The sequence below is a fragment of the Trichomonas vaginalis genome, chromosome III (genome assembly GCF_026262505.1).
Source record: "Trichomonas vaginalis G3 chromosome III, whole genome shotgun sequence".
NCBI lineage: Eukaryota > Parabasalia > Trichomonadida > Trichomonadidae > Trichomonas > Trichomonas vaginalis.
Window position 1 is genome coordinate 5997216 of NC_067205.1, and position 1042245 is coordinate 7039460.

The window sequence follows — 1042245 nt, forward strand, 5'->3', positions numbered from 1 at the left end:
TCTGCTTCACATTTTCCTAACGAAAGTAATGAAAGTGTTAGATTAAATGGATCTGTTTTCATTTGATCTGTATTAATTGTACCAGGATGAGGCGCATCATCAAAGCCTATAGTTAAACTATCTCCGGTGCAGTCAATAATGTAAATTGTACTATCATGATTTGCATAAAAAACAGTAGAAACATTGTTTTCAAAGAAAATACATTCTGAAATATTAATATCAGTGGCTTCAATATTTGAAGACGCATAAAGGAAATATGAATCACATGAATTGTTTTTGAAGTTTGATCTTTTGATAAACGAATGAGGTGTAGTTTCGTGATACAAGCAAGCATTTTCTTGATTATTATTCGAAATGAAACAACAAAAACTAATATTAAAATAACATAGTTGTATATGATAACCTGATTTTTTGTTACATCTTGTTTGCGTGATGTTTAAAGAGGTAAGACTCATTGTCTCATCACTATGGTATAAACTACAAGATCCGGTGTTGTTTTGGCCACATTGAGAGAGAGAACTTAAATTTATTATATGTTTTGACAAAGATGAATGTGAATGCAATCCAGATCCTGTTGAACAACATTCATTAGAACAAAAACGGTCTTGGACAAAGAAACCACTTGCCCCAAAGTAGATGACTCCGCCATATTCCACATTATGTGAAATATTAGTGAATGTACATATCGAATGTAGGAATTTAACGTTACCATGCCGGAAATCAATAACAATATCCGAAAAATCTTTGAAAATTGAAGAAAGTAAGAAAAAATTTAATGAATTGAGTTGGTCATCAGAAAAATATGGTTTTGTGTTATTTTCGATGCGTGTATAATTTTCTGCAGGTGGCCCATAATATTCTTCCCATATGTCTTTTGGAACACTAGCTTTATTGAAAGCTAGTTTTTATAAATATTTTGGAGGAAATAAAAAAGAAACTTTATTTTGTCAATTTTCACTTTTCAATGAAATTTGAGGGTAAAGCAATTCAGAGTGGAATCCACTTTTATATTTGAACTAATGGAAATAGAATGCATATCCTATAAAACATATACATACTAAAGGATATGATTAGGCAGAGAATATTTAGCGACAAAAAAATTATAAAATCATGATATCATTAAAAAACATTTTTAAAGATAGCCCTCTAGTGCATCAGTATCAACTTGTGGCTGGTATTCAGCTTCATCTTCGCTATTTTCTTTAGTCGTGCTATCCTTGAAAGCGAAGAATCCGTAAATTCCACCAAGTAAAGCAATACTTGCAAAGAGGACAAATGATCCTAACTCTCCCATGGCATTATTCAACGGACCATAGGCAAAAATGGTTCCGAAAGATAAAAGCCAGTTAATTGTAGAATTTAATGATGCAGCCAAGCCAGAGAATGCAGAAGGGACCATTTGAGGTGCAAGATACCATGGCATTGGGCCAATTGCCAATCCGAATGCAAGTTGATAAAGGAATATCATAACTAATGCAATAAATGGATTCCATTTGAGCTTCATATTCACGCCATATATTGCTAATGTTGCACATGTGAATATTCCAGACAATAACCACATTATTCTTCTTCCAAGTTTATCAACAAGAGCTGCTGAAGCAAAAATAGATATTAATTGGCCGGCCATAATTATTGAACCTGCAATTCCTGGCTTTATCGGTACTTTTGCATCAATCAGAAGTGAATTGAGATTTGTAAGAATGGCATTCGGTGCTGTTAGTTGCTGAACAACAATAGCAGATAAAGCAACAGCAAATACTTTAATAGTCTTCATTTGGCAAAAACTTTCGCGAATTGTGTTTTGTCCTTCTTCTTTAAACATTTGAGGTGAGTTAGTTTCGGGAACAAACCAAATTAAACAACTTTGAATAAAGCATGGGACCATTCCAACAATATTCAGAATCCATGGCTTGAAGAAGTCGCTAGCAATGAACATAATCATGATACTCATGATTATACCTTCTGCATTGAAAGATCCGTAAAATCCTTTTTGTTCTGGTGGAGCAATTTCGCTTAAATATAAAGGAGATAGTGATGATGATGCTCCTAAGCTAATTCCAAGTAAACCTCGAGCTATGATTCCTACCCAAAATCTTTTTTCTGAGATAAGGAAAAGTAATCCCCATGAAATCATTGTAAAAATTGCAATAATGAAAGCTACAATCTTTCTTCCTACGAATTTGAATAGAAATGTATTAACATATGTACCGAAGCATGCCGTGAGTGATGAAATTGCATTGAAAGCTATTGCATGAAGTGGCGAAATATTCCAAATTGACGTGTAGTAAGGAAGAACTGGTGATGGATAAGAAATAATGAAACCAAAGTTAAACGACGTTAACATGATTATAAATGCAAAGAGAAGTTCCTTTCGGCAACACCCCATTTCGATTTTAAATCTTTCTGAATTCAGTTTATTCAAATTTTGAATAAAGGTACATTCACTAGGCGATAACAGTAAAATGGGATGAAAATAGGATAAATAGCATCCCTATATAGTGCCTAACAATATTTATACGGGCCAAAAAAATTTGGCTAGAGATTTGGCGAGTTATAAAACTTAGAAAATTGAGAGGGATTTTTATTTTTGAATTTTTTTTGGAAAGTTAAAATTGCGATTAAAAATCGATTTCCAGGAGAACTAAGCATCTCATCATATATTTAAATCGATAAAAATATTAAATAATAGTTGAATAGTATAACAACATGAAATTATGGCTGAATCTACAGAAAAAATGAACATATTTGACATTTTTGAAAATTCATACGTTAGATGGTGACAGACTCATAAACTCTACTTTAGCTAAGATTGATATATGGTTTCAACAACACATGGTTAAAATCGTAAAAATATTTTAGATTTCAAAAAGATATATATGGTAATATAATGGAACAAAGTCAACAAATAGCATGTTAAATATGTTATAATTAACTTTTTATTAGATCCAATAGTAGATATCGAATGGTTTCCAGCTTTATGGTTAAATATTTTCTTTTCGAGCTTCTCTTTAACTGTTGTATTAAGGTTGTAAATTTTTGATGCTAGAAACTATGGAATCTTCTTTGCTGCTGCATTTTTCTTGAGAGTTCTTGCAATTTCGAATAGATCTGCGCATTGTATGAAATGGAGGCTTTAAAATATCTTGAAAACAGAATAGGACTGCTTTTCCAAAGGAATGCTTACTTGTAAATCAGAGAGTTTCAAAATTGACAGCAAGATTATCATCATAACTTTCGATTTTGCTGCGAAAAAGGAAGACAAGTAATTAACAAATCATTTACTGTTGTTCATCAAAAGAAGAAAACTTTGATAACAACTAATGATGATAAAATCAAGCTATCTTTTAATATTTTAAATTGATAAGACATTCAAAATATTTGAATGGTTTAAAATATTTTCTTTTAATTTCTATAAGATATTATCATGATTATATAATAAAATTTAAATTTTATTCAAAAAGGCAATATTTCAAACTTTTAATTTCAAAAATCTTAATTCTGCAATAAGTGTATTTAATTGTAGCAAATTTAATGATCCTTCGTCATGCTTAGCAATTTGGAACTCATAAATTAATGATTTCTTCAAGTAAAATTCTGCATTTTTCAAAAGTCAATAATTCTCTAGTAACTTTTCTTCAAACCCTAACCATTATATTATATGTATAATGGAGAATAATTGCAAAGAAAGATAGCCGAATTTACTGGGTAGTTCTTGTGATGCGAAATAATTGCAAATTAACACCTAGTTTTAACAGCATCAATCTCTTTTTGCTCTCATTTAAATGCATTTGCACACTTTAATTTTGAAATATAAGAGTTTTGGAAATTATCAAATTTATCTGCTCAAATACTATAGATCTTCATAAGTGTTAATAGAATCATTAGCCTTACATATAGTGTTTAATATAATGATGCACATTATACTGGGATTCATTCCTTATTCATCTAGTTATTATAAGATTTACAACCCCATGAAAATTTAAAATTTTGTCAAAAATAGTGAATGTACCTTTTTTTGAATATTGATTAATTTTGATTATTCACCAAGAATATGATGAGAATCGAAAATGTTTTTTATTTATTGGCCGATAGAAATTGAATGAATAACCCGATACAATTTTATTCAATTTTTGAGAAGAGGTAGAAATTACCGATAGTATCGCTAAAATAAATACGGTAAGCACATCATGAAATTATGAAATTTATTTTTATCTATTACAAACACAAGATATATATCGATATATAAAGATTTCATGAGAAATCTAAAATCAAAATAAAAAAAATTAGTTTTCAAATTCGTTTTCATCAGAGAAATCATCAATAAGAGTAGTCTGAAATATGTCATCTTCTGGATGTAGCGATGTGTCAATGGATTGCTTATTGTATCTCTTAGGAATGAAAGGAAGACAAATAAACATGACAAAAAACAAAAGTAAGAGAGCTGGTGAAACAAAGAAAATCAAAATTTGAACTATTATAGAGAATAGCGATGAGCTCGTGATGAAATCAATGCTGTAATATGATTGATGGCACTCAAGTTTTGGATCTTCTCCAATAAGTGGAAATGTTTTCTCAATACCTTTTTCTGCTGATATGGATGCAAGATGTGTGAACTGACAATCAGTGAATTGTTGTTCTTTCACTTTAAGATCTCGATTCAAGTAAAAACCAGATGATTTTTGAGACATGTAATGGAGAAAAACGTTATTTCCTGGTTCGTAGTCACATTGTGATGTATTACATGTGATAATTTCTTTACCATCTTGTTTTTCTAATTCGATTGTTCCTTCGCCTTGAAGAAATCCGTATTTAAGGTGTGAATTATAGCTATCTGATGCAATGAACAAACAAATATCTGTTTTCTGTGAAATAGATTGAACTGAGAGCTCAAATTGTTTTTCATTACTGACAATGTATGAATTAAGATAACATGCAGTTTTAGGAATCATCCATATGTTAACACTGACTGTCAATGATGGATCTTTAACTTCAATATCGACTGTATTATCAAGTGTTATAAAACCATAAGTTATTTTGTTGAATTTGTCAATCGTCAATGATTTAACATTGTTTGTTAGCTTAATTGAGATTAAATTTCGAATATTTTCTGAAAACAAGGCAACAATCATTTGATTATCTTTGCTCATTAGAGTTAATTTTGAATTTTCAGTTAGATTGACTGATCTGAATCTTTCACCAACAACTGTAATGTCTTTTGATACTATAAAACTCAGAAGAAGATGAAAGAGAAGCATTATTAAAAAAAATATTTTACATATTAGGGGGGATACACTATTTTGAATCAGAACGATTATTGTTCACGAAACCTTAGATTTCAAACGGTTATCTCTTTCAATTGAAATTAAAAATGAACTGCAAAAGTCTTATTTTTAGAAAATTATTAATATTTACAGGTATAATAATTATTTTCCAAAAGAAAAAACGATGATGGAATTTTTCAATCACTATCAAAATATAAATAAATGAATGATCTAGATTCTTCCGTTTTATTATATGATTCTAGCTATAATTCAACAGCAGAGTCAAAAGATCAATGGTATGAAACATTTCCATTCATTTCAACAATATTTGGAGCAACATTTTCACTCATTTTAATCGTTGTTTTCTTTACATCAGCAAAACCATGGAACACCACTACTATATTGTATATGAATGATATTCACCTCGATTGGCTTTATTCAGACACCGGTAGTTACAAAGAAAAAGTTTGCCATACTTCTGGAATTTCGAATATTTCAAGGCCTTTCGGAATATACGGATGTGATGCACCTGCCGAACTATTTCATTCTACAGTAAAAGCAATGAAAGAAAACTTCGCGAATGCAGATATGATTATTTTAGGCGGAGATTACGTTACTTACACAATAGACGCAGATGTATTCGAAGTGAAAAACACTACAAAGTACATTTATGATTATGTTAGAAAGGAATTTCCAGATACTCCTATATATTCTTTGCTTGGAAATGCGGAATACGCTCCAGACTACGGATATTACCATAACTCAACACTATTATACAAGGAATATGCAAATATATTACATATACCTAAAGATCAAATCAAAAGCTACAATAAATGCGCAAATTATTACATTGATTTGCCAAAACAAAATCAAAGACTTATTTTTGTTAACACAGTTATTTACAACAAGTGGCATAATTACACAAATCCTGATACAGGCGAAACAATTCATCCGGAAGATCCATGTGACCAATTTTCTTGGGCGGAAAAGATTTTAGAAGATGGAGAAAAGAAAGGCCTCAAGAATGCTTTGATTATGCATGTTCCTTCTGCTATTTCGTTTTATGATTACAATGAAAATTGGAATTTGGATTATGCTGACAAATTCTTTAATATAATTAAGAAGCGTCCACCAGCATTCATGCTTTGCGGACATACACACGTTGATTTGATGCTTCCTATGTTTAATAAGCAAAATAATACAGATTTCATTTCTTTGTCATCAGTTTCAATATCACCACAGCACTACAATAATCCAGGATTCAGAGTTTACGAGATTTCCAAAGGAAAATTGGTTGATTATACCCAATATGTTGCAGATATCAGTTATCCTGTCAAAGAATTGAAGTGGTACCCAGAATATACATTTTCTGATGTTTACAAGACAAATGATATGAGTTTAACTTCGATTTTGAACGCAATTAAGTATATCCGCTCGAATCCTTATGTTTTAGGCATGTATTCCGAATATAAACAAGGCCAAGGAAGTAGCGAGAAGCCATTCTTTAATTGTTTGCTTTCCTGCTCAACATCAAATCAGGTTCGACAATGTGTCGATTCTACTGGTGTTAGAAATGCAAGGGAAGCACTAAATACTCTATATTCTTTCATTGATAGATATTAACAAATAAATTTTTAGTAGTACAATTTATCTTTATGTTTTTTTCTTAATTAACATAATAAACTATTATTTCTAAAGTCACACATCACATTTCAATATATAACGTACCTTAATTCTTTATCAATACAATAAATAATTTTCATATCTCATAAAAATCTAAGCTTTGAAAAAATGGTTAACGTAATATTTAAATCTCGCTAAAAATACAAACAAAAACAATATTTATTTAATGACAACAACACGAAGAGAATTAAACCTTCGATCAAAGACGTCTCTTGAAAGAATATTTTTCTCGGAGTTGAACTCTCTATTACAGGAAGTATCAAACTCTTTGAGGAACTCTTGTCTGTCCTGGTAGTCGCGTATATCACGATTTCGTAATAAATTTCTTGTAGAAACAATGGCTGACTTTCGAAGGGACGACATCTTCTCTTTGTAAGGAGAATTTCTTTGAACATTAGAGTATTTCTTTGTCATTTCTTTCTCTTTCATCTTTTCAAATTCTTGATCGTGCTTAGATCGTGTAAGATAATCAACCTGCTCGGGCATTTCCTTAGGGGAAACTACAACTACAGGAGATTGAATTGTCGAGTTTGGAACTCGAACGTTATTTGTTGTGGGCATTAGCTTTTGTACAGGCTTTGGTAGGTTTTGAGGTTTACCTTTATAGAGAGAAAGGAAAGCTGGGGACTCTTTATATGGACTTTGTTCGATATTTGCCTTCGAATAAACAAAAAGGTTCTTTTTGCGAGATGTTGTTGCAGAAAAACCATCTAATGAGCAGGACAGCTTCGTTCTAAAAGAAAGTTTATCATGGTTTTCTATTGCAGTTGATGGGCGACGTGGAGTTTCCATACAATAGAAAATTGATAAAATTCAATAAGCAACAGCTTCATGTTTTTTTTACATAATATTATTATATGTTATTATAAATGGAATAATATACTTTACATCTGTTAATTCAATTGTGCTGAACTTTTCTTTACATTTTAAATTTATTGCAGTCTATTATGATATTCTCATTATTTAACAAGATATCCTTTTGAATGAGTTCTCAATTATGGGACGGCTTGAGTAAATTTCACAATTCTATCATTTTTTACATTCAAACAGTTAATTAAATTAGAGACGCTTATTTGCATTTATATTAACAAGACAAAAAATTGAATGATGCTGAGCATTTTACATTCACATACATTGGATTCTCGGACAATGATATTTTTATCATGTATTGCAGATTTTTAAGAGCTTTTTATTGATCTTGGATGAATCTCCCATCAAAATTCATGTTTATGCAAACTACATCATTTTACATATCCCTAGTCCAAACAATACAATGCTATTTCTTTGTTTTTTAATAAAAATTATTGAAAATCGCTTGATTGCTTGTTGGAAAGATATAAAATAGCACAATCAGCAAGTCAATACAACAAAAGATGGTTGTGTATTTATATCCAACTAATAGTTTTATTAAATATCTGCTATTGACTTTTTGTATTTCTGATTCTTTTGTAAATTTCTGACAGACCTTTTCGAAAATGATCCTCTGGAAAAATTGCATATCATCGATGTTGCAATAGATGGGTCATCAAATGATTTTTTTATATAATTTACAGATTTTTAAGGAAAACAAACACAACTATACTTAATCACTCTGAGTGGTAAAATGTCTTGGCAAAATAAGATACATTTTTTGAATTGAAAACGGTTTGAATAAAATCAAACCGTTGATGTTTTCAATCATGTTTATTTTGATATGCAGTAGGAATCAATTTTGCTGCAAAGTAATAAAAGGAATTCAAATTTTTGATTATGTCATAATGAAATTGATAACAAGAGTATTCGTAAGGAATGTTCTATTACCTTGTGACATTTTAAATAGTCAATTTATAAAATGTGACACACTATTTCAAATTTTGAATTTTCAACTTTTTAATTGAATGATACTCCTTTTAGCCTTTTTTTGGCCAAGATTTAAGAGAGATGATAGCAAACACAATGCGAGTATGGACAAATCTTATCAGAAAAGGACACTTTATAGTTCAACGCAGTTTGAAAAAATTCGAATAACATTAGATTTTCAATATTTCGACGGAACTTCATCAGATCCTCTTATGTGCAAAAATATTGGCGATAGTATTACATGGCACGATGGAAATTATCAATGTACTGTAGAAGATATTCCGAATTCTACAAAAATTGAAGCATTTAAAGGTACAATGAACAATGTTAAAGATTATCTAGAGCGGTTTCTTAAAGTTATACATTACTCCGACCCAATTTTGTTAAAATCAGATTCTACAAGAGAGAAATCAATCGTTGAAGGTACAAATATTTCTAACACAGATCTTTATTTAGTATTCTTTTTACGGCCATTTGGAGATAATCCATTTACTTCACTGTCGATTTCAAAAAAAGATGAAACTTACAATCGGGCCGTTCAAGCAAACATTTATATGCAACAAAGCGATTTACCTGATATTGTTCAAAGTGAAGATTCAGAACCTAATGGTGAATTTTATAGTATTTTATCATTTATTCTGAGGTATACTGCGATTTCGGATCAATTTATATATAAATTTCATCCGAAATATAATTCAAATCCATATACTTCAATAGTTTGCAATCTAACTAAGTATGGGAAGAAGTTTTCAATTCTTACAACTCCTCATGCACATCATTTTGCAATCAAGAACTACGGAAATTCAACATTTTATGGAGACGACAATAATTGTCCAAGTGGAATTGTAATTGAAGATAGCGGCAATGCAGCAGGAGGCGCACCAGAATCAACAATATATTACTCTGATATTAGCAATTCAGATAGCACAAATAATAAAAATGGACAATTTAAGCGTGTGAGTGATGTAACAATGGCGTTCCTTTTAGATAGTGGAAACTATGAAGTCAATTGGTCAATGGGACAACCGATGATATGGGGAAACAAAGATTCGATTAATGGAAAATTTATGAAAGGATGGCCATTGTCACCACCACAGACAACATTGCCTGATAACTACTTCTTCAATCCAAATACACCACAAAATACAGCAGGATATGTAGGGATGCGTTAAACACGCCATTTGACCGGGCGTACATTTTTTTTGTTCGCCCAAAAATTTCGCCATTTGAGAAATTCAAAAATTAAAAATAAAATTTTAATCTTGATTTTTTTATTTTCGTGATTTTTTTGAAACTTACATAAGCGATGAAATACTTTTTTTAAGTAATCGTTTATTATATATAAATACATCTTAATAAATTTAATTCCTTAAGGTAGAGCGTGTTCAAATTTAAAATCTCATACAATATTTTCTTAATGGCGTATTTTTCTGAGGTCGCCCAAATAAAGGCGAATTCAAAATTGAGAACTCCAAGGCGTATGGCGAGTATTCAAAATGTACGCCACTTACAAAATATTGAATGTGGATTATCAATTTTTTGGCGTGTTCAATTTCAAATTTTGATATTTATGTTTATTTTATTCAGTATAATGCTAAGAATTAAAATATAAAATTCATAGAATTTTTTCTTTGAAAATATTTTACATTTTTATTAGACCACTCCTAGACTAGTCATCAAGTTATCCTCAGATCATCCTCAGACTACTCCTTATCAGATTACTCATCATCCTCAGACTACTCCTTAGACCCCTCCTCATCAGACTACTCATCAGATCTTCCTCATAAGACTCCTCCTCAGATCTTCCTCCTGAGACTACTCTTCAGACTACTCCTTAGAGTCCTCCTCATCAGACTAGTCCTCAGACTACTCCTGAAACTACTCCTCAGATTATCCGCAGACTCCTCCTCAGATTATCCTCAAACTACTCAGACTACTCCTCAAACTCCTCAGATTATCATCAAACTCCTCAAACTACTCCTCGGTCTAATCCTCAGACTCCTCCTCAGATTATCCTCAGATTATCACTTTACATATATATATCGATAACTAAATAATTACTTATTATACTTTCTTTATTTTTTTTTAATTTTAAAATAATATTAATATATCTTTCTACGTTTAATGATGAAAAGAGAAAGAGGAGTAAAAAGAGGAAAGAGAAAAGAAAGAGAGAGAGAGAGAAAAAAAGGACGGCGATAATTTTGTATTGTTTTGTTATTCGGCCGAATGGCGGCTACTTCGTACCCGCCATTCGGCCTCAAAAATGGCGTATTATTCTATTTTTAAACGGTCATGGCGTAAAACCGTCGCATCCCTAGGATATGATTTCAACACATGGGGATCACCAAGTATACATATGATTGATTGCAACAATCCAACAACGAATGCGGATTCACGTTATTGCAACAATCCAGGTTATTACAATCCAAATGGATATAATATATCAGGAATTTATGAATCATTTGATTATCAACCATTGAAATATCCAAAATTTATTTGTCCTCGAGGCAAAGCAGCGATCCAAGGATTAACATATTATATTGATGATATATGTGCAAGTTATCAATGCAACGAATACACAAGTTTCTATCTCGATGTTATTACAGATACGACAACAAATTCAACAAAACAATTAACATGTTCATCAAAAGGACAAACATTCACATTCAAGAGAAATTATTCAGAAAACATATATTTAATGAGGACAGTTACATGTCCATCACCAGAACAATTCTGCAGAACTAGAGAACTACTAGATCAACATTTTATGAGTGATCCATTTTCAGGTGTAATCTTTCCAACACCGAGACCAACACCAGAACAAACACCAAGACCAACTCCAAAACCAACACCTCAACCAACACCAATTTTTGATTCAATTCCTGAATTCCAACCAATACGAATTGTGAACGACAATCGATTCTTTAATGGTACATATCCAGATCCACAATCATGTACATCCGTTGGACAAGTTGTTACATGGCATAACAACAATCTAACATGCACAGAAGAGGATATAATGAAACCAGAACAAATTTCTGCATATCAAGAAACAATCGCTAATGTCAAAGCATATTTATAACAAATTCTTAGAGTCAAACCACTTCCAGATAGATATATATACTATTCAGACAAGCATTCCCTTGCAATGAAAGACAAGAATATTATTGCACGGAATTGCGATTTATATATAGTTTGGATGACACACCCTTATCCAGATCCCAGTTCAATTTCTTCTACAAGAGATAGTTATTATTTTGATACAAAATATTATGAAGTTAATCAAATGACGATTATTCTAAATCCAAGACAAATACCAATTCATGCCTCACAAGTAAATACTCAAAATGATTTATTCTTTAATTATCTAATGGCAGCCATTTTAACTGGTATTGTTCCTTCAGACCATTTTCATCTTAAGTTATCAACTGATTATTTTCCAAATCCAATTTGTACTTTAACAAAAGATGGAATTCAATTTAGAGTTCTTATAACACCTTATGCGCATCATCATGGAAAGAATTTCTTTGGACAAGAATGGTTTGTTGGAGATGACAAAACATGTCCATCAGGTATTATTTTACATCCAACATACATGAGACCAAATACTGCTTTTTATCCTGAAGATTTATCAGTTAGTACAAATATTCAAGAAGAAAATGTCCCATTCTTAAGATTTACTGAAGTAACAATGGCATTTTTACTTGATTCAGGAAATTATGAAGTTGATTGGAGATATGGAAAACCTCCAATTTTCGGAAACAAAGATTTCATCAGTGGAGAATATATTCCAAATTGGCCATTAGGACCTCCAATTTCAACACTTCCAAAATATTATTTCAAGCGTCCGAATGTCACATTGGACGGTGGATCTTTTACATTTAAAACATGGGGCAAATTTTATAAATACTTAGGGAATTGTACAAGCAGTTCTATATCATCTAATTACCCTGAATATTGTTCTCATCAAAACTATTATAATCCTTACAATTACCAGGAATTTGGCCCATCTTATATGAATTATGCAATAATTAAAGGGATATCATCTTTATGTCCAGATGGAACAGCAACAATTCCGCGATTAACATTTTACACAAATGATGATTGTGCAGTATATTCTTGTTCTGACGATTATAGTTCATTCACTTTGGATGTGTTAGTTAATCAAAAAACAAATCAATATACATCGTTTCAATGCACTTACGAAGAACAGACTCATACATTTGATAAAACATATGAAGATGGAGCAATTGCAACAAGAACGCTTGTTTGTCCACCAACAGAAGCATTCTGTAGAACATTAGAAAGATATGATAAACTTTATCAAAAAAATCCTTTTCAAAATGTTATATTCCCAACACCGACACCATTCGTTACTCCAATGATAACAGCAACGGAAACACCAGTTTTGACACCAGCAAATACAACAGTACTTACACCAAAGATCACACCAAAAATTACACCAAGAGTAACTGTATTTAATACACCATTTCACACTGCACAAATAACTCCATTCAAGACTCCTTGTTTAACACCCGGTATTGAATCAGCTGCAAGGAAAGTATATCGTGAGAAGAAAATTATGATATTTTCAAGTTTTTCAGTTTCATATTCCTTATAATCAAAACAATGAATACCATCATGATTTCAATAAATCAATTAAAATCGGGTACTCATTTTTTAAACAAAAAAGGGCACTTGAGTATATTGTTTCTGCTTCATCTGATCATTGAAATGGAATCGATCCACATGATTAGTTTGAAGCTATGATATACTAGTAACTGAAGAATATCAATATTGCAAAATCCAATTATTCGATGTTCAACTCATCATATCTTGCATTAAAGTTGATACCTTTATTTTTTCGAAATATTACAACTGTATCAACCTTACGTTTTACCAATGATAACCAAAGTACTATTTTGGTATAATAAATTTAAAAAGATATTAAAACAACAGATTGACAAATCATTCTGATATAGTATTATACATACTATCACGCTTAACTTCTATTTGATAATGAGATCCAATGTTGCTTGTTCTGGTGTAATATTTTCTATTGGGAATTTTCTTGTTATCAAAAAATAATTTTAATATTTGTTTATTTCATTACATACAATAAAATTTTAAAAACTCTATTTCTTCACAAGAAAATTTTTTTCCTTCATATGAAGAAACATTTTGTTCTCCATTTGATGCTGAGTCTAAATCTCGATTTTTGATTTTTCTTCTTTCCAAATTTCTTTTTTCCAAATTAGAAGTTTAATTCAAATTTTCAATAGTTTATATATAGGGTGTCCAAAGGTGCGTTTAGCACAGCGCTCTATATGAGACTATTAAAGGAGATATATGCTGATTATAAATATATAATAAAAAATATGAATATATGTATATGATGAGTATGTTGTATTTTGGCGCCATGCCGGGATATAAAATGAATTTTGAGACAAGAGGCGGTTTCGCGGGAAATTTTGGCGGGATTTTTTTCATTTTTTTAATGAATCATAAAGAAAACATCCTCGCTCTTGCAAAAAAATGCAAAGACTGTAAAAAAATCTACGAGACATTGGTAAAATGCTTCGGTATGGATGCTCCTAGCTATTCCACTGTAACGTATCATGTTAGGATGTATCACTTCATGAACAAAAAGGCGCCCATCATAAAAATTGACAAAAAATCGCCGGATCAAAGAAAAATCAAAGCAATTCTTCAAGCGCTAGATGAAGACCCAAGAGCATCACTCAGAAGGATAGAGGAGATGACAAAGATACCACGTACAACAGTCAGTTATTATCTGCACAATTATTTGAACTACAAACTAGCGTATACACGTTGGGTTCCGCACAACCTTAATTCAGTTCAAAAAAATCTAGAGTTCAATCTTCGAAAGAGCTCCTCTCTATATTGGGTGCGTATCAATCCAAGAAGTTTCGCTTTTTAGTAACAGGGGACGAGTCTTGGTTTCAATATGCAACAGAAGCCAAAATCATGTGGATCCCGAAGGATGAAAATCCGCAAACATTCCTGAAGAAAAAAATTGACACACCAATGATGATGTTGTCGGTTTTTTGGGGCGTGAATGGCATCATCGCAATTGATATTCTTCAAAAACCTAATACGATGAATGCTCAGTATCTAATTGACAATGTTCTTACTCAAATTATCAATTCTGATGAGTTTGAGAAATCCAAACAACAAAAACAAAAGTTTGCAATTCATTTTGATAATTCAAGAGTTCACAAAAGTCATAAGGTAATGAATTACTTGGTGGAAAACAATGTCAAAGTTGTTCCAAACCCAATTTATTCACCTGATATTGCACCCTCTGACTTTTATTTATTCGGCACGCTAAAAAAGAGAGCTGAAGGACGCGAATTCGCGAGTCCAGATGATCTTGAAAATTTTGTAAGAGAGCAATTTGAGCAATTTTCTCATGATGATTTAAAGCGTGTCTTTCAAGCCTGGATCGATCGCTGCGAACGCGTGATTGAATCCAATGGTGATTATATTTAAATAAACTTTATATATATGTAACTTGTTTATTTCTATTCGCAGTATTCAGGTTTGTGCTAAACACACCTTTGGACACCCTATATTTTCTCAAACCGTCTTAGATTTTCTCACTTTTTAGGGATTTTCTCTCAAAATATACAAAAATAGTAATACCAATACATGTGTCTAATATACTTTAAAACCATCGTGATAAAATTCAAAAACGAAGAGTTCTTCTCTCCAAATTTTTTTCAAAATCAAAAAAATGAGATAAAAAAATACGTTTGGAAAATTCATTTTTAGCATTTTAGGAATTTTCTCACTTTTCTTCCAAATTGACATCCTTAGCTTTAGCGATTTATAACACAATAAATATTGTTTGTTCCGCTCTAAATTTTAAATTTTCGAATTTTTAACCTTATTTTTTCTAGAAAAAACTTTATCATTTTGTTGAAAATTGCTTAGGCTTTTTCTAAAATGAAAAAATTTGGAGAGATTCACCAAGGAGAACTTCATTCTAGGTGACCAAAGCAATTGCTATCAGCCAAAAAAGCCTCGAAAATTTTAAATATTTTCATCAATCACTTAAAATCGATTGCTTGCAGTCGATGTTATCATATATTATTAAATTCAAATATATTTGAACATACCACAAATAGTTTTGGAACTTATCAAAATTTCGCGCAATTTAACAATACTCCAACTCTCACACACAGTTCCCATTACCACAGTCTCATTTTAAGAAGAAATGATTAACAAAATCTAAGATCTAACGATTTATAAATCATTCCTTTATTTCTGCAATAAATAACATGCAAATTTACTAAAATAATAAAACCTTATGTTATACTTGACATAATTAACAAATTTACAAGCAATAATGAATAATTCTATTGTTTATATTGCTATTTAAATAGGCAATATATATATTTCGATAAAAAATATTCATTTCCCCGAACTGCCATGTAATAAAAGATATATTTTAATAAATAAATATTTCATTTATCATACTTAGAGGCAAAAGTAAATCTCCAGAGAAATTCTTCAAGTATGCCCTCACCATTTCTAGCCTGAGAAAATGACTCATATTTATTGTATAGATAGAATAGATAAAATCTCCGAATCTCCGGAGAAATCTCATATTCATGAAATTCTTTCATATTCATGAATTAATTATATATTATAATATTATGCATAGTGTAAGTCATGTATTTACCATTAGATTTGTTCAAATTCATATTTCCCATACATGCTACTAATATCAGATGATATTTTATAATGTATCCGTGCAAATATCACAAATATATTCAAAATTAATGGGAAAACGGCAATAATTTTAAATAATTAAAAATACTTAGAAAGGGGTAAAAATCAAAAATCCGGCGGGGTTGATAAAAATTCATAAAAATCGCCAAATCCGGAAATTCGTGGCGGCGATTCTTTTTATTTTGGAGATTATGGACAAGCTTATTTTAGGTTGCTCCAAAAATCCGTTAAAAATAAAGACGATAACAGTATTGAAACCATTAATTGTTAAAGGTTTGTTTTGCAGACAAGAAATAAGAATCGCATGGGATTTGTAAATTTTAATTATATGAAATTGATTTAGACAATCGCGGTTAACAATAGAACAGTCTGCAAACAAATAGTATGGAAATCATTAACAATATGCAAAATCTAGAATGGATTGATGTTTATTGTAAATTTTATTCAATTACGGTAAATTTTGGAATTTTACGTGCTAAAATATATTGCAATCTAGGATTTGTAGTATTTGATACTAAAATAACGAATATTTTTTCTTGTTTTCTCGCATAATTTTAATATGATTGTAAAAAATTATGAGTTACGATCCTGAAAATCAATAATTTAACACCTCTCGACGAACCCTTTTAAATGGACACAAGTCAATTTTTTTGAGTTTTCGAGGGTATTTTACCAAGGCTGAAAATGAAAAAATCGGGAGGATTACGTCCTCTCAATTTAGGTCGGTCAACCCTTAATATCTCGATGAATATTGGATTAAAATTGAATTTGCCCATACCAATATATCTGATACAATATCCTTAAGTTTTACTAAAAAGAATTTTTTAAAATCCCTGCAGATTCGGGGATTTTTAAATTTTTTGATTTTTTTCGAAAATTTTTTCGGAAAAAAAATATTTTCAGAAGGGCCTTAAGGGTGCACCCGTATGTACGTTTATTTGAGAGGAGGAGGATTACCCTCTCAATTTTGAGGGATTCGTTAGTTTATTTTCTCGATGAATATGCAATAAAATTTGATTTTTACTTTATCAATATACTTCATATAATATACACATGTTCATGTAAAAACTTTTTTCCAAAATCCTCAGGAATTAAGGGATTTTTGAATTTTAAGAATTTTTTTCGAATTTTTTCGAAAAAAAAATATTTTCAGAACAGCCTTAACGGCTAAGATTTAGGAACAATGTTAAGTATCAAAAAGAAAGGAGGTCTGATATAGACAACATATATCGTTGAAGGTTGAAAAAATCTCTAATATTTGAGCCCAAAATTTCAAATTTTAATTTTTTGAAAAAAGAGGCCACCCGTATGTACGTTTATTTGAGAGGAGGAGGATTATATTTTTGAAAGGATGAAACATTATGAATATGTTAATTATGTTACATATTAAGTTCTGTCAAAATGTAAGCTATTGAATTTTTTGAGAGGGAAATAATCATCGAGGAAGTAAAAAGTGACGCTTTAGGAAATATTATTAGAAATATGATAATAAATATATTTGGAAAAAATATGTTTTTTTCAAAAATTGAAATGTTCATAGAATATTTTGAAATATGTAGGGAATTGAATTTGGTAATATATGATAAACAGGATTTTTAAATTTCAAGGAAAAATAGCTTTTGTGAATACTTTTGAGAACTCTTCTCAAAGATCATGATTCAAATATATTAAAGAGCCAAAATATTAGAGATGAGTTCATAATCAAAATTTTACATTTTAATTATTTAGAAAAACGTATTAACCTCAATAAAAAATATCTCAAAGATTAATAGTTAATTTAGGGTTTCCTAGCTATCTAGAGGGAATTGTTCCTTATGATGTATATATTTATAATGTATGCATCATAAGGAACAATTCCCTCGCTGAAGTGAGAAAACTTGTTCGCAATCATTTCGCATTGCGAACAAGTTTTCCCACTTTTAATAAGGAACTAAAGGCTATGAGGCACTGATTATATATTAGTGCCTCATAGCCTTTAGTTCCCTGTAGAAAAGATCGAAATTTTATTCTGATTTTAACTGATCTATATTTCGCTTGCGTTATTTGAATCTTTTCTTTTGCATATGTCATTCCTTTCACTTTTCGAATTTCATTTGCCTGCATGCTTTCTCGTTTTGGTTGAAAATCAACTCAATCTTAAAATGAACTTCTTCATTCTTTACAATAAATTCAATTTTTTTCGAGATATATCTTTATCTACCCCTATGTGAGCTGCATATTCTTTCTCGCTAAATTCTTTTGATTCTTTAGAGCTAAAAATCAAGTTTAATAAAAATAATGTTTATTCATAATTTTGAAAACCAAATTCAAATTTGAATGAGAATTTTTGAAAAAATATAGAATATTTCAATAGTTTGGAATCTCTTCAACTTCCCACTGCTTATTAACACATTTTTTCCAGAGCGGTTTATCATCCTTGGTCCATTTCTTAAATTTGTTGTAAACCTCTCTTGGAGTGTATGGTCGAACTCCAATTTTTGGATGAGCGCCATGTGGCATGTCATTGTATTTTTGCCTGAATTCTTCCAATTCCTGATTGATGCTCTCAAATTCTGAAGACTTTGGAGCATTTTTGTCCAGTGATGGCCAGAGGCGTTCAATTTTGCCATTTTGACGTGGCATGTATGGAGCTGATTTTCTGATTTGAATGTCATAAGTACTCAAAAATTTTGTGAACTCTCCCTCATTTTCTTTACCGTTATCTGACCAGAAACAGAAAGGTGCTCCATATTTTTGAACTGTTGCAATTGCCACTTTTGAAGTTTCTGTTGAACTTTTGTTACGAAGCAATTTCAATGCTAACAAATAACGACTTTTGTCATCAATTATTCCATAAACCGGTAAAGTTTCTGGTTCTTTCAAAAAATGAATATCCACATGCCAGATTGTATTTGGAAGAATTGCTTCATAATCCACATAATATGCTTTTGGATTACTTTTATCTTTTTCTTTGTAAATTCCCAGAAATTTTGCTGCCTTAATAACTGCATTGTAACTGATTTGAAATTGTTTTGGATTCATATTGAGAGTCCAATACAATTTTTGAACCCCACATTTGTAATTTTCATAAGAATTCTGAACCTTCAAAATTAATTCTGGAGTTAATTCCTCTTGTGGAGGACCACTTTTAATTTTTGGTGTACCACCGATTTCTTTGAATGCTTTTTTGAGAGTATTTCTTGAAATTTGTTTGAAAATTGTAACATTTTGATAAGAATATGGAACTTTTTTCAAAACTGTTGCGTAAGTTAACTCACCACTTTCAAGTTTTTCATACATATATCTTACCCATTCATTTGGAATACGAGGTCTCGAGTTTTCGTTCATTTTTTTTACTTTACAAAACTGTTTATTTTTCAGAATTTTTAAATTTGAAAAAATCCATTCTATATCTGATAAATAATATATTATTTTTCAATCAAAATATTTTGATTATCATCTCAAAAGTGTTCTCAAAACCTAGTTTTTCTTATTTTGGATAATCTTAATATTTATATTATTATAAACTAATTGAACACCATATGTTTTTGTATACTTTTACAAAAAAATTGATAGATTTGTGATACTTTCCCCGACGATAGAATTGAATAGCTTACATTTTGACAGAACTTAATATGGAACAGAATTATGCAAAATATGATTAAATAATTATCAATTTCAAGTTAAATTTTAATTTTGATAAATAATTTAAATTTCAAAATATCAAGTTCAGTTCGACTATGTATGTAGTAATTCCTCAATAAAGTGCCAAAACCCTATTAAAATATATGAACATTTTCAACATTTTAATGTTTTTATTTAAAAATTTGATGGAATATGAGCTTCAAACAATTATTATGTAAATAAAAATAATTAAATATATGTATTTATTCGTATTACAACCGTAGTAAGTCGATTCTTCCTTTCTTCTACTGAGGTTTGAATTTGATTTCGAATTGTAAAGAGATTCAAAGGGAAAATACTAGCGGATAAAAACTACCTCCATGAAAGGGTCATAATGGACTCAAGTTGTATTTTTTGATATTTTTTGCTTTTCGAGCCTAAATAGGTAGCCAAGATAATGCCTAAAAATAAGGTTCTAAATTCTGAAGTTTACATGATCCTCTCGTGTGCACCCTTAACGGCTAAGTTTTATGTTTAATGTTGAGTATCAAAAAGAATGGGCATCTGATATAGCCATCATATATCCCAGAAGCAAATAAAAATTCTGACTTTTTAAGCATAAAAAATGAAATTTTAGAGGGTGTCCAACCAAAGATTTAACGATGATTTTGGCTCCAAATTTGGTATATGATATGGGGATGGTGTCTAGGTCAATACTATTGTATTCACTAGTAATATAAAATGTTCAATTTTGAGATATAAAATTATATGAGGAAAAAAATTTATTTTTTTGAAAATATTTGAAAAATTTAAAGAAATGTAATAGTAAAAGAAGAAAATTAAAAAAGTAAATAATGAATATGGGAGATTTTTATGGAAATGTTAGAATTATATAATTTGCGATTTGGTCAATTAAAGCAAAATGAGTAATTTAGCATGATGATGGATTTTAGAAGGGGGAAACACAAATTAAAATCTAATAGGAACGTCAATATGAAATATAGAAATAAAATATGTGGTGTAACGGAACGGTTTTTGCACCTACAAAGAGAGGTATCAGGTTCAAATCTCATCTAATTATTTTTTTCTCCCACTTTTGATTGTTTGATATATCAAGAAAATTAACAAATATATATATGAATTAATGAATAATTAAAGAATTAGAATGATTTTAAAAATATTAGAATAATCATGGATAAATCAATCTCAGATTTAAGATATTTGACAAATAATATAAAATATTGAAGATTCTTATGTCGGTATTTAGCATTCATTGTACAAAAAAGATGTAAATCAAGTGGATCCTTTGATGATCTTAAAAGATTTTGTTTGAGAGTATTTGAGATATGATACAATAGATTTCATTGAGAACATCAGTGTAAAAGTAAGATAGGGATAGAAAATATAATGGTTAATACAATATTATTATATTAAAAAAATGAAGTTCAGAAATTTGAAAGAAAATAGTATTTTATGCAAATAAGTAGTTCAAAATTTGTCATTGTGGGAGACATTGCCAATGCATGTCTCCCGGAATGGCATAATATTTTGCAATCAGAGTGTGATTGCAAAACTTTGACCGACAAGAGTGTGTTATGCACTCTTGTCGGTCGAAATGTGTCATTCTGGGAGACATTGCCATTAAATCAGTTTTCTAATATCATGTCATATTGGTAACATCACATATATCTCTTAGAATATTACTTCAACTCATATTTTTTTATTGATTATATTTAGTTAGTTCTGCATTCTATTACTATAGATGTTCGATAAATATATCAATAGTTAAAATCAAAATATATGCCAAACTTTGAATCTATTGAAAATTACATTTCGATATCTTTTTTCAAGCTTAATTTTATGTATTATCTTAAAATACATTTATCAACATTATGGATATTTTGAATTCAAAATATGACGCAGCATTACACAACTAATATTGAGATTCACAATTCATTTTCATGATTCTTTCATATCTACATCAATAACTTAGTGTACCCATATAGATACACAAAAATAAATTAAATTTTGCATTTTTGATTCTCAGCTTAACTTCTATAAATGCCACCAAAACATTTAATTTCTACCAAGAAATAATATATTAGTAATTAAGCATTTATTACCAATGTTACTCACATCATATTAATTCTTATTCCTAATTTTTTAAATAAATGACTGGAATCATAAATCCTATGTACCCATATCAACATGTTAAAATTTCAAAGTCTGAAACTTAGTAATCACTGTGTTTCATGAAATCAGATAATCTCTAAGATTTCTTAAATCTTGTATCATACTGGCCAATTATGATTCATAATGATTCTTCATCATGTCAGCATTCTAATTGTAGCTTTATTATGCCAATTGGCATAAATTAAGAGCGCTTTTAGGTGATATTTTAGATACCTGGGTATGTACTGAGATTGGGACAAAGTTGCAATTCGGCACTTTTTGTAAAAAAATGGGGTCATACTCATAATGAATAGAGACTTATAGCCAAGTCTTGATATCATGCAGGGAGAATATACATTGATAAGCAATTATATTTTATAGTAGTAGTATTCAGAAATTCTTACAATTTACAATACAATTTTCAAAAATGGATAAAGACTTATAGCCAAGTCTTGATATCATGCAGGGAGACTCTCTACAAATACAAAAATTGATTATCATAAGGAAATACAAATTTATCAATTTTCATGTGAAAATTACATAAATTTGTTCTCCAATAAATAGCAATAATACTTTGAATGTTATATTAAGTAATATAGCTTCAGGTAAATAAGCTTACACTTCAAAAATATACTGTTTATTCATTAATTTTAAAAAAAGTCCAAATTATCTAATCTTGCTTACTCTTCCTTTAAACTTCTTTGTGCCAAATTTAATATTGTCTTCAAAGATGGAATAAGGACATTAGGTTCAATCCTTCGGCTTTCGACAATTTCCAAAATGTGTTGAATTAATTTCAAACATTCATCGTGTTTTGAAGCTCTTTGCTCAACAATCTGATTACCTGCCCTTGTAAGAATTCTTACTGCTCTATCTTCATTCAAAACATTAGCGACTTGAACCTTAATAATCGCATTTGGAATCACAACAGTGATGAGAGTTATGACGATATAAAAAAATATTTTATTATACTCATTCGAAATTAAAAATAATAAAATTTATATATATTAATTTCATTAAATCAAGGTTAAAAATCTCACCGGAAAAATAACCTCAGTGTGATAAATTTATCACCGGAAAAATTTACAATAAGGTTAATACCGAAAATATCGAAAAATAAACATTTAAGGTTAATTTAAGAGTATGCACTTTTGTCACCTACTCTAATTTAAATGAAGAAGTAATTTAAAACGATTTTATTTATGATCAAATTTTATATATATTTTTTGGATCAAATCCATTTTAATAGAATTTATATACTATTCATCTATTAGTAAACACTACCGTATATTATTTTTTAGGCTATCTTATTTTTTGAAATTTTATTCAAATCTTTGGTCGCAAGAAGAATTGCATGATAAATGAAAACATTTAATCAAAGTCAATTTTATTTTTCATATTCAAATGGACTGAGTGTTAACATTTAACATTTTTTGCTAATTGTCGTCAAAAATTAGGCGTAAAGCAAAAATTGATATTTCATATGGTTTTATGATAGATAAGCATTATATTCCAACTCATTATATTCGTAAATTTTGAGGTTTATCCTTCGCTTTTAAGATCATTGAATTTGATTTTTATATAAAATAGTTATATATTAGAAAATAATATGAGTTTATGTGATATTATTTTTCAGAAGATTTCATTCTATATGCCTATGAAAAGTACTCTCAAAACTAACTTTTTCCTAATTATAATTAAATCTAGAATATTGTATTATGCTTAGTATTATTTCATTTTTCTCATTCAATTTAGAATTTACAAATGTCAAAAAATTGAGAGCTGTCACTTTTGATGAATTTCTGTTTATTACAATTCAATATCTCACCTTCAGTTGTCGTTATTTACAATAAATATAATAATTTGAAAAAATCATCGTTCAATTTTTTGATTCAAAAAATCATCATTTTTATTTTATTATTTTATCAGATATTTAATGCAAATTATAATTCTTATTATAATTTTATAAATCAGTATTTTTCGAATTTATTCAAATTACGAAAAGAAAAATATACAAATCCAGCTCGAGCATAATGCTGATATGCATTCGCATGTATTTACCGTTTAAACTTTTCTCTACTTCCTCTGAATATGAAGAAAAACTCAAAAAGGTAAAATTCATTTTAAGGTTATTTTGGTTGGACACCCTCTGAAATGTTATTTTTTTGCAAAAAACAGGCCACCCGGATGTACGTTTATTTGAGAGGAGGAGGATTAAATTTTTGAAAGCACTAAAATTTGTAGATATGCTAGTTATATAATAATATGCATTATTTTAAAAAATAAAAATTAAAGCACGTTAAAATCTTTTTTGATGAATTTTTACAAAAGCTACTCAGGATAATGCAAGATATGAGTAGTTAAACATAAATTTCAAATCAGATTTTACTTATAATAAATATTTTAAATTTCCGAAAATTAAGTTCAGATCGACTCTATACGTAGTAAATACTAAATAAGGTGCCAAAAACCTATTAAACAGTATCAAAACTATCAAGATTGTAATGTTTTTGAAGAAAAATTTATAGAATTATGGACTTCAAACAGATATTATGTAAATAAAAATAATATAATGAATTTATTTATTCGTATAATAGCAGTAATAAGTCGATTATTCACTTCTACTTCTGAGATTTGAATTTAATTTCGACAGAAAAAGAGATTCAAGAGGAAAATACTAGGGGATACAAACAGCCACCATGACAGGATTATTATGGAGCCAAGTTGTATTTTTTGATATTTTTAGAGTTTTCCTACCTATTTAGGTACCAAGTTATTGCTTAAAAATTAAGGTTCTAAATTCTGAAGTTTACATAATCCTCCCTTAACATACTAAACATATTTAATTGAATGAGATTATGCCATTTCCATTAAAAACATGTCCTTATAAATGGTCTGATCGGATATAGTTTTTACATTGAAAAATTGTGAGAATATGAAATTAGTTGATACATTAATTTTGCAACAAGATTACTTCATCTTAACAAAATAGGATCAGGGAGATAAATTTTCAACACAATGGTTTTCACAGTAATCAAAAATTGACAGCTATAACAATTGATATATTATGCTTACAGCTCTATTTCCCACATCAATTTAAAAATAAATCTGACAAATTTTAATAATCATTTATGACTAAAAATATTTGCTTATGTGATTTATGATAATAATATTAGTTTATGACAATTTTCTATTATCAATTTTATGAACAACTGTTCCCAACCCTTCAAAAATTGAGAGGGAGTTCATTTTTGAATTTTTGAACTTTTTAATTGAATGATTCTCCTTATATTCTTATTCTGGCCAAAATTTAAGAGAGAGGATAAAGGTTTCAATGCCAATATCGACAAATCTTATCATAAAAGAACACTTTATAGTTCAACAAATTTTGAAAAAATTCGAATATCATTAGATTTTCAATATTTCGACGGAACATCATCAGACCCTCTTAAATGTAAAAATATTGGTGATAGTATTACCTGGGATGACAGATTTGTTCAATGTATTAAAGATGATATTCCGAATTCTACAAAAATTGAAGCATTTAAAGGTACAATGAATAATGTTAAAGATTATTTAGAACGTTTTCTTAAAGTCATACATTATTCAGATCCAATTTCTTTAAAATCAGATCCAACAAGAGAGAAATCAATTGTAGAAGGCACAAATATTTCTAACACAGATATTTATTTAGTATTCTTTTTACGCCCATTTGGAGATGATTCATTCTCTTCAATATCACATATAACAAAAGATGATACTTATAATCGAAACATTCAAACAAATGTTTATATGAAACAAAGTAGTTTACCTGATATTGTTCAAAACGAGAATTCTGAACCGAACGGAGAATTTTATAGGACTCTATCATTCATTTTGAGGTATATAGCGATTTCAGAGAATTATATCAATAAATTCCATCCGAAATATGATCCGACACCTTATACTTCAATAATTTGTAACCTGACAAAGTATGGAAAGAGATTTTCAATCCTTACAACTCCTCATGCACATCATTTTGCAAAAAAGAACTATGGAAATTCAACATTTTATGGAGATGACAATAATTGTCCAAGTGGAATTGTAATAGAAGATTACGGAACAGCTGCAGGCGATTTGCCCAAATCAACAATATATTATACAGATACTAGTAATTACATGTCTATGCATAATGATTATGGACGATTTAGGCGAGTGAGTGATGTAACAATGGCGTTCCTTTTAGATAGTGGAAATTATGAAGTCAATTGGTCAATGGGACAACCGATGATATGGGGAAACAAAGATTCGATTGATGGAAAATTTATGAAAGGATGGCCATTGTCACCACCACAGACAACACTACCTGATAACTACTTCTTCAATCCAAATACACCACAAAACACAGCAGGATATGATTTCAATACATGGGGATCACCGAGTACACAAACGATTGACTGCAACAATCCAACAACGAATGCGGATTCACTTTACTGCAACAATCCAGGTTATTACAATCCATATGGATATAATAAATCAGGAACTTATGAATCATTTGATTATCAACCACTGAAATATCCATCATTTATTTGTCCACGAGGCAAAGCAGCGGTCCAAGGATTAACATATTATAGTGATGACACATGTGCAAGTTATCAATGCAACGAATACACAAGTTTCTATCTCGATGTTATTACAGATACAACAACAAATTCAACAAAACAATTAACATGTTCATCAAAAGGACAAACATTCACATTCAAGAGAAATTATTCAGAAAACATATATTTAATGAGGACAGTTACATGTCCATCACCAGAACAATTCTGCAGAACAAGAGAACTACTAGATCAACACTTCACTAGTGATCCATTTTCAGGTGTAATCTTTCCGACACCGAGACCAACACCAGAACAAACACCAAGACCAACTCCAAAACCAACACCCCAACCAACACCAATTTTTGATTCAATTCCTGAATTCCAACCAATACGAATTGTGAATGACAATCGATTCTTTAATGGTACATATCCAGATCCACAATCATGCACATCTGTTGGACAAGTTGTTACATGGGATAACAACAATCTAACATGCACAGAAGAGGATATAATGAAACCAGAACAAATTTCTGCATATCAAGAAACAATCGCTAATGTCAAAGCATATTTAGAACAATTTCTTAGAGTCAAAACACTTCCAGATAGATATATATACTATTCAGACAAGTATTCACTTGCTTTAAAAGGTAAAAACATATATGCACGTAATTGTGATTTACATATAGTTTGGTTGACACATCCTTATCCAAATCCTAATTCAGTGTCTTGGGCAACAGATTGCTACTATTATGATTCCAAATATTATGTGGTTCATCAAATGTCTGGAATTTTGAATCCAAGAAAAATACCAACAATTGCATCACAAAGAAATACACAAAATGATTACTTCTTTAATATCATTTTGTCAGTTATTTTAGGAGGCATTACAACTTCAGATCATTTTCACATTAAGTTATCATCTGATTATTTTCCAAATCCAATATGTACATTAACAAAAAATGGAATTCAATTTAGAGTTCTTATTACACCATATGCGCACCATCATGGAAAAAATTTCTTCGGACAAGAATGGTTTGTTGGAGATGACAAAACATGTCCATCAGGTATTATTTTACATCCAACATACATGAGACCAAATACTGCTTTTTATCCTGAGGATTTATCAGTTGGTAAATATCTACAAGAAGAAAATGTCCCATTCTTAAGATTTACTGAAGTAACAATGGCATTTTTACTCGATTCAGGAAATTATGAAGTCGATTGGAGATATGGAAAACCTCCAATTTTTGGAAACAAAGATTTCATCAGTGGAGAATATATTCCAAATTGGCCATTAGGACCTCCAATTTCAACACTTCCAAAATATTATTTCAAGCGTCCGAATGTCACTTTAGATGGTGGATCATTTACATTTAAATCATGGGGAAATCCATATTCAATTAAAGGAAATTGTTCAAGTAGTTCTATTTCATCTAATTATCCTGAATATTGTTCAAATCAAAACTATTATAATCCTTACAATTATCAAGAATTTGGAGAAGAATATATGAATTATGCATTAGTTAAAGGGCAATCATATTATTGTCCAGATGGAACAGCAACAATTCCAGGATTAACATATTACACAAATGATGATTGTGCAGTATATTCATGCTCTGATGATTATAGTTCATTCACATTGAATGTACACTCAAATCATAAAACAAATGAATATATAACAATAAATTGTTCTTATGAAGAACAGATACATACATTTAGCAGAACAAATTCATATGGCGGCACAAGTACAAGAACACTTGTTTGTCCACCACCAGAGGCATTTTGTAGAACAGTGAAAGGATATGATAAACTATATCAAAAAAATCCTTTCCAAAATGTTTTATTCCCAACACCAACACCATTTGCAACACCAAGGATAACAGCCAAAGAAACACCAGTCTTGACACCAGCACTTACACCAAAGATCACACCAGCCCTGACTCCATTCAAAACAGGATCAACAACCCCACGAATAACACCTCATAAAACCATGTTTAATACTCCAATGATAACTGCAAAAGAAACTCCTAAACTTACTCCAGTTCAAACTGCACAATCTACTCCTCATTTTACCCCCTGTATTACTCCTAATGCCTTAACTGCAAAGAAGAAAGTATATGATGATCGAAGTATATTAATTTATTTGAGTATTGCAATATATTAATATTATAATTATATTTCATTTAATTTAGTTTTGAATTAAAAATTCACTTAAGGATACCCTTACATTGCGTAGTTAGAAAGAGAATATGATATTGTCATGATTGCTAAAGTTTTAGGCTCCAGAAATGAATATACATCAAACTGAAACAATTGATAAATTGAATGAACTTTTGAGAGGTTCTCAAATAAAAAAAATTATCTAATTTTTTACAATATTACTATTATTTTATCCACATATGTATATATAGTAATTTGAGAAAACTTTTAGGAAAAAATAAGTTTAATAAAAATCTGAATTTTACTTGTTGTGGGATTGTTATTAATTGACACTCCAGACGTATTACTAATAGTTATGCGTATGCAATTAAAGTATTTCTGATGGACAAAATGTGAGATTTATATCAGATAATTCATTTCTACTATTAAGTTATTCATTTATGAGTTTGCACTTATTCGCACTAAATAAATAACTATTAAAAATTGTTTTAATTAATTGACACCATATAATAGAGTGAATTTTGTTTGATCAAACAACAATAGATGATAGATATAAAGCCAAGAAACTTGCTATTAATATGCTCTACTTGCTATTTCAATGTAAGTATGATATTTTCTAAATGTTTCGTTCAGATAACTTAGATATATTAGTCAAAATTTGAAATTTTAATAGCACATATATTAAAAATAATTATTATTCATAAAAGATTAATGAAATAGTAAAAAAATCAATCAAATTATAAAAATACAACATTTAGAAGAATTCTTATTATCCTTCAAAAAGTCAGTATTTCTGCTGTAATTTTCTACAACATTGTAGTTATTGCACTTTGTCTATGGATTTGTATATATGTTATATATAAATTATATATCTAAACTGCCCATAAGTGCAATTTTTATATAATTTGTTTATTTCTTTGACAATTTCATATGAAATATGCTTTTTTAAGCGTATCAAAGCTGTGTTCTTAATGTGCATGGATATATCAAGAAAAATGTCGAAAAAAAATGTGAATTCACAAATTCACTGAATTTTCACCGTTTTTTTGAATTTTGCTACAGCACTAATATTAAATAATACTAAAATCTTCTGTCTTTGTAAAAGAATAAATTCTGACAAAAAGTGCTCGTTTAAATTTAATGATCATCTGTATGACTAAGTGGTAAAAAGTGTTTATGACCAAAAAGGGTTACATGCTTAGTCTATTTTTCTGACAGGATACTCTAGATTTACATGATCTCTATTTCATATCTCCGTTTTTAGATTCTTCGACAGATTTTATGATAGAAAACCAAGATTAACAAATTTCCGGCATGTTAATGAAGAAATCTGCAGCTACCCTCAATATTATTTCAATAATCAGTATCGTTTCTCTTACAATTTATTTTTTTCTCAATAATTTAACAAGAAATAACAATACACACTTGGTTTTACGTATAAAAGCTAAGTGTCGAACTTAATCAACTTTACTTACTTAGCAAATGAATATTTTTGTGGTTGCGAGTTCTGAATGCTGAAGTTTTAGATTTCTCTATAAATGATATCATTGCACTTACAATGTTGTTCCAGCCTATCGCATAAATCATAGAAAATCCAAAAAAAAAATAATATAAAGAAAATTCATGTCATGAAGTTCAAAAAATACCGTGTAACATTAAAATTTGTTATGCATAATACATTTTAGCTATTATTGATTTTTTTTAATTTTCGAGAAATTGAATGGTGAGTCCGATAGAGAAATTTTTAAAAATCCTAGTCCCTCATAGAAGTAATTTCCCTCGTCTCCCATACTTCCAAATGTATGCATATGACATAAACTTTTATGCATTACACAAATGGCCAATAATATCTATAGAGTAAAAAATTAGAAATTTAATTTTTTTATATGATAGTTATATTTCAGATTTGCGAGCGTAACTTTTTTCTCCATGGCATACTTGTTTTAAGAGCAAATGATCAAAATCGTCCTTCAATTATTGAAGGAGCTGATATCTTTTGAAAATTGAATTGAAAGGGTATTCAATTTTCAAATTTCCTCTCAATTTTGGAAACATATCAACTCTATGAATTAACAATTATGTGCCTTCACAGTTTATCAGTCATATAAGGTGCTTATAAAGAAAAAAGTTACGCTCGCAAAATATGTTTTTATATAGATTTCACATAAAATAATTATGTAATTTCTAAAAAGAATATTTTTGTTCTTGAATATTAAAGTGTATTGTAGTTTAAAAAGTTTTAAATATGTTGCTAAAATTTCAGGTTTATAGCTCATGTCTAGCATGACTTCTTCGTATGCGCAAAAAATCTGACACGTAAGGGTATCCTTAAGTTATGGTACCACAATTTTTTGCATATCTATATTTTCAAAGTATCAAACAAGAGCTCTTATAAAATATGGTGTTTCAAAGCTAGCTCAATCCATGAAACAGAATTATTTTGTAGTTAAAATTATGTATTTAATTTTGGAAATTGTTCCTTTGCATATTAGAAGTTTATTTAGCTAATGATTAAAAAAGAACTGCAATAATTTTTCTAAGGCCGATAATAAAAATTTTTTAAACGTACATTTTAGCCAGAACACATTTCATATGCGAAAAAAGAACTCTTTGAGTGCTGTATCACCAATTGAAGTAATGAACAATCTTAAATCGGATGACGAAACATTGCAGCTCTGGGCAATTGATCAATTACCTCTCCAAAGAATGATTGGAGGACAAAAAGAAAATGCTGACGCTTTTGAGTATATTAATGCAATCATTTTATCCAAAGATGATAACTTTCATCATGCTGTACAACAAGCAATCATTCGCGAACTCAAGAAAAGAGCATTAACTTCAAATGACAGAATTCGTGTACTACTTCCATTTTTGATTAAAATGTCCAGATCTACTGGTGTCACTATATGGAATGAATTACTACGAGAGCTATGCAAGAATTTTCATGATCCGATTCAACAATCTCTCGCTTTTGATCAGGTCAGTCCGATTTTCTTACTTGACCATTCAACATTTGGCATTGCATGCGCTATTTACATGACAACCGGACTTTGTGAAGCTGGGGCAATTATGCCTACCGATCTTATTAACAATCTTGTTCAGCAACCAATAGTTCTTCAACAATTCCTCCAGACATTCTTAACATCCTTAATATCAACTCAATCTGAGGCATTCGTTGACCAGATTCTTAAGAAGATTATTCATTCTCCCATAGCTCATTCGGTTTTGATTAATGCAGCAATAAATCTTGAAATCATACCACCAATTTTACAGCGCCAAATCACAGATACGCTTAAAGCTCCTTCACATACTCATGATTTGGCTGCAATAATTGCCAAAAACTGCACAACAATAATTCACAAAGGATTTGCTAAACCAAAGCTTTTGTTGCAAATCGTTTGGAAGGCAAAAATCTTTTCTCCAAAATATTATGACATCATTTCAAATTTCTATATGACATTTATTAAGGAAATGACTCCGAAGGATGCTGTACTATTCTATAAGAAGATTGTTGACAGCAAATCTCCATATTCAATCAAATTATCAAAATTAGTTATTGATGTCAACAATACACAGCAATGCTGTGATATCATTGTTCCTCTCTTATGCAATGTAGAGTCATTTGTCCGTTTCGAAGAATGGTGTGATGCTGTTGCTCATGTAATTAATAAAGTTAATTCAGAATATGCAACAACATTAACAGAATGCATAATTGAAAGATGCAGATTCGAAATAAACGAAGGTCATGTTGCTTCCTTCCCTCTTCTCCCTCCAAAAGAAATTGATGCAATGGAAAACTTCCAGAGACCATCAAAAGTTCCAATTCAAATCTGCAGTTGGAGGCAAATTGCAGGAATGCTAAGTTTATTATCAAATTCCCCTTGCGCTCATATTGTTGCAAAGAATGGAATTGAATTAATTAAACTTGCATTGAAGAAGCACACATTCCCATTGATAGACTCAATTGTTGATATTCTTGACTCAATAAGATCTCATAACGAAGAAATTTTGATACTTTATCAAGATATTTTCAATGGAAACTCATATTCAAAGCTTTTCTTCCTGAAATTGCTTCAGAAGTCAATACATCTCTTCAAAGAAGCCGATATCAAGAATGTGATCTATCCAATGATTGTTCAGATTTTTAATTCAGATCAGCCACCAAATGTTATTTGCACAGCTATTAAAACGCTTTCTGTTTTCTTGAAGCTTGGACAAAACTCACTTTCTTTGATACTCACCAAAGAATTGATCGATTCTATCAACGAATTGTCATCTTATGAAGACAAAGGTATCATAGAAACACTGAAAGAATGCAAGAAAGACATAGAAAAGCTCGTTTCCAACTACAGACCACCAGCTCCGAAGACAAGAAAGAAGAGATCTTCTTCCATCAGAAGAGGTGCAGAAAACATGGATCCAAACTCGATTTCTAACGGACCTTCGAAGAAACAGAGAACATCACTTCTTAATTCAGGAAGTAAACACAAATTCTCAATTGTTAGACCAGCAAGATCAATATCCCTATCAAAGAAAACAGCAAATATGATTCAGGACATGGACTTTTAAATAATATTGCATTGTTTTTTTCTTGTTTATAAACGATTTTTATTTTTCAATAATGCATATAACATTTTAGAATATATAAAATCAATTTATCTGTTATTAAAGCTAATTTAGAATCATAAATATCAAAAAACAATGGCGATGATTGTACAATAGTCTAATCCTAATTTAAGAGTATAATTACTAGAGTTCCAATTAATATTTATCATTCAGCTCAAATTTAGTTTATAGAATATAAAAAATAAACTTTTATCTTCTACAATTCAATAGAGAGATAAGAGATAATTTGCTTTTAAGATTAGAAAGACGAATAACTAATGATTGATCATCAATAACATTGATACATCTGATGCAATGATGAGGAATGCCGGATCTAGTTAGCATGATTAAGAATGATCTAAGATGATTATCAATTTGAAGACATTCTTGTAACGAATGACATTCCTCAAATGAGAACTCATAAACAGAAGAAACACTCATTGGGAAGTTGATTGTTTTGAGATTTGAGCAATTGAAGAAAGCATATCGATTGATCTGTCTAACTGAGTCATAGTTGATAAATACAGATTCAAGATTGTATGAACACATGAATGAAGCCTCACCGATTATTCGACTGCTAATTTCAAAATGCTTATCTCGGGACATTGGAGCATATGCAATAATAGTTTCAAAGTTTTTATCATCTTCAATTCTATATATTGTGTTACTTATGCATTTATATTTTTCCGATATGAAAGTAGATAAACATTTTAACTTCGGGCAACAAACAAATGCGCCTTCTGAGATATAGTCTATTTCATAACTTCCAAAAACGACTGTAATCAGTTCCGAACAATTATAAAATGCATGATATTCAATTTTTCTGACATGTTCGTCAATGAAAATAAACTTAATGCTAGAATTTTCAAAAGCATGTGAAGCAATTCTTTCAACTGGGAACACTAATACAGATTCCTCATCGCCAATAAAATCATATATGATTCTACGATTTTTGTCCATTACAAATTTGTATACAATTACTCGGCTTTCATTTTCATTATTTGGAATTATTCCGTAAGCAGATGGACCCCAAGGAAACTTCGATTTAAATTTAAATTTTTGATTGAATTTAAACCTGTAATTATGAGTTAATGGCTCCAATTTAACACTCGAACCTTCAAAAATTAATGTCAAAGCATAATGATTTTTAAAAATATTTGTTGGGAATAGTATATCTGTTACATTACTTGGTATTGTAAAATTATATGAATTCATATTTCCACACATTCCAACCTTGATATCGTAATTAAGTCTCATAAACTCATTAGTACAAATATAATTAATATCACAATAAAATGCATTTTCATCAATTCTAGAAAAGAATGAATGAATGTTCAAACATTGAATAGAGCATGAATAGAAACAATATGTATATAAATAGGGCATTAAATATCCATTATTAAATGTGACATTTTTTAATGATATTATATTACTAAATGCATATGATGCAATAATATAGTTTTGTGCCGGAAATGTTAGATTTTCAAGATTTGAATTATAAAATGCATATGATTCAACAATTTTTAACTGGCAATTTATGTCGAAAAACAATTTCGTTAGATTTAAGCAGTTAGCAAAAGCATATTCTGATATTTTTTCCACAGAAGCTGGAATAGAGACATATTCTAAACCGGTATTAGAAAAAGAATGGCTTCCAATTATTTTAAGTTCGCTGTTATTTGGAAAAATAACTTCTTTCAACAAGCTATAGTGCAAAAATCTGCTTTCTGGAATTTCATTGATTTTTATAGGAATTTTAATTATTAAATAAGATGGTGTGTAAAAATTCAGATTAGAATATTGACTATAATCAGAAAGATGAATTGTTGTATTTTGATCAAATGCATCCTGACTAAAACTTATTACTAAATCTGGGAGATAAATGTCATTTAAATTTGTGCCTTTAAAAGCATTTGAATTTATTGTTGTTAATTTTGATAATGGAGAGAATTCTACATTTTCTAGATTTGTACAATTTGCAAATGCATACGATTTGATTAATGAAACATTTTGTGGAATTGTAATTCTTACCATTTTACACATATAATACGAATAATCTCCAATAATTTTAACACTATCATTGATAAAACATTCAGCCTTATATGAAGGAAAATGTAAAACTTCTAAAAAATCTTTGGAATAGATAACGGAATTAACCATAGTGAAGTATTTATTTTCTGGATCAAGATCAAAACTTATTTCATTTGAATTTTGAAATAATGTATAATCAAGTGCCTTAATGTTTTTCGGAATTACAAAATTCCGAATTGAAGTCCCTTTGATAATATCTTTCTCAATGATTTCTAACTCACAATTTGGAGAAAATGAGATATTATTTAAGAAATGACATTTGAAAAATGCATTCTTTTTGATTGTTTTTAATGAAGATGGAATCATAATTGATGATATGTTTGATTCTGCAAATGCAAATTCACCAATTTCTTTTAATTTGCTATTCGCCGCGAAGGTAACAGAAGTTAAAATCTCAGATGAAAATGCATAGCTTCCTATTTTTATTACAGAAGAAGGAATATTAATTGAAACAATGTTTGACTTATAAAATGAATTATTTCCTATTATTTCAAGCTGTGAGCTATCATGAAAAGAAAAACTAGGTTTCTCATAATAATTCATATTTTCATAATAATTCTGATAGTTAAAATCATCTTGAAAGATTAATAATGATGATGGAAGGGATATTTCCAAAATTTTTGTCTTGATGAACGCACTTGGACTTAATTTAGTCAAGTGAACATTTGATTGAAATTCAATTTTTTCAAGATTTACACATTGATAAAAAGAAAAATCATCAATTTCAGTTAATGAGCTTGGTATTGTGAAATTTGTAATTTGAATGTTTTCAAATGCTTTCTCCTCGATTATGCTCAAACGAGAATTGCTCAAAATATTAATGTATCGAAGTTTTTTGCAATTAGAAAATGCATATTTTTTAATTCTTGTAACAGATAATGGAATTTCAATCGACAATATATCAGTGTTTTTTAACAAATAATCACTAATATTTTCAAGTTGGATATTGAGGAAATCAATGGTATTAAGCATCTGGCAATTATAAAATGCGTGACTACCTATATATGTAACAGATGAAGGAATATTAATTGATATAAGTTGTGAGCTAGAAAAAGCATAAGCTCCAATGTATGAAAGATTTGAATAAAAATGTATAAATTTAAGAAAAGAATATGAGAATGTAAAATCTTCAATGAGAGAAACATTAGGATATATGTCAATTGATTCAATCTTTGAATAATAAAATGCATATTTGCCGACAGTTTTTACCGAATTAGGAATGTTAATATTTTTGAAATTTGTATTACCAAATGCATAATCTCCAATGGATTCTAAATTCGAATCTTCTGAAATTATAATACTTGTTAATGTAGATTTATAAAAAGCATAGTTGCCAATGGATACAACAGATGGTGGTATTGAAATAGTATTCATTTTTGTCATATTAAATGCATAGTCACCTATCATCATTAATTGTGAATTTGATTCAAAAATTATCATTTCAATTGAAGACTCAATAAATGCAGCATCATCAATAATTGTAACTGTAGATGGAATTAATATACTTTTTATATTTGATTTAGAAAATGCTTCTTTGCTTATGATTGTTACATTTGGAAATGTAAATGAACAATATGAAATTCCTGCAAAAGTTTTAGTACCAATTTCTTTATATTGGGAATTATTCGAAAATGAGATGCTATCCAAATTTAAGTGATAAAAAGCATATTCACCAATTTGTTTAACAGTATTTGGTATTTCTATTGATTTTAATTGGGTTTTTGAAAATGCAAAACTCCCAATTTCACTCAAATAACAATCACTAGGGAAAACCATTTGCTTTAAATTTGAAAGTTCAAAAGAGCTATTTCCAATCGAAACCAATAGTCTAGGAACTATGATTGACGAAATATTGGTACAATAGAATGCATGATTAGATATATTTATAAGTTGACTATTGTCCACGAAAATGATATCAGATAACGAACGACATTCAGAAAAAGCATTTTCCCCAATGCATTTTACAGTAGATGGAATACTTATGGCAGTCATTTTACATGAATGAAATGCGTAAGATCCAATAAATTCTAATTTTCTGTTTTCTTCAAATGTTACATTCACTAAAAAAACACAGTTTGAAAATGCATAAGTATCGATAGTTTTTATAGCAGATGGAATTTTGATTGTAGTTAAGCTTGAGCCTATGAATAAATAACTATTAATAATGTCTAATTTACTATCACCAAGAAAATCAATATTACTCAACTTATAACAATAGGAAAATGCATATTGTCCAATCGTTTTAACCGAAGATAGAATCATGATTGATATAATATTTGTAGCTTCGAAGGCATGATCACCAATTTCTTGTAACTCACAATTTTCTGAAAAAATTATATTGACCAATTTCCGACAGTTGCAGAATGCATTCCTACCTATTATTTTAACAGTAGATGGAATATTAATTGAAACTAACTGTGTATTATCAAATGCGTGATCTCTGATTTCTTCTAATTGGCAAACTTCACAAAAAATGATATTAGAAAATTCCATACATTCACTGAATGCATTTTTACCTATAATTTTTATTGACAATGGAATAGAAATATTTGAAATTTTGCAATTTTTGAAAGCATTTTCAGGGATTTCAGATATACAGGATCCTTCTTCGAATTTAATAGTTCTCAAATAATAACTATTAAAAGCCATTGTTCCTATTATATTTACACTCTTTGGTATGAAGAAATCAGTTATCATTGTATTAGCAAATGCATTTGATCCTATTTCTTGTAGTTGACTATTTTCTTCAAATTCCACTACTTTTACTTGGCAATTGCAAAATGCTTCATCATGAATTTTTGTAACATTTTTTGGGATTAAGATTTGATCAAAATTTGAATTACTAAAAACTGCTTTACCAATTTCTTTTACATAGGATGGAATTGTATAATTAGTGCGTTGAGACAATTTAATAATTACACATTGATTATGCTTTGAATATAAATAAATATCATCTGAATAATAAAAATTATTTAACGGTGATGTTCTAATTTTTATGTTTTTTCTGAAATCAAAAGAAGATTCATTCAAATAACTTACATATCGAGGAATGAAAACCACCAACAATTTGCAATAAACAAATGATCGATATCCAATATATTTCAGATTACATTCTTCAGATATTATAATATTGCATAACAAAGCACATTTATAAAATGCAAAATCATCAATTTTTATAATACTATTAGGTATTTCGATATCAGAAATAAAGTAAGTGCTAAATGAATATTTGCCAATATGAATGATTTGACTGTTTTCTTGAAATTTAACATATGAAAGAAAATTTATATTTGGAGGATTAGTCAATTCATCAATAAAAAATGCATTATCATGAATGAATCTAATTTGAGATGGTATTTCAATAACTGTAAAACCACTAAATATCGGATGAATCTCTTTAAATACCTCATTTTCAGGGAATGCAAAATTTTTCAAGTAGGTTTGATAAAATGAATATGGCTCTATAGTTGATAAATGTAATAACAAGGATAGATTTAATTCAAATAATTCCTCACATTTAGCGAAAGAATATTCTTCAATTATCTCAAGCATTGAATCATCTGGAAAAATAATTGATTCAATTGAAGATTGATAAAATGCAAATCTTTTTATTGTCCTAACAGTTGATGGAATTACTATTGATTTAACTTTTGATCCAAAAAAGGATGAATCACATATTTCTTCCAATCCATTAGTTAAAGTAACATTTCGTTCATTAGGACATATCCCAATAATTTTTTTTGATCTGTTGAATAGAAACATTTTCCAATTTTAATAAAATTTTTATTAGAATTATCTAAAGTTATATCTTCAATAAATATACAATTTGAGAAAGCACTCATACGAAAATCAGTTACTTTCGAGTTAATATGAAATGATGTTAATTTGGAATAGCTGAACAAATGCCCTGGAATTTTTGTTACGTTTATGTCTGGTGGGATTTTTACATCTCTCAATTTATAACATCCATTGAATGCTGATGCTCCAATTATTGATAAAGATTTCGGAAGTATTAATTCTTCTATTCTCGACTCTTCAAATGCTGATTCTTTGATTTGCTTGAGATGTATACAATTGCCTAAATTTAGTACTTTTATACCACATCTATAAAAAGCTTGATAACCTATTTCTTCTAAGTTGGGACATTTTTCAAATTCAAATTCATTGGCATGCTCATAATATTCCCCAAATGCTTTATCGCAAATAGTTTTTAATTTGGAAGTATTTTTGAATCTAACAATTAGAGAATATCTAAATTCCATATAATTATCGAAAACAACATTACTACCTATGATTTCACAATCCTCATCAATATCTATTATTGCTGTTGAACCTTCTACGTGATTTAGTCCAACAGCAAAAAGTTTCTTACCTTCATCTGTATCTTGATAATAATAATCATGTATCAAAATAATTGTTAAAAGTATTATTGTGATCAATTTAACAAGTTATTCGCACTAGATCTCTCTTTGGAATTTAACACCCAAAGATTTTTACATCATTAAGATGTTAATTTTAAATAAAAACACACATTTTTTTAAAATAAGTTTACATTCAAATTTTACAGTTGTTTTGATCCGCTTTTGTTATTTGATAATTCTTATCATTATTCATGGAAAAACTAATATGAAAATCAAAATAAATCACAGATATCATTAAATATCAATTGAACTGTGATCCTACCTGAATAATGTTCTCAAATTTTTGAGAACCAGATGAATTTTTGTTGTGCATGAAAAATAGCGTGACTTCACTTTTGACAAAAAGTGACAGTATTTCTGATGGTTTTGTCATTTATTTGTCAGATTTATAAATGGATAATCATGCTGTAAATCAGATATTAATTAAAAATATTTAAGATTTATGTTCGAATTGAAAAGCAAAATGATATTTTTTTAATTGAAAAACGTTAATATCTGATATTTTGAAGTTTTTAATATTTGTTAGTATCTTAAATTATTGAATGCATACGTTTTTTATGTTCTCAATTTTAAAAAAAATTGTGAAGAATTTAGTTTTTTGGAGATGGATGTTTAATATTTGTGAGTGAGAATGCAAGCAGGAGTTTGGTACTTTAAGGCTAGGTTGAGATAGATTTCCCATTATATTATCTGTGAATATATTGTTTGAAAATTCAAGATATAAAAATATATTATCAAAAAATTTTATATTTTTAAATACAATAGGGTGGAAATATAGTACGATGAGATAGCAATGATATATTTTATAGGGTGTCCAAAGGTGTGTTTAGCACAAACCTGAATACTGCGAATAGAAATAAACAAGTTACATATATATAAAGTTTATTTAAATATAATCACCATTGGATTCAATCACGCGTTCGCAGCGATCGATCCAGGCTTGAAAGACACGCTTTAAATCATCATGAGAAAATTGCTCAAATTGCTCTCTTACAAAATTTTCAAGATCATCTGGACTCGCGAATTCGCGTCCTTCAGCTCTCTTTTTTAGCGTGCCGAATAAATAAAAGTCAGAGGGTGCAATATCAGGTGAATAAATTGGGTTTGGAACAACTTTGACATTGTTTTCCACCAAGTAATTCATTACCTTATGACTTTTGTGAACTCTTGAATTATCAAAATGAATTGCAAACTTTTGTTTTTGTTGTTTGGATTTCTCAAACTCATCAGAATTGATAATTTGAGTAAGAACATTGTCAATTAGATACTGAGCATTCATCGTATTAGGTTTTTGAAGAATATCAATTGCGATGATGCCATTCACGCCCCAAAAAACCGACAACATCATCATTGGTGTGTCAATTTTTTTCTTCGGGAATGTTTGCGGATTTTCATCCTTCGGGATCCACATGATTTTGGCTTCTGTTGCATATTGAAACCAAGACTCGTCCCCTGTTACTAAAAAGCGAAACTTCTTGGATTGATACGCACCCAATATAGAGAGGAGCTCTTTCGAAGATTGGACTCTAGATTTTTTTTGAACTGAATTAAGGTTGTGCGGAACCCAACGTGTATACGCTAGTTTGTAGTTCAAATAATTGTGCAGATAATAACTGACTGTTGTACGTGGTATCTTTGTCATCTCCTCTATCCTTCTGAGTGATGCTCTTGGGTCTTCATCTAGCGCTTGAAGAATTGCTTTGATTTTTCTTTGATCCGGCGATTTTTTGTCAATTTTTATGATGGGCGCCTTTTTGTTCATGAAGTGATACATCCTAACATGATACGTTACAGTGGAATAGCTAAGAGCATCCATACCGAAGCATTTTACCAATGTCTCGTAGATTTTTTTACAGTCTTTGCATTTTTTGCAAGAGCGAGGATGTTTTCTTTATGATTCATTAAAAAATGAAAAAAATCCCGCCAAAATTTCCCGCGAAACCGCCTCTTGTCTCAAAATTCATTTTATATCCCGGCATGGCGCCAAAATACAACATACTCATCATATACATATATTCATATTTTTTATTATATATTTATAATCAGCATATATCTCCTTTAATAGTCTCATATAGAGCGCTGTGCTAAACGCACCTTTGGACACCCTATATAATGGGAGGTAATCTGAAGATAAGTAGCAAATTTTATGCGATTTTGATTGGGAGTTGGAGGGTGTGAGTACTATAGCATGTAATAGTATCTCACACCCTCCAATTCTTCCTATGGCGCCGAAAAATTTTTGGTGAAATGCGACGACATTTCACCAAAAATTTTCGGCGCCATATAGAGAACTATAGTCTGCGAGGTACTGATTCTATCTATGTACCTCGCAGACCATAGTTCTCAGCCAAAATGTCAAAAATTTCGGAAATTCGAAATAATTTTTTTTGAGAAAAAATTAACCGTTTAACATAATATTTATAATATTGCTTATTCAATTAGACGGATTAAAAATTATATGTTTTCTTTTTATTTTTTCAATTAAATTATTAGCTGACTCGAATTTGTATAAGTTTTTTAAAATAGATATCAAAAATTAAATATAAAAAAGAAAACAATTAAGAATATTAAAGTAAATTCTTTATTAAGAAACAATAAAATGAAAATATAAAACTTTATATGATTTGAGTGGATATTGAGAGTAATTTGTGAGTGTGCTTCAGCCGCATATGTAAGATTGTTCGGATTTAATTAAAAATTGTAAATTTTTTGTCTTTATATCAAACTATTCGACAAAACTTTGTATGATTTGAGTGGATATTGTGAGTAATTTGTGAGCGTGCTTCGGCTGCATCCGCTAATTCCTTCTTCATTCTTAACATTCTTTGTTTTATTTAGAACTATATTATCTTATTTCTAAAAATAATACTGAATTTAAAAAAAATCCAAATGTAATAAATGTAAGTGTTTATTCCTTAACTTCCTTTTTGTGATTTTTTGAATTTTCTTGTTTTTGAAATTATTTGTTAATCTCTAAGATTTTTTTCGAAGCCTGGTTCAGCGCAGAGATCTTTTGTCCATTTGGGGCCTCTTTCCCAGGCCTCAAATGGAGTCAATTTCTCCCCAAAGAGTTTGAATAATGCGGAGTGTTTCCATACCCTATTATACTGGGAAACAACATTGGGGATGAACTCAAAGACGTTCACTCCAGGGTTTGTCTTGAAAAGAGTCTCCCAACTCCTTTCAATTTTTCCATTTTCCTCTGGAGAGTACGGATGAGTTTTGAAATGTTTTATATTGAATTCTTGGCAAACCGCTTCAAAATCTTTTCCAATGAATTCTGTTCCATTATCTGTGAGAATTCCATGTGGAACTAATTTGACTAAATCAATTGCGTGACGAAATACTCTGGCAGTATTTTTCATTTCTTTTGTATCGAAAACATCCCAGCAAATAATGTATCTGCTTCTGTCATCAAGAAATGAAATTAAATATTGAAGGTTACCGTTATCGTCCTTCAGAAATTTCAAATCAGTATGCCACAATTGATTAACATATTGAGCAACGTATTCATGTGGATGTTCGTCGATTTTCTGATGCCTGTGAAATGTAAACAAATGTTGTTGATTGAAAATTTTGAAAGCATCGTTGAATGTAAATCTTTCGACTTTTTCGAAATATGATTCTTTGATCCTTTTGTATCCAATGTCATATTGTGCTTTAATTTCCAAAATTTTGTATACATCTTCCTCAAAAGTTTTTTCTTTGGTCTTCCTCTTTCTTTTATTGGATAGCCGAGTAGTACGAAAATTTTTTTTCAAACGTTCTTTTCCTATTGAAAGTGTTTTTGCCGTATCTTCGAGAGTTACATTTGGATTATTAATGTATTCTTGATATTTTTCTTCAATTACGTTGAGAACCTGATCGGCGGGAACGGTTGGGAGTTGAAAAGTTTTAAGATCTTCTGGGTTTTCGAGACGAACCAAGATGTCTTCCATTTTTTAATTTGTAATTTTTTCAATTTTTCAAAAGATAATTTAAAAATACTAGTAGGGATGCGTTAAACACGCCATTTGACCGGGCGTACATTTTTTTTGTTCGCCCAAAAATTTCGCCATTTGAGAAATTCAAAAATTAAAAATAAAATTTTAATCTTGATTTTTTTATTTTCGTGATTTTTTTGAAACTTACATAAGTGATGAAATACTTTTTTTAAGTAATCGTTTATTATATATAAATATATCTTAATAAATTTAATTCCTTAAGGTAGAGCGTGTTCAAATTTAAAATCTCATACAATATTTTCTTAATGGCGTATTTTTCTGAGGTCGCCCAAATAAAGGCGAATTCAAAATTGAGAACTCCAAGGCGTATGGCGAGTATTCAAAAAGTACGCCACTTACAAAATATTGAATGTGGATTATCAATTTTTTGGCGTGGTCAATTTCAAATTTTGATATTTATTTTTATTTTATTCAGTATAATGCTAAGAATTAAAATATAAAATTCATAGAATTTTTTCTTTGAAAATATTTTACATTTTTATTAGACCACTCCTAGACTAGTCATCAGGTTATCCTCAGATCATCCTCAGACTACTCCTTATCAGATTACTCATCATCCTCAGACTACTCCTTAGACCCCTCCTCATCAGACTACTCCTCAGATCTTCCTCATAAGACTCCTCCTCAGATCTTCCTCCTGAGACTACTCTTCAGACTACTCCTTAGAGTCCTCCTCATCAGACTAGTCCTGAGCTAGTCCTCAGACTACTCCTGAAACTATCTCAGATTATCCGCAGACTCCTCCTCAGATTATCCTCAAACTACTCCTCAGTCTAATCCTCAGACTCCTCCTCAGATTATCCTCAAACTACTCCTCAGTCTAATCCTCAATCTAATCCTCAGACTCCTCCTCAGATTATGCTCAGATTATCCTCAAACTCCTCAGATTATACTCAAACTCCCCAGACTACTCCTCAAACTCCTCAGATTATACTCAAACTCCCCAGACTACTCCTCAAACTCCTCAAATTATCCTCAGACAAATCCTGAAACTACTCCTCAGACAACTCCTCAGATTATCCTCAAACTCCTCAGATTATCCTCAAACTCCTCAGACTACTCCTCAAACTCCTCAGACTCCTCCTCAGATTATCCTCAGATTATCACTTTACATATATATATCGATAACTAAATAATTACTTATTATACTTTCTTTATTTTTTTAATTTTAAAATAATATTAATATATCTTTCTACGTTTAATGATGAAAAGAGAAAGAGGAGTAAAAAGAGGAAAGAGAAAAGAAAGAGAGAGAGAAAAAAAAAGAGAAAGAAAGAAAAAAAAGGACGGCGATAATTTTGTATTGTTTTGTTATTCGGCCGAATGGCGGGTACGAAGTAGCCGCCATTCGGCCCCAAAAATGGCGTATTATTCTATTTTTAAACGGTCATGGCGTAAAACCGTCGCATCCCTAAATACTAGTTATTTGATAAAATTTGTTTATTTTAAATAAAACAATTTTTTTGAAAAAATTATATTAATGATTTGAAGGCAAAAGCCAAAAACTTAATAGATAAAACACTCTTTCTATATAGATCAACTTCTATTATTAAATTTATAAAAATGGAGAGATTTTGCAAATTATTTTCTAATATATTATATTTATAATCATTTTATTTATCCCATTAAAAATTGTGAACCCAGAACATCTTCCCTTCAAAGTTCCAAGCATCAACACACATTCTCACTCACAAATTTTTAAAACTCATTGCCAAAAATCTAAAAAACTCACAATTTTTTTTAAATTGATAACCCTCAAAACGTTTCCAATCAATAATTTGAGAGTCTATATGATAATGTAAAAGTTAAAACATTCAAGTATTTAAGTATTTCTTTAAAATATTAAGTTTTTTATTTTTCCAATAAAATTCTAATATCAAATATTTTTATTTAACGATTAATTTTATTTATATTTTTATAGTTTTTTTTAAGAAAAAATATTGTTAGGGCTTTATGGATTTTCAATTAATATACAAGATAATTCATGAATGTATATATTTCCAAGTTTTTAAGGATGCAACACTTTACATTTGTAAACTGTCAAAAATGAAGTCACGCTATTTTTCATGCATTACATTAATCGTTTATGTTAAACATTAGTATATACACAAATAAAAAAATAAATTTAAAATTTTTTTGAGTTAATTTATTTTTAAGTTTATTTTTTTTTTAATTTTTTTTATTTTGAGTAGTGAAAAAAATTACGATGATAAAAAAATAAATAAAAAAATCTTAAAGTTTATTTTTTAAAGTTTATTTTTAAATTTTTTTTATTTTGTAAATGTCAAAAATTTTAACGTTAATTTTTAAGTTTATTTTTTAAAAAATATTTTTTTTATTTTGAATAGTGAAAAAAATCTATGATAAAAAAATAAATAAATAAATTTAAAGTTAATTTTTTAAAGTTTATTTTTTAAAAAATATTTTTTTATTTTGGGGTGCTAAAAATTTATGATAAAAAAATAAATTAAATAAAAAAAATCTAAAGTTAATTTTTTAAAGTTTATTTTTTAAAAAATATTTTTTTTATTTATGTAGTGTAAAAATTTACGATGAAAAAAAATTGTTATATACGAAAACGATAAAACAGTCTGACAGAAAAGTGACAACTTTACGTGTCAAAAGTAGAAAAGTGACATTTATTCATAATATTAAAATGAATCATCATAATCTTCTTCATAAGGGTCTTCATAATCTTCTTGATATTCTTCTTCATAATTTACTTCGTATTCTTCTTCTTCATTACTATCTTCTTCTATTTCAACCGGATTCGCCTTATTTTCTTCTTCTTCAACTTCCTCGCCTTCTTTTTCCTATTCATCTTCTTCGATTCCTTGGAGCTCTGGCATCTCATTGGCCATAAGTGAACCGGGAAGAAAATCTTGAGAGACTCCATCCACAATCCATTTTGCCGGCATTCCCCTCTTCCAAATTGGAAGTTTCTTCCACATTTCAGATGGGCTATAGTGAATTTGTTTTCCATTCACATAATGAGTTGGTAATGCTAGATGAGGTTTAGCATTATAGTACTCAACCCATTGTTGAATCTTTGCCCATGACAACTCTCTGCTCTCTATGTTAGGCCACAAGCGCTCGATTTTCCCATTTTGGTATGGGCAATGGGGGACAATATATACATTATTGATCCCCCGAACCCTCATAGCCTTTAGGAACTCGCCTTTATTCTCGCCGCCATTATCGGACCAAATTGTATGTGGTGGTCCATAACGGGCTATTGCTCTCTTAATTACTTTCACTGTTTGGCTAGCATGTTTTGACGAAAGATGCTGCCATTCTATGATGAGCCTTGTGCAGTCATCAATCACAGCATAAAGAATCTGACTTCTCTTTTTGCCAAGAGAGTGGATATCAACGTGCCATATTTGGTTAGGAAAGGCAGCTAAGTATCTTGTCTTTCCTTTTGGCCGATAGGGTCCCCTTGGACGTGCCAAGCCTAGCTCTCTAAAAGCTCTTTCTACCATATGTCTTGAGGGCGGATGTGGAAGAGGGTTTGTAAGATATTTAATGTTCCTCAGCTCAGATGGAAATGATAATGGAGACTCTTCAATCATAAGTCCGGAAGGAATTGTGGAAGAAATTTGATTCAGGGGCTTAAAACGTTCAATAGCGGAGAACCATGCTTGGGTAGGCGTTAGCTGTGGAACAATACCCGTCTTCATGTCCAAAAATGCCTCAAAATGAGATTTGGCATATTCGATATCTTTATTTATTTGGTTATAGGCGGAGATTATTCCAAGATGGCCATGCTGCTCAATTAGGTTTCTAATAGTTACCTTAAGATCTTTTGGTACATTAACTTTGGGTCTCCCGCGCTTAAGGGGAATAGACACAGATGGGTGAGGCTGAAGCTGAGTATTGGCAGAGAGTTGTTGCTGTGCCAAGGTGTTGGCAGAGAGTTGTTGCTGTGCCGAAGTATTGGCAGATAGCTGGCGCTGAAGAGGGGTGTTGGCAGAGAGCTGGCGTTGAAGATGAGTGTTGGCAGAGAGCTGGCGTTGTGTCTGGGTGTTGGCAGAGAGCTGGAGTTGTGTCTGGGTGTTGGCAGAGAGTTGTTGCTGTGGAAGAGAGTTGGCAGAGAGCTGGCGTTGTGGCGGGGTGTTGGCAGAAAGTGGGCTTTATAGAGGAGCGTTGGCTGTTGAGAGCTGTTGCTGTGGAACAGAGTTGGTAGTGCTGGCTGATGAAAGCTGGCGTTGTAGAGGAGTGCTGGCTGATGAGGGTTCTTCCTGTATACGAGAGTCGTTTGAACTTTGTAATATCAAATAATCGGTAAGGAGAGTGTCATATCTGTGTTTCAAAATGGATGAACACTCGTAGAGTCGATTATTATATTTAATGTAGAAAGTAGTAAACTCTTGAAGTTTGTATGTATGATGTAAGTACTCTTCAATAGTAATTAGTCTATTACATAAGAGAGCTTTGTAAAATGTTATCTTGTTAATTGATGAACGAATAGTGTTGTTGACTAATGGAACATTTGTGAGAACAATGGCTAACGGTGTGCGCCTTTGAATCTGTGCTAGAGCTGTTTCAAGCCAAGCTGAATCAACTAAGGTGTACAAATTCATTTTAAACAAATTTGAAATGAAATAATTTGTGAGAATTTGAGAATAATTTAATTATTTCAGAAGTCTATATTGAAAAAATATTCTTAACAAAATTAATTTAAATGGTTCAGAAAATAAAAAATTAAAATTAATGGAAAAAACATGATTAGGAATAATTAACAATAATAAATATCATGGTTTTGGATTATTTAAACAGCTATAAAAGAACGAATTTTACAAGTTACGATAAAAAAATTATTGAAAAATAATGAAGAGGATAAGGATTTGAATCGAAAATTAAAAGGATGATTATGTGTCAAATTAAATTAAAATAAAAATTTTAGAAGATTTAGACAAGAAATAGTGCAAAGAATTAGAATTAACATAAAAATCGAAAATTTAATAAAGGAGAGATAAAATTATTGTAGTATTCAATTGAAAAATTTTATAAAATAAGGAATATTGGTAAACAAATAAGTTTCATCTAAAAAAAGGAAAATAAAAATATAAAAATTGAAATAAAAACAGAAATATAAAATATTTTTAAAATGCAAAAAAGTTTCATACTAATCGTTTTTGTATAATATTTATCATTGAAAGATTATTGAAAGATATTTTGAAAGAAATCGAAAGAGTTAAGAAATATTGAGAAGAAGGACAATTGAATGAATTTTTGGCCGATTGTGCTATGCAAAGTTGATGATAATTGCAGGAAATTTTGAGATTTTCGAGGTTTTGGAGGGTGTGAGTACTATTATATGTAATAGTATCTCACACCCTCCAATTCATCCTATGGCGTCGAGAAAATTTTGGTGAAATGTCGTCGCATTTCACCAAAATTTCTCGGCGCCATATAGAGAACTATAGTCTGCGAGGTACTGATTCTATCTATGTACCTCGCAGACCCTAGTTCTCAGCCAAAATGGCTAAAAATTGCTCGCAATTGTTTGCCATGTAAACTGTCACTTTTTGAGGAGATTTGACATTCTGTCAAATCTCCTTTTTTCGTATATAAGATGCACATATACCAATATTTTGTAAAAATTAAATATTATCTATTTTTAAAATTTTCGAATTTGACTATATTATCGTTTTAAACATGATATATACTAACTTTACTATTTGATATATGATAAATAATGATATTTTCTCGTAAACGAAAAAGAGGATTTGACGCAGTCAAATCCTCTCTCTCAAAAAGTGGACTTTACATGGCAAATTTCAAATGCATGTAAGGTCCACTTTGATCAGTTTCAGGATGGAATTGGAGGCCATGAGGTACTGACATTGCATCAGTATCTCATAGCCTCCAATCCCTTCAAAAAATGGGAGAAACTTTGGTCGAATAATTTAACATTCGGCCAAAGTTCTCCCATAATTAATGAGAATGAAAGGGTAAGAGGCATATAGGGTCACTATATACCTCTTACCCTTTCATTTTCATTTGGAGGTCAACAAACCCGGAGTTAATTGCAAACAATTAACTCCAAATTTGTTTATGTTAAGGAAGGAATTGGAGGGTAAGAGGTACATAGTATGAATATGTACCTCTTACCCTGCAATTCCTTCTAGAAAGTTCCAAAACTTTGGGTTAATTGCAAACTATTAACCCAAAGTTTTGGAACTTTCAAGTGGAGATGGAAGGCTTTGGGGTATACATTAATATAATATACCTCAAAGCCTTCCATCTCCACTACAAATGGGAGAAACTTTGTCCGAATAGTTTAACATTCGGACAAAGTTTCTCCCATCTTTCAATGTAATTGCTACCTGTGAGGTACTGACTTGAAGTCAGTGCTTCACAGTAGCAATATCCAAAATTTAAAAACATTTTATCAGTTCGTTAGAGAACTAGAGCCTCCTAGGTACTGAACCAGAATTAGTGCCTAGGGGACTCTAGTGATCTATATAAATCTGAGAAACTTTGAGGAAATTGTTCGACATTTCCTCAAAGTTTCTCAGCAATTTAGCGAGGAATGTTCGTTATCGTGTAGATAATATAATATATACATGATAACAAACATTCCCCGCTAAAAGATGTAAAATCTTATAAGAAATAATTGCAAAAGAATAACAAATTGCAACAAATTTTATATGAAACTGAACCTTATGAGGTAGTGATTCAAGATCACCGCCTCATAAGATTCAGTTTCAATCTCAAGTATCTCAAAAGTAAGGCTCTATTTTTTGCCATGTAAAGTGTTACTTTTCTGTCAAACCGTTTTTATTGTTTTCGTTTACAACAATTTTAAAAATTGAAAATTTGGATTTTTAAATTCACAAAGTATATAGTATAGTAAATTCATAAATGAGTATAATGCGCCCAATTATAACAATTTTCAATCATTTGATAATTCTATGACTATGGATTTTTGTACTTCTAATTAAAATAATGTCACTTTTTAATATATTGAGTTTAAGGTTTAAATTTAATTTAAAAAATCGATTTGTTTATACATATTGGAAATGAATTTTTTGATAATATCTTTTGTATATTAATACATTATGACTTATACTATGTCACCATAATATAAGTTCAAATTTTTATCATGCACATCAATATAAAATTGTAATTCAAAAAACACCTACTTCTATCGTCAAAAATCCTCTCAATTTGAAAAAATACATCAAAAATATCAAATTTGCAAACCTAATTCTTCGAAATACCGAAGAAGGTAGAATACACAAATAGTGTCCATAGAAACTATATAATTTTCTTTACAAATTGTCGAAGGGGAACTGAGAGTTTTTTCTTATACGTTGAATTATAAATCAAATTATTGAATAGATTTTTGGAAAATTGAATACTCAATTATCGAAAAACCGTTTTGACAAAAAGTGATTAATACAATATTGTTGCCTATATTAAGTAATTATTGTAATAAACAGAAATTCATCAAAAGTGACAGCTCTCAATTTTTTGACATTTGTAAATTCTAAATTGAATGAGAAAAATGAAATAATACTAAGCATAATACAATATTCTAGATTTAATTATAATTAGGAAAAAGTTAGTTTTGAGAGTACTTTTCATAGGCATATAGAATGAAATCTTCTGAAAAATAATATCACATAAACTCGTATTATTTTCTAATATATAACTATTTTATATAAAAATCAAATTCAATGATCTTAAAAGCGAAGGATAAACCTCACAATTTCCGAATATAATGAGTGGGAATATAATGCTTATCTATCATAAAACCATATGAAATATCAATTTTTGCTTTACGCCTAATTTTTGACGACAATTAGCAAAAAATGTTAAATGTTAACACTCAGTCCATTTGAATATGAAAAATAAAATTGACTTTGATTAAATGTTTTCATTTATCATGCAATTCTTCTTGCGACCAAAGATTTGAATCAAATTTCAAAAAATAAGATAGCCTAAAAATAATATACGGTAGTGTTTACTAATAGATGAATAGTATATAAATTCTATTAAAATGGATTTGATCCAAAAAAATATATAAAATTTGATCATAAATAAAATCGTTTTAAATTACTTCTTCATTTAAATTATAACAATTATTTTTGGTTTTATATTTTTTGGATCAAATCCATTTTAATAGAATTTATATACTATTCATCTATTAGTAAACACTACCGTATATTATTTTTAGGCTATCTTATTTTTTGAAATTTGATTCAAATCTTTGGTCGCAAGAAGAATTGCATGATAAATGAAAACATTTAATCAAAGTCAATTTTATTTTTCATATTCAAATGGACTGAGTGTTAACATTTAACATTTTTTGCTAATTGTCGTCAAAAATTAGGCGTAAAGCAAAAATTGATATTTCATATGGTTTTATGATAGATAAGCATTATATTCCCACTCATTATATTCGGAAATTGTGAGGTTTATCCTTCGCTTTTAAGATCATTGAATTTGATTTTTATATAAAATAGTTATATATTAGAAAATAATACGAGTGAGTGGGGGACAAACTCGCCCATTGTCACTTTTTCATTAACCTTAAACTTGTAATTTTCATTATTTTTAATTAACCTTATTTCTTTCCCAATTCCTGATTTATTTTATTCACTTACTATTAAAAGTCACATTTTAATAAAATATAATAATCTATTTATAGCATTTTTTACTATACTGTAATAAAAAATTAATTATAATAAATTAAATGTTTATTAAATCAAATGTTTTCTTTGCAATAATATTTTTAATGTTGAGTAAACAATGTTGAGAAACGGGTATTGATTGCATGAAGGCGTTTAGAAAACTTTTTTAAAGCATCTGTAGATTGTTGAAACATTTCCGGAATGATCCCACTATCAAATGGGATATTAAGATCTTTGAAACACCTTAATTGTGCGTAAACACGGTCTTGATTTGATTCAAAATATCTTGTTAAATAAGATCTATAAAAATATGATGTAATTTGTTGTGATTTGTTTGGAAAAGGGGCAGAATGATTGTGGGTGTTAATACATTTTCGTATGTGGTACTTGTCATCGGGAAGTGTATCAACAAGGAAGCGACATGGACAATTCGGCCACTTACAATTAAATTGGATTTGATTTCTTTCTTTCCTAGTTTTATATGAATAACTACAACCTGCTTGGATTTCTTGTTGCACTCCATACTTAAGCAACTCGATATATGTGAGTTCGTGATCTTGGATCTGCATTAAAATGAAATGATTTGAAAGAATAAAGAATTTTGAATATATTGGTCTTATTTTGATAAGCTTGGTCGTGTTTTGAATAGCTTGGCCATCTAATTCAATTATGATCTTTGAAAATTAGGTGAAATAAAACTAAACATAAATGTAAAACTAGGGATATGAAATTTTGGTTGTACACCACTTGTATGTGCCGGATACCATTGTGTCAATTTTTTTCTGAAATTAACTTTAAAAGTACTAAGTAAGATCATGAGATATAGCAATATATGTTTAAACTAACTTATATTTTGGTTGTACACCACTTGTATGTGCCGGATACCATTGTGTCAAATTTTTTCTGAAATTAACTTTAAAAGTACTAAGTAAGATCATTTATTTTTGCATAATATAATGCCAATATGGTTTCTTTTGATTTTATTTCATTTATAAGCAAATCAGATTTACCCAAAAACTCCACTCCATAAGCGTTCATTTGCTAAATTAAAAAGTGACAATGGGCTAGTCTGTCCCTTTCTCAATACGAGTTTATGTGATATTATTTTTCAGAAGATTTTGTGTTCTTCTTCAAAATTTTATTTTTTTATTAAAAAGAATCTTTACAAAATATACATTTACTTTAATTAATATTTAAAAACGTGCTCTATCAAAAGTTCCAAAAATTCAATATTTTAGCTTTTCTGAGGTGTCACTTTTGATGAATTTCTGTTTACAACATTATCATATATGATTTTTATTATCATATCAATTAATCGTGCATGAAGTTATTCTCGACGCAAAAATGGTTTTTTATAGGGGTCTTGCAAACCTAATTCTTCTTTCATGTATTTTTTAAAAGCAAACTCACTATATCAAAATAAACTTTAGTTGCATTCTAACAATTTGTCGAAGGGGAACTGAGAGTTTTTTCTTTATTATCAAGATATGACAAAAATGTTAATATACAATTTTTTAATATTCGACGAGGGGGGCACAAACTTGCCCAGTGAGGTGAAGTGAAAAGTGACAGGTTTACATGTCAGAAATGTAAAGGGTCAGATTTGAAACAAAGAATGGATTAATTTATTATTATATGATAGAGAGATTTGGTAAGTTACTATCAAATTTGTAAGTAAGGGAAAAAAAAGTAAGAAAGAAAAAATTTTTAAAAAATAAAAAGCCACTCGCTTCGCTCGCGGTTGACAAAAAGAACAAATTCGAAAAATAATTGTATGAAATTACGAAACTAAGCCGCGAGCGAAGCGAGTGGCTTAAGAAAAGAACAGATTCGAAAAAAGATTGTATGAAATTACGAAACTAAGCCACTCGCTTCGCTCGCGGCTTAAGAAAAGAACAGATTCGAAAAAAGATTGTATGAAATTACGAAACTAAGCCACTCGCTTCGCTCGCGGCTTAAGAAAAGAACAGATTCGAAAAAAGATTGTATGAAATTACGAAACTAAGCCACTCGCTTCGCTCGCGGCTTAAGAAAAGAACAGATTCGAAAAAGATTGTATGAAATTACGAAACTAAGCCGCTCGCTTCGCTCGCGGCTTAAGTAAACATCATATTTCAGATTATCGATACTAAATTTTTTTTATTTTATTACATTTTTTTAAAGCTTCTTAACTTAAATCATGGAATGTCTCAAAGACAAAAGTAGCATACAGCATGTAAAGCTAAAGAAAGATAATCATAATTAATACCTTAATTTTTAATATTACGCATTTTTAGGTGCAAAATTTAAAAACATTCTAATACAATAGAGCAGTTTCCAAAAGTAGCATACAGCATGCAAAGCTAAAGAAAGATAATCATAATTAATACCTTTAAAGTTTAAAATCTTGATTTTTTTTAAAATCAAATATTTATAACTTTAATACATACAGCTTAAACCTTATACTTGTTTTCTCTTGTGAGAAAGCAATCTTACAAAGCTAACAATCCTAAAAAATAAAGAATTAAAATTTAATAATTTAATCTAAAATTAAAATCAAAATTAAATAAAATGAGTTCTTTGTAATAATACTTTCAAGGTAGGATATATTTTAGTGGGATCTATTGAGTCATCACTAACAGCATTGAGCAATCTATTGAGCATTGAAATACTCTCGATTTTTCTTTGTCTTTTTACATCAATTTCTGCGTTAGTTGCTTTTTCCATGATCCTAATGACACGGTCATCTGCTGGATTTTGATCAATTTTGAGTTTGATAACGAAAGATGGTATCACTTTTGTATAAATTTCTATAATAACATCATCAATTCTGAGATTTTTTCGATCAGGAAAATAGTCATGTTTGAGTGTTCTAAAATGAGCTTCGGCAATATTGTTAGTTGCGTAGCCTTCACGCCTGTCACGAGCAATCCATCTTGATATGTTGTAACGCCATTGTCTGTTAAAGTATTGAGATGCTGTTGGATCTGTGTCGAGCAACTCCAGAACTTGATCATAGGCAGCATTTGCTTCTTCCTCATGTTCTGCATCTAATTTGAAGACTAATCCTTCATCAAATTATAGAATTGTTCAAATTTTTTCTTGAGAAGAAAACTTATTTGATTTGCGAAGAATTGCACGAAGAACATGTACTCCGCACCAAAGTATTTGAGCTTGTGGAATGCTTTCTTCTATTGCTTGAGCTATCTGTGGAGCACAGTCCATGCTAATGTATTCTGGCTCAATTGTTACCCATCTGAGATAGGCGCACACGCAAACTTGAATGTTTTGATAAGTGTCTGGTTGACAAAAGAAATATAAAAAAGGGAAAATGTGAAAATCTTTGATTTTGCCAGTAAATGCATACAATGAAATGTTTGATCGCAACAATTTATAGGTGCTGTCTATATGAAATGTCTTGATACTATGCGCATAAGCTTAGTTAGTATACATATCATGTGTACGGAGGCACTGCGTTCCAACGTACCCATTATATGTGAATTTGACACTTTACGAAACCGTTAACGTATATTTTACAACACAAACGACAACACTAACTTAACCTTAAATATTTACAAAGCCACCAACCACTTCACCTCACTAATGTAAAAATAAACGTTCTCACTTACAAAAGTATTGCAACTCCTCCCATTGCTGTGCTTCACATAACAGCTCATAATCTTCTGACTCACTTTCTTCTTCATATAGGTCAAAATCACTGTCAAAATAAATGTTAGTAAGTTTTGACAAAGCTAATGAAACACGTTTACCGTTTGTATCGTATGCTTGTATAAACTTTCCATTCTTCATTCCTTCATAAACGCTCAAACTAACTTTACCCTTTCTCCCTCGTATCTGATAGAATGTATTTTCACGAGGAACGAAGAACAAATTCTTGAACTCATGACCGTTGTAGTTTGTTATCTCAATAGTTTTCGTCATTTATATAAAAATAAAATAAAAAATTAATGATATCACCACCCTCACACGTATGAAAACATAGCGCAAAAATAAATTTAGGTGAAGTGGTGAGATCTCACCTGTTTTTTCACCTGTTTTTTCACCCACTTGAATTCATTGTTTTATAACTCTCTTCCTTTCTCCAACTCTTCTAACTTCTTCCTAAGTTCAGCAATGTTGTCCTCATGAAGTTTAATCTTCCTTAATATACCTTCTTTATCTAATGGTTGCTTTATCTTTCTAAACTGAACTCTACCATCCTTCATAGTATGAATGTAAAAACCTTCCGGAATAGTTCCTGATTTAATGTATTCTACCAAAAACTTTTGTTTCATTGCTTCAGTGACTTTATTTGTCATTTCAATCAAATAAAAATTTTAATATTAAATAAAAATAACGTTATTTTTTCAGTAAGGAAACGCAGGAGTTTTACGATTTATTTGAGGAGTAGGTTCTGGTTTAAATGTTGGAGTCGGTTTAGGAGTTGACTTTTGAACAGGAGTTTGTACTTCCATAGGTTCAGGAGTCATTGAAGGTTTTGCTTGTGAAGGTGTCGGAGTTTGTTTAACTTCAGCTACTTCAGTATTATTTACAACATTTGCTTTATTTCTTTTCAACATCATAACTGCTCCTGCTGTAGCTAGCAAACCTAGTGGGAGACCATATCTTATATAAGGACTTGACCAAATGCTATTTTTGACAGGAGCTGGTGGAACACCTAACCTTGGTGAGACTGCTCTTTGCCATTGTGCAGCTCGTAAGAAATATTCAATAGGTGTTCCATAATCGTTTGGTAAAGTTTGTTTCATAGATGGTGAAGGTTCACGAGAGCTTGATGAAGAACTCATTTATAAGCTTTAAAAATAAACGTTCATCCTTTATTCCTCACTGTCGTCGTGCTAAGTTATAGTCATCTAATCTTATTATGGGGATGCCATTAGCACGCACCTGAATGGCAAAGCAACAATCCCTCATAAATCCAATAAGTGGCTTTGGTACATTTTCAGTTGCTAGTTCAATAGGTCCTTTAACAGACAATTTGTATGTTATTGGAGCAGTAGATGTTTGACCTTGCTGGAAGCAAAAGTCCACTTCTGTTGGAAAACCACATAAGAAATGTGTGTTGTCATAGCTATCCCATTTATGTTCCACACTACCATCATCCACCAATGACCTCATAACATCTTCATTAAATCCTATCATATCATTGTTTGTATTGCAAGCGTTCGCAACCATTTCATAAAATACAGGTCCATATGATTTTTCGGTTCTGCAGGCATATTTCCATAAGCTCCCATGGAAAGCTGAAGATATTTAAACTTAGGGTTCTCAAAATTAACATAATAGTTGTCTTTCTTCTAAATAGTGCCCAAATACTTTTAACATTAATAGGCGTATAAGCTGCTGTAAATGTTGCACTTGAACTATCTGTATTCTTTGAGAATGAACCGTCCATAGGAATCCAATCCATAACTTTAACAGGAAAACATAAAGCCTCGTTTGTATAATGTTCTACAAGTTCTGTATAAATGTTAGGGTCTAAAGAGAATGACTTTGGATGAATGAAACATTCATTAAAATCCATCTTTGTTCGAAATAGTTGCTGGGTTACAGTTGTAATAGTAACTGTTCCACTAGCTTCTACTGCCTTCGTTATCATAGTGAATGGTTCATTCCATGGAACAAATTTATTTGTCGGTGGATTTGAATCTGAAGCAAATGCAACTTTAAGAGTTGGATTGAAAGCAATGATATCATTTACAGATATAGATGTGCATTGTAAGGCGTCGCTACTGAACTTTACTTTAAGCTGAATGTTTCCTGCAAAAGCTGGAATAAATCGAATAGCTTCTAATGGAAGGAATCTTCTAACAGGAATTCTTAAACGAAGCTTAAAATCAAATGATTTTCCTGCTGTAATTGGACCACTAACAATTTGTCCTGTTCTGCATGTTCCCGAATGACTCCATACATCTTCATGTCGAGTCTTTGAGAAAACATCTACTTTCTTTATTTGTTCGGTAGTTTGTGAGTTTGAAGTTATATATGCTTCTTCTCTTGCGTTGTCTTGAGAATATACGATACGACCATTTGCAAGGATTTGATATCCAGCAACTGCATAGAAAGCGTCATCGAAACCAATCCAAAATCCTGGTGGGTTTGTTTTATTGGAACCTGAACCAATTTCTTTATCTACAATAAATTGACCTTCCATTTTATACGTAATGAATGTATTGTAAAGGTCCAACATATTTTCACCAGGAGGTGAGAGATTGAATGTTACCCATGTGTTATCTTTAGCAGTTCCAGGTTGTGATGGAATCTTTGCGTCAGAATATTTTCTATTAGTGTCACCAATTTGAACTGCATTGTCTATGATATCGAAATATGAGCGAATCTGATGAATATGCTCTGCTGGAGTAAATTCGTTTAACTGTTCGTTCTGCATGTATTTACTTCGGATAAAAATATCTATTTACTTCATTATTCTCACTCTTCTTCTTGGCATTCGTGGTGGAAGTTGTTTCTTGACATTTTCAATGAACTGTACATTCTCTTTTGTCTCAACTTCTTTCACTGGCGGGTCAGGGTTCTTTGACTCGGTTTGTTTTTCAATGAAATTCACAAACTTTGCAATAAGCTCTTGGTTCGTTATTGAAAGTACATCTGGCTTCTTTTCTTCTTGTTCTATTGACTTTTCAGTTTGAATAGAAGGCTTAACATGGGCTTCGTGGACTTCACCCTTGCCATACACCTTAATGTTGTCGCTTTCTGCATTCGCTAATGGAACCTTTCTTTTTCTTACGTATATTTTACCATCTTTACTCTGACTTACGTAATAGAAAGGATGTTGTATTCCTCTGGCGTCATTTAATATAATAGACTCTCGTCTGATTTTGACAAGCTCATTTTACATCGGTTAAAGTTTTAATTTTGTTTTTTATCTGCAGTCAAATGACTCAGACAAGCCCTACGGACAAGACCCAAGGGGTCATAGATGTTGAAGCATTGAAGAAAGAAATTCGTGAGCAAATTTTATCCGAACTGAAGGAACAAAAACAAGAACAAAAGCCAGAGAGACCAAAGAGAAAACTTAGTGAAAAACAACTTGCTGCATTAGCTGCTGGAAGACAAAAGAACCCACGTTTGCTGGCGAAGAAAGCTAGAGAAGAAGCTGAAGCAAAAGCTAAAGAAGCTGAAGCAAAGAAAGAGTAAATGGTTTATTTTTATCCGAATTAAATGTATAGACAAATACCTTTATCTGTTGCGTTCAGTAGTGAAAACCCTGACGTCAAAATAAAGGAACAGAGTAACGTTTAAGTTTCCAACAGACTGGATTGTGAACATAAATGAAGAGAAGTACATTGGCATAACATCTATGTATATAACACGTGCTTTCAGAAAGGTTGACTTTATACTTCAAGTCGAGATAGAAAATGACGAACAGTCTTTAAGCGCCCAAAACATTCACATATACAAATACTTTAAAGACGATACAACATTGTTGCAATGTATGATTTCATTTAATGAGATGTTCGAGAAAAAGTTCAACATTGAAGTACAAACTTTACAGCCTTTACGTGAGTTTCTTGCACAACTGAAGGAAGAAGGTAGTCGGCCACAACTTATAGACTTTCATTATGAATTTAATGAAAATGAAGATGGAACTCATGACTGTCAATTCATTGTATTCTCACCATTCAATGAAGTAGCTAAAAAGAAAAAAAATCCATTACGTATAAGATTTCAAATCTCTGAACCAAATGATGACTTCAAAAATGTTTTCAATTATTATGCAATGCTTCCGAGGAAAAATGAATTTTCAAAGATTGTAACACCTGGCATTTGGGATAGAAAGCAAGCTATATTATATTCAAACTTAAGTAAGGGAGTTGAAAATGAGTTCATTGGTCATACAAGAACTTCACCACTGCCAAATCCTAAGTATTACAAGCTTACTGGCTTCAATCGTGAGTTTTGGATAGACATGTTCTCCACTCATGACCATAAAGCACCTGTTTTGCTACCTCCAGACCATAAGGACTGTCTCTACATTGAAGCACAACTCTTAAACTCTACCATCGCAGTATTGTAAATGACCTCATGGGCTTCGCCCTTGCCGCTAGCGGCTTATTTTTATCACGAATGACCTCATTGCTGACAAAAATAAATGACCTCAGAACTTCAACTTACGAATAAAGCTTGTTTTAGTCGTTATTGAGAAGTTAAACTTTCGCAAATGCAGGTAGCAGACTTACATAAGTCAAATCCAATCTCTTGACCGTCATAAAGTGCTTTGTAAAGTTTCATTAAACTGAACTCAGAGTCTTTGTCAAATTTTCCTTGCGGAACCATTAAACCTTTATCTTCATCATAGAAACACTGAACAGAGTCAGGAAACATTTCATTAGCGGTTAAAGCAATAACATCTTGCTTCACGCCTTTCATTCTGCAGTGAAATGCAACTTCATTTAAATCATTCGTGAGTAAGTCTATGTAAGTCTTCTTTCCACAAAATATTGACTTGTATGCTAAACTTTGTTTTCCAGGTGTGATTTCTGCAAAGTCGCTATGAAATTGACCAAGGTTTTTACCAATGAGAACTCTTCCATAACGTTTCTCAAACTCTTCAGCTAAACGAGGGATATCTTCATTGTAGAGATGCATACTGTCGGTATCGCTATAAAAGATGTCCATTCCTAAGTCCTCAGCAGTACAGAATACTTCACACATTATTCTCTTCGACATAGACAGAATGTTAACACCAAGTGGACAGAAGTTAAAGTGTCTGCAAATACTTTTCGTTAGCTTGAAAATAGTTTTATCTGAACCATCCAAACCTTCGAACTTCACTATATGGTTGTAGTTTCTGATGGCATATCTTATAGCATCTTTGTCATTTACTATGGTTATTTTTGACTCAATAGGAGATAGAATAGTTTTGCCATAAATACTGTTCAGAATGAGCTTTATATTTTCTTGCAAAGGATTTCCTTCTTTCTTATACTTTAACCTTAACTCAAACAACTTCTTTACTTCATCTCTTATTCTAATATCTCTGTTTCCATCGTAATAGTATCCTTGCAACACTTCACATTTGACACCTTGATATTTTATGAGGTCTTGTAATGTTATATGGTCAACATACATGAGACAGCAAGTGTTTGAACTTCTGGGAACATTAAGTTCTGGATTTAGTTCAGGGTCACAAACTATTAAAGGAAAGTGTCTATGTATTCCAATCTCTGTTATCTTAATGAGAACAAAGAAGCCAGACATAAACTTTTCACCAATGGGTTCCTTTTGGTCGTCATCAAATAAATGTCTCATGAGATACTCTGTGCTTAACATTTCTTTCTTCATAACCTTTGGAATACCTTCTAAAGTATAAAGTCTTGCTATAGCGGATGGATATAATGAAACAGCGTCGAAATCAGCAATGAGTTTCTTTTCGCTCTTTTGTTTAATGTTATCTGACAACATACATCTTCCACCTTGAATACAGCGTGAAATAAATTCTCTTGGTTTATTTGAGAGGTCATATAAATTTCCATTCGGGAAGTACACTCTGTTCTCAAACAATTTGTTAGCAATAGAACAAATACTAACGTAGTCATAAACGTTTAAATCAAATTCTTTCAATATGTCATTGCGGAACTTAACAAAACCTTCTCTTAAAATTCTTACATCTTGTTTGCAATAAAATGTGCTATACTTTTCTAAGTCGAAGTGGTTCTCATCTATTCTGCAACCTTTGATGGAATCTATGTTCTTCATGAACGTATCTGCATCCTTGACAAACTTACATGCTTCAGAAATGACACCAGTTCTGTTGTCATTTGCTAACAAAACACTGCTGTAGTAGTTATATGGAAATACTTCTTTCGGTCCTGTTTGTAAGTTAAACATAGCAGGAAATAGTTTAAGTTTCTTATTTATAACACTGTAAGAGTCTTTTATAATAATTGCCCTTCCTTTATATAAGCCAGTTATTTGCATTGTTCGTGAACCTTTAATGATGGGAGTTCCTTTCACTTCTGTCATGTGTCTTAAGATGAAGTTTATATCATAACTGAGGTTATGGAAATATATTAAACTCTTGTCAGGAAGTCGTTCCAAAAATTCTGTTGCACAGTTCTGACCCCAAATGCTTTCACTCACTGAACCATCTTCACTGTCGTAACATATGTTAAAAGCTTTATGAAAGCCGTCTGTGCTGCACTCAAAGTCAGCAAAGAAAACGTGCTCAGGAATGAACTTGCACTTATTTTTATTTACTTCTTTTGACTCTGCTTTCTTCTTCAGTTGTACACAATACTTTGGAGCATATGTCAAATCTTTAAATGGTGCAAGGTTCTGTTTATATAAGTCAGTCGTATATGTGAAAAGTTCTCCATAAGAAATAGGTTCGAAATATTTGCACTCCCACAATGTTTTCATAACATCCCATAGCGGTGTAGTTCTATCATAACGAACTACATATTTGTTCTCTCTCTTTGTATATATTTTCATCTGTTTTTCAATGTTCATTCCACCACAAGCTTTGAGAATTTCTATATAGTTGCGAATGAAATATGTTGTCATTGGTAATCTTTCGTTTAGCATGTAGTGGTCTTCAACAAGAAGTAAGTCAATAGTTCTAACAGTTTCACATTCTTTTGGTATGTATCTCTTTATTTCATTATGTCTTGAGTCATTGAAATAACCAATGGTAACATTAAATGCTATACCTGTTGAATCGGAAATTTCTTGTACTTTACTTTGAGGAAAGTCTCTAACACGAATGACTTCTCTCATGTGGTCAATAGTTTCTTCATCTACTCCAGCCTGAATGCAAGCATAAACGAAACAATTGTCTTCTGTCATAAGTGCTGCAGTTCTTTTGTTCAGTTCATTGAAGATTTGGTAGCGTTCAAGATTTATAGGTAATGTGCAAAGATACTTCCAGAACTGACCGCTTCTCTTCTTATAAAACTTCTTTTCACCATTATCTTTCCAAAAGCTTTCTATAAGTGCTGGGTTTCCTGTTTGCTTAAGAGCTTCCAAAATGGCTTTCTGGTCATTTGTCAGTGTGCTTTCATCTCTATATGGTCTCTTTTTTGGTTTGCCTTTCTTTACATCTGACATCGTTAAGCCTTCATATTCTGTTAAATCATACATCTTTATTTCGGTAAGATTCTTTATGTTTGTCAAGAAGAAGTCATAGTGCATTTCAACAATACCTGCAGCATTTGCTTCTATCTCTGATATAAAGTTCTCCTTCAAGAGCTGATGTAGTAGTGTTCCAATATTATTGAGGTTTAACGTAGAACATTCATACTTTCCACCAAGTTTATGACATACCATCCATCTTTGTTGTGAGTTTATTTTAATTTTCTCTAAGAGTCTCATGAAAACCTTACCGAAATGTTTGTGTAAGTAGTCTCTGTTTGGTTCATCTAAAGCTTCGATGTTAAAGTCAATGAGTCTATTGCCTGACTTCACATTTCTCTTCCTATTCTCTTCATCTTTCTTTAACCATCTCTCACCTTCTTTTGGTTTGTCGTCAATGGAACGAATGACATCGTTAGCTTTGCGAACTTGTTCTATAGCGCTCTTAAACATCTCTCTTCTCTGTTGTTTCAGTGTGTCGTCTCTTCTTCTTGTTTCACCAACGTTTGCATTTGTTATGTCAAACATCTCTTGACGAACATCATGTGAAAGAGCTTTACGAGTATGACCAACGTTTGCATTTGTTATGTCAAACATCTCTTGACGAACATCATGAAAGAGCTTTACGAGTATGACCAACGTTTGCATTTGTTATGTCAAACATCTCTTGACGAACATCATGTGAAAGAGCTTTACGAGTATGACCAACGTTCGCATTTGTTATGTCAAACATCTCTTGACGAACATCATGAGGTATTGAACGTCTATGATATAAGTCAATAGCAACGTCATTTAAAGGAAAAGTTTTGTTATTAATGAACTCATGAATTCTATCATAACTTATTGCACCATTATAGTCTTTAATGAAGTCAGTGAGTGCTTTTTTGTTTGTTGCGTAATGCTTTGCAACATCTATATTAGCTTCTGTAAGAAGTTGTTTTATTTCCGAGTGTTCTAACTTAGACAACTTCCGATACATCTTTAGTAGGAAATAAAAAAAATATTTTTGAAAAAATTAGATTAGATTTTTTTAAGTTATTTTTCAAAATAATTTAATATTTTTATTTTAATGAAACACATGCAAGATTGCAAGTTCTTTTCATACAATGCTCTCGCTAATGCCATCAAGAATGAGTTCAATAATGCTTCAAAGTTAATGTTATCTTTAACAAGAAGTTTGTGAAAGAATCTAAGTTTGGTCAGTATGTCAGACCATTAGCTATCGTCATTGACCGCAAACGTTATACTTCACAAGAGTTAGCAGTAGTTTTGAAACAAAAGAGTTTCTTCGTGAATGTCAAAGATACTCATTATACTGTCATAAAGAACTCTAACATTGACTTCTTCAGTATTGCTATGAATCTTTCCGAACAGAAAGAATATAAGAAGGGTGAAACAAATGTGAAATATTATCCTTCATCTCTGAAGACAATAACGAACAAAGATGTTATACAGAAATTCTTACCAAAGGTTGAAGAAGCTTCAATTGACATTGACGAAGGAAGTGAAATGGTTGAAGAAATTGACCCTGAAGCTATTTAAGCAAAAATATATTTTTGGTTAGTCTTCATATGGATATTTTACAACAATTCCCCAATGTATAAACTTTTCATACGCTTTTTCATAAGCTTTATATACCTTCAGAAATTTTGCATAATCTTTAGAAGCATTTAGATATTGTTTAAATGCTTTGTATGTCTTCATAAATTTTGCATAATCTTTTACATGCTGTTCGTTCTCCTCTTCTGTCATGAGTTCCGAATATTCTAAATTCATGTTCTTTCATATGAGATAAAATTTTATAAAAAAAATAAAATTAGCTTAGATTTTCATTCTTCCTCTTTGAAGTTATCGAAATACTCTGTTATTTTTTCCTTTAACAATGGTAAGTCTTCTTTGAATGTAAGTATTGTACAACCTTTGATGTTATAGTGTGTTTGAGGAAGAGTATTTTTGACAATTTCCTTTATTTGCTCATTCGGTGTCATTGAAATCGGTAAGTTTTCACGATAGAACCAGTTTCTGTCAGATTTGTAAATCTTAGCAAGGTCATAAAAGCTTTTGTTGTTTCTTCTGACTAAATGCAACATAACCATATCTCTGTCTTCTTCATTTTCCATCTCTTCAGTATAAATCATATACTTATAGTTCTTTTCCTTTCCTTTTGGTACTGAACGCGGTATTCTTTTCTGTATGCTTTTGTCTTTGGATTCAATGACTTCATCTTTTGCTTGAAGTTTCTTTTCCATCTGTTCGCGTTCTTGTCTGTGAATTTCGTCAAGAAGTTTACAGACATACCAAGCATAACGAGGCGAAGCCCACATTGCAACAGCATTTACAAGAAGTCTATGTACATAATATCCTCTTAAATTTATTGGCAAATTTTTACGATTTTCATGTGTTTTATGCATGGCCGATAAAAGTCGGTCTAGAGAAATTTCACTGTTTTCATGAGTTTTAGGCGACCCTGAAGGAAGTCGGTCTCGCTGTTCTTCACTGTTTTCAGAAAAAAGTCGGTCTCGCTGTGCTTCACTCAAAAGTTCTTGTGTGCTTTGGTTTTTGAACCAATCGTCTGCGTGTTTAGTGTCTGGAGCAAAACATGCAGTCAAAATACTTTGCATTTGGTACATATCGTCTTTGACCGAACGAATGAGACGGAGTTGTTTGTTATACTGTATGTACTCATATTCTTCATTTATGGCTTCATGAACGATAGCAATTGTTGTGTTCTCTGATGTTGTCATTACTGTCTTTACATACAAAATAAAAAAATAAATAAAAATAAAATTAGCGTTATTTTTTCTGAGATAAACACTATTTCTTCACAACATTAAATTTTATCCTGTATGAAATGACTTTAAAAAGATTATTGACTGACTTCGAATACTATCTCATTGACGCACTGACAGACCCTCAAAACTGTGTTGAAAGTTCTTTAAGCTTTAAGATTGAAGGTACGACGCATTTTGTCTTCACTTACGTATTGAAAGAATATGACCGTTATCATAACGAAGTGAATCAAACACTAATAAAATTTGTAGATAAAAAATTGGTTAACAATGAATATTTTAAACGTGAAGACCCAAACACTGCTGGAGATGATGAAGAATACAGACAAGCTATTGAAAAAAATAACGCAAGATTAGATGCAATAGAAAAGAATTTTAATGAATGTCTTACAAACACGTATGAATATCTTATGCGGTGGGAAGCTAGATGGAAATAAATTTACGTCAAATATGCAATTTATAAAATCTTATGTCGACAGGCTACGTAGCACAGTGGTCTAAGGTGGTGTTATGGAGGGGTCAGAGTCTGTGGTTCGAACCGCGACAGCGCCGTATTTTCTTATTTTCTTTGTTTGTCTTGTTTGTCGTGAATAAAAAGTGTCATAAAAGTGCTCTATCTTCCACGGGAATAAATAAAAAATTTACTTTATTTCTTCTTTATTTCTTTGTTCCCGTGGAAGAAGGGTTTTGCTGTTTTTTCTCAGCCGAAATCAATGATTTTTTCATTTTTGGAATCCTTAGCGAATGAGGAATCTTTTCTCTCGTGGAAGCTTTGAACAAAAATATAATTTAGGTGAAGAGGTGAGATCTCACCTGTTTTTTCACCTCTTTTTTCACCCCTTGAACTTTTTATAACATTCGGTCATAACTTCATCAATTTCATTTAAATCACGATTTAAAAACTCATTGACTTCATCTTCAACCGTGTCATCTTGTAATAAGAATATTTTCTTTAGTTTCATGTCAACATCCCGAACAGCACAAAGGATAAAATCATATTCATTTCTTCCGTTAAACATACTTTTTCTTTCTCGTTCATCGTTAAATAAATTATTGAAAATATAAACAGCGGTGTAAAAGTTATGTACTGTGTTAAATGTTGAAGCTTCACCTATTTTAGATTTTAGGATTCTTTTAGTAAGTAAATTGTTATCGTTCTTTCTCTTTTCCTTATCGTTCATGTCGAATCTGTCGAACCACATATCCTGTATTTCATCGAATTTACGAACTATAGAATCCGTCATTTCCCTGGTTAATGAGGGGTAATCATTATTAATTTTTTCATATAATTTGTCCATATGATTTTCATCGACGTTTCCGGAAAGCATTTAATTAAAGCAAAAATATATTTTAGGTGAAGAGGTGAGATCTCACCTGTTTTTTCACCTCTTTTTTCACCCCAGTTTTTTCACAAGCGTTTTACATGAATTGTACGATGTATATTTGAAATCCTAAACAATTTCGTAGCTTCTATTTCTTCTGTCAGTATGTCAAAAGTTTTAACAATACCGAAGGTTTCTTTATACTTCTTCTTGACGTCAGATAGAAGGAAATCTTCTGCTGTTGGATAGTTTTTGTTCAGAAATTCTAACATGTTCATTTTATCTTCTGCTGGCTTTTCTGCTTCTTTCTTTAAGTCTGCATAGTCGTTTCTCATTCTTTCTATCTCTTTGACTGAGTAGTTATATTTCCTAATTGCTGCCTTACATTTTGAACATTGCGGGTTCATTTTTGCGTTATACATTGAAATAAAACCAGCTAAAACAACTAAGGCGTCAATTGCTCTCTTCATCTCAAACATAGCGGGTCTTATTTGTTTGTTCCATACTTTGCCTCTTCTATCTTTATCTCTTATTTCCCAAACACATTTTGCAACTAATGAAACAAAGTTATCGTAGGTCTTAAACTCCTCAGATTTATATATGTCAGAAATGTTTTTATATACCATGTCGCAATCTTTGTCCATAACCTTATGGTTGCAATGAAAACCAAGGAATTCATAATTTACTTTACGTATGAACTTCTTTATTTCTACTGAGTCAGTTGCTTTGACTTCTATTTCGTCGAATTCAGGAATAGTGAGTTTTTGTTGTTGGATTTCAGGCAATTTGGGTAAATGGTCAATAATGTCCTGCATTTCATAAAGATATTCTTCATTTTCTTCATCTTTCGCACTACAGTCTAAATTACTTGTTAAAAGTTCTTGCTTTATCTTCTGGATTTTTGTTTCGAAAGTATATGAAGAAGGAATGAAGTTTTTCATCTCTACTAACATTGACGTAGGATTCATGACTAACGAGTTTGGTGCTGTTGTTGTGGACAGAGTCCCGCCGTTCGCGGCTTGAATTGTTGTTGTGCCGATTGTTGAAATCATATCTTTTACAAAATAAAAAAATAAAAAAATAAAACTAACTTTATTTTTTCTATCTTAAGGAAATTCATGAAAATTCACGAGACCCAAAGGGTCTGAGCCGCTAAGCGGTGAGGGTGAAAAAACAGGTGAGATCTCACCTCTTCACCTAAATTATATTTTTTGGTGAATTCAATAAAAATAAATGGTTCATTTACTCACAATATTTTTTTACAAAACGACCCCAAACTTTTAACTTCTTTTCAGCTTCAAATGCTATCTTAGCGAGTTCATATTCTCTAAATTCTCTCTTTAAATCTTCTGTTCCCATTGGTCTAGTTCGTATGGAGAATCTCTATAACCATAATATATCTCACGTTCATGTTCTAATTGTTTTTCAACTACATTTTTCCAACTTTTCTTCGAACAAAGGTTTAGCATTCTCCACTGTATCTTCGAGTTTCTTCTTCATCTAACTTCTCATGAACTTTCCTTGTCTATGGAGTCCATAATATCTTTGACATATAAATGCATACTTTACAGAGCACCATTCAGCAACAAAATGAACGAGGTCAGCATGTATGTAAATACCTTTGAATTCATTCATAACGCCCTTAGTAAGCTCATAAAATGCTTGTTTTGAGGTTGAGCCACTTTTGGCTCGACCGTATTCTTTCAACCAAAACTCAAGAATTTCCTGCATTTTAGCACTATTGAGAAATCTGTTTAAATGGTTTAACTTTCTGCTTCTCTCTTGCCATCTTTGTTGCATTAATGTAACCATCCTTGTCTCTACGTAAGACTTCAATACCGTTATAAGTGCCTTTTGTGAATGTTTCACCATTAGATTTGTTCGTGAATGTTTTTGCTTCGACTGACATTATTGTCTTTACATACAAAATAAAAAATAAAAATAATTTTAAAACTAACTTTATTTTTTCTATCTTAAGGAAATTCATGAAAATTCACGAGACCCAAAGGGTCTGAGCCGCTAAGCGGTGAGGGTGAGAAAACAGGTGAAAAAACAGGTGAGATCTCACCTCTTCACCTAAATTATATTTTTGGTGTAAATTTATGACAAAAATAAATGGTACCATTAATGATATCATGACTGTTCTCATTCATGTCTGATTTACATCTAATGAAAAAGTTTAGAAGAATTTTCTTATTCTTTCTGGCATATTTTTGTCTTTCCAGTACTCCCGCTCTAATGGTCCCAGATGTGTTGGCTTCGACTCTCTCAAGTTCTTAGATGGTATAACATCTTCAACGCCTCCTTCATATCTTACTTTATAAGTGTCATCGTTTGTGTTATAGCCAAGTATTTCAATAACCACTCCTCGCTTTGCTTCGTCAATGGTTTCAGCAAGTTTGCCATTACTACTTTCGACTAATTTATGTCGAGGATAAAACGCAATAGAGTCGTCGGCAGCTTTTATAAGATATCCATTACCTTGCGTAGAGTCTACAATATAATAATTTCGACTTAACCTTAAGCGTTTCTTTGTCAACGGTTTGTCGTCAAGAACTACACGAACTTTTGTACCAGGAATGAGGGTAAATTGTGTTGAATTTCTGATATTTTGTGTTTGGCTTCGTTTCTTTTGTATATACTTTTCTTCTTGTTGTTGTGTCATTGAATTTGGTGTATGTCCTGTTGTAGAATGTGTTGAGGAATTATAATACTTCGAGAAAATGTTTCATTGTTTCTTCGGTAAAGTCTCGCTCTTGTTTAAATCTCTGAGAGTCCTTATGAAGCGGTTTATGATGCCGAGTATGTTATGGTTATGGTCTTCAGTAGTGTAGTGAGTTATGTTATGCTTAATGAGAAATTCTGTGATTTCATTGCTGAGGTATGCACTGTCTTGGTCTGATGTTAAAGTACTTGGGTTATGTTCTGCTACAAAAGTAAAACTCTTAACACTTCACGAGTTCCTTTATTTTTCATTGGATATGCATATGCTTTACGAGTGTTAACATTTATGAAGATGAGGAATGGTTTATGTCCTCCTTTTCTGCTTTGAATGAGAGTGTCAAATTGGTATGCGTCAGGAGCGTTGGAGTAAATTGGTAAAAAGTAGTCGTAAGGGTTTATTTTTGTTTGATGTACAACATTTTTGTCAAGAACCTTTTCACTTCAAGCTCTGTTAGTAAATCCCGCTCTTTGCAGCTTCATTGAACTTCTTAAATGACCTCCATGGATGTTGTTCGAATACTTCTTTCAAGCTCATTTATGTAAAGTTAAAGAGTTTAACCAACTCGTATCCAAGCGTGCATTGTTATATAAGGAGGCATATAATCTTTTCCATTACCTGCTGGGTCTGTAATACCAGCTACAACATGTGTATGATTTCCTGCGGTTCCACAGAAATACCTGTGGCTTGAATCTACTGGTCAGTTGAAATATTATCTACATTCCCTGTCTATCCGAACCCGCTGCAAGATTTGTATAACCTCTTTTTGTTATTGAATGTGAATGGTTTCCTTCCACAGATGTTCTTCCACTGAACCTATGCATATGTGAAGGAAGGTTTTCATACCTATTTTCTTTGAACCTCCCATCTTCATTGACTGCGTATTAGTGTAGAATGGAAAACTGTCAACTATTTCATACCATCTACCACCAAATAAAGTGTTTGGATTTATTGGATTCATAGACGTATAAACAGCTCCTATAGGATATATTAAATCATATATGCTCATAACTCTATAAACATATCTAAAGAACTTATGTCATTAAATACCATTTGAATGTATCTCCCGGATGAAATGTTGCATTTGTTCCACTTTTATAATGTAATGTTAGTTCAATAGAATTATCCAAGAAAAATTCAAAAGTATCTGGTTGAAGACCTCTAACAAATTCAAATGGAGTTGCTGGTTCACCATTTATAATTTCTGTTGTAAATGTCATTGTATCTGGTTTCGAAAATTTCTTTGTTAGTTCTGCATCCACATAAGTTTTATCTGCTTTCTTATCTAACATTGTTGGTAGTTCATGTGCTTCAAAGTTTCTGGCATGACTTTCAATGTTCCTGCAACTCTTATCTAAACTGTTAAGAGTATCTTTTACGCTTGTACTTGGATTTTCTAATGTGCACTTGAACCAAGGTCAAGTTCAATATTATGTCGTCTGCTCTAACAGTAGTGAAGGATTTATGTGTATGGTTCTTGTCAGCTTTACTGTCTAATGTAGCTTGAAGTTCATTTATATCGGAGATGTTGTGTTTATGAGATTTCAAAACTTTGTTCGTTGCTTCGAGTTCAACTTTGTCAGCTTTACGTTTAAATAGCATCTTCAAACGTTATTTTTGCCTTAACTCTCAAAGTAAATCTTGGTTCAACTAATACCCGTTAACATTGAAAGTAGAGGCATAAATTTCACCGGTATAACCAAATGCTTCTGGTGCTTTAGCTACATCATACTGTAAGCAGTACAGCTTATGTCATAACCTTTAGCACGAATGTATTTATATCTTTTCATTAACATTTTTTGTCTTCGCTTCATCACTTCGTGTTAAATATCCATGATAGTCCGTTATAATCTGTTCATCTGAACTTATATAATGAACATGGTTCTTGTCCGCTTTACTATTTAATGTAGCTTGAAGTTCATTTATATCGGAGATGTTGTGTTTATGAGATTTCAAAACTTTGTTCATTGCGTCAAGTTCATTTTTGTCCGCTTTACTATTTAATGTAGCTTGAAGTTCATTTATATCGGAGATATTGTGTTTATGTTCTTTATCTGCTTTTCGGTAATTTCTCTTCTATCTCATTTATTTCAAGTTCATGCCTACCACCACCTCCCGAAGAAGTATTTTTCTTCAGCTCTTGAAGAACGTCCACTTCGCCATCTTTAGTGTCAATAATGAGACTTTGTGTTAAAACCTTTCCTGTCTTAATGGATGTTTGTAAAACTTCTTCTTCACCGTGTTCGGGGTCATGGTCGTCATCATATCTTGTGAAATCAGAGATGTTGTCATACATTAAGCATATCTGTCTCAAAAAGTTCTGCTATTTGAAACTGGAACGAAAGATATACAGAACTTTCATCATCTCCTAAAGTCAAGTCTGCTTTCTTAAGTATTTCTTGAATGTATGCAATGAGAACAGAGTACCTTGAAAATATTCGAACAATATTTCATTAGCTGTTGGTTTTGGTGGTTCTTCTGGAGTTTCTGTTGTTTTCAGTTCCTTCTGTAGGTTTGTTGGAGTTTCTGCATCTCTTGACTTCAATGCTCTTGCTCTCAAAGACCTAAATGTTAGAGCACCAGGTTTTACAAAGGACTTTATAAATGCTTTAATAGTTCCTGGTAAGTTATTGTTAGCATTAAGTAAGTTCCTTATGCTTCCATCATGTACATCCATAGCACTATGTAAAAAATCTATACTTTTCTTGTAGTCAGCAATAGACTGACTGTGATTTTTTAAAGATTTGTCAATACCTTTAAGCCAATCTTCATGCATGTCTGATACTGAGCCAAGAATATCATTTGCTTCCTTTAGTGTATTTTGTGCTTCTCGTAAAGTATCCAATCCCGTACGTGCATTGTTTGCTATACGTCTTACAGTATCTATTTGACTCCTTGTTTCTTGCATCCAACCAGATAAAGTTTTAATAGTATCCGAACCATTTGAAATGAAGTTCAAAGCATTTTTAACGTCATTTAAAACTTCTTCACCAAGTACCGCCCATATCTTTCCGATTTGGTATTGAAGAACTCCATATGAAGCAGCTGTTAAACCAGTATTTATAAGGTCCCATATCCATGATTTAGCAGTTTTTCCATCCTTTCCATCCTTTCCATCCAAACCGTTTTCGCCTTGAGGTCCTTGTATTCCTTGTATTCCTTGAGGTCCTTGAGGTCCGGTGTCACCCTTCTCTCCTTTCAGTTCATCTTTATGTTCGTTATAATATTCTAATGTCATAAGGTGTACATCATTACTGCTACCAGCAACGCCGAGAATTTGTTTCTCATTCATGACTAAATTCTTTAGGCATTTAATGTTGTCGTCAAATCGAAAGCTCTTTAACAATTCAATGAGAACATTTAATACTTTCACTAATGAGGCATCTACTGTAGAATTTATATATTGCACCGTTCCATCATTTATAATAGGAACTTTGCTTGTTGTAATGAATGGGTCATAAGTGTTAAAAGTATCGAAATCAATGACTTTTTTAGTTTTTCCATCGTCAATGACTAAATCATTGCCTTCAATGGTTAAAGTTGAGTTTTCGTTTACTAGTTCATGTGCTCTTCTTGCTTCATTTGTTTCATACGCATATGCAGCAATAGTCATATTTTAATGAGAATAAAATGTTGTTCTATTTGCAAAGTACAGACCCAAACGAATATGGAACAGTAAAGCTTCAAACAAACTTAGGTCTACAGAATGAAGCACTTGCTTTCAGAGTTGTTGACTTCAATACTATCGCAACTTTTGTCATAACAGATGAAACAGATTTCATGAAGTTTGAAATAGATGGAAAGAAGCACGAAATAAGATTTCACAATAATGTAGAATATAAGATGGAAACATTAGCTGGAGTGTTAAATGCTCTCATAAATACTACAATAAACAAGGATAACGAAGAAAACTTAATGAATGTTAAACTTATTGCAGGAGTTTTGAAGTTCAGTTATGCAAAGGAGTTTAAGATAACACGAATGAGTCATAGAGTTCAATTGCTTCTGGGAGCATACCATATATGACATTTCCTTTGAAAAGTGTTGACAAAACGATTGAGATGAAATCTGTTCCATACGTATGTTATGGTAATTGTTTATACATTGAGTCAAAAATAGCTAATGTCACAGGTATTTCAGGAGTTAATAGTAAAGGTTCAGTAGAATATAAATCTTTCTGTTATGCAGTCAATTCAATGTTCATTCCAAACGTTCCTGTCATAGCAACTCATTTAGGTAAATGGGTTCGCATTAGTCCTCATAATTTGAAAGACATGCAATTCAGACTTGTTGACTTTCAAGGCGAGCCTGTAGAACTGAAGGCACCAGTGCGAATGACTGTTGAAGTTGACTTTTTAGAAAATATTAAATGCAACAGCTTACAAGAGAACTCAGAGCTAAAAATATAAAGTATGAATGTTATGTATTAGGTCATGAACTTTGGTTATTGCTGTTTGATGAAACAAATGAGTTAGTTATGTCAGTCAAGAGAACAGAAAAAGGCGTCAAAGGCGCCGAGCGCAAAGCGCTATATTGTGTTAGTGAAAACTGCACCAAGTCAATAAGATTAGGTTTGCATTATGAAGATGAGTTCGATACTGTTGAAGAAGTTTTGGACAGATATTACAAATTGCTTTAATTTACTAAAACATATTTCAAGCAAAGTTTATATTCTGTTGAAAGTTTTGTATACTCGTTCGAATATTTATACTTAAACTCAACTCCTGTAGTTCCTGGTGTTTCAATGATGCGGATGTTACCTATTTTCATGAATGGTGGCGTTTGACCACAGCATTCGATTTCAGGGTCGAGATAGTCAATGACACATTGCTTTCCTGTTATTCGTGAGATAACATTTTCAAGGTCCTCCTTTGTTAGAATTATTTGGTTCTTGCTTATAAGATTTGTCAAAAGCTTCTTATCGTCTTTGAGTAAAATTGTTTGGTATAACTGAAGAAGGTAATGGTCTACGTTATCTGAAGGATTTGTTTGAACATTTATGTAAGGATTGTCGTTGGCTTCTCTTGAAAGAATTTGGTCCAGTGGTGGATACTCTAACTTAACATCTGATGTAGCGTTAGCGTTTGAAGCTGAGTTTAAATTCACGGATTTCAGTTCTGGTTCTGGTTCTTTCAAACACTCCGAACTATAGTTCTTTATGACAATATTGTTTGTCGTTCGTGAGTCAACATTTGATGTTGGTTCAATTGGAACATTAACGGCACCAGCTAAGATGGATTTGCTTCTCATTTCATATAGAATAAAAACCTTTTATATGTATGAAATGAACAATACACTCGACAAGGGTTTGAATGTAAAGCTAACGAATGAAAATATTGTTGAATTCACTGAGACAGGAGCTGTGTATAAAGATGTAGAACTACTGAACAAAAGAGCTAAGGGAAGAAGCAGGAACATGAACAAAGGGTGGAAGCCTATAAAAATTTATGTCAATGATGGCTCAGGAGGTTCAAACATAAAGTATGCAGAAAGTTATAGAGTTTATGCTCTCAAAGGTGAAAAGCCTTCATTTAAGAACAGCTATTCTAACACATATCCTCAAAAGTTAACAGATGGAGAAGTGGATGATATGAATGACAGCAAAAATATTAACAGAAATGGCGACAGAGATGCATGGAATTTGTTTACCATCAGTCAATTGAAGGTTAAACTTTAAAACAATGTTGGTCGTTCCCATGGAATATTTTTGACTTTAATGGTATTAGTCATGATATGAATCTCAAGGTATGAACGAGGAGAGATGAGAGACTTATATGCTTCCCAAATTTCTTCAAAAGGTAATGTTATACCTGACTGTTTCCAAATGAGTTCAATATCATAACGTGAGAAACCTTGAAAGATAACGAAGTCAGTTATGAGACGTTTTATGTTTAAAGCTAAAAACCTCCATGTTTGCATAAGTATTGCTACAGTTAAATGGTAATGTCTGACTTTAGTAATGATATTAGCTAATGGTGAGTCTGGTTTTGACACTAAACCTTTTCCGGCGAAGTCGTCGCAAACTAACAAAGTATTTGAAGGATATTTTTTGAAGGGGTATTTTGAAAGTTTTGATAGAATGTAGTTTGTAAGTCGTTTCATATCGTAAACTCCTGAGTATTGACGTAAGTGGTGTTTGTCAATAATTCTTTCCATCTCCTCAGAAGTCTTTTGCATTCCTGACTGTATAAATTCAACGATGGCATAATATTTTCTCTTACGTCGAATGTAACGTTGAAGAAATTCAATGAGTTCACTGTCTGGAACTTTAACGACAGAGGCTTGAACTTTTGACATAAATGTTTTCGCTGTTGAATCCATAGAGTCTGAAGTTGCTGATATAATGATTTGGTCATAGTAAGAGTCGTTTCCTAAACGCTCTGTTATGAGTATATGACGAATTAAATTAAATGTCTTACCTGAACCCATCTTTCCACAATAGAAATACACACCATTTGAACAGAACTCATAATCTTTACTGAAAGGAAGAATAAGAGAAGAGTTAAGTTTGTCTGTAGTTTCATTCATGTCTTCATCTACGTCATGTATTAAATGCTTCATTTTATCTCCATTAAAAATGCAAGTCAGAAATATTCAGAACATAGCACCGAGTCTAACTGACAAGAGTATAAAGATATACTATGAACACGTTATGATGAAACCAACCAAAATTCAAGAAAGTCAGTATACTTATGAATATCCAAGGCACTGGGTAGAGTATGTAGGAGGTGAGAAAGCTATTGAAATCAGACAGGTTCGAAGTATTCCAGCAGGAAGAACAATATTATTGAAGAACTTTAATGTTTTGAGATATAATGATGAAACAAAGAAGCAAGATAGTTTTCCTGTTGCTGTGTATGTGAACCTAGACACAGGAGATGACATGAAAGTTTTTAACACAAAGCTTCAAATGGTAGTGAGAGAACAACTGACTGTGGAAGGACATCCATTACCTTCAGAAGTTACCATAGTATATAATTTTGAAACAAACTCAATAGATTTTAAAGTCATCTCTGCAAAGAAGTCAGGTTTTACATTTAATGAAGCAGATGTATATTCGAATGAAAACTTCAAAGCTATTGCATGGTTAGATAATGACGATTGCTTTAAGAAAATATTTAAATTCAGTGACTCAAAGATGTCAATAGATGACCTTCGTGGAATGTTACCATCGACGTTTACAGTTGAAGGCTCAGCAGGATTGCTTACAAGATTGTCAATTGGTGGTATTTGGTCTCGTGAGAACATTGTTATAAAATCCAGTATAAGTGAATTTGCTGAAGAATCTATATTATGTCTTTCAAACTACATGTATTCGCCACCGAAGCATTATAGTATAACAAACTTTGTCAGTAAGTTTAACATAAGACTTGTCGAACCTTCTTCAATGAAAGATGTTGTGCTACCTAAAGATGGAAAGGATGGACTCATTATTGAGATGATTTTAATAGCATATTAAATGAGCTTGTTCTTGAAGGTCATTCATGATGAAATAACTGTTGTAGAAGATGTTAGCAATTGTTCAGACATTTTGAAGCGTATAGATGATATAAGAAATAAGTTAGATAGACCGCAAAGCGGTGAGGGCGAAGCCCGTGAGAACGCTTATGTTTCATTGACTTTCTCCAGTAACGAGAACTTTTATGAGATAATATTGAAGAGAGATGATTTTAATATGGTGTAAATGGTAGCTTGGGCAGTTTTAGGCGCAATGGGAACAAAAGCATTAGCATTTGGAGCAAAAGCACTTGGAGCTTATGACGCAGTAAATAAAATGAGTGGAGGAAGGGTTTCGAAGACATTAGATGCAAATAAAGGGAAGATTGGAGGCTGGGTTGCAAAGAAGTTAAGATTAAATAAAATAGGGCTCATAAATAAAGCATCCAATTTGGTTGCGACTGAGTCAGAAAATGCTTTAGGAAAGGACGACGAGTTTGCAAAACACGCAAAAGACTTTAATGACCAGATGAAAGGTGAAACAATGCATTTAAATAGAGTCGATGGAACTCTTCCTCCACCAGTAGTTCTTCCGTATGGTCCCTATGGAATGTATGGAAACCCTTATGAACGACCATTTGACCCATTGACTGGTGGAAGTAACTGGTATCATTACGGACGAAGAAGAAAGACAGTCAAGTTGGAGACAGACGTGAAGAAAGCAACTAAAAAAAAATATAAAACCAAAAATAATTGTTATAATTTAAATGAAGAAGTAATTTAAAACGATTTTATTTATGATCAAATTTTATATATTTTTTTGGATCAAATCCATTTTAATAGAATTTATATACTATTCATCTATTAGTAAACACTACCGTATATTATTTTTTAAGCTATCTTATTTTTTGAACTTTTATTCAAATCTTTGGTCGCAAGAAGAATTGCATGATAAATAAAAACATTTAATCAAAGTCAATTTTATTTTTCATATTCAAATGGACTGAGTGTTAACATTTAACATTTTTTGCTAATTGTCGTCAAAAATTAGGCGTAAAGCAAAAATTGATATTTCATATGGTTTTATGATAGATAAGCATTATATTCCCACTCATTATATTCGTAAATTTTGAGGTTTATCCTTCGCTTTTAAGATCATTGATTTTGATTTTTATATAAAATAGTTATATATTAGAAAATAATATGAGTTTATGTGATATTATTTTTCAGAAGATTTTGTGTTCTTCTTCAAAATTTTATTTTTTTATTAAAAAGAATCTTTACAAAATATACATTTACTTTAATTAATATTTAAAAACGTGCTCTATCAAAAGTTCCAAAAATTCAATATTTTAGCTTTTCTGAGGTGTCACTTTTGATGAATTTCTGTTTATAACATCACTAATATGCTATAAAATGTCGTGGGCTTTTTTGATAATAAATAGTTTTACCGGTCAAAGTTGAAATTTGTCAAAATACCGAATTCTCAGATAAGATGAACTATAATGGTAATACTCAGTTTAAATATACTATACTATAGTGTATTACATAATGATATTATATACTTAAATAAAAGTATCAAAAACTCATATTGGTGGAGATATTAAAACTTTTAAAATTGAGAGGGTGGGACCGGAGCCTTAATAGGGGGCTCCAATCCAAGGTCAACAAGTGATGGCCAGGTTAAAACTGATGGAAGCGGGGGAAAACAGAACGAAGGTGGCAAGATGGGTCCTTCTTCAAAGGGCGGATGGTGGAATACAGCCACCTCAAGCTATGGAAAATTTGAAAAGGGAGGTGATGCATTAGGCGATAATCTTTGTGCTGGACTGGTGGTGGAGGTTGGTATGGAGGTGGATCAGGCAATTATCTTAATGGAGCTGGTGGTGGAGGTTCTGGATTTATTTTAACTCTTGATTCTTTTTCTTACGTTCCACCTGGATGTCTCCTTGATCAAAATTACTTCATGACAAATTGCACTTTACGATCTGGAAACGAACAATTTATATCGCCAACAGGACAAGTTGTGACAGGAAATCAAGGAAACGGTTTTATTAGAATTACTAAATTATCTAATTTTACGCAAAATGTTAAATATCAAATAATATAGGGTGTCCAAAGGTGCGTTTAGCACAGCGCTCTATATGAGACTATTAAAGGAGATATATGCTGATTATAAATATATAATAAAAAATATGAATATATGTATATGATGAGTATGTTGTATTTTGGCGCCATGCCGGGATATAAAATGAATTTTGAGACAAGAGGCGGTTTCGCGGGAAATTTTGGCGGGATTTTTTTCATTTTTTTAATGAATCATAAAGAAAACATCCTCGCTCTTGCAAAAAAATGCAAAGACTGTAAAAAAATCTACGAGACATTGGTAAAATGCTTCGGTATGGATGCTCCTAGCTATTCCACTGTAACGTATCATGTTAGGATGTATCACTTCATGAACAAAAAGGCGCCCATCATAAAAATTGACAAAAAATCGCCGGATCAAAGAAAAATCAAAGCAATTCTTCAAGCGCTAGATGACGACCCAAGAGCATCACTCAGAAGGATAGAGGAGATGACAAAGATACCACGTACAACAGTCAGTTATTATCTGCACAATTATTTGAACTACAAACTAGCGTATACACGTTGGGTTCCGCACAACCTTAATTCAGTTCAAAAAAAAATCTAGAGTCCAATCTTCGAAAGAGCTCCTCTCTATATTGGGTGCGTATCAATCCAAGAAGTTTCGCTTTTTAGTAACAGGGGACGAGTCTTGGTTTCAATATGCAACAGAAGCCAAAATCATGTGGATCCCGAAGGATGAAAATCCGCAAACATTCCCGAAGAAAAAATTGACACACCAATGATGATGTTGTCGGTTTTTTGGGGCGTGAATGGCATCATCGCAATTGATATTCTTCAAAAACCTAATACGATGAATGCTCAGTATCTAATTGACAATGTTCTTACTCAAATTATCAATTCTGATGAGTTTGAGAAATCCAAACAACAAAAACAAAAGTTTGCAATTCATTTTGATAATTCAAGAGTTCACAAAAGTCATAAGGTAATGAATTACTTGGTGGAAAACAATGTCAAAGTTGTTCCAAACCCAATTTATTCACCTGATATTGCACCCTCTGACTTTTATTTATTCGGCACGCTAAAAAAGAGAGCTGAAGGACGCGAATTCGCGAGTCCAGATGATCTTGAAAATTTTGTAAGAGAGCAATTTGAGCAATTTTCTCATGATGATTTAAAGCGTGTCTTTCAAGCCTGGATCGATCGCTGCGAACGCGTGATTGAATCCGATGGTGATTATATTTAAATAAACTTTATATATATGTAACTTGTTTATTTCTATTCGCAGTATTCAGGTTTGTGCTAAACACACCTTTGGACACCCTATATCATGCTATATTTTTAATTCCTATTTTTTAATGTTTATATCTCCTTTGACAGTTTTTGAGATTTCTGATTCTTTTTAAATTGTAAAACCATCATTTTCTAACCTAATGATGCTTATCCTTTCCGATCAATTATGTTAAGAAATTTACATAGATAGATCATTCATATTGCGCAATTTTGCCAAAAATGTGACACTGATAATTGAAGTTGAATACTGTTATAAAAAATAATGCAAACATTGGATCTTCAGAGTTGATTCAAACTTGGGTTTTCTTACAAGTGCAAAAAATGCGCAAAAACGATTATTTTACATTCAAACTGCGCAATATTTGAGCGTTTAAAAATCTATCCGCGTAAAGTAGTCAAAAGATGTAAGCGTTTTTTTTTCAAATGCGCAAAATATGCGCAGATTCAATTTTAAATAATCTTTTTTGCGCATTTTTTCCACCCCCATGTAAAACCCCAAAACTTCAGAATTTTTTACGGGTAGTATTGTACTTTTTTATCGATATCCGCTGAACATTTTTTGAAGTTCAAACATATTTATTTTTTAATTTGATGTCAAAAAATTAAGATAATGTCAGAAAGTCGTAAATTCACCCTTAACATTCTTTTTATTCATTTCTAGCATAACAATATAAAATATAATATATGAATAAGATATTGTAAATCATATGGATTATTCACGTTAGAACATATTTCATAAAATGGAAATTTCTTTAATACCCTAAAATCGAGGAATTGTATCCAAAGATCCACTTGGGTTACGCCTTTATAAATGGTGCCAGTGTGACCACAATATGGTCCTGGAATTTGATTATTCGAAATTGGCCAATAAGTATTAATCATACCATTGAAAGCATGTGTTGCATCCTTAGTTGATTCTGGACAATCATCATTAATAAAATGAATTGAAACATCTTTTGCTTGATTTGCATATAATGGAAAGTTTGATTGATTAAAATAATAATAATCGTGAGGTAATTCTTTCTCATAACGAAGTAAAATGTTGTATTTCGAGTTAATTTTGAATGTTGAATCAATAAATCCCATGACACTAATGTTGTAAACGAAAACAATAAAAACGGTTTGACAGAAAAGTAACACTTTACATGGCAAAAAATAGAGCCTTACTTTTGAGATACTTGAGATTGAAACTGAATCTTATGAGGCGGTGATCTTGAATCACTACCTCATAAGGTTCAGTTTCATATAAAATTTGTTGCAATTTGTTATTCTTTTGCAATTATTTCTTATAAGATTTTACATCTTTTAGCGGGGAATGTTTGTTATCATGTATATATTATAAATATCTACACGATAACGAACATTCCTCGCTAAATTGCTGAGAAACTTTGAGGAAATGTCGAACAATTTCCTCAAAGTTTCTCAGATTTATATAGATCACTAGAGTCCCCTAGGCACTAATTCTGGTTCAGTACCTAGGAGGCTCTAGTTCTCTAACGAACTGATAAAATGTTTTTAAATTTTTGGATATTGCTACCTGTGAAGCACTGACTTCAAGTCAGTACCTCACAGGTAGCAATTACATTGAAAGATGGGAGAAACTTTGTCCGAATGTTAAACTATTCGGACAAAGTTTCTCCCATTTGTAGTGGAGATGGAAGGCTTTGAGGTATATTATATTAATGTATACCCCAAAGCCTTCCATCTCCACTTGAAAGTTCCAAAACTTTGGGTTAATAGTTTGCAATTAACCCAAAGTTTGGACACTTTCTAGAAGGAATTGGAGGGTAAGAGATATACATTCATATGGTATATCTCTTACCCTCCAATTCCGTCTTAAAATGGGAGAAACTTTGTCCGAATGTTAAACTATTCGGACAAAGTTTCTCCCATTTTTGAAGGAATTGGAGGCTATGAGATACTGATGCAATGTCAGTAACTCATGGCTTCCAATTCCTTCCTAAAACTCATAAAAGTGGACATTACATGCATATAAAATTTGACATGTAAAGTCCACTTTTTGTGAGCGGGGATTTGACGGAGTCAAATCCCCTTTTTCGTTTACGAGACTAAAGATGTTTTTAGATTTTGTGTAGACAAGTTGTTGAAATGCAACTTCTTTATCCTTAGAAAAAAATGTACTGCCACTGATGTCATGATGAAAGATCCTAACCCATAGAAATCCATCAATATTTAAGATATCATAATTATGATATCTATAAATATGCGATAAAACTTATTAGAAATAATATTTGAATTTTGTCAATATTTTTTTATCCAACATTGGTGCAATGTCACGATATGGATAAAATGCACACATTTGCACACATTTTGACACTTTTCTGACAAGCATCATTCAAATTTGAAGAAAAACCTCTAAATTTCATTCAAATTTCTGTCAAAATGTGTGCAAAATTGAAATAGGCACACATTTTGACATACGATTATTTATATACGTTATTTTAATGGTTTCAGAGAAATCTTCGTTACACATTATTGAAGATTACTCAATATTTAAGTGAATGACTCACTACCACCTGTTTAGAAAAATGGTAGCAAAAAATCCAAATGTCACATATATTATTTCTTATTTCATACAAATAAACTTACAATTATAACCTCAACTTGTTTGCAAAGCAGAAACTCAATATAAGCAATCGATCAGTAGTGTATTTAAAAGTCGAATTTAAATTTAAAAATTTATAATCTTATTTCGGAACCAAATAGTATAAATTTAGGACAAAAAGCTACGTGGTGTTGATAACAACTATTAAAATTCAAATATTACTACCATGAACAATACAATGGCTCATATTGATAATTGATAAACGTGCATATAAATTGCATATATCATCAATGTCATTAAGTAAAATACATGTATATAAATAGATTAGAAATATTTTTCGGTTAGAATTAAAATCTATGTAATAAAAAATAAGTTATAAAAATAAATACTGAATTTTTATTTGTAATATAAACTGCTACAATATGCTAGTGTGTACAAATGTATTTGTCGTATTGATTTGAAAGATCTTCAACGTATCATGCTGAACCGTTGGGAAAAATTGAATACCCGAGGTTCAGCATACATATAAAAATGAAAGACTTAGAGCCTAGGGTTAAGCAGGAAGATAGAGGGTACATATGAGATTATCCTCAGTAACTCTCAGGCAAATCTGAGTTTTTGGTCAGATATATAAGATTATTGTGAACGAAAAATTATCTAATATAGGCCTAATTGTCATGTGCGCATATAGACATATGTATATATTATATGTTTCTTGTGTTATTATAGGTTAAATCCATAGTTTGATATGTGAGATAAATTATATCTTAACACAGAAATCGTTTTTTTATATTATCACAGTAGATCTGAGGGGTACTATATGAGTTATAATATATATTATTAGGAATAAGTATATAGATCCAAAATAATGGGAATGCATAATTTATGGCGAACTCAAAACATTTATTTTTATATTATGAGGTTATAAAATTGTTTTATTATATTATATGTGCTCTGTGCTATTGAAATGTGCTTAAAATGATTCTGCACGCGCAATCACAAAGCAAAACTTCGTAGCGAGCAACAGTTTGTGCAAGGACAGGGAATTTATATTTTTATCCTTACATAAACTTATAATGTGGTTAAAATGTTCGGTTTGCTCTCACTTTTGTTCCGCAATGTGACATCGTGAACAAAGTTTCCGATCTGAGTGCATATATGCAGGGTCTTTTCATGGCACCCTGCATACATGTACTCAGATCGGGAATATTGCCACTTTTGTTCCACGATGTGACATCGTGAACAAAGTTTCCGATCTGAGTGCATATATGCAGGGTCTTTCCATGGCACCCTGCATACATGTACTCAGATAAGAAATTTTGCTTAATTGTTTGACATGAATGTCACATTCGAAAATCGTTTCTCGAAAGGAGTTTACAATTACAATATATTGTCCTATTGTATTGTAATTGTAAACTCCTTTCGAGAAAAGCTTTCACTTTGTGGCACGAATGTCACATTCGAAAATCGTTTCTCGAAAGGAGTTTACAATTACAATATATTGTCCTATTGTATTGTAATTGTAAACTCCTTAGTTCGATTCCTTCATTTTATTAAATTATAAATATACAATTCTTTCTAATCTTCCTTTTTCATAATTCATTTCTCATTTAAATTCTAAATAATCTAACTCTACTAATCTAGATTTTTTCTAATATCAATTTTTCATATACAAACTCTTATTTTTTCTTTCAAAATTCCATTTTCCAATATTTTTTGAAAATTTTACATAATTTTATATATATTTTATTCTATTATTATTACATAATAATATTATACATATTAATTGTTTTAATTTTTGAATGCATACGATAATTTTTAATTCAATTTTTAAACGAATGTTTTGATGGGACGAGCTTACTGCTCATAGGCTCATCCCATCAAAACATTCCATTCAAAACTCTGGCCTTCATCGAGGCCAGAGCCAACAATTCATCCCCTCAGAGCCAAGTTCCTCGACGGTCGTCCTCATTAGGCCTGATCCGAGAGGAACTTGGCTTTGAACGAAAATCACAAGCTCTGGCCTCAGGAAAAGCCAGAGCTTCGCAAACAATCCTCGGGGCCGGCTTCCTCAAAGACCGCCCTGATTCGGGGCGGCCGGAGAGGAATCCAGTCCCGAGAGAACGTCCATACGAAGCTCTGGCCTTTTCCGAGGCCAGAGCTTGTAAATACAATCCGCAGGGCCGAGTTTGAGGGAGATCGTCCACATCATTGGCGATCTCCTCTCTTCTCGGCCCTGAAAGACATGCAAATACAGGCTCTGGCCATAGCAAAGGCCAGGGCATGGCTTACATTCCCCAGGGCCGGCTTTCCCAAATGCCGCCCTTATCCCGGGCGGCAGGAGTGGAATCCGGCCCTGGGAAGTAGAAAATACGAAGCTCTGGCCCAAGCAAAGGCCAGAGCCTGCAAAATTCATCCTCAGGGCCGAGTTCTGCGATGATCGTCGATCATGTCGACGGTCTCGCAGGAACTCGGCCCTGAAAGACATACAAATACAGGCTCTGGCCCAAGCAAAGGCCAGAGCCTCGCTTACAATCAAATTTGCCGAATCTCAGGAGATCGTTCAAATCACGGACGGTTTTCCCTGAGATTCGGCAAAATAAGTCAAATTACAGTTCTAGAAAGACTAGAAGGGGGCCCTGACCTTGAGAAAGGACCCCCTTCCCGGTCTTTCTGGCGAACTTTGGTTCGCATTGCGAGTGTCTGCTGCGAATCCGGGGCTGAGCAGCAGACACTCGCAATCATATGTCGCGGCAAGTGCACCTGTGGTGCCAGAATGCACTTGCCGCGACAATTGCGAAATGCAAAGATGATGCCGGAAGGAGCGGCAATACTGGCAAAAGCCACTCCTTCCGACACCAGAAAGACTAGAAGGGGCCCTGACCTTGAGAAAGGACCCCCTTCTCGGCCTTTTTTGTTAAATTTAAGATTATTTCAATTGCAAAATTATTTCAAAATTCATAATGGATAGTACCATACGAAGGTGCAAGTCATAGCAATGGTGCACCATCAATATGAGCCCCATTGCTATGACTTCACCTCGGGATAACCTCGATGGGAGGAAAAGTGGAGCAATTCGAAACATTGCTCCACTATACAAGTTCTTGTAAGGATAGGTATATAGTTACCACATCCTTACAAGAACTATTCCTCGCTTCGAGGTTTTGTCTTGTGATTGTGTGTGCTGTGCCATCCAATGGACAAACGGATAGCACAGCACACACATACTAGGCATGATAACCCTTCCTATGAATTAGGACGCGATAGCCCTGACCTCACCCCGGGATAACTTGCATTTGTACTCATATCCCGATCAATAACATAATTTATATCAAGACACACCTACCACTACATAATATAGCATTATATCAACACAATAATAATATATAATGTTAAAAACACACAAATTGATGATATTCATAATATAAATTGGGACCAAAGATCTATATTGAGACCTAACTATTATCAAACCTTTATATATAGGAAACATACATTGCACCTATAGAATATTGAATGAAAATTAGATGGTTCTAAAATTCGATATCTGATGCTGACCCAAGGTGGTCCTCATTCCTATATATGTTCATCTATACCTAATGTCCTAATATTCATCCATATACATGTTGGGTCTATCTCCATCAGAAGGGTCCATGCTGAAGTGTGGGTATTCAATTTCCACCCAACGGTTCAGCACGCCTCAAATAAGTATTTTGTAAAGTTTTCGTTTGATTTTCAAGCTTGTTGGAGAAAAATAATGAAAATAATTATTTATTTAAGCAATTTACACTAAAAATTTTTATGGAAATTGCAGTTCTAGCAATGTCTTAGAATTTAATTGTCATTTAAAGTGTGAAATGCATTGATTTGCTAGTGAATGTAAATCGGGAATACAAAATTAATATAAATGAACGAAAAATCTTCTAAGAACATCCTAAAATCAATCACCCTTTGAGTGGCTTTCATAATATATCTAGATGATAAACCAGAAATTGAACCAGCATATGGGTCCCATTAGGATAAATTGTAAACTATTCAAAAATAGTTTACAAAATTAATTTAGGTAATAATAAAATTTTTAATTGAGATAAATTAAAAAAAATCTTAGGAGAATGTTATGGATTTTCTTCATTGAACCATTCGATAAATGAGCATCTTTGCGAGCCATTTGTGTTCGAGAGTCTTGTACCATAAAGGTGGCATCTCAGCAGTTGAGCATCCCTTCAATGCATTGATATCTGTTGATGGAACAGAGTATGCGACTTCATCATTGATCATGATCCAATATGCACTTTTTTGCAAAAAGACCACGTAATGAAAATTGCAATAGGCAACAATTGCAATCAATTGATATCTTTGCCTTTCGACTGTTGGGAGTGTCAACTTTTTCGGGAAGTCAAAGATGACTTGATGAATCGAATCATTCTGCCACTCTCTCTGAATGTCGAAAGTCAAGAATTGTGGCCATGATGTGTTCCTTGTAGTTGACAAATGATATTGAATGGCATGATCGAGATCTGGTTCTCCAATTCTGGTGTGAATCGAGTAGCAATTTGTTTGTTCGTTGGCACTATCACGGTAAGTGATTCGGAAGAGTTGACCGATTCCTGGTATTTGCTCTGCGAGATCTGTGATCAATCTTGTCATCGTGTCATCACAATCTTGTGCCTCATATGTTGAGTTACCAAGTAATGTGGCAAGTTCATGGGGAACGAAGACTAATCCTTTGGACTTCAATGAATTCAAATTTGTAAAGATACTTGACATCTCTGTTACGATGGGAGAGGACTGATTGGCAACCTTCAAAACTTCTGTTCTCACTTCGGATATGTAGAACAGAACCTGTAAACATACGTTCAAATGACACGTATTTCCCATATTATGAAGACCAACAATACCACCTTTAATTGGGTAAAGGTAGTTCGCCTCTTGTGATGACTGTATGATATCGACAGCTTGATGAGCGACAGCAATGATGTTCCGCTTTGATGGTTTCATGGAGGGTGCAACAACAGCAGCGACGGTATCGCTTGAAGGAAGAACCTTTGTTGGTGTAAAATCTTCGAAAAGGAGTAACTCTTCATTATCATTCAGGGGTGATCCATCAATGTTATAATTTGTCAAACCGACTAAACCTGATATGATCAGAGGAAGTGATGTGCGCTCACCTCGAAAACCATTTTTCATGCAGGACCAGCATGACTTGAAACGTGCAAAGAAACGCTCGACAATCTGCCTGTCTTGGGCAATGGCGTTGTTGCGTTCAACGTCTGCTTCTTCGTGGCTTCTCTTCATCACCACGGCAGTAAGGTGATATTTCTGGATTCCAATATAGCCCCGGTCGGCAAGTACAGGATATTGGTAATCATCAAATCCTCGCTTTACTGTCAAAAAATCCGAGACTTTTGACAAATCGAAAATCTTCTTGTCATGGACTGCAGCCATAAACTCAACGTTTTGATGTATGGCTTTTCCATCTGGTGACACGAGGACTTGGAGCTTAATACCGTTGCAGTGGTTTTTTTCATCCCAACTATAAAGCCTCTCTTCCTTTACCGAAGGAATGTTGAAAGGAATTGTAGTGCTGTCTACAGCTGCAACAGCATCAGGGAAGTTTGTAAATTTGTTCTTCATTGAAGTTAACGGTGGACAGTGATTGGGAAGAAAATAGCTCGCAAAGATTGGAAATGCAACATTGGTAGTTCTTGTAACTAATTTGGAATAGCATGACTGGGAAATATGTAGCAACGGACATAATGCTGAATAGGGCAAGTATGTGCAGTAATATGTGAGCGTGAGGAAGAGAGACTCGATTGTTGAAAATTTGACCTTCCTTCCTCTTCTGGCCCTTCCACAGTTGGATTCAATAATGTCAGCGAGGTATTCCAACTGTTCATATGTGAAGTTGCACAATGATCGGAGCTGGAGCTTTGGATGCATCCTGATGAATATTGAAATCGAGAACCTGGGCATTGGATTGGTCAATGTCATCTCTTTTGCCTCTTCTTCATTTAATGGCTCTTCATCTGTGTCGGAATTCTCAGGTGTAACAGTAACAACAATGTTCGCCCTTCTGGATTCTTTTATCTTGGTGATGATATCTTCATCGCATGGTTCATCCATGTTGATAAATGAAGTGATTAAAAGATATAAAAATCTTATCAAATTTGAAATAGAGTTCAAAATTAATAAATAATGAAACCCAATCAATTTAATCATATCTAGATATCCTAATATATATCATTTTAAACTTGAAATTAAGAAACTGTGAAGAATTAAAAAACGTTTAAAATCTTTCATACAATTTAATCATATCTATATATTCTAGTATATATCATTTTAAACTCGAAATTAAGAAACTGTGAAGAATTAAAAAAAACGTTTAAAATCTTTTAATAGAAATAGTTTATTTAAAAAATAAAAGTTTAACTGGTGCATAAGTAAAAATTAGATTCTCGAACTTATTATTATTTTTGATTGAAATATTAAAATAGTATTCCAATCAAAAGTAATAATAAGTTCGAGAATCGTAATTTTAGAACTTTTTAACATTCTTCACGCCTGTAAAATATTCCATAATTACAGATTTTATTAATTACTACTTTTTTAGATACATTCTAAAGCTGGCGAAGCAACGCTAAAGTGATGATTAACAGTGAATCACTGCGACGACCCAACATAATATATTGAGATTAATTTTCTAGGTACGGTTGAAATGGCGGAGACCTTCTGGCTGTGCCTCAGAGCCCCTAAAATATTTCAAAAGAAATATTTCTACCATTTCGTCGAAAGATTAATCTCTGACTATGTCCGAGATAGCATCACTCAGGCGAAAGTATTACGCCGAGAATACCGATAGAAGTTTCTATCTAGTATAAGCGCCAGTATTTAGAAGAAAACATCTAAAAAATGAACTATTTGTTCCATTCAATTATCAATTTTTTTTGTGAAAAAAAGAAATTTTGAAATTATACTTATAATATTGTTAGCATATATAAAATAAACATTTTGGGAAAAATTATAAAATTTTCCAAAATTTACAATCGAAAATTTTCCCAAATATCCATCAACATTTTTCCCAAAAAATTTCACAGGAAGGTTTGCCAAAGCGGAACCCAACTAATATGTTCAATTCATGAAAATTTTATTTTAATTTACTAGGTTTATATAAACTTTTGAACCTTTTATTGTTGCATGCTAAGTTCGGTCAACGATAGAAATTGAGTGGAAATTAATCGTCGAGGAAGTACGATTATGTAAAGTAAAAAAATGTTGTGGGATTTTTAATATTATATATTATTTTATAATAAATTTTTTTGAGTCATTTTAAGAAGCACATATAATTTTTTGCATTTAAAAATTAAAGTAGTGTCAAACGAATTTATCACTTAATTTAATACTCAGATTTCTTAAAATTAATGAAAAAAAGGTTTTCTGAGAACTTTTGAGAATGGTTTTCAAATTCCATTATTGAAAATATATAGGTATTGTATGAAATTCAAACTCTATATTTATTAAAATTCTAAATTTTAATAAAATAACTTTTCAGAGGAATATGATTTTGAATGGTTGATTAATAAGTATAAAAATGTCTACGATTTTAAGGAGGGAATTGCTCCTTATGAGGTATACATCATAACTATATACCTCATAAGGAACAATTCCCTCTTGATAGCTGGGAAACTTTCTCTGAATAACTTATCATTTGGAGAAAGTTCCCCAGCTATCTATTAGGAACTAAAGGCTATGAGGCACTAATATATAATCAGTGCCTCATAGCCTTTAGTTTCCTATTAAAAACGAGAAAACTTGTTCGAAATGATAAACAATTTCGAACAAGTTTTCTCATTTTAAGGAGGGAATTGTTCCTTATGAGGTATACATCATAACTATATACCTCATAAGGAACAATTCCCTCTTGATATCCTGGATATTTTTGAATATATTTTTTAATTAAAGTTCTCAAAAGTATTATCAAGGGTGATTTTTTAAAAATATCTCCAATTAATTAACTAATTAAAAGTATTATATTTTTAAAATTAAATAGTTTTTCAATTTTTTTGAAGGAATTGAGATACTTCCCACGACAATAAAATTGAGAGGTTTACATTATGACTGATCTTAGCATGCAACATTATAATGTCTATAGCAACTCAAATCAATTGCAATTCATTAATTTATTTGTTTGAGACAAATCATTAATTTATTGATTTTTTTGAAACAAAAAAAGGACATAGGAACTATTCAATTTGTTTGTAATCCTTTTTTATCCACACTTGCTGAAAAAATAAAAAAAATTAATTGTTATATAAAATATCTTTGTATTTTGATTACATATTCTATATGTGGTATTCCGCAAATCATATTTCATATTCCAATAAAAGGCACTTAATGTGCATTTTCTAATTCAATTAGATTTGCACATTAAGTGCCTTATTATTATAATAACTTTAATATGGAATAAGTCGAGTTTATTCCAATATACGAGCTTATGCTCATATGTCGGGTTAAAATCTGGCGTTTGGCAACGTCGCAAAACACCAATATGCTAATTCCTAAAAATTTTTTATGAAAAAATTCTTTATTCGCAAAAGGTATAGTATTTGCTCATGTACGAACATATGCGAGAAATTCCCAATATTTATACAAAGCTAATATTTGAGCTATCTTCATATATTGTTGTGAATAAAAAAAATTGAATACTTTACTGGCTGGGCAAATTTGTCGCCGCCACGATATTTTGAAATTTAAATTATTTATCAAAATTAAAATTTAACTTGAAATTTATAATTATTTAGTCATATTTTGCATAATTCTAAGTAGATTTTGTAAAAAATCAAGAAAGAAAAATTTTAACGTGCTTTATTTTTTCTTTTTATAATAATACATATTTTTATATAATTAACATATTCATAATGTTTCACCCTTTCAAAAATATAATCCTCCTCCTCTCAAATAAACGTACATACGGGTGGCCTCTTTTTTCAAAAAATTAAAATTTGAAATTTTGGGCTCAAATATTAGAGATTTTTTCAACCTTCAACGATATATGTTATCTATATCAGACCTCCTTTCTTTTTGATACTTAACATTGTTCCTAAATCTTAGCCGTTAAGGCTGTTCTGAAAATATTTTTTTTTCGAAAAAATTCAAAAAAAATTCTTAAAATTCAAAAATCCCTTAATTCCCGAGGATTTTGGAAAAAAGTTTTTACATGAACATGTGTATATTATATGAAGTATATTGATAAGGTAAAAATCAAATTTTATTGCATATTCATCGAGAAAATAAACTAACGAATCCCTCAAAATTGAGAGGGTAATCCTCCTCCTCTCAAATAAACGTACATACGGGTGCACCCTTAACTTTTCTTACCATGACCTCCAAGGTCTAAGCACATTACAATTTCTGTTGTTTTTACGTTTTTCTTATAATATATTTTATTTTGATAATTAAATGCTAAAGGCATGCATATTATATTTTAAACATGCATTTTACTAAACTCTGATAATATTAAACAAATCTAAATACCAGATCGTTATATTTTGAAATTATATTTATATTATTATATAAAAATGCCATTGCTTAATGATACACTTCAAATTGGATAGAATTTACAGAAAACTATCTATCAACAATCTGAATTACAATTAAAATAGATATTTATGATGGAAATCATAATTTTAACTTTTTATTCTTTTTAAAACAAAAACATACATAATTTATTAATAAAAATCTTGGATGAAGATGAATTCATAGTAACAAGCCTAAAATAAAAGTAATTAATGAAATTCACACATAATTTGTTTTATTTTAATTCATTTTCATTATCTAATACTTATATTTTGCACTATTATACAAATGAATACTACTTATATCATTAAAAGAAGAGTATTCTATATCCTGCATGAATATGCATTTGACTGGAATCAATATATTGGTAAGTGCAATAGTTAACACCCAAAATTAAAAGAAAAATATATGTATAATAAGATTCAATGCAGTGTTCTTCAATGACACCAAAATATAGACAGAATGTATCTGATTCAATGACTAATAAATAAAAACATATGTATTTAATGATATAGATACATTGGCATAATAATACATTATCATGCTGCAAAAGGAAAATCCCGAATACTTAATTCATTATACAGAAACAAGAATTTTATATTCCAAATTTTTCTATCGTCCTTTACTGATCTACTTTCCGTATTTTTACGACGATAGAAAAAAAATCCGTAAACCCCCTAGAATATTCATAAAATAACGAGAAAAATAACTCATTGAAAGAGAGATTGCACAACAAATATAAAGAGATATTGCACAGTGACTTAGAATAAATCTGACATAGAATATGAATAATTAATGAATTAATAAAAAAATAATAGTTTTATATAAGAAACAAACAAATGAGTAATATTTATTTAAATATAAATAGTTAAACATAAAGAGATAGTCCAGTGCAAAAAAGACATGTGCCGTTAATGCAGCAGCGCTTGCAGCAATGACGTGAACATGATTGACATTGTTCTGATGAAATAGAGCCGCAGATAGGACATCGTGTTAATAGTTCGTGACGAAAATGTGGTGAAACAACACCAATAGATGTCCATAATGTAACATTAAGATCGGAGTCACCAGATGTAAAACATGTGTTGCTTCCGTGGATTTGAAGAGAAACGATTTTATGTTGGTGAGGACTTTCTAATTCTTTAAGGGTGCACCCGTATGTACGTTTATTTGAGAGGAGGAGGATTACCCTCTCAATTTTGAGGGATTCGTTAGTTTATTTTCTCGATGAATATGCAATAAAATTTGATTTTTACCTTATCAATATACTTCATATAATATACACATGTTCATGTAAAAACTTTTTTCCAAAATCCTCGGGAATTAAGGGATTTTTGAATTTTAAGAATTTTTTTTGAATTTTTTCGAAAAAAAAATATTTTCAGAACAGCCTTAACGGCTAAGATTTAGGAACAATGTTAAGTATCAAAAAGAAAGGAGGTCTGATATAGATAACATATATCGTTGAAGGTTGAAAAAATCTCTAATATTTGAGCCCAAAATTTCAAATTTTAATTTTTTTGAAAAAAGAGGCCACCCGTATGTACGTTTATTTGAGAGGAGGAGGATTATATTTTTGAAAGGGTGAAACATTATGAATATGTTAATTATATAAAAATATGTATTATTATAAAAAGAAAAAATAAAGCACGTTAAAATTTTTCTTTCTTGATTTTTTACAAAATCTACTTAGAATTATGCAAAATATGACTAAATAATTATAAATTTCAAGTTAAATTTTAATTTTGATAAATAATTTAAATTTCAAAATATCAAGTTCAGTTCGACTATGTATGTAGTAATTCCTCAATAAAGTGCCAAAACCCTATTAAAATATATGAACATTTTCAACATTTTAATGTTTTTATTTAAAAATTTGATGGAATATGAGCTTCAAACAATTATTATGTAAATAAAAATAATTAAATATATGTATTTATTCGTATTACAACCGTAGTAAGTCGATTCTTCCTTTCTTCTACTGAGGTTTGAATTTGATTTCGAATTGTAAAGAGATTCAAAGGGAAAATACTAGCGGATAAAAACTACCTCCATGAAAGGGTCATAATGGACTCAAGTTGTATTTTTTGATATTTTTTGCTTTTCGAGCCTAAATAGGTAGCCAAGATAATGCCTAAAATAAGGTTCTAAATTCTGAAGTTTACATGATCCTCTCGTGTGCACCCTTAATTTCGATGAATGAATAATCGGCGCAATATGATGTTAAAATAATATTGTCATTAACAAAACCAACTAATGAATAGCGAATAGATTCAGAATTAGATAATCGAAAAACACTAAGTGATGATGTCTTAGATTTATTGAATTCACGATGGGCGAGTGAACTACCATTGATACTATACAAATAAAGAGACATGTCCGTCAAAACCCAGACAAGACCACTAGATTCATCAAATTTGGATGTAACAATGTTTTCAGAAAGATCAACTTTACGGTGGATTGTTCCTGAAAATGCATCCCAAATAACAAATGTGGATGAATATGATGTAACAACAATACAATCATATCCACAAATGTCTGAAATAGGTTTAGATGGTAATGAAATGGCGGACAATGATGAAATCTCGGTAGGAATACCAAATTCGTATTTGATTCGGAATGAACGTGATAAACAAAATGCATAATCAACAACTAACAACAGGCCGTTCTCAGAAAGTGAAAAGCCAGTGCTGTAAACAAATGTTGGTGATGTACGTCGGAAAACAACATTACCACTGCGAATAGATGTAACAATGATAGACATGGATGAAATGTCAAGTTGGAAAATCAAATCACGTGAACATTGAAGACGATGACTCATTAATGGTGATGATCGGATACTTTCACCATCAAAGATGACGTGCTTAGCTTTAAGAGACATGACTTGTGGAGTGATGATGTTGTGGATATTACAAATTGACTTCTTGTGCGAACTTGTTACTTTAAGTTTAGCACTAAATGAAACAAATTCTGAATTTTGGAATTTCTTCAATGAATTACAAAATGAAAAAATGTGTTTAGAGTTCTTCTCGGATTCAAGTTTCTCGTTGATATGTGATGATGTCTTCATACCATATTTGAGAAGTTCTGGAATAGACATGAACAATGGACTGATACATTCTTTAGTAGGGATGCGACGGTTTTACGCCATGACCGTTTAAAAATAGAATAATACGCCATTCGGCCGAATAACAAAACAATACAAAATTATCGCCGTCCATTTTTTTTCTTTCTTTCTTTCTCTTTTTTTTCTCTCTCTTTCTTTTCTCTTTCCTCTTTTTACTCCTCTTTCTCTTTTCATCATTAAACGTAGAAAGATATATTAATATTATTTTAAAATTAAAAAAAATAAAGAAAGTATAATACGTAATTATTTAGTTTATACATGGCACGGCGGACGCAAAAAGTGACAAAATAGAATACCTATGGTGGCAAGACAAAGGAAACATTTTTGTAAGGCAAACATTATATCAAATACCTTTACTTTGTAATAAGAAATATAATTATCACGAAATTACAAATAAATATTGTTTAATATAATTAATAGCAAAATTGTTTTTTATTATTTCCCTTAAGACCTTACTTATTAAGTATACGTATAACAAGCTTGTACTGCATGTATTAGTTAATAGAACAAAAGAAAATGAGCTCAAATGAAAAAAAATTTCATGCTATTTTGGAAATATGCATATTCGAAGTATGAGAGTTGTAAACACTGAGAATTTTAAGCTTTGGTTGATGATGTTATATTTTTGTCTGCTTCAAGAACTTTCACCATTTCAGTTATACCAACTTTCTTTGCTTTATGAAAATATTTAGGTTCAGCAAAGACTGCTATTCTATAACATTTTCCATTGTTTGTGTAAAGAACTATTCTGTCAATGTATTTGTATTGTTTGTGAGTATAAACTTTGTTCTGCTTCAATTCAATAAGATATCCGAATACGTCCATCTTTTTATTCTAAGTAAAATGTCATTTCCGAAAAATAGAAGCGTAAGTGTTTCAAAAGGTTTAATGGCGGTGGCAGATGTGAAGTTAAATTCACCAACTCAAACAAACAGTCAAAGTGTTATTGTCAATGTCAAAGACAGAGATGTTGAAATGGGGAAACCATACGAAGACGAAGATGGTATAACAATTGTTCCTGTAAAAGAACCAACATATCCTGAAGTTAGCAGAGACTTAAGTTCTGTTGCAGATATTCGAAACGACTACCAACAACTGAAAGACAAACTTCAAACTCAGGAGAAGATTTGTCAAGCTTTAAGTATAATGTTAAACTTGGTCGAACACAACCCTGTAAAAGTGAACTCATATGTCATTGCACCTCATGAAGTTTTGAAAGAACTATTGAAACTTTTGACAGAGGCAGACGATATAAACATCAAAGAAATAGAACCCGACATTAGTTGCTGTGGTGTTTCATATAATGTCATTGACAAGATATACGTTATGAAAGGAGGTGAAACGTTGAACTTAAAATATAGTTTCCCAGACGATATAAAAATATTTGACGACCACAACATTTCATTAAAATTTATTTGCTAAGTAAATGGCAGAAGACATAATGGTTTATACTATTACGACTAAAAACCCTGAGTCATATAATTCTATAACAACAAACTTACAAAGTCCTCAAGGACGATATTGTAAACTAACCTTAAACACAATGACGACTAAAGCTGTTTTGCTCTTTTGACACCAGAAGACTTTATTGTTGTGAATGGTAAAAAATACTCCTTTGAAGATACTTACTCAGATATACCACCAACAGGTTTTGTTGACTTATTTAATACTTTAAGTACGGGTGTAACATGTGCTGCAACTAGAGCAGGTTTCATTATGTTTGGATGTCCGACTGAGTTTACTATAAACGATATGAGCTATAATACAAAACTTATTTCTGGTTTTTACTACCAACAGTTTCCTATAACAGGAAAAGGTGTCATACAAGGAATGTCTATTCCATTGACATTAAGCACACCAATCTTATATATTGTTTCAAACTTAGGTTCAAAGTGTTATTCGAATGTCGACAGAAACTATTATGACCAAAAGATACTTATGCGTATAAACAATACTTTCTCTGCTGGTTTGCCTATTGTTCATTCGAATGCAGAATTTTCAACCTTAGTGAACTCAAACACTTTGGCAAGTATAACGTTGACATTAGTTGACGCAAACTTTGTTCTCTGTAAAACTTTTATGTCCTATGTATTTGTCAATGACGGCAGAAAGTTTCGAATTGGAAGATGCAACTGGTGAAAGTATTGTATTACAAGAACAACTTCAACAACAAATAGCTCAAGAACAACAAATGCAACAAATGGAACAACAAAGTCAAGAATAAAAAAAATATTTTTTTTATTTTTATAAAAATGTACAGAATAGATGTTTCAGATTTTTATGACTTCCAAGCATTCAGAAATATGTGTCCATTTAGAGACTATAACAAGCAGTCGAGAATTTGAAACGTTTAGTCATTTATGTCGACTCTGCCCCAGAATGTTATGTCATGAAAGAATGGGATGTTGTCTTTAACAAACCAAGAGCAACAATAGTGTCTGAACAAGAATGTAGACAGAAACTTAAGAAAATAAAAGTTGGACAAGTTGGAATGAAGATGTTAGATGCTTGGGATATCTTATTGTCAAAGTTAGAAGATTTTTCAGTTCGAGGTATAAAGTTCTATACACCTTCTCCAAACTTCTATTCTATCTTCACTGGATATAAATATGAACAAGTAGAATGGAAAGAAAATATTATAGAAGCTTGGTTAGACCATGTCAAAGAAATTATATGCAATGGAAACGAAAAGGTTTATGAGTATATCTTATGTTGGTTTGCAAATATCTTACAACATCCAAGTGCTAAAAATGAAACTGCTCTCATTATAATTGGAAAACAAGGAACAGGTAAGAACACATTCTTTACAGATATCTTATGCAAACTGTTAGAAGGTTATTCGAATCCGAATATGACAAACTTAGAAAACATCTGTGGCAAGTTTAACTCCTCAATAGAGAATATGAAACTTATAGTTTGCAATGAACTTCAAAGTATAGATACAACAAAAGTTTTGAACTCAGATGCTTTGAAGAGTCTTATAACAGACAAAGTTGGAGTTGTTGAAAGAAAGTATAAAGACCAAAGAGTTTGTGAAAATGTTGCAAACTTCATTATGGTTTCAAACAATGTGTTCCGATGAAGTTAGAAAGTTCTGACAGAAGATATGTAGTTGTCAGAACGTCAGATTCTCATATGCAAGATACAGAATATTTTGACGACTTAGCAGAAACTTTGACATCTGACTTTTACAACCACTTGTTCTCATATTTCATGACATTAGATATTTCTAAGTTCAATCCAAGACAAATTCCACATACCGAAGAGAGACAAACATTGTTAGAAGCAAACAAGAGTGTATATGAACTGTTCATAGATGAAACTGACTTTGAGTGTTTAGATGAAAGGTCATTGTACGATTCGTATAAACAATATTGTCAAGAATATGGTTATATGGCAGCTTCTAAACGTACATTCTTGGCAAATGTCAAAAGTCTTTTAGATGTTCAGAATGGTGTATATACAAAGAAAAATTTTTCTGAGTAAATTTTAAAAAAATATTTTTTTATCCGATAGAAAAGATGACGAAATTCATCTCAGTAAATAAGTACATGACAGAAGTCAAAGATAAGTTAGCTCCATTCGCATATTTGAATGTTTACTTCTACAATTTTGAAAAGTCTACATTTGACAAAATTTGGAACATTGTACCAGTTAAGTTTGCTGTTGTTAGAAAAAGTGGTGCAACTTTTGAAGACTTATACATTGACGGTATGTTGACAGTCAAAGAAAATTTTGACAGAAAGTTCTCAAAACTCGAAGAAGGTAAAGCATACAAACTTGTTATACCTTATGAACCAAAGAAAGCAGACGACTATGAATTATTGAGTCTAAATAGTTGAAGTTCAAGGTAAGTTGGGTAAAAAGATTTTAGAGTCTAAGCCAGTGTTTACTCCTAAAGAGGAAGAGAACATTGACATTGACCCAGAAATGTTCTAAAAATAAAATTTTATTTTTACATGTCAAATTTCTTTTTCTCTGGAACTGGTTCAGGTTCTTTCTTCTCTTCTTCTACTTTCTTTTCTTTCTTTTCTCTCTTCTTCTTTTCTGGTGGAGTTATGTCAAATTTGGCGCAACCATATTTATGTAAAAGTTCTTTGTCCTTTAATAGCTCATCTATTCTGTTTTCTATTTCATCTTCAAGAACAGCGCATGTGTCTTCTTTGCATTCTAAGAACTTTTGTTGGACTTCATCTTTCCAATCGGCGTCATCTCTGTCAACAAGTCTGTCATTGACAAATTTTAAGACTGCTCTTTAATGTTTTATGGTTCTTGTCATATTCCCAGAAACAGAACTTTAGAACAAATTCACCTTTCTTGTTTACACTATGTAAGATTTTATGGTCGACAGATGTTTTGCTGTCAAAAAGTTTGTCTCGAATATAGATAGCGAAATCGCTAGACATTTTCTAAAAGATAAAAATTTTAATTTTTCTAAAAATATGTTAGAAAAAAAGTTTGCTGACATTGACAAGAAATTTGAGAATGTTTTAAACAAGAACAAGGTGAAGTTAGAAAATGCTCAGATAAAGCCTATACATGAAAAGTTCTTATTTGCTCAGAATGGTATAACAGGTCTAATTGCACCACCTGGGTCGGGTAAGACTTTCACTTATCTTAAAATGGCTGCACAACAACAAGAACTAGATGAGAAGAACCCATTCTATGAGTTAGTTGTTTTTGTTCGACTTCTGGTCAATTTGACCAAACCGTCAATTCGTTCAAAGATATTATAAAGAAGTCTAAGTTAGTATGTATAAAGGATACTGAGTTGTTAGATTGGATAAAGAAGTACCAAAGAAGAGTTTTGAAGTATAATGCTATAAATGAGTATATAAATTCTAAGTTTAAAGACCCAAATGAGGAAATGCAGAGAATATTAGAGAAGAAACACTTCAGAAACAAACAGAAAGAGATAGAATACATTTCGAAGAAATTGCAATCTTACGATTGGAAGACTACCCTCATAGATGTCTTCTTATCTTAGATGATTTCGCCTCTCATCCTTTGTTAAAGAATAGAGAACAAGACATGTGTCGAATTCTTAAGAAGCTCAGACACTTTAACATCTCAGTTGTCATTTGTGTACAGACAGCAAAGAGTTTAAGTAAGGATGTTAAAAGAATACTTACTGACATAATACTTTTCCCCGGATTGTCCGAAGACGATTTCATGGAACTTATGAAAGAGTCCATGGCAGGTAAGTTTGACAGACATGAACTATGGGAGAAGTACAAAGTCATACAAGACCCTCATACTTCTTTCAGAATTCATATCTACGCAAACAAAGTTCAAATTGTAAAAAGTCAAGCTTGAAAAATAAAGAGTGCATCTACCCTACTTGTTTGAAGTTGTCAAAATACTCTGTTATTTTTTCTTTCAGTAGCGGTAAGTCTTCTTTGAAGGTAAGTATTGTACAACCTTTCATATCATAGTATGTTTGAGGTAACGTATCTTGAACTATTTGTTTCACATCTTCATTCGGTGTCATTGAAATCGGTAAGTTTTCGCGATAGAACCAATTTCTGTCAGATTTGTAAATCTTAGCAAGGTCGTAAAAGCTTTTGTTGTTTCTTCTGACTAAATGCAACATAACCATATCTTTATCTTCTTCATTTTCCATCTCTTCAGTATAAATCATATACTTATAGTTCTTTTCCTTTCCTTTTGGTACCGAACGTGGTATTCTTTTCTGAATGCTTTTGTCTTTTGCTTCAAGCTTGTTTCCCATCTCTTCACGTTCTTGTCTATGAATTTCGTCAAGAAGTCTGTAAATATACCAAGCATAACGAGCTGAAGCCCACATTGCAACAGCATTTACAAGAAGTCTATGTACATAATATCCTCTCAAAACGTTTGGCAATTTTTCACGATTTTCATAGAGTTTTGGCGACTGGGGTTTTTCTCCCACTCGAGTTTTTGCGACTACGAGAAATCCCGTAGTCGAATTTTCAGCTTCATTTAATAGTTCAATAATGCTTTGGTTCCTAAACCAGTCTTGTGGTTTCTTATTGTCGGGTGCAAAACATGCTGTCAAAATACTTTGCATTTGGTACATATCGTCTTTGACTGAACGAATGAGACGGAGTTGTTTGTTAAACTGTATGTACTCGTATTCTTCATTTATAGCTTCATGGACTATAACTGTTGTTGTGTTCTCTGTTGTTGACATATCTGTCTTTACATACAAAATAAAAAAATAAATAAAAATAAAACTAACTTTATTTTTTCTATCTTAAGGAAATTCATGATTTTTGTGCTGAATTCAATAAAAATATATTTTAGGTGAAGCCCACATTGCAACAGCATTTACAAGAAGTCTATGTACATAATATCCTTTCAAACCAGGAGCCAAATTCTTGCGATTTTCGTACGGAATCTCTTCCCTCGGTTTTCCGAGGGAAGCAATCATATGAGGAAATTCATGATTTTTGTGCTGAATTCAATAAAAATAATGTTTAGGTGAAGAGGTGAGATTTCACCTCTTTTTTCACCTTTTTTTTCACCCCAGTTATTTTATAAACGTTTCACATGGTAAACGTTATTTTTTAAATTTTGTGAAAACTCAACGGTTTGACACATGCCCTAAAATTATTTTACTCAGAATTTTGTTGCTGAATTCAATAAAAATAATGTTTAGGTGAAGAGGTGAGATCTCACCCGTTTTCTCACCTGTTTTTTTCACCTCAAGAATACATGAATTGTACGATGTATATTTGAAATCCTAAACAATTTCGTAGCTTCTATTTCTTCTTTTAGTACATCGAATGTTTTAACGATACCGAAAGTTTCTTTATACTTCTTCTTGACGTCAGATAGAAGGAAATCTTCTGCTGTTGGATAGTTTTTGTTCAGAAATTCTAACATGTTCATTTTACTTCTACCGGCTTCTCTGCTTCTTTCTTTAGTCTGCATAGTCGTTTCTCATTCTTTCTATCTCTTTGACGGAGTAGTTATATCTCTCTCATTGCCGCTTTACATTTAGAACATTGCGGGTTCATTTTTGCGTTATATTCTGAAACCTTACCTGCTAAAACAACCAAGGCGTCAATGGTTTTCTTTAAATCTGAAGCAGTTTGTTTTATCTGTTCATTCCATACCTTACCTCTTCTGTCTTTATCTCTTATCTGCCATACACATTTTGCAGCTAATGAAACAAAGTTGTCGTATGTCTTAAACTCCCAGATTTATATATGTCAGAGATGTTCTTATATATACCATGTCGCAATCTTTGTCCATAACTTTATGGTTGCAATGAAAACCAAGGAATTCATAATTTACCTTTCGTATGAACTTCTTTATTTCTACTGAGTCAGTTGCTTTGACTTCAATTTCGTCGAATTCAGGAATAGTTAGTTTTTGCTGCTGAATTTCAGGTAGTTTAGGCAAATGGTCGATGAGGTCCTCCATTTCATAAAGATACTGTTCATTTGTTTCATCTTTCGCACTACAGTCTAAATTACTTGTTAAAAGTTCCTGCTTTATCTTCTGGATTTCTGTTTCAAAAGTATATGAAGAAGGAATGAAGCTTTTCATTTCTACTAACATAGATGTTGGATTCATGACTAACGAGTTTGGTGCTGTTGTTTTGAATTGTTGTTGTGCCGATTGTTGACATTTCTGTTTCTTTATACAAAATAAAAAATAAATAAAAATAAAACTAACTTTATTTTTTCTATCTTAAGGAAATTCATGAAAATTCAAGAGGGTGAAAAAACAGGTGAAAAAAGAGGTGAAATCTCACCTCTTCACCTAAATTATATTTTTGCTGAATTCAGCAACAAAATGAACGAGGTCAGGATGTATGTAAATACCTTTGAATTCATTCATAACACCCTTTGTAAGCTCATAAAATGCTTGTTTTGAGGTCGAGCCACTTTTGGCTCCACCGTATTCTTTCAACCAAAACTCAAGAATTTCCTGCATGAATTTTGTATAAAAAGCAACCGTCTGAATTCCGGCGGTTGCTATATTCTTCACAAAATGCCTTATAATACTCTTCCAGGACTTATTTTCCAACAACTTTCTAAAGTCTTTCCTAAACTGACTGACTGACTGACTGACTGACAGCACAAAGTGGCTTAACGAAAACATTAATATATAAAATTCATGAAAATTCAAGAGGGTGAAAAAAACAGGTGAAAAAAGAGGTGAAATCTCACCTCTTCACCTAAATTATATTTTTGGTCCGGGAACAACTTTCTCTCAATTGGAGCTGTAGCATACTCTTTGCGTAAGCGGTTCAGACCTTCTTCGAAGTCTTGGTCTCTCTTGGACTGAGATTGGAATTGCTGGGGTGGAGCTTGCTGGAACATCCAAGGGTTGGGGCAGTAAGGCATAGGCTGAGGAGGGTAGTTCGGGAAGCCTTGTGGTGGGTAGTAACCTTGAGGTGGAAATTGGTAGTAATTCGGAGGTACTTGCTGGAACTGAGGTGCAGGGGCTGGTGCTTTAGGTTCCTCTGGTTTGGGAATGGACTCGGTTGGTGGTACGTCGGACATTGTCTTGAAACAGTGCAAGTCTTGTTCTGAAGCAGTGCAAGTCTTGTTCTGAAACAGTACAAATATTGTTCTGAAGCAGTGCAAGTCTTGTTCTGAAACAGTACAAATATTGTTCTGAAGCAGTGCAAGTCTTGTTCTGAAACAGTACAAGTATTGTTCTGAAACAGTACAAGTATTGTTCTGAAAAAGTACAAGTATTGTTCTGAAAAAGTACAAGTATTGTTCTGAAACAGAAAAATTTTCTCACAAATTGAGAGCTTTTACGGGAAATTTGTTCTGAAAAAGTTCAAGTCTTGTTCTGAAAAAGTTCAAGTCTTGTTCTGAAACAGTACAAGTATTGTTCTGAAAAAGTACAAGACTAGTTCTGAAACAGTACAAGTATTGTTCTGAAAAAGTACAAGACTAGTTCTGAAACAGAACAATGGACAACATCGAGCCATTAGATGAGGCAATTTAACTTATAGAGATAAATGAAGTTGTTAAGCAGTACTTGGGCAAGGACAAAGCCAACAAGTCCCTCGGCTTCTGGTTGTCTGGAAGAGGTGCGCTGAAAATCGAAATTGAAACCGGAATTCCAATTCAAATACCAGAAAACACTCCTGTAGACGACATAAAGGAGATGAAGAAAGAAGCTCTTCTCAAGTTCTTTGCCAAGCGTCCTTGGATACAACTTCCAAACAGAGAGAGTCCAATTCCACGAATTATACAAATTCTCAGAGCACTGTCCACTTCTCGGGTCAGCCGTTCTACATAACCTCAGAAGGCGACATCCAACCAGTTCAGTAAACATCTCATTTTAACTCACTTTTTTTATGTTTTTGTGAAAGTGTCAAAAATAAATTGTTTTCATGAGTTTTCTACGATGTTAGAAAAAATGTTATTTTCTAATATCTTCACATTCAATACTTTTTCAGCACTTTTCCGTAGTTATATATGAAAGACAATTCGAGGATAAAAGTCATAGTACAATGGAATAATATGTTGCACACCATTTGTTGTGAACCAAACTTGAAAGTCAAGAAAACTGTTACTAGATGGTTCGTAGAATTTAGAAGCAAAGTCATAAAAGTCCTTATCAATACATAGAAAACTATTGTTGCTTGAACTGAAACTTGCATGACACATAACATTTTGAGGTCAAACACGTTTCTATAAACTGTCAATCTGCTGGTGGAAGTATAAATTGAAATGGACCATCTGGTGGTAATTGGTTCGTTCTGGTTTAGTAACCGAAGAAATTGGTGCCAAGAACGTTTGTCTACTTCCCAAAATAAAAACTCTGTATCTCTTGGAGGGTTAATTTCATCTTTTGAAATGAAACGGTGGAGTTCATCTTGTCATATTCTAGTTTCAGATAGTATGTTCCATTTAGTAAAGAGTCGTATTTTTTTTGAATTCCCAATAATATTTGTTTCATTTGAGTTTGAAAGTCATTTAGAGTTTTCTCAAGACTTTCGTCTGAACGAACTGTAAAGATTCTCATTTCGTCAAATTTGTCTATTAGACCATCAGAACCTTTATACTGCCCATGAAAATATACTGCGAACATAAATGCGTTAGTTCTATTTGAAAACAAAACTCTTTAAATCCTATTGCCTTTGCATCTGAAGGACTTTGAAGCAACGAATTGGATAGTCAAACCTGTATGCTCGGGATGAAATTTCTTCATCTGAAATAGTCCTACCAGCATTTGTAAAGATATAGTCTAACGGTTTTGTATCTGCTACTTTTGTTCTTTGTTTTTCAACCTGAAGCATTTAATATATGTAAAAATATATTGTTTTAAAATGGTATGCCATTTCATATTTCTCATCTAACAAACAAGTTTCCCAACGGTCTTCTCCAACAAACTCAGCGTACAGTTCAAATAAAATTTAAAAATGTCACTTTTTAAAAAATAAATTTTTTATTTCATGCAATGTTTTATTTCTGTGCCGTCTTCAAGTATGCCCCAATACTTACGCTTGGAGAGGACATGAACTTCGGAAAATACCTTATCTAGCTTAAAACAGCCCATCTTTTCACCGACCATTCCCATTTCAATGAGTTTGTTATAGCCTTCTTCGTTCGTCATGAGTGCGTCAATGTTCTCATAGTAAACCTTCACTTTGGATTTGACTTCGGAGAAGAATTTGTTGTAGTTGTCAAGTACTGCCTTTGCGAACTGAGGGTAAGACCAATGTTCGACAATAGGTTTTAATGTGGTTACTAAGCCACTTTGACCTTGAGTGAATTCGTACTTCAAAACAAAAGGAGAAAACCTTTCAACAAAGTTGTCGACCTTCTCATAATGTTTACTCTTCATCTCTTGAGGTTTCTTAATGGAATATCCCCATGTCGAATTCATAAGCAATTTGAGTGTCATTGTAAGTTTGGGGTTTGAAGCTTTCCTAATATCATACAGTTGTTGTATGACTTTTTCCAACTGTATAGTTCCTTCCCGGGAACTCACCATCTTCGTTTGGAATTCCAGTCGGAATATATTGGACAAACCTCATGTATGCAGCGTTAAGGTCGACATAGTATATCTTTTCATCTGAGTCGAACTTGTCGCAACCAATTGGTCCAGTTTGTGGAAATTCAAGTGAGTCTCTTATCTTCTGAGAAACTTCTCCTGTTATCTCATAAACATCGTCGAAGCAACCTGTTTCATAAAAACCTTCTGACCTAACTCAGATGCTCTCCAATACAATTTGACGTCAATTGGATGTCTCAATGGAAGTTTGTTTTAGCATCTTGAAGTTCTTTCAACCTCATTGGAAGTTCTTCTGGTTCAGGTTGGTATCCGAACATACCAACTCCTTGTGGAACTGTGTACTTCTTTTGTACTAGAACTTTGTCTGGAACAACTTTTGGTCTTGCTAACAATGAAAAGTTTGTTTCGTCTTTTGGTACAAAAGTTTCTGTCAGCTTGTCATCTGGAATTGGTTCCAACAAACCTTTCTCGAAAAGAATGTTTACAGCTTCTGACAATGTTGCACTTACTTTTACCAAAAGAATGGGTTTGTAAGACTTTCGTTCAACATGAAGTGGTTGTGGACAATTACAATCTTCAACCATGGTAAGTCTTTGTCAACAACATAGTCGTCATGTGAAGAACCTTTAGCTGTAGGTATGTTGACTCGGATATTGACATTTGCCAACGGTGCAATTTTTGCCAATTGACCTCTGAGAATGTACCTTGTCTTCACACATGACTCAAGATACTTCATCTTCTCATCTGTAACAAGACCAGAGTTCTGAGACATGTAAGAATGCAAGGTTCGTTGACAATTGTTTCAATTGAATTGTAAATTCCATACCTTGTCAAGTCAATGTCAGACTTATTTATGAACGGGAAGTATCCAGCAGTTGTTCTGACTGCTTGAGGGTTAGGTTGGTACCATTCGAACTTGACACTTGCAATTCCTTCAATTGCATTCAAAATGTCTGAGTCGGAGTCAACCATTTGTTCTCTCTTTGTAGTCTTGAAAGCGTCAAGAAGTTTTGCGGCTGTTTGTTCATTGCCATGTGCATAGTAAATGTGACCATCCAAATCTGTTATGGTCAATTCTGAGATTGTGTCCTTTCTTATTTCCGTCTTGTATGGCAGCAAGTACACCCATGAAGCTTCTTTGTTCTTTCCTTCGTCAAAGTTTACTGTAAAGGTTCGACCAGATGTAATTTGACTTCTAACTTCACGATACTTTTCATATGCATATCTTGTTCTTTCCATGGGAGCATGTGCGTCTTCACCTTTTCCTTTTTTCCTTCTCAAGGATGCAATTGTTCGTCATGTTTCCAGTAGAATCTGGCAAAGCCGTCGTGTCCTTCAACTTGAGGTTCACTAACATCGAAAGGCATGTCCATAAGACGTTCTTCTTCTAACCTCTCTAGTCTGTTTGGATAATTGGCACGTGCTGTTTCCAAATCCATTTCGTAGCGAAGACCAGACAATTTGTCATAGACTTTTATGGGTCTTCCCTTCCTATATTTAAAATTCTTCGAAACTCTCCAACCATATCTTTGCAATCTGCTTTTATTCTAGCAGACTTTCTATCCATTCTATATGGGGGCATTTTTATAAAAATAAAAAAATATTTTTTTCTTTACTTTACATAACCGCCTGCTGCCATAAGTCTTTGACGCCAACCCATACCAGCTAATGAAGGTTGACTTGGTTTAGTTTGGAAACTAAACTTTGGTTTTGGTTTATCTTCAGTTTTTTGGTTTTTCTTCTTCTATCGGTTTTTCGTCACTTTTCGGTTCCTCTGACTTTACTTCACTTGCAGGAACAGTTGTGTCGTCAACATCTTCATAAATATCATATGCCATTTGTTTTTGTTTTCCTTTCAACTTTTTTGTGTTTGTTGTAAAGTTTAGAATATTTCGACTCTAAGTCAATGAGATGTTCTATAATGAACTGTTGGTCAGTGAAGTAAACTTTTCCATCTGTTGTCTCGAAAGCTCCTTCAGACTTCAATATTTTATTTGTGAGAGTCTGTTTCTTTTTTGAGATACTAGCCGTTCCATTTCTATGAAAAGTGACTTTATAGTTGGGGTTTGTATTTCCAGACCTGGCACTTTCTATTATTGAATTTTTTCTCTTCATCTGTAAGTTCTTTGACAGGTTTGACAATGGTTCTGAACTTTTTGTTTGTGGTGTCAAATCTACCGTTTCAACTTCTTCGGTCATTTCATCTCAGTAAAAAATTTGAGTTTGGTTTGTTTTCAACTGGTTGTTTAGGTTTTTTAAGTCGGTCTAAAACTTCCTGAGGTATAGGAAGAACTTTACAAACCGTGGTGTAAAAGGTGGTCTTCCATGACTTATTCTGTTTAAAGCTGCATTGTTCATTTCATCTCAGTAAAAATTTTAGTTTGGTTTGTTTCAACTGGTTGTTTAGGTTTTTTAAGTCGGTCTAAAACTTCCTGAGGTATAGGAAGAACTTTACAAACACGTGGTGTAAATGCTGGAAGCCGACAAATCCATCTTGAACTCATTTGTCTCAATGCTGCATTGTTCATTTCATCTCAATAAAAAACTTTACATTCCCCACGTTTGAGGCGGTTGAGGTTGGTTATTGTTTACCCACTGTTGTGCATGGTTATATCCTCTGTTAAAGAATCTTTCACCTTGGTCCATTATAGTGTCCTGCTTGGTTATAGTAGTCATTTGCTTTGTTATAATAGTTTCCTGCTTGTCTTCCTACATTGTCCATCCATCCTTGAACTTTTCCTCTTGTTTCAGGATTTGGAATAAGATTTGTTGCATCTCGTGCTACATCCCAACCTTTCTGTACAGTTTGTATAATAGGTTGTGCTTTCTCTTTCAGTATACCTAATGTACTCAAAATCTTCTTTCCAATTCCAAATGCACCTCTGGCTATTGTTCCCACTGCGGGTAAAAATCTAGATGCAACTCCTGCTAATGCGCCAAATAAACCCATTTCTTATAGGGTAAAAAAATGACGAATCCAAACAAGGACCCCTATGTTTCTAAAGCGACAAAGAAAGCACTCATGATAAAAATCTTTAGTTCAACACCAAATGCTTGGTTTATGGATATCTTGGAAAACATTCCGAGAGTTAGAACAGATGGACCTCCATACTGGTTAATATTTTTGGTCAAAACACAAGATACTGTGAAGCCATACCATTATGGTCCAAAAATATTTTAGATGTGAAAACTGCTTTGACAATATTCGTTGACAAATACCATCCAACAAAACTGACATCTGACTGTAAAAGTTCTTTCAAATCAGATGATGTAAAAAACTATCTGCGTTCAAAAAATGTAAACCAATATTTCATTGTCGACCAAAACCATTCTGCTCTTGGTGTCATTGACGGATGTATAAAAATGTTAAGAGACTTAAACCAACCACAAGGTGGTGAAGCAAATGAAATGTCATATGACGACAAGTATAGACACTTCTCCATGGCAAAGATGAGACAATTTTAAATATTTACAATAACCGTAAACAAAAAGGTTTGGGAAACCACTCCCCCGAAGAAATGAAAAACAACCCTGACTTAGAGAAAGACTATATATTTAATAATTTAGTCAAAAGAGACAAACAAGAAAGAATGCCGGGCTTCAAACTTCAGAAAGGTGACAAAGTAAAAATAGAAATACCTAAACGCGACCCATATGAAAATACTATTGACTATGACAACAATGGGAACCCGACAGGTACTCACATTCGTGTTCGTAAAAATAGAAGAAAGTATACAAGAGAATATTATGAAGTTTTAGGCAAACATGGCAAAATGTACACACTGCAAGCAGAAGATAAAACTACTATTGCCAGACCTCGTTTCAAACTTGTCAAAGTTCAAGGTGGTATACTTTCAAAAGACAGTTCCTAACAAATATAAGACAACTCCTGACGAATATGCTAAAGAAGTTGAAAATGACGACTAAGCAATTCTATACCATGCGTAAACTGTCATGTAAGGTGCATGTATTCTTTACTTTGTCCCGTTGTTTGCGTATATCCTGAAACGAAATGTGTATGGTTTCCTTCTCCCTGAGTGTCACTCCAGTAACAATTTATAGCAAACTTAACCTCGTCTTTAACATCATATCCTTTACCTTTTGTCATTCCTGACCAATCCCAATATCTATGCTTATGCCAACCTGCTTGAGATGTACTTAAATCTATGTAGTGACTGTGTGCAGGTAAATTTTCACCTGAAATCGTTTTACTTCCACCTGTTTCCTTTGAAGAGTTTGCACAATACAAAAACCTGTCGACTATTTGTTCCCATGCACCAACACCAAACATTACTTGAGGACCTCTTGCTTCCATAGATGTATAAATAGAACCTACTGGGTTCATTAAATCAAACATATGAGATATTATAGGATTGTCTCTTTTGAACTTAAAATATAGTGCAACTATTTCAGGTTTCTTCTGGTTTGTGTCAGAATATTTTTTATAATATAATCTTATGTTTTCAGGGTAGGTAAAATCTTGACTATAATATTTATTTCTGTCATCTGTATAATAATATACTATTCTCGTTTTTTCTATTGCATTATATCTTTTATATCTATAATAATCTAAATATAATGTTAGCTTTTGTTCATCTACATGTGGTGTTCTGTCGTCATCTCCATAGTCATAATAATGTGGTGCTGGAGCTGGGTCAGGCAATGTCATATCTGCCATTTCATAAACTCTTAAATATTTCTTTTGTTCGTCTCCATATAAGTTTAAGTAGCAGTTGTTGTCTAATGGAACTTTAACTTGTGTACCATCATTCTTTTTATAGCTTACATACATTTCATTGTTATTTTTCGGAATGAGTTTATACCGTGTACCATTTTCTAAGGACTGTACCAACTGCCATCTAAAATATTTATTTTCTTCATTGACAGAAAAGTCACCAACAATAGTTTCAATATTTTTTGTTCCTATCAAACTTTGGTATATTTCATTGACATATGTTTTATCTGCTTTATTTTCAAGGCTAACGTTTAAGTCTGTTATTTCAGAAGATGTATGTGTATGTCCAACGTCACTTTTCCTGTTTAAGGTTTCTTGTAAGTTTGTAATATTTGCAATGGTATGTGTATGTCCAACGTCACTTTTCCTGTTTAAGGTTTCTTGTAAGTTTGTAATATCAGATATAGAATGTGTATGTCCAACGTCACTTTTCCTGTTTAAGGTTTCTTGTAAGTTTGTAATATCAGATATAGAATGTGTATGAGTCTTATCTGCTTTTGTCTCTAATGTTTCCTTAAGACTTGGTATTTGGTTAATATAATGTATATGAGTCTTTTTAGAATATTCGTTTTCAGCTCTTGTCACTTCACTTGACATTTTATTGTCAACATATGTTTTGTCTGCTAGTTCAGGATGAGTATGTTCTTTTGTTGCATAAGCATTGTTAGCTCTTTCTTCTTCTTTTGCTATTGCATCGTCTACATATTCTTTGTCAGCTTTGTTGTCAACATCTGCTTTCAAAAGAAGTTCATTTATAGGTTTCTCGTTTAAAGTTCCTTTTGTTGGATTTATACAGACAGTATGGTTCTTATTGTCTTGAAACAGAAACTCATCTGTCATTGGGTTTAATGTCAGTTTAAGTTTCCATCCTTCAATGACTCAGATATCTTAGAATAGTTTGAAAAGTTTGTTGTGTTCTTATTTAGAGCTTGCATAATGAGTTGTCGGTTGTGTTGTATTTCTCTCATAGACGCTGTTTCATTTGACATTTTTATTATAGATAAAATATGCTTCCAATAGAAAAAGAAAATTCTAGAGTTGCTACAACTAAACCATTAGATGAACTTTTTACTAATGTCGGTCAAAAGTTTGAGACAGATACCGTAAAGCATGAAGGCTATCGTTTTGACTACCCATTAAGATGGTTAAGAGACCCATCCGTCACAAAAGCTATTGGCTTTCGTAGAATGAAGTTCATTTCAGAAGCCATACATGGTTTCCCATTTACGGTCGGTTTTGAAGTTCGATACTATAACAAAGAAAAACGTATGTATGAGAAATTTGAACAGGGAAAACTTTTACAAGTTAGTTTGCTTATAAATTTAGAAACAACTCTTCAAGCTTTTCAAGAAAAAATAAACGATATCTATATTGAATATGCAAACCAGTATAACATTGACGAAGGAGAATACCATCTCGATATTATTTATGACAGGAAAAATGCAACTGTTAAAATCAATAAAATAGAAGACCTTGGAGAAAACGTTTATATTTCTACAAAATATAACAACTTGGCATGGTATAGATTTATGAGGATGTTAAATCAGCCTGCAGCATATCCAGTACACCCGGACTATTATGAAGTCGAAAACCCTAATGGAACATATGAAAATATTTTCGACCAAGATGCTATTATTGTTCATGCTTCATTTTCTGGCGCCCAAAACTCTTTCTTATGCTTGGCAAATGACTTTTACGAAAAACCTACAAAGTTATACGAACCACCAAGTGGAAGTATTTCAGACTTTCAAGTATGGTTTACTACAGATGGAAGAAAAAGAATAATTCCATTATACCATGCGTTTTACTTAGAACTTAGTTTCATATACAACTACTATCGAACGGTAAAAATATAATTTTTTAATACGGTTGAGGTGTTGGATTTGGTTGCCAACTAGACTGTGGTGCAGGTTCAGGCTGTTGTATAACAGGAGCTTGTTCTTCTGGTTCAGGGTCTTTAGGTATAATACCAACAAACTGACCTACTCTTTTACCAATATTTTTGACACCGTTCCAAATTCCTTTTCCGACAGATTTTATTCCATTCCATATACCTCTTCCAACTCTTCTGAAGAAGTTTCCAATACTACTGAAGAAACCCATTTTACTAGTAGTAAAAATCAAATGTCCGCCTAGTCTCTTACGTTTCCTGTTGAGTTCCATAGCATTCTTTAACTGGAGCTCATACATTCTGTTTCTCCTCTGGTAGAAAACATATTCTGGGTCAACTCCTGTGTTCGCGTCATCTGCATAAAGTTGTTTATATCCCACTTCAGGGTTTGTATAAAACTCTTTCCATCTCATATTTGCATACCATGGTGGCAAACCTAACGCAGCGTCATTTGACATGGCAGTTTGCATTTGTACATCTGTTGGCACTTGACCATAGTTTGCCATTGCAGTTTGTATTCTAACTTCATTTGGAATATTCTCTGGGTTTGGTTGTCCAGGTTGCTGTGCATTCGCTAAGTTCTGTGCGTCCATTTAATATTAGATAAAAATATCTCTTACGAGTACATATGCTGAACATTTGCAGGCATTGGTTCATCTTCATATTCTCTGTACTTTTCTGCCACGTCAAATAAATAAATGACACAATGGAAAAAACCTAAAACAAGTAGTCCTATTTCAAACCACATTTACTTACTAATAAAATTTCTTTATTGTGACACTTTCTCCGGTTTATAGGACCTCTCTCATATTCTATCTTGTCATATATAAACTCATAGTCATGTATGTCCTCTAACCATCTCATAATGGTTTCCAAACCACTTTTATCGGATGTAAAGTAAAAGCATGGATGGTTATGTATAACGTCTAAAGTTTCTAAAGAGTCTCTCAAAGTCCAGTCTACTTGGTATTGAAAATCCCATGTGTTATAGAACGGCGGGTCCACTATAAAGAAAACATTTTCCTTGTCTTTATATTTTTCATACAACTCTGTCCAATAACATCTCACAAACTCTATACCCTCAATATATTTTTCTATGTTCTCTTTGAAAACATTTGTATAGTTAAGATATAAAACTTTTGACATAAGTGTTTCAATGTCATGAACTCTTATAGAACCACTATATAATAGTCTAGCAGATATACTATCCCAGTCTATATATTCTGCTTTTTTCAAAACCTCTCTCACAATATTTTTCTTATCTAATGGTATACGTTCCATCTTACCTATAGGTATCTTTTCTTTTAACTCTTTCAATATATTGTTTGTGTCTGGTATATGTTTGAGACGGTCCATATAGTTGTCGAAGTCATTGCATATAATCTTTGAGTCTGGGAATATTGTATGACATAAATGGGATATATAGAAACTTCCACCGAACAAATCTACAAATGTTAGACCATTCGGTAGTTTCTTAAGTTCTCTCAATATAATATCTTTACATCTACTCTTATTTCCAAAGAACGGTAACGGCGGTTTTGTAAAATTCATTTATATATAATAATAAAAATGTTTTTACCCAAAAAGTGACAGAAAAGTGACAAAACATGAAAACATATATAATTTGTGAAAAGTGACACATTATATAATGTTTTCGACCCAGAAGACTAACAATTTTCCGAATAAAAACTTCATTTATACCAAACATCTTCGGGGCTAGAGGGCGCAACGCGCCTGGAAGCCCCACTACCTTTTTTTATTCTTATTATTCTACCTTATTTATTTATGATATTCATTGATGTCAAAATAAAGTCAAGTTGAAATTTTTATGTAATTTCAATGTGACAAAAAATGGTTTTAATTCTCAATGTTATATTATCATATCCTAAGGATGTCGTTTTGTCCCCCCGGGGGTTGATTGCGTCCCCCAAGTGGGGGACGCTGGGGAACAAAAATTGAGAAGCTTTGTTTGATGAAGTCAGAGTCTATTTGTAAAGTGTCAAAATAATTATTGATTACTGAAGTTCAAATATTATAATATATACAGCACCTCGTTAATATTTAAAATACATTTATCTAGTTTTTGTTGAATTTTCTTGCATTTTCAGAGAATTGATATTTAATTTTTCTTAAATTTTAGCTCTATGAGCTTTGTAATGACATGATTTTGATTTTTGTTAAAGGTAATATATTAATCATTAATAAAATCAGGAAAATAAATTTCCACCAATCCCCCAATCCCCCATGGGGGACGCGGCCAAATATACATTCAATTTTGAATGTCCCCCAGTCCCCCATGGGGGATTGGGGAACAAAAAGTGACGCTCTATGAAGAGTCGATGAAAGGCCAGGAAGGGGCTCTGTTGTTTCTATTCCAGAATTCAAACCCAATTTACTGTTATTGGTGCTTTCAGCCTGAATATTTACAAAATTTAATTTTTGAATCAGATGAAAAACTAAAGCGAATAGTAAATATCAGTATACATTATTAAGATTTATAAAAACAATACATAATTAATGCATAAATTATAAATTGCATTTTTCAAAATTGGCTTAGATATATCATTTTCATTAAAATATGAACAGCCTAAGTCATGATTAAAGAGTTATACATTTATATTTTTGACACTTTACAAATCATTTTTGACGCTTTACATGTTCCCCAGAGTTCGAAAATTATTTGGTCGAGTCCCCAAATGTCCCCCAAGCGACATCCTTACATATCCATAAAAATCATAGAAAGATATATCGAAACCAAGGTGAAAAGTGCGAGTATCAAACAGCTTACAGTGCGCCCTTTATATGAATTTTGAATGAGTTAGCTAATTCATGATAATAATTTTCCCGCAAAAAATGTCATGAATTTGATATAATTGGTCATGAATATTTGAGATTGAAATCAAATACGATTATATTTTTCGAATAATCGTAATAGAATTTTAATAATATATTTAAAGAGTTATGTGTTTAAGGGTGTAATTATTATTTTATGATATTCTTTCACATTTCCTAACAACAGTTTTATTTTATGTGTCTCTTCAGATCTGTATTGGACATTTTGAGTGAATGTCAGAAAGTGGTAAGTAATCCTTTAAAATTAGCTTATACCATAAACAATATTTTGAAAGTTGCCGGATATTCTTTGTTCAGACAAAAAAGATGAAATGAAGAATATTTGGTAAATTCTGATTTGGTGATGATAAATTATATGAGGAATATAACAATATTTCTTCAAACTGTAAAAGAAATGTTTATTAAATTACAAGATAAAAGAGAAAAATTAATATATTTTGGTTTTTCATCAATATCTGAAATATGATTTTCTTTTCCAATGATGAAGTACTTACAATAATCATTGTTAGATAATGATTTTATTAAGTTTATGATTTCAACTGATCCTGCTGTTGTTGGATTTTCTACATCAATGAAACAATTATCAACTATGATTGTGCTTCCAGTTTCTGCATAGAAATAATTCTGAGAAATGTTGTTATTTGATAAACAACAACATTTTAAAAATAGTAGTACATCCGATGTATAAATTAAAACGTAATCAGTAATATTTTGGAAATTTGTTGATTCGAAACTAATTATTGATCTTGATGATGAATAAAGAAAAGCAGGGGGAAAACTAGTTTGAGTATTATGTTTATTATCAAAAAATATTGAAAATAAAACTTTTGATTCTGATTTAAAATCTAGAAATCCAAAAATACTTCTTCCATAAACTTTTGCATGAGAAATATTTGAATTTGAAAAATTAATTTTTCCGTTATGTAGGTAAATATTATACCATCCGATGAAACTTTCTCTTCCACTTTTAGTGATTGAAGATGAAAGAATTTTGTTTTGGAATGAATCTTTGTCTGAAACATATGATAAACAATAAACTCCAGAATAATTTAATGTTAATTTGGAAGAGTCACTTATTATTCGATCTTGGACACATTCACCTTCACTGGAGAAGTATAAACATCCTCCATTTCCTGAATTACTACAATTTGTGAATTTGGTGGTGTCAATTAAGAGTTTGGTTGTTTCTTGAGATGTATCAAAACGTATGGCACCACTTGTAATATGGTCATCAAATATGCAGTTGCTGACGTAGTAATTTTGATCTCCTTCAGAAAGTTTTTCTTCTTTTTCTTCCCAATTTGCTTTGGGAGGGTTTTCTAAATAATAATCAGTCCAGCCGCAATGTAAATTGATTGTTTATAACAAGCATTTGGCACTAAAATATTATTTTTGATTATTTATCGTTCCGATCAAAACGATAAATTAAAAATTGAATAATGTCAATTTTTTTGGTATTTTTTTGATAAAAATTCCTAAATAAAACAATTTTCTGGCATTTATCATTTTTGATGACTGATTGATGTGATGACCATCAATAAGGCAATATATTGTCGCCTTCATTACAAGTAAATTTGATGATTCCTTTCATAAATTATTTTGATTTATCGAATTTGAGTTACAAAGTGTAAAGCATTGTCTATTCAATGTATATAGCATCTTTTATAACTATGTGAAGAACAATCATGTCTTATTTGTCATTTTTCCTTCTTAAATTAGGCAAAATCGCAACCGAATTTTTAAATCTCGATCGCAAAGAAAAATTTCGATTTTTTATAAAATCGCGAACTTCTGAAAAATTGCGAACAGAAAAAAATCGCGATTGTTTTTGAAATCGCGTTTTATTAGAAGTACGCGATTTTATAAAAAATCGAAATTAGATTAAAATATAGCGTCTAAAACCAAATTGCGAACAAGTTATGTATTGATTAAGAAAAATATATTTAAGATGAAGAATTGCTTGCTATGATGTACTGATTCATGATCAGTACATCATAGCAAGCAATTCTTTACATGAAGTTCGAAAACTTGGGTGCAATCAGATCTGATTGCACCCAAGTTTTCGAACTTTGTATAGGGAATTAAAGGGTGAGAGATATATAGTCTATCTATATATCTCTCACCCTTTAATTCCACCTCTGTAAGCGATAAAATTTTATCAAATATTTTATACTACGAGAAATTATGGCTTTGTTTCATAGACGTATTGAATTTACCGATTGTGTTAAAATGAGATCGCTTAATCTTTAAATTTATTAAGTTAATCAAATTTTTGATTAAACGCAACGATGTTTTGTGAAATCAAAACGATAAATATTCAATGCAAACGCACCTGAGCTATGTTCCTTTATTGCAGCCATTAAACATTTGTCTGGCTCACAATTTGAGAGCACTTCACCTAAATAATGCTATAATGAAAATTGAATTAATAAAAATCGTTTCTTCAAATAATCTTCACAAATATATTATCATTATGTGAATTTTTACTTATAAAATTAAATACATATTTAGTTTCTAGTATTTTTTTTTCTATTGTCATTCAAAATATAGCTACAAAACGAAGAACCATAATTTTGATAAACACTAAATGATAATATGATTTATAATATAAATAAAATATTTTCAAGTCCAATAAATCAAAATTGATATTTTAAAAAAAAACTAATTAAGAATTCAGTGATAATTTTATCAAATATTACAAGACAATATGATTTATAAGCAGAATAAAATGTGAATTATATCAATATGACACTTTTAACCTTTTTTAATCCGAAAAATCCAAAATACAATTTATACATATATTTAAGCAATATAATTATATATGTGATGATAGATCTCCATGATCAGAGTTTCGAGTTTTATTGAGTATTCATTGGACATCAAAGTTGAATCAAAGCAGCAAAAGTGAAATTTTCCGAGGAAATTTTGATGTAGCGAATTTTTTGTGTGAGCATTAATAGATCGAAATCACAAGAGAATATAATACCTCGCTACATATACTATTATATTATCATGTGAAATAAGAATGTTGAATCAATATCAACTGAGATATAATAGTATATAAAAAGTATTTTTATCATAGCTAAAAAAGAGATTTTTCACATGACAAAATTCTCAATGGAGAAAAACCATCTATATCCTACATATAACGTATAACGCATTGTTTTATACTTAAACACTTCTCTATGGATATATCTTGCGTAACATATATCTATCAGACTCGCTCATTTATTAAGCTATTAATAAAAATAGTATTCCATGAAAATCGTTTTTCCATTATATTATCCGTGAAGTGCGGTGTAAACTTCACAATTCTCCGCTTCGGACGGAAAGAATTGTGTAGCCACACACACTTGTCATGCATAATTGTGTATTAAGCAAAACGAAAGCATTCACGATACAAATCTGTTAATTATGAATACTTTGATTTGACATTGAATATCTCATATCGAGATTTGAGATATCAAAAGCAAATTTTGATTTTTTATTATACAATTTATATTTGTAGTCTAATTATTATAGATATCATCAAAATATTGTGAAAGCACAATTTTTGGACCAGAAATTTTATAAAATATTCAATAGCTCAATTTTTCGAAAGTATTAGATAGCTATTATATTTGACATTGAATGCAAATATACTGTATGTGATTTTTATGAATATTTGTATTAGATAATTTGCGATCTGAAAAAAAAAATTGAATTTACTAATATTTGTTCTATTTATATAATATACTCGGGCATTATATTATGATTAGAATACAATTGCTAAAATCGAGTCTAATATTTTAGAATATTTTTTTAAGATATTTGGGATTGAGTATTCATACTATGTGATTTTCATAACCAATGAATGTGCCCTACAGTATAAGTAAAAATAAGAATAATTTTTTTCAATTTGATATCTTTTTTTAAAAAAGTGTGATTTTCACAAAAAAAGTGTTATAGTAGTAGGATTATAGTCCATACAATACTATTGTAATCTCTTTTCTCGAATTTAATTTTTCAATTAGCAATTCGAGAAAAAAAATATTACTTAAAGGACGACTTATCACTCCGAAAAAGACCAAAATTAAGGACGTGATTTTTTTGAAAGTTCGCGATTTTTCAAAAAGTCGCAATTTTTTCACGAATCGCGATTTTTTAAAAAAATCGAAATTTATCGTTCAAATCGCGATTTATTAATAAATCGCGAAAAAATTCTGTTCGCGATTTTTAAAAAATCGCGATTTAAGCTAAAAATCACAATTTATCATCAAAATCTAGATTTAAAAATTCGGTTGCGATTTTGCCTATTAAATACTTCAAGTTAACATGAGCAAATTTCATCATTAATGACAATCAAATATTCATATTCTATTTATGTTTATTATTTGTCAGCGTGCAATTTCTCATACTATCTGTTATTATCTCTCATTTTATCATTATTTTTATAAAAATATATGTTTCGATTGTAAAAATCTAAATTATTACAACATTTGAGTTTCATTAAAAAGATTGATCGATTATGATACTTTGAATATATTATAAGTTCATAATTAATCTCTCTTTAATAAAATATTCATAAAATAATGAGAAAAATAACTCATTGAAAGAGAGATTGCATAACATATATAAAGAGATATTGTGTAGTGACTTAGAATAAAACTTAAGTAGAATATGAATAAATGAATTAATAAAAAATAATATTTTTATATAAGAAACAAACAAATGAGTAAAATTTATTAATATATAAATAGTTAAACATAAAGAGATAATCCAGTGCAAAAAAGACATGTGCCGTTAATGCAGCAGCGCTTGCAGCAATGACGTGAACATGATTGACATTGTTCTGATGAAATAGAGCCGCAGATAGGACATCGTGTTAATAGTTCGTGACGAAAATGTGGTGAAAGAACACCAATAGATGTCCATAATGTAACATTAAGATCGGAATCACTAGATGTAAAACATGTGTTGCTGCCGTGGATTTGAAGAGAAACGATTTTATGTTGATGAGGACTTTCTAATTCTTTAATTTCGATGAATGAATAATCGGCGCGATATGATGTTAAAATAATATTGCCATTAACAAAACCAACTAATGAATAGCGGATAGATTCAGAATTAGATAATCGAAAAACACTAAGTGATGATGTCTTAGATTTATTGAATTCACGATGGGCGAGATGACTGCCATTGATACTATACAAATAAAGTGAAATCTCGGTCAAAACCCAGACAAGACCACTAGATTCATCAAATTTGGATGTAACAATGTTTTCTGAAAGATCAACTTTACAGTGGATTGTTCCTGAAAATGCATCCCAAATAACAAATGTGGATGAATATGATGTAACAACAATACAATCATAGCCACATATGTCTGAAATAGGTTTAGATGGTAATGAAATGGCGGACAATGATGAAATCTCGGTAGGAATACCAAATTCGTATTTGATTCGGAATGAACGTGATAAACAAAATGCATAATCAACAACTAACAACAGGCCGTTCTCAGAAAGTGAAAAGCCAGTGCTGTAAACAAATGTTGGTGATGTGCGTCGGAAAACAACATTACCATTGCGAATAGATGTAACAATGATAGACATGGATGAAATGTCAAGTTGGAAAATCAAATCACGTGAACATTGAAGACGATGACTCATTAATGGTGATGATCGGATACTTTCACCATCAAAGATGACGTGCTTAGCTTTAAGAGACATGACTTGTGGAGTGATGATGTTGTGGATATTACAAATTGACTTCTTGTGCGAACTTGTTACTTTAAGTTTAGCACTAAATGAAACAAATTCTGAATTTTGGAATTTCTTCAATGAATTACAAAATGAAAAAATGTGTTTAGAGTTCTTCTCGGATTCAAGTTTCTCGTTGATATGTGATGATGTCTTCATACCAGATTTGAGAAGTTCCGGAATAGACATAAACAATGGACTGATACATTCTTTAGAAATAGTAGGAATTTTATCGATGTCATAAAATGTTGGATGCTTGATTTTCTTCTTTTTCTTCAATGAAAAAATGTCGGGAGTAGAATTACGTCGAAATATTTCTGCTTTCTTCGTGTTTTGAATAGTTTGTGGAACAATTGATTTTGAAAATGTGACTGTCGCTCTGCTTGTTGCAACTGGTGTCTTATGAAATGACAAACTAAGAATTTCTTCTGAAAATGATAAACGTGGGAAAACTGGTTGATCGTCACAATTAACAAAGAATCGACCACTTAATGCATTGTAGATCAATAGTGTGTCTGTTGCGGTGATCAACCCATTTGCGAACTTTTGGAGTGATTCTTCAATAGATTTAACACGATGAATGAATGGGAAAGGAGGAAGTGAATCTAAACACTTTTCGCTGATCTTACTGAAAAATGGACTGATTTCATCTGAATTCTGTTTACAAAATGTTAAAATAAAACTACCACATTCGAAGCCCCAAAAATATATTTTTGTTCATTCTTATGAACATAAATTAATTGTGAGTATTTGACGCTGATGACAATTCGACCAGCAAAAATGGATGTACTGCCCCAGTCACCTTGGATAGATTCGTTGATAAGATTCTTCATTTCATCATGACCTAAATCTTGAAGAATCATTTTATCATGTTGAAGTTCTGAAAATGTGACAACATCAAATGATGTTTCGAAGAAAAAAACGGAACAATGCAATTTCTGTGAAAAACGTGATAATTCGGTATTAAACTTATATAGCAAATTACCTTCGTTGTTGTGGATCTTCAAGAATAAATCGGTAATGTCGTTTCGATGTGTTGCAACTGCTTGCTTGCTGTAATAATCGTATTCGATTTCACAACGACTGAAATATGATGGGGATAACAAACGAGGGGGATAAAATGGAAATGAACGGGGACAAAGCGTGAAATAAATTGGACTGTAATCATCAATAGAACTCTTCTGGTCTTTGATTTCTGTCGAAAAACTCATCCATGATACCATTTCTTCTAAAACAATGAACTCTGAATTTAATGAACTCAAAACTTCACTCATCAACAATTCGTAAACATGTTTGTGAAAATTTGAGATTTCGCGACTCTTATGATATTCAAGACTGATTAATGGAAAGTTCTTACAAACAAAATCTTTGACATTAATAGATGAAATAACTAGACTGATTTCGATACTTTTCTGTTTGTAAAATGGTTCGAAATATGTGATGTCGCCTTTGCGTGCAAGAGAAAGAATATCACTTTCAACTTTGTTTGAGATCTTGTCAAAGAAAAGAGATGTGTTTGTATGAGATAATAATAAAATGTAAATCCATGAATAAAGTGATTTAGAATTATCAACTAAAATAGAAAATGCTTTCATGCATGAAATAATGTGACTAACAATCAATGGAACTTTGTCTTCTGATAAATGACTGAATAAATTAATCAATAAACAGTCTGTAACTGATGAAATAGAATTAATGATTTCATTATTTCCTAAAAGCAAATTAATAAATGTCAAGATGCGTAAAAAGATGTCTGTTTCGAAGCCTTCTAAATAATTAGAATTAGATAAGAATAGAAGAGATGTGAACAAATTAATGATTTGTTGTGTCTTCGGTGGATTTGTCAAGATATAGTTCAAAACATTGATAGTGAAGAATTTGATCAATGGATCATTTCTGATTTTAGAAACTGAAACAAATGAAAGAATGAAACTACAAATAAAACTTGGATTTGATAATATCAAAAAGTTGTTAATGAAATTAGAAAACTGTGTAATTTGATAAAAGTTGATATTATTGTTTTTGATATCAATAAGTTTATCAAAATATTCGATACCATTGATGTCAACTGTTTCTATCCTATATGATTTTTCTAAGACTTTGTCAATATTAATCCAGATTTTTTCATCAACTTCAATGTGAATATTTTCTGAATTACTTTTAAGAAATTTGAATTTGGTACGATCTTTCAAATAAATAATATTTAAACATAAACTCAACCATGTAGAAAGACAGATAACAAAATTCTGATTTTCACTTAATATATTGATCTTTTTCAACATAAATAATGAAAGATCATTGACGTATTTCTCTAATTGAGTGTTACCAGACCAACAGCTAATTGTACCAAAACTAATCAAAACAATGCCTAAATTATAAATATCTGGATGATGAGATTGGTCTAAAATAACAACGATATCTTTCCAAACACTGTCTGAAACAAAGCATTCAGAAACAACTTTTTGCATGATGCGTGTGGGTAAAACATAATCATTATCATATGAATTCAAGAGAGACATCAAATGAATGATTTTGATCTTCAATTCGGTGGAAACAACTAAACAAATTTCAACAAAAAAATCAAATGGACAGATAGAAAGAACAATATCATATGTGAATTTATCAATGAATTCTGTGAGTGCATTAATAATATTAGACTTCATTTCATCAGAACCAATACGTAATAAACAGTTAAGATATGGTTTCAACAATGGAACTTTATTGATATTTTTTAAGATTGCAATGATCATTTTACATAAGCCTTGGTTGTCCATGATTTTCTTAGTCAAGAAGATTTCGAAATTGGCAACAGATCGAAAATCATTTTCATTGAATTGTTCGAAAATACTTTCAACAAGGATGTCGTTGTTAACATTATCCCACATCTTCTTGTGAAGAAGAATGCTTGTCAATGCTGATTCTGATTTAGAATTCTTGGATAATGAAACTAAAAATTCTAAAAACAAATTTTTCGAAATAAATTTGTGTGAATTAGAAATAGAACCAATTAAGATCTAATAAAATGGTTCTGATTCATAATGTGTAATCTCTTGGATATTTAACAATATACGAAAAACTGAACTGAACTCTTTCTCATTATGTGAATTATGAAAACTTTCTAATAGTTTTCGTTGTGGAAAATTAGACAAAAACAACATAGGAAAGCCGAAATATGGAACTAAAACACAATTCGATGGAATATAAACATCAAAATTACCTTTCTCAAGTGAAATTGGCGTGATAATTGTTTCATCTTCATATAATGAAATAACACAACTTGCTGATGAATTAAAAAAATTCTGTGAAAATCTTAAGACTTGTTTTAAAAAATCGAATTGCAGATCCTAAAAATATTAAATCTTTCATAGCTGCACAAAATCGACAAAATGTCAAATTAGATCTCTTAGCCTTTAAATGGAATGTGAAAACAACTCAAGTTACATTCAATGCCAATGATGAACTCTAATTTTGTGTTTTTTGAACAATATCTAATTAGAATAAAGCATTTGCTCTCTTAATCTCATTCTGTTGATCATGTTTATGATTTATTTATTAAATTGAATAAAAATAAAGATGAGAAAGGTAATGCAAAGTAATGATATTTGTAACTAGGACAATCAAGGAGATAGATTTGGGTGATTCGAATGAAACCATCGCCTGAATGGCCCGTTTCGTTACCACCAAGAGGATTTGGCATATTACTTGTGCCATCAATCATGACGGTGTGATAAAATTGGATTCCACTGTAATGAATTGATGGATCAAATGATTCTGAAAACTTCAGATTTTCTTCTGATTCTGATGATTCTAAAACGGAAATACAACCTTTATGGCCACTGATGAAGGAACTCCCTCCACCTGAACCACAATTTCCTGGTAAATATGAGTTTCCACCGCCAAAATAGCCCCCGCCACCTCCTGCATTGCCATCCGGTGTATGACCATCATATCGTCGAGATTCATTTCCGGCACCGAAACCAAATCTTCCTTTAATACCTCCTTCGCCGCCTGATATTTGCGTACCACCTCGGCCATAGTTGCCAGTGCTATTATAGCCAATCAATCCACCACCAGGACCACCCATTTCGTAACAACCGTCACTTGATCCAGCGCCCGATGAAACAATAATTCGACTTTTAAGACCGGAAAAGTCGCCATAATCACCTGGAAGAAGTCGGATATCAGATGAGCCACCACCTGATATTTGGCCTGGACCTCCTCCACCATATGATGGAAAAGAGGCATTTTTATAAGCTTGTGATCCTACGTGTAGGTAAAGTTTAATGGAATGACGGAATACAACATAGCCGCTTACGTATGCACTCCTGATTGGGTTAGATAAAACTATATCGTTTCCTGAACCTCCCCATAATTCAAAAAGATAATTTCCTCGTTTGAGGAAAACTTCGTAAGGAGTTGAATGAGAAGCATTGATACCTTTATATTTATATAATGTGGATGTATTTCTCAATTATGAGTCGAATAATAAAATACTTTGTAGAAGTAAAAAAAATTAAAATTGACAGTCAAATAATTTTCAATGAAATAACCTTTTAATCAGTTCACAGAAATTTAATTGACGTCTGATTTATTTTGAAATGTTTTATGAATTATTTTTGAACTTTCAGCGACTATTCTTATTATTCTACCTTATTTATTTATGATATTCATTGATGTCAAAATAAAGTCAAGTTGAAATTTTTATGTAATTTCAATGTGACAAAAAAATGGTTTTAATTCTCAATGTTATATTATCATATCCTAAGGATGTCGTTTTGTCCCCCCGGGGGTTGATTGCGTCCCCCAAGTGGGGGACGCTGGGGAACAAAAATTGAGAAGCTTTGTTTGATGAAGTCAGAGTCTATTTGTAAAGTGTCAAAATAATTATTGATTACTGAAGTTCAAATATTATAATATATACAGCACCTCGTTAATATTTAAAATACATTTATCTAGTTTTTGTTGAATTTTCTTGCATTTTCAGAGAATTGATATTTAATTTTTCTTAAATTTTAGCTCTATGAGCTTTGTAATGACATGATTTTGATTTTTGTTAAAGGTAATATATTAATCATTAATAAAATCAGGAAAATAAATTTCCACCAATCCCCCAATCCCCCATGGGGGACGCGGCCAAATATACATTCAATTTTGAATGTCCCCCAGTCCCCCATGGGGGATTGGGGAACAAAAAGTGACGCTCTATGAAGAGTCGATGAAAGGCCAGGAAGGGGCTCTGTTGTTTCTATTCCAGAATTCAAACCCAATTTACTGTTATTGGTGCTTTCAGCCTGAATATTTACAAAATTTAATTTTTGAATCAGATGAAAAACTAAAGCGAATAGTAAATATCAGTATACATTATTAAGATTTATAAAAACAATACATAATTAATGCATAAATTATAAATTGCATTTTTCAAAATTGGCTTAGATATATCATTTTCATTAAAATATGAACAGCCTAAAAAAAGGTAGTGGGGCTTTCAGGCGCGTTGCGCCCTCTAGCCCATAAAAAATTTCTGAGGACGAGCCAGCCGGTGACTTTTTTGTAGAGCACTCAAAATAGTATAACTTTGTCCGGACAAGTAAGGGTCTATCATCGCTACAGGAAAAGTTACAGGCGTTCCAAGGAAGTATACTTTGAGAAGCCTTTTTCCCCTTATAGAATGAGATAGGACGGTTATTTTACAAAACTGACAACACTTTGACCGAGTAGTTTTTTGTGCTGAACAAAAAGTGTCATATAAACATCTGTCAAAAACCGCTTTTTAACTTCACTTAAAATGCCACGTAAGCTACGTAAGAATATACGTAAGAGGAAGGGAGCATTGAAACATCCAATAGTAAAACTGACACCACAACAACAGTTGCAACAACAAATGATGAATGACCCCACTATGTTGCAACAAATGTCAAGCAACCCTATGCTTTTAAACCGAGTTATTGGTGCACAGAGTGGAGGTTTAAGAGCGGCACTTTTAGCGAAAATGGCAGGCTATGGTGGAGCTGCAGACGGAACAGCTTATAACCCTCAAAGTCAAATGAATTTGAGTTCACTCAAAAATCAAATAACAGATGTCAAAAAGTCAAACATAGACATACAGAAACAAATAAATGAAAACGAAAAGAAACTAGAATATGACAGACAGACAAAGAAACTAAATGAGTTAAACGTAGAGAAAAAGAAGAAAGAAGAACAACTGAAAGAACTAAGTACAGAGGAATATGCGAAAAAAGTGTCAGAAAAAGCAGCGGAAGTAGCAAAAATGGAACAAGATGTTATAAATTTGAAAAACCATACTACTCAATATAAAGTACTGAAAGATGAAGAGATAAAACAAAAAGCCATGAAGACATATATGGATAGCGATGAGTATAAAAAAGAAGTTGAAGCAAATGTAAAGGCAGAAAAACTTTTACAGTTGCAAAACCAAACCGTACAGTATGAAAACTTAGCACAAGAAAGTAAAAATAACGACGCAGCCATGCAAAAGGCAATGAAAAGCGCAGAATATATAAAAGCTAATAATGACTGGTTAGATGCCCAAGCCAACACTAAAGCAGCCCAAATTATAGGGTCAATAAGGACAAAAATACAAGCGGATGAAGACAGTTCAAATGAAGCTTTAATGAATGCTGACTTTAAGAATGCCTTCGAAGCTCTTCATAGTAAGGTGAAACTAGTGAACGACTTCTCATCTGGAAAGAAACTGAAGTCTGAAGGTTTCGACAAAGAGTTAAGAGAAGTAGCACAAAATATGACGAAAATAACAGATGCAGCAACGAGACAGGCAGCTCAAAGTGCCTATGACGCCGTTAGAGCAGCTGTTGTGGAAAGTCAAGAAAAAGAGTTACAACAGACCAAAACAGACCTAGTAAATGCTTTCTTAAAAATGAAAAGTCAGGTAGGACATTATGCTGCAGATGGAACATATGTGCCAGCTGGTGGAACTTATATACCACCAAACCCTCCAAGAGAAGCACCTGCACCAGGACTACCTAAAACATTTACATCGTCACATGGACACAGACACAGGCATGCACAACAACAACAACCAACAGTTCAAAATCCAACACAGCAACCAACAGTTCAAAATCCAACACAGCAACCAACAGTTCAAAACCCTGCACAACAACAACCACAAACAGAGCAAGGACATAAAAGAAGTAGAGAAAAAGGAAACCAAGAATTCTTAAAAATGCTTAAGGAAGATTATGGTTACCCAGATACTCTTGACTTTAGTGACAGATATAAAGAAGCTATTAGAAAGTTCAAGGAAGGAAATACTGACCCGAACCTATTTAGCTTTATGGTTCAGCATAAAATCGGATATAATCTCAAACCTGGAAAATACAAGCTCGCAAAGGGATATGATTTAATAGCATATCATCCAAATGACATGAATGAATTTACTCCGAGATATTTGATGTCAGAGCTAAATGATAATTCAACTCTCTTCATGAAACGCGTAAAAAATAGAGACGGAACGAAAGAAGAAAGGGTTATGAGTCCGGATGACTTAGATAGGGAACTTGTTAAAAACGGTCTCGGAATATATGAAATGCCAGCAGATGAGGTACAAGAAACTCAACAGGAAGAAGTTCAGATACAACCAGACATGGAAGAAATAGTTCAGCAACAACAGCTAGAAGAGCCTGAAGGAAACGAACAAGTCCCTCCTTTTGAAACTAACTTCACAGAACTAGATGAAGATTTGGAACAGCCGAAAAATCTTGACCCTCAACAAGAGTATGAGGTGAATATGGAATCTTTCCAAGAGTCTAAGAAAAATTCGGCTGACATAGTAGAAGAATATCGAAAAATGTTCACCGACATACAAAAGACTCCAACATCAGATGAAAATATTCAGCATAGAATGGAAGTACTGAAAGAAAATGTACGCAAATACAATAATCCTTTTTACTTACAACCATATAACGTTCAATCTTTGGCTGAACTCGGTGAAAATAAAAGGTTTAATTTCAACAAAACATATAGAAATGAAACATTGTTTAAAGTTCATTCAGAACCTAACCAATATGGAAACAAACCTACTTTTGTTTCTGCAGACTATGGAACTACAATGAGATGGGGTCATAAAGCTAATCCGGATAGGTGGTTCATAAACTTACAACCTCAATTCCAAGAAGTTGTAGACGCAATGGAAGTGAATGGTGAACCAGATATAACGGGTATTTTCAGCGCGGCTTTAATGCCATTGAAAGATATGAAACATGCAGATATTTTGGACCAGTATGAAATGAACATGGCTGAGGGAAATATAACACCTGACGTTCTAGAACATTTATCTCAAAGAACTACACAGAACCATAGAGATGGTATATTTGGTGAAGAGTTTAGAAAGAAAGTTAGGGAGAGAGAAGGAAGAGAACCTATTGTACATGACCTTGCAAACGAAAGTTTGCAAAATGTCATAAAAACTTACTTTGCAGACAATGAACTGAGAAGGGATGAATATTTAAGAAAACTCAAATGGACAGTACCAAGTGAAATGTTAGTATTGAAAAACATGTTCCATGACAAAATAAAACTAACTACAGAAATAAATGACGCAAGACTGAAACGTTGGGTAAAAGCTTTCCCATTCACAAAAGATATTATTGGTTACATGGAAAGAAAACCAGAATGGCTACAAAAACATATATTTGAAAACGAGCTTATTCCATATGGACAACCTCTGTTTGAAGAGCTTGAACCGGAAACTCAGGAAAGAGTCATGCAAACAATAAGCGACGACTCAAATACAAACTATGACAAAATCTTTCTAGGATATAGGTTACCTGAGAGGGGCGACCAGAGCCCAAAGGCAAAAAGGACATGGGAAATTTACAACATACTAGGTGAACATAAGGCAAAGATGCTACAACTTGAAGCAGAGGGCAAGTTACCAAAAGCGACACCAAAGAAGAAGAGAAGAGTAGAACAAAGTGAAAGTAGTGAAGAAGTAACTTCATCTAGTGAAAGTAGTGGCAATGAAGGAAAAAGAAGAGTTAAAAACTCAGTCAGGAAGAAAGTAAAGCTTGGTCCGAGTGGGTTCTATTATGACATATAAATCCAACTATTCTATATTTTTACCCATATGAAATGTACGCCGCTCAGAATATAACGCCAACAGTTTTGGATGCCATGAACGGAAATGTTTCCGAATGGTATAACGAATGCGACAATGCCATTAGAAGGTCAGAAATAGTTCCTGGAACTTACGAATATACAACTGCTGTTTCTTATGGAAACGTAGGTGAGTTTGGAGAAGGTTCTTCAACAACAGTAGATATTGCTTGCGACAGGTTTCATATTATTTCTATTGACAACTCATTCTTATACGTGGAACAAGACATTGAAATAAAACCTTCTGCCAAGTTGTCTGACAAGAAAGGTTGGAATGGAATTTTCTATGTCGGATACCAATATGCTCCAGAAGTTTTCATGGGATATAAGATATATTCTAACTCTGACTTAGTTCAAACAGTAACATGGGCAAACTATGAATGGTTCGCTTTGAGAAACTCAGTACAACCACAAGCTAGAGAACAAACAGACCAGTATGCCACCATTGAGAAAATAAGAAGACTTGACCCTAACGTTCCAGGAGTTTATGTTAACCTTTCTGGACAAACTGCAGCAGCAGTAACCAAAGTAAAACTGAAACTTAGAGTTCCTTTGTCATCTTTCCTCATCTTCAGGTTTTTAAGATACTTGCCAAACTGGGCAGGAAAAATTTCTATCGAACTTACTCCAAGCAAAAATAACTTAGTCATTGCACCAACACAAGACCCATTCACTATTACAGACGTAAAGGGAACAAATCAAACGTCATTCGCCGAATTTTGCAAAGACAAAGTTGACTTAGACTTTGGTTTCTCAAACTTCAACAATGAAGTAAACTATTATTTCAATGCTGCTGGAACTGCTTGGGACCCAGTTAAGTTCACATGCGAAAAATTTGAATGCAAGAGAATAGAAAGCAGACTTGCAGTCTATATGTTGGACCCAGATATTTCAAATGCTTTAGCTGCCAAATATATTGCAGTTCCACTTATGTTCCCTATACACCAAATATCTGTCAAAGACTTTGCAGGTGAAGTTGGAAACCAAAATCCAGGAGCCGCAGGTGCAAGAACAGATATTGCTTTAACAACTGCAATGAAACATGCAGATACTATGTTTGTACTATTCAGACGAACTATAAATGACTATTCTTGTTTCTACAACCCTGGTATTAAATATCATATAAACATAGATGGCAAATATTATCCAAGAGAAGAATATTCTACAGTTGAGGATATGAGGTCATACAACCTGACATTAGATGCTATGAACTTTAACAACAACTTCACAACAACCATTAACCCTGAAATGCAAAGTTCTATTATGCCATATGTGAAAGTATGGACTCATACAGGAGGTCAAAAAACTCAATATACAAATGGAGACCGTTCAAACTTTTGGCTTGGCATTCCATTTGCTGACTCAGAAGACTTTATTGGTGGTATTTCAACTGTTGGTACAGTTCAAATACAATATACTGGTGACAGAAACGGTCCAGATGAATTGAGAGCAAAGAAGTTTACAAAACCAATAGCACTTTTCACGGAAGATGCTCTTTTGAAGATTCGTTCGATGAAACCTGCTGGGGCTCCTCAGATTGGCATAACGACAGCTTCCATCGAGCAGATTTTGGCAGCAGGTCAGTAAGTTGTTCTTGAACTGACTTCTCTCCGTCAAATATTGACAGTACGCCAGTTTTGACATAATACTGTAAGATAAACTTACCTTTAGAAATATATGTAAGTTTTGAAGTTATATTTTTGTCTGCTTCAAGAACTTTCACCATTTCAGTTATACCAACTTTCTTTGCTTTATGAAAATATTTAGGTTCAGCAAAGACTGCTATTCTATAACATTTTCCATTGTTTGTGTAAAGAACTATTCTGTCAATGTATTTGTATTGTTTGTGAGTATAAACTTTGTTCTGCTTCAATTCAATAAGATATCCGAATACGTCCATCTTTTTATTCTAAGTAAAATGTCATTTCCGAAAAATAGAAGCGTAAGTGTTTCAAAAGGTTTAATGGCGGTGGCAGATGTGAAGTTAAATTCACCAACTCAAACAAACAGTCAAAGTGTTGTTGTCAATGTTAAAGACAGAGATGTTGAAGTGGGGAAACCATACGAAGACGAAGATGGTATAACAATTGTTCCTGTAAAAGAACCAACATATCCTGAAGTTAACAGAGACTTAAGTTCTGTTGCAGATATTCGAAACGACTACCAACAACTTAAAGACAAACTTCAAACTTAGGAGAAGATTTGTCAAGCTTTAAGTATAATGTTAAACTTGGTCGAACACAACCCTGTAAAAGTGAACTCATATGTCATTGCACCTCATGAAGTTTTGAAAGAACTATTGAAACTTTTGACAGAGGCAGACGATATAAACATCAAAGAAATAGAACCCGACATTGGTTGCTGTGGTGTTTCATATAATGTCATTGACAAGATATACGTTATGAAGGGAGGTGAAACGTTGAACTTAAAATATAGTTTCCCAGACGTCATAAAAATATTTGACGACCATAACATTTCTTTGAAGTTTGTTTGCTAAGTAAATGGCAGAAAACATACTTCTGTATACTATAACAACAAAGAACCATGAGTCATATAACTCTATAACTACATATCTTCAAAGTCCTCAAGGAAGATATTGTAAACTAACCTTAAACACAATGACGACTAAAGCATGTTTTGCTCTTTTGACTCCAGATGACTATATTGTTTTAAATGGTATGAAATACTATTGGGAAGATACATATTCTGAAATACCACCAGGTGGTTTTGTAGACCTGTTTAACCAACTTTTTCCAGATAAAAATATTTTAAGTTCTATAACACATGCGGGAACTATAAACTTTACTGGAACTTTTCCTTTCATTTTAAATGACATGAGTTATAATGCAAAACTTATTTCAGGGTTTTACAACCAAACATTTCCTATAGAAGCAGAATGGAATAATGGATATTATATTGTAAAAGGTTTGTCTGTTCCGTTGACTTTAAGTACACCTATTTTATATATTGTTTCAAACTTAGGTTCAAAGTGTTATTCGAATGTCGACAGAAACTATTATGACCAAAAGATACTTATGCGTATAAACAATACTTTCTCTGCTGGTTTGCCTATTGTTCATTCGAATGCAGAGTTTTCAGCTTTAGTAAACTCAAACACTTTAGCAAACATAAACTTAACCTTAGTTGACGCAAACTTTGTTCCCGTAAAACTTTTATGTCCTATGTATATTTCTATGACAGCAGAAAGTATAGAATTGGAAGATGCAACCGGTGAAGGTATTGTATTACAAGACCAAATGCCTCAAACTCAGCAACAAATGCAAGAAATACCTCCTGAGATGCAACAAGAAATGGTTCAAGAATAAAAAATTTATTTTTTTTATTTTTATAAAAATGTACAGAATAGATGTTTCAGATTTTTATGACTTCCAAGCATTCAGAAATATGTGTCCATTTCGAGACTATAACAAAGCAGTCGAGAATTTGAAACGTTTAGTCATTTATGTCGACTCTGCCCCAGAATGTTATGTTATGAAAGAATGGGATGTTGTCTTTAACAAACCAAGAGCAACAATAGTGTCTGAACAAGAATGTAGACAGAAACTTAAGAAAATAAAAGTCGTACAAGTTGGCATGAAGATGTTAGATGCTTGGGATATCTTATTGTCAAAACTTGAAGATTTTTCAGTTCGAGGTATAAAGTTCTATACACCATCTCCAAACTTCTATTCTATCTTCACTGGATATAAATACGAACAAGTAGAATGGAAAGAAAATATTATAGAAGCTTGGTTAGACCATGTCAAAGAAATTATATGTAATGGAAACGAAAGAGTCTATGAGTATATCTTATGTTGGTTTGCAAATATCTTACAACATCCAAGTGCTAAAAATGAAACTGCTCTCATTATAATTGGAAAACAAGGAACAGGTAAGAATACTTTCTTTACAGATATTTTGTGCAAACTGTTAGAAGGTTATTCGAATCCGAATATGACAAACTTAGAAAACATCTGCGGTAAATTTAACTCCCCAATAGAGAATATGAAACTTATAGTTTGCAATGAACTTCAAAGTATAGATACAACAAAAGTTTTGAACTCAGATGCTTTGAAGAGTCTTATAACAGACAAAGTTGGAGTTGTTGAAAGAAAGTATAAAGACCAAAGAGTTTGTGAAAATGTTGCAAACTTCATTATGGTTTCAAACAATGCTGTTCCGATGAAGTTAGAAAGTTCTGACAGAAGATATGTAGTTGTCAGAACGTCAGATTCTCATATGCAAGATACAGAATATTTTGACGACTTAGCAGAAACTTTGACATCTGACTTTTACAACCACTTGTTCTCATATTTCATGACATTAGATATTTCTAAGTTCAATCCAAGACAAATTCCACATACCGAAGAGAGACAAACATTGTTAGAAGCAAACAAGAGTGTATATGAACTGTTCATAGATGAAACTGACTTTGTGTCATTAGATGAAAAGTCTTTATATGATGAATATAAACAATATTGTCAAGAATATGGTTATATGGCAGCTTCTAAACGTACATTCTTGGCAAATGTCAAAAGTCTTTTAGATGTTCAGAATGGTGTATATACAAAGAAAATTTTTTCTGAGTAAATTTTAAAAAAATATTTTTTTATCAGATAGAAAAGATGACGAAATATATTTCAGTAAACAAGTACATGTCAGGACTTAAAGAAGAACTAGACCCATTCACATATTTGAATGTTTACTTCTACCATTTTGAAAAGTCTACATTTGACAAAATTTGGAACATTGCACCAGTTAAGTTTGCTGTTGTTAGAAAAAGTGGTGCAACTTTTGAAGACTTATACATTGATGGTTTGTTAACAGTCAAAGAAAGTTTTGATAGAAGGTTCTCAAACCTTAAAGAAGGCAAAGCATACAAACTTGTTATACCTTATGAACCAAAGAAGACAGACGACTATGAATATTATGAGTCTAAAGTTGTAGAAGTTCAAGGTAAATTGGGTAAAAAGCTATTAGAGTCTAAGCCAGTGTTTACTCCTAAAGAGGAAGAGAACATTGACATTGACCCAGAAATGTTCTAAAAATAAAATTTTATTTTTACATGTCAAATTTCTTTTTCTCTGGAACTGGTTCAGGTTCTTTCTTCTCTTCTACTTTTTTCTCTTTCTTTTCTTTCTTCTTCTTCTCTGGTGGAGATATGTCAAATTTCTCAGAACCATATCTATGTAAAAGTTCTTTGTCCTTTAATAGCTCATCTATTCTGTTTTCTATTTCATCTTCAAGAACAGCGCATGTGTCTTCTTTGCATTCTAAGAACTTTTGTTGGACTTCATCTTTCCAATCGGCGTCATCTCTGTCAACAAGTCTGTCATTGACAAATTTTAAGACTGTTCTTTGTAATGTTTTATGGTTCTTGTCATATTCCCAGAAACAGAACTTTAGAACAAATTCACCTTTCTTGTTTACACTATGTAAGATTTTATGGTCGACAGATGTTTTGCTGTCAAAAAGTTTGTCTCGAATATAGATAGCGAAATCGCTAGACATTTTCTAAAAGATAAAAATTTTAATTTTTCTAAAAATATGTTAGAAAAAAAGTTTGATGACATTGACAAAAAATTTGAGAATGTTTTAAACAAGAACAAGAGGAAGTTAGAAAATGCTCAGATAAAGCCTATACATGAAAAGTTCTTATTTGCTCAGAATGGTATAACAGGTCTAATTGCACCACCTGGGTCGGGTAAGACTTTCACTTATCTTAAAATGGCTGCACAGCAACAAGAACTAGATGAGAAGAACCCATTCTATGAGTTGGTTGTTATTTGTTCGACTTCTGGTCAATTTGACCAAACCGTCAATTCGTTCAAAGATATTATAAAGAAGTCTAAGTTAGTATGTATAAAGGATACTGAGTTGTTAGATTGGATAAAGAAGTACCAAAGAAGAGTTTTGAAGTATAATGCTATAAATGAGTATGTTAATTCGAAGTTTAAAGAACCTAATGAGGAAATGCAGAGAATATTAGACAAACACCACTTCAGAAACAAACAGAAAGAGATAGAATACATTTCGAAGAAATTGCAATCTTACGATTGGAAGACTTACCCTCATAGATGTCTTCTTATCTTAGAGGATTTCGCCTCTCATCCTTTGTTAAAGAACAGAGAACAAGATATGTGTCGAATTCTTAAGAAGCTCAGACACTTTAACATCTCAGTTGTCATTTGTGTACAGACAGCAAAGAGTTTAAGTAAGGATGTTAAAAGAATACTTACTGACATAATACTTTTCCCCGGATTGTCCGAAGACGATTTCATGGAACTTATGAAAGAGTCCATGGCAGGTAAGTTTGACAGACATGAACTATGGGAGAAGTACAAAGTCATACAAGACCCTCATACTTCTTTCAGAATTCATATCTACGCAAACAAAGTTCAAATTGTGTAAATGGTCAAGCTTGAAAAATAAAGAGTTCATCTACCCTACTTGTTTGAAGTTGTCAAAATACTCTGTTATTTTTTCTTTCTGTAATGTTAAGTCTTCTTTGAATGTAAGTATTGTACAACCTTTAATATCACAGTGTGTTTGAGGTAACGTATCTTGAACTATCTGTTTAACATCTTCACTAGGTGTCATTGAAATCGGTAAGTTTTCGCGATAGAACCAATTTCTGTCAGATTTGTTAATCTTAGCAAGGTCGTAAAAGCTCTTGTTGTTTCTTCTGACTAAATGCAACATAACCATGTCACTGTCTTCTTCTTTCTCCAACTCTTCAGTATAAATCATATACTTATAACTCTTTTCCTTTCCTTTTGGTACCGAACGTGGTATTCTTTTCTGTATGCTTTTGTCTTTTGCTTCAATGACTTCATCTTTTGCATGAAGTTTCTTTTCCATCTCTTCGCGTTCTTGTCTGTGAAGTTCGTCAAGAAGTTTACAAACATACCATGAATAGCGAGCTGAAGCCCATTGTGCCACATTATTTACGAGAAGTCTATGAACATAATATCCTCTCAAACCGTTTGGCAATTTTTCACGGTTTTCATAGAGTTTTGGCGACTGGGGTTTTTTACCTACTCGCTGTTCTTCACTGTTTTCAGAAAAAAGTATGTCTCGCTGTGCTTCTCTTAAGAGTTCAATGGTGCTTTGGTTCCTAAACCAGTCTTTAGGAAGCTTAGTATCTGGAGCATAACATGCTGTCAAAATACTTTGCATTTGGTACATATCGTCTTTGACTGAACGAATGAGACGGAGTTGTTTGTTAAACTGAACCCACTCATATTCTTCATTTATAGCTTCATGGACTATAACTGTTGTTGTGTTCTCTGTTGTTGACATATCTGTCTTTACATACAAAATAAAAAAATAAATAAAAATAAAACTAACTTTATTTTTTCTATCTTAAGGAAATTCATGATTTTTGTGCTGAATTCAATAAAAATATATTTTAGGGTAGATGGTTAGATCTAACCCGATATCTACCCTCTTTTCTACCCCAGTTATTTTATAAACGTTTCACATGATATACGTTATTTTTTAAATTTTGTGAAAACTCAACGGTTTGACACATGCCCTAAAAATTATTTTACTCAGAATTTTGTTGCTGAATTCAATAAAAATATATTTTAGGTGAAGAGGTGAGATTTCACCTCTTTTTTCACCTAATTTTTCACCTCTTTTTTCACAAGCGTTTTACATGAATTGTACGATGTATATTTGAAATCCTAAACAATTTCGTAGCTTCAATTTCTTCTTTTAGTACATCGAATGTTTTAACGATACCGAAAGTTTCTTTATACTTCTTCTTGACGTCAGATAGAAGGAAATCTTCTGCTGTTGGATAGTTTTTGTTCAGAAATTCTAACATGTTCATTTTATCTTCTACCGGCTTCTCTGCTTCTTTCTTTAAGTCTGCATAGTCGTTTCTCATTCTTTCTATCTCTTTGACGGAGTAGTTATATCTCCTCATTGCCGCTTTACATTTAGAACATTGCGGGTTCATTTTTGCGTTATATTCTGAAACCTTACCTGCTAAAACAACCAAGGCGTCAATGGTTTTCTTTAAATCTGAAGCAGTTGGTTTTATCTGTTCATTCCCTACCTTACCTCTTCTATCTTTATCTCTTATCTGCCATACACATTTTGCAGCTAATGAAACAAAGTTGTCGTATGTCTTAAACTCCCCAGATTTATATATGTCAGAGATGTTCTTATATACCATGTCGCAATCTTTGTCCATAACTTTATGGTTGCAATGATATCCTAGAAACTCATAATTTACCTTTTGTATGAACTTCTTTATTTCTACTGAGTCAGTTGCTTTGACTTCAATTTCGTCGAATTCAGGAATAGTTAGTTTTTGCTGCTGAATTTCAGGTAGTTTAGGCAAATGGTCGATGAGGTCCTCCATTTCATAAAGATACTGTTTCATTTGTTTCATCTTTCGCACTACAGTCTAAATTACTTGTTAAAAGTTCCTGCTTTATTCTTTGTATTTCTGTTTCGAAAGTAAATGAAGAAGGAATGAAGCTTTTCATTTCTACTAACATAGATGTTGGATTCATGACTAACGAGTTTGGTGCTGTTGTTTGAATTGTTGTTGTGCCGATTGTTGAAATCATATCTTTTATACAAAATAAAAAAATAAATAAAAATAAAACTAACTTTATTTTTTCTATCTTAAGGAAATTCATGAAAATTCAAGAGGGTGAAAAAACAGGTGAAAAAAGAGGTGAAATCTCACCTCTTCACCTTAATTATATTTTTTGGTCCGGGAACAACTTTCTCTCAATTGGAGCTGTAGCATACTCTTTGCGTAAGCGGTTCAGACCTTCTTCGAAGTCTTGATCTCTCTTGGACTGAGATTGGAATTTGAATTGGGGTGGAGCTTGCTGGAACAACCAAGGATTAGGAAAGTAAGGCATAGGCTGAGGAGGGTAGTTCGGGAAGCCTTGTGGTGGGTAGTAACCTTGAGGTGGAAATTGGTAGTAATTTGGAGGTACTTGCTGGAACTGAGGTTGCTGTGGTTGCTGCTGGAGTTCTGCAGCTTTCGGTTCTTCTGGCTTTGGAAGGCATTCAGGAAGAGGAACGTCAGTCATCCGTTTGTGTCCTGTCGGAAGGAAAAACATTCTCTGAAGTTCGACCAAAAAGTTCTCAATTTTCGAAAATTTGAATGGTTTACGGACGGACAACTGGAAGAGTTCTTCCTGTCGTCGGGAAAAATTTTTCCCTTTGTCCGGAAAATTTTTTCCGGTTGTCGGGAAAATATTTTCCTGTCGGATGGAAGAACTTGGAATGCAAGAAAGACTTGACGAGGCAATTTACCTCATTGAACTTAACGACTGCGTAAAAGACTACTTGCGCAAGGTCATGAAGCCCAAGGTCAAGTTTACCACTATTTCTGGAAGGTCTACACTTCAGCTCGAGACTTCGACTGGAATTCCAATTCAAATACCAGACGGGACAGCCTACGATGGCATAAAGGACGCCAAAAGAGAAGCTCTTGTTAAGTTCCTAAACAAACGTCCTTGGATAAAAATACCAATCAAGGAGAACCCCCTACCCCATATGAAATTGGCAATTCAGTCTCTCCTTCACTTCTATGGTCAACCATTCTTTATAACTACAGAAGGCGACATTCAGCCAGTTCAGTAAACATCTCATTTTAACTCACTTTTTTATGTTTTTTGTGAAAGTGTCAAAAATAAATTGTTTTCATGAGTTTTCTACGATGTGAGAAAAAATGTTATTTTCTAATATCTTCACATTCAATACTTTTTCAGCACTTTTCCGTAGTTATATATGAAAGACAATTCGAGATAAAAGTCATAGTACAATGGAATAATATGTTGCACACCATTTGTTGTGAACCAAACTTGAAAGTCAGAGAAACTTTTACTAGGTGGTTCGTAGAATTTAGAAGCAAAGTCATAAAGGTCCTTACCAATACATAGAAAACTATTGTTGCTTGAACTGAAACTTGCATGACACATAACATTTTGAGGGTCAAACACGTTTCTATAAACCATCAAATCTGCTGGTGGAAGTATAAATTTAAATGGACCATCTGGTGGTAATGGTTCGTTCTGGTTTAGTAACCGAAGAAATTGTGCCCAAGAACGTTTGTCTACTTCCCAAAATAAAAACTCTGTATCTCTTGGAGGGTTAATTTCAATCTTTTGAAATGAAACGGTGGAGTTCATCTTGTCATATTCTAGTTTCAGATAGTATGTTCCATTTAGTAAAGAGTCGTATTTTTCTTGAAATTCCCAATAATATTTGTTCATTTGAGTTTGAAAGTCATCTAGAGTTTTCTCAAGACTTTCGTCTGAACGAACTGTAAAGATTCTCATTTCGTCAAATTTGTCTATTAGACCATCAGGACCTTCATACTGCCCATGAAAATATACTGCGAACATAAATGCGTTAGTTCTATTTGAAAACAAAACTCTTCTAAATCCTATTGCCTTTGCATCTGAAGGACTTTGAAGCCAACGAATTGGATAGTCAAACCTGTATGCTCGGGATGAAATTTCTTCATCTGAAATAGTCCTACCAGCATTTGTAAAGATATAATCTAACGGTTTTGTATCTGCTACTTTTGTTCTTTGTTTTTCAACCTGAAGCATTTAATATATGTAAAAATATATTGTTTTAAAATGGTATGCCATTTCATATTTCTCATCTAACAAACAAGTTTCCCAACGGTCTTCTCCAACAAACTCAGCGTACATTTCAAATAAAATAAAAAATGTCACTTTTTAAAAAATAATTTTTATTTCATGCAATGTTTTATTTCTGTGCCGTCTTCAAGTATGCCCCAATATTTCCTTTTCGATATTACATGAACTTCGGAAAATACCTTATCTAGCTTAAAAACAGCCCATCTTTTCACCGACTAAACCCATTTCAATGAGTTTGTTATAGCCTTCTTCGTTCGTCATGAGTGCGTCAATGTTCTCATAGTAAACCTTCACTTTGGATTTGACTTCGGAGAAGAATTTGTTGTAGTTGTCAAGTACTGCCTTTGCGAACTGAGGTAAGACCAATGTTCGACAATAGGTTTTAATGTGGTTACTAAGCCACTTTGACCTTGAGTGAATTCGTACTTCAAAACAAAGGAGAAAACCTTTCAACAAAGTTGTCGACCTTCTCATAATGTTTACTCTTCATCTCTTGAGGTTTCTTAATGGAATATCCCCATGTCGAATTCATAAGCAATTTGAGTGTCATTGTAAGTTTGGGGTTTGAAGCTTTCCTAATATCATACAGTTGTTGTATGACTTTTCCAACTGTATAGTTCCTTCCCGGGAACTCACCATCTTCGTTTGGAATTCCAGTCGGAATATATTGGACAAACCTCATGTATGCAGCGTTAAGGTCGACATAGTATATCTTTTTGTTTGAGTCGAACTTGTGGCAACCAATTGGTCCAGTTTGTGGAAATTCAAGTGAGTCTCTTATCTTCTGAGAAACTTCTCCTGTTATCTCATAAACATCGTCGAAGCAACCTGTTTCATATAAAACCTTCTGACCTAACTCAGATGCTCTCCAATACAATTTGACGTCAATTGGATGTCTCAATGGAAGTTTATTTATAGCATCTTGAAGTTCTTGCAACCTCATTGGAAGTTCTTCTGGTTCAGGTTGGTATCCGAACATACCACTCCTTGTGGAACTGTGTACTTCTTTTGTACTAGAACTTTGTCTGGAAAACTTTTGGTCTTGCTAACAATAAAAAGTTTGTTTCGTCTTTTGGTACAAAAGTTTCTGTCAGCTTGTCATCTGGAATTGGTTCCAACAAACCTTTCTCGAAAAGAATGTTTACAGCTCTGACAATGTTGCACTTACTTTTACCAAAGAATGGGTTTGTAAGACTTTCGTTCAACATGAAGTGGTTGTGGACAATTACAATCTTCAACCATGGTAAGTCTTTGTCAACAATAGTCGTCATGTGAAGAACCTTTAGCTGTAGGTATGCTGACTCGGATATTGACATTTGCCAACGGTGCAATTTTTGCCAATTGACCTCTGAGAATGTACCTTGTCTTCACACATGACTCAGGATACTTCATCTTCTCATCTGTAACAAGACCAGAGTTCCTGAGACATGTAAGAATGCAAGGTACGTTGACAATTGTTTCAATTGAATTGTAAATTCCATACCTTGTCAAGTCAATGTCAGACTTATTTATAAACGGGAAGTATCCAGCATGTTGTCTGACTGCTTGAGGGTTAGGTTGGTACCATTCGAACTTGACACTTGCAATTCCTTCAATTGCATTCAAAATGTCTGAGTCGGAGTCAACCATTTGTTCTCTCTTTGTAGTCTTGAAAGCGTCAAGAAGTTTTGCGGCTGTTTGTTCATTGCCATGTGCATAGTAAATGTGACCATCCAAATCTGTTATGTCAATCTGAGATTGTGTCCTTTCTTATTTCCGTCTTTGAATTGCAGCAAGTACACCCATGAAGCCTTCTTTGTTCTTTCCTTCGTCAAAGTTTACTGTAAAGGTTCGACCAGATGTAATTGACTTCTAACTTCACGATACTTTTCATATGCATATCTTGTTCTTTCCATGGGAGCATGTGCGTCTTCACCTTTTCCTTTTTTCCTTCTCAAAGGATGCAATTGTTCGTCATGTTTCCAGTAGAATCTGGCAAAGCCGTCGTGTCCTTCAACTTGAGGTTCACTAACATCGAAAGGCATGTCCATAAGACGTTCTTCTTCTAACCTCTCTAGTCTGTTTGGATAATTGGCACGTGCTGTTTCCAAATCCATTTCGTAGCGAAGACCAGACAATTTGTCATAGACTTTTATGGGTCTTCCCTTCCTATATTATAAAATTCTTCGAAACTCTCCAACCATATCTTTGTAAACTCTGCTTTTATTCTAGCAGACTTTCTATCCATTCTATATGGGGGCATTTTTATAAAAATAAAAAAATATTTTTTTTCTTTACTTTACATAACCGCCTGCTGCCATAAGTCTTTGACGCCAACCCATACCAGCTAATGAAGGTTGACTTGGTTTAGTTTGGAAACTAAACTTTGGTTTTTGGTTTATCTTCAGTTTTTGGTTTTTCTTCTTCTATCGGTTTTTCGTCACTTTTCGTTCCTCTGACTTTACTTCACTTGCAGGAACAGTTGTGTCGTCAACATTTCATAAATATCATATGCCATTTGTTTTTGTTTTCCTTTCAACTTTTTGTGTTTGTTGTAAAGTTTAGAATATTTCGACTCTAAGTCAATGAGATGTTCTATAATGAACTGTTGGTCAGTGAAGTAAAACTTTTCCATCTGTTGTCTCGAAAGCTCCTTCAAACTTCAATATTTTATTTGTGAGAGTCTGTTTCTTTTTGAGATACTAGCCGTTCCATTTCTATGAAAAGTGACTTTATAGTTAGGTTTGTATTTCCAGACCTGGCACTTTCTATTATTGAATTTTTCTCTTCATCTGTAAGTTCTTTGGACAGGTTTTGACAATGGTTCTGAACTTTTGTTTGTGGTGTCAAATCTACCGTTTCAACTTCTTCGGCCATTTTCATCTCAGTAAAAAATTTTAGTTTGGTTTGTTTTCAACTGGTTGTTGTTGTGGAGGTGGGATGGTTCCTTTAATAATATCATTCAGTTTCACATGCTGAGCCTGACTATATGGTATCGGTTTAAATGCTGGAAGCCGACAAATCCATCTTGAACTCATTTGTCTCAATGCTGCATTGTTCATTTCATCTCAATAAAAAACTTTACATTCCCCACGTTTGAGGTGGTTGAGGTTGGTTATTGTTTACCCACTGTTGTGCATGGTTATATCCTCTGTTAAAGAATCTTTCACCTTGGTCCATATAGTGTCCTGCTTGGTTATAGTAGTCATTTGCTTTGTTATAATAGTTTCCTGCTTGTCTTCCTACATTGTCCATCCATCCTTGAACTTTTCCTCTTGTTTCAGGATTTGGAATAAGATTTCTTGCATCTCGTGCTACATCCCAACCTTTCTGAGTTAGTATACATATCAAGGGTACAGAGGCACTGCGTTCCACCGTACCCATTATATGTGAATTTGACACTTTACAAAACCGTTAACGTATATTTTACAACACAAACGACAACACTAACTTAACCTTAAATATTTACAAAGCCACCAACCACTTCACCTCACTAATGTAAAAATAAACGTTCTCACTTACAAAAGTATTGCAACTCCTCCCATTGCTGTGCTTCACATAACAGCTCATAATCTTCTGACTCACTTTCTTCTTCATATAGGTCAAAATCACTGTCAAAATAAATGTTAGTAAGTTTTGACAAAGCTAATGAAACACGTTTACCGTTTGTATCTATTGCTTTTATATATCTCCCATTATGTTTGTTGTCATAAACGCTCAAACTAACTTTACCCTTTCTCCCTCGTATCTGATAGAATGTATTTTCACGAGGAACGAAGAACAAATTCTTGAACTCATGACCGTTGTAGTTTGTTATCTCAATAGTTTTCGTCATTTATATAAAAATAAAATAAAAAATAAACTTAAAAATTAATGATATCACCACCCTCACACGTATGAAAACATAGCACAAAAATATATTTAGGTGAAGTGGTGAGATCTCACCTCTTTTTTCACCTGTTTTTTCACCCTGTTGAATTCATTGCTTTATAACTCTCTTCCTTTCTCCAACTCTTCTAACTTCTTCCTAAGTTTAGCAATGTTGTCCTCATGAAGTTTAATCTTTCTCAAAATTCCTTCTTTATCTAATGGTTGCTTTATCTTTCTAAACTGAACTCTACCATCCTTCATAGTATGAATGTAAAAACCTTCTGGAATAGTTCCTGATTTAATGTATTCTACCAAAAACTTTTGTTTCATTGCTTCAGTGACTTTAGTCGTCATTTCAATCAAATAAAAATTTTAATATTAAATAAAAATAACGTTATTTTTTCAGTAAGGAAACGCAGGAGTTTTACGATTTATTTGAGGAGTAGGTTCTGGTTTAAATGTTGGAGTCGGTTTAGGAGTTGACTTTTGAACAGGAGTTTGTACTTCCATAGGTTCAGGAGTCATTGAAGGTTTTGCTTGTGAAGGTGTTGGAGTTTGTTTAACTTCAGCTACTTCAGTATTATTTACAACATTTGCTTTATTTCTTTTCAACATCATAACTGCTCCTGCTGTAGCTAGCAAACCTAGTGGGAGACCATATCTTATATAAGGACTTTACCAAATGCTATTTTGACAGGAGCTGGTGGAACACCTAACCTTGGTGAGACTGCTCTTTGCCATTGTGCAGCTCGTAAGAAATATTCAATAGGTGCTCCATAATCGTTTGGTAAAGTTTGTTTCACAGATGGTGAAGGTTCACGAGAGCTTGATGAAGAACTCATTTATAAGCTTTAAAAATAAACGTTCATCCTTTATTCCTCACCGTCGTCCGTAGCTAAGTTATAGTCATCTAATCTTATTATTGGGATTCCATTAGCACGCACCTGAATGGCAAAGCAACAATCCCTCATAAATCCAATAAGTGGCTTTGGTACGTTTTCAGTTGCTAGTTCAATAGGTCCTTTAACAGACAATTTGTATGTTATTGGAGCAGTAGATGTTTGACCTTGCTGGAAGCAAAAGTCCACTTCAGTTGGAAAACCACATAAGAAATGTGTGTTGTCATAGCTATCCCATTTATGTTCCACACTACCATCATCCACCAATGACCTCATAACATCTTCATTAAATCCTATCATATCATTGTTTGTATTGCAGGCGTTCGCAACCATTTCATAAAATACAGGTCCATATGATTTTTCGGGTTCTGCAGGCATATTTCCATAAGCTTCCATGGAAAGCTGAAGATATTTAAACTTAGGGTTCTCAAAATTAACATAATAGTTGTCTTTCTTTCTAAATAGTGCCCAAATACTTTTAACATTAATAGGCGTATAAGCTGCTGTAAATGTTGCACTTGAACTATCTGTATTCTTTGAGAATGAACCGTCCATAGGAATCCAATCCATAACTTTAACAGGAAAACATAAAGCCTCGTTTGTATAATGTTCTACAAGTTCTGTATAAATGTTAGGGTCTAAAGAGAATGACTTTGGATGAATGAAACATTCATTAAAATACATCTTTGTTCGAAATAGTTGCTGGTTTACAGTTGTAATAGTAACTGTTCCACTAGCTTCTACTGACTTCGTTATCATAGTGAATGGTTCATTCCATGGAACAAATTTATTTGTCGGTGGATTTGAATCTGAAGCAAATGCAACTTTAAGAGTTGGATTGAAAGCAATGATATCATTTACAGATATAGATGTGCATTGTAAGGCGTCGCTACTGAACTTTACTTTAAGCTGAATGTTTCCTGCAAAAGCTGGAATAAATCGAATAGCTTCTAATGGAAGGAATCTTCTAACAGGAATTCTTAAACGAAGCTTAAAATCAAATGATTTTCCTGCTGTAATTGGACCACTAACAATTTGTCCTGTTCTGCATGTTCCCGAATGACTCCATACATCTTCATGTCGAGTCTTTGAGAAAACATCTACTTTCTTTATTTGTTCGGTAGTTTGTGAGTTTGAAGTTATATATGCTTCTTCTCTTGCGTTGTCTTGAGAATATACGATACGACCATTTGCAAGGATTTGATATCCAGCAACTGCATAGAAAGCGTCATCGAAACCAATCCAAAATCCTGGTGGGTTTGTTTTATTGGAACCTGAACCAATTTCTTTATCTACAATAAATTGACCTTCCATTTTATACGTAATGAATGTATTGTAAAGGTCCAACATATTTTCACCAGGAGGTGAGAGATTGAATGTTACCCATGTGTTATCTTTAGCAGTTCCAGGTTGTGATGGAATCTTTGCGTCAGAATATTTTCTATTAGTGTCACCAATTTGAACTGCATTGTCTATGATATCGAAATATGAGCGAATCTGATGAATATGCTCTGCTGGAGTAAATTCGTTTAACTGTTCGTTCTGCATGTATTTACTTCAGATAAAAATATCTATTTACTTCATTATTCTCACTCTTCTTCTTGGCATTCGTGGTGGAAGTTGTTTCTTGACATTTTCAATGAACTGTACATTCTCTTTTGTCTCAACTTCTTTCACTGGTGGGTCAGGATTCTTTGACTCGGTTTGTTTTTCAATGAAATTCACGAACTTTGCAATAAGCTCTTGGTTCGTTATTGAAAGTACATCTGGCTTCTTTTCTTCTTGTTCTATTGACTTTTCAGTTTGAATAGAAGGTTTTATATGGGCTTCGTGGACTTCACCCTTGCCATACACCTTAATGTTGTCGCTCTCTGCATTCGCTAATGGAACCTTTCTTTTTCTTACGTATATTTTACCATCTTTACTCTGACTTACGTAATAGAAAGGATGTTGTATTCCTCTTGCGTCATTTAATATAATAGACTCTCGCTCTGATTTTGACAAGCTCATTTTACATCGGTTAAAGTTTTAATTTTGTTTTTTATCTGCAGTCAAATGACTCAGACAAGCCCTACGGACAAGACCCAAGGGGTCATAGATGTTGAAGCATTGAAGAAAGAAATTCGTGAGCAAATTTTATCCGAACTGAAGGAACAAAAACAAGAACAAAAGCCAGAGAGACCAAAGAGAAAACTTAGTGAAAAACAACTTGCTGCATTAGCTGCTGGAAGACAAAAGAACCACGTTTGCTGGCGAAGAAAGCTAGAGAAGAAGCTGAAGCAAAAGCTAAAGAAGCTGAAGCAAAGAAAGAGTAAATGGTTTATTTTTATCCGAATTAAATGTATAGACAAATACCTTTATCTGTTGCGTTCAGTAGTGAAAACCCTGACGTCAAAATAAAGGGGAACAGAGTAACGTTTAAGTTTCCAACAGACTGGATTGTGAACATAAATGAAGAGAAGTACATTGGCATAACATCTATGTATATAACACGTGCTTTCAGAAAGGTTGACTTTATACTTCAAGTCGAGATAGAAAATGACGAACAGTCTTTAAGCGCCCAAAACATTCACATATACAAATACTTTAAAGACGATACAACATTGTTGCAATGTATGATTTCATTTAATGAGATGTTCGAGAAAAAGTTCAACATTGAAGTACAAACTTTACAGCCTTTACGTGAGTTTCTTGCACAACTGAAAGAAGAAGGTAGTCAGCCACAACTTATAGACTTTCATTATGAATTTAATGAAAATGAAGATGGAACTCATGACTGTCAGTTTGTTGTATTCTCACCATTCAATGAAGTCGCTAAAGAGAAAGAAAAATCCATTACGTATAAGATTTCAAATCTCTGAACCAAGTGATGATTTCAAGAATGTTTTCAATTATGATGCAATGCTTCCGAGGAAAAATGAATTTTCAAAGATTGTAACACCTGGTATTTGGGATAGAAAGCAAGCTATATTATATTCAAACTTAAGTAAGGAGTTGAAAATGAGTTCATTGGTCATACAAGAACTTCACCACTTCCTAACCCTAAATACTATAATTAACTGGCTTCAGTCGTGAGTTTTGGATAGACATGTTTCTCCACTCATGACCATAAAGCACCTGTTTTGCTACCTCCAGACCATAAGGACTGTCTCTACATTGAAGCACAACTCTTAAACTCTACCATCGCAGTATTGTAAATGACCACATGGGCTTATTTTTATCACGAATGACCTCATTGCTGACAAAAATAAATGACCTCAGAACTTCAACTTACGAATAAAGCTTGTTTTAGTCGTTATTGAGAAGTTAAACTTTCTTCAAAGCAAGGTTGACATGAACTTACATAAGTCAAATCCAATCTCTTGACCGTCATAAAGTGCTTTGTAAAGTTTCATTAAACTGAACTCAGAGTCTTTGTCATATGTTCCTTGCGGAACCATTAAACCTTTATCTTCATCATAGAAACACTGAACAGAGTCAGGAAACATTTCATTAGCGGTTAAAGCAATAACATCTTGCTTCACGCCTTTCATTCTGCAGTGAAATGCAACTTCATTTAAATCGTTAGTGAGTAAGTCTATGTAGGTCTTCTTTCCACAAAATATTGACTTGTATGCTAAACTTTGTTTTACAGGTGTGATTTCTGCAAAGTCGCTATGAAATTGACCAAGGTTTTTACCAATGAGAACTCTTCCATAACGTTTCTCAAACTCTTCAGCTAAACGAGGGATATCTTCATTGTAGAGATGCATACTGTCCGTATCGCTATAAAAGATGTCCATTCCTAAGTCTCAGCAGTACAGAATACTTCACACATTATTCTCTCGACATAGACAGAATGTTAACACCAAGTGGACAGAAGTTAAAGTGTCTGCAAATGCTTTTCGTTAGCTTGAAAATAGTTTTATCTGAACCATCCAAACCTTCGAACTTCACTATATGGTTGTAGTTTCTGATGGCATATCTTATAGCATCTTTGTCATTACTATGGTTATTTTTGACTCAATAGGAGATAGAATAGTTTTGCCATAAATACTGTTCAGAATGAGCTTTATATTTTCTTGCAAAGGATTTCCTTCTTTCTTATACTTTAACCTTAACTCAAACAACTTCTTTACTTCATCTCTTATTCTAATATCTCTGTTTCCATCGTAATAGTATCCTTGCAACACTTCACATTTGACACCTTGATATTTTATGAGGTTTTGTAATGTTATATGGTCAACATACATTAAACAGCAAGTGTTTGAACTTCTGGGAACGTTAAGTTCTGGATTTAGTTCAGGGTCACAAACTATTAAAGGAAAGTGTCTATGTATTCCAATCTCTGTTATCTTAATGAGAACAAAGAAGCCAGACATAAACTTTTCACCAATGGGTTCCTTTTGGTCGTCATCGAATAAATGTCTCATGAGATACTCTGTGCTTAACATTTCTTTCTTCAATACTTTCGGTATACCTTCTAAAGTATAAAGTCTTGCTATAGCTGATGGATATAATGAAACAGCGTCGAAGTCAGCAATGAGTTTCTTTTCGCTCTTTTGTTTCATGTTATCTGACAGCATACATCTTCCACCTTGAATACAGCGTGAAATAAATTCTCTTGGTTTATTTGAGAGGTCATATAAATTTCCATTCGGGAAGTACACTCTGTTCTCAAACAATTTGTTAGCAATTGAACAAATACTAACGTAGTCATAAACGTTTAAATCAAATTCTTTCAATATGTCATTGCGGAACTTAACAAAACCTTCTCTTAAAATTCTTACATCTTGTTTGCAATAAAATGTGCTATACTTTTCTAAGTCGAAGTGGTTCTCATCTATTCTGCAACCTTTGATGGAATCTATGTTCTTCATGAATGTTTCAACATCTTTGACAAACTTACATGCTTCAGAAATGACACCAGTTCTGTTGTCATTCATGAGCAAAGTACTGCTGTAGTAGTTGTAAGGAAATACTTCTTTCGGTCCTGTTTGTAAGTTAAACATAGCAGGAAATAGTTTAAGCTTCTTATTTATAACACTGTAAGAGTCTTTTATAATAATAGCCCTTCCTTTATATAAACCAGTTATTTGCATTGTTCGTGAACCTTTAATGATGGGAGTTCCTTTCACTTCTGTCATGTGTCTTAAGATAAAGTTTATGTCATAGCTGAGGTTGTGAAAATATACTAAACTCTTGTCAGGGAGTCTTTCCAAAAATTCTGTTGCACGATTCTGACCCCAAATGCTTTCACTCACTGAACCATCTTCACTGTCGTAACATATGTTAAAAGCTTTATGAAAGCCATCTGTACTGCACTCAAAGTCAGCAAAGAAAACGTGCTCAGGAATGAACTTGCACTTATTTTTATTTACTTCTTTTGACTCGGCTTTCTTCTTCAGTTGTACACAATACTTTGGAGCATATGTCAAATCTTTAAATGGTGCAAGGTTCTGTTTATATAAGTCAGTAGTATATGTGAAAAGTTCTCCATAAGAAATAGGTTCGAAATATTTGCACTCCCACAATGTTTTCATAACATCCCATAACGGTGTTGTTCTATCATAACGAACTACATATTTGTTCTCTCTCTTTGTATAAATCTTCATCTGTTTCTCAATGTTCATTCCACCACACTCCTTCAAGATTTCTATATAGTTGCGAATGAAATATGTTTCATTGGTAATCTTTCGTTTAGCATGTAGTGGTCTTCAACAAGAAGTAAGTCAATAGTTCGAACAGTTTCACATTCTTTTGGTATGTATCTCTTTATTTCATTATGTCTTGAGTCATTGAAGTAACCAATGGTAACATTAAATGCTATACCTGTTGCGTCAGAAATTTCTTGTACTTTACTTTGAGGAAAGTCTCTAACACGAATGACTTCTCTCATGTGGTCAATAGTTTCTTCATCTACTCCAGCCTGAATGCAAGCATAAACAAAACAATTGTCTTCTGTCATAAGTGTTGCAGTTCTTTTGTTCAGTTCATTGAAGATTTGGTAGCGTTCAAGATTTATAGGTAATGTGCAAAGATACTTCCAGAACTGACCGCTTCTCTTCTTATAAAACTTCTTTTCACCATTATCTTTCCAAAAGCTTTCTATAAGTGCTGGGTTTCCTGTTTGCTTAAGAGCTTCCAAAATGGCTTTCTGGTCATTTGTCAGTGTGCTTTCATCTCTATATGGTCTCTTTTTTGGTTTGCCTTTCTTTACATCTGACATCGTTAAGCCTTCATATTCTGTTAAATCATACATCTTTATTTCGGTAAGATTCTTTATGTTTGTCAAGAAGAAGTCATAGTGCATTTCAACAATACCTGCAGCATTTGCTTCTATCTCTGATATAAAGTTCTCCTTCAAGAGCTGATGTAGTAATGTTCCAATATTATTGAGGTTTAACGTAGAACATTCATACTTTCCACCAAGTTTATAACATACCATCCATCTCTGTTGTGAGTTTATTTTAATTTTCTCTAAGAGTCTCATGAAAACCTTACCGAAATGTTGTGTAAGTAGTCTCTGTTTGGTTCATCTAAAGCTTCGATGTTAAAGTCAATGAGTCTATTGCCTGACTTCACATTTCTCTTCCTATTCTCTTCATCTTTCTTTAACCATCTCTCACCTTCTTTTGGTTTGTCGTCAATGGAACGAATGACATCGTTAGCTTTGCGAACTTGTTTCTATAGCGCTCTTAAACATCTCTCTTCTCTGTTGTTTCAGTGTGTTCTCTTCTTCTTGTTTCACCAACGTTTGCATTTGTTATGTCAAACATTTCTCTTCTTACTTCATCATGAGGTACTGAACGTCTATGATATAAGTCAATAGCAATGTCATTTAAAGGAAATGCTCTTGCATGGACTTCGTCCTCGCCGCGTTGCGGCTTTATGAACTCATGAATTCTATCATAAGTTATTTCACCATTATAGTCTTTAATGAAGTCAGCGAGTGTTTTTTTTGTTGCGTAATGTTTTGCTACTTCTATGTTAGCTTCTGTAAGAAGTTGTTTTATTTCCGAGTGTTCTAACTTAGACAACTTCCGTACATCTTTAGTAGGAAATAAAAAAAATATTTTTGAAAAAATTAAAATAAAAATATTAAAGTTATTTTTCAAAATAATTTAATATTTTTATTTTAATGAAACACATGCAAGATTGCAAGTTCTTTTCATACAATGCTCTCGCTACTGCCATCAAGAATGAGTTCAATAATGCTTCAAATGTTAATGTTATCTTTAACAAGAAGTTTGTGAAAGAATCTAAGTTTGGTCAGTATGTCAGACCATTAGCTATCGTCATTGACCGCAAACGTTATACTTCACAAGAGTTAGCAGTAGTTTTGAAACAAAAGAGTTTCTTCGTGAATGTCAAAGATACTCATTATACTGTTATAAAGAACTCTAACATTGACTTCTTCAGTATTGCTTTAAATCTTTCCGAACAGAAAGAATATAAGAAGGGTGAAACAAATGTGAAATATTATCCTTCATCTCTGAAGACAATAACGAACAAAGATGTTATACAGAAATTCTTACCAAAGGTTGAAGAAGCTTCTATTGACATTGACGAAGGAAGTGAAATGGTTGAAGAAATAGACCCTGAAGCTATTTAAGCAAAAATATATTTTTGAATAACTGAGTGTCACACGTCACCATGTCACCAGGTTAATTAACTTCTTTTAAAAATGATGACAACATGACATTTTGACAACACAGCAGGATTAATGCAAAAATGAATGTTATCGTTAATGTTATCGTTAATGTTATCGTTTATGTTATCGTTAATGTTATCAGTGTCGAACATAATTGACGTAGGATTCATGACTTCTTCGTAAATGAGTGTAAATATAGCACAAAAATATATTTTAGGTGAAGAGGTGAGATCTCACCCGTTTTTTCACCTCTTTTTTCACCTCATTCTCTTTTCGTTAATGTTGTCGTGACTTCATTCTTCCTCTTTGAAGTTATCGAAATATTCTGTTATTTTTTCCTTCAGTAATGTTAAGTCTTCTTTGAATGTAAGTATTGTGCAACCTTTGATGTCATAGTGTGTTTGAGGAAGAGTATTTTTGACAATTTCCTTTATTTGCTCATTCGGTGTCATTGAAATCGGTAAGTTTTCACGATAGAACCAGTTTCTGTCAGATTTATATATTTTAGCTAAGTCATAAAAGCTCTTGTTGTTTCTTCTGACTAAATGCAACATAACCATATCTTTATCTTCTTCTTTCTCCAATTCTTCAGTATATATCATATACTATAACTCTTTTCCTTTCCTTTTGGTACTGAACGCGGTATTCTTTTCTGTATGCTTTTGTCTTTGGATTCAATGACTTCATCTTTTGCTTGAAGTTTCTTTTCCATCTCTCCACGTTCTGCTTTATATAGTTCATCTAACATCATGAAAATATAACAAGCATAACGAGGTGAAGCCCACATTGCTACAGCGTTTACTAAAAGTCTATGAACATAATAACCTTTCAAACCAGGAGCCAAATTCTTGCGATTTTCATACGGAATCTCTTCTCTCGGTTTTCCGAGGGAAGCAATCATATGAGGAAATTCTTCTAAAAGTTCTTTTGTCTGTTGGTTTTCAAACCAATGATATGCTTGCTTTGTAGAACGAAGAGCATTCATTATACTTTGCATTTGGTACATGTCATCTTTGACTGAACGAATGAGACGTAACTGTTTGTTATACTGTATGTACTCGTATTCTTCATTTATGGCTTCATGAACGATAGCAGTTGTTGTGTTCTCTGATGTTGACATTACTGTCTTTACATACAAATAAAAAAATAAATAAAAATAAAACTAACTTTATTTTCTGACTTTCACAAAAGACCAAAAATAAACGCTTTACATGTATTTTTCAGCAACTTCGTCAAATAATTTTATAGCTTTATCTATCTCATCTACTTCAAACGTTTCTTTACCTTTCGTGGGAGCACCATACATTTTCTCAAAAACTTCAAGCAGTTCTGTTTCAGCAGCTCTCATATCATTAACAAACACAACCTTGACTCTATTGACTGTACTGTCATATCTTTGAGTTATATTATATGTCCTTCCTATCTTATATCTTTTTGTGTTGAAGTCCTTCGGTTTCTGAACGATGTAAAGTAAGCCTTCACTGCAACGTTCCGTATCGAATGAACCATATGTTATGAAGTTATATCCAACAACTGGGTCTAACCATAACAAAACTATTGGTATAAGACTTTTGTCTATAAGATATGCTCTTGTTCCATGAAATGCTACTGATATCATAAGCTCAGGATTTCTTGTCAAAATTTTCTGAGTTGAAGCATTTCTAACCCAGTCGTTTGTTTTCTTTCCAGATGGAGATATAATGTCTGACAAAGAATATTTGTTGTATTTCTTTGAGTATCTTACGTTTAAATCACCTATTCTAACCACTTTGGTGTCATTGTCTATCTTTCTAACTGTTTCAAACTCAATGTTTGTCATTACTGTCTTTACATACAAAATAAAAAAATAAATAAAAATAAAATTAGCGTTATTTTTCTAACTAATGAAATTCATTATTTTTGTGCTGAATTCAATAAAAATAATTTTTAGGTGAAGAGGTGAGATCTCACCTTTTTTTCACCTAATTTTTCACCTCTTTTTTCACCTCTTTTTTCACAAGCGTTTTACATGAATTGTACGATGTATATTTGAAATCCTAAACAATTTCGTAGCTTCAATTTCTTCTTTTAGTACATCGAATGTTTTAATCATGCCGAAAGTTCTTTATATTTCTTCTTGACGTCAGACAGAAGGAAATCTTCTGCAGTTGGATAGTTTTTGTTCAGAAATGTCAACATATCCATTTTATCTTCTGCTGGCTTTTCTGCTTCTTTCTTTAAGTCTGCATAGTCGTTTCGCATTCTTTCTATCTCTTTGACTGAGTAGTTATATTTTCTTATTGCTGCTTTACATTTTGAACATTGCGGATTCATTTTTGCGTTATACATTGAAATAAAACCAGCTAGAACAACTAAGGCGTCAATGGTTTTCTTTAACTCAAAAGCTGCTGGTTTTAACTGTTCATGCCATACCTTACCTCTTCTATCTTTATCTCTTATTTCCCAAACACATTTTGCAACTAATGAAACAAAGTTATCGTATGTCTTAAACTCCACCGATTTATATATGTCAGAAATTTTTTATAAACCATGTCGCAATCTTTGTCCATAACTTTATGGTTGCAATGATATCCTAGAAACTCATAATTTACTTTACGTATGAATTTCTTTATTTCTACTGAGTCAGTTGGTTTCACTTCTATTTCGTCGAATTCAGGAATAGTTAGTTTTTGCTGTTGGATTTCAGGCAATTTGGGTAAATGGTCAATAATGTCCTGCATTTCATAAAGATACTGTTCATTTGTTTCATCTTTCGCACTACAGTCTAAATTACTTGTTAAAAGTTCTTGCTTTATCTTCTGGATTTCTGTTTCAAAAGTATATGAAGAAGGAATAAAGCTTTTCATCTCTACCAACATTGACGTAGGATTCATGACTAGCGAGTTTGGTGCTGTAGTTGTTTGAATTGTTGTTGTGCCGATTGTTGAAATCATATCTTTTATACAAAATAAAAAAATAAATAAAAATAAAACTAACTTTATTTTTCTATCTTAAGGAAATTCATGAAAATTCATCTAAAATTGCTAAGCGGTGAGGGTGAAAAAAGAGGTGAAAAAACGGGTGAGATCTCACCTCTTCACCTAAAATATATTTTTGGTGTAAATTTATGACAAAAATAAATGGTACCATTAATGATATCATGACTGTTCTCATTCATGTCTGATTTACATCTAATGAAAAAGTTTAGAAGAATTTTCTTATTCTTTCTGGCTTATTTTTGTCTTTCCAGTACTCCCGCTCTAATGGTCCCAGATGTGTTGGCTTTGACTCTCTCAAGTTCTTAGATGGTATAACATCTTCAACGCCTCCTTCATATCTTACTTTATAAGTGTCATCGTTTATGTTGTAGCCAAGTATTTCAATAACCACTCCTCGCTTTGCTTCGTCAATGGTTTCAGCAAGTTTGCCATTACTACTTTCGACTAATTTATGACGAGGGTAAAACGCAATAGAGTCGTCAGCAGCTTTTATAAGATATCCATTACCTTGCGTAGAGTCTACGATATAATAGTTTCTACTTAACCTTAAACGTTTCTTTGTCAACGGTTTGTCGTCAAGAACTACACGAACTTTTGTACCAGGAATGAGGGTAAATTGTGTTGAATTTCTGATATTTTGTGTTTGGCTTCGTTTCTTTTGTATATACTTTTCTTCTTGTTGTTGTGTCATTGAATTTGGTGTATGTCCTGTTGTAGAATGTGTTGAGGAATTATATACTTCGAGAAAATGTTTCATTGTTTCTTCGGTAAAGTCTCGCTCTTGGTTTAAATCTCTGAGCGTTCTTATGAAGCGGTTTATGATGCCGAGTATGTTATGGTTATGGTCTTCAGTAGTGTAGTGAGTTATGTTATGCTTAATGAGAAAATCTGTGATTTCATTGCTGAGGTATGCACTGTCTTGGTCTGATGTTAAAGTACTTGGGCTATGTTCTGCTACAAACTTTTGTAAAACTCTTAACACTTCACGAGTTCCTTTATTTTTCATTGGATATGCATATGCTTTACGAGTGTTAACATTAATGAAGATGAGGAATGGTTTATGTCCTCCTTTTCTGCTTTGAATGAGAGTGTCAAATTGGTATGCGTCAGGAGTGTTGGAGTAAATTGGTAAAAAGTAGTCGTAAGGGTTTATTTTTGTTTGATGTACAACATTTTTGTCAAAGAACCTTTTCACTTCAGCTCTGTTAGTAAATCCCCAACTCTTTGCAGCTTCATTGAACTTCTTAAATGACCTCCATGGATGTTGTTCGAATACTTCTTTCAAGCTCATTTATGTAAAGTTAAAGATTTTATTCTAGGCTCAAGCGCGTTCATTGAACCTATACCATGCGAATACAGTCACAAATGGTGGCATATATCTGCACCCGAGCCTGTTGGATTTGTTGTGAAAGTGTGGAATGATTTCCTCCTGGTTCAGTTGGTCGAAAAATCTTTTTTGCTGCATTGTTATAAGATGGAGATAAAACGTCATGGCCAGCTTCATACTCTGAGTTGTATAATGGGTGGTCTCTTAATGAGTGGCTATGGTCGCCAGAAAAATTTGTAGTTCCTGTATGAGTGTGTGGTGGAAGGTTTGCTTCAGTAATTTTCTTCGAACCTCCTGTTTGCTTTGAAGAGTTAGCACAGTATAAGAATTTATCTACAATCTGTTCCCACGTACCAAAACCTAAAACTGTTCTGGATTTGTTGATTCATTGACGTATAAATAGAGCCAATAGGATATATGTTTGAAGAATCTGAGCCTTCATTGTTTGAAGTTCATGTTTAACATTTATAAATCCTTTTGCCATCTACAATATTTATATTGTTTGTTATTAAACCATTAGGAAAAGTAGGAGGATAAATTCTTTGTTCTTGTACAGTTTCACCGTTTCTTCCTGTTTTTGTTACTATTTCGATGCATGCTTTAATTTCTTTAATCTTGATTGTTTGAAATTCTTCATGTGTATGGTTCTTGTCGGCTTTTCCATTAAGCGCAGCATTTACTTCCGACTTCTTTGCATAATTTTCATCTACATAAGTTTTATCTGCTTTCTTATCTAACATTGCTGGTAGTTCGTATGCTTCAAAGTTTCTGGCATGACCTTCAATGTTCATACATCTGTTATCTAAATTGTTTAGTGTATCTTTTACGCTTGTACTTGGATTCTCTAAAGGTGCACTTGAACCAAGGGTATAGTTCAATATTATGTCGTCTGCTCTAACAGTAGTGAAGGATTCATGTGTATGGTTCTTGTCAGCTTTATCTAATGTAGCTTGAAGTTCATTTATATCGGAGATATTGTGTTTATGAGATTTCAAAACTTTGTTCATTGCTTCGAGTTCAACTTTGTCAGCTTTACTTTTAATAGCATCTTCAAACGTTATTTTTGCCTTAACTCTCAAAGTAAATCTTGGTTCAACTAATACACCGTTAACATTGAAACTAGAAGCATAAATTTCATCGGTATGACCAAATGCTTCTGGTGCTTTAGCTGTCATACTGTACAGTACAGCTTATGTCATAACCTTTAGCACGAATGTATTTATATCTTCTTTCATTAACATTTTTTGTCTTCGCTTCATCACTTCGTGTTAAATATCCATGGTAGTTCGTTATAATCTGTTCGTCTGAAGTTATATAATGAACGTGGTTCTTGACTTTATCACTCAGAGCTAGAAGCTCGTTTTTGTCTGCTTTTTCGGCTAATTTCTCATTCACTTCTAATTCAACTCTTCCGCCAGAACTCTTATTATCATTAATCTTTTTCATTAATTCGGTAATTACGTCATAAAGACTATATTCTGTTTTCGGTTTTGTAAATAATGAGTCAAAATTTCTTTTCATCATTACATCGCTGACATTAATGATATCACCAATTCCTTTTTCATTTATTCTCTTCATTAATTCTGCAATAATGACGAATATATAATCTGTTAATTTATTCTCTTCATCGAGGGTTATAGAATGTTTTGAAATTGAATCATTAACTCCTCTAAATAAATCAATAACTTCAGGATACACGTTTTTAATGTCTCGAATAACCCGGCCAGTATCCTGTTGTTCATGTTCTTCGTTCCCGTCGTTACGTGGTTTTATATCTCTAACCATCATCAACGCAGCCATAACCGGAGGGTTTGTTGCTATCTGTTCGAAAATCCGTCCGTTATGTACGGTATATCTAAATAATTTCTTTGTGTTTGTTAAAACATTTGAAACAAGTCTTTTAAAACCATCTACAAAATTTCCTGTTTCACCTAATGTTCTTGCAGCATTTACAAGCTCACCCATTCCCGCTTTTGACCCCAAAAACGTCCATATTGCATTTATTTCACTCTGTATAGTTGTCCATTCAGCGAAACTAACACCCGCATTCGCTAAGCTGAAAATGAAATTCAGTGGATCGAACTTAATTCCACCTTCTTTTTCAATTTCAACGAACTCACTAACATGAGATTTTAAGTATTCTTTCGTTAAAATTGTTTTCCCCGATGTTATGTCATTAACGAAACTATCACCGTCAAAAGTTAACGAATTCAATTTCGTCGTTGATGCTTTTATTTCATACACCGCTTTATCGATAGTTTTTGGCTCACCTTCTTTAGAAGCATATGAAACATTAATGAATGAATTATATGTATTCGTGAATGAGTTAAAATCAATGATTTTCATTAATGACGCCTTTAATGATTCATTTACTGTCGAATCCCTTAAAGCAATTAATGAACTGTCATTTATGAAAGGTACACTGCAAACCGTCGAGTTTGGATCAAATGCTGTAGTTGGTGCAGGAATATTAATGATATAAGTCATTAAATCATTAAGTGACGTAAATAATGTTGTCGTTTTTGATTTAATTTCTTTAGCATCTGTTATATATGGTAATTTTATTTCTGTAGTTTCTGAATTAAAGATATTCGCTAAAATGTTTTGTAAACTGTTTTGAACAGCTGTGTAAACCGTTGAATCCGGAACTCTTACGATTTCACCGTCCTTAATAAAAGGCATTGCACATGGTGTAGTGCTTGGGTCAAATCTTTTTGGGTTATGATTCAACATATATTCTAATGCTTCATAAACAGACCTATATACGGTTGTATTATCTTTTTCAATAATTTCACCGTCCTTTATAAACGGCATAGTACATGGAGTTAAAATAGGGTCAAACTTTTCATAGTCCTTCCATGTTATGTATTTCAGTATTTCCATCAGTGATAACAATATATTTGTCAGTAAGTGTGAGATATTGACCAAAATATAAACGTTTAGCTCTGTCAGCTTCATACGCATATGCAGCTATACTCATATTTTAATGAGAATAAAATGTTGTTCTATTTGCAAAGTACAGACCCAAACGAATACGGGACAGTAAAGCTACAAACAAACTCAGGTCTACAGAATGAGGCGCTTGCATTCAGAATGGTTGACTTCAATGCTATCGCTTCATTCGTTATAACAGATGAAACAGATTTCATGGAGATTGAAATAGATGGAAAGAAGCACGAAATAAGATTTCACAATAATGTAGAATATAAGATGGAAACATTAGCTGGAGTGTTAAATGCTCTCATAAATACTACAATAAACAAGGATAACGAAGAAAACTTAATGAATGTTAAACTTATTGCAGGAGTTTTGAAGTTCAGTTATGCGAAGGAGTTTAAGATAACACGAATGAGTCATAGAGTACAACTTCTTTTTGGGTGCATACCATATGACATTTCCTTTGAAAAGTGTTGACAAAACGATTGAGATGAAATCTGTTCCATACGTATGTTATGGTAATTGTTTATACATTGAGTCTAAAATAGCTAATGTCACAGGCATTTCAGGAGTTAATAGTAAAGGTTCAGTAGAATATAAATCCTTCTGTTATGCAGTCAATTCAATGTTCATTCCAAATGTTCCTGTCATAGCAACTCATTTAGGTAAATGGGTTCGCATTAGTCCTCATAATTTGAAAGACATGCAATTCAGACTTGTTGACTTTCAAGGAGAGCCTGTAGAACTGAAGGCACCAGTGCGAATGACTGTTGAAGTTGACTTTTTAGAAAATATTAAATGCAACAGCTTACAAGAAACTCAGAGCTAAAAATATAAAGTATGAATGTTATGTATTAGGTCATGAACTTTGGTTGTTGCTGTTTGATGAAACAAATGAGTTAGTTATGTCAGTCAAGAGAACAGAAAAATATTGTGTTAGTGAAAACTGCACCAAGTCAATAAGATTAGGTTTGCATTATGAAGATGAGTTCGATACTGTTGAAGAAGTTTTGGATAGATATTACAAATTGCTTTAATTTACTAAAACATATTTCAAACAAAGTTTATATTCTGTTGAAAGTTTTGTATATTCATTCGAATATTTATACTTAAACTCAACTCCTGTAGTTCCTGGTATTTCAATAATGCGGATGTTACCTATTTTCATGAATGGTGGCGTTTGACCACAGCATTCGATTTCAGGGTCGAGATAGTCAATGACACATTGTTTCCCTGTTATTCGTGATATAACATTTTCAAGGTCCTCCTTTGTTAGAATTATTTGGTTCTTGCTTATAAGATTTACCCAAAGCTTCTTATCGTCTTTGAGTAAAATTGTTTGGTATAACTGAAGAAGGTAATGGTCTACGTTATCTGAAGGATTTGTTTGAACATTTGTGTAAGGGTTGTCGTTGGCTTCTCTTGAAAGAATTTGGTCCAGTGGTGGATACTCTAACTTAACATCTGATGTAGCGTTAGCGTTTGAAGCTGAGTTTAAATTCACCGACTTAAGTTCTGGTTCTTTTTCTTTCAAACACTCCGAACTATAGTTCTTTATGACAATATTGTTTGTCGTTCGTGAGTCAACATTTGATGTTGGTTCAATTGGAACATTAACGGCACCAGCTAAGATGGATTTGCTTCTCATTTCATATAGAATAAAAACCTTTTATATGTATGAAATGAACAATATACTCGACAAGGGTTTGAATGTAAAGCTAACGAATGAAAATATTGTTGAATTCACTGAGACAGGAGCTGTGTATAAAGATTTAGAACTACTGAACAAAAGAGCTAAGGGAAGAAGCAGGAACATGAACAAAGGGTGGAAGCCTATAAAAATTTATGTCAATGATGGCTCAGGAGGTTCAAACATAAAGTATGCAGAAAGTTATAGAGTTTATGCTCTCAAAGGTGAAAAGCCTTCATTTAAGAACAGCTATTCTAACGCATATCCTCAAAAGTTAACGGATGGAGAAGTGGATGATATGAATGACAGCAAAAATATTAACAGAAATGGCGACAGAGATGCATGGAATTTGTTTACCATCAGTCAATTGAAGGTTAAACTTTAAAACAATGTTGGTCGTTCCCATGGAATATTTTTGACTTTAATGGTATTAGTCATGATATGAATCTCAAGGTATGAACGAGGAGAGATGAGAGACTTATATGCTTCCCAAATTTCTTCAAAAGGTAATGTTATACCTGACTGTTTCCAAATGAGTTCAATATCATAACGTGAGAAACCTTGAAAGATAACGAAGTCAGTTATGAGACGTTTTATGTTTAAAGCTAAAAACCTCCATGTTTGCATAAGTATTGCTACAGTTAAATGGTAATGTCTGACTTTAGTAATGATGTTAGCTAATGGTGAGTCTGGTTTTGAAACTAAACCTTTTCCGGCGAAGTCGTCGCAAACGAGCAGAGTGTTTGAAGGATATTTTTTGAAGGGGTATTTTGAAAGTTTTGATAGAATGTAGTTTGTCAGTCGTTTCATATCGTAAACTCCTGAGTACTGACGTAAGTGGTGTTTGTCAATAATTCTTTCCATCTCCTCAGAAGTCTTTTGCATTCCTGACTGTATAAATTCAACGATGGCATAATATTTTCTCTTACGTCGAATGTAACGTTGAAGAAATTCAATGAGTTCACTGTCTGGAACTTTAACGACAGAGGCTTGAACTTTTGACATAAATGTTTTCGCTGTTGAGTCCATAGAGTCTGAAGTTGCTGATATAATGATTTGGTCATAATATGAGTCATTTCCTAAACGTTCTGTTATGAGTATATGACGAATGAGGTTAAATGTCTTACCTGAACCCATCTTTCCACAATAGAAATACACACCATTTGAACAGAACTCATAATCTTTGCTGAAAGGAAGAATAAGAGAAGAGTTAAGTTTGTCTGTAGTTTCATTCATGTCTTCATCTACGTCATGTATTAAATGCTTCATTTTATCTCCATTAAAAATGCAAGTCAGAAATATTCAGAACATAGCACCGAGTCTAACTGACAAGAGTATAAAGATATACTATGAACATGTTATGATGAAACCAACCAAAATTCAAGAAAGTCAGTATACTTATGAATATCCAAGACACTGGGTAGAGTATGTAGGAGGTGAGAAAGCTATTGAAATCAGACAGGTTCGAAGTATTCCAGCAGGAAGAACAATATTATTGAAGAACTTTAATGTTTTTGAGGTATAATGATGAAACAAAGAAGCAAGATAGTTTTCCTGTTGCTGTGTATGTGAACTTAGATACAGGAGATGACATGAAAGTTTTTAACACAAAGCTTCAAATGGTATTGAAAGAACAACTTATAGCAGAAGGACACCCATTACCTTCAGAAGTTACCATAGCATATAATTTTGAAACAAATGCAATAGATTTTAAAGTCATCTCTGCAAAGAAGTCAGGTTTTACATTTAATGAAGCAGATGTATATTCGAATGAAAACTTCAAAGCTATTGCATGGTTAGATAATGACGATTGCTTTAAGAAAATATTTAAATACAGTGACTCAACGATGTCAATAGATGACTTCGTGGAATGTTACCATCGACGTTTACAGTAGAAGGTTCAGCAGGATTGCTTACAAGATTGTCAATTGGTGGTATTTGGTCTCGTGAGAACATTGTTATAAAATCCAGTATAAGTGAATTTGCTGAAGAATCTATATTATGTCTTTCAAACTACATGTATTCGCCGCCGAAGCATTATAGTATAACAAACTTTGTCAGTAAGTTTAACATAAGACTTGTCGAACCTTCTTCAATGAAAGATGTTGTGCTACCTAAAGATGGAAAGGATGGACTCATTATTGAAATGATTTTAATAGCATATTAAATGAGTTTGTTTTTGAAGGTCATTCATGATGAAATAACTGTTGTAGAAGATGTTAGCAATTGTTCAGACATTTTGAAGCGTATAGATGAGATAAGAAAGAAGTTAGATAGACCGCAAAGCGGTGAGGGCGAAGCCCGTGAGAACGCTTATGTTTCATTGACTTTCTCCAGTAACGAGAACTTTTATGAGATAATATTGAAGAGAGATGATTTTAATATGGTGTAAATGGTAGCTTGGGCAGCTTTAGGCGCAATGGGAACAAAAGCATTAGCATTTGGAGCAAAAGCACTTGGAGCTTATGACGCAGTAAATAAAATGAGTGGAGGTAGGGTTTCGAAGACATTAGATGCAAATAAAGGGAAGATTGGAGGCTGGGTTGCAAAGAAATTAAGATTAAATAAAATAGGGCTCATAAATAAAGCATCCAATTTGGTTGCGACTGAGTCAGAAAATGCTTTAGGAAAGGACGATGAGTTTGCAAAACACGCAAAAGACTTTAATGACCAGATGAAAGGTGAAACAATGCATTTAAATAGATTCGATGGAACTAAAGAAAATGTTTCTTCTCCACCAGTGGTTTATCCATACGGACCTTATGGAATGTATGGAAACCCTTATGAACGACCATTTGACCCATTGACTGGTGGAAGTAACTGGTATCATTATGGACGAAGAAGAAAGACAGTCAAGTTGGAGACGGACGTAAAGAAAGCAACTAAAAAGAAACCAAGGAAGAGAGTTATAAAGCAATGAATTCAACAGGGTAAAAAAAGAGGTGAAAAAAGAGGTGAGATCTCACCACTTCACCTAAATATATTTTTGTGCTATGTTTTCATACGTGTGGGAGTGGTGATATCATTAATTTTTAAGTTTATTTTTTTATTTTATTTTTATATAAATGATGAAAACTATTGAGATAACAAACTACAACGGTCATGAGTTCAAGAATTTGTTCTTCGTTCCTCGTGAAAATACATTCTATCAGATACGAGGGAGAAAGGGTAAAGTTAGTTTGAGCGTTTATGACAACAAACATAATGGGAGATATATAAAAGCAATAGATACAAACGGTAAGCGTGTTTCATTAGCTTTGTCAAAACTTACATACATTTATTTTGACAGTGACTTTGACCTATATGAAGAAGAAAGTGAGTCAGAAGATTATGAGCTGTTATGTGAAGCACAGCAATGGGAGGAGTTGCAATACTTTTGTAAGTGAGAACGTTTATTTTTTCATTAGTGAGGTGAAGTGGTTGACGGCTTTGTAAATATTTAAGGTTAAGTTAGTGTTGTCGTTTGTGTTGTAAAATATACGTTAACGGTTTTGTAAAGTGTCAAATTCACATATAATGGGTACGGTGGAACGCAGTGCCTCTGTACCCTTGATATGTATACTAACTTTCTGTACAGTTTGTATAATAGGTTGTGCTTTCTCTTTAAGTATACCTAATGTACTCAAAATCTTCCTTCCAACTCCAAATACACCTCTGGCTATTGTTCCCACTGCGGGTAAAAATCTAGATGCGACTCCTGCTAATGCGCCAAATAAACCCATTTCTTATGGGTTAAAAAATGACGAATCCAAACAAGGACCCCTATGTTTCTAAAGCGACAAAGAAAGCACTCATGATAAAAATCTTTAGTTCAACACCAAATGCTTGGTTTATGGATATCTTGGAAAACATTCCGAGAGTTAGAACAGATGGACCTCCATACTGGTTAATATTTGTTGGTCAAAACACAAGATACTGTGAAGCCATACCATTATGGTCCAAAAATATTTTAGATGTGAAAACTGCTTTGACAATATTCGTTGACAAATACCATCCAACAAAACTAACATCTGACTGTGAAAGTTCTTTCAAATCAGATGATATTAAAAACTATCTGCGTTCAAAAAATGTAAACCAATATTTCATTGTCGACCAAAACCATTCTGCTCTTGGTGTCATTGACGGATGTATAAAAATGTTAAGAGACTTAAACCAACCACAAGGTGGTGAAGCAAATGAAATGTCATATGACGACAAGTATAGACACTTCTCCCAGGCAAAGATGAGACAAGTTTTAAATATTTACAATAACCGTAAACAAAAAGGTTTGGGAAACCACTCCCCGAAGAAATGAAAAACAACCCTGACTTAGAGAAAGACTATATATTTAATAATTTAGTCAAAAGAGACAAACAAGAAAGAATGCCGGGCTTCAAACTTCAGAAAGGTGACAAAGTAAAAATAGAAATACCTAAACGCGATCCATATGAAAATACTATTGACTATGACAACAATGGGAACTCGACAGGTACTCACATTCGTGTTCGTAAAAATAGAAGAAAGTATACAAGAGAATATTATGAAGTTTTAGGCAAACATGGCAAAATGTACACACTGCAAGCAGAAGATAAAACTACTATTGTCAGACCTTGTTTCAAACTTGTCAAAGTTCAAGGTGGTATACTTTCAAAGACAGTTCCTAACAAATATAAGACAACTCCTGACGAATATGCTAAAGAAGTTGAAAATGACGACTAAGCAATTCTATACCATGCGTAAACTGTCATGTAAGGTGGCATGTATTCTTTACTTTGTCCCGTTGTTTGCGTATATCCTGAAACGAAATGTGTATGGTTTCCTTCTCCCTGAGTGTCATCCCAGTAACAATTTATAGCAAACTTAACGTCGTCTTTAACATCATATCCTTTACCTTTTGTCATTCCTGACCAATCCCAATATCTATGCTTATGCCAACCTGCTTGAGATGTACTTAAATCTATGTAGTGACTGTGTGCAGGTAAATTTTCACCTGAAATCGTTTTACTTCCACCTGTTTCCTTTGAAGAGTTTGCACAATACAAAAACCTGTCGACTATTTGTTCCCATGCACCAACACCAAACATTACTTGAGGACCTCTTGCTTCCATAGATGTATAAATAGAACCTACTGGGTTCATTAAATCAAACATATGAGACATTATAGGATTGTCTCTTTTGAACTTAAAATATAGTGCAACTATTTCAGGTTTCTTCTGGTTTGTGTCAGAATATTTTTTATAATATAATCTTATGTTTTCAGGGTAGGTACAGTCTTGACTATAATATTTATTTCTGTCATCTGTATAATAATATACTATTCTCGTTTTTTCTATTGCATTATATCTTTTATATCTATAATAATCTAAATATAATGTTAGCTTTTGTTCATCTACATGTGGTGTTCTGTCGTCATCTCCATAGTCATAATAATGTGGTGCCGGAGCTGGGTCAGGTAATATCATATCCACCATTTCATAAACTCTTAAATATTTCTTTTGTTCGTCTCCATATAAGTTTAGGTAGCAGTTGTTGTCTAATGGAACTTTAACTTCTGTACCATCATTCTTTTTATAGCTTACATACATTTCATTGTTATTTTTCGGAATGAGTTTATACCGTGTACCATTTTCTAAGGACTGTACCAACTGCCATCTAAAATATTTATTTTCTTCATTGACAGAAAAGTCACCAACAATAGTTTCAATATTTTTTGTTCCTATCAAACTTTGGTATATTTCATTGACATATGTTTTATCTGCTTTATTTTCAAGGCTAACGTTTAAGTCTGTTATTTCAGAAGATGTATGTGTATGTCCAACGTCACTTTTCCTGTTTAAGGTTTCTTGTAAGTTTGTAATATTTGCAATGGTATGTGTATGAGTCTTATTTGCTTTTGTCTCTAATGTTTCCTTAAGACTTGGTATTTGGTTAATATAATGTATATGAGTCTTTTTAGAATATTCGTTTTCAGCTCTTGTCACTTCACTTGACATTTTATTGTCAACATATGTTTTGTCTGCTAGTTCAGGATGAGTATGTTCTTTTGTTGCATAAGCATTGTTAGCTCTTTCTTCTTCTTTTGCTATTGCATCGTCTACATATTCTTTGTCAGCTTTGTTGTCAACATCTGTTTTCAAAAGAAGTTCATTTATAGGTTTCTCGTTTAAAGTTCCTTTTGTTGGATTTATACAGACAGTATGGTTCTTATTGTCTTGAAACAGAAACTCATCTGTCATTGGGTTTATTGTCAGTTTTAAGTTTCCTTCTTTCAATGACTCAGATATCTTAGAATAGTTTGAAAAGTTTGTTGTGTTCTTATTTAGAGCTTGCATAATGAGTTGTCGGTTGTGTTGTATTTCTCTCATAGACGCTGTTTCATTTGACATTTTTATTATAGATAAAATATGCTTCCAATAGAAAAAGAAAATTCTAGAGTTGCTACAACTAAACCATTAGATGAACTTTTTACTAATGTCGGTCAAAAGTTTGACTTAGATACCGTAAAGCATGAAGGCTATCGTTTTGACTACCCATTAAGATGGTTAAGAGACCCATCTGTCACAAAAGCTATTGGCTTTCGAAGAATAAAGTTCATTTCAGAAGCCATACATGGTTTCCCATTTACGGTCGGTTTTGAAGTTCTGTAATGCATGAAAAATAGCGTGACTTCATTTTTGACAGTTTACAAATGTAAAGTGTTGCATCCTTAAAAACTTGGAAATATATACATTCATGAATTATCTTGTATATTAATTGAAAATCCATAAAACCCTAACAATATTTTTTCTTAAAAAAAATATAAAAATATAAATAAAATTAATCGTTAAATAAAAATATTTGATATTAGAATTTTATTGGAAAAATAAAAAACTTAATATTTTAAAGAAATACTTAAATACTTGAATGTTTTAACTTTTACATTATCATATAGACTCTCAAATTATTGATTGGAAACAGTTTGAGGGTTATCAATTTAAAAAAATTGTGAGTTTTTTAGATTTTTGGCAATGTGTTTTAAAAATTTGTGAGTGAAAATGTGTGTTGATGCTTGGCACTTTGAAGGGAAGATGTTCTGGGTTCAAAATTATTAATGAAATAAATAAAATGATTATAAATATAATATATTAGAAAATAATTTGCAAAATCTCTCCATTTTTATAAATTTAATAATAGAAGTTGATCTATATAGAAAGAGCGTTTTATCTATTAAGTTTTTGGCTTTTGCCTTCAAATCATTAATATAATTTTTTCAAAAAAAATTGTTTTATTTAAAATAAACAAATTTTATCAAATAACTAGTATTTTTAAATTATCTTTTGAAAAATTGAAAAATTTACAAATTAAAAAATGGAAGACATCTTGGTTCGTCTCGAAAACCCAGAAGATCTTAAAACTTTTCAACTCCCAACCGTTCCCGCCGATCAGGTTCTCAACGTAATTGAAGAAAAATATCAAGAATACATTAATAATCCAAATGTAACTCTCGAAGATACGGCAAAAACACTTTCAATAGGAAAAGAACGTTTGAAAAAAATTTTCGTACTACTCGGCTATCCAATAAAAGAAAGAGGAAGACCAAAGAAAAAAATTTTTGAGGAAGATGTATACAAAATTTTGGAAATTAAAGCACAATATGACATTGGATACAAAAGGATCAAAGAATCATATTTCGAAAAAGTCGAAAGATTTACATTCAACGATGCTTTCAAAATTTTCAATCAACAACATTTGTTTACATTTCACAGGCATCAGAAAATCGACGAACATCCACATGAATACGTTGCTCAATATGTTAATCAATTGTGGCATACTGATTTGAAATTTCTGAAGGACGATAACGGTAACCTTCAATATTTAATTTCATTTCTTGATGACAGAAGCAGATACATTATTTGCTGGGATGTTTTCGATACAAAAGAAATGAAAAATACTGCCAGAGTATTTCGTCACGCAATTGATTTAGTCAAATTAGTTCCACATGGAATTCTCACAGATAATGGAACAGAATTCATTGGAAAAGATTTTGAAGCGGTTTGCCAAGAATTCAATATAAAACATTTCAAAACTCATCCGTACTCTCCAGAGGAAAATGGAAAAATTGAAAGGAGTTGGGAGACTCTTTTCAAGACAAACCCTGGAGTGAACGTCTTTGAGTTCATCCCCAATGTTGTTTCCCAGTATAATAGGGTATGGAAACACTCCGCATTATTCAAACTCTTTGGGGAGAAATTGACTCCATTTGAGGCCTGGGAAAGAGGCCCCAAATGGACAAAAGATCTCTGCGCTGAACCAGGCTTCGAAAAAAATCTTAGAGATTAACAAATAATTTCAAAAACAAGAAAATTCAAAAAATCACAAAAAGGAAGTTAAGGAATAAACACTTACATTTATTACATTTGGATTTTTTTAAATTCAGTATTATTTTTAGAAATAAGATAATATAGTTCTAAATAAAACAAAGAATGTTAAGAATGAAGAAGGAATTAGCGGATGCAGCCGAAGCACGCTCACAAATTACTCTCAATATCCACTCAAATCATACAAAGTTTTGTCGAATAGTTTGATATAAAGACAAAAAATTTACAATTTTTAATTAAATCCGAACAATCTTACATATGCAGCTGAAGCACACTCACAAATTACTCTCAATATCCACTCAAATCATACAAAGTTTTGTCGAATAGTTTGATATAAAGACAAAAAATTTACAATTTTTAATTAAATCCGAACAATCTTACATATGCAGCTGAAGCACACTCACAAATTACTCTCAATATCCACTCAAATCATACAAAGTTTTGTCGAATAGTTTGATATAAAGACAAAAAATTTACAATTTTTAATTAAATCCGAACAATCTTACATATGCAGCTGAAGCACACTCACAAATTACTCTCAATATCCACTCAAATCATACAAAGTTTTGTCGAATAGTTTGATATAAAGACAAAAAATTTACAATTTTTAATTAAATCCGAACAATCTTACATATGCAGCTGAAGCACACTCACAAATTACTCTCAATATCCACTCAAATCATACAAAGTTTTGTCGAATAGTTTGATATAAAGACAAAAAATTTACAATTTTTAATTAAATCCGAACAATCTTACATATGCAGCTGAAGCACACTCACAAATTACTCTCAATATCCACTCAAATCATACAAAGTTTTGTCGAATAGTTTGATATAAAGACAAAAAATTTACAATTTTTAATTAAATCCGAACAATCTTACATATGCAGCTGAAGCACACTCACAAATTACTCTCAATATCCACTCAAATCATACAAAGTTTTGTCGAATAGTTTGATATAAAGACAAAAAATTTACAATTTTTAATTAAATCCGAACAATCTTACATATGCAGCTGAAGCACACTCACAAATTACTCTCAATATCCACTCAAATCATACAAAGTTTTGTCGAATAGTTTGATATAAAGACAAAAAATTTACAATTTTTAATTAAATCCGAACAATCTTACATATGCAGCTGAAGCACACTCACAAATTACTCTCAATATCCACTCAAATCATACAAAGTTTTGTCGAATAGTTTGATATAAAGACAAAAAATTTACAATTTTTAATTAAATCCGAACAATCTTACATATGCAGCTGAAGCACACTCACAAATTACTCTCAATATCCACTCAAATCATACAAAGTTTTGTCGAATAGTTTGATATAAAGACAAAAAATTTACAATTTTTAATTAAATCCGAACAATCTTACATATGCAGCTGAAGCACACTCACAAATTACTCTCAATATCCACTCAAATCATACAAAGTTTTGTCGAATAGTTTGATATAAAGACAAAAAATTTACAATTTTTAATTAAATCCGAACAATCTTACATATGCAGCTGAAGCACACTCACAAATTACTCTCAATATCCACTCAAATCATACAAAGTTTTGTCGAATAGTTTGATATAAAGACAAAAAATTTACAATTTTTAATTAAATCCGAACAATCTTACATATGCAGCTGAAGCACACTCACAAATTACTCTCAATATCCACTCAAATCATACAAAGTTTTGTCGAATAGTTTGATATAAAGACAAAAAATTTACAATTTTTAATTAAATCCGAACAATCTTACATATGCAGCTGAAGCACACTCACAAATTACTCTCAATATCCACTCAAATCATACAAAGTTTTGTCGAATAGTTTGATATAAAGACAAAAAATTTACAATTTTTAATTAAATCCGAACAATCTTACATATGCAGCTGAAGCACACTCACAAATTACTCTCAATATCCACTCAAATCATACAAAGTTTTGTCGAATAGTTTGATATAAAGACAAAAAATTTACAATTTTTAATTAAATCCGAACAATCTTACATATGCAGCTGAAGCACACTCACAAATTACTCTCAATATCCACTCAAATCATACAAAGTTTTGTCGAATAGTTTGATATAAAGACAAAAAATTTACAATTTTTAATTAAATCCGAACAATCTTACATATGCAGCTGAAGCACACTCACAAATTACTCTCAATATCCACTCAAATCATACAAAGTTTTGTCGAATAGTTTGATATAAAGACAAAAAATTTACAATTTTTAATTAAATCCGAACAATCTTACATATGCAGCTGAAGCACACTCACAAATTACTCTCAATATCCACTCAAATCATACAAAGTTTTGTCGAATAGTTTGATATAAAGACAAAAAATTTACAATTTTTAATTAAATCCGAACAATCTTACATATGCAGCTGAAGCACACTCACAAATTACTCTCAATATCCACTCAAATCATACAAAGTTTTGTCGAATAGTTTGATATAAAGACAAAAAATTTACAATTTTTAATTAAATCCGAACAATCTTACATATGCAGCTGAAGCACACTCACAAATTACTCTCAATATCCACTCAAATCATACAAAGTTTTGTCGAATAGTTTGATATAAAGACAAAAAATTTACAATTTTTAATTAAATCCGAACAATCTTACATATGCAGCTGAAGCACACTCACAAATTACTCTCAATATCCACTCAAATCATACAAAGTTTTGTCGAATAGTTTGATATAAAGACAAAAAATTTACAATTTTTAATTAAATCCGAACAATCTTACATATGCAGCTGAAGCACACTCACAAATTACTCTCAATATCCACTCAAATCATACAAAGTTTTGTCGAATAGTTTGATATAAAGACAAAAAATTTACAATTTTTAATTAAATCCGAACAATCTTACATATGCAGCTGAAGCACACTCACAAATTACTCTCAATATCCACTCAAATCATACAAAGTTTTGTCGAATAGTTTGATATAAAGACAAAAAATTTACAATTTTTAATTAAATCCGAACAATCTTACATATGCAGCTGAAGCACACTCACAAATTACTCTCAATATCCACTCAAATCATACAAAGTTTTGTCGAATAGTTTGATATAAAGACAAAAAATTTACAATTTTTAATTAAATCCGAACAATCTTACATATGCAGCTGAAGCACACTCACAAATTACTCTCAATATCCACTCAAATCATACAAAGTTTTGTCGAATAGTTTGATATAAAGACAAAAAATTTACAATTTTTAATTAAATCCGAACAATCTTACATATGCAGCTGAAGCACACTCACAAATTACTCTCAATATCCACTCAAATCATACAAAGTTTTGTCGAATAGTTTGATATAAAGACAAAAAATTTACAATTTTTAATTAAATCCGAACAATCTTACATATGCAGCTGAAGCACACTCACAAATTACTCTCAATATCCACTCAAATCATACAAAGTTTTGTCGAATAGTTTGATATAAAGACAAAAAATTTACAATTTTTAATTAAATCCGAACAATCTTACATATGCAGCTGAAGCACACTCACAAATTACTCTCAATATCCACTCAAATCATACAAAGTTATATATTTTCATTTTATTGTTTCTTAATAAAGAATTTACTTTAATATTCTTTTTTGTTTTTTTTTTCTTTTTTATATTTAATTTTTGATATATATTTTAAAAAACTTATACAAATTCGAGTCAGCTAATAATTTAATTGAAAAAATAAAAAGAAAACATATAATTTTTAATCCGTCTAATTGAATAAGCAATATTATAAATATTATGTTAAACGGTTAATTTTTTCTCAAAAAAAATTATTTCGAATTTCCGAAATTTTTGACATTTTGGCTGGGAACTATGGTTTGCGAGGTACATAGATAGAATCAGTACCTCGCAGACTATAGTTCTCTATATAGCGCCGAAAAATTTTTGGTGAAATGCGACGACATTTCACCAAAAATTTTTCGGCGCCATAGGAAGAATTGGAGGGTGTGAGATACTATTACATGCTATAGTACTCACACCCTCCAACTCCCAATCAAAATCGCATAAAATTTGCTACTTATCTTCAGATTACCTCCCATTATAAAATATATCATTGCTATCTCATCGTACTATATTTCCACCCTATTGTATTTAAAAATTTAAAATTTTTTGATAATATATTTTTATATCTTGAATTTTCAAACAATATATTCACAGATAATATAATGGGAAATCTATCTCAACCTAGCCTTAAAGTACCAAACTCCTGCTTGCATTCTCACTCACAAATATTAAACATCCATCTCCAAAAAACTAAATTCTTCACAATTTTTTTAAAATTGAGAACATAAAAAACGTATGCATTCAATAATTTAAGATACTAACAAATATTAAAAACTTCAAAATATCAGATATTAACGTTTTTCAATTAAAAAAATATCATTTTGCTTTTCAATTTGAACATAAATCTTAAATATTTTTAATTAATATCTGATTTACAGCATTATTATCCATTTATAAATCTGACAAATAAATGACAAAACCATCATAAATACTGTCACTTTTTGTCAAAAGTGAAGTCGCGCTATTTTTCATGCACAACATCGGTTTTGAAGTTCGATACTATAACAAAGAAAAACGTATGTATGAGAAATTTGAACAAGGAAAACTTTTACAAGTTAATTTGCTTATAAACTTAGAAACAACTCTTCAAGCTTTTCAAGAAAAAATAAACGATATCTATATTGAATATGCAAACCAGTATAACATTGACGAAGGAGAATACCATCTCGATATTATTTATGACAGGAAAAATGCAACTGTTAAAATCAATAAAATAGAAGACCTTGGAGAAAACGTTTATATTTCTACAAAATATAACAACTTGGCATGGTATAGATTTATGAGGATGTTAAATCAGCCTGCAGCATATCCAGTACACCCGGACTATTATGAAGTCGAAAACCCTAATGGAACATATGAAAATGTTTTCGACCAAGATGCTATTATTGTTCATGCTTCATTTTCTGGCGCCCAAAACTCTTTCTTATGCTTGGCAAATGACTTTTACGAAAAACCTACAAAGTTATACGAACCACCAAGTGGAAGTATTTCAGACTTTCAAGTATGGTTTACTACAGATGGAAGAAAAAGAATAATTCCATTATACCATGCGTTTTACTTAGAACTTAGTTTCATATACAACTACTATCGAACGATAAAAATATAACTTTTTAATATACCGGTTGTGGTTGCCAACTTGACTGTGGTGCAGGTTCAGGCTGTTGTATTACAGGAGCTTGTTCTTCTGGTTCAGGGTCTTTAGGTATAATACCAACAAACTGACCTACTCTTTTACCAATATTTTTGACACCGTTCCATACTCCTCTTCCGACAGATTTTATTCCATTCCATATACCTCTTCCAACATTTCGAAAGAAGTTTCCTATCTTACTGAAGAAACCCATTTTACTATATGTAAAAAATCTAATGTCCGCCTAGTCTCTTACGTTTCCTGTTGAGTTCCATAGCATTCTTTAACTGGAGCTCATACATTCTGTTTCTCCTCTGGTAGAAAACATATTCTGGGTCAACTCCTGTGTTCGCGTCATCTGCATAAAGTTGTTTATATCCCACTTCAGGGTTTGTATAAAACTCTTTCCATCTCATATTTGCATACCATGGTGGCAAACCTAACGCAGCGTCATTTGACATAGCAGTTTGCATTTGTACATCTGTTGGCACTTGACCATAGTTTGCCATTGCAGTTTGTATTCTAACTTCATTTGGAATATTCTCTGGGTTTGGTTGTCCAGGTTGCTGTGCATTCGCTAAGTTCTGTGCGTCCATTTAATATTAGATAAAAATATCTCTTACGAGTACATATGCTGAACATTTGCAGGCATTGGTTCATCTTCATATTCTCTGTACTTTTCTGCCACGTCAAATAAATAAATGACACAATGGAAAAAACCTAAAACAAGTAGTCCTATTTCAAACCACATTTACTTACTAATAAAATTTCTTTATTGTGACACTTTCTCCAGTTTATAGGACCTCTCTCATATTCTATCTTGTCATATATAAACTCATAGTCATGTATGTCCTCTAACCATCTCATAACGGTTTCCAAACCACTTTTATCGGATGTAAAGTAAAAGCATGGATGGTTATGTATAACGTCTAAAGTTTCTAAAGAGTCTCTCAAAGTCCAGTCTACTTGGTATTGAAAATCCCATGTGTTATAGAACGGCGGGTCCACTATAAAGAAAACATTTTCCTTGTCTTTATATTTTTCATACAACTCTATCCAATGACATCTCACAAACTCTATACCCTCAATATATTTTTCTATGTCCTCTTTGAAAACATTTGTATAGTTAAGATATAAAACTTTTGACATAAGTGTTTCAATGTCATGAACTCTTATAGCACCACTATATAATAGTCTAGCAGATATACTATCCCAGTCTATATATTCTGCTTTTTTCAAAACCTCTCTCACAATATTTTTCTTATCTAATGGTATACGTTCCATCTTACCTATAGGTATCTTTTCTTTTAACTCTTTCAATATATTGTTTGTGTCTGGAATATGTTTGAGACGGTCCATATAGTTGTCGAAGTCATTGCATATAATCTTTGAGTCAGGAAATACGGTATGGCACAAATGGGATATATAGAAACTTCCACCGAACAAATCTACAAATGTTAGACCATTCGGTAGTTTCTTAAGTTCTCTCAATATAATATCTTTACATTTACTCTTATTTCCAAAGAACGGTAACGGCGGTTTTGTAAAATTCATTTATATATAATAATAAAAATGTTTTTACCTGAAAAGTGACAGAAAAGTGACAAAACATGAAAACATATATAATTTGTGAAAAGTGACACACAAAGTGATATTTAAAAAAGTGACACCATTAATATGATGTAAATAACAACGGTTTTGGTTTTGTCACCGGCTGGTCGGCTGGAGTTCGGTCCTCCTCTTGGGTCTTGGGCAAAATTTCTTATGGGCTAGAGGGCGCAACGCGCCTGGAAGCCCTCCGAATAAAAACTTCATTTATACTAAACATCTTCGGGGCTAGAGGGCGCAACGCGCCTGGAAGCCCTCCGAATAAAAACTTCATTTATACTAAACATCTTCGGGGCTAGAGGGCGCAACGCGCCTGGAAGCCCCACTACCTTTTTTTTTCCTAAGTCATGATTAAAGAGTTATCCATTTATCAGACACAATAATAAATTATCTTCATACATTTATATTTTTTGACACTTTACAAATCATTTTTGACGCTTTACATGTTCCCCAGGGTTCGAAAATTATTTGGTCGAGTCCCCAAATGTCCCCCAAGCGACATCCTTACATATCCATAAAAATCATAGAAAGATATATCGAAACCAAGGTGAAAAGTGCGAGTATCAAACAGCTTACAGTGCGCCCTTTATATGAATTTTGAATGAGTTAGCTAATTCATGATAATAATTTTCCCGCAAAAAATGTCATGAATTTGATATAATTGGTCATGAATATTTGAGATTGAAATCAAATACGATTATATTTTTTGAATAATCGTAATAGAATTTTAATAATATATTTAAAGAGTTATGTGTTTAAGGGTGTAATTATTATTTTATGATATTCTTTCACATTTCCTGACAACAGTTTTATTTTATGTGTCTCTTCAGATCTGTATTGGACATTTTGAGTGAATGTCAGAAAGTGGTAAGTAATCCTTTAAAATTAGCTTATACCATAAACAATATTTTGAAAGTTGCCGGATATTCTTTGTTCAGACAAAAAAGATGAAATGAAGAATATTTGGTAAATTCTGATTTGGTGATGATAAATTATATGAGGAATATAACAATATTTCTTCAAACTGTAAAAGAAATGTTTATTAAATTACAAGATAAAAGAGAAAAATTAATATATTTTGGTTTTTCATCAATATCTGAAATATGATTTTCTTTTCCAATGATGAAGTACTTACAATAATCATTGTTAGATAATGATTTTATTAAGTTTATGATTTCAACTGATCCTGTTGTTGTTGGATTTTCTACATCAATGAAACAATTATCAACTATGATTTCGCCTTCATTCATTGCATAGAAATACTGCTCAAAAATCTTGTTATTTGATAAACAACAATATTTTAAAAATAGTGGTACATTGTTTGTATGAATTAAAATGTAATCAGTAATATTTTGGAAATTTGTTGATTCATAACTAATTGTTGATGTTGATGATGAACGAAGATAAGCAGAGAGACCATAAGTTGAAGAATCATCTTTATTATCAAAAAATATTGAAAATAAAACTTTTGATTCTGATTTAAAACCTAGAAATCCAAAAATACTAAGTGCATGAACTTTTGCATGAGAAATATTTGAATTTGAAAAATTAATTTTTCCGTTATTTAGGTAAATATTATACCATCCGATGAAACTTTCTCTTCCACTTTTAGTGATTGAAGATGAAAGAATTTTGTTTTGGAATGAATCTTTGTCTGAAACATATGATAAACAATAAACTCCAGAATAATTTAATGTTAATTTGGAAGAGTCACTTATTATTCGATCTTGGACACATTCACCTTCACTGGAGAAGAATAAACATCCTCCATTTCCTGAATTACTACAATTTGTGAATTTGGTGGTGTCAACTAAGAGTTTGGTTGTTTCTTGAGATGTTTGAAAACATATGGCACCACTTGTAATATGGTCATCAAATATGCAGTGGCTGACGTAGTAATTTTGATCACGTTCAGAAAGTTTTTCTTCTTTTTCTTCCCAATTTGCTTTGGGAGGGTTTTCTAAATAATAATCAGTCCAGCCGCAATGTAAATTGATTGTTTATAACAAGCATTTGGCACTAAAATATTATTTTTGATTATTTATCGTTCCGATCAAAACGATAAATTAAAAATTGAATAATGTCAAATTTTTTGGTATTTTTTTGATAAAAATTCCTAAATAAATCAATCTTCGGTCATTTATCATTTTTGATGACTGATTGATGTGATGACCATCAATAAGGCAATATATTGTCGCCTTCATTACAAGTAAATTTGATGATTCCTTTCATAAATTATTTTGATTTATCGAATTTGAGTTACAAAGTGTAAAGCATTGTCTATTCAATGTATATAGCATCTTTTATAACTATGTGAAGAACAATCATGTCTTATTTGTCATTTTTCCTTCTTAAATTAAATACTTCAAGTTAACATGAGCAAATTTCATCATTAATGACAATCAAATATTCATATTTTGTTTATATTTATTTGTTGTCAATGTGCAATATCTCATAATATCTGTTATTATCTCTCATTTTATCTTTATTTTTATAAAAATATGTTGTGCATGAAAATTCGGTTCACTTCACTTCTGACAAAAGTGACAAGTTTACATGGCAAAAATAGTTTACATGGTAAAAATATATAGGGTATTTTTTAAAAAAGTAGTTATCTTTATATATAAAAATAAAACTTTTGATATATTTGAGTAAATGATTTATTAATTTATTTATTTATTTTTTTTAAATCAAATCATATAAATATATATATATATAATAGTGAAATAGAACAAGAGATAATTATTGATGATTAAATTGTAGACGAGGATAAAAGTTTAGATAAATTAATAAAATTAGTGTGGAATCAGACAAATTTCGGGTTGTTTGCGAAGGAATTGTTGGCTATGATGTACTGATTCATGATCAGTACATCATAGCCAACAATTCCTTATACAAAGTTCAAAAACTTGGGTGCAATCAGAACTGATTGCACCCAAGTTTTTGAACTTTCTCGAGGGAATGGAAGGGTAAGAGGTATACATTATGAATATATGCCTCTTACCCTTCCATTCCCTCTCTGACAGCGGGAAACTTTGTCTGAATGTTAAACTATTCAGACAAAGTTTCCCGCTGTTTGCGAAGGAATTGTTGGCTATGATGTACTGATTCATGATCAGTACATCATAGCCAACAATTCCTTATACAAAGTTCAAAAAACTTGGGTGCAATCAGTTCTGATTGCACCCAAGTTTTTGAACTTTCTCGAGGGAATGAAAGGGTAAGAGGTATACATTATGAATATATACCTCTTACCCTTCCATTCCCTCTCTGACAGCGGGAAACTTTGTCTGAATGTTAAACTATTCAGACAAAGTTTCCCGCTGTTTGCGAAGGAATTGTTGGCTATGATGTACTGATTCATGATCAGTACATCATAGCCAACAATTCCTTATACAAAGTTCAAAAACTTGGGTGCAATCAGTTCTGATTGCACCCAAGTTTTTGAACTTTCTCGAGGGAATGAAAGGGTAAGAATTATACATTAGACACAATCACTGGCTCATATGCTCCTATTCTGAATCTAACACTATGCAAATTTATACAATTTCTCCACAAATCTTACATTTATTTTAATTTCAACGACCATTATTACCACAAAGAATCTTACCTTCCCCTACAAAATCTAACTATCTATCAATTTAAAAAATGTTACAAAATATTAAATGAATTTTTTTCTATACGTAATTTAAAGTTCTTAAACTCTCAGCATCAGAATATCCTTACATAGCTTAGCTATATATCGTATTACTTTATGAATAAAAAAATTATTTAAATTATAATAAAATGTTTATTCGTATTTTTACTTTATTTTTAGTTACGAGGCTGTATTTCGAACTCAGGATTTGGGTTTAAGTCCTTTGTCCATTTAGGACCCTGGTCCCAAATTGATTTTGGAGTAGGTTTTCCACCGAAAAGATCTTTAAGAGCTGTATGAACCCATACTGTGTTGTATTCTTCTATTGCGTTTTATACGAACTTTTATAATATAATTCTTAGATAATACATCCGATATGTAAAGTGTCAAAAATGAAGTGAACCGAATTTTCATGCATTACAATTTTTATAAAAATATATGTTTCGATTGTAAAAATCTAAATTATTACAACATTTGAGTTTCATTAAAAGATTGATCGATTATGATACTTTGAATATATTATAAGTTCATAATTAATCTATCTTTAATAAAATATTCATAAAATAATGAGAAAAATAACTCATTGAAAGAGAGATTGCATAACATATATAAAGAGATATTGTGTAGTGACTTAGAATAAAACTTAAGTAGAATATGAATAAATGTAATAATAATAAAAAAATAATATTTTTATATAAGAAACAAACAAATGAGTAAAATTTATTAATATATAAATAGTTAAACATAGAGAGATAATCCAGTGCAAAAAAGACATGTGCCGTTAATGCAGCAGCGCTTGCAGCAATGACGTGAACATGATTGACATTGTTCGGATGAAATAGAGCCGCAGATAGGACATCGTGTTAATAGTTCGTGACGAAAATGTGGTGAAAGAACACCAATAGATGTCCATAATGTAACATTAAGATCGGAGTCACTAGATGTAAAACATGTGTTGCTGCCGTGGATTTGAAGAGAAATGATTTTATGTTGGTGAGGACTTTCTAATTCTTTAATTTCGATGAATGAATAATCGGCGCGATATGATGTTAAAATAATATTGCCATTAACAAAACCAACTAATGAATAGCGAATAGATTCGGAATTAGATAATCGAAAAACACTAAGTGATGATGTCTTAGATTTATTGAATTCACGATGGGCGAGATGACTGCCATTGATACTATACAAATAAAGTGAAATCTCGGTCAAAACCCAGAGAAGACCACTAGATTCATCAAATTTGGATGTAACAATGTTTTCAGAAAGATCAACTTTACAGTGGATTGTTCCTGAAAATGCATCCCAAATAACAAATGTAGATGAATATGATGTAACAACAATACAATCATATCCACATATGTCTGAAATAGGTTTAGATGGTAATGAAATGGCGGACAATGATGAAATCTCGGTAGGAATACCAAATTCGTATTTGATTCGGAATGAACGTGATAAACAAAATGCATAATCAACAACTAACAACAGGCCGTTCTCAGAAAGTGAAAAACTGGTGCTGTAAACAAATGTTGGTGATGTACGTCGGAAAACAACATTACCACTGCGAATAGATGTAACAATGATAGACATGGATGAAATGTCAAGTTGGAAAATCAAATCACGTGAACATTGAAGACGATGACTCATTAATGGTGATGATCGGATACTTTCACCATCAAAGATGACGTGCTTAGCTTTAAGAGACATGACTTGTGGAGTGATGATGTTGTGGATATTACAAATTGACTTCTTGTGCGAACTTGTTACTTTAAGTTTAGCACTAAATGAAACAAATTCTGAATTTTGGAATTTCTTCAATGAATTACAAAATTAAAAAATATGTTTAGAGTTCTTCTCGGATTCGAGTTTCTCGTTGATATGTGATGATGTCCTCATACCAGATTTGAGAAGTTCCGGAATAGACATGAACAATGGACTGATACATTCTTTAGAAATAGTAGGAATTTTATCGATGTCATAAAATGTTGGATGCTTGATTTTCTTCTTTAAAAAAAATCGAATTGCAGATCCTAAAAATATTAAATCTTTTGTAGCTGCACAAAATCGACAAAATGTCAAATTAGATCTCTTAGCCTTTAAATGGAATGTGAAAACAACTCAAGTTACACTCAATGCCAATGATGAACTCTAATTTTGCGTTTTTTGAACAATATCTAATTAGAATAAAGCATTTGCTCTCTTAATCTCATTCTGTTGATCATGTTTATGATTCATTTATTAAATTGAATAAAAATAAAGATGAGAAAGGTAATGCAAAGTAATGATATTTGTAACTAGGACAATCAAGGAGATAGATTTGGGTGATTCGAATGAAACCATCGCCTGAATGGCCCGTTTCGTTACCACCAAGAGGATTTGGCATATTACTTGTGCCATCAATCATGACGGTGTGATAAAATTGGATTCCACTGTAATGAATTGATGGATCAAATGATTCTGAAAACTTCAGATTTTCTTCTGATTCTGATGATTCTAAAACGGAAATACAACCTTTATGGCCACTGATGAAGGAACTCCCTCCGCCTGAACCACAATTTCCTGGTAAATATGAGTTTCCACAGTTAGTATACATATCATGTGTACGGAGGCACTGCGCGCCTCCTTACCCATGATATGTGAATTTGACACTTTACGAAACCGTTAACGTATATTTTTACAACACAAACGACAACACTAACTTAACCTTAAATATTTACAAAGCCACCAACCACTTCACCTCACTAACGTTTTCACAAACGACTTCACTACTGTAAAAAATAAACGTTCTCACTTACAAAAGTATTGCAACTCCTCCCATTGCTGTGCTTCACACAATACTTCATATTCTTCAGTATCGCTGCTGTCGCTCCAATCGTCAGAGTCAAAATCACTGTCAAAATAAATGTTAGTAAGTTTTGACAAAGCTAATGAAACACGCTTACCGTTTGTATCGTATGCTTGTATAAACTTTCCATTCTTCATTCCTTCATAAACGCTCAAACTAACTTTACCCTTTCTCCCTCGTATCTGATAGAATGTATTTTCACGAGGAACGAAGAACAAATTCTTGAACTCATGACCGTTGTAGTTTGTTATCTCAATAGTTTTCGTCATTACATCCAAATAAAATTTTCAGTAAAAATAAAACTAATGAAATATTTTATTCCTCACTGTCGTCTGCTTTCTCCAACTCTTCTAGCTTCTTCCTAAGTTCAGCAATGTTGTCCTCATGAAGTTTAATCTTTCTCAAAATTCCTTCTTTATCTAATGGTTGCTTTATCTTTCTAAACTGAACTCTACCATCCTTCATAGTATGAATGTAAAAACCTTCTGGAATAGTTCCTGATTTAATGTATTCTACCAAAAACTTTTGTTTCATTGCTTCAGTGACTTTAGTCGTCATTTTACTCTAAGGTGAAGCTAGCACAGCGATAATGGATTTCATGACTTTTAGTATTTCATGCAATCTTAACAGATAGCCTTACAAGTACTTCCAGTGTCCCTAGCTGTCCCTCCTTTTTATATAACTCCATGACATTTATAATCTCGCGAAACTTAACAGGTAGCATAACAGATTAAAATCAGATGAGGTTTTGAACCAAAATTTCTAAGCAACGTTGTCAAGGATTTTGAGGAACTAGGGACAGAGTGTGGCAAAGTCCAAGATTTAATTTATCTTCATCTGTTTCATCAGCTATCTCATCTAATATGCCAATATTTTATTCATAACTCGTGGCAAACTCACTAACTTTCATTATGTTCATCTGCATGCTTCATCTGATAGAAAGTATGACTTTCATTAACTCTGTGAGATAATGAAAACTACTAGGGACAGAGACCATGGCAAAGTTCATGATTTAATTTATTCTCTCACTAACAACAAATACAAAACTCCAACACTAACGACAAAAATAAATGTCCTCACTTCTTAACAAAGTAATATGTGCTTCTTACACCACCATAGCTCAAACGTTTCTTTTCAAACATCGATTGAAACTTATTTTGAGCCATTGGCTTTAGTCTCTTTTTCTTCAAATACGCCAAGAAATCTTCTTCACATCTTTTCACTTCATAGCCTTCTTTAAACTCCTCCTTGTTAAGTTCTATGAAATCCTTTATCTCATTCTTTGTTGCAATGGCTTCTTCACGAACGACATCGTGAACTATTTCATCATTGCATTCATGTATGACCTCCTTACTGTTCTCATGAACTATTTCAACACTGTTCTCATGTATGACCTCCTCACTGTTCTCATGAACTATTTCATCATTGCATTCATGTATGACCTCCTCACTGTTCTCATGAACTATTTCATCATTGCATTCATGTATGACCTCCTCACTGTTCTCATGAACTATTTCATCATTGCATTCATGTATGACCTCCTCACTGTTCTCATGAACTATTTCATCATTGCATTCATGTATGACCTCCTCACTGTTCTCATGAACTATTTCATCATTGCATTCATGTATGACCTCCTCACTGTTCTCATGAACTATTTCATTATTGCATTCATGAACGACCTCCTTACTGTCTTTCATAAGCGTTTCAAAGTCTCCTTTACTCATTACTTCAATCTCATGCTGTTCACAGTAGTACTTAAACTCACTGTATATGTCTTTGTTGTATGTTATATTGCTTCCCATGTACTCCATGAATTTTTCAAGCACTTCCTCATAATTCACTGTTTCTTTCTTTCCACGACCTTCTAATATCATACTTGCTTCGTAAATATAACTTCTTGCAGAACCGTCTCGCTTTCTACTTCTCTTCACAAATTCTCTCATCTTGCCGCCAAATACATTTGAATATAGATCCGTATTTTTCCCAAGTGAGCGGGGTATCTCCAATCCCAGCCCTATCGTCCTCCCAGTGTCAGTTTTCAATATAAAATCCAAATTTTTTTTGAAAATAAAAATTTCGAGAAATTTTTCTGATTTTTTTTCTTTGATTTCAATAATTCAAAATAAATTTGGGAGTAAAAAGACACTATTTAATGAAATTCATATGAGTGAATGTGGATAAATACTCTCAAAACATACAATTTATCTATTTTTCTTTTATATTATCAACTAATTAGTGATAATTTTTTTTGAATCAGATTTTTTTTCATTAAAAACATAATATATAACACAACAATGATGCACACATACGTATCTACACATCAAAATATAAAGCTTGTTTTGGTCTGGGCATCCCAACCCAAAATTCTTTAAAAATTGAATAAAATTGAATACTTGGGGCTGGGATGCCCATCCCAAAACCGAATTGAATTTTTTGAATTAAAGAATATATTTATGTATTTATAATATACATGTGATGTCTATAAAAAATACTAAATTCTAAAAAAAATTCAATTTATTCAAAACGTATACTAAGTGATCACTTCATTAGTAGGATCAGCAATCCTACTAAATGGTGAGAACGCCACTAACTAAAAAAGGAGTCCTTGGAGCTCTTGATCTCTTGTCAGTAGAGTTCATAATGAGGCATGGCATCTACTGATTAGAGATCAGAGCAATCCTACCTTACCTTCAGGAGCTACAAAGCTCCTAATCGTTACGAGAGGGAGTCTTGGAGCTCCTGAAGCTCATCAGCAGAGGCTATTTACCATTTGGGCCTCTTCTGATGAAAGATGCGAAACACGTCTACGAACCAGGAGCTTCAAAGCTTCTAATCCTTACTAAAGGGAGCTTTGGAGCTCCTGAGTCTCCATCAACAGAGTCCCAGATGGTAAATGTCCTTTGCTGATGAAAGATGCGAAACACATCTACGAACCAGGAGCTCCAAAGCTCCTAATCCTTACGAAAGGGAGCTTTGGAGCTCCTGAAACTCCTTTTACTATAAAATATGACAGTTTTCTTCTGAGGTTCTCATCAAATCTAAGACTTCAGAAGAAAGCTGTCCTATCAATGTATACTTACACTCTCATGGACTACAAGTGTACAATTTTAAGGCAGAGATTATCCGAGGCCTCTCATCAAATGAGGGACCTCGGATAATCTCTACCTTAAGTAGTCAAATAACTTTTCTCACTATTTAGGAACAAAAGAACAAGAGTTGGAGTACTTTAAGGCAAGATTCTTCCGAAATCTCTCATCGAATGAGAGACTTCGGAAGGACCTTGCCAAATCCTTGAACGCCAATATCCTTGGAACTGAGCTAGAACCAGGGAGAAGTAGCATACTATAGAGCACGATGGTAATCTCGGAAATACTTATATCGCCCCAAGCACAATATTTAAGAAGTCTAACTCATATATACAAGAAGTCAGGCTGAATAGATATTGTGCATATGGTTTGCAGAACTCTCATGATATTTAAAATTCATGTTATCCCAAAAAAGGTGACACTTTGGGTGTATCGTCCATCCCAGGGATGCAAAAATCACATCACCTTGGATCTATACATTTGAACTACATGCAAAGAATTCATTCTCCTTCGCAAATTCTTTATATCTTCTGTAGCACTCTGTACAATTCCATCCGGATACAAACTTTTCATAGAACTCCTCGTAAAACATTTGGTAAGGTGTTTTGTTCATTTCGATGAGTTCTTGTTTAGCCCTGGTGAATGGTATCTTCCTTACATCAAATTCACTTAAATCTTTCTTCATGAAGTACGTCAGTAAGTTTGAATAAAACTCTTCATTAAAGCTTTCAATGAGATTTGAGAAATATTCGTAATTTCCTTTGTATCTGCTGCTTACGTCAATGACAACAAATCTTCTGTCGTCTTTGTCAATCTTTACTGAGTTGAAGTTGTTAGATATCATGATGATATTACAAACATTCTCTATCTTTCTTACTGGCTGACACTTCTGATTTAAGTCCAACTGAGTCTCTGTTACTATTGACTTTAGTGCGTCGTGGTTCATGACCTTAGACGTATCGCATGAGCTTAGTTCATTGCATACGATGAGCTTCATGTTCTCAATAGCAGCATTGAATCTACCAACCACATTCTCTATTGCCGTTATATTATTGTTGGCGTACTTGCTAATGAGCTCGCATAGAACATTACTAAGTACATTCTTACCAGTTCCTTGCTTTCCTATTAACAAAAGTACTGTTCCAGTCTTTCCACAAGGATTTTGAACGATGTAGGCGAACCAGTTCAAAACATACTCATAAAGCTCTTCATCCTCATTACATATGACATCGTGAACATGTTTCAAATATCCTTCAATAACGTTCTCATCTACTTCATTCAGTACCTCATACTCATATCCTCTGAAATAGCTGTAAATGTCATCTCTTTCGTCAAAGAATCTCATGCCTGACTTCATAAGATAGTTCTTGTTCTGACCCGCTTCATAAATCATCAGTGCGTTCACATCCTTCTCCTCAATACGTCCTACATAAATACTCTTCATGAGCTTATTGAATTCCTTGCTATCTACTGACACAAGTGTTGTTGTGTCTCGTATTCCATCATAATCTTTCACTAGATATGTCATACGTGCTCCGTCAATAACGACAACACATCTTCTTAAGTCATTTATAACACTAGCTATGTCAATACCGTCCTCACTCATGTACTTATTTTTCCTCAAGTCCTTTAGTGTGAAAGTGTCTCTAAGTTCTATTTCAAGCAATTCATTTACACATCCTTTGCAATACTTCTCTATAAAATATTTCTGTCGTTCTTTACTAAGTTTCTTAACAGCTCTGAAGAACCATGTGTTTTGACTCAAACATCCTTCACAACTTCTCTCATTCATTCCTAGTTCTTTCATGTCATTATCTTCAACCTCTATGGTCTCATTGACTAAGGTCAAAGGGTTCTTAGTCATTGCTGGTCTTATCTGAAACAATGTTTGTGCAACAGGTTTAACTATTCAGCAACGTCCTTCCTTAATATGAATAGCTGTTTCCACTCATCTTTGCTAACAGTTCTTTCATAACCACTGACAGTAATGATTTCATTTGCTGACCTTAGACACTTATGTTCTATCATTTGTATTGCTTTTGTGTAAGGCTTTCGTGAGCATAGGTTGTATATGTCATTCCTGCAATGTTCATTCATGCCAATAGTACTAAATCCTTTCTTTGCTGTTGAGTGCATAATATCCATTAGTTCCTGTGTTCGTATTGCTGTCTCATAAAATACAACAAGACCTTTGTCATCTATGACGTACTTACCGAAAACATTGCTTATATTCTTTAACCATGAAATAACATCCTCATTCATGCTGTCAAACATGAAGTAAGGTCTTACATACTCTTCACTTATAAGATACTCCACAAATACTTGTTAAGCTCTATGTCCTCGTGAGCGATTTCATTAGGTTTGATATTAGTTCCTTTTGTCATTGCTGTCATGTACTTCACTCTCATAGTTCCTTTCAATAGCGTAAAAATACTTCATTGTTTCATAACTGCTCTAAATTCTGTTCAAAATTCGTACAACATAACTTTTTAACATTAGTGAAAGAACATGAGCGAAACAACAACATCTAACATTACAGAAGAAGTCAATGACAATGCCGATGAAAACATTACAGAAGGAGCTAGTGAAAATATTGACGAGTTCAGTGAGGAAGAAGATATTGAGGACGTCAATGAGAACGTTAGTGGGGAACAAACTCAATGGGAAACATTGAGAAATCATGAAGATTATGAGATTTGTACGACATATCCTTTTACTATTCGTCGAAAAAAAACAAACATATTAAGAGTGAATGCTTAAATAATCATGGTTATATTGAGCTTAGTTTAAACAACAAAACACATTTAAAGCATAGAATTATTGCAGAACAGTGGATTGAAAATCCAAACAATTTGAAAGAAATAGACCATATAAATCATGATAGAACGGACAACAGAATCTCAAACCTTCGTTGGTGTTCTAAATCTGAAAACAATAGAAATAAAAGCAAGTATGGCGATATAGTTTATGAGTTCGTTGATGAAATATCTGACGAAGCTGTTGAAATAACAGATTATGGTAAGCATTCGTTTGAGTTCTACTACTATGTTGAGAATGAGGACGCATTCTATTATTATACAGGTCTTAACTATCGAAAACTTCATATAAACTTTACAAAAACAGGTGCTGCTTATGTTTGTATGATAGATACAGAAAACAAGAGAGTAATCTTATGCATAAACAAATTCAAACGCTTGTACGGCTTCATGTAGGACAAACATTATTTTTCAACACTAACGCCAACACGTAGGACAAACATTCATGACTAACATTACTGTATAACATAAATGTTTTGTCATGATTTCATCGTAAATGTTTTGTCATGATTTCATCGTAAATGATTTGTCAAACATGAACGTATATGTTTTGTCATGATTTCATCGTAATGAGTGTAAATGACCCAAAAATAATGTTTATGTTAGAATGTTAGATCTAACCTCATTTCTACCCTCTTTTCTACCCTCTTGAATTTTCATACGGAATCTCTTCTCTCGGTTTTCCGAGGGAAGCAATCATATGAGGAAATTCTTCTAAAAGTTCTTTTGTCTGTTGGTTTTCAAACCAATGATATGCTTGCTTTGTAGAACGAAGAGTATTATAAGGCATTTTGTGAAGAATATAACAACCGCCTGAATTCAGACGGTTGGTTTTTATACAAAATTCACGCAGGAAAATTCTTGAGTTTTGGTTGAAAGAATACGGTGGAGCCAAAAGTGGCTCGACCTCAAAACAAACATTTTATGAGCTTACTAAGGCATTTATGAATGAATTCAAAGGTATTTGCATACATCCTGACCTCGTTCATTTTGTTGTTGAATTCAGCAAAAATAATGTTTAGGGTAGATGGTTTTTAGGTGTCACTACGTCACCATGTGTCACTCGGTTAATGAACTTCTCTTAAAATTACTGACAACATGACATTTAGACAACAGTCCAGGAAATAAACTTCTTCGTACATGTTTTGTCGAAACTAAACGTATATGTTTTGTCGAAACTAAACGTATATGTTTTGTCATGATTTCTTCATCGTACATGTTTTGTCGAAACTTCTTCTTCGTAATGAGCGTACATGTTTTGTCATGATTTCTTCATCGTAATGAGCGTACATGTTTTGTCAAGGTTTCATCGTACATGTTTTGTCGAAACTTCTTCTTCGTAAATGTTTTGTCAAGACTTCTTCGTACATGTTTTGTCATGATTTCTTCATCGTAATGAGCGTACATGTTTTGTCAAGGTTTCATCGTACATGTTTTGTCGAAACTTCTTCATCGTATATGTTTTGTCATGATTTCTTCGTAAATGATTTGTCGAAACTAAACGTATATGTTTTGTCATGATTTCTTCGTTTATGTTTTGTCATGATTTCTTCATCGTAATGAGTGTAAATGTTTTGTCAAGACTTCTTCATCGTAATGAGCGTAAATGACCCAAAAATAATGTTTATGTTAGAATGTTAGATCTAACACCTTTTCTAACATGTTTTCTCACCTCATGAATTTTCATGACTTCTTCATCGTAATGAGCGTACATGATTTGTCGAAACTTCTTCATCGTAATGAGCGTACATGTTTTGTCGAAACTAAACGTATATGTTTTGTCGAAACTTCATCGTACATGATTTGTCGAAACTTCTTCTTCGTACATGTTTTGTCATGATTTCTTCATCGTAATGAGTGTAAATGTTTTGCAATATGTACCAAATGCAAAGTATTTTGACAGCATGTTTTGTCGAAACTTCATCGTACATGATTTGTCGAAACTTCTTCATCGTAATGAGCGTACATGATTTGTCGAAACTTCTTCATCGTAAATGTTTTGTCATGATTTAATCGTAAATGTTTTGTCATGATTTCATCGTTTATGTTTTGTCAAGGTTTCTTCGTATATGTTTTGTCATGATTTAATCGTATATGTTTTTGTCAAACATGAACGTAAATGTTTTGTCATGATTTAATCGTAATGAGTGTAAATGACCCAAAAATAATGTTTAGGTGAAGAGATGAGATCTCACCTCTTTTCTCACCTCTTTTCTCACCTCATGAATTTTCATGATTTCTTCGTAAATGATTTGTCAAACATGAACGTAAATGTTTTGTCATGATTTCTTCATCGTAATGAGTGTAAATGTTTTGGCAAACATGAACGTAAATGTTTTGTCATGATTTCATCGTTTATGTTTTGTCATGATTTAATCGTAATGAGTGTAAATGACCCAAAAATAATGTTTAGGTGAAGAGATGAGATCTCACCTCTTTTCTCACCTCTTTTCTCACCTCATGAATTTTCATGATTTCTTCATCGTAATGAGCGTATATGTTTTGTCATGATTTCTTCATCGTATATGTTTTGTCATGATTTAATCGTATATGTTTTGTCATGATTTCTTCGTAAATGATTTGTCGAAACTAAACGTATATGTTTTGTCAAACATGAACGTATATGTTTTGTCAAACATGAGTGTAAATGATTTGTCATGATTTCTTCGTAAATGTTTTGTCATGATTTCTTCATCGTAATGAGCGTAAATGACCCAAAAATAATGTTTAGGTGAAGAGATGAGATCTCACCTCTTTTCTCACCTCTTTTCTCACCTCATGAATTTTCATACGGAATCTCTTCGTAAATGTTTTGTCATGATTTCTTCATCGTAATGAGCGTAAATGTTTTGTCATGATTTCTTCATCGTACATGTTTTGTCGAAACTAAACGTATATGTTTTGTCGAAACTAAACGTATATGTTTTGTCATGATTTCTTCGTTTATGTTTTGTCGAAACTAAACGTATATGTTTTGTCGAAACTTCATCGTACATGAATTTTCATACGGAATCTCTTCGTAAATGATTTGTCGAAACTAAACGTATATGTTTTGTCATGATTTCTTCGTTTATGTTTTGTCAAGGTTTCATCGTAAATGATTTGTCGAAACTTCTTCATCGTAATGAGCGTATATTGCTTTGTCGAAATTTCTTCATCGTAATGAGCGTAAATGTTTTGTCATGATTTCTTCATCGTACATGTTTTGTCGAAACTTCTTCATCGTAATGAGCGTAAATGATCCAAAAATAATGTTTAGGGTAGATGGTTAGATCTAACCTCTTTTCTCACCTCTTTTCTACCCTCATTGAATTTTCATGATTTCTTCATCGTACATGTTTTGTCGAAACTAAACGTAAATGATTTGTCGAAACTAAACGTATATGTTTTGTCATGATTTCTTCATCGTAAATGATTTGTCATGATTTCTTCATCGTAATGAGCGTAAATGTTTTGTCATGATTTCTTCATCGTACATGTTTTGTCGAAACTAAACGTATATGTTTTGTCGAAACTAAACGTATATGTTTTGTCATGATTTCTTCGTTTATGTTTTGTCGAAACTAAACGTATATGTTTTGTCGAAACTTCATCGTACATGAATTTTCATACGGAATCTCTTCGTAAATGATTTGTCGAAACTAAACGTATATGTTTTGTCATGATTTCTTCGTTTATGTTTTGTCAAGGTTTCATCGTAAATGATTTGTCGAAACTTCTTCATCGTAATGAGCGTATATTGCTTTGTCGAAACTTCTTCATCGTAATGAGCGTAAATGTTTTGTCATGATTTCTTCATCGTACATGTTTTGTCGAAACTAAACGTATATGTTTTGTCGAAACTAAACGTATATGTTTTGTCATGATTTCTTCGTTTATGTTTTGTCGAAACTAAACGTATATGTTTTGTCGAAACTTCATCGTACATGAATTTTCATACGGAATCTCTTCGTAAATGATTTGTCGAAACTAAACGTATATGTTTTGTCATGATTTCTTCGTTTATGTTTTGTCAAGGTTTCATCGTAAATGATTTGTCGAAACTTCTTCATCGTAATGAGCGTATATTGCTTTGTCGAAACTTCTTCATCGTAATGAGCGTAAATGTTTTGTCATGATTTCTTCATCGTACATGTTTTGTCGAAACTTCTTCATCGTAATGAGCGTAAATGATCCAAAAATAATGTTTAGGGTAGATGGTTAGATCTAACCTCTTTTCTCACCTCTTTTCTACCCTCATTGAATTTTCATGATTTCTTCATCGTACATGTTTTGTCGAAACTAAACGTATATGTTTTGTCGAAACTTCTTCGTACATGTTTTGTCATGATTTCTTCGTAAATGATTTGTCGAAACTTCTTCATCGTAATGAGCGTATATTGCTTTATCGAAACTTCTTCATCGTAATGAGCGTAAATGTTTTGTCATGATTTCTTCATCGTACATGTTTTGTCGAAACTAAACGTATATGTTTTGTCGAAACTAAACGTATATGTTTTGTCATGATTTCTTTGTTTATGTTTTGTCGAAACTAAACGTATATGTTTTGTCGAAACTTCATCGTACATGAATTTTCATACGGAATCTCTTCGTAAATGATTTGTCGAAACTAAACGTATATGTTTTGTCATGATTTCTTCGTTTATGTTTTGTCAAGGTTTCATCGTAAATGATTTGTCGAAACTTCTTCATCGTAATGAGCGTATATTGCTTTGTCGAAACTTCTTCATCGTAATGAGCGTAAATGTTTTGTCATGATTTCTTCATCGTAAATGATTTGTCATGATTTCTTCATCGTAATGAGCGTAAATGATCCAAAAATAATGTTTAGGGTAGATGGTTAGATCTAACCTCTTTTCTCACCTCTTTTCTACCCTCATTGAATTTTCATGATTTCTTCATCGTACATGTTTTGTCGAAACTAAACGTAAATGATTTGTCGAAACTAAACGTATATGTTTTGTCATGATTTCTTCGTAAATGATTTGTCGAAACTTCTTCATCGTAATGAGCGTATATTGCTTTATCGAAACTTCTTCATCGTAATGAGCGTAAATGTTTTGTCATGATTTCTTCATCGTACATGTTTTGTCGAAACTTCTTCATCGTAATGAGCGTAAATGACCCAAAAATAATGTTTATGTTAGAATGTTAGATCTAACACCTTTTCTACCCTCATTTCTACCCTCATTGAATTTTCATGATTTCTTCTTCGTACATGTTTTGTCATGATTTCTTCATCGTAAATGTTTTGTCATGATTTCTTCATCGTAATGAGTGTAAATGTTTTGTCAAGACTTCTTCATCGTACATGTTTTGTCGAAACTTCATCGTAAATGTTTTTGTCATGATTTCTTCATCGTAATGAGTGTAAATGTTTTGTCAAGACTTCTTCGTACATGTTTTGTCATGATTTCTTCATCGTAAATGATTTGTCATGATTTCTTCATCGTAATGAGCGTAAATGTTTTGTCATGATTTCTTCATCGTACATGTTTTGTCGAAACTTCTTCATCGTAATGAGCGTAAATGACCCAAAAATAATGTTTATGTTAGAATGTTAGATCTAACACCTTTTCTAACATGTTTTCTCACCTCATGAATTTTCATGACTTCTTCATCGTAATGAGCGTACATGATTTGTCGAAACTTCTTCATCGTAATGAGCGTAAATGACCCAAAAATAATGTTTATGTTAGAATGTTAGATCTAACACCTTTTCTAACATGTTTTCTAACATGGAGGATTTCATTAGATATAAATATTATTTGGTGAAAGTATCCTAAAAATATTTGATGGACTTTAACTAAAATAATGTTTAGGGAAGAATGTTTATATCAGATGAAACAGTAAAGTATTATATCTATTAAATCGTCTATGATGTAAATTGTGTATAGAATGAAATGAAGGAAGAATGTGTATATCTAATGAAACAGTAAAGTATTATATCTATTAAATCGTCTATGATGTAAATTGTGTATAGAATGAAATGAAGGAAGAATATTTATATCTAATGAAATCCTCCATGTTAGAAAACATGTTAGAAAAGGTGTTAGATCTAACATTCTAACATAAACATTATTTTTGGGTCATTTACGCTCATTACGATGAAGAAGTTTCGACAAAACATGTACGATGAAGAAATCATGACAAAACATTTACGCTCATTACGATGAAGAAATCATGACAAATCATTTACGATGAAGAAATCATGACAAAACATGTACGAAGAAGTCTTGACAAAACATTTACACTCATTACGATGAAGAAATCATGACAAAAACATTTACGATGAAGAAATCATGACAAAACATGTACGAAGAAGTCTTGACAAAACATTTACACTCATTACGATGAAGAAATCATGACAAAAACATTTACGATGAAGTTTCGACAAAACATGTACGATGAAGAAGTCTTGACAAAACATTTACACTCATTACGATGAAGAAATCATGACAAAACATTTACGATGAAGAAATCATGACAAAACATGTACGAAGAAGAAATCATGACAAAACATTTACGCTCATTACGATGAAGAAATCATGACAAAACATTTACGATGAAGAAATCATGACAAAACATGTACGATGAAGAAATCATGACAAAACATTTACGCTCATTACGATGAAGAAATCATGACAAATCATTTACGATGAAGAAATCATGACAAAACATGTACGAAGAAGTCTTGACAAAACATTTACACTCATTACGATGAAGAAATCATGACAAAAACATTTACGATGAAGTTTCGACAAAACATGTACGATGAAGAAGTCTTGACAAAACATTTACACTCATTACGATGAAGAAATCATGACAAAACATTTACGATGAAGAAATCATGACAAAACATGTACGAAGAAGAAATCATGAAAATTCAATGAGGGTAGAAATGAGGGTAGAAAAGGTGTTAGATCTAACATTCTAACATAAACATTATTTTTGGGTCATTTACGCTCATTACGATGAAGAAGTTTCGACAAAACATGTACGATGAAGAAATCATGACAAAACATTTACGCTCATTACGATGAAGAAGTTTCGATAAAGCAATATACGCTCATTACGATGAAGAAGTTTCGACAAATCATTTACGAAGAAATCATGACAAAACATATACGTTTAGTTTCGACAAATCATTTACGTTTAGTTTCGACAAAACATGTACGATGAAGAAATCATGAAAATTCAATGAGGGTAGAAAAGAGGTGAGAAAAGAGGTTAGATCTAACCATCTACCCTAAACATTATTTTTGGATCATTTACGCTCATTACGATGAAGAAGTTTCGACAAATCATTTACGAAGAAATCATGACAAAACATATACGTTTAGTTTCGACAAATCATTTACGTTTAGTTTCGACAAAACATGTACGATGAAGAAATCATGAAAATTCAATGAGGGTAGAAAAGAGGTGAGAAAGAGGTTAGATCTAACCATCTACCCTAAACATTATTTTTGGATCATTTACGCTCATTACGATGAAGAAATCATGACAAATCATTTACGATGAAGAAATCATGACAAAACATATACGTTTAGTTTCGACAAATCATTTACGTTTAGTTTCGACAAAACTGTGTACGATGAAGAAATCATGAAAATTCAATGAGGGTAGAAAAGAGGTGAGAAAAGAGGTTAGATCTAACCATCTACCCTAAACATTATTTTTGGATCATTTACGCTCATTACGATGAAGAAGTTTCGACAAAACATGTACGATGAAGAAATCATGACAAAACATTTACGCTCATTACGATGAAGAAGTTTCGACAAAGCAATATACGCTCATTACGATGAAGAAGTTTCGACAAATCATTTACGATGAAACCTTGACAAAACATAAACGAAGAAATCATGACAAAACATATACGTTTAGTTTCGACAAATCATTTACGAAGAGATTCCGTATGAAAATTCATGTACGATGAAGTTTCGACAAAACATATACGTTTAGTTTCGACAAAACATAAACGAAGAAATCATGACAAAACATATACGTTTAGTTTCGACAAAACATATACGTTTAGTTTCGACAAAACATGTACGATGAAGAAATCATGACAAAACATTTACGCTCATTACGATGAAGAAATCATGACAAAACATTTACGAAGAGATTCCGTATGAAAATTCATGAGGTGAGAAAAGAGGTGAGAAAAGAGGTGAGATCTCATCTCTTCACCTAAACATTATTTTTGGGTCATTTACACTCATTACGATTAAATCATGACAAAACATTTACGTTCATGTTTGACAAAACATTTACGTTCATGTTTGACAAAAACATATACGATTAAATCATGACAAAACATTTACGATGAAGAAGTTTCGACAAATCATGTACGATGAAGTTTCGACAAAACATGCTGTCAAAATACTTTGCATTTGGTACATATTGCAAAACATTTACACTCATTACGATGAAGAAATCATGACAAAACATGTACGAAGAAGAAGTTTCGACAAATCATGTACGATGAAGTTTCGACAAAACATATACGTTTAGTTTCGACAAAACATGTACGCTCATTACGATGAAGAAGTTTCGACAAATCATGTACGCTCATTACGATGAAGAAGTCATGAAAATTCATGAGGTGAGAAAACATGTTAGAAAAGGTGTTAGATCTAACATTCTAACATAAACATTATTTTTGGGTCATTTACGCTCATTACGATGAAGAAGTCTTGACAAAACATTTACACTCATTACGATGAAGAAATCATGACAAAACATAAACGAAGAAATCATGACAAAACATATACGTTTAGTTTCGACAAATCATTTACGAAGAAATCATGACAAAACATATACGATGAAGAAGTTTCGACAAAACATGTACGATGAAACCTTGACAAAACATGTACGCTCATTACGATGAAGAAATCATGACAAAACATGTACGAAGAAGTCTTGACAAAACATTTACGAAGAAGAAGTTTCGACAAAACATGTACGATGAAACCTTGACAAAACATGTACGCTCATTACGATGAAGAAATCATGACAAAACATGTACGCTCATTACGAAGAAGAAGTTTCGACAAAACATGTACGATGAAGAAATCATGACAAAACATATACGTTTAGTTTCGACAAAACATATACGTTTAGTTTCGACAAAACATGTACGAAGAAGTTTATTTCCTGGACTGTTGTCTAAATGTCATGTTGTCAGTAATTTTAAGAGAAGTTCATTAACCGAGTGACACATGGTGACGTAGTGACACCTAAAAACCATCTACCCTAAACATTATTTTTGCTGAATTCAACAACAAAATGAACGAGGTCAGGATGTATGCAAATACCTTTGAATTCATTCATAAATGCCTTAGTAAGCTCATAAAATGTTTGTTTTGAGGTCGAGCCACTTTTGGCTCCACCGTATTCTTTCAACCAAAACTCAAGAATTTTCCTGCGTGAATTTTGTATAAAAACCAACCGTCTGAATTCAGGCGGTTGTTATATTCTTCACAAAATGCCTTATAATACTCTTCGTTCTACAAAGCAAGCATATCATTGGTTTGAAAACCAACAGACAAAAGAACTTTTAGAAGAATTTCCTCATATGATTGCTTCCCTCGGAAAACCGAGAGAAGAGATTCCGTATGAAAATTCAAGAGGGTAGAAAAGAGGGTAGAAATGAGGTTAGATCTAACATTCTAACATAAACATTATTTTTGGGTCATTTACACTCATTACGATGAAATCATGACAAAACATATACGTTCATGTTTGACAAATCATTTACGATGAAATCATGACAAAACATTTACGATGAAATCATGACAAAACATTTATGTTATACAGTAATGTTAGTCATGAATGTTTGTCCTACGTGTTGGCGTTAGTGTTGAAAAATAATGTTTGTCCTACATGAAGCCGTACAAGCGTTTGAATTTGTTTATGCATAAGATTACTCTCTTTTTTCTGTATCTATCATACAAACATAAGCAGCACCTGTTTTTGTAAAGTTTATATGAAGTTTTCGATAGTTAAGACCTGTATAATAATAGAATGCGTCCTCATTCTCAACATAGTAGTAGAACTCAAACGAATGCTTACCATAATCTGTTATTTCAACAGCTTCGTCAGATATTTCATCAACGAACTCATAAACTATATCGCCATACTTGCTTTTATTTCTATTGTTTTCAGATTTAGAACACCAACGAAGGTTTGAGATTCTGTTGTCCGTTCTATCATGATTTATATGGTCTATTTCTTTCAAATTGTTTGGATTTTCAATCCACTGTTCTGCAATAATTCTATGCTTTAAATGTGTTTTGTTGTTTAAACTAAGCTCAATATAACCATGATTATTTAAGCATTCACTCTTAATATGTTTGTTTTTCTTTCGACGAATAGTAAAAGGATATGTCGTACAAATCTCATAATCTTCATGATTTCTCAATGTTTCCCATTGAGTTTGTTCCCCACTAACGTTCTCATTGACGTCCTCAATATCTTCTTCCTCACTGAACTCGTCAATATTTTCACTAGCTCCTTCTGTAATGTTTTCATCGGCATTGTCATTGACTTCTTCTGTAATGTTAGATGTTGTTGTTTCGCTCATGTTCTTTCACTAATGTTAAAAAGTTATGTTGTACGAATTTTGAACAGAATTTAGAGCAGTTATGAAACAATGAAGTATTTTTACGCTATTGAAAGGAACTATGAGAGTGAAGTACATGACAGCAATGACAAAAGGAACTAATATCAAACCTAATGAAATCGCTCACGAGGACATAGAGCTTAACAAGTACTTTGTGGAGTATCTTATAAGTGAAGAGTATGTAAGACCTTACTTCATGTTTGACAGCATGAATGAGGATGTTATTTCATGGTTAAAGAATATAAGCAATGTTTTCGGTAAGTACGTCATAGATGACAAAGGTCTTGTTGTATTTTATGAGACAGCAATACGAACACAGGAACTAATGGATATTATGCACTCAACAGCAAAGAAAGGATTTAGTACTATTGGCATGAATGAACATTGCAGGAATGACATATACAACCTATGCTCACGAAAGCCTTACACAAAAGCAATACAAATGATAGAACATAAGTGTCTAAGGTCAGCAAATGAAATCATTACTGTCAGTGGTTATGAAAGAACTGTTAGCAAAGATGAGTGGAAACAGCTATTCATATTAAGGAAGGACGTTGCTGAACTAGTTAAACCTGTTGCACAAACATTGTTTCAGATAAGACCAGCAATGACTAAGAACCCTTTGACCTTAGTCAATGAGACCATAGAGGTTGAAGATAATGACATGAAAGAACTAGGAATGAATGAGAGAAGTTGTGAAGGATGTTTGAGTCAAAACACATGGTTCTTCAGAGCTGTTAAGAAACTTAGTAAAGAACGACAGAAATATTTTATAGAGAAGTATTGCAAAGGATGTGTAAATGAATTGCTTGAAATAGAACTTAGAGACACTTTCACACTAAAGGACTTGAGGAAAAATAAGTACATGAGTGAGGACGGTATTGACATAGCTAGTGTTATAAATGACTTAAGAAGATGTGTTGTTGTTATTGACGGAGCACGTATGACATATCTAGTGAAAGATTATGATGGAATACGAGACACAACAACACTTGTGTCAGTAGATAGCAAGGAATTCAATAAGCTCATGAAGAGTATTTATGTAGGACGTATTGAGGAGAAGGATGTGAACGCACTGATGATTTATGAAGCGGGTCAGAACAAGAACTATCTTATGAAGTCAGGCATGAGATTCTTTGACGAAAGAGATGACATTTACAGCTATTTCAGAGGATATGAGTATGAGGTACTGAATGAAGTAGATGAGAACGTTATTGAAGGATATTTGAAACATGTTCACGATGTCATATGTAATGAGGATGAAGAGCTTTATGAGTATGTTTTGAACTGGTTCGCCTACATCGTTCAAAATCCTTGTGGAAAGACTGGAACAGTACTTTTGTTAATAGGAAAGCAAGGAACTGGTAAGAATGTACTTAGTAATGTTCTATGCGAGCTCATTAGCAAGTACGCCAACAATAATATAACGGCAATAGAGAATGTGGTTGGTAGATTCAATGCTGCTATTGAGAACATGAAGCTCATCGTATGCAATGAACTAAGCTCATGCGATACGTCTAAGGTCATGAACCACGACGCACTAAAGTCAATAGTAACAGAGACTCAGTTGGACTTAAATCAGAAGTGTCAGCCAGTAAGAAAGATAGAGAATGTTTGTAATATCATCATGATATCTAACAACTTCAACTCAGTAAAGATTGACAAAGACGACAGAAGATTTGTTGTCATTGACGTAAGCAGCAGATACAAAGGAAATTACGAATATTTCTCAAATCTCATTGAAAGCTTTAATGAAGAGTTTTATTCAAACTTACTGACGTACTTCATGAAGAAAGATTTAAGTGAATTTGATGTAAGGAAGATACCATTCACCAGGGCTAAACAAGAACTCATCGAAATGAACAAAACACCTTACCAAATGTTTTACGAGGAGTTCTATGAAAAGTTTGTATCCGGATGGAATTGTACAGAGTGCTACAGAAGATATAAAGAATTTGCGAAGGAGAATGAATTCTTTGCATGTAGTTCAAATGTATTTGTGGCAAGATGAGAGAATTTGTGAAGAGAAGTAGAAAGCGAGACGGTTCTGCAAGAAGTTATATTTACGAAGCAAGTATGATATTAGAAGGTCGTGGAAAGAAAGAAACAGTGAATTATGAGGAAGTGCTTGAAAAATTCATGGAGTACATGGGAAGCAATATAACATACAACAAAGACATATACAGTGAGTTTAAGTACTACTGTGAACAGCATGAGATTGAAGTAATGAGTAAAGGAGACTTTGAAACGCTTATGAAAGACAGTAAGGAGGTCGTTCATGAATGCAATATGAAATAGTTCATGAGAACAGTGAGGAGGTCATACATGAATGCAATGATGAAATAGTTCATGAGAACAGTGGAGTCATACATGAATGCAATAATGAAATAGTTCATGAGAACAGTGAGGAGGTCATACATGAATGCAATGATGAAATAGTTCATGAGAACAGTGAGGAGGTCATACATGAATGCAATGATGAAATAGTTCATGAGAACAGTGAGGAGGTCATACATGAATGCAATGATGAAATAGTTCATGAGAACAGTGAGGAGGTCATACATGAGAACAGTGTTGAAATAGTTCATGAGAACAGTAAGGAGGTCATACATGAATGCAATGATGAAATAGTTCACGATGTCGTTCGTGAAGAAGCCATTGCAACAAAGAATGAGATAAAGGATTTCATAGAACTTAACAAGGAGGAGTTTAAAGAAGGCTATGAAGTGAAAAGATGTGAAGAAGATTTCTTGGCGTATTTGAAGAAAAAGAGACTAAAGCCAATGGCTCAAAATAAGTTTCAATCGATGTTTGAAAAGAAACGTTTGAGCTATGGTGGTGTAAGAAGCACATATTACTTTGTTAAGAAGTGAGGACATTTATTTTTGTCGTTAGTGTTGGAGTTTTGTATTTGTTGTTAGTGAGAGAATAAATTAAATCATGAACTTTGCCATGGTCTCTGTCCCTAGTAGTTTTCATTAAGTTCTGGAAATAATGAAAGTCATAAACTTTGCCATGGTCTCTGTCCCTAGTAGTTTTCATTATCTCACAGAGTTAATGAAAGTCATACTTTCTATCAGATGAAGCATGCAGATGAACATAATGAAAGTTAGTGAGTTTGCCACGAGTTATGAATAAAATATTGGCATATTAGATGAGATAGCTGATGAAACAGATGAAGATAAATTAAATCTTGGACTTTGCCACACTCTGTCCCTAGTTCCTCAAAATCCTTGACAACGTTGCTTAGAAATTTTGGTTCAAAACCTCATCTGATTTTAATCTGTTATGCTACCTGTTAAGTTTCGCGAGATTATAAATGTCATGGAGTTATATAAAAAGGAGGGACAGCTAGGGACACTGGAAGTACTTGTAAGGCTATCTGTTAAGATTGCATGAAATACTAAAAGTCATGAAATCCATTATCGCTGTGCTAGCTTCACCTTAGAGTAAAATGACGACTAAAGTCACTGAAGCAATGAAACAAAAGTTTTTGGTAGAATACATTAAATCAGGAACTATTCCAGAAGGTTTTTACATTCATACTATGAAGGATGGTAGAGTTCAGTTTAGAAAGATAAAGCAACCATTAGATAAAGAAGGAATTTTGAGAAAGATTAAACTTCATGAGGACAACATTGCTGAACTTAGGAAGAAGCTAGAAGAGTTGGAGAAAGCAGACGACAGTGAGGAATAAAATATTTCATTAGTTTTATTTTTACTGAAAATTTTTATTTGGATGTAATGACGAAAACTATTGAGATAACAAACTACAACGGTCATGAGTTCAAGAATTTGTTCTTCGTTCCTCGTGAAAATACATTCTATCAGATACGAGGGAGAAAGGGTAAAGTTAGTTTGAGCGTTTATGAAGGAATGAAGAATGGAAAGTTTATACAAGCATACGATACAAACGGTAAGCGTGTTTCATTAGCTTTGTCAAAACTTACTAACATTTATTTTGACAGTGATTTTGACTCTGACGATTGGAGCGACAGCAGCGATACTGAAGAATATGAAGTATTGTGTGAAGCACAGCAATGGGAGGAGTTGCAATACTTTTGTAAGTGAGAACGTTTATTTTTTACAGTAGTGAAGTCGTTTGTGAAAACGTTAGTGAGGTGAAGTGGTTGGTGGCTTTGTAAATATTTAAGGTTAAGTTAGTGTTGTCGTTTGTGTTGTAAAAATATACGTTAACGGTTTCGTAAAGTGTCAAATTCACATATCATGGGTAAGGAGGCGCGCAGTGCCTCCGTACACATGATATGTATACTAACCTCCACCGCCAAAATAGCCCCCACCACCTCCTGCATTGCCATCCGGTGTATGACCATCATATCGTCGAGATTCATTTCCGGCACCGAAACCAAATCTTCCTTTAATACCTCCTTCGCCGCCTGATATTTGCGTACCACCTCGGCCATAGTTGCCAGTGCTATTATACCCAATTAATCCACCACCAGGACCACCCGTTTCGTAACAACCGTCACTTGATCCAGCGCCCGATGAGACAATAATTCGACTATTAAGACCGGAAAAGTCGCCATAATCACCTGGAAGAAGTCGGATATCAGATGAGCCACCACCTGATATTTGGCCTGGACCTCCTCCACCATATGATGGAAAAGAGGCATTTTTATAAGCTTGTGATCCTACGTGTAGGTAAAGTTTAATGGAATGACGGAATACAACATAGCCGCTTACGTATGCACTCCTGATTGGGTTAGATAAAACTATATCGTTTCCTGAACCACCCCATAATTCAAAAAGATAATTTCCTCGTTTGAGGAAAACTTCGTAAGGAGTTGAATGAGAAGCATTGATACTGTTGTAAACAGAAATTCATCAAAAGTGACACATCAGAAAAGCTAAAATATTGAATTTTTGGAACTTTTGATAGAGCACGTTTTTAAATATTAATTAAAGTAAATGTATATTTTGTAAAGATTCTTTTTAATAAAAAAATAAAATTTTGAAGAAGAACACAAAATCTTCTGAAAAATAATATCACATAAACTCATATTATTTTCTAATATATAACTATTTTATATAAAAATCAAATTCAATGATCTTAAAAGCGAAGGATAAACCTCAAAATTTACGAATATAATGAGTGGGAATATAATGCTTATCTATCATAAAACCATATGAAATATCAATTTTTGCTTTACGCCTAATTTTTGACGACAATTAGCAAAAAATGTTAAATGTTAACACTCAGTCCATTTGAATATGAAAAATAAAATTGACTTTGGTTAAATGTTTTTATTTAAAAAAAAAAGGTAGTGGGGCCTCCAGGCACTTCGTGCCCTCTAGCCCTGAAGATGTTTAGTATAACTTTGTCCGGACAAGTAAGGGTCTATCGTCGCTACAGGAAAAGTTACAGGTGTTCCAAGGAAGTATACTTTGAGAAGCCTTTTCTCCATTTTAAAACAAGATAGGACGGTTATTTTACAAAACTGACAACACTTTGACCGAGTAGTTTTTTGTGCTGAACAAAAAGTGTCATATAAACATCTGTCAAAAACCGCTTTTTAACTTCACTTAAAATGCCACGTAAGCTACGTAAGAATATACGTAAGAGGAAGGGAGCATTGAAACATCCAATAGTAAAACTGACACCACAACAACAGTTGCAACAACAAATTATGAATGACCCCACTATGTTGCAACAAATGTCAAGCAACCCTATGCTTTTAAACCGAGTTATTGGTGCACAGAGTGGAGGTTTAAGAGCGGCACTTTTAGCGAAAATGGCAGGCTATGGTGGAGCTGCAGACGGAACAGCTTATAACCCTCAAAGTCAAATGAATTTGAGTTCACTCAAAAATCAAATAACAGATGTCAAAAAGTCAAACATAGACATACAGAAACAAATAAGTGAAAACGAAAAGAAACTAGAATATGACAGACACACAAAGAAACTCAATGAGTTAAACGTAGAGAAAAAGAAGAAAGAAGAACAACTGAAAGAACTAAGTACAGAGGAATATGCAAAAAAAGTGTCAGAAAAAGCAGCAGAAGTAGCAAAAATGGAACAAGATGTTATAAATTTGAAAAACCATACTACTCAATATAAAGTACTGAAAGATGAAGAAATAAAACAAAAAGCCATGAAGACATATATGGATAGCGATGAGTATAAAAAAGAAGTTGAAGCAAATGTAAAGGCAGAAAAACTTTTACAGTTGCAAAACCAAACCGTACAGTATGAAAACTTAGCACAAGAAAGTAAAAATAACGACGCAGCCATGCAAAAGGCAATGAAAAGCGCAGAATATATAAAAGCTAATAATGACTGGTTAGATGCCCAAGCCAACGCTAAAGCAGCCCAACTTATAGGGTCAATAAGGACAAAAATACAAGCGGATGAAGACAGTTCAAATGAAGCTTTAATGAATGCTGACTTTAAGAACGCCTTCGAAGCTCTTCATAGTAAGGTGAAACTAGTGAACGACTTCTCATCTGGAAAGAAACTGAAGTCTGAAGGTTTCGACAACGAGTTAAGAGAAGTAGCACAAAATATGACGAAAATAACAGATGCAGCAACGAGACAGGCAGTTCAAAGTGCCTATGACGCCGTTAGAGCAACTGTTGTGGAAAGTCAAGAAAAAGAGTTACAACAGACCAAAACAGACCTAGTAAATGCTTTCTTAAAAACGAAAAGTCAGGTAGGACATTATGCTGCAGATGGAACATATGTGCCAGCTGGTGGAACTTATATACCAGCTGGTGGAACTTATATACTAGCTAGTGGAACTTATATACCACCAAACCCTCCAAGAGAAGCACCTGCACCAGGACTACCTAAAACATTTACATCGTCACATGGACACAGACACAGGCATGCACAACAACAACAACCAACAGTTCAAAATCCAACACAGCAACCAACAGTTCAAAATCCAACACAGCAACCAACAGTTCAAAACACTGCACAGCAAACAACAGTTCAAAACCCTGCACAACAACAACCACAAACAGAGCAAGGACATAAAAGAAGTAGAGAACAAGGAAACCAAGAATTCTTAAAAATGCTTAAGGAAGATTATGGTTACCCAGATACTCTTGACTTTAGTGACAGATATAAAGAAGCTATTAGAAAGTTCAAGGAAGGAAATACTGACCCGAACCTATTTAGCTTTATGGTTCAGCACCAAATGGGATATAATTTCAAACCTGGAAAATACAAGCTCGCTAAGGGATATGATTTAATAGCATATCATCCAAATGACATGAATGAATTTACTCCGAGATATTTGATGTCAGAGCTAAATGATAATTCAACTCTCTTCATGAAACGCGTAAAAAATAGAGACGGAACGAAAGAAGAAAGGTTTATGAGTCCGGATGACTAGTCATGTGATTTTATCCCAAGCATATGGGGATTCTAAATTTTTGTCCCTATCGTTATCCCAATTGAATTTTTTTTGGAATTTAAAATTTTTTTTTCTCCATGTAAACTTAAATTTTAATTTTTACCACTAAAATGCAATATTTCAACAAATTAATGAGTAATAATATTTTAATTTATAATAAATATTATAAATCTCCTCAATTTAATGTAATTATTGTATTAATTTTTGTTGAAAATATAAAATCTTCAAGTAAATGATGTGAATTTAATATTTTTAGAATGTTGTTTAATTGTACTATATTATGCATGTAAAATTTTGTTACAATACATTTTATATGGGATCCCCATTGCCCAATTGAGAGAAAATTGAGAGGTGGGATTGGGCTAGCCCAATTCAAAATATCCCAGGTGGAAATAAAAAAATTAACAATTCAACATAAAAAAGCATCTTAAATAATAATGATAAAAAGAAATTTTGTATGAATTTCAATCAAATTTGTTTTTATTCAACTTAAGAAATCACTTCATTAATGAAAGAAGTCGGGTTCACAACATATCCCGATCTTGAAACGAAACAACATGTTTTTTTGATGCCCTAAACGGGGGGTCGCCAGCAAAAAAAAGATGTCAAAATTTATCCCAAAAATTTAAAAAAAATCGAAGAAAGTGCATCCCAGGGATTATAAAATTTAAGTTTTCACATCTCTACGGATGACTTAAATAGGGAACTTGTTAAAAACGGTCTCGGAATATATGAAATGCCAGCAGATGAGGTACAAGAAACTCAACAGGAAGAAGTTCAGATACAACCAGACATGGAAGAAATAGTTCAGCAACAACAGCTAGAAGAGCCTGAAGGAAACGAACAAGTCCCTCCTTTGGAAACTAACTTCACAGAACTAGATGAAGATTTGGAACAGCCGAAAAATCTTGACCCTCAACAAGTGTATGCGGGGAATATGGAATCTTTCCAAGAGTCTAAGAAAAATTCGGCTGACATAGTAGAAGAATATCGAAAAATGTTCGCCGACATACAAAAGACTCCAACATCAGATGAAAATATTCAGCATAGAATGGAAGTACTGAAAGAAAGTGTACGCAAATACAACAATCCTTTTTACTTACGACCATATAACGTTCAATCTTTGGCTGAACTCGGTGAAAATAAAAGGTTAAATTTCACCAAAACATATAGAAATGAAACATTGTTTAAAGTTCATTCAGAACCTAACCAATATGGAAACAAACCTACTTTTGTTTCTGCAGACGATGGAACTACAATGAGATGGGGTCATAAAGCTAATCCGGATAGGTGGTTCATAAACTTACAACCTCAATTCCAAGAAGTTGTAGACGCAATGGAAGTGAATGGTGAACCAGATGTAGCTGGTATTTTCAGCGCGGCTTTAATGCCATTGAAAGATATGAAACATGCAGATATTTTGGACCAGTATGAAATGAACATGGCTGATGGAAATATAACACCTGACGTTCTAGAACATTTATCTCAAAGAACTACACAGAACCATAGAGATGGTATATTTGGTGAAGAGTTTAGAAAGAAAGTTAGGGAGAGAGAAGGAAGAGAACCTATTGTACATGATCTTGCAAACGAAAGTTTGCAAAATGTCATAAAAACTTACTTTGCAGACAATGAACCGAGAAGGGATGAATATTTAAGAAAACTCAAATGGACAGTACCAAATGAAATGTTAGTATTGAAAAACATGTTCCTTGACAAAATAAAACCAACTACAGAAATAAATGACGCAAGACTGAAACATTGGGTAAAAGCTTTCCCATTCACAAAAGATATTATTGGTAACATGGAAAGAAAACCAGAATGGCTACAAAAACATATATTTGGAAACGAGCATATTCCATATGGACAAGCTATATTTGAAGAGCTTGAACCGGAAACTCAGGAAAGAGTCATGCAAACAATACGCGAAGACTCAAATACAAACTATGACAAAATCTTTCTAGGATATAGGTTACCTGAGATGGGCGACCAGAGCCCAAAGGCAAAAAGGACATGGGAAATTTACAACATACTAGGTGAACATGAGGCAAAGATGCAACAACTTGAAGCAGAGGGCAAGTTACCAAAAGCGACACCAAAGAAGAAGAGTAGAACAAAGTGAAAATAGTGAAGAAGTAACTTCATCTAGTGAAAGTAGTGGCAATGAAGGAAAAAGAAGAGTTAAAAACTCAGTCAGGAAGAAAGTAAAGCTTGGTACGAGTGGGTTCTATTATGACACATAAATCCAACTATTCTATATTTTTACCCATATGAAATGTACGCCGCTCAGAATATAACGCCAACAGTTTTGGATGCCATGAACGGAAATGTTTCCGAATGGTATAACGAATGCGACAATGCCATTAGAAGGTCAGAAATAGTTCCTGGAACTTACGAATATACAACTGCTGTTTCTTATGGAAACGTAGGTGAGTTTGGAGAAGGTTCTTCAACAACAGTAGATATTGCTTGTGACAGGTTTCATATTATTTCTATTGACAACTCATTCTTATACGTGGAACAAGACATTGAAATAAAACCTTCTGCCAAGTTGTCTGACAAGAAAGGTTGCAATGGAATTTTCTATGTCGGATACCAATATGCTCCAGAAGTTTTCATGGGATATAAGATATATTCTAACTCTGACTTAGTTCAAACAGTAACATGGGCAAACTATGAATGGTTCGCTTTGAGAAACTCAGTACAACCACAAGCTAGAGAACAAACAGACCAGTATGCAAATATTGAGAAAATAAGAAGACTTGACCCTAACGTTCCAGGAGTTTATGTTAACCTTTCTGGTTCAGATGGAAATGCTGCCACTAAAGTAAAAACTGAAACTTAGAGTTCCTTTGTCATCTTTCCTCATCTTCAGGTTTTTAAGATACTTGCCAAACTGGGCAGGAAAAATTTCTATTGAACTTACTCCAAGCAAAAATAACTTAGTCATTGCACCAACACAAGACCCATTCACTCTTACAGACGTAAAGGGAACAAATAAAACGTCATTCGCCGAATTTTGCAAAGACAAAGTTGACTTAGACTTTGGTTTCTCAAACCTCAACACTGAAGTAAACTATTATTTCAATGCTGCTGGAGATGCTTGGGACCCAGTTAAGTTCACATGCGAAAAATTTGAATGCAAGAGAATAGAAAGCAGACTTGCAGTCTATATGTTGGACCCAGATATTTCAAATGCTTTAGCTGCCAAATATATTGCAGTTCCACTTATGTTCCCTATACACCAAATATCTGTCAAAGACTTTGCAGGTGAAGTTGGAAACCAAAGTGCTGACCCAGGTGCAAGAACAGATATTGCTTTAACAACTGCAATGAAACATGCAGATACTATGTTTGTACTGTTCAGACGAACTATAAATGACTATTTCTTGTTTCTACAACCCGGTATTAAATATCATATAAACATAGATGGCAAATATTATCCAAGAGAAGAATATTCTACAGTTGAGGATATGAGGTCATACAACTTGACATTAGATGCTATGAACTTTAACAACAACTTCACAACAACCATTAACCCTGAAATGCAAAGTTCTATTATGCCATATGTGAAAGTATGGACTCATACAGGAGGTCAAAAAACTCAATATACAAATGGAGACCGTTCAAACTTTTGGCTTGGCATTCCATTTGCTGACTCAGAAGACTTTATGGGTGGTATTTCAACTGTTGGTACTGTACAAATACAATATACTGGTGACAGAGACGGTCCGGATGAATTGAAAGCAAAGAAGTTTACAAAACCAATAGCACTTTTCACGGAAGATGCTCTTTTGAAGATTCGTTCGATGAAACCTGCTGGGGCTCCTCAGATTGGCATAACGACAGCTTCCATCGAGCAGATTTTGGCAGCAGGTCAGTAAGTTGTTCTTGAACTGACTTCTCTCCGTCAAATATTGACAGTACGCCAGTTTTGACATAATATTGTAAGATAAACTTTCCTTTAGAAATATCTGTAAGTTTTGTTGTTATATTTTTGTCAACGTCAAGAACTTTCACCATCTCGGTTATACCAACTTTCTTTGCTTTATGGAAAATTTTGGTTCAGCAAATATTGCTATTCTATAACATTTTCCATTGTTTGTGTAAAGAACTATTCTGTCAATGTATTTGTATTGTTTGTGAGTATAAACTTTGTTTCTGCTCAATTCAATAAGATATCCGAATACGTCCATCTTTTTATTCTAAGTAAAATGTCATTTCCGAAAAATAGAAGCGTAAGTGTTTCAAAAGGTTTAATGGCGGTGGCAGATGTGAAGTTAAATTCACCAACTCAAACAAACAGTCAAAGTGTTGTTGTCAATGTCAAAGACAGAGATGTTGAAGTGGGGAAACCATACGAAGACGAAGATGGTATAACAATTGTTCCTGTAAAAGAACCAACATATCCTGAAGTTACCAGAGACTTAAGTTCTGTTGCAGATATTCGAAACGACTACCAACAACTGAAAGACAAACTTCAAACTCAGGAGAAGATTTGTCAAGCTTTAAGTATAATGTTAAACTTGGTCGAACACAACCCTGTAAAAGTGAACTCATATGTCATTGCACCTCATGAAGTCTTGAAAGAACTATTGAAACTTTTGACAGAGGCAGACGATATAAACATCAAAGAAATAGAACCCGACATTAGTTGCTGTGGTGTTTCATATAATGTCATTGACAAGATATACGTTATGAAAGGAGGTGAAACGTTGAACTTAAAGTATAGTTTCCCAGACGTCATAAAAATATTTGACGACCACAACATTTCATTAAAAATATTTGCTAAGTAAATGGCAGAAGACATAATGGTTATACTATTACGACTAAAAACCGGGTCATATAATTCTATAACAACAAACTTACAAAGTCCTCCAGGACGATATTGTAAACTAACCTTAAACACAATGACGACTAAAGCCTGTTTTGCTCTTTTGACACCAGAAGACTTTATTGTTGTGAATGGTAAAAAATACTACTTTGAAGATACTTACTCAGATATACCACCAACAGGTTTTGTTGACTTATTTAATACTTTAAGTACGGGTGTAACATGTGCTGCAACTAGAGCAGGTTTCATTATGTTGGATGTCCGACTGAGTTTACTATAAACGATATGAGCTATAATACAAAACTTATTTCTGGTTTTTACTACCAACAGTTTTCCTATAACAGGAAAAGGTGTCATACAAGGAATGTCTATTCCATTGACATTAAGCACACCAATCTTATATATTGTTTCAAACTTAGGTTCAAAGTGTTATTCGAATGTCGACAGAAACTATTATGACCAAAAGATTCTTATGCGTATAAACAATACTTTCTCTGCTGGTTGCCTATTGTTCATTCGAATGCAGAATTTTCAACCTTAGTGAACTCAAACACTTTGGCAAGTATAACGTTGACATTAGTTGACGCAAACTTTGTTCCTGTAAAACTTTTATGTCCTATGTATTTGTCAATGACGGCAGAAAGTTTCGAATTGGAAGATGCAACTGGTGAAAGTATTGTATTACAAGAACAACTTCAACAACAAATAGCTCAAGAACAACAAATGCAACAAATGCAACAACAAAGTCAAGAATAAAAAAAATATTTTTTTTATTTTTATAAAAATGTACAGAATAGATGTTTCAGATTTTTATGACTTCCAAGCATTCAGAAATATGTGTCCATTTAGAGACTATAACAAAGCAGTCGAGAATTTGAAACGTTTAGTCATTTATGTTGACTCTGCCCCAGAATGTTATGTCATGAAAGAATGGGATGTTGTCTTTAACAAACCTAAAGCGACAATAGTTTCAGAACAAGAATGTAGACAGAAACTTAAAAAATAAAAGTCGTACAAGTTGGCATGAAGATGTTAGATGCTTGGGATATCTTATTGTCAAAGTTAGAAGATTTTTCAGTTCGAGGTATAAAGTTTTATACACCTTCTCCAAACTTCTATTCTATCTTCACTGGATATAAATATGAACAAGTAGAATGGAAAGAAAATGTTATAGAAGCTTGGTTAGACCATGTCAAAGAAATTATATGCAATGGAAACGAAAGAGTCTATGAGTATATCTTATGTTGGTTTGCAAACATCTTACAACATCCAAGTGCTAAAAATGAAACTGCTCTCATTATAATTGGAAAACAAGGAACAGGTAAGAACACATTCTTTACAGATATCTTATGCAAACTGTTAGAAGGTTATTCGAATCCGAATATGACAAACTTAGAAAACATCTGTGGCAAGTTTAACTCTTCTATTGAGAATATGAAACTTATAGTTTGCAATGAACTTCAAAGTATAGATACAACAAAAGTTTTGAACTCAGATGCTTTGAAGAGTCTTATAACAGACAAAGTTGGAGTTGTTGAAAGAAAATATAAAGACCAAAGAGTTTGTGAAAATGTTGCAAACTTCATTATGGTTTCAAACAATGCTGTTCCGATGAAGTTAGAAAGTTCTGACAGAAGATATGTAGTTGTCAGAAACGTCAGAAGCTCATATGCAAGATACAGAATATTTTGACGACTTAGCAGAAACTTTGACATCTGACTTTTACAACCACTTGTTCTCATATTTTATGACATTAGATATTTCTAAGTTCAATCCAAGACAAATTCCACATACCGAAGAGAGACAAACATTGTTAGAAGCAAACAAGAGTGTATATGAACTGTTCATAGATGAAACTGACTTTGAGTGTTTAGATGAAAGGTCATTGTACGATTCGTATAAACAATATTGTCAAGAATATGGTTATATGACAGCGTCTAAACGAACATTCTTGGCAAATGTCAAAAGTCTTTTAGATGTTCAGAATGGTGTATATACAAAGAAAATTTTTTATGATAAATTTTAAAAAAATATTTTTTATCCGATAGAAAAGATGGCAAAATTCATCTCAGTAAACAAGTACATGTCAGGACTTAAAGAAGAACTAGACCCATTCACATATTTGAATGTTTACTTCTACCATTTTGAAAAGTCTTCATTCAGCAAAGTTTGGAACATCGAACCAGTTAAGTTTGCTATTGTGACTAAAAATGGTGCGAAATTTGAAGACTTAGACATAGAAGGTTTGTTAGCAGTCAAAGAAAGTTTTGACAGAAGGTTTTCAAACCTTAAAGAAGGCAAAGCATACAAACTTGTTATACCTTATGAACCAAAGAAAGCAGACGACTATGAATATTATGAGTCTAAAGTTGTAGAAGTTCAAGGTAAATTGGGTAAAAAGATTTTAGAGTCTAAGCCAGTGTTTACTCCTAAAGAGGAAGAGAACATTGACATTGACCAGAAATGTTCTAAAAATAAAATTTATTTTTACATGTCAAAATTTTTTTCTCTGGAACTGGTTCAGGTTCTTTCTTCTCTTCTTCTTTTCTTTCTTTTCTTTCTTCTTCTTTTCTGGTGGAGTTTATGTCAAATTTGGCGCAACTATATTTATGTAAAAGTTCTTTGTCCTTTAATAGCTCATCTATTCTGTTTTCTATTTCATCTTCAAGAACAGCGCATGTGTCTTCTTTGCATTCTAAGAACTTTTGTTGGACTTCATCTTTCCAATCGGTGTCATCTCTGTCAACAAGTCTGTCATTGACAAATTTTAAGACTGCTCTGCTTAATGTTTTATGGTTCTTGTCATATTCCCAGAAACAGAACTTTAGAACAAATTCCCCTTTCTTGTTTACACTATGTAAGATTTTATGGTCGACAGATGTTTTGCTGTCGAAAAGCTTGTCTCGAATATAGATAGCGAAATCGCTAGACATTTTCTAAAAGATAAAAAATTTTAATTTTTCTAAAAATATGTTAGAAAAAAAGTTTGCTGACATTGACAAAAAATTTGAGAATGTTTTAAACAAGAACAAGAGGAAGTTAGAAAATGCTCAGATAAAACCCATACATGACAAGTTCTTATTTGCTCAGAATGGTATAACAGGTCTAATTGCACCACCTGGGTCGGGTAAGACTTTCACTTATCTTAAAATGGCTGCACAACAACAAGAACTAGATGAGAAGAACCCATTCTATGAGTTAGTTGTCATTTGTAGTACTTCTGGTCAATTTGACCAAACCGTCAATTCGTTCAAAGATATTATAAAGAAGTCTAAGTTAGTATGTATAAAAGACTCTGAGTTGTTAGATTGGATAAAGAAGTACCAAAGAAGAGTTTTGAAGTATAATGCTATAAATGAGTATATAAATTCTAAGTTTAAAGACCCAAATGAGGAAATGCAGAGAATATTAGAGAAGAAACACTTCAGAAACAAACAGAAAGAGATATAGAATACATTTCGAAGAAATTGCAATCTTACGATTGGAAGACATACCCTCATAGATGTCTTCTTATCTTAGATGATTTCGCCTCTCATCCTTTGTTAAAGAATAGAGAACAAGATATGTGTCGAATTCTTAAGAAGCTCAGACACTTTAACATCTCAGTTGTCATTTGTGTACAGACAGCAAAGAGTTTAAGTAAGGATGTTAAAAGAATACTTACTGACATTGTACTTTTCCCCGGATTGTCCGAAGACGATTTCATGGAACTTATGAAAGAGTCCATGGCAGGTAAGTTTGACAGACATGAACTATGGGAGAAGTATAAAGTCATACAAGACCCTCATACTTCTTTCAGAATTCATATCTACGCAAACAAAGTTCAAATTGTAAAAAGTCAAGCTTGAAAAATCTAAGTGTTTAGTCTTAGTAAGTAAGTCTGTTGTGGTGCTGGGGCTGTCGGTTCTTCTGGCTTTGGAAGGCATTCAGGAAGAGGAACGTCAGTCATCCGTTTGTGTCCTGTCGGAAGGAAGAACTTTTCCTGTCGGAAGGAAAATTTTTTCCAGTTGTCGGGAAAATTTTTTCCTGTCGGATGGAAAATTTTTTTCTGAAGTTCGACCAAAAAGTTCTCAATTTTCGAAAATTTGAATGGTTTACGGACGGACAACTGGAAAAATTTTTCCTGTCGGATGGAAAAATTTTTCCTGTCGGAAGGAAAATTTTTTCCTGTCGGATGGAAGAGTTCTTCCTGTCGGAAGGAAAATTTTTTCCAGTTGTCGGGAAAATATTTTCCTGTCGGATGGAAGGACTCGGAATGCCAGAAGGATTTGACAAGGCAATTTACCTAATTGAGCTACTTGAGCCATCTGAAGTCAAGCGTAAAAATAAAGAGTGCAATTTACTCTACTTGTTTGAAGTTGTCAAAATACTCTGTTATTTTTTCCTTTAACAATGGCAAATCTTCTTTGAAGGTAAGAATTGTACAACCTTTAATATCATAGTGTGTTTGAGGTAACGTATCTTGAACTATTTGTTTCACATCTTCATTCGGTGTCATTGAAATCGGTAAGTTTTCGCGATAGAACCAATTTCTGTCAGATTTGTAAATCTTAGCAAGGTCGTAAAAGCTTTTGTTGTTTCTTCTGACTAAATGCAACATAACCATATCTTTATCTTCTTCATTTTCCATCTCTTCAGTATAAATCATATACTTATAGTTCTTTTCCTTTCCTTTTGGTACCGAACGTGGTATTCTTTTCTGAATGCTTTTGTCTTTTGCTTCAAGCTTGTTTTCCATCTCTTCACGTTCTTGTCTATGAATTTCGTCAAGAAGTCTGTAAATATTCCAAGCATAACGAGGTGAAGCCCACATTGCAACAGCATTTACAAGAAGTCTATGTACATACCAACCTCTCAAACCATTTGGCAAATTTTTACGATTTTCATGAGTTTTAGGCGACCCCGAAGGAAGTCGGTCTCGCTGTGCTTCGCTCAAAAGTTCTTGTGTGCTTTGGTTTTTGAACCAATCGTCTGTATGTTTGGTATCTGGAGCAAAACATGCTGTCAAAATACTTTGCATCTGGTACATATCGTCTTTGACCGAACGAATGAGACGGAGTTGTTTGTTAAACTGTATGTACTCATATTCTTCATTTATGGCTTCATGGACTATAACTGTTGTTGTGTTCTCTGTTGTTGACATATCTGTCTTTACATACAAAATAAAAAAATATTTTATAAAAAATTAGCGTTATTTTTTCTATCTTAAGGAAATTCACTGTTTTCATAGAGTTTTGGCGACTAAGGTTTCTTACCTACTCGCTGTTCTTCACTGTTTTCATACGGAATTCAGCAAAAATATATTTTATGTTAGCATGTTAGATCTAACACGTTTTCTAACACGTTTTCTAACATGGTCTAAAACATACAAAACTCATGAAATTTGTGCTGAATTCAGCAAAAATATATTTTAGGGTAGATGGTTAGATCTAACCTCTTTTCTAACACGTTTTCTACCCCAGTTATTTTATAAGCGTTTTACATGGTAAACGTTATTTTTACATTATGACACGAAGTGAAGGTTAACACTTCGTCAAAAAAATCCCTGAAATCATATCTTACATACAAAAAAATACAAAAAAATGACACTAACTTTATTTTCTGACTTTCACAAAAGACCAAAAATAAACGCTTTACATGTATTTTTCAGCAACTTCGTCAAATAATTTTATAGCTTTATCTATCTCATCTACTTCAAACGTTTCTTTACCTTTTATGGGAGCACCATACATTTTCTCAAACTTTTCAAGTAGTTCTGTTTCAGCAGCTCTCATATCATTAACTAACACAACCTTGACTCTATTGACTGTACTGTCATATCTTAGAGTTATATTATATGTCCTTCCTATCTTATATCTTTTTGTGTTGAAGTCCTTCGGTTTCTGAACGATGTAAAGTAAGCCTTCACTGCAACGTTCCGTATCGAATGAACCATATGTTATGAAGTTATATCCAACAACTGGGTCTAACCATAACAAAACTATTGGTATAAGACTTTTGTCGATGAGATATGCTGTAGTTCCATAGAATTTTACCGATATCATAAGCTCAGGATTTCTTGTCAAAATTTTCTGACTAGAAGCAATTCTAACCCAGTCCTGCGGTCTCTTTCCAGATGGAGATATAATGTCTGACAAAGAATATTTGTTGTATTTCTTTGAGTATCTTACGTTTAAATCACCTATTCTAACCACTTTGGTGTCATTGTCTATCTTTCCAACTGTTTCAAACTCAATGTTTGACATCTCTGTCTTTAAGTCTGCATAGTCGTTTCTCATTCTTTCTATCTCTTTGACGGAGTAGTTATATTTCCTCATTGCTGCTTTACATTTAGAACATTGCGGGTTCATTTTTGCGTTATATTCTGAAACCTTACCTGCTAGAACAACTAAAGCGTCAATGGTTTTCTTTAACTCAAAAGTTGCTGGTTTTATTTGTTTGTTCCATACTTTGCCTCTTCTATCTTTATCTCTTATTTCCCATACACATTCAGCAACTAACGAAACAAAGTTGTCGTAGGTCTTAAATTCTTCAGATTTATATATGTCAGAGATGTTCTTATATACCATGTCGCAATCTTTGTCCATAACCTTATGGTTGCAATGAAATCCTAGAAACTCATAGTTTACCTTTCGTATGAACTTCTTTATTTCTACTGAGTCAGTTGGTTTCACTTCAATTTCGTCGAATTCAGGAATGGTTAGTTTTTGTTGCTGAATTTCAGGCAATTTGGGTAAATGGTCAATAATGTCCTGCATGTCATAAAGATACTGTTCATTTTCTTCATCTTTCGCACTACAGTCTAAATTACATGTTAAAAGTTCTTGCTTTATCTTCTGGATTTCTGTTTCAAAAGTATATGAAGAAGGAATGAAGCTTTTCATCTCTACTAACATAGATGTTGGATTCATGACTAAAGAGTTTGGTGCTGTTGTTTGAATTGTTGTTGTTGTGCCGATTGTTGACATTTTTTATTTTTTTATACAAAATAAAAAAAATAAAAAAAAATAAAACTAACTTTATTTTTTATTTCGGGAAAATTCATGAAAATTCAAGAGGGTAGAAAACAGGTTAGATCTAACCTTCTACCCTAAATTATATTTTTGGGTCCTTTACACTCATTACGAAGAAGTCATGACAAAACATTTACGAAGAAGTCATGACAAAACATTTACGAAGAAGTCATGACAAAACATGTACGATGAAGTCTTGACAAAACATTTACGAAGAAGTCTTGACAAAACATTTACGAAGAAGTCTTGACAAAACATTTACGAAGAAGTCATGAAAATTCATGAGGTTAGAAAACATGTTAGAAAACATGTTAGATCTAACATGTTAACATAAACTTTATTTTTGCTGAATTCAGCAACAAAATGAACGAGGTCAGGATGTATGTAAATACATTTGAATTCATTCATAACACCCTTTGTAAGCTCATAAAATGCTTGTTTTGAGGTCGAGCCACTTTTGGCTCCACCGTATTCTTTCAACCAAAACTCAAGAATTTCCTGCATGAATTTTGTATAAAAAGCAACCGTCTGAATTCCGGCGGTTGCTATATTCTTCACAAAACATTTACGTTTAGTTTACGAAGAAGTCATGACAAAACATGTACGATGAAGTCATGACAAAACATATACGAAGAAGTCTTGACAAAACATTTACGATGAAATCATGACACTTTTTCATTAGATAACTGTTATTTTTTGACGAAGTGAAGAGTAACACTTCGTCAAAAAAATCCCTGAAAATCATATCTTACATACAAAAAAATACAAAAAAATGACACTTTTTCATTAGATAACTGTTATTTTTTTGACGAGTGAAGAGTAACACTTCGTAAAAAAATCCCTGAAATCATATCTAACATACAAAAAAATACAAAAAATGACACTTTTTCATTAGATAACTGTTATTTTTTGACGAAGTGAAGAGTAACACTTCGTCAAAAAAATCCCTGAAATCAATATCTAACATACAAAAAAATACAAAAAATGACACTTTTTCATTAGATAACTGTTATTTTTTGACGAAGTGAAGAGTAACACTTCGTCAAAAAAATCCCTGAAATCATATCTAACATACAAAAAAATACAAAAAATGACACTTTTTCATTAGATAACTGTTATTTTTTGACGAAGTGAAGAGTAACACTTCGTCAAAAAAATCCCTGAAATCATATCTAACATACAAAAAAATACAAAAAATGACACTTTTTCATTAGATAACTGTTATTTTTTGACGAAGTGAAGAGTAACACTTCGTCAAAAAAATCCCTGAAATCATATCTAACATACAAAAAAATACAAAAAATGACACTTTTTCATTAGATAACTGTTATTTTTTGACGAAGTGAAGAGTAACACTTCGTCAAAAAAAATCCCTGAAATCATATCTAACATACAAAAAAAACAAAAAATGACACTTTTTCATTAGATAACTGTTATTTTTTTGACGAAGTGAAGAGTAACACTTCGTCAAAAAAATCCCTGAAATCATATCTAACATACAAAAAAATACAAAAAAATGACACTTTTTCATTAGATAACTGTTATTTTTTGACGAAGTGAAGAGTAACACTTCAAAAAAATCCCTGAAATCATATCTAACATACAAAAAAATACAAAAAAATGACACTTTTTCATTAGATAACTGTTATTTTTTGACGAAGTGAAGAGTAACACTTCGTCAAAAAAATCCCTGAAATCATATCTAACATACAAAATAAAAAAATAAAACTAACTTTATTTTTTCTATCTTAAGGAAATTCATGACAAATTCAAGAGGTTAGAAAACATGTTAGAAAACATGTTAGATCTAACATGTTAACATAAACTTTATTTTTGGGTCCTTTACACTCATTACGAAGAAGTCATGACAAAACATTTACGAAGAAGTCTTGACAAAACATTTACGAAGAAGTCTTGACAAAACATGTACGAAGAAGTTTTGACAAAACATGTACGAAGAAGTTTTGACAAAACATTTACGAAGAAGTTTTGACAAAACATTTACGAAGAAGTCTTGACAAAACATGTACGAAGAAGTCTTGACAAAACATTTACGAAGAAGTCTTGACAAAACATTTACGAAGAAGTCTTGACAAAACATGTACGAAGAAGTTTTGACAAAACATGTACGAAGAAGTTTTGACAAAACATTTACGAAGAAGTCTTGACAAAACATTTACGAAGAAGTCTTGACAAAACATTTACGAAGAAGTCTTGACAAATTCATGAGGTTAGAAAACGTGTTAGATCTAACATGCTAACATAAACATTATTTTTCAATACGTTTTCAGCACTTTTCCGTAGTTATATATGAAAGACAATTCGAGATAAAAGTCATAGTACAATGGAATAATATGTTGCACACCATTTGTTGTGAACCAAACTTGAAAGTCAGAGAAACTGTTACTAGGTGGTTCGTAGAATTTAGAAGCAAAGTCATAAAAGTCCTTACCAATACATAGAAAACTATTGTTGCTTGAACTGAAACTTGCATGACACATAACATTTTGAGGGTCAAACACGTTTCTATAAACTGTCAAATCTGCTGGTGGAAGTATAAATTTAAATGGACCATCTGGTGGTAATGGTTCGTTCTGGTTTAGTAACCGAAGAAATTGTGCCCAAGAACGTTTGTCTACTCCCCAAAATAAAAACTCTGTATCTCTTGGAGGGTTAATTTCAATCTTTTGAAATGAAACGGTGGAGTTCATCTTGTCATATTCTAGTTTCAGATAGTATGTTCCATTTAGTAAAGAGTCGTATTTTTCTTGAAATTCCCAATAATATTTGTTCATTTGAGTTTGAAAGTCATTTAGAGTTTTCTCAAGACTTTCGTCTGAACGAACTGTAAAGATTCTCATTTCGTCAAATTTGTCTATTAGACCATCAGAACCTTTATACTGCCCATGAAAATATACTGCGAACATAAATGCGTTAGTTCTATTTGAAAACAAAACTCTTCTAAATCCTATTGCCTTTGCATCTGAAGGACTTTTGAAGCCAACGAATTGGATAGTCAAACCTGTATGCTTGGGATGAAATTTCTTCATCTGAAATAGTCCTACCAGCATTTGTAAAGATATAGTCTAACGGTTTTGTATCTGCTACTTTTGTTCTTTGTTTTTTCAACCTGAAGCATTTAATATATGTAAAAATATATTGTTTTAAAATGGTATGCCATTTCATATTTCTCATCTAACAAACAAGTTTCCCAACGGTCTTCTCCAACAAACTCAGCGTACATTTCAAATAAAATTAAAAAATGTCACTTTTTAAAAAATAAATTTTTACTTCATGCAATGTTCACTAACATCGAAAGGCATGTCCATAAGACGTTCTTCTTCTAACCTCTCTAGTCTGTTTGGATAATTGGCACGTGCTGTTTCCAAATCCATTTCGTAGCGAAGACCAGACAATTTGTCATAGACTTTTATGGGTCTTCCCTTCCTATATTTAAACTTCTTCGAAACTCTCCAACCATATCTTTGCAACTCTGCTTTTATTCTAGCAGATTTTCTATCCATTCTATATGGGGGCATTTTTATAAAAAGAAAAAAAATTTTTTTTTCTTTACTTTACATAACCGCCTGCTGCCATAAGTCTTTGACGCCAACCCATACCAGCTAATGAAGGTTGACTTGGTTTAGTTTCCAAACTAAACTTTGGTTTTGGTTTATCTTCAGTTTTTGGTTTTTCTTCTTCTATCGGTTTTTCGTCACTTTTCGGTTTCTCTGACTTTACCTCACCTGCAGGAACAGTTGTGTCGTCAACATCTTCATAAATATCATATGCCATTTGTTTTTGTTTTCCTTTCAACTTTTTGTGTTTGTTGTAAAGTTTAGAATATTTCGACTCTAAGTCAATGAGATGTTCTATAATGAACTGTTGGTCAGTGAAGTAAACTTTTCCATCTGTTGTCTCGAAAGCTCCTTCAGACTTCAATATTTTATTTGTGAGGGTCTGTTTCTTTTTTGAGATACTTGCCGTTCCATTTTTATGAAAAGTGACTTTGTAGTTAGGGTTTGTATTTCCAGACCTGGCACTTTCTATTATTGAATTTTTCTCTTCATCTGTAAGTTCTTTGACAGGTTTTGACAATGGTTCTGAACTTTTTGTTTGTGGTGTCAAATCTACCGTTTCAACTTCTTCGGTCATTTCATCTCAGTAAAAAAATTTAGTTTGGTTTGTTTTCAACTGGTTGTTGTTGTTTTTTAAGTCGGTCTAAAACTTCCTGAGGTATAGGAAGAACTTGACAAACACGTTGTGTAACTGCTGGAAGCCGACAAATCCATCTTGAACCCATTTGTCTCAATGCTGTATTGTTCATTTCATCTCAGTAAAAAACTTTACATTCCCCACGTTTGAGGCGGTTGAGGTTGGTTATTGTTTACCCATTGTTGTGCATGGTTATATCCTCTGTTAAAGAATCTTTCACCTTGGTCCATATAGTGTCCTGCTTGGTTATAGTAGTCATTTGCTTTGTTATAATAGTTTCCTGCTTGTCTTCCTACATTGTCCATCCATCCTTGAACTTTTCCTCTTGTTTCAGGATTTGGAATAAGATTTGTTGCATCTCGTGCTACATCCCAACCTTTCTGTACAGTTTGTATAATAAGTTGTGCTTTCTCTTTAAGTATACCTAATGTACTCAAAATCTTCCTTCCAACTCCAAATACACCTCTGGCTATTGTTCCCACTGCGGGCAAAAATCTGGATGCAACTCCTGCTAATGCGCCAAATAAACCCATTTCTTATAGGATAAAAAATGACGAATCCAAACAAGGACCCCTATGTTTCTAAAGCGACAAAGAAAGCACTCATGGTAAAAATCTTTAGTTCAACACCAAATGCTTGGTTTATGGATATCTTGGAAAACATTCCGAGAGTTAGAACAGATGGACCACCATACTGGCTAATATTTGTTGGTCAAAACACAAGATACTGTGAAGCCATACCATTATGGTCCAAAAATATTTTAGATGTGAAAACTGCTTTGACAATATTCGTTGACAAATACCATCCAACAAAACTGACATCTGACTGTGAAAGTTCTTTCAAATCAGATGAGGTAAAAAACTATCTGCGTTCAAAAAATGTAAACCAATATTTCATTGTCGACCAAAACCATTCTGCTCTTGGTGTCATTGACGGTTGTATAAAAATGTTAAGAGACTTAAACCAACCACAAGGTGGTGAAGCAAATGAAATGTCATATGACGACAAATATAGACACTTCTCCATGGCAAAGATGAGACAAGTTTTAAATATTTACAATAGCCGTAAACAAAAAGGTTTGGGAAACCACTCCCCCGAAGAAATGAAAAACAACCCTGACTTAGAGAAAGACTATATATTTAATAATTTAGTCAAAAGAGACAAACAAGAAAGAATGCCGGGCTTCAAACTTCAGAAAGGTGACAAAGTAAAAATAGAAATACCTAAACGCGACCCATATGAAAATACTATTGACTATGACAACAATGGGAACCCGACAGGTACTCACATTCGTGTTCGTAAAAATAGAAGAAAGTATACAAGAGAATATTATGAAGTTTTAGGCAAACATGGCAAAATGTACACACTGCAAGCAGAAGATAAAACTACTATTGTCAGACCTCGTTTCAAACTTGTCAAAGTTCAAGGTGGTATACTTTCAAAAACAGTTCCTAACAAATATAAGACAACTCCTGACGAATATGCTAAAGAAGTTGAAAATGACGACTAAGCAATTCTATACCATGCGTAAACTGTCATGTAAGGTGGCATGTATTCTTTACTTTGTCCCGTTGTTTGCGTATATCCTGAAACGAAATGTGTATGGTTTCCTTCTCCCTGCGTGTCATCCCAGTAACAATTTATAGCAAACTTAACGTCGTCTTTAACATCATATCCTTTACCTTTTGTCATTCCTGACCAATCCCAATATCTATGCTTATGCCAACCTGCTTGAGATGTACTTAAATCTATGTAGTGACTGTGTGCAGGTAAATTTTCACCTGAAATCGTTTTACTTCCACCTGTTTCCTTTGAAGAGTTTGCACAATACAAAAACCTGTCGACTATTTGTTCCCATGCACCAACACCAAACATTACTTGAGGACCTCTTGCTTCCATAGATGTATAAATAGAACCTACTGGGTTCATTAAATCAAACATATGAGACATTATAGGATTGTCTCTTTTGAACTTAAAATATAGTGCAACTATTTCAGGTTTCTTCTGGTTTGTGTCAGAATATTTTTTATAATATAATCTTATGTTTTCAGGGTAGGTAAAATCTTGACTATAATATTTATTTCTGTCATCTTCATAATAGTATACTATTCTCGTTTTTTTCTATTGCATTATATCTTTTATATCTATAATAATCTAAATATAATGTTAGCTTTTGTTCATCTACATGTGGTGTTCTGACGTCATCTCCATAGTCATAATAATATGGTGCTGGAGCTGGGTCAGGCAATGTCATATCTGTCATTTCATAAACTCTTAAATATTTCTTTTGTTCGTCTCCATATAAGTTTAAGTAGCAGTTGTTGTCTAATGGAACTTTAACTTGTGTACCATCATTCTTTTTATAGCTTACATACATTTCATTGTTATTTTTCGGAATGAGTTTACACCGTGTACCATTTTCTAAGGACTGTACAAACTGCCATCTAAAATATTTATTTTCTTCATTGACAGAAAAGTCACCAACAATAGTTTCAATATTTTTTGTTCCTATCAAACTTTGGTATATTTCATTGACATATGTTTTATCTGCTTTATTTTCAAGGCTAACGTTTAAGTCTGTTATTTCAGAAGATGTATGTGTATGTCCAACAGCACTTTTCCTGTTTAAGGTTTCTTGTAAGTTTGTAATATTTGCAATGGTATGTGTATGTCCAACGGCAGTTTTCCTGTTTAAGGTTTCTTGTAAGTTTGTAATATTTGCAATGGTATGTGTATGTCCAACGGCAGTTTTCCTGTTTAAGGTTTCTTGTAAGTTTGTAATATTTGCAATGGTATGTGTATGTCCAACGGCACTTTTCCTGTTTAAGGTTTCTTGTAAGTTTGTAATATTTGCAATGGTATGTGTATGTCCAACGGCACTTTTCCTGTTTAAGGTTTCTTGTAAGTCTGTTATTTCAGATATAGAATGTGTATGAGTCTTTTTAGAATATTCGTTTTCAGCTCTCGTCACTTCACTTGACATTTTATTGTCAACATATGTTTTGTCTGCTAGTTCAGGATGAGTATGTTCTTTTGTTGCATAAGCATTGTTAGCTCTTTCTTCTTCTTTTGCTATTGCATCGTCTACATATTCTTTGTCAGCTTTGTTGTCAACATCTGTTTTCAAAAGAAGTTCATTTATAGGTTTCTCGTTTAAAGTTCCTTTTGTTGGATTTATACAGACAGTATGGTTCTTATTGTCTTGAAACAGAAACTCATCTGTCATTGGGTTTATTGTCAGTTTTAAGTTTCCTTCTTTCAATGACTCAGATATCTTAGAATAGTTTGAAAAGTTTGTTGTGTTCTTATTTAGAGCTTGCATAATGAGTTGTCGGTTGTGTTGTATTTCTCTCATAGACGCTGTTTCATTTGACATTTTTATTCTAGATAAAATATGCTTCCAATAGAAAAAGAAAATTCAAGAGTTGCTACAACTAAACCATTAGATGAACTTTTTACTAATGTCGGTCAAAAGTTTGAGACAGAGACCGTAAAGCATGAAGGCTATCGTTTTGACTACCCATTAAGATGGCTAAGAGACCCATCGGTCACAAAAGCTATTGGCTTTCGTAGAATGAAGTTCATTTCAGAAGCCATACATGGTTTCCCATTTACGGTCGTTTTGAAGTTCGATACTATAACAAAGAAAAACGTATGTATGAGAAATTTGAACAGGGAAAACTTTTACAAGTTAGTTTGCTTGTAAACTTAGAAACAACTCTTCAAGCTTTTCAAGAAAAAATAAACGATATCTATATCGAATATGCAAACCAGTATAACATTGACGAGGGAGAATACCATCTCGATATTATTTATGACAGGAAAAATGCAACTGTTAAAATCAATAGAATAGAAGACCTTGGAGAAAACGTTTATATTTCTACAAAATATAACAACTTGGCATGGTATAGATTTATGAGGATGTTAAATCAGCCTGCAGCATATCCAGTACACCCAGACTTTTATGAAGTCGAAAACCCTAATGGAACATATGAAAATGTTTTCGACCCAGCTGCTATTATTGTTCATGCTTCATTTTCTGGCGCCCAAAACTCTTTCTTATGCTTGGCAAATGACTTTTACGAAAAACCTACAAAGTTATACGAACCACCAAGTGGAAGTATTTCAGACTTTCAAGTATGGTTTACTACAGATGGAAGAAAAAGAATAATTCCATTATACCATGCGTTTTACTTAGAACTTAGTTTCATATACAACTACTATCGAACGGTAAAAATATAATTTTTTAATACGGTTGAGGTGTTGGATTTGGTTGCCAACTAGACTGTGGTGCAGGTTCAGGCTGTTGTATAACAGGAGCTTGCTCTTCTGGTTCAGGGTCTTTAGGTATAATACCAACAAACTGACCTACCCTTTTACCAATATTTTTGACACCGTTCCAAATTCCTCTTCCTACGGTTTTTATTCCATTCCATATACCTCTTCCAACATTTCGAAAGAAGTTTCCTATCTTACTGAAGAAACCCATTTTACTATATGTAAAAATCTAATGTCCGCCTAGTCTCTTACGTTTCCTGTTGAGTTCCATAGCATTCTTTAACTGGAGCTCATACATTCTGTTTCTCCTCTGGTAGAAAACATATTCTGGGTCAACTCCTGTGTTCGCGTCATCTGCATAAAGTTGTTTATATCCCACTTCAGGGTTTGTATAAAACTCTTTCCATCTCATATTTGCATACCATGGTGGCAAACCTAACGCAGCGTCATTTGACATGGCAGTTTGCATTTGTACATCTGTTGGCACTTGACCATAGTTTGCCATTGCAGTTTGTATTCTAACTTCATTTGGAATATTCTCTGGGTTTGGTTGTCCAGGTTGCTGTGCATTCGCTAAGTTCTGTGCGTCCATTTAATATTAGATAAAAATATCTCTTACGAGTACATATACTGAACATTTGCAGGCATTGGTTCATCTTCATATTCTCTGTACTTTTCTGCCACGTCAAAGAAATAAATGACACAATGGAAAAAACCTAAAACAAGTAGTCCTATTTCAAACCACATTTACTTACTAATAAAATTTCTTTGTTATGACACTTTCTCCGGTTTATAGGACCTCTCTCATATTCTATCTTGTCATATCTAAACTCATAGTCATGTATGTCCTCTAACCATCTCATAACGGTTTCCAAACCACTTTTATCGGATGTAAAGTAAAAGCATGGATGGTTATGTATAACGTCTAAAGTTTCTAAAGAGTCTCTCAAAGTCCAGTCTACTTGGTATTGAAAATCCCATGTGTTATAGAACGGCGGGTCCACTATAAAGAAAACATTTTCCTTGTCTTTATATTTTTCATACAACTCTGTCCAATAACATCTCACAAACTCTATACCCTCAATATATTTTTCTATGTCCTCTTTGAAAACATTTGTATAGTTAAGATATAAAACTTTTGACATAAGTGTTTCAATGTCATGAACTCTTATAGCACCACTATATAATAGTCTAGCAGATATACTATCCCAGTCCATATATTCTGCTTTTTTCAAAACCTCTCTCACAATATTTTTCTTATCTAATGGTATACGTTCCATCTTACCTATAGGTATCTTTTCTTTTAACTCTTTCAATATATTGTTTGTGTCTGGAATATGTTTGAGACGGTCCATATAGTTGTCGAAGTCATTGCATATAATCTTTGAGTCTGGGAATATTGTATGGCACAAATGGGATATATAGAAACTTCCACCGAACAAATCTACAAATGTTAGACCATTCGGTAGTTTCTTAAGTTCTCTCAATATAATATCTTTACATTTACTCTTATTTCCAAAGAACGGTAACGGTGGTTTTGTAAAATTCATTTATATATAATAATAAAAATGTTTTTTTTCCTGAAAAGTGACAGAAAAGTGACAAAACATGAAAACATATATAATTTGTGAAAAGTGAAACATTATATAATGTTTTCGACCCAGAAGAAGGCTTCTTCCCAGAAGCAATGGAGGAAGAAGAAGAGTCCTCCGAATTCACACCAGAAGACTAACAATTTTCCGAATAAAAACTTCATTTATACTAAACATCTTCGGGGCTAGAGGGCACGAAGTGCCTGGAAGCCCCACTACCTTTTTTTTTATTTATCATGCAATTCTTCTTGCGACCAAAGATTTGAATAAAATTTCAAAAAATAAGATAGCTGAAAAAATAATATACGGTAGTGTTTACTAATAGATGAATAGTATATAAATTCTATTAAAATGGATTTGATCCAAAAAAATATAAAACCAAAAATAATTGTTATAATTTAAATGAAGAAGTAATTTAAAACGATTTTATTTATGTGCAACAAAATGTAATCAGGAATGACACATGCAGACCAACAAGAGTGCACAATGCACTCTTGTCGGTCAAAGTTCCGCATTCAAGTTATGAATGCGGAAAAGTATGCCATTCTGGGAGACATGCAGAGGCAATGTCTCCAGGAATGACACATGCAGACCAACAAGAGTGCACAATGCACTCTTGTCGGTCAAAGTTTTGCAATCGTATTCTGATTGCAATAAATTGTCTCATTCTGGGAGACATGCAGAGGCAATGTCTCCAGGAATGACACATGCAGACCAACAAGAGTGCACAATGCACTCTTGTCGGTCAAAGTTTTGCAATCGTATTCTGATTGCAATAAATTGTCCCATTCTGGGAGACATGCAGAGGCAATGTCTCCAGGAATGACACATGCAGACCAACAAGAGTGCACAATGCACTCTTGTCGGTCAAAGTTCCGCATCATTCTGATGCAATAAATGCCATTCTGGGAGACATGCACAGGCAATGTCTCCCGGAATGACACATGCAGACCAACAAGAGTGACAATCCGCTTTCTCCTTTGAAATCCAACATTCTAATCACATCTACATTAATAAATTGTTATAAAATACTAATCAAAGATCCAATACAATTCTACTATCTTATACACACATTACCAATGTTAACACCTCTTATAACTTAAATTATTTCATAAAATTTGTTTTTATATCTTATTATTTTCTCATAATGCTTCTAATACATCTCTAATTTCTTACATTCAAACACCAATATCGTCATACTATCATAAGCACTTAATTTTTTCAAATTTTAGACTTAAATTTGAGCTACATTTTCATCATCATTTTTAGCCTTAAGCTTCTATAAGGTTATAATACATTATCGTAATATTCTAATATTTATGATTCTTACTACTCAATTCAATATAATCATATAAGTCACTCATAATCAGGAGCATAATTTAAAAATCTATAGCTCATATTTTGACAATTATATATATAGATGATGCATATTGCAATTCCGGTTTCAACACGATCAAATGTCAAACCATGATAAAATATATATCAATTTACAAAATATCGATTAACATTAGAATCCATATCTAATTCCATCAATGCACAAGTTGTAAATGCTTAATTCATCTTTGAGAAACGTGAATAGCACAATTTTATAAGATTATTTGTTGAATATTTAAAATATAAGCCAAATCGAATCTGCTGTATATTACTTTAGTTTATAATTGAATGTTAAATGTGCTCAGATAAATATTTGAGTCAGATATCGCATTTTCAAATTTCAAATTTTATCTCATGAAGTTAGAATTCATTTGATCATACAACATCATATTAGTCAAACTAGAGTTCAATCGCGATTCCAAAATGGAACAATTGCTTGTTTTATCAAAATGTTAAAATATTAATCTAAAAAACCTAATATCTAACCAAAACATTCTAGAAATATCATATACAGGTATATGCAATCTAAATGCACACGAAATACTGAAAATTAAAAAGAATATTTATGAGATTATTAAATCTTATGCATTTCAATGAAGAGTCGATAATTATCACCTCTATAGGTTATATATCAACATATGAGTTTTTGGATTGACCACTACTATACTAATGTGATCAACTTAATCTGATTTCTTGAATTTTCATTTGAAGCATTCGCAGTAGTAGGAGTACCTTCATATATTAACATATTAAAAAATTGCGCCCAGATTCGCAGTTTAATCATGATTTTAAGATTGCATTAGATTTCGAAATGCAGAAAAAAATCACTTTAGATTCCCTTCAAACTCTAAGCATAAGCATGTCTCTATATGAGGAAACTATTTGAGCTATTCATTTGGCGGCCCAAAAACTCATGTTGCCTGAGCGCAGAAAATACCAATTTTTGGACCCTGGGTAGGGGGTCATGCATGTTTTCTAAATGTTGGAAAAGTAGGGTAATCGTAATAGAATTTTAATAATATATTTAAAGAGTTATGTGTTTAAGGGTGTAATTATTATTTTATGATATTCTTTCACATTTCCTGACAACAGTTTTATTTTATATGTCTCTTCAGATCTGTATTGGACATTTTGAGTGAATGTCAGAAAGTGGTAAGTAATCATTTAAAATTAGCTTATACCATAAACAATATTTTGAAAGTTGCCGGATATTCTTTGTTCAGACAAAAAAGATGAAATGAAGAATATTTGGTAAATTCTGATTTGGTGATGATAAATTATATGAGGAATATAACAATATTTCTTCAAACTGTAAAAGAAATGTTTATTAAATTACAAGATAAAAGAGAAAAATTAATATATTTTGGTTTTTCATCAATATCTGAAATATGATTTTCTTTTCCAATGATGAAGTACTTACAATAATCATTGTTAGATAAAGATTTTATTAAGTTTTTGATTTCAACTGATCCTGTTGTTGTTGGATTTTCTACATCAATGAAACAATTATCAACTATGATTGTGCCTCCATCATATGCATCGAAATAATTCTGAGAAATGTTGTTATTTGATAAACAACAATATTTTAAAAATAGTGGTACATTGTTTGTATGAATTAAAATGTCATCAGTAATATTTTGGAAATTTGTTGATTCATAACTAATTGTTGATGTTGATGATGAACAAAGATAAGCAGAGAGACCATAATATGAAGAATCATCTTTATTATCAAAAAATATTGAAAATAAAACTTTTGATTCTGATTTAAAATTTTCAAATCCAAAAATAATATATCCATAAACTTTTGCATGAGAAATATTTGAATTTGAAAAATTAATTTTTCCGCTAATTAGGTAAATATTGAAATATCCAATGAAATTTTCTCTTCCACTTTTAGTGATTGAAGATGAAAGAATTTTGTTTTGGAATGAATCTTTGTCTGAAACATCTGAATAACAATAAACTCCCCGATCATATGATGTTAATTTGGAAGAGTCACTTATTATTCGATCTTGGACACATTCACCTTCACTGGAGAAGTATAAACATCCTCCATCTCCTGAATTACTACAATTTGTGAATTTGGTGGTGTCAACTAAGAGTTTGGTTGTTTCTTGAGATGTATGAAAACATATGGCACCACTTGTGATCTGGTCATCAAATAGGCAGTTGCTGACGTAGTAATTTTGATCTCCTTTAGAAAGTTTTTCTTCTTTTCCTTCCCAATTTAGTTTGGGAGGGTTTTCTAAATAATAATCAGTCCAGCCGCAATGTAAATTGATTGTTTATAACAAGCATTTGGCACTAAAATATTATTTTTGGATTATTTATCGTTCCGATCAAAACGATAAATATTAAAATTGAATAGTCTGAAATTTTTTTGGTATTTTTTGATAAAAATTCCTAAATAAAACAATTTTCTGGCATTTATCATTTTTGATGACTGATTGATGTGATGACCATCAATAAGGCAATATATTGTCGCCTTCATTACAAGTAAATTTGATGATTCCTTTCATAAATTATTTTGATTTATCGAATTTGAGTTACAAAGTGTAAAGCATTGTCTATTCAATGTATATAGCATCTTTTATAACTATGTGAAGAACAATCATGTCTTATTTGTCATTTTTTCCTTCTTAAATGAAAAACTTCAAGTTAACATGAGCAAATTTCATCATTAATGACAATCAAATATTCATATTCTATTTATGTTTATTATTTGTCAGCGTGCAATCTCTCATACTATCTGTTATTATCTCTCATTTTATCTTTATTTTTATAAAAATATATGTTTCGATTGTAAAAATCTAAATTATTACAACATTTGAGTTTCATTAAAAAGATTGATCGATTATGATACTTTGAATATATTATAAGTTCATAATTAATCTATCTTTAATAAAATATTCATAAAATAATGAGAAAAATAACTCATTGAAAGAGAGATTGCACAACATATATAAAGAGATATTGTACAGTGACTTAGAATAAATCTTGCATAGAATATGAATAAATGTAATAATAATAAAAAAATAATAGTTTTATATAAGAAACAAACAAATGAATAAAATTTATTTATATATAAATAGTTAAACATAGAGAGATAATCCGGTGCAAAAAAGACATGTGCCGTTCATGCAGCAGCGTTTGCAGCAATGACGTGAGCATGATTGACATTGTTCAGATGAAATAGAGCCGCAGATAGGACATCGTGTTAATAGTTCGTGACGAAAATGTGGTGAAACAACACCAATAGATGTCCATAATGTAACATTAAGATCGGAGTCACTAGATGTAAAACATGTGTTGCTGTCGTGGATTTGAAGAGAAATGATTTTATGTTGGTGAGGACTTTCTAATTCTTTAATTTCGATGAATGAATAATCCGCTCGATATGATGTTAAAATAATATTGCCATTAACAAAACCAACTAATGAATAGCGAATAGATTCGGAATTAGATAATCGAAAAACACTAAGTGATGATGTCTTAGATTTATTGAATTCACGATGGGCGAGATGACTGCCATTGATACTATACAAATAAAGTGAAATCTCGGTCAAAACCCAGACAAGACCACTAGATTCATCAAATTTGGATGTAACAATGTTTTCTGAAAAATCAACTTTGCGGTGGATTGTTCTTGAAAATGCATCCCAAATAACAAATGTGGATGAATATGATGTAACAACAATACAATCATATCCACATATGTCTGAAATAGGTTTAGATGGTAATGAAATGGCGGACAATGATGAAATCTCGGTAGGAATACCAAATTCGTATTTGATTCGGAATGAACGTGATAAACAAAATGCGTAATCAACAACTAACAACAGGCCGTTCTCAGAAAGTGAAAAGCCAGTGCTGTAAACAAATTTTGGTGATGTACGTCGGAAAACAACATTACCACTGCGAATAGATGTAACAATGATAGACATCGATGAAATGTCAAGTTGGAAAATCAAATCACGTGAACATTGAAGACGATGACTCATTAATGGTGATGATCGGATACTTTCGCCATCAAAGATGACGTGCTTAGCTTTAAGAGACATGACTTGTGGAGTGATGATGTTGTGGATATTACAAATTGACTTCTTGTGCGAACTTGTTACTTTAAGTTTAGCACTAAATGAAACAAATTCTGAATTTTGGAATTTCTTCAATGAATTACAAAATGAAAAAATATGTTTAGAGTTCTTCTCGGATTCGAGTTTCTCGTTGATATGTGATGATGTCCTCATACCAGATTTGAGAAGTTCCGGAATAGACATGAACAATGGACTGATACATTCTTTAGAAATAGTAGGAATTTTATTGATGTCATAAAATGTTGGATGCTTGATTTTCTTCTTTTAAAAAAAAATCGAATTGCAGATCCTAAAAATATTAAATCTTTTGTAGCTGCACAAAATCGACAAAATGTCAAATTAGATCTCTTAGCCTTTAAATAGAATGTGAAAACAACTCAAGTTACACTCAATGCCAATGATGAACTCTAATTTTGTGTTTTTTGAACAATATCTAATTAGAATAAAGCATTTGCTCTCTTAATCTCATTCTGTTGATCATGTTTATGATTTATTTATTAAATTGAATAAAAATAAAGATGAGAAAGGTAATGCAAAGTAATGATATTTGTAACTAGGACAATCAAGGAGATAGATTTGGGTGATTCGAATGAAACCATCGCCTGAATGGCCCGTTTCGTTACCACCAAGAGGATTTGGCATATTACCTGTGCCATCAATCATGACGGTGTGATAAAATTGGATTCCACTGTAATGAATTGATGGATCAAATGATTCTGAAAACTTCAGATTTTCTTCTGATTCTGATGATTCTAAAACAGCAATACAACCTTTATGGCCACTGATGAAGGAACTCCCTCCGCCTGAACCACAATTTCCTGGTAAATATGAGTTTCCGCCGCCAAAATAGCCCCCACCACCTCCTGCATTGCCATCCGGTGTATGACCATCATATCGTCGAGATTCATTTCCGGCACCGAAACCAAATCTTCCTTTAATACCTCCTTCGCCGCCTGATATTTGCGTACCACCTCGGCCATAGTTGCCAGTGCTATTATAGCCAATCAATCCACCACCAGGACCACCCGTTTCGTAACAACCGTCACTTGATCCAGCGCCCGATGAAACAATAATTCGACTATTAAGACCGGAAAAGTCGCCATAATCACCTGGAAGAAGTCGGATATCAGATGAGCCACCACCTGATATTTGGCCTGGACCTCCTCCACCATATGATGGAAAAGAGGCATTTTTATAAGCTTGTGATCCTACGTGTAGGTAAAGTTTAATGGAATGACGGAATACAACATAGCCGCTTACGTATGCACTCCTGATTGGGTTAGATAAAACTATATCGTTTCCTGAACCACCCCATAATTCAAAAAGATGATTTCCTCGTTTGAGGAAAACTTCGTAAGGAGTTGAATGAGAAGCATTGATACCTTTATATTTATATAATGTGGATGTATTTCTCAATTATGAGTCGAATAATAAAATACTTTGTAGAAGTAAAAAAAATTAAAATTGACAGTCAAATAATTTTCAATGAAATAACCTTTTAATCAGTTCACAGAAATTTAATTGTTTTATGAATTATTTTTGAAATGTTTTATGAATTATTTTTGAACTTTCAGCGACTATTCTTATTATTCTACCTTATTTATTTATGATATTCATTGATGTCAAAATAAAGTCAAGTTGAAATTTTTATGTAATTTCAATGTGACAAAAAAATGGTTTTAATTCTCAATGTTATATTATCATATCCTAAGGATGTTGTTTTGTCCCCCCGGGGGTTGATTGCGTCCCCCAAGTGGGGGACGCTGGGGAACAAAAATTGAGAAGCTTTGTTTGATGAAGTCAGAGTCTATTTGTAAAGTGTCAAAATAATTATTGATTACTGAAGTTCAAATATTATAATATATACAGCACCTCGTTAATATTTAAAATACATTTATCTAGTTTTTGTTGAATTTTCTTGCATTTTCAGAGAATTGATACCCTATATTTCCAACTCTTGGAAAATTTTCATGACCCCCTACCCAGGGTCCTAAAATGGGTATTTTCCTCACACAGACACCGTGGTTTTTTGAGCCGGGAAATAAATAGCGCAGACAGTTTCTACATATAGAGACATGCTTATACTTCGAGTTTGACGGGAATCTAAAGTGATTTTTTTCTGCCTCGCGAAATCTAATGCAATCTCAAAATCATGAAGAAACTGCGAATCGGAGCGCAATTTTTTAATATGTTAATATATAAAGGTACCCCTACTACTGCAAATGCTTCAAATGAAAATCTAAGAAATCAGATTAATTTGATCACATTAGTATAGTATTGGTCAAACCAAAAACTCATATGTTGATATATAGCCTATAGATATTCATATTATCTACTTTTCATTGAATTACATAAGATTTAATAATCTCATAAATATTCTTTTTAATTTTCCGAATTCCGTGTGCATTTAGATTGCCTATACCTGTATATAATAATTCTAGAATGGTTTGGTTAGATATTAAGTTTTTTAGATTAATATTTTAACATTTTGATAAAACAAGCATTTGTTCCATTTTAGAATCGCCATTGAACTCTAGTTTGACTAACATGATGTTGTATGATCAAATAAATTCTAACTTCATGAGATAAATTTTGAAATTAGAAAATGCGATATCTGACTCAAATATTTATCTGAACACATTTAACATTCAATGATAAACTAAAGTACTATACAGCAGATTCGATTTGGCTTATATTTTATATAATCAACAATAATCCTATAAAATTGTGCTATTCACGTTGCTCAAAGATGTATTGAACATTCCCTACTTGTGTATTGATAAAATTAGATATAGATTCTAATGTAAATCGATATTTTGAAAATTCATATATATTTTGTCTTGGTTTGGCATTTGATCGTGTTGAAACCGGAATTGCAATATATATCATCTAAATATATAACTATCAAAATATGAGCTATAGATTTTTAAATTATTCTCCTGAATATGAGTGACTAACATAATTATATTGAATTGAGTAGTAAGAATCATAAATATTAGAATCTGACGATAATTTATTATAACTTTATATAGGAACAAGATTATAAATGATGATGAAAATAAAGATTAAATTTAAATCTGAAAATTTGAAAACATTAAGTGTATATGATAGCATTACAAAATTAAATTTTATGTGGAAGAGGAAATAGAGGAATTAGAAGTATTATGAGAAAATAATAAGATATAAAAACAAGATTCTATTAAATGAGTTAATTTATAGAAAGGAATAACAGTGTGAATGTAGTAAATGAATGTTTTCATGATGTATTATTGAAATCTTAAGTTTTGTTAAGAAGATAATAAGGGAATCAAATTTTGTATTAGGAAGTTTGACCGACAAGAGTGTATTGTGCACTCTTGTCGGTCTGCATGTCTCATTCCGGGAGACATTGTCACTGCATGTCTCCCAGAATGAGACAATCTTCCGCATTCATAATGTGGGCAAGTTTGACCGACAAGAGTGTATTGTGCACTCTTGTCGGTCTGCATGTCTCATTCCGGGAGACATTGTCACTGCATGTCTCCCAGAATGAGACAATCTTCCGCATTCATAACTTGAATGCGGAAGTTTGACCGACAAGAGTGCACAATACACTCTTGTCGATCTAAATGTATCTTACAATCAAAGACACTTTCATACAATCTTTTCGAAGTTAAAAAAAAAATTTAATTATTTCTTTCTTTTGTTTATTAAATCGCCTTACTCACGTACTAATCTCTTTTAGAGACTCTATTGAGCTATCTCCACATATAAACCCGTGACAATAATACATATTTACTCTCTTCATAACAAGGTTTTTTACGGAAAATATCAAATTGGGTAACTTGTGTTTATCTTGTTATGTGATTCATATTTTCACGATCTGACAGCAGAAATCGAATCAGCGGAGCCTGAAGAATCAGATTACGTGGGGAAAATAGGTTTTGAACGCTTAGATAGGGATATAATGAGACTTTATGAGGTATGCTGTATAAATATAGCTTTTGCAATAATATGCCATGAGACTAGAATATGAAGAGAGTAAATATGTATTATTGTCACGGGTTTATATGTGGAGATAACTCGATAGAGTCTCTAAAAGAGATTAGTACGTGAGTAAGGCGATTTAATAAACAAAAGAAAGAAATAATTAAATTTTTTTTTAACTTCGAAAAGATTGTATGAAAGTGTCTTTGATTGTAAGATACATTTAGATCGACAAGAGTGTATTGTGCACTCTTGTCGGTCAAACTTCCGCATTCAAGTTATGAATGCGGAAGATTGTCTCATTCTGGGAGACATGCAGTGACAATGTCTCCCAGAATGAGACATGCAGACCGACAAGAGTGCACAATACACTCTTGTCGGTCAAAGTTTTGCAACCACATTCTGATTGCAGAAGATTGTCTCATTCCGGGAGACATGCAGTGACAATGTCTCCCGGAATGAGACATGCAGACCGACAAGAGTGCATAATACACTCTTGTCGGTCAAACTTCCGCATTCAAGTTATGAATGCGGAAGATTGTGCTATTCCTGCATATTTTCTACGAGCCTGCTTCATAAAATTGAATCCTTCTATCCAAATTAAATGCGATTTCGCTAATCTTTCATCTAAAATCACTAATCAGAAGCATATTGCAAGTTAACTTGAACCGGCATATTCCTCCTATCCTGTCTTTCAGTTCTTTCTATCAGCCATGGTTCACAAGGAGGAGAGCTTTCCGCCAATCAGACATAAGATTTGCGGCAGAGGAACCGGAAGAGAGCAGCTTGAAGCGGTAAGATGTCCGAATGCTGTCTCCCAGGTGTATCTGTCAGGCAAAGTTCACAAGGAGGAGAGCTTTGCGCACAATCAAACAGAAGATTGCGGCAGAGGAACCGGGAAGAGAGCAGCTTGAAGCGGTAAGCTGTTTTCAAGTCTTTAGTTAACAAACTTATAACAAAAGACATCTAAAAAATTTGAAATAATTGCAAAATAATGCCGTCAGGTAATGCGCACCTAAGGGAGGTGTTTTGCGGGAGCTGGGGGTATCTTGGTGAGTACTCAGGAGGCCAAGAAGGGCACCCCAACAATGGTTACTCTACTTTCCCAACATTTAGAATAAGGTTATTGCCCTAAAATTCAGTTATAGACACTTAGGAGAGCATTTAAACCATGATATTTTGGCATATGATAGAGAAACATCTTATAAACATTTTCAGTATGTTTTCCTATAAAATAACGATCTCACATGAAATTACTAAAATATCAAATTTTGATTTTCACTTTAAAGTTGGGAGAATACTCTACAGTGACAGGGTATACAATTTAACCTTTGTTTTGATTATAAATAAAGTATTGATAGAGATATGAGTTGTACAGAATTATACACGTGTGTTTAATCACATGTCAGTTGTGCAACAATAATGGTTAGCTAGATAGTATATTAGGGAACTGTGATTTATGATCTAATTCAATAAGATGTAAATGATATTCAAATATATTAAATAAATGCGAATGTTCAAGATGTGGAATCAGTTAGTTAATTGTTGTATATAGATATTTTACTGTGATTAATGAATTTTTTAAGAATTTAAAATTATCAAATTTCAAAATATGCGCAATGAGATAATTTGAGAGTATTTTGAGAACTGAAGACTTATGATTTAGTGTTTTTGAATAAGCATATCAATATAAAGATAGAAAATAAATTGAGATATAATTTTTTTGAAGGTATTATAAGGGTGGAGGTAGTAGGATGAATTTTTAATGTTCTATACTTTCATGGCAAATAATTAAATAGAAGTAAAACTTTGTTTTAAGAATTGAAAATTTTAAATAAAAAAGGAATGTTAGTAATGCTAATTTATTTGATTCCGGGAGACACCCCGGTTATCAAATATATTTATTAGAACGGAAAATCTCTCACTTTTCGAAAAAATCGAAACTGCAAGGATCTCCGATTCTCGATATGATAATTTATTTGATTCCGGGGGACACCCCGGTTATCAAATATATTTATTAGAATGGAAAATATCTCACTTTTCGAAATTTTTTTAACAAAAATATGGCATTCTTAAATTATAGTTACATGTTATTTCACAATCATTATCATTAAAAAATTCAATTATTCAAGTTGTTTTGTCCCGACGGTTTTTACGGTTATAAAAATGGTTGCGAACTCAATCCATCAGCAAAATGTCGGTTGGGGTGCCCTTCTTGGCCTCCTGAGTACTCACCAAGATACCCCCAGCTCCCGCAAAACACCTCCCTTAGGTGAGCATTAACTGATGACATGAGTTAACAATTCTACAAAATCATCAAGCATGAAGGTTTATGATTTATAAATCAAAATCTCAGAAACTGCTTGACTTTGCAAGTTGCTGTCTTTACCGGTTACTCTGCTGCAATCTCTTTTCTGATTGCAGGCAAAGTTCTGCATCCTGAGGACTTTGCCTTGCAGATATGCTTGTAATCACTACGTGAGCAACTTGGTGTTGCAAGTTGCTGTCTTTACCGGTTAGCTTTTTTTTGAAGTTTCTTCGCATCTTATATAAGCTCTAGATCAATATTTATCATCAGAATTTGCATCTCATAAAGCACGATATTAATCAAATAGGCAAATTTCATTCGGAGTCTCTCATTAAATGAGAAACTCCGAATGAGATTTGCTCTAAGGTAATGTACTTGTTATGCTTGGCCTAGAAGCAAGGAGGAAACATGTATATGGTTTGTTTATACTGAAGTTATCTGGAATTCTCTCAATTGAGGATTCAAATCCAGATAACAGCAGTATAAGTTAATATTGTTGTGCACCTCAGGTTGTTTATAGGCCCGAGAACGAGAAAAGAATTTATGGTGTGAATTTGCTCGATATATACCTACGCTCTGTAAAAAATACGTTATATTTTCTTTCATAAGTAGTATATGTTGACGGGTTTGGTGACTTTTTTTGTAATCGTAAGAATTCACACAATATTGACCGATTTTGTAAGTAATTTTCATACAATCGATAAAATAAATGTATGATTCTTACGGTTTTTATTCTTACGTTTTTGAATAAATTAAGATTTAAAAAATTTTCAAAATTGTAAGACATTTACACTCAGCCCATACATAATGAAGTAAAAAATAAAAATTTTTTTTAAAAATAAACTTTAAAAAATTAATGTCTTACATTTTTGAATAATTTATTTTTTATTTTGTATGAAATGAGCGTCAAAACTAACAACGTTAAAAAATTAGGATTCACAAACGAGGAAATAAAGGATATATTAGAGGAGGCGGGTTATGAAGTTAATAAATATTATTTAAGAAATTGTCAAAAATTTGCCGAGTTATTAAATGATTTAGATTATGATGGAAAAATGAATAAAGATGATGTTATAAATTTCTTATATCCTACATCTGAAGAAGAAAAACCAAAAGAACCTGATGTTTTCCCTGAATATTATGAAGAACGGATTAAAGATGATGAATACAATGAAATTGAAAGACTGAAAAAAATAAGAGATGAAATAGATGAAAAAATTAAGGAATTAAGAGAAGTTGAAAAATATAATGAAAATGAAGTAGCGGGTTTAATGAATATCCCAGCTTCAGAATCAGAAGTTCAGAAATCTCATGAAGAAAGATATAAAAATTATGTCTCAGAATCAACACAAAATTTATTAGATGGTGAAATAGACGAAACACTTTCAGAAGAAGGTACCAAATTTATACGTAAACATAAGTTACAATTTATTGATAATGAAAAATACCCTTGTATCTTACTTTCACCCCCTCTTGATTCTGAGAAATTCAAAAAAGCTCTTAAAAACGTGACATATGCAACTAATACGATTAAGAAAGAAGATCATGATATTTACACAAATTATTATTTAAATAAATGCACAGGTGTTGATAAAGTTTTTGATTTATTAGATAAAATATCAAAAGAAACCATTGGAACATATAAAATTTTGTGTGATTGTGGTTTCATTGTTGAAGATACTAATAATGTTTCATATGAAAGAACAGCACCGAAGGAAGATGAAGTGGAAAGGTCTATACCATTCGTTATTAAGAATATAAAAGATATGAAAACGTATAAGCATTATATTTATTCATTTATTTCAGAAAAAATGGAAGCAACCCATAAAACATCTTCTCATCATTTTATAGCTATTCATACATTCCTTTTCAAAGTTGTGAAATTAAATAAGACAGGAATTAGATTTAATGTATCAGGGTACGCATTCTTGAGTAAATTAAAATGCATTCGTCACGTCGCAGATGATAAAAATTTATGTGTTCTTAATTCATTTTATGGGCTTTAAAAAATAAACTTTATTTTTATTTATTTTTTAATTTTTTATTCTTACATAAATGAATAAAAACGGAACAGCTAAAATGAATGATAATCAAATTAGAGCAGAAGGTAGAAGGTTATTTAAACGCTTCTATAACATTCCTGATGGTGTTAATCCTAAAACTCGTAGAAGCTATTTAAATAAAGCAATAGATGCATATGAAGGGTTTGACATTTCATCAGAAAGTGAGAGATTAGCGAGAATGTTAAATGTTAATATTGATTTCTATTATTGTGATCCTCAACCAGAAGACGTGGACATAAATAAGGTAGACTTTCCATTAATGGAATCAATAATGATAGATCCAGAATTTGAAACAGTAAATATTTTATTAACACAGAGTCCATGTGGAAAACTTCACGCTGACAGAATAACAGACGTTGAAGCACTCACCGGCTATAGAGTTTGTCCATATTGTAAAGAAGAAGTTTATTCAATCCGTGATGATCCAGAAAGGAAAAACCAAAGAAGATTTTTAAAGCATTGTGAGAAATGTAAAGAAAATAATGGAAGATTAATTCAAGACGTTCAGTTGCAAAAGACACAGCAACCATATGCACCACATATTACGAAACAGAAGATATATCAGTGGTTATTAGCTCATAATTTGCAGGAATATTATCAACCGACAAGATATTATATTACTTTTGACTTCGAAACATTAGAGACTAAAGAAGAATTACAACTTTCTGAGTGTGCAACTTTGAACGCTTACTTAAAACCATTCATGGTATCATCAACGGTTAAATTAAATGATAAAACGTATACGAGGAATTTTTGCTTAACTTCGAGTGATTCTTTTATTTCTGACTGGATTGAGTTTTATTTTCAACCTGTTCATTAGTTGCTAAATCAAATATGAGTCAATACAATGAATTAATGAAGCCGCAAACGGCGGGGACTTTGTCCCATACATTAAATGAAAAACAGAAGGAAGCATTTAAAGAACTTCTAGATGAGGAATTCAATAAAGTGAATATCATAGGTTTTAATTCGGGAAAGTTTGATTTAAATTTAATTCTTCATGATTTAAACACTGCAAAATGGAAAATAAAATCAATGCTGGGTTCATCTTCACAATTTAAGCAAATCATTGTGAAGAAAACAAACGTTCCATATGAATTGAGATTTATTGACATCAGAAATTATATAGCGGGTGGGACATTAGACCAATTCACTCAAGATTTCGGAAACAATAAATCACGTGTTAAATCCTTTTTCCCTTATCAATTCATCACGTGGGAAAATTACGAAGAAGAATTATATAAAGTGGAACCATTCACTCAAGATTCATTTTATTCAGCATTAACCCAAGAAACCATATCAGATAGTGATTATCAAATATATCTCAATGATGCTAAAAACTTTAAGAATAGATTAGAATATTTTATTCATTATTGCAATAAAGATGTTGAAATTATGATTGACCCAATTGATAAAATTATTGAAGAAACATTTGTTTATAAAATTGACATGCTTCATAATCTTCTTTATCATCGAATGCTTCAATGATTCGTTACGCTTTAGCATATAAAGACTTTAATCCTAATGAAAAATATCCTGAGGAAGAGATGGAATCAAGTTTTGAATTAACGAAAAAGTATTGGAAATATAAAATTGAAACATATAAGAAACAAGATGAAAAAGCAGAAAGAGATACTAAAAATAATGTTTCAATAGATGATTTTCAATACTATCACGATTTAATCCTTTTATCTAAATGCAAAATGTGTGGTAAAGCGTTTACATATGCAAATAAACCAACATTAGATAGAATAGATAATGAAAAGCCACATACTAAAGAAAATTGTCAGTTAATGTGTTGTTATTGCAATGTCGTGAAATCAAATAAAGATGAAGATGTTCAACGTTTAAGAATCCATTTAAGAAATTATGCATTAAAAAATAATTTACCAATTACTTTAGATTCGGTTGAAGCTTATCACATTCTCCGTAATGGAATTACTGGTGGTCTATCAAATGTTCAACATCGTGTTAATCTTAAAGGAATCACGCACATTAATAAACTTTCATATAATCCAGAAACTAAAACTGTATCAAATGAGGACACCACCAACATTATGACTCATTTCGTTGGTGTTGACTTTAATTCATTATATCCTTCATCATTTTCATCTAATCCTCATGATTTCATTCAATATACTGACCATAAAATGTATATGCCGGGAAGATTGAATGGTGTTATCATTTGTGATACAGCAACAAAGAAAGCAAAAGCACTGGGAATAATTAAGAAAAAAAAATATTTTATTCGTGGCTGAAGTAAAGGGTCACATTGATGAAAAATACATTAATGATTACATAAACTTTTTACCGATAATAAGAAACTTAGATATTATCACAGATGAAAAAACAATTGGCAGTTTTATGTATAATTACATGAAATCAAACAATCTACCAGTTGACCAGAAACAGAGAAAATTAACTCAGTTAGCATCAACACACAACCAATATCAACCATTTTCTTCTTATTATCTTTGGTATCTAATAGATAGATTTCATTTTATCATCGATGATATTCAATCAATTTTAACATTTACGAAAAACACCTGTTTTAATGAATTTGAGAACGAATTTATGAACGAAAGACAAAAGGCTGAATTAGAAGGAAATAAAGGAAAAAGTTTATTTTGCAAAATTTCACTTAATGGATCATATGGTTACGATGCAATGAATACACAAAATTACGCAAAAACTAAAATAATGAATGCACAGAAGGCACACGTTGCATGTATGTCAAATAAGTTTAAAAACATAAGAGAAATAGGAGAGGATACGTATCAAGTGATGCTCAAAGATAGATTTTATAGATGTGATACATGTTTACAAGAGGCATTTTTTACTTTAGATAACGCAAAATACTGGTATTTAGTTTTCATTTATGATTTTATGTATAAATGCATGGATGTTAATCGTTTTCATTTCATTGAAGGTGATACCGATTCATCTTATTGGGCTATTGCTGGCGATCCAAGTCTTCCTAACACTCAAGCATTTCAGGCGATTGTAACCGATAAACAATTTTATGATAAAAACATTTTCAAATTCGCACCTTTTGATTTCTTCTGTTTTGATGAGAAATTTAAACCTAAATTAAATAATAAAGCTGAAGAAAAAGCACATGAGAAAAAATTATTGGGTTTAGCAATTGAGAAACAAGGTGATAACATGGTGGCGTTATGTCCTAAATGTTATACTTCATTCAACGGTTCAATTGATGGAAGTGATTTTAAAAAGATTGCACAAAAAATGAAAGGTGTTAGTTTACGACAAAATAAACAATTAACACCTAAAAATTATTTGGATATAATAAATGATAAAGTTATTTTTGATGGTCAGAATATTAATTTACAACTTAAAAACGGGTCAATGACTCGCTTAACAATCGGTAAGACTGCATTAACAGGGGCACACACTAAGGCTGTATGTTGTGAAAATGGATGTTGTATGCCATTTATTTAATACAATTTAAAATTTTATTTTTAATGAAATGCCACAGAAGAGACAAAAGGAACCAAATCGATTTATACCAAATGGTTTTAACTTTCAGATTCCAAATAATCAACCACAACGAATTTTTCAAATCCCACCACAGCATCAACAGCCGCAACAACGACCACCACAACGTCAACGGAGAAGAACATTCACCCCTGAAGAAAGAAATTTCAATAATTTGATGCGTCAACAAAATCAAGGTTTGAGATTTTATCCGGGCAGTAATGGTATACATATAAGGCATCCAAATTTAGATAGAAGATATACCGCTGAGATTCATATTTTACCTAATAATACGGTTAATTTTGCTGGATTTTATGATCATCATCAGGAAATCTGGACTCCACCATTTGATACCGTTTTAGAAGGAGGAACCGTTAATGATGCGATTCAATATGTAAATAATGGTTTTGATACTATGATTCAAAGAGGTGGGCACCCTTAAAACATTTATTTTATTTTTATATAAATGGATAATGCAGATTTAGAAAATTTAATTGATGATTTAGTACTTAATCAAAATTTTCTTAATTATTATGAATTAAAATCATATCTCCAAAAACATAATAAAAATATAACGGGTGATGATATGGATTATTATTATTCGTATTATAAAAATGAAATTTTGAAATATCATGATAAAATAATTTCTAAAATTAAAGACAAAATTAAAAATAATGAATATACAAGGGGAAAAACTAAATCACAACTTAAACAATTGAAAGATTTCAAAAATAAAGTATTAACAGAAGAAGATATTGATGAATTATATAAATTATATAATCCTGAGCCGCAAAAACCAAAGGTGCAAAATGCCCAGGTCCTTCAGACCATAAATGATGCACAAGCTTTAATTTATGATTCATTAGTTAAACCATATTCAGCCCGACTTTTAAATGAAGATCAACTTTTGGAATTCATCCTTCAACATAAACTCGAAGCGGGAAAGTATATCAAACCTTTATATACAGCATATTTAAAACAAATGAATAGAATACATCCAGAATTAATGAAGGGAGGAATGAAATCCAAAACTTCATCATCCAAAATCAAAGCAGATAAAATTAAACCACCTGCAACACCAAAACCTCCAACGACAGTACCTCCCCCTCCAGTTAATCATTCATCATTCACTTTATTATATCCATTTCAAACATTAAAGAAGCAAAAAGATTTTAAAAAGGATTTCAAGATATTAAATAAACCAACTGACCCAAAAATTCAACCGTTAAAGGAAAAATTTAATCGCCCTTCATTTGCTCCATATCCATATTCATACGAAATAGATCATTTAGAATATTCAAAAGGAAACGTTACTTATTTATTTGCCATTAACATTAACACTAGATATTTATATTGCATTCAAGTGAAAGGGAAAACAGAACAGGAAACAAGAAAGCATCTATACAATACTTACTAATCATGAAAGAGTAGATAATATCAGGGGTGATGGTGATAAAGGATTTCAGGCGGCTATGATTCATTATTTCCCACAAATTAATTTTTACTTCTCATCTTCTCCATATACATTTCATAATAAAATAGTTGATGCGGTAATGAGAACTCTTAGAGATGCGTAGGGTTAACGGTCAGATATACTGGGATGGAAATCATGACTCCATCATACAGCAGTTAGTATATTATTACAATAATACATGGCATAGAACAATAAACATGAAACCAGTGGAAATGAAAATGATATTTCAAAGAATGGGAATATATTAGAAAGCAAAATGGAAAGGTTAAATGATGTTAAACGTGAACAAATTAATTCAGGGCTCATGAATTTTAAACAAGCGAATAAAGTTTTGATTCATCTCGATTATGGAAAAACTGATAAATCAATGACAAAAAGAAGACGAAGATTTGACACAATAGCCGAATTTGTTAGATATATTAACGGCAATGCATTAGTTGAAGTTGACAATAAATTAATAGAAATTCCGATTTATTTTATTACTCCATTATATTTAAATAATATTTAATTTTTTTTATTTCGTAAGAAATGAGTGACAACAAAGCAGCCAAGAGTTCTGATTCAATTAAGATTCAGAGTCCAGACAATGAATATAAAAAGAAACTAAACAGAATTAAATCAAAAATATGCTACTACAAAAAGAAGCCGCAATGTGGCGGGGCTGATGCCCATAAAACTAAAGTAATTGAAAACGATAAAGAGAGGAAAGAAATAATCGAAAAATTAGAAACTTACCGTTTAATCCTTAAACTAGGTGAAGCAAAAATAAAAGAATTTAATAGAATCAATAAATTGATTGGAAGAGATGAATTTAATAAAGATGAATTTTTAAACTCTATCCAAATTTAATTTTTTCAGTGTCACCACGTCACCATGTGTCACCAGGTTAATTAACTTCTTTTAAAAAGTGTGACAACATGACATTTTGACAACAGTCCAGGAAATATATTTTATCATTAATAGTTTTTAGGTTATTCAATAATTAATTATTTTTGAATAACTGAAAGTGTCACCACGTCACCATGTGTTACCAGGTTAATTAACTTCTTTTAAAAATGATGACAACATGACATTTTGACAACAGTCCTGGAAATATATTTTATCGTTTATGTTTACGTTAATGTTTTCATAAATGTTTTCATTAATTTTTTCAGTGTCACCACGTCACTATGTCACCAGGTTAATTAACTTCTTTTAAAAATGATGACAACATGACATTTAGACAACAGTCCCGGAAATTCGATGCAGCCCAAAAATAAAGTTAGTTTTAAATTTATTTTTATTTTTTTATTCCTATATAAATGACAGCAACAAACAACAACAGCAACTTTATCATTTCTGATGAAAAAGTTATTGATTCATTAGCTGAGGAATTAGTTGTGGCAGAAACTAAAACCCTCAACGAAAGAATTGGTGAAAATAAGATTGATTTACATAACTACCTCAAACATGATGGAGGAAGAAGAAGGAAAACTGTATGGCTTTATTAGTAAATAAAATATCAAATTTAACGATTATAGATGTTGATATCAATAAATCGTACAATGATGAACTTAAAGAAACAGTTAGAAAAGATATTTTATCAAAACTTTCGGATAAAGATGTTATCGTTAAAACCGCTTCAGGAGGTCTTCACATTTATTGCAACACTAATTTCTTCTATTCAGTTTCGAACAGAATGATTAAATGTTATTCCTGCAATGATTATGATATCGATATCATGACTTCTATGGATGATTCAAAACGTTCATTAGTGGTTATGGCTGATTCAAGAGTTCGCAAGAATGCAACAGAACCAATCAATACATACTCATTCATTCGTGGAAGTTATGATTCAACATTAACTAGAACAGTGAATGATATATTAAATGATTTGAATATTAAGGTAAGAGTTGAACAGAAGAACGAAGAAATAAAGAGTATAATGAATGAAAACAAAGATGTAAACATTGACGATAAACTTGCCCAGAGCATAGTCGATGGCATCAGTGATTTTGAAGTACATAATGACGGTGGAAACATGAATTTAGAAAAAGAAGTTACATTATTCACACTGTTTCAAGCTATTAATTCGTTACCTAATCATTTAATTAATGAAGCATACGACAACGTTTATAACTTCTGCAATTTAACTGAAAATGCAAAAAGTAATTTTGAAAAAGCACGTAGTAGATATGCACATTTAATGACTTCTCCATTTGTTTTAGTGAAGATTCTGAAACCTTATCAAAAGGAATATTATGATGAATACGTTTTGCCTTTATTACGTAAGCCAAAAATAACATTTGATATAAAACTTGATGACTCGTTTTTGATAACAGATATTAGACGCAAGGCTGAAAATCATCAGTATAAAAACAGTTCTGAAGTAATTGAGGATTTATCACGTGTAATCCGTTTTGTAGATTGTGGAAATAAATACTTCATTCAGAAAGATTACAACATACACGACAAAATGAATCAAATATCATTCGTTCTTCAATCAAACATGAAAGAGTCACTCAAAATGATTAAATTATTTAAAGAAGAAGGTAAAACCATAACAGCATGGGATGTACTACTAAATCAATTATCCTCATTAACCGTTAAGGGTGTTTGCTTTAAATCTGATTCCCCTGATGTTTTCTCAACGTTTTAGGGTTATAAATACAACATTCTTGAAAAGCCAGATTAATCAAAAATTGAGATGTTTATGGATTTCATTAAAGAAGCCATTTGTGATAATAACGATGAAGTGTATAAATACCTTCTCGGCTGGATTGCATCAATGATTCAACATCCTGGAATCAAGAATGAAACAGCAATTATTTTGAAAGGACTTCAGGGAACAGGTAAAAACAGGTTTACAGACATTATTTCTGAACTTCTCGCTGGTTATTCATGTAAAAACATTACCGAAATAGGTGAGCTAACGGGTAATTTCAACTCAGTAGTTGAGAATAAAATGTTTCTTGTACTTAATGAACTCAAGAATGTAGGTGAAGACAGACTCGCAAACTTCAACGCTTTGAAATCAATTATTACAAATAATGAGATTAGAATTAATGAAAAGAATCAACCCAGAAGAACTGCTCAGAATGTTGCCAATTTCATTTTCGTAACTAATAACGTTTACCCTGTCAAAATTGAAGTTGGAGACAGAAGATACGTAGTTTTAAGAGTTAATGGTAAATTTAAGGGTCAATTTGATTACTTCAAGAATTTAATGTATTCATGCACAAAGGAATTTTATGATAATTTACTAACGTATTTTATGCAATACGACCTTTCATCATTTAATGTACGAATCATACCGATGACTGAAGCCAAACAAGATTTAATCGAGTTATCAACAAATCCTTTAGATGTATGGATAAATACACATTATGATGAATTGTGTGTAGGTATGACGTGTAAAAATGCTCTATTCTGCAAACCATCAGACATGAAAGACAAGAATTTCCAAATGAGCATTAAGGATAAATGTGAAAGGAAACAGAGAAGAATAGATGATAAACAAACGTGGTGTTATGTTTTGAAAGAAGAAATGAAAGGATTATATAAACAGGTTGAACCAAACGATAATGAGGATTCATTTACTGACGATGAAATACCTGTAAATGAAGCTTTATAAAGTATGATTGGAATTTATTTTTGCTTTCCATCTTTGCTGTTGTCAAAATGTCATGTTGTCACACTTTTTAAAAGAAGTTAATTAACCTGGTGACACATGGTGACATGGTGACACTTTCAGTTCTTCAAAAATAATTCATAAATGCCTTCCTCCTTTCGTACCTGTTGTCAAAATGTCATGTTGTCACACTTTTTAAAAGAAGTTAATTAACCTGGTGACACATGGTGACATGGTGACACTAAAATAAAATTTTGTTATCAGTTATTTTATCATCATTTTATTAAGTTCATCTTTAGTTAATAATTTGAATGGATTCACTAATGTTCCACCTTGAGCCACAACACTTGCCCCGGCTAATTGTGAAGAACCTGGGATAAGTACTCCATGAAATGATTTCATTGGTATCATTAATTTAGAAATAGTTGGCTTAATTAATTTTGTCATTTATGATAAAAATAAAATGTTAAATTATGTCGTTCTAAAGTTTGTGAAACAAACATTGAACGTTCATTGAACGCGGTAAGCCTAGATCCTTTGGGTCAAGTCTCAAGCGCATTCATTGAATGCGGTACCATGCATAAACTGTAATATACGGTGGCATATAATCTTTACCCAAACCTGTTGAATTTGTTGTGAAAGTGTGTGAATGATTTCCTTCTGGTTCAGTTGCTCGAAAAGTCTTTTTTGCTGAATGGTTATAATCTGGAGATAAAACGTCATTGCCAGCTTCATAGTCTGAGTTGTATAATGGGTGGTCTCTTAATGAGTGGTTATGGTCGCCAGAAAAGTTTGTAGTTCCTGTATGTTTATGTGGTGGAAGATTTGCTTCTTTAATTTTCTTTGAACCACCCGTTTGTTTTGAAAATTTCGCACAGTATATGAATTTGTCTACAATCTGTTTCCACGTACCAAAACCTAAAACACTTGCTGGATTTGTTGAGTTCATTGATGTATATATTGAACCAACGGGGTAAATTATCTCAAGAATTGTATTTAATCCATTATGAATATTGAATTTATTATATAATATTGAAACTGGGTGAGAAATTAAAATTGGTCTTGTCATCAATATTAACGTATTATTTTTGAATATTGCTTTTCAAACATCTTGAAATTTTGTGATTTCAGACCAATTTTTTCCATCACTACTGATATTTACTAAATCACCACATCCAAAAGCAATGAAATACCCATCAATATAAAATAAATTTGTAAATCTATAATTTCGAGTATATTTTGGAGTAAATGAATAAACCAATTCCCAACTTGGTGTTTTCTCTGGATCCTGTGAAAAATCTTGTGATAAATAAATATGTCTGTTATAACTTACAGGATATGAATACACCATACCACCTGAAACAAGAACACAAACATTTGAAGTATAACATAAAGCTTCAATGTCTCCATCAGCTTGAAAAATTTGTTCAAAACGACCAAATGGTATTGAATATGATCTATAAATTTTATCATTTTGTAGGATAAAATACATGCTGTTAATGTAATATCATTTACTTGTATAATCAATTTTCAAATCTGATGACATCATACTAAACATATAATAACTTATCCCATCCTCACTAATGAAAATTTGATTGACTTCATAAATTAGTACCCATTTATTATTAACGCATCTAATAGGTTTATTTGGATATTTAAATTTAGCATCTTGATTTAAATTACATTTGAACCATTGGATACAATTGAATGAATAACAAGGGCAAAAATCATCTCCAACCGTTATCATTCCCATAAATTTACCGTTATTATATTCAACATATAAAATTCTTGGATTAATGATTGGCTCTCGTGTATCAGGATTCAAAACAGATGGAGTAAATGATTCATAGTTTTTAAAATCATTTGTTTTAAAATAATAAAACACTCCAGCTGTATAAAATAAATACATGGTCACTCCATCGAAACATAACCATTCAATAGATTGAAATGTTTTATCTGATGATTTCATAAAATTTAAAAATGGTGGAGTAAAATAGATCTCTGATTGTTTTATTTCTTCATTAACAAATGATATATCAGCTTTCTTTGCTAACTCAGTATTAATGAATGAAATAACTTTTTCCTTATCTGCCTTCTTATTTAATTCAGTATTAACGTATTCCTTATCTACCTTCTTCATTATGTCATTTAGGAAACCTTCTATAAATTTCTCATTTAAATTAAATCTTCCAATATTCAAAACTTTAGGAAATGCATTTAATGCGTAATATCTCTGTTCTTCTGGTGGAATTGATGTTATATCATCCGTTATTCCTTTAATTTTTGAATTCATAAATAAAATTTCTTTTATATTTGATATCACTGCACCTCCTTTGCAAACGAATTCGAAATGGTCATTTTTCAATACTATCTCCAAATCTCCATATTTCAACCTTTGCGTTTGTTCTGCCGTCTTTGAATTATATGCATATATGGCGTATGTAATGGTCTGAAGGACCTGGGTGCTTTGTGCCTTAAGTTGCTGTTGTTTAATCATTTATTACGATTTAAAAATAAATATTTACTCCGTTATCTCATCAGCTATTTTTTCTATTTGAAATTGCCATAATATATTTCATTCATAAATTCTAAATCACAATCAAATAGGTCAGTTATTCTAAATTTAATATTTGATAAATCTTTTGAATGAAGAATAAATGAATTCCCGGATAATTGAAACGGATATGATAAAGAAAATGTGTTTAAGTTGATGGATAAAATGTTTTGTATTGATGGGTAAGAGTTAGGGTTTAATGTTTGATGTGAAAATCTCATTGGGGTATTAACTTTATCACATTTGATTAAAATGAAATTGGAACCAGTGTCAGAATACAAAACATCCCCAACATCTTTTTCAAAATTTAATATCCCAAACAATGAACGAAGATGAGGAGTACAAAATTTAATTTTCAGCGGAAATTTAATAAGGTTATTTATTTCATCAAGTTCAAAAAGTTTATCAGGTTTTGATTTAAAATTTTCTTCATACCATACGATAAATGATTCATTTAAATAACTTAAAATCATGTTAATATCCCATTTCGCTATCACATTATTTATATACATATCATACGTTTTTTCAAGGTCTACGACCCCGCCGCTATGGCTCATGGTCATCTTTAATAAATGATATATAATCTGAAGGGTCTAAAAGAATGGGATTAAATTTACCACTCACAGAAACGAGAGTAACATTATAAATTCCGCTAACTGTTAAATTTAATTCACAGTTATTATTCGAAATAATATTGATAATTGACATTTTTATTACGATTAAAAATATGGTAAAGCGTTATTTTCCAGTGATAAATAAAACTAGAATAAGATTACCTCAAGAATTCATAAATTCAACGAATAAGAAATTCATTCATGTTATAAATTTTAGTGTTTTCAGAAAATATGAGTCAGTGTCATATTCATCAACAGGTTATATTTCACTTCATTCAAATTTAGTTCAATCAAACCCATATAATGACCATTTCATAAGATTTTCAGATGGTATTAAAAATGTAATTGATAGATTAAAATATGAACAGATTGACAATATCGAATTTTTGGAATTTTGGTTTAAATATCCCGATGGAAAAAAGATTGAAGTTAAAGATAAAGCTGATACTATAACAAAAACAATTACAATGACCGATCCGGATAGTGGGGAACAAAAAGAAATAAAACAAACGATAGAAACTGGTGAAAGGTCAATTATTATTGATTATGATTCAAAGGATTATTATTCGATAATGTTAATGCTTGAATATTAAATAGCCTTAACAAAGAATTTTTCAAGTGATATTTTATATTCATCAACTATTTTATTATAAATATCATTATATGTTAAATGAAGTTCAGTTGTTGTTCCGTTCTTTGATATCTTAATTGTGCTAATATCCTTTATAGGATTTATTTTTGCAACTGTTCCGCAGCATGAAACCTCATCATCTATGAAAAATTGAATCTTAACGTCTGAATCTTGAACATCACAAAGAATGGCGATAATGTGAATTAATGATTCATAAGGTAAAATAATTAAACCGGATTGATCAATTAAATTTATTATTGAATCATAATTATTAATTATTATATCACGGTAAATTTTCATTAATTCAGAATTAATGTCTATTTTATATGGGTTATCAAGTGGTGCTGGGTATGTTGGATAAGTGGGAATTTCAACAGGTTCTTTACCGGGTTCAGATAAAATGATTGGGTCTCCATCTTCTTTATTTTGCTCCTCCTCCTTTTTCGGTAAGTCACGAGTTAATAAATTTGGTTGAGTTGCTGACCTTGTTAATTCAGGGCTAACATTAACTTTAACATTTTGAATAATTCGTGATTTATCATCATTTACGTTATAACCAACCGTAATCTCTGCTTTTGCGTTAGTGTTCTTTTGACTAGTGAAACGTCTTCTCATTTATAATCGAATAAAAAAATATATTTAAACTTTTATTTTGCTGGAAGTTTTGAATCTATTATTCCCTGTATTTGTTCTTGAAGTTGATTTTTAGCTGGTTCATTGTAATTAATAGACCTAATATATTCATTAATTGCATTCTTATAATCATCTGATTTCTCAAATTTTCTTTTATCTGATTCCTTAACTAAATCATAAGTTAAACCACGTTGCTGATATAATGGTTTCTTAATTAAATCTTTGAATGCTTGAGATAAAGCACCTGATGCAATTCTTGCTACTATAATTGGTTGGAATTGTTGTTTAAGTTCATCTTTAACATTTGCGAAAACTGGATCGAATAAAGCAACTTTAAAGAATTTCTTAGCTGAAATTTCAGGTCTAATATTTGCATATTGACCATCAAACTGGTTAGAATATTGTGGTAATCCATCCGGTCCCTCTTCAATAGCATTTAATTCTTCATTGAAATAAGAATATGGATTATAACGGTATGAATTAATTGGACCATCTTACCTTCTCCAATGTATTGTTTAACAGCTTTTCCATTTTCATCAAATTGCATAGGATAACGTTCATTATATGCTTTACGTTTAGGATAATCAGTTATAGTTAATTTATAACCATTTATGACTTTAATATTACCTTGACCATCAGTAACGAAAACTTCATTTATACCATCAGGTTTTCCATTTGGACCCGTAATGTCTGCTTCGTGTGCTTCCCAATTTGGACCTTGACGTTTGGCATATGCTTGAGCTTCTGGTAATGTTAAAACGTTTCTCATTTGTTTAAACATCTTTTTGAAGACCAGCAACAATATGAACTAATTCTTTCATTCCATCAGGAACTTTCATAGTTCTATTATATGCACCCTTTTTGTTTGTTCCTTGTTTTAATGGAACCTGTAGAAGATTTGCTATTTCTGTCATGTTTAATTATAAATAAAAAATAAAAATTAATTATAAAAAGTTAATCAAATTTAACACCTCCTTTATTTAAATCAACTATTATTTTTCCATGTTCACCTAATTGCTGATATTGTGTGTAAAGTTCATTAATGCTCATTGGTAAATTCACTTGATAAAGCATAACGTTCAACTGTTGACGACTAAACCCACTGAAAATGAAAAGGGTTGATAGATTTGATTTAATGTTTGTGCTTAATGCTTTGAAGTATTGAACAGCCATGAAGAATGAACACTGAATGTGTCGACATTGAGTTAATAATTGATTAAAATATGATTTCTCATTTGTTATTAGTTTTGATTTCACTGCATCATCTAGAAAAATGAGTGAATGCAAAAATTCTCTATCAAAATTTGAAATAGAAAGTGTTTCAAATAATTCATCCCGTTGTTTATCAATAATTTTATCCTCTAATCCTTGCTTCTTGATTGTATTATATAATTCTTTATACATTAAAAAGTTTTTTAAATAATCTTCTGCTTCTTCTTGTGATAAATAAATAATTGGAATTTTGATTAAATGCTTTAAAGATTCAAATGTATCATCTGAATGTGAACCTGAACGGTTGATATAAATTAACACATGTGAATAGGGGGAAGTGTTAGCAATAATGATAATTTGTTTTAATATCGTTAATGTTTTACCTTTATTTTGTTTACCAATTGCTGCAGTGATTGAATTTAAGTAACATTCAGAATATGGAATTTTCATTAATTTTTCCTTTGAGAGATTATTTTTATTATCACTCAATGCTTCATTAATCATATCATCTATGTATGTATTATATACTCCCGCTAATTCTTCATAAGGAGTGGATGAATTTAAATCCATTTAATCAAAAATAAATTTATAATTTTAAACATTTCTATTCATCAATATTTCATCATATGAACTTCTATACTGTGGTGGTGTACCTGTTGGATGATATTTCAAACCTTCATCCGGTGTCCATGTCCAATATGTAGTCCTAGTAAACCAAACCTGAGGAGGATTTGTCACCTTTGAACAGTAAGTGTCATTTTCACCCTGAATGATTGGATATGCTTTTCACTTGTACTGTAACTTGTGAGTTGAAAGTTTCTAATCCATCAAAGAATATACCCGCTCCATCACGTTGAACTGGAATAGTGCATAAGAATGAAGTTTGGTCTTTCCATGTTCTAGCTAATGGCGTGCCATCATCTGCATTCAGTGGTCTAGTTAATGAGTCCTCGTATTCTTCTGTGCATTCATTCACTCCATCTAAATCAGAAGCTTGAAGCATACGTGTAAAGAATATGTCACCCACTGTGGTCATCGCTTGATCGGGGAAGTTTCTGGAATCTATAGTGACCTGAAGACCTCGAAGCATTGGATTTTCTAAAACTGTTCTTTGCATTGCATTCTTCGGAAATGCTAACACAACATCTTGTAACATTATGAAGAGCGTATGAGAATCTGAACTGATACCTTCAGGAGTGATGCAACCTCCATTTAGTGAACGAACGTCAATATGTTGAGCTGGAATCATGAATGGATCTTCCTTACTAAATAAACGTGGTATTGCTTTAACTGATTCTTCAATTAAACCGTATCCTGGTGTAATGCATTTATCCTCTAAAACTTCCATCTTTGTGCATGAAATAATAACGTCATCAACTGTTGCGTCAGCAGATGTAGCGGCTAAGCTTGTAATTAATTTGGCAGGAAGTCCGATTTGTTGGAATTTGCGATCATATTTATAAACATGATTCATAATCTTTTCATAATTTTCATCAGTTATCTTTTCATAAACGTAATTTTGTAAATCAGCAACTCTTAACGGGTCAACCTGACAAAATACTAAAGTATCCCTGAAAACATAATATTTAAGAATGATTTCACCAAATGATTTAGGATAATCATCGAACGCCTGAAATGCTAACAAATCATTTACCGGAATAATCATATCAAAAGTGACATCAACTTCTTCATTTGCTTTCTTGAAAACTTCTGAAGGGTTAATATATTTACCACATACTGAGTTATCATATTTTTTGAACATTATTATATAACGAATGAACAAACTTTTTAACTTTCCTTTCTGATTTTGGTTTATATGTTGCAAATGCGAAAGATTCACGGGCGCAATCCATCTGAAGATAACCGGCATCACCTCTTTCGGTTTCTACTTCTAATTGTTTAAAGCTTTGATTTGATGATTTGTAACCAACAAATAAACGCATGCATTTAAAAAGCGCATCACATGTGAAAGCTTTATTTGAAACTAGAGTTGCTTTAACTTTGCGTTTAATATATGTGTCACCTAATTGGTTCACATCATGAGCCGGATTTGTAATTCTTAAATGAGTTTGTTTATCATCAAAATATGGAGCATCAGAGTCATAACATGAACTTTCAAGTTCTCTATAATATCTTCTACCGTCATTCTTTGCGAATATTTCATTTATCTTTTCGAATGAATGAAACACATTTCCATTAATCGGTTTAGTGTTTGGCACCAAATAGTTAGTCGTCATTTATTAATAAATAAAAAATCAAAATTAAAAGATGAAAATGAATTTTTAATTTTAATGAAATAATCAACTATGGCTGCAGGTATATTTAAGAAACTGTGGGATAAAGTAAAAAGAGGAGCGAGTAAAGTTTGGGAAACATTGAAGAAGGGGGCAGATTGGATATTTAAGAATAAAGAAGCAATTAGTGACGTTGCTGAATCAATAACGCCAAAAGCTGCCCCAATAAGAGAAGTATTAAATAAAGGAGAAAAAGTTTATCAAAGACTACAACCGATACTAAGATAAAAATAATATTTATTTATTTTTCCACTATCTACCTCCTATTTTATTAAGTATTCCTTCAGCAATTCCACCAACTGCGTTACCTGCTTGTGCTCCCATCGCTGGATTACCTGCTTTAGTACCTAATACTCCACCTATGATAGTTCCAGCCGTTTTCGCTACTGGTGCTAAAAAGTTTGCTACAGGTTTAATAATATTTTTATGAACCCAACCCGCAGCTTTCTTAATTCCATCCCATAATTTTTTAAAGAATCCTGCCGCCATTTCTGATTTAATATTAATTAAAAAATATATTTCATCACTTATATTCTAATTTTTATTTAATGATAAATGAAACCGATTTTAAAAATTAATGAAACAGAGGAGGAAGAAATAAATGAAAGCCAAAATGTTCAACAAAAAATAAACATTGTTAAACCAATTACTGAAATAAAAATTTTTTCATCTGTTGAAGAATTTAATGACTATTATGCTAACAATAAAAATTATTTGAAGAATTGACAACGTGTAAATTGAATAAAATGTTTAAAGTTGATGGATTCAAAATTTCAAAAATAAAAGGAGTGGTTAGTTTGAAATCTATTCCTCAATCAAGAATCACCGCATTAATGAAAATAGATGATTTAACAAAAAGAATAGAAGAGATTGAAGAAAGAATAAATCAGATAATTGATATCATAAATTCAAATAATCATTAGTTTCTTAAAGTTCAATGTTGAACTCATCAATTTCTTCTTCATCATTACCATTACCTTTAGCGAGTTTATTTACTCTTTCAACTTTATCTTTTGATAGTCTTTCGTTTAATTTTTTCTGAAGTTTTTCGTTACCAAGTTCTAAAATTTTACACGGATGATATTTAAACCCGTTAAATTCTTTTTCCTCAGTTTTAATCATTAATCTACAAAGAACTTTAGTGAGGTGGTTTTGTTGTTTAAACCATTTATCCTTAATATTTGTTATAAATTCAATATCCGGAATTAATTCCCAAATTTTTGAATTTTCGATTAATTTACCATCAAATGCAAAAGCAATAAAAAAAAAGGTAGTGGGGCTTCCAGGCACTTCGTGCCTTCTAGCCCTGATGTTGATGTTTAGTATAAATGAAGTTTTTATTCGGAGGACTCTTCTTCTTCCTCCATTGCTTCTGGGAAGAAGCCTTCTTCTGGGTCGAAAACATTATATAATGTGTCGCTTTTCACAAATTATATATGTTTTCATGTTTTGTCACTTTTCTGTCACTTTTCAGGTAAAAACATTTTTATTATTATATATAAATGAATTTTACAAAACCACCGTTACCGTTCTTTGGAAATAAGAGTAGATGTAAAGATATTATATTGAGAGAACTTAAGAAACTACCGAATGGTCTAACATTTGTAGATTTGTTCGGTGGAAGTTTCTATATATCCCATTTGTGCCATATAATATTCCCAGACTCAAAGATTATATGCAATGACTTCGACAACTATATGGACCGTCTCAAACATATTCCAGACACAAACAAAATATTGAGTGAGTTAAAAGAAAAGATACCTATAGGTAAGATGGAACGTATACCAGTAGATAACAAAAATATTGTGAGAGAGGTTTTGAAAAAAGCAGAATATATAGACTGGGATAGTATATCTGCTAGACTATTATATAGTGGTGCTATAAGAGTTCATGACATTGAAACACTTATGTCAAAAGTTTTATATCTTAACTATACAAATGTTTTCAAAGAGGACATAGAAAAATATATTGAGGGTATAGAGTTTGTGAGATGTCATTGGACAGATTTGTATGAAAAATATAAAGACAAGGAAAATGTTTTCTTTATAGTGGACCCGCCGTTCTATAACACATGGGATTTTCAATACCAAGTAGACTGGACTTTGAGAGACTCTTTAGAAACTTTAGACGTTTTACATAACCATCCATGCTTTTACTTTACATCCGATAAAAGTGGTTTGGAAACCGTTATGAGATGGTTAGAGGACATACATGACTATGAGTTTATATATGACAAGCTAGAATATGAGAGAGGTCCTATAAACTGGAGAAAGTGTCACAATAAAGAAATTTATTAGTAAGTAAATGTGGTTTGAAATAGGACTACTTGTTTTAGGTTTTTTCCATTGTGTCATTTATTTATTTGACGTGGCAGAAAAGTACAGAGAATATGAAGATGAACCAATGCCTGCAAATGTTCAGCATATGTACTCGTAAGAGATATTTTTATCTAATATTAAATGGACGCACAGAACTTAGCGAATGCACAGCAACCTGGACAACCAAACCCAAGAATATTCCAAATGAAGTTAGAATACAAACTGCAATGGCAAACTATGGTCAAGTGCCAACAGATGTACAAATGCAAACTGCCATGTCAAATGACGCTGCGTTAGGTTTGCCACCATGGTATGCAAATATGAGATGGAAAGAGTTTTATACAAACCCTGAAGTGGGATATAAACAACTTTATGCAGATGACGCGAACACAGGAGTTGACCCAGAATATGTTTTCTACCAGAGGAGAAACAGAATGTATGAGCTCCAGTTAAAGAATGCTATGGAACTCAACAGGAAACGTAAGAGACTAGGCGGACATTAGATTTTTACATATAGTAAAATGGGTTTCTTCAGTAAGATAGGAAACTTCTTTCGAAATGTTGGAAGAGGTATATGGAATGGAATAAAATCTGTCGGAAAAGGAATTTGGAACGGTGTCAAAAATATTGGTAAAAGAGTAGGTCAGTTTGTTGGTATTATACCTAAAGACCCTGAACCAGAAGAACAAGCTCCTGTTATACAACAGCCTGAACCTGCACCACAGTCTAGTTGGCAACCAAATCCAACACCTCAACCGTATTAAAAAATTATATTTTTACCGTTCGATAGTAGTTGTATATGAAACTAAGTTCTAAGTAAAACGCATGGTATAATGGAATTATTCTTTTTCTTCCATCTGTAGTAAACCATACTTGAAAGTCTGAAATACTTCCACTTGGTGGTTCGTATAACTTTGTAGGTTTTTCGTAAAAGTCATTTGCCAAGCATAAGAAAGAGTTTTGGGCGCCAGAAAATGAAGCATGAACAATAATAGCAGCTGGGTCGAAAACATCTTTAAATAAATATGGTTCATCTCTTGCATATCGACTGTAAATATTTGCTAAAGGAAGTTCGACTTTCTGATTTAACATTCTTTGCAAATAATACCATGACATTGCAGTGAATTCTGTATATATTTGTTCGTCTTTCTTTGGATTGTCTTCGTAGATTTGAAATGACACTTGTGAATTTTGTTTGTCATATACAATTCTCACATAAAGTGTGCTCTCGGTATTTGCATATTCATCAGCATATTTTGCATAACATGAATTTATTTTATCTTCTATATTTTTTAACGCAGTCTGTAGAGAAGATGAAAGGTCAACTTGTATTAGCTCAATTTCTTCCCACATTTTTCGTTTCCCTTCAGATATATAATCTATATGAAACCTTACAATAAATGGAAAACTTTTATCTTCTACAGACACAAACTTCATTCTACGAAAGCCAATAGCTTTTGTGACAGATGGGTCTCTTAGCCATCTTAATGGGTAGTCAAAACGATAGCCTTCATGCTTTACGGTATCTAAGTCAAACTTTTGACCGACATTAGTAAAAAGTTCATCTAATGGTTTAGTTGTAGCAACTCTTGAATTTTCTTTTTCTATTGGAAGCATATTTTATCTAGAATAAAAATGTCAAATGAAACAGCGTCTATGAGAGAAATACAACACAACCGACAACTCATTATACAAGCTCTAAATAAGAACACAACAAACTTTCAAACTATTCTAAGATATCTGAGTCATTGAAAGAAGGAAACTTAAAACTGACATTAAACCCAATGACAGATGAGTTTCTGTTTCAAGACAATAAGAACCATACTGTCTGTATAAATCCAACAAAAGGAACTTTAAACGAGAAACCTATATCTGAACTTCTTTTGAAAGCAGATATTGACAACAAAGCTGACAAAGAATATGTCATTGAAAAAGTTCAAGAAGAACATGACAGAGCAGATGCAACATATGCAACGAAAGAACATACTCATCCTGAACTAGCAGACAAAACATATGTTGACAATAAAATGTCAAGTGAAGTGACAAGAGCTGAAAACGAATATTCTAAAAAGACTCATACACATTCTATATCTGAAATAACAGACTTACAAGAAACCTTAAACAGTAAAAGTGCCGTTGGACATACACATACCATTGCAAATATTACAAACTTACAAGAAACCTTAAACAGTAAAAGTGACGTTGGACATACACATACCATTGCAAATATTACAAACTTACAAGAAACCTTAAACAGGAAAAGTGACGTTGGACATACACATACATCTTCTGAAATAACAGACTTAAACGTTAGCCTTGAAAATAAAGCAGATAAAACATATGTCAATGAAATATACCAAAGTTTGATAGGAACAAAAAATATTGAAACTATTGTTGGTGACTTTTCTGTCAATGAAGAAAATAAAGAGTGTGGTAGAATTTACGAAAAAGTGACAGTAGAAAAAGTGACACTTAACCTTAAATTTCCAAACACTATTTTTTGATTATATTTTGTTATTTATATATTTATATATATATGTATATTTATATATGTATATTTATATATGTATATATTTATATATGTATATATTTATATATGTATATATTTATATATGTATATATTTATATATGTATATTTATATATGTATATATTTATATATGTATATATTTATATATGTATATATTTATATATTTATATATGTATATATTATATATGTATATATTTATATATTATATATTTATATATGTATATATTTATTAGAAACTGCTTCATGCTGCATTGAGTATTGTTGAATAATTTGAAGTAGTGGTTTTTTGAAATCAGCACCCCTATGAGAGCGCTGGCGACCGAAACACCACTAGTAAGATTGTGTATTAGAACTGCTTCATGCTGTTTTGAGTAAGCTTCGATGTCTTTGTAGGATAGCTTTCTGAGAGCGAAACAAGATAGTGTTGAAAAAAAATTTTGAAAATCTGAGAGACTGTGCAAGAGCAACGACCAAAACGCTACCAGTAAGATACAGCAGTAGTAGCTGCTTCATGCTGCATTGAGTATTGTTGAATAATTTGAAGTAGTGGTTTTTGAAATCAGCACCCCTATGAGAGCGCTGGCGACCGAAACACACTAGTAAGATTGTGTATTAGAAACTGCTTCATGCTGTGTTGAGTAAGCTTCGATGTCTTTGTAGGATAGCTTTTCTGAGAGCGAAACAAGATAGTGTTGAAAAAAAAATTTGAAAATCTGAGAGAACTGTGCAAGAGCCAACGACCAAAACGCTACCAGTAAGATACAGCAGTAGTAGCTGCTTCATGCTGCATTGAGTATTGTTGAATAATTTGAAGTAGTGGTTTTTTGAAATCAGCACCCCTATGAGAGCGCTGGCGACCGAAACACCACTAGTAAGATTGTGTATTAGAAACTGCTTCATGCTGTGTTGAGTAAGCTTCGATGTCTTTGTAGGAGAGCTTCTGAGAGCGAAACAAGATAGTGTTTGAAAAAAAAATTTGAAAATCTGAGAGACTGTGCAAGAGCCAACGACCAAAACGCTACCAGTAAGATACAGCAGTAGTAGCTGCTTCATGCTGCATTGAGTATTGTTGAATAATTTGAAGTAGTGGTTTTTGAAATCAGCACCCCTATGAGAGCGCTGGCGACCGAAACACCACTAGTAAGATTGTGTATTAGAAAACTGCTTCATGCTGTGTTGAGTAAGCTTCGATGTCTTTTGTAGGATAGCTTTCTGAGAGCGAAACAAATAGTGTTGAAAAAAAATTTTGAAAATCTGAGAGACTGTGCAAGAGCCAACGACCAAAACGCTACCAGTAAGATACAGCAGTAGTAGCTGCTTCATGCTGCATTGAGTATTGTTGAATAATTTGAAGTAGTGGTTTTTGAAATCAGCACCCCTATGAGAGCGCTGGCGACCGAAACACCACTAGTAAGATTGTGTATTAGAAACTGCTTCATGCTGTGTTGAGTAAGCTTCGATATCTTTATCAGACCACCTTTAAATTAACCACTCACATTCTCACTGTGGTCCATCTAAAATTTGTAAGCTTTATGACATAAAATTATATTATATGCAGGATCCCACCTATTTCTTAATCTTTTTGGAATAAATGTTTTATAATATTTATCGATTGATTGTAATTTTTTGTATAAAAAAAGTTTTTTATTTATATTAAAAATATATTTTGTTAATGATATTATCTTATAATTTGTAAATAAATCTAGTAATAAAATAACTTTAATAGTTGGTGTCACTTTTTCGAAAATTCTGGTTTTTTCAATGAAATATACCAAAGTTTGATAGGAACAAAAAATATTGAAACTATTGTTGGTGACTTTTCTGTCAATGAAGAAAATAAATATTTTAGATGGCAGTTTGTACAGTCCTTAGAAAATGGTACACGGTATAAACTCATTCCGAAAAATAACAATGAAATGTATGTAAGCTATAAAAAGAATGATGGTACACAAGTTAAAGTTCCATTAGACAACAACTGCTACTTAAACTTATATGGAGACGAACAAAAGAAATATTTAAGAGTTTATGAAATGGCAGATATGACATTGCCTGACCCAGCTCCAGCACCATATTATTATGACTATGGAGATGACGTCAGAACACCACATGTAGATGAACAAAAGCTAACATTATATTTAGATTATTATAGATATAAAAGATATAATGCAATAGAAAAAAACGAGAATAGTATATTATTATACAGATGACAGAAATAAATATTATAGTCAAGATTTTACCTACCCTGAAAACATAAGATTATATATTAAAAAATATTCTGACACAAACCAGAAGAAACCTGAAATAGTTGCACTATATTTTAAGTTCAAAAGAGACAATCCTATATTATCTCATATGTTTGATTTAATGAACCCAGTAGGTTCTATTTATACATCTATGGAAGCAAGAGGTCCTCAAGTAATGTTTGGTGATGGAAGCAAGAGGTCCTCAAGTCGAACAGTTTTTGTAATTGTGCAAACTCTTCAAAGGAAACAGGTGGAAGTAAAACGATTTCAGGTGAAAATTTACCTGCACACAGTCACTACATAGATTTAAGTACATCTCAAGCAGGTTGGCATAAGCATAGATATTGGGATTGGTCAGGAATGACAAAAGGTCAAGGAATGATGTTAAAGACGACGTTAAGTTTGCTATAAATTGTTACTGGATGACACTCAGGGAGAAGGAAACCATACACATTTCGTTTCAGGATATACGCAAACAACGGGACAAAGTAAAGAATATGCCACCTTACATGACAGTTTACGCATGGTATAGAATTGCTTAGTCGTCATTTTCAACTTCTTTAGCATATTGGTCAGAGTTGTCTTATATTTGTTAGGAACTGTCTTTGAAAGTATACCACCTTGAACTTTGACAAGTTTGAAACGAGGTCTGACAATAGTAGTTTTATCTTCTGCTTGCAGTGTGTACATTTTGCCATGTTTGCCTAAAACTTCATAATATTCTCTTGTATACTTTCTTCTATTTTTACGAACACGAATGTGAGTACCTGTCGAGTTCCCATTGTTGTCATAGTCAATAGTATTTTCATATGGGTCGCGTTTAGGTATTTCTATTTTTACTTTGTCACCTTTCTGAAGTTTGAAGCCCGGCATTCTTTCTTGTTTGTCTCTTTGACTAAATTATTAAATATAGTCTTTCTCTAAGTCAGGGTTGTTTTTCATTTTTCGGGGGAGTGGTTTCCCAAACCTTTTTGTTTACGGCTATTGTAAATATTTAAAACTTGTCTCATCTTTGCCATGGAGAAGTGTCTATATTTGTCGTCATATGACATTTCATTTGCTTCACCACCTTGTGGTTGGTTTAAGTCTCTTAACATTTTTATACAACCGTCAATGACACCAAGAGCAGAATGGTTTTGGTCGACAATGAAATATTGGTTTACATTTTTTGAACGCAGATAGTTTTTTTACATCATCTGATTTGAAAGAACTTTCACAGTCAGATGTCAGTTTTGTTGGATGGTATTTGTCAACGAATATTGTCAAAGCAGTTTTCACATCTAAAATATTTTTGGACCATAATGGTATGGCTTCACAGTATCTTGTGTTTTGACCAACAAATATTAGCCAGTATGGTGGTCCATCTGTTCTAACTCTCGGAATGTTTTCCAAGATATCCATAAACCAAGCATTTGGTGTTGAACTAAAGATTTTTACCATGAGTGCTTTTTTTGTTGCCTTAGAAACATAGGGTCCTTGTTTGGATTCGTCATTTTTTAACCCATAAGAAATGGGTTTATTTGGCGCATTAGCAGGAGTTGCATCCAGATTTTTGCCCGCAGTGGGAACAATAGCCAGAGGTGTATTTGGAGTTGGAAGGAAGATTTTGAGTACATTAGGTATACTTAAAGAGAAAGCACAACCTATTATACAAACTGTACAGAAAGGTTGGGATGTAGCACGAGATGCAGCAAATCTTATTCCAAATCCTGAAACAAGAGGAAAAGTTCAAGGATGGATGGACAATGTAGGAAGACAAGCAGGAAACTATTATAACAAAGCAAATGACTACTATAACCAAGCAGGACACTATATGGACCAAGGTGAAAGATTCTTTAACAGAGGATATAACCATGCACAACAGTGGGTAAACAATAACCAACCGCAACCACCTCAAACTTGGGGAATGTAAAGTTTTTTACTGAGATGAAATGAACAATTCAGCATTGAGACAAATGGGTTCAAGATGGATTTGTCGACTTCCAGCAGTTACACAACGTGTTTGTCAAGTTCTTCCTATACCTCAGGAAGTTTTAGACCGACTTAAAAAACCTAAACAACCAGTTGAAAACAAACCAAACTAAAATTTTTTACTGACCTGAAATGACCGAAGAAGTTGAAACGGTAGATTTGACACCACAAACAAAAAGTTCAGAACCATTGTCAAAACCCGTCAAAGAACTTACAGATGAAGAGAAAAATTCAATAATAGAAAGTGCCAGGTCTGGAAATACAAACCCCAACTATAAAGTCACTTTTCATAGAAATGGAACGGCTAGTATCTCAAAAAAGAAACAGACTCTCACAAATAAAATATTGAAGTCTGAAGGAGCTTTCGAGACAACAGATGGAAAAGTTTACTTCACTGACCAACAGTTCATTATAGAACATCTCATTGACTTAGAGTCGAAATATTCTAAACTTTACAACAAACACAAAAAGTTGAAAGGAAAACAAAAACAAATGGCATATGATATTTATGAAGATGTTGACGACACAACTGTTCCTGCTGGTGAGGTAAAGTCAAAGGAACCGAAAAGTGACGAAAAACCGAAAAGTGACGAAAAACCGATAGAAGAAGAGAAACCAAAACCAAAGTTTAGTTTGGAAACTAAACCAAGTCAACCTTCATTAGCTGGTATGGGTTGGCGTCAAAGACTTATGGCAGCAGGCGGTTATGTTAAGTAAAGAAAAAAACATTTTTTTATTTTTATAAAAATGCCCCCATATAGAATGGATAGAAAATCTGCTAGAATAAAAGCAGAGTTGCAAAGATATGGTTGGAGAGTTTCGAAGAATTTTAAATATAGGAAGGGAAGACCCATAAAAGTCTATGACAAACTGGCTGGTCTTCGCTACGAAATGGATTTGGAAACAGCACGTGCAAATTATCCAAACAGACTAGAGAGGTTAGAAGAAGAACGTCTTATGAACATGCCTTTCGATGTTAGTGAACATTGCATGAAATAAAAAATTTATTTTTAAAAAAGTGACATTTTTTAATTTTATTTGAAATGTACGCTGAGTTTGTTGGAGAAGACCGTTGGGAAACTTGTTTGTTAGATGAGAAATATGAAATTCACTGTTGTGAGTCATTTGAAGTCAGAAACAAAAAGACAAAAAGAGTTTTAAGCGAATGGGAGGGGAATGACGGATATGCTATAGTTAGTATGGGTGGAAAACACTATCTTAAACATGTTGTCATTGCAACTCATTTTATACTGAATCCTAACAATTTACCTTTTATAGACCATATAAACCATATAAGAAACGACAATAGACTTGAAAACTTACGTTGGGTCACTCTTTCTGAAAACAATAAGAACAAAGGCAAATTTGGAGATATTGTATTCGAATTTGTCGACGAACTAGACGATGAAACAATTGAAATTACAGACTATGGCAAGCATACGTTTGAGTTTTACTACTATAGCGAAGAACAAGACTCTTTCTACTTTTATACCGGCGTAAACTATAGGAAATTACAAGTATATTTTACTAAGGCGGGCTATGCTTATGTAAACACTAGAGATACAGATGGAAAAAACGTTCAAATACTTCTTAACAAATTCAAGAAGCTATATGGCATACCATTTTAAAACAATATATTTTTACATATATTAAATGCTTCAGGTTGAAAAACAAAGAACAAAAGTAGCAGATACAAAACCGTTAGACTATATCTTTACAAATGCTGGTAGGACAATATCAGATGAAGAAATTTCATCCCGAACATACAGGTTTGACTATCCAATTCGTTGGCTTCAAAGTCCTTCAGATGCAAAGGCAATAGGATTTAGAAGAGTTTTGTTTTCAAATAGAACTAACGCATTTATGTTCGTAGTATATTTTCATGGGCAGTATAAAGGTTCTGATGGTCTAATAGACAAATTTGACGAAATGAGAATCTTTACAGTTCGTTCAGACGAAAGTCTTGAGAAAACTCTAAATGACTTTCAAACTCAAATGAACAAATATTATTGGGAATTTCAAGAAAAATACGACTCTTTACTAAATGGAACATACTATCTGAAACTAGAATATGACAAGATGAACTCCACCGTTTCATTTCAAAAGATTGAAATTAACCCTCCAAGAGATACAGAGTTTTATTTTGGGAAGTAGACAAACGTTCTTGGGCACAATTTCTTCGGTTACTAAACCAGAACGAACCATTACCACCAGATGGTCCATTTAAATTTATACTTCCACCAGCAGATTTGACAGTTTATAGAAACGTGTTTGACCTCAAAATGTTATGTGTCATGCAAGTTTCAGTTCAAGCAACAATAGTTTTCTATGTATTGGTAAGACTTTTATGACTTTGCTTCTAAATTCTACGAACCCCTAGTAACAGTTTCTCTGACTTTCAAGTTTGGTTCACAACAAATGGTGTGCAACATATTATTCCATTGTACTATGACTTTTATCTCGAATTGTCTTTCATATATAACTACGGAAAAGTGCTGAAAAAGTATTGAATGTGAAGATATTAGAAAATAACATTTTTTCTAACATCGTAGAAAACTCATGAAAACAATTTATTTTTGTGAATATGTAAGCGGCTCATAGCTCAGTGGTATGGGCTACCTCGTTAAAGGCGTCGAAGACCTCGGTTCAAATCCCGATTCGCGCAGGTTTTTTCCTTTTATGCAGTGAAATTTCATGTACATAGGTAACTTTGGTGTTAGACCCTAGTGAAGAAAATAGAACGATATAAGTTTACATTTGTAAAGTTGGACGATAAAAATCTCTGCTACTGTCAGTAAAAGTACTGCTACTGTCAGTAAAAGTACTGCTACTGTCAGTAAAAGTACTGCTACTGTCAGTAAAAAGGAAAATTTGAGAGGGTTTTCGACGATAAAGTACTGCTACTGTCAGTAAAAGTACTGCTACTGTCAGTAAAAGTACTGCTACTGTCAGTAAAAGTACTGCTACTGTCAGTAAAAGTACTGCTACTGTCAGTAAAAGTACTGCTACTGTCAGTAAAAGTACTGCTACTGTCAGTAGCAGTACTGCTAGTAGCAGAGATTTTTATCGTTGGTGGTCCGACGGTTAAGCCACAAACGAATGTCCCACGTCCCACCAACCCAGTCCATTCCCAAACCAGAGGAACCTAAAGAACCACAACAGTCTCCTCAGCAACCTCAGTTCCAGCAAGTACCTCCGAATTTCTACCAATTTCCACCTCAAGGTTACTACCCACCACAAGGCTTCCCGAACTACCCTCCTCAGCCTATGCCTTACTGCCCCAACCCTTGGATGTTCCAGCAAGCTCCACCCCAGCAATTCCAATCTCAATCCCAATCGAAGAGAGCCCAAGAGTTCGAAGAAGGTCTGAACCGTTTACGCAAAGATTATGCTACAGCTCCAATTGAGAGAAAGTTGTTCCCGGACCAAAAAATATATTTTAGGGTAGAAGGTTAGATCTAACCTCTTTTCTAACCTCTTTTCTACCCTCTTGAATTTTCATGACTTCTTCGTAAATGTTTTGTCAAGACTTCTTCGTAAATGTTTTGTCAAGACTTCTTCGTAATGAGTGTAAAGAACCCAAAAATATAATTTAGGTGAAGAGGTTAGATCTAACCTGTTTTCTAACCTCATGAATTTGTCATGATTTCATCGTACATGTTTTGTCAAGACTTCTTCGTACATGTTTTGTCAAAACTTCTTCGTACATGTTTTGTCAAGACTTCTTCGTAAATGTTTTGTCAAGACTTCTTCGTAATGAGTGTAAAGAACCCAAAAATATAATTTAGGTGAAGAGGTTAGATCTAACCTGTTTTCTAACCTCATGAATTTGTCATGATTTCATCGTACATGTTTTGTCAAGACTTCTTCGTACATGTTTTGTCAAAACTTCTTCGTACATGTTTTGTCAAAACTTCTTCATCGTAATGAGTGTAAAGGACCCAAAAATAAAGTTTAGGTGAAGAGGTGAGATCTCACCTGTTTTTTCACCTCTTTTTTCACCTCATGAATTTGTCATGATTTCATCGTAAATGTTTTGTCAAGACTTCTTCGTACATGTTTTGTCAAGACTTCTTCGTACATGTTTTGTCAAAACTTCTTCGTACATGGTTTGTCAAGACTTCTTCGTAATGAGTGTAAAGGACCCAAAAATAAAGTTTAGGGTAGAAGGTTAGATCTAACCTCTTTTCTAACCTCTTTTCTACCCTCATGAATTTTCATGAATTTCCTTAAGACAGATGAAATAAAGTTAGTTTTTTTAAAAAAATATTTTTTATTTTTATTGTAAGAACATGTTAGCAACAACTTCACCAAACTCTTTAGTTATGAATCCAACATCTATGTTAGTAGAGATGAAAAGCTTCATTCCTTCTTCATATACTTTCGAAACAGAAATCCAGAAGATAAAGCAAGAACTTTTAACATGTAATTTAGACTGTAGTGCGAAAGATGAAACAAATGAACAGTATCTTTATGAAATGCAGGACATTATTGACCATTTACCTAAACTACCTGAAATCCAACAACAAAAACTCACTATTCCTGAATTCGATGAAATAGAAGTCAAAGCAACTGACTCAGTAGAAATAAAGAAGTTCATACGAAAGGTAAACTATGAGTTTCTAGGATTTCATTGCAACCATAAGGTTATGGACAAAGATTGCGACATGGTATATAAGAACATCTCTGACCTTTACAAAACCCGGGAGTTTAAGACCTACGACAACTTTGTTTCGTTAGTTGCTGAATGTGTATGGCAGATAAGAGATAAAGATAGAAGAGGTAAGGTATGGAATGAACAGATAAGACCAACTGTTTCAGATTTAAAGAAAACCATTGACGCCTTAGTTGTTTTAGCAGGTAAGGTTTCAGAATATAACGCAAAAATGAACCCGCAATGTTCAAAATGTAAAGCGGCAATTAGGAAATATAACTACTCCGTCAAAGAGATAGAACGTATGAGAAACGACTATGCTGACTTAAAGAAAGAAGCAGAGAAACCAGCAGAAGATAAAATGGACATGTTGACATTTCTGAACAAAAACTATCCAACTGCTGACGATTTCCTTCTGTCTGACGTCAAGAAGAAGTATAAAGAGACCTTCGGCATAGTTAAAACATTCGATATCCTCAGCGAAGAAATAGAAGCTACAAAACTGTTTAGGATTTCAAATATACATCGTACAATTCATGTAAAACGCTTATAAAAAAACAGGTGAGAAAACAGGTGAGAAAACGGGTGAGATCTCACCTCTTCACCTAAACTTTATTTTTACTGAATTCAGCAACAAAATTCTGAGTAAAATAATTTTTAGGGCATGTGTCAAACCGTTGAGTTTTCACAAAATTTTAAAAATAACGTTTACCATGTGAAACGCTTATAAAATAACTGGGGTAGAAAAGAGGGTAGAAATGAGGTTAGATCTAACCATCTACCCTAAACTTTATTTTTGCTGAAAAATGACCAAAAATCATGAGTTTTGTGCGTTTTAGACCATGTTAGAAAACAGGTGAGAAAACAGGTGAGAAAAGAGGTTAGATCTAACCTTCTACCCTAAACATTATTTTTACTGAAAAATGACCAAAAATCTGAGTAAAATGGCATAAGATTGCTTCCCTCGGAAAACCGAGAGAAGAGATTCCGTATGAAAATCGTGAAATTTCTCTAGACCGGATTTTACCGGCCTTGCCTAAAACACATGAAAATCGTGAAGAACAGCGACCAGGGAAAAAAAACTTAGTCGCCTAAAACTCATGAAAATCGTGAAATTTCTCTAGACCGGATTTTACCGGCCTTGCCTAAAACACATGAAAATCATGAAGCACAGCGAGACCGTTTTTTTTTTTTCTGGGTCGCCAAAACTCTATGAAAATCATGAATTTCCTTAAGACAGAAAAAATAAAGTTAGTTTTTTATAAAATATTTTTTTTATTTTGTATGTAAGAACAAAAATGACAAACACTGAGTTTGAAACAGTTAAAAAGATAGACAATAACACTAAATTGGTTAGAATTGGTGATTTAAACGTAAGATACTCAAAGAAATACAACAAATATTCTTTGTCAGACATTATATCTCCATCTGGAAAGAAAACAAACGACTGGGTTAAAATTGCTTCTACTCAGAAAATTTTGACAAGAAATCCTGAGCTTATGATATCGGTAAGATTCTATGGAACTGCAGCATATCTCATTGACAAAAGTCTTATACCAATAGTTTTGTTATGGTTAGACCCAGTTGTTGGATATAACTTCATAACATATGGTTCGTTCGACTCAGAACGTTGCAGTGAAGGCTTACTTTACATCGTTCAGAAACCGAAGGACTTCAATACAAAGAGATATAAGATAGGAAGAACATATAATATAACTCAAAGATATGACAGTACAGTCAATAGAGTCAAGGTTGTGTTTGTTAACGATATGAGAGCTGCTGAAACAGAACTACTTGAAAAGTTTGAGAAAATGTATGGTGCTCCCACGAAAGGTAAAGAAACGTTTGAAGTAGATGAGATAGATAAAGCTATAAAATTATTTGACGAAGTTGCTGAAAAATACATGTAAAGCGTTTATTTTTGGTCTTTTGTGAAAGACAGAAAAAATAAAGTTAGTTTTATTTTTATTTATTTTTTTATTTTGTATGTAAAGACAGATATGTCAACAACAGAGAACACAACAACAGTTATAGTCCATGAAGCTATAAATGAAGAATACGAGTACATACAGTTTAACAAACAACTCCGTCTCATTCGTTCGGTCAAAGACGATATGTACCAGATGCAAAGTATTTTGAATGCTCTTCGTTCTACAAAGCAAGCATATCATTGGTTTGAAAACCAACAGACAAAAGAACTTTTAGAAGAATTTCCTCATATGTTTGCGACCCTCGGAAAACCGAGGGTCGAGATTCCGTACGAAAATCGTAAAAATTTGCTAAATGGTTTGAGAGGCTGGTATGTACATAGACTTCTTGTAAATGCTGTTGCAATGTGGGCTTCACCTCGTTACGCTTGTTATATTTTCATGATGTTAGATGAAATTCATAGACAAGAACGTGAAGAGCTAGAGAACAAGCTTGAAGCAAAAGACAAAAACATTCAGAAAAGAATACCACGTTCGGTACCAAAAGGAAAGGAAAAGAACTATAAGTATATGATTTATACTGAAGAGATGGAAAATGAAGAAGATAAAGATATGGTTATGTTGCATTTAGTCAGAAGAAACAACAAAAGCTTTTACGACCTTGCTAAGATTTACAAATCTGACAGAAATTGGTTCTATCGCGAAAACTTACCGATTTCAATGACTCCAAATGAAGATGTGAAACAAATAGTTCAAGATACGTTACCTCAAACACACTATGATATTAAAGGTTGTACAATACTTACCTTCAAAGAAGACTTACCGCTACTGAAAGAAAAAATAACAGAGTATTTTGACAACTTCAAACAAGCAGAGTAAATGAACCATTTATTTTTCAAGCTTGACTTTTTACAATTTGAACTTTGTTTGCGTAGATATGAATTCTGAAAGAAGTATGAGGGTCTTGTATGACTTTGTACTTCTCCCATAGTTCATGTCTGTCAAACTTACCTGCCATGGACTCTTTCATAAGTTCCATGAAATCGTCTTCGGACAATCCGGGGAAAAGTATAATGTCAGTAAGTATTCTCTTTACATCCTTACTTAAACTCTTTGCTGTCTGTACACATATTACGACTGAGATGTTAAAGTGTCTGAGCTTCTTAAGAATTCGACACATATCTTGTTCTCTATTCTTTAACAAAGGATGAGAAGCAAAGTCATCTAAGATAAGAAGACACCTATGAGGGTAAGTCTTCCAATCGTAAGATTGCAATTTCTTCGAAATGTATTCTATCTCTTTCTGTTTGTTTCTGAAGTGTTTCTTCTCTAATATTCTCTGCATTTCCTCATTAGGGTCTTTGAACTTAGAATTTATATACTCATTTATAGCATTATACTTCAAAACTCTTCTTTGGTACTTCTTTATCCAATCTAACAACTCAGTATCCTTTATACATACTAACTTAGACTTCTTTATAATATCTTTGAACGAATTGACGGTTTGGTCAAATTGACCAGAAGTACTACAAATGACTACTAACTCATAGAATGGGTTCTTCTCATCTAGTTCTTGTTGTTGTGCAGCCATTTTAAGATAAGTGAAAGTCTTACCCGACCCAGGTGGTGCAATTAGACCTGTTATACCATTCTGAGCAAATAAGAACTTGTCATGTATAGGCTTTATCTGAGCATTTTCTAACTTCCTCTTGTTCTTATTTAAAACATTCTCAAATTTCTTGTCAATGTCAGCAAACTTTTTTTCTAACATATTTTTAGAAAAATTAAAATTTTTATCTTTTAGAAAATGTCTAGCGATTTCGCTATCTATATTCGAGACAAGCTTTTCGACAGCAAAACATCTGTCGACCATAAAATCTTACATAGTGTAAACAAGAAAGGTGAATTTGTTCTAAAGTTCTGTTTCTGGGAATATGACAAGAACCATAAAACATTACAAAGAGCAGTCTTAAAATTTGTCAATGACAGACTTGTTGACAGAGATGACGCCGATTGGAAAGATGAAGTCCAACAAAAGTTCTTAGAATGCAAAGAAGACACATGCGCTGTTCTTGAAGATGAAATAGAAAACAGAATAGATGAGCTATTAAAGGACAAAGAACTTTTACATAAATATGGTTGCGCCAAATTTGACATAACTCCACCAGAGAAGAAGAAGAGAGAAAAGAAAGAAAAGAAAGTAGAAGAAGAGAAGAAAGTAGAAGAGAAGAAAGAACCTGAACCAGTTCCAGAGAAAAAGAAATTTGACATGTAAAAATAAAATTTTATTTTTAGAACATTTCTGGGTCAATGTCAATGTTCTCTTCCTCTTTAGGAGCAAACACTGGCTTAGACTCTAAAATCTTTTTACCCAATTTACCTTGAACTTCAACTATCTTAGACTCATAATATTCATAGTCGTCTGCTTTCTTTGGTTCATAAGGTATAACAAGTTTGTATGCTTTGCCTTCTTTAAGGTTTGAGAACCTTCTGTCAAAATTTTCTTTGACTGCTAACAAACCTTCTATGTCTAAGTCTTCAAATTTCGCACCATTTTTAGTCACAATAGCAAACTTAACTGGTTCGATGTTCCAAACTTTGCTGAATGAAGACTTTTCAAAATGGTAGAAGTAAACATTCAAATATGTGAATGGGTCTAGTTCTTCTTTAAGTCCTGACATGTACTTGTTTACTGAGATGAATTTTGTCATCTTTTCTATCGGATAAAAAAAATATTTTTTTTTAAAATTTACTCATAAAAATTTTTCTTTGTATATACACCATTCTGTACGTCTAAAAGACTTTTGACATTTGCCAAGAATGTACGTTTAGAAGCTGCCATATAACCATATTCTTGACAATATTGTTTATACGAATCGTACAATGACCTTTCATCTAATGACACAAAGTCAGTTTCATCTATGAACAGTTCATATACACTCTTGTTTGCTTCTAACAATGTTTGTCTCTCTTCGGTATGTGGAATTTGTCTTGGATTGAACTTAGAAATATCTAATGTCATAAAATATGAGAACAAGTGGTTGTAAAAGTCAGATGTCAAAGTTTCTGCTAAGTCGTCAAAATATTCTGTATCTTGCATATGAGAATCTGACGTTCTGACAACTACATATCTTCTGTCAGAACTTTCTAACTTCATCGGAACAGTATTGTTTGAAACCATAATGAAGTTTGCAACATTTTCACAAACTCTTTGGTCTTTATACTTTCTTTCAACAACTCCAACTTTGTCTGTTATAAGACTCTTCAAAGCATCTGAGTTTAAACTTTTGTTGTATCTATACTTTGAAGTTCGTTACATACTATAAGTTTCATATTCTCTATTGAGGAGTTAAACTTGCCACAGATGTTTTCTAAGTTTGTCATATTCGGATTCGAATAACCTTCTAACAGTTTGCACAAAATATCTGTAAAGAATGCTGTTCTTACCAGTTCCTTGCTTTCCAATTATAATGAGAGCAGTTTCTTTTTAGGCACTTGGATGTTGTAGATGTTTGCAAACCAACATAAGATATACTCATAGACTCTTTCGTTTCCATTGCATATAATTTCTTTGACATGGTCTAACCAAGCTTCTATAATATTTTCTTTCCATTCTACTTGTTCATATTTATATCCAGTGAAGATAGAATAGAAGTTTGGAGAAGGTGTAAGAACTTTATACCTCGAACTGAAAAATCTTCTAACTTTGACAATAAGATATCCCAAGCATCTAACATCTTCATGCCAACTTGTACAACTTTTATTTTCTTAAGTTTCTGTCTACATTCTTGTTCTGAAACTATTGTTGCTCTTGGTTTGTTAAAGACTACATCCATTCTTTCATGACATAACATTCTGGGGCAGAGTCGACATAAATGACTAAACGTTTCAAATTCTCGACTGCTTTGTTATAGTCTCGAAATGGACACATATTTCTGAATGCTTGGAAGTCATAAAAATCTGAAACATCTATTCTGTACATTTTTATAAAAAAAAAAAATATTTTTTTATTCTTGACTTTGTTGTTGCATTTGTTGCATTTGTTGTTCTTGAGCTATTTGTTGTTGAAGTTGTTCTTGTAATACAATACTTTCACCAGTTGCATCTTCCAATTCGAAACTTTCTGCCGTCATTGACAAATACATAGGACATAAAAGTTTTACAGGAACAAAGTTTGCGTCAACTAATGTCAACGTTATACCTGCCAAAGTGTTTGAGTTCACTAAGGTTGAAAATTCTGCATTCGAATGAACAATAGGCAAACCAGCAGAGAGTATTGTTTATACGCATAAGTATCTTTTGGTCATAATAGTTTCTGTCAACATTCGAATAACACTTTGAACCTAAGTTTGAAACAATATATAAGATTGGTGTGTTAATGTCAATGGAATAGACATTCCTTGTATGACACCTTTTCCTGTTATAGGAAACTGTTGGTAGTAAAAACCAGAAATAAGTTTTGTATTATAGCTCATATTGTTTATAGTAAACTCAGTCGGACATCCAAACATAATGAAACCTGCTCTAGTTGCAGCACATGTTACACCTGTACTTAAAGTATTAAATAAGTCAACAAAACCTGTTGGTGGTATATCTGAGTAAGTATCTTCAAAGGAGTATTTTTTACCATTCACAACAATAAAGTCTTCTGGTGTCAAAAGAGCAAAACAGGCTTTAGTCGTCATTGTGTTTAAGGTTAGTTTACAATATCGTCCTTGAGGACTTTGTAAGTTTGTTGTTATAGAATTATATGACTCAGGGTTTTTAGTCGTAATAGTATAAACCATTATATCTTCTGCCATTTATATATATTTAAAAGTTTTTCTGAAAGTGGAGAAGAACTTCATCTAAACTTTCACATGGCGTTTCTTGAAGTTCTCTGTCTAAGAAGTTCAAATATTTTGTAAAGACATAGAACTTTCCTTTGTCTACACGAACAAACAAAACAGGGTCTTTCATATCGTCAAAAGTGTGTAAAGTCCTTTACATGAAATAAGTCTATATTATTTTTCTTCAAACATCTTTCAAGAAGTTTTGACATTTTACTTAGCAAATAAATTTTAATGAATGTTGTGGTCGTCAAATATTTTTTTGACGTCTGGGAAACTATACTTTAAGTTCAACGTTTCACCTCCTTTCATAACGTATATCTTGTCAATGACATTATATGAAACACCACAGCAACTAATGTCGGGTTCTATTTCTTTGATGTTTATATCGTCTGCCTCTGTCAAAAGTTTCAATAGTTCTTTCAAGACTTCATGAGGTGCAATGACATATGAGTTCACTTTTACAGGGTTGTGTTCGACCAAGTTTAACATTATACTTAAAGCTTGACAAATCTTCTCCTGAGTTTGAAGTTTGTCTTTCAGTTGTTGGTAGTCGTTTCGAATATCTGCAACAGAACTTAAGTCTCTGCTAACTTCAGGATATGTTGGTTGTTCTTTTACAGGAACAATTGTTATACCATCTTCGTCTTCGTATGGTTTCCCACTTCAACATCTCTGTCTTTGACATTGACAACAACACTTTGACTGTTTGTTTGAGTTGGTGAATTTAACTTCACATCTGCCACCGCCATTAAACCTTTTGAAACACTCACGCTTCTTTTTTCGGAAATGACATTTTACTTAGAATAAAAAGATGGACGTATTCGAGTATCTCTTCGAATTGAAGCAGAACAAAGTTTACACACACAAACAATACAAATACATTGACAGAATAGTTCTTTATACAAACAATGGTAAATGTTATAGAATAGCAATATTTGCTGAACCAAAATATTTCCATAAAGCAAAGAAAGTTGGTATAACCGAGATGGTGAAAGTTCTTGACGTTGACAAAAAATATAACAACAAACTTACAGATATTTCTAAAGGTAAGTTTATCTTACAATATTATGTCAAAACTGGCGTACTGTCAATATTTGACGGAGAGAAGTCAGTTCAAGAACAACTTACTGACCTGCTGCCAAAATCTGCTCGATGGAAGCTGTCGTTATGCCAATCTGAGGAGCCCCAGCAGGTTTCATCGAACGAATCTTCAAAAGAGCATCTTCCGTGAAAAGTGCTATTGGTTTTGTAAACTTCTTTGCTTTCAATTCATCTGGACCGTCTCTGTCACCAGTATATTGTATTTGTACAGTACCAACAGTTGAAATACCACCCATAAAGTCTTCTGAGTCAGCAAATGGAATGCCAAGCCAAAAGTTTGAACGGTCTCCATTTGTATATTGAGTTTTTTGACCTCCTGTATGAGTCCATACTTTCACATATGGCATAATAGAACTTTGCATTTCAGGGTTAATGGTCGTTGTGAAGTTGTTGTTAAAGTTCATAGCATCTAATGTCAAGTTGTATGACCTCATATCCTCAACTGTAGAATATTTCTTCTTGGATAATATTTGCCATCTATGTTTATATGATATTTAATACCGGGGTTGTAGAAACAAGAATAGTCATTTATAGTTCGTCTGAACAGTACAAACATAGTATCTGCATGTTTCATTGCAGTTGTTAAAGCAATATCTGTTCTTGCACCTGGGTCAGCACTTTGGTTTCCAACTTCACCTGCAAAGTCTTTGACAGATATTTGGTGTATAGGGAACATAAGTGGAACTGCAATATATTTGGCAGCTAAAGCATTTGAAATATCTGGGTCCAACATATAAACGGCAAGTCTGCTTTCTATTCTCTTGCATTCAAACTTTTCGCATGTAAACTTAACTGGGTCCCAAGCAGTTCCAGCAGCATTGAAATAATAGTTTACTTCATTGTTGAAGTTTGAGAAACCAAAGTCTAAGTCAACTTTGTCTTTGCAAAAGTCACAGAACTTGGCTCCACCAGTTCCAGCTACAGTAATGCTGAATGGGTCTTGTGTTGGTGCAATGACTAAGTTATTTTTGCTTGGAGTAAGTTCAATAGAAATTTTTCCTGCCCAGTTTGGCAAGTATCTTAAAAACCTGAAGATGAGGAAAGATGACAAAGGAACTCTAAGTTTCAGTTTTACTTTAGTGGCAGCATTTCCATCTGAACCAGAAAGGTTAACATAAACTCCTGGAACGTTAGGGTCAAGTCTTCTTATTTTCTCAATGGTGGCATACTGGTCTGTTTGTTCTCTAGCTTGTGGTTGTACTGAGTTTCTCAAAGCGAACCATTCATAGTTTGCCCATGTTACTGTTTGAACTAAGTCAGAGTTAGAATATATCTTATATCCCATGAAAACTTCTGGAGCATATTGGTATCCGACATAGAAAATTCCATTGCAACCTTTCTTGTCAGACAACTTGGCAGAAGGTTTTATTTCAATGTCTTGTTCCACGTATAAGAATGAGTTGTCAATAGAAATAATATGAAACCTGTCACAAGCAATATCTACTGTTGTTGAAGAACCTTCTCCAAACTCACCTACGTTTCCATAAGAAACAGCAGTTGTATATTCGTAAGTTCCAGGAACTATTTCTGACCTTCTAATGGCATTGTCGCATTCGTTATACCATTCGGAAAACATTTCCGTTCATGGCATCCAAAACTGTTGGCGTTATATTCTGAGCGGCGTACATTTCATATGGGTAAAAATATAGAATAGTTGGATTTATATATCATAATAGAACCCACTCGGACCAAGCTTTACTTTCTTCCTGACTGAGTTTTTAACTCTTCTTTTTCCTTCATTGCCACTACTTTCACTAGATGAAGTTACTTCTTCACTACTTTCACTTTGTTCTACTCTTCTTCTTTGGTGTCGCTTTTGGTAACTTGCCCTCTGCTTCAAGTTGTTGCATCTTTGCCTCATGTTCACCTAGTATGTTGTAAATTTCCCATGTCCTTTTTGCCTTTGGGCTCTGGTCGCCCAACTCAGGTAACCTATATCCTAGAAAGATTTTGTCATAGTTTGTATTTGAGTCTTCGCGTATTGTTTGCATGACTCTTTCCTGAGTTTCCGGTTCAAGCTCTTCAAACAGAGCTTGTCCATATGGAATAAGCTCGTTTCCAAATATATGTTTTTGTAGCCATTCTGGTTTTCTTTCCATGTTACCAATAATATCTTTTTGTGAATGGGAAAGCTTTTACCCAATGTTTCAGTCTTGCGTCATTTATTTCTGTAGTTGGTTTTATTTTGTCAAGGAACATGTTTTCAATACTAACATTTCATTTGGTACTGTCCATTTGAGTTTTCTTAAATATTCATCCCTTCTCGGTTCATTGTCTGCAAAGTAAGTTTTTATGACATTTTGTAAACTTTCGTTTGCAAGGTCATGTACAATAGGTTCTCTTCCTTCTCTATCCCTAACTTTCTTTCTAAACTCTTCACCAAATATACCATCTCTATGGTTCTGTGTAGTTCTTTGAGATAAATGTTCTAGAACGTCAGGTGTTATATTTCCATCAGCCATGTTCATTTCATACTGGTCCAAAATATCTGCATGTTTCATATCTTTCAATGGCATTAAAGCCGCGCTGAAAATACCAGCTACATCTGGTTCACCATTCACTTCCATTGCGTCTACAACTTCTTGGAATTGAGGTTGTAAGTTTATGAACCACCTATCCGGATTAGCTTTATGACCCCATCTCATTGTAGTTCCATCGTCTGCAGAAACAAAAGTAGGTTTGTTTCCATATTGGCTAGGTTCTGAATGAACTTTAAACAATGTTTCATTTCTATATGTTTTGTTGAAATTTAACCTTTTATTTTCACCGAGTTCATCCAAAGATTGAACGTTATATGCTCGTAAGTAAAAAGGATTGTTGTATTTGTGTACACTTTCTTTCAGTTCTTCCATTCTATGCTGGATATTTTCATCTGATGTTGGAGTCTTTTGTATGTCGGCGAACATTTTTCGATATTCTTCTACTATGTCAGCCGAATTTTTCTTAGACTCTTGGAAAGATTCCATATTCCCCGCATACTCTTGTTGAGGGTCAAGATTTTTCGGCTGTTCCAAATCTTCATCTAGTTCTGTGAAGTTAGTTTCCAAAGGAGGGACTTGTTCGTTTCCTTCTGGCTCTTCTAGCTGTTGTTGCTGAACTATTTCTTCCATGTCTGGTTGTATCTGAACTTCTTCCTGTGGAGTTTCTTGTACCTCATCTGCTGGCATTTCATATATTCCGAGACCGTTTTAAAAAGTTCCCTATCTAAGTCATCCGGACTCATAAACCTTTCTTCTTTCGTTCCGTCTCTATTTTTTACGCGTTTCATGAAGAGAGTTGAATTATCGTTTAGCTCTGACACCAAATATCTTGGAGTAAATTCAGTCATGTCATTTGGATGATATGCTATTAAATCATATCCCTTAGCGAGCTTGTATTTTCCAGGTTTGAAATTATATCCCATTTGGTGCTGAACCATAAAGCTAAATAGGTTTGGGTCAGTATTTCCTTCCTTGAACTTTCTAATAGCTTCTTTATATCTGTCACTAAAGTCAAGAGTATCTGGGTAACCATAATTTTCCTTAAGCATTTTTAAGAATTCTTGGTTTCCTTGTTCTCTACTTCTTTTATGTCCTTGCTCTGTTTGTGGTTGTTGTGGTGCAGTGTTTTGAACTGTTGGTTGTGGTGCAGTGTTTTGAACTGTTGGTTGTTGTGCTGGATTTTGAACTGTTGGTTGCTGTGCAGTGTTTTGAACTGTTGGTTTTGGTTGTTGTTGTGGTGCATGCCTGTGTCTGTGTCCATGTGACGATGTAAATGTTTTAGGTAGTCCTGGTGCAGGTGCTTCTCTTGGAGGGTTTGGTGGTATATAAGTTCCACTAGCTAGTATATAAGTTCCACCAGCTGGTATATAAGTTCCACCAGCTGGCACATATGTTCCATCTGCAGCATAATGTCCTACCTGACTTTTCGTTCTTAAGAAAGCATTTACTAGGTCTGTTTTGGTCTGTTGTAACTCTTTTTCTTGACTTTCCACAACAGTTGCTCTAACGGCGTCATAGGCACTTTGAACTGCCTGTCTCGTTGCTGCATCTGTTATTTTCGTCATATTTTGTGCTACTTCTTTTAACTCTTTGTCGAAACCTTCAGACTTCAGTTTCTTTCCAGATGAGAAGTCGTTCACTAGTTTCACCTTACTATGAAGAGCTTCGAAGGCGTTCTTAAAGTCAGCATTCATTAAAGCTTCATTTGAACTGTCTTCATCCGCTTGTATTTTTGTCCTTATTGACCCTATAAGTTGGGCTGCTTTAGCGTTGGCTTGGGCATCTAACCAGTCATTATTAGCTTTTATATATTCTGCGCTTTTCATTGCCTTTTGCATGGCTGCGTCGTTATTTTTACTTTCTTGTGCTAAGTTTTCATACTGTACGGTTTGGTTTTGCAACTGTAAAAGTTTTTCTGCCTTTACATTTGCTTCAACTTCTTTTTATACTCATCGCTATCCATATATGTCTTCAGGGCTTTTTGTTTTATCTCTTCATCTTTCAGTACTTTATATTGAGTAGTATGGTTTTTCAAATTTATAACATCTTGTTCCATTTTGCTACTTCTGCTGCTTTTTCTGACACTTTTTTCGCATATTCCTCTGTACTTAGTTCTTTCAGTTGTTCTTCTTTCTTCTTTTTCTCTACGTTTAACTCATTGAGTTTCTTTGTGTGTCTGTCATATTCTAGTTTCTTTTCGTTTTCACTTATTTGTTTCTGTATGTCTATGTTTGACTTTTTGACATCTGTTATTTGATTTTTGAGTGAACTCAAATTCATTTGACTTTGAGGGTTATAAGCTGTTCCGTCTGCAGCTCCACCATAGCCTGCCATTTTCGCTAAAAGTGCCGCTCTTAAACCTCCACTCTGTGCACCAATAACTCGGTTTAAAAGCATAGGGTTGCTTGACATTTGTTGCAACATAGTGGGGTCATTCATAATTTGTTGTTGCAACTGTTGTTGTGGTGTTAGTTTTACTATTGGATGTTTCAATGCTCTCTTCCTCTTACGTATATTCTTACGTAGCTTACGTGGCATTTTAAGTGAAGTTAAAAAGCGGTTTTTGACAGATGTTTATATGACACTTTTTGTTCAGCACAAAAAACTACTCGGTCAAAGTGTTGTCAGTTTTGTAAAATAACCGTCTTATCTCCGTGCCTATGACGAAGAAATCATGACAAATTCAAGAGGGTAGAAAAGAGGTTAGAAAAGAGGTTAGATCTCACCTCTTCACCTAAATTATATTTTTGGGTCCTTTACACTCATTACGATGAAGAAGTCTTGACAAAACATGTACGTTCATGTTTGACAAAACATTTACGAAGAAATCATGAAAATTCAAGAGGGTAGAAAAGAGGTTAGAAAAGAGGTTAGATCTAACCTTCTACCCTAAATTATATTTTTGGTCATTTACACTCATTACGAAGAAGTCATGACAAAACATGTACGTTCATGTTTGACAAAACATTTACGAAGAAGTCTTGACAAAACATTTTACGAAGAAGTCTTGACAAAACATTTACGAAGAAATCATGAAAATTCAAGAGGTGAGAAAACAGGTGAGAAAACAGGTGAGATCTCACCTCTTCACCTAAACTTTATTTTTGTCTGATTTTACGAAGAAGTTTTGACAAAACATTTACGAAGAAGTCTTGACAAATTCAAGAGGGTAGAAAAGAGGTTAGAAAAGAGGTTAGATCTAACCTTCTACCCTAAATTATATTTTTGGTCATTTACACTCATTACGAAGAAGTCTTGACAAAACATTTACGAAGAAGTCTTGACAAAACATTTACGAAGAAGTCTTGACAAAACATTTACGAAGAAGTCTTGACAAAACATTTACGAAGAAGTCTTGACAAAACATGTACGTTCATGTTTGACAAAACATGAAAACATATATAATTTGTGAAAAGCGACACATTATATATAATGTTTTCGACCCAGAAGACTAACAATTTTCCGAATAAAAAACTTCATTTATATTAAACATCATCAGGGCTAGAAGGCACGAAGTGCCTGGAAGCCCCACTACCTTTTTTTTTTTTTTTTTTTTTTTTGCAATAGGTTTAATATTAAACTTACCTTTATAAAATAAACTTTGTACGCAATCATCAAAATAAACGTCAACTTGTTTAACCTGGGTGAGAATTGGTGAAAGTTTATCTCATTTTTCAATCTTGCTCAATACTCAAAAATAAGCAGACTCTATGGCATTCCAAACGGGAACCGCGGTTGGTTACCATGGATTTCCGTCACCGGTCACATTTTAAAGATTTTTAAAGCCTTATAAAAATATGCTTTGTAAATCATTTTTTGTAAATCGGCAAAAATTTGGTAATTTTCTTCAACTAATAAATCTGCGAATAGCATTTATAATACAAGAACAATCTTTTAAAATGCGTTTGATTCATTTTTGTATAATTTCATATAGGCACATATATTCTTCCGGGACTTTCCGTGATTTTACCGTAAAATCATTAGTTTACACCAATTTTTCCGTATTTTGAATAGTTTACTGCACTTTTTCCGTAAAATTGAGTTACGGGAATCCGCAAAATTTCCGGACCTCATTTTTCATAGAATATAATAATAATATTTGATAAAAAGATATATTATTTATATTTTTGATTTTTGAATTACGGAAAAAGTGAATTGATAACTTGATTTTTTTATATGGTTAATTTTTCAAATGATATTATGAAGATCTAAAATATTAAAAGTAAAAAATTGAATTACGGAAAAAGTGAGGTCAAAAGTGAAATAAATTTGCAGAACAATTTTCATTGAAATAAGACATTGAGTATCACACTTTAGTGAATCAACATCTATAAGAATGAAGTGTTTTGAAGCTGAAATAATATTGAATAGAAATTAATTTTTTCTGAAATTTTGAATGAAATTATGGGAAATAAAAAATTACTAAATATTGTATTCATACAAATATATTATTTTAAAGGAAAAATAGATGCTGATAGAAACGATGAAAATTTTTGAAAACTTTACAGTTAATTTATGTTCGTTAACCACAGAGCTTGCAATCCAAAGCTCACGTTAGACTACAAGAGTCATGAAGTCTCATACTAAGGGATATCCAACATATATTTTAATAATCTAATGTTTGTGACAAATATTCAACATAAAATTAAGTTTTCGTTTCGTTACAAGGCATTCATACTTTGGAGATATCATATTTAATGTACAGAAAAGTTAATATTAAACAATACATGCTAAAGAATTAATAAATAAGATAATAAAATAAATTTATACGTAATTACTTTCATTTAATATGCTTTATGCTGTATAATATTGATTAAGAGGCATTAAAAGGTTCCATAGTCTGCTTTTATAGGCAAGATTTTGATAAAAATTTAAAATTTTGAAAAATGATGAGAAAAGGAAAAAAAGGTAAATGAGAGCAAGAGGAGGGAAAAAAAAGAAAAAGAAAAGAAAGGGAAGGGAAAAATAAAAGAAAGAAGGACATATAAAAATTTAGATGCGCATTCTTAATGCCGAGGCGGCTTGCCGCCGAGGCGCGATTTTTTTAGGCCTCTACGGTAACCCGGCAATGTTTTTTTAAATCTTGTACAGCCCTAGCAGACTCTCAAATAGAGAACATAAAATAACTCATATTTATCATATTAAAATTTTCAAAAAGTCTCCCAAAAAAATCATATTTCGAAAATTTCGAAAAAATAAGTACATTTTTCGCCAAAGAAAAAAGAAAAATGTTTTTTTGTTAATTTTTGATGATAATATGCACTCCTGACGGTCGCAGTGTCTCATTCTGGGAGCCATTGCCTGTGCATGTCTCCCAGAATGGCATACTGTTCCGCATTCATAACTTGAATGCGGAACTTTGACCGACAAGAGTGCATTGTGCACTCTTGTTGGTCTGCATGTGTCATTCCGGGAGACATTGCCTGTGCATGTCTCCCAGAATGGCATATTCCGCATTCATACTTGAAAACTTTGACCGACAAGAGTGCATTGTGCACTCTTGTTGGTCTGCATGTGTCATTCCGGGAGACATTGCCTGTGCATGTCTCCCAGAATGAAACAATTTATTGCAATCAGAATACGATTGCAAAACTTTGACCGACAAGAGTGCATTGTGCACTCTTGTTTGTCATCCACTATGATACTTAGAGAAAATACTTTACTTACATTATTTAAAATATTAATTTCCCTATTTAATATTTATTTATTATTTTTTGTGCTTTATATTCCCTATGGCATGTACTGAACTATTTTATAGACTCTACCGAGCTATCTCCACATATAAACATTTGACAATAACACATATATACTCTCTTCATATTCTAGTCTCATGACATATTATTGCAAAAGCTATATTTATACAGCATACCTCATAAAGTCTCATTATATCCCTATCTAAGCGTTCAAAACCTATTTTCCCCACGTAATCTGATTCTTCAGGCTCCGCTGATTCGATTTCTGCTGTCAGATCGTGAAAATATGAATCACATAACAAGATAAACACAAGTTACCCAACTTGATATTTTCCGTAAAAAAACTCTTTAAGTTCATGTTCAAACAACATCATTTTAGAAAAATTCAATTTTTTCCAAAAGTGTGTGAATTCAAAAAGTCACAATATATCTAGTTATTACCCAGTATTAATTTTTTAATTTAGTTTTTGAGATATTCATTTTATAATACGTATTATTCAGAAAATTAAATACATTTGTAAGGGAAAACGGAATTAATAACAAATATATGAATATCGTGGAAGAGTCAATTTGAAGAAAACATTATTATTTTGGATTTGTGTTTATCTTGTTATGTGATTCATATTTTCACGATCTGACAGCAGAAATCGAATCAGCGGAGCCTGAAGAATCAGATTACGTGGGGAAAATAGGTTTTGAACGCTTAGATAGGGATATAATGAGACTTTATGAGGTATGCTGTATAAATATAGCTTTTGCAATAATATGTCATGAGACTAGAATATGAAGAGAGTATATATGTGTTATTGTCAAATGTTTATATGTGGAGATAGCTCGGTAGAGTCTATAAAATAGTTCAGTACATGCCATAGGGAATATAAAGCACAAAAAATAATAAATAAATATTAAATAGGGAAATTAATATTTTAAATAATGTAAGTAAAGTATTTTCTCTAAGTATCATAGTGGATGACAAACAAGAGTGCACAATGCACTCTTGTCGGTCAAAGTTCCGCATTCAAGTTATGAATGCAACAGTATGCCATTCTGGGAGACATGCACAGGCAATGTCTCCCGGAATGACACATGCAGACCAACAAGAGTGCACAATGCACTCTTGTCGGTCAAAGTTCCGCATTCAAGTTATGAATGCGGAACAGTATGCCATTCTGGGAGACATGCACAGGCAATGTCTCCCGGAATGACACATGCAGACCAACAAGAGTGCACAATGCACTCTTGTCGGTCAAAGTTTGCATCGTATTCTGATTGCAATAAAGTTCATTCTGGGAGACATGCACAGGCAATGTCTCCCGGAATGACACATGCAGACCAACAAGAGTGCACAATGCACTCTTGTCGGTCAAAGTTCCGCATTCAAGTTATGAATGCGGAACAGTATGCCATTCTGGGAGACATGCACAGGCAATGTCTCCCGGAATGACACATGCAGACCAACAAGAGTGCACAATGCACTCTTGTCGGTCAAAGTTCCGCATTCGTATTCTGAATGCAATATGCCATTCTGGGAGACATGCACAGGCAATGTCTCCCGGAATGACACATGCAGACCAACAAGAGTGAACAATCCGCTTTCTCCTTTGAAATCCAACATTCTAATCACATCTACATTAATAAATTGTTATAAAATACTAATCAAAGATCCAATACAATTCTACTATCTTATCACACATTACCAATGTTAACACCTCTTATAACTTAAATTATTTCATAAAATTTGTTTTTATATCTTATTATTTTCTCATAATGCTTCTAATACATCTCTAATTTCTTACATTCAAACACCAATATCGTCATACTATCATAAGCACTTAATTTTTTCAAATTTTAGACTTAAATTTGAGCTACATTTTCATTATCATTTTTAGCCTTAAGCTTCTATAAGGTTATAATACATTATCGTAATATTCTAATATTTATGATTCTTACTACTCAATTCAATATAATCATATAAGTCACTCATAATCAGGAGCATAATTTAAAAATCTATAGCTCATATTTTGACAATTATATATATAGATGATGCATATTGCAATTCCGGTTTCAACACGATCAAATGTCAAACCATGATAAAATATATATCAATTTACAAAATATCGATTAACATTAGAATCCATATCTAATTCCATCAATGCACAAGTTGTAAATGCTTAATTCATCTTTGAGAAACGTGAATAGCACAATTTTATAAGATTATTTGTTGAATATTTAAAATATAAGCCAAATCGAATCTGCTGTATATTACTTTAGTTTATAATTGAATGTTAAATGTGCTCAGATAAATATTTGAGTCAGATATCGCATTTTCTAATTTCAAAATTTATCTCATGAAGTTAGAATTTATTTGATCATACAACATCATATTAGTCAAACTAGAGTTCAATCGCGATTCCAAAATGGAACAATTGCTTGTTTTATCAAAATGTTAAAATATTAATCTAAAAAACTTAATATCTAACCAAAACATTCTAGAAATATCATATACAGGTATATGCAATCTAAATGCACACGAAATACTGAAAATTAAAAAGAATATTTATGAGATTATTAAATCTTATGCATTTCAATGAAGAGTCGATAATTATCCTCTATAGGTTATATATCAACATATGAGTTTTTGGATTGACCACTACTATACTAATGTGATCAACTTAATCTGATTTCTTGAATTTTCATTTGAAGCATTCGCAGTAGTAGGAGTACCTTCATATATTAACATATTAAAAAATTGCGCCCAGATTCGCAGTTTAATCATGATTTTAAGATTGCATTAGATTTCGAAATGCAGAAAAAAATCACTTTAGATTCCCTTCAAACTCTAAGCATAAGCATGTCTCTATATGAGGAAACTATTTGAGCTATTCATTTGGCGGCCCAAAAACTCATGTTGCCTGAGCGCAGAAAATACCAATTTTTGGACCCTGGGTAGGGGGTCATGCATGTTTTCTAAATGTTGGAAAAGTAGGGTAATCGTAATAGAATTTTAATAATATATTTAAAGAGTTATGTGTTTAAGGGTGTAATTATTATTTTATGATATTCTTTCACATTTCCTGAAAACAGTTTTATTTTATGTGTCTCTTCAGATCTGTATTGGACATTTTGAGTGAATGTCAGAAAGTGGTAAGTAATCCTTTAAAATTAGCTTATACCATAAACAATATTTTGAAAGTTGCCGGATATTAGGCAAAATCGCAACCGAATTTTTAAATCTCGATCGCAAAGAAAAATTTCGATTTTTTATAAAATCGCGAACTTCTGAAAAATTGCGAACAGAAAAAAATCGCGATTGTTTTTGAAATCGCGTTTTATTAGAAGTACGCGATTTTATAAAAAATCGAAATTAGATTAAAATATAGCGTCTAAAACCAAATTGCGAACAAGTTATGTATTGATTAAGAAAAATATATTTAAGATGAAGAATTGCTTGCTATGATGTACTGATTCATGATCAGTACATCATAGCAAGCAATTCTTTACATGAAGTTCGAAAACTTGGGTGCAATCAGATCTGATTGCACCCAAGTTTTCGAACTTTGTATAGGGAATTAAAGGGTGAGAGATATATAGTCTATCTATATATCTCTCACCCTTTAATTCCACCTCTGTAAGCGATAAAATTTTATCAAATATTTTATACTACGAGAAATTATGGCTTTGTTTCATAGACGTATTGAATTTACCGATTGTGTTAAAAGAGATCGCTTAATCTTTAAATTTATTAAGTTAATCAAATTTTTGATTAAACGCAACGATGTTTTGTGAAATCAAAACGATAAATATTCAATGCAAACGCACCTGAGCTATGTTCCTTTATTGCAGCCATTAAACATTTGTCTGGCTCACAATTTGAGAGCACTTCACCTAAATAATGCTATAATGAAAATTGAATTAATAAAAATCGTTTCTTCAAATAAACTTCACAAATATATTATCATTATGTGAATTTTTACTTATAAAATTAAATACATATTTAGTTTCTAGTATTTTTTTTTCTATTGTCATTCAAAATATAGCTACAAAACGAAGAACCATAATTTTGATAAACACTAAATGATAATATGATTTATAATATAAATAAAATATTTTCAAGTCCAATAAATCAAAATTGATATTTTTAAAAAAACTAATTAAGAATTCAGTGATAATTTTATCAAATATTACAAGACAATATGATTTATAAGCAGAATAAAATATTTATTATTAAATTTGAAAAAACACTTTTTTATAAAAAAAAATTCGGGCTATTTATCTTATATATATATTATACAATGATTTGACATATATAGTATAATAGAAATATCATAAAAACTAACATCCATTCGAATAAAATATATTTTGTCCATTTACGAGTCATCAGCAATATAAGTTATACTATAATTTTCCACTTTACATCCAGAACTAGTGCATATCGATGGCTTCGATGGCGTTTTATCGATTTATCACAGGCGAAATCATTATCAAGAAGTCATCGGCAGCCATTTCATTCTAGAATATCGAACTATTTGCTTACAATTTAATTTAAAATCATCTGATAATTTTATATTTTATAGGTGTTATATTCACAATGATATATATTTTATAATATTGAACATGAGTTGAACAAATCTCCACCTTACTGAAATAATATATGTTAATTGAATTCTTATAGGTCTATTGAAATCATATATGTCTATTGAAATATTGTATGCCTATTGAAATTTTATATATCTTTAGAAAAATTGTAAAATAATTCAAATTTTCAAGAAAGAGCATTTGACTTCATTTATGAATAAGAAAAAAGGTCATTCGTCCTCAAGCCAAAGAGCTGCTCAATCAGCATCACAGAGGACCCAAGCTCCAAGTACTACGCCTGTACAAAGTCATTCATCACATCAGAATACTGCGCCTGCACAGAGTATTTCACCACATCAAAATACCACGCCCGTACAAATTGATCCACCACATCAAAATACCACGCCCGTACCAAATCCTGAACCACTTCAAGATACAGATGATCCAATAGCATTTTTTGCTCAAAGGGAAATCGATTACATCGCCACTTTTGCTGACGCTCCAATAATTCCAGATCCTCCAAAAAAACAAAAAGAACCACTTAAAATAAGAATAGAAGAAATTTTACACAATGACGATAATAATACATTAATTAAATTAACAAATCTTACGTGCAAAGATTTTCGAGATCTTATAAGACTTTTCATCCCTTCAATTGAATTACATCATTATAAGAATACTAGGGTTTCAATGGAAGCACGTTTATTAATTACATTAACATGGCTTAAACACGCTCCTGGATTCGAAGAATTGGCCGATAAATTCGGTATCAAAAAGACACACACAAGGCAAATTATCATTGATGTGATCGATGCAATTGGTTCTAAAATCGGCCGAGAATATGTGAAATGGCGATCATTTATTAAATGGGATGATCGCGAAAAATCAAAAGAATATCCTTATATGTTGGGAGCACTTGATGCCACAGTTCAAGAGATACCCAGAAGTGCCAATCAAGAAAAATATTATTCAGGCAAACATAAAATATGCTGCATCAAAACTCAGTGCTTTGTAAGCCCAAAAGGATTTCTTTTACATTATTCCAAACCAATCAGAGGAAAGAGACATGATTTTCATTTGTTTAGGAAATCCAACACATTGATAAGCAAATTAAAAGCAGAAGCAGATAAGATGAAAGCAGAAATCGATCAAATACCAGTCCTTTTGGCAGACTCTGGCTATCAAGGAATTCATCAAATTATTCCATGGGCATTAATTCCATACAAGCGCAGAAAAAATAGCGAATTAACTGCTGAGCAGAAGACATTCAATAAAAAATTGTCAAGCAGCAGAATAATTGTGGAAAATTACTTCTCCAGACTCAAACAATATTGGAGAGTAATTGGAGGAAAGTGGCCCTTACATGTTGATAATGATCTCACTTTTTATCACAAAACATTTGGCATGTGCGCTGGCTTGACAAACAAACTCTTGTACAGGAGGCCACTTCGTAAAGGCGCAGAAAAATGGGATTTCCTTGACTTAGACAGCATGGATGAAACAACAGATGCATATAATTACACAGATTCAGCTTCAGAGAGTGATAGCGCCAACTTATATTGAGTAAAAAAATATCTTTTATATTAATATAATTTTTATTCAACATAAAAAAATATTAAATAATAAAAATATTTTTTTAATATTTGCTAATGTCAAAAATGATTGAAAAGTGACGGCGGTTTGCGGTTTGACATGATATGAGTTGATTGGATATTTTATTTTTGTTCACCTGAAAGATATTATTGGATATTATTGAAATAATTGTAATAAAAGCAATATTAGTAATGATTGTCAAAATTTGTTTGAAATGTGACAACGGTTTGCGGTTTGACATCTTATTTGTTAATACATTTCAAACGAATTTTGACAATCATTACTAACATTGATACACTTCCAATAATTACATTGTTGATCCACTTCCATCACTAACATTGTTGATTCATTTCCAGTATTTGAGTTGCTTATCCACTACTATTATTGACGTTGTTAATTTACCTCCATTAATTGCATTGTTGATCCAGCTCCATAATAAACATTGTTGAACCATATCCATAATAAACATTGTTAAGCCATTTCCAGTATTTGAATTATTGACCCACTCCCATTATTAATATTGTTGATCTACCTCCATTAATGTTAAAATTGTTGATACGCATTCCTTAATATATTTATTTTAATTTGTTGTTAACTAAATAAAACCTCCTAAATAATAACTAAAAGAACCTGCATTATCTCTGAATATACTCATTTTTAATTAAATACTTATTATTGTGATTATTTATTTTTATATTATAGTTAAACCTAATTAAATGAACTCACAATACATTAAAACACTTTATAATTACAAATGGATAATAAATTATTGACCAATTCTCATTTCTAAGTAACGAAATCAAAAATGTGAATTATATCAATATGACACTTTTAACCTTTTTTAATCCGAAAAATCCAAAATACAATTTATACACATATTTAAGCAATATAATTATATATGTGATGATAGATCTCCATGATCAGAGTTTCGAGTTTTATTGAGTATTCATTGGACATCAAAGTTGAATCAAAGCAGCAAAAGTGAAATTTTCCGAGGAAATTTTGATGTAGCGAATTTTTTGTGTGAGCATTAATAGATCGAAATCACAAGAGAATATAATACCTCGCTACATATACTATTATATTATCATGTGAAATAAGAATGTTGAATCAATATCAACTGAGATATAATAGTATATAAAAAGTATTTTTATCATAGCTAAAAAAGAGATTTTTCACATGACAAAATTCTCAATGGAGAAAAACCATCTATATCCTACATATAACGTATAACGCATTGTTTTATACTTAAACACTTCTCTATGGATATATCTTGCGTAACATATATCTATCAGACTCGCTCATTTATTAAGCTATTAATAAAAATAGTATTCCATGAAAATCGTTTTCCATTATATTATCCGTGAAATGCGGTGTAAACTTCACAATTCTCCGCTTCGGACGGAAAGAATTGTGTAGCCACACACACTTGTCATGCATAATTGTGTATTAAGCAAAACGAAAGCATTCACGATACAAATCTGTTAATTATGAATACTTTGATTTGACATTGAATATCTCATATCGAGATTTGAGATATCAAAAGCAAATTTTGATTTTTTATTATACAATTTATATTTGTAGTCTAATTATTATAGATATCATCAAAATATTGTGAAAGCACAATTTTTGGACCAGAAATTTTATAAAATATTCAAAAGCTCAATTTTTCGAAAGTATTAGATAGCTATTATATTTGACATTGAATGCAAATATACTGTATGTGATTTTTATGAATATTTGTATTAGATTATTTGCGATCTGAAAAAAAAAATTGAATTTACTAATATTTGTTCTATTTATATAATATACTCGGGCATTATATTATGATTAGAATACAATTGCTAAAATCGAGTCTAATATTTTAGAATATTTTTTTAAGATATTTGGGATTGAGTATTCATACTATGTGATTTTCATAACCAATGAATGTGCCCTACAGTATAAGTAAATATAAGAATAATTTTTTTCAATTTGATATCTTTTTTTAAAAAAGTGTGATTTTCACAAAAAAAGTGTTATAGTAGTAGGATTATAGTCCATACAATACTATTGTAATCTCTTTTCTCGAATTTAATTTTTCAATTAGCAATTCGAGAAAAAAAATATTACTTAAAGGACGACTTATCACTCCGAAAAAGACCAAAATTAAGGACGTGATTTTTTTGAAAGTTCGCGATTTTTCAAAAAGTCGCAATTTTTTCCCGAATCGCGATTTTTTAAAAAAATCGAAATTTATCGTTCAAATCGCGATTTATTAATAAATCGCGAAAAAATTCTGTTCGCGATTTTTTAAAAATCGCGATTTAAGCTAAAAATCACAATTTATCATCAAAATCTAGATTTAAAAATTCGGTTGCGATTTTGCCTATTCTTTGTTCAGACAAAAAAGATGAAATGAAGAATATTTGGTAAATTCTGATTTGGTGATGATAAATTATATGAGGAATATAACAATATTTCTTCAAACTGTAAAAGAAATGTTTATTAAATTACAAGATAAAAGAGAAAAATTAATATATTTTGGTTTTTCATCAATATCTGAAATATGATTTTCTTTTCCAATGATGAAGTACTTACAATAATCATTGTTAGATAAAGATTTTATTAAGTTTTTGATTTCAACTGATCCTGTTGTTGTTGGATTTTCTACATCAATGAAACAATTATCAACTATGATTGTGCCTCCATCATATGCATCGAAATAATTCTGAGAAATGTTGTTATTTGATAAACAACAATATTTTAAAAATAGTGGTACATTGTTTGTAAAAATTAAAATGTCATCAGTAATATTTTGGAAATTTGTTGATTCATAACTAATTGTTGATGTTGATGATGAACAAAGATAAGCAGGGAGACGATAATATGAAGAATCATCTTTATTATCAAAAAATATTGAAAATAAAACTTTTGATTCTGATTTAAAATTATCAAATCCAAAAATACAATATCCATAAACTATTGCATGAGAAATATTTGAATTTGAAAAATTAATTTTTCCGTTACATAGGTAAATATTGTCATATCCAAGGAAATTTTCTCTTCCACTTTTAGTGATTGAAGATGAAAGAATTTTGTTTTGGAATGAATCTTTGTCTGAAACATCTGATAAACAATAAACTCCAGAATAACATGATGTTAATTTGGAAGAGTCACTTATTATTCGATCTTGGACACATTCACCTTCTCTGGAGAAGTATAAACATCCTCCATTTCCTGAATTACTACAATTTGTGAATTTGGTGGTGTCAACTAAGAGTTTGGTTGTTTCTTGAGATGTATGAAAACATATGGCACCACTTGTGATCTGGTCATCAAATAGGCAGTTGCTGACGTAGTAATTTTGATCTCCTTTAGAAAGTTTTTCTTCTTTTCCTTCCCAATTTAGTTTGGGAGGGTTTTCTAAATAATAATCAGTCCAGCCGCAATGTAAATTGATTGTTTATAACAAGCATTTGGCACTAAAATATTATTTTTGGATTATTTATCGTTCCGATCAAAACGATAAATATTAAAATTGAATAGTCTGAAAATTTTTTGGTATTTTTTGATAAAAATTCCTAAATAAATCAATCTTCGGTCATTTATCATTTTTGATGACTGATTGATGTGATGACCATCAATAAGGCAATATATTGTTGCCTTCATTACAAGTAAATTTGATGATTCCTTTCATAAATTATTTTGATTTATCGAATTTGAGTTACAAAGTGTAAAGCATTGTCTATTCAATGTATATAGCATCTTTTATAACTATGTGAAGAACAATCATGTCTTATTTGTCATTTTTCCTTCTTAAATTAAATACTTCAAGTAAACATGAGCAAATTTCATCATTAATGACAATCAAATATTCATATTCTATTTATGTGTATTCGATATCAATGTGGAATTTCTCATACTATCTGTTATTATCTCTCATTTTATCTTTATTTTTATAAAAATATATGTTTCGATTGTAAAAATCTAAATTATTACAACATTTGAGTTTCATTAAAAAGATTGATCGATTATGATACTTTGAATATATTTTAAGTTCATAATTAATCTATACTTAATAAAATATTCATAAAATAACGAGAAAAATAACTCATTGAAAGAGAGATTGCATAACATATATAAAGAGATATTGTGTAGTGACTTAGAATAAAACTTAAGTAGAATATGAATAAATGAATTAATAAAAAATAATATTTTTATATAAGAAACAAACAAATGAGTAAAATTTATTAATATATAAATAGTTAAACATAAAGAGATAATCCGGTGCAAAAAAGACATGTGCCGTTAATGCAGCAGCGCTTGCAGCAATGACGTGAACATGATTGACATTGTTCTGATGAAATAGAGCCGCAGATAGGACATCGTGTTAATAGTTCGTGACGAAAATGTGGTGAAAGAACACCAATAGATGTCCATAATGTAACATTAAGATCGGAGTCACTAGATGTAAAACATGTGTTACTGCCGTGGATTTGAAGAGAAACGATTTTATGTTGGTGAGGACTTTCTAATTCTTTAATTTCGATGAATGAATAATCCGCTCGATATGATGTTAAAATAATATTGCCATTAACAAAACCAACTAATGAATAGCGAATAGATTCAGAATTAGATAATCGAAAAACACTAAGTGATGATGTCTTAGATTTATTGAATTCACGATGGGCGAGATGACTGCCATTGATACTATACAAATAAAGTGAAATCTCGGTCAAAACCCAGACAAGACCACTAGATTCATCAAATTTGGATGTAACAATGTTTTCAGAAAGATCAACTTTACAGTGGATTGTTCCTGAAAATGCATCCCAAATAACAAATGTGGATGAATATGATGTAACAACAATACAATCATATCCACATATGTCTGAAATAGGTTTAGATGGTAATGAAATGGCGGACAATGATGAAATCTCGGTAGGAATACCAAGTTCGTATTTGATTCGGAATGAACGTGATAAACAAAATGCATAATCAACAACTAACAACAGGCCGTTCTCAGAAAATGAAAAGCCAGTGCTGTAAACAAATGTTGGTGATGTGCGTCGGAAAACAACATTACCATTGCGAATAGATGTAACAATGATAGACATCGATGAAATGTCAAGTTGGAAAATCAAATCACGTGAACATTGAAGACGATGACTCATTAATGGTGATGATCGGATACTTTCGCCATCAAAGATGACGTGCTTAGCTTTAAGAGACATGACTTGTGGAGTGATGATGTTGTGGATATTACAAATTGACTTCTTCTGGAGATTATTTTTTGTCGCATATTTGCGCATATTATGACACTTTTTCTGACATTTTTCTATAAATTGAGAGCAAAAGTATTCAAAATTTTGTCAAAATATGCGCAAAATTAAGAACTGCGCATATTATGACACACGATTATTTTTGTCCGTTAATGGAAACAAAATCTCTATGCATTGCTTTTCTTCATGTCTTTCGCCTAAAGGTATGTTTAAAACAATATGTATGAGATACGTATTATAAAAGATTTGAAAAACTCACATATTATTATCAAATTTTCAAATTTTTATCGAGAAAATATTGAAATCAAGACGAAAAAATATTGTTCATAACAAAATATTATAAAGATCTAGCATCTACAAGAGTTTCAAAGAAAAACAACCAACTTAAATTTTCTACTTCAAAAATAAGAACATCTTTCAAGTGTGACAAGCAAAAAAAGAATACATACGAATAGTTCAATTTGAAATGAATGATATGTTTATGTATAAGCTAGATTTACCTACATTCGATAATTGCTAAACGTTCATAACTTTGCGAGATATTAAAGAGAATTTATCGCTATTTACGTTATTTTCGACAATATATCAATATACGGCGATTGTTAAGTGAGTAACTGAGGAAAAAATAAAAGATTTGATTAATCTGAAGATCAAAAGAAGATAACAAGAGAAAAATATGAATAAATAAATGAATAATGAATAGAAAAAAGAAAGAAGAATATTGAAGATGATTAAATGAAGTTATTATAGGAAAATTAAAAAATATTACTAAAATTAAAGATATCTGACATGTTTACATATCTAATAATAATATATTTGTCATTTAAATCTATTTTGAATCATAGTAAACTATGATTGTCGTATGATTTAAAAGAATCTCTAAATTTGCTTACTAAAATTAAAGATATCTGACATGTTTACATATCTAATAATAATATATTTGTCATTTAAATCTATTTTGAATCATAGTAAACTATGATTGTCGTATGATTTAAAAGAATCTCTAAATATCAAGTCAATTTCTTATAAAATTGTTATCCATCTCTTACATTTTTTATAATTACTACCTATATTATCAATCTCAACGATGACAATATCTTGTTATCAATATATTAAATTTAATTTATAACTTAACATTCAATGTTTCCATCTATTCTTTCCATATATTAAATTCTAAAAACACTTTAACAATTGTTCAATAAACACAATATTTATAACATTTAAAAATATTTCAATTGAATACATCTGATTCATTTAATGTAAATTCTGTGATTTTTCCATCTTCATCATTTTCTAAGTTTATTTTAATTGAATCATTTATCTCTGAATCATTCCTGTTCATAAATTTCTCATTTCAATTATCACGATAATCAATATCTCCTGGATGAAATTGATTTTTGTATTTGTCAATTTCTTCTTTTGGTATTTCTGAAATTTCGAGATTAAAATTTCTTTCAAAAGTAAATAATTCTTCATTAATTTTAGTTAACGAGATATAGTACGATTTTTTATGATCATACTGGTTTCGTTGATTGGTTAAATATCTATGAGCGATTACTGTATCAACTTGAAGTAAAGTATATATCATATGGAAAATTGTTGGATGTGGATATATTATGTGTGAGTTCAGTACCTTGTTAAATGATTCCACGCCATTATTCGAAAAAATCATATCCTTCACATTCATTTTATTTATTTCTTCGTATTTATATTTCCATGTGCGAAGGAAATAAGCGGCAAATTTTGAAGTATCTTTAATTAATTCTAACTTGGAACAGATAAGTTTAAAAACTGAATTAGGAACGAATGGGCACCCACATAATAATTTTAATAAAGATTTGGATGCATGATCATCTTGATTGCACAACTTCTTAAAGTTCTTTACAAGCGCAGCAATGTAATGAAATATGCATCCAGTAAGAACTGTCTCTTTGCTGATCTTTTCTTTGATAGAGTTCATCAAAGCTGCTTCAAAATCTGTTGTGATGATGGAAAATTGATTAAGACCAATTTTAATCTGTTCATGTGTTAACATCATATTGAAAACAGTATTATAATCATCAGCACTTCTTCCCGTCATCAAAACATGTAGAAAAGGGAGATATAAATTTGTAGCATTATCAAATACCAAGAAATTCAATAATTGACCATTTGAGAGATTTATTGGTACCACTTTGAATGTACCATCTATGAACAAATGTTTTAAAGTTCGTGCACGATTAATGAATAAAGGCAATCCAAAAAAGTAAAACTTAGAATCATCAATATTGGAATAAATTTTTGTAATATAGAAATTTTGATTGTTATAATGTTCAAGTAATTTTTTAATCAACTCATCTTCGTTCATTTTCATTTTTGGTTTAATTTCCTGGTACAACCTTCTGATAACATCAGACGATATTTCAATAATATCATCGTGAGATTCGTTATATTCCAACACAAGCTGATTTGCAAATGCTATTACCTGACTTAATGAAACAATAGGATTAACCTGAATGAAATTTTGTATCTCACTCTCAAGTTCTAATTTATTTTGGTTAGTACCATCAATAATTGGAGATTTTGTATGTTTTGGACATCGATGTGGAGGATTAATTTCACAAACTTCAGCTTTTTTGCCTGTATTTGCTGGGAACAATGTAACAAGTTGAGAATAAGAACATCTTTTCTTTTTGGCACAATAATAAACAATTTCCAATCGATCAATTTTTGAATAATATATTTGAAAGCGAATAGGGATCCCTTCTGGATATATAACACTTTGATATTTCAATTTATCTGAATCAGATATTTGAAAAGTATGATATGTTCTTAGAATGTTTTTTATTCTTATTTTACATTTGTCTTGCTCATCTTGATTCATGATAATATAATTAGGAACACATTGTTTGCATGTATCTTCTGTAATGGCAGCTTTTTGGACTTTTGATTTAGTTTTTTGATATTGAAATGCATTTTGAATTAGAATGTTTGAATTGAGTAGATCATCAATGGGAAGATTATCAGTAAAATGAGTAATGTTTGAAAGTGATGGCAATGGAACTGTACTATCTACAGTTGGAGGATTAGAAACAATCCTTTGTACGGAACTCTGATTTTCAGAAGTTGGAGGATTTGAAGGTATCCTAAAAATTGCCGTTCGATTAATTCTTTTAGAACGAGAAGGTGAAATTTGAACATTTCCATGAAGATTTATCAAATTTTGATTTCTTTCAATGGATTGTAAACTTCTTTCTTGATTTGTCAAATTTTGATTTCTTTCAATGGATTGTAAACTTCTTTCTTGATTTGTCAAATTTTGATTTCTTTCAATGGATTGTAAACTTCTTTCTTGATTTGTCAAATTTTGATTTCTTTCAATGGATTGTAAACTTCTTTCTTGATTTGTCAAATTTTGATTTCTTTCAATGGATTGTAAACTTCTTTCTTGATTCCTATCTTTATTTTGTAATATATTACAACTTTCATTTTCAAACTCAAATTCATTAAATGGTTCTTCTTGTTCAGATTGTTTTTGACTGTTTTCCGACGAATGTTTTTCAATAAATTTTAATATTTGGCATTCTGTATTTTTCAATTCTGCCAATGATGATGGTGATTCATCAGAATATCCTAATGGCCATTTATCTTCCATTGATTTTGTATCACCATTATCATTATCAGCAACATCTATAGTAGCATCTTTACTTTCCGATTCCATTTTCTTACATTCTGTTCCATTTTCTTTGGATTCCTCCTCTTCTGACTCATCCTCCGATTTTTGATCAAAATTAAAGTTTAAAATTTTTAATGCTGCTTGTAAATTACTTTTCGTTATAATAAGTGCTATTTTTGCAACATTTTTGTCGAATCCCATTGATGTTAATGAATTATATTCTTGTGATTTACTAATTTTTAATTGATACATATCAAAAAATGGCAAATTGAAAACATCTGTGGGTGGATCAACATTTACAACCTTTAAATCAATATCATTGAAACATTTAATTATATCAACTGAATGAAATTCCTTCTTTTATATTTAATAACAAAAGAATATAAATTCAGATTGAATTTCCTTGCTATATAAAGGTATAAACTTAAACAATGAACATCTTGGTTAGAATGAAGTAGAATTACATTCTTTTGATATCTAATTGTTAATTTCATAAAAAAGTAATTTTCAGATTTAAAAAAGTGAAAACCTTATTTATTAATAATTATTTAATTTGTTAATTAGAAAAAGAATTAATGAAAAACGATGTAATTAAAATAGTTAAAAGATGATGAAACGATGAATAACAATGAAATTAGAAATATTATGATGCGATAGTATTAATATAGTATGGCATTCCAAACGGGAACCGCGGTTGGTTACCATGGATTTCCGTCACCGGTCACATTTTAAAGATTTTTAAAGCCTTATAAAAATATGCTTTGTAAATCATTTTTTGTAAATCGGCAAAAATTTGGTAATTTTCTTCAACTAATAAATCTGCGAATAGCATTTATAATACAAGAACAATCTTTTAAAATGCGTTTGATTCATTTTTGTATAATTTCATATAGGCACATATATTCTTCCGGGACTTTCCGTGATTTTACCGTAAAATCATTAGTTTACACCAATTTTTCCGTATTTTGAATAGTTTACTGCACTTTTTCCGTAAAATTGAGTTACGGGAATCCGCAAAATTTCCGGACCTCATTTTTCATAGAATATAATAATAATTGTAATAAACAGAAATTCATCAAAAGTGACAGCTCTCAATTTTTTGACATTTGTAAATTCTAAATTGAATGAGAAAAATGAAATAATACTAAGCATAATACAATATTCTAGATTTAATTATAATTAGGAAAAAGTTAGTTTTGAGAGTACTTTTCATAGGCATATAGAATGAAATCTTCTGAAAAATCATATCACATAAACTCATATTATTTTCTAATATATAACTATTTTATATAAAAATCAAATTCAATGATCTTAAAAGCGAAGGATAAACCTCAAAATTTACGAATATAATGAGTGGGAATATAGTGCTTATCTATCATAAAACCATATGAAATATCAATTTTTGCTTTACGCCTAATTTTTGACGACAATTAGCAAAAAATGTTAAATGTTAACACTCAGTCCATTTGAATATGAAAAATAAAATTGACTTTGATTAAATGTTTTTATTTATCATGCAATTCTTCTTGCGACCAAAGATTTGAATAAAAGTTCAAAAAATAAGATAGCTTAAAAAATAATGTACGGTAGTGTTTACTAATAGATGAATAGTATATAAATTCTATTAAAATGGATTTGATCCAAAAAAATATATAAAATTTGATCATAAATAAAATCGTTTTTAATTACTTCTTCATTTAAATTATAACAATTATTTTTGGTTTTATATTTTTTTGGATCAAATCCATTTTAATAGAATTTATATACTATTCATCTATTAGTAAACACTACCGTACATTATTTTTTAAGCTATCTTATTTTTTGAACTTTTATTCAAATCTTTGGTCGCAAGAAGAATTGCATGATAAATAAAAACATTTAATCAAAGTCAATTTTATTTTTCATATTCAAATGGACTGAGTGTTAACATTTAACATTTTTTGCTAATTGTCGTCAAAAATTAGGCGTAAAGCAAAAATTGATATTTCATATGGTTTTATGATAGATAAGCATTATATTCCCACTCATTATATTCGTAAATTTTGAGGTTTATCCTTCGCTTTTAAGATCATTGAATTTGATTTTTATATAAAATAGTTATATATTAGAAAATAATATGAGTTTATGTGATATGATTTTTCAGAAGATTTTGTGTTCTTCTTCAAAATTTTATTTTTTTTATTAAAAAGAATCTTTACAAAATATACATTTACTTTAATTAATATTTAAAAACGTGCTCTATCAAAAGTTCCAAAAATTCAATATTTTAGCTTTTCTGAGGTGTCACTTTTGATGAATTTCTGTTTACAACATAATATTTGATAAAAAGATATATTATTTATATTTTTGATTTTTGAATTACGGAAAAAGTGAATTGATAACTTGATTTTTTTATATGGTTAATTTTTCAAATGATATTATGAAGATCTAAAATATTAAAAGTAAAAAATTGAATTACGGAAAAAGTGAGGTCAAAAGTGAAATAAATTTGCAGAACAATTTTCATTGAAATAAGCTTTATTTTTCATTATTAATAACAATGCTGTAATAAACAGAAATTCATCAAAAGTGACAGCTCTCAATTTTTTGATATTTGTAAATTCTAAATTGAATGAGAAAAATGAAATAATACTAAGCATAATACAATATTCTAGATTTAATTATAATTAGGAAAAAGTTAGTTTTGAGAGTACTTTTCATAGGCATATAGAATGAAATCTTCTGAAAAATAATATCATATAAACTCATATTATTTTCTAATATATAACTATTTTATATAAAAATCAAATTCAATGATCTTAAAAGCGAAGGATAAACCTCAAAATTTACGAATATAATGAGTGGGAATATAGTGCTTATCTATCATAAAACCATATGAAATATTAATTTTTGACGACAATTAGCAAAAAATGTTAAATGTTAACACTCAGTCCATTTGAATATGAAAAATAAAATTGACTTTGATTAAATGTTTTTATTTATCATGCAATTCTTCTTGCGACCAAAGATTTGAATAAAATTTCAAAAAATAAGATAGCTTAAAAATAATATACGGTAGTGTTTACTAATAGATGAATAGTATATAAATTCTATTAAAATGGATTTGATCCAAAAAAATATATAAAATTTGATCATAAATAAAATCGTTTTAAATTACTTCTTCATTTAAATTATAACAATTATTTTTGGTTTTATAGTTTTTAAAGCTCATGTGGTTTTTTTAACCACAGAATACTTATGTGCTGTAGCAAGCTTGCAATCCAAAGCTCACGTTAGACAACAAGAGTCATGAAGTCTCATACTAAGGGATATCCAACATATATTTTAATAATCTAATGTTTGTGACAAATATTCAACATAAAATTAAGTTTTCGTTTCGTTACAAGGCATTCATACTTTGGAGATATCATATTTAATGTACAGAAAAGTTAATATTAAACAATACATGCTAAAGAATTAATAAATAAGATAATAAAATAAATTTATACGTAATTACTTTCATTTAATATGCTTTATGCTGTATAATATTGATTAAGAGTAGGGCTGTACAAGATTTAAAAAAACATTGCCGGGTTACCGTAGAGGCCTAAAAAAATCGCGCCTCGGCGGCAAGCCGCCTCGGCATTAAGAATGCGCATCTAAATTTTTATATGTCCTTCTTTCTTTTATTTTTCCCTTCCCTTCCTTTTCTTTTTCTTTTTTTCCCTCCTCTTGCTCTCATTTACCTTTTTTTTCCTTTTCTCATCATTTTTCAAAATTTAAAATTTTTATCAAAAATCTTGCCTATAAAAGCAGATTATGGAACCTTTTAATGCCTCTTAATCAATATTATACAGCATAAAGCATATTAAATGAAAGTAATTACGTATAAATTTATTTTATTATCTTATTTATTAATTCTTTAGCATGTATTGTTTAATATTAACTTTTCTGTACATTAAATATGATATCTCCAAAGTATGAATGCCTTGTAACGAAACGAAAACTTAATTTTATGTTGAATATTTGTCACAAACATTAGATTATTAAAATATATGTTGGATATCCCTTAGTATGAGACTTCATGACTCTTGTTGTCTAACGTGAGCTTTGGATTGCAAGCTTGCTACAGCACATAAGTATTCTGTGGTTAAAAAAACCACATGAGCTTTAAAAACTATAAAACCAAAAATAATTGTTATAATTTAAATGAAGAAGTAATTTAAAACGATTTTATTTATGATCAAATTTTATATATTTTTTTGGATCAAATCCATTTTAATAGAATTTATATACTATTCATCTATTAGTAAACACTACCGTATATTATTTTTAAGCTATCTTATTTTTTGAAATTTTATTCAAATCTTTGGTCGCAAGAAGAATTGCATGATAAATAAAAACATTTAATCAAAGTCAATTTTATTTTTCATATTCAAATGGACTGAGTGTTAACATTTAACATTTTTTGCTAATTGTCGTCAAAAATTAATATTTCATATGGTTTTATGATAGATAAGCACTATATTCCCACTCATTATATTCGTAAATTTTGAGGTTTATCCTTCGCTTTTAAGATCATTGAATTTGATTTTTATATAAAATAGTTATATATTAGAAAATAATATGAGTTTATATGATATTATTTTTCAGAAGATTTCATTCTATATGCCTATGAAAAGTACTCTCAAAACTAACTTTTTCCTAATTATAATTAAATCTAGAATATTGTATTATGCTTAGTATTATTTCATTTTCTCATTCAATTTAGAATTTACAAATATCAAAAAATTGAGAGCTGTCACTTTTGATGAATTTCTGTTTATTACAGCATTGTTATTAATAATGAAAAATAAAGCTTATTTCAATGAAAATTGTTCTGCAAATTTATTTCACTTTTGACCTCACTTTTTCCGTAATTCAATTTTTTACTTTTAATATTTTAGATCTTCATAATATCATTTGAAAAATTAACCATATAAAAAAATCAAGTTATCAATTCACTTTTTCCGTAATTCAAAAATCAAAAATATAAATAATATATCTTTTTATCAAATATTATTATTATATTCTATGAAAAATGAGGTCCGGAAATTTTGCGGATTCCCGTAACTCAATTTTACGGAAAAAGTGCAGTAAACTATTCAAAATACGGAAAAATTGGTGTAAACTAATGATTTTACGGTAAAATCACGGAAAGTCCCGGAAGAATATATGTGCCTATATGAAATTATACAAAAATGAATCAAACGCATTTTAAAAGATTGTTCTTGTATTATAAATGCTATTCGCAGATTTATTAGTTGAAGAAAATTACCAAATTTTTGCCGATTTACAAAAAATGATTTACAAAGCATATTTTTATAAGGCTTTAAAAATCTTTAAAATGTGACCGGTGACGGAAATCCATGGTAACCAACCGCGGTTCCCGTTTGGAATGCCATAATTAAGAGGCATTAAAAGGTTCCATAATCTGCTTTTATAGGCAAGATTTTTGATAAAAATTTTAAATTTTGAAAAATGATGAGAAAAGGAAAAAAAAGGTAAATGAGAGCAAGAGGAGGGAAAAAAAGAAAAAGAAAAGGAAGGGAAGGGAAAAATAAAAGAAAGAAGGACATATAAAAATTTAGATGCGCATTCTTAATGCCGAGGCGGCTTGCCGCCGAGGCGCGATTTTTTTAGGCCTCTACGGTAACCCGGCAATGTTTTTTTAAATCTTGTACAGCCCTATAATATAGTAAAATCGAGTATGAGACAAAAGAATTTTATAAATTAAATTTAATATATTGATAACAAGATATTGTCATCGTTGAGATTGATAATATAGGTAGTAATTATGAAAAAATGTAAGAGATGGATAACAATTTTATAAGAAATTGACTTGATATTTAGAGATTCTTTTAAATCATACGACAATCATAGTTTACTATGATTCAAAATAGATTTAAATGACAAATATATTATTATTAGATATGTAAACATGTCAGATATCTTTAATTTTAGTAATATTTTTTAATTTTCCTATAATAACTTCATTTAATCATCTTCAATATTCTTCTTTCTTTTTTCTATTCATTATTCATTTATTTATTCATATTTTTTCTCTTGTTATCTTCTTTTGATCTTCAGATTAATCAAATCTTTTATTTTTTCCTCAGTTACTCACTTAACAATCGCCGTATATTGATATATTGTCGAAAATAACGTAAATAGCGATAAATTCTCTTTAATATCTCGCAAAGTTATGAACGTTTAGCAATTATCGAATGTAGGTAAATCTAGCTTATACATAAACATATCATTCATTTCAAATTGAACTATTCGTATGTATTCTTTTTTTGCTTGTCACACTTGAAAGATGTTCTTATTTTTGAAGTAGAAAATTTAAGTTGGTTGTTTTTCTTTGAAACTCTTGTAGATGCTAGATCTTTATAATATTTTGTTATGAACAATATTTTTTCGTCTTGATTTCAATATTTTCTCGATAAAAATTTGAAAATTTGATAATAATATGTGAGTTTTTCAAATCTTTTATAATACGTATCTCATACATATTGTTTTAAACATACCTTTAGGCGAAAGACATGAAGAAAAGCAATGCATAGAGATTTTGTTTCCATTAACGGACAAAAATAATCGTGTGTCATAATATGCGCAGTTCTTAATTTTGCGCATATTTTGACAAAATTTTGAATACTTTTGCTCTCAATTTATAGAAAAATGTCAGAAAAAGTGTCATAATATGCGCAAATATGCGACAAAAAATAATCTCCTTCTTCTGCGAACTTGTTATTTTAAGTTTAGCACTAAATGAAACAAATTCTGAATTTTGGAATTTCTTCAATGAATTACAAAATGAAAAAATATGTTTAGAGTTCTTCTCGGATTCGAGTTTCTCGTTGATATGTGATGATGTCTTCATACCATATTTGAGAAGTTCAGGAATAGACATAAACAATGGACTGATACATTCTTTAGAAATAGTAGGAATTTTATCGATGTCATAAAATGTTGGATTCTTGATTTTCTTCTTTTTCTTCAATGAAAAAATGTCGGGAGTAGAATTACGTCGAAATATTTCTGCTTTCTTCGTGTTTTGAATAGTTTGTGGAACAATTGATTTTGAAAATGTGACTGTCGCTCTGCTTGTTGCTACTGGTGTCTTATGAAATGATAAACTAAGAATTTCTTCTGAAAATGATAAACGTGGGAAAACAGGTTGATCTTCACAATTAACAAAGAATCGACCACATAATGCATTGCAGATCAATAATGTGTCTGTTGCTGTGATCAACCCATTTGCGAACTTTTGGAGTGATTCTTCAATAGATTTAACACGATGAATGAATGGGAAAGGAGGAAGTGAATCTAAACACTTTTCGATGATCTTACTGAAAAATGGACTGATTTCATCTGAATTCTGTTTACAAAATGTTAAAATAAAACTACCACATTCGAAACCCCAAAAAATATATTTTTGTTCATTCTTATGAACATAAATTAATTGTGAGTATTTGACGCTGATGACAATTCGACCAGCAAAAATGGATGTACTGCCCCAGTCACCTTGAATAGATTCGTTGATAAGATTCTTCATTTCATCATGACCTAAATCTTGAAGAATCATTTTATCATGTTGAAGTTCTGAAAATGTGACAACATCAAATGATGTTTCGAAGAAAAAAACGGAACAATGCAATTTCTGTGAAAAACGTGATAATTCGGTATTAAACTTATAGAGCAAATTACCTTCGTTGTTGTGGATCTTCAAGAATAAATCAGTAATGTCGTTTCGATGTGTTGCAACTGCTTGCTTGCTGTAATAATCGTATTCGATTTCACAACGACTGAAATATGATGGGGATAACAAACGAGGGGGATAAAATGGAAATGAACGGGAACAAAGGGTGAAATAAATTGGACTGTAATCATCAATAGAACTCTTCTGGTCTTTGATTTCTGTCGAAAAACTCATCCATGAAACCATTTCTTCTAAAACAATGAACTCTGAATTTAATGAACTCAAAACTTCACTCATCAACAATTCGTAAACACCTTTGTGAAAATCAGAAATTTCGCGACTCTTATGATATTCAAGACTGATTAATGGAAAGTTCTTACAAACAAAATCTTTGACATTAATAGATGAAATAACTAGACTGATTTCGATACTTTTCTGTTTGTAAAATGGTTCGAAATATGTGATGTCGCCTTTGCGTGCAAGAGAAAGAATATCACTTTCAACTTTGTTTGAGATCTTGTCAAAGAAAAGAGATGTGTTTGTATGAGATAATAATAAAATGTAAATCCATGAATAAAGTGATTTAGAATTATCAACTAAAATAGAAAATGCTTTCATGCATGAAATAATGTGACTAACAATCAATGGAACTTTGTCTTCTGATAAATGACTGAATAAATTAATCAATAAACAGTCGGTAACTGATGAAATAGAATTAATTATTTCATTATTTCCTAAAAGCGAATTAATAAATGTCAAGATGTGTAAAAAGATGTCTGTTTCGAAACCTTCTAAATAATTAGAATTAGATAAGAATAGAAGAGATGTGAATAAATTGATGATTTGTTGTGTCTTCGGTGGATTTGTCAAGATATAGTTCAAAACATTGATAGTCAAAAATTTGATCAATGGATCATTTCTGATTTTAGAAACTGAAACAAATGAAAGAATGAAACTACAAATAAAACTTGGATTTGATAATATCAAAAAGTTGTTGATCAAATTAGAAAACTGTGTGATTTGATAAAACTTGATATTACTGTTTTTGATATCAATAAGTTTATCAAAATATTCGATACCATTGATGTCAACTGTTTCTATCCTATATGATTTTTCTAAGACTTTGTCAATATTAATCCAGATTTTATCATCAACTTCAATATGAATGTTTTCGGAATTACTTTTAAGAAATTTGAATTTGGTACGATCTTTCAAGTAAATCATATTTAAACATAAACTCAACCATGTAGAAAGACAGATAACGAAATTCTGATTTTCACTTAATATAGGGTGTCCAAAGGTGTGTTTAGCACAAACCTGAATACTGCGAATAGAAATAAACAAGTTACATATATATAAAGTTTATTTAAATATAATCACCATTGGATTCAATCACGCGCTCGCAGCGATCGATCCAGGCTTGAAAGACACGCTTTAAATCATCATGAGAAAATTGCTCAAATTGCTCTCTTACAAAATTTTCAAGATCATCTGGACTCGCGAATTCGCGTCCTTCAGCTCTCTTTTTTAGCGTGCCGAATAAATAAAAGTCAGAGGGTGCAATATCAGGTGAATAAATTGGGTTTGGAACAACTTTGACATTGTTTTCCACCAAGTAATTCATTACCTTATGACTTTTGTGAACTCTTGAATTATCAAAATGAATTGCAAACTTTTGTTTTTGTTGTTCGGATTTCTCAAACTCATCAGAATTGATAATTTGAGTAAGAACATTGTCAATTAGATACTGAGCATTCATCGTATTAGGTTTTTGAAGAATATCAATTGCGATGATGCCATTCACGCCCCAAAAAACCGACAACATCATCATTGGTGTGTCAATTTTTTTCTTCGGGAATGTTTGCGGATTTTCATCCTTCGGGATCCACATGATTTTGGCTTCTGTTGCATATTGAAACCAAGACTCATCCCCTGTTACTAAAAAGCGAAACTTCTTGGATTGATACGCACGCAATAGAGAGAGGAGCTCTTTCGAAGATTGGACTCTAGATTTTTTTTGAACTGAATTAAGGTTGTGCGGAACCCAACGTGTATACGCTAGTTTGTAGTTCAAATAATTGTGCAGATAATAACTGACTGTTGTACGTGGTATCTTTGTCATCTCCTCTATCCTTCTGAGTGATGCTCTTGGGTCTTCATCTAGCGCTTGAAGAATTGCTTTGATTTTTCTTTGATCCGGCGATTTTTTTGTCAATTTTTATGATGGGCGCCTTTTTGTTCATGAAGTGATACATCCTAACATGATACGTTACAGTGGAATAGCTAGGAGCATCCATACCGAAGCATTTTACCAATGTCTCGTAGATTTTTTACAGTCTTTGCATTTTTTTGCAAGAGCGAGGATGTTTTCTTTATGATTCATTAAAAAAATGAAAAAAATCCCGCCAAAATTTCCCGCGAAACCGCCTCTTGTCTCAAAATTCATTTTATATCCCGGCATGGCGCCAAAATACAACTTACTCATCATATACATATATTCATATTTTTTATTATATATTTATAATCAGCATATATCTCCTTTAATAGTCTCATATAGAGCGCTGTGCTAAACGCACCTTTGGACACCCTATATATTGATCTTTTTCAAAATAAATAATGAAAGATCATTCACGTATTTCTCTAATTGAGTATTACCAGACCAACAGCTAATTGTGCCAAAACTAATCAAAACAATGCCTAAATTATAAATATCTGGATGATGAGATTGGTCTAAAATAACAATGATATCTTTCCAAATACTGTCTGAAAGAAAGCATTCAGAAACAACTTTTTGCATGATCCGTGTGGGTAAAACATAATCATTATCATATGAATTCAAGAGAGACATCAAATGAATGATTTTGATCTTCAATTCGGTGGAAACAACTAAACAAATTTCAACAAGAAAATCAAATGGACAGATAGAAAGAACAATATCATATGTGAATTTATCAATGAATTCAGTAAGTGCATTAATAATATTAGACTTCATTTCATCGGAACCAATATGTAATAAACAGTTAAGATATGGTTTCAACAATGGAACTTTGTTAATATTTTTTAAGATTGCAATGATCATTTTGCATAATCCTTGGTTATCCATGATTTTCTTTGTCAAGAAGATTTCGAAATTAGCAACAGATCGAAAATCATTTTCATTGAATTGTACGAAAATACTTTCAACAAGGATGTCGTTGTTAACATTATCACACATCTTCTTGTGGAGAAGAATGCTTGTCAATGCTGATTCTGATTTAGAATTCTTGGATAATGAAACTAAAAATTCTAAAAACAAATTTTTCGAAATAAATTTGTGTGAATTAGAAATAGAACCAATTAAGATCTAATAAAATCGTTCTGATTCATAATGTGTAATCTCTTGGATATTTAACAATGTACGAAAAACTGAACTGAACTCTTTCTCATTATGTGAATTATGAAAACTTTCTAATAGTTTTCGTTGTGGAAAATTAGACAAAAACAACATAGGAAAGCCGAAATATGGAACTAAAACACAATTCGATGGAATATAAACATCAAAATTACCTTTCTCAAGTGAAATTGGCGTGATAATTGTTTCATCATCATATAATGAGATAACACAACTTGCTGATGAATTAAAAAATTCTGTGAAAATCTTAAGACTTGTTTTAAAAAATCTAATCGCAGATCCTAAAAATATTAAATCTTTTGTAGCTGCACAAAATCGACAAAATGTCAAATTAGATCTCTTCGCCTTTAATTGGAATGTGAAAACGCGTCCATTAACATTCAATGCCAATGATGAACTCATTAATGATGATTCAACTTTAATTGCAATGAAATTCCATTTAGTTAAATCTAAATTCATGGAATTTGTTTGATCATCGCAATTAATTATCAATTTTCCATCATCTAATGATATATTCAATACATCTGTCTTAATAAACCTTAAACTATGAATTAAGTTATTATTTGTTCTAAACCAAAAAGTGACAGCTGAAAAATTCAATTCGAACGATAAATCCGAATTTCCTGGATAAAATTGGAATAATTGGAAATGGTCAAATGATGTATCACAGAATCTTTCAAGTTCATATGGCCTTTCCAATAACAATTTCAAATATTTCGCTTGCAAAAAACGATTTGCGATTTGATCAATCATAGGAACTTGAAAAATATCTTTTGTTCTTTTCAAAGATTGTTCAATAAAACTATTTCCAAGTAACCATGCGTTGTAAGGATCCAATTTCATTGGTTTCTCAAGTAAATGGACTAATGAATGAACACGAATTGGTCTGCAAGTTGCTTTATTTAATCCGAAAATTACTTTCTCCAATAAATCTTGTGGAGCAGAAAAAAGTGGATGATTATCTGGCAAACTTGCAATTTTATGTTCTAATTCATCAAATCTTCTAGTACATACTAAAGCTGCTAATAACTCAACGAGATCTTCTAGTTTTAGATTATCAAATGCCCATGAAATACCATTACTTATAACAAAATTCATCGCTGCATCTTGTGAAAAAAACTAAAACCGCATTTAATGATTGAATTAATTCAATTTGGCCGGTTTTTTGTATGAAGTCTAACAAAATTCTGATGATACTCGACTCGGCAGAAATTGAAAGAAAAGCTGTTAACAATTTGTTCAATGTTTCTATTTTCAAATTCAAAACTGCCTTGAAAACAGAAGGTCTAAATGAAATTGCACCTTCTAATGAATACAAACTCAAAACTAATGATGCAAAGTTTTCATATTTGGAGTATAATTGGACAGTTATATTTGGAGATAATTGGACAACAAAAGCAGAAAGAAAATTAGTTTCTAAAATCATGTTATAAGTTAAATATTTCATTGTTATTTGACCAATTAACACTTTTAATATCATGACAAGGGAATCTATCTCTGGTTCTACTCTTATGATGCAATTAAACACAATAGGAAGACATTTAAACACAAGTTTTGGCTGTGTTTTGTCAAGAATTGAAAGAAAAGTGGCCATGACGTTTAAATTTGGAAAATTCCAGTTAAATAAATTTTGTGTTGGAATAATTTGGTCAAGTTTTGAAATCGAGTCTGGAATCTTGGTAAATAACTCTGAAATCATCAGGAAAATTGATTGTTGCATAGGAGATGTTTCAACAAAAATTTTGTAAAGATGTTTGTAAATTTGTAAATTTGGAGGTGAAGAACCATCTTCATTTTGTGAATAAAGCATCGCCTTGTAGCAGTTAGCACGTTTTTCGAAGGTTGTCTTTGAAACTAAACAGTCAAAGATTATGAGGGAATTTTGACTGAAAAATTTTGTAATTTGACGTGAATTTGATGATACAAATTGGAACATATTTGATATAAACAATGCTGATTGTTCCGCAAGTGAATCCGTGATCTTATCATCTCTGATATTCAGAGCGGCAAATTGAAAGAAATCGAGATAATTGACATTTTTATATTGTGGTCTGAGATCTTGATTGAATAGTAATGTATTAACATAGATTGCCGCTTGTTCGTTATCAGAATTGATAAAAATATTCTGAAAAATGTATTCAAAACTGGATGTGGATGAAAAGTCAGATATAAAATTCGGTTTGCGAAGGAATGTTTCGAAAAAATTCTGTGAGAATGATAGAATTGCCGGTAATTGATTTGATATTTTGCAAACTGATATTAAAATATTACAATATTTGCGACAATTCAATGAGAATTGTGATATACCGTATGCTTTCGTCAGCACTTTCATGTATTGTAATGTAATTGCAGCGTTATTATCGATTAATGAGGAATATTCAAGCATTTCTTTGCAAATACTATTGAAATTTGCATTTGTTATCGATTTTGTTGACGCAAGGAGAATGAAACTATCTAAATGAATGAGAAATTGATTGATTAACATCTGTTTTTCAACCTCATCTGTACTTTTTCGAAGTTCTTTGAGGGTATTCTGGATTTCTACCAGGTGTTCCATTCCTTGTTCTTCTTCTGCTCTCACATCTGAAGGTCTCCTGAAAAACAAGGAACTCATTGAATTACCCTCAGCTCAACAAGTGTATTTTTAACTGAACTATTGTTAAATTAAGAAGGAGTATAGTTGATATACTGAGTTATCCAAAATGGCAATCAAAATAACAGTTTTATAAATTTCTCTATTGTGTCTTTGATATACCAGAAATCCTTGGCTTTGATTGCCTATCTTGTGTTTATTCATTATTGAAATGTATTTTAGCTTAAATCAATATTTTATTAATCAATTGAGATATTTATAATGAAGAACTCAGTATCATGAAGACTTAGTTATAAAATAATCTTAAAAATGGTTGACAATGATTCTCATAGAAGAAAAAAAGTTGAGCAGAGTAATAAATTCAAAACAATGCGATCATTTAAAAATCACAATAATTAGGCCATTGGTGAGGATAGATCAATACATTTCACTTAAATACTAAGTGATTAGTTCTTAAGGTAAGGCTTTGGGGTTAATATGCAAATCAATTTCAAAGATATCCTTATTAATTAGCTAAATCGACACAATAAATAATAAAAAAGAAGTAATTAGCAATAAATCAGATTCAAACAAGATTTATTAAACATGAAAAAATACCGATAACTAATATAAAAAATCTATAAGAGTTAATACGAATTGAACCATTCATGCTTCAAGCACTGGCTAATCGTAGGGCGTTTTGCAGGATCCTTTGTGAGCATTGTTGAAATTAGATCAATTAATTGACGAGAACAATGAACTTTCTCAAGTAATATCTTATTAAATGGTTGCTGCTTGACATTATCTAAGTAGGTTGTTTGGTTCGGTGCTTTAAATGGTAAAACACCTGTCAAAGCAACATACATGACAACTCCCATGGACCAAACGTCGACCTTTTCTGTGTGGTCGCCTCCGTCAACAACTTCTGGTGACATATATGGCCATGTTCCGAAAACTCCGTGTTCATAATTACATTTTTCTTTATCATGGATTGTCGCTAAATCGAAATCTATAATTTTCATCTTACCATCAAGGCAGAGGACTATGTTTTCTGGCTTGACATCATTGTGGACGATGTGATTCGAGTGTAGATCTTTTAATCCGACAAGAACATTTGGTAATAAGCTCTTAACTAGCGTTTCAGAAAGGCAACCGTGTTTAATTATGTCCATCAAATTGGTTTTTCCGGCTTCCATCACTAAGACATAATTGTCATTTTCCTCAAAAGCAGAATATGTCTGTATGACGCCGGTACTGGAGATAAATGCTTGAGCATTAACCTCTTCTAAGAAGCGATCGAGTGGTTTTACATTTTTCGGAAATTTTTAAGTACAACGGTGCGCTTTTCCATTTGATCATAGCAGATCTCGGTGCTAGAGTTCTGAGAGGATGATAAAATCTTCTGTTGAATGTAGCGTTGCTTTGTCGACATTAAAAAATTATAAAAAATTTTTGGGCCAAAAAAATTGAAACAAATTGTTTGAAAGAATTTTATAACGGAACATTAACCCCTTTGTCCTGTGTTATTTTATAGATGGTTATTTCCCATTTAGAAAACAAGATGACAAAAAAATGACTTTTTGGATACTTTTTGATGATTTTTTATTTGATCTGACTTAAATTCATGTAAATAGTATAATTATACATTGATTGAAAAAATCATTGTTTAATTTGAATGGGTCTGAAAAACAAAATCTTGATTGGAACCGAAATAATTTTGTTCAAATAAATCTTAATATTAATTACATCATTAATATAACAATTATACGAGTTGACAATTTTAGATCTCAAAATTGAAGAGATAAATCACCTCTTATGCATTTTATGTATTTCTTTGTAGTTAACAGAATATTTATATAAAGTGAAGTCATCATCTGTTCCCTGAAAAATTTTAGAACCAATTTCATTATTTCATTGCATTTTCGAATTAATAAACTGTATACATAATAATTTATTAAACGATTTATAAAAAATAATCCACCGAAAATTATTATTGGCCAGCCAATCTTTCAGAATTTAATTTTTACAAGATAATTTTAAAGTTTACGAAATTCAAGATATTTTGGCATGATTAGTTCTGATTTATATAATAAATTCCAAATTTCTGATCTCAAATCTATTGGCGAAATGGAAATTCTCTGTGAATCTTTTGTATCTGACCGTAGTTTATTTTAACATCTGCTCATCGCTTAAAACAGAACTTAATTTGATTCTCGATTTAAAATGATAATTTTTTTCAAATTAGTAGTAGAATATGATGGGTTGTGTGACTTTTTTTGTTACATCTATATATAGACGATGCATTAAAATATATTTATTTAAAAAATTAACATTAATTTTAAAATAATTTATTTTTTTATCTTTTATAAAAGAAGCTATATATAGATGATGTCAGATATTCCGCGATTAATTAAACATTGTTTAAATCCTGAATGGAATCAATGGAGTCATAATCAAAGACCTCATAAACGAGAAGAAGAAATTGAAAATTCATGTCTTACATTTTTGAATAATTTATTTTTTTAATTCGTAAGAAATGAGTGTCACAACTAACAATGTTAAAAATTTAGGATTCACAAATGAGGAAATAAAGGATATATTAGAGGAGGCGGGTTATGAAGTTGATAGATATTATTTAAGAAATTGTAAAAAATTCGCGGAGTTTTTAAATGAATTTGATTATGATGGAAAAATGAATAAAGATGATGTTATAAATTTCTTATATCCCACATCTAAAAAAGAAAAACCTAAAGAACCTGATGTTTTCCCTGAATATTATGAAGAACGAATTAAAGATGATGAATACGATGAAATTGAAAGACTGAAAAAAATAAGAGATGAAATAGATGAAAAAATTAAGGAATTAAGAGAAGTTGAAAAATATAATGAAAATGAAGTAGAGGGTTTAATGAATATCCCAGCTTCAGAATCAGAAGTTCAGAAATCTCATGAGGAAAGATATAAAAATTATGTCTTAGAATCAACACAAAATTTATTAGATGGTGAAATAGACGAAACACTTTCAGAAGAAGGTACTAAATTTATTCGTAAACATAAGTTACAATTTATTGATAATGAAGAATACCCTTGTATATTACTTTCACCACCTTTAGATTCCGAAAAATTCAAAAAAGCTCTTAAAAACGTGACGTATGCAACTAATACGATTAAGAAAGAAGATCATGATATTTACACAAATTATTATTTAAATAAATGCACAGGTGTTGATAAAGTTTTTGATTTATTAGATAAAATATCAAAAGAAACCATTGGAACCTATAAAATTTTGTGTGATTGTGGTTTCATTATTGAAGATACTAATAATGTTTCATATAAAAGAACAGCACCGAAGGAAGACGAAGTTGAAAGGTCTATACCATTCGTTATTAAGAATATAAAAGATATGAAAACGTATAAGCATTATATTTATTCATTTATTTCAGAAAAAATGGAAGCAACCCATAAAACATCTTCTCATCATTTTATAGCTATTCATACATTCCTTTTCAAAGTTGTGAAATTAAATAAGACAGGAATTAGATTTAATGTATCAGGGTACGCATTCTTGAGTAAATTAAAATGTATTCGTCACGTCGCGGATGATAAAAATTTATGTGTTCTTAATTCATTTTATGGGCTTTAAAAAATAAACTTTATTTTTATTTATTTTTTAATTTTTTATTCTTACATAAATGAACAAAAACGGAACAGCTAAAATGAATGATAATCAAATTAGAGCAGAAGGTAGAAGGTTATTTAAACGCTTCTATAACATTCCTGATGGTGTTAATCCTAAAACTCGTAGAAGCTATTTAAATGAAGCAATAGATGCATATGAAGGGTTTGACATTTCATCAGAAAGTGAGAGATTAGCGAGAATGTTAAATGTTAATATTGATTTCTATTATTGTGATCCTCAACCAGAAGACGTGGACATAAATAAGGTAGACTTTCCATTAGTGGAATCAATAATGATAGATCCAGAATTTGAACAGTAAATATTTATTAACACAGAGTCCATGTGGAAAACTTCAGGCTGACAGAATAACAGACGTTGAAGCACTCACTGGCTATAAAGTTTGTCCATATTGTAAAGAAGAAGTTTATTCTATCCGTGATGATCCAGAAAGGAAAACCAAAGAAGATTTTTAAAGCATTGTGAGAAATGTAAAGAAAATAATGGAAGATTAATTCAAGACGTTCAATTGCAAAAGACAGCAACCATATGCACCACATATTACGAAACAGAAGATATATCAGTGGTTATTAGCTCACAATTTGCAGGAATATTATCAACCGACAAGATATTATATTACTTTTGACTTCGAAACATTAGAGACTAAAGAAGAATTACAACTTTCTGAGTGTGCAACTTTGAACGCTTACTTAAAACCATTCATGGTATCATCAACGGTTAAATTAAATGATAAAACATATACGAGGAATTTTTGCTTAACTTCAAGTGATTCTTTTATTTCTGATTGGATTGAGTTTTTATTTTCAACCTGTTCATTAGTTGCTAAATCAAATATTGAACAATATGAAGAATTATTGAAGTCTCATACATTAAATGAAAAACAGAAGGAAGCATTTAAAGAACTTCTAGATGAGGAATTCAATAAAGTGAATATCATAGGTTTTAATTCGGGAAAGTTTGATTTAAATTTAATTCTTCATGATTTAAACACTGCAAAATGGAAAATAAAATCAATGCTGGGTTCATCTTCTCAATTTAAGCAAATCATTGTAAAGAAAACAAACGTTTCATATGAATTGAGATTTATTGACATCAGAAATTATATAGCGGGTGGGACATTAGACCAATTCACTCAAGATTTCGGAAACAATAAAACACGTGTTAAATCCTTTTTCCCTTATCAATTCATCACATGGGAGAATTACGAAGAAGAATTATATAAAGAGGAACCATTCACGAAAGATTCATTTTATTCAGCATTAACCCAAGAAACTATATCAGATAGTGATTATCAAATATATCTCAATGATGCTAAAAATTTTAAGAATAGATTAGAATATTTTATTCATTATTGCAATAAAGATGTTGAAATTATGATTGACCCAATTGATAAAATTATTGAAGAAACATTTGTTTATAAAATTGATATGCTTCATAATCTTTCTTTATCATCGAATGCTTCAATGATTCGTTACGCTTTAGCATATAAAGACTTTAATCCTAATGAAAAATATCCTGAGGAAGAGATAGAATCAAGTTTTGAATTAACGAAAAAGTATTGGAAATATAAAATTGAATCATATAAGAAACAAGATGAAAAAGCAGAAAGGGATACTAAAAATAATGTTTCAATGGATGATTTTCAATACTATCACGATTTAATCCTTTCATCTAAATGCAAAATGTGTGGTAAAGCGTTTACATATGCAAATAAACCAACATTGGATAGAATCGATAATGAAAAACCACATACCAAAGAAAATTGTCAGTTAATGTGTTGTTATTGCAATGTCGTAAAATCAAATAAAAATGAAGATGTTCAACGTTTAAGAATCAATTTAAGAAATTATGCATTAAAAAATAATTTACCAATGACTTTAGATTCAGTTGAAGCTTATCACATTCTCCGTAATGGAATTACTGGTGGTCTATCAAATGTTCAACATAGAGTAAATCTTAAAGGAATCACGCACATTAATAAACTTTCATATAGTCCAGAAACTAAAACTGTATCAAATGAGGACACCACCAACATTATGACTCATTTCGTTGGTGTTGATTTTAATTCATTATATCCTTCATCATTTTCATCTAATCCTCATGATTTCATTCAATATACTGACCATAAAATGTATATGCCGGGAAGATTGAATGGTGTTATCATTTGTGATACAGCAACAAAGAAAGCAAAAGCACTGGGAATAATTAAGAAGAAAAATACTTTATTCGTGGCTGAAGTAAAGGGTCACATTGATGAAAAATACATTAATGATTACATAAACTTTTTACCGATAATAAGAAACTTAGATATTATCACAGATGAAAAAACAATTGGTAGTTTTATGTATAATTACATGAAATCAAACAATCTACCAGTTGACCAGAAACAGAGGAAATTAACTCAGTTAGCATCAACACACAACCAATATCAACCATTTTCTTCTTATTATCTATGGTATCTAATAGACAGATTTCATTTTATCATCGATGATATTCAATCAATTTTAACATTTACGAAAAACACTTGTTTTAATGAATTTGCGAACAAATTTATGAACGAAAGACAAAAGGCTGAATTAGAAGGAAATAAAGGAAAAAGTTTATTTTGCAAAATTTCACTTAATGGATCATATGGTTACGATGCAATGAATACACAAAATTACGCAAAGACTAAAATAATGAATGCACAGAAGGCACGCGTTGCATGTATGTCAAATAAGTTTAAAAACATAAGAGAAATAGGTGAGGATACATATCAAGTGATGCTTAAAGATAGATTTTATAGATGTGATACATGTTTACAAGAGGCATTCTTCACTTTAGATAATGCTAAATACTGGTATTTAGTTTTCATTTATGATTTTATGTATAAATGCTTGAATGTTAATCGTTTTCATTTCATTGAAGGTGATACTGATTCATCTTATTGGGCAATCGCTGGCGACCCAAATCTTCCTAACACTCAAGCATTTCAAGCAATTGTTACCGATAAACAATTTTATGATAAAAACATTTTCAAATTCGCACCATTTGATTTCTTCTGTTTTGATGAGAAATTTAAACCTAAATTAAAGAATAAAGCTGAAGAAAAAGCACATGAGAAAAAATTATTGGGTTTAGCAATTGAGAAACAAGGTGATAACATGGTTGCTTTATGTCCTAAGTGTTATACATCATTCAACGGTTCAATTGATGGAAGTTTTAAAAAGATTGCACAAAAAATGAAAGGTGTTAGTTTACGACAAAATAAACAATTAACACCTAAAAATTATTTGGATATAATAAATGATAAAGTGATATTTGATGGTCAAAATATTAATTTACAACTTAAAAACGGGTCAATGACTCGCTTAACAATCGGTAAGACTGCATTAACAGGAGCACACACTAAGGCTGTATGTTGTGAAAATGGATGTTGTATGCCATTTATTTAATACAATTTAAAATTTTATTTTTAATGAAATGCCACAGAAGAGACAAAAGGAACCATAAATAATGGTTTTGATACTATGATTCAAAGAGGTGGGCACCCTTAAAACACTTATTTTATTTTTATATAAATGGATAGCGCAGATTTAAAAAATTTAATTTATGATTTAGTACTTAATCAAAATTTTCTTAGTTATTATGAATTAAAATCATATCTCCAAAAATATAATAATAATATAACGGGTGATGATATGGAATATTATTATCCATATTATAAAAATGAAATTTTGAAATATCATAATAAAATAATTTCTGAAATTAAAGACAAAATTAAAAATAATGAATATACAAAGGGAAAAACTAAATCACAACTTAAACAGTTGAAAGATTTCAAAAATAAAGTATTAACAGAAGAAGATATTGATGAATTATATAATTTATATAATCCTGAGCCGCAAAAACAAAAGGTGCAAAACGCCCAGGTTCTTCAGACCATAAATGAAGCACAAGCTTTAATTTATGATTCATTAGTTAAACCATATTCAGCCCGACTTTTAAATGAAGATCAACTTTTGGAATTCATCCTTCAACATAAACTCGAAGCGGGAAAGTATATCAAACCTTTATATACAGCATATTTAAAACAAATGAATAGAATACATCCAGAATTAATGAAGGGGGGAATGAATTCCAAAACTTCATCATCCAAAATCAAAGCAGATAAAATTAAACCACTTGCAACACCAAAACCTCCAACGACAGTACCGCCTCCTCCTTCAGTTAATCCTTCATCATTCACTTTATTATATCCATTTCAAACATTAAAGAAGCAAAAAGATTTTAAAAAGGATTTCAAGATATTAAATAAACCAATTGACCCGAAAATTCAACCGTTAAAGGAAAAATTTAGTCGCCCTTCATTTGCACCATATCCATATTCATACGAAATCGATCATTTAGAATATTCAAAAGGAAACGTTACTTATTTATTTGCCATTAACATTAACACTAGATATTTATATTGCATTCCAGTGAAAGGGAAAACAGAACAGGAAACAAGAAGAGCTATTCAATACTTACTAGATCATGAAAGAGTAGATAATATCAGGGGTGATGGTGATAAAGGATTTCAGGCAACTATGACTCATTATTTCCCACAAATTAATTTTTTCTTTTCATCCTCTCCATATACGTTTCATAATAAAATAGTTGATGCGGTAATGAGAACTCTTAGAGATGCGTTAGGGGTTAACGGTCAGATATACTGGGATGGAAATCATGACTCCATCATACAACAGTTAGTATATTATTATAATAATACATGGCATAGAACTATAAACATGAAACCAGTGGAAATGAAAAATGATATTTCAAAAGAATGGGAATATATTAGAAAGCAAATGGAAAGGTTGAATGATGTTAAACGTGAACAAATTAATTCGGGGCTCATGAATTTTAAACAAGGGGATAAAGTTTTGATTCATCTCGATTATGGAAAAACTAATAAATCAATGACAAAAAGAAGACGAAGATTTGACACAATAGCTGAATTTGTTAGATATATTAACGGCAATGTATTAGTTGAAGTTGACAATAAATTAATAGAAATTCCGATTTATTTTATTACTCCATTATATTTAAATAATATTTAATTTTTTTTTATTTCGTAAGAAATGAGTGACAACAAAGCAGCCAAGAGTCCTGATTTAATTAAGATTCAGAGTCCAGACGATGAATATAAAAAGAAACTAAACAGAATTAAATCAAAAATATGCTATTACAAAAAGAAGTCGCAATGCGGTGGGGTTGATGCCCATAAAACTAAAGTAATTGAAAACGATAAAGAGAAGAAGGAAATAATCGAAAAATTAGAAACTTACCGTTCAATCCTTAAACTGAGTGAGGCAAAAATAAAAGAATTTAATAGAATAAATAAATTGATTGGAAGAGATGAATTTAATAAAGATGAATTTTTAAACTCAATCCAAATTTAATTTTTATTCCTCTTCGACAACGTCTCGAATAACTGAAGGTGCTACCATGTTACCATGTGCTACCAGGTTAATGAACTTCTCTGAAAAAATGAGACAACATGACATTTAGACAACAACACAGGAGGAAGGCAGTTATGAATTATTTTTGAAGAACTGAAGGTGCTACCATGTTACCATGTGCTACCAGGTTAATGAACTTCTCTGAAAAAATGAGACAACATGACATTTAGACAACAACACAGGAGGAAGGCAGTTATGAATTATTTTTGAAGAACTGAAGGTGCTACCATGTTACCATGTGCTACCAGGTTAATGAACTTCTCTGAAAAAATGAGACAACATGACATTTAGACAACAACACAGGAGGAAGGCAGTTATGAATTATTTTTGAAGAACTGAAGGTGCTACCATGTTACCATGTGCTACCAGGTTAATGAACTTCTCTGAAAAAATGAGACAACATGACATTTAGACAACAACACAGGAGGAAGGCAGTTATGAATTATTTTTGAAGAACTGAAGGTGCTACCATGTTACCATGTGCTACCAGGTTAATGAACTTCTCTGAAAAAATGAGACAACATGACATTTAGACAACAACACAGGAGGAAGGCAGTTATGAATTATTTTTGAAGAACTGAAGGTGCTACCATGTTACCATGTGCTACCAGGTTAATGAACTTCTCTGAAAAAATGAGACAACATGACATTTAGACAACAACACAGGAGGAAGGCAGTTATGAATTATTTTTGAAGAACTGAAGGTGCTACCATGTTACCATGTGCTACCAGGTTAATGAACTTCTCTGAAAAAATGAGACAACATGACATTTAGACAACAGTCCTGGAAATTTGATGCAGTCCAAAAATAAAGTTAGTTTTAAAATTATTTTTATTTTTTTATTCCTATATAAATGACAGCAACAAACAACAACAATAACTTTATCATTTCTGATGAACAAGTTATTGATTCATTAGCTGAGGAATTAGTTGTGGCAGAAACTAAAACCCTCAACGAAAGAATTGGTGAAAACAAGATTGATTTACATAACTACCTCAAACACGATGGAGGAAGAGGAAGGAAAACTGGTATGGCTTTATTAGTAAATAAAATTTCAAATTTAACGATTATAGATGTTGATATCAATAAATCATACAATGATGAACTTAAAGAAACAGTTAGAAAAGATATTTTATCAAAACTTTCGGATAAAGATGTTATCGTTAAAACCGCTTCAGGAGGTCTTCACATTTATTGCAACACTAATTTCTTCTATGCAGTTTCGAACAGAATGATTAAATGTTATTCTTGCAATGATTATGATATTGACATAATGACTTCTATTGATGATTCAAAGCGTTCTTTAGTAGTTATGGCTGATTCAAGAGTTCGCAAGAATGCATCAGAACCAATCAATACATACTCATTCATTCGCGGAAGTTATGATTCAACATTAACCAGAACAGTGAATGATATATTAAATGATTTGAATATTAAGGTAAGAGTTGAACAAAAGAACGAAGAAATAAAGAGTATAATGAATGAAAACAAAGATGTAAACATTGACGATAAACTTGCCCAGAGCATAGTTGATGGCATCTGTGATTTTGAAGTACATAATGACGGTGGGAACATGAATTTGGAAAAAGAAATAACATTATTCACACTGTTTCAAGCAATTAATTCGTTACCTAATCATTTAATTAATGAAGCATACGATAACGTTTATAACTTCTGCAGTTTAACAGAAAATGCAAAAAGTAATTTTGAAAAAGCACGTGGTAGATATGCACATTTAATGACTTCTCCATTTGTTTTAGTGAAGATTCTAAAACTATACCAAAAGGAATATTATGATGAATATGTTTTACCTTTATTACGTAAGCCAAAAATAACATTTGATATAAAACTTGATGACTCGTTTTTGATAACAGATATTAGACGCAAGGCTGAAAATCATCAGTATAAAAACAGTTCTGAAGTAATTGAGGATTTATCACGTGTAATCCGTTTTGTAGATTATGGAAACAAATACTTCATTCAAAAGGACTATAATATCCACGACAAAATGAATCAAATATCATTCGTTCTTCAATCAAACATGAAAGAGTCACTTAAAATGATTAAATTATTTAAAGAAGAAGGTAAAACAATAACAGCATGGGACGTACTATTAAATCAATTGTCTTCATTAACCGTTAAGGGTGTTTGCTTTAAATCTGATTCTCCAGATGTTTTCTCAACGTTTCAAGGTTATAAATACAACATTCTCGAAAAGCTTGATTACTCAAAAATTGAGATGTTTATGAATTTCATTAAAGAAGCCATTTGTGATAATAACGATGAAGTGTATAAATACCTTCTCGGCTGGATTGCATCAATGATTCAACATCCAGGAATCAAGAATGAAACAGCAATTATTTTGAAAGGACTTCAGGGAACAGGTAAAAACAGATTTACAGACATTATTTCTGAACTCCTCGCCGGTTATTCATGTAAAAACATTACTGAAATAAGTGAGCTAACGGGTAATTTCAATTCAGTAGTTGAGAATAAAATGTTTCTTGTACTTAATGAACTCAAGAATGTTGGTGAAGATAGACTCGCAAACTTCAACGCTTTGAAATCATTCAGTGGTCTAGTTAATGAGTCCTCGTATTCTTCTGTGCATTCATTCACTCCATCTAAATCAGAAGCTTGAAGCATACGTGTAAAGAATATGTCACCCACTGTGGTCATCGCTTGATCGGGGAAGTTTCTGGAATCTATAGTGACCTGAAGACCTCGAAGCATTGGATTTTCTAAAACCGTTCTTTGCATTGCATTCTTCGGAAATGTTAACACAACATCTGTAACATTATGAAGAGCGTATGAGAAATCTGAGCTGATACCTTCAGGAGTGATGCAACCTCCATTTAGTGAACGAACGTCAATATGTTGAGCTGGAATCATGAATGGATCTTCCTTACTAAATAAACGTGGTATTGCTTTAACTGATTCTTCAATTAAACCGTATCCTGGTGTAATGCATTTATCCTCTAAAACTTCCATCTTTGTGCATGAAATAATAACGTCATCAACTGTTGCGTCAGCAGATGTAGCGGCTAAGCTTGTAATTAATTTGGCAGGAAGTCCGATTTGTTGGAATTTGCGATCATATTTATAAACATGATTCATAATCTTTTCATAATTTTCATCAGTTATCTTTTCATAAACGTAATTTTGTAAATCAGCAACTCTTAACGGGTCAACCTGACAAAATACTAAAGTATCCCTGAAAACATAATATTTAAGAATGATATCACCAAATGATTTAGGATAATCATCGAACGCCTGAAATGCTAACAAATCATTTACCGGAATAATCATATCAAAAGTGACATCAACTTCTTCATTGCTTTCTTGAAAACTTCTGAAGGGTCAATATATTTACCACATACTGAGTTATCATATTTTTGAACATTATTATATAACGAATGAACAAACTTTTTAACTTTCCTTTCTGATTTTGGTTTATATGTTGCAAATGCGAAAGATTCACGGGCGCAATCCATCTGAAGATAACCAGCATCACCTCTTTCGGTTTCTACTTCTAATTGTTTAAAGCTTTGATTTGATGATTTGTAACCAACGAATAAACGCATGCATTTAAAAGCGGCATCACATGTGAAAGCTTTATTTGAAACTAGAGTTGCTTTAACTTTGCGTTTAATATATGTGTCACCTAATTGGTTCACATCATGAGCCGGATTTGTAATTCTTAAATGAGTTTGTTTATCATCAAAATATGGAGCATCAGAGTCATAGCATGAACTTTCAAGTTCTCTATAATATCTTCTACCGTCATTCTTTGCGAATATTTCATTTATCTTTTCGAATGAATGAAACACATTTCCATTAATCGGTTTAGTGTTTGGCACCAAATAGTTAGTCGTCATTTATTTAATAAATAAAAAATCAAAATTAAAAGATGAAAATGAATTTTTAATTTTAATGAAATAATCAACTATGGCTGCAGGATTCTTTAAAAAATTATGGGATAAAGTAAAAAGAGGAGCGCATAAAGTTTGGGAAACAATGAAGAAAGGAGCAAATTGGATATTTAAGAATAAAGAAGCAATTAGTGACGTTGCTGAATCAATAACGCCAAAAGCTGCCCCAATAAGAGAAATTTTAAATAAAGGAGAAAAAGTTTATCAAAGACTTCAACCGATACTAAGATAAAAATAATATTTATTTTTCCACTATCTACCTCCTATTTTATTAAGTATTCCTTCAGCTATTCCACCAATTGCGTTACCTGCTTGTGCTCCCATCGCCGGATTACCTGCTTTAGTACCTAATACTCCACCTATGATAGTTCCCGCCGTTTTCGCTACTGGTGCCAAAAAGTTTGCTACAGGTTTAATAATATTTTTATGAACCCAACCCGCAGCTTTCTTAATTCCATCCCATAATTTTTTAAAGAATCCTGCCGCCATTTCTGATTTAATATTAATTAAAAAATATATTTCATCACTTATATTCTAATTTTTATTTAATGATAAATGAAACCAATTTTAAAAATAAATGAAACAGAGGAGGAAGAAATAAATGAAAGTGAAAATGTTCAACAAAAAATAAACATTGTTAAACCAATTACTGAAATAAAAATTTTTTCATCTGTTGAAGAATTTAATGACTATTATGCTAACAATAAAAAATTATTTGAAGAATTGACAACGTGTAAATTGAATAAAATGTTTAAAGTTGATGGATTCAAAATTTCAAAAATAAAAGGAGTGGTTAGTTTGAAATCTATTCCTCAATCAAGAATCACCTCATTAATGAAAATTGATGATTTAACAAAAAGAATAGAAGAGATTGAAGAAAGAATGAATCAAATAATTGATTTCATAAATTCAAATAATCATTAGTTTCTTAAAGTTCAATGTTGAACTCATCAAATTCATCTTCATCATTACCATTACTCTTTCAACTCTATCTTTTGATAGTCTTGCGTTTAATTTTTCGTAAGACATGAATTTTTAAAAATTTTTTTATTTTTTTATTTTTTTATTTCATTATGGTAGTGAATCTTTCATTCATGAAAATATTTATTTTCAATTTCTTCTTCTCGTTTATGAGGTCTTTGATTATGACTCCATTGATTCCATTCAGGATTTAAACAATGTTTAATTAATCGCGGAATATCTGACATCATCTATATATAGCTTCTTTTATAAAAGATAAAAAAATAAATTATTTTAAAATTAATGTTAATTTTTTAAATAAATATATAGGGTGTCCAAAGGTGTGTTTAGCACAAACCTGAATACTGCGAATAGAAATAAACAAGTTACATATATATAAAGTTTATTTAAATATAATCACCATTGGATTCAATCACGCGTTCGCAGCGATCGATCCAGGCTTGAAAGACACGCTTTAAATCATCATGAGAAAATTGCTCAAATTGCTCTCTTACAAAATTTTCAAGATCATCTGGACTCGCGAATTCGCGTCCTTCAGCTCTCTTTTTTAGCGTGCCGAATAAATAAAAGTCAGAGGGTGCAATACCAGGTGAATAAATTGGGTTTGGAACAACTTTGACATTGTTTTCCACCAAGTAATTCATTACCTTATGACTTTTGTGAACTCTTGAATTATCAAAATGAATTGCAAACTTTTGTTTTTGTTGTTTGGATTTCTCAAACTCATCAGAATTGATAATTTGAGTAAGAACATTGTCAATTAGATACTGAGCATTCATCGTATTAGGTTTTTGAAGAATATCAATTGCGATGATGCCATTCACGCCCCAAAAAACCGACAACATCATCATTGGTGTGTCAATTTTTTTCTTCGGGAATGTTTGCGGATTTTCATCCTTCGGATCCACATGATTTTGGCTTCTGTTGCATATTGAAACCAAGACTCGTCCCCTGTTACTAAAAAGCGAAACTTCTTGGATTGATACGCACCCAATATAGAGAGGAGCTCTTTCGAAGATTGGACTCTAGATTTTTTTTGAACTGAATTAAGGTTGTGCGGAACCCAACGTGTATACGCTAGTTTGTAGTTCAAATAATTGTGCAGATAATAACTGACTGTTGTACGTGGTATCTTTGTCATCTCCTCTATCCTTCTGAGTGATGCTCTTGGGTCTTCATCTAGCGCTTGAAGAATTGCTTTGATTTTTCTTTGATCCGGCGATTTTTTGTCAATTTTTATGATGGGCGCCTTTTTGTTCATGAAGTGATACATCCTAACATGATACGTTACAGTGGAATAGCTAGGAGCATCCATACCGAAGCATTTTACCAATGTCTCGTAGATTTTTTTACAGTCTTTGCATTTTTTTGCAAGAGCGAGGATGTTTTCTTTATGATTCATTAAAAAAATGAAAAAAAACCGCCAAAATTTCCCACGAAACCGCCTCTTGTCTCAAAATTCATTTTATATCCCGGCATGGCGCCAAAATACAACTTACTCATCATATACATATATTCATATTTTTTATTATATATTTATAATCAGCATATATCTCCTTTAATAGTCTCATATAGAGCGCTGTGCTAAACGCACCGTTGGACACCCTATATTTTAATGCATCGTCTATATATAGATGTAACAAAAAAAGTCACACAACCCATCATATTCTACTACTCAAATTTTTATCAGGAATTCTAATATTTTGACTATAGATCCGTATTTTTCCCAAGTGAGCGGGGTATCTCCAATTCCAGCCCTATCGTCCTCCCAGTGTTAGTTTTCAATATAAAATTCAAATTTTTTTGAAAATAAAAATTTCGAGAAATTTTTCTGATTTTTTTCTTTGATTTCAATAATTCAAAATAAATTTGGGAGTAAAAAGACACTATTTAATGAAATTCATATGAGTGAATGTGGATAAATACTCTCAAAACATACAATTTATCTATTTTTTCTTTATATTATCAACTACCCAGATTTTCCTTACTTTTACCACCCCTCTAAAGCTGGGGACACCGCCTATCGTTGGGAGTAGCTATTAAATAGAACCACCAAGGGTATTTTTCGAACTGCCGGTGTAGTGGAAACATCTGACATAATTATTCATTATGCCAAGGTTTGATTCACATTTAGCCAATTTTTTTCTTTTTTGGATCATGAATTTTTTTTTTGGGTCACTATAAGATTTGTTTCATGTTCTAAATCTGCTGCATATGTAATCTATTTTTATTTACCTATTTTTTAAAAATCTATTGGATTGCCAAATTTGAATATATTTAAAATCATAAAAATCCAAAAAAACTATAAATATATGTTTTATGCATAGTGCCGATACTCAAATATCAGATTACTTAGATCCATGAATAATATCCGAATTTTTTTTCTTAAAATTAAACTTCAAAACTTCCTGCAATTTTATTCTTCATCAATTGTAAATTTTTAAAACCATTTTTTAAAATAATTTTGCGTAAATTTTATTCTCATGTTGTTTTAATCGAAAATTGATACATTTTCAAAAAAATAATATTGACTTATGAAATTCATTTTTAAGGTGAAATAGTATTGTTTTTATTAAAGTATATGAATAATATATAAAAAATTAATGAATAATATAAGCAGATTTTTAGTTTACAAAACAAATATGAGCAATGCAATTTCAAACTTTTGCTGGCAATTTCGATATTGCTCAAGTTTGTAGTATTTGTGATACCTATAACATCGGCTTAATCAAAATTCGATTTTTCTTATGAGTTATTGAGAAAATTTGATTGCAATGAGAAGGATTTCGACGTTTTTGATAAACTAAGAGCTGAGCTTTAGGGGTTCAGTTCATTTATGGCTGTAGTTTGATGCGTAGATCTCTTTTTTATTGTAAATTCTTTCAGCATGGAGATCGAGAATGAATCTTTTGAGAACTTTATGAGTTTTTACACCCGTAAAGAGGTCCTTCGAGGAAAGATAGTCCAGACTACATGAAGATGTGGGTTAACCAAAAAAATCCGATGGTTTCCCCATATTCATGTAGATCTTCGAAAAAATGAGCACCAAAAAAGCCAAAAAAATAGGCTTTTTATTGGATTTGTACACTAGATCAATAATCTATTTAGGATCTGACACTCTTTTTAGCCAGAGATATGAGGTCCTTTCTAGGAAAACGATCTATTCATCCATAAAAAAATGAATTATCGTTTTCCCCAGAAATTACATGGGGAGTGGTAAAAGTAAGGAAAATCTGGGTAATTAGTGATAATTTTTTTTGAATCAGATTTTTTTTCATTAAAAACATAATATATAACACAACAATGATGCACACATACGTATCTACACATCAAAATATAAAGATTGTTTTGGTCTGGGCATCCCAACCCAAAATTCTTAAAAAATTGAATAAAATTGAATACTTGGGGCTGGGATACCCATCCCAAAACCGAATTGAATTTTTTGAATTAAAGAATATATTTATGTATTTATAATATACATGTGATGTCTATAAAAAATACTAAATTCTAAAAAAAATTCAATTTATTCAAAACGTATACTAAGTGATCACTTCATTAGTAGGATCAGCAATCCTACTAAATGGTGAGAACGCCACTAACTAAAAAGGGAGTCCTTGGAGCTCTTGATCTCTTGTCAGTAGAGTTCATAATGAGGCATGGCATCTACTGATTAGAGATCAGAGCAATCCTACCTTACCTTCAGGAGCTACAAAGCTCCTAATCGTTACGAGAGGGAGCCTTGGAGCTCCTGAAGCTCATCAGCAGAGGCTATTTACCATTTGGGCCTCTTCTGATGAAAGATGCGAAACACGTCTACGAACCAGGAGCTTCAAAGCTTCTAATCCTTACTAAAGGGAGCTTTGGAGCTCCTGAGTCTCCATCAACAGAGTCCCAGATGGTAAATGTCCTTTGCTGATGAAAGATGCGAAACACATCTCCGAACCAGGAGCTCCAAAGCTCCTAATCCTTACGAAAGGGAGCTTTGGAGCTCCTGAAACTCCTTTTACTATAAAATAGGACAGTTTTCTTCTGAGGTTCTCATCAAATCTAAGACTTCAGAAGAAAGCTGTCCTATCAATGTATACTTACACTCTCATGGACTACAAGTGTACAATTTTAAGGCAGTGATTATCCGAGGCCTCTCATCAAATGAGGGACCTCGGATAATCTCTACCTTAAGTAGTCAAATAACTTTTCTCACTATTTAGGAACAAAAGAACAAGAGTTGGAGTACTTTAAGGCAAGATTCTTCCGAAATCTCTCATCGAATGAGAGACTTTGGAAGGACCTTGCCAAATCCTTGAACGCCAATATCCTTGGAACTGAGCTAGAACCAGGGAGAAGTAGCATACTATAGAGCATGATGGTAATCTCGGAAATGCTTATATCGCCCCAAGCACAATATTTAAGAAGTCTAACTCATATATACAAGAAGTCAGGCTGAATAGATATTGTGCATATGGTTTGCAGAACTCTCATGATATTTAAAATTCATGTTATCCCAAAAAGGTGACACTTTGGGTGTATCGTCCATCCCAGGGATGCAAAAATCACATCACCTTGGATCTATAATTTTGACAAAATATTTACAATTTCGGAAAATTTAAACACCCAAATATAATTATTATTTATAAAGATCATTATTCCTTATGGCATTCCAAACGGGAACCGCGGTTGGTTACCATGGATTTCCGTCACCGGTCACATTTTAAAGATTTTTTAAGCCTTATAAAAATATGCTTTGTAAATCATTTTTTGTAAATCGGCAAAAATTTGGTAATTTTCTTCAACTAATAAATCTGCGAATAGCATTTATAATACAAGAACAATCTTTTAAAATGCGTTTGATTCATTTTTGTATAATTTCATATAATTTCACGTTAGACAACAAGAGTCATGAAGTCTCATACTAAGGGATATCCAACATATATTTTAATAATCTAATGTTTGTGACAAATATTCAACATAAAATTAAGTTTTCGTTTCGTTACAAGGCATTCATACTTTGGAGATATCATATTTAATGTACAGAAAAGTTAATATTAAACAATACATGCTAAAGAATTAATAAATAAGATAATAAAATAAATTTATACGTAATTACTTTCATTTAATATGCTTTATGCTGTATAATATTGATTAAGAGGCATTAAAAGGTTCCATAGTCTGCTTTTATAGGCAAGATTTTTGATAAAAATTTTAAATTTTGAAAAATGATGAGAAAAGGAAAAAAAGGTAAATGAGAGCAAGAGGAGGGAAAAAAAGAAAAAGAAAAGAAAGGGAAGGGAAAAATAAAAGAAAGAAGGACATATAAAAATTTAGATGCGCATTCTTAATGCCGAGGCGGCTTGCCGCCGAGGCGCGATTTTTTTAGGCCTCTACGGTAATCCGGCAATGTTTTTTTAAATCTTGTACAGCCCTAGGAGGATGTAATAATTTGGTACTAATTTAATTGCATTAAAATACTAAAATTATGAAATTGTAAATTTAATCGAAAGATATGAGTTTAAATAAAGAAACGAGAGATATTTTAATTGATTTAATTATTTTATATCACTGATTGTCAGTAATGTCCTTTGATCTTTGATTCAATGAATACGTTAGTATGAATAATCAATATTCATTGAACAAAAATGAACAAATACAGTGTAATATGCAGATTTTAGTATGCAAATGTTATATCGTGTGATAAATTCTCCGTAATAAAGAAGATATTTACAATTATTTTTATATGAGCTTTAAATCTGTTGAAATAGTTCCAATATCGCATGAAATTGGCAGATTTGAAGTAATTTGATTAGTTTTGAGATGGAAAATTTCTAAAAAATTTCTGAAATCAAGAAAATATTTCCTAAATGTTAGTCACCGTTACGGTTTTTTCTTTGGGGGCTCGCAAGCTCGCCCCCAAAGAAAAAACCGTAACGGTGAGCTCACATTTCGGCATAGTTTAAGTCTAGGTTTTGCATTTTAAAATGTTTGTTACCTTATCTTCTTTCAAAAAGTGGCAAAATTTGTTTGAAATTTGAAAAAGATATTTTTATTTGCATAAATGACATTCAACTAAGCTGTAGCATGATTCTTTTGCATGCTCTAGTTTTTTCTCAGTTCAATCTCCTTCCATACTCTTGCTTGTACCAGTAAGATCGCACCAAAATTCTCAAAAATTAAGATCTCCAAATTTTATGTCCAACTCCAATTATCAAACGCCCTCATTAACGCCACTCATAGCCATCTTTCATGCATGAGAAATTGTTATTAGAAGATTTTTTACGGCTAATTATCTGATTCAATTCAGATCAATACTCAAAGCCCATTATTTATTTATAAATCCTTGTTTGTCGCCTATGCGAATAAAAATTCTTTTTATATTTTAAACAATTTTTTTTCACTTTGGAAGGAGAAAGGTGACTAACATTTTAAAAATGCAAAAACCGACTAAACTATTTCGAAATTTTGTTAAAAATACTTTCAAAATGCTGAATTTAGAAAAAAATTTGGAATTTCTTGATCCTAGAATTTTGATTAATTTTGTTAAATAGCTTAAATCATCAGTGATTTATGAAGTTTTGGATAAATTCTTAATCAATATTCATTCATTCAATGAATTTGAGCAATAACACTGAAAAAGTAAGGTTTACACATGAATTAAATGGAAAATAACCAGCATATCCTATAGAATTTCTATTTTTTTATCATTGATTTGAAATGCACTATATTAGAAATCAATATCTCTAGAAAATGTGCCATAATATTTTATTTTATCTTGAATATTGTTTATTAACATTATACTAGTATCTCTTCTCGATACGAATTAAAAGATTTAACGGACTGGCTATTAAACTATAAGATTGTTCAATCTTACTAGATAAGGCAAGATATATATAAGTTAAGGAAACCTTAATTTGTTATATACGAAAACGATAAAAACAGTTTGACAAAAAAGTGACAACTTTACGTGTCAAAAATAGAAAAGTGACATTTATTCGTAATATTAAAATGAATCATCACAATCTTCTTCATAAGGGTCTTCATAATCTTCTTGATATTCTTCTTCATAATTTACTTCGTATTCTTCTTCTTCATTACTATCTTCTTCTATTTCAACCGGATTCACCTTATTTTCTTCTTCTTCAACTTCCTCGCCTTCTTTTTCCCATTCATCTTCTTCGATTCCTTGGAGCTCTGGCATCTCATTGGCCATAAGTGAACCTGGAAGAAAATCTTGAGAGACTCCATCCACAATCCATTTTGCCGGCATTCCCCTCTTCCAAATTGGAAGTTTCTTCCACATTTCAGATGGGCTATAGTGAATTTGTTTTCCATTCACATAATGAGTTGGTAATGCTAGATGAGGTTTAGCATTATAGTACTCAACCCATTGTTGAATCGTTGCCCATGACAACTCTCTGCTCTCTATGTTAGGCCACAAGCGCTCGATTTTCCCATTTTGGTATGGGCATTGGGGGACAATATATACATTATTGATCCCCCGAACCCTCATAGCCTTTAGGAACTCGCCTTTATTCTCGCCGCCATTATCGGACCAAATTGTATGTGGTGGTCCATAACGGGCTATTGCTCTCTTAATTACTTTCACTGTTTGGCTAGCATGTTTTGACGAAAGATGCTGCCATTCTATGATGAGCCTTGTGCAGTCATCAATCACAGCATAAAGAATCTGACTTCTCTTTTTGCCAAGAAAGTGGATATCAACGTGCCATATTTGGTTAGGAAAGGCAGCTAAGTATCTTGTCTTTCCTTTTGGCCGATAGGGTCCCCTTGGACGTGCCAAGCCTAGCTCTCTAAAAGCTCTTTCTACCATATGTCTTGAGGGGGATGTGGAAGAGGGTTTGTAAGATATTTAATGTTCCTCAGCTCAGATGGAAATGATAATGGAGACTCTTCAATCATAAGTCCGGAAGGAATTGTGGAAGAAATTTGATTCAGGGGCTTAAAACGTTCAATAGCGGAGAACCATGCTTGGATAGGCGTTGGCTGTGGAACAATACCCGTCTTCATGTCCAAAAATGCCTCAAAATGAGATTTGGCATATTCGATATCTTTATTTATTTGGTTATAGGCGGAGATTATTCCAAGATGGCCATGCTGCTCAATTAGGTTTCTAATAGTTACCTTAAGATCTTTTGGTACATTAACTTTGGGTCTCCCGCGCTTAAGGGGAATAGACACAGATGGGTGAGGCTGAGGCTGAGTATTGGCAGAGAGCTGTTGCTGTGGGGGAGTGTTGGCAGAGAGTTGTTGCTGTGCCGAGGTGTTGGCAGAGAGCTGGCGTTGAAGAGGAGTATTGGCAGAAAGTTGTTGCTGTGGAAGAGAGTTGGCAGAGAGCTGGCGTTGTGGGGGAGTGTTGGCAGAGAGTTGTTGCTGTGCCGAAGTGTTGGCAGATAGCTGGCGCTGAAGATGGGTGTTGGCAGAGAGCTGGCGTTGAAGATGAGTGTTGGCCGAGAGCTGGCGTTGTGTCTGGGTGTTGGCAGAGAGCTGGCGTTGTGGGGGAGTGTTGGCAGAGAGTTGTTGCTGTGCCGAGGTGTTGGCAGAGAGCTGGCGTTGAAGATGAGTGTTAGCAGAGAGCTGGCGTTGAAGATGAGTGTTGGCAGAGAGCTGGCGTTGTGGGGGAGTGTTGGCAGAGAGTTGTTGCTGCGCCGAGGTGTTGGCAGAGAGCTGGCGTTGTGTCTGGGTGTTGGCAGAGAGTTGTTGCTGCGCCGAGGTGTTGGCAGAGAGTTGTTGCTGTGCTGGCGTTGTAGAGGAGTGCTGGCTGATGAGGGTTCTTCCTGTATACGAGAGTCGTTTGAACTTTGTAATATCAAATAATCGGTAAGGAGAGTGTCATCTCTGTGTTTCAAAATGGATGAACACTCGTAGAGTCGATTATTATATTTAATGTAGAAAGTAGTAAACTCTTGAAGTTTGTATGTATGATGTAAGTACTCTTCAATAGTAATTAGTCTATTACATAAGAGAGCTTTGTAAAATGTTATCTTGTTAATTGATGAACGAATAGTGTTGTTGACTAATGGAACATTTGTGAGAACAATGGCTAACGGTGTGCGCCTTTGAATCTGTGCTAGAGCTGTTTCAAGTCAAGCTGAATCAACTAAGGTGTACAAATTCATTTTAAACAAATTTGAAATGAAATAATTTGTGAGAATTTGAGAATAATTTAATTATTTCAGAAGTCTATATTGAAAAAATATTCTTAACAAAATTAATTTAAATGGTTCAGAAAATAAAAAATTAAAATTAATGGAAAAAAAACATGATTAGGAATAATTAACAATAATAAATATCATGGTTTTGGATTATTTAAACAGCTATAAAAGAACGAATTTTACAAATTACGATAAAAAAAATTATTGAAAAATAATGAAGAGAATAAGGATTTGAATCGAAAATTAAAAGGATGATTATGTGTCAAATTAAATTAAAATAAAAATTTTAGAAGATTTAGACAAGAAATAGTGCAAAGAATTAGAATTAACATAAAAATCGAAAATTTAATAAAGGAGAGATAAAATTATTGTAGTATTCAATTGAAAAATTTTATAAAATAAGGAATATTGGTAAACAAATAAGTTTCATCTAAAAAAGGAAAATAAAAATATAAAAATTGAAATAAAAACAGAAATATAAAATATTTTTAAAATGCAAAAAAGTTTCATACTAATCGTTTTTGTATAATATTTTGTTGCATGCTAAGATCAGTCATAATGTAAACCTCTCAATTTTATTGTCGTGGGAAGTATCTCAATTCCTTCAAAAAAATTGAAAAACTATTTAATTTTAAAAATATAATACTTTTAATTAGTTAATTAATTGGAGATATTTTTAAAAAATCACTTTTGATAATACTTTTGAGAACTTTAATTAAAAAATATATTCAAAAATATCCAGGATATCAAGAGGGAATTGTTCCTTATGAGGTATATAGTTATGATGTATACCTCATAAGGAACAATTCCCTCCTTAAAATCGTAGACATTTTTATACTTATTAATCAACCATTCAAAATCATATTCCTCTGAAAAGTTATTTTATTAAAAATTTAGAATTTTAATAAATATAGAGTTTGAATTTCATACAATACCTATATATTTTCAAAAATGGAATTTGAAAACCATTCTCAAAAGTTCTCAGAAAACCTTTTTTTCATTAATTTTAAGAAATCTGAGTATTAAATTAAGTAATAAATTTGTTTGACACTACTTTAATTTTTAAATTCAAAAAATTATATGTGCTTCTTAAAATGACTCAAAAAATTTTATTATAAAATAATATATAATATTAAAAATCCCACAACATTTTTTACTTTACATAATCGTACTTCCTCGACGATTAATTTCCACTCAATTTCTATCATTGACCGAACTTAGCATGCAACAATTTATCATTGAAAGATTATTGAAAGATATTTTGAAAGAAATCGAAAGAGTTAAGAAATATTGAGAAGAAGGACAATTGAATGAATTTTTTGGCCGATTGTGCTATGCAAAGTTGATGATAATTGCAGGAAATTTTGAGATTTTCGAGGTTTTGGAGGGTGTGAGTACTATTATATGTAATAGTATCTCACACCCTCCAATTCATCCAATGGCGTCGAGAAAATTTTGGTGAAATGTCGTCGCATTTCACCAAAATTTCTCGGCGCCATATAGAGAACTAGAGTCTGTGAGGTACTGATTCTATCTATGTACCTCGCAGACCCTAGTTCTCAGCCAAAATGGCTAAAAATTGCTCGCAATTGTTTGCCATGTAAACTGTCACTTTTTGAGGCGATTTGACATTCTGTCAAATCTCCTTTTTTCGTATATAAGAAATTTAGTTAATATCTTTGATTTATACTAATTATAAATGAGTGACTTCTGGATTGTTCTATTTTTACATCCATCATTTAACACAATCTTTTTTGAACAATTTTATATAAAAGAGATCTATTATAAATGATGAAAAATGTCATTTAATTGATAAATTTGTATATCCTTGTCATGATATTGTTTTTCATATATAAAGCAGTTAACTATATGTAATTGATCTATTCCAATCTAGTTTTGATTCACAATCAAGAGTTAATATCTACTATTTACTATATTATCCATAATTTTAAATTAATGTTGAATAGTTACCAAAAATATACATATAATATATATAAAATATGGAAAATTAATAGTTTGTCTCATAAAAATGCTAGAATTACACTTTTTATTATCATATTAGATTTTCGACTTAAAACTATTGAAATACATTATATTACATTTCAAATCTATAACTACATACAAACACTCAGGTTGGAAAAACATAGACTCTTTTGATCTTTTATAATTATATAATTTTTTATTTTCTTATATTATCTTATTTACTTCACATAATATATAACTCCATAGTATATGTAATTAAATTTTAACCTTGATTTTATTACAAATTCTGTTATCATGAATATGCGCAATCAAAACATATTAATATAGAGTTTTGAACTAATTCAATATTGTGTAATGGATCAAAACAACAAATTATATAAAATATTACAGATTTACATTGTAAATCAATATAATCAAATTATATAATCTTATATAAAAAACAAAGATCCTTCATCTGCTTAGATCTAATAACTTCAAGGTATACCCTGATTAATTGCATACATAGAATTTAACAAAAACAAATATTTCATATTCCTGGAGGTCTATCGTCATGATCGGAACGATTTTCGGGGAAAAACATCAAAAGACGATTATTTTTCGGGAAAAACGTTTCTTCCCAATATTTGTCACAAACATTAGATTATTAAAATATATGTTGGATATCCCTTAGTATGAGACTTCATGACTCTTGTTGTCTAACGTGAGCTTTGGATTGCAAGCTCTGTGGTTAACGAACATAAATTAATTGTAAAGTTTTCAAAAATTTTCATCGTTTCTATCAGCATCTATTTTTCCTTTAAAATAATATATTTGTATGAATACAATATTTAGTAATTTTTTTATTTCCCATAATTTCATTCAAAATTTCAGAAAAAATTAATTTCTATTCAATATTATTTCAGCTTCAAAACACTTCATTCTTATAGATGTTGATTCACTAAAGTGTGATTCTATTTATATGAGGTAGGGGCATGAGGCTCGGCAAGTCTTATTGCTTTTTACCTCAATTTAGGTATTAAATAATTATAATGATTCATAGTGGCCGCTGCTGACTGGCCATCAGCAGTCCCTGGCCAAGATTAATATAATTATTTAATACTTATCCAGTTTTACATCAATAACAACAAAGCTAATCAATCATCATTCAGAAATGCGGGAAATTACTACTAATATTAAAGATTGATAGACATTAGGCTGGCCACCTTCTGTCTAATATCTTTACGAATAAAAATAATACTTTTTAAAACAAATTATTTAATAAATTTTATTAAAAAACAAAATCAAATATCAAATTGATCATCATTCAACTTGATGAAGAAGCGGCATGCTACATATTCTTCTTTGCATGATTCGTTCATTGAATTTCTTGTCTTTCGCAATTCAGATATTACACGTTCTACATCTGCTTCACTGCACGAAAGTGACATCATCCTTTTTCCAATTGGTCTTATTGCTTTTAGTTGCTTTATGCCATTCATGTACCAAAACTTGCCATCATTTTGAGCAAGATGATGACCATTTATAAGATGGGAATCATCTTGCTCTATGAAGAAATCGTAAGCATCAATCAATTCCTTGGCTCTATCGTCTTTATTGATCGTTGGATCAACTGTTGATTCGGCAATTGCTCTTTGTCTGAGGATTGTTATCATGAATGTGTATAGATCTTTTATCTCTTCATCTACAACATCCCAGACCAAGGAATTCCTCGAACCATCGGCATTTGTTTCGGCTGCATGATCGTCGTTAAGCATTTGTTCCTCTTCTGCTTGCTGGATCTCTTCATCATGCTCGGCTACCTCGTCAACACGTTCTGTTCGTTCTTCTTCAAGGATTTCGCCGAGTTTCTCAAATGTGATCTCGCGATTGATGATCCTCAGGGAAGGAATCGTTGGGACTTGCACATCTTTCAACTGCATTATAGGTGGATAGCTTGTCTTTCCTCCAAAACCCTTCTTGTCTCTGATGATCTTCCTTGCTAACGGTGTAAAGCCGAAAGCAAACCGAAGCAAATCAATTCTACCATATTCTTTCATATCATTTTTGAATATTGTAGTGATTGATCGGAGAATCTCTTCACCATCTGGCGTTAATCTTCCTGCCATTTCATCCAACATCCCTTGGCACTGTTGTATCATCAGGAATGCATAAGCACCCATGGACTTGTTGGATTCCAGCCATAATTGAAGTTGCTTTAATGGCTTGAATATCATTAAAGCATCTTTAAAGAGTGGAGGAATTCCATCACGTGTCCATTGTAACTGTTCACGTGTAGCTCTGGAAAGGGATAGTGGAAGATCTCCACTTCTTAAAGCAGTATTAATTGTTTCCAGATTATCAAAGATGAAAAACAGAGTATCATATATGTAGAGCCAGCGAGTTTCCGGGATTGATGGAACCCTGATCTTGTATCTCGCTCTCATATCGTGATTCTTAAAGATAATGATAATCTGGTGAACTCTATTCATCAGTTCATTCAACAATGGACATTGCTTACGTGCGTGGACAATAGCATTGTTCAAGACGTGGTTAAGGCAACGAATGTACACGGTTTGTAAGCCAGGGAAAAGGGCTCCTTCTGGCCTCCAGTGGCAGAGTCCTTTAACCTGGGCTGGCAAACCATCTCCGACTACTCCAGCTACGTGGTTTTTATTAACCTTAAGAGAATCAAACCAGTATGGTAGTCCTCGTATGTCCAATTAGTCGAAATTGTTGTGTCGAAGAATTGGTGGCGATCTGTTTTGCCTGGATTGCACACACAAGAGAATAGACCATGACGGCTGCCGTGTGTTCCGCAGTCCAGGGAAATTGAGAAGATGCGGAATTCCTCGCAGAACTTTAGGCCCCGAGAGGAGTCTGTTTTGCCTAAAGTAATCAATGCCTCTCTGACACCGCGCCGTGTGAACTCAATGTCTGGGATTGTAAAGTTGATGCCCTGTTCGCGATTGACTTTATTTTTAAGCCATTTGGCGAAGCTCTCTAGGAAGCTTTTAAATGCTGGCTTCATTGTGGCATAAAGGCTTATATCTAGGCTCGCAATAAGCCTGGCAATGATCTCTTCTAACGAAGGATCATTACCAGAGCCAACTGCTTGCTGAGTATTCTCAACTTGGTGCTCAGCAGGAACGTAGTTGGGCATTGTGAGTAAAAATTTGCACTTATGATCTTTAAAATCATTTTTCCTGCTTTTTTTAATGCATCGCACGAACTGCCCTTGAACTAATGTTTCACTACATTCGGCACAGTATGTAAAGAGCCTTCCTTTGTCTGATTGATTAGGCTCGTTCTCATAATAGCCGATCGTAGTGAAACATTTTTTCCACACTTTGTTTCCAATGTTTCAGGAGTTGGTGGATATTTCGTCTTCTTAAATGGAATCCACTCATCATATACATGAGGATCCCATGCAGTCATAATAAAAATAAAGTTTTTTGAATATATTCAATTTTTAAATGATATTTTCACTGGTTAAATATAAAATAAAGAATAAGATGTAAATTATTAAAATATTTAATTTTAAATTTTGAATTGTTATTAATAATGAAAAATAAAGCTTATTTCAATGAAAATTGTTCTGCAAATTTATTTCACTTTTGACCTCACTTTTTCCGTAATTCAATTTTTTACTTTTAATATTTTAGATCTTCATAATATCATTTGAAAAATTAACCATATAAAAAAATCAAGTTATCAATTCACTTTTTCCGTAATTCAAAAATCAAAAATATAAATAATATATCTTTTTATCAAATATTATTATTATATACTATGAAAAATGAGGTCCGGAAATTTTGCGGATTCCCGTAACTCAATTTTACGGAAAAAGTGCAGTAAACTATTCAAAATACGGAAAAATTGGTGTAAACTAATGATTTTACGGTAAAATCACGGAAAGTCCCGGAAGAATATATGTGCCTATATGAAATTATACAAAAATGAATCAAACGCATTTTAAAAGATTGTTCTTGTATTATAAATGCTATTCGCAGATTTATTAGTTGAAGAAAATTACCAAATTTTTGCCGATTTACAAAAAATGATTTACAAAGCATATTTTTATAAGGCTTAAAAAATCTTTAAAATGTGACCGGTGACGGAAATCCATGGTAACCAACCGCGGTTCCCGTTTGGAATGCCATACATCCTCCGATTCATTTCAAGCCACCCCAAACATTTTCAACTCTTTTACAATTTACATCATATTTTTTACAATTATCGAATTTTTATCAGATTTAGTATATCGACGATAAATTTTATCGAAATATAAAAGCGTGTTACTTACTAATCAGAGTTTTTCGCGATTCATATTTCAATTTACAAATCCAAGCATTGCTTTGCGTTTTCAAACATCAATTACTGCACTAAAATCATCTGCTTATACAAATCATAAAAAAATTTAAATACGATTGAATATTATTTTTATTTCGCGATTTATTTACAAATTTGCAGCTCACTCATATGAAATTTTTCGAAGTAGTAGGGCTGTACAAGATTTAAAAAAACATTGCCGGGTTACCGTAGAGGCCTAAAAAAATCGCGCCTCGGCGGCAAGCCGCCTCGGCATTAAGAAAAACTAAAAGACATCTTATTCAAGTAGAAATGCCTCAAAATTTTTTACAATCATAACAATGAACCGCAAAATTGAATTTTTGAAAGAGTAGTCAAAAATATTTTATTTCATACAATTTTCAAAATTTTCCATGCACAAGAATTGTGTCATATGCATAATATTGATCATGCAAATAATGTAAATACAGAAAAATTTGTGATGTAAAAAATTGAGAATTACAATGGATTGCAATTGTAAATTCAAATTCATTTACGAAAAATTTAGCTTATCTGAATAATAATATGACATCATATTGAGAAGCAATTGAATATTTTCTTCGGATTCATTCAAATAATTTATGAAATTATGCCACAAAAAATTTACCACCAATTTTACCAGTTTCAAAATGAAGATAAAATTTTGGAAAAAGGGATTTTTACGAAAAGCATATAAATGTAAATACTATTGCACATATTTTGCTTTTTCATTTAGAAATAAAAATATTGTAAATTGGTTTCACTGAATATAACAGTGCTAATATCACATGCTTATGCATCCATATTTTTATCAATTCATTTCAGAAATAACATAATACTTTTTTTATATATTAAAATAAATAAATAAATACAATTTTAATATGAATTAACAAATTCATCAGGAGTCATGGCTAAGCAAATTTTTTGCGATGTATCAATTAATAATGTTGGACTCATTAATACTTGTGTAGGTGTTTTCAATGCTTGAACTTGCATCTCTCCTGGTGGAAGCAATTCATTATCAAATGCATTATTATTTACGAGAGTCATTGCCATTGAAATTCTTCTCTAATCATCGTTTCATTCATCTCCATATAGCTCTGGAATTGTCTTATATTAGGGCTGACCAGACAAAATAATTACACAAGCAGCGATTTAATGTAGACATTCTTGTGATATCTTCAAGTGTAACACTCAAATGAACATTTGGAAGCAATAACTTAATTGCAATTTGCCATATTATTAAAAGACAAGTCAAATAATATCTGTTTTTCATAATGATTTATCTTGAAATTCTAAAAAAAATTATATATTTCCGAAAGAATAAGTTGCATTCTCCATAGAATAATGACGTAAAACATTATAAAAAGTAGTTTCATTAAACATTTCTAACAATTTTTGCATGGCTTCTGTTATTTTTGTGAACAAATCTAGTTTGTTCTCTTGTATAGAGACAATAATCATTCGAAATTCTTATGCAGAACTATTTTTGATGAAATAATCAAAATTTTTTGCGTATTGTCATCTGTTTCCAAATCAAATTAATAAGGCATTATGAATGAAACTATTCCGTTCAAAGAACTTGCAGATGTTAATTGTTTACCAAGACATGAAACAAATAATCTTTTCGCAGGAGGCAAACATGTATCAACGAATAAATCGCAGTCAAAAAAAGAACACAAATATCTGCAAATAAATTCTTCATTTTCGTTGATATTGGGTGTACAATAATGGAATGTTTCATCAATGAACTGCATCAAAAATTTCGTACCATAATCTTTGTTCTTATAGAAATTGGGAAGATGAAAATGAGCAATTATTGCGATTTGTCAAAAAACTATATTCGAATTTGGAATTAGCAATTGATTATAAATAATCTAAGCTGTATAAGCAACTATCAATGATATCGCACCGAATAAGAATTGTAATGATTCTTATCCTCATGTCTGAAGTGTTTCATTATCATTCATTCAAAACAACTGAATTACGAAATGTTTTGTTTTCACTTCCTAAAGATCTTTGTTGAAATCACATATGTTGAATGCATAGTATATTATCTTAGGAAGGCATCTGAAGCTCAGACATCAAAACATGGACACCAAATGGCTCTTCTTCAATGTTTTCATTGAAACATTCAAGAACTTATACGTATTAAGAGAAAGAACATTATGGAACTAATCTTTTTCACAACGGAAGAAGGATTTGAGTTAAAAATGTTCTAAAACATATTCCAATTTGTGTCCAGATTATGCCACTAACTGATGAAAAGAAGAATAAGTTCGTCCTGTTTAGGATTGTCAAGATTGACCAAAGAGGAGCAAATTGTGAAATTGTTCTATGGCATTCCAAACGGGAACCGCGGTTGGTTACCATGGATTTCCGTCACCGGTCACATTTTAAAGATTTTTAAAGCCTTATAAAAATATGCTTTGTAAATCATTTTTTGTAAATCGGCAAAAATTTGGTAATTTTCTTCAACTAATAAATCTGCGAATAGCATTTATAATACAAGAACAATCTTTTAAAATGCGTTTGATTCATTTTTGTATAATTTCATATAGGCACATATATTCTTCCGGGACTTTCCGTGATTTTACCGTAAAATCATTAGTTTACACCAATTTTCCCGTATTTTGAATAGTTTACTGCACTTTTTCCGTAAAATTGAGTTACGGGAATCCGCAAAATTTCCGGACCTCATTTTTCATAGAATATAATAATAATATTTGATAAAAAGATATATTATTTATATTTTTGATTTTTGAATTACGGAAAAAGTGAATTGATAACTTGATTTTTTTATATGGTTAATTTTTCAAATGATATTATGAAGATCTAAAATATTAAAAGTAAAAAATTGAATTACGGAAAAAAGTGAGGTCAAAAGTGAAATAAATTTGCAGAACAATTTTCATTGAAATAAGCTTTATTTTTCATTATTAATAACAATGCAAAAAAATATTTATCACGGGTTCAAAATTTAAAATTAAATATTTTAATAATTTACATCTTATTCTTTATTTTATATTTAACCCGTGAAAATATCATTTAAAAATTGAATATATTCAAAAAGCTTTATTTTTATTATGACTGCATGGGATCCTCATGTATATGATGAGTGGATTCCATTTAAGAAGACGAAATATCCACCAACTCCTGAAACATTGGAAACAAAGTGTGGAAAAAATGTTTCACTACGATCGGCTATTATGAGAATGAGCCTAATCAATCAGACAAAGGAAGGCTCTTTACATACTGTGCCGAATGTAGTGAAACATTAGTTCAAGGGCAGTTCGTGCGATGCATTAAAAAAAGCAGGAAAAATGATTTTAAAGATCATAAGTGCAAATTTTTACTCCCAATGCCCAACTACGTTCCTGCTGAGCACCAAGTTGAGAATACTCAGCAAGCAGTTGGCTCTGGTAATGATCCTTCGTTAGAAGAGATCATTGCCAGGCTTATTGCGAGCCTAGATATAAGCCTTTATGCCACAATGAAGCCAGCATTTAAAAGCTTCCTAGAGAGCTTCGCCAAATGGCTTAAAAATAAAGTCAATCGCGAACAGGGCATCAACTTTACAATCCCAGACATTGAGTTCACACGGCGCGGTGTCAGAGAGGCATTGATTACTTTAGGCAAAACAGACTCCTCTCGGGGCCTAAAGTTCTGCGAGGAATTCCGCATCTTCTCAATTTCCCTGGACTGCGGAACACACGGCAGCCGTCATGGTCTATTCTCTTGTGTGTGCAATCCAGGCAAAACAGATCGCCACCAATTCTTCGACACAACAATTTCGACTAATTGGACATACGAGGACTACCATACGTGGTTTGATTCTCTTAAGGTTAATAAAAACCACGTAGCTGGAGTAGTCGGAGATGGTTTGCCAGCCCAGGTTAAAGGACTCTGCCACTGGAGGCCAGAAGGAGCCCTTTTCCCTGGCTTACAAACCGTGTACATTCGTTGCCTTAACCACGTCTTGAACAATGCTATTGTCCACGCACGTAAGCAATGTCCATTGTTGAATGAACTGATGAATAGAGTTCACCAGATTATCATTATCTTTAAGAATCACGATATGAGAGCGAGATACAAGATCAGGGTTCCATCAATCCCGGAAACTCGCTGGCTCTACATATATGATACTCTGTTTTTCATCTTTGATAATCTGGAAACAATTAATACTGCTTTAAGAAGTGGAGATCTTCCACTATCCCTTTCCAGAGCTACACGTGAACAGTTACAATGGACACGTGATGGAATTCCTCCACTCTTTAAAGATGCTTTAATGATATTCAAGCCATTAAAGCAACTTCAATTATGGCTGGAATCCAACAAGTCCATGGGTGCTTATGCATTCCTGATGATACAACAGTGCCAAGGGATGTTGGATGAAATGGCAGGAAGATTAACGCCAGATGGTGAAGAGATTCTCCGATCAATCACTACAATATTCAAAAATGATATGAAAGAATATGGTAGAATTGATTTGCTTCGGTTTGCTTTCGGCTTTACACCGTTAGCAAGGAAGATCATCAGAGACAAGAAGGGTTTTGGAGGAAAGACAAGCTATCCACCTATAATGCAGTTGAAAGATGTGCAAGTCCCAACGATTCCTTCCCTGAGGATCATCAATCGCGAGATCACATTTGAGAAACTCGGCGAAATCCTTGAAGAAGAACGAACAGAACGTGTTGACGAGGTAGCCGAGCATGATGAAGAGATCCAGCAAGCAGAAGAGGAACAAATGCTTAACGACGATCATGCAGCCGAAACAAATGCCGATGGTTCGAGGAATTCCTTGGTCTGGGATGTTGTAGATGAAGAGATAAAAGATCTATACACATTCATGATAACAATCCTCAGACAAAGAGCAATTGCCGAATCAACAGTTGATCCAACGATCAATAAAGACGATAGAGCCAAGGAATTGAGTGATGCTTACGATTTCTTCATAGAGCAAGATGATTCCCATCTTATAAATGGTCATCATCTTGCTCAAAATGATGGCAAGTTTTGGTACATGAATGGCATAAAGCAACTAAAAGCAATAAGACCAATTGGAAAAAGGATGATGTCACTTTCGTGCAGTGAAGCAGATGTAGAACGTGTAATATCTGAATTGCGAAAGACAAGAAATTCAATGAACGAATCATGCAAAGAAGAATATGTAGCATGCCGCTTCTTCATCAAGTTGAATGATGATCAATTTGATATTTGATTTTGTTTTTTAATAAAATTTATTAAATAATTTGTTTTAAAAAGTATTATTTTTATTCGTAAAGATATTAGACAGAAGGTGGCCAGCCTAATGTCTATCAATCTTTAATATTAGTAGTAATTTCCCGCATTTCTGAATGATGATTGATTAGCTTTGTTGTTATTGATGTAAAACTGGATAAGTATTAAATAATTATATTAATCTTGGCCAGGGGACTGCTGATGGCCAGTCAGCAGCGGCCACTATGAATCATTATAATTATTTAATACCTAAATTGAGGTAAAAAGCAATAAGACTTGCCGAGCCTCATGCCCCTACCTCATATAAATAGAATCACACTTTAGTGAATCAACATCTATAAGAATGAAGTGTTTTGAAGCTGAAATAATATTGAATAGAAATTAATTTTTTCTGAAATTTTGAATGAAATTATGGGAAATAAAAAAATTACTAAATATTGTATTCATACAAATATATTATTTTAAAGGAAAAATAGATGCTGATAGAAACGATGAAAATTTTTGAAAACTTTACAATTAATTTATGTTCGTTCACCACAGAGCTTGCAATCCAAAGCTCACGTTAGACAACAAGAGTCATGAAGTCTCATACTAAGGGATATCCAACATATATTTTAATAATCTAATGTTTGTGACAAATATTCAACATAAAATTAAGTTTTCGTTTCGTTACAAGGCATTCATACTTTGGAGATATCATATTTAATGTACAGAAAAGTTAATATTAAACAATACATGCTAAAGAATTAATAAATAAGATAATAAAATAAATTTATACGTAATTACTTTCATGTAATATGCTTTATGCTGTATAATATTGATTAAGAGGCATTAAAAGGTTCCATAGTCTGCTTTTATAGGCAAGATTTTTGATAAAAATTTTAAATTTTGAAAAATGATGAGAAAAGGAAAAAAAGGTAAATGAGAGCAAGAGGAGGGAAAAAAGAAAAAGAAAAGAAAGGGAAGGGAAAAATAAAAGAAAGAAGGACATATAAAAATTTAGATGCGCATTCTTAATGCCGAGGCGGCTTGCCGCCGAGGCGCGATTTTTTTAGGCCTCTACGGTAACCCGGCAATGTTTTTTTAAATCTTGTACAGCCCTAAATTGTTCAGATCAACTTTTTCGGTTTTCCCCTTCAAAGAGACCAAAACTCTATAAGGAGTAAACATGTGGAATTACGTTGGAGTATCTTGAACACATGTTGATGACTTTGGTAGTAATTATAGCTTATGCAGCCTATCATCATGGAAATTTTTCTTTGGATGCCATCCAAATAAAAATTTGAAAGCAAAAGTGAAAATTGATTATGCAGCATATAAGAAATATTTTAATATTTCTTTTCCATGGAAAGAAGGCAATAACGATAAAGTTTTTCGGTTTTATTTGTCAATTTTTGCCAATAAATTCAATTTAACCGATTACAATTATTGCCGTCAATGATTATGCTGCGTATTCTCTTAAACTCTGAAATAAATGAGAAGCTGTAGACATCCAGTAAAATAAATATCCGAGAACAATTTTGTGACTTGGAAGACTCCAATCTTCGACATTTATCTGGTTACTTAGTTTAGTAAATGTGATTCTTAACATCGCACAATAATCAATGATTATTAACTTGTATTTTGCGACCTTTTCATCTGATTTTTTATCCCATTATATCTTTATTAAGCTGGTGACTTTTTCTTGAAAAAAAAATGTGTTTGAATAAAAGCCAAAAACTAAAACAAATCAGGCATCAACTAGTTCAAATAAGATTTAGATCACGCATTGCTTCTTCTCTTTTGTCAATGTTCTGATTGTGTGCCTCGTATTGATTTGTCAAAATGAGTTGAACATAATAAATGTTCCAAATGCATCATAGAATCGCTCCAAAATCGGTGTACAATTCGTGAGAGAGGCATCCAAAAAAATCCTATCGTCCTGCCTACATCGCCAAAAGTGAGCTTTTTTTTCAGTTTGATCGGACAAAACTTCGAATTTCGACCTGAAACTAGTGTCGAAAATTCGAGAAAAATTATTAAAAGATATCTATCATCTCAGATCATAAAGTTAGATTTAATGCGACATTGCATAAGAAAGATTTCGAACAAAATTCAACACTGGGGGTTAAGGAGTTTGAGACATGAAAATTTAGTTTCTATACTATGGTAATAGACTAATGTATTTGAAATCTGAGAGATTTGTTAGATTCACAAATTATGAGAATCAAAATATGAGTTAATGATGATTTTGATTGGTGAGCAATGAGATTTATGGGGTGGTAATATAATTTATGCGTGAGATAAACTATCTGATGGAAGAGAGTTTCAAATTACAATTTGATTGTTGAGTTTGTTCCTCATCTGAGGTACTTGATAAGATATTGTACCTCAGATGAGGAACAAAGACTTCAGAGACTGCTTATGAGAGTCTTTGAAGACTTACTTCTTCAATCAGATGTTGATTGAAGTCTTTGTTCCTCATCTGAGGTACTTGATAAGATATTGTACCTCAGATGAGGAACAAAGACTCAACAAAATCTCATCAAATATTATTAATCACTCAACTCATTTTTTCTTTTTTATTTAATATTTTTAATTTTTTTTTGAAATTTATCATAATTATTGTTTTACTTAAATCTGACTCAATTTCGATAATCTATATCTATTAAAAGTTATGATTTTATGTATGCTATTTGATTCCATAATAATATCTATAAAACTCATTAAATATTATAATAAATTTTAATAAATAATTAAAAAATGTCTAAAATGTGATTTTATGTAGTATATATTGGGTTGGGGTACATTAACTCAACAAATACCTCAGATGAGGAACAAAGTCAACAATCAGATGTTGATTGTACATCAAGTACTCTAAAGATTGTTCTTCAGAGTCTCTGAAGCCTTTGTCCCTCATCTGAGGTACAATATCTTATCAAGTACCTCAGATGAGGAACAAAGACTTCAATCAACATCTGATTGAAGAAGTAAGTCTTCAAAGACTCTCATAAGCAGTCTCTGAAGTCTTTGTTCCTCATCTGAGGTACAATATCTTATCAAGTACCTCAGATGAGGAACAAACTCAACAATCAGATATTGATTGTTGACTAAAGACTTGAAAGATTGTTTGTAACAATCTTTCAAGTCTTTGTTCCTCATCTGAGGTACAATATCTTATCAAGTACATCAGATGAGGAACAAAGACTTCAATCAACATCTGATTGAAGAAGTAAGTCTTCAAAGACTCTCATAAGCAGTCTCTGAAGTCTTTGTTCCTCATCTGAGGTACAATATCTTATCAAGTACCTCAGATGAGGAACAAACTCAACAATCAGATGTTGATTGTTGACTAAAGACTTGAAAGATTGTTTGTAACAATCTTTCAAGTCTTTGTTCCTCATCTGAGGTACAATACCTCATCAAGTACCTCAGATGAGGAACAAACTCAACAATCAGATGTTGATTGTTGACTAAAGTCTTCGAAGATAGTTTAGGAAAATCTTTGAAGTCTTTGTTCCTCATCTGAGGTACAATACCTCATCAAGTACCTCAGATGAGGAACAAACTCAACAATCAGATGTTGATTGTTGACTAAAATCTTCGAAGATAGTTTAGGAAAATCTTTGAAGTCTTTGTTCCTCATCTGAGGTACAATATCTTATCAAGTACCTCAGATGAGGAACAAACTCAACAATCAGATATTGATTGTTGACTAAAGACTTGAAAGATTGTTTGTAACAATCTTTCAAGTCTTTGTTCCTCATCTGAGGTACAATATCTTATCAAGTACCTCAGATGAGGAACAAAGACTTCAATCAACATCTGATTGAAGAAGTAAGTCTTCAAAGACTCTCATAAGCAGTCTCTGAAGTCTTTGTTCCTCATCTGAGGTACAATATCTTATCAAGTACCTCAGATGAGGAACAAACTCAACAATCAGATGTTGATTGTTGACTAAAGACTTGAAAGATTGTTTGTAACAATCTTTCAAGTCTTTGTTCCTCATCTGAGGTACAATACCTCATCAAGTACCTCAGATGAGGAACAAACTCAACAATCAGATGTTGATTGTTGACTAAAGTCTTCGAAGATAGTTTAGGAAAATCTTTGAAGTCTTTGTTCCTCATCTGAGGTACAATACCTCATCAAGTACCTCAGATGATGAACATTTGAAATAATCATAATCTGTTCAACCTCAAACAAATAAACTTTGCTAATAAAACATAAAACCCTAATAATTAGATACTTCATCATATGTGCCTAATGTTATAATCACAAAATTTTGTGACATTTTTCATATTTCATGCCAAATATATGATAACTTATAATTATCACAGCATGATATTATTATATATCGCATGTATAATTAAATAATGTTATTTATCCATGCTTAAACTATAGTTTGGCCATAATGAATCTTATGCGGTTCTTGAGAAATATCAATGACCGACCAGACTCTTTGTCTCAGATATCGCCAAGATATTCTCAATCATTCTATACATAAGTCACACAATTTTGATGGATTCTCCAAAATTATATCTTCAATCAGAATCTATATCCTGCACAAGCGCATGAGATGCACCTCCAGGATGAGTTAGAATTTTTGATGAATTTTATTCAGTGCTAAACTCATTATTTAAAAAAACTCGATGTAAACTATTCAATTTTTGGGGGATGTAGGCAAGATGATAGCATTTTTTGGATTAGTGTCCAATTCGTGAACATCAAAAATATTTGTGATTGCTGACACGAAAACAATCTAAAAATCGTAACAATAGCAAAGAATTACAGTTTCCAAGTTCATTACTCCTGATGGAGCAGGACTTGTGACAGGTAATTTTCAGTGATGTTATTTGCAATTAACTTCTGTTTAACGAAACCTTCCAATATTGGAATGTCTTGTCTTATATAAGTAATTGATCCTCTTCCTTTTTTAATTCGATTACAACTTGCAAGCTAAAATTCTTGTTGAAGGATGAATAGAATTAAAACATGTATAAGCAACAAGTTTTGGGTCATGGTAAACATTCATATTAAATGAATTTCTACTGTTTGTTAATGTAGTTTCATCAGTTATTGGTTTCATCAACATTTGCAATAATTGTTTGAAAAATTTTAGTTGCAAAGCTGATAAAGCTAAAATATTATTGCATGGGTATAAAGTGTCAAACATAATTCTCGTTATCAAAACGAATATCAATGTTTTTACAAATTAAACAGGAGTTGTGAATGGATTTTGACTTTCTTGTGCGAATTTATAGGAAATTCTGATGATTCCAAGATTCAAATCATCCAACTATCAGCTTCTTTCATCCTTGTTTTCATCTCTGTAACTAAACATGATTATGTCCCATAAAAGCAAAACACAAAAATGCCATTATCGAATTAAAAAAAAATTAAAATAATAGTGATAATATAGAATTTTTATTATTATAAAAAATTATTAGAATAAAAAAATCGCCATTATCTTATTCCAATAACTCGCTAATGCTATTTTGAACAAAATTATTTTGTTTAAACCAGTTTCAAAATTATATAGGAAGGTATCAAAAGTTTACAGAATTTTGAGAGATTTTTTCATCTCAATTAAACTTCTGTTTAACGATACCTTTCAATATTGGGATGTCTTGTCTCATATAAGTAATTGATCCTCTTCCTCAGAAATTATTTTGTTTAAACAGATAAAATTCAAATGTTTACAAAATTTTGAGAAAATTTTTCCTCTCAATTAATTTTTCACTTCTCGATTTCTGGCCATAGTATATATTGAAAAATGGCATAAGTAACGCCAATAATTAAAAGAAAGGCTTATATATAATAATAAATAATGTAATGTTTTTCAATAAAATCAGAATTTAGACAGAAAGTATATGATTCATTGATGAATAAACAAATTATTATGGATTTAATGGTAAAAATACATTAGTCTACTAATATATTATCATTTTGCAAAAGAAACATACCGAATACTTAATTTATTTTGCAAAAGCAATTGTTTTAAAATCCAAATTTTTATATCGTACTTTACTGATGTATACTTTTCCCTTAAGACAATAGGGAAAAAATCAGTAAATTATATGATACCAAACTATTTGATACTAAACTGAAATGATCAAAATAATTATTTTTATATTAATATGGCCATGTTTCTCAGCTTATTTTGATAATTCTGGTGTCGAATATTCAAATGATAGAAAAATCCTTGTTAATACACTTGATACAATACCAAGTAATTATATTATCCCTGCATCATGCGAAACTATCCTTGGTGGAACTCTTCCTATTCATAGTGCTTTTGCAAATTGTGCAAACAATCTCAAAAATATCTCATTTGAAGAAGGAAGCAATATAACAAGCATATATCCATATGTTTTCTCAACATCATCGATTGAATACATAGATTTTACCAATTGTGTCTTTTTAAAAGCAATGAATTACTCATTATTTTATCAATGCCACAATTTGAAGAATGTTACACTTCCTCCAAATGTTTTAACATTGAAAACTGGCTGCTTTTTGGATACACCAAAATTAACATATATAAAATTGCCAGATTCTTGTACGACAATTGAAGGTTGGCATTCAATTTATAACCATGTTTTCTCAGGAGGTTTATCACAAATAGATATTTCAGTTGATTCTCATTTGACTATAATTTCTGGTGATGCATTTATTGGAACTCGTCTTACATATATTTTCATTCCACAATATGTTAACGTTCTTTTTACTTCTGCATTTTCGACAGTTCCTATTAAAAAGTTTGAAATTGATCCACGAAACCAAAACTATCATACCGATGGACTCGTAATTTATTCGGGATCAAACAATTCCACGCTTGAAGTTGTTTCATGCACCTTTACAGGCGAATTTATTGTTCCAGAATTTGTTACAGTCATTGCTGATAATGCATTTAGAAGTGTTCATATTACAAAAATTATAATTCATGAGAAATTGCAGTCAATGGGATCTCATGCTTTTGCAGACACAAATATTGCAAACTTCACATGCAATTCATTGCTTACAAAAGTGTCTTCCCGTTGTTTTACTGATAATAAATTTTTAGATACATTTATTTTCACAAATAAGATCACGAAAATTGATGCATATGCATTCAACAATTGTCCTAAACTTAAAAATATTGAACTCCCAGATTCATTAAAAGAAATCGGTGCTAATGCTTTTTCAGGATGTACTTCGTTAACATATATTAAAATACCTAAAAGTGTTACTTCAATTGGGAGTGGTATCTTCAGAGGATGCAGTCAAGAATTGGTTGTTGATGCAAAAGATAATGATTATTGTACAAGTGAGGATAGAATGTTCTTTATCAATAATAAAATAGAATTAATTGATTTCTTTAATACAGATATCAACCGAGACTTGACAATTCCAACATACTGCTTAACCATCAAACAAAGTACATTTCAAGGTAAACTCCTTCGTAATTTGAACTTTGTTGGTCCTAATGAGATGGTTATTGAAGATTCAGCATTCGAAAGTTCTACAATTAGATCTATTTCTTTTGCGAATGTTAATTTGACATCGTTAGGAATCAAAACATTTTATAATTGCAATTATTTGACATCAGTCACATTTAACGAAGATTGTGTTATCAGCGAGATTCCACAAGATTGTTTCAACTCATGTCCTAACTTAGAGACCATTACATTACCAAACAAAATCACACGTATTGCAGATTATGCATTCTACAGAGCTACTAAAATTTCTAACATCGGAATTGAATCAACAATTTTGATTTCTATTGGATATAAATCATTTTTCGAAAGTGGTATAAAAATAGCACTTCTTCCAACTTCAGTTAATTCGATTGGAGATTCATGTTTCGAATCTTCATCATTACAGATATTTGCAGTTTCAGCCAACCGAATTCCAACAAGATGTTTATACAACTGCATTTATTTAGCAGAATTGACATTGCAAGAAGGTGTTCAACAGCTTGATCAGTACTCACTTGGCAACTGCATCTTTCAAACTGTTATGTTACCACAATCTATTGTAACGATCTCAGAATCATCATTCATCAAATGTGCCTCATTGACAACTATTAAGATTTCAATTAATTCTAATTTGCAAGATGTCCGTGGTGGTGCATTTGTTGGTTGTGAACTTCTTAAAACTATCACTCTTCTTGATGGCGAAGAGAAATTTTTGTTTGAGAATGGTGCATTGATGAGTCATGACCAAACTATCTTATATTGTTTCTTGCCATATAGTGATGTTCGAACATTTGTTGTTCCCATGAAGATGACATCTATCAATCCACGCGGTTTCTACAAGTGCGAAAAGCTTTCAAGTATTTTGTTCAATGGCAATTACATTCAAAAGATCGGCACTGAAGCATTCAAAGGTTGCAAGAACTTGAACTTTGTTTTTGTCAGTTCTCCTAGCATCAAAGAACTTGGTGAACGCTGCTTTGATGATTGTCCATTACTTAAGAGCTGTGGTTCATTCAGCATTCCTACATCATTGTATCCAATATTTAAGAACAGTGGTGTTACTGAAAAAGCATTTCAATTACAATGCACTCCAGAATGTGCGACTGCTATTCAACACGCACCATCTCACACTTGTTTTGGTCCTATTCTTGTTTTCATTGCAATGTATCTATAAATATATGATTCAATTTATTTAATTTAACTTCTCATAAATTGTTCTTGATTTAAGATTGATATATTTCTCCTCAAGTAATTTAAATTAAGATGTATATTTCAAATTTCAAATAATTAGTCGAATTTTTGATCCGAGTATAATTTCATCTGTAAATTTTGAAATTTACTACTTTAATATATATATATAGTTTTATCTTTAGCTGATTTTAAAATTAAGTGAAGTGAAGTTAATATAAAAAAACATTTTTGAATTTTCATTTTTTATTCTTAACAATGACTGAATTTATTAACAAAGTATATGAATCATTGCAATCATTCGATAACAATTATATTAAAATATATATTACCGATCATGCTTATAATACAAATATTTATATTGGATTCGCAATTTCCAATGAATTGAAAAATCAATATCATTTAAATCGATCTACAAAAGAATTCAAATTTTATACAAATATAAAAGACGAAGAAACATATAAAATATTTGAAAAGATATTACAATTACAAGTTATAAAAGATGTTAACCAAAATATAGCCATTGACTTTTTCAACATTGGTGAAGCAATTAAAAGCGAATATTTGATGTCTTTCTTGCTGAATAATTTGAAAAACGATAGTATTACTAAAGAAAATATTTTCATTAGAATTAAATATTACAATCAAGTAGGCTATGATGAGAAGTTGTTCAATTTCATAGTTGAAAACCTTGATTCAATTGATCAAAATGACTTAATAACTTCCATTCTTGATGCAGGATATGAATTTACAACAGATTTGTTGAATCATTTCAAAAGTAAAAATAAAAATTCAAATGAAATAATATTCTCTCTCATCAAGAGAAATATATCATATATGGATATTGTTTTCTATCTTAGTAATGAGTATTCTGAAATCAGAGATGCAATCGATTCGCTCAAAAAATTCTCAACAGGTGAAGGTCAATTTGTGATTGTTTCAATTTTCAAGTCATTATTGGATATAAGTAGGCCGAATAGAACAGAATTAACAAAGTTGCGAAATGAAAATAAATCACAAAGAGATGAAATTAATAGATTAAAGAGGCAGAATACTTTAAAATCAGAAAAAATTACAGAATTAAGATCAGAAAATAACCAGAACAATGATTTCATTCAAAAAATAGGAGAATATTTGCCAAAAATTAAGAAAATAAATAGTATGAATTTGGATGAATCAAAATTTCATGATGTTTATAATACAATTAAAGAAGCTTCAGATCAAAGAGATTTAGCAACAATTCTTTATTATCAAGAAATAACAAAAAAAATTGCTGGACCTAAAATTAAATATGATGTTTTTCTATCATCGGCATCCAGGGGTAATATTCAATTAACCAAAGATTTTGTTGAATGCGGTGCAAATAAATTTGCAGTAACCAGTGAAGGTGAAACTTTGATTCATATATTCACTCGAAATCAAAATCTTGAAGCCGTAAAGTACTTCATGAAATATGATTACGATATAAATAAGAAGGATAAAAATGGAAATACTCCACTTCATTTGGCAGTATTGAATGCAGATTTTAATACATGCGAATATCTCTGCAATTTGTCAGATATCAAAGGATACATCAGAAATAAATATAATGAAACTCCACGAGATATTGCTAAGCGGAAAGGTTATAATAATATTGAAAGTATATTAAGCAAGATTCCTGATAGATGCTTTATAGCTTAGGTAATCGATGCCCATTCCATTTTATAGACCATTATAATATGCATCACACAGTTATAATTGCTTTAATCGGAAAAAAGAAAGATAATATCTTCATATATAAAATTTTATATGCAATCAGTAAAAACATTGGAACTATTTTTGCTTTAGATAATTTTTGTTAAGCTTTCAATTATATTTGCCTTGCTCAAAATAAGTTTTATTGGTTTTATTTTTTAATTTTCATATATTTTGAATTCAAATTTGAGATTTTTCGAAAAAATTAAGATAATGTATATAAAACTATTAAAAATAAAATATTTTATTACTATTATTAGTGAAAATCATAACTATTATATGAGATTTTGTTTCTTCTCATCAGTATATCCCGCAAGAAGTGGTTGCTTCTTTGGTTCCTTAGAAGCAATGATTGGTTCCTTAGGAAGTTTATCTCCTGGGTGCCATTCTTTGCCAACTCCCTTCTTATAAATAATATTGTCATCAATATCATCAAGTTCGACAACCATTCTCTGCGTGTCATCATCATTATCATTCCTGTCGAACAATGACGAGTATTCATCGGGAACAGGACGGAAATTGTAGCCGACAACTGAATAAATCGTAATTTGAAGGAAAGCTGACACTAAATCTCTTATCCAGTACTCACCATTTACAACGACAACAATAGAAACAGTGAGGAAGTAAATGAAGATCGAAATTAAAACAGTATTAAAGACATTTGTGTAAACTTTGAACTTCTTTGATATTGGTGTTGTCGATGGATCAATTCCGCTGTGTTCGATTACTGTCATATGGGCCATAATAACTTTTTTGGCATATCCAACTCTTTTTATTGCGACATAGACGCAGAATGCGATGGCAGCGAACTCTCCAACAAGAATAACAATGGCTAGCCAAATGGAATTCGAGTAGTGAGCTCCGTTCTCTAATCCAAATAATAAAGCAGGAGCAATGTAAGCAACAAGAATATCTGTAAATGAAAAATCTGTATGGATGAAGCACCATCCTGATGCGACCATAATGATTGTACCAAATAGAGAGGCTAAGTAAATTACGTCAATGACATCAAAAGCAATTGACATTACAAGGGATCCGTCGTACTTGCTGACACGCTGAAGGTATAAGTACTCTATAAGAATAAGGACGGCGAACAATACAAAGAGTACGGTGAAAGCGTAGTGAAGAGGAACAAATTTGCACCTACGGATGATATTATAAATAAGCCAGAAGAGGATTGCGCTGCAGGCAACACCAAGGATGATAGGTCCTGTGATTAAAGAAGGTTGTTCACGATAATCTAAATAAGAGTTTGGATTCTTGTAATATACTTCAATATTGACGCGTAATTCTGCATCTCCTGGATAGCAGTCACGCATTACTGGATATAAAATAGCTTTATCTTTTATTGTGCCATTTAGCCAATTTTCCTGTGTCGAATATTTCCAAATGAAGTGGGGATATAAGGTAGGAGCACCACATTGTGGAACATCACGGAGTTCTTTCGAAGTTAAGAAAGCAAATTGATAAGTTCGAGTTGTATTTTCAAGAGCTTTTATTTTTACGGCAAACGTTCCGCCAGATTGAAATCCAAATGTAGGAAGAATGCCAATTGGGCTTATCATAATAAAAGGATATTTTTGTCTAAAGCAGAGTAAAATGCCAAGAATCATTTGTAAAAAAATTTATCGGTTCACATTTCAAAATTAATTTGGAAATTGGAATGCACTAAAGATATTATAATAATCATTGATGAAATAATCTCAGAAAATAACGGTTATGATTTAATTTTGAATAAATTTCATAAATTTATTATATAATATGTTATTTATCATTTTTCATTAAAATATTGAAATTGACATTAATTTGATAGAGCGCATACAATATTTTGAATCGAACCATACGAAGCGAAATCTTAAACAATGTTTCGTTTATTTCTTATACCAAATTTATCACACATAAAACATGCATAAAATTAATGCATCAAATAATTGAATTACCGGACGTTAAACATCCAAAATCATGGATTGCGTATCATTAGCCAAGCGACTAGCAGCAAAGAGGGCAAGCTCAAATGCACCAATTTCCCCAGTTAAACATAGATTAAGTGTTGATGCTCCTCCATTACCAACAAAAAGAGAAAATCGTACTCCTTCAAAGGAAAACATCCCAGATAATCCTATTTTCTTATCCGATACAAAAGGAGTTTTATCAGATTCAAACTCAGATTATTATCATTACGTACCACCGATCGAAAGAATTTTTGAAGATGCTAACCTTCATAGATATTTCAAGAGATTTTTAGCCGAAAGGAAATTGGAAAGTGTTCTAGATTTCCTTGAAAATGCGCGCAACTACAAAAAACAATTCCCTTCAGTTCCGGCACAACAAATCAAAAAACACCGTGCTGTTGTTGAACAGCTTGGCAGAATCCCAGCTTCATTCTTGAAGTCTGCTTCTAAGGGTTCACACAAAATGTCATCAGTTACAGCAGAATCATTCGATGATACAATTTTCTATATCCTTGAAGAATTGAATGAGAAGGAGTATCATTCTTTTTCAAATTCTGTTCTTTTTACAAAATGGGTTTTGAAATACCACAATTGCGGTAAGTAAGCAATATATTGGTATGTTTTTTTCATCAAATTTTTTCAGGTTTAAAATTTATTCATATTAAAAGCTATCTTTATCACCACTATATTATACACTATTATTTTTTATTGAGATGTTTTAAAATGAACACCGAGATATTTTGGAAATAATTTTGTGAAGATGGTTTAAATAAGAAGACAGTTTAATTCAATATCTTAATGGTACCAAAAGTAAAGGGCATGCAATTTGACTTTGAATCGCTCAGTATATATCCATGAAAATAAATATTTACGAAATCTTGTTTCATGTTACAGAAATAATTACACTGTTGTATTAATGTAGATATTTGTCAAATGAAATTAAAAATAAATTCTCCATCCTTTATATGAAATGATTGAATTTTTCGCTTTTTCAGCGCATAAATATGTGATTAGTGAAGAACTTATATCCTACTGATAACCCTTTCATGGGATCTTCTACTCTCGTTAGATACGATGGATTTGATACCAGATGAGACCACTTTTTTAAAAAATAAACTATCAAATAAATTGAGATTTTTAATCTCATTGTTACATCTCGATTTAACATTATCTTTTGTTAAAGAAACCGTTTTTTATCGTTTTTCTCTAAATTTGACAATCTCTAACTGAAAAACTTATTGAATGAAAAATGATTTGTATATTATATCTTATGTAATCAAATCAATTAAAATTTATTGTAATCTTTTGGTTTACATCATTCAAAAATATTTATCTATCGGAGATTGTATGATTATCAATTTATGGGGTTTTAAAAATTATTCGTATTTTATCCTACCTATTATATTTAATAACTCATCGAAAATTTATTGTCAAATTTTGAGTTCTTTCAAATGTCAGCAGCACCCTTTTCGACCTATTTCCCAGGACAAGAAGCAGAGCCCGCATCGTATTCCGAACACAAAAATTTTGTCGTAGGATCAGGAAATATATATGTACGTGCTTCAACTTTTGATGGAATTAGTGATGAAGGTTCAGGAGGCGCAATTTTCAGCGCTACTCGAATTGCAATTGTTCTATCCAAGTTCGTAAATTGTCACTCTGATGTACAAGGAGGTGCAATTGCAGTTTACGCAGTAGATAATAGTCCAGATCGGGCATTCTATTGCACGCAATGCGTCGCAATCGGATGCAACACAAATGATGCATCAAATACTAATCCAGATCATCAAAAAGGAGAGTTTTTCTATTCACACGTTTATGATTCTACTACAACAAACCATGCTTCCGAATTAAGTGTTACAAAATGCGCTGAAGAGGTATCTGATAGTTGCCAGAGACCACTATTCTTTATTGAAGGTAAAGTAACAGCCAAAACTATTAACGTTTCTGATTGTAAAAACGGATGGTGTTCTTGCATGGAAGTACGAACAGCTACCTTAGAAGATTGCAAATACATGCTTATTTCGAACTGCGAATCAAAACAAGTTATTATTGAATTTAATCAAGCAAGTGGAACATTTTCTTACGTAACAATTACTAAATGTGGGACAACAATGGTAGATACTCCCTTTAGGTACTTTACTTTGACAAGTTCACAAATTTTATTTGATTATATTTCTGTATATGACTGTACATCAAGACAGAACGATATCTTCCATAGTATCAATGGCGGACAATTGAGTCTGAACAATGTTTATCTCCAACCTGGTTTCGAAACCAGTAATATAACCGTACAAAATACTCTTGAATCCCAAACAGAATTTCTCACAGAATTCTTTGATGAAAGTGAACGTGAAAATGTTCTAATTGCTGAAACTTCTTCAAGCACTACAACCTCATCAGAAAGTCCATCTACTTCTACTTCTTCATCTGAAAGTCCATCTACTTCTACTACATCATCATCAGAAGAAAAAGAACAATCACAGCCACAACCACAACCAGAAGATCCAACACCAAAGCCAACAGAAGAAACACCAAAACCAACAGAAGTCACAAAAAGTGGTGGTGGTGGAGATAGCAGCAAAGACGGGCAAATATTAGGAATGGCGAAAAAGAATTTCATCATTATGATAGTTTGCGTTGTCGTTGTTGTATTAATAATAATAGTTGTAATAGTTGTATTAATCATCCGTAAAGGAAAGGATGTTGATAGCGATAAATCAGATTCAGATTTTAACGAAGCTGATATTGCTGCAATTTCATCTCCAGAAACAAACTTCCCAACTGAAACTGTTGTGGATGATAACAATATGTTCACAACAAATCAGAATATGGAAGATGACCCATTCAAAGCCGATTTCAATAAGGTAGACTCAGAAAGTGACACTGACTTAAATACTGATGATTTGTAAGTTATCATTTTAATTTATTAGTAAAAAACATATATTTTATCATTTAATATGAACTATTTTTCGATTTTTCCTTAAAGAAGATTCTTTTACAACTAATGAACTTATTTTAACTCATATTTAAAAATAATATTTATTCATATTTCATTGATATCTAGTTGTGTGTGATCTCAAGGCAAAAATTACGAGATTTGATCTAGGGATGCGTTAAACACGCCATTTGACCGGGCGTACATTTTTTTTGTTCGCCCAAAAATTTCGCCATTTGAGAAATTCAAAAATTAAAAATAAAATTTTAATCTTGATTTTTTTATTTTCGTGATTTTTTTGAAACTTACATAAGCGATGAAATACTTTTTTTTAAGTAATCGTTTATTATATATAAATATATCTTAATAAATTTAATTCCTTAAGGTAGAGCGTGTTCAAATTTAAAATCTCATACAATATTTTCTTAATGGCGTATTTTTCTGAGGTCGCCCAAATAAAGGCGAATTCAAAATTGAGAACTCCAAGGCGTATGGCGAGTATTCAAAAAGTACGCCACTTACAAAATATTGAATGTGGATTATCATTTTTTTGGCGTGTTCAATTTCAAATTTTGATATTTATGTTTATTTTATTCAGTATAATGCTAAGAATTAAAATATAAAATTCATAGAATTTTTTCTTTGAAAATATTTTACATTTTTATTAGACCACTCCTAGACTAGTCATCAGGTTATCCTCAGATCATCCTCAGACTACTCCTTATCAGATTACTCATCATCCTCAGACTACTCCTTAGACCCCTCCTCATCAGACTACTCCTCAGATCTTCCTCATAAGACTCCTCCTCAGATCTTCCTCCTGAGACTACTCTTCAGACTACTCCTTAGAGTCCTCCTCATCAGACTAGTCCTCAGACTACTCCTGAAACTACTCCTCAGATTATCCGCAGACTCCTCCTCAGATTATCCTCAAACTACTCCTCAGTCTAATCCTCAGACTCCTCCTCAGATTATGTTCAGATTATCCTCAAACTCCTCAGATTATCCTCAGACTACTCCTCAAACTCCTCAGTCTAATCCTCAGACTCCTCCTCAGATTATCCTCAGACTCCTCCTCAGATTATCCTCAGACTCCTCCTCAGATTATCCTCAGACTCCTCCTCAGATTATCCTCAAACTCCTCCTCAGATTATCCTCAAACTCCTCAGACTACTCCTCGGTCTAATCCTCAGACTCCTCCTCAGATTATCCTCAGACTCCTCCTCAGATTATCCTCAAACTCCTCAGATTATCCTCAGACTCCTCCTCAGATTATCCTCAAACTCCTCAGACTACTCCTCAAACTACTCCTCAAACTCCTCCTCAGATTATCCTCAAACTCCTCAGACTACTCCTCGGTCTAATCCTCAGACTCCTCCTCAGATTATCCTCAGACTCCTCCTCAGATTATCCTCAAACTCCTCCTCAGATTATCCTCAAACTCCTCAGATTATCCTCAGACTCCTCCTCAGATTATCCTCAAACTCCTCAGACTACTCCTCAGACTACTCCTCAAACTCCTCCTCAGATTATCCTCAAACTCTTCAGACTACTCATCGGTCTAATCCTCAGACTCCTCCTCAGATTATCCTCAAACTCCTCAGATTATCCTCAGACTCCTCAGATTATCCTCAAACTCCTCAGACTACTCCTCAAACTACTCCTCAAACTCCTCCTCAGATTATCCTCAAACTCTTCAGACTACTCCTCGGTCTAATCCTCAGACTCCTCCTCAGATTATCCTCAGACTCCTCCTCAGATTATCCTCAGACTCCTCCTCAGATTATCCTCAAACTCCTCAGATTATCCTCAGACAACTCCTGAAACTACTCCTCAGACAACTCCTCAGATTATCCTCAAACTCCTCAGATTATCCTCAGACTCCTCCTCAGATTATCCTCAAACTCCTCCTCAGATTATCCTCAAACTCCTCAGATTATCCTCAGACTCCTCCTCAGATTATCCTCAAACTCCTCAGACTACTCCTCAAACTACTCCTCAAACTCCTCCTCAGATTATCCTCAGACTCCTCCTCAGATTATCCTCAGACTCCTCCTCAGATTATCCTCAGACTCCTCCTCAGATTATCCTCAGACTCCTCCTCAGATTATCCTCAGACTCCTCCTCAGATTATCCTCAAACTCCTCAGACTACTCCTCAAACTACTCCTCAAACTCCTCCTCAGATTATCCTCAAACTCCTCAGACTACTCCTCGGTCTAATCCTCAGACTCCTCCTCAGATTATCCTCAAACTCCTCAGATTATCCTCAGACTCCTCCTCAGATTATCCTCAGACTCCTCCTCAGATTATCCTCAGACTCCTCCTCAGATTATCCTCAAACTCCTCAGACTACTCCTCAAACTCCTCAAATTATCCTCAGACAACTCCTCAGATTATCCTCAAACTCCTCCTCAGATTATCCTCAAACTCCTCAGATTATCCTCAAACTCCTCAGATTATCCTCAAACTCCTCAGACTACTCCTCAAACTCCTCAGATTATCATCAAACTCCTCAAACTACTCCTCGGTCTAATCCTCAGACTCCTCCTCAGATTATCCTCAGATTATCACTTTACATATATATATCGATAACTAAATAATTACTTATTATACTTTCTTTATTTTTTTTTAATTTTAAAATAATATTAATATATCTTTCTACGTTTAATGATGAAAAGAGAAAGAGGAGTAAAAAGAGGAAAGAGAAAAGAAAGAGAGAGAGAGAGAGAGAAAAAAAAAAGAGAAAGAAAGAAAAAACAAAGGACGGCGATAATTTTGTATTGTTTTGTTATTCGGCCGAATGGCGTATTATTCTATTTTTAAACGGTCATGGCGTAAAACCGTCGCATCCCTAATTTGATCTAATGGTTGCAGTTAAATATTGCCATTATAACTATTTTAGTTAGAGATATAAGAAATTTAAAATATCATGTATTATTAATAGATGTTAACACGTTGAACATTATTTTTATAAGTAATAATATCAAAATGTCGTTGTGAATCGTATTGTTTCTCACTTTTGGTGTTCGATTTTTTTGTAATTTTCTGAGATTTTGGAAACTGGAAATCATTCACGATTAAGTTACTAAATTTGTAGATGAATCAATAACAGAATTATCAATTTTTCCAACCTTGAAAAATGAGTCGATACAAAAATTGAAAGATGAAATTGAAATGACAATTCATCTGAAATCTTCTGTATCGGCAAAAAATTGAAAAATAATTTTATATATTCTTCGAGTAGTATAATATCCTGAAAACCACTCAAAACTGTGTCATTTCAATTCTATAACGTACAAATTTGTTATGATCGGACCTGGAACAGAAATTGATTCAACACATGCCAAATATCCTGTTGTTAAAGAAGCGTTTTCCAGGGTTCAGGTTGAAGCATCAGAAGATAATCCAAATGCTCCCATTTTTTGGTGGGATGGAGATATTTATCCCAAAGATTTCAAGAATGTAGGGCCAAATCAGAGAATAAATAAGATTCCTGGAATGGACTATATCTGTTACAAATCAACTTTCATTCATTCTATGAATCAAATGCGTAGATTATTTACAAATTTCTATAAATTCTTTCCATTAAGCTTCCTTTTGCCACACCAATTTACAGATTTCCAAAGAGAGCACGAAAAGTTACAGCATCTTCTCAGAAAGCCTGTAACTTGGATTGTTAAACCTAGAAGTGGTTGCTGCGGCCACGGAATCAAATTAATTCAGCATGTTTATGAAATCGGAAGAAAAGCTGAATCTGTTGTCATTCAGAGATATGTAGCTCCTTACTTACTTGACGGTTATAAGTTTGATTTTAGATTTTACGTGCTTATATCAAACTTATCGCCATACACAGTATATATTTATAAGGAAGGACTCGCCAGATTCTGTACAGAGAAATACGTACCGCCAAGCCCTGATAATTTAAATGATAAGTTTTGCCATTTGACAAATACTTCGATCAACGTTGAAAACGAGAATCCATCAACAGATTTTACAAAACTTGCTTCAGAAGTTTTGGCTCAAATCCAAAATTTGATTCCAAAGAAGTCTGAAACCGTTTGGCGTAAGATTTGTAATGCTACAGCCCTTACAATGCTTGCGATGTGGTCGCCAATCGTAAACGCGATCTCAAATTGCGGAACAACATCTCTTGATACAATTGGCACCCATTACAGCTTTTCATCAGCAGGAGGCATCGACAAATACAATAAGTTCTTCCATATCTTAGGAATCGATATTATGCTCAATGAATTCTTAAATCCGATTGTTCTCGAGTTAAACGACAGACCATCAATGATGGTTACTTTCGATATTGAGAAAGAACTCAAAACAAACTTAATTGTCGATACTCTTCATACGATTTCTACTGATGGATCAATGGTTAAAAGCCATTCTCCAAATTGGGAGCAAATTCTCCCAGCGGATCCATCAACACCGTTTGCAGCAGTTGTTGATGAAGTTTGCAGCCAAAGTTGCTCTGTTTTGAGATCTACAAGTCCAATGAGGATTCCGAAGTCATCAACATACGGAGCAGAGTTGACATTTGCGGATACAAAGCAGTAGATCTATTTTTTATAATATTGTTTGATATATATAAAAATTAAAATTTTAATTTTACTCATTTCTATAAATCAAAGGCTTTTTCATCAACTACTAAGTTGTTTATTGCACAATATTTTATTGCATTATCCGTAATAAATGCTAATTTACTGATATTGATCTTAATATTGAACAAAAGCAGTTCGTTCAAAAACCATTCTGATCTCTTTCTTCCTTTATCAGACATTAGATATGTTAATTACTTATGTCACTACAATATTATAAAATCTAGAAGATTCAATATCAGTATTACTAAAAGTTTCGCATTCAATGATTTTCAGCTTCATATTCAATTTTTATTGATTTTTTACATGTTTCCATCAGTTTTTTGTTAAAAATAATCGAAATATAAAAATTTAAGTTTAAAATAATAACAAAACAATTTATTGTGTAGAATAATTGTAGCTTCCTTCTTCTTCCTCCTCATAGAAGCTTCCATCCTCTTCTTCTTCGAAATCTTCTTCATCTTCTTCACCGTAGCCAGTATAGCTGTAAGAGTAAGGAGTTTGTGACTTCGGCTTGCTAGAATCACTTATCAATGATGACTTATTAGAACTGTTACTATTAGGTTTATGAATTTGAACTTGTGGCGGAGTTTTGTTGGAATTATGAGAACTAGATGTAGAAAATGCTGGCATTGGCTGGAATTGTGGTATGTCTTCAGCAGCTTTCTTGGATCCTGTGGTTTGAGGTGAAGATGATAAACCATTTGGAGAAGTATTGTAAGATTTCGGAGATAATGATGGATTCTGTGGTTCTATCTTCATGTTATTGGATTTAACGCTTTGTTTTGCAGATCCAGCGCTTTGTAAAGATTTAATACTTTGGCTACTTGAAGAACCGTTTTGTCCAGCACTTTTGATCGAAGACCCTTGAGAGTTACCTGATTGTGGATTCGATCCTTGCGGCGTAGACTTTGGAGAATAATTTTTTGATTGAATACTCTGATTATATGAATAAAATGAGCTAGAACCGCTTTTATTCGGATTTATAATTTGTGGCTGAAGCACTGCTTGTGGTGGATTCGACTTTGGAGAAGATTGTGGAGAATTCGAAGTAATCGAATATCCTGAGGATCCTGACTTGATAGAAACGTTCTGTACTATTTCATTGCCTGATTTATTACTTACTGAGCCAGAATTTTGGCTTCCAGATATTGAATAACTTCTGGAACTGTTTTTAGAAACAGTAGGCGGGTGAAATGAAGGCATGTTAGAAGGTTGTGGTTTTGGCGATGGTGATTTTTTAGTACTTTCATAAGAATATCCATAACTGTATGAATATTTTTGTTGCGAGCTGTAAGAATATGATTTGTTATCTTCTTCTTGACTATAATCTTCTTCCTCGTCATTTTGGTTCTTCTTGTTATCTTGGGAATCATATTCGTAATCTTCTTCATCTTCTGCAGTAATTGAGCGAGATTTTACTACAGCAGGGTATATATTTTCATTAGATGATCTTGTTGAATTAACTGATGGAGGTAATGGAAGATTTGGAGCTGCAACAGCTGTGGAAGCAAAATTTTGTGATTTTGAATCATCCATTGACAAATGAACATAGTTCACTGCCCTTTCTTGGAACTTAACCGATTGTCTAACTCTTTTAGCAAAAGGTATTGGCAATTTTTCTCTTGAAATTTTGAGTAATTTTCCGAAATAAGCATCAACAGACTTTGGATCTTGAGAAAATAGGCCTGGGAAGTTGGTTTCTTTTCCATTTAGTTCACTTTGAATTGCCATAAGTGTACTCATTGCGTTGTTATTTTTAAGAAATGAAATGCAGAACTCCAAAGCAGTCTGCCATTGTTGTGTATCACGTATTTTAAGTTGTGGCTTCAATAAATCGAATTTATTTGTATTTTGTTGCATTAAAAATTTAGATAATTCGCCATAATATTTTGCCTGATAATGATTTTCAACTCCTTTCACTTTAAGTGCTGTATTAACGCGAATTCGGATGTTTTCATCTGTTGTTTTAGGCGGAAGACGCCTTTTATTCGGCAAATTCATTTCTTTTTTTTACATAACGGACGGTTAAATCTCCCATTCTATTTTATTCATTCCCCCAACATTTAATTCGACAGTCTTTAATTTGTAAATACTTAGATCATGTTTAATATATAAGCTTTCATTCATTACTCCTAGTTTCCCAATGAAGCTTTCAGTTGAATCTTAGTTATTAGATTTTACATTCATATTTCTCATAATTATAGTAATATTAATGGATAAATCCTTAATGGCATCTCAAACAGAAAAATCTGCCCCTACTTTACTTTTGAAAATCATTGAATTAAAACATGACGCAATTATTATCACTATTTTTTATTAAAATTTCGTGTAAAAACATATAAATTTCGTAGGCTATCTTCATGCTTCATCGGAGTAGTAGGAATAAACTACATCACTTGAATAAACATCAACACCTTCGCCAGAATCAAACTTCTGATCGTCTTCGTTTTGAAGACTTGGATCTGGTGATGGAGGTGGAGGTAATTTCTTTTCTTTCCTCTTTTTCTTCTTCTTCTTTGGCTCTTCAGAAGCTGGGACATTTTGAGGAGCTGGAGCTGGTTTTTGTTCTAAAACAACTGGCTGTATTGGGATTGGAGCTGGGTCTGGTGAAAGTGGTGGAGCTGTAACATCAATAAATACTTCTCGAGCAGTAACATTGGACTGAAGCTCTTCGCTCTCAAGTAATGGAGATGAATTAACATTTTTCTCCTCTGTATCGTTTGTTTTTCTGCAGTAGCAATAGTAAATAACAATTAAGACAATAATTAAAAGGACAACTAGCAAAGTTATGCCAACAGCTATCCAAAGAGTATGTTCGTTTACTGGCTTGGAAGTGGGTGATGCACCATTTGTGCACAAACCTAGGGCATTCAAGAGGAAAAGAAACATATAAAAAATTGTGGTAAATAAAATAGATATTTGAATAGATATAAACATCCGAAACCAAAGCTGCTAAAAAAGATTTATAACTAATAATAGATGGATTACCGGCACATTAGTTTTTATAGAGTCGATACTTTCAAAATTCTCAAAACTGAATTGAGACTTTGAAAATTTCTATTTTGGGCCGGTTAAAAATTTGAATAAATTAAATTAACTTGAAAAAATATCGGATGATTTCCCTTAAATTTTGAAAGACCGAAATATAACCGTTGAGAATTTTGTCCAAGTTTATTTGATTAAAACTATTTTTGCATAAAATAATTTTATCAAAAAAATTCTAAATATTCAAAAATATTAATTCGTTAATAGATTAGAAACATTGAATGCATTTCATTTTTTATGAGAACGTTAGATAAAATTTTTTCAGAATCTGTCTCAAAATTGGAGGGGAAAAAAATTACAATAAATGTCATAATCAAGACTTCCATTCATAATAGAAAAATAACCAACTATAATTTTGTCATTTTCTGTATGTTTTTTCAAAAATTTGTAAAATATAGAAATCTTTTAATGATAATCTTATGAATTCATAACAACCTTATGCTTAACTAATCTTTTGATTTTTCAATGGGGAGTTATGTTGAATTTTCTAAAATGTCTTTTGGAATTCACCAAATCCTATGTATTACTGCCAATTCACTAATAAAATAAATGAGTGTATCTCATTTATAGACATTTAATGGCATTGCTTCAACATTGAGTTGATATTGCATCTAATTATAACATACCCAAGTAATCTTATGAATTGATAACCATTTTATGAGTTCATACTGCATAAATATCAGAAAAGATATGATAAGATATCCTAAAGAAAAATCTTGTATAGAATTTAGAATATAAAGACTTTTTTTTTAATAATATTCATCAGTAACGAGTAAAGGTTCATCGGCAGCTGGATCTGGTTTTGGTCTTCTGCGAATGAAGATGATTGCCATTGATCCAGAAACAAGGCCGATGAAGATAATAATGTAAACAGTGAAACTGAAGAATGAAAGGAACTTCGGTTTCATCTTAAGAGGTTCTTCTTCGATAAGTTTATCATCTTCTTGCAAATTTTCTTCTTTCTTTTCATTTTGTTTCTTTTTACGATCTTCTTCCTCTTTATTCTTCTGTTTTCTCTTCTTTTCCTCTTCATTTTTCTTCTTTTCTTCTACCTCTTCTTCATCCTCATCTTCTTCATCTTCATCATCATCTTTATTCTTCTTCTTTCTCATTTGTTCTTTGGTTTTTCTATCCTTTAGTTTGACCCAATCTTCGTCTTCATAATTATCATCATCTTTTGTTCCTTTCTTTTGTAATTTCTTGTTCCTGTCCTTTAATGAGACCCAATCTTTATCATTGGCATTGACATTCCTGTATTCAGCATCTTCTTCGCTTTCATCATCATCGATACTTATTTTACTCAATTTTTCTTTTCTCTTTTTTTCTTCATCGTCGTCATCTTCTGTGTTTCCACCTGTGATCTTCTTGTAGACTGTTGGAAGTTGATCTCTTGGATGCTGTTGTTTCTTCTTTTTGTCTTTTTCGTCTTCGTCATCGTCGTCATCTTCTGAATCTTCGTCATCTTTCTTGGAATCTTTTCGTTTGAAGTTGTTTTTCTTGACCAATGGAACTTTGTCTTCATCATCATCATCTTGTTCTTCATCATTTTTCTTTGAAATTTCTTTATCTTTTTTGTGATCTTTTCCTTCTTTGTTTGTTTTATGGGATTTTTCATCTTGCTTATGTTCTTTCTTGTTTTCGTTCTCTTCATCTTTTGTTTCTTTGTTATCTTCTGATTCTTCTTGATCATCTTCTTCTTTCTTTATGTCTTTCTTATCTTTCTTCTCGGATTTATTATTGTGATCATCTTTCTTATGTTCTTCTTTCTTTTCTTTGTAATCATCTGATTCTTCTTGTTCATCTTCATCTTTCTTGGTTTCTTTCTTATCATTTTTCTCTTGTTTATGATGTTTATCTTCTTCTTTATGCTTTTTCTCTTCTGCGTCAGTTAATTTGTAGTCACCTGATTCTTCTTCTTCGTCCTCTTCCTTTTTAGGTTCTTTCTTGTGAGGTTTGTCATGTTTATCATTTTTAGAAGCTTCTTTCTGACGTTTTTCCTTCTCTTCTTCTGATTCTTTGTAATCATCATTTTCTTCTTCTTGATCTTCATCCTTCTTTACATTCTTCTTGTCTTCTTTGACATTCTTATCATCTTTATGTTCTTTCTTGGCATCTTTGTCTTCTTCTTTCTCATCATCTGAATCATTTTCTTCTTTCTTTGGTTCTTCTTTTGGTTTTTCATCGGATTTGTTCTCTTTATCATCTCTAGCTTCTTCTTTCTTCTTCTCTTTGTCTTCTTCTTTTAATTCATCAGATTTTTTATCTTTTTCTTCTTCTTTCAATGGTTTTTCTTCTTTCTTGGTTTCATCATTCTCTGGTTTGTCTTCTTCCTTTGATTTTTCGGACTTTTCCTCAGATTTCTTTTCATTTTCTTCATCATTCTTCTTTTCTTCTCCTTTCTTTTCGTCTTTGTCAGTTTTATCATCTTTTTGTTCTTCCTTCATCTTTTCTGCGTCTTTTTTCTCATCAGATTTTTCATCTTTCTTTTCTGATGATTCTTCTTTAGTTGTAGCATCGGATTTATTATCTGTATTTGATTTCTCTTCTTTCTTATCTTCATTTAATGCGTCATTCTTTTTATCGTCATTTTTATTTAATTTTTCATCGTTTTGAGTTTCGGAATCTTTTTCGTGTGTGTTTTCTTTCTCTTTTTCATTAGTGTTATCTGATTTCTTACTTTCAGCACCTTTATTTTCAGAAACAGATTTCTTTTCTGTTTCAGTGTTTTCTTTTTTAGTATCAAGTTCTTTTTCTTGTTCCTTCGCTCGTTTGTTTTCATTGAGCTTTGCTGGTTGTTTCTCCGAGTCATTATTTATATTATCTGTTGTTTTTTCATTTTTGCTTGGTAATTTATCGTTTTCTTTGTTATCCTTGGTATTTTGGTCTGCACTCAATTTGTCTTCTGGTTTAGTTTCTAACGGAGTTTGATTTTTTGTTGAATTATTTAAATTTAATGATTTATTTGTATTTTCTTTAACCTCATGATCTTGTTCAGTGTTTTTCTGGCTTACCTTTGAATCTGAAATTTCAGATAGTCCTAGAATAAGGAAAAGAAAAATCATTTTTATAATTTAGGCAAATTTGTCAAATTTGTTATAAAAGTAAACTATTGAATGTAAAAAAATATTAGTGAGCTAAATTAGTCTCGTGTATTATTCCATCTATGCATGTATTGCTTCTGGCGAATTCATTTTCCAGGAAACCTTGTTTAGGTGGTTGAAGTTTATTCGAAATTTCGTGTTTTGAACATCTATTAGATCTACGAAGAGGATTATTGTTAATTTAATGGCTGCTATTGAACTTCTAAAGGAAAATTGGTTTAATTTGGAGTAGGTTAATCAATGAATCCCGCAAAGGAATAAAATGATTTTATCGATATTCGCACGTGTCACAAATGTTAATCATATTTACATAAATATTTTTTGGGTATAATGATCAAACAATCCCAATACTGGTGCCAAAATTTTATCAAATATTTTTTTATTTAACCATACGTTCAGGGGTTAAGTAGATCTTTGGATTGTATGGTCATGCTTATGTGTTCCACTCATGTTTTCAATATGAAGATAAATTTTTGTCTTCAAACTTGTAAGAACCTTATTTTTCGGAACTCTTTTACTGATTCAGACATAAATGGTTAAAACAGCGCTATTAAAAATGTGTTTTCAATTTCTTGATGTGATTCAAAATTTGATACGAATCAGCACCTTTTGATCGGAATTGTTCCTATTAAAAGTGACAACATTTCTGAATGACGAGTCTTGATCTAAAGATCGTCGTTCTTGGACCAGCTGGCGTTGGAAAGACATGTGTTATCAACAGATATTGCAATGACACATATCTTGAAAACACTTTGTCTACAATTGGTGCAGGATTTTTCCCTCAAACAGTAAATATCAACGACGTTGAGGTTAATATGATGATTTGGGATACTGCAGGTGAAGAAAGATTCAAATCAATCGCTCCTTCATTACTTAGAGGCGCAAACGGATTAGTTTTAATATATGACGTAACCTCACCCGATTCTTTCACAGACGTTGACATATATCTCAACATGTTCTTAGATACAGTCGATTACGATCAATCAAAACCTCTTCCAGTCATGCTTTTAGGAAATAAAGGTGACATGTCACCAGTTGTATCGGATCAAACAGTTAACGAATGGCTATCAAAGAACAATATTCCATTACATAAAGTTGTATCAGCTAAAACCGGAGATGGCATCAGCGAAGCTTTCACAGAATTTGTTAAAACGTTCTTAACAAGATCATTGGATCAGGAGAAGAGAATGAACTTCATTCAGATTACTCCACCCGATAATACTAAGAAATCCTCAAATTGCTGTTAATTTTTTTGTATAAAGATTTTCCTTTCAAAAGAAAGCAAATATATAAAACTATTCATCGTTTTTTACAAATTTAATTCGATATTTTATATGTTATCCATCAAAATTCAAACAAAATATTGCAAAATTATTTTTGGAAGCTTTTCATTAATTTTTTGTAATATGGCTCTTATTTACATGCTGATATGAATCTTATCTGAGTCATTCTTTCATTAGAAGATGATAATCTAACTCCAAGGATGTTCAATTGAAATAATTATAGTGTGAACATTATCATTATATCTATTTTTGTTAAATATGGATATTGGTATAATAATGCATATATTAATCATAGATCCAAGAAATAAGATTTGAAAAATTGAGATTCAGTTACTATTTGATCTAAAAATAGTTTTGCTATAACTTGTCTGTGCTATGTTTAGATTATCAGCTGAATTTTTGCTGAATGTAAAATTATCAACGAAATTTTGTGCTCAGAAAATGTGATCGGCATCATTCCGTTTGAAAAAAATTATGACTCAAGTTCCGCAAGATATGCTGAAAATATATCCAAACCCAATCATCTTACGGGATTTAGAGGTAGGTGAAACCGATACAGTGGAGTTTTTAGCCACAAATTACTCGAAAAATTCATTAAAATTACGTTTTTCTCTTCCTCCAAAGTCTAATTTTCAATTAAACAATGTTGCACACTTTTCTTTGAGTCCTGGTTTGCAAACATCACGTAAAATCACTTTCAAAGCATCTGATAAATATGAAGAAGCACAGCTCCTTGTTTCTTCGCCAAGTTTTGAAGATTTCACGATTCCCGTCATCTTCTACCCACCATCTCCATCAATCGAGATCAATAAAATGCATTTCGACCTTGGCAATATCAGTTTACGTTTTCCTCAAACTCAATTCTTCAAGATAACAAACTTCGGTACAAAGGATGGCAATTTTACAATTACATGCAATGATAAAGACGTCGAAATATTCCCAACAACGGGTTTTATTCAATCAAATCAAACTCATAAAATACAATTCGAAATTGAGCCTACAAAAGTTGGTCCTGTACAATATACAATCAATGTTGTATGCGAAACTGCATCAATTAAGTCGCAACAAGTTATTGTAAATGCAAATGTCCAAGATCATTCTGTTCAAGTCTTTCTAGGTAAAGAAGAAGTTGGTACAGTCAATTTTGGTCGTGCTTTCTTTGGCCAAAAGATCAAAAGAACATTACAAATTGTAAATAACGCTCCTTTCAAAAGAATGTTCGTAATTCAAATACCATATGATCCAACTGAAAAGAGATTGAAAACAAAGCAAATTTTCACTCCTTCTCCGATCGAAGGCGAAATTGAAGGAAATACAACAAAAGATATCGTTTTTTACTTCAACCCGCCAATAGAAAAGGTTGAAAGCGATGACGAAATATTTTATGAACACGAGACACGTCTAGATATTGTAAAAACTCCAATTTCTATTCCATTAAAATTATCTGGATCTGCAGTTCCTTCAAAATTCAAAATTAGTAGCTTAGACTTCTCATTTGGTGAAAAACTAGTCAATTCGTCAACATCCCAAGAGATGGAAATCGAAAACATATCAACAATTAAAGATATAACTTTTAATATCAAGAAAGTTGCACATTATCACTTCACTCCAATGTCAGGAACCATCAAGACAGGCTGCAAGAAGGTCATTACTGTCTCATTTGATCCGAAATCCCTTGGAGTTATAAATACAACTACAATCATGGAAATTTGCGACGGATTGGTTGCGCGCCATATCACTCTTAGTGGAACATCAGTGTCCACAATCAATATGGGCACGAAAGGACGAGTTCCTGTTTGGGAATCAGATCCAAATGTGAAGTACCTATTAGAATATCCAAGAATGGAATACGGATTCACGATGAAGGACATCAATGATAAAGAAAAGCAGAAGGAAGAGTTCGAAGAATTCATTGACCAAGAATCATCTCGAAGAAGTGAGAAAGAAATGAGGGTAAAACTGAAAGAACAAGCAAGAACAGATGCAAGACATTTATTACAATCAACAATTCCGAACTTTACTGAAGACCAACTTAATAAAGCTGCAGAAAACCGTCTCGAAGCATTAGTTAAAGGATACGATGACCCAATTAACTTCGGAATGAGTTACGCTGATGGTCTGGAACCTCCTGCTCCTCCTGCTGACCAAATACTCTCAGCAAGAGCTCCAAGAAATAAATCAGGAAACATCAAATCACAAAAAGGTGACAAAAAAGGCAAAAACGCTAAAACATTCAAGACGAAACCAACGACAAATGCCGAAATCGCAGAGTGCTCAAAGCCTTTGTCACCTTCCCAACAACTCTCTGTTTTCATGGACAAAGAAAAATTAGAATTCGGGGAAGTTCCTGTAACCGCCAAGAAAATTTTGCCTGTCACTTTTACAAATAATTTGACACAACATGTTTTTGTTCAATTAAAGACAGATGACTATCCTGAGTTCAACTTAACTAAGCCAAATGCTCAAGTTGTTCCTCCAAACACAAATGTCACATTTGAAATTGTTTTATGTGATTCCGAATTGAAAGTTATCAACAGACAACTTAAATATGTTGTTAATAATACTCATGAAGGAATCATCAGTTTAACAGGAAAGACAATACCAATTGAACTTAAACTTTCAAAGAATTTTGTCAATTTTGATTTGACAACAATTTCAGGAAACAATTTCCAAATGATGAAAGATTATGTTACAATTGTTAATCCAACAGAAGCAGTTGTCAATGTTCGATTGTATGGTTTTTCAGAAAACTTTTCATTCCAACCATCAAATGGTCAGATACAACCACATGAATCTCTTTCATGCGAAGTTTTCTTTAAACCAGGCCAGAAACAACAAAACGAGACACAAGGAATTCTTAGTGTAAAAGGTGGTCCGAATTTGAATTTTACTATCACAGTCAATTGTGGAAATCCTGTTATTAGTCTTGACCGAAATAATTTAGATTTCGAATTGGTTAGTTTAGGAATTAATAACATTTTAGATTTCAACATGAAGAACACAGGAAATGATCAAGCATTGTTCTTCATTTCTCCATTGTCATGTGAAGATTTAACAATTAATCCAATGTCAGGCAAGATTCTACCACATGATTTAATTAATTTCATTGTTGGTTTGAAATGCACAAAACCTATTTCTATCAAAGAGAAAGTTGAAATTGTCATTTGTGGACAAAACGCACAATATGTTAATGTTTGTGGTCATGCAGAGAATCCACAAATAGAATTATTGTTTGAGAATTTAGATTTCGGAAAGATATTTGTTGGTAATACAGAAAGTCGTAAATTTACTATCAAAAACACAGGACATATTCCTGCAATTGTTACATTAGATATGACTAATTATGAACAATTCACTATTGAATATGATCTAGAATTAGGAAATGCCGCATTCAATGGAACTCAGAATTCAATTATTAATACAACAGCCATGGGAACATTGTCTAGTTTAGATTTAAGTATGGTATCATCAAACAGTTCTAGTAAAACTAACATTCAAGGCTTAACATATAAAATCACTATTATAGAAGGAAGTGAAGTTAGTTTTGACTTAATTTTCAAACCTAATATTGTTGGAGATTTCACATTTGAAATGCCATTACAAATGGCAGACAACACTTTCATTACATCTTCAGTTCAACCTATGGTTATTGCAGAATCAATCCAATCTCCTTTAGTTTCATCAATGAATGCAATGGACTTTGGATTGACACCAATTTATGATGCTTTGAATCCAAACATCAGACCAAACATGAAACGATTTATTCTTACAAATAAAACTACAAACAAAAGTGTTAGTTTTCGAATTACATCTACTATTTCAGATGAAATCTTTTTGATCGAGCCGAAGGAAGGAACAGTCAATGTCAATGAAGAGATTCCAGTTGTTGTTACATTCAGACCTTCATCAAATGATCCATTTGTTTCTAGTTTGACAGTCTACGCAAAACCAGAACGAGAAGAAGAAATCATTACAACACGAATTTTAGTTTCAGGTAGTGGATATAATCGTCAGTTCAGATGTGAAGTCGACAACATCACATTACCAGTTGTTCCATTGAATATCAAAGCAGAACGAACAGTTCGAATCATCAACACAAGATTCATTGATTCGAAGATCGAAGCAGTTTTACCAATTTCAGAGAAGAATTTCCCATTAACAGTCACATTTCCAGAAGGAAACATGTTACAACACTCATTAGTTAGTACACCTATGACTATCTCATTCGTTAGTGATAAACCTATGAGTTTCAGCACAATGATTGCTATTGTTGATTCACAAGGTTCAAGTTACAATGTCACAGTTTCAGTTTGTACCGATAATTCAGTTTTTACGTTGTATCCAGTTTTGTCATTCAGTTGTTTCAACATTTCTAATATCCTTGGTCGACCAATTACAGCATCAACAAAGAACCAGATCCCAGATGATTTCATTGCACAATTCTCAAACAACCAAGGCTTATACGATGATTTGAAGAAGATGCGTTCATACAAAGCTAATGAGATTTCTATCAATTTCATTATCTCATTTTTGAATGCATTTGTTATGTCTAACAAGATTTCTGTTTTTCCAGAGAATTTTTCTAATTCCAAAGGAGATTTGATTTACAAGATGATTGATAACTTGAGTGGTAAAAAGAATTCTATGAAGAGTGACAACACAACAAGTATTAACAAACTGAAATGTTTGTTGCAAAATCTTATGACAGTTGGATGCCATGTTTCTCGTATCCGAGCAGAATATCTTCTTAACAAAGAAGAATTCATTGAATATTACACACGAAAAATCATCCGACAAAGTTTAGGTATTGATTACATTCAAGCACCTGATATTTCAACATTGAATCAAAAGAGTGTTAATCAATACATCACATCTAAACTATTCCAAGAAAAGATGAACGAAAAGAAGAAGATCATTGAGAAACTTTATAAACCATTGAGTCAAGAATCATGGTTATATTTGATCAACCAAGTTTTGAAAGTTTATTTAGTTTCTAAATTCAATGGTGAAAAGATGAATCAAATTCCAGGATTTATTGATTCCATGAAACAACTGAAACAAATTGGAAAAGACAACATCTATAATGATGTTAATCGTCCACCACGAATTCTCACAGCTTCTAATGTTTTGTCAACAAACGAATGTGCATTGATGAAATGGATTAATTGTTATTATTGTTTGTCTAAGAAGTGCCAAGATGTTACTCCAATCCATTCATTTTTAGAGTTGCGAAATCCACAAATCTTGGCAAGTTGTTTCACATCATTGATCCAGAACTCAGCATACAAACATTCCGAAAACATGGAAGAGAATGCATTTTCATTACAAAAACTTATCCAAAGCTTACGATTGAACTTCACTCCAGATACACCAGCTTTGTTACATGGTAATGAACCAACATTATGTTTATTGTCATTCGAGATATTCCAAACATTGCCACATTATGTTCCTACTAAAACTATTGAATTTGAAGTCGAATTAAATAATACTATCACACAAAATCTTACTATTTCTAATCCGTCTCGGAACGAAATCATTTATAGTATCAGTCTTTCCGGTTCAGACAATTTCACATGTGAAGACAAGAAAGTCACACTATCACCAGGTAAATCGACAAACATTCCTATTTCATATTTCGCACGATCACATCATTCAGACCGAGGCACTATCACATTGTTGCCAAACAGACCAAACACTAACAACAATGCACCTGTTCAAGTATCATCTATTGTTGTTGGGTTAGTTTCAAATGTCGTTGTTAATGAACCAAAACGACAATTCGAAATGAAAGGACAACTTTATTTGCCAACATCATTCACAATTCCAATCCAAAACGAGACCGGGAAAGGAGGCAAATTCAATGTTGTTTATCAATATTCATATACAACAGAGAATGGATATTCGGTTGGTATGCAACCTCTTAAAGAATTTGTTTGTGCAGGTCGATCATTGAACAAAACACTTTCTAGCAAGAACTTGGTTAGTGAAATCTCTATTCATGTTCCTTTTGTCATTGATGAAGGAACTATAGTTTTACCTGATTCGAAAGACGAACAAGTTCCATTCAATGTTGTTTTCATTCCTATCTGCATTGGTAAGTACAAACTTCAAATTTTGATATCGAATTCATTATGTGGTGAGTTTGTTTATGAATTGAATGCAGAGAGTGAAGTGAATTACGATGCAGAATCCACATCTAATGTTAAATGCGAAGAAAACTCTAAATTGTCATTGAACTTGAATGTTGAAGCCGCTAACAAGATGCTTGCTAATGCATTGGCATACAGCCGAATCAAACTATCATCTGCTTATCAATGGCCACTTCCAGAGAACAAATTCAAAGATTTAGTTAATCAAACAACTCGAGAAATTCTTAATTCATTCATGAAGAATCTCGAAACTAAGTTCACATTAACATACAGTTCACAATATTTCAGTGGTCCACATGAATTTGTTTTAGGAAGTAACACCGTTATTCCATTAACATTCTCACCTCCGAAAGCAGGTTCATACACATGCAAAGTTATTTTGTCATCTCTTTTTGATACAAGGACTATTAAAGTTAATGGAACAGCTACACCCCAAACAAAGAACATCTCCATCATGTTCGAAACTACGGCAGGTAAGAACATCACACAAGAAATTCCATTTAATAATCCATCCGACCAATTATGGAATTTCAAAATTACATACACAGGAGATTCCGAATTTGAGATTCCAACAAAATTCTCAATCAAACCACAAAGCACACAGAATTTGCCTATTTTGTTCAAATCTAAGAAGATGGGTCAATACCGAGGCACACTTGTTGTTACTAATCTTACTAAGGAATCAACAGTTAACTACAATCTTCAATCTAATGTTTCAGAACCATTGGCAGAAGAAAAGATCTCTATTAAATGCCAAGCTCGAAAGAAACAACAAGTTAAAATCAATTTACCACAAGGATTCATCCAAAACGGAACGGCGAAAGTTACATCAGATGTTGCAGTTATTTCATTTGATTCATACATCAGTTGCCAAAACAACAATGCGACATCACCTCTAACAATCAATGTTTTTGCACTTCGAAGTGGTGTTGCATGTGGCACATTGACCATCACAGATATCAACTCGGGTTGTTTCATCTGGTACATTGTTGAAGTTGAAGTTTCTCGTCCCGAACCAGAAGAAATCATCCAAGTTTCAACTATCGAACGACAACCTGTCCAAGTGACATTCTCAGTTTTGAATCCTAAGAATATCCATGTTTCATTCGATGTTGTTTTCAGTGATAATGATTTATCCGGTCAAAGCAAAATCATTATTCCACCTAAATCTAGCTTTGTTTATACTATCGATTTCAATCCATTATTCTCAATGAAGCGAACATCATATGTTTGTTTCTACAACAACGATGAAGGTGAATACAACTACTTGATGAACATCAATGTTGATGAAGCATTACCATGTGTTTTAGCACCATTCAAATCTATGATTGGTTCATCTAGTTCATCATTCATTCAAATTGAAAACCCATCCAAAAAATTATCTACATTTCGATTCGAAGTTGACAACGCAGATGTTTTCCATGTTGTTTCTAAACCAACATTCACAATTGATGCACATGATATTAAGAACATCGAAATCAAATACACTCCTAGTAAGATCGGTGTCAAAGAGACAGGAATTATCCGATTCCATTCTAAAGATGCAGGTAACTGGGTTTTCCAAGTCTCAGGATACGGCAAGCCTCCACAAGCATTGTCACCTATGATTGTTGAGAGTGCAATCAACCATTCAGTTTCTAGTTCAGTTGTTTTCACAAATCCATTCTCTTTCCCATGCATGTTCGAAGCAACATTGATCAACGACGATGACAAAGAGAATCACTTCAAATTACTTTCTAAGCGTCGATCATACCAGTTCCAAGAATATGGTGAGAGTCAACATATTTCATTCACATTCACATCTAATAAACTTGGTCAATTCAACGGGACTATCATTGTTACAACTACAGGCAAAGGATCACAGATCTCATGGAATTTCCCACTCATTGGAATTGCTACACAGAACTCAGAGAACTCTACACCAGAGCTTCATGGCAAAGCGAACCAAGTCATTCGTAAGACTATCGATCTTCCTCTTGCAGGTGAAACAAACGAACTGAAAGCGAGTGATTACCAGATTTCTATTGATTACACTAATGGGAATGACTGGATTTCTAAGTACATGACAATTTACTCAGAAGATGTTTATCAATCAAATTACACTATTATGTTGAAAGTTTATATCCAGTTCAGTCCGAAGCGACCTATCGAAACAGTCATCCATTTGAAGATCGAAAACGATAACAAACAGACATGGCGATTCCCAGTCAAGATCCACATTGAACCATCACTTGTTTCTAAGAAAATGACAATCATTTCAACATTGAACAAAGTTGCTAAAGCGAAAGTATATTTAGACGAAATCATTGAAGAAGACACTGAATTCCATGCATATTTCATGCAAGGCTCGGCACAAGAACTTAGTATTTCACAGAGTGATGGTATTTTAGAACCTAATGAATCCGAGATTGCAGAGATGCCATTTGATATTGTTTTCTTACCACGAACATATGGTAAACTTGTTCGCGGCACATTGATTATTGACACCGAAGAATCAGAATACATCTTTGACATCTTTGGCAAGATGCCCGACTACATTCCTCCACAAGTTAGTAATGGAGCAATTGATACTACCATGCCTGAAAGTGCACGAACACGAATTGACTCTACCGAACGAAGGCGAACCAACATGCGTGATCAAATTGGTAGAGCACGAATCACTAAACCTAAGTCCGCACGAAAACCTAAGAGATTATCTGCTTAATTTGTTTTTGTTTTTGTATTTATTTATTTATTTTATATTATTTATTTTGTCTTTTAATTAAAGTCGTTATATTTTCTCCAAAATGATAAAGCTAATAAGATTCAGAAAGCCCAAAAAACTCAATTGTTAGATTTGTTAGTTTTCTTAGATGTACGCCTATGTTCGTATGATGTAACCTTAAATTACATGGTTTATTGTTAAATTTCAATGTCAGAAGTCAATTAAAAAATTTAAGGTTTTTCGATGTAAAAATATTTTGTAAACATTTCAAATTCTCCATCGAGAATGGAGCGACTTTTTCTATGGAAGCCCCACATATTCAAGCGGAGGAAAAATTCCATCAAATGGTCAATATCATGTTGAAGATGATATTTTCACTGGTTTTTCAGACAACACGATCTTTTTTTCTACAAGTTCAAGTACTAATAAATTATTAGTTGAAACATCATCATTTTCACACAACAAACTAATATCTGGTGATAATGATGGTGGAACATGTCTTTATTTTTATAATTCAGGTGAATGTTGTCAAAATAAAATTTGTTCTATAAACAACAGTGTCAATGGAGAAAATGTTGAAGGTCACCACTCTCGTGTTTATGCAACAGATTCTGATAGAGCTAAGAATTTTTTCAATTTTTCTACTATTTCAGAATGTGGAAAAGAAGGAATTGGAGAAGCACCAGTTTATCATCAATATGGAAATATTCAGATTAGTAAAACAAATATTTCTAAATGTTTATGTATTTATTATTCATCATTCGATATATTGTATGGAGCTACATCTTCATTTGTTACATATTCAACATTTTCGAATAATTCACATTATAATAATGGAGTGAATTTTAATAGTGCAAGAGTAGCATCTTTTCTACAGAAAAGTAACATTCTTAGCAATAAAGGAACAGAAACAATCACTTCATATTATACAACAAAACTTACTGTCGAAGATTGTGTAATCAAAGGGAATACAGGTGGTGTTTTATTTAGAAACTATGGTTCATCTATTGAAGTAATTCATTGTAATATTGATTCATATTCAGCATATGGACAAGTTTTGTGATATCAACGACTTTCTAAGATAGTTTAGATTGAAATTTTCGTCTTTTAGTATTTCATTAATTTCTTGATTTTGAAAATCAATTTCTGGACAATATTTTAGAAGTTTAACTGCTTTATGATCAACTCTAATTCTTTCTAGTATGAATTTTGCTATTTTCTCTGGTTTGTGATATATAAATGGATTCTGAAGAATTTGTGCAATGAAATCTATGTCATTTAATGCTTCTGATGATAGTTTATCAACTATGTTTGTGAATTTAACATAATCTTCTAATGCAAACTGTAAAATATTAATAATGTTCATTCCATTTTTGAAAATATAATGTAAAGTATTAATTTTCTCCGAAATACTGATGTTTTTGAAGTATTTGCATACTGATATACCTAATAATGATTGGATTTTGAAGAAAACTACTGCTTTGATGAAATTATAATCGATATTACTTGTATATTCACGATAATTGCCATTTAAATAGTCAATAAAGTATTGTATGATCGATGAGTCTATTTCTGTATAGATTTTATTGATAGAAATGTCTTCGATTACCCTTGAAAAAATATATTGGGAGCATCTCGATGCCATAAATGAATTTACGTAGAAACTTTTGTTGTAATTTATTATTTCTAAATCCTTTTGGCACTTTGATGTAATAATTGAGTAATCTCGAGTAAAACTAAATGTATTTCCGCGATTTATTGTCGTCCATAGATCTATATTGTCTACATCACTGGTGAATTCCTTAATCCTATTAATAAATTCTGAATAACTGCCATCAATTTTAATAATTTTCAAAATATCAATAACATCGGCTTTATTTTTAATATAAATCTGACGAATGATTCTAGTTGCTAATTCTGGAGATATTGCCGTAGATTTATTTAGTATTCTCGTGATACAAGGCAAACTTAATTTGGAAAAAATTGGTTGCTGAGAGTAATCATCAACATTCAATGCAATTGCGGTCTCAAGATCGTCATTTTTGTTTCCTTTTGAGTCTGTATCAACCAAACTTTTTAACTCTGCCATCAATATAATATTTAATTTTAAAAAATGATGTTAACACATTGTTATTTTGCTGACTTATATCAAGATATAAAGATATTTTTTGATGAAATTGTCTAATGATCAAAAATATTAAATTTGCTCAAATCATAGTAATCTTGATCAAAGATTGTAGAACATTTATCAATGAAAAACTAATGTTAATATAAAAAATAATTACTTCAATCAAATATCGATTTCACATTTGCCTTCAAGGCATTCACTCATATTTTCTTGATGTGAAATATCGCATTTTCCTTCCTCTTTATACATCAATATGAGCTAAATATGTAATTTGGATAAAGATTGAAATTTATAGAAATCATGCATATCAATTTGTGTTAAAGTATGAATCAAATGATTTTGACCATTTCCATTCATTCCTCTTTGGAATATTCATGAAAATTAAAATATTTCTAAAATGATAAATTTTGAAAATAAAAAACATAACATTTTAATAACATGATACTAATATAAATTAAATTTCCATCATTGACAACATAACTCTTCCTTTGACATCTTGTTCGTCTAAAGATTTGTTTATATCTAAAACAGGTTTTCCAACAACAGAAAGTTCGAAGGCATCTAATGGTAACACTGGGTCTGTGTTTGATGCAACCCATGCGTATACATGTAAAGCAGGCTGATTTGGAGAAAATTTTCTAATAATTCTTTTCCCATTCATATTAACAGCAATAGTAACACCATCTTTTGGTTCTGGAGGCATTTTCTTCATTATTTCTTCAACTTTATGTTCTTCGGCTAATTTGTTTTGTTCTTCTTGCTTCTTTTTCTCTTCTTCCTCTTGAATTCTTCTTTTTTCTTCCAAATCTTTCTCTTCTTGCTCTTTAACTAGTTGCTCGTACTGCAAATTCTGGAAATTCCTGATTTTCTGTGACTCTCTGAGCTCGTGTGGTGGTTTTGGCTGTTCCCTTTCTTCTGGTTTTGGTAAGTTAATTTCTTCTTGCATAGATGGAGCTGGTAATGCCGGTTTTTCTTGGTATTTAGAAATAATTTCTTCTGGAACATCAAATTCATCTTTTATTTGTGGAGGGATATCATCAAAATTAGGTAAATCTGGTATTTGTTGGGGTAGTTCTGTAGGTTTTGCTGGTTTTTTAGGTGGATCGATTTTCTTTTCAATTGTTTTTGGTTTTTCTGGTTTTTTAGGCGGTTCTACTTTCTTTTCGATTGGATTTTCTTTCTTTTTAGCTGGCTCTGCTTTCCTTTCGACTGTTGTTGATTTATCTGTTGGTTTTGAACGACTAGAAGTTCTTGCAGTTCCTCGAGCTGAAGGTGGCTTCGATATGTTTGCACCAACTCTTCTAGATTGATATTCTGCATCCATTAAATCGGCAAAATTTCGATCATTTCGTCTTTCGGCAGGCTTTGGAGCAGGTCGAACACTCAAACCTGTATTATTTGGTAATTTTCGACTTGATGATTGTGCATTACGCGAATTTGTTGATGTTACTCTTGTTCTTGTTGAAGAATTTTGAGATGTTAGTCGAGGATTATTGTTGTGCTCAGAAACCGGTTTGCGTTGTATTGATTGTGTTGGTTTAGGATGGTTTGCAACTGTAGGTTTAGGTGGTTGACGTAAATTCAATGGCGGGCGATTTGATCGAGATGATGGAATTCTTGGTGGATGATCTTGTTGTTTTGTATGTGTAGGCGGTAGTGGTGTTGGTTTGGGTTGTAAATCTTTAGGCACTCCGCCCATTCTATTCTGTCTCGGAAGAACTCCTCTGGGAGGATGTGCAGCTGGATGTACAATCTCATTTCTTGGATCTAATGGTTGACGAAGATGTGGTGCAACAAGCATGTCATCGATCGAATTTTCTATTGCAATTTTCAAAGCCTCATCTTCATCGTATCTACCATTTCCAAATCCATCTAATACAGCTGGAGTTGCTCCGGGTGGTAAACTCGTTCGCCTTAACGGTCTTAATCCTTGGTCAGGATTATCATCTAACAGACCACAAAGAATATTTTGAAATTCCACATCACTATATGAATTCATTTCTTCTCGTGATATACCAGCACGACGAAAAAAAGAATAAAACTCATCCCTATCCATTGATAAAATAAAATGTTCAAAATTTTATAACGAGCGCAGAAAAAAAATTGAGAGGATAGTTGTAAAAAAAATTCCACTATGAAACCATGAATATATCATTTGCGTACTATCAAGTATAAGATATTCTTATGTGATATTGTTATTAGCCCCCAAAAGCGCTGGTTTATCAAATCAGGAAGTGAAATGTGGAGAAAATACTTTACCAAACAGTAATGGAAGTGTATGACCTCGATTTGAAATTCCAAAAAAAAATCAAAATTCAAAAATTAATAACTATTGTTGGGGCAAACCCAAATTTTAGCTAAAAGTGACAGGGAAAAAAAACGTTTAGTATTAAAAAAAAGACCGATGAGAGCTTCGTTCGAAATATAGAGGGAACTGAGAATGCGCAACCATTCTCAGGGAATATTGGATGCTATTCCCGTTCCCTCTGTATGGAAAATTGAGGTTTTCAAAGGGAGTTAAAATAATATCAAATTTATACTAATTTACTTCAAAATACAAAAGTATTTGACAGCTAAAATTAGTTACTTTAGCAAGCCTATCAATACCCTTTTACGATTATTGCTACTTTTTCGAAATAAAAGTAAAAACAAATTTATACTAATTTACTTCAAAATACAAAAGTATTTGACAGCTAAAATTAGTTACTTTAGCAAGCCTATCAATACCCTTTTACGATTATTGCTACTTTTTCGAAATAAAATAAATTTATTATCAAAAACCTTTTTTTCTTAGTAAAAATAAAAATGTTATTTTATATCAAGTTTTTATTCATAAATTTTTATAATGTTGTATAAATTTGAAGGTGGAAATCTGTAATAATTTTATCTTGAAAAGACTTGGCATTCTCAACAATGAATTGAGGGGTATTGCATCCAAATTCTGTAATTTGCGTGAGAATACTAAGCTTGATTTCCATTGGGATACTTAATTTCGAAAAATACTGGGTCATTCGTTTTTGAACCTTTGCTGCCTTGACAACTTTATCAAGTAGGTCATCTAAACCCAATTGAAGCGTATTTAAGTTTGCTGATGAGTTAACTATTAACGATTTAATTTTATCAGTGAGCATTATACATTTTTCTGTATCCAGTCTGATTGTAGACTTTTTTGGCTTTTTTTCAGATGGCAACGGATTTGGAATTTTGTCTCTGAGCCTTATATCTTGAGAAATTCTGTAATAAAATGAAGGAACGATAAAATCGATTAATTTCATCACAAATCGATCAAATCTCATGAAAATTGTTCCGCCAAAGTAGTAATATTTAATTTTTTTGTTAATCGATTCTGAAATGTTATTTGTGAGAGCTAAATTTTCATCTCTTTCAGCGGCTGTCCATCTTTCTTGGTTTGATATCCATTGATTTTGTATGTATTTTGAAAATTCTGGGAATTTTTCGGCTATTTCCAGAATTTTTTTGAACGTTGGTTCAATCCATTCTTTCTTGCCATTTCTGCCGTATGCAAGATAGTTCATTTTTGTATCTAATATCAATTTGTCTGAACTCTCAAATGCATAATCTTTCAAATTTTTTCTGAACGCCCTCATTACATGAACTGCACACCAATGAAGGATAACTTCTGGAAAAGAGTTGATAATCGCATTTTCGATTTCTTGTGCACAATCTGACATAAAATATTTTGGTTTTACTTTTGCCCAGTTAAAAAATGCCTTGAGACAGAATGCAATATTTTCTGAAGTGTTTGGATAAACGACAAATTGAAAAATTGGGAATGCATGTGTATTTGGAAATTTGGCTGATATCATGTAAAACAACATTTTAAATTCAAGTAATGAATGGGTTGCATCAATAAAATGCTCTTTCACAATTTTGATTATGTCCAGAAATTTGAAAGAAGCATAATAAAAGATTAATTTCTTTGGTTTGTTGTAATTATCGACATCGAAATAAATTAAATCTTTTGGTGACTCTTGTTCTTTGATACCCTTAAATAATTGAGTTGACTTGAATTGATTATCATCGTACTTTTGAATACCTTTGATCTTTTTATTTCCTTTTTCCTGAATTGTTTTCATTTGATCTGAAGATGCATTCAAAAAAGATGGCCTGTTAAGTGGATCATCCAGATCAAGTTTTTTGTCGCATTCAATTTGAGCCATTTTCGGATCACCCCCTGTTTTATAAAATTAATAAGTACCCGACGATAGCATTGTGATAATGTGTGGTATTTCTTTGTCTCATCTTTGATTTGATTGTGATTATGTGTTCCATTATATTCTGTTAGGATATATTCTTCATCATCCTTTAGAAATGAGATACATGCTTCACATTTATCTGCACTGCACCTGAATTTTAATTTTGTTCCCCCTAAATTTGGATTTTTTTTAATTGATATGGACAACCTGCATGGCATTCGTTATCAATGACAGCTTTCATAGCATCTATATAAGATAGCCTTTCTTTAAGTTCGCATGGTGCATCGATATGCATCAAAAAAATGAAATGAAATTTCAATATCAAAAAAAGCACAAAATTTGAAAAAATTCACAAATCTCGGTTTCTGAAAGAAAATGGCCTCTTAAACTTTGTGCATATATTCATCTATAAGACACATTGTATCCATATATTATTTAGCCAACACAACTTATCTGGTATCGAGAAAATTCAAAAAAAGCACAAAATTTGAAAATTGCTCGGTTCTACATTCAAAATAAATTTCATTAATTTTTACGTACATATTAAGGTACTTATCTTCTACATATATAATCTTCATTAGATATATACATGATAAATAAAATTCATAAAACATTAAAAATCAAAAAATTAGATGAACCTTGGCAATTAAACTTTATTAAATAATAGTTGTTTATAAATTATATTATATTATCATTTAATATTATTTTGATAATGAAGATTTTATTTTGCAATAATATAAACGAAATTTTTTACCTTATGAACTTTTGATGGAAATATGCAAATTTAAAATAATAAAGAAAGCCGCGAGCTAAGCGATCGGCTTAGTTCGAAGATTTTGATTCAAATCTTTGCTGATCTGTAATTCGCGGAAGCCGCGAGCGAATCGAGCGGCTTAGGTCTAAGATTTTGATTCAAATCTTTGCTTATATTCCTTAAATTCTTTATGAAACTCGCAACAGTTCCATAAAAAATTTTAAATTCTAAACTGTCGAAATTACCGATCGGTAATCACACCCTTCATGGGTGTGCCACTTTTTACAGGCATGTCACTTTTAGCTAAAATTACCCCTACTCGATTCAAAAAAGCTATTAAAATTAGAGACTAAATAAATAGCGAATTGATTCATATGGATTTATGTAATTGTGAACATTAAAAGAGTTTATTTATTGATCTAATAAAAAAAGATAAAATATTAATGAGAAAATTGAAAGAATAGAGTGTCCCATTCACTCGTGTTGGTCGCAATGTATCATTCTGGGAGACATTGCCTCTGCATGCCTCCCACAATGGCACAATGTTCCTTGGAGAAAGACCTGGAAGGGGGTCCTTTCTCAAGGTCAGGGCCCCCTTCTAGTCTTTCTGGTCCTGGAAGGAGCGCTTCTGACTGGTCTGTGCGCTGCTTCCAGGAAGATCAGGAGATTGCGCCAATAAGCTCCTATCAACAAATTTTGACTAAAAATATAAAGTATCCTTTTGTGATTTAACGAATAGCTCAATTTTAAAATAGATTTGATTCTAATAATAAATTGAATGAGTTTCGCTTACGTTTAGAATTTAATGATTTATATGATTTTTTCGTTCACAGAAGAGTCATTGATATCCAATATCAAAAAAACAGCAAAGACATACCATAATAAATGATATTGAAGCTAAATATTACATATTTCAACATATCTAAAAAATTATTATAAGATTAGATCTCATACAATGCCGAGCAGTTTCCTAAAGCATAATTACTTATTTATACAGAATCAATTATATAATATTCACATTGCAAATTATATACATTCTCACGAAGCAACATGAAATAGACTGTCCGAATTTGAATTCAAATAGAGATCTACTTCAAAAGGATTTCTTACAATATGTAATCTCGATGTTGATCACTGGAATACAAGGGATGAACGTAATTTACAAATTGTTGCAAAAATAGTAATGCAACAAAAATTTTATTTTTAGCTTGTCACTTGATATATAACAATTGCAAAAACTCAATCAAAAATAGGATTTGAACAACTTTTTAAAATTGTGAGAAAAATTCTATCGGCACATTCTATTCAATTTTAAAGTATTTCTTTCATATTCCAATCGATTATTCAATATTTGCCAATCACAAATTTTAGTTCAAAATTCAAAAAATCCCTAATTTTAATTTCAGATGAAATCTCGCAAAAATAACATTGTTTTAACCATATAAATATATATTTTATATATTGTATAGTGATTTTTTAATATTTTTATGAGTAAAATCGAGAGTGAGGAAATGTGGACTACAAAAAACGATAGAAATGAATAGTTTACATGGGAATTCAATACTTACAAGTATTCAATGTCACTTTTGTGCTCGAGATTTTGACTCTAGTATAATTCATACCTTTCATTTACAGATTTCAATTATTGTAATTTTTTTTGAAAGTTTTCGATTTAAATTCAGATTTTAACATGAAACTAGGGCTGTACAAAATCGAGAAAAACATTGCCGTGCGGTAATATAGGGTCAAAAAAGTCGCGCCTCGGCGGCTCCGCCGCCTCGGCACTATTAAGTGCGCATTATATTTAATATGTCCTTCTTTTTTTCTTTTTTTCTTCTTCTTTTCCTTTCCTTCTTCCTCTCCTTCCTCTTCTTTCCTTCTCCTTCTCTTTTTACAACAACGTCGAAGATCTTCGAATTTGATTGTTGGAAAAGCATCTATTTCAGATAAAGGATGCCTTTCTCACAGTCAACATACGAGGGTCCTGGCTGAAACGTTCTCAAAAAGCCTGAGATGGTAATTCTCTGATCACTCATAGCTGGGCAGGTAGTCATTGCTGACAATACCTGTCTTTATGCATGCACGCTTTCATGTATATGGGTTTACACTATCAATTCGCAAAGTTGTTCCGAATTCTTCCAAAATGGAAGGACCCGAAACAACTTTGCTTGTTAACGATACAGACGCATTACTTTGCATTGATACTGTGCTGAGTTGTGTAGAAAGTTTGATTAGAGTTGTTTTGTTCTGGTATCTCTCATCTTCTGATGAGAGAAATCAAAGCAAAACAACTCTAATGAATTTGTTTTCACTCATTTGTATGTAGGTTTTTAGTTCGATTGGAGCTGCTTCATAATGAGATCTCTCATCAATTGATGAGGGAGATCATAACAAAGCAGCTCTAATGTATATGCTCGTATTAACCGGGTTGTAATGCGTTGTAACGTCAGCTTGTAGTTCGTTTGGGGCCACTTCACATTGAGATGAGAAGAAATGATTAAAGGACTCTGAAAGGCTTTGGCCGTTGATGTTGTAATCGCATTACTTGGAACTAGCTGGATGCTAAGCTGTGTAGAATGTTCGATTAGAGCTGTTTTGATATGATTTTTCTCATCATAAGATTGGAGGAATCATAGCAAAACAACTCTAATGGGTTTACCATCATCTACTTGTATGTAGATGTTTGGGAAATTGTCTTGTTAATCGATTTTCGAGATGACTTTCAAATGCTATCATCAAATGACAAACAAGTCTAAGATTTCTCGACAATACATCAAATCATGATGTTTGTAAGTGCGATGAGATTAGAGTTTTTGAAGGAATGACAAGAGAAGTAGGGAGGCTCGGCATTCGCCGAGCAAATTAAAAATTAACGTATGGATTAAATTTTAAGAGGAATTCAATTTTAATTACGGGTTGTTCAAATATTGATTAATATAAATTTATTAATAAGAATAAATAATTTTTGTTTTTGAATTTATTCAATTTATAGCTTTACATATAGTTTCAAAATTGTACAACTATGATTATTTCAACAAAAAATATCTTACTTTTTCACTTCACTTTCACCCTCACTTTTTCCGTAATTCAAATTTCAACATTATGTATTTTAATTCCTTATAGTATTTTTAACATAATTAATCAAATAATAATTGGAAGTTCTGAACTCACTTTTTCCGTAATTCAAAATCAAAAATATGAATAATATATCTATTTATTATATACTAATGCTATTTTTGTTGCATGCTAAGATCAGTCATAATGTAAACCTCTCAATTTTATTGTCGTGGGAAGTATCTCAATTCCTTCAAAAAAATTGAAAAAGTATTTAATTTTAAAAATATAATACTTTTAATTAGTTAATTAATTGGAGATATTTTTTTAAAAAATCACTTTTGATAATACTTTTGAGAACTTTAATTCAAAAAATATATTCAAAAATATCCAGGATATCAAAAGGGAATTGTTCCTTATGAGGTATATAGTTATATGTATACCTCATAAGAACAATTCCCTCCTTAAAACGAGAAAACTTGTTCGAAATTGTTTATCATTTCGAACAAGTTTTCTCGTTTTTAATAAAAACTAAAGGCTATGAGGCACTGATTATATATTAGTGCCTCACAGCCTTTAGTTTCTAATAGATAGCTGGGAAACTTTCTCCAAATGATAAGTTATTCAGAGAAAAGTTTCCAGCTATCAAGAGGGAATTGTTCCTTATGAGGTATATAGTTATGATGTATACCTCATAAGGAACAATTCCCTCCTTAAAATCGTAGACATTTTTATACTTATTTCAACCATTCAAAAATCATATTCCTCTGAAAAGTTTTTTATTAAAAATTTAGAATTTTAATAAATATAGAGTTTGAATTTCATACAATACCTATATATTTTCAATAATGGAATTTGAAAACCATTCTCAAAAGTTCTCAGAAAACCTTTTTTTCATTAATTTTAAGAAATCTGAGTATTAAATTAAGTGATAAATTCATTTGACACTACTTTAATTTTTAAATTCAAAAAATTATATGTGCTTCTTAAAATGACTCAAAAAAATTTTATTATAAAATAATATATAATATTAAAAATCCCACAACATTTTTTTACTTTACATAATCATACTTCCTCGACGATTAATTTCCACTCAATTTCTATCGTTGACCGAACTTAGCATGCAACATTTTCAACTAGAAGTGAGGTACGGTAATCTTACGGATTCCCGTAACTCAATTTTACGGGAAAAGTGCAGTAAACTACTCAATTTACGGAAAAAGTGTCGTAAACTATTGATGTGGCGGTAAAATCACGGTAATTCACGGAAAGCTATATGCGAAAATTTGAAATTATACAAAATCGAGCGAAACACTTTTAAATAGGTTGTTCTCGTATTTAAAATACTATTCCCAGATTTATTGTCGTCAGAATATTTCCAAATTTTTGCCGATTTACAAAAAATGATTTACAAAGCATATTTTTTAATCTAAAAAATTCCTTAAAAAAGGAACCGGTGTGCGGAAACCTTGGTAAATTACCGCGGTTCCCGTTGGGACTGCCATACATGAAACATGATATTATTTTAAAAAACTAAATCTATGATAGTAATTTATAATAACAATACTATATATTTCAATGATAGGAGCTGAAATTCTTCAAAAATTCAAAGTCCAATTAAATATAAACAAGGGCATGACTCTAAATATAAGCTTATCGGTTAATAAATATCAGTGGTTTAATCAATTAAAAGCGCTTTATTATTATAATCAAACAAAAATAAATAGATTTAGTTTTCATTTGTAGTTTCAGGTTCAATTTCTGGAGGAACAAGAGGGTCTTCAATGCCAGCTAGCTCTAACATTTCAGACGGTGCAGAATCGGAATCTTCTGAAATTTTTGCTATTTCAGGCTCGTAATTCTCTTTTTTGAAGTAGAAGGATAACGTAACTAAGCATGCACATACTATTATTACTATAAATAATGTTGAAATCGAGTAAATGTAAACGCGATAATCACCTTTGTTTTCATGATCATCTTTCTCCTCATTTTCGTGTTCAGGTATGTTCATTCCAGTTTTAGTTTCGTTACTGGTAATTGTAATATTTTCAACAGATTTCGCAACACTTTCATGGAGTTTTCCTGTATAAGGGCTTATTACGTTACTCATTTGGTTAACATACAAGTATAAGTATTGGGATTTCGCTTTTGAACCCGTATGCCAATGAATATTATCAACTTCAATTACTGAATCTTGGAATCCTTCTTCAGTAAATTTCAAATCATTGATAGATATGTAATCATCGTGCTTTAATAAGTAAGTAAATGATACAGAAAATTCGCTTATCCCTGAGAAATAGTAGCAATAATCTTGATTTGGTGTTATAGAGTGATTATATAGGCCTTCATGATAGGAGTTACCAAATGATATCGTTTCTGATATAGAATTTATATAAATCGAATGAGTTTTGCATATTGTATTAATATTATGAATATTGTAAGCGAGTTTCTTCTTTTCGGATGTAGGGTTCGCAATTTGTAACTTATTTTTCTCTAAAAAATAGAACACTTTATATGTTTTAGGCAATTTACTTGATTTGCCAATGGAAAATTCGAATTCATCTGGATTTAACGGAACAAAAATTTGATTAGAAGCAACATCCATTGATAAACTACTTAATGAGTCAATATTTATTGACTGGCTCATTACATGAGTTGCTAATAGGGTAAACATGCCAAGCATGCTTATACCCGAAATGAAGGATAATTATAGTTGAATCATTATATATGAGGATAGTAGGCATATATATTGTGTTTGTGTTGGACTTGCAGCAGAAATATAACGAGCGTTTTAAATTTATATGGAGTTGTGTGTTGCCTCAATGGAAGTAGATACTGTATCATGTATGCGTTCGATAGAACAATAGTAATTAGTTGAATCATATATATTCGATGTTCAATATTTTTTTGTTCTTTCGAAAGGGAGGAAAAATCGAGTGAAATTTAATTAAGGATACCCTTACGTGTCAGATTTTTTGCGCATACGAAGAAGTCATGCTAGACATGAGCTATAAACCTGAAATTTTAGCAACATATTTAAAACTTTTTAAACTACAATACACTTTAATATTCAAGAACAAAAATATTCTTTTTAGAAATTACATAATTATTTTATGTGAAATCTATATAAAAACATATTTTGCGAGCGTAACTTTTTTCTTTATAAGCACCTTATATGACTGATAAACTGTGAAGGCACATAATTGTTAATTCATAGAGTTGATATGTTTCCAAAATTGAGAGGAAATTTGAAAATTGAATACCCTTTCAATTCAATTTTCAAAAGATATCAGCTCCTTCAATAATTGAAGGACGATTTTGATCATTTGCTCTTAAAACAAGTATGCCATGGAGAAAAAAGTTACGCTCGCAAATCTGAAATATAACTATCATATAAAAAAATTAAATTTCTATTTTTTTACTCTATAGATATTATTGGCCACTTGTGTAATGCATAAAAGTTTATGTCATATGCATACATTTGGAAGTATGGGAGACGAGGGAAATTACTTCTATGAGGCACTAGGATTTTTAAAAATTTCTCTATCGGACTCACCATTCAATTTCTCGAAAATTAAAAAAAATCAATAATAGCTAAAATGTATTATGCATAACAAATTTTAATGTTACACGGTATTTTTTGAACTTCATGACATGAATTTTCTTTATATTATTTTTTTTTTGGATTTTCTATGATTTATGCGATAGGCTGGAACAACATTGTAAGTGCAATGATATCATTTATAGAGAAATCTAAAACTTCAGCATTCAGAACTCGCAACCACAAAAATATTCATTTGCTAAGTAAGTAAAGTTGATTAAGTTCGACACTTAGCTTTTATACGTAAAACCAAGTGTGTATTGTTATTTCTTGTTAAATTATTGAGAAAAAAATAAATTGTAAGAGAAACGATACTGATTATTGAAATAATATTGAGGGTAGCTGCAGATTTCTTCATTAACATGCCGGAAATTTGTTAATCTTGGTTTTCTATCATAAAATCTGTCGAAGAATCTAAAAACGGAGATATGAAAGAGAGATCATGTAAATCTAGAGTATCCTGTCAGAAAAATAGACTAAGCATGTAACCCTTTTTTGGTCATAAACACTTTTTACCACTTAGTCATACAGATGATCATTAAATTTAAAGAGTAGGTGACAAAAGTGCTTACTCTTAAACAACCGTCGGATTTCCGGGTGAAATCGTGACACACTTTCGTCTTTCGTAGGCAGTGGTGGTTGTTACAAAAGGTAACTTCGAATGTAGCGTGAAATCTGCAAAAAAAATTCTGAAATTTGAATGGAGAACACAAAAATTGAATAGTTTACGTCAATAAAAAGGAGAAAAATGAAGCCAATGCGTCTCGAACCTAGGACTTGGAGCAGCAATCACACTGTTTATCAAATTACACTACATGCATCTCTCACCTCAGTGAATGAGATCAACTATATGATAACTTTTCCCCATTATATTCTTGTGGAAAAGTGACAAATAGCAACTTTGACCCTCTCTCTAAATTTAAACGAGCACTTTTTGTCAGAATTTATTCTTTTACAAAGACAGAAGATTTTAGTATTATTTAATATTAGTGCTGTAGCAAAATTCAAAAAACGGTGAAAATTCAGTGAATTTGTGAATTCACATTTTTTTTCGACATTTTTCTTGATATATCCATGCACATTAAGAACACAGCTTTGATACGCTTAAAAAAGCATATTTCATATGAAATTGTTAAAGAAATAAACAATTTATATAAAAATTGCACTTATGGGCAGTTTAGATATATAATTTATATATAACATATATACAAATCCATAGACAAAGTGCAATAACTACAATGTTGTAGAAAATTACAGCAGAAATACTGACTTTTTGAAGGATAATAAGAATTCTTCTAAATGTTGTATTTTTATAATTTGATTGATTTTTTTACTATTTCATTAATCTTTTATGAATAATAATTATTTTTAATATATGTGCTATTAAAATTTCAAATTTTGACTAATATATCTAAGTTATCTGAACGAAACATTTAGAAAATATCATACTTACATTGAAATAGCAAGTAGAGCATATTAATAGCAAGTTTCTTGGCTTTATATCTATCATCTATTGTTGTTTGATCAAACAAAATTCACTCTATTATATGGTGTCAATTAATTAAAACAATTTTTAATAGTTATTTATTTAGTGCGAATAAGTGCAAACTCATAAATGAATAACTTAATAGTAGAAATGAATTATCTGATATAAATCTCACATTTTGTCCATCAGAAATACTTTAATTGCATACGCATAACTATTAGTAATACGTCTGGAGTGTCAATTAATAACAATCCACAACAAGTAAAATTCAGATTTTTATTAAACTTATTTTTTCCTAAAAGTTTTCTCAAATTACTATATATACATATGTGGATAAAATAATAGTAATATTGTAAAAAATTAGATAATTTTTTTTATTTGAGAACCTCTCAAAAGTTCATTCAATTTATCAATTGTTTCAGTTTGATGTATATTCATTTCTGGAGCCTAAAACTTTAGCAATCATGACAATATCATATTCTCTTTCTAACTACGCAATGTAAGGGTATCCTTAAGAAATAAAATAACAAATAAGGTTTTAGACTTAAAAAGCGAGAGACTCTTCAAAGTTGAAGGAGTTGAAGAGGTCTTCTTCTTCGTTAAAAGCGAATGGGAAGGCAGAATCTTCGTAAGATTGAACTACGTTAGAAGCTTGAACGATTTGCTCTGCAAAGTTCATGTTCTGCATAGCGTAGTTCTGTACGTTTTGTTGGATTGGGGATGTAGAGAGCGAAGGAGAAGAAAGGGAGCTACTTTCACTGCAGCTTGATGAGCTGTAGTTGTTTGTCTGGTAGTATGTTGTGTTCTGTGTGTTTTGTTTTGGTGATGCAGTAGAAAGTGGTGAAGAAGTGAGAGTGTTTGCGCGCTCATGTCTGCAGAGGAGTTTAAATCTGTTCTTAGCCATGATTGCTGTGCGTCCTGGGAGGCTCTTTGAGATGAGAGACCAGTGGTTGCCGATCTCTTTTTGAAGACTGATGAGTGTTGCATCTTCTTCTGCTGTCCAAGCATCACGGCAGACATCTGGAGAGAGTACTGATAACCAGCGTTCACCAAAACAAAACACACAGAACACAACATACTACCAGACAAACAACTACAGCTCATCAAGCTGCAGTGAAAGTAGCTCCCTTTCTTCTCCTTCGCTCTCTACATCCCCAATCCAACAAAACGTACAGAACTACGCTATGCAGAACATGAACTTTGCAGAGCAAATCGTTCAAGCTTCTAACGTAGTTCAATCTTACGAAGATTCTGCCTTCCCATTCGCTTTTAACGAAGAAGAAGACCTCTTCAACTCCTTCAACTTTGAAGAGTCTCTCGCTTTTTAAGTCTAAAACCTTATTTGTTATTTTATTTCTTAATTAAATTTCACTCGATTTTTCCTCCCTTTCGAAAGAACAAAAAAATATTGAACATCGAATATGTATGATTCAACTAATTACTATTGTTCTATCGAACGCATACATGATACAGTATCTACTTCCATTGAGGCAACACACAACTCCATATAAATTTAAAACGCTCGTTATATTTTAGTTGAAAGGCCGAAAGAAGCATGATTACATAAGCTAGCAATATGGGAAGTCACACTCCGATCAACCAATTTGTCTTTTTATTTGAAATTCTTCACTTCAGATTTCGAGTTTATCTTGTCTCACAGACTCTCGAAATCAGAATCATTGCCGCTGTACTTTCATATTAATAATATCATACCTACAAATTCATTCCTTTCCATTGAGAATTTCAATTAAAAAAAGAAAAAAGAATATTAAAACAAAGGCCTTTTTATTAATTTGAAAATACAACAAAATAAGTTTAATCAAAATCCTTCTCGAAGTTATCATCATTATCATCATTATCTTCAAGCTTATCCTTGATTGCACCTGTTAATGTAAAGGAATTACCAAGTGTTGAATCAAAGTCATCATCGTTGTTTTCATGGTTTGTCTCTGAAACTCCGCCTGTATTTGATAAATCAAAATCATTTGAAAATGTTCTTCCGAGATTAGTATTATCGTCATGTGATTCTTCTTCCTTAGCATTTGGAACTAACTTGTCTAATAATATTCCGTTGAAAGAACCTTCACTTGGGTTTTCATTTTGTTTAGCAGGTCTTTCATCATCTGCATCAGCAAAATCATCGAAGTCATCTTTCTTCTCTTCTTCGACTGGTTCTTCCTTATGCTCTTCTTCTTGTGGTTTCGGATCATTTGTTGGATCTCCGTCTGTTTTGAGAGAAACTTCTTCGACATGGTCATTAATTGTTAGACCTGTATACTGAGTATCTTTGGGTGGTTCTTCATTAGCTGGCTTTTCTTCTTCAGTATTTTGATTTTCTGGAGTAGATTCTTGATTTTCGTCACCATTTGGCTCAAGTTTTTCTTCAAATTCTTTCTTAAGAGAAAATTGATCCTCATTTTGAGGCTTCTCTTCCTTCTTTTCCTCTTCAGCAGTTTCTTTTTCTTGCTGTTCTTCCTTTTGGGCTTCCTCTTCAGGATGCTTATTCTCATCTTCAACTTTTGAGTCAATTTCTGCAACAAATCCATATTCGCCTTGATCAACAGATTCAACGACAGGTAACTTCTTTCCTTTTCTTCTTGGGTTTGTGCGCTTCAAGTTCTTCTTTGGAGATGGCTTCTTGGGTTCTTGAACTACAGGCTTTTGCTCTTCATTTTCGACCTTTTGATCTTCTTCATCTCTTGCTGTATGAACACGTTTTGTTTTACTAATAGCAGGCTTAGTGATATTAGGTTTGAGAGAGATACGTGCTGAAAGAGGTGCCTTCTTTTCATCTTCATGATATCCTGTGATTTCATTTAACATTTCAATCCTTTTTTGAGAAAACTTAAACAATTCCTGCAATTCTTTCGTTCTTCTTTCACGATAAATTTGTAATCTTGGGCATGGAGGTGGTGGAGATTGATCAATTGTTGATTTCTGAGTCTTCAAACGTTCAGTATGAAGTTGGAATGCTCTTTGATGCTTCATTACCTCAAGGTGCTGGTTAAGAACAGGCTCGGCTCGATACATTCCTTAGAATTGAATGCAAACGTATATTAGGTTTACAAACGATTTTTTTTTCTAACGAAATTTCCCTCTCAAAACATTTCATACAAAGGCGTGATAAAAAGATGGAACCAATTCGTTTGTTGCCATAAAAATAACAATATCTTCATTTTTCCTAAATATTTGGAATTCAAAATCCATATCTATCGGAATCTATAATGATAATATTAAGGAACTGAAGTTATATATGGTAATATCTGCATACGAAGATCAAATGAAACAGTAATCACAAAAGGATACTAATTACTTCATCATTAAGTAATACTCGTATATGCCATATATCCTGTCTATACTTGCTTTTATCGATTTTAAATTAAATTGCTGCCATATACATTAATCAAATAAGGAATATGAAATTATCTATTTTCATTAAGTTTTTCCTTTATGAATTAATCATACATAATGAAAGCTTTATTAGCAACTTATTGATACTTAAATTAATTTGTGTTTTGTTTCTAAATTCATTATATGAACATAAAAGAGACATGCTCTTTTTGGCAAAGTATGTTTTAGATAAATAGAAACTGATATCAAGAACAATCGCAATAAAACTAAATTCTTTCAAAAATTTTTGAATTTTTGACATGGAAAGCGCGGAAAAGATTATTTCAGAGATATCACCATTATTATCAACAGACAATGTTGATATATGGATGATACCTAACTTCGACCAGCAGCTAGTTCATGATGTTTGCGTAGAAGCAACAAATATCCTCAAAAAAGGAACGGCATTAATCGAAATTCCTAATCCATGCTCAATAGTTGGCGATATACATGGCAACTTTTTAGATTTGATGAAGATTTTTAGAGAATTTGGAACTCCAGAATTTTCAAAATATTTATTTTTAGGAGATTTTGTTGATAGAGGACTTTATTCAGTTCCAGTAATGGCAGTAATATGTGCTTACTTTGTCAAATACAATTCAAACATGTATTTAATTCGAGGAAATCACGAATTTGCTCATATTAACAAGATGTACGGATTTCATAACGAAGTAATGAAATTATACAAGAATGAAGACCTTTGGTCTGATTTTCAAGTGATGTTTGCATATTTGCCTTTTGCAGCCATTTTATGCAAGAAAGTCTTTTGTGTTCACGGCGGACTATCGCCAATGCTACACGCTCCTGAAGATATCAATTTAATAGAGTTACCTGTGTTTGACTATGAACAACCTTCATTAATTTCAGATATTATCTGGTCAGATCCATCAGATAAATCAGGATTCACGCCAAATGATAGAGGATCAGGTAATAAATTTGGCCATGACACTATTACTAGCTTTTTATCAAATAATCATCTTCAATTACTTGTTCGAGGTCACCAAGTTACTGCAGAAGGTGTGACACCTTTCGCATCAAATTTAGGAGTTACAGTTTTCTCATCGAGTGGATATTGCACTATGATGCAGAATTGCTGTGGAATTATCACAATGATTAATAAAAAAGAGTTTGTTTTACATTCATTGACACCAAAAGGCGATAAAAAGATAAACATGAAGCTTGTTCCAAGACTTTTGGGACTCAGACGTGCTACAAATCCAAATGTTGCATCAAAATTTGTAAAAAAGGATGTCAAACTTTCCAGTACACCTCTTAAGTGACAATTAAAAATTTCATTTGTTATTAAAAATTGGATCGAACCTCCTTATATAGATAAGAGTCAATACAGATATGTTAATGGATACACAACAAAATATTTCGAAGATACGCATTGGCTCAAAATTTTTCATCAAGATTCGTTTGATAATCTCTTATTTAAGGGCATTGAAGATGCAAAATAACATAGATTTAGTATCCTTTCTCTTATTGACGACAGTTATAAAGTCAATAATTTATATGAGCTGCTCATTGAATATCCTCAAATACCTTTCTATATTCGATTCACGCAGACTACTAATCCTAATATTAATACAGGAAGTGCCGGCTATAAATTTGTTTCAGGCCAAAATGAGTCATATTTTCAAGGACTTTCACGAGCTTAATTCCACCTTCTTTTTCAATTTCAACGAACTCACTAACATGAGATTTTAAATATATAAGCAATAAAATGTAAAGTTCAGTATCTTGAAAAGTGACATTTAAGAATACTCTATGAAACTAATAATTGGACTGACCCTCCTTATATAGATAAGAGTCAATACGGATATGTTAATGGGTACACAACAAAATATTTCGAAAATATTCATTGGCTCAAAATTTTTCACCAAGATTTATTTGATAATCACTTGTTTAAGGGCATTGAAGATGCAAATTATTGTATTTCTGAACATAGATTTAGTATCGTATCTGTTATTAATGACAATTTTAAATTGAATAATTTATATGAGATGCTCATTGAATATCCTCAAATACCTTTCTATATTCGATTCACGCAGACTACTAATCCTAATATTAATACAGGAAGTGCCGGCTATAAATTTATTTCAGGCCAAGATGGGTCATATTTTCAAGGACTTTCTCGATCTGCTGATGTGAGTGAAACATATTTAGATGGAAGTCCTGGGAGTAATAGTCCTGATTGGTGGTTTGCTATAGGAACATATAAACATTATGAAGAAGATTACATGCCAGGCCCACAAACTCCTAATGATTTGAACCGAGTGAAATGGGTTGATCTTTGGATTTGTGTTGAAAATTCAGCTGTTTTGATCAAATTGGAACCTTTATTAAAATGTCGAACTGTTCGATGCCGACATTTCGATCTCATTATTAATTTATTATTTTGTTTTACTATCATGTAAATACATGATGAATATTATAATTTAATACTGACGATTTTTCTAGATTATTTTCACCATAATTTACACAGTATCAACCTCAAACACGATGTTTGTCATAAATATACATAAATATCAAATAGACCCGATTTCTCTATTAAATAAACATGTTTTTGTCTTTTTTTTTAGATAAATTAACTTAAGCAAATGCTTTCAAGTTGAATCAGAATCTCGCATTGAAATATTTCTCTTGTTTATCACTTATTGATTTGAATTGACTGAATTTCTTAGAAATTATCACAACATTATTGAATTTTTTTTTCATTAATTTCATTTTCATTATGCGTCATCATGGTTAAATTTCAATGACACTTCATGTCAGTTGTCAAAAATTTGAAATAAAGTCAGATGGGCGTAAGTGCACCCTTAACTTTCACTAACCTGAAAAGTGGCATTTTTCAACTCCTCATGAATTGGACCGAAGTCAATATCCGTCTCCAATGCTTCTCCATTTCATCATCTCCATGAAATAGTTTGTATTCTACATTTACTCCTAATTGGTGGTTTGCTATAGGAGTATATAAATTTCAACCTCGTGTTGAAGATGCAGATGTTTTGATCAATTTCAAACCTTTATTAAAATTTCACACCATTCGATGCCGACATTTCGATCTCGTCATTAATTTATTATTTTTTTTTACTTTCATGTAAATACATGATTAATATCATTGTTTATTGCAGACAGATTATCTATATTTTTTTTACACAAAATCACCCTCAAACACAAAATTTGTCATAATTATATAAATGGGAAAATATTATAGGATATGCTGGGTGTACAGAATAAAGATTGAAAACCTGTCGTCAAGTTTCGGATGTAAGAAAATAATATTCGAATGATGAATCATTCAAAAAAGATTGATATTCTGTAATATCATAAATTTTTTTTAACTGTGCATCCTTTTGGAATCATAATTTTGATATCAACCAATAGAGAGAAACGACCTTCTGAAATCGAATTTAATAGGATTACTGTTTTAATGTAGAGAGATAAGAAGTATTTATGCAATAAAGTGAAGTGAAAGCATTAAAATTTTACATTACTCTTATTTTGAAATCTGCCATAAAAGCAAATCTAATCTGAGTACAAAAAATTGGGATGAATATCCCAACATTAACAAAAGTCAGTTTAAGATTGTTAATGGATACACAATAAAATATTTCGATGATATTCATTGGCTCAGAATTTTTCACCAAGATTTGTTTGATAATCTCTTATTTAATAGTATCGAAGATGCTAAATATTATAATTCTGTCCACAGATTCAGTATTCTCTCTCTTATTGATGATAGTTATAAAGTTAATAATTTGTATGAGATGCTGATTGAATATCCTCAAATCCCCTTCTATACTCGATTCACACAAGTTACCAATCCTAATACTAATACCACTAATACCGGTTTCAAACACATTTCAGGTCAAAATGTTTCAAATTTTCAAGGACTTGCTCGATCAGCTGATGTTACTGAGACGTATTTAGATGGCACTCCTTTTGTTTACACGCCTGACTGGTGGTTTGCTATAGGAACATATAAACTTTATCAAACGCATTATATGCCTGGTCCATATAACTATAATGGATCATCAAATCGTGTTAAATGGGTTGATCTTTGGATTCGGATTGAAAATATTTCATTATTGATCAACATGAAATCATTGATCAAATGCAACACAGTTCGATGCAAAGTAGTCGGCTTTAGCTATCATATATTATATTGTTTTATTCTTATCTAAAAATTTAATAAATCGCATTCCTTAAAATGGAAAATATTGAAATAAATTCAATATATGACATGGTTATTTACAATAATTCTTTAGGGCATGCAATTTTGAAAACTGTCGGCTTTTTTGGGGGTTGGCGTCACGATGTAAACTCCTCAATATTGAATGGTTTACATCGTGACGCCACTGTATTTTAGAAATTTGAAAGGGCTTTGGCGTCACTATATGAAATAATGTAAACTATAGAATTTGTTTTGATTATCAATAGAAAATATAATTAATTATAAATTTAAATTGAATAGCAGTATGAATAAAAATGTCAAGGAATTAAAAATAATGACTTTAGATAATATTTTTCAGGAGGAAAAGCGTGCATATTATTGGATTAGGTTGCTAAGGATTTTAATAAGAGATTGAAGCCTGCGAGGCACATATCTCGAATAAGCACTTCGCAGGCTTCAGTTTCTACCAGATATCTGGGTTCTTTGTCTGAATAGCTTAAGATTTGAACCAAGTTTACCAGATATCTAGTAGGCATTGCTCCTTACGAGGCATATTTTCTAACTATATGCTTCGTAAGGAACAGTTCCAGCTTCAGATCATTTTCTCTCTTCGTATTTTCTTTCAGATAATAACTTTTGTTTACTCCATCAAAAGTCTCATCAAAACCTCAATTTTAAGTAATTTCATTTATTTATGTCTATTATTTTAAACATATTTAGATGGAAGTCCTGGGATTAGTGGTTCTTATTGGTGGTTTGCTATCGGAGCATATAAATTTCAAAATAATGGCCTTATACCAGTCCTGTATTTCTATGATAAATTTTTGGACGAAGTGAGTTGGGTTGATCTTTGGATTCGTGTTGAAGATGTGGCTGTTTTGATCAATTTGGAACCTTTATTAAAATGTCACACTGTTCGATGCCGGCATTTCGATATCATTATTAATTTATTATTTTGTTTCACTATCATGTAAATATTTTTTGTTTCCTCGATAAATTATAATATGATATATCACAATCAAAGAATATTTTGTTTTAATATATATTAAATGAATCTCATCTCATATTTTACATTAAAGAGAGGAAGTAGTCATGTGATTTTATCCCAAGCATATGGGGATTCTAAATTTTTGTCCCTATCGTTATCCCAATTGAATTTTTTTTTGGAATTTAAAAATTTTTTTTTCTCCATGTAAACTTAAATTTTAATTTTTACCACTAAAATGCAATATTTCAACAAATTAATGAGTAATAATATTTTAATTTATAATAAATATTATAAATCTCCTCAATTTAATGTAATTATTGTATTAATTTTTGTTGAAAATATAAAATCTTCAAGTAAATGATGTGAATTTAATATTTTTAGAATGTTGTTTAATTGTACTATATTATGCATGTAAAATTTTGTTACAATACATTTTATATGGGATCCCCATTGCCCAATTGAGAGAAAATTGAGAGGTGGGATTGGGCTAGCCCAATTCAAAATATCCCAGGTGGAAATAAAAAAATTAACAATTCAACATAAAAAAGCATCTTAAATAATAATGATAAAAAGAAATTTTGTATGAATTTCAATCAAATTTGTTTTTATTCAACTTAAGAAATCACTTCATTAATGAAAGAAGTCGGGTTCACAACATATCCCGATCTTGAAACGAAACAACATGTTTTTTTGATGCCCTAAACGGGGGGGTCGCCAGCAAAAAAAAAGATGTCAAAATTTATCCCAAAAATTTAAAAAAAACGAAGAAAGTGCATCCCAGGGATTATAAAATTTAAGTTTTCACATCTCTAAGAGGAAGGACTGAAATTGTTGTTTCTTTCTAACATATAAGGATGTAGGGATTTCCCCAATCCACTAGGGCTGCTTGCTGTTTGGGATTCCCACTATCCCACATTGAAAATTTTCAATGAGTTTCAAGAAAAAAATAAAAAAAATGGGCGAAGCCGAAAAGAATTTAAAAAAGCTTATCTATAGAAGTATAATATTATGTACAAATAGAGTAATTTTAGATAGAGATGCGAGTTTCCGAATTTTTTTAGCCCTGGGATGTCATAACCGCTGCGGTTTTGTAAAATTTGGGATAAATTTTGACAATCCATTTTTTGTGGGATGTACGTTTATATCAATTTGCTCGGCGTTTGCCGAGCTATTGTACAATCCTACTCGAATTCATTACGCAGCCCTGGTCACTCAAAGGCCAGGGCATACAATTACAAAATAGTAGAGTGAGACTCTTCTAATTTCTTCCAATCACAAGGAAGATCTTAGAAGAGCCTCACTCTACTCGAACACATTACGCAGCCCTGGTCACTCAAAGGCCAGGGCATACAATTACAAAATAGTAGAGTGAGACTCTTCTAATTTCTTCCAATCACAAGGAAGATCTTAGAAGAGCCTCACTCTACTCGAACACATTACGCAGCCCTGGTCACTCAAAGGCCAGGGCATACAATTACAAAATAGTAGAGTGAGACTCTTCTAATTTCTTCCAATCACAAGGAAGATCTTAGAAGAGCCTCACTCTACTCGAACACATTACGCAGCTCCTGCTCAACAATGAGCAGGTCTTACCACTTTGAGAGGCTTTCGTTCGAGTTCTGATGCAGATCCCAACGCGAGCGAGAGTCTCTCAAGCAAGCTTCTAATTCGTAGCTAGAGTTTCACTCTTATGAACTGGCAGCCAATTTGAGAGACTTTCGCTCGAGATCTAATGAAAAATCAGAACTCGGCCAAAAATTGCCCAAACAGGCTTGTAATTCGTAGCTATAGTATTGATCGTATGGATGTGTTGCCAATATGAGAGACTTTCGCTCGATGTCTGATATTGCATCAGACATCGAGCGAAAGTCACTCAAAACAGCTTAGACATGTCTATTTTGACGGCATTAAATGATTTCATAGGAAATGTCTCAGTTGTTAATTAAGTTCACGTGAGCTTTTATGAATGAAAATAAGTAAAAAAAAGAATTTTCTCAAAAAAAATTGTGTACGCATTGAAATTTTTATCTATAAATTTAGATATGTCATCAATAATATAATATAATTTTAAATTCGTGGAGTACACTTGGGATAATTGAATATGGGCTACCCCATCCCAACCTCTCAAACTTCCTCTGAATTTGGACAAGGTATCCCAATCCCAAAGACCTATCTGAATAAAATGAAATAAGTATATTATATATATTATTTATTTGCTAATAATGAGCATAAATCGCTAAAATTATGAAGAAATTAAAAATTAAAAATTAAAATTAGAAAAAAAATGTTGATTTAATGAGAGAATATTGTATAAAAATAGAATTATTAGCTAAAATACGTATTAATTTTATGATATTTCAATCACATTAACGAAAATCGCCCATTTTTAATTCAAATGGGCGGGAAAAAAATAAAATTCCAAAAAAAAATTGAATTGGGGAAACGATAGGGGACGGGATATGAGAAACCCCATATGTTTGGGAATTTTTCGCATCACTAATTTTAGATATGATATCGCTTATATTAATAAAATGTGAATTTCAATAAATTTGAAATTTGAAATTTTGCCTAAAAAGGTTAAATTCTATACCTGCAGTATGAATGGGTTGTAATGGTAGTAAGAATGAGCTAGCTCAAAGCAACTGCTCAAAACTTTCCCGCCAAAAACGCAAAAGTGTCATTTCTATATGGAAGACCATAGCTGGAGTCACGCTCAACCATCCCCTTGCTGGTATGGTAATTTTCTTTTATTTTGTTTCCAAATAGTCACTCAATTAGATTAAAATATACTGGTATTGAAATATATTTATAATATTCATCAACATTTCATTCGACGATTATTGGGGATTGGAATTGATCCCAGACCCACTCTCAATTCCATTCAAAATTTGAATATGGGCTGGGCTGGGATTATCCCAAATAATCGTTATCGTTGACCTTCAAATGACAATAATAGCCAAAGGATATAAATAGATATACTAAGTGTTAAAATGAATATATCTCTCCCAAGCAAAAAAAAACTTGGGCTAAAAATGTCACTTTTGGGCCGCCCAGGGCTAATTTTTTTTCGTTTTACATCCTTACTAACATACATATCTTTTGATCAAGGAATAGTCTAATAAAAAGAAATTCAGAATTTCTGACAACGATTATTTCTCCACTGTTTCTTTCCAAGCTCTCTGAATTTGAATTGTCCCAATTCTCACATAGCAATCATTATCAAGATTTTATTGCTCCTGTGACATTTTTCAGCATTAATCCAACATCAGAACCGAATATAAGCTAAGAACTCAAGGTTGCACTTACGCCCGTATTACTTTAAAGCAGGCTGTCAGAAATTTTTAAAGTATATATCAAACAAATTATTATGAATTCATTACATAATGTCTTACGAACGTTTGTAAAAAAGTTAGGCATAATATATTTATGTTTCAGTATATATTTATATTCATATTACATGGAATAAAATATATTATTTCATAATACTGCTTTAAAATTGAATTTGAAGGCAATATCCTTCTCCAAAACTTCACCATTTCATCATTTCCATAGATAAATATAAATAGTTTGTCTTCTACACGTATTCAAAATTGAATACATTCTCATTGAGAGTTTTGACAATTTAAACTTTACAAATCTAGTGGTTTGAAAAGTTGAAATCTGACATTTTGATAAGAAACAGGGAGGTAATATTTGTAAATAACATGGTATAGTTTAACATTAAAATTTACAAATTTGGTAAAGCTTATATTCTGGAATTTGGAGATCTCAACCATAATTCTTGTAGGATTGAAAAGTGACATAAAAGTATTCCTTACTGCAGGTTAAAAGTTAGGATGATTACCCAAACATTAATAAAAGTCAGTTAAAGGTTGTTGATGGATATACAACAAAATATTTCGATGATATTCATTGGCTCAAAATTTTTCACCAAGATTTGTTTGATAATCTCTTTTTTAATAATATTGAAGATGCGAAATATTGTATTTCCGATCATAGGTTCAGTATTCTCTCTCTTATTGATGATAGTTATAAAGTTAATAATTTATATGAGATGCTGATTGAATATCCCCAAATTCCTTTCTATTCTCGATTCACGCAGACTACTAATCCTAATATTAATACTAATAATACCGGTTTCAACCACGTTTCAGGCCAAAATGCTTTCGATTTTCACGGACTTGCTCGATCAGCTGATGTTACTGAGACATATTTAGATGGAAGTCCTTCTATTAGCATACATGACTTGTGGTTTGCTATAGGAACATATAAACCTTATCTTATGAATTATATACCAGGTCCATTTAGCTATAATAACACCATAAATCAAGTTAAATGGGTTGATCTTTGGATTCGAATTGAAAATATTTCATTATTGATTAACATGAAATCATTGATCAAATGTCACACAGTTCGATGCAAACCAGTTAGCTTTAGCTATCATTTATTATATTGTTTTATTCTTATCTAAAAATTTAATATAAGCATTGTCTTAATTAAGGCTGCACTTTACGCCCATCTGACTTTAATTCAAATTTTTGACAACTGGCGTGAAGCGTCATTCAAAATTAACCTTAAACATCTGAATTGAAGCCCGTGTCATAGGGGTGTAAGTGCACCCTTAAGAGGGAATTTAATGATTCTTTATTTGATATACATTGGGTGAGAGTGCACCCTTATGGGCATGCAATTTTGAAGCATGTAATACTGGTCATAACTTTATTTCCGGCCAAAAAAGCTGATGTAATAGATGGAAGTCCTAGTGGTGGCAATCATGCTTGGTTTTTAAATTGAAAATTATCTTGCATAAATCGGCCTTCATACCAGAAATGACTCGATTACACACCAAAACACAGTGTTCAAAAAATATTAATCATTTTTTGAGAAGAGGATCGATCATTAATAAGACAATATATATATTTGATAAGCCCAAAAATGTGTAACAACAATTTGTGAATATGGCAAAAAGGGCTCAATTCTCCTATTATATGAGTATGTTTTGGTCATATATATAATAAATTTTGTATACAAGTTTGGTCCGAATCTGGCGTTGGAACCTTTCTATCAATTCATAAATTACAAAATCTTGCACACAAAACAAATGCAATTCTGTTACTTGATGATACATGTCAATGATATTTCATACAATTATTTTTCAAAAATGATAATTCATGTCAAAAATAATTTTTTACATACAAACAAATTATATAATATAATATAATTTAAGCAAATGCTTTCAAGTTGAATCCGAATCTGGCGTTGGCACCTTTCTATCAATTCATAAATTACAAAATCTTGCACACAAAACAAATGCAATTCTGTTACTTGATGATACATGTCAATGATATTTCATACAATTATTTTTCAAAAATGATAATTCATGTCAAAAATAATTTTTTACATACAAACAAATTATATAATATAATATAATTTAAGCAAATGCTTTCAAGTTGAATCCGAATCTGGCGTTGGAACCTTTCTATCAATTCATAAATTACAAAATCTTGCACACAAAACAAATGCAATTCTGTTACTTGATGATACATGTCAATGATATTTCATACAATTATTTTTCAAAAATGATAATTCATGTCAAAAATAATTTTTTACATACAAACAAATTATATAATATAATATAATTTAAGCAAATGCTTTTAAGTTGAATCCGAATCTGGCGTTGGAACCTTTCTATCAATTCATAAATTACAAAATCTTGCACACAAAACAAATGCAATTCTGTTACTTGATGATACATGTCAATGATATTTCATACAATTATTTTTCAAAAATGATAATTCATGTCAAAAATAATTTTTTACATACAAACAAATTATATAATATAATATAATTTAAGCAAATGCTTTCAAGTTGAATCCGAATCTGGCGTTGGAACCTTTCTATCAATTCATAAATTACAAAATCTTGCACACAAAACAAATGCAATTCTGTTACTTGATGATACATGTCAATGATATTTCATACAATTATTTTTCAAAAATGATAATTCATGTCAAAAATAATTTTTTACATACAAACAAATTATATAATATAATATAATTTAAGCAAATGCTTTCAAGTTGAATCCGAATCTGGCGTTGGAACCTTTCTATCAATTCATAAATTACAAAATCTTGCACACAAAACAAATGCAATTCTGTTACTTGATGATACATGTCAATGATATTTCATACAATTATTTTTCAAAAATGATAATTCATGTCAAAAATAATTTTTTACATACAAACAAATTATATAATATAATATAATTTAAGCAAATGCTTTCAAGTTGAATCCGAATCTGGCGTTGGAACCTTTCTATCAATTCATAAATTACAAAATCTTGCACACAAAACAAATGCAATTCTGTTACTTGATGATACATGTCAATGATATTTCATACAATTATTTTTCAAAAATGATAATTCATGTCAAAAATAATTTTTTACATACAGACAAATTATATAATATAATATAATTTAAGCAAATGCTTTTAAGTTGAATCCGAATCTGGCGTTGGAACCTTTCTATCAATTCATAAATTACAAAATCTTGCACACAAAACAAATGCAATTCTGTTACTTGATGATACATGTCAATGATATTTCATACAATTATTTTTCAAAAATGATAATTCATGTCAAAAATAATTTTTTACATACAAACAAATTATATAATATAATATAATTTAAGCAAATGCTTTCAAGTTGAATCCGAATCTGGCGTTGGAACCTTTCTATCAATTCATAAATTACAAAATCTTGCACACAAAACAAATGCAATTCTGTTACTTGATGATACATGTCAATGATATTTCATACAATTATTTTTCAAAAATGATAATTCATGTCAAAAATAATTTTTTACATACAAACAAATTATATAATATAATATAATTTAAGCAAATGCTTTCAAGTTGAATCCGAATCTGGCGTTGGAACCTTTCTATCAATTCATAAATTACAAAATCTTGCACACAAAACAAATGCAATTCTGTTACTTGATGATACATGTCAATGATATTTCATACAATTATTTTTCAAAAATGATAATTCATGTCAAAAATAATTTTTTACATACAAACAAATTATATAATATAATATAATTTAAGCAAATGCTTTCAAGTTGAATCCGAATCTGGCGTTGGCACCTTTCTATCAATTCATAAATTACAAAATCTTGCACACAAAACAATGCAATTCTATTCTGTTACTTGATGATACATGTCAATGATATTTCATACAATTATTTTTCAAAAATGATAATTCATGTCAAAAATAATTTTTTACATACAAACAAATTATATAATATAATATAATTTAAGCAAATGCTTTCAAGTTGAATCCGAATCTGGCGTTGGAACCTTTCTATCAATTCATAAATTACAAAATCTTGCACACAAAACAAATGCAATTCTGTTACTTGATGATACATGTCAATGATATTTCATACAATTATTTTTCAAAAATGATAATTCATGTCAAAAATAATTTTTTACATACAAACAAATTATATAATATAATATAATTTAAGCAAATGCTTTCAAGTTGAATCCGAATCTGGCGTTGGAACCTTTCTATCAATTCATAAATTACAAAATCTTGCACACAAAACAAATGCAATTCTGTTACTTGATGATACATGTCAATGATATTTCATACAATTATTTTTCAAAATGATAATTCATGTCAAAAATAATTTTTTACATACAAACAAATTATATAATATAATATAATTTAAGCAAATGCTTTTAAGTTGAATCCGAATCTGGCGTTGGAACCTTTCTATCAATTCATAAATTACAAAATCTTGCACACAAAACAAATGCAATTCTGTTACTTGATGATACATGTCAATGATATTTCATACAATTATTTTTCAAAAATGATAATTCATGTCAAAATAATTTTTTACATACAAACAAATTATATAATATAATATAATTTAAGCAAATGCTTTCAAGTTGAATCCGAATCTGGCGTTGGAACCTTTCTATCAATTCATAAATTACAAAATCTTGCACACAAAACAATGCAATTCTGTTACTTGATGATACATGTCAATGATATTTCATACAATTATTTTTCAAAAATGATAATTCATGTCAAAAATAATTTTTTACATACAAACAAATTATATAATATAATATAATTTAAGCAAATGCTTTTAAGTTGAATCCGAATCTGGCGTTGGAACCTTTCTATCAATTCATAAATTACAAAATCTTGCACACAAAACAAATGCAATTCTGTTACTTGATGATACATGTCAATGATATTTCATACAATTATTTTCAAAATGATAATTCATGTCAAAAATAATTTTTTACATACAAACAAATTATATAATATAATATAATTTAAGCAAATGCTTTCAAGTTGAATCCGAATCTGGCGTTGGAACCTTTCTATCAATTCATAAATTACAAAATCTTGCACACAAAACAAATGCAATTCTGTTACTTGATGATACATGTCAATGATATTTCATACAATTATTTTCAAAAATGATAATTCATGTCAAAAATAATTTTTTACATACAAACAAATTATATAATATAATATAATTTAAGCAAATGCTTTCAAGTTGAATCCGAATCTGGCGTTGGAACCTTTCTATCAATTCATAAATTACAAAATCTTGCACACAAAACAAATGCAATTCTGTTACTTGAATACATGTCAATGATATTTCATACAATTATTTTTCAAAAATGATAATTCATGTCAAAAATAATTTTTTACATACAAACAAATTATATATATATAATATAATTTAAGCAAATGCTTTCAAGTTGAATCCGAATCTGGCGTTGGAACCTTTCTATCAATTCATAAATTACAAATCTTGCACACAAAAAAATGCAATTCTGTTACTTGATGATACATGTCAATGATATTTCATACAATTATTTTTCAAAAATGATAATTCATGTCAAAAATAATTTTTTACATACAAACAAATTATATAAATAAATATAATTTAAGCAAATGCTTTCAAGTTGAATCCGAATCTGGCGTTGGAACCTTTCTATCAATTCATAAATTACAAAATCTTGCACACAAAACAAATGCAATTCTGTTACTTGATGATACATGTCAATGATATTTCATACAATTATTTTTCAAAAATGATAATTCATGTCAAAATAATTTTTTACATACAAACAAATTATATAATATATATAATTTAAGCAAATGCTTTCAAGTTGAATCCGAATCTGGCGTTGGAACCTTTCTATCAATTCATAAATTACAAAATCTTGCACACAAAACAAATGCAATTCTGTTACTTGATGATACATGTCAATGATATTTCATACAATTATTTTTCAAAAATGATAATTTCATGTCAAAAATAATTTTTTTTACATACAAAACAAATTATATATATAATATAATATAATTTAAGCAAATGCTTTCAAGTTGAATCCGAATCTGGCGTTGGAACCTTTCTATCAATTCATAAATTACAAAATCTTGCACACAAAACAAATGCAATTCTGTTACTTGATGATACATGTCAATGATATTTCATACAATTATTTTTCAAAAATGATAATTCATGTCAAAAATAATTTTTTACATACAAACAAATTATATAATATAATATAATTTAAGCAAATGCTTTCAAGTTGAATCCGAATCTGGCGTTGGCACCTTTCTATCAATTCATAAATTACAAAATCTTGCACACAAAACAAATGCAATTCTGTTACTTGATGATACATGTCAATGATTTTCATACAATTATTTTTCAAAAATGATAATTCATGTCAAAAATAATTTTTTACATACAAACAAATTATATAATATAATATAATTTAAGCAAATGCTTCAAGTTGAATCCGAATCTGGCGTTGGCACCTTTCTATCAATTCATAAATTACAAATCTTGCACACAAAACAAATGCAATTCTGTTACTTGATGATACATGTCAATGATATTTCATACAATTATTTTTCAAAAATGATAATTCATGTCAAAAATAATTTTTTACATACAAACAAATTATATAATATAATAATTTAAGCAATGCTTTCAAGTTGAATCCGAATCTGGCGTTGGAACTTTCTATCAATTCATAAATTACAAAATCTTGCACACAAAACAAAAGCAATTCTGTTACTTGATGATACATGTCAATGATATTTCATACAATTATTTTTCAAAATGATAATTCATGTCAAAAATTTTTTACATACAAACAAATTATATAATATAATATAATTTAAGCAAATGCTTTCAAGTTGAATCCGAATCTGGCGTTGGAACCTTTCTATCAATTCATAAATTACAAAATCTTGCACACAAAACAAATGCAATTCTGTTACTTGATGATACATGTCAATGATATTTCATACAATTATTTTTCAAAAATGATAATTCATGTCAAAAATAATTTTTTACATACAAACAAATTATATAATATAATATAATTTAAGCAAATGCTTTCAAGTTGAATCCGAATCTGGCGTTGGAACCTTTCTATCAATTCATAAATTACAAAATCTTGCACACAAAACAAATGCAATTCTGTTACTTGATGATACATGTCAATGATATTTCATACAATTATTTTTCAAAAATGATAATTCATGTCAAAAATAATTTTTTACATACAAACAAATTATATAATATAATATAATTTAAGCAAATGCTTTCAAGTTGAATCCGAATCTGGCGTTGGCACCTTTCTATCAATTCATAAATTACAAAATCTTGCACACAAAACAAATGCAATTCTGTTACTTGATGATACATGTCAATGATATTTCATACAATTATTTTTCAAAAATGATAATTCATGTCAAAAATAATTTTTTACATACAAACAAATTATATAATATAATATAATTTAAGCAAATGCTTTTAAGTTGAATCCGAATCTGGCGTTGGAACCTTTCTATCAATTCATAAATTACAAAATCTTGCACACAAAACAAATGCAATTCTGTTACTTGATGATACATGTCAATGATATTTCATACAATTATTTTTCAAAAATGATAATTCATGTCAAAAATAATTTTTTACATACAAACAAATTATATAATATAATATAATTTAAGCAAATGCTTTCAAGTTGAATCCGAATCTAGCGTTGAAATCCTTCTCTTGTTTCTCAATCATTGATTTGTATTGACTGAATTCTTTAGACATAATTCGTAAAACTGAAACTTTGCTCTTTAAATCTTCCTGCAAATACTTGATTCTTTCCAAGTCACATGGTCTTGGCCGAGACAAATCAAACGTAGATGACAATTGATTCAAATCTTTTTCCAATGATTCAATTTTTTCATCAAATTTTTCAATTTTTTCTTTGTTTTTCATTTGAATTTTGATTAATTCTTTTGATAACCTGTTCATAAGACTTCTCATGAATGTTTCGTTCTCTATCTCTTTTCTTTTCATCATTTCCATGCTTTCAGAAAGAATTCTCTGTTTCTTTTTCTCAATTTCTTGATATTTTTCAAATAATTTTTTAGTTTCTAATGTTGCAGAATCAAAAACAACATCAATGTTTCGTTTTAATGATTGTTTTATCTGTTCATAAGCTCTTTCATTCGCAGATCTAATAGTCATCAGTTTTTCAGTGAATTTTGAAAAATCTAAATTTGGATTTTTCAAATTTTCGGTCAAATTCAGTATTTTTGATTCAATTTCTTTTATCTGTTCTTCATTTTGATGTTTATAATCAGAAATTTCTTGTTTTGACCGTTTTTCGGCCAAATTTGCCAAATTTTCTGAATTTTCAAGTTGTTTTTGATAAATTAGTTGGTTTTCATTATAATCCATGCTATTTACAATACTATTTATTGTGTTTTGACCATTTTCAAGTTGATTTTTGAAATTATTTTCTAAAATTTTTAGAAATTCTTCCAATTTTTGTGTTTCTTCAATAGTTTTAGCTTTTGTTTCCTCTATTTTGCTTTGAAGAGACTTCCTGACTTGTTCTCGTGCTCTTCCTGATGATTTCGGACGATTTGAATTTTGATGTCTTTCTATTTCGTTTTTGAAAGCATTTTCATAGAAATTTGAGAGTAATCCACGTTCAGAAACAATAATTTTCTTGTATTCTTCAATCATTGACTGGAATTTTTCAATTTCTTCATTTGATTTTTTGAAAATTTGTTCTTTTTCAGGATTTGTCGCTTGCAAACTCTTCAACTGCTTCTGTAAGTCATTATATATTGATTTATATTCATCATTTTCACTTTTTATCTCATTTTCAAAATTATTTTTTGATTTAATTTCAAAAATTTTTGAATTATATGATTCATTGCATTGTTTTATTGCTTCTACTTCTTTTACTTTGAGTTCTTCCTCTAATTTTAAAAGTTTTTGCTGATTTTCAGCAAATTTTGTTTTAAATTCTTGATTTTGATTGAAAACAAGGTCATTTTCTTCTTTCTTTATCTGTAGATTAAGATTGGATATCACTCTTTCTGTTTCATCTTGAATTGTTTTTAATTTAAACTCATAATTTTCCAAATTTGCCTTTTTCTCTTCATTTAGAGCATCTAACGTCTGCAGTTGTACTTTATTGTCTGCTTTGCTTTGATTCCTCAACTTATTTATGTCATTTCTCAAATTTTGTTCAGAATTATTTATAATTTTTGTTTTTTCAGAGATTTCGAACGCGAAATCCTTTTCTTTTGTTTCTTTTTCAGTATTATTCGACTTCTTTGTTTCCAAAAGCACCTTTTTATTCAATTTCCTTTCTTTTTTAGAAGATTTCGAAAAATCCAAAATTTTTGAGTTGATTTTTTCATTTTTAGATGTTAATTCCTTTTCATTTGAACTTATTTCATCTATTAGTTGTGTTTTCTCTTGTTCAAGACTGTTTTTTAATTCGATATAACTTGAATCAAAATTTTTTGCAGAATTTGAATAATTTACGATTAAATTATTATAATTGGTCAGTTGATCACTCAATTGTTTATGTAAATCTTCCAAAATTGATTGAAAAAGTTCATTTTTCTTTTTTAATTCATTTTTCAAGTTTTCTTCTATGAGAATATATGATTGTTTGTTGTTGTTCAGTTCATTCTTCATGTATTCTATCTCTTTGGAATGGTCTACAGCGTGAAAAACCCTTTGAATCATCTCATTAAAAAGAATTTTTTTCTGATTCATGAAAAGAGAGAAACTTGACTGCAAAAGGATGATGTTTTGTGCTGCTTTGTCGTTTAAATCCCTCGTTTGACTGCAAATCTCTTTATAATTCTCAAGTTTTTTTAGAAAATTTGGAGAAATTTTGACATTTTTTTGTTGATTTTTAAGTTCTTCAATGAGTTTGTTGTGGTCTACACGTAATTGTTCGATTCTTACACGTGAATTTGCTTTGAATAGTTGTAATTTCTTATCTGATTCGATTTCAACTTCTTTTAGCTCTTTTTGTTGAGTTTCGTTAAGTATATTAACATTATTTTCTATGTTTTTCTTGGATTTATATATCATTTTTGTAATAATTTCGTTTGTTTCTTGTTTTGATTTTAAATTTTTTGGAATTGATTCAGATAGTTTTGCAATTGATAGTTGAAGGGTTTTCATATACGAATTTAAGTTATTTTGTATTGATTCTGTGTTATTTTTATATGTTGATACTAAATTTTCGAATTTTTTCTGAAGTTGAATTTGATTTGCATTATTTGCGTTATCATGTGTTGATTTAGCATCATTGTATATTTTATCCATGTTGTTTTTATATTCATCTGATGCTTTATTTAGTATTTTATCAACATCATTAAACAAAACTTGCTTTTCGAAGTTGATTTTTTGTATCCTATACTGAAAATCAGATATAGCTTGAGCAAGTTTTGCTGTTTTCTTGCAGACATTGAATTGACGGGCATAATCTATGTCCATCAATTCAATCTTCTGAAGAAAAATAGGAATTGTCAAAGAACAAATTGAAAGAATATGTTTCATATAAGTTTGGAAAAGGTTTTTATGTTGTAATGTAATAACAGTGTACGTTTGAAATTTGCAGATTTACGACTTTCAAAATGCATATAAATGCGTGTTTTGTTAATTACATGCTATAAGTTGTATAAATTTTTATAGTTCTGATTCATAGAAGCATTTCAATAAAATTTCATAAAAATTTCCAAGCTAATTTGGCTTCAAAATCGGAAATTTGTCTGTTTTACATATATTCAAATTCATAGAAAGAAAATGAAGGTAAAATTTTTGAATCTAAAAATTTTTCATTCAAATTTTTAAAATTATAAGATTTATTGCCTCTTATTTATGAAATTTCTTATGGAAAAAAACCGAAGTAAAGTTCAGAAATTAGAGTTCAAAAAAATTTTGGACGATATGTTCTGACATTGCGTAAAATGACTGCGCATACCACGAGGGAACATTCACAGGCTCGTGTCAGGGCTCCTTTTACAAAAGAGGAGGACCAACAGCTCCTGAAGTTAGTTGGTTGCTTTGGCGATAACGCTTGGAGAATTGTCGCAGCCGGAATGGGCGACAGGACGGCCAAGCAGTGCAAAGACAGGTACTTCAATAGCCTTGCCCCGAACCTGATGAATGGTGAATGGACCAAAGAAGAGGAAAGACTCTTATACGAAAAAGTTAACGAATTTGGAAAGAAATGGTCGGTTATTGCAAAGTACTTTATGAACAGAGGACCAAATAACCTCAAAAACCACTGGAATCGCGTGATGTTGCGGAAGCAAGCGTCATTTGCACCTTCCGTGGAACCATCCGTGGTTCAAGACGAAGTCGTGCCGTTCCATAGCGACTTCGATGAATTCGACAACTCAATTTGTTTCTTCGAAGAAGTTTTTGAAGGAACCTTTTAATATCTCATTTTTAAGTTGTCATATGGGAATTTTCTCTGGCTTCCCTTATAAAACATTACTTGCTTGAGAAATACGAAATTTATTCAATTACATTTAAGCGATTACAATGACTTTCTTTAAAAAAGAAGGTCATCAAAATCAAATTTCTTTTGATTTACTAAGTTTATTAACTCTCAAGCATGAAAATTGTTTGTTTGATTTTTATACTTCAAGAGTGTTGATATTTTTCATTCCAGAATTGATTTTTTTTCAAATTTTTTGAATAATTTTAGTATTGGTATATGTAATACACAATTTGGACAAGCCAAATTTGAAGTTTTGGATATGAGAAGCTGAAAGAATCCAATCAAATTGGATTTTGTTTTGGTTTTATGATTTGATATTAAGAGTATTAAGGTGTTTGAACCTCTGGTAAAGGCACATATCAAAATAAAGAAAGTCCATATGCTGAGTAGCATTGATGACACAAATTGATATAGGTAATCTTATAAATGAATTCAATTTGATAATATCATGTAGAAATGTATATTGTATTTTGTTCACGAATGGAAATACAAAACAAATATGAATATAAAAATAGTTTACACATTTTGAAAATTTGATTTTTTATTAAAATAACTCGAAAAATTAAATAAATTGTATTAAAATTTGAAATTTTCTTTTTTTTGGAGAAAAAAACTAACAAGATGGCACTCATCTTGTATACGAATATGCATAAAAATGATTTTAAAATCAATTGATACAAAAATATATAAGCAAAAACACTTATATCAAGATAAATTTTTCCAAATTATCATTTTCAACTGAAATATATATTGTCACATACATGACTCCTAAATTTAAATAAAATATACGCATTTATTTTGTCTATTTATTCGAAATTATTGTAAATCTATTTGTAATTCTATTTTAATTAGTTTTCCTGTTGTTTTTATTTAAAAGTAAGAATTTAATTTGTTAAGAGAGAGACGAAAAATCGTTTATTTGGCTAGAGAAAAATTTATGAGATGATTTTAGAACTTTTCGCCCTTGGCAGCCTTAACAGCCTTCTCACCTGCATCTGTAAGGTTATCGGCTGAGATGATTGGGAGACCAGATTCGCGGATGAGCTTCTTGCCTGCCTCGACGTTTGTACCCTCGAGACGGACAACGAGTGGGACCTTGAGACCGACCTTCTTGAAAGCAGCGATGACACCAGCAGCGACCATATCGCAACGAACGATACCACCGAAGATGTTGACAAGGATAGCCTTGACGTGGGACTGTTGTGAGATGATTGTGAAGCCCTCTGTAACAGCAGCCTCAGAAGCAGCACCACCGAGATCGAGGAAGTTAGCTGGATCGCCACCAGCAAGTTTGATGACATCCATTGTAGCCATAGCAAGGCCAGCACCGTTAACGAGGCAAGCAACGTTACCATCGAGTGGGACGTAGTTAAGACCATACTTCTCAGCGCGGATTTCGAATGGGCTGACTTGCTTGAGATCGCGGTAACCGAAGATCTGCTTCTGGCGGTAGTGAGCGGAATCATCGAAGTTGAACTTGGAATCGACTGTGATGATGCGGCCGTCTGTTGTTTCGGCGAGTGGGTTAACTTCGACCTGTGTAGCATCGGAGCCAACGAAGAGCTTCCAGAGCTTCTGCATTTCGACAACACCGTTGTCATAAGCCTTGCCTGTAAGGCCAAGCTTTGTAGAGATGTTCTTAGCAACTTCCTCTGTGATGCCTTCAACACCATCGAGGACGAACTTATGGATCTTTTCTGGATGATGAGCAGCGACCTCTTCGATCTCAACACCACCCTCTGTGGAAGCGATGACAACTGGGGACTGTGTCTGGCGGTCGAGGAGAATTGCGAAGTAAAGTTCGCGCTTGACTTCGACTGGGTCTGAAAGCATAACAGCCTGGCAGAGAAGGCCGTCCTTGCCTGTCTGCTTTGTGACAAGGTGGTGACCAAGCATCTCCTTAGCGATCTTGGCGGCCTCATCAGCGGACTTTACGAAGTGAACACCAGACTTGAAGCCTGTTTCCAACCAGTGACCCTTGCCACGGCCACCGCAGTAAACCTGAGCCTTGATAACAGCAGCTGGGAGATTCATCTTTCTGAATGCTTCAGCAGCCTCTTCTGGGGAACGAGCGACAAGATTTATACCGGCGGCAACGTTGTACTTGGCGCAGATTTCCTTGGACTGCCATTCGAGAATGTTGAAATTACGTGCGAAGCTTGAGCTAAGCATTGTAATGTGAAGTGATCAACAAAAACCGGTTGAGATAGAAAATTGAGGGTTAATCGTTTAAAACCTCCCGCAACAGCACTTTTTTTGTGACTTTTTTCCTTCGTCTTTTTCTCCCATTTGAAAATAATTTTAGTATTTAGAATCAATAACAAAATCATCTCTATTGATATAAAAAATGGTCGACAGAAAAAATTGAGCAGCAAAAAATTTTTTCACAATTTTTTTCAAAGAATTTTTTTGATGAATTCAGCACGATAAACATATTGCACAATAATATTAACCAATGTCAAATTAGTTATCCTGTAAACATCTCAAAAACATGTAACGTTTTATTTTTTGTGATTACTAACAATAAGATATATATTCAGAATATCAAATTTTAAAAGAATTGATATGACTACTTTTTACTGAATAAATTCTTTATTCTTCTCAAAAAATTGTTCTTAATTTTTATCTTCTATATATTTGACCTATATCTATGATATATGATTTATCCATTTATTTGAATACTTTTGTTAGAAAATTTTGAAAGGAATTTTGGAGATTTAATAGAATACCATTATCTGTATTAAATATGCATAATTTAATTTTTTTATTCTCGGTTCCAACTGATCGTTATAATCGTCATTTTAATGGAAATATTTTCAATGGCCCTTCCTCAAAATGTCCTTCAGCGCTAAAGATATACAATTATCATAACATTGTGTCTTCAAATTTCTATTTTTTAGCTAAATATCACAATGAATATTGCGAAACCGATATTTTCAAAACATGAAATATCATAATTAGACTTTAATATTAAAGGGGAATAATAAACATGAGTACTATATTTTAACCGACGTATAAATGGCCACTATTATCAGTTTTTATTTCAGAACTGAATAAATTCAAATTATTGTCTGAGTAACTCAAAAGATAGAATAAATGCATAATATAACTAATGAGTCATGTTCGTTTCTTAAAATGGAAGCCAATTTCTTGATTTTTTTTGTATAATCTAATATATTTTATTTTAAGCTAAATGGATCATTTTCAAATTAGCAAAAAATCAATATGTGAGATATTTATTCTTGTATAAAGAATTATGAAGTTTATTGATTCTCATCCAGCGAAATATAAGCTGGAATATGACTGTAAATGAATTCGAAAGAATCTTCAAAAGGAGATGAACTATATTGAAATAATTAAACTAAGACTAAAGTTTTTATTTCGGAAAAAAATCTAAGAAATATGAAGTTATTCTCAAATAAATTTGAGATAATTTTGTATTTAGCATAATCCATTTGGTTGATCGCTTCCTTCATCATATAACTTGATATCAAGAATCGGAGTTCCATCAACTAGATCTAAGCCTTTGACATATATCTTCAAACCATCTATCTTTTGTATTTCCATGAATGATTTTCCAATTGGATTTGGTCTTACTGGAGAACAAGTTGCGAAAACTCCACGTGGATGTAAATGACGGCGATGAACAGGCTGAACTTGCTGTATTGATCTATCTGCTAAGTGTAAAAAAGAGAAAACCCAAATGTATTTGACTTTTTCCAAACCAAGAATGCATTCTGAAAATTGAGGCAGAATTTCGATTACTCCGCCTAGAATATCATCTTTTCCATTCAATGGAACTTCACACATCTGTTTGCAATCCGAGTGGACATAACCAACAGGTGAAGCAGTAAATTCCATTTTTTTTGAATTTTCGAAATTTAAGGGGGTATCACCAATAATTTTTTTTAATGGAATTGAACAAATTTCTTCACAAAAGCATATTTATTCACATTTTTAATATAATACCCTCTTAAACAAACCAAATTCGACCTGATCATGATGACTAAAATCGAAATAAGTCTTCATTTTGATAAAATATCTTTTCATAACCTTTTATTCTTTCATTTATTCGATCATTATATAGCAATTATTACTCACCTATAAAGCATTCGCTTAGAATTTGTTTATATTAATCATTAACGAACTATTTAAAAAATGTTTAGAAAATAACAAATATCTTTATGAAATACAGTCAATAAACAAAATTAAATATGAATATTTCAGATGTTGCTTAATATAATTTTGGTTAGAATGAATATTTGAAATAATATGAAGAAGAAAATGATAAAAATCTTCGTTTATTTCATAATAATCTTTTATTTCTGATTTAATTTGTATTTCATCTCCAAAATACATAGCTTTGCAGTTTTCTGTACTCAGATGAACTATTTTGTTTTCAAAAGAATTAGTTGATATTTGATCTGTATAAACTTGTCCATATGCTGAATATGAATCAATATTACAATGAATTACTTCAATAGATGAACCATAGTTTCTAAATAAAACACCACCCGAATTCCCTTTGATTACACAATCTTCGACAGTAAGTTTTGCTGAAGTATATGAAGTGATTGTTTCTGGTCCTTTATTGCTAAGAATGTTACTTTTCTGTAGAAAAGATGCTACTCTTGCACTATTAAAATTCACTCCATTATTATAATGTGAATTATTCGAAAATGTTGAATATGTAACAAATGAAGATGTAGCTCCATACAATATATCGAATGATGAATAATAAATACATAAACATTTAGAAATATTTGTTTTACTAATCTGAATATTTCCATATTGATGATAAACTGGTGCTTCTCCAATTCCTTCTTTTCCACATTCTGAAATAGTAGAAAAATTGAAAAAATTCTTAGCTCTATCAGAATCTGTTGCATAAACTCGAGAGTGGTGACCTTCAACATTTTCTCCATTGACACTGTTGTTTATAGAACAAATTTTATTTTGACAACATTCACCTGAATTATAAAAATAAAGACATGTTCCACCATCATTATCACCAGATATTAGTTTATTATATGAAAATGATGATGTTTCAACTAATAATTTATTCGAACTTGAACTTGTAGAAAAAAAGATCGTGTTGTCTGAAAAACCAGTGAAAATATCATCTTCAACATGATATTGACCATTTGATGGAATTTTCCCTCCGCTTGAATCTATGGGGCTTCCATCGAAAAAGTCGCCCCATTCTCGATGGAGAATTTGAAATGTTTACAAATAAAAAAATTTTTTTACTTCTATTTCTGGAAAGTTATTAAGTTGAAATTAGTCAATATACAAAAATATGGAAACACATCCAACCAATGGGATTGTAATATGTTTTGATCACCAGATATATTGAATATCGAAGAAGTTAAAATGAAGATTTTATTCAAACACATATTGAACTCTAAACCATTAAACATTAAAACAACATAGGAAGCAATGAATGATTATCTAGATGGGAACTTATCATTCACATTTCATCTGTGAACATAACAAATTTAATACCCAGTTTTCAAAAGATATTCATATTTTTTATTATCATTTGCTTTTATTTATTTTTTTCCTCATGAGACTTAATGGCAAATGTAGATTCTGTCAAATGCCACATTTTAGAAGATATCATAGGGTTTTAAAGTATATTACCATAAAAATTTGAAGTAATCAATTTACTTCTTTATTTAATTTAAAGACTTTTCGCTGGTCATACTTAGTCATCGACCATTATTTTATTTTTTGATCTTTGGGATTATTTTGTATGATCTTTAAAATTTGGTTTGAATAATTTCAGTAATTCATATTTATATATGAAGTTGTGATTGAGAGTAACAACATGTTATATATCAATGTTGTGAGATAATTCGACTTGATCTTGTTTTTCAGATTCATTTTCTGTTTGAGCTTGAAAAGATAAAGTATTCATTATTAATAAAGGGACCAAATTCAAGATTCCAGACCATAAACATTGGTAAAACCAGATCAAGTAAAAATGATAATTCTTATATGTAGGAAATATGTTGTAATAATTTGAAATATATAGAGTCATATTAAAAAATGAAATCCAATATAAAGATCTACGCAGTTTATACAATATTATTTCTATTATAAGACATATAGGAATCAGAAACAAGCTGATTTTAATTCGAATTCTTTGCGAATAATCAATGAGATCTTTCAATTTTGAAAAAAGAAAGTAATCTCAAGCAAAATGAAACTAAAACAAAATATAATGATAAATGAATACTGAAAATTTTAAGGTATGGAATATAAATATATAAACATAAATGCTTATATATTGTACCAAAAACGAAACTACCAGAATGATTATTAATATAACGGATATCCATCGCAAAACATTTGCTCCATACACATTTAAGATCTTCAAGACTTTTATAATTTGGTTAAAATATAAAGCAATAGATAAAATTTGTAAACATTTAAAGATGTTCCCAGTTATTAGAGTTGATAAAACCTGACCCTTATTATAGATGTCCGATTCAACAAAGATGTGAATATTTGAGAGATAAAAAAGAGAGTACACAATATTTGAAATAATCGTCACTAAATAAAAAATAATACTCATGTCATTCTTTTTAGTTTTCATAAGTTTGGATTGACGCAATAATACAACAAAATTATATGAATATATAAGAGATATAAAAACAGAGATTAAGAAAAATAGATACTTTAGAGGAGATTTGCACTCTGGTAAATAAGACATGTCACTTTTTAACATTTAACTAAATTAAAAAAAGTTCATACCATTTCACAAAGTCTATTCTATTGTCACTTTTGAATATAAGATGGGAATGCTTGAGAGAAAAGTTGGGGATTTAACATGGAATCTTTTCACAAGCAATGACCTATGATAGTGTAATAAACGTAATATAGCATACAATCATTTATTCAAGGAGTAAATAACGTACGTTTTTTTTTGAAAATATATTGAAATTTTGAAATACAATACAAACAATAAATTTATTAGTTTTCAAGAATGTATAGTTCAACATCAAGGATGTTTTCAGATGGTTCGAGAGTGAGTTGAGGTGAGTCAAATGTATCACATTTGCAAGATCGGACTTTATCAAGTCTGTCTCCGATGATGATTGCTGGATTTGGACCGCCAATCATTATTGTGTCATCATCGACAGATAAGTAATCTTTGTTTGGAGGACGAGGATGTTTGTAGCACTTCATAGTTGAATCCTTGATGTGGAAAACAAAATTAGAAGTGTTTCTTGAGTAAACACTTCCTGTCTTTTCGAGCTGATCTGAAAGAAAAGCTCCGATGATTGACTTGTCTGTCTTAATAATCAATATATGTGCACCTTTCTTCTTCATCTCGTTCAAAAGAGTCTGAAGAATTGTTCCATCTTTAGAAAGTGAATAAGACAGAGAAGGATTCTGTCTCAAGTATATGAAAGGAATGTATTCTTTAATAACGAAATAGTTCTTCGTGTCGAGAAGTCGACCTTCGTGAATTATCTCGATTTCGTTGAATTTCCTCTGTACATTCTTTTGGTATTTAACAATCTCTTCTGATGGAATGATGTTCGCAAGATCTGATAGTACATTCAAATTAAGTTTCCGAGGGAAGTCGAGAGGATTGAAATCGCCTCGAATTTGGTCATTAAATATCGATGCAATCATTTTAGTGTTTTTGATAGTTTCTGAAATTTTGTTGTTGTCCGTTTCGATGCGTTCAAGACCAAATAGATGTTTCTTGCGACTCATGTATATACTGAAACTCTCTTTCAAGAATGTTCGCAAGTTTTGTGGTTTTGAAAAACCACTAAATGTATCTAAGATGATTGTTACGAATTCTTTTGGTGAATTTGACTTCAAAAGAATATCTGAGTTGATCTTGAATATAGTTGTTATGAATCGGAGCAATACTTTCCTTCCTTCAACAATAAAACTGTCGAAAAATGTTAATGCAATTGGTAATTGACTTATCGGAATGAAAAATGAAGGAAGTAATGCGAGTATAAGGAAATCTATGCCAACACCAAGAGATTTTGCTTTCGAAACAACATCTGGAGTCTTAATATTTAATAACTTTTCGATTGCAACACCATTTTTGTAGTAATTCTTTCGATTGAGTGTAAAATACCAACTGTCTTCTTGAGATCGACGTATCATTGCTTGTAATGAAGCGTATGCTGCTGGAGGTTCCATGAATAAAAGTAATATTACGGCAATTACTGGAAGAAAAGGGGAATATTCAATGCCTTTGTTTGTTGCCCAGATAGCTCTAAGAAATTCTTTAACTAATGGTTGGATTTTCTCAGGTAAAAACTTGATGATGTAAGCGGAACCGCTAAATAGATCTTCGAGCGAATGTTCGTGAACTTTGTTTGATTTTAATTGGCGATTTACTAGAGATAACGCATTCTCATAGACATTTCCTAACTCATCAATTAATTGTTTGCCATTTGAAGCCATCAACCATACATCTTGCCTCATCGTAGCAGGTATTCCCATTCTAGCGGTAAGTTTCAACTTCTTTTGATTCTTAAAAATATTATCGCCTAACTTTGAAAAAGCAGCTTTTCGCAAGTTTTCTTCTTGAATCCACTCATCAGTCAGTGAGAAATTAAGTTCATCAAGAAAACCATTGATTCTATGGTCAGGATCTTTGCTAACAATTGACATTTATGAAAAGATTTTTGAGAAAAAAAGACAATAGGAATTTTTCAGCGTTGTAAATTTTTTTTATTTCAATCTGCGATCAAATTATTAATAATTTATTCTCCTTGAATATTACTACATATCGATTAACTCTTATTAATAATTTATTCTCCTTTAGAAATTTGATGCTAAAAATGCATCGTTCGATCATTCTAATAAGTTCTTTGGATATTTGAAGTCAATTCATACGAAAATCTTATTTGGAACCTCAATGAGAAACCGAGAACCGATGAAAGAGCAGATTTCTTATCAATTTGATTGGATTATTAACTTTTCAGAAAACTCATAGAAAATTTGAGAGTAATATTGCATTAATAAGAGTTTTGACAAGAAATCATAGATTCTCCTTATCAAATCAATTCCACATAGAAGAAAACTGTTAATTTTTCAAAAATATTTATTTCGTCAATGACATACTTATGAAGCTTTGAGTTTAAATTTTATCATCCGAATTTAATGCATAAATCACATAAATTAAATTGAACAACTATTAATGCATTGATTGTTGCCCAAAATAAAAAAAAAAAAAGGTAGTGGGGCTTCCAGGGGCTGCGCCCCTTCTAGCCCTGAAGATGATTAGTATAATTATATAGTAAAAAATTAAAGTTTTTATTCGATAAGAACGACATCGCTATTGTTTTCTTCTTCCTCCTCCTCTTCTTCATTGTCAGTATCTGATGGCTCTTTGTCAGCCACATGACCAGCAACAAATATTGAGACAAATTGTTTCTTTGGTTTTGTTAGCAGGAACTTTTGATGGTCGTAGAACACGAATTCTACATTTTGAAAATGCTGTGCTGAGTATTCTGTGAAATGGGAAATTGGAATTGGTTCTCCCATGCCAAAACCAGCAATGGACGCGAACAAAACATCGTCTTCGACTCTTGCAGGTTTGTCAATTGCAACAGTAGTTATTATGTGGGGTTTTCCTTCACATCCTGCAAGAGATTGTACATGATAGATTGCTTTTTCTTCTCCCTCAGGAACTGAAAGTGTGAAATGGAATGAGAGTTCTCCATATTCATTTGCTTCTTCGTAATAGTTGTATGTTGTAGGATACACCAATTGAAATTTTCCTATTCTTGTTTCCCTCAGGTGTTGTCTATATTGCTTGGGAAAACATAAAATAAATTGCTCTATAGCTTGTGTTGCTATTAGATTGGTTGTAACTGGTAATTTTGAGGCGAAAAGGTCTACAAGAACACCGGGATTTTTTATGTCGAAACAATAAGAATTACCGAAAAAGTGACAAAACATCAAAAACAGGGAGGGGGTCTCAATTTTTATTACTTATATTATTTTACAATATTTATATAAATACTCTTTATAATATATTTTACTATAAAATTATACCTCAAATTCAAATATTTAAAATATTATTTACATAATTATCTCAAAATTATATTTTTATATATTATTTTTCATATGTATAAATCATATAATCTATATCTATGCAAATCTCATCTAAAATTTTTTGAAACAAACCGCTACCATTTTATAATGGTCCATCTTAAATTCATCATAAATTCTGGTACATGTTAGTACCAGAGTCTTCAAATCTCAAACACTCTGGTACCAACATGTACCAGACGCGAGTTTCCAATGCCCTCGTACGATTTTCTATTAAGATCTTCTTGAATGAGAAGGTCTTCGTAGAAACTCGTACGAGGGCTTCTCTTTTAAATACTCTGGTACCTGCTGGTATCGGAGTCGACTTTACAGCCCTTTCCCCAATTTTGAAGCTGGGGAAAGTTTTCAAGCAATGAAAGGGAAGCTCTCGCTATGAGGTGAAAATCTAGAATTTTTACCTCATAGCGAGTAATCCTTTGTTAATTGCTTGAAAACTTTCTTCAAATTATCAAAATTTCGAGGAAAGTTTCCTTGCTTCAAAGTAGAGATGGAGCCCTTTGAGCCACTGCATATAGGTCAGTGACTCAAAATACTCCATCTCTACTAGAAATCGCCAAAATTTGGGTCGCAATCTTTGAAATGCGACGCAAGTTTTGGCAATTTCGCGAGGGGCTTGCTCCATTTGGTGCATAGATTCACACTCTATGCACCAGATGGAACAATTCTTTCGCTGACAGCGGTAAACTTTGTCTGAATAGTTTAACATTCAGACAAAGTTTTCCGCTGTCAGAGAGGGAATGGAAGGGTAAGAGGTATATATTCATAATGTATACCTCTTACTCTTCCATTCCCTCAAGAAAGTTCAAAAACTTGGGTGCAATCAGTTCTGATTGCACCCAAGTTTTTGAACTTTATATAAGGAATTGTTGGCTATGATGTACTGATTCATGATCAGTACATCATAGCCAACAATTCCTTCGCAAACAGTGGGAAACTTTGTCTGAATAGTTTAACATTCAGACAAAGTTTCCCGCTGTCAGGGAGGGAATTAGAGGGTGGGAGATATATAGATAGACTATAAATCTCTCACCCTTTAATTCCCTCAAGAAAGTTCAAAAACTTGGGTGCAATCAGAACTGATTGCACCCAAGTTTTGAATTTTGTATAAGGAATTGTTGGCTATGATGTGGATAGCCGCTGCCAGACCAAATGAATTAACCGTTGTGAATAACGTTTCTGAATCTTTATTTAAAAAGATAAAATATCACGATTTTGGCTGCGTTAAAAATCAAAGAATTGATGTTTTTGTCAAAAATCTTTTAGAAGAAGTTGCACCCAATTACTTTTATCGTATTAAAAACGATTTACTTCAAACAGGTTTTATTCCTTCAATTAGAATTCGCGAGCCTCGATTGACAGATTATAAAACAAAATTGAAAAGAGAAGTTCAATCACGTTTATACCAAGTATTAAATTTTGTTCAGAATCAAGAAGCCAATTTGAATCCATTAAGATTTTTATTGGAAAATGCTGAAGAAAAACTTTCTCAAATAAATGAGAAGATACAAAATTCAATTACATATTTAAGATCGTTTGAAATTCCAAATGAATTGTTAGATACGTATATGTTAGAAATTAATGAATTTTGTTATAATTCTCCAGATTATATTTTAGAACATTTCGAAGAATTTTTAGAGGATTTCAAAGAAAAGAATAATTTAATAGACTAAAAAATTTATTATTTTTATTTATTGTGAATTTTAAATTGTCACTTTTTAAGTGTTACTCCCTATTGAAAGTGTCACTTTTTGGGTGTCACTTTTTCGGAAATTCTTATATACTCGCTTGTGTTGCTATTAGATTGGTTGTAACTGGTAATTTTGAGGCGAAAAGGTCTACAAGAACACCGGGATTTTTTATGTCGTTTTCAATTGGTTTAACAGATTCTATGACTTTGTTAAACATTTCACTATAATCTGAGTTGTCTTCGACCCCCCAATTGTTAAGAAGTTTATACAACAATTTCAGTCTTTTCATGGCGTATTTTCTTTGAATGGATTCGGGTAGCGAGAGGTTACAGTCGTCGGTTTGTGTTTCGTTACTCGAATATTGTTCAAGAGAAATTAAATCTTGAAATTGTGCTCTTGTTAACATACTTGTAGAACTATGTGAAACTTGTTCTGGTGCTGGTTGTAAATCTGTTTCAGATGTTTCTGTTGTGTTTTGAGAAGAAGAAGAACTCAAATTGTTGGACAATTTGTCTTGAATTGTAGAACTATGTGAAACTTGTTCTGGTGCTGTTTGGACAACTGTATCTGTTGTTTCTGTTGTGTTTTGAGTAGATTGTCTTGAATTGTCCAACAATTTGTCTTGAATTGTATGAGGAAGTTGCTTTGGTATTATAGGAGGTCGTAAGGGTTTTGAGAATGGTGAGACATAAGTTGTAGGAACTTTAACTGCAGAGGTAGTCGACGAATTGTTTGCGACACTTTTTCTTCCTTCCATTATGAAAAATAAACTGTTTTTTTCGGACTACTCATAGAAAAGTTTAAAATAAACCGTTTTCGTCAACGGTAACCCCATCTATAATTTTATTTTATTGAAAAGTCTCCGTTGGCAAACCGTTCCATCTCAAATATTTGAGAAGATAACTTCACATTTTGACTTTTAAATACATATTTTTCACCATCGGACAAACTTTTGACAGAAAGGAGCTTACACATACTTTACACTTGTCAAAATATTTTTAACATACGATAGTATATATTTGCTCGAACAAATAATGGTCTATCGTCAACGCTCATAGAGATAGACCCACTTTTCTAAAGTATATATTTGAGTACTTTAAAAAAATATTATAGAACGATATAACAAATATTTTACAAAACTGACAACACTTTGACCGAGTAGTTTTTTGTGCTGAACAAAAAGTGTCATATAAACATCTGTCAAAAACCGCTTTTTAACTTCACTTAAAATGCCACCTAAGCTACGTAAGAATATACGTAAGAGGAAGGGAGCATTGAAACATCCAATAGTAAAACTGACACCACAACAACAGTTGCAACAACAAATGATGAATGACCCCACTATGTTGCAACAAATGTCAAGCAACCCTATGCTTTTAAACCGAGTTATTGGTGCACAGAGTGGAGGTTTAAGAGCGGCACTTTTAGCGAAAATGGCAGGCTATGGTGGAGCTGCAGACGGAACAGCTTATAACCCTCAAAGTCAAATGAATTTGAGTTCACTCAAAAATCAAATAACAGATGTCAAAAAGTCAAACATAGACATACAGAAACAAATAAGTGAAAACGAAAAGAAACTAGAATATGACAGACACACAAAGAAACTCAATGAGTTAAACGTAGAGAAAAAAGAAGAAAGAAGAACAACTGAAAGAACTAAGTACAGAGGAATATGCGAAAAAAAGTGTCAGAAAAAGCAGCAGAAGTAGCAAAAATGGAACAAGATGTTATAAATTTGAAAAAACCATACTACTCAATATAAAGTACTGAAAGATGAAGAAATAAAACAAAAAGCCCTGAAGACATATATGGATAGCGATGAGTATAAAAAAGAAGTTGAAGCAAATGTAAAGGCAGAAAAACTTTTACAGTTGCAAACCAAACCGTACAGTATGAAAACTTAGCACAAGAAAGTAAAAATAACGACGCAGCCATGCAAAAAGGCAATGAAAAGTGCAGAATATATAAAAGCTAATAATGACTGGTTAGATGCCCAAGCCAACGCTAAAGCAGCCCAACTTATAGGGTCAATAAGGACAAAAATACAAGCGGATGAAGACAGTTCAAATGAAGCTTTAATGAATGCTGACTTTAAGAATGCCTTCGAAGCTCTTCATAGTAAGGTGAAACTAGTGAACGACTTCTCATCTGAAAAAACTGAAGTCTGAGGTTTCGACAAAGAGTTAAGAGAAGTAGCACAAAATATGACGAAAATAACAGATGCAGCAACGAGACAGGCAGTTCAAAAGTGCCTATGACGCCGTTAGAGCAACTGTTGTGGAAAGTCAAGAAAAAGAGTTACAACAGACCAAAACAGACCTAGTAAATGCTTTCTTAAAAACGAAAAGTCAGGTAGGACATTATGCTGCAGATGGAACATATGTGCCAGCTGGTGGAACTTATATACCAGCTGGTGGAACTTATATACTAGCTAGTGGAACTTATATACCAGCTGGTGGAACTTATATACCACCAAACCCTTCAAGAGAAGCACCCGCACCAGGACTACCTAAAACATTTACATCGTCACATGGACACAGACACAGGCATGCACCACAACAACAACAACCAACAATTCAAAATCCAGCACCACAACAACAACCAACAATTCAAAATCCAGCACAACAACCACCTCCACAACCAGCACAACAACCACCTCCACAACCAGCACAACAACCAGCACAAACAGAGCAAGGACATAAAAGAAGTAGAGAACAAGGAAACCAAGAATTCTTAAAAATGCTTAAGGAAGGTTATGGTTACCCAGATACTCTTGACTTTAGTGACAGATATAAAGAAGCTATTAGAAAGTTCAAGGAAGGAAATACTGACCCGAACCTATTTAGCTTTATGGTTCAGCACCAAATAGATATAATTTCAAACCTGGAAAATACAAGCTCGCTAAGGGATATGATTTAATAGCATATCATCCAAATGACATGGATGAATTTACTCCGAGATATTTGTTGTCAGAGATAAATGATAATTCAACTATCTTCATGAAACGCGTAAAAAATAGAGACGGAACGAAAGAAGAAAGGGTTATGAATGCGGATGACTTAAATAGGGAACTTGTTAAAAAACGGTCTCGGAATATATGAAATGCCACCAGATGAGGTACAAGAAACTCAACAGGAAGAAGTTCAGATACAACCAGACATGGAAGAAATAGTTCAGCAACAACAGCTAGAAGAGCCAGAAGGAAACGAACAAGTCCCTTCCTTTGGAAACTAACTTCACAGAACTAGATGAAGATTTGGAACAGCCGAAAAATCTTGACCCTCAACAAGAGTATGCGGAGAATATGGAATCTTTCCAAGGTCTAAGAAAAATTCGGCTTGACATAGTAGAAGAATATCGAAAAATGTTCGCCGACATACAAAAGACTCCAACATCAGATGAAAATATTCAGCATAGAATGGAAAGTACTGAAAGAAAATGTACGCAAATACAATAATCCTTTTTACTTACGACCATATAACGTTCAATCTTTGGCTGAACTCGGTGAAAATAAAAGGTTAAATTTCAACAAAACATATAGAAATGAAACATTGTTTAAAGTTCATTCAAACCTAACCAATATGGAAACAAACCTACTTTTGTTTCTGCAGACTATGGAACTACAATGAGATGGGGTCATAAAGCTAATCCGGATAGGTGGTTCATAAACTTACAACCACAATTCCAAGAAGTTGTAGACGCAATGGAAGTGAATGGTGAACCAGATATAGCTGGTATTTTCAGCGCGGCTTTAATGCCATTGAAAGATATGAAACATGCAGATATTTTGGACCAGTATGAAATGAACATGGCTGATGGAAATAAACATCTGACGTTCTAGAACATTTATCTCAAAGAACTACACAGAAACCATAGAGATGGTATATTGGTGAAGAGTTTAGAAAGAAAGTTAGGGAGAAAGAAGGAAGAGAACCTATTGTACATGACCTTGCAAACGAAAGTTTGCAAAATGTCATAAAAACTTACTTTGCAGACAATGAATCGAGAAGGGATGAATATTTAAGAAAACTCAAATGGACAGTACCAAATGAAATGTTAGTATTGAAAAACATGTTCCTTGACAAAATAAAACCAACTACAGAAATAAATGACGCAAGACTGAAACAGTGGGTAAAAGCTTTCCCATTCACAAAAGATATTATTGTAACATGGAAAGAAAACCAGAATGGCTACAAAAACATATATTTGGAAACGAGCTTATTCCATATGGACAAGCTCTGTTTGAAGAGCTTGAACCGGAAACTCAGGAAAGAGTCATGCAAACAATACGCGAAGACTCAAATACAAACTATGACAAAATCTTTCTAGGATAAGGTTACCTGAGATGGGCGACCAGAGCCCAAAGGCAAAAAGGACATGGGAAATTTACAACATACTAGGTGAACATGAGGCAAAGATGCAACAAAACTCAGTCAGGAAGAAAGTAAAGCTTGGTCCGAAACAATTATGACACATAAATCCAACTATTCTATATTTTTACCCATATGAAATGTACGCCGCTCAGAATATAACGCCAACAGTTTTGGATGCCATGAACGGAAATGTTTCCGAATGGTATAACGAATGCGACAATGCCATTAGAAGGTCAGAAATAGTTCCTGGAACTTACGAATATACAACTGCTGTTTCTTATGGAAACGTAGGTGAGTTTGGAGAAGGTTCTTCAACAACAGTAGATATTGCTTGCGACAGGTTTCATATTATTTCTATTGACAACTCATTCTTATACGTGGAACAAGACATTGAAATAAAACCTTCTGCCAAGTTGTCTGACAAGAAAGGTTGCAATGGAATTTTCTATGTCGGATACCAATATGCTCCAGAAGTTTTCATGGGATATAAGATATATTCTAACTCTGACTTAGTTCAAACAGTAACATGGGCAAACTATGAATGGTTCGCTTTGAGAAACTCAGTACAACCACAAGCTAGAGAACAAACAGACCAGTATGCAACTATTGAGAAAATAAGAAGACTTGACCCTAACGTTCCAGGAGTTTATGTTAACCTTTCTGGTTCAGATGGAAATGCTGTCACTAAAGTAAAACTGAAACTTAGAGTTCCTTTGTCATCTTTCCTCATCTTCAGGTTTTTAAGATACTTGCCAAACTGGGCAGGAAAAATTTCTATTGAACTTACTCCAAGCAAAAATAACTTAGTCATTGCACCAACACAAGACCCATTCACTCTTACAGACGTAAAGGGAACAAATCAAACGTCATTCGCCGATTTTGCAAAGACAAAGTTGACTTAGACTTTGGTTTCTCAAACTCAACACTGAAGTAAACTATTATTTCAATGCTGCTGGAACTGCTTGGGACCCAGTTAAGTTCACATGCGAAAAATTTGAATGCAAGAGAATAGAAAGCAGACTTGCAGTCTATATGTTGGACCCAGATATTTCAAATGCTTTAGCTGCCAAATATATTGCAGTTCCACTTATGTTCCCTATACACCAAATATCTGTCAAAGACTTTGCAGGTGAAGTTGGAAACCAAAGTGCTGACCCAGGTGCAAGAACAGATATTGCTTTAACAACTGCAATGAAACATGCAGATACTATGTTTGTACTGTTCAGACGAACTATAAATGACTATTCTTGTTTCTACAACCCCTGGTATTAAATATCATATAAACATAGATGGCAAATATTATCCAAGAGAAGAATATTCTACAGTTGAGGATATGAGGTCATACAACTTGACATTAGATGCTATGAACTTTAACAACAACTTCACAACAACCATTAACCCTGAAATGCAAAGTTCTATTATGCCATATGTGAAAGTATGGACTCATACAGGAGGTCAAAAAACTCAATATACAAATGGAGACCGTTCAAACTTTTGGCTTGGCATTCCATTTGCTGACTCAGAAGACTTTATGGGTGGTATTTCAACTGTTGGTACTGTACAAATACAATATACTGGTGACAGAGACGGTCCAGATGAATTGAGAGCAAAGAAGTTTACAAAACCAATAGCACTTTTCACGGAAGATGCTCTTTTGAAGATTCGTTCGATGAAACCTGCTGGGGCTCCTCAGATTGGCATAACGACAGCTTCTATCGAGCAGATTTTGGCAGCAGGTCAGTAAGTTGTTCTTGAACTGACTTCTCTCCGTCAAATATTAACAGTACGCCAGTTTTGACATAATATTGTAAGATAAACTTACCTTTAGAAATATCTGTAAGTTTTGAAGTTATATTTTTGTCTGCTTCAAGAACTTTCACCATTTCAGTTATACCAACTTTCTTTGCTTTATGAAAATATTTAGGTTCAGCAAATATTGCTATTCTATAACATTTTCCATTGTTTGTGTAAAGAACTATTCTGTCAATGTATTTGTATTGTTTGTGAGTATAAACTTTGTTCTGCTTCAATTCAATAAGATATCCGAATACGTCCATCTTTTTATTCTAAGTAAAATGTCATTTCCGAAAAATAGAAGCGTAAGTGTTTCAAAAGGTTTAATGGCGGTGGCAGATGTGAAGTTAAATTCACCAACTCAAACAAACAGTCAAAGTGTTGTTGTCAATGTCAAAGACAGAGATGTTGAAGTGGGGAAACCATACGAAGACGAAGATGGTATAACAATTGTTCCTGTAAAAGAACCAACATATCCTGAAGTTAGCAGAGACTTAAGTTCTGTTGCAGATATTCGAAACGACTACCAACAACTGAAAGACAAACTTCAAACTCAGGAGAAGATTTGTCAAGCTTTAAGTATAATGTTAAACTTGGTCGAACACAACCCTGTAAAAGTGAACTCATATGTCATTGCACCTCATGAAGTTTTGAAAGAACTATTGAAACTTTTGACAGAGGCAGACGATATAAACATCAAAGAAATAGAACCCGACATTAGTTGCTGTGGTGTTTCATATAATGCCATTGACAAGATATACGTTATGAAAGGAGGTGAAACGTTGAACTTAAAATATAGTTTCCCAGACGTTATAAAAATATTTGACGACCACAACATTTCATTAAAATTTATTTGCTAAGTAAAAATGTCAAAACTTCTTGAAAGATGTTTGAAGAAAAATAATATAGACTTTATTTCATGTAAAGGACTTTACACACTTTTAAACGATATGAAAGACCCTGTTTTGTTTGTTCGTGTAGACAAAGGAAAGTTCTATGTCTTTACAAAATATTTGAACTTCTTAGACAGAGAACTTCAAGAAACGCCATGTGAAAGTTTAGATGAAGTTCTTCTCCACTTTCAGAAAAACTTTTAAATATATATAAATGGCAGAAGACATTAATGGTTTATACTATTACGACTAAAAACCTGAGTCATATAATTCTATACAACAAACTTACAAAGTCCTCAAGGACGATATTGTAAACTAACCTTAAACACAATGACGACTAAAGCCTGTTTTGCTCTTTGACACCAGAAGACTTTATTGTTGTGAATGGTAAAAAATACTCCTTTGAAGATACTTACTCAGATATACCACAACAGGTTTGTGTTGACTTATTTAATACTTTACGTACGAGTGTAACATGTGCTGCAACTAGAGCAGGTTTCATTATGTTTGGATGTCCGACTGAGTTTACTATAAACGATATGAGCTATAATACAAAACTTATTTCTGGTTTTTACTACCAACAGTTTCCTATAACAGGAAAAGGTGTCATACAAGGAATGTCTATTCCATTGACATTAAGCACACCAATCTTATATATTGTTTCAAACTTAGGTTCAAAGTGTTATTCGAATGTCGACAGAAACTATTATGACCAAAAGATACTTATGCGTATAAACAATACTTTCTCTGCTGGTTTGCCTATTGTTCATTCGAATGCAGAATTTTCAACCTTAGTGAACTCAACACTTTGGCAAGTATAACGTTGACATTAGTTGACGCAAACTTTGTTCCTGTAAAACTTTTAGTCCTATGATTTGTTTCAATGACGGCAGAAAGTTTCGAATTGGAAGATGCAACTGGTTGAAAGTATTGTATTACAAGAACAACTTCAACAACAAATAGCTCAAGAACAACAAATGCAACAAATGGAACAACAAAGTCAAGAATAAAAAAATATTATTTTTTTATTTTTATAAAAATGTACAGAATAGATGTTTCAGATTTTTATGACTTCCAAGCATTCAGAAATATGTGTCCATTTAGAGACTAAACAAAGCAGTCGAGAATTTGAAACGTTTAGTCATTTATGTTGACTCTGCCCCAGAATGTTATGTCATGAAAGAATGGGATGTTGTCTTAACAAACCAAGAGCAACAATAGTGTCTGAACAAGAATGTAGACAGAAACTTAAGAAAATAAAAGTCGTACAAGTTGGCATGAAGATGTTAGATGCTTGGGATATCTTATTGTCAAAACTTGAAGATTTTTCAGTCGTGGTTATAAAGTTCTATACACCTTCTCCAAACTTCTATTCTATCTTCACTGGATATAAATATGAACAAAGTAGAATGGAAAGAAAATATTATAGAAGCTTGTTAGACCATGTCAAAGAAATTATATGCAATGGAAACGAAAGAGTCTATGAGTATATCTTATGTTGGTTTGCAAATATCTTACAACATCCAAGTGCTAAAAATGAAACTGCTCTCATTATAATTGGAAAACAAGGAACAGTAAGAACACATTCTTTACAAATATCTTATGCAAACTGTTAGAAGGTTATTCGAACCCTAATATGACAAACTTAGAAAACATCTGCGGTAAATTTAACTCTTCAATTGAGGAATATGAAACTTATAGTTTGCAATGAACTTCAAAGTATAGATACAACAAAAGTTTTGAACTCAGATGCTTTGAAAGAGTCTTATAACAGACAAAGTTGGAGTTGTTGAAAGAAAGTATAAAGACCAAAGAGTTTGTGAAAATGTTGCAAACTTCATTATGGTTTCAAAACAATGTTGTTCCGATGAAGTTAGAAAGTTCTGACAGAAGATATGTAGTTGTCAGAACGTCAGATTCTCATATGCAAGATACAGAATATTTTGACGACTTAGCAGAAACTTTGACATCTGACTTTTACAACCACTTGTTCTCATATTTCATGACATTAGATATTTCTAAGTTCAATCCAAGACAAATTCCACATACCGAAGAGAGACAAACATTGTTAGAAGCAAACAAGAGTGTATATGAACTGTTCATAGAAGAAACTGACTTTGTGTCATTAGATGAAAGGTCATTGTACGATTCGTATAAACAATATTGTCAAGAATATGGTTATATGGCAGCTTCTAAACGAACATTCTTGGCAAATGTCAAAAGTCTTTTAGATGTTCAGAATGGTGTATATACAAAGAAAAATTTTTCTGAGTAAATTTTAAAAAAATTTTTTTTATCCGATAGAAAAGATGACGAAATATATTTCAGTAAACAAGTACATGTCAGGACTTAAAGAAGAACTAGACCCATTCACATATTTGAATGTTTACTTCTACCATTTTGAAAAGTCTTCATTCAGCAAAGTTTGGAACATCGAACCAGTTAAGTTTGCTATTGTGACTAAAAATGGTGCGAAATTTGAAGACTTAGACATAGAAGGTTTGTTAGCAGTCAAAGAAAGTTTTGACAGAAGGTTCTCAAACCTTAAAGAAGGCAAAGCATACAAACTTGTTATACCTTATGAACCAAAGAAAGCAGACGACTATGAATATTATGAGTCTAAGATAGTTGAAGTTCAAGGTAAATTGGGTAAAAAGATTTTAGAGTCTAAGCCAGTGTTTGCCCCTAAAGAGGAAGAGAACATTGACATTGACCCAGAAATGTTCTAAAAATAAAATTTTATTTTTACATGTCATATCTCCCCTTCTCTGGAACTGGTTCAGGTTCTTTCTTCTCTTCTACTTTTTTCTCTTTCTTTTCTCTCTTCTTCTTCTCTGGTGGAGTTATGTCAAATTTGGCGCAACTATATTTATGTAAAAGTTCTTTGTCCTTTAATAGCTCATCTATTCTGTTTTTTATTTCATCTTCAAGAACAGCGCATGTGTCTTCTTTGCATTCTAAGAAGTTTTGTTGGACTTCATCTCTCCAAGAGGCGTCATCTCTGTCAACAAGTCTGTCATTGACAAATTTTAAGACTGCTCTGCTTAATGTTTTATGGTTCTTGTCATATTCCCAGAAACAGAACTTTAGAACAAATTCACCTTTCTTGTTTACACTATGTAAGATTTTATGGTCGACAGATGTTTTGCTGTCAAAAGTTTGTCTCGAATATAGATAGCGAAATCGCTAGACATTTTCAAAAAGATAAAAATTTTAATTTTTCTAAAAATATGTTAGAAAAAAAGTTTGCTGACATTGACAAGAAATTTGAGAATGTTTTAAACAAGAACAAGAGGAAGTTAGAAAATGCTCAGATAAAGCCTATACATGACAAGTTCTTATTTGCTCAGAATGATATAACAGGTCTAATTGCACCACCTGGGTCGGGTAAGACTTTCACTTATCTTAAAATGGCTGCACAACAACAAGAACTAGATGAGAAGAACCCATTCTATGAGTTAGTTGTTATTTGTAGTACTTCTGGTCAATTTGACCAAACCGTCAATTCGTTCAAAGATATTATAAAGAAGTCTAAGTTAGTATGTATAAAGGATACTGAGTTGTTAGATTGGATAAAGAAGTACCAAAGAAGAGTTTTGAAGTATAATGCTATAAATGAGTATATAAATTCTAAGTTTAAAGACCCAAATGAGGAAATGCAGAGAATATTAGAGAAGAAACACTTCAGAAACAAACAGAAAGAGATAGAATACATTTCGAAGAAATTGCAATCTTACGATTGGAAGACTTACCCTCATAGATGTCTTCTTATCTTAGATGATTTCGCCTCTCATCCTTTGTTAAAGAACAGAGAACAAGATATGTGTCGAATTCTTAAGAAGCTCAGACACTTTAACATCTCAGTCGTAATATGTGTACAGACAGCAAAGAGTTTAAGTAAGGATGTAAAGAGAATACTTACTGACATAATACTTTTCCCCGGATTGTCCGAAGACGATTTCATGGAACTTATGAAAGAGTCCATGGCAGGTAAGTTTGACAGACATGAACTATGGGAAAAGTACAAAGTCATACAAGACCCTCATACTTCTTTCAGAATTCATATCTACGCAAACAAAGTTCAAATTGTAAAAAGTCAAGCGTAAAAAATGTAAGTGTTTAGTCTTAGTAAGTAAGTCTGTTGTGGTGCTGGGTCTGTCGGTTCTTCTGGCTTTGGAAGGCATTCAGGAAGAGGAACGTCAGTCATCCGTTTGTGTCCTGTCGGAAGGAAGAGTTCTTCCTGTCGGAATGAAAATTTTTTCCTGTCGGATGGAAAAATTTTTCCTGTCGGATGGAAAATTTTTTTCTGAAGTTCGACCAAAAAGTTCTCAATTTTCGAAAATTTGAATGGTTTACGGACGGACAACTGGAAAAATTTTTCCTGTCGGATGGAAAATTTTTTTCTGTCGGATGGAAAATTTTTTTCTGTTGTCGGGAAAAATTTTTCCTGTTGGAAGGAAGAGTTCTTCCTGTTGTCGGGAAAATTTTTTCCTGTTGGAAGGAAGGACTCGGAATGCCAGAAGGATTTGACGAGGCAATTTACCTAATTGAGCTACTTGAGCCATCTGAAGTCAAGCGTAAAAATAAAGAGTGCATTTACCCTACTTGTTTGAAGTTGTCAAAATACTCTGTTATTTTTTCCTTTAACAATGGCAAATCTTCTTTGAAGGTAAGTATTGTACAACCTTTCATATCATAGTGTGTTTGAGGTAACGTATCTTGAACTATTTGTTTCACATCTTCATTCGGTGTCATTGAAATCGGTAAGTTTTCGCGATAGAACCAATTTCTGTCAGATTTGTAAATCTTAGCAAGGTCGTAAAAGCTTTTGTTGTTTCTTCTGACTAAATGCAACATAACCATATCTTTATCTTCTTCATTTTCCATCTCTTCAGTATAAATCATATACTTATAGTTCTTTTCCTTTCCTTTTGGTACCGAACGTGGTATTCTTTTCTGAATGCTTTTGTCTTTTGCTTCAAGCTTGTTCTCTAGCTCTTCACGTTCTTGTCTATGAATTTCGTCAAGAAGTCTGTAAATATACCAAGCATAACGAGGCGAAGCCCACATTGCAACAGCATTTACAAGAAGTCTATGTACATAATATCCTCTCAAACCGTTTGGCAATTTTTCACGATTTTCATAGAGTTTTGGCGACTGGGGTTTTTTACCTACTCGCTGTTCTTCACTGTTTTCATAGAGTTTTGGCGACTGGGGTTTTTTACCTACTCGCTGTTCTTCACTGTTTTCAGAAAAAAGTATGTCTCGCTGTGCTTCGCTTAATAGTTCAATAGTGCTTTGGTTCCTAAACCAGTCTTTAGGAAGCTTAGTGTCGGGTGCAAAACATGCTGTCAAAATACTTTGCATCTGGTACATATCGTCTTTGACCGAACGAATGAGACGGAGTTGTTTGTTAAACTGTATGTACTCATATTCTTCATTTATAGCTTCATGGACTATAACTGTTGTTGTGTTCTCTGATGTTGACATATCTGTCTTTATATTCCGGATAAAAAAATAAATAAAAATAAAAATAACTTTATTTTTTCTATCTTAAGGAAATTCACGATTTTCATGAGTTTTATGCAAGACCAGGTTTTTTTCCCTACTCGCTGTTCTTCACGATTTTCATGAGTTTTATGCAAGACCAGGTTTTTTTCCCTACTCGCTGTTCTTCACGATTTTCATGTGTTTTATGCAAGACCGGATTTTTCCCTACTCGCTGTTCTTCACGATTTTCATGAGTTTTAGGCGACTAAGTTTTTTTCCCTACTCGCTGTTCTTCACGATTTTCATGAGTTTTAGGCGACCCCGAAAAAAAAAACGGTCTCGCTGTTCTTCACGATTTTCATACGGAATCTCTTCTCTCGGTTTTCCGAGGGAAGCAATCTTATGCCATTTTACTCAGAATTTTGGTCATTTTTCAGTAAAAATAATGTTTAGGTGAAGAGGTGAGAACTCACCTGTTTTTTCACCTAATTTTTCACCTCAGCCGCTAAGCGGCGAGACCCAAAGGGTCTTGAATTTTCATGATTTCTTCGTACATGTTTTGTCAAGACTTCTTCGTACATGTTTTGTCAAGACTTCTTCGTAATGAGCGTAAATCAGACAAAAATAAAGTTTATGTTAGAATGTTAGATCTAACATGTTTTCTAACCACTTTTCTAACATGGTCTAAAACATACAAAACTCATGAAATTTCATACGGAATTCAATAAAAATAATGTTTATGTTAGAATGTTAGATCTAACATGTTTTCTAACATGTTTTCTAACATGGTCTAAAACACACAAAACTCATGAATTTTGTTGCTGAATTCAGCAAAAATAATGTTTAGGGTAGAAGGTTAGATCTAACCTCTTTTCTAACCTCTTTTCTACCCCAGTTATTTTATAAGCGTTTCACATGGTAAACGTTATGAATTCGTGAGACTCTAAACAATTTCGTAGCTTCTATTTCTTCTGTCAGTACATCGAATGTTTTAACAATGCCGAAAGTTTCTTTATACTTCTTCTTGACGTCAGATAGAAGGAAATCGTCAGCAGTTGGATAGTTTTTGTTCAGAAATTCTAACATATCCATTTTATCTTCTGCTGGCTTTTCTGCTTCTTTCTTTAAGTCTGCATAGTCGTTTCTCATTCTTTCTATCTCTTTGACGGAGTAGTTATATTTCCTCATTGCTGCTTTACATTTAGAACATTGTGGGTTCATTTTTGCGTTATATTCTGAAACCTTACCTGCTAAAACAACTAAAGCGTCAATGGCTTTCTTTAAATCTGAAGCAGTTGGTTTTATCTGTTCATTCCATACCTTACCTCTTCTGTCTTTATCTCTTATCTGCCATACACATTTTGCAGCTAATGAAACAAAGTTGTCGTAGGTCTTAAATTCTTCGGATTTATATATGTCAGAGATGTTCTTATATACCATATCGCAATCTTTGTCCATAACCTTATGGTTGCAATGAAAACCAAGGAATTCATAGTTTACCTTACGTATGAATTTCTTTATTTCTACTGAGTCAGTTGCTTTGACTTCAATTTCGTCGAATTCAGGAATAGTGAGCTTTTGCTGCTGAATTTCAGGTAGTTTAGGTAAATGGTCAATAATGTCCTGCATTTCATAAAGATATTCTTCATTTGTTTCATCTTTCGCACTACAGTCTAAATTACTTGTTAAAAGTTCCTGCTTTATCTTCTGGATTTCTGTTTCGAAAGTATATGAAGAAGGAATGAAGCTTTTCATCTCTACTAACATAGATGTTGGATTCATAACTAACGAGTTTGGTGAAGTTGTTGTTTGTATTGCTGTTGTGCCGATTGTTGAAATCATATCTTTTATACAAAATAAAAAAATAAATAAAATAAAACTAACTTTATTTTTTCTATCTTAAGGAAATTCATGACAAATTCAAGAGGTTAGAAAACAGGTTAGAAAAGAGGTTAGATCTAACCTTCTACCCTAAACATTATTTTTGTCTGAATTCAGCAACAAAATGAACGAGGTCAGGATGTATGTTGCTGAATTCATTCATAACACCCTTTGTAAGCTCATAAAATGCTTGTTTTGAGGTCGAGCCACTTTTGGCTCCACCGTATTCTTTCAACCAAAACTCAAGAATTTCCCGCATGAATTTTGTATAAAAAGCAACCGTCTGAATTCCGGCGGTTGCTATATTCTTCACAAAACATTTACGAAGAAGTCATGACAAAACATGTACGATGAAATCATGACAAAACATTTACGTTCATGTTTGACAAAACATTTACGAAGAAGTTGACAAAACATTTACGATGAAGTTTTGACAAAACATTTACGAAGAAGTCTTGACAAAACATGTACGAAGAAGTCTTGAGTTTTCTACGATGTTAGAAAACGTGTTAGAAAACGTGTTAGATCTAACATTCTAACATAAACTTTATTTTTCAATACTTTTTCAGCACTTTTCCGTAGTTAAATATGAAAGACAATTCGAGATAAAAGTCATAGTACAATGGAATAATATGTTGCACACCATTTGTTGTGAACCAAACTTGAAAGTCAGAGAAACTGTTACTAGGTGGTTCGTAGAATTTAGAAGCAAAGTCATAAAAGTCCTTACCAATACATAGAAAACTATTGTTGCTTGAACTGAAACTTGCATGACACATAACATTTTGAGGGTCAAACACTTTCTATAAATCATCAAATCTGCTGGTGGAAGTATAAATTTAAATGGACCATCTGGTGGTAATGGTTCGTTCTGGTTTAGTAACCGAAGAAATTGTGCCCAAGAACGTTTGTCTACTTCCCAAAATAAAAACTCTGTATCTCTTGGAGGGTTAATTTCAATCTTTTGAAATGAAACGGTGGAGTTCATCTTGTCATATTCTAGTTTCAGATAGTATGTTCCATTTAGTAAAGAGTCGTATTTTTTTTGAAATTCCCAATAATATTTGTTCATTTGAGTTTGAAAGTCATTTAGAGTTTTCTCAAGACTTTCGTCTGAACGAACTGTAAAGATTCTCATTTCGTCAAATTTGTCTATTAGACCATCAGAACCTTCATACTGCCCATGAAATATACTGCGAACATAAATGCGTTAGTTCTATTTGAAAACAAAACTCTTCTAAATCCTATTGCCTTTGCATCTGAAGGACTTTGAAGCCAACGAATTGGATAGTCAAACCTGTATGCTCGGGATGAAATTTCTTCATCTGATATTGTCCTACCAGCATTTGTAAAGATATAGTCTAACGGTTTTGTATCTGCTACTTTTGTTCTTTGTTTTTCAACCTGAAGCATTTAATATATGTAAAAATATATTGTTTTAAAATGGTATGCCATTTCATATTTCTCATCTAACAAACAAGTTTCCTTCAACTTGAGGTTCACTAACAAACTCAGCGTACATTTCAAATAAAATTTAAAAAATGTCACTTTTTAGAAATAAATTTTTATTTCATGCAATGTTTTATTTCTGTGCCGTCTTCAAGTATGCCCCAATATTTCCTTTTCGATATTACATGAACTTCGGAAAATACCTTATCTAGCTTAAAACAGCCCATCTTCTCACCGACTAAACCCATTTCAATGAGTTTGTTGTATCCTTCTTCGTTCGTCATGAGTGCGTCAATGTTCTCATAGTAAACCACAACTTTGGATTTGACTTCGGAGAAGAATTTGTTGTAGTTGTCAAGGACTGCCTTTGCGAACTGAGGGTAAGACCAATGTTCGACAATAGGTTTTAATGTGGTTACTAAGCCACTTTGACCTTGAGTGAATTCGTACTTCAAAACAAAAGGAGAAACCTTTCAACAAAGTTGTCGACCTTCTCATAATGTTTACTCTTCATCTCTTGAGGTTTCTTAATGGAATATCCCCATGTCGAATTCATAAGCAATTTGAGTGTCATTGCAAGTTTGGGGTTTGAAGCTTTCCTAATATCATACAGTTGTTGTATGACTTTTCCAACTGTATAGTTCCTTCCCGGGAACTCACCATCTTCGTTTGGAATTCCAGTCGGAATATATTGGACAAACCTCATGTATGCAGCGTTAAGGTCGACATAGTATATCTTTTCGTTTGAGTCGAACTTGTTGCAACCAATTGGCCCAGTTTGTGGAAATTCAAGTGAGTCTCTTATCTTCTGAGAAACTTCTCCTGTTATCTCATAAACATCGTCGAAGCAACCTGTTTCATATAAAACCTTCTGACCTAACTCAGATGCTCTCCAATACAATTTGACGTCAGTTGGATGTCTCAATGGAAGTTTGTTTATAGCATCTTGAAGTTCTTGCAACCTCATTGGAAGTTCTTCTGGTTCAGGTTGGTATCCGAACAATCCAACTCCTTGTGGAACTGTGTACTTCTTTTGTACTAGAACTTTGTCTGGAACAACTTTTGGTCTTGCTAACAGTGAAAAGTTTGTTTCGTCTTTTGGTACAAAAGTTTCTGTCAGCTTGTCATCTGGAATTGGTTCCAACAAACCTTTCTCGAAAAGAATGTTTACAGCTCTGACAATGTTGCACTTGCCTTTTCCGAACAATGGGTTTGTAAGACTTTCGTTCAACATGAAGTGGTTGTGGACAATTACAATCTTCAACCATGGTAAATTGAACTCAACAACATAGTCGTCATGTGAAGAACCTTTAGCTGTAGGTATGTTGACTCGGATATTGACATTTGCCAACGGTGCAATTTTTGCCAATTGACCTCTGAGAATGTACCTTGTCTTCACACATGACTCAAGATACTTCATCTTCTCTTCTGTAACAAGACCAGAGTTCCTGAGACATGTAAGAATGCAAGGTTCGTTGACAATTGTTTCAATTGAATTGTAAATTCCATACCTTGTCAAGTCAATGTCAGACTTATTTATGAACGGGAAGTATCCAGCATGTTGTCTGACTGCTTGAGGGTTAGGTTGGTACCATTCGAACTTGACACTTGCAATTCCTTCAATTGCATTCAAAATGTCTGAGTCGGAGTCAACCATTTGTTCTCTCTTTGTAGTCTTGAAAGCGTCAAGAAGTTTTGCGGCTGTTTGTTCATTGCCATGTGCATAGTAAATGTGACCATCCAAATCTGTTATGGTCAATCTGAGATTGTGTCCTTTCATATTTCCGTCTTGAATTGCAGCAAGTACTCCCATGAAGCCTTCTTTGTTCTTTCCTTCGTCAAAGTTTACTGTAAAGGTTCGACCAGATGTAATTTGACTTCTAACTTCACGATACTTTTCATATGCATATCTTGTTCTTTCCATGGGAGCATGACCATCCTCTGCACTACCTTTTTTCCTTCTCAAAGGATGCAATTGTTCGTCATGTTTCCAGTAGAATCTGGCAAAGCCGTCGTGTCCTTCAACTTGAGGTTCACTAACATCGAAAGGCATGTTCATAAGACGTTCTTCTTCTAACCTCTCTAGTCTGTTTGGATAATTGGCACGTGCTGTTTCCAAATCCATTTCGTAGCGAAGACCAGACAATTTGTCATAGACTTTTATGGGTCTTCCCTTCCTATATTTAAAATTCTTCGAAACTCTCCAACCATATCTTTGTAACTCTGCTTTTATTCTAGCAGACTTTCTATCCATTCTATATGGGGGCATTTTTATAAAAATAAAAAAATGTTTTTTTTCTTTACTTTACATAACCGCCTGCTGCCATAAGTCTTTGACGCCAACCCATACCAGCTAATGAAGGTTGACTTGGTTTAGTTTCCAAACTAAACTTTGGTTTTGGTTTATCTTCAGTTTTTGGTTTTTCTTCTTCTATCGGTTTTTCGTCACTTTTCGGTTCCTCTGACTTTACTTCACATGCAGGAACAGTTGTGTTGTCAACATCTTCATAAATATCATATGCCATTTGTTTTTGTTTTCCTTTCAACTTTTTGTGTTTGTTGTAAAGTTTAGAATATTTCGACTCTAAGTCAATGAGATGTTCTATAATGAACTGTTGGTCAGTGAAGTAAACTTTTCCATCTGTTGTCTCGAAAGCTCCTTCAGACTTCAATATTTTATTTGTGAGAGTCTGTTTCTTTTTTGAGATACTAGCCGTTCCATTTCTATGAAAAGTAACTTTATAGTTAGGGTTTGTATTTCCAGACCTGGCACTTTCTATTATTGAATTTTTCTCTTCATCTGTAAGTTCTTTGACGGGTTTTGACAATGGTTCTGAACTTTTTGTTTGTGGTGTCAAATCTACCGTTTCAACTTCTTCGGTCATTTCATCTCAGTAAAAATTTTAGTTTGGTTTGTTTTCAACTGGTTGTTTAGGTTTTTTAAGTCGGTCTAAAACTTCCTGAGGTATAGGAAGAACTTGACAAACACGTTGTGTAACTGCTGGAAGCCGACAAATCCATCTTGAACCCATTTGTCTCAATGCTGTATTGTTCATTTCATCTCAGTAAAAAACTTTACATTCCCCACGTTTGAGGCGGTTGAGGTTGGTTATTGTTTACCCACTGTTGTGCATGGTTATATCCTCTGTTAAAGAATCTTTCACCTTGGTCCATATAGTGTCCTGCTTGGTTATAGTAGTCATTTGCTTTGTTATAATAGTTTCCTGCTTGTCTTCCTACATTGTCCATCCATCCTTGAACTTTTCCTCTTGTTTCAGGATTTGGAATAAGATTTGTTGCATCTCGTGCTACATCCCAACCTTTCTGTACAGTTTGTATAATAGGTTGTGCTTTCTCTTTAAGTATACCTAATGTACTCAAAATCTTCCTTCCAACTCCAAATACACCTCTGGCTATTGTTCCCACTGCGGGCAAAAATCTGGATGCAACTCCTGCTAATGCGCCAAATAAACCCATTTCTTATAGGGTAAAAAATGACGAATCCGAACAAGGACCCCTATGTTTCTAAAGCGACAAAGAAAGCACTCATGATAAAAATCTTTAGTTCAACACCAAATGCTTGGTTTATGGATATCTTGGAAAACATTCCGAGAGTTAGAACAGATGGACCTCCATACTGGTTAATATTTGTTGGTCAAAACACAAGATACTGTGAAGCCATACCATTATGGTCCAAAAATATTTTAGATGTGAAAACTGCTTTGACAATATTCGTTGACAAATATCATCCAACAAAACTGACATCTGACTGTGAAAGTTCTTTCAAATCAGATGATATTAAAAACTATCTGCGTTCAAAAAATGTAAACCAATATTTCATTGTCGACCAAAACCATTCTGCTCTTGGTGTCATTGACGGTTGTATAAAAATGTTAAGAGACTTAAACCAACCACAAGGTGGTGAAGCAAATGAAATGTCATATGACGACAAGTATAGACACTTCTCCATGGCAAAGATGAGACAAGTTTTAAATATTTACAATAACCGTAAACAAAAAGGTTTGGGAAACCACTCCCCCGAAGAAATGAAAAACAACCCTGACTTAGAGAAAGACTATATATTTAATAATTTAGTCAAAAGAGACAAACAAGAAAGAATGCCGGGCTTCAAACTTCAGAAAGCTGACAAAGTAAAAATAGAAATACCTAAACGCGACCCATATGAAAATACTATTGACTATGACAACAATGGGAACCCGACAGGTACTCACATTCGTGTTCGTAAAAATAGAAGAAAGTATACAAGGGAATATTATGAAGTTTTAGGCAAACATGGCAAAATGTACACACTGCAAGCAGAAGATAAAACTACTATTGTCAGACCTCGTTTCAAACTTGTCAAAGTTCAAGGTGGTATACTTTCAAAGACAGTTCCTAACAAATATAAGACAACTCCTGACGAATATGCTAAAGAAGTTGAAAATGACGACTAAGCATTTCTATACCATGCGTAAACTGTCATGTAAGGTGGCATGTAGTCTTTACTTTGTCCCGTTGTTTGCGTATATCCTGTAACGCGATGTGTATGGTTTCCATCTCCCTGAGTGTTACCCCAGAAACAATTTATAGCAAACTGAACGTCGTCTTTAACATCATATCCTTTACCTTTTTTCATTGCTGACCAATCCCAAAATTTATGCTTATGCCAACCTGCTTGAGATGTACTTAAATCTATGTAGTGACTGTGTGCAGGTAGATTTTCACCCGAAATCGTTTTACTTCCACCTGTTTCCTTTGAAGAGTTTGCACAATACAAAAACCTGTCGACTATTTGAGTCCAAGTTCCAAAACCAAGTACTACTTCTGGTCTGGTAGAGTTCATTGACGTATAAATAGAGCCTATAGGATATAATGTTTGAAGTATTTCTGTCTTTAATGTTTGAAGCTCTGTTTTGTCTGCTTTCTTGTCATATAAATCTTGAGCAGTGAATTTAATATTATGTTCATCCTTCATGACATAAACATCTTTACATCTAATGTTTCTCATCGTCGTTATGTCGTCATCCGATGTTAAACCTTGTGGAAAGTTAGGAAGTTTCCAATATAATACATCCCCATCAGTTACGTCAACCGTTCCTTCAATACTTTCTATAGCAACAGTTGTAAAACTTGTATGTGTATGGTTCTTGTCTGCTTTCTTTTCAAGGCTAACGTTTAAGTCTGTTATTTCAGAAGATGTATGTGTATGTCCAACGGCACTTTTACTGTTTAAGGTTTCTTGTAAGTTTGTAATATTTGCAATGGTATGTATATGAGTCTTTTTAGAATATTCGTTTTCAGCTCTTGTCACTTCACTTGACATTTTATTGTCAACATATGTTTTGTCTGCTAGTTCAGGATGAGTATGTTCTTTTGTTGCATAAGCATTGTTAGCTCTTTCTTCTTCTTTTGCTATTGCATCGTCTACATATTCTTTGTCAGCTTTGTTGTCAACATCTGTTTTCAAAAGAAGTTCATTTATAGGTTTCTCGTTTAAAGTTCCTTTTGTTGGATTTATACAGACAGTATTGTTCTTCTTGTCTTGAAACAGAAACTCATCTGTCATTGGGTTTAAGGTCAGTTTTAAGTTTCCTTCTTTCAATGACTCAGATATCTTAGAATAGTTTGAAAAGTTTGTTGTGTTCTTATTTAGAGCTTGCATAATGAGTTGTCGGTTGTGTTGTATTTCTCTTATGGAAGCAATATCTTTCGACATTTTTATTCTAGATAAAATATGCTTTCAATAGAAAAAGAAAATTCAAGAGTTGCTACAACTAAACCATTAGATGAACTTTTTACTAATGTCGGTCAAAAGTTTGAGACAGAGGCCGTAAAGCATGAAGGCTATCGTTTTGACTACCCATTAAGATGGCTAAGAGACCCATCTGTCACAAAAGCTATTGGCTTTCGTAGAATAAAATTTGTGTCTGTAGAAGATAAAAGTTTTCCATTTATTGTAAGGTTTCATATAGATTATATATCTGAAGGGAAACGAAAAATGTGGGAAGAAATTGAGCTAATACAAGTTGACCTTTCATCTTCTCTACAGACTGCGTTAAAAAATATAGAAGATAAAATAAATTCATGTTATGCAAAATATGCTGATGAATATGCAAATACCGAGAGCACACTTTATGTGAGAATTGTATATGACAAACAAAATTCACAAGTGTCATTTCAAATCTACGAAGACAATCCAAAGAAAGACGAACAAATATATACAGAATTCACTGCAATGTCATGGTATTATTTGCAAAGAATGTTAAATCAGAAAGTCGAACTTCCTTTAGCAAATATTTACAGTCGATATGCAAGAGATGAACCATATTTATTTAAAGATGTTTTCGACCAAGATGCTATTATTGTTCATGCTTCATTTTCTGGCGCCCAAAACTCTTTTTTATGCTTGGCAAATGACTTTTACGAAAAACCTACAAAGTTATACGAACCACCAAGTGGAAGTATTTCAGACTTTCAAGTATGGTTTACTACAGATGGAAGAAAAAGAATAATTCCATTATACCATGCGTTTTACTTAGAACTTAGTTTCATATACAACTACTATCGAACGGTAAAAATATAATTTTTTAATACGGTTGAGGTGTTGGATTTGGTTGCCAACTAGACTGTGGTGCAGGTTCAGGCTGTTGTATAACAGGAGCTTGTTCTTCTGGTTCAGGGTCTTTAGGTATAATACCAACGAACTGACCTACTCTTTTACCAATATTTTTGACACCGTTCCAAATTCCTCTTCCTACGGTTTTTATTCCATTCCATATACCTCTTCCAACTCTTCTGAAGAAGTTTCCAATACTACTGAAGAAACCCATTTACTACGTGTAAAAATCTAATGTCCACCTAGTCTCTTACGTTTCCTGTTGAGTTCCATAGCATTCTTTAACTGGAGCTCATACATTCTGTTTCTCCTCTGGTAGAAAACATATTCTGGGTCAACTCCTGTGTTCGCGTCATCTGCATAAAGTTGTTTATATCCCACTTCAGGGTTTGTATAAAACTCTTTCCATCTCATATTTGCATACCATGGTGGCAAACCTAACGCAGCGTCATTTGACATGGCAGTTTGCATTTGTACATCTGTTGGCACTTGACCATAGTTTGCCATTGCAGTTTGTATTCTAACTTCATTTGGAATATTCTCTGGGTTTGGTTGTCCAGGTTGCTGTGCATTCGCTAAGTTCTGTGCGTCCATTTAATATTAGATAAAAATATCTCTTACGAGTACATATACTGAACATTTGCAGGCATTGGTTCATCTTCATATTCTCTATATCTTTCTGCCACGTCAAATAAATAAATGACACAATGGAAAAAACCTAAAACTAACAATCCGATTTCAAACCACATTTACTTACTAATAAAATTTCTTTATTGTGACACTTTCTCCAGTTTATAGGACCTCTCTCATATTCTATCTTGTCATATATAAACTCATAGTCATGTATGTCCTCTAACCATCTCATAACGGTTTCCAAACCACTTTTATCGGATGTAAAGTAAAAGCATGGATGGTTATGTATAACGTCTAAAGTTTCTAAAGAGTCTCTCAAAGTCCAGTCTACTTGGTATTGAAAATCCCATGTGTTATAGAACGGCTGGTCCACTATAAAGAAAACATTTTCCTTGTCTTTATATTTTTCATACAACTCTGTCCAATGACATCTCACAAACTCTATACCCTCAATATATTTTTCTATGTTCTCTTTGAAAACATTTGTATAGTTAAGATATAAAACTTTTGACATAAGTGTTTCAATGTCATGAACTCTTATAGCACCACTATATAATAGTCTAGCAGATATACTATTCCAGTCTATATATTCTGCTTTTTTCAAAACCTCTCTCACAATATTTTTCTTATCTAATGGTATACGTTCCATCTTACCTATAGGTATCTTTTCTTTTAACTCTTTCAATATATTGTTTGTGTCTGGAATATGTTTGAGACGGTCCATATAGTTGTCGAAGTCATTGCATATAATCTTTGAGTCTGGGAATATTATATGACATAAATGGGATATATAGAAACTTCCACCGAACAAATCTACAAATGTTAGACCATTCGGTAGTTTCTTAAGTTCTCTCAATATAATATCTTTACATCTACTCTTATTTCCAAAGAACGGTAACGGTGGTTTTGTAAAATTCATTTATATATAATAATAAAAATGTTTTTACCCGAAAAGTGACAGAAAAGTGACAAAGCATGAAAACATATATAATTTGTGAAAAGTGAAACATTATATAATGTTTTCGACCCAGAAGACTAACAATTTTCCGAATAAAAACTTCATTTATACTAAACATCTTCAGGGCTAGAGGGCGCAACGCGCCTGGAAGCCTTCCCAATAAAAACTTCATTTATACTAATCATCTTCAGGGCTAGAAGGCACGAAGTGCCTGGAAGCCCCACTACCTTTTTTTTTTAAATTAACAGAAATTTCCATTTATTTTAAGAAATTTGAAAACAATTGATTCAATTATACGATAAATGGCAGCAATATTGTATAGAATTTCAAAAAGTTCTCATAATCAATCCATTTAATCATATAATGGATTCTTTATTGATGAAATTTAGAAAATCAATTAATCATTTTCCTCAATTTTTCTGCTGTAAACAAACAATAGCCTATTAAAAAGAACGAAAATTATTTATTTGTAAAAACTGAACCATGTTTCGATCTTTGACTTTAATAAAATAAATTACTATTGGATTATCCAATTTTCATTGATAACATTCCAATATAAACATCGTATAGCATCTAGACTGGATAAGGAATCAAATAAAATATCACACAAACCATAAATGAAAATAGTTTTTTAATGTATTCTAGAATAAAGTCATTTTAATTTGAATTTTGGTGGAAAATCTATGATATTATCTGTTTAAGCATTGAATGTTGAATAGACTGCTTTGCACCTTAACATCAATTCCTTTTCAGATAAATATTATAATCTTAAAAATGATTTATCACAGTCATCATAAATAGAGCCTTTATTTTATGCTAAAGATCCTTATACAAGAAAGACATTTCCGAATAATTATACGATTGCTAAAACTATCTTTGAAAACTTCATTAATAGATCAATTTTAATAAATAATGAAAATATTTCAACTACAACATATATTAAACGTAGTTTTTTCTATAACTGTTCCTCTACTTATAGCGGTGGAGCTATTAAGGTCAATACAAATAAAGGAAGCATGTTTTTTGAGAAGCTTTGTTCAATATCATCTAATTCTCGTGATCATGCTCATTTTTGCTACATGGTTAGTTACCTCGATAATATCAATTCATTTATTGAGTCGTCATTGACATTATCCGGGCATCTATTTGTTGGAGCCAGTCCGCTATTTTTGCGAGGAGGAATTCAAACGCTGAATTATGTGAATAATTCTGATTCTATATGTAGTTATTATAGTGGACCATTGATGGGTTATGGAATGGGAAATTCCAAATTCTGTATTAACTATCGTATTAATTCTACTGTAACTTCAGGTGTTGAATTTAGAAAAGAAGAATATAATTATTCTTTTTCTGAGATAATAAACTCGACTTCTAAATTTTACACAATTGCCGTATCATTCGAGTATTCGGTGTTAAGAGTTAGAAATGTAATAATTTGTGATGCAAATTGCATTTTTTGGATTTTATCAAAATGGTACCGGTTATGCTTTATTTGAGGACTGTTACTTTGACAGTGATAAGATTGACGAAAAATACGTGAAAAATCCAAGAAATGAAAAATTTGATGTCGATTATAGTATTAAGGATCCGGTTGAATGTATAAGCATTCCAAAGTATTATATTGAAGTTTATAAAGTCACAAACTGTCAAATTTATTGCTACAACCATATTTGTTTATATTTTTTATTATTCTCTTTAAACCGTGTTATTTCGATTTAATAATATTCAAAATAATATCACTTTTTCCGAAACCAAAACTGTAGGAAAAAGTGAGTAATTTATTAAAATATTTGAGGCAGTTGTATTGAAAGATATTAAATTACCATTCATAAAATGATGACTTTCACTTAGAAACATAATATTAAGAGGTTTTAAGCTGTTGCTATACTTAAGGTTAATCCAATGAAAACAATGTTTTCATATACTCAATTATTGAATAAGACAATATTTTATGAGTTCTCAAATTTTAAAGTTTATATATGAAATAGTAAATACTTATGATATTTAGTTCATGATATCATATGAACTCGTAAACAAATCAGGTATTAGTGCGAATGTGAAAGTATTTCAATCCGGAAACCAATACCTTTTTGATTATCCTTGTGATTCAACATCTGACTGCACAGACTATGCTGTTAATCTTACAAAAGGAACATACAAATTTGAGTTATTTGGTGCCAGTGGTGGTAGCTCCAAAGATAAAGTCTCTTCGTTCAGATTTTCGAATACCTCTTGCATTTCACCTCTTTTAGTTCGGATGTATGGCGGCAATGTTGATTGTTATCCAGGTAATAGTATTGGCGGTGCAGGCGGCTATCTTTCTGCACAAATCTCTCTTCGATCTCCAGTCAAAGCTTACTTCACTCTTGGTGGTCGTGGCATTTTCGGGCATAAATTAGAATCTGAACTAAATACAGCTTGTTTTGAAAAGATTAATATGCAACCAGGTGGATACGGAGGTGGAGGTAGCTCTTCTAATTATCCAAGAGGAACAGGGAGCGGAGGCGGCCAAACCGCTGTCAAATTTATTGAAAATGATCTTTGGCATCGCGTCCTAGTTAGCGGCGCTGGGGGTGGTTGTGATGATAATACAGATGATGACAGCAGTGGTGGTTCTGGTGGAAATCTTACAGCACAAAGTTGGTTCCTTTTTGGTAAATTAACTAAATCATATTTTGCTAATTCTACATTCGGTTTTTCATTTGGCCAAGGTGAAGCAGCTCGATATGATGATGCTAACAACTCAATATCTGTAAAAACAAGTAGCCACAGCGATATAGCTGGTGCTGGAGGTGGGTGGTTTGGAGGTTTTTCTGGCCAATTTGGAGGAGGAGGTGCAGGAGGAGGGTCATCTTGGGCATTAACAAAAAATGCAGTTATTCCAAAAGGAAATATTGATTCATTTAATGAATTTTATGACAAGTTAGATTCTAAACCATATGCGTTTGATCTTAATTCAGAATACATTTTTGATCATGTTATTCATGTTCCCGGCATCTGGGAAGGAAACGGCAAAATCATCCTCACAATCTTTTCTAATAACATCATTCAATCTTGTTTGTGCAAATTTAACATTATCAACGCATTAACACTTTATTTCCAAATATTTGTCAATTAGAAATAAAAATAATATGATTATCTTGATTGTTGATATAATTGTTTTCCTAGCTATGATTTTTTGATTAACTGAGTGAACTTATGCTTATCTGATATTAATTATAATTTTGACAACTAATGTGAATCATAATTGAAAATTAACCGTTAAATCACAAAATTGAAGGTCATGTCATACTGGCATACGTGCACCATTGATACATGAAAATTTTACTAACAAATTATTATTATAAATAGTAGCGAAGAAAAATTCATGAAATAATATTTTAAGCACGACACATTATATTTAAGTTCTATAACGGTAATAATTAACCGTCCATTCCCTTCCCAGATACCTGGCATATGAACTATATCGGTGAAGAGATATTCGGAATCTAATGCGAAAGCGTAAGGCTTAGAGTCAATTAAATTATAAAATTCATTATAGGCAGATATATTTCCAGGAGGAATCATAGCATCTTTAGTGAGAGCAAATGAAGATCCTCCACCAGCACCATAATTTTTATGAAATTATATTTTTTTAGAAATTGAAAGCATTTCAAATCATTAAATCCATGCGTCTTGTGATTTCAAAGCGTGTTGTGTCTCTGTGCCGCTCACTAAAATGTAATAAAAAAATTGACTATTATCCACCTTAGGGCAAGCAGTTTAATTTACTCGGGATCGCTATTACCACTGCAAAATTGATGTCCAAACGTATTCATTTCATTTGAACGGCTATTATATATACAAAAAATCTTAAATTTAATAAAAAATCTTGATTACTCTGGCAATATTGAAGAATTTGAACTATCAACTGGAACATACTTGTTACAGTTATGGGGTGCACAAGGCGGTTTCAGATCCAAACCTGAATCTGGTCTTGGAGCATATTCAGAAGCTATTATTAATGTTACTTCGTTAACCAGATTTTATGCATATGTTGGCAAACAAGGTATATGCAGTGAATCCATAATTTACGGCCACAAAAAATTTGGCAGTGGCTCAAATTGCATTGGATCTAGGCGTCAATACTCATGTATCGGCGGTGAAGCAACATTGATTGCATATGATATTAACTTTGATAATATAATCATTGCAGCAGGTGCAGGTGGCGGCGCTGGATACTATGATGATTCAGGTGGTGAGTGTCCGAGCGGTTTTGGTGGTCCATTCGCAGAGGATGGCTATGCATACGGCAGTTGGTACACTAGTGAACTAATAAAGAGAGCTCGTGGAAAAGGAGCTACTTCAGAAGCCCCAGGATATGGAGGAGAATATTTCATACCCAATAACCCTGATAATTGTCTCGCAAATAGTGGACAAATAATAAGAGGGGGTGACGCATGTTGTACACAATCGGGCTCGCCTGGGGGCGGAGGTGCTGGATATTTCGGCGGCGGTGGTGGTGCTGACATTTCTGGCGGCGGTGGGGGAAGTAGCTATGCTCATCCAAGTTTGATGAATGTTAATTTACTTGGCGGCAATAAATTTTTTCCTGACCCTTTAAATGAACAAATCGCAATCAAAGGTAAAAAAGGAAATGGATTTATAAAAATTTCTGAATCAAATCCATACACATTTGTAAAGTTTTCTCAAAGTTGTAATCCAGCTCTGATCAAATACTCATGTATCATCTTCAAACAAATGAGATACCTTATCGGACTTGGATTTTATATCTTGTTAGATTAAACTTTTTTTATATATTTAATGGAATAAAGGACATATGATGACATACGCAAATTGATGAAAATGGTTCAAAGAGTAGTGACACAAAATAATTATCAAAAAAAAATCTCCAAGCAAATCACCAATGATGATTTGTAATTTCCTAAAACCAACTGCTTCCAGAACCTGATACATCTCTAGCTTGTAATATTTGTTTACATCATTTGGATTACAAGCTTTGAAATAATAACAATAATAAAATTCATTTTTATTTTAATGATATTACTTCTATTTTATATTACTAACAAATTATTATTATAAATGGGGTTTTCCTACAAGTGCAAAAAATGCGCAAAAACGATTATTTTACATTCAATTTGCGCATTATTTGTGCGTTTAAAAATCTATCCGCGTAAAGTAGTCAAAAGATGTAAGCATTTTTTCTTTAATATATTTTGCATATGCAATTGTGGCTATACTTTATAAATGATTTTGATTATTTATAATAGTCAACTCCAAACTTTTTCAAATGCGCAAAATATGCACCCCATGTAAAACCCATTTTTAACAAAAACAAATGAACAATGTAGTCTGTACATACAGATGTTGATTTACATGGATACTCAAAAAAAAACATTTTTGACCAATACACTTAACATTTTATTTTGATTCTGGTACAGATTCATTTAATAGTTCATATGAAATCATATATAATTCATGATGGATTTATATTCCGTTAGATTCTTTTTAGAATATGACTTTTAATCTTTTGGATATTGTTGATTTGAACTTTGCAAACTCATAGTTATAATTAATTAGTAAAAACTATCAAAATTAAATTTTTTAAACTGCAGAAAATATTACAAGGAATAAATAAAGATTCAAATTAAATGATTGCCGACAAATGCATGATAATAAAATACCGTTATTAATAATTGTTATTATTAATCTGCCGTTTCCTTCCCAAATACCTGACATATGAATAACTTCGTCAAATAAATATTCAGAGTTGAGGTCAAATGCATATGGTTTAGAATCAATAAAATTATAAAATTCATTATATGCAGATATATTTCCTTTAGGTATTATAGCGCCTTTGGTCAGTGCGAATGAAGAACCTCCACCTGCACCTGCGGTGCCATACTGCCCAGAGAATCCTCCAAACCATCCACCACCAGCACCGCCAATATCTGCATTATTACTCATACGAATAGCATCAGAATTATTGGCTTGGCCAAATCTAGCAGCTTCTCCTTGTCCAAAAGAAAATCCAAATGTGGAATTTGCCAAAAGTGTGGATATTAATACACCATCATTGAACCATCCTTGTGCAATCAAGTCTCCTCCTGCACCACCACTTCCATCATCTGAGTTACTGTCATCACAGCCACCTCCAGCACCGCTCACGAGAACACGATGCCAGAGATCGTTTTCAAGAAATTTGACAGCGGTTTGGCCGCCTCCGCTCCCTGTTCCTAAATAATGGTTAGAAGAGCTTCCTCCGCCACCGTATCCACCTGGTTGCATGTTTTCTTTCTTAAAACACCATTCAGTTGCTGAAGCATCAGATTTTTTGCCAAAAATTCCCCTGCCACCGATTGTCGCGTATGCAGTGAGGTGTTGTTTTAATGTAATTTTAGCAGATAGGTATCCGCCTGCACCACCAAGACTATTGCTGTTGAAACAATCAGTGTTACCACCTAGAAGAGAAACAATCTTTGATGGAATGCAATTTTTATTTCCATCTCTATAGGAAGAGACTTTGTTTCGTGCAGAACCTCCACTTGCTCCATATAAATCAAATTTGTATGTTCCTGGAGATAAACGAATGATGTAATCAGTACAAACATAACTTGAATTACAAGGATAATCAAAGATATATTTCTTTCCTTGATTTGTAACATTTGGGGCTGCTCCATCTATTGATTTATTCTCAAGTTCTGGTGGATTCATTCATTTTTCTTAAGTTAAGAAGTAATCTGTTGTAATTAAAATAAGGTTAATATTTACCATAATGACGATATATCATAAACAAAAAGCACTTTTAAGATTAATTCCTTGAAGTAAGCTTGTCCAGAATCTCCAAAATGCCTGGAACATGGGTAACTTTTTCAATAAGAAATTTTGAACTCCTCCAGCACCATTATTATATAATAGTTCATATGAAATCACACTTTATTCTGAATGATATTTTTTATATCGGAAAGACTCAATTGAAAGATTGAAATAATTTAAGGGTCCACGGTACATTTTCAATACTATTCAAAAATTGAATGCTAAAATGAGAATTATCGGTATCGTCTTCAACTTGAATCGATTTTTTGGAGATTCCTGGTTAATGAAATCCAAAAAATATTTTAAAAAATAGTATATAAATATGATATCAAATCAGAGTATATAAATAGATATGGGCCTTGCCATATAAATTTTGAACATTAACAATATCTTTCGCTTGGCCGGACCGTGGACCCTTAACAGTTTTAATCAGAATTTATAACAATGATTAACAGATGTTTTACTTCATGTTAAACCAATTGGTATGATAAGCAGAATATTTTATATTATTGAATGAGACAATAATATTTTGAATTTTCAATTTTTAAGGTTAATTTTTTTATTAATGTGAAATGATATCATTGTTCAGTAATAATTCATGATTTCATATGAACTCGTAAATAAAACGGGTGTTAGTGCTAATGTGAATGTATTGCAATCTGGAAATCAATATATTTTCGATTATCCCTGTAAATCCACATCTGAATGTACAGACTATTTTGTTCATCTTCCACGTGGTACATACAAATTTGAATTATTTGGCTCCAGTGGTGGTAGTTCTAAAGGTCATGTCTCATCATATAGATATTCACAAACAAATTGCATTTCACCATTATTAGTTAAATTGTATGGTGGCAATGTTGATTGTTATCTAAATAACAGTATTGGTGGTGCAGGCGGCTATCTTTCTGCACAAATTTCTCTTCAATCTCCTGTTCAAGCTTTCTTCACTCTTGTAGGTCGAGGTATCTTTGGTCATAAAACAGATAATCCTTGTAGCCCATCTAGTTTTGAAAAGGGCAATATGCAACCAGGTGGCTATGGTGGTGGTGGAAGTTCATCAGACCATCCATATGGGACAGGGTGTGGAGGTGGCCAAACCGCCGTCAAATTTCAATATAATGATCTTTGGCATCGTGTTCTCGTTAGTGGTGCAGGAGGTGGCTGTGATGACAATACAGATGATGACGGCAGCGGTGGTTCAGGCGGAAATCTTACGGCACAAAGTTGGTTTTACAACGGAGAACTCACCAATTCATATTATGCAAATTCCACATTCGGTTTTTCATTTGGTCAAGGTGAAGCCGCTCGCTATGATGATGCTAACAATTCAATATCTGTAAAAGTTAGTCAACGTGTAGATATTGGAGGTGCTGGTGGTGGATGGTTTGGAGTATTTTCTTCTCAATCAGGTCAAGGAGGTGCAGGAGGAGGATCATCATGGGCATTAACAAAAGATGCAGTTATTCCAAAAGGAAACATTGATTCATATAATGAATTTTATTACAAATTAGATTCTAAACCATATGCATTTGATCTTAATTCAGAATATCTCTTTGATCATGTTATTCACGTTCCTGGCATCTGGGAAGGCAACGGCAAAATCATACTCACAATCATATCTAATAACTTAATTCAATCCTGCATATGTAAAATTAACATTATCAACTCATTAACACTTTATTTCCAAATATTTATCCTTTAAAAAAGTAATTATAATTTATTCTGACAACATAGAGTTTCCAGATTTTTTATTGAAATTTATGAAGAAATTAAAATTACAATAAAAATTGAAGAATAATAAAAATGATATTGGTTTATACATGATTAAATATAACACATGTCAAGTATTGAAATGATAATGCGGCCATTTCCTTCCCAAATACCCGGTACATGTATTACATCTTGAAAAAGATATTCTGAGTTATGATCAAATGCATAAGGTTTAGAGTCGATAAATTTGTAGAATTCATCATAAGATTCGATATTTCCGATAGGAATGAAGGCATCTTTTGTCAATGCCCATGATGATCCTCCTCCTGATCCAGAAGACCCATCTTGGGAAGAGAAACCACCAAACCAACCTCCTCCAGCACCTGCAATATCAAATTTTCCTGCATTCTGGACAGATCTATTGTTTAGGGCTGTAGTGTATCGAGCAGCTTCTCCTTGACCGAATGCAAATCCGAAAGAAGAATTTGCTAAATGAGAACTCTTAAGTTCACTGAAGCGAAACCAACCTTGAGCAGTTAAATTTCCTCCAGAACCACCACTACCGTCATCTGTTGCATTGTCATCACTTCCACCTCCACCACCGCTCACCAAAACTCGGTGCCAAAGGTCATTTTCAAGAAATTTGACGGCGGTTTGACCACCTCCACTACCTGAACCATAGATCAATGTAGATGATTCATCAATACCAAAATAATTAGAAGAACTTCCACCACCACCATATCCACCAGGTTGCATATTGTCTTTCTCAAAATTTTGTTCTTCAGTCATTGTACCTGGTTTGTAGCCAAAAACACCTTTTCCTCCAAGGGTAAAATAAGTTGGAATAGGATGGTTTAGGCGAATAACGGCTGATAGATAACCTCCTGCTCCACCAATACTATTCTCTTGGAAACATTCCGTATTACCATGAAAAAGCTTGACAATGTCATCCGGAATACAAATTTTATTTTTATCTCTGTAAGAAGAGACATTCCCACGAGAACTGCCTCCACTAGCACCATATAGTTCAAATTTATATGTTCCACGAGGCATATGAACAATGTAGTCAGTACAATGTGATGAATTTTCACAAGGATAATCAAAAATTAATTGATTATCCTTTACAAATACTTTCTCTTTTGCATTTACATCCTGCTTGGATATTAGTTCATATGAAATCATAACAACTTTCGAATATTTCCATTAATCCGAAAATTTTAGAATATTTACATCGCTATTGTCTTTCACAAATTTTAAGGTTAAAATCGCATTGAATCTTGACATAATTTTAGAGTGATTTAGATATGCAAAGACTAGAGTTAGATATGCAAACATAATAATGCAAGACTAGAAACAAATCTAATGAAAATATTAACGAGCTTTCTCTTACATTTTTTCCCTACTTGAAGGATTTGTTATGCATACATTAGATATGAATGAAATGTCAAATTATTAAATTTCTAGATTTATTTATTTTATATTAAATTAAAAATTAAAATTTCTATATAATTAATATTGTAATATCGAAAACAAGACTGGATTACACAGGACTGAAGTATTGTAATCACAGCTCTTCCATTTCCTTCCCATATTCCAGGCATATGTATTATTTTCTCAAACAAATACTCAGAGTTGATATTAAAAGCGTAAGGTTTCGAATCAATCTTAGTGTAAAACTCATCGTAAGCGGAGATGTTGCCAGGAGGAATGACTGTATCTTTAGTGAGAGCAAAAGAAGATCCTCCACCAGCTCCTGCGTAACCAGATTGACTTGCAAATCCTCCAAACCAATCTCCACCAGCGCCGGCATTATCTTCATTACGACTACTTAGAACAGCATAAGGATTGATTCTATTTCCATAACGAGCAGCTTCTCCTTGGCCAAAAGAAAATCCAAATGTAGAATTGGCCAGTAGTGTACCTACATAATTACCATTGTCGAACCAGCCTTGTGCAGTAATATTTCCTCCTGCACCGCCACTGCCATCATCTGTTTCACTGTCGTCACAACCTCCCCCAGCACCACTCACAAGAACTCGATGCCATAGATCATTTTCATGAAATTTGACAGCCGTTTGGCCACCTCCGCTCCCTGTCCCTCTCACATAGTTTGCGGAGCTTCCTCCTCCACCATACCCTCCAGGTTGCATGTTTTCTTTCTTAAAACAATTTTTGGTGGCCGATTCATCACTTTTCTTCCCATAAACACCTCTACCTCCGATGGTCAGAAAAGTTGTTATTGGAGATTGTAGTTTGAGGGTGGCAGATAAATAACCTCCTGCGCCACCAATACTATCCTTTTGAAAGCACTCAGCGTTGCCATGGAATATTTCAACAATGTTGCTTAATATACAATTTTTATTTTTATCTCTGTAAGATGAGACCCTACCTCGAACACTTCCCCCACTGGCACCATATAATTCGAATTGGTATGTACCTCGTGGTAATTTAACAACATACTTCGTGCAAAATGATGTATTCTCACAAGGATAATCAAAAATGTATTGATTCCCATTTACAGATACATTTTCATTTGCAACCACACCATCTTTTTGTAATAACTCATATGAAATCATGCTTTAATTTGCATGACATCAGAGTTTTCAAATTTTTTATAAAAAGAAATTTGGAACCTTAATCTGAAAAAGCAGTTAAATTCGATAGGATAAAGAAACACATTATTTTAATAAATTCATTTAAGTTTAAATTATTAAAATGTAGCAATAATCTAGGAAGTAATCACGATATCATGATCCATAATAAAAATATACTACAAATTTTTTCTGAGCTTTTCTCAGAAAAATTGTTTGGAGTATATTTGAATACAAATCACTTCAAATTGTTTTGGGCACTATGATTTCACTGAAAAACGGACCCAAAAAATTTGAATTGATGTGTATTTATATTTAAAGCTACTATTCAATAAGACTCATTTTGTAGCATGAAAAAAAGTTATTTAATATCAATTAGAAATAAAACATTAAATAGCTTGGATCATGTCATTAAATAAATCAAATTAAATAAATCATTTGGATATGAATAACATCTTTGAAGAGGAATTCTGAGTTTAAATTAAATGAATACGGTTTAGAATCAATTAAATTATAAAACTCATCATAAGCAGAAATATTTCCTTGAGGAATAATAGCATCTTTTGTCAATGCAAATGAAGAACCACCGCCTGCACCTCCCGATCCAGACTGAGAAGAAAATCCTCCAAACCATCCTCCACCTGCACCTCCAATATCTGTATTAGTGCTTGTAGGTACAGCATGAGGATGTTTAGTACTTCCATAACGAGCAGCTTCTCCTTGACCAAATGAAAACCCGAATGTGGAATTTGCCAAATAATTTTCGACATAATTTCCGTTAAAGAACCAACCTTGTGCAACAAGATTTCCACCTGCGCCACCACTTCCATCATCTGCATTGTAGTCATCACATCCACCACCAGCACCACTCACTAAAACGCGATGCCAAAGATCATTCTCAATAAATTTGACAGTGGTTTGGCCGCCTCCACTCCCTGTTCCTCTAAAATAATTGGAAGAACTTCCTCCACCACCATACCCACCTGGTTGCATATTTTCTTTCTGGAAATTTTCTTCTTCAGTCATATAACCTGGTTTGTAGCCGAAGACACCTTTACCACCGATGGTAAAATATGACAGGGTAGGATGCTTAAGAGTGATAGTACCTGATAAATATCCACCAGCACCGCCGATACTATCTTGCTGAATGCATTCAGTGTTACCATGCATGAGTCTTACAGTTTCTTCTGAAATACAACTTTTGTTTTCATATCTATATGATGAAACTTTCCCTCTTGCACTACCGCCACTTGCACCATACAATTCAAATTTGTATGTGCCTCGTGGTAATCTAACAACATAGTCTGTGCAAATTGATGTATCATCACAAGGAAAATCAAAAATATATTGACGTCCATTGATACTTACATTCTTACTTGCATTTACATCAGATTTTTGCTGTAATTCATACGAAATCATGCTTTATTTTGCATGATTTTTTTTTTTGAAAATTTCCATCATCTATATTTTTAAATGATTGGTGTAGGTATCGATCTTGGTACTACATTTTCAAGCATTGCATTCCTCGAAAATGAGACGCAACCAAATGTTGTTGTGATAGATGAAACGTTAGGGTTGTTAGATTCCCGACGATAGGTGTCTTGGAAGATTTGCCTGGTGTCATCATAGTGTCTTTATATCAAAAATTTTATTTTGGAGTTAGTTTTATTGATTTTTCAATAAAAAACATTTCTAAAACAAGAAAATAAAACGATAAAATATTTATATTTTATATAAGGATCTTATATATTTAAAATAAATATCATTTTATTTTTTTCATTGGTGTCTGTCAAACCATAATACACTATTCAAAAATTCAATGTGTCTTGCGGTTTCAAAAGACACCTTCAAATTGAACGATAGCACAGACACTATTGAATTTTACACATTTTATTTAGTTTTTACCCTTTTTATTTTTAAGAATTAATGACTGAAACAGCCGTTTTGCTATGACCTCAATCACTTTTATTTATTATTTTAAATATTATTTAATTTTATTATTTGAATAGGCCAACTTATATTTGAGAAGCTCAATTTGAGACCACTTAATACATTGAAATATCATAAATATTGAAATATTAAAAAGTGTATTTCAAAATATTGAAATTATAAAAATTTATAATACTGAAATTGAGACAAATTAATAAATTCAATGTGTTTTTTGAAATAACTCTCAAATATTATTTTTTTGTTTATTTAATGATGAATAAATATGATTGCTTTAGTCAATCATAAAAACTAATTTAAGTTTAAAATAATGAAAGGATAATTTGATCGTTTTTTAAAATACAATTATTTTTGATGATTTGCAAGAATCTTTGAAAAGAATATAATATAGGTTCTATTTTTGTAAAATTTATCCAAATCATGTATTACATAAATTACGATTAAAACGATGAAAGAACCAAAAAGTGTGTTTTGTGTTTTGTTGTTGCGTGTTGGATGCGGGATCCTGTTATTTCCGAAATCGACAAAAAATTTGGAAATTTAATTTCCGAAATCGAAATTATATTAATGTTTTTAATATTCTTATATCAAAAGGATTAAAGTTCATTAAGAGAAAAACAATTCTTCTTCTTCAATCTATTGGCGCATTTATTTCTACACGCCAATAAGGAAGGGAAAATTATAAGACACCATGGTGTCTTCAAAACGCTAATTTTTGATATTTTTAACAACCCTACTGAGGATTTTGGGAAAAAGTTTTTACATGAACATGTGTATATTATATGAAGTATATTGATAAGGTAAAAATCAAATTTTATTGCATATTCATCGAGAAAATAAACTAACGAATCCCTCAAAATTGAGAGGGTAATCCTCCTCCTCTCAAATAAACGTACATACGGGTGCACCCTTAAATCATTGTTAAAATGCTAAAATATTAATTTAGATATAATTATGTTATTATATATTCTAAAATTACAGCAAAATTGAAATGTATTTGAGACATGATTTTACATGACACAAAGAATTTTGTATCAAGAATTGTAATAATAAGTCGTCCGTTCCCTGTCCAGATTCCAGGCATATGTTCAACTTCTGTGAAAAGATATTCACTATGCAAATCAAATGCATATGGTTTGGAATCAATTAAATTATAAAATTCATCTGATGCAGTAATATTTCCTTGAGGGATAATTGCATCTTTCGTCAATGCAAATGAAGATCCTCCTGAAGCACCTGAATAACCGTTTTGAGCAGAAAAACCGCCAAACCACCCACCACCAGCACCAGCTATATCAGTATTTGAGCTACTCTTAACGGATAGAGAGTTATTTGGTGGTGGTTGTCCAAATCTGGCAGCTTCTCCTTGGCCAAAAGAAAATCCAAATGTTGAATTTGCAAGATACGAGTTACTCATGACAGAATTTGCAAACCAACCTTGTGCAGTTAAATTTCCTCCTGCACCACCACTGCCATCATCTGATTGACTATCATCACAACCACCACCAGCACCGCTCACAAGAACACGATGCCATAGATCGTTTTCATGAAATTTGACAGCGGTTTGACCACCTCCACTCCCCGATCCAGATGGAAAGTTAGCAGAGCTTCCTCCTCCACCATATCCACCTGGTTGCATATTTGCTTTCTCAAAGCAATCTTTTGTTTCGCGGTTATTTGTTTTATGTCCAAATGAACCTTTGCCTCCGATTGTTGCAAATGATGTCAAAGAGTGCTGAATGAATATTTTTCCTGAAAGGTAGCCGCCAGCGCCACCAAGACTATAACTTTGGAAGCACTCTGCATTGCCCCCAAGAAGGGAAACAATTTGCGATGGAATGCAATTTCGGTTTTCATCTCGATAGGATGAGACTTTGCCTCTGGATGACCCACCACTTGCACCATATAATTCAAATTTGTATGTCCCTGGAGACAAGTGTATAATATAGTCTGTACAAACAGACGTTGAATTGCAAGGATAATCAAAAATATACTTTCGATCATTATGTGTAACATTAATAGCTGCTCCAGATAAAGATTTATCTTCTAATTCATAAGAAATCAATCATTCGAAATCGAATTTTTCGAAAATATATAATTATGGCAAAATTAAACAAGCATAAATACAACTATCTAGCAAACCATTTATAAAATAAAACTTTTATTTATTTGATGTTAATGTAACCTAGTTTAGATAAGCATCTATCAAGAATCAGAGACACCCATCACCTTCGTATTATATGGATCAGATAATATCCAAATTGGTGATGGGATCAATCCATGTATCTCTAAAAGTTACAGAGGAGAATTAACAATTCCTTCATCAATTGACTCTAAACCGGTTACTATCCTTGGAAATAATTCATTCAATGGATGTACTCTTTCTATGTTAATACTACCAAAAAGTCTTACAACAATTGGAAAGTATTGTTTCAATAGTTTTACAATCAACGAATTATACATTCCTGAAGCAGTAACAACAATAAAAGGTCAAGCATTTACATACTCAAACATACAATTTGTTAATTTTTCATCTTGTAAATTTCAATATTTCACCGATAGCTATCATTTTTTCTTTTCAACGGCGGAACATGTTATATTACCTGAAACACTGATAAGAATTCCAACCCACATGTTTTATTATACGAGATTGAAAAATATCACGTTACCTCAGGCATTGGAAACCATAGATAGTGGTGCTTTTGTCTTCTGTCTTTACCTTGAAGAATTCTTTTCTAATAGTCCTAACTTTGTAGTAAAAAATAAAGTTTTATATAATAGCGATTTTACTGTATTAGTTGGATATCCATCAAATTGTTATGAAGACATTCTTGATACTGTAACAGAAATATCATCTGCACGAGGATTTAGTTCATCATCATTTACTCGTTTTACAATGAGGCAAACAATATCAAAAATTGGTCCATATATATTTAGAGGATGCCAAAACCTTGAGTATGCTGATATAAGTGCATTTCAAGTTAATAGATTATATGATGCAACTTTTTATTCATGTAATAAACTTAAAATATTAATATTACCATCAACAATTCAAACAATAGAACAGTATGCATTTTCAGGTATCGCAGCAAAATTTATTGTTTTGCCATTTAGTTTAAAATCTGTTAGTTATTATTTCCTTGATGGAAGTTATTTCGATGATATCTATTACTGTGGTCCAACTGCAATAAATGCACAAGTTGGTTCATCAAAATCTGTTCGAATACATGTTTCTTCAAATTATCCACCTGATTCAACTCAGTTTTTAAAAAAGGTCATTACGGATCGAAACTTTTCTTGTATAACTGATTTATATGATCCTCCTAAATGTTCCTGCAACCATAACTTTTTAGGAAATCTAATGACTTCTTTTTTATATGTTATCATATTAATATGACTAAAAAATATCTAAATATTGTGTATTATATAAATTTTATGATTCAATCAATCCAAATATTAATGTTGGATTGAAGTAGATTGGAGAAATGATATTACAAGATATAAATAATTTTGAGTCAAGAATTGTAATAATAAGTCGTCCGTTGCCTTCCCAAATACCAGGGATATGAATAACATCTTTGAAGAGGAATTCTGAGTTTAAATTAAATGAATACGGTTTAGAATCAATTAAATTATAAAACTCATCATAAGCAGAAATATTTCCTTGAGGAATAATAGCATCTTTTGTCAATGCAAATGAAGAACCACCGCCTGCACCTCCCGATCCAGACTGAGAAGAAAATCCTCCAAACCATCCTCCACCTGCACCTCCAATATCTGTATTAGTGCTTGTAGGTACAGCATGAGGATGTTTAGTACTTCCATAACGAGCAGCTTCTCCTTGACCAAATGAAAACCCGAATGTGGAATTTGCCAAATAATTTTCGACATAATTTCCGTTAAAGAACCAACCTTGTGCAACAAGATTTCCACCTGCGCCACCACTTCCATCATCTGGATAGTTATCATCACATCCACCACCAGCACCGCTCACAAGAACGCGATGCCAAAGATCATTCTCAATAAATTTGACAGTGGTTTGGCCGCCTCCACTCCCTGTTCCTCTAAAATAATTGGAAGAACTTCCTCCACCACCATACCCACCTGGTTGCATATTTTCTTTCTGGAAATTTTCTTCTTCAGTCATATAACCTGGTTTGTAGCCGAAGACACCTTTACCACCGATGGTAAAATACGACAGGGTAGGATGCTTAAGAGTGATAGTACCTGATAAATATCCACCAGCACCGCCGATACTATCTTGCTGAATGCATTCAGTGTTACCATGCATGAGTCTTACAGTTTCTTCTGAAATACAACTTTTGTTTTCATATCTATATGATGAAACTTTCCCTCTTGCACTACCGCCACTTGCACCATACAATTCAAATTTGTATGTGCCTCGTGGTAATCTAACAACATAGTCTGTGCAAATTGATGTATCATCACAAGGAAAATCAAAAATATATTGACGTCCATTGATACTTACATTCTTACTTGCATTTACATCAGATTTTTGCTGTAATTCATACGAAATCATGCTTTATTTTGCATGATTTTTTTTTTGAAAATTTCCATCATCTATATTTTTAAATGATTGGTGTAGGTATCGATCTTGGTACTACATTTTCAAGCATTGCATTCCTCGAAAATGAGACGCAACCAAATGTTGTTGTGATAGATGAAACGTTAGGGTTGTTAGATTCCCGACGATAGGTGTCTTGGAAGATTTGCCTGGTGTCATCATAGTGTCTTTATATCAAAAATTTTATTTTGGAGTTAGTTTTATTGATTTTTCAATAAAAAACATTTCTAAAACAAGAAAATAAAACGATAAAATATTTATATTTTATATAAGGATCTTATATATTTAAAATAAATATCATTTTATTTTTTTCATTGGTGTCTGTCAAACCATAATACACTATTCAAAAATTCAATGTGTCTTGCGGTTTCAAAAGACACCTTCAAATTGAACGATAGCACAGACACTATTGAATTTTACACATTTTATTTAGTTTTTACCCTTTTTATTTTTAAGAATTAATGACTGAAACAGCCGTTTTGCTATGACCTCAATCACTTTTATTTATTATTTTAAATATTATTTAATTTTATTATTTGAATAGGCCAACTTATATTTGAGAAGCTCAATTTGAGACCACTTAATACATTGAAATATCATAAATATTGAAATATTAAAAAGTGTATTTCAAAATATTGAAATTATAAAAATTTATAATACTGAAATTGAGACAAATTAATAAATTCAATGTGTTTTTTGAAATAACTCTCAAATATTATTTTTTTGTTTATTTAATGATGAATAAATATGATTGCTTTAGTCAATCATAAAAACTAATTTAAGTTTAAAATAATGAAAGGATAATTTGATCGTTTTTTAAAATACAATTATTTTTGATGATTTGCAAGAATCTTTGAAAAGAATATAATATAGGTTCTATTTTTGTAAAATTTATCCAAATCATGTATTACATAAATTACGATTAAAACGATGAAAGAACCAAAAAGTGTGTTTTATGTTTTGTTGTTGCGTGTAAAAAAAAAAAAAAAAGGTAGTGGGGCTTCCAGGGGCTGCGCCCCTTCTAGCCCTAAGAATTTTGCCCAAGACCCAAGAGGAGGACCGAACCCCAGCCGACCAGCCGGTGACAAAACCAAAACCGTTGTTATTTACATCATATTAATAGTGTCACTTTTTAAATGTCACTTTTTGTGTCACTTTTCACAAATTATATATGTTTTCATGTTTTGTCACTTTTCTGTCACTTTTCGGGTAAAAACATTTTTATTATTATATATAAATGAATTTTACAAAACCGCCGTTACCGTTCTTTGGAAATAAGAGTAGATGTAAAGATATTATATTGAGAGAACTTAAGAAACTACCGAATGGTCTAACATTTGTAGATTTGTTCGGTGGAAGTTTCTATATATCCCATTTATGTCATACCGTATTTCCTGACTCAAAGATTATATGCAATGACTTCGACAACTATATGAACCGTCTCAAACATATACCAGATACAAACAATATATTGAAAGAGTTAAAAGAAAAGATACCTATAGGTAAGATGGAACGTATACCATTAGATAAGAAAAATATTGTGAGAGAGGTTTTGAAAAAAGCAGAATATATAGACTGGAATAGTATATCTGCTAGACTATTATATAGTGGTGCTATAAGAGTTCATGACATTGAAACACTTATGTCAAAAGTTTTATATCTTAACTATACAAATGTTTTCAAAGAGGACATAGAAAAATATATTGAGGGTATAGAGTTTGTGAGATGTCATTGGACAGAGTTGTATGAAAAATATAAAGACAAGGAAAATGTTTTCTTTATAGTGGACCAGCCGTTCTATAACACATGGGATTTTCAATACCAAGTAGACTGGACTTTGAGAGACTCTTTAGAAACTTTAGACGTTTTACATAACCATCCATGCTTTTACTTTACATCCGATAAAAGTGGTTTGGAAACCGTTATGAGATGGTTAGAGGACATACATGACTATGAGTTTAGATATGACAAGATAGAATATGAGAGAGGTCCTATAAACCGGAGAAAGTGTCACAATAACGAAATTTTATTAGTAAGTAAATGTGGTTTGAAATAGGACTACTTGTTTTAGGTTTTTTCCATTGTGTCATTTATTTCTTTGACGTGGCAGAAAGATATAGAGAATATGAAGATGAACCAATGCCTGCAAATGTTCAGTATATGTACTCGTAAGAGATATTTTTATCTAATATTAAATGGACGCACAGAACTTAGCGAATGCACAGCAACCTGGACAACCAAACCCAGAGAATATTCCAAATGAAGTTAGAATACAAACTGCAATGGCAAACTATGGTCAAGTGCCAACAGATGTACAAATGCAAACTGCCATGTCAAATGACGCTGCGTTAGGTTTGCCACCATGGTATGCAAATATGAGATGGAAAGAGTTTTATACAAACCCTGAAGTGGGATATAAACAACTTTATGCAGATGACGCGAACACAGGAGTTGACCCAGAATATGTTTTCTACCAGAGGAGAAACAGAATGTATGAGCTCCAGTTAAAGAATGCTATGGAACTCAACAGGAAACGTAAGAGACTAGGCGGACATTAGATTTTTACACGTAGTAAAATGGGTTTCTTCAGTAAGATAGGAAACTTCTTTCGAAATGTTGGAAGAGGTATATGGAATGGAATAAAATCTGTCGGAAGAGGAATTTGGAACGGTGTCAAAAATATTGGTAAAAGAGTAGGTCAGTTTGTTGGTATTATACCTAAAGACCCTGAACCAGAAGAGCAAGCTCCTGTTATACAACAGCCTGAACCTGCACCACAGTCTAGTTGGCAACCAAATCCAACACCTCAACCGGTATATTAAAAAGTTATATTTTTATCGTTCGATAGTAGTTGTATATGAAACTAAGTTCTAAGTAAAACGCATGGTATAATGGAATTATTCTTTTTCTTCCATCTGTAGTAAACCATACTTGAAAGTCTGAAATACTTCCACTTGGTGGTTCGTATAACTTTGTAGGTTTTTCGTAAAAGTCATTTGCCAAGCATAAGAAAGAGTTTTGGGCGCCAGAAAATGAAGCATGAACAATAATAGCAGCTGGGTCGAAAACATTTTCATATGTTCCATTAGGGTTTTCGACTTCATAATAGTCCGGGTGTACTGGATATGCTGCAGGCTGATTTAACATCCTCATAAATCTATACCATGCCAAGTTGTTATATTTTGTAGAAATATAAACGTTTTCTCCAAGGTCTTCTATTTTATTGATTTTAACAGTTGCATTTTTCCTGTCATAAATAATATCGAGATGGTATTCTCCTTCGTCAATGTTATACTGGTTTGCATATTCGATATAGATATCGTTTATTTTTTCTTGAAAAGCTTGAAGAGTTGTTTCTAAGTTTACAAGCAAACTAACTTGTAAAAGTTTCCCTGTTCAAATTTCTCATACATACGTTTTTCTTTGTTATAGTATCGAACTTCAAAACCGACCGTAAATGGGAAACCATGTATGGCTTCTGAAATGAACTTCATTCTACGAAAGCCAATAGCTTTTGTGACAGATGGGTCTCTTAGCCATCTTAATGGGTAGTCAAAACGATAGCCTTCATGCTTTACGGTCTCTGTCTCAAACTTTTGACCGACATTAGTAAAAAGTTCATCTAATGGTTTAGTTGTAGCAACTCTTGAATTTTCTTTTTCTATTGAAAGCATATTTTATCTAGAATAAAAATGTCGAAAGATATTGCTTCCATAAGAGAAATACAACACAACCGACAACTCATTATGCAAGCTCTAAATAAGAACACAACAAACTTTTCAAACTATTCTAAGATATCTGAGTCATTGAAAGAAGGAAACTTAAAACTGACATTAAACCCAATGACAGATGAGTTTCTATTTCAAGACAAGAAGAACAATACTGTCTGTATAAATCCAACAAAAGGAACTTTAAACGAGAAACCTATAAATGAACTTCTTTTGAAAGCAGATGTTGACAACAAAGCTGACAAAGAATATGTAGACGATGCAATAGCAAAAGAAGAAGAAAGAGCTAACAATGCTTATGCAACAAAAGAACATACTCATCCTGAACTAGCAGACAAAAAATATGTTGACAATAAAATGTCAAGTGAAGTGACAAGAGCTGAAAACGAATATTCTAAAAAGACTCATATACATTCTATATCTGAAATAACAGACTTACAAGAAACCTTAAACAGGAAAAGTGCCGTTGGACATACACATACTATTGCAAATATTACAAACTTACAAGAAACCTTAAACAGGAAAAGTGCCGTTGGACATACACATACATCTTCTGAAATAACAGACTTAAACGTTAGCCTTGAAAATAAAGCAGATAAAACATATGTCAATGAAATATACCAAAGTTTGATAGGAACAAAAAATATTGAAACTATTGTTGGTGACTTTTCTGTCAATGAAGAAAATAAATATTTTAGATGGCAGTTTGTACAGTCCTTAGAAAATGGTACACGGTATAAACTCATTCCGAAAAATAACAATGAAATGTATGTAAGCTATAAAAAGAATGATGGTACACAAGTTAAAGTTCCATTAGACAACAACTGCTACTTAAACTTATATGGAGACGAACAAAAGAAATATTTAAGAGTTTATGAAATGACAGATATGACATTGCCTGACCCAGCTCCAGCACCATATTATTATGACTATGGAGATGACGTCAGAACACCACATGTAGATGAACAAAAGCTAACATTATATTTAGATTATTATAGATATAAAAGATATAATGCAATAGAAAAAACGAGAATAGTATACTATTATGAAGATGACAGAAATAAATATTATAGTCAAGATTTTACCTACCCTGAAAACATAAGATTATATTATAAAAAATATTCTGACACAAACCAGAAGAAACCTGAAATAGTTGCACTATATTTTAAGTTCAAAAGAGACAATCCTATAATGTCTCATATGTTTGATTTAATGAACCCAGTAGGTTCTATTTATACATCTATGGAAGCAAGAGGTCCTCAAGTAATGTTTGGTGTTGGTGCATGGGAACAAATAGTCGACAGGTTTTTGTATTGTGCAAACTCTTCAAAGGAAACAGGTGGAAGTAAAACGATTTCAGGTGAAAATTTACCTGCACACAGTCACTACATAGATTTAAGTACATCTCAAGCAGGTTGGCATAAGCATAGATATTGGGATTGGTCAGCAATGACAAAAGGTAAAGGATATGATGTTAAAGACGACGTTAAGTTTGCTATAAATTGTTACTGGAGTGACACTCAGGGAGAAGGAAACCATACACATTTCGTTTCAGGATATACACAAACAACGGGACAAAGTAAAAATACATGCCACCTTACATGACAGTTTACGCATGGTATAGAATTGCTTAGTCGTCATTTTCAACTTCTTTAGCATATTCGTCAGGAGTTGTCTTATATTTGTTAGGAACTGTCTTTGAAAGTATACCACCTTGAACTTTGACAAGTTTGAAACGAGGTCTGACAATAGTAGTTTTATCTTCTGCTTGCAGTGTGTACATTTTGCCATGTTTGCCTAAAACTTCATAATATTCTCTTGTATACTTTCTTCTATTTTTACGAACACGAATGTGAGTACCTGTCGGGTTCCCATTGTTGTCATAGTCAATAGTATTTTCATATGGGTCGCGTTTAGGTATTTCTATTTTTACTTTGTCACCTTTCTGAAGTTTGAAGCCCGGCATTCTTCTTGTTTGTCTCTTTTGACTAAATTATTAAATATATAGTCTTTCTCTAAGTCAGGGTTGTTTTTCATTTCTTCGGGGAGTGGTTTCCCAAACCTTTTTGTTTACGGTTATTGTAAATATTTAAAACTTGTCTCATCTTTGCCATGGAGAAGTGTCTATATTTGTCGTCATATGACATTTCATTTGCTTCACCACCTTGTGGTTGGTTTAAGTCTCTTAACATTTTTATACAACCGTCAATGACACCAAGAGCAGAATGGTTTTGGTCGACAATGAAATATTGGTTTACATTTTTTGAACGCAGATAGTTTTTTACATCATCTGATTTGAAAGAACTTTCACAGTCAGATGTCAGTTTTGTTGGATGGTATTTGTCAACGAATATTGTCAAAGCTGCTAAGATATCTAAAATAGCTTTGGACTGTAATGGTATGGCTTCACAGTATCTTGTGTTTTGACCAACAAATATTAGCCAGTATGGTGGTCCATCTTCTCTATACCTCGGAATGTTTTCCAAGATATCCATAAACCAAGCATTTGGTGTTGAACTAAAGATTTTTATCATGAGTGCTTTTTTTGTTGCCTTAGAAACATAGGGTCCTTGTTTGATTCGTCATTTTTTAAACCCATAAGAAATGGGTTTATTTGGCGCATTAGCAGGAGTTGCATCCAGATTTTTGCCCGCAGTGGGAACAATAGCCAGAGGTGTATTGGAGTTGGAAGGAAGATTTTGAGTACATTAGGTATACTTAAAGAGAAAGCACAACCTATTATACAAACTGTACAGAAAGGTTGGGATGTAGCACGAGATGCAACAAATCTTATTCCAAATCCTGAAACAAGAGGAAAAGTTCAAGGATGGATGGACAATGTAGGAAGACAAGCAGGAAACTATTATAACAAAGCAAATGACTACTATAACCAAGCAGGACACTATATGGACCAAGGTGAAAGATTCTTTAACAGAGGATATAACCATGCACAACAGTGGGTAAACAATAACCAACCTCAACCGCCTCAAACGTGGGGAATGTAAAGTTTTTTACTGAGATGAAATGAACAATACAGCATTGAGACAAATGGGTTCAAGATGGATTTGTCGGCTTCCAGCAGTTACACCACGTGTTTGTCAAGTTCTTCCTATACCTCAGGAAGTTTTAGACCGACTTAAAAAACCTAAACAACCAGTTGAAAACAAACCAAACTAAAATTTTTTACTGAGATGAAATGACCGAAGAAGTTGAAACGGTAGATTTGACACCACAAACAAAAAGTTCAGAACCATTGTCAAAACCTGTCAAAGAACTTACCGATGAAGAGAAAAATTCAATAATAGAAAGTGCCAGGTCTGGAAATACAAACCCTAACTACAAAGTCACTTTTCATAAAAATGGAACGGCTAGTATCTCAAAAAAGAAACAGACTCTCACAAATAAAATATTGAAGTCTGAAGGAGCTTTCGAGACAACAGATGGAAAAGTTTACTTCACTGACCAACAGTTCATTATAGAACATCTCATTGACTTAGAGTCGAAATATTCTAAACTTTACAACAAACACAAAAAGTTGAAAGGAAAACAAAAACAAATGGCATATGATATTTATGAAGATGTTGACGACACAACTGTTCCTGCAAGTGAAGTAAAGTCAGAGAAACCGAAAAGTGACGAAAAACCGATAGAAGAAGAAAAACCAAAAACTGAAGATAAACCAAAACCAAAGTTTAGTTTGGAAACTAAACCAAGTCAACCTTCATTAGCTGGTATGGGTTGGCGTCAAAGACTTATGGCAGCAGGCGGTTATGTTAAGTAAAGAAAAAAATATTTTTTTATTTTTATTTGAAATGTACGCTGAGTTTGTTAGTGAACCTCAAGTTGAAGGAAACTTGTTTGTTAGATGAGAAATATGAAATGGCATACCATTTTAAAACAATATATTTTTACATATATTAAATGCTTCAGGTTGAAAAACAAAGAACAAAAGTAGTAGATACAAAACCGTTAGACTATATCTTTACAAATGCTGGTAGGACTATTTCAGATGAAGAAATTTCATCCCGAACATACAGGTTTGACTATCCAATTCGTTGGCTTCAAAGTCCTTCAGATGCAAAGGCAATAGGATTTAGAAGAGTTTTGTTTTCAAATAGAACTAACGCATTTATGTTCGCAGTATATTTTCATGGGCAGTATAAAGGTTCTGATGGTCTAATAGACAAATTTGACGAAATGAGAATCTTTACAGTTCGTTCAGACGAAAGTCTTGAGAAAACTCTAAATGACTTTCAAACTCAAATGAACAAATATTATTGGGAATTTCAAGAAAAATACGACTCTTTACTAAATGGAACATACTATCTGAAACTAGAATATGACAAGATGAACTCCACCGTTTCATTTCAAAAGATTGAAATTAACCCTCCAAGAGATACAGAGTTTTTATTTTGGAAAGTAGACAAACGTTCTTGGGCACAATTTCTTCGGTTACTAAACCAGAACGAACCATTACCACCAGATGGTCCATTTAAATTTATACTTCCACCAGCAGATTTGACAGTTTATAGAAACGTGTTTGACCCTCAAAATGTTATGTGTCATGCAAGTTTCAGTTCAAGCAACAATAGTTTTCTATGTATTGGTAAGGACTTTTATGACTTTGCTTCTAAATTCTACGAACCACCTAGTAACAGTTTCTCTGACTTTCAAGTTTGGTTCACAACAAATGGTGTGCAACATATTATTCCATTGTACTATGACTTTTATCTCGAATTGTCTTTCATATATAACTACGAAAAAGTACTGAAAAAGTATTGAATGTGAAGATATTAGAAAATAACATTTTTTCTAACATCGTAGAAAACTCATGAAAACAATTTATTTTTGACACTTTCACAAAAAACATAAAAGCTCTCATCTAATGGCTCGATGTTGTCCATTGTTCTGTTTCAGAACTAGTCTTGTACTTTTTCAGAACAATACTTGTACTGTTTCAGAACAATACTTGTACTTTTTCAGAACAATACTTGTACTGTTTCAGAACAATACTTGTACTTTTTCAGAACAAGACTTGAACTTTTTCAGAACAAATTTCCCGTAAAAGCTCTCAATTTGTGAGAAAAATTTTCTGTTTCAGAACAATATTTGTACTGTTTCAGAACAATATTTGTACTGTTTCAGAACAATATTTGTACTGTTTCAGAACAATACTTGCACTGCTTCAGAACAATATTTGTACTGTTTCAGAACAATATTTGTACTGTTTCAAGACAATACTTGCACTGCTTCAGAACAATATTTGTACTGTTTCAAGACAATACTTGCACTGCTTCAGAACAATATTTATACTGTTTCAAGACAATGTCCGACGTACCACCAACCCAGTCTATTCCCAAACCAAATCGAAGAGAGACCAAGAGTTCGAAGAAGGTCTGAACCGCTTACGCAAAGATTATGCTACAGCCCCTATTGAGAGAAAGTTGTTCCCGGACCCAAAAATAAAGTTTAGGGTAGAAGGTTAGATCTAACACGTTTTCTACCCTCTTGAATTTTCATGAATTTTCATGAATGTTTTGTCATGACTTCTTCGTAAATGTTTTGTCATGACTTCTTCGTAAATGTTTTGTCATGACTTCTTCGTAAATGTTTTGTCATGACTTCTTCGTAAATGTTTTGTCAAGACTTCTTCGTAAATGTTTTGTCAAGACTTCTTCGTAAATGTTTTGTCAAACATGAACGTACATGCTTTGTCATGATTTCATCGTAATGAGTGTAAAGGACCCAAAAATAATGTTTAGGTGAAGTGGTGCGATCTCACCTGTTTTTTCACCTCTTTTTTTCACCTCTTGAATTTTCATGAATTTCCTTAAGATAGAAAAAATAAAGTTAGTTTTATTTTGTATTTTTTTGTATGTAAGATATGATTTCAGGGATTTTTTTGACGAAGTGTCAATGTTCACTTCGTCAAAAAATAACAGTTATCTAATGAAAAAGTGTCATGATTTCATCGTAAATGTTTTGTCAAGACTTCTTCGTACATGCTTTGTCAAGACTTCTTCGTAAATGTTTTGTCAAGACTTCTTCATCGTAATGAGTGTAAAGGACCCAAAAATATAATTTAGGGTAGAAGGTTAGATCTAACCTCCTTTCTACCCTCTTTTCTAACCTCTTGAATTTTCATGACTTCTTCGTAAATGTTTTGTCATGACTTCTTCGTAATGAGTGTAAAGGACCCAAAAATAAAGTTTAGGGTAGAAGGTTAGATCTAACCTCTTTTCTACCCTCTTGAATTTTCATGAATTTTCCCGAAATAAAAAATAAAGTTAGTTTTATTTTTTTTATTTTTTTTATTTTGTATAAAAAAATAAAAATGTCAACAATCGGCACAACAACACTTCAAACAACAGCACCAAACTCGTTAGTCATGAATCCAACATCTATGTTAGTAGAGATGAAAAGCTTCATTCCTTCTTCATATACTTTTGAAACAGAAATCCAGAAGATAAAGCAAGAACTTTTAACAAGTAATTTAGACTGTAGTGCGAAAGATGAAACAAATGAACAGTATCTTTATGAAATGGAGGACATTATTGACCATTTGCCTAAACTACCTGAAATTCAGCAACAAAAACTCACTATTCCCGAATTCGATGAAATAGAAGTCAAAGCAACTGACTCAGTAGAAATAAAGAAGTTCATACGAAAGGTAAACTATGAGTTTCTAGGATTTCATTGCAACCATAAGGTTATGGACAAAGATTGCGACATGGTATATAAGAACATCTCTGACATATATAAATCTGAAGAATTTAAGACCTACGACAACTTTGTTTCGTTAGTTGCTGAATGTGTATGGCAGATAAGAGATAAAGATAGAAGAGGCAAAGTATGGAACAAACAAATAAGACCCGCTATGTTTGAGATGAAGAGAGCAATTGACGCCTTGGTTGTTTTAGCTGGTAAGGTTTCAGAATATAACGCAAAAATGAACCCGCAATGTTCTAAATGTAAAGCAGCAATGAGGAGATATAACTACTCCGTCAAAGAGATAGAAAGAATGAGAAACGACTATGCAGACTTAAAGAAAGAAGTAGAGAAACCAGCAGAAGATAAAATGGACATGTTAGCATTTCTGAACAAAAACTATCCAACTGCTGACGATTTCCTTCTATCTGATGTCAAGAAGAAATATAAAGAAACTTTCGACATTGTTAAAACATTCGATGTACTAAAAGAAGAAATAGAAGCTACAAAACTGTTTAGAGTCTCACGAATTCATAACGTTTACCATGTAAAACGCTTATAAAAAAAAACAGGTTAGAAAAGAGGTTAGATCTAACCATCTACCCTAAAATATATTTTTATTGAATTCCGTATGAAAATTCATGAGTTTTGTGTGTTTTAGACCATGTTAGAAAAAACGTGTTAGAAAACGTGTTAGATCTAACATGCTAACATAAACATTATTTTTGTCTGATTTACGCTCATTACGAAGAAGTCTTGACAAAACATTTACGAAGAAGTCTTGACAAAACATGTACGAAGAAGTCTTGACAAAACATGTACGAAGAAGTCTTGACAAAACATGTACGAAGAAGTCTTGACAAAACATGTACGATGAAGTCTTGACAAAACATGTACGATGAAATCATGAAAATTCAAGAGGTTAGAAAAGAGGGTAGAAGACAGGTTAGATCTAACCTTCTACCCTAAAATATATTTTTGTCTGATTTACGCTCATTACGATGAAGAAGTCTTGACAAAACATGTACGAAGAAGCCTTGACAAAACATGTACGAAGAAGTCTTGACAAAACATGTACGAAGAAGTCTTGACAAAACATGTACGATGAAGTCTTGACAAAACATGTACGATGAAATCATGAAAATTCAAGAGGTTAGAAAAGAGGGTAGAAGACAGGTTAGATCTAACCTTCTACCCTAAAATATATTTTTGCTGAAAAATGACCAAATTTCATGAATTTCCTTAAGATAGAAAAAATAACGCTAATTTTTTATAAAATTTGACGAAGTGAACATTAACACTTCGTCAAAAAATAACAGTTATCTAATGAAAAAGTGTCATTTTTTTGTATTTTTTTGTATAAAAGATATGATTTCAGGGATTTTTTTGACGAAGTGTCAACCTTCACTTCGTGTCATAATGTAAAAATAACGTTTACCATGTAAAACGCTTGTGAAAAAACAGGTGAAAAAACAGGTGAGATCGCACCTCTTCACCTAAAATATATTTTTGCTGAATTCAGCACAAAATTCTGAGTAAAATGGCATAAGATTGCTACCCTCGAAAAACCTAGGGTAGAGATTCCGTATGAAAACAGTGAAGAACAGCGAGTACGTAAGAAAACGTAGTCGCCAAAACTCTATGAAAACAGTGAAATTTCTCTAGACCGACTTTTTTCGGTCTTGCATAAAACTCATGAAAACAGTGAATTTCCTTAAGATAGAAAAAATAAAGTTAGTTTTATTTTTATTTATTTTTTTATTTTGTATGTAAGGACAGATATGTCAACATCAGAGAACACAACAACTGCTATCGTTCATGAAGCCATAAATGAAGAATACGAGTACATACAGTTTAACAAACAACTCCGTCTCATTCGTTCAGTCAAAGATGACATGTACCAAATGCAAAGTATTTTGAATGCTCTTCGTTCTACAAAGCAAGCACATCATTGGTTTGAAAACCAACAGACAAAAGAACTTTTAGAAGAATTTCCTCATATGTTTGCGACCCGAGGAAAACCGCGGGTCGAGATTCCGTACGAAAATCGTAAAAATTTGCTAAATGGTTTGAGAGGCTGGTATGTACATAGACTTATTGTAAATGCTGTTGCAATGTGGGCTTCACCTCGTTACGCTTGTTATATTTTCATGATGTTAGATGAAATTCATAGACAAGAACGTGAAGAGATGGAAAACAAGCTTGAAGCAAAAGACAAAAGCATTCAGAAAAGAATACCACGTTCGGTACCAAAAGGTAAGGAAAAGAACTATAAGTATATGATTTATACTGAAGAGATGGAAAATGAAGAAGATAAAGATATGGTTATGTTGCATTTAGTCAGAAGAAACAACAAAAGCTTTTACGACCTTGCTAAGATTTACAAATCTGACAGAAATTGGTTCTATCGCGAAAACTTACCGATTTCAATGACCCCAAATGAAGATGTGAAACAAATAGTTCAAGATACGTTACTTCAAACACACTATGATATTAAAGGTTGTACAATACTTACATTCAAAGAAGATTTGTCATTGTTAAAGGAAAAAATAACAGAGTATTTTGACAACTTCAAACAAGTAGAGTAGATGAACCATTTATTTTTCAAGCTTGACTTCAGATGGCTCAGGTAGCTCTATAAAGTAAATTGCCTTGTCAAATCCTTCTGGCATTCCGAGTCCTTCCTTCCGACAGGAAAAAATTTTCCTTCCGACAGGAAAAAAAATTCCTTCCGACAGGAAAAAATTTTCCTTCCGACAGGAAAAATTTTTCCAGTTGTCCGTCCGTAAACCATTCAAATTTTCGAAAATTGAGAACTTTTTGGTCGAACTTCAGGAAAAGTTTTTCCTTCCGACAGGAAAATATTTTCCCGACAACTGGAAAAGTTTTTCCTTCCAACAGGAAAAGTTTTTCCCGACAACAGGAAAAGTTTTTCCTTCCGACAGGACACAAAACGAATGTCCCACGTTCCACCAACCGAGTCCATTCCCAAACCAGAAGAACCGACAGACCCAGCACCACAACAGACTTACTAAGACTAAACACTTAGATTTTTCAAGCTTGACTTTTTACAATTTGAACTTTGTTCGCGTAGATATGAATTCTGAAAGAAGTATGAGGGTCTTGTATGACTTTATACTTCTCCCATAGTTCATATCTGTCAAACTTACCTGCCATGGACTCTTTCATAAGTTCCATGAAATCGTCTTCGGACAATCCGGGGAAAAGTATAATGTCAGTAAGTATTCTTTTAACATCCTTACTTAAACTCTTTGCTGTCTGTACACAAATGACAACTGAGATGTTAAAGTGTCTGAGCTTCTTAAGAATTCGACACATATCTTGTTCTCTATTCTTAAGCAAAGGATGAGAAGCAAAGTCATCTAAGATAAGAAGACACCTATGAGGGTATGTCTTCCAATCGTAAGATTGCAATTTCTTCGAAATGTATTCTATCTCTTTCTGTTTGTTTCTGAAGTGTTTCTTCTCTAATATTCTCTGCATTTCCTCATTGGGGTCTTTGAACTTAGAATTTATATACTCATTTATAGCATTGTACTTCAAAACTCTTCTTTGGTACTTCTTTATCCAATCTAACAACTCAGTATCCTTTATACATACTAACTTAGACTTCTTTATAATATCTTTGAACGAATTGACGGTTTGGTCAAATTGACCAGAAGTACTACAAATGACAACTAACTCATAGAATGGGTTCTTCTCATCTAGTTCTTGTTGTTGTGCAGCCATTTTAAGATAAGTGAAAGTCTTACCCGACCCAGGTGGTGCAATTAGACCTGTTATACCATTCTGAGCAAATAAGAACTTGTCATGTATAGGCTTTATCTGAGCATTTTCTAACTTCCTCTTGTTCTTGTTTAAAACATTCTCAAATTTCTTGTCAATGTCAGCAAACTTTTTTTCTAACATATTTTTAGAAAAATTAAAATTTTTATCTTTTAGAAAATGTCTAGCGATTTCGCTATCTATATTCGAGACAAGCTTTTCGACAGCAAAACATCTGTCGACCATAAAATCTTACATAGTGTAAACAAGAAAGGGAATTTGTTCTAAAGTTCTGTTTGGGAATATGACAAAGAACCATAAAACATTAAGCAGAGCAGTCTTAAAATTTGTCAATGACAGACTTGTTGACAGAGATGACGCCGAGAAAGATGAAGTCCAACAAAAGTTCTTAGAATGCAAAGAAGACACATGCGCTGTTCTTGAAGATGAAATAGAAAACAGAATAGAAGAGCTATTAAAGGACAAAGAACTTTTACATAAATATGTTGCGCCAAATTTGACATAACTCCACCAGAAAAGAAGAAGAAAGAAAAGAAAGAAAGAGAAAGAGAAGAAGAAAAAGAACCTGAACCAGTTCCAGAGAAAAAGAAATTTGACATGTAAAAATAAAATTTTATTTTTAGAACATTTCTGGGTCAATGTCAATGTTCTCTTCCTCTTTAGGAGCAAACACTGGCTTAGACTCTAAAATCTTTTTACCCAATTTACCTTGAACTTCAAACTTTTAGACTCATAATATTCATAGTCGTCTGCTTTCTTTGGTTCATAAGGTATAACAAGTTTGTATGCTTTGCCTTCTTTAAGGTTTGAGAACCTTCTGTCAAAACTTTCTTTGACTGCTAACAAACCTTCTATGTCTAAGTCTTCAAATTTCGCACCATTTTTAGTCACAATAGCAAAACTTAACTGGTTCGATGTTCCAAACTTTGCTGAATGAAGACTTTTCAAAATGGTAGAAGTAAACATTCAAATATGTGAATGGTCTAGTTCTTCTTTAAGTCCTGACATGTACTTGTTTACTGAGATGAATTTCGTCATCTTTTCTATCGGATAAAAAAAATTTTTTTAAAAATTTACTCAGAAAAAATTTTCTTTGTATATACACCATTCTGAACGTCTAAAAGACTTTTGACATTTGCCAAGAATGTTCGTTTAGACGCTGTCATATAACCATATTCTTGACAATATTGTTTATACGAATCGTACAATGACCTTTCATCTAATGACACAAAGTCAGTTTCATCTATGAACAGTTCATATACACTCTTGTTTGCTTCTAACAATGTTTGTCTCTCTTCGGTATGTGGAATTTGTCTTGGATTGAACTTTGAAATATCTAATGTCATAAATATGAGAACAAGTGGTTGTAAAAGTCAGATGTCAAAGTTTCTGCTAAGTCGTCAAAATATTCTGTATCTTGCATATGAGAATCTGACGTTCTGACAACTACATATCTTCTGTCAGAACTTTCTAACTTCATCGGAACAGTATTGTTTGAAACCATAATGAAGTTTGCAACATTTTCACAAACTCTTTGGTCTTTATATTTTTTCAACAACTCCAACTTTGTCTGTTATAAGACTCTTCAAAGCATCTGAGTTCAAAACTTTTGTTGTATCTATACTTTGAAGTTCATTGCAAACTATAAGTTTCATATTCTCTATTGAGAGTTAAATTTACCGCAGATGTTTTCTAAGTTTGTCATATTAGGGTTCGAATAGCCCTCTAATAGTTTGCATAAGATATCTGTAAAGAATGTGTTCTTACCAGTTCCTTGTTTTCCAATTATAATGAGAGCAGTTTCATTTTTAGCACTTGGATGTTGTAAGATGTTTGCAAACCAACATAAGATATACTCATAAACCTTTTCGTTTCCATTGCATATAATTTCTTTGACATGGTCTAACCAAGCTTCTATAATATTTTTTCCATTCTACTTGTTCATATTTATATCCAGTGAAGATAGAATAGAAGTTTGGAGAAGGTGTATAAAACTTTATACCTCGAACTGAAAAATCTTCTAACTTTGACAATAAGATATCCCAAGCATCTAACATCTTCATTCCAACTTGTCCAACTTTTATTTCTTAAGTTTCTGTCTACATTCTTGTTCAGAAACTATTGTTGCTCTTGGTTTGTTAAAGACACATCCCATTCTTTCATAACATAACATTCTGGGGCAGAGTCGACATAAATGACTAAACGTTTCAAATTCTCGACTGCTTTGTTATAGTCTCGAAATGGACACATATTTCTGAATGCTTGGAAGTCATAAAAATCTGAAACATCTATTCTGTACATTTTTATAAAAATAAAAAAAATATTTTTTTTATTCTTGACTTTGTTGTTGCATTTGTTGCTTTTGTTCTGAGCTATTTGTTGTTGAAGTTGTTCTTGTAATACAATACTTTCACCAGTTGCATCTTCCAATTCGAAACTTTCTGCCGTCATTGACAAATACATAGGACATAAAAGTTTTACAGGAACAAAGTTTGCGTCAACTAATGTCAACGTTATACTTGCCAAAGTGTTTGAGTTCACTAAGGTTGAAAATTCTGCATTCGAATGAACAATAGGCAAACCAGCAGAGAAAGTATTGTTTATACGCATAAGTATCTTTTGGTCATAATAGTTTCTGTCGACATTCGAATAACACTTTGAACCTAAGTTTGAAACAATATATAAGATTGGTGTGCTTAATGTCAATGGAATAGACATTCCTTGTATGACACCTTTTCCTGTTATAGGAAACTGTTGGTAGTAAAAACCAGAAATAAGTTTTGTATTATAGCTCATATCGTTTATAGTAAACTCAGTCGGACATCCAAACATAATGAAACCTGCTCTAGTTGCAGCACATGTTACACCCGTACTTAAAGTATTAAATAAGTCAACAAAACCTGTTGGTGGTATATCTGAGTAAGTATCTTCAAAGGAGTATTTTTTACCATTCACAACAATAAAGTCTTCTGGTGTCAAAAGAGCAAAACAGGCTTTAGTCGTCATTGTGTTTAAGGTTAGTTTACAATATCGTCCTTGAGGACTTTGTAAGTTTGTTGTTATAGAATTATATGACTCAGGGTTTTTAGTCGTAATAGTATAAACCATTATATCTTCTGCCATTTATATATATTTAAAAGTTTTTCTGAAAGTGGAGAAGAACTTCATCTAAACTTTCACATGGCGTTTCTTGAAGTTCTCTGTCTAAGAAGTTCAAATATTTTGTAAAGACATAGAACTTTCCTTTGTCTACACGAACAAACAAAACAGGGTCTTTCATATCGTTCAAAAGTGTGTAAAGTCCTTTACATGAAATAAAGTCTATATTATTTTTCTTCAAACATCTTTCAAGAAGTTTTGACATTTTTACTTAGCAAATAAATTTTAATGAAATGTTGTGGTCGTCAAATATTTTTATGACGTCTGGGAAACTATACTTTAAGTTCAACGTTTCACCTCCTTTCATAACGTATATCTTGTCAATGACATTATATGAAACACCACAGCAACTAATGTCGGGTTCTATTTCTTTGATGTTTATATCGTCTGCCTCTGTCAAAAGTTTCAATAGTTCTTTCAAAACTTCATGAGGTGCAATGACATATGAGTTCACTTTACAGGGTTGTGTTCGACCAAGTTTAACATTATACTTAAAGCTTGACAAATCTTCTCCTGAGTTTGAAGTTTGTCTTTCAGTTGTTGGTAGTCGTTTCGAATATCTGCAACAGAACTTAAGTCTCTGCTAACTTCAGGATATGTTGGTTGTTCTTTTACAGGAACAATTGTATACCATCTTCGTCTTCGTATGGTTTCCCCACTTCAACATCTCTGTCTTTGACATTGACAACAACACTTTGACTGTTTGTTTGAGTTGGTGAATTTAACTTCACATCTGCCACCGCCATTAAACCTTTTGAAACACTCACGCTTCTATTTTTCGGAAATGACATTTTACTTAGAATAAAAAGATGGACGTATTCGATATCTCTTTGAATTGAAGCAAAACAAAGTTTACACACACAAACAATACAAATACATTGACAGAATAGTTCTTTATACAAACAATGGAAAATGTTATAGAATAGCAGTCTTTGCTGAACCTAAATATTTTCATAAAGCAAAGAAAGTTGGTATAACTGAAATGGTGAAAGTTCTTGAAGCAGACAAAAATATAACTTCAAAACTTACAGATATTTCTAAAGGAAGTTTATACAATATTATGTCAAAACTGGCGTACTGTCAATATTTGACGGAGAGAAGTCAGTTCAAGAACAACTTACTGACCTGCTGCCAAAATCTGCTCGATGGAAGCTGTCGTTATGCCAATCTGAGGAGCCCCAGCAGGTTTCATCGAACGAATCTTCAAAAGAGCATCTTCCGTGAAAAGTGCTATTGGTTTTGTAAACTTCTTTGCTCTCAATTCATATGGACCGTCTCTGTCACCAGTATATTGTATTTGTACAGTACCAACAGTTGAAATACCACCCATAAAGTCTTCTGAGTCAGCAAATGGAATGCCAAGCCAAAAGTTTGAACGGTCTCCATTTGTATATTGAGTTTTTTGACCTCCTGTATGAGTCCATACTTTCACATATGGCATAATAGAACTTTGCATTTCAGGGTTAATGGTTGTTGTGAAGTTGTTGTTAAAGTTCATAGCATCTAATGTCAAGTTGTATGACCTCATATCCTCAACTGTAGAATATTCTTCTCTTGGATAATATTTGCCATCTATGTTTATATGATATTTAATACCGGGTTGTAGAAACAAGAATAGTCATTTATAGTTCGTCTGAACAGTACAAACATAGTATCTGCATGTTTCATTGCAGTTGTTAAAGCAATATCTGTTCTTGCACCTGGTCAGCACTTTGGTTTCCAACTTCACCTGCAAAGTCTTTGACAGATATTTGGTGTATAGGGAACATAAGTGGAACTGCAATATATTTGGCAGCTAAAGCATTTGAAATATCTGGGTCCAACATATAGACTGCAAGTCTGCTTTCTATTCTCTTGCATTCAAATTTTTCGCATGTGAACTTAACTGGGTCCCAAGCAGTTCCAGTAGCATTGAAATAATAGTTTACTTCATTGTTGAAGTTTGAGAAACCAAAGTCTAAGTCAACTTTGTCTTTGCAAAAGTCGGCGAATGACGTTTTATTTGTTCCCATTACGTCTGTAAGAGTGAATGGGTCTTGTGTTGGTGCAATGACTAAGTTATTTTTGCTTGGAGTAAGTTCAATAGAAATTTTTCCTGCCCAGTTTGGCAAGTATCTTAAAAACCTGAAGATGAGGAAAGATGACAAAGGAACTCTAAGTTTCAGTTTTACTTTGTTACTGCTGCTGCAGTTTTGTCCAGAAAGGTTAACATAAACTCCTGGAACGTTAGGTCAAGTCTTCTTATTTTCTCAATAGTTGCATACTGGTCTGTTTGTTCTCTAGCTTGTGGTTGTACTGAGTTTCTCAAAGCGAACCATTCATAGTTTGCCCATGTTACTGTTTGAACTAAGTCAGAGTTAGAATATATCTTATATCCCATGAAAACTTCTGGAGCATATTGGTATCCGACATAGAAAATTCCATTGCAACCTTTCTTGTCAGACAACTTGGCAGAAGGTTTTATTTCAATGTCTTGTTCCACGTATAAGAATGAGTTGTCAATAGAAATAATATGAAACCTGTCGCAAGCAATATCTACTGTTGTTGAAGAACCTTCACCAAACTCACCTACGTTTCCATAAGAAACAGCAGTTGTATATTCGTAAGTTCCAGGAACTATTTCTGACCTTCTAATGGCATTGTCGCATTCGTTATACCATTCGGAAACATTTCCGTTCATGGCATCCAAAACTGTTGGCGTTATATTCTGAGCGGCGTACATTTCATATGGGTAAAAATATAGAATAGTTGAATTTATTTGTCATAATTGTTTCGTACCAAGCTTTACTTTCTTCCTGACTGAGTTTTTAACTCTTCTTTTTCCTTCATTGCCACTACTTTCACTAGATGAAGTTACTTCTTCACTACTTTCACTTTGTTCTACTCTTCTTCTTTGGTGTCGCTTTTGGTAACTTGCCCTCTGCTTCAAGTCGTTGCATCTTTGCCTCATGTTCACCTAGTATGTTGTAAATTTCCCATGTCCTTTTTGCCTTTGGGCTCTGGTCGCCCATCTCAGGTAACCTATATCCTAGAAAGATTTTGTCATAGTTTGTATTTGAGTCTTCGCGTATTGTTTGCATGACTCTTTCCTGAGTTTCCGGTTCAAGCTCTTCAAACAGAGCTTGTCCATATGGAATAAGCTCGTTTCCAAATATATGTTTTTGTAGCCATTCTGGTTTTCTTTCCATGTTACCAATAATATCTTTTGTGAATGGGAAAGCTTTTACCCAATGTTTCAGTCTTGCGTCATTTATTTCTGTAGTTGGTTTTATTTTGTCAAGGAACATGTTTTTCAATACTAACATTTCATTTGGTACTGTCCATTTGAGTTTTCTTAAATATTCATCCCTTCTCGGTTCATTGTCTGCAAAGTAAGTTTTTATGACATTTTGTAAACTTTCGTTTGCAAGGTCATGTACAATAGGTTCTCTTCCTTCTCTCTCCCTAACTTTCTTTCTAAACTCTTCACCAAATATACCATCTCTATGGTTCTGTGTAGTTCTTTGAGATAAATGTTCTAGAACGTCAGGTGTTATATTTCCATCAGCCATGTTCATTTCATACTGGTCCAAAATATCTGCATGTTTCATATCTTTCAATGGCATTAAAGCCGCGCTGAAAATACCAGCTATATCTGGTTCACCATTCACTTCCATTGCGTCTACAACTTCTTGGAATTGTGGTTGTAAGTTTATGAACCACCTATCCGGATTAGCTTTATGACCCCATCTCATTGTAGTTCCATAGTCTGCAGAAACAAAAGTAGGTTTGTTTCCATATTGGTTAGGTTCTGAATGAACTTTAAACAATGTTTCATTTCTATATGTTTTGTTGAAATTTAACCTTTTATTTTCACCGAGTTCAGCCAAAGATTGAACGTTATATGGTCGTAAGTAAAAAGGATTGTTGTATTTGCGTACACTTTCTTTCAGTACTTCCATTCTATGCTGAATATTTTCATCTGATGTTGGAGTCTTTTGTATGTCGGCGAACATTTTTCGATATTCTTCTACTATGTCAGCCGAATTTTTCTTAGACTCTTGGAAAGATTCCATATTCCCGCATACACTTGTTGAGGGTCAAGATTTTTCGGCTGTTCCAAATCTTCATCTAGTTCTGTGAAGTTAGTTTCCAAAGGAGGGACTTGTTCGTTTCCTTCAGGCTCTTCTAGCTGTTGTTGCTGAACTATTTCTTCCATGTCTGGTTGTATCTGAACTTCTTCCTGTGGAGTTTCTTGTACCTCATCTGCTGGCATTTCATATATTCCGAGACCGTTTTTAAAAAGTTCCCTATTAAGTCATCCGGACTCATAAACCTTTCTTCTTTCGTTCCGTCTCTATTTTTTACGCGTTTCATGAAGAGAGTTGAATTATCATTTAGCTCTGACACCAAATATCTCGGAGTAAATTCAGTCATGTCATTTGGATGATATGCTATTAAATCATATCCCTTAGCGAGCTTGTATTTTCCAGGTTTGAAATTATATCCCATTTGTGCTGAACCATAAGCTAAATAGGTTCGGGTCAGTATTTCCTTCCTTGAACTTTCTAATAGCTTCTTTATATCTGTCACTAAAGTCAAGAGTATCTGGGTAACCATAATTTTCCTTAAGCATTTTTAAGAATTCTTGGTTTCCTTGTTCTCTACTTCTTTTATGTCCTTGCTCTGTTTGTGGTTGTTGTTGTGCAGTGTTTTGAACTGTTGGTTGCTGTGCAGGGTTTTGAACTGTTGGTTTTGGTTGTTGTTGTTGTGCTGGATTTTGAACTGTTGGTTGTTGTGTTGGTTTTGGTGCATGCCTGTGTCTGTGTCCATGTGACGATGTAAATGTTTTAGGTAGTCCTGGTGCAGGTGCTTCTCTTGGAGGGTTTGGTGGTATATAAGTTCCACCAGCTGGTATATAAGTTCCACCAGCTGGCACATATGTTCCATCTGCAGCATAATGTCCTACCTGACTTTTCGTTCTTAAGAAAGCATTTACTAGGTCTGTTTTGGTCTGTTGTAACTCTTTTTCTTGACTTTCCACAACAGTTGCTCTAACGGCGTCATAGGCACTTTGAACTGCCTGTCTCGTTGCTGCATCTGTTATTTTCGTCATATTTTGTGCTACTTCTCTTAACTCTTTGTCGAAACCTTCAGACTTCAGTTTCTTTCCAGATGAGAAGTCGTTCACTAGTTTCACCTTACTATGAAGAGCTTCGAAGGCGTTCTTAAAGTCAGCATTCATTAAAGCTTCATTTGAACTGTCTTCATCCGCTTGTATTTTTGTCCTTATTGACCCTATAAGTTGGGCTGCTTTGGCGTTGGCTTGGGCATCTAACCAGTCATTATTAGCTTTTATATATTCTGAGCTTTTCATTGCCTTTTGCATGGCTGCGTCGTTATTTTTACTTTCTTGTGCTAAGTTTTCATACTGTACGGTTTGGTTTTGCAACTGTAAAAGTTTTTCTGCCTTTACATTTGCTTCAACTTCTTTTTTATACTCATCGCTATCCATATATGTCTTCAGGGCTTTTTGTTTTATTTCTTCATCTTTCAGTACTTTATATTGAGTAGTATGGTTTTTCAAATTTATAACATCTTGTTCCATTTTTGCTACTTCTGCTGCTTTTTCTGACACTTTTTTCGCATATTCCTCTGTACTTAGTTCTTTCAGTTGTTCTTCTTTCTTCTTTTTCTCTACGTTTAACTCATTTAGTTTCTTTGTGTGTCTGTCATATTCTAGTTTCTTTTCGTTTTCACTTATTTGTTTCTGTATGTCTATGTTTGACTTTTTGACATCTGTTATTTGATTTTTGAGTGAACTCAAATTCATTTGACTTTGAGGGTTATAAGCTGTTCCGTCTGCAGCTCCACCATAGCCTGCCATTTTCGCTAAAAGTGCCGCTCTTAAACCTCCACTCTGTGCACCAATAACTCGGTTTAAAAGCATAGGGTTGCTTGACATTTGTTGCAACATAGTGGGGTCATTCATCATTTGTTGTTGCAACTGTTGTTGTGGTGTCAGTTTTACTATTGGATGTTTCAATGCTCTCTTCCTCTTACGTATATTCTTACGTAGCTTACGTGGCATTTTAAGTGAAGTTAAAAAGCGGTTTTTGACAGATGTTTATATGACACTTTTTGTTCAGCACAAAAAACTACTCGGTCAAAGTGTTGTCAGTTTTGTAAAATAACCGTCCTATCTTGTTTTAAAATGGAGAAAAGGCTTCTCAAAGTATACTTCCTTGGAACGCCTGTAACTTTTCCTGTAGCGACGATAGACCCTTACTTGTCCGGACAAAGTTATACTATTTTGAGTGCTCTACAAAAAAGTCAACGGCGACGACTCTCAAAAACTTTTTATGGGCTAGAGGGCGCAACGCGCCTGGAAGGCCATCCCAAGAAAAAAAAAAAAAAAACTTCATTATACTAAACATCTTCAGGGCTAGAGGGCGCAACGCGCCTGGAGGCCCCACTACCCTTTTTTTTTTTTAATGATGAATAAATATGATTGCTTTAGTCAATCATAAAAACTAATTTAAGTTTAAAATAATGAAAGGATAATTTGATCGTTTTTTAAAATACAATTATTTTTGATGATTTGCAAGAATCTTTGAAAAGAATATAATATAGGTTCTATTTTTGTAAAATTTATCCAAATCATGTATTACATAAATTACGATTAAAACGATGAAAGAACCAAAAAGTGTGTTTTATGTTTTGTTGTTGCGTGTTGGATGCGGGATCCTGTTATTTCCGAAATCGACAAAAAATTTGGAAATTTAATTTCCGAAATCGAAATTATATTAATGTTTTTAATATTCTTATATCAAAAGGATTAAAGTTCATTAAGAGAAAAACAATTCTTCTTCTTCAATCTATTGGCGCATTTATTTCTACACGCCAATAAGGAAGGGAAAATTATAAGACACCATGGTGTCTTCAAAACGCTAATTTTTGATATTTTTAACAACCCTACTGAGGATTTTGGGAAAAAGTTTTTACATGAACATGTGTATATTATATGAAGTATATTGATAAGGTAAAAATCAAATTTTATTGCATATTCATCGAGAAAATAAACTAACGAATCCCTCAAAATTGAGAGGGTAATCCTCCTCCTCTCAAATAAACGTACATACGGGTGCACCCTTAAATCATTGTTAAAATGCTAAAATATTAATTTAGATATAATTATGTTATTATATATTCTAAAATTACAGCAAAATTGAAATGTATTTGAGACATGATTTTACATGACACAAAGAATTTTGTATCAAGAATTGTAATAATAAGTCGTCCGTTCCCTGTCCAGATTCCAGGCATATGTTCAACTTCTGTGAAAAGATATTCACTATGCAAATCAAATGCATATGGTTTGGAATCAATTAAATTATAAAATTCATCTGATGCAGTAATATTTCCTTGAGGGATAATTGCATCTTTCGTCAATGCAAATGAAGATCCTCCTGAAGCACCTGAATAACCGTTTTGAGCAGAAAAACCGCCAAACCACCCACCACCAGCACCAGCTATATCAGTATTTGAGCTACTCTTAACGGATAGAGAGTTATTTGGTGGTGGTTGTCCAAATCTGGCAGCTTCTCCTTGGCCAAAAGAAAATCCAAATGTTGAATTTGCAAGATACGAGTTACTCATGACAGAATTTGCAAACCAACCTTGTGCAGTTAAATTTCCTCCTGCACCACCACTGCCATCATCTGATTGACTATCATCACAACCACCACCAGCACCGCTCACAAGAACACGATGCCATAGATCGTTTTCATGAAATTTGACAGCGGTTTGACCACCTCCACTCCCCGATCCAGATGGAAAGTTAGCAGAGCTTCCTCCACCATATCCACCTGGTTGCATATTTGCTTTCTCAAAGCAATCTTTTGTTTCGCGGTTATTTGTTTTATGTCCAAATGAACCTTTGCCTCCGATTGTTGCAAATGATGTCAAAGAGTGCTGAATGAATATTTTTCCTGAAAGGTAGCCGCCAGCGCCACCAAGACTATAACTTTGGAAGCACTCTGCATTGCCCCCAAGAAGGGAAACAATTTGCGATGGAATGCAATTTCGGTTTTCATCTCGATAGGATGAGACTTTGCCTCTGGATGACCCACCACTTGCACCATATAATTCAAATTTGTATGTCCCTGGAGACAAGTGTATAATATAGTCTGTACAAACAGACGTTGAATTGCAAGGATAATCAAAAATATACTTTCGATCATTATGTGTAACATTAATAGCTGCTCCAGATAAAGATTTATCTTCTAATTCATAAGAAATCAATCATTCGAAATCGAATTTTTCGAAAATATATAATTATGGCAAAATTAAACAAGCATAAATACAACTATCTAGCAAACCATTTATAAAATAAAACTTTTATTTATTTGATGTTAATGTAACCTAGTTTAGATAAGCATCTATCAAGAATCAGAGACACCCATCACCTTCGTATTATATGGATCAGATAATATCCAAATTGGTGATGGGATCAATCCATGTATCTCTAAAAGTTACAGAGGAGAATTAACAATTCCTTCATCAATTGACTCTAAACCGGTTACTATCCTTGGAAATAATTCATTCAATGGATGTACTCTTTCTATGTTAATACTACCAAAAAGTCTTACAACAATTGGAAAGTATTGTTTCAATAGTTTTACAATCAACGAATTATACATTCCTGAAGCAGTAACAACAATAAAAGGTCAAGCATTTACATACTCAAACATACAATTTGTTAATTTTTCATCTTGTAAATTTCAATATTTCACCGATAGCTATCATTTTTTCTTTTCAACGGCGGAACATGTTATATTACCTGAAACACTGATAAGAATTCCAACCCACATGTTTTATTATACGAGATTGAAAAATATCACGTTACCTCAGGCATTGGAAACCATAGATAGTGGTGCTTTTGTCTTCTGTCTTTACCTTGAAGAATTCTTTTCTAATAGTCCTAACTTTGTAGTAAAAAATAAAGTTTTATATAATAGCGATTTTACTGTATTAGTTGGATATCCATCAAATTGTTATGAAGACATTCTTGATACTGTAACAGAAATATCATCTGCACGAGGATTTAGTTCATCATCATTTACTCGTTTTACAATGAGGCAAACAATATCAAAAATTGGTCCATATATATTTAGAGGATGCCAAAACCTTGAGTATGCTGATATAAGTGCATTTCAAGTTAATAGATTATATGATGCAACTTTTTATTCATGTAATAAACTTAAAATATTAATATTACCATCAACAATTCAAACAATAGAACAGTATGCATTTTCAGGTATCGCAGCAAAATTTATTGTTTTGCCATTTAGTTTAAAATCTGTTAGTTATTATTTCCTTGATGGAAGTTATTTCGATGATATCTATTACTGTGGTCCAACTGCAATAAATGCACAAGTTGGTTCATCAAAATCTGTTCGAATACATGTTTCTTCAAATTATCCACCTGATTCAACTCAGTTTTTAAAAAAGGTCATTACGGATCGAAACTTTTCTTGTATAACTGATTTATATGATCCTCCTAAATGTTCCTGCAACCATAACTTTTTAGGAAATCTAATGACTTCTTTTTTATATGTTATCATATTAATATGACTAAAAAATATCTAAATATTGTGTATTATATAAATTTTATGATTCAATCAATCCAAATATTAATGTTGGATTGAAGTAGATTGGAGAAATGATATTACAAGATATAAATAATTTTGAGTCAAGAATTGTAATAATAAGTCGTCCGTTGCCTTCCCAAATACCAGGGATATGAATAACATCTTTGAAGAGGAATTCTGAGTTTAAATTAAATGAATACGGTTTAGAATCAATTAAATTATAAAACTCATCATAAGCAGAAATATTTCCTTGAGGAATAATAGCATCTTTTGTCAATGCAAATGAAGAACCACCGCCTGCACCTCCCGATCCAGACTGAGAAGAAAATCCTCCAAACCATCCTCCACCTGCACCTCCAATATCTGTATTAGTGCTTGTAGGTACAGCATGAGGATGTTTAGTACTTCCATAACGAGCAGCTTCTCCTTGACCAAATGAAAACCCGAATGTGGAATTTGCCAAATAATTTTCGACATAATTTCCGTTAAAGAACCAACCTTGTGCAACAAGATTTCCACCTGCGCCACCACTTCCATCATCTGCATTGTAGTCATCACTTCCCCCTCCAGCACCACTCACTAAAACGCGATGCCAAAGATCATTCTCAATAAATTTGACAGTGGTTTGGCCGCCTCCACTCCCTGTTCCTCTAAAATAATTGGAAGAACTTCCTCCACCACCATACCCACCTGGTTGCATATTTTCTTTCTGGAAATTTTCTTCTTCAGTCATATAACCTGGTTTGTAGCCGAAGACACCTTTACCACCGATGGTAAAATACGACAGGGTAGGATGCTTAAGAGTGATAGTACCTGATAAATATCCACCAGCACCGCCGATACTATCTTGCTGAATGCATTCAGTGTTACCATGCATGAGTCTTACAGTTTCTTCTGAAATACAACTTTTGTTTTCATATCTATATGATGAAACTTTCCCTCTTGCACTACCGCCACTTGCACCATACAATTCAAATTTGTATGTGCCTCGTGGTAATCTAACAACATAGTCTGTGCAAATTGATGTATCATCACAAGGAAAATCAAAAATATATTGACGTCCATTGATACTTACATTCTTACTTGCATTTACATCAGATTTTTGCTGTAATTCATACGAAATCATGCTTTATTTTGCATGATTTTTTTTTGAAAATTTCCATCATCTATATTTTTAAATGATTGGTGTAGGTATCGATCTTGGTACTACATTTTCAAGCATTGCATTCCTTGAAAATGAGACGCAACCAAATGTTGTTGTGATAGATGAAACGTTAGGGTTGTTAGATTCCCGACGATAGGTGTCTTGGAAGATTTGCCTGGTGTCATCATAGTGTCTTTATATCAAAAATTTTATTTTGGAGTTAGTTTTATTGATTTTTCAATAAAAAACATTTCTAAAACAAGAAAATAAAACGATAAAATATTTATATTTTATATAAGGATCTTATATATTTAAAATAAATATCATTTTATTTTTTTCATTGGTGTCTGTCAAACCATAATACACTATTCAAAAATTCAATGTGTCTTGCGGTTTCAAAAGACACCTTCAAATTGAACGATAGCACAGACACTATTGAATTTTACACATTTTATTTAGTTTTTACCCTTTTTATTTTTAAGAATTAATGACTGAAACAGCCGTTTTGCTATGACCTCAATCACTTTTATTTATTATTTTAAATATTATTTAATTTTATTATTTGAATAGGCCAACTTATATTTGAGAAGCTCAATTTGAGACCACTTAATACATTGAAATATCATAAATATTGAAATATTAAAAAGTGTATTTCAAAATATTGAAATTATAAAAATTTATAATACTGAAATTGAGACAAATTAATAAATTCAATGTGTTTTTTGAAATAACTCTCAAATATTATTTTTTTGTTTATTTAATGATGAATAAATATGATTGCTTTAGTCAATCATAAAAACTAATTTAAGTTTAAAATAATGAAAGGATAATTTGATCGTTTTTTAAAATACAATTATTTTTGATGATTTGCAAGAATCTTTGAAAAGAATATAATATAGGTTCTATTTTTGTAAAATTTATCCAAATCATGTATTACATAAATTACGATTAAAACGATGAAAGAACCAAAAAGTGTGTTTTATGTTTTGTTGTTGCGTGTAAAAAAAAAAAAAAAAAGGTAGTGGGGCTTCCAGGGGCTGCGCCCCTTCTAGCCCTAAGAATTTTGCCCAAGACCCAAGAGGAGGACCGAACCCCAGCCGACCAGCCGTTGACTTTTTTGTTTCACTTTTCACAAATTATATATGTTTTCATGTTTTGTCACTTTTCTGTCACTTTTCAGGAAAAAACATTTTTATTATTATATATAAATGAATTTTACAAAACCACCGTTACCGTTCTTTGGAAATAAGAGTAGATGTAAAGATATTATATTGAGAGAACTTAAGAAACTACCGAATGGTCTAACATTTGTAGATTTGTTCGGTGGAAGTTTCTATATATCCCATTTATGTCATACCGTATTTCCTGACTCAAAGATTATATGCAATGACTTCGACAACTATATGGACCGTCTCAAACATATACCAGATACAAACAATATATTGAAAGAGTTAAAAGAAAAGATACCTATAGGTAAGATGGAACGTATACCATTAGATAAGAAAAATATTGTGAGAGAGGTTTTGAAAAAAGCAGAATATATAGACTGGGATAGTATATCTGCTAGACTATTATATAGTGGTTCTATAAGAGTTCATGACATTGAAACACTTATGTCAAAAGTTTTATATCTCAACTATACAAATGTTTTCAAAGAGGACATAGAAAAATATATTGAGGGTATAGAGTTTGTGAGATGTCATTGGACAGATTTGTATGAAAAATATAAAGACAAGGAAAATGTTTTCTTTATAGTGGACCCGCCGTTCTATAACACATGGGATTTTCAATACCAAGTAGACTGGACTTTGAGAGACTCTTTAGAAACTTTAGACGTTTTACATAACCATCCATGCTTTTACTTTACATCCGATAAAAGTGGTTTGGAAACCGTTATGAGATGGTTAGAGGACATACATGACTATGAGTTTATATATGACAAGATAGAATATGAGAGAGGTCCTATAAACTGGAGAAAGTGTCATAACAAAGAAATTTTATTAGTAAGTAAATGTGGTTTGAAATCGGATTGTTAGTTTTAGGTTTTTCCATTGTGTCATTTATTTATTTGACGTGGCAGAAAGATATAGAGAATATGAAGATGAACCAATGCCTGCAAATGTTCAGTATATGTACTCGTAAGAGATATTTTTATCTAATATTAAATGGACGCACAGAACTTAGCGAATGCACAGCAACCTGGACAACCAAACCCAGAGAATATTCCAAATGAAGTTAGAATACAAACTGCAATGGCAAACTATGGTCAAGTGCCAACAGATGTACAAATGCAAACTGCCATGTCAAATGACGCTGCGTTAGGTTTGCCACCATGGTATGCAAATATGAGATGGAAAGAGTTTTATACAAACCCTGAAGTGGGATATAAACAACTTTATGCAGATGACGCGAACACAGGAGTTGACCCAGAATATGTTTTTCTACCAGAGGAGAAACAGAATGTATGAGCTCCAGTTAAAGAATGCTATGGAACTCAACAGGAAACGTAAGAGACTAGGCGGACATTAGATTTTTACATATAGTAAAATGGGTTTCTTCAGTAAGATAGGAAACTTCTTTCGAAATGTTGGAAGAGGTATATGGAATGGAATAAAAACCGTAGGAAGAGGAATTTGGAACGGAGTCAAAAATATTGGTAAAAGAGTAGGTCAGTTTGTTGGTATTATACCTAAAGACCCTGAACCAGAAGAACAAGCTCCTGTTATACAACAGCCTGAACCTGCACCACAGTCTAGTTGGCAACCAAATCCAACACCTCAACCGTATTAAAAAATTATATTTTTACCGTTCGATAGTAGTTGTATATGAAACTAAGTTCTAAGTAAAACGCATGGTATAATGGAATTATTCTTTTTCTTCCATCTGTAGTAAACCATACTTGAAAGTCTGAAATACTTCCACTTGGTGGTTCGTATAACTTTGTAGGTTTTTCGTAAAAGTCATTTGCCAAGCATAAGAAAGAGTTTTGGGCGCCAGAAAATGAAGCATGAACAATAATAGCATCTTGGTCGAAAACATTTTCATATGTTCCATTAGGGTTTTCGACTTCATAAAAGTCTGGGTGTACTGGATATGCTGCAGGCTGATTTAACATCCTCATAAATCTATACCATGCCAAGTTGTTATATTTTGTAGAAATATAAACGTTTTCTCCAAGGTCTTCTATTCTATTGATTTTAACAGTTGCATTTTTCCTGTCATAAATAATATCGAGATGGTATTCTCCCTCGTCAATGTTATACTGTTTTGCATATTCGATATAGATATCGTTTATTTTTTCTTGAAAAGCTTGAAGAGTTGTTTCTAAGTTTACAAGCAAACTAACTTGTAAAAGTTTTCCCTGTTCAAATTTCTCATACATACGTTTTTCTTTGTTATAGTATCGAACTTCAAAACCGACCGTAAATGGGAAACCATGTATGGCTTCTGAAATGAACTTCATTCTACGAAAGCCAATAGCTTTTGTGACAGATGGGTCTCTTAGCCATCTTAATGGGTAGTCAAAACGATAGCCTTCATGCTTTACGGTCTCTGTCTCAAACTTTTGACCGACATTAGTAAAAAGTTCATCTAATGGTTTAGTTGTAGCAACTCTTGAATTTTCTTTTTCTATTGGAAGCATATTTTATCTAGAATAAAAATGTCGAAAGATATTGCTTCCATGAGAGAAATACAACACAACCGACAACTCATTATGCAAGCTCTAAATAAGAACACAACAAACTTTTCAAACTATTCTAAGATATCTGAGTCATTGAAAGAAGGAAACTTAAAACTGACATTAAACCCAATGACAGATGAGTTTCTGTTTCAAGACAATAAGAACCATACTGTCTGTATAAATCCAACAAAAGGAACTTTAAACGAGAAACCTATAAATGAACTTCTTTTGAAAACAGATGTTGACAACAAAGCTGACAAAGAATATGTAGACGATGCAATAGCAAAAGAAGAAGAAAGAGCTAACAATGCTTATGCAACAAAAGAACATACTCATCCTGAACTAGCAGACAAAACATATGTTGACAATAAAATGTCAAGTGAAGTGACGAGAGCTGAAAACGAATATTCTAAAAAGACTCATACACATTCTATATCTGAAATAACAGACTTACAAGAAACCTTAAACAGGAAAAGTGCCGTTGGACATACACATACCATTGCAAATATTACAAACTTACAAGAAACCTTAAACAGGAAAAGTGCCGTTGGACATACACATTCTATATCTGAAATAACAAACTTACAAGAAACCTTAAACAGGAAAAGTGCCGTTGGACATACACATACCATTGCAAATATTACAAACTTACAAGAAACCTTAAACAGGAAAAGTGCCGTTGGACATACACATACATCTTCTGAAATAACAGACTTAAACGTTAGCCTTGAAAATAAAGCAGATAAAACATATGTCAATGAAATATACCAAAGTTTGATAGGAACAAAAAATATTGAAACTATTGTTGGTGACTTTTCTGTCAATGAAGAAAATAAATATTTTAGATGGCAGTTTGTACAGTCCTTAGAAAATGGTACACGGTATAAACTCATTCCGAAAAATAACAATGAAATGTATGTAAGCTATAAAAAGAATAATGGTACACAAGTTAAAGTTCCATTAGACAACAACTGCTACTTAAACTTATATGGAGACGAACAAAAGAAATATTTAAGAGTTTATGAAATGAACAGATATGACATTGCCTGACCCAGCTCCAGCACCATATTATTTATGACTATGGAGATGACGTCAGAACACCACATGTAGATGAACAAAAGCTAACATTATATTTAGATTAATTATAGATATAAAAGATATAATGCAATAGAAAAAACGAGAATAGTATACTATTATGAAGATGACAGAATAAATATTATAGTCAAGATTTTACCTACCTGAAAACATAAGATTATATTATAAAAAAATATTCTGACACAAACCAGAAGAAACCTGAAATAGTTGCACTATATTTTTAAGTTCAAAAGAGACAATCCTATAATGTCTCATATGTTTGATTTAATGAACCCAGTAGGTTCTATTTATACATCTATGGAAGCAAGAGGTCCTCAAGTAATGTTTGGTGTTGGTGCATGGGAACAAATAGTCGACAGGTTTTTGTATTGTGCAAACTCTTCAAAGGAAAACAGGTGGAAGTAAAACGATTTCAGGTGAAAATTTACCTGCACATAGTCACTAATAGATTTAAGTACATCTCAAGCGGTTGGCATAAACATAAATTTGGGATTGGTCAGCAATGACAAAAGGTAAAGGATATGATGTTAAAGACAACGTTCAGTTTGCTATAAATTGTTTCTGGGGTAACACTCGGGAGATGGAAACCATACACATCGCGTTTCGGGATATACGCAAACAACGGGACAAAGTAAAGACTACATGCCACCTTACATGACAGTTTACGCATGGTATAGAATTGCTTAGTCGTCATTTTCAACTTCTTTAGCATATTCGTCAGGAGTTGTCTTATATTTGTTAGGAACTGTCTTTGAAAGTATACCACCTTGAACTTTGACAAGTTTGAAACGAGGTCTGACAATAGTAGTTTTATCTTCTGCTTGCAGTGTGTACATTTGCCATGTTTGCCTAAAACTTCATAATATTCTCTTGTATACTTTCTTCTATTTTTTACGAACACGAATGTGAGTACCTGTCGGGTTCCCATTGTTGTCATAGTCAATAGTATTTTCATATGGGTCGCGTTTAGGTATTTCTATTTTTACTTTGTCACCTTTCTGAAGTTTGAAGCCCGGCATTCTTTCTTGTTTGTCTCTTTTGACTAAATTATTAAATATATAGTCTTTCTCTAAGTCAGGGTTGTTTTTCATTTCTTCAGGGGAGTGGTTTCCCAAACCTTTTTGTTTACGGCTATTGTAAATATTTAAAAACTGTCTCCTTTGCTTGGAGAAGTGTCTATATTGTCGTCATATGACATTTCATTTGCTTCACCACCTTGTGGTTGGTTTAAGTCTCTTAACATTTTTATACAACCGTCAATGACACCAAGAGCAGAATGGTTTTGGTCGACAATGAAATATTGGTTTACATTTTTTGAACGCAGATAGTTTTTTACATCATCTGATTTGAAAGAACTTTCACAGTCAGATGTCAGTTTTGTTGGATGGTATTTGTCAACGAATATTGTCAAAGCTGCTAAGATATCTAAAATAGCTTTGGACTGTAATGGTATGGCTTCACAGTATCTTGTGTTTTGACCGACAAATATTAGCCAGTATGGTGGTCCATCTTCTCTATACCTCGGAATGTTTTCCAAGATATCCATAAACCAAGCATTTGGTGTTGAACTAAAGATTTTTACCATGAGTGCTTTCTTTGTCGCTTTAGAAAACATAGGGGTCCTTGTTTGGATTCGTCATTTTTATCCTATAAGAAATGGGTTATTTGGCGCATTAGCAGGAGTTTGCATCCAGATTTTTGCCCGCAGGGGGAACAATAGCCAGAGGTGTATTTGGAGTTGGAAGGAAGATTTTGAGTACATTAGGTATACTTAAAGAGAAAGCACAACCTATTATACAAACTGTACAGAAAGGTTGGGATGTAGCACGAGATGCAACAAATCTTATTCCAAATCCTGAAACAAGAGGAAAAGTTCAAGGATGGATGGACAATGTAGGAAGACAAGCAGGAAACTATTATAACAAAGCAAATGACTACTATAACCAAGCAGGACACTATATGGACCAAGGTGAAAGATTCTTTAACAGAGGATATAACCATGCACAAATGGGTAAACAATAACCAACCTCAACCGCCTCAAACGTGGGGAATGTAAAGTTTTTTACTGAGATGAAATGAACAATACAGCATTGAGACAAATGGGTTCAAGATGGATTTGTCGGCTTCCAGCAGTTACACAACGTGTTTGTCAAGTTCTTCCTATAACCTCAGGAAGTTTTAGACCGACTTAAAAACCTAAAACAACCAGTTGAAAACAAACCAAACTAAAATTTTTTACTGAGATGAAATGACCGAAGAAGTTGAAACGGTAGATTTGACACCACAAACAAAAAGTTCAGAACCATTGTCAAAACCTGTCAAAGAACTTACGATGAAGAGAAAAATTCAATAATAGAAAGTGCCAGGTCTGGAAATACAAACCCTAACTACAAAGTCACTTTTCATAAAAATGGAACGGCTAGTATCTCAAAAAAGAAACAGACTCTCACAAATAAAATATTGAAGTCTGAAGGAGCTTTCGAGACAACAGATGGAAAAGTTTACTTCACTGACCAACAGTTCATTATAGAACATCTCATTGACTTAGAGTCGAAATATTCTAAACTTTACAACAAACACAAAAAGTTGAAAGGAAAACAAAAACAAATGGCATATGATATTTATGAAGATGTTGACGACACAACTGTTCCTGCAAGTGAAGTAAAGTCAGAGAAACCGAAAAGTGACGAAAAACCGATAGAAGAAGAAAAACCAAAAACTGAAGATAAACCAAAACCAAAGTTTAGTTTGGAAACTAAACCAAGTCAACCTTCATTAGCTGGTATGGGTTGGCGTCAAAGACTTATGGCAGCAGGCGGTTATGTAAAGTAAAGAAAAAATATTTTTTTTCTTTTTATAAAAATGCCCCCATATAGAATGGATAGAAAATCTGCTAGAATAAAAGCAGAGTTGCAAAGATATGGTTGGAGAGTTTCGAAGAAGTTTAAATATAGGAAGGGAAGACCCATAAAAGTCTATGACAAATTGTCTGGTCTTCGCTACGAAATGGATTTGGAAACAGCACGTGCCAATTATCCAAACAGACTAGAGAGGTTAGAAGAAGAAACGTCTTATGGACATGCCTTTCGATGTTAGTGAACCTCAAGTTGAAGGACACGACGGCTTTGCCAGATTCTACTGGAAACATGACGAACAATTGCATCCTTTGAGAAGGAAAAAAGGTAGTGCAGAGGATGGTCATGCTCCCATGGAAAGAACAAGATATGCATATGAAAAGTATCGTGAAGTTAGAAGTCAAATTACATCTGGTCGAACCTTTACAGTAAACTTTTGACGAAGGAAAGAACAAAGAAGGCTTCATGGGTGTACTTGCTGCAATTCAAGACGGAAATAAGAAAGGACACAATCTCAGATTGACCATAACGGATTTGGATGGTCACATTTACTATGCAAATGGCAATGAACAAACAGCTGCAAAACTTCTTGACGCTTTCAAGACTACAAAGAGAGAACAAATGGTTGACTCCGACTCAGACATTTTGAATGCAATTGAAGGAATTGCAAGTGTCAAGTTCGAATGGTACCAACCTAACCCTCAAGCAGTCAGACAACATGCTGGATACTTCCCGTTCATAAATAAGTCTGACATTGACTTGACAAGGTATGGAATTTACAATTCAATTGAAACAATTGTCAATGAACCTTGCATTCTTACATGTCTCAGGAACTCTGGTCTTGTTACAGATGAGAAGATGAAGTATCTTGAGTCATGTGTGAAGACAAGGTACATTCTCAGAGGTCAATTGGCAAAAATTGCACCGTTGGCAAATGTCAATATCCGAGTCAACATACCTACAGCTAAAGGTTCTTCACATGACGACTATGTTGTTGACAAAGACTTACCATGGTTGAAGATTGCAATTGTCCACAACCACTTCATGTTGAACGAAAGTCTTACAAACCCATTGTTCGGAAAAGGCAAGTGCAACATTGTCAGAGCTGTAAACATTCTTTTCGAGAAAGGTTTGTTGGAACCAATTCCAGATGACAAGCTGACAGAAACTTTTGTACCAAAAGACGAAACAAACTTTTCACTGTTAGCAAGACCAAAAGTTGTTCCAGACAAAGTTCTAGTACAAAAGAAGTACACAATTCCACAAGGAGTTGGATTGTTCGGATACCAACCTGAACCAGAAGAACTTCCAATGAGGTTGCAAGAACTTCAAGATGCTATAAGCAAACTTCCATTGAGACATCCAATTGACGTCAAATTGTATTGGAGAGCATCTGAGTTAGGTCAGAAGGTTTTATATGAAACAGGTTGCTTCGACGATGTTTATGAGATAACAGGAGAAGTTTCTCAGAAGATAAGAGACTCACTTGAATTTCCACAAACTGGACCAATTGGTTGCGACAAGTTCGACTCAGATGAAAAGATATACTATGTCGACCTTAACGCTGCATACATGAGGTTTGTCCAATATATTCCGACTGGAATTCCAAACGAAGATGGTGAGTTCCCGGGAAGGAACTATACAGTTGGAAAAGTCATACAACAACTGTATGATATTAGGAAAGCTTCAAACCCCAAACTTGCAATGACACTCAAATTGCTTATGAATTCGACATGGGGATATTCCATTAAGAAACCTCAAGAGATGAAGAGTAAACATTATGAGAAGGTCGACAACTTTGTTGAAAGGTTTTCTCCTTTTGTTTTGAAGTACGAATTCACTCAAGGTCAAAGTGGCTTAGTAACCACATTAAAACCTATTGTCGAACATTGGTCTTACCCTCAGTTCGCAAAGGCAGTCCTTGACAACTACAACAAATTCTTCTCCGAAGTCAAATCCAAAGTGAAGGTTTACTATGAGAACATTGACGCACTCATGACGAACGAAGAAGGGTACAACAAACTCATTGAAATGGGCATGGTCGGTGAAAAGATGGGTCAATTCAAATTGGACAAAATTTTCACCGAAGTTCATGTCCTCTCCAAGCGTAAGTACTGGGGCATACTTGAAGACGGCACAGAAATAAAACATTGCATGAAATAAAAATTTATTTTTTAAAAAGTGACATTTTTTAATTTTATTTGAAATGTACGCTGAGTTTGTTGGAGAAGACCGTTGGGAAACTTGTTTGTTAGATGAGAAATATGAAATGGCATACCATTTTAAAACAATATATTTTTACATATATTAAATGCTTCAGGTTGAAAAACAAAGAACAAAAGTAGTAGATACAAAACCGTTAGACTATATCTTTACAAATGCTGGTAGGACTATTTCAGATGAAGAAATTTCATCCCGAACATACAGGTTTGACTATCCAATTCGTTGGCTTCAAAGTCCTTCAGATGCAAAGGCAATAGGATTTAGAAGAGTTTTGTTTTCAAATAGAACTAACGCATTTATGTTCGCAGTATATTTTCATGGGCAGTATAAAGGTTCTGATGGTCTAATAGACAAATTTGACGAAATGAGGATCTTTACAGTTCGTTCAGACGAAAGTCTTGAGAAAACTCTAAATGACTTTCAAACTCAAATGAACAAATATTATTGGGAATTTCAAGAAAAATACGACTCTTTACTAAATGGAACATACTATCTGAAACTAGAATATGACAAGATGAACTCCACCGTTTCATTTCAAAAGATTGAAATTAACCCTCCAAGAGATACAGAGTTTTTATATTGGAAAGTAGACAAACGTTCTTGGGCACAATTTCTTCGGTTACTAAACCAGAACGAACCATTACCACCAGATGGTCCATTTAAATTTATACTTCCACCAGCAGATTTGACAGTTTATAGAAACGTGTTTGACCCTCAAAATGTTATGTGTCATGCAAGTTTCAGTTCAAGCAACAATAGTTTTCTATGTATTGGTAAGGACTTTTATGACTTTGCTTCTAAATTCTACGAACCACCTAGTAACAGTTTCTCTGACTTTCAAGTTTGGTTCACAACAAATGGTGTGCAACATATTATTCCATTGTACTATGACTTTTATCTCGAATTGTCTTTCATATATAACTACGGAAAAGTGCTGAAAAAGTATTGAAAAATAATGTTTATGTTAGCATGTTAGATCTAACACGTTTTCTAACCTCTTGAATTTGTCAAGACTTCATCGTAAATGTTTTGTCAAGAATATAACAACCGTCTGAATTCAGACGGTTGCTTTTTATATAAAATTCATGCAGGAAATTCTTGAGTTTTGGTTGAAAGAATACGGTGGAGCCAAAAGTGGCTCGACCTCAAAACAAGCATTTTATGAGCTTACTAAGGGTGTTATGAATGAATTCAAATGTATTTACATACATCCTGACCTCGTTCATTTTGTTCCCGGACCAAAAATATAATTTAGGGTAGAAGGTTAGATCTAACCTCTTTTCTAACCTCTTTTCTACCCTCTTGAATTTTCATGATTTCATCGTAAATGTTTTGTCAAGACTTCTTCATGAATGTTTTGTCAAGACTTCTTCGTACATGCTTTGTCAAACATGAACGTAAATGTTTTGTCAAGACTTCTTCGTAAATGTTTTGTCAAGACTTCTTCATGAATGTTTTGTCAAGGCTTCTTCGTACATGCTTTGTCAAACATGAACGTAAATGTTTTGTCAAGACTTCTTCATCGTAATGAGCGTAAATCAGACAAAAATATAATTTAGGTGAAGTGGTGCGATCTCACCTCTTTTTTCACCTGTTTTCTAACCTCTTGAATTTTCATGAATTTCCTTAAGATAGAAAAAATAAAGTTAGTTTTATTTTTTTATTTTGTATGTTAGATATGATTTCAGGGATTTTTTTGACGAAGTGTCAATGTTCACTTCGTCAAAAAATAACAGTTATCTAATGAAAAAGTGTCATTTTTTTGTATTTTTTTGTATGTAAGATATGATTTCAGGGATTTTTTTGACGAAGTGTCAATGTTCACTTCGTCAAAAAATAACAGTTATCTAATGAAAAAGTGTCATGATTTCATCGTAAATGTTTTGTCAAGACTTCTTCGTAAATGTTTTGTCAAGACTTCTTCATCGTAATGAGTGTAAATGTTTTGTCAAACATGAACGTACATGTTTTGTCAAACATGAACGTACATGTTTTGTCAAGACTTCTTCATCGTAATGAGTGTAAATGTTTTGTCAAGACTTCTTCGTAAATGTTTTGTCAAGACTTCTTCATCGTAATGAGCGTAAATCAGACAAAAATAATGTTTAGGTGAAGTGGTGCGATCTCACCTCCTTTTTCACCTCTTTTTTCACCTCTTGAATTTTCATGAATTTTCCCGAAATAAAAAATAAAGTTAGTTTTATTTTTTTTATTTTTTTTTATTTTGTATAAAAAAATAAAAATGTCAACAATCGGCACAACAACAGTTCAAACAACAACAGCACCTAACTCGTTAGTCATGAATCCAACATCTATGTTAGTAGAGATGAAAAGCTTCATTCCTTCTTCATATACTTTCGAAACAAAAATCCAGAAGATAAAGCAAGAACTTTTAACATGTAATTTAGACTGTAGTGCGAAAGATGAAACAAATGAAGAATATCTTTATGAAATGCAGGACCTCATCGACCATTTGCCTAAACTACCTGAAATCCAACAACAAAAACTCACTATTCCTGAATTCGACGAAATTGAAGTCAAAGCAACTGACTCAGTAGAAATAAAGAAGTTCATACGAAAGGTAAACTATGAGTTTCTAGGATTTCATTGCAACCATAAGGTTATGGACAAAGATTGCGACATGGTATATAAGAATGTTTCTGACATATATAAATCTGAAGAATTTAAGACCTACGACAACTTTGTTTCGTTAGTTGCTGAATGTGTATGGCAGATAAGAGATAAAGATAGAAGAGGTAAGGTATGGAACAAACAGATAAAACCAGCAACTTTTGAGTTAAAGAAAACCATTGACGCTTTAGTTGTTTTAGCAGGTAAGGTTTCAGAATATAACGCAAAAATGAACCCGCAATGTTCAAAATGTAAAGCGGCAATGAGGAGATATAACTACTCCGTCAAAGAGATAGAAAGAATGAGAAACGACTATGCAGACTTAAAGAAAGAAGCAGAAAAACCAGCAGAAAATAAAATGGACATGTTAGAATTTCTGAACAAAAACTATCCAACAGCAGAAGATTTCCTTCTGTCTGACGTCAAGAAGAAGTATAAAGAAACTTTCGGCATTGTTAAAACATTCGATGTACTAAAAGAAGAAATAGAGGCTACAAAACTGTTTAGGATTTCAAATATACATCGTACAATTCATGTAAAACGCTTGTGAAAAAAGGGTGAAAAAACAGGTGAGATCGCACCACTTCACCTAAACTTTATTTTTGCTGAAAAATGACCAAATTTCATGAGTTTCCTTAAGACAGAAAAAATAAAGTTAGTTTTATTTTTATTTATTTTTTTATTTTGTATGTAAAGACATATATGTCAAACATTGAGTTTGAAACAGTTAGAAAGATAGACAATGACACCAAATTGGTTAGAATAGGTGATTTAAACGTAAGATACTCAAAGAAATACAACAAATATTCTTTGTCAGACATTATATTTCCATTTGGAAAGAGACCGAAGGACTGGGTTAGAAATGCTTCAACTCAGAAATTTTTGACAAGAAATCCTGAGCTTATGATATCAGTAGCATTTCATGGAACAAGAGCATATCTTATAGACAAAAGTCTTATACCAATAGTTTTGTTATGGTTAGACCTAGTTGTTGGATATAACTTCATAACATATGGTTCATTCGATACGGAACGTTGCAGTGAAGGCTTACTTTACATCGTTCAGAAACCGAAGGACTTCAATACAAAAAGATATAAGATAGGAAGAACATATAATATAACTCAAAGATATGACAGTACAGTCAATATAGTCAAGGTTGTGTTTGCTAATGATATGAGAGCTGCAGAAACAGAACTACTTGAAAAGTTTGAGAAAATATATGGTGCTCCCATAAAAGGTAAAGAAACGTTTGAAGTAGATGAGATAGATAAAGCTATAAAATTATTTGACGAAGTTGCTGAAAAATACATGTAAAAATAGCGTTTATTTTTGTCTTTTGTGAAAGTCAGAAAATAACGCTAATTTTTTTCTAACAAATTTTTTATTTTGTATGTAAAGATATGATTTCAGGGATTTTTTTGACGAAGTGTCAACCTTCACTTCGTCAAAAAATAACAGTTATCTAATGAAAAAGTGTCATTTTTTGTATTTTTTTGTATGTAAGATATGATTTCAGGGATTTTTTTGACGAAGTGTCAACCTTCACTTCGTGTCATAATGTAAAAATAACGTTTACCATGTAAAACGCTTGTGAAAAAAACAGGTGAAAAAACAGGTGAAAAAACAGGTGAGATCGCACCTCTTCACCTAAAATATATTTTTGCTGAATTCAGCACAAAATTCTGAGTAAAATGGCATAAGATTGCTTCCCTCGGAAAAACCTAGGGTAGAGATTCCGTATGAAAATAGTGAAGAACAGCGAGTACGTAAGAAAACGTAGTCGCCAAAACTCTATGAAAACAGTGAAATTTCTCTAGACCGACTTTTTTCGGTCTTGCATAAAACTCTATGAAAACAGTGAATTTCCTTAAGATAGAAAAAATAAAGTTAGTTTTATTTTTATTTATTTTTTTATTTTGTATGTAAGGACAGATATGTCAACATCAGAGAACACAACAACTGCTATCGTTCATGAAGCCATAAATGAAGAATATGAGTGGGTTCAGTTTAACAAACAGTTACGTCTCATTCGTTCGGTCAAAGACGATATGTACCAAATGCAAAGTATTTTGACAGCATGTTTTGCTCCAGACACTAAACACGCAGACGACTGGTTCAAAAACCAAAGCACACAAGAACTTTTGAGTGAAATTTCTCTAGACCGACTTTTTTCGGTCTTGCATAAAACACATGAAAATCGTAAAAATTTGCCAATAAATTTAAGAGGATATTATGTACATAGACTTCTTGTAAATGCAGTTGCAATGTGGGCTTCTCCTCGTTATGCATGGCATGTTTACAGACTTCTTGACGAAATTCATAGACAAGAACGTGAAGAGATGGAAAAGAAACTTCAAGCAAAAGATGAAGTCATTGAAGCAAAAGACAAAAGCATTCAGAAAAGAATACCACGTTCGGTACCAAAAGGAAAGGAAAAGAACTATAAGTATATGATTTATACTGAAGAGATGGAAAATGAAGAAGATAAAGATATGGTTATGTTGCATTTAGTCAGAAGAAACAACAAAAGCTTTTACGACCTTGCTAAGATTTACAAATCTGACAGAAATTGGTTCTATCGCGAAAACTTACCGATTTCAATGACCCCAAATGAAGATGTGAAACAAATAGTTCAAGATACGTTACCTCAAACACACTATGATATGAAAGGTTGTACAATACTTACCTTCAAAGAAGATTTGCCATTGTTAAAGGAAAAAATAACAGAGTATTTTGACAACTTCAAACAAGTAGAGTAGATGAACCATTTATTTTTCAAGCTTGACTTCAGATGGCTCAGGTAGCTCTATAAGGTAAATTGCCTTGTCAAATCCTTCTGGCATTCCGAGTCCTTCCTTCCGACAGGAAAAAATTTTCCTTCCGACAGGAAAAAAAATTCCTTCCGACAGGAAAAAAATTCCTTCCGACAGGAAAAAAAAATCCTTCCGACAGGAAAAAATTTTCCTTCCGACAGGAAAAAATTTTCCTTCCGACAGGAAAAATTTTTCCAGTTGTCCGTCCGTAAACCATTCAAATTTTCGAAAATTGAGAACTTTTTGGTCGAACTTCAGAAAAAGTTTTTCCTTCCAACAGGAAAAATTTTTCCCGACAACTGGAAAAAATTTTCCCGACAACTGGAAAAAATTTTCCCGACAACTGGAAAAGTTTTTCCTTCCAACAGGAAAAGTTTTTCCTTCCAACTGGAAAAGTTTTTCCTTCCAACAGGAAAAGTTTTTCCTTCCAACAGGAAAAGTTTTTCCTTCCAACAGGAAAAGTTTTTCCTTCCAACAGGAAAAGTTTTTCCTTCCGACAGGACACAAAACGAATGTCCCACGTTCCACCAACCGAGTCCATTCCCAAACCAGAAGAACCGAAAGCTGCAGAACCACAACAGACTTACTAAGACTAAACACTTACATTTTTCAAGCTTGACTTTTTACAATTTGAACTTTGTTTGCGTAGATATGAATTCTGAAAGAAGTATGAGGGTCTTGTATGACTTTGTACTTCTCCCATAGTTCATATCTGTCAAACTTACCTGCCATGGACTCTTTCATAAGTTCCATGAAATCGTCTTCGGACAATCCGGGGAAAAGTACAATGTCAGTAAGTATTCTTTTAACATCCTTACTTAAACTCTTTGCTGTCTGTACACAAATGACAACTGAGATGTTAAAGTGTCTGAGCTTCTTAAGAATTCGACACATATCTTGTTCTCTGTTCTTTAACAAAGGATGAGAGGCGAAATCATCTAAGATAAGAAGACATCTATGAGGGTATGTCTTCCAATCGTAAGATTGCAATTTCTTCGAAATGTATTCTATCTCTTTCTGTTTGTTTCTGAAGTGTTTCTTCTCTAATATTCTCTGCATTTCCTCATTTGGGTCTTTAAACTTCGAATTTATATACTCATTTATAGCATTGTACTTCAAAACCCTTCTTTGGTACTTCTTTATCCAATCCAACAACTCAGAGTCTTTTATACATACTAACTTAGACTTCTTTATAATATCTTTGAACGAATTGACGGTTTGGTCAAATTGACCAGAAGTACTACAAATGACAACTAACTCATAGAATGGGTTCTTCTCATCTAGTTCTTGTTGTTGTGCAGCCATTTTAAGATAAGTGAAAGTCTTACCCGACCCAGGTGGTGCAATTAGACCTGTTATACCATTCTGAGCAAATAAGAACTTGTCATGTATAGGCTTTATCTGAGCATTTTCTAACTTCCTCTTGTTCTTGTTTAAAACATTCTCAAATTTCTTGTCAATGTCAGCAAACTTTTTTTCTAACATATTTTTAGAAAAATTAAAATTTTTATCTTTTAGAAAATGTCTAGCGATTTCGCTATCTATATTCGAGACAAGCTTTTCGACAGCAAAACATCTGTCGACCATAAAATCTTACATAGTGTAAACAAGAAAGGTGAATTTGTTCTAAAGTTCTGTTTCTGGGAATATGACAAGAACCATAAAACATTAAGCAGAGCAGTCTTAAAATTTGTCAATGACAGACTTGTTGACAGAGATGACGCCTCTTGGAGAGATGAAGTCCAACAAAACTTCTTAGAATGCAAAGAAGACACATGCGCTGTTCTTGAAGATGAAATAGAAAACAGAATAGAAGAGCTATTAAAGGACAAAGAACTTTTACATAAATATGGTTGCGCCAAATTTGACATAACTCCACCAGAAAAGAAGAAGAAAGAAAAGAAAGAAAAGAAAGTAGAAGAAGAGAAGAAAGAACCTGAACCAGTTCCAGAGAAAAAGAAATTTGACATGTAAAAATAAAATTTTATTTTTAGAACATTTCTGGGTCAATGTCAATGTTCTCTTCCTCTTTAGGAGCAAACACTGGCTTAGACTCTAAAATCTTTTTACCCAATTTACCTTGAACTTCTACAACTTTAGACTCATAATATTCATAGTCGTCTGCTTTCTTTGGTTCATAAGGTATAACAAGTTTGTATGCTTTGCCTTCTTTAAGGTTTGAGAACCTTCTGTCAAAACTTTCTTTGACTGCTAACAAACCTTCTATGTCTAAGTCTTCAAATTTCGCACCATTTTTAGTCACAATAGCAAACTTAACTGGTTCGATGTTCCAAACTTTGCTGAATGAAGACTTTTCAAAATGGTAGAAGTAAACATTCAAATATGTGAATGGGTCTAGTTCTTCTTTAAGTCCTGACATGTACTTGTTTACTGAGATGAATTTCGTCATCTTTTCTATCGGATAAAAAAAATTTTTTTAAAATTTACTCAGAAAAAATTTTCTTTGTATATACACCATTCTGAACATCTAAAAGACTTTTGACATTTGCCAAGAATGTTCGTTTAGACGCTGTCATATAACCATATTCTTGACAATATTGTTTATACGAATCGTACAATGACCTTTCATCTAATGACACAAAGTCAGTTTCATCTATGAACAGTTCATATACACTCTTGTTTGCTTCTAACAATGTTTGTCTCTCTTCGGTATGTGGAATTTGTCTTGGATTGAACTTTGAAATATCTAATGTCATAAAATATGAGAACAAGTGGTTGTAAAAGTCAGATGTCAAAGTTTCTGCTAAGTCGTCAAAATATTCTGTATCTTGCATATGAGAATCTGACGTTCTGACAACTACATATCTTCTGTCAGAACTTTCTAACTTCATCGGAACAGTATTGTTTGAAACCATAATGAAGTTTGCAACATTTTCACAAACTCTTTGGTCTTTATATTTTCTTTCAACAACTCCAACTTTGTCTGTTATAAGACTCTTCAAAGCATCTGAGTTCAAAACTTTTGTTGTATCTATACTTTGAAGTTCATTGCAAACTATAAGTTTCATATTCTCTATTGAGGAGTTAAATTTACCGCAGATGTTTTCTAAGTTTGTCATATTAGGGTTCGAATAGCCCTCTAATAGTTTGCATAAGATATCTGTAAAGAATGTGTTCTTACCAGTTCCTTGTTTTCCAATTATAATGAGAGCAGTTTCATTTTTAGCACTTGGATGTTGTAAGATATTTGCAAACCAACATAAGATATACTCATAAACCTTTTCGTTTCCATTGCATATAATTTCTTTGACATGGTCTAACCAAGCTTCTATAATATTTTCTTTCCATTCTACTTGTTCATATTTATATCCAGTGAAGATAGAATAGAAGTTTGGAGAAGGTGTATAAAACTTTATACCTCGAACTGAAAAATCTTCTAACTTTGACAATAAGATATCCCAAGCATCTAACATCTTCATCCAACTTGTCCAACTTTTATTTTCTTAAGTTTCTGTCTACATTCTTGTTGAACACTATTGTTGCTCTTGGTTTGTTAAAGACAACATCCCATTCTTTCATAACATAACATTCTGGGGCAGAGTCGACATAAATGACTAAACGTTTCAAATTCTCGACTGCTTTGTTATAGTCTCGAAATGGACACATATTTCTGAATGCTTGGAAGTCATAAAAATCTGAAACATCTATTCTGTACATTTTTATAAAAATAAAAAAAATATTTTTTTTATTCTTGACTTTGTTGTTGCATTTGTTGTTCTTGAGCTATTTGTTGTTGAAGTTGTTCTTGTAATACAATACTTTCACCAGTTGCATCTTCCAATTCGAAACTTTCTGCCGTCATTGACAAATACATAGGACATAAAAGTTTTACAGGAACAAAGTTTGCGTCAACTAATGTCAACGTTATACTTGCCAAAGTGTTTGAGTTCACTAAGGTTGAAAATTCTGCATTCGAATGAACAATAGGCAAACCAGCAGAGAAAGTATTGTTTATACGCATAAGTATCTTTTGGTCATAATAGTTTCTGTCGACATTCGAATAACACTTTGAACCTAAGTTTGAAACAATATATAAGATTGGTGTGCTTAATGTCAATGGAATAGACATTCCTTGTATGACACCTTTTCCTGTTATAGGAAACTGTTGGTAGTAAAAACCAGAAATAAGTTTTGTATTATAGCTCATATCGTTTATAGTAAACTCAGTCGGACATCCAAACATAATGAAACCTGCTCTAGTTGCAGCACATGTTACACCCGTACTTAAAGTATTAAATAAGTCAACAAAACCTGTTGGTGGTATATCTGAGTAAGTATCTTCAAAGGAGTATTTTTTACCATTCACAACAATAAAGTCTTCTGGTGTCAAAAGAGCAAAACAGGCTTTAGTCGTCATTGTGTTTAAGGTTAGTTTACAATATCGTCCTTGAGGACTTTGTAAGTTTGTTGTTATAGAATTATATGACTCAGGGTTTTTAGTCGTAATAGTATAAACCATTATATCTTCTGCCATTTATATATATTTAAAAGTTTTTCTGAAAGTGGAGAAGAACTTCATCTAAACTTTCACATGGCGTTTCTTGAAGTTCTCTGTCTAAGAAGTTCAAATATTTTGTAAAGACATAGAACTTTCCTTTGTCTACACGAACAAACAAAACAGGGTCTTTCATATCGTTCAAAAGTGTGTAAAGTCCTTTACATGAAATAAAGTCTATATTATTTTTCTTCAAACATCTTTCAAGAAGTTTTGACATTTTTACTTAGCAAATAAATTTTAATGAAATGTTGTGGTCGTCAAATATTTTTATGACGTCTGGGAAACTATACTTTAAGTTCAACGTTTCACCTCCTTTCATAACGTATATCTTGTCAATGACATTATATGAAACACCACAGCAACTAATGTCGGGTTCTATTTCTTTGATGTTTATATCGTCTGCCTCTGTCAAAAGTTTCAATAGTTCTTTCAAAACTTCATGAGGTGCAATGACATATGAGTTCACTTTTACAGGGTTGTGTTCGACCAAGTTTAACATTATACTTAAAGCTTGACAAATCTTCTCCTGAGTTTGAAGTTTGTCTTTCAGTTGTTGGTAGTCGTTTCGAATATCTGCAACAGAACTTAAGTCTCTGCTAACTTCAGGATATGTTGGTTGTTCTTTTACAGGAACAATTGTTATACCATCTTCGTCTTCGTATGGTTTCCCCACTTCAACATCTCTGTCTTTGACATTGACAACAACACTTTGACTGTTTGTTTGAGTTGGTGAATTTAACTTCACATCTGCCACCGCCATTAAACCTTTTGAAACACTCACGCTTCTATTTTTCGGAAATGACATTTTACTTAGAATAAAAAGATGGACGTATTCGGATATCTCTTTGAATTGAAGCAAAACAAAGTTTACACACACAAACAATACAAATACATTGACAGAATAGTTCTTTACACAAACAATGGAAAATGTTATAGAATAGCAGTCTTTGCTGAACCTAAATATTTTCATAAAGCAAAGAAAGTTGGTATAACTGAAATGGTGAAAGTTCTTGAAGCAGACAAAAATATAACTTCAAAACTTACAGATATTTCTAAAGGTAAGTTTATCTTACAATATTATGTCAAAACTGGCGTACTGTCAATATTTGACGGAGAGAAGTCAGTTCAAGAACAACTTACTGACCTGCTGCCAAAATCTGCTCGATGGAAGCTGTCGTTATGCCAATCTGAGGAGCCCCAGCAGGTTTCATCGAACGAATCTTCAAAAGAGCATTTCCGTGAAAAGTGCTATTGGTTTTGTAAACTTCTTTGCTCTCAATTCATATGGAGTCGCTGTCACCAGTATATTGTATTTGTACAGTACCAACAGTTGAAATACCACCCATAAAGTCTTCTGAGTCAGCAAATGGAATGCCAAGCCAAAAGTTTGAACGGTCTCCATTTGTATATTGAGTTTTTTGACCTCCTGTATGAGTCCATACTTTCACATATGGCATAATAGAACTTTGCATTTCAGGGTTAATGGTTGTTGTTGAAGTTGTTGTTAAAGTTCATAGCATCTAATGTCAAGTTGTATGACCTCATATCCTCAACTGTAGAATATTCTTCTCTTGGATAATATTTGCCATCTATGTTTATATGATATTTAATACCGGGGTTGTAGAAACAAGAATAGTCATTTATAGTTCGTCTGAACAGTACAAACATAGTATCTGCATGTTTCATTGCAGTTGTTAAAGCAATATCTGTTCTTGCACCTGGGTCAGCACTTTGGTTTCCAACTTCACCTGCAAAGTCTTTGACAGATATTTGGTGTATAGGGAACATAAGTGGAACTGCAATATATTTTGGCAGCTAAGCATTTGAAATATCTGGGTCCAACATATAGACTGCAAGTCTGCTTTCTATTCTCTTGCATTCAAATTTTTCGCATGTGAACTTAACTGGGTCCCAAGCAGTTCCAGTAGCATTGAAATAATAGTTTACTTCATTGTTGAAGTTTGAGAAACCAAAGTCTAAGTCAACTTTGTCTTTGCAAAAGTCGGCGAATGACGTTTTATTTGTTCCCATTACGTCTGTAAGAGTGAATGGGTCTTGTGTTGGTGCAATGACTAAGTTATTTTTGCTTGGAGTAAGTTCAATAGAAATTTTTCCTGCCCAGTTTGGCAAGTATCTTAAAAACCTGAAGATGAGGAAAGATGACAAAGGAACTCTAAGTTTCAGTTTTACTTTAGTGGCAGCAGTTCCATCTGAACCAGAAAGGTTAACATAAACTCCTGGAACGTTAGGGTCAAGTCTTCTTATTTTCTCAATATTTGCATACTGGTCTGTTTGTTCTCTAGCTTGTGGTTGTACTGAGTTTCTCAAAGCGAACCATTCATAGTTTGCCCATGTTACTGTTTGAACTAAGTCAGAGTTAGAATATATCTTATATCCCATGAAAACTTCTGGAGCATATTGGTATCCGACATAGAAAATTCCATTGCAACCTTTCTTGTCAGACAACTTGGCAGAAGGTTTTATTTCAATGTCTTGTTCCACGTATAAGAATGAGTTGTCAATAGAAATAATATGAAACCTGTCGCAAGCAATATCTACTGTTGTTGAAGAACCTTCTCCAAACTCACCTACGTTTCCATAAGAAACAGCAGTTGTATATTCGTAAGTTCCAGGAACTATTTCTGACCTTCTAATGGCATTGTCGCATTCGTTATACCATTCGGAAACATTTCCGTTCATGGCATCCAAAACTGTTGGCGTTATATTCTGAGCGGCGTACATTTCATATGGGTAAAAATATAGAATAGTTGGATTTATATGTCATAATAGAACCCACTCGGACCAAGCTTTACTTTCTTCCTGACTGAGTTTTTAACTCTTCTTTTTCCTTCATTGCCACTACTTTCACTAGATGAAGTTACTTCTTCACTATTTTCACTTTGTTCTACTCTTCTTCTTTGGTGTCGCTTTTGGTAACTTGCCCTCTGCTTCAAGTTGTTGCATCTTTGCCTCATGTTCACCTAGTATGTTGTAAATTTCCCATGTCCTTTTTGCCTTTGGGCTCTGGTCGCCCATCTCAGGTAACCTATATCCTAGAAAGATTTTGTCATAGTTTGTATTTGAGTCTTCGCGTATTGTTTGCATGACTCTTTCCTGAGTTTCCGGTTCAAGCTCTTCAAACAGAGCTTGTCCATATGGAATAAGCTCGTTTCCAAATATATGTTTTTGTAGCCATTCTGGTTTTCTTTCCATGTTACCAATAATATCTTTTGTGAATGGGAAAGCTTTTACCCAATGTTTCAGTCTTGCGTCATTTATTTCTGTAGTTGGTTTTATTTTGTCAAGGAACGTGTTTTTCAATACTAACATTTCATTTGGTACTGTCCATTTGAGTTTTCTTAAAAATATTCATCCCTTCTCGGTTCATTGTCTGCAAAGTAAGTTTTATGACATTTTGCAAACTTTCGTTTGCAAGGTCATGTACAATAGGTTCTCTTCCTTCTCTCTCCCTAACTTTCTTTCTAAACTCTTCACCAAATATACCATCTCTATGGTTCTGTGTAGTTCTTTGAGATAAATGTTCTAGAACGTCAGGTGTTATATTTCCATCAGCCATGTTCATTTCATACTGGTCCAAATATCTGCATGTTTCATATCTTTCAATGGCATTAAAGCCGCGCTGAAAATACCAGCTATATCTGGTTCACCATTCACTTCCATTGCGTCTACAACTTCTTGGAATTGTGGTTGTAAGTTTATGAACCACCTATCCGGATTAGCTTTATGACCCCATCTCATTGTAGTTCCATAGTCTGCAGAAACAAAAGTAGGTTTGTTTCCATATTGGTTAGGTTCTGAATGAACTTTAAACAATGTTTCATTTCTATATGTTTTGTTGAAATTTAACCTTTTATTTTCACCGAGTTCAGCCAAAGATTGAACGTTATATGGTCGTAAGTAAAAAGGATTGTTGTATTTGCGTACACTTTCTTTCAGTTCTTCCATTCTATGCTGAATATTTTCATCTGATGTTGGAGTCTTTTGTATGTCGGTGAACATTTTTCGATATTCTTCTACTATGTCAGCCGAATTTTTCTTAGACTCTTGGAAAGATTCCATATTCACCTCATACTCTTGTTGAGGGTCAAGATTTTTCGGCTGTTCCAAATCTTCATCTAGTTCTGTGAAGTTAGTTTCCAAAGGAGGGACTTGTTCGTTTCCTTCAGGCTCTTCTAGCTGTTGTTGCTGAACTATTTCTTCCATGTCTGGTTGTATCTGAACTTCTTCCTGTGGAGTTTCTTGTACCTCATCTGCTGGCATTTCATATATTCCGAGACCGTTTTTAACAAGTTCCCTATTTAAGTCATCCGCATTCATAACCCTTTCTTCTTTCGTTCCGTCTCTATTTTTACGCGTTTCATGAAGATAGTTGAATTATCATTTATCTCTGACACCAAATATCTCGGAGTAAATTCATTCATGTCATTTGGATGATATGCTATTAAATCATATCCCTTAGCGAGCTTGTATTTTCCAGGTTTGAAATTATATCCCATTTGGTGCTGAACCATAAAGCTAAATAGGTTCGGGTCAGTATTTCCTTCCTTGAACTTTCTAATAGCTTCTTTATATCTGTCACTAAAGTCAAGAGTATCTGGGTAACCATAATTTTCCTTAAGCATTTTTAAGAATTCTTGGTTTCCTTGTTCTCTACTTCTTTTATGTCCTTGCTCTGTTTGTGGTTGTTGTTGTGCAGGGTTTTGAACTGTTGGTTGCTGTGCAGTGTTTTGAACTGTTGGTTGTGGTGCAGTGTTTTGAACTGTTGGTTGTGGTGCAGTGTTTTGAACTGTTGGTTGTTGTGTTGGTTTTGGTGCATGCCTGTGTCTGTGTCCATGTGACGATGTAAATGTTTTAGGTAGTCCTGGTGCAGGTGCTTCTCTTGGAGGGTTTGGTGGTATATAAGTTCCACCAGCTGGCACATATGTTCCATCTGCAGCATAATGTCCTACCTGACTTTTCGTTCTTAAGAAAGCATTTACTAGGTCTGTTTTGGTCTGTTGTAACTCTTTTTCTTGACTTTCCACAACAGTTGCTCTAACGGCGTCATAGGCACTTTGAACTGCCTGTCTCGTTGCTGCATCTGTTATTTTCGTCATATTTTGTGCTACTTCTCTTAACTCTTTGTCGAAACCTTCAGACTTCAGTTTCTTTCCAGATGAGAAGTCGTTCACTAGTTTCACCTTACTATGAAGAGCTTCGAAGGCGTTCTTAAAGTCAGCATTCATTAAAGCTTCATTTGAACTGTCTTCATCCGCTTGTATTTTTGTCCTTATTGACCCTATAAGTTGGGCTGCTTTGGCGTTGGCTTGGGCATCTAACCAGTCATTATTAGCTTTTATATATTCTGCGCTTTTCATTGCCTTTTGCATGGCTGCGTCGTTATTTTTACTTTCTTGTGCTAAGTTTTCATACTGTACGGTTTGGTTTTGCAACTGTAAAAGTTTTTCTGCCTTTACATTTGCTTCAACTTCTTTTTTATACTCATCGCTATCCATATATGTCTTCAGGGCTTTTTGTTTTATTTCTTCATCTTTCAGTACTTTATATTGAGTAGTATGGTTTTTCAAATTTATAACATCTTGTTCCATTTTTGCTACTTCTGCTGCTTTTTCTGACACTTTTTTCGCATATTCCTCTGTACTTAGTTCTTTCAGTTGTTTTCTTTCTTCTTTTTCTCTACGTTTAACTCATTTAGTTTCTTTGTGTGTCTGTCATATTCTAGTTTCTTTTCGTTTTCACTTATTTGTTTCTGTATGTCTATGTTTGACTTTTTGACATCTGTTATTTGATTTTTGAGTGAACTCAAATTCATTTGACTTTGAGGGTTATAAGCTGTTCCGTCTGCAGCTCCACCATAGCCTGCCATTTTCGCTAAAAGTGCCGCTCTTAAACCTCCACTCTGTGCACCAATAACTCGGTTTAAAAGCATAGGGTTGCTTGACATTTGTTGCAACATAGTGGGGTCATTCATCATTTGTTGTTGCAACTGTTGTTGTGGTGTCAGTTTTACTATTGGATGTTTCAATGCTCTCTTCCTCTTACGTATATTCTTACGTAGCTTACGTGGCATTTTAAGTGAAGTTAAAAAGCGCGTTTTTGACAGATGTTTATATGACACTTTTTGTTCAGCACAAAAAACTACTCGGTCAAAGTGTTGTCAGTTTTGTAAAATAACCGTCCTATCTTGTTTTAAAATGGAGAAAAGGCTTCTCAAAGTATACTTCCTTGGAACGCCTGTAACTTTTCCTGTAGCGACGATAGACCCTTACTTGTCCGGACAAAGTTATACTAAACATCTTCAGGGCTAGAGGGCACGAAGTGCCTGGAGGCCCCACTACCTTTTTTTTTTTTTTTTCGTGTTGGATGCGGGATCCTGTTATTTCCGAAATCGACAAAAAATTTGGAAATTTAATTTCCGAAATCGAAATTATATTAATGTTTTTAATATTCTTATATCAAAAGGATTAAAGTTCATTAAGAGAAAAACAATTCTTCTTCTTCAATCTATTGGCGCATTTATTTCTACACGCCAATAAGGAAGGGAAAATTATAAGACACCATGGTGTCTTCAAAACGCTAATTTTTGATATTTTTAACAACCCTACTGAGGATTTTGGGAAAAAGTTTTTACATGAACATGTGTATATTATATGAAGTATATTGATAAGGTAAAAATCAAATTTTATTGCATATTCATCGAGAAAATAAACTAACGAATCCCTCAAAATTGAGAGGGTAATCCTCCTCCTCTCAAATAAACGTACATACGGGTGCACCCTTAAATCATTGTTAAAATGCTAAAATATTAATTTAGATATAATTATGTTATTATATATTCTAAAATTACAGCAAAATTGAAATGTATTTGAGACATGATTTTACATGACACAAAGAATTTTGTATCAAGAATTGTAATAATAAGTCGTCCGTTCCCTGTCCAGATTCCAGGCATATGTTCAACTTCTGTGAAAAGATATTCACTATGCAAATCAAATGCATATGGTTTGGAATCAATTAAATTATAAAATTCATCTGATGCAGTAATATTTCCTTGAGGGATAATTGCATCTTTCGTCAATGCAAATGAAGATCCTCCTGAAGCACCTGAATAACCGTTTTGAGCAGAAAAACCGCCAAACCACCCACCACCAGCACCAGCTATATCAGTATTTGAGCTACTCTTAACGGATAGAGAGTTATTTGGTGGTGGTTGTCCAAATCTGGCAGCTTCTCCTTGGCCAAAAGAAAATCCAAATGTTGAATTTGCAAGATACGAGTTACTCATGACAGAATTTGCAAACCAACCTTGTGCAGTTAAATTTCCTCCTGCACCACCACTGCCATCATCTGATTGACTATCATCACAACCACCACCAGCACCGCTCACAAGAACACGATGCCATAGATCGTTTTCATGAAATTTGACAGCGGTTTGACCACCTCCACTCCCCGATCCAGATGGAAAGTTAGCAGAGCTTCCTCCTCCACCATATCCACCTGGTTGCATATTTGCTTTCTCAAAGCAATCTTTTGTTTCGCGGTTATTTGTTTTATGTCCAAATGAACCTTTGCCTCCGATTGTTGCAAATGATGTCAAAGAGTGCTGAATGAATATTTTTCCTGAAAGGTAGCCGCCAGCGCCACCAAGACTATAACTTTGGAAGCACTCTGCATTGCCCCCAAGAAGGGAAACAATTTGCGATGGAATGCAATTTCGGTTTTCATCTCGATAGGATGAGACTTTGCCTCTGGATGACCCACCACTTGCACCATATAATTCAAATTTGTATGTCCCTGGAGACAAGTGTATAATATAGTCTGTACAAACAGACGTTGAATTGCAAGGATAATCAAAAATATACTTTCGATCATTATGTGTAACATTAATAGCTGCTCCAGATAAAGATTTATCTTCTAATTCATAAGAAATCAATCATTCGAAATCGAATTTTTCGAAAATATATAATTATGGCAAAATTAAACAAGCATAAATACAACTATCTAGCAAACCATTTATAAAATAAAACTTTTATTTATTTGATGTTAATGTAACCTAGTTTAGATAAGCATCTATCAAGAATCAGAGACACCCATCACCTTCGTATTATATGGATCAGATAATATCCAAATTGGTGATGGGATCAATCCATGTATCTCTAAAAGTTACAGAGGAGAATTAACAATTCCTTCATCAATTGACTCTAAACCGGTTACTATCCTTGGAAATAATTCATTCAATGGATGTACTCTTTCTATGTTAATACTACCAAAAAGTCTTACAACAATTGGAAAGTATTGTTTCAATAGTTTTACAATCAACGAATTATACATTCCTGAAGCAGTAACAACAATAAAAGGTCAAGCATTTACATACTCAAACATACAATTTGTTAATTTTTCATCTTGTAAATTTCAATATTTCACCGATAGCTATCATTTTTTCTTTTCAACGGCGGAACATGTTATATTACCTGAAACACTGATAAGAATTCCAACCCACATGTTTTATTATACGAGATTGAAAAATATCACGTTACCTCAGGCATTGGAAACCATAGATAGTGGTGCTTTTGTCTTCTGTCTTTACCTTGAAGAATTCTTTTCTAATAGTCCTAACTTTGTAGTAAAAAATAAAGTTTTATATAATAGCGATTTTACTGTATTAGTTGGATATCCATCAAATTGTTATGAAGACATTCTTGATACTGTAACAGAAATATCATCTGCACGAGGATTTAGTTCATCATCATTTACTCGTTTTACAATGAGGCAAACAATATCAAAAATTGGTCCATATATATTTAGAGGATGCCAAAACCTTGAGTATGCTGATATAAGTGCATTTCAAGTTAATAGATTATATGATGCAACTTTTTATTCATGTAATAAACTTAAAATATTAATATTACCATCAACAATTCAAACAATAGAACAGTATGCATTTTCAGGTATCGCAGCAAAATTTATTGTTTTGCCATTTAGTTTAAAATCTGTTAGTTATTATTTCCTTGATGGAAGTTATTTCGATGATATCTATTACTGTGGTCCAACTGCAATAAATGCACAAGTTGGTTCATCAAAATCTGTTCGAATACATGTTTCTTCAAATTATCCACCTGATTCAACTCAGTTTTTAAAAAAGGTCATTACGGATCGAAACTTTTCTTGTATAACTGATTTATATGATCTCCTAAATGTTCCTGCAACCATAACTTTTTAGGAAATCTAATGACTTCTTTTTTATATGTTATCATATTATATGACTAAAAAATATCTAAATATTGTGTATTTATAAATTTTATGATTCAATCAATCCAAATATTAATGTTGGATTGAAGTAGATTGGAGAAATGATATTACAAGATATAAATAATTTTGAGTCAAGAATTGTAATAATAAGTCGTCCGTTGCCTTCCCAAATACCAGGGATATGAATAACATCTTTGAAGAGGAATTCTGAGTTTAAATTAAATGAATACGGTTTAGAATCAATTAAATTATAAAACTCATCATAAGCAGAAATATTTCCTTGAGGAATAATAGCATCTTTTGTCAATGCAAATGAAGAACCACCGCCTGCACCACCCGATCCAGACTGAGAAGAAAATCCTCCAAACCATCCTCCACCTGCACCTCCAATATCTGTATTAGTGCTTGTAGGTACAGCATGAGGATGTTTAGTACTTCCATAACGAGCAGCTTCTCCTTGACCAAATGAAAACCCGAATGTGGAATTTGCCAAATAATTTTCGACATAATTTCCGTTAAAGAACCAACCTTGTGCAACAAGATTTCCACCTGCGCCACCACTTCCATCATCTGCATTGTAGTCATCACTTCCATCATCTGCATTGTAGTCATCACTTCCCCCTCCAGCACCACTCACTAGAACTCGATGCCAGAGATCGTTTTCAAGAAATTTGACAGTGGTTTGGCCGCCTCCGCTCCCTGTTCCATAAATATATTGGGCTGAACTACCTCCTCCACCATATCCACCCGGTTGCATGTTTTCTTTCTTAAAGCAACCTATAGTAGAATATGAATCGCCTTTTTTTCCGAATACACCTTTACCTCCGATAGTGAAAAAGGATGTTATAGAAGTTCGGATTGTGATAATACCTGATACATAGCCTCCTGCACCGCCAATACTATCTTGTTGAAAACATTCTGTATTTCCATGAAATTGTTCAACAATTTCATCTAAGATGCAAGTTTTATTTTTGTTTCGGAATGAAGAAACTTTATCTCGTGCACTGCCGCCACTGGCACCATATAATTCGAATTTATATGTACCATGTGATAATTGAACAATGTAATCAGTGCAATCTGATGTATTTTCACAAGGATAATTGAAAATATATTGATTTCCAATAACCGTAACATTCTTACTTGCATTTACACCTTGTTTTGTTAATAGTTCATATGATATCATACTTTAATTTGCATAATTTCATATGCATAAAAAATAATTTGACAAATACAACCTTATTGTTCCTTTCAATTAATTTGATGGGAAGAAAATATTAATGAACCATTTCTCTATTAATATTCTAACAGTATTATTGTTAGTAAACATTTTATAATAAATCTGAAACCAGGAATCATTTCTCAGATTACCTTTCAAAACTTTTTTTATGAAGGTGAATTATTTGAACAATAAATTATTTACATTAATATAAAAACAGCAATATTAGAAATAGGAATGATGATAATTGAAATTTGATGAACTTTGCATGATAATTTATTGCAGAATGATGTTCTACCTATTTAAAGAACACTCGATGAAAGGAGAGAAACAAGTGTTTTGTTAGATTTGTTCTGGATAAGAGCACCTAAAATAAGAAGGGGACAGTTTCGGAATGCATTGTCACCAATAAAGACAATGCTAGATGGGATAGTGATGTGACAAAGATTAATGCAGTCTTTAAGTGATTTATTGTTGCTGATATCAAGAGAAACAAGTTCACGGCAGTCTTTCAGGCACTGGTCACCAAGGGTATAAACACTGTCGGAAAGTAAAAGATGACTGATACTAGTGCTGCTCAGTGATGATGAGTCAATAGTTTCGCAATTAGTAGGGATGACAATATCTGTAAGATTAGTACAACTGAAGATGAATGCCGGGAGAATCTTGTTGCAGATAGTGTTACCACGGAATTCGATATGACGAAGACCGCCACTCATGAAACATCCACTGCCAATGATAATTCACAAAATGTCACAAAATGTAAAGCGAGTCAATGATATCAAACCAATGAATGTGTTTTGGCCAAGTGAAATACTTGTTTCACGATAAATAACAATCTCACATATGGATGAACATGAAGAAAAAGCATCGTTTCTGATAGTCAATGGATAATTCGAATATAATTGTTTGTATAATTCATAACTTTGTTTGTTATAGAATGAAGATAATGATTCAAATATAATCGAAGGAATGAATTTACAATTCTTGAATGCTGAATCACCAATTAATTTTAATGTATCCGGAAATGAAATCTCACTATCCAAAATAGTGTTTTCAAAAGCATTATATTGAATTTCAACAATTTTACTACCAAAATCAAATTTCCTTAGATTTGTGCAACCTTTGAATGCATCGTACTCAATGTATTGAAGATTGGATTCACCTGAAAATGAAATTGAGCTAATATATGTATTCCATTTGAATGATCCTGTTTTGATGATCGTGACAATATTTGGAATTGTTAGCTCGCTTAATGAACCTAAGAATTGTGAGATTGTTGTATTTTTATCTGAATATAATATGTATTGTTTATCTAAGAAAAGATTTGTATTATTAGCAAATGTGATGTTGACATCATTATAATTAGGTAAGGCACCTCCTCCAATTGATTTCAGAGATGATGGTAAAACAATTGTTTTGAGTTTTCTACATCCATCAAATGCATTATCATCAATTAATTCAACTGAATCTGGAATGATTATGGATGTTAATCCTGATCTTTGAAATGTATTTTTTGAAATATTGACAAGTTTTTTAGGAAGAGTAATTCTTGTTAATGCCGAATCAGTAAATGCATAATTTTGAATAGATGTAATACCATCTGGGAGATAAATATTTTTCAAACTGGATTTCGTGAATGCACCACTTGTTATGGTTATTGTTGATGATAAAACAGTATAACTTTCACTACAGTTTGCACAACAATAAATAATCTTAGTTTTATCAGATGAATAAATTGCTATATTTCGATCACAATAAAAGTTATTATTCAAAGGATCTAAGTATATTGTTTCCATTGAAGCACAATCACTGAAGGTTAGCCCATTTAATGAAGATATTTTTTCTGGAATAGTAAATGTTGTCAATCCTGTTGTAATAAATGTATTAAACATCAAGATGGTAAGTCGTGATCCTTTAGAGAACGTGACATTCTTTAAAGATCTCATATTGCTAACTCCAAAATCACTAATATATGTAACTGATGATGGAATGTTGATTGTTGTAATACTTAGCTCACTGATAGCGCAATATCCAATTACTTTTAATCCTTCTGGTAAAATGAATGTTGTAACGGACAGACATTTAGAGAATGAAAAACTTCCTAACTTTTCGAGTTTTGTACACATTGATAAATCAACAGAACGTAATTTTGTACAACTGTGGAATGCATAATTATTGATATATCTGAGATTTGGATTGTTTTGAAATGCAAATGTTTCAACAATATCTTTGGCAATTCTGAATGCATAATTATTTTGATCACTTCCAAAGATTGTTTCACATTTCGATGAAATAATAATATTTGGTGACTTACTTGATACTGATAATAATAATGTAAGACCATCAGCACTGTAATCTTTAGATTCAAGCTCACTCATTTGTTTGGATTATTAGCAAAATCAAAAGCTTAAGATTAAGTAATGTATATAAATAAGATGCACCTTACTTAATTTTACCAAAATTGGTAGTTGAAATTTTATGAAGGTTTAAGGTTATATTTTTTATATTTATCCAGCTTTGGTTCTGGCAAGTGTGTCCTAATATATTGCAAAATTTGTAAAGCTCACAAAATGACTCATGAATTGCATTTTATGATTCAATCAATCCAAATATTAATGATGGATTGAAGTGGATTGGAGAAATGATATTACAAGATATAAATAATTTTGAGTCAAGAATTGTAATAATAAGTCGTCCGTTGCCTTCCCAAATACCAGGGATATGAATAACATCTTTGAAGAGGAATTCTGAGTTTAAATTAAATGCATATGGTTTAGAATCAATTAAATTATAAAACTCATCATAAGCAGAAATATTTCCTTGAGGAATAATAGCATCTTTTGTCAATGCAAATGAAGAACCTCCACCTGCACCTCCTTGACCTGATTGAGAAGAAAATCCTCCAAACCATCCACCACCTGCACCTCCAATATCTTGAATGCTACTTGTGGGTACAGCATAAGGATGTTTACTCCTTCCAAATCGAGCAGCTTCTCCTTGACCAAATGAAAATCCAAATGTGGAATTTGCTGTATAATTTCCGACATAATCACCGCTATAGAACCAACCTTGTGCAACAAGATTTCCTCCTGCACCTCCGCTTCCATCATCTGGATAGTTATCATCACACCCTCCACCAGCACCGCTCACAAGAACGCGATGCCAGAGATTGTTTTCAAGAAATTTGACAGCTGTTTGGCCGCCTCCGCTACCCGTCCCCTTTGGATAGTTAGAGGAGCTTCCTCCTCCACCATATCCACCTGGTTGCATATTCTCTTTCTTAAAACATTCAATAGTCTCAGACATATCACCTTTTTTACCGAATATACCTTTACCTCCGATAGTGAAAAAGGATGTGATGGAAGATCGTATTGTGATAGTAGCAGATAAATAGCCCCCTGCACCTCCAATACTATCTTGTTGAAAACATTCGGTATTACCATGGAATTGTTGGACAATTTCATCTAAGATGCAAACTTTATTTTTGTTTCGGAATGAAGAAACTTTATCTCGTGCACTACCACCACTGGCACCATATAATTCGAATTTGAATGTACCATGTGATAATTGAACAATGTAATCAGTGCAATCTGATGTATTTTCACAAGGATAATTGAAAATATATTGATTTCCAATAACCGTAACATTTTTCCTTGCATTTACACCTTGTTTTGGTAATAAATCGTATGATATCATAATTTAATTCGCATAATTTCATATGCTTTAAAAATTAAATTGTCAAATACAACCTTATTGTTCCTCTCAATTTATTTTATGAAAAATTTATAAATTGATATTGTTTCTAAAATAAAACTGAAATCATATATAGAAATATTTCATCAAATAACAGCCTACTTATTTCGTCAAATAAAATGCTCTCACGTAATTAATAGGATTTTATATTTTTATGTACAAAAAGTTATTGCATAAAATTTACATTTTATGATTCAATCAATCCAAATATTAATGATGGATTGAAGTAGATTTGAGATTTGAAATGACATGACAAAAATAATTTTGTATCAAGAATTGTAATAATAAGTCGTCCGTTGCCTTCCCAAATACCAGGCATATGAATGACATCAGTGAAAAGATATTCACTATTCAAATCAAATGCATATGGTTTGGAATCAAATAAATTATAAAATTTGTCTGCTGCAGTAATATTTCCTTGAGGGATAATTGCATCTTTTGTCAATGCAAATGAAGAACCTCCACCTGCACCCGCATAACCGCTCATGGCAGAAAAACCGCCAAACCAACCTCCTCCACCTCGAGCTATATCGCCATTTGTACTACTCTTAATCGATCGAGAATTATTTGGTGGAGCTGATCCAAATCTTGCGGCTTCTCCTTGGCCAAATGAAAATCCAAATGTGGAATTTGCCAAGTGCGTGCTAATATAATTACCGTTATAGAACCATCCTTGTGCAGTTAGATTTCCTCCTGCACCCCCGCTTCCATCATCTGGATCGTAATCATCACACCCTCCACCGGCACCGCTCACTAAAACACGATGCCAGAGATCATTTTCAAGAAATTTGACAGCGGTTTGGCCACCTCCGCTCCCTGTTCCATATGGATAGCTAGATGAACTTCCGCCGCCTCCATATCCACCAGGTTGCATATTTTCTTTCATAAAACAATCCTTAGTTCCCGGAGCAATTGATTTATGGCCAAAAGATCCTTTGCCACCGATTGTTATAAAAGCATTCATTGGATGTCGAAGAGTTATTTTTCCTGAAAGATATCCGCCTGCACCGCCAATGCTATTGCCTTGATAGCACTCTGTGTTACCACCTAAAAGAGAAACAATATTAGATGGAATACAAATTTTGTTCGCATATGAATAAGTAGATACTTTATATCGTGAGGATCCTCCACTTGCACCATATAATTCGAATTTGTAGGTTGCCGGATGCAATTGAATAGAATAATCGGTGCAAACAAATGACGAATTGCAAGGATAATCGAAAACATATCTTCTGTTATTATGTGTAACATTAGTGGTTGCTCCAGGGATAGATTTATCTTCTAATTCATAGGAAATCAATCAAAATTATTCAATAATCCAGAAATATTTTTAAATATGATCTAAACTGTATCACCATGCACCAATTTAGCGACCTAAAGAAATGGTAATCAAGTTTGAAGATATTGAATTTATTATTATTTTAAAAAGACAATATATAAAGAACTTTACACCTTGTGGGTTTTCTGTCTTAATACACATATAAGTTTTTGATTCAGAAAATAGATTTTCTTAACATCACAAAGATTTATCGAACTTTTTTCTTTGAAGAAAGGTAGTTACTAGTATCACCAATACTATTGTTTTTGTAGGTGAAAAAGCATTTCCTCCATAGGCGGATATGACCTTACCAAAAATTTTGATTTTCATACCATTGGAATAAACTCTGCCTTTTGCCGAGCTATCACAAACACCGTACAATAGAAACTTGTATGACTAGTGTGGAAAATAGATGATGAAATACTTGTTGTTTTGCTTGAAACATTGTTAATAAGCATTTTCTTGCAGTTTATCATATTTAGACCTGTTCCAATTGATATTTAATATATCAAATTATATGCAATCATGCATAATATCTAAATTATTTAAAAAATATATTGTATTTTTAGTTTATTTATGCCCATCTATTCACACCATTAGCATCCTACATGGAGAATTCTAATTGATCTCCTCCAATGGGATAGAATTAAAATTTCACAACGGATCTATAGTGTAATTTAAAAATTTGTTCGCAATTTGGACGGAGCTTGCCTACGGCCACATTTCAAACAATTTCTTTAATCATTTGCAGATTCTAATTTTCATGAACGTTAGCAGTTCTGAATTCTTACGTTTATTTTTTTTTTATAAAAATAAATGTCGCTTAATGCGTATATATGGGTCATGGGTATGCTGGATGAACGTTGCTCTTTTTCAGCCTATCCATCATGTAATTCAACATTTAACATAGCATCATTCATTGTAATGATTTTTTGCTTGCTTCCTTACTCATATATTGGAGTATTATTGTGTTATCAAACAAATTTATTTCGAAAAAAGAAAAAGCACCATGGTTTGTTGTTTTGTTTCACAAACCTTATCAGTTTGTTTGCTTTTTCTTTGATATTCTATACAAGAATTTATGGTTTAAGATTCCTAATTGACAATCTGTTTGAGTGCATGCGATTGTTTCAAATATTCGCTTATTGCATTTATTTTACAGACATTTCACGAGTTTTCTTAATTTTTAGCGTAAAAGGAGGGAAAATCATTTTATATGCATCGAAAGCTCTAGAATATGTTTTAGTATTTCTAATACTTGTCAAGCTAATAACATTCTATGTTACTATTCCATTCCTTTCAAATTTCATAACAAACATTATTACTAAATCCAATTTTACTTTTTATCTTGTATTAATTGTATATGCATTGAGTTTCATTATTCTTTCCGTCATTTTTTGCTTCTCAAATATGAAGGACTTCTTTGAAAAAAGCAAAGTACTCAAGCTTAAAATATTAATCTTTTTCATCCCATTGATTGTAATCATATATATTAACATATTTAAATGGGTTAATTCTTTGTATTATTACTCAAAAATGAATACGATTATCTTTTTTGCGAAAGATAAAACAGATATATATTTAACAAGATTCCGTTGGTGGTATCAAACTTATTGGTTTTTCATTATGAGCTTAGTTGCCTTACTAATTTTGAATTTATTATCATTTTCATCCAATGCAGATGATGACACAAATAACCAAACTGATGACGTCATTGAAAAGAGTATAAATCTAGAAATTCAATATTAATTGTTTATGCAAATTGTATTATTTTTTTGATCAAAACTTAATAATTTGTTTTCATCAATTGATTAAAAAAAATCATTTTCGGCTTAAATCTAGGGTTACAATATATTATCTATAACCAAGTAGTCTCTCACAGAATAGCCATGTGAGAGGATATATGAGCTTGTATCAATAATGTAATTTGTACATTGATATCACTGATTCTTTCACAAACACTTATTCATAAATCAAATTTGAAGTAACAAAATAACAATCATTGAAGGAGGAGGTCCTTAAAAATATTAAGCAGGTTCATATGCATCATGCTATAATCCACAATATTGTTAAATTACCTTGAATAGATTATTGAGATTTCTTATTCGTTGAATCAAAATTCTGAATAAACCTGAGAATTGGTTTGATTTTATGAATGAGATTAAATAATCATTAAAATTAATTAATGATGTACATATAAATTAATTTGTTAATTCTTATATCAAATAGATATGAATTTTAGCTTATTTAGATAATTTATTATGAAAGAGCCATTTTGGATGAATAATTTGATTCATCCTTTTTTTACTCTTTTGTGTTCAATTTTTAAACCTTATTTATTTTTCTCTCAATAAATCACAAGATCAGAATATTGGTTATGATTTGTATGAAAATTTTATAGGCAATTTTTTGAAAGCTTGTTAGGCTAATTTTTGATTGAATTTCATTTTTTATGAATATCTATTTAGCAACAACAGGGGTGATTGGCTTTAGGTGCAAATTTTCAGCAACTCCAACATGCGATACACCTTTCGGTTTTCTTTCCATGATTTACGAACTAATTCTTCTAATTCCCTATTCATTCATTGGAATTTTGTTATTTAACCATACAAATATGATACGCAATGTATATAAAGAGCATGGGATACTGTTTTGCTTCTCTAATATGATTTGTTCTATGTGTTTTTCTTTTTCGTCGTTCACAATTTTAACAATTCAAGCCTCCACTATATATATTTTGACAAATGTAATAAGAATATTTCAAATATACACATTTGTTATCTATTTCAATGATATTGCAAAGATATTAATGATTTTTAACGTATACGGCTCAAAAATCATTTATTATCTATCAAAACTGCTTCAATACATACTAATATGCACTGGAACAGTTATATATATATCATTTTATATAACAATACCTTATATTTCTGAGTTTATTGATCTAATTTATTACGAAAAGAGTGGACTTTTCTATTTAGTAGTCATTATATACGTACTAAGCTTTATCATGCTTGTTATGACATTTATTTTCTCTAATTTAAAGGAAATGCTTGAATCAGGCAAAAGATCGAAATTGCAAATTGCAATTTTCTTCATTCCATTGATATTAATGATGTACATATTACTTTTCACATGGTTAAATTCAAGATATTATCAATCTTTGTTTCCTATTTACATAAATTCTTTCAAAACAACAAAACAATTCCTTACTTACCATGGAATACTATTTTATAATGCTACATGGTTTCCAACAATGAATTTGGCACCTCTAGTAATCTTATTTTTGCTGTCTTCTACTACTAAAATTACTGAAGAAATCACAATTAAAACTGATGATGTCTTTAATGAAAATCTACAAATGGAAATATAAATTGTTTTGTTTTGGAGTAAATATTATCGGTAAATGAGAGAGAAAATAAAAAATTGCAAATTTTGATCATATTTATAACATTTTCAAAATATATAAATATGAATATATTGGGATTTATTGAATTTGGTTAAGTTATTACATTCTGTTCAATGAAATAACAGGAAATTATGTCATTTCATATATTTATCGTTGAATTGTAGAATTTATATGATTTGTGACTGACAATGATTCTAAAGCTAAGATTTATGTCAAAGAAACATAATTTTTTTTTAGTTTCCATTCAATTTTTTGAAAATAAAACCATTCAATTTAATCCGAAACCATATAATCATAATTTCATATATGTGTGCAATTTCAGTATTTCGTAAACAGCAGATCACTGTCACTTTTCATATGGAAATTAGAAAATGAAAAATCATATAATTGCAGCTGGTTTAATAAGCAATAGATGTAATTTTCCATCACATCCTACATGCACTGCAACATTTGGGAATAAGTGCAATGATGTTGGCGCTTCTTTTAATTTTACCATATTCTTTTATTGGAGTCATATTATTAAAACAGATAAATCTAATCAGAAATAAATTCAACTATCATAGTGTCTTATTTTGCATTTCAAATATGATTTGTTCGACCTTTAGTATGTTTTGGTCTTTAACTTTCTTGTCGAATCAAATTCAGACCACAATTATTGTTATTACGGCTTGTAGGATATTTCGAATATATACATTTGTTATCTATTTTAACGATATATCAAAAATTTTGACTATTTTCCACGTTTTCGGATCAAACGTCCTATATTATCTATCAAAAATATTTGAGTATTTTTTAGTATTAATTGGAACTTTAAGATATATTACGTTCTATATCGAAATCCCTTATATTTCTAACTTTATTCAAACAATTCTTACTAAGTATAAACTAAATTTTCATTTGGGAATAGTTATATTTGTATTAAGCTTTATCCTATTGTCAATTATATTCATTTTCTCAAGTATAAAAGATATGGTTGATAACCAAAAAAGATTAAAATTAGAAATAGCAATTTTCTTCATTCCTTTAGTAACGATAATTAATATATTTGCTTTTAATATGGGCAATTCATACTATGTTCAGTCAAAGACTAGAGGTACCATAATAGAAACCATAAATCAAAGTGAAGCTCGAGTGTATAAAGTGATTGCAATATATAATGCTTCATGGATCACAATAATGAATTTGGTGCCTTTGACAATTTTATATTTACTCTCCTACACGAACCAGGAATCTGACGAAACATCATATGACAACGATAATATATTAAATGCAAGTATTCAGTTTGAAATTTAATTCAAATTCTTACAACAAAAAATAAAGGTTTCTTAACTTGAATTGGTTAAAATAACTACTTGATATATAATTTTATTGTATATCTGTGCTCATATTTACCAGGGGATTCAATTTATGATATAAATACCCTTAAGTTCATGCCTTGCAAAAACAAATATAATGAGTTTTGACAACTTATATATTACTCAAAATATTTGTTGTTCATTTTATTTGATTAAAAAAAGTTAATAGAATTTATGAATTTTAGTATATCAAGAAATATAAATAACAATGAAGGGAGAGATCATGTTGATTGAGAATTTGTCAAGTTTATCTTTGCAGGAGTAGAGTGAAATACATTGTTTGATAGAAATAGAAGGAAGACCAGAGACATTAACGAGTTTATGAATGAAATCTTTGTTTCGATTCTCGATATGAAGACCACATTCGAGTGATGAACAACCAAGGAATGCATCTTGTTCAACACGTTCGACACAAAGTGGGATGTTGATAGACTTGAGAGATGTGCAGCCTTCGAATGCATTAGATGAGATAGTGCGAACACTGAAACTTGGAATGAAGACAGAAACAAGATTTCGACAACTTTGGAATGCAGATTGACTGATTGTCGTAGTTGTGTCAGGGAGAGAAAAGAAAGAGTATCTCGATGCAGGTGGGAATAGAATAAGACTCGTCTTATCAGAGTTGAAAAGTGCACCACCGAAGATAGAATATCGAGGACATGTGCAATTGATTGTCGAAATCGAAAAGCAATAACGGAAAACACCAATACCAAGGAATTCAAGATTTGAGTCTTCTGGAATGATGATCGTGTCTAAGTTGCTGCATTCTTCGAATGCATAGTTATTGATAGTTTGAACTCGTGATGGCAGATTGATTCTTGAAATAGATGTCTTAGAAAGTGAATGAACACCGATAGTGTTGATGTTTGGTGGGAACTTGAAGTCTGACAAATCAATGTTTGAGTGGAAAACATAATCATTCAATATGTTTATTTTAGTACACTTAGAAAGATCGGCACTCACAATGTTACAATTAATGAATGCATTATTTGATATTGTTTGTAAAGTTTGTGGGAATGAAACTATAGAAAGTTGATTACAATATGCAAAACATTCTGATTCGATAGAAACTATTGTAGATGGGAGTTTGATTGACGATAGTGATTGACATGAATAGAATGATCGAGATCTTAATATTGTCACTGAACTTGTCTCAAATATGATATTGTTAAGTTTAGAACAACTTTCAAATGAACTGATTGACATCGATACTAAGCTTGGTAATGTAATTTCTGTGAGTTTGTTGCACTTTGAAAATGAAAATTGTCCAATATATAGGGTGTCCAAAGGTGTGTTTAGCACAAACCTGAATACTGCGAATAGAAATAAACAAGTTACATATATATAAAGTTTATTTAAATATAATCACCATTGGATTCAATCACGCGTTCGCAGCGATCGATCCAGGCTTGAAAGACACGCTTTAAATCATCATGAGAAAATTGCTCAAATTGCTCTCTTACAAAATTTTCAAGATCATCTGGACTCGCGAATTCGCGTCCTTCAGCTCTCTTTTTTAGCGTGCCGAATAAATAAAAGTCAGAGGGTGCAATATCAGGTGAATAAATTGGGTTTGGAACAACTTTGACATTGTTTTCCACCAAGTAATTCATTACCTTATGACTTTTGTGAACTCTTGAATTATCAAAATGAATTGCAAACTTTTGTTTTTGTTGTTTGGATTTCTCAAACTCATCAGAATTGATAATTTGAGTAAGAACATTGTCAATTAGATACTGAGCATTCATCGTATTAGGTTTTTGAAGAATATCAATTGCGATGATGCCATTCACGCCCCAAAAAACCGACAACATCATCATTGGTGTGTCAATTTTTTTCTTCGGGAATGTTTGCGGATTTTCATCCTTCGGGATCCACATGATTTTGGCTTCTGTTGCATATTGAAACCAAGACTCGTCCCCTGTTACTAAAAAGCGAAACTTCTTGGATTGATACGCACCCAATATAGAGAGGAGCTCTTTCGAAGATTGGACTCTAGATTTTTTTTGAACTGAATTAAGGTTGTGCGGAACCCAACGTGTATACGCTAGTTTGTAGTTCAAATAATTGTGCAGATAATAACTGACTGTTGTACGTGGTATCTTTGTCATCTCCTCTATCCTTCTGAGTGATGCTCTTGGGTCTTCATCTAGCGCTTGAAGAATTGCTTTGATTTTTCTTTGATCCGGCGATTTTTTGTCAATTTTTATGATGGGCGCCTTTTTGTTCATGAAGTGATACATCCTAACATGATACGTTACAGTGGAATAGCTAGGAGCATCCATACCGAAGCATTTTACCAATGTCTCGTAGATTTTTTACAGTCTTTGCATTTTTTTGCAAGAGCGCGGATGTTTTCTTTATGATTCATTAAAAAAATGAAAAAAATCCCGCCAAAATTTCCCGCGAAACCGCCTCTTGTCTCAAAATTCATTTTATATCCCGGCATGGCGCCAAAATACAACTTACTCATCATATACATATATTCATATTTTTTATTATATATTTATAATCAGCATATATCTCCTTTAATAGTCTCATATAGAGCGCTGTGCTAAACGCACCTTTGGACACCCTATATGTGATTTTCTGTGGAAGAGTAACAAATTGGAGATTTGTGCATCCATAAAAGGCATAATCTTCAATTGTTGTTAATTCTGAATTTGAATCAAGATTTAGCTTTTGAAGTTCAGCTTTATTAAAGAAGGTTTTTGTTTTAATAACTTTAACAGTTGATGGGATCTTGATTACAGTTAATGTAGCACCAAGATAAACAGAAACTGATGTATTTTCTTTATCTAATACCAAATACTGTTCATCAACATAAAATTTTGATTGACTACCAAATATTAGTTTTGTATTCGGCGGAAATGCATTTCCACCAATATTTGTTAAATTATCTGGTAAGACAACTTCTGTTAATCCAGTAGCTGCAAAACAATTGGCTCCAATTACAGTAACTGAAGCCGGTATTTCAATTGATGTTAATTTTGTACATCCTCGAAATAAATCCGTATCTAATAGCTGAATTTTTGATGGCAATCTAACAGATTCAAGTGTTATAGTAGTATAAAAACAAGAATAATTTATAGTAGTTACTGAATCAGGGATATAAATTGTTTTCAAAGGACTTCTAACAAAAGCCCATGATCCAATTTCAGTTACTGTTTCTGGTATTGTAACACCAGTGATCTTTGAATCCTTAAAAGCTAAAGATCCGATTGTAGTTATTCCATTAGGAATTACAACATCACCGGGTCTATTATTTGGATATGCAAGTAATGTTGTACCTTTAATGAGGGCATTGTTTTGGATTGAATATATTGTATTTCCTTTGGTTACAACTATTGTTTCTAATCCAAAAGCAAATTCAAAAACATTTACTTCTATTGTCGTAACTTTATCTGTTATAGTGAATATATTAACACTTGTCGATGCAATAATTCTGCCTTTCAAAGATTTTAAATTATTTGTTAATGGAATATCAATTGTTTTTAATTTAGATGAAGATTGAAATAACGATGTTGGTAATTCTTCAAGTGCTGCAGGAAGGGTTATTGAGGTAGCACTAATGTTAGAAAAACAAAATTCACCAACTTTGACTAAATTTTGAGGTAATATTATAGTTGCTAATGAAATACAATTTTGAAATGCGTTACTACAAAAAGTTGTCAGATGTGTGCATCCAGAAAGGTCAACATTGTTAAGTTTAGAACAAGTATAAAATAAATAATTTTGAATTTCTGAAAGAAGAGTGTTCTCTTCAAATGAAATAGTCTCAACAGTAGAACTGCATTCTTTGAATGCATATAAATTACTACTCTTACCTTTAATGATTTCAACAAAGTTTGGAACAACTGCGTGAATAACATTACTTGGAACAGTATCTAGAACTTTTTTGTCGGTTGAATATACATACTTTGTATTTTCATCTGTATATGTCATCTAATTATTCATAATCAAACCATAAAAAAAAAAACAAGTATTATAATTGCATGAATGATCAGAAACGAATTGATGGATCAGACTTATTCTGGCATATCCATTTCCAAAATGTCCGACTTCCGATTCTCCATTTGGAGCTATCATAGGCTTTTTACCATCAAGTATCTGTGTATTTTCAAACTTATATCCAGAATAATGAACTGAAACATCTCCATCGGTTTTCGAATAAATTTTTGATTTCGTTGAATTTTCCAAAATGGCTATACATCCTTGATGACCACTAATATAGCTTATCTGAGTGCCACCTTTACCACGATTTTGCGAGCTATTGTATCCAACCAAAGCTCCTCCAGGCTCTCCAAAATCATTGGTATCGGCGGCTCCTGCACCAGCGGCAACCATTATGCGACTTTTCAATGAATCAAAATCATCGTATAGGCCATCTTGCAGCCTAATATCTGTAGCCCCGCCACCGCCTTGCTGCCCTGGCCCTCCTCCGCCATAAGCGTACTTTTTCATATTTATTTGACCTTGAGAACATATATGCAAATAAAAATTTGTATTTCTTCTTAGTAAAATGTAACCTTTAGTATATGATCCACCTGATGCATAGTTTTGTTCTTTCGTGAAAGCACCGCTTGAACAACCCCATAATTCAAACAGATAATAGCCTTTTTGGAGCTTTACTGAGTAAGGATGAAAATCGTATGGGGTAGATTAAGGGTTTCGTTTTGCGAAAAAAACGTACAATACGCAATTTCGCTAAAAAACATTTAGCTAGCAATTTCGACCTTTGACTCCACTCAAGACGTCACTTTTTTAATTTTGCGGTATCATATTTTTGGAAAATCTTTATGAATATTATATAAAAAGTCTCTTTAATATCTATATTTCATATTTTTATCGATTTTTAAGGTTTTTGCGAAAAGTATTCAATTATTTTTGCTATTTGGTCGGGTAAATGTCAGATTTGCGACATTTTCTGATATGATATTCAGATTCTACGTTGATAATAATGCTTATAGAACCCTCTTGCTATTGTGTCAAAATTGCGAAACCGATAGCAAAAATATCTCGCAATATCAAAATTGAGATATTGAGTGAATTATGCATTATAGAGATTAAAAATCTGATTTGTGAAAACATCTCATCAGTTTCTAGCTAATTCAAAAATCTTTACTATCTTATTCGATTAAAATGAAAAGAGAATAGTTTCATTATGCTTTAAATGACAGCCTTATAATATAATCATAGTTTTCGCTCAATATGCAGCATTTTTTTTCGAAATCTATGGTCAATATCCTAAATACTGATTGCTTTGCATTCATATCTCTTACATTTTCTATACCCACATCACTATTCATTGTTATTCCTATCTTTTTCATTTTTGTTTGTTTCTCATAATTTCTCAAAAAACACGATAACTTGATATTTGTAAATATCATACTTTATAACGTAAATAAGAACTTGACCTATTAAGAAAAGCAGTAATGAAAAGAAAATCTGAAATTCATAAAAATTACAAGTTTCTGATGACAATTAGCTTAATTAAACCAGGTACAAGATTATATAATTGTATTTTCTATCCAATTATCCATATAATATCTTATCCAGAAAAAATAACTTGATCAATACCAAATGATTTTTTAACTAGTAAATAAAGTATTTTCTTTACACACACATTGTATATCATAGTTTTTTTTTGGTTTCGCAAAACATCCAAAAACAAATATGCTATAAAAGTGACAATTTTAGCAAAACGAAACCCTTAGGTAGATCCTTTATAGTCATAATCTAAAGGCAAATTTCTAAAATGAATGCCAATAAAATAAAAATACCTATTCTAATTATAAGTCGAAATGGAACAAGATTTAATTTAATAAGATAATAAAAGATTATGAAAGATAACACTTTAAAACATATGGGACTTAATAAGTGTAAACTATTAAAAATACTCTTTTGAAAAGATAAATGTGATGGTACTATGGCCGAGTGGTCTAAGGCGATGGATTTAAGCCCCATTACCGCGAGGTGCCTGGGTTCGAACCCCAGTGGTACCATTTTTTCCAGTTAATATTTCTCATAATTTTTTGTGTATTGGAAAATATAGATGAATTCATATGTTATCATTTCTATTGGAACTTTGGTCATACGAAATAATAATGCTCTCTTATATATAAAATTAAATATGCATATTATAACCAATGAAATGAACCTAGTTGCAGCATTTATAACCATTATCTGAAAATTATTTTTTATCGGACATCTATTTCTTGGAACTTCTGTTCAAACTTCTAATATTCAGGAATTTTTTTAGCAAAACTATTTAATGTTGGATAAATTTGGATAAAAAAGGAAAGCTTAAACGAAATATACACGCAATTGTTTAATTATAATCAAAATAATTAAATGAAATATTAAATTCTCTTGAATTCTTCTAATTTATTGGAAATGAGAGATTGGGATTTTTGGACGATTTCACTAATTTCATAGTCTTTGAGATTACGTTGTTCTCTGGAGATCCAATTATCAGGGAATATTATGATTCTTCTGGTATGATGTACTATGAGACTTGCTTCTATTAATTGATGCACTTGGACTTGACGAACATTCACGGTAAAGATATTTCCTGATTTTGTAACTTTAACGACAGTTCCATATAAAATGGCTCTCCTGAAATCAGGATTTGGATGTTTATCAAAGTCAACTCGATAGAATAATTTTTTAGACTCCGACTTGTCTTTTGCTTCATTAAAAAAGTTTGTTAAGTTTTTTTTCGTCGATATTGAACGAGTCAATAATATGTTTTGAAATTTTATTAAGATTTGATGTACTATAATCCTCTGTTTTGGTAAAAATTTGAGATTCAATAATACTTATTGGGTCTCTCGATGTGACATATTTTGGGGTAAACAAACCATTTTCCTCGGGAAGGTGTGTGTGTATAAAATTTCTCACCCTTGGGTATCGATTGTACCGCAGAAAGAGCAAATTGTAAAACATTTAAAAATTGAATAAAAAATCTGAATGGCAAAATTGTCAAATATCAGGACAAATCATAGTTAAAATACAATTTGTTTGTCTAAAATCACTTAAAAAATATTGATCGTTAGTTTTGTCAGTTTTTTTACATCCAAATTTTATCGCCCAATTTTCTCAGATAAAAAGTTAATATTTTATTCCGGAAATGTTATAAATCACCATGTTGCACATAACATGGCTGTTAAAAAAAAAAAAAAAAAAAAGGTATTGGGGCTTCCAGGCGCGTTGCGCCCTCTAGCCCCGAAGATGTTTAGTATAAAGCCGCTTTTTAACTTCACTTAAAATGCCACGTAAGCTACGTAAGAATATACGTAAGAGGAAGAGAGCATTGAAACATCCAATAGTAAAACTGACACCACAACAACAGTTGCAACAACAAATGCTGAATGACCCCACTATGTTGCAACAAATGTCAAGCAATCCTATGCTTTTAAACCGAGTCATTGGTGCACAGAGTGGAGGTTTAAGAGCGGCACTTTTAGCGAAAATGGCAGGCTATGGTGGAGCTGCAGACGGAACAGCCTATAACCCTCAAAGTCAAATGAATTTGAGTTCACTCAAAAATCAAATAACAGATGTCAAAAAGTCAAACATAGACATACAGAAGCAAATAAGTGAAAACGAAAAGAAACTAGAATATGACAGACACACAAAGAAACTCAATGAGTTAAACGTAGAGAAAAAGAAGAAAGAAGAACAACTGAAAGAACTAAGTACAGAGGAATATGCGAAAAAAGTGTCAGAAAAAGCAGCAGAAGTAGCAAAAATGGAACAAGATGTCATAAATTTGAAAAACCATACTACTCAATATAAAATACTGAAAGATGAAGAGATAAAACAAAAAGCCCTGAAGACATATATGGATAGCGATGAGTATAAAAAGGAAGTTGAAGCAAATGTAAAGGCAGAAAAACTTTTACAGTTGCAAAACCAAACCGTACAGTATGAAAACTTAGCACAAGAAAGTAAAAATAACGACGCGGCTATGCAAAAGGCAATGAAAAGCGCAGAATATATAAAAGCTAACAATGACTGGTTAGATGCCCAAGCCAACGCTAAAGCAGCCCAGCTTATAGGGTCAATAAGGACAAAAATACAAGCGGATGAAGACAGTTCAAATGAAGCTTTAACAAATGCTGACTTTAAGAACGCCTTCGAAGCTCTTCATAGTAAGGTGAAACAAGTGAACGACTTCTCATCTGGAAAGAAACTGAAGTCTGAAGGTTTCGACAAAGAGTTAAAAGAAGTAGCACAAAATATGACGAAAATAACAGATGCAGCAACGAGACAGGCAGTTCAAAGTGCCTATGACGCCGTTAGAGCAACTGTTGTGGAAAGTCAAGAAAAAGAGTTACAACAGACCAAAACAGACCTAGTAAATGCTTTCTTAAGAACGAAAAGTCAGGTAGGACATTACGCTGCAGATGGAACATATGTGCCAGCTGGTGGAACTTATATACCACCAAACCCTCCAAGAGAAGCACCTGCACCAGGACTACCTAAAACATTTACATCGTCACATGGACACAGACACAGGCATGCACCAAAACCAACACAACAACCAACAGTTCAAAACCCTGCACAACAACCACCTCCACAACCAGCACAACAACCAACAGTTCAAAACCCTGCACAGCAACAACCACAAACAGAGCAAGGACATAAAAGAAGTAGAGAACAAGGAAACCAAGAATTCTTAAAAATGCTTAAAGAAGACTATGGTTACCCAGATACTATTGACTTTAGTGACAGATATAAAGAAGCTATTCGAAAGTTCAAGGATGGAAATACTGACCCGAACCTATTTAGCTTTATGGCTCTGCACCAAAGGGGATATAATCTCAAACCTGGAAAATACAAGCTCGCTAAGGGATATGATTTAATAGCATATCATCCAAATGACATGAACGAATTTACTCCGAGATATTTGATGTCAGAGCTAAATGACAATTTAACTCTCTTCATGAAACGCGTAAAAAATAGAGACGGAACGAAAGAAGAAAGGTTTATGAGTCCGGATGACTTAGAAAGGGAACTTTTTAAAAACGGTCTCGGAATATATGAAATGCCAGCAGATGAGGTACAAGAAACTCCACAGGAAGAACTAGTTCAGATACAACCAGACATGGAAGAAATAGTTCAGCAACAACAGCTAGAAGAGCCTGAAGGAAACGAACAAGTCCTTCCTTTGGAAACTAACTTCACAGAACTAGATGAAGATTTGGAACAGCCGAAAAATCTTGACCCTCAACAAGAGTATGCGGAGAATATGGAATATTTCCAAGAGTCTAAAAAAAATTCGGCTGACATAGTAGAAGAATATCGAAAAATGTTTGCCGACATACAAAAGACTCCAACACCAGATGAAAATATTCAGCATAGAATGGAGGTACTGAAAGAAAATGTACACAAATACAATAATCCTTTTTACTTACGAGCATTTAACGTTCAATCTTCGGACGAACTCGGTGAAAATAAAAGGTTAAATTTCAACAAAACATATAGAAATGAAACATTGTTTAAAGTTCATTCAGAACCTAACCAATATGGAAACAAACCTACTTTTGTTTCTGCAGACTATGGAACTACAATGAGATGGGGTCATAAAGCTAATCCGGATAGGTGGTTCATAAACTTACAACCTCAATTCCAAGAAGTTGTAGACGCAATGGAAGTCAATGGTGAACGAGATATAGCTGGTATTTTAAGCGCGGCTTTAATGCCATTGAAAGATATGAAACATGCAGATATTTTGGACCAGTATGAAATGAACATGGCTGATGGAAATATAACACCTGACGTTCTAGAACATTTATCTCAAAGAACTACACAGAACCATAGAGATGGTATATTTGTGAAGAGTTTAGAAAGAAAGTTAGGGAGAGCGAAGGAAGAGAACCTATTGTACATGACCTTGCAAACGAAAGTTTACAAAATGTCATAAAAAACTTACTTTGCAGACAATGAACCGAGAAGGGATGAATATTTAAGTAAACTCAAATGGACAGTACCAAATGAAATGTTAGTATTGAAAAACATGTTCCTTGACAAAATAAAACCAAACTACAGAAATAAAACGACGCAAGACTGAAAGATTGGTAAAAGCTTTCCCATTCACAAAAGATATAGTTGGTAACATGGAAAGAAAACCAGAATGGCTACAAAACATATATTTGGAAACGAGTTATTCCATATGGACAGGCACTGTTTGAGAGCTTGAACCGGAAACTCAGGAAGAGTCATGCAAACAATACGCAAAGACTCAAATACAAACTATGACAAACTCTTTCTAGGATATAGGTTACCTGAGATGGGCGACCAGAGCCCAAAGGCAAAAAGGACATGGGAAATTTACAACATACTAGGTGAACATGAGGCAAAGATGCAACAACTTGAAGCAGAGGGCAAGTTACCAAAAGCACCAAAGAAGAAGAGAGAGTAGAACAAAGTGAAAGTAGTGAAGAAGTAACTTCATCTAGTGAAAGTAGTGGCAATGAAGGAAAAAAGAAGAGTTAAAAAACTCAGTCAGGAAGAAAGTAAAGCTTGGTCCACGTGGGTTCTATTATGACATATAAATCCAAACTATTCTATATTTTTACCCATATGAAATGTACGCCGCTCAGAATATAACGCCAACAGTTTTGGATGCTATGAATGGAAATTTCCGAATGGTATAACGAATGCGACAATGCCATTAGAAGGTCAGAAATAGTTCCTGGAACTTACGAATATACAACTGCTGTTTCTTATGGAAACGTAGGTGAGTTTGGAGAAGGTTCTTTCAACAACAGTAGATATTGCTTGCGACAGGTTCATATAATTTCTATTGACAACTCTTTCTTATACGTGGAACAAGACATTGAAATAAAACCTTCTGCCAAGTTGTCTGACAAGAAAGGTTGCAATGGAATTTTCTATGTCGGATACCAATATGCTCCAGAAGTTTTCATGGGATATAAGATATATTCTAACTCTGACTTAGTTCAAACAGTAACCTGGGCAAACTATGAATGGTTCGCTTTGAGAAAACTCAGTACAACCACAAGCTAGAGAACAAACAGACCAGTATGCAAACTATTGAGAAATAAGAAGACTTGACCCTAACGTTCCAGGAGTTTATGTTGACCTTTCTGGACAAACTGCAGCAGCAGTAACCAAAGTAAAATTGAAACTTAGAGTTCCTTTGTCATCTTTCCTCATCTTCAGGTTTTTTAAGATACTTGCCAAACTGGGCAGGAAAAATTTCTATCGAACTTACTCCAAGCAAAAATAACTTAGTCATTGCACCAACACAAGACCCATTCACTCTTACAGACGTAAAGGGAGCAAATCAAACGTCATTCGCCGAATTTTGCAAAGACAAAGTTGACTTAGACTTTGGTTTCTAACCTCAACACTGAAGTAAACTATTATTTCAATGCTGCTGGAACTGCTTGGGACCCAGTTAAGTTCACATGCGAAAAATTTGAATGCAAGAGAATAGAAAGCAGACTTGCAGTCTATATGTTGGACCCAGATATTTCAAATGCTTTAGCTGCCAAATATATTGCAGTTCCACTTATGTTCCCTATACACAAATATCTGTCAAAGACTTTGCAGGTGAAGTTGGAAACCAAAGTGCTGACCCAGGTGCAAGAAACAGATATTGCCTTAACAACTGCAATGAAACATGCAGATACTATGTTTGTACTGTTCAGACGAACTATAAATGACTATTCTTGCTTCTACAACCCTGGTATTAAATACCATTAAACATAGATGGCAAATACTATCCAAGAGAAGAATATTCTACAGTTGAGGATATGAGGTCATACAACTTGACATTAGATGCTATGAACTTTAACAACAACTTCACAACAACCATTAACCCTGAAATGCAAAGTTCTATTATGCCATATGTGAAAGTATGGACTCATGCAGGAGTCAAAAAACTCAATATACAAATGGAGACCGTTCAAACTTTTGGCTTGGCATTCCATTTGCTGACTCAGAAGACTTTATGGGTGGTATTTCAACTGTTGGTACAGTTCAAATACAATATACTTGGTGACAGAGACGGTCCAGATGAATTGAAAGCAAAGAAGTTTACAAAACCAATAGCACTTTTCACGGAAGATGCTCTTTTGAAAATTCGTTCGATGAAACCTGCTGGGGCTCCTCAGATTGGTATAACGACAGCTTCCATCGAGCAGATTTTGGCAGCAGGTCAGTAAGTTGTTCTTGAACTGACTTCTCTCCGTCAAATATTGACAGTACGCCAGTTTTGATATAATATTGTATTATAAACTTTCCTTTAGAAATATCGGTCAGTTTTGTTGTTATATTTTTGTCAACGTCAAGAACTTTCACCATCTCAGTTATACCAACTTTCTTTGCTTTATGAAAATATTTTGGTTCAGCAAAGACTGCTATTCTATAACATTTTCCATTGTTTGTGTAAAGAACTACTCTGTCAATGAACTTGTATTGTTTGTGTGTGTAAACTTTGTTTTGCTTCAATTCGAAGAGATACTCAAATACGTCCATCTTTTTATTCTAAGTAAAATGTCATTTCCGAAAAATAGAAGCGTAAGTGTTTCAAAAGGTTTAATGGCGATGGCAGATGTGAAGTTAAATTCACCAACTCAAACAAACAGTCAAAGTGTTGTTGTCAATGTCAAAGAAAGAGATGTTGAAGTGGGGAAACCATACGAAGACGAAGATGGTATAACAATAGTTCCTGTAAAAGAACAACCAACATATCCTGAAGTTAGCAGAGACTTAAGTTCTGTTGCAGATATTCGAAATGACTACCAACAACTTAAAGACAAACTTAAAACTCAGGAGAAGATTTGTCAAGCTTTAGGTCTAATGTTAAACTTGGTCGAACACAACCCTGTAAAAGTGAACTCATATGTCATCGCACCTCATGAAATTTTGAAAGAACTATTGAAACTTTTGACAGAGGCAGATGATATAAACATCAAAGAAATAGAACCCGACATTGCTTGCTGTGGTGTTTCATATAATGTCATTGACAAGATATACGTTATGAAAGGAGGTGAAACGTTGAACTTAAAATATAGTTTCCCAGACGTCATAAAATATTTGACGACCACAACATTTCATTAAAATTTAGTTGCTAAGTAAATGTCAAAACTTCTTGAAAGATGTTTGAAGAAAAACAATATAGACTTTATTTCATGTAAAGGACTTTACACACTTTTGAACTGAAAGACCCTGTTTTGTTTGTTCGTGTAGACAAAGGAAAGTTCTATGTCTTTACAAAATATTTGAACTTCTTAGACAGAGAACTTCAAGAAACACCATGTGAAAGTTTAGATGAAGTTCTTCTCCACTTTCAGAAAAACTTTTAAATATATGTAAATGGCAGAAGACATAGTGGTTTATACTATTACGACTAAAAACCCTGAGTCATATAATTCTATAACAACAAACTTACAAAGTCCTCAAGGACGATATTGTAAACTGACCTTAAACACGATGACGACTAAAGCCTGTTTTGCTCTTTTGACACCAGAAGACTTTGTTGTTGTGAATGGTAAAAAATACTTCTTTGAAGATACTTACTCAGATATACCACCAACAGGTTTTGTTGACTTATTTAATACTTTAAGGACGGATGTAACATGTGCTGCAACTAGAGCAGGTTTCATTATGTTTGGATGTCCGACTGAGTTTAGTATAAACGATATGAGCTATAATACAAAACTTATATCTGGTTTTTACTACCAACAGTTTCCTATAACAGGAAAAGGTGTCATACAAGGTCTATCCGTTCCATTGACTTTAAGTAACCTATTTTATATATTGTTTCAAACTTAGGTTCAAAGTGCTATTCGAATGTCGACAGAAACTACTATGACCAAAAGATACTCATGCGTATAAACAACACTTTCTCTGCTGGTTTGCCTATTGTTCATTCGAATGCAGAGTTTTCAGCTTTAGTAAACTCAAACACTTTAGCAAACATAAACTTAACCTTAGTTGACGCAAACTTTGTTCCTGTAAAACTTTTATGTCCTATGTATTTGTCAATGACGGCAGAAAGTTTCGAATTGGAAGATGCAACTGGTGAAAGTATTGTACTACAAGAACAACTTCAACAACAAATAGCTCAAGAACAACAAATGTAACAAATGGAACAAATGCAACAACAAGCTCAAGAATAAAAAAATATTTTTTTTTATTTTTATAAAAATGTACAGAATAGATGTTTCAGATTTTTATGACTTCCAAGCATTCAGAAATATGTGTCCATTTCGAGACTATAACAAAGCAGTCGAGAATTTGAAACGTTTAGTCATTTATGTCGACTCTGCCCCAGAATGTTATGTCATGAAAGAATGGGATGTAGTCTTTAACAAACCAAGAGCAACCATAGTTTCAGAACAAGAATGTAAACAGAAACTTAAGAAAATAAAAGTCGTACAAGTTGGTATGAAGATGTTAGATGCTTGGGATATCTTATTGTCAAAGTTAGAAGATTTTTCAGTTCGTTGGTATAAAGTTTTATACACCTTCTCCAAACTTCTATTCTATCTTCACTGGATATAAATATGAACAAGTAGAATGGAAAGAAAATGTTATAGAAGCTTGGTTAGACCATGTCAAAGAATTATATGCAATGGAAACGAAAGAGTCTATGAGTATATCTTATGTTGGTTTGCAAACATCTTACAACATCCAAGTGCTAAAAATGAAACTGCTCTCATTGTAATTGGAAAACAAGGAACAGGTAAGAACACTTTCTTTACAGATATCTTATGCAAACTGTTAGAAGGCTATTCGAACCCGAATATGACAAACTTAGAAAACATCTGCGGTAAATTTAACTCTTCAATAGAGAATATGAAACTTATAGTATGTAACGAACTTCAAAGTATAGATACAACAAAAGTTTTGAACTCGGATGCTTTGAAGAGTCTTATAACAGACAAAGTTGGAGTTGTTGAAAGAAAATATAAAGACCAAAGAGTTTGTGAAAATGTTGCAAACTTCGTCATGGTTTCAAACAATGCCGTTCCGATGAAGTTAGAAAGTTCTGACAGAAGATATGTAGTTGTCAGAACGTCAGAAGCTCATATGCAAGATACAGAATATTTTGACGACTTAGCAGAAACTTTGACACCTAACTTTTACAACCACTTGTTCTCATATTTCATGACATTAGATATTTCAAAGTTCAATCCAAGACAAATTCCACATACCGAAGAGAGACAAACATTGTTAGAAGCAAACAAGAGTGTATATGAACTGTTCATAGATGAAACCGACTTTGAGTGTTTAGATGAAAGGTCATTGTACGATTCGTATAAACAGTATTGTCAAGAGTATGGTTATATGACAGCGTCTAAACGAACATTCTTGGCAAATGTCAAAAGTCTTTTAGACGTACAGAATGGTGTATATACAAAGAAAAATTTTTCTGAGTAAATTTTAAAAAAAATATTTTTTTTATCCGATAGAAAAGATGACAAAATTCATCTCAGTCAACAAGTACATGTCAGGACTTAAAGAAGAACTAGACCCATTCACATATTTGAATGTTTACTTCTACCATTTTGAAAAGTCTACATTTGACAAAGTTTGGAACATCGAACCAGTTAAGTTTGCTATTGTGACTAAAAATGGTGCGAAATTTGAAGACTTAGACATAGAAGGTTTGTTAACAGTCAAAGAAAGTTTTGACAGAAGGTTCTCAAACCTTAAAGAAGGCAAAGCATACAAACTTGTTATACCTTATGAACCAAAGAAAGCAGACGACTATGAATATTATGAGTCTAAGATAGTTGAAGTTCAAGGTAAATTGGGTAAAAAGATTTTAGAGTCTAAGCCAGTGTTTGCTCCTAAAGAGGAAGAGAACATTGACATTGACCCAGAAATGTTCTAAAAATAAAATTTTATTTTTACATGTCAAATTTCTTTTTCTCTGGCTCTGGTTCTTTCTTCTCTTCTTCTACTTTCTTTTCTCTCTTCTTCTTTTCTGGTGGAGTTATGTCAAACTTCTCAGAACCATATTTTTGTAAAAGTTCTTTGTCCTTTAATAGCTCTTCTATTCTGTTTTCTATTTCATTTTCAAGAACAGCGCATGTGTCTTCTTTGCATTCTAAGAAGTTTTGTTGGACTTCATCTCTCCAAGAGGCGTCATCTCTGTCAACAAGTCTGTCATTGACAAATTTTAAGACTGCTCTGCTTAAGGTTTTATGGTTCTTGTCATATTCCCAGAAACAGAACTTTAGAACAAATTCCCCTTTCTTGTTTACACTATGTAAGATTTTATGGTCGACAGATGTTTTGCTGTCGAAAAGCTTGTCTCGAATATAGATAGCGAAATCGCTAGACATTTCCTAAAAGATAAAAATTTTAATTTTTCTAAAAATATGTTAGAAAAAAAGTTTGCTGACATTGACAAAAAATTTGAGAATGTTTTAAATAAGAACAAGAGGAAGTTGGAAAATGCTCAGATAAACCCATACATGACAAGTTCTTATTTGCTCAGAATGGTATAACAGGTCTAATCGCACCACCTGGGTCGGGTAAGACTTTCACTTATCTTAAAATGGCTGCACAACAACAAGAACTAGATGAGAAGAACCCATTCTATGAGTTAGTAGTCATTTGTAGTACTTCTGGTCAATTTGACCAAACCGTCAATTCGTTCAAAGATATTATAAAAAAGTCTAAGTTAGTATGTATAAAAGACTCTGAGTTGTTAGATTGGATAAAGAAGTACCAAAGAAGAGTTTTGAAGTACAATGCTATAAATGAGTATGTCAATTCTAAGTTTAAAGACCCAAATGAGGAAATGCAGAGAATATTAGAGAAGAAACACTTCCGAAACAAACAGAAAGAGATTGAGTACCTTTCGAAGAAATTGCAATCTTACGATTGGAAGACTTACCCTCACAGATGTCTTCTTATCTTAGATGATTTCGCCTCTCATCCTTTGTTAAAGAATAGAGAACAAGACATGTGTCGAATTCTTAAGAAGCTCAGACACTTTAACATTTCAGTTGTCATTTGTGTACAGACAGCAAGAGTTTAAGTAAGGATGTAAAGAGAATACTTACTGACATTGTACTTTTCCCCGGATTGTCCGAAGACGATTTCATGGAACTTATGAAAGAGTCCATGGCAGGTAAGTTTGACAGACATGAACTATGGGAGAAGTACAAAGTCATACAAGACCCTCATACTTCTTTCAGAATTCACATCTACGCGAACAAAGTTCAATTGTAAAAAGTCAAGCGTAAAAATGTAAGTGTTTGAGTCTTAGTCTGTTGTGGTGCTGGGGCTGTCGGTTCTTCTGGCTTTGGAATGGACTCGGTTGGTGGTACGTCGGACATTCGTTTGTGTCCTGTCGGATGGAAGGACTTTTCCTGTCGGAAGGAAGGACTTTTCCTGTCGGAAAGAAAAACTTTTCCTGTCGGAAAGAAAAACTTTTCCTGTCGGAAAGAAAAATTTTCCTGTCGGAAAGAAAAATTTTTCCTGTCGGAAAGAAAAATTTTTCCTGAAGGTCGGCCAAAAAGTTCTCAATTTTCGAAAATTTGAATGGTTTACGGACGGACAACTGGAAAATTTTTTCCTGTAGGAAGGAAAATTTTTTCCTGTAGGAAGGAAAATTTTTTCCTGTAGGAAGGAAAATTTTTTCCTGTTGGAAGGAAAAACTTTTCCTGTTGGAAGGAAAAACTTTTCCTGTCGGATGGAAGGACTCGGAATGCCAGAAGGATTTGACAAGACAATTTACCTTATAGAGCTACCTGAGCCATCTTTGGTGTCAAGCTTGAAAAATAAATGGTTCATTTACTCTTCCTCTTTGAAGTTATCGAAATACTCTGTTATCTTTTCCTTCAGTAGCGGTAAGTCTTCTTTGAATGTAAGTATTGTACAACCTTTCATATCATAGTGTGTTTGAGGTAACGTATCTTGAACTATCTGTTTAACATCTTCATTTGGTGTCATTGAAATCGGTAAGTTTTCGCGATAGAACCAATTTCTGTCAGATTTGTAAATCTTAGCAAGGTCGTAAAAGCTTTTGTTGTTTCTTCTGACTAAATGCAACATAACCATATCTCTGTCTTCTTCATTTTCCATCTCTTCAGTGTAAATCATATACTTATAGTTCTTTTCCTTTCCTTTTGGTACCGAACGTGGTATTCTTTTCTGTATGTTTTTGTCTTTTGCTTCAAGCTTGTTCTCTAGCTCTTCACGTTCTGGTCTATGAAGTTCGTCAAGAAGTTTACAGACATACCATGAATAGCGAGCTGAAGCCCATTGTGCCACATTATTTACAAGAAGTCTATGTACATAATATCCTCTCAAACCGTTTGGCAATTTTTCACGATTTTCATAGAGTTTTGGCGACTGGGGTTTTTTACCTGCTCGCTGTTCTTCACTGTTTTCAGAAAAAAGTATGTCTCGCTGTGCTTCATTTAATAGTTCAATAGTGCTTTGGTTCCTAAACCAGTCTTGTGGTTTCTTAGTATCTGGAGCAAAACATGCTGTCAAAATACTTTGCATTTGGTACATGTCATCTTTGACCGAACGAATGAGACGTAACTGTTTGTTATACTGAACCCACTCGTATTCTTCACTTATGGCTTCATGAACGATAGCAGTTGTTGTGTTCTCTGTTGTTGTCATATCTGTCTTTACATACAAAATAAAAAAAAATATTTTATAAAAACTAGCGTTATTTTCTATCTTGTATAAAAGACCAAAAATAAACGCTTTACATGTATTTTTCAGCAACTTCGTCAAATAATTTTATAGCTTTGTCGATCTCATCTACTTCAAACGTTTCTTTACCTTTCGTGGGAGCACCATACATTTTCTCAAACTTTTCAAGTAGTTCTGTTTCAGCAGCTCTCATATCGTTAACGAACACAACCTTAACTCTATTGACTGTATTGTCATATCTTTGAGTTATATTAAATGTTCTTCCTATCTTATATCTCTTTGTATTGAAGTCCTTCGGTTTCTGAACGATGTAAAGTAAGCCTTCACTGCAACGTTCCGTATCGAATGAACCATAAGTTATGAAATTATATCCAACAACTGGGTCAATCCAGAACAAAACTACTGGTATAAGACTTTTGTCGATGAGATATGCTCTTGTTCCATAGAATCTTACCGATATCATCAGCTCAGGATTTCTTGTCAAAATTTTCTGAGTTGAAGCATTTTTAACCCAGTCGTGTGCTTTCTTTCCTTCAGATAGTGTTAAAATGTCTGACAAAGAATATTTTTTGTATTTCTTTGAGTATCTTACGTTTAAATCACCTATTCTAACTATTTTGGTCTCATTGTCTATCTTTTTAACTGTTTCAAACTCAGTGCTTGTCATTTCCTGTTCTTACATACAAAATAAAAAAATAAAAAAAATAAAAACTAACGTTAATTTTATTTTTTCTATCTTGTATAAAAGATATGATTTTCATGTGTTTTTTTTACTGTTTTCATGTGTTTTATGCAAGACCGAGAAAAGTCGGTCTAGAGAAATTTCACTGTTTTCATAGAGTTTTTTTACGATTTTCATGAGTTTTAGGCGACTACGGTTTTTTCCGTACTCGCAATTTTTTACGATTTTCATGTGTTTTTTCACTGTTTTCATGTGTTTTAGGCGAGTACGGTTTTTTCCCTACTCGCAAATTTTTACGATTTTCATGAGTTTTAGGCGACCAGGATTTTTCCCCTACTCGCAATTTTTCACGATTTTCATAGAGTTTTTTTACGATTTTCGTACGGAATCTCGACCCGCGGTTTTCCACCGGTCGCAAACATATGAGGAAATTCATGAAATTTGGTCATTTTACTCAGCAAAAATATATTTTAGATCTAACCAGGTCCCTCGGTCAAATGAACTTCTCTGAAAATGGTGACAACATGACATTTTGACAACAGTCCAGGAAATAGACTTCTTCGTAAATGTTTTTGTCAAGACTTTCAGGGATTTTTTTTTACGAAGTGTCAAAGTTCTCTTCGTCAAAAAAATACAGTTATATAATGAAATTTGGTCATTTTACTCAGCAAAAATATATTTTAGGTGAAGAGGTGAGATCTCACCTGTTTTCTCACCTGTTTTCTCACCTCTTTTTCACAAGCGTTTTACATGAATTGTACGATGTATATTTGAAATCCTAAACAGTTTTGTAGCTTCTATTTCTTCTGTCAGTATGTCAAAAGTTTTAACTATGCCGAATGTTTCTTTATATTTCTTCTTGACGTCAGATAGAAGGAAATCGTCAGCTGTTGGATAGTTTTTGTTCAGAAATGTCAACATGTCCATTTTATCTTCTGCTGGTTTCTCTGCTTCTTTCTTTAAATCTGCATAGTCGTTTCGCATTCTTTCTATCTCTTTGACGGAGTAGTTATATTTCCTCATTGCTGCTTTACATTTTGAACATTGTGGGTTCATTTTAGCATTGTACATTGAAATAAAACCTGCTAAAACAACTAAGGCGTCAATGGTTTTCTTTAACTCAAAAGTTGCTGGTTTTATCTGTTCGTTCCATACTTTACCTCTTTTATCTTTATCTCTTATCTGCCATACACATTTTGCAACTAACGAAACAAAGTTGTCGTAGGTCTTAAATTCTTCAGATTTGTATATGTCAGAGATGTTCTTATATAACATGTCGCAATCTTTGTCCATGACTTTGTGGTTGCAATGAAATCCAAGAAACTCATAGTTTACCTTACGTATGAACTTCTTGGTTTCTACTGAGTCAGTTGCTTTGACTTCTATTTCATCGAATTCTGGAATAGTAAGCTTTTGTTGTTGTATTCAGGAAGTTTAGGTAGATGGTCAATAATATCCTGCATTTCATAAAGATATTCTTCATTTGTTTCATCTTTTGCACTACAGTCTAAAACTCCTTGGAGAAGTTCTTGCTTTATCTTCTGGATTTCTGTTTCGAAAGTATATGAAGAAGGAATGAAGCTTTTCATCTCTACTAACATTGAAGTTGGGTTCATGACTAACGAGTTTGGTGCTGTTGTTGCTAACATGTTCTTACAATAAAAATAAAAAATATTTTTTTTAAAAAACTAACTTTTTTTATGTTTTTTGTGAAAGTGTCAAAATTCATGAAAATTCAACGGGTGAGAAAAGAGGTGAAAAAAGAGGTGAGATCTCACCACTTCACCTAAAATATATTTTTGCTGAGTAAAATGAGTTTTTGGTTGAAAAATACGGTGGAGCCACTTTTGGCTCGACCTCAAAAACAAGCATTTTGTGAAGAATATACCAACCCGCGGGATTCCGGCGGTTGCTTTTTTATACAAAATTCAACGGGTGAAAGAATACGATGAAGAAGTCATGACAAAACATAGACAAGAAAGTTCATGAGAAATTAGATGAAGAAGTCTCAACAAAACAAGCATTTTGTGAAGAATATACCACCTGCCGGAATTCCGGCGGTTGCTTTTTATACAAAACATGTACGATGAAAGTCTTGACAAAACAAGCATTTCGTGAAGAATATACCACCTGCCGGAATTCCGGCGGGTGCTTTTTATACAAAACATTGACGATGAAATCTATCTCCTGTGTTGTTGTCAAAATGTCATGTTGTCACACTTTTTCAGAGAAGTTAAAATGACCTGGTGACCGAGTGACCTGGTGACGTAGTGACACCTAAAATATATTTTTGCCGAATTCAATAAAAATAAAATGGTTCATTTACTCACAATATTTTTGTACAAAACGACCCCAACCTTTTAACCTCTCTTCTGTAGCTTCTAATGAAACTTTAGCGAGTTCATATTCTCTAAATTCTCTCTTTAAATCTTCTTGTTCCCATTGGTCTAGTTCGTATGGAGAATCTCTATAACCAGAACATATCTCATGTTCATGTTCTATTTGTTTTTCATGCATTTTTCTAACTTCTTGTTCGAACAAAGGTTTTGCATTCTCTACTGTATCTTCAAGTTCTTCTTCATCTAATTTCTCATGAACTTTCTTGTCTATGGAGTCCATAATTTTTCCAACTGCTATACAATATTTTGGAGAAGCCCACATTGCTATATAGTTTACAAGTCTTGGGTCTACATACGTTCCTCTAACCTGTTTGATTTCATCGGGAATTCCTGCATTAACATTGTATAAAAAGCACCCGCCGGAATTCCGGCGGGTGGTATATTCTTCACGAAATGCCTTAAAATACTCTTCCCAGGACTTATTTTCCAACAACTTTCTAAAGTCTTTCCTAAACTGCTGACACATATTTGTTACATTTATATAACCATCCTTGTCTCTACGTAAGACTTCAATACCGTTGTAAGTGCCTTTTGTGAATGTTTCGCCATTAGATTTGTTCGTGAACGTTTTGGCTTCGACTGTCATACTGTTCTTACATAAAAATAAAAAATATTTTTGGCTTAACCGTCGGACATTCGTTTGTGGCTTAACCGTCGGACCACAACGATAAAAATCTCATTTTAACTCACTTTTTTTCTATCTTAAGAAATTCATGAAATTCAAGAGGGTGAAAAAACAGTGAGAAAACAGGTGAGATCTCACCTCTTCACCTAAAATATATTTTTCAATACTTTTTCAGCACTTTTCCGTAGTTGTATATGAAAGACAATTCGAGATAAAAGTCATAGTACAATGGTATAATATGCTGCACACCGTTTGTTTGTGAACCAAACTTGAAAGTCAGAGAAACTGTTACTAGGTGGTTCGTAGAATTTAGAAGCAAAGTCATAAAAGTCCTTACCGATACACAGAAAACTGTTGTTGCTTGAACTGAAACTTGCATGACACATGACATTTTGAGGATCGAACACGTTTCTATAAACTGTCAAATCTGCTGGTGGAAGTATAAATTTAAATGGACCATCTGGTGGTAATGGTTCGTTCTGGTTTAGTAACCGAAGAAATTGCGCCCAAGAACGTTTGTCCACCCCCCAATATAAAAACTCTGTATCTCTTGGAGGGTTAATTTCAATCTTTTGAAATGAAACTGTGGAGTTCATCTGTCGTATTCTAGTTTTAGATAGTATGTTCCATTTAGTAAAGAGTGGTATTTTTCTTGAAAATTCCCAGTAGTATTTGTTTATTTGAGTTTGAAAGTCATTTAGAGTTTTTTCAAGACTTTCGTCTGAACGAATTGTAAAGATTTTCATTTCGTCAAATTTTTCTATTAGACCATCAGAGCCTTTATACTGACCGTGAAAATATACTGCGAACATGAATGCATTAGTTCTATTTGAAAACAAAACTCTTCTAAATCCTATTGCCTTTGCATCTGAAGGACTTTGAAGCCAACGAATTGGATAGTCAAACCTGTATGTTCGGGATAAAATTTCTTCATCTGATATAGTCCTACCAGCGTTTGTAAAGATATAGTCTAACGGTTTTGTATCTGCTACTTTTGTTCTTTGTTTTTCAACCTGAAGCATTTAATATATGTAAAAATATACTGTTTTAAAAACGTTTTAAAATGGTATGCCATATAGCTTCTTGAATTTGTTAAGAAGTATTTGAACGCGTTTTCCATCTGTATCTCTAGTGTTTACATAAGCATAGCCTGCCTTAGTAAAACATACTTGTAATTTCCTATAGTTTACGCCGGTATAAAAGTAGAAAGAGTCTTGTTCTTCGCTATAGTAGTAAAACTCAAGCGTATGCTTGCCATAGTCTGTAATTTCAATTGTTTCATCTTCTAGTTCGTCGACAAATTCGAATACAATATCTCTAAAATTGCTTTTGTTCTTATTGTTTTCAGAACGAGTGACCCAACGCAAGTTTTCAAGTCTATTGTCGTTTCTTATACGGTTTATATGGTCTACAAAAGGTAAATTGTTATGATTCGGTATAAAATGAGTTGCAATGACAACATGTTTAAGATAGTTTTTTCCACCCATATTCACAATAGCATATCCGTCATTTCGCTCCCATTCGCTTAAAACTCTTTTTGTCTTTTTGTTTCTGACTTCAAATGACTCACAACAGTGAATTTCATATTTCTCATCTAACAAACAAGTTTCCCAACGGTCTGTTCCAACAAACTCAGCGTACATTTCAAATAAAATAAAAAAATGTTTTTTTAAAAAAATGTTTTATTTTAAATGGTATGCCATTTCATATTTCTCATCTAATTTCTCATGAACTTTCTTCATCTAATTTCTCATGAACTTCATCGTCAATGTTTTGTAAAGACTTCTTCATCTATGTCTTCCCAACGGTCTTTTCCGACAGACTCAGCGTACATTTTTATAAAAATAAAAAAATGTTTTTTCTTTACTTTACATAACCACCTGCTGCCAAAAGTCTTTGACGCCAACCCATACCAGCTAATGAAGGTTGACTTGGTTTAGTATTGAAACTAACCTTTGGTTTTGGTTTATCTTCAGTTTGTGGCTTCCCTTCTTCTATCTGTTTTTCGTCACTTTTCGGTTCATCTGACTTTACCTCACTTGCAGGTTCAGTTGTGTCGTTAACATCTTCATAAATATCATATGCCATTTGTTTTTGTTTTCCTTTCAACTTTTTGTGTTTGTTGTAAAGTTTAGAATATTTCGACTCTAAGTCAATGAGATGTTCTATAATGAACTGTTGGTCAGTGAAGTAAACTTTTCCATCTGTTGTCTCGAAAGCTCCTTCAGACTTCAATATTTTATTTGTGAGAGTCTGTTTCTTTTTTGAGATACTAGCCGTTCCATTTTTATGAAAAGTGACTTTGTAGTTAGAGTTTGTATTTCCAGACCTGGCACTTTCTATTATTGAATTTTTCTCTTCATCTGTAAGTTCTTTGACAGGTTTTGACAATGGTTCTGAACTTTTTGTTTGTGGTGTCAAATCTACCGTTTCAACTTCTTCGGTCATTTCATCTCAGTAAAAATTTTAGTTTGGTTTGTTTTCAACTGGTTGTTGAGGTTTTTTAAGTCGGTCTAAAACTTCCTGAGGTATAGGAAGAACTTGACAAACACGTGGTTGTGTAACTGCTGGAAGCCGGCAAATCCATCTTGAGCCCATTTGTCTCAATGCTGTATTGTTCATTTCATCTCAGTAAAAAATTTTACATTCCCACGTTTGAGGCGGTTGAGGTTTGGTTGTTGTTTACCCACTGTTGTGCATGGTTATATCCTCTGTTAAAGAATCTTTCACCTTGTCCATGTAGTGCCCTGCTTGGTTATAGTAGTCATTTGCTTTGTTATAGTAGTTTCCTGCTTGTCTTCCTACATTGTCCATCCATCCTTGAACTTTTCCTCTTGTTCAGGATTTGGAATAAGATTTGCTGCATCTCGTGCTACATCCCAACCTTTCTGTACGGTTTGTATAATAGGTTGTGCTTTCTCTTTCAGTATAACCTAATGTACTCAAAATCTTCCTTCCAATTCCCAAATGCACCCTCTGGCTAGTGTTTCCCACTGGGCAAAAATCTAGATGCGACTCCTGCTATTGCGCCAAATAAACCCATTTCTTATGGGTTAAAAATGACGAATTCAAACAAGGACCCGTATGTTTCTAAAGCGACAAAGAAAGCACTCATGGTAAAAAATCTTTAGTTCAACACCAAATGCTTGGTTTATGGATATCTTGGAAAAACATTCCGAGATATAGAGAAGATGACCACCATACTGGCTAATATTTGTCGGTCAAAACACAAGATACCTGTGAAGCCATACCATTATGGTCCAAAAATATTTTAGATGTGAAAACTGCTTTGACAATATTCGTTGACAAATACCATCCAACAAAACTGACATCTGACTGTGAAAGTTCTTTCAAATCAGACGATATTAAAAACTATCTGCGTTCAAAAAATGTAAACCAATATTTCATTGTCGACCAAACCATTCTGCTCTTGGTGTCATTGACAGTTGTATAAAAATCTTAAGAACTTAAATCAACCACAAGGTGGTGAGGTAGATGAAATGTCATATGACGACAAATATAGACACTTCTCCATGGCAAAGATGAGACAAGTTTTAAATATTTACAATAGCCGTAAACAAAAAGGTTTGGGAAACCATTCCCCTGAAGAAATGAAAAACAACCCTGACTTAGAGAAAGACTATATATTTTAATAGTTTAGTCAAAAGAGACAAACAAGAAAGAATGCCAGGCTTCAAACTTAAGAAAGGTGACAAAGTAAAAATAGAAATACCTAAACGCGACCCATATGAAAATACTATTGACTATGACAACAATGGGAACTCGACAGGTACTCACGTTCGTGTTCGTAAAAATAGAAGAAGTATACAAGAGAATATTATGAAGTTTTAGGCAAACATGGCAAAATGTACAGACTGCAAGCAGAAGATAAAACTACTATTGTCAGACCTCGTTTCAAACTTGTTAAGGTTCAAGGTGGTATACTTTCAAAGACAGTTCCTAACAAATATAAGACAACTCCTGACGAATATGCTAAAGAAGTTGAAAATGACGACTAAGCAAATTCTATACCATGCGTAAACTGTCATGTAAGGTGGCATGTAGTCTTTACTCTGTCCCGTTGTTTGCGTATACCCTGAAACGCGATGTGTATGGTTTCCTTCTCCCTGTGTGCTACCCCAGAAACAATTTATAGCAAACTGAACGTTGTCTTTAACATCATATCCTTTACCTTTTTTCATTGCTGACCAATCCCAAAATCTATGCTTATGCCAACCTGCTTCAGTTGTACTTAAATCTATGTAGTGACTGTGTGCAGGTAAGTTTTCACCTGAAATCGTTTTACTTCCACCTGTTTCCTTTGAAGAGTTTGCACAATACAAAAACCTGTCGACTATTTGAGTCCAAGTTCCAAAACCAAGTACTACTTCTGGTTTGGTAGAGTTCATTGACGTGTAAATAGAACCTATAGGATATAGTGTTTGAAGTATTTCTGTCTTTAACGTTTGAAGCTCTGTTTTGTCAGCTTTTTTATCATATAAATCTTGAGCAGTGAATTTAACATTGTTTTCATCCTCCATGACATAGACATTTCTACATCTAGTGTATTTCATCGTCGTTATGTCATCCTCCGATGTTAAACCTTGTGGAAAGTTAGGAGGTTTCCAATTTAATACATCCCCACCAGTTCCATCAGGTTCTTCAACCGTTCCTGCAATATTTTCTATACCAACAGTTGCGAAGAAATCGTGTGTATGGTTCTTATCTGCCTTCTTTTCAAGGCTAACGTTTAAGTTTGTAATATCAGATATAGTATGTGTATGTCCAACGTCACTTTTCCTGTTTAAGGTTTCTTGTAAGTTTGTAATATCAGATATAGTATGTGTATGTCCAACGTCACTTTTCCTGTTTAAGGTTTCTTGTAAGTTTGTAATATTTGCAATGGTATGTGTATGTCCAACGTCACTTTTCCTGTTTAAGGTTTCTTGTAAGTTTGTAATATTTGCAATGGTATGTGTATGTCCAACGTCACTTTTCCTGTTTAAGGTTTCTTGTAAGTTTGTAATATTTGCAATGGTATGTGTATGTCCAACGTCACTTTTCCTGTTTAAGGTTTCTTGTAAGTTTGTAATATTTGCAATGGTATGTGTATGTCCAAACGTCACTTTTCCTGTTTAAGGTTTCTTGTAAGTTTGTAATATTTGCAATGGTATGTGTATGAGTCTTTTTAGAATATTCGTTTTCAGCTCTTGTCACTTCACTTGACATTTTATTGTCAACATATGTTTTGTCTGCTAGTTCAGGATGAGTATGTTCTTTTGTTGCATATGTTGCATCTGCTCTGTCATGTTCTTCTTGAACTTTTTCAATGACATACTCTTTGTCAGCTTTGTTGTCAACATCTGCTTTTGTTGCATATGTTGCATCTGCTCTGTCATGTTCTTCTTGAATGTTCTTTTTGTCTAATGACATACTCTTTGCTCGCTTTGTGTCACATCTCTGCATTTCAAAAGAAAGTTTCTTTTTGTCATAGGCTTTCTTCTGTTGTTTAAAGTTCCTTTTGTTGGATTTATACAGACAGTATGGTTCCTATTGTCTTGAAATAGAAACTCATCTGTCATTGGGTTTAATGTCAGTTTTAAGTTTCCTTCTTTCAATGACTCAGATATCTTAGAATAGTTTGAAAAGTTTGTTGTGTTCTTATTTAGAGCTTGCACAATGAGTTGTCGGTTGTGTTGTATTTCTCTCATAGACGCTGTTTCTTTCGACATTTTTATTCTAGATAAAATATGCTTTCAATAGAAAAAGAAAATTCAAGAGTTGCTACAACTAAACCATTAGATGAACTTTTTACTAATGTCGGTCAAAAGTTTGAGACAGAGACCGTAAAACATGAAGGCTATCGTTTTGACTACCCCTTAAGATGGCTAAGAGACCCATCCGTCACAAAAGCTATTGGCTTTCGTAGAATGAAGTTCATTTCAGAAGCCATACATGGTTTCCCATTTACGGTCGCTTTTGAAGTTCGATACTATAACAAAGAAAAACGTGCGTATGAGAAATTTGTACAGGGAAAACTTTTACAAGTGAATTTGCTTGTAAACTTAGAAACAACTCTTCAAGCTTTTCAAGAAAAAATAAACGATATCTATATCGAATATGCAAACCAGTATAACATTGACGAAGGAGAGTACCATCTCGATATTGTTTATGACAGGAAAAATGCAACTGTTAAAATCAATAGAATAGAAGACCTTGGAGAAGACGTTTATATTTCTACAAAATATAACAACTTGGCATGGTATAGATTTTTGAGGATGTTAAATCAGCCTGCAGAATATCCAGTACACCCGAACTTTTATGAAGTCGAAAACCCTAATGGAACATATGAAAATGTTTTCGACTCAGATGCTATTATCGTTCATGCTTCATTTTCTGGTGCACAAAACTCTTTTTTATGCTTGGCAAATGACTTTTACGAAAAACCTACAAAGCTATATGAACCACCGAGTGGAAGTATTTCAGACTTTCAAGTATGGTTTACAACAGATGGAAGAAAGAGAATAGTTCCATTATACCATGCGTTTTACTTAGAACTTAGTCTCATATACAACTACTATCGAACGGTAAAAATATAATCTTTTAATACGGTTGAGGTGTTGGATTTGGTTGCCAACTAGACTGTGGTGCAGGTTCAGGCTGTTGTATAACAGGAGCTTGTTCTTCTGGTTCAGGGTCTTTAGGTATAATACCAACGAACTGACCTACTCTTTTACCAATATTTTTGACTCCGTTCCAAATTCCTCTTCCGACAGATTTTATTCCATTCCATATACCTCTTCCAACATTTCGAAAGAAGTTTCCTATTCTTCCAAAGAAACCCATTTTACTATATGTAAAAATCTAATGTCCGCCTAGTCTCTTACGTTTCCTTCTGAGTTCCATTGCATTTTTTAACTGGAGCTCATACATTCTATTTCTCCTCTGGTAGAAAACATACTCTGGGTCAACTCCTGTGTTCGCGTCATCTGCATAGAGTTGTTTATATCCCACTTCAGGGTTTGTATAAAACTCTTTCCATCTCATATTTGCATACCATGGTGGCAAACCTAACGCAGCGTCATTTGACATGGCAGTTTGCATTTGTACATCTGTTGGCACTTGACCATAGTTTGCCATTGCAGTTTGTATTCTAACTTCATTTGGAATATTCTCTGGGTTTGGTTGTCCAGGTTGCTGTGCATTCGCTAAGTTCTGTGCGTCCATTTAATATTAGATAAAAATATCTCTTACGAGTACATATACTGGACATTTGCAGGCATTGGTTCATCTTCATATTCTCTATATCTTTCTGCCACGTCAAATAAGTAAATGACACAATGGAAAAAACCTAAAACAAGTAGTCCTATTTCAAACCACATTTAGTTACCAATAAAATTTCTTTGTTGTGACACTTTTTCCGGTTTATAGGACCTCTCTCATATTCTATCTTATCGTATCTAAAATCATAGTCATGTATGTCCTCTAACCATCTCATGACACTTTCCAAACCACTTTTATCGGATGTAAAGTAAAAGCATGGATGGTTATGTAAAACGTCTAAAGTTTCTAAAGAGTCTCTCAAAGTCCAGTCTACTTGGTATTGAAAATCCCATGTGTTATAGAACGGCGGGTCCATTATAAAGAAAACATTTTCCTTGTCTTTATATTTTTCATACAACTCTGTCCAACGACATCTCACAAACTCTATACCCTCAGTATATTTTTCTATGTTCTTTTTGAAAACATTTGTATAGTTAAGATATAAAACTTTTGACATAAGTGTTTCAATGTCATGAACTCTTATAGAACCACTATATAATAGTCTAGCAGATATACTATCCCAGTCTATATATTCTGCTTTTTTCAAAACCTCTCTCACAATATTTTTGTTATCTAATGGTATACGTTCCATCTTACCTATAGGTATCTTTTCTTTCAACTCACTCAATATTTTGTTTGTGTCTGGTATATGTTTGAGACGGTTCATATAGTTGTCGAAGTCATTGCATATAATCTTTGAGTCAGGAAATACAGTATGGCACAAATGAGATATATAGAAACTTCCACCGAACAAATCTACAAATGTTAGACCATTCGGTAGTTTCTTAAGTTCTCTCAATAGAATATCTTTACATCTACTCTTATTTCCAAAGAAGGGTAACGGTGGTTTTGTAAAATTCATTTTATATTTAATAAAAATGTTTTTTCCCTGAAAAGTGACAGAAAAGTGACAAAACATCTTCGGGGCTAGAGGGCACGAAGTGCCTGGAAGCCTCAATCCCTTTTTTTTTTTTTTTCTGTTATACTTTTTTTTGTTAGAGAGTGGTATGTAGCCCCTAAAAAGATTATTTAATGGAAAAATAGTTACTATACTCTCTTCATATATCCAATTGGTTATCAATAAGGTTTATCAGCCTTCAGAATAGTTAGTAGAAGTAAGGGGAAAAAAAAGAACAAATATGATAAAACAAACTTTAGATTACAATAATAATTTCAGTTTCTATTTTGATCCTGATGAAGTTGAATATAAGTAACTTTCAGAATCATAAGAATATTCATCATCCTTATTATCCTCAACCTTCTCTTTCTCATCCTTCATTTCCTTTCCTTCATCATTTTTCATTTCGTCACTTTTTACTTCACTTTTTTCTTCTTTATTTTTGTCACTTTTTGGTTCACTTTTTTCTTCGTTTTGTTGTTTATGGTCTGAATCCGATGAAGTTTTAGAGTCTTCTGTTTTCTTCTTGAGCTGACGTTTCACGAGGTTGTAATAAGTTCCACCTTTTGCGATTAATTCTTCGTGAGTTCCAACTTCAACAATTTTTCCTGTGTCCAAAACAAAAATTACATCGCAACCAATTACTGTTGACAATCTGTGTGCAACAGCAATTCCTGTTCTCTCTTTGAGTACTTTGTCAAGAGCGTCTTGTACCTTCTTTTCGCTCTCGCTGTCCAAAGCAGAAGTTGCTTCATCTGTGATCAAAATTTTTGGATTTTTCATGACAGCTCTTGCGATTGCGATTCTCTGACGTTGTCCGCCAGATAGAACTGATCCTCTGTCACCAACCAAATGGTCAAGTCCGTCACTGAATTTTGTCACAAACTTTTTGGCGTTTGCTTTTTCGAGAGCTGTCATAATTTCGTCATCAGAGTGATTTCCTTGTACACCGTACAAAACATTGTCTCTGATTGTTCCTTGGAACAAAATCGGTTCTTGTGAAACCAATGACATTTGTCTGTGAAGCCATCTCGGGTCAATTTCCTTGATATTGTGGCCATCAATGAAAATGTTGCCGTCTGTGGCATCGTAATACCTTTCTATCAACTGGATGGTCGTTGATTTGCCACTGCCAGAGTGACCAACGAATGCAACTGATTGGCCGGGCTTAACTTCGAACGAAACATCGTTCAAAGCGTATGTCTTTCGGGTAGGATACACAAATGATACGTGATCGAACTTAATGTGGCCTTGGAAATCGTCATATGTAAGACCACCATCGAAATTAACATTTGGTTTGTAGTTTATTAGGTCTAGAACTCTTGCCGCTGATTGTATGGCCCTGGATTCCTCGCCGATCATGAACTGGAAGCTGATTAAAGCCCATGTGGCTGCAAAAGTGAATCCAAATACAGCAAGAAGTGAACCACTGCTAAATGGTCGACCATTCTCTCGTTCTCCAACAAAAGTGGCTCCGTAATATAAGACACCGGCTGAATAACCGTAAATAATAAGGAAAATTAAGCCAAATTCGTAGCCAATGTTCATGAAAAACTTTCTATCGAATGTTTGGCTCTTTCTCGTTTGATCTCCAAATCTTTTGACTTCTCCGTCTTCGCGATTAAAAGATCTGACTGTTCTTGCGTTGGAAAGTGTCTCTTCTGCAACAGTTATACTCTCAAAAACATGTTTGAACCTGTTTCCTGCATTGTTGTTAAGAAATAGCTGTACAGCAAGCATAGTAATGAGAATTACAGGAATTGATGTGGTCATAACTAATCCTAGACGCCAGCTCTGTATGTAAATGAATAAGAAAACAATAACGAACTGTGCAATGCTTTGTATCTGAGCGTTTTTGGTTGATCCGAATGATTCTTGAATTGTTGTCGCATCTTCACCGAGAATAGTGAGTAAACTACCGATAGAATGTGTATCAAAGAAAGTTACATCATATGTCATCATGTGTGAGAAGATTTCATCACGAATTCTCACTGCAATTCGTGCTCCAACTCTTGTCCATAAAAACGTAGCGAAAAAGAAGGCAATTGAAATGAAAATCAATGAAATAACAAGAGATAATACTTGTCTCTTCGTTCCTGGCATCGGATCATCGATTTCTCCTAATTTATATTTTGCCGTTTCAGTAATGATATTACCGATGAACTGGTATGTCAAGATAGGAGCTAAACCTGCCAATATTGCTGGGAAAATAGCTATAATGGCTAATTTATCCGAAAACAATAATGAATAAACTCTTTTACGCGCTGTTTTCATCTCATCCTTGGAGAAAACCTTCTCCTTCTTGGATTTCTCGGTTAGAGAGTTGGAATACTCAGAAGAAGGTCTGATTGACATTCAAAATTTTGATTGCGATAAAAAATTTGATTTGAACCAATTCTGAAGAAAAATTAAGAAATCGCTATGAGATTTGTATCGACTAGACCATTTGATTGTGAGTATTACATAAGAAATCCTTTTAAAAAAGTTTGATGGGTAATTTGTAAACATCAGAAATAATATTCTCTCACAATTGGTCGGCCAACAATTAATTTAGATGTTATAAAATATCAGCCGAATTCACACGAAATAAAGTTATGTTGGATTGGTCATTCAAAAATTTTATTGAAACAAAAAAATTTTTCTTTTATCAAATCATTTTTTCAATGAGCAACCCTGAAATAGACCAAATTAAAGAAGAAACATCAGAAAAAGTGAAGAACTGAAAGAAAAACCAAGGTTCAAGCACTTCTGGAAAGTTCTGGGCTATTACAAAAACAGATGGGTCTATTTCAATGCATTAACTTTAGGTTTAATCAACGGTATCGTTATTATGGTGTTCAACGTGCTCATTGGAAACATTACAACTGAAATTACTACATCAAATGACTTTATGGCCGCAGTTAGAAAAAATATTTACGCATATTTAATTGTTATGTGCGTTTTCACACTTATATGGTTCATTAAACAGATATGTATGTCAATAGCAGCACCGGGGTTCTTAGCAGAGACAAGAATTTTGTTATATGAAAAATATATGTCATTAGATATGGATTATTTCGATACTCATCAGTCAGGCTCATTACTTGATAGAATTACTACAGATTGTGTATTGATTTATTCGATTTACATGGAAAAATTCTGTTATATGATGGCAGATTGCGTACAAGGCCTTGCTGGCATTATTCTTTCATTCATTTACTCATGGAGAGTCTCCTTGGTCGTTTTCATCGCGCTTCCTCTTTGTATTGTTTCATTTTATATTTGTGAGCATTTAATTGGCAAATTATGGGACGATTACAACAAGGCGACCAACAGTGCAGGTACAAAAGCAGAAGAAGTCATCAACGCGTTCAGAACTGTCAAATCTTTCGATAATGAATTGAAAGAAGCCGAAACCTATCGTTTATCACTTTCCAAGGTCCTTGAAGTTGTTAAGAAGACATCGTTGATTACAGGTGTTAAAGACGGCATCTTAAACCTGATAATTAATTTTATGACAGCCGCATTCATGTATTCCAGTGTTTGGATCATCAAAAACAAGCCGCAATGGAACATGGAAACAGGTGATATCATGGTCTTGGTCACTTCTTTGATCTATTCCGCTATGGCCGTATTTCAAGCTTTAATTTTGCTTGAAGACTTCCGAAAAGCGAACGTAGCGTCCCAAAAGATCCTGGAAATACTTGAATTACCAATCAAATCCGACCAGAAGAAGGGAGAAAGTCCAGATTTAACAGTATCAGGAAAAATTGAGTTCAAAGACGTTTCATTCAAGTATTCTACAAAGGATTCATATGCTGTAAAGAACCTTTCCTTCACAGTTAACCCAGGAGAAACAGTTGCTTTCGTTGGAGAAAGTGGTTGTGGCAAATCAACAACATTACAACTGTTACAAAGGTTTTATGAAATAGAGAGTGGCCAAATTTTAGTTGATGACCATGACATTTCCAAATGGTCACCGTATTATTTGAGGACACAAATCTCTATTGTTCCACAAACTCCTGTTTTGTTTTCCATGTCAATTAAAGATAACATTAAATACGCAAGACCGAAAGCGACATCAAAAGAAATCTCTGATGCAGCACAGATAGGAAATGCTCATTCTTTCATCATGAGTCTTCCAGAAAACTACGAAACAATTGTACAACAGACATCATTGAGTGGAGGACAGAAACAAAGAATTTGCATAGCTAGAGCTGTTATTCAGAACGCGCCAATTTTGTTGTTGGATAAAGCAACTGCAGCTTTGGATACAGAAAGTGAAAGATTGGTGCAGGAAAGTCTGGAAACAATAAGAAAAGGAAAGACAGCAATCATTGTCGCACATAGATTGGCAACAGTGATAAACGCTGATAAAATTTTCGTGTTTAAGGATGGTCACATTGTAGAAGTGGGAAAACACGACGAATTACTGGCAAAAGGTGGTTACTACTTTGAACTCATCAAATTCCAGTTACAACAGTAAATCATAGTTTTATTTTTTTGTTTTTTTACTAAAAAAAATAAATTTTGTTATTATATTTGAATATGGTCGATAAAAATTGAGCGTTTTTAAAAAACCGCTGTTTGAGAGGAAAATTGAGAATCCCGATGTTTACTTTTTGACATTGTCAAAAACTTTGAAAGGATAAAAAAATTTTAGTGCCAGAAAGTTTACAAATGTGAACTTTCTGACGAACAGACTCTCAGAAAGTACTCAAATGCGGTTTTTAATTTCCACACTTTTTTTGAGCTGAATATATGCTTTTTAGTGCATTGAATATAGTTTGTTGTATCTGTTTGTGTAGGAAAATAATCTATTTTCTTAAGTAGTTAAGGCTGCACTAATGCCCAATTAGTAAATAGGGGAGTAAGTGTTCCCTTAAATAGAAAAGGGGTTTTTGATCAACTGAATACTTGTTGTAACAATATTCATATGGTTTGCTATATCTGTACAAACAATATCAAATAATTCATTCATTAATTGTAACATCATGAATGCTGATCTTTCTAAGTGCACTAAAATAAACATATTGAATGATTATGTTTTCCACTCAAACATTGATTTGTCAGACTTCAAGTTCCCACCAAACATCAACACTATTGGTGTTCATTCACTTTCTAAGACATCTATTTCAAGAATCAATCTGCCATCACGAGTTCAAACTATCAATAACTATGCATTCGAAGAATGCAGCAACTTAGACACGATCATCATTCCAGAAGACTCAAATCTTGAATTCCTTGGTATTGGTGTTTTCCGTTATTGCTTTTCGATTTCGACAATCAATTGCACATGTCCTCGATATTCTATCTTCGGTGGTGCACTTTTCAACTCTGATAAGACGAGTCTTATTCTATTCCCACCTGCATCGAGATACTCTTTCTTTTCTCTCCCTGACACAACTACGACAATCAGTCAATCTGCATTCCAAAGTTGTCGAAATCTTGTTTCTGTCTTCATTCCAAGTTTCAGTGTTCGTACTATCTCTTCTAATGCATTCGAAGGCTGCACATCTCTCAAGTCTATCAACATCCCACTTTGTGTCGAACGTGTTGAACAAGATGCATTCCTTGGTTGTTCATCACTCGAATGTGGTCTTCATATCGAGAATCGAAACAAAGATTTCATTCATAAACTCGTTAATGTCTCTGGTCTTCCATCCATTTCTATCAAACAATGTATTTCACTCTACTCCTGCAAAGTCAAACTTGACAAATTCTCAATCAACACGATCTCTCCATTCATTGTTATTTATATTTCTTAATATACTAAAATACATAAATTTAATTAACATTTTATAATTTTTATTCTAAATATAGGGTGTCCAAAGGTGTGTTTAGCACAAACCTGAATACTGCGAATAGAAATAAACAAGTTACATATATATAAAGTTTATTTAAATATAATCACCATTGGATTCAATCACGCGTTCGCAGCGATCGATCCAGGCTTGAAAGACACGCTTTAAATCATCATGAGAAAATTGCTCAAATTGCTCTCTTACAAAATTTTCAAGATCATCTGGACTCGCGAATTCGCGTCCTTCAGCTCTCTTTTTTAGCGTGCCGAATAAATAAAAGTCAGAGGGTGCAATATCAGGTGAATAAATTGTGTTTGGAACAACTTTGACATTGTTTCCCAACAAGTAATTCATTACCTTATGACTTTTGTGAACTCTTGAATTATCAAAATGAATTGCAAACTTTTGTTTTTGTTGTTTGGATTTCTCAAACTCATCAGAATTGATAATTTGAGTAAGAACATTGTCAATTAGATACTGAGCATTCATTGTATTAGGTTTTTGAAGAATATCAATTGCGATGATGCCATTCACGCCCCAAAAAACCGACAACATCATCATTGGTGTGTCAATTTTTTTCTTCGGGAATGTTTGCGGATTTTCATCCTTCGGGATCCACATGATTTTGGCTTCTGTTGCATATTGAAACCAAGACTCGTCCCCTGTTACTAAAAAGCGAAACTTCTTGGATTGATACGCACCCAATATAGAGAGGAGCTCTTTCGAAGATTGGACTCTAGATTTTTTTTGAACTGAATTAAGGTTGTGCGGAACCCAACGTGTATACGCTAGTTTGTAGTTCAAATAATTGTGCAGATAATAACTGACTGTTGTACCTGGTATCTTTGTCATCTCCTCTATCCTTCTGAGTGATGCTCTTGGGTCTTCATCTAGCGCTTGAAGAATTGCTTTGATTTTTCTTTGATCCGGCGATTTTTTGTCAATTTTTATGATGGGCGCCTTTTTGTTCATGAAGTGATACATCCTAACATGATACGTTACAGTGGAATAGCTAGGAGCATCCATACCGAAGCATTTTACCAATGTCTCGTAGATTTTTTTACAGTCTTTGCATTTTTTTGCAAGAGCGAGGATGTTTTCTTTATGATTCATTAAAAAAATGAAAAAAATCCCGCCAAAATTTCCCGCGAAACCGCCTCTTGTCTCAAAATTCATTTTATATCCCGGCATGGCGCCAAAATACAACATACTCATCATATACATATATTCATATTTTTTATTATATATTTATAATCAGCATATATCTCCTTTAATAGTCTCATATAGAGCGCTGTGCTAAACGCACCTTTAGACACCCTATATTTAAAAAAAATGGATTGAGATATTAATGTTAACAATTAAAACTTTCGAATGCTGAACATCACTTCCAATTGTGATATATAATGATGAGGAGTTTCTTAAGGATGCCGGAAAGTGAGTTGACGCGATTTCGAGTATTGCTCACAACTTCATTTGTAGTAAAGATATTACTGATATTGAAACATATATTAGTAGGGTATATATATAAGGTTTTTACTCTTATATACGAAAAAAAGAGATCTGACATTGTGTCAGATCTCAGTAAAAGTGACATTTACATGTCAAAAAAATAGAATGAGTTTAAGTAATTAAAATTGAGGGTGAGAGTAGTATTGTATGAAATAATATCTCTCACCCTCCAATTCATCCTATGGCGCCGAAAAAATTTTGGTGAAATGCGACCACATTTCACCAAAATTTCTCGGCGCCATATAGAGAACTAGAGCCTGTGAGGTACTGATACTATCCATGTACCTCGCAGGCTCTAGTTCCAAGCCAAAATGGCTAAAAATTGCCCGCAATTGTTCACATTGCGGGCAATTTTTAGCCATTTTGGCTGGGAATTGGAGGGTGAGAGTAGTATTGTATGAAATAATATCTCTCACCCTCCAATTCATCCTATGGCGCCGAAAAAATTTTGGTGAAATGCGACCACATTTCACCAAAATTTCTCGGCGCCATATAGAGAACTAGAGCCTGTGAGGTACTGATACTATCCATGTACCTCGCAGGCTCTAGTTCCAAGCCAAAATGGCTAAAAATTGCCCGCAATTGTTCACATTGCGGGCAATTTTTAGCCATTTTGGCTGGGAATTGGAGGGTGAGAGTAGTATTGTATGAAATAATATCTCTCACCCTCCAATTCATCCTATGGCGCCGAAAAAATTTTGGTGAAATGCGACCACATTTCACCAAAATTTCTCGGCGCCATATAGAGAACTAGAGCCTGTGAGGTACTGATACTATCCATGTACCTCGCAGGCTCTAGTTCCAAGCCAAAATGGCTAAAAATTGCCCGCAATTGTTCACATTCCCATCTTTTGTTGGTAAGACGAAGAATATGAAATAAATTATGAAGAAGATAATGATGAATAAAATATCACTTTTTATATTTTTGACACGTAAAGTTGTCACTTTTCTGTCAAACTGTTTTTATCGTTTTCGTATATAACATTACTTCTATGATATTGAAGTCTTGGATACTTCCAGTCCTCAGAAAACTGCTTCTCAATTTTCGAACTTGCGGACCTATCCTGTCCCTGGTTTTTCCATCGCATGGACTGATACTGCAAGAATAATATCTAGGTACAAGATACTAGATATTTTACAGGAAACATTTGGAACTTGTTAAAAAGTGTCGAGATGCAATTAGTGGGTAACTTCAAAACTAAAACCTATTACACTACTATCTCACTGGATTCTACTGATTACTATTAAAGAACAAACCTGATGGTAGCTGTTTCCAGCCGAAATGGCCACATTCAAAGTTTAATTAGATTTGTATCTGGTCCTCCAATATTGTGTTTAAACCAGAGAGATACATTAAACACAAAATTTCAATAGTTATACTAAAAGTTTTACAGAACAAATTTTATTTTTAATTCTCATATGTTGAGATAAATGTACTTTTTCCCTTCCAGATTTTAAAAATTTTGTATGATTTTTGTGTGTTTTTGATAACCTTATATTCAAAAACATCGATTTTACTTAGTTTAAATATGATACTTTGATATATCATCACTTAAGATTTATACTCATATAAATGAATCAAAATAAAAATGATTTTATGTCTTTGAAAAGTGATGTTTTTTAATAGCTTTCACTTCACTTTCCGGCACCCTTAATATAAAAAACTAAGAAACTGATTTGAATTGTTGTGGAAACAGAATCTTATGATTTTTATGAATATAAAGCCTAATTTTATTTGTGGTTCAAGATAAAATGAAAACCTTAAAAATAAGGTTATTATAATTTATATGATTTGACAATAGATCAATATCTAGATGACATATATAGATGAAAATACAAAATATGTATATTCAACTGACAAACGAATTCTGCATTCTGTTCCAAGTAATGTTGTTCACGCGGTTGTTCCAAAGTTTGTGGAAATCATTAAAGGAGAAAGTAGTAATCTATATGCATTCAAAGAATGTAATTCTATTATTGAGACCGTATCATTTGAAGAAAACACTCTTCTTTCAGAAATTCAAAATTATTCCTTTTTTAAATGCTATCATCTTAACAATGTTGATCTCTCTTCATGCACGCATCTGACTGCTATTGGTAGTTTTGCATTTCAGCACTGTGTTTCATTAACAAGCATTATATTTCCTCAAACTTTAGTCAAAATTGGTGAATATTGTTTTTCCAATATTGGTGCTACTTCAATATCCCTTCCTTCAACACTTGAAGAATTACCATATGGATTATTCGAATCTTCATCTAAATTAAAAACAATTGATATCCCATTAACAAATAATATAAAATCTTTGAATGGCAGAATCATTGCATCAACAAATGTTAGTTTATTCACAATAACAGATAAAGTTATATCAATTGACATAAGAACTTTTGAATTTGCTTATGAATTAGAAACGATAGTTGTAGCCAAAGGAAACACATTATTTTCGGTCCAAAATAATGCTCTCATTCAAGGAACAACATTAATTAAATACCCAAATAAACGGCCAGGTGATGTTGTAATTCCAACTGGAATAACTATAATAGGAACTCTAGCTTTTAAAGAATCAATGATCACCGGTGTTACAATTCCTAACACAGTAAAAGGAATTGGAGATTGGGCTTTTGTTGGAAGTTTTTTGAAGCCAATTTATATTCCAGATTCAGTCAAAACTTTAAACTCTGCATGTTTTTATTCAATATCTACTCTTGAATCTGTTAGATTTCCTTCAGGAATTAAACAGTTGGCTAATAGTTTATTCAAACAATGCCCAAAATTAGTATCAATTGAAATTCCAGATTCTGTCACGGTAATTGGCGATAGTTGTTTTGAAGGAACAGGATTAACAGAAGTTGTTTTGCCAGATAATTTAACATCAATTGGTGGAAATGCATTTCCTCCAAATGCTAAACTTATTTTTGGTAATCAATCAAAGTTTTATGTTGATGATCAGTATTTGGTCTTAGATAAAGGAAACACATCTATTTCAATATATCTTGGTTCTACATTGACTGAAATTAAGATTCTTCCAACAGTCAAAGTTATCAAAGCGAAAACATTTTATAATAGAGCAGAACTTCAAAAGTTGAAACTTGATTCATATTCAGAATTAACAACAATTGAAGAATATGCATTTTATGGATGCACAAATCTTCAATTTGTTACTCTTCCACAGAAAATAACATCAATCGGACAATTTGCATTTTCAAAATGCAACAAACTCACAGAAATTACATTACCAAACTTAGTATCGATGTCAATTAGTTCATTTGAAAGTTGTTCTAAACTGAACAATATCATATTTGAAACAAGCTCAGTGACAACATTGAGATCTCGATCATTTTATTCATGTCAATCACTATCATCAATCAAACTCCCATCAACATTAGTTTCTATTGAATCAGAATGTTTTGCATATTGTAATCAACTTTCTATAGTTTCATTCCCACAAACTTTACAAACAATATCAAATAATGCATTCATTAATTGCAACATTGTGAATGCCGATCTTTCTAAGTGCACTAAAATAAACATATTGAATGATTATGTTTTCCACTCAAACATTGATTTGTCAGACTTCAAGTTCCCACCAAACATCAACACTATTGGTGTTCATTCACTTTCTAAGACATCTATTTCAAGAATCAATCTGCCATCACGAGTTCAAACTATCAATAACTATGCATTCGAAGAATGCAGCAACTTAGACACGATCATCATTCCAGAAGACTCAAATCTTGAATTCCTTGGTATTGGTGTTTTCCGTTATTGCTTTTCGATTTCGACAATCAATTGCACATGTCCTCGATATTCTATCTTCGGTGGTGCACTTTTCAACTCTGATAAGACGAGTCTTATTCTATTCCCACCTGCATCGAGATACTCTTTCTTTTCTCTCCCTGACACAACTACGACAATCAGTCAATCTGCATTCCAAAGTTGTCGAAATCTTGTTTCTGTCTTCATTCCAAGTTTCAGTGTTCGTACTATCTCATCTAATGCATTCGAAGGCTGCACATCTCTCAAGTCTATCAACATCCCACTTTGTGTCGAACGTGTTGAACAAGATGCATTCCTTGGTTGTTCATCACTCGAATGTGGTCTTCATATCGAGAATCGAAACAAAGATTTCATTCATAAACTCGTTAATGTCTCTGGTCTTCCTTCTATTTCTATCAAACAATGTATTTCACTCTACTCCTGCAAAGTCAAACTTGACAAATTCTCAATCAGCACAATTTCTCCATTCATTATTATTTATATTTCATAATTTATCTAAATTATTTTAAAATCTTTAGTTAATTAATTTTTATATTTGTTTCACTCTATTATATTTTTATTATCGAAAAATACTTTGTGGTATTTGACTCATATATAGCAAAATGAAAATTGATCAAAAATATAGTAAAATATTAGGTCATTTAACATACAAATTTTTAAATTTCTAAATTTGCATTACATACTTGCATTTCATATCATATAGTTATCAATATTAATTTGAAATCCTGAAATGCTATTTGTTAATAAAAATAGAACTCCACAAGAAAGTGCTTGATGCTTATGCGTCTTAATAACTCTTTATTATAGCAATAGCAAGATTTTTTAAATGATTGGAAAATTTATCCTTAATTATTTTCATTTTCTTCTGTATTCTTCTCTTTATAGCTGTGTTAAATCAATTTAATCACAAATTTACCTTCAAATCCGAATAAAATTGAAAAAAATTATCAGAAATCTAATAATTTAATCAAAAAACAAACAAAGTGAATAAGAAATTATAAGAGATAACAGTAATATAGCAATAATTTACAAATGAAAGCACTAAAAAAAAGATTTATTATAATAAAGAAAATACTCAATGATTACAATTCAGAAATTCTCTTAATTTCATCGTAGTATTCTCCGTTGTCCTCTTCTTGTTCCTCACCGGATTTATCTTCATGGACATTGTCTGATCCCTTTGCAAGTCCGAAAACGCACATTTGTATCAAGAATATGCAGTCGCAGCATAGAGGACCACCAGCGCCAATGATCCATGGCATCTGGTTCCAGCAGAACTGAGCTTCAACAGATTTGATAAAAAGTGACATCAAATAAGTTCCATTTCCTGCAATGGCAAGGATAACGTAGAATGGACTTAAATCTTTGACAATCTTATCTGTGAAGTTTTTGATGACTTGTGGGATTCTTGATGAGATGTAGATGCATGCTGAGGCCCAGCCGAATAATGTGCCAACTAAATCAGCTTTTTTGTATGGGTGAGCATAGTCAACTGCAGCTAATACTACGGCAGCTGCAACCCCTGCAACTGCTGGAGCTATAATATCGTCACTAGCATCGTCGATTTCGGTAAGATTTCGTTTCTTATTATCATTATCAGCTTTCAGTTGATCTTTGCAGCATTCTACATAGCAGCAACGATAATATATGTACTGAGAGAAGAGAATTCCATCGAGAATAACGTAAATAATGGCTTGAATGAGTTGGACAACAAGACCGCCGTTAATTAAAAGTCCGATCAAGGAGAAAACATTACCGGAGAATAGTAAACTGAAGAAGAATGGGCTCTGGCCATCAACACGCTTTGTCTTGCAGTTCTGGATGTATTGAGGAGTAGATGAACCAAGCCAGATCAAGTTTGAGAACATTCCGATCCAAAAGCTCCATTTGTCTCTTGGTGTAACAATGCACTCGCCAAATACTGACTTAATCCATTGAACATAACCCGGATTACAACTCATATTTTTTTAATTTTAATTTTTAATTGAATGTAAAAAAAATAGAATAGTTTAACGATCATTTCATATTGAAAATTTATAGTTGATTAGAGGAAAGTTGATATAGATGGTGTGTAGATAACTTTAGCATTTTTTTGGAAAACAACGATAAAAAATTTTTGAGAAAATTTCTGAAACGACCGATGGCGCTGGTCCAACATTCTTTATATTTAAATATCATTTGATTACCTATATATGGAGGTAACTTTAGCAAATTTTTAACAAAAAATTTAAACGATGAAGAAAATTGAATAGATCAAAATGTTAGATAAAATTTTAAGTGTGAATTGAATAATGAGGACTAACCTTGGTAAATATTTTAGCAAATTTTAAGTGTCCACTGTAAGGCCAAATAAGGTCTATCGTCTCCCAAAAATATTGCTCGAGATGGTGTTTTACTAAGGCCCAAAACTTAAAAAAACACAAAAAAATTAACTTTACTCTTTTGAGATCCTTATCAGATATGCATCAATTTGATGCAGTATCGCAGTTCAAATCTGATTTTTTAATGTAGATGTACTCTAACATCCTTTAAAAAATGCAAAATGATATTAATTAAGCTTTTCATTTCTGTATCATACACGAAACAAAATCGTTCATTATACTAAAATTTATCAAAGTTTGATTAATGAAAAAATAATATCTAAATTTTTACATTGAGTCGGCTATTGATATGGTTAATATTAAATCTTGTAAAAATTGGCATTATCCAGAATAATACCCACTAAAATACACAATTTTTTTAAAAAAAATTTTATCAATTGTTATGGTATATCTTTATGATAATGAATAAAATGCTTATTTTTCATAAGTAAATACATAATTTATGCTTAAACACAAAAAATAACACGAAAATTTTTGGCCAACATATCTAAACTAAGGATAATGGTTTGAATATATAAACAATAATACTTTGTCCAGGGAATTAAATTTGTGCTATCCAATTGTCAATTCTTTGAATTTTTTTTAAATGCAAGATATCCCGGCATTAGCCTCAATAAATATATATATATTATGCATCATAATATTAGTTTGTAATGGCATTAAAGCGAAATTCCTAATTTCTTCTCAATTAAATTCCTTGAAAAACATTGGAATTAATGATTGGAAATAGGTCAAAAAAATTCCTAATATAAAACTTATACTTAAGATAAAATTAAAATTCGAAAATATCTATTTTTCAAAACACGCATCCAAAAGCAAAAAAATTCGAAAAAATCATGTTCTTATAAAACTCACTGATTTTGCAATTTTTATGAGATTTGAAGTGATAGAATATATTACCATCTTATTGAAACATATGCTTCATTGTTGTATTCACATAATATTAATCAGAACACTAAGAAAAGTGGATTTTCGAAAAATGACGATAATGATTATTTGCAAATCGCCTCTCAATTTTGAGAGACTTTCAATTTTTACAGTGGACCCTTAAAAGATTTTTATTGAGAATAAAATTTCGAACAAATATTCCGGATAATATGATAATTGCAAATGCAATAGTGTTAAAAACATGAAAATTAGATTTCCATCATGTTTGGTCAATTTAACATCATTTGAATTAAATTGTTATGTTCACAAAAATTTGAGATGATTCATCGTTTTTCCAATCTCCAAACAGAAAATTTGAGATAATTAACGGAGTTGCGACCTTTGAAACGATTATGACTTCTTTATTATATTATTATTCGCATTGATCTGAAAATTATTTTGAGAATTGTTAATTTTACGAAAGATTTGATATAATTATTAAAAATATTTGCTATGATGATTTAATTTATTTTGTTTTCATATTTAATTTTAAAAAACTGGTTTTGGAGAAATTACAAAAGGAAAGCTTATCGTTTTCGATGAAATTAATAGCATTTCCCTCATCCCTAAGAAGTATATAGTAATTTGCCAATTATTCCTCTTCGAACTTTACAGTGTTTTGCGGATTCAATCAACATAAGTTAGTTTCCATTTTACATATCAATCTCAATTATTGACTAGTTACTCAGAAATATTTATGTTTGTTTTACGAACCCTGCGATCGTTCGTGGAAAACCTCATGTTAGAAATATAATGATATATCTTGTCGTATTAAAGCTTTCCATTATACTTATGCTCCAATTCTTACTATCTTCAATTTTGCATTTAATTCACATGTTCATAATTTAACCATAAAACTTATTTTTAGAACCCCAAAGTGAAGCCTGATCGCAATGTCCGCAGTAACATCCTCTATAATGTAGAGAATTTAAACTTGAAATTATTTCGCAAAACCTTTCTTCGAAATCAGACAGAAAAGAAGAGAAAATTCATTTACATATCTAATGGAATGTGAATCAATTGGATCCATTAGAGAAAAATTTCGAATAAAATTTTATAATCCGATTTACATAGAGAAAATAATAATATAATAATAAAATGTATTACATGCCTGGATCAGCGAAATATCTTTGAGATCTGGCTGCAATTGGTGCATCAGATTCTCGAGATTTCTTTGCTGTCGGGAGCTGTGGTGTAGACATGATAGATTTATAAGAGCTGGAGCCACGTGTTTTATTGAGAAGCTTTTCTCTGATCTTGTTGATGTCCAATCCCCACTTTTCTGCCATTGCAGTAATTTGTGCTGAATTAGAATTCTTCAAAGCAGTCTTCATTTGAGCATCACCTCTTTGAGCATCAGCCTTCTTCTTTGCTAACTCAGCTTTGGCTCTTTCTTGTCTTTCTAAGGCAATTCTTCTTTCTGCCTCTTCTCTTGCGAGAACTTTCATATGTTCGTCGTATAATCTTGCCTTCTCTCTTGCTTCTGCTTGCTTTTGTGCGTTCATCATTGCTGCCTGTTGTTTCTTCTCTTCTAATTTAATTTGTTCCGAAATTGCGTTTTTAACTCTTTGTCTTGCAGAGTTTTGTTCTCTTTCATTGATGAGTTCTTTGTGTTTCATCTCATTCATCTTGTATTGCATCCTCTTTCTCTCAGCAATTTTCCGTTCTGTGACTTGGATGTGGAACAAAGCTTTCTTGTGCTTTTCTTCTTCTCTTTGTTTGAGTTCCAATGTCTTTGCGTTTCTGTCTTCAATGAATTTCTTCATAACAGCTTCTGTTCTGAGAGATTTTGCATCAGATTCTTGTCTCTTCCTGTCAATCATGTCTTGTTGCTGTTGCCTGAGTTGTTCAAGTCTTTCTTGTGCTTCTTTGGCCAATCTTGCGTTTTCTATTTCTCTTTCTTTCTGTTCTTGTAATCTCTTTTCTGCGAATCTTCTCTCCCTTTCTTCGATTTCTCTTCTTTGGATATCGGCTCTTCTTCTCTTTTCGCTTTCGGCCTTTTCTGCTGCTGCCTTTGCCGCTTCCATCTTCTTCTTTCTCTCGATTTCTAAGCGTTCAAATTCTTCCTTTCTTTTCTCTTCACGAGCTTTTTGTAGTTTTTCGAATCTTTCCATGTCTTCTCTTTGTTTTTCGAGTTTCATTTGGTTCTCTAAGTTCCTTTGTCTTTCGGCTTCTTCTTGTTTGCGTTGGTTCTCAAGGTTTCTTTGTTTTTCTGCTGCCCTTTTACGTTTAACTTCTTCTTTTTGTCTTGCGATTTCGGCAGCTTCCCTTTGTCTTTGTCTTTCGTCTTCTTCGTTACGTATTTGCTCTTTGAGTATAGCAGCGATTAAGTTTTCTGCTTCTTTGATGTTCCTTTGGCGTTGACGATCTTGACGATCTGCTTCTTGTTCAATAAAGGACTTACGAGAGCTTGCTCCTGATTTTATCTCCTTTGCTTGTTGCGATTGCCTTGATTGGCTGTAATTTGCTGATCTAGCGGCCAAAATAACATCTGGAGGTGGAACTCTTTGTAAACGCTCGCATTCGCGCTGTACAAATGCTCTAACTCTGTCAACTCTTTCACAAAGTTGTCTTCTTACATGTGGAATGAGAACAGGATCGTGAGTATACTGATAAATTGTTTTTTCGTCTGGGTAATAGATATCATCTTCGGAAATGGAGAGATTCGAGATTGCCTCGAGTGTAAGCTTATCTGTGATCGGTTTTGATTTATCGTTAGGATCATAATTCATAATCGAACATCCGTTAAAATCTCTATAAACAACATCGGCACTGTCTTCGTAATCGTTATTGTTATCGATATCATTTGTGGTTGCTCTTCTGTGCCTTCTCGGAGCTCGATCGCCTTTTCTGACAAGTTGACTTTCGTTAACCTCTGTTTCAAATGTAATATCGGTTGCAGTACCTTGATCTTTGTTGGAACCGTCATCATCAGAGTTTTCGGATCCTTCGGAGGAATTAGTTCTTATAGCCTTTCTGCGGCGGCTTGTATTAGGCTCTGATGGCTCTTTTGGCTTTTGATCAGAATCTTCCTTATTGTTAGAAGTATCAGAATCGGTTGAACCTACATTTTCATTGTTTTTAGGGTCGTTATGGATGCCCTGAGGAGGTAGATTTATGAGATTCTTGATATTATTCGAGATCTCACCGTCATTGTTGGTCTTTTTAGTAGGTGTTGCTTGGTTATTTTTAGTTGATTCCTTTTGATTGTTGTCGTTATCTTCGAAATCAGAAGAATAACCTTCATAATCCGAATTTTTGGTCTGATCTGTCTTCGATTCGATGGTTTCTCCACCTTGGTCTTTAACGTCACTCATGAAATATTTATCAACGAAAATATGCCTTCAAAATAAATTTTATGCAGGAATAAAATTTTCTTCTCTTTTCGCTATAAAATGATCCAGTGTCTTATCTACATTGTTTGTTTAAAGTTTCCTCGACTTCTTCCAAAAGCGTTAAGTATAAAATTAATCAAAATAAAGGTAAAAAATATATCTTAATTTTCATTTTCTCAATCTTTGAAATTATTTAGAATTTTTCATATCAATAGATCCATCTATTTTTTACCACTTAATAAATTGCCTGTGATAAAATTAGAAAATTTATATTCTTTCCAAAAATAATGTTCAATATTTTGCTTTATGTATAAGCCGTTCTAACATATATATGGTTCATTGCTAAAATACCAAATAACATATGAAATAAACTCATTGCTATAACGATTCCTCAATTTATGGAGCAATTAAATTCAAATTCTTGGCATATTATGCAATATTATGATGCGATAATACGTTGTTCTTAGTATTAATGCTATTGGTTTTAATTTTTCACTTACTTTCAAACCCGATCAAAGAGTTTATTTCGCTCTTATAAATCGATTTTTTGAGAGTTTGAAATTGAAAGTGTTAGCAAGGTTGAAAATTTTTCAAATCTTAGCAAATTTTGGTAATTATATTAATATCTATGTTTTTCAATTTTACCTTCTTTCAATTTTCGCTCTCAAAAAATTCACGGTGAATCCAAAAAAAATTTGGATACCTGAAAAATTTCATCGCGAAATTTCTTCATTTTTCCACAATGAATTCCCAATTCCTGATGGTTCCATTCCCACCAACAAAGAACAAAGATTCTCGCACAGATAATGCCCTTAATAGTGTTTTTGGTGGAAATGCACAAAATGTAGTTTCAATCGCAAAGAGAACAAGATTTCCAACATATGATGAACAAGCATTCAAGCAATACATTCCAATGCTCAACACATTGCTTCATGCAAAAGTTCCTACATCATACACAAATCCATTTAAATCTGCCTACTATTATGATTCTAATGATGGCAAAGTAGAAGTTGTAAATACACTCTGGAACTATCTTGCCACATTACATCAAAGAATCCAATTGATTGATTCTTCTTGTGTTGATTATCTCAGAGAATTCAATCCAATTATGGCAGATTGTGAAGCAATTACAGAGAACTTAGCAATGCTGCTCAGTGATATGAGCCATCCATTCTTCAACATGCTTATTGTTGAATATACTATGGCATATCACAAATATCTTATTTCTTTATGGCAAGTTGCAATTCTTCAGGTCAGCGGCAAGAATCCAAACTATCTTGGATGCCAAGCACTTACTGCCATTGAACAATTAAAGGAATGTGTAAGAGTTGCAGATCAAATGCCAGAAGTTTCACGTTCTTACTTCTATCCAATCTCCACATTATCACTTGCATACTACCAAGCATACGCATATCTTCAATTTGGCAATTTCCAGAAGTCGAATCAAGAATATGCTCTTGCAATTCAAGCTTACCGCACAGGATTCAACTTCATTAACAGAAAGGTTGTTAAAGTTGACTTCTGCCAATTCCTATCTAATGCTGTTACAACAATGAAGAAGGCAATTGAAACAACAAAAGATTTCAGTGAAAGAGAAAATCGTGAAGTATACATGGTGCGCATTCCTGAAGGAGATTACAATGCTCCAAAACCATTCCCATTACAGAACATCAAGATGAACGAAAAGCTTCTTATTTCCCAGCTTTTCAAGGAAGTTAATGAAATGATCAGGAACGATCCATTCAAAGACATGCAAGCACCAGAAGAAAAGGAAGAAGAGAAAGAAATTGATCCATTTTCTGACTGGGAAGTTGTTTCTAAACTCAAATCAGATGCAAATGACAAAGCAAATCATATCCAACCAATTCCTGAAATCAAGTTTGAAATAGATTCAATCAAGCAACAGTTAAGTATTGGAGCCAATTCTGATAATTTGATCTCAAGCATGATCAACGAATTCAGAAAAGGAAATCCAAGTATTATCCGTGAAACTGTCCAGAATTACATCAGAATGGCAAAAGATTTCTATACATCAATCAATGCCAGACTTGACAAATATTCAACTTCATAAGCAATATATTATAAACTGTATTTTTATTTTTATTAACTTTTATATCATTTCTTTTATTTACACTTCTCAAACACACTCAAACTATATGTAATACTGATATTCGGAAATTTATTTGTCTTTTCTTAGAGTTCTTGAATCAAATAGATATGGAATCTTACACAATATGGATTTTTATCATGATTACATCAATCAATAAATGTAATATTAATAATTATAAAGAAATTAAGAAAAATTATCGATTGTATTGCTTTTTGTTAATGATCAAATAGAGAGGTTCATTTTTGGTCTAAGGCAAAATACATCCATTATCTATTTTAGATGAAAACATCATTTGATGAAACAAATATTTCTGTATTTTTTGTTTTATTGCAAAAATCTCATAATTAATATGTGAAATATAAAACACTATGGAGTTAATTTAGACAGGATCCATTCCGAAGCTCTAGCAAATATAGAAATGCCAGTTTCTTGAGTGTAAAATAAAAAAATGTCGGAATTGTATAGAATTGTCACTTTTTGAGCCAATAATTCTGAAATAACAGTTTTGTAAAGATAGTGTAAACATTTTTTTTTGAAAACTCAAATGCAGCCAAATTCAAGATTAGGAATATCGAACTGGCCAAACAATCAAACATGGAAGTCACCTTCCCAAAAACAAAATTCACAGTCATATTTGAGCAAATCTTCAATGAATTATCCAAATAATCAAATTTATTCAACTCCTATTAGTGCAGGTATCAAACAACAAAACAAAAATGCACAAAGTATCAGTCCACAGCCATACCTTCGTCAGAATATGAGATATACCTCTCAAAATGTCAGACCACTCTCAAATTCGACCCAAAAGCCACGCCAAGCGAATTTTTACAACGCATCAGGATCTAAAAATGGCAGCCCATCTAGAAATCGTCCTGAGCATAGCGATCCAAAGGAAATTATTTCGTTAATTGAGAAAGCAAGGAAAATTCTCACAGAAGCTTCCGCGAGTCTTCACAATGATGACCAAATTAGTGAGAAGCCCATGCTTCCTGCTGTTCCAAACAGCTCAAAGACCCGCGAAATCAAAATTCCAGAAAATTCTGATACTAGCTCAACGATAAGCCAGAAAATATCAATAGAATTGAGTGATTCCGACTTTGAAGAAGAAGAAAGCGATTCTGACGATGATTTACAAGTAAATTCTTATACGAAGCCTTCTTACACTTCTCCGACATACTCTCGTAATCTTCTAAACCAGACAGAACAAAGATACAGAAGACCAGCCAGAGAAATGGTTCCAAGACCGAATATCGTCCAAAGATCTTTATCTCGACCAGCCAATCAAGAAACTGCATCCGAAACAGCTTATTCATACGCACCATCGGAATATTCCGTTGCTTATTCTACAGAAAACTCGAATTATACCTATAATTCCGCTTATTCTGACAGAGACTACGAAACGAACAGCCAGTATTACACGGAAGGACCACTTTACTCAGAATCTCGGTCACAAATTACAGATTACGATTATTCTACAGCAGTAACAGATTTCGGTACAGAGAATGCTTCTACATACGACTACTCTGTTTATACTGATAACCAGTCGTATACAGAGTCTGTTCAAGCTGCAGATACAAAAAATTTTTATTCATCTCAGGAACAAGCACAAAACTATTCTGATGATGAGTATAACTATTATAGTGATAACGAATATTAATTGAATTTTGTTGTTTTGTCTAAGTTTGTTTGTATTTTTAATTTTTATTTTCGAATTTCCGAGTAAAACTATATAAATTATACTAATTTTGTTTTGTCTCAACTTTGTTCGTTATATATTTTGATATAAAGCATTCATTTCTTTGGTTTTTTAATTTTTATTTTCGAATTTCCGAGTAAAACTATATAAATTATACTAATTTTGTTTTGTCTCAACTTTGTTCGTTATATATTTTGATATAAAGCATTCATTTCTTTGGTTTTTTAATTTTTATTTTCGAATTTCCGAGTAAAACTATATAAATTATACTAATTTTGTTTTATATCAACTTTTTTCGTTATATATTTTGATATAAAGCATTCATTTCTTTGGATTTTTAATTTTGATTTTTCGAAATTTCAATTAGAACTTTATTAATTATACTAAATCTATTTCACATTATCGATATCTATTAGAATTTAACTCAAAATTTCTGTTTCTTCATATTTTCGTTGGAATTTTTAGAATTTTCATCTGAAACTATAAGTATTATACTAAATTTATGACAATTTATCAATTCTTAGAGTACAGAAGTTGATAGGTGTCGTCAGAGGCCTGATATTTTTAATTGTCATTTATTTTGTACAAAATCGGTATTTTTCTGAGGCATTATCGGAATTTTAAGGTTACTCAAAAAATCATAAAAATTAAATATGTATAATACTTTCTATCCATTTCAAACTAAAATTGTTTTTTTGTAAAACATTCAATTTTGTGACACAAATTTTAAATGGCTCTAAAAAATTACAATGCTCTTAAGTATTTTCAAAAGAGTAATGGATGTAGGTTCCAAGCTTTATTTATCTGCAATCACCCGAGTTCAATAATATATCTATGTATTATGACTTTACTTATTCTTCCATTTTATTTTTATTCAGCAAAGATGATTCGAAGACTTAAATTTCAGCTCAGAAATCCATTCATACCAGGCCTGTTTTATTCAGTGACAAGCGGAGCCTATCATATTTGGTATTGGTACAATCAATATGTATTTTTTTCATAATCAGGATGATGATTTCTTTTTTCGGATTCAAGGAATTTGGGACAACATTGGAAGACTTGCATCTATCATGCTGTTTCATCAAATAGCTTCATTTTTACTGACATTTGATATTAAATTTGCAAAATTCTTGAAATATTTCAATTACATATTCTTCCTAATATATACAGTACGCTTAGTTGGAAGCGTTGTCTATTCTTTCGATCGTAATTTACAATTTGGACGTAATTCTCCATTTTTTATGGATTATGGGATGGTTTATGAACTTTTATATGGCTTTCAGGATATCTATTCCCTTATTCTACTCAATATTTGCTTTGTTTTATCAAATATCAAAGATTATGTTCCGAAGAAATTTATTAAGCCAATTTATGTCTCAATTTTTACATTTACTCTCGGATTATTTGTTCTTTCAGGTTTTGACTCTTTTTATGACAGTAAAGTTGTATTTCAATACCAATGGTTTGATCTAAACAAATTGAACAATATAAAACTGATTGTACAGCTCGCTGTAAACTTTACATGTGAAATTCCAATATTTGTTATTATTTGGATTATTTCTACAACTGATTTTGATGAAGATCAAACAAATTCATCTATAATTTCCGATGCTGACTTAATTACTTGATGTAAACTATATGACCATGTGTTTTTGTAATAAAATAAACCTATTTTGTAAGAAAAATTTAGAATCCATAGATTTTTACACTTAAATCGAGTTTAGTGTTATATGAGTTATCAATTAACTTTAAATAAACATGTATAAAAAAAAAAAAAAAAAAAAAAAGTATTGGGGCTTCCAGGCACTTCGTGCCCTCTAGCCCCGAAGATGTTTTGTCACTTTTCTGTCACTTTTCAGGGGAAAAACATTTTTATTAAATATAAAATGAATTTTACAAAACCACCGCTACCCTTCTTTGGAAATAAGAGTAGATGTAAAGATATTCTATTGAGAGAACTTAAGAAACTACCGAATGGTCTAACATTTGTAGATTTGTTCGGTGGAAGTTTCTATATATCTCATTTGTGCCATACTGTATTTCCTGACTCAAAGATTATATGCAATGACTTCGACAACTATATGAACCGTCTCAAACATATACCAGACACAAACAAAATATTGAGTGAGTTGAAAGAAAAGATACCTATAGGTAAGATGGAACGTATACCATTAGATAAGAAAAATACTGTCAGAGAGGTTTTGAAAAAAGCAGAGTATATTGACTGGGATAGTATATCTGCTAGACTATTATATAGTGGTGCTATAAGAGTTCATGACATTGAAACACTTATGTCAAAAGTTTTATATCTTAACTATACAAAGGTTTTCAAAGAGAACATAGAAAAATATACTGAGGGTATAGAGTTTGTGAGATGTCGTTGGACAGAGTTGTATGAAAAATATAAAAACAAGGAAAATGTTTTCTTTATAGTAGACCCGCCGTTCTATAACACAATATGATTTTCAATACCAAGTAGACTGGACTTTGAGAGACTCTTTAGAAACTTTAGACGTTTTACATAACCATCCATGCTTTTACTTTACATCCGATAAAAGTGGTTTGGAAAGTGTCATGAGATGGTTAGAGGACATACATGACTATGAGTTTAGATACGATAAGATAGAATATGAGAGAGGTCCTATAAAACCGGAGAAAGTGTCATAACAAAGAAATTTTATTGGTAAGTAAATGTGGTTTGAAATAGGACTACTTGTTTTAGGTTTTTTCCATTGTGTCATTTACTTATTTGACGTGGCAGAAAGATATAGAGAATATGAAGATGAACCAATGCCTGCAAATGTTCAGCATATGTACTCGTAAGAGATATTTTTATCTAATATTAAATGGACGCACAGAACTTAGCGAATGCACAGCAAACCTGGACAACCAAACCCAGAGAATATTCCAAATGAAGTTAGAATACAAACTGCAATGGCAAACTATGGTCAAGTGCCAACAGATGTACAAATGCAAACTGCCATGTCAAATGACGCTGCGTTAGGCTTACCACCATGGTATGCAAATATGAGATGGAAAGAGTTTTATACAAACCCTGAAGTGGGATATAAACAACTCTATGCAGATGACGCGAACACAGGAGTTGACCCAGAGTATGTTTTCTACCAGAGGAGAAATAGAATGTATGAGCTCCAGTTAAAAAATGCAATGGAACTCAGAAGGAAACGTAAGAGACTAGGCGGACATTAGATTTTTACATATAGTAAAATGGGTTTCTTTGGAAGAATAGGAAACTTCTTTCGAAATGTTGGAAGAGGTATATGGAATGGAATAAAAACCGTAGGAAGAGGAATTTGGAACGGAGTCAAAAATATTGGCAAAAGAGTAGGTCAGTTCGTTGGTATTATACCTAAAGACCCTGAACCAGAAGAACAAGCTCCTGTTATACAACAGCCTGAACCTGCACCACAGTCTAGTTGGCAACCAAATCCAACACCTCAACCGTATTAAAAAATTATATTTTTACCGTTCGATAGTAGTTGTATATGAAACTAAGTTCTAAGTAAAACGCATGGTATAATGGAACTATTCTCTTTCTTCCATCTGTTGTAAACCATACTTGAAAGTCTGAAATACTTCCACTCGGTGGTTCATATAGCTTTGTAGGTTTTTCGTAAAAGTCATTTGCCAAGCATAAAAAAGAGTTTTGTGCACCAGAAAATGAAGCATGAACTATAATAGCATCTGAGTCGAAAACATTTTCATATGTTCCATTAGGGTTTTCGACTTCATAAAAGTTCGGGTGTACTGGATATTCTGCTGGCTGATTTAACATCCTCAAAAATCTATACCATGCCAAGTTGTTATATTTTGTAGAAATATAAACGTCTTCTCCAAGGTCTTCTATTCTATTGATTTTAACAGTTGCATTTTTCCTGTCATATAAAATATCGAGATGGTACTCTCCTTCGTCAATGTTGTACTGTTTTGCATATTCGAGATAGATATCGTTTATTTTTTCTTGAAAAGCTTGAAGAGTTGTTTCTAAGTTTACAAGCAAACTAACTTGTAAAAGTTTTCCCTGTTCAAATTTCTCATACGTACGTTTTTCTTTGTTATAGTATCGAATTTCAAAAGCGACCGTAAATGGGAAACCATGTATGGCTTCTGAAATGAACTTCATTCTACGAAAGCCAATAGCTTTTGTGACGGATGGGTCTCTTAACCATCTTAGTGGGTAGTCAAAACGATAGCCATCATGCTTTACGGTCTCTGTCTCAAACTTTTGACCGACATTCGTAAAAAGTTCATCTAATGGTTTAGTTGTAGCAACTCTTGAATTTTCTTTTTCTATTGAAAGCATATTTTATCTAGAATAAAAATGTCGAAAGAAACAGCGTCTATGAGAGAAATACAACACAACCGACAACTCATTTTGCAAGCTCTAAATAAGAACACAACAAACTTTTCAAACTATTCTAAGATATCTGAGTCATTGAAAGAAGGAAACTTAAAACTGACATTAAACCCATTGACAGACGAGTTTCTGTTTCAAGACAGTAAGAACCATACTGTTTGTATAAATCCAACAAAAAGAACTTTAAACGAGAAACCTATAGATGAACTTCTTTTGAAGGCAGATATTGACAACAAAGCTGACAAAGCGTATGTAGATGCAACAAGAGACTATATTCTCGCATGGACAGATAGAACATACCCACAAAAACATCATACACATAACATCTATGACGTAGATGAACTTCAAGAAATGTTAGATGACAAAGCGGATAAAACATATGTTGACAATAAAATGTCAAGTGAAGTGACAAGAGCTGACAAAGAATATTCTAAAAAGACTCATACACATACCATTGCAAATATTACAAACTTACAAGAAACCTTAAACAAGAAAAGTGACGTTGGACATACACACGATTTCTTCGCAACTGTTGGTATAGAAAATATTGCAGGAACGGTTGAAGAACCTGATGGAACTGGTGGGGATGTATTAAATTGGAAACCTCCTAACTTTCCACAAGGTTTAACATCGGAGGATGACATAACATCGGATAAAGACATTAAATGTAGAAATGTCTATGTCATGGAGGATGAAAACAAAGTTAAATTCACTGCTCAAGATTTATATGATAAAAAAGCTGACAAAACAGAGCTTCAAACATTAAAGATTGAAATACTTCAAACACTATATCCTATAGGTTCTATTTACACGTCAATGAACTCTACCAAACCAGAAGTAGTACTTGGTTTTGGAACTTGGACTCAAATAGTCGACAGGTTTTTGTATTGTGCAAACTCTTCAAAGGAAACAGGTGGAAGTAAAACGATTTCAGGTGCAAATTTACCTGCGCACAGTCACTACATAGATTTAAGTACATCTCAAGCAGGTTGGCATAAGCATAGATTTTGGGATTGGTCAGCAATGAAAAAAGGTAAAGGATATGATGTTAAAGACGACGTTCAGTTTGCTATAAATTGTTTCTGGGGTAGCACACAGGGAGAAGGAAACCATACACATCGCGTTTCAGGGTATACGCAAACAACGGACAAAGTAAAGACTACATGCCACCTTACATGACAGTTTACGCATGGTATAGAATTGCTTAGTCGTCATTTTCAACTTCTTTAGCATATTCGTCAGGAGTTGTCTTATATTTGTTAGGAACTGTCTTTGAAAGTATACCACCTTGAACTTAAAGTTTGAAACGAGGTCTGACAATAGTAGTTTTATCTTCTGCTTGCAGTCTGTACATTTTGCCATGTTTGCCTAAAACTTCATAATATTCTCTTGTATACTTTCTTCTATTTTTACGAACACGAATGTGAGTACCTGTCGAGTTCCCATTGTTGTCATAGTCAATAGTATTTTCATATGGGTCGCGTTTAGGTATTTCTATTTTTACTTTGTCACCTTTCTTAAGTTTGAAGCCTGGCATTCTTTCTTGTTTGTCTCTTTTGACTAAACTATTAAATATATAGTCTTTCTCTAAGTCAGGGTTGTTTTTCATTTCTTCGGGGGAGTGGTTTCCCAAACCTTTTTGTTTACGGTTATTGTAAATATTTAAAACTTGTCTCATCTTTGCCATGGAGAAGTGTCTATACTTGTCGTCATATGACATTTCATCTACCTCACCTTGTGGTTGGTTTAAGTCTCTTAAGATTTTTATACAACTGTCAATGACACCAAGAGCAGAATGGTTTTGGTCGACAATGAAATATTGGTTTACATTTTTTGAACGCAGATAGTTTTTAATATCGTCTGATTTGATTTGAAAGAACTTTCACAGTCAGATGTCAGTTTTGTTGGATGGTATTTGTCAACGAATATTGTCAAAGCAGTTTTCACATCTAAAATATTTTTGGACCATAATGGTATGGCTTCACAGTATCTTGTGTTTTGACCGACAAATATTAGCCAGTATGGTGGTCCATCTTCTCTATACTCGGAATGTTTTCCAAGATATCCATAAACCAAGCATTTGGTGTTGAACTAAAGATTTTTACCATGAGTGCTTTCTTTGTTGCTTAGAAACATACGGGTCCTTGTTTGAATTCGTCATTTTTAACCCATAAGAAATGGGTTTATTTGGCGCAATAGCAGGAGTCGCATCTAGATTTTTGCCAGCAGTGGGAACACTAGCCAGAGGTGCATTTGGAATTGGAAGGAAGATTTTGAGTACATTAGGTATACTGAAAGAGAAAGCACAACCTATTATACAAACTGTACAGAAAGGTTGGGATGTAGCACGAGATGCAGCAAATCTTATTCCAAATCCTGAAACAAGAGGAAAAGTTCAAGGATGGATGGACAATGTAGGAAGACAAGCAGGAAACTACTATAACAAAGCAAATGACTACTATAACCAAGCAGGACACTACATGGACCAAGGTGAAAGATTCTTTAACAGAGGATATAACCATGCACAACAGTGGGTAAACAACAACCAACCTCAACCGCCTCAAACGTGGGGAATGTAAAATTTTTTACTGAGATGAAATGAACAATACAGCATTGAGACAAATGGGCTCAAGATGGCTTTGTCGGCTTCCAGCAGTTACACAACCACGTGTTTGTCAAGTTCTTCCTATACCTCAAGAAGTTTTAGACCGACTTAAAAAACCTAAACAACCAGTTGAAAACAAAACAAACTAAAATTTTTTACTGAGATGAAATGACCGAAGAAGTTGAAACGGTAGATTTGACACCACAAACAAAAAGTTCAGAACCATTGTCAAAACCTGTCAAAGAACTTACAGATGAAGAGAAAAATTCAATAATAGAAAGTGTGAGGTCTGGAAATACAAACTCTAACTACAAAGTCACTTTTCATAAAAATGGAACGGCTAGTATCTCAAAAAAGAAACAGACTCTCACAAATAAAATATTGAAGTCTGAAGGAACTAAAGAGACAACAGATGGAAAAGTTTACTTCACTGACCAACAGTTCATTATAGAACATCTCATTGACTTAGAGTCGAAATATTCTAAACTTTACAACAAACACAAAAAGTTGAAAGGAAAACAGAAACAAATGGCATATGACATTTATGAAGATGTTAACGACACAACCATACCAGCAAGTGAAGTAAAGTCAGATGAACCGAAAAGTGACGAAAAACCAATAGAAGAAGAAAAACCAAAAACTGAAGATAAACCAAAACCAAAGGTTAGTTTCAATACTAAACCAAGTCAACCTTCATTAGCTGGTATGGGTTGGCGTCAAAGACTTTTGGCAGCGGGTGGTTACGTAAAGTAAAGAAAAAACATTTTTTTATTTTTATAAAAATGCCCCCGTATAGAATGGATAGAAAATCTGCTAGAATAAAAGCAGAGTTAGAAAGATATGGTTGGAGAGTTTCAAAGAAGTTTAAATATAGGAAGGGAAAGCCAATAAAAGTCTATGACAAACTGTCTGATCTGACCTATGAGATGGACTTAGAAACAGCGCGCGCCAACTATCCAAACAGACTTGAGAGGTTAGAAGAAGAACGTCTTATGGACATGCCTTTCGATGTTACTGAGCCACAGGTTGAAGGACACGACGGCTTTGCCAGATTCTACTGGAAACATAACGAACAATTGAATCCTTTGAGGAGGAAAAAAGGAAAAGGTGAAGACGCACATGCTCCCATGGAAAGAACAAGATATGCATATGAGAAGTATCGCGAAGTTCGAAGTAAAATTACATCTGGTCGAACCTTTACAGTAAACTTTGAAGAAGGAAAGAACAAAGAAGGCTTCATGGGTGTACTTGCTGCAATTCAAGACGGAAATAAGAAAGGATACAATCTCAGACTAACCGTAACAGATTTAGATGGTCATATATACTACTCACATGGCAATGTCACAACAGCCGCACAACTTCTTGACGCTTTCAAGACTACAAAGAGAGAACAAATGTTTGACTCCGACTCAGATATTTTGAATGCAATTGAAGGAATTGCAAGCGTGAAGTTCGAATGGTTACAACCTAACCCTCAAGCAGTCAGACAACATGCTGGGTATTTCCCGTTCAGAAATAAGTCTGACATTAACCTGACAAGGTATGGAATTTACAATTCAATTGAAACAATTGTCAATGAACCTTGTATTCTTACATGTCTCAGGAACTCTGGTCTTGTTACAGATGAGAAGATGAAGTATCTTGAGTCATGTGTGAAAACAAGGTACATTCTCAGAAGTCAATTGTCAAAGATTGCACCGTTGGCAAATGTGAATATCCGAGTCAACATTCCGACTGAGAAAGGTTCTTCACATGATGACTATGTTGTTGACTTCAAATTGCCATGGTTGAAGATTGTACTTGTCCACAACCACTTCATGTTGAACGAAAGTCTTACAAACCCATTGTTCGGAAAAGGCAAGTGCAACATTGTCAGAGCTGTTAACATTCTTTTCGAGAAAGGTTTGTTGGAACCAATTCCAGATGACAAGCTGACAGAAACTTTTGTACCAAAAGACGAAACAAACTTTTCATTGTTAGCAAGACCAAAAGTTGTTCCAGACAAAGTTATAGCACAAAAGAAGTACACAATTCCACAAGGAGTTGGATTGTTCGGATACCAACCTGAACCAGAAGAACTTCCAATGAGGTTGCAAGAACTTCAAGATGCTATAAACAAACTTCCATTGAGACATCCGATTGACGTCAAATTGTATTGGAGAGCTTCTGAGTTAGGTCAGAAAATTTTATATGAAACAGGTTGCTTTGACGATGTTTATGAGATAACAGGCGAGGTTTCTCAAAAGATAAGAGACTCACTTGAATTTCCACGAACTGGTCCGATTGGATGCGACAAGTTCGACTCATATGAAAAGATATACTATGTCGACCTTAACGCTGCGTACATGAGGTTCGTCCAATATATCCCGACTGGAATTCCAAACGAAGACGGTGACTTCCCGGGAAGGAACTATACAGTTGGAAAAGTCATACAACAAATGTATGATATTAGGAAAGCTTCAAACCCCAAACTTGCAATGACAATCAAATTGCTTATGAATTCGACATGGGGGTATTCCATTAAAAAACCTCAAAAGATGAAGAGTAAACACTATGAGAAGGTCGACAACTTTGTTGAAAGGTTCTCCCCTTTTGTTTTGAAATACGAGTTCACCGAAGGTCAAGGTGGCTTAGTAACCACAGTAAAACCTATTGTCGAACATTGGTCTTATCCTCAGTTCGCAAAGGCAGTCCTTGACAACTACAACAAATTTTTCTCAGAGGTTAAATCCAAAGTGAAGGTATACTATGAGAACATTGACGCACTCATGACGAACGAGGAAGGCTATAACAAACTCATTGAAATGGGTTTAGTCGGTGAGAAAATGGGCTGTTTTAAGCTAGACAAGGTATTTTCCGAAGTTCATGTCCTCTCCAAACGTAAGTACTGGGGTGTTAAAGAAGATGGTGAAATAGTTAAACATTGCATGAAATAGTTAAACATTGCATACCATTTTAAAACGTTTTTAAAACAGTATATTTTTACATATATAAAATGCTTCAGGTTGAAAAACAAAGAACAAAAGTAGCAGATACAAAACCGTTAGACTATATCTTTACAAACGCTGGTAGGAATATTTCAGATGAAGAAATTTCATCCGGAGCTTACAGGTTTGACTATCCAGTTCGTTGGCTTCAAAGTCCTTCAGATGCAAAGGCAATAGGATTTAGAAGAGTTTTGTTTTCAAATAGAACTAATGCATTCATGTTCGCAGTATATTTTCACGGTCAGTATAAAGGTTCTGACGGTCTAATAGAAAAATTTGACGAAATGAAAATCTTTACAATTCGTTCAGACGAAAGTCTTGAAAAAACTCTAAATGACTTTCAAACTCAAATAAACAAATACTACTGGGAATTTCAAGAAAAATACCACTCTTTACTAAATGGAACATACTATCTAAAACTAGAATACGACAAGATGAATTCCACAGTTTCATTTCAAAGGATTGAAAATAACCCTCCAAGAGATACAGAGTTTTTATATTGGGGAGTAGACAAACGTTCTTGGGCACAATTTCTTCGGTTACTAAACCAGAACGAACCATTGCCACCTGACGGCCCGTTTAAATTTATACTCCCACCAACAGATTTGACAGTTTATAGAAACGTGTTCGATCCTCAAAATGTTATGTGTCATGCAAGTTTCAGTTCAAGCAACAACAGTTTTCTTTGTATTGGTAAGGACTTTTATGACTTTGCTTCTAAATTCTACGAACCACCTAGTAACAGTTTCTCTGACTTTCAAGTCTGGTTCACAACAAACGGTGTGCAGCATATAATACCTTTGTACTATGACTTTTATCTCGAATTGTCTTTCATATACAACTACGGAAAAGTGCTGAAAAAGTATTGAAAAATATATTTTAGGTGGAACCAGGTCACTCGGTCACTCGGTCACTCGGTCATTTTAACTTCTCTGAAAAAGTGTGACAACATGACATTTTGACAACAACACAGGAAATAGATTTCATCGTATATGTTTTGTATAAAAAGCACCCCGCGGAATTCCGCGGGGTGGTATATTCTTCACGAAATGCTTGTTTTGTTGAGACTTCTTCGTATATGTTTTGTATAAAAAGCAACCCGCGGAATTCCGCGGGGTGGTATATTCTTCACGAAATGCTTGTTTTGAGGTTAAGCCACAAACGAATGTCCGACGGTTAAGCCACAAACGAATGTCCGACGGTTAAGCCACAAACGAATGTCCGACGTACCACCAAAAAAATATTTTTTATTTTTATTGTAAGAACAGTATGACAGTCGAAGCAAAAACGTTCACGAACAAATCTAATGGCGAAACATTCACATAAGGCACCTATAACGGTATTGAAGTCTTACGTAGAGACAAGGATGGTTATATAAATGCAACAAAGATATGTCAGCAGTTTAGGAAAGACTTTAGAAGGTTGTTGGAAAATAAGTCCTGGGAAGAGTATTTTAAGGCATTTTGTGAAGAATATACCAACCCGCGGAATTCCGCGGGTTGCTTTTTATACAATGTTAATGCAGGAATTCCCGATGAAATCAAACAGGTTAGAGGAATGTATGTAGACCCAAGACTCGTAAACTATATAGCAATGTGGGCTTCTCCAAAATATTGCATAGCAGTTGGAAAAATTATGGACTCCATAGACAAGAAAGTTCATGAGAAATTAGATGAAGAAGAACTTGAAGATACAGTAGAGAATGCTAAACCTTTGTTCGAAGAAGAAGTTAGAAAAATGCATGAAAAACAAATAGAACATGAACGTGAGATATGTTCTGGTTATAGAGACTCTCCATACGAACTAGACCAATGGGAACAAGAAGATTTAAAGAGAGAATTTAGAGAATATGAACTCGCTAAAGTTTCATTAGAAGCTGCAGAAGAGAGGTTAAAAGGTTGGGGTCCTTTTGTACAAAAATATTGTGAGTAAATGAACCATTTTATTTTTATTGAATTCGGCAAAAATATATTTTTAGATCTCACCAGGTCCCTCGGTCCCTCGGTCCCTCGGTCATTTTAACTTCTCTGAAAAAGTGTGACAACATGACATTTTGACAACAACACAGGAGATAGATTTCTTCGTCAATGTTTTGTATAAAAAGCACCCCGCGGAATTCCGCGGGGTGGTATATTCTTCACGAAATGCTTGTTTTGTTGAGACTTCTTCGTATATGTTTTGTATAAAAAAAGCACCTGCCGGAATTCCGGCGGGTGGTATATTCTTCACGAAATGCTTGTTTTGCCATGATTTCATCGTATATGTTTTGTATAAAAAGCAACCGCCGGAATTCCGCGGGGTGGTATATTCTTCACAAAATGCTTGTTTTGTCAAGACTTTCATCGTCAATGTTTTGCCATGATTTCATCGTATATGTTTTGTATAAAAAGCAACCGCCGGAATTCCGCGGGGTGGTATATTCTTCACAAAATGCTTGTTTTGTCAAGACTTTCATCGTCAATGTTTTGTCAAGACTTTCATCGTCAATGTTTTGTCAAGACTTTCATCGTCAATGTTTTGTCAAGACTTTCATCGTCAATGTTTTGTCAAGACTTTCATCGTCAATGTTTTGTCAAGACTTTCATCGTCAATGTTTTGTATAAAAAAAGCAACCGCCGGAATTCCGGCGGTTGGTATATTCTTCACGAAATGCTTGTTTTGAGGTCGAGCCACTTTTGGCCCCACCGTAGAAAACACACAAAACTCTTGAATTCGGCAAAAATATATTTTAGTTTTTTTTAAAAAAAATATTTTTTTATTTTTATTGTAAGAACATGTCAGCAACAACAGCACCAAACTCGTTAGTCATGAACCCAACATCTATGTTAGTAGAGATGAAAAGCTTCATTCCTTCTTCATATACTTTCGAAACAGAAATCCAGAAGATAAAGCAAGAACTTCTCCAAGGAGATTTAGACTGTAGTGCGAAAGATGAAACAAATGAACAGTATCTTTATGAAATGCAGGACCTGGTGGAGCATCTACCTAAACTTCCTGAAATACAACAACAAAAGCTCACTATTCCAGAATTCGATGAAATAGAAGTGAAACCAACTGACTCAGTAGAAACCAAGAAGTTCATACGTAAGGTAAACTATGAGTTTCTTGGATTTCATTGCAACCACAAAGACTGCGATATGGTATATTTCATTGACCTATATAAATCTGAAGAATTTAAGACCTACGACAACTTTGTTTCGTTAGTTGCAAAATGTGTATGGCAGATAAGAGATAAAGATAGAAGAGGTAAAGTATGGAACCAACAGATAAAACCAGCAACTTTTGAGTTAAAGAAAACCATTTACGCCTTACTTGTTTTAGCAGGTAAGGTTTCAGAATATAATGCTAAAATGAACCCACAATGTTCAAAATGTAAAGCAGCAATGAAGAAATATAACTACTCCGTCAAAGAGATAGAACGTATGCGAAAAGACTATACTGACTTAAAGAAAGAAGCAGAGAAACCAGCAGAAGATAAAATGGACATGTTGACATTTCTGAACAAAAACTATCCAACTGCTAACGATTTCCTTCTATCTGATGTCAAGAAGAAGTACAAAGAAACTTTCGGCATAGTTAAAACTTTTGATATCCTTCGTGAAGAAATAGAAGCTACAAAACTGTTTAAAGTCATGAACCATCACAACATATACCATGTAAAACGCTTGTGAAAAAGAGGTGACACCTAAAATATATTTTTGTCTGATTTACGCTCATCGACGAAGAAGTCTATTTCCTGTGTTGTTGTCAAAATGTCATGTTGTCACACTTTTTCAGAGAAGTTCATTTGACCGAGGGACCGAGGGACCGAGGGACCTGGTTCCACCTAAAATATATTTTTGCTGAAAAAAATGACCAAATTTCATGATATAACTGTATTTTTTTGACGAAGAGAACTTTTACACTTCGTAAAAAAAATCCCTGAAATCGTGAAAAAATGACCAAATTTCATGATATAACTGTATTTTTTTGACGAAGTGAACTTTGACACTTCGTAAAAAAACTCTATGAAATCGTGAAAAAATGACCAAATTTCATGAATTTCCTCATATGTTTGCGACCGGCGGAAAACCGCGGGTCGAGATTCCGTACGAAAATCGTGAAAAAAACACATGAAAATCGTAAAAAAATGCGACCCGCGGAAAACCGAGGGTAGAGATTCCGTACGAAAATCGTAAAAAAACTCTATGAAAATCGTGGAAAATTGCGAGTACGGAAAAAACCGTAGTCGCCTAAAACTCATGAAAATCGTAAAAAAACTCTATGAAAATCGTAAAAATTTGCGACCCCGGTTTTTTTCGGGGTCGCCTAAAACACATGAAAATCGTGAAAAAACTCTATGAAAACAGTGAAATTTCTCTAGACCGAGAATTCTCGGCCTTGCATAAAACTCATGAAAATCGTGAAAAAAACTCTATGAAATCATATCTTTTATACAAGATAGAAAAAATAAAATTAACGCTAGTTTTTTTAAAATATTTTTTTTTATTTTGTATGTAAAGACAGGAAATGACAAACACTGAGTTTGAAACAGTTAAAAAGATAGACAATGAGACCAAGGTGGTTAGAATAGGTGATTTAAACGTAAGATACTCAAAGAAATACAAAAAATATTCTTTGTCAGACATTTTAACACTATCTGAAGGAAAGAAAGCACACGACTGGGTTAAAAATGCTTCAACTCAGAAAATTTTGACAAGAAATCCTGAGCTGATGATATCGGTAAGATTCTATGGAACAAGAACATATCTTATAGACAAAAGTCTTATACCAGTAGTTTTGTTCTGGATTGACCCAGTTGTTGGATATAATTTCATAACATATGGTTCATTCGATACGGAACGTTGCAGTGAAGGCTTACTTTACATCGTTCAGAAACCGAAGGACTTCAATACAAAGAGATATAAGATAGGAAGAACATTTAATATAACTCAAAGATATGACAGTATAGTCAATAGAGTTAAGGTTGCGTTTGTTAACGATATGAGAGCTGCAGAAACAGAACTACTTGAAAAGTTTGAGAAAATGTATGGTGCTCCCACGAGAGGTAAAGAAACGTTTGAAGTAGATGAGATCGACAAAGCTATAAAATTATTTGACGAAGTTGCTGAAAAATACATGTAAAGCGTTTATTTTTGGTCTTTTATACAAGATAGAAAATAACGCTAGTTTTTTAAAAAATATTTTTTTTATTTTGTATGTAAAGACAGATATGTCAACATCAGAGAACACAACAACTGCTATCGTTCATGAAGATATAAATGAAGAATACGAGTACATACAGTATAACAAACAGTTACGTCTCATTCGTTCGGTCAAAGATGACATGTACCAAATGCAAAGTATTTTGAATGCTCTTCGTTCTACAAAGCAAGCATCATTGGTTTGAAAACCAACAGACAAAAGAACTTTTAGAAGAATTTCCTCATATGTTTGCGACCTCGGAAAACCGAGGGTAGAGATTCCGTACGAAAATCGCAAAATTTGCTCTGGTTTGAAGGATATTATGTACATAGACTTCTTGTAAATGCTGTTGCAATGTGGGCTTCACCTCGCTATGCTTGTTATATTTTCATGATGTTAGATGAAATTCATAGACAAGAACGTGAAGAGAGGAAAAGCTTGAAGCAAAAGACAAAAACATACAGAAAAGAATACCACGTTCGGTACCAAAAGGAAAGGAAAAGAACTATAAGTATATGATTTACACTGAAGAGATGGAAAATGAAGAAGACAGAGATATGGTTATGTTGCATTTAGTCAGAAGAAACAACAAAAGCTTTTACGACTTAGCTAAGATTTACAAATCTGACAGAAATTGGTTCTATCGCGAAAACTTACCGATTTCAATGACACCAAATGAAGATGTTAAACAGATAGTTCAAGATACGTTACCTCAAACACACTATGATATGAAAGGTTGTACAATACTTACATTCAAAGAAGATTTGCCGCTACTGAAGGAAAAGATAACAGAGTATTTTGACAACTTCAAAGAGGAAGAGTAAATGAACCATTTATTTTTCAAGCTTGACACCAAAGATGTTTCAGGTAGCTCTAGATGGTAAATTGTCTTGTCCGAGTCCTTCTGGCATTCCGAGTCCTTCTGGCATTCCGAGTCCTTCCTTCCTACAGGAAAAAATTTTCCTTCCTACAGGAAAAAATTTTCCTTCCTACAGGAAAAGTTTTTCCTTCCAACAGGAAAAAATTTTCCTTCCTACAGGAAAAAATTTTCCTTCCTACAGGAAAAATTTTTCCAGTTGTTCGTCCGTAAACCATTCAAATTTTCGAAAATTGAGAACTTTTTGGCCGACCTTCAGGAAAAATTTTTCTTTCCGACAGGAAAAATTTTTCTTTCCGACAGGAAAAATTTTTCTTTCCGACAGGAAAAGTTTTTCTTTCCGACAGGAAAAGTTTTTCTTTCCGACAGGAAAAGTCCTTCCTTCCGACAGGAAAAGTCCTTCCTTCCGACAGGACACAAACGAATGTCCGACGTACCACCAACCGAGTCCATTCCAAAGCCAGAAGAACCGACAGCCCCAGCACCACAACAGACTAAGACTCAAACACTTACATTTTTACGCTTGACTTTTTACAATTTGAACTTTGTTCGCGTAGATATGAATTCTGAAAGAAGTATGAGGGTCTTGTATGACTTTGTACTTCTCCCATAGTTCATGTCTGTCAAACTTACCTGCCATGGACTCTTTCATAAGTTCCATGAAATCGTCTTCGGACAATCCGGGGAAAAGTACAATGTCAGTAAGTATTCTCTTTACATCCTTACTTAAACTCTTGGCTGTCTGTACACAAATGACAACTGAGATGTTAAAGTGTCTGAGCTTCTTAAGAATTCGACACATGTCTTGTTCTCTGTTCTTTAACAAAGGATGAGAAGCAAAGTCATCTAAGATAAGAAGACATCTGTGAGGGTAAGTCTTCCAATCGTAAGATTGCAATTTCTTCGAAATGTATTCTATCTCTTTCTGTTTGTTTCTGAAGTGTTTCTTCTCTAATATTCTCTGCATTTCCTCATTTGGGTCTTTAAACTTAGAATTGACATACTCATTTATAGCATTGTACTTCAAAACTCTTCTTTGGTACTTCTTTATCCAATCTAACAACTCAGTATCTTTTATACATACTAACTTAGACTTTTTATAATATCTTTGAACGAATTGACGGTTTGGTCAAATTGACCCGAAGTACTACAAATGACTACTAACTCATAGAATGGGTTCTTCTCATCTAGTTCTTGTTGTTGTGCAGCCATTTTAAGATAAGTGAAAGTCTTACCCGACCCAGGTGGTGCAATTAGACCTGTTATACCATTCTGAGCAAATAAGAACTTGTCATGTATGGGTTTTATCTGAGCATTTTCCAACTTCCTCTTGTTCTTATTTAAAACATTCTCAAATTTTTGTCAATGTCAGCAAACTTTTTTTCTAACATATTTTTAGAAAAATTAAAATTTTTATCTTTTAGGAAATGTCTAGCGATTTCGCTATCTATATTCGAGACAAGCTTTTCGACAGCAAAACATCTGTCGACCATAAAATCTTACATAGTGTAAACAAGAAAGGTGAATTTGTTCTAAAGTTCTGTTTCTGGGAATATGACAAGAACCATAAAACATTAAGCAGAGAGTCTTAAAATTTGTCAATGACAGACTTGTTGACAGAGATGACGCCTCTTGGAGAGATGAAGTCCAACAAAACTTCTTAGAATGCAAAGAAGACACATGCGCTGTTCTTGAAAATGAAATAGAAAACAGAATAGAAGAGCTATTAAATGACAAAGAACTTTTACAAAAATATGGTTCTGAGAAGTTTGACATAACTCCACCAGAAAAGAAGAAGAGAGAAAAGAAAGAAAAGAAAGTAGAAGAAGAGAAGAAAGAACCAGCCAGAGAAAAAGAATTTGACATGTAAAAATAAAATTTTATTTTTAGAACATTTCTGGGTCAATGTCAATGTTCTCTTCCTCTTTAGGAGCAAACACTGGCTTAGACTCTAAAATCTTTTTACCCAATTTACCTTGAACTTCAACTATCTTAGACTCATAATATTCATAGTCGTCTGCTTTCTTTGGTTCATAAGGTATAACAAGTTTGTATGCTTTGCCTTCTTTAAGGTTTGAGAACCTTCTGTCAAAACTTTCTTTGACTGTTAACAAACCTTCTATGTCTAAGTCTTCAAATTTCGCACCATTTTTAGTCACAATAGCAAACTTAACTGGTTCGATGTTCCAAACTTTGTCAAATGTAGACTTTTCAAAATGGTAGAAGTAAACATTCAAATATGTGAATGGGTCTAGTTCTTCTTTAAGTCCTGACATACTTGTTGACTGAGATGAATTTCGTCATCTTTTCTATCGGATAAAAAAATATTTTTTTTTAAAATTTACTCAGAAAAATTTTTCTTTGTATATACACCATTCTGAACGTCTAAAAGATTTTGACATTTGCCAAGAATGTTCGTTTAGACGCTGTCATATAACCATACTCTTGACAATACTGTTTATACGAATCGTACAATGACCTTTCATCTAAACACTCAAAGTCAGTTTCATCTATAAACAGTTCATATACACTCTTGTTTGCTTCTAACAATGTTTGTCTCTCTTCGGTATGTGGAATTTGTCTTGGATTGAACTTTGAAATATCTAATGTCATGAAATATGAGAACAAGTGGTTGTAAAAGTCAGATGTCAAAGTTTCTGCTAAGTCGTCAAAATATTCTGTATCTTGCATATGAGCTTCTGACGTTCTGACAACTACATATCTTCTGTCAGAACTTTCTAACTTCATCGGAACGGCATTGTTTGAAACCATGATGAAATTTGCAACATTTTCACAAACTCTTTGGTCTTTATATTTTCTTTCAACAACTCCAACTTTGTCTGTTATAAGACTCTTCAAAGCATCTGAGTTTAAAACCTTTGTTGTATCTATACTTTGAAGTTCGTTACATACTATAAGTTTCATATTCTCTATTGAAGAGTTAAATTTACCGCAGATGTTTTCTAAGTTTGTCATATTCGGGTTCGAATAGCCCTCTAACAGTTTGCATAAGATATCTGTAAAGAAAGTGTTCTTACCTGTTCCTTGTTTTCCAATTATGATGAGAGCAGTTTCATTTTTAGCACTTGGATGTTGTAAGATGTTTGCAAACCAACATAAGATATACTCATAGACTCTTTCGTTTCCATTGCATATAATTTCTTTGACATGGTCTAACCAAGCTTCTATAACATTTTCTTTCCATTCTACTTGTTCGTATTTATATCCAGTGAAGATAGAATAGAAGTTTGGAGATGGTGTATAGAACTTTATACCACGAACTGAAAAATCTTCTAACTTTGACAATAAGATATCCCAAGCATCTAACATCTTCATACCAACTTGTACGACTTTTATTTTCTTAAGTTTCTGTTTACATTCTTGTTCTGAAACTATTGTCGCTTTAGGTTTGTTAAAGACTACATCCCATTCTTTCATGACATAACATTCTGGGGCAGAGTCGACATAAATGACTAAACGTTTCAAATTCTCGACTGCTTTGTTATAGTCTCTAAATGGACACATATTTCTGAAGGCTTGGAAGTCATAAAAATCTGAAACGTCTATTCTGTACATTTTTTTATATAAAATAAAAAAAAATATTTTTTTTATTCTTGAGCTATTTGTTGTTCTTGACTTTGTTGTTGCATTTGTTCCATTTGTTGCATTTGTTGTTCTTGAGCTATTTGTTGTTGAAGTTGTTCTTGTAGTACAATACTTTCACCAGTTGCATCTTCCAATTCGAAACTTTCTGCCGTCATTGACAAATACATAGGACATAAAAGTTTTACAGGAACAAAGTTTGCGTCAACTAAGGTTAAGTTTATGTTTGCTAAAGTGTTTGAGTTTACTAAAGCTGAAAACTCTGCATTCGAATGAACAATAGGCAAACCAGCAGAGAAAGTGTTGTTTATACGCATGAGTATCTTTTGGTCATAGTAGTTTCTGTCGACATTCGAATAGCACTTTGAACCTAAGTTTGAAACAATATATAAAATAGGTGTACTTAAAGTCAATGGAACAGATAGACCTTGTATGACACCTTTTCCTGTTATAGGAAACTGTTGGTAGTAAAAACCAGATATAAGTTTTGTATTATAGCTCATATCGTTTATACTAAACTCAGTCGGACATCCAAACATAATGAAACCTGCTCTAGTTGCAGCACATGTTACATCCGTCCTTAAAGTATTAAATAAGTCAACAAAACCTGTTGGTGGTATATCTGAGTAAGTATCTTCAAAGAAGTATTTTTTACCATTCACAACAATAAAATCTTCTGGTGTCAAAAGAGCAAAACAGGCTTTAGTCGTCATCGTGTTTAAGGTCAGTTTACAATATCGTCCTTGAGGACTTTGTAAGTTTGTTGTTATAGAATTATATGACTCAGGGTTTTTAGTCGTAATAGTATAAACCACTATGTCTTCTGCCATTTACATATATTTAAAAGTTTTTCTGAAAGTGGAGAAGAACTTCATCTAAACTTTCACATGGCGTTTCTTGAAGTTCTCTGTCTAAGAAGTTCAAATATTTTGTAAAGACATAGAACTTTCCTTTGTCTACACGAACAAACAAAACAGGGTCTTTCATATCGTTCAAAAGTGTGTAAAGTCCTTTACATGAAATAAAGTCTATATTATTTTTCTTCAAACATCTTTCAAGAAGTTTTGACATTTTTACTTAGCAAACAAACTTTAATGAAATGTTGTGGTCGTCAAATATTTTTATGACGTCTGGGAAACTATATTTTAAGTTCAACGTTTCACCTCCTTTCATAACGTATATCTTGTCAATGACATTATATGAAACACCACAGCAAGCAATGTCGGGTTCTATTTCTTTGATGTTTATATCGTCTGCCTCTGTCAAAAGTTTCAATAGTTCTTTCAAAATTTCATGAGGTGCAATGACATATGAGTTCACTTTTACGGGGTTGTGTTCGACCAAGTTTAACATTATACCCAAAGCCTGACAAATCTTCTCCTGAGTTTTAAGTTTGTCTTTAAGTTGTTGGTAGTCGTTTCGAATATCTGCAACAGAACTTAAGTCTCTGCTAACTTCAGGATATGTTGGTTGTTCTTTTACAGGAACTATTGTTATACCATCTTCGTCTTCGTATGGTTTCCCCACTTCAACATCTCTTTCTTTGACATTGACAACAACACTTTGACTGTTTGTTTGAGTTGGTGAATTTAACTTCACGTCTGCCACCGCCATTAAACCTTTTGAAACACTTACGCTTCTATTTTTCGGAAATGACATTTTACTTAGAATAAAAAGATGGACGTATTTGAGTATCTCTTCGAATTGAAGCAAAACAAAGTTTACACACACAAACAATACAAGTTCATTGACAGAGTAGTTCTTTACACAAACAATGGAAAATGTTATAGAATAGCAGTCTTTGCTGAACCAAAATATTTTCATAAAGCAAAGAAAGTTGGTATAACCGAGATGGTGAAAGTTCTTGAAGCAGACAAAAATATAACAACAAAACTGACCGATATTTCTAAAGGTAAGTTTATAATACAATATTATATCAAAACTGGCGTACTGTCAATATTTGACGGAGAGAAGTCAGTTCAAAGAACAACTTACTGACCTGCTGCCAAAATCTGCTCGATGGAAGCTGTCGTTATACCAATCTGAGGAGCCCCAGCAGGTTTCATCGAACGAATTTTCAAAAGAGCATCTTCCGTGAAAAGTGCTATTGGTTTTGTAAACTTCTTTGCTTTCAATTCATCTGGACCGTCTCTGTCACCAGTATATTGTATTTGAACTGTACCAACAGTTGAAATACCACCATAAAGTCTTCTGAGTCAGCAAATGGAATGCCAAGCCAAAAGTTTGAACGGTCTCCATTTGTATATTGAGTTTTTTGACCTCCTGCATGAGTCCATACTTTCACATATGGCATAATAGAACTTTGCATTTCAGGGTTAATGGTTGTTGTGAAGTTGTTGTTAAAGTTCATAGCATCTAATGTCAAGTTGTATGACCTCATATCCTCAACTGTAGAATATTCTTCTCTTGGATAATATTTGCCATCTATGTTTATATGATATTTAATACCAGGGTTGTAGAAACAAGAATAGTCATTTATAGTTCGTCTGAACAGTACAAACATAGTATCTGCATGTTTCATTGCAGTTGTTAAGGCAATATCTGTTCTTGCACCTGGGTCAGCACTTTGGTTTCCAACTTCACCTGCAAAGTCTTTGACAGATATTTGGTGTATAGGGAACATAAGTGGAACTGCAATATATTTGGCAGCTAAAGCATTTGAAATATCTGGGTCCAACATATAGACTGCAAGTCTGCTTTCTATTCTCTTGCATTCAAACTTTTCGCATGTGAACTTAACTGGGTCCCAAGCAGTTCCAGCAGCATTGAAATAATAGTTTACTTCAGTGTTGAGGTTTGAGAAACCAAAGTCTAAGTCAACTTTGTCTTTGCAAAAGTCGGCGAATGACGTTTGATTTGCTCCCTTTACGTCTGTAAGAGTGAATGGGTCTTGTGTTGGTGCAATGACTAAGTTATTTTTGCTTGGAGTAAGTTCGATAGAAATTTTTCCTGCCCAGTTTGGCAAGTATCTTAAAAACCTGAAGATGAGGAAAGATGACAAAGGAACTCTAAGTTTCAATTTTACTTTGGTTACTGCTGCTGCAGTTTGTCCAGAAAGGTCAACATAAACTCCTGGAACGTTAGGGTCAAGTCTTCTTATTTTCTCAATAGTTGCATACTGGTCTGTTTGTTCTCTAGCTTGTGGTTGTACTGAGTTTCTCAAAGCGAACCATTCATAGTTTGCCCATGTTACTGTTTGAACTAAGTCAGAGTTAGAATATATCTTATATCCCATGAAAACTTCTGGAGCATATTGGTATCCGACATAGAAAATTCCATTGCAACCTTTCTTGTCAGACAACTTGGCAGAAGGTTTTATTTCAATGTCTTGTTCCACGTATAAGAAAGAGTTGTCAATAGAAATAATATGAAACCTGTCGCAAGCAATATCTACTGTTGTTGAAGAACCTTCTCCAAACTCACCTACGTTTCCATAAGAAACAGCAGTTGTATATTCGTAAGTTCCAGGAACTATTTCTGACCTTCTAATGGCATTGTCGCATTCGTTATACCATTCGGAAACATTTCCATTCATGGCATCCAAAACTGTTGGCGTTATATTCTGAGCGGCGTACATTTCATATGGGTAAAAATATAGAATAGTTGGGTTTATATGTCATAATAGAACCCACGTGGACCAAGCTTTACTTTCTTCCTGACTGAGTTTTTTAACTCTTCTTTTTCCTTCATTGCCACTACTTTCACTAGATGAAGTTACTTCTTCACTACTTTCACTTTGTTCTACTCTTCTTCTTTGGTGTCGCTTTGGTAACTTGCCCTCTGCTTCAAGTTGTTGCATCTTTGCCTCATGTTCATCTAGTATGTTGCAAATTTTCCATGCCCTTTTTGCCTTTGGGCTCTGGTCGCCCATCTCAGGTAACCTATATCCTAGAAAGAGTTTGTCATAGTTTGTATTTGAGTCGTCGCGTATTGTTTGCATGACTCTTTCCTGAGTTTCCGGTTCAAGCTCTTCAAACAGTGCCTGTCCATATGGAATATGCTCGTTTCCAAATATATGTTTTTGTAGCCATTCTGGTTTTCTTTCCATGTTACCAACAATATCTTTTGTGAATGGGAAAGCTTTTACCCAATCTTTCAGTCTTGCGTCGTTTATTTCTGTAGTTGGTTTTATTTTGTCAAGGAACATGTTTTTCAATACTAACATTTCATTTGGTACTGTCCATTTGAGTTTTCTTAAATATTCATCCCTTCTCGGTTCATCGTATGCAAAGTAAGTTTTTATGACATTTTGCAAACTTTCATTTGCAAGGTCATGTACAATAGGTTCTCTTCCTTCGCTCTCCCTAACTTTCTTTCTAAACTCTTCACCAAATATACCATCTCTATGGTTCTGTGTAGTTCTTTGAGATAAATGTTCTAGAACGTCAGGTGTTATATTTCCATCAGCCATGTTCATTTCATACTGGTCCAAAATATCTGCATGTTTCATATCTTTCAATGGCATTAAAGCCGCGCTTAAAATACCAGCTATATCTCGTTCACCATTCAATTCCATTGCGTCTACAACTTCTTGGAATTGTGGTTGTAAGTTTATGAACCACCTATCCGGATTAGCTTTATGACCCCATCTCATTGTAGTTCCATCGTCTGCAGAAACAAAAGTAGGTTTGTTTCCATCTTGGTTAGGTTCTGAATGAACTTTAAACAATGTTTCATTTCTATATGTTTTCTTGAAATTTAACCTTTTATTTTCACCGAGTTCATCCGAAGATTGAACGTTAAATGCTCGTAAGTAAAAAGGGTTGTTGTATTTGTGTACATTTTCTTTCAGTACTTCCATTCTATGCTGAATATTTTCATCTGGTGTTGGAGTCTTTTGTATGTCGGCAAACATTTTTCGATATTCTTCTACTATGTCAGCCGAATTTTTTTTAGACTCTTGGAAATATTCCATATTCTCCGCATACTCTTGTTGAGGGTCAAGATTTTTCGGCTGTTCCAAATCTTCATCTAGTTCTGTGAAGTTAGTTTCCAAAGGAAGGACTTGTTCGTTTCCTTCAGGCTCTTCTAGCTGTTGTTGCTGAACTATTTCTTCCATGTCTGGTTGTATCTGAACTTCTTCCTGTGGAGTTTCTTGTACCTCATCTGCTGGCATTTCATATATTCCGAGACCGTTTTCAACAATTTCCCTATCTACGTCATCCGCATTCATAAGCTTTTGTTCTTTCGTTCCGTCTCTATTTTTTACGCGTTTCATGACGAAAGTTGAATTGTCATTTAGCTCTGACATCAAATATCTCGGAGTAAATTCATCCATGTCATTTGGATGATATGCTATTAAATCATATCCCTTAGCGAGCTTGTATTTTCCAGGTTTGAGATTATATCCGTTTTGGTGCTGAGCCATAAAGCTAAATAGGTTCGGGTCAGTATTTCCATCCTTGAACTTTCCAATAGCTTCTTTATATCTGTCACTAAAGTCAACAGTATCTGGGAAACCACACTCTTCTTTAAGCATTTTTAAGAATTCTTGGTTTCCTTGTTCTCTACTTCTTTTATGTCCTTGCTCTGGTTGTGGAGGTGGTTGTTGTGCAGGGTTTTGAACTGTTGGTTGTTGTGCAGGGTTTTGAACTGTTGGTTGTTGTGTTGGTTTTGGTGCATGCCTGTGTCTATGTCCATGTGACGATGTAAATGTTTTAGGTAGTCCTGGTGCAGGTGCTTCTCTTGGAGGGTTTGGTGGTATATAAATTCCACCAGCTGGCACATATGTTCCATCTGCAGCGTAATGTCCTACCTGACTTTTCGTTCTTAAGAAAGCATTTACTAGGTCTGTTTTGGTCTGTTGTAACTCTTTTTCTTGACTTTTCACAACAGTTGCTCTAACGGCGTCATAGGCACTTTGAACTGCCTGTCTCGTTGCTGCATCTGTTATTTTCGTCATATTTTGTGCTACTTCTTTTAACTCTTTGTCGAAACCTTCAGACTTCAGTTTCTTTCCAGATGAGAAGTCGTTCACTTGTTTCACCTTACTATGAAGAGCTTCGAAAGCGTTCTTAAAGTCAGCATTTGTTAAAGCTTCATTTGAACTGTCTTCATCCGCTTGTATTTTTGTCCTTATTGACCCTATGAGTTGGGCTGCTTTAGCGTTGGCTTGGGCATCTAACCAGTCATTGTTAGCTTTTATATATTCTGCGCTTTTCATTGCCTTTTGCATAGCCGCGTCGTTATTTTTACTTTCTTGTGCTAAGTTTTCATACTGTACGGTTTGGTTTTGCAACTGTAAAAGTTTTTCTGCCTTTACATTTGCTTCAACTTCTTTTTTATACTCATCGCTATCCATATATGTCTTCAGGGCTTTTTGTTTTATCTCTTCATCTTTCAGTACTTTATATCGAGTAGTATGGTTTTTCAAATTTATAACATCTTGTTCCATTTTTGCTACTTCTGCTGCTTTTTCTGACACTTTTTTCGCATATTCCTCTGTACTTAGTTCTTTCAGTTGTTCTTCTTTCTTCTTTTTCTCTACGTTTAACTCATTGAGTTTCTTTGTGTGTCTGTCATATTCTAGTTTCTTTTCGTTTTCACTTATTTGCTTCTGTATGTCTATGTTTGACTTTTTGACATCTGATATTTGATTTTTGAGTGAACTCAAATTCATTTGACTTTGAGGGTTATAGGCTGTTCCGTCTGCAGCTCCACCATAGCCTGCCATTTTCGCTAAAAGTGCCGCTCTTAAACCTCCACTCTGTGCACCAACAACTCGGTTTAAAAGCATAGGATTGCTTGACATTTGTTGCAACATAGTGGGGTCATTCAGCATTTGTTGTTGCAACTGTTGTTGTGGTGTTAGTCTTACTATTGGATGTTTCAATGCTCTCTTCCTCTTACGTATATTCTTACGTAGCTTACGTGGCATTTTAAGTGAAGTTAAAAAGCGGCTTTTGTACTAAACATCTTCGGGGCTAGAGGGCACGAAGTGCCTGGAAGCCCCAATACCTTTTTTTTTTTTTTTTTTTTTTTTTTTGTATATCTTCCCATGAGTATAAATTTTTTCAATTTTTAATAAATTCATGCCGAATAAACTTTTGGTCACAGCGAATTGTTTCACATTATGATAGGATCACAATAAAATCTCCCTTTCTTGGTATCAATCAAATTTCCATCAGGGAATATTTCGGTTTAGTTTTAATTAAGTAAATAGACAACAATTTGAATTTGAATCTTGAGGAGACAAAATGATTAGTCTACAAGACAACTTAATTCGTATTGTTTAATACTATGATTGCCAAACAATAAAAAAATTAACCCAAAACAATCAAAATTAGGATGTCAAAATAGTAAAATCAGAAAGGTAATTTTATCCTGATTAAAATTATACAGAAAAGATTGGGTTAAGTTGAAAATCACATGCGACTCATCAACTTAGAATAAAATGAGACAATTATTGATGATATTTGATACTATTCCTTTCTGATTAGCATCATTATATTGCTTTTTAAAATTACGACTTTTCAAAAATTTTAGTTGATGAGCCTTAAATCCATCTCATTTACGCATTATAATGCCTTAATGAAGATATTTAAAGGACATCATGATACATTTAAGGCAATATTTCAGTCTAAGTATGAAGACGAAAAAGAAATTAACAGAGTTTATGAATTGATAGAAAACAACTTGATTAAAACAAAAATGCTTCGGCCTTTTGATGTGATTGATCTATTCGATATTCTATTTTTATATAAGAACAAATATATCCGATCTTATTTTACTATATTCAAGAAAATTTACGATGAATATCAATCAGCTGAAGATAAATTACCTCCAATATTTTGTTTCTTTCTTGAAAAAGAATATGGAATAAAAAGAGAATGTTCTAAACCAAGAGCATACCAAATTTTACAAAAATTAAATTCAAAAATGGAAGCTTTCTCAGATAATCAAGTAATTAAGGCAATCAAGAATGATGACGTTAAATTATTTGAGAATTTAATTAGCAAAGAAGGCTTTGATCTTAACGAGATATTTAAAAATACGCCAATCATAGCAGTAGACTTAAATTATATAGAAATTTGTTGTTATTATGGTTCTATGCAATGTTTCATGTTGTTGAGATCTAAATTCAACTGCAAAATTACAGAAAAATGTCTTAATTATGCATTTCTCAATAACAATATCAAGATGATTAATGAATGCTTGTTGGATCAAAAACCAGGCAAAGATTTGATGAAATATGCAATTTTTTCATATAACATTGATTTGGTGATGTTTCTTATTAATAAATACAAAATGCAAATCGATCCAAATGATTGTATATCGGCTCATAACATTGAAGCATTCATTGTACAGTTGGAACAGACAGGAGATTTTGACAAATATTTTCAATTCACATACAGATTTAATTTTCTTGACCTTGTGAAATATTTTTGTCCATTTGTCAAAGATATCGATGCAAGAGATGAAAATGGGTTATCTCCAATTATGCATGCAATAGTATATAACAAGTATGAACTTGCCGAACTCCTTGTATCTAATGGATCTAATGTAAATGGACCATTTGCAGAAGATAGCTATATTCTGCAAATGACAGTTGCCTTGGGCAGATTCAAATTTGCAGAGCTCCTTGTTTTGAATGGAGCAAATGTAAACGCAGTTGATAAAAATGGACAATATGTTGTTCATTATGCAGCACAAGCAAATAACAAAGATATATACAAATTGCTTGTTTCCCATGGAGCGGATCTTAATGTTAAAGATCAAAATGGAAGAACAGCATATGATCTTGCAATGGGCTTGGGCCATAAGGATTTAGGAAAGTATCTCATATCATTAGGTTTTAAGAAGGAAGAAGAAGAGGATAGATATCATAGAGCCGCAAAGGATATGAATGGAAAAAATCCACTTCATGTTGCTGTTGTTAAACATGATTATAAAACTGTAGAACTTTTGCTAAAATCAGGTGATATAGATATAAATGAACGTGATAGCTATGGATTGACTGCAATGTTCTATGCTCTTGCACTCGGCGATATGGATATTTTTAAATTACTAATACGCTATGGAGCTGATGTTAATATGAAATACTGGTATTAAGTTATTTTCTTCTTTTTCTTTTCAACATAGAATGGAAAATAAAATTATTTAGATATATTAAAATCATTACTTTTTATTATCTCAATAATTTGAGAATGTTTGATTGTCTTCTGGAAAAGTGACACGATTATCATTGTTGTCTAAAATAAGAGATTTTACATGCCCGTTTTGGTACCTAAATAAAGGAGAACATCAATGCTATCTATCTATATAGAGTGCAAACACGTATGATATATATGGAATGACTCTTTATCTGGCTAAAAAATCTATAATTCGAAAATTCGCATTGTCGTCTAAAACCGCCAGACGACAATGATAATACCCAAAAAATTTTAATAATTTCAAAATTTTTGAGAAATTAGATATTTTTATCAGGAGAGTTATTGTTGATATGCATACTTGTCATATCTCATGTTTACAATTTGAAACGAGAAAATTGATCTTACATGAAAATGATCTGAACGAGCGAAAATTGATCAGAATTATTGAGAGAGAGAAAGCAGAATTCTGAATATTTTCAAAGGTGGGCTCACAAAATTACCTTCAGATTTTTCGCGAGGCCACCTATAAAAAAAGAGTTTTAATAATTCTTGTTAGGAATGATACATTTTTCCCATCATATTGAATAATTTCAATATTCAAAAAATGTATGAACATTGTTTATTTAATCAAAAAGTTCCTTTTATATATTTTAATATTTTCTTATTTTGAACTCCAAAAAAGTCAGATCATGACATTTTGACCAAACAATTTTGAATTGTTCTCAATTTTCATATACGAACCTCCGAAGTTTATTCTCATGTTTGGACTATTATTCACCCTTGCATGCTCTCGTAGAATACGCCACCATCAAAGACTGAAAATTGTCTAAGTCTTCTTCATTTTATAGAAATAAACAAAAATCAAGTATGTTAAACAACTTGTTGGACATGGAGCAAATATGAATGCAAAAGATGAAAATGGTTCATATGTACTTCATATTCGAATAACTCATTTCATATGGTGCAAACATATATAAATTGAGAACTAGTATTATATCATATAATTATATGTTTAAATAATGAGAAATATTTAAATATTTTGTCATACTAATATCCCCAGAATTAGATTTTCCACCATGCAATTTTAAGAGAGCCACAATTTTGCTTGCTTCTTGGGAGGAATCAAGATAATATTGGTAATCCATTTTAGCGTTGCGGAGTCTAAGGTATTTTTCATAATGTATTTTTTCACGTCCATCAGCTAAATCAAGAGGAGTATAACCATCTTTAGTTAAAGAATTGATTTCAGCACCATGAGAAATTAATGTTTCAACAATTCCTCTAGTCGACATAAATGATGCCATATGAAGAGGTGTATATCCATCTTCATTCTTTAAATTGACATTTGCCCCATTTGAAAGTAGAAGTTCAATCAAATCAATGACTTCACTTTCATTAACAAAATCTGGTCCAAATGATTTAACTGATATTCCTCTAACAGTAGAGAAAATTGCAAAATGAATGACAGAATATCCTCCAGAATTCAGCATGTTGAGGTCTGCACCGTGTGAAATTAGACATTTTACAGCTTTGATATTATTTTTAGCGCATGCGTGATGAAGAATTGTTAATTGACTCCCATTATCTCTGTAGTTGACATTTGACCCATGTGAAGCAAGTAACTCCAACATTGCAGAATTGTCTTTGGAAATGGTAATATTAAGTTCAGATCCATTTAAGGCAGAACAATCAAATCCATTTGAAAGCAAAGTTGATGCAATTTCTGTTTGATTTAATATAGCTGCAAAATGAAGCGCTGTGATGCCAAATAATTTAAAATTAATATCTGCACCACTCTTAATCAAATATTCGCAAAGAGATGGAATATGAAAACATTAAGATTTAAAAAGGCCAAAAGATAGGTCGTATAAAGTAGCATAATCTAAAAATAATATATATGCATAAAGATTAAGATAAGTAGTACATGGATAGGAAGAAATTTGTAATTCGTATTCAGTATTTAATTTTTCAACATTATCGAAATTATGAGATGCAATTGCAGCTTCCATTGTATCATCATCAGGCTTTTTTTCTTTCAAACATTCTTTAATGATGTGCTGATTATTCCCTCTAAATGAAGCATCTAGACATTTTTTAGTGATTTTTACATTAAATTCTTTTCTTATTAACTTGAAACAATTAATTGCTCCTCTTAAACAACATTTTTCAAGGATTTTTGTGAGATCAAACCTCTTACTTTTCAAGTGATACAATAATTCTTCTTCATTATCATTCATTATTGCATATTCAGGCGTATTTATTTTGATATCATCATATTTTGAAAAAAGTGAGATATTAATATTGTCAGCAAAATATTCTTCTAAGATTCTCTTCATTAACTCTATGTATCCATGACGATAATGTAAACTCTCATTGCAAACTTGTCCTATCAAATCAATCATCTCTTTTGGTGTAAAATAACCTGTGTCAATCAAGTTGCTCTTGATTTCTTCGTATAATCCGGCTGTTGAATTTATTTCATCTGAATCCAATTTATAAATTGCATCAATGTATCCCTTGTATTCATTCAAAAGCGTTTTAGATGACCTAATTGCTTGGCTCATTTTCATTAATTGAAAAAATAAGAGAGTTAGCATTATTTTGATTTAATTACGCTAATTGTCAAAAAACATTAAAAATCCAATAGTTTACAAATCAGAACGATCACGAAAGAAATATTCAGTAAAAGTTATCTTTTTAACACATATTTCATGTTGTAAAAAGTTAATTATTGCAATAAGGTTATTTTTGAAATTGTACAGAAATTATTTTGCTAAATTTTCGAGCGAAATATTGATTGCAATAGAATCTCAATTTGCAGAATGATGATAATTTTATTAGGAAGGAATAAAGAAAGAAGGCATTCTACTAGAGGTGACCCATAGAATAGGCCTAGAGGGCTTATATTAAGAAAATATTACTACCATACGAATCTGATGCATATAGTATTCAATTTAGAAAAATTTTGCGTGAATAAAACTCCAATTATTACAATTTGTTTTGTACTCATATAAAATTAGCTCATCTAATAAGAAGCAATTTGAAAAATGGTTATAATAAGAATATACCAGATGGATTTATCCTTAATATATTATATTTTTGAATAAAATCTGAGAAATTTTAAAAATTAAGTTTTTAACTACACAATGAATATTGTAAAATGTTTACATGTCATCTATCTAAACATAATTCATAATTATTCAACAATAATCCTTGATTTTCCTGGATATACAAGCCAAATTCCGAGATCTTCCGGTGAAAGTTCTCCTTTCTCATCGTCATCTTTATGAGTCGGGCTAAAGTGAGGTAAAATCGATGAAATTTGGCCGGGTGCCAAATCACTTTCTCCAGTAATGAAATCGTAGCCTTCTGATGCTTGTTGGCTTGTGTAATGCGAATAGGACTCATTATCCTTCAACACATCTGTAGAATATGTTGCAACAGCTGAAGAATTCAACAATTTTATGGATGATTGCCTTGAGCCAGCTTCTGATTGAGTTCTTTCATGTAATGATGCACCGGGATTAACAAGGAGACTGTTTTGAGAGTCAACTTGTGCAATTGAGGATAATTCCATGATTTGTGAAGAATAATTTTTGGATTGAAGCTGGCTAGACAAAGAATAGTGAGATTCGGTCTCGCTGAAATTATTTCCAGCAGAACGCTTCTCTCTCTTTAAGTCATTTTCAGTAATAAAGAAACCATCTGGAATTTCGAGTAAATCCTTGGATCCTATATCGCTCTTTCTTACTACAGCATATGTCTTCTTTAGAGTGATCATTGGTGCCTCGGATTCTGTTGTATAAGCAGAATAATTGGTAATATTTGAAGGTTCATTAATTATGCTTTGCGTATTGAATTGGGAGTTGTTATCTGTTATGTAGGATGATGCTTCTGTATTTTTCCTGCTACGAACAACAGAAGACCTTGAACTGTTTTTAATTTTCGGTTTTGTAATTTCTTCAAGCGAAACAAGCTCGCTATCTTCACTCTGTAATAGAGCAGCTGATTTTCTATTCTGTTTTGGACTCTTTGGCGACGGACTGTACAAAGATTGATTTTCTTTTGATTTCAGTTTTGATGGAGAGTAAATCCTTGATTTTGAAGTTAAGCACTCAACGGATGTATGGAAATAGATCTTTGGAGGTGATTGCGTTGACTTATCCGTTAAAGATGGTGTTGATTTTTGGCTAGAATGAGAAGTATTGTGCTTTTGAGCTCTGTTCTGTGGGGTTATTGGTGATTGTGACATGTTTGGAGCTTCAGCAATTGTTTTTGGTGTATCAACCTGTTTATTTCTGGAAGAAGATCTAGTTTTTGAAGCTTTTGATGATCCAGAAATAACACTAGGTACAGGAGACTTTGAATCTATCTCTGAATTGTTTCTAGGAGAACGTAATTGCTGAAAACGTTTCGACTTCATTTTTTACTGAACTTTTTTTTTCTTGCAGCAATAGAAAAGATGTAAGGTGAAAATTGTTTCACGAAAATCAAAAAATAAAACTCTATATAAGCAATTGAATTCTATTTCACAAGATATCAGCATAAAATTGCATAATTGATTTACAATTAATGTTACCGAAGAGCAAACATGTTAAGTTCGTAATGACATATACGGATACTATTGCATGCATTGCGCTTATTTCCTATCAATTGATCAAATATTTCATGACAATGATTTACACTTAATTTCGTTCTGATTCATATATTGATTGTTCTAAATATATTTATACAATAAATATATTTTAAAAAAATAAGCTTCTAGGGGAATGGAATATCATCTTTACTTATTAACGTAAAATAAATTGTTTAAACTAAGAACAAATTATTTTATTTTAAAAGTACTTCTGGTAGTCATGACTATAATAAGGAACATAGCATATCGCATGTTCATGCATGGAAGCACGTTTGACACATGTTTACAATTTAATTCCGAAGAATATGCAAAAGCATGAACAAATTTATTTGATTCACAATTTTTATCATCAACAGCATATATTTTCAAATAATGTATTCCATTATTAGTTTGTTGGAATATAGTTCTTGTTATATGAAATTCATTCCATTGGTCATTCACTACGGGATATGTTTGATGATGATATACATTAGTGTTATCAATAGACGTGTAAATCGCAACATTTCCATTAAAATCTAAGTCTCTATAATGTCCAATTATAGAGAAATCATCTCTTTCTTGTAAAATATAAGACAAATTATTGGAAACATTAATATCAGGAGATCTATTTGTAACAATGGTAAAAGGAAAACTATAAATATTAGAACTGATGTTATATTCATCTATCGCGTAAATTGACAATCTATTAGAATGTCCAGGAGTATAACCAAAAGGAATTTCTACATTAATAAATGTAGAATTGATTTTGTTATTACATATAACAGTTTTGTTTGTATAATTAAAATAATTGTCTCCTATATATATCGTTGCAAAAGTGTCATCAAAAATGTCAAAATACAAAGTTATCTTTTCTCCTCTAATATATTTATCTTTTGGTTCTGATTTCAGGGTCAGTTTTGGTTCTTTGTTGACTAATATAGTGAAGGATGTTTCTGATTTGGTGCCGGATTTAGAGGTGATTGTGTAACTAATTGTGTAATAACCGGATTTTTTGGGGAGGAGGAAATTATCTGTAAATCTGTGTTCTCTTCCTTTGTCATCAAATGAATGGATTTCTGCGGATTCATTGGAGGAAAACGTTCTGTTTAATGTGCCTTTTTCTCCTGTTCCTAGGGAATTGACACTGAATTCCATCGAAAATGATGTTTCTGGATAATAATATTCAGAGAGATTAGTGTGTGGATTGAGGAAATATCCGAGGATAGTGATTCTGGCAGCGCCATTTCCATTATTTCCTGTTCTTTGGGTTCCATCCATTTTAGTGATGGTTTCGTTTCCGCCGATAGTTTGAGCAATTATATCTCTGTACGATATAACACCCCCTATATATCCAGAACCTCCCCCTGCAATAACAGGATCGGAGCGAGTGGAGCCTTTAGTGAATCCACCAAAATAACCACCGCCACCTCCTCCTGAATATGCATTAACACATCTAATTCCTGTTTGTCCTTGTCCAAGTGCATTTCCAGTGGTTTGACTCGCTGCAGTTCCATAATTACCACTGCCATCTCTTGGTCGACCTGCTTCTAAGCCGCCACTGAATCCAGTATCCGAATAAGAATTCACAAGTCTTCCATTACCTCCAGCACCTCCTGCAACAATGATTCTGCTTTCAAAATTAGTATTTCCAACTCTTATATCAGAGGCACTTTCGCCTCCACCACCAGCATCATCATAATTAGAGCTAACATCAACTGTATCTTGCGGCGAATCTCCTCCGCCGTTAAACCCACCTCTTGCTGTGTAAGTTGATGGAGAATTTGGATCTTGGCCTCTTCCACCAACGTAAACATAAACTGTGGATTCGGAGTCCAGTTTCATGACCCCGACAGAGTATCCTCCCATTCCTTTCGCTGGGATAATAGTGGCTGAATTAGAGAAGCTTCCGCCACCTTGGGCACCCCAAACTTCGACTTTGTATATGCCTGCTGGGAGTTTTGTATAGTAGTAGGTGCAATCATAGGTAGAACTACATGGATAAGTGAATTCAGCAACAGTTCCGTTAAAATTAACATTGTTAGTTCCTGTTGATGGATTTCCTAACTGCCATTGGTCCATTGATTATTTTTTATTAATTCCTAGGTCAATTATACAAATGGGGCAACTTAATGTCGCCCCGAATTTTTTTTGACAACTTTTTTTTTCTCAGTAAAACTCAGAAATTTTTATCCTCTCAAATATTTGAAAAATTTCACAATTCAAATTAGTCATTCTCATTTCATTCTTTTTAAAATCAAATGAAATTTAGCTGAATCAAACCGTTTTTTATGTATATTTCAAGAATTATCAACCAAATGAAAACCAATACTAAAATTCAACCTCATTTTTCTTTGTAAACTTTTCAAATAAAAATGGTGTGAAAATTAAGATTTTTAATAAGATCATGATTCAACAATAAATGCTTATTTTATTTGTCTTCTCAATTAAAATCAAAATTGAGAATGTACTATTGAATTTTTGCATCCGCTATTTGTCTACATTTTAATTTTTTCAATTGTAAGATACAATCTAAATTTTATTTCCATATAAGATATATTAAATGAATCTCTTTTAGTCAAAGAACCATTTTGATTAACCACATTGAATTATTATTTTATTCAGTAATGGAATCCTCAGAGGTAATCGAGAGAATTCTTAACGAAAAAGGATACGAAATATGCAAATTCATTAACAAAGGGGGCTTTGGTACATGCTTCCTTGTTCATTCATTGAAATATAACACAGATTTTGTCTGCAAAGTTTCTCCACAAACAATTGATGGCAAAAGTAAGATCTTATCTCACAAAAGGGAGATAAATGCTTTAATTAATTTAAACCATCCAAACATAGTTCGTGTTTATGACCAGTTTATAAGTGATAACTACCAGTTCATTGTACTTGAATACTGCCAAAATGGATCATTGCAGAGCATATTGAAACAGAAAGAAAAGATACCCACTGAAAGTGTAATTAAATACACAAGGGATATAATTGAAGCATTATTTTATATGCATTCTAATGGTTTTGCACATTGCGATATCAAACCAGGTAATATACTCATTGATAACTATGATAGAGCAAAATTATGTGATTTTGGCTTATCAGAATTTTTTGACAGTGAATTGCGAACATCTGATCATTTCTGTGGCTCCATTAATTACATGGCACCAGAAGTAATCTATAACAAGACATTTGATCCCTTCAAAGCTGATATTTGGTCCCTTGGAATTACAATTTATTATTTACTTGCTGGAAGAACTCCATTTTTCGGATCCAATACAAGTTCTATTCTTGAAGAAATGAAAGGCGGAATCCAGCCAATAAAAAATGTAACAAAAAGATTGAACAGATTAATTCAAATGTGCTTGGTATTTGATGCAAGTAGCCGACCAACAATGGAAGAGCTTCGTAAATATGCTTCAAAATACCTTATTCAGATACAAAGTGAAAAAGTTTCGGGTCATTCGTTAATTCAGAGAGCTGCAAGGAGATGCATCATTGATGGCTCAAGGAGATTAACAAGAGTATCTAATAGTTTTGTTTGTTAAATACGGATATATTATGTGAGAATAAAATTTTATATTATATTCTTTAATTAATGATATATTAAGATTAACCACGCTATAAGACTTCAAAATATAGTGGACTTGCGTCATTTACGAACATTTCTGAAATTGAAAAATGATCGCTAATACATTTTTCAATTTTAATGATCTAAATCCTTTTGATTAGGCCACATTATTAAGAAAATTGCCAACTAAGATTGACTCGTAGTTTTTATCTTTTTCATATTGAGTCGATTTAAAATGCAGCAACTTATCATGGCCAAATTCAAAAGAAATTGAGAGGGTTACGCATGTATTTGCCTTAGTGTTGTTGCAAGGAAATAAAACTAATTATTTTTCGAATATTTTCTAAATTCAGACCGAAAAAAGATCATGAATAGAATAAAAAGTTATAAAATAACAAAAACAAACATAATATTTATAATTACACAAATAATTCATGATATAAAATCTATTATCCATAAAATTGAAGGTTTCTAATGAATTCAATAAAATTTTCATCGGAGTATTCGGTCGGACATGCGATTGGTGAACCGAATTCTGCTAAAGAAACGTTTTCATTGATGGGATGTATGGAAAATCCTCGAATTCGATCGTAACACATTGGTTTTAGTATTATCTTCTGGTTCTCTTCTGATTCATATATTAAATTCTTTCCGTAATACGTCAAATTAAAGTTTGTAGTCTGATTAAACTCAGAATAAGTCAAATTAATGATATTATTCAGAGTAATCGATCCTTCTACGCAAGGATATGATATTGTAACGTTCCTCGTGGCGTAATCAAGCCATTCGCGCTCTCCTGATAAAAATTGTTTCATAAATGATGAAAAATTCATCAAATCATAGCCTAATCTCGAATATTCACTTTCGTATTTCGCAGATTGATGTATTAAATTTTCTTTTTCGACAAGTAAATTCGAAAAAAATATCATATAAGTGAAATTCAACGTTCTGTATGCGTTGAGAAGTACTTTTTTATAAAGATCATTTTCTATTTGAGCTTTTTCTTCTTCCCATCCACATAACATTTTCGTTAAATTCAGTGTTAAGACAGCAATTTTAAAAAATTGAGTGTATTTTTTGTCCATATACTCAGTCATGTTATGGATACCTAAACACGCGCTTGTTTCATTCAATATTCTTGAAGAAAGTATTGAAGTATTTATAATTGAGGATTGATAAAGATTTTGAACGTATAATTGCTCTAGTCGTAGTTTCCTTTTAACATCTTCATATATTTGGGATACTTCATCAACTCTATGAATGTTGTATATCGATTGTTGAATTGAATTTTGAAATAAATTTTTAATTTCGTCTGTAAAGAATGATAAATTAACCGGACAAGTGTTTTTACAATGGACATTAACGTTTTCTATTTCATCAGATCCATCGCAACAGTCACATTTTGAATCATTATATTTTGAAAGTTGAATTATTTGATCACTATGAATACATCGAAATATTTTCATGTCATTATCCATGCTGGTATATAAATTTTTGAAAAATATAGTACCAAACATGGAAAGACATATGATCATTTTTAATTTTTTATATCACATGTCATTAGTCATAAAATCAAATTTCGCCATGCATTTCGGAAAGCTTTTTACAATAGGAATCTTGAAAAAGCATAAGCTCTTCTGATTAAAAACATTTGGTTGAGAGATTTTTCAAGAAGAAGTGTTTTCTAAAAATATGAGTATTCACATTCATTTGCAAATTGGCTACATAAGTTAAATTCTGGATAACACTACCAAAATAAGAAATTATTCTGTTAAAATATTTGAGATTTCTCAAGAACTGTCCTCACGTGTATAAATATCCAAGAAAGGCAGAAAACTACGATATTCATATCCCATTGGATTAGCTTCAGCTTTAAAAAATAAAAATCAAAAATTTAAACATTTTATGTTTACTTTGAGTTAAAATTAATACAAATAGGATTCAAAGAGAGGAAAAATCTTAATAGATTTATCTTATTGTTAAATTGAAATTTCCAATGAGTCCTATTTAGCTTCGTAATCCGAGCATAACCATTCCCTGCGTTTCCAATTCTTTCAATTCCATATGGGTCAAGAAAAGTCTGGTTTCCATCTATAGTTTTTGCTTCAAATAAGTAATAATCAAGGTTAAGAAGGCATCCTTGTGGATAGTAATGTGCAGTACTCCTTGTATAAACGTATCCACTACCACCAGAACCACCATCCAGATCACCACTGCTTTGTGGTGTTTTGCATTGAGTTGTGGTTCCATTTGTGCTTCCACCGCCATACCATCCGCCACCAGCTCCGCCTCCGCTAATGCATGAATATGCTCCATGTCCGAATTGAGAGCCATGTCCCGGTGATGTTTGGCCTGCTGCGTAATTATTTCCTGCACCAGAAACAATTCCGCCACCGAAACCACCTGGATCTCCATATTCTCCACCTCCACCCCCTCCACCGGCTACTATTACTCTGGCGTATAGACTTGGAGAATTAATCCTAAAATCAGATGCGCCTCCGCCGCCGGATCCGGGATCAGAAGTTGCTCTAGGATCACAATATGACAGAGCTCCACCATTGAAGCCACCAGGAGCTATTTGACCATGATATGTTGTAGCAATTCCACCTTGGCCGCCAACGAAAGCATACAGCGTAGTTTTTTCTAAGATACATAAGATTCCTACCGAATATCCACCTTTTCCTCCGTAACCAAGTTCAGTATTGTTTGGTTCGAGATCTCGACCACCTCCCTGGGCTCCCCAAACTTCAAGCTTATAACACCCAGAAGGTAATTGAACTGATTGGTTACTTCCTGTATATGAAAAATTCCATACAGATGTCACAAATCATAGATTTTGGTTGGAATAATGAATAAAACTTCTAAAATTTTTCGGAAAATGTATTTACATAATATGAGTAAGTTGACGAATACTATAAAGTGATAAAAATAAATTAACCTTAATTTTACACAAAATTAAGAGGTAGGGCAACGATAGAAAATTTCACATGAAAAAATCAATTTCGAAAAAAATTTGGAAAATCAAAGTATTTGATAATTAGTCAAATAATCAATTTACATCGTTTTTACTCATAAAAAACAACTAATTTTTGATTTTGATATCATATTTGATAAATACTCATTCCAGAGTTGACGTAATGTATTAATTATTGTTAGAGATATTGCTTTCGCAGCAAAATTCTTATTTCATGAAAGAAAAAAAAATGATTTTATTCCAACAAAAACAAGTAAACAGATGAATGGAAACGTACTATATTTTCATAAATGTAGTAATCAGCGTGTCAGCTTTTGTTTATCATGTTCGAGTCAAAATGTATTAACTTGTAATAAGAAATATTCGAAGATTATATGAAGTATTGAGCATTCTTTGTAGAAATATTTGTAATTCATTACTAACATATATAATAAAGTTGTTTTTTTTCCCTTATTGCAATAATTTTGTCTGATTTTAATAACTTTTCATGTATACGAGTTGTGTGAATATGCATCATAATATGCGTAAATATACTTATTTGCGACGAATAATGTGGTTGCATAATGGAGGTGCTAAATTTTGATTTTTAATATGGGGCTTTGGTATGTATAATCATGTTCTTATCTCAACGTAGGAGTATTGGTGCAATATGATTAAAATTTACGAGGTTGATCTTAAATTGAATAATTCTGGAGTATAAATCACAATGCAGCTAATTCTATGTTAAAGATAGATACAGATTGTAGTAATCAATTAGGGAGTACAAATTCATTCTTTCATTTCTGTCGTATTGAGCAGAAAGGAAGAGATCATAACCCTAGGAAAAAAAAGCCCAAATTTGTCACTTTTCATAGTACGTTAAACTCAATTCGCTCGGCGAATGCCGAGCACACGTACTCATCATTCAACATAATATTCTCATTCTTTGGTTATTATAGTGCCAGACAACACAAGATTTCAAAGAATTACTTGAGTTTTCAATTAATCTTAATCCGATTTTAGATTTATCGAGAACTCCATCATCACAATCACATACTTCAGTGCGGTAACTACAATTATCCATATACAGAAGGAAGTTCTTTTCGAACAACTCATTTGGAGTCTGTTTTGGAAAGAACTTCTTTCTGTCCGACTTAATTTCATAGTTCCTGATCAACCAAAAGACAGAAACCACACACTATCTACTTAGGAAAGGAGTTCTTTCTAAATCTTCCTTAAATTGAGATTTTACGAGAGATAACCCTTCTATTGCACTTAAAAATGAACATTTTGATATCTTTAGTATCACACATGGTCATATATAGTATTTCATCTACATGAATACATTCATCTTTCGAAGTCTCTCATTAAATGGGAGGCTTCGAAAGATGAATCGTTTTATTCATACAACTTTAAATCTCGAACACATTTAGAGAGTGAGTATATCATTTTATTCTTGTTTTGAGTTTATTCTGATTCAAAATTGCAGTGAAAACAGAAGTTCACACATCATATCTGAATGTGAGCTCATCTATACTTATACGATCTCAATACCTCCACTCTAAGCATAAGAGGTGAAGTTATATAAAAATTATCAGATGCGTTGAAGTCTCAAAAGTATTGCCTGAATGCTTGTTTCATATTTGTCCAAGTAGTTTCAATGAATAAATGTATTGTTTTTTATAATTTCGATTTATTTTTAGAAAATATTCAATATAAACCTTTATTGTGTTATTTACATCTCATAAATTCTCTGTCTAAATCATATAAAAGCGCGTTTTACCCCTATGAATCAAGAAATTCATTCAATATTCATGGTATATTTATTAAATTTATACGATTTACTAATAATCAATATTATATCCTCATAAATAGCAATATATTTTGGTAATCTATGATAATCATATACAATATTTGAAATCAAATTTTCATTAGTTTAGGTTCCTTGTTAATAGTAAACCATTATATTTATTACTAATAATAAAATCTATGTGTCGTATTGAAATTCAATAAAATTACTTATTCGGTCCAAAAAAACAAATTAAATAAAATTTTTCTTTTTTTATGTAATTTTTGTTTTTCATTTTTTTCAAGATCCTAAGTTATGTTCTAACTTTTGACATCATATCCTATCATGCTAGGCTATATATTATAGCATATCCAAAAGGCAAGGAAATCTATCAGAGAAGCCTTTTTGACCTATCGTTGCCCTACCTCTCAAAATTAAAAGCAATTCAAATATGAAAAGCACAATGATCAAACATATTAATATAGAACAGCATAATTTATTATATTGCTAATGTGTTTTATATCACATGTCATTTATCGGTGGAGGAACTTCCTCTTTCGAATTTTTTTTATGATAAAAAAAGTTTTTTTGATATTGATGAGTGCTTTTGATCCGTTAACATTCCTTACTCCATCAAACACAGGCGGACCTAATAACTGCGAGTATTTTGGCTTCAAATTTGATTCAGTATATGATCCAGAAATTTGGCCTAAATTATGCGAAAATTTTTTCTATCTTAAACTCTCAAGTGCTATGAAAGAGAAAGGAGAAACGAATGTAATTACTGTTGGTGTATATGGTGAACCAACAAAACAAGGAAATTTCATACTTTCAGATTTAAAATCAACTCATGTCCAAGTTATTTCAAAATTTAAGGTAGAATACTCTCCAGGAACACTATTACTACTTAACTGTCCAGAGATAATCCACACACCCACAGCATCCATTCAAATTTCAAGTGAAAAACAAATTTTAAAGATAGGGAAAGTACGAACGTTTGGATACTGCGAGAGGCAAGGTACACACTTGGCTTGTACAAAGTTCATAGATCTCTCAAAGAAAAGACTTTGTTCGTTCCATACTGCTTACTACAGATTAAAAGCGGCAAATCAGCTTAATATGCAGAAGAAATACTTTCCTACTTCAATGCCTATAAATGGCTTTGGAAATCCTCGAAATCACGTAAGAGCTCGAAATCTTTTGAATATCAATGATAATTTAACAAATGGAACTGAAAGTTCAAACACTTTTTAATTATTTTTGTTATACTAAACCATCTTCTATCGTTACATCTTTCTTTTTAAGTTTTTTTAATGGATATCGTGAAATTTTTAAGAAAATAAGATTAATTGCTATGAAATCATGCTTAGTGATACTTTGTTATTAGAAATGGAATGCATTTAAAAAGAGAATAAGAAAATAAAATCAAAATCAAATTTATTAAATAAGAAATTTCTTTTGAAGCAAAAAAAAATTATCATAAACATACTCAATTCTTTTGTGTTCACTCACAATTGACAGAATTTTATCAAGAATTCTTCATCAATTGATCAGTATTTTTTTTTAAAGCTGCTAAATGGATCTATTCCTGAATCCCAATTAAAGACATGTTTTTTTCTAAGGCTGCTAAATGGATCTATTCCTGAATCCCAATTAAAGACATATTTTCTATAAACTGGCGTTTTCATTCCTTTTTTTCCGATCTTTTCAGCCAATTTAATATAACCTCTAATTTGAGAGATAACTGAATCTAAAACTGATCCAGATACTGCCTTGATGCCTTTATCTAAATCCCGTCTCTTAATAAGGAAGTCAATAACATGTAATTGACTTGCCCAAACTGCACAAAAGAAAGGAGTTTTACTTGCTACACTGACATCATTAACATCAAAGAAATTCAAGGCATATTTAACTCCTTCCAAATTTCCTGATAAACAAAATGCATGAAGAATACATTCTCCATACTCAGTTCTGTATCCCATTGCTGCACCATTTCTTTCTAATGCTTTCACAAGATTCAAATCGCCTTCTGAAGCTGCTTTGATCAAAACATTTGATTGAAACAATTCATATGTGCTCTCAATGTTTCTTAATATAATATCGCCATTAACATCTGCATAGCCTGTGTTGATTGCATATTTTATTACGTTTTCTTGTCCTTTTTCGGCGGCTAATGATAAAATCTTATAAATAGAATTTAAATTATCTAAACTATCGGTCATTGGGCATTTCTTCAATACATTCATCAATTTTGGTTCTGATGCCGAGTTCTTTGAATATAAATCTATTGAATCACTAAGTTTGGAAAATATTTTAGCATCAAGTACGCAAGATAAACAAATTATAACTTTTTGGATATCTTTAAGATTTGAACCTATATTTAATTTTGTACTTTGTAAGATTTGAAATAGTTCTATTGGATTGAAATGCTTTTTCATCATTAAAAATAAATCAACGAATTGTGAAACTGGTAACTTTGTTCTTTGCATTATCTGACACATTTCATCGACTGTTCTGAGCTCTACAAACTCCTCATCATTACAATAAGTCTTAATATGCTTTGCATAATATGAATAATCAATAGTTGACATAGAAAAAAATGAAATTGAATGGGACTTTTTATTTTATTTTCACCATTCAAAATATAATTTATGTTAAAATTTTCGAACATACGATAAATAATAAAACTAATTCATAATTTTTTTTTTGAATTATCACAATTTAATTGAATTAAAATAAAGTATACACTCTATAGAAAAAGAGCATAAGCTTGATTCATATCGCATTAATCTTTAAAGTTATTTGTACGCATGTCGTTTAATATCCAAGTGATAAATCAAATATAGGTGAATTTGTGAAAAATTCAAATTATTACCAACAGTTATACTATTAAGGAATAGAGCATTGCTGTAAAAATAGTAGTCATGTATAAAATTAGTCATGTATAAAATTAGTCATGTATAAAATTAGTCATGTATAAAATTAGTCATGTATAAAATTAGTCATGTATAAAATTAGTCGAATAATCATATTATTAGCTAATATTATAATAATCAATATTTGGGACAAGGAGATACACTTCAAAAAAGAGTTTATTCATCTTAAAACAAACATAGAAAATGAAATATGAATATGTTTAATGATTTTGCAACCATAGACATTTCAAAAAGTTTCGAATAAAGGTGACAGTGATAAATCATAATGGGTCCGTGGATAATTGAAATTTGGAATTAATTTAGGATGAAAATCACATAGTAGATCTATACAACTATAATTTTCAACCAACTAGACAAAATTGAATTAAGATTATTTTTTCAAGATTGAAATGAGGTTTTTAAACATAATATTCAGAACGTAAATTAGGTTATTTCTCTTAAATGAAAAATTGAAAGACAAATTCAAAAGTTCAACATTTTATAAAAGTATAAATCTTGCATTAAAATATGGATACTAATTATTTTAAATGACCAACAAATGATAGGAGTTTGTTTCAATTTTGGAAAAAAAGCTCTTGAATGATTTTACATTCATATTTGCAGTTTTATTTTTTAAATTGACATACAAATTAATTGAAATATTATCCAATCAAAAAGAATTTGATAGGCGTCCATTGAAATAGACGGTTGTATTATCATTGACTCTTTTCTAAAATAATGCAGTAAATATGATTCTATATATAACAATGTCGGTAGGATTGAATAGAATAATTTTTCATTTTTCTCAGAATGAAACCATCAGTGATAGACTTTTTTAAAAGTAAAGATATAATTATCCAAAAACCATTGGGTGATGGAGGTTTTGGGAGTGTTAGCCTTGTGTATTCCTTGCAATATAAAACTACATTCGCTCTAAAACAAATTCCAAAAGACTTATTTAACAATACAGAAAAGGAATTGATGTCAACTGTTGATGACAGTTGTATTGTCCGTCTATATAACACTTATTCATTCGAAGATTGCAATTATTTGCTTTTAGAATATTGCCCATCTACCTTAGACAGCTATATTATGAATTCAAATCTAACAGATTATGAATTACGTAAGTCAATCTATAATGTTATTTGTTGCGTTCGTGCATGTCACACCAGAAAAATTGCACATTGCGATATTAAACCTACAAACTTCCTAATTGATCAATATGGAAGAATCAAAATATCAGATTTTAGAATATCCTGTTATAATCAACATAGAACTATATGTCACAAAGGTACAAAAATTTCATGGCTCCAGAAATCTTTGTAAGCCAAACCTTTAACCCATTCCAGTCTGATATTTGGGCATTAGGAGTGACAATCTATTTTATGGCCACAAAATGTCTTCCTTTTTATGCTCAAAATACAAATCATTTAATTTCCTTGATTATGAATAACATGTATGATGATAAACTTATCAAAGATCCTCTTTTGAGACAAGTTATTTCTAAATGTTTAGTAACTAGTCCATTTCAAAGAGCAACTGTTGATGAGTTGCTTGAAATGCCGTATTTTAGTTCTAAAATCAGCAGCTCACCAAGTAAACCTATCATGAAACCCATGGGATTATATGTTAGACCAAGACTTAACAGGAAGAATTCGGCAAAATTTGGATCTCATTTAAGTTGGAATCCAGATCAATTTGCTTTGAAGGCATCTTCCCCATCAACAGAACTTTCTAATAATTCATTATAAGTTCATATATTTATGTAAAATTATTCGGTTTTTCATTTTAGTATTTTTTCGTATTTATAGCTTGAATTCATATTCTTTGCGTGTAAACCTTTCAGTTCCCTCAATTTTTGAGAAAGAGACACGTAGAATATGATTTCAAGTTTATGGCTTGAAAAATTAAAATATACAACAGGTAGTCACTAATAAATCTAAATGTTTGTGATCTAATCATATTTCTGTAGTTGTTGGTAGTCTCTTTTTTTGAATTTGGATGATTTTAAGTTCGAAATTCGGTATATTACGAATAAGATTGGGAGTAAAACCATGGAAATCGGATATTATCTATGTCAATGAACTGAGCAACCTGTGTGGTGTAAGGTGAAATTGCAAATTTTTTTTCAAAACTCGAAAAATGATATGCATTCTAACATTTTTGATTCTGACATTTTAAAACTTTATATTTTTTTTGAATTTTTCTTATTAAATTTAGTTTTTCTCTTATAAATTAAAGGGAGAGGAATAATATAAATAATGAAATTATGATTATAAATCATATAGTATTTAAATACTTCTAAATAATGGGGTTTTAAATGTATTTTGAAATTATAATAATTTGAAATTACACAAGGTCAGATATTTTAAAAAAAATTAGAAAACATATAGATTTTGGAGTAAGAATCTCGCTTGAAGAGACAAATTATCATACGTGATGATGAGAATATGACTTTAAAATGAATCTCCAAACAATGTCATTTCTATTGCTGCTCCAAATCACAAATAACAATATCCATCAGTACGTTTTCCCCATGCATCCAACTGATAACATTTTGAATTTTTCAAAAAATTATTAAAAAATATATGAAAGTAATGCATGCAAGTACCTTTATGTAATAACTCTTTATGAATAATATTCCTTAGTCACTAGAAATTTCTTTTGAATTAATCTTATAGTGACGAAGGAATTATTTCATTATTTTTCTTATAGTTACATATATCAAAGAGCATATCTTGCCTATTAAAAAGATTGAAAAAATTATATCAAGAAATTTCTCTTGAAGTTCATACACAAACAACATAATTTTTCAAAATCCAATTTTTTCAAAAAATGTATGCATTCAAAAGTTCAGATTATATCTAGTCATTATCCATTATTAATTTTGAATTTGATTTTTTGAGATATTCATTTTATTATACGTATTACTCAGAAAATTAAATGTATTTGTGAGGGAAAACGGAGAAGATAATAAATATTGTCATATAGAGGAATAAGCAATTTTAAGGTAAATATTAAGTTTAGTAATTTGTGTATATCTTGTTATGTAATGCATATTTTCGCGATCTGACGGCAGAAATCGAATCAGCGGATCCTGAAGAATCAGATTACGGGGGAAAAATAAGTTTTGAACGCTTAGATAGGGCTAAAATGATGTTTTATGAGGTGTGGTGTATAAATATAGTTTTTGCGATAATATGGCATGAGATCAGAATATGAAGTGAGTATATATGTGTTTTTTTTCACTGGTTTATATGTTGAGATAGCTCAGTAGAGTCTGTAAAATAGTTCAGTACATGCTATAAGTTAGATAAAGCACAAAAAAATATGAAATAAATATTAATTAGGAAAAAATATAATGTAAAGATTGTATGTAAAGATACTTATATAGTATTTAAAATTTATTAAAACAAGAGTGCATATTACACTCTTGTCGGTCAAACTTTTGCAATCACATTCTGATTGCAACAAATTGTCTCATTCTGGGAGACATGCAGTGGCAATGTCTCCCGGAATGACACATTGTGACCGACAGGAGTGCATATTACACTCTTGTCGGTCAAAGTTCCGCATTCAAGTTATGAATGCGGAACAGTGTGCCAATCTGGGAGACATGCAGTGGCAATGTCTCCCGGAATGACACATTGTGACCGACAGGAGTGCATATTACACTCTTGTCGGTCAAAATACCGCTATCTGAACCCAATTCCGCACCAGTACCCCATTTTGCGATTAATCCAATGGGAATCACTTCCAACATTAGAACTTTATAGGTGGATCCCACTAATTTATTAAATTATTCGATCTATTCCTGCATACTACTTTCAAATTAAGAAAGTTCTTGTCTAATGCATGAATATTTTCATACGCATTGCATCAATGATCTAACAATTTAAAGCTCGCTAACAACCTAAAGCAAAAAACAAAATGATCTGCTAACTATGCAGGCAGCTCAAGCGCACCAAGGGGAGGCGTTTTTCTGAATTGGGCGATCTTCGTGAGATCTCAGGAGGCGAAGATTCGGAACCCAACCGGCTTCAAGCTGTAACATCTTGCTAGCAGGCCATACATTTTTAAACCGCCTCTAACCGTTCATCTCGACCACATTATCGGCATTCATATATATATTTGAATATTAAGACAAATAAAACCATTTGTTTGATCGAAATTGAGTAATTTATTGTTAAAATAAAAAAATTAAGAAAAAAGTTTGTCATTTTCTTTGATATTTATATATTTGAAATCTACCTTATAAATATATCATTAATTTTATCCCATTTTAATATTATGAGTATCAAATGCGAAAATCAAAAAAAATACTGTCCTGATTCGAACTCAATCCATTTAATCTTGGCATACAGACCATCCCATTATGCCAAAAAGATTATTGTTTGTTTTCTTAATAATAATATAAGATCGCTTATTTTTTATTTTGCTTCTATTAAAATTTAGCATTTTATATCACCAATCATTAATCTTCTTAAGTAAGATTTATATTTTCACTTTATAATTTGTTCTAATCGAATTTTTTTTTATTCAAAAATTTTAACCCTATTTTTTGATAATAAATGTACCACCACATTTTCTACCTATATTTGATAAATGTCAAACATATTTTTACTTAATTTCCTTTAATTTTTTTTATATTTTTTTTTATTCAGTCTCAATTTCATATTACTTTATATATTCTGGATATAAATTCCATAACTATATCATTGCATTTAAAAATATGGCTCAAATATGATTCTTTATAGGATTTTTTTGTAATACGCCAAAAAATCACGACTTCTAGCCTTCTCATTATGTGCATTATTCCTATAAACCGTCTTAGCCCCTGAATATATAGTTGCAAATTAGATAAACAATATAGCGCCAAATAAATTATTTATGATTATCGACAACACATAGCCATTCTGTTCTAACCATTAGGCAAAATACCCCGACAAGCCAAAAAAAGCACAACTCATGATCGTGCCAGACATCAATAATCTTTTGACGTGATTTGTGCCAAACTCTCAAGAAAATCAATAGTTGGCATTTATTCCTAATATGTTATTATAATGCATCATAGAGAACAAAAAATAATACCACATCAAAATAAAATAAGGCTGATTTCATCTCAAACTTTTAATTTGAACAAAGACACATATTGAAATATCATCACCACATATGGTAGAATATTGCCATATAATTGACACTTGACTTTTACACAAGCTCAAAATCAGCATCCCCATAGGATATTAGGTTTTCGAGAAAACAACACGGGATAAAAGTAAACATATATAGCTATCTAATTTCATAAAATCAAGTTGCTATATTTATCTGGAATGGTAAGATCCAACAAACAAGTGTGATTTGGTGTCACTTTTTTGTCCAATAACAAAAATTTAAGGGTAGTTGAATCCATTGAATGCGTAAGACTTATAAAGATTGAGTATTCTGTTATCATCAATCAATTTGAAGCAATCAATCTCTTCTGGATGGAAAAGCTCTGAACTAATCTTCTTAAGGGCGAAAATTTGGTTGTAACTTGGACTATACATCTTGAAGATCATTCCATAGCCTCCATGAGCAATAACCTCTTGAAATATAAGTCCATGCTTCTCAAAATACTCAGCCTCTTCGGGTTCCATTCTTTATGAAAAATTTGTGTTGATTGAAAAAAAAATTTGATAAGGAATAGAAAATTTGCATATAGTAGATATATGAATATATATAAATAAAAAAATCGGAATATTCGATTTCTTTGAAAAATCAAATTTCAAAGATCTGCAATAATATACTAATAATTTAAAATAAATACGAAACAAAAAGTTGTTTTGTGATTTCTTTTTCAATGGCATTCAAAAATTTGAGGACATTAAATTTTACATTCGTCTATTTCTAAACTATTTTCTGTTTTTATCATGATTTATGCAGTACGTTTTGTTAAATTCAATGGATTCAAATTTTTCAATATATATTTTTCAATTTATGGCAGAATTCAATCCATTGTATTATTGTATTATTAATTATATTTGATTATTGGATCATATTTCAAATTCTGTATAAATATATCGTCTTTCATTATAGAAAAATTCATACCTTATAAAATATGATTAATATATACTACATAATGGGTCTCATTAAATCGATACAAAACACCTCTTTCAATTTTTTTTCGGAAAAAACTCGGTATCAAGAAAAACTACAATGTATCAAGAGATCTCTTATTTTATTCATAACATAATTTTTCATTCAAAGAATTTGACATTTCCGATACATCATTATTTGGATTCATTTTTTCATGAATTTTCTATTCATCAGAAGTAAAAGATATACTTCAGTTAATAACATCAACCTGCAATTAAGTTGGAATGATTATTATTAAAATAAAGAGTACAAAGCCATATCTTTGATAATCAATATCACAGAATCTGGAAATTATTTTTTGGCATTTTCATATGTAGCAGTCTTATCATATTAAGCAATATTTATTCAAGCAAATACATCACTTAATGCTTCTCTTCTTGCTGAATATTCAAATTTTAAAAATATATTTATTGATGTAGAAAACTTGAGATCTAGAGGCTCAATTCAATTTAAAAATGGATACAGATTCAAATTTACTCATATATTAAATAGCAATTTTGTAAATGCCAGAGGAACAATTGCATTTTATGAAGGTGATTAGTTTTGCAACTCATTTGTTGAATTACAAATTGGAATTAAAGAAGTAAATTACTCTAGTATTGCCAATTGTGTAAAAAACAATGGAATTGGCGCTGCTCTAATTAGATTAATGAATGGAAAAATAAAAATTCAGAATGATAATGTATGTAGCTGTAAAACAGTAGGTGCATGCTACTTTTATGTTTGGAATGATAGAAAAATTAATTTATGTATGATATCAAATTGCAGCAGTTCTAATGATCTAGAATATAGTACTGCAATAGTTTTACGTTGCAGTAACAAGAATATCATCACTCAATGTAACATTATCTTAGACGTTGCAAAAATTGTAGTGCAATATTCAGGAAATTGAGTAACTGTTGATGGATTGAAGACTAAAACATGAAGTTGAAATTAATGAATTAAAGAGGATATAAATTGAAATACATTTTTGAATAAAAAATTAAATTAACATGGTTTTTAGAATGCAAAACTTAAGGCAATTAGGACGTTATTATGCAACAAAAAAGTTACTTATGTAATTCGTCAGTAAAATGTATTGGTTAATCGATTTATTTTCGGAATTTAAAAATTTGAAAGATAAAAATTGTATTTTTCAAAAATTCGAAAATTTAGCATAGTATTTGCCTTGTTTGCATATATTTTCCGTTAAAAAAAGCCTTATCAAAAAATTGAATTCTATCGTAATCCAATGAAAAATGTTCAAGTTTATTATTTGGCTTATTATTAATATGTATTAATTTTATTATTAACCCTAAAATGAAATTTCTTTGTGTATTCAATCCAAAATTATCGCATAGCATTAGATACATATTTTGATTATAATTTAAATGAAATTGCATAATAATATTTTCAATGAATTCAAAATTTTCGATAATACACTTTATCTGAAATCTATTCCAATACAAAACATTAAATTGCAAAAAATTGAAAGGGTTCTTTTTGAATTATACATCATTCAATTTGATTTCCTTCAAAAGATATGAACTTTACAATAAAACAGATCGAAGCTTTTTTGAAGCACATATTGAAATATTTCAAATTAAGAATTTACAGGCATTTTGTGAGAAAAAAAAATTCAAAATATGAAGAATGAAGGATTTCCAATCTGGACGAACCTCTCTGGATGGAGCGAACTCTTTTATTTCTTCCATCTCATTTGTTCACGCCAAGATATGTATCCTAGAATACGAAATATTATAGAGCGGATGATGCCAATCTTATTATTCTTTAAATTCACCGTTTATCATGAATTACTCGCGAGTTTAGGCGATTCTAAATTCACGGCCTTCTTCGGGGAACTTGTTTATAACGTTGTCACCTTAAATTTTCTAGGAGCCAAGTACATCGCCACATTTTTCTTTACATTCGGAATTTCTTTTAGCATTTACGTACTATACTACTTTTATCATCGCGATAAACTCATCAGACATCAAACAGCCGCTGTAATTTGTTTCATTATTCAAGAACTTTGTCCATTATTCGGTGCATACTCATCATCCATATTGCTTTTAATCATTTCTCAAATAATAGACCATGAAGTTTCATATTTATCACTTTATTTAGGAATATCTTCTTTTATCATCTTTGCTTCTTATACATTCTTAGGTTCATTATTCAGAAGATCAGCTACATCACGAGACTCAGTTTGTCACGCGTTTTGGAGACATTTGAACTACTTTTATATCTTTTTATTAACATCAAGTGCTCAACAGATCTGGATCTTCCAGAAACTATTTAAGAAAGGCATATATATTGTTTTGAGTGTCAATTTTGTCATCGCTTTTGGATTATTTTTATGGTTTGGAACATTACCATATTTTTCACCTCCTTCCAACATTTACGCGTTATTTACAACAGGACACATGTGTTGTGTCATTATTTTATCATTCTTTTTTCATGCATTTGAATTTAATATTTTTATTAAGATTATGATTATGTTATTTACATTTTTAACATGGAGATTTTATTTGGCCGCAAAAGTTTTTCATTTATGGTGTAATTTTTATAACAAAATTTTTCATATTGAATCAGATTTGATTATTGACATTGACAATCAAGTAGAAGTTCCACGGTATTCACCATCGAATCTAATGATCATGACTCATTACATGTTTCTTTCTAAATACCCTGAATTGACTGAATTAATCATCGCAATTATTGATTCTGACATTGATGAAAATTTGACAATTGAATGTGCGAAAATGTTAATGATTATTTCTACAATTCCTCATCGAATAAGAGAGAAATTGTTTAAAGTAGATATTAAGAATTTGGCTTTAGCTTCGAAACCATTTTTATGTGAACTACAATATGAAATGAATAGATTGGAATATAACAAAGAAGATATTGAAAATTCTTTAAAATTCTTAGAAGAACAAAAACAAAAAACAAAAATTTATTTGTACGCGTTTTCGAATTCTATGTGTGATACAACGTATTTTAGTCATAAATTCTCAACATTAATTAATTATTCCATTGTCTGTCATGACTTTAAATCAATGAATGAGTATGCAATAGAAGGAAACCCGAGATCGAATGAATTAATTGAATCTTACAGAGATTTCTTGAATAAATATGCAGGCGATTTTTTGTTGGGTGAATATATAATGGCAAAAAATTCAAAAACAAAGTTTCAGCTTTTGAAAACTACAGAAAGTGAGGAAATAACACAATTTGATATAGAAAAACCTTATTTTGATATTACTTATACACAAAATGAAAATTATTCTAATGCGATATCGAATCAAAAGATATTAGACAAATTACCTTTGTATCCTTATATAATAAGTCAGTTTTTGTCATATTTTGTCATTTTTATGTTTATTTTTCCAATTTTTTCATCAAAGATATATGTGAATTCGTCGAAATTCGTGTCTTCCGAGTACTTCAATAGTTCTCATTCTCCTTTTTACTTCAAAATCTCCATGGAAATCAACAATGTCGAAGAATTTTTTAATTCTTACAACAAAACTTTGAAAAGTGACAAAAAATTATATAATGAATTGAACTCTATGTCATTTACAGCGATCCAGAAATATCTTAGTTCTTTTACATGTAAAATTGATAACAAACCAATCATTGACATAGAAAAGTATGATTTCAACAAGTTTAATAATAATTATTACAATATTTTGTCAAAACGATTAATTTTGTCAAAATTTGATCCGAACAATTTTGAAAATCTCAAACAATCTCATTTAGAATTTGAGAAATTATCAGGTATAATAGAATACATATCAGATAGATATTGCCATTGCGCTTTATTAATGAAAACTGACAAACCTGTTTTTAGAATTATTGTTCCATTTTTTATTACTTTAACCCCAGTGTCACTTTTTTGTTTTTGTAACGTATTTTTGACACGAAGATATTTACAAACTATTGTTAAAATTCTTGAAGGAATAGAGACATCTACTATTGAAGAATTTAGATCTAATTTGTATATACAAATCAATACGATGAACAAATCAGGAAATTTCAATGATATTGATGTAGATAATGATGGCGCATTAGATTTAGAAGAATTAGAAGATAATTATAATTATGACCATATAGGGCGTGATGATTTCTCTGATATTATTGATAATTCCCTTGATCAACCAATTATTTTGAATATTTTTGATCCAGGAAGACCTGATACTTATATGATTTATACTGTTTTGATTTTTGCTGCAAGATATATGATGATTGCTGTTGTAATGTCTCTTTATAATAATGCAAAATCAAAGTTTGTGTCGAAAGCTGTTGAATTACAAGGTTTTATTCAACAGGTGTCTAATCTTTACTTCGAATTCGATTCTTTGTTATCAAATATTTCTTCTGTTAATAGTGAAAACAAAATTATTCCTCCGAAAATTTTTGTCAATTTTTCTGACAATAATCTTTTGCCAATTTTTGATAAATGGAATAATTTTATTGACAAAAATGATTTCAATGTTAATAATTCATTGGAAATCATTGAAAATTTGTCAAATGAAGCTATTCAAGAATTGAATAGTTTACAAAAGGATTATAACATTAGAATTGAAACATCCGATTTGAAATATATTGATTTCTTTTATTGGTTTGTTGTTTTTACATTGATTTTGTTATTTTGTATCATTACTTACAGATATATATTGAATATCAAGAACGTAATGAATAATGCAAGGCATTTAGTTTTGATTCTACACTCGAAATACTCTTCAACAGAATCAAATATGATAAATGCTTTAAATCCATTTTTGTCAAAAAGTGACAAAATAAAATTGACAAAAATGTCAGAAATAATTGTCAGCCAAATGAAAGAATCAGTAATTTTCTTTGACAATGACCTGAAAATTACAGGTTGTAACTTACAATCGACGGTTGATTTCGGTTTGCCATCTGACAAAATAGTCACTTCACCTTTGACAAATTTACTTGGCATTGACAGGAATAGAGAGTTTTTTGAGTACTTAGACATGACATCGAAACCTTTAGGAGTATGTACAAGAAAAATTTTCACGTTATTTTCGAAAAGTGACATTGAATTTCAAAGTGTTCTGATTCCTTTGAAAAATCAAGGTGAAATATATTTTTCTTTGATGATGAGGAACATGTCTGATGTCAACCAACTCAAGAAAGAGTTCAAATTCGAACAACAAAAATTGAATACTTTACTTTGGCGGTTAGTTCCTCAGAAAATTTCAGAAAAGTTTTTGACAGATGATTTGAAAGATATAATTGTTGGAAAGAATTGCGCTATTATGTGTGCAACCGCCAAAACCGCTGTCAAACCGGAATTAAGGTTAACTGAATTAGATGTTACAGAAATAATCATGAGTTTGAGTGACAAAATTATGTCACAAAACAAAAACATTATGAGATTGAGGACGTTCAATGGAACTTTTCTTTTTATTGCTGGTTTGTTTGAAGAGAAAAGTTGCAAAGAAAACATTGAAGATCTCATTAGATTTTGCGATGAATGCGGAAAGAAAGTTAAAGATATTTTCAAGAAGAAACAAAGTTTGTGCGGTTTAATCAAAAGTGGAATTGTTTATGGATACATGAGTGGAATTTCTAAAACAATTTTCGATGTTTTGTCAGATTCTGCCATTGAAGTATTTGATTTAATTGACGTCGTTCCTGCAGGAAAACTTTGTATCTTGAAGGATGAATACGAAGCAATCAATGATGCTGATAAAAGATTTGTTGCATATCTGCCTCCAAGAGATGTAGATGTTGAATTGTATATCAACAGAGGAGAATAATTAATTATTTTTTTTTTGTTTGTTTTTATATATAAAATATTATTTTCTAATCTTGTTAAGCAGTTTCTAACGATATTACCATCTTTCATTTTTATTTTCATATGAAGAGAAAACTTAAAAATGAAATGGAAATGCAATTTTTTAAAATTATGCAATCTCACCTAACAATTTTTATTCAGCTTTATGGTATGCGTTTTTAAAATTATGCAAATTGTAGATCCGGTTCCAAATTAAAACTATTTTTATTCAGCTGTCGTTGTGGAATAAAACTACATATTCATCTTATTCTATTAGTTGAAACAACAAGAATAAGATGTTCAAATTATTGACAAAATTGAAAACAGTTTCAATCATTCAAATCTAATAAGCAACACCTAATATGTAAATCTTTCATTCAAAATATTCGTTTCAATAAACCTTTTGGTATCAATAATTTTATTCAATGGCAATGCATAATCATAAAAACAAGTAAAAATATTCATATATATTTAAATTTTTATTCACCGTCATTAAATAATTCATCCGACTCAACATTATTTGTAGTTAAGAACAATGGATTCTGCATTGTAACATTATGGGTAGGTCTGGCCTCATCCAATATTGTCTCATTATTATTGAAATGAATATCATCGGAAATGCTGAATGAAGATGAATCCTTATTACTTGATTTCTTCATCTTCAATATAACAACGATAGCTACAATGATAAGCAAAACTATGCAGATTACAACAATGACAACAATTATTGTTGTCTTCTTCTTCTTGGCAGCATTTTCTTTTGCCTTAAGATCTTCTGGATCTGTTGTGGGTTCAGGTGTAGATTTTCCTGATTCTGGTTTGTCAACTTTTACTGTGAGTGGTTCCTCTTTAACAATATCTGCGTCTGTTGGTTCTGTATCTTTTTCTGTCAAAATGAGCTTAAATTGTTTTTCTCCTTCTGTGTTGAATTGATATTCTTTTGATGTCAATGTTTTGTCACTTTGGTCAACAGCAATTTTTTCATATTTCTTGTTTTCGGAATCATAAATGAACAAGTTTAATTTCTTTCCTTTAGCAATATCTTGATCTGTTACTTTGCAACTAATTTTGAATTTATCACCTGGTTTAACTGCATTTGGAGTGTATACAATATCAGAAATTGTTGGAACATTCTTAATCCAAAAGCTAAATTTTTGTGTAGATGTTTGCTGGTGAGTATCAGCTGCTTGAATTGTTACTGTTTTCTTGCCATATGTTATAGTATTTGGATATTTAACTGTTGCTGTAAATTCCTTTTCTGTTGATGATACCTCACTCACTGTTCCTTCAACTGTTATATGCTCATCATTATCAACAGCAGTGAATGTTATTGTTCCGGAACCAGTTATCCTTCCCTGGATTGGAATTCCATTTGGATTTGAACTTTGATAAGATTTATCTTTCTCTGAAGTTATTGTGAATGAAATTGGATCAACAATATCGAATGATTTATCATCAACAACATTGGATCTTCTAACATTATCAGATGTTGCTGAACATGTTTCCTCAGGACAATCATCAGAAATCAAATAAAACTCAAGATGATGAGTTCCTTCGCCTAAATTTAATGATGTAAAATCGATTGTCCAGTCTTTATTATTATCTTGGGTAGAATATGTAAATGTGTCTGATATCTGAATTTCATTTGTTCCAATTTTTAGTTTCAATTTAAGAACTTTGCCTTCATCTTTATCTTCAACAGTTGTCTTCAAAGTAAATGATTTCTGGTCTGTTAAATAAGGAGGTTCAATAGAACTTGATGTAATTTTTGGCTTTGTTCTATAATAAAATGTAAATGTTAAAGTAGAAGTTGTTTGTATCTCCATTTCATCGCTATCCTTCAAGTTCTGGATTGTTAATGTATATGGTTTATTACTTTGATATCCTAAATCTGTAACAGTATATTTATAAGTTCTTTGATTTTCTGGAACTGTAATTGACTCATTTGAACCATCATCTTTAACTAGATCAAATGTACATTTAGAATTTGTTCCTAAATCAATAGTTATCTGATCATTATTCGTGTAATATTGTTCTGTTGGCCATGCAATTGTCGTTGTTATTTGATCTTTTGATCTTAGGGTTAATTCATAATCATTTGATTTGACAATATCAGTTGTATCTGATGTATCGAATCTTGAGAGCCAAAATAGATAAACTTTTGTTCCTGCTGGAGATGGGAAAGTTATTGTTGGTGAATATGTTTGCTTATTTCCTCCATTAGATTCGAAATTTCCTGGAAGCTTAGTTATTGTAGCACCTTGGACATCTCTTTCTTTGTAGTACATATAAAGAATTTTATGGTCATCGTTATCCTTGATTGTAAATGTAACTGCTGCTTTTTGTAATCCTGGTGTTCCTAAAGTAGTTCCTGAATATGATAAAATAGTTGGCTGATGGACAATGTAATAAGTCAATGTTCCAGTTACCTGGAGTTCTTCGCCATTACTATTTGTTACTGTAATTGCAAGTGGATAACCATCTTTTGAATATGAAATACCGGAAGTAGAGATCTCTATTGGGAATGTATTTGTATTTTCATATGAAGTTTCGCTGGATTCTTTTCCATTAAAGGTGTATTTATATTTACCTCCTTTTATTACATCTTCATAACTGCATGTGACTGTGATTGTTTCTGTATCAGAATAAGTATCTTTATTTGAGTTACATGTGACAGTAGGTTTAGTTCTTCCAATAAGACGAAGAGGATGATGATTTGAATCAAATACATCTGATTCACCATTTTTAAAATTTTGTATAGTCGAAAACCAGAATTCATAATTTTTATCTAAGGGTTCTGCTGGGAATATATATGAAAATTGAAAATCTTGTGCATCTTGCGAACCATTTGATGTGAATGGCGTTTCATATGTTGTTGTTGGAGAATCTTGGACGTTCTTCTCCTTGTAATGCAAATAAAGTTTTTTGCTATCATCAAAATCTTTAATCTTGAATGTGATTATTTTAGTTTGCCCTGATTCTCCAACAATTTGATCTGTTGGTGATTCAATACTGGGTTTATTCATAATATTAAAATTCAATTGACTTGAAATGGTAAGTTGCTCGTTGTTTTCATTTATCATCTCGAGTGTAAGTGGATATCCTCCATCCTTGTAAACAAGTGAAAACTCACTGATAGTGAGATCAATATTAAATGGAGTTTCTGTGTATTCTTGATCTTTCTTACTATTTGCATTTAATGTTACATTATATTTTCCTTTTGTTACATATTGATCATGGGTGTCACATGTGATCCTTATTGTTGTATCTGTATTTGAATAAATGGTTTTGGTTGTTTCACATGTAACTTCAGAAAGGCTTCTTGAAGTGAAAGTAAGATAAAGAAAACCAGATTTATATGCATCATCATCAGCCACTGATGAAGTATCACTAGTTGTTGAAAGCCAAAACTTATAATCCTTGGTAGTATCTTGAGTAAATGTGTATCCAAATGAATATTCTTGTTCAGCTGTTCCGTTTGATGTTAATTTTGGAGCTGTTTGTCTTATTAATTCAACTGTATGTTTATCGTTATAGTGCAAGTAAAGGTCTTTTCCATCATCAATATCACTATAAATAAATTTAATTGTTGTTGAAGATGTTGGAGTTCCAATTATGCTACCGCTATATGACGATAATTTAGGCTTGTTCTTAATATGAAATTTCATTTCAGATGAGGTTACTGTGACTGGTTTTGTATTATCATTTGTAATTGTAATCGAAAAAGTGTGTCCATTTTTATCATATTTAATTCCAAAATCCTTAATTGTCTTTGTTATTTCAATTTTATTTTCTGAATAAGTTTGCTCGGTTGTTTCTGAAAATGTTCCTAATTGATATGTATATTTTCCTGTTGTTATTATTTCATCGGCTATTGTGCACTTAATAGTTATTGATGTAGTTTCGTCACTACTACTATAAGTGTACGTATTTTCTGGATCTGTTGCACATGTAGCAGTTGGATCATCATAAACATAAAATGTAAATGTCTTTGAAGTTTCGCCATCATCGTTTGACACTTTTGCAGTTAATATAATTTCACCACTATAATCTGTCAAAGCCTTTACAAACGGAATATCTGTCTTTTCACCGTTCGTATCTGCTAAATTATATGTATTTGTTACTTTAGTTGTATCTCCTGTCAACGACATTTCTAACGTTGTTTGACCGTCACCATATATTTTGATGTCAGAAATTGTCAGAGTTTGAGATTTGTAAAATTTGTTATTTGCTTGTTCAGGAATCTCAACAGAAGGCTTAACTTTTATTGTAACACTGGCAATACCTATTGTGTTTGAAGTATCACCAGTTTTTTCGCTCAGATAAAAGTAATAAGTTGTTGATTTTTGTAATTGTGCTGTTGTATAATCGAAAGTGGTAGAACTTGTATATGTATAAGGTTCAGTCACTTGAGAATATGATCCATCTCCTGTCGTTGAGTAGTAAAGGTAATAATTAGTCTGCGATTTAAGATATTGAGGTGTAATAGTGACTTGTTTTGTTGATCCTTTATCTACTGCTCCATCTACTATAGCAGTGATTGGTATTCCTTCAACTAATTTAACTTTTGTTACTAATGTAACCGAGTTATCTGATGAAACACTTAAACCCTCCCAAAAATAAGAAACACCAATTATCGAGTTATCAACATCTGTAAAAGAACCTGCTCTAAATGGATCAATAGCAGTAGTTCCATCAGAAGTTGAGCATTCGTAATTTGTTGGGAATTTTTGGTTCTCTTCTGGTGAATTGCCAAAATCAAAGATTATTCTATCTCTAGTTGTAGAATCAGGATTATAAATTAAGTATTGCTTGGTTTGATCAATTCGGTATACGTTATTTTTGTTTGTTCCATCTGTTGGTGGAATATTTATCATTGCTGATACACCAAATTTAAAGTTCTCTATAGAACTCTTTTGAGAACTAATTGTATAGGTTATTGTTAATTCATTGCCACTTGTTGGAATGGCAGAAGCTGTAGCTGTTAAACCAGTGATTTGGCATGTATCATCAGTTGGCTCAGTGGTACTTTTAAAGCAATAAATGAAGCCCTTTTGTTCATTTGTAATTGAAATTGCATCTGATTCTGAACTACTTTCTCCAATTTTAAGATCGAACAGTGCTCTCTCAGTTGATAATTTTCCTATTGTTAAAATTCTTGTTGAAAGAAGAAAAGGGAGCATTATTTATGTATTGGGATAAAATTCAATTTATCGCTCATAAAAAGTTCAAAATTGTCATTTTTAGATATCAAATGATAATGTTTATTTCATCATAATTTTCAAAAAGTGAAAGTTATAAATTGAAAGCATAAAATAATTAATTTCAATGGCAGATTGAGATTAACTTTTTCAAGAAATGATTTTATACATTGCTCAATGTAATCCATATCTAAATTGAACCTTTTTTATGAGCAATTAAATCAACTCATGCTGGTGATATGTTTGTAGTAACTCCTTTTCAACTAAATCTGGCCGATGGTGAGTATTCCATAATTTGGAAGTTATAAAAATGTCTTTCCTAGTAATGATGCCTTTAGAAAAGATTTCTTGTAGTGTTTCACCGATGATTTCTTGATTAAAATAAGACCAAGCAGTATCAATACTTCTAATTCCGCATTCTTCAATTGCATAATGAAGAGCTGCTTTTAATCTAACTTTATCAGTAGCATAGAATGTGCCATAGCCGATTTGTGGTAAATGCATTATTTAAAAAATGAATAAATATATTAAATTGATTCAATGGTAAGGAATGAGGTTAATTGTCACGTTTTTGAATAAATTTTCAATTGTGTGAATATCGTTTCTTCTCAAAAATAGCCTTAAATTTAAATTCAATAAGGTAATTTATCCATTTTCAAGATATAGCTGAACATCAATTCAATAAACTACGAGATGTCTTGTGAGATATAAAAAGGAATACTATGAAATAAATATCAACAAAAATTTTTATAAAAATAACTTATTCTTCTATTTATTTATCTCGTTAATTTGAACTACGTATTTTTCAGCTTCAGGGTATTTAACGCAAGGGATTCTTATTGTCTCAGTAAATAATAAAATTGCGATTGCAAGAAAGAAAACATTAAGAGAAGTGCAGATAAGCTTTACATTAAGATGCTCATCCGGTATGTCCTTTCTTAAAGGGAAATCTTTGATTAGGAAACTAATAATGTCTATTATTCCTTTAATTCCATCACTCAGGATTAAGTAGATCGACCAAAGAAGGGCACTTGTATAAAGGAGCACTCTATTTATCGATACATTGTACATGAAACAATTAAAGAAGTAAACGAAATAGCCAAAAATCAGAGGTTTTGAACTGAAAAATTCTCGAAATGAAGTGCAAAGGTTTTCATGGCAGAATGGTTTTTTAATGAGACTTACTATGGGATATATAATGAACAGCACTATGACTAGGTTGACTAGGCCAACAAATCCGATGAAAAGTTCTGGATCTACATCTGAATTTTGTAAAACGTATTGGCAAAGTATGGCATGAATAGCTTTCATTAGTGATGCTAAAACTAAGTAAACTAGGTTTGGGACGGCAACATGCTTATTTTCATTAGTTAAAAAATCATTAGTTATTTGAACGATTATTGAGCAAGTTAAAGCGATAGTAGCTAATATCATATGAGTGTACATGGCTTTGTGCATGAAAACTTTTTGTATAATGATGATCGCGATGACATTTAAAGCTAATTCAAAAGAATCAAGGGATATTCCCTTATTTAGTGCTGATAAATTACTGAAAAATGTATTAAAAAGATCTAACATAGAAATTATTGGAATCAAAAGCTTCATATTAAAAGGAACTTTAACTTTTAAATCGTTTGGCTTAAATTTATTGAGAACAAGCGCCCATGGTATTGCCAAAGACATTCCCGCTGACATAAATATGAGATTGAAGAATTTTTTACTAAACTTTGCTTTGTAAGGTGGATAATCGATAGTACAATCTGTTTCTCGAATACTAAGTTTGATTAAGGATGATGTAATCTTAAGTATGACTGTTAAAATAATAAACCACCTTCGCAGAAACGAATTGGTATCTACTTTTATCATAAGAAAATAATAAATGTTGTGATTATTCATAAAATTGCCTTCAAATAATTTATATTTTAATGGGATTCCGCCAGGATGAGGGAATTCGGCCATACAGTTTGAAATATTGACACCTTTAGAAAATACATTTCCATAATTCAGTCTAATAGTTCCATTTTTTGAATCAGAATTTGATGTATTATTTAAATGATGATGGCAATTATCTTCATTTGTTGCAAATGTAGTTATACTCTCTCCTCTTGAAATATTATTTAAAAAGAGATTAGATAGCTCGCTTACTATTCCTTGAAATCCTATTGCAGACCGGGCATTTGTTATCCATGATATTGGATTGCTTGCACGAACACTTAAAAATGCCGCTTGATTTATAAATAATCTGGGAATCTGTAATACAAGAGCACCATCACTTAGGTCTTCAAAAATAGAATATTCAATTTTCGCAGAATCCAGTCCAACAAAAAACATTTTATTCTATGAAATAAGAATTATTTAGCGTAGATATCTAATCAACTTTGACTTAAATCCATTTGAAATCATGATTGATTATGCTGAACTGGAAATCTTTTAAAAAAAAAAAATCGATTTTGAATTTTGAGCAAAATGGATAATTTTGAAACGAATATAGTTAACCTATGCGCACATATCATAACCATCTATTTTCTTTTGCACCTTATAATGTGGTTGTTGCGATGAAACAAAACAAAATTGACCACAGTCACATTTAATCTAAAAAACTTAGATCAGAGTAAGATAGTATAATCTACATTTACAAATAAATTGTTGATAATATCAAACAAATTGCGCATTTTCTTTTTCGCTAAGATCTGTCTGAGGTAGATATCTGTTATTGGGGATCAAAAATTTCTCGGGTTCTGGGTATTCAAATCCCGGGATTTTAATTAATTCCGTCAAAAACATTAAAGCAGAAATAATTAAAATCATCGAAAGAGAATTAAAAGTAATTGAGTAAGTAAGAGCCTTCTTTGTCTTTTCTACTCTAAATGGAAAGCCGGGAGTCAGATCCTTAATGATTTCAATAAGGTTTTTGCAACCTTCACCGAGCATATCATACATTACTGCATAAATCGAGTTTGTATACAGGATTAGCTTCACAAACGACATGTTAAGAATAATAATTATGCAGATATAAATGAAATAAGAGAAGATTATAGTTTTTGAATGAATAAACATTTCAAAAACCTGGCAAAAGCTTTCGTGTATAGTAAAGTTTCATTATCTTTCACGAAATATACAAACGGATAGATCATAAACATCATAATAACGAAATCTCCTAATCCGATGCAACCAACAAGTATTTCTGGCTCGAGATCAGAATTATGAATGACGTACTCTTGAATAATATATTGTGTTGCGATTAAAAGCACGCTAAATAGGCTCAAGAAGATATTAACGAATAAAACCATTGGCTTCAGTGAACTCGACGAGGAAGACATCAACTGTGAGAGAGTCAGGCTAATTATAGCTAGAAAACAGAGGCCAACTGAAATCCACATATAACCGTACATATGTTTTTTCAGAAAAATTCTTCTGAAAAAAATCATACAAATGATTGTTAGGATTTCTATCAGGGAAGAGAAGGATAGGCCGCCGATAACAAGCATTCTACCCGTTGGTAAAGCATTGTGTGATGTCGCAAAATGAGCAAACGAAGATAAGTAAGAGAAATTTCATTGGTAATTGAAATAATTTCTTAAAAACGTTGGTTCCCCCATTTAGAAGGGCGAAAGGAGTTGCAAGCATCATAGCTACAGACATGTTTACCACATTAAACCATTGAGATTTGAATGTTGTATAGATTTTTTCGTTACATGAATAATAAAACGTTTGCTGATGGATTATTGTCTGCCGAATAAATGCCGAAAGAAGTTTTGTAACGATGTACCCCAATATACACCATCTTCTCATGAAGGCATTTAAATCTAAAGGTATCATTATCTCAAAAAAAAAATTGATAAGGTTATAGATTTTGACAAAAATAAGATTTGCATTTCATACGGTTGAGACATAATTTCATTTTCTGATGTATGTGCATTTTACTTGCTGCGAGATAAAAATTCGGATCATTTTCTGCCATTGCTAAAAAATATTTGTTGCTGAATTAAAAACCATCGAAAAAAATGAACACTACTGAGCTATGATTATGGTTGCTAGATACTTGCTGCATGTAATACTGCTGTAAAGCAATGGTCACGATTTGAATAGTGTTAAAGATATAAAGACAATGTATTTATCTTCTAATAATTATTCTCTTATTTGTTGGTGACTTTATAGATCTGTACATTTCAATATTTGAGCAGAAAATAATTTGTCACATAAAATAATCCATTTGATGAATAAATTTGATATCAACACATCAGTAGCGGTGATGAGATTGTAGATTTTGCATTCTTATTCAGATCATTCATAATTTTGAGAACGAAATACAAGAGAGAACATTATCTTCTCGATAATTTGTTTAACCCAAACGAAAGAGAAGACAAATCAGCGAATAAATGCCTAATCGGGTTTTCCGGTATGGTATTCAAATTTAAATGATATAAGAATGTCTTGTATTACTTTATTTTGCTATATTTTTAAATATAAAAATAAAAATAAACTGTGAATTGAATAAACAAGCAGAGTAGTATATGATGCGGGTTGTGTGACTTTTTTTGTAAACGTAAGAATTCATACAATATTGAACGATTTTGTATCATTTTTTTTAACATATGAAGTAAAAAATGTATGATTCTTACGGTTTTTATTCTTACGTTTTTGAATAAATCAAGATTTAATATTAATTAAAAATATATTTCATCACTTATATTCTAATTTTTATTTAATGATAAATGAGTATAACAACTAATTCATTGAAATCTTTAAAGTTCACTAATTCAGAATTAGAAAATATTTTAGAAAATTTTGGAGACGGTTCTTATCCAACATATATGCAGAATGTGAAAGAGTTTTCCAGATTGTTGAATGAATTTAAATATAACGGACCAATTACTAAAAAGGCTATAATGAGATATTTATATCCCAAAAAAGTTGAAAAACAGGAGAATATTCCTCTTTATGGTCCAGAGGACCTGGGCTCAGAGAGCCTTGAAACACCTCCTGAATATTTTGAAGAAAAAATTAAACAAGATGAATATTATAACGATGAGATTGAGAAATTGGAACAATTAAGAAATGAAATAGATGAAAAAATTAAGGAATTGAGAAATGCTGAGAATGAAGTAGAGGGTTTAATGAATATCCCAGCTTCAGAATCAGAAGTTCAAAAATCACATGAGGAAAGATATAAAAATTACTTTTTGGAATCTACTAAAAATTTATTAGATGGTGATATTGACGAAACACTTTCAGAAGAAGGCACAAAATTTATTCATAAACATAAGCTTCAGTTTATTGACGATGGAGATTATCCATGTATATTACTTTCACCTCCTCTTGATTCTGAAAAATTCAAAAAAGCATTGAAAAATGTAACATATGCAACAAATACGATTAAGAAAGAAGACCATGATATTTACACAAATTATTATTTAAATAAATGCACAGGTGTTGATAAAGTTTTTGATTTATTAGATAAAATATCAAAAGAAACCATTGGAACATATAAAATTTTGTGTGATTGTGGTTTCATTGTTGAAGATACCAATAATGTTTCATATGAAAGAACAGCACCGAAGGAAGACGAAGTGGAAAGGTCTATACCATTCGTTATTAAGAATATAAAAGATATGAAAACGTATAAGCATTATATTTATTCATTTATTTCAGAAAAAATGGAAGCAACCCATAAAACATCATCTCATCATTTTATAGCTATTCATACATTCCTTTTCAAAGTTGTGAAATTAAATAAGACAGGAATTAGATTTAATGTATCGGGGTACGCATTCTTGAGTAAATTAAAATGTATTCGTCACGTCGCAGATGATAAAAATTTATGTGTTCTTAATTCATTTTATGGACTTTAGCCCTGGACTTTAAAAAAATAAACTTTATTTATTTTTTAATTTTTATTCTTACATAAATGAACAAAAATGGAACAGCTAAAATGAATGATAATCAAATAAGAGCCGAAGGTAGAAGGTTATTTAAACGCTTCTATAACATTCCTGATGGTGTTAATCCTAAAACTCGTAGAAGTTATTTAAATGAAGCCATAGATGCATATGAAGGATTTGACATTTCATCAGAAAGTGAGAGGTTAGCAAGAATGTTAAACGTTAATATTGATTTTTATTATTGTGACCCTCAACCAGAAGACGTGGACATAAATAAGGTAGACTTTCCATTAGTGGATTCAATAATGATAGATCCAGAATTTGAAACAGTAAATATTTTATTAACACAGAGTCCATGTGGAAAACTTCACACTGACAGAATAACAGACGTTGAAGCACTCACCGGCTATAAAGTTTGTCCATATTGTAAAGAAGAAGTTTATTCTATCCGTGATGATCCAGAAAGGAAAAAAAAGAAGATTTTTAAAACATTGTGAGAAATGTAAAGAAAATAATGGAAGATTAATTCAAGACGTTCAATTGCAAAACACACAACAACCATACACCACATATCACGAAACAGAAGATATATCAATGGCTATTAGCACATAATTTGCAGGAATATTATAAACCAACAAGATATTATATTACTTTTGACTTCGAAACATTAGAGACTAAAGAAGAACTTCAACTTTCTGAATGTGCAACTTTGAACGCTTACTTAAAACCATTTATGGTATCATCAACTGTCAAAATAAAGCCGCAAAGCGGTGAGGACGTAGACCGTGATAAAACATTTACGAGGAATTTTTGCTTAACTTCGAGTGATTCTTTTATTTCTGATTGGATTGAGTTTTTATTTTCAACCTGTTCATTAGTTGCTAAATCAAATATTGAACAATATGAAGAATTAATGAATACATTAAATGAGAAACAAAAGGAAGCAATGAAAGAGCTTTTAGATGAAGAATTTAATAAAGTGAATATCATTGGTTTTAATTCGGGAAAGTTTGATTTAAATTTAATTCTTCGTGATTTAAATACTGCAAAATGGAGGATAAAATCAATGCTGGGTTCTTCTTCTCAATTTAAGCAAGTCATTGTAAAGAAAACAAACGTTCCATATGAATTGAGATTTATTGACATCAGAAATTATATAGCGGGTGGAACATTAGACCAATTCACTCAAGATTTCGGAAACAATAAATCACGTGTTAAATCCTTTTTCCCTTATCAATTCATCACATGGGAAAATTACGAAGAAGAATTATATAAAGAGGAACCATTCACGAAAGATTCATTTTATTCAGCATTAACTCAAGAAACTATATCAGATAGTGATTATCAAATATATCTCAATGATGCTAAAAACTTTAAGAATAGATTAGAATATTTTATTCATTATTGCAATAAAGATGTTGAAATTATGATTGACCCAATTGATAAAATTATTGAAGAAACATTTGTTTATAAAATTGACATGCTTCATAATCTTTCTTTATCATCGAATGCTTCAATGATTCGTTACGCTTTAGCATATAAAGACTTTAATCCTAATGAAAAATATCCTGAGGAAGAGATAGAATCAAGTTTTGAATTAACGAAAAAGTATTGGAAATATAAAATTGAATCATATAAGAAACAAGATGAAAAGGCGAAAAGAGATACCAAGAACAATGTTTCAATGGATGATTTTCAATACTATCACGATTTAATCCTTTCATCTAAATGCAAAATGTGTGGTAAAGCGTTTACATATGCAAATAAACCAACATTGGATAGAATCGATAATGAAAAACCACATACCAAAGAAAATTGTCAGTTAATGTGTTGTTATTGCAATGTCATAAAATCAAATAAAGATGAAGATGTTCAACGTTTAAGAATCAATTTAAGAAATTATGCATTAAAAAATAATTTACCAATGACTTTAGATTCAGTTGAAGCTTATCACATTCTCCGTAATGGAATTACTGGTGGTTTATCAAATGTTCAACATAGAGTAAATCTTAAAGGAATCACGCACATTAATAAACTTTCATATAGTCCAGAAACTAAAACTGTATCAAATGAGGACACCACCAACATTATGACTCATTTCGTTGGAGTTGACTTTAATTCATTATATCCTTCATCATTTTCATCTAATCCCCATGATTTCATTCAATATACTGACCATAAAATGTATATGCCGGGAAGATTGAATGGTGTTATCATTTGTGATACAGCAACAAAGAAAGCAAAAGCACTGGGAATTATTAGAAAGAAAAATACTTTATTCGTGGCTGAAGTAAAGGGTCACATTGATGAAAAATACATTAATGATTACATAAACTTTTTACCGATAATAAGAAACTTAGATATTATCACAGATGAAAAAACAATTGGCAGTTTTATGTATAATTACATGAAATCAAACAATCTACCAGTTGACCAGAAACAGAGGAAATTAACTCAGCTAGCATCAACACACAACCAATATCAACCATTTTCTTCTTATTATCTATGGTATCTAATAGACAGATTTCATTTTATCATTGATGACATTCAATCAATTTTAACATTTACTAAAAACACTTGTTTTAATGAATTTGCGAACAAATTTATGAACGAAAGACAAAAGGCTGAATTAGAAGGAAATAAAGGAAAAAGTTTATTTTGCAAGATTTCACTTAATGGATCATATGGTTACGATGCAATGAATACACAAAATTACGCAAAGACTAAAATAATGAATGCACAGAAGGCACGCGTTGCATGTATGGCAAATAAGTTTAAAAACATAAGAGAAATAGGTGAGGATACATATCAACTGATGCTCAAAGATAGATTTTATAGATGTGAAACATGTTTACAAGAGGCATTTTTTACTTTAGATAACGCAAAATACTGGTATTTGGTTTTCATTTATGATTTTATGTATAAATGCATGAATGTTAATCGTTTTCATTTCATTGAAGGTGATACTGATTCATCTTATTGGGCAATCGCTGGCGACCCAAATCTTCCTAACACTCAAGCATTTCAAGCAATTGTTACCGATAAACAATTTTATGATAAAAACATTTTCAAATTCGCACCATTTGATTTCTTCTGTTTTGATGAGAAATTTAAACCTAAATTAAAGAATAAAGCTGAAGAAAAAGCACATGAGAAAAAATTATTGGGTTTAGCAATTGAGAAACAAGGTGATAACATGGTTGCTTTATGTCCTAAGTGTTATACATCATTCAACGGTTCAATTGATGGAAGTGATTTTAAAAAGATTGCACAAAAAATGAAAGGTGTTAGTTTACGACAAAATAAACAATTAACACCTAAAAATTATTTGGATATAATAAATGATAAATTGATATTTGATGGTCAGAATATTAATTTACAACTTAAAAACGGGTCAATGACTCGCTTAACAATCGGTAAGACTGCATTAACAGGAGCACACACTAAGGCTGTATGTTGTGAAAATGGATGTTGTATGCCATTTATTTAATAAAATACCACAGAAGAGACAAAAGGAACCGTTAATGATGGTTTTGATACTATGATTCAAAGAGGTGGGCACCCTTAAAACATTGATTTTATTTTTATATAAATGAATAACACAGGTTTAAAAATTTTAATTTATGATTTAGTATTTAATCAAAATTTTCTTAATTATTATGATTTAAAAGCATATCTCCAAAAATATAATAATAATATAACGGGTGATGATATGGAATATTATTATCCATATTATAAAAATGAAATTTTGAAATATCATAATAAAATAATTTCTGAAATTAAAGACAAAATTAAAAATAATGAATATATAAAGGGAAAAACTAAATCACAGCTTAAACAGTTGAAAGATTTCAAAAATAAAGTATTAACTGAAAAAGATATTGATGAATTATATAAATTATATAATCCTGAGCCGCAAAAGCCAAAGGAGAAAAGTTTGGACGTTCAGCAGCTCATAAATGAAGCACAAGCTTTAATTTATGATTCATTAGTTAAACCATATTCAGCCCGACTTTTAAATGAAGATCAACTTTTGGAATTCATCCTTCAACATAAACTCGAAGCGGGAAAGTGTATCAAACCTTTATATACAGCATATTTAAAACAAATGAATCCAAAATCAAAGCAGATAAAATTAAACCACTTGCAACACCAAAACCTCCAACGACAGTACCTCCTCCTTCAGTTAATCCTTCATCATTCACTTTATTATATCCATTTCAAACATTTAAGAAGCAAAAAGATTTTAAAAAGGATTTCAAGATATTAAATAAACCAATTGACCCGAAAATTCAACCATTAAAGGAAAAATTTAGTCGACCTTCATTTGCTCCATATCCATATTCATACGAAATCGATCATCTGGAATATTCAAAAGGAAACGTTACTTATTTATTTGCCATTAACATTAACACTAGATATTTATATTGCATTCCGGTGAAAGGGAAAACAGAACAGGAAACAAGAAGAGCTATTCAATACTTACTAGATCATGAAAGAGTAGATAATATCAGGGGTGATGGTGATAAAGGATTTCAGGCAGCTATGACTCATTATTTCCCACAAATTAATTTTTACTTTTCATCCTCTCCATATACGTTTCATAATAAAATAGTTGATGCGGTAATGAGAACTCTTAGAGATGCGTTAGGGGTTAACGGTCGGATATACTGGGATGGAAATCATGACTCCATCATACAGCAGTTAGTATATTATTACAATAATACATGGCATAGAACTATAAATATGAAACCGGTGGAAATGAAAAATGATATTTCAAAAGAATGGGAATATATTAGAAAGCAAATGGAAAAGTTAAATGATGTTAAACGTGAACAAATTAATTCGGGGCTCATGAATTTTAAACAAGGAAATAAAGTTTTGATTCATCTCGATTATGGAAAAACTGATAAATCAATGACAAAAGAAGACGAAGATTTGACACAATAGCTGAATTTGTTAGATATATTAACGGCAATGCATTAGTTGAAGTTGACAAGAAATTAATAGAAATTCCGATTTATTTTATTACTCCATTATATTTAAATAATATTTAATTTTTTTTATTTCGTAAGAAATGAGTGACAACAAAGCAGTCAAGAGTCCAGACAATGAATATAAAAAGAAACTAAACAGAATTAAATCAAAAATATGCTATTACAAAAAGAAGTCGCAATGCGGTGGGGTTGAAAACAATAAAACTAATGGAAATGAAAACGATAAAGAGAGGAAAGAAATAATCGAAAAATTAGAAACTTACCGTTCAATCATTAAACTGAGTGAAGCAAAAATAAAAGAATTTAATAGAATAAATAAATTGGTTAGAAGAGATGAATTTAATAAAGATGAATTTTTAAACTCTATCCAAATTTAATTTTTATTCCTCTTCGACAACATCTCTCTTTCCATCATTACTGCATAACCACATTTTCTCAATTTTAGTGGTTTGTTATTTTTAACATGTTCTTGCATCATTTTTATCATTTCCTCCCTTGTTATGATTCGTGGTAAATTTTGAGCTTGTGGGGTATTCATTTATGATAAAAATAAAAATTTAAATTATGCCGTTCTAAAGTTTGTGACAACAGTCACTGTGTGACGAGACCTGAAGGTCTTGACATTTAGACAACAACATAGGAGGAAGGCAGTTATGAATTATTTTTGAAGAACTGTAGGTGCTACCATGTTACCATGTGCTACCAGGTCATTTAACTTCTTTTGAAAAATGAGACAACATGACATTTAGACAACAACATAGGGGGGAGGCAGTTATGAATTATTTTTGAAGAACTGTAGGTGCTACCATGTTACCATGTGCTACCAGGTCATTTAACTTCTTTTGAAAAATGAGACAACATGACATTTAGACAACAACACAGGAGGAAGGCAGTTATGAATTATTTTTGAAGAACTGTAGGTGCTACCATGTTACCATGTGCTACCAGGTCATTTAACTTCTTTTGAAAAATGAGACAACATGACATTTAGACAACAACATAGGAGGAAGGCAGTTATGAATTATTTTGAAGAACTGTAGGTGCTACCATGTTACCATGTGCTACCAGGTCATTTAACTTCTTTTGAAAAATGAGACAACATGACATTTAGACAACAACACAGGAGGAAGGCAGTTATGAATTATTTTTGAAGAACTGTAGGTGCTACCATGTTACCATGTGCTACCAGGTCATTTAACTTCTTTTGAAAAATGAGACAACATGACATTTAGACAACAACATAGGAGGAAGGCAGTTATGAATTATTTTTGAAGAACTGTAGGTGCTACCATGTTACCATGTGCTACCAGGTAAACTAACTTCTTTTAAAAAATGAGACAACATGACATTTAGACAACAACACAGGAGGAAGGCAGTTATGAATTATTTTTGAAGAACTGTAGGTGCTACCATGTTACCATGTGCTACCAGGTCATTTAACTTCTTTTGAAAAATGAGACAACATGACATTTAGACAACAACACAGGAGGAAGGCAGTTATGAATTATTTTTGAAGAACTGTAGGTGCTACCATGTTACCATGTGCTACCAGGTCATTTAACTTCTTTTGAAAAATGAGACAACATGACATTTAGACAACAACATAGGAGGAAGGCAGTTATGAATTATTTTTGAAGAACTGTAGGTGCTACCATGTTACCATGTGCTACCAGGTCATTTAACTTCTTTTGAAAAATGAGACAACATGACATTTAGACAACAACACAGGAGGAAGGCAGTTATGAATTATTTTTGAAGAACTGTAGGTGCTACCATGTTACCATGTGCTACCAGGTCATTTAACTTCTTTTGAAAAATGAGACAACATGACATTTAGACAACAACATAGGAGGAAGGCAGTTATGAATTATTTTTGAAGAACTGTAGGTGCTACCATGTTACCATGTGCTACCAGGTCATTTAACTTCTTTTGAAAAATGAGACAACATGACATTTAGACAACAGGGGAGAAAATTCATGTCTTACAAAAATAAAGTTAGTTTTAAAGTTATTTTTATTTTTTATTCCTATATAAATGACAGCAACAAACAACAACATCGACTTTATCGTTTCTGATGAAAAAGTTATTGATTCATTAGCTGAGGAATTAGTTGTGGCAGAAACTAAAACCCTCAACGAAAGAATTGGTGAAAATAAGATTGATTTACATAACTACCTCAAACATGATGGAGGAAGAGGAAGGAAAACTGGTACAGCTTTATTAGCAAATAAAATTTCAAATTTAACGATTATAGATGTTGATATCAATAAATCGTACAATGATGAACTTAAAGAAACAGTTAGAAAAGATATTTTATCAAAACTTTCGGATAAAGATGTTATCGTTAAAACCGCTTCAGGAGGTCTTCACATTTATTGCAACACTAATTTCTTCTATTCAACCTCGAACAGAATGATTAAATGTTATTCCTGCAATGATTATGATATTGATATCATGACTTCAATGGATGATTCAAAGCGTTCATTAGTGGTTATGGCTGATTCAAGAGTTCGCAAGAATGCATCAGAACCAATCAATACATACTCATTCATTCGTGGAAGTTATGATTCAACATTAACTAGAACAGTGAATGATATATTAAATGATTTGAATATTAAGGTAAGAGTTGAACAAAAGAATGAAGAAATAAAGAATATAATGAATGAAGACAAAGATGTAAACATTGACGATAAACTTGCCCAGAGCATAGTTGATGGCATCAGTGATTTTGAAGTACATAATGATGGTGGAAACATGAATTTAGAAAAAGAAGTTACATTATTCACACTGTTTCAAGCTATTAATTCATTACCTAATCATTTTATTAATGAAGCATACGACAACGTTTATAACTTCTGCAATTTAACAGAAAATGCAAAAAGTAATTTTGAAAAAGCACGTGATAGATATGCACATTTAATGACTTCTCCATTTGTTTTGGTAAAGATTCTAAAACTATATCAAAAGGAATATTATGATGAATATGTTTTACCTTTATTACGTAAGCCAAAAATAACATTTGATATAAAACTTGATGACTCGTTTTTGATAACAGATATTAGACGCAAGGCTGAAAATCATCAGTATAAAAACAGTTCTGAAGTAATTGAGGATTTATCACGTGTCATTCGTTTTGTAGATTGTGGAAACAAATACTTCGTTCAAAAAGACTATAATATTCATGATAAAATGAATCAAATATCATTCGTTCTTCAATCAAACATGAAAGAGTCACTCAAAATGATTAAATTATTTAAAGAAGAAGGTAAAACAATAACAGCATGGGACGTACTACTAAATCAATTGTCTTCATTAACTGTTAAGGGTGTTTGCTTTAAATCTGATTCCCCAGATGTTTTCTCAACGTTTCAAGGTTATAAATACAACATTCTCGAAAAAGTAGATTACTCAAAAATTGAGATGTTTATGGATTTCATTAAAGAAGTCATTTGTGATAATAACGATGAAGTGTATAAATACCTTCTCGGCTGGATTGCATCAATGATTCAACATCCTGGAATCAAGAATGAAACAGCAATTATTTTGAAAGGACTTCAGGGAACAGGTAAAAACAGATTTACAGACATTATTTCTGAACTTCTCGCTGGTTATTCATGCAAAAACATTACTGAAATAAGTGAGTTAACGGGTAATTTCAACTCAGTAGTTGAAAATAAAATGTTTCTTGTACTTAATGAACTCAAGAATGTTGGTGAAGATAGACTCGCAAACTTCAACGCTTTGAAATCAATTATAACGGATAATGAGATTAGAATTAATGAAAAGAATCAACCCAGAAGAACTGCTCAGAATGTTGCCAATTTCATTTTCGTAACTAATAACGTTTACCCTGTCAAAATTGAAGTTGGAGACAGAAGATATGTAGTTTTAAGGGTTAATGGTAAATTCAAGGGTCAATTTGATTACTTCAAGAATTTAATGGATTCATGCACAAAGGAATTTTATGATAATTTACTGACGTATTTTATCAATTACGACCTTTCATCATTTAATGTACGAATCATACCGATGACTGAAGCCAAACAAGATTTAATTGAATTATCAACAAATCCTTTAGATGAATGGATAAATACACATTATGATGAATTGTGTGTAGGTATGACGTGTAAAAATGCTCTATTCTGCAAACCATCAGACATGAAAGACAAGAATTTTCAAATGAGCATTAAGGATAAATGTGATAGGAAACATAGAAGAATAGACGATAAACAAACATGGTGTTATGTTTTGAAAGAAGAAATGAAAGGATTATATAAACAGGTTGAACCAAACGATAATGAGGATTCATTTACTGACGATGAAATACCTGTAAATGAAGCTTTATAAAGTATGATTTGAATTTATTTTTGCCTTCCTCCTGTGTTGTTGTCTAAATGTCATGTTGTCTCATTTTTTAAAAGAAGTTAGTTTACCTGGTAGCACATGGTAACATGGTAGCACCTACAGTTCTTCAAAAATAATTAATTATTGAATAACCGGAAACCATTAACGTAAACATTATTTTTGGATCATTTACACTCATTAACGATGAAGAAGTCATGACAAAACATTAACGCTCATGTTTGACAAAACATTTACACTCATGTTTGACAAAACATTTACGATGAAATCATCATGACAAAACATTAACGCTCATGTTTGACAAAGCATTAACGATGAAGAAGTCATGACAAAACATTAACGCTCATGTTTGACAAAACATTTACACTCATGTTTGACAAAACATTTACGATGAAATCATCATGACAAAACATTAACGCTCATGTTTGACAAAGCATTAACGATGAAGAAGTCATGACAAAACATTAACGCTCATGTTTGACAAAACATTTACACTCATGTTTGACAAAACATTTACGTAAACATTTATTTCCTGTGTTGTTGTCTAAATGTCATGTTGTCTCATTTTTTAAAAGAAGTTAGTTTACCTGGTAGCACATGGTAACATGGTAGCACCTACAGTTCTTCAAAAATAATTCATAAATGCCTTCCTCCTGTGTTGTTGTCTAAATGTCATGTTGTCTCATTTTTTAAAAGAAGTTAGTTTACCTGGTAGCACATGGTAACATGGTAGCACCTACAGTTCTTCAAAAATAATTCATAACTGCCTTCCTCCTGTGTTGTTGTCTAAATGTCATGTTGTCTCATTTTTTAAAAGAAGTTAGTTTACCTGGTAGCACATGGTAACATGTAGCACCTACAGTTCTTCAAAAATAATTCATAACTGCCTTCCTCCTGTGTTGTTGTCTAAATGTCATGTTGTCTCATTTTTTAAAAGAAGTTAGTTTACCTGGTAGCACATGGTAACATGGTAGCACCTACAGTTCTTCAAAAATAATTCATAACTGCCTTCCTCCTGTGTTGTTGTCTAAATGTCATGTTGTCTCATTTTTTAAAAGAAGTTAGTTTACCTGGTAGCACATGGTAACATGGTAGCACCTACAGTTCTTCAAAAATAATTCATAACTGCCTTCCTCCTGTGTTGTTGTCTAAATGTCATGTTGTCTCATTTTTTAAAAGAAGTTAGTTTACCTGGTAGCACATGGTAACATGGTAGCACCTACAGTTCTTCAAAAAAATTCATAACTGCCTTCCTCCTGTGTTGTTGTCTAAATGTCATGTTGTCTCATTTTTTAAAAGAAGTTAGTTTACCTGGTAGCACATGGTAACATGGTAGCACCTACAGTTCTTCAAAAATAATTCATAACTGCCTTCCTCCTGTGTTGTTGTCTAAATGTCATGTTGTCTCATTTTTTAAAAGAAGTTAGTTTACCTGGTAGCACATGGTAACATGGTAGCACCTACAGTTCTTCAAAAATAATTCATAACTGCCTTCCTCCTGTGTTGTTGTCTAAATGTCATGTTGTCTCATTTTTCAAAAGAAGTTAAATGACCTGGTAGCACATGGTAATGGTAGCACCTACAGTTCTTCAAAAATAATTCATAACTGCCTTCCTCCTGTGTTGTTGTCTAAATGTCATGTTGTCTCATTTTTTAAAAGAAGTTAGTTTACCTGGTAGCACATGGTAACATGGTAGCACCTACAGTTCTTCAAAATAATTCATAACTGCCTTCCTCCTGTGTTGTTGTCTAAATGTCATGTTGTCTCATTTTTTAAAAGAAGTTAGTTTACCTGGTAGCACATGGTGACCCCCCTCATTTATTCAAAAATTCTGTAATTTCATAACTGAGGTATGCTGAATTGGAGCTCAGGACTTTCAATCCGTCCGAAACCATGCATAAACTGTCATATAAGGTGGCATGTAATCTTTACTCTGTCCCGTCGTTTGTGTATATCCTGAAACATTATGTGTATGATTACCTGAACCCTGTGTATCGTTCCAGTAACAATTAATAGCAAATTTAACGTCATCTTTAACATCATATCCTTTACCTTTTGTCATTCCTGACCAATCCCAATATCTATGCTTATGCCATCCTGCTTCGGTTGTGTTTAAATTAACGTAATGACTGTGAGCAGGTAAATTTTCACCCGTAATTGTTTTACTTCCACCGGTTTGTTTTGATGAGTTTGTACAATATAAAAAACGATCGGTTATCTGCTGCCATGTACCAAATCCAAATAATGTTGATGGATTTGTTGAATTCATTGATGTATATATTGAACCAATGGGGTAAATCATCTCAAACATTGTATTTAATCAGTATTAACCCATTCCTTATCTGCTTTCTTCTTTAACTCAGTATTAACCCATTCCTTATCTGCTTTCTTCTTTAACTCAGTATTAACCCATTCCTTATCTGCTTTCTTATTTAACTCAGTATTAACATATTCCTTATCTGCTTTCTTCTTTAATCCATTATGAATATTGAATTTATTATATAATATTGAAATCGTGTAAGAAGTTAAAATTGGTATTGTCATCAATATTAACATATTATTTTTGAAAATTGCTTTTTTAACATCTTGAAATTTTGTGATTTCAGACCAATTTTTTCCATCACTACTGATATTTACTAAATCACCACATCCAAAAGCAATGAAATACCCATCAATATAAAACAAATTTGTAAATCTATAATTTCGAGTAAATTTTGGAGTGAATGAATAAACCAATTCCCAATTTGGTGTTTTCTCTGGATCCTGTGAAAAATCTTGTGATAAATAAATATGTCTGTTATAACTTACAGGATATGAATACAACATACTACCTGAAACAAGAACACAAACATTTGAAGCATAACATAAAGCTTCAATGTCTCCATCAGCTTGAAAAATTTGTTCAAAACGACCAAATGGTATTGAATATGATCTATAAATTTTATCATTTTGTAGGATAAAACACATGTTGTTAATGTAATACCATTTACTTGTATAATCAATTTTCAAATCTGATGACATCATACTAAACATATAATAATTTATCCCATCCTCACTAATGAAAATTTGATTGACTTCATAAATTAGTACCCATTTATTATTAACACATCTAATAGGATTATTTGGATATTTAAATTTAACATCTTGATTTAAATTACATTTGAACCATTGGATACAATCGAATGAATAACAAGGGCAAAAATCATCTCCAACCGTTATCATTCCCATAAATTTGCCGTTATTATATTCAACATAAAAAATTCTTGGATTAATGATTGGCTCTCGTGTATCAGGATTCAAAACGGATGGAGTAAATGATTCATAGTTTTTAAAATCATTTGTTTTAAAATAATAAAGCACTCCGCCTGTATAAAATAAATACATGGTCACTCCATCGAAACATAACCATTCAATATCTTCAAATGTTTTATCTGATGATTTCATAAAATTTAAAAATGGTGGGGTAAAATAGACCTCCGATTGTTTTATTTCTTCATTAACAAATGATATATCAGCTTTCTTTGCTAACTCAGTATCAACGTATTCCTTATCTGCCTTCTTATTTAACTCATCGTTAACATAAGTTTTATCCGCTTTAAGGTCTAAACATCCTGAAACCCACCTGTATCAGCTTTAGTTTTTAAAATCTTTGATGTCCGTTCATGATACCATTCAACCCTTTCTTTAATTTCATTATCTTTTTCATCCACATATTCCTTATTGCTTTCTTCATAACACTATCAACCTTCTTAACATTATCTTTATCACATACTTGCTTCTTCATTATGTCATTTAGGAAACCTTTTATGAATTCCTCATTTAAATTAAATCTTCCAATCTTCAAAACTTTAGGAAATGCATTTAATGCGTAATATCTCTGTTCTTCTGGTGGAATTGATGTTATATCATCCGTTATTCCTTTAATTTTTGAATTCATAAATAAAATTTCTTTTATATTTGATATCACCGCACCACCTTTGCAAACGAATTCAAAATGGTCATTTTTCAATACTATCTCCAAATCTCCATATTTCAACCTTTGCGTTTGTTCTGCCGTCTTTGAATTATATGCATATGTGGCGTATGTAATGGTCTGTGGTTGTTGTTTAATCATTTATTACGATTTAAAAATAAATATTTAATCCGTTATCTCATCAGCTATTTTTTCTATTTGAAATTGCCATAATATTTCATTCATGAATTCTAAATCACAATCAAATAGGTCAGTTATTCTAAATTTAATATTTGATAAATCTTTTGAATGAAGAATAAATGAATTCCCGGATAATTGAAATGGATATGATAAAGAAAATGTGTTTAAGTTGATGGATAAAATGTTTTGTATTGATGGGTAAGAGTTAGGGTCTAATGTTTGATGTGAAAATCTCATTGGGGTATTAACTTTATCACATTTGATTAAAATGAAATTGAACCAGTGTCAGAATACAAAACATCCCCAACATCTTTTTCAAAATTTAATATCCCCAACAATGAACGAAGACGAGGAGTACAAAATTTAATTTTCAGCGGAAATTTAATAAGGTTATTTATTTCATCAAGTTCAAAAAGTTTATCAGGTTTTGATTTAAAATTTTCTTCATACCATACGATAAATGATTCATTTAAATAACTTAAAATTGTGTTAATATCCCATTTCACTATCACATTATTTATATACATATCATACGTTTTTTCATGGTCATCTTTAATAAATGATATATAATCTGAAGGGTCTAAAAGAATGGGATTAAATTTACCACTCACAGAAACGAGAGTAACATTATAAATTCCACTAACTGTTAAATTTAATTCACAGTTATTATTCGAAATAATATTGATAATTGACATTTTTTATTACGATTAAAAATATGGTAAAGCGTTATTTTCCAGTGATAAATAAAACTAGAATAAGATTACCTCAAGAATTCATAAATTCAACGAATAAGAAATTCATTCATGTTATAAATTTTAGTGTTTTCAGAAAATATGAGTCGATGTCATATTCATCATCAGGTTATATTTCACTTCATTCAAATTTAGTTCAATCAAACCCATATAATGACCATTTCATAAGATTTTCAGATGGTATTAAAAATGTAATTGATAGATTAAAATATGAACAGATTGACAATATCGAATTTTTGGAATTTTGGTTTAAATATCCCGATGGAAAAAAGATTGAAGTTAAAGATAAAGCAGATACTATAACAAAAACAATTACAATGACTGATCCGGATAGTGGGGAACAAAAAGAAATAAAACAAACGATAGAAACTGGTGAAAGGTCAATTATTATCGATTATGATTCAAAGGATTATTATTCGATAATGTTAATGCTTGAATATTAAATAGCCTTAACAAAGAATTTTTCAAGTGATATTTTATATTCATCAACTATTTTATTATAAATATCATTATATGTTAAATGAAGTTCAGTTGTTGTTCCGTTCTTTGATATCTTAATTGTGCTAATATCCTTTATAGGATTTATTTTTGCAACTGTTCCGCAGCATGAAACCTCATCATCTATGAAAAATTGAATCTTCACGTCTGAATCTTGAACATCACAAAGAATGGCGATAATGTGAATTAATGATTCATAAGGTAAAATAATTAAACCGGATTGGTCAATTAAATTTATTATTGAATCATAATTATCAGTTATGATATCGCGATATATTTTCATTAATTCAGAATTAATGTCTATTTTATATGGGTTATCAAGTGGTGCTGGGTATGTTGGATAAGTGGGAATTTCAACAGGTTCTTTACCGGTTCAGATAAAATGATTGGGTCTCCATCTTCTTTTTTCTCCTCCTCTTTCTTTGGTAAGTCACGAGTTAATAAATTTGGTTGAGTTGCTGACCTTGTTAATTCAGGACTAACATTAACTTTAACATTTTGAATAATTCGTGATTTATCATCATTTACATTATAACCAACCGTAATCTCTGCTTTTGCGTTTGTGTTCTTTTGACTTGTGAAACGTCTTCTCATTTATAATTGAATAAAAAAAAGAAAAATATATTTAAAGTTTTATTTAGTTGTTACGGTAATATCCCAAGGTTCATCCTTGTTTGCTTATACTTTCTTTGTAACTGCACCAATTATGTTATTGATAATGGTTTGAGTTTCTTCCAGTCTTATTTTATCATTTACAATATCTTTAATCATTTCATTACATGCATTCTTAAAACCATCTGATTTTTCTAATTTACGTCTATCACTTTCTTTAATTAAATCAAAGTTATAACCTTGTTGAGAATAAAGTGGTTTCTTTATCAATTCCTTGAACGCTTCTGAAAGTGAAGATGAAGAAATTCTTGCCACTTGAATTGGTTTAAATTCTGCTTTCATTGCTTCTTTCTGTTCATTGAACACTGGATCGAATAAAGCAACTTTAAAGAATTTCTTAGCTGGAATTTCAGGTCTCAAATTTGCATATTGACCATCAAACTGATTAACATATCGTGGTAATCCATCCGGTCCCTCTTCAATAGCGTTTAATTCTTCATTGAAATAAGAATATGGATTATGACGGTATGAAAGAATTGGTCCATCTTTACTGTCTCCGATATGTTGTTTAACAGCTTTTCCATTTTCATCAAATTGCATAGGATAACGTTCATTATATGCTTTACGTTTAGGATAATCCGTCATTGTTAATTTATACCCATTTATGACTTTAATATTTCCTTGACCATCAGTAACAAAGACTTCATTTATTCCATCAGGCTTTCCATTTGGTCCTGTAATGTCTGCTTCATGTGCTTCCCAATTTGGTCCATGACGTTTGGCATATGCTTGAGCTTCTGGTAATGTTAAAACGTTTCTCATTTGTTTAACATCCTTTTGAAGACCGGCAACAATGTGGACTAATTCTTTCATTCCGTCTGGAACTTTCATAGTTCTATTATATGCACCCTTTTTGTTTGTTCCTTGTTTTAATGGAACCTGTAGAAGATTTGCAATTTCTGTCATGTTTAATTATAAATAAAAAATAAAAATTAATTATAAAAAAGTTATTCGAATTTAATGGAACCTTTATTTAAATCAACTATTATTTTTCCATGTTCTCCTAATTGTTGATATTGTGTGTAAAGTTCATTAATGCTCATTGGTAAATTCACTTGATAAAGCATAACGTTCAACTGTTGACGACTAAAACCACTGAAAATGAAAAGGGTGGACAGGTTTGATTTAATGTTTGTGCTTAATGCTTTAAAGTATTGAACAGCCATAAAGAATGAACACTGAATGTGACATTGAGTTAATAATTGATTAAAATATGATTTCTCATTAGTTATTAGTTTTGATTTCACGGCATCATCTAGAAAAATTAGTGAATGCAAAAATTCTTTATCAAAATTTGAAATAGAAAGTGTTTCAAATAATTCATCCCTTTGTTTATCAATAATTTTATCCTCTAATCCTTGCTTCTTGATTGTATTATATAACTCTTTATACATTAAAAAGTTTTTCAAATAATCTTCTGCTTCTTCTTGTGATAAATAAATAATTGGAATTTTTATTAAATGCTTTAATGATTCAAATGTATCATCTGAAGGTGAACCTGAACGGTTGATATAAATTAACACATGAGAATAAGGTGAAGTGTTAGCAATAATGATAATTTGTTTTAATATCGTTAATGTTTTACCTTTATTTTGTTTACCAATTGCTGCAGTGATTGAATTTAAGTAACATTCAGAATATGGAATTTTCATTAATTTTTCCTTAGATAGAGCATTTTATTATCACTCAATGCTTCATTAATCATATCATCTACGTATGTATTATATACTCCTGCTAATTCTTCAGAATTGAAATCCATTTAATCAAAAATAAATTTATAATTTTAAACATTTCTATTCATCAATATTTCATCATATGAACTTCTATACTGTGGTGGTGTACCTGTTGGATGATATTTCAAACCTTCATCCGGTGTCCATGTCCAATATGTAGTCCTAGTAAACCAAACCTGAGGAGGATTTGTCACCTTTGAACAGTAAGTGTCATTTTCACCCTGAATGATTGGATAAGCTTTCACTTGTACTGTAACTTGTGAGTTGAAAGTTTCTAATCCATCAAAGAATATACCCGCTCCATCACGTTGAACTGGAATAGTGCATAAGAATGAAGTTTGGTCTTTCCATGTTCTAGCTAATGGCGTGCCATTATCATCATTTAGTGGTCTAGTTAATGAGTCCTCGTATTCTTCTGTGCATTCATTCACTCCATCTAAATCGGAAGCTTGAAGCATACGTGTAAAGAATATGTCACCCACTGTGGTCATCGCTTGATCGGGGAAGTTTCTGGAATCTATAGTGACCTGGAAGACCTCGAAGCAATTGGATTTTCTAAACCGTTCTTTGCATTGCATTCTTCGGAAATGTTAACACAACATCTGTAACATTATGAAGAGCGTATGAGAAATCAGAACTGATACCTTCAGGAGTGATGCAACCTCCATTTAGTGAACGAACGTCAATATGTTGAGCTGGAATCATGAATGGATCTTCCTTACTGAATAAACGTGGTATTGCTTTAACTGATTCTTCAATTAAACCGTATCCTGGTGTAATGCATTTATCCTCTAAAACTTCCATCTTTGTGCATGAAATAATAACGTCTTCAACTGTTGCGTCAGCAGATGTAGCGGCTAAGCCTGTAATTAATTTGGCAGGAAGTCCGATTTGTTGGAATTTGCGATCGTATTTATAAACATGATTCATAATCTTTTCATAATTTTCATCAGTTATCTTTTCATAAACATAATTTTGTAAATCAGCAACTCTTAACGGGTCAACCTGACAAAATACTAAAGTATCCCTGAAAACATAATATTTAAGAATGATCACCAAATGATTTAGGATAATCATCGAACGCCTGAAATGCTAACAAATCATTTACCGGAATAATCATATCAAAAGTGACATCAACTTCTTCATTTGCTCTCTTGAAAACTTCTGAAGGGTCAATATATTTACCACATACTGAGTTATCATATTTTTGAACATTATTATATAATGAATGAACAAACTTTTTAACTTTCCTTTCTGATTTTGGTTTATATGTTGCAAATGCGAAAGATTCACGGGCGCAATCCATTTGAAGATAACCGGCATCACCTCTTTCGGTTTCTACTTCTAATTGCTTAAAGTTTTGATTTGATGATTTATAACCAACGAATAAACGCATGCATTTAAAAGCGGCATCACATGTGAAAGCTTTATTTGAAACTAGAGTTGCTTTAACTTTGCGTTTAATATATGTGTCACCTAATTGGTTCACATCATGAGCCGGATTTGTAATTCTTAAATGAGTTTGTTTATCATCAAAATATGGAGTATCAGAGTCATAGCATGAACTTTCAAGTTCTCTATAATATCTTCTACCGTCATTCTTTGCGAATATTTCATTTATCTTTTCGAATGAATGAAATACATTTCCATTAATCGGTTTAGTGTTTGGCACCAAATAGTTAGTCGTCATTTATGATGAAATAAAAAAATCAAAATTAAAAGATGAAAATGAATTTTTAATTTTAATGAAATAATCAACTATGGCTGCAGGTATATTTAAGAAACTATGGGATAAAGTAAAAAGAGGAGCGCATAAAGTTTGGGAAACAATGAAGAAGGGAGCAAATTGGATATTTAAGAATAAAGAAGCAATTAGTGACGTTGCAGAACAAATAGCACCTAATGTTCCGGTAAGGGAAGTATTAAATAAAGGAGATAAAGTTTATCGTCGACTACAACCGATATTGAGATAAAAATAATATTTATTTTTCCACTACTTTCCTCCTATTTTATTAAGTATTCCTTCAGCAATTCCACCAACTGCGTTACCTGCTTGTGCTCCCATCGCTGGATTACCTGCTTTAGCACCTAATACTCCACCAATTATAGTTCCTGCCGTTTTCGCTACTGGTGCCAAAAAGTTTGCAATGGGTTTTATTATTTTCTGATGAACCCAACTTGCAGCTTTCTTAATTCCTTCCCATAACTTTTTAAAGAATCCTGCAGCCATTTCTGATTTAATATTAATTAAAAAATATATTTCATCACTTATATTCTAATTTTTATTTAATGATAAATGAAACCGATTTTAAAAATAAATGAAACAGAGGAGGAAGAAATAAATGAAAGTGAAGATGTTCAAAATAAAATAAACATTGTTAAACCCATTACTGAAACAAAAATTTTTTCATCTGTTGAAGAATTTAATGACTATTACGCAAAGAATAAAAAATTATTTGAAGAATTGACAACATGTAAATTGAATAAAATGTTTAAAGTTGATGGATTCAAAATTTCAAAAATAAAAGGTGTTGTTAGTTTAAAATCTATTCCTCAATCAAGAATCACCTCATTAATGAAAATTGATGATTTAACAAAAAGAATAGAAATTATTGAAGAAAGAATGAATCAAATAATTGATTTCATAAATCATGACTCGTTGAGCCCGGGTCCTTAAAGTCCAAGGCACAAAGTGCCCAGTCCTTAAAGTCCATCACTGAGTTCAAGGTTATATTCATCAAATATTTCATTATTAAATGCAACTTCTGCTAGTTTATTTATTTTTTCAATACGATCATTTGAAAGTCTATCGTTTAATTTTTTCTGAAGTTTTTCGTTACCAAGTTCTAAAATTTTACATGGATGATATGTAAATTCATAAAATTCTTTTTCCTCAGTTTTGATCATTAATTTACAAAGAACTTTTGTGGTTGGAATTCGTTTGAACCATTTATCCTTAATATTTGTTATAAATTCAATATCTGGAATTAATTCCCAAATTTTTGCATTTTCAATTAATTTATTATCAAATGCAAAAGCAATGGGTTTAATATTATGTTTACCTTTATAATATAAACTTTCTACATAATCATCGAAATAAACATCTACTTGTTTAACATTTTCAAGAATTGGTGAAAGAGCATCCATTAATTGATTGACGGTTACGAATCTTGATCCACTCATTTTCTTACGAATTAAAAAAATAAATTATTCATAAATGTCAGAAGAAAATATTTAAATAAATTATTTAAATTTTTTACTCTATTCAAGAATTTTATTTTTGATATAACTCATTGAATTCAAAATTTTTTAAAAAATTGACACCATATTTGGAATCTATGCAAAAATATATTCTTTTTATTAATGGTAATATAGGAATTGTAGGAATAAAAATTTTTTATAAATTATTCATAAATTTTTAAAATCTGCTATTCGGAAGTATGTTCAAAAATCATTCAATTATGTGAGAATTCTTACGATTACAAAAAAAGTCACACAACCCGCATCATATACTACTAAGCAGTCCAGCATTTCGAAGTGATTTATGAAATTAATTCATATATTTTGAACATGATATCTCATAGGATAAAGAATAAAATTAACTGCTTAGAATTGAATCTTGAACATGATTTATTATTGAAATTATTTGAACATTGAATTTTCGTCGATTTAAATGGATCAATCCACAGTACAATATAACTAAAATTGATATATGATATTAGATTAAAAACGATTAAAAATTGCAACCGAAAATGGTCAAAAATAAGTCACGAAAATATGAAATTTAGATAGCTAATTTGATTTAATTAAAGACGGCGAAAAAAAGTGCAGCAAGTTTGTATTATATATAGCGCGTTCTATCGGCGCGCAGCTTCGCTGCGCGCCGATATAAGCTGACAAGGCTGTCATGCACCAGTGTGTTATAACAGATCGATTTTATTTGAAATTTCATAAATTAATAATTATAATAAATTTGATATTCAGAGACGGCGCTACGCGCCTTTTAGCATTCTGGGCACGTAAGTGCCCAGAATGCAAGATTGAGAAATTTGAAACTTCGTTTCAAATTTCTGCCATGCTGTTATGCAAAAAGAAAGTCAGTACAAAAAAATTTTTGAAATTGAGAATAAAAATAATATTGTGAGTTTTTGTGATATATGGATTTTTTAGAAGATTTTAGAGATTGAAGTCTCAATTTATAAAAATTTTTTAAATTGAGAGGAATTTTAATAATATTATTTTATTTGATATTTGGATTTTTTAGAAGATTTTAGAGATGTCAGTCTCAATTTTAAAAAATTTACAAAAAATGATCGTAAAATAATCGTTTTTGTTCAAATCCTTTTCATTTCGGGAAATTGAAGTTAAATATCAAAGTGATGGTCTATGCATATGTTAAATCAAATCATTAAAAAGTGTTTTGATGACTTTTTCTAACCGCAAATTGTCACTTTTTGATGTTTTAAAATTATTATATATCCTATATGCATATAAGATACAAATTAATATTAAAACACCAAAATCGATTTTTGAGAGAATCAAATTTATCACATCTCATCGTTGTTCCGAATTAATATTTTATTTGTAATGTACATATTATCACAATTACATTCATCATATTAAAATTCAAAAATAATTTTTGAGTTTCAGATCTCCCTAATTTCCCATATAAATATATGTTTATTTTATTAAAAATAGAATGTCCAATTATTGATAAAAATCGATCCGCTTTTCTATCGGTCAAGCTGTATATATATAGAACCCATCCATGTAAACCTCGATGTCACTTTTGCGGCCGAGCGGAGCGAGGCCGCAAAAGTGACATCGAGGTTTACATGATGGAAAAGTAAAATGTTGTTCATTCAATTTTTTATAGCAAGTCTTTTCAGGGGGTTATACCGTGATATTAGCCTTGTACCGAAAAAAAGTGACGAGCAATGCCGTAAAATAATATTTTATTAAAAAATTTTTGGTGGAGAATTGGAAAATTTTCCTAATCATTTGGACTATAACCTGGCATATTAGGGAGTTTTGTCAACAACTCAGTGCTGGGATCAAGATAGTTTGTAATCCAAAAGTAGAAACGTTCCTTGGTGTCTTGTTCTGGCTTCCTGCAAAATCTGTGATTTGCAGGATTCTTCTTAATATTGTCAGAAATTGCGCAAATCATGTCCATCGTCGTCAATTCTTCACCATTGATGTTAAAACGATTTCGATTACGGTAATTTCTTTTCTCTTACAATTCTTTTTCTGCAGGAGTCAATTCACGAACATACTTATTATGTTTGAGAGCTTCTACAGAACAAGGGCAAAGACCGCAGGCGGCAGCAGCATTTTGAACCGTTCTTAATGATACTGATTCTTGCCATGCGCTAATAAATGAGTAGATAATGGCGTAGCGCATCATTGCAGCATTGTTGTTGAACTCTTGCTTCGGTGCCTTAATGTAATCTCTCAGATAATCCGTGAATTTGGACTTTAATCTTTTGGCAATGCCAACATCAAATACTTGTAAAATGTGTGTTGTATGTGCGGGAAGAACAATTAATTTGATGTTGGCACTTGCCAAAAGGAACAATGCCAGAGGATTCTCGCGGCTGGAGTGTCCATCACACACAATGAGAGCAGGCTTGTCACGTATATCTTCTGGCATTCTCTGGCGTTCAAAGTTAAGCCACTCGATGAAGAAAATGCAATACAATAAGAATACACTTCTGTTCACCCAGCCTTTTGGCGTAGAAGTAAACCAACAATGTCTTTCGCGCTGGAATACTTTCAGTTCTCTAGGTAGTTCTGCAATACATGGGAGAACAAAGAGAGGTGGGACAGATTTGCCTGTCATTGAGCATCCGCATAAAGCTGTAATGTGCGGAAAGTTTGGAATTCCTTTGGCGATCATATGCTCTATCTCCTCAGGTAATGCAACTTTCTTCTTCTTAAATTTGTTTATGAATGTTTCATCGATACTAAAAATCAACTCCTCTGGAGTACTTTCGATTGTTTCACGATGTTTATCGTAGAATTCTTAGTTAGTATACATATCAAGGGTACGGCGGCACTGCGCGCCTCCTTACCCATGATATGTGAATTTGACACTTTACGAAACCATTAACGTATATTTTACAACACAAACGACAACACTAACTTAACCTTAAATATTTACAAAGCCACCAACCACTTCACCTCACTAATGTAAAAAAATAAACGTTCTCACTTACAAAAGTATTGCAACTCCTCCCATTGCTGTGCTTCATATAACAGCTCATAATCTTCTGACTCACTTTCTTCTTCATATAGGTCAAAATCACTGTCATAGTTTATACCTGTAAGTTTTGACAAAGCTAATGAAACACGCTTACCGTTTGTATCATATGCTTGTATAAACTTTCCATTATGCTTGTAGTCATAAACGCTCAAACTAACTTTACCCTTTCTCCCTCGTATCTGATAGAATGTATTTTCACGAGGAACGAAGAACAAATTCTTGAACTCATGACCGTTGTAGTTTGTTATCTCAATAGTTTTCGTCATTTATATAAAAATAAAATAAAAAATAAACTTAAAAATTAATGATATCACCACCCTCACACGTATGAAAACATAGCACAAAAATAAATTTAGGTGAAGTGGTGAGATCTCACCTGTTTTTTCACCCTGTTGAATTCATTGCTTTATAACTCTCTTCCTTGGTTTCTTTTTAGTTGCTTTCTTCACGTCTGTCTCCAACTTGACTGTCTTTCTTCTTCGGCCGTAATGATACCAGTTACTTCCACCAGTCAATGGGTCAAATGGTCTTTCGTAAGGGTTTCCATACATTCCATAGGGACCATACGGAAGAACTACTGGTGGAGAAGAAACATTTTCTTTAGTTCCATCGAATCTATTTAAATGCATTGTTTCACCTTTCATCTGGTCATTAAATTCTTTTGCGTGTTTTGCAAACTCATCGTCCTTTCCTAAAGCATTTTCTGACTCAGTCGCAACCAAATTGGATGCTTTATTTATGAGCCCTATTTTATTTAATCTTAACTTCTTTGCAACCCAGCCTCCAATCTTCCCTTTATTTGCATCTAATGTCTTTGAAACCCTTCCTCCACTCATTTTATTTACTGCGTCATAAGCTCCAAGTGCTTTTGCTCCAAATGCTAATGCTTTTGTTCCCATTGCGCCTAAAGCTGCCCAAGCTACCATTTACACCATATTTAAAATCATCTCTCTTCAATATTATCTCATAAAAGTTCTCGTTACTGGAGAAAGTCAATGAAAACATAAAGCGTTTCTCGGCTTCGCCCTCACCGCTTTGCGGTCTATCTAACTTATTTCTTATATCATCTATACGCTTCAAAATGTCTGAACAATTGCTAACATCTTCTACAACAGTTATTTTCATCATGAATGACCTTCAAGAACAAGCTCATTTAATATGCTATTAAAATCATTTCAATAATGAGTCCATCCTTTCCGTCTTTGGGTAGCACAACATCTTTCATTGAAGAAGGTTCGACAAGTCTTATGTTAAACTTACTGACAAAGTTTGTTATACTATAATGCTTCGGCGGCGAATACATTAGTTTGAAAGACATAATATAGATTCTTCAGCAAATTCACTTATACTGGATTTTATAACAATGTTCTCACGAGACCAAATACCACCAATTGACAACTTGTAAGCAATCCTGCTGAACCTTCTACTGTAAACGTCGATGGTAACATTCCACGAAGGTCATCTATTGACATCGTTGAGTCACTGAATTTAAATATTTTCTTAAAGCAATCGTCATTATCTAACCATGCAATAGCTTTGAAGTTTTCATTCGAATATACATCTGCTTCATTAAATGTAAAACCTGACTTCTTTGCAGAGATGACTTTAAAATCTATTGAGTTTGTTTCAAAATTATATGCTATGGTAACTTCTGAAGGTAATGGATGTCCTTCCGCAGTCAGTTGTTCTCTCACTACCGTTTGAAGCTTTGTATTAAAAACTTTCATGTCATCTCCTGTATCTAAGTTCACATACACAGCAACAGGAAAACTCTTGCTTCTTTGTTTCATCATTACCTCAAAACATTAAAGTTCTTCAATAATATTTTCTTCCTGCTGGAATACTTCGAACCTGTCTGATTTCAATAGCTTTCTCACCTCCTACATACTCTACCAGTGTCTTGGATATTCATAAGTATACTGACTTTCTTGAATTTTGGTTGGTTTCATCATAACATGTTCATAGTATATCTTTATACTCTTGTCAGTTAGACGGTGCTATGTTCTGAATATTTCTGACTTGCATTTTTAATGGAGATAAAATGAAGCATTTAATACATGACGTAGATGAAGACATGAATGAAACTACAGACAAACTTAACTCTTCTCTTATTCTTCCTTTCAGTAAGGACTATGAGTTCTGTTCAAATGGTGTTTATTTCTATTGTGGAAAGATGGGTTCAGGAAAGACATTCAACCTCATTCGTCATATACGCATAACAGAACGTTTAGGAAACGACTCTTACTATGACCAAATCATTATATCAGCAACTTCAGACTCTATGGATTCAACAGCGAAAACATTTATGTCAAAAGTTCAAGCCTTCTCGTTAAAGTTCCAGACAGTGAACTCATTGAATTTCTTCACGTTACATTCGACGTAAGAGGAAATATTATGCATCGTAGAGTTCATACAGTCAGGAATGCAAAAGACTTCTGAGGAGATGGAAAGAATTATTGACAAACACCACTTACGTCAATACTCAGGAGTTTACGATATGAAACGACTTACAAACTACATTCTGTCAAAACTTTCAAAATACCCCTTCAAAAAAGTATCCTTCAAACACTCTTAGTTTGTGACGACTTCGCCGGAAAAGGTTTAGTGTCAAAACCAGACTCACCATTAGCTAACATCAAACTAAAGTCAGACATTACCACTTAACTGTAGCAATACTTATGCAAACATGGAGGTTTTTAGCTTTAAACATAAAACGTCTCATAACTGACTTCGTTATCTTTCAAGGTTTCTCACGTTATGATATTGAACTCATTTGGAAACAGTCAGGTATAACATTACCTTTTGAAGAAATTTGGGAAGCATATAAGTCTCTCATCTCTCCTCGTTCATACCTTGAGATTCATATCATGACTAATACCATTAAAGTCAAAAAATATTCCATGGGAACGACCAACATTGTTTTAAAGTTTAACCTTCAATTGACTGATGGTAAACAAATTCCATGCATCTCTGTCGCCATTTCTGTTAATATTTTTGCTGTCATTCATATCATCCACTTCCCCATCCGTTAGCTTTTGAGGATATGCGTTAGAATAGCTGTTCTTAAATGAAGGCTTTTCACCTTTGAGAGCATAAACTCTATAACTTTCTGCATACTTTATGTTTGAACCTCCTGAGCCATCATTGACATAAATTTTTATAGGCTTCCACCCTTTGTTCATGTTCCTGCTTCTTCCCTTAGCTCTTTTGTTCAGTAGTTCTACATCTTTATACACAGCACCTGTCTCAGTGAATTCAACAATATTTTCATTCGTTAGCTTTACATTCAAACCCTTGTCGAGTATATTGTTCATTTCATACATATAAAAGGTTTTTATTCTATATGAAATGAGAAGCAAATCCATCTTAGCTGGTGCCGTTAATGTTCCAATTGAACCAACATCAAATGTTGACTCACGAACGACAAACAATATTGTCATAAAGAACTATAGTTCAGAGTGTTTGAAAGAAAAAGAACCAGAACTTAAGTCGGTGAATTTAAACTCAGCTTCAAACGCTAACGCTACATCAGATGTTAAGTTAGAGTATCCACCACTGGACCAAATTCTTTCAAGAGAAGCCAACGACAATCCTTACACAAATGTTCAAACAAATCCTTCAGATAACGTAGACCATTACCTTCTTCAGTTATACCAAACAATTTTACTCAAAGACGATAAGAAGCTTTTGACAAATCTTATAAGTAAGAACCAAATAATTCTAACAAAGGAGGACCTTGAAAATGTTATCTCACGAATAACAGGGAAACAATGTGTCATTGACTATCTCGACCCTGAAATCGAATGCTGTGGTCAAACGCCATATTCATGAAAATAGGTAACATCCGCATCATTGAAACACCAGGAACTACAGGAGTTGAGTTTAAGTATAAATATTCGAATGAATATACAAAACTTCAACAGAACTATAACTTTGCTTGAAATATGTTTTAGTAAATTAAAGCAGTCAGGATTCGGTCTTGGCGCTTTGTGCCGTCAGTCAAAAAAATTTCAAGTTAGCAATTTGTAATATCTATCCAAAACTTCTTCAACAGTATCGAACTCATCTTCATAATGCAAACCTAATCTTATTGACTTGGTGCAGTTTTCACTAACACAATATTTTTCTGTTCTCTTGACTGACATAACTAATTCATTTGTTTCATCAAACAGCAACAACCAAAGTTCATGACCTAATACATAACATTCATACTTTATATTTTTAGCTCTGAGTTCTCTTGTAAGCTGTTGCATTTAATATTTTCTAAAAAGTCAACTTCAACAGTCATTCGCACTGGTGCCTTCAGTTCTACAGGCTCTCCTTGAAAGTCAACAAAGTCTGAATTGCATGTCTTTCAAATTATGAGGACTAATGCGAACCCATTTACCTAAATGAGTTGCTATGACAGGAACGTTTGGAATGAACATTGAATTGACTGCATAACAGAAGGATTATATTCTACTGAACCTTTACTATTAACTCCTGAAATGCCTGTGACATTAGCTATTTTAGACTCAATGTATAAACAATTACCATAACATACGTATGGAACAGATTTCATCTCAATCGTTTGTCAACACTTTTCAAAGGAAATGTCATATGGTATGCACCCAAAAGAAGTTGTACTCTATGACTCATTCGTGTATCTTAAACTCCTTCGCATAACTGAACTTCAATGTTCCCTCAGAAGAGAGTTCGACATCTATGTTGTCAATAGTTTCTTCATTTATGAGAGTATCTATGACTCCAGCAATTTTATCTATTCTATACCCAGCTCTGTTAGGAAATGTTATAACACTTCTTTTGTCATCTATTTCAATCTCTATGAAATCTGTTTCATCTGTTATGACAAAAGTTGCGATAGTATTGAAGTCAACAACTCTGAAAGCAAGCGCTTCATTCTGAAGACCTAAGTTTGTTTGTAGCTTTACTGTCCCGTATTCGTTTTGGGTCTGTACTTTGCAAATAGAACAACATTTTATTTCTCATTAAAATATGACTATTGCTGCATATGCGTATGAAACAAATGAAGCAAGAAGAGCACATGAACTAGTAAACGAAAACTCAAACTTTAACCATTGAAGGCAATGATTTAGTCATTGACGATGGAAAAACTAAAAAAGTCATTGATTTTCGATACTTTTAACACGTATGACCCATTCATTACAATAAGTAAAGTTCCCATCATAAATGATGGAACGGTGCAATATATAAATTCTACAGTAGATGCCTCATTAGTGAAAGTATTAAATGTCTCATTGAATTGTTAAAGAGCTTTCGATTTGACGACAACATTTAAATGCCTAAAGAATTTAGTCATGAATGAGAAACAAATTCTCGGCGTTTGCTGGTAGCAGTAATGATGTACACCTTATGACATTAGAATATTATAACGAACATAAAGATGAACTGAAAGGAGAGAAGGGTGACACCGGACCTCAAGAGACCACAAGGAATACAAGGACCTCAAGGCGAAAACGGTTTGGATGGTGAAGATGGAAAGGATGGAAAAACTGCTAAATCATGGATATGGAAACCTTATAAATACTGGTTTAACAGCTGCTTCTTTATGGAGTTCTTCAATACCAAATCGGAAAGATATGGCAGTACTTGGTGAGAAGTTTTAGATGACGTTAAAAATGCTTTTGACTTCATTTCAAATGGTTCTGATTACTATTAAAACTTTATCTGGTTGGATGCAAGAAACAAGGAGCTCAAATAGATACTGTAAGACGTATAGCAAACAATGCACGTACGGGATTGGATACTTTACGAGAAGCACAAAATACACTAAAGGAAGCAAATGATATTTTCTTGGCTCAGTATCAGACATGCATGAAGATTGGCTTAAAGATATTGACAAATCTTTAAAAAATCACAGTCAGTCTATTGCTGACTACAAGAAAAGTATAGATTTTTTACATAGTGCTATGGACGTACATGATGGAAGCATAAGGAACTTACTTAATGCTAACAATAACTTACCAGGAACTATTAAAGCATTTATAAAGTCCTTTGTAAAACCTGGTGCTCTAACATTTAGGTCTTTGAGAGCAAGAGCATTGAAGTCAAGAGATGCAGAAACTCCAACAGAACCTACAGAAGGAACTGAAACAACAGAAACTCCAGAAGAACCACCAAAACCAACAGCTAATGAAATATTGTTCGAATATTTTCCAAGGTACTCTGTTCTCATTGCATACATTCAAGAAATACTTAAGAAAGCAGACTTGACTTTAGGAGATGATGAAAGTTCTGTATATCTTTCGTTCCAGTTTCAAATAGCAGAACTTTTGAGACAGATATGCTTAATGTATGACAACATCTCTGATTTCACAAGATATGATGACGACCATGACCCCGAACACGGTGAAGAAGAAGTTTTACAAACATCCATTAAGACAGGAAAGGTTTTAACTCAAAGTCTCATTATTGACACCAAAGATGGCGAAGTGGACGTTCTTCAAGAGCTGAAGAAAAATACTTCTTCGGGAGGTGGTGGTAGGCATGAACTTGAAATAAATGAGATAGAAGAGAAATTAGTCGAAAAAGCAGATAAAAACCATGTTCATTATATAAGTTCAGATGAACAGATTATAACGGACTATCATGGATATTTAACACAGGATGAAAAAGTGAAGACGGAAGATGTTAATGAAAGAAGATATAAATTCATTCGTGCTAAAGGTTATGACATAAGCTGTACTGTACAGTATGACACAGGTAAAGCACAAGAAGCATTTGGTTATAACGATGAAATTTATGCTTCTAGTTTCTCTGTTAACGGTGTATTAGTTGAACCAAGATTTACATTGAGAGTTAAGGCAAAAATAACTTTTGAAGATGCTATTAAAAGTAAAGCTGACAAAGATGAACTTGACGCAATGAACAAAGTTTTGAAATCTCATAAACACAACATCTCCGATATAAATGAACTTCAAGCTACATTAGACAGTAAAGCCGACAAGAACCATACACATGAATCCTTCACTACTGTTAGAGCAGACGACATAATATTGAACTATACCCTTGGTTCAAGTGCACCTTTAGAGAATCCAAGTACAAGCGTAAAAGATACACTAAACTCCTTAAATAGTAAATGTATGAACATTGAAGGTCATGTCAGAAACTTTGAAACATATGAACTACCAGCAATGTTAGATAAAAAAGCAGATAAAGAACATACACATAACTCCTTCTCAACTGTTGCTATAGAAAGTATTGAAGGAACGGTTGGCGGAACTGGTGGGGATGCATTATATTATAAACCTCCTAACTTTCCACAAGGTTTAACATCGAATGAAAACATAACAACGAAGAAAGAAATTAGCTGTAAAAATGTTTATGTCATGGATGATGAAAATAATGTTAAATTCACTGCTCAAGATTTATATGATAAGAAAGCAGACAAAACAGAGCTTCAAACATTAAAGACTGAAATACTTCAAACATTATATCCTATAGGCTCTATTTATACGTCAATGAACTCAACAAATCCAGAAACAGTTTTAGGTTTTGGTACGTGGAAGCAGATTGTAGATAAATTCTTATACTGTGCTAGATATTCAAAGCAAACAGGAGGTTCGAAGAAAATTAAAGAAGCAAACCTTCCACCGCACACTCATACAGGAACGACAAACTTTTCTGGCGACCATAGCCACTCATTAAGAGACCACCCATTATACAACTCAGAGTATGAAGCCGGTCATGATGTTTTATCTCCATCTTATAACAATTCAGCAAAAAAGACTTTTCGACCAACTGAACCAGGAGGAAATCATTCACACACTTTCACAACAAATCCAACAGGCTCGGGTGCAGATTATATGTCACCATTTGTGACTATATTCGCATGGTACCGCGTTCAATGAACGCGCTTGAGCCTAGAATAAAATCTTTATTTTTACATAAATGAGCTTGAAAGAAGTATTCGAACAACATCCATGGAGGTCATTTAAGAAGTTCAATGAAGCTGCAAAGAGTTGGGGATTTACTAACAGAGCTGAAGTGAAAAGGTTCTTTGACAAAAATGTTGTACATCAAACAAAAATAAACCCTTACGACTACTTTTTACCAATTTACTCCAACGCTCCTGACGCATACCAATTTGACACTCTCATTCAAAGCGGAAAAGGAGGACATAAACCATTCCTCATCTTCATTAATGTTAACACTCGTAAAGCATATGCATATCCAATGAAAAATAAAGGAACTCGTGAAGTGTTAAGAGTTTTACAAAAGTTTGTAGCAGAACATAGCCCAAGTACTTTAACATCAGACCAAGACAGTGCATACCTCAGCAATGAAATCACAGATTTTCTCATTAAGCATAACATAACTCACTACACTACTGAAGACCATAACCATAACATACTCGGCATCATAAACCGCTTCATAAGAACGCTCAGAGATTTAAACCAAGAGCGAGACTTTACCGAAGAAACAATGAAACATTTTCTCGAAGTATATAATTCCTCAACACATTCTACAACAGGACATACACCAAATTCAATGACACAACAACAAGAAGAAAAGTATATACAAAAGAAACGAAGCCAAACACAAAATATCAGAAATTCAACACAATTTACCCTCATTCCTGGTACAAAAGTTCGTGTAGTTCTTGACGACAAACCGTTGACAAAGAAACGTTTAAGGTTAAGTAGAAACTATTATATCGTAGACTCTACGCAAGGTAATGGATATCTTATAAAAGCTGCTGACGACTCTATTGCGTTTTACCCTCGACATAAATTAGTTGAAAGTAGTAATGGCAAACTTGCTGAAACCATTGACGAAGCAAAGCGAGGAGTGGTTATTGAAATACTTGGCTATAACATAAACGATGACACTTATAAAGTAAGATATGAAGGAGGCGTTGAAGATGTTATACCATCTAAGAACTTGAGAGAGTCAAAGCCAACACATCTGGGACCATTAGAGCGGGAGTACTGGAAAGACAAAAATAAGCCAGAAAGAATAAGAAAATTCTTCTAAACTTTTTCATTAGATGTAAATCAGACATGAATGAGAACAGTCATGATATCATTAATGGTACCATTTATTTTTGTCATAAATGTTTTCAGTGTCACCACGTCACCATGTCACCAGGTTAATTAACTTCTCTTAAAATTACTGACAACATGACATTTTGACAACAGTCCAGGAAATAAATTTTATCGTAAATGTTTTCATAAATTATGAACGTGTCACCACGTCACCATGTCACCAGGTTAATTAACTTCTCTTAAAATTACTGACAACATGACATTTAGACAACTAGCCCGGAAATTTGATGCAGTCCAAAAATAAAGTTAGTTTTAAAATTATTTTTATTTTTTTATTCCTATATAAATGACAGCAACAAACAACAACAGCAACTATATCGTTTCTGATGAAAAAGTTATTGATTCATTAGCTGAGGAATTAGTTGTGGCAGAAACTAAAACCCTCAACGAAAGAATTGGTGAAAACAAGATTGATTTACATAACTACCTCAAACACGATGGAGGAAGAGGAAGGAAAACTGGTATGGCTTTATTAGTAAATAAAATTTCAAATTTAACGATTATAGATGTTGATATCAATAAATCATACAATGATGAACTTAAAGAAACAGTTAGAAAAGACATTTTATCAAAACTTTCGGATAAAGATGTTATCGTTAAAACCGCTTCAGGAGGTCTTCACATTTATTGCAACACTAATTTCTTCTATTCAGTTTCGAACAGAATGATTAAATGTTATTCCTGCAATGATTATGATATTGACATAATGACTTCTATGGATGATTCAAAGCGTTCTTTAGTAGTTATGGCTGATTCAAGAGTTCGAAAGAATGCATCAGAACCAATCAATACATACTCATTCATTCGTGGAAGTTATGACTCGACCATAACTAGAACAGTGAATGATATATTAAATGATTTGAATATTAAGGTAAGAGTTGAACAGAAGAATGAAGAAATAAAGACTATCATGAATGAAAACAAAAATGTAAACATTGACGATAAACTTGCCCAGAGCATAGTTGATGGCATTAGTGATTTTGAAGTACATAATGACGGTGGAAACATGAATTTAGAAAAAGAAGTTACATTATTCACACTGTTTCAAGCTATTAATTCGTTACCTAATCATTTAATTAATGAAGCATACGATAACGTTTATAACTTCTGCAATTTAACAGAAAATGCAAAAAGTAATTTTGAAAAAGCACGTATAGATATGCACATTTAATGACTTCTCCATTTGTTTTGGTGAAGATTCTAAAACTATATCAAAAGGAATATTATGATGAATACGTTTTACCTTTATTACGTAAGCCAAAAATAACATTTGATATAAAACTTGATGACTCGTTTTTTGATAACAGATATTAGACGCAAGGCTGAAAATCATCAGTATAAAAACAGTTCTGAAGTAATTGAGGATTTATCACGTGTAATCCGTTTTGTAGATTGTGGAAACAAATATTTCATTCAGAAAGATTACAACATACACGACAAAATGAATCAAATATCATTCGTTCTTCAATCAAACATGAAAGAGTCACTTAAAATGATTAAATTATTTAAAGAAGAAGGTAAAACAATAACAGCATGGGATGTACTACTAAATCAATTATCCTCATTAACTGTTAAGGGTGTTTGCTTTAAATCTGATTTCCAGATGTTTTCTCAACGTTTCAGGGTTATAAATACAACGTTCTCGAAAAACCAGATTACTCAAAAATTGAGATGTTTATGAATTTCATTAAAGAAGCCATTTGTGATAATAACGATGAAGTGTATAAATACCTTCTCGGCTGGATTGCATCAATGATTCAACATCCTGGAATCAAGAATGAAACAGCAATTATTTTGAAAGGACTTCAGGGAACAGGTAAAAACAGATTTACAGACATTATTTCTGAACTTCTCGCTGGTTATTCATGTAAAAACATTACCGAAATAGGTGAGCTAACGGGTAATTTCAATTCGGTAGTTGAGAATAAAATGTTTCTTGTACTTAATGAACTCAAGAATGTAGGTGAAGACAGACTCGCAAACTTCAACGCTTTGAAATCAATTATTACGGATAATGAGATTAGAATTAATGAAAAGAATCAACCCAGAAGAACTGCTCAGAACGTTGCAAACTTCATTTTCGTAACTAATAACGTTTACCCTGTCAAAATTGAAGTTGGAGACAAAAGATACGTGGTTTTAAGGGTTAATGGTAAATTTAAGGGTCAATTTGATTACTTCAAGAATTTGATGAATTCATGCACAAAGGAATTTTATGATAACCTTTTAACATATTTTATGCAATATGACCTTTCATCATTTAACGTACGAATCATTCCGATGACTGAAGCCAAACTAGATTTAATTGAATTATCAACAAATCCTTTAGATGTATGGATAAATACACATTATGATGAATTGTGTGCAGGTATGACGTGTAAAAATGCTCTATTCTGCAAACCATCAGACATGAAAGACAAAAACTTTCAAATGAGCATTAAGGATAAATGTGATAGGAAACAGAGAAGAATAGATGGTAAACAAACATGGTGTTATGTTTTGAAAGAAGAAATGAAAGGATTATATAAACAGGTTGAACCAAACGATAATGAGGATTCATTTACTGACGATGAAATACCTGGAAATGAAGCTTTATAAAGTATGATTGGAATTTATTTTTGCATTAATCCTGCTGTGTTGTCTAAATGTCATGTTGTCATCATTTTTAAAAGAAGTTAATTAACCTGGTGACACATGGTGACGTGGTGACACCATCAGTTATTCAAAAATATATTTTTGCTTAAATGACGTCAGGGTCTATTTCTTCAACCATTTCACTTCCTTCGTCAATGTCAATAGAAGCTTCTTCAACCTTTGGTAAGAATTTCTGTATAACATCTTTGTTCGTTATTGTCTTCAGAGATGAAGGATAATATTTCACATTTGTTTCACCCTTCTTATATTCTTTCTGTTCGGAAAGATTTAAAGCAATACTGAAGAAGTCAATATTAGAGTTCTTTATAACAGTATAATGAGTATCTTTGACATTCACGAAGAAACTCTTTTGTTTCAAAACTACTGCTAACTCTTGTGAAGTATAACGTTTGCGGTCAATGACGATAGCTAATGGTCTGACATACTGACCAAACTTAGATTCTTTCACAAACTTCTTGTTAAAGATAACATTAACATTTGAAGCATTATTGAACTCATTCTTGATGGCAGTAGCGAGAGCATTGTATGAAAAGAACTTGCAATCTTGCATGTGTTTCATTAAAATAAAAATATTAAATTATTTGAAAAATAACTTAAAAAAATCTAATCTAATTTTTTCAAAAAATATTTTTTTATTTCCTACTAAAGATGTATCGGAAGTTGTCTAAGTTAGAACACTCGGAAATAAAACAACTTCTTACAGAAGCTAATATAGATGTTGCAAAGCATTACGCAACAAACAAAAAAGCACTCGCTGACTTCATTAAAGACTATAATGGTGCAATAAGTTATGATAGAATTCATGAGTTCATAAAGCCGCAACGCGGCGAGGACGAAGTCCATGCAAGAGCATTTCCTTTAAATGACGTTGCTATTGACTTATATCATAGACGTTCAGTACCTCATGAAGTAAGAAGAGAAATGTATGACATAACAAATGCAAACGTTGGTGAAACAAGAAGAAGAGACGACACACTGAAACAACAGAGAAGAGAGATGTTTAAAAGTGCTATAGAACAAGTTCGCAAAGCTAACGATGTCATTCGTTCCATTGACGACAAACCAAAAGAAGGTGAGAGATGGTTAAAGAAAGATGAAGAGAATAGGAAGAGAAATGTGAAGTCAGGCAATAGACTCATTGACTTTAACATTGAAGCTTTAGATGAACAAACAGAGACTACTTACACAAACATTTCGGTAAGGTTTTCATGAGACTCTTAGAGAAAATTAAAATAAACTCACAACAGAGATGGATGGTATGTTATAAACTTGGTGGAAAGTATGAATGTTCTACGTTAAACCTCAATAATATTGGAACATTACTACATCAGCTCTTGAAGGAGAACTTTATATCAGAGATAGAAGCAAATGCTGCAGGTATTGTTGAAATGCACTATGACTTCTTCTTGACAAACATAAAGAATCTTACCGAAATAAAGATGTATGATTTAACTGAATATGAAGGCTTAACGATGTCAGATGTAAAGAAAGGCAAACCAAAAAAGAGACCATATAGAGATGAAAGCACACTGACAAATGACCAGAAAGCCATTTTGGAAGCTCTTAAGCAAACAGGAAACCCAGCACTTATAGAAAGCTTTTGGAAAGATAATGGTGAAAAGAAGTTTTATAAGAAGAGAAGCGGTCAGTTCTGGAAGTATCTTTGCACATTACCTATAAATCTTGAACGCTACCAAATCTTCAATGAACTGAACAAAAGAACTGCAACACTTATGACAGAAGATAACTGCTTCGTTTATGCTTGCATTCAGGCTGGAGTAAATGAAGAAACTATTGACCACATGAGAGAAGTCATTCGTGTTAGAGACTTTCCTCAAAGTAAAGTACAAGAAATTTCTGACGCAACAGGTATAGCATTTAATGTTACCATTGGTTATTTCAATGACTCAAGACATAATGAAATAAAGAGATACATACCAAAAGAATGTGAAACTGTTAGAACTATTGACTTACTTCTTGTTGAAGACCACTACATGCTAAATGAAAGATTACCAATGACAACATATTTCATTCGCAACTATATAGAAATCTTGAAGGAGTGTGGTGGAATGAACATTGAGAAACAGATGAAGATTTATACAAAGAGAGAAGATAAATATGTAGTTCGTTATGATAGAACAACACCGTTATGGGATGTTATGAAAACATTGTGGGAGTGCAAATATTTCGAACCTATTTCTTATGGAGAACTTTTCACATATACTACTGACTTATATAAACAGAACCTTGCACCATTTAAAGACTTGTCATATGCTCCAAAGTATTGTGTACAACTGAAGAAGAAAGCCGAGTCAAAAGAAGTAAATAAAGCTAAATGTAAGTTCATTCCTGAGCACGTTTTCTTTGCTGACTTTGAGTGCAGTACCGATGGCTTTCATAAAGCTTTTAACATATGTTACGACAGTGAAGATGGTTCAGTGAGTGAAAGCATTTGGGGTCAGAACTGTGCAACAGAATTTTTGGAACGACTTCCTGACAAGAGTTTAATATATTTCCATAACCTCAGTTATGATATAAACTTCATCTTAAGACACATGACAGAAGTGAAAGGAACTCCCATCATTAAAGGTTCACGAACAATGCAAATAACTGGCTTATCTAAAGGACGGGCAATTATTATAAAAGACTCTTACAGTGTTATAAATAAGAAGCTTAAACTATTTCTTGCTATGTTTAACTTACAAACAGGACCGAAAGAAGTATTTCCATATAACTACTACAGCAGTGTTTTGTTAGCAAATGACAACAGAACTGGTGTCATTTCTGAAGCATGTAAGTTTATCCAGGATGCGGATACATTCATGAAAAACATAGATTCCATCAAAGGTTGCAGAATAGATGAGAACCACTTCGACTTAGAAAAGTATAGCACATTTTATTGCAAACAGGACGTAAGAATTTTAAGAGAAGGTTTTGTTAAGTTCCGCAATGACATATTAAAAGAATTTGATTTAAACGTTTATGACTACGTTAGTATTTGTTCTATTGCTAACAAATTGTTTGAGAACAGAGTGTACTTCCCGAATGGAAATTTATATGACCTCTCAAATAAACCAAGAGAATTTATTTCGAGATGCATTCAAGGTGGAAGATGTATGCTGTCAGATAACATGAAACAAAAGAGCGAAAAGAAACACATTGCTGACTTCGACGCTGTTTCATTATATCCATCCGCTATAGCAAGACTTTATACTTTAGAAGGTATTCCAAAGGTTATGAAGAAAGAAATGTTAAGCACAGAGTATCTCATGAGACATTTGTTCGATGATGACCAAAAGGAACCCATTGGTGAAAAGTTTATGTCTGGCTTCTTTGTTCTCATTAAGATAACAGAGATTGGAATACATAGACACTTTCCTTTAATAGTTTGTGACCCTGAACTAAATCCAGAACTTAACGTTCCCAGAAGTTCAAACACTTGCTGTTTAATGTATGTTGACCATATAACATTACAAGACCTCATAAAATATCAAGGTGTCAAATGTGAAGTGTTGCAAGGATACTATTACGATGGAAACAGAGATATTAGAATAAGAGATGAAGTAAAGAAGTTGTTTGAGTTAAGGTTAAAGTATAAGAAAGAAGGAAATCCTTTGCAAGAAAATATAAAGCTCATTCTGAACAGTATTTATGGCAAAACTATTCTATCTCCTATTGAGTCAAAAATAACCATAGTAAATGACAAAGATGCTATAAGATATGCCATCAGAAACTACAACCATATAGTGAAGTTCGAAGGTTTGGATGGTTCAGATAAAACTATTTTCAAGCTAACGAAAAGCATTTGCAGACACTTTAACTTCTGTCCACTTGGTGTTAATATTCTGTCTATGTCGAAGAGAATAATGTGTGAAGTATTCTGTAATGCTGAAGATATGGGACTTCAAATATTTTACCAGGACTGTGATAGCATGCATATTTTCAATGAAGACATACCAAAGCTTGCAGCAGAGTTTAAGAAGAGATACGGTCGCGAACTTATAGGAAAGAACCTTGGTCAATTTCATTCTGACTTCGCAGAAATAACACCTGGAAAACAAAGTTTAGCATACAAGTCAATATTTTGTGGAAAGAAGACCTACATAGACTTACGCACTAACGATTTAAATGAAGTTGCATTCCATGCACGTTGCAAAGGTGTAAAACAAGACGTTCTTGCTTTAACAGCTAATGAAATGTTTCCTGAAGCTATACAATGTTATTACAATGAAGATAAGAACATTCACATACCTGTTGGAACATATGACAAAGACTCTGAGTTCAGTTTAATGAAACTTTACAAAGCACTTCATGATGGTCAAGAGATTGGATTTGACTTATGTAAGTCTTCTAGTCCTTGCTTTGCTGAAAAGTTTAACTTCTCAATAACGACTAAAACAAGCTTTATTCGTAAGTTGAAGTTCTGAGGTCATTTATTTTTGTCAGCAATGAGGTCATTCGTGATAAAAATAAGCCGCTAGCGGCAAGGGCGAAGCCCATGTGGTCATTTACAATACTGCGATGGTAGAGTTTAAGAGTTGTGCTTCAATGTAGAGACAGTCCTTATGGTCTGGAGGTAAGAACACTGGGCAGTTATGGTCATGAGTGGAGAACATGTCTATCCAAAACTCACGATTGAAGCCAGTTAATTTATAGTATTTAGGGTTAGGAAGTGGTGAAGTTCTTGTATGACCAATGAACTCATTTTCAACTCCCTTACTTAAGTTTGAATATAATATAGCTTGCTTTCTATCCCAAATGCCAGGTGTTACAATCTTTGAAAATTCATTTTTCCTCGGAAGCATTGCATCATAATTGAAAACATTCTTGAAATCATCACTTGGTTCAGAGATTTGAAATCTTATACGTAATGGATTTTCTTTCTCTTTAGCGACTTCATTGAATGGTGAGAATACAACAAACTGACAGTCATGTGTTCCATCTTCATTTTCATTAAATTCATAATGAAAGTCTATAAGTTGTGGCTGACTACCTTCTTCTTTCAGTTGTGCAAGAAACTCACGTAAAGGCTGTAAAGTTTGTACTTCAATGTTGAACTTTTTCTCGAACATCTCATTAAATGAAATCATACATTGCAACAATGTTGTATCGTCTTTAAAGTATTTGTATATGTGAATGTTTTGGGCGCTTAAAGATTGTTCGTCATTTTCTATCTCGACTTGAAGTATAAAGTCAACCTTTCTGAAAGCACGTGTTATATACATATTTGTTATGCCAATGTACTTCTCTTCATTTATGTTCACAATCCAGTCTGTTGGAAACTTAAACGTTACTCTGTTCCCTTTATTTTGACGTCAGGGTTTTCACTACTGAACGCAACAGATAAAGGTATTTGTCTATACATTTAATTCGGATAAAAATAAACCATTTACTCTTTCTTTGCTTCAGCTTCTTTAGCTTTTGCTTCAGCTTCTTCTCTAGCTTTCTTCGCCAGCAAACGTGGGTTCTTTTGTCTTCCAGCAGCTAATGCAGCAAGTTGTTTTTCACTAAGTTTTCTCTTTGGTCTCTCTGGCTTTTGTTCTTGTTTTTGTTCCTTCAGTTCAGATAAAATTTGCTCACGAATTTCTTTCTTCAATGCTTCAACATCTATGACCCCTTGGGTCTTGTCCGTAGGGCTTGTCTGAGTCATTTGACTGCAGATAAAAAACAAAATTAAAACTTTAACCGATGTAAAATGAGCTTGTCAAAATCAGAGCGAGAGTCTATTATATTAAATGACGCAAGAGGAATACAACATCCTTTCTATTACGTAAGTCAGAGTAAAGATGGTAAAATATACGTAAGAAAAAGAAAGGTTCCATTAGCAAATGCAGAGAGCGACAGTATTAAGGTGCATGGCACCGAGGGCGAAGCCCATGTTAAGCCTTCTATTCAAACTGAAAAGTCAATAGAACCAGAAGAAAAGAAGCCAGATGTACTTTCAATAACGAACCAAGAGCTTATTACAAAGTTCGTGAATTTCATTGAAAAACAAACCGAGTCAAAGAACCCTGACCCACCAGTGAAAGAAGTTGAGACAAAAGAGAATGTACAGTTCATTGAAAATGTCAAGAAACAACTTCCACCACGAATGCCAAGAAGAAGAGTGAGAATAATGAAGTAAATAGATATTTTTATCCGAAGTAAATACATGCAGAACGAACAGTTAAACGAATTTACTCCAGCAGAGCATATTCATCAGATTCGCTCATATTTCGATATCATAGACAATGCAGTTCAAATTGGTGACACTAATAGAAAATATTCTGACGCAAAGATTCCATCACAACCTGGAACTGCTAAAGATAACACATGGGTAACATTCAATCTCTCACCTCCTGGTGAAAATATGTTGGACCTTTACAATACATTCATTACGTATAAAATGGAAGGTCAATTTATTGTAGATAAAGAAATTGGTTCAGGTTCCAATAAAACAAACCCACCAGGATTTTGGATTGGTTTCGATGACGCTTTCTATGCAGTTGCTGGATATCAAATCCTTGCAAATGGTCGTATCGTATATTCTCAAGACAACGCAAGAGAAGAAGCATATATAACTTCAAACTCACAAACTACCGAACAAATAAAGAAAGTAGATGTTTTCTCAAAGACTCGACATGAAGATGTATGGAGTCATTCGGGAACATGCAGAACAGGACAAATTGTTAGTGGTCCAATTACAGCAGGAAAATCATTTGATTTTAAGCTTCGTTTAAGAATTCCTGTTAGAAGATTCCTTCCATTAGAAGCTATTCGATTTATTCCAGCTTTTGCAGGAAACATTCAGCTTAAAGTAAAGTTCAGTAGTGACGCCTTACAATGCACATCTATATCTGTAAATGATATCATTGCTTTCAATCCAACTCTTAAAGTTGCATTTGCTTCAGATTCAAATCCACCGACAAATAAATTTGTTCCATGGAATGAACCATTCACTATGATAACGAAGGCAGTAGAAGCTAGTGGAACAGTTACTATTACAACTGTAACCCAGCAACTATTTCGAACAAAGATGGATTTTAATGAATGTTTCATTCATCCAAAGTCATTCTCTTTAGACCCTAACATTTATACAGAACTTGTAGAACATTATACAAACGAGGCTTTATGTTTTCCTGTTAAAGTTATGGATTGGATTCCTATGGACGGTTCATTCTCAAAGAATACAGATAGTTCAAGTGCAACATTTACAGCAGCTTATACGCCTATTAATGTTAAAAGTATTTGGGCACTATTTAGAAAGAAAGACAACTATTATGTTAATTTTGAGAACCCTAAGTTTAAATATCTTCAGCTTTCCATGGGAGCTTATGGAAATATACCTGCAGAACCTGAAAAATCATATGGACCTGTATTTTATGAAATGGTTGCGAACGCTTGCAATACAAACAATGATATGATAGGATTTAATGAAGATGTTATGAGGTCATTGGTGGATGATGGTAGTGTGGAACATAAATGGGATAGCTATGACAACACACATTTCTTATGTGGTTTTCCAACAGAAGTGGACTTTTGCTTCCAGCAAGGTCAAACATCTACTGCTCCAATAACATACAAATTGTCTGTTAAAGGACCTATTGAACTAGCAACTGAAAATGTACCAAAGCCACTTATTGGATTTATGAGGGATTGTTGCTTTGCCATTCAGGTGCGTGCTAATGGAATCCCAATAATAAGATTAGATGACTATAACTTAGCTACGGACGACGGTGAGGAATAAAGGATGAACGTTTATTTTAAAGCTTATAAATGAGTTCTTCATCAAGCTCTCGTGAACCTTCACCATCTATGAAACAAACTTTACCAAACGATTATGGAGCACCTATTGAATATTTCTTACGAGCTGCACAATGGCAAAGAGCAGTCTCACCAAGGTTAGGTGTTCCACCAGCTCCTGTCAAAAATAGCATTTGGTCAAGTCCTTATATAAGATATGGTCTCCCACTAGGTTTGCCTAGCTACAGCAGGAGCAGTTATGATGTTGAAAAGAAATAAAGCAAATGTTGTAAATAATACTGAAGTAGCTGAAGTTAAACAAACTCCAACACCTTCGCCAAAACCAACGCCTTCACAAGCAAAACCTTCAATGACTCCTGAACCTATGGAAGTACAAACTCCTGTTCAAAAGTCAACTCCTAAACCGACTCCAACATTTAAACCAGAACCTACTCCTCAAATAAATCGTAAAACTCCTGCGTTTCCTTACTGAAAAAATAACGTTATTTTTTATTTAATATTAAAATTTTTATTTGATTGAAATGACAAATAAAGTCACTGAAGCAATGAAACAAAAGTTTTTGGTAGAATACATTAAATCAGGAACTATTCCAGAAGGTTTTTACATTCATACTATGAAGGATGGTAGAGTTCAGTTTAGAAAGATAAAGCAACCATTAGATAAAGACGGAATTTTGAGAAAGATTAAACTTCATGAGGACAACATTGCTGAACTTAAGAAGAAGTTAGAAGAGTTGGAGAAAGGAGAGAGTTATAAAGCAATGAATTCAACAGGGTGAAAAAAGAGGTGAAAAACAGGTGAGATCTCACCACTTCACCTAAATTTATTTTTGTGCTATGTTTTCATACGTGTGAGGGTGGTGATATCATTAATTTTTAAGTTTATTTTTTATTTTATTTTTATATAAATGACGAAAACTATTGAGATAACAAACTACAACGGTCATGAGTTCAAGAATTTGTTCTTCGTTCCTCGTGAAAATACATTCTATCAGATACGAGGGAGAAAGGGTAAAGTTAGTTTGAGCGTTTATGACTACAAGCATAATGGAAAGTTTATACAAGCATATGATACAAACGGTAAGCGTGTTTCATTAGCTTTGTCAAAACTTACAGGTATAAACTATGACAGTGATTTTGACCTATATGAAGAAGAAAGTGAGTCAGAAGATTATGAGCTGTTATATGAAGCACAGCAATGGGAGGAGTTGCAATACTTTTGTAAGTGAGAACGTTTATTTTTTTACATTAGTGAGGTGAAGTGGTTGGTGGCTTTGTAAATATTTAAGGTTAAGTTAGTGTTGTCGTTTGTGTTGTAAAATATACGTTAACGGTTTCGTAAAGTGTCAAATTCACATATCATGGGTAAGGAGGCGCGCAGTGCCGCCGTACCCTTGATATGTATACTAACTTTCTTCGATAATTCTTGGTTCACACGCCATGTATCTTGATTCTTCAATCTCTTGGCATGCCTTAAGCTTGCAATGCAATTGCTGTAAAATATGGTTAACATAAGGTCTCGATACATCATCACCACCAAGAGTATTGATAACTTCTTCTGCAAGAGTAGGACAATTAATCTCAAGAAGGAATCTGTAACCATAATCTCTTCTGAGCTCTTTCAACTTGAACTCCTCGTCAATAATGTCAGCTGCTTCTAGAGCTTCACCTTTGTAAGCAGAATCTTCGATAATTTCTTTTAAAGTGAGCTGATCACGCTCGCATAGGTATGGATCTGCACCGCCATGATTCCCTTTTTCCCAGTATAGACCTAATGCAGCTCTTTTAAGTGCAGTAGCAATGAGATTGGATGTTAAAGTTCCGAGATCTGGGTATTCTTCCTCCCATGCAAGCTTAGTTTGACTATATGTCATACCTTCGGCGCGACAATTGATGATAAACTTTTGTTGTCTACCAAGAAATTCGACTGTGAGAAATTCCATTTTTAATTTTAAACGAGCACTTGAGCCACGTTTTATCTGACTTCACCAGCCAAAAAGCCCCTGTACTAAGTGTCATGTTTTTGTTTATTTTAAAGTTTCTGCCATGTAATGGTTTACATTGCAAATTTTTTGAATACTTTACATCACCATAAAATGGCAGTACAAGGCTAGTTTATCGGTACAAGGCTCTTGAAATGACTTTACTCTGATTGATGTTTGAATAAAAACTTGGTCGGACAATTTAGACAATTTGACTATTATATATCTTATTAACTATAAATTTGATAAAATTTATTTGTTTAGAAAACATTTTCTCATGACCAATAGATTTTCTCGCAAGATCCGGTTAATTGCCTTATTAAAGAGTAATACAAACAGATAATAGAGCAAGATGAAATAGAAGAACAAGAGTAGGTGACAAAAGTGCATACTCTTAAATTAACCTTAAATGTTGATTTTTCGATATTTTCGGTATTAACCTTATTGTAAATTTTTCCGGTGATAAATTTATCACACTGAGGTTATTTTTCCGGTGAGATTTTTAACCTTGATTTAATGAAATTAATATATATAAATTTTATTATTTTTAATTTCGAATGAGTATAATAAAATATTTTTTATGTGTTTTTGTTTTTGATGTGATTTGAATTTTGTTAACTCTTTTCAAAATCACTTCATTTTTATGATTTCGGTGGACTTAGAGGAGCTTATTGCTTTTGGTATTAAACAGGAAGTCAAGGGCGGTGTCCCATACAGAAGAAGAACGGGATCTTCTGAATACTACTACTATAAAATATAATTGCTTATCTATGTATATTATCCCTGCATGATATCAAGACTTGGCTATTAGTCTTTATCCATTTTGAAAATTGTATTGTAAATTGTAAGAATTTCTGAATACTACTACTATAAAATATAATTGCTTATCTATGTATATTATCCTGCATGATATCAAGACTTGGCTATTAGTCTTTATCCATTTTTGAAAATTGTATTGTAAATTGTAAGAATTTCTGAATACTACTACTATAAAATATAATTGCTTATCTATGTATATTATCCCTGCATGATATCAAGACTTGGCTATAAGTCTTTATCCATTTTTGAAAATTGTATTGTAAATTGTAAGAATTTCTGAATACTACTACTATAAAATATAATTGCTTATCAATGTATATTCTCCCTGCATGATATCAAGACTTGGCTATAAGTCTCTATTCATTATGAGTATGACCCCATTTTTTTTTACAAAAAGTGCCGAATTGCAACTTTGTCCCAATCTCGATTTTCTCGCAAGATCCGGTTAATTGCCTTATTAAAGAGTAATACAAACAGATAATAGAGCAAGATGAAATAGAAGAACAATGGTTTTTATGATTGAATTTCAAATTTTCAAATTATGAAAGGGGTTAGGGTAATAAATGTCTCTTGAAATTTCTTTCCTTATATTCTAATTTTGCCGAAAACTAAGGTGCGATAAAGAAAACTACAACTCTCATTGAAATTTAGTGAATTTGGCATTCTTTGTCTTCTTCAAGAAGTGAATATAATAGTAATAACATATTTTTGCTATATTCCAAGTTCCAAACGCTGAAAAGTTCATTTATTGAAAGTTTCAAAAGATATTTGATTTAAATGAAATTATTAATAAATGAATCGACAATGAGATACTGAAACGTAGCAATGATTTATCACACTGTTGCAAGGACTGAGAAGAAATTAAATCATAAAAAAATAAGAAATAAACTAAGCATTAGAACGATAGAGTAATAATTTTATTTCACATTTGCATGCTAATCAAATATATTGTTAGCTGCAAATAATATTCTATTCATTTAAAAAGAATATGAAAAAAAGTTAAATAATATTGTTAAGAGATAGGTCAACTGGATTTTCAGCCGTAACTGATTGATCACCATCAGATTGGTAAATTGGATCTGAGAGAATGAAAATTATATACAAAATTAGGTAATCAATAAGGAATCTGTCACTAAATGACATAGATAGTGCCAATCTTACATAATGGACTAGATTTGTTTGAGTCATTCTCTGAATTATAAGAGAATTAAAATAGAAATAAATATAAACTCTGATAAACAGAACAAGAGGTATTAATAAAAGGCATATATTGACCCGGTACCTAAGTTTAGCAGGGAAAATTGTACTTATATTCGAAAACATAAAGCAAATCAAGAGAATAAGAAAAGATGCACATGAAAATGCATATTCTAGGTAAAAGAAATTTTTCTCTAAGAAGGTATAAAGGATATTAAAGATTAATTTCGAAATAGGAATAAAAACGCAAACTGTTTCGATGATTACTAGTAATGTAAATGCGTATTGAACTAACTTAGAAAAGTAATAAATCAATTTGAAGCCAAATGTTTGTAATAATGTTAGTACGTGACAAACTTGAACAAAATAAGAGAGTAGAGACATAAAATATAAAGAATTCGATAATCTACGTACCTTAATAAATGTATCTAGATCAACGCTATGTCCAGTAAACGCATTTGTAACTAAACAATATATATTAATTGCCCAAGAAAAGGCATATGAGATGCAAAAGCAGCTACCCTGTTCATAAGTTTTATGTTTTGAGAAACCTGATCTGCGTAAAATTATTGAAGCAACTAAATAAAATGGAATTAGAAGAAATATTAGCAATATAAAATATATATAGTATGATGGATCATTACAAATGGAAAATAAATAGAATGTGCAATGAGGGGCTCTAACAACTTCTTTGATTAAATAAGAAATCGCCATTCCATTAATTTATTTCAATTTGAATTATCTTAAAATGTGTGATGAAAGCATTATATAATTTTAAGAACGATAAAATAAATATTGGTGGTTTGAATTTTCCAAAACACTCATTTCCTACTTATCTCTCATACACTGCATGAGTTGTGTATGATAATTAGTTGGAAATAGAGAAACTAATTGAAGAAGAAAGCTCCTAAATCGGCTGCTACACATATAAACTTTTTCATTGAAAATTTCATTTCAATAAAATCCCAAAATATAGAAATATTGATTGTTAACTTAAAATGCAATTCTATCGAAATACAAGTATTTTCATTAGAGCATTATAATGTAAAGAAAAAAAAATCGGAATCAGTTAATTGAAGATTTGTTAAGCATCTTAGTTGTATTTTGATAGATATTAGTTAAATTTACATAGTTTTATATGTTAATGTCAAAAATGAATTGTAAATTAAAGAGATAGAATTGAATCGTTTAAGAGTTCGAAAAAAAAACAAACTGAACGAATCAATAGTTACTGCTTTGCGAGGTGCTGGAGTGCGATCTCCTTCTCGTGGAAGAGGTCTTCCTCTGTGAACTCGAGCTTCTCCTTGAGCCAGTCGTTGATCTTGAAGCCGTCGACAACATGAACGTGTCCTTCTTTGTCAACACTGCATGGGAATGAGAAGACAACACCTGGCTTGATTCCGTATGGGTTTCCTTCTGGAACTGGGATACCCATAGAGAGAACTTCTCCTGGTGCTGTTCCGAAGAGCCATGCCTTCATGTGCTGGATTGCTGCCTTAGTTGGTGACGCTGCACTTGTGAAGCCACGGTGTTCGAGGATGTCCCAAACACGATGACCGATCTTCTTGAAGAATGCATCGAAGACGTACTCCTTGTCGAGAACATCGACAACTTTCTGTGTCTTGCCGTCCTTTGTGAATGTTGCCTGTGTGAGATCGGAGACCATTGACTCACCGTGATTGCCCCAGACAATGATGTCGTGGATGTCGTTGATGCTGACACCGAGCTTTGATGCGATCTCATAGTATGCTCTGTTGTGATCGAGGAGTGAGAGGCTAGAGAAGTTTTCTGGCTTCAAGTTCTTTGCATGGAGCATTGCAATCTCGCAGTTTGTATTGTCTGGGTTTCCGATGACGAGAACTTTGACTGTTGGCTTAGCCCACTTGGAGAGGTACTCGCCTGTGTTCTTGAAGATGACACTGTTGCTGCTGATGAGGTCTGCACGAACTTGACCTGGTTTGAGAGGCATTGATGCGACGAGGAATGCGCAGTCGATGTCTTTGAATGCTTGTTCTGGTTCTGTTGTAGCAACGAAGCCTGCGAGGCGTGGAAATGCACAGTCCTCGAGCTCCATTGTGAGGGCTGTCAATCTGTTGATGGCTGGTGGAATATCGAAGAGATGCAAGTAAACTTTGCGTTCACCATAGAGTTCACCGCTGGCGATCCAGTGGGAGAGGATATAGCCGATTTGACCTGCTGCACCAGTGATAAGAACATGTGCTGCTTCACTCATTGTGAAAAAATGATGTTTTATTCTCAGTTCTCAATTCATGACCTCCCGAGTTATCAATTTTCTGAAGGCTCTCAAATGATCTCAGTTTACATTTCCTTTTGAATATCTGCCATAGAAAATTTATTGAATATTGTAAATTGAATGGATTTTAACAAATATTCTGTCTGTCATCAAAACCATATTCTTTATCCTCTTGTAAATTCTAATTTCATCGAATTTCCAAAATATCCGGTAATGTGTTTTCAATTCGAAATCATTTGGACATAAACCAATAATTTCCAATGCCTTTATGTTTCTATATTATAATAATGAATTTATTTTATATTTAACGTCTAAACAACTTAGAAGGGAAATTTGGGAAAAATTCTCGATAGGATTCCCCATTGGATAATCAATAAATATGATTTGAAATATTATTATATAAAAGATTATATTATAGATTGTGTTAATTATGTAAATTTTTAAAATGAAATCTTTAACATTCATCATTATTTGACTTTATTGACATAAAACCAATTACACATACTTGTATAAAATATAATATCCATTTGTTATGACTTAAATCCATATTGTGTAGTTATGTCAGAATTGGGAAAGGGAAAAAATTTTGTAAAAGCTGAAATTTTAGATGAGCATAATACCGTGATTAAAAATTGACGAATTATTTTTTGAAACCAAATTGGTCATGTAAAGTTAGCGTCATCGTTTTGACACTCAGAAATGATTGGGGATAAAAAAATATTCAAATAAAAATTTAGAAAATTTAAAATGGATATAAGCTTAAAAATGCAATTAACTGAAACAATTTACAATATTCAATAAATTTTCTATGGCAGATATTCAAAAGGAAATGTAAACTGAGATCATTTGAGAGCCTTCAGAAAATTGATAACTCGGGAGGTCATGAATTGAGAACTGAGAATAAAACATCATTTTTTCACAATGAGTGAAGCAGCACATGTTCTTATCACTGGTGCAGCAGGTCAAATCGGCTATATCCTCTCCCACTGGATCGCCAGCGGTGAACTCTATGGTGAACGCAAAGTTTACTTGCATCTCTTCGATATTCCACCAGCCATCAACAGATTGACAGCCCTCACAATGGAGCTCGAGGACTGTGCATTTCCACGCCTCGCAGGCTTCGTTGCTACAACAGAACCAGAACAAGCATTCAAAGACATCGACTGCGCATTCCTCGTCGCATCAATGCCTCTCAAACCAGGTCAAGTTCGTGCAGACCTCATCAGCAGCAACAGTGTCATCTTCAAGAACACAGGCGAGTACCTCTCCAAGTGGGCTAAGCCAACAGTCAAAGTTCTCGTCATCGGAAACCCAGACAATACAAACTGCGAGATTGCAATGCTCCATGCAAAGAACTTGAAGCCAGAAAACTTCTCTAGCCTCTCACTCCTCGATCACAACAGAGCATACTATGAGATCGCATCAAAGCTCGGTGTCAGCATCAACGACATCCACGACATCATTGTCTGGGGCAATCACGGTGAGTCAATGGTCTCCGATCTCACACAGGCAACATTCACAAAGGACGGCAAGACACAGAAAGTTGTCGATGTTCTCGACAAGGAGTACGTCTTCGATGCATTCTTCAAGAAGATCGGTCATCGTGTTTGGGACATCCTCGAACACCGTGGCTTCACAAGTGCAGCGTCACCAACTAAGGCAGCAATCCAGCACATGAAGGCATGGCTCTTCGGAACAGCACCAGGAGAAGTTCTCTCTATGGGTATCCCAGTTCCAGAAGGAAACCCATACGGAATCAAGCCAGGTGTTGTCTTCTCATTCCCATGCAGTGTTGACAAAGAAGGACACGTTCATGTTGTCGACGGCTTCAAGATCAACGACTGGCTCAAGGAGAAGCTCGAGTTCACAGAGAAAGACCTCTTCCACGAGAAGGAGATCGCACTCCAGCACCTCGCAAAGCAGTAACTATTGATTCGTTCAGTTTGTTTTTTTTTCGAACTCTTAAACGATTCAATTCTATCTCTTTAATTTACAATTCATTTTTGACATTAACATATAAAACTATGTAAATTTAACTAATATCTATCAAAATACAACTAAGATGCTTAACAAATCTACTGGAAGGAAATTTCTACAATTTATTGTTTAATTATACCTTAATCCATTAAGAAATCCTTGCACAGATTATTTTGTATCATGAATATCATATTATTTCACTTTTCAACTAAGCTTCAAACAAAATTTATAAATCATCGAATTTTTCTGATAATTTACATATATTTTTCATATATATGGCCAATATTAGAATGAATTAAAAGCAATATAAGTCTCTCAGTATTGAAATCTCATCAATTTACTGTGATTCTTATTCAATATCTTTAAATTATGATATTTTTAGGGTCTTATTGATATATAGATTAATTTACCTTTGCAAAAAACATCAAAACTTCTATATTCAAGTATTATTAGTCGAAAGATTTTCAGATAATAAATTTCATCAAAGAAAATTGACTCGCAACTCATGTGTTTTCCTAAAATTTTATTATTGTATTCTATGATAGATTCAAAATACGTAATAAAAAAAATAATAAATTAATTTTTTTTTTATTCAGAAACAATGTTAAGAGCTCCAGTTATTGGTTGTTTGCAGAAAGGACAAACCTTTTGCATCTCTATTCTATCCTTCAAACATACTTCGCAGCAGCAGATATGTCCACATGGGATCATTGCTGCAACTGCGACTCTTCTTCTACAAAGTAAACAAGGTGTTTCTTTCATATCCAATTCCGCGTACAATTCCTGAGGTTTATCTGTTTGTGCCATAATTGTTCCAGGAACATAATCATCCTTCTTATTCTTTGCGTTCTCTTCATCTCTCTTTTCAACAATCTGTCTCATGAACTTAGAGAAAGTCAATCTAACACCTTGTAACGGTGTCAAACCTTTTTCATTCATCAGTTTTACATCAGCACCTGCATTTATCAGTGTTTCAACAATCTTTTTATCCATTTTTAGTGCGGCCAAATGCAAAGGTGAGTTCTTATCAACATCAACAACATTGATAGGAGCTCCATTTTCTAATAACAACTGTGTTAGTTTCATATTACATAAATCAGCAGTAATATGTAAAGGAGTTTGTCCTTTAGCATCGGTTGTATCAACTTTTGCATTGAATTTAATCAATGTCATAACGAAATCTTCATTTTGCTGATGTGCTGCAATATGAAGAGGAGCATTTCCATCATTATCTTTGATGTCCAAATTAGCACCAGCTTCTCCAAGTTTCTGTAAAATTCCAAGTTGGCAATTAATTGTTGCCAAATGTGCCGGAGTTTCTCCATTTTGATCAACAGCATTGACATCAGCTTTTTGATCAATGCAAACAGAAACTAATTCGATGTTTCCTTTCTCTGTTGATATATGCAATGGTGTTTCTTTTTTGTCATTTGTTGAATTGACATTTGCACCTGCAGCAAATAACAATTTCGCAGCTTCTTGAGCGTTTTCAGCTGCGACGTAATGCAAAGGAGAATCACCATGCCTTGTTTGCTGGTTAATCATTGCACCAGCAACAATCAAAGCATTGATAATTGGTATGTTCACGCGTTGTACTGCATAATGAAGAGGAGTTAATCCTTCTTTGTCTTTCGCGTTCAAGTCACAGACCAAATCAATGAGATGTTTAACCATATCGATGTTATCATTCTCAACGGCATAATGGATTGGCCGTTTTTGGTCGTGTCCTGGAGCATTTACGTCAACAGAGTTTTCTACAAGGAAATCAACAATCTGTATATGATTGTACATCACGGCGTAATGTATTGGCATGTTTCCGGCTGAATCTGTTGCGTTTAAATCGGCTAATGCTTTTTGTAATGCTCGAACCATCTTGATTGAGCCTGATTTGCAGGCCATGTGTATTGGCATGATACCTTGTTCGTTCGCCATGTTGAAAGGAGCTCCGTTTGCTTGAAGAATTGGCATGACTTGATCAAATCCGCTTTCTGCGGCAAGATGGACAATGGATGAGCCATCATTAAGTACTGTACCTGCTGAACCACCACATTTGAAGATCAGTTCGAGCTGTTTGTCGAGTCCCATTTTGGCAGCAATCATTGTTGGTGTTAATCCATCTTTATTTTGGAGATTCCAGTTGACGTTGAGCTTCTTGTTAGAAAGATACTTGACTAAAGCAAAGTTTTCACTTCTAACAGCTAAATGTGCTGGAGATTCGCCTTCTGCGTTCTGTAAGTTAAAGTTTGGCTGATAAGGCTCAAATAAATTGATAATACCTTTAACTCCACTTAGAATTGTGTAGTGAATTGGAGTATTACCGGACTTATCTTGGAGATTCGGACTTAAATGAGCCTTTAAGAAGAAATCCATTGATGATTTAGTTCCCTTTTCTGATGCATAATGCAATGCATTACGACCAGAGCTATCAACTGTGTCTAACGGAGCTTTGTTTTTATATAAGACAACAACTAAGGAATTTAATCCATAAATTGCTGCATATATGATTGCATCTCTTCCTTCTTTATCTTTAAAGGTGAGGTCTCCTTTCAATTTTATGATAACGTTGACCATTTCGGATTGTTTTTGCTGGATAGCGTATAACAGAATGGATAAACCTTCTTCATTAACTTCATTGACATTTTCTTTGTTTATGGCTTTCTTGAATTCCTCTAAATTGCCAGCTTGGCAAGTTTCCCAGATGCTCATAAATTTAAATTAAAACGGTTTCTAAAAATTGAATGAATCGTAAAATTTTTATACTGAATTTCATATAATGTTGTACATTTGATAATCAATATTTCATAAAAATAATGATAAAATCGTTACCCTTTAAAAAATTGACAGAAATCAGTTAGCATATAATGCAATGAAATATATATTTATGATTAAAATATCCGATTGAGCGTAAAAACGATAGAAGATTTTATATCAATTCACTTCACAAAGATTTTGGACTTTCTGATATCGAAATCTTGAATATACTTTTGATGAAGTCATTATCAGTATTTTTTGTGGTTTATTTTTCTTCACTCGTGATTATTCGAGCAGATCTGAAAATAGGTAAATACGTCAATTGGCCAACCGATATGGGTATGATTCTTTCAAGCTATTACATTCCATGAATAGGGAATTAAAACGTCATACCTCATGTGTATTTTTCTTCAAATTAAAATTAAAAAATCGGTTTTTTCGCAAATATAGATACCACTCATATGACCGAGCTACATAAATGCCAGATTCCTTATATCTCAGCCAATCACTGTAATAATAAAGTATTAATATTAAAATAGCGCACAATAGCAATATAAACAGCGCTATTGAAGTGGCACTATATGCAAAACTATGTCCTTACTTCTTAAGTAAAAATAACTTAAGTTTTTCTTGATTTCGAAAAAAATTAAAAGAGAATGTTTTTATTCATCACTAACTGTTAAAATATAATGAACAGCAGGACGAATGCCGCATTTAAATTCAAGTGCATGTTTATCTGCAAGACACTTCTCATATCGAACTTCTAAATCATCATTCATTGTAATGTTTTCTTTTTGGCATTCTTCTATAAAAAGGATATTTAATGCAACAGCAAGATTATTTGTTGTTTCTATTTGTGTAGTTCCAAGTCCCATAAAAGTCTGTGAATAAGTGTTTCCTTCAATAAAACACCTAATAACTGAAATGGTAGAATCCAATACAGAAATCAAATATTTATGTTCATTGTACTTAATTATGCATTCTCTCAATATATGAGTACCCGACCAAGAAAATCCAAATATTCCACTTCCTGAATCAACAACAGAATTATTCAAAAATACACATGAATAAGTTTCTGATGAAGAAATAGAATTATAACGAAATATTTCATTTCTTAATGTTGCTTTATTTCCTTTGAAATAGCTGTAATTAATGTAAGTATTTTGACTTTGATAAACAAAAAATGCAGTATTTCCTTCTGCAGTGTTGTCAGTATCATTTACATTTGATACTGAGATATCTCCTTTAATTAAAGAAAAAGAGTTCTGTAATGAACTTCCTGAGTGAATTGATGAAAGAAAAAGATAGTTTTTCGATGAAGAATCTGAAACCCATGTATCGCAATATGATCCTGCACTATTTGTAATGGATTTCGTACTACAAACTCGATAACTAATGCATTGGCCTTGGTTTAAAGTAGTACATCCGGCATTGTAGAAACTGTATGGGTTTGAATTTGTACAATTTAAGAAGGTAGAAGTGCAAACAAGAAGTTTGGTGTTTGAATTTCCTGAAATTCGAATAACGCCGTTTGGGCTGAGGAATGAAAAGAATGTTTCGTCAACAAAACAGCGTCCGGGATCATTAATAGTTTCGTTCTTGTTATATTTAGTAGGAGCTGGATCACTACCATAATATGTATTCCATAGCGAGAGATCAAAGTGTAAAAAGGCTGATAATTCATTGATTATCTATGAAAAGTTCATGGAAAAGCACTTTACATCTCAAAATTTTCGGATGTAAAGTGGCATATTTACCGCTTTTTGCCACCAAAAAAGAACAATTGCTTCATATCTACCACAGAATAGTTTAAGACAATGCACTTCCATATCTTTACTTGATCTTGCATGAGAGTTCCTAATAGTTTTTCAAATTCAAAAGTCAAGGCCTATAATGAAAAATAATTAAATAGTTGTGATACTTTTTACGGGCTTATAAATAAGCCCGAAAAAGTATCAAGCAACTATTAAAATATATATACTCACTTTTTAATCGTCGTCCCTCCTCTCAAAAAGTGACTAATATATTTTGAAAATAAATTTAAAGTTTTATTTTATATATTAAAGCCAAGAGAAGTACTTTCGGATAATGAAAATAGAGTGAAGTTTAAGAAATATCGATAGTGTTGTGGCTTGTGACATGTGATATGATTACATTCAATAATGGATGACTTAGAAAGTAATGAAATGTTGAAAAGTTCAGAAATGAATGTTTCGTTATCGTTGTCAACATTAACACCACAATTAAGTTTAATACAGTTATAAAATGCATGTGTATCAACACGTGTAACACTGCGTGGAATGTTGATATGTGTGAGAGATGTACAGTTACAGAATGCATATCGTTCAATAACTTTAACTGATTGAGCAAAATTGTATCATTATCTGAGGCATGCACTAGCAATGTCTCCCAGAATGAGATATTAAGACTGGCATCAATAAAGCTTTTTATATAGTTGAAACTAGATTCATTCTTCATAGCGTTCAAATTTTTATTAGAAATAATGTAGTTAATGCTAAAATTGTAGTATTTACGTAGTGATAATCATATTCATACTGTAATTCATGTGATTATAATGCAAACCCACTAAGTAATTCTTTTGCTAAATTGAAATTGAAAATTTGATTATGCCATTTTGAGCTCGATGTATTAAATGTAAAACATTTTTCATATGAGAATGCAAAATCCAAAGACTTTTCTATTTGTTAAGTTGCTTGAATCGTGAATTTGGAATTTTTATCAAAATATGGGCAAATAAGCTCGGCGTTGTCACACATTCACTCCCCCTGAAGTTGTGCTTTAATCAGAAGTCATGCTATTTTTCCAAATTTTTTCAAAATAGAGAAAATGATGAAAAATCTCTCATTTATTACATTCAAAATTTTAAATTTGAATTTTTTTTGGAAAATTTGTGATTCAATTTTCAATTTCTCCAAGTAAAACTGAAAATATTAACAGATCAAATCATAGAATTAACTTATCAAATTCTGTTGTATTCATTTCTTGCGATAATTCCGTTCAAAAGCTTTGTTTAAATCTATTTATTTTAATAATAATAAAATAGATAGATCTCCGCTATTAAAACATGATACCATGCTGATATGAAATATGAGTTAACATATAATTAAAAAGTTTCTACAATTAATAAGAAATTTATTACTAACTCTTTATTTTAACTATATTGAAACTTTTTATATGCATTCTGGCCAGTAAAGATCCAGAGAACCACATCTGCATCAATTTATGCTGAAGATTTCTGGATTTCATTACTCTTTTGAAAGACATCCAGATATCTTCAGCATAAATGAATTACATACATGTTCTCTCGCTCTTTGTGAACCACCTACCACAACAAAATTACCTTAAGGCAAAGTTCGGCTGAAGTCTCCCATATGATGAGAAAGAAACTTTAGAGCAGCTTGCCATATCCGACTAATTACACAATCCCTAGCCCTTTGGGGACTATGGAGCTGTAGTAAAAGTATTATAAGGCAAAGTCCTTCCGAGGCCTCTCATCAAATGCGAGACTTCGGAAGGACTTTGCCTCATTCGAGTAATTCTACATTCCTGGGACGTTAAGGACCAGGAAGCAGCAGTATAAAGTATGAGGGCAATGACGATATAACTAATATCTCAATAAACGCAGTATCCATGCAGCCTAGCTACTATACCATTGCAGCTAGGCTGCATAGATATTGCGCTTCTGGCTTGCAGAACTCTCATGGTAGACTAAGCGGAGATCTGATGCTGAAATCACTTGCTGATGTGGATGGAGCAGCACTATGATTGGCCAGACCAAAGGCTGCGTAGCATCTCAGCAAGTAGATTATCGGCGGTGACTCCAGCTATGTCCACCATGAGATTATGACATTTTTACGATTTGACGGGAATGCTTTGACCTTTACGAGTAAAATCACATCCGACACCTTTGATGGGTCAAGAAGTAGTGGTATACAATAAGTGTTGGGATTGCAAAGATGAATCTGAATAGACGCAAAAGTAAGAGAGACAGGCGTGAGATAACCGGTAAGAGTCAATGGAAAGTATCGAAGGCGTCTCTAGTTTGAAAGCACAAACAGCTGCGGGGAATTAGTGTTGGCCTTAATGCAATTGATCATCAGAAACTATTTTACTACACTTATCATCATTACATGTTGTGCGATGTAATAACTAAGAAAGAAATAGCTCAGGAGATCAATGAAATATTCTTTGGCTAGCTCTTCGAAACCAACTCTTTTCTTCATGTTTTGTCATTGCATGTTGTGCGGTGCAATAAATAATGAAGATTTACTTGGCTGCTCGAGAGAGAAAACCAAATGAAAAATGGCACCTTTTTTGGCGCCTCTTTTTCTTTCAAATTTCCCCGCCAACCGAAATATCCATTCAAATCTTCCCGCAAATATTATTGCTTTCAATTTCTGTGACACTTAAAATTCGTCCAAAATATAATATTAAGATAGGTTATCCAATGTGATAACATAATTACTCGCTTATTTGCAATTATTCCTCAAATCAATTCTATTTTAATGCAAATCATGCGGTAAACCACTAATAAATGATAAGACATATATGCAAATACTCACTAAAATCTATGTGTATGCTCAAAACTAGAATAATACATCAACTTAGATATTGAAGATTCAGATCAACTAATAACTTATATCATCCAAGTCTGACTCTTGCATGGCTTAAACACGGCTCGAAACGGTACGACCAGATTCAACAGTTTTCCTCAATAACAGGTTTCACCGCACAAAACTGAATTTTGGAGGGTAGCACACTAAAAAAAATTATTCCTCAAAATAAGAAAATAAATTGAATATTTTACATGAAACGTGTCTTTTGTAAATAGTATTATATTACCTTATTGAATGTGTTTTATAAAATTTAAAAATGCGATCTTTTTCACATTGAATTGATGTAATATAAATTTTGAAAGATGTTCGTTAAAACTTCGAATTTTATTGACTAATCATATGATTTATAATTCGATTTTAAAATTTTAGTATTAACATTCATTTTTTTTCAAACCATGATAGTTCACATAATAATGCTCTCTATTGCATTATCTATCATATTTTTAAACTTTATATTTTTGGTCAAAAACTTACCTATTAACCCATAATATCACAGAATTTTCAATGCCTACCCTGTTTTTGTGCTTAGATGGGTTTACCTTTTACGATAAAGACCATAAACCTGATGAGAAGTTTGCTTATAAGATCATTAACACACAAACAGGTAAATCATCTGCGAAAAAAACTTTTTCATATGGTGAAACACATGATTTGAGAGATCCGTTTCATATTAGAGTTAATTCCATTAATAATCAAAGTTTTCGTATTATTCTCTATAAGAAAGGCCTCCTTAAGGATCATTTGCTTGCAAAAGTTAAAATTCACCTTAGCGATCTTGAAATCAATCGTGTTTCAATAGACACAGTTCCCATGAATACAGAAAAAGTTCAAAGCCTTCAATATGCTGCAAATCTAATTTTACATTTGTCAGATGACGATTGTCGTCCCTATAGTGCTCCTATTGGTCATTCGAACTTAAGACAAGTTAGTGTTAAGTCATCTCAAATTAGTAGTAACGTCAATAATCAATCAGATGCTGTTAATCATAATTTATTATCGATCGGATTTTAATCGATTGTATAATACATATATTGTTGTTTGAATAAATATACTATGTATGAATTTAAATATTTTTACCAAATTTGGATCTCTGTTAGAGAGATTTCGAAAGACAGACGATTCTGATTTAGAAAAAATTAAAATGTTGAAAGTAAAAATAGTTTAAATAAATTACCATCGGCCGAGCTATTTAATTCTGTATTGTTTTCGGAATACTGCAATCTCACCTTATTCATATTAATTATTAATAAAATTATTTCTTAATTTTCGTAAAGTCCCAGTAGTATATTGGTTAGAATAGATCCTTGACACGGATCAGAGGCCAGTTCGATTCTGGCCTGGGACATTTTTTATCTTTTTGATTTTGAATTGTAAGTTAAGTATCGATAAGATTTTTCTTTGATGCGTACTTCAATCAGCAATCTAAAAAGGAAACCAATGAAAGCAACAAAGAAAATATTTTGGGATGAACGTGGTGATTTAATACCGGAAGATCCTCCTTCTCCACCTCCTAAAGAAATACCACAAATCGTTATTAAAAAAGAATCGCCAAAACCTAAAAAACGAACAAAAACTGATGAAATAGAATATATTGAATTGCAATCAAAAGTTAAAGAAGCTAAGGAGCAAAGACAAAAGAAGAATACGATCAAGCCCGTAAAACGAAGTAGTTCAGTTAGTGATTTTTCCAAATTCATACAAAGACAAAATGATTCAGCAAAACGACATGTTGAGCAGCCTAAAAAGCAAGAGCATAAAATTACATATCAAAATAAACGTTCTCAATCATTAACAAGACACATTCCTTTTACTGTTTCATCAGCTAGAACATACCGAGCTCCTTCAAGAATAAGTGATTTTTCGTATTTTGACGATTTAAATACAAGTGAGAATTACACTGCACGATATAGCCCATCTAAAACAATAACAAAGGATATAACAAGTACAAGCACCTCATCTAAATTATCAACTTCAAAATTTAATTACAAACATTTCGAGCAAGAGGAATTAGATAGAACAAAACGACTACAGACAAAAAAGGAAGCAATATTGAAAGAAAACACCATCAAACCTAAAATTATTCGACGAAAACCAGATATGGAAAAAATAGAAAAATTAGCACAACCTAAGGCACGAACAACAGAAAAGATTATTCAACCAGATGATATATTTGATATGATACCGCCTCAACCAGCTAAAAAGAAACGAGGAGTTCCAAAATATATCACACAAGTGAATCAGTTTACGAGATCACTCAAACAGTAGTGTATTTTCATGTAATAAAATATTGTTTTAATTTGTTTTTTATCAGAATTCATCATGATTTTTTTTTATTCTTCAGCATAATTTATGCATTTCCATAGTGAATCAATTTGGGGATGCTTTTTTGTCTTCTTATTGAGTTTAATTTTAAGTGATAAAGTATTCATCCATGAAAACATGAAAATATGATTGATATTGTAACCAAAACACGTCAATTGCATAATAGCTTTAATAGGTATAAATAGAGCAAGAATTTACATATATAAAATGGTCGCTTAAATCTAAAGGATAAGAAGAAAAACATCAAAATCTAGAAAATGTAAACTTCAGAATAAATCCAAGATTTGTCACTTTTCTTGAATATGAATGAGTTTTGATGACCAATTCAGATGAAAATTTTTATTACTCAACTAATAATGATGGATACCTTATTGGGAACCAGACAGATATTCCAACAAATGGTCTGAAAAAGCTTGATTTAGTTGATTGTGTTATTCCTTCTTTCTTTAAGGGGAAAAATGTCTACGGGTTTGGATATCGATGCTTTTATGGTGCACAAAATATAACTAGAGTATATATACCTAAAACTGTTACTGTTTTTCAGGGAGATACATTTGTTTTTTGCAAAAAATTAGAAGAAATTCATTTTGAAGAAGGATTTAAGAATGCCAATTTGAGTTATTATACATTTTATGGATCAGGTATAAAATCTTTTCGGTTTCCAATTGGATCAACACTTTGGTATGATTTCTTTTCATATTCAGAGATACGAAACGTTTACATATATGATATGACATCATATCAAAAGGATGACATGTTTCGATTCTGTTATAAAGATTTGAATATTTTGGTTCCAATAAATTATCCTTATAGTTCGTTTGGAAACCGGCCTGTTCAGAAGGTTTTACCTTACTATGCAGTTGCAAGGCATTCTTGCCTTATTCATGAAGATTTTTTGAAATTTACAAACCTAATTCCATTAATTATGTTAATTTTGTTATATTAAACGAAATTTTTATATTTACCGAGGTCAATCCCTCATTTTAATTTTTAAGGGCCAGTTTGTCACTTTTGTTGTAAATAAATCAACTTTAGTGGTAATTTCAGACGATAACTTTTATTACTCTGCATATAGTGATGGATATCTTATTGGAAACCAAACGAGTATTCCAACGAATGGTCTGAAAAACCTTAATCTCGTTGATTGTATAATTCCATCTCAATTTCAAGGGAAAACTGTACACGGATTTGGATATCGATGCTTTTATGCAGCTCCAAATATAACTAGAGTATACATCCCTAAAACAGTTACAATTTTTAAAGGAGATACATTTGTTTATTGTAAAAAATTAGAAGAGATTCATTTTGAAGATGGCTTTAAGGATGTTTACTTGGCACATTATACATTTCATGGTTCTGGTATAAAATCTTTTCGATTTCCACTTGGATCTACACTTAGCTATAGCTTTTTCTCGTATTCACCAATTAAGAACATTTACATATATGATATGACAACATATCAAGTTGATAACATATTTGAAGGCTGTTTCCAAGAGTTAAATATTTTAGTTCCTATAAACTATCCTTTTGATTCATTTGGAAACCGCACAGTTAAAAAGGTTTTACCTTTCTATGTATATACAAAGAGTTCCTGTATTATTCGAGCGAATTTTTTGAAATTGAATTTTGTAGAAGTGATGCCATTTATTGTAATGATTTTGTAACTAGTTTAAAAGTTTTTATACTTATAAATTCCTATTATTTCTGTTTTATTTGTTCTCATTAGTAATTATTAAATTAAAAATTTAGAGTTTTCTACAAAATTAGATACCACTCATATTTCCGAGCTACATAAATGCCAGATTCCTTATATCTCAGTCAAACACTGTAATAATAAAGTATTAATATTAAAATAGCGCACAATAGCAATATAAACAGCGCTATTGAAGTGGCACTATATGCAAAACTATGTCCTTACTTCTCAAGTAAAAATAACTTAAGTTTTTCTTGATTTCGAAAAAATTAAAAGAGAATGTTTTTATTCATCACTAACTGTTAAAATATAATGAAGAGTAGGACGAATACCGCATTTAAATTCAAGTGCATGTTTATCTGCAAGACACTTCTCATATCGAACTTCTAAATCATCATTCATTGTAATGTTTTCTTTTTGGCATTCTTCAGTAGAATAAAGATTTAATTCAATAACAAGATTATTTGTTGTTTCTATTTGTTGTAAATTTCCAAGTCCCATAAAAGTCTGTGAATAAGTGTTTCCTTCAATAAAACACTTAATAACTGAAATAGAAATACTAAAACCACATGAATAAATCAAATATTTATGTTCATTGTACTTAATTATGCATTCTCTCAATATATCAGTACCCGACCAAGAAAATCCAAATATTCCACTTCCTGAATCAACAACAGAATTATTCAAAAATACACATGAATAAGTTTCTGATGAAGGAATAGAATTATAACAAAATATTCCATTTCTTGATGATGTTGCTTTATTTCCTTTGAAATAACTGTAATTAATGTAATTGTTTTGACTTTGATAAACATAAAATGCAGTATTTCCTTCTGCAGTGTTGTCAGTATCATTTACATTTGAGACTGAGACATCTCCTTCAATTAAACAAAAAGAGTTAAATTGTGAACTTCCTGAGTGAATTGATGAAAGAAAAAGATAGTTTTTCGATGAAGAATCTGAAACAGTTGAAGAACAATATGATCCTGTATATTTTGTAATGGATTTCGTACTACAAACTCGATAACTAATGCATTGGCCTTGCTTTAAATAAGTACAGCCACCATCTCCGTTTGAACTTGTACAATTTAAGAAGGTAGAAGTGCAAACAAGAAGTTTGGTGTTTGAATTTCCTTCAATTCGAATAACGCCGTTTGGGCTGATCCCAAACTCGATTTTAATAATTGTTTTAATAATTTGAAGAAACAGTTTCCAGGATCATTAATTGTTTCGTTCTTGTTATATTTAGTAGGATTTGTATCACTACCATAATATGTATTCCATAGCGAGAGATCAAAGTGTAAAAATCTAATAATTCTTTGATTAACTATGGAAAACTTCATGGAAAGGCACTTTACATCTCAAAATTTACACATGTAAAGTGGCATATTTTCCACTTTTTGCCACCAAAAAAGATCAATTGCTTCATAATCGCCATAGAATAGTTTAAGACAAAACACTTCCATATCTTTACTTGATCTTGCATGAGAGTTCTTAATATCAGATGCTTTATATCTATAATTACCATCATGTCACTTTTTTGAATTCAATTTTGAATAGTAGTTCAAATGTTGTGCAAGAAAACTGTCATTCTATTGCCTTCTAAAATCCATTTTTCAATTAAAATTGCAATAAAATTTCTATCATTGTATCAAATAAATTAAATGCAATTTTTTTTCTGAAATTCGATTGTCAAATTAATAAAACAAACACAAATAAAATTTATTCAGAATGATTGTGTACATCAATAACAATCACAGAAATATTATCTTGAGACATTCTAGTAAATGCCAAGTTCCGAAGTGTTGCAGAACATCTATGAACATTTTCTTCACTTGCAACAACCAATCCGATCTCTTCGTTAGTCATGACATCGTATAATCCATCACATGCGATAACAATCCTGAAATCATTTGGTTGAGCTTTGTATTCGATTACACTTGGCGTAGAAATTATTCCTCTAACAGAGAAATCTCCCAAACTTCTAGACATAGACAAAATTCCTGATGTCCGCTTATCAATAACGAATCCACCCTTTTCCCTGATCCTGTCGAACTCTTCTATGCCATCTGGTTTATGATCATATGTCAAAGGAAAGATACTTCCATCCATTTTTACTATTATTGCTCTAGAATCTCCCAAATTGAAGCAAAGAATTTGATCTTCTTTCTTTAATATTGCGACAAGTGTTGTTCCATCCTTAAAATTCTGTTTTCGGATTTCTTCATTTAGATCTTTAATTCTTTGTGCAACTTTCTCAATTGTGATTTCATCCAGAGAAGATATCATTGCTGGAAATGTCCGACTAACAAAAGAAGAAGTAAAATTACCTGCATGGCCATCCATAACTGCAAATAAATCATATCCATTACAAATGTTTGTTCGAATAATTAATGAGTCTTCCATAGTTTCTCGCATGCCTTTCATCTCACAATATCCAAAACATTTACTTGAATCAATTTGTAAATGTTGTTTAATCGGAAAATCAAATGTTTGTGAACAAAAAAGATCTCGTAATGGAGAATCATCAATGTCATCAAATTCAATTTCAAGATTTGTATTTACAATGTCAAGAGTAGACAATGATGGGAATTTTGATAAATCTAATTTACCTGAAAGTTCTGGATTATCTGAGAGATTAAAGATATGCAAGTTCTTAAGTGAATGAATATCAATTGAATGAAGAAAATTATGTGAAACATCTAATTCTTGTAAACTGCTGAATTCCGATGAAATATGAAATTCGTCAATATTGTTATGTGAGAAATATGCAATTTTAACACTGTCGGAAAGTGTAGGAAATACTGAAATATTGTTACATGATGCATTGATAAAAACATAATTAATATTGCTTGGAAAATCATTCAGAAAATTGCTTGAAATATCTAAGTACTGCAATTTACGTAATTCTTGAATGCATGAGGGGAATGTTTTCAATGAACATTGGCAAAGATACAATCGTTGCAATGTCAATGGAAGACTTATGATGTATTCAATAGGATTCTGACTCAAAATAAGGACTGAAAGACTGCTGTTACAAATTTCTCTTGGAATAACTTTGATTTTGTTGTTTGTCAGGATTAAATGTTTTAATTGTGGTAATCGGAAAAGAGAAGGATGAATCTCTGTGATGTTGCATGATGTGAAATCAAGACGTTGAACACTAAGAAAGATGAAACTTGTTTTGATAGATGAAATAGGATTATAACTACAACAAAACATGAAAATAGATGAATTAGAGAAATCTGGAATACAACTGAATGAGTTATGGCTGATTTGAAGTTGTTTGATTGTACCACAAATAGATTGACTGTCTTGAAGACGATTGTTGTCAATAACAAGTTTCTCAATCGTAGATGGTAATGAAGGTAATCGTTCTAAGTAGTTGTGATCAACAATAAGAGAAATAAGTTTTCCAAGTGATGAAATGGATTCTGGGAGACTTGTGATGTAGTTGTCGGATGCAATGATAGTAATAGTGCCAATAGGAAGTGGATGTGGTAATTCGGTCATGAAATTATATGAAACTGAGAACTGTGAACAGTTTGGAAACTTTTCGTTGAAACGTTTGATTTCGTGAAGATTGTTATGTGAAAGATTAAGAAGAACGAGTGATGGGAAGTAACATGAATCGCTGATTTTGTTGATTGAATTACCACAACAAAGTAATTGAATTAACGTAGGACAACTGAATTCAATTTCGCGAAGAAAGTTGAAATTAAGGTTAACGTGTGTAAGTGTATTAGAATTTGTACTGAATTTAGTAAGTTTGTTGCACATCAAGTCAAGTTTTGCTAACTTTGGAAGAAAAAGGTTGAATTCTTTGATTTTATTATGATGTAATGTAAGGGTGTGAACGTTTTTAAGGGAGTTTAAGGATGATGGAAGTTCGCGAAGTTTGTTAAATGACAAGTTAAGTTCACATAACATTGGGTATGAACTTAATGAAATCAAAATGGGTTTTGTCCACACTTTGAAGTAGTTCTGGCTGAAATTCAAGTTCTTTAATGATTCTAAGCCAAATGGTAAACGACAAAGACGATTGTTTTGTAAGTCAAGTGTTTCAACAGGGTGTTTTGGTGGAATATAGTATGGTAATCGTTCAAGAAGATGATCACGCTCAGAAACAACTAGATGTGTAATGTCAAGTTCTGGCAATGATTCTTCATTTCCCATTCTGAGAAAAACAATTAAAATCTTCAAATATTTACAATTTATTTACATTTGATTATATTATTATTTGATAAAATATGATATCATTTGGTATTATAAAATATTTATATTTTGACAATTTTCAATTTCCCCGTCAAATGAGAAAAAAATCATAATTTCTTCGTAGCCAGCAGTTAGAGTCACCGCCTTACATTTTTTACACTTTGATCTCTCAGTATGGAATACATATTATGGTAGTGATCCAAGTCCTCCTAAATATAACAAGAACGAAACAATTAATGATTCTGGAAACTGTTTTGTTGAAGAAACGTTCTTTTCATTCATCAGCCCAAACGGCGTTATTCGAATTGAAGGAAATTCAAACATCAAACTTCTTGTTTGCACTTCTACCTTCTTAAATTGTACAAGTTCAAACGGAGATGGTGGCTGTACTTATTTAAAGCAAGGCCAATGCATTAGTTATCGAGTTTGTAGTACGAAATCCATTACAAAATATACAGGATCATATTGTTCTTCAACTGTTTCAGATTCTTCATCGAAAAACTATCTTTTTCTTTCATCAATTCACTCAGGAAGTTCACAATTTAACTCTTTTTGTTTAATTGAAGGAGATGTCTCAGTCTCAAATGTAAATGATACTGACAACACTGCAGAAGGAAATACTGCATTTTATGTTTATCAAAGTCAAAACAATTACATTAATTACAGTTATTTCAAAGGAAATAAAGCAACATCATCAAGAAATGGAATATTTTGTTATAATTCTATTTCTTCATCAGAAACTTATTCATGTGTATTTTTGAATAATTCTGTTGTTGATTCAGGAAGTGGAATATTTGGATTTCTTTATTCAGGTACTGATATATTGAGAGAATGCATAATTAAGTACAATGAACATAAATATTTGATTTATTCAAGTGGTTCTAGTATTTCTATTTCAGTTATTAAGTGTTTTATTGAAGGAAACACTTATTCACAGACTTTTATGGGACTTGGAAATTTACAACAAATAGAAACAACAAATAATCTTGTTATTGAATTAAATCTTTATTCTACTGAAGAATGCCAAAAAGAAAACATTGCAATGAATGATGATTTAGAAGTTCGATATGAGAAGTGTCTTGCAGATAAACATGCACTTGAATTTAAATGCGGTATTCGTCCTACTCTTCATTATATTTTAACAGTTAGTGATGAATAAAATATACCAAACACTCTCAATAAACTTCTAAAGAGATGTTGCTGTTTATTCTTAAGAAACCTAGTTTGTTGATGATATTTTGTGCTGTAATATTATTGAAATTTAAGGAAGTATCTTGTAGAATTCGATATGTTTATTATCGCAGTCTGCTATAAGGGTATAAAGAAGACCACTGTTTGCGACATCACGTTGACAAAATTCGAAAATTTGATTTGCAGATTCTTCTGTAAGAAATGTTCGAGAATTGCTGACATTACTACGATACTTGCGAATGATTTAGTGTCATTTCCCTTCATGAAAGTAATCAGTAATTCAAATGATTCTGCATTAGCCATATCATGTGAATTGAATGAATATAATTCTGCCATTTTTATGAATTTTTTGAATTTCTTGTCGAGATTTAACATTCATTACAAATGCTTGTCAGGATGATCAATAAGTCTTCCATAGTTTATAGGATGCATTTCAGCTTGTATATATGCAAGCGGGTATAGAGAAATATAACTCACAAAAACAGCTAAAAATGTTACAAATATATTTTAATGGTAAAATAAAAAAAATAACAAACAAAAATGATAAAAATAAAAACGAATTCATGTTCTGTTAGAAGCAAAATCGATAATTCGTTCACAAAGGTCGTTCATAGTTTGGTCGCGTTCTGACATTTCAGCGAATTCTTCGATATTTTCTTCGATACATTGTGCAATCTCTGAACAATATTCGCCTGAAACGTTGGATTCTTCGGTGATTTCGCACATTTTTGTAAGAAAAAGTTCACCATAATTACTATGAACCATGAATTCTTGAAGTTTCCTGAAAATACTGTATGTAGATAATGACCGATATTCCTTTTCGTATGCAAAGTATGACAAAGCTTCGTCCGCAACACGGAATGGTAAGTTATCAAAAATTTCGGAGAATGTGTTCTCAACATGTTGAACGACGTCATCTGGCCAATGTCCTTGGAACTTTTTAAGAACAGAAAGAGATAAAAGAGTCAAATCACTAATTTCTGGACTGATGAAGAACAATACGAAATCGGTGAATTCATTTTCAAATGACTTGAAGTATGTCAACAATTTAAGAAGGCAACGATAAATAACCATGTCGTTACAGTTATAGTATTCTCGAATAACTTTAGAAAGGTAAGATTCGTCGATAGGAACATCATGTTTCAAGATCTGAATCAGGAATTCTATTCCAACAAGCGAAATACTTGTATCATGGTACTCAACTAAATGTTCTGCATAAGGAAGTACTGACTTGTAGAATTCGACAGGTATATCATCACAGTCTGCTATGAGGGCATAAAGAAGTCCGCTGTTCGCAACATCACGTTGACAAAATTCAAAAATTTGATTTGCAGATTCTTCTGAGAGAAATGTTCGACTCTTAGTATCTTCGAGGATTGCTGACATTACTACGATACTTGCGAATGATTTAGTGTCATTTCCCTTCATGAAAGTAATCAGTAATTCAAATGATTCTGCATTAGCCATATCATGTGAATTGAACGAATATAATTCTGCCATTTTTATGATATATTGTTGAGCCCAATCAGAGAGTTGAGGATCATCATAAGTAAAAGCAGCACTGAACATATAATTCGAGGCACCAATGTTTTCCTTTGTTTCTAAATGTAGACAATAGTTAAGTACATCGTTAATAGACTCTTCTGTAACAATTGATTTTTTAATGATTTCATAAATTTCTTGTCGAGATTTAACATCCTGATATATCTGAAATGTTTCACGACTACTTGAATTATTGTACTGGTACAAAATGTTCTTGTACGCGCGTGTGAGATTTCTCTTACTCATTTTGATTCTGAAATTTTATTCAATTAAAAGACGATATCCTTGTCAGAAAACTTTGATAGATTTATCCATTATTTAAAAATCTAATAAATATAGTAATAAAAATATTTGTGAAGATTATCAAAATCGATTATTTTGTCATGTTTTATTTCAAATTTTAAAATTTTGTCACTTTTGAAACTAGGACAGACCTCTTGGCAGATGTCCTTATTCAACTTTGTCAATCTTTAAATGGATTATAATTGAATAAGTTTGATAAGGTTGAACGTTTGTAGGATAGTGATCTCTCAAATATTTTATAGTGAAAATGTGATTTTTATTGACTAACATAAAATAAAGCTTAAATTAACAAAATTTGCTCATACGAAACAAGAATTTCGCACAAAAATTTTGTATCAAATTTGATTATTTGATCGTATACAAATAAGATAACGATATGGTCATACATCTTCAAATTGTAATTGATCTGCAGAGGTTATCCTTCAATTAAATATAATTTTAAAATATGAAATCGTAAATAACAGGTTAAATTTGCTTAAGGCGAATCAAAGCGTTCTCATAGTTCATTACAAAGAAATGAATCCGGTGGTGAATCATAAATTGATATCCGTAATGTTGTCAAATTCTATTAATAATATTCAAAGAATCTAAATGAAAAGAACGCACCGCTCCAATGTACAGTACTGTGATTATTAATGTGTTCTGATCGATTTTATAATTTAATAAATTTCTTAGAAATATTCAAAGAAGAAAGAAAGAATTTATTGAACAACATGTAAAAATATTGCACAAGTAAGTGATTCTTAATTCCGGAAAAGAATTTTCATAAAGTCATTTTCCAGAATAGAAATAAAAAAATCTCAAAAAATATATATGTATTAATTCGAAACAAATATGTTAAGAGCATCCAGGACAGCTGACCAGGCAATAATGAAAGGAATGAATAGAACCATTGACCAAAAGATCATCGTAGAAGAAACTCCAGCACCAAAGCCTGCAGCTTCAGCCATCATGTAGCAGCTAGAAGCTGTAGGTAAAGTAGACATAATCGTACAACATCTTGCTAAGAATGGTGTTAATTTGAAGATCCAGCAAACAAAAGCAACAATGATGGGGTATAGAATGAACTTAACGAACATGCAGAATATAAACTTCCACCATGAGCACGCTATGATGGAATGCGATGCTAAGAATCCGCCAACGCAAAAAAGTGCCACGCCTAATACACCGTCAGCATCTATTGAAATAATACGATCCACCCATGTCGGTACACCCTTACCAATAGCGGCAACTATGAAGCCTAACGCATCGCCCAATATAATGGGTGAAGTAACTAAACCTTTGAGAATGTTAAGAATGATTTTGAATGAAAATTTCTCTTTCGGTTCATTTTTTTCGACATGTATCTTATTTCTGTTCATCAAAGCAACTATTGCTGCTTCCACAAGATATACTGGAGCTGTGACAAGATCATTACTCATTGTAATCATTGAAACAATTAAGATATTTGCTTTTGGCCAAATTGAAGTAAATATTGGTAGGCCAACTATAACGTAATTTACATATATTGCTGGGAAATATGAGGATACGTATGTAAGAAATCGATTCTTAAAAGGTACGACCATTAACAAAGTCAAAAGAACTTGAGCTATAGCTGAAGCCGCAGCCATAATACCAAAAGGCATAAAGTCGAGATCGGCAACAGTTTGGTGAGCAAGGAATCTCAAAACAAGTGGGAAAAACATATATAGAAAACAAAATCTGTTAATCATAGGAATCTTTTCGGCTTTTAAAAGCCCTGTCTTAACGACAATAAATCCAATAATCATTTGTGTGAGAATTGAACATCCAACGCTTATAACTCGGCCGTAATCTAAGTCCATTATGTGAATAACACCTGGACACATTTCAAAAAACATTGTAGAATCTGATTTTATTTCTATATTTTATAAAATTAATATATGTTTGTATGGGAAATTCGGGAGATTCAAAACTCAAAAATTAAAACTCGATAATTTTAATATATCTTGATTCACATTTGTATGTAAATTAGTATTAACTTATTAATGTTTATCAACTCCATGATTCAAATTTATTGATGTCAATAAAATTCATTTATATTATGAATATTAGACTATGTATGGTATGTGTGTTCTGGTAACATTAAAATCTCATATACTGGCAATTTGGCACTTTTTGTCACTTTTCATGAAATTTCAGATTTCCCAAACTCGATTTTAATAATTGTTTTAGAATGCTAATATAATGTATAATTTATTTATCCAATCAAAATTTAAAAAAGTTCAGTATTTGCCATTTTAGACTTCAAGCTCGCGACACATTAACCGCTTTTTTAAAAATTGAGACTGACATCTCTAAAATCTTCTAAAAAATCCAAATATCTAATAAAATCATATCATTAAAATTTCTCTCAATTTTAAAATTTTTTATAAATTGAGACTTAGATCTCTAATATCTTCTAAAAAATCCATATCTCACAAAAAAACTAAGTTTTATTTTCACATTCAATTTCCCAAAAAAAAACTTTTTACCTAACAGCAAGGCAGAAATTTGAAACGAAGTTTCAAATTTCTCAAGCTTGCATTCTGGGCACGTAAGTGCCCAGAATGCTAAAAGGCGCGTAGCGCCGTCGCTGAAAATCAAATTTATTATAATAATTATTTTATTATAAATCGACCTATTATAACATGCTGGTGCAATACGTCAATTTATTTCACCTCTAAATCCAAAAAACTTCAAATGAGATCACATTACAGTCTTGTCTTTGAAATTCTCGAAACAATATTTGACTCCGAAAATGAATCAGATTAATGATATTTTTGACGAACAAAATTCTTTTTATAAATTTTTTGTTGTTCAGATTCTATTTTGAAAGAATTATGCTTTAAGTGTAGGTGGATCAAGTGATAGAATTTAATACGCTTATAATCACGGATTACATATCATCATGAGTTTGTAATTTGAACTTCAAGAATTTGATATTTTCGAATTGATGTATTAAATAGCATGTAGGTTATGGCAGTCCCAACGGGAACCGCGGTAATTTACCGAGGTTTCCGCACACCGGTTCCTTTTTTTAGGAATTTTTTAGATTAAAAAATATGCTTTGTAAATCATTTTTTGTAAATCGGCAAAAATTTGGAAATATTCTGACGACAATAAATCTGGGAATAGTATTTGAAATACGAGAACAACCTATTTAAAAGTGTTTCGCTCGATTTTGTATAATTTCAAATTTTCGCATATAGCTTTCCGTGAATTACCGTGATTTTACCGCCACATCAATAGTTTACGACACTTTTTCCGTAAATTGAGTAGTTTACTGCACTTTTTCCGTAAAATTGAGTTACGGGAATCCGTAAGATTACCGTACCTCACTTCTAGTTGAAAATAGCATTAGTATATAATAAATAGATATATTATTCATATTTTTGATTTTGAATTACGGAAAAAGTGAGTTCAGAACTTCCAATTATTATTTGATTAATTATGTTAAAAATACTATAAGGAATTAAAATACATAATGTTGAAATTTGAATTACGGAAAAAGTGAGGGTGAAAGTGAAGTGAAAAAGTAAGATATTTTTTGTTGAAATAATCATAGTTGTACAATTTTGAAACTATATGTAAAGCTATAAATTGAATAAATTCAAAAACAAAAATTGTTTATTCTTATTAATAAATTTATATTAATCAATATTTGAACAACCCGTAATTAAAATTGAATTCCTCTTAAAATTTAATCCATACGTTAATTTTTAATTTGCTCGGCGAATGCCGAGCTTCCCTACTTCTCTTGTCATTCCTTCAAAAACTCTAATCTCATCGCACTTACAAACATCATGATTTGATGTATTGTCGAGAAATCTTAGACTTGTTTGTCATTTGATTGATAGCATTTGAAAGTCATCTCGAAAATCGATTAACAAGACAATTTCCCAAACATCTACATACAAGTAGATGATGGTAAACCCATTAGAGTTGTTTTGCTATGATTCCTCCAATCTTATGATGAGAAAAATCATATCAAAACAGCTCTAATCGAACATTCTACACAGCTTAGCATCCAGCTAGTTCCAAGTAATGCGATTACAACATCAACGGCCAAAGCCTTTCAGAGTCCTTTAATCATTTCTTCTCATCTCAATGCGAAGTGGCCCCAAACGAACTACAAGCTGACGTTACAACGCATTACAACCCGGTTAATACGCGCATATACATTAGAGCTGCTTTGTTATGATCTCCCTCATCAATTGATGAGAGATCTCATTATGAAGCAGCTCCAATCGAACTAAAAACCTACATACAAATGAGTGAAAACAAATTCATTAGAGTTGTTTTGCTTTGATTTCTCTCATCAGAAGATGAGAGATACCAGAACAAAACAACTCTAATCAAACTTTCTACACAACTCAGCACAGTATCAATGCAAAGTAATGCGTCTGTATCGTTAACAAGCAAAGTTGTTTCGGGTCCTTCCATTTTGGAAGAATTCGGAACAACTTTGCGAATTGATAGTGTAAACCCATATACATGAAAGCGTGCATGCATAAAGACAGGTATTGTCAGCAATGACTACCTGCCCAGCTATGAGTGATCAGAGAATTACCATCTCAGGCTTTTTGAGAACGTTTCAGCCAGGACCCTCGTATGTTGACTGTGAGAAAGGCATCCTTTATCTGAAAGAGATGCTTTTCCAACAATCAAATTCGAAGATCTTCGACGTTGTTGTAAAAAGAGAAGGAGAAGGAAAGAAGAGGAAGGAGAGGAAGAAGGAAAGGAAAAGAAGAAGAAGAAGGAAAGGAAAAGAAGAAGAAGAAAAAAGAAAAAAAAGAAGGACATATTAAATATAATGCGCACTTAATAGTGCCGAGGCGGCGGAGCCGCCGAGGCGCGATTTTTTGACCCTATATTACCGCACGGCAATGTTTTTCTCGATTTTGTACAGCCCTAATGTAGGTAGATAAAATCCACTTGACGTTAGAATGTGTTTGTTTATCGATAAAATAATTACTTTTTGGAAAACTCTTTTTGCTAAAAATTATTCAACATATAACGCCACACTTTAATTTATGTAACCTTTTATGATTCGGTTTAAAAAATGAGCCATGCTATTATCCAAAATATTTAGAACTTTTCTTGTTTTTTAGTTAATTTTTCGATATTTAATATCTTTAACAAGGGAGTACTATGAAAGCTTGTACAGTCCTATTTCCAATTTTATCTATAAAATAAATTCCAAACAAAAAAGAATTTTGAAATCTTTAATTTCCAATTAAAATGCATTTTTAATTATAAATTAATATACTATTTAATATGCTTATGCATGATAAAACCACATTTGATAGCAAGCCTATAAATAAATTTGCTTTTTGAGACCTTTTCGGCAATAAACTCATTTTGCTCAATTAGACAAATTCAGATCTAATTAGAACAGATAAATGATCATTAAAATACTAATAACAAATTCTCAATAAATCATCCAAAATGAAATAAGCAAAGATTCCTTAATATGTTTGAAAATTAAATTGAGATATGAAAATAAAGTGTATTTTTACTATCAGTATGAGATTTTAAGTTGGAAGTAAATGAATTTGAATTGATATAATTATTCTTCTGAAAACATAATTTGAAACAGCAAATTTTATTTCCTAAAAAATTTTATTTTGCATTTCACATTATATAATTTGTTACAAATTAAAACTTGTTAACAAATAATTGTAAATAACGTTATAATTGAAATTTATAAGATTTTTATTTTCATATTGTATATTATTAGTCATTGATTCAAATTATATAAACAATGAAGTAGATCTTACAATTTTTTGAATCACATTCAAAAGTGCTAATCTTCTCAAACTAAAAACACGCCAATACGATTTATTCAACATGCTTTACTATTTAAATAATATCTCATTATCAAGCAGATTTAACAACAATTTTCTTATGGCCCAATATTTTCAATGCCGCTAATAAAATTCGTTCGTATCATATATTTTGTGCATGATATTATACTGTATCATATTTTGCAAATTTACAATTTTTAATAAAAGAATTTATTTTTTTATTTTTAATGTTTATTAATCATACTATTACATTTCTTCAATTAGATTTTTGAATGTTAATTAGAAGTTTAGAAATTTTTCGCTTAAAACATCACATGTTTTTATAAACACTTCGACAGAAATTCCACCTTAGTATTACTTTTTGATAATGAACGTTTCAACATTATATCTCAATTGATTTCAATGCCTTTCTCAATCTTTAACGAATTTCAATCAATAAATCTACTACATTCATATTACCTTTCAATATTTCTCAAATATTATTTCAAGCCATTATTTTCTTTAATTTTGCAAATTACCTCAGACTTTTCAGAGGATTGAGTTGCCACTCAATCCTCTGAAATAGTCTGTGGTAATTTTTAGTCTCTACACTATTTCAATATAAGCTCCATTTTTAAACAGTTTTTAAAAATCGAGCATTGAAAAGTGTGATGAGACTCTCAAATTTTAAAAAATTGCCCTCAATTTCTGCAAAATTTAAAACAAGCATATTTCAATCAAATCTATTCATTCACTTACATAAAGCATAATTACTTAAAACATTCCGAACGTACCTTTTATCAATTTTTTTAAATATTATTTTCAATAATGTCTCAAGATTTCGCCGTCATCCAATATCACCACAAAGCACTTCAAATCCCACCTCAGATAGGTAAGTACAAGATCATCAAAACCCTTGGTAAAGGTGGATTTGCTGTTGTGGTCCTTGCATACGACACGACAACAAATCAAAAGGTTGCATTTAAGGTTATTGATAGACAAGAAGTCAACGAAACAGGTACAATCAAGTTTGTTGAGTGCGAGCTCCGTCTCTTGGCCAGACTTTCCCATAATAACATTGTCAAAATCTATGACATCATATACGAGCCTGAGATGATTATGATCGTTATGGAATACTTACCAAATGGCGATATCCAAACCCTTGTCAATAACAGCGTCTCATTAAGATATGACGAATACTTGAATTATACCGAGGACTTACTCAACGCTTTGAATTATCTCCATAAAAGAGGAATTGCCCATAGAGATATTAAGCCAGATAATATCTTGTTTAGCCAAGATATGATGATTAAAATAATTGACTTTGGATTATCCAAAGACAATCAGATCCCAGAGAACCTTCTCCTAGGAACACCAATGTATATGGCTCCTGAGCTGTTTAAATCATTAGACAGCGATCCAATGATGTCCGATGTTTGGTCATTAGGTGTCACACTACATATCTTCATGACAGGAAGATATCCATGGAGATATGCTAATGAAATGGAATTTATCAGAGCAGTCAAGCACAACAATGTGATGATCAACATAGAAATTGGCGGTATTCTTGGCAGAGTCCTCGAGCATATGCTTGAAGTAAATCCGAATGAAAGAAGTAATTGCCAAGATCTCTTAAATCTCATCAACTCTACTAGAAAGAATGGTTTTGGTTACTCAATGCCACATGTTGGAAGAACATTGAGCTCTCAGCCAAACCAGCCAAAGAACTTAATATCCTTGAAGACTTTGGCACTCTCAAGAAGAATGAGAAGTTCCAACGAAACATCGGTCAATAATAGAGCGAAGATAACTATTCCATACAAGGTCAAAACTAGGTCAATAATAGAGCGAAGATAACTATTGTTTGAATTATTTACGGTAATTTATTTATTCTTTTTACTACACTCTTGAGAAATCGTGACGATTCAATCTTGATGTGATTCACTTTCATTCCCAATTTCCTAAGCGATTAGCTATTTCGTAATGAATCTATATTAAGTTCAAATTAACACCATTTACATAGCGAAAACATAAACTCAATAATTTGAAATAATTAATTGCCGATAGAGAAGCTTTCTGATAAAATAATAATTATTAGCTTATTATTTCATTACTAAAGCCATACTTACAGACAACAAATACGATCAGCAAAATTAAAAGGAAAAATTGATTGGTGTAAGCGGCGTTCTATAATTCATTTTCAGATTAACAGGAAGTTATCAGAAAGTTTCTCTCTTTTTTTGAGGAATATGGACTACTTTTTAATAATTCTTATCATCATTAGATTATTGCAAAGAAACACAATGAAAAAGCATTGACATTTTTGAAGAAAAGTTATACATCAATAAATCAAAGCAAAATAATATCAAAAAATTCATCATCAAAAAACAATAGAGAAAAATATACGTTCATTTACATTAATATAAAGACAGATATCATAAATAAGACATTGCTTAAAGTTCCAAACTGATTTCGAACTCTGCAAGTGAAATCTTTACAAAAAGAGGTCATTCGACTCTCAATTCCTGCCTTTCTTATCATATCAATGTATGACCCAGTCTTATTCTCTATAATTACTCCACAAATAAGTTTCTCGCAACCTTTGAACGCATCCTCACCAATTTTGGTGACAGATAGAGGCAAGTTAATATGTCTTAAGTTAACGCAGCCTTCAAAGGCATTCTTTCCAATCTCAACAACGGATCCATCAGGAATAAGAATTGCTTGCAAAGCAGAGCATCCAATGAATGCACTTTTTTCGATATATTTCACTCTATCCGTGAAAGCGAAAAATTTGTTTTTAGAAGCTGGTGGATAGACAATCATTTTTGTTCTTTGATTATTGTACATCGCCCCATTATCAGAACAGAAGTTTTTAGATGCAAAATCGGAGATAGTTTCGAAACTAGAGCAGCCATCGAAAACTCCATAATCCAAATTCGACAATTTCGAATTTGGATTTATTGTCAATTTTCTCATGGCAAAACATCCTTTAAAACATTGAGTATTTAAGCTTTCAACAGTGTCTGGAAGAAGTATTTCTTCGATAGCTGTATTAGAGAATGATTCAGCACCAATTGTCCTAACGTTTGGGATCGAAATCTGATTCAAATTTCTGCAGTTTTTGAACAATAAATCCGGAATATAATTTTGATATAATATATTATCGGTAAATGAAACAGATGTCAATCCACAATTCATGAAGCAGCTAACGCCTAAACTCAATACTCTATTTGGTATAGATACGTAATTGAGGGAAGAACAACCTTCAAAGCAAGAAGATCCCAAAGTAAAGTTACCATTTCCTTGAAGCATCAATGATTTCAAATTTTGGCAGTTAAGAAAACAATTATTTGAAAGATCAACGTTTCCATTTGATATGAATGAAACAGAAGAAATACTAGAATATGAAAAAGCACTTTCAGATATTGTATTTATTTGTGAAAATGCTAAATCATTATCTATTTTTGTGTTATTAAATGAAAATCTTCCAATTTTTGTCACTTGATTTAAAGAAGGAAATTTTGAAAGTTTTTCACAATTATTGAAGGCAAAATCTTCAATAACAAGTAGATTATTATCTGCACCATCAATTCGAACTTCTACTAATTTATTTTTATTCTGAAATGCACCCTTTTTAATCAAACTTATTGTCGAAGGAATAGAAACAATGGTATCTGTATTACCAAAATACTGCAAAATCATAGTTTTTTCTTTATCCATTAGCAAGTATTGCTGATCGATAATTAAGTTCGAACCGGATGGAAGAGATAAAACAACATTTGGTGAATCTGAAAAGACTCCACCTGCCATTTCCTTCAAGTTTTCAGGCAATATAACTTCAGTTAAATCTACACAATTCGAAAAAGAAAATTCTTCAATCAAAGTTACATTATTTGGAATTGTAATTCTTCTTAATTTAGATCTAGCAAATAAATAATTTCTTATTACTGTTATACGGCTTGGAAGTGTTATTTCAGTTAGTTGCTGCGTGTTGTAGAATGCATGGTCATCAATAAATGTTACTGTTTCTGGAATTACTAAATTTCTCAAATTAGATCCAGCAAAACAATTATTTTTAATCTTTTGAAGGCCATTCATAAATGTAACAGAAGTAATCTGGCTAGAAACACATAATCCTTCTTCAGCATTACTTACATTAACACTAATTTCATATGAACTTCCTGAATTTGATGCAATATAAATTATGGATAAATTATCTTTTGAAAAAATAGCTCGGGAATCTGTCCAAAAGTATTCATTTTGTGGATCAACTTGAATTGACTCTATGAATCTACATGACGTAAAAGCTTTTCCTGTAATTGAACTAACAAAGGGTGGTATTTGCAAACTTGTGAATTTCATTCCTGCAAAACAATTCGAAGGCATGGAAGATAGCAAACAATTATATGCAAATTGTAATGATGTTAAAGTAGTCATCGATGAAATACTATATTCGAAAATCGTTGCTACTGATGAAGGAATTAATAACGAAGTTAAAGATAATTCGGATATTGCATAAGAACCAATTGTTTTGAGGTTTTCTGGCAATAATAGTTTTGTTACTGCTGAACATTTGTGGAAAGCGTGGGAATCAATTGTTTCTAGTTTTGTACATGGAGATAAATCTATTTCTGTTAGTCCTATGCAATTGTAGAATGCATAGGGCTGGATTGTTCGTAATTGTGGGTTTGGCTCGAATGAAAATCTTTTTAATGTTGTTCGACTTGAACTGAAACAATAATAGGAAGAACTTTCGCCAAAAATAATTTCGCATGCGGCAGTAATAGTGATGGATTCATCTGATGATGTGAAGCTTTTAAGTAATTTACCATTATTTTGATAATTAGCTATTTACTTGCTTTAATTTTTTTATTCCATTAATTTTTTAAAAAGTGACAAAAATAGTTCAACATACAATTCTTCTACCAAATAATTAAAATATATCATAAGAATAATTTCTTATATCCTTTGAAAAATTCTTATTTGAATAGTTTATATCTAGCAATCAGCGGCATTACTTTCAGAAGGTGTAAATTTTCTGCTACACCTACATGTGATGTCCCAATTGCGATATTTTTTATGATATTCGAGATATTTTTAATTTTTCCTTATTCATTCATCGGAATCATGCTGTTTAATCATTCTAATTTAATTCACAACACATACAAAGAGAATGGTATACTATTTTGCTTCACAAATATTGTTTGTACAGCCTGGAATTCAATTATTTCTTTATCAATCTTGTCGTATTGGCAAAATAGCTTAAATATTCTCTCCAATGCTTTGAGAATATTTCAAACATTTGCATTTGTTTTATATTTCAACGATATTGCAAAGATTTTATTAATATTTAAAGTTTTTGGCTCCAAAATAATATATTATCTATCTAAAATACTCGAATATATACTAATTTTAACAGGAGCTATTAGATATATTTCATTTTATATACAAATTCCTTATATTTCAGATTTTATTGAATTAATTTATTACAAACATAATGGAGTTTTCTATATAGTAGTTGTTATATACGTATTGAGTTTTATAATATTAGAAATGACCTTTGTTTTCTCTAGTTTGAAAGATATTATTGAACCAAGGAAAAGGAAGAAATTAAATATCGCATTGTTTTTCATTCCGTTTTTATTATTTTTGTATGTAATATTCTTCACTTGGATGAGATCATTTTATTACACATCTAGTTTCCCTCAAGATATGAATCTTATCAAAACGAAAAAACAATTGTATTCATTTCATCTTATTCTAATTTATAATTCTGCATGGTTTCCAATAATGAATTTAGCTCCATTAGTTATTTTACTTATGCTTTCATCAACAACAAAAATTTCAGACGAAAACATGAATCATGATGATGATGAAATAATTAATGAAAACTTTAATTTGGAATTATAATTATGAGTTTGCTTATTTAAGACTAATAATGTGAGAACTAATTTTGGTATCGAAAACAATATTGATTTCCTTTTGTTAATGAAGAGAAATATCCCTATATTTGTTTGAGAAAAAAGACATTTCGAGAGTTGAAACTTTATTCAATCCTATTTCGTTGAATGAATGAGCAGCTTATATATGTGATTATCACAATAATTCATGTGAATGTTTAAAAAGTGTCAGTTTTATTTTAATTTCTTCCTCATTCTAATCTAAAAAAGCAAGAGATTTCTATAACTAAAATGTTATTATTCATACAAATAGTAAATATAGGCCATAGTAATGATAGACAGTAGTTTACTTTTTTAATTCAGGCTCGCCATTCTGTCCGATATTATGAAAAAAAGGTAGTTCTCTAGTACATATCACTGGGATTTTCAAACATCCTTACTTTCAATTCCAAACAGCATTTCAATCAAATATAATTTTTTGTTAGATTTTTTATTTTCGGTTTGACAAATTTTGAGTCTATATTAAAAAGTGACTTTTTTTAATATGACCTCTCAAATTTTTATCACTTTTTCATCAATTAATGAGCGGAGGATATTGGGATTTAGTTTCAACAATTGTAATAGTGCAGCTATAAAATATAGAATATACAGATGCATCTAAATGAATTTGGTGCTGTTTTCTTATTTTTCTTAAATAGATCACAATTGATTACAAATATATCCTTAATAAATAAGCAATTACATTCTATTATATAAAAGAGCAATCTTATTACTTTATTGTCCACTTATGCAGAGCATTACTAGACGTATTTTTTATATGAATGAATATAGTTTTTCAAAGGGTATTTTGCTATTTTACTTAAATATTAAAAGATACTGTATCAATAATCTTTAAAAACAAATCATTGAAAAAAAATATTAAATAAAAAAAATATTATATAAAATAAATTGCAGGCCCTGGTCTATAATGAGGCCACAGATTCGTATTTATCGGTTCCAGGGCTGGATTCCTCTCCTGCCGCCAAGAACAAGACGGCAATTGAGAAAAACGGCCATGAGATTAGGAAGCGAAGCTTTGGCCTCAGCAACAGCCAGATCCTGTATCCATAGGTGTTTCAGGGCTGAGGAGAGAGGAGACCGTCCTTGATAATGGTGATCTCCCTCAAACTCAGCCCTGAGGATTAACCTTGCAGACTCTGGCATCAAGAAAGGCTAGAGCTTCGTATTTAATGATCCCAAGGGCCGGATTCCGCTGAGAATTGTCTGTGATGTGGAAATTCTCAGAAAACACTGCCTCTAGGACTGTATTGGAAGACTTGGCCTCATAAGGCTCCAGAGCATGCATGTTCCTTTCTTTCATGGCAGAGTTTTAACTTGGTCGTCCTCATGAGGGACTATCAGGTAGAAACTACACCATGAGGATTGTACTTGCAGACCATGGCCTCTGCAGAGACCAAAGCTTCGAATTTACTGCTTCCCAGGGCCGGACTTCTCTCCTGCCGCCCTAGATCAGGACGGCATTTGAGAAAGCCGGCCCTGAGAATTGTATGCGAAGGCCCTGGTTCCTGTTGAGGCCAGAACCTTTGTCTATTGGTCTTTCAGGGCCGAGAGGAGAGGGATCGTCAAAAATGCGGACGATCTCCCTCAAACTCGGCCCTGAGGATTGTATTTGCAGGCTCTGGTCTCAGAAAAAGGCCAGAGCTTCCTATAAACGCTCTCTCGGGACTGGATTCCTCTCCGGCCGCCCGAATCAGGGCGGTCTTTGAGGAAACCAGCCCCGAGGATTGCTTGCGAAGCTCTGGCATTTTCTGAGGCCAGAGCTTGTGAATTTCATTCAGTGCCAAGTTCCTCTCGGATCGATCCTAATGAGGACGACCTTCGAGGAACTTGGCACTGAGGTGATGAATTATGAACTCTGGCCTTGATGAAGGCCAGAGTTTTGATGCAATATCTTGATGGGATGAGCTTATGCTCAGTAAGCTCATCCCATCAAAACATTCGTTTAAAAATTGAATGAAAAATTATCGTATGTATTGAAATTTTTAAATAATAAACTTGAATAAAATTATTATATATAAAGAATAGAATGAAATAAAACCGAAATTGAATAAAAATTTCCAAAAAAAATTGAAAATTCTGAAATTCAAACAAAAAACTACAAATTTCATAGGAAAAATAAAGAATTAAAAATTTTGTATTTATAAAGTATCAATATTTATGATCAAAATTAGAAAGTGAGTATTATTTGAGAATTTTATGCTAAATGTGATATTTATATTTTATTAAAATGAAATTATTGATGAAAGGAAGTTGCGTTTGCAATGTAATAGAATAATAGCTTACAAATTTAAACTCCTTTCCAAAATAAAATAACGACGTGATATTCTTCATGTAAAATACGTCATTTTTCAGTTCTTCACACATAAATGCAGGGTACAAGTGATGTACCCTGCACTTATATGTGCACAATTGGAAAAGTATTAGTCACATTCGCATCGAAAGGAAAAGTAAGCCAATTTCCAGATCTGACTACATGGATGCAAGAGCATATAGTAACCCGCTGCAACCATGCACTCAGTCCTGGAATTGAGAATTACACATTCACATTCAAATAAAAATATGGGAACATGGTTATATAATGTAGGTAGATGAGGACTACCTTGAAGAAGTCCTCATCTACATACATTATAGCCTAATTTGACTTGGATGTGAATTAATCTTTTGACACCTATTAGGAAATTTATCGTTGATTTATTTAAATAACATAAGGTCTCACTAAATTAAATAAGGAATGAATTTTTGAAATCTCCTTCAAACTTTTATAAAATAATTTTATAACGAACATTATTTGAATAACAAAATAAATATCTAGTAATTTTGAAAAGATTTTTTTTATCAAAAGTTGTCTCAAAATTGAAAGCAATAAAAATACAATAAAGAGTTCAATAATATATTATATCAAAAATATGGCGAAAATCCTTAATTTATTTTCAATATGATTTTATTATATTCAATTTTGAATGATAGAAAAAAGTAAGATTTCTTTGAATTTTTGACTCTTAATATCATTTATCTATCAGTTTGAATATTAATTCTATAATATGTAACCATATATTAATTTATACGTTACTAACTCTTCTTTTCATATAAAAACAAATAATATGTTTAATTACCTTCATTATGAATCCAAATACATGTATTTCTAAGTATATCATAATATATATCTAACGTCTATCATCAAATCCTATTTTTATCTATTAATCATTTAATAATTTAATTTCATTTGCAAAATATCCGATATCTGACTATATTTACTGAACAATAATCATCAATAACACAATATAACGCATATATAATAATAAAAATATGTGTATTCGATATATTCATTCTAATTCAAATTAGCATCTTGATCAAAACTCAATTATAGTCATTACCATTTTATATATATATTACTCTAATTATATCTAATTTAATTGTTATAGTAAACATTAATATATTGCTAAATGCTTAATATTGATTTTTATATAACTTTAATAGTATGCCCATTGCATAATATGATCATCACAAGAATGAGTTCTGATCATATGTGCAATCCCACATTATATAGACAAATCACATAAAAAAAGATGAAAAAGTGATAATAAATTGAGAGGTCGTATTAAAAAAAGTCACTTTTTAATATAGACTCACAAATTTTTTAGAGGAAATCACTTTTCCTCTGAACTTTTTCAAAAGTATTAGTTGTATTCTCAAAGAAATAATTATTAAATATATACAAGATATTGTGTTTATGAGTCTAAGTTCATATTCAGAACAATTAACTAAATTTCAAAATTATTTTCGGATTTTTGATTGTAAGAACATTTCCTATTCATTTATAACCGGCAAATGCTTTAAATATTATCTTTATCACAATGAAAACTGCCAAAACAATAGTAATGAAGATATAAATAAGATGTCACAAGGAAAAATATTTGGAATATTTCAATCAAAGCTACGATGTATTAATATTAAATAATGTAATATTACCTTTCGATGATTCTATTTCTTTTAATATGTTTTACATTTTCGGAACTAACGTTTGAATTACATGATAATGTATTAATCATAACATCTGGAGGGTTATTATCCCAAGGTGCAATTAGTGCATTATTCAATCTAGGTTTAGTTAAAAAAGTTATATTTGATACAAATTCTAATACACAAATTGGACCACAAGCATTTTTTAATTTTCGCAACTTAGAATCATGTAAATTATCAAAACATATAAGCTATATTGATGTACAAGCATTCAGATTTTGTTTTTCATTGACTAAAATCACTATTGATATAGAAAATCAATATTATACAGTCGATAATCAAGTTCTTTACAATAAAGAAAAACATGCGATTTACAAAGTTCCAGTGAACATGACAGAAATCAGCCTTCCTTCCACAGTTTTAATAATTAAAAGCCATTCGTTCCATTACATAAAGAATATGAGTAAATTACTTATTCCAAAGACAGTTACATCAATTGAAGGTGGCGCATTTTATGATTCTCATATTGATACTCTAGAATTTGAAAAAGATTCTCAATTGACTAGTTTGACAACTTCATCATTACAATATATTTATTCTCAACGAATTATTCTTTCAAACTCATTGGAAGAAATTCAATCTAATGCAATTTATTCAAATAGTCAACATTTTAATATTTCATTCATAACTCCAAGAACAAAAATTTTAACAATTCAATCGAATGGGATTTCAGACACAAGCATTGAAACATTTGCAATTCCATCCGGAACAACATTAAAAGCTAATGCATTAAATCCGTCTAATTCTCTTCAATCAGTTACAATTTCAGAAAATGTTCATCTAGAAGATAATTGTTTTTCAGGATGTCCAAATATAGAATCCTTTTTTATTCTAGACAACAATATACATTTCAAAGATGGATTTCTAACAGAAGGAAATAAATTAATACATATTTCACGAAGCACATCAACTAGTTTTGATGCAAGTTCTCTTTCATCTATTTATTTCAAAAGATAATCTATTCAAATTATACTATGATTTTTATTATGAGCTTTCAAAAATTCAATACTAAAAATCGATAGCTTATCAAATTATTGAATAATTTTTCATATATATAATATATAAAGTAGTATAGACAGTTACTAACAAAATTTAAAAAAATTAGAGCGTCACACTTTTTCTGGGAGTGTAAAATCCAACCATTTGTTCTTGAATTTACGAAATTTCATAAAACCACATATATTCATGTGATGATGATCTTTTTCCGATTATATTTCAATTTAATGAAAAACTGGAACAACACATCACAACAAAATCTTCGCATTTGAATTCTTCTTTTCTATCCCATTTTGCATTTCATGCGGGAGTTTTGTTTCTATTCCGAAAATGAATGGAATTGGTTATCAAGGAATTATCTTTCTCAAACTGTAACTCTTTTGATAAATCATATCATTTTATCTGTTAACATTCTTCCAACAGTCAATACTTCGATAATAAATACATATTAATTCAATCGATCAAAAGGTTTAACATTTTTCAAATCAGTTTATATTAGGTTACATACATATTAGATCTTTAAAAATATTGAGTTAATTATTGATATTTCAACAATCTCAATTTAATTTCTTTTTACTTAGAAACTGAATACTATGATATCTAATGGAATGCAATATAACCTGTGTAATCATTTTGATTAGATTTGAAAATAGTGTATTAAAATTTCAATTCCATTTTAATAATTATTCTTAGCTTATTCCGAAGCAAATTTAATAAATCCAATATATAAGATTTTGCAAGTATTTTTCAGTTTTCTACTTAATGCTTAACAAAATTTTATGAGTTTATGATTAGCACATAAAAGATAGTTTTATGTTGTTCATGTTCACTCTTTCCATTTAAACATATTATAGTGACAATATTAAAAGAATAATATGAAAATCTAGTTGGACTTATATTTCGATCATTTTTGCTAAAATTTCTAACTGGTTTTTAAATGGTAAAATATCAGATCCATTTATGAAGAAATGATAATTTTTGAAAATTTATTTTCCTCATTTGAAATAAAACTGATTAAACATACAACCAAATATCTTCAGAATTAGTTTATGAATGCGTGTTCTTCAGAATTACCATAAAAAAACTATCGAAATCAAAATTTGAATATCAACAATATCAACTGACTTCCACTAAAACTACATATTATGGCGATATATAATAGAAATGTGATCTGAAATGTAGAAATGCAGAGTAGAAAAAAAATTATCGTTTTGATTTGAAGATAAAGTTGTATAATATCTGGCATATAAGTAAACAAGCAAATTGAAATTAATCAAATTGAAAGGTACATTCACTATTTTTGACAAAATTTTAAATTTTCATGGGGTTGTAAATCTTATAATAACTAGATGAATAAGGAATGAATCCCAGTATAATGTGCATCATTATATTAAACACTATATGTAAGGCTAATGATTCTATTAACACTTATGAAGATCTATAGTATTTGAGCAGATAAATTTGATAATTTCCAAAACTCTTATATTTCAAAATTAAAGTGTGCGAATGCATTTAAATGAGAGCAAAAAGAGATTGATGCTGTTAAAACTAGGTGTTAATTTGCAATTATTTCGCATCACAAGAACTACCCAGTAAATTCGGCTATCTTTCTTTGCAATTATTCTCCATTATACATATAATATAATGGTTAGGGTTTGAAGAAAAGTTACTAGAGAATTATTGACTTTTGAAATAATGCAGAATTTTACTTGAAGAAATCATTAATTTATGAGTTCCAAATTGCTAAGCATGACGAAAGATCATTAAATTTGCTGCAATTAAATACATTTATTGCAGAATTAAGATTATTGAAATTAAAAATTTGAAATATTGCCTTTTTGAATAAAAATTTAAATTTGATTATATAATCATGATAATATATTAGAGAAATTAAAAGAAAATATTTTAAACCATTCAAATATTTTGAATGTCTTATCAATTTAAAATATTAAAAGATAGCTTGATTTTATCATCATTAGTTGTTATCAAAGTTTTCTTCTTTTGATGAACAACAGTAAATAATTTGTTAATTACTTGTCTTCCTTTTTCGCAGCAAAATCGAAAGTTATGATGATAATCTTGCTCTCAATTTTGAAACTCTCTGATTTACAAGTAAGCATTCCTTTGGAAAAGCAGTCCTATTCTGTTTTCAAGATATTTTAAAGCCTCCATTTCATACAATGCGCAGATCTATTCGAAATTGCAAGAACTCTCAAGAAAAATGCAGCAGCAAAGAAGATTCCATAGTTTCTAGCATCAAAAATTTACAACCTTAATACAACAGTTAAAGAGAAGCTCGAAAAGAAAATATTTAACCATAAAGCTGGAAACCATTCGATATCTACTATTGGATCTAATAAAAAGTTAATTATAACATATTTAACATGCTATTTGTTGACTTTGTTCCATTATATTACCATATATATCTTTTTGAAATCTAAAATATTTTTACGATTTTAACCATGTGTTGTTGAAACCATATATCAATCTTAGCTAAAGTATAGTTTATGAGTCCGTCACCATCTAACGTATGAATTTTCAAAAATGTCAAATATGTTCATTTTTTCTGTAGATTCAGCCATAATTTCATGTAGTTATACTATTCAACTATTATTTAATATTTTTATCGATTTAAATATATGATGAGATGCTTAGTTCTCCTGGAAATCGATTTTTAATCGCAATTTTAACTTTCCAAAAAAATTCAAAAATAAAAATCCATCTCAATTTTCTAAGTTTTATAACTCGCCAAATCTCTAGCCAAATTTTTTTGGCCCGTATAAATATTGTTAGGCACTATATAGGGATGCTTATGGCATTCCAAACGGGAACCGCGGTTGGTTACCATGGATTTCCGTCACCGGTCACATTTTAAAGATTTTTAAAGCCTTATAAAAATATGCTTTGTAAATCATTTTTTGTAAATCGGCAAAAATTTGGTAATTTTCTTCAACTAATAAATCTGCGAATAGCATTTATAATACAAGAACAATCTTTTAAAATGCGTTTGATTCATTTTTGTATAATTTCATATAGGCACATATATTCTTCCGGGACTTTCCGTGATTTTACCGTAAAATCATTAGTTTACACCAATTTTTCCGTATTTTGAATAGTTTACTGCACTTTTTCCGTAAAATTGAGTTACGGGAATCCGCAAAATTTCCGGACCTCATTTTTCATAGAATATAATAATAATATTTGATAAAAAGATAATTATTTATATTTTTGATTTTTGAATTACGGAAAAAGTGAATTGTTAACTTGATTTTTTTATATGGTTAATTTTTCAAATGATATTATGAAGATCTAAAATATTAAAAGTAAAAAATTGAATTACGGAAAAAGTGAGGTCAAAAGTGAAATAAATTTGCAGAACAATTTTCATTGAAATAAGACATTGAGTATCACACTTTAGTGAATCAACATCTATAAGAATGAAGTGTTTTGAAGCTGAAATAATATTGAATAGAAATTAATTTTTTCTGAAATTTTGAATGAAATTATGGGAAATAAAAAAATTACTAAATATTGTATTCATACAAATATATTATTTTAAAGGAAAAATAGATGCTGATAGAAACGATGAAAAATTTTGAAAACTTTACAATTAATTTATGTTCGTTAACCACAGAGCTTGCAATCCAAAGCTCACGTTAGACTACAAGAGTCATGAAGTCTCATACTAAGGGATATCCAACATATATTTTAATAATCTAATGTTTGTGACAAATATTCAACATAAAATTAAGTTTTCGTTTCGTTACAAGGCATTCATACTTTGGAGATATCATATTTAATGTACAGAAAAGTTAATATTAAACAATACATGCTAAAGAATTAATAAATAAGATAATAAAATAAATTTATACGTAATTACTTTCATTTAATATGCTTTATGCTGTATAATATTGATTAAGAGGCATTAAAAGGTTCCATAGTCTGCTTTTATAGGCAAGATTTTTGATAAAAATTTAAAATTTTGAAAAATGATGAGAAAAGGAAAAAAAAGGTAAATGAGAGCAAGAGGAGGGAAAAAAAAGAAAAAGAAAAGAAAGGGAAGGGAAAAATAAAAGAAAGAAGGACATATAAAAATTTAGATGCGCATTCTTAATGCCGAGGCGGCTTGCCGCCGAGGCGCGATTTTTTTAGGCCTCTACGGTAACCCGGCAATGTTTTTTTAAATCTTGTACAGCCCTAGGGATGCTATTTATCTAGGGCTGTACAAGATTTAAAAAAACATTGCCGGGTTACCGTAGAGGCCTAAAAAAATCGCGCCTCGGCGGCAAGCCGCCTCGGCATTAAGAATGCGCATCTAAATTTTTATATGTCCTTCTTTCTTTTATTTTTCCCTTCCCTTCCTTTTCTTTTTCTTTTTTTCCCTCCTCTTGCTCTCATTTACCTTTTTTTTCCTTTTCTCATCATTTTTCAAAATTTAAAATTTTTATCAAAAATCTTGCCTATAAAAGCAGACTATGGAACCTTTTAATGCCTCTTAATCAATATTATACAGCATAAAGCATATTAAATGAAAGTAATTACGTATAAATTTATTTTATTATCTTATTTATTAATTCTTTAGCATGTATTGTTTAATATTAACTTTTCTGTACATTAAATATGATATCTCCAAAGTATGAATGCCTTGTAACGAAACGAAAACTTAATTTTATGTTGAATATTTGTCACAAACATTAGATTATTAAAATATATGTTGGATATCCCTTAGTATGAGACTTCATGACTCTTGTTGTCTAACGTGAGCTTTGGATTGCAAGCTTGCTACAGCACATAAGTATTCTGTGGTTAAAAAAACCACATGAGCTTTAAAAACGATAAAACCAAAAATAATTGTTATAATTTAAATGAAGAAGTAATTTAAAACGATTTTATTTATGATCAAATTTTATATATTTTTTTGGATCAAATCCATTTTAATAGAATTTATATACTATTCATCTATTAGTAAACACTACCGAAAAAAAAAAAAAAAAAAAAAAGGTATTGGGGCTTCCAGGGCTGCGCCCCTCTAGCCCCCTGAAGATATTTAGTATAAAATGCATTTTATATAAAATGAGGTTTTTTTGGGGTGTGGGGGCTTCCAGGCGCGTTGCGCCTTCTAGCCCCTAAAATTTTTTGAAAGTCGTTGCTGTTGACTTTTCGGTAGAGGACTCAAAATAGTTTAACTATGTCCGGACAAGTAAGAGTCTATCGTCGCTACAGTAAAGTTACGGGCGTTCCAAGAAGTATACTTTGAGAAGCCTTTTCTGTCACTTTTCAGGTAAAAACATTTTTATTATATATATAAAATGAATTTTACAAAACCACCGTTACCCTTCTTCGGAAATAAGAGTAGATGTAAAGATATTCTATTGAGAGAACTTAAGAAACTACCGAATGGTCTAACATTTGTAGACTTGTTCGGTGGAAGTTTCTATATATCCCATCTGTGCCATACCGTATTCCCAAACTCAAAGATTATATGCAATGACTTCGACAACTATATGAACCGTCTCAAACATATACCAGACACAAACAAAATATTGAGTGAGTTGAAAGAAAAGATACCTATAGGTAAGATGGAAAGTATACCATTAGATAAGAAAAATATTGTCAGAGAGGTTTTGAAAAAGGCAGAGTATATTGACTGGGATAGTATATCTTCTAGACTATTATATAGTGGTTCTATAAGAGTTCATGACATTGAAACACTTATGTCAAACGTTTTATATCTTAACTATACAAAGGTTTTCAAAGAGAACATAGAAAAATATACTGAGGGTATAGAGTTTGTGAGATGTCGTTGGACAGAGTTGTATGAAAAATATAAAAACAAGGAAAATGTTTTCTTTATAGTAGACCCGCCGTTCTTTAACACATACGATTTTCAATACCAAGCAGACTGGACTTTGAGAGACTCTTTAGAAACTTTAGACGTTTTACATAACCATCCATGCTTTTACTTTACATCCGATAAAAGTGGTTTGGAAAGTGTCATGAGATGGTTAGAGGACATACATGAGTATGAGTTTAGATACGATAAGATAGAATATGAGAGAGGTCCTATAAACCGGAGAAAGTGTCATAACAAAGAAATTTTATTGGTAAGTAAATGTGGTTTGAAATCGGATTGTTAGTTTTAGGTTTTTTCCATTGTGTCATTTACTTATTTGACGTGGCAGAAAGATATAGAGAATATGAAGATGAACCAATGTCTGCAAATGTTCAGCATATGTACTCGTAAGAGATATTTTTATCTAATATTAAAATGGACGCACAGAACTTAGCGAATGCACAGCAACCTGGACAACCAAACCCAGAGAATATTCCAAATGAAGTTAGAATACAAACTGCAATGGCAAACTATGGTCAAGTGCCAACAGATGTACAAATGCAAACTGCCATGTCAAATGACGCTGCGTTAGGCTTACCACCATGGTATGCAAATATGAGATGGAAAGAGTTTTATACAAACCCTGAAGTGGGATATAAACAACTCTATGCAGATGACGCGAACACAGGAGTTGACCCAGAGTATGTTTTCTACCAGAGGAGAAATAGAATGTATGAGCTCCAGTTAAAAAATGCTATGGAACTCAACAGGAAACGTAAGAGACTAGGTGGACATTAGATTTTTACATATAGTAAAATGGGTTTCTTTGGAAGAATAGGAAACTTCTTTCGAAATGTTGGAAGAGGTATATGGAATGGAATAAAATCTGTCGGAAGAGGAGTATGGAACGGTATCAAAAATATTGGTAAAAGAGTAGGTCAGTTTGTTGGTATTATACCTAAAGACCCTGAACCAGAAGAACAAGCTCCTGTTATACAACAGCCTGAACCTGCACCACAGTCTAGTTGGCAACCAAATCCAACACCTCAACCGTATTAAAATTATATTTTTACCGTTCGATAGTAGTTGTATATGAGACTAAGTTCTAAGTAAAACGCATGGTATAATGGAACTATTCTCTTTCTTCCAATGTTGTAAACCATACTTGAAAGTCTGAAATACTTCCTCGTGGTTCATATAGCTTTGTAGGTTTTTCGTAAAAGTCATTTGCCAAGCATAAAAAAAGAGTTTTGTGCACCAGAAAATGAAGCATGAACTATAATTAGCATCTGAGTCGAAAACATTTTCATATGTTCCATTAGGGTTTCGACTTCATAAAAGTTCGGGTGTACTGGATATTCTGCAGGCTGATTTAACATCCTCAAAAATCTATACCATGCCAAGTTGTTATATTTTGTAGAAATATAAACGTCTTCTCCAAGGTCTTCTATTTATTGATTTTTAACAGTTGCATTTTTCCTGTCATATAAAATATCGAGATGGTACTCTCCTTCGTCAATGTTAAACTGGTTTGCATATTCGAGATAGATATCGTTTATTTTTTCTTGAAAAGCTTGAAGAGTTGTTTCTAAGTTTACAAGCAAATTCACTTGTAAAAGTTTTCCCTGTTCAAATTTCTCATACGTACGTTTTTCTTTGTTATAGTATCGAACTTCAAAAGCGACCGTAAATGGGAAACCATGTATGGCTTCTGAAATGAACTTCATTCTACGAAAGCCAATAGCTTTTGTGACGGATGGGTCTCTTAGCCATCTTAATGGGTAGTCAAAACGATAGCCTTCATGCTTTACGGTCTCTGTCTCAAACTTTTGACCGACATTAGTAAAAAAGTTCATCTAATGGTTTAGTTGTAGCAACTCTTGAATTTTCTTTTTCTATTGGAAAGCATTTTTTATCTAGAATAAAAAATGTCGAAAGAAACAGCGTCTATGAGAGAAATACAACACAACCGACAACTCATTTTGCAAGCTCTAAATAAGAACACAACAAACTTTTCAAACTATTCTAAGATATCTGAGTCATGAAAGAAGGAAACTTAAAACTGACATTAAAACCCATTGACAGACGAGTTTCTATTTCAAGACAGTAAGAACCATACTGTTTGTATAAATCCAACAAAGGAACTTTAAACGAGAAACCTATAGATGAACTTCTTTGAAAGCAGATGTTGACAACAAAGCTGACAAAAGAGTATGTCATTGAAAAAAGTTCAAGAAGAACATGACAGAGCAGATGCAACATATGCAACAAAAGCAGATGTTGACAAACAAAGCTGAAAAGAGTATGTCATTGAAAAAGTTCAAGAAGAACATGACAGAGCAGATGCAACATATGCAACAAAAGAACATACTCATCCTGAACTAGCGGACAAAACATATGTTGACAATAAAATGTCAAGTGAAGTGACAAGAAGCTGACAAAGAATATTCTAAAAAAGACTCATACACATACCATTGCAATATTACAAACTTACAAGAAACCTTAAACAGGAAAAGTGACGTTGGACATACACATACCATTGCAAATATTACAAACTTACAAGAAACCTTAAACAGGAAAAAGTGACGTTGGACATACACATACCATTGCAAATATTACAAACTTACAAGAAACCTTAAACAGGAAAAGTGCCGTTGGACATACACATACCATTGCAAATATTGCAAACTTACAAGAAACATTAGAGACAAAAGCAGATAAAACATATGTCAATGAAATATACCAAAGTTTAGTTGGAACAACAAAAAATATTGAAACTATTGTTGGTGACTTTTCTATCTATGAAGAAAACAAATATTTTAGATGGGAGTTTGTACAGTCCTTAAGAAATGTATACGGTGTAAACTCATTCCGAAAAATAACAATGAAATGTATGTAAGCTATATAAAGAACGATGGTACACAAGTTAAAGTTCCATTAGACAACAACTGCTACTTAAACTTATATGGAGACGAACAAAAGAAATATTTAAGAGTTTATGAAATGGCAGATATGACATTGCCTGACCCAGCTCCAGCACCATATTATTATGACTATGGTGTTGACGTCAGAACACTACACGCAGACCCAAAAAAGCAAACATTATATTTAGATTTTTATAGATATAAAAGATATAATGCAATAGAAAAAACGAGAATAGTATACTATTATACAGATGACAGAAATAAATATTATAGTCAAGATTTTACCTACCCTGAAAACATAAGATTATATTATAAAAAATATTCCGACACAAACCAGAAGAAACCTGAAATAGTTGCACTATATTTTAAGTTCAAAAGAGACAATCCTATAATGTCTCATATGTTTGATTTAATGAACCCAGTAGGTTCTATTTATACATCTATGGAAGCAAGAGGTCCTCAAGTAATGTTTGGTGTTGGTGCATGGGAACAAATAGTCGACAGGTTTTTGTATTGTGCAAACTCTTCAAAGGAAACAGGTGGAAGTAAAACGATTTCAGGTGAAAACTTACCTGCACACAGTCACTACATAGATTTAAGTACATCTCAAGCAGGTTGGCATAAGCATAGATATTGGGATTGGTCAGGAATGACAAAAGGTAAAGGATATGATGTTAAAGACGACGTTAAGTTTGCTATAAATTGTTACTGGAGTGACACTCAGGGAGAAGGAAACCATACACATCGCGTTTCAGGGTATACACAAACAACGGGACAAAGTAAAGACTACATGCCACCTTACATGACAGTTTACGCATGGTATAGAATTGCTTAGTCGTCATGTTCCACTTCTTTAGCATATTCGTCAGGAGTTGTCTTATATTTGTTAGGAACTGTCTTTGAAAGTATACCACCTTGAACTTTGACAAGTTTGAAACGAGGTCTGACAATAGTAGTTTTATCTTCTGCTTGCAGTCTGTACATTTTGCCATGTTTGCCTAAAACTTCATAATATTCTCTTGTATACTTTCTTCTATTTTTACGAACACGAATGTGAGTACCTGTCGAGTTCCCATTGTTGTCATAGTCAATAGTATTTTCATATGGGTCGCGTTTAGGTATTTCTATTTTTACTTTGTCACCTTTCTTAAGTTTGAAGCCTGGCATTCTTTCTTGTTTGTCTCTTTTGACTAAACTATTAAATATATAGTCTTTCTCTAAGTCAGGGTTGTTTTTCATTTCTTCGGGGGAGTGGTTTCCCAAACCTTTTTGTTTACGGGTATTGTAAATATTTAAAACTTGTCTCATCTTTGCCATGGAGAAATGTCTATACTTGTCGTCATATGACATTTCATCTACCTCACCACCTTGTGGTTGATTTAAGTCTCTTAAGATTTTTATACAACTGTCAATGACACCAAGAGCAGAATGGTTTTGGTCGACAATGAAATATTGGTTTACATTTTTTGAACGCAGATAGTTTTTAATATCGTCTGATTTGAAAGAACTTTCACAGTCAGATGTCAGTTTTGTTGGATGGTATTTGTCAACGAATATTGTCAAAGCAGTTTTCACATCTAAAATATTTTTGGACTGTAATGGTATGGCTTCACAGTATCTTGTGTTTTGACCAACAAATATTAGCCAGTATGGTGGTCCATCTTCTCTATACCTCGGAATGTTTTCCAAGATATCCATAAACCAAGCATTTGGTGTTGAACTAAAGATTTTTACCATGAGTGCTTTCTTTGTTGCTTTAGAAACATACGGGTCCTTGTTTGAATTCGTCATTTTTAACCCATAAGAAATGGGTTTATTTGGCGCATTAGCAGGAGTCGCATCTAGATTTTTACCCGCAGTGGGAACACTAGCCAGAGGTGCATTTGGAATTGGAAGGAAGATTTTGAGTACATTAGGTATACTGAAAGAGAAAGCGCAACCTATTATACAAACTGTACAGAAAGGTTGGGAGGTAGCACGAGATGCAGCAAATCTTATTCCAAATCCTGAAACAAGAGGAAAAGTTCAAGGATGGATGGACAATGTAGGAAGACAAGCAGGAAATTACTATAACAAAGCAAATGACTACTATAACCAAGCAGGACACTACATGGACCAAGGTGAAAGATTCTTTAACAGAGGATATAACCATGCACAACAGTGGGTAAACAACAACCAACCTCAACCGCCTCAAACGTGGGGAATGTAAAATTTTTTCTGAGATGAAATGAACAATACAGCATTGAGACAAATGGGCTCAAGATGGATTTGTCGGCTTCCAGCAGTTACACAACCACGTGTTTGTCAAGTTCTTCCTATACCTCAGGAAGTTTTAGACCGACTTAAAAAACCTCAACAACCAGTTGAAAACAAACCAAACTAAAATTTTTTACTGAGATGAAATGACCGAAGAAGTTGAAACGGTAGATTTGACACCACAAACAAAAAGTTCAGAACCATTGTCAAAACCTGTCAAAGAACTTACAGATGAAGAGAAAAATTCAATAATAGAAAGTGTGAGGTCTGGAAATACAAACCCTAACTACAAAGTCACTTTTCATAGAAATGGAACGGCTAGTATCTCAAAAAAGAAACAGACTCTCACAAATAAAATATTGAAGTCTGAAGGAGCTTTCGAGACAACAGATGGAAAAGTTTACTTCACTGACCAACAGTTCATTATAGAACATCTCATTGACTTAGAGTCGAAATATTCTAAACTTTACAACAAACACAAAAAGTTGAAAGGAAAACAGAAACAGATGGCATATGATATTTATGAAGATACTAACGACACAACTGTTCCAGCAAGTGAGGTAAAGTCAGCAGAACCGAAAAGTGACGAAAAACCGATAGAAGAAGAGAAACCAAAAACTGAAGATAAACCAAAACCAAAGTTTAGTCTCCAGACTAAACCAAGTCAACCTTCATTAGCTGGTATGGGTTGGCGTCAAAGACTTTTGGCAGCGGGTGGTTACGTAAAGTAAAGAAAAAACATTTTTTTATTTTTATAAAAATGCCCCCGTATAGAATGGATAGAAAATCTGCTAGAGTAAAAGCAGAGTTAGAAAGATATGGTTGGAGAGTTTCAAAGAAGTTTAAATATAGGAAGGGAAAGCCAATAAAAGTCTATGACAAACTGGCTGGTCTGACCTATGAAATGGACCTGGAAACAGCACGCACAAATTATCCAAACAGACTTGAGAGGTTAGAAGAAGAACGTCTTATGGACATGCCTTTCAATGTTACTGAGCCACAGGTTGAAGGACACGACGGCTTTGCCAGATTCTACTGGAAACATGACGAACAATTGCATCCTTTGAGAAGGAAAAAAGGAAAAGGTGAAGACGCACATGCTCCCATGGAAAGAACAAGATATGCATATGAAAAATACCGCGAAGTTAGAAGTAAAATTACTTCTGGTCGAACCTTTACAGTAAACTTTGAAGAAGGAAAGAACAAAGAAGGCTTCATGGGAGTACTTGCTGCCATACAAGACGGAAATAAGAAAGGATACAATCTCAGACTAACCGTAACAGATTTAGATGGTCATATATACTACTCACATGGCAATGAACAAACAGCCGCACAACTTCTTGACGCTTTCAAGACTACAAAGAGAGAACAAATGTTTGACTCCGACTCAGATATTTTGAACGCAATTGAAGGAATTGCAAGCGTGAAGTTTGAATGGTACCAACCCAACCCTCAAGCAGTCAGACAACATGCTGGGTATTTCCCGTTCAGAAATAAGTCTGACATTGACTTAACAAGGTATGGAATTTACAATTCAATTGAAAAAATTGTCAATGAACCTTGTATTCTTACATGTCTCAGGAACTCTGGTCTTGTTACAGATGAGAAGATGAAGTATCTTGAGTCATGTGTGAAGACAAGGTACATTCTCAGAGGTCAATTGTCAAAAGTTGCACCGTTGGCAAATGTGAATATCCGAGTCAACATACCGACTGAGAAAGGTTCTTCGCACGATGACTATGTTGTTGACTTCAAATTACCATGGTTGAAGATTGTACTTGTCCACAACCACTTCATGTTGAACGAAAGTCTTACAAACCCATTGTTCGGAAAAGGTAAGTGCAACATTGTCAGAGCTGTTAACATTCTTTTCGAGAAAGGCTTGTTGGAACCAATTCCAGATGACAAGCTGACAGAAACTTTTGTACCAAAAGATGAAACAAACTTTCCATTGTTGGTAAGACCAAAAGTTGTTCCAGACAAAGTTATAGCACAAAAGAAGTACACAGCTCCAAAAGGAGTTGGATTGTTCGGATACCAACCTGAACCAGAAGAACTTCCAATGAGGTTGCAAGAACTTCAAGATGCTATAAACAAACTTCCATTGAGACATCCAATCGACGTCAAATTGTATTGGAGAGCATCAGAGTTAGGTCAGAAGGTTTTATATGAAACAGGTTGCTTCGACGATGTTTATGAGATAACAGGAGAAGTTTCTCAGAAGATAAGAGACTCACTTGAATTTCCACGAACCGGACCCATTGGTTGCGACAAGTTCGACTCATACGAAAAAATATACTATGTCGACCTTAACGCTGCATACATGAGGTTCGTCCAATATATTCCGACTGGAATTCCAAACGAAGATGGTGAGTTCCCGGGAAGGAACTATACAGTTGGAAAGGTCATACAACAACTCTATGATATTAGGAAAGCTTCAAACCCCAAACTTGCAATGACACTCAAATTGCTTATGAATTCGACATGGGGGTATTCCATTAAAAAACCTCAAAAGATGAAGAGTAAACACTATGAGAAGGTCGACAACTTTGTTGAAAGGTTCTCCCCTTTTGTTTTGAAGTACGAGTTCACCGAAGGTCAAGGTGGCTTAGTAACCACAGTAAAACCTATTGTCGAACATTGGTCTTATCCTCAGTTCGCAAAGGCAGTCCTTGACAACTACAACAAATTTTTCTCCGATGTTAAATCGAAAGTGAAGGTATACTATGAGAACATCGATGCACTCATGACGAACGAAGAAGGGTATAACAAACTCATTGAAATGGGTTTAGTCGGTGAGAAGATGGGCCTTTTTAAGCTAGACAAGGTATTTTCCGAAGTTCATGTAATATCGAAAAGGAAGTACTGGGCCATACTTGAAGACGGGACAGAAATAAAACATTGCATGAAATAAAACATTGCATGAAATAGTAAAACATTTTTTAAAACATTTTTTAAAAAAATATTTTTTTTATTTTATTTGAAATGTACGCTGAGTTTGTTGGAAAGGACCGTTGGGAAACTTGTTTGTTAGATGAGAAATATGAAATTCACTGTTGTGAGTCATTTGAAGTCAGAAACAAAAAGACAAAAAGAGTTTTAAGCGAATGGGAGCAAAATAACGGATATGCTAGGATGAGGATTGGTGGAAAACACTATTTTAAACATGTTGTCATTGCAACTCATTTTATACCGAACCCTAACAATTTACCTTTTGTAGACCATATAAACCGTATAAGAAACGACAATAGACTTGAAAACTTACGTTGGGTTACTTGTTCTGAAAACAGTAAGAACAAAAGCAAATTTGGAGATATAGTATTCGAATTTGTCGACGAACTAGAAGATGAAGCAATTGAAATTACAGACTATGGTAAGCATACGCTTGAGTTTTACTACTATAGCGAAGAACAAGACTCTTTCTACTTTTATACCGGCGTAAACTATAGAAAATTACAAGTATATTTTACTAAGGCAGGCTATGCTTATGTAAGCACTAGAGATACAGATGGAAAACACGTTCCAATACTTCTTAACAAATTCAAGAAGCTATATGGCATACCATTTTAAAACGTTTTTAAAACAGTATATTTTTATTTTATTTGAAATGTACGTTGGGAAACTTGTTTGTTAGATGAAGAAGTCTTGACAAAACATAGACAAGAAAGTTCATGAGAAAACATTGACGATGAAAGTCTTGACAAAACATAGACAAGAAAGTTCATGAGAAAACATTGACGATGAAAGTCTTGACAAAACATAGACAAGAAAGTTCATGAGAAATTAGATGAGAAATATGAAATGGCATACCATTTTAAAACATTTTTTAAAACAGTATATTTTTACATATATAAAATGCTTCAGGTTGAAAAACAAAGAACAAAAGTAGCAGATACAAAACCGTTAGACTATATCTTTACAAACGCTGGTAGGAATATTTCAGATGAAGAAATTTTATCCGGAGCTTATCGGTTTGACTATCCAGTTCGTTGGCTTCAAAGTCCTTCAGATGCAAAGGCAATAGGATTTAGAAGAGTTTTGTTTTCAAATAGAACTAACGCGTTTATGTTCGCAGTATATTTTCATGGCCAGTATAAAGGTTCTGATGGTCTAATAGAAAAATTTGATGAAATGAAAATCTTTACAATTCGTTCAGACGAAAGTCTTGAAAAAACTCTAAATGACTTTCAAACTCAAATAAACAAATACTACTGGGAATTTCAAGAAAAATACCACTCTTTACTAAATGGAACATACTATCTGAAGCTAGAATACGACAAGATGAACTCCACAGTTTCATTTCAAAAGATTGAAATTAACCCTCCAAGAGATACAGAGTTTTTATCTTGGGGGGTGGACAGGCGTTCTTGGGCACAATTTCTTCGGTTACTAAACCAGAACGAACCACTACCACCTGACGGTCCATTTAAATTTATACTTCCACCAGCAGATTTGACAGTTTATAGAAACGTGTTCGACCCTCAAAATGTCATGTGTCATGCAAGTTTCAGTTCAAGCAACAACAGTTTTCTTTGTATCGGTAAGGACTTTTATGACTTTGCTTCTAAATTCTACGAACCACCTAGTAACAGTTTCTCTGACTTTCAAGTCTGGTTCACAACAAACGGTGTGCAGCATATTATTCCATTGTACTATGACTTTTATCTCGAATTGTCTTTCATATACAACTACGGAAAAGTGCTGAAAAAGTACTGAAAAATATATTTTAGGCGAACCAGGTCCCTCGGTCCCTCGGTCCCTCGGTCAACTAACATCTTTTTGAAAATGGTGACAACATGACATTTTGACAACAACACAGGAAATAAAAATATATTTTAGTTTTTTTAAAAAAATATTTTTTATTTTATTGTAAGAACATGTCAGCAACAACTTCACCAAACTCTTTAGTCATGAACCCAACTTCAATGTTAGTAGAGATGAAAAGCTTCATTCCTTCTTCATATACTTTCGAAACAGAAATCCAGAAGATAAAGCAAGAACTTCTCCAAGGAGATTTAGACTGTAGTGCGAAAGATGAAACAAATGAACAGTATCTTTATGAAATGCAGGACCTGGTGGAACATCTACCTAAACTTCCTGAAATACAACAACAAAAGCTTACTATTCCAGAATTCGATGAAATAGAAGTGAAACCAACTGACTCAGTAGAAATAAAGAAGTTCATACGAAAGGTAAACTATGAGTTTCTTGGATTTCATTGCAACCACAAAGACTGCGATATGGTATATTTCATTGACATATACAAATCTGAAGAGTTTAAGACCTACGACAACTTTGTTTCGTTAGTTGCAAAATGTGTATGGCAGATAAGAGATAAAGATAGAAGAGGTAAAGTATGGAACGAACAGATAAAACCAGCAACTTTTGAGTTAAAGAAAACCATCTACGCCTTACTTTTTTTAGCAGGACAAATTTCAGAATATAATGCAAAAATGAACCCACAATGTTCAAAATGTAAAGCAGCAATGAAGAAATATAACTACTCCGTCAAAGAGATAGAACGTATGCGAAAAGACTATACTGACTTAAAGAAAGAAGCAGAGAAACCAGCAGAAGATAAAATGGACATGTTGACATTTCTGAACAAAAACTATCCAACTGCTAACGATTTCCTTCTATCTGATGTCAAGAAGAAATATAAAGAAACTTTCGGTATCGTTAAAACTTTTGATATCCTTCGTGAAGAAATAGAAGCTACAAAACTGTTTAAAGTCATGAACCATCACAACATATACCATGTAAAACGCTTGTGAAAAAGAGGTAGCACCTAAAATATATTTTTGCCTGATTTACACTCATTGACGATGAAATCGTGAAAAAACATATACGAAGAAGTCTATTTCCTGGACTGTTGTCAAAATGTCATGTTGTCACACTTTTTCAGAGAAGTTCATTTGACCGAGGGACCGAGGGACCGAGGGACCTGGTTAGATCTAAAATATATTTTGGCTGAAAAAAATGACCAAATTTCATGATATAACTGTATTTTTTGACGAAGTGAACTTTGACACTTCGTAAAAAAAAATCCCTGAAATCGTAAAAAAATGACCAAATTTCATGATATAACTGTATTTTTTTGACGAAGAGAACTTTTGCACTTCGTAAAAAAAATCCCTGAAATCGTGAAAAAATGACCAAATTTCATGAATTTCCTCATATGTTTGCTACCCTAGGAAAATCGAGGATAGAGATTCCGTACGAAAATCGTAAAAAAAACTCATGAAAATCGTGAAAAATTGCGAGTACGTTAAAAATCTTACTCGCCTAAAACTCATGAAAATCGTGAAAAAATGCGAGCAGGTAAAAAACCCTGGTCGCCTAAAACACATGAAAATCGTAAAAAAACTCTATGAAAATCGTGAAATTTCTCTAGACCGACTTTTTCCGGCCTAGCCTAAAACTCATGAAAATCGTAAAAAAAACTCTATGAAATCATATCTTTTATACAAGATAGAAAAAATAAAATTAACGCTAGTTTTTTTAAAATATTTTTTTTTATTTTGTATGTAAGAACAGGAAATGACAAGCACTGAGTTTGAAACAGTTAAAAAGATAGACAATGAGACCAAAATAGTTAGAATAGGTGATTTAAACGTAAGATACTCAAAGAAATACAACAAATATTCTTTGTCAGACATTATATCTCCATCTGGAAAGAAAGCACACGACTGGGTTAGAATTGCTTCTACTCAGAAAATTTTGACAAGAAATCCTGAGCTTATGATATCGGTAAGATTCTATGGAACTACAGCATATCTCATCGACAAAAGTCTTATACCACTAGTTTTGTTCTGGATTGACCCAGTTGTTGGATATAATTTCATAACATATGGTTCATTCGATACTGAACGTTGCAGTGAGGGCTTACTTTACATCGTTCAGAAACCGAAGGACTTCAATACAAAGAGATATAAGATAGGAAGAACATTTAATATAACTCAAAGATATGACAGTATAGTCAATAGAGTCAAGGTTGCGTTTGTTAACGATATGAGAGCTGCTGAAACAGAACTACTTGAAAAGTTTGAGAAAATGTATGGTGCTCCCACGAAAGGTAAAGAAACGTTTGAAGTAGATGAGATCGACAAAGCTATAAAATTATTTGACGAAGTTGCTGAAAAATACATGTAAAGCGTTTATTTTTGGTCTTTTATACAAGATAGAAAATAACGCTAGTTTTTTATAAAATATTTTTTTTATTTTGTATGTAAAGACAGATATGACAACAACAGAGAACACAACAACTGCTATCGTTCATGAAGCCATAAGTGAAGAATACGAGTACATACAGTTTAACAAACAGTTACGTCTCATTCGTTCAGTCAAAGATGACATGTACCAAATGCAAAGTATTTTGACGGCTTGTTTTGCTCCAGATACTAAACACGCAGACGACTGGTTCAAAAACCAAAGCACACAAGAACTTTTGAGTGAAATTTCTCTAGACCGACTTTTTTCGGCCTTGCATAAAACACATGAAAATCGTAAAAATTTGCCAATAAATTTAAGAGGTTGGTATGTACATAGACTTCTTGTAAATGCTGTTGCAATGTGGGCTTCGCCTCGTTATGCTTGGTATATTTACAAACTTCTTGACGAAATTCATAGACAAGAACGTGAAGAGATGGAAAAGAAACTTCAAGCAAAAGATGAAGTCATTGAATCCAAAGACAAAAACATACAGAAAAGAATACCACGTTCGGTACCAAAAGGAAAGGAAAAGAACTATAAGTATATGATTTACACTGAAGAGATGGAAAATGAAGAAGACAGAGATATGGTTATGTTGCATTTAGTCAGAAGAAACAACAAAAGCTTTTACGACCTTGCTAAGATTTACAAATCTGACAGAAATTGGTTCTATCGCGAAAACTTACCGATTTCAATGACACCGAATGAAGATGTGAAACAGATAGTTCAAGATACTTTACCTCAAACACACTATGATATGAAAGGTTGTACAATACTTACATTCAAAGAAGATTTGCCGCTACTGAAGGAAAAGATAACAGAGTATTTTGACAACTTCAAAGAGGAAGAGTAAATGAACCATTTATTTTTCAAGCTTGACACCAAAGATGGCTCAGGTAGCTCTATAAGGTAAATTGCCTCATCTGCTGGGTCTATGTCGGTCATTGTTTCAAGACAAGTCTTTTACTTTTTCAAGACAAGTCTTTTACTTTTTCAAGACAAGTCTTTTACTTTTTCAAGACAAGTCTTTTACTTTTTCAAGACAAGTCTTTTACTTTTTCAAGACAAGACCCGTTATTTTTCAAGAAATTTTTTGGTGTAAAGTTCTCAAATTTGAGAACAGTGGTCTTGATTGAAGACGATACCCGTACTTTTTCAAGACAAGTCTTTTACTTTTTCAAGACAAGTCTTTTACTTTTTCAAGACAAGTCTTTTACTTTTTCAAGACAAGTCTTTTACTTTTTCAAGACAAGTCTTTTATTGTTTCAAGACAAGTCTTTTACTTTTTCAAGACAAGTCTTTTATTGTTTCAAGACAATGTCCGACGTACCACCAACCGAGCCCATATCCCAACCAGAAGAACCGACAGCCCCAGCACCACAAGCAGACTAAGACAAACACTTACATTTTTTACGCTTGACTTTTTACAATTTGAACTTTGTTCGCGTAGATGTGAATTCTGAAAGAAGTATGAGGGTCTTGTATGACTTTGTACTTCTCCCATAGTTCATGTCTGTCAAACTTACCTGCCATGGACTCTTTCATAAGTTCCATGAAATCGTCTTCGGACAATCCGGGGAAAAGTATGATATCAGTAAGTATTCTCTTTACATCCTTACTTAAACTCTTGGCTGTCTGTACACAAATGACAACTGAGATGTTAAAGTGTCTGAGCTTCTTAAGAATTCGACACATGTCTTGTTCTCTGTTCTTTAACAAAGGATGAGAAGCAAAGTCATCTAAGATAAGAAGACATCTGTGAGGGTAAGTCTTCCAATCGTAAGATTGCAATTTCTTCGAAATGTATTCTATCTCTTTCTGTTTGTTTCGGAAGTGTTTCTTCTCTAATATTCTCTGCATTTCCTCATTTGGGTCTTTAAACTTAGAATTGACATACTCATTTATAGCATTGTACTTCAAAACTCTTCTTTGGTACTTCTTTATCCAATCTAACAACTCAGAGTCTTTTATACATACTAACTTAGACTTTTTTATAATATCTTTGAACGAATTGACGGTTTGGTCAAATTGACCCGAAGTACTACAAATGACAACTAACTCATAGAATGGGTTCTTCTCATCTAGTTCTTGTTGTTGTGCAGCCATTTTAAGATAAGTGAAAGTCTTACCCGACCCAGGCGGTGCAATTAGACCTGTTATACCATTCTGAGCAAATAGGAACTTGTCATGTATGGGTTTTATCTGAGCATTTTCCAACTTCCTCTTGTTCTTATTTAAAACATTCTCAAATTTTTTGTCAATGTCAGCAAACTTTTTTTCTAACATATTTTTAGAAAAATTAAAATTTTTATCTTTTAGGAAATGTCTAGCGATTTCGCTATCTATATTCGAGACAAGCTTTTCGACAGCAAAACATCTGTCGACCATAAAATCTTACATAGTGTAAACAAGAAAGGTGAATTTGTTCTAAAGTTCTGTTTCTGGGAATATGACAAGAACCATAAAACATTAAGCAGAGCAGTCTTAAAATTTGTCAATGACAGACTTGTTGACAGAGATGACGCCTCTTGGAGAGATGAAGTCCAACAAAACTTCTTAGAATGCAAAGAAGACACATGCGCTGTTCTTGAAAATGAAATAGAAAACAGAATAGAAGAGCTATTAAATGACAAAGCACTTTTACAAAAATATGGTTCTGAGAAGTTTGACATAACTCCACCAGAAAAGAAGAAGAGAGAAAGGAAAGAAAAGAAAGTAGAAGAAGAGAAGAAAGAACCAGAGCCAGAGAAAAAGAAATTTGACATGTAAAAATAAAATTTTATTTTTAGAACATTTCTGGGTCAATGTCAATGTTCTCTTCCTCTTTAGGAGCAAACACTGGCTTAGACTCTAAAATCTTTTTACCCAATTTACCTTGAACTTCAACTATCTTAGACTCATAATATTCATAGTCGTCTGCTTTCTTTGGTTCATAAGGTATAACAAGTTTGTATGCTTTGCCTTCTTTAAGGTTTGAAAACCTTCTGTCAAAACTTTCTTTGACTGTTAACAAACCTTCTATGTCTAAGTCTTCAAATTTCGCACCATTTTTAGTCACAATAGCAAACTTAACTGGTTCGATGTTCCAAACTTTGTCAAATGTAGACTTTTCAAAATGGTAGAAGTAAACATTCAAATATGTGAATGGGTCTAGTTCTTCTTTAAGTCCTGACATGTACTTGTTGACTGAGATGAATTTCGTCATCTTTTCTATCGGATAAAAAAAATATTTTTTTTTAAAAACGTTTTAAAATGGTATGCCATATGAAACAATAAGAATTACCGAAAAAGTGACAAAACATCAAAAACAGGGAGGGGGTCTCAATTTTTATTACTTATATTATTTTACAATATTTATATAAATACTCTTTATAATATATTTTACTATAAAATTATACCTCAAATTCAAATATTTAAAATATTATTTACATAATTATCTCAAAATTATATTTTTATATATTATTTTTCATATGTATAAATCATATAATCTATATCTATGCAAATCTCATCTAAAATTTTTTGAAACAAACCGCTACCATTTTATAATGGTCCATCTTAAATTCATCATAAATTCTGGTACATGTTAGTACCAGAGTCTTCAAATCTCAAACACTCTGGTACCAACATGTACCAGACGCGAGTTTCCAATGCCCTCGTACGATTTTCTATTAAGATCTTCTTGAATGAGAAGGTCTTCATAGAAACTCGTACGAGGGCTTCTCTTTTAAATACTCTGGTACCTGCTGGTATCAGAGTCGACTTTACAGCCCTTTCCCCAATTTTGAAGCTGGGGAAAGTTTTCAAGCAATGAAAGGGAAGCTCTCGCTATGAGGTGAAAATCTAGAATTTTTACCTCATAGCGAGTAATCCTTTGTTAATTGCTTGAAAACTTTCTTCAAATTATCAAAATTTCGAGGAAAGTTTCCTTGCTTCAAAGTAGAGATGGAGCCCTTTGAGCCACTGCATATAGGTCAGTGACTCAAAATACTCCATCTCTACTAGAAATCGCCAAAATTTGGGTCGCAATCTTTGAAATGCGACGCAAGTTTTGGCAATTTCGCGAGGGACTTGCTCCATTTGGTGCATAGATTCACACTCTATGCACCAGATGGAACAATTCTTTCGCTGACAGCGGGAAACTTTGTCTGAATAGTTTAACATTCAGACAAAGTTTTCCGCTGTCAGAGAGGGAATGGAAGGGTAAGAGGTATATATTCATAATGTATACCTCTTACTCTTCCATTCCCTCAAGAAAGTTCAAAAACTTGGGTGCAATCAGAACTGATTGCACCCAAGTTTTTGAACTTTATATAAGGAATTGTTGGCTATGATGTACTGATCATGAATCAGTACATCATAGCCAACAATTCCTTCGCAAACAGTGGGAAACTTTGTCTGAATAGTTTAACATTCAGACAAAGTTTCCCGCTGTCAGGGAGGGAATTAGAGGGTGGGAGATATATAGATAGACTATAAATCTCTCACCCTTTAATTCCCTCAAGAAAGTTCAAAAACTTGGGTGCAATCAGTTCTGATTGCACCCAAGTTTTTGAATTTTGTATAAGGAATTGTTGGCTATGATGTGGATAGCCGCTGCCAGACCAAATGAATTAACCGTTGTGAATAACGTTTCTGAATCTTTATTTAAAAAGATAAAATATCACGATTTTGGCTGCGTTAAAAATCAAAGAATTGATGTTTTTGTCAAAAATCTTTTAGAAGAAGTTGCACCCAATTACTTTTATCGTATTAAAAACGATTTACTTCAAACAGGTTTTATTCCTTCAATTAGAATTCGCGAGCCTCGATTGACAGATTATAAAACAAAATTGAAAAGAGAAGTTCAATCACGTTTATACCAAGTATTAAATTTTGTTCAGAATCAAGAAGCCAATTTGAATCCATTAAGATTTTTATTGGAAAATGCTGAAGAAAAACTTTCTCAAATAAATGAGAAGATACAAAATTCAATTACATATTTAAGATCGTTTGAAATTCCAAATGAATTGTTAGATACGTATATGTTAGAAATTAATGAATTTTGTTATAATTCTCCAGATTATATTTTAGAACATTTCGAAGAATTTTTAGAGGATTTCAAAGAAAAGAATAATTTAATAGACTAAAAAATTTATTATTTTTATTTATTGTGAATTTTAAATTGTCACTTTTTAAGTGTTACTCCCTATTGAAAGTGTCACTTTTTGGGTGTCACTTTTTCGGAAATTCTTATATACTCACTGAGATGAATTTCGTCATCTTTTCTATCGGATAAAAAAAATATTTTTTTTTAAAAACGTTTTAAAATGGTATGCCATATAGCTTCTTGAATTTGTTAAGAAGTATTGGAACGTGTTTTCCATCTGTATCTCTAGTGCTTACATAAGCATAGCCTGCCTTAGTAAAATATACTTGTAATTTTCTATAGTTTACGCCGGTATAAAAGTAGAAAGAGTCTTGTTCTTCGCTATAGTAGTAAAACTCAAACGTATGCTTACCATAGTCTGTAATTTCAATTGTTTCATCTTCTAGTTCGTCGACAAATTCGAATACTATATCTCCAAATTTGCCTTTGTTCTTATTGTTTTCAGAACGAGTAACCCAACGTAAATTTTCAAGTCTATTGTCATTTCTTATATGGTTTATATGGTCTACAAAAGGTAAATTGTTAGAGTTCGGTATAAAATGAGTTGCAATGACAACATGTTTTAAATAGTTTTTCCCACCCATCTTCATCATAGCATATCCGTCATTTCCCTCCCATCCGCTTAAAACTCTTTTTGTCTCTTTGTTTCTGACTTCAAATGACTCACAACAGTGAATTTCATATTTCTCATCTAACAAACAAGTTTCCCAACGGTCCTTTCCAACAAACTCAGCGTACATTTCAAATAAAATAAAAAAATATTTTTTTTTTAAAATTTACTCAGAAAAATTTTTCTTTGTATATACACCATTCTGTACGTCTAAAAGATTTTTGACATTTGCCAAGAATGTTCGTTTAGACGCTGCCATATAACCATACTCTTGACAATACTGTTTATACGAATCGTACAATGACCTTTCATCTAAACACTCAAAGTTAGTCTCATCTATAAACAGTTCATATACACTCTTGTTTGCTTCTAACAATGTTTGTCTCTCTTCGGTATGTGGAATTTGTCTTGGATTGAACTTAGAAATATCTAATGTCATGAAATATGAGAAACAAGTGGTTGTAAAAGTTAGGTGTCAAAGTTTCTGCTAAGTCGTCAAAATATTCTGTATCTTGCATATGAGCTTCTGACGTTCTGACAACTACATATCTTCTGTCAGAACTTTCTAACTTCATCGGAACGGCGTTGTTTGAAACCATGATGAAATTTGCAACATTTTCACAAACTCTTTGGTCTTTATATTTTCTTTCAACAACTCCAACTTTGTCTGTTATAAGACTCTTCAAAGCATCTGAGTTCAAAACTTTTGTTGTATCTATACTTTGAAGTTCGTTACATACTATAAGTTTCATATTCTCTATTGAAGAGTTAAATTTACCGCAGATGTTTTCTAAGTTTGTCATATTCGGGTTCGAATAGCCCTCTAAAGTTTGCATAAGATATCTGTAAAGAAAGTGTTCTTACCAGTTCCTTGTTTTCCAATTACAATGAGAGCAGTTTCATTTTTAGCACTTGGATGTTGTAAGATGTTTGCAAACCAACATAAGATATACTCATAGACTCTTTCGTTTCATTGCATATAATTTCTTTGACATGGTCTAACCAAGCTTCTATAACATTTTCTTTCCATTCTACTTGTTCGTATTTATATCCAGTGAAGATAGAATAGAAGTTTGGAGAAGGTGTATAGAACTTTATACCACGAACTGAAAAATCTTCTAACTTTGACAATAAGATATCCCAAGCATCTAACATCTTCATACCAACTTGTACGACTTTTATTTTCTTAAGTTTCTGTTTACATTCTTGTTCTGAAACTATTGTCGCTTTAGGTTTGTTAAAGACTACATCCCATTCTTTCATGACATAACATTCTGGGGCAGAGTCGACATAAATGACTAAACGTTTCAAATTCTCGACTGCTTTGTTATAGTCTCGAAATGGACACATATTTCTGAACGCTTGGAAGTCATAAAAATCTGAAACGTCTATTCTGTACATTTTTTTATAAAAATAAAAAAAAAATATTTTTTTTATTCTTGAGCTATTTGTTGTTCTTGAGCTATTTGTTGTTCTTGAGCTATTTGTTGCATTTGTTGTTCTTGAGCTATTTGTTGTTGAAGTTGTTCTTGTAGTACAATACTTTCACCAGTTGCATCTTCCAATTCGAAACTTTCTGCCGTCATTGACAAATACATAGGACATAAAAGTTTTACAGGAACAAAGTTTGCGTCAACTAAGGTTAAGTTTATGTTTGCCAAAGTGTTTGAGTTCACTAAAGCTGAAAACTCTGCATTCGAATGAACAATAGGCAAACCAGCAGAGAAAGTGTTGTTTATACGCATGAGTATCTTTTGGTCATAGTAGTTTCTGTCGACATTCGAATAGCACTTTGAACCTAAGTTTGAAACAATATATAAGATTGGTGTACTTAAAGTCAATGGAACAGACATTCCTTGTATGACACCTTTTCCTGTTATAGGAAACTGTTGGTAGTAAAAACCAGATATAAGTTTTGTATTATCTCATATCGTTTATACTAAACTCAGTCGGACATCCAAACATAATGAAACCTGCTCTAGTTGCAGCACATGTTACATCCGTCCTTAAAGTATTAAATAAGTCAACAAAACCTGTTGGTGGTATATCTGAGTAAGTATCTTCAAAGGAGTATTTTTTACCATTCACAACAACAAAGTCTTCTGGTGTCAAAAGAGCAAAACAGGCTTTAGTCGTCATCGTGTTTAAGGTCAGTTTACAATATCGTCCTTGAGGACTTTGTAAGTTTGTTGTTATAGAATTATATGACTCAGGGTTTTTAGTCGTAATAGTATAAACCACTATGTCTTCTGCCATTTTTACTTAGCAAGTAAATTTTAATGAAATGTTGTGGTCGTCAAATATTTTTATGACGTCTGGGAAACTATATTTTAAGTTCAACGTTTCACCTCCTTTCATAACGTATATCTTGTCAATGACATTATATGAAACACCACAGCAAGCAATGTCGGGTTCTATTTCTTTGATGTTTATATCGTCTGCCTCTGTCAAAAGTTTCAATAGTTCTTTCAAAATTTCATGAGGTGCGATGACATATGAGTTCACTTTTACAGGGTTGTGCTCAACCAAGTTTAACATTATACCCAAAGCTTGACAAATCTTCTCCTGAGTTTTAAGTTTGTCTTTCAGTTGCTTGTAGTCGTTTCGAATATCTGCAACAGAACTTAAGTCTCTGCTAACTTCAGGATATGTTGGTTGTTCTTTTACAGGAACTATTGTTATACCATCTTCGTCTTCGTATGGTTTCCCCACTTCAACATCTCTGTCTTTGACATTGACAACAACACTTTGACTGTTTGTTTGAGTTGGTGAATTTAACTTCACATCTGCCATCGCCATTAAACCTTTTGAAACACTTACGCTTCTATTTTTCGGAAATGACATTTTACTGAGAATAAAAATATGGACGTATTTGAGTATCTCTTCGAATTGAAGCAGAACAAAGTTTACACACACAAACAATACAAGTTCATTGACAGAGTAGTTCTTTACACAAACAATGGAAAATGTTATAGAATAGCAGTCTTTGCTGAACCAAAATATTTTCATAAGCAAAGAAGTTGGTATAACCGAGATGGTGAAAGTTCTTGAAGCAGACAAAAATATAACAACAAAACTGACCGATATTTCTAAAGGAAAGTTTTTAATACAATATTATATCAAAACTGGCGTACTGTCAATATTTGACGGAGAGAAGTCAGTTCAAGAACAACTTACTGACCTGCTGCCAAATCTGCTCGATGGAAGCTGTCGTTATGCCAATCTGAGGAGCCCAGCAGGTTTCATCGAACGAATCTTCAAAAGAGCATCTTCCGTGAAAAGTGCTATTGGTTTTGTAAACTTCTTTGCTTTCAATTCATCTGGACCGTCTCTGTCACCAGTATATTGTATTTGAACTGTACCAACAGTTGAAATACCACCCATAAAGTCTTCTGAGTCAGCAAATGGAATGCCAAGCCAAAAGTTTGAACGGTCTCCATTTGTATATTGAGTGTTTTGAGCTCTGTATGGGTCCATACTTTCACATATGGCATAATAGAACTTTGCATTTCAGGGTTAATGGTTGTTGTGAAGTTGTTGTTAAAGTTCATAGCATCTAATGTCAAGTTGTATGACCTCATATCCTCAACTGTAGAATATTCTTCTCTTGGATAGTATTTGCCATCTATGTTTATATGATATTTAATACCGGGGTTGTAGAAACAAGAATAGTCATTTATAGTTCGTCTGAACAGTACAAACATAGTATCTGCATGTTTCATTGCAGTTGTTAAGGCAATATCTGTTCTTGCACCTGGGTCAGCACTTTGGTTTCCAACTTCACCTGCAAAGTCTTTGACAGATATTTGGTGTATAGGGAACATAAGTGGAACTGCAATATATTTGGCAGCTAAAGCATTTGAAATATCTGGGTCCAACATATAGACTGCAAGTCTGCTTTCTATTCTCTTGCATTCAAATTTTTGCATGTGAACTTAACTGGGTCCCAAGCAGTTCCAGCAGCATTGAAGTAGTAGTTTACTTCAGTGTTGAGGTTTGAGAAACCAAAGTCTAAGTCAACTTTGTCTTTGCAAAAGTCACAGAACTTGGCTCCACCAGTTCCAGCTACAGTAAGAGTGAATGGGTCTTGTGTTGGTGCAATGACTAAGTTATTTTTGCTTGGAGTAAGTTCGATAGAAATTTTTCCTGCCCAGTTTGGCAAGTATCTTAAAAACCTGAAGATGAGGAAAGATGACAAAGGAACTCTAAGTTTCAATTTTACTTTGGTTACTGCTGCTGCAGTTTGTCCAGAAAGGTTAACATAAACTCCTGGAACGTTAGGGTCAAGTCTTCTTATTTTCTCAATAGTTGCATACTGGTCTGTTTGTTCTCTAGCTTGTGGTTGTACTGAGTTTCTTAAAGCGAACCATTCATAGTTTGCCCATGTTACTGTTTGAACTAAGTCAGAGTTAGAATATATCTTATATCCCATGAAAACTTCTGGAGCATATTGGTATCCGACATAGAAAATTCCATTGCAACCTTTCTTGTCAGACAACTTGGCAGAAGGTTTTATTTCAATGTCTTGTTCCACGTATAAGAAAGAGTTGTCAATAGAAATTATATGAAACCTGTCGCAAGCAATATCTACTGTTGTTGAAGAACCTTCTCCAAACTCACCTACGTTTCCATAAGAAACAGCAGTTGTATATTCGTAAGTTCCAGGAACTATTTCTGACCTTCTAATGGCATTGTCGCATTCGTTATACCATTCGGAAACATTTCCATTCATAGCATCCAAAACTGTTGGCGTTATATTCTGAGCGGCGTACATTTCATATGAGTAAAAATATAGAATAGTTGGATTTATATGTCATAATAGAACCCACGTGGACCAAGCTTTACTTTCTTCCCGACTGAGTTTTTAACTCTTCTTTTTCCTTCATTGCCACTACCTTCACTAGATGAAGTTACTTCTTCACTACTTTCACTTTGTTCTACTCTTCTTCTTTGGTGTCGCTTTGGTAACTTGCCCTCTGCTTCAAGTTGTTGCATCTTTGCCTCATGTTCACCTAGTATGTTGTAAATTTCCCATGTCCTTTTTGCCTTTGGGCTCTGGTCGCCCATCTCAGGTAACCTATATCCTAGAAAGAGTTTGTCATAGTTTGTATTTGAGTCTTTGCGTATTGTTTGCATGACTCTGTCCTGAGTTTCCGGTTCAAGCTCTTCAAACAGTGCCTGTCCATATGGAATAAGCTCGTTTCCAAATATATGTTTTTGTAGCCATTCTGGTTTTCTTTCCATGTTACCAACTATATCTTTTGTGAATGGGAAAGCTTTTACCCAATCTTTCAGTCTTGCGTCGTTTATTTCTGTAGTTGGTTTTATTTTGTCAAGGAACATGTTTTTCAATACTAACATTTCATTTGGTACTGTCCATTTGAGTTTTCTTAAATATTCATCCCTTCTCAGTTCATCGTCTGCAAAGTAAGTTTTTATGACATTTTGTAAACTTTCATTTGCAAGGTCATGTACAATAGGTTCTCTTCCTTCTCTGTCCATAACTTTCTTTCTAAACTCTTCACCAAATATACCATCTCTATGGTTCTGTGTAGTTCTTTGAGATAAATGTTCTAGAACGTCAGGTGTTATATTTCCATCAGCCATGTTCATTTCATACTGGTCCAAAATATCTGCATGTTTCATATCTTTCAATGGCATTAAAGCCGCGCTTAAAATACCAGCTATGTCTCGTTCACCATTGACTTCCATTGCGTCTACAACTTCTTGGAATTGTGGTTGTAAGTTTATGAACCACCTATCCGGGTTAGCTTTATGACCCCATCTCATTGTAGTTCCATCGTCTGCAGAAACAAAAGTAGGTTTGTTTCCATCTTGGTTAGGTTCTGAATGAACTTTAAACAATGTTTCATTTCTATATGTTTTCTTGAAATTTAACCTTTTATTTTCACCGAGTTCATCCGAAGATTGAACGTTAAATGCTCGTAAGTAAAAAGGGTTGTTGTATTTGTGTACATTTTCTTTCAGTACTTCCATTCTATGCTGAATATTTTCATCTGGTGTTGGAGTCTTTTGTATGTCGGCAAACATTTTTCGATATTCTTCTACTATGTCAGCCGAATTTTTCTTAGACTCTTGGAAATATTCCATATTCTCCGCATACTCTTGTTGAGGGTCAAGATTTTTCGGCTGTTCCAAATCTTCATCTAGTTCTGTGAAGTTAGTTTCCAAAGGAAGGACTTGTTCGTTTCCTTCAGGCTCTTCTAGCTGTTGTTGCTGAACTATTTCTTCCATGTCTGGTTGTATCTGAACTTCTTCCTGTGGAGTTTCTTGTACCTCATCTGCTGGCATTTCATATATTCCGAGACCGTTTTTAACAAGTTCCCTATCTAAGTCATCCGGACTCATAAACCTTTCTTCTTTCGTTCCGTCTCTATTTTTTACGCGTTTCATGACGGGAGTTGAATTGTCATTTAGCTCTGACATCAAATATCTCGGAGTAAATTCGTTCATGTCATTTGGATGATATGCTATTAAATCATATCCCTTAGCGAGCTTGTATTTTCCAGGTTTGAATTTATATCCGTTTTGGTGCTGAGCCATAAAGCTAAATAGGTCCGGGTCAGTATTTCCATCCTTGAACTTTCTAATAGCTTCTTTATATCTGTCACTAAAGTCAATACTATCTGGGTAACCATAGTCTTCCTTAAGCCTTTTTAAGAATTCTTGGTTTCCTTGTTCTCTACTTCTTTTATGTCCTTGCTCTGTTTGTGGTTGTTGTTGTGCAGGGTTTTGAACTGTTGGTTGTGGTGCTGGTTGTGGAGGTGGTTGTTGTGCAGGGTTTTGAACTGTTGGTTGTTGTGCAGGGTTTTGAACTGTTGGTTGTTGTGCTGGTTGTGGAGGTGGTTGTTGTGCTGGTTGTTGTGTTGGTTGTTGTGTTGGTTTTGGTGCATGCCTGTGTCTATGTCCATGTGACGATGTAAATGTTTTAGGTAGTCCTGGTGCAGGTGCTTCTCTTGGAGGGTTTGGTGGTATATAAATTCCAACAGCTGGTATATAAGTTCCACCAGCTGGCACATATGTTCCATCTGCAGCGTAATGTCCTACCTGACTTTTCGTTTTTAAGAAAGCATTTACTAGGTCTGTTTTGGTCTGTTGTAACTCTTTTTCTTGACTTTTCACAACAGTTGCTCTAACGGCGTCATAGGCACTTTGAACTGCCTGTCTCGTTGCTGCATCTGTTATTTTCGTCATATTTTGTGCTACTTCTTTTAACTCTTTGTCGAAACCTTCAGACTTCAGTTTCTTTCCAGATGAGAAGTCGTTCACTTGTTTCACCTTACTATGAAGAGCTTCGAAGGCGTTCTTAAAGTCAGCATTTGTTAAAGCTTCATTTGAACTGTCTTCATCCGCTTGTATTTTGTCCTTATTGACCCTATAAGCTGGGCTGCTTTAGCGTTGGCTTGGGCATCTAACCAGTCATTGTTAGCTTTTATATATTCTGCGCTTTTCATTGCCTTTTGCATGGCTGCGTCGTTATTTTTACTTTCTTGTGCTAAGTTTTCATACTGTACGGTTTGGTTTTGCAACTGTAAAAGTTTTTCTGCCTTTACATTTGCTTCAACTTCTTTTTTATACTCATCGCTATCCATATATGTCTTCAGGGCTTTTTGTTTTATCTCTTCATCTTTCAGTACTTTATATCGAGTAGTATGGTTTTTCAAATTTATGACATCTTGTTCCATTTTTGCTACTTCTGCTGCTTTTTCTGACACTTTTTTCGCATATTCCTCTGTACTTAGTTCTTTCAGTTGTTCTTCTTTCTTCTTTTTCTCTACGTTTAACTCATTGAGTTTCTTTGTGTGTCTGTCATATTCTAGTTTCTTTTCGTTTTCACTTATTTGCTTCTGTATGTCTATGTTTGACTTTTTGACATCTGTTATTTGATTTTTGAGTGAACTCAAATTCATTTGACTTTGAGGGTTATAGGCTGTTCCGTCTGCAGCTCCACCATAGCCTGCCATTTTCGCTAAAAGTGCCGCTCTTAAACCTCCACTCTGTGCACCAACAACTCGGTTTAAAAGCATAGGATTGCTTGACATTTGTTGCAACATAGTGGGGTCATTCAGCATTTGTTGTTGCAACTGTTGTTGTGGTGTCAGTCTTACTATTGGATGTTTCAATGCTCTCTTCCTCTTACGTATATTCTTACGTAGCTTACGTGGCATTTTAAGTGAAGTTAAAAAGCGGTTTTATACTAAACATCTTCGGGGCTAGAGGGCACGAAGTGCCTGGAAGCCCCAATACCTTTTTTTTTTTACCGTATATTATTTTTTAAGCTATCTTATTTTTTGAAATTTTATTCAAATCTTTGGTCGCAAGAAGAATTGCATGATAAATAAAAACATTTAATCAAAGTCAATTTTATTTTTCATATTCAAATGGACTGAGTGTTAACATTTAACATTTTTTGCTAATTGTCGTCAAAAATTAGGCGTAAAGCAAAAATTGATATTTCATATGGTTTTATGATAGATAAGCATTATATTTCCACTCATTATATTCGTAAATTTTGAGGTTTATCCTTCGCTTTTAAGATCATTGAATTTGATTTTTATATAAAATAGTTATATATTAGAAAATAATATGAGTTTATGTGATATTATTTTTCAGAAGATTTCATTCTATATGCCTATGAAAAGTACTCTCAAAACTAACTTTTCCTAATTATAATTAAATCTAGAATATTGTATTATGCTTAGTATTATTTCATTTTTCTCATGCAATTTAGAATTTACAAATGTCAAAAAATTGAGAGCTGTCACTTTTGATGAATTTCTGTTTATTACAGCATTGTTATTAATAATGAAAAATAAAGCTTATTTCAATGAAAATTGTTCTGCAAATTTATTTCACTTTTGACCTCACTTTTTCCGTAATTCAATTTTTTACTTTTAATATTTTAGATCTTCATAATATCATTTGAAAAATTAACCATATAAAAAAATCAAGTTAACAATTCACTTTTTCCGTAATTCAAAAATCAAAAATATAAATAATATATCTTTTATCAAATATTATTATTATATTCTATGAAAAATGAGGTCCGGAAATTTTGCGGATTCCCGTAACTCAATTTTACGGAAAAAGTGCAGTAAACTATTCAAAATACGGAAAAATTGGTGTAAACTAATGATTTTACGGTAAAATCACGGAAAGTCCCGGAAGAATATATGTGCCTATATGAAATTATACAAAAATGAATCAAACGCATTTTAAAAGATTGTTCTTGTATTATAAATGCTATTCGCAGATTTATTAGTTGAAGAAAATTACCAAATTTTTGCCGATTTACAAAAAATGATTTACAAAGCATATTTTTATAAGGCTTTAAAAATCTTTAAAATGTGACCGGTGACGGAAATCCATGGTAACCAACCGCGGTTCCCGTTTGGAATGCCATATATTTATCCTATTTTCATCCCATTTTACTGTTATCGCCTAGTGAATGTACCTTTTCAAATTGAAAACGAATTTATTCAATGTTAAAATTTTATCATAATAAATTAATATCATTATAAAATAATAATTAGGGATATTATTCAGATAAAATAGTTTCCGCTATTTGAATTTGATAAATTTAAAATCGATTTGATTTCAAATTATTTTATCAATCATAAAAGTAGTATATTATCAATAATATTGAGTGAAAATAATTCAAAATCGTAAACGCCTTTCAAAAAAAATGCTATTCCATTAAACATATTTAGTTATACTAAAGCATTTTTAACATTTTTCCAAAAATTTAATGAATTCAATGAATGAATGCTATTTGATCATAAATCTAAGGCTGAACAATATTTTTCATGCCGAATCCAATCGGGATTATAAACGATATTCAAATCATGAAGCCGATATCCTTCAAAAATTGAATGGATCTATTTATGATACTATTCAAAAACTTAAATGTCACATTGAAAAATTTGAGATATACCATTGTTATTCCCACAAAAAAATTTATTCAACCCATCAGAAGTAAGACCACCCATCTCTAGGTTCCCGCATAAAAATTGCTATACAATCTCATCTGAATACATGGATAATATACCTCCAAAGTTTTCTCCTCTCAATTTTTGATTGATTAAAAAATTGAGAGCAAAAGTGTCTGACACACAAATCATCATTTCAAATAAAAGATGAACGACGAAGAGCTTGAATTCTTCCAGGAGCAAGGACTTGTATGCCAGGACGTTATTGCTAGTGGATCCTATGGTATTATCTATAATGTCTATCATCGTGCATACAATACAAATTTCGCTCTGAAGAAAATCCCACAAAAGTTCTTCCATGAAGGTGAAATAGAGTGCCTCATGAACATTGATGATCCAAGAATAGTTAGACTTTATAAATACTACAAGTTCAATGAATATGTTTACTTATTGATGGAATATTGCCCATCTGATTTAGAGAAGTATATGAGAACTCATTCAATAACAAGCCAAGAAGAAATGAAGCGCATTATTCATGACGTTATAGCTGCTATTAAGGTCTGTCATGATAGAAACATCGCGCATTGTGACATAAAGCCTTCGAATTTTTTAATTGATAATTATGGAAGAATAAAAATCGGAGACTTTGGTCTTTCTATGATAGATTCTCAATCATGCTGCTGCAGAGGTACCCCTTTATTTATGGCACCAGAAGTTTACTTGAAGAATGGATATGATCCAATTCTCGCTGATGTCTGGTCCGTAGGCGTTCTAACGTTTCTCATTGCAACTGGTGAATTTCCATTCTACGGAAAGGATAGAAATACTTTGGCTCAGTCCATAAGAGGTGGATTTTATAATGACCGTGAAGTTAAAGATCATTACTTGAAAAATCTTATCAGACACTGTCTAGATAAAAATCCACAAAACAGACCAAAGATTTCGGAACTTCTCGGATTTCAATATTTCCAGAATTCCTTAAAGGTTCCAGAATTTTCAAAGCAAGACCAGTTCCTTTCTACTTGCAGACTCGTTAGACCAAAGATTGAAAAGCGTAGATCCTCCTTCGGAGATCAATTTGTAAGAATCCCCAAAATCAAGATCCATCGCAACTCCAACGATTCAATATTAGTATAATTTACTCATGAAAACGAAATTGTTTATAAAACTATATGTTTATCGTATTTCAATTTCTCTTTCGAAATTATTTTTTTCAGATTTAGCTCCGATTGAAGATTTGGAATAGAGTGTATGTAAACAGTTAGTTGGTATAATTAGTTTCCGATTTGAGAAAAGATATTTTCAGGATTTGAAAAAAATGAGGTATCTTGATAAGATGTATAAAATTAGAAGCTTATATATGTGGCAAGTAATTTCGCACTTGGTTCGTAGTGATCGTGACTTAATTTAATTCTCTGGTCAAATAGAAATTCTTTTTTAAGACTCTAGGACATGTAAATATCGCATCGTTCGTTTTCAATGATTAGTTCTATCGACATATTTCGATTCTTTGTTCTCTCTTAAAAATCGGAAATATGATGAGGATTGAGCTGAATAAATATGTAATTTCAACGGTACTATGCACAAATATCTGTAATGTTCCAACATAATAAATTGATGAAGAAACAAGTTTTAATTGTAAACAATTGAAATTTAGTAATAAAACTGCATGATTGTTATAGATGGTTCTATTCTATGGTAGTGTCGGTTAACTAACGAGTTCCTGAAAGATTTATGTTGAATAATATTGAATAAACATATTAAATTAGTCTAATATATAGAATTGAACATTCTCAAATGCAACAAGTTACTTATTGTGCAATATATCTGTCATGCTTTGACTTTGATGCACGTAATTCAAGATGGCAGGTTCAAAGTGAATTGAGGCAAGAAAGGTCGACCGAACTCGTCTCAATAGTGTAAACTTGTGGAATTTTTATGTAATCCGTATATATCATAGTTATCGATATGGTATATATCGGCAACTTCTTTGAGTTAAATAGATATGGACTCTAAACACTAAAAACAGAACAAATATCCAAATTATGATACGAGTCCTATTTATAAATGACCATTATTCATATTTTCTTGAGACGATAGCGTGTCAGAGGAATCAATTGTTATATTTTATAAAAAACAAAATATATTTATTCTCAATTCAATAAATAATATAAATATTGCCATGATCCTTCATCGACCAGGTTTGTAAAGAATATATATATGTATTTGATGCATTTTCTTTAGGGTTGTTAAAAATATCAAAAATTAGCGTTTTGAAGACACCATGGTGTCTTATAATTTTCCCTTCCTTATTGGCGTGTAGAAATAAATGCGCCAATAGATTGAAGAAGAAGAATTGTTTTTCTCTTAATGAACTTTAATCCTTTTGATATAAGAATATTAAAAACATTAATATAATTTCGATTTCGGAAATTAAATTTCCAAATTTTTTGTCGATTTCGGAAATAACAGGATCCCGCATCCAACACGCAACAACAAAACACAAAACACACTTTTTGGTTCTTTCATCGTTTTAATCGTAATTTATGTAATACATGATTTGGATAAATTTTACAAAAATAGAACCTATATTATATTCTTTTCAAAGATTCTTGCAAATCATCAAAAATAATTGTATTTTAAAAAACGATCAAATTATCCTTTCATTATTTTAAACTTAAATTGGTTTTTATGATTGACTAAAGCAATCATATTTATTCATCATTAAATAAACAAAAATATAATATTTGAGAGTTATTTCAAAAAAAACACATTGAATTTATTAATTTGTCTCAATTTCAGTATTATAAATTTTTATAATTTCAATATTTTGAAATACACTTTTTAATATTTCAATATTTATGATATTTCAATGTATTAAGTGGTCTCAAATTGAGCTTCTCAAATATAAGTTGGCCTATTCAAATAATAAAATTAAATAATATTTAAAATAATAAATAAAAGTGATTGAGGTCATAGCAAAACGGCTGTTTCAGTCATTAATTCTTAAAAATAAAAAGGGTAAAAACTAAATAAAATGTGTAAAATTCAATAGTGTCTGTGCTATCGTTCAATTTGAAGGTGTCTTTTGAAACCGCAAGACACATTGAATTTTTGAATAGTGTATTATGGTTTGACAGACACCAATGAAAAAAATAAAATGATATTTATTTTAAATATATAAGATCCTTATATAAAATATAAATATTTTATCGTTTTATTTTCTTGTTTTAGAAATGTTTTTTATTGAACAATCAATAAAACTAACTCCAAAATAAAATTTTTGATTTAAAGACACTATGATGACACCAGGCAAATCTTCCAAGACACCTATCGTCGGGAATCTAACAACCCTAATTTTCTTTAACGCAAAATTAATCCAAAAAATGAGCAAAAATCAAATATCAGGAAAAAAAATTAATAATCTAACTATCAATCTCCTTTTGAAACAAAATCCCAAACACCGATAAATTAGATAAATTGTAAATAGTGCAAAAATCATCATTTATTTCCCAAAATTCGAGATGAATTAGTCAAATTTAGTTTATCATTTAGTTATAAAAGCAATTATATGCAAGAGACTATTATGAATAATACCATATATCGCATGTAACTCCTGGTGTTTACATATTAAACGAATTTGTTGAATAAATGACTAGGATAAAAAGGTTATTCAAAATCAATATCTTTTATTGAATTTTGGAATAATAAATCTTTATTTCGTATAATGGCTGAAGATGTTTACTGTTATGAATTGGCTTTCCAGCATAATTCGAAATTATCTGATGAGAGAGTGGCAACAATTATGTGATATTTTATGCCGAACACAGGTAGCTATATTCATATCAATGTGTAATTGCATCATGGATAAATTTTTGATCCGCTAGCAAAAGTGACAAAATTTAGAAATCTCATGCTGATTTTTAATTTTTTCTTGCTAATTCAATCTAAGACAGAGGTTACAAATCCACCTATTTCATTTTACAGCTCAGATGTACACTTCTTCCCTGGATCAACTCGAGTTCCTCTAAATCAAGTTGCATCATATCTTAGCACAAATGGATTCTTAACAAATGAATCAGCCGAACGCATGGAAAAACGAATGAAATTCGCAACACAAGCTGGAACTTTAGAACATACACTTGATCTTAATATAAATCCTTACTCAACTTCCACAAGAATTGCAAAGGAGATATCAACTAAAATCTGTTGCAAGAAAGATGGCCAATATGTTAACATTAGTATTGGAAAAGTTGTTGCTACAACTTATATTCGCTCAGAAGTTGTTACAACAACTTCATCCACATTCCTTTGGTGGGAATGGGATAAGTCAACAACAATAGAATGGAGACCTCTTACAGGATCCGAACTTTCTCAAGTTGAAGATTATCTTTCAAATCTTGCACATATCTATGACTTCAGAATGAATGAAGTCACATACTAATGATTTTTTGTCATGTTTAAACTAGTATTTATTTTAATATTTTTTTATTTTTATTTTTTATTCAAGCAATAAATGAAAGAAAAATAGCTTAGTAGGAACTTATACTGAAAGACTACAATTCTTCGTATATCTTTATTTAATTTCCCTTGAATTCTATGAAATTATCCAACATAAATGTTAAATTCTATGTTAAAAAGAATTACCTAATCCATCGATTATTATATATTCATTATTTAGAGAAAAATATTTTTATGGTTTACAAAATCTCCCTCAAAAGTGACAAATTTTCATGCTTTCCTTTTTTTCAGTGCTTTCAATTAGTGGAACCACCGTTACAGTTCCACCAATTGAGTATAAAGACGTCAACGTAAAATATGAATCCTACCATTCTTACGCTACTTTGGCTACACTAGAAAAAGTTTTAGTCCAAAGTAAATATCTTACACCAGAGTTAGCCAAAAAGGCCGCCCAGAAAATGAAATTCGCAACAACTTCATCAACACTCGAGCATACGTTCACAATGGACATTGATCCTAAAAATACAACAATCAGATTTGCTTCAAGAATTGCAGGAAAAGTTACCATCTCAAAGAACAAGAACAGCCTTGATATCAACATTAAGAGAACTGTAACTACATGCAAAGTTATCTCCCAAATTGTTACGACAAGATGCAAATCTTTCCTTTGGTGGGAGTGGGATAAAAGCATTGAAATCCAATGGAGACCATTGGAAGGCAAGGACTTGGAAGATCTCGCCGATTACTTAGGAAGTGTATCTAATTACCAGAAATATTTCTCTAATTAGGTAAAATCTAGTATTCTATATTGTTAAAATACATATATTTTTAATACTGAGAAACAACTCTGACATAATAATAATCCTTAAATTTATTTATAGATTTTTAGTTTCTGAGCTTAAGCATATTTACCATATTCTTGAAATGTGAAATAATTAAGTCCTCAAATCCTCAAATTCTAAATAAAACAAAAAAATCTCTTATTTTATAATATTGTTCTATTTATCGAGGACAATTGTAAAGTTTTTACAGTATGAAATCATCGGCCCCATCAGATAATTCAGGAAAATGTGACATTTTCTCTAAATGCTTTAATATAGATTCACTAAGTAAATTTGATACACTATAAATTATCAGATGATAATTATGGAAGCCTTAATGTTACTGTTCATCGCAATCAATACTCTTTTGGATACCCATGTGATTCATCTACGGGTAATTGCACATCATATACCGTTGATTTACCTCCAGGAACCTACAAATTCGAAGTTTGGGGATCATCTGCTAAGTTTGGATATGGAACTCCAGGCTTAGGGGGATATTCTTCCGGAATATTAATAATCAACGAAAGTCTCTCGCTTTATCTGTTCGTTGGATCTAATGCACTATTTAATGCATTATTATATCCTCCATACATCGGCGTCTATCCAGGCGCATCGAGTGATATAAGATTGAATGTTAGTTCAAATTTTGAATGGTTTGATGCGGTTTCTCTTAGGTCTCGAATTTTGGTTGCAGCAGGCGGAGGGAGCGCAGAATTCAAAGGTTCGATAGGAGGAAATGGTGGAGGACTTGAAGGTGAATCAGGGCAATCAGATTGTACTAATACTGGACCCATATGTCCTGAAATAATAATGAATGGAGGCACCCAGCTTCAAGGAGGTTTTGCATCGAAAGTTAATAAATTTGGTACTTATGTAAAACCAGGATATGATGGATTATTTGGGATGTCTACGAATGTTAATATAAGTAATTGGGGCGGTATTGCAGGAAATGGATATTGGAGTGGAGGTTCGCCTGCCTGGGCAGGTGCTGGAGGTGGAGGGAGCTCGTTTGTATCAGGGCATGAAGGATGTATAGCTTTGAACAGCTCTGAAAATGAAAATCCTAATCCAAATAATAGCTCAGTCCACTATTCAAACATAGCTTTTTTGCAGCCATCTATGCATAGAGGTAACACAACAATGCCTCTCTATTATTCGCCGAATGCCTATGGGATAGGAAATAAAGGTAGGGGCTGTATCAGAATAACAATATTAAGCTTCCCAGAACCAACTTGCAGATCATTTTTATCTTTTTCTTTTAATATTTTATTAATTTCGGTGTTTATAGTTATGTAAAGGTAATATAATGAAAATTAACGTTTGTTGTTAGATTTTCAGACTTTTTTTATCTAAATCTCAATTTCATAGCACATATAGTTGAAAGAATATGAAGATCTACATAAGTATTTATGGATACAATGAACATATACCCAAATCTTGATAATTACCATATAATGCAATCTTATTTCATGTCATATATGTAGCTATATGGGATTGGAATTCAATTCTGATGGTTAACAATTACATAAAAGAAATAAATACTAGTTGTCATGATATTTTTCATAATTTTTTTTAGAAACAAGTTTAAAGAAAATGATCTAAAATTTAATCATCGTAAGAATCTTTCATCTGCTTTAATGGTCTTTGAATGAATCAATTTATAAAAATAGATTATTCGAATGTGAATAATTTGGTGATAGAAAGGAAAGATAAAAATAATGTCATATTTGGTAATAAAAACATTCACTTTTTAAAAATAAAATAAATTTCAAAAATATTATAATAATTATTTCTTTCTTGATGAAGCTTCCTTAGTATTACTAGCAGCAGAGTGTGAAGACATCGCAGCTTGTGATGTCTTATCATCCTCTTGTGCCTGATCATTCCTTTTAGCCGGTAAAATTGAAGAAACAGTCTTTCTTTCGTTGTATCTTCTCTTTAAATCTTCGTAATCCAAACCGAATTCAGTTGCAATTCTTCTCAGATCATCTTCATCAGCTGTTGCTCTCTTTAATATCTCCATTTGTGATTCCATCTTACGTCTTTCTTGGCTCAATTGTAGTTTAAGTCTTTCTCTTCTCATCTTTGCTTCTTCTTTCCTTTGTTGTTCAGCTTCTATTCTCTGTAATCCTTCATCAACTTTCTTACGAAGTTCTTCTTTTTCGTTTTGTCTCTTTCTTTCATTGATGGCCGCTTGTTGTGTCTTTATCTCGTTAGAAACACGAAGTTTCACGGAGTTATGGAGCATCTGCTTCTTTGATTGCAATTGAAGAGTTTTAGCTCTTGCTTCTGCTTCTAACATCTTTCTTTCTAGTTCTTGAGCTCTTTGTTCTTCTTCTTGTCTTTGTTTTTCTAATTTACTTGCAATCTTTGCAGATCTGTCTGTAACTCCTGAAACAGCTGCCATTGCTCTTTCAAGTCTTTCATGTTCGATCTTCTTAACTCGTGCTTCTGCTTGGAGTGCTGATTCAGTAAGTTTCCGTTCCATTTCATTTCGTTGTTCAATGACTTTTTGACGTGCAATTGTCACTTTTTCAAGTTTAGATTTTTCTTTTTCTGACATTGTTTTTTGGATTTGGATTCTTTTTTCTTCTGCTTTTGCAATGTTCTCGAGAACTTTCTTGTCTTTTTCTTCAGCATTTTTGATTTTCTTTTCTTGTTCTTCACGCATTTTTTCTTCAATTTTCATACGAATTGCTTTAGTCTGTTCTTCTCGTTTCTTACTTTCTTCTTCATGTTTCTTTCTTTCTTCTTCAAGTTTGAGAAGTCTTTGTTTCTCTCTTTCTTCTGATTCACTTTGTTTTTCATCCAGTTTCTTTCTTCTTTCTTCTTCCATATCACGTATTTTCTTTTGAACAATGGCCATCTTTTCTTGACGTTTCTTCTCTTCTTCTTGTTGTTGTTTTTGTCTTCGTTTTTGGTCTTCTTCCAAACGTCTTTCAAATTCTCTTTGTTGTTCTTCTGATTTCTTGGCAAGTTCTTCTTCTTCCTGGCGTCGTTTCGCTTCTTTCTCGCTTTGTTCTTCTAAACGTTTCTTAATTCGTTCTTTTTCTTGTTCTTTTGTCTTCTGAATTTCAAGTTCACGTTTTCTCTTCCGTTCGAGTTCTTTCTGCTCTCGACTCTTGGCGGCTTCGTTAGCATGGTTGATGCTGATAGCGCCAATGATGAGTTGTTCGACTTCTTTCTTTTGTCGACGCTCAAGAGCATCTAATGAAGCTTGATCGTTAACTGAAATGACAACATCGTTAACCGTACTTGTTGTTGTAGTTTCTTGCGTTTTGTTGTTTTCGGAGTTAAGTACTTTTTCGCGTTCTTCTTTGACTTGTTGGATTAATTTGTCAACATTAGCACATAATTCACGTTTAGCATACGCTCTGCACTCGGCATCTGTAGAATATGTATTAAGCGATGAATCTGTTGGATATTGAAGATATTGTTCTGTAATTCCGAGTTTATGCATGGCAACAAGAGTCGCATATTCTGTAAATCGTGGTGGTAATGAAGGATTGTAGTTTGTGATAGAACCACCTTGATTACCCATTGATCGACGAATACTTTTCAGTTGTGACTTGAACGAATTTCCTGTTTGTTTCGAAACTTCTGTTTCATTTTTATCTTTATTTGCTGCTGTATTCTGTTTGTCTGTATTTTGTGCACCTTTGTTGATATTCTTACTCGTTTCTGCTTTAGAACTCATATCAAGGCGCCAAATAACGTGTTTACGAAAACTGACAATTAAATAATTTACATTGGCATTTTACAAATACGAACATTTATTTATAATTTGATATTGCTTTTAAATATTTAAGGGTGCACACGAGATGATCATTTAAACTTCAGAATTTAGAACCTTATTTTTAGGCATTATCTTGGCTACCTATTTAGGCTCGAAAAGCAAAAAATATCAAAAAATACAACTTGACTCCATTCTGACCCTTTCATGGAGGTAGTTTTTATCCGCTAGTATTTTCCCTTTGAATCTCTTTACAATTCGAAATCAAATTCAAAACTCAGTAGAAGAAAGGAAGAATCGACTTACTACGGTTGTAATACGAATAAATACATATATTTAATTATTTTTATTTACATAATAATTGTTTGAAGCTCATATTCCATCAAATTTTTAAATAAAAACATTAAAATGTTGAAAATGTTCATATATTTTAATAGGGTTTTGGCACTTTATTGAGGAATTACTACATACATAGTCGAACTGAACTTGATATTTTGAAATTTAAATTATTTATCAAAATTAAAATTTAACTTGAAATTTATAATTATTTAGTCATATTTTGCATAATTCTAAGTAGATTTGTAAAAAATCAAGAAAGAAAAATTTTAACGTGCATTATTTTTTCTTTTTTATAATAATACATATTATTATATAATTAACATATTCATAATGTTTCACCCTTTCAAAAATATAATCCTCCTCCTCTCAAATAAACGTACATACGGGTGGCCTCTTTTTTCAAAAAATTAAAATTTGAAATTTTGGGCTCAAATATTAGAGATTTTTTCAACCTTCAACGATATATGTTGTCTATATCAGACCTCCTTTCTTTTTGATACTTAACATTGTTCCTAAATCTTAGCCGTTAAGGCTGTTCTAAAAATATTTTTTTTTCGAAAAAATTCGAAAAAAATTCTTAAATTTCAAAAATCCCTTAATTCCTGAGGATTTTGGAAAAAAGTTTTTACATGAACATGTGTATATTATATGAAGTATATTGATAAGGTAAAAATCAAATTTTATTGCATATTCATCGAGAAAATAAACTAACGAATCCCTCAAAATTGAGAGGGTAATCCTCCTCCTCTCAAATAAACGTACATACGGGTGCACCCTTAATATTTTTGAATATTGGCAGTCTCAAGAAAAGTGACATCCTAGAAATTTACTGATAGCTTCCTTTCTCCTCTCTATTCCAGAAATGAAAGAATTTATTGGAGTACTCTAATTTATTACTCCAATTGGCAGCTATCTTGTATAATACAATTAGTTTTATCGTCAATTATTCTCCATCATTATTATTTATTTTGAAATCTATCGTTTAGATCTTTTTTGAGACAATCATTTTCGAAAATCGTCGATCTTGTTTTCCGTGATGCGCTTTCATAGTTAAAAAAAGAATTATTGCATTATTTTCATTTTGATAACTTAGTATGGAATTATTATTATGATAAAGATACAGACCATACTACATATGACAAGAATGAAACAATCAGTGAATCCGGAAATTGTTTTGTTGACGAAACATTCTTTTCATTTCTTAGTCCAAATGGCGTTATTCGAATTGAAGGAAACTCAAACACAAAACTCCTTGTAAGTTTTTCCACATTCTTAAATTGTTCAAATTTAAACACAACCTCATCAAATGGAGGTTGTATATACATGAATAAAGGCAATTGCATTAGTTATCGAGTTTGTAGTACAAAATGTAATACATTAAATATAGGATCATATTGTTCAGTATCTGCTCGATATTTATCGAATACTTCTCTTTATCTTACATCAATTCACTTGGGAAATTCAGAATATAGTACTTTTTGTTTATCTGAAGGATATACTAACTCGGTGTCAAATGTAAATGTTACTGACAACACTGCACAAGGAAAAACTGCATTTTTTGTTGGCCGTTGTAAGACTTATATTAATTACAGCTATTTCAGAGGAAATAAAGCAACATCAAGTCATGCAATATTTGCATATGAATATATTTTTTCAAACGAAACTTATTCTTGCATATTTTTGAATAATTCCGTTAATGAATCAGAAAATGGATTATTTTACTTTGAGGGTAGTGGTAATTTTATAATTAGAGAATGCATTATTAAGTACAACAAATATTCCAATTTAATTTATTCTGTTGGTGCTAATTCTGATTTTTATGTTTCATTTATCAATTGCTTAATTGAAGGAACAGATTTAGGTTATCCCGGAGATGCAGTGCTAGAAGTAGAAACAACAAATAGTCTTTCTCTTGAATTCAGACTTTATCCTCCAAGAGAATGTCAAACAGAAAATATTATAATGAATGATGATTTGCAAGATCGATATCGGAGATGCCTTGAAGATAAAAATGCACTTGAATTTAAATTTGGCATACGTCCTTGTCTGTATCATATTTTGACAATTGGCAGTAAATAAAAGTATTCACTCTTTAATATTATTTCACACATTTCTGGCATTTTGTCATGAGTGCGAAACCTCAAAAAATGCCGGAAAAGTGTAATTCTCTAGTATATTATTCTTCTTTTTGATTCTTAGTTTTTAATTTATATTAGCATTAGAATTTGAATGCATGCATATATAATTGAAAACCTCATGGAGTTGGAGTTTGTTTACTAACATTGAAAATAGATTGACAAAAAGAATTGAAGTTCAGAGTATATACATTTCCAATTTTGAAGTTGATTAAGTGAGAAAATACGGCTTCGCTAGTATTGTGTGAAAATATAACTATTTCAAATGAATTATACTATGATAGGCATTACTGAATGAGTGGATTTTTGGGGAAAATTGAACTTCAAACCTTTTGAAAACACTAAAGAATCATGAAATATATAAGATCGTATTTGAAGTCTCTGGAAGGTTATTTATCAAACAAAAAATCTTAAAAAAAAAGATAACGATAATTCACATTTTAGTATTCAATTTTGAATGGTAATGAAAATGGACCGTTAACCCTTAAAAGTGTCAAATTCTATAAAAATTCATAAAAAAATCGATATTGTTCATAATAATCAGATTCATTTGGTTAAATTGTGATATCTCAGTATGGAATAAGTATTATGGGAGTGATACAACTCCTGCTACGTATAACAAGAACAAAACAATTAATGATGCAGGAAATTGTTTTGTTGACGAAACATTTTTTTCATTCCTTAATCCAAATAGTGTTATTCGAATTGAAGGAAGTCAAAACACAAAACTTCTTGTTAGTACATCAACATTCTTAAGTTGTTCAAATTCAAATACATCCTCCAAACACGGAGGATGCATATACCTGAACCAAGGACAATGTATTAGTTATCAAGTCTGTAGTTCAAAATGTAGTACATTAAATGAAGGATCATATTGCAAAACAGTTGTTTCGGATTCTTCATCAAAAAACTATATTCTCCTTTCATCAATACACTCAGGAAATTCTCAATATAACTCTTTTTATTTTAGAAATGGAGATGTTTTGGTTTCTTTGGTAAATGATACCAATAACATAGCAAATTATAATCCGGCATTTTATATAGAGCAAAGTGATTACTTTTGCATAAATTACAGCTATTTCAATGGAAATAAAGCTACTTCCGGTGAAGTCATATTTCGATTTTATTCATATTCTCCATCAGAATCATATTCATGTGTATTTCTGAATAATTTAAATGTAGATTTGGGAAGCGGAATATTTGGATTATATTTTGTAGGTAATTATACATTTAAAGAATGCATTATTAAGTCAAATCAACATAAAAATTTGTTTTATTCAGGAAGTTCTAGTATTTATATTTATGTTATTAATTGTTTGATAGAAGAAAACATATGTTCAGTAACGCTTTCAGGAGATGCACAGACACAATTCGAAATAACAACTAATCTTCCTATTAAATTAAGTCTTTATTCTACAGAAGAATGCCCAATAGAAGAAGGTGCTAATGACAATAATGGCTGCGATAATCAATTTCAAGTTTGCAATCAAGAGAAAACAGCTGATAGGCCAAATAGTGGAATGCGACCTAATATTTACTGTATTTTTATCTCACTTCGTAAATGAATTTTTTCCCACTCAAAGTCAATAGTTAATTCTTCTATGGCAGATTTATTCATTTTATACTGCATATTTTTAGAAATATTGGGTTACAAGTGCGGCAAATCATTGAAATGAAAAATATTTTATTCTGAACTATTCTTACTTTGGAAAAATGAATGAAGCAAAATTTATGGATTCTCGTTCTGTTTCTCATTAATTTATATAACTACCAAAGATTGAATGTGAATAAACATATAATATAACTATGCAAAGCAATATAAAAAGTGCCATTTTCCTGCAATATAAAAAATCGGCATAGCTAATAAAAAGAAGATTCATTTGGATACACTGTGATATCTCAATATGGAATAAGTTTTTTGGAAGTCATACAACTCCTACTACCTTTAACGGGAACAAGACAATCAGAGAATCTGGAAACTGTTTTGTTGACGAAACATTCTTTTCATTTCTTAGTCCAAGTGGTGTTATTCGAATTGAAGGAAGTTCAGATACAAAACTTCTTGTGTGCAGATCTGCCTTCTTAAATTGTTCAAATATAAATTCAAATTTCTCAAATGGAGGATGTATTTACTTCAACCAAGGCCAATGCATAAGTTATCGAATCTGTAGTACGAAATACATTTCATTGAATGCAGGATCATATTGTGTTGCAGCTGTTTCCGATTCTTCATCGAAAAATTATATTTTTCTATCATCAATTCATCCAGGAAGTTCCACCTATACATCTTTTTCTTTCCAAAAAGGAGATGCATCAATATCTTTTGTAAATGATACTGACAACATTGCACAAGGAAATCCTGCATTTTTTACATATCAATGTCAAAATTTTTATATTAATTACTCCTATTTCAAAGGAAATAAAGCAACAAATGAAACCCAAGTAATATTTAGTTATTTTCAAGTTTCCTTGTCAGAAATTTATTCATCTATTTTTTTGAATAACTCTCATGTTGATGCCGGATGGGAAATATTTGGATTTTATAACTTCGGTATTTATAATTTCAGAGAATGTATTATCAAGTACAATGAGCATAAATATTTGATTCATGTAGATATACCTAGTATTTCAATCTCAATTATTAAGTGTTTAATTAAAGAAAATACTTATTTATACAATCTTTTAGGAAGTGCGGAGACACACATAGAAACAACAAATAGTCTTTCAATTGAATTACGTATCTTTTTTTAGAAGAGTGTCGAACTAAAAATATTTATAGCAGCAACAATAATTGTGAGGATCGATACGCATTCTGCATTGCCAAGAAAAATGAACTCGAATTTAAAATAGGTATGCAAACTAACCTTTATTATATTTTAACTGTTAATGGCAAATAAAAATATTCAGTGCTGTTATATATTTATTTGTCATTATGATGCATGTTGATTTATGATGTATGGCCGAATTTTTATCACTGCGCATTATTGTTGCCACCGATTTCTACATGAATACCGAATTATGTGCATAAGAGTATTAAAGGTTCTCTTTATATTATGAATAGAAGATTTGCTAAGAAATATTTCTTACATTATTAGCGTTTATGATATGATCATTGAAATAAAAGGAGTAATTAATTGGATATTAAAATGCGAATTGATAATGCAAGAACAGATTAAATTATAATCGAGATATGTAATTATTGCACACCCATTGGATGACTGGCCAAACATGCTTCCAGAAGAAATAGGTGATGGCATCTCTTCACGTCCATTCGCTATTACAATATCATAAAAGTACAATCCTGAGTAATGAATTGACTTTCCAGTATGAATAATATTATCTTCTGTCGAATTTTCAGCAATCGCATCACAGCCTTCGTAACCACTCACAAAGCTCGATCCTCCACTAGCCGATCCTGCATATGCAATACCTCCACCTCCATAATATCCGCCACCACCATTTGGCCCTGTATCAGGCAAGAAAGCTCCTGATCCACCAATCCCAAACCTTCCAGAAACGCCACATGCATACGGGCTGAAGGTTTGACAACCGTATAAACCTCCTGAGATCTGCGTACCACCAGTTGTTACGTTTGTTTTATACACAGCTGTTGAAGATATACCTACAAGACCTCCCCCATCTCCACCGCAGATTCTTTCTCCGCTTCCTGCACCAGCCGCAACCATAATACGACTTTTTAAATACTCAAAATCTGACCAAACATCTGATTTTTTGAGGCGAATATCGGTTGCACCGCCTCCAGTTTGAGATGACAAATTTTGTTTAACATTTCCATTAAATGATTGAGTAGAGAGTTTCCCAACTTCTCCAACATATACGTATAAATCTTGAGATTGATTTAAATATATTACTCCTGATACGTATCCTCCATTCATATTTGTATCAGTACAATTTTTTATATCGACATGATCAATGTAACCACCTGCACCCCATAGCTGAATTCGATATCTTCCTTCAATTGCATGGAAAACATCATATGTGCCCGTATAGTTAAATATTTTGACTCTATTTCGATCATGTTTTGTATAAATACCTATGAAAAAGACAAAATTATAAACTACTAACCAAAATAATTGATTTTTTGTGAAGCAAAATTTTTATGAAAGGTTTTTAAAATCTATTTGATCATGTGTTTACCCTTTAAATCAGCCATTTATCATTTCAATTGAACTAGCTATTCAAAATTCTGAAGGAAAATTTCATCCATATTCTTAAATCTATTCATAGTAAATAAACTGTATATTAAAATTAATGTATAAAACGAAATTCGTGTTACTTTTCTTCATTTTTCACTTCTTCGTCAAGAAAGACCAATCTTAGAACATTTAAATTAAAACCTTACGAATATGGAATGATCAATGGCGAAGTGTATTTGAAAATATTCTATCATGATGTAGATAAAGGAGGATTTTTTGATAGCGTCGCTCAGGCTAAATATAACCTAGATGAAAATAGATATTCAATTATATCTAATATCACAGATGAATTTAGAGATTCTGATGGAAAATTTACATTTCTGATATTATATCCAACTTTTGGAAGATATAATATTTGGCAGCAATCAAACTTTCCTTTACAAGAACCTAAGTTTACATCATCCCGAGAAAAACTATCCCCTGTAGAGGGATTCAATCCAATCAAGACATTCGCAAACCATTCAGAAATTAATTGCACTTGGGGAGGACTTGTTCTCACAAATTATCCCTATTACCTTCTCGATGGATGTCCAAATGGCGTAAATTGGAATTTTGCAATTGGATATACTGGCGCAAACACAGTTTTTCCTGATAGTATTCCTGCAGATGTTGGAACTACCAAGATCGTAAGCCTTTGGATGAAATCTATGCAAGATAAGGCAATTTATTTAGATTCATGTAAATTATTTAACTGCTTTAGATTCAGTATATCGTATCCCACTTTTATTTTATTAGTTGTTACATAAAATCTTATCAATATTACAATTATCATATATAAATCTAGTATGTCAATCGAAAATATAATAAACAACAGCCATAGATCAATACATATAGTTTGTCTATCTACCTTCAGAATTATACATATAAATTTTCATAATCCAATTAAATTAAAAAAAAATCTATTCATTTGATAGTCTTAGCTTCCAAATCATTGTCTTTACGATTTATAATTTGATATATATATATCAGATATTTGATAGATGGACCGCAGAGATCTTCAAGATTAGGCAAACCCAAATTTTAGCTAAAAGTGACAGGAAAAAAAACGTTTAGTATTAAAAAAAAAGACCGATGAGAGCTTCGTTCGAAATATAGAGGGAACTGAGAATGCGCAACCATTCTCAGGGAATATTGGATGCTATTCCCGTTCCCTCTGTATGGAAAATTGAGGTTTTCAAAGGGAGTTAAAATAATATCAAATTTATACTAATTTACTTCAAAATACAAAAGTATTTGACAGCTAAAATTAGTTACTTTAGCAAGACTATCAATACCCTTTTACGATTATTGCTACTTTTTCGAAATAAAAGTAAAAACAAATTTATACTAATTTACTTCAAAATACAAAAGTATTTGACAGCTAAAATTAGTTACTTTAGCAAGACTATCAATACCCTTTTACGATTATTGCTACTTTTTCGAAATAAAAGTAAAAACAAATTTATACTAATTTACTTCAAAATACAAAAGTATTTGACAGCTAAAATTAGTTACTTTAGCAAGACTATCAATACCCTTTTACGATTATTGCTACTTTTTCGAAATAAAATAAATTTATTATCAAAAACCTTTTTTTTCTTAGTAAAAATAAACGAAATTTTTTACCTTATGAACTTTTGATGGAAATATGCAAATTTAAAATAATAAAGAAAGCCGCGAGCGAAGCGATCGGCTTAGTTCGAAGATTTTGATTCAAATCTTTGCTGATCTGTAATTCGCGGAAGCCGCGAGCGAATCGAGCGGCTTAGGTCTAAGATTTTGATTCAAATCTTTGCTTATATTCCTTAAATTCTTTATGAAACTCGCAACAGTTCCATAAAAAATTTTAAATTCTAAACTGTCGAAATTACCGATCGGTAATCACACCCTTCACAGGTGTGTCACTTTTTACATGCGTGTCACTTTTAGCTAAAATTACCCCTACTCGACATTATTTAGCCAAATACTGAGATATACTTCATATACTCTGCCATAGATCCTGAATGTTTAGACCTACCTTGTAGATATCTATATGGCCCAGGGCCGCCACTTTTTTCAATTCTAGTAGTTATATTTGATCTTTGAGAAGAAGAACTGTTGCATGCTAAGATCAGTCATAATGTAAACCTCTCAATTTTATTGTTGTGGGAAGTATCTCAATTCCTTCAAAAAAATTGAAAAACTATTTAATTTTAAAAATATAATACTTTTAATTAGTTAATTAATTGGAGATATTTTTTAAAAATCACTTTTGATAATACTTTTGAGAACTTTAATTAAAAAAATATATTCAAAAATATCCAGGATATCAAGAGGGAATTGTTCCTTATGAGGTATATAGTTATGATGTATACCTCATAAGGAACAATTCCCTCCTTAAAATGAGAAAACTTGTTCGAAATTGTTTATCATTTCGAACAAGTTTTCTCGTTTTTAATAGGAAACTAAAGGCTATGAGGCACTGATTATATATTAGTGCCTCATAGCCTTTAGTTCCTAATAGATAGCTGGGGAACTTTCTCCAAATGATAAGTTATTCAGAGAAAGTTTCCCAGCTATCAAGAGGGAATTGTTCCTTATGAGGTATATAGTTATGATGTATACCTCATAAGGAACAATTCCCTCCTTAAAATCGGAGACATTTTTATACTTATTAATCAACCATTCAAAATCATATTCCTCTGAAAAGTTATTTTATTAAAAATTTAGAATTTTAATAAATATAGAGTTTGAATTTCATACAATACCTATATATTTTCAATAATGGAATTTGAAAACCATTCTCAAAAGTTCTCAGAAAACCTTTTTTTCATTAATTTTAAGAAATCTGAGTATTAAATTAAGTGATAAATTCGTTTGACACTACTTTAATTTTTAAATTCAAAAAATTATATGTGCTTCTTAAAATGACTCAAAAAAAATTTATTATAAAATAATATATAATATTAAAAATCCCACAACATTTTTTTACTTTACATAATCGTACTTCCTCGACGATTAATTTCCACTCAATTTCTATCATTGACCGAACTTAGCATGCAACAGAACTGCTCTTCGATTGGGATGATCCTTGCTTAGAACTCATCTCTTAAAAATGAAATGATTTCAAATTTTTTTGTCAAGAATTTTATTTCGAGTCAAAAACTTTTTTCCTAGTCAAAAATGCAGATTTTTTGGTAGAGTATATGAGTATGATAACTAGATTTGGATAAATAAAATTAATCAAAATTCTTTATAAATAACGCACAAAAAAATATACAAAATAAAATACAAAAAAATTACTTACTCGAATTCTTAATTTCTAACGCTGTCTGAGCAGTACAAGCAACAGCAGCAATGACCGTAAATAGAATAGAAATCAATGCCTGAACGGTTCTGTACCATTTTCTATTAGGAGTTGCTTTCATGAAGAACAAAGCAGGGAACAATAAAGTAACAACAGGAATCAAAATTCCTCCAACAATGTTGAAGAAAATCAAAATGTTACTTGATGTTGCTGCAAGGCCAGCAGATAACAAACAAAGAATGAAACCAGTGAGAATCCATCTTAAGTTTGTCATCTCTTTTCCTTTAAACAATGTTGCATCAACTGAGTTTCTTGCTGCCCAAATCATCAAAGGCGAAGAAACTAAAAGAATAAAAATAACGCAAACAGTTGCAACAATAGTAAATGGATTCTTTGCTGGATATAATTCAAGGGCTGATGATGCAGACAACAAATCAAATTTGTCAAGATATGTACAGATACCAAATGTTGCATACAAGAAGAAACAAGCAGTGATAATTATACCACTTAATGTAATTCCTCTCTTAACAGTACAATTCCTTAAGTGTTCGAGTGTTGGGAACAAGTTTATGATGCAATTATATGACATTGTGTTGATACCAAGGGCAGGAATGAAAATTAAGATGTCCCAATGGAACAATGTGAGTTCTTTGTTAGGATCAAATCCATATTCTTTGACATCTTTGATCAACCAGTATAAACTGTGCGAAATTAAAATTAATATCAACAAAAAGCCAACGGAAGAAGCAATTTCAAGCTTGGCAATGGACTTTGGAATAGTCATTGGGAAAGCGAGTAACAATGTTGTTGCAAAATTCCAGAATTTGTCGCTATTTAATACTTTGATTTTCAAACCAAGAGTTCTGTTAACTAATACGCCGTCCCAGTTGGAATATATCATCACTGAACCAATTTGGACGAGGAAAATGAATAAGTCAAGTACCCAAATAAATTTTGGATTGAAAAGATGAGTAAAGAGACCTCTGAAGTCATATTTCTTTGTAATGAAGGCTGCTTCAATCATCATTGTGAATGTACTGAATGTAATTATTCCAATAATGATTGCAATTAAAAGAGCAGAAACGATACCGAGTCTGTAACAATATGGAACCATCAAACAACCGGAACCAATTGCAGTATTGATAAGAATGACAAATGCACCAAACATGCTCTGATCCCCTGTTGTTTCTTTTTCGAAAAGTTGTGCATTGAAATTAATTGTTTGATTGTCTGATTTATCATCAATTGAACTTGACTTGTTCTCTGTATCTGTGGAGTAACTTGATTTATTGTCTATATCACTGAGATCGTGCTGATCTTCCATATCAAATAATGAATTTAATAGGGTTGTTCGATTCCCGACGATAGGTGTCTTGGAAGATTTGCCTGGTGTCATCATAGTGTCTTTAAATCAAAAATTTTATTTTGGAGTTAGTTTTATTGATTGTTCAATAAAAAACATTTCTAAAACAAGAAAATAAAACGATAAAATATTTATATTTTATATAAGGATCTTATATATTTAAAATAAATATCATTTTATTTTTTTCATTGGTGTCTGTCAAACCATAATACACTATTCAAAAATTCAATGTGCCTTGCGGTTTCAAAAGACACCTTCAAATTGAACGATAGCACAGACACTATTGAATTTTACCCATTTTATTTAGTTTTTACCCTTTTTATTTTTAAGAATTAATGACTGAAACAGCCGTTTTGCTATGACCTCAATCACTTTTATTTATTATTTTAAATATTATAAGGGTTTCGTTTTGCTAAAATTGTCACTTTTATAGCATATTTGTTTTTGGATGTTTTGCGAAACCAAAAAAAAAACTATGATATACAATGTGTGTGTAAAGAAAATACTTTATTTACTAGTTAAAAAATCATTTGGTATTGATCAAGTTATTTTTTCTGGATAAGATATTATATGGATAATTGGATAGAAAATACAATTATATAATCTTGTACCTGGTTTAATTAAGCTAATTGTCATCAGAAACTTGTAATTTTTATGAATTTCAGATTTTCTTTTCATTACTGCTTTTCTTAATAGGTCAAGTTCTTATTTACGTTATAAAGTATGATATTTACAAATATCAAGTTATCATGTTTTTTGAGAAATTATGAGAAACAAACAAAAATGAAAAAGATAGGAATAGCAATGAATAGTGATGTGGGTATAGAAAATGTAAGAGATTGAATGCAAAGCAATCAGTATTTAGGATATTGACCATAGATTTCGAAAAAAAATGCTGCATATTGAGCGAAAACTATGATTATATTATAAGGCTGTCATTTAAAGCATAATGAAACTATTCCCTTTTCATTTTAATCGAATAAGATAGTAAAGATTTTTGAATTAGCTAGAAACTGATGAGATGTTTTCACAAATCAGATTTTTAATCTCTATAATGCATAATTCACTCAATATCTCAATTTTGATATTGCGAGATATTTTTGCTATCGGTTTCGCAATTTTGACACAATAGCAAGAGGGTTCTATAAGCATTATTATCAACGTAGAATCTGAATATCATATCAGAAAATGTCGCAAATCTGACATTTACCCGACCAAATAGCAAAAATAATTGAATACTTTTCGCAAAAACCTTAAAAATCGATAAAAATATGAAATATAGATATTAAAGAGACTTTTTATATAATATTCATAAAGATTTTCCAAAAATATGATACCGCAAAATTAAAAAAGTGACGTCTTGAGTGGAGTCAAAGGTCGAAATTGCTAGCTAAATGTTTTTTTAGCGAAATTGCGTATTGTACGTTTTTTCGCAAAACGAAACCCTTAAATATTATTTAATTTTATTATTTGAATAGGCCAACTTATATTTGAGAAGCTCAATTTGAGACCACTTAATACATTGAAATATCATAAATATTGAAATATTAAAAAGTGTATTTCAAAATATTGAAATTATAAAAATTTATAATACTGAAATTGAGACAAATTAATAAATTCAATGTGTTTTTTTTTGAAATAACTCTCAAATATTATTTTTTTGTTTATTTAATGATGAATAAATATGATTGCTTTAGTCAATCATAAAAACTAATTTAAGTTTAAAATAATGAAAGGATAATTTGATCGTTTTTTAAAATACAATTATTTTTGATGATTTGCAAGAATTTTTGAAAAGAATATAATATAGGTTCTATTTTTGTAAAATTTATCCAAATCATGTATTACATAAATTACGATTAAAACGATGAAAGAACCAAAAAGTGTGTTTTGTGTTTTGTTGTTGCGTGTTGGATGCGGGATCCTGTTATTTCCGAAATCGACAAAAAATTTGGAAATTTAATTTCCGAAATCGAAATTATATTAATGTTTTTAATATTCTTATATCAAAAGGATTAAAGTTCAAAAAAAAAAAAAAAAAGGTAGTGGGGCTTCCAGGCGCGTTGCGCCCTCTAGCCCCAGTCACTTTTCTGTCACTTTTCAGGAAAAAACATTTTTATTATATATATATAAAATGAATTTTACAAAACCACCGTTACCCTTCTTTGGAAATAAGAGTAGATGTAAAGATATTCTATTGAGAGAACTTAAGAAACTACCGAATGGTCTAACATTTGTAGATTTGTTCGGTGGAAGTTTCTATATATCTCATTTGTGCCATACCGTATTCCCAGACTCAAAGATTATATGCAATGACTTCGACAACTATATGAACCGTCTCAAACATATACCAGACACAAACAAAATATTGAGTGAGTTGAAAGAAAAGATACCTATAGGTAAGATGGAAAGTATACCATTAGATAAGAAAAATATTGTAAGAGAGGTTTTGAAAAAAGCAGAATATATTGACTGGGATAGTATATCTGCTAGACTATTATATAGTGGTTCTATAAGAGTTCATGACATTGAAACACTTATGTCAAAAGTTTTATATCTTAACTATACAAAGGTTTTCAAAAAAGAACATAGAAAAATATATTGAGGGTATAGAGTTTGTGAGATGTCATTGGACAGAGTTGTATGAAAAATATAAAGACAAGGAAAATGTTTTCTTTATAGTGGACCCGCCGTTCTATAACACATGGATTTTCAATACCAAGTAGACTGGACTTTGAGAGACTCTTTAGAAACTTTAGACGTTTTACATAACCATCCATGCTTTTACTTTACATCCGATAAAAGTGGTTTGGAAACCGTTATGAGATGGTTAGAGGACATACATGACTATGAGTTTAGATATGACAAGATAGAATATGAGAGAGGTCCTATAAACCGGAGAAAGTGTCACAACAAAGAAATTTTATTGGTAAGTAAATGTGGTTTGAAATAGGACTACTTGTTTTAGGTTTTTTCCATTGTGTCATTTACTTATTTGACGTGGCAGAAAGATATAGAGAATATGAAGATGAACCAATGTCTGCAAATGTTCAGCATATGTACTCGTAAGAGATATTTTTATCTAATATTAAATGGACGCACAGAACTTAGCGAATGCACAGCAACCTGGACAACCAAACCCAGAGAATATTCCAAATGAAGTTAGAATACAAACTGCAATGGCAAACTATGGTCAAGTGCCAACAGATGTACAAATGCAAACTGCCATGTCAAATGACGCTGCGTTAGGTTTGCCACCATGGTATGCAAATATGAGATGGAAAGAGTTTTATACAAACCCTGAAGTGGGATATAAACAACTTTATGCAGATGACGCGAACACAGGAGTTGACCCGGAATATGTTTTCTACCAGAGGAGAAATAGAATGTATGAGCTCCAGTTAAAGAATGCAATGGAACTCAGAAGGAAACGTAAGAGACTAGGCGGACATTAGATTTTTACATATAGTAAAATGGGTTTCTTTGGAAGAATAGGAAACTTCTTTCGAAATGTTGGAAGAGGTATATGGAATGGAATAAAATCTGTCGGAAGAGGAATTTGGAACGGAGTCAAAAATATTGGTAAAAGAGTAGGTCAGTCCGTTGGTATTATACCTAAAGACCCTGAACCAGAAGAACAAGCTCCTGTTATACAACAGCCTGAACCTGCACCACAGTCTAATTGGCAACCAAATCCAACACCTCAACCGTATTAAAAAATTATATTTTACCGTTCGATAGTAGTTGTATATGAAAAGTTCTAAGTAAAACGCGTGGTATAATGGAACTATTCTCTTTCTTCCATCTGTTGTAAACCATACTTGAAAGTCTGAAATACTTCCACTCGGCGGTTCATATAGCTTTGTAGGTTTTTCGTAAAAGTCATTTGCCAAGCATAAAAAAGAGTTTTGTGCACCAGAAAATGAAGCATGAACTATAATAGCATCTGAGTCGAAAACATTTTCATATGTTCCATTAGGGTTTTCGACTTCATAAAAGTTCGGGTGTACTGGATATTCTGCAGGCTGATTTAACATCCTCAAAAATCTATACCATGCCAAGTTGTTATATTTTGTAGAAATATAAACGTTTTCTCCAAGGTCTTCTATTCTATCGATTTTAACAGTTGCATTTTTCCTGTCATAAACAATATCGAGATGGTACTCTCCTTCGTCAATGTTATACTGTTTTGCATATTCGAGATAGATATCGTTTATTTTTCTTGAAAAGCTTGAAGAGTTGTTTCTAAATTTACAAGCAAACTAACTTGTAAAAGTTTTCCCTGTTCAAATTTCTCATACGTACGTTTTTCTTTGTTATAGTATCGAACTTCAAAACCGACCGTAAATGGGAAACCATGTATGGCTTCTGAAATGAACTTCATTCTACGAAAGCCAATAGCTTTTGTGACGGATGGGTCTCTTAACCATCTCAATGGGTAGTCAAAACGATAGCCTTCATGCTTTACGGTCTCTGTCTCAAACTTTTGACCTACATTAGTAAAAAGTTCATCTAATGGTTTAGTTGTAGCAACTCTTGAATTTTCTTTTTTTCTATTGAAAGCATATTTTATCTAGAATAAAAATGTCGAAAGAAACAGCGTCTATGAGAGAAATACAACACAACCGACAACTCATTATACAAGCTCTAAATAAGAACACAACAAACTTTTCAAACTATTCTAAGATATCTGAGTCATTGAAAGAAGGAAACTTAAAACTGACAATGAACCCAATGACAGATGAGTTTCTGTTTCAAGACAATAAGAACCATACTGTCTGTATAAATCCAACAAAAGGAACTTTAAACGAGAAACCTATAAAAGAACTTCTTTTGAAAGCAGATGTTGACAACAAAGCTGACAAAGAGTATGTCATTGAAAAAGTTCAAGAAGAACATGACAGAGCAGATGCAACATATGCAACAAAAGAACATACTCATCCTGAACTAGCAGACAAAACATATGTTGACAATAAAATGTCAAGTGAAGTGACAAGAGCTGAAAACGAATATTCTAAAAAGACTCATATACATTCTATATCTGATATTACAAACTTACAAGAAACCTTAAACAGGAAAAGTGACGTTGGACATACACATTCTATATCTGACATTACAAACTTAAACGTTAGCCTTGAAAAGAAAGCAGATAAAACATATGTTAACGATGAGTTAGCATGTGTGGCTAGTGCGTTAGTGAAGAAGGCAGATAAGAGTTAGTATACAAGTCTTGGTTATGGTGGCACTGCGTTCCACCTTACCCAATACTTGCGAATTTGACACTTTACAAAACCGCTAACGTATATTTTACAATACAAACGACAACACTAATTTAACCTTAAATATTTACAAAGCCGCCAACCACTTCACCTCACTAACGAACTCGCTAATGTAAAAAATAAACGTTCTCACTAACGACTTCACTAATGTTCTCATAAATTTTCCTCAATATCTTCATCATCAGTGTTAACCCTATTGTAGTCATACTTGAAGCCATAAACTTTCTCTAACTTCTTAACGTACAATTTACATAACTTACCTTCGTCATCGTATGGTTTAATGATATAACTATTTCTATCTTTATAAACAGTCAATGAAAAGTCAACTGGTCTCGGATGTATTTGAAAGAACATGTTATGCTCAGGAAGGAAGAATAAATGTTTAAATGTATGTTTGTTATACTGTGGAATTCGAATGAGTTGCTTTTGTTCTGTCATTTACATAAAAATAAAAATTTTCAGTAAAAATAAAACTAACGTTAAAAATTTCTCATAACATAAACGTTCTCATTGCTTTATAACTCTCTTCCTTTCTCCAACTCTTCTAACTTCTTCTTAAGTTCAGCAATGTTGTCCTCATGAAGTTTAATCTTCCTTAATATACCTTCTCTATCTAATGGTTGCTTTATCTTTCTAAACTGAACTCTACCATCCTTCATAGTATGAATGTAAAAACCTTCTGGAATAATTCCTGATTTAATGTATTCTACCAAAAACTTTTGTTTCATTGCTTCAGTGACTTTAGTCGTCATTTCAATCAAATAAAAATTTTAATATTAAATAAAAATAACGTTATTTTTTCAGTAAGGAAACGCAGGAGTTTTACGATTTATTTGAGGAGTAGGTTCTGGTTTAAATGTTGGAGTCGGTTTTGGAGTTGACTTTTGAACAGGAGTTTGTAATTCCATAGGTTCAGGAGTCATTGAAAGTGTTGTTTGTGAAGGCGTTGGTTTTGGCGATGGTGTCGGAGTTTGTTTAACTTCAACTACTTCAGTATTATTTACAACATTTGCTTTATTTCTTTTCAACATCATAACTGCTCCTGCTGTAGCTAGCAAACCTAGTGGGAGACCATATTTTATATAGGGACTTGACCAAATGCTATTTTTGACAGGAGCTGGTGGAACACCTAACCTTGGTGAGACTGCTCTTTGCCATTGTGCAGCTCGTAAGAAATATTCAATAGGTGCTCCATAATCGTTTGGTAAAGTTTGTTTCATAGATGGTGAAGGTTCACGAGAGCTTGATGAAGAACTCATTTATAAGCTTTAAAAATAAACGTTCATCCTTTATTCCTCACTGTCGTCCGTGCTAAGTTATAGTCATCTAATCTTATTATTGGGATTCCATTAGCACGCACCTGAATGGCAAAGCAACAATCCCTCATAAATCCAATAAGTGGCTTTGGTACATTTTCAGTTGCTAGTTCAATAGGTCCTTTAACAGACAATTTGTATGTTATTGGAGCAGTAGATGTTTGACCTTGCTGGAAGCAAAAGTCCACTTCTGTTGGAAAACCACATAAGAAATGTGTGTTGTCATAGCTATCCCATTTATGTTCCACACTACCATCATCCACCAATGACCTCATAACATCTTCATTAAATCCTATCATATCATTGTTTGTATTGCAAGCGTTCGCAACCATTTCATAAAATACAGGTCCATATGATTTTTCAGGTTCTGCAGGCATATTTCCATAAGCTCCCATGGAAAGCTGAAGATATTTAAACTTAGGGTTCTCAAAATTAACATAATAGTTGTCTTTCTTTCTAAATAGTGCCCAAATACTTTTAACATTAATAGGCGTATAAGCTGCTGTAAATGTTGCACTTGAACTATCTGTATTCTTTGAGAATGAACCGTCCATAGGAATCCAATCCATAACTTTAACAGGAAAACATAAAGCCTCGTTTGTATAATGTTCTACAAGTTCTGTATAAATGTTAGGGTCTAAAGAGAATGACTTTGGATGAATGAAACATTCATTAAAATCCATCTTTGTTCGAAATAGTTGCTGGGTTACAGTTGTAATAGTAACTGTTCCACTAGCTTCTACTGCCTTCGTTATCATAGTGAATGGTTCATTCCATGGAACAAATTTATTTGTCGGTGGATTTGAATCTGAAGCAAATGCAACTTTAAGAGTTGGATTGAAAGCAATGATATCATTTACAGATATAGATGTGCATTGTAAGGCGTCGCTACTGAACTTTACTTTAAGCTGAATGTTTCCTGCAAAAGCTGGAATAAATCGAATAGCTTCTAATGGAAAATCTTCTAACAGGAATTCTTAAACGAAGCTTAAAATCAAATGATTTTCCTGCTGTAATTGGACCACTAACAATTTGTCCTGTTCTGCATGTTCCCGAATGACTCCATACATCTTCATGTCGAGTCTTTGAGAAAACATCTACTTTCTTTATTTGTTCGGTAGTTTGTGAGTTTGAAGTTATATATGCTTCTTCTCTTGCGTTGTCTTGAGAATATACGATACGACCATTTGCAAGGATTTGATATCCAGCAACTGCATAGAAAGCGTCATCGAAACCAATCCAAAATCCTGGTGGGTTTGTTTTATTGGAACCTGAACCAATTTCTTTATCTGCAATAAATTGACCTTCCATTTTATACGTAATGAATGTATTGTAAAGGTCCAACATATTTTCACCAGGAGGTGAGAGATTGAATGTTACCCATGTGTTATCTTTAGCAGTTCCAGGTTGTGATGGAATCTTTGCGTCAGAATATTTTCTATTAGTGTCACCAATTTGAACTGCATTGTCTATGATATCGAAATATGAGCGAATCTGATGAATATGCTCTGCTGGAGTAAATTCGTTTAACTGTTCGTTCTGCATGTATTTACTTCAGATAAAAATATCTATTTACTTCATTATTCTCACTCTTCTTCTTGGCATTCGTGGTGGAAGTTGTTTCTTGACATTTTCAATGAACTGTACATTCTCTTTTGTCTCAACTTCTTTCACTGGCGGGTCAGGGTTCTTTGACTCGGTTTGTTTTTCAATGAAATTCACGAACTTTGCAATAAGCTCTTGGTTCGTTATTGAAAGTACATCTGGCTTCTTTTCTTCTGGTTCTTTTGGTTCAGTTTGAACAGAAGGTTTTATATGGGCTTCGTGGACTTCACCCTTGCCATGCACCTTAATGTTGTCGCTTCTGCATTCGCTAATGGAACCTTTCTTTTTCTTACGTATATTTTACCATCTTTACTCTGACTTACGTAATAGAAAGGATGTTGTATTCCTCTTGGCGTCATTTAATATAATAGACTCTCGTCTGATTTTGACAAGCTCATTTTACATCGGTTAAAGTTTTAATTTTGTTTTTTATCTGCAGTCAAATGACTCAGACAAGCCTACGGACAAGACCCAAGGGGTCATAGATGTTGAAGCATTGAAGAAAGAAATTCGCGAGCAAATTTTATCCGAACTGAAGGAACAAAAACAAGAACAAAAGCCAGAGAGACCAAAGAGAAAACTTAGTGAAAAACAACTAGCTGCATTAGCTGCTGGAAGACAGAAGAACCCACGTTTGCTGGCGAAGAAAGCTAGAGAAGAAGCTGAAGCAAAAGCTAAAGAAGCTGAAGTAAAGAAAGAGTAAATGGTTTATTTTTATCCGAATTAAATGTATAGACAAATACCTTTATCTGTTGCGTTCAGTAGTGAAAACCCCGACGTCAAAATAAAGGGGAACAGAGTAACGTTTAAGTTTCCAACAGACTGGATTGTGAACATAAATGAAGAGAAGTACATTGGCATAACATCTATGTATATAACACGTGCTTTCAGAAAGGTTGACTTTATACTTCAAGTCGAGATAGAAAATGACGAACAGTCTTTAAGCGCCCAAAACATTCACATATACAAATACTTTAAAGACGATACAACATTGTTGCAATGTATGATTTCATTTAATGAGATGTTCGAGAAAAAGTTCAACATTGAAGTACAAACTTTACAGCCTTTACGTGAGTTTTTGCACAACTGAAAGAAGAAGGTAGTCAGCCACAACTTATAGACTTTCATTATGAATTTAATGAAAATGAAGATGGAACTCATGACTGTCAGTTTGTTATATTTCACCATTCAATGAAGTCGCTAAAGGAAAGAAAATCCATTACGTATAAGATTTCAAATCTCTGAACCAAGTGATGATTTCAAGAATGTTTTCAATTATGATGCAATGCTTCCGAGGAAAAATGAATTTTCAAAGATTGTAACACCTGGCATTTGGGATAGAAAGCAAGCTATATTATATTCAAACTTAAGTAAGGGAGTTGAAAATGAGTTCATTGGTCATACAAGAACTTCACCACTTCCTAACCCTAAATACTATAAATTAACTGGCTTCAATCGTGAGTTTTGGATAGACATGTTCTCCACTCATGACCATAAATGTCCAGTGTTCTTACCTCCAGACCATAAGGACTGTCTCTACATTGAAGCACAACTCTTAAACTCTACCATCGCAGTATTGTAAAATCTACGCTAGCTTTATTTTTATCACGAATGACCTCATTTCTGACAAAAATAAATGACCTCATTCATGACCTCATTGCTGACAAAAATAAATGACCTCAGAACTTCAACTTACGAATAAAGCTTGTTTTAGTCGTTATTGAAAAGTTGAACTTTTCAGCAAAGCAAGGTTGACATGACTTACATAAGTCGAATGCAATCTCTTGAATCATGAAGTGCTTTGTAAAGTTTCATTAAACTGAACTCAGAGTCTTTGTCATATGTTCCAACAGGTATGTGAATGTTCTTATTTCATTGTAATAGCATTGTATAGCTTCAGGAACATTATTGCGGTTAAAAGCAATAACATCTTGCTTCACGCCTTTCATTCTGCAGTGAAATGCAACTTCATTTAAATCGTTAGTGAGTAAGTCTATGTAGGTCTTCTTTCCACAGAAATACTTTTATATAAACTTTGTTTTCCAGGTGTTATTTCTGCAAAGTCGCTATGAAATTGACCAAGGTTCTTTCCTATAAGTTCGCGACCATATCTCTTCTTTAACTCTGCTGCAAGCTTTGGGATGTCTTCATTATATAAGTGCATAATGTCGGTATCCTGGTAAAATATTTTGAAGTCCCATGTCCTCTGCAGTACAGAATACTTCATTCATAATACGTTTTGACATAGACAGAATTTAACACAAGTGGACAGAAGTTAAAGTGTCTGCAAATGCTTTTCGTTAGCTTGAAAATAGTTTTATCTGAAATCCAAACCTTCGAACTTCACTATATGGTTGTAATTTCTTATAGCATATTTATAGCATCTTTGTCATCTACTATGGTTATTTTTGATCAATAGGAGATAGAATAGTTTTGCCATAAATGCTGTTCAGAATGAGTTTTTATAATTTCTTGTAAGGGGTTTTCTTCTTTCTTATACTTTAACCTTAACTCAAACAACTTCTTTACTTCATCTCTTATTCTCATATCTCTGTTTCCATCGTAATAGTATCCTCTGCAACACTTCACATTTGACACCTTGATATTTTATGAGGTCTTGTAATGTTATATGGTCAACATACATGAGACAGCAAGTGTTTGAACTTCTTGGAACGTTAAGTTCTGGATTTAGTTCAGGGTCGCAAACTATTAAATGAAAGTGTCTGGGTATACCAATCTCTGTTATCTTAATGAGAACAAAGAAGCCAGACATAAACTTTTCACCAATGGGTTCCTTTTGGTCGTCATCGAATAAATGTCTCATGAGATACTCTGTGCTTAACATTTCTTCCTTCAATACTTTTGGAATACCTTCTAAAGTATAAAGTCTTGCTATAGCTGAAGGATATAATGAAACAGTGTCGAAGTCAGCAATGAGTTTTCTTTGCTCTTTTGTTTCATGTTATCTGACAACATACATCTTCCACTTGAATGCATCTCGAAATAAATTCTCTTGGTTTTGAGAGGTCATAAAGATTTCCATTCGGGAAGTATACTCTGTTCTCAAACAATTTGTTAGCATAGAAAAAATACTAACGTAGTCATAAACGTTTAAATCAAACTCTTTCAATAAGTCATTGCGGAACTTTACAAAACCTTCTCTTAAAATTCTTACATCTTGTTTGCAGTAAAAGTGCTATATTTTTTCTAAGTCGAGTGGTTTTCATCTATTCTGCAACCTTTGATGGAATCTATGTTTTTCATAATGTATCTGCATCATTGGATAAAACTTACATGCTTCAGAAATGACACCAGTTCTGTTGTCATTTGCTAACAAAACACTGCTGTAGTAGTTATATGGAAATACTTCTTTCGGTCCTGTTTGTAAGTTAAACATAGCAGGAAATAGTTTAAGCTTCTTATTTATAACACTGTGAAGTCTTTTATAATAATTGCCCGTCCTTTATATAAACCAGTTATTTGCATTGTTCGTGAACCTTTAATGATGGGTTCCTTTCACTTCTGTCATGTGTCTTAAGATGAAGTTTATGTCATAACTGAGGTTATGGAAATATATTAAACTCTTGTCAGGAAGTCGTTCCAAAAATTCTGTTGCACAGTTTTGACCCCAAATGCTTTGACTCACTGAACCATCTTCACTGTCATAACAGATGTTAAAAGCTTTATGAAAGCCATCCGTACTACACTCAAAGTCAGCAAAGAAAACGTGCTCAGGAATGAATTTACATTTAGCTTTATTTACTTCTTTTGACTCTGCTTTCTTCTTCAGTTGTACAAATACTTTGGAGCATATGTCAAATCTTTAAATGGTGCAAGGTTCTGTTTATATATAAGTCAGTCGTATATGTGAAAGTTCTCCATATAGAAATAGGTTCGAAATATTTGCACTCCCACAATGTTTTCATAACATCCCATAGCGTGTTGTTCTATCATAACGAACTACATATTTATCTTCTCTCTTTGTATAATCTTCATCTGTTTCTCAATGTTCATTACCACAAGCTTTGAGAATTTCTTTATAGTTTCGAATGAAATATGTTGTCATTGGTAATCTTTCATTTAGCATGTAGTGGTCTTCAACAAGAAGTAAGTCAATAGTTCTAACAGTTTCGCATTCGTTTGGTATATATCTCTTTATTTCATTATGTCTTGAGTCATTGAAATAACCAATGGTAACATTAAATGCTATACCTGTTGAATCGGAAATTTCTTGTACTTTACTTTGGGGAAAGTCTTTAACACGAATGACTTCTCTCATGTGGTCAATAGTTTCTTCATTTACTCCAGCCTGAATGCAAGCATAAACGAAACAATTGTCTTCTGTCATAAGTGCTGCAGTTCTTTTGTTCAGTTCATTGAAGATTTGGTAGCGTTCAAGATTTATAGATAACGTGCAAAGATACTTCCAGAACTGACCGCTTCTCTTCTTATAAAACTTCTTTTCACCATTATCTTTCCAAAAGCTTTCTATAAGTGCTGGGTTTCCTGTTTGCTTAAGAGCTTCCAAAATGGCTTTCTGGTCATTTGTCAGTGTGCTTTCATCTCTATATGGTCTCTTTTTTGGTTTGCCTTTCTTTACATCTGACATCGTTAAGCCTTCATATTCTGTTAAATCATACATCTTTATTTCGGTAAGATTCTTTATGTTTGTCAAGAAGAAGTCATAGTGCATTTCAACAATACCTGCAGCATTTGCTCTATCTCTGATAAAATTCTCCTTCAAGAGCTGATGTAGTAATGTTCCAATATTATTGAGGTTTAACGTAGAACATTCATACTTTCCACCAAGTTTATAACATACCATCCATCTTTGTTGGGAGTTTATTTTAATCTTCTCTAAGAGTCTCATGAAAACCTTACCGAAATGTTTGTGTAAGTAGTCTCTGTTTGGTTCATCTAAAGCTTCGATGTTGAAGTCAATGAGTCTATTGCCTGACTTCACATTTCTCTTCCTATTCTCTTCATCTTTCTTTAACCATCTCTCACCTTCTTTTGGTTTGTCGTCAATGGAACGAATGACATCATTAGCTTTGCGAACTTGTTCTATAGCACTTTTAAACATCTCTCTTCTCTGTTGTTTCAGTGTGTCGTCTCTTCTTCTTGTTTCACCAACGTTTGCATTTGTTATGTCAAACATTTCACGCCTTACTTCATGTGGTACAGCTCTTCTTGTTTCACCAACGTTTGAGTTCGTAAGTTCAAACATCTCTTGACGAACGTCATGAGAAAGAGCTTTACGAGTATGACCAACGTTTGCATTTGTTATGTAAAACATTTCTCTTCTTACTTCATGTGGTACTGAACGTCTATGATATAAGTCAATAGCAACGTCATTTAAAGGAAAAGTTCTTGCATGGACTTCGTCCTCGCCGCGTTGCGACTTTATGAACTCATGAATTCTATCATAAGTTATTTCACCATTATAGTCTTTAATGAAGTCGGCGAGTGATTTTTTGTTTGTCGCGTAATGCTTTGCAACATCTATATTAGCTTCTGTAAGAAGTTGTTTTATTTCCGAGTGTTCTAACTTAGACAACTTCCGATACATCTTTAGTAGGAAATAAAAAAAATATTTTTGAAAAAATTAGATTAGATTTTTTTAAGTTATTTTTCAAAATAATTTAATATTTTTATTTTAATGAAACACATGCAAGATTGCAAGTTCTTTTCATACAATGCTCTCGCTACTGTCATCAAGAATGAGTTCAATAATGCTTCAAACGTCAATGTTATCTTTAACAAGAAGTTTGTGAAAGAATCTAAGTTTGGTCAGTATGTCAGACCATTAGCTATTGTCATTGACCGCAAACGTTATACTTCACAAGAGTTAGCAGTAGTTTTGAAACAAAAGGGTTTCTTCGTGAATGTCAAAGATACTCATTATACTATTATAAAGAACTCCAACATTGACTTCTTCAGTATTGCTATGAATCTTTCCGAACAGAAAGAATATAAGAAGGGTGAAACAAATGTGAAATATTATTCTTCATCTCTGAAAACAATAACGAACAAAGATGTTATACAAAAGTTCTTACCAAAGGTTGAAGAAGCTTCTATTGACATTGACGAAGGAAGTGAAATGGTTGAAGAAATTGACCCTGACGTCATTTAAGCAAAAATATATTTTTGGTTAGTCTTCATATCGATATTTTACAACAATTCCCCAATGTATAAACTTTTCATACGCTTTTTCATAAGCTTTATATACCTTCAGAAATTTTGCATAATCTTTAGAAGCATTTAGATATTGTTTAAATGCTTTGTATGTCTTCAGAAATTTTGCATAATCTTTTACATGTTGTTCGTTCTCTTCTTCTGTCATGAGTTCCGAATATTCTAAATTCATGTTCTTTCATATGAGATAAAATTTTATAAAAAAATAAAATTAGCTTAGATTTTTTTATTCTTCCTCTTTGAAGTTATCGAAATATTCTGTTATTTTTTCCTTCAGTAATGTTAAGTCTTCTTTGAATGTAAGTATTGTGCAACCTTTGATGTCATAGTGTGTTTGAGGAAGAGTATTTTTGACAATTTCCTTTATTTGCTCATTCGGTGTCATTGAAATCGGTAAGTTTTCACGATAGAACCAGTTTCTGTCAGATTTGTAAATCTTAGCAAGGTCATAAAAGCTTTTGTTGTTTCTTCTGACTAAATGCAACATAACCATATCTCTGTCTTCTTCTTTCTCCAACTCTTCAGTATATATCATATACTTATAACTCTTTTCCTTTCCTTTTGGTACCGAACGTGGTATTCTTTTCTGTATGCTTTTGTCTTTGGATTCAATGACTTCATCTTTTGCTTGAAGTTTCTTTTCCATCTCTCCACGTTCTGCTTTATATAGTTCATCTAACATCATGAAAATATAACAAGCATAACGAGGTGAAGCCCACATTGCTACAGCATTTACTAAAAGTCTATGAACATAATAACCTTTCAAACCAGGAGCCAAATTCTTGCGATTTTCGTACGGAATCTCTTCCCTCGGTTTTCCGAGGGAAGCAATCATATGAGGAAATTCTTCTAAAAGTTCTTTTGCCTGTTGGTTTTCAAACCAATGATATGCTTGCTTTGTAGAAAGAAGAGCATTCAAAATACTTTGCATTTGGTACATGTCATCTTTGACTGAACGAATAAGACGTAACTGTTTGTTATACTGTATGTACTCGTATTCTTCATTTATGGCTTCATGAACGATAGCAATTGTTGTGTTCTCTAATGTTGACATTACTGTCTTTACATACAAAATAAAAAAATAAATAAAAATAAAACTAACTTTATTTTTCTGTGTTAAAGAAATGTTAAAAATTCAGGGTTACATATGTGAAAAGAAGTCACGAACAAATGAAGGTCATAAGATTCAGCACATAATTCTGAATTGAATGGTGTGTCATACATGTCAAGCCGTCAAGAATTGAAGGAGATACGAGGCTATAAAGATTTTGGATATTTTCTGACACACACCCTGAGGGAAAAGTGACAAAACACGACGATAGAAAAAAGTGACAAAATGGGAGAAAGTTGTTCCCCGACCAAAATGCAATCATGTCGAAAAAGTGACATTTGTAAAGTTAGACGATAGGATTTCCTGAAAAAGTGCAAGACTTGTTCTGAATCAGGACAAGATTTGTCTTGAAAAAATACAAGACTTGTTCTGAAAAAATACAAGACTTGTTCTGAAAAAATACAAGACTTGTCTTGAATCAGGACAATTGTTCTCAAATTTGAGAACTTTACAAGAAAAACTGACTAAAAAGTGCAAGACTTGTTCTGAATCAGGACAAGATTTGTCTTGAAAAAATACAAGACTTGTTCTGAAAAAATACAAGACTTGTTCTGAAAAAATACAAGACTTGTCTTGAATCAGGACAAAACTTTACAAAATGTAAACTTTACATAACCGTTTCTATCGTACATGATATTTAGTTGACATTGTAAACTATCTTCATGTAAAGTATGGCGGTTTGAAACCGTCGGGAACCTTCACTTTTTTGACGAACTTTCCGCAGCAATTTTTAAAATTTGTGAAAACTCAACGGTTTGACACGTGCCATATGTCATTTTACTCAGAATTTTGTGCTGAATTCAGCAAAAATAAAGTTTATGTTAGCATGTTAGATCTAACATGTTTTCTAACATGTTTTCTAACATAACTATTTACAAGCGTTTTACATGGTATATGTTGCGATGGTTCATGACTTTAAACAGTTTTGTAGCTTCGATTTCCTCTGTCAGTATGTCAAAAATTTTAACTATGCCGAAGGTTTCTTTATATTTCTTCTTGACATCAGATAATAGGAAATCGTCAACTGTTGGATAGTTTTTGTTCAGAAATGTCAACATATCCATTTTATTTTCTGCTGGTTTCTCTACTTCTTTCTTTAAGTCAGCATAGTCGTTTCTCATACGTTCTATCTCTTTGACAGAATAGTTATATTTCCTTATTGCTGCTTTACATTTAGAACATTGTGGGTTCATTTTTGCGTTATACATTGAAATTTGACCTGCTAGAACAACTAAGGCGTCAATGGTTTTCTTTAACTCAAACATAGCGGGTCTTATTTGTTTGTTCCATACTTTGCCTCTTCTATCTTTATCTCTTATTTCCCAAACACATTCAGCAACTAATGAAACAAAGTTATCGTAGGTCTTAAATTCTTCAGATTTATATATGTCAGAAACATTCTTATAAACCATGTCGCAATCTTTGTCCATAACTTTATGGTTGCAATGAAAACCAAGGAATTCATAATTTACTTTACGTATGAACTTCTTTATTTCTACTGAGTCAGTTGTTTTGACTTCAATTTCGTCGAATTCAGGAATAGTTAGTTTTTGTTGTTGGATTTCAGGCAATTTGGGTAAATGGTCAATAATGTCCTGCATTTCATAAAGATACTGTTCATTTGTTTCATCTTTCGCACTACAGTCTAAATTACTTGTTAAAAGTTCTTGCTTTATCTTCTGGATTTTTGTTTCGAAAGTATATGAAGAAGGAATGAAGCTTTTCATCTCTACTAACATAGATGTTGGATTCATGACTAAAGAGTTTGGTGAAGTTGTTGTTTGAATTGTTGTTGTGCCGATTGTTGAAATCATATCTTTTATACAAAATAAAAATTTTTCTTAGAAAAAAATTAGCGTTATTTTTCTTTCATAAGGAAATGTCAAAAATTCATGATTTTCGAGAGTTTTAGACCATGTTAGAAAAGTGGTTAGAAAACGTGTTAGATCTAACATTCTAACATAAACATTATTTTTGGTGTAAATTTATGAAAACATTAATAATACATGACTGTTCTCATTCATGTCTGATTTACATCTAATGAAAAAGTTTAGAAGAATTTTCTTATTCTTTCTGGCATATTTTTGTCTTTCCAGTACTCCCGCTCTAATGGTCCCAGATGTGTTGGCTTTGACTCTCTCAAGTTCTTAGATGGTATAACATCTTCAACACCTCCTTCATATCTTACTTTATAAGTGTCATCGTTTATGTTGTAGTCAAGTATTTCAATAACCACTCCTCGCTTTGCTTCGTCAATGGTTTCAGCAAGTTTGCCATTACTACTTTCAACTAATTTATGACGAGGATAAAACGCAATAGAGTCGTCGGCAGCTTTTATAAGATATCCATTACCTTGCGTAGAGTCTACGATATAATAATTTCGACTTAACCTTAAACGTTTCTTTGTCAACGGTTTGTCGTCAAGAACTACACGAACTTTTGTACCAGGAATGAGGGTAAATTGTGTTGAATTTCTGATATTTTGTGTTTGGCTTCGTTTCTTTTGTATATACTTTTCTTCTTGTTGTTGTGTCATTGAATTTGGTGTATGTCCTGTTGTAGAATGTGTTGAGGAATTATATACTTCGAGAAAATGTTTCATTGTTTCTTCGGTAAAGTCTCGCTCTTGATTTAAATCTCTGAGCGTTCTTATGAAGCGGTTTATGATGCCGAGTATGTTATGGTTATGGTCTTCAGTAGTGTAGTGAGTTATGTTATGCTTAATGAGAAATTCTGTGATTTCATTGCTGAGGTATGCACTGTCTTGGTCTGATGTTAAAGTACTTGGGCTATGTTCTGCTACAAACTTTTGTAAAACTCTTAACACTTCACGAGTTCCTTTATTTTTCATTGGATATGCATATGCTTTACGAGTGTTAACATTAATGAAGATGAGGAATGGTTTATGTCCTCCTTTTCTGCTTTGAATGAGAGTGTCAAATTGGTATGCGTCAGGAGTGTTGGAGTAAATTGGTAAAAAGTAGTCGTAAGGGTTTATTTTTGTTTGATGTACAACATTTTTGTCAAAGAACCTTTTCACTTCAGCTCTGTTAGTAAATCCCCAACTCTTTGCAGCTTCATTGAATTTCTTAAATGACCTCCATGGATGTTGTTCGAATACTTCTTTCAAGCTCATTTATGTAAAGTTAAAGATTTTATTCAAGACGGTAAGCCCGCAAAGCAGGCTCAAGCGCGTTCATTGAACGCGGTACCATGCAAATACAGTCACAAATGGTGGCATGTAATCTTTACCCGAGCCTGTTGGATTTGTTGTGAAAGTGTGTGAATGATTTCCTGTGGTTCCACAGAAAATACCTGTGCTTAAATCTACTGGGTCACTTGAAATATCATATCTATGCATTCCCTGTCTATCCGAACCTGCTGCAAGATTTGTATAACCTCTTTTTGTTATTGAATGTGAATGACTACCTGTTGTGTTTGTAGTTCCTGTATGAGTGTGCGGTGGAAGGTTTGCTTCTTTAATTTTCTTCGAACCACCTGTTTGCTTTGAAGAGTTCGCACAGTATAAGAATTTATCTACAATCTGCTCCCACGTACCGAAACCCAGAACTGTTGCTGGATTTATTGAGTTCATTGACGTATAAATAGAGCCTGCAGGATATAATGTTTGAAGTATTTCAGTCTTTAATGTTTGAAGCTCTGTTTTGTCAGCCTTCTTGTCATATAAATCTTGAGCAGTGAATTTAATATTATATTCATCCTTCATGACATAAACATCTTTACATCTAATGTTTCTCATCGTCGTTATGTCGTCATCCGATGTTAAACCTTGTGGAAAGTTAGGAGGTTTACAATATAATGCATCCCCACCAGTTTCTTCAACCGTTCCTTCAATACTTTCTATAGCAACAGTTGTAAAACTTGTATGTGTATGGTTCTTGTCAGCTTTACTGTCTAACATTGCTGGTAGTTCATGGGTTTCAAAGTTTCTGGCATGACCTTCAATGTTCATACATTTACTATTTAAGGAGTTTAGTGTATCTTTTACGCTTGTACTTGGATTCTCTAAAGGTGCACTTGAACCAAGGGTATAGTTCAATATTATGTCGTCTGCTCTAACAGTAGTGAAGAATTTATGTGTATGGTTCTTGTCGGCTTTACTGTCTAATGTAGCTTGAAGTTCATTTATATCGGAGATGTTGTGTTTATGAGATTTCAAAACTTTGTTCATTGCTTCGAGTTCAACTTTGTCAGCTTTACTTTTAATAGCATCTTCAAACGTTATTTTTGACTTAACTCTCAAAGTAAATCTTGGTTCAACTAATACACCTTTAACAGAGAAAGTAGAGGCATAAATTTCATCGTTATAACTAAATGCTTCTGGTGCTTTACCCGTGTCATACTGTACAGTACAGCTTATGTCATAACCTTTAGCACGAATGTATTTATATCTTCTTTCATTGGGGTCTTCCGTCTTCACTTCTTCAGTTCGTGTTAAATATCCATGGTAGTCCGTTATAATCTGTTCGTCTGAAGTTATATAATGAACGTGGTTTTTATCTGCTTTTTCGGCTAATTTCTCTTCTATCTCATTTATTTCAAGTTCATGCCTACCACCACCTCCCGAAGAAGTATTTTTCTTCAGCTCTTGAAGAACGTCCACTTCGCCATCTTTGGTGTCAATAATGAGACTTTGAGTTAAAACCTTTCCTGTCTTAATGGATGTTTGTAAAACTTCTTCTTCACCGTGTTCGGGGTCATGGTCGTCGTCATATCTTGTGAAATCAGAGATGTTGTCATACATTAAGCATATCTGTCTCAAAAGTTCTGCTATTTGAAACTGGAACGAAAGATATACAGAACTTTCATCATCTCCTAAAGTCAAGTCTGCTTTCTTAAGTATTTCTTGAATGTATGCAATGAGAACAGAGTACCTTGGAAAATATTCGAACAATATTTCATTAGCTGTTGGTTTTGGTGGTTCTTCTGGAGTTTCTGTTGTTTCAGTTCCTTCTGTAGGTTCTGTTGGAGTTTCTGCATCTCTTGACTTCAATGCTCTTGCTCTCAAAGACCTAAATGTTAGAGCACCAGGTTTTACAAAGGACTTTATAAATGCTTTAATAGTTCCTGGTAAGTTATTGTTAGCATTAAGTAAGTTCCTTATGCTTCCATCATGTACGTCCATAGCACTATGTAAAAAATCTATACTTTTCTTGTAGTCAGCAATAGACTGACTGTGATTTTTTAAAGATTTGTCAATACCTTTAAGCCAATCTTCATGCATGTCTGATACTGAGCCAAGAATATCATTTGCTTCCTTTAGTGTATTTTGTGCTTTTCGTAAAGTATCCAATCCCGTACGTGCATTGTTTGCTATACGTCTTACAGTATCTATTTGACTCCTTGTTTCTTGCATCCAACCAGATAAAGTTTTAATAGTATCCGAACCATTTGAAATGAAGTTCAAAGCATTTTTAACGTCATCTAAAGCTTCTTCACCAAGTACTGCCCATATCTTTCCGATTTGGTATTGAAGAACTCCATATGAAGCAGCTGTTAAACCAGTATTTATAAGGTCCCATATCCATGATTTAGCAGTTTTTCCATCCTTTCCATCCTTTCCATCCAAACCGTTTTCGCCTTGAGGTCCTTGTATTCCTTGAGGTCCTTGTATTCCTTGTGGTCCGGTGTCACCCTTCTCTCCTTTCAGTTCATCTTTATGTTCGTTATAATATTCTAATGTCATAAGGTGTACATCATTACTGCTACCAGCAACTCCTAATATTTGTTTCTCATTCATGACTAAATTCTTTAGGCATTTAATGTTGTCGTCAAATCGAAAGCTCTTTAACAATTCAATGAGAACATTCAGTACTTTCACTAATGAAGCATCTACTGTTGAATTTATATATTGCACCGTTCCATCATTTATGATGGGAACCTTGCTTGTTGTAATGAATGGGTCATAAGTGTTAAAAGTATCGAAATCAATGACTTTTTTAGTTTTTCCATCGTCAATGACTAAATCATTGCCTTCAATGGTTAAAGTTGAGTTTTCGTTTACTAGTTCATGTGCTCTTCTTGCTTCATTTGTTTCATACGCATATGCAGCAATAGTCATATTTTAATGAGAATAAAATGTTGTTCTATTTGCAAAGTACAGACCCAAACGAATACGGGACAGTAAAGCTACAAACAAACTTAGGTCTTCAGAATGAAGCGCTTGCTTTCAGAGTTGTTGACTTCAATACTATCGCAACTTTTGTCATAACAAATGAAACAGATTTCATGGAGTTTGAAATAGATGGAAAGAAGCATGAAATAAGATTTCACAATAATGTAGAATATAAGATGGAAACATTAGCTGGAGTGTTAAATGCGCTCATAAATACTACAATAAACAAGGAGAACGAAGAAAACTTAATGAATGTTAAACTTATTGCAGGAGTTTTGAAGTTCAGTTATGCGAAGGAGTTTAAGATAACACGAATGAGTCATAGAGTTCAATTGCTTCTGGGAGCATACCATATGACATTTCCTTTGAAAAGTATTGACAAAACGATTGAGATGAAATCTGTTCCATACGTATGTTATGGCAATTGTTTATACATTGAGTCTAAAATAGCTAATGTCACAGGTATTTCAGGAGTTAATAGTAAAGGTTCAGTAGAATATAAGTCTTTCTGTTATGAAGTAAATTCAATGTTCATTCCAAACGTTCCTGTCATAGCAACTCATTTAGGTAAATGGGTTCGCATTAGTCCTCATAATTTGAAAGACATGCAATTCAGACTAGTTGACTTTCAAGGAGAGCCTGTAGAACTGAAGGCACCAGTGCGAATGACTGTTGAAGTAGACTTTTTAGAAAATATTAAATGCAACAGCTTACAAGAGAACTCAGAGCTAAAAATATAAAGTATGAATGTTATGTATTAGGTCATGAACTTTGGTTGTTGCTGTTTGATGAAACAAATGAGTTAGTTATGTCAGTCAAGAGAACAGAAAAAGGCGTCAAAGGCGCCGAGCGCAAAGCGCTATATTGTGTTAGTGAAAACTGCACCAAGTCAATAAGATTAGGTTTGCATTATGAAGATGAGTTCGATACTGTTGAAGAAGTTTTGGATAGATATTACAAATTGCTTTAATTTACTAAAACATATTTCAAGCAAAGTTTTATTCTGTTGAAATTTTGTATACTCGTTCTATATTTATACTTAAACTCAACTCCTGGAGTACCTGGTATTTCAATGATGCGGATGTTACCTATTTTCATGAATGGTGGCGTTTGACCACAGCATTCGATTTCAGGGTCGAGATAGTCAATGACACATTGTTCCCTGTTATTCGTGAGATAACATTTTCAAGGTCCTCCTTTGTTAATTATTTGGTTCTTACTTATAAGATTTGTCAAAAAGCTTCTTATCGTCTTTGAGTAAAATTGTTTGTATAACTGAAGAAGGTAATGGTCTACGTTATCTGAAGGATTTGTTTGAACATTTGTGTAAGGGTTGTCGTTGGCTTCTCTTGAAAGAATTTGGTCCAGTGGTGGATACTCTAACTTAACATCTGATGTAGCGTTAGCGTTTGAAGCTGTGTTTAAATTCACGGATTTCAGCTCTGGTTCTTTTTCTTTCAAACACTCTGAACTATAGTTCTTATATGACATATTGTTTGTCGTTCGTGAGTCAACAATTTGATGTTGGTTCAATTGGAACATTAACGGCACCAGCTTAAGATGGATTTGCTTCTCATTTCATATAGAATAAAAACCTTTTATATGTATGAAATGAACAATATACTCGACAAGGTTTGAATGTAAGCTAACGAATGAAAATATTGTTGAATCACTGAGACAGGTGCTGTGTATAAAGATGTAGAACTACTGAACAAAAGAGCTAAGGGAAGAAGCAGGAATATGAACAAAGGGTGGAAACCTATAAAAATTTATGTCAATGATGGCTCAGGAGGTTCAAACATAAAGTATGCAGAAAGTTATAGAGTTTATGCTCTCAAAGGTGAAAAGCCTTCATTTAAGAACAGCTATTCTAACGCATATCCTCAAAAGCTAACGGATGGGGAAGTGGATGATATGAATGACAGCAAAAATATTAACAGAAATGGCGACAGAGATGCATGGAATTTGTTTACCATCAGTCAGTTGAAGGTTAAACTTTAAAACAATGTTGGTCGTTCCCATGGAATATTTTTGACTTTAATGGTATTAGTCATGATATGAATCTCAAGGTATGAACGAGGAGAGATGAGAGACTTATATGCTTCCCAAATTTCTTCAAAAGGTAATGTTATACCTGACTGTTTCCAAATGAGTTCAATATCATAGCGTGAGAAACCTTGAAAGATAACGAAGTCAGTTATGAGACGTTTTATGTTTAAAGCTAAAAACCTCCATGTTTGCATAAGTATTGCTACAGTTAAATGGTAATGTCTGACTTTAGTAATGATGTTCACTAATGGTGAGTCTGGTTTTGACACTAAACCTTTTCCGGCGAAGTCGTCACAAACGAGCAGAGTATTTGAAGGATACTTTTTGAAGGGGTATTTTGAAAGTTTTGATAGAATGTAGTTTGTCAGTCGTTTCATATCGTAAACTCCTGAGTACTGACGTAAGTGGTGTTTGTCAATAATTCTTTCCATCTCTTCTGAAGTCTTTTGCATTCCTGACTGTATGAACTCTACGATAGCATAATATTTTCTCTTACGTCGAATGTAACGTTGAAGAAATTCAATGAGTTTGCTATCTGGAACTTTAACGACAGATGCTTGAACTTTTGACATGAATGTTTTCGCTGTTGAGTCCATAGAGTCTGAAGTTGCTGATATAATGATTTGGTCATAATATGAATCTTGACCTAAACGCTCTGTTATGAGTATATGACGAATGAGGTTAAATGTCTTACCTGAGCCCATCTTTCCACAATAGAAATACACGCCATTTGAACAGAATTCATAATCTTTGCTGAAAGGAAGAATAAGAGAAGAGTTAAGTTTGTCTGTAGTTTCATTCATGTCTTCATCTACGTCATGTATTAAATGCTTCATTTTATCTCCATTAAAAATGCAAGTCAGAAATATTCAGAACATAGCACCGAGTCTAACTGACAAGAGTATAAAGATATACTATGAACATGTTATGATGAAACCAACCAAAATTCAAGAAAGTCAGTATACTTATGAATATCCAAGACACTGGGTAGAGTATGTAGGAGGTGAGAAAGCTATTGAAATAAGACAAGTTAGAAGTATTCCAGCAGGAAGAACAATATTATTGAAGAACTTTAATGTTTTGAGATATAATGATGAAACAAAGAAGCAAGATAGTTTTCCTGTTGCTGTGTATGTGAACTTAGATACAGGAGATGACATGAAAGTTTTTAATACAAAGCTTCAAACGGTAGTGAGAGAACAACTTACTGCGGAAGGACATCCATTACCTTCAGAAGTTACCATAGCATATAATTTTGAAACAAACTCAATAGATTTTAAAGTCGTCTCTGCAAAGAAGTCAGGATTTACATTTAATGAAGCAGATGTATATTCGAATGAAAACTTCAAAGCTATTGCATGGTTAGATAATGACGATTGCTTTAAGAAAATATTTAAATACAGTGACTCAACGATGTCAATAGATGACCTTCGTGGAATGTTACCATCGACGTTTACAGTAGAAGGTTCAGCAGGATTGCTTACAAGATTGTCAATTGGTGGTATTTGGTCTCGTGAGAACATTGTTATAAAATCCAGTATAAGTGAATTTGCTGAAGAATCTATATTATGTCTTTCAAACTACATGTATTCGCCGCCGAAGCATTATAGTATAACAAACTTTGTCAGTAAGTTTAACATAAGACTTGTCGAACCTTCTTCAATGAAAGATGTTGTGCTACCTAAAGACGGAAAGGATGGACTCATTATTGAGATGATTTTAATAGCATATTAAATGAGCTTGTTCTTAAAGGTCGTTCATGATGAAATAACTGTTGTAGAAGATGTTAGCAATTGTTCAGACATTTTGAAGCGTATAGATGATATAAGAAAGAAGTTAAATAGACCGCAAAGCGGTGAGGGCGAAGCACGTGAGAATGTTTATGTTTCATTGACTTTCTCCAGTAACGAGAACTTTTATGAGATAATATTGAAGAGAGATGATTTTAATATGGGGTAAATGGTAGCTTGGGCAGCTTTAGGCGCAATGGGAACAAAAGCATTAGCATTTGGAGCAAAAGCACTTGGAGCTTATGACGCAGTAAATAAAATGAGTGGAGGAAGGGTTTCAAAGACATTAGATGCAAATAAAGGGAAGATTGGAGGCTGGGTTGCAAAGAAGTTAAGATTAAATAAAATAGGGCTCATAAATAAAGCATCCAATTTGGTTGCGACTGAGTCAGAAAATGCTTTAGGAAAGGACGATGAGTTTGCAAAACACGCAAAAGACTTTAATGACCAGATGAATGGTGAAACAATGCATTTAAATAGAGTCGATGGAACTCTTCCTCCACAACTTCCACCAGCAGTTCTTCCGTATGGTCCCTATGGAATGTATGGAAACCCTTACGAAAGACCATTTGACCCATTGACTGGTGGAAGTAACTGGTATCATTACGGACGAAGAAGAAAGACAGTCAAGTTGGAGACAGACGTGAAGAAAGCAACTAAAAAGAAACCAAGGAAGAGAGTTATAAAGCAATGAATTCAACAGGGTGAAAAAAGAGGTTAGAAAACGTGTTAGATCTAACATTCTAACATAAACATTATTTTTGTGCTATGTTTTCATACGTGTGAGGGTGGTGATATCATTAATTTTTAAGTTTATTTTTATATAAATGTGGGAACAAAAATAAAGCATATCTACTCAACAGGAATGAGACCCTTACTGACTATGTATTCGTTTAATGCTTGATGAAAACAATGGTACATATTATCGTATGGGTATACACAACGTCTGTTTCCATCGTCGTCGTATATGTAGAGCTCAAATCCAGTCCAACCTTCTTTTGTACAATATGTAGCTTTATTTAAGTATGCATTTATGTAGATAAGGCAATTTTCTTCATCGCTCCAGAAATAATTTTTGTTCTTTGTTGAAATAGTTTTCGTTCCTCTACGACCATAAGGAATGTATGCAATGAACTTTGCGTCATAAGGGATTGTAATATATTCAGGGTTTCTTTCATCGTCAATGGGTCTGTCTTTGTTAAAATGCATGTTTCTCAGTTGTACTTGAGTTTTGAATAGTTCACGGAAACGTTCTGGGAAAGAGTCATAGTAAATGTAGTCGGACATGTCTTTGTAATGAAATAAAAAATTTTAAAAAATAAAAATAAGGTTGTTTTTTATTTAGTGAGGACGGTAGTGAAGTCGTTAGTGAAGTCGTTTATGTGTCAGATGGTTTTGTAAATATTTAAGGTTAAGTTGGTGTTATGGTTGTGTTGTAAAATATACGTTACCGGTTTCGTAAAGTGTCAAAACCGCTAAGTGGTGTACGGAGGCGCGCAGTGCCACAGTACGCGACTTAGGGATACTAACTCTCATTAATCCTGCTGTGTTGTCAAAATGTCATGTTGTCTCATTTTTTCAGAGAAGTTAATTAACCTGGTGACATGGTGACATGGACACCTTCAGTTATTCAAAAAATATTCATAAGTGCCTTCCTCATTAATCCTGCTGTGTTGTCAAAATGTCATGTTGTCTCATTTTTTCAGAGAAGTTAATTAACCTGGTGACATGGTGACATGGTGACACCTTCAGTTATTCAAAAATAATTCATAAGTGCCTTCCTCATTAATCCTGCTGTGTTGTCAAAATGTCATGTTGTCTCATTTTTTCAGAGAAGTTAATTAACCTGGTGACATGGTGACATGGTGACACCTTCAGTTATTCAAAAATAATTCATAAGTGCCTTCCTCATTAATCCTGCTGTGTTGTCAAAATGTCATGTTGTCTCATTTTTTCAGAGAAGTTAATTAACCTGGTGACATGGTGACATGGTGACACCTTCAGTTATTCAAAAATAATTCATAAGTGCCTTCCTCATTAATCCTGCTGTGTTGTCAAAATGTCATGTTGTCTCATTTTTTCAGAGAAGTTAATTAACCTGGTGACATGGTGACATGGTGACACCTTCAGTTATTCAAAAAATAATTCATAAGTGCCTTCCTCATTAATCCTGCTGTGTTGTCAAAATGTCATGTTGTCTCATTTTTTCAGAGAAGTTAATTAACCTGGTGACATGGTGACATGGTGACACCTTCAGTTATTCAAAAATAATTCATAAGTGCCTTCCTCATTAATCCTGCTGTGTTGTCAAAATGTCATGTTGTCTCATTTTTTCAGAGAAGTTAATTAACCTGGTGACATGGTGACATGGTGACACCTTCAGTTATTCAAAAATAATTCATAAGTGCCTTCCTCATTAATCCTGCTGTGTTGTCAAAATGTCATGTTGTCTCATTTTTTCAGAGAAGTTAATTAACCTGGTGACATGGTGACATGGTGACACCTTCAGTTATTCAAAAATAATTCATAAGTGCCTTCCTCATTAATCCTGCTGTGTTGTCAAAATGTCATGTTGTCTCATTTTTTCAGAGAAGTTAATTAACCTGGTGACATGGTGACATGGTGACACCTTCAGTTATTCAAAAATAATTCATAAGTGCCTTCCTCATTAATCCTGCTGTGTTGTCAAAATGTCATGTTGTCTCATTTTTTCAGAGAAGTTAATTAACCTGGTGACATGGTGACATGGTGACACCTTCAGTTATTCAAAAATAATTCATAAGTGCCTTCCTCATTAATCCTGCTGTGTTGTCAAAATGTCATGTTGTCTCATTTTTTCAGAGAAGTTAATTAACCTGGTGACATGGTGACATGGTGACACCTTCAGTTATTCAAAAATAATTCATAAGTGCCTTCCTCATTAATCCTGCTGTGTTGTCAAAATGTCATGTTGTCTCATTTTTTCAGAGAAGTTAATTAACCTGGTGACATGGTGACATGGTGACACCTTCAGTTATTCAAAAATAATTCATAAGTGCCTTCCTCATTAATCCTGCTGTGTTGTCAAAATGTCATGTTGTCTCATTTTTTCAGAGAAGTTAATTAACCTGGTGACATGGTGACATGGTGACACCTTCAGTTATTCAAAAATAATTCATAAGTGCCTTCCTCATTAATCCTGCTGTGTTGTCAAAATGTCATGTTGTCTCATTTTTTCAGAGAAGTTAATTAACCTGGTGACATGGTGACATGGTGACACCTTCAGTTATTCAAAAATAATTCATAAGTGCCTTCCTCATTAATCCTGCTGTGTTGTCAAAATGTCATGTTGTCTCATTTTTTCAGAGAAGTTAATTAACCTGGTGACATGGTGACATGGTGACACCTTCAGTTATTCAAAAATAATTCATAAGTGCCTTCCTCATTAATCCTGCTGTGTTGTCAAAATGTCATGTTGTCTCATTTTTTCAGAGAAGTTAATTAACCTGGTGACATGGTGACATGGTGACACCTTCAGTTATTCAAAAATAATTCATAAGTGCCTTCCTCATTAATCCTGCTGTGTTGTCAAAATGTCATGTTGTCTCATTTTTTCAGAGAAGTTAATTAACCTGGTGACATGGTGACATGGTGACACCTTCAGTTATTCAAAAATAATTCATAAGTGCCTTCCTCATTAATCCTGCTGTGTTGTCAAAATGTCATGTTGTCTCATTTTTTCAGAGAAGTTAATTAACCTGGTGACATGGTGACATGGTGACACCTTCAGTTATTCAAAAATAATTCATAAGTGCCTTCCTCATTAATCCTGCTGTGTTGTCAAAATGTCATGTTGTCTCATTTTTTCAGAGAAGTTAATTAACCTGGTGACATGGTGACATGGTGACACCTTCAGTTATTCAAAAATAATTCATAAGTGCCTTCCTCATTAATCCTGCTGTGTTGTCAAAATGTCATGTTGTCTCATTTTTTCAGAGAAGTTAATTAACCTGGTGACATGGTGACATGGTGACACCTTCAGTTATTCAAAAATAATTCATAAGTGCCTTCCTCATTAATCCTGCTGTGTTGTCAAAATGTCATGTTGTCTCATTTTTTCAGAGAAGTTAATTAACCTGGTGACATGGTGACATGGTGACACCTTCAGTTATTCAAAAATAATTCATAAGTGCCTTCCTCATTAATCCTGCTGTGTTGTCAAAATGTCATGTTGTCTCATTTTTTCAGAGAAGTTAATTAACCTGGTGACATGGTGACATGGTGACACCTTCAGTTATTCAAAAATAATTCATAAGTGCCTTCCTCATTAATCCTGCTGTGTTGTCAAAATGTCATGTTGTCTCATTTTTTCAGAGAAGTTAATTAACCTGGTGACATGGTGACATGGTGACACCTTCAGTTATTCAAAAATAATTCATAAGTGCCTTCCTCATTAATCCTGCTGTGTTGTCAAAATGTCATGTTGTCTCATTTTTTCAGAGAAGTTAATTAACCTGGTGACATGGTGACATGGTGACACCTTCAGTTATTCAAAAATAATTCATAAGTGCCTTCCTCATTAATCCTGCTGTGTTGTCAAAATGTCATGTTGTCTCATTTTTTCAGAGAAGTTAATTAACCTGGTGACATGGTGACATGGTGACACCTTCAGTTATTCAAAAATAATTCATAAGTGCCTTCCTCATTAATCCTGCTGTGTTGTCAAAATGTCATGTTGTCTCATTTTTTCAGAGAAGTTAATTAACCTGGTGACATGGTGACATGGTGACACCTTCAGTTATTCAAAAATAATTCATAAGTGCCTTCCTCATTAATCCTGCTGTGTTGTCAAAATGTCATGTTGTCTCATTTTTTCAGAGAAGTTAATTAACCTGGTGACATGGTGACATGGTGACACCTTCAGTTATTCAAAAATAATTCATAAGTGCCTTCCTCATTAATCCTGCTGTGTTGTCAAAATGTCATGTTGTCTCATTTTTTCAGAGAAGTTAATTAACCTGGTGACATGGTGACATGGTGACACCTTCAGTTATTCAAAAATAATTCATAAGTGCCTTCCTCATTAATCCTGCTGTGTTGTCAAAATGTCATGTTGTCTCATTTTTTCAGAGAAGTTAATTAACCTGGTGACATGGTGACATGGTGACACCTTCAGTTATTCAAAAATAATTCATAAGTGCCTTCCTCATTAATCCTGCTGTGTTGTCAAAATGTCATGTTGTCTCATTTTTTCAGAGAAGTTAATTAACCTGGTGACATGGTGACATGGTGACACCTTCAGTTATTCAAAAATAATTCATAAGTGCCTTCCTCATTAATCCTGCTGTGTTGTCAAAATGTCATGTTGTCTCATTTTTTCAGAGAAGTTAATTAACCTGGTGACATGGTGACATGGTGACACCTTCAGTTATTCAAAAATAATTCATAAGTGCCTTCCTCATTAATCCTGCTGTGTTGTCAAAATGTCATGTTGTCTCATTTTTTCAGAGAAGTTAATTAACCTGGTGACATGGTGACATGGTGACACCTTCAGTTATTCAAAAATAATTCATAAGTGCCTTCCTCATTAATCCTGCTGTGTTGTCAAAATGTCATGTTGTCTCATTTTTTCAGAGAAGTTAATTAACCTGGTGACATGGTGACATGGTGACACCTTCAGTTATTCAAAAATAATTCATAAGTGCCTTCCTCATTAATCCTGCTGTGTTGTCAAAATGTCATGTTGTCTCATTTTTTCAGAGAAGTTAATTAACCTGGTGACATGGTGACACCTTCAGTTATTCAAAAATAATTCATAAGTGCCTTCCTCATTAATCCTGCTGTGTTGTCAAAATGTCATGTTGTCTCATTTTTTCAGAGAAGTTAATTAACCTGGTGACATGGTGACATGGTGACACCTTCAGTTATTCAAAAATAATTCATAAGTGCCTTCCTCATTAATCCTGCTGTGTTGTCAAAATGTCATGTTGTCTCATTTTTTCAGAGAAGTTAATTAACCTGGTGACATGGTGACATGGTGACACCTTCAGTTATTCAAAAATAATTCATAAGTGCCTTCCTCATTAATCCTGCTGTGTTGTCAAAATGTCATGTTGTCTCATTTTTTCAGAGAAGTTAATTAACCTGGTGACATGGTGACATGGTGACACCTTCAGTTATTCAAAAATAATTCATAAGTGCCTTCCTCATTAATCCTGCTGTGTTGTCAAAATGTCATGTTGTCTCATTTTTTCAGAGAAGTTAATTAACCTGGTGACATGGTGACATGGTGACACCTTCAGTTATTCAAAAATAATTAATTATTGAATAACCTAAAAACATTCACGATAAAATAACTGATAATAAAATTTTATTTTTATATAAATGGATACCCCACAAGCTCAAAATTTACCACGAATCATAACAAGGGAGGAAATGATAAAAATGATGCAAGAACGAAAACCGAGAAGATGTGGTTATGCAGTAATGATGGAAAGAAGAACCCAGACGTTGTCGAAGAGGAATAAAAATTAAATTTGGATTGAGTTTAAAAATTCATCTTTATTAAATTCATCTCTTCCAATCAATTTATTTATTCTATTAAATTCTTTTATTTTTGCTTCACCCAGTTTAAGGATTGAACGGTATATTTCTAATTTTTCGATTATTTCTTTCCTCTCTTTATCGTTTTCAGCCCCACCACATTGCGGCTTCTTTTTGTAATAGCATATTTTTGATTTAATTCTGTTTAGTTTCTTTTTATATTCATTGTCTGGACTCTTGGCTGCTTTGTTGTCACTCATTTCTTACGAAATAAAAAAAATTAAATATTATTTAAATATAATGGAGTAATAAAATAAATCGGAATTTCTATTAATTTATTGTCAACTTCAACTAATGCATTGACGTTAATATATCTAACAAATTCAGCTATTGTGTCAAATCTTCGTCTTCTTTTTGTCATTGATTTATCAGTTTTTCCATAATCGAGATGAATCAAAACTTTATCCCCTTGTTTAAAATTCATGAGCCCTGAATTAATTTGTTCATGTTTAACATCATTTAACCTTTCCATTTGCTTTCTAATATATTCCCATTCTTTTGAAATATCATTTTTCATTTCCACTGGTTTCATGTTTATAGTTCTATGCCATGTATTATTGTAATAATATACTAACTGTTGTATGATGGAGTCATGATTTCCATCCCAGTATATCTGACCGTTAACCCCTAACGCATCTCTAAGAGTTCTCATTACCGCATCAACTATTTTATTATGAAACGTATATGGAGAGGATGAAAAGAAAAAATTAATTTGTGGGAAATAATGAATCATAGCTGCCTGAAATCCTTTATCACCATCACCCCTGATATTATCTACTCTTTCATGATCTAGTAAGTATTGAATAGCTCTTCTTGTTTCCTGTTCTGTTTTCCCTTTCACCGGAATGCAATATAAATATCTAGTGTTAATGTTAATGGCAAATAAATAAGTAACGTTTCCTTTTGAATATTCCAAATGATCTATTTCGTATGAATATGGATATGGTGCAAATGAAGGGCGACTAAATTTTTCCTTTAACGGTTGAATTTTCGGGTCAATTGGTTTATTTAATATCTTGAAATCCTTTTTAAAATCTTTTTGTTTCTTTAATGTTTGAAATGGATATAATAAAGTGTGTTGTGCATGAAAATTCGGTTCACTTCACTTCTGACAAAAAGTGACAAGTTTACATGACAAAAATAGTTTACATGGCAAAATATATAGGGTATTTTTTTTAAAAGTAGTTATCTTTATATATAAAAATAAAACTTTTGATATATTTGAGTAAATGATTTATTAATTTATTTATTTTTTTTAAATCAAATCATATAAATATATATATATATAATAGTGAAATAGAACAAGAGATAATTATTGATGATTAAATTGTAGACGAGGATAAAAGTTAGATAAATTAATAAAATTAGTGTGGAATCAGACAAATTTCGGGTTGTTTGGGAAGGAATTGTTGGCTATGATGTACTGATTCATGATCAGTACATCATAGCCAACAATTCCTTATACAAAGTTCAAAAACTTGGGTGCAATCAGTTCTGATTGCACCCAAGTTTTTGAACTTTCTCGAGGGAATGAAAGGGTAAGAGGTATACATTATGAATATATACCTCTTACCCTTCCATTCCCTCTCTGACAGCGGGAAACTTTGTCTGAATGTTAAACTATTCAGACAAAGTTTCCCGCTGTTTGGGAAGGAATTGTTGGCTATGATGTACTGATTCATGATCAGTACATCATAGCCAACAATTCCTTATACAAAGTTCAAAAACTTGGGTGCAATCAGTTCTGATTGCACCCAAGTTTTTGAACTTTCTCGAGGGAATGAAAGGGTAAGAGGTATACATTATGAATATATACCTCTTACCCTTCCATTCCCTCTCTGACAGCGGGAAACTTTGTCTGAATGTTAAACTATTCAGACAAAGTTTCCCGCTGTTTGGGAAGGAATTGTTGGCTATGATGTACTGATTCATGATCAGTACATCATAGCCAACAATTCCTTATACAAAGTTCAAAAACTGATTTTCATTTGGCAGATCCACTTCTTGTCTTTCCATTTTTTTTTGAATCAATTTATACAAATAAACTTATAAAACACAAAATTATTATTTTATAATATAATTCTTAGATAATACATCCGATATGTAAAGTGTCAAAAATGAATTGAACCGAATTTTCATGCATTACAGGATATAATAAAGTGAATGATGAAGGATTAACTGAAGGAGGAGGAGGTACTGTCGTTGGAGGTTTTGGTATTGCAAGTGGTTTAATTTTATCTGCTTTGATTTTGGATGATGAAGTTTTGGAATTCATTCCTCCCATCATTAATTCTGGATGTATTCTATTCATTTGTTTTAAATATGCTGTATATAAAGGTTTGATATACTTTCCCGCTTCGAGTTTATGTTGAAGGATGAATTCCAAAAGTTGATCTTCATTTAAAAGTCGGGCTGAATATGATTTAACTAATGAATCATAAATTAAAGCTTGTGCTTCATTTATGGTCTGAAGGACCTGGGCGTTTTGCACCTTTAGCTGTTGAACATTTGCTACTTTCTCTTTCGGCTTTTGCGGCTCAGGATTATATAATTTATATAATTCATCAATATCTTCTTCTGTTAATACTTTATTTTTGAAATCTTTCAATTGTTTAAGTTGTGATTTAGTTTTTCCCTTTGTATAGGGTGTCCAAAGGTGCGTTTAGCACAGCGCTCTATATGAGACTATTAAAGGAGATATATGCTGATTATAAATATATAAAAAAAATATGAATATATGTATATGATGAGTATGTTGTATTTTGGCGCCATGCCGGGATATAAAATGAATTTTGAGACAAGAGGCGGTTTCGCGGGAAATTTTGGCGGGATTTTTTTTTCATTTTTTTAATGAATCATAAAGAAAACATCCTCGCTCTTGCAAAAAAATGCAAAGACTGTAAAAAAATCTACGAGACATTGGTAAAATGCTTCGGTATGGATGCTCCTAGCTATTCCACTGTAACGTATCATGTTAGGATGTATCACTTCATGAACAAAAAGGCGCCCATCATAAAAATTGACAAAAAATCGCCGGATCAAAGAAAAATCAAAGCAATTCTTCAAGCGCTAGATGAAGACCCAAGAGCATCACTCAGAAGGATAGAGGAGATGACAAAGATACCATGTACAACAGTCAGTTATTATCTGCACAATTATTTGAACTACAAACTAGCGTATACACGTTGGGTTCCGCACAACCTTAATTCAGTTCAAAAAAAATCTAGAGTCCAATCTTCGAAAGAGCTCCTCTCTATATTGGGTGCGTATCAATCCAAGAAGTTTCGCTTTTTAGTAACAGGGGACGAGTCTTGGTTTCAATATGCAACAGAAGCCAAAATCATGTGGATCCCGAAGGATGAAAATCCGCAAACATTCCCGAAGAAAAAAATTGACACACCAATGATGATGTTGTCGGTTTTTTGGGGCGTGAATGGCATCATCGCAATTGATATTCTTCAAAAACCTAATACGATGAATGCTCAGTATCTAATTGACAATGTTCTTACTCAAATTATCAATTCTGATGAGTTTGAGAAATCCAAACAACAAAAACAAAAGTTTGCAATTCATTTTGATAATTCAAGAGTTCACAAAAGTCATAAGGTAATGAATTACTTGTTGGAAAACAATGTCAAAGTTGTTCCAAACCCAATTTATTCACCTGATATTGCACCCTCTGACTTTTATTTATTCGGCACGCTAAAAAAGAGAGCTGAAGGACGCGAATTCGCGAGTCCAGATGATCTTGAAAATTTTGTAAGAGAGCAATTTGAGCAATTTTCTCATGATGATTTAAAGCGTGTCTTTCAAGCCTGGATCGATCGCTGCGAACGCGTGATTGAATCCAATGGTGATTATATTTAAATAAACTTTATATATATGTAACTTGTTTATTTCTATTCGCAGTATTCAGGTTTGTGCTAAACACACCTTTGGACACCCTATATATTCATTATTTTTAATTTTGTCTTTAATTTTAGAAATTATTTTATCATGATATTTCAAAATTTCATTTTTATAATATGGATAATAATAATCCATATCATCACCCGTTATATTGTTATTATGTTTTTGGAGATATGATTTTAATTCATAATAAGTAAGAAAATTTTGATTAAGTACTAAATCATAAATTAAATTTTTTAAATCTGCGCTATTCATTTATATAAAAATAAAATAAGTGTTTTAAGGGTGCCCACCTCTTTGAATCATAGTATCAAAACCATTATTTATGGTTCCTTTTGTCTCTTCTGTGGCATTTTATTAAAAATAAAATTTTAAATTGTATTAAATAAATGGCATACAACATCCATTTTCACAACATACAGCCTTAGTGTGTGCTCCTGTTAATGCAGTCTTACCGATTGTTAAGCGAGTCATTTCCCCGTTTTTAAGTTGTAAATTAATATTTTGACCATCAAATATCACTTTATCATTTATTATATCCAAATAATTTTTAGGTGTTAATTGTTTATTTTGTCGTAAACTAACACCTTTCATTTTTTGTGCAATCTTTTTAAAATCACTTCCATCAATTGAACCGTTGAATGATGTATAACACTTGGGGCATAAAGCAACCATGTTATCACCTTGTTTCTCAATTGCTAAACCCAATAACTTCTTCTCATGTGCTTTTTCTTCAGCTTTATTCTTTAATTTAGGTTTAAATTTCTCATCAAAACAGAAGAAATCAAAAGGTGCGAATTTGAAAATGTTTTTATCATAAAATTGTTTATCGGTTACAATCGCCTGAAATGCTTGAGTGTTAGGAAGATTTGGATCGCCAGCGATTGCCCAATAAGATGAATCAGTATCACCTTCAATGAAATGAAAACGATTAACATCCATGCATTTATACATAAAATCATAAATGAAAACCAAATACCAGTATTTTGCGTTATCTAAAGTAAAAAATGCCTCTTGTAAACATGTATCACATCTATAAAATCTATCTTTAAGCATCACTTGATATGTATCTTCACCTATTTCTCTTATGTTTTTAAACTTATTTGACATACATGCAACGCGTGCCTTCTGTGCATTCATTATTTTAGTCTTTGCGTAATTTTCGTATTCAGTGCATCATAACCATATGATCCATTAAGTGAAATCTTGCAAAATAAACTTTTTCCTTTATTTCCTTCTAATTCAGCCTTTTGTCTTTCTCATAAATTTGTTCGCAAATTCATTAAAACAAGTGTTTTCGTAAATGTTAAAGTTGATGAATATCATCAATGATAAAATGAAATCTGTCTATTAGATACCATAGATAATAAGAGAAAATGGTTGATATTGGTTGTATGTTGATGCTAACAGAGTTAATTTCCTCTGTTTCTGGTCAACTGGTAGATTGTTGATTCATGTAATTATACATAAAACTGCCAATTGTTTTTTCATCTGTGATAATATCTAAGTTTCTTATTATTGGTAAAAAGTTTATGTAATCATTAATGTATTTTTCATCAATGTGACCCTTTACTTCAGCCACGAATAAAGTATTTTTCTTCTTAATTTATTCCCAGTGCTTTTGCTTTCTTTGTTGCTGTATCACAAATGATAACACCATTCAATCTTCCCGCATTACATTTTATGGTCAGTATAATTTGAATGAAATCATGAGGATTAGATGAAAATGATGAAGGATATAATGAATTAAAATCAACACCAACGAAATGAGTCATAATGTTGGTGGTGTCCTCATTTGATACAGTTTTAGTTTCTGGATTATATGCAAGTTTATTAATGTGCGTGATTCCTTTAAGATTTACTCTATGTTGAACATTTGATAAACCACCAGTAATTCCATTACGGAGAATGTGATAAGCTTCAACTGAATCTAAAGTCATTGGTAAATTATTTTTTTAATGCATAATTTCTTAATTGATTCTTAAACGTTGAACATCTTCATCTTTATTTGATTTACGACATTGCAATAACAACACATTAACTGACAATTTTCTTTGGTATGTGGTTTTTTCATTATCGATTCTATCCAATGTTGGTTTATTTGCATATGTAAACGCTTTACCACACATTTTGCATTTAGATGAAAGGATTAAATCGTGATAGTATTGAAAATCATCCATTGAAACATTATTTTTAGTATCTCTTTCTGCTTTTTCATCTTGTTTCTTATATGATTCAATTTTATATTTCCAATACTTTAGTTAGTATACAAGTCTTGGGTATGGTGGCACTGCGTTCCACCTTACCCAATACTTGTGAATTTGACACTTTACAAAACCGTTAACGTATATTTTACAACATGAACGCAAAAACTAACTTAACCTTAAATATTTACAAAGCCGCCAACAATTTCACCTCACTATCGTTCTCACTAACAACTTCACTATTGTTCTCATAAATTTTCCTCAATATCTTCATCATCAGTGTTAACCCTATTGTAGTCATACTTGAAGCCATAAACTTTCTCTAACTTCTTAACGTACAATTTACATAACTTACCTTCGTCATCGTATGGTTTAATGATATAACTATTTCTATCTTTATAAACAGTCAATGAAAAGTCAACTGGTCTCGGATGTATTTGAAAGAACATGTTATGCTCAGGAAGGAAGAATAAATGTTTAAATGTATGTTTGTTATATGTTTTGATTTGTATGAGTTGCTTTTGTTCTGTCATTGCATCCAAATAAAAAAAATAATTTTAAAAAATAAAATAAAAAATAAATGATATCACCACCTCTCACACGTATGAAAACATAGCACAAAAATAAATTTAGGTGAAGTGGTGAGATCTAACCCGATTTCTAACCTCATTTCTACCCTGTTGAATTCATTGCTTTCTCCAACTCTTCTAACTTCTTCTTAAGTTCAGCAATGTTGTCCTCATGAAGTTTAATCTTTCTCAAAATTCCTTCTTTATCTAATGGTTGCTTTATCTTTCTAAACTGAACTCTACCATCCTTCATAGTATGAATGTAAAAACCTTCTGGAATAGTTCCTGATTTAATGTATTCTAAAAAAAACTTTTGTTTCATTGCTTCAGTGACTTTATTTGTCATTTCAATCAAATAAAAATTTTAATATTAAATAAAAATAACGTTATTTTTTCAGTAAGGAAACGCAGGAGTTTTACGATTTATTTGAGGAGTAGGTTCTGGTTTAAATGTTGGAGTCGGTTTTGGAGTTGACTTTTGAATAGGAGTTTGTACTTCCATAGGTTCAGGAGTCATTGAAGGCGTTGGTTTTGGCGAAGGTGTCGGAGTTTGTTTAACTTCAGCTACTTCAGTATTATTTACAGCATTTGCTTTATTTCTTTTCAACATCATAACTGCTACTGCTGTAGCTAGCAAACCTAGTGGGAGACCATATCTTATATAAGGACTTGACCAAATGCTATTTTTGACAGGAGCTGGTGGAACACCTAACCTTGGTGAGACTGCTCTTTGCCATTGTGCAGCTCGTAAGAAATATTCAATAGGTGCTCCATAATCGTTTGGTAAAGTTTGTTTCATAGATGGTGAAGGTTCACGAGAGCTTGATGAAGAACTCATTTATAAGCTTTAAAAATAAACGTTCATCCTTTATTCCTCACTGTCGTCCGAGCTAAGTTATAGTCATCTAATCTTATTATTGGGATTCCATTAGCACGCACCTGAATGGCAAAGCAACAATCCCTCATAAATCCAATAAGTGGCTTTGGTACGTTTTCAGTTGCTAGTTCAATAGGTCCTTTAACAGACAATTTGTATGTTATTGGAGCAGTAGATGTTTGACCTTGCTGGAAGCAAAAGTCCACTTCTGTTGGAAAACCACATAAGAAATGTGTGTTGTCATAGCTATCCCATTTATGTTCCACACTACCATCATCCACCAATGACCTCATAACATCTTCATTAAATCCTATCATATCATTGTTTGTATTGCAAGCGTTCGCAACCATTTCATAAAATACAGGTCCATATGATTTTTCAGGTTCTGCAGGCATATTTCCATAAGCTCCCATGGAAAGCTGAAGATATTTAAACTTAGGGTTCTCAAAATTAACATAATAGTTGTCTTTCTTTCTAAATAGTGCCCAAATACTTTTAACATTAATAGGCGTATAAGCTGCTGTAAATGTTGCACTTGAACTATCTGTATTCTTTGAGAATGAACCGTCCATAGGAATCCAATCCATAACTTTAACAGGAAAACATAAAGCCTCGTTTGTATAATGTTCTACAAGTTCTGTATAAATGTTAGGGTCTAAAGAGAATGACTTTGGATGAATGAAACATTCATTAAAATCCATCTTTGTTCGAAATAGTTGCTGGGTTACAGTTGTAATAGTAACTGTTCCACTAGCTTCTATGCCTTCGTTATCATAGTGAATGGTTCATTCCATGGAACAAATTTATTTGTCGGTGGATTTGAATCTGAAGCAAATGCAACTTTAAGAGTTGGATTGAAAGCAATGATATCATTTACAGATATAGATGTGCATTGTAAGGCGTCGCTACTGAACTTTACTTTAAGCTGAATGTTTCCTGCAAAAGCTGGAATAAATCGAATAGCTTCTAATGGAAGGAATCTTCTAACAGGAATTCTTAAACGAAGCTTAAAATCAAATGATTTTCCTGCTGTAATTGGACCACTAACAATTTGTCCTGTTCTGCATGTTCCCGAATGACTCCATACATCTTCATGTCGAGTCTTTGAGAAAACATCTACTTTCTTTATTTGTTCGGTAGTTTGTGAGTTTGAAGTTATATATGCTTCTTCTCTTGCGTTGTCTTGAGAATATACGATACGACCATTTGCAAGGATTTGATATCCAGCAACTGCATAGAAAGCGTCATCGAAACCAATCCAAAATCCTGGTGGGTTTGTTTTATTGGAACCTGAACCAATTTCTTTATCTGCAATAAATTGACCTTCCATTTTATACGTAATGAATGTATTGTAAAGGTCCAACATATTTTCACCAGGAGGTGAGAGATTGAATGTTACCCATGTGTTATCTTTAGCAGTTCCAGGTTGTGATGGAATCTTTGCGTCAGAATATTTTCTATTAGTGTCACCAATTTGAACTGCATTGTCTATGATATCGAAATATGAGCGAATCTGATGAATATGCTCTGCTGGAGTAAATTCGTTTAACTGTTCGTTCTGCATGTATTTTACTTCGGATAAAAATATCTATTTACTTCATTATTCTCACTCTTCTTCTTGGCATTCGTGGTGGAAGTTGTTTCTTGACATTTTCAATGAACTGTACATTCTCTTTTGTCTCAACTTCTTTCACTGGTGGGTCAGGATTCTTTGACTCGGTTTGCTTTTCAATGAAATTCACGAACTTTGCAATAAGCTCTTGGTTCGTTATTGAAAGAACATCTGGCTTCTTTTCTTCTTGTTCTATTGACTTTTCAGTTTGAATAGAAGGTTTTATATGGGCTTCGTGGACTTCACCCTTGCCATACACCTTAATGTTGTCGCTCTCTGCATTCGCTAATGGAACCTTTCTTTTTCTTACGTATATTTTACCATCTTTACTCTGACTTACATAATAGAAAGGATGTTGTATTCCTCTGCCGTCATTTAATATAATAGACTCTCGTTCTGATTTTGACAAGCTCATTTTACATCGGTTAAAGTTTTAATTTAGTTTTTTATCTACAGTCAAATGACTCAGACAAGCCCTACGGACAAGACCCAAGGGGTCATAGATGTTGAAGCATTGAAGAAAGAAATTCGCGAGCAAATTTTATCCGAACTGAAGGAACAAAAACAAGAACAAAAGCCAGAGAGACCAAAGAGAAAACTTAGTGAAAAACAACTTGCTGCATTAGCTGCTGGAAGACAAAAGAACCCACGTTTGCTGGCGAAGAAAGCTAGAGAAGAAGCTGAAGCAAAAGCTAAAGAAGCTGAAGCAAAGAAAGAGTAAATGATTTATTTTTATCCGAATTAAATGTATAGACAAATACCTTTATCTGTTGCGTTCAGTAGTGAAAACCCTGACGTCAAAATAAAGGGGAACAGAGTAACGTTTAAGTTTCCAACAGACTGGATTGTGAACATAAATGAAGAGAAGTACATTGGCATAACATCTATGTATATAACACGTGCATTTAGGAAAGTTGACTTTATACTTCAAGTCGAGATAGAAAATGACGAACAGTCTTTAAGTGTCCAAAACATTCACATATACAAATACTTTAAAGACGATACAACATTTTGCAATGTATGATTTCTTAATGAAATGTTCGAGAAAAAGTTCAACATTGAAGTACAAACTTTACAGCCTTTACGTGAGTTTCTTGCACAACTGAAAGAAGAAGGTAGTCAGCCACAACTTATAGACTTTCATTATGAATTTAATGAAAATGAAGATGGAACACATGACTGTCAGTTTGTTGTATATTCACCATTCAATGAAGTCGCTAAAGAGAAAGAAAATCCATTACGTATAAGTTTCAAATCTCTGAACCAAGTGATGATTTCAAGAATGTTTTCAATTATGATGCAATGCTTCCGAGGAAAAATGAATTTTCAAAGATTGTAACACCTGGCATTTGGGATAGAAAGCAAGCTATATTATATTCAAACTTAATAAGTAAGGGAGTTGAAAATGAGTTCATTGGTCATACAAGAACTTCACCACTTCCTAACCCTAAATACTATAAATTAACTGGCTTCAATCGTGAGTTTTGGATAGACATGTTCTCCACTCATGACCATAACTGCCCAGTGTTCTTACCTCCAGACCATAAGGACTGTCTCTACATTGAAGCACAACTCTTAAACTCTACCATCGCAGTATTGTAAAATCTACGCTAGCTTTATTTTTATCACGAATGACCTCATTTGCTGACAAAAATAAATGACCTCATTCATGACCTCATTGCTGACCTCATTCATGACCTCATTGCTGACAAAAATAAATGACCTCAGAACTTCAACTTACGAATAAAGCTTGTTTTAGTCGTTATTGAGAAGTTAAACTTCTCTTCAAAGCAAGGTTGACATGACTTACATAAGTCAAATCCAATCTCTTGACCGTCATAAAGTGCTTTATATAACTTCATAACACTGAACTCAGAGTCTTTGTCAAATTTTCCTTGCGGAACCATTAAACCTTTATCTTCATTGAAACACTGAACAGAGTCAGGAAACATTTCATTAGCGGTTAAAGCAATAACATCTTGCTTCACGCCTTTCATTCTGCAGTGAAATGCAACTTCATTTAAATCGTTAGTGAGTAAGTCTATGTAGGTCTTCTTTCCACAAAATATTGACTTGTATGCTAAACTTTGTTTTCCAGGTGTTATTTCTGCGAAGTCGCTATGAAACTGACCAAGGTTTTTACCAATGAGAACTCTTCCATAACGTTTCTCAAACTCTTCAGCTAAACGATGGATATCTTCATTGTAGAGATGCATACTGTCCGTATCGCTATAAAAGATGTCCATTCCTAAGTCCTCAGCAGTACAGAATACTTCACACATTATTCTCTTCGACATAGATAGAATATTAACACCAAGTGGACAGAAGTTAAAGTGTCTGCAAATGCTTTTCGTTAGCTTGAAAATAGTTTTATCTGAACCATCCAAACCTTCGAACTTCACTATATGGTTGTAGTTTCTGATGGCATATCTTATAGCATCTTTGTCATTTACTATGGTTATTTTTGACTCAATAGGAGATAGAATAGTTTTGCCATAAATACTGTTCAGAATGAGCTTTATATTTTCTTGCAAAGGATTTCCTTCTTTCTTATACTTTAACCTTAACTCAAACAACTTCTTTACTTCATCTCTTATTCTAATATCTCTGTTTCCATCGTAATAGTATCCTTGCAACACTTCACATTTGACACCTTGATATTTTATGAGGTCTTGTAATGTTATATGGTCAACATACATTAAACAGCAAGTGTTTGAACTTCTGGGAACGTTAAGTTCTGGATTTAGTTCAGGGTCACAAACTATTAAAGGAAAGTGTCTATGTATTCCAATCTCTGTTATCTTAATGAGAACAAAGAAGCCAGACATAAACTTTTCACCAATGGGTTCCTTTTGGTCGTCATCGAATAAATGTCTCATGAGATACTCTGTGCTTAACATCTCATCCTTCAATACTTTGGAATTCCTTCTAAAGTATAAAGTCTTGCTATAGCTGATGGATATAATGAAACAGCGTCGAAGTCAGCAATGAGTTTCTTTTCGCTCTTTTGTTTCATGTTATCTGACAACATACATCTTCCACCTTGAATGCATCTCGAAATAAATTCTCTTGGTTTATTTGAGAGGTCATATAAATTTCCATTCGGGAAGTACACTCTGTTCTCAAATAATTTGTTAGCAATTGAACAAATACTAACGTAGTCATAAACGTTTAAATCAAACTCTTTCAATAAGTCATTGCGGAACTTACAAAACCTTCTCTTAAAATTCTTACATCTTGTTTGCAATAAAATGTGCTATATTTTTCTAAGTCGAAGTGGTTTTCATCTATTCTGCAACCTTTGATGGAATCTATGTTTTTCATAAATGTATCTGCATCCTGGATAAACTTACATGCTTCAGAAATGACACCAGTTCTGTTGTCATTTGCTAACAAAGTACTGCTGTAGTAGTTATATGGAAATACTTCTTTCGGTCCTGTTTGTAAGTTAAACATAGCAGGAAATAGTTTAAGCTTCTTATTTATAACACTGTAAGAGTCTTTTATAATAATTGCCCTTCCTTTATATAAGCCAGTTATTTGCATTGTTCGTGAACCTTTAATGATGGGAGTTCCTTTCACTTCTGTCATGTGTCTTAAGATGAAGTTTATATCATACTGAGGTTATGGAAATATATTAAACTCTTGTCAGGAAGTCGTTCCAAAAATTCTGTTGCACAGTTCTGACCCCAAATGCTTTCACTCACTGAACCATCTTCACTGTCATAACAGATGTTAAAAGCTTTATGAAAGCCATCGGTACTACACTCAAAGTCAGCAAAGAAAACGTGCTCAGGAATGAACTTGCACTTATTTTTATTTACTTCTTTTGACTCTGCTTTCTTCTTCAGTTGTACACAATACTTTGGAGCATATGTCAAATCTTTAAATGGTGCAAGGTTCTGTTTATATAAGTCAGTCGTATATGTGAAAAGTTCTCCATAAGAAATAGGTTCGAAATATTTGCACTCCCACAATGTTTTCATAACATCCCATAGCGGTGTAGTTCTATCATAACGAACTACATATTTGTTCTCTCTCTTTGTATATATTTTCATCTGTTTCTCAATGTTCATTCCACCACACTCCTTCAAGATTTCTTTGTAATTTCTGACGAAGTATGTTGTCATTGGAAGTCTTTCGTTTAGCATGTAGTGGTCTTCAACAAGAAGTAGGTCAATAGTTCGAACAGTTTCACATTCTTTTGGTATGTATCTCTTTATTTCATTATATCTTGAGTCATTGAAGTAACCAATGGTAACATTAAATGCTATACCTGTTGCGTCAGAAATTTCTTGTACTTTACTTTGAGGAAAGTCTCTAACACGAATGACTTCTCTCATGTGGTCAATAGTTTCTTCATTTACTCCAGCCTGAATGCAAGCATAAACGAAACAATTGTCTTCTGTCATAAGTGTTGCAGTTCTTTTGTTCAGTTCATTGAAGATTTGGTAGCGTTCAAGATTTATAGGTAATGTGCAAAGATACTTCCAGAACTGACCGCTTCTCTTCTTATAAAACTTCTTTTCACCATTATCTTTCCAAAAGCTTTCTATAAGTGCTGGGTTTCCTGTTTGCTTAAGAGCTTCCAAAATGGCTTTCTGGTCATTTGTCAGTGTGCTTTCATCTCTATATGGTCTCTTTTTTGGTTTGCCTTTCTTTACATCTGACATCGTTAAGCCTTCATATTCTGTTAAATCATACATCTTTATTTCAGTAAGATTCTTTATGTTTGTCAAGAAGAAGTCATAGTGCATTTCAACAATACCTGCGGCATTTGCTTCTATCTCTGATATAAAGTTCTCCTTCAAGAGCTGATGTAGTAATGTTCCAATATTATTGAGGTTTAACGTAGAACATTCATACTTTCCACCAAGTTTATAACATACCATCCATCTCTGTTGTGAGTTTATTTTAATCTTCTCTAAGAGTCTCATGAAAACCTTACCGAAATGTTTGTGTAAATATTCTCTGTTTGGTTCATCTAAAGCTTCGATGTTAAAGTCAGTGAGTCTATTGCCTGACTTCACATTTCTCTTCCTATTCTCTTCATCTTTCTTTAACCATCTCTCACCTTCTTTTGGTTTGTCGTCAATGGAACGAATGACATCGTTAGCTTTGCGAACTTGTTCTATAGCACTTTTAAACATCTCTCTTCTCTGTTGTTTCAGTGTGTCGTCTCTCTTTCGTGTTTCACCAACGTTCGCATTTGTTATGTCAAACATTTCTCTTCTTACTTCATGAGGTACTGAACGTCTATGATATAAGTCAATAGCAACGTCATTTAAAGGAAAAGTTCTTGCATTTATGAACTCATGAATTCTATCATAAGTTATTTCACCATTATAGTCATTGAGGATGTCAGCGAGTGCTTTTTTGTTTGTTGCGTAATGCTTTGCAACATCTATATTAGCTTCTGTAAGAAGTTGTTTTATTTCCGAGTGTTCTAACTTAGACAACTTCCGATACATCTTTAGTAGGAAATAAAAAAATATTTTTTGAAAAAATTAGATTAGATTTTTTAAAGTTATTTTTCAAAATAATTTAATATTTTTATTTTAATGAAACACATGCAAGATTGCAAGTTCTTTTCATACAATGCTCTCGCTAATGCCATCAAGAATGAGTTCAATAATGCTTCAAATGTTAATGTTATCTTTAACAAGAAGTTTGTGAAAGAATCTAAGTTTGGTCAGTATGTCAGACCATTAGCTATCGTCATTGACCGCAAACGTTATACTTCACAAGAGTTAGCAGTAGTTTTGAAACAAAAGAGTTTCTTCGTGAATGTCAAAGATACTCATTATACTGTCATAAAGAACTCTAACATTGACTTCTTCAGTATTGCTTTAAATCTTTCCGAACAGAAAGAATATAAGAAGGGTGAAACATCTGTGAAATATTATCCTTCATCTCTGAAGACAATAACGAACAAAGATGTTATACAGAAATTCTTACCAAAGGTTGAAGAAGCTTCAATTGACATTGACGAAGGAAGTGAAATGGTTGAAGAAATTGACCCTGACGTTATTTGAACAAAAATATATTTTTGGTTAGTCTTCATATCGATATTTTACAACAATTCCCCAATGTATAAACTTTTCATACGCTTTTTCATAAGCTTTATATACCTTCAGAAATTTTGCATAATCTTTAGAAGCATTTAGATATTGTTTAAATGCTTTGTATGTCTTCAGAAATTTTGCATAATCTTTTACATGTTGTTCGTTCTCTTCTTCTGTCATGAGTTCCGAATATTCTAAATTCATTTTTTTTCATATGAGATAAAATTTTATAAAAAATAAAATTAGCTTAGATTTTTTTATTCTTCCTCTTTGAAGTTATCGAAATATTCTGTTATTTTTTCCTTCAGTAATGGTAAGTCTTCTTTGAAGGTAAGAATTGTACAACCTTTAATATCATAGTGTGTTTGAGGAAGAGTACTTTTGACAATTTCCTTTATTTGCTCATTCGGTGTCATTGAAATCGGTAAGTTTTCACGATAGAACCAGTTTCTGTCAGATTTATATATTTTAGCGAGGTCATAAAAGCTCTTGTTGTTTCTTCTCACTAAATGCAACATAACCATATCTCTATCTTCTTCTTTCTCCATCTCTTCAGCGTAAATCATATACTTATAGCTTTTTTCCTTTCCTTTTGGTACTGAACGTGGTATTCTTTTCTGTATGCTTTTGTCTTTGGATTCAATGACTTCATCTTTTGCTTGAAGTTTCTTTTCCATCTCTCCACGTTCTGCTTTATATAGTTCATCTAACATCATGAAAATATAACAAGCATAACGAGGTGAAGCCCACATTGCTACAGCGTTTACTAAAAGTCTATGAACATAATAACCTTTCAAACCAGGTGCCAAATTCTTGCGATTTTCGTACGGAATCTCTTCTCTCGGTTTTCCGAGGGAAGCAATCATATGAGGAAATTCTTCTAAAAGTTCTTTTGTCTGTTGGTTTTCAAACCAATGATATGCTTGCTTTGTAGAACGAAGAGCATTCATTATACTTTGCATTTGGTACATGTCATCTTTGACTGAACGAATGAGACGTAACTGTTTGTTATACTGTATGTATTCGTATTCTTCATTTATAGCTTCATGGACTATAACTGTTGTTGTGTTCTCTGATGTTGTCATTACTGTCTTTACATACAAAATAAAAAAATAAATAAAAATAAAATTAGCGTTATTTTCTGACTTTCACAAAAGACCAAAAATAAACGCTTTACATGTATTTTTCAGCAACTTCGTCAAATAATTTTATAGCTTTATCTATCTCATCTACTTCAAACGTTTCTTTACCTTTCATGGGAGCACCATACATTTTCTCAAACTTTTCAAGTAGTTCTGTTTCTGCAGCTCTCATATCATTAACGAACACAACCTTGACTCTATTGACTGTACTGTCATATCTTTGAGTTATATTATATGTTCTTCCTATCTTATATCTCTTTGTATTGAAGTCCTTCGGTTTCTGAACGATGTAAAGTAAGCCTTCACTGCAACGTTCCGTATCGAATGAACCATAAGTTATGAAGTTATATCCAACAACTGGGTCTAACCATAACAAAACTATTGGTATAAGACTTTTGTCTATAAGATATGCTCTTGTTCCATGAAATGCTACTGATATCATAAGCTCAGGATTTCTTGTCAAAATTTTCTGAGTTGAAGCATTTCTAACCCAGTCGTTTGTTTTCTTTCCAGATGGTGTTATAATGTCTGACAAAGAATATTTGTTGTATTTCTTTGAGTATCTTACGTTTAAATCACCTATTCTAACCACTTTGGTGTCATTGTCTATCTTTCTAACTGTTTCAAACTCAATGTTTGACATTACTGTCTTTACATACAAGATAAAAATTTTTCTTAGAAAAAATAATGTTTATGTTAGCATGTTAGATCTAACACGTTTTCTAACCACTTTTCTAACATCGAAGAAAACTATTTACAAGCGTTTTACATGGTATATGTTGCGATGGTTCATGACTTTAAACAGTTTTGTAGCTTCTATTTCTTCACGAAGGATATCAAAAATTTTAACTATGCCGAAGGTTTCTTTATATTTCTTCTTGACATCAGATAATAGGAAATCGTCAGCAGTTGGATAGTTTTTGTTCAGAAATGCTAACATGTCCATTTTATCTTCTGCTGGTTTCTCTACTTCTTTCTTTAAGTCAGCATAGTCGTTTCTCATACGTTCTATCTCTTTGACGGAGTAGTTATATTTCCTCATTGCTGCTTTACATTTTGAACATTGCGGATTCATTTTTGCGTTATACCTTGAAATTTGACCTGCTATAACAACTAAGGCGTCAATGGTTTTCTTTAACTCAAAAGTTGTTGGTTTTATTTGTCCATTCCATATTTTACATCTTTTATCTTTATCTCTTATCTGCCATACACATTCAGCAACTAATGAAACAAAGTTGTCGTATGTCTTAAACTCCCCAGATTTATATATGTCAGAGATGTTCTTATATACCATGTCGCAATCTTTGTCCATAACTTTATGGTTGCAATGATATCCTAGAAACTCATAGTTTACTTTACGTATGAACTTCTTTATTTCTACTGAGTCAGTTGGTTTCACTTCTATTTCATCGAATTCATGAATAGTGAGCTTTTGTTGTTGGATTTCAGGCAATTTGGGTAAATGGTCAATAATATCCTGCATGTCATAAAGATACTGTTCATTTGTTTCATCTTTCGCACTACAGTCTAAATTACTTGTTAAAAGTTCTTGCTTAATTCTTTGTATTTCTGTCTCAAAAGTATATGAAGAAGGAATGAAGCTTTTCATCTCTACTAACATAGATGTTGGATTCATAACTAAAGAGTTTGGTGAAGTTGTTGTTTGAAGTGTTGTAGAACCTATTGTTGAAATCATATCTTTACATACAAGATAAAAATTTTTCTTAGAAAAAAATTAGCGTTATTTTTCTTTCATAAGGAAATGTCAAAATTCATGATTTTCGAAGTTTTAGACAATGTTAGAAAGTGGTTAGAAAAGTGTTAGATCTAACATTCTAACATAAATAAAGTTTATGTTAAAATAAATGGTACCATTAATGATATCATGACTGTTCTCGTTCATGTCTGATTTACATCTAATGAAAAAGTTTAGAAGAATTTTCTTATTCCTTCTGGGCTATTTTTGTCTTTCCAGTACTCCCGCTCTAATGGTCCCAGATGTGTTGGCTTTGACTCTCTCAAGTTCTTAGATGGTATATACATCTTCAACGCCTCCTTCATATCTTACTTTATAAGTGTCATCGTTTATGTTATAGTTAAGTATTTCAATAACCACTCCTCGCTTTGCTTCGTCAATGGTTTCAGCAAGTTTGCCATTACTACTTTCGACTAATTTATGACGAGGATAAAACGCAATAGAGTCGTCAGCAGCTTTTATAAGATATCCATTACCTTGCGTAGAGTCTACGATATAATAATTTCGACTTAACCTTAAACGTTTCTTTGTCAACGGCTTGTCGTCAAGAACTACACGAACTTTTGTACCAGGAATGAGGGTAAATTGTGTTGAATTTCTGATATTTTGTGTTTGGCTTCGTTTCTTTTGTATATACTTTTCTTCTTGTTGTTGTGTCATTGAATTTGGTGTATGTCCTGTTGTAGAGTGTGTTGAGGAATTATATACTTCGAGAAAATGTTTCATTGTTTCTTCGGTAAAGTCTCGCTCTTGGTTTAAATCTCTGAGCGTTCTTATGAAGCGGTTTATGATGCCGAGTATGTTATGGTTATGGTCTTCAGTAGTGTAGTGAGTTATGTTATGCTTAATGAGAAAATCTGTGATTTCATTGCTGAGGTATGCACTGTCTTGGTCTGATGTTAAAGTACTTGGGTTATGTTCTGCTACAAACTTTTGTAAAACTCTTAACACTTCACGAGTTCCTTTATTTTTCATTGGATATGCTTTGCGAGTGTTAACATTAATGAAGATGAGGAATGGTTTATGTCCTCCTTTTCTGCTTTGAATGAGAGTGTCAAATTGGTATGCGTCAGGAGCGTTGGAGTAAATTGGTAAAAAGTAGTCGTAAGGGTTTATTTTTGTTTGATGTACAACATTTTTGTCAAAGAACCTTTTCACTTCAGCTCTGTTAGTAAATCCCCGACTCTTTGCAGCTTCATTGAACTTCTTAAATGACCTCCATGGATGTTGTTCGAATACTTCTTTCAAGCTCATTTATGTAAAGTTAAAGATTTTATTCAAGGCTCAAGCGCGTTCATTGAACGCGGTACCATGCGAATACAGTCACAAATGGTGGCATATAATCTTTACCCAAGCCTGTTGGATTTGTTGTGAAAGTGTGTGAATGATTTCCTGTGGTTCCACAGAAAATACCTGCGCTTGAATCTACTGGGTCGCTTGAAATATCATATCTATCCATTCCCTGTCTATCCGAACCTGCTGCAAGATTTCTATAACCTCTTTTTGTTATTGAATGTGAATGATTACCTGTTGTGTTTGTAGTTCCCGTATGAGTGTGCGGTGGAAGGTTTGCTTCTTTAATTTTCTTCGAACCCCCTGTTTGCTTTGAAGAGTTAGCACAGTATAAGAATTTGTCTACAATCTGCTTCCACGTACCCAAACCCAGAACTGTTGCTGGATTTGTTGAGTTCATTGACGTATAAATAGAGCCTATAGGATATAATGTTTGAAGTATTTCTGTCTTTAATGTTTGAAGCTCTGTTTTGTCTGCTTTCTTATCTAACATTGTTGGTAGTTCATATGCTTCAAAGTTTCTGGCATGATCTCCGATATTCCTGCAACTGTTATCTAAATTGTTTAGTGTATCTTTTACGCTTGTACTTGGATTCTCTAAAGGTGCACTTGAACCAAGGGTATAGTTCAATATTATGTCGTCTGCTCTAACAGTAGTGAAGGATTTATGTGTATGTTCTTTGTCAGCTTTCTTATCTAACATTGCTGGTAGTTCATATGCTTCAAAGTTTCTGGCATGATCTTCGATATTCCTGCAACTGTTATCTAAATTGTTTAGTGTATCTTTTACGCTTGTACTTGGATTCTCTAAAGGTGCACTTGAACCAAGGGTATAGTTCAATATTATGTCGTCTGCTCTAACAGTAGTGAAGGATTCATGTGTATGGTTCTTGTCGGCTTTACTGTCTAAAGAAGTTTGAAGTTCATTTATATCGGAGATATTGTGTTTATGAGATTTCAAAACTTTGTTCATTGCTTCGAGTTCAACTTTGTCAGCTTTACTTTTAATAGCATCTTCAAACGTTATTTTTGCCTTAACTCTCAATGTAAATCTTGGTTCAACTAATACACCGTTAACATTGAAAGTAGAGGCATAAATTTCACCAGAATAACCAAATGCTTCTGGTGCTTTAGCTACATCATACTGTACAGTACAGCTTATGTCATAACCTTTAGCACGAATGTATTTATATCTTCTTTCATTAACATTTTTTGTCTTCGCTTCATCACTTCGTGTTAAATATCCATGGTAGTCCGTTATAATCTGTTCATCTGAAGTTATATAATGAACGTGGTTCTTGACTTTATCACTCAGAGCTAAAAGCTCATTTTTGTCTGCTTTTTCGGCTAATTTCTCATTAACATCATTCACTTCTAATTCAACTCTTCCGCCAGAACTCTTATTATCATTAATCTTTTTCATTAATTCGGTAATTACGTCATAAAGACTATATTCTGTTTTCGGTTTTGTAAATAATGAGTCAAAATTTCTTTTCATCATTACATCGCTGACATTAATGATATCACCAATTCCTTTTTCATTTATTCTCTTCATTAATTCTGCAATAATGACGAATATATAATCTGTTAATTTATTCTCTTCATCGAGGGTTATAGAATGTTTTGAAATTGAATCATTAACTCCTCTAAATAAATCAATAACTTCAGGATACACGTTTTTAATGTCTCGAATAACCCGACCAGTATCCTGTTGTTCATGTTCTTCGTTCCCGTCGTTACGTGGTTTTATATCTCTAACCATCATCAACGCAGCCATAACCGGAGGGTTTGTTGCTATCTGTTCGAAAATCCGTCCGTTATGTATGGTATATCTAAATAATTTCTTTGTGTTTGTTAAAACATTTGAAACAAGTCTTTTAAAACCATCTACAAAATTTCCTGTTTCACCTAATGTTCTTGCAGCATTTACAAGCTCACCCATTCCCGCTTTTGACTCCAAAAACGTCCATATTGCATTTATTTCACTCTGTATAGTTGTCCATTCAGCGAAACTAACACCCGCATTCGCTAAGCTGAAAATGAAATTCAGTGGATCGAACTTAATTCCACCTTCTTTTTCAATTTCAACGAACTCACTAACATGAGATTTTAAATATTCTTTCGTTAAAATTGTTTTCCCCGATGTTATGTCATTAACGAAACTATCACCGTCAAAAGTTAACGAATTCAATTTCGTCGTTGATGCTTTTATTTCATACACCGCTTTATCGATAGTTTTTGGCTCACCTTCTTTAGAAGCATATGAAACATTAATGAATGAATTATATGTATTCATGAATGAATTAAAATCAATGATTTTCATTAATGACACCTTTAATGATTCATTTACTGTCGAATCCCTTAAAGTAATTAATGAACTGTCATTTATGAAAGGTACACTGCAAACCGTCGAGTTTGGATCAAATGCTGTAGTCGGCTGGGGAATATTAATGATATAAGTCATTAAATCATTAAGTGACGTAAATAATGTTGTCGTTTTTGATTTAATTTCTTTAGCATCTGTTATATACGGTAATTTTATTTCTGTAGTTTCTGAATTAAAGATATTCGCTAAAATGTTTTGTAAACTGTTTTGAACAGCTGTGTAAACCGTTGAATCCGGAACCCTTACGATTTCACCATCCTTAATAAAAGGCATTGTACATGGCGTAGTGCTTGGGTCAAATCTTTCGGGATTATAATTCAACATATATTCTAATGCTTCATATACAGACTTATATACTGTTGTGTCGTTCTTCATGACAACTTCACCATTTACAATGAATGGCATAGTACATGGAGTTAAAATAGGGTCAAACTTTTCATAGTCCTTCCATGTTATGTATTTCTCGGTATTTCCATCAGAAATAACAATATATTTGTCAGTAAGTGTGAGAGAGTATTGACCAAAATATAAACGTTTAGCTCTGTCAGCTTCATACGCATATGCAGCTATACTCATATTTTAATGAGAATAAAATGTTGTTCTATTTGCAAAGTACAGACCCAAACGAATACGGGACAGTAAAGCTACAAACAAACTTAGGTCTACAGAATGAGGCGCTTGCATTCAGAATGGTTGACTTCAATACTATCGCTTCATTCGTTATAACAGATGAAACAGATTTCATGGAGCTTGAAATAGATGGAAAGAAGCATGAAATAAGATTTCACAATAATGTAGAATATAAGATGGAAACATTAGCTGGAGTGTTAAATGCTCTCATAAATACTACAATAAACAAGGATAACGAAGAAAACTTAATGAATGTTAAACTTATTGCAGGAGTTTTGAAGTTCAGTTATGCGAAGGAGTTTAAGATACCAAGAATGAGTCATAGAGTACAACTTCTTTTGGGAGCATACCATATGACATTTCCTTTGAAAAGTGTTGACAAAACGATTGAGATGAAATCTGTTCCATACGTATGTTATGGTAATTGTTTGTACATTGAGTCAAAAATAGCTAATGTCACAGGTATTTCAGGAGTTAATAGTAAAGGTTCAGTAGAATATAAATCCTTCTGTTATGCAGTCAATTCAATGTTCATTCCAAACGTTCCTGTCATAGCAACTCATTTAGGTAAATGGGTTCGCATTAGTCCTCATAATTTGAAAGACATGCAATTCAGACTTGTTGACTTTCAAGGAGAGCCTGTAGAACTGAAGGCACCAGTGCGAATGACTGTTGAAGTTGACTTTTTAGAAAATATTAAATGCAACAGCTTACAAGAGAACTCAGAGCTAAAAATATAAAGTATGAATGTTATGTATTAGGTCATGAACTTTGGTTGTTGCTGTTTGATGAAACAAATGAGTTAGTTATGTCAGTCAAGAGAACAGAAAAATATTGTGTTAGTGAAAACTGCACCAAGTCAATAAGATTAGGTTTGCATTATGAAGATGAGTTCGATACTGTTGAAGAAGTTTTGGATAGATATTACAAATTGCTAACTTGAAATTTTTTTTGACTGACGGTGCAAAGCGCCAAGATGGGCTCAAAGAGCCCTCCTGACTGCTTTAATTTACTAAAACATATTTCAAACAAAGTTTATATTCTGTTGAAAGTTTTGTATACTCGTTCGAATATTTATACTTAAACTCAACTCCTGTAGTTCCTGGTGTTTCAATGATGCGGATGTTACCTATTTTCATGAATAGTGGAGTTTGACCACAGCATTCGATTTCAGGGTCGAGATAGTCAATGACACATTGTTTCCCTGTTATTCGTGAGATAACATTTTCAAGGTCCTCCTTTGTTAGAATTATTTGGTTCTTGCTTATAAGATTTGTCAAAAGCTTCTTATCGTCTTTGAGTAAAATTGTTTGGTATAACTGAAGAAGGTAATGGTCTACGTTATCTGAAGGATTTGTTTGAACATTTGTGTAAGGATTGTCGTTGGCTTCTCTTGAAAGAATTTGGTCCAGTGGTGGATACTCTAACTTAACATCTGATGTAGCGTTAGCGTTTGAAGCTGTGTTTAAATTCACGGATTTCAGCTCTGGTTCTTTTTCTTTCAAACACTCTGAACTATAGTTCTTTATGACAATATTGTTTGTCGTTCGTGAGTCAACATTTGATGTTGGTTCAATTGGAACATTAACGGCACCAGCTAAGATGGATTTGCTTCTCATTTCATATAGAATAAAAACCTTTTATATGTATGAAATGAACAATATACTCGACAAGGGTTTGAATGTAAAGCTAACGAATGAAAATATTGTTGAATTCACTGAGACAGGAGCTGTGTATAAAGATGTAGAACTACTGAACAAAAGAGCTAAGGGAAGAAGCAGGAATATGAACAAAGGGTGGAAGCCTATAAAATTTATGTCAATGATGGCTCAGGAGGTTCAAACATAAAGTATGCAGAAAGTTATAGAGTTTATGCGCTAAAAGGTGAAAAGCCTTCATTTAAGAACAGCTATTCTAACCCATATCCTCAAAAGCTAACGGATGGGGAAGTGGATGATATGAATGACAGCAAAAATATTAACAGAAATGGCGACAGAGATGCATGGAATTTGTTTACCATCAGTCAATTGAAGGTTAAACTTTAAAACAATGTTGGTCGTTCCCATGGAATATTTTTTGACTTTAATGGTATTAGTCATGATATGAATCTCAAGGTATGAACGAGGAGAGATGAGAGACTTATATGCTTCCCAAATTTCTTCAAAAGGTAATGTTATACCTGACTGTTTCCAAATGAGTTCAATATCATAGCGTGAGAAACCTTGAAAGATAACGAAGTCAGTTATGAGACGTTTTATGTTTAAAGCAAGAAAACGCCATGTTTGCATAAGTATTGCTACAGTTAAATGGTAATGTCTGACTTTAGTAATGATGTTAGCTAATGGTGAGTCTGGTTTTGACACTAAACCTATACCAGCGAAGTCGTCGCAAACGAGCAGAGTGTTTGAAGGATACTTTTTGAAGGGGTATTTTGAAAGTTTTGATAGAATGTAGTTTGTCAGTCGTTTCATATCGTAAACTCCTGAGTACTGACGTAAGTGGTGTTTGTCAATAATTCTTTCCATCTCTTCTGAAGTCTTTTGCATTCCTGACTGTATAAATTCAACGATGGCATAATATTTCCTCTTACGTCGAATGTAACGTTGAAGAAATTCAATGAGTTCACTGTCTGGAACTTTAACGACAGAGGCTTGAACTTTTGACATAAATGTTTTCGCTGTTGAATCCATAGAGTCTGAAGTTGCTGATATAATGATTTGGTCATAGTAAGAGTCATTTCCTAAACGTTCTGTTATGAGTATATGACGAATGAGGTTAAATGTCTTACCTGAACCCATCTTTCCACAATAGAAATACACACCATTTGAACAGAACTCATAATCTTTGCTGAAAGGAAGAATAAGAGAAGAGTTAAGTTTGTCTGTAGTTTCATTCATGTCTTCATCTACATCATGTATTAAATGCTTCATTTTATCTCCATTAAAAATGCAAGTCAGAAATATTCAGAACATAGCACCGAGTCTAACTGACAAGAGTATAAAGATATACTATGAACACGTTATGATGAAACCTACCAAAATTCAAGAAAGTCAGTATACTTATGAATATCCAAGACACTGGGTAGAGTATGTAGGAGGTGAGAAAGCTATTGAAATCAGACAGGTTCGAAGTATTCCAGCAGGAAGAACAATATTATTGAAGAACTTTAATGTTTTGAGATATAATGATGAAACAAAGAAGCAAGATAGTTTCCCTGTTGCTGTGTATGTGAACTTAGACACAGGAGATGACATGAAAGTTTTTAATACAAAGCTTCAAACGGTAGTGAGAGAACAACTGACTGCGGAAGGGCATCCATTACCTTCAGAAGTTACCATAGCATATAATTTTGAAACAAACTCAATAGATTTTAAAGTCATCTCTGCAAAGAAGTCGGGATTTACATTTAATGAAGCAGATGTATATTCAAATGAAAACTTCAAAGCTATTGCATGGTTAGATAATGACGATTGCTTTAAGAAAATATTTAAATTCAGTGACTCAACGATGTCAATAGATGACCTTCGTGGAATGTTACCATCGACGTTTACAGTTGAAGGTTCAGCAGGATTGCTTACAAGATTGTCAATTGGTGGCGTTTGGTCTCGTGAGAACATTGTTATAAAATCCAGTATAAGTGAATTTGCTGAAGAATCTATATTATGTCTTTCAAACTATATGTATTCGCCGCCGAAGCATTATAGTATAACAAACTTTGTCAGTAAGTTTAACATAAGACTTGTTGAACCTTCTTCAATGAAAGATGTTGTGCTACCTAAAGATGGAAAGGATGGACTCATTATTGAGATGATTTTAATTGCATATTAAATGAGCTTGTTTTTGAAGGTCATTCATGATGAAATAACTGTTGTAGAAGATGTTAGCAATTGTTCAGACATTTTATTGAGAATAGATGAGATAAGAAAGAAGTTAGATAGACCGCAAAGCGGTGAGGGCGAAGCACGTGAGAATGTTTATGTTTCATTGACTTTCTCCAGTAACGAGAACTTTTATGAGATAATATTGAAGAGAGATGATTTTAATATGGTGTAAATGGTAGCTTGGGCAGCTTTAGGCGCAATGGGAACAAAAGCATTAGCATTTGGAGCAAAAGCACTTGGAGCTTATGACGCAGTAAATAAAATGAGTGGAGGAAGGGTTTCAAAGACATTAGATGCAAATAAAGGAAAGATTGGAGGCTGGGTTGCAAAGAAGTTAAGATTAAATAAAATAGGGCTCATAAATAAAGCATCCAATTTGGTTGCGACTGAGTCAGAAAATGCTTTAGGAAAGGACGATGAGTTTGCAAAACACGCAAAAGACTTTAATGACCAGATGAAAGGTGAAACAATGCATTTAAATAGAGTCGATGGAACTAAAGAAAATGTTTCTTCTCCACCAGTAGTTCTTCCGTATGGTCCCTATGGAATGTATGGAAACCCTTACGAAAGACCATTTGACCCATTGACTGGTGGAAGTAATTGGTATCATTATGGACGAAGAAGAAAGACAGTCAAGTTGGAGACAGACGTGAAGAAAGCAACTAAAAAGAAACCAAGGAAGAGAGTTATAAAGCAATGAATTCAACAGGGTAGAAATGAGGTTAGAAATCGGGTTAGAAATCGGGTTAGATCTCACCACTTCACCTAAATTTATTTTTGTGCTATGTTTTCATACGTGTGAGGGTGGTGATATCATTTATTTTTTATTTTATTTTTTAAAATTATTTTTATTTTATTTGGATGCAATGACAGAACAAAAGCAACTCATACAAATCAAAACATATAACAAACATACATTTAAACATTTATTCTTCCTTCTTGAGCATAACATGTTCTTTCAAATACATCCGAGACCAGTTGACTTTTCATTGACTGTTTATAAAGATAGAAATAGTTATATCATTAAACCATACGATGACGAAGGTAAGTTATGTAAATTGTACGTTAAGAAGTTAGAGAAAGTTTATGGCTTCAAGTATGACTACAATAGGGTTAACACTGATGATGAAGATATTGAGGAAAATTTATGAGAACAATAGTGAAGTTGTTAGTGAGAACGATAGTGAGGTGAAATTGTTGGCGGCTTTGTAAATATTTAAGGTTAAGTTAGTTTTTGCGTTCATGTTGTAAAATATACGTTAACGGTTTTGTAAAGTGTCAAATTCACAAGTATTGGGTAAGGTGGAACGCAGTGCCACCATACCCAAGACTTGTATACTAACTACTTTTTCGTTAATTCAAAACTTGATTCTATCTTTTCCTCAGGATATTTTTCATTAGGATTAAAGTCTTTATATGCTAAAGCGTAACGAATCATTGAAGCATTCGATGATAAAGAAAGATTATGAAGCATGTCAATTTTATAAACAAATGTTTCTTCAATAATTTTATCAATTGGGTCAATCATAATTTCAACATCTTTATTGCAATAATGAATAAAATATTCTAATCTATTCTTAAAGTTTTTAGCATCATTGAGATATATTTGATAATCACTATCTGATATAGTTTCTTGAGTTAATGCTGAATAAAATGAATCTTTCGTGAATGGTTCCTCTTTATATAATTCTTCTTCGTAATTCTCCCATGTGATAAATTGATAAGGGAAAAAGGATTTAACACGTGATTTATTGTTTCCGAAATCTTGAGTGAATTGGTCTAATGTCCCACCCGCTATATAATTTCTGATGTCAATAAATCTCAATTCATATGGAACGTTTGTTTTCTTTACAATGATTTGCTTAAATTGTGAAGATGAACCCAGCATTGATTTTATTTTCCATTTTGCAGTGTTTAAATCACGAAGAATTAAATTTAAATCAAACTTTCCCGAATTAAAACCTATGATATTCACTTTATTGAATTCCTCATCTAGAAGTTCTTTAAATGCTTCCTTCTGTTTTTCATTTAATGTATGGGACAAAGTCCCCGCCGTTTGCGACTTCAATAATTCATTGTATTGACTCATATTTGATTCAACAACTAATGAACAGGTTGAAAATAAAAACTCAATCCAATCAGAAATAAAAGAATCACTCGAAGTTAAGCAAAAATTCCTCGTATATGTTTTATCGTTTAATTTAACCGTTGATGATACCATGAATGGTTTTAAGTAAGCATTCAAAGTTGCACACTCAGAAAGTTGTAATTCTTCTTTAGTCTCTAATGTTTCAAAGTCAAAAGTAATATAATATCTTGTCGGTTTATAATATTTCTGCAAATTGTGAGCTAATAACCACTGATATATCTTCTGTTTCGTAATATGTGGTGCATATGGTTGCTGTGTCTTTTGCAACTGAACGTCTTGAATTAATCTTCCATTATTTTCTTTACATTTCTCACAATGCTTTAAAAATCTTCTTTGGTTTTTCCTTTCTGGATCATCACGGATAGAATAAACTTCTTCTTTACAAAAACACGTAAACAGATGAATGGAAACGTACTATATTTTCATAAATGTAGTAATCAGCGTGTCAGCTTTTGTTTATCATGTTCGAGTCAAAATGTATTAACTTGTAATAAGAAATATTCGAAGATTATATGAAGTATTGAGCATTCTTTGTAGAAATATTTGTAATTCATTACTAACATATATAATAAAGTTGTTTTTTTTTCCTTATTGCAATAATTTTGTCTGATTTTAATAACTTTTCATGTATACGAGTTGTGTGAATATGCATCATAATATGCGTAAATATACTTATTTGCGACGAATAATGTGGTTGCATAATGGAGGTGCTAAATTTTGATTTTTAATATGGGGCTTTGGTATGTATAGTATATGTTCTTATCCCAACGTAGGAGTATTGGTGCAATATGATTAAAATTTACGAGGTTGATCTAAATTGAATAATTCTGGAGTATAAATCACAATGCAGCTAATTCTATGTTAAAGATAGATACAGATTGTAGTAATCAATTAGGAAGTACAAATTCATTCTTTCATTTCTGTCGTATTGAGCAGAAAGGAAGAGATCATAACCCTAGGAAAAAAAGCCCAAATTTGTCACTTTTCATAGTACGTTAAACTCAATTCGCTCGGCGAATGCCGAGCACACGTACTCATCATTCAACATAATATTCTCATTCTTTGGTTATTATAGTGCCAGACAACACAAGATTTCAAAGAATTACTTGAGTTTTCAATTAATCTTAATCCGATTTTAGATTTATCGAGAACTCCATCATCACAATCACATACTTCAGTGCGGTAACTACAATTATCCATATACAGAAGGAAGTTCTTTTCGAACAACTCATTTGGAGTCTGTTTTGGAAAGAACTTCTTTCTGTCCGACTTAATTTCATAGTTCCTGATCAACCAAAAGACAGAAACCACACACTATCTACTTAGGAAAGGAGTTCTTTCTAAATCTTCCTTAAATTGAGATTTTACGAGAGATAACCCTTCTATTGCACTTAAAAATGAACATTTTGATATCTTTAGTATCACACATGGTCATATATAGTATTTCATCTACATGAATACATTCATCTTTCGAAGTCTCTCATTAAATGGGAGGCTTCGAAAGATGAATCGTTTTATTCATACAACTTTAAATCTCGAACACATTTAGAGAGTGAGTATATCATTTTATTCTTGTTTTGAGTTTATTCTGATTCAAAATTGCAGTGAAAACAGAAGTTCACACATCATATCTGAATGTGAGCTCATCTATACTTATACGAGCTCAATACCTCCACTCTAAGCATAAGAGGTGAAGTTATATAAAAATTATCAGATGCATTGAAGTCTCAAAAGTATTGCCTGAATGCTTGTTTCATATTTGTCCAAGTAGTTTCAATGAATAAATGTATTGTTTTTTATAATTTCGATTTATTTTTAGAAAATATTCAATATAACCTTTATTGTGTTATTTACATCTCATAAATTCTCTGTCTAAATCATATAAAAGCGCGTTTTACCCCTATGAATCAAGAAATTCATTCAATATTCATGGTATATTTATTAAATTTATACGATTTACTAATAATCAATATTATATCCTCATAAATAGCAATATATTTTGGTAATCTATGATAATCATATACAATATTTGAAATCAAATTTTCATTAGTTTAGGTTCCTTGTTAATAGTAAACCATTATATTTATTACTAATAATAAAATCTATGTGTCGTATTGAAATTCAATAAAATTACTTATTCGGTCCAAAAAAACAAATTAGATAAAATTTTTCTTTTTTTATGTAATTTTTGTTTTTCATTTTTCTCAAGATCCTAAGTTATGTTCTAACTTTTGACATCATATCCTATTATGCTAGGCTATATATTATAGCATATCCAAAAGGCAAGGAAATCTATCAGAGAAGCCTTTTTGACCTATCGTTGCCCTACCTCTCAAACCTGCGGAAATCAAAATAATTCAGAAAAGTTTTTGATCTTCTCAAAATAATTCAGAAAAAATTGGTTCAAATGCGATCGTATTCAATTTTTTCCTTATTTTAATCATGAATAAATATTTACTCTTGCATGTTGGTAATGAGTTTTAGTTTTTCAATTGATTTTTTTCTGTTCAATTTTTATTCTATGTGAACGCAAGATAAATGGATACTCCATTCAGTTTAAGTGTATCTGCAAATATTGCTTTTAACAATATTAAATTGATATGGTAAAAAAATTATGTCCATTTTCAAAATTCACGTCATTCTCTTTGTTTTAGGCATACCTATCATATTTTTTAGAATTATAAATCGGATCCAAATGCAATGTCAGAGAATACGAGCTTAAAAAAAATCTGCAATCATATTTTAATAGTTAGTAAATTTTAATTATACAATTGATTTTACACATTATGTATGTTCTAGAAATTAAATATTTCTAGCATTTAATAACTAGTAATGTTTAATTTGCAGGGAAATGTTTTGCATTAAATGCTAGAAATATTATGCACACAAGCTCATAGTAAAAGTGTGATTTGATTCACCTAATTGACATTCAAATCAACTTAATTTATTTAGCTTTCTTATATACAAATAAGTTTCATGTATTAATGCATTGTCCACTATACGTGAGTGTTCTTTCTCAAAAACTGTCCATATATATTGATTCAGACTTCAAATTTTATTCAACAAGAGAATTTTCTATTTTAGGCTTCCATAAAAGTAATTTGAAAATTCCATTGAGTAAATTTGGAGTAATGTCTGATGCAAAAAGTCAAATCATAAGTAATTTCTTGTGAAGAAAAATATCAAACTCCAAAATCATTTAATTTACAAATTTTTATTGTACATGAATTTCGCTCCCTAATGCTTATCGTATTACTTTTCAACCAGGCTAATTTATAAAATTCTAAATCAATTCTCATAAAAACACATTTTGAATATGAGAATTAGCGTCACTTGCATATTCTTATTCTAATGTGCCTGAAAATAACCCAAATTAAATATTTTTGTCGCTGCAAATTCTGAGTACATTTGTTCATTTCACATTATTATTTAAAAAATAAATAACTATTTGCCCATAGCTATTACTATGTTTGTAAATTATTTCAACTTTTCATAACTCATTCAAATCTTTACGGAAGATTCAATAAGACTATATTACTCATATCTTGAATAATAAAATATCAGATTTTAAATTTCAAAAGTTTAATTGAAAATCTTCATTGTAATTTGAAATAGGATTTCTATTTTGTTGTTCTAATGATATTTAACAAAATCTGTTTTCAAAACAATTGACAATCTTATAGAAAAGATTCAATGTCAAAAGAAATTTTTCGTGTACGTTATCCAAAAATATTAATCCTCAAAAAAATGCTTTCTCGCGGAACAAAGATTGAAGCTGGGAAAGTAAAATACCCTATTGTCAAAGAAGCATTTGCAAAATTCGGTATCGATATCACTCATGGTGATCCTGAAGCCAAAATTGTTTGGTTTGATGGTACAATTCCACCAGAGTTCTTTTTAACATTATTGCCTTACCAGAGACTTAACAAGATTCCAGGTATGGATTACATTTGCTTCAAATCCAACACATTCCAAGCATTAAATGCCTGCCGATATAAGTATCCAAAAGTCTATACGTTTTATCCATTAACTTTCCTTCTTCCATTTCAATATTCAGATTTTCAGCACGAGCATCTTCGCGAATGCAGTAGAACCCATCAACCAGTAACTTGGATTGTTAAACCTCGCGCTGGATGCTGTGGAAATGGTATCAAGTTAATTCAAAACACTTTTGAGCTTGCAGAAAAGAAAGATTCCTGTATAGTTCAAAGCTACATCTCTCCTTTCCTTGTTAACGGATACAAATTTGATTTTCGTTTCTATGTTTGCATTTCAACTCTTAATCCTTACACCGTTTTCATTTACAATGAAGGTATTGCTCGTTTTTGCACGAAAAAGTATTCTCCTCCAACGAGACAGACACTTGATGATAAATATTGTCATCTCACGAACACTGCAGTCAATGTAACCAACGAAGATGCTCCTCCTGACATGGATTTCACACGTAGAGCGTCCGAAGTCCTTGCAGAAATTGTTGCAACAGATCCACGCGGTGCTGGATTATGGGACAGAATCAAAACTGCTGCAGCATTGACTGCTGTGGCTATTTATTCCCCAATAGTTGCACAAGTCCTTAAAGATTCCCTAGAAAGAAAAACTCATATGAGAACTCAAGTTCAGCCACAAGACAAACTAAAGCACTCCGAGGAATATCCTAATCTCGCTCCACTCAACAAATATTTCCATATTATGGGTATTGATGTGTTAATTAACGATAAATGCGAGCCAATTATTTTGGAACTCAACGATCGTCCATCAATGCATGTTACCTTTGATTATGAAGAGCAGCTCAAGCCAAAGCTTATTTACGATGCTTTATCTTTAATTACAACAGATGGAACCCCTCCAGAAGCCGGAAAGACTTCTCCAAACTGGGAACAGATTCTCCCTGTTGCTCCAGAAACTGCTCTCGGTCAAACAGTCAGCGAAATTATGGACAGTTTCAGACATGAGTTAACTCCAAAGCTTGCTTTAATGAATTCCGCTAAGAAGCCTAAGTTCCCATTCAAGACTTCAACAAAGACAAAATTGCCACCTCTTAGACCCGCATGCCAGTAATTTTAATTCAAAATTATATTTTGTTTTATATATTGTTTTTATTATTCTTTGTAAATTACTTTGTTATATTAGCTATCTGCAAAACATCTTTTACTCTGCATTAATCATCAAAACTCATCGAAAATTTTCTATCGAATTTATAACCTGAGCTCGGAATGATAAAAATTTCTCCTATAACTTCGTGATGCAAAACAAATTTTGAAGCCTTAATAGCTTTAAACTTAGAGTAAATTAAATCGAGATTACTTATCGGTGTTTCCCTAATCAACATGAAAGAATTGCCATAAATTATCGACACAAATATAGGAAATTCATTGTATATCGACTAAATTAATGTAATAATAAAAGATTATATTTTTATCTAAAATGAATATAAAATGATAATCACAAATCAAGTTTACATCAATAGAATAACTCTATGGTGAGGAATTTCTTTATGGTGAAGCATAAAAGTATGGTAAGAAACATGGAACAACATCAACTGTCTTCATTTCTTGTTTAAGCTCATCACTTACTTCGACTGTTACAGTTGGTGGATTTTCTGGCTCTTTAAATTCGTGTAATGCCATGAAAATTGAATCATAGTTCTTTTCTGCGATCTTATAATAATTTGGTATTAACTTTTGGGCAATAAATCCACGGTTCTTATAGAATTCGAATCCTGAAACGTTATCTTTCATAATATGTAATAAAACATGGCCAGCTTGAAAATGATCAATATTAATTCTTGCAGTAACACGCATCAACTCTGTTCCAAGGCCCATTCTTCTAAATCTATCATCAATTCCGAAAGTTGAAATATATGCTTCTGTTTTATTTGACCATTTGCTTACCCAAATGCGGAGTGATGTGGAAACTCCTACAATTTCGGTTAAATCGCCAGTTATCTTTTCGAGAACAATTGATAAATATTTATTTGAAATGTATTTTTCATATGTTGCATCACTATATGTCAGTGGAAAGAGTTTTGTCTGTAACTCTCTGACTCCTGGGATGTCATCTTTAGTCATCCTTCTAATAAGGAACTTACTCTGCATTACTCCAGAAAATTTTGATCGGGGAATTTTCATTGATTCGAATACAAATAAAACGATCATGTATAAGCATGCTGGTTTTCATGCTTATTATTCTTCGTTTAACAAAAATTTAATTGCAATTGAAAGTGAGTGCCCAATTTTGGGATAATTTCTATATCATCAATTATGATAAGTTCTATACGCAAAAAAATTTAATACTAAAAATGTTGTAACAAAAAATGTTCATAAGATTTTATAGAAATTATAGAGTTTTTGATATCCAATTCCTAATACATTGTTGCATTTTGAAAAGTGTTCGCAAAATCATGTATTCATTGATTAAAAAAATAATTATATATTAATGAAAGAATATGTTTACTTACAAGCATAAAGTTGATAGATTTATAAAGAATTAGAACTACTCATATATCATTGAACTAATATAAAAGATTAAATTTCTTCTACAAGTTATAGATAGCTTAAGGGTGCCCTATAACGATAATGTAAACATCACAAAATTAACCTTATTAGAACTCGAATGAATGGATTATCCGGATTCTAGTTCTCAATATAATAACCTTAAAAGTGCTTTTCTGAGGGTGGTCTATCGTCTATAGGGCACCCTTAAATATAATAGATTTTTTTCAATTTAGTGAGCAGAAAGGCCGATTGAATAGGAGCGACCGAGAGAGTTCTGAATTGGCATTAGTTCTGGTTCAAGAACTGACCATTCGTACCAAACTCTTGATTCATCTGTTCTTCTACTAAACCATAATTTAATTGAATCGCCTTTCTTTACAAAAATTGGCTTCTTTATTGGAATGAAAATCTGGAACCAACTTTCTACTTCTTTCTTTGGATTATATGGGCTGTTTGATATATTTACATCTTGATATAGTTGGCAAGTGAACCATCCAGCGAATCCATGGATTGTTAAATCATCATTTACCTGAAAATTCAAAACCTTTTCAGTGTAAAAATTCGAACAATCTTTTGATGGATGAGTAAATGAGAAAAGTTCTTTTTCTTCAGAAGCTAAAATAGCTGAATTCATGGTCACAACGTACATTGTATCTAAGTCGCCAGAATTCGCCATAGACCATAAATGATGGCTAGAAATTGGACACAAAAATGAAGTGTAATTTGTTGGAATAGAAATTGCTCCTTCATTTAAGAATTGATTGCATCCGAACAAACATTCAGGAGATAATTCGTTATCGCCAATACCTCCTAAAAGTTCTGATACAAGGATATCTACCTTCTCAGGGAGCTCAATCTCCCTCATGTCGCCTTCAAAAACTGAAACTGTTGATGGCCAATCTTTTTTCAGTCTTTGTCTCAAAAGAACTGATGCTGCATGATTCTTCTCAATTACATAGATGTTAGTTGCACCTGCTTTGAGCGCTCTGTCTACCAGAGGACCTCTTCCTGCTCCAACAACGGCAGCAATCGCTTTTTCACCTTTGGTTTTAATGGCTTTTTCGATGGCCATTTGATATGAATCATATTTTGTATGATCTGATTCAAATACTTGGTACGTTGATGATGTCAGTTGGTTCGCTAATGGTTGTAATGGATTAGATAGTGTGTATTTGTAAGTTTTTTGAGAAATTTTATCAAATTTTGAATAAAGATTAGCAATTTTTGTCTCAAAGTTGGATAAATCAGTACTAATAAACGCTGGTATCTCTCTTTCTGTAAGTTCTTCTAAGATTGAAACGTATTTTTCTTGAATATTATTTTGATTGAAATGAGATTCTTGAAGAAATACATTACTAATGTTTAATGTCTTAATAATATTGTATTTTGATACTTCTAATGGGAAGTTAATTGCGCATGAAAGCTTTGGTGAGTAATTGCATAAAATGTGTAAGTCTATGAAATGTTGAGGTTCTTCACATAGATATATAAACAGTAAGTTAGGAACTTTGGATGTAAATTCAAGGATTTTAATTGCTGTTTCGAAGTTATTGGATGGTTCCGCAGTAAAAAGAATGATTTTAAGGGACAAATACTGGATAATTTCAACATTATCGTCATTTATTTCCGATATATCCATTAGTACTGCTAGTTTTTCGGGTAAAAACTCATCTTTGAATAAAACAGATGAGTAAAGACTGTTGTTAAGAGAAGAAAACGGGATGCATGAATAAAAGTTTACATTTTTGAGTAAAGATGCACGCAATTTTGCATATTCTTCCACTGAACGAAATTTGATTCCAATTTGTGCAACCATCGATAAATGAAATCAAGTTTCATTTATGATAGCTCTATAATATCCGATTTTAAATTCGTTATATATCAAACGGAGCACAGTCTTGTTGTCAAAAATTATGAAACCGCAAATCCAAATTTACGGGTTGAATTCGTTTGCATGATATAGCCTTAAATTGCATGAATATTAAGTTGATTGATCTTTGATGTCAAAACCCTGAAAAGTGACAGATTTCATGCGTGTTTCAGGAGAAGGGGGAGAAATATCAGCGTTCAAGGTATGCATATGTGGAGAAGAGTCTGTAGGCAAAACTGCTCTTCTTAACAGATATGTTACTGGTTCTTTCAATTCTGATTATCGACCAACAATTGCCGCAACATTTGTTTCTTCTCAAGAAATCATCGATCATCAGGTTGTTGTACTTAATATTTGGGATACTGCCGGTCAAGAAAAATATCAATCTATGATGCCTTTATATTTGCGAAATGCTGAATGCGTTATTCTTGTTTTCGATGTAACTAAGATCTCCTCATGGAAATACATTACTCAATGGTATGAAAACGACTTTCCAAACCTATTTCCAAGACCTGCTTTATTCATTTGCGCAAACAAAGCAGACTTAGAGCCTAACATCGATATGAACAGTACAGCTGAATGGTGCCAGAAGACAGATATACCTCTATTTCAGACTTCTGCTCTAACTGGACTCAATATCGCCCAGATTTTTAAGAAAGTTGCTGGTGATTTAGAAGCTCAGCACAAAGTTAAGAAATCAAATCAACACAGCAACAAAATGAAAGAGAAGAACACTGGATCCGGTAGCTGCTGCTAATTTTTATTTTTGTTTTTTTCTGTTATTTTTTAATAAAAATCTGATATCTATTTGTAATAAACAATAAACAAGGATAGAATTTATTCATAATAACAATTTTCCGGAGAAGTCATAGCTACTTCGTCGAAGAAGAATTCAAAATCATTATTTTCTTCAACTAACTTTGGAACTATAGGAGCTGGACTAGAGCTCTGTGGGGTAATTTTCTTTCTGTTCTGCTTCTTGCTACCTTTTCTCTGTCTCTGTATCATATTCCATCTATTCTTTAAGGAAACATCTGTACGACCTGGGAAGTATTTAACTATAAGTGACCATTTTGTACCAAGTTCGTTGATGAGATGTTCAAGTAGTTGATCCTCATCGAGTGTAAATGGCTCTGCTCTAAGATCTGGAGAGAGGAATGTTGTCCAGCGCTCCTTGAGTTGGCGTTTGTTGCGTTCTGGGAAGTATGGAACGATCTTATCTAATGAATTGATCCCGTCGATTGATACAAGTTTGGTTAAAAGGCAGTCTTCTTCGGGAGTGAAGCGCATTCTATGAACTGTTGGCTTGCCCACTGTGCATTGCTGCAAAATCTTGGGCGCACGCATCTGTAAAGTTTCAATTTTGGGAGGTGTTATTTATTCATTCAAAAAATAAATATTGCCAAAATTAAGGGTGCACACGAGAGGGTCATGTAAACTTCAGAATTTAGAACCTTATTTTTAGGCATTATCTTGGCTACCTATTTAGGCTCGAAAAGCAAAAAATATCAAAAAATACAACTTGACTCCATTATGACCCTTTCATGGAGGTAGTTTTTATCCGCTAGTATTTTCCCTTTGAATCTCTTTACAATTCGAAATCAAATTCAAATCTCAGTAGAAGAAAGGAAGAATCGACTTACTACGGTTGTAATACGAATAAATACATATATTTAATTATTTTTATTTACATAATAATTGTTTGAAGCTCATATTCCAACAAATTTTTAAATAAAAACATTAAAATGTTGAAAATGTTCATATATTTTAATAGGGTTTTGGCACTTTATTGAGGAATTACTACATACATAGTCGAACCGAACTTGATATTTTGAAATTTAAATTATTTATCAAAATTAAAATTTAACTTGAAATTTATAATTATTTAGTCATATTTTGCATAATTCTAAGTAGATTTTGTAAAAAATCAAGAAAGAAAAATTTTAACGTGCTTTATTTTTTCTTTTTTATAATAATACATATTATTATATAATTAACATATTCATAATGTTTCACCCTTTCAAAAATATAATCCTCCTCCTCTCAAATAAACGTACATACGGGTGGCCTCTTTTTTCAAAAAATTAAAATTTGAAATTTTGGGCTCAAATATTAGAGATTTTTTCAACCTTCAACGATATATGTTGTCTATATCAGACCTCCTTTCTTTTTGATACTTAACATTGTTCCTAAATCTTAGCCGTTAAGGCTGTTCTGAAAATATTTTTTTTTCGAAAAAATTCGAAAAAAATTCTTAAAATTCAAAAATCGCTTAATTCCAGAGGATTTTGGAAAAAAGTTTTTACATGAACATGTGTATATTATATGAAGTATATTGATAAGGTAAAAATCAAATTTTATTGCATATTCATCGAGAAAATAAACTAACGAATCCCTCAAAATTGAGATGGTAATCCTCCTCCTCTCAAATAAACGTACATACGGGTGCACCATTAACACCCAACATTATTGTCACCATTCAATTTTGAGAGCATTTTACATGTCACCGGGTGGCAATGGTGTCACTTTTTGGCATCGAACACCAAACATTATTGTCATTATATAAATCTATGTCCTTCTCAATTATTTTCTGAGCTTGCACCTTATCACCTATATAAATTTTTCTGGATATATGAATCTTTTAATAAAATGAATATATAATTAAAAAAAAAAAAAAAGAAAGGTAGTGGGGCTTCCAGGGGCTGCGCCCCTTCTAGCCCCTAAGAAATTTTGCCCAAGACCCAAGAGGAGGACCGAACCCCAGCCGACCAGCCGTTGACTTTTTTGTAGAGCACTCAAAATAGTATAACTTTGTCCGGACAAGTAAGGGTCTAACGTCGCTACAGGAAAAGTTACGGGCGTTCCAAGGAAGTATACTTTGAGAAGCCTTTTCCCCCTTATAGAATGAGATCGGACGGTTATTTTACAAAACCGACAACACTTTGACCGAGTAGTTTTTTGTGCTGAACAAAAAGTGTCATATAAACATCTGTCAAAAACCGTTTTTTACTTCACTTAAAATGCCACGTAAGCTACGTAAGAATATACGTAAGAGGAAGGGAGCATTGAAACATCCAATAGTAAAACTGACACCACAACAACAGTTGCAACAACAAATGATGAATGACCCCACTATGTTGCAACAAATGTCAAGCAACCCTATGCTTTTAAGCCGAGTTATTGGTGCACAGAGTGGAGGTTTAAGAGCGGCACTTTTAGCGAAAATGGCAGGCTATGGTGGAGCTGCAGACGGAACAGCTTATAACCCTCAAAGTCAAATGAATTTGAGTTCACTCAAAAATCAAATAACAGATGTCAAAAAGTCAAACATAGACATACAGAAACAAATAAGTGAAAACGAAAAGAAACTAGAATATGACAGACACACAAAGAAACTCAATGAGTTAAACGTAGAGAAAAAGAAGAAAGAAGAACAACTGAAAGAACTAAGTACAGAGGAATATGCGAAAAAAGTGTCAGAAAAAGCAGCAGAAGTAGCAAAAATGGAACAAGATGTTATAAATTTGAAAAACCATACTACTCAATATAAAGTACTGAAAGATGAAGAAATAAAACAAAAAGCCCTGAAGACATATATGGATAGCGATGAGTATAAAAAAGAAGTTGAAGCAAATGTAAAGGCAGAAAAACTTTTACAGTTGCAAAACCAAACCGTACAGTATGAAAACTTAGCACAAGAAAGTAAAAATAACGACGCAGCCATGCAAAAGGCAATGAAAAGCGCAGAATATATAAAAGCTAATAATGACTGGTTAGATGCCCAAGCCAACGCCAAAGCAGCCCAACTTATAGGGTCAATAAGGACAAAAATACAAGCGGATGAAGACAGTTCAAATGAAGCTTTAATGAATGCTGACTTTAAGAACGCCTTCGAAGCTCTTCATAGTAAGGTGAAACTAGTGAACGACTTCTCATCTGGAAAGAAACTGAAGTCTGAAGGTTTCGACAACGAGTTAAGAGAAGTAGCACAAAATATGACGAAAATAACAGATGCAGCAACGAGACAGGCAGTTCAAAGTGCCTATGACGCCGTTAGAGCAACTGTTGTGGAAAGTCAAGAAAAAGAGTTACAACAGACCAAAACAGACCTAGTAAATGCTTTCTTAAAAACGAAAAGTCAGGTAGGACATTATGCTGCAGATGGAACATATGTGCCAGCTGGTGGAACTTATATACTAGCTGGTGGAACTTATATACTAGCTAGTGGAACTTATATACCACCAAACCCTCCAAGAGAAGCACCTGCACCAGGACTACCTAAAACATTTACATCGTCACATGGACACAGACACAGGCATGCACCAAAACCAACACAACAACCAACAGTTCAAAACACTGCACCACAACCAACAGTTCAAAACACTGCACCACAACCAACAGTTCAAAACACTGCACCACAACCAACAGTTCAAAACACTGCACAGCAACAACCACAAACAGAGCAAGGACATAAAAGAAGTAGAGAACAAGGAAACCAAGAATTCTTAAAAATGCTTAAGGAAAATTATGGTTACCCAGATACTCTTGACTTTAGTGACAGATATAAAGAAGCTATTAGAAAGTTCAAGGAAGGAAATACTGACCCGAACCTATTTAGCTTTATGGTTCAGCACCAAATGGGATATAATTTCAAACCTGGAAAATACAAGCTCGCTAAGGGATATGATTTAATAGCATATCATCCAAATGACATGACTGAATTTACTCCGAGATATTTGGTGTCAGAGCTAAATGATAATTCAACTCTCTTCATGAAACGCGTAAAAAATAGAGACGGAACGAAAGAAGAAAGGTTTATGAGTCCGGATGACTTAGATAGGGAACTTTTTAAAAACGGTCTCGGAATATATGAAATGCCAGCAGATGAGGTACAAGAAACTCAACAGGAAGAAGTTCAGATACAACCAGACATGGAAGAAATAGTTCAGCAACAACAGCTAGAAGAGCCTGAAGGAAACGAACAAGTCCCTCCTTTGGAAACTAACTTCACAGAACTAGATGAAGATTTGGAACAGCCGAAAAATCTTGACCCTCAACAAGTGTATGCGGGGAATATGGAATCTTTCCAAGAGTCTAAGAAAAATTCGGCTGACATAGTAGAAGAATATCGAAAAATGTTCGCCGACATACAAAAGACTCCAACATCAGATGAAAATATTCAGCATAGAATGGAAGTACTGAAAGAAAATGTACGCAAATACAACAATCCTTTTTACTTACGACCATATAACGTTCAATCTTTGGCTGAACTCGGTGAAAATAAAAGGTTAAATTTCACCAAAACATATAGAAATGAAACATTGTTTAAAGTTCATTCAGAACCTAACCAATATGGAAACAAACCTACTTTTGTTTCTGCAGACTATGGAACTACAATGAGATGGGGTCATAAAGCTAATCCGGATAGGTGGTTCATAAACTTACAACCACAATTCCAAGAAGTTGTAGACGCAATGGAAGTGAATGGTGAACCAGATATAGCTGGTATTTTCAGCGCGGCTTTAATGCCATTGAAAGATATGAAACATGCAGATATTTTGGACCAGTATGAAATGAACATGGCTGATGGAAATATAACACCTGACGTTCTAGAACATTTATCTCAAAGAACTACACAGAACCATAGAGATGGTATATTTGGTGAAGAGTTTAGAAAGAAAGTTAGGGAGAGAGAAGGAAGAGAACCTATTGTACATGACCTTGCAAACGAAAGTTTACAAAATGTCATAAAAACTTACTTTGCAGACAATGAACCGAGAAGGGATGAATATTTAAGAAAACTCAAATGGACAGTACCAAATGAAATGTTAGTATTGAAAAACATGTTCCTTGACAAAATAAAACCAACTACAGAAATAAATGACGCAAGACTGAAACATTGGGTAAAAGCTTTCCCATTCACAAAAGATATTATTGGTAACATGGAAAGAAAACCAGAATGGCTACAAAAACATATATTTGGAAACGAGCATATTCCATATGGACAAGCTCTGTTTGAAGAGCTTGAACCGGAAACTCAGGAAAGAGTCATGCAAACAATACGCGAAGACTCAAATACAAACTATGACAAAATCTTTCTAGGATATAGGTTACCTGAGATGGGCGACCAGAGCCCAAAGGCAAAAAGGACATGGGAAATTTACAACATACTAGGTGAACATGAGGCAAAGATGCAACAACTTGAAGCAGAGGGCAAGTTACCAAAAGCGACACCAAAGAAGAAGAGTAGAACAAAGTGAAAGTAGTGAAGAAGTAACTTCATCTAGTGAAAGTAGTGGCAATGAAGGAAAAAGAAGAGTTAAAAACTCAGTCAGGAAGAAAGTAAAGCTTGGTCCGAGTGGGTTCTATTATGATATATAAATCCAACTATTCTATATTTTTACCCATATGAAATGTACGCCGCTCAGAATATAACGCCAACAGTTTTGGATGCCATGAACGGAAATGTTTCCGAATGGTATAACGAATGCGACAATGCCATTAGAAGGTCAGAAATAGTTCCTGGAACTTACGAATATACAACTGCTGTTTCTTATGGAAACGTAGGTGAGTTTGGAGAAGGTTCTTCAACAACAGTAGATATTGCTTGCGACAGGTTTCATATTATTTCTATTGACAACTCATTCTTATACGTGGAACAAGACATTGAAATAAAACCTTCTGCCAAGTTGTCTGACAAGAAAGGTTGCAATGGAATTTTCTATGTCGGATACCAATATGCTCCAGAAGTTTTCATGGGATATAAGATATATTCTAACTCTGACTTAGTTCAAACAGTAACATGGGCAAACTATGAATGGTTCGCTTTGAGAAACTCAGTACAACCACAAGCTAGAGAACAAACAGACCAGTATGCAACTATTGAGAAAATAAGAAGACTTGACCCTAACGTTCCAGGAGTTTATGTTAACCTTTCTGGTTCAGATGGAACTGCTGCCACTAAAGTAAAACTGAAACTTAGAGTTCCTTTGTCATCTTTCCTCATCTTCAGGTTTTTAAGATACTTGCCAAACTGGGCAGGAAAAATTTCTATCGAACTTACTCCAAGCAAAAATAACTTAGTCATTGCACCAACACAAGACCCATTCACTATTGAAGCCAAAAGAAACAGCTCAGGAAACATTCGCTGCCTTTTGCAAAAACAAAGTTGACTTAGACTTTGGTTTCTCAAACTTCAACAATGAAGTAAACTATTATTTCAATGCTGCTGGAACTGCTTGGGACCCAGTTAAGTTTACATGCGAAAAATTTGAATGCAAGAGAATAGAAAGCAGACTTGCAGTCTATATGTTGGACCCAGATATTTCAAATGCTTTAGCTGCCAAATATATTGCAGTTCCACTTATGTTCCCTATACACCAAATATCTGTCAAAGACTTTGCAGGTGAAGTTGGAAACCAAAGTGCTGACCCAGGTGCAAGAACAGATATTGCTTTAACAACTGCAATGAAACATGCAGATACTATGTTTGTACTGTTCAGACGAAATATAAATGACTATTCTTGTTTCTACAACCCCGGTATTAAATATCATATAAACATAGATGGCAAATATTATCCAAGAGAAGAATATTCTACAGTTGAGGATATGAGGTCATACAACTTGACATTAGATGCTATGAACTTTAACAACAACTTCACAACAACCATTAACCCTGAAATGCAAAGTTCTATTATGCCATATGTGAAAGTATGGACTCATACAGGAGGTCAAAAAAACTCAATATACAAATGGAGACCGTTCAAACTTTTGGCTTGGCATTCCATTTGCTGACTCAGAAGACTTTATGGGTGGTATTTCAACTGTTGGTACTGTACAAATACAAATATACTGGTGACAGAGACGGTCCAGATGAACTGAGAGCAAAGAAGTTTACAAAACCAATAGCACTTTTCACGGAAGATGCTCTTTTGAAGATTCGTTCGATGAAACCTGCTGGGGCTCCTCAGATTGGCATAACGACAGCTTCCATCGAGCAGATTTTGGCAGCAGGTCAGTAAGTTGTTCTTGAACTGACTTCTCTCCGTCAAATATTGACAGTACGCCAGTTTTGACATAATATTGTAAGATAAACTTACCTTTAGAAATATCTGTAAGTTTTGAAGTTATATTTTTGTCTGCTTCAAGAACTTTCACCATTTCAGTTATACCAACTTTCTTTGCTTTATGAAAATATTTAGGTTCAGCAAAGACTGCTATTCTATAACATTTACCATTGTTTGTATAAAGAACTATTCTGTCAATGTATTTGTATTGTTTGTGTGTGTAAACTTTGTTCTGCTTCAATTCGAAGAGATACTCGAATACGTCCATCTTTTTATTCTAAGTAAAATGTCATTTCCGAAAAAATAGAAGCGTGAGTGTTTCAAAAGGTTTAAATGGCGGTGGCAGATGTGAAGTTAAATTCACCAACTCAAACAAACAGTCAAAGTGTTGTTGTCAATGTCAAAGACAGAGATGTTGAAGTGGGGAAACCATACGAAGACGAAGATGGTATAACAATTGTTCCTGTAAAAGAACCAACATATCCTGAAGTTAGCAGAGACTTAAGTTCTGTTGCAGATATTCGAAACGACTACCAACAACTGAAAGACAAACTTCAAACTCAGGAGAAGATTTGTCAAGCTTTAAGTATAATGTTAAACTTGGTCGAACACAACCCTGTAAAAGTGAACTCATATGTCATTGCACCTCATGAAGTTTTGAAAGAACTATTGAAACTTTTGACAGAGGCAGACGATATAAACATCAAAGAAATAGAACCCGACATTGGTTGCTGTGGTGTTTCATATAATGTCATTGACAAGATATACGTTATGAAAGGAGGTGAAACGTTGAACTTAAAGTATAGTTTCCCAGACGTCATAAAATATTTGACGACCACAACATTTCATTAAAATTTATTTGCTAAGTAAAAATGTCAAAACTTCTTGAAAGATGTTTGAAGAAAAATAATATAGACTTTATTTCATGTAAAGGACTTTACACACTTTTGAACGATATGAAAGACCCTGTTTTGTTTGTTCGTGTAGACAAAGGAAAGTTCTATGTCTTTACAAAATATTTGAACTTCTTAGACAGAGAACTTCAAGAAACGCCATGTGAAAGTTTAGATGAAGTTCTTCTCCACTTTCAGAAAACTTTTAAATATATATAAATGGCAGAAGACATAATGGTTTATACTATTACGACTAAAAACCCCGAGTCATATAATTCTATAACAACAAACTTACAAAGTCCTCAAGGACGATATTGTAAACTAACCTTAAACACAATGACGACTAAAGCCTGTTTTGCTCTTTTGACACCAGAAGACTTTATTGTTGTGAATGGTAAAAAATACTCCTTTGAAGATACTTACTCAGATATACCACCAACAGGTTTTGTTGACTTATTTAATACTTTAAGTACGGGTGTAACATGTGCTGCAACTAGAGCAGGTTTCATTATGTTTGGATGTCCGACTGAGTTTACTATAAACGATATGAGCTATAATACAAAACTTATTTCTGGTTTTTACTACCAACAGTTTCCTATAACAGGAAAAGGTGTCATACAAGGAATGTCTATTCCATTGACATTAAGCACACCAATCTTATATATTGTTTCAAACTTAGGTTCAAAGTGTTATTCGAATGTCGACAGAAACTATTATGACCAAAAGATACTTATGCGTATAAACAATACTTTCTCTGCTGGTTTGCCTATTGTTCATTCGAATGCAGAATTTTCAACCTTAGTGAACTCAAACACTTTGGCAAGTATAACGTTGACATTAGTTGACGCCAACTTTGTTCCTGTAAAACTTTTATGTCCTATGTATTTGTCAATGACGGCAGAAAGTTTCGAATTGGAAGATGCAACTGGTGAAAGTATTGTATTACAAGAACAACTTCAACAACAAATAGCTCAAGAACAACAAATGCAACAAATGCAACAACAAAGTCAAGAATAAAAAAAATATTTTTTTTTATTTTTATAAAAATGTACAGAATAGATGTTTCAGATTTTTATGACTTCCAAGCATTCAGAAATATGTGTCCATTTCGAGACTATAACAAAGCAGTCGAGAATTTGAAACGTTTAGTCATTTATGTCGACTCTGCCCCAGAATGTTATGTTATGAAAGAATGGGATGTAGTCTTTAACAAACCTAAAGCGACAATAGTTTCAGAACAAGAATGTAGACAGAAACTTAAGAAAAAAAAAGTCGTACAAGTTGGCATGAAGATGTTAGATGCTTGGGATATCTTATTGTCAAAGTTAGAAGATTTTTCAGTTCGAGGTATAAAGTTCTATACACCTTCTCCAAACTTCTATTCTATCTTCACTGGATATAAATACGAACAAGTAGAATGGAAAGAAAATATTATAGAAGCTTGGTTAGACCATGTCAAAGAAATTATATGCAATGGAAACGAAAAGGTTTATGAGTATATCTTATGTTGGTTTGCAAACATCTTACAACATCCAAGTGCTAAAAATGAAACTGCTCTCATTATAATTGGAAAACAAGGAACTGGTAAGAACACATTCTTTACAGATATTTTGCAAACTGTTAGAGGGCTATTCGAATCCGAATATGACAAACTTAGAAAACATCTGTGGCAAGTTTAACTCCTCAATAGAGAATATGAAACTTATAGTTTGCAATGAACTTCAAAGTATAGATACAACAAAAGTTTTGAACTCAGATGCTTTGAAGAGTCTTATAACAGACAAAGTTGGAGTTGTTGAAAGAAAATATAAAGACCAAAGAGTTTGTGAAAATGTTGCAAACTTCATTATGGTTTCAAACAATGCTGTTCCGATGAAGTTAGAAAGTTCTGACAGAAGATATGTAGTTGTCAGAACGTCAGATTCTCATATGCAAGATACAGAATATTTTGACGACTTAGCAGAAACTTTGACATCTGACTTTTACAACCACTTGTTCTCATATTTTATGACATTAGATATTTCAAAGTTCAATCCAAGACAAATTCCACATACCGAAGAGAGACAAACATTGTTAGAAGCAAACAAGAGTGTATATGAACTGTTCATAGATGAAACTGACTTTGTGTCATTAGATGAAAGGTCATTGTACGATTCGTATAAACAATATTGTCAAGAATATGGTTATATGACAGCGTCTAAACGAACATTCTTGGCAAATGTCAAAAGTCTTTTAGACGTACAGAAAGGTGTATATACAAAGAAAATTTTTTATGAGTAAATTTTAAAAAAAATTTTTTTTTTTATCCGATAGAAAAAGATGGCAAAATTCATCTCAGTAAATAAGTACATGTCAGGACTTAAAGAAGAACTAGACCCATTCACATATTTGAATGTTTACTTCTACCATTTTGAAAAGTCTTCATTCAGCAAAGTTTGGAACATCGAACCAGTTAAGTTTGCTATTGTGACTAAAAATGGTGCGAAATTTGAAGACTTAGACATAGAAGGTTTGTTAGCAGTCAAAGAAAGTTTTGACAGAAGGTTTTCAAACCTTAAAGAAGGCAAAGCATACAAACTTGTTATACCTTATGAACCAAAGAAAGCAGACGACTATGAATATTATGAGTCTAAAGTTGTAGAAGTTCAAGGTAAATTGGGTAAAAAGATTTTAGAGTCTAAGCCAGTGTTTACTCCTAAAGAGGAAGAGAACATTGACATTGACCCAGAAATGTTCTAAAAATAAAATTTTATTTTTACATGTCAAATTTCTTTTTCTCTGGAACTGGTTCAGGTTCTTTCTTCTCTTCTTCTACTTTCTTTTCTTTCTTTTCTTTCTTCTTCTTTTCTGGTGGAGTTATGTCAAATTTCTCCGAACCATATTTATGTAAAAGTTCTTTGTCCTTTAATAGCTCATCTATTCTGTTTTCTATTTCATCTTCAAGAACAGCGCATGTGTCTTCTTTGCATTCTAAGAAATTTTGTTGGACTTCATCTTTCCAAGAGGCGTCATCTCTGTCAACAAGTCTGTCATTGACAAACTTAAAGACTGCTCTTTGTAATGTTTTATGGTTCTTGTCATATTCCCAGAAACAGAACTTTAGAACAAATTCACCTTTCTTGTTTACACTATGTAAGATTTTATGGTCGACAGATGTTTTGCTGTCAAAAAGTTTGTCTCGAATATAGATAGCGAAATCGCTAGACATTTTCTAAAAGATAAAAATTTTAATTTTTCTAAAAATATGTTAGAAAAAAAGTTTGCTGACATTGACAAGAAATTTGAGAATGTTTTAAACAAGAACAAGGTGAAGTTAGAAAATGCTCAGATAAAGCCTATACATGACAAGTTCTTATTTGCTCAGAATGGTATAACAGGTCTAATTGCACCACCTGGGTCGGGTAAGACTTTCACTTATCTTAAAATGGCTGCACAACAACAAGAACTAGATGAGAAGAACCCATTCTATGAGTTAGTTGTCATTTGTAGTACTTCTGGTCAATTTGACCAAACCGTCAATTCGTTCAAAGATATTATAAAGAAGTCTAAGTTAGTATGTATAAAAGACTCTGAGTTGTTGGATTGGATAAAGAAGTACCAAAGAAGAGTTTTGAAGTATAATGCTATAAATGAGTATATAAATTCTAAGTTTAAAGACCCTAATGAGGAAATGCAGAGAATATTAGAGAAGAAACACTTCAGAAACAAACAGAAAGAGATAGAATACATTTCGAAGAAATTGCAATCTTACGATTGGAAGACATACCCTCATAGGTGTCTTCTTATCTTAGATGATTTCGCCTCTCATCCTTTGTTAAAGAATAGAGAACAAGATATGTGTCGAATTCTTAAGAAGCTCAGACACTTTAACATCTCAGTTGTCATTTGTGTACAGACAGCAAAGAGTTTAAGTAAGGATGTAAAGAGAATACTTACTGACATTGTACTTTTCCCCGGATTGTCCGAAGACGATTTCATGGAACTTATGAAAGAGTCCATGGCAGGTAAGTTTGACAGACATGAACTATGGGAGAAGTACAAAGTCATACAAGACCCTCATACTTCTTTCAGAATTCATATCTACGCAAACAAAGTTCAAATTGTAAAAAGTCAAGCTTGAAAAATAAATGGTTCATTTACTCTGCTTGTTTGAAGTTGTCAAAATACTCTGTTATTTTTTCCTTTAACAATGACAAATCTTCTTTGAAGGTAAGTATTGTACAACCTTTCATATCATAGTGTGTTTGAGGTAACGTATCTTGAACTATTTGTTTCACATCTTCATTCGGTGTCATTGAAATCGGTAAGTTTTCGCGATAGAACCAATTTCTGTCAGATTTGTAAATCTTAGCAAGGTCGTAAAAGCTTTTGTTGTTTCTTCTGACTAAATGCAACATAACCATATCTCTGTCTTCTTCATTTTCCATCTCTTCAGTATAAATCATATACTTATAGTTCTTTTCCTTTCCTTTTGGTACCGAACGTGGTATTCTTTTCTGAATGCTTTTGTCTTTTGCTTCAAGCTTGTTTTCCATCTCTTCACGTTCTTGTCTATGAATTTCGTCAAGAAGTCTGTAAATATTCCAAGCATAACGAGGCGAAGCCCACATTGCAACAGCATTTACAAGAAGTCTATGTACATAATATCCTCTCAAACCGTTTGGCAATTTTTCACGATTTTCATAGAGTTTTGGCGACTGGGGTTTTTTACCTACTCGCTGTTCTTCACTGTTTTCAGAAAAAAGTATGTCTCGCTGTGCTTCATTTAATAGTTCAATGGTGCTTTGGTTCCTAAACCAGTCTTTAGGAAGCTTAGTATCTGGAGCATAACATGCTGTCAAAATACTTTGCATTTGGTACATATCGTCTTTGACCGAACGAATGAGACGGAGTTGTTTGTTATACTGTATGTACTCGTATTCTTCATTTATAGCTTCATGGACTATAACTGTTGTTGTGTTCTCTGTTGTTGACATATCTGTCTTTACATACAAAATAAAAAAAAATATTTTATAAAAAATTAGCGTTATTTTCTGACTTTCACAAAAGACCAAAAATAAACGCTTTACATGTATTTTTCAGCAACTTCGTCAAATAATTTTATAGCTTTATCTATCTCATCTACTTCAAACGTTTCTTTACCTTTTATGGGAGCACCATACATTTTCTCAAACTTTTCAAGTAGTTCTGTTTCTGCAGCTCTCATATCATTAGCAAACACAACCTTGACTCTATTGACTGTACTGTCATATCTTTGAGTTATATTATATGTTCTTCCTATCTTATATCTCTTTGTATTGAAGTCCTTCGGTTTCTGAACGATGTAAAGTAAGCCTTCACTGCAACGTTCCGTATCGAATGAACCATATGTTATGAAGTTATATCCAACAACTGGGTCTAACCATAACAAAACTATTGGTATAAGACTTTTGTCTATAAGATATGCTGCAGTTCCATAGAATCTTACCGATATCATAAGCTCAGGATTTCTTGTCAAAATTTTCTGACTAGAAGCAATTCTAACCCAGTCCTTTGTTTTCTTTCCAGATGGTGTTATAATGTCTGACAAAGAATATTTGTTGTATTTCTTTGAGTATCTTACGTTTAAATCACCTATTCTAACCACTTTGGTGTCATTGTCTATCTTTCTAACTGTTTCAAACTCAATGTTTGTCATTTCTGTTCTTACATACAAAATAAAAAAATAAATAAAAATAAAACTAACTTTATTTTTTCTGTCTTAAGGAAATTCATGAAATTTGGTCATTTTTCAGCAAAAATATATTTTAGGTGAAGAGGTGAGATCTAACACGTTTTCTAACCTCTTTTCTAACATGGTCTAAAACACACAAAACTCATGAAATTTGGTCATTTTTCAGCAAAAATAAAGTTTATGTTAGCATGTTAGATCTAACACGTTTTCTAACCTCTTTTCTAACATGGTCTAAAACACACAAAACTCATGAATTTTGTGCTGAATTCAGCAAAAATATATTTTAGGTGAAGAGGTGAGATCTCACCTGTTTTCTCACCTGTTTTCTCACCTCTTTTTTTCACAACCGTTTTACATGGTAAACGTTATGAATTCGTGAGACTCTAAACAGTTTTGTAGCCTCTATTTCTTCTTTTAGTACATCGAATGTTTTAACAATGCCGAAGGTTTCTTTATATTTCTTCTTGACGTCAGATAGAAGGAAATCTTCTGCTGTTGGATAGTTTTTGTCAAGACTTCATTGTAAATGACCAAAAATAAAGTTTATGTTAGCATGTTAGATCTAACACGTTTTCTAACCTCTTTTCTAACATGGTCTAAAACACACAAAACTCATGAATTTTCAAGACTTCATCGAACTTAAATGTTTTGTCAAGACTTTGTCATATGATTGCTTCTCTCGGTTTTCCGAGGGAAGAGATTCCATGTTTTGTCAAGACTTCATTGTAAATGACCAAAAATATATTTTATGTTAGCATGTTAGATCTAACACGTTTTCTAACCTCTTTTCTAACATGGTCTAAAACACACAAAACTCATGAATTTTCGTGAATTTCCTTAAGATAGAAAAAATAAAGTTTATGTTAACATGTTAGATCTAACACGTTTTCTAACCTCTTTTCTAACATAATTATTTACAAGCGTTTTACATGGTATATGTTGCGATGGTTCATGACTTTAAACAGTTTTGTAGCTTCTATTTCTTCTTTTAGTACATCGAATGTTTTAACTATGCCGAAGGTTTCTTTATACTTCTTCTTGACGTCAGATAATAGGAAATCGTCAGCAGTTGGATAGTTTTTGTTCAGAAATGCTAACATGTCCATTTTATCTTCTGCTGGCTTTTCTGCTTCTTTCTTTAAGTCTGCATAGTCGTTTCTCATTCTTTCTATCTCTTTGACGGAGTAGTTATATTTCCTAATTGCTGCCTTACATTTTGAACATTGCGGGTTCATTTTTGCGTTATACATTGAAATAAAACCAGCTAAAACAACTAAAGCGTCAATTGCTCTCTTCATCTCAAACATAGCGGGTCTTATTTGTTTGTTCCATACTTTGCCTCTTCTATCTTTATCTCTTATCTGCCATACACATTCAGCAACTAACGAAACAAAGTTGTCGTAGGTCTTAAATTCTTCAGATTTATATATGTCAGAGATGTTCTTATATACCATGTCGCAATCTTTGTCCATAACCTTATGGTTGCAATGAAATCCTAGAAACTCATAGTTTACCTTTCGTATGAACTTCTTTATTTCTACTGAGTCAGTTGGTTTCACTTCAATTTCGTCGAATTCAGGAATAGTTAGTTTTTGTTGTTGGATTTCAGGTAGTTTAGGCAAATGGTCGATGAGGTCCTGCATTTCATAAAGATACTGTTCATTTGTTTCATCTTTCGCACTACAGTCTAAATTACTTGTTAAAAGTTCTTGCTTTATCTTCTGGATTTCTGTTTCAAAAGTATATGAAGAAGGAATGAAGCTTTTCATCTCTACTAACATAGATGTTGGATTCATGACTAACGAGTTTGGTGCTGTTGTTTGAATTGTTGTTGTGCCGATTGTTGAAATCATGTCTTTTATACAAAATAAAAAAAAATAAAAAAAATAAAACTAACTTTATTTTTTATTTCGGGAAAATTCATGAAAATTCAAGAGGTTAGAAAACGTGTTAGAAAACGTGTTAGATCTAACATTCTAACATAAACTTTATTTTTGGGTCCTTTACACTCATTACGAAGAAGTCTTGACAAAACATTTACGAAGAAGTCATGAAAATTCAAGAGGTTAGAAAACGTGTTAGAAAACAGGTGAGATCTAACATGCTAACATAAACTTTATTTTTGGTGTAAATTTCATGATTTTCGAGAGTTTTAAACCATGTTAGAAAACGTGTTAGAAAACGTGTTAGATCTAACATTCTAACATAAACTTTATTTTTGGTGTAAATTTCATGATTTTCGAGAGTTTTAAACCATGTTAGAAAACGTGTTAGAAAACGTGTTAGATCTAACATTCTAACATAAACTTTATTTTTGCTGAATTCAATAAAAATAAATGGTTCATTTACTCACAATATTTTTGTACAAAACAACCCCAAACTTTTAACTTCTTTTCTGCAGCTTCAAATGCTATCTTAGCGAGTTCATATTTTCTAAATTCTCTCTTTAAATCTTCTTGTTCCCATTGGTCTAGTTCGTATGGAGAATTTCTATAACCATAACATATCTCACGTTCATGTTCTAATTGTTTTTCGCACATTTTTCCAACTTCTTCTTCAAACAAAGGTTTAGCATTCTCTACTGTATCTTCGAGTTCTTCTTCATCTAACTTCTCATGAACTTTCTTGTCTATGGAGTCCATAATTTTTCCAACTGCTATGCAATATTTTGGAGAAGCCCACATTGCTATATAGTTTATAAGTCTTGGGTCTACATACGTTCCTCTAACCTGTTTGATTTCATCAGGAATTCCTGCATGAATTTTGTATAAAAAGCAACCGTCGGAATTCCGGCGGTTGCTATATTCTTCACAAAATGCCTTATAATACTCTTCCCAGGACTTATTTTCCAACAACTTTCTAAAGTCTTTCCTAAACTGCTGACACATATTTGTTGCATTAATGTAACCATCCTTGTCTCTACGTAAGACTTCAATACCGTTATAAGTGCCTTTTGTGAATGTTTCGCCATTAGATTTGTTAGTGAATGTTTTTGCTTCGACTGACATTTCTGTTCTTACCTACAAGATAAAAAGTTAGAAAAAAAAATAAAACTAACGTTATTTTTTCTGTCTTAAGGAAATTCATGAAAATTCAAGAGGGTGAAAAAAAGAGGTGAAAAAACATTTACGAAGAAGTCATGACAAAACATTTACGAAGAAGTCATGACAAAACATTTACGAAGAAGTCATGACAAAACATTTACGAAGAAGTCATGACAAAACATTTACGAAGAAGTCATGACAAAACATTTACGAAGAAGTCTTGACAAATTCAAGAGGGTAGAAATGAGGTTAGAAATGAGGTTAGATCTAACCATCTACCCGATATTCTCGTCAAATGAAAAAAATGACACTTTTTCATTAGATAACTGTTATTTTTTGACGAAGTGAAGATTGACACTTCGTCAAAAAAATCCCTGAAATCAGATCTTTTATACAAAAAAATACAAAATAAAACTAACTTTATTTTTTCTATCTTAAGGAAATTCATGACAAATTCAAGAGGTTAGAAAACGTGTTAGAAATGAGGTTAGATCTAACCATCCACCCGACATTCTCGTCAAATGAAAAAAATGACACTTTTTCATTAGATAACTGTTATTTTTTGACGAAGTGAAGATTGACACTTCGTCAAAAAAATCCCTGAAATCATATCTTTACATACAAAAAAATACAAAATACAAAAAATAAAACTAACTTTATTTTTTCTATCTTAAGGAAATTCATGAAAATTCACGAGGTTAGAAAACGTGTTAGATCTAACCTCTTCACCTAAATTATATTTTTGGTCCGGGAACAACTTTCTCTCAATTGGAGCTGTGGCATACTCTTTGCGTAAACGGTTCAGACCTTCTTCGAACTCTTGGTCTCTCTTCGATTTGGACTGAGATTGGAATTGCTGGGGTGGAGCTTGCTGGAACATCCAAGGGTTGGGGAAGTAAGGCATAGGCAGAGGAGGGTAGTTCGGGAAGCCTTGTGGTGGGTAGTAACCTTGAGGTGGAAATTGGTAGAAATTCGGAGGTACTTGCTGGAACTGAGCTTGCTGAGGAGACTGTTGTGGTTCTTTAGGTTCCTCTGGTTTGGGAATGGACTGGGTTGGTGGGACGTGGGACATTCGTTTGTGGCTTAACCGTCGGACCACAACGATAAAAATCTCTGCTACTAGCAGTACTGCTACTGACAGTAGCAGTACTTTTACTGACAGTAGCAGTACTTTTTCTGACAGTAGCAGTACTTTTTCTGACAGTAGCAGTACTTTTACTGACAGTAGCAGTACTTTTACTGACAGTAGCAGTACTTTTACTGACAGTAGCAGTACTTTATCGTCGAAAACCCTCTCAAATTTTCCTTTTTACTGACAGTAGCAGTACTTTTACTGACAGTAGCAGTACTTTTTCTGACAGTAGCAGTACTTTTTCTGACAGTAGCAGTACTTTTACTGACAGTAGCAATGGTCGAGGTCGAACCTACCGACGAGGCAATTTACCTAATTGAACTTAACGACTGCGTAAAAGACTACTTGCGCAAGGTCATGAAGCCCAAGGTCAAGTTCACCACTATTTCTGGAAGGGCTGCCTTGAATCTCGAGACTTCGACTGGAATTCCAATTGAGGTACCAGACGGGACAGCCTACGACGACATAAAGCAAGCAAAGAAGGAAGCCATTATAAAGTTCTTTGCCAAGCGTCCTTGGATACTACTTCCAAACAGAGAGAGTCCAATTCCACGAATTATACAAATTCTCAGAGCACTGTTCCACTTCTCGGGTCAGCCGTTCTTCATAACCTGTGAAGGCGACATCCAACCAGTTCAGTAAACATCTCATTTTAACTTCACTTTTTTATGTTTTTTGTGAAAGTGTCAAAAATAAATTGTTTTCATGAGTTTTCTACGATGTTAGAAAAGTGGTTAGAAAACGTGTTAGATCTAACATGCTAACATAAACATTATTTTTCAATATTTTTTCAGCACTTTTCCGTAGTTATATATGAAAGACAATTCGAGATAAAAGTCATAGTACAATGGAATAATATGTTGCACACCATTTGTTGTGACCCAAACTTGAAAGTCAGAGAAACTGTTACTAGGTGGTTCGTAGAATTTAGAAGCAAAGTCATAAAAGTCCTTACCAATACATAGAAAACTATTGTTGCTTGAACTGAAACTTGCATGACACATAACATTTTGAGGGTCAAACACGTTTCTATAAACTGTCAAATCTGCTGGTGGAAGTATAAATTGAAATGGACCATCTGGTGGTAATGGTTCGTTCTGGTTTAGTAACCGAAGAAATTGTGCCCAAGAACGTTTGTCTACTTTCCAAAATAAAAACTCTGTATCTCTTGGAGGGTTAATTTCAATCTTTTGAAATGAAACGGTGGAGTTCATCTTGTCATATTCTAGTTTCAGATAGTATGTTCCATTTAGTAAAGAGTCGTATTTTTCTTGAAATTCCCAATAATATTTGTTCATTTGAGTTTGAAAGTCATTTAGAGTTTTCTCAAGACTTTCGTCTGAACGAACTGTAAAGATTCTCATTTCGTCAAATTTGTCTATTAGACCATCAGAACCTTTATACTGCCCATGAAAATATACTGCGAACATAAATGCGTTAGTTCTATTTGAAAACAAAACTCTTCTAAATCCTATTGCCTTTGCATCTGAAGGACTTTGAAGCCAACGAATTGGATAGTCAAACCTGTATACTCGGGATGAAATTTCTTCATCTGAAATAGTCCTACCAGCATTTGTAAAGATATAGTCTAACGGTTTTGTATCTGCTACTTTTGTTCTTTGTTTTTCAACCTGAAGCATTTAATATATGTAAAAATATATTGTTTTAAAATGGTATGCCATTTCATATTTCTCATCTAACAAACAAGTTTCCCAACGGTCTTCTCCAACAAACACAGCGTACATTTCAAATAAAATAAAAAAATGTCACTTTTTTAAAATAAATTTTTTTATTTCATGCAATGTTTAACACATCGAAAGGCATGTCCATAAGACGTTCTTCTTCTAACCTCTCTAGTCTGTTTGGATAATTGGCACGTGCTGTTTCCAAATCCATTTCGTAGGTCAGACCAGCCAGTTTGTCATAGACTTTTATGGGTCTTCCTTCTATATTTAAACTTCTTCGAAACTCTCCAACCATATCTTTGTAACTCTGCTTTTATTTTAGCAGACTTTCTATCCATTCTATATGGGGGCATTTTTATAAAAATAAAAAAATATTTTTTTCTTTACTTAACATAACCGCCTGCTGCCATAAGTCTTTGACGCCAACCCATACCAGCTAATGAAGGTTGACTTGGTTTAGTTTCCAAACTAAACTTTGGTTTTGGTTTATCTTCAGTTTTTGGGTTTTTCTTCTTCTATCGTTTTTCGTCACTTTTTCGGTTTCTCTGACTTTACTTCACTTGCAGGAACAGTTGTGTCGTCAACATCTTCATAAATATCATATGCCATTTGTTTTGTTTTCCTTTCAACTTTTGTGTTTGTTGTAAAGTTTAGAATATTTCGACTCTAAGTCAATGAGATGTTCTATAATGAACTGTTTCAGGTCATGATATAAACCCATCTGTTGTCTCGAAAGCTCCTTCAGACTTCAATATTTTATTTGTGAGAGTCTGTTTCTTTTTTGAGATACTTGCCGTTCCATTTTTATGAAAAGTGACTTTGTAGTTAGGGTTTGTATTTCCAGACCTGGCACTTTCTATTATTGAATTTTTCTCTTCATCTGTAAGTTCTTTGACAGGTTTTGACAATGGTTCTGAACTTTTTGTTTGTGGTGTCAAATCTACCGTTTCAACTTCTTCGGTCATTTCATCTCAGTAAAAAATTTTAGTTTGGTTTGTTTTCAACTGGTTGTTGTTGTTTTTTAAGTCGGTCTAAAACTTCCTGAGGTATAGGAAGAACTTGACAAACACGTTGTGTAACTGCTGGAAGCCGACAAATCCATCTTGAACCCATTTGTCTCAATGCTGTATTGTTCATTTCATCTCAGTAAAAAACTTTACATTCCCCACGTTTGAGGCGGTTGAGGTTGGTTATTGTTTACCCATTGTTGTGCATGGTTATATCCTCTGTTAAAGAATCTTTCACCTTGGTCCATATAGTGTCCTGCTTGGTTATAGTAGTCATTTGCTTGGTTATAGTAGTCATTTGCTTTGTTATAATAGTTTCCTGCTTGTCTTCCTACATTGTCCATCCATCCTTGAACTTTTCCTCTTGTTTCAGGATTTGGAATAAGATTTGTTGCATCTCGTGCTACATCCCAACCTTTCTGTACAGTTTGTATAATAGGTTGTGCTTTCTCTTTCAGTATACCTAATGTACTCAAAATCTTCCTTCCAACCCCAAATACACCTCTGGCTATTGTTCCCACTGCGGGTAAAAATCTGGATGCAACTCCTGCTAATGCGCCAAATAAACCCATTTCTTATAGGATAAAAAATGACGAATCCAAACAAGGACCCCTATGTTTCTAAAGCGACAAAGAAAGCACTCATGGTAAAAATCTTTAGTTCAACACCAAATGCTTGGTTTATGGATATCTTGGAAAACATTCCGAGAGTTAGAACAGATGGACCACCATACTGGCTAATATTTGTCGGTCAAAACACAAGATACTGTGAAGCCATACCATTATGGTCCAAAAATATTTTAGATGTGAAAACTGCTTTGACAATATTCGTTGACAAATACCATCCAACAAAACTGACATCTGACTGTGAAAGTTCTTTCAAATCAGATGATGTAAAAAACTATCTGCGTTCAAAAAATGTAAACCAATATTTCATTGTCGACCAAAACCATTCTGCTCTTGGTGTCATTGACGGTTGTATAAAAATGTTAAGAGACTTAAACCAACCACAAGGTGGTGTAAGCGAAATGAAATGTCATATGACGAGAAATATAGACACTTCTCCATGGCAAAGATGAGACAAGTTTTAAATATTTACAATAGCCGTAAACAAAAAGGTTTGGGAAACCACTCCCCGAAGAAATGAAAAACAACCCTGACTTAGAGAAAGACTATATATTTAATAATTTAGTCAAAAGAGACAAACAAGAAAGAATGCCGGGCTTCAAACTTCAGAAAGGTGACAAAGTAAAAATAGAAATACCTAAACGCGACCCATATGAAAATACTATTGACTATGACAACAATGGGAACCCGACAGGTACTCACATTCGTGTTCGTAAAAATAGAAGAAAGTATACAAGAGAATATTATGAAGTTTTAGGCAAACATGGCAAAATGTACACACTGCAAGCAGAAGATAAAACTACTATTGTCAGACCTCGTTTCAAACTTGTCAAAGTTCAAGGTGGTATACTTTCAAAGACAGTTCCTAACAAATATAAGACAACTCCTGACGAATATGCTAAAGAAGTTGAAAATGACGACTAAGCATTTCTATACCATGCGTAAACTGTCATGTAAGGTGGCATGTATTCTTTACTTTGTCCCGTTGTTTGCGTATATCCTGAAACGTGATGTGTATGGTTTCCTCCTCCCTCAGTGTTACTCCAGTAACAATTTATAGCAAACTTAACGTCGTCTTTAACATCATATCCTTTACCTTTTATCATTGCTGACCAATCCCAATATCTATGCTTATGCCAACCTGCTTGAGATGTACTTAAATCTATGTAGTGACTGTGTGCAGGTAAATTTTCACCTGAAATCGTTTTACTTCCACCTGTTTCCTTTGAAGAGTTTGCACAATACAAAAACCTGTCGACTATTTGAGTCCAAGTTCCAAAACCCAGAACTGTTTCTGGTCTGGTAGAGTTCATTGACGTATAAATAGAGCCTATAGGATATAATGTTTGAAGCATTTCTGTCTTTAATGTTTGAAGCTCTGTTTTGTCTGCTTTCTTGTCATATAAATCTTGAGCAGTGAATTTAATATTATGTTCATCCTTCATGACATAAACATCTTTACATCTAATGTTTTTCATCGTCGTTATGTCGTCATCCGATGTTAAACCTTGTGGAAAGTTAGGAGGTTTACAATATAATGCATCCCCACCAGTTCCTTCAACCGTTCCTTCAATACTTTCTATAGCAACAGTTGTAAAACTTGTATGTGTATGAGTCTTATTTGCTTTCTTCTCTAACTCATCGTTAACATAAGTTTTATCTGCTTTAAGGTCTAAACATCCTGAAACCAATCCTGTATCAGCTTTAGTTTTTTAAAATCTTCGATGTCCATTCATGATACCATTCAGCCCTTTCTATAATTTCATTATCTTTTTCATCCACATATTCCTTATCCCTTCTTCTCTAACTTACTAGCCACATATTCCTTCACGCTTTCTTTTCAAGGCTAACTTTAAGTCTGTTATTTCAGATATAGAATGTGTATGAGTCTTTTTAGAATATTCGTTTTCAGCTTCTCGTCACTTCACTTGACATTTTATTGTCAACATATGTTTTGTCTGCTATCAGGATGAGTATGTTCTTTTGTTGCATAAGCATTGTTAGCTCTTTCTTCTTCTTTTGCTATTGCATCGTCTACATATTCTTTGTCAGCTTTGTTGTCAACATCTGCTTTCAAAAGAAGTTCATTTATAGGTTTCTCGTTTAAAGTTCCTTTGTTGGATTTATACAGACAGTATTGTTCTTCTTGTCTTGAAATAGAAACTCATCTGTCATTGGGTTTAATGTCAGTTTTAAGTTTCCTTCTTTCAATGACTCAGATATCTTAGAAATAGTTTGAAAAGTTTGTTGTGTTCTTATTTAGAGCTTGCATAATGAGTTGTCGTTGTGTTGTATTTCTCTCATAGACGCTGTTTCATTTGACATTTTTATTCTAGATAAAATATGCTTCCAATAGAAAAAGAAAATTCAAGAGTTGCTACAACTAAACCATTAGATGAACTTTTTACTAATGTCGGTCAAAAGTTTGAGACAGAGACCGTAAAGCATGAAGGCTATCGTTTTGACTACCCATTAAGATGGCTAAGAGACCCATCTGTCACAAAAGCTATTGGCTTTCGTAGAATGAAGTTCATTTCAGAAGCCATACATGGTTTCCCATTTACGGTCGGTTTTTGAAGTTCGATACTATAACAAGAAAAACGTATGTATGAGAAATTTGAACAGGGAAAACTTTTACAAGTTAGTTTGCTTGTAAACTTAGAAACAACTCTTCAAGCTTTTCAAGAAAAAATAAACGATATCTATATCGAATATGCAAAACAGTATAACATTGACGAAGGAAATACCATCTCGATATTATTTATGACAGGAAAAATGCAACTGTTAAAATCAATAGAATAGAAGACCTTGGAGAAAACGTTTATATTTCTACAAAATATATAACAACTTGGCATGGTATAGATTTTATGAGGATGTTAAATCAGCCTGCAGCATATCCAGTACACCCAGACTTTTATGAAGTCGAAAACCCTAATGGAACATATGAAAATGTTTTCGACCAAGATGCTATTATTGTTCATGCTTCATTTTCTGGCGCCCAAAACTCTTTCTTATGCTTGGCAAATGACTTTTACGAAAAACCTACAAAGTTATACGAACCACCAAGTGGAAGTATTTCAGACTTTCAAGTATGGTTTACTACAGATGGAAAAAAAGAATAATTCCATTATACCATGCGTTTTACTTAGAACTTAGTTTCATATACAACTACTATCGAACGGTAAAAATATAATTTTTTAATACGGTTGAGGTGTTGGATTTGGTTGCCAACTAGACTGTGGTGCAGGTTCAGGCTGTTGTATAACAGGAGCTTGTTCTTCTGGTTCAGGGTCTTTAGGTATAATACCAACGAACTGACCTACCCTTTTACCAATATTTTTGACTCCGTTCCAAATTCCTCTTCCTACGGTTTTTATTCCATTCCATATACCTCTTCCAACATTTCGAAAGAAGTTTCCTATCTTACTGAAGAAACCCATTTTACTATATGTAAAAATCTAATGTCCGCCTAGTCTCTTACGTTTCCTGTTGAGTTCCATAGCATTCTTTAACTGGAGCTCATACATTCTGTTTCTCCTCTGGTAGAAAACATATTCTGGGTCAACTCCTGTGTTCGCGTCATCTGCATAAAGTTGTTTATATCCCACTTCAGGGTTTGTATAAAACTCTTTCCATCTCATATTTGCATACCATGGTGGCAAACCTAACGCAGCGTCATTTGACATGGCAGTTTGCATTTGTACATCTGTTGGCACTTGACCATAGTTTGCCATTGCAGTTTGTATTCTAACTTCATTTGGAATATTCTCTGGGTTTGGTTGTCCAGGTTGCTGTGCATTCGCTAAGTTCTGTGCGTCCATTTAATATTAGATAAAAATATCTCTTACGAGTACATATACTGAACATTTGCAGGCATTGGTTCATCTTCATATTCTCTGTACTTTTCTGCCACGTCAAAGAAATAAATGACACAATGGAAAAAACCTAAAACAAGTAGTCCTATTTCAAACCACATTTACTTACTAATAAAATTTCTTTGTTATGACACTTTCTCCGGTTTATAGGACCTCTCTCATATTCTATCTTGTCATATCTAAACTCATAGTCATGTATGTCCTCTAACCATCTCATAACGGTTTCCAAACCACTTTTATCGGATGTAAAGTAAAAGCATGGATGGTTATGTAAAACGTCTAAAGTTTCTAAAGAGTCTCTCAAAGTCCAGTCTACTTGGTATTGAAAATCCCATGTGTTATAGAACGGCGGGTCCACTATAAAGAAAACATTTTCCTTGTCTTTATATTTTTCATACAACTCTGTCCAATAACATCTCACAAACTCTATACCCTCAATATATTTTTCTATGTCCTCTTTGAAAACATTTGTATAGTTAAGATATAAAACTTTTGACATAAGTGTTTCAATGTCATGAACTCTTATAGAACCACTATATAATAGTCTAGCAGATATACTATCCCAGTCTATATATTCTGCTTTTTTCAAAACCTCTCTCACAATATTTTTCTTATCTAATGGTATACGTTCCATCTTACCTATAGGTATCTTTTCTTTTAACTCTTCAATATATTGTTTGTGTCTGGAATATGTTTGAGACGGTTCATATAGTTGTCGAAGTCATTGCATATAATCTTTGAGTCTGGGAATATTGTATGGCACAAATGGGATATATAGAAACTTCCACCGAACAAATCTACAAATGTTAGACCATTCGGTAGTTTCTTAAGTTCTCTCAATATAATATCTTTACATTTACTCTTATTTCCAAAGAACGGTAATGGAGGTTTTGTAAAATTCATTTATATATAATAATAAAAATGTTTTTCCCTGAAAAGTGACAGAAAAGTGACAAAACATGAAAACATATATAATTTGTGAAAAGTGAAACATTATATAATGTTTTCGACCCAGAAGAAGGCTTCTTCCCAGAAGCAATGGAGGAAGAAGAAGAGTCCTCCGAATTCACACCAGAAGACTAACAATTTTCCGAATAAAAACTTCATTTATACTAAACATCTTCGGGGCTAGAGGGCACGAAGTGCCTGGAAGCCCCACTACCTTTTTTTTAATTAACTTCGATTGATTGATTTTGACTAGGAAATTCTCAAAATGAAAAATAATCGCAAGTAAAATCGATAAATTGTAATGAGTATGAATTAATTTCATAGCATTTATTTGTTCTTATATTATTCAGTCAAAATTTTTTAAAATTGTATTTTGAAATATTTCCTTAAGTTTATGATAACAGCATAGGGTTCATCCATTGTATTGACTCAATATACCAAATTTGAATCCATATAATACAATACTGAATCCATAAAAATTTCAAAAAAACAAATTCTTAATTTATAGAAATCTACATGTTCTAATTGGCATATGGAATCAATATAATCATTTGAATATAAATTGGCATATATAATTAACTTCGATTGAGAAATAAATCATTTCTAAGAACTCGGGAACTTGGTATATTATCAAAAATGGATGACAGTTAATTACTTTTCTATGAATAATTTCGTTTGAAACAGTACTCCGGATCAAAAAAATTCCTGAATTTTGTTCAAAGATAATCAAAAGATTTTCCAGAAACAATATAGTACTCTCAAAATCTTAGGTTCGGCCTCAGAAAAATTTATGTACGAAAATTTTCTCTAATTAAGTAGTGCATATTATTCTAATTAATATTTTATAAAAATATAGTTTGAATGAAAATCGATTATTTTCTTGATTGATACCTATCCAAAGTTATAAAGCATACAGTATTCATTTTTGCAAAAATCTCGGGAACATAATCCGCTCAATTTTATTTGAGAAATTCGTAAACTATTCAAAATTGAGAGCCATGTTCCCGAGAATATTGCATTACTATAGTTTACAAAGGAAATGTATGAGATAATGTCCAACACATTCTGCGATTTGTTAACATATTTCCAATAAAATTTTGAAAAGTTCGGAGTTAAACAAATTTCCTGTAAATATTTTAACAAATTATAAAGAAAAAATTAAAAATAAAGATTAGAAACTGAAATCTTTTCAATTGCTCATATTTAATTAATGTTAAACGTGTTATGTATGTTTTTATAATTTACTTACTTTAAATATTTTACTGTAAACTAAATTGCTATGGTTTAGGTTTGGTAATGTTTTTCTTCCTAATAATGTGCAATATAGGCTTAACAATATTCATGTTAAAAGAGATCCCACGGAGAAAATATTATTTCCCATCCACTTTTATTTATTTTGTTTTTGTCTCTCCTCCTGTAGAGACAAATGAGTGAATGAAATTTTGAATAAAAATATTTTTTGCATTGTTATGAATTAAGCTTAGCAATGATTTTCTTCCTCAGATCTTAAAAAATTAGCGATATTCTAGTTACTTTTCCCTTCCATTTTATTTATTTGGTTAATGTTTTCCCTCCTGTAGAGAAAAATGAGTATATGAAATTTTGAATAAAAATATTTTCAAAGAAATTGAATGGTGATCAGATTTGTGTCAGTGTAGTCAGATTGAGTCGAAAAGATCTAGACAATAGAATCTGCAATAAAAATAGGCCTGGACAAAATCGAGAAAAACATTACCGTGCGGTAAAACAGGGTCAAAAAAATCGCGCCTCGGCGGCTCCACCGCCTCGGCACTATTAAGTGCGCATAATATTTAATATGTCCTTCTTCTTTTTTTTTCTTTTCCTTCTTCCTTCCCTTTCCCTCTTCCTCTCCTTTTCCCTCTTTCCTTCTCCTTCTCTTTTTACATCAATGTCGAAGATCTTCGAATATGATTGTTGGAAAAGCATCTATTTCAGATAATGGATGCCTTTCTAACAGTCAATATACGATGATCCTGGTTGAATTGTTCTCAAAAAGCCTGAAATGGTTCTTTGCTGATCATTCAATGCTGGACAGGTAATCATTGTTGTCAAAACCTGTCTTTATGCATGTAGGCTTTCAGGTATATGGATTTACACTATCAAATAGCAAAGTTGTTCCGAATTCTTCGAAATAATGGAAGGACTCGAAACAACTTTGCTTGTTGACGATACAGATGTATTACTTTGCATTAATACTATGCTAAGCTGTGTAGAAAGTTCGATTATAGCTGTTTTGCTCTGGGATCTTTCATCTTATGATGAGAGAAATCAAAGCAAAACATCTCTAATGAGTTTGTTTTCACTCATTTGTATGTAGGCTTTTAGTTTGATTGGAGCTGCTTCACAATGAGATCACTCATCAATTGTTGAGGGAGATCATAACAAAGCAGCTCCAATGTATATGCTCGCATCAATCGGGTTGTATGCGTTGTAATGTCAGCTTGTGGTTCGTTTGAGGATGCTTCACAATGATATCTCTCATCAATTGATGAGGGAGATCATAGTAAAACACCCCCAATGATAATACTTGCTTTAGTATGACTGTAGAATGCTGTAGCTTTAGTATATGATTCGATGATCAAGAAGTTCTGGATTCCCAACGAGTCAAATGAGAATTCCAGAGCTTCTTGTCATATATGAAAGTTGAGGTTCCTGGGTTGAAGTTATAACAAGAAGGTATAAGTGAGTACGTAAGCTCGGCATTCGCCGAGCGAATTAAAAAATTAACGTATGAATTTTTATATTTTTTGAAAAAACCAAAATTTATAAATTTTACTGTATTTATATAAGTAAACATTTTTTAACTTTATTTTAAAAATTCTTTAGGTATATCGTTTACCGCAATTCAAATAATGTATTTACTTCAAAGATGCAAATATCGCATTGGTGTATAATGTTATTGATATTTTCTATGCAAAGTGAGCTGCGGTAAAACTTGCGGTAATTCCGCAACTCAAAATGCGGATAAAGTACTCAATTTGCGGCTAAACCTCTCAATTTGCGGTAAAAGTGCGGTAATACCTTTTCAATTTGCGGGAACCTTGCGGTAAAAATATTAAAATTAGTCAATTTCTCATGAATTTGTTTTAACTAGTTCTGGCTCGTAAAATCGAAGACATTTGCAATTAAAATTCTTTGAAAAAAATTCCAAAAAAATTTCAAAATCAAAAAAATGCAAATAATTTCGTATATTTTTTATTCCGTAATTTTCAAAAACTCTCCCGATATGTGGTTTCCGCGGAATTATACCGCGGGTTACCGTATGAACAGGCCTAAATAAAAATTTCAAAATTAATTAACTTTGTTGAACCAGATAAATTAAGTGTTCGAAGGAATAGCTAATTTGAATAAAACCATAAAGGACAAACCTAGATTAGATTAACTTTTAATAATCGAATTGAATTCAATTCAAAATACTTTATCCTTAAATAATATTCGTGATTATCTCGAATATATTTATCCCAAAAAAATTTCAATACAAATTTCTGAAAAAGAAATTCGTGATTTTGACACTTTATCTCTTAAAAATTCAAAAATATTGCATGCAATTTACCATGAATCAGATTTCATTACGATATAAATTCATGTTTCAAGAAAATATTCAATATTTCGAAGAATTTGATAACCATTGAAATTATTTGATAATTGAGAGAAAAGAAAATGAACTATGTTTTTTTGTCCCCATGGATTAATATTTCTGGTGGCAATATCCCATCACGTAGATTTCGCTATAATTCAAATTGGGTTTGTGTAAACATTAAAGGAGCAACTATTATTGGAGATAACGCATTTGAAGAATGTAAAAATATTCTTGAAGTATATATACATGATACCACTACAACAATATTAAATAATGCATTTAAAGGTTGCGAAAATTTAGTTAAAGTTCAACTCCCAGACACATTGAGATATATTGGAAATTCTACTTTTCAACATTGTTATAAACTTTGTGATATAAAAACTCCAAATGGATTTCAGCACCTGGGGGCCTATGCGTTCTATAATGCTTCATTAACTGAATTCAACTATGCTTCCTCAATTCAGTATATCGGGCAATATGCGTTTTATTGGTGTCAAATTAATAATATTACTATTGTCCCAACTCTATACAATTAAGCTATCTTCTACAATTACAAGAATAGATGATTGTGCTTTTTATAATTGTAAGTTGCAATTTATTGATCTCCCCAATGGATTTAAGTCTTTTGGAAAAATGGTTTTTGGAAGAACTCCGATGAATAACATTACAATCCCTAGAGGCATGACATCAATTGGAGAGTGGGCATTCAGAGAATCAAATGTTTCAATGATTTATCTTCCTGACACAATAACATCAATTGGAGATTATGCCTTCTTCAATTCATCATTAGAATCCTTCCAAATAACTTCAAAGATGACTGTTGGGGTATACGCATTCTCATGGACACCTATGAAAAGTTTATCTCTCCCAAACAATAGAAGATCCATTTATAACTATGAATTTGCATACACAAACTTTGATTCATTCATCATTCCTGATAGTGTTACATCAATTGGTTCGTATGCATTTGCTGGATGCAAATTTGATGAAATTAGAATTCCAAATAGTATCACGACACTTAGTTCCAGTGTATTTAGAGATACATGCATCAAACATATTTATTTACCCTCGACTTTAAAGCAAATCAACAGTAATTGTTTTAAGAATGCATCTTGTACATTCATTGATATTCCAGAATCAGTCACAATAATTGGAGGTAATTGTTTTGAATATTGCAGTATTCCCTCAATTATTCTTCCAAATAGTATTACGTATTTGTATAGCAGAACTTTCCGTCATAGTTTAATAAATAGGATTACATTACCAACAAATCTAAAATATATAGAATCGGAATGCTTCTATAATTCATCTCTACTTTTAGAAATTAAACTACCAAATACGCTTGAAACAATTGGACAAAGATGCTTTCAATATACTACTTTCAACACAATAACGATTCCTCCCAAAATTGAAAAACTCCAAATTGCTATTTTTAGGCATTCTCTTTTAGAAACAATTTATTTACCAAATGGATTGAAATACATTGAGCATGCTGCATTTTACAATTCATCTCTCAAAAATGCTGAGATGCCTGATACCCTTGTTTATATTTCTTCTGAAGCTTTTTACAATACATCACTATCATACTTGAATCTCAAAGAAAATTTCATCTCATTGTATCCTTTTGCATTAGCATCAAGTAATATCTCTCAAATTACTTTTCCTCATTCCTTGAAGAGTATTGGAGAATTTGCATTTCGAAATGCCCACATACCAACTATAATTATTCCTGAAGGATTAAGACAAATTGGAAATAATACATTTTCAGATTCACAAATTGAATTCATGGACCTACCATATTCGCTTCAAAAAATTGGAAATTATTCATTTAATAACTGCACATTGACAAGTATTGAGTTGAAAGAAGGACTTGAAACAATATCTGATTATGCATTTTTCAATAGTAGCATCACAAAAATAAACATCCCATCAACAGTTAATTATATTGGTGAATATGCATTCTATAACTCTCCAATTGAAATATTGCAACTCCCAGATAAATTAAATAATACTTCAATAGGGAAATATGCTTTTGCTTATTTGAAGCAAAAAAGTCTTTCAATTCCAAATGGGACTATTTCAATTGATCAGAATTCGTTTAGAGGAGTGGTAGCAAACAATATAACTCTGCCATCTACACTAAACTTTGTGGGAAATTGGTCATTTGCTGATGCATTCTTAGATGAGATTTTTATTCCAAAAGATATGGAGATTATACATGATTATTCGCTCTCATCAAGTAACATAAAAAAGATTGAAATTCCATATTCTGTTAAAAGTATAGGAATCTATGCATTTATGACATCAATTATAAATGAAATATTCATTCCAAATAATACATTTGTAGATTACAACGCTTTCGATGACTGTAGTGAATTAGTATATGTTAATCTCAGCAAGAAAAGTATAATAAACCATGATGCCTTCTTCAACTGCTACTCTATAACTAATATCACTACAAATGATGACATTATTTTTGAAGGTTTTGCATTTTACAATGTATCCAATAATGTAACCATTGTTCATATCGGAATGCATGATATGAGAAACAGAAAAACCAAAGATTTCTTAAACCCAATAATAAATAATATCTATGTCTTATGTTGCTACAAATCTCCAAAATTCTGCCGTCTTAAACCAAGCAATTACACATCTTGTGAAGGAATATTTAATTGCTTTTCATATAATAAGCGGCCATACAATGCAAACTATGCAGTCTTGGCAACAATGTATTTTTCAAGATTGGATGATGATTAAAATTATTATTCTCATTTGAACATTATATTTTTTATTAATAAACTTCTGCGCCATATTGTAAATTTATATCTTTTTATTTAGTAGAGAATATTTTTCCATGAGCAAAACATTATCCTTATTATCATTAAAAATTCAAAAATTTATTTAATAAAGTTTTTATTAGATCAAATGTAAAAGATTCTTTTCAAGATATATCATTAACAGACATCCCGCAAAAAGTTGAGCCTAAATAACTATTTGTAACATTAACAATTAAAGCAATTTGTTTGAAATTGTTAATTGTAAATTGATTTGAAGGTTCTGAAATTCCATAATATATGATAGTAACCGACTTTGAGGTTGTTCCGAAGGCATTATATGTGAATTCGACGTCTTCATAAACAATCATTTCTTTGAGAGAATTGCATCGATAGAATGCATTGGAATCAATAATGCATCCAGTACCAAACGTCACTTTTCAAGATTAAAACAATCTTCAAATGCATTATTTGAGACATGGCAATTATTTGGTATAGTGAATTCTTCAATTGATGACGACATAAAAGCAAATTGACTGATATTTATTAACGTTGGTGGTATTTCAATATTTTTTATATCTGACATTGCAAAACAATATTCTTCAATGTCACTTATTCCTATTCCTATTGTACATTGTTTAATATAGCAATCAGTGAAAGACCAATTTGAAAATTGTTTTATGCTTCCAGGAATTATTAGATTTTCTATGAATGATCCTCTAAATGCTTCATATCCTATATATATGGTATTCATTGGGATAGTAAAGTTTGTGAAATGCAAATATCCAAATGCAAATTCTTGTATTTTAAGAGATTCAGAGGTTGTAGGTAAGATTAATTTTTCGACTGAAGTATTATAAAAGCAGCATTTCCCTATAGTATAAACTGATGGAGATAGTTCAACATATTTTATCTGACTTAGAGCAAAACAGAAATCACCTAAGTATCCAATGTTTGGAAATATAACGCTTGTGCATGGTGAATTCTCAAATGCATAACTTCCAATAAGATACAATGATCGTGGAAATGTAATTTTTTCAATTATACTTCCATAAAAAGCGCGATAGTGGATTTGTGCTACTCCCTCAGGGATGATCAATTCTTTAATTAATGTACCATAAAATTCATAATCAATAATAGAGTATATTGAATTTTTTGAAATATTAATATTTTCGCAGTTACAATATTGGAAACCTCTACCCATAGATTCAAAACTTGAAGGTATTGTTATATTTGTTATATTGCATGAAGCAAAAATTTCTTCACCAAGTCTTTTTAGGGATAAAGGAAATTCGATTTCAACTAGAGATGTATTTGCAAATGCTTGATATTTAATAACCGATAAATTATCTGGTAGATGTATTGTTTTCAAAGGTGTCGAATAAAATGCTTTTTCTCCAATTTCTTTCAATGTGGAAGGAAGAGAAATAGTTTCTAAGAAACTCCATTGAAAAGTTTCATCATTAATAATTTCAATTCCTTCTGGAATACTAACATTCCTGAAATAACAATACTCAAATGCATTTTTTATTATTCTTTCCACAGAATCTGGAATATATACATAATCAACATAGCAATGGGAAAACGATTGAATGTTAATTGATTTAATGGAATTGGGCAATATTATTCGTGAAATATTTGCATACCCAAATGTGCTGTATTCTATTGTTGATGGTCCATATGGAATTGTAACATTTGGAATTGTTGCATAAGAAAATGCTGAGCTATCAACATATTGAATTGTTGATGGTAAGATAAGTAAATTTAAAGTCATATATGATAACTCTGCAGAATAAATTGTCGTTCTACCATAAGGTATTTCATAGGACTTCATTGGTGTATAACCCCATGCCTTATATCCAATAGATACCTTAGCTGTTAAATTTATTGATTCGGGTTTACTCTTATAAAATGCCTCAGCACCAATGCTTGTTAATGAACTTGGAAGAGAGATTGATTTAATCTTACTTAACTTAAATGCATCATATTCTATATATCTGATTTTATTGCTTAAGTTTATTGTTGTTATATTTGCTTGATAAAATGCACCAGGAGATATACTAGTCATTAAAGGAGGTAAAATTATTTCTGTCATTGGAGTTCCTGCAAATGCGCCATATCCAATTGTTATTACCGAGTCTGGTAATTTTATTGATTGAAGCTTTGAAAAACAGAAAAAATATCTTGGAATGCTTGTTATTCCTTCATGGAACTTAAATTTATTGAGATATGAATCTCTAAAAACACCTTCTCCAAAAGTTATTGATTTATTATAATAAACTAATTTTGATATTTTCGATCCAGCAAATGCATAATCTTGGACTGAAGTGACAGTCACAGGGAGTTTCACAATCAATATATTAGAATTTCCAAATGCCCATGAAGAAATTGATTTGGTTCCATTTGGAATTTCAATCATTGAAAGGGTTGAATTTGCGAATGCACATGAACCTATACTTATATGAGTTGTGAGATTTACATAATTGAGTTTTGTATATGCGAATGAATAACTCCCAATTCTTTGAAGAGTTTCAGGAATATAAAGCTTTTCAATATTAGTATAAGCAAATGCATAATCATCTATTGTTAATAAACTTAATGGTATTTCAAGAACAGATATATCATTATTGTAAAAACAATATTTTCCGATTGATATCAAATTTTCAGGAAGAATCAATTTTGGAATATGTGAGTAACCAAATGAATAATCTCTTATCTCTTTCAACGTCGAAGGAAAAGAAATATACTTGATGTTCGCAAGATAAAATGTATAACTTGGTATTGAAAGAAGACCTTCACAAAATGTCAAGTTTTTAATGTATGCATAGTCCATATAGTATTCAGCGTAGGAATATGACCAATAAAGATTGATTTTTACTGGAAATTTGACCTCATCAATTTTTGTTTTTTGAAATTCTTTTTGATAAATATTGCATACATTCTCTTGAAATTCCAGTTTTTTTATTGAAGTGTTGTAAAAAACCTCTGAGTAATAGCAACTAAATGAAGATGTAATGGAACAAAAATCCATTTTTGAATCTTTAAATGCATAACTTTGAATAGTTTGAAGAGTTTTTGGAAAAGTAATATTTGATAGTGAAGTACATTGTGAAAAAGAATATTCTTCGATAGATATTAAACCAGGATTGAGTGTAATTTTAGTTAAATTCATGCAATTTGAAAAGGCATAACTTTTAATTGTATTAATACTGCCTGAAATTGTAAATTTCTCTAAATTTTTACATTGCGAGAAGGCATATGTTTGAATGTTTGTGATTGAACCTTCGATTTCAATTGATTTTAATCCAGAACCATAAAAAGCATAATCTTCTATTGTTGAAAGACTAGATAAAATAATAACGTAGTATAAGTTATTGGTATTTTGAAAAGATCTAGAGCCGATTGAGTCAACATTTTTGATTGTGACATTAAATATTGAAGATGAACCTTGGAACTTTAATTGGGGTATATATCCGTCTTTAATGAGGTAATTTCCATTTGTGTTTTCATATATTGCTTCTGGCATCTATGACCTAAAATTCTCTGAAACAAATTTTTGACAGATATTGAACATGATTTTGAATTTTATGTTTAAAGTGATTTGTTTTTGAAACTGGAAAAAATTTTTGATACTGTGAAATTTTGATAAAAAAATTCAATTAAATTGAATCATGATCAGATTTGTGTCAGTGAGGTCAGATTGAATCATAATGATTCAAAGAATTGAATTTTTCAAAAATAAAGAATGATTAATATTTTCTCTCAAAATATCAAATCAAAGAAATTGAAAAGAATATTATCGTCTTACAATCAATTCTGCTTAAGTTTAAAAGAGCTCTTTTAGGATCATTTGGTTAAACCAGTCATTAAAATATTTGAAAGTTGAATTCATTAATGACTGGACAATTCCTGGATTTTCATCGAGTTAATGTTATAAGATCAAACAATATGGATGGCCTCAAAATGCACTTTGTGAGTACTTTTCATTCATCTGACAAATCTATAAGTTTTCAATAAAATAAGGATTTTTCATTCTGAACAATCGATCAGATTTTGAATTGTCGGATAAATCTTTCGAAGCAATTCAATTTGACATTTGTGTAAATTCCATAAAAATATTAACGCTGGTAACGTTATAGCATGAATTCGGCCGATTTAATATGTAACATTAGTTTTTTATTGTCCGTTCGAGAAAATTGAATTTCGATTGCTTTCTTTCCTATTAACTCGTACCAATGCAGCTGAGCAATATGAATATCTGTGAACATAATTTTATCATAATTATGTTTAAACGATCCTCTTTTTTAGCTGACCAAATTATTAAAAGCGAATATGTGTTTTATACTGATATTAATAAATAAAATTACCGCTTGTTTCTTTTAAGATATTTTAGCTTTAATAATTTATTTCATTTTGAAAAATTATTTCATTCCAACTATCAAAAGAATTTATCTTGAAAGAATCAAAAAAATAATGAAGTTATGCGTTTTGATTACCAAATCTAATAAAACATACAATTTATTTAATAAGATCATCAAACGTGATTGTTGTTGGAACAGATTTATCGTATTTTTCATGCAACTTTCTTGAAACACTACTGTTAGTATTACATTCTTCAACGAGAAGTTTGTGAGCTTTCTTTAGTGTATCGTCTCGGTATCCATTTGCTCTACTTTCTGTGTCTGGTAGCATAAGAATATCCGAAACAATTTTGAATGCTTTTGGTCTGTCAGAAGAGAAACTTGATGGATTTTTCAAAACTTGAATAAGATATCGAAGTCCATCATCGCATAAGTCTAGTTCTGGCTTGAATGGCATCTCCTGTATAACCAAATTCATTAAAACATTTTGGTTAATTAAGATTCCTTTAACTGGATAAAGCATCATGACAATACAGGCTGCAAATGCAAGTCCTTTTCCTAGATCTTTTCCTTTTCTCGGATGATCATAAATGGCAACAACTTTTTCAACTGAGTTATATAAATCTTGAAGTTGAATTCCGTCAGTTGTTTCCTTAATCATCAAATATAGGATTTCCAGGATACTCTGATGTACTTTTATATACGAAATATCAAGGTTTTGAAGAGATTCATAAAACTTTTCTTGACATTTTTCTGCCAATCTTCTTGGAACAATTTCATTTCGGAAACAAGCTGCTAATGGCCTAACTATCTTCTTCAACTGTTTGTCCGACGCATCAGGAAGCCATTGGGCTAATGTTTTTGCAACAACTAAACATTCGCCGGGATTTTGATCGATAAATATTTCCAAGAAATGGAAAACCGGGAAAGAATGATCAACTGTAACAATAATTGGTGAGCATGGCAGTAAATTATTTGAGATCATATTAATAATATTTGTAAAGGCTGAAGGTTCGAACTCATAGTTCCTTATTAATGATTTGAGTGCTTTAAACATTGCAATGACAACATCTGTATCTTTATCTGTTTCAATAATTGCAATAATTGAAGCGCTCAAATCAGAAAGACATGAAACAGCAACCATCATGTCCAAATGGATAACCATTTCCGATCCTGTAATTGATAAGCGCTTATCAGCGTCATTCATTAAGTAATCCGCTGATTTTGTTATAGGTTCTCGCAAAATGTGTTGTTGTCCTGAGCCAACCATAATAGAAAGCGACTTAGCGATAATTATTTTCTCATCTACAGACAGTTTATCAGATTCCAATGACTTTAATATGACAGGAACGATCTCCGCAATTTTAGATGCGCCTCTAGGTCCAATAAAAGAGGAAATTGAGCATAGAAAGGCTGATATACCACTATAAGCGTGTATTTGGCCTTTTTCTACATAGATTCTAGCGACTTTCAGCTCTGATTTGTAATAATCTTTCACAGTTTCTTCAACGGCATCGATAACAGAAGCCTGGCAGCAGAAAACGTAACCTAACTCAGTATCTGTGATGTTCTGACTCATAATTATTTGATGCAAAAGAGTTGCAAGTTCAAATAATAAATCAAATTGGAAATTTCCTTCATCATCAGGGACTGTATACAATGAAAGTATCGAATATATCCTATTTAAGTTCTTTTGTGGTATTTTTGTCCTGTTTTCTAATATGATTTTCATATAATTTTCATCTAAAAATGAATCTTTTGTCATCATTGGCTTAACTATCGAATCATATGCAATGAAAGAGATCTCATCGTCATCATGGTTCACCAAATTAATGAATTTATTGAATATTTCTTCTGAAATCATGTCATTTCTCTCGGATTTTGAAACAAAATCGGCCAAATGACAGCCAATAAGAATATTCGTGATGTTTCCATTCAGTAGAGATGTTAGTGTTTCATTTACAAGCAATGAACAATCGGAAACTTTAGAAAGTGATGTAAATAAAATCATTAAAACAAGAGCCATTGGTTTTTCGTATGTTTTTCCAACTGCCATGCGGAATTGATCGATTATCTTTTGACTTGATGATTCTAAGAGGTCATCATATGGTGTATATTCGCTGATTATTTCAATTGGTATTGTTTTTCTACTGTCTGTGAATGCAGAAAGGATTTCAATCATGCTAATGCATACTTTTAGAATGTTTTCATCATTGTAAAAAGGTAAAAATTTGAAAATTGGTAACGAAGCTTCATATCTGTGATCAACCTCAATGTGTGAGTCAGCAAAGTTATTTATTATTGCATTTAATGTTTTATTATCACTGTTCCTAAGGTCTTTATTTAATGAATATATCTCTTTTAATAATTTTGCAACAGTATCGAGTTGATCTGGTTGTTTATTAGATTGAAAAATAGTTTTCCATATAGGATCCATGTTAAGCGTTCGTATATTACCGCGCCCAGCTGTTGTTAAAAGATCTGAAAGGTTTTTTATCAAAGGTTCTAAACTCATTCCCAAGAATTGAATGAAAAATAATCGATGTGCACGTTTATAAAAATAAAACTCAATCCTTTGTCTTGGATATTTTCCCACTCCTCAACTAAATGATTGATACAAATAGATGTTTTTTATTTTTTTAAGCTGTATGTTGGTTATGTAATACAAATTATCATATGCGAATAGACTTATGAGGTTGGGACGGAACGTGATTTCTAAGTTGTATGTTTTGATCGCATATCTTGCATTAACAAGGCAGATAAGGAAGATTCAATCAACTCAAAGTTATTTGTAAGAACTGCATTTAATTATATATTGTAACTTACATCTCACATTATATTCTTGTTCATTATCTAGTTCATGATAATATGATTTTAAATCAAAATAAATTGATATGAATAATAATGTTTATTGTATTATTTAAACGTTTTCACCACTTCCAGAATGGTCAGATTCCTTCTTGCAGCAGCAGCACCAAATTAGAACAGCGACAACAACAATAACGACGATAACTATAATAATTATAAGAGCGATTATACCTCCAGAAAGACCTTTATCTGGATCTTCTTTAGTGTATGAGCCTGACTTCAATAAAAATTTATTAGTGTCGGCACTACCAATTGATTCCTTGAGAGCATATGATTTCAATTCAGGTTGGAATTCGACTGTAACTTTCTTTGTTCCTTTTTTACCAATATCTTTAATGTGAACAAAGAAAGGTCCATTCTTTTTATTAAGATCTACTCCACTTGGATCACGTACTTTGATTTCATAGTCAACATTTTTGATATCAAAATCTACAGATGATGGATTTGCGAAGAATACAGCATGATATTTATCTTCAAAGTTACTAGGTGTTTCATATTTTTTAGTATCTAAAACAATTGTCATGTTATTGATGTACTCGAGATGTGTTGTATTGAAAAGAATTACTCTGAGTGTTGGATATATTATTGATGAAATGGTAACCTTTGTTTTAGAATTTGCAACAACAGCTAAAGTATTGTCATCGAAGTATCCATTGCCTGATGATAAATCATCATTATAAGCATACGATCCCATGATATCTTTCATTCCCTGTGTCTTGGCCAAGACTAAGACAGAATTTGCTGGGAGTTCAAATTTGTATGTATAAACACCATCTTGGCCAGAACCATCCTTGAAGGTAAGATCATTTACGCCCCATTTCAATTCTGATGGGAAAGCTGGTCCATTAGGAATAGCATAACCATTAACTGTTTCTTTATAGAATCTTGCTCCTGTGACTGCATCCAAAACATTGAAACCACCACACTGGAAGACACGCTCTGTTAGACCTTTTCCGTCCTTTATTTGCATGAGATAGAGGGTCATCATATCAAGAGGTTCATTTATTCCTTTGACTGTGATGATTGCATATTTGTTTGCAGCAATTTCAAGTGGGAATTTGTCGTCGAGTGTTTTTGGTGTACTTAAATCATCACTAGTCACATATTTAATGTTAGGCTGATTAGAGTTATCAAAGTGATAGATCATGTCATCAATTGTTGGTAAAAGGACTACTATATAAGAGTAAAGTTCAGTAAGTGGACCTTTTATTGGGAGAAGTGGAGCTGGATAGTATCCAATGATAAATTCTGGAATCTCATATGTTTTTTTGAAAGTTGCATAAAAGTAATAAAGTTTGTCAACGGAGCTAGTGCCTTTTTTAATTGTTAATGAATCATATACTATGTTAATTGTTTGGAGACGTTCAAACTCGTTGGAGTTTAAGACAACAAAGTAATTTTGTTTGTCAGATTCTGGAGGAGTAAATGTTAGACCAATAGAATCCATGCCGCGCACGTCAATGGTACCACGGCCAGCTATGATTGCTTGGGAAAGTGAAAAAGATACCAAAGATAAGAACATTCTTTGATAAAATGAAGTGATCGTAAAATATATGACCTCTCAAAATTAATTAAAAAAATTCTATTAAGTAAGAAAAATAGTATTCCGGCATATGCTATGTGGTATTTATGAGAAAATTTGATTTGGCATAACTCTCGATTTTTTTCTTCCAAAAATTTAGACATATTTCCTTGTTGAAAAATAATCCAATTCAAAAGGTAATCATAAATTTAAAAAATATGTATGGAAGGAAAACTTTTACAAATTATATAATTGAATAAACATTCATTTTTTCTGAAGATGCCAATTATCGGTCATCAGCCAATCGTTTAAAAATGATGATAAATGTTCTGTCACAATTATAGTTAATTATAACTCAGAATTATCGATAAGACCAATTTGAGAACTTTACAATTATCAGAAGATGATTATATCATCATACGATAACATTATCGGAATATACTTATAGCAACGATATAAAACAAAAAGTATTATTATTTATGTCTTGATGTTATTTAAAGAAATGGAAGAAATCTATTTCTAATCAGTAGTAGGATAGGATGGGTTTTGTGACTTTTTTTGTAAACGTAAGAATTCATACAATATCGAGCGATTTTGTATCTTTTTTTTAACATATGAAGTAAAAAATGTATGATTCTGACGGTTTTTATTCTTACGTTTTTGAATAAATCAAGATTTAAAAAATTTTCAAAATTGTAAGACATTTACACTCAGCCCATACATAATGAAATAAAAAATATATTTATTTATAAATCATTAAAAAATTAACATTATTTTTAAAATAATTTATTTTTTATCTTTTATAAAAGAAGCTATATATATAGATGATGTCAGATATTCCGCGATTAATTAAACATTGTTTAAATCCTGAATGGGTTAAACTTCAATTTAAAAATGAAGATTGAGTTCAACATAGAACTTTAAGAAACTAATGATTATTTGAATTTATGAAATCAATTATTTGATTCATTCTTTCTTCAATCTCTTCTATTCTTTTTGTTAAATCATCTATTTTCATTAATGAGGTGATTCTTGATTGAGGAATAGATTTCAAACTAACCACTCCTTTTATTTTTGAAATTTTGAATCCATCAACTTTAAACATTTTATTCAATTTACACGTTGTCAATTCTTCAAATAATTTTTTATTATTAGCATAATAGTCATTAAATTCTTCAACAGATGAAAAAATTTTTATTTCAGTAATTGGTTTAACAACGTTTATTTTTTGTTGAACATTTTCACTTTCATTTATTTCTTCCTCTGTTTCATTTATTTTTAAAATCTGTTTCATTTATCATTAAATAAAAATTAGAATATAAGTGATGAAATATATTTTTTTAATTAATATTAAATCAGAAATGGCAGCAGGATTCTTTAAAAAATTATGGGATGGAATTAAGAAAGCTGCGGGTTGGGTTCATAAAAAGATTATTAAACCCATTGCAAACTTTTTGGCACCAGTAGCGAAAACGGCAGGAACTATCATAGGTGGAGTATTAGGTACTAAAGCAGGTAATCCGGCGATGGGAGCACAAGCAGGTAACGCAATTGGTGGAATAGCTGAAGGAATACTTAATAAAATAGGAGGTAGATAGTGGAAAAATAAATTATTTTAAAATTATTTTTATCTTAGTATCGGTTGTAGTCTTTGATAAACTTTTTCTCCTTTATTTAAAACTTCTCTTATTGGGGCAGCTTTTGGCGTTATTGATTCAGCAACGTCACTAATTGCTTCTTTATTCTTAAATATCCAATTTGCTCCCTTCTTCAATGTTTCCCAAACTTTACTCGCTCCTCTTTTTACTTTATCCCACAGTTTCTTAAATATACCTGCAGCCATAGTTGATTATTTCATTAAAATTAAAAATTCATTTCCATCTTTTAATTTTGATTTTTTTATTTATTAATAAATGACGACTAACTATTTAGTGCCAAACACTAAACCGATTAATGGAAATGTATTTCATTCATTCGAAAAGATAAATGAAATATTCGCAAAGAATGACGGTAGAAGATATTATAGAGAACTTGAAAGTTCATGCTATGACTCTGATGCTCCATATTTTGATGATAAACAAACTCATTTAAGAATTACAAACCCAGCTCATGATGTGAACCAATTAGGTGACACATATATTAAACGCAAAGTTAAAGCAACTCTAGTTTCAAATAAAGCTTTCACATGTGATGCCGCTTTTAAATGCATGCGTTTATTCGTTGGTTACAAATCATCAAATCAAAACTTTAAACAATTAGAAGTAGAAACCGAAAGAGGTGATGCCGGTTATCTTCAGATGGATTGCGCCCGTGAATCTTTCGCATTTGCAACATATAAACCAAAATCAGAAAGGAAAGTTAAAAAGTTTGTTCATTCGTTATATAATAATGTTCAAAAATATGATAACTCGGTATGTGGTAAATATATTGACCCTTCAGAAGTTTTCAAGAAAGCAAATGAAGAAGTTGATGTCACTTTTGATATGATTATTCCGGTAAATGATTTGTTAGCATTTCAGGCGTTCGATGATTATCCTAAATCATTTGGTGATATCATTCTTAATATTATGTTTTCAGGGATACTTTAGTATTTTGTCAGGTTGACCCGTTAAGAGTTGCTGATTTACAAAATTACGTTTATGAAAAGATAACTGATGAAAATTATGAAAAGATTATGAATCATGTTTATAAATATGATCGCAAATTCCAACAAATCGGACTTCCTGCCAAATTAATTACAAGCTTAGCCGCTACATCTGCTGACGCAACAGTTGATGACGTTATTATTTCATGCACAAAGATGGAAGTTTTAGAGGATAAATGCATTACACCAGGATACGGTTTAATTGAAGAATCAGTTAAAGCAATACCACGTTTATTTAGTAAGGAAGATCCATTCATGATTCCAGCTCAACATATTGACGTTCGTTCACTAAATGGAGGTTGCATCTCTCCTGAAGGTATCAGCTCAGATTTCTCATACGCCCTTCATAATGTTACAGATGTTGTGTTAACATTTCCGAAGAATGCAATGCAAAGAACGGTTTTAGAAAATCCAATGCTTCGAGGTCTTCAGGTCACTATAGATTCCAGAAACTTCCCCGATCAAGCGATGACCACAGTGGGCGACATATTCTTTACACGTATGCTTCAAGCTTCTGATTTAGATGGAGTGAATGAATGCACAGAAGAATACGAGGACTCATTAACTAGACCACTGAATGATGATGATGGCACGCCATTAGCTAGAACATGGAAAGACCAAACTTCATTCTTATGCACTATTCCAGTTCAACGTGATGGAGCGGGTATATTCTTTGATGGATTAGAAACTTTCAACTCACAAGTTACAGTACAAGTGAAAGCTTATCCAATCATTCAGGGTGAAAATGACACTTACTGTTCAAAGGTGACAAATCCTCCTCAGGTTTGGTTTACTAGGACTACATATTGGACATGGACACCGGACGAAGGTTTGAAATATCATCCAACAGGTACACCACCACAGTATAGAAGTTCATATGATGAAATATTGATGAATAGAAATGTTTAAAATTATAAATTTATTTTTGATTAAATGGATTTAAATTCATCCACCCCTTATGAAGAATTAGCAGGAGTATATAATACATACGTAGATGATATGATTAATGAAGCATTGAGTGATAATAGAAATGCTCTATCTAAGGAAAAATTAATGAAAATTCCATATTCTGAATGTTACTTAAATTCAATCACTGCAGCAATTGGTAAACAAAATAAAGGTAAAACATTAACGATATTAAAACAAATTATCATTATTGCTAACACTTCCCCCTATTCACATGTGTTAATTTATATCAACCGTTCAGGTTCACCTTCAGATGATACATTTGAATCTTTAAAGCATTTAATCAAAATTCCAATTATTTATTTATCACAAGAAGAAGCAGAAGATTATTTAAAAAACTTTTTAATGTATAAAGAATTATATAATACAATCAAGAAGCAAGGATTAGAGGATAAAATTATTGATAAACAACGGGATGAATTATTTGAAACACTTTCTATTTCAAATTTTGATAGAGAATTTTTGCATTCACTCATTTTTCTAGATGATGCAGTGAAATCAAAACTAATAACAAATGAGAAATCATATTTTAATCAGTTATTAACTCAATGTCGACACATTCAGTGTTCATTCTTTATGGCTGTTCAATATTTCAAAGCATTAAGCACAAACATTAAATCAAATCTATCAACACTTTTCATTTTCAGTGGGTTTAGTCGTCAACAGTTGAACGTTATGCTTTATCAAGTGAATTTACCAATGAGCATTAATGAACTTTACACACAACATCAGCAATTAGGTGAACATGGAAAAATAATAGTTGATTTAAATAAAGGAAGTGTTAAATTTGATTAACTTTTTATAATTAATTTTTATTTTTTATTTATCATTAAACATGACAGAAATGGTAAATCTTCTACAGTTTCCATTAAAACAAGGGACAAACAAAAAGGGTGCATATAATAGAACTATGAAAGTTCCTGATGGAATGAAAGAATTAGTTCATATTGTTGCTGGTCTTCAAAAAGATGTTAAACAAATGAGAAATGTTTTAACATTACCAGAAGCTCAAGCATATGCCAAACGTCATGGTCCAAATTGGGAAGCACACGAAGCAGACATTACGGGTCCAAATGGAAAACCTGATGGTATAAATGAAGTTTTCGTTACTGATGGTCAAGGTAATATTAAAGTCATAAATGGTTACAAATTAACTATATCTGATTATCCTAAACGTAAAGCATATAATGAACGTTATCCTATGCAATTTGATGAAAATGGAAAAGCTGTTAAACAATACATTGGAGAAGGTGAAAATGGTCCAATTAATTCATACCGTCCTAATCCATATTCTTATTTCAATGAAGAATTAAATGCTATTGAAGAGGGACCGGATGGATTACCACGATATTCTAACCAGTTTGATGGTCAATATGCAAATATTAGACCTGAAATTTCAGCTAAGAAATTCTTTAAAGTTGCTTTATTCGATCCAGTTTTCGCAAATGTTAAAGATGAACTTAAACAGCAATTCCAACCAATTATAGTAGCAAGAATTGCATCAGGTGCTTTATCTCAAGCATTCAAAGATTTAATTAAGAAACCATTATATCAGCAACGAGGTTTAACTTATGATTTAGTTAAGGAATCAGATAAAAGAAAATTTGAGAAATCAGATGATTATAAGAATGCAATTAATGAATATATTAGGTCTATTAATTACGATGAAACAGCTAAAAATCAACTTCATGAACAAATACAGGGAATAATAGATTCAAAAGTTCCAGCAAAATAAAAGTTTAAATATATTTTTTTATTCGATTATAAATGAGAAGACGTTTCACTAGTCAAAAGAACACTAACGCAAAAGCAGAGATTATGGTTGGTTATAACGTAAATGATGATAAATCACGAATTATTCAAAATGTTAAAGTTAATGTTAGCCCCGAATTAACAAGGTCAGCAACTCAACCAAATTTATTAACTCGTGACTTACCGAAAAAGGAGGAGGAGGAGCAAAATAAAGAAGATGGAGACCCAATCATTTTATCTGAACCCGGTAAAGAACCTGTTGAAATTCCCACTTATCCAACATACCCCCCGCCTCTTTCATCAAACATCGAGAACCCATATAAAATAGACATTAATTCTGAATTAATGAAAATTTACCGTGATATAATAATTAATAAGTATGATTCAATAATAAATTTAATTGATCAATCCGATTTAATTATTTTACCTTATGAATCATTAATTCACATTATCGCCATTCTTTGTGATGTTCAAGATTCAGACGTTAAGATTCAATTTTTCATAGATGATGAGGTTTCATGCTGCGGAACAGTTGCAAAAATAAATCCTATAAAGGATATTAGCACAATTAAGATATCAAAGAACGGAACAACAACTGAACTTCATTTAACATATAATGATATTTATAATAAAATAGTTGATGAATATAAAATATCACTTGAAAAATTCTTTGTTAAGGCTATTTAATATTCAAGCATTAACATTATCGAATAATAATCCTTTGAATCATAATCAATAATAATTGACCTTTCACCAGTTTCTATCGTTTGTTTTATTTCTTTTTGTTCCCCACTATCCGGATCGGTCATTGTAATTGTTTTTGTTATAGTATCTGCTTTATCTTTAACTTCAATCTTTTTTCCATCGGGATATTTAAACCAAAATTCCAAAAATTCGATATTGTCAATCTGTTCATATTTTAATCTATCAATTACATTTTTAATACCATCTGAAAATCTTATGAAATGGTCATTATATGGGTTTGATTGAACTAAATTTGAATGAAGTGAAATATAACCTGTTGATGAATATGACACTGACTCATATTTTCTGAAAACACTAAAATTTATAACATGAATGAATTTCTTATTCGTTGAATTTATGAATTCTTGAGGTAATCTTATTCTAGTTTTATTTATCACTGGAAAATAACGCTTTACCATATTTTTAATCGTAATAAAAATGTCAATTATCAATATTATTTCGAATAATAGCTGTGAATTAAATTTAACAGTTAGCGGAATTTATAATGTTACTCTCGTTTCTGTGAGTGGTAAATTTAATCCCATTCTTTTAGACCCTTCAGATTATATATCATTTATTAAAGATGACCTTGAAAAAACGTATGATATGTATATAAATAATGTGATAGCGAAATGGGATATTAACATGATTTTAAGTTATTTAAATGAATCATTTATCGTATGGTATGAAGAAAATTTTAAATCAAAACCTGATAAACTTTTTGAACTTGATGAAATAAATAACCTTATTAAATTCCCGCTGAAAATTAAATTTTGTACTCCTCATCTTCGTTCATTGTTGGGGATATTAAATTTTGAAAAAGATGTTGGGGATGTTTTGTATTCTGACACTGGTTCCAATTTCATTTTAATCAAATGTGATAAAGTTAATACCCCAATGAGATTTTCACATCAAACATTAGACCCTAACTCTTACCCATCAATACAAAACATTTTATCCATCAACTTAAACACATTTTCTTTATCATATCCGTTTCAATTATCCGGGAATTCATTTATTCTTCATTCAAAAGATTTATCAAATATTAAATTTAGAATAACTGACCTATTTGATTGTGATTTAGAATTTATGAATGAAATATTATGGCAATTTCAAATAGAGAAAATAGCTGATGAGATAACGGATTAAATATTTATTTTTAAATCATAATAAATGATTAAACAACAGCAACCACAACAACTTAAGGCGCAAAGCGCCCAGGTCCTTCAGACCATTACATACGCCATATATGCATATAATTCAAAGACGGCAGAACAAACGCAAAGGTTGAAATATGGAGATTTGGAGATAGTATTGAAAAATGACCGCTTCGAATTCGTTTGCAAAGGTGGTGCAGTGATATCAAATATAAAAGAAATTTTATTTATGAATTCTAAAATTAAAGGAATAACGGATGATATAACATCAATTCCACCAGAAGAACAGAGATATTACGCATTAAATGCATTTCCTAAAGTTTTGAAGATTGGAAGATTTAATTTAAATGAGGAATTCATAGAAGGTTTCCTAAACGACATAATGAAGAAGGTGGATAAGGAATATGTGGATAGTGAGTTAGAGAAGAAAGCAGATAAGGAATACGTTAATACTGAATTAAATAAGAATTTTTTATTTATGTTGTCAAAATGTCATGTTGTCATCATTTTTAAGAGAAGTTAATTGACATGGTAGCACATGGTAACATGGTAGCACTGAAAAAATTAAATTTGGATTGAGTTTAAAAATTCATCTTTATTAAATTCATCTCTTCCAATCAATTTATTTATTCTATTAAATTCTTTTATTTTTGCTTCACTCAGTTTAAGGATTGAACGGTAAGTTTCTAATTTTTCGATTATTTCTTTCCTCTCTTTATCGTTTTCAATTACTTTAGTTTTATGGGCATCAGCCCCGCCGCATTGCGGCTTCTTTTTGTAATAGCATATTTTTGATTTAATTCTGTTTAGTTTCTTTTTATATTCATCGTCTGGACTCTGAATCTTAATTGAATCAGGACTCTTGGATGCTTTGTTGTCACTCATTTCTTACGAAATAAAAAAATTAAATATTATTTAAATATAATGGAGTAATAAAATAAATCGGAATTTCTGTTAATTTATTGTTAACCTCAACTAATACATTACCGTTAATATATCTAACAAATTCAGCTATTGTGTCAAATCTTCGTCTTCTTTTTGTCATTGATTTATCAGTTTTTCCATAATCGAGATGAATCAAAACTTTATCCCCTTGTTTAAAATTCATGAGCCCTGAATTAATTTGTTCACGTTTAACATCATTTAACCTTTCCATTTGCTTTCTAATATATCCCCATTCTTTTGAAATATCATTTTTCATTTCCACTGGTTTCATGTTTATAGTTCTATGCCATGTATTATTGTAATAATATACTAACTGCTGTATGACGGAGTCATGATTTCCATCCCAGTATATCTGGCCGTTAACCCCTAACGCATCTCTAAGAGTTCTCATTACCGCATCAACTATTTTATTATGAAACGTATATGGAGAGGATGAAAAGAAAAAATTAATTTGTGGGAAATAATGAGCCATAGCTGCCTGAAATCCTTTATCACCATCACCCCTTATATTATCTACTCTTTCATGATCTAGTAAGTATTGTATAGCTCTTCTTGTTTCCTGTTCTGTTTTCCCTTTCACTGGAATGCAATATAAATATCTGGTGTTAATGTTAATGGCGAATAAATAAGTAACGTTTCCTTTTGAATATTCCAGATGATCGATTTCATATGAATATGGATATGGAGCAAATGAAGGGCGACTAAATTTTTCCTTTAACGGTTGAATTTTCGGGTCAATTGGTTTATTTAATATCTTGAAATCCTTTTTAAAATCTTTTTGCTTCTTTAATGTTTGAAATGGATATAATAAAGTGAATGATGAAGGATTAACTGAAGGAGGAGGAGGTACTGTCGTTGGAGGTTTTGGTGTTGTAAGTGGTTTAATTTTATCTGCTTTGATTTTGGATGATGAAGTTTTGGATTTCATTCCTCCCTTCATTAATTCTGGATGTATTCTATTCATTTGTTTTAAATATACTGTATATAAAGGTTTGATATACTTTCCCGCTTCGAGTTTATGTTGAAGGATGAATTCCAAAAGTTGATCTTCATTTAAAAGTCGGGCTGAATATGGTTTAACTAATGAGTCATAAATTAAAGCTTGTGCATCATTTATGGTCTGAAGGACCTGGGCGTTTTGCACCTTTTGTTTTTGTTCCTTTGGCTTTTGCGGCTCAGGATTATATAATTTATATAATTCATCAATATCTTCTTCTGTTAATACTTTATTTTTGAAATCTTTCAACTGTTTAAGTTGTGATTTAGTTTTTCCCTTTGTATATTCATTATTTTTAATTTTGTCTTTAATTTTAGAAATTATTTTATCATGATATTTCAAAATTTCATTTTTATAATACGGATAATAATAATCCATATCATCACCCGTTATATTGTTATTATGTTTTTGGAGATATGATTTTAATTCATAATAAGTAAGAAAATTTTGATAAAGTACTAAATCATCAATTAAATTTTCTAAATCTGTGTTATCCATTTATATAAAAATAAAATAAATGTTTAAGGGTGCCCACCTCTTTGAATCATAGTATCAAAACCATTATTTACATATTGAATCGCATCATTAACGGTTCCTTTTGTCTCTTCTGTGGCATTTTATTAAAAATAAAATTTTAAATTGTATAGGGTGTCCAAAGGTGCGTTTAGCACAGCGCTCTATATGAGACTATTAAAGGAGATATATGCTGATTATAAATATATAATAAAAAATATGAATATATGTATATGATGAGTATGTTGTATTTTGGCGCCATGCCGGGATATAAAATGAATTTTGAGACAAGAGGCGGTTTCGCGGGAAATTTTGGCGGGATTTTTTTCATTTTTTTAATGAATCATAAAGAAAACATCCTCGCTCTTGCAAAAAAATGCAAAGACTGTAAAAAATCTACGAGACATTGGTAAAATGCTTCGGTATGGATGCTCCTAGCTATTCCACTGTAACGTATCATGTTAGGATGTATCACTTCATGAACAAAAAGGCGCCCATCATAAAAATTGACAAAAAATCGCCGGATCAAAGAAAAATCAAAGCAATTCTTCAAGCGCTAGATGAAGACCCAAGAGCATCACTCAGAAGGATAGAGGAGATGACAAAGATACCACGTACAACAGTCAGTTATTATCTGCACAATTATTTGAACTACAAACTAGCGTATACACGTTGGGTTCCGCACAACCTTAATTCAGTTCAAAAAAATCTAGAGTCCAATCTTCGAAAGAGCTCCTCTCTATATTGGGTGCGTATCAATCCAAGAAGTTTCGCTTTTTAGTAACAGGGGACGAGTCTTGGTTTCAATATGCAACAGAAGCCAAAATCATGTGGATCCCGAAGGATGAAAATCCGCAAACATTCCCGAAGAAAAAAATTGACACACCAATGATGATGTTGTCGGTTTTTTGGGGCGTGAATGGCATCATCGCAATTGATATTCTTCAAAAACCTAATACGATGAATGCTCAGTATCTAATTGACAATGTTTTTACTCAAATTATCAATTCTGATGAGTTTGAGAAATCCAAACAACAAAAACAAAAGTTTGCAATTCATTTTGATAATTCAAGAGTTCACAAAAGTCATAAGGTAATGAATTACTTGGTGGAAAACAATGTCAAAGTTGTTCCAAACCCAATTTATTCACCTGATATTGCACCCTCTGACTTTTATTTATTCGGCACGCTAAAAAAGAGAGCTGAAGGACGCGAATTCGCGAGTCCAGATGATCTTGAAAATTTTGTAAGAGAGCAATTTGAGCAATTTTCTCATGATGATTTAAAGCGTGTCTTTCAAGCCCGGATCGATCGCTGCGAATGCGTGATTGAATCCAATGGTGATTATATTTAAATAAACTTTATATATATGTAACTTGTTTATTTCTATTCGCAGTATTCAGGTTTGTGCTAAACACACCTTTGGACACCCTATATTAAATAAATGGCATACAACATCCATTTTCACAACATACAGCCTTAGTGTGTGCTCCTGTTAATGCAGTCTTACCGATTGTTAAGCGAGTCATTGACCCGTTTTTAAGTTGTAAATTAATATTCTGACCATCAAATATCACTTTATCATTTATTATATCCAAATAATTTTTAGGTGTTAATTGTTTATTTTGTCGTAAACTAACACCTTTCATTTTTTGTGCAATCTTTTTAAAATCACTTCCATCAATTGAACCGTTGAATGATGTATAACACTTAGGATATAAAGCAACCATGTTATCACCTTGTTTCTCAATTGCTAAACCCAATAACTTCTTCTCATGTGCTTTTTCTTCAGCTTTATTCTTTAATTTAGGTTTAAATTTCTCATCAAAACAGAAGAAATCAAATGGTGCGAATTTGAAAATGTTTTTATCATAAAATTTTTTATCGGTTACAATTGCTTGAAATGCTTGAGTGTTAGGAAGACTTGGATCGCCAGCAATAGCCCAATAAGATGAATCAGTATCACCTTCAATGAAATGAAAACGATTAACATCCATGCATTTATACATAAAATCATAAATGAAAACCAAATACCAGTATTTAGCATTATCTAAAGTGAAGAATGCCTCTTGTAAACATGTATCACATCTATAAAATCTATCTTTGAGCATCACTTGATACGTATCCTCTCCTATTTCTCTTATGTTTTTAAACTTATTTGACATACATGCAACGCGTGCCTTCTGTGCATTCATTATTTTAGTCTTTGCGTAATTTTGTGTATTCATTGCATCGTAACCATATGATCCATTAAGTGAAATCTTGCAAAATAAACTTTTTCCTTTATTTCCTTCTAATTCAGCCTTTTGTCTTTCGTTCATAAATTCGTTCGCAAATTCATTAAAACAAGTGTTTTTCGTAAATGTTAAAATTGATTGAATATCATCGATGATAAAATGAAATCTGTCTATTAGATACCAAAGATAATAAGAAGAAAATGGTTGATATTGGTTGTATGTTGATGCTAACTGAGTTAATTTCCTCTGTTTCTGGTCAACCGGTAGATTGTTTGATTTCATGTAATTATACATAAAACTGCCAATTGTTTTTTCATCTGTGATAATATCTAAGTTTCTTATTATCGGTAAAAAGTTTATGTAATCATTAATGTATTTTTCATCAATGTGACCCTTTACTTCAGCCACGAATAAAGTATTTTTCTTCTTAATTATTCCCAGTGCTTTTGCTTTCTTTGTTGCTGTATCACAAATGATAACACCATTCAATCTTCCCGGCATATACATTTTATGGTCAGTATATTGAATGAAATCATGAGGATTAGATGAAAATGATGAAGGATATAATGAATTAAAATCAACACCAACGAAATGAGTCATAATGTTGGTGGTGTCCTCATTTGATACAGTTTTAGTTTCTGGATTATATGCAAGTTTATTAATGTGCGTGATTCCTTTAAGATTTACTCTATGTTGAACATTTGATAAACCACCAGTAATTCCATTACGGAGAATGTGATAAGCTTCAACTGAATCTAAAGTCATTGGTAAATTATTTTTTAATGCATAATTTCTTAAATTGATTCTTAAACGTTGAACATCTTCATCTTTATTTGATTTTACGACATTGCAATAACAACACATTAACTGACAATTTTCTTTGGTATGTGGTTTTTCATTATCGATTCTATCCAATGTTGGTTTATTTGCATATGTAAACGCTTTACCACACATTTTGCATTTAGATGAAAGGATTAAATCGTGATAGTATTGAAAATCATCCATTGAAACATTATTTTTAGTATCTCTTTCTGCTTTTTCATCTTGTTTCTTATATGATTCAATTTTATATTTCCAATACTTTTTCGTTAATTCAAAACTTGATTCTATCTCTTCCTCAGGATATTTTTCATTAGGATTAAAGTCTTTATATGCTAAAGCGTAACGAATCATTGAAGCATTCGATGATAAAGAAAGATTATGAAGCGTGTCAATTTTATAAACAAATGTTTCTTCAATAATTTTATCGATTGGGTCAATCATAATTTCAACATCTTTATTGCAATAATATAGGGTGTCCAAAGGTGTGTTTAGCACAAACCTGAATACTACGAATAGAAATAAACAAGTTACATATATATAAAGTTTATTTAAATATAATCACCATTGGATTCAATCACGCATTCGCAGCGATCGATCCGGGCTTGAAAGACACGCTTTAAATCATCATGAGAAAATTGCTCAAATTGCTCTCTTACAAAATTTTCAAGATCATCTGGACTCGCGAATTCGCGTCCTTCAGCTCTCTTTTTTAGCGTGCCGAATAAATAAAAGTCAGAGGGTGCAATATCAGGTGAATAAATTGGGTTTGGAACAACTTTGACATTGTTTTCCACCAAGTAATTCATTACCTTATGACTTTTGTGAACTCTTGAATTATCAAAATGAATTGCAAACTTTTGTTTTTGTTGTTTGGATTTCTCAAACTCATCAGAATTGATAATTTGAGTAAGAACATTGTCAATTAGATACTGAGCATTCATCGTATTAGGTTTTTGAAGAATATCAATTGCGATGATGCCATTCACGCCCCAAAAAACCGACAACATCATCATTGGTGTGTCAATTTTTTTCTTCGGGAATGTTTGCGGATTTTCATCCTTCGGGATCCACATGATTTTGGCTTCTGTTGCATATTGAAACCAAGACTCGTCCCCTGTTACTAAAAAGCGAAACTTCTTGGATTGATACGCACCCAATATAGAGAGGAGCTCTTTCGAAGATTGGACTCTAGATTTTTTTGAACTGAATTAAGGTTGTGCGGAACCCAACGTGTATACGCTAGTTTGTAGTTCAAATAATTGTGCAGATAATAACTGACTGTTGTACGTGGTATCTTTTGTCATCTCCTCTATCCTTCTGAGTGATGCTCTTGGGTCTTCATCTAGCGCTTGAAGAATTGCTTTGATTTTTCTTTGATCGGCGATTTTTTGTCAATTTTTATGATGGGCGCCTTTTTGTTCATGAAGTGATACATCCTAACATGATACGTTACAGTGGAATAGCTAGGAGCATCCATACCGAAGCATTTTACCAATGTCTCGTAGATTTTTTACAGTCTTTGCATTTTTTTGCAAGAGCGAGGATGTTTTCTTTATGATTCATTAAAAAAATGAAAAAAATCCCGCCAAAATTTCCCGCGAAACCGCCTCTTGTCTCAAAATTCATTTTATATCCCGGCATGGCGCCAAAATACAACATACTCATCATATACATATATTCATATTTTTTATTATATATTTATAATCAGCATATATCTCCTTTAATAGTCTCATATAGAGCGCTGTGCTAAACGCACCTTTGGACACCCTATATCATTAGTTTGATCGAAATAAACTAAAAATGATTCAAGATTTTTCCCATCAATTAATGAATAAATGATGATTCCAAATAACTATAAACTGAATAAAATGAATCTTTCGTGAATGGTTCCTCTTTATATAATTCTTCTTCGTAATTTTCCCATGTGATGAATTGATAAGGGAAAAAGGATTTAACACGTGATTTATTGTTTCCGAAATCTTGAGTGAATTGGTCTAATGTCCCACCCGCTATATAATTTCTGATGTCAATAAATCTTAATTCATATGGAACGTTTGTTTTCTTTACAATGACTTGCTTAAATTGAGAAGATGAACCCAGCATTGATTTTATTTTCCATTTTGCAGTGTTTAAATCACGAAGAATTAAATTTAAATCAAACTTTCCCGAATTAAAACCTATGATATTCACTTTATTGAATTCCTCATCTAGAAGTTCTTTAAATGCTTCCTTCTTTTTCATTTAATGTATGGGACAAAGTCCCCGCCGTTTGCGACTTCAATAATTCTTCATATTGTTCAATATTTGATTTAGCAACTAATGAACAGGTTGAAAATAAAAACTCAATCCAATCAGAAATAAAAGAATCACTCGAAGTTAAGCAAAAATTCCTCGTATATGTTTTATCGTTTAATTTAACCGTTGATGATACCATGAATGGTTTTAAGTAAGCGTTCAAAGTTGCACACTCAGAAAGTTGTAATTCTTCTTTAGTCTCTAATGTTTCAAAGTCAAAAGTAATATAATATCTTGTCGGTTTATAATATTTCTGCAAATTGTGAGCTAATAACCACTGATATATCTTCTGTTTCGTAATATGTGGTGCATATGGTTGCTGGGTCTTTTGCAATTGAACGTCTTGAATTAATCTTCCATTATTTTCTTTACATTTCTCACAATGCTTTAAAAATCTTCTTTGGTTTTTCCTTTCTGGATCATCACGGATAGAATAAACTTCTTCTTTACAATATGGACAAACTTTATAGCCGGTGAGTGCGTCAACGTCTGTTATTCTGTCAGCGTGAAGTTTTCCACATGGACTCTGTGTTAATAAAATATTTACTGTTTCAAATTCTGGATCTATCATTATTGATTCCACTAATGGAAAGTCTACCTTATTTATGTCCACGTCTTCTGGTTGAGGATCACAATAATAGAAATCAATATTAACATTTAACATTCTCGCTAATCTCTCACTTTCTGATGAAATGTCAAACCCTTCATATGCATCTATTGCTTCATTTAAATAGCTTCTACGAGTTTTAGGATTAACACCATCAGGAATGTTATAGAAGCGTTTAAATAACCTTTTACCTTCTGCTCTAATTTGATTATCATTCATTTTAGCTGTTCCGTTTTTGTTCATTTATGTAAGAATAAAAAATTAAAAAATAAATAAAAATAAAGTTTATTTTTTAAAGTCCGTAAAATGAATTAAGAACACATAAATTTTTATCATCTGCAACGTGACGGATACATTTTAATTTACTCAAGAATACGTACCCTGATACATTAAATCTAATTCCTGTCTTATTTAATTTCACAACTTTGAAAAGGAATGTATGAATAGCTATAAAATGATGAGAAGATGTTTTATGGGTTGCTTCCATTTTTTCTGAAATAAATGAATAAATATAATGCTTATACGTTTTCATATCTTTTATATTCTTAATAACGAATGGTATAGACATTTCAACTTCGTCTTCCTTCGGTGCTGTTCTTTCATATGAAACATTATTGGTATCTTCAATAATGAAACCACAATCACACAAAATTTTATAGGTTCCAATGGTTTCTTTTGATATTTTATCTAATAATTCAAAAACTTTATCAACACCCGTGCATTTATTTAAATAATAATTTGTGTAAATATCATGATCTTCTTTCTTAATCGTATTAGTTGCATATGTCACGTTTTTAAGAGCTTTTTTGAATTTTCGGAATCTAAAGGTGGTGAAAGTAAGATACAGGGGTATTCTTCATTATCAATAAATTGTAACTTATGTTTACGAATAAATTTAGTACCTTCTTCTGAAAGTGTTTCGTCTATTTCACCATCTAATAAATTTTGTGTTGATTCTGAGACATAATTTTTATATCTTTCTTCATGAGATTTCTGAACTTCTGATTCTGAAGCTGGGATATTCATTAAACCCTCTACTTCATTTTCATTATATTTTTCAACTTCTCTTAATTCCTTAATTTTTTCATCTATTTCATCTCTTATTTTTTCCAGTCTTTCAATTTCATTGTATTCATCATCTTTAATTCGTTCTTCATAATATTCAGGGAAAACATCAGGTTCTTTAGGTTTTTCTTCTTCAGATGTAGGATATAAGAAATTTATAACATCATCTTTATTCATTTTCCATCATAATCTAAATCATTTAATAACTCGGCAAATTTTTGACAATTTCTTAAATAATATTTATTAACTTCATAACCCGCCTCCTCTAATATATCCTTTATTTCCTCGTTTGTGAATCCTAATTTTTTAACGTTGTTAGTTTTGACGCTCATTTCATACAAAATAAAAAATAAATTATTCAAAAATGTAAGACATGAATTTTTAATTTCTTTGATTATGACTCCATTGATTCCATTCAGGATTTAAACAATGTTTAATTAATCGCGGAATATCTGACATCATCTATATATATAGCTTCTTTTATAAAAGATGAAATAAATTATTTTAAAAATAATGTTAATTTTTTAATGATTTATAAATAAATATATTTTTTATTTCATTATGTATGGGCTGAGTGTAAATGTCTTACAATTTTGAAAATTTTTTAAATCTTGATTTATTCAAAAACGTAAGAATAAAAACCGTCAGAATCATACATTTTTTACTTCATATGTTAAAAAAAATGATACAAAATCGCTCGATATTGTATGAATTCTTACGTTTACAAAAAAAGTCACAAAACCCATCCTATCCTACTACTCTAATCAAATGATGAAAATGGAAGAAACTTTACATGCGAATATAATCAATCTTTGTATTATAAACATTTTATTAGAAAAAATAACAAAATAATCTATAACTCTATTATCTTAAATAATGGAATACATCGATATGAGGGAATTTCTTATTCTTAATTGCGTAGAAAGCTATATCAAGTGCTTCCAAAGCTTCAGTCTGATTAACAACGCCGCTTTCCCATACGTAGTGGCGCATCTTTGGACTTGTCAATATGATTTGGAACTGTTGGAAAACATATATTTCCAAAGTTATTGCGTAATTGAACAGGTCAGAACAACCATTCTGTATCACACATTGTTCTGGGCGCATGAACATTACGTTCATTAAGTTACTGCCTGCTGCACTAACAACAATTTTTAGTTCGGACCAGAATTTTCCGGCTGCTTCAAAGGAATCAAATGAATCTGGAATTTTTATGATTTCTTCTTTGGGATATTTCGTCTTCGCGATTTCCATGATATCAAAAATGTTTGAGACAATTCTTCTGCCGTCGGTGCGTTTGTGGAAACCTACATACTTAGGAACAGCGTTTGTAACATTGCAATGTTCTTGAAATACTCTTGATAATCGATATAAAGGAGGTCCTGACCATCCACCATGTGCACGAGGGTCCCAGCACGTGTAGAGGTTGGTGGCGAATACGTATTGGTCGCGTTCTAGTGCAATAATTGGTCCTTCAATGCCAATTATTCGTAGAAGATGAGAATATTTCATACTTCCGGGAGTAAGTACGACAACGGATCGTTTTCTGATATCCAATGGTATACAAAGCATTGGAGACATGACATCCATGATGAAATGGCCGTAAACATCGATTTCAACAAAGCCAATTCCAATTACATCTGTATAATGGTTAAGAACTGGGCCATGACAGGCGCCATATCTGTAGTAGTGATTTCTATCCTTCTTTTTCATGAGAACGCCGTATCTGTCTACAATTGTATTAATACCTGAGACATAAACACCTTTAAATCTAACAATCTTACCTGTATGACGCTTTAACTGGTTCATGTCATCAGAATTTGATGTAAATGCTGCTTTGTTATTACGATTTATTTTTGTATTTTCTCCATATAATAATAAATGGTTTGGTTCATACGTTGTTGACTTGTTATCTAAAGTCAAAATAGTTTCGTAGGAGTAAAATTTTGTATAGAGGCCGTAGCGATATTTAATATATGCAAATCGACGAACTTCAAATAAATCTATACGTATACGAGCAAATAAAGGTTTAATTGCAAGTGTGGCAAGGATAATGAGCATTGATACAAAGCTAATTAAGCCTTTCGTTCTGGACAACATCAAGCTGACATTTTGAAAGGTTCGTTTTTTCCCCTTACTAAATTATCAACGAAAGAACTCCTTATATATGCTTCATTTCAACTTCTAACTTGATAAGTTAGATGGAACTCTGATAAAACAATAATATTTCCTATTAGTTCATAAGAATTATAAAGTTTGTTGTTGAGATAAAATCAAATCAATCATTTCGTCAGTTCAAATTTAAATTCCTGACATTATTTATAGATATATTATTCTAATTGTTTTGTATTAAAAATTAACTCTGATTCTTTCATTTTTTTGATTTGTTTTTACTTTTTTGATTCATAATGAATTTCGCTTCACTATTACAATCAATCAAACCTGATAATGATGATCTGGATTCCGCTTTACAATCGTTAATTGATAACAAATCGACTCTAATGCAAAATCTTCAAGAATTTATCCCTTATATTTCAATGAATGATTGGATATTAATCCTTCAAAATGATAGATCAAGATCGATACAGCTTCAGATACTAATTTTAATTGATATTTTTGTAAATTCGGCTCAAATCGATATGGAATCATTGGAAGATAATGAAACATTAGCATTATTGTTTTCATTTTGTTCATTGTATGGGCCTCTAAGAATAAATGCACTATCAATATTTTATAATTTGTCACAAAAAAGCGATTTTGTAATAAATTTTCTAATACAGAGCAATATATTTGATTTTGCTTTGCAAAATCCCATTTCATACAAAACTTTATTAATAATAGGCAACATAATACGCTCGGATTCCTTTGATTTTCGGTTATATTCAAATCAAATTCTAGAAATCATCAAATCATGCTTAAATTCCACACCGCAAAACATTTCAAAAGCCCTTGACTTGGTCGATTTAATACTTAAAAAAGATATGTCGGCAATAGATTTTTCATTTTTGGACCTTTTATCTTTTGCTGAATCGCCAAATCGAGAGGTCCTGGTTTCTTTGTGTCATGTTCTTGAGAACTATGAAGATTTAGATATTAAATTCTTTTATACTCTTTTGGTAGCGTCTTCCAAAAATATTTTGCCAGATGAGAATTTTTTAGAAGTTATATCACGCAATAGTCAATGGTACATCAGTGCAAGAGATGATATCATTAAATATTTGCAGGAAAATATCGCAAAAATGCACTATAAAGAAAGTGATATCGCTTTGAAAGTTTTTAAGGAATGTCTTCAGGATGTCAATGACTGTAGTCCAACTATTCTTGATTCTATAACTAAAATGGCTGCGGATAATAATTCAAATCAAATTTGTTTGGAGATTTTAATTTCTCTTATTAGATCGGTTAGAAAAGTCGATGAAATTGTTGGATTAAGTGATGCAATAGAAAATATTGTTCCTTTTGCTGAAGAAATGCTTCAAAGCCCAGAATTAAGTGTTTCTGAGACGGCAACCCAATTTTTTGCTTTAATCAATGCTAATTCTTCTCAGTCGCCTTAGTTGAATTCTTTTTTTATTGATAAGATTCTTATCATTTAGGATTTTATAAATTATCCAGCAAAAGCCAGTGAAACTCAGCTTATGTATATCTTGCAGGACTGGATATTTTTATTTCTGCCTTCATTTTATTCGTTTGTTTGTTTATTAACATAGTTTTCGAGAAATAAAAAAAATTATTTAGTAATAGATTTATTCAATCTTAATTTAACTATGTTAAAAAATTATGTGTGTATTTTTGGGGAAAAAATTGGAAGGATACTATTGGTAATTTCATTTTATTTTTTTTCTAATATTAAATTAGCAGCAAGGTTGCTCGCCTTCGGCGTTAACCTGGGCCTTTGTAACATCGACAACATGTTCATCCGATGGAACAACAACTTTACTATAGACATGTTCTGTGATTGCTTGGAATAACTCTTCAATGCCAACGCCAGTCATTGCAGAAACCCAGATGCACTCGCAGCCTAATCTGGAAGCAAATTCTGATGTCTCCTCAACTGAGAAACAGACGCTTGATTCAAGATCAGACTTATTAGCTGCAATAACAACGAAATTATCATCGGAGTTGGAACGGAATGTATCAATCCAAGATTCTAAAGACTGGAGAGTTTCCTTACGAGTAAGATCGAAAACAGCGATTGCAGCATTTGACTTACGATAATAGATTGGACCAAGTGCTTTATATCTCTCTTGGCCTGCAGTATCCCAAATCTGAAATGAAACTTTACGGTTATTGAAAACAACTTCTTGAGTATGGAAAACTGCACCGATTGTACTTTTCTGCTCTTGAGAACATTGGCCACGAAGATATTTCTGAATAATGGATGTTTTGCCGACCTGTGTATCTCCGACAAGTACGATACGGCCGAGAATGGGTTCGGATTCGCTCTGCATTATATAGTTTTTGTCAGAATCTAATCAAATATGAAGTGAAATTTTTTAGGCTAATATTTTAGGTTTATTTGTACTCAGATAGAAACATATTAATATTTCAAACTTTTTCAAGAAGGTCTTCGATATCGGGCAAACCCAAATTTTAGCTAAAAGTGACAGGGGAAAAAAACGTTTAGTATTAAAAAAAAGACCGATGAGAGCTTCGTTCGAAATATAGAGGGAACTGAGAATGCGCAACCATTCTCAGGGAATATTGGATGCTATTCCCGTTCCCTCTGTATGGAAAATTGAGGTTTTCAAAGGGAGTTAAAATAATATCAAATTTATACTAATTTACTTCAAAATACAAAAGTATTTGACAGCTAAAATTAGTTACTTTAGCAAGCCTATCAATACCCTTTTACGATTATTGCTACTTTTTCGAAATAAAAGTAAAAACAAATTTATACTAATTTACTTCAAAATACAAAAGTATTTGACAGCTAAAATTAGTTACTTTAGCAAGCCTATCAATACCCTTTTACGATTATTGCTACTTTTTCGAAATAAAAGTAAAAACAAATTTATACTAATTTACTTCAAAATACAAAAGTATTTGACAGCTAAAATTAGTTACTTTTGCAAGCCTATCAATACCCTTTTACGATTATTGCTACTTTTTCGAAATAAAAGTAAAAACAAATTTATACTAATTTACTTCAAAATACAAAAGTATTTGACAGCTAAAATTAGTTACTTTAGTAAGCCTATCAATACCCTTTTACGATTATTGCTACTTTTTCGAAATAAAATAAATTTATTATCAAAAACCTTTTTTTTCTTAGTAAAAATAAACGAAATTTTTTACCTTATGAACTTTTGATGGAAATATGCAAATTTAAAATAATAAAGAAAGCCGCGAGCGAAGCGATCGGCTTAGTTCGAAGATTTTGATTCAAATCTTTGCTGATCTGTAATTCGCGGAAGCCGCGAGCGAATCGAGCGGCTTAGGTCTAAGATTTTGATTCAAATCTTTGCTTATATTCCTTAAATTCTTTATGAAACTCGCAACAGTTCCATAAAAAATTTTAAATTCTAAACTGTCGAAATTACCGATCGGTAATCACACTCTTCATAGGTGTGTCACTTTTTACGGGCGTGTCACTTTTAGCTAAAATTACCCCTACTCTTCGATATCGTCGTCCGAAATTAAAGTTATCAGATCAAAATTTATAGAACTTCTATCATATAATACAATCTGAGTAATAATAAATTGAGAAACTGAAGGCGGTTTTCCTATAAAAAATTTAAAAATAACTCGAATATTGTAATACTTAATTTCATCAATATAATTGTGTTGGATCTTATAAAAATTGAGAGGATAGTATGAAATTGTCAAAATAGCGGATCTTAATTTGAAGGATAGAAAATATTTAAATAAAGTTAACTAAAAAAGACCAAAAAAACAAACGCAATATTAATAAAATTACATTCGAGTTCGATGAACAAATCGATCAAAAGAAAAAGTCAAACTCGTTATTGAAATCTTGGATTGGCATCATTTCTTCAATGAAGTTATTGTAATCCGGTATAGTAAACTGTTCATCCGGGGTAGGAGTCTCGTATGCAGATGTAGGTGCTGATGACATAACTTGAGAATATGGAGATTCTTCAACAACTTGTGCTTCCTTGATAGAAACTGACTCGATTTTTGCCTTTGATTTAATCTTTTCAATATTATCACCTTCATTTGGCAAAGCACCTTTGGTTCTTAGGGTCCATTGCCTTGTAAGATTGATTTGATTCTTCATAAAAGGAAAAGTTTTCATTAAAGTGTAAGCAGATTCTGCATCCATTGGAATAACCTTATAACCAATTGATTGCAATCCACTATTGATCGAGGACTTGCATTTTCCTGTCAATGAGATAAGCTGGCGTGTATTAATCGCTAAGAAATCGTTAAGTTTAAGATAACCACAAACTAAAGAGCGTACATGAGTTCCTGTATGATCATCAGTGATGTACTCTTCAATAAGTTCAGTAACTTGTCCAAAAACCTTCGTAAACTTGGCTTTTCCGCAATTAAATAAAAGTTTCTGAATTGCTTTCTTTAAATCAGCGTATTCAGCCTGTGCTCGGTTATCAAGCATATCAAACATTTGGCATTGGTCATTGTCAGATGAATTTGCTCCAATCATTTAAAATGATTTTGATTTTTCGCAAATTTAAAAATTGAATACTTCCGATCTTTTTTGGCAGATTTGTAAATTTTATATTTCAAAAATTTGACTCATGATAGATAATAATCAATATAAGATGTTGATCTAAAATCTGGCCTCTTTCAAAAAGAGTTCCTATCAAAATTGAATGCACTCATTTTTTAAATTCGAGAAATTTTTTGAATAATCGACCAAGGAACCTCGACAAATCCGGAGGTTTTGACATCATAAATTTGCTTACCATTATGAATTTACTTTTAATCAAATAATCCTTCCAATATCATGTGTGAAATCCCAAGAAAAACTATAATTTGATATATTGTTTCTTGATTATTGGATAATTCTCATTTTTTCACTGATTTTAAGAGATGAACATGATTGTCTTGGCTATTTAATAAATAACCCATTCAATAGACTCTTCTATAACAATGTTTACACGCTCATCAATTTATTTCAATAGAAGAAAGTTGAGTTCAATAAAAACTGGATGCCAACAACAAAATTCTTGCAGAAAATATTGAATATTTTATGTTATTTAATCTTATTCATAAAATATCAAATTACAACATTTTGATAGTTGAGTTATCTGATAATTAGCTGTCATATGCATCTTGAAAGTAGCTAATTAACTTAATGTGTGTGCTAACTTCTCTTAAAAAGATAAAATAAGTTCAAATAATTTGAATATTAGGATTATTTTATTTTTGCTCAAATGAATATATGGCAATATAATCCACTATTATTTCTCGATTTGTCAAAATCTGATTCAATATTCAAATGAGCGGAATTTCCCGGTGTTATTTTTATCAGAAAGCAAATACTTGTAAACTTCAGAATTTTCGGTTATCCACATTATTATCCACCAAAATTTACATAAAATGTATTGTTTTTTGTTCATGTGATCAAATAGTGAAATAAGCATGGAATTGCACTCAAGAAAACTATTATTGCCTAATGAATGGGTCAAAGAAAGCATATCTGCATAATAAAGCTTTTTCCATATACTATTATAAGCAATTTGTATTAGATTTTGTGTGTTCATTAGAAGAGTTCAAGATTTATAATAGATTTTGCTTTTTTGAATGAAATTGGAACTAATTATGTATAAAATAGAAATTTATTCACGAATAATTTAATAAATGTACTTTACGCATTTCAAAGCAAACGAATTTACTCAACAAAATATGTTGGAATTATGACGATAGAAAATTTTCAATTATCGTTCAAATTTGAGACCAATTTTATCACAATGTGCGATCGTGGAAATAATGATCGGAAACCCACCCTTCCAACTTATTAAAAAGTGTATATTATAATGTAAAAATGATATTCGATAGACGAACAAACCTTATATATTTCAATGAGCCAAGTTGATATTACTGAAGAGGAATACAAACAGTTTGATGAGCAGCTCACCAAAGTTAACGACGAAATTTTAGCTAATCTTAATAGCCCTGAATGGAAATTCTCAAAAGATGAAGCTGATGGATGTAAAATTTATGTTCGTCATGTTGCTGATAGCTCATATGATATGATAAAGGCAACTATATCGATTCCTGTTTCTCAACGTGATGCTTTGGAAGCTATAAAGCCTTGCAAAGAAATCACTCCAAAAACTCCGAAAGCAGAAAATGAAGGATTACTTGAAAGGAAGATCTTCAATTACGATGAGAAAGATCCCTCTGCTCGTGCTTTCATCTACTGCTCAACTCCATCACCATTTCCGCTTGTAGCCGGTCGTGATTTCCTCTTATACAGAAAAGTCATTGAAAAAGATGATAAGTTATGTTATACCCATACTTCTGTTGTTTGCGATAAGATTATGCCACAGAAAAAAGGATTTGTTCGTGGTTTAATGAAACAACAAGCATTTATCTTCGAAAAAGATCCAAGTAACCCAGAACATACATTACTCAGCTTCATTCTACATACTGAAATCGGAGGAAGTATTCCAACATTTGCATACAACATGGCTGCTGTCGGCCAGGGCAAGTCTGTAATCGAACTCCGCAAGAGGGCAATTGAATACGTTAAAAATAACTCAAATAAAGCTGAATAAATATACTATCATTGAAATTTATTAGAAATATTTTTAAATAAATTTCATGTTGAAATAAAGATGTTTTCATCCCATTCTATGTGAGCTCTCATAAGTCATTAGCAAATATTTCATGAATTAAAGTAATTTATATTTTAATTTTTAATTACTCATTCTATTATTATATGATAGAAACAACATTGTAAATCTTATAATATAAATTTAATCTATCTATTTAAAAACTAAAAATACTGCATATTTAATGAGATTTCAGCTTTGTTATTCAAATTATCGAATAAAATTCCAAATTTTTTTCAAATTTCTATTTCTCACAATTTTTTTCTATGAATGTTATTGAGCAACAATACTTTCATCAAAAATTTGGAATTTACTTAGATTTCGCAGGAGCAATGCCTCTTTGTGAGGATCAAAATAAACTCTTTTCCAAGCTGGTACAAGATAATTTTGGAAATATTCATTCGAAAGAACAAGTATCAGCACCAGCTAATCAGATGGAAGATCTTCGCTCATACATTTGTTCGATGTTTTCAACAAATACAATAGAATATTCTGTTGTCTTTACTCATAATACAACTCATTCTCTTCAGATATTAGCCGACCTTCTTTCATTTAACGAAAATACAGATTTCTACTATTTCGTAGATAACCACAACTCTGTTTTCGGACTTAGAACTGCTGCAAGTCAAAAAAATTCGAGTATTAAAATTGTCAATAATTTACCAAGCAAAATCGATAAACCAGACTCATATTTCGCCTATCCTTGCCAATCGAACTTTAGCGGAAAGAAATATCCTCTTGAGTGGATTTCGGAATTTCAAAAATTGAGCGGAACAGTCATTCTTGACGCCGCCTGCTCATATTGTCCATCTCTCTCTACTCACAAACCCGATTTCGTATCAGCATCTCTACTCAAACTCGTAGGAATTCACGGGGGAATCTTATTAATCAGAAAAGATCGCATAAAGGATCTAAAAGATCCACTACCAGCTGGAGGAACAGTCAATTATACATGTCCTCGCTCAGGAAAATACGATTTACTCCCAAATATACAGACAAAACTAGAATCGGGCACTCCATCATACTTGGACTTGATGCTTGCATTAGAAGGATGCAAAGTAAGACGAAGCATCGGTACAGAAAAGGAAATCGAGCAAAATATTCTTAACCTTTCAAAAATTCTCGAAGATAAACTGAATAACTTAGTACATTCCAACGGAAGACATCTTGTAGAGTTCCAGCCAAAACGAGATAGCTCATTTGGAGGAACATTTTCGTTCAATCTTTTCACAGTTGATGGGAAACTCATCAATCATCACGATATACAATATTGCTTTAGCGTATTTAGAGTTGCTGCTAGGTTTGGAGGCCATTGTAACTCAGGAAGTGCCGAAATTGCTTTAGGATGGGAAGATGATGATATCGTTTCTGCTGCAAACAAGTTTAAAGATTCACCAGAGAAATCCTGCCTTAGCTCTCAATGCGTCATCGACGGGCGCCCAATCGGAACCATCAGATTCTCTCTTGGAGCATCATCAACCATTGATGACATTGAAAAAATTTCTGAACTTCTGAGAAATCAATTCGTAAACGGGGGTCCCTGCCCAAAGGATGAATTGCAGAAGGTCAATCCTATGAAGGTTGAGTCCATATTTGTGTATCCTGTCGTTGGAACTTTAGGATTCGAAGTTAAAAAGTGGAAATTCACAGATCGAGGTTTGAAATACGACAGAATGTGGAAACTCATGTCAGCAGATGGTGTTACTGTTAATCTGACTGCTTGCACATCATTGGCCCAAATAGAAGCTGTTATTGATGAAAAATCAGATGAATTAATTCTGAAACACACAAGTGGAGATATTCTATCTCTTCCTATAAACAATATCAAACCTCTTGATAATTGCCCAGAAGAATTATCAAAGAATGGAATTGTTTACGATCAATCTGTTTCTGATTGGTTGTTTAAACACGTAGGAAGGTTCTTATATCTCGTGAAAGTTGGATATAGAGATAGTGGAAGAATGGCTTTCTCTTCTATCTCAAAGGAAACGTTCGAAACCGTTGGATCTGATTATGATCTTGAAAGATTCAGAATAAATATCCTATTTAGCGGTGGAGTTAAATATGGAGAACAAGCAAAGCAGTTTGATGGCCTCAAATTGAACGGATTGAAAGTTATCAGATGGAGGCCAAGAGTTATTTGCATGATGACAACAGTTAAGCCTCATGATGGTTCACAGAGATTTGATGTACTCCAAAGGTTATCTAGAGAAAGAGGAAAATACGGAATTGTCGAATTAGGTTCTTTATTCTCTGTTGACTGCGAGGGAATTGAAAGAACACTTTCAGTAGGTGATGTAATCGCTTATGATTGATATTATATTGATATTTATATGTAAATATTAAAGTTTTTTTTGAAAAAAAATTATTGATCGATTTTGCTTAATATATCGCTTAAATGGTCATAAAGCCCAGTAGATAGTTAAAATATGCTCTATTTAGTTATTCTATGTATGCTTAATTATGTATAGGATAAGTAGGAAAATTATTTTTTTTATTCTAATAAAATATATAATCGTAAATATCGGAATTTGCAGATCCTTCGTTAATATCGGAATTTGCAAATTCATCGTAAATATCGGAATTTGCACCATGGGAAAGAAGAAGTTCTTCTACTTCTTTCCTCTCAAAACTTGCAGCAAAATGAAGCGCAGTTTTTCCATATTTATCTTTTTCATTAATATTTGCACCATGTAAAAGAAGAACTTCGGCTGTTTCTTTGCTATTAGTAAATGCTGCTAAATGAAGAGCAGTTTTTTCAACATTATCTTTTTCATCGACATTTGCACCATGTAAAAGAAGAACTTCGGCTGTTTCATTACTATTAGTAAGTGCTGCTAAATGGAGAGCAGTTTCTCCAACATTATCTTTTTCATTGACATTTGCACCATGAGAAAGAAGAAATTCTTCGATTTCCTTTAAATTAAGACGTGCAGCAATAAAAAGAGCGGTTTTTCCATTTTGATCTTTTTCATTTATATTTACACCATGAGAAAGAAAATATTCACAAAGAGATGGAATATTAAACATGGTGGAAATAAAAAAGCATTTTTTATAATCATTAGTTTGATCGAAATAGACTAAAAATGATTCAAGATTATTATATATTCCGCAGTATTCTAAATCAATTTTTATATTGTACTCATTCATCAAGAATGTAACAAAATCAATGTTGTGAGAAATAATTGCATATTCCATACATTCTTCAGTAGATTCTAAATTTATCAAACATTCATTCATGATCTCTTTGTTTCCACCTAAAAATGATAAATTCAGACATTTTTGAGTAATTTCTAAGTTAAATTTCGTTATTAAGAACTTGAAACAATCAACTGCTCCATAGTAACAACATAATTCAAGTAATGAATATCCTTCTTTAGAATATGGGTATAAATCGCTCCGTATTCTTTTATTTTCATTAAACCCATCTCTTTCAGTGGATGGGATGAATCTTTCCAGATCATTATACATAATTGCTTTGTAAATTGTATTTTCTGAAAGAATATCGAGATTTTTTGAGTTAATATCTTCGAACATGTCAGATTCTTTTAATTTAATACCATATTCTTTATAAAACAAGAAATTTGAAATAGTATTAACACTGTTGACCTTTATCAAATGATATTCATCGGATATGAGTTTAGCAAGAGATAAATATGATTTTGTATAGCCATTATTAAACGGGATAATATTTAAAATATCTCTGATGATATTTTGCGGAAGATACTTTTTTGAATCAATCAATTCTGTTTTGATCATCATGTAAATCGAGGATATTTCTTCTTTGTTTTCCGTTTTTAGCTGATAGAGTGCAGCATACGAATCGATATAATATTTGAAATTACTTCTCAATTCGATGAATTTACTTGGAGGAGTGATTTGATCAGACATGTAAAAAATTAAATGTTATAAAATATGATATCTTTGAAATTCATTATGATAAAAAATGCTATTTAATACATATGGAAAACAATAACGACAAAATTCAGATTTACTTCAAGAATTTTGATGAAGTTTTTAGATATTGAATGACACAACAGCAATAGAAAAGTCGAAAGCAGTAAGTTTATCATCCCTATACTTATAATTGGAAAAATTTCGTAATAATTGAGAATATAAATAAAAATTTATCATTCATTTGAATCAGATACCAGGAAAAATGCATTTTAATGTCATTAATAATGTTTTTGATTTGCAAAGTGATATTTTGACTTCATTTACAATGAAAGAGGAAGAAAAATATTGTGTCGATTATACGTAATAATTCAAACAAGTTTTTAGTTTCTATTATATTAAATTAAAAAAAAAAAAAAAAAAAAAAAAAAAAAGGGCAGTGGGGCTTCCAGGGGCTGCGCCCCTTCTAGCCCCGAAGATGTTTAGTATAAAATGAGGTTTTTATTCGGAAAATTGTTAGTCTTCTGGTGTGAATTCGGAGGACTCTTCGTGTTTCTCTTCTTCGTGTTTCTCTTCTTCTTCCTCTTCCATTGCTTCTGGGAAGAAGTCTTCTTCTGGGTCGAAAACATTATATAATGTGTAATTGAATGACACATTATATCTTTCTTTGAGTTCGCTCCTGACAAAGAACTTAGTTCCAGGAATACAGAAGACTTCTGTGCGTTGGAAAAGCTGATGTCCTGGAACAAATTTGGCAATTAGAGACTTCTTTTTTCCGAATTGTTCAGGAGTTTTCATGACGACAGTAACAACATCTCCATCTGCGAGGTCTTGTTCTTGTTCGGAAAGGTAAAGAGCAATGATATGAATAGTTGCTGCGTTGAATTCGAGAAAGTCGAATTCAAATTGTGTTGTCGTATAGCATTCAAACCATTTTGTACAGTTGTCTCCGAACTCGTCAACGTATTCATCTTGGTCATATCCGTAACTAAAGACTTGGAATTCGGCAATTGTCTTGTCGAATGACCGTTGGATGTTACGAGGAAGATTTTGACGAACTTGGTATAAAGTTCTCAACATTATAAGCTTAGTAAATGTTGGAAAATACTGAACTAAGACATCGCTAAGCTCAATTGGACTTGGAATTGTCTTAGTAAGTTCAATTGAACTAGCAATTGCTTTGTTCAGAACTTCACAGAACTGAGTATTGTATGTAGCGTCTGGTTGTGTATTTTCTTCGGCGTCTTTGAGATATTTAGAGCAAATTTGTTGAAGAATTTCTCTTAATTCGCTGTTAGACTTTTTGGCGGTTATTCTAACAGCTGTGCCAGTTCTTGGAGGTTGTGGGGCTTTGGCTTTGGTTAGCGGTTGAGAATTGTTAATGTTGGCTTCCATTAGACAAAAATAAACTGTTTTTTTCGGACTACTCATAGAAAAGTTTAAAATAAACCGTTTTCGTCAACGGTAACCCCCTCTATTTTTTTATTTTATTGAAAAGTCTCCGTTGGCAAACCGTTCCATCTCAAATATTGAATGAACTATAAACGTTTTTTGTTTTCTATACATACTTTTTTGTCCAACGGTAAAACTTTTTACACAACGGTTTTTGAGAGTCGTCGCCGTTGACTTTTTTGTAGAGCACTCAAAATAGTATAACTTTGTCCGGACAAGTAAGGGTCTATCGTCGCTACAGGAAAAGTTACAGGCGTTCCAAGGAAGTATACTTTGAGAAGCCTTTCCCCTTATAGAATGAGATAGGACGGTTATTTTACAAAACTGACAACACTTTGACCGAGTAGTTTTTTGTGCTGAACAAAAAGTGTCATATAAACATCTGTCAAAAGCCGCTTTTTAACTTCACTTAAAATGCCACGTAAGCTACGTAAGAATATACGTAAGAGGAAGAGAGCATTGAAACATCCAATAGTAAAACTGACACCACAACAACAGTTGCAACAACAAATGCTGAATGACCCCATATGTTGCAACAAATGTCAAGCAAACCTATGCTTTTAAACCGAGTTCTTGGTGCACAGAGTGGAGGTTTAAGAGCGGCACTTTTAGCGAAAATGGCAGGCTATGGTGGAGCTGCAGACGGAACAGCTTATAACCCTCAAAGTCAAATGAATTTGAGTTCACTCAAAAATCAAATAACAGATGTCAAAAAGTCAAACATAGATATACAGAAGCAAATAAGCGAAAACGAAAAGAAACTAGAATATGACAGACACACAAAGAAACTCAATGAGTTAAACGTAGAGAAAAAGAAGAAAGAAGAACAACTGAAAGAACTAAGTACAGAGGAATATGCGAAAAAAGTGTCAGAAAAAGCAGCAGAAGTAGCAAAAATGGAACAAGATGTCATAAATTGAAAAACCATACTACTCAATAAAATACTGAAAGATGAAGAGATAAAACAAAAAGCCCTGAAGACATATATGGATAGCGATGAGTATAAAAAAGAAGTTGAAGCAAATGTAAAGGCAGAAAAACTTTTACAGTTGCAAAACCAAACCGTACAGTATGAAAACTTAGCACAAGAAAGTAAAAATAACGACGCAGCCATGCAAAAGGCAATGAAAAGCGCAGAATATATAAAAGCTAACAATGACTGGTTAGATGCCCCAAGCCAACGCTAAAGCAGCCCAGCTTATAGGGTCAATAAGGACAAAAATACAAGCGGATGAAGACAGTTAAGTCACTTTTCATAGAAATGGAACGGCAGTATCTCAAAAAAGAAACGACTCTCAAATAAAATATTGAAGTCTGAAGGAGCTTCGAGACAACAGATGGAAAAGTTTACTTCACTGACCAACAGTTCATTATAGAACATCTCATTGACTTAGAGTCGAAATATTCTAAACTTTACAACAAACACAAAGTTGAAAGGGAACAAAAAAAATGGCATATGATATTTATGAAGATGTTGACGACACAACTGTTCCAGCAAGTGAAGTAAAGTCAGAGGAACCGAAAAGTGAGAAAAACCCATAGAGAAGAAAAACCAAAAACTGAAGATAAACCAAAACAAAGTTTAGTGTTTCCAAACTAAACCAAGTCAACCTTCATTAGCTGGTATGGTTGGCGTCAAAGACTTATGGCAGAGGCGGTTATGTAAAGTAAAGAAAAAAATATTTTTATTTTTATAAAAATCCCCATATAGAATGGATAGAAAGTCTGCTAGAATAAAAGCAGAGTTGCAAAGATATGGTTGGAGAGTTTCGAAGAAGTTTAAATATAGGGGAAGACCCATAAAAGTCTATGACAAATTGTCTTGGTCTTCGCTACGAAATGGATTTGGAAACAGCACGTGCCAATTATCCAAACAGACTAGAGAGGTTAGAGAAGAAGAACGTCTTATGGACATGCCTTTCGATGTTAGTGAACCTCAAGTTGAAGGACACGACGGCTTTGCCAGATTCTACTGGAAACATGACGAACAATTGCATCCTTTGAGAAGGAAAAAAGGAAAAGGTGAAGACACACATGCTCCCATGGAAGAACAAGATATGCATATGAAAAGTATCGTGAAGTTAGAAGTCAAATTACATCTGGTCGAACCTTTACAGTAAACTTTGACGAAGGAAAGAACAAAGAAGGGCTTCATGGGTGTACTTGCTGGGCAATTCAAGACGGAAATAAGAAAGGACACAATCTCAGATTGACCATAACAGATTTGGATGGTCACATTTACTATGCACATGGCAATGTCACAACAGCCGCACAACTTCTTGACGCTTTCAAGACTACAAAGAGAGAACAAATGGTTGACTCCGACTCAGACATTTTGAATGCAATTGAAGGAATTGCAAGTGTCAAGTTCGAATGGTACCAACCTAACCCTCAAGCAGTCAGACAACATGCTGGATACTTCCCGTTCAGAAATAAGTCTGACATTGACTTGACAAGGTATGGAATTTACAATTCAATTGAAACAATTGTCAATGAACCTTGTATTCTTACATGTCTCAGGAACTCTGGTCTTGTTACAGATGAGAAAATGAAGTATCTTGAGTCATGTGTGAAGACAAGGTACATTCTCAGAGGTCAATTGGCAAAAGTTGCACCGTTGGCAAATGTGAATATCCGAGTCAACATACCTACAGCTAAAGGTTCTTCACACGACGACTATGTTGTTGACAAAGACTTACCATGGTTGAAGATTGTACTTGTCCACAACCACTTCATGTTGAACGAAAGTCTTACAAACCCATTGTTCGGAAAAGGCAAGTGCAACATTGTCAAGCTGTTAACATTCTTTTCGAGAAAGGTTTGTTGGAACCAATTCCAGATGACAAGCTGACAGAAACTTTTGTACCAAAAGACGAAACAAACTTTTCATTGTTAGCAAGACCAAAAGTTGTTCCAGACAAAGTTATAGTACAAAAGAAGTACACAGTTCCACAAGGAGTTGGATTGTTCGGATACCAACCTGAACCAGAAGAACTTCCAATGAGGTTGCAAGAACTTCAAGATGCTATAAACAAACTTCCATTGAGACATCCAATTGACGTCAAATTGTATTGGAGAGCATCTGAGTTAGGTCAGAAGGTTTTATATGAAACAGGTTGCTTCGACGATGTTTATGAGATAACAGGAGAAGTTTCTCAGAAGATAAGAGACTCACTTGAATTTCCACAAACTGGGCCAATTGGTTGCGACAAGTTCGACTCAGATGAAAAAATATACTATGTCGACCTTAACGCTGCATACATGAGGTTTGTCCAATATATTCCGACTGGAATTCCAAACGAAGATGGTGAGTTCCCGGGAAGGAACTATACAGTTGGAAAAGTCATACAACAACTGTATGATATTAGGAAAGCTTCAAACCCCAAACTTGCAATGACACTCAAATTGCTTATGAATTCGACATGGGGATATTCCATTAAGAAACCTCAAGAGATGAAGAGTAAGCATTATGAGAAGGTCGACAACTTTGTTGAAAGGTTTTCTCCTTTTGTTTTGAAGTACGAATTTACTCAAGGTCAAAGTGGCTTAGTAACCACATTAAAACCTATTGTCGAACATTGGTCTTACCCTCAGTTCGCAAAGACAGTCCTTGACAACTACAACAAATTCTTCTCCGAAGTCAAATCCAAAGTGAAGGTTTACTATGAGAACATTGACGCACTCATGACGAACGAAGAAGGATACAACAAACTCATTGAAATGGGAATGGTCGGTGAAAAGATGGGCTGTTTAAGCTAGATAAGGTATTTTCCGAAGTTCATGTCCTCTCCAAGCGTAAGTACTGGGGCATACTTGAAGACGGCACAGAAATAAAACATTGCATGAAGTAAAAACGTTTTTCCAAAAAGTGACATTTTTTAAATTTTATTTGAACTGTACGCTGAGTTTGTTGGAGAAGACCGTTGGGAAACTTGTTTGTTAGATGAGAAATATGAAATGGCATACCATTTTAAAACAGTATATTTTTACATATATTAAATGCTTCAGGTTGAAAAACAAAGAACAAAAGTAGCAGATACAAAACCGTTAGACTATATCTTTACAAATGCTGGTAGGAATATTTCAGATGAAGAAATTTCATCCGGAGCTTACAGGTTTGACTATCCAATTCGTTGGCTTCAAAGTCCTTCAGATGCAAAGGCAATAGGATTTAGAAGAGTTTTGTTTTCAAATAGAACTAACGCGTTTATGTTCGCAGTATATTTTCATGGGCAGTATAAAGGTTCTGATGGTCTAATAGAAAAATTTGACGAAATGAAAATCTTTACAATTCGTTCAGACGAAAGTCTTGAAAAAACTCTAAATGACTTTCAAACTCAAATGAACAAATACTACTGGGAATTTCAAGAAAAATACGACTCTTTACTAAATGGAACATACTATCTGAAACTAGAATATGACAAGATGAACTCCACCGTTTCATTTCAAAAGATTGAAATTAACCCTCCAAGAGATACAGAGTTTTTATATTGGGGAGTAGACAAACGTTCTTGGGCACAATTTCTTCGGTTACTAAACCAGAACGAACCATTGCCACCAGATGGTCCATTTAAATTTATACTTCCACCAGCAGATTTGACAGTTTATAGAAACGTGTTTGACCCTCAAAATGTCATGTGTCATGCAAGTTTCAGTTCAAGCAACAACAGTTTTCTATGTATAGGTAAGGACTTTTATGACTTTGCTTCTAAATTCTACGAACCACCTAGTAACAGTTTCTCTGACTTTCAAGTTTGGTTCACAACAAACGGTGTGCAACATATAATACCATTGTACTATGACTTTTATCTCGAATTGTCTTTCATATACAACTACGGAAAAGTGCTGAAAAAGTATTGAATTTTGTATAAAAAGCAACCGCCGGAAAACAGCGGGTTGGTATATTCTTCACAAAATGCTTGTTTTGAGGTCGAGCCACTTTTGGCTCCACCTCTTTTTTCAACCAAAACTCATTTTTTCGGCAAAAATATATTTTAGGTGTCACTCGGTCCCTCGGTCCCTCGGTCCCTCGGTCAACTAACATCTTTTTGAAAATGGTGACAACATGACATTTTGACAACAACACAGGAAATAAACTTCTTCGTATATGTTTTGTCATGATTTCATCGTAAATCAGCAAAAATATATTTTAGGTGTCACTCGGTCCCTCGGTCCCTCGGTCAACTAACATCTTTTTGAAAATGGTGACAACATGACATTTTGACAACAACACAGGAAATAGACTTCATCGTATATGTTTTGTCAAAACTTCTTCGTATATGTTTTGTTAAGACTTCATCGTAATGAGCGTAAATCAGGCAAAAATATAGTTTAGGTGAAGTGGTGAGATTTCACCTCTTTTTTCACCTCTTTTCTCACCCGTTGAATTTTCATGAATTTCCTTAAGATAAAAAATATATTTTAGTTTTTTAAAAAAATATTTTTTTATTTTTATTGTAAAGAACATGTTAGCAACAACTTCACCAAACTCGTTAGTCATGAACCCAACTTCAATGTTAGTAGAGATGAAAAGCTTCATTCCTTCTTCATATACTTTCGAAACAGAAATCCAGAAGATAAAGCAGGAACTTCTCCAAGGAGATTTAGATTGCACTGCAAAAGATGAAGAAAATGAAGAATATCTTTATGAAATGCAGGATATTATTGACCATCTACCTAAACTTCCTGAAATCCAACAACAAAAGCTCACTATTCCTGAATTTGAAGAAATTGAAGTCAGACCAACTGACTCAGTAGAAATAAAGAAGTTCATACGTAAGGTTAACTATGAGTTTCTTGGATTTCATTGCAACCACAAAGACTGCGATATGGTATATTTCATTGACATATATAAATCTGAAGAATTTAAGACCTACGACAACTTTGTTTCGTTAGTTGCAAAATGTGTATGGCAGATAAGAGATAAAGATAGAAGAGGTAAAGTATGGAACGGACAAATAAAACCAGCAGCCTTTGAGTTAAAGAAAACCATTTACGCTATAGTTGTACTTGCAGGACAAATTTCAATGTACAATGCTAAAATGAACCCACAATGTTCAAAATGTAAAGCAGCAATGAGGAAATATAACTACTCCGTCAAAGAGATAGAACGTATGCGAAACGACTATGCTGACTTAAAGAAAGAAGCAGAGAAGCCGGTAGAAGATAAAATAGACATGTTGACATTTCTAAACAAAAACTATCCAACTGCTGACGATTTCCTTCTATCTGACGTCAAGAAGAAATATAAAGAAACATTCGGCATTGTTAAAACTTTTGACATACTGACAGAAGAAATAGAAGCTACAAAAATGTTTAGGATTTCACGAATTCACAATGTTTACCATGTAAAACGCTTATAAAACGCTTGTGAAAAAGAGGTGAAAAAAGAGGTGAAAAAAGAGGTGAGATCTCACCTCTTCACCTAAAATATATTTTTGGGTCATTTTACACTCATTGACGATGAAGTTTTGACAAAACATATACGATGAAGTCTTGACAAAACATTTACGAAGAAGTTTATTTCCTGTGTTGTTGTCAAAATGTCATGTTGTCACTATTTTCAAAAAGATGTTAGTTGACCGAGTGACCGAGTGACCTGGTGACACCTAAAATATATTTTTGCCGAAAAAAATGACCAAATTTCATGATATAACTGTATTTTTTTGACGAAGAGAACTTTTACACTTCGTAAAAAAAATCCCTGAAATCATGAAAAAATGACCAAATTTCATGATATAACTGTATTTTTTTGACGAAGAGAACTTTTACACTTCGTAAAAAAAATCCCTGAAATCATGAAAAAATGACCAAATTTCATGATATAACTGTATTTTTTGACGAAGTGAACTTTTACTCTTCGTAAAAAAAATCCCTGAAATCATGACAAAACATTGACGAAGAAGTTTATTTCCTGTGTTGTTGTCAAAATGTCATGTTGTCACTATTTTCAAAAAGATGTTAGTTGACCGAGTGACCGAGTGACCTGGTGACACCTAAAATATATTTTTGCTGAAAAAATGACCAAATTTCATGAATTTCCTCATATGTTTGCTACCCTCGAAAAACCGAGGATAGAGATTCCGTACGAAAATCGTAAAAAACTCTATGAAAACAGTGAAAAAATGCGACCCTAGGAAAATCGAGGGTCGAGATTCCGTACGAAAATCGCAAGAATTTGCGACCCCGACTTTTTTCGGGGTCGCCAAAACTCATGAAAATCGTGAAAAATTGCGAGTAAGTAAAAAAACGTAGTCGCCTAAAACACATGAAAATCGTAAAAAAAACTCATGAAAATCGTGAAAAAATGCGAGCAGGTAAAAAAACCCAGTCGCCTAAAACTCATGAAAATCGTGAAAAAATGACCAAATTTCATGATATAACTGTATTTTTTTGACGAAGAGAACTTTGACACTTCGTCAAAAAAATCCCTGAAATCATATCTTTTATACAAAATAAAAAAAAAGTTAGTTTTATTTTTTTTTATTTTTTTATTTTGTATGTAAGAACAGAAAATGACAAACATTGAGTTTGAAACAGTTAAAAAGATAGACAATGACACCAAAGTAGTTAGAATTGGTGATTTAAACGTAAGATACTCAAAGAAATACAACAAATATTCTTTGTCAGACATTCTAACACTATCTGGAAAGAGAGCAAAGGACTGGGTTAGAAATGCTTCAACTCAGAAAATTTTGACAAGAAATCCTGAGCTTTTGATATCGGTAAGATTCTATGGAACTACAGCATATCTTATAGACAAAAGTCTTATACCAGTAGTTTTTTATGGTTAGACCCAGTTGTTGATATAACTTCATAACATATGGTTCATTCGATACGGAACGTTGCAGTGAAGGCTTACTTTACATCGTTCAGAAACCGAAGGACTTCAATACAAAAAGATATAAGATAGGAAGAACATATAATATAACTAAAAGATATGACAGTATAGTCAATAGAGTCAGGTTGTGTTTGTAAATGATATGAGAGCTGCTGAAACAGAACTACTTGAAAAGTTTGAGAAAATGTTATGGTGCTCCCACGAAAGGTAAAGAAACGTTTGAAGTAGATGAGAGATAGATAGTGCTATAAAATTATTTGACGAAGTTGCTGAAAAATACATGTAAAGCGTTTATTTTTCAAGCTTGACTTCAGATGGCTCAGGTAGCTCTATAAGGTAAATTGTCTTGTCAAATCCTTCTGGCATTCCGAGTCCTTCCTTCTGGCATTCCGAGTCCTTCCTTCCGACATTCCGAGTCCTTCCTTCCGACATTCCGAGTCCTTCCTTCCGACAGGAAAAGTCCTTCCTTCCGACAGGAAAAGTCCTTCCTTCCGACAGGAAAAAAATTTCCTGACAACTGGAAAAAAATTTCCTGTTGTTCGTCCGTAAACCATTCAAATTTTCGAAAATTGAGAACTTTTTGGTCGAACTTCAGAAAAAGTTTTTCCTTCCGACAGAAAAAGTTTTTCCTTCCGACAGGAAAAAAATTTCTTGACAACTGGAAGAACTCTTCCTTCCGACAGGAAAAAAATTTCTTGACAACTGGAAGAACTCTTCCTTCCGACAGGACACAAACGAATGTCCGACGTACCACCAACCGAGTCCATTCCAAAGCCAGAAGAACCGACAGCCCCAGCACCACAACAGACTAAGACTAAACACTTACATTTTTCAAGCTTGACTTTTTACAATTTGAACTTTGTTTGCGTAGATATGAATTCTGAAAGAAGTATGAGGGTCTTGTATGACTTTGTACTTCTCCCATAGTTCATGTCTGTCAAACTTACCTGCCATGGACTCTTTCATAAGTTCCATGAAATCGTCTTCGGACAATCCGGGGAAAAGTATAATATCAGTAAGTATTCTCTTTACATCCTTACTTAAACTCTTGGCTGTCTGTACACAAATGACAACTGAAATGTTAAAGTGTCTGAGCTTCTTAAGAATTCGACACATGTCTTGTTCTCTATTCTTTAACAAAGGATGAGAAGCAAAGTCATCTAAGATAAGAAGACATCTGTGAGGGTAAGTCTTCCAATCGTAAGATTGCAATTTCTTCGAAATGTATTCTATCTCTTTCTGTTTGTTTCTGAAGTGTTTCTTCTCTAATATTCTCTGCATTTCCTCATTTGGGTCTTTAAACTTCGAATTGACATACTCATTTATAGCATTGTACTTCAAAACTCTTCTTTGGTACTTCTTTATCCAATCTAACAACTCAGAGTCTTTTATACATACTAACTTAGACTTCTTTATAATATCTTTGAACGAATTGACGGTTTGGTCAAATTGACCCGAAGTACTACAAATGACTACTAACTCATAGAATGGGTTCTTCTCATCTAGTTCTTGTTGTTGTGCAGCCATTTTAAGATAAGTGAAAGTCTTACCCGACCCAGGTGGTGCAATTAGACCTGTTATACCATTCTGAGCAAATAGGAACTTGTCATGTATGGGTTTTATCTGAGCATTTTCTAACTTCCTCTTGTTCTTATTTAAAACATTCTCAAATTTCTTGTCAATGTCAGCAAACTTTTTTTCTAACATATTTTTAGAAAAATTAAAATTTTATCTTTTAGAAAATGTCTAGCGATTTCGCTATCTATATTCGAGACAAGCTTTTCGACAGCAAAACATCTGTCGACCATAAAATCTTACATAGTGTAAACAAGAAAGGTGAATTTGTTCTAAAGTTCTGTTTCTGGGAATATGACAAGAACCATAAAACATTAAGCAGAGCAGTCTTAAAATTTGTCAATGACAGACTTGTTGACAGAGATGACGCCTCTTGGAGAGATGAAGTCCAACAAAACTTCTTAGAATGCAAAGAAGACACATGCGCTGTTCTTGAAAATGAAATAGAAAACAGAATAGAAGAGCTATTAAATGACAAAGCACTTTTACAAAAATATGGTTCTGAGAAGTTTGATATAACTCCACCAGAGAAGAAGAAGAGAGAAAAGAAAGAAAAGAAAGTAGAAGAAGAGAAGAAAGAACCAGAGCCAGAGAAAAAGAAATTTGACATGTAAAAATAAAATTTTATTTTTAGAACATTTCTGGGTCAATGTCAATGTTCTCTTCCTCTTTAGGAGCAAACACTGGCTTAGACTCTAAAATCTTTTTACCCAATTTACCTTGAACTTCTACAAACTTTAGACTCATAATATTCATAGTCGTCTGCTTTCTTTGGTTCATAAGTATAACAAGTTTGTATGCTTTGCCTTCTTAAGGTTTGAGAACCTTCTGTCAAACTTTCTTTGACTGTTAACAAACCTTCTATGTCTAAGTCTTCAATTTCGCACCATTTTTAGTCACAATAGCAAACTTAACTGGTTCGATGTTCCAAACTTTGTCAAATGAAGACTTTTCAAAATGGTAGAAGTTAAACATTCAAATATGTGAATGGGTCTAGTTCTTCTTTAAGTCCTGACATGTACTTGTTTACTGAGATGAATTTCGTCATCTTTTCTATCGGATAAAAAAATATTTTTTTTTAAAATTTACTCAGAAAAATTTTTCTTTGTATATACACCTTTCTGTACATCTAAAAGACTTTTGACATTTGCCAAGAATGTTCGTTTAGACGCTGTCATATAACCATACTCTTGACAATATTGTTTATATGAATCGTACAATGACCTTTCATCTAAACTGTTGTGCATGAAAATTCGGTTCACTTCACTTCTGACAAAAGTGACAAGTTTACATGGCAAAAATAGTTTACATGGCAAAAATATATAGGGTATTTTTTTTAAAAGTAGTTATCTTTATATATAAAAATAAAACTTTTGATATATTTGAGTAAATGATTTATTAATTTATTTATTTATTTTTTTTAAATCAAATCATATAAATATATATATATATATAATAGTGAAATAGAACAAGAGATAATTATTGATGATTAAATTGTAGACGAGGATAAAAGTTTAGATAAATTAATAAAATTAGTGTGGAATCAGACAAATTTCGGGTTGTTTGGGAAGGAATTGTTGGCTATGATGTACTGATTCATGATCAGTACATCATAGCCAACAATTCCTTATACAAAGTTCAAAAACTTGGGTGCAATCAGTTCTGATTGCACCCAAGTTTTTGAACTTTCTCGAGGGAATGGAAGGGTAAGAGGTATACATTATGAATATATACCTCTTACCTTCCATTCCTCTCTGACAGCGGGAAACTTTGTCTGAATGTTAAACTATTCAGACAAAGTTTCCCGCTGTTTGCGAAGGAATTGTTGGCTATGATGTACTGATTCATGATCAGTACATCATAGCCAACAATTCCTTATACAAGTTCAAAAAATTGGGTGCAATCAGTTCTGATTGCACCCAAGTTTTTGAACTTTCTCGAGGGAATGGAAGGGTAAGAGGTATACATTATGAATATATACCTCTTACCCTTCCATTCCCTCTGACAGCGGGAAACTTTGTCTGAATGTTAAACTATTCAGACAAAGTTTCCCGCTGTTTGCGAAGGAATTGTTGGCTATGATGTACTGATTCATGATCAGTACATATAGCCAACAATTCCTTATACAAAGTTCAAAAACTTGGGTGCAATCAGTTCTGATTGCACCCAAGTTTTTGAACTTTCTCGAGGGAATGGAAGGGTAAGAGGTATACATTATGAATATATACCTCTTACCCTTCCATTCCCTCTCTGACAGCGGAAACTTTGTCTGAATGTTAAACTATTCAGACAAAGTTTCCCGCTGTTTGCGAAGGAATTGTTGGCTATGATGTACTGATTCATGATCAGTACATCATAGCCAACAATTCCTTATACAAAGTTCAAAAACTTGGTGTGCAATCAGTTCTGATTGCACCCAAGTTTTTGAACTTTCTCGAGGGAATGGAAGGGTAAGAGGTATACATTTGAAATATATACCTCTTACCCTTCCATTCCCTCTCTGACAGCGGAAACTTTGTCTGAATGTTAAACTATTCAGACAAAGTTTCCCGCTGTTTGCGAAGGAATTGTTGGCTATGATGTACTGATTCATGATCAGTACATCATAGCCAACAATTCCTTATACAAAGTTCAAAAACTGGGTGCAATCAGTCTGATTGCACCAAGTTTTTGAACTTTCTCGAGGGAATGGAAGGGTAAGAGGTATACATTATGAATATATACCTCTTACCCTTCCATTCCCTCTCTGACAGCGGGAAACTTTGTCTGAATGTTAAACTATTCAGACAAAGTTTCCCGCTGTTTGCGAAGGAATTGTTGGCTATGATGTACTGATTCATGATCAGTACATCATAGCCAACAATTCCTTATACAAAGTTCAAAAACTTGGGTGCAATCAGAACTGATTGCACCCATTTTTGAACTTTCTCGAGGGAATGAAAGGGTAAGAATTATACATTAGACACAATCACTGGCTCATATGCTCCTATTCTGAATCTAACACTATGCAAATTTATACAATTTCTCCACAAATCTTACATTCATTTTAATTTCAACGACCATTATTACCACAAAGAATCTTACCTTCCCCTACAAAATCTAACTATCTATCAATTTAAAAAATGTTACAAAATATTAAATGAATTTTTTTTCTATACGTAATTTAAAGTTCTTAAACTCTCAGCATCAGAATATCCTTACATAGCTTAGCTATATATCGTATTTTTATGAATAAAAAAATTATTTAATATTATAATAAATGTTTATTCGTATTTTTACTTTATTTTTAGTTACGAGGCTGTATTTCGAACTCAGGATTTGGGTTTAAGTCCTTTGTCCATTTAGGACCCTGGTCCCAAATTGATTTTGGAGTAGGTTTTCCACCGAAAAGGAGATATAAAAATTGCTCACACATTTTGCTCACATTTTGGCACTTTTTGTAACGTTTGTCACAAAAATAGTCAAAATGTCAAAATGTGAGCAAATTTTGAGAAGTGCTCACATTTTGACATACGATTATTTTCATACGTTTTTTTGATGAATTCTAATAAAACTTCATTATCACTTTCAGAACGAAGCGTAACTTTTCAGCACGTAACGCTCTATCATGTGTAGTGACATATTATTCAAAAAAACTCAGATTGCTTATCTTATAATAACAATTTCATTAGAAAAAATGCACGATTTCACGCTAAAACTTTGAAGCAATTCTTAAATTCGGATAAAAAATCGATATGTATTACACTTTAAACTTCAAAAAATGGTTCAAAATTTAGACTTAGTTTATCTTAACAATATAGCAGATTTTAAGCCGAACAAGTAGGAGTAATAGAAATAGCTCTTGAAAATAATTACAATTAGTAATATGTAAGTCAAAGTTCGAGTATTCTAATAAATAAACGTTCCGGATTTTCTTTACTACAAGAATCAATACTTAATATATAGAAGCAACAGTAAAAACTTATTAGAGATTCAAAAAGAAAGTTGACTAAAGAGAATCTTTTTATATAAGTAATTTTATTTTTTTGAAATACGAGATCGAATAAACATGTATTTTATTTTATTACTATAATAATACGTTTTTACATAGTAAGAAAGTTTAGAGACTGAAATGAAATTAAAAATTGAGAAAAAAATAAAGCTTTTCTATAAAAATTCATATTAATATATAGTATAATGATATTACAATTTATTGATAGTTGTGTTAGAAAAAAGGTACATTCACTATTTTTGACAAAATTTTAAATTTTCATGGGGTTGTAAATCTTATAATAACTAGATGAATAAGGAATAAATCCCAGTATGATGTGCATCATTATATTAAACACTATATGTAAGGCTGGTGATTCTATTAACACTTATGAAGATCTATAGTATTTGAGCAGATAAATTTGATAATTTCCAAAACTCTTATATTTCAAAATTAAAGTGTGCGAATGCATTTAAATGAGAGCAAAAAGAGATTGATGCTGTTAAAACTATGTGTTAATTTGCAATTATTTCGCATCACAAGAACTACCCAGTAAATTCGGCTATCTTTCTTTGCAATTATTCTCCATTATACATATAATATAATGGTTAGGGTTTGAAGAAAAGTTACTAGAGAATTATTGACTTTTGAAATAATGCAGAATTTTACTTGAAGAAATCATTAATTTATGAGTTCCAAATTGCTAAGCATGACGAAGGATCATTAAATTTGCTACAATTAAATACACTTATTGCAGAATTAAGATTTTTGAAATTAAAAGTTTGAAATATTGCCTTTTTGAATAAAAATTTAAATTTTATTATATAATCATGATAATATCTTATAGAAATTAAAAGAAAATATTTTAAACCATTCAAATATTTTGAATGTCTTATCAATTTAAAATATTAAAAGATAGCTTGATTTTATCATCATTAGTTGTTATCAAAGTTTTCTTCTTTTGATGAACAACAGTAAATGATTTGTTAATTACTTGTCTTCCTTTTTCGCAGCAAAATCGAAAGTTATGATGATAATCTTGCTCTCAATTTTGAAACTCTCTGATTTACAAGTAAGCATTCCTTTGGAAAAGCAGTCCTATTCTGTTTTCAAGATATTTTAAAGCCTCAATTTCATACAATGCGCAGATCTATTCGAAATTGCAAGAACTCTCAAGAAAAATGCAGCAGCAAAGAAGATTCCATAGTTTCTAGCATCAAAAATTTACAACCTTAATACAACAGTTAAAGAGAAGCTCGAAAAGAAAATATTTAACCATAAAGCTGGAAACCATTCGATATCTACTATTGGATCTAATAAAAAGTTAATTATAACATATTTAACATGCTATTTGTTGACTTTGTTCCATTATATTACCATATATACCTTTTTGAAATCTAAAATATTTTTACAATTTTAACCATGTGTTGTTGAAACCATATATCAATCTTAGCTAAAGTATAGTTTATGAGTCTGTCACCATCTAACGTATGAATTTTCAAAAATGTCAAATATGTTCATTTTTTCTGTAGATTCAGCCATAATTTCACGTTGTTATACTATTCAACTATTATTTAATATTTTTATCGATTTAAATATATGATGAGATGCTTAGTTCTCCTGGAAATCGATTTTTAATCGCAATTTTAACTTTCCAAAAAAAATTCAAAAATAAAAATCCCTCTCAATTTTCTAAGTTTTATAACTCGCCAAATCTCTAGCCAAATTTTTTTGGCCCGTATAAATATTGTTTGGCACTATATAGGGATGCTATTTATCATATTTTCATCCCATTTTACTGTTATCACCTAGTGAATGTACCTTTGTTAGAAAAAATATACAACTAAAATGTCAGTTTTAAAAAATTTAAAAATTATATTAAAACAATAGTCATTGAGGATGGTTAATTGCAAAAACTCAAGAAACTATCATTATCTCTCTTTGCTTAACACATCTACAACTGGAAACATCATTCCAAATGAAGTTCCTCAGTCTCGTCAAAATTTCTCTCTCATCTACAACAAGCTTAACTCAAAACTCAAGAAACTATCATTATCTCTCTTTGCTTAACACATCTACAACTGGAAACATCATTCCAAATGTTGCATTCAAGAATCCTATTATTATTCTTTCTTTCAATCTTTTATATTTACTCTTTAAATTCTAATATAATATAAATTCTTCATTTCCTTTGTTTAAACTTTTTTCATTTTAATACCATTTTATCAGATAGTAATTTTTGTTTTTCTCTGACCAAAAATCTTCTCAATTTAACTCCACCTTCACAAAAATTCATTGAGTTCTCTCAAAATTCTTGTATTTTTGGTATACTTAAAGTATCATCTTCAAATATTTTTTGGAGAAAATTGACTTTGCATAATATCGTAATACTTTTTAAGGCAGATAGATTTACCGTAAGTTGAAGAACTTTTAATTTGAACAGAAATTATTCAACAAATATTCTTTTTATTTGATCAAGAGACGTATACCAATATAATCTACTTGCTAGGGATATGTAGATCACGTTCAGAATTTGCCAAGTTTGGTGAATATCTATGGGATTAGGGACATCTATTTAATTTAAGAACTAAAAATTAGCATAGGCGTATTATGCTGTTACTGAAATATATTTTGGATGTATAAATTTTTACTTAATACTCTTTTATTGTTATCATTTTTAAAGATTTTTTATTATGAGCAAAAAAATGGCAAGACAATAATATATTGTACATGCAATTTATTATTACTGAATAAATTTATCAATCAAATTTGATCACATACAATTTTTACAGATAAATACATTATCTCAAAAAATATCTATATATTAAAAAAAAAAAAAAAAAAAGGTAGTGGGGCTTCCAGGCACTTCGTGCCCTCTAGCCCTGAAGATGTTTAGTATAAATGAAGTTTTTTTGGGTACTGGGGGCTTCCAGGGGCTGCGCCCCTTCTAGCCCATAAAAAATTTTTGAGAGTCGTCGCCGTTGACTTTTTTGTAGAGCACTCAAAATAGTATAAATGAAGTTTTTATTCGGAGGGCTTCCAGGAGCTTTTCACAAATTATATATGTTTTCATGTTTTGTCACTTTTCAGGTAAAAACATTTTTATTATTGTATATAAAATGAATTTTACAAAACCACCGTTACCCTTCTTTGGAAATAAGAGTAGATGTAAAGATATTCTATTGAGAGAACTTAAGAAACTACCGAATGGTCTAACATTTGTAGATTTGTTCGGTGGAAGTTTCTATATATCCCATTTGTGCCATACCGTATTCCCAGACTCAAAGATTATATGCAATGACTTCGACAACTATATGGACCGTCTCAAACATATACCAGACACAAACAATATATTGAAAGAGTTAAAAGAAAAGATACCTATAGGTAAGATGGAACGTATACCATTAGATAAGAAAAATATTGTGAGAGAGGTTTTGAAAAAAGCAGAATATATTGACTGGGATAGTATATCTGCTAGACTATTATATAGTGGTTCTATAAGAGTTCATGACATTGAAACACTTATGTCAAAAGTTTTATATCTTAACTATACAAACGTTTTCAAAGAGAACATAGAAAAATATATTGAGGGTATAGAGTTTGTGAGATGTCATTGGACAGAGTTGTATGAAAAATTTAAAGACAAGGAAAATGTTTTCTTTATAGTAGACCCACCGTTCTATAACACATGGGATTTTCAATACCAAGTAGACTGGACTTTGAGAGACTCTTTAGAAACTTTAGACGTTTTACATAACCATCCATGCTTTTACTTTACATCCGATAAAAGTGGTTTGGAAAGTGTCATGAGATGGTTAGAGGACATACATGACTATGAGTATAGATATGACAAGATAGAATATGAGAGAGGTCCTATAAACCGGAAAAAGTGTCATAACAAAGAAATTTTATTGGTAAGTAAATGTGGTTTGAAATAGGACTACTTGTTTTAGGTTTTTTCCATTGTGTCATTTACTTATTTGACGTGGCAGAAAGATATAGAGAATATGAAGATGAACCAATGTCTGCAAATGTTCAGCATATGTACTCGTAAGAGATATTTTTATCTAATATTAAATGGACGCACAGAACTTAGCGAATGCACAGCAACCTGGACAACCAAACCCAGAGAATATTCCAAATGAAGTTAGAATACAAACTGCAATGGCAAACTATGGTCAAGTGCCAACAGATGTACAAATGCAAACTGCCATGTCAAATGACGCTGCGTTAGGTTTGCCACCATGGTATGCAAATATGAGATGGAAAGAGTTTTATACAAACCCTGAAGTGGGATATAAACAACTCTATGCAGATGACGCGAACACAGGAGTTGACCCGGAATATGTTTTCTACCAGAGGAGAAATAGAATGTATGAGCTCCAGTTAAAAAATGCTATGGAACTCAGAAGGAAACGTAAGAGACTAGGCGGACATTAGATTTTTACATATAGTAAAATGGGTTTCTTTGGAAGAATAGGAAACTTCTTTCGAAATGTTGGAAGAGGTATATGGAATGGAATAAAATCTGTCGGAAGAGGAATTTGGAACGGAGTCAAAAATATTGGTAAAAGAGTAGGTCAGTTCGTTGGTATTATACCTAAAGACCCTGAACCAGAAGAACAAGCTCCTGTTATACAACAGCCTGAACCTGCACCACAGTCTAGTTGGCAACCAAATCCAACACCTTCAACCGTATTAAAAAATTATATTTTTACCGTTCGATAGTAGTTGTATATGAAACTAAGTTCTAAGTAAAACGCATGGTATAATGGAATTATTCTCTTTCTTCCATCTGTTGTAAACCATACTGAAAGTCTGAAATACTTCCACTCGGCGGTTCATATAGCTTTGTAGGTTTTTCGTAAAAGTCATTTGCCAAGCATAAAAAAGAGTTTTGTGCACCAGAAAATGAAGCATGAACTATAATAGCATCTGAGTCGAAACATTTTCATATGTTCCATTAGGGTTTTCGACTTCATAAAAGTCCGGGTGTACTGGATATTCTGCAGGCTGATTTAACATCCTCAAAAATCTATACATGCCAAGTTGTTATATTTTGTAGAAATATAAACGTTTTCTCCAAGGTCTTCTATTCTATTGATTTAACAGTTGCATTTTTCCTGTCATAAATAATATCGAGATGGTACTCTCCTTCGTCAATGTTGTACTGTTTTGCATATTCGAGATAGATATCGTTTATTTTTTCTTGAAAAGCTTGAAGAGTTGTTTCTAAGTTTACAAGCAAACTAACTTGTAAAAGTTTTCCCTGTTCAAATTTCTCATACGTACGTTTTTCTTTGTTATAGTATCGAACTTCAAAACCGACCGTAAATGGGAAACATGTATGGCTTCTGAAATGAACTTCATTCTACGAAAGCCAATAGCTTTTGTGACGGATGGGTCTCTTAACCATCTTAACGGGTAGTCAAAACGATAGCCTTCATGCTTTACGGTCTCTGTCTCAAACTTTTGACCGACATTAGTAAAAAGTTCATCTAATGGTTTAGTTGTAGCAACTCTTGAATTTTCTTTTTCTATTGAAAGCATATTTTATCTAGAATAAAAATGTCGAAAGAAACAGCGTCTATGAGAGAAATAAAACACACAACAGACAACTCATTTTGCAAGCTCTAAATAAGAACACAACAAACTTTTCAAACTATTCTAAGATATCTGAGTCATTGAAAGAAGGAAACTTAAAACTGACATTAAACCCAATGACAGACGAGTTTCTGTTTCAAGACAGTAAGAACCATACTGTCTGTATAAATCCAACAAAAGGAACTTTAAACGAGAAACCTATAAAAGAACTTCTTTTGAAAGCAGATGTTGACAACAAAGCTGACAAAGAGTATGTCATTGAAAAAGTTCAAGAAGAACATGACAGAGCAGATGCAACATATGCAACAAAAGAACATACTCATCCTGAACTAGCAGACAAAACATATGTTGACAATAAAATGTCAAGTGAAGTGACAAGAGCTGAAAACGAATATTCTAAAAAGACTCATACACATACCATTGCAAATATTACAAACTTACAAGAAACCTTAAACAGGAAAAGTGACGTTGGACATACACATACCATTGCAAATATTACAAACTTACAAGAAACCTTAAACAGGAAAAGTGACGTTGGACATACACATTCTATATCTGAAATAACAGACTTAAACGTTAGCCTTGACAACAAAGCTGACAAAGAGTATGTAGATGCAACAAAAGACTATATTCTCGCATGGACAGAAAGAACATACCCACAAAAACATCATACACATAACATCTATGATGTAGATGAACTTCAAGAAAAGTTAGATGGCAAAGCTGACAAGAACCATACACATACCATTGCAAATATTACAAACTTACAAGAAACCTTAAACAGGAAAAGTGACGTTGGACATACACATACCATTGCAAATATTACAAACTTACAAGAAACCTTAAACAGGAAAAGTGACGTTGGACATACACATTCTATATCTGAAATAACAGACTTAAACGTTAGCCTTGACAACAAAGCTGACAAAGAGTATGTAGATGCAACAAAAGACTATATTCTCGCATGGACAGAAAGAACATACCCACAAAAACATCATACACATAACATCTATGACGTAGATGAACTTCAAGAAAAGTTAGATGGCAAAGCTGACAAGAACCATACACATACCATTGCAAATATTACAAACTTACAAGAAACCTTAAACAGGAAAAGTGACGTTGGACATACACATACAAGTTTTACAACTTTTACAGCAGATGATATAATATTGAACTTTGACCTTGGTTCAAGTGCACCTTCAGAGAATCCAAGCACTAGTGTAAAAGATACTCTTAACAATTTAGTTAACAGTTGCAGGAATATCGAAGAGCATGCCAGAAACTTTGAAGCATATGAACTACCAACAATGTTAGAGAAGAAAGCAGACAAAACAGAGCTTCAAACATTAAAGATTGAAATACTTCAAACAGTATATCCTATAGGTTATATTTATACGTCAATGAACTCTACCAGACCAGAAGTAGTACTTGGTTTTGGAACTTGGACTCAAATAGTCGACAGGTTTTTGTATTGTGCAAACTCTTCAAAGGAAACAGGTGGAAGTAAAACGATTTCAGGTGAAAACCTACCTGCGCACAGTCATTACATAAATTTAAGTACATCTCTAGAAGGTTGGCATAAGCATAGATATTGGGATTGGTCAAGAATGACAAAAGGTAAAGGATATGATGTTAAAGACGACGTTGAGTTTGCTATAAATTGTTACTGGAGTGACACTCAGGGAGGAGGAAGCCATACACATTTGGTTTCAGGGTATACGCAAACAACGGGACAAAGTAAAGACTACATGCCACCTTACATGACAGTTTACGCATGGTATAGAAATGCTTAGTCGTCATTTTCAACTTCTTTAGCATATTCGTCTGGAGTTGTCTTATATTTGTTAGGAACTGTCTTTGAAAGTATACCACCTTGAACTTTGACAAGTTTGAAACGAGGTCTGACAATAGTAGTTTTATCTTCTGCTTGCAGTCTGTACATTTTGCCATGTTTGCCTAAAACTTCATAATATTCTCTTGTATACTTTCTTCTATTTTTACGAACACGAATGTGAGTACCTGTCGGGTTCCCATTGTTGTCATAGTCAATAGTATTTTCATATGGGTCGCGTTTAGGTATTTCTATTTTTACTTTGTCACCTTTCTGAAGTTTGAAGCCCGGCATTCTTTCTTGTTTGTCTCTTTTGACTAAATTGTTAAATATATAGTCTTTCTCTAAGTCAGGGTTGTTTTTCATTTCTTCGGGGAAGTGGTTTCCCAAACCTTTTTGTTTACGGCTATTGTAAATATTTAAAACTTGTCTCATCTTTGCCATGGAGAAGTGTCTATATTTGTCGTCATATGACATTTCATCTACCTCACCACCTTGTGGTTGATTTAAGTCTCTTAAGATTTTTATACAACTGTCAATGACACCAAGAGCAGAATGGTTTTGGTCGACAATGAAATATTGGTTTACATTTTTTGAACGCAGATAGTTTTTAATATCATCTGATTTGAAAGAACTTTCATAGTCAGATGTCAGTTTTGTTGGATGGTATTTGTCAACGAATATTGTCAAAGCAGTTTTCACATCTAAAATATTTTTGGACCATAATGGTATGGCTTCACAGTATCTTGTGTTTTGACCAACAAATATTAACCAGTATGGTGGTCCATCTTCTCTATACCTCGGAATGTTTTCCAAGATATCCATAAACCAAGCATTTGGTGTTGAACTAAAGATTTTTACCATGAGTGCTTTCTTTGTCGCTTTAGAAACATAGGGGTCCTTGTTTGAATTCGTCATTTTTAACCCATAAGAAATGGGTTTATTTGGCGCATTAGCAGGAGTCGCATCTAGATTTTTGCCCGCAGTGGGAACAATAGCCAGAGGTGCATTTGGAATTGGAAGGAAGATTTTGAGTACATTAGGTATACTGAAAGAGAAAGCACAACCTATTATACAAACTGTACAGAAAGGTTGGGAGGTAGCACGAGATGCAGCAAATCTTATTCCAAATCCTGAAACAAGAGGAAAAGTTCAAGGATGGATGGACAATGTAGGAAGACAAGCAGGAAACTACTATAACAAAGCAAATGACTACTATAACCAAGCAGGGCACTATATGGACCAAGGTGAAAGATTCTTTAACAGAGGATATAACCATGCACAACAGTGGGTAAACAACAACCAACCTCAACCGCCTCAAACGTGGGGAATGTAAAATTTTTTACTGAGATGAAATGAACAATACAGCATTGAGACAAATGGGTTCAAGATGGATTTGTCGGCTTCCAGCAGTTACACAACGTGTTTGTCAAGTTCTTCCTATACCTCAGGAAGTTTTAGACCGACTTAAAAAACCTAAACAACCAGTTGAAAACAAACCAAACTAAAATTTTTTACTGAGATGAAATGAACAATGCAGCTTTAGACAGAATAGGTCATGGAAGACCACCTTTTAAACCACGTGTTTGTCAAGTTTTTCATATACCTCAGGAAGTTTTAGACCGACATAAAAAACCTAAACAACCAGTTGAAAACAAACCAAACTAAAATTTTTTACTGAGATGAAATGACCGAAGAAGTTGAAACGGTAGATTTGACACCACAAACAAAAAGTTCAGAACCATTGTCAAAACCTGTCAAAGAACTTACAGATGAAGAGAAAAATTCAATAATAGAAAGTGCTAGGTCTGGAAATACAAACTCTAACTACAAAGTCACTTTTCATAAAAATGGAACGGCAAGTATCTCAAAAAAGAAACAGACTCTCACAAATAAAATATTGAAGTCTGAAGGAGCTTTCGAGACAACAGATGGAAAAGTTTACTTCACTGACCAACAGTTCATTATAGAACATCTCATTGACTTAGAGTCGAAATATTCTAAACTTTACAACAAACACAAAAAGTTGAAAGGAAAACAAAAACAAATGGCATATGATATTTATGAAGATGTTGACGACACAACTGTTCCAGCAAGTGAAGTAAAGTCAGAGGAACCGAAAAGTGACGAAAAACCCATAGAAGAAGAAAAACCAAAAACTGAAGATAAACCAAAACCAAAGTTTAGTTTCCAAACTAAACCAAGTCAACCTTCATTAGCTGGTATGGGTTGGCGTCAAAGACTTATGGCAGCAGGCGGTTATGTAAAGTAAAGAAAAAAATATTTTTTATTTTTATAAAAATGCCCCATATAGAATGGATAGAAAGTCTGCTAGAAAATAAAAGCAGAGTTGCAAAGATATGGTTGGAGAGTTTCGAAGAAGTTTAAATATAGGAAGGGAAGACCCATAAAAGTCTATGACAAATTGTCTGGTCTTCGCTACGAAATGGATTTGGAAACAGCACGTGCCAATTATCCAAACAGACTAGAGAGGTTAGAAGAAGAACGTCTTATGGACATGCCTTTCGATGTTAGTGAACCTCAAGTTGAAGGACACGACGGCTTTGCCAGATTCTACTGGAAACATGACGAACAATTGCATCCTTTGAGAAGGAAAAAAGGAAAAGGTGAAGACACACATGCTCCCATGGAAAGAACAAGATATGCATATGAAAAGTATCGTGAAGTTCGAAGTAAAATTACATCTGGTCGAACCTTTACAGTAAACTTTGACAAAGGAAAGAACAAAGAAGGCTTCATGGGAGTACTTGCTGCAATTCAAGACGGAAATAAGAAAGGACACAATCTCAGATTGACCGTAACAGATTTGGATGGTCACATTTACTATGCACATGGCAATGTCACAACAGCCGCACAACTTCTTGACGCTTTCAAGACTACAAAGAGAGAACAAATGTTTGACTCCGACTCAGACATTTTGAATGCAATTGAAGGAATTGCAAGTGTCAAGTTCGAATGGTTCCAACATAACCCTCAAGCAGTCAGACAACATGCTGGGTATTTCCCGTTCAGAAATAAGTCTGACATTGACTTGACAAGGTATGGAATTTACAATTCAATTGAAACAATTGTCAATGAACCTTGTATTCTTACATGTCTCAGGAACTCTGGTCTTGTTACAGATGAGAAGATGAAGTATCTTGAGTCATGTGTGAAAACAAGGTACATTCTCAGAGGTCAATTGGCAAAAGTTGCACCGTTGGCAAATGTGAATATTCGAGTCAACATACCGACTGAGAAAGGTTTTTCACATGACGACTATGTTGTTGACAAAGACTTACCATGGTTGAAGATTGTACTTGTCCACAACCACTTCATGTTGAACGAAAGTCTTACAAACCCATTGTTCGGAAAAGGCAAGTGCAACATTGTCAGAGCTGTTAACATTCTTTTCGAGAAAGGTTTGTTGGAACCAATTCCAGATGACAAGCTGACAGAAACTTTTGTACCAAAAGACGAAACAAACTTTTTATTGTTAGCAAGACCAAAAGTTGTTCCAGACAAAGTTCTAGCACAAAAGAAGTACACAGTTCCAAAAGGAGTTGGATTGTTCGGATACCAACCTGAACCAGAAGAACTTCCAATGAGGTTGCAAGAACTTCAAGATGCTATAAACAAACTTCCATTGAGACATCCAATTGACGTCAAATTGTATTGGAGAGCTTCTGAGTTAGGTCAGAAGGTTTTATATGAAACAGGTTGCTTTGACGATGTTTATGAGATAACAGGAGAAGTTTCTCAGAAGATAAGAGACTCACTTGAATTTCCAAAAACTGGACCGATTGGATGCGACAAGTTCGACTCAGATGAAAAAATATACTATGTCGACCTTAACGCTGCATACATGAGGTTTGTCCAATATATTCCAACTGGAATTCCAAACGAAGACGGTGAGTTCCCGGGAAGGAACTATACAGTTGGAAAAGTCATACAACAAATGTATGATATTAGGAAAGCTTCAAACCCCAAACTTGCAATGACACTCAAATTGCTTATGAATTCGACATGGGGATATTCCATTAAGAAACCTCAAGCGATGAAGAGTAAACACTATGAGAAGGTCGACAACTTTGTTGAAATGTTTTCTCCTTTTGTTTTGAAGTACGAGTTCACCGAAGGTCAAAGTGGCTTAGTAACCACATTAAAACCTATTGTCGAACATTGGTCGTACCCTCAGTTCGCAAAAGCAGTCCTTGACAACTACAACAAATTCTTCTTCGAAGTTAAATCCAAAGTGAAGGTTTACTACGAGAACATTGACGCACTCATGACGAACGAAGAAGGATACAACAAACTCATTGAAATGGGAATGGTCGGTGAAAAGATGGGCTGTTTTAAGCTAGATAAGGTATTTTCCGAAGTTCATGTCCTCTCCAAACGTAAGTACTGGGGTATACTTGAAGACGGCACAGAAATAAAACATTGCATGAAGTAAAAAATTGCATGAAGTAAAACATTGCATGAAGTAAAAAATTTTTTCAAAAAAATATTTTTTTTATTTTATTTGAAATGTACGCTGAGTTTGTTGGAGAAGACCGTTGGGAAACTTGTTTGTTAGATGAGAAATATGAAATTCACTGTTGTGAGTCATTTGAAGTCAGAAACAAAAAGACAAAAAGAGTTTTAAGCGAATGGGAGCAAAATGACGGATATGCTACTATGAAGATGGGTGGGAAACGCTATCTTAAACATGTTGTCATTGCAACTCATTTTATACTGAATCCTAACAATTTACCTTTTGTAGACCATATAAACCATATAAGAAACGACAATAGACTTGAAAACTTACGTTGGGTCACTCGTTCTGAAAACAATAAGAACAAAAGCAAATTTGGAGATATTGTATTCGAATTTTCGACGAACTAGAAGATGAAACAATTGAAATTACAGACTATGGTAAGCATACGTTTGAGTTTTACTACTATAGCGAAGAACAAGACTCTTCTACTTTTATACCGGCGTAAACTATAGGAAATTACAAGTATATTTTACTAAGGAAGGCTATGCTTATGTAAACGCTAGAGATACAGATGGAAAATACGTTCGAATACTTCTTAACAAATTCAAGAAGCTATATGGCATACCATTTTAAAACGTTTTTAAAACAGTATATTTTTACATATATTAAATGCTTCAGGTTGAAAAAACAAAGACAAAAGTAGCAGATACAAAACCGTTAGACTATATCTTTACAAATGCCGGTAGAAATATTTCAGATGAAGAAATTTCATCCCGAAGATACAGGTTTGACTATCCAATTCGTTGGCTTCAAAGTCCTTCAGATGCAAAGGCAATAGGATTTAGAAGAGTTTTGTGTTTTCAAATAAACTAACGCGTTTATGTTCGCAGTATATTTTCATGGTCAGTATAAAGGCTCTGATGGTCTAATAGAAAAATTTGACGAAATGAAAATCTTTACAATTCGTTCAGACGAAAGTCTTGAAAAAACTCTAAATGACTTTCAAACTCAAATAAACAAATACTACTGGGAATTTCAAGAAAAATACGACTCTTTACTAAATGGAACATACTATCTGAAACTAGAATATGACAAGATGAACTCCACCGTTTCATTTCAAAAGATTGAAATTAACCCTCCAAGAGATACAGAGTTTTTATATTGGGAGTAGACAAACGTTCTTGGCACAATTTCTTCGGTTACTAAACCAGAACGAACCATTACCACCAGATGGTCCATTTAAAATTTATACTTCCACCAGCAGATTTGACAGTTTATAGAAACGTATTTGACTCTCAAAATGTCATGTGTCATGCAAGTTTCAGTTCAAGCAACAACAGTTTTCTTTGTATCGGTAAGGACTTTTATGACTTTGCTTCTAAATTCTACGAACCACCTAGTAACAGTTTCTCTGACTTTCAAGTTTGGTTCACAACAAATGGCGTGCAGCATATAATTCCATTGTACTATGACTTTTATCTCGAATTGTCTTTCATATACAACTACGGAAAAGTGCTGAAAAAGTATTGAAAAATATATTTTAGGGTAGATGGTTTTTAGGTGTCACCAGGTCCCCAGGTCCCCAGGTCAATTTAACTTCTCTGAAAAAATGAGACAACATGACATTTAGACAACAACACAGGAAATAAACTTCTTCGTAAATGTTTTGTCATGATTTCATCGTATATGTTTTGTTGAGACTTCATCGTAAATGTTTTGTTGAGACTTCTTCGTCAATGTTTTGTCATGACTTCTTCATCGTATTCTTTTCACCCGTTGAATTTTGTATAAAAAAGCAACCGCCGGAATTCCGGCGGTTGGTATATTCTTCACAAAATGCTTGTTTTGAGGTCGAGCCACAAACGAATGTCCGACGGTTAAGCCACAAACGAATGTCCGACGTACCACCCAAAAATATTTTTTATTTTTATTGTAAGAACTGAAATGACAGTCGAAGCAAAAACGTTCACGAACAAATCTAATGGCGAAACATTCACAAAAGGCACTTACAACGGTATTGAAGTCTTACGTAGAGACAAGGATGGTTATATAAATGCAACAAAGATATGTCAGCAGTTTAGGAAAGACTTTAGAAGGTTGTTGGAAAATAAGTCCTGGGAAGAGTATTTTAAGGCATTTTGTGAAGAATATACCAACCCGCGGAATTCCGCGGGTTGCTTTTTATACAAAGTTCATGCAGGAATTCCGGATGAAATCAAACAGGTTAGAGGAACGTATGTAGACCCAAGACTTGTAAACTATATAGCAATGTGGGCTTCTCCAAAATATTGTATAGCAGTTGGAAAAATTCTGGACTCCATAGACAAGAAAGTTCATGAGAAATTAGATGAAGAAGAACTTGAAGATACAGTAGAGAATGCAAAACCTTTGTTCGAACAAGAAGTTAGAAAAATGTGCGAAAAACAAATAGAACATGAACGTGAGATATGTTCTGGTTATAGAGATTCTCCATACGAACTAGACCAATGGGAACAAGAAGATTTAAAGAGAGAATTTAGAGAATATGAACTCGCTAAAATTTCATTAGAAGCTGCAGAAAAGAAGTTAAAAGTTTGGGGTCGTTTTGTACAAAAATATTGTGAGTAAATGAACCATTTTTTTTATTGAATTCAGCAAAAATATATTTTAGGGTAGATGGTTAGATCTAACCTCATTTCTACCCTCATTTCTACCATCGTAGAAAACACACAAAACTCTTGAATTTTGTATAAAAAAAGCAACCGCCGGAATTCCGGCGGTTGGTATATTCTTCACAAAATGCTTGTTTTGAGGTCGAGCCACTTTTGGCTCCACCTCTTTTTTCAACCAAAACTCTTGAATTCGGCAAAAATATATTTTAGGTGGAACCAGGTCCCTCGGTCCCTCGGTCCCTCGGTCAACTAACATCTTTTTGAAAATGGTGACAACATGACATTTTGACAACAACACAGGAAATAGACTTCATCGTATATGTTTTGTCATGATTTCATCGTACATGTTTTGTTAAGACTTCATCGTAAATGTTTTGTCGAAACTTCATCGTCAATGAGCGTAAATCAGACAAAAATATATTTTAGTTTTTTTTTAAAAAAAATATTTTTTTATTTTTATTGTAAGAACATGTTAGCAACAACTTCACCAAACTCGTTAGTCATGAACCCAACTTCAATGTTAGTAGAGATGAAAAGCTTCATTCCTTCTTCATATACTTTCGAAACAGAAATCCAGAAGATAAAGCAAGAACTTCTCCAAGGAGATTTAGATTGCACTGCAAAAGATGAAGAAAATGAAGAATATCTTTATGAAATGCAGGATATTATTGACCATCTACCTAAACTTCCTGAAATACAACAACAAAAGCTCACTATTCCTGAATTCGATGAAATAGAAGTCAAAGCAACTGACTCAGTAGAAATAAAGAAGTTCATACGTAAGGTAAACTATGAGTTTCTTGGATTTCATTGCAACCACAAAGACTGCGATATGGTATATTTCATTGACATATATAAATCTGGGGAGTTTAAGACCTACGACAACTTTGTTTCGTTAGTTGCAAAATGTGTATGGCAGATAAGAGATAAAGATAGAAGAGGTAAAGTATGGAACGGACAGATAAAACCCGCAACTTTTGAGTTAAAGAAAACCATTTACGCCTTAGTTGTTTTAGCAGGACAAATTTCAATGTACAATGCAAAAATGAACCCACAATGTTCAAAATGTAAAGCAGCAATGAGGAAATATAACTACTCCGTCAAAGAGATAGAACGTATGCGAAACGACTATGCTGACTTAAAGAAAGAAGCAGAGAAACCAGCAGAAGATAAAATGGACATGTTGACATTTCTGAACAAAAACTATCCAACTGCTGACGATTTCCTTCTTTCAGATGTCAAGAAGAAATATAAAGAAACATTCGGCATTGTTAAAACTTTTGACATACTGACAGAAGAAATAGAAGCTACGAAATTGTTTAGAATTTCAAATATACATCGTACAATTCATGTAAAACGCTTATAAAACTTTATGGTAGAAATGAGGTTAGAAAAGAGGTTAGATCTAACCATCTACCCTAAAATATATTTTTGTCTGATTTACGCTCATTTACGAAGAAGTCTTGACAAAACATTTACGAAGAAGTCTTGACAAAACATATACGAAGAAGTCTTGACAAAACATTTACGAAGAAGTCTTGACAAAACATATACGAAGAAGTCTTGACAAAACATTTACGAAGAAGTCTTGACAAAACATATACGAAGAAGTCTTGACAAAACATTTACGAAGAAATCTTGACAAAACATTTACGAAGAAGTCTTTTTCCTGTGTTGTTGTCAAAATGTCATGTTGTCACTATTTTCAAAAAGATGTTAGTTGACCGAGGGACCTGGTTCCACCTAAAATATATTTTTGCTGAAAAAAATGACCAAATTTCATGATATAACTGTATTTTTTTGACGAAGAGAACTTTTACACTTCGTAAAAAAAATCCCTGAAATCGTGAAAAAATGACCAAATTTCATGATATAACTGTATTTTTTTGACGAAGTGAACTTTTACTCTTCGTAAAAAAACTCTATGAAAACAGTGAAAAAATGACCAAATTTCATGAATTTCCTCATATGTTTGCTACCCTCGAAAAACCGAGGATAGAGATTCCGTACGAAAATCGTAAAAAAACTCTATGAAAATCGTGAAAAAATGCGACCCTCGGAAAACCGAGGGACGCCTAAAACACATGAAAATCGTGAAAAAACTCTATGAAAATCGTGAAAAAATGCGACCCCGACTTTTACAGGGGTCGCCAAAACTCTATGAAAACAGTGAAAAAACTCATGAAAATCATGAAAAATTGCGAGTACGTAAGAAAACGTAGTCGCCTAAAACACATGAAAACAGTGAAAAAATGACCAAATTTCATGATATAACTGTATTTTTTTGACGAAGTGAACTTTGACACTTCGTAAAAAAACTCTATGAAATCATATCTTTTATACAAGATAGAAAAAAAAGTTAGTTTTTATTTTTTTTATTTTTTTATTTTGTATGTAAGAACAGAAAATGTTAAAGGTTGAGTTTGAAACAGTTAAAAAGATAGACAATGACACCAAAGTGGTTAGAATAGGTGATTTAAACGTAAGATACTCAAAGAAATACAACAAATATTCTTTGTCAGACATTCTAACACTATCTGGAAAGAGAGCAAAGGACTGGGTTAGAAATGCTTCAACTCAGAAAATTTTGACAAGAAATCCTGAGCTTTTGATATCGGTAAGATTCTATGGAACTACAGCATATCTCATCGACAAAAGTCTTATACCAGTAGTTTTGTTATGGTTAGACCCAGTTGTTGGATATAACTTCATAACATATGGTTCATTCGATACGGAACGTTGCAGTGAAGGCTTACTTTACATCGTTCAGAAACCGAAGGACTTCAATACAAAGAGATATAAGATAGGAAGAACATATAATATAACTAAAAGATATGACAGTACAGTCAATAGAGTTAAGGTTGTGTTTGTAAATGATATGAGAGCTGCTGAAACAGAACTACTTGAAAAGTTTGAGAAAATGTATGGTGCTCCCACGAAAGGTAAAGAAACGTTTGAAGTAGATGAGATAGATAGTGCTATAAAATTATTTGACGAAGTTGCTGAAAAATACATGTAAAGCGTTTATTTTTCAAGCTTGACACCAAAGATGGCTCAGGTAGCTCTATAAGGTAAATTGTCTTGTCAAATCCTTCTGGCATTCCGAGTCCTTCCTTCCGACATTCCGAGTCCTTCCTTCTGGCATTCCGAGTCCTTCCTTCCGACAGAAAAAGTTTTTCCTTCCGACAGGAAAAAAATTTCTTGACAACAGGAAAAATTTTTTCTGTTGTCCGTCCGTAAACCATTCAAATTTTCGAAAATTGAGAACTTTTTGGCCGACCTTCAGAAAAAGTTTTTCCTTCCGACAGAAAAAGTTTTTCCTTCCGAGAGGAAAAAAATTTCTTGACAACTGGAAGAACTCTTCCTTCCGACAGGACACAAACGGATGACTGACATTCCTCTTCCTGAATGTCTTCCAAAGCCAGAAGAACCGAAAGCTGCAGAACCACAACAGACTAAGACTAAAACACTTACATTTTCAAGCTTGTCTTGAAACAATTTGAACTTTGTTTGCGTAGATGTGAATTCTGAAAGAAGTATGAGGGTCTTGTATGACTTTGTACTTCTCCCATAGTTCATGTCTGTCAAACTTACCTGCCATGGACTCTTTCATAAGTTCCATGAAATCGTCTTCGGACAATCCGGGGAAAAGTATAATATCAGTAAGTATTCTCTTTACATCCTTACTTAAACTCTTGGCTGTCTGTACACAAATGACAACTGAAATGTTAAAGTGTCTGAGCTTCTTAAGAATTCGACACATGTCTTGTTCTCTATTCTTTAACAAAGGATGAGAGGCGAAATCATCTAAGATAAGAAGACATCTGTGAGGGTAAGTCTTCCAATCGTAAGATTGCAATTTCTTCGAAATGTATTCTATCTCTTTCTGTTTGTTTCTGAAGTGTTTCTTCTCTAATATTCTCTGCATTTCCTCATTTGGGTCTTTAAACTTAGAATTGACATACTCATTTATAGCATTGTACTTCAAAACTCTTCTTTGGTACTTCTTTATCCAATCCAACAACTCAGAGTCTTTTATACATACTAACTTAGACTTCTTTATAATATCTTTGAACGAATTGACTGTTTGGTCAAATTGACCCGAAGTACTACAAATGACTACTAACTCATAGAATGGGTTCTTCTCATCTAGTTCTTGTTGTTGTGCAGCCATTTTAAGATAAGTGAAAGTCTTACCCGACCCAGGTGGTGCAATTAGACCTGTTATACCATTCTGAGCAAATAGGAACTTGTCATGTATGGGTTTTATCTGAGCATTTTCCAACTTCCTCTTGTTCTTATTTAAAACATTCTCAAATTTTTTGTCAATGTCAGCAAACTTTTTTTCTAACATATTTTTAGAAAAATTAAAATTTTTATCTTTTAGGAAATGTCTAGCGATTTCGCCATCTATATTCGAGACAAGCTTTTCGACAGCAAAACATCTGTCGACCATAAAATCTTACATAGTGTAAACAAGAAAGGTGAATTTGTTCTAAAGTTCTGTTTCTGGGAATATGACAAGAACCATAAAACATTAAGCAGAGCAGTCTTAAAATTTGTCAATGACAGACTTGTTGACAGAGATGACGCCTCTTGGAGAGATGAAGTCCAACAAAACTTCTTAGAATGCAAAGAAGACACATGCGCTGTTCTTGAAAATGAAATAGAAAACAGAATAGAAGAGCTATTAAATGACAAAGCACTTTTACAAAAATATGGTTCTGAGAAGTTTGACATAACTCCACCAGAGAAGAAGAAGAGAGAAAAGAAAGAAAGAAAGTAGAAGAAGAGAAGAAAGAACGCAGAGCCAGAGAAAAGAAATTTGACATGTAAAAATAAAATTTTATTTTTAGAACATTTCTGGGTCAATGTCAATGTTCTCTTCCTCTTTAGGAGCAAACACTGGCTTAGACTCTAAAATCTTTTTACCCAATTTACCTTGAACTTCTACAACTTTAGATCATAATATTCATAGTCGTCTGCTTTCTTTGGTTCATAAGGTATAACAAGTTTGTATGCTTTGCCTTCTTTAAGGTTTGAAAACCTTCTGTCAAAACTTTCTTTGACTGTTAACAAACCTTCTATGTCTAAGTCTTCAAATTTCGCACCATTTTTAGTCACAATAGCAAACTTAACTGGTTCGATGTTCCAAACTTTGTCAAATGTAGACTTTTTCAAAATGGTAGAAAGTAAACATTCAAATATGTGAATGGGTCTAGTTCTTCTTTAAGTCCTGACATGTACTTGTTTACTGAGATGAATTTCGTCATCTTTTCTATCGGATAAAAAATATTTTTTTTTTAAATTTACTCAGAAAAATTTTTCTTTGTATATACACCATTCTGTACGTCTAAAAGACTTTTGACATTTGCCAAAGAATGTACGTTTAGACGCTGTCATATAACCATACTCTTGACAATACTGTTATATTCATCGTACAATGACCTTTATCTAAACACTCAAAGTCAGTTTCATCTATGAACAGTTCATATACACTCTTGTTTGCTTCTAACAATGTTTGTCTCTCTTCGGTATGTGGAATTTGTCTTGGATTGAACTTAGAAATATCTAATGTCATGAAATATGAGAACAAGTGGTTTGTAAAAGTCAGGTGTCAAAGTTTCTGCTAAGTCGTCAAAATATTCTGTATCTTGCATATGAGCTTCTGACGTTCTGACAACTACATATCTTCTGTCAGAACTTTCTAACTTCATCGAACGGCATTGTTTTGAAACCATGACGAAGTTTGCAACATTTTTCACAAACTCTTTGGTCTTTATATTTTCTTCAACAACTCCAACTTTGTCTGTTATAAGACTCTTCAAAGCATCTGAGTTCAAAACTTTTGTTGTATCTATACTTTTGAAGTTCGTTACATACTATATAAGTTTCATATTCTCTATTGAAGAGTTAAACTTACCGCAGATGTTTTCTAAGTTTGTCATATTAGGGTTCGAATAGCCCTCTAACAGTTTGCACAAAATATCTGTAAAGAAAGTGTTCTTACCTGTTCCTTGTTTTCCAATTATGATGAGAGCAGTTTCATTTTTAGCACTTGGATGTTGTAAGATGTTTGCAAACCAACATAAGATATACTCATAGACTCTTTCGTTTCCATTGCATATAATTTCTTTGACATGGTCTAACCAAGCTTCTATAACATTTTCTTTCCATTCTACTTGTTCGTATTTATATCCAGTGAAGATAGAATAGAAGTTTGGAGATGGTGTATAGAACTTTATACCACGAACTGAAAAATCTTCTAACTTTGACAATAAGATATCCCAAGCATCTAACATCTTCATACCAACTTGTACGACTTTTATTTTCTTAAGTTTCTGTTTACATTCTTGTTCTGAAACTATTGTCGCTCTTGGTTTGTTAAAGACAACATCCCATTCTTTCATGACATAACATTCTGGGGCAGAGTCAACATAAATGACTAAACGTTTCAAATTCTCGACTGCTTTGTTTATAGTCTCTAAATGGACACATATTTCTGAAGGCTTGGAAGTCATAAAAATCTGAAACATCTATTCTGTACATTTTTATAAAAATAAAAAAAATATTTTTTTATTCTTGACTTTGTTGTTGCATTTGTTCCATTTGTTGCATTTGTTGTTCTTGAGCTATTTGTTGTTGAAGTTGTTCTTGTAGTACAATACTTTCACCAGTTGCATCTTCCAATTCGAAACTTTCTGCCGTCATTGACAAATACATAGGACATAAAAGTTTTACAGGAACAAAGTTTGCGTCAACTAAGGTTAAGTTTATGTTTGCTAAAGTGTTTGAGTTTACTAAAGCTGAAAACTCTGCATTCGAATGAACAATAGGCAAACCAGCAGAGAAAGTGTTGTTTATACGCATGAGTATCTTTTGGTCATAGTAGTTTCTGTCGACATTCGAATAGCACTTTGAACCTAAGTTTGAAACAATATATAAAATAGGTGTACTTAAAGTCAATGGAATAGATAGACCTTGTATGACACCTTTTCCTGTTATAGGAAACTGTTGGTAGTAAAAACCAGATATAAGTTTTGTATTATAGCTCATATCGTTTATACTAAACTCAGTCGGACATCCAAACATAATGAACCTGCTCTAGTTGCAGCACATGTTACATCCGTCCTTAAAGTATTAAATAAGTCAACAAAACCTGTTGGTGGTATATCTGAGTAAGTATCTTCAAAGAAGTATTTTTACCATTCACAACAACAAAAGTCTTCTGGTGTCAAAAGAGCAAAACAGGCTTTAGTCGTCATCGTGTTTAAGGTCAGTTTACAATATCGTCCTTGAGGACTTTGTAAGTTTGTTGTTATAGAATTATATGACTCAGGGTTTTTAGTCGTAATAGTATAAACCACTATGTCTTCTGCCATTTACTTAGCAAGTAAATTTTAATGAAATGTTGTGGTCGTCAAATATTTTTATAACGTCTGGGAAACTATATTTTAAGTTCAAGGTTTCACCTCCTTTCATAACGTATATCTTGTCAATGACATTATATGAAACACCACAGCAAGCAATGTCGGGTTCTATTTCTTTGATGTTTATATCGTCTGCCTCTGTCAAAAGTTTCAATAGTTCTTTCAAAATTTCATGAGGTGCAATGACATATGAGTTCACTTTTACGGGGTTGTGTTCGACCAAGTTTAACATTACACCTAAAGCTTGACAAATCTTCTCCTGAGTTTTAAGTTTGTCTTTAAGTTGTTGGTAGTCATTTCGAATATCTGCAACAGAACTTAAGTCTCTGCTAACTTCAGGATATGTTGGTTGTTCTTTTACAGGAACTATTGTTATACCATCTTCGTCTTCGTATGGTTTCCCCACTTCAACATCTCTTTCTTTGACATTGACAACAACACTTTGACTGTTTGTTTGAGTTGGTGAATTTAACTTCACATCTGCCACCGCCATTAAACCTTTTGAAACACTTACGCTTCTATTTTTCGGAAATGACATTTTACTTAGAATAAAAAGATGGACGTATTTGAGTATCTCTTCGAATTGAAGCAAAACAAAGTTTACACACACAAACAATACAAATACACTGATAGAATAGTTCTTTATACAAACAATGGAAAATGTTATAGAATAGCAGTCTTTGCTGAACCAAAATATTTTCATAAAGCAAAGAAAGTTGGTATAACCGAAATGGTGAAAGTTCTTGAAGCAGACAAAAATATAACAACAAAACTTACAGATATTTCTAAAGGTAAGTTTATAATACAATACTATGTCAAAACTGGCGTACTGTCAATATTTGACGGAGAGAAGTCAGTTCAAGAACAACTTACTGACCTGCTGCCAAAATCTGCTCGATGGAAGCTGTCGTTATACCAAATCTGAGGAGCCCCAGCAGGTTTCATCGAACGAATCTTCAAAAGAGCATCTTCCGTGAAAAGTGCTATTGGTTTTGTAAACTTCTTTGCTTTCAATTCATCTGGACCGTCTCTGTCACCAGTATATTGTATTTGAACTGTACCAACAGTTGAAATACCACCCATAAAGTCTTCTGAGTCAGCAAATGGAATGCCAAGCCAAAAGTTTGAACGGTCTCCATTTGTATATTGAGTTTTTTGAGCTCCTGTATGAGTCCATACTTTCACATATGGCATAATAGAACTTTGCATTTCAGGGTTAATGGTTGTTGTGAAGTTGTTGTTAAAGTTCATAGCATCTAATGTCAAGTTGTATGACCTCATATCTTCAACTGTAGAATATTCTTCTCTTGGATAATATTTGCCATCTATGTTTATATGATATTTAATACCAGGGTTGTAGAAACAAGAATAGTCATTTATAGTTCGTCTGAACAGTACAAACATAGTATCTGCATGTTTCATTGCAGTTGTTAAAGCAATATCTGTTCTTGCACCTGGGTCAGCACTTTGGTTTCCAACTTCACCTGCAAAGTCTTTGACAGATATTTGGTGTATAGGGAACATAAGTGGAACTGCAATATATTTGGCAGCTAAAGCATTTGAAATATCTGGGTCCAACATATAAACTGCAAGTCTGCTTTCTATTCTCTTGCATTCAAATTTTTCGCATGTGAACTTAACTGGGTCCCAAGCAGTTCCAGCAGCATTGAAATAATAGTTTACTTCAGTGTTGAAGTTTGAGAAACCAAAGTCTAAGTCAACTTTGTCTTTGCAAAAGTCACAGAACTTGGCTCCACCAGTTCCAGCTACAGCAATGCTGAATGGGTCTTGTGTTGGTGCAATGACTAAGTTATTTTTGCTTGGAGTAAGTTCGATAGAAATTTTTCCTGCCCAGTTTGGCAAGTATCTTAAAAACCTGAAGATGAGGAAAGATGACAAAGGAACTCTAAGTTTCAGTTTTACTTTAGTGGCAGCAGTTCCATCTGAACCAGAAAGGTTAACATAAACTCCTGGAACGGTAGGGTCAAGTCTTCTTATTTTCTCAATGGTGGCATACTGGTCTGTTTGTTCTCTAGCTTGTGGTTGTACTGAGTTTCTCAAAGCGAACCATTCATAGTTTGCCCATGTTACTGTTTGAACTAAGTCAGAGTTAGAATATATCTTATATCCCATGAAAACTTCTGGAGCATATTGGTATCCGACATAGAAAATTCCATTGCAACCTTTCTTGTCAGACAACTTGGCAGAAGGTTTTATTTCAATGTCTTGTTCCACGTATAAGAAAGAGTTGTCAATAGAAATAATATGAAACCTGTCGCAAGCAATATCTACTGTTGTTGAAGAACCTTCTCCAAACTCACCTACGTTTCCATAAGAACAGCAGTTGTATATTCGTAAGTTCCAGGAACTATTTCTGACCTTCTAATGGCATTGTCGCATTCGTTATACCATTCGGAAACATTTCCGTTCATAGCATCCAAAACTGTTGGCGTTATATTCTGAGCGGCGTACATTTCATATGGGTAAAAATATAGAATAGTTGGATTTATATGTCATAATAGAACCCACGTGGACCAAGCTTTACTTTCTTCCTGACTGAGTTTTTAACTCTTCTTTTTCTTTCATTGCCACTACTTTCACTAGATGAAGTTACTTCTTCACTACTTTCACTTTGTTCTACTCTTCTCTTCTTCTTTGGTGTCGCTTTTGGTAACTTGCCCTCTGCTTCAAGTTGTTGCATCTTTGCCTCATGTTCATCTAGTATGTTGCAAATTTCCCATGTCTTTTTTGCCTTTGGGCTCTGGTCGCCCATCTCAGGTAACCTATATCCTAGAAAGAGTTTGTCATAGTTTGTATTTGAGTCTTCGCGTATTGTTTGTATGACTCTTTCCTGAGTTTCCGGTTTAAGCTCTTCAAACAGTGCCTGTCCATATGGAATATGCTCGTTTCCAAATATATGTTTTTGTAGCCATTCTGGTTTTCTTTCCATGTTACCAACAATATCTTTTGTGAATGGGAAAGCTTTTACCCAATCTTTCAGTCTTGCGTCGTTTATTTCTGTAGTTGGTTTTATTTTGTCAAGGAACATGTTTTTCAATACTAACATTTCATTTGGTACTGTCCATTTGAGTTTTCTTAAATATTCATCCCTTCTCAGTTCATTGTCTGCAAAGTAAGTTTTTATGACATTTTGCAAACTTTCGTTTGCAAGGTCATGTACAATAGGTTCTCTTCCTTCTCCCTCCCTAACTTTCTTTCTAAACTCTTCACCAAATATACCATCTCTATGGTTCTGTGTAGTTCTTTGAGATAAATGTTCTAGAACGTCAGGTGTTATATTTCCATCAGCCATGTTCATTTCATACTGGTCCAAAATATCTGCATGTTTCATATCTTTCAATGGCATTAAAGCCGCGCTTAAAATACCAGCTATATCTGGTTCACCATTGACTTCCATTGCGTCTACAACTTCTTGGAATTGTGGTTGTAAGTTTATGAACCACCTATCCGGATTAGCTTTATGACCCCATCTCATTGTAGTTCCATAGTCTGCAGAAACAAAAGTAGGTTTGTTTCCATCTTGGTTAGGTTCTGAATGAACTTTAAACAATGTTTCATTTCTATATGTTTTGTTGAAATTTAACCTTTTATTTTCACCGAGTTCATCCGAAGATTGAACGTTAAATGCTCGTAAGTAAAAAGGGTTGTTGTATTTGTGTACATTTTCTTTCAGTACTTCCATTCTATGCTGAATATTTTCATCTGGTGTTGGAGTCTTTTGTATGTCGGCAAACATTTTTCGATATTCTTCTACTATGTCAGCTGAATTTTTTTTAGACTCTTGGAAATATTCCATATTCTCCGCATACACTTGTTGAGGGTCAAGATTTTTCGGCTGTTCCAAATCTTCATCTAGTTCTGTGAAGTTAGTTTCCAAAGGAGGGACTTGTTCGTTTCCTTCAGGCTCTTCTAGCTGTTGTTGCTGAACTATTTCTTCCATGTCTGGTTGTATCTGAACTAGTTCTTCCTGTGGAGTTTCTTGTACCTCATCTGCTGGCATTTCATATATTCCGAGACCGTTTTCAACAAGTTCCCTTTCTAAGTCATCCGGACTCACAAACCTTTCTTCTTTCGTTCCGTCTCTATTTTTTACGCGTTTCATGAAGAGAGTTAAATTGTCATTTAGCTCTGACATCAAATATCTCGGAGTAAATTCATCCATGTCATTTGGATGATATGCTATTAAATCATATCCCTTAGCGAGCTTGTATTTTCCAGGTTTGAGATTATATCCCCTTTGGTGCAGAGCCATAAAGCTAAATAGGTTCGGGTCAATATTTCCTTCCTTGAACTTTCTAATAGCTTCTTTATATCTGTCACTAAAGTCAATACTATCTGGGTAACCATACTCTTCCTTAAGCATTTTTAAGAATTCTTGGTTTCCTTGTTCTCTACTTCTTTTATGTCCTTGCTCTGTTTGTGGTTGTTGTGCAGGGTTTTGAACTGTTGGTTGTTGTGCTGGTTGTGGAGGTGGTTGTTGTGCTGGTTGTTGTTGTTGTGCTGGATTTTGAACTGTTGGTTGTTGTGTTGGTTGTTGTGTTGGTTGTTGTTGTTGTTGTGCTGGATTTTGAACTGTTGGTTGTTGTGTTGGTTTTGGTGCATGCCTGTGTCTGTGTCCATGTGACGATGTAAATGTTTTAGGTAGTCCTGGTGCAGGTGCTTCTCTTGGAGGGTTTGGTGGTATATAAATTCCAACAGCTGGTATATAAGTTCCACCAGCTGGTATATAAGTTCCACCAGCTGGCACATATGTTCCATCTGCAGCGTAATGTCCTACCTGACTTTTCGTTTTTAAGAAAGCATTTACTAGGTCTGTTTTGGTCTGTTGTAACTCTTTTTCTTGACTTTTCACAACAGTTGCTCTAACGGCGTCATAGGCACTTTGAACTGCCTGTCTCGTTGCTGCATCTGTTATTTTCGTCATATTTTGTGCTACTTCTCTTAACTCGTTGTCGAAACCTTCAGACTTCAGTTTCTTTCCAGATGAGAAGTCGTTCACTAGTTTCACCTTACTATGAAGAGCTTCGAAGGCGTTCTTAAAGTCAGTATTCGTTAAAGCTTCATTTGAACTGTCTTCATCCGCTTGTATTTTTGTCCTTATTGACCCTATAAGTTGGGCTGCTTTAGCGTTGGCTTGGGCATCTAACCAGTCATTGTTAGCTTTTATATATTCTGCGCTTTTCATTGCCTTTTGCATGGCTGCGTCGTTATTTTTACTTTCTTGTGCTAAGTTTTCATACTGTACGGTTTGGTTTTGCAACTGTAAAAGTTTTTCTGCCTTTACATTTGCTTCAACTTCTTTTTTATACTCATCGCTATCCATATATGTCTTCAGGGCTTTTTGTTTTATCTCTTCATCTTTCAGTACTTTATATTGAGTAGTATGGTTTTTCAAATTTATGACATCTTGTTCCATTTTTGCTACTTCTGCTGCTTTTTCTGACACTTTTTTCGCATATTCCTCTGTACTTAGTTCTTTCAGTTGTTCTTCTTTCTTCTTTTTCTCTACGTTTAACTCATTGAGTTTCTTTGTGTGTCTGTCATATTCTAGTTTCTTTTCGTTTTCACTTATTTGCTTCTGTATGTCTATGTTTGACTTTTTGACATCTGCTATTTGATTTTTGAGTGAACTCAAATTCATTTGACTTTGAGGGTTATAGGCTGTTCCGTCTGCAGCTCCACCATAGCCTGCCATTTTCGCTAAAAGTGCCGCTCTTAAACCTCCACTCTGTGCACCAACAACTCGGTTTAAAAGCATAGGATTGCTTGACATTTGTTGCAACATAGTGGGGTCATTCAGCATTTGTTGTTGCAACTGTTGTTGTGGTGTTAGTCTTACTATTGGATGTTTCAATGCTCTCTTCCTCTTACGTATATTCTTACGTAGCTTACGTGGCATTTTAAGTGAAGTTAAAAAGCGGCTTTATACTAAACATCTTCGGGGCTAGAGGGCACGAAGTGCCTGGAAGCCCCAATACCTTTTTTTTTTTATTAGTATATGTTACACGAAATGTAATAAAATGTATTACTTTGGTTTATCAATTTATAAATAAGAATGAAAATTTGTTATAGCTTTGTTCCAATATTTATTTTTATATATTTAAGTTATCCATTTTACTGTTTTCATTCATATTTATAACAAAATTAGAGTCCTTACATTATTTATCTTATTTCAATAGTGATAAAAATCAACTATATTTTGTAAGATCTTAAAAAGTGACAAAAATGGAAAACTACATTAAATTTATTTATAAGGATACAAAATTATATGTCATTCCACCAAGAGCGGTTAAAGCATTAACATTTTATTTATATATATCTCACAAGCTAAGTTTACCTCTAAACGCATTCGAATTAACAACAAATAACTACATCATACTGGGATTTATTCCTTATTCATCTAGTTATTATAAGATTTACAACCCCATGAAAATTTAAAATTTTGTCAAAAATAGTGAATGTACCTTTTTTCTAACACAACTATCAATAAATTGTAATATCATTATACTATATATTAATATGAATTTTTATAGAAAAGCTTTATTTTTTTCTCATTTTTAATTTCATTTCAGTCTCTAAACTTTCTTACTATGTAAAAACGTATTATTATAGTAATAAAATAAAATACATGTTTATTCGATCTCGTATTTCAAAAAAAAATTACTTATATAAAAAGATTCTCTTTAGTCAACTTTCTTTTTGAATCTCTAATAAGTTTTTACTGTTGCTTCTATATATTAAGTATTGATTCTTGTAGTAAAGAAAATCCGGAACGTTTATTTATTAGAATACTCGAACTTTGACTTACATATTACTAATTGTAATTATTTTCAAGAGCTATTTCTATTACTCCTACTTGTTCGGCTTAAAATCTGCTATATTGTTAAGATAAACTAAGTCTAAATTTTGAACCATTTTTTGAAGTTTAAAGTGTAATACATATCGATTTTTTATCCGAATTTAAGAATTGCTTCAAAGTTTTAGCGTGAAATCGTGCATTTTTTCTAATGAAATTGTTATTATAAGATAAGCAATCTGAGTTTTTTTGAATAATATGTCACTACACATGATAGAGCGTTACGTGCTGAAAAGTTACGCTTCGTTCTGAAAGTGATAATGAAGTTTTATTAGAATTCATCAAAAAAACGTATGAAAATAATCGTATGTCAAAATGTGAGCACTTCTCAAAATTTGCTCACATTTTGACTATTTTTGTGAGATCTTTCTCACAATTTTTGACAAACGTACAAAAAAGTGCCAAAATGTGAGCAAATGTGAGCAATTTTTATATCTCAAAAAGTCAACAGCAACGACTCTCAAAAAATTTTATGGGCTAGAAGGGGCGCAGCCCCTGGGAAGCCCCCTATACCCCAAAAAACCTCATTTTATATAAACTTCATTTTATACTAAACATCTTCAGGGCTAGAGGGCACGAAGTGCCTGGAGGCCCCACTACCTTTTTTTTTTTTTTTTTTTTAGTTCATTAAGAGAAAAACAATTCTTCTTCTTCAATCTATTGGCGCATTTATTTCTACACGCCAATAAGGAAGGGAAAATTATAAGACACCATGGTGTCTTCAAAACGCTAATTTTTGATATTTTTAACAACCCTAGAATTTAAAAACTATATTGAATTTTATTAATCTGTTTCCCTCTCAAAATTATTTTACACGTTATTTAAAAAATAAAAATTTATTCATTAGAAATGACAATAGTTAATTGTAAACTATATCATATTTTCAACCGTAAATCTTTCTGAATTATTGTAAAGACAATTGGTCATTAATTGAAAATATATATTAACCTTGAAATTGGATATAACTTAATTTATCATTAGCACAGATAATTAGAGACAACTAATTTTTCATTCACAAAAAATGTAACGAAAGGCTTTCTATTCAAAGAGCTTTGCAATCAGCAAATAACATTTATGCATGGAAAACTATGTATAAATCACTTTTTAAAAAAGTTGTTTCTCCATTTATTGATTTGACAAATTTTTTATGGGGAAAATTGATAATAATTATGTTGCTGATTAATATGCATCTGCAGGTGAGGTCATGAATTTAAATTTATGGCTAAATTGAAAAAAATTATGGAGATTATTATCTTATGATTTCGGATATCATTCTTAATAAAATACACTGAAACAATCTTTTCCTATGAATTTACCCTTTAAATTCCAATTATTGATGGGAGAATGTCTATTTCGAAAAAAATAATCGTCTTTCGGTCTATTTCGAAAATAATCGTCCCGATCACGACGATAGACATTCAAATGCATAATTCTCCACCATAGAGTTATTTTAGATCCTTGGCTTTTTAGGCACTACTAAAGCATACTATTTGCAATCTATTTATATAATAAAAATACTATGTTATGCTTTTTTATGAGATTAATTAGAAGATTGCAAGACAAATTATGATATTTCTCACTATTTTCACATATAATCAGATAGCCTAATACTAACGTTTTGTAACTGTGATATTGTGTTAATACATAAAAAGTATTATGCTTATTTAATTCTAAAAAAAAATATTGTGTTTATAAGATAACAATATATTATTTGTGCTAACATATACGAGAATATAACAATAACGCTGTTGTTTAGCCCAAATATATTGTATTTAATATAAAAAATATTATCAATTATTATTTGTGTTTGCAACGAGGCCTTAATAAATACATAGTTTAAGGTGATGATTCACATTAATAAAATGTGAAAATTCTCTTAATTTTTTTATTATTATGAAATATTTAGTATATCATTAATATAATGGATGATCTGAATTGTATTAAGGAAATCTAAATCTATTCAATGATTAAAATTCGATATAAATCGAGTTAAATCACAATTGCATAAATTGATTAAGATATTAGGTAAATAGCTGTGGTATATCATTTAAATAGTAATGTTTATGAGTGTGTATATGCATAATTTGTGAAAAAACGATTTTTTGTCTCATATTTCAAAGAAATATCAATAAATCGATTATTAGACAGAATGCTTCACCAGTAATGATTGCGTTACGTTATAAATTAACAATTTTGGCCAATCATTCATCTAAAATTGTCAAGAATTTAAAATTTGAATAAAGCTGTTGATTTTATAAGAGATATATATGGGAATTTATCTTTAAAATTAGTCACTTGCTATGATATATAAGTTTGTTTATCTTAAAAGGTAATATCTATCAAAATTGATTACAAATTTTTGAGAAAAATCATAAATTTTCGCAGAAATAACATTATATACAAATATTAAACTTGATCTACTTACTCAAAAATTCCAAAATAATTTTAGATTTATGATTTTCATAGATTTTTTAACAATTTTTGAATTTATTTATTATTTTTTGAAAAAAATTTGGAAATTTCACATCATTATATCACGTTTTTACTATTTCAATAGTTATTTTTACGTTAAGTTGTAATGAATTTACTTATTTTTAAGTGAAAATATAAAATAATGTCAATATTTTAAAAATAATGAGGAATTAGCAAGAATGATCAATGTAACTCTTTCATATATCATCAATTACTACTTGTTCTTTTCATTTATAGTGAATGAATATGGTTGAATGCTGCTAACGTATTCATTAACAGCTAAAGTTGAGAACGGGAACATCAAATACTGATTCGAAACAGATTACATTGATGAACTCGTCTCTATTTAATCATTCAAAATTCATATTTCTCGATTATTATTACAAACTCTCTCAAATTAAGCAAATTATACATCATTTTATCAACATTACAATTGCAATCTACATTCAATACGAAATTCAAACGAAATTCTCCATTATTACAATATTTTGATTCATAAATTAACGAAAATGAAATCTTTTATAAATTTCGAATAACCAAACAACGTATAACTCAAATGTACAATCAATAAATGAATTTCAAAGTTTTTTACAGATTCAAAATATAGTAGTATATGAGGGCGGGTTGTGTGACCTTTTTTGTAATCGTAAGAATTCTCACATAATTGAATGATTTTTGAACATACTTCTGAATAGCAGATTTTAAAAATTTATGAATAATTTATAAAAAGTTTTTATTCCTACAATTCCTATATTACCATTAATTAAAGAATATATTTTTGCATAGATTCCAAATATGGTGTCAATTTTTTTAAAAAATTTGAATTCAATGAGTTATATCAAAAATAAAATTCTTGAATAGAGTAAAAAAATTTAAATAATTTATTTAAATATTTTCTTCTGACATTTATGAATAATTTATTTTTTTATTCTTACATAAATGAGTGGATCAAGATTCGTAACCGTCAATCAATTAATGGATGCTCTTTCACCAATTCTTGAAAATGTTAAACAAGTAGATGTTTATTTCGATGATTATATAGAAAGTTTATATTATAAAGGTAAGTTTAATATTAAACCCATTGCTTTTGCATTTGATAATAAATTAATTGAAAATGCAAAAATTTGGGAATTAATTCCAGATATTGAATTTATAACAAATATTAAGGATAAATGGTTCAAACGAATTCCAACCACAAAAGTTCTTTGTAAATTAATGATCAAAACTGAGGAAAAAGAATTTCATGAATTTACATATCATCCAAATAAAGTTTCAGAACTAGAAAATGAAAAACTTCAGAAAAAATTAAACGATAGACTTTCAAATGATCGTATTGAAAAAATAAATAAACTAGCAGAAGTTGCATTTAATAATGAAATATTTGATGAATATAACCTTGAACTCAGTGATGGACTTTAAGTCCTGGGCACTTTGTGCCTTGGACTTTAAGGACCCGGGCTCAACGAGTCATGATTTATGAATCAATTATTTGATTTATTCTTTCTTCAATAATTTCTATTCTTTTTGTTAAATCATCAATTTTCATTAATGCGGTGATTCTTGATTGAGGAATAGATTTCAAACTAACAACACCTTTTATTTTTGAAATTTTGAATCCATCAACTTTAAAACATTTATTCAATTTACATGTTGTCAATTCTTCAAATAATTTTTTATTATTAGCATAATAGTCATTAAATTCTTCAACAGATGAAAAAATTTTTGTTTCAGTAATGGGTTTAACAATGTTTATTTTATTTTGAACATCTTCACTTTCATTTCTTCCTCCTCTGTTTCATTTATTTTTAAAATCGGTTTCATTTATCATTAAATAAAAATTAGAATATAAGTGATGAAATATATTTTTTAATTAATATTAAATCAGAAATGGCTGCAGGATTCTTTAAAAAGTTATGGGAAGGAATTAAGAAAGCTGCAAGTTGGGTTCATCAAAAATAATAAAACCCATTGCAAACTTTTTGGCACCAGTAGCGAAAACGGCAGGAACTATCATAGGTGGAGTATTAGGTGCTAAAGCAGGTAATCCAGCGATGGGAGCACAAGCAGGTAACGCAGTTGGTGGAATTGCTGAAGGAATACTTAATAAAATAGGAGGAAAGTAGTGGAAAAATAAATATTATTTTTATCTCAATATCGGTTGTAGTCGACGATAAACTTTATCTCCTTTATTTAATACTTCCCTTACCGGAACATTAGGTGCTATTTGTTCTGCAACGTCACTAATTGCTTCTTTATTCTTAAATATCCAATTTGCTCCCTTCTTCATTGTTTCCCAAACTTTATGCGCTCCTCTTTTTACTTTATCCCATAACTTTTTAAAGAATCCTGCAGCCATAGTTGATTATTTCATTAAAATTAAAAATTCATTTTCATCTTTTAATTTTGATTTTTTTATTTCATCATAAATGACGACTAACTATTTGTGCCAAACACTAAACCAATTAATGGAAATGTATTTCATTCATTCGAAAAGATAAATGAAATATTCGCAAAGAATGACGGTAGAAGATATTATAGAGAACTTGAAAGTTCATGCTATGACTCTGATACTCCATATTTTGATGATAAACAAACTCATTTAAGAATTACAAATCCGGCTCATGATGTGAACCAATTAGGTGACACATATATTAAACGCAAAGTTAAAGCAACTCTAGTTTCAAATAAAGCTTTCACATGTGATGCCGCTTTTAAATGCATGCGTTTATTCGTTGGTTACAAATCATCAAATCAAAGCTTTAAACAATTAGAAGTAGAAACCGAAAGAGGTGATGCCGGTTATCTTCAGATGGATTGCGCCCGTGAATCTTTCGCATTTGCAACATATAAACCAAAATCAGAAAGGAAAGTTAAAAAGTTTGTTCATTCGTTATATAATAATGTTCAAAAATATGATAACTCAGTATGTGGTAAATATTATTGACCCTTCAGAAGTTTTCAAGAAAGCAAATGAAGAAGTTGATGTCACTTTTGATATGATTATTCCGGTAAATGATTTGTTAGCATTTCAGGCGTTCGATGATTATCCCAAATCATTTGGTGAAATCATTTTGAAATATTATGTTTTCAGGGATACTTTGGTATTTTGTCAGGTTGACCCGTTAAGAGTTGCTGATTTACAAAATTACGTTTATGAAAAGATAACTGATGAAAATTATGAAAAGATTATGAATCATGTTTATAAATACGATCGCAAATTCCAACAAATCGGACTTCCTGCAAAATTAATTACAAGCTTAGCCGCTACATCTGCTGACGCAACAGTTGAAGACGTTATTATTTCATGCACAAAGATGGAAGTTTTAGAGGATAAATGCATTACACCAGGATACGGTTTAATTGAAGAATCAATTAAAGCAATACCACGTTTATTCAGTAAGGAAGATCCATTCATGATTCCAGCTCAACATATTGACGTTCGTTCACTAAATGGAGGTTGCATCACTCCTGAAGGTATCAGTTCTGATTTCTCATACGCTCTTCATAATGTTACAGATGTTGTGTTAACATTTCCGAAGAATGCAATGCAAAGAACGGTTTTAGAAAATCCAATGCTTCGAGGTCTCCAGGTCACTATAGATTCCAGAAACTTCCCCGATCAAGCGATGACCACAGTGGGTGACATATTCTTTACACGTATGCTTCAAGCTTCTGATTTAGATGGAGTGAATGAATGCACAGAAGAATACGAGGACTCATTAACTAGACCACTGAATGATGATAATGGCACGCCATTAGCTAGAACATGGAAAGACCAAACTTCATTCTTATGCACTATTCCAGTTCAACGTGATGGAGCGGGTATATTCTTTGATGGATTAGAAACTTTCAACTCACAAGTTACAGTACAAGTGAAAGCTTATCCAATCATTCAGGGTGAAAATGACACTTACTGTTCAAAGGTGACAAATCCTCCTCAGGTTTGGTTTACTAGGACTACATATTGGACATGGACACCGGATGAAGGTTTGAAATATCATCCAACAGGTACACCACCACAGTATAGAAGTTCATATGATGAAATATTGATGAATAGAAATGTTTAAAATTATAAATTTATTTTTGATTAAATGGATTTAATTCTGAAGAATTAGCAGGAGTATATAATACATACGTAGATGATATGATTAATGAAGCATTGAGTGATAATAGAAATGCTCTATCTAAGGAAAAATTAATGAAAATTCCATATTCTGAATGTTACTTAAATTCAATCACTGCAGCAATTGGTAAACAAAATAAAGGTAAAACATTAACGATATTAAAACAAATTATCATTATTGCTAACACTTCACCTTATTCTCATGTGTTAATTTATATCAACCGTTCTGGTTCACCTTCAGATGATACATTTGAATCATTAAAGCATTTAATAAAAATTCCAATTATTTATTTATCACAAGAAGAAGCAGAAGATTATTTAAAAACTTTTTAATGTATAAAGAGTTATATAATACAATCAAGAAGCAAGGATTAGAGGATAAAATTATTGATAAACAACGGGATGAATTATTTGAAACACTTTCTATTTCAAATTTTGATAGAATTTTTTGCATTCACTAATTTTTCTAGATGATGCCGTGAAATCAAAACTAATAACTAATGAGAAATCATATTTTAATCAATTATTAACTCAATGTCGACACATTCAGTGTTCATTCTTTATGGCTGTTCAATACTTTAAAGCATTAAGCACAAACATTAAATCAAACCTGTCCACCCTTTTCATTTTCAGTGGTTTTAGTCGTCAACAGTTGAACGTTATGCTTTATCAAGTGAATTTACCAATGAGCATTAATGAACTTTACACACAATATCAACAATTAGGAGAACATGGAAAAATAATAGTTGATTTAAATAAAGGTTCCATTAAATTCGAATAACTTTTTTATAATTAATTTTTATTTTTTATTTATAATTAAACATGACAGAAATTGCAAATCTTCTACAGGTTCCATTAAAACAAGGAACAAACAAAAAGGGTGCATATAATAGAACTATGAAAGTTCCAGACGGAATGAAAGAATTAGTCCACATTGTTGCCGGTCTTCAAAAGGATGTTAAACAAATGAGAAACGTTTTAACATTACCAGAAGCTCAAGCATATGCCAAACGTCATGGACCAAATTGGGAAGCACATGAAGCAGACATTACAGGACCAAATGGAAAGCCTGATGGAATAAATGAAGTCTTTGTTACTGATGGTCAAGGAAATATTAAAGTCATAAATGGGTATAAATTAACAATGACGGATTATCCTAAACGTAAAGCATATAATGAACGTTATCCTATGCAATTTGATGAAAATGGAAAAGCTGTTAAACAACATATCGGAGACAGTAAAGATGGACCAATTCTTTCATACCGTCATAATCCATATTCTTATTTCAATGAAGAATTAAACGCTATTGAAGAGGGACCGGATGGATTACCACGATATGTTAATCAGTTTGATGGTCAATATGCAAATTTAGACCTGAAATTCCAGCTAAGAAATTCTTTAAAGTTGCTTTATTCGATCCAGTGTTCAATGAACAGAAAGAAGCAATGAAAGCAGAATTTAAACCAATTCAAGTGGCAAGAATTTCTTCATCTTCACTTTCAGAAGCGTTCAAGGAATTGATAAAGAAACCACTTTATTCTCAACAAGGTTATAACTTTGATTTAATTAAAGAAAGTGATAGACGTAAATTAGAAAAATCGGATGGTTTTAAGAATGCATGTAATGAAATGATTAAAGATATTGTAAATGATAAAATAAGACTGGAAGAAACTCAAACCATTATCAATAACATAATTGGTGCAGTTACAAAGAAAGTATAAGCAAACAAGGATGAACCTTGGGATATTACCGTAACAACTAAATAAAACTTTAAATATATTTTTCTTTTTTTTATTCAATTATAAATGAGAAGACGTTTCACAAGTCAAAAGAACACAAACGCAAAAGCAGAGATTACGGTTGGTTATAATGTAAATGATGATAAATCACGAATTATTCAAAATGTTAAAGTTAATGTTAGTCCTGAATTAACAAGGTCAGCAACTCAACCAAATTTATTAACTCGTGACTTACCGAAAAAGAGGAGGAGCAAAATAAAGAATGGAGACCCAATCATTTTATCTGAACCAGGTAAAGAACCTGTTGAAATTCCCACTTATCCAACATACCCAGCACCACTTGATAACCCATATAAAATAGACATTAATTCTGAATTAATGAAAATATATCGCGATATCATAACTGATAATTATGATTCAATAATAAATTTAATTGACCAATCCGGTTTAATTATTTTACCTTATGAATCATTAATTCACATTATCGCCATTCTTTGTGATGTTCAAGATTCAGACGTGAAGATTCAATTTTTCATAGATGATGAGGTTTCATGCTGCGGAACAGTTGCAAAAATAAATCCTATAAAGGATATTAGCACAATTAAGATATCAAAGAACGGAACAACAACTGAAGATATTTAACATATAATGATATTTATAATAAAATAGTTGATGAATATAAAATATCACTTGAAAAATTCTTTGTTAAGGCTATTTAATATTCAAGCATTAACATTATCGAATAATAATCCTTTGAATCATAATCATAATAATTGACCTTTCACCAGTTTCTATCGTTTGTTTTATTTCTTTTTGTTCCCCACTATCCGGATCAGTCATTGTAATTGTTTTTGTTATAGTATCTGCTTTATCTTTAACTTCAATCTTTTTTCCATCGGGATATTTAAACCAAAATTCCAAAAATTCGATATTGTCAATCTGTTCATATTTTAATCTATCAATTACATTTTTAATACCATCTGAAAATCTTATGAAATGGTCATTATATGGGTTTGATTGAACTAAATTTGAATGAAGTGAAATATAACCTGATGATGAATATGACATCGACTCATATTTTCTGAAAACACTAAAATTTATAACATGAATGAATTTCTTATTCGTTGAATTTATGAATTCTTGAGGTAATCTTATTCTAGTTTTATTTATCACTGGAAAATAACGCTTTACCATATTTTTAATCGTAATAAAAAATGTCAATTATCAATATTATTTCGAATAATAGTGAATTAAATTTAACAGTTAGTGGAATTTATAATGTTACTCTCGTTTCTGTGAGTGGTAAATTTAATCCCATTCTTTTAGACCCTTCAGATTATATATCATTTATTAAAGATGACCATGAAAAAACGTATGATATGTATATAAATAATGTGATAGTGAGGGGATATTAACACAATTTTAAGTTATTTAAATGAATCATTTATCGTATGGTATGAAGAAAATTTTAAATCAAAACCTGATAAACTTTTTGAACTTGATGAAATAAATAACCTTATTAAATTTCCGCTGAAAATTAAATTTTGTACTCCTCGTCTTCGTTCATTGTTGGGGATATTAAATTTTGAAAAAGATGTTGGGGATGTTTTGTATTCTGACACTGGTTCCAATTTCATTTTAATCAAATGTGATAAAGTTAATACCCCAATGAGATTTTCACATCAAACATTAGACCCTAACTCTTACCCATCAATACAAAACATTTTATCCATCAACTTAAACATATTTTCTTTATCATATCCATTTCAATTATCCGGGAATTCATTTATTCTTCATTCAAAAGATTTATCAAATATTAAATTTAGAATAACTGACCTATTTGATTGTGATTTAGAATTCATGAATGAAATATTATGGCAATTTCAAATAGAAAAAATAGCTGATGAGATAACGGATTAAATATTTATTTTTAAATCGTAATAAATGATTAAACAACAGCAACCACAGACCATTACATACGCCACATATGCATATAATTCAAAGACGGCAGAACAAACGCAAAGGTTGAAATATGGAGATTTGGAGATAGTATTGAAAAATGACCATTTTGAATTCGTTTGCAAAGGTGGTGCGGTGATATCAAATATAAAAGAAATTTTATTTATGAATTCAAAAATTAAAGGTATAACGGATGATATAACATCAATTCCACCAGAAGAACAGAGATATTACGCATTAAATGCATTTCCTAAAGTTTTGAAGATTGGAAGATTTAATTTAAATGAGGAATTCATAAAAGGTTTCCTAAATGACATAATGAAGAAGCAGATAAGGAATATGTGGATAGTGTGTTAGTGAAGAAGGCGATAAGGAATATGTGGATGAAAAAGATAATGAAATTATAGAAAGGTTGAATGGTATCATGAACGGACATCAAAGATTTTAAAAACTAAAGCTGATACAGGATGGGTTTCAGGATGTTTAGACCTTAAAGCAGATAAAACTTATGTTAACGATGAGTTAAATAAGAAGGCAGATAAGGAATACGTTGATACTGAGTTAGCAAAGAAAGCTGATATATCATTTGTTAATGAAGAAATAAAACAATCGGAGGTCTATTTTACCCCACCATTTTTAAATTTTATGAAATCATCAGATAAAACATTTGAAGATATTGAATGGTTATGTTTCGATGGAGTGACCATGTATTTATTTTATACAGGCGGAGTGCTTTATTATTTTAAAACAAATGATTTTAAAAACTATGAATCATTTACTCCATCCGTTTTGAATCCTGATACACGAGAGCCAATCATTAATCCAAGAATTTTTTATGTTGAATATAATAACGGCAAATTTATGGGAATGATAACGGTTGGAGATGATTTTTGCCCTTGTTATTCATTCGATTGTATCCAATGGTTCAAATGTAATTTAAATCAAGATGTTAAATTTAAATATCCAAATAATCCTATTAGATGTGTTAATAATAAATGGGTACTAATTTATGAAGTCAATCAAATTTTCATTAGTGAGGATGGGATAAATTATTATATGTTTAGTATGATGTCATCAGATTTGAAAATTGATTATACAAGTAAATGGTATTACATTAACAACATGTGTTTTATCCTACAAAATGATAAAATTTATAGATCATATTCAATACCATTTGGTCGTTTTGAACAAATTTTTCAAGCTGATGGAGACATTGAAGCTTTATGTTATGCTTCAAATGTTTGTGTTCTTGTTTCAGGTAGTATGTTGTATTCATATCCTGTAAGTTATAACAGACATATTTATTTATCACAAGATTTTTCACAGGATCCAGAGAAAACACCAAATTGGGAATTGGTTTATTCATTCACTCCAAAATTTACTCGAAATTATAGATTTACAAATTTGTTTTATATTGATGGGTATTTCATTGCTTTTGGATGTGGTGATTTAGTAAATATCAGTAGTGATGGAAAAAATTGGTCTGAAATCACAAAATTTCAAGATGTTAAAAAAGCAATTTTCAAAAATAATATGTTAATATTGATGACAATACCAATTTTAACTTCTTACACGATTTCAATATTATATAATAAATTCAATATTCATAATGGATTAAATAAGAAAGCAGATAAGGAATGGGTTAATACTGAGTTAAAGAAGAAAGCAGATAAGGAATGGGTTAATACTGAGTTAAAGAAGAAAGCAGATAAGGAATGGGTTAATACTGAGTTAAAGAAGAAAGCAGATAAGGAATGGGTTAATACTAGTTAAATACAATGTTTGAGTGATGATTTACCCCATTGGTTCAATATATACATCAATGAATTCAACAAATCCATCAACATTATTTGGATTTGGTACATGGCAGCAGATAACCGATCGTTTTTTATATTGTACAAACTCATCAAAACAAACCGGTGGAAGTTAAACAATTACGGGTGAAAATTTACCTGCTCACAGTCATTACGTTAATTTAAACACAACCGAAGCAGGATGGCATAAGCATAGATATTGGGATTGGTCAGGAATGACAAAAGGTAAAGGATATGATGTTAAAGATGACGTTAAATTTGCTATTAATTGTTACTGGAACGATACACAGGGTTCAGGTAATCATACACATAATGTTTCAGGATATACACAAACGACGGGACAGAGTAAAGATTACATGCCGCCCTATATGACAGTTTATGCATGGTTTCGCACGGATTGAAAGTCCTGAGCTCCAATTCAGCATACCTCATTAATGAAATTACAGAATTTTTGAATAAATGAGGGGGGGTCACCATGTGTCACCAGGTCATTTAACTTCTTTAAAAAATGAGACGACATGACATTGTGTCAACAACACAGGAGGAAGGCAATAATGACTTATTTTTGAAGAACTGAAGGTGTCACCAGGTCACCATGTGTCACCAGGTCATTTAACTTCTTTAAAAAATAGTGACAACATGACATTTTGACAACAACACGAGAGAGAAGGCAATAATGACTTATTTTGAAGAACTGAAGGTGTCACCAGGTTGTCATGTTGACGACATGACATTGTGTCAACAACACGAGAGGAAGGCAATAATGACTTATTTTTGAAGAACTGAAGGTGTCACCAGGTCACCATGTGTCACCAGGTCATTTAACTTCTCTGAAAAAATGTGACAACATGACATTTTGACAACAACACGAGAGGAAGGCAATAATGACTTATTTTGAAGAACTGAAGGTGTCACCAGGTTGTCATGTTGACGACATGACATTGTGTCAACAACACGAGAGGAAGGCAATAATGACTTATTTTTGAAGAACTGAAGGTGTCACCAGGTCACCATGTGTCACCAGGTCATTTAACTTCTTTCAAAAATAGTGACAACATGACATTTTGACAACAACACGAGAGGAAGGCAAAAATAAATTCCAATCATACTTTATAAAGCATCATTTACAGGTATTTCATCGTCAGTAAATGAATCCTCATTATCGTTTAGTTCAACCTGTTTATATAATCCTTTCATTTCTTCTTTCAAAACATAACACCATGTTTGTTTACCATCTATTCTTATCTGTTTCCTATCACATTTATCCTTAATACTCATTTGAAAGTTTTTGTCTTTCATGTCTGATGGTTTGCAGAATAGAGCATTTTTACATGTCATACCTGCATTCAATTCATCATAATGTGTATTTATCCATACATCTAAAGGATTTGTTGATAATTCAATTAAATCTTGTTTGGCTTCAGTCATCGGAATGATTCGTACATTAAATGATGAAAGGTCATATTGCATAAAATACGTCAGTAAATTATCATAAAATTCCTTTGTGCATGAATCCATTAAATTCTTGAAGTAATCAAATTGACCCTTAAATTTACCATTAACCCTTAAAACCACATATCTTCTGTCTCCAACTTCAATTTTGACAGGGTAAACGTTATTAGTTACGAAAATGAAGTTTGCAACGTTCTGAGCAGTTCTTCTGGGTTGATTCTTTTCATTAATTCTAATCTCATTATCCGTAATAATTGATTTCAAAGCGTTGAAGTTTGCGAGTCTGTCTTCACCTACATTCTTGAGTTCATTAAGTACAAGAAACATTTTATTTTCAACTACTGAGTTGAAATTACCCGTTAACTCACTTATTTCAGTAATGTTTTTGCATGAATAACCAGCGAGAAGTTCAGAAATAATGTCTGTAAATCTGTTTTTACCTGTTCCCTGAAGTCCTTTCAAAATAATTGCTGTTTCATTCTTGATTCCAGGATGTTGAATCATTGATGCAATCCAGCCGAGTAGATATTTATACACTTCATCGTTATTATCACAAATGGCTTCATTAATGAAATTCATAAACATCTCAATTTTTGAGTAATCAAGCTTTTCGAGAATGTTGTATTTATAACCTTGAAACGTTGAGAAAACATCTGGGGAATCAGATTTAAAGCAAACACCCTTAACGGTTAATGAAGACAATTGATTTAATAGTACGTCCCATGCTGTTATTGTTTTACCTTCTTCTTTAAATAATTTAATCATTTTGAGTGACTCTTTCATGTTTGATTGAAGAACGAATGATATTTGATTCATTTTATCATGAATATTATAGTCTTTTTGAATGAAGTATTTGTTTCCACAATCTACAAAACGAATGACACGTGATAAATCCTCAATTACTTCAGAACTGTTTTTATACTGATGATTTTCAGCCTTGCGTCTAATATCTGTTATCAAAAACGAGTCATCAAGTTTTATATCAAATGTTATTTTTGGCTTACGTAATAAAGGCAAAACGTATTCATCATAATATTCCTTTTGATATAGTTTTAGAATCTTTACCAAAACAAATGGAGAAGTCATTAAATGTGCATATCTATCACGTGCTTTTTCAAAATTACTTTTTGCATTTTCTGTTAAACTGCAGAAGTTATAAACGTTATCGTATGCTTCATTAATTAAATGATTAGGTAACGAATTAATAGCTTGAAACAGTGTGAATAATGTAAATTCTTTTTCTAAATTCATGTTTCCACCATCATTATGTACTTCAAAATCACAGATGCCATCAACTATGCTCTGGGCAAGTTTATCGTCAATGTTTACATCTTTGTTTTCATTCATTATATTCTTTATTTCTTCATTCTTCTGTTCAACTCTTACCTTAATATTCAAATCATTTAATATATCATTCACTGTTCTAGTTAATGTTGAATCATAACTTCCACGAATGAATGAGTATGTATTGATTGGTTCTGTTGCATTCTTGCGAACTCTTGAATCAGCCATAACCACTAATGAACGCTTTGAATCATCCATAGAAGTCATTATGTCAATATCATAATCATTGCAGGAATAACATTTAATCATTCTGTTCGAGGTTGAATAGAAGAAATTAGTGTTGCAATAAATGTGAAGACCTCCTGAAGCGGTTTTAACGATAACATCTTTATCCGAAAGTTTTGATAAAATGTCTTTTCTAACTGTTTCTTTAAGTTCATCATTGTATGATTTATTGATATCAACATCTATAATCGTTAAATTCGAAATTTTATTTACTAATAAAGCTGTACCAGTTTTCCTTCCTCTTCCTCCATCATATTTGAGGTAGTTATGTAAATCAATCTTGTTTTCATTAATTCTTTCGTTGAGGGTTTTAGTTTCTGCCACAACTAATTCCTCAACTAATGAATCAATAACTTTTTCATCAGAAACGATAAAGTTGTTGTTGTTGTTTGTTGCTGTCATTTATATAGGAATAAAAAAATAAAAATAATTTTAAAACTAACCTTATTTTTGGGCTGCATCATATTTCCGTCACTGTTGTCAAAATGTCATGTTGTCACTATTTTTTAATGAAGTTAAATGACCTGGTGACACATGGTGACCTGGTGACACCTTCAGTTCTTCAAAAATAAGTCATTATTGCCTTCCTCTCGTGTTGTTGACACAATGTCATGTCGTCAACATGACAACCTGGTGACACCTTCAGTTCTTCAAAATAAGTCATTATTGCCTTCCTCTCGTGTTGTTGTCAAAATGTCATGTTGTCACATTTTTTCAGAGAAGTTAAATGACCTGGTGACACATGGTGACCTGGTGACACCTTCAGTTCTTCAAAAATAAGTCATTATTGCCTTCCTCTCGTGTTGTTGTCAAAATGTCATGTTGTCACATTTTTTCAGAGAAGTTAAATGACCTGGTGACACATGGTGACCTGGTGACACCTTCAGTTCTTCAAAAATAAGTCATTTTTGCCTTCCTCTCGTGTTGTTGTCAAAATGTCATGTTGTCACTATTTTTTAATGAAGTTAAATGACCTGGTGACACATGGTGACCTGGTGACACCTTCAGTTCTTCAAAAATAAGTCATTATTGCCTTCCTCTCGTGTTGTTGACACAATGTCATGTCGTCAACATGACAACCTGGTGACACCTTCAGTTCTTCAAAATAAGTCATTATTGCCTTCCTCTCGTGTTGTTGTCAAAATGTCATGTTGTCACATTTTTTCAGAGAAGTTAAATGACCTGGTGACACATGGTGACCTGGTGACACCTTCAGTTCTTCAAAAATAAGTCATTATTGCCTTCCTCTCGTGTTGTTGTCAAAATGTCATGTTGTCACATTTTTTCAGAGAAGTTAAATGACCTGGTGACACATGGTGACCTGGTGACACCTTCAGTTCTTCAAAATAAGTCATTTTTGCCTTCTCTGTTTGTTGTCAAAATGTCATGTTGTCACTATTTTTTAAAGAAGTTAAATGACCTGGTGACACATGGTGACCTGGTGACACCTTCAGTTCTTCAAAAAATAAGTCATTATTGCCTTCCTCTCGTGTTGTTGACACAATGTCATGTCGTCAACATGACAACCTGGTGACACCTTCAGTTCTTCAAAATAAGTCATTATTGCCTTCCTCTCGTGTTGTTGTCAAAATGTCATGTTGTCACATTTTTTCAGAGAAGTTAAATGACCTGGTGACACATGGTGACCTGGTGACACCTTCAGTTCTTCAAAAATAAGTCATTATTGCCTTCCTCTCGTGTTGTTGACACAATGTCATGTTGTCACATTTTTTCAGAGAAGTTAAATGACCTGGTGACACATGGTGACCTGGTGACACCTTCAGTTCTTCAAAAATAAGTCATTATTGCCTTCCTCTCGTGTTGTTGACACAATGTCATGTCGTCAACATGACAACCTGGTGACACCTTCAGTTCTTCAAAAATAAGTCATTATTGCCTTCCTCTCGTGTTGTTGTCAAAATGTCATGTTGTCACAAACTTTAGAACAGCATAATTTAAATTTTTATTTTTATCATAAATGAATACCCCACAAGCTCAAAATTTACCACGAATCATAACAAGGGAGGAAATGATAAAAATGATGCGAGAACTTGCTAAAAATAACAAACCACTTAAACTGAGAAAATGCGGTTATGCAGTAATGATGGAAAGAGAGATGTTGTCGAAGAGGAATAAAAATTAAATTTGGATAGAGTTTAAAAATTCATCTTTATTAAATTCATCTCTTCCAACCAATTTATTTATTCTATTAAATTCTTTTATTTTTGCTTCACTCAGTTTAATGATTGGACGGTAAGTTTCTAATTTTTCGATTATTTCTTTATCGTTTTCAACCTCACCACATTGCGGCTTCTTTTTGTAATAACATATTTTTGATTTAATTCTGTTTAGTTTCTTTTTATATTCATCGTCTGGACTCTTGACTGCTTTGTTGTCACTCATTTCTTACGAAATAAAAAAATTAAATATTATTTAAATATAATGGAGTAATAAAATAAATCGGAATTTCTATTAATTTATTGTCAACTTCAACTAATGCATTGCCGTTAATATATCTAACAAATTCAGCTATTGTGTCAAATCTTCGTCTTCTTTTTGTCATTGATTTATCAGTTTTTCCATAATCGAGATGAATCAAAACTTTATCCCCTTGTTTAAAATTCATGAACCCGAATTAATTTGTTCACGTTTAACATCATTCAACCTTTCCATTTGCTTTCTAATATATTCCCATTCTTTTGAAATATCATTTTTCATTTCCACTGGTTTCATGTTAATAGTTCTATGCCATGTATTATTGTAATAATATACTAACTGCTGTATGATGGAGTCATGATTTCCATCCCAGTATATCTGACCGTTAACCCCTAACGCATCTCTAAGAGTTCTCATTACCGCATCAACTATTTTATTATGAAACGTATATGGAGAGGATGAGAAGTAAAAATTAATTTGTGGGAAATAATGAGTCATAGCTGCCTGAAATCCTTTATCACCATCACCCCTGATATTATCTACTCTTTCCTGATCTAGTAAGTATTGAATAGCTCTTCTTGTTTCCTGTTCTGTTTTCCCTTTCACCGGAATGCAATATAAATATCTAGTGTTAATGTTAATGGCAAATAAATAAGTAATATTTCCTTTTGAATATTCCAGATGATCAATTTCGTATGAATATGGATATGGTGCAAATGAAGGGCGACTAAATTTTTCCTTTAACGGTTGAATTTTCGGGTCAATTGGTTTATTTAATATCTTGAAATCCTTTTTAAAATCTTTTTGCTTCTTAAATGTTTGAAATGGATATAATAAAGTGAATGATGAAGGATTAACTGAAGGAGGAGGAGGTACTACTGTTGGAGGTTTTGGTGTTGCAAGTGGTTTAATTTTATCTGCTTTGATTTTGGATTTCATTCCTTCCTTCATTAATTCTGGATGTATTCTATTCATTTGTTTTAAATATGCTGTATATAAAGGTTTGATATACTTTCCCGCTTCGAGTTTATGTTGAAGGATGAATTCCAAAAGTTGATCTTCATTTAAAAGTCGGGCTGAATGTGGTTTAACTAATGAATCATAAATTAAAGCTTGTGCATCATTTATGAGCTGCTGAACCTGGGTGTTTTGCACCTTTTGTTTTTGTTCCTTTGGTTTTTGTGGCTCAGGATTATATAATTTATATAATTCATCAATATCTTCTTCTGTTAATACTTTATTTTTGAAATCTTTCAACTGTTTAAGTTGTGATTTAGTTTTTCCCTTTGAATATTCATTATTTTTAATTTTGTCTTTAATTTCAGAAATTATTTTATTATGATATTTCAAAATTTCATTTTTATAATATGGATAATAATATTCCATATCATCACCCGTTATATTGTTATTATATTTTTGGAGATATGCTTTTAATTCATAATAATTAAGAAAATTTTGATTAAATACTAAATCATCAATTAAATTTTTTAAATCTACGCTATTCATTTATATAAAAATAAAATAAGTGTTTTAAATAAATGGCATACAACATCCATTTTCACAACATACAGCCTTAGTGTGTGCTCCTGTTAATGCAGTCTTACCAATTGTTAAGCGAGTCATTGACCCATTTTTAAGTTGTAAATTAATATTTTGACCATCAAATATCACTTTATCATTTATTATATCCAAATAATTTTTAGGTGTTAATTGCTTATTTTGTCGTAAACTAACACCTTTCATTTTTTGTGCAATCTTTTTGAAGGAGTCTTCACCAATCATTCCGTTGAATGATGTATAACACTTAGGCATAAAGCAACCATGTTATCACCTTGTTTCTCAATTGCTAAACCCAATAACTTCTTCTCATGTGCTTTTTCTTCAGCTTTATTCTTTAATTTAGGTTTAAATTTCTCATCAAAACAGAAGAAATCAAAAGGTGCGAATTTGAAAATGTTTTTATCATAAAATTTTTTATCGGTTACAATTGCTTGAAATGCTTGAGTGTTAGGAAGACTTGGATCGCCAGCGATTGCCCAATAAGATGAATCAGTATCACCTTCAATGAAATGAAAACGATTAACATTCATGCATTTATACATAAAATCATAAATGAAAACCAAATACCAGTATTTAGCATTATCTAAAGTGAAGAATGCCTCTTGTAAACATGTTTCACATCTGTAAAATCTATCTTTAAGCATCAGTTGATATGTATCTTCACCTATTTCTCTTATGTTTTTAAACTTATTTGACATACATGCAACGCGTGACTTCTGTGCATTCATTATTTTAGTCTTTGCGTAATTTTGTGTATTCATTGCATCGTAACCATATGATCCATTAAGCGAAATCTTACGAAATAAACTTTTTCCTTTATTTCCTTCTAATTCAGCCTTTTGTCTTTCGTTCATAAATTTGTTCGCAAATTCATTAAAACAAGTGTTTTTCGTAAATGTTAAAATTGATTGAATGTCATCAATGATAAAATGAAATCTGTCGATTAGATACCAAAGATAATAAGAAGAAAATGGTTGATATTGGTTGTGTGTTGATGCTAACTGAGTTAATTTTCTCTGTTTCTGGTCAACTGGTAGATTGTTTGATTTCATGTAATTATACATAAAACCGCCAATTGTTTTTTCATCTGTGATAATATCTAAGTTTCTTATTATCGGTAAAAAGTTTATGTAATCATTAATGTATTTTTCATCAATGTGACCCTTTACTTCAGCCACGAATAAAGTATTTTTCTTTCTAATAATTCCTAAAGCTTTTGCTTTCTTTGTTGCTGTATCACAAATGATAACACCATTCAATCTTCCCGGCATATACATTTTATGGTCAGTATATTGAATGAAATCATGAGGATTTGATGAAAATGATGAAGGATATAATGAATTGAAATCAACACCAACGAAATGAGTCATAATGTTGGTGGTGTCCTCATTTGATACTGTTTTAGTTTCTGGACTATATGAAAGTTTATTAATGTGCGTGATTCCTTTAAGATTTACTCTATGTTGAACATTTGATAGACCACCAGTAATTCCATTACGGAGGATGTGATACGCTTCCACTGAATCTAAAGTCATTGGTAAATTATTTTTTAATGCATAATTTCTTAAATTGATTCTTAAACGTTGAACTTCTTCATCTTTATTTGATTTTACGACATTGCAATAACAACACATTAACTGACAATTTTCTTTAGTATGTGGTTTTTCATTATCAATTCTATCCAATGTTGGTTTATTTGCATATGTAAACGCTTTACCACACATTTTGCATTTAGATGAAAGGATTAAATCGTGATAGTATTGAAAATCATCCATTGAAACATTATTTTTGTATCTCTTTCTCTTTTCATCTTGTTTCTTATATGATTCAATTTTATATTTCCAATACTTTTTCGTTAATTCAAAACTTGATTCCACATTTTCTTCTTCTGGATATGTTTCGTTAGGATTAAGTCTTATATGCTAACGCGTAACGAATCATTGATGCATTAGATGATAATGAAAGATTATGGAGCATGTCAATTTTATAAACAAATGTTTCTTCAATAATTTTATCATTGGGTCAATCATAATTTCAACGTCTTTATTGCAATAATGAATAAAATATTCTAATCTATTCTCAAAATTTTTAGCATCATTGAGATATATTTGATAATCACTATCTGATATAGTTTCTTGGGTTAATGCTGAATAAAATGAATCTTGAGTGAATGGTTCCTCTTTATATAATTCTTCTTCGTAATTTTCCCATGTGATGAATTGATATGGGAAAAAGGATTTAACACGTGTTTTATTGTTTCCGAAATCTTGAGTGAATTGGTCTAATGTCCCACCCGCTATATAATTTCTGATGTCAATAAATCTCAATTCATATGGAGCGTTTGTTTTCTTTACAATGATTTGCTTAAATTGTGAAGAAGAACCCAGCATTGATTTTATCTTCCATTTTGCAGTATTTAAATCACGAAGAATTAAATTTAAATCAAACTTTCCCGAATTAAAACCTATGATATTCACTTTATTGAATTCCTCATCTAGAAGTTCTTTAAATGCTTCCTTCTGTTTCTCATTTAATGTATTCATTAATTCTTCATATTGTTCAATATTTGATTTAGCAACTAATGAACAGGTTGAAAATAAAAATTCAATCCAATCAGAGATGAACGAATCACTTGATGTTAAGCAAAAATTCCTTGTATATGTTTTATCGTTTAATTTAACCGTTGATGATACCATAAATGGTTTTAAGTAAGCGTTCAAAGTTGCACATTCAGAAAGTAGAAGTTCTTCTTTAGTCTCTAATGTTTCGAAGTCAAAAGTAATATAATATCTTGTTGGTTTATAATATTCCTGCAAATTATGTGCTAATAGCCACTGATATATCTTCTGTTTCGTGATATGTGGTGCATATGGTTGTTGTGTGTTTTGCAATTGAACGTCTTGAATTAATCTTCCATTATTTTCTTTACATTTCTCACAATGTTTTAAAAATCTTCTTTGGTTTTTCCTTTCTGGATCATCACGGATAGAATATACTTCTTCTTTGCAAAAGGAGCAAACTTTATATCCTGTGAGTGCTTCAACGTCTGTTATTCTGTCAGCGTGAAGTTTTCCACATGGACTCTGTGTTAATAAAATATTTACTGTTTCAAATTCTGGATCTATCATTATTGATTCCACTAATGGAAAGTCTACCTTATTTATGTCCACGTCTTCTGGTTGAGGATCACAATAATAAAAATCAATATTAACGTTTAACATTCTTGCTAACCTCTCACTTTCTGATGAAATGTCAAACCCTTCATATGCATCTATGGCTTCATTTAAATAACTTCTACGAGTTTTAGGATTAACACCATCAGGAATGTTATAGAAGCGTTTAAATAACCTTCTACCTTCTGCTCTAATTTGATTATCATTCATTTTAGCCGTTCCGTTTTTGTTCATTTATGTAAGAATAAAAATTAAAAAATAAAAATAAAGTTTATTTTTTTAAAGTCTGAGACTCAGAGAGTCCAGGGCTAAAGTCCATAAAATGAATTAAGAACACATAAATTTTTATCATCTGCGACATGACGAATACATTTTAATTTACTCAAGAATGTGTACCCTGATACATTAAATCTAATTCCTGTCTTATTTAATTTCACAACTTTGAAAAGGAATGTATGAATAGCTATGAAATGATGACGAGATGATTTATGTGTTGCTTCCATTTTTTCTGAAATAAATGAATAAATATAATGTTTATAAGTTTTCATATCTTTTATGTTCTTAATAACGAATGGAATAGATCTTTCCACTTCGTCCTCCTTCGGAGCTGTTCTTTCATATGAAACATCAACGGTATCTTCAACAATGAAACCACAATCACATAAAATTTTATATGTACCAATTGTTTCTTTTGATATTTTATCTAACAAATCAAAAACTTTATCAACACCTGTACATTTATTTAAATAATAATTTGTGTAAATATCATGGTCTTCTTTCTTAATCGTATTTGTTGCATATGTCACGTTTTTCAGTGCTTTTTTGAATTTTTCAGAATCAAGAGGAGGTGAAAGTAATATACATGGATAATCTCCATCGTCAATAAATTGTAACTTATGTTTATGAATAAATTTTGTGCCTTCTTCTGAAAGTGTTTCGTCTATTTCACCATCTAATAAATTTTGTGTTGATTCCAAAAAGTAATTTTTATATCTTTCCTCATGTGATTTTTGAACTTCTGATTCTGAAGCTGGGATATTCATTAAATCCTCTACTTCATTTTCAGCATTTCTTAATTCTTTAATTTTTTCATCTATTTCATTCTTAATTGTTCCAATTTCTCAATCTCATCGTTATAATTTCATCTTGTTTAATTTTTTTTCAAATATTCAGGAGGTGTTTCAAGGCTCTCTGAGCCCAGGTCCTCTGGACCATAGAGGAAATATTCTCCTGTTTTTCAACTTTTTTGGGATATAAATATCTCATTATAGCCTTTTTAGTAATTGGTCCGTTATATTTAAATTCATTCAACAATCTAGAAAACTCTTTCACATTCTGCATATATGTTGGATAAGAACCGTCTCCAAAATTTTCTAAAATATTTTCTAATTCTGAATTAGTGAACTTTAAAGATTTCAATGAATTAGTTGTTATACTCATTTATTATAAAATAAGATAAAAAATATTTTTGATTAATAAGGAATTAATTTCATTTTATGTCTTATAATGTGCGCATATGTATTTAAAAGGCATTCATTGAATTGCTTTTCAATCTCTTTCTTTTTTTCATCTTCGAATATTATATCATTTTCATGTTCGAAGCTTGTAAGTTTGTTATCTTCAAATATTATATTAGTTTCATATATCAAATTATGATATCGGTCATATTCTTTTAAGTGATAAATAAATACAAAATTTACGGTTCCTTTAATTTTAAATTCAAAATTAATTTTACAACAGCTTTGTGGATCAATTAGTAAATCAATCAAATAATGTTCAAAATCAGATATTATTCTTTTTCCATACATTTTATATTAAATAAAAAATTGACACCATATTTGGAATCTATGCAAAAATATATTCTTTAATTAATGGTAATATAGGAATTGTAGGAATAAAAACTTTTTATAAATTATTCATAAATTTTTAAAATCTGCTATTCAGAAGTATGTTCAAAAATCATTCAATTATGTGAGAATTCTTACGATTACAAAAAAGGTCACACAACCCGCCCTCATATACTACTAAATATCTTTTTAAAATATTCTCATTATCAGCTTCCTTTATGCTCGCATTACACTACAGATATATTTTACCAGGCAACTACTTTAAAAAATTCGATTTTCAGAAATTTTACATTCTTTTTTTGTTAAAATCGTTCTAATACTAGTGATCCAGATCACTGCTACGATAAACAAATATAGTGCTATTACTTTCTAACTTATTATGACTAAAAATTTATTTTTATTATTATTTTGTGCTTTATTTTTCATATATTCACTTCAGCATACTTATTTATCAGAATAATAGAGAGATTACAGGATCATAATCCCATAAAAACTTCTTTACCATGATTAATATAATGAAAACTCACAAATTGTCATTTTATAGGATTTTTCAATATAAAATTATGATATATAGAATATGTTTAGTAAGTCTCCAAACAATCATCAATACATATCATATATAATGAAATTATGATTTTATATAACAACTTAAAAGCTTTCTTTACTATATATTTACCTCGGCCTAGACGAGTTCTGATCTACGCATATATTCATTCACTTCAAAATGCAATCTTTAATAATTTCGCCCTCTATCGTCGTGATCGGGACGATTATTTTCGAAATAGACCGAAAGACGATTATTTTTTTCGAAATAGACATTCTCCCTATTATTGATCATTTTGTATCTTTTTCTTAATGAATTGCCATATCTGCTTAAAATTAGAAAATGATTCTATATGCATACCAATATAACAAGTGACAATCCCAAATTCATATTTTTCTATTCAATTATTCGGGGATAACAAATTATCGTCTTTATCAAAAATTTTTGGAGCATATTTTTATTAAATTCGGATTCAGTTATGTCAAATATTCTTGAAACTGTAATAAACAGAAATTCATCAAAAGTGACAGCTCTCAATTTTTTGACATTTGTAAATTCTAAATTGAATGAGAAAAATGAAATAATACTAAGCATAATACAATATTCTAGATTTAATTATAATTAGGAAAAAGTTAGTTTTGAGAGTACTTTTCATAGGCATATAGAATGAAATCTTCTGAAAAATAATATCACATAAACTCATATTATTTTCTAATATATAACTATTTTATATAAAAATCAAATTCAATGATCTTAAAGCGAAGGATAAACCTCAAAATTTACGAATATAATGAGTGGGAATATTAATGCTTATCTATCATAAAACCATATGAAATATCAATTTTTGCTTTACGCCTAATTTTTGACGACAATTAGCAAAAAATGTTAAATGTTAACACTCAGTCCATTTGAATATGAAAAATAAAATTGACTTTGATTAAATGTTTTTATTTATCATGCAATTCTTCTTGCGACCAAAGCTTTGACTAAAAGTTCAAAAAATAAGATAGCTTAAAAAATAATATACGGTAGTGTTTACTAATAGATGAATAGTATATAAATTCTATTAAAATGGATTTGATCCAAAAAAATATATAAAATTTGATCATAAATAAAATCGTTTGAAATGACTTCTGTTGCATGCTAAGTTCGGTCAACGATAGAAATTGAGTGGAAATTAATCGTCGAGGAAGTACGATTATGTAAAGTAAAAAAATTTGTGGGATTTTTAATATTATATATTATTTTATAATAAAATTTTTTTGAGTCATTTTAAGAAGCACATATAATTTTTTGAATTTAAAATTAAAGTAGTGTCAAACGAATTTATCACTTAGTTTAATACTCAGATTCTTAAAATTAATGAAAAAAAGGTTTTCTGAGAACTTTTGAGAATGGTTTTCAAATTCCATTATTGAAAATATATAGGTATTGTATGAAATTCAAACTCTATATTTATTAATTCTAAATTTTTAATAAAATAACTTTTCAGAGGAATATGATTTTGAATGGTTGATTAATAAGTATAAAATGTCTACGATTTTAAGGAGGGAATTGTTCCTTATGAGGTATACATCATAACTATATACCTCATAAGGAACAATTCCCTCTTGATAGCTGGGAAACTTTCTCTGAATAACTTATCATTTGGAGAAAGTTTCCCAGCTATCTATTAGAAACTAAAGGCTGTGAGGCACTAATATATAATCAGTGCCTCATAGCCTTTAGTTTCTTATTAAAAACGAGAAAACTTGTTCGAAATGATAAACAATTTCGAACAAGTTTTCTCGTTTTAAGGAGGGAATTGTTCCTTATGAGGTATACATCATAACTATATACCTCATAAGGAACAATTCCCTCTAGATATCCTGGATATTTTTGAATATATTTTTTTAATTAAAGTTCTCAAAAGTATTATCAAAAGTGATTTTTTAAAAAATATCTCCAATTAATTAACTAATTAAAAGTATTATATTTTTAAAATTAAATAGTTTTTCAATTTTTTTGAAGGAATTGAGATACTTCCCACGACAATAAAATTGAGAGGTTTACATTATGACTGATCTTAGCATGCAACACTTCTTCATTTAAATTATAACAATTATTTTTGGTTTTATATTTTTTTGGATCAAATCCATTTTAATAGAATTTATATACTATTCATCTATTAGTAAACACTACCGTATATTATTTTTTAAGCTATCTTATTTTTTGAACTTTTAGTCAAAGCTTTGGTCGCAAGAAGAATTGCATGATAAATAAAAACATTTAATCAAAGTCAATTTTATTTTTCATATTCAAATGGACTGAGTGTTAACATTTAACATTTTTTGCTAATTGTCGTCAAAAATTAGGCGTAAAGCAAAAATTGATATTTCATATGGTTTTATGATAGATAAGCATTATATTCCCACTCATTATATTCGTAAATTTTGAGGTTTATCCTTCGCTTTTAAGATCATTGAATTTGATTTTTATATAAAATAGTTATATATTAGAAAATAATATGAGTTTATGTGATATTATTTTTCAGAAGATTTCATTCTATATGCCTATGAAAAGTACTCTCAAAACTAACTTTTTCCTAATTATAATTAAATCTAGAATATTGTATTATGCTTAGTATTATTTCATTTTTCTCATTCAATTTAGAATTTACAAATGTCAAAAAATTGAGAGCTGTCACTTTTGATGAATTTCTGTTTATTACATTTTCAAAATATGTATAACTTCACATTATTCCAAATCAATTTTATATGATAATTTGAAACCATAGTTTTGAATGTAGTACTTTGAAACGATCGACCTTTCAATACAACGTTAAAATTTCTAACATATATAAGGTTGAATACATATTTGATAGTAATTTTTTATTAATTCGCATCAAAAAAATTTGAGAGCAATTCTAAGAGTTTTCAAAATCTTTTTAAAAAATTTAATGCATTCTGTCAACAATTTATTAGACAATAATAAAATTCTGATCTCATAAAATCTGACACGGTCATTTCAAGTTATTTAGAAAATGTTACTGATTTCTCTTATATGTGCTGAAGTTATCGAAATGAAATTGATAACAGGCAGAAAGAGATCTAAAGTATGCTCTAGATATAACTCAGATTTCTATGCAAAGTGGGGTCAAAAGAACTTTGATTATTTCCCTTTTGGTTATCCTCCGAAAGATCAATGTTCCATCCCAAAATACAACAAAACTGAAGATGACAAAAAAGGTATTAAAACTTATAACTTCGTTCGCTGGATTACCGGGCTTAATGATAATATTTTTATCAATGATACGTTCCATGATACGCAATGCGCTTGCGCATTATACTGCTATTACAATGGTCTTCATCACGAACCATCTGAATCTACGAAATGCTACTCCACAAACGCTTCAATTGGATGCGGTACTTCAAACTTAGCAGGTGGATCTGCATCTTCAGCAGCTGCGATATTAGGATATTATTACGATTATGGTGATCCAAATCCTGGCCATAGATTATGGCTTCTCAGTAGATCAATGAAGCAAACATCTTTCTGTGGCGTTGGTGGTGCCAGTGCACTTAAAACATTCGGAATGGCAACATTAGATAAACCGCATGAAATTGATTTTGTAGCTTCTCCTCCTCCAGGTCCAGTTCCACCAGAACTTATTCCTGCAGATAACGGTGTAATGTGGACATTCTGGGGTAGAAACATGTCAACTACACTCCCTAAGGTTACAGTTAAACAAAACGGAACTGCCGTTCCAATTGTTACAGCACCTTACTTTTGATGTGGGATGAAAGATTTGTCGGATTCCGTCCAAATATTACAGCCAAAATTAACACGAAATTCGATGTAGAAATTGCTTTTGAACAATTTATCTACAAATATTCAATTTATATTACTAATTGCAGTGTTGATATGTCTGATTATGAGTACGATCAGATGATGGGTCGTAAATCATATGGTATCACGTGGCAACAAATTGTTACTTATTGCATCCTCGCAATAACAATTGTTGTTTTGATTTTGGGCATTGTCTGCGCCTGCATCAAGGGTCAGATCATCTGTGTTGCTTCATCAGTACAATACAAGACGGAATCGAACTCATCAACGCGTTCTACAACTAAAACTACAATTATTGAAACTAAATACGAAGTTCCTCCTGAGCCAAAGCCACAAATCTACAGTGTTACTACAAAGACAACTATAAAAACTACAACAAAGACCACAGCTCCCTCTAATAAACCAAATTCAGTGAAAGCTCTCGCAAATAAATTCAACAACAAATAATTTTCAATTACTATGTTTATGAACCATCAGTTTTGCGACAATTTCACCTTGTTATCCATTTATTTCTTTAAAATTTTATTTTTTATCTTATTAGTTTTTCAATTTTGCTCAACAGCATAAAATTAGACATTGCTTGTTTAGAATTTAAATGAGCGAACTAAAACAAAGATAAATTTGAACTAATTAATTTCATTATTCGTAAAAGAATGATGTTGTCTTAGATATAAGCTCCAAATTCTTTGTATTTATAATAAGTTTAGCGTTTACTGTTTTCCATTTTGCTAAAATGAGCTAATTACACGAAAATTTGGTAATTAGTTTAAAATGAGTTTTAATAAATAAAGCAGCACTGGGTTGACTTATCATTATAGTAACTCTTAATGATGTTCGCTATCAAAGTACTAATATATGCAGATTTCTTTGATAATCTGGATTTCATCTAATTTGTTAGACATTGAAATAAAATTTTATTCTAATAATAAGAGAATGGTAAAACAATATAAAGATTTGGTAATAAAATACACGTTATTTTGAATACACAATTGAATTATCTCGAATTTGAGTGTTTTAATTCCATAATCAGTTGTTATGGAGTAAGTACTAATGATATGATTATTGAAAGGCTGACAATCTGTTAAAATTTTGTCTGAATATGAATTTTTAACGATTGGATTGTTGCCAAACTTATAGACTTCGTTTTCAAAGAATACACAATTATCTATTGTCATTGTTGATGTTTCCATGGTTACTTCAAGAAATTCTGATCCAATATTTTTATATACAATTGTATTTGCAATGTTTTGTAGAGCATTCTCCATACAATGGTGCAAAATTACTCCTGATGTTTTAGTATTATTGAAATAAAAGCATAAATTTTCGTAAACTTGAAATGCTCTATAAATGGCAACGGGACCTGGATAATTTCCTTGATTATTTGAAATGTTATTGTTCTCAAAATTGCAATTTCCGAGACAACAGCAAATATGGCAAGTAACACTAATATTATCTAAATTATTTTCGTAAAAAGATGAATCTATTACACTTTGTGTATTTGCTGATGTCTGTTGAACAAAAGATGCAGCAATTCCTCTGAATGTAGAGTAACATCTGCAAATTATCATTTTATCAAGTAAAATCTTACTGCCGATGTGAAAGAAAGCAGGGCATGCAAAGTTTTGATCTCCGTAAAATCTTGAATAAAATGTAAGTATATCTGAAAATGATGTTTTCCTAATATTAAGAATAGAATTCTGCTGAATAATATATACTGCGCCTCCTGAATTAACCTGTGTTTTTGAATACTGGCATCTATAAATCTCAAAAGTTCCTGAACTAGTTTCAGTAAATCCCAGCGAGGAATAACACTAAATTTCAATACATTTTTTGAAAATGATGATCTACATGATTTGTGATTAAAGAAATCATTTATATTATCCTATATAATGGCATAGGAATGCATATTTGCCAATTCAGAATTAGATTACTCATGTTTTATTTAGTTGGTTAAGTACAGACATAAACTTTTATTCATATGGGAAGAGGAAAGTAAAGTAAAATAAAGATTTAGTTATTAAATACAAATTATTTTGTATGCAAGATTGAATAACATCGAATTTGAGTGTTTTAATTCCATAATCAGTTGTTATAGAGTAAGTGCTAATGATCTGATTATTGATTGGCTGACAATCTGTTAAAATTTTGTCTGAATATGAATTTTTAACAATTGGGTTAGTTTCAAACTTATAAACAGTGTTTTCAAAGAAAACGCAGTTATTCAATGTCATTGTTGAAGTGCCCCATGTTTGTTCTAAAGATTTTTCTGGAGAATTCTTAAAAACTACTGTGTTTGCAACATTTTGCAGAGCATTATCCATACAATGATGAAAAATTACTGCATGCGTTTTAGTATTATTGAAATAATAGCAAAAACTTTCAGAAACTCCGAAAGCTAAGTAAATGGCAACAGGGCCTGGATAATTTCCTTGATTATGTGAAACATTATTGTTCTCAAAATTACAATTTCCCATACAACAACAAATATGGCAAATAGCAGTTGAATTATCCAGATTGTTTTGGTAAAATGATGAATAAAATGCATTTTGTGAATTCAATGAAGTTTGTGGCACAAAAGAAGCAGCAATCCCTCTGAATTTTGAATAGCATCCGCATATTATCATTTTATTCATTAAAATTTTACTGCCTTCATGGAAAAAAGCAGGGCAACTAAAGTTTTGATCAATATAATGCATTGAATATAATGTGATAATATCTGAAAATGATGTTTTTGTAATATTCAGAAAGGAATCCCTTTGCTTTATGTAAACAGCATCCCCGGAATTAATTTGTGTCTTCGCATAGTTGCATCTATAGATTTCATAAGTTCCAGTGGTTGTTTCAATAAATCCCAATGAGGTCTAAGATAATATTTCCTTTCATTTAGAAAACGTTAACTGAAATTATGAAATTATGACAATAATCATTACTCAATATTGAAAGAATAGCATTAGGTATTTGAAATAGCTATACAATTTTGTGAGCAAAAAGTCGATCTCAACTGTTTTATATCAATTTAGAAAGACCTGTCAGGAAGCATAAACATAATTGGGAACCAGCAGCTCAATGAATGGCAATATTTCACTTACTTTCATCATATCATTGAATTATTTTTTTAAATAATCTAAAAATTGTTCATAGAGTTCCAAATACGCATTAAGTGGTGCATAATGTAAATTTATGGAAAGAAATGAGTAAGAAAATAAATAGATAATTTACATCAAAATAAGCTCCTTTTCTTTTGTAAAGTCTCTTATTCAAATTTTTGATAGAGGTTCATTAAATATTGAGACAGAAAAACGATAGGGAGACTTTACGTAGGAAAATGGGTTTAAAAACATAAAGAAAGCTAAAATTAAAAGAATATTTGCAAAGGCATCTAGATATTTTGTATTCAACATAATAATATTTAATGCCAATCAATTGCATTAATGGTAGTTCATTAATTAAAGTGCAATTGATTGTTTCTGCCTGACTTATTTCAGCGTCAAAAAAGCAATTAGTAAAAAGGATTGGTTGTGGAATTCCAATAAAATAACTATTTTCAAAAGATGTTGCCGGACGAACAACTAAATATCCTGAATTATTGTTATTAAGCAAATAATAGTACTTAGAAGTTCCGGATTGCCATGATAATATGCTTAAAGTTGACGTTGTAGTATTTTCATTGATACAAAAAATTGCTGAGGCATTAAAAGTTTCATATCCAGCATGAGTACTTCCATATTGATACTTTGCAGTATTCATCGTAGTATTGTAATTCGAAAAAATAGAATTTCCGTAAGAATGCATATAAAAAATTGTATCAGTAATACAATTAAACATTGAAGTATCATTTGTCTGCATTTTATAGTCGCCTGTTTTTGGCGCAAATGACGCATCTAGTGCTCTACTCTTTCCTTGGCAAGATTCAAAATACAAACCAGAGCAAAGAAAGGAAATTCCTTCATGATAGAATGCAGGGCATCCATAATTTGAGTCAATTTTATATTTAACACTTTGCGATACTAATTTTATGAATGAACTAAATTCAATCCTGAGACTGTTGTTTTCTTTGACAAGATATATAGCCCCACCGACACCAGAATTGAGATTATAGAAATATGTTCGATTGAAAACGAATGAATTCTCGCTACTTATTTCAAAATTCTTCTTTTAGATTTTTATAAAATCCTTACATAAGGTTAATTCAAAGAAAATATATTGAGAAACAAATCATAAATTAATTCCCGTTGTAATTTTATGAAAAGTGAAAAGATAATGTGAAAAACATTTTCAAACAAAGTCATTAGTATGATGAGTTTATTACTTATCAAAAAATGATAGTGAAGCCACCATAATTTTTGAAAAATTATAATAGTTCAGAAATAATAATTAGTTTTAATAATAATTAGTTTTAATAAAGAGCTATATTTATGAGAATTTACAATACTCACTCAACGGACCTAGCATTACAGCTAGCGTTTTAGGTTGTAATGGCCAGTGCAAGCCTGAATTAATATTCCCAAATTCAATCTTCTATGAATCAAAGGAATACATTGTTACAGAAATTGCTCCAAAAGCTTTTTATAACAAAAGAAATAATTTTACAAATATAGTTTTCCCTTCGAATTTACTTTATATCACAAGTCAGGCTTTCGATATTACATATTACCAATCTCCTCCATTACTTCCTTCTAAGCTTAAAGTTATAGATACTCTTGGCTTTGCTTCTTGTAGATTTACTACGATTGCAATTCCAGAATCAATTGAATTCATAGGTGAAGGTGCTTTTTCATATAATCAGAATTTAAAAAGCATTTTTCTTTCAGAAAACAATCAGTTCTATTGCATCTGATTGCGACCGAGTTTTCGAACTTTCCCGAGGGAATTGAAGGGTGAGAGGTATATAGTATGCCTATATGCCTCTCACCCTCCAATTCCTTCTCTGAAGCTGGGAAATTTTGTCCAAATGTTAAACTATTCAGACAAAATTTCCCAGCTTCAGAGAAGGAATAGGAGCCTACCAGGCACTGATATATAATCAGTGCTTTGTAGGCTCCTATTCCTAATAGAAAGTTCGAAAACTCGGTCGCAATTGCATCTGATTGCAACCGAGTTTTCGAACTTTCCCGAGGGAATTGAAGGGTGAGAGGTATATAGTATGCCTATATGCCTCTCACCCTCCAATTCCTTCTCTGAAGCTGGAAATTTTGTCCAAATGTTAAACTATTCAGACAAAATTTCCCAGCTTCAGAGAAGGAATAGGAGCCTACCAGGCACTGATATATAATCAGTGCTTTGTAGGCTCCTATTCCTAATAGAAAGTTCGAAAACTCGGTCGCAATTGCATCTGATTGCGACCGAGTTTTCGAACTTTCCCGAGGGAATTGAAGGGTGAGAGGTATATAGTATGCCTATATGCCTCTCACCCTCCAATTCCTTCTCTGAAGCTGGGAAATTTTGTCCAAATGTTAAACTATTCAGACAAAATTTCCCAGCTTCAGAGAAGGAATAGGAGCCTACCAGGCACTGATATATAATCAGTGCTTTGTAGGCTCCTATTCCTAATAGAAAGTTCGAAAACTCGGTCGCAATTGCATCTGATTGCGACCGAGTTTTCGAACTTTCCCGAGGGAATTGGAGGGTGAGAGATACATAGTCTATCTATGTACCTCCCACCCTCCAAATCCCACTCTAAATGGGAGAAACTTTGTTCGCATGTTATCTTATTCAAACAAAGTTTCTCCCATTTAGAGAAGGAATAGAAAGTTCGAAAACTCGGTCGCAATTGCATCTGATTGCGACCGAGTTTTCGAACTTTCCCGAGGGAATTGAAGGGTGAGAGGTATATAGTATGCCTATATGCCTCTCACCCTCCAATTCCTTCTCTGAAGCTGGGAAATTTTGTCCAAATGTTAAACTATTCAGACAAAATTTCCCAGCTTCAGAGAAGGAATAGGAGCCTACCAGGCACTGATATATAATCAGTGCTTTGTAGGCTCCTATTCCTAATAGAAAGTTCGAAAACTCGGTCGCAATTGCATCTGATTGCGACCGAGTTTTCGAACTTTCCCGAGGGAATTGAAGGGTGAGAGGTATATAGTATGCCTATATGCCTCTCACCCTCCAATTCCTTCTCTGAAGCTGGGAAATTTTGTCCAAATGTTAAACTATTCAGACAAAATTTCCCAGCTTCAGAGAAGGAATAGGAGCCACCAGGCACTGATATATAATCAGTGCTTTGTAGGCTCCTATTCCTAATAGAAAGTTCGAAAACTCGGTCGCAATTGCATCTGATTGCGACCGAGTTTTCGAACTTTCCCGAGGGAATTGGAGGGTGAGAGATACATAGTCTATCTATGTACCTCCCACCCTCCAAATCCCACTCTAAATGGGAGAAACTTTGTTCGCATGTTATCTTATTCAAACAAAGTTTCTCCCATTTAGAGAAGGAATAGAAAGTTCGAAACTCGGTCGCAATTGCATCTGATTGCGACCGAGTTTTCGAACTTTCCCGAGGAATTGAAGGGTGAGAGGTATATAGTATGCCTATATGCCTCTCACCCTCCAATTCCTTCTCTGAAGCTGGGAAATTTTGTCCAAATGTTAAACTATTCAGACAAAATTTCCCAGCTTCAGAGAAGGAATAGGAGCCTACCAGGCACTGATATATAATCAGTGCTTTGTAGGCTCCTATTCCTAATAGAAAGTTCGAAAACTCGGTCGCAATTGCATCTGATTGCGACCGAGTTTTCGAACTTTCCCGAGGGAATTGGAGGGTGAGAGATACATAGTCTATCTATGTACCTCCCACCCTCCAAATCCCACTCTAAATGGGAGAAACTTTGTTCGCATGTTATCTTATTCAAACAAAGTTTCTCCATTTAGAGAAGGAATAGAAAGTTCGAAAACTCGGTCGCAATTGCATCTGATTGCGACCGAGTTTTCGAACTTTCCCGAGGGAATTGAAGGGTGAGAGGTATATAGTATGCCTATATGCTCTCTCACCCTCCAATTCCTTCTCTGAAGCTGGAAATTTTGTCCAAATGTTAAACTATTCAGACAAAATTTCCCAGCTTCAGAGAAGGAATAGGAGCCTACCAGGCACTGATATATAATCAGTGCTTTGTAGGCTCCTATTCCTAATAGAAAGTTCGAAAACTCGGTCGCAATTGCATCTGATTGCGACCGAGTTTTCGAACTTTCCCGAGGGAATTGGAGGGTGAGAGATACATAGTCTATCTATGTACCTCCCACCCTCCAAATCCCACTCTAAATGGGAGAAACTTTGTTCGCATGTTATCTTATTCAAACAAAGTTTCTCCCATTTAGAGAAGGAATAGAAAGTTCGAAAACTCGGTCGCAATTGCATCTGATTGCAACCGAGTTTTCGAACTTTCCCGAGGGAATTGAAGGGTGAGAGGTATATAGTATGCCTATATGCCTCTCACCCTCCAATTCCTTCTCTGAAGCTGGGAAATTTTGTCCAAATGTTAAACTATTCAGACAAAATTTCCCAGCTTCAGAGAAGGAATAGGAGCCTACCAGGCACTGATATATAATCAGTGCTTTGTAGGCTCTATTCCTAATAGAAAGTTCGAAAACTCGGTCGCAATTGCATCTGATTGCGACCGAGTTTTCGAACTTTCCCGAGGGAATTGGAGGGTGAGAGATACATAGTCTATCTATGTACCTCCCACCCTCCAAATCCCACTCTAAATGGGAGAAACTTTGTTCGCATGTTATCTTATTCAAACAAAGTTTCTCCCATTTAGAGAAGGAATAGAAAGTTCGAAAACTCGGTCGCAATTGCATCTGATTGCGACGAGTTTTCGAACTTTCCGAGGAATTGAAGGGTGAGAGGTATATAGTATGCCTATATGCCTCTCACCCTCAATTCCTTCTCTGAAGCTGGGAAATTTTGTCCAAATGTTAAACTATTCAGACAAAATTTCCCAGCTTCAGAGAAGGAATAGGAGCCTACCAGGCACTGATATATAATCAGTGCTTTGTAGGCTCCTATTCCTAATAGAAAGTTCGAAAACTCGGTCGCAATTGCATCTGATTGCGACCGAGTTTTCGAACTTTCCCGAGGGAATTGGAGGGTGAGAGATACATAGTCTATCTATGTACCTCCCACCCTCCAAATCCCACTCTAAATGGGAGAAACTTTGTTCGCATGTTATCTTATTCAAACAAAGTTTCTCCCATTTAGAGAAGGAATAGAAAGTTCGAAAACTCGGTCGCAATTGCATCTGATTGCACCGAGTTTTCGAACTTTCCCGAGGGAATTGAAGGGTGAGAGGTATATAGTATGCCTATATGCCTCTCACCCTCCAATTCCTTCTCTGAAGCTGGGAAATTTTGTCCAAATGTTAAACTATTCAGACAAAATTTCCCAGCTTCAGAGAAGGAATAGGAGCCTACCAGGCACTGATATATAATCAGTGCTTTGTAGGCTCCTATTCCTAATAGAAAGTTCGAAAACTCGGTCGCAATTGCATCTGATTGCGACCGAGTTTTCGAACTTTCCCGAGGGAATTGGAGGGTGAGAGATACATAGTCTATCTATGTACCTCCCACCCTCCAAATCCCACTCTAAATGGGAGAAACTTTGTTCGCATGTTATCTTATTCAAACAAAGTTTCTCCCATTTAGAGAAGGAATAGGAGCCTACAGGCACTGATATATAATCAGTGCTTTGTAGGCTCCTATTCCTAATAAAAATTTGAAAACTTTGGAGCATTTGATTATTGTATTTTGTCAAGAGAAATTCAGCCCTGCGAAGTGCCAGTTCTAGACTGGTGCCTCGCAGGGTTTAATTTCTCATATTGGTAGATTTTGATGTTTTTATATTAACAAAAACGAATGAAAAAGATTTGCTTATATAAGAGGAAACTCTCTATCAGAGGTGCTGAATTCAGGCATTCGCATCTGATAGAGAGTCTCCTTTTATATAAGCGAATATAAAAGAATCTATTCTTTTTTGGTGCGTATTTTCAAATATTGAATACTTATGAAAAGTGTTTTTCCTAAAAATTTAATATAATGCTTAGCACAATATATAAAATTAAAATATCTATAATTATTTTCTATATAACACTTTTCATTACACCTTGAAAAGTCTTCTCAAACTCTATTTTTAATTATTTTTTAGATATATCTCAAGTGTGATTATTCAAAAACTCATATAGACTATATTTATTTTTTTCATTCAAAAAATTATATGAGAATCTCAAATTAACTTTCAAATTTTTTATTTTAAAAAAATATTAATAATTATATTTTAATATACTTTTTTGCCCAAAAAATAATCGTACTTCCTCGACGATTAACAGGCTCTCAATTTCTATCGTTGACACTACTTAGCATGCAACAACATTAGTTAAATCAAGATTTTGATTTGAATTTTTTAGAAAAACGTGATTTATGTCCGTATTTGTAATTATGTCTGATTTGTATTGTTTAATAGAATATGTATGGAAATATATCTCTCTAGTTTTGAGACAGATTACTGAATTGTCTCTTAAAAAGACGTAATTGTCTCTTATAAAAACATCATTTTTTTCGTTGACATAAATTTTATAAAACTCCTTCTATAATTTTCCTCAGAAAGGCGAATAAATTAAGATATTTCTGAATTGAAAGGGATGATTTTAAAATCTTAGTACAAATACTAACTACATTAAGTTGTAGACCGAAAATATTAATGATGGGTACTTTACTCAAAATTTGATAGACTAGCGGCAAAAAATAAATATTATTTGAGAGAGAGCGTATTTATAGTTGACATTTGCAGGAAGCATTATCTTGTCTCGGGGCTATAAATTATTTTTTTCATTTAAACTGAATTTGCTTTTAAGCTTTGAACATTCGATTAATTCAATTATAATTCAACTTAATTTTTTCATGGTAAATCAGGTTCTTTGCACGTTTCTGTTAGTATTTTTCAAAATTCAATTTTTACTTTTCTGATACTATATTTTAGAACCTCATTCAATTTTCTAAATGATACTTACAAAAATGTTTGAAAAAACCAAACCATTGATCACTACCTTGATTTGAAACATTTTGATCGCGCTTGATCTTTAACTTTACAAATTAGACTTTTCATATTTCACTGAAATTTTTGAGAGCAAATTGTATTCATTTTTATTTTAATGCTAGATCAATCAACTAATATCTATAACCAGGTTCTTTTTGGTATTAGCCCTGAAGCCATGCGCCCAATGCAAAAACTCCTATATAAGTTCATTCTAAACGAAATTCCTTACCATGAAGCAGCAATGAAATCCCGTGAACTTATTGGAACATCAGAACATATTGAAAACCTCATGCAACTAATGCAAGTTCCTGATAAACCGCCGGTTGCAGCACAAATCACTCCAGACATGTACTTGGATAAAAAATCCAAGACATGGAGTCAATATGAAGATCAAAGACTATTAGCAGGTATCCACAGAGGAGGAATTTTAGATTGGAACAAGATCAGTGAGTTTGTTGGTAATGGAAGAAACCGTGGTCAATGTGCGCAAAGATGGTTCAGATCATTAAATCCGACAATTAACAAAACAGCTTGGACAAAAGAAGAAGATGATTTATTATTGTCTTTGGTGAAGAAACACGGTCACAGAGGTTGGACAAAAATTGCTAACGAAATTGATGGTAGAACAGATGTTCAATGCAGGTATAGATTTCAAATTATATCAAAGAGACCTTTACCAAAGCGTCCAAAACTCCCAGTTGAGAATAATACTGTTTCAATCCTTCAAACTTCTACTGAAGAAAAAGAAGAAATCCCAGGTGATAAAAAAGTGCCAGATCTGAATAACTTAGATTGCGAAGAACAAATGAATCAAATTGCAGAATTCTGTAATAGCATGCAGCTCCTTGACCTATTGAATGAAGTCAAAAGCGATCCATTCTCTCTTTTGAAACAATATAATGATTAACTTTTTTAAAAATGTATTAAATAAATTTAATTATGATATAATTGGTTGTTCTTTAAGTAGTATTTTTACACATGTTTGTTTGTAAAAATGCAATGTTTTATATAAATTCAAAATCTAAATTTTGAATAATTATTTTTTGAGAGGAGAGTTTCGATTTTTGTGAACTTTCAGAAAGTTTTGAATTCGATCAATTATTTTTTGAGAACAAATTGTTAAATTCATTCAATTGAGTAATGAAATGGCTTGCAGTAAGCACGAGTACCAAACAGCAAATTTTAAAAGAACATATTTTGAATCAATATTCGACGATGTTCATAAAATATATTTTTTTGATTTTTTTTATATTTAGCCATATGATAATATTAAATATTATGGAATAATTTTTATGTTTTATTTAACTTTTCAATTATGACAGAGGTTCGATGTTGCAATAATGACTAGGATAAGAAAAGAAATTGTATTCGCTAGTGATTTTCATATCATTGAATTTTGTTTTCATAGGTGTCTCAATCACTTCTTTTCTTTTACTAATATAAAATGTATGTCATATATATCTGAGCGTCTGTAATATTAATAATTTATCCACATTCAGGCAAATCAGTAAATTAACTCTGTTATAGAGCGAAAATAGATTTTTTCGGTTTTCTCTTCAAATAATTGAAAGATTGATACTATAATATGTTTATTATATTATATAGCATATAATCATGCTATAGCCGAAAATTATAAGTTTTGAGAAGATTGAATATAACACAAATAAATTTGATTATAAGTTAAATTGCTTGTAGTTCTTAATAGGTATTTAATGAGAAATCCAATTTTGCAAAATTCAAATTGAAAGATTGAAAGAACAGAAAAAGTCATTGTTTTCAATTTCGAATATGTTTCAGTGTATTTATAATTATATGGCAAAGAAGATATTTAAACTTGATTTTTGAAGGAAAATTCACAAAATTGAATAGATTTAAATAATTTGTATTCAAAAATAAACTAGTTATTTGAGTTTAGTACGAATGATCTATTCAAACTACAAAGTTTGTAATTTAAAATATTTTGTGAGATCAGATTGAATTAATTCAAGGTTCTTTTCAATGAATATTCATGACCATATTACGCATTTTCGAACATTCTAAACCAAATATATAAAAATGGGAGACGCATGTTAAATTTTCTAGACATAAAGAAGTTGTTTACCGAGTTTTAGCTCTTATCTCTAACAAAAAATTAATTTTTAAAAAAAAGACCGAATACGTTTCACAGCGAGAAAAATAAAAGGCAGATAGAATTTTCTAGACATAAAGAAGTTGTTTACTGAGTTTTAGCTCTTATCTCTAACAAAAAATTAATTTTTAAAAAAAGACCGAATACGTTTCACAGCGAGAAAAAAATAAAAGGCAAGATAGAATTTTCTAGACATAAAGAAGTTGTTTACTGAGTTTTAGCTCTTATCTCTAACAAAAAATTAATTTTTAAAAAAAAGACCGAAATACGTTTCACAGCGAGAAAAAAATAAAGGCAAGATAGAATTTTCTAGACATAAAGAAGTTGTTTACCGAGTTTTAGCTCTTATCTCTAACAAAAAATTAATTTTTAAAAAAAGACCGAATACGTTTCACAGCGAGAAAAAATAAAAGGCAAGATAGAATTTTCTAGACATAAAGAAGTTGTTTACCGAGTTTTAGCTCTTATCTCTAACAAAAAATTAATTTTTTAAAAAAAAGACCGAATACGTTTCACAGCGAGAAAAAAATAAAAGGCAAGATAGAATTTTCTAGACATAAAGAAGTTGTTTACCGAGTTTTAGCTCTTATCTCTAACAAAAATTAATTTTTAAAAAAAGACGAATACGTTTCACAGCGAGAAAAAAATAAAAGGCAAGATAGAATTTTCTAGACATAAAGAAGTTGTTTACCGAGTTTTAGCTCTTATCTCTAACAAAAAATTAATTTTTAAAAAAAGACCGAATACGTTTCACAGCGAGAAAAAATAAAAGGCAAGATAGAATTTCTAGACATAAAGAAGTTGTTTACCGAGTTTTAGCTCTTATCTCTAACAAAAATTAATTTTTAAAAAAAAGACCGAATACGTTTCACAGCGAGAAAAAATAAAAGGCAAGATAGAATTTTCTAGACATAAAGAAGTTGTTTACTGAGTTTTAGCTCTTATCTCTAACAAAAATTAATTTTTTAAAAAAAGACCGAATACGTTTCACAGCGAGAAAAAAATAAAAGGCAAGATAGAATTTTCTAGACATAAAGAAGTTGTTTACCGAGTTTTAGCTCTTATCTCTAACAAAAAATTAATTTTTTAAAAAAGACCGAATACGTTTCACAGCGAGAAAAAATAAAAGGCAAGATAGAATTTTCTAGACATAAAGAAGTTGTTTACCGAGTTTTAGCTCTTATCTCTAACAAAAAATTAATTTTTTAAAAAAAGACCGAATACGTTTCACAGCGAGAAAAAAATAAAAGGCAAGATAGAATTTTCTAGACATAAAGAAGTTGTTTACCGAGTTTTAGCTCTTATTTCTAACAAAAATTAATTTTTTAAAAAAAAAGACCGAATACGTTTCACAGCGAGAAAAAATAAAAGGCAAGATAGAATTTTCTAGACATAAAGAAGTTGTTTACCGAGTTTTAGCTCTTATCTCTAACAAAAAATTAATTTTTTAAAAAAAAGACCGAATACGTTTCACAGCGAGAAAAAAATAAAAGGCAAGATAGAATTTTTCTAGACATAAAGAAGTTGTTTACCGAGTTTTAGCTCTTATCTCTAACAAAAAATTAATTTTTTAAAAAAGACCGAATACGTTTCACAGCGAGAAAAAAATAAAAGGCAAGATAGAATTTTCTAGACATAAAGAAGTTGTTTACCGAGTTTTAGCTCTTATCTCTAACAAAAATATTAATTTTTAAAAAAGACCGAATACGTTTCACAGCGAGAAAAAAATAAAAGGCAAGATAGAATTTCTAGACATAAAGAAGTTGTTTACCGAGTTTTAGCTCTTATCTCTAACAAAAAAATTAATTTTTTAAAAAAAGACCGAATACGTTTCACAGCGAGAAAAAAATAAAAGGCAAGATAGAATTTTCTAGACATAAAGAAGTTGTTTACCGAGTTTTAGCTCTTATCTCTAACAAAAAATTAATTTTTTAAAAAAAAGACCGAATACGTTTCACAGCGAGAAAAAATAAAAGGCAAGATAGAATTTTCTAGACATAAAGAAGTTGTTTACCGAGTTTTAGCTCTTATCTCTAACAAAAAATTAATTTTTTAAAAAAAGGACCGAATACGTTTCACAGCGAGAAAAAATAAAAGGCAAGATAGAATTTTCTAGACATAAAGAAGTTGTTTACCGAGTTTTAGCTCTTATCTCTAACAAAAAATTAATTTTTAAAAAAAAGACCGAATACGTTTCACAGCGAGAAAAAAATAAAAGGCAAGATAGAATTTTCTAGACATAAAGAAGTTTTTACCGAGTTTTAGCTCTTATCTCTAACAAAAAATTAAATTTTTTAAAAAAAGACCGAATACGTTTCACAGCGAGAAAAAAATAAAAGGCAAGATAGAATTTTCTAGACATAAAGAAGTTGTTTACTGAGTTTTAGCTCTTATCTCTAACAAAAAATTAATTTTTTAAAAAAAGACCGAATACGTTTCACAGCGAGAAAAAAATAAAAGGCAAGATAGAATTTTCTAGACATAAAGAAGTTGTTTACCGAGTTTTAGCTCTTATCTCTAACAAAAAATTAATTTTTTAAAAAAAAGACCGAATACGTTTCACAGCGAGAAAAAATAAAAGGCAAGATAGAATTTTCTAGACATAAAGAAGTTGTTTACCGAGTTTTAGCTCTTATCTCTAACAAAAAATTAATTTTTAAAAAAAAGACGCGAATACGTTCACAGCGAGAAAAAAATAAAAGGCAAGATAGAATTTTCTAGACATAAAGAAGTTGTTTACCGAGTTTTAGCTCTTATCTCTAACAAAAATTAATTTTTAAAAAAAGACCGAATACGTTTCACAGCGAGAAAAAATAAAAGGCAAGATAGAATTTTCTAGACATAAAGAAGTTGTTTACCGAGTTTTAGCTCTTATCTCTAACAAAAAATTAATTTTAAAAAAAAGACCGAATACGTTTCACAGCGAGAAAAAAATAAAAGGCAAGATAGAATTTTCTAGACATAAAGAAGTTGTTTACTGAGTTTTAGCTCTTATCTCTAACAAAAAATTAATTTTTAAAAAAAAAGACCGAATACGTTTCACAGCGAGAAAAAAATAAAAGGCAAGATAGAATTTTCTAGACATAAAGAAGTTGTTTACCGAGTTTTAGCTCTTATCTCTAACCAAAAATTAATTTTTTAAAAAAAGACCGAATACGTTTCACAGCGAGAAAAAAATAAAAGGCAAGATAGAATTTTCTAGACATAAAGAAGTTGTTTACCGAGTTTTAGCTCTTATCTCTAACAAAAAATTAATTTTTAAAAAGACCGAATACGTTTCACAGCGAGAAAAAAATAAAAGGCAAGATAGAATTTCTAGACATAAAGAAGTTGTTTACCGAGTTTTAGCTCTTATCTCTAACAAAAAATTAATTTTTTTAAAAAAAGACCGAATACGTTTCACAGCGAGAAAAAAAAACAAAGGCAAGATAGAATTTTCTAGACATAAAGAAGTTGTTTACCGAGTTTTAGCTCTTATCTCTAACAAAAAATTAATTTTTTTAAAAAAAGACCGAATACGTTTCACAGCGAGAAAAAAATAAAAGGCAAGATAGAATTTTCTAGACATAAAGAAGTTGTTTACCGAGTTTTAGCTCTTATCTCTAACAAAAAATTAAACAACTTCTTTATGTATAGAAAATTCTATCTTGCCTTTTATTTTTTTCTCGCTGTGAAACGTATTCGGTCTTTTTTTTAAAAATTAATTTTTTGTTAGAGATAAGAGCTAAAACTCGGTAAACAACTTCTTTATGTCTAGAAAATTCTATCTTGCCTTTTATTTTTTTCTCGCTGTGAAAAGTATTCGTCTTTTTTTTAAAAATTAATTTTTTGTTAGAGATAAGAGCTAAAACTCGGTAAACAACTTCTTTATGTCTAGAAAATTCTATCTTGCCTTTTATTTTTTTCTCGCTGTGAAACGTATTCGGTCTTTTTTTTAAAAAATTTTTTGTTAGAGATAAGAGCTAAAACTCGGTAAACAACTTCTTTATGTCTAGAAAATTCTATCTTGCGTTTTTATTTTTTTCTCGCTGTGAAACGTATTCGTCTTTTTTTAAAAATTAATTTTTTGTTAGAGATAAGAGCTAAAACTCGGTTAAACAACTTCTTTATGTCTAGAAAATTCTATCTTGCCTTTTATTTTTTTCTCGCTGTGAAACGTATTCGGTCTTTTTTTTAAAAATTAATTTTTTGTTAGAGATAAGAGCTAAAACTCGGTAAACAACTTCTTTATGTCTAGAAAATTCTATCTTGCCTTTTATTTTTTTCTCGCTGTGAAACGTATTCGGTCTTTTTTTTAAAAATTAATTTTTTGTTAGAGATAAGAGCTAAAACTCGGTAAACAACTTCTTTATGTCTAGAAAATTCTATCTTGCCTTTTATTTTTTTCTCGCTGTGAAACGTATTCGGTCTTTTTTTTAAAAATTAATTTTTGTTAGAGATAAGAGCTAAAACTCGGTAAACAACTTCTTTATGTCTAGAAAATTCTATCTTGCCTTTTATTTTTTTCTCGCTGTGAAACGTATTCGGTCTTTTTTTTTAAAATTAATTTTTTGTTAGAGATAAGAGCTAAAACTCGGTAAACAACTTCTTTATGTCTAGAAAATTCTATCTTGCCTTTTATTTTTTTCTCGCTGTGAAACGTATTCGTCTTTTTTTAAAAAATTAATTTTTTTGTTAGAGATAAGAGCTAAAACTCGGTAAACAACTTCTTTATGTCTAGAAAATTCTATCTTGCCTTTTATTTTTTTCTCGCTGTGAAACGTTTCGGTCCTTTTTTAAAAAATTAATTTTTTGTTAGAGATAAGAGCTAAAACTCGGTAAACAACTTCTTTATGTCTAGAAAATTCTATCTTGCCTTTTATTTTTTTCTCGCTGTGAAACGTATTCGGTCTTTTTTTTAAAAATTAATTTTTTGTTAGAGATAAGAGCTAAACTCGGTAAACAACTTCTTTATGTCTAGAAAATTCTATCTTGCCTTTTATTTTTTTCTCGCTGTGAAACGTATTCGGTCTTT

The 1042245-nt window shown here is 32.2% G+C and overlaps 427 protein-coding genes, 2 non-coding genes and 68 pseudogenes across 497 annotated transcripts, besides 137 other annotated features; 223 read left to right on the top strand and 274 right to left on the bottom strand.

Annotated features, from left to right (window-relative positions):
* Window positions 1-992: 992 nt before the first annotated feature.
* TVAGG3_0649810 (major facilitator superfamily transporter) lies at window positions 993-2404 on the bottom strand (the record flags this gene model as incomplete). Its single annotated transcript, XM_001315796.1, has 1 exon — window positions 1133-2386. One exon carries the CDS (start codon window positions 2384-2386, stop codon window positions 1133-1135), a length of 1254 nt encoding a protein of 417 aa, XP_001315831.1.
* A 24-nt stretch (window positions 2405-2428) lies between these two features.
* Window positions 2429-4016: a mobile genetic element.
* Window positions 4017-4116: 100 nt separating this feature from the next.
* Window positions 4117-5255, bottom strand: TVAGG3_0649830 (uncharacterized protein; the record flags this gene model as incomplete). The annotated part of the gene is made up of 1 exon (XM_001315795.1): window positions 4284-5255. The coding sequence occupies one exon, from the start codon at window positions 5253-5255 to the stop codon at window positions 4284-4286; it is 972 nt and encodes a 323-aa protein (XP_001315830.1).
* Window positions 5256-5477: 222 nt separating this feature from the next.
* TVAGG3_0649840 (sphingomyelin catabolic process) lies at window positions 5478-6898 on the top strand (the record flags this gene model as incomplete). Its single annotated transcript, XM_001315794.1, has 1 exon — window positions 5484-6884. The coding sequence occupies one exon, from the start codon at window positions 5484-5486 to the stop codon at window positions 6882-6884; it is 1401 nt and encodes a 466-aa protein (XP_001315829.1).
* A 181-nt stretch (window positions 6899-7079) lies between these two features.
* TVAGG3_0649850 (uncharacterized protein) lies at window positions 7080-7757 on the bottom strand (the record flags this gene model as incomplete). Its single annotated transcript, XM_001315793.1, has 1 exon — window positions 7104-7736. One exon carries the CDS (start codon window positions 7734-7736, stop codon window positions 7104-7106), a length of 633 nt encoding a protein of 210 aa, XP_001315828.1.
* A 1064-nt stretch (window positions 7758-8821) lies between these two features.
* Window positions 8822-9955, top strand: TVAGG3_0649860 (regulation of choline O-acetyltransferase protein; the record flags this gene model as incomplete). Its single annotated transcript, XM_001315792.1, has 1 exon — window positions 8822-9955. One exon carries the CDS (start codon window positions 8822-8824, stop codon window positions 9953-9955), a length of 1134 nt encoding a protein of 377 aa, XP_001315827.1.
* Window positions 9956-11142: 1187 nt separating this feature from the next.
* On the top strand, window positions 11143-11868 carry TVAGG3_0649870 (regulation of choline O-acetyltransferase protein; the record flags this gene model as incomplete). The annotated part of the gene is made up of 1 exon (XM_001315791.1): window positions 11143-11868. The coding sequence occupies one exon, from the start codon at window positions 11143-11145 to the stop codon at window positions 11866-11868; it is 726 nt and encodes a 241-aa protein (XP_001315826.1).
* A 117-nt stretch (window positions 11869-11985) lies between these two features.
* On the top strand, window positions 11986-13407 carry TVAGG3_0649880 (regulation of choline O-acetyltransferase protein; the record flags this gene model as incomplete). The annotated part of the gene is made up of 1 exon (XM_001315790.1): window positions 11986-13407. One exon carries the CDS (start codon window positions 11986-11988, stop codon window positions 13405-13407), a length of 1422 nt encoding a protein of 473 aa, XP_001315825.1.
* A 669-nt stretch (window positions 13408-14076) lies between these two features.
* Window positions 14077-15379: a mobile genetic element.
* On the top strand, window positions 14173-15299 carry TVAGG3_0649900 (annotated as a pseudogene). The gene has a single exon. A coding segment is annotated over exon 1 (1127 nt).
* A 2542-nt stretch (window positions 15380-17921) lies between the features above and the next one.
* Window positions 17922-17962: a mobile genetic element.
* A 364-nt stretch (window positions 17963-18326) lies between these two features.
* Window positions 18327-18515: a mobile genetic element.
* A 452-nt stretch (window positions 18516-18967) lies between these two features.
* Window positions 18968-19871: a mobile genetic element.
* On the bottom strand, window positions 19105-19871 carry TVAGG3_0649940 (transposase-related family; the record flags this gene model as incomplete). Its single annotated transcript, XM_001277159.2, has 1 exon — window positions 19105-19871. A coding segment is annotated over one exon (767 nt), but the record flags the coding sequence as incomplete, so codon positions are not given.
* A 254-nt stretch (window positions 19872-20125) lies between these two features.
* Window positions 20126-20166: a mobile genetic element.
* A 2400-nt stretch (window positions 20167-22566) lies between these two features.
* Window positions 22567-23269: a mobile genetic element.
* A 3-nt stretch (window positions 23270-23272) lies between these two features.
* Window positions 23273-23483: a mobile genetic element.
* Window positions 23484-24094: 611 nt separating this feature from the next.
* Window positions 24095-24131: a mobile genetic element.
* Window positions 24132-24499: 368 nt separating this feature from the next.
* Window positions 24500-25141: a mobile genetic element.
* A 454-nt stretch (window positions 25142-25595) lies between these two features.
* TVAGG3_0650000 (regulation of choline O-acetyltransferase protein) lies at window positions 25596-26589 on the top strand (the record flags this gene model as incomplete). The annotated part of the gene is made up of 1 exon (XM_001315788.2): window positions 25596-26589. A coding segment is annotated over one exon (994 nt), but the record flags the coding sequence as incomplete, so codon positions are not given.
* A 35-nt stretch (window positions 26590-26624) lies between these two features.
* On the top strand, window positions 26625-29063 carry TVAGG3_0650010 (leishmanolysin-like peptidase family; the record flags this gene model as incomplete). The annotated part of the gene is made up of 1 exon (XM_001315787.1): window positions 26625-29063. One exon carries the CDS (start codon window positions 26625-26627, stop codon window positions 29061-29063), a length of 2439 nt encoding a protein of 812 aa, XP_001315822.1.
* A 2587-nt stretch (window positions 29064-31650) lies between these two features.
* Window positions 31651-33685, top strand: TVAGG3_0650020 (armadillo (ARM) repeat-containing protein family; the record flags this gene model as incomplete). The annotated part of the gene is made up of 1 exon (XM_001315786.2): window positions 31652-33628. One exon carries the CDS (start codon window positions 31652-31654, stop codon window positions 33626-33628), a length of 1977 nt encoding a protein of 658 aa, XP_001315821.1.
* Window positions 33686-33874: 189 nt separating this feature from the next.
* Window positions 33875-38452, bottom strand: TVAGG3_0650030 (leucine-rich repeats (6 copies)-containing protein; the record flags this gene model as incomplete). Its single annotated transcript, XM_001315785.1, has 1 exon — window positions 33875-38452. The coding sequence occupies one exon, from the start codon at window positions 38450-38452 to the stop codon at window positions 33875-33877; it is 4578 nt and encodes a 1525-aa protein (XP_001315820.1).
* A 2530-nt stretch (window positions 38453-40982) lies between these two features.
* Window positions 40983-42284: a mobile genetic element.
* TVAGG3_0650050 lies at window positions 41063-42188 on the bottom strand (annotated as a pseudogene). Its single transcript has one exon. A coding segment is annotated over exon 1 (1126 nt).
* Window positions 42285-43023: 739 nt separating the features above from the next.
* Window positions 43024-43075: a mobile genetic element.
* Window positions 43076-43145: 70 nt separating this feature from the next.
* Window positions 43146-44113: a mobile genetic element.
* A 1493-nt stretch (window positions 44114-45606) lies between these two features.
* Window positions 45607-45658: a mobile genetic element.
* A 1086-nt stretch (window positions 45659-46744) lies between these two features.
* Window positions 46745-46804: a mobile genetic element.
* Window positions 46805-46831: 27 nt separating this feature from the next.
* Window positions 46832-47852: a mobile genetic element.
* Window positions 47853-48313: 461 nt separating this feature from the next.
* On the bottom strand, window positions 48314-48763 carry TVAGG3_0650110 (uncharacterized protein; the record flags this gene model as incomplete). The annotated part of the gene is made up of 1 exon (XM_051241595.1): window positions 48314-48763. The coding sequence occupies one exon, from the start codon at window positions 48761-48763 to the stop codon at window positions 48314-48316; it is 450 nt and encodes a 149-aa protein (XP_051088182.1).
* Window positions 48764-49890: 1127 nt separating this feature from the next.
* Window positions 49891-50987: a mobile genetic element.
* Window positions 50988-51621: 634 nt separating this feature from the next.
* Window positions 51622-51658: a mobile genetic element.
* A 1024-nt stretch (window positions 51659-52682) lies between these two features.
* Window positions 52683-53907: a mobile genetic element.
* On the bottom strand, window positions 52927-53394 carry TVAGG3_0650150 (MULE transposase domain-containing protein; the record flags this gene model as incomplete). The annotated part of the gene is made up of 1 exon (XM_001315784.1): window positions 52927-53394. The coding sequence occupies one exon, from the start codon at window positions 53392-53394 to the stop codon at window positions 52927-52929; it is 468 nt and encodes a 155-aa protein (XP_001315819.1).
* A 160-nt stretch (window positions 53908-54067) lies between the features above and the next one.
* Window positions 54068-54105: a mobile genetic element.
* A 246-nt stretch (window positions 54106-54351) lies between these two features.
* Window positions 54352-56244: a mobile genetic element.
* TVAGG3_0650180 (uncharacterized protein) lies at window positions 55615-55854 on the bottom strand (the record flags this gene model as incomplete). The annotated part of the gene is made up of 1 exon (XM_001315783.1): window positions 55615-55854. One exon carries the CDS (start codon window positions 55852-55854, stop codon window positions 55615-55617), a length of 240 nt encoding a protein of 79 aa, XP_001315818.1.
* An 18-nt stretch (window positions 56245-56262) lies between the features above and the next one.
* Window positions 56263-78205: a mobile genetic element.
* On the bottom strand, window positions 57172-57612 carry TVAGG3_0650200 (repellent protein 1 family; the record flags this gene model as incomplete). Its single annotated transcript, XM_051241596.1, has 1 exon — window positions 57172-57612. One exon carries the CDS (start codon window positions 57610-57612, stop codon window positions 57172-57174), a length of 441 nt encoding a protein of 146 aa, XP_051088183.1.
* TVAGG3_0650210 (uncharacterized protein) lies at window positions 58245-59213 on the bottom strand (the record flags this gene model as incomplete). The annotated part of the gene is made up of 1 exon (XM_051241597.1): window positions 58245-59213. A coding segment is annotated over one exon (969 nt), but the record flags the coding sequence as incomplete, so codon positions are not given.
* Window positions 59720-59980, top strand: TVAGG3_0650220 (uncharacterized protein; the record flags this gene model as incomplete). The annotated part of the gene is made up of 1 exon (XM_001317784.2): window positions 59720-59980. The coding sequence occupies one exon, from the start codon at window positions 59720-59722 to the stop codon at window positions 59978-59980; it is 261 nt and encodes an 86-aa protein (XP_001317819.2).
* Window positions 60297-60860, top strand: TVAGG3_0650230 (uncharacterized protein; the record flags this gene model as incomplete). Its single annotated transcript, XM_051241598.1, has 1 exon — window positions 60297-60860. One exon carries the CDS (start codon window positions 60297-60299, stop codon window positions 60858-60860), a length of 564 nt encoding a protein of 187 aa, XP_051088185.1.
* TVAGG3_0650240 (organellar and viral DNA polymerase type B) lies at window positions 62941-63925 on the bottom strand (the record flags this gene model as incomplete). Its single annotated transcript, XM_051241599.1, has 1 exon — window positions 62941-63925. A coding segment is annotated over one exon (985 nt), but the record flags the coding sequence as incomplete, so codon positions are not given.
* Window positions 63988-64895, bottom strand: TVAGG3_0650250 (annotated as a pseudogene). Its single transcript has one exon. A coding segment is annotated over exon 1 (908 nt).
* Window positions 65781-66660, bottom strand: TVAGG3_0650260 (KilA, N-terminal/APSES-type HTH, DNA-binding family; the record flags this gene model as incomplete). Its single annotated transcript, XM_051241600.1, has 1 exon — window positions 65781-66660. A coding segment is annotated over one exon (880 nt), but the record flags the coding sequence as incomplete, so codon positions are not given.
* TVAGG3_0650270 (uncharacterized protein) lies at window positions 66768-67142 on the top strand (the record flags this gene model as incomplete). Its single annotated transcript, XM_051241601.1, has 1 exon — window positions 66768-67142. One exon carries the CDS (start codon window positions 66768-66770, stop codon window positions 67140-67142), a length of 375 nt encoding a protein of 124 aa, XP_051088188.1.
* TVAGG3_0650280 (uncharacterized protein) lies at window positions 67539-67949 on the bottom strand (the record flags this gene model as incomplete). Its single annotated transcript, XM_051241602.1, has 1 exon — window positions 67539-67949. The coding sequence occupies one exon, from the start codon at window positions 67947-67949 to the stop codon at window positions 67539-67541; it is 411 nt and encodes a 136-aa protein (XP_051088189.1).
* On the bottom strand, window positions 68114-68506 carry TVAGG3_0650290 (organellar and viral DNA polymerase type B; the record flags this gene model as incomplete). The annotated part of the gene is made up of 1 exon (XM_001297415.2): window positions 68114-68506. One exon carries the CDS (start codon window positions 68504-68506, stop codon window positions 68114-68116), a length of 393 nt encoding a protein of 130 aa, XP_001297416.2.
* Window positions 68574-69079, bottom strand: TVAGG3_0650300 (organellar and viral DNA polymerase type B; the record flags this gene model as incomplete). The annotated part of the gene is made up of 1 exon (XM_001297416.2): window positions 68574-69079. A coding segment is annotated over one exon (506 nt), but the record flags the coding sequence as incomplete, so codon positions are not given.
* Window positions 69435-69936, bottom strand: TVAGG3_0650310 (annotated as a pseudogene). Its single transcript has one exon. A coding segment is annotated over exon 1 (502 nt).
* Window positions 70207-70692, bottom strand: TVAGG3_0650320 (integrase core domain containing protein family; the record flags this gene model as incomplete). The annotated part of the gene is made up of 1 exon (XM_051241603.1): window positions 70207-70692. The coding sequence occupies one exon, from the start codon at window positions 70690-70692 to the stop codon at window positions 70207-70209; it is 486 nt and encodes a 161-aa protein (XP_051088190.1).
* On the bottom strand, window positions 73106-74362 carry TVAGG3_0650330 (annotated as a pseudogene). Its single transcript has one exon. A coding segment is annotated over exon 1 (1257 nt).
* On the top strand, window positions 74811-75158 carry TVAGG3_0650340 (uncharacterized protein; the record flags this gene model as incomplete). The annotated part of the gene is made up of 1 exon (XM_051241604.1): window positions 74811-75158. The coding sequence occupies one exon, from the start codon at window positions 74811-74813 to the stop codon at window positions 75156-75158; it is 348 nt and encodes a 115-aa protein (XP_051088191.1).
* TVAGG3_0650350 (uncharacterized protein) lies at window positions 75385-75999 on the bottom strand (the record flags this gene model as incomplete). Its single annotated transcript, XM_051241605.1, has 1 exon — window positions 75385-75999. The coding sequence occupies one exon, from the start codon at window positions 75997-75999 to the stop codon at window positions 75385-75387; it is 615 nt and encodes a 204-aa protein (XP_051088192.1).
* On the top strand, window positions 77402-77995 carry TVAGG3_0650360 (uncharacterized protein; the record flags this gene model as incomplete). The annotated part of the gene is made up of 1 exon (XM_051241606.1): window positions 77402-77995. A coding segment is annotated over one exon (594 nt), but the record flags the coding sequence as incomplete, so codon positions are not given.
* A 228-nt stretch (window positions 78206-78433) lies between the features above and the next one.
* Window positions 78434-78970, top strand: TVAGG3_0650370 (protein of unknown function, DUF4107 family; the record flags this gene model as incomplete). The annotated part of the gene is made up of 1 exon (XM_001315781.1): window positions 78434-78970. The coding sequence occupies one exon, from the start codon at window positions 78434-78436 to the stop codon at window positions 78968-78970; it is 537 nt and encodes a 178-aa protein (XP_001315816.1).
* Window positions 78971-79546: 576 nt separating this feature from the next.
* Window positions 79547-79584: a mobile genetic element.
* Window positions 79585-79781: 197 nt separating this feature from the next.
* Window positions 79782-79826: a mobile genetic element.
* A 467-nt stretch (window positions 79827-80293) lies between these two features.
* Window positions 80294-81597: a mobile genetic element.
* On the top strand, window positions 80390-81517 carry TVAGG3_0650410 (annotated as a pseudogene). The gene has a single exon. A coding segment is annotated over exon 1 (1128 nt).
* A 573-nt stretch (window positions 81598-82170) lies between the features above and the next one.
* Window positions 82171-82203: a mobile genetic element.
* Window positions 82204-82657: 454 nt separating this feature from the next.
* Window positions 82658-83633: a mobile genetic element.
* Window positions 83634-83876: 243 nt separating this feature from the next.
* Window positions 83877-84603: a mobile genetic element.
* Window positions 84604-87959: 3356 nt separating this feature from the next.
* TVAGG3_0650450 (DDE endonuclease family) lies at window positions 87960-90250 on the bottom strand (the record flags this gene model as incomplete). Its single annotated transcript, XM_001315780.2, has 1 exon — window positions 88256-90250. The coding sequence occupies one exon, from the start codon at window positions 90248-90250 to the stop codon at window positions 88256-88258; it is 1995 nt and encodes a 664-aa protein (XP_001315815.2).
* A 2564-nt stretch (window positions 90251-92814) lies between these two features.
* Window positions 92815-92859: a mobile genetic element.
* Window positions 92860-94846: 1987 nt separating this feature from the next.
* Window positions 94847-95886: a mobile genetic element.
* Window positions 95887-97439: 1553 nt separating this feature from the next.
* Window positions 97440-113025: a mobile genetic element.
* Window positions 97716-98249, top strand: TVAGG3_0650490 (protein of unknown function, DUF4106 family; the record flags this gene model as incomplete). The annotated part of the gene is made up of 1 exon (XM_051241607.1): window positions 97716-98249. The coding sequence occupies one exon, from the start codon at window positions 97716-97718 to the stop codon at window positions 98247-98249; it is 534 nt and encodes a 177-aa protein (XP_051088194.1).
* Window positions 100349-100766, top strand: TVAGG3_0650500 (annotated as a pseudogene). The gene has a single exon. A coding segment is annotated over exon 1 (418 nt).
* On the bottom strand, window positions 102160-102885 carry TVAGG3_0650510 (KilA, N-terminal/APSES-type HTH, DNA-binding family; the record flags this gene model as incomplete). Its single annotated transcript, XM_051241608.1, has 1 exon — window positions 102160-102885. One exon carries the CDS (start codon window positions 102883-102885, stop codon window positions 102160-102162), a length of 726 nt encoding a protein of 241 aa, XP_051088195.1.
* TVAGG3_0650520 lies at window positions 103571-104445 on the bottom strand (annotated as a pseudogene). Its single transcript has one exon. A coding segment is annotated over exon 1 (875 nt).
* Window positions 104998-105325, bottom strand: TVAGG3_0650530 (uncharacterized protein; the record flags this gene model as incomplete). Its single annotated transcript, XM_051241609.1, has 1 exon — window positions 104998-105325. A coding segment is annotated over one exon (328 nt), but the record flags the coding sequence as incomplete, so codon positions are not given.
* TVAGG3_0650540 lies at window positions 105867-106111 on the top strand (annotated as a pseudogene). Its single transcript has one exon. A coding segment is annotated over exon 1 (245 nt).
* TVAGG3_0650550 lies at window positions 111165-111728 on the top strand (annotated as a pseudogene). Its single transcript has one exon. A coding segment is annotated over exon 1 (564 nt).
* TVAGG3_0650560 (phage tail repeat-like family) lies at window positions 111869-112593 on the bottom strand (the record flags this gene model as incomplete). Its single annotated transcript, XM_051241610.1, has 1 exon — window positions 111869-112593. A coding segment is annotated over one exon (725 nt), but the record flags the coding sequence as incomplete, so codon positions are not given.
* Window positions 113026-113804: 779 nt separating the features above from the next.
* Window positions 113805-114392, top strand: TVAGG3_0650570 (uncharacterized protein; the record flags this gene model as incomplete). The annotated part of the gene is made up of 1 exon (XM_001315778.1): window positions 113805-114392. One exon carries the CDS (start codon window positions 113805-113807, stop codon window positions 114390-114392), a length of 588 nt encoding a protein of 195 aa, XP_001315813.1.
* Window positions 114393-114396: 4 nt separating this feature from the next.
* Window positions 114397-115020, bottom strand: TVAGG3_0650580 (serine threonine-protein phosphatase family; the record flags this gene model as incomplete). The annotated part of the gene is made up of 1 exon (XM_001315777.2): window positions 114397-115020. One exon carries the CDS (start codon window positions 115018-115020, stop codon window positions 114397-114399), a length of 624 nt encoding a protein of 207 aa, XP_001315812.1.
* Window positions 115021-117486: 2466 nt separating this feature from the next.
* Window positions 117487-117511: a mobile genetic element.
* A 1712-nt stretch (window positions 117512-119223) lies between these two features.
* Window positions 119224-119436: a mobile genetic element.
* A 3060-nt stretch (window positions 119437-122496) lies between these two features.
* On the bottom strand, window positions 122497-123207 carry TVAGG3_0650610 (platelet formation protein family; the record flags this gene model as incomplete). Its single annotated transcript, XM_001282526.1, has 1 exon — window positions 122497-123207. A coding segment is annotated over one exon (711 nt), but the record flags the coding sequence as incomplete, so codon positions are not given.
* A 482-nt stretch (window positions 123208-123689) lies between these two features.
* Window positions 123690-124613, bottom strand: TVAGG3_0650620 (uncharacterized protein; the record flags this gene model as incomplete). The annotated part of the gene is made up of 1 exon (XM_051241611.1): window positions 123690-124613. The coding sequence occupies one exon, from the start codon at window positions 124611-124613 to the stop codon at window positions 123690-123692; it is 924 nt and encodes a 307-aa protein (XP_051088198.1).
* A 1897-nt stretch (window positions 124614-126510) lies between these two features.
* On the bottom strand, window positions 126511-127528 carry TVAGG3_0650630 (glycine-rich protein family; the record flags this gene model as incomplete). The annotated part of the gene is made up of 1 exon (XM_001315775.2): window positions 126557-127489. One exon carries the CDS (start codon window positions 127487-127489, stop codon window positions 126557-126559), a length of 933 nt encoding a protein of 310 aa, XP_001315810.2.
* Window positions 127529-128803: 1275 nt separating this feature from the next.
* On the top strand, window positions 128804-129217 carry TVAGG3_0650640 (protein of unknown function, DUF4106 family; the record flags this gene model as incomplete). Its single annotated transcript, XM_051241612.1, has 1 exon — window positions 128804-129217. A coding segment is annotated over one exon (414 nt), but the record flags the coding sequence as incomplete, so codon positions are not given.
* A 432-nt stretch (window positions 129218-129649) lies between these two features.
* TVAGG3_0650650 (protein of unknown function, DUF4106 family) lies at window positions 129650-130464 on the top strand (the record flags this gene model as incomplete). Its single annotated transcript, XM_051241613.1, has 1 exon — window positions 129650-130464. A coding segment is annotated over one exon (815 nt), but the record flags the coding sequence as incomplete, so codon positions are not given.
* Window positions 130465-131047: 583 nt separating this feature from the next.
* Window positions 131048-167676: a mobile genetic element.
* Window positions 131759-132094, top strand: TVAGG3_0650670 (protein of unknown function, DUF4106 family; the record flags this gene model as incomplete). Its single annotated transcript, XM_051241614.1, has 1 exon — window positions 131759-132094. One exon carries the CDS (start codon window positions 131759-131761, stop codon window positions 132092-132094), a length of 336 nt encoding a protein of 111 aa, XP_051088201.1.
* Window positions 132127-132725, top strand: TVAGG3_0650680 (uncharacterized protein; the record flags this gene model as incomplete). The annotated part of the gene is made up of 1 exon (XM_051241615.1): window positions 132127-132725. A coding segment is annotated over one exon (599 nt), but the record flags the coding sequence as incomplete, so codon positions are not given.
* On the top strand, window positions 132841-133335 carry TVAGG3_0650690 (protein of unknown function, DUF4106 family; the record flags this gene model as incomplete). Its single annotated transcript, XM_051241616.1, has 1 exon — window positions 132841-133335. A coding segment is annotated over one exon (495 nt), but the record flags the coding sequence as incomplete, so codon positions are not given.
* TVAGG3_0650700 (uncharacterized protein) lies at window positions 134985-135476 on the top strand (the record flags this gene model as incomplete). The annotated part of the gene is made up of 1 exon (XM_051241617.1): window positions 134985-135476. The coding sequence occupies one exon, from the start codon at window positions 134985-134987 to the stop codon at window positions 135474-135476; it is 492 nt and encodes a 163-aa protein (XP_051088204.1).
* Window positions 135505-136740, top strand: TVAGG3_0650710 (uncharacterized protein; the record flags this gene model as incomplete). The annotated part of the gene is made up of 1 exon (XM_051241618.1): window positions 135505-136740. The coding sequence occupies one exon, from the start codon at window positions 135505-135507 to the stop codon at window positions 136738-136740; it is 1236 nt and encodes a 411-aa protein (XP_051088205.1).
* TVAGG3_0650720 (protein of unknown function, DUF4108 family) lies at window positions 136776-137195 on the top strand (the record flags this gene model as incomplete). Its single annotated transcript, XM_001298071.1, has 1 exon — window positions 136776-137195. The coding sequence occupies one exon, from the start codon at window positions 136776-136778 to the stop codon at window positions 137193-137195; it is 420 nt and encodes a 139-aa protein (XP_001298072.1).
* On the bottom strand, window positions 137212-137661 carry TVAGG3_0650730 (uncharacterized protein; the record flags this gene model as incomplete). Its single annotated transcript, XM_001298072.1, has 1 exon — window positions 137212-137661. The coding sequence occupies one exon, from the start codon at window positions 137659-137661 to the stop codon at window positions 137212-137214; it is 450 nt and encodes a 149-aa protein (XP_001298073.1).
* On the top strand, window positions 137698-138561 carry TVAGG3_0650740 (protein of unknown function, DUF4106 family; the record flags this gene model as incomplete). The annotated part of the gene is made up of 1 exon (XM_001298073.1): window positions 137698-138561. One exon carries the CDS (start codon window positions 137698-137700, stop codon window positions 138559-138561), a length of 864 nt encoding a protein of 287 aa, XP_001298074.1.
* Window positions 138592-139452, bottom strand: TVAGG3_0650750 (KilA, N-terminal/APSES-type HTH, DNA-binding family; the record flags this gene model as incomplete). Its single annotated transcript, XM_001298074.1, has 1 exon — window positions 138592-139452. One exon carries the CDS (start codon window positions 139450-139452, stop codon window positions 138592-138594), a length of 861 nt encoding a protein of 286 aa, XP_001298075.1.
* TVAGG3_0650760 lies at window positions 139796-140735 on the bottom strand (annotated as a pseudogene). Its single transcript has one exon. A coding segment is annotated over exon 1 (940 nt).
* Window positions 140871-141242, bottom strand: TVAGG3_0650770 (uncharacterized protein; the record flags this gene model as incomplete). The annotated part of the gene is made up of 1 exon (XM_051241619.1): window positions 140871-141242. The coding sequence occupies one exon, from the start codon at window positions 141240-141242 to the stop codon at window positions 140871-140873; it is 372 nt and encodes a 123-aa protein (XP_051088206.1).
* TVAGG3_0650780 (uncharacterized protein) lies at window positions 141394-141768 on the top strand (the record flags this gene model as incomplete). Its single annotated transcript, XM_051241620.1, has 1 exon — window positions 141394-141768. One exon carries the CDS (start codon window positions 141394-141396, stop codon window positions 141766-141768), a length of 375 nt encoding a protein of 124 aa, XP_051088207.1.
* Window positions 141882-142742, bottom strand: TVAGG3_0650790 (uncharacterized protein; the record flags this gene model as incomplete). The annotated part of the gene is made up of 1 exon (XM_051241621.1): window positions 141882-142742. The coding sequence occupies one exon, from the start codon at window positions 142740-142742 to the stop codon at window positions 141882-141884; it is 861 nt and encodes a 286-aa protein (XP_051088208.1).
* TVAGG3_0650800 (uncharacterized protein) lies at window positions 145673-145837 on the bottom strand (the record flags this gene model as incomplete). The annotated part of the gene is made up of 1 exon (XM_001293935.1): window positions 145673-145837. One exon carries the CDS (start codon window positions 145835-145837, stop codon window positions 145673-145675), a length of 165 nt encoding a protein of 54 aa, XP_001293936.1.
* TVAGG3_0650810 (uncharacterized protein) lies at window positions 145857-146159 on the bottom strand (the record flags this gene model as incomplete). Its single annotated transcript, XM_001293936.1, has 1 exon — window positions 145857-146159. One exon carries the CDS (start codon window positions 146157-146159, stop codon window positions 145857-145859), a length of 303 nt encoding a protein of 100 aa, XP_001293937.1.
* On the bottom strand, window positions 146290-146610 carry TVAGG3_0650830 (uncharacterized protein; the record flags this gene model as incomplete). Its single annotated transcript, XM_001293937.1, has 1 exon — window positions 146290-146610. The coding sequence occupies one exon, from the start codon at window positions 146608-146610 to the stop codon at window positions 146290-146292; it is 321 nt and encodes a 106-aa protein (XP_001293938.1).
* Window positions 146763-146999, bottom strand: TVAGG3_0650840 (uncharacterized protein; the record flags this gene model as incomplete). The annotated part of the gene is made up of 1 exon (XM_001293938.1): window positions 146763-146999. The coding sequence occupies one exon, from the start codon at window positions 146997-146999 to the stop codon at window positions 146763-146765; it is 237 nt and encodes a 78-aa protein (XP_001293939.1).
* TVAGG3_0650850 (kinase C-related family) lies at window positions 147048-147317 on the bottom strand (the record flags this gene model as incomplete). The annotated part of the gene is made up of 1 exon (XM_001293939.2): window positions 147048-147317. A coding segment is annotated over one exon (270 nt), but the record flags the coding sequence as incomplete, so codon positions are not given.
* TVAGG3_0650860 (uncharacterized protein) lies at window positions 148069-148894 on the bottom strand (the record flags this gene model as incomplete). Its single annotated transcript, XM_051241622.1, has 1 exon — window positions 148069-148894. A coding segment is annotated over one exon (826 nt), but the record flags the coding sequence as incomplete, so codon positions are not given.
* On the bottom strand, window positions 149120-149554 carry TVAGG3_0650870 (uncharacterized protein; the record flags this gene model as incomplete). The annotated part of the gene is made up of 1 exon (XM_051241623.1): window positions 149120-149554. One exon carries the CDS (start codon window positions 149552-149554, stop codon window positions 149120-149122), a length of 435 nt encoding a protein of 144 aa, XP_051088210.1.
* TVAGG3_0650880 lies at window positions 150296-150741 on the top strand (annotated as a pseudogene). The gene has a single exon. A coding segment is annotated over exon 1 (446 nt).
* On the bottom strand, window positions 150802-151296 carry TVAGG3_0650890 (annotated as a pseudogene). The gene has a single exon. A coding segment is annotated over exon 1 (495 nt).
* TVAGG3_0650900 lies at window positions 152449-153491 on the bottom strand (annotated as a pseudogene). Its single transcript has one exon. A coding segment is annotated over exon 1 (1043 nt).
* On the top strand, window positions 154665-155138 carry TVAGG3_0650910 (uncharacterized protein; the record flags this gene model as incomplete). Its single annotated transcript, XM_051241624.1, has 1 exon — window positions 154665-155138. One exon carries the CDS (start codon window positions 154665-154667, stop codon window positions 155136-155138), a length of 474 nt encoding a protein of 157 aa, XP_051088211.1.
* Window positions 155471-155779, bottom strand: TVAGG3_0650920 (uncharacterized protein; the record flags this gene model as incomplete). Its single annotated transcript, XM_051241625.1, has 1 exon — window positions 155471-155779. The coding sequence occupies one exon, from the start codon at window positions 155777-155779 to the stop codon at window positions 155471-155473; it is 309 nt and encodes a 102-aa protein (XP_051088212.1).
* On the bottom strand, window positions 155812-156297 carry TVAGG3_0650930 (KilA, N-terminal/APSES-type HTH, DNA-binding family; the record flags this gene model as incomplete). The annotated part of the gene is made up of 1 exon (XM_051241626.1): window positions 155812-156297. A coding segment is annotated over one exon (486 nt), but the record flags the coding sequence as incomplete, so codon positions are not given.
* On the bottom strand, window positions 157715-158103 carry TVAGG3_0650940 (annotated as a pseudogene). The gene has a single exon. A coding segment is annotated over exon 1 (389 nt).
* TVAGG3_0650950 (integrase core domain containing protein family) lies at window positions 158361-158912 on the bottom strand (the record flags this gene model as incomplete). The annotated part of the gene is made up of 1 exon (XM_051241627.1): window positions 158361-158912. The coding sequence occupies one exon, from the start codon at window positions 158910-158912 to the stop codon at window positions 158361-158363; it is 552 nt and encodes a 183-aa protein (XP_051088214.1).
* Window positions 159002-159446, bottom strand: TVAGG3_0650960 (integrase core domain containing protein family; the record flags this gene model as incomplete). The annotated part of the gene is made up of 1 exon (XM_051241628.1): window positions 159002-159446. A coding segment is annotated over one exon (445 nt), but the record flags the coding sequence as incomplete, so codon positions are not given.
* Window positions 159487-162164, bottom strand: TVAGG3_0650970 (annotated as a pseudogene). The gene has a single exon. A coding segment is annotated over exon 1 (2678 nt).
* TVAGG3_0650980 (uncharacterized protein) lies at window positions 163813-164067 on the bottom strand (the record flags this gene model as incomplete). The annotated part of the gene is made up of 1 exon (XM_051241629.1): window positions 163813-164067. A coding segment is annotated over one exon (255 nt), but the record flags the coding sequence as incomplete, so codon positions are not given.
* TVAGG3_0650990 (protein of unknown function, DUF4106 family) lies at window positions 164491-165345 on the bottom strand (the record flags this gene model as incomplete). The annotated part of the gene is made up of 1 exon (XM_051241630.1): window positions 164491-165345. One exon carries the CDS (start codon window positions 165343-165345, stop codon window positions 164491-164493), a length of 855 nt encoding a protein of 284 aa, XP_051088217.1.
* TVAGG3_0651000 (protein of unknown function, DUF4107 family) lies at window positions 166502-167029 on the top strand (the record flags this gene model as incomplete). Its single annotated transcript, XM_051241631.1, has 1 exon — window positions 166502-167029. The coding sequence occupies one exon, from the start codon at window positions 166502-166504 to the stop codon at window positions 167027-167029; it is 528 nt and encodes a 175-aa protein (XP_051088218.1).
* Window positions 167175-167495, top strand: TVAGG3_0651010 (uncharacterized protein; the record flags this gene model as incomplete). Its single annotated transcript, XM_051241632.1, has 1 exon — window positions 167175-167495. The coding sequence occupies one exon, from the start codon at window positions 167175-167177 to the stop codon at window positions 167493-167495; it is 321 nt and encodes a 106-aa protein (XP_051088219.1).
* A 35-nt stretch (window positions 167677-167711) lies between the features above and the next one.
* Window positions 167712-170042: a mobile genetic element.
* Window positions 168804-169247, bottom strand: TVAGG3_0651030 (phage tail repeat-like family; the record flags this gene model as incomplete). The annotated part of the gene is made up of 1 exon (XM_051241633.1): window positions 168804-169247. One exon carries the CDS (start codon window positions 169245-169247, stop codon window positions 168804-168806), a length of 444 nt encoding a protein of 147 aa, XP_051088220.1.
* Window positions 170043-170128: 86 nt separating the features above from the next.
* Window positions 170129-170420, bottom strand: TVAGG3_0651040 (phage tail repeat-like family; the record flags this gene model as incomplete). The annotated part of the gene is made up of 1 exon (XM_051241634.1): window positions 170129-170420. A coding segment is annotated over one exon (292 nt), but the record flags the coding sequence as incomplete, so codon positions are not given.
* A 72-nt stretch (window positions 170421-170492) lies between these two features.
* Window positions 170493-170735, top strand: TVAGG3_0651050 (uncharacterized protein; the record flags this gene model as incomplete). The annotated part of the gene is made up of 1 exon (XM_001287184.1): window positions 170493-170735. The coding sequence occupies one exon, from the start codon at window positions 170493-170495 to the stop codon at window positions 170733-170735; it is 243 nt and encodes an 80-aa protein (XP_001287185.1).
* A 591-nt stretch (window positions 170736-171326) lies between these two features.
* Window positions 171327-171379: a mobile genetic element.
* A 57-nt stretch (window positions 171380-171436) lies between these two features.
* Window positions 171437-172404: a mobile genetic element.
* A 70-nt stretch (window positions 172405-172474) lies between these two features.
* Window positions 172475-172525: a mobile genetic element.
* A 4486-nt stretch (window positions 172526-177011) lies between these two features.
* Window positions 177012-177647, top strand: TVAGG3_0651090 (uncharacterized protein; the record flags this gene model as incomplete). Its single annotated transcript, XM_001285434.1, has 1 exon — window positions 177012-177647. One exon carries the CDS (start codon window positions 177012-177014, stop codon window positions 177645-177647), a length of 636 nt encoding a protein of 211 aa, XP_001285435.1.
* Window positions 177648-177651: 4 nt separating this feature from the next.
* TVAGG3_0651100 (serine threonine-protein phosphatase family) lies at window positions 177652-177885 on the bottom strand (the record flags this gene model as incomplete). Its single annotated transcript, XM_051241635.1, has 1 exon — window positions 177652-177885. The coding sequence occupies one exon, from the start codon at window positions 177883-177885 to the stop codon at window positions 177652-177654; it is 234 nt and encodes a 77-aa protein (XP_051088222.1).
* Window positions 177886-177904: 19 nt separating this feature from the next.
* Window positions 177905-178267, bottom strand: TVAGG3_0651110 (uncharacterized protein; the record flags this gene model as incomplete). Its single annotated transcript, XM_051241636.1, has 1 exon — window positions 177905-178267. One exon carries the CDS (start codon window positions 178265-178267, stop codon window positions 177905-177907), a length of 363 nt encoding a protein of 120 aa, XP_051088223.1.
* Window positions 178268-180126: 1859 nt separating this feature from the next.
* Window positions 180127-180151: a mobile genetic element.
* A 1934-nt stretch (window positions 180152-182085) lies between these two features.
* Window positions 182086-182766: a mobile genetic element.
* An 888-nt stretch (window positions 182767-183654) lies between these two features.
* On the bottom strand, window positions 183655-184208 carry TVAGG3_0651140 (platelet formation protein family; the record flags this gene model as incomplete). The annotated part of the gene is made up of 1 exon (XM_001285856.2): window positions 183655-184206. A coding segment is annotated over one exon (552 nt), but the record flags the coding sequence as incomplete, so codon positions are not given.
* A 263-nt stretch (window positions 184209-184471) lies between these two features.
* TVAGG3_0651150 lies at window positions 184472-184842 on the bottom strand (annotated as a pseudogene). The gene has a single exon. A coding segment is annotated over exon 1 (371 nt).
* Window positions 184843-185140: 298 nt separating this feature from the next.
* TVAGG3_0651160 (glycine-rich protein family) lies at window positions 185141-185509 on the bottom strand (the record flags this gene model as incomplete). Its single annotated transcript, XM_001289866.1, has 1 exon — window positions 185141-185509. The coding sequence occupies one exon, from the start codon at window positions 185507-185509 to the stop codon at window positions 185141-185143; it is 369 nt and encodes a 122-aa protein (XP_001289867.1).
* Window positions 185510-185703: 194 nt separating this feature from the next.
* Window positions 185704-186030, bottom strand: TVAGG3_0651170 (uncharacterized protein; the record flags this gene model as incomplete). The annotated part of the gene is made up of 1 exon (XM_001289865.1): window positions 185704-186030. The coding sequence occupies one exon, from the start codon at window positions 186028-186030 to the stop codon at window positions 185704-185706; it is 327 nt and encodes a 108-aa protein (XP_001289866.1).
* Window positions 186031-186076: 46 nt separating this feature from the next.
* Window positions 186077-186319, bottom strand: TVAGG3_0651180 (uncharacterized protein; the record flags this gene model as incomplete). The annotated part of the gene is made up of 1 exon (XM_001290456.1): window positions 186077-186319. The coding sequence occupies one exon, from the start codon at window positions 186317-186319 to the stop codon at window positions 186077-186079; it is 243 nt and encodes an 80-aa protein (XP_001290457.1).
* A 518-nt stretch (window positions 186320-186837) lies between these two features.
* Window positions 186838-187488, bottom strand: TVAGG3_0651190 (phage fiber proteins family; the record flags this gene model as incomplete). Its single annotated transcript, XM_051241637.1, has 1 exon — window positions 186838-187488. One exon carries the CDS (start codon window positions 187486-187488, stop codon window positions 186838-186840), a length of 651 nt encoding a protein of 216 aa, XP_051088224.1.
* Window positions 187489-187729: 241 nt separating this feature from the next.
* Window positions 187730-189327: a mobile genetic element.
* TVAGG3_0651210 (uncharacterized protein) lies at window positions 188671-188922 on the top strand (the record flags this gene model as incomplete). Its single annotated transcript, XM_051241638.1, has 1 exon — window positions 188671-188922. The coding sequence occupies one exon, from the start codon at window positions 188671-188673 to the stop codon at window positions 188920-188922; it is 252 nt and encodes an 83-aa protein (XP_051088225.1).
* A 133-nt stretch (window positions 189328-189460) lies between the features above and the next one.
* Window positions 189461-189732: a mobile genetic element.
* A 1626-nt stretch (window positions 189733-191358) lies between these two features.
* Window positions 191359-192062: a mobile genetic element.
* Window positions 192063-201597: 9535 nt separating this feature from the next.
* Window positions 201598-202257, bottom strand: TVAGG3_0651240 (HNH endonuclease family; the record flags this gene model as incomplete). The annotated part of the gene is made up of 1 exon (XM_051241639.1): window positions 201598-202257. The coding sequence occupies one exon, from the start codon at window positions 202255-202257 to the stop codon at window positions 201598-201600; it is 660 nt and encodes a 219-aa protein (XP_051088226.1).
* Window positions 202258-202879: 622 nt separating this feature from the next.
* Window positions 202880-204399: a mobile genetic element.
* Window positions 204400-204572: 173 nt separating this feature from the next.
* TVAGG3_0651260 (uncharacterized protein) lies at window positions 204573-204908 on the bottom strand (the record flags this gene model as incomplete). The annotated part of the gene is made up of 1 exon (XM_051241640.1): window positions 204573-204908. The coding sequence occupies one exon, from the start codon at window positions 204906-204908 to the stop codon at window positions 204573-204575; it is 336 nt and encodes a 111-aa protein (XP_051088227.1).
* Window positions 204909-205750: 842 nt separating this feature from the next.
* TVAGG3_0651270 (uncharacterized protein) lies at window positions 205751-205993 on the top strand (the record flags this gene model as incomplete). Its single annotated transcript, XM_001299177.1, has 1 exon — window positions 205751-205993. The coding sequence occupies one exon, from the start codon at window positions 205751-205753 to the stop codon at window positions 205991-205993; it is 243 nt and encodes an 80-aa protein (XP_001299178.1).
* Window positions 205994-206040: 47 nt separating this feature from the next.
* Window positions 206041-206367, top strand: TVAGG3_0651280 (uncharacterized protein; the record flags this gene model as incomplete). Its single annotated transcript, XM_001299176.1, has 1 exon — window positions 206041-206367. One exon carries the CDS (start codon window positions 206041-206043, stop codon window positions 206365-206367), a length of 327 nt encoding a protein of 108 aa, XP_001299177.1.
* A 755-nt stretch (window positions 206368-207122) lies between these two features.
* Window positions 207123-207160: a mobile genetic element.
* A 685-nt stretch (window positions 207161-207845) lies between these two features.
* On the top strand, window positions 207846-208197 carry TVAGG3_0651300 (protein of unknown function, DUF4106 family; the record flags this gene model as incomplete). Its single annotated transcript, XM_051241641.1, has 1 exon — window positions 207846-208197. A coding segment is annotated over one exon (352 nt), but the record flags the coding sequence as incomplete, so codon positions are not given.
* Window positions 208198-208328: 131 nt separating this feature from the next.
* Window positions 208329-209654, top strand: TVAGG3_0651310 (kinase-related family; the record flags this gene model as incomplete). The annotated part of the gene is made up of 1 exon (XM_001299175.1): window positions 208329-209654. The coding sequence occupies one exon, from the start codon at window positions 208329-208331 to the stop codon at window positions 209652-209654; it is 1326 nt and encodes a 441-aa protein (XP_001299176.1).
* A 1222-nt stretch (window positions 209655-210876) lies between these two features.
* Window positions 210877-228678: a mobile genetic element.
* On the top strand, window positions 213595-213764 carry TVAGG3_0651330 (annotated as a pseudogene). Its single transcript has one exon. A coding segment is annotated over exon 1 (170 nt).
* On the top strand, window positions 213935-214368 carry TVAGG3_0651340 (protein of unknown function, DUF4106 family; the record flags this gene model as incomplete). Its single annotated transcript, XM_051241642.1, has 1 exon — window positions 213935-214368. A coding segment is annotated over one exon (434 nt), but the record flags the coding sequence as incomplete, so codon positions are not given.
* On the top strand, window positions 215294-216528 carry TVAGG3_0651350 (annotated as a pseudogene). The gene has a single exon. A coding segment is annotated over exon 1 (1235 nt).
* TVAGG3_0651360 (protein of unknown function, DUF4108 family) lies at window positions 216593-216930 on the top strand (the record flags this gene model as incomplete). The annotated part of the gene is made up of 1 exon (XM_051241643.1): window positions 216593-216930. A coding segment is annotated over one exon (338 nt), but the record flags the coding sequence as incomplete, so codon positions are not given.
* TVAGG3_0651370 lies at window positions 217480-218357 on the top strand (annotated as a pseudogene). Its single transcript has one exon. A coding segment is annotated over exon 1 (878 nt).
* TVAGG3_0651380 (uncharacterized protein) lies at window positions 218363-218458 on the bottom strand (the record flags this gene model as incomplete). The annotated part of the gene is made up of 1 exon (XM_051241644.1): window positions 218363-218458. The coding sequence occupies one exon, from the start codon at window positions 218456-218458 to the stop codon at window positions 218363-218365; it is 96 nt and encodes a 31-aa protein (XP_051088231.1).
* On the bottom strand, window positions 218849-219652 carry TVAGG3_0651390 (KilA, N-terminal/APSES-type HTH, DNA-binding family; the record flags this gene model as incomplete). Its single annotated transcript, XM_051241645.1, has 1 exon — window positions 218849-219652. One exon carries the CDS (start codon window positions 219650-219652, stop codon window positions 218849-218851), a length of 804 nt encoding a protein of 267 aa, XP_051088232.1.
* Window positions 220143-220553, bottom strand: TVAGG3_0651400 (organellar and viral DNA polymerase type B; the record flags this gene model as incomplete). The annotated part of the gene is made up of 1 exon (XM_051241646.1): window positions 220143-220553. The coding sequence occupies one exon, from the start codon at window positions 220551-220553 to the stop codon at window positions 220143-220145; it is 411 nt and encodes a 136-aa protein (XP_051088233.1).
* On the bottom strand, window positions 220756-221477 carry TVAGG3_0651410 (organellar and viral DNA polymerase type B; the record flags this gene model as incomplete). Its single annotated transcript, XM_051241647.1, has 1 exon — window positions 220756-221477. A coding segment is annotated over one exon (722 nt), but the record flags the coding sequence as incomplete, so codon positions are not given.
* Window positions 223799-224383, bottom strand: TVAGG3_0651420 (uncharacterized protein; the record flags this gene model as incomplete). The annotated part of the gene is made up of 1 exon (XM_051241648.1): window positions 223799-224383. The coding sequence occupies one exon, from the start codon at window positions 224381-224383 to the stop codon at window positions 223799-223801; it is 585 nt and encodes a 194-aa protein (XP_051088235.1).
* TVAGG3_0651430 (uncharacterized protein) lies at window positions 224810-225046 on the bottom strand (the record flags this gene model as incomplete). The annotated part of the gene is made up of 1 exon (XM_051241649.1): window positions 224810-225046. One exon carries the CDS (start codon window positions 225044-225046, stop codon window positions 224810-224812), a length of 237 nt encoding a protein of 78 aa, XP_051088236.1.
* Window positions 225093-225317, bottom strand: TVAGG3_0651440 (phage tail repeat-like family; the record flags this gene model as incomplete). The annotated part of the gene is made up of 1 exon (XM_051241650.1): window positions 225093-225317. One exon carries the CDS (start codon window positions 225315-225317, stop codon window positions 225093-225095), a length of 225 nt encoding a protein of 74 aa, XP_051088237.1.
* TVAGG3_0651450 (uncharacterized protein) lies at window positions 225697-225849 on the bottom strand (the record flags this gene model as incomplete). The annotated part of the gene is made up of 1 exon (XM_051241651.1): window positions 225697-225849. The coding sequence occupies one exon, from the start codon at window positions 225847-225849 to the stop codon at window positions 225697-225699; it is 153 nt and encodes a 50-aa protein (XP_051088238.1).
* On the top strand, window positions 226840-227247 carry TVAGG3_0651460 (uncharacterized protein; the record flags this gene model as incomplete). The annotated part of the gene is made up of 1 exon (XM_051241652.1): window positions 226840-227247. The coding sequence occupies one exon, from the start codon at window positions 226840-226842 to the stop codon at window positions 227245-227247; it is 408 nt and encodes a 135-aa protein (XP_051088239.1).
* Window positions 228679-229449: 771 nt separating the features above from the next.
* On the top strand, window positions 229450-229979 carry TVAGG3_0651470 (uncharacterized protein; the record flags this gene model as incomplete). The annotated part of the gene is made up of 1 exon (XM_051241653.1): window positions 229452-229979. A coding segment is annotated over one exon (528 nt), but the record flags the coding sequence as incomplete, so codon positions are not given.
* Window positions 229980-229983: 4 nt separating this feature from the next.
* On the bottom strand, window positions 229984-230226 carry TVAGG3_0651480 (serine threonine-protein phosphatase family; the record flags this gene model as incomplete). The annotated part of the gene is made up of 1 exon (XM_051241654.1): window positions 229984-230226. One exon carries the CDS (start codon window positions 230224-230226, stop codon window positions 229984-229986), a length of 243 nt encoding a protein of 80 aa, XP_051088241.1.
* Window positions 230227-230244: 18 nt separating this feature from the next.
* On the bottom strand, window positions 230245-230484 carry TVAGG3_0651490 (uncharacterized protein; the record flags this gene model as incomplete). Its single annotated transcript, XM_051241655.1, has 1 exon — window positions 230245-230484. One exon carries the CDS (start codon window positions 230482-230484, stop codon window positions 230245-230247), a length of 240 nt encoding a protein of 79 aa, XP_051088242.1.
* Window positions 230485-230746: 262 nt separating this feature from the next.
* TVAGG3_0651500 (phage tail repeat-like family) lies at window positions 230747-231565 on the bottom strand (the record flags this gene model as incomplete). The annotated part of the gene is made up of 1 exon (XM_051241656.1): window positions 230747-231565. The coding sequence occupies one exon, from the start codon at window positions 231563-231565 to the stop codon at window positions 230747-230749; it is 819 nt and encodes a 272-aa protein (XP_051088243.1).
* Window positions 231566-234113: 2548 nt separating this feature from the next.
* Window positions 234114-234138: a mobile genetic element.
* A 1935-nt stretch (window positions 234139-236073) lies between these two features.
* On the bottom strand, window positions 236074-237400 carry TVAGG3_0651520 (aggrephagy protein; the record flags this gene model as incomplete). The annotated part of the gene is made up of 1 exon (XM_001296855.2): window positions 236074-237261. The coding sequence occupies one exon, from the start codon at window positions 237259-237261 to the stop codon at window positions 236074-236076; it is 1188 nt and encodes a 395-aa protein (XP_001296856.1).
* A 161-nt stretch (window positions 237401-237561) lies between these two features.
* On the bottom strand, window positions 237562-238494 carry TVAGG3_0651530 (glycine-rich protein family; the record flags this gene model as incomplete). Its single annotated transcript, XM_001282711.2, has 1 exon — window positions 237562-238494. One exon carries the CDS (start codon window positions 238492-238494, stop codon window positions 237562-237564), a length of 933 nt encoding a protein of 310 aa, XP_001282712.2.
* Window positions 238495-243647: 5153 nt separating this feature from the next.
* Window positions 243648-243959: a mobile genetic element.
* A 197-nt stretch (window positions 243960-244156) lies between these two features.
* Window positions 244157-244678: a mobile genetic element.
* A 729-nt stretch (window positions 244679-245407) lies between these two features.
* On the top strand, window positions 245408-246235 carry TVAGG3_0651560 (uncharacterized protein; the record flags this gene model as incomplete). The annotated part of the gene is made up of 1 exon (XM_051241657.1): window positions 245408-246235. One exon carries the CDS (start codon window positions 245408-245410, stop codon window positions 246233-246235), a length of 828 nt encoding a protein of 275 aa, XP_051088244.1.
* A 215-nt stretch (window positions 246236-246450) lies between these two features.
* Window positions 246451-247673, top strand: TVAGG3_0651570 (annotated as a pseudogene). Its single transcript has one exon. A coding segment is annotated over exon 1 (1223 nt).
* A 118-nt stretch (window positions 247674-247791) lies between these two features.
* TVAGG3_0651580 (DNA/RNA polymerases family) lies at window positions 247792-248874 on the top strand (the record flags this gene model as incomplete). The annotated part of the gene is made up of 1 exon (XM_051241658.1): window positions 247792-248874. The coding sequence occupies one exon, from the start codon at window positions 247792-247794 to the stop codon at window positions 248872-248874; it is 1083 nt and encodes a 360-aa protein (XP_051088245.1).
* Window positions 248875-248897: 23 nt separating this feature from the next.
* Window positions 248898-249089, top strand: TVAGG3_0651590 (uncharacterized protein; the record flags this gene model as incomplete). Its single annotated transcript, XM_001291332.1, has 1 exon — window positions 248898-249089. The coding sequence occupies one exon, from the start codon at window positions 248898-248900 to the stop codon at window positions 249087-249089; it is 192 nt and encodes a 63-aa protein (XP_001291333.1).
* Window positions 249090-249376: 287 nt separating this feature from the next.
* TVAGG3_0651600 lies at window positions 249377-250359 on the top strand (annotated as a pseudogene). Its single transcript has one exon. A coding segment is annotated over exon 1 (983 nt).
* A 281-nt stretch (window positions 250360-250640) lies between these two features.
* Window positions 250641-250892, top strand: TVAGG3_0651610 (uncharacterized protein; the record flags this gene model as incomplete). The annotated part of the gene is made up of 1 exon (XM_051241659.1): window positions 250641-250892. The coding sequence occupies one exon, from the start codon at window positions 250641-250643 to the stop codon at window positions 250890-250892; it is 252 nt and encodes an 83-aa protein (XP_051088246.1).
* A 20-nt stretch (window positions 250893-250912) lies between these two features.
* Window positions 250913-251233, top strand: TVAGG3_0651620 (uncharacterized protein; the record flags this gene model as incomplete). Its single annotated transcript, XM_001287769.1, has 1 exon — window positions 250913-251233. One exon carries the CDS (start codon window positions 250913-250915, stop codon window positions 251231-251233), a length of 321 nt encoding a protein of 106 aa, XP_001287770.1.
* Window positions 251234-251241: 8 nt separating this feature from the next.
* Window positions 251242-260082: a mobile genetic element.
* On the top strand, window positions 251686-253022 carry TVAGG3_0651640 (annotated as a pseudogene). The gene has a single exon. A coding segment is annotated over exon 1 (1337 nt).
* On the top strand, window positions 253077-253997 carry TVAGG3_0651650 (uncharacterized protein; the record flags this gene model as incomplete). Its single annotated transcript, XM_051241660.1, has 1 exon — window positions 253077-253997. The coding sequence occupies one exon, from the start codon at window positions 253077-253079 to the stop codon at window positions 253995-253997; it is 921 nt and encodes a 306-aa protein (XP_051088247.1).
* On the bottom strand, window positions 254554-255543 carry TVAGG3_0651660 (annotated as a pseudogene). The gene has a single exon. A coding segment is annotated over exon 1 (990 nt).
* Window positions 257752-258408, bottom strand: TVAGG3_0651670 (uncharacterized protein; the record flags this gene model as incomplete). Its single annotated transcript, XM_051241661.1, has 1 exon — window positions 257752-258408. One exon carries the CDS (start codon window positions 258406-258408, stop codon window positions 257752-257754), a length of 657 nt encoding a protein of 218 aa, XP_051088248.1.
* Window positions 260083-261944: 1862 nt separating the features above from the next.
* TVAGG3_0651680 (uncharacterized protein) lies at window positions 261945-262160 on the top strand (the record flags this gene model as incomplete). The annotated part of the gene is made up of 1 exon (XM_051241662.1): window positions 261945-262160. The coding sequence occupies one exon, from the start codon at window positions 261945-261947 to the stop codon at window positions 262158-262160; it is 216 nt and encodes a 71-aa protein (XP_051088249.1).
* Window positions 262161-263434: 1274 nt separating this feature from the next.
* TVAGG3_0651690 lies at window positions 263435-264252 on the top strand (annotated as a pseudogene). The gene has a single exon. A coding segment is annotated over exon 1 (818 nt).
* Window positions 264253-264477: 225 nt separating this feature from the next.
* Window positions 264478-264753, top strand: TVAGG3_0651700 (uncharacterized protein; the record flags this gene model as incomplete). Its single annotated transcript, XM_051241663.1, has 1 exon — window positions 264478-264753. One exon carries the CDS (start codon window positions 264478-264480, stop codon window positions 264751-264753), a length of 276 nt encoding a protein of 91 aa, XP_051088250.1.
* Window positions 264754-265018: 265 nt separating this feature from the next.
* Window positions 265019-265614, bottom strand: TVAGG3_0651710 (annotated as a pseudogene). The gene has a single exon. A coding segment is annotated over exon 1 (596 nt).
* A 2922-nt stretch (window positions 265615-268536) lies between these two features.
* Window positions 268537-286209: a mobile genetic element.
* Window positions 268695-269197, top strand: TVAGG3_0651730 (annotated as a pseudogene). The gene has a single exon. A coding segment is annotated over exon 1 (503 nt).
* Window positions 270532-270933, top strand: TVAGG3_0651740 (uncharacterized protein; the record flags this gene model as incomplete). The annotated part of the gene is made up of 1 exon (XM_051241664.1): window positions 270532-270933. The coding sequence occupies one exon, from the start codon at window positions 270532-270534 to the stop codon at window positions 270931-270933; it is 402 nt and encodes a 133-aa protein (XP_051088251.1).
* On the top strand, window positions 270953-271105 carry TVAGG3_0651750 (uncharacterized protein; the record flags this gene model as incomplete). Its single annotated transcript, XM_051241665.1, has 1 exon — window positions 270953-271105. One exon carries the CDS (start codon window positions 270953-270955, stop codon window positions 271103-271105), a length of 153 nt encoding a protein of 50 aa, XP_051088252.1.
* Window positions 271125-271709, top strand: TVAGG3_0651760 (phage tail repeat-like family; the record flags this gene model as incomplete). The annotated part of the gene is made up of 1 exon (XM_051241666.1): window positions 271125-271709. The coding sequence occupies one exon, from the start codon at window positions 271125-271127 to the stop codon at window positions 271707-271709; it is 585 nt and encodes a 194-aa protein (XP_051088253.1).
* On the top strand, window positions 271755-271991 carry TVAGG3_0651770 (uncharacterized protein; the record flags this gene model as incomplete). The annotated part of the gene is made up of 1 exon (XM_051241667.1): window positions 271755-271991. The coding sequence occupies one exon, from the start codon at window positions 271755-271757 to the stop codon at window positions 271989-271991; it is 237 nt and encodes a 78-aa protein (XP_051088254.1).
* On the top strand, window positions 272036-272620 carry TVAGG3_0651780 (His-Me finger endonucleases family; the record flags this gene model as incomplete). The annotated part of the gene is made up of 1 exon (XM_051241668.1): window positions 272036-272620. The coding sequence occupies one exon, from the start codon at window positions 272036-272038 to the stop codon at window positions 272618-272620; it is 585 nt and encodes a 194-aa protein (XP_051088255.1).
* Window positions 274092-274448, top strand: TVAGG3_0651790 (uncharacterized protein; the record flags this gene model as incomplete). Its single annotated transcript, XM_051241669.1, has 1 exon — window positions 274092-274448. One exon carries the CDS (start codon window positions 274092-274094, stop codon window positions 274446-274448), a length of 357 nt encoding a protein of 118 aa, XP_051088256.1.
* TVAGG3_0651800 (organellar and viral DNA polymerase type B) lies at window positions 275285-276199 on the top strand (the record flags this gene model as incomplete). The annotated part of the gene is made up of 1 exon (XM_001297053.1): window positions 275285-276199. One exon carries the CDS (start codon window positions 275285-275287, stop codon window positions 276197-276199), a length of 915 nt encoding a protein of 304 aa, XP_001297054.1.
* Window positions 278163-278453, top strand: TVAGG3_0651810 (uncharacterized protein; the record flags this gene model as incomplete). Its single annotated transcript, XM_051241670.1, has 1 exon — window positions 278163-278453. One exon carries the CDS (start codon window positions 278163-278165, stop codon window positions 278451-278453), a length of 291 nt encoding a protein of 96 aa, XP_051088257.1.
* Window positions 278470-278919, bottom strand: TVAGG3_0651820 (protein of unknown function, DUF4106 family; the record flags this gene model as incomplete). The annotated part of the gene is made up of 1 exon (XM_051241671.1): window positions 278470-278919. One exon carries the CDS (start codon window positions 278917-278919, stop codon window positions 278470-278472), a length of 450 nt encoding a protein of 149 aa, XP_051088258.1.
* TVAGG3_0651830 (uncharacterized protein) lies at window positions 279382-279849 on the top strand (the record flags this gene model as incomplete). Its single annotated transcript, XM_051241672.1, has 1 exon — window positions 279382-279849. One exon carries the CDS (start codon window positions 279382-279384, stop codon window positions 279847-279849), a length of 468 nt encoding a protein of 155 aa, XP_051088259.1.
* Window positions 279866-280285, bottom strand: TVAGG3_0651840 (protein of unknown function, DUF4108 family; the record flags this gene model as incomplete). Its single annotated transcript, XM_051241673.1, has 1 exon — window positions 279866-280285. One exon carries the CDS (start codon window positions 280283-280285, stop codon window positions 279866-279868), a length of 420 nt encoding a protein of 139 aa, XP_051088260.1.
* On the bottom strand, window positions 280366-280958 carry TVAGG3_0651850 (annotated as a pseudogene). Its single transcript has one exon. A coding segment is annotated over exon 1 (593 nt).
* Window positions 283531-283869, bottom strand: TVAGG3_0651860 (protein of unknown function, DUF4106 family; the record flags this gene model as incomplete). The annotated part of the gene is made up of 1 exon (XM_051241674.1): window positions 283531-283869. The coding sequence occupies one exon, from the start codon at window positions 283867-283869 to the stop codon at window positions 283531-283533; it is 339 nt and encodes a 112-aa protein (XP_051088261.1).
* Window positions 286210-287564: 1355 nt separating the features above from the next.
* TVAGG3_0651870 lies at window positions 287565-288525 on the bottom strand (annotated as a pseudogene). The gene has a single exon. A coding segment is annotated over exon 1 (961 nt).
* Window positions 288526-290890: 2365 nt separating this feature from the next.
* Window positions 290891-291084: a mobile genetic element.
* Window positions 291085-291095: 11 nt separating this feature from the next.
* Window positions 291096-291225: a mobile genetic element.
* Window positions 291226-294804: 3579 nt separating this feature from the next.
* Window positions 294805-294829: a mobile genetic element.
* A 57-nt stretch (window positions 294830-294886) lies between these two features.
* Window positions 294887-300217: a mobile genetic element.
* Window positions 295112-295324: a mobile genetic element.
* Window positions 295273-300218: a mobile genetic element.
* A 1855-nt stretch (window positions 300219-302073) lies between these two features.
* On the bottom strand, window positions 302074-303142 carry TVAGG3_0651940 (platelet formation protein family; the record flags this gene model as incomplete). Its single annotated transcript, XM_001287632.1, has 1 exon — window positions 302573-303142. A coding segment is annotated over one exon (570 nt), but the record flags the coding sequence as incomplete, so codon positions are not given.
* Window positions 303113-307437: a mobile genetic element.
* Window positions 306692-307019, bottom strand: TVAGG3_0651960 (UBA-like family; the record flags this gene model as incomplete). The annotated part of the gene is made up of 1 exon (XM_001288895.2): window positions 306692-307019. A coding segment is annotated over one exon (328 nt), but the record flags the coding sequence as incomplete, so codon positions are not given.
* A 388-nt stretch (window positions 307438-307825) lies between the features above and the next one.
* Window positions 307826-307862: a mobile genetic element.
* Window positions 307863-309041: 1179 nt separating this feature from the next.
* Window positions 309042-309079: a mobile genetic element.
* Window positions 309080-309312: 233 nt separating this feature from the next.
* Window positions 309313-309349: a mobile genetic element.
* Window positions 309350-310305: 956 nt separating this feature from the next.
* Window positions 310306-310497: a mobile genetic element.
* A 1040-nt stretch (window positions 310498-311537) lies between these two features.
* Window positions 311538-311574: a mobile genetic element.
* A 1058-nt stretch (window positions 311575-312632) lies between these two features.
* Window positions 312633-313518: a mobile genetic element.
* A 532-nt stretch (window positions 313519-314050) lies between these two features.
* TVAGG3_0652030 (uncharacterized protein) lies at window positions 314051-315105 on the bottom strand (the record flags this gene model as incomplete). Its single annotated transcript, XM_051241675.1, has 1 exon — window positions 314051-315105. A coding segment is annotated over one exon (1055 nt), but the record flags the coding sequence as incomplete, so codon positions are not given.
* Window positions 315106-315773: 668 nt separating this feature from the next.
* Window positions 315774-317077: a mobile genetic element.
* Window positions 315854-316981, bottom strand: TVAGG3_0652050 (annotated as a pseudogene). Its single transcript has one exon. A coding segment is annotated over exon 1 (1128 nt).
* Window positions 317078-317830: 753 nt separating the features above from the next.
* TVAGG3_0652060 lies at window positions 317831-320507 on the bottom strand (annotated as a pseudogene). The gene has a single exon: window positions 317831-320492. A coding segment is annotated over exon 1 (2662 nt).
* Window positions 320508-320798: 291 nt separating this feature from the next.
* TVAGG3_0652070 (protein serine/threonine kinase protein) lies at window positions 320799-321878 on the bottom strand (the record flags this gene model as incomplete). Its single annotated transcript, XM_001298101.2, has 1 exon — window positions 321098-321622. One exon carries the CDS (start codon window positions 321620-321622, stop codon window positions 321098-321100), a length of 525 nt encoding a protein of 174 aa, XP_001298102.2.
* Window positions 321879-323019: 1141 nt separating this feature from the next.
* Window positions 323020-332200: a mobile genetic element.
* TVAGG3_0652090 (DNA/RNA polymerase superfamily) lies at window positions 325521-326348 on the top strand (the record flags this gene model as incomplete). Its single annotated transcript, XM_051241676.1, has 1 exon — window positions 325521-326348. A coding segment is annotated over one exon (828 nt), but the record flags the coding sequence as incomplete, so codon positions are not given.
* Window positions 328248-329228, top strand: TVAGG3_0652100 (integrase core domain containing protein family; the record flags this gene model as incomplete). Its single annotated transcript, XM_051241677.1, has 1 exon — window positions 328248-329228. The coding sequence occupies one exon, from the start codon at window positions 328248-328250 to the stop codon at window positions 329226-329228; it is 981 nt and encodes a 326-aa protein (XP_051088264.1).
* Window positions 329250-329570, top strand: TVAGG3_0652110 (uncharacterized protein; the record flags this gene model as incomplete). Its single annotated transcript, XM_051241678.1, has 1 exon — window positions 329250-329570. One exon carries the CDS (start codon window positions 329250-329252, stop codon window positions 329568-329570), a length of 321 nt encoding a protein of 106 aa, XP_051088265.1.
* TVAGG3_0652120 (Prim-pol domain family) lies at window positions 330485-331310 on the top strand (the record flags this gene model as incomplete). The annotated part of the gene is made up of 1 exon (XM_051241679.1): window positions 330485-331310. A coding segment is annotated over one exon (826 nt), but the record flags the coding sequence as incomplete, so codon positions are not given.
* Window positions 332201-333579: 1379 nt separating the features above from the next.
* Window positions 333580-333795, top strand: TVAGG3_0652130 (uncharacterized protein; the record flags this gene model as incomplete). Its single annotated transcript, XM_001294382.1, has 1 exon — window positions 333580-333795. One exon carries the CDS (start codon window positions 333580-333582, stop codon window positions 333793-333795), a length of 216 nt encoding a protein of 71 aa, XP_001294383.1.
* A 1055-nt stretch (window positions 333796-334850) lies between these two features.
* Window positions 334851-336152: a mobile genetic element.
* On the bottom strand, window positions 334931-336056 carry TVAGG3_0652150 (annotated as a pseudogene). Its single transcript has one exon. A coding segment is annotated over exon 1 (1126 nt).
* A 2213-nt stretch (window positions 336153-338365) lies between the features above and the next one.
* Window positions 338366-338545: a mobile genetic element.
* Window positions 338546-339774: 1229 nt separating this feature from the next.
* Window positions 339775-339967: a mobile genetic element.
* Window positions 339968-341447: 1480 nt separating this feature from the next.
* Window positions 341448-341513: a mobile genetic element.
* Window positions 341514-341535: 22 nt separating this feature from the next.
* TVAGG3_0652210 (integrase core domain-containing protein) lies at window positions 341536-342207 on the bottom strand (the record flags this gene model as incomplete). Its single annotated transcript, XM_051241680.1, has 1 exon — window positions 341536-342207. A coding segment is annotated over one exon (672 nt), but the record flags the coding sequence as incomplete, so codon positions are not given.
* Window positions 341536-342555: a mobile genetic element.
* A 181-nt stretch (window positions 342556-342736) lies between these two features.
* TVAGG3_0652220 (membrane-spanning 4-domains subfamily A MS4A -related family) lies at window positions 342737-343123 on the top strand (the record flags this gene model as incomplete). The annotated part of the gene is made up of 1 exon (XM_001291848.1): window positions 342737-343123. One exon carries the CDS (start codon window positions 342737-342739, stop codon window positions 343121-343123), a length of 387 nt encoding a protein of 128 aa, XP_001291849.1.
* Window positions 343124-346971: 3848 nt separating this feature from the next.
* On the bottom strand, window positions 346972-347343 carry TVAGG3_0652230 (uncharacterized protein; the record flags this gene model as incomplete). Its single annotated transcript, XM_051241681.1, has 1 exon — window positions 346972-347343. The coding sequence occupies one exon, from the start codon at window positions 347341-347343 to the stop codon at window positions 346972-346974; it is 372 nt and encodes a 123-aa protein (XP_051088268.1).
* A 29-nt stretch (window positions 347344-347372) lies between these two features.
* TVAGG3_0652240 (ribonuclease H-like family) lies at window positions 347373-348159 on the bottom strand (the record flags this gene model as incomplete). The annotated part of the gene is made up of 1 exon (XM_051241682.1): window positions 347373-348159. A coding segment is annotated over one exon (787 nt), but the record flags the coding sequence as incomplete, so codon positions are not given.
* A 310-nt stretch (window positions 348160-348469) lies between these two features.
* TVAGG3_0652250 (uncharacterized protein) lies at window positions 348470-348830 on the bottom strand (the record flags this gene model as incomplete). The annotated part of the gene is made up of 1 exon (XM_001322054.2): window positions 348470-348830. A coding segment is annotated over one exon (361 nt), but the record flags the coding sequence as incomplete, so codon positions are not given.
* Window positions 348831-350168: 1338 nt separating this feature from the next.
* Window positions 350169-350261: a mobile genetic element.
* A 611-nt stretch (window positions 350262-350872) lies between these two features.
* On the bottom strand, window positions 350873-351052 carry TVAGG3_0652270 (uncharacterized protein; the record flags this gene model as incomplete). Its single annotated transcript, XM_001322053.1, has 1 exon — window positions 350873-351052. One exon carries the CDS (start codon window positions 351050-351052, stop codon window positions 350873-350875), a length of 180 nt encoding a protein of 59 aa, XP_001322088.1.
* Window positions 351053-352332: 1280 nt separating this feature from the next.
* Window positions 352333-356340: a mobile genetic element.
* On the top strand, window positions 353358-353669 carry TVAGG3_0652290 (uncharacterized protein; the record flags this gene model as incomplete). The annotated part of the gene is made up of 1 exon (XM_001279550.2): window positions 353358-353669. A coding segment is annotated over one exon (312 nt), but the record flags the coding sequence as incomplete, so codon positions are not given.
* Window positions 354075-355072, top strand: TVAGG3_0652300 (ribonuclease H-like family; the record flags this gene model as incomplete). Its single annotated transcript, XM_001322050.2, has 1 exon — window positions 354075-355072. A coding segment is annotated over one exon (998 nt), but the record flags the coding sequence as incomplete, so codon positions are not given.
* A 4987-nt stretch (window positions 356341-361327) lies between the features above and the next one.
* On the top strand, window positions 361328-363850 carry TVAGG3_0652310 (antigen BSP-related family; the record flags this gene model as incomplete). The annotated part of the gene is made up of 1 exon (XM_001322049.1): window positions 361328-363850. One exon carries the CDS (start codon window positions 361328-361330, stop codon window positions 363848-363850), a length of 2523 nt encoding a protein of 840 aa, XP_001322084.1.
* A 272-nt stretch (window positions 363851-364122) lies between these two features.
* TVAGG3_0652320 (protein ubiquitination) lies at window positions 364123-365544 on the top strand (the record flags this gene model as incomplete). Its single annotated transcript, XM_001322048.1, has 1 exon — window positions 364123-365544. One exon carries the CDS (start codon window positions 364123-364125, stop codon window positions 365542-365544), a length of 1422 nt encoding a protein of 473 aa, XP_001322083.1.
* A 276-nt stretch (window positions 365545-365820) lies between these two features.
* Window positions 365821-367204, bottom strand: TVAGG3_0652330 (lung seven transmembrane receptor family; the record flags this gene model as incomplete). Its single annotated transcript, XM_001322047.2, has 1 exon — window positions 365874-367163. The coding sequence occupies one exon, from the start codon at window positions 367161-367163 to the stop codon at window positions 365874-365876; it is 1290 nt and encodes a 429-aa protein (XP_001322082.1).
* Window positions 367205-367559: 355 nt separating this feature from the next.
* On the top strand, window positions 367560-368663 carry TVAGG3_0652340 (regulator of G-protein signaling, RGS family; the record flags this gene model as incomplete). The annotated part of the gene is made up of 1 exon (XM_001322046.2): window positions 367561-368154. One exon carries the CDS (start codon window positions 367561-367563, stop codon window positions 368152-368154), a length of 594 nt encoding a protein of 197 aa, XP_001322081.1.
* Window positions 368664-368994: 331 nt separating this feature from the next.
* On the top strand, window positions 368995-370508 carry TVAGG3_0652350 (uncharacterized protein; the record flags this gene model as incomplete). The annotated part of the gene is made up of 1 exon (XM_001322045.1): window positions 369002-370462. One exon carries the CDS (start codon window positions 369002-369004, stop codon window positions 370460-370462), a length of 1461 nt encoding a protein of 486 aa, XP_001322080.1.
* Window positions 370509-371160: 652 nt separating this feature from the next.
* TVAGG3_0652360 (uncharacterized protein) lies at window positions 371161-373074 on the top strand (the record flags this gene model as incomplete). The annotated part of the gene is made up of 1 exon (XM_001322044.1): window positions 371462-371674. One exon carries the CDS (start codon window positions 371462-371464, stop codon window positions 371672-371674), a length of 213 nt encoding a protein of 70 aa, XP_001322079.1.
* A 722-nt stretch (window positions 373075-373796) lies between these two features.
* Window positions 373797-375108, top strand: TVAGG3_0652370 (positive regulation of cilium movement; the record flags this gene model as incomplete). The annotated part of the gene is made up of 1 exon (XM_001322043.1): window positions 373797-375053. One exon carries the CDS (start codon window positions 373797-373799, stop codon window positions 375051-375053), a length of 1257 nt encoding a protein of 418 aa, XP_001322078.1.
* A 352-nt stretch (window positions 375109-375460) lies between these two features.
* TVAGG3_0652380 (uncharacterized protein) lies at window positions 375461-377104 on the bottom strand (the record flags this gene model as incomplete). The annotated part of the gene is made up of 1 exon (XM_001322042.1): window positions 375473-377098. The coding sequence occupies one exon, from the start codon at window positions 377096-377098 to the stop codon at window positions 375473-375475; it is 1626 nt and encodes a 541-aa protein (XP_001322077.1).
* Window positions 377105-377180: 76 nt separating this feature from the next.
* TVAGG3_0652390 (uncharacterized protein) lies at window positions 377181-378025 on the bottom strand (the record flags this gene model as incomplete). Its single annotated transcript, XM_001322041.2, has 1 exon — window positions 377456-377986. The coding sequence occupies one exon, from the start codon at window positions 377984-377986 to the stop codon at window positions 377456-377458; it is 531 nt and encodes a 176-aa protein (XP_001322076.1).
* A 527-nt stretch (window positions 378026-378552) lies between these two features.
* Window positions 378553-381486, bottom strand: TVAGG3_0652400 (nuclear chaperone required for maturation and nuclear export of pre-60s ribosome subunits; the record flags this gene model as incomplete). Its single annotated transcript, XM_001322040.2, has 1 exon — window positions 378892-381204. The coding sequence occupies one exon, from the start codon at window positions 381202-381204 to the stop codon at window positions 378892-378894; it is 2313 nt and encodes a 770-aa protein (XP_001322075.1).
* A 402-nt stretch (window positions 381487-381888) lies between these two features.
* On the top strand, window positions 381889-382547 carry TVAGG3_0652410 (GTPase protein; the record flags this gene model as incomplete). Its single annotated transcript, XM_001322039.1, has 1 exon — window positions 381894-382490. The coding sequence occupies one exon, from the start codon at window positions 381894-381896 to the stop codon at window positions 382488-382490; it is 597 nt and encodes a 198-aa protein (XP_001322074.1).
* A 446-nt stretch (window positions 382548-382993) lies between these two features.
* Window positions 382994-392353, top strand: TVAGG3_0652420 (cilia- and flagella-associated protein 47 family; the record flags this gene model as incomplete). The annotated part of the gene is made up of 1 exon (XM_001322038.1): window positions 383001-391379. The coding sequence occupies one exon, from the start codon at window positions 383001-383003 to the stop codon at window positions 391377-391379; it is 8379 nt and encodes a 2792-aa protein (XP_001322073.1).
* Window positions 392354-393940: 1587 nt separating this feature from the next.
* On the bottom strand, window positions 393941-395563 carry TVAGG3_0652430 (FAS-associated protein family; the record flags this gene model as incomplete). The annotated part of the gene is made up of 1 exon (XM_001322037.1): window positions 393962-395563. One exon carries the CDS (start codon window positions 395561-395563, stop codon window positions 393962-393964), a length of 1602 nt encoding a protein of 533 aa, XP_001322072.1.
* A 283-nt stretch (window positions 395564-395846) lies between these two features.
* Window positions 395847-398799: a mobile genetic element.
* TVAGG3_0652450 (MULE transposase domain-containing protein) lies at window positions 396348-397199 on the bottom strand (the record flags this gene model as incomplete). Its single annotated transcript, XM_001322036.2, has 1 exon — window positions 396348-397199. One exon carries the CDS (start codon window positions 397197-397199, stop codon window positions 396348-396350), a length of 852 nt encoding a protein of 283 aa, XP_001322071.2.
* Window positions 397214-397942, bottom strand: TVAGG3_0652460 (annotated as a pseudogene). The gene has a single exon. A coding segment is annotated over exon 1 (729 nt).
* A 1425-nt stretch (window positions 398800-400224) lies between the features above and the next one.
* Window positions 400225-400371: a mobile genetic element.
* Window positions 400372-400702: 331 nt separating this feature from the next.
* Window positions 400703-400963: a mobile genetic element.
* Window positions 400964-401293: 330 nt separating this feature from the next.
* Window positions 401294-401367: a mobile genetic element.
* A 761-nt stretch (window positions 401368-402128) lies between these two features.
* Window positions 402129-402229: a mobile genetic element.
* Window positions 402230-402941: 712 nt separating this feature from the next.
* Window positions 402942-404560, bottom strand: TVAGG3_0652510 (uncharacterized protein; the record flags this gene model as incomplete). The annotated part of the gene is made up of 1 exon (XM_001322034.1): window positions 403262-404137. One exon carries the CDS (start codon window positions 404135-404137, stop codon window positions 403262-403264), a length of 876 nt encoding a protein of 291 aa, XP_001322069.1.
* Window positions 404561-405682: 1122 nt separating this feature from the next.
* Window positions 405683-405712: a mobile genetic element.
* A 1451-nt stretch (window positions 405713-407163) lies between these two features.
* On the bottom strand, window positions 407164-407523 carry TVAGG3_0652530 (uncharacterized protein; the record flags this gene model as incomplete). Its single annotated transcript, XM_001322033.1, has 1 exon — window positions 407164-407523. The coding sequence occupies one exon, from the start codon at window positions 407521-407523 to the stop codon at window positions 407164-407166; it is 360 nt and encodes a 119-aa protein (XP_001322068.1).
* A 70-nt stretch (window positions 407524-407593) lies between these two features.
* On the top strand, window positions 407594-407947 carry TVAGG3_0652540 (uncharacterized protein; the record flags this gene model as incomplete). The annotated part of the gene is made up of 1 exon (XM_001322032.2): window positions 407594-407947. The coding sequence occupies one exon, from the start codon at window positions 407594-407596 to the stop codon at window positions 407945-407947; it is 354 nt and encodes a 117-aa protein (XP_001322067.1).
* Window positions 407948-408387: 440 nt separating this feature from the next.
* On the bottom strand, window positions 408388-409667 carry TVAGG3_0652550 (uncharacterized protein; the record flags this gene model as incomplete). Its single annotated transcript, XM_001322031.1, has 1 exon — window positions 408435-409649. The coding sequence occupies one exon, from the start codon at window positions 409647-409649 to the stop codon at window positions 408435-408437; it is 1215 nt and encodes a 404-aa protein (XP_001322066.1).
* A 602-nt stretch (window positions 409668-410269) lies between these two features.
* Window positions 410270-411387, top strand: TVAGG3_0652560 (phosphoprotein phosphatase protein; the record flags this gene model as incomplete). The annotated part of the gene is made up of 1 exon (XM_001322030.1): window positions 410270-411289. One exon carries the CDS (start codon window positions 410270-410272, stop codon window positions 411287-411289), a length of 1020 nt encoding a protein of 339 aa, XP_001322065.1.
* A 7844-nt stretch (window positions 411388-419231) lies between these two features.
* TVAGG3_0652570 (uncharacterized protein) lies at window positions 419232-419648 on the top strand (the record flags this gene model as incomplete). Its single annotated transcript, XM_001322029.1, has 1 exon — window positions 419232-419648. One exon carries the CDS (start codon window positions 419232-419234, stop codon window positions 419646-419648), a length of 417 nt encoding a protein of 138 aa, XP_001322064.1.
* A 25-nt stretch (window positions 419649-419673) lies between these two features.
* Window positions 419674-419801: a mobile genetic element.
* Window positions 419802-426241: 6440 nt separating this feature from the next.
* TVAGG3_0652590 (TAG-278-related family) lies at window positions 426242-429075 on the bottom strand (the record flags this gene model as incomplete). Its single annotated transcript, XM_001322028.1, has 1 exon — window positions 426242-429046. The coding sequence occupies one exon, from the start codon at window positions 429044-429046 to the stop codon at window positions 426242-426244; it is 2805 nt and encodes a 934-aa protein (XP_001322063.1).
* A 427-nt stretch (window positions 429076-429502) lies between these two features.
* On the top strand, window positions 429503-430297 carry TVAGG3_0652600 (RNA polymerase II transcription regulator recruiting protein; the record flags this gene model as incomplete). Its single annotated transcript, XM_001322027.2, has 1 exon — window positions 429520-429993. The coding sequence occupies one exon, from the start codon at window positions 429520-429522 to the stop codon at window positions 429991-429993; it is 474 nt and encodes a 157-aa protein (XP_001322062.1).
* A 652-nt stretch (window positions 430298-430949) lies between these two features.
* Window positions 430950-432254, bottom strand: TVAGG3_0652610 (succinyl-CoA synthetase beta-subunit; the record flags this gene model as incomplete). Its single annotated transcript, XM_001322026.2, has 1 exon — window positions 431007-432230. One exon carries the CDS (start codon window positions 432228-432230, stop codon window positions 431007-431009), a length of 1224 nt encoding a protein of 407 aa, XP_001322061.1.
* A 1052-nt stretch (window positions 432255-433306) lies between these two features.
* On the bottom strand, window positions 433307-433926 carry TVAGG3_0652620 (tRNA (adenine-N6-)-methyltransferase protein; the record flags this gene model as incomplete). Its single annotated transcript, XM_001322025.1, has 1 exon — window positions 433500-433919. The coding sequence occupies one exon, from the start codon at window positions 433917-433919 to the stop codon at window positions 433500-433502; it is 420 nt and encodes a 139-aa protein (XP_001322060.1).
* A 2821-nt stretch (window positions 433927-436747) lies between these two features.
* Window positions 436748-438752, bottom strand: TVAGG3_0652630 (activation of GTPase protein; the record flags this gene model as incomplete). Its single annotated transcript, XM_001322024.1, has 1 exon — window positions 437037-438710. The coding sequence occupies one exon, from the start codon at window positions 438708-438710 to the stop codon at window positions 437037-437039; it is 1674 nt and encodes a 557-aa protein (XP_001322059.1).
* A 1215-nt stretch (window positions 438753-439967) lies between these two features.
* Window positions 439968-441939: a mobile genetic element.
* Window positions 441940-443073: 1134 nt separating this feature from the next.
* TVAGG3_0652650 (protein of unknown function, DUF4106 family) lies at window positions 443074-443522 on the top strand (the record flags this gene model as incomplete). The annotated part of the gene is made up of 1 exon (XM_051241683.1): window positions 443074-443522. A coding segment is annotated over one exon (449 nt), but the record flags the coding sequence as incomplete, so codon positions are not given.
* Window positions 443523-444374: 852 nt separating this feature from the next.
* TVAGG3_0652660 (protein of unknown function, DUF4106 family) lies at window positions 444375-444581 on the top strand (the record flags this gene model as incomplete). Its single annotated transcript, XM_051241684.1, has 1 exon — window positions 444375-444581. The coding sequence occupies one exon, from the start codon at window positions 444375-444377 to the stop codon at window positions 444579-444581; it is 207 nt and encodes a 68-aa protein (XP_051088271.1).
* A 1827-nt stretch (window positions 444582-446408) lies between these two features.
* Window positions 446409-463248: a mobile genetic element.
* TVAGG3_0652680 (protein of unknown function, DUF4106 family) lies at window positions 448338-448871 on the top strand (the record flags this gene model as incomplete). Its single annotated transcript, XM_051241685.1, has 1 exon — window positions 448338-448871. The coding sequence occupies one exon, from the start codon at window positions 448338-448340 to the stop codon at window positions 448869-448871; it is 534 nt and encodes a 177-aa protein (XP_051088272.1).
* TVAGG3_0652690 lies at window positions 450747-451179 on the top strand (annotated as a pseudogene). Its single transcript has one exon. A coding segment is annotated over exon 1 (433 nt).
* Window positions 451214-451633, top strand: TVAGG3_0652700 (protein of unknown function, DUF4108 family; the record flags this gene model as incomplete). Its single annotated transcript, XM_051241686.1, has 1 exon — window positions 451214-451633. The coding sequence occupies one exon, from the start codon at window positions 451214-451216 to the stop codon at window positions 451631-451633; it is 420 nt and encodes a 139-aa protein (XP_051088273.1).
* Window positions 452135-453010, top strand: TVAGG3_0652710 (protein of unknown function, DUF4106 family; the record flags this gene model as incomplete). Its single annotated transcript, XM_051241687.1, has 1 exon — window positions 452135-453010. One exon carries the CDS (start codon window positions 452135-452137, stop codon window positions 453008-453010), a length of 876 nt encoding a protein of 291 aa, XP_051088274.1.
* TVAGG3_0652720 (KilA, N-terminal/APSES-type HTH, DNA-binding family) lies at window positions 453501-454394 on the bottom strand (the record flags this gene model as incomplete). The annotated part of the gene is made up of 1 exon (XM_051241688.1): window positions 453501-454394. One exon carries the CDS (start codon window positions 454392-454394, stop codon window positions 453501-453503), a length of 894 nt encoding a protein of 297 aa, XP_051088275.1.
* TVAGG3_0652730 (organellar and viral DNA polymerase type B) lies at window positions 455295-456236 on the bottom strand (the record flags this gene model as incomplete). The annotated part of the gene is made up of 1 exon (XM_051241689.1): window positions 455295-456236. The coding sequence occupies one exon, from the start codon at window positions 456234-456236 to the stop codon at window positions 455295-455297; it is 942 nt and encodes a 313-aa protein (XP_051088276.1).
* Window positions 457136-457688, bottom strand: TVAGG3_0652740 (annotated as a pseudogene). The gene has a single exon. A coding segment is annotated over exon 1 (553 nt).
* On the bottom strand, window positions 457841-459978 carry TVAGG3_0652750 (annotated as a pseudogene). Its single transcript has one exon. A coding segment is annotated over exon 1 (2138 nt).
* TVAGG3_0652760 (phage tail repeat-like family) lies at window positions 460025-460609 on the bottom strand (the record flags this gene model as incomplete). The annotated part of the gene is made up of 1 exon (XM_051241690.1): window positions 460025-460609. One exon carries the CDS (start codon window positions 460607-460609, stop codon window positions 460025-460027), a length of 585 nt encoding a protein of 194 aa, XP_051088277.1.
* On the bottom strand, window positions 460628-460780 carry TVAGG3_0652770 (uncharacterized protein; the record flags this gene model as incomplete). The annotated part of the gene is made up of 1 exon (XM_051241691.1): window positions 460628-460780. One exon carries the CDS (start codon window positions 460778-460780, stop codon window positions 460628-460630), a length of 153 nt encoding a protein of 50 aa, XP_051088278.1.
* On the bottom strand, window positions 460800-461201 carry TVAGG3_0652780 (uncharacterized protein; the record flags this gene model as incomplete). The annotated part of the gene is made up of 1 exon (XM_051241692.1): window positions 460800-461201. The coding sequence occupies one exon, from the start codon at window positions 461199-461201 to the stop codon at window positions 460800-460802; it is 402 nt and encodes a 133-aa protein (XP_051088279.1).
* A 210-nt stretch (window positions 463249-463458) lies between the features above and the next one.
* Window positions 463459-464307, top strand: TVAGG3_0652790 (uncharacterized protein; the record flags this gene model as incomplete). The annotated part of the gene is made up of 1 exon (XM_001322018.1): window positions 463459-464307. The coding sequence occupies one exon, from the start codon at window positions 463459-463461 to the stop codon at window positions 464305-464307; it is 849 nt and encodes a 282-aa protein (XP_001322053.1).
* Window positions 464308-464311: 4 nt separating this feature from the next.
* TVAGG3_0652800 (serine threonine-protein phosphatase family) lies at window positions 464312-464554 on the bottom strand (the record flags this gene model as incomplete). The annotated part of the gene is made up of 1 exon (XM_001322017.1): window positions 464312-464554. One exon carries the CDS (start codon window positions 464552-464554, stop codon window positions 464312-464314), a length of 243 nt encoding a protein of 80 aa, XP_001322052.1.
* A 17-nt stretch (window positions 464555-464571) lies between these two features.
* Window positions 464572-464934, bottom strand: TVAGG3_0652810 (uncharacterized protein; the record flags this gene model as incomplete). The annotated part of the gene is made up of 1 exon (XM_001322016.1): window positions 464572-464934. One exon carries the CDS (start codon window positions 464932-464934, stop codon window positions 464572-464574), a length of 363 nt encoding a protein of 120 aa, XP_001322051.1.
* A 2957-nt stretch (window positions 464935-467891) lies between these two features.
* On the top strand, window positions 467892-469070 carry TVAGG3_0652820 (glycine-rich protein family; the record flags this gene model as incomplete). The annotated part of the gene is made up of 1 exon (XM_001322015.1): window positions 467943-469049. One exon carries the CDS (start codon window positions 467943-467945, stop codon window positions 469047-469049), a length of 1107 nt encoding a protein of 368 aa, XP_001322050.1.
* A 2465-nt stretch (window positions 469071-471535) lies between these two features.
* TVAGG3_0652830 (glycine-rich protein family) lies at window positions 471536-472693 on the bottom strand (the record flags this gene model as incomplete). The annotated part of the gene is made up of 1 exon (XM_001322014.2): window positions 471536-472645. The coding sequence occupies one exon, from the start codon at window positions 472643-472645 to the stop codon at window positions 471536-471538; it is 1110 nt and encodes a 369-aa protein (XP_001322049.1).
* Window positions 472694-472928: 235 nt separating this feature from the next.
* Window positions 472929-473163: a mobile genetic element.
* Window positions 473164-473345: 182 nt separating this feature from the next.
* Window positions 473346-474452, top strand: TVAGG3_0652850 (glycine-rich protein family; the record flags this gene model as incomplete). Its single annotated transcript, XM_001322013.1, has 1 exon — window positions 473346-474452. The coding sequence occupies one exon, from the start codon at window positions 473346-473348 to the stop codon at window positions 474450-474452; it is 1107 nt and encodes a 368-aa protein (XP_001322048.1).
* Window positions 474453-474574: 122 nt separating this feature from the next.
* On the bottom strand, window positions 474575-475642 carry TVAGG3_0652860 (glycine-rich protein family; the record flags this gene model as incomplete). The annotated part of the gene is made up of 1 exon (XM_001322012.1): window positions 474575-475642. One exon carries the CDS (start codon window positions 475640-475642, stop codon window positions 474575-474577), a length of 1068 nt encoding a protein of 355 aa, XP_001322047.1.
* A 293-nt stretch (window positions 475643-475935) lies between these two features.
* Window positions 475936-477036, bottom strand: TVAGG3_0652870 (glycine-rich protein family; the record flags this gene model as incomplete). Its single annotated transcript, XM_001322011.1, has 1 exon — window positions 475936-477036. The coding sequence occupies one exon, from the start codon at window positions 477034-477036 to the stop codon at window positions 475936-475938; it is 1101 nt and encodes a 366-aa protein (XP_001322046.1).
* Window positions 477037-477118: 82 nt separating this feature from the next.
* Window positions 477119-478714, bottom strand: TVAGG3_0652880 (glycine-rich protein family; the record flags this gene model as incomplete). The annotated part of the gene is made up of 1 exon (XM_001322010.2): window positions 477472-478470. The coding sequence occupies one exon, from the start codon at window positions 478468-478470 to the stop codon at window positions 477472-477474; it is 999 nt and encodes a 332-aa protein (XP_001322045.2).
* A 1236-nt stretch (window positions 478715-479950) lies between these two features.
* TVAGG3_0652890 (glycine-rich protein family) lies at window positions 479951-480637 on the bottom strand (the record flags this gene model as incomplete). Its single annotated transcript, XM_001322009.1, has 1 exon — window positions 479951-480637. The coding sequence occupies one exon, from the start codon at window positions 480635-480637 to the stop codon at window positions 479951-479953; it is 687 nt and encodes a 228-aa protein (XP_001322044.1).
* A 1794-nt stretch (window positions 480638-482431) lies between these two features.
* TVAGG3_0652900 (glycine-rich protein family) lies at window positions 482432-483801 on the bottom strand (the record flags this gene model as incomplete). The annotated part of the gene is made up of 1 exon (XM_001322008.2): window positions 482432-483538. One exon carries the CDS (start codon window positions 483536-483538, stop codon window positions 482432-482434), a length of 1107 nt encoding a protein of 368 aa, XP_001322043.1.
* Window positions 483802-485778: 1977 nt separating this feature from the next.
* TVAGG3_0652910 (uncharacterized protein) lies at window positions 485779-486141 on the top strand (the record flags this gene model as incomplete). The annotated part of the gene is made up of 1 exon (XM_051241693.1): window positions 485779-486141. The coding sequence occupies one exon, from the start codon at window positions 485779-485781 to the stop codon at window positions 486139-486141; it is 363 nt and encodes a 120-aa protein (XP_051088280.1).
* A 268-nt stretch (window positions 486142-486409) lies between these two features.
* Window positions 486410-486996, bottom strand: TVAGG3_0652920 (annotated as a pseudogene). Its single transcript has one exon. A coding segment is annotated over exon 1 (587 nt).
* Window positions 486997-487707: 711 nt separating this feature from the next.
* Window positions 487708-503153: a mobile genetic element.
* Window positions 488942-489806, bottom strand: TVAGG3_0652940 (annotated as a pseudogene). Its single transcript has one exon. A coding segment is annotated over exon 1 (865 nt).
* TVAGG3_0652950 lies at window positions 489944-490316 on the top strand (annotated as a pseudogene). The gene has a single exon. A coding segment is annotated over exon 1 (373 nt).
* On the top strand, window positions 490336-490488 carry TVAGG3_0652960 (uncharacterized protein; the record flags this gene model as incomplete). Its single annotated transcript, XM_051241694.1, has 1 exon — window positions 490336-490488. One exon carries the CDS (start codon window positions 490336-490338, stop codon window positions 490486-490488), a length of 153 nt encoding a protein of 50 aa, XP_051088281.1.
* Window positions 493646-494581, top strand: TVAGG3_0652970 (organellar and viral DNA polymerase type B; the record flags this gene model as incomplete). The annotated part of the gene is made up of 1 exon (XM_051241695.1): window positions 493646-494581. One exon carries the CDS (start codon window positions 493646-493648, stop codon window positions 494579-494581), a length of 936 nt encoding a protein of 311 aa, XP_051088282.1.
* On the top strand, window positions 495801-496607 carry TVAGG3_0652980 (KilA, N-terminal/APSES-type HTH, DNA-binding family; the record flags this gene model as incomplete). Its single annotated transcript, XM_051241696.1, has 1 exon — window positions 495801-496607. The coding sequence occupies one exon, from the start codon at window positions 495801-495803 to the stop codon at window positions 496605-496607; it is 807 nt and encodes a 268-aa protein (XP_051088283.1).
* TVAGG3_0652990 (protein of unknown function, DUF4106 family) lies at window positions 497074-497949 on the bottom strand (the record flags this gene model as incomplete). Its single annotated transcript, XM_051241697.1, has 1 exon — window positions 497074-497949. The coding sequence occupies one exon, from the start codon at window positions 497947-497949 to the stop codon at window positions 497074-497076; it is 876 nt and encodes a 291-aa protein (XP_051088284.1).
* On the bottom strand, window positions 499302-500127 carry TVAGG3_0653000 (annotated as a pseudogene). The gene has a single exon. A coding segment is annotated over exon 1 (826 nt).
* Window positions 500156-500949, bottom strand: TVAGG3_0653010 (uncharacterized protein; the record flags this gene model as incomplete). Its single annotated transcript, XM_051241698.1, has 1 exon — window positions 500156-500949. A coding segment is annotated over one exon (794 nt), but the record flags the coding sequence as incomplete, so codon positions are not given.
* On the bottom strand, window positions 501597-501706 carry TVAGG3_0653020 (uncharacterized protein; the record flags this gene model as incomplete). The annotated part of the gene is made up of 1 exon (XM_051241699.1): window positions 501597-501706. A coding segment is annotated over one exon (110 nt), but the record flags the coding sequence as incomplete, so codon positions are not given.
* Window positions 503154-503281: 128 nt separating the features above from the next.
* TVAGG3_0653030 (uncharacterized protein) lies at window positions 503282-503707 on the bottom strand (the record flags this gene model as incomplete). Its single annotated transcript, XM_051241700.1, has 1 exon — window positions 503282-503707. A coding segment is annotated over one exon (426 nt), but the record flags the coding sequence as incomplete, so codon positions are not given.
* Window positions 503708-504178: 471 nt separating this feature from the next.
* TVAGG3_0653040 (protein of unknown function, DUF4106 family) lies at window positions 504179-505040 on the bottom strand (the record flags this gene model as incomplete). Its single annotated transcript, XM_051241701.1, has 1 exon — window positions 504179-505040. A coding segment is annotated over one exon (862 nt), but the record flags the coding sequence as incomplete, so codon positions are not given.
* Window positions 505041-506092: 1052 nt separating this feature from the next.
* Window positions 506093-506956, bottom strand: TVAGG3_0653050 (protein of unknown function, DUF4106 family; the record flags this gene model as incomplete). Its single annotated transcript, XM_051241702.1, has 1 exon — window positions 506093-506956. A coding segment is annotated over one exon (864 nt), but the record flags the coding sequence as incomplete, so codon positions are not given.
* Window positions 506957-514308: 7352 nt separating this feature from the next.
* TVAGG3_0653060 (serine threonine-protein phosphatase family) lies at window positions 514309-514551 on the top strand (the record flags this gene model as incomplete). Its single annotated transcript, XM_051241703.1, has 1 exon — window positions 514309-514551. One exon carries the CDS (start codon window positions 514309-514311, stop codon window positions 514549-514551), a length of 243 nt encoding a protein of 80 aa, XP_051088290.1.
* Window positions 514552-514555: 4 nt separating this feature from the next.
* TVAGG3_0653070 (uncharacterized protein) lies at window positions 514556-515404 on the bottom strand (the record flags this gene model as incomplete). Its single annotated transcript, XM_051241704.1, has 1 exon — window positions 514556-515404. One exon carries the CDS (start codon window positions 515402-515404, stop codon window positions 514556-514558), a length of 849 nt encoding a protein of 282 aa, XP_051088291.1.
* Window positions 515405-515854: 450 nt separating this feature from the next.
* Window positions 515855-535395: a mobile genetic element.
* TVAGG3_0653090 lies at window positions 516356-517225 on the top strand (annotated as a pseudogene). The gene has a single exon. A coding segment is annotated over exon 1 (870 nt).
* On the top strand, window positions 519005-519370 carry TVAGG3_0653100 (phage tail repeat-like family; the record flags this gene model as incomplete). Its single annotated transcript, XM_051241705.1, has 1 exon — window positions 519005-519370. A coding segment is annotated over one exon (366 nt), but the record flags the coding sequence as incomplete, so codon positions are not given.
* On the top strand, window positions 520049-520670 carry TVAGG3_0653110 (annotated as a pseudogene). Its single transcript has one exon. A coding segment is annotated over exon 1 (622 nt).
* On the top strand, window positions 521705-522565 carry TVAGG3_0653120 (uncharacterized protein; the record flags this gene model as incomplete). The annotated part of the gene is made up of 1 exon (XM_051241706.1): window positions 521705-522565. One exon carries the CDS (start codon window positions 521705-521707, stop codon window positions 522563-522565), a length of 861 nt encoding a protein of 286 aa, XP_051088293.1.
* Window positions 523859-524716, top strand: TVAGG3_0653130 (organellar and viral DNA polymerase type B; the record flags this gene model as incomplete). Its single annotated transcript, XM_051241707.1, has 1 exon — window positions 523859-524716. A coding segment is annotated over one exon (858 nt), but the record flags the coding sequence as incomplete, so codon positions are not given.
* On the top strand, window positions 526182-527006 carry TVAGG3_0653140 (KilA, N-terminal/APSES-type HTH, DNA-binding family; the record flags this gene model as incomplete). The annotated part of the gene is made up of 1 exon (XM_051241708.1): window positions 526182-527006. One exon carries the CDS (start codon window positions 526182-526184, stop codon window positions 527004-527006), a length of 825 nt encoding a protein of 274 aa, XP_051088295.1.
* Window positions 527670-528119, bottom strand: TVAGG3_0653150 (protein of unknown function, DUF4106 family; the record flags this gene model as incomplete). The annotated part of the gene is made up of 1 exon (XM_051241709.1): window positions 527670-528119. The coding sequence occupies one exon, from the start codon at window positions 528117-528119 to the stop codon at window positions 527670-527672; it is 450 nt and encodes a 149-aa protein (XP_051088296.1).
* On the top strand, window positions 528582-529034 carry TVAGG3_0653160 (uncharacterized protein; the record flags this gene model as incomplete). The annotated part of the gene is made up of 1 exon (XM_051241710.1): window positions 528582-529034. One exon carries the CDS (start codon window positions 528582-528584, stop codon window positions 529032-529034), a length of 453 nt encoding a protein of 150 aa, XP_051088297.1.
* On the bottom strand, window positions 529051-529470 carry TVAGG3_0653170 (protein of unknown function, DUF4108 family; the record flags this gene model as incomplete). The annotated part of the gene is made up of 1 exon (XM_051241711.1): window positions 529051-529470. The coding sequence occupies one exon, from the start codon at window positions 529468-529470 to the stop codon at window positions 529051-529053; it is 420 nt and encodes a 139-aa protein (XP_051088298.1).
* On the bottom strand, window positions 529505-530089 carry TVAGG3_0653180 (uncharacterized protein; the record flags this gene model as incomplete). Its single annotated transcript, XM_051241712.1, has 1 exon — window positions 529505-530089. One exon carries the CDS (start codon window positions 530087-530089, stop codon window positions 529505-529507), a length of 585 nt encoding a protein of 194 aa, XP_051088299.1.
* Window positions 530767-531438, bottom strand: TVAGG3_0653190 (uncharacterized protein; the record flags this gene model as incomplete). The annotated part of the gene is made up of 1 exon (XM_051241713.1): window positions 530767-531438. One exon carries the CDS (start codon window positions 531436-531438, stop codon window positions 530767-530769), a length of 672 nt encoding a protein of 223 aa, XP_051088300.1.
* On the bottom strand, window positions 531889-532339 carry TVAGG3_0653200 (protein of unknown function, DUF4106 family; the record flags this gene model as incomplete). Its single annotated transcript, XM_051241714.1, has 1 exon — window positions 531889-532339. A coding segment is annotated over one exon (451 nt), but the record flags the coding sequence as incomplete, so codon positions are not given.
* Window positions 533723-534321, bottom strand: TVAGG3_0653210 (uncharacterized protein; the record flags this gene model as incomplete). The annotated part of the gene is made up of 1 exon (XM_051241715.1): window positions 533723-534321. A coding segment is annotated over one exon (599 nt), but the record flags the coding sequence as incomplete, so codon positions are not given.
* TVAGG3_0653220 (protein of unknown function, DUF4106 family) lies at window positions 534475-534891 on the bottom strand (the record flags this gene model as incomplete). Its single annotated transcript, XM_051241716.1, has 1 exon — window positions 534475-534891. A coding segment is annotated over one exon (417 nt), but the record flags the coding sequence as incomplete, so codon positions are not given.
* An 829-nt stretch (window positions 535396-536224) lies between the features above and the next one.
* TVAGG3_0653230 (protein of unknown function, DUF4106 family) lies at window positions 536225-536434 on the bottom strand (the record flags this gene model as incomplete). Its single annotated transcript, XM_051241717.1, has 1 exon — window positions 536225-536434. The coding sequence occupies one exon, from the start codon at window positions 536432-536434 to the stop codon at window positions 536225-536227; it is 210 nt and encodes a 69-aa protein (XP_051088304.1).
* Window positions 536435-536439: 5 nt separating this feature from the next.
* TVAGG3_0653240 lies at window positions 536440-537466 on the bottom strand (annotated as a pseudogene). Its single transcript has one exon. A coding segment is annotated over exon 1 (1027 nt).
* A 954-nt stretch (window positions 537467-538420) lies between these two features.
* On the bottom strand, window positions 538421-539107 carry TVAGG3_0653250 (glycine-rich protein family; the record flags this gene model as incomplete). The annotated part of the gene is made up of 1 exon (XM_001302036.1): window positions 538421-539107. The coding sequence occupies one exon, from the start codon at window positions 539105-539107 to the stop codon at window positions 538421-538423; it is 687 nt and encodes a 228-aa protein (XP_001302037.1).
* Window positions 539108-540100: 993 nt separating this feature from the next.
* Window positions 540101-540777, top strand: TVAGG3_0653260 (ribonuclease inhibitor domain-containing protein; the record flags this gene model as incomplete). The annotated part of the gene is made up of 1 exon (XM_001302035.2): window positions 540101-540777. A coding segment is annotated over one exon (677 nt), but the record flags the coding sequence as incomplete, so codon positions are not given.
* Window positions 540778-540890: 113 nt separating this feature from the next.
* Window positions 540891-542085, bottom strand: TVAGG3_0653270 (glycine-rich protein family; the record flags this gene model as incomplete). The annotated part of the gene is made up of 1 exon (XM_001302034.1): window positions 540899-542032. The coding sequence occupies one exon, from the start codon at window positions 542030-542032 to the stop codon at window positions 540899-540901; it is 1134 nt and encodes a 377-aa protein (XP_001302035.1).
* A 247-nt stretch (window positions 542086-542332) lies between these two features.
* TVAGG3_0653280 (ribonuclease inhibitor domain-containing protein) lies at window positions 542333-542784 on the bottom strand (the record flags this gene model as incomplete). The annotated part of the gene is made up of 1 exon (XM_001302033.2): window positions 542368-542784. The coding sequence occupies one exon, from the start codon at window positions 542782-542784 to the stop codon at window positions 542368-542370; it is 417 nt and encodes a 138-aa protein (XP_001302034.1).
* A 24-nt stretch (window positions 542785-542808) lies between these two features.
* On the bottom strand, window positions 542809-544446 carry TVAGG3_0653290 (regulation of response to stimulus; the record flags this gene model as incomplete). Its single annotated transcript, XM_001302032.1, has 1 exon — window positions 542809-544446. The coding sequence occupies one exon, from the start codon at window positions 544444-544446 to the stop codon at window positions 542809-542811; it is 1638 nt and encodes a 545-aa protein (XP_001302033.1).
* A 106-nt stretch (window positions 544447-544552) lies between these two features.
* On the bottom strand, window positions 544553-545785 carry TVAGG3_0653300 (glycine-rich protein family; the record flags this gene model as incomplete). Its single annotated transcript, XM_001302031.2, has 1 exon — window positions 544658-545764. One exon carries the CDS (start codon window positions 545762-545764, stop codon window positions 544658-544660), a length of 1107 nt encoding a protein of 368 aa, XP_001302032.1.
* A 223-nt stretch (window positions 545786-546008) lies between these two features.
* Window positions 546009-546785, bottom strand: TVAGG3_0653310 (glycine-rich protein family; the record flags this gene model as incomplete). Its single annotated transcript, XM_001302030.1, has 1 exon — window positions 546009-546785. The coding sequence occupies one exon, from the start codon at window positions 546783-546785 to the stop codon at window positions 546009-546011; it is 777 nt and encodes a 258-aa protein (XP_001302031.1).
* Window positions 546786-552092: 5307 nt separating this feature from the next.
* Window positions 552093-553109, bottom strand: TVAGG3_0653320 (ribonuclease inhibitor domain-containing protein; the record flags this gene model as incomplete). The annotated part of the gene is made up of 1 exon (XM_001302029.1): window positions 552093-553109. One exon carries the CDS (start codon window positions 553107-553109, stop codon window positions 552093-552095), a length of 1017 nt encoding a protein of 338 aa, XP_001302030.1.
* A 69-nt stretch (window positions 553110-553178) lies between these two features.
* Window positions 553179-554481: a mobile genetic element.
* TVAGG3_0653340 lies at window positions 553259-554385 on the bottom strand (annotated as a pseudogene). Its single transcript has one exon. A coding segment is annotated over exon 1 (1127 nt).
* On the bottom strand, window positions 554376-555848 carry TVAGG3_0653350 (ribonuclease inhibitor domain-containing protein; the record flags this gene model as incomplete). The annotated part of the gene is made up of 1 exon (XM_001302028.1): window positions 554376-555848. The coding sequence occupies one exon, from the start codon at window positions 555846-555848 to the stop codon at window positions 554376-554378; it is 1473 nt and encodes a 490-aa protein (XP_001302029.1).
* TVAGG3_0653360 (glycine-rich protein family) lies at window positions 555849-556367 on the bottom strand (the record flags this gene model as incomplete). The annotated part of the gene is made up of 1 exon (XM_001302027.1): window positions 555849-556367. The coding sequence occupies one exon, from the start codon at window positions 556365-556367 to the stop codon at window positions 555849-555851; it is 519 nt and encodes a 172-aa protein (XP_001302028.1).
* Window positions 556368-557826: 1459 nt separating this feature from the next.
* Window positions 557827-557908, top strand: TVAGG3_0653370. The gene has a single exon. It is a non-coding gene; the product is annotated as a tRNA-Leu (tRNA).
* A 1265-nt stretch (window positions 557909-559173) lies between these two features.
* TVAGG3_0653380 (protein of unknown function, DUF4106 family) lies at window positions 559174-559626 on the top strand (the record flags this gene model as incomplete). Its single annotated transcript, XM_051241718.1, has 1 exon — window positions 559174-559626. A coding segment is annotated over one exon (453 nt), but the record flags the coding sequence as incomplete, so codon positions are not given.
* A 249-nt stretch (window positions 559627-559875) lies between these two features.
* TVAGG3_0653390 (protein of unknown function, DUF4106 family) lies at window positions 559876-561146 on the top strand (the record flags this gene model as incomplete). Its single annotated transcript, XM_051241719.1, has 1 exon — window positions 559876-561146. A coding segment is annotated over one exon (1271 nt), but the record flags the coding sequence as incomplete, so codon positions are not given.
* Window positions 561147-561423: 277 nt separating this feature from the next.
* Window positions 561424-579465: a mobile genetic element.
* Window positions 565257-566062, top strand: TVAGG3_0653410 (annotated as a pseudogene). Its single transcript has one exon. A coding segment is annotated over exon 1 (806 nt).
* Window positions 566229-567049, top strand: TVAGG3_0653420 (annotated as a pseudogene). Its single transcript has one exon. A coding segment is annotated over exon 1 (821 nt).
* Window positions 567364-567783, top strand: TVAGG3_0653430 (protein of unknown function, DUF4108 family; the record flags this gene model as incomplete). The annotated part of the gene is made up of 1 exon (XM_051241720.1): window positions 567364-567783. The coding sequence occupies one exon, from the start codon at window positions 567364-567366 to the stop codon at window positions 567781-567783; it is 420 nt and encodes a 139-aa protein (XP_051088307.1).
* On the bottom strand, window positions 567800-568084 carry TVAGG3_0653440 (uncharacterized protein; the record flags this gene model as incomplete). The annotated part of the gene is made up of 1 exon (XM_051241721.1): window positions 567800-568084. A coding segment is annotated over one exon (285 nt), but the record flags the coding sequence as incomplete, so codon positions are not given.
* Window positions 569697-570005, bottom strand: TVAGG3_0653450 (uncharacterized protein; the record flags this gene model as incomplete). Its single annotated transcript, XM_051241722.1, has 1 exon — window positions 569697-570005. The coding sequence occupies one exon, from the start codon at window positions 570003-570005 to the stop codon at window positions 569697-569699; it is 309 nt and encodes a 102-aa protein (XP_051088309.1).
* On the bottom strand, window positions 570625-571239 carry TVAGG3_0653460 (organellar and viral DNA polymerase type B; the record flags this gene model as incomplete). Its single annotated transcript, XM_001290470.2, has 1 exon — window positions 570625-571239. The coding sequence occupies one exon, from the start codon at window positions 571237-571239 to the stop codon at window positions 570625-570627; it is 615 nt and encodes a 204-aa protein (XP_001290471.2).
* Window positions 571990-572325, bottom strand: TVAGG3_0653470 (organellar and viral DNA polymerase type B; the record flags this gene model as incomplete). Its single annotated transcript, XM_051241723.1, has 1 exon — window positions 571990-572325. The coding sequence occupies one exon, from the start codon at window positions 572323-572325 to the stop codon at window positions 571990-571992; it is 336 nt and encodes a 111-aa protein (XP_051088310.1).
* Window positions 573577-574239, bottom strand: TVAGG3_0653480 (uncharacterized protein; the record flags this gene model as incomplete). The annotated part of the gene is made up of 1 exon (XM_051241724.1): window positions 573577-574239. The coding sequence occupies one exon, from the start codon at window positions 574237-574239 to the stop codon at window positions 573577-573579; it is 663 nt and encodes a 220-aa protein (XP_051088311.1).
* On the bottom strand, window positions 574600-575300 carry TVAGG3_0653490 (uncharacterized protein; the record flags this gene model as incomplete). The annotated part of the gene is made up of 1 exon (XM_051241725.1): window positions 574600-575300. A coding segment is annotated over one exon (701 nt), but the record flags the coding sequence as incomplete, so codon positions are not given.
* On the bottom strand, window positions 575337-575921 carry TVAGG3_0653500 (His-Me finger endonucleases family; the record flags this gene model as incomplete). Its single annotated transcript, XM_051241726.1, has 1 exon — window positions 575337-575921. The coding sequence occupies one exon, from the start codon at window positions 575919-575921 to the stop codon at window positions 575337-575339; it is 585 nt and encodes a 194-aa protein (XP_051088313.1).
* Window positions 576142-576726, bottom strand: TVAGG3_0653510 (phage tail repeat-like family; the record flags this gene model as incomplete). Its single annotated transcript, XM_051241727.1, has 1 exon — window positions 576142-576726. The coding sequence occupies one exon, from the start codon at window positions 576724-576726 to the stop codon at window positions 576142-576144; it is 585 nt and encodes a 194-aa protein (XP_051088314.1).
* On the bottom strand, window positions 576745-576900 carry TVAGG3_0653520 (uncharacterized protein; the record flags this gene model as incomplete). Its single annotated transcript, XM_051241728.1, has 1 exon — window positions 576745-576900. The coding sequence occupies one exon, from the start codon at window positions 576898-576900 to the stop codon at window positions 576745-576747; it is 156 nt and encodes a 51-aa protein (XP_051088315.1).
* Window positions 579466-580264: 799 nt separating the features above from the next.
* TVAGG3_0653530 lies at window positions 580265-580577 on the top strand (annotated as a pseudogene). Its single transcript has one exon. A coding segment is annotated over exon 1 (313 nt).
* A 304-nt stretch (window positions 580578-580881) lies between these two features.
* On the bottom strand, window positions 580882-581124 carry TVAGG3_0653540 (serine threonine-protein phosphatase family; the record flags this gene model as incomplete). The annotated part of the gene is made up of 1 exon (XM_051241729.1): window positions 580882-581124. The coding sequence occupies one exon, from the start codon at window positions 581122-581124 to the stop codon at window positions 580882-580884; it is 243 nt and encodes an 80-aa protein (XP_051088316.1).
* An 18-nt stretch (window positions 581125-581142) lies between these two features.
* On the bottom strand, window positions 581143-581382 carry TVAGG3_0653550 (uncharacterized protein; the record flags this gene model as incomplete). Its single annotated transcript, XM_051241730.1, has 1 exon — window positions 581143-581382. One exon carries the CDS (start codon window positions 581380-581382, stop codon window positions 581143-581145), a length of 240 nt encoding a protein of 79 aa, XP_051088317.1.
* Window positions 581383-582586: 1204 nt separating this feature from the next.
* TVAGG3_0653560 (mitochondrial ATP-dependent permease MDL1 family) lies at window positions 582587-584864 on the bottom strand (the record flags this gene model as incomplete). The annotated part of the gene is made up of 1 exon (XM_001314728.1): window positions 582782-584854. One exon carries the CDS (start codon window positions 584852-584854, stop codon window positions 582782-582784), a length of 2073 nt encoding a protein of 690 aa, XP_001314762.1.
* A 289-nt stretch (window positions 584865-585153) lies between these two features.
* Window positions 585154-586964, top strand: TVAGG3_0653570 (ABC transporter B family; the record flags this gene model as incomplete). The annotated part of the gene is made up of 1 exon (XM_001314729.1): window positions 585534-586964. The coding sequence occupies one exon, from the start codon at window positions 585534-585536 to the stop codon at window positions 586962-586964; it is 1431 nt and encodes a 476-aa protein (XP_001314763.1).
* A 508-nt stretch (window positions 586965-587472) lies between these two features.
* TVAGG3_0653580 (ribonuclease inhibitor domain-containing protein) lies at window positions 587473-588246 on the top strand (the record flags this gene model as incomplete). The annotated part of the gene is made up of 1 exon (XM_001314730.1): window positions 587473-588246. One exon carries the CDS (start codon window positions 587473-587475, stop codon window positions 588244-588246), a length of 774 nt encoding a protein of 257 aa, XP_001314764.1.
* Window positions 588247-588298: 52 nt separating this feature from the next.
* Window positions 588299-589602: a mobile genetic element.
* On the bottom strand, window positions 588379-589506 carry TVAGG3_0653600 (Mariner transposase; the record flags this gene model as incomplete). Its single annotated transcript, XM_051241731.1, has 1 exon — window positions 588379-589506. One exon carries the CDS (start codon window positions 589504-589506, stop codon window positions 588379-588381), a length of 1128 nt encoding a protein of 375 aa, XP_051088318.1.
* Window positions 589603-589984: 382 nt separating the features above from the next.
* Window positions 589985-590093: a mobile genetic element.
* A 141-nt stretch (window positions 590094-590234) lies between these two features.
* Window positions 590235-590343: a mobile genetic element.
* A 141-nt stretch (window positions 590344-590484) lies between these two features.
* Window positions 590485-590593: a mobile genetic element.
* Window positions 590594-590713: 120 nt separating this feature from the next.
* Window positions 590714-590785: a mobile genetic element.
* Window positions 590776-591442: a mobile genetic element.
* A 142-nt stretch (window positions 591443-591584) lies between these two features.
* TVAGG3_0653660 (surface antigen family) lies at window positions 591585-594248 on the top strand (the record flags this gene model as incomplete). Its single annotated transcript, XM_001314731.2, has 1 exon — window positions 591606-594056. The coding sequence occupies one exon, from the start codon at window positions 591606-591608 to the stop codon at window positions 594054-594056; it is 2451 nt and encodes an 816-aa protein (XP_001314765.1).
* Window positions 594249-594584: 336 nt separating this feature from the next.
* On the bottom strand, window positions 594585-595535 carry TVAGG3_0653670 (basic amino acid transmembrane export protein, SEVEN transmembrane protein 1-related family; the record flags this gene model as incomplete). Its single annotated transcript, XM_001314732.2, has 1 exon — window positions 594649-595434. One exon carries the CDS (start codon window positions 595432-595434, stop codon window positions 594649-594651), a length of 786 nt encoding a protein of 261 aa, XP_001314766.2.
* Window positions 595536-595898: 363 nt separating this feature from the next.
* Window positions 595899-596994: a mobile genetic element.
* Window positions 596995-597569: 575 nt separating this feature from the next.
* On the bottom strand, window positions 597570-600207 carry TVAGG3_0653690 (uncharacterized protein; the record flags this gene model as incomplete). The annotated part of the gene is made up of 1 exon (XM_001314733.1): window positions 597978-600191. The coding sequence occupies one exon, from the start codon at window positions 600189-600191 to the stop codon at window positions 597978-597980; it is 2214 nt and encodes a 737-aa protein (XP_001314767.1).
* A 700-nt stretch (window positions 600208-600907) lies between these two features.
* Window positions 600908-602296, top strand: TVAGG3_0653700 (alix/aip1 like domains domain-containing protein; the record flags this gene model as incomplete). The annotated part of the gene is made up of 1 exon (XM_001314734.1): window positions 600952-602280. One exon carries the CDS (start codon window positions 600952-600954, stop codon window positions 602278-602280), a length of 1329 nt encoding a protein of 442 aa, XP_001314768.1.
* A 562-nt stretch (window positions 602297-602858) lies between these two features.
* Window positions 602859-604265, top strand: TVAGG3_0653710 (uncharacterized protein; the record flags this gene model as incomplete). Its single annotated transcript, XM_001314735.1, has 1 exon — window positions 602864-603976. The coding sequence occupies one exon, from the start codon at window positions 602864-602866 to the stop codon at window positions 603974-603976; it is 1113 nt and encodes a 370-aa protein (XP_001314769.1).
* A 1636-nt stretch (window positions 604266-605901) lies between these two features.
* Window positions 605902-606722, top strand: TVAGG3_0653720 (annotated as a pseudogene). The gene has a single exon. A coding segment is annotated over exon 1 (821 nt).
* A 275-nt stretch (window positions 606723-606997) lies between these two features.
* TVAGG3_0653730 (uncharacterized protein) lies at window positions 606998-607225 on the top strand (the record flags this gene model as incomplete). Its single annotated transcript, XM_001314736.2, has 1 exon — window positions 606998-607225. One exon carries the CDS (start codon window positions 606998-607000, stop codon window positions 607223-607225), a length of 228 nt encoding a protein of 75 aa, XP_001314770.2.
* An 18-nt stretch (window positions 607226-607243) lies between these two features.
* Window positions 607244-607486, top strand: TVAGG3_0653740 (serine threonine-protein phosphatase family; the record flags this gene model as incomplete). Its single annotated transcript, XM_001314737.1, has 1 exon — window positions 607244-607486. One exon carries the CDS (start codon window positions 607244-607246, stop codon window positions 607484-607486), a length of 243 nt encoding a protein of 80 aa, XP_001314771.1.
* Window positions 607487-607490: 4 nt separating this feature from the next.
* TVAGG3_0653750 (uncharacterized protein) lies at window positions 607491-608339 on the bottom strand (the record flags this gene model as incomplete). Its single annotated transcript, XM_001314738.1, has 1 exon — window positions 607491-608339. The coding sequence occupies one exon, from the start codon at window positions 608337-608339 to the stop codon at window positions 607491-607493; it is 849 nt and encodes a 282-aa protein (XP_001314772.1).
* Window positions 608340-608477: 138 nt separating this feature from the next.
* Window positions 608478-628321: a mobile genetic element.
* Window positions 610571-610972, top strand: TVAGG3_0653770 (uncharacterized protein; the record flags this gene model as incomplete). The annotated part of the gene is made up of 1 exon (XM_051241732.1): window positions 610571-610972. The coding sequence occupies one exon, from the start codon at window positions 610571-610573 to the stop codon at window positions 610970-610972; it is 402 nt and encodes a 133-aa protein (XP_051088319.1).
* TVAGG3_0653780 (uncharacterized protein) lies at window positions 610992-611147 on the top strand (the record flags this gene model as incomplete). Its single annotated transcript, XM_001314740.1, has 1 exon — window positions 610992-611147. The coding sequence occupies one exon, from the start codon at window positions 610992-610994 to the stop codon at window positions 611145-611147; it is 156 nt and encodes a 51-aa protein (XP_001314774.1).
* On the top strand, window positions 611167-611751 carry TVAGG3_0653790 (phage tail repeat-like family; the record flags this gene model as incomplete). The annotated part of the gene is made up of 1 exon (XM_051241733.1): window positions 611167-611751. The coding sequence occupies one exon, from the start codon at window positions 611167-611169 to the stop codon at window positions 611749-611751; it is 585 nt and encodes a 194-aa protein (XP_051088320.1).
* TVAGG3_0653800 (uncharacterized protein) lies at window positions 611796-613934 on the top strand (the record flags this gene model as incomplete). The annotated part of the gene is made up of 1 exon (XM_051241734.1): window positions 611796-613934. One exon carries the CDS (start codon window positions 611796-611798, stop codon window positions 613932-613934), a length of 2139 nt encoding a protein of 712 aa, XP_051088321.1.
* On the top strand, window positions 613994-614854 carry TVAGG3_0653810 (uncharacterized protein; the record flags this gene model as incomplete). Its single annotated transcript, XM_051241735.1, has 1 exon — window positions 613994-614854. The coding sequence occupies one exon, from the start codon at window positions 613994-613996 to the stop codon at window positions 614852-614854; it is 861 nt and encodes a 286-aa protein (XP_051088322.1).
* On the top strand, window positions 615543-615917 carry TVAGG3_0653820 (uncharacterized protein; the record flags this gene model as incomplete). The annotated part of the gene is made up of 1 exon (XM_001314741.1): window positions 615543-615917. The coding sequence occupies one exon, from the start codon at window positions 615543-615545 to the stop codon at window positions 615915-615917; it is 375 nt and encodes a 124-aa protein (XP_001314775.1).
* Window positions 616760-617656, top strand: TVAGG3_0653830 (organellar and viral DNA polymerase type B; the record flags this gene model as incomplete). Its single annotated transcript, XM_001314742.1, has 1 exon — window positions 616760-617656. One exon carries the CDS (start codon window positions 616760-616762, stop codon window positions 617654-617656), a length of 897 nt encoding a protein of 298 aa, XP_001314776.1.
* TVAGG3_0653840 (organellar and viral DNA polymerase type B) lies at window positions 618699-619109 on the top strand (the record flags this gene model as incomplete). Its single annotated transcript, XM_051241736.1, has 1 exon — window positions 618699-619109. One exon carries the CDS (start codon window positions 618699-618701, stop codon window positions 619107-619109), a length of 411 nt encoding a protein of 136 aa, XP_051088323.1.
* On the bottom strand, window positions 623362-623622 carry TVAGG3_0653850 (uncharacterized protein; the record flags this gene model as incomplete). The annotated part of the gene is made up of 1 exon (XM_051241737.1): window positions 623362-623622. A coding segment is annotated over one exon (261 nt), but the record flags the coding sequence as incomplete, so codon positions are not given.
* TVAGG3_0653860 (uncharacterized protein) lies at window positions 623655-624479 on the bottom strand (the record flags this gene model as incomplete). The annotated part of the gene is made up of 1 exon (XM_051241738.1): window positions 623655-624479. The coding sequence occupies one exon, from the start codon at window positions 624477-624479 to the stop codon at window positions 623655-623657; it is 825 nt and encodes a 274-aa protein (XP_051088325.1).
* Window positions 624727-625263, bottom strand: TVAGG3_0653870 (protein of unknown function, DUF4106 family; the record flags this gene model as incomplete). The annotated part of the gene is made up of 1 exon (XM_051241739.1): window positions 624727-625263. One exon carries the CDS (start codon window positions 625261-625263, stop codon window positions 624727-624729), a length of 537 nt encoding a protein of 178 aa, XP_051088326.1.
* Window positions 626292-627205, bottom strand: TVAGG3_0653880 (protein of unknown function, DUF4106 family; the record flags this gene model as incomplete). The annotated part of the gene is made up of 1 exon (XM_051241740.1): window positions 626292-627205. A coding segment is annotated over one exon (914 nt), but the record flags the coding sequence as incomplete, so codon positions are not given.
* A 1895-nt stretch (window positions 628322-630216) lies between the features above and the next one.
* TVAGG3_0653890 (protein of unknown function, DUF4106 family) lies at window positions 630217-630547 on the bottom strand (the record flags this gene model as incomplete). The annotated part of the gene is made up of 1 exon (XM_051241741.1): window positions 630217-630547. A coding segment is annotated over one exon (331 nt), but the record flags the coding sequence as incomplete, so codon positions are not given.
* Window positions 630548-631548: 1001 nt separating this feature from the next.
* On the top strand, window positions 631549-632721 carry TVAGG3_0653900 (spectrin binding; the record flags this gene model as incomplete). The annotated part of the gene is made up of 1 exon (XM_001314743.1): window positions 631549-632721. One exon carries the CDS (start codon window positions 631549-631551, stop codon window positions 632719-632721), a length of 1173 nt encoding a protein of 390 aa, XP_001314777.1.
* Window positions 632722-633766: 1045 nt separating this feature from the next.
* TVAGG3_0653910 (spectrin binding) lies at window positions 633767-634393 on the bottom strand (the record flags this gene model as incomplete). Its single annotated transcript, XM_001314744.1, has 1 exon — window positions 633767-634393. One exon carries the CDS (start codon window positions 634391-634393, stop codon window positions 633767-633769), a length of 627 nt encoding a protein of 208 aa, XP_001314778.1.
* A 197-nt stretch (window positions 634394-634590) lies between these two features.
* Window positions 634591-635384, bottom strand: TVAGG3_0653920 (spectrin binding; the record flags this gene model as incomplete). The annotated part of the gene is made up of 1 exon (XM_001314745.2): window positions 634598-635332. The coding sequence occupies one exon, from the start codon at window positions 635330-635332 to the stop codon at window positions 634598-634600; it is 735 nt and encodes a 244-aa protein (XP_001314779.1).
* Window positions 635385-635917: 533 nt separating this feature from the next.
* TVAGG3_0653930 (uncharacterized protein) lies at window positions 635918-637197 on the bottom strand (the record flags this gene model as incomplete). Its single annotated transcript, XM_001314746.1, has 1 exon — window positions 635959-637185. One exon carries the CDS (start codon window positions 637183-637185, stop codon window positions 635959-635961), a length of 1227 nt encoding a protein of 408 aa, XP_001314780.1.
* A 305-nt stretch (window positions 637198-637502) lies between these two features.
* Window positions 637503-639557, bottom strand: TVAGG3_0653940 (glycine-rich protein family; the record flags this gene model as incomplete). The annotated part of the gene is made up of 1 exon (XM_001314747.2): window positions 637588-639456. The coding sequence occupies one exon, from the start codon at window positions 639454-639456 to the stop codon at window positions 637588-637590; it is 1869 nt and encodes a 622-aa protein (XP_001314781.1).
* A 444-nt stretch (window positions 639558-640001) lies between these two features.
* TVAGG3_0653950 (regulation of centriole replication) lies at window positions 640002-640925 on the top strand (the record flags this gene model as incomplete). The annotated part of the gene is made up of 1 exon (XM_001314748.1): window positions 640002-640925. One exon carries the CDS (start codon window positions 640002-640004, stop codon window positions 640923-640925), a length of 924 nt encoding a protein of 307 aa, XP_001314782.1.
* Window positions 640926-641397: 472 nt separating this feature from the next.
* On the bottom strand, window positions 641398-642426 carry TVAGG3_0653960 (uncharacterized protein; the record flags this gene model as incomplete). Its single annotated transcript, XM_001314749.1, has 1 exon — window positions 641398-642426. The coding sequence occupies one exon, from the start codon at window positions 642424-642426 to the stop codon at window positions 641398-641400; it is 1029 nt and encodes a 342-aa protein (XP_001314783.1).
* A 2349-nt stretch (window positions 642427-644775) lies between these two features.
* Window positions 644776-644823: a mobile genetic element.
* A 1422-nt stretch (window positions 644824-646245) lies between these two features.
* On the top strand, window positions 646246-646968 carry TVAGG3_0653980 (uncharacterized protein; the record flags this gene model as incomplete). Its single annotated transcript, XM_001314750.1, has 1 exon — window positions 646288-646944. The coding sequence occupies one exon, from the start codon at window positions 646288-646290 to the stop codon at window positions 646942-646944; it is 657 nt and encodes a 218-aa protein (XP_001314784.1).
* Window positions 646969-647178: 210 nt separating this feature from the next.
* On the bottom strand, window positions 647179-648281 carry TVAGG3_0653990 (RelA-associated inhibitor family; the record flags this gene model as incomplete). Its single annotated transcript, XM_001314751.1, has 1 exon — window positions 647241-648281. The coding sequence occupies one exon, from the start codon at window positions 648279-648281 to the stop codon at window positions 647241-647243; it is 1041 nt and encodes a 346-aa protein (XP_001314785.1).
* Window positions 648282-649334: 1053 nt separating this feature from the next.
* On the top strand, window positions 649335-650777 carry TVAGG3_0654000 (protein serine/threonine kinase protein; the record flags this gene model as incomplete). The annotated part of the gene is made up of 1 exon (XM_001314752.2): window positions 649886-650356. One exon carries the CDS (start codon window positions 649886-649888, stop codon window positions 650354-650356), a length of 471 nt encoding a protein of 156 aa, XP_001314786.1.
* Window positions 650778-653995: 3218 nt separating this feature from the next.
* On the bottom strand, window positions 653996-654241 carry TVAGG3_0654010 (protein serine/threonine kinase protein; the record flags this gene model as incomplete). The annotated part of the gene is made up of 1 exon (XM_001314753.1): window positions 653996-654241. One exon carries the CDS (start codon window positions 654239-654241, stop codon window positions 653996-653998), a length of 246 nt encoding a protein of 81 aa, XP_001314787.1.
* Window positions 654242-659429: 5188 nt separating this feature from the next.
* TVAGG3_0654020 (uncharacterized protein) lies at window positions 659430-660564 on the top strand (the record flags this gene model as incomplete). The annotated part of the gene is made up of 1 exon (XM_001314754.1): window positions 659849-660514. One exon carries the CDS (start codon window positions 659849-659851, stop codon window positions 660512-660514), a length of 666 nt encoding a protein of 221 aa, XP_001314788.1.
* Window positions 660565-660946: 382 nt separating this feature from the next.
* Window positions 660947-665721, bottom strand: TVAGG3_0654030 (uncharacterized protein; the record flags this gene model as incomplete). The annotated part of the gene is made up of 1 exon (XM_001314755.1): window positions 661011-665714. One exon carries the CDS (start codon window positions 665712-665714, stop codon window positions 661011-661013), a length of 4704 nt encoding a protein of 1567 aa, XP_001314789.1.
* A 140-nt stretch (window positions 665722-665861) lies between these two features.
* TVAGG3_0654040 (oxidoreductase protein) lies at window positions 665862-666274 on the bottom strand (the record flags this gene model as incomplete). The annotated part of the gene is made up of 1 exon (XM_001314756.1): window positions 665949-666236. The coding sequence occupies one exon, from the start codon at window positions 666234-666236 to the stop codon at window positions 665949-665951; it is 288 nt and encodes a 95-aa protein (XP_001314790.1).
* A 4150-nt stretch (window positions 666275-670424) lies between these two features.
* Window positions 670425-688696: a mobile genetic element.
* On the top strand, window positions 670448-671584 carry TVAGG3_0654060 (uncharacterized protein; the record flags this gene model as incomplete). The annotated part of the gene is made up of 1 exon (XM_051241742.1): window positions 670448-671584. One exon carries the CDS (start codon window positions 670448-670450, stop codon window positions 671582-671584), a length of 1137 nt encoding a protein of 378 aa, XP_051088329.1.
* TVAGG3_0654070 (uncharacterized protein) lies at window positions 674575-674739 on the top strand (the record flags this gene model as incomplete). Its single annotated transcript, XM_051241743.1, has 1 exon — window positions 674575-674739. A coding segment is annotated over one exon (165 nt), but the record flags the coding sequence as incomplete, so codon positions are not given.
* On the top strand, window positions 676692-676988 carry TVAGG3_0654080 (uncharacterized protein; the record flags this gene model as incomplete). Its single annotated transcript, XM_051241744.1, has 1 exon — window positions 676692-676988. One exon carries the CDS (start codon window positions 676692-676694, stop codon window positions 676986-676988), a length of 297 nt encoding a protein of 98 aa, XP_051088331.1.
* On the top strand, window positions 679067-680278 carry TVAGG3_0654090 (uncharacterized protein; the record flags this gene model as incomplete). Its single annotated transcript, XM_051241745.1, has 1 exon — window positions 679067-680278. A coding segment is annotated over one exon (1212 nt), but the record flags the coding sequence as incomplete, so codon positions are not given.
* On the top strand, window positions 680642-680959 carry TVAGG3_0654100 (uncharacterized protein; the record flags this gene model as incomplete). Its single annotated transcript, XM_051241746.1, has 1 exon — window positions 680642-680959. The coding sequence occupies one exon, from the start codon at window positions 680642-680644 to the stop codon at window positions 680957-680959; it is 318 nt and encodes a 105-aa protein (XP_051088333.1).
* TVAGG3_0654110 (uncharacterized protein) lies at window positions 687057-687635 on the bottom strand (the record flags this gene model as incomplete). The annotated part of the gene is made up of 1 exon (XM_051241747.1): window positions 687057-687635. The coding sequence occupies one exon, from the start codon at window positions 687633-687635 to the stop codon at window positions 687057-687059; it is 579 nt and encodes a 192-aa protein (XP_051088334.1).
* A 1147-nt stretch (window positions 688697-689843) lies between the features above and the next one.
* Window positions 689844-690473, bottom strand: TVAGG3_0654120 (uncharacterized protein; the record flags this gene model as incomplete). The annotated part of the gene is made up of 1 exon (XM_051241748.1): window positions 689844-690473. A coding segment is annotated over one exon (630 nt), but the record flags the coding sequence as incomplete, so codon positions are not given.
* A 303-nt stretch (window positions 690474-690776) lies between these two features.
* On the bottom strand, window positions 690777-691013 carry TVAGG3_0654130 (N-acetylmuramoyl-l-alanine amidase family; the record flags this gene model as incomplete). The annotated part of the gene is made up of 1 exon (XM_001281852.2): window positions 690777-691013. One exon carries the CDS (start codon window positions 691011-691013, stop codon window positions 690777-690779), a length of 237 nt encoding a protein of 78 aa, XP_001281853.1.
* Window positions 691014-691437: 424 nt separating this feature from the next.
* Window positions 691438-691555, top strand: TVAGG3_0654140 (annotated as a pseudogene). Its single transcript has one exon. A coding segment is annotated over exon 1 (118 nt).
* A 2464-nt stretch (window positions 691556-694019) lies between these two features.
* Window positions 694020-694682, bottom strand: TVAGG3_0654150 (DDE endonuclease family; the record flags this gene model as incomplete). Its single annotated transcript, XM_001292345.1, has 1 exon — window positions 694020-694682. One exon carries the CDS (start codon window positions 694680-694682, stop codon window positions 694020-694022), a length of 663 nt encoding a protein of 220 aa, XP_001292346.1.
* A 128-nt stretch (window positions 694683-694810) lies between these two features.
* Window positions 694811-715926: a mobile genetic element.
* Window positions 697123-697951, top strand: TVAGG3_0654170 (annotated as a pseudogene). The gene has a single exon. A coding segment is annotated over exon 1 (829 nt).
* Window positions 697970-698371, bottom strand: TVAGG3_0654180 (uncharacterized protein; the record flags this gene model as incomplete). The annotated part of the gene is made up of 1 exon (XM_051241749.1): window positions 697970-698371. The coding sequence occupies one exon, from the start codon at window positions 698369-698371 to the stop codon at window positions 697970-697972; it is 402 nt and encodes a 133-aa protein (XP_051088336.1).
* TVAGG3_0654190 (uncharacterized protein) lies at window positions 698397-698819 on the top strand (the record flags this gene model as incomplete). Its single annotated transcript, XM_051241750.1, has 1 exon — window positions 698397-698819. A coding segment is annotated over one exon (423 nt), but the record flags the coding sequence as incomplete, so codon positions are not given.
* TVAGG3_0654200 lies at window positions 699262-700025 on the bottom strand (annotated as a pseudogene). Its single transcript has one exon. A coding segment is annotated over exon 1 (764 nt).
* On the top strand, window positions 700979-702919 carry TVAGG3_0654210 (phage tail repeat-like family; the record flags this gene model as incomplete). The annotated part of the gene is made up of 1 exon (XM_051241751.1): window positions 700979-702919. One exon carries the CDS (start codon window positions 700979-700981, stop codon window positions 702917-702919), a length of 1941 nt encoding a protein of 646 aa, XP_051088338.1.
* On the top strand, window positions 704403-705287 carry TVAGG3_0654220 (uncharacterized protein; the record flags this gene model as incomplete). The annotated part of the gene is made up of 1 exon (XM_051241752.1): window positions 704403-705287. One exon carries the CDS (start codon window positions 704403-704405, stop codon window positions 705285-705287), a length of 885 nt encoding a protein of 294 aa, XP_051088339.1.
* On the bottom strand, window positions 706857-707330 carry TVAGG3_0654230 (uncharacterized protein; the record flags this gene model as incomplete). The annotated part of the gene is made up of 1 exon (XM_051241753.1): window positions 706857-707330. The coding sequence occupies one exon, from the start codon at window positions 707328-707330 to the stop codon at window positions 706857-706859; it is 474 nt and encodes a 157-aa protein (XP_051088340.1).
* TVAGG3_0654240 (organellar and viral DNA polymerase type B) lies at window positions 707980-708569 on the top strand (the record flags this gene model as incomplete). The annotated part of the gene is made up of 1 exon (XM_001308158.2): window positions 707980-708569. A coding segment is annotated over one exon (590 nt), but the record flags the coding sequence as incomplete, so codon positions are not given.
* On the top strand, window positions 708574-711198 carry TVAGG3_0654250 (organellar and viral DNA polymerase type B; the record flags this gene model as incomplete). Its single annotated transcript, XM_051241754.1, has 1 exon — window positions 708574-711198. One exon carries the CDS (start codon window positions 708574-708576, stop codon window positions 711196-711198), a length of 2625 nt encoding a protein of 874 aa, XP_051088341.1.
* TVAGG3_0654260 lies at window positions 711283-712136 on the bottom strand (annotated as a pseudogene). Its single transcript has one exon. A coding segment is annotated over exon 1 (854 nt).
* Window positions 712161-712421, bottom strand: TVAGG3_0654270 (uncharacterized protein; the record flags this gene model as incomplete). Its single annotated transcript, XM_001308156.1, has 1 exon — window positions 712161-712421. One exon carries the CDS (start codon window positions 712419-712421, stop codon window positions 712161-712163), a length of 261 nt encoding a protein of 86 aa, XP_001308157.1.
* Window positions 712467-712895, top strand: TVAGG3_0654280 (uncharacterized protein; the record flags this gene model as incomplete). The annotated part of the gene is made up of 1 exon (XM_001308155.1): window positions 712467-712895. One exon carries the CDS (start codon window positions 712467-712469, stop codon window positions 712893-712895), a length of 429 nt encoding a protein of 142 aa, XP_001308156.1.
* Window positions 712923-714497, top strand: TVAGG3_0654290 (uncharacterized protein; the record flags this gene model as incomplete). The annotated part of the gene is made up of 1 exon (XM_051241755.1): window positions 712923-714497. The coding sequence occupies one exon, from the start codon at window positions 712923-712925 to the stop codon at window positions 714495-714497; it is 1575 nt and encodes a 524-aa protein (XP_051088342.1).
* Window positions 714756-714986, top strand: TVAGG3_0654300 (kinase C-related family; the record flags this gene model as incomplete). The annotated part of the gene is made up of 1 exon (XM_001308154.2): window positions 714756-714986. The coding sequence occupies one exon, from the start codon at window positions 714756-714758 to the stop codon at window positions 714984-714986; it is 231 nt and encodes a 76-aa protein (XP_001308155.2).
* Window positions 715927-716865: 939 nt separating the features above from the next.
* Window positions 716866-717740: a mobile genetic element.
* A 1937-nt stretch (window positions 717741-719677) lies between these two features.
* TVAGG3_0654320 (l-lactate dehydrogenase) lies at window positions 719678-720758 on the bottom strand (the record flags this gene model as incomplete). Its single annotated transcript, XM_001308150.2, has 1 exon — window positions 719741-720745. One exon carries the CDS (start codon window positions 720743-720745, stop codon window positions 719741-719743), a length of 1005 nt encoding a protein of 334 aa, XP_001308151.1.
* Window positions 720759-721677: 919 nt separating this feature from the next.
* Window positions 721678-722802, top strand: TVAGG3_0654330 (l-lactate dehydrogenase; the record flags this gene model as incomplete). Its single annotated transcript, XM_001308149.2, has 1 exon — window positions 721688-722692. One exon carries the CDS (start codon window positions 721688-721690, stop codon window positions 722690-722692), a length of 1005 nt encoding a protein of 334 aa, XP_001308150.1.
* Window positions 722803-723331: 529 nt separating this feature from the next.
* On the bottom strand, window positions 723332-725449 carry TVAGG3_0654340 (molting protein mlt-4 family; the record flags this gene model as incomplete). Its single annotated transcript, XM_001308148.1, has 1 exon — window positions 723332-725449. One exon carries the CDS (start codon window positions 725447-725449, stop codon window positions 723332-723334), a length of 2118 nt encoding a protein of 705 aa, XP_001308149.1.
* Window positions 725450-728729: 3280 nt separating this feature from the next.
* Window positions 728730-728897: a mobile genetic element.
* Window positions 728898-728981: 84 nt separating this feature from the next.
* Window positions 728982-729074: a mobile genetic element.
* A 1559-nt stretch (window positions 729075-730633) lies between these two features.
* Window positions 730634-731182, top strand: TVAGG3_0654370 (uncharacterized protein; the record flags this gene model as incomplete). Its single annotated transcript, XM_001308147.1, has 1 exon — window positions 730636-731142. The coding sequence occupies one exon, from the start codon at window positions 730636-730638 to the stop codon at window positions 731140-731142; it is 507 nt and encodes a 168-aa protein (XP_001308148.1).
* A 222-nt stretch (window positions 731183-731404) lies between these two features.
* Window positions 731405-731476, top strand: TVAGG3_0654380. The gene has a single exon. It is a non-coding gene; the product is annotated as a tRNA-Val (tRNA).
* A 56-nt stretch (window positions 731477-731532) lies between these two features.
* TVAGG3_0654390 (uncharacterized protein) lies at window positions 731533-735505 on the top strand (the record flags this gene model as incomplete). The annotated part of the gene is made up of 1 exon (XM_001308146.1): window positions 731533-732396. One exon carries the CDS (start codon window positions 731533-731535, stop codon window positions 732394-732396), a length of 864 nt encoding a protein of 287 aa, XP_001308147.1.
* A 363-nt stretch (window positions 735506-735868) lies between these two features.
* On the bottom strand, window positions 735869-738322 carry TVAGG3_0654400 (uncharacterized protein; the record flags this gene model as incomplete). Its single annotated transcript, XM_001308145.1, has 1 exon — window positions 735869-738322. The coding sequence occupies one exon, from the start codon at window positions 738320-738322 to the stop codon at window positions 735869-735871; it is 2454 nt and encodes an 817-aa protein (XP_001308146.1).
* Window positions 738323-740113: 1791 nt separating this feature from the next.
* On the bottom strand, window positions 740114-741340 carry TVAGG3_0654410 (armadillo (ARM) repeat-containing protein family; the record flags this gene model as incomplete). Its single annotated transcript, XM_001308144.1, has 1 exon — window positions 740114-741340. The coding sequence occupies one exon, from the start codon at window positions 741338-741340 to the stop codon at window positions 740114-740116; it is 1227 nt and encodes a 408-aa protein (XP_001308145.1).
* Window positions 741341-741751: 411 nt separating this feature from the next.
* On the bottom strand, window positions 741752-743244 carry TVAGG3_0654420 (intracellular auxin transport; the record flags this gene model as incomplete). The annotated part of the gene is made up of 1 exon (XM_001308143.1): window positions 742216-743244. One exon carries the CDS (start codon window positions 743242-743244, stop codon window positions 742216-742218), a length of 1029 nt encoding a protein of 342 aa, XP_001308144.1.
* A 1849-nt stretch (window positions 743245-745093) lies between these two features.
* Window positions 745094-745167: a mobile genetic element.
* A 331-nt stretch (window positions 745168-745498) lies between these two features.
* Window positions 745499-745759: a mobile genetic element.
* Window positions 745760-746126: 367 nt separating this feature from the next.
* Window positions 746127-746261: a mobile genetic element.
* A 1750-nt stretch (window positions 746262-748011) lies between these two features.
* Window positions 748012-749040, top strand: TVAGG3_0654460 (protein serine/threonine kinase protein; the record flags this gene model as incomplete). Its single annotated transcript, XM_001308141.1, has 1 exon — window positions 748012-749040. The coding sequence occupies one exon, from the start codon at window positions 748012-748014 to the stop codon at window positions 749038-749040; it is 1029 nt and encodes a 342-aa protein (XP_001308142.1).
* A 246-nt stretch (window positions 749041-749286) lies between these two features.
* Window positions 749287-752056, bottom strand: TVAGG3_0654470 (regulation of response to stimulus; the record flags this gene model as incomplete). Its single annotated transcript, XM_001308140.1, has 1 exon — window positions 749596-751623. One exon carries the CDS (start codon window positions 751621-751623, stop codon window positions 749596-749598), a length of 2028 nt encoding a protein of 675 aa, XP_001308141.1.
* A 4740-nt stretch (window positions 752057-756796) lies between these two features.
* Window positions 756797-759049, top strand: TVAGG3_0654480 (ribonuclease inhibitor domain-containing protein; the record flags this gene model as incomplete). Its single annotated transcript, XM_001308139.1, has 1 exon — window positions 757566-758123. One exon carries the CDS (start codon window positions 757566-757568, stop codon window positions 758121-758123), a length of 558 nt encoding a protein of 185 aa, XP_001308140.1.
* A 394-nt stretch (window positions 759050-759443) lies between these two features.
* Window positions 759444-760973: a mobile genetic element.
* Window positions 760974-763471: 2498 nt separating this feature from the next.
* Window positions 763472-764299, top strand: TVAGG3_0654500 (phage tail repeat-like family; the record flags this gene model as incomplete). Its single annotated transcript, XM_051241756.1, has 1 exon — window positions 763472-764299. One exon carries the CDS (start codon window positions 763472-763474, stop codon window positions 764297-764299), a length of 828 nt encoding a protein of 275 aa, XP_051088343.1.
* A 131-nt stretch (window positions 764300-764430) lies between these two features.
* Window positions 764431-764793, top strand: TVAGG3_0654510 (uncharacterized protein; the record flags this gene model as incomplete). The annotated part of the gene is made up of 1 exon (XM_051241757.1): window positions 764431-764793. One exon carries the CDS (start codon window positions 764431-764433, stop codon window positions 764791-764793), a length of 363 nt encoding a protein of 120 aa, XP_051088344.1.
* An 18-nt stretch (window positions 764794-764811) lies between these two features.
* On the top strand, window positions 764812-765054 carry TVAGG3_0654520 (serine threonine-protein phosphatase family; the record flags this gene model as incomplete). Its single annotated transcript, XM_051241758.1, has 1 exon — window positions 764812-765054. One exon carries the CDS (start codon window positions 764812-764814, stop codon window positions 765052-765054), a length of 243 nt encoding a protein of 80 aa, XP_051088345.1.
* A 1396-nt stretch (window positions 765055-766450) lies between these two features.
* Window positions 766451-787990: a mobile genetic element.
* TVAGG3_0654540 (uncharacterized protein) lies at window positions 768062-768617 on the bottom strand (the record flags this gene model as incomplete). Its single annotated transcript, XM_051241759.1, has 1 exon — window positions 768062-768617. A coding segment is annotated over one exon (556 nt), but the record flags the coding sequence as incomplete, so codon positions are not given.
* TVAGG3_0654550 (uncharacterized protein) lies at window positions 769147-769302 on the top strand (the record flags this gene model as incomplete). Its single annotated transcript, XM_051241760.1, has 1 exon — window positions 769147-769302. The coding sequence occupies one exon, from the start codon at window positions 769147-769149 to the stop codon at window positions 769300-769302; it is 156 nt and encodes a 51-aa protein (XP_051088347.1).
* On the top strand, window positions 769322-769906 carry TVAGG3_0654560 (phage tail repeat-like family; the record flags this gene model as incomplete). Its single annotated transcript, XM_051241761.1, has 1 exon — window positions 769322-769906. The coding sequence occupies one exon, from the start codon at window positions 769322-769324 to the stop codon at window positions 769904-769906; it is 585 nt and encodes a 194-aa protein (XP_051088348.1).
* TVAGG3_0654570 (DNA/RNA polymerases family) lies at window positions 769951-772089 on the top strand (the record flags this gene model as incomplete). Its single annotated transcript, XM_051241762.1, has 1 exon — window positions 769951-772089. The coding sequence occupies one exon, from the start codon at window positions 769951-769953 to the stop codon at window positions 772087-772089; it is 2139 nt and encodes a 712-aa protein (XP_051088349.1).
* On the top strand, window positions 772161-772745 carry TVAGG3_0654580 (His-Me finger endonucleases family; the record flags this gene model as incomplete). Its single annotated transcript, XM_051241763.1, has 1 exon — window positions 772161-772745. The coding sequence occupies one exon, from the start codon at window positions 772161-772163 to the stop codon at window positions 772743-772745; it is 585 nt and encodes a 194-aa protein (XP_051088350.1).
* Window positions 774053-774949, top strand: TVAGG3_0654590 (organellar and viral DNA polymerase type B; the record flags this gene model as incomplete). Its single annotated transcript, XM_051241764.1, has 1 exon — window positions 774053-774949. The coding sequence occupies one exon, from the start codon at window positions 774053-774055 to the stop codon at window positions 774947-774949; it is 897 nt and encodes a 298-aa protein (XP_051088351.1).
* TVAGG3_0654600 (organellar and viral DNA polymerase type B) lies at window positions 775716-776327 on the top strand (the record flags this gene model as incomplete). The annotated part of the gene is made up of 1 exon (XM_051241765.1): window positions 775716-776327. One exon carries the CDS (start codon window positions 775716-775718, stop codon window positions 776325-776327), a length of 612 nt encoding a protein of 203 aa, XP_051088352.1.
* On the bottom strand, window positions 778421-778673 carry TVAGG3_0654610 (P-loop containing nucleoside triphosphate hydrolases family; the record flags this gene model as incomplete). The annotated part of the gene is made up of 1 exon (XM_051241766.1): window positions 778421-778673. A coding segment is annotated over one exon (253 nt), but the record flags the coding sequence as incomplete, so codon positions are not given.
* TVAGG3_0654620 (uncharacterized protein) lies at window positions 778710-779156 on the top strand (the record flags this gene model as incomplete). Its single annotated transcript, XM_051241767.1, has 1 exon — window positions 778710-779156. The coding sequence occupies one exon, from the start codon at window positions 778710-778712 to the stop codon at window positions 779154-779156; it is 447 nt and encodes a 148-aa protein (XP_051088354.1).
* Window positions 779173-779592, bottom strand: TVAGG3_0654630 (protein of unknown function, DUF4108 family; the record flags this gene model as incomplete). Its single annotated transcript, XM_051241768.1, has 1 exon — window positions 779173-779592. One exon carries the CDS (start codon window positions 779590-779592, stop codon window positions 779173-779175), a length of 420 nt encoding a protein of 139 aa, XP_051088355.1.
* Window positions 779654-781626: a mobile genetic element.
* TVAGG3_0654650 (His-Me finger endonucleases family) lies at window positions 781689-782273 on the bottom strand (the record flags this gene model as incomplete). The annotated part of the gene is made up of 1 exon (XM_051241769.1): window positions 781689-782273. One exon carries the CDS (start codon window positions 782271-782273, stop codon window positions 781689-781691), a length of 585 nt encoding a protein of 194 aa, XP_051088356.1.
* Window positions 783577-784399, bottom strand: TVAGG3_0654660 (annotated as a pseudogene). Its single transcript has one exon. A coding segment is annotated over exon 1 (823 nt).
* On the bottom strand, window positions 786079-786917 carry TVAGG3_0654670 (protein of unknown function, DUF4106 family; the record flags this gene model as incomplete). The annotated part of the gene is made up of 1 exon (XM_051241770.1): window positions 786079-786917. A coding segment is annotated over one exon (839 nt), but the record flags the coding sequence as incomplete, so codon positions are not given.
* On the bottom strand, window positions 787071-787486 carry TVAGG3_0654680 (protein of unknown function, DUF4106 family; the record flags this gene model as incomplete). The annotated part of the gene is made up of 1 exon (XM_051241771.1): window positions 787071-787486. A coding segment is annotated over one exon (416 nt), but the record flags the coding sequence as incomplete, so codon positions are not given.
* An 830-nt stretch (window positions 787991-788820) lies between the features above and the next one.
* On the bottom strand, window positions 788821-789075 carry TVAGG3_0654690 (protein of unknown function, DUF4106 family; the record flags this gene model as incomplete). Its single annotated transcript, XM_051241772.1, has 1 exon — window positions 788821-789075. One exon carries the CDS (start codon window positions 789073-789075, stop codon window positions 788821-788823), a length of 255 nt encoding a protein of 84 aa, XP_051088359.1.
* A 677-nt stretch (window positions 789076-789752) lies between these two features.
* Window positions 789753-790332, bottom strand: TVAGG3_0654700 (protein of unknown function, DUF4106 family; the record flags this gene model as incomplete). Its single annotated transcript, XM_051241773.1, has 1 exon — window positions 789753-790332. A coding segment is annotated over one exon (580 nt), but the record flags the coding sequence as incomplete, so codon positions are not given.
* Window positions 790333-790915: 583 nt separating this feature from the next.
* Window positions 790916-790952: a mobile genetic element.
* Window positions 790953-791568: 616 nt separating this feature from the next.
* Window positions 791569-791622: a mobile genetic element.
* A 678-nt stretch (window positions 791623-792300) lies between these two features.
* TVAGG3_0654730 (protein serine/threonine kinase protein) lies at window positions 792301-793999 on the top strand (the record flags this gene model as incomplete). The annotated part of the gene is made up of 1 exon (XM_001300360.1): window positions 792301-793230. One exon carries the CDS (start codon window positions 792301-792303, stop codon window positions 793228-793230), a length of 930 nt encoding a protein of 309 aa, XP_001300361.1.
* A 1066-nt stretch (window positions 794000-795065) lies between these two features.
* On the top strand, window positions 795066-796564 carry TVAGG3_0654740 (uncharacterized protein; the record flags this gene model as incomplete). Its single annotated transcript, XM_001300359.2, has 1 exon — window positions 796184-796537. The coding sequence occupies one exon, from the start codon at window positions 796184-796186 to the stop codon at window positions 796535-796537; it is 354 nt and encodes a 117-aa protein (XP_001300360.1).
* A 257-nt stretch (window positions 796565-796821) lies between these two features.
* TVAGG3_0654750 (uncharacterized protein) lies at window positions 796822-797371 on the top strand (the record flags this gene model as incomplete). The annotated part of the gene is made up of 1 exon (XM_001300358.1): window positions 796827-797342. The coding sequence occupies one exon, from the start codon at window positions 796827-796829 to the stop codon at window positions 797340-797342; it is 516 nt and encodes a 171-aa protein (XP_001300359.1).
* A 272-nt stretch (window positions 797372-797643) lies between these two features.
* Window positions 797644-798923, top strand: TVAGG3_0654760 (glycine-rich protein family; the record flags this gene model as incomplete). Its single annotated transcript, XM_001300357.2, has 1 exon — window positions 798189-798674. The coding sequence occupies one exon, from the start codon at window positions 798189-798191 to the stop codon at window positions 798672-798674; it is 486 nt and encodes a 161-aa protein (XP_001300358.1).
* A 187-nt stretch (window positions 798924-799110) lies between these two features.
* On the bottom strand, window positions 799111-801094 carry TVAGG3_0654770 (uncharacterized protein; the record flags this gene model as incomplete). Its single annotated transcript, XM_001300356.1, has 1 exon — window positions 799165-801075. One exon carries the CDS (start codon window positions 801073-801075, stop codon window positions 799165-799167), a length of 1911 nt encoding a protein of 636 aa, XP_001300357.1.
* Window positions 801095-801186: 92 nt separating this feature from the next.
* Window positions 801187-802226: a mobile genetic element.
* Window positions 802227-807750: 5524 nt separating this feature from the next.
* On the top strand, window positions 807751-808556 carry TVAGG3_0654790 (uncharacterized protein; the record flags this gene model as incomplete). The annotated part of the gene is made up of 1 exon (XM_001300355.2): window positions 807958-808548. The coding sequence occupies one exon, from the start codon at window positions 807958-807960 to the stop codon at window positions 808546-808548; it is 591 nt and encodes a 196-aa protein (XP_001300356.2).
* A 252-nt stretch (window positions 808557-808808) lies between these two features.
* Window positions 808809-809728: a mobile genetic element.
* A 1277-nt stretch (window positions 809729-811005) lies between these two features.
* TVAGG3_0654810 (amino acid transmembrane transporter protein) lies at window positions 811006-812579 on the bottom strand (the record flags this gene model as incomplete). Its single annotated transcript, XM_001289262.2, has 1 exon — window positions 811060-812391. The coding sequence occupies one exon, from the start codon at window positions 812389-812391 to the stop codon at window positions 811060-811062; it is 1332 nt and encodes a 443-aa protein (XP_001289263.2).
* Window positions 812580-815522: 2943 nt separating this feature from the next.
* On the top strand, window positions 815523-815885 carry TVAGG3_0654820 (uncharacterized protein; the record flags this gene model as incomplete). Its single annotated transcript, XM_051241774.1, has 1 exon — window positions 815523-815885. The coding sequence occupies one exon, from the start codon at window positions 815523-815525 to the stop codon at window positions 815883-815885; it is 363 nt and encodes a 120-aa protein (XP_051088361.1).
* Window positions 815886-816554: 669 nt separating this feature from the next.
* On the bottom strand, window positions 816555-816996 carry TVAGG3_0654830 (annotated as a pseudogene). The gene has a single exon. A coding segment is annotated over exon 1 (442 nt).
* Window positions 816997-817644: 648 nt separating this feature from the next.
* Window positions 817645-839442: a mobile genetic element.
* Window positions 818225-818461, bottom strand: TVAGG3_0654850 (uncharacterized protein; the record flags this gene model as incomplete). The annotated part of the gene is made up of 1 exon (XM_051241775.1): window positions 818225-818461. One exon carries the CDS (start codon window positions 818459-818461, stop codon window positions 818225-818227), a length of 237 nt encoding a protein of 78 aa, XP_051088362.1.
* Window positions 818510-818968, bottom strand: TVAGG3_0654860 (repellent protein 1 family; the record flags this gene model as incomplete). Its single annotated transcript, XM_051241776.1, has 1 exon — window positions 818510-818968. The coding sequence occupies one exon, from the start codon at window positions 818966-818968 to the stop codon at window positions 818510-818512; it is 459 nt and encodes a 152-aa protein (XP_051088363.1).
* Window positions 819193-820212, bottom strand: TVAGG3_0654870 (annotated as a pseudogene). The gene has a single exon. A coding segment is annotated over exon 1 (1020 nt).
* TVAGG3_0654880 (uncharacterized protein) lies at window positions 826290-826763 on the top strand (the record flags this gene model as incomplete). Its single annotated transcript, XM_051241777.1, has 1 exon — window positions 826290-826763. The coding sequence occupies one exon, from the start codon at window positions 826290-826292 to the stop codon at window positions 826761-826763; it is 474 nt and encodes a 157-aa protein (XP_051088364.1).
* On the bottom strand, window positions 828809-829750 carry TVAGG3_0654890 (organellar and viral DNA polymerase type B; the record flags this gene model as incomplete). Its single annotated transcript, XM_001296186.1, has 1 exon — window positions 828809-829750. The coding sequence occupies one exon, from the start codon at window positions 829748-829750 to the stop codon at window positions 828809-828811; it is 942 nt and encodes a 313-aa protein (XP_001296187.1).
* Window positions 829987-830538, bottom strand: TVAGG3_0654900 (integrase core domain containing protein family; the record flags this gene model as incomplete). Its single annotated transcript, XM_051241778.1, has 1 exon — window positions 829987-830538. One exon carries the CDS (start codon window positions 830536-830538, stop codon window positions 829987-829989), a length of 552 nt encoding a protein of 183 aa, XP_051088365.1.
* TVAGG3_0654910 (keratin-associated protein family) lies at window positions 831166-832128 on the bottom strand (the record flags this gene model as incomplete). Its single annotated transcript, XM_051241779.1, has 1 exon — window positions 831166-832128. A coding segment is annotated over one exon (963 nt), but the record flags the coding sequence as incomplete, so codon positions are not given.
* On the bottom strand, window positions 833106-834018 carry TVAGG3_0654920 (organellar and viral DNA polymerase type B; the record flags this gene model as incomplete). The annotated part of the gene is made up of 1 exon (XM_051241780.1): window positions 833106-834018. A coding segment is annotated over one exon (913 nt), but the record flags the coding sequence as incomplete, so codon positions are not given.
* TVAGG3_0654930 (uncharacterized protein) lies at window positions 834321-834812 on the top strand (the record flags this gene model as incomplete). Its single annotated transcript, XM_051241781.1, has 1 exon — window positions 834321-834812. One exon carries the CDS (start codon window positions 834321-834323, stop codon window positions 834810-834812), a length of 492 nt encoding a protein of 163 aa, XP_051088368.1.
* On the bottom strand, window positions 836070-836924 carry TVAGG3_0654940 (protein of unknown function, DUF4106 family; the record flags this gene model as incomplete). The annotated part of the gene is made up of 1 exon (XM_051241782.1): window positions 836070-836924. The coding sequence occupies one exon, from the start codon at window positions 836922-836924 to the stop codon at window positions 836070-836072; it is 855 nt and encodes a 284-aa protein (XP_051088369.1).
* On the top strand, window positions 837049-837645 carry TVAGG3_0654950 (uncharacterized protein; the record flags this gene model as incomplete). The annotated part of the gene is made up of 1 exon (XM_051241783.1): window positions 837049-837645. A coding segment is annotated over one exon (597 nt), but the record flags the coding sequence as incomplete, so codon positions are not given.
* TVAGG3_0654960 (protein of unknown function, DUF4107 family) lies at window positions 838081-838605 on the top strand (the record flags this gene model as incomplete). The annotated part of the gene is made up of 1 exon (XM_051241784.1): window positions 838081-838605. The coding sequence occupies one exon, from the start codon at window positions 838081-838083 to the stop codon at window positions 838603-838605; it is 525 nt and encodes a 174-aa protein (XP_051088371.1).
* Window positions 838764-839198, bottom strand: TVAGG3_0654970 (uncharacterized protein; the record flags this gene model as incomplete). Its single annotated transcript, XM_051241785.1, has 1 exon — window positions 838764-839198. The coding sequence occupies one exon, from the start codon at window positions 839196-839198 to the stop codon at window positions 838764-838766; it is 435 nt and encodes a 144-aa protein (XP_051088372.1).
* A 4978-nt stretch (window positions 839443-844420) lies between the features above and the next one.
* On the bottom strand, window positions 844421-844693 carry TVAGG3_0654980 (uncharacterized protein; the record flags this gene model as incomplete). The annotated part of the gene is made up of 1 exon (XM_001297516.1): window positions 844421-844693. The coding sequence occupies one exon, from the start codon at window positions 844691-844693 to the stop codon at window positions 844421-844423; it is 273 nt and encodes a 90-aa protein (XP_001297517.1).
* Window positions 844694-845868: 1175 nt separating this feature from the next.
* Window positions 845869-846472: a mobile genetic element.
* A 663-nt stretch (window positions 846473-847135) lies between these two features.
* Window positions 847136-848440: a mobile genetic element.
* Window positions 847231-848360, top strand: TVAGG3_0655010 (annotated as a pseudogene). The gene has a single exon. A coding segment is annotated over exon 1 (1130 nt).
* A 363-nt stretch (window positions 848441-848803) lies between the features above and the next one.
* TVAGG3_0655020 lies at window positions 848804-849858 on the bottom strand (annotated as a pseudogene). The gene has a single exon. A coding segment is annotated over exon 1 (1055 nt).
* Window positions 849859-850661: 803 nt separating this feature from the next.
* Window positions 850662-872161: a mobile genetic element.
* TVAGG3_0655040 (uncharacterized protein) lies at window positions 852894-853616 on the bottom strand (the record flags this gene model as incomplete). Its single annotated transcript, XM_051241786.1, has 1 exon — window positions 852894-853616. A coding segment is annotated over one exon (723 nt), but the record flags the coding sequence as incomplete, so codon positions are not given.
* TVAGG3_0655050 (uncharacterized protein) lies at window positions 853645-854079 on the bottom strand (the record flags this gene model as incomplete). The annotated part of the gene is made up of 1 exon (XM_051241787.1): window positions 853645-854079. The coding sequence occupies one exon, from the start codon at window positions 854077-854079 to the stop codon at window positions 853645-853647; it is 435 nt and encodes a 144-aa protein (XP_051088374.1).
* On the top strand, window positions 854125-854385 carry TVAGG3_0655060 (uncharacterized protein; the record flags this gene model as incomplete). The annotated part of the gene is made up of 1 exon (XM_051241788.1): window positions 854125-854385. The coding sequence occupies one exon, from the start codon at window positions 854125-854127 to the stop codon at window positions 854383-854385; it is 261 nt and encodes an 86-aa protein (XP_051088375.1).
* Window positions 856215-857255, bottom strand: TVAGG3_0655070 (annotated as a pseudogene). The gene has a single exon. A coding segment is annotated over exon 1 (1041 nt).
* Window positions 857690-858556, bottom strand: TVAGG3_0655080 (organellar and viral DNA polymerase type B; the record flags this gene model as incomplete). Its single annotated transcript, XM_051241789.1, has 1 exon — window positions 857690-858556. A coding segment is annotated over one exon (867 nt), but the record flags the coding sequence as incomplete, so codon positions are not given.
* TVAGG3_0655090 (KilA, N-terminal/APSES-type HTH, DNA-binding family) lies at window positions 860079-860814 on the bottom strand (the record flags this gene model as incomplete). Its single annotated transcript, XM_051241790.1, has 1 exon — window positions 860079-860814. A coding segment is annotated over one exon (736 nt), but the record flags the coding sequence as incomplete, so codon positions are not given.
* Window positions 860903-861232, bottom strand: TVAGG3_0655100 (organellar and viral DNA polymerase type B; the record flags this gene model as incomplete). The annotated part of the gene is made up of 1 exon (XM_051241791.1): window positions 860903-861232. A coding segment is annotated over one exon (330 nt), but the record flags the coding sequence as incomplete, so codon positions are not given.
* Window positions 861626-861946, bottom strand: TVAGG3_0655110 (organellar and viral DNA polymerase type B; the record flags this gene model as incomplete). Its single annotated transcript, XM_051241792.1, has 1 exon — window positions 861626-861946. The coding sequence occupies one exon, from the start codon at window positions 861944-861946 to the stop codon at window positions 861626-861628; it is 321 nt and encodes a 106-aa protein (XP_051088379.1).
* On the bottom strand, window positions 862988-863881 carry TVAGG3_0655120 (integrase core domain containing protein family; the record flags this gene model as incomplete). The annotated part of the gene is made up of 1 exon (XM_051241793.1): window positions 862988-863881. A coding segment is annotated over one exon (894 nt), but the record flags the coding sequence as incomplete, so codon positions are not given.
* Window positions 863922-865475, bottom strand: TVAGG3_0655130 (keratin-associated protein family; the record flags this gene model as incomplete). Its single annotated transcript, XM_051241794.1, has 1 exon — window positions 863922-865475. The coding sequence occupies one exon, from the start codon at window positions 865473-865475 to the stop codon at window positions 863922-863924; it is 1554 nt and encodes a 517-aa protein (XP_051088381.1).
* On the top strand, window positions 866900-867676 carry TVAGG3_0655140 (uncharacterized protein; the record flags this gene model as incomplete). The annotated part of the gene is made up of 1 exon (XM_051241795.1): window positions 866900-867676. The coding sequence occupies one exon, from the start codon at window positions 866900-866902 to the stop codon at window positions 867674-867676; it is 777 nt and encodes a 258-aa protein (XP_051088382.1).
* TVAGG3_0655150 (uncharacterized protein) lies at window positions 867941-868555 on the bottom strand (the record flags this gene model as incomplete). The annotated part of the gene is made up of 1 exon (XM_051241796.1): window positions 867941-868555. One exon carries the CDS (start codon window positions 868553-868555, stop codon window positions 867941-867943), a length of 615 nt encoding a protein of 204 aa, XP_051088383.1.
* Window positions 870093-870764, top strand: TVAGG3_0655160 (uncharacterized protein; the record flags this gene model as incomplete). The annotated part of the gene is made up of 1 exon (XM_051241797.1): window positions 870093-870764. One exon carries the CDS (start codon window positions 870093-870095, stop codon window positions 870762-870764), a length of 672 nt encoding a protein of 223 aa, XP_051088384.1.
* On the top strand, window positions 870990-871517 carry TVAGG3_0655170 (protein of unknown function, DUF4107 family; the record flags this gene model as incomplete). Its single annotated transcript, XM_051241798.1, has 1 exon — window positions 870990-871517. The coding sequence occupies one exon, from the start codon at window positions 870990-870992 to the stop codon at window positions 871515-871517; it is 528 nt and encodes a 175-aa protein (XP_051088385.1).
* Window positions 872162-873956: 1795 nt separating the features above from the next.
* Window positions 873957-874004: a mobile genetic element.
* A 2684-nt stretch (window positions 874005-876688) lies between these two features.
* TVAGG3_0655190 (positive regulation of cilium movement) lies at window positions 876689-878078 on the top strand (the record flags this gene model as incomplete). The annotated part of the gene is made up of 1 exon (XM_001300697.2): window positions 876714-878024. The coding sequence occupies one exon, from the start codon at window positions 876714-876716 to the stop codon at window positions 878022-878024; it is 1311 nt and encodes a 436-aa protein (XP_001300698.1).
* A 313-nt stretch (window positions 878079-878391) lies between these two features.
* TVAGG3_0655200 (peptide alpha-N-acetyltransferase protein) lies at window positions 878392-879064 on the bottom strand (the record flags this gene model as incomplete). The annotated part of the gene is made up of 1 exon (XM_001300698.1): window positions 878459-879061. The coding sequence occupies one exon, from the start codon at window positions 879059-879061 to the stop codon at window positions 878459-878461; it is 603 nt and encodes a 200-aa protein (XP_001300699.1).
* Window positions 879065-879524: 460 nt separating this feature from the next.
* Window positions 879525-879664: a mobile genetic element.
* A 25-nt stretch (window positions 879665-879689) lies between these two features.
* TVAGG3_0655230 (peptidyl-arginine methylation, to symmetrical-dimethyl arginine) lies at window positions 879690-881281 on the bottom strand (the record flags this gene model as incomplete). The annotated part of the gene is made up of 1 exon (XM_001300699.1): window positions 879690-881276. One exon carries the CDS (start codon window positions 881274-881276, stop codon window positions 879690-879692), a length of 1587 nt encoding a protein of 528 aa, XP_001300700.1.
* Window positions 881282-881480: 199 nt separating this feature from the next.
* Window positions 881481-882092, top strand: TVAGG3_0655240 (GTPase protein; the record flags this gene model as incomplete). Its single annotated transcript, XM_001300700.1, has 1 exon — window positions 881491-882087. One exon carries the CDS (start codon window positions 881491-881493, stop codon window positions 882085-882087), a length of 597 nt encoding a protein of 198 aa, XP_001300701.1.
* A 63-nt stretch (window positions 882093-882155) lies between these two features.
* TVAGG3_0655250 (RNA polymerase II transcription regulator recruiting protein) lies at window positions 882156-882711 on the bottom strand (the record flags this gene model as incomplete). The annotated part of the gene is made up of 1 exon (XM_001300701.1): window positions 882168-882677. One exon carries the CDS (start codon window positions 882675-882677, stop codon window positions 882168-882170), a length of 510 nt encoding a protein of 169 aa, XP_001300702.1.
* Window positions 882712-882742: 31 nt separating this feature from the next.
* Window positions 882743-883782: a mobile genetic element.
* Window positions 883783-884350: 568 nt separating this feature from the next.
* TVAGG3_0655270 (protein of unknown function, DUF4106 family) lies at window positions 884351-885193 on the top strand (the record flags this gene model as incomplete). Its single annotated transcript, XM_051241799.1, has 1 exon — window positions 884351-885193. A coding segment is annotated over one exon (843 nt), but the record flags the coding sequence as incomplete, so codon positions are not given.
* Window positions 885194-885196: 3 nt separating this feature from the next.
* TVAGG3_0655280 (kinase-related family) lies at window positions 885197-886369 on the top strand (the record flags this gene model as incomplete). Its single annotated transcript, XM_001300702.2, has 1 exon — window positions 885197-886369. A coding segment is annotated over one exon (1173 nt), but the record flags the coding sequence as incomplete, so codon positions are not given.
* Window positions 886370-886669: 300 nt separating this feature from the next.
* Window positions 886670-908542: a mobile genetic element.
* TVAGG3_0655300 (protein of unknown function, DUF4106 family) lies at window positions 887156-887590 on the top strand (the record flags this gene model as incomplete). Its single annotated transcript, XM_051241800.1, has 1 exon — window positions 887156-887590. The coding sequence occupies one exon, from the start codon at window positions 887156-887158 to the stop codon at window positions 887588-887590; it is 435 nt and encodes a 144-aa protein (XP_051088387.1).
* TVAGG3_0655310 (uncharacterized protein) lies at window positions 887744-888502 on the top strand (the record flags this gene model as incomplete). The annotated part of the gene is made up of 1 exon (XM_051241801.1): window positions 887744-888502. One exon carries the CDS (start codon window positions 887744-887746, stop codon window positions 888500-888502), a length of 759 nt encoding a protein of 252 aa, XP_051088388.1.
* On the bottom strand, window positions 889245-889664 carry TVAGG3_0655320 (uncharacterized protein; the record flags this gene model as incomplete). The annotated part of the gene is made up of 1 exon (XM_051241802.1): window positions 889245-889664. The coding sequence occupies one exon, from the start codon at window positions 889662-889664 to the stop codon at window positions 889245-889247; it is 420 nt and encodes a 139-aa protein (XP_051088389.1).
* TVAGG3_0655330 lies at window positions 889730-890262 on the top strand (annotated as a pseudogene). The gene has a single exon. A coding segment is annotated over exon 1 (533 nt).
* Window positions 890509-891306, top strand: TVAGG3_0655340 (uncharacterized protein; the record flags this gene model as incomplete). The annotated part of the gene is made up of 1 exon (XM_051241803.1): window positions 890509-891306. One exon carries the CDS (start codon window positions 890509-890511, stop codon window positions 891304-891306), a length of 798 nt encoding a protein of 265 aa, XP_051088390.1.
* Window positions 891934-892569, top strand: TVAGG3_0655350 (uncharacterized protein; the record flags this gene model as incomplete). The annotated part of the gene is made up of 1 exon (XM_051241804.1): window positions 891934-892569. One exon carries the CDS (start codon window positions 891934-891936, stop codon window positions 892567-892569), a length of 636 nt encoding a protein of 211 aa, XP_051088391.1.
* TVAGG3_0655360 (protein of unknown function, DUF4108 family) lies at window positions 892639-893028 on the top strand (the record flags this gene model as incomplete). The annotated part of the gene is made up of 1 exon (XM_051241805.1): window positions 892639-893028. One exon carries the CDS (start codon window positions 892639-892641, stop codon window positions 893026-893028), a length of 390 nt encoding a protein of 129 aa, XP_051088392.1.
* TVAGG3_0655370 (uncharacterized protein) lies at window positions 893045-893497 on the bottom strand (the record flags this gene model as incomplete). The annotated part of the gene is made up of 1 exon (XM_051241806.1): window positions 893045-893497. One exon carries the CDS (start codon window positions 893495-893497, stop codon window positions 893045-893047), a length of 453 nt encoding a protein of 150 aa, XP_051088393.1.
* Window positions 893534-894409, top strand: TVAGG3_0655380 (protein of unknown function, DUF4106 family; the record flags this gene model as incomplete). Its single annotated transcript, XM_051241807.1, has 1 exon — window positions 893534-894409. One exon carries the CDS (start codon window positions 893534-893536, stop codon window positions 894407-894409), a length of 876 nt encoding a protein of 291 aa, XP_051088394.1.
* Window positions 894426-895265, bottom strand: TVAGG3_0655390 (KilA, N-terminal/APSES-type HTH, DNA-binding family; the record flags this gene model as incomplete). Its single annotated transcript, XM_051241808.1, has 1 exon — window positions 894426-895265. One exon carries the CDS (start codon window positions 895263-895265, stop codon window positions 894426-894428), a length of 840 nt encoding a protein of 279 aa, XP_051088395.1.
* TVAGG3_0655400 (organellar and viral DNA polymerase type B) lies at window positions 895355-895684 on the bottom strand (the record flags this gene model as incomplete). Its single annotated transcript, XM_051241809.1, has 1 exon — window positions 895355-895684. A coding segment is annotated over one exon (330 nt), but the record flags the coding sequence as incomplete, so codon positions are not given.
* On the bottom strand, window positions 896998-897855 carry TVAGG3_0655410 (organellar and viral DNA polymerase type B; the record flags this gene model as incomplete). The annotated part of the gene is made up of 1 exon (XM_051241810.1): window positions 896998-897855. A coding segment is annotated over one exon (858 nt), but the record flags the coding sequence as incomplete, so codon positions are not given.
* On the bottom strand, window positions 898348-899010 carry TVAGG3_0655420 (uncharacterized protein; the record flags this gene model as incomplete). Its single annotated transcript, XM_051241811.1, has 1 exon — window positions 898348-899010. The coding sequence occupies one exon, from the start codon at window positions 899008-899010 to the stop codon at window positions 898348-898350; it is 663 nt and encodes a 220-aa protein (XP_051088398.1).
* Window positions 899717-900118, bottom strand: TVAGG3_0655430 (uncharacterized protein; the record flags this gene model as incomplete). Its single annotated transcript, XM_051241812.1, has 1 exon — window positions 899717-900118. The coding sequence occupies one exon, from the start codon at window positions 900116-900118 to the stop codon at window positions 899717-899719; it is 402 nt and encodes a 133-aa protein (XP_051088399.1).
* Window positions 901216-901818, bottom strand: TVAGG3_0655440 (uncharacterized protein; the record flags this gene model as incomplete). The annotated part of the gene is made up of 1 exon (XM_051241813.1): window positions 901216-901818. A coding segment is annotated over one exon (603 nt), but the record flags the coding sequence as incomplete, so codon positions are not given.
* On the bottom strand, window positions 903020-903442 carry TVAGG3_0655450 (uncharacterized protein; the record flags this gene model as incomplete). Its single annotated transcript, XM_051241814.1, has 1 exon — window positions 903020-903442. The coding sequence occupies one exon, from the start codon at window positions 903440-903442 to the stop codon at window positions 903020-903022; it is 423 nt and encodes a 140-aa protein (XP_051088401.1).
* TVAGG3_0655460 (phage tail repeat-like family) lies at window positions 904417-905196 on the bottom strand (the record flags this gene model as incomplete). Its single annotated transcript, XM_051241815.1, has 1 exon — window positions 904417-905196. A coding segment is annotated over one exon (780 nt), but the record flags the coding sequence as incomplete, so codon positions are not given.
* On the bottom strand, window positions 906694-906936 carry TVAGG3_0655470 (serine threonine-protein phosphatase family; the record flags this gene model as incomplete). The annotated part of the gene is made up of 1 exon (XM_051241816.1): window positions 906694-906936. One exon carries the CDS (start codon window positions 906934-906936, stop codon window positions 906694-906696), a length of 243 nt encoding a protein of 80 aa, XP_051088403.1.
* On the bottom strand, window positions 906955-907317 carry TVAGG3_0655480 (uncharacterized protein; the record flags this gene model as incomplete). The annotated part of the gene is made up of 1 exon (XM_051241817.1): window positions 906955-907317. One exon carries the CDS (start codon window positions 907315-907317, stop codon window positions 906955-906957), a length of 363 nt encoding a protein of 120 aa, XP_051088404.1.
* Window positions 908543-910072: 1530 nt separating the features above from the next.
* Window positions 910073-910222: a mobile genetic element.
* Window positions 910223-910555: 333 nt separating this feature from the next.
* Window positions 910556-911194: a mobile genetic element.
* A 1359-nt stretch (window positions 911195-912553) lies between these two features.
* On the top strand, window positions 912554-914677 carry TVAGG3_0655510 (leucine-rich repeats (6 copies)-containing protein; the record flags this gene model as incomplete). The annotated part of the gene is made up of 1 exon (XM_001306349.1): window positions 912554-914677. The coding sequence occupies one exon, from the start codon at window positions 912554-912556 to the stop codon at window positions 914675-914677; it is 2124 nt and encodes a 707-aa protein (XP_001306350.1).
* Window positions 914678-915127: 450 nt separating this feature from the next.
* Window positions 915128-917113, bottom strand: TVAGG3_0655520 (leucine-rich repeats (6 copies)-containing protein; the record flags this gene model as incomplete). The annotated part of the gene is made up of 1 exon (XM_001306350.1): window positions 915128-917113. The coding sequence occupies one exon, from the start codon at window positions 917111-917113 to the stop codon at window positions 915128-915130; it is 1986 nt and encodes a 661-aa protein (XP_001306351.1).
* Window positions 917114-919212: 2099 nt separating this feature from the next.
* Window positions 919213-921570, bottom strand: TVAGG3_0655530 (armadillo (ARM) repeat-containing protein family; the record flags this gene model as incomplete). Its single annotated transcript, XM_001306351.1, has 1 exon — window positions 919213-921570. The coding sequence occupies one exon, from the start codon at window positions 921568-921570 to the stop codon at window positions 919213-919215; it is 2358 nt and encodes a 785-aa protein (XP_001306352.1).
* A 143-nt stretch (window positions 921571-921713) lies between these two features.
* On the bottom strand, window positions 921714-923445 carry TVAGG3_0655540 (uncharacterized protein; the record flags this gene model as incomplete). Its single annotated transcript, XM_001306352.2, has 1 exon — window positions 921976-923445. One exon carries the CDS (start codon window positions 923443-923445, stop codon window positions 921976-921978), a length of 1470 nt encoding a protein of 489 aa, XP_001306353.1.
* A 1627-nt stretch (window positions 923446-925072) lies between these two features.
* Window positions 925073-925288, bottom strand: TVAGG3_0655550 (uncharacterized protein; the record flags this gene model as incomplete). The annotated part of the gene is made up of 1 exon (XM_051241818.1): window positions 925073-925288. The coding sequence occupies one exon, from the start codon at window positions 925286-925288 to the stop codon at window positions 925073-925075; it is 216 nt and encodes a 71-aa protein (XP_051088405.1).
* Window positions 925289-927148: 1860 nt separating this feature from the next.
* Window positions 927149-932350: a mobile genetic element.
* TVAGG3_0655570 (uncharacterized protein) lies at window positions 928257-928790 on the top strand (the record flags this gene model as incomplete). The annotated part of the gene is made up of 1 exon (XM_051241819.1): window positions 928257-928790. One exon carries the CDS (start codon window positions 928257-928259, stop codon window positions 928788-928790), a length of 534 nt encoding a protein of 177 aa, XP_051088406.1.
* TVAGG3_0655580 (uncharacterized protein) lies at window positions 930725-931231 on the top strand (the record flags this gene model as incomplete). Its single annotated transcript, XM_051241820.1, has 1 exon — window positions 930725-931231. One exon carries the CDS (start codon window positions 930725-930727, stop codon window positions 931229-931231), a length of 507 nt encoding a protein of 168 aa, XP_051088407.1.
* TVAGG3_0655590 (uncharacterized protein) lies at window positions 931273-931593 on the bottom strand (the record flags this gene model as incomplete). The annotated part of the gene is made up of 1 exon (XM_001295885.1): window positions 931273-931593. The coding sequence occupies one exon, from the start codon at window positions 931591-931593 to the stop codon at window positions 931273-931275; it is 321 nt and encodes a 106-aa protein (XP_001295886.1).
* A 944-nt stretch (window positions 932351-933294) lies between the features above and the next one.
* Window positions 933295-934596: a mobile genetic element.
* On the top strand, window positions 933391-934516 carry TVAGG3_0655610 (annotated as a pseudogene). Its single transcript has one exon. A coding segment is annotated over exon 1 (1126 nt).
* Window positions 934597-934598: 2 nt separating the features above from the next.
* TVAGG3_0655630 (DNA/RNA polymerase superfamily) lies at window positions 934599-935483 on the bottom strand (the record flags this gene model as incomplete). The annotated part of the gene is made up of 1 exon (XM_051241821.1): window positions 934599-935483. The coding sequence occupies one exon, from the start codon at window positions 935481-935483 to the stop codon at window positions 934599-934601; it is 885 nt and encodes a 294-aa protein (XP_051088408.1).
* A 493-nt stretch (window positions 935484-935976) lies between these two features.
* Window positions 935977-936404, bottom strand: TVAGG3_0655640 (DNA/RNA polymerase superfamily; the record flags this gene model as incomplete). Its single annotated transcript, XM_051241822.1, has 1 exon — window positions 935977-936404. A coding segment is annotated over one exon (428 nt), but the record flags the coding sequence as incomplete, so codon positions are not given.
* Window positions 936405-936689: 285 nt separating this feature from the next.
* Window positions 936690-937991: a mobile genetic element.
* Window positions 936770-937895, bottom strand: TVAGG3_0655660 (annotated as a pseudogene). The gene has a single exon. A coding segment is annotated over exon 1 (1126 nt).
* Window positions 937992-939909: 1918 nt separating the features above from the next.
* TVAGG3_0655670 (uncharacterized protein) lies at window positions 939910-940365 on the bottom strand (the record flags this gene model as incomplete). Its single annotated transcript, XM_051241823.1, has 1 exon — window positions 939910-940365. The coding sequence occupies one exon, from the start codon at window positions 940363-940365 to the stop codon at window positions 939910-939912; it is 456 nt and encodes a 151-aa protein (XP_051088410.1).
* Window positions 940366-940832: 467 nt separating this feature from the next.
* On the bottom strand, window positions 940833-942479 carry TVAGG3_0655680 (glycosyltransferase family; the record flags this gene model as incomplete). The annotated part of the gene is made up of 1 exon (XM_001306353.1): window positions 941053-942249. One exon carries the CDS (start codon window positions 942247-942249, stop codon window positions 941053-941055), a length of 1197 nt encoding a protein of 398 aa, XP_001306354.1.
* A 111-nt stretch (window positions 942480-942590) lies between these two features.
* TVAGG3_0655690 (armadillo (ARM) repeat-containing protein family) lies at window positions 942591-943862 on the top strand (the record flags this gene model as incomplete). Its single annotated transcript, XM_001306354.1, has 1 exon — window positions 943170-943745. One exon carries the CDS (start codon window positions 943170-943172, stop codon window positions 943743-943745), a length of 576 nt encoding a protein of 191 aa, XP_001306355.1.
* Window positions 943863-943974: 112 nt separating this feature from the next.
* TVAGG3_0655700 (GTPase protein) lies at window positions 943975-944652 on the bottom strand (the record flags this gene model as incomplete). The annotated part of the gene is made up of 1 exon (XM_001306355.1): window positions 944043-944639. One exon carries the CDS (start codon window positions 944637-944639, stop codon window positions 944043-944045), a length of 597 nt encoding a protein of 198 aa, XP_001306356.1.
* A 115-nt stretch (window positions 944653-944767) lies between these two features.
* Window positions 944768-945807: a mobile genetic element.
* A 230-nt stretch (window positions 945808-946037) lies between these two features.
* TVAGG3_0655720 (transcription-initiator DNA-binding domain ibd family) lies at window positions 946038-946848 on the bottom strand (the record flags this gene model as incomplete). The annotated part of the gene is made up of 1 exon (XM_001306356.2): window positions 946133-946816. The coding sequence occupies one exon, from the start codon at window positions 946814-946816 to the stop codon at window positions 946133-946135; it is 684 nt and encodes a 227-aa protein (XP_001306357.1).
* Window positions 946849-948110: 1262 nt separating this feature from the next.
* TVAGG3_0655730 (lipid-binding START domain-containing protein) lies at window positions 948111-949151 on the top strand (the record flags this gene model as incomplete). The annotated part of the gene is made up of 1 exon (XM_001306357.1): window positions 948198-948896. The coding sequence occupies one exon, from the start codon at window positions 948198-948200 to the stop codon at window positions 948894-948896; it is 699 nt and encodes a 232-aa protein (XP_001306358.1).
* Window positions 949152-949219: 68 nt separating this feature from the next.
* On the top strand, window positions 949220-951362 carry TVAGG3_0655740 (molybdenum cofactor sulfurtransferase protein; the record flags this gene model as incomplete). Its single annotated transcript, XM_001306358.1, has 1 exon — window positions 949220-951268. The coding sequence occupies one exon, from the start codon at window positions 949220-949222 to the stop codon at window positions 951266-951268; it is 2049 nt and encodes a 682-aa protein (XP_001306359.1).
* Window positions 951363-951452: 90 nt separating this feature from the next.
* Window positions 951453-952844, bottom strand: TVAGG3_0655750 (proteasome regulatory particle assembly; the record flags this gene model as incomplete). The annotated part of the gene is made up of 1 exon (XM_001306359.1): window positions 951453-952844. One exon carries the CDS (start codon window positions 952842-952844, stop codon window positions 951453-951455), a length of 1392 nt encoding a protein of 463 aa, XP_001306360.1.
* Window positions 952845-953252: 408 nt separating this feature from the next.
* Window positions 953253-964112: a mobile genetic element.
* On the bottom strand, window positions 953364-954242 carry TVAGG3_0655770 (uncharacterized protein; the record flags this gene model as incomplete). The annotated part of the gene is made up of 1 exon (XM_001306360.2): window positions 953364-954242. The coding sequence occupies one exon, from the start codon at window positions 954240-954242 to the stop codon at window positions 953364-953366; it is 879 nt and encodes a 292-aa protein (XP_001306361.2).
* TVAGG3_0655780 lies at window positions 954714-955123 on the top strand (annotated as a pseudogene). Its single transcript has one exon. A coding segment is annotated over exon 1 (410 nt).
* Window positions 956654-958150, top strand: TVAGG3_0655790 (annotated as a pseudogene). Its single transcript has one exon. A coding segment is annotated over exon 1 (1497 nt).
* TVAGG3_0655800 (uncharacterized protein) lies at window positions 958299-959159 on the top strand (the record flags this gene model as incomplete). Its single annotated transcript, XM_051241824.1, has 1 exon — window positions 958299-959159. One exon carries the CDS (start codon window positions 958299-958301, stop codon window positions 959157-959159), a length of 861 nt encoding a protein of 286 aa, XP_051088411.1.
* Window positions 959765-960661, top strand: TVAGG3_0655810 (organellar and viral DNA polymerase type B; the record flags this gene model as incomplete). Its single annotated transcript, XM_051241825.1, has 1 exon — window positions 959765-960661. The coding sequence occupies one exon, from the start codon at window positions 959765-959767 to the stop codon at window positions 960659-960661; it is 897 nt and encodes a 298-aa protein (XP_051088412.1).
* Window positions 962971-963420, bottom strand: TVAGG3_0655820 (protein of unknown function, DUF4106 family; the record flags this gene model as incomplete). The annotated part of the gene is made up of 1 exon (XM_051241826.1): window positions 962971-963420. The coding sequence occupies one exon, from the start codon at window positions 963418-963420 to the stop codon at window positions 962971-962973; it is 450 nt and encodes a 149-aa protein (XP_051088413.1).
* A 1145-nt stretch (window positions 964113-965257) lies between the features above and the next one.
* Window positions 965258-966675: a mobile genetic element.
* A 430-nt stretch (window positions 966676-967105) lies between these two features.
* Window positions 967106-970511: a mobile genetic element.
* Window positions 970511-997181: a mobile genetic element.
* On the top strand, window positions 971762-972124 carry TVAGG3_0655860 (uncharacterized protein; the record flags this gene model as incomplete). Its single annotated transcript, XM_051241827.1, has 1 exon — window positions 971762-972124. One exon carries the CDS (start codon window positions 971762-971764, stop codon window positions 972122-972124), a length of 363 nt encoding a protein of 120 aa, XP_051088414.1.
* TVAGG3_0655870 lies at window positions 972391-973234 on the bottom strand (annotated as a pseudogene). Its single transcript has one exon. A coding segment is annotated over exon 1 (844 nt).
* TVAGG3_0655880 (uncharacterized protein) lies at window positions 975081-975566 on the bottom strand (the record flags this gene model as incomplete). Its single annotated transcript, XM_051241828.1, has 1 exon — window positions 975081-975566. The coding sequence occupies one exon, from the start codon at window positions 975564-975566 to the stop codon at window positions 975081-975083; it is 486 nt and encodes a 161-aa protein (XP_051088415.1).
* TVAGG3_0655890 (uncharacterized protein) lies at window positions 976057-976458 on the top strand (the record flags this gene model as incomplete). The annotated part of the gene is made up of 1 exon (XM_051241829.1): window positions 976057-976458. One exon carries the CDS (start codon window positions 976057-976059, stop codon window positions 976456-976458), a length of 402 nt encoding a protein of 133 aa, XP_051088416.1.
* On the top strand, window positions 976478-976630 carry TVAGG3_0655900 (uncharacterized protein; the record flags this gene model as incomplete). Its single annotated transcript, XM_051241830.1, has 1 exon — window positions 976478-976630. One exon carries the CDS (start codon window positions 976478-976480, stop codon window positions 976628-976630), a length of 153 nt encoding a protein of 50 aa, XP_051088417.1.
* TVAGG3_0655910 (phage tail repeat-like family) lies at window positions 976810-977394 on the top strand (the record flags this gene model as incomplete). Its single annotated transcript, XM_051241831.1, has 1 exon — window positions 976810-977394. One exon carries the CDS (start codon window positions 976810-976812, stop codon window positions 977392-977394), a length of 585 nt encoding a protein of 194 aa, XP_051088418.1.
* On the top strand, window positions 977569-978692 carry TVAGG3_0655920 (uncharacterized protein; the record flags this gene model as incomplete). The annotated part of the gene is made up of 1 exon (XM_051241832.1): window positions 977569-978692. A coding segment is annotated over one exon (1124 nt), but the record flags the coding sequence as incomplete, so codon positions are not given.
* Window positions 979653-980235, top strand: TVAGG3_0655930 (annotated as a pseudogene). The gene has a single exon. A coding segment is annotated over exon 1 (583 nt).
* TVAGG3_0655940 lies at window positions 980272-981132 on the top strand (annotated as a pseudogene). Its single transcript has one exon. A coding segment is annotated over exon 1 (861 nt).
* TVAGG3_0655950 (uncharacterized protein) lies at window positions 981547-982057 on the top strand (the record flags this gene model as incomplete). Its single annotated transcript, XM_051241833.1, has 1 exon — window positions 981547-982057. A coding segment is annotated over one exon (511 nt), but the record flags the coding sequence as incomplete, so codon positions are not given.
* TVAGG3_0655960 (organellar and viral DNA polymerase type B) lies at window positions 982723-983619 on the top strand (the record flags this gene model as incomplete). Its single annotated transcript, XM_051241834.1, has 1 exon — window positions 982723-983619. The coding sequence occupies one exon, from the start codon at window positions 982723-982725 to the stop codon at window positions 983617-983619; it is 897 nt and encodes a 298-aa protein (XP_051088421.1).
* On the top strand, window positions 984661-985272 carry TVAGG3_0655970 (organellar and viral DNA polymerase type B; the record flags this gene model as incomplete). Its single annotated transcript, XM_051241835.1, has 1 exon — window positions 984661-985272. The coding sequence occupies one exon, from the start codon at window positions 984661-984663 to the stop codon at window positions 985270-985272; it is 612 nt and encodes a 203-aa protein (XP_051088422.1).
* Window positions 985732-986181, bottom strand: TVAGG3_0655980 (protein of unknown function, DUF4106 family; the record flags this gene model as incomplete). Its single annotated transcript, XM_051241836.1, has 1 exon — window positions 985732-986181. One exon carries the CDS (start codon window positions 986179-986181, stop codon window positions 985732-985734), a length of 450 nt encoding a protein of 149 aa, XP_051088423.1.
* Window positions 986644-986935, top strand: TVAGG3_0655990 (uncharacterized protein; the record flags this gene model as incomplete). Its single annotated transcript, XM_051241837.1, has 1 exon — window positions 986644-986935. A coding segment is annotated over one exon (292 nt), but the record flags the coding sequence as incomplete, so codon positions are not given.
* TVAGG3_0656000 lies at window positions 990585-992157 on the bottom strand (annotated as a pseudogene). Its single transcript has one exon. A coding segment is annotated over exon 1 (1573 nt).
* On the bottom strand, window positions 992298-993179 carry TVAGG3_0656010 (protein of unknown function, DUF4106 family; the record flags this gene model as incomplete). The annotated part of the gene is made up of 1 exon (XM_051241838.1): window positions 992298-993179. A coding segment is annotated over one exon (882 nt), but the record flags the coding sequence as incomplete, so codon positions are not given.
* TVAGG3_0656020 (kinase-related family) lies at window positions 994093-995120 on the bottom strand (the record flags this gene model as incomplete). The annotated part of the gene is made up of 1 exon (XM_051241839.1): window positions 994093-995120. A coding segment is annotated over one exon (1028 nt), but the record flags the coding sequence as incomplete, so codon positions are not given.
* Window positions 995252-995603, bottom strand: TVAGG3_0656030 (protein of unknown function, DUF4106 family; the record flags this gene model as incomplete). Its single annotated transcript, XM_051241840.1, has 1 exon — window positions 995252-995603. A coding segment is annotated over one exon (352 nt), but the record flags the coding sequence as incomplete, so codon positions are not given.
* Window positions 995694-996073: a mobile genetic element.
* Window positions 996075-996998: a mobile genetic element.
* A 2790-nt stretch (window positions 997182-999971) lies between the features above and the next one.
* Window positions 999972-1000451, top strand: TVAGG3_0656070 (protein of unknown function, DUF4108 family; the record flags this gene model as incomplete). The annotated part of the gene is made up of 1 exon (XM_001289597.1): window positions 999972-1000451. The coding sequence occupies one exon, from the start codon at window positions 999972-999974 to the stop codon at window positions 1000449-1000451; it is 480 nt and encodes a 159-aa protein (XP_001289598.1).
* Window positions 1000452-1002523: 2072 nt separating this feature from the next.
* Window positions 1002524-1020665: a mobile genetic element.
* On the bottom strand, window positions 1009778-1010446 carry TVAGG3_0656090 (uncharacterized protein; the record flags this gene model as incomplete). Its single annotated transcript, XM_051241841.1, has 1 exon — window positions 1009778-1010446. The coding sequence occupies one exon, from the start codon at window positions 1010444-1010446 to the stop codon at window positions 1009778-1009780; it is 669 nt and encodes a 222-aa protein (XP_051088428.1).
* On the bottom strand, window positions 1010703-1011670 carry TVAGG3_0656100 (uncharacterized protein; the record flags this gene model as incomplete). The annotated part of the gene is made up of 1 exon (XM_051241842.1): window positions 1010703-1011670. A coding segment is annotated over one exon (968 nt), but the record flags the coding sequence as incomplete, so codon positions are not given.
* Window positions 1014111-1015630, bottom strand: TVAGG3_0656110 (annotated as a pseudogene). Its single transcript has one exon. A coding segment is annotated over exon 1 (1520 nt).
* On the bottom strand, window positions 1018194-1019067 carry TVAGG3_0656120 (uncharacterized protein; the record flags this gene model as incomplete). The annotated part of the gene is made up of 1 exon (XM_051241843.1): window positions 1018194-1019067. A coding segment is annotated over one exon (874 nt), but the record flags the coding sequence as incomplete, so codon positions are not given.
* Window positions 1020182-1020453: a mobile genetic element.
* Window positions 1020666-1021748: 1083 nt separating the features above from the next.
* Window positions 1021749-1021785: a mobile genetic element.
* Window positions 1021786-1023920: 2135 nt separating this feature from the next.
* Window positions 1023921-1023957: a mobile genetic element.
* A 296-nt stretch (window positions 1023958-1024253) lies between these two features.
* Window positions 1024254-1028077, top strand: TVAGG3_0656160 (cysteine-rich secretory protein family; the record flags this gene model as incomplete). Its single annotated transcript, XM_051241844.1, has 1 exon — window positions 1024271-1025020. One exon carries the CDS (start codon window positions 1024271-1024273, stop codon window positions 1025018-1025020), a length of 750 nt encoding a protein of 249 aa, XP_051088431.1.
* A 1831-nt stretch (window positions 1028078-1029908) lies between these two features.
* Window positions 1029909-1033803: a mobile genetic element.
* A 1394-nt stretch (window positions 1033804-1035197) lies between these two features.
* On the top strand, window positions 1035198-1036295 carry TVAGG3_0656180 (RNA polymerase II transcription regulator recruiting protein; the record flags this gene model as incomplete). Its single annotated transcript, XM_001296734.2, has 1 exon — window positions 1035219-1036010. One exon carries the CDS (start codon window positions 1035219-1035221, stop codon window positions 1036008-1036010), a length of 792 nt encoding a protein of 263 aa, XP_001296735.1.
* Window positions 1036296-1036624: 329 nt separating this feature from the next.
* Window positions 1036625-1037458: a mobile genetic element.
* Window positions 1037459-1042245: the final 4787 nt, after the last annotated feature.